Source organism: Myodes glareolus, chromosome 15 (genome assembly GCF_982192425.1).
Source record: "Myodes glareolus chromosome 15, mMyoGla1.1, whole genome shotgun sequence".
Lineage (NCBI taxonomy): Eukaryota > Metazoa > Chordata > Mammalia > Rodentia > Cricetidae > Myodes > Myodes glareolus.
The window spans coordinates 29,930,021-31,030,063 of NC_142040.1; the positions used below are offsets into that span (position 1 = coordinate 29,930,021).

The window sequence follows — 1,100,043 nt, forward strand, 5'->3', positions numbered from 1 at the left end:
ATTAGAAAGGAAGAGGTCAAAGTATCTTTATTTTCAGATGACTCCAAAAAACTCCACTAGGGAACTACAATAAACCTTTAGTCAAACAGCTGAATACAGGATTATCCTATTAGTAGCCCTCTTATAAAAATAATAAACGGGATGAGAAAGAAGTCAGGGAATCAATGCCCTTTATGGTAACCTCAAATGATATAAAATATCTTGGTGTAATTCTAACCAAGAAAGTGAAAGACCTGTGTGACAAAAAGACTTTTTTGGAGAAGATATCAGAAGATGGAAAAATCTCCCACACTCATATATAGGTAGAATTAACATAGTAAGAATGGCAATCTTACTAAAAGCCATCTACAGATTCAATACAATCTCTATTAAAATCCCAAGACAATTCTTAGACCTTGGAAGAACAATATTCAACTTCATATGAAAAAACACAAAACCTAGGGTAGCTAAAGCATCCTGTACCGTAAAAGATCTTCCAGAGGTATCACCATTTGTGATTTCAAGCTCTACTGCAGAGCTATAGTAATAAAATACATAAATAAAAACACGTAGTGCTGGCATAGACAGACAGGTGGATCAATGGAATTGAATTGAAAACCCAGTTATAAATTCACACCCCTATGGACACTTGATTTTTGACAAAGAAGCCAAAATTATAGAATGGAAAAAGGAAAACATCTTCAACAAATGGTGCTGGTCTAACTGGATGTTAGCATGTAGAAGAGTGCAAATAGATCCATTATCTATCACCCTGAACAAAACTCAAGTCCAAGTGTATCAAAGACCTCAACATAAATCCAGATATGCTTAACCTAATAGAAGAGAAAGTGGAAAATAGCCTTCGGCTCATTGACACAGGAGATAACGTCTTCAATAGGATACCAATAGCAGACATTAAGATCATCACTTAATAAATGAAACCTCATGAAATTGAAAAGTTTCTATAAGGCAAAGGACACCATCAACAAGACAAAATGGCAGCCTACAGAATGGGAAAATATCTCTATCAACCCAATATTCAACAGAGGGCTGATTTCCAAAATATAAAAAGAACTCAAGAAACTAGACATTGGCAAACCAAATAATCCAATTTAAAAATGGGGTACAGTTCTAAACAAAGAATTCTCAACAAAGAATTTCAAACGGCCAAGAAACACTTAAAGAATTGTTCAACATCCTTAACCATCAGTGAAATGCAAATCAAAACGACATTGAGATTCCATCTCACACCTCTCAGAATAGCTAAGCTCAAAAACATAACCAACAGCTTAGGTTGGAGAGGATGTGGAGCAAGGGGAACACTCCTCCATTGCTGGTGGGAGTGCAAACTTGTAAATTCTCTTTGGAAATCAGTGTGGCAGTTTCTCAGAAAACTGGAAATCAATCTACAACAAAACTCAGCTATACCACTCTTGGGCATATACCCCAAGGATGCTCAATCATACCACAAGGACACTTGGCTAACTATGTTCTTAGCAGCTTTATTTGTAACAGCAAGAACCTGGAAACAACCTAGATGTTCCTCAACTGAGGAATGGATAAAGAAAAGAAGGACACCAGGAAATTTGATGCCAAATGAATGGAACTAGAAAAAAATCATGCTGAGTTAGCTAACCCTGACCAAGAAAAACAAACATGGTCCATACTCATTCATAAGTGAATATTAGCTCTAAAATACAGACCCAGAGAGACTAGGTAACAAGGTGGTTCATGTGGACATGCCTGGGACTCCCTGAGACGAGGAAATAGAAGAGATTTTGAGAATGGACTGAGGGCAGGTAGGAATGGGACCAGGAGCGATCAGATTGTTGAGGGATCATGGGGAAAAGTACTGAAAGAGACTACTGGAAGGGGGGAGCATTTCAGGGTCAGGTAAAAACCTGGCACAAGGGGATCTTGCAGGAATCTACAAGGATGTCCCCAGTTAAGACTCCTAGTAATAGCAGAAATGTAACCTGGCCACCCTCTGTGACCAGGCAAGACTTCAAGTGGGAAACCAACCCAGGCCACATAACCTTTGACCTACAGTCTGTCCTGCCTATGGGATGTGATGGGTTAAAAGTGAGCTAAAGATTGAGGGAATAGCCAACCAATGACTGGTCTAGCCTAAAACCCATGCCATGAGAGTAAGCTCACCCCTGACACTGTCTGAAGCACTAGGACTCACAGGCTGGATGGCCCAGAGGCCTAGGATAGACCGAAACACAACTGGAGAGGGGGGTGTCAATGTAATGATGCCTAATGTTATTCTGCTATATACATAGATTGAAGCCTAGCCCAAATGTCATCAGAGAGGCTTCACCCAGGAACAGATAGACACAGATGCAGACCCACAGCCAAACATTAGGCAGAGCTTGGTAAACCCTGCTGAAGAGGGAGAGAAAGAATTGTAGGAGTCAGAGGATCTGAGGACATCACAGAATCAATTAACCTTCATAGGGACTTACAGAGACAGAACCGACAACCAGGGAGCCTGCATGGGACTGACCTAGGCACTCTGCGTGTATGTTACAGTTGTGTAGCTTGTTCCCACTGTGGGACTCCTAATAATGGGAATAGAGGCTGTCTCCAACACTTTCACTGGCTTTTGGAACCCTACTTTCATACTAGGTTGCCTTGCCCAGCCCTAATACATGGGGAGGTTCTGAGTCTTAGTGCAACTTGACATGCCACGTTTTGTTAATATCCATTGGGCAACATGTCCTTTCCTAAACAGAAATGGAGAAGGAGTGTATTGGGGGGTACAGAAGGGGTATGGGAGAGAGAGACTGGGAGAAGAGGAAGGAAGGGGAAATGCGCCTGAGATGTAAATAAATAAAATATACAAAAATTAATGCCATTTTTGTCACGCCATTTGGGCATTAACATTTTATCATCTTTGTTCATTGAAAAAAGAAATCAACAAGATTCCACTGATGTGGATTGGGAAGATACCTTAGTCCTTAAAGGGTTTGCAAGCATGAGGGCCTGAGTTCAAATCCCAGAACTCATGGTACATTAAAAAGAAAAAAAGGCAGTGCACCCCGAGGAATCATGGGCCAGCATAGCTGAACTAGCCAGCCGCTAACCACGCAGAGGCCCTATCTCAGAGAACAGGGCAGATGACTCGTGGGGTGCACTCAAGGTTATCCTGACTAATATGTACATGTGCACCCACACAGGTATGAACACACACACATAGGCGATGTAACGATCCCACTGGTGATTTATTTGCTTGCTCTTATTTATGCAGACAGAATACCCACCCTAAATCCCTACCAGTGGAACCTGTGTAGCCCAGGATGGCTACAAATTCAAAACTATCCTCACCGAACCTCTCACATTCAGGGGAGAAGAGGCAGGTGCCGTCTCACCCAGCACCACAGTTCATTCTCCTTCCAGGGCCTATCACATAATTATTTTCCAGAATAAGGTGCCACGTACTTCTCCCGTTATTTTCATTTGCATTTAACTTCTTAGTTGCAGATCATTTAAACTTTCCTTTCCTGAGTCTTGGTACTGACACCATATTTAAAAACAAGCTCTCTTCGCGGTGTATTTTTCTTAGCATAAGGTATATTTTATTTCTTACAACTTATTAAGCCACCTGTCACAACTACTAAATGTCATATTTGCAAAACATTCTGTCAGTTCGCACCTCATTAAAAGCCATCCCCATCTTATACGAAAGCTGTGTATAAGCTTCCTGTGTTTACTCCTGGGCCCGTTGCTGCTCTGTGCCGTGGACTTTTTCCTGAGTTCCACGTGACTATTGTCGGTTTCAAGTTCTATAATTCTATAAATCTTATTCATATCTCAGAGGGAAATTTCCCCCTAATTATTATCAACTGTGCATGTATGTGAATGCATTTAGGAATTACCCTCCACACACCTGCCAAATTCTGTTTAGAATTGTGCTGCACCATTAGAACAATTGAAAGAACTGGCCGTTTTAAGGTTTACTTCCAGGACAAGTAAGTTGTGTCTACGCACCCTGGTTTTATTTGAATTCTCTCCGTTGGTGTATGTTCTAATGTCTGCTGCTACATGAATGGGATCGTCTTGCTGTGTTGATCTGAAACCTAGATTGATAGACGATAGCATCTTGCTTTCCACGGCACTGGGAAGCCACACATTTCATCTGCACTGCAGTGGCCTGCGGATTCTGTCTCATCCCTGCGTGGCTTGATTAGCAAACACCACCCTGCCACAGGTGTAGGTGCCTCCTGCCCGGGCTACTGCTTTCCTTGCAGTTTCCTAATGGATCCTCCCAGCTCCCCAGTTACCCTTTGTGTCCACTGCGTGAGTTTCACAAATGATCAAATCCCATCAATCCCCTCCATAAAATTCTCCAGGGATTTCCCATGATAGCCTGCCTAATAAAACTCTACAAGATCCAGCTCATCCTATCTGGGTAGCTACATCCTTCTTGTCTCCCCTCACATTGTGTAGGCTCTCCAAACCTTGTGCCCCCTTTTCATTTTCCACATAATCATTTTCTCCTAAGTGCTTTCTCATAAGCCGTACCTTCCACATAGAGGATCTTCTTCCGGATCAGTGATCTGTTTTATCATTCCAAGCTCACATACAAGGTTATCTGTTCAGCGAGGTCATCCCTGACCTCCATGTTTTATTAAGATATTTACCATAAAATTTATTTACTTATCCATGTGCTGACTTATTTGACATCTGCCCTAAACCTATCTTCTCTCACCATTACCTTAAAGGCAAAATTTTGAAACAGAATAATTTCTACTTCAAGCAACATTGAATTGCCAAGAACTATCAGAGTAACTGCTACTGTAGTAGGTACACAATTCAAAGCGGGCGGAGTAAAGAAATCAGCAATAAAACCTCCGATCCTCTGACTTTTCATGTGCGTTGCTTGTTGGTATCAGTGGCATCACAGTTCGGCAGAGCTGTGTTTGAATCTCAACGTCGGTCATTACTAGAGTCTTCGTGAAAAAAAAATAATTGAAAGTCCTAGAATATCACTTTCTCGCGCCAAGAAAGAAGGTGATTTGCAACCGCTTCATAGAACTGGCTTAGGAACTAAAGGAGAAAGCATATACAAAGCAGTAGCATAGTCCTGTGCACATAGTAAGTACCCATGCACATAGTAGGTACTCAAGGCACATAGTAGGTACTCGAGACACATAGTAGGTACTCAAGGCACATAGTAGGTACTCGAGGCACATTAGTTCTTCTCCCAACCCTGAGTTGGTTTTGCCTACTAACCAGCATCTTTACTTGCATTGCCTTTTACAACTGGAGAGCTGGTAATCCAGTGCCCAGAAAACCTTATTATTAGATTAAATTAAAAGTTCAAATGGGGGAGGGGCTAGGGAAGTGGCTCAGTGGGTAAAGGCCTTGCTTAATGAGTATGAGGGTCAAGTTCAAATTCCCAGCACCCACCTAAATGTCAAGCAACTCTAGGAGGAAAGAGACAGGGGCCCCAGAGCAAAGTGGCTAGCTAGATTAACTAAATAGGTGAGCTTTGGGTTCAATAAGAGATTGCCTCATTACCTAATGCAGAGAGTAGTCAAGAAAGAAATCAACTACCAACTTCTGATACACACACCCACACGCCCCTCACGCCTACAAGCCCGCATGGCACGCAGGAACAGGCACAAGCGAACCCTCACACACGTTGCAACAGTGGTTCCCAACCTTCCTAATGCTTCCACCCTTTAACACAGTTCCACATGCTTTGCTGACCCCAACCATAAAAGTGTTGTGTTGCTGCTTCATAACTGTAATTTTTCTACTATTAAGAATTGCAATGTAAATATCTGATAAACAGGAAGTCTGGTATGTGGGTCCTTGTGAAAGGGTCGTTTGATTCCTAAGGGAGTCACATTCACTACCCAAACATTGAGAACCACTGCTGTAATAGCTAATCTTGGATGTCAACTTGACACACGTAGGGAAGAAGAACCCTCAGGAAGGAATTACCTCAACTGGCTTGGCCTGTAGGCATGTCTGTGAGGTGTTTCATTGACTGCTAAGGAGGAAGGCCCAGGCCACCAGAGATGGTAGATCTCTAGGACAGTGGACCTGGGTTCTATAAAAAAGGTAGCTGATCATGTGCCTATGAGCAAGCCAGTAAACAGTGTTTCCTCCATGGGCTCTGCTTCAGCTCCTTTCTCCCGATTCCTGCCTTTGCTTCCTCATACGCCCTTCCCTCCCATAATCAGTGTTTAGTCACGGTAACAGCAACAACAACAAAAAAGCACAAGCTAGAACATACAATTGAACATGCATTCAGGCGTAAACACCACATATAAAAATACACACAAAAAAGATTCAAATTAGGTGCCAAACAGGAAGTGATACCAGCAGACAGGATAGACATTTCGAACAAGTTATTCCCGATCTTCAGTTAAAACACAAAGTTCAAGACAAGGACAATGGAACAAGTCAACAAATAACTGTCATGATGCCACAAGCCAACTTAGTGTAGTCCTGTGACCTTACCATTGCAGTAGGGGAAATACTGTCACTGGACTCACTGAGATTATAGAAGAGAGCATTAGCTTGATCCCCAGAGGAAGATGTGAGATTCAAATAAATTAATGCTTGTTAATCTCACCCGATTTCCACAAACACCCCCACATCAGGGGAATTCTACAAAGTCTGAATTATATGTAAGTCTTCAAAACACAGTAAAGTGGTTTAGTCTTTTTTTTTAAAAAAAAAAGGAAATGAAATGAATATTTTGACCTTGACTGTCAAACAACACTATTGATTCTTCTATACTTTCCTTTGAAGTCTATAATTGAGAAGTCATTTCATTTTAATGAAATTCTATTAGTAATGCATGTAAAGTTTAAGTTCACAGATGCGACTTTTCCCTAAATTTTAAGAGGGACAGACTGGTCACCAGAAAGACTAACAAATTTGATGTACAGCTCTCAGAATCAGAGGTGGCCCAAGGTGGGATTAGTGTCCACTCTGCTTGAAATCTTACCTGGAAAGGAGCAGATACAAAATTACAGCTCGCCTCTGCCGAAAAGAAGGTGCGTAGGCGCAACCATCTGCTTCTTGGTTTTCAGACAGGCAGGCACAGATAGGCAACACTGGAGTAGAACCAGCCCGTCCCAGGTGGAATTAGGACCAAGCAAGGGCAGCAATTGAGAGTGGAGTATCGCAAGTACACTGTACAGAAAGGGAGAATGGGGTATCAGGAGTAACAATGGGCTGTCAGGGGTAGACTGTGCAGAAGAGAGTGGGGTATCAGGAGTGACTTTGCAGACAGCGATAGTGGGGAGACTGTGTAATTGGAATTTCTCCTCCCCACTTTACTAGTTGTGTGAGCTTGGGAATGTGACGTTACCATTCTGTTCTTCCGTCTTCTTGTCTAGAAACTGGGGATGGCGATAGTGGTAGGAAATAGGTAAAGTGCCAAGGGAAATGTGTGCTGTTGACGTGAGCGCGGCCATGTTAAGAACCCCAATGCCTCAGCCTAATGGAGTGGCAAAGCCTTCCTTAGGTCCAAGTGCAAATAGCTTGTGCCGAAAATGTCTTCCACAGTTTTCGCCCTCCAGAAGAGGACAGCCTGAAGATTGATCCGCCTACAGAGTCTGCTCTCCAGAGATGGGCTAAACCCGTCTTTCTGTTCAGCTGTATGCAGCAACCCCGCCTCTGAGTCCAGTTGTATATAATAAACATACTGAGCTCCTGGGCTGTTGCAGCTTCTCCCTCCAAGAATCCAGGCAGCCCCGTGGCAGATCGTCTGTAAGTCAGTCCCTGGAGCCCTGCAGAGCACAGCGAAGACCAACTCCTACATCATGGGCTTGTCATGAGGATCAGTGTGGTAAGATTTGCAAGGGATTCGAGAAGCTTAATAAGGCCTTTACATGCCTCAGTGATAATTCAAGGAAGAGTGCCAGCGCTCTTGTTTCATGAACTCCTGCCCTAGGTATGAAGGGATAAGACTGACCCCACCCTCTCCTCTCAGTGGGAGGTGATGGATAAGGCTCCTTGATGTCTTATCTGATGAAATAAAAATATCTGAGTCAGCCACTCACATTTCTCAATAAAAAACATAGGCTTTGGCCATATTTATCAGGAGCCTACAGAGAAACAGAGCTGATAAAACTGGAGCCAGAGAGACAGACAGCTGTTCTTTTGCACAGGTTCCCTGACTGTAGATTAGACCAAACTCAGGCCAAAAATCACAAGGAAATACATTTTTCAGTACTTCAACGTATTCAGGCATTTTCCCTCCTTGTCATCAGCCGTTAAGTGATACAGAACGGCAGCTATCTGCAATGCCATACAGTTATCATCCCTTAAATAGGAGCATTACAGCATCACCACCAAGTCCAGAGGCAGGGGACCATTCTGAAAATAAGTTCTGGTGCATCCCATGAGAACTCAGATAGATACTCAACAGTGAGAGAAATGAAACAGCCTCTTGACTGTCTTCTTTTACAATGACTCAGGATTATTTTAAAGCTGTGGTTTTGTTGTTATTATTGTTGTTGTTTATTAAATAAAACTAAGGGTGGTGAGAGCAAGAAAAATTGTGGTTCCAGAACCTAACCCCCAAGGAGAGTACGAAAGAGCCCTTCGAGAAAATCACAGTGGTCGTGGCTCTTCCAACACCCAAGGCAAAGTCTCCTCCTCTGAGAGCAGAACTCCAGTGAGTGAGAACAAAGACATGTAGATGGGCCTTCTGTCTATGTGTTATTTTCATTGGTTAATAAAGAGACTACGTTGGCCCTCTGATAGGACAGAAAATTAGGTAGGCGGAGTAAACAGAACAGAATGCTGGGAAGAGGGCAATGAGGCAGATGCCATGGAGCCAGCCACCAGGTCAGACATGCTGAATCTTTCCCGGTAAATCGCCACCTCGTGGTGCTACACAGATTATTAGAAATGGGTTAATCAAGATGTGAGAGTTAGCCAGTAACTAACTCTCTAGAGATAATGGGCCAGGCAGTGTTTAAATGAATACAATTTGTGTGTTGTTATTTCTGGGGCTAAGCTAACCATGTGGGAGCTGGGCGGGATGAAAAGCAGGCCTGCCCGCAGCTCCTTCTACAAAGACATCTCCAGCCCGTTCACCACAACCATCCTGACGAGGAACCATAAGACAACAGCAGTAAGAGTAAGGAAAATAAAACTTTACATGTCAAAGAAGGAAAAAAAAACGCATACTGAACATTTTTTCTTGAACTACTGAGAAAAATTATCTTTAACCTTCGATGGCTTTCTGTGGCTCAGCCACAGAAATCTAATTGAGGGAGCAAAGTCCACAAAAAGCCACTGTCTGCCCTGACTGTGGCATCTTATCATCGAATGCCTTTGACTCCATTACCACAAGAAGCAATTATTGGGACCCACTGTTAGGTAGGCTACATCCCCCCTAAATGTTTTCCTCATTGCTGACTAGCTCCCTGCCCCCATTATCTCCAGCAAGCACTGGACATAGACATCTTGCCGGACGTGGAATTCCACTGGCTTCCAGAATGGCAGCTGGTGTGTGGAGGGGATGACCTTGTGTGTTTGTTCTTCCACTTGGCAGAAGATAAACCTGCAGCTGGTAGAGCAAAGGACGGCAACTTCTTCTGGACTAATCTTAGAGCAAAGACCTCAAAGTCTATTTTTTTAAGCTTTGGACTCAGTGAAGAGGTCGGCACTGAAATTGTTCACCGCTGTCACTGTTTGTTGGTGAGTTTATCTGTGCTCTGTACATTCTGACATTTGAATGAAAACCGAACTCAGTTCATCTGTACAAAACACTCTTCCATCAGGATTCCTAGAGTTTTGTGGCCCCTGTTCTCTGACTATTGGCAGAGGGAAGCATGTTGGCAAAATACAGCGTTTGGGATTGGGAAGTGTGCTCAACAGTCAAGGCCCTCAAGAAAGAAAGGAAGACAAAGTGACCTCGAGTCCCCTACCTAGTCTCCCATGAAGTGACCAGGAAGGGTCCTATTACTCTTCCTCTTCTCTGGGGATGGAGGACCTTCCCTCACTCATCCTAAACATGCAGCAGTGTCCAGACCATGTATAAATAATCTCTGATCTATCACAATATCTGTATTTATTTAGCACTTAATTTGCACTATTTCAGTCTTAATTTAATGATCTAATTTTTTGTCTAAAACTTACTGAGATTTTTTGTTAATATTTAATATTAAGAAAACATATTTTATTATTAATATTAAATTATTTTAATTAAATAATTATTTAAATAAAATCATTATTTTTAACTAAAAATAATTAAATATTTTTTTACATGTACAATGTAAATGTACAATGTAAGACTCTGACTATCAGTATATTCTGCTTTAGGGGACATTGTGGACTTACCCTATGTAATTGGCATAGGAAACTGCTAAAAACACAACACGATACACCACAGGAAACATCTATATGCAGACACAAAGCTAAAAAGGTTCAGAAAACCAATTCAAGGCTAATTTTTCCTCATATATGAGCAATGTCCTGAGTTGGCATAAAAAAAAAAAAAAACTAATCCTGGTAAAAGTTCAATTCAGAGGACAGAACTGAATTAACCAGTGTTCCAGCAACAATAAAAAGAATAATAAGCAAGTGGTGACTTACGCTAGCATCAGGCCGGGATGTCTCCCTGACATTAGAACATGTATTTGTTACCATTGCTGGGACTCACTCAGCATGCAGTCAGCGGAGCAGAGCACCCTGTCCAAGCTGGGTAAATAATCGTTAGTGGCAGTGATTGGGCTGACAGGACCTTCCCTGTGCCTGTGTCATTCGCCTGAGTTCCCTGTGAAATCTCACCGTGAGCACATCTTTCCGCGGCCCGCTTATCTACTCAGAACAACACATGGATGCTGATGTTGGGATTATAAACAGTGGCTGCTCCTTGTCTGGGAAGCTCAAACGGAGCCTTAGAAGAGTTGGTCTGTCCCAGGAGAAGAGTTAACTCGGAATACAGGAGAATTTTTCATAAGGCCGACAGTGCTACTTGACTGGATGTTAGCCATGGGACATCTAGGTCACAATTTAACAGTTTAACCCCTGGTTCATCTCCAGAACAATTTACAAAGGCGAGTTCCATGTGGGTTGCAACTGACTGCCATGGAGTTTAGCGGAAGCTCCGTAGACTTCGAAGGATGGGTTCAGGACAAGGGTTTTTGGGGGGAAATGAAGACTTGCACTGTAGAAAACGGAGGAAGCCCTGAGTGGGTGTGTGTTGTTGACACGCGCACCATGCGCACAGCCACGGCAAGGATCCTAGCCTTAGATCCATGGGGAAAATGGCAAAACCTCACCCCTCTCTCCCACCCCGTGAGGCTCAGAGGGAAATAGCAAACCATTCCCTCATAGTTCAAGTGCAAGTGTTGATAGTGTGTGTAGAATATGTCCACCATAGCTTCCTCTCCTAGCGATATTTGCAGCCTGAAGACAGCCTGAAGACTGCCCCCCTATGGAGACTGCTCCTACCTGAAATTTGCTAAGCCTATCTCCTTGACACAGCTGAATACCATAAACCCTCCTCTTTCTTTATTTGTATGTAGTAATCCCACCTCCTCGAGTTCAGATCTATGCGGTAACCCCAGCCTCTTTGTTCAACTGTAGGTAATAAACAAACATATTGAACTTCCATATCGTGCCACAGTTTCTCGATCAGAAAGTCTAGTCCACACAAATCCCATATGTGTGTGTGTGTGTGTGTGTGTGTGTGTGTGTGTGTGTTTCTTCATTCCATCAATGCATGGAACCATGCAGAGACTCAGCATTGCACAGCAAGGTTTATCTTCATCTCTGTGGAGAGGCAGACCAAGGCATTCTTGCTGGACATACAGAGTAGCTAACATTCCAGCTAGCCTTACATTCCTTCTTAGGGTATTTTGAGATAGTGGTCATAGAACTGACAGTATAAGATCCCGTGTGCCAGGAAAGTCCTAGCTTAGACATCTGTAACATGAGGGCTGGCTTGTTGGGGTTTCTGTCCCACCCAGTACCCCACAACCAGCAAGCCCAAAGAAAATCACACACAAGACTCCATAAGGTTATAAACTGATTGGCCCATTAGGTCAGACTTCTTGTTAACTCTTATAGCTTATATTAACCCATTATCCTTGTCTATGTTAGCCACATGGGCTCAGTACCTTTCTCAGCTTACGTGTTGCCTCTTCGGTGGTCTGCACAGGAATGCAGAGGAACCTCCCTGCTTCCCAGAATTCTCCTGTTCTCATTGCATCACCTCTACTTCCTGTCTGATTTTCCCGCCTATGTTGCCTGCCTGGCAAATCAGCGTTTTATTAAAATATGATTGACAGAATACAGACAATTCTCCCGCATCAGACATCAGATCAGAGAAGTCAAGCTTGGGCCACCACCAGTACATGGTATCACATTGTCAAAGCAACTCAGCGTAGGGTCCTAAGGTCATTTGCTCATACCTGCTCCCTACATTTCAATATGAACACATGAAAGACTGGAGATTAAGTTATACAAACTTGGATTCTCTGCTTCCCTGTGTCTTAGCACAATACAACCTTATCTGTAACATGAGGGCCGGCTTGTTGGGGTTTCTGTTCCACCTGGTACCCCACAGCCAGCATACCCCAAGGAAAATCACACACAAGACTCCATAAGATTATAAACTGATTGGCCCATTAGGTCAGGCTACTTATTAGCTCTTATAACTTATGTTACCCCATTATCCTTATCTACGTTAGCCACATGGCTCCGTACCTTTTCCAGCAGGGGAGCTTACATCTTTCCTCTCCAGTGGTCTGGGCAGAACTGGCAGAGGGAGCTTCCTCCTTCCTAGCCTTCTCCTGTTCTCATTGCCCCACCTCTACTTCCTGTCTGGTTGACCCGCCTATACTTCCTGCCGGGCCAATCAGTGTTTTATTAAAATACATAATTGACAGAATACAGACAATTCTCCTGCACCACTTATCAGAATGACTGTGTGATGGTGCGGGAGACAACCAACTTCAAGTAAGACATTTTACTATTCCGGGACATTTTCTCCTCTTAGAAGGAAATTTGCATATTCCCAATGTGGGAGGTTCCTCTATGTGCTGTGATTACCATTAATGAATAAAGAAACTGCCTAGGCCTGTTGATAGGACAGAACTTATGTAGGTGGGGAAAACTGGACTGAATGCTGGGAAGAAGAAGGCAGAGAGTGAGAAAGACACCATGGAGCCGCCAGAGATAGATGCTGGGAATTTTGCCCGGTAAGCCACTGCTATGTGGCGATACACAGATTAAAGAAGATGAGTTAAATTAATATAAAATTTAACCAATAGGAAGTTAGAGCTAATAGGCCAAGCAAGCAGTGTTTTAATTAATATAATTTCTGTATGATTATGTAGGGTCAAAGCTAGCTAGGCAGCCAGGAATGAATAAGCAGTTCTCTCTTCCAACATATTCCTCTACCTAGCAATACTAAATCCCTTCCTTTCTATAATTTCTTCATCTGCTATCCTAGCACCAATACTTCTGGGTAAAAACTGTGGCAGTTACGTTTGCCACCAGAGACCCCAGCTCTACCCTGTAATCTCTCTCTCTACTCAGGTTCCAAAGTTCCTGTGTCTCAACTTTGCCATGCTGGGCTCTCAGCCTGACATTCTTTGACCAGCAAAACATACTGGCTTCTGGTCCCATTCTCTCCTAAGAAATTGCAATTCAGAACATGTACAAACTGACTTTATTAAATATTTCAAATATCTAGTATGCAGCAAAACGAAGGCGGAGTGCCAATTCTGAACAATCAGAAACAGTATTTCTGAGAAAATCACACGTCTCTTACTTTTTGTCTGAGGTCAGTTTTACACTTAGAGGGGGATTAGCTTGTTCCCGGATCCAAACTAACAAAGTCGGAACTGCGACAGCAGTGAGCCCTTCTGACATTTCTGAAGTAGTCCTTTGGGGAAGCCCCCATCAGGCTTCCATCCTGGTCTATACCTTCTGACTCTCTCACTTCATACGTTACCTTTGCCTTGCTGCATGAGTTATCAGAACAGACAGATTAATTTTCTTCATGGGATCACTTACAGAGAAAGAAGTCTGTGGCACATCTGTACTCTGACGGCGGTCTGGAACCCTCATCTTAACTTCATAGGGCTCACCTAGTAAGCACCTACATGCTTATTTATAAAGCTAAAAATATGAACTAGCACTTAAGAGCCAAAAGTCTCAGTTCGATTCTGGGTTCTGTCTGCTTTGTTACCCTAAACTTCTCTTTTTTCTTTGTTCTTCTCCACACTGGAGAAGGATTGAAACTCCTAAAAGGAAGTGGAAAAGGCATACTTCACAAGGGATTAACAAAGACTGCAGATCTTGGCAACCCTTCACTATGAGGGGGGGGGGGGCGCAACTTTTTCAAAAGAGAAAATGATATACGTACTGAAATAACTTATCAACTGATTAAACACCAAGATAAGGTACATGATTCTTCAATCCCACTAGCAAACCCACCACTAGCCAGCTCCGCGCTGCTCTCTTACGGGCCTTTCAATGTTCCTTCAACAGAGGCTTCTAAGGTTTCCAAAATAGTTTGTTTGAGCCTGAGCCCAAATCAACAAAGTGCTCTCTTGTAGCCCCCACCTCTCAAGGCAAGTCCTGTGGGGGTTCAAGGCCTGACAGCCAGATGTGGGCCTGACACGGAAAACACAGAGCGAGCTGCAGAGCCCACACAGAGGAACGCCTGTGGCCTCGGAGAATCAAGCAGGTACCTGTCTGTGCCTGCTGTGGTCTCCTGGAGAAGGGAACTCGAGCAAGTCACCCCAAGTCGCAGCTGCCACAAGTCCTTAACCAAACAAGCAAAAGTCAACGGCACCTATGAGACCAGCAGGTAGCACGCCAACGATAATGCGACATGACGAACAGGACAAGCTTTAAAGAGCAGCTTTGCATAGCGACAGCAAGGGAGCCCTAACGCTCACTGTGGACCCACGTCTTCCAAGTCAGTTCTGCACAATCAGTCTTCTTGGCCCCTTTGAAAGGCAGGAGAATTAATATGTGACCATCAGAGCATGGTAACAAACAGCGTCTCTCTCCATGGTTCCTAGTCAGTAAAGGGCAGAGATGGAAATGTCAGCATAAACCCTAAGTCCCCCGCTTGGGTCACAGGTTTCTTAGAGTCAAGCGTGGTACTGGCACCTGGAATGCAAGCACTGAGGTGGCTGGGGCAGGAGGACCAGAAGTTTGAGGCCATCCTAGGCTACGTAGAAGCCTGACTCTAATTAATTTATAAAAGGTTCTTGATTGTTCTTCTACTTTTTGTTTGTTAGAGGGGGGGTTTAGGGTTTGGTTTTGATTTCTAGGGTTTTGTTGCTTGTTTTTTGAGACCAGGCCCTACTCTGTAGCCCAGGCTGGTCTCGAAATGACAGCCGTCTTCCTGCCTCAGCCTCATGAGAGCTGGAATTGTGCCTAACTTTATTACTTCTGGTAAGTGATTTTAAGATCCATCATGAGGGAATCAGATTATTTGTATTGTTTTTCAAATCAGCTTAGGAATTTGTTTCATTCATGACGGGTTGCTCAAGGATCCAGACTAATTCATCTTCTCAAATATTCTATCTTTTTTTTTTTAATTCTAGTCACCATGGGACACATGGGATCTTAATTTTTTTACAGCATCATCAAAGTATCTGGATAGTTTAAGTATGGTGTGATGGATTGTCCAGATGAACTATTTGATCCCCAATGAACTGTGGGAGCTGACACATAGAAAAGAAATACATGTATCAGGAAGAGCCACTGCCTTGCTCCAGCGTAAGTCAGGGTAGATTGCAAACTTTATGTCCTTCCCACACCCTCATCACACCACACACCCTCGCATATACACTCACTCACGCAAACACACACATGGGCGCACACACACATGGACACACACACACACACACACACACACACAATCTTTCCCTCCACATACCTTCCCAGCCAGACACAGGGATCTCTACAGGCTAACGGACATATGATTCAGTTAAAATGTCTAAGAATAAATACACAGTGCTGTTGACTACTTCAAAACAATTCAGAGTTATAGTCATAGTGGTTGTTTATACTGCTGCAGGTTCAGACCTGGCTAATACATTTTGTATCTAAATAAGGCACATTCCTCGGAGATTCCTATTTTAATTAGCGTCTTTTATCCCCCGAGTAGGGCTAATTTTTCTATCATGAGTTATATTTACATCTGGAGCCACGCCTCCACCATTGAGTCACCCAGGAGTCATCCCAGGCCTAGCTTCCATCAGCAACCTGCACAGGTTTCCTCGGTGACAGGGAAACCAGGTACCATCCTCGGGCCTCCTGCTGTGTGGATGACGGGAAGACACAGCAGCATGAGATGCAAAGTGATGGAAATTATAGGAGAGGAGAAAAAGGCTTTACATGCCCTTGGGCACAACTCACTAACAAAGCGCACGCTTATCGTCCTGGAGGTCCTGGGTTCAAACCCAGCCCTAAGTCTGATACAGTGGTGGTGGCCTGGAGTCCTAGCTACTTGGCAGGCTCAATTCTCAGGAGCATTTGAAGCCATGAACTCAAGACCAGCCTGGGTAACAGAGTGAGTCTTTATTACACAACAACAACAAGATACTTGTAGCTTAAACACACACACACACACACACTGCTCTCTATATAGCCCAGATCTCTTTCCTTTTCTTCTTCAAGTAATTCCCAATATTTTATTGGACTTTTATCTAAATAAAAATAGCAAAATATAAGCATTTCCCTTTAATATACCTGAATTTTTCTCTCTAAACAAGCTTCCAAGTTCAACCCCCTATCCTGCCATGCAGTAACGAAGTTGTCTAAATTATTGGGACCTTGCAGTAAGAACAGAGATGCTCTCATATCTCTTAATCTAGAAAGCTGCATGAAGGATGAGGTCCACAATGCAAAATCCTGTCCATCTCTGCCTGGCCCGCTGTATCACCTCCCACTGCTGCCTTCAAGAACAAGATTATCTGAACCATTCTATTGACACCCCATGTTCAATGAACACACTTGTGAAATGCCAGCTTTTCGTCTCGCTGTCGGTAAATGGATACCTCGTGAATGTACAGAACACTCAGACACGAACACGGTCACTCATCAGAACAGCGTCACTGACATCAGGGAGTCACATAATGGACAACAAGTTCCAAAGGACCAAACTATTTTCCACGGCGTATTCATTTACCAACTTCCTCCATGCCAATTTCTCAAGGCAGCCAAGAACATCTGTGACCCACAGGCTTCATGTTTCCCTTAATGGGGTACTAATTGTTTTCAAATAAATGTCCCCAGTGTGGACACTCCCGATGGAGAACAGAAGTGGGTAGAGGAATAGTAAGCCAAGCCTATCACTCTAATGTCTAAAATGTCACACTTGAAAAGTTGGCAGGAAGATGAGATGCGTGTAATAGTCAATGTAAATTTTTATCAAGTGTTAAAGTTCCTGTTGAATTACAAAAGTATCGACTATGAAACTTCTGTCTCCTTCCCCAACCGCCCCCCCAAAATTACCACTCTCTTATAATAGGGAGTATTATAATACATTACTCCTTAAAATGGAGTAATTTTCTTCCACACTCCACATACACATACAACACTAACACAGACTTCCAGGCACTCCTGGTGCTTGTGGACGCTGACTCTGGTTTTGATACAAAGTATTTTCTGCCTTAAAGGGCTCTTTAATTTTGTTGCCCTTGTTCACTATCTTTTTTTAGGGCCCTAAAATGAGGTGTTTTAACAGCGCCACCTTGTGGTTCTGAGCAATTTCAAATTTATACAACCAGCATAGTTTCCTTCTCAGGAATCTGGTTCTTTGAAACTTTGCTTTGATTTTGTTATTGTTGTTGCTTCTTTCCTTCCAGTTAATATTCAAGAGTCACTCTTTGTCATTACTGCTACTGAGGATAATGACTTCATTCGAATAAAATAAACCCTTTTAAAACAATAAAAGAACTTATTTTTATTAAGTCCTAATATAAGGACAGTAGCACCTGCACACTTAGGGATATGCCCCTTGTCAAGCAAGGGACCGGGGTGAAGGTACAGATTAGATATGTGTGTAAAGAAACCACAGAGGCCAGAATGACCACCAAGAGGGGATTCAGTTGAAAGCATTCCGGCTAAAGTTCCTTTTACATCTGCCATGGTTTTCTGGGCTGGAGCTGCTTTGAAAGCCAAAGAGCTCAGAATGTCAGGCAACTGATTCCAAGGCACAAAGAGGGGAATATTAAAGCCATTGATATTCTCCTCACAGCAGCGGGAACCGCAGCCAGGTGCTAAAGGAATTGGTTGCTTATGAAGAAATAATCAAATATCCTTCCTTCTTCCCCTCTCATTTCTGTAGCCTCGCACAACTCCAGGCCCCCCTTTCTCTGAGGAAAAAGAGTGCTTGCTACCTGGGAAGAAGAATGGTGTGAGCTCTTCCCCTACTTCCCACCCAAAATCACTTCAATTCCAGAATGAGTTTTCCTGATCCACCGGAAACTCAGTCCAGCGATGGGCATGGATAGTCGAGCACTGAGACAGGCAATCTTGTGTATCTGTTTTGGAGATTTAGAACATCAAATCCACCAAAAGCCCAATCCAGCTTTTGTAAATCCTAGGCTCTTAGAAATCTGAAACAGACCAGGAGGTGGGTTCACATGGTACAAATGAAAAAAGGAGAGGACTGGGGGCTCGGGGAAGCAGTGGCAAGAGAAGATTCAGTCACTCGTCTGTTCAGCAGCACCCAGGCTGCTACAGGGCCATCCCTGAGTGGAGGCCTTGGAGAAGGTGACCTGCTTTAAAGGGTGAGCTGAGTTACACTCCTAATTATGTGCATGCATGCATGCACACACAAGCCCAAGGGCAAAGATCCAGCTGTTGGCATACATATTGGGTTTCGCCTAAAGCCCTAGACTTGACCTTCTCTGGAAAAAAAAAATAATTGCTTTTTACATTCTCCAACCTGGACAAGATATCCACAATGAGGGCATTGGATTAAGTGCTTGAACGTTGCAATTTGGAGAAGGTGTTTAACAGAGGCAACAGCGTCACCTTGACAGAGGACAGTTGAGGAAATCACATGCCTGAACATGATGAGGATGAGATCGTGGGTGAACCACAGGACGTCCTGAGTGGGCCATGGAAATTGAAAAAAAAAAGTGTCATCCCATGAGTGAAGGTTCTGGAAGTTTTCCAAGTCTGTCAACTGTCCCAGCTGGGCTTTCCGGGTCTGACAGACTCAGGCTCCCAGCCAGAATGTCAGAACTATGACTTAGAAGCAAATTCCTGTTCCTTCCTGGTGACCCAGCTTTACTTTCCAGTAAAGCCCCCATGTGGTACAATTGTTCCTTTATCTGCACAGGAAGGGAATTTGTGATTCCTTCTGGAAACTGGAGAGTGCCAGGCCCACTCTCCTGGATGCTGGCTCAGAGTCTGAGGACACTCAGGCCTGGAAGGAAGCCCAGTCCTGTGGAGATGGACCGCCATGCAAGAGCGGCTCTCACCATTGGACTGGATAAAGATTTTAATTCTTTAAGATCCGAGAGCCTCCCAGTGATCACCAAGCAGAACTTACCATGTGCTCCTATGGAATTCGGGCCAGCAAAAGGTGACCCACTGGCCAAAATCGGGCCCTTGCCTGTGTTTACAACTGAGTCGTTTCAGGAGTGTGTGTCTGTGCTCATTACCTTAGTTTCCTGTACTCTGGTTTCACTGCATGGCAGAGGTGGGCAGCTGCACCCGAACGCCTGTGCCCGCAAAGCCTACATCGGTTACTCTGGGCCTCCACAGGAAAAGCGTGCTGACCTCTAGTTCAACAGGGAGGCCATTCAGGAAAGGCGCTGTGGTGTCCTGAAGGACCCGGAGAAGGGACTCAAAGGCCTGAATTCCGGCTCTGCCTCCAGCAGAAACCAGTTCGCAAATAACCAAATGTCTCTTCCAGTGGCACATCATTCAAAAATTGTATGAATTGAGCTTCCAATGCCAAATTGATTGCCTGATACTTTTCATTTTCAAAAACAAACAAACAAAAAAACCCTCCTCTTCCCATTGTGACTCAAACATTGAATATTTAAAATAATTGCACTGGAACTGATACCTTGTACTTATAAAACATAAGTAAATATGAAAAGATAAAGATACAGTTTCCTGATTAAGAGCAATATCTGCTCTTTGAGAAAACAAAAGTTTGGTTCCTACATGGTATCATGTAGGATAGCCTACATCTATGACTTTAGCTTCAGGGGATCTGATCCCTCCTCTGGCTTCCACAGGTACAGACACACACATATACGTATAAATAATTTTTTAAAAAGACAGATATATATACACACATAAGTCTAGAGACATTCATACACAGACACCCTGAAGTACTCAGAGCCCCCTAATACACCCACGCTCCATGCATTGTCCCTCTACAGAGACACATGTGTCTTCTGGGGCCTCAGCATCTGTGGCGCTACGATCAAAACATCACTATTCAGTTACCAGCTAAGCACAGCTGTAGAATTACGGAGATGCGTTTTTTACAAAACCAAGCGATTGTCTGAGTCTGCCTCCCAACTGAAGAGAGGGGAAAGTCTAATTCACAGAACAATTCATACGCCATCGTGCATTTATATACAACGTACTGGGTGCTGTCCTGTTTACTTGGCTTTCATAGCATCTTTATTTAGTGTCTACTTTATAAGACTTGCAAATAGTTTCCAAACATCTCTAAATTTAAGGGGGAAAAAAATGTAACTGAGTGGAGCTGATTTAAATTAACTTAGCCTGGGTTCTTCCCAGAAGCAGAGCCTGAAACAAGATGATTTATTTTGGGAACCAATTTGAAGAAACAAGCAAAGAACTAGAAATTCAAACAGGGAACGGGGTAGCGGGGGAAGCCAAGCACAGGGTCCCTGACTGAGCTGGTCGCTAGATGCGGACAACCGAGGCTCCTTCTTCCTGGGCTCCTCTGAGCCTCTTTGTGGAAAGACTTCCGGTATGTCTTCCTGAAGGAGGCAGAAGGGGCAAGTCGTCCACTGACTCCCATTACTGCCCTCTGTGGATCTGTTTGGGCAGAAGTCAGATCAGCCACAGTCTCAAAGAAACTCTGCACCAGAAACCAAGAATTCTGCAATCCACCTGCAGGAGGCAGGTGTGACAACTGCACATAGCAAAGACTGCAGTCAAGCAGCAGGCTGGGAGAACACAAAGAAGGGCACAAAAGTGACCCATCTGGCAGGTGATGTCCGGTCCTCGCTATGCCATCTTGCCCAAACACCATCTCTTAGAATAGTATGACTACGGCAGTCCTTTACTGTAAGAGATGCTTCTAACACATGCTAGTAAATTCCCTTCGTTTATCGGCTTAAGCAGAACACTTTAGTGCGTTCAGATCAACGCTTTTGGTGAAAATGAAAACGGACTTCCTTCCGTTGCATAGCGAGCAATGAATGGAGGCTAGCCTGGGAGACTCCTTCAAAACGCGAGCAGTGCCATCAAGGTGGTCCAACAGACCACCAGGAGCTTTCAAGGAAAGAACAAAGACTGGGGTGCCTGTGAGAAAAAGGAAGAAAGATCAGAAAGGCTTAAATATGCACCTGTGGGGATGCGAGCAGCCAGGAGGTTGATGGGGAAGACAGGCCCTAGGTCACGGGACTCTTGAGCTTATGTTAAGAACATTGTGCTCCATCCATTGGCATCAGAGAGGTCCGGGGAGAGTGGAAAAGAAGTGAGAGTTATTGTTTCACTTTTTAAAACGATAAAAAGAAAAAAACATCATGGTGTTTAGGTCATCTCAGAGGAGTTTTCAAAGCAAACTCAAGTTCACTCCTTTTTGTTGTTTGTGTTTTGTGTGGTGATAGTGGGGTGTGTGTGTATGCATGTATAGCATATGCAATGCATGTGTGCATGCACGTGTACTCACCTGTGCCTGAGTTTGTAGAGGTCAGCGGTTGGCTTTGGGTATCTCCTTCTTAGCCCTCCACCTTAAGTTTCTAGACAGGTCTCTTACTGAACTTGGAGCTCTCTGCTTCAGGTAGATTAGCTTGGTCAGCAAGCCCCTATGACAAGCCCGTTTCTGTCTCCTCCTACATCTACTTCCTGGATTATGGTTTGTACACCAACAAGCCGGACTTTTGTATAGGTGCTGGGGATCAGAACTCGGTTCCTAACGCTTGCACAGCAATGCATTACCAAGGGAGCCATCTCCCCAGCTCAAGTGTGTGTATTTTGATGATCCCAAGATGAGAGTAGATCAAGTCTGTCAAAGATTTAAATTCACAGAACATGTAACAACCTGAATTTCTGTACACATACAGAGAAATATGGCTAACTTTAGCACAAGGCTAAACAAAATCCACAGCCAGGCTGCATCCTCCAGAGACTTTTGTGCAAGCACAGGTCTGTTATTTATTATTTCATACTCACCATGCATTACAATGCTAGCTAGAAATAATTTAAACCATTGGCCACTGCCATTGGCCCTTTAGTTCTGTGAGGCACTGTGATAATTCAAAAAGACTAACACCAGAACTCAACCCAGAAATTTCAACTTTCCCCACTCTGCTGAGAGGAAAATCAATCATCTTGGTATCTTGAGAACATGAATAATGAGTAGGCAATAAGCAAAGCTGACTTTCTCAGCTTACATCTGGCAAAACAAATTAATTCAAAGATCCTTTCAAAATGTTAACCAAGAAACAAGAGACAGACATGTCAGTGGAGGCATAAGATAAGGCCATGACAATTATGGGACAACGACAGCAGATACAGAGACAAAGGGAGGCTTAAAGTATCTATGCACTCCTGAGACCTCCATCTCCGTGTCCTGGAAAGTACCCTCACGCCCCACTCTGCTAGCCACAAGCCTGCTGTTGGTGATGATTAGCCAGGAAGGTGACCCACTTCTAAACAGTGCTACAGTAAACACCCAAGAGCACATGTGTCCTTGCATGCTGATTTCTGCGCCATTAGATATGTACCCAGGAGAACGACAGCTGGATCATGGGACTGCAGAGATGGCTCAGCACTGCTCTGCAAAGGACCTGGGCTCTGTCCTTTAGCACCCACATAGCACGTCACCATTGCCTGCAGTTCTCGCTCCAGAAGTTTCTGAATCCCTCTTTTGGCTTCCAGGGACACCAGGCATGCACACGGTGCATTTACATACTTGCAGGCAAACACTCATGCTCTAAAATAATATTGGGTCACTCTTAAAAGACATAAAGGCAGCTGGATTATAGAGTGGTTCTATCTCTGACTGAGGGGGATCTATATTGCTTTTCATAATGGCTGCACTGGTTTACAATTCTACCAGCAATGTCTGAAGTTCCCTTTCTTCATATCCTGACCAGAGCTCCATACTTTTCTCCTTCTGGGTAAAAGCCACTGTAGTGGGGATGAGGGGTTATCTCACTGTGGTTTTTTATTTGTGTTGCTTCAATGATTGATTTTTATACGCTTGGTGGTATGTCAGGTATTATCTTTTGATAAATGACTATTCGGATCATTTGTAGGTATTTCTTTTTTTTATTATTTCTTAAAAGAATAGACTTGGAGACAGAAAACCCATATGGAACTATGACTATCAGTCAAAATATTCTAAAATAAATTGTATGCTATACTAATGAACGTCTTTCCTTTTCAGTGTGTTAAATCGACTATGGAGATGGTAGTTTTTCACTGCAAATACTGTGCTGGGCCACAGGCTAGGTCATTGATTTCTTCCCTGTCAGAAATGCTTTTCTTAGAAGATGCAGAGAAGACTCCAAGTGCAGGGATTCGGGTAAGGTGTGGATAGGTGGCACTTTGGGAGGCATTGGGCCTTTAAAGGACAAGGGAGTAAGTCAAAGGATGGCAGATGTGTTTCCAAACTTTAAAGACATTTCCAGGGCAAGAGAAAGGCAAAGGAAGCAAACAACCTAGGAGATGGTAACTCCTTCCCTGCATGTGTGCATCGCCTTGGTGCGAGGGTCTAAATTAGTTCACTGCTTACCTGCCTTGTGATTTGACAAATCCATAATGTGACGCAGAAACTCTGCCTTCATAGAAAGCCTCTCTTCAGCCCGTCCCCAACCAGGCAGTGACAGGGCTTTCGGCTGTGGTGTACCAAATCCCAATTTTAATTCAGGAGCAAATGTGCCTGTGCCTGTGTGGAAACCCCCAGTGTCCTGTGCCTGTTTCCCATCAGTTGCACACCACATTTCCTAGTGGAGGCAAGAATCAAGGAAAAGAGTTGGACTTAGCACCTTTGGGTCTCCTGAGAAGTCAGCTTCAGGGTGGGATGCGTACATTTACAGGCATGCAGATCCTTCCCCAATCAAATACAGAAGCATAAAAGTAACTGGGGGTGAGGGGAGAGGACTTTGATCTCAGGGAACAGAAGAGCTGGAGGTCGCAATAGATAAGGAATTCTTCAAAGGTCTGGCTGTTTACAGGCTTTTATTTTGTAAAGGCATGGGGGGAGTCTTTTGTTTTGCAGCAGGACTATCAGTGAATGATAAAAACTCATTAGAAACTACAAGAATGTAGACCAGGACCTCTGGAGGTGTGTCACCTTGGGGGACAGGAGGAAAAGCAGTCACAGCATAGTCACTTGCTTTTAGCACAGGCAAACATCAGTTAAGGGGGGGGCGGTATTTTGCTTCGTGTTTCTGTGCAGAGATTTAGTCTGCAGTTAGCCAGCTCTATCATTCGGGGCCTGAGGAGAGAACATTCGTGTTAGCAGGAGTAGGTGGTAGAAGCTGCTCCCTTCATAGCCATCAAGAAGTTAAAACACATGTGTAAACAAGCCAGGCAGTGGTGGTGCACGCCTTTAATCCCAGCGCTCAGGGAGGCGGATCTCTGTGAGTTCGAGGCCAGCCTGGTTTACAGAGTGAGTTCCCGGACAGCCAGGCTACACAGAGAAACCCTGTTTAAAAAAGCACAGAGAGGAATCATGAGACAAGATACTTCCTTCAAAGACCTGTGCCTTCATAGCCCATTCAGAGATGAGGTCATCAAAGATGGACTCACAGCTGAGGCTGAAGTTTAAGACCTCCTGTTCAGTCATCTCTCAGTCTGTGGATTAGAATCAGGGTTCCCACACCTGCGCCTGTAGAGGCATCTCCTACTCAAATAGTAACAGCAGACACTCCGACAGCTAAGACTTGCTGGATGCTTACCTGTGACTGGCTTGGCACTTTGCATCTTTAACTAACTGAATCCTTCTCATAACAGCATAAAGAAGCTGCTGTGACGCTCTTGCTGTTAGGGATCTGGGATCTGAGGATCAGAGAGACGAAGTGCATAGTTGCCATGGCCAGGAATTAGCATCTGCAAGCCGTGGGTCAGCCGCTCCAACCACTTTCCCTGTTTGCTCCCCTCTCTTTCCGTGATAAGATTTGCCATGGTTCTACTTCGGGGCTGCGTATGGCGAGCACATTTGCTAACTGGTTTTGCTCTCTTGTTGCTATGAGAAAACACCAACTACAGTCAACCCAAGGAAATGGTTTCTTTGACTTACAACTTACAATCCGTCATGGAAGGAAGTCACAATGGGCAGAGACCTTGCCTGAATGCCGTTTCCTGGCTGGCTGTGCCTGGACTGTCCCATTTGCTTCCTTATACACCCTGAGACCACCTGTCAAGAGCTGGCACCACCCACAGTGCGCTGGACCTTCCCTCAGCCATCATTAATCAAGAAATACAACATTGGCATGCCCAGCTGCCAGCAATCCTTTCATGGGCGGCTCCCTCTTCCCAAGAGTCTCCAAAACTAACCAGTGTCCTCCATGTATTCTTTGCAAACTAAGCCACTGGAGACTCCTGCTCAAAGAATGGTCTCCTAATAAGAGAGTGGATCTCAGACGTGGGCTCTGAGGTCCTGGACTTGCTCAGAGCCTCCTGGCCACCATCTTACTCTTGCTTCCTGTTCTCTCACCAGGCCCACAGCTACTCTGAAGATCTCCCACTGTTTGCCTGGGCCTAACAACTCCTCAGGATCAACTCAGCATCTGCTGTAAAATAGCCCTCATACAGGGCCACTTCGCAGCAGGTAGTGACAAGCCTGCCACCTCGCCTGGCCCTCTGAGGTCATGGCACTGATCTCTGCAGGTAGCAAACATGGCCACACCACTGCTTGCTCAGCACTCTTCCCTGGCTTGCCTTCCTCCGCTGAGGCATTTGTGTGAAGCTCCATCCCGTGCTCCTAGTTCCCACCCTCCGCCATGTTCGCCTCCACTTTGCCCAAACTACGGCTTGTTCTCTGGAATGCCTTGCTCTTCATGTACGGCATCTCCTTCAAACTGCTCCTACCTCAGCACCGCTGAGTTTACCTTCCTGGCAAATGTCTTTACTTCCTACTTCCTTTGGAAAAATCCTTCACTCCCTTCTACTCACAGAGAGATTTGGTTCAAGAGGAAAATCAGTTTATTTTTTTTAAAATCAATATCCTTTTTTGTTTTTTGAGTTTGCTTTTTGATTTTTTTGTTTATTTTGTTTTTGTTTTCAGCTAGCTTTTAACATGATTCTTGAAAGCATTAAAGGGTTTGAATCTTTTCATTTCTCTATCCATAAAAAATGTGGCAAGTTACCGTACGTTGGATGAATTTCAGTGACTTGATCGTAGGAACCATGTTGTCCTGGGCAGAGCTGTTTGCTGAAGGCATTCTGTATGAAATTGATGAGCCTCATCTTCCCCCTTCTGGTTTTATGGTAAGAGCCTAACGTTAATGGCAAACATACTCATTGTTTTGGTTCGGTTAAACACCCTGCAGACCCAGCGTCAGGTGACCAACTGGTAACAAATGATCCTGCATTCCAGAGCACAGTGACTGGGCATCCAGGTTATGCTGGTTGCTTTTCACTAAGAAGGTAGTTTTCCTGAAAGTGAAATCCATTCTTTGGTCCTTCTTGCTGTTTCTCACAGAAAGGTGTATGAGAAAATATAGCACAGAGAAAAATAGATGAAGAGAAAGGAACCGAAGCAGAAACAATGGCAGAGAGACAAAGAAAGCACGGAATTAACCTGGCCAGTGGGCATGAGTCAAAGGCTTCATTGTCCATACCTGGACAGAAGGTTGAACTCCAGGACTAGGGAGAAGGTCCAAAGGAGCACAATGGCTGTCATCAGCCTTAGCCTACCTGCTTCCAGAAAGTGCACCAGCGTGAGCCCCATCCTTGTCAACCTTCCCCTCTGACATTTCCTCCTTAGGAAACATCTTCCACCTACTTGAGGGCAGAGTATAGCAAATGTCCTCATCCATAGGGCTTTTTTTTTTTTAAGGAGTATGACTAATTTGCTAAATGCCAGAGGGCCTTCTAGATTGTGAACACACTTCTGCCATGTTCACCTGCGGCCTATATCAGGTCCACATGGCTTATAATCACACTTAACTTCCTTCTTTTAAAGTGTTTCACCTCTTCTTCATCCCCGTAAAAGACATTATATTCATATTCTAAGTCGTGAGGGGTCCGTACCGTCTCACCCAGCTCGCTGATTCAGCTCAAAGCTTCTGTACCACAGGCTGAAGGGAAGTAAGCATTTCTTGTGGGTCTTAAGGTCCCTCCCCCAGCGCACAGCATTGTTTCAGCTTGTCTGGTTTGAACCGAGGCCAGTTGATTCTCCTCCAAGTTCCATTTTGGGTCAGATCTCAGGAGACAGCCTGTCTGGTGGTTCAAAAAAACAAATACCTTCCAGAATATCCACCCCAACCTGGAGTCAGGGTGGGTCGTCACTGCTTCAGAATCTTCTTAATACCTCCTGTGCCCTGGGCATCGGGGAGGGGGGCAAACTGAAGGTGGGAAGTGCTATAATTTCTCCAGCTGAGCGTCTGGGTTCTGCAAGCAGGCAGCCAGGCTGCCCAGCTTACTTCCCTATTATACAACCGGTGTCTCCTGCCAGGAGCCCTGTGTCATCTTCATTTTCTCCCGTTTACTCCTGGGCGTCTCCACTAGTGACCTCAAAGTACGTTTAGCTGTCTGCCGCTATTTAGTAGCTAGTCAAGGGGCTGGATCCCACCAAGTTCCCTGCAAAGATCACAGAGAACGGGAAGAGAGATTTTCACTTGCAAAGACCTTAAAATCCCGCAAGAGAAAGCTTCAACCGCAAACAGTGTCAGGCGCATGGTTGCTGTAGTGCATACATGTGTTATGTGGGCCTTTTGACTCACAGGTTCTTCTGTAAGCTGCTGAAATTGTCTTCAGAGCAAGCATGGCATGGCCATCAGGGCAGCAGGGTTAGGCCAGATTTGGCTTCCTTGTAGCCGTGCCAGCCCTCTTCCTACTTTAAACAACCCTCTTTTAAAACATTTTGGAGTTGAATCAAGTATTCTTATTGACTTACAATCTGACATAGTTATTTAATAAAAATTACTCATGAAGTTTGTCATTCTAAATTTGTCTTTTTCTGCAAATCTTTTTTACTTATTTATTTATTTATTTATTTATTTGATGCACATTGATGTTTTACTGATGGTATTGGGATTCCTGGGACTGAACTGGAGTTACAGACAGTTGTGAGCTGCCATGGGGGCGTTGGAAGTTGAACTCCTGCCCTCTGGAAGAACATCCAGTGCTCTTAACCACTGAGACATCTCTCCAGCCCCTATAAGTTTGTGTTTTATACCAGAAAGCTCAGAGCAACTTTGAAAACATTACATATATATATATATATACATATATATATATATATATATATATATATATATATATATATATATCAGAGGAATTTGGTATTATAAACAAGTTTTACATGACTTATATTTTGAATTCTTTTCCAGTTTTTTAACATGCATTCAGAATGCAGGGGAGGGAGCAATGCGTGTGTGGATGTGCAGGCACATAGGCCACAACGTGCATGTGAAGACCAGGGGACAGCTTTTAGAGTCAGGTATTTCCTCCGTAGGGACAGAATTCAGGTCGCCAGGCTTGCACAGACACACCTTTGTCCACAGAGCTATTTCACTGGCCCATGGATTGTTTTCTTTATCTGTGGCATAAATAATAACAACATAGGGCAGTGTGGTAAGAAAGACTTGGGTACTGGAACAAGGGGTCATGAATTTGAACCTGCTCTTCCCCCACCTTGTGGATTTGGAAAAGAATAATAACTTTCAGCTCATGGATTTTTTTTTAATAATGACAGGCTGGTGTGTATGATGTACATAGCACAGTGTTATGTATGCAGCTTTATGCTCGTCTGGAGTGCTTCTTGGAATTAGACAAGTATAAATCATTATAATAAAGCTCTTTGTTTACACAGTGAATAAGTGCTTGCAAACTAGCTGATTATCTTTAGGAATGAAAGTAAGCTCTTGGGTCTTTTCTGCAGATATGCGGTATGTACAACATCTGCACTGGAACCAGGTACGATTCGTACCTAATCACTTTTGACAAAGGTTTAGTGTTTCACAGAGGTTTAAACTAAAAGGGATGCACTCAGTCAGAGACAGAAGAACACTCTGTCCGATGAGCTCACTAGAGAGGGGCACTAAAAGTCCAGACACAACCTGGAGACAGCAAAATTCAAGTCCATCAATTGAGCTGAGAATCTTCTAAGCCCCATGGAGAGGTAGCATGGTGTCCTTCCTGGAAAGTTCATGACTCCATAGTCTCAGCAAGGCACTGGCAGTTGTGTGGCCCTCGGCAAGGTGATTGACTGTTTGAAATCTTCAGTAGCAATACTGCATGGAAGATTGGGCATGCCCTGTTAAAGGGCAGGCTGCAGCCCCCTGCACACTGCGGAGTTCAAACATAGGTTATTAGTAACTCTTCGGCGTCACTGTTAGTGCTTGCAGTCTCCTCATGCTGTTTGAGGGTCTCCCATACACAAAGCAAACTAAGACCAGCCCAAATCTAATTGTGAAAGAAGAGCCAGCAAACAAACAAACAAAAAAATGAATATTCTCTAGATAACTAAACAGAGGAAAGAAATAAAAATCATAAGTTGTACTAACAGAGCTAAAGAGAGACTATTAGTATAGCTCCTGCAGCCATTGTTAAGAACACATTTTAAAAAAAAAATCAGTTACGAACAAATCTGACAATTCCTGACAATTCAAATAAAATGGAAAAAAATCTTAAAATACATCTTAACAAATACCGAAGTCTAACCATAACTATTTTCTAATTTCTTTACTTTAAACATGTCTATTATTCACTGGCTGCTCTTTCAGAGGACTGGGACTCAGTTCCCAGAATCAACCTGGTGGCTTCCAACCATCTGTAACTCCAGATTAAGGAAATCCTATACCTTAGTCTGGCCTCCGTGGATACCAAGCATATAGGTGGTCCATACATATGGACATGTAGGCAAGCATACATACATATAAAATAAAATAATCATATGTTTTTTTAAGTGGTTAAAGTTATTTAAAGGATGTTTAAATGACTTTCATTTGTCTCGAAGTTTGAGGGTATTGACCAATGTGGCAGAGAAGTCACAGCAGAGGAAACGAGAGGCAGCTGGTCACATGGTATCTACAGTTAGGAAGCAAAGAGGGATGAGTGCTATACAGCTTGTGTTTCCTTTTTATTCAGTCACAGCCCCTAACCCGTGGAATGATGCCACCCACATTTAGGGTGAGTCTTCCATCTCAGTGAGCCTAATCTAGAGAGTCTCTCATAGACATACTCAAACATCTCCAAGGTGACTAAAAACCCTCTCAAGTTAACAATAAAGGTTAAATGCCACAAAGACCAGTTGGAATTATCCTTGGAATGCTAGATTAAATCAAATCATTTGATGTAATTTTCTTCAGTGGCAAAACAGAGAAGAAAACACAGAAGACCAGCCCATCTGTGAAACAAGACTACTGACAAGAGCCTACGTCCACTCATTGCAAAGACTATCAGTGAACTAGGACTAGAAATGAGCTTCCTCAGCCTGATTAAAAGAAAACTTTGAAAAACATACAGCTAGCCTCATATTTAGTCCTGAAACATTGAATGTATTTCCTCCAAGCGTTGGGAAGAAAACAGAGATGTTCACACACATCCGTCTGGGAACATCTCGTTTTAGCCAATACCAAGCTAAGGGCTCAGTCTGGAAACCATTACTTTTCAGAACAGCATGACTTCCTAACACATGTCATTTAATCTACCTTCACTAGTTCACACGATGTATTCTGATGACATTCACCCCTTAACTCCTCCAGATCCACCTCCTCACCCCACCCCTCTCAACCTTATGTCCTCCTCTTTTTCATAACCTAAAATGATGAATATGTGGTGCTCATACACTTCCTGGTGTGAGGCAGTCCGCTAAAATGTAGTCAGCAGATCAGTGCCTATACCTTTAAAAAGAAAAGATTAAAAGCTGGCCCTCCCTTTCTCAGATGCTGTCAACTGTCAATCACTAATCAAATAGGGATGGGGCTTGTCTTAGTTGGGTTTTTATTTATTATTATTTATATGAAGAGACACCATAACAACAGAAGTGCTTCCAAAGAAAACATTTAATTGGGATGATAGCTTACAGTTTTAGAGGTTCAGTCCATTATAATCATGATGGGGAGTGTGGCAGCATGCAGGGAGACATGGTGCTGGCTACATCTTGACCAGAAGGCAACAGGAAGTAGACTGACTGTCACACAGAGGGAAGCTTGAGCAAAAGAGACCTCAAAGCCCACCCCCACAGTGACACATTTCCTCCTCTTAATAGTGCCACTCCCTTTGGGGATCATTTTCTTTCAAACCACCACAAGGCTTGTGAGTCCTTTTGCACCCCATACTGGAACACTGACTGGCTCGAGTGTCTTGTGCACGAAACCACATTGGTTACAGTACATGAGTACAACCATCTGTCATGTCCAGAAGACGGTTTCATGCCAGTCCTCCCTGATCTCTGACTCCTACAGTCTTTATGCCTTTCCTTCTATAGTGGGAGGACTCTACTTTTAAAAGAAACTTATACAAAAAGTTCACTACAATAGTTGAATAGAGACAAATTCTGAAATCTGACTATAGTGTCTTATTGAAATGAAACTGAAAATTTTCTAGAAAGAACAGGCACTCTCTTCTTTCCTTCTCTTCATCCCACCATCAATTCATACTTACTCTGGTCCTGCTACTTTCCAAGAATCTCTGAGATCCATCACTTCAAGGATTCACCCTGCTAGCACCTCCACTTCGATCTGCGAGCTCCTCTCTGAGGCCCTCTGATACTTTTACCTGGCTTGACTAATGCTCGTTTCCTATCTAGTAATTTTATAATGCAACGCAAACATTACCCACATGCAGAGGGGTGAATGAGCCACTACAGGTGTCGTTTTATGGAAGGATCATCAAAGTAAATGGGGAGTCAACCTACATTGGGTTGCCAGTGCTCTTGGTCTTCCATGAGACATACAATTGTCCACGTGGAAGTCCATAGCTACCCATCACCACAAGCACTGCCTGCCCTCTGCGGGCTCTTGAGTGCTGGATGGATCCACAGCCTGAATGCCCATCTTGAGACTAGATCTTGAGCTCCAGACACACCTAAGAAACAAAGGACTAAACAAGTTGCCCAATTTGTCAGTGTTCGTGTCTCATTTTATACTCTAAGGTATCTCCTGTGAAGTTGTTAGATTCATGAAATAAATCCCAAAAGGAGGGGCAAGTATAAGACACACACATATACACACACACATAGAACCAAAGAAATCAGTAATGAACAGTACAGAAGATGCATGAGGTAAAAGGCTAAGCATAAATAAAAATATGTGTGATGTACAAATAAATTCTATTTTCAAACAAAGACATGTAAAGTTGTAAGGAAAAAGTTGGCTTCTCTTCCTATCACAAAATAACTTAAAATCTACTTCAAGAGCATCAAATGACTGCCCTACCCCAGGAGACTACACACACACACACACACACACACACATTCACACTGCCCTGTGCTCCATTTATGTCTATGCCCAGCCAGTGGTATGGTTCCAAACTCTGCTCCAGCAACCTTGCATCTCCAACACAATGCAGCCCTACCCTGGCCATTTCTGTCTCCCTCCCTCCCACTATTTCAGAATCAGGTTCCTTTTCCTCTCCTCGACTCCCACATCTCCTTTCGGTTCCGTCGCTCATTTCCTCTCTCACGGCTCCAGTCCTGTACCTTCACCTTGATTGTTCCCCTTGAAGAGCACCAGAGGCCCCCGAGACTCCCTGTCCCTAATTTCCTTGTCCCCACACCCTGAATTTTCAGCCTTGCTCTCTTTTGAACATTACCTCCAGCTTTTGAAGGAGCCCTAAGTGTAGGTCACTTATGTCACCAAAATGAGGAGGAAGGACAGGCTGTAGAATGGAGAGAGGCAGGGTGGGCACCACAGGCTGCTCCTTTCACCTCCAACACAACTACAGTCGCCAGAGGAAGCAGGCCCTGGGGGGGCAAGATAGCTCAGGGTCAGAATAATGGGTTTCTATGTAAAAAAAATCTATCAATTATAAAATATTATAAGTTGGTTGATTTCATTGTTTTTAATACTGAGGGTCAAATAAGATGTCTCCTCTGGTGTGACCCTGTGCCAAGGTCCCGACATTTGTAAACTGTGTTTCCTTCAGCTAACATTCTCCCAAACAGGTTCTCCAGACCTCACAGCACCTCTACAGGACTTACCTCCCCTCAGCTCTCCACTGCCTCCTGGGTACGTGACCTACTGTAAGCCAGACCCCTCGTTAAACAAATAGAATTGGGGTCACGAAACTGCCCTTCCCCTCATCACCTCATTGCCTTGCTTCCTTTAAGTGAGTGAGTGAGTGTGTGTGTGTGTGTGTGTGTGTAAGAGATTGAGTGTGTATAAGTGAGTGGGTGTGTGGGCTCCCACACATGAGGAGGCCAAGGGTCAATTTTGTTGCTGTTGTTGTTCCTTACTGCTTTGGAGACAGGGCTTCTCACTGGATCTGGAGCTCACTGCCTGAGCTAGGCCAGCCAGAGACAGAGACCTGGGGGAGCCGCCTGTCTCTGCACCCCTATGTCACCCTGCGCTGCTCTTTAAGAAGTTCTCTCAAATCTAGTCGGACTTTCTTTTGTGGACTGCCAGCTTCCTAATAATAACACAGGGGCTTAATATTAATTATGAAAGCTTGACTTTAGCTTAGGCTCTCTTCCAACTAGCTCTTATAACTTAATTAACTCATATATTTTTTTAATCTGCAGTCTGCCATGTAGCTCGGTTACCTCTTCTTAGTCCCGCACATTTGACTTCCTCCAAGTTTGCTGACGAAATCACAAACCCAGGACCCACACTCCTCCTCCCAGTTCCCCTCCCCCAGAATATGCAGAAGTCCCCGCTGTTCTCTCCTCCCTAGCTGACGGACAGGACATTCAACTCTTTAGTAAACCAGTCAGAAGGCGCCTTAGGCAGAGACACGTCTTTACAGTGTGAACAGTTATTCCAAGTCGCTGTTCCTCATGCTGAGATTATACAGCCCCTGAAAGGCTTCCGGGGGATCCAGGAGATGAAAACTCAGGTGTTCATGCTGATGGGCAAGCATTTTACCACCTGAGTCATCTCCGCAGCCCCTCTACCTTACCTTCTTGATCATCTTCCTTTTTTTTTAAAAAAAAAAAAAAAAAACCCTCTCATTGTTAAAAGAAAAAGAACAACAACAAAACAGAAAACCTCTTCTGGGATTTCAACTCTCCCTGATACAGTTAAGCCCAGCATCCCTTCCCGCATCTTCCCCTCCACTCTCACACGTGTGTAGACACTGTACAAGACTTAAGTCCATGTTAGTTCATCTTCTTTCTTTACTCCCTTACCTGGATGTGTTCATTCCAACCGTGTCCTTCTGAACAGCCAGGCTCAAATGGCACCAGCAGCTTTCTGTGTCCTGATATGCAGGCCGCGGCCACTGCTCTGTATCCCTTGGCCAATAGTCTTGAATAGCTGCCTGCTTTCCTCCTTCCCCAATTAAGACAGCTCTCCCCAGCTGGACTATAGCCCCCAAACCTCCAGATGCTTTCTCATGGGCTCCTTTGGCATCTCTTCCTTTATTCCACTGCAGTTTGGGGCAAGTAGCTTCCCTCAGTTTACATAAGATGGAACCCAAGACCCTGCACTGCTATTGGATGGTTCCGTATACTCTAATCATGTATTGTTCCCATTAGTCAATAATAAAGACTGTTTGAACAATAGCCAGGCAGGATAGGGTTAGGCAGAACAATCAAACTTAGGACTTGGATGAGGAGGGGCGAGCGGAGACTCAAGCAGCTACCCAAGAAACAACATGCCAGCAGACCACGGCAATACATAGATTAATAAAAATGGGTTCATTTAAATGTAAGAGCTAGTTAGCAATAAGCCTGAGCTTAGGTCAAACATTTCCTGGAACCATGCAGTTGGGACAGGAAAGCGCGACCTCCATTTACAAATGGAGTGGCACCCCAATGTGTGGCACCAGATAAAGAGAGAGTAAACTCTGTGATCCAGTCAGAGTTATCAGCAGGTGTCAATCAACGAAGTGCACTTGCAATACAGAACGAAGCTGCGGCCACTGTGAATCCAACCAATACAGCGTTGCCATTTCGGCCGCTGCCACTCATTCCCATCACTGCCACCAGTTCCAAAAAGGGATGAAAACCAAGCCACCAGCCACTCGTGTTCCTGTGGCTCGCTGCCAGCTTGCTATACCCAAGAGAGTATCCTTTGCACTGCCCTCAACTTTTATTTGGGTTTTCGGGTCACGTAACCCCAGAGAAGACCATGCCCATTAGGCCAAGTCGTCCCAATGCAATTGCCTGTTGGATTGAATTTCCACAACCCTGTACAGACTCTCTGGCCCTCACAGCCTGTCTCCCTACACTCCCATCCCAGAACCCTATATTACAAGCAACTATTGGTTCTCTAACCCCAACCCTATCTCAGTGTGTAGTCTGTTCTCTGCATGAGGTAGCCTTCTTTCCCTCTCCCCAGAACCCACTGCAACAGAACTGTTTCTAAATGCCCTAATTGCTCCTGACTAACGAGTCCTTTTCTTCTCTGAAACCCCATCACCCTGCAGCCTCTGTGCCTGCAAGCATGCTCAACCTGTGGCCATGGGCTGCGTGTGGCACTCTGCAGTTAAAGATAATGCTTAAAATACTGCAGTTAAAGATAAATGCTTTCCAATACAAAACCGTAAGCAACATGATGGATGAGATATTTTTCCAATTTTCAAACTGGACTGTGCAGTTCTCAAATGTAAACTTCATAGATGGCAATGTTGCGACACAATGTCAAAAGGCTGGGTGCCCGTGGTGGAGTTTCGAGGGCATGTGCTGTCTTTATCGAGAGGGTGAATCTTCTAGACTTTGACTCTCACGTTCCCAGCACAGACACTTCCTGCTCCATATATCTGAGGACTGTGTAATGGCCGATATCCCAAGCGAGGACAACAATAACTGCCTTATACATTGTTATCAATAGGATTTGAGTCTGGGAGCTTGAGAAAGTGAGAGGCCCTGTCTCATGAGGCGGCAAAGCTTAGGATTAAAATCACATATGCACAATGAGTTACAGGTGCAATCTCAGTTCTTGTTTTCATTCGACATGGGCAGACTTTACCTGCTACTTCCTGCCGTTGTTTCTCTCTCTCCTTACCCCCTTCTCTACCCCCACTTTCTTTTTTCACTTCCCTCCCTCCATCACTCCCTCCCGCTCCATCTTCCTCCCATAGAGCTCTAGATACAGTAATATGCTGGGCTTGCTCTCCCTGTAAGTCTCCAAGTCTCGTCTATACAGCTTTCATCTCGTTCCATTTCCAAACAAATGGGGTGACTTTTTATTGAAATAGAAGTGGTTCCCACTTGGTTAAAAATAATTCCAGGGTCAAGGCTCAGGCAATAAAACACTACTGCGTGGGTGTGAGGACCTGACTTGGGTCCTCAGCACCCACACAGGAGCTGAGCCTAATGCACTTATAACCTAACACTGTGGGGTGATGGGCAGAGACAGGCAGATCCCTGGAGCTTGTTGTCCAGTCTATTCTACCCCATCTGTGAGCCTCAGATTCAGTGGGAAACCCCGCCCTCAAACACTTAGATGGAGAGTGATGGAAGAAGACATCCAATACTGAACCCTACCTCCATACATGTGCGTGCACACTAACATTAACGTGTGTGCACACACACCTACATGATATATACATATGCCACATACACTACACACACACACACACACACACACACACACACACCATAATTCAAAGAGAGCAAATTTCATAAAGCGAAAATTCTCCTGCTTACACCCTAGTCCCTCAGTCCATCAACTCAGAAATAACTTAGGCACCCTTTTCTTGGTCAGCTTTCTTTTTTCCCCTCTCTTTGCAAATATACATACACACACAGAGAGAGAAAGAAACAGACAGACAGACAGACAGATAGAGACAGCCTGCAGAGGGAAATGGAGGAAGAGACAAAAAGATTTATGGTACATACATTTGTTGCTTTTCATAGAGGCAAAGGAAGCAAAGGAACACAATGCACACACTTCTTAGGAACCCTGGGTTCTTTCATTAACAGCAGTCAGTGGTTTATAAACCTATGGTAATAGATCTAAATCACTTAGAACAGTGTTGAGCTATAGTAAATGCTAAATCCATATTCTCTCACACGGGGGAGGTCAAGGAACAGGCTCCAGCATTCAGGACTCTCAGGACACCAAGCAAAACCTGATTCTTCTGGACAGGAACCCCAGGGATGCTTCTCCAGAGACAAGCCTCTGGAGACAAAACTATGACCTCTCCTAGTGCCTGTGCAGCATTTGAAAAAGAGGTTACCATCAGAGGACATACTTCCTCAAATGAAGTTTCACGTCTCTCCCTCCGGTACTGACACATCTAAACTAGGTCTGGGGAAACCCAGCTTCGTGGCAGATTTTGCCGCAACCGTTATCAGAAAAATGAGAAATGCCTTCAACACTCAATTGATTTCATCTTAGTAGCAATGTTGAACTCACCTAAAAAGAATGAATGACATTGAGACCCCAGTCTGGCCAAAGGTGGCTCAGCTCCATCCCAGGTCAGAAATGTTTCTGGAAGGTAATGAATGGGGACAGTCCCTTGCACTTGGTTCTGGTTCCAGATCTCCCAGCTGGGGTCCTCTAATTAAAGCAGAACTCGTGACAACTGTACATTCCGAGGCTAATCAAGGCAGGGCCAAAGGCAAGGCCTGAGAGGAGACCAGAGGTGTCTATTCTCTCACAAGTAGTTTTTGGTCCAGACTGCTTTGCCTAATGGTGTGAAAACCATGTGCTCTGGCCACACAATTTTCAGTTCCCCAGAGACACTTTTCCATTTCCTGATGTGGAACGTGACAGAGGCCTTTCACTTGTCCAGGCCATCTGACCCACAATGCACCTGTCACACTCAGCCACCAAGGTAGCCTAGGGGTAGGATGTGGGGAAGGGCAAAGGTTTTGAAATATGGGGTTATTTGGGTGTCTGGGGAACTTGAGAGAACTTGTGACCGCACTTAGGAGGGAGGCTGGTGACTTAAATAAACACAGATCATTCCAGAACAAATAATTGAGTCCATTTAAATTCATCAACATCTCCCCACCCCACCCCCCCGCCACCACCGCCAACGCTTTTTGTTTTAAATAGGCATCGCCTGTGTGCTGCTGGGGATGTGTACACACTCCCCAAGCAAAAGTTGGGAGAAATGCCAAATGGTAGCCCTCCAAATACTATCAAGAAGGAAACAAGAGATGCCTGACCCTCAGCTGTACCCCACGAAGAGGCTTCTGCGGGGTAGGGACTAGGTCAAAACAAAGCCAACTACTGCAGACAACTGTTCTTGCCCCCGCAGTGCCTGATCCACGTGACCCACATAGCAACACAGACACAGCGGGGCGCGGGGAGCAAGCCTACGCCGAGACAGCTGCAGTCCCTTCGTTCTGCTTGTCTTGTCAAACACCTCAGAGTCTGACAAGGAGATGTCAATCCAGGAGGCATCTGAGGCAATGGGGTGCAAGGGGCACTAATGAGAACGAGCGATAAAAGTCGGTCAGGCAGCTGAGGGAAGAGACCTCAAAAGATCTGTGTCCTTGGCCAGCACCTGGAGGTGTCCTTGGTTCTATTCTGACCAGAGGTTCCTGACTTCATGGAAGGACTGTGTGTCCATGAATATATGTCACCCTAAATCCTGAGTAAAAGCCCACCTGAGGCAAGAGCTAAAGCCTCCCTCAACCTAAAGGACTGCCGATTGCTCTTGACTGTCCCATACCAGGGCAAAGGGACAGGGCTGTGAGTCGCAGCCAAGCCAACCCCTGAGAACCCTGGGCGAGAATGAAAAGTAAGGAACAGACAGAGTCCAGGCCACCCTGTCCCCTCTGTTTGTGCAAGGGCCGAGGCTGATGTGGGCCGTGCCTTATTATTCCGAGCAAAGGGTTGGTCTGAGGCCAGCGCGCACAGATGGCGGGGAGGCCCAGTGATGGGCCTGAGTTTGGGGAAGGGATCAGACTCTCTCCAGGGAAGGATGGATGGCAAGGCCATGCAGCTGTTGCAAAGGACTGTGCTGTTCCAGTGGCTTTAGGGAATTAAGACACTTGGAGGGGGAGTTCAGATAAAATGCTTAATTTAGTCCGGCTTCCAGTTGCTTACACGGAGAACCTCTCTGATAGTGGCGAGACGCCTTGCTCTTCTGATCCTTGTTCTCCCTCCCTCCTTCCCTCTCATCTAATCTATCCAGAAGACCTGTTGCTCCTGTTTTCAATCTGCAAACAAAATCTGACCCTTCTGACAATTGATACTGCTGTCACCTCTACGCAAGCCATCCCATCTTTGACCCCCATCTCTGTGTCCGTCACTGCTCATGAGGCAGAGATATATTCCCAAGCTCAGAAGTGTCCCTCTTCCTCTTTCTAGAAACCCTAAAACGTCCCATCTAACTCGGAGAAGGAAGAGACTATAGCCCTCACATCACCCTAGAAAACCCTACGCACACCGATCCTGGTGGCTGCTCAGTCTCAACCTCCCACTGCTCCCCGCTTTTCTCACTTTCTCCAGACAGGCCCATCCTGCCTCTTAGTCAAGACCACTTGTACCTCAGGGACTTCCTGAAACGTTGTTGTCGCTGGGTCCCGGGGCTCTCTTTCCTAAAGGTCATAAGGCATCCCCTCTGTTCCTTGAGGTCTTTCCTCGGCTGTCCACTAGGAGGCTCCACTCCATCCAGAACCATCCCCTTTGGAGGTGCCCTGTTTTTTTCAGATCACATTCCACATTCTAATGTCATAAATGATATGTATCAGTTAAGAACAGATACTTCTAGTGAAGGAGTCTGTGAGTGACTTTTGCCATGGTGCATGCACTAGAGAGGAAGGAACTCACTCCACTGACCCGTATGCAATCCATTGTTGAGTGAAACATCATTTTGATGCACATGAATATGGATATGTATGATAAAGTTACTATGCATTTATTATGCATTCTTTCTCTCTCTTTTCTCCTAAAATGTAAAACACCTTGAGAAGGAGTCGGAGGGCCATTGACTAGAAGGGGAGCCCCTCCCTTGCTACACCATCCATCCTTCAATACAGGTGTAGAGTGTATTGATTGAGCACATCCACACAGTACCAGGCACTTTCCCGGGACCTACGAAGGTGTGCAAAAGCACGGAAGGTTCTTTTCTCCCCATCTCTCGACCTAGTGCAAAGAGATGCATAGTTCACAAATAAGGAAATATAATTGACTCAAGAAAGCCACTAAAACAGTCCAGGAAGGGCACTGTTGTTTGTGGGTAGGTAGGTGGCGGTGAGTGAAAATTACCGATAAGATTTAAGATTCACTTAGAAGATGAAACCTATATACATTATGAATGAATTGAGGAGAAATTTTATGACAGTGGTGGGTCCAGACTTTCTCATTCAAGAGTCTTGGTGGTAATTGCTAATAATTTAATTGGTAGAGAAGGCTAAATAATGGTCTTCCAAACATACTTGTACTCTGTTGTGGAATATTCTTTTAACTAGGAAAAGATTGCTGCTTTTGTTTATGCTGCAGAATATTCCGTTAACTGGGTAGAGGTGTGTTATTCTTGTTTATACTGTGTTTGTTTAATTGTGCACAGATGTGTGGCGTTTGTTTCACCTTGCCTGCCGAAGGCACCTGATTGATCTAATAAAGAGCGGAACAGGCAATAGCTAGGTAGAGAAGGGATAGGAGGGGCTGGCGGGCAGAGAGAATAAATAACAGAAGATCTCTAGGCTAGAGAGAGAAACAAGAGAAGGAGGAAGAGGAGGAAGCCAGGTAGCTACCAGTCAGACAGACAGGAGAAGTGGTAAAAGTAAGATATACAGTAGGAAAGAAAAGTAAAAGGCTCTGAAGCAAAAGGTAAAGAGAAACAGGTTAATTTAAGTTAAAAGAGCTAGCCAGAATTGAGCCTAACCTAGACTGAGCATTCAAAACTGATAATAGGTGCCCATGTCATGATTTGGGTGCTGGTTGGCAGCCCAAAAGAAAAAGCCCGGTACAGTATTCTAAGCCCTAAAATCTGTGAATGCTATTTTATTGGGGTAAATTGTTTTAGCAGATGTGATTTAGCTGAGGTTATTAAATGAGAAAATTATCAGATTTATCTGAGTAGGTGGACATGTTATCACATACATCACTCCGGGGAGCCGATAGGTGGGAAGGGTGTGATGGACCTATAATCACAGACTTCAAGGGGTTGAGCTAAACAGATTGGAAATTGGGTGTCTGGCTGGACTAAATAAAAAGATCCTGTGTCAACCTTACAAAATATAGGGTCAGAGGAACGCTTAAAAACATACACAGAATAAAGAGGCAGCAGAGAGAGAATTGATGATGCTGGCTTAAAGATTGAAAGATGTGGCCATAGGCAAGCTTGAAAGTTAATTTTACATATTAACTTGACCGTGAATGGGTTCCCAGAGGTTTGGTCAAATCAAATTCTGTGTGCCTATGAGGTTGTTTCTGGAGGCTACTAAAGCGATTGCCCTCCTGCTCTGAGCCTTGCTCAATCAACTGAACAGAACAAAGGAGCTGAGGAGGAAGTCATTTTTCCTCTCTGACTTCTGAACTGGGGTGCTGGTCTTTTTCTTCCCTCACCCTGGAACTTAGAGTGCTTGTTCCAGCTTGCTGACTGTAGGACATTTTACACAGCAGCCTCTGTGACTGCGTGAGCCAATTCCAGACTGATCGATGGATGAATGGATGGAAAGATAGATATACAGACACAGATAAGGATAATATACAGATAAATCATATAGGTTCTGTTCCTTAGGAAAACACTAATATATGAAAAAAATGCTAGCAGCCACCAAGCGCAGAAAGAGATGACCCCCTCTCAGAAGCCCACATAGAAAGGGTAGCCCTCTCGGCAGCTGGAGTTCAAATCCAGTGGAATCTATTTCAGATTTCTCTCCTGCAGAAGTTTGAAAGGTCATATGTGCCCTGTTGAGTCAATCCGTTTGTAGTGATGTGTCTCAGAGGGCCTGGGAAATTTGTAAGATGGAAAATGCTGTAAGACAGGCATCAACATTATTTTTGAAGCATGAACCAAGATTCCAGTCATATGCCGATTGGAGAGGCAGGCACACCTCATCTTAGATGTGCCACGTGTGTCTCATGGACTCTATGTAGGCATCAGGCTCCAAGGTCACCACAAACAGAAAGCCATGGGAAGGAGGGAAGGCATGCTATACCCCGTGTCTAGACTTCTTGACATCGAAAGACCTGGTGGAAGAGAAGTCTAAGGAAGAAACAAGGAAGCGTGGAGTTTTGGAGCCATGAAAAAGGGGAATTTTGGGTGGTACTGCAGTAGATTGCAAAGGGAATGGGGATGAAGGGCTCAAGGCCTGCTGTGTGCGCAGCTGATTCTTGTTTGCCTGGGAACGCACACAGACCACAGGCAGTTACTATGGGTGATAGATCCGGGGAAGTTTCTTCATTTCTTGACATGACCAAAAACCCGACTGTCCATCCATTCGCCCAACTACAATTGTTGGACAGACTCCTAATACCTGGAATGTCGCCAATTTCACAACTAAATAGAAGGAGATGCTCCAGAAAACGCAAGATTCAGAATCTGTAAATGCATTAAGCACAGGGGAAAATGGGAACCCTAACTTTTGTGGGACTCAGAGTTGTACCTGTGGCATGGGGCATGCTGGGATATATTCATTGTTCTCCAAACACCTTAGGGTTATGGGAGATGATGTCCATCTCTTGTCTCCAGAGGCAGCTAATACCATCCTCCAGCCACAAGTACACATCAGCAGTACAGTGTCACACCAGGTTCCCAGCAAGGACAGGCTCCCACTCTTCAGGATTAGCGGTCAGGTTGAGGTCCTGTAGCCATTGGTGGTTTTCTCCCGATAATCTCTCTGTGTGTCATTCAGAACGTGGCCACTAGGTGGCAGCTGCGTGCTGTGAAGAAACGAACCCGACTTGGTGCTCAAAACCCAAACTTGAGCAGACTCCTGAGACAGAAAGATGGGGAAGCCTGGGCACAGGATGGCGGCAACTTGCTATTTAATTTGCCCTCACCCGCTAGCCCACATGTAGACGAAATGAGCAACTGTATTCTGAACGTTGGATCTTAATTTATATGGATTAATTTAAATATGAAGGCAGATGCTCAGTTCAGTTTTTTTTTTGTTTTTTTTGTTTTTTTGAAAAATAAACTTTTAAGTCAACCTGGGTATGGAAACGGAAGTATGCCAGCCTACTTCCTCAACTCTGACTTCTACGGCAAGGTAGTTCCAATGAAAATACTGAAATTAAGCTGTGCTGAAAATGACAATGTCACCCACTGAGTTTTGAAGGCATTGTGTGAATTCATGTTTTTCCACAGACTTCAGCCAACATACTGCTTTGGTGTAGAGATGCATTATAAAATAGCTACTTTAATAAAATTAATTAATCTCGGTCACCCCAAAGTGTTACCATTTTGTATGTATTTGGAAAGATCTACCCTTCTAATAAACTTGACACTTACAATGTTTTAAGTATTCCTATTTTTCATTAGTTTTCCTGATTTTATATTAAGTAGCATTTGCTACAGTCTGTTAAGTAAAATATATTGCTTAAAAGAAAATTCACCTTCTTTCCTCTCACTGCTTGCTCTGGTCTGTTTGGGAGGTGCTGTGTCATTTCCCAAAAGAAAATAAAACAAAACATAAGAGTGGGGGCACACAGGGAGGGGACAGCCCTCTCCAGCCTCCTGCAGTCTCTGGTCCTTTCTCTACCTGCCCTAGAACCCTCCAGTCCAGGCCTCTCCACAGAGGCTACTTTCCTTCTTACTCACCCCAGCACGTTTTCCTCTGGATTCAAACAATGGTGGGCTTCTGGATTCTACCTCTCCTCCCTCCACTGCCACCACCTCCCTCCAGCTGGGTTCCACTGTAACTGAAGAAAGGACCCTTCCCAGCCTCTCAGCGCAGCTCGCACCAATCCTAGAGCTGACGTGACAGGTTCTAAAGCCCTCCCGGAGCTCTTACCGTCTACTCTGGAGTTGAGAAGAAAAACATCTGGAAACACAAATTTTTAAAAAGCGAAATGTGGACAGTGGAAGCAATGACAGATTTTTCTTTTGTAATAACGTTGTTCCCTTCTTTAATCTGTTTAATGTGGGCAGCAGGTTCATGTGAGTACCTGGCCAAATGAGGATGCTCTAAGGAAGCAGCAGGGTTAAAGGAGACTAGGCAAACACAGTAATAAGAAAAGGGCTCAGGAACCGAAGTCACAAAGGGACTAGCTGGAGATCGAATTCTCCTACCTTGTTCTGCTCTTGTCCTCAAGACTTGACTCTGGTCTAGGCTTCCTGGAAAGCACTGAGCAAATGTGGTTGTTCTGATGCTGCCCCACCCCGACCTCCCCTTACCCACCTAGACTTTTTCATTAGTCAAGAACCACTAAGAAATGGTTCGTAAATGACCCAGAATGTTTGCATCATGGGATTCAGTGATGTTAGGTTTTGTTTGTTTGGGAATCACAGGTGAGCAAGAGATACAGTTCAGCCATTTGATGAGGCAGGATGCTGTGCTTGTGTGAACGACATCAGTCAGGACCTGCGACTTGTGGTCAGAATGCTGTGATTGTATGGACAGCGACTTGTGGTCAGGATGCTGTGCTTGTACAGCATCAGTCAGGATCTGTGGCATGTGGTTAGGACGCTGTGTTTATGTGGCATCAGTCAGGACCTGTGACAAGTGGTTAGCCACTGGTCTCAGCTCCATAGTTCTGTATCCACTGGAGTTGAGGCTGAGCCTTTGGTGTTTACCTGCTCCCCACCAATAGGAAAAATCAGAATGGGTAGAAGATAGTCTATCCCAATCCAAATTCAACCAGTTCCCAAATAGATGGCTCTTTGGGGTTGTCATTTTTTTTCTTAGTCAAGCATGAGTCAGGGCGGACTTCTGAGGGGCCTATTTCTCACTGATGAACTATTTGCTTGCTAACATCTGCTATCGATAGCTTCAACGAGATGGGACAGTCATTGCCCTCAGTTGTCTACCCACGGGTGGCCCTGCTGTACTCCAAAGGATAATTCCAACCCAGTCATCACATAAATGGCCATGGTTGATCTAAATGGGTCACCAAGCAAAACCAAAAGTCATGAATGTGAGAAAGGACCAGGTATGGAGGAGGGGGGCATTGGTAAGGACAGAAGGGAGATAAGACAGAGTAGGGGGAGAGTGTGAGCAGGATGAATCACATGTACGACAATGTTCCAAAAAAAATCAATTTAAAAGTCAGCGATAGCAACAACAAAAGCAGACTATATGTGTCCTTTACATTTCAATTTTTATGGCAGATTCATTTAGCACCAATTCAATTAGAGAAGAAAGTGAAAGTATGGTTTCAGAATTTCTTCTTTCTCTTCTTGGTTTGTTAATAATAGATTGCAACAGGAACTCGCGGTGTTCCATAAAAAGACAACCATGCGAGAATTTTACAATTTTCTCCAAACCTGGAAACTGCTGATTGCATATCTGTGCGAGGCCTTTCTCTATGTATTGACATTCAGTTATTCCTGGTCTATCAGGACACATGCTTATTCAGCAATATAAAGGGAAAAGTATCAAACGGAAAAAATGTTACCAAGGAAGAGCATTTCCTCTTGTTGAAAAGTCCCAAGCTACAACAATTCTTAGCTTCCTGTTCCTAGTCTGCATTCTCCACACACACACACACGGTGTGGGTAGACACTTGTGCCCATAATTGCCAACATCAGGGTAACAGGCTTTTGACCCATGGCCGGGGTGGAGCCACCCACCACCCCTTGACTTACTGCCAACCGGGTGCATCCTCTTAGCCAGATTCAGCTGACCACTGGATTCCCAGACCTCTCCTGGAGGAAGCGCGAAGCTGAAACCCGTGGCAGAGCGCAACACGGACACTCCGACTGCTGACCCAGCCAGACATCTGAGCTCAGAGCAAACTCATACAAAGTCAATGTTTAGAAGATGGGAAACAGAATGGAGAGTCCTGCACCTTCTGGATTCCAAGTTGTGTCTAAAGAAAGGGGGATTTAGAGAGTCTATGTAGAGCAAAACAATGCTTCTCTGTGGAGTAAGAACGGGACGAGAGCTGGGTTCTAGGTCAGCAGAATTTGGTTCACTTGAAAGTTTATTGAAAGGATCTGAATTCCACTTTAAAACACTAACTGGTGGGGTTGACGGTGCATCTGAACAGCTGTTTAGAAAACACACGCAAATGCTTTTACGTTGCAGCCACCAAAGCTCTCCTTGAAGAATCTTGACGTTTCACTTTTAGTTTCTCAGCTCTACCCCGGCCTCTGTGTCCTCCGCAAAGGATCCTTCAAACAGGCTGAGGTCTTGCACATGGGGAAGAGCCTTCCTCATGGGGAGGAAACGGCGTATCAGAGACACTGGGTGGCCAATCTCGTCCGTCCCTTACTCGGCCTCTATGTCCACAGCGTTCGTCTCAGTCCTACCTAATGACCAGAGGTCATTATGTGTCCTAACTCAGAGGCTCTAAATCAATGATAATTTGGGCCTAGGGCAGCCACCTCCTGCCCCATCATTAGAGAGGCCTATTCAGAGTGGCCTCTGCAGACAGACCTTCTCAGCAGCTCAGATGTCATGGTTTAAGTGTTCATTGGTTGGAAGGCAGGAAATCAACGCTGGGAAACAGCATCAGACCCTCGGTGGCCTCGCATAGCTCCAAGCTGTGGATTCTGAACAATTCCAAAGTGTGTCTGTGTGAAGCAAGGGGAAGCCCACAGGCCAGAAGATCAAGTCAGCACGTCTTTGGCATTTCCTAAGTCCTTATGTCTTCATCTTCTGGGCAGCAAGTCAGAGCCTGTCCAGATGGCATCTTGATTGCTTTCCGCCCCATTGATTAAATTTCTAAGGCTGATCACGCTTTCCAACACGCTCTCCTTCCTGGGAAAATGTGGTTGTCCGAAAGGTAAGAGGAGGAATCACCATACAGGATTGAAAAGTGGGAGGTTCTGGGTGTAGATCCTGAAGTCCTGCGACTCCCAGGCTCAGCACATCTCATGCCATACGGTTAAGGTTAGGGGCTTACTTCACTACAAACAAGGTGTGACTTGAGGGAAATACAGTGGGGGCAAGTGATGTGGGAGTCCCCTCTATGTGCTGTGACCACAATTAATGAATAAAGAAACTGCCTTGGCCTGTTGATAGGGCAGAACTTAGGTAGGTGGGGAAGACAGAAGTGAATGCTGGGAGGAAGAAGGCAGAATCAGGGGATGCCATGGATCTGTTGCCAGAGATAGACGTGCTGAAACTTTGCTAGTAGGCCATGACCTCATGGTGATATGCAGATTAATAGAGATGGGTTAAATTAAGATGTAAAAGTTAGCCAATAAAAAGCTAGAGCTAATGAGCCAAGCAGTGATTTAATTAATAGAGTTTCTGTGTGATTATTTCAGTTCTGGGCGGCCGGGACGAACAAGCGGTTCCTTGCAACAGGGAAGAGCATGAATGTAGAAGCAGACACAGCCACTTAGGAGTCCTCTGTTCTCCTACCTTGGCCTTGCTCATAATGCTGAGCCACTGTGATCTTAGATTTATCTATACATTTGAGAAGAGAAAAGAACCCATGCCAGCAAGTTCTGAAAATATAAAGGGCGTGGCATGCCAGAAGCTTCTAAAAGGGCACCTGACACCTAGCAATTGTTTGCTCCATGTATTTTGTTGCTGCCCCTAACTGCTTTTAAGAAGTTGCTTCTTCAAGTCCTATCCGGAATGAGGACAAGAGTAGAGCCTGTTCATCCACACACTTCCTATGAGCAACCGGGTATAAACGTCATCAGCTTTCATGGTGGCCCTCTTTTCGGAAGCACTCTTGGGGGCGGGGAGGGGGAGCAGAGGAGGAGCCACTTCTCTTTCACAGAAGAAACTGGGACGTTCGGAAGTTAATGATGTGTCCAAGGTCACGGGAGGGCCTGTGTCTGAAGATTGAAACCTTAAAGGCTGTTGAACTCTGCTGATAAGCCTGTCAACAAGAGGGAAATCGTGGTCAGCCCAGCAATTTTGTTCACCTGCTCAACCACCCCAGAGTGTTTCAGGTCGGGTGGATTGGGCTGTTTCCGGAATTAGAATGAGGCAAGGATGCCACCGCATTGCTCTTTTGGAAGTTGTTGCCTACCTCTTCGCTGGTTCAGGAAAACTCTCCTTCCAGTGTTCACGGCTCGGGGCTAAAAGTTTGACGATGCACAGGATGTAAAAAATATTTCAAAAAGTAAAGGAATAGAGTATAAATACTCTTAACTCTTGGGGCAATTAGACTCATTGGTTGTTCATTTATAGATTTGTCTTTGTTTGGGTTTTTGTTTTTCGAGACAGGGTTTCTCTGTATAACAGTCCTGGCTGTCCTGGAACAACTTGCAAAGATCTACCCATCTCTGCCTTTGGACTGCTGGGATAAAAGGAATGCACTAACCTTATAGTCTTTCTTAATCGGATAAATGAGAGGGATGGATTAAGTTCCTTTTCAGCTTAGTTTTAGCTTTAAGGTTTCTGATTTCAGTGTACCACTCTTAGGACCACAGAGGTGGTTTGAATGAAAACAGCTCCCATAGGCTCATAGGGAGTGGCAATATTGGGAGATGGAGCCTTGCTGGGGTAGGTGTGGCCTTGTTGGAGGAAGTGTGTCACTGGGGATTGGGCTTTGGAGTTTCAGAAGCCAAAACCAGGCGCTTTCTCTTCCTGCTACCTGGCAATCAGGATGTAGACCTCTCAGTTACCTCTCAGTTACCTCTGCCTGCATGCTGTCATGCTTCCCACTGTGATGATAATGGACTAAACCTCTGAACTGTAAGCCAGCCCCAGTTAGATGTCTTCCTTTATAAGAGTTGCTGTGGTCATGGTGTCTCTTCACAGCAATAGAAACCCTAACTAAGACAACCACTTATTTTAGATATGAGAGCTTATTTCAGAATACCAATTCTTAGACCCACACTAGCGTCCCAACATCTCTGTCTTTTGATATTACGTTCATTTACAGTTTCAAGGGCAAACCCTGGGTATTCCTTTAACCTGTCCACCTTTATAAAACACACCCATTGAAGGAGAAGTTAATGAACTCATTTTGTAAACCAGGCTAACTGGACTAAAATTCAAAGATCTGCCTGCCTCTGCCTCCTGAGTGCTGGGATTAAAGACATATGTGTAAAGAAATAGACAATTTTTTTAATGACTATAATGTAACCAGAGGAAAGGAATATTTCCACTAACACCCAGTAACGATCATCTTGGGGAAAGGTGAAACCCCAGAAAAGAAAAGGCAGTTGTCCTTGCATCAAAGCAAGAAGGACTCCTTCCCCTGAGTACATAGGCCAGGGAGACTTGGTCTTGGGGGCACAGGAAGTCTCGAGGCATCTCTGATATGCAAATAAGCTATTCTTGCCACATGAAGACACTGTGCTTTTTCTGTTGGCAGCAGTGTCACCAACTAACTACATGCAGGACATCCCTCTCCAAATATGCCATATATTGATTGACGGTGACTGAGAAATAACAGAGTAGGAAGACGGTCTTGGAGTCCCCGTTTCCCAGAAGGAAGGTTTCCTCCTCCACCAATCAGATGGCATTCCCCTGGGGCAGAATCAGAACACCGTCAATCTTCCAGTAGACTCACCCAGGTTCTTAACTACTTCCCCACACCTTATTGCTTCTGCTCCAAACAGCATTTTCCTTTTCCTCATCACATTTCCCACATTTCCATAATGTATTAATCTTCATTAAAATGGTATCTGACCCCCCCCCCGTGTCTAGTTGTTTCTTTGGGATTTGGAGGATTTTTTTCCCCTATGGATCTCTCCAACCCATGTACCATATAAAAATATCAACATCAACAGAGAAATCCTATCTCAAAAACCCATATATATATATGTGTGTGTGTGTGTGTGTGTGTGTGTGTGTGTGTGTGTATACGCATATATATGTGTGTGTGTGTGTGCTTATATATGTGTAAATATATATATCAACATCAAATTCGATTTCAGCACTTTATGGCCTGCTCATCAGCTCCTAGGCTCCACCTGCAAAGCTGAGAGAGGAGAGGTTTCCCTTCGCTTCCTACAAAATCAAGCAGGACATGAGGGAAGCTCTGTGTGTCACCTCTCAAGAAAGGACCAGTGTTACTGGCACTGTGCAATCTGATAACCCCATAGTGTCCCCTTGCAGGAGATGTTTAGCTACATCATGAGATGCGGCAGCATACCGTACAACCTCAGAGAGAGGGAGTCACTTTGAGGGGAGCTCTACTTTGGGCCTTGAAGCCTGTATATCTTACATGACCACAATTGGCGCAACAATTTAGAAAAGTTATTAGGAAATATAATGATCTGAAGTAAACTTGACCATAAGCATATACAAAGAGTTAAGAATACAATTAGAAAACCATCGTGGGGGCGTGCAATGGGATGAGGAAGCAGACTTGAGCCAAAAGCAGAAGCAAAACCAAGTGTACAGAGGGGAAAGCAGAAAGCCATCGTAACGTCTACTGCTGCTCCCATGATAGAATAGAAATGACTCACACTGTGTTTTTCACATTTGGGTCACAATGCATATTTTAGCTTGTATATTCCTGAAAGTGAATTAACTTTTGGATAACCACGCAGAAAGGGCTCAAAGGACGAAGCTAGGTCTCTAGGATCCTACATCATTCTTAGATGCTAAAGACTGAAGGAAGTGGTTCTCAATCTTCCTCACGCTGCGACTCTTTAATACAGTTCCTCATACTGTGGTAACCTCTGACCATAACATTATTTTCGTTACTACTTTATAACTGTAACTTTGCTACTGTTATGAATCATAAAGTAAATATCAGTGTTTCCTGATGGTCTCAGTTGATCCCTGTGAAAGGCTGTTTGCCCCCCCCCAAGGGGTCGCGAACCACGGGTTGAGAACCACTGACTGAGAAGCACAGAAGTGACCATAAGACCTCACCAGACATGAAAAGGATCGGTTCTCTGGAGGCATCCAGTAAGTGACTACTGACCATAAAAGATGAATTCCATGGAGACCTCAGCAGAATAATAATATATATGATCCTTTATGTGCATCCATGTTATAGTTCACATAAGGACACCAGAAATTTATGAAAACTCATGGCTTCTACAGAGCTGTCTCCCTACTGATCTGGTAAGTGGTCAGTAGTATTAAGTGTTCCCAATGTCTTTTCTCAGCTTATCCCTTTCTCTCGGGAAGAAATGGTTCTCAGTGTGGATCACGGTTGTTCCATCTCCTCCTGGCCACCACGCCCATCATGGCACTATGAGTAGATTGGCATTAGAACGTGATAGGCCCAGCCCCATCTCCCTCCTCCAGCGAGCCCTTTCTAGTTTTTGTTTGCCAAGAAGAAGCAATACCATCTGGAGGAAGAAGGAGAGAGCAGACTGTCAACTCACAGCGGGTGTAACTCCATTTTATTGGCTCAAGCCAGCTTGGTTATATGAGTCAGTTGGAAATTATAATTTTGAAATAGACTAATGGAATTTTAATGAAGAAGTCCCTTGTAGAAAAAAGTAGTCTAGGGCCAGCGTGGTTGCTAAAGGTGCTTGCCGAACAAACCTGATGCCCTGAGTTCAATCCCAGAACCCACATAAAGATGGAAGGAAAGAACTGACATTTCAAAATTGTCCTCTAACCTTCACATGAGCCCAAACACATCAAACACATGCATACATCAATAGCAAATAAAATTTTTAAAGAAAAGAAAAACTAATCTAATTCCATCACCGATAGTCTCAGTAAGTGACAAAGATGGGATTCTAACTCAAGTCAGTATATTTTCGGTGATATTTGGGAAGTACTTATAAACAGGGGTTGTAATGCATGAGCTTGTGACACAGAGGAACTGAACATTTTTAACCTACAAAGGGGAAGGATTGGGGACGTTATCATTTTAAATACCCGTAGGACTGGTTTATATGAAAGGGCTTGAATTTACTCACTGGTTAGCTTGAGGAGACCAGGAACACTATGGGTGCAATATAGGGAAGTTTTTTTTACACTTAAGTAGAAGACCAGAGCTTACATATAAGCAGCTAAAATCGGCCAGAACCATTTCTTGAGAAATAGTGAGTTTTCTGCCACTGAGGCATTTCGGGGCAGACAGGAAAATAGTGCAGTATGTTTTGGTCTAACCAGAGCAGTGGAGCAAGGCCTGTGGAGGGGGGAACTGAGGCATGGAAATCATTTGAATGGGGTGACCTTTAGGAGAATATGATTCTTTACAATCTGGAACCAAATAAGGGTTTCATTCTTGCCTCCGAACTCTAAAACCTATCTTCCTATCTGTTTGCAATAGTTTAAATTTTAATCTATTTCATATTTCAGGGTATTATGCCCTGAATATTTGATTTGAATGCTGTGGCAGAAGGTCACTCACATTCATTTATTTTCTTTTACTCTTATACACTGGCAGTGAGTCTTTTGAATCCATTATGCAAACGCACGCAAATAATATGCAAATGCCGTGGCCTCAGAAAATGACAAAATCTTACGGCCTTAACGGAGCCATCAGACCTTTTTTTTAAAGACAGAAAGTAATATGCCTTTTCGGTGTCTCTGGGGTAGGGGACAATTTCCTGGGAGTGATATTTACATGACATTGGAATTGGTGGCTCAGAGCAGGCTTCACTTCACATTCTTTGTGTTTATGTAGGGCTTTAAGGTTAGGGAAGCATTTTCCTACATATCCCATTTGATCCTCATAATTACCCCGAGATGTAAGCAGGGCAGCTCTGGCTTTTCAGATTGAGAAGTTACTCTCTGAAGTGTAGTGTCGAACGTCACTCAGTTGGTAAGCAGTAGACTGGAGGTTTAGTACCAGACCCCCTTGGGTCCATACCATAATGGATGCCTTCTCTGAAGTAAAGCGGCCTGCCATCACCTTTATTGGCTTAGACCACGCTTTTGCAATTGGCATCTTCAGAGGTATGCTTGTTGTCAAGGATGGCATTTCATGAAAATGCCTAGGTACTGAGAGCAGCTGGACTGTAGCCCAAGTGAGATTTTCAGGCCCATTTTCAATTTCTGATGTGGGAGGTCCTTCTGTCTATGTGTTGCTTTTATTGGTTAATGAATAAAGAAGCTGGCTAGGCCTGTGTGATAGGGCAGAGTAGAGCTAAGTGGCGGGGGGGGGGACTAAACTGAATGCTGGGAGAAAGAAGGCAGAATCAAGGAGAAGCCATGTAGCCCTGCTGGAGACAGACACCCGAACACATGAGGCTATGTGTATAGCCTCATGGCGATACACAGATTAATGGAGATGTAATTTAAGATATGAGTTACCCAGAAATACACTAGAGTCATTGGACAAGCAGTGTTCAAAATAATATAGTTTCTGTGTGATTATTTCAGGTCTGAGCTGCTAGGCAGCCTGGAAACACACAAGTGGCCTCACATAACAAAGCCTGGCGGTGGTGACACTCGCCTTTGATCCCTGAACTCAGGAGGCAGAGACAGGTGGATCTCTGTGAGTTCGAGGCCAGCCTGGTCTACAGAGTGAGTTCCAGGACAGTCAGGGCTACATAGAGAAACCCTGTCTCGAAGAAAGACAAAGAAGAAGAAAAGATTGACAGGTGAACATTCTCAGTTCTGGGTGCTGTTTAGCTATTTTAGGAGGCTACTTACCCCTTGCCATTGAGAGCAGAAGTGTGTCTCTTCTGTGAGACCACCTGGATCTAGAGCCCCATTGTGCCATGCTCTGGTGGTGTAGTCTTCGAGAGGTCATTTACAGTTTCTGTAACTATAAAATGAGGAGAGAGAGAGAGAGAGAGAGAGAGAGAGAGAGAGAGAGAGAGAGAGGAACTCTGGGTTGCGGGCTAAGAAAAATGTAATAAGCGGTAGCGACTTTGGCCACTTTATTGATGGCAATGACAGCATGCAGCATCTAAGATCGTTGTGGAGTCTGAACTGGGAACTGGGTCCTTGGAAGCAGAATGGAAGAACAGCAACACCAATTATCTCCCATACATCCGCTGGTTCAAGGATAGAAAAAGGCCTGTGGTAGTCAAGTATTTGCTGAGTAAATACTTGAACATTTCTTCCCCCTGCCGCACCTCGACCATCTCGTAAGAATTACCACCCTTTCAAAGGGTTTTCTCTATTTCTTTTTCTTTTGTCTCTTGCCCCACTCCTCATGTAAACAGGGTTTTCTGTAGCCTGGGCTGACCTCAAACTTCTTATGACTTAAACGTCTCATCCTCTTGCTTCTATCTCCCTAAAGCTGAAATTAAGGGAGTGTGCCCACAACTGCTTTATTGGTGTTGCCGGGGGGGGGGGGGGGGGGGGGGGGGGGGGGGGGTGGCGGGGGGGGTGGTGGCGGGGGGGTGGCGGGGGGGGGCTGAACTTCGAGTTTCTTACATGCTAAGAAATTACTCTACCAATTCAGGTACAGCCCAAGGCTTCAAAACTATTTCTAAGGGAAAGGGGACCCCCGAGCTGAGGTTCTTGGTCCTGCTGCGTTGGCCAGGCTGCTGTGTCTTTTAAAAAGTTGTTTTGTTTAACTCGAGCCAGGTGTGCGGGCAGAAAGGCGGTTCCACCTGAGTTGTGAAAACAGCAGTCCTAAATCACCTGGGCGAGAGAGAAAGCAATCCCCTTCCATAGGAAGATCAGGAGTGCTCCAGGAAGTAGCTGAGGTTCAAACTAGCAGAGCTGTGGAAACTGTCACCTCCAGTCCGAGTTCCCTGTTTTGCAGCCCTCCCATCTGCTGGAGCCGAGCTCTCCGCCCTGCCAGCATGCTCCAGCACCTCTCCCAGTCACCCCGAAGGACAGCTAGCAAAGTGGTATCCTACATGAAGGCAGATTCCGGCATTTACAGCCTCTCACAGGGAGAGAGACTAGGAGGTCGGGAGGGTGGGCCAAACCCTTGAAATTGGCTTCTGGCCAATGGCAAGCATCACAGTCTCTAAGGGCTATACAACTTGTCCATGCTGGTCAGGAAATGCTCTGGGCCATCCTGGGGCAGGGTTCTCAGTTATTTTTGGCCAACATGGTTGGTATGCAAAAAGAACTTCCCTTTTCTTCTTCTGCAGCGCGGGCCCACAAATGCCGAGCAGTTCACACAGCGTTGCCGCTTAAGATCAACCTTCCGAGTACTTCTCTGCCTGCCAAATTGCCAGGGCGATTAGAGCGTGATTATACGGCTTGGCTCTGAGCATTAGCTAATCCGACCCAGCTGGGCTTGCTCTGGACCTGGGATGGCTCCGGACATCAGCTGCTTCTTTTTAGTGGCGCTCTTTTCAGCCAGCTGTGAAGCCATCGCCTCCTCAGAGCAGATGTGCATTGAGGTGAGTCCAAACCGTGTCTCTACCCAGCTGACACTTGCTCAGAAATTTGAGATACAGCATACAGACTCATGTGAACCTTGGTTTTAAGTCTCTACTGTCCTAATGAGGACAACGGGAGATAGCAACAGGGCTTGGGTGCCAAGAACAGACCCTCTCGATCCTGATACCCAAACCATGAGAGTCAATTGTGCGCCATCCCAGTACATGGCCTCTAGCCACAGAGTCCTTTGGTTTCTTGGCTGCCATAGTGTGGACTAGTAAAGACAGGCTCATTCCAGGCTTCAGAACAGTTAAAGGATCATTCTGAATGAGATTGGCTTTCTCCTCCAGTTGGACACCCGTCCGTCTGTCAGAATAGCCCACAGGAGTAACTGAGAACCAAGCCAACTGCCAACCTTCTGTTTGGAACCTTAACAGTGTTTATCACCCAGTAGGAAGTTGTAGAGAGAATGAAGAGAGAGAGAGAATGGCCTCCGTCATTCTACCTTCCTCCCGCTCTCCTTGACTCTGGCAAGTGGCCAGTCCCACGTGGGCATGCCTGACAAAGGGTACAGACAGGAAAGGATGGCTTGCTAAAACGTTGCTTTCTTACTTTGGGACTGAATGGAGACTATAAGCCAGGGATAGCTAGGGGCAAAAGGAATCTGAGACCACAGTTAGAAGTCAAACCATTGACCTAAAACTCAAGGCTAAGACTTGCCAGATGAGGGTATGAATCAAAGTCAAAGCCAGGACGTGAATGAAGTCTGAAACAGAAAGCTTGTTAGCCATGTATTTGAGTGGATTCAGGCTGTTCGCAGACCAAACAGATACGATACCCAGGAAAAATCAAGGCAGGGATGGAATATTTCCTCAGGCTTCCAGAACCAGTGCTACAGAGTAAGGGAAATTACATAATAGGATTTATTGTTTGCCATTTCTGGAGGCTGGACATCCAGGACTGGGGCTGAGGCAAGGTCGTTTTCCTCTGAGGACTTTCTTCTTGGTTTGTAGATGGCTGTTGCTGTAGGCTGGAGGGTAGTGGCAAGGTCGTTTTCCTCTGAGGACTTTCTTCTCGGCTTGTAGATGGCTGTCTTTATGTGTATCTAGTGTACCATCCCCCATGCTTAGCTGTGTCTAAGTTTCTCTTATGAAGACATTAGTTGTGTTGGACTAGGACCTGCCTAGATTTTCTCATTTTACTATAATCTATTTCAAAAGGCCTCGTCTCCAATTATGGTCACATGAGACACAAGGTCCGGGGAGTTAAGGCTTCAACCTAAGAAGTTCAGGGCTGGGAGAATGGGAGACAACTCAGGCTATAAAAGGACTAAAAGAAGAAAGGGGCTTCATCAGCCCCAGTTTCACCTCATTCAAGTTGGGAAGTTGATTTCACACATCATGTAGATGGCATGAAGGGATTGGGAAGGGGACATCCCCTTCTCAGTGACCAAGCGTGAATGCTAGTCATGTGCTGACAGCATCCCCAGATGGGATAAACCTCCCATTCAATTGCAGTTCCACAAAAGTGGGCTATTTGCAGTGCTCTGTTCTTAAGTGGGGAATTCAGTTCTCAAATCCCTGCACCTAGGGGAAGCCTGTGAACCCTTCTGAGACCACAAGCAGTCCAAAAACCGTCTAACCACCCATGGTGGTCACCAGGCTTCTGAGTTGCCAGTTCCCTTTTGTACATGACCCCTGCTTTGGCAAAGGGAAGAAGGAGGAGAGGAAAAAAGAAAGAAATTGCCTGCGGTAGGCCCTCAGTGCCATGCCTGTCATTCATGGGAGTAGGGCACAGTGTTCCAGGTCGCTAAAGGCCCTGTATGAAGACAGCGAAGACTTCCATTTGGGTTAAACACGTGGTAGTAAAATCCTCTAATACAACGTCCCCACCTCTAGCTCGTGGGTGCCCTCTGACACATGTCTGAATTTAAATAGCCTTGCAACTCATTCCATGAGCATTAGAGTTCTATTGTCTCTTCTCTCCTTTCCTTCTAAGCAGCAGAAGTTGAAAGTTGTTTAATGCATGAATACGATGGGGCCCATGTTCCAGACCTCTGTGCCACGAATGAGGGGGAGCAAGGCTGGTTAGGAGAAACGTGTGCCTTTGTCACGCGTGGTCCTCTCACATTCAAATCACCCTGATTCCACTCAGCCTTCTCCTTGCTTTCTTTCCTTCCTCGCCCCACTTCAAGCATGGTCAGGCACTCGTTGCCTGTCTGTCCTTGTGACCCACCATTGTGAGCTCGTCTTGCCCAGCGTGATAATAATAGTTGTGTTTAGGTTTTTGCCTTCTTTTCAGCTTATTAAATGTTGTTGAAGCAAAACACACATGCAGAAAGTTCCCAGGGCCTTACATAAGCAGTTAATTGCATTTTCACCAATAAACACAGCCCGGTATTCCACATACAACTCAAGGCACAGATGTACTCAGTACCTCAGAAGCCCCCAAGCTTCCTCCAGGCCATTAGTTCCTCGAAGACATCTAGTCTTGTAACTTCTATCATCATGGTTGCTAGTATGCTCTTAAGGAATAACTTTATACAGTAAGGGGCATATCGTAGGAACTCCTTTTGCCTGGCTCCTTTGACTGAAATTAAATTGGTGACACTTTCAGATGACAGGTATGATGGTGGTTTGTTGATTCCTACTGTTCAATGACACACTGTTTGGTGGAAGCCCTCATCATCTATTTATTTCTCTACTCTTAATAGGAAACTGCATTATCTATAATTTTTGGAAGTTATGTATGACACTTGTTTTGAGCTTTCTTGATCATGCCTTTCTTTAGAAAACAAATAAATTTATGTTATATGAGTACCTGAATAGATGTATTTCCCATAGTGTGTGTGTGTGTGTGTGTATCTTGTAAACTTCACAGATTTATAAAACATCACTAATAATTAACAGTCGTTGGCACTGCATGTGATGTTTCATTGCTCCTGAGTCTTGTTAACATTTGATAATAAATGTGAGCCATCATGATGGCTGGGAAGGAGTATTTCATTGGGATTCAATTTTTATTTCTCCGATGAATTATTAAATTGAGAACATGTTCACAGTTGCTTCCATAGTCCTCTCTTCTGGCACTGCTGAGAGCCAAACCCAGCGCCACCCTCCTGCTAGGTAAGCATTCTGACACTCATACACCCCCTGCCCTCTACAACATTTGTGTGAGTGCAGGGTTTAGGTTTTTTGCCCATTTTCTCCTTTGTTGTCTTGATTTGATAGCCAACATATTCTTCTACTCAGACTTCTCTTTCAACTTTCCTGAAGGTATCTTTTGCCAACTTGAAGTTCTTAATATTATTGTAACTTGATTGAACATTTCTTCCCTTAATTTTCAGTACATTTCTGTCCGTTTTAAGAAATCTTTGTTTACCCCAAAGCTATGATGATTATTATCCTACAGTTTCTTCAGGAAGATTCATTGTTTCATATTTCTAAGTTTTAACAGCTCAAAAACTGATATATATATATATATACATACATACATATACATATATGCATGTTGGGTAGAAGTCAGAACTGATATTTTAATAAATTTTTTTCTTAAGAAAAGTTCCAACCTACACCAAACTCTGAGAACATTATAATAAAAACTCATGACCACTCCACAGAGAATCCTCTGTTGCTAAATGCCCCATGTTCTCTGTATGCGTATAACAAAATTACAACCATGACCAGGCCTTTAGAGACTAGCAAATGTTCAGACGATCTGGAATGCAATGCTCTGTAATTGCTGCTGTTAGAATATTTTCAGTGTACTCTGAAATAGTTCCTTGGACCTGCAGGCTTGCTTCCCCCCCATTTCAAATGGGCTCATCTTAGTCACTCTGTCCACTCAAAACAAGGGTAAGACCAAGCAAGTCCTTCTGTTTCTAGGAATGGGGTGGGCTTTACTTGGCAGTGCCCTCTTTTGAAGAACTCCAGCTTCACAGATGCACTAGCTTCCCAGGACCAGGATGATGGGGAACGAGATGATCCCTGAAGTGGGCACTCCTGCTCAGGGCTAAGGCCCTCTGTCTGGAGACTTCTCAGTGCACACCTGTAGGGTGCGCTTCTTATCACTAAGCTACAGTTGGTAAGAAGGGAGGTCCAGGCAAAACAGTTAATGCTGTTAACTTAGACTTGGAGACCAGCAGGCTATTTCTGCAGAGTAGTGGTTCCCAACCTTCCTTATATTGTGACCCTTTAACACAGTTCCTTGTGTTGTAGTGACCCCCCCATCACAAAATTTTTTTTCGTTGCTACTTCATAACTGTAATGTTGCTATTGTTGTAAATCATAATGTAAATATCCGCTATTAAGGATAGCTGATATGTGACCCCTGTGAAAGGGTCGTTCCACTCCCCATACCCCCATACCTCCACCCTTGCAAAGGGATTGTGACCCACAGGTTGAGAACCACTGCTGTAGAGGACCAGAAAACAAAGGAGGTTTAATTGGAATGTCCTTCACCTGAAGGAGTCAGATTGACAATACAATCTTAGGGATGTGTCGTCCTGAGAGGTTTCATTATTTGTTTTGTTTTCTGAGAGTAATCTTTGCTCTGGAATTCAGCTTACCAACCAAATTGCTCAAGGTGTGATTAAAGGAAGGGGCTGGGGGTGGGGTCAGCGTTTCCTCATGCATGCATGTGTCAAGTGCACTAGACGGCTGAAAGGCTGGAAATAAGCATGCAAGGGAAATTCAAAGGCTTCCAAATTAGAAAAATGTCTCAACGCTTGCAAGAAGAGAAAATACAGTGGGATGGGAGCAGAAACAAAATAACATCCTGATTGAAAAAATGCAAAGGAATACCTGGAGGGAGAGGGGGTTGCAACTAGGAGGGAAACTTGCTCTAGGTAAAGAGGCCCAGCTCTGAGCCAAGCTGAAGACAAAGTAGCTGGCAGGGGTCCCAGTGCACCGCTGGTCCTAAACAAATGCTTCTTGACACAGAGCAGGATGTGTGCAGCACAGGCATCCAAGTGGCTTTGCAGCAGCTCTGCAGGGTGTGTGCAATTGCATGCATCTGAGTGGCTTTGCAGCAGCACTGCAGGGCGTGTGCAGTTCCAGGCATCTGAGTGGCTTTTGCAGCAGCTCTGCAAGGATATGTGCAGTTGCAGGCATCTGTGTAGCTTTGCAACAGCTCTGCAGGCTATGTTTAGTTGCAGGCATATGAGTGGCTTTGCAGCAGCTCCACAAGATGTGTGCAGTTGCATGCATTTGAGGGGCTTTGCAGCAGCTCTGCAGGATGTATGCGGTTGCATGCATTTGAGTGGATTTGCTGCAGCTCTGCTGGCACAGACATTCACATTAAGAAGGATGGGCCCTGTCTGCAGTGCAGTCAGCCAAGGTAGACAAGTGAAGAAGCAACTTCGGAAAACTGTCCATCTCCAGGTAGAATAATTACATGGGAACAGGTCAGCTCTATGGTGCAGCCCTGGAAGTACCAGTATAGTATCTCTCTCCTGAGTGCTTCAGTCAGTGAGGGGCAAGGCCAGTTCTGCCTAGTGTTCCAGTCCGTGAGGGGTAGAGCCCTATCCTCTCTGCCATTGGTGGTAACAGTAGCCAGGGACATTAACAGAGACCATGGCTGTAACAGAGCCTAAACCCAGAGGTGGCCCCAGCAGAAGCCCAGGTCCAGACATCACCATGGCCCTGGGTGGCAATGAAACCGCCCACGGCAGCCCACTCCTCATCTCTTTTGCCTCTTCAGATATGCCTCTGTCTACAGGACATAAACTATTTTGTCTCTCTCCCATTTCACTTCATACATTTGCTCACCAGAGTAGGCCTGTCTGCCTGGTGCTATGAGGGGCTGGGGTCTCCTTGTCCCGCTTAGAGTCTTATGACTCTGGGCAGGATCATGCTTTCTTATCACAAAGAGGTCAGAGTAGTGCCCAGCTGTCTGGGCTGGAGACCTCTCTAGAACCTGGGCTAGAAAGTCCAGGCTATGATCCGTTGAGTTTGGCTGGCTGGAGCTGCATGGCATGGGGTAGAGGGGTTTCTCATATATCCTTGTTCTTAATGAGGTAGAAACAGAATATCTGTAATGTGTAAAACATTCCATTCAAAAGGACTGAATGAGAGTGATTGTGTGTGTGTGTGTGTGTGTGTGTGTGTGTGCACATGTTCACACTACTAGCCTTAAAAAGTAAAATCAAGGTTCTCCTTTACTTTATAGCTAATATCCACTTACGAGTGAGTACATACCATGTTTGTCTTTCTGGGTCTGGGTTACCTCACTCAGGATGATTTTTTTTCTAGTTCCATTCATTTGCCTTCAAATTTCTTGATGTCATTATTTTTAAAAGTTGAGTAATATCCTATTGTATAACACATTTTCTTTATCCATTTTTTGGATTTTTTTTGTTTTTTTGTTTTTTGTTTTTTTTTTTTTTTTGGCTGAGGTACATCTAGGCTGTTTCCAGGTTCTAGCTATTACAAATAAAAGTGCTACAAACACAGCTGAGCAAGTGTTCCTGTATGACTGAGCATCTTTTGGATATTCCCAAAGAGTCTAGGTAACAAGAAGAGTCCAAGGTGGGGAGTGGGGGGAGGTGGCGAGGATCTCCCTGGAAAGGGGAAATAGAAGCAAAGTCCTGGGGTGGACTGGAGGTGGGTAGGGATGGAAACTTGGGGAATTGGATTTGGGGGTAGGGTGAGGGGAGATTACAGAAGATGAATGGAAAGAGGGACTCAGGGAAAATAAATACCCCCGAATCTACAAGGATGACCCCAGCTAAGGCTCCAATAATAGTGGATACGTAGCCTGAACTGAGCATCTCCTGTGATCAGATTGACAACTACCCCAATTGTCATCAGAGAGCCTTCATTAAGTAACTGATGGAACAGATACAGAGACCATCAGCCAAACATTAGGCTGAGCTCAGGGAATCTGACTGGGGAGGGGGGAGGATTGTAGGGGCCAGAGGGGCCAAGAACATCACAATAAAAGCCCAGCAACTATTAATCTGGCTCATGGGAACTCACAGAGTCTGAAGCAACAACCAGGGAACTGACCTAGGCCTTCTACACATATGTGACGGTTGTGCAGCTTTGTTTACTTGTGAGACTCCTAACAATGGGAGAAGGCGCTGTCCCTAATGCTTTGACTGGCTCTAGGGAACCTATTCCTCATACCGGACCATCTTGCCCAGTCTAAATACAAGGGGAGGCACTTAATCTTACTGCAATTTATATGCTGTGCTTTGTTTATCCCCATGGGGTATCTGCCCCTTTCTGAATAGAAACAGAAAAAGAAGGGATTGGGAGGAAATGGGGGAGGTCTGGAGGTGGAGAGAATGAAAAGAAAGGAGGGAGGAAAAACTGCAGTTAGGATGTAAAATAGATTAATTATACAAAAATCAATAAGTAAAATCAACAGAAAATTATCTATATGTTCTTATATGTTGCCAACTTTCATGGCCATAACAATTTTTATTGTAAAACTCTGATTGCAAAAAGTGCAGGGGGCAGGTGCCTGTGGAGCCCCAGGACCTTTGGTTTGAAATTCTAGGTCTTGCCATCACCCTTCCTCCAAGACATCAAGGGCAGCAGGGTCATTTCTGTTCCCATCTACATGAAGATTTGTGGACCACGCTTTGGCGGTCTTCCTGTCTGGCACTGGCAGACCCTGCCTGCCTCTCCTTTTTTTGCTCGGGTAAAAGAGCGATTTCACTTCCTTATCTTTCTTTCCTCCTACTAGAAGCTCCCTCGGCCCCTGGCTCAGCAGAGTTTCTGCAACCTTTACTTTCTGAATCCCATTAGTGCAGTAAAGTGCTTAGGAAGCCCAGGAGAGGCTGAACGAGGAAATAACTTCAGTGTCCTAAGCATGTATATTCAGAAGCGGAGAATCAGTAGCCTTAGGCCTTTCACTGTGGTACTATAATAGAGCCAGACAGATTGGCAGATTCCCCTTTCTCCCTACGTACATGAAGTCAGATATGCCAGTGGGAACCAGAAAAGAAAAATGTCTCCTCCGAGCTAATAAGATCCATAGCAACACTGAGCCCACAGCCGTCCACACAGGTTCTCTCTGGGTGAGCCACAGTTACGGGCACCAGGCACAGTCTTGTAGCATGCTTTTCCCCACCAGTCAGCTAAATCTAGGTTTTAAATGCAAAGTGTGCATTTCAAGGACATTATGTGGATGGATTTGTGACAGTGCCTAGAGGACTTTGGGTCTATAAACTGGAGAATAAATTATAGGGAAATATAAATATGGCATTTTCATCATCGACAGTTGTAATAGCCTCACGGGATATAAGGAAACCAGTGGTTTCCTGGAGATGCGCGTGTGTAGTAGCGCTATGAAAAAGGGCACCAAGCAGGAAATGGAGTTCGGCAGGGTAAATGGTGCCGTCTAGAGAACCTCACCATTTAGGAGAAAAGGAAGGTGTGTGTGCTTCTGTCCATCCAAGAAAAATCTGTTTGTAGTCAACAGTAGGAAGACAGCTGGACTAGAGTGTGGGTGGGGCACCCTCACGGACCACTGGAGAGCAGGCGTGTGGGAAGGAAAGACCAGAAGACAGTGGTTGTTTGAGTTCACTTAGGATGTGAGACGATCTGAGCACCAGTGTTCCCTGGAGCTCGTCTTTTTGTACCTCCAAGGGTATTTTTCTTAGCTAGGAGCCTCCCTGGGCCAGGTATACATCACCAACCAACCTTCCTACCCACCCCACCCCCACTCCTCAGTCACACCCACACCAGTCGCAAATGCTACAGTGGCACCAGATAACCCTTCACTTCTGCGGACTTCTAATGACTAGCTTTGCCTCTCTAGTTAGTTCCAGTTCTGCATCTCGGATTAGGGGTTTAAGAGGCAGTGCCCGTTGGATTTCAGGATCCTGCACTATGTTGGACACAGGGTGGGCTCATCGACCCACAGTCTGGAGATCCCAACAGGGAAATAATTTATATTTCAAGGTTGAAACCCCCAATCTGTGCTACTTCCTTTTCCTTTTAATAGTGTCTTAAGCAAATTTGTTATAAAGTTACCAGTGCTTCAAAGGCCCAGGAGGGTAAGATTTTGTCAGCAAACTCACCTACCCAGTTCTCCCTCCTCCCCACTACTCTGTTTGTTTGTATTCCTTGTTTGTTTGTTGAGACAGGGTCTTTCCCTATCTCAGAATAACTTAGAAGTCACAGAAATCCTCCTGTCTCAGCCTCCCAAGTGGTGGGGTTATGGAAGATTTCTCTCTTTTTTTTTCTTTTATATTTTCTTGCCAGAGTATGCTAAAGCAAATCTCAAACCTGTCATTTTATTTTTAGCTACTTTAATCTGCATCTAAAGAGTCTAAGACCATTTCTTTCATAAAATCATGTTAACCACTAATGTTACAAAATTCCTGTTCTCTCTCTCTCTCTCAAATTCATTATTTCTCAATATAATCAAATCCTGTCTTCAGAGTTCTGTGATTGTTATATGTCTTTTCCTAGCTTTTTAAAAATCATAACTAAGCAAGGGTTAATTATTATTTGCTTGTCTAAGTTATTATGTCCATCTTTTCTTTTAAAGTGGCTTTTCAACAGTTATTTTCTGGGCATGCGCAAGCATGTGACCACGCACCATGGCTTGTGTGTGGAGCCAACTTGCAAGGACAACTTGCAACAATTGGTTCTTTCTATCCTGTGAGTTCCCAGGGAGCAATCTCAGGCTGGCAGACTTGGTGGCAGCTGTCCTTATCCACTGAATCCTATCACCAGCCTCTCCTTTATCTCTTAACAAGAACTTTCTTTCCTCCTCCTCCTTCTCTTCCTTTGCCCCATACCTTTCCAGAACAATATAGAACGTCCCCCTTTCTGTCTGTGGGTGACTGCTGCTTATCGTGTGTTAACTGAAATCATCTGAGTCACTCACTCCTAGACATGAAGCCAGGTCTAAAGTCTTGACTTGATTCCAACTTATTCATTCCTTCATTTGGAAGCTTGTTTTGGGCAAGAATATTCCTGCAGGGTTCCTCTAAGGAGCACCACGTTTTGTTCAGCTGGACACATACTGATAATAGTATCGCTATTAACAATCTCTTTCTCTCACAGTACAGGAGGGTTGAGCTCTGGCTTGTGCCTGCTAGAAAGCACCCTTTGTTTGTTTGTTTGTTTGTTTGTTTGGGGTTGTTTGTTTCCTGAGACAGGATCTCGCTTTGTAGCTCACATCATCATTGAATTCAAAATCTTCCCGACTCCCTCCAATGTGCTCGGATTATAAGTGCACCCTCCACATTTTGACTCACAGCCAACACCTTGCTAACAAAGTGTGTAATTTTCTTAATATCGTCTAATCCCTTCATTCAGAGGTCTCTGATGGACTACAAATGTCTTTTACCAACGGATTTATTTGAATCGTAATCTAATCAAGAGCAAGCGGTTTATCATTATTCTTTGTGCTAGCTACTAAAGCCCTGTAATGAATAAGAATGTGCATATAAACATTTTGTGCTTTTGCAAGTTTATTTTTGGGAACGATAACTAGAAGTGGGACGGCTTCTCAAAAGGTAAATCATACATAATCTTGCTAGAGAGTGAATCAAATTACTAAATCCAATATTCATTTATATTGCTTCTCCCATCAGAAAGAAACCAACAAAACATACAACTGTGAAAATTTAGGTCTCAGTGAAATTCCTGGCACTCTACCAAACTCAACAGAATGTCTGGAGTTCAGCTTTAATTTCTTGCCTACAATTCAAAATACGACCTTCAGCAGACTCGTAAATCTCACCTTTCTGGATTTAACCAGGTAGGTATTTCAGCTCCTTGCACGCTCTTGACATTTTACTTAAACAAAACCATATTGTGCAATCCAAGCACTGCTGATGCCTCCTGTAGGGCCACAGATCAGCTGCTTGTGCATTCATCCTTCCCCAAGGAACACATTTCTGATACTAAGATATATTGTAAATTAAGGCCAGTCAACTACGAGGAAAGTATTTCAATGGTGCTGTTAAGGAAAGCCTAAGGCAGTGGTTCTCAACTTGTGGGTCGTGACCCTTTTTGGAGGGGGGCTGAACGACCTTTTTATAGGGCTCCCATGTTAGATATCCTACATATCAGATATTTACATTACAATTCGTAACAGTAGCAAAATTGCAGTTAGGAAGTAGCATTGGTTGGGGGTCACTAAGCATGAGGAATTGTATTAAAGGGCTGCAGCTTTAGGAAGGTTGAGAACCACTTTTCTAAGGGTATTGAGGGCAAAAAAGAAAAAAAAAAATCTTGACCAAATCAGATGCTGTATTATGCGGCATGTTAACCCAGTTGGCTATTACTGGGCAATGGCATTTTAGATGAAACTCACAGATATCTCTATTAACATTGTTTGGTTGCTGTTGCTTTGTTTGCTTTCTGGTTTGTTTTCTCTTTTTTTAAACATGGCCTCTCTATGTGGTCCTAGTTTACCACCAATTCACTATGTAGACCAGGCTGACCTTGAACTCACAGCTATTTTCCTGCCTTTGCCTCCTGAAGTATAGGATTAAAGGCAAGCACCCCTACATCTGGCTTCTATTAACTTTTGATTTATTTGTCATACACAAATTGGATTAAGAATTCCATCATCTAGTCTAGAGGCGGAACCAGGATTCCAGTTGCTAAACTATAGCCTGAAAATTGTATCTGACTGCTGAACCAATGTTTGAGAACAAAGAGGCAGAAGTATCAAAAGCCAAAGCAAGTGAGGGCATAAACTAGTCTGTGAGGAAAAGGAGGGAAAGGAGGCCGATGCTTTCGTGACATCCGCATCCCTTGTAGCGGCTCTCTGCACTGCCCCTTCCCCTCCTGCAGAGCGGGAGCCCAAGGGACCATGGTCACCTTATAAGTGCCACTGTGAGATACCGTGGTCAGTATCACTACCAACTGGTGGGTGAATGAGGGAACCATTAGCACGCACATGTGCCCACAAAGGGGTGTGCACTCCTGTGCATGTGTGTGCGATCAATCTAGTATTTTTAGATTAATATCAAGACGGTGTTTTCTGAGTCTTTACTGTTCTTCAGTTCAAGGGGCATCTTCCCATGTATCATTCGACACACGATAGTTCTTCATAAAACCCTTTTGTATTTAACTGATGAAAAGAGAGAGCAAGACTATATACCAGTGATAGAGGGTGTGCTTAGCATGTGTTAGGACCTGGATTCAATCTTTGCTGGCAATTCAGCCCCCCATGAGAAATTAATAAAAGTTGTATCTTGTTCATGGTGTTATACACATATATATAAATATATACACATATGTGTGTGTGTGTGTATAGTGTCTCCTATGTGTTCTGTGTGATATATTTTATACTAAATTAAACAGTAAATCACAGTTTGATTTTTACACTCACTGGTTTTTTTTTCCTTACCATTAAAAATAACCCCTGAGTGTTCGCTCTAAAGGAGCAAAGACTACAGAATAAATTCTAAATCAGAGTGTTCAGAACTAAGGCTATTCATTAACCCAACCAGTTATCCTGTGGGCGTGGAGGGGAGTTCTACTTCACTTTCTGGTGATGCTATTTTGCTATTGCACACAAGGGATTTCTTGATTCATTATGGTGCTGGTGTTTGTTCTCTTGTCCTCGTAAACATGACTGCCAAGTGCTCTTATCTCTTCGAGGTGCCAGATTTACTGGATACATGAAGATACCTTCCAAAGCCAGCGTCAGCTAGACACACTTGTGCTGACTGCAAACCCGCTGATATTTGTGGCAGAAACAGCACTCAATGGACCTGCGTTACTGAAGCACCTGTTCTTCACCCAAACAGGAATGTCCAGTCTGGACTTCATCCCCGCGCACAACTTGAAGAGCTTGGAAAGTTTACATCTTGGAAGTAACCATATTTCCTCCATTAAGCTCCCCACAAACTTCCCAACAGAGAAGCTGAAGGTTCTCGATTTTCAAAATAATGCCATCCACTACCTATCTAAAGACGATATGGGATCTCTACGGCACGCCACTAACCTGAGCCTTAACTTAAAGGGAAATGACATTACAAGAATAGAGCCTGGGGCGTTCAAGTCAACTGTCTTTCAAAGTTTGGACTTTGGAGGGACTCGTGACTTGCTGGTTATATTCAGGGGTTTGCAGAACTCTACTGTTCAGTCTCTCTGGCTGGGGACATTTGAGGACATTGATGATGGAGAAATTAGTTCCTCTGTGTTTGAGGGCCTCTGTGAAATGTCTGTTGAGAGCATCAACCTGCAAAAGCATCACTTCCTCAACATGTCATCGAATACCTTCCACTGCTTCACCAGCCTCCAGGAACTGGACCTTACAGCCGCTCACCTGAGAGAATTACCCTCCGGGATTGTAGGGCTAAACAACCTCAAGAAATTAGTTCTCAGTGCAAACAAGTTTGAAAACTTGTGTCAAATCAATGCTGCCAGCTTCCCCTCGCTTACACACCTTTACATCAAGGGCAATATGAAGAAACTTGCCCTTGGTACCGGCTGTTTAGAAAAACTAGAAAATCTTCGTCTGCTTGATCTAAGCCACAATGACATCGAAATGTCTGACTGCTGCAATCTGCAACTCAAAAACCTGTCTCACTTACAAAGCTTAAACTTGAGCTACAATGAACCCCTGGGCCTAAAGACCGAGGCGTTCCAAGAATGTCCCCAGCTAGAACTCCTGGACTTGGCGTTTACCCAATTACGTGTTAATGATGCACAAAGTCCCTTCCAGAACCTCCATCTTCTGAAGGTTCTAAATCTCTCCCACTGCCTCCCTGACACCAGCAATCAGCATCTCCTCAATGGCCTGCCAGCCCTCCAGCATCTGAACTTCCAGGGAAACCGATTTCCAAATGGGAATATTCCAAAGACTAACCCGCTTCAGATCCTGGAAAGTCTAGAAATCCTGATCTTATCATTCTGTGATCTCTCCTCCATAGACCAGCAAGCCTTTGCTCGGCTTAAGATAATGAATCATGTAGACCTGAGCCACAACAGGCTGACATCCAGTAGCATTGAGGCTCTTAGTCATCTTAAGGGGATATACCTCAACCTAGCTTCTAACAGCATTAGCATCATCCCACATGATCTCCTCCCCATCCTGTCCCAGCAGAGGACCGTTAATTTAAGACAGAATCCCCTGGACTGCACTTGCTCCAATGTTTACTTTTTGGAATGGTACAAAGAAAACATGCACAGAGTTGAGGACATAGAGGCCACTCTTTGTGCAAATCCCCCATTCCTGCGGGGAGTCAGGCTGTCTGATGTCACCCTGTCATGCAGTATCACAGCAGTGGGCATTTTCTTTCTCATCCTATTCTTGCTTTTGTTCACTGTTGCGTTGATTTTTGCAGTGAAATATTTTCTCAGGTGGAAATACCAACACATTTAGCTCAAGGTTTCCAGAGAAGGCAGAATTTATCAGAATTGTCCTAAGTAAAGGAACTGTCAGCTACAGGTGACCAGACTTTTCCGGTTCTTAGTGCTGGGCTGGGGCCATTGAGCTTTTCTGAAAATGTCTTACTCATTTGAATCTCCCATGATGCTGTGGCTAGAGGCCCATGCACTGCTGTGAGAGACAGAGCCACTTCCTCCTGTGAAAAGTGACCCACAACCTCTGAACCCCCAATTTGAACCCCACCCATGTGAGAAAGGAGAGCAACATGCATCACTGCCCCCACCCTCTGCCCAACCTGGCTATGCTGGGGCCAGCCCTGTCTTCTCTCTCTCTAACATCTGACATTTTGCTTGAGGCTGAGCTCTCTGTAATTGAGCCATTTGGGAAAGTTAGGCCCCAGCAAATTCTCAATGCTCATTTCAAATGACAAAAGGTAAAAAAATACAATGAATTTAAAAGACAAGACAAAGTAATAAATTCTGCTCTCAACTAGATTCTATTAGTTCCCTCAATTATTTGCTTTCTAAGGTCTTGAGAAACCCCTAGGGTGTCAACAGTACAAAACTTTGAAAGCTTCTCCCCGACCCATCCCTGAAGGTCAGATTTCATTTCCCGACAAGGAGGTTTCCCTCCCCCTGTCGGCTACTCCACCTCTCAGGTTGCAAAATTAGAGGTAGGCTGTGGTCCAAACAGCTCATTTTATTCTCCAGCTTGCTGGTCCTTGGACCTCTCTCCCACAGGAACGGGGAGATGAATGTCTGGTTCCCAGGCTGGCCTTCCAAAAGCCTGTTGCCTTCAGAGAATATTGAAGAACACCTTCACAAGGGAACCTTGTGTATTTATGTGTCCCTGCAGACTAGCTGTCGGGAACATGATAAGGGAGGAGAGGTTTCTGTTCGGTCCAGGGGTATTCCCAAAGGCTATGGCAGTGACAGACAACATGGCGTTATCAAATGCAGAGAGACAGAGAAGACAGGGTAGGTGACAATGTCACAACTTAATCCCTCCCAAGTCTCAAAATCCTTCTGATACAGTCTGAATTACTAGTTGAAACTCAGTTACCGTGATGTTTGCAATTACTGTCCCCTGAATCCAGGCAGTTAAGCAACAACAGACTGATAATATTTTTTAAACATTGCACAAATACTAAGTATATATCTTACTTCATTTCATCATTCCCTGAACAATGTAACTATGTACACAGCATATATACTATGTTATATATTGTTAGGAGACAATACAAAGAACATGAAAAGATCATGTGATTCATATGAAAATACTATTCTATTTTTGTATAAAGGACTTGAACGTTTGCAAAGTCTGGTATCTGTGAGGACTCCGGGACCCAATTTCCCCGTGAAAACCAAGAGACTCCTACATAAGACCTTAATTAAATTTTGTAACCAATTTGAGGTTAGAGATGTTAACTAATTATGAAATGCTGGTCAAAGGGTGAGTGATTGACCAATGGTGACATCTAATCAGAATGATAAGAGCAGCCACGTCTTCCCTCTGCCCCCTGGAAAAGCTGCTTAGACAGGCAGCAGCTGGGATGAAACTCTTCCCGGAGACTTAGGGACTTCAGCCTTTCTCACACGGTCGTTCCTTCCTCTGGGAGCCCCTCTGGAAGCAGTCAGTTCTCATATCCCTGAGACTTGCAGCAGGGTTTCCTCTTCGGAGAGTGGTTTTTTCCTACATAGCCAATTCAAAACCGACGGTGAATGACGTCACAACTAGCATGAACTCTTCAGCTCCTTTATCGTCTTTATGGCTCCTCCATGTCCGGAATCACGACTGGGACATGATATGGTTTCAGGGTGTGTGTGCACATGCTTGCCCATGAACGCTCACATGGACGCCAGATGTTGACGCCCGGTGACTACGTCACCATCTTCCTGTTCTGAGACCTGACCCCTCATTGACGATAGATCTATCTCCCCATCTTGTTCTACCCCAGCTCTGGAGTTTGAAAAGCATACGGCTCTACCAGTCTTTCTCATGGGTGCTAGGGAGCTGGACTCAGCCTGCAGGCTTGTGCAGAGAACACTTTGCTCACTGAGCCTTCCCCCACAGCCCTGATGGTTTATATTGTGAATAATTAATTGCTGAGATTTTGTAGGCCTTTGGTCCCTGAGGCTTTATCAGTGGTTACTACATTGGCCAAGCCTATCCCTGCTTACCCTTAGCTCTGGTCAACATCTCCAGAGCTTCCTGCAATGGCCCTCCCACACATTTCTCGCCAGAAATACCCAGAGCCATCTGGTAATAAAGGATGCCTATGCCAAGCCTCCGGTAATGAGGATATTGTGGCAGAGGTTAACCCTGGATTCCTAGTCAATGACTGAGTCCCTGAGTCCCTGTAACATTCCTTCCGACTCTTCATGTTTCTCCCTACTTCCCCCATCTCAAAGTACAGATGGATTCCACATTCAGAACGCCGTCTTAGGTAATGCCAACCCTGTCCAGATAGCCTCCAGAACCATTCCCACCTGAGTTCCTTCCACCCAGAGTCAGGATGTCACCTGGGCCCTAGCTGCTGTTGAGGGCCGTGTCTGGGTTCATGGTCCAGCTACACAGCTGGGGTCTGTGTAGATGTTTGGGGCCTGTGTCACCTCAGGAGACCTTAGGAACCATGCGAGATGAAATCAGAGGGCCATGCTGAGTCAGCCCCACCCTTTGCTGGCTCTGGGAAAGCTGACCTTGCCTCTCATTGGACACTACAGCAACAGAGCTGGCCCCTGCACATTACAGAGATGACACCCACTCCTCACCACAGGCCAGGGGGCACCAACCCTAAGGGCATGCATGCAGGGTAGCTGACTGACCAGCTTGGCTACCACCCAGGCCCACACTCGGGCCTTGGGTTGACCCCATCTAGGACCTGCTGGAGTTGGCGAAGGAACTGGTCCTCTGGAATGATACCCACAGGACCTCCAAGACTCGTGGCCACTATAGGATATCCCAGAGGAGTTCCGGTGGGGATCCAGTGATGGCGGTGTACCAGAAACCAGAGGCCTTAAACCAGACCAGTGACTCATTGCAATGAACATTTGCCAGTAAAACTGATGGGACAAATTGGTATACTATATGGCACACCGAAGCCCCCAGTGCCTTCAGGATGAATGGAGAGGTGTTGCAGAGGCAGGAGAGAAGGAGAAGCAAGGAGATTTTTTTCTATTATTGTGGTTTTTGTTTTGTTTGGGTTTGGGTTTTTTGTTTGTTTCTGCTTCTGTGTGCTTGCTTGCCTACTTTGATTTGTTTCCTTTTGTGGGGGGGGCATGCACAGTGGGGATGAGGGAGAATATCAGGGGACTGGGAGGTGAGCAGAATTGGGGTGCATGATGTGAAACTTCAAAAGGGTCAACAAAGAAGCTACATATTAAGTTAAAGATAGATAGATAGATAGATAGATAGATAGATAGATAGATAGATAGATAGAAAGAAAGAAAACACCAATCCATTGGGTTCCCTGTCTATTCTGTCAGATATCAGCTGATTCTTGCCTTAGGGATATAAACTGAAGATGGAAAATACTAATTGTGAAGCTAGCACTCTATAATACTTAACATATAACTTAGAAAAACCAAAACATTCCGTAGAAAACCTCTGCTTTGGATGCATTTTCCCAATGTCTTAAACCTTGGCAAGACCTAACTGCCCATCTTGTTCTCATTTGTCAGGCCCACCCCACTTGGTGCCCCGTGACTTGGCGTTCCAAAGCACCACACTGACCCAAGGCTCCGCGACAGCTCTGCTGTATTAAGCACCAATAAATTCACCCCACAGAGTCAGGAAGGGAGCTTTTTGATGACTGCTGTCAATGTTATTGCTTTATCTGGTTACTAGGAGAGGATCTGTAGACATCATGTGTTTATTGGTTTTATGTATGGCATGTTGTTGTGGCTCTGACAAGCTACACCTATAAAAATGTGTTATTATTGCATGATGTAGCCCAGTGAGCTGACCCTGCATTTCAAAGTGTACTGAAGCAAATAGCATCGAAGTCCATAAAAGCTGACTGGCCTCCATCACAAAGGACTCTCTGCGTGAGCTGCAGCTCCTATAATCCAGCAAAGAATTATACCCTTCCCGGGACCGGCAGCCATTGCTATTAACTGAGCACCGCACACTCCCAAACACAGGCATTATCTGAAAAATTCGAAGACAGGATGCTTTATATTGCTCTGATTTGTCCAACTCTCTGAGAGGACACGAGTGTAATTTTGAAGTTTACAAAAGAATGAAATAACTGGTTTGCCGGTGTAATATCAGTTCAGGGTGCGAGGAGAGTTCCCACCAGTGTTTCCTCTCTTTGAATGCAGAAGAGGCATTTAAGCACAGCAACAGAAAATGGTAATCTCTGAGCCGGGAGGCAGCTGCCGGGCGCGATAAAAACGCAACTGTCTAGCACAGTGGGGGTTAGCCTGTGGTAAAGAGGAATAGCCTAGCCTATTGCAGCTCCCAAGCCTAGTTGAACCCCGGAATCAAGTGGAGAATTCTTGGCAAAACAGAAGTCTTCAACCTACCTCTGGATCTCGGCCCCCACTTTCTGCCAAGTGATTTTTCTATAAAAATCATTTCTAATCTCTGTTTTATCAACCAACAGCAGAAGCACGTTAGGCTCCATGATGCACTAGAGGCTGTCTTCACATCCCAGGGAAGGAAGTTTTCTTCCAAAAGTTGGACAAAGGAAACTGGCAAGGCCCTCAATTCCGAGGGTCAACATCCCGCCAGGCAACTTGGCAGTGTCTCTTGCCATAACAGCTGGGCTGCAAGGCACTGCCCCTGAATCCCCCCTAGCTCTCTTCCCGACCCACCCGTGCCGCTTGCTAACAACTTGAAAATGAAATAAATCATGAATTGAATATTATGGAAGTTGGAAAGAACTTGTGGCTTATGGTGAAAGTCTATCGTTGCTCAGGAAAGATTAAGCAGGGAAGACCGTGGAAGCTCCTCTGCCCTTTCTATGTAATGTTCTCTGAGCACCTGGCTGTGGCTCTAAACCTGGCAAAGGACAACAAAGGGCAAAGAGGCCCTCAGGGCATTCAAGCACTCATCCCCCCCCACCTCCTCCTCCTCCTTTCGTTTGGCCCCCAGGCCTTCTTCACCCCTTCCTGTCCCTTCCTCCTCCCCTCCCTCGTTCTCTAGACTGAGCTCAAACTCATTATCCTCCTGCCTACCTCCTGATTTGGGAAATATGATGTACACTATCACATCCAGTTCAGTCCAAGAGCTCAATAAGTAGCTTGGATCTCCCTTTTTATCTTATAAGTAATCTAACCAAAATAATAAATAAGCGATTAAGTAAACTAGGGGATGGTCTGAATAAGTGGGGAGATACTCAGTGTTCTTAGAAGGAGGAACTTAATGCTGTAAGAATGTCAGTCCGGTGGAAACCAGAGAAATACATATCAAAATGGGATTAATATGAAAATCAATTAGAATAACACCAACAAGAACCTGAAAAAGTGGCGCTGGAGAGAGGGCTTGTGTGTTCAGAGTGCTTGCTGTCTGGAGTTCAGAGAGCTTGAGGTCTGGAGTTCGGATCCTCACACCCACATCAGGTGGCTCACAAATACCAATAACTCCAGCTCCAAGGGATCCGATGTGTGCTCTAGTATTTTCAGGCCTGGAACACATATACTCACACTACACACACTACACACACACACACATGCACACCCACAAAGCTAAGATGACGTTTGTTTGACAAAACAAATGGAAAAGGCTGGAGAGGCAAGGAGGTTGGGGGTGGGGTTTGAGGCACTACATGCCGTGCTTGTGGGGTTATAAATAGCGTGGTTCAGTCCCTTCTAGAACAATAATCAGTCAAATTCGTAACCTGAACATTCTCCTCCAGGGTTACATCCCAAGTCAGCTTCCTAGGTCAGCACAGACTTCCCTCTCAGCATTATTTATGGAGGGGAGATTCTCAGCAATTTGAGAATTCATCACTAAGAAAGCATAAAAGTTTAACAGGGAAGGTGAACATGTCACAGAAGACACTGTACAGTAGTTAGAAGTGATGGGTTAGACACAACCATAGTGGAATTTTATTGTAAATACCTTTACACAAATTAAGTTTAGACAAATTGAATTTGGCAGAGTATATTTGAGCAAAGGAGGATTCATGAGTTGGATATACTTTATTTAACCTGGGGCGGCTCAGAGCACTCCCTCCAGCAATGTGAGATTTATAAGCTAGAAGGGACAGTGACATGCAGAAACAGCTCCATTGGCCCAGCAGTCTTTGCCTTATTTAGGCAAGGTTTATTGAAGAATTTGCCTAGTAGGAACTAGTCTAACCAACAGCTTGTGACTGGCTGGAGCTAAGCTGCTCTGATTGACTACAACTCTGTGAGTATGTTCTTAGGTCAGCCTGTATTGTACCTTTGAACTTGTTTGCAATTGCTGTTTAGAGGCAGCTCAATGCAGGGAATGGAGAAAACCCTGAGGGTGAAATTCCAAGTGAATGTGTGCTGTGGACATGGACACAGGCATGTCCAGGACCTCAGAGCCTCGGGCCCTTGGAGGAACGGCAAAGCCTACCCTCTTCATGCCCAGGATGACGCTCAGAGGAAAATGGCAAGGCTTTCCTCTGGCCCATGTCTGGTGTGAATAGCAGTACAGAAAATGTCCATGGTAGCTTCCTCCCTCTGGGTGTTTATGGCCTGAAGACTGCTCCCCTACAGAGAGTGGCCCGACAGAGGTACACTAAACCTACTTCCTTGGTGCAGCAGTGCACTAAAAACCCCAACTCCTTGTTTATCTCTGTGCAGCAATACCCCCATACACACAAACTCCATTCAATTTTTTACAACAAATTCCCTGAGCTTCCAGGTGGTGTGGCTTCTCCAACAGAGATCCCAGACCACGGGATCCCAGCTTTTCTGTGTATGTGTCTGTGTGTTTGCCTTTTCCTATTCCCTCGCTGGCCCCTGCCATGTCCTCATCCCTAGGACCATGAGAGATCGTGTGGCTCTAAGTCAACATAAAGACATGCATTTTCTTCAGAGGCAAACCATATGGTGTGCTAATACACACAAATTTAAAGGGCATGTGTATAAAATGATACCTATTTTGAGAATATAACTCAAAAGATAAACCACCAACATGTGTGACTATTTTCTGGGAGAGGGGCATAGAAGGGAATGTCAGGATAAATTAGGCAAACTTTAGGGTAAGGCTGATATGCCCAGAAACTAAGGAGTAAGATGACCCCCACCCTCTGCACCAGTTATATATTCTCTCTCTCTCTCTCTCTCATACACACACTATGACAAGCATACAATGAAATATGTGCTCTCATAAATAACTACAGAATATATTTGTATTTTGATATTCAAGCAGATGAGGGTTCCCAACGGCAGACCCACGATCGCTTGGATATTCAGCGAACGGCATTGTATTTTCTCATTGCCAAGACAAAATCCATGACAAGTGCCACTTAAGGGAGGGTTGTTTTAGCTCAAGGTTTGGGGGAGCAAAGTCCATTGTTACAAGGGAGGCACAGGCAGTGGGAAAGCCAGGAGGCTAGTTACATTGTGTCCTGGTCAGCAAGCACAGAAGTGAATACCAGAACCTGGGGCCTTCCTCCTCTTCTGCCTTTTAACCAGTTTGGGATTTGAGTCTTTGGGATGGTGTCGATGAGGCTGCCCCAGTCAACTCCTCTAGAAATCCACATAGAAGGAGGTAAAAGTAGATGACTGGGTTTTCCGAAGACTTCTGTTTCTGCAAGGCAGAAGAATAAAGAGTCCTGGGCTGAGAGAACTGCACATCCCAGAAAAAGGACACTATGTTTGAAAATAGGATATCTTTATTAATTCTTTGAGAATGACTCACAACATAGTTCGGCATATTCTTCCCCTGCTTCCCTTCCTAACTCCTCACAGATCCACCCACTCCTCATCCCTCAAGCTTTGTCCCCCCCCTTTTTGTTTTTAAATAAACCATAAAGTACAGTTGGTGGTGCTCATGCGCTCTTGGGCATGGGGTGTGGGGCTCTCCACCAGAGCATGGTCAGCTTACTAGGAGTCCAAGTCTTAAAGAAAGTTGACTCCCAGAAGTCCTCAACTCTCAGCAGCTCCTCAGTTAGGGGTGGGACTAGCCAAAAGATACTATTTTTTTTAAATATTTGTATCTTCAAATTTAATGACTGCACCCAACCTTCGGGAATCACTCGGCTGTCTTCCTGCTATAGACAGGGGGCGCCATCACTACCGGGATGAGGAAGGGAAGGCATCACAGTGGGTCATTCACAAGAACCACTTTGGATCCAACAAGAATAGGTGTATCTCCAGCCTGGGAAAATCACTTTAACATAGCACCACTTAACAGAGAGAATATATTCTAAAGTGACAGAACACAGGGGCAAAGATATTTATTTAAGGTTAGTGCTTAAGGATATGGTCAGCCAGGCTGATACATAAATTCTCTCTGCAGCAGGCTTGCAGCGGGTCCTGCAAACAGCTTCATCCTTCACCTCCCTGCTGCTGACAGCCATCTCCAGGCAGAGCATAATGAAACAGCGGATGGGTAGATCTGAGGGATGGTTTCACCATGGCTTCACCATGTTAATAGACTTTCAGTAGAGCTGTGTACCCTGGCCAATGGGTCTTTCTTCTCATATCTGAGTATGCTGGACCAACATGGCATTGACTCCACAGAGACCTGGGCTCTTGAGACAGATTCTGCACCACACAACCCCTCCCCACCTTTTGCAGTGTTCTGCAAGAGTAGTATTGTGGTATTAAAGAAAAATTTGAAAGATAAAAGGATTTGGGCTAAGAACTCACAAAGGGTCTAACACCATAGCAATATCGTGTTTAATCACAGTCACTGAACTTTGGCTGGCTTCACAAGGCCCTGCTGCTAGATAATTAGGCCACAAACAACCAACTAGTTAAACGTAACCAGCTGGCTGAATAGTTGACAAGCTGCAGCTTTAATCCCTCGCTCCTGTTTTCTTATTGATACTCTCTGTTGACTGGGACTTCCCGGAGCCTGTTCAGGGAGCTGCCCAATGAGTCCGTTTCACTCGAATGTGACTATATATGATTGGCTGAAGGGCTTTTCAAAAGTCTTGAAGGAGTCCGTGGATCCAAACGCAGAGTCTCCTGACCCTGGAAGCCCTGAGTCTCCACACTCAAGCCTGGTAGACATATTGTGGCCACTGAGTCCTTGCTTCTATCTGGGAGTCAAAAGGTATGTTTTCTCTTGGCTTCTGAAGCTCCATGAGTTTGTGTTTTATGTTATCTGAGTTTGATTGAGAAAACTTTCAAATCGACACTGGGGTTGAAAGTTTTAACCAGAAACAATACCAGTTCTTCTTGAAGAAGTCTTCAAGGTCTGACTGAGTCAGCTAGATACTAAACTGGTTTCATCTGGTTTCAACTGGAACAGGAATAGGCCCTTTGGAGAGAGCTCAAGAGCCTCGTTTTCTTAGACAAGAAAACAGAGCTGAGTTCCCTAGAAAAGAATGGCTGGATTATGGAATCATCCTAGGTTGATTGTTGCTGAGAGAGAGGCATGACCTTAGGATGACTGCCAAGGGTCAGCTTGTGCTACAGGAAAACAATAAGACTGCTGTGGACTTTGTGGTAGGGAAGGTCCGGGGTCTGGAACTCTGGGTAATTTTACTGCACGAGCCTCCCAGCATGTGTTTATTGTTCTTGTTGTTTGCTTGATTTTGACACGCGCGGGTTGTGCTTCACTGTTTCCTGTTTCACTTTGTTCTCTAGAACTATCTTAGAAACACAGAGACTATACCAAGGGAGTTTTAATATAGATGGAATCGTTTATTTGTGGGGGAGTTTAGACAAGGAGGAAAGGCATCAAAGAAATAATAAGATTGTATATGTTGCTGCTATGGTTGGAGATGGAAACCAGGGTCTCTCTTGGGCTAACAAAGAGCTCCAGCGCTGAGTTATATCCCTCCGGCCCTTAGGTTCATATTCAGAGGGCACATAGAAAGTTTTTTAAAATAGTCAAATAAAGGAGAAGGAGAGCTGTTGTAGAGTTGCATCCTCGGATCAGCTAGATCTATTTCTTCAGGCAGCTTTATGATATAAGACACCTTAGTGTATTTCCTGCCCTTCCTATTAACAGGGTTTGTGTTGATCTCAACTGCACAAAGACTGGTTTGCAAAGCTGCCAGCGGTTAGTTATCCCTTAAGATCTATGTTTATTGAAGGGAATCTGCATGTGTAAGGGCATTCTATTCCTAAAGGGACCACCCTCTCTGTGCATGATAGGAGAGGGAAGATGACATTTCCGGATACTTTCCCAGTGAAAGAACAAAGACATCGCCCTATGTATCTCTGACCGGGTACACTTGAGTGGGCTTCCTGTGTGTGTTCATCTGTGTGTGTTGGTCTGTGGCCCTGAAATCTGATTCCAACTAACAACCAAAGGGAATAATGATGAGATCAGTCACAAAAGGGGGACACAAACTTTTGGTGAAATGAGTAAAATGGAAAAAGGGGCAAAAGAAATATCTTCCAAGTGAAGTAGTTTTTCTAAATGATGGAGAGGCCCTCAGAAGGACCCTTGAGATGGTTTTAACAAGTTCTGTCTGGTTATAATGGCATTTTCTGTCATGTGATAGGCCAATCTTTAGAGGACTCTAAGAGCTGAGTCCTTTGGGAGCCTCTGTCTTTAAGAAACTGGAGAACCGAGTTGGGTGGTGATGGCGGCAGATGCCTTTAATCCCAGCACTTGGGAGGCAGAGACAGGCAGATCTCTGTGAGTTCGAGGCCAGCCTGGTCTACAGAGCGAGTTCAGGTAAACAAGGCTACACAGAGAAACCCTGTCTAGAAAAAGAAAAAAAAAAAGAAGAAGAAAAAAAAAAAGAAACAGGAGACCTTTTGCTTTGGGGCTTATGTGGCTGCAGATGGAAAGAAATTTATAAATGGGTTTTTTTCCTAGTTTCTAGAATCTTTCTGAAGTCTTAGAGTCCAGTTGTAGTGAATTATGTGCTGAAAACTTATGAACTGTCAGATTGTTTTCAAATATTAGATACTAAAACAGGATACTAAATCAGAAGTATTAATTCTGATTTGATTGTGTGTTTAAGGAGGAAGTGAGGCCCGGTAACTTAGAGCCTGACTTTGGGGAATATTCCGATTACCTTTGACTGTAATAGAACACTAGAAATTGTTTTGAAGAAAACTATTTACTGTTTTCACTGGGAAAAAAATGTGTAAAGCGACTAATTGGAAAATATTTGAATAATGGAACCTATTCACTTAACAGATACCTGACTGCCCAGGTAATACATTGTATAGATACAGATACCCGACTGCCCAGGTAATACATTGTATAGATACAGATACCTGACTGCCCAGGTAACACATTATATAGATACAGATACCTGACTGCCCAGGTAATACATTATATAGATACAGATACCTGACTGCCCAGGTAACACATTATATTAGCACCAGGAACTGATGACAAGTGGGATGGATACAGTTCCTCTGTCACAGAGTGTCATGGAAGATCTACATATGTATATATTACAGGCAATACAACACAGAAAATTAGCAATTACGTTACGTGTTGCCAGGAGAGGCTGCCCATTCACAGCCCTCTGTGTCTGTATCTGCAGATTGCTAAACTGATCGGCTAAAGTCACAGATGTCTTTCTTCTGCCCTTTATTTAATATGATTCAATGTGCTGGTCTGTTAGTGGCCGATAATGGACAAATTCTGCTAGTGGAACATCTTGGAATCATGCAGTAGAGAGAAGTCAGGTGTTCTTGGGTCTGTTTGTAGTCACGAAAACAATTGTTTTATTAGGAAACGTTTCTAGACATCCAAGCAGCGTAAATCAGGAAAAATGCTGACGCCAAGTGTTCTCAACTGTTCATAAGCTTTCAGAGGAAATGAGTCTAAGAGGTGAAAACATTAACAAATGGTTATTGATTGTATTTCAACTAATGATTGATTGGAAGAAATTTTAAATTTCCCTTCTGATTGCCGCTGTAACCTATTTTCCTGAAAGTTCACTGGGTCTCTATGTCCTTGGGTAATTTTTTCAAATTTCTCTTGCTATTGATATCCAGTTTCATTCTCTCTAATTGGAAATGGTATAGGATATCATTTCAGATGTTAAACAGGTTAAAATTTCTTTTTCGACTTGATCCATGGCCTACGAATTTTTACAATTTCTTATTTATAGTTTGATAATTAAATTTATCTCCTTTCGCTTCATTCCAAAAACTTCCATTTCCCCCACTACTTTCCCCTCAAACTCTGTGTACTTTAAAAAACAAAGCAAAGCAAAACTCAGAGTCTCATAGCATTGCCTATATATGTGTATGGGTACAGAGACATCCATACATTTTTTAGATAAAGAATAGTGCCTCAGGGGAGCCATCATTGAAGAAAACGGATTCCTCCTCTCCCAGCAGCCATCAACCACTAATAGTTATGATTTCATGACCATCTCCTGACTCCGTGGTAAAATTTTGTAGGGACTGAGCTTCTGCCGGTCTTGCGTCTGCAGTCACAGCTACTGTGAATTCCTGTGAGCAACAGTCCTGCCATGGGAGGCCACCATGCTGTTTCTCTGCAGACCTCCACTGTCTCTGCCTCTTAACATGCCCCTCTGAAGTGGTCTCTGAGCCCTGAGGGGAGGCAATATAATATAGATGTGTCATTGGAGATGATCCGTCCACAGTTTTTTAGTCTCTGTATTAGACCAGCTGGAGGTCTCTGTAAAATTGCCATCTAATGTAAAAAGAAGCTTCTCTGATGAGGATTGGAAAATGCACTAATTTGTAAAGATAAGAACTTATGAAGCGGTCTATTACTGTGCCCATTTAGCAGAATATGAGTATTAGGTTTGCCCCTGAGGACCCGTGACCTAGAAAGCCACGGGACTTTTACCAATAAATGGTATGAGGCATGAGTTCTGTTTTGTGTAACAGGCTTTAAGTCAGTCTGAAAGTTAGACAGATACTTCTACAACGTTTTCGTCACTATTATACCACTGGGCATATCTTGCCAGGCCAGGTTTCATTATAGGTCCTCAGGTTTACAGCGGGGTGTAACTTCCGGCCACTTTTCTCCCCCCTGTAGCATGCATGGCATCTTCTATCCCTGTGAAGGTTAGGTAATAGAGGTGAAGGGTCCATGTCTGTAGAAGTTTGATGTCCCCATGTTCTGTAATTCGGCAGAGTGGTCTTCCCATCCAGTTCTGAAGGGTAACAAAGAGCCATGACAACAGCTTGTAATCTTTGGGGGACGCTCTGTGAGATCTCATTGATCCCTGGCATTGGGCTGTTCATTGGTGATCTATGGTGTCTAGAGAAGGCTTTGTTGTTGCCCATGCCAGTAGAGGGTACCTACATGTAAACTATGTGTGTATTTTAGGGAGGTTCTGTAGTAGTGGGTTTCTATACAAAAGTTTCATTGGTGTTAGTTGTCATTACCCGTCCTTACTCCTCCACCCTGTCCTCCCATCCCCCACCACACTGAATCCTGTTCCGTTTTTCCTCTTTTCCCTTTATATCACTGTAGTCTATTTCCATTCATTTGCAAGATTGCCCCCCTCATACAGCTCTTCACTTGTTCCCTAACCTCTGTGGGCATTAAAACACACACTACACACCGCATACACACCACACACACACACACACACACACACACACACACACCATGAGCTAACATCCACATATGAGAGAAAACATACACTACACACCGCATACACCACACACACACACACACACACACACACACACACACCATGAGCTAGCATCTACATATGAGAGTTGTTTTTCTCCAACTGGGCTGCCTCATTCAGGATGTCCAGGATGACCATTTCCAGCTCTCTCCATTTACCAGCGCATCTCATGATTTCCCTTTTCTTAACAGTTGACTGTCATTCCGTTCTATAAATGAATCACATTTTCATTATCTGTGCTCCAGCACATGGCCATCTAGGCTGTTTCCGTTGTCTTGGCTATTATGAATAAAGCAGCAATGAACATGAATAAGTATCTCTGTACAGATACAGAGTCTGTTCGGTGTGTGCTTAAGGGGTACAACTGGATCACGTGATGATCTAACTTTTTGAGACATCTCCTCATTGACTTCCACAGAGGCTGGCCCAGCCAGCACTCTCACAAACAGCAAATAAGTCTTCCCCTTCCCCCATAAAACTTGCTATCATTTGTTTTGTCGTTTCGTTTTATCCTGGCAATTCTTTTTGGGGTAAGATGAACTCTCAAAGTAGTTTTTTGAATAAAAATGCATTTATTTTTATGTGTATGGGGATTTTGTATGCTATGTGCATGTCTGTATAGGTACCCCATGCAGACCTGGTGCCCATCGAGTTCAGAAGATGACATCAGATCTTCTAGAACTGGAGTTACAGACCATTGTGAACAGTTATAAGGATGCTGGGAACGGAACCCCGGTCCTCTACAAGAACATTAAGAGCAAGAAGTGTTCTTAACCCCTGACTCATCTCTCCCGCCCCTAAGAACAGTTTTAATTTGTGTTTCTCTGATGGACAAGAATGTTGAACCTTTTAAAACATGTTTTTAAGTCATGTGTACTTAGAGAACTCTCAAAAGTTCCATGCCACATTTTTAAATTGTATTGTGTTCTTTTTGTTCTGTTTGTGGGGGTTGCTGTTATTCTTTCTATGTTCTATATGCTATCTTTCCCCACCATTTTATAGACTGCCTTTTCCCTGGAACGAGGGTATCTGGTGCTGCACAAAACCATTTAGTTTCATGTAGTCTCATTTGTCAAATGCCGCTCTTAATGCCTGTATTAATGGCGTCCTATTCAGAAAGCCCTTTCCTGTTCAAGCATATTCCCTACATCCTTATTTGTGAGATTCAGGGTATCAGGTCCTTAATTCATTTGACATTGGCTTTTACACAGGGTAAAAAATAAGCATCTAGTTTACTACTTCTACATGCAGGTATCCAGTTTGATTGCAAAAAGATGCTGTCTTTTTTTTTTCAACTGTTTTTATTTTTAGCCTCATTGTCAAAAATCACTTGGCTGCAGATGTGCAAACTTATATCTGGGTCCTTAATTCTGTTGGTTGCTGTTTCTGAAAATCAGTGTGACTGTTAATATTGAGAATTATCATTGAACACAGTTTATTGATTCCTGTTATTTTGCTAGTGTGATGGCATTTTCTTAGAGTGAGCATAAATTCCTTAAATCTTTTTTGTTTCTTTTTTCATGGAAAGTTGCTTTTCCTTTGATTATGATGGATGATGTCGTTTTGCAGGGTATAACGTGTCTAGGTTGACATCTGTGGTCTTCCAGAGTTTGGAGAACATCAGTTCAAGCTCTTCTGGCTCTCAAAAGTATTCATTGAAAATTCATGTGTCTGGGGACCCCTGCAGAAGAGGTAAAGCCAGAGAGGATGGAGGAAACCAGAAAACAAAGCCCTCAAACCAACATGAGCAAAGCTCATTTTGAACTCAGAGACTGAAGCAGCATTCACAAGGCCTGCCTGAGTCTGTACCAGGTCCTCGGCACTTATGACGTCCAAGTTAGTGTTTTTATGGAATTCCCAAGGGTGTGAATAAGTGGGCTTTTGTCTCTTGTGCCTTCTCTTGGGCTCTTTTCCTTTTCTTGGTCTCCCTTATCTGACTTTGATGTCATAGTTTTTGCTTTGTTTCATTATATTTTATTGTTATATAAATATTTAAATGTATGAATTAATGAATGTAAACCTACCCACTAAGTAAAGGTAAAAGGAACTTCTATTATACCTGCTGGGAGAGGAAAAATCAGTTTGCTCCAGTTGAATGACAATTATATATCATCCACCTTAGAGAACAAATAATTGACTACAGATTTGTTGCTCATGGTGGTATTTTGGATTCTCTCTCTCTCTCTCTCTCTCTCTCTCTCTGTGTGTGTGTGTGTGTGTGTGTGTGTGTATGCACACGTGTATGTGTATGTTTGTGTGTGAGGGTTTATTTGGTAACAGTTTGGTGTTCTGTTTTTGCTTGTTTTGTTTTTAAGGTGATGTTGTTTGTTTTCTGGGTTTTAGGCATTTTGTCGTATTGGGTTTTGGGGTTGTTTGTTTTGAGAAAGAATTTAAAGTTGGGTAGGGAGGGGAGGAGGAGAGGATTTTGATGAACTTGTAAGAAGAAAGTGATCAAAAAATCTTTAAATCTAAAAAATTGTTTTAAATATTAAAGTTAAAAAACAGGTGCTATTCTAATGGGCCTGCCTTTTATATATGGCATGTCTCTTCTCTCAAAACTTTTAATATCCTTTGTGCTATACATTTAGTGTTTTGATTTTTGTGAGATAGGGAATTTCTTTTCTGGTCCTGTCTATTTGGTATGTGTGCCTCTCGCACCTTAATAGACTCATCCTTCCTTAGATTTGGAAAGTTTTCTTCCATGATTGTGTTGAAAATATTTTCTGTATTTTTAATTTGAGTTTCTTCCCCTCCTATTTTGCCTGTGACTTTAGGATTGGGCTTTTCTTAGTGTTCCAGAGTTCCTACATGTTCCATTCCTGTTGAATTTGTTTGGTAATTTTTTTAACTTTTTTTTTTAATGAGTGATCCATTTCTTCTCTTTCATATTGGAGTACTGGTATACTCTCTTCCATTTGAGCCAATCTGATGGTGCAGCTTCCCACCAAACTTGTTTGATTTCCCGAGTCTTTTATAGTTTCATTTTCGCTCATATTTTCTTCAGAGAGTCTCCTTATCAAATTCTATTTTCATATCTTGAATGTTTTCATATTTAACTGTTTTTACAGTCTTTATTCAGGCATTTATTCATATCATCATTCAATTCCTTGACATATGTTTAATAGTTATTCAGATAAATTCTATTTTTCAAGAAACATTATGATGGGGGTGTGAGTTTCTAGAGGAGACATATTATCTTAGTTATTTATATTGTTTGTATTTTGAGATGGGACCTTGGCATCTGAAGTTAGGTCATTGGTGGAGTTTCTTGCTATGGATACCTGGTCTCATTGTTGTTAAGAAGGTGATTGGATCTTTGTTGTTACCCCATTCTGTCAGGCTATGGACAGCAAAATGATGCTTGGGTCCAGTCTTGGTGCAACTCTATATTTGCAAATGTGGGGGTCAGAAGGGTCCCAGGTCAGATAGGGATGGTTGTAACTTCTGAGCCTAGGATCAAACCATTGTAGGTTTAGAAGGTTCTTGCAGCTGATCTTTAGAAGTCTGTAGAGGGTTCTTTGTTTTTCACAGGTGATCTTTGGGTAGCAGGGGTTGGGATCACAGTGGGAGTGGGGCAGGGGGCAGGATGCCACGCCTTCCTTACATGCAGGTGTATGGTATGGAGGCCCAGCTGAGGGCCCATATCTGGAGTCAGGGTTGCAAGATGTCATGTAGTTCAGTGCATCTTGGTGGACGAAGTGGTGGACTGGTCTGGGGCCCGGGGTGGCTACATGTGATGTGGCACAAGACACCATGCATTCTCCAACCTGAGCTGTGCACTGGGGTGTGGGAAGCAGGCAGGTGGGTGGATTGGTTCTGCCGGTGTCTGTCTGACTTCCTGGGTCTCAAGACTCTACATAGTGTCATAGCAGCATGGTGGATAGTGTCCCATGCCTCAGTTTTTGTTGTCTTTTTTAATTTCTTGTTTAGATTTTTCAGTTCAAAACATTGACCCTGTGTGTCTCATAAATAGCTGGTAAGAACCTTTTTTGCCCCTATTCTGTATGCTGCCTCTTGGTGTCCCTTTCTGTACAGAGACTTTTAGCTTCAAGAGGGCCCATTTATTAATTGTGGGTCTTAATGCCCGTTATTGGGGTCCTGTACAAATTTTATTCCTGTTCCTATGAGTTCAAATATTTTTCCCATTTTCTATGAGAATCAGGATATCAGGTTTATGTTTCACTCCTTGACCCCTGTGGGTTTGAGCATGTGCAAGTAAAAAAATTAATTTTCACTTTTTTACATATAGTTGGACGTTAGGCCAGACACCTTTAATCTCAGCACTGGGAAGGCAGATGGGATTCTTTGTGCTCAAGGCCAGATTAATGTACATAGGGAGTTGCAAGCCAGCCAGGGCTATATAATGAGACCCAATTTCAAATCAATTGAAATATTTAAGTGTATGTGTTTAACACACATATGTAGATGCCCACAGAACTCAGCAAAAGAAGTGCCGTATTCCCTTCAGTGCGAGTTACAGGTGGTTGTGAGTCACCCAACATGGGTGCCGGGAACTACTTGGATCTTACTGAAGAGCAACAAGGGTTCTTAGCCACTGAACCATTTCTACTGCTCTAATATGTGGTCTATACTTTATTCTTTTTTGTATGTGTTAATAAAAACAATGTAAGAATATGTTCTGTGGCTATTGGATAGGATGTTCTCTAAATAGTTTTCAAATCCATTCAGCCTATTATTGGGGAATATTATTTTCAGGTCTGTGACTTTTGTTTATGCTGCATTTATTTAACTCTGTGAAGCTGTGTTACCGTGCCTGTCTGAAACACCTGATGGTCTGATGAAGAGCTGGATGGCCAATAGTGAGGCAGGAAGGAGCAAGGATAGGCGGGGCTGGCAGGCAGAGAGGATAAATACAAGGAGACCCAAAAACGAGGAGAGCAAGGAGCAAACAAGAGAACAAGGAGAGGAGGATACTAGAGGCCAGCCACCCAGCTACACAGCAAGCCACGGAGAAAAAAGGAAAGAAAGGTACACAGAAACAGAAAAAGATAAAAGCCTAGAGGCAAAAGATAGTCTGGGTAATTTAAGTTATGAAAAACTGGCAAGAAACAAGCCAAGCTAAGGTTAGGCATTCATAACTAAGAATAAGCCTCTGTGTGTGATTTATTTGGGATCTGGGTGGCGCCCCCTAAATCCAAAAGAATGAAACATCATGCTATTTAGTTTAGAAGATTCTTAGATTATTAAGACAAAAATTGAGCATCAATCTCTTGTCAAATGTGTGGTAGTGTTTTGAAATTCTATGCTGCTAGAAATGGAGAGATGGTTCAGTGGTTAACAGCACTTGCTGCTGTTATAGAGGACCCAGGTTCAATTCCCACCACCCACGTCACAGGATTCACAATCATCTGTATGTCTGTAACTTCAGATCCTGGGAATGGAGCTTAAGCGATGCCTCAGTGGTTGGGGGCTTATTGCTATTGCACAATGAAACGGCACAGGTGGATTCCAGCACCCTCCCCAGGTAGCTCATAACTGTTTGTAACTCCAGCTCAGGTGATCCAGTACCCTGTTTTTTGTATTCATAGGCCCCTATGATTACATGTTCATATCAACACAGAAATGTGCATAATTTAAAATAACCCCCTTTTAAAGTATGAAAGACATATTCTTTTGTGATTTTTTAAAAGTAATTTTGTTGGTTTAAAGTTGAGTGATTGGTTATTCCAAAATGATTGAATGGATAGTAAGGCTGTAGATTTGTGGAAGATGAATCTTATGAAAAATCTTTGTGATCAAGCTGGTTAAAATTAGAAAGTAATTAAAGTGTCTTTGAGACACTTTAGTTGAGCATCCATCTTAAAGATACAAGTCTGCACGATAGTAACTTACTTGCTGTCTTACTCCATGAATAGTTTTATTCTGGAATTTGATAAAATAAACCTTTATTTGAACATTTTTGAATCTATTGAATGGAGATGAACATTAGACTTACTTGTCTTCCACAAAATTTAGCATGCTCAACAAATGGTCCTAGGGCTTCACTGAATTACATTTGTGTCACTATGCTAATGTGCCCCCCAAAACCATATGAGGGCTGTAGAGGTGTCTCAAGTACTGAGAACATATACTGCTCTTGGAAAGGAAATTGGTTCCATTTTCAGTCCCTACATGGGGGCTCATAACTGCCTGTAACTAACTCTGGGGAGCTGGTGCCCTCTGTGGTTTGCTAGATGCATGCGTTGCACATATGTTCATGCAAACTCACATACATACATAAAAATAAATTTAAAATATATGAAACGCAAATAGAAGCCTAATATTCCTGATCTGATCCCACCTAATAATCTTAGGAGATTGGAATAGGCACTGGATTTTCTTGTCCATTCCGTGACTCTTCTAGTGAGATCTCCTCTTGTCTCTAACCACAGTGTGTTGATATGAATGGACTCCTCCCTTCTGTAAGTGGCATTGGTCATGGTGTTCTATCACAGCAGTACAAAGGTAACTAACTGTGGTAGTTTGAATGTGATTGGCCCACAGAATCTCATAGGGTGCAGCACTATTAGGAAGTGCGGCTTTGTTAGAGTAAGTATGGCCTTGTTGGAGGAAGGTGTCACTGTGGGGGCAGGCTTTGAGGTTTGTTGGGCTCAGGCTACCGCCTAGGATCTCATTTGACTTCCTGTTGCTGTCATGTCATGCTCCCTGCCATGACGGAACCTCTGAAACTGTAAGCGAGCTCCCCAGATGCTTTCCTTATAAGAGTTGCCGTGGTCATGATGTCTCTTCCCAGCAATAGAAACCCTAACTAATACACTAACACATACAGTCGCCTCAAGCAACATCATTTTCTAGGTGGCCGTGTTCTCTGGCTTGAAGTGTTCTTATCTCCAAGTGATCTCACTGACAGGACCCCGTTATAGGTTTCTGACAGCATGAAGATCTTATTCTTGGACAAGGTAAAGAATTCCTGTAATACGTTATAGGTTTCTGACAGCATGAAGATCTTATTCTTGGACAAGGTAAAGAATTCCTGTAATACCAGTGGAGAAACTGTTCCTAGGGCAACCAGTCCCACATCAGAAAGAGGAGATGTTGACTGAAGTACAGGGAAGGCTTTTCTGTCTTTGCCCTAAGGCCAGATTGTGCTAAGACAGTTGACAGTTGAGATACACAATTCAAGTAAATGCCTCGATTGATCAAGTCAGTTTGCCTGTAGTGGCCCGCTGGAAAAGAAATTCCATGTTAAATGTGAACCCAGCGAGGGCTTCAAGGCTTCTCAATCTTTGAGTCTTAATTGCCACTGCTAAAGGCTCTGCACTCCGACAGGGAGTGCACAGAATAATTGCAAACATCGGGGAGAGGTGGAGGTGGTGTCTATTTTAAACCCTTACAACATAGGCTGAAACAAAGCTTCAGAGCTTTGAGTCTGTATCTTCCAACTTCAGGGAGTGCCGAGACTCCTCACATGGTGCTCCTGTTGAAATTTCAGGTCACACTGACACGAAAAACTTCCCAGAAGCTTAGACATGGAGTCATTCCTCATGATACAGAACAAGGCTATCACAAAGAGGCGGTTGCTCGCTTAAATTGTGTGTCCCCGTGCTTCTAACTCAACAAGACAAGGCAAGCAATTAAACCGCTAGATCCACACTATCCCTGTGCCAGAGAATTTACCAGCCTACCAGGGAGGGAAGGAGTCTGCATCACGAGTGATTTGTGCTGTATGTGCATAAGCACAATGACTGTGGATATTACGTTATAAGAGAATTAAACAGGCTGGGTAAAATGGGTAGACTCATCTGGCCTGTTCTTGAGTTGCCTGCCTCTTGATTCTTCTGAAAGACCCTGACGAAGAAACATGATCCAGAGACTGCCTCATAGTTTTAGTATTCTTTCTGAGCACTGTGCGCCCTCAAAGCTTTATTAGTCTCTAGCACAGGACAACTCAACTGTTTGATCATGAGGGCACCATAATCTAGAGATGATGTCTCCTGAGAGGGGAGGCATTGGCCTATCTCCTGGTAAGGTTCTCACAAGGCGGGGACATGGCCAAAAGAAAAATTGTTGAATAGGCTTTGTGGGAGGCATGGATTTAGACTTGGCACATTGAACTGAAGCCAATGCACCAAAAACATTATAGTATTATCATAGTACCTGAGCTTGCTAATAAAATGTCCTGTAGTCAGCTAATTGCTTAAGCTAGAAACGACGTATTCTATACTAATTGGCTAGGGGATTAAGTTGTGGCCAATGAATCTCTCTCTGCTTCTGTTTTCCTGCCAGTGTTGTCTGATCACTGTCAGGAGATGAAAACCTGCCTGATTCAAATCAGTTGTGGCTTTGTCAGTCAACTCCAGTAAACAAGACAAGGAGCCCATCCTCAACTGTAGCTGGAAAAAAATAACCTTGCCTCTTGTAATCTGTGGTTTCAGAATCCAGTGAGATGCTGCAGCATTTTCTATGTGAGGACAGGGGCTAATGATTCTAATTGGGAATATGAGCTTTCTGAACACTTGAGGATCTGACCCGAGTTATGATAGCTGGCTTTCAAATATGAAAAAGTAATGAAGCAAGAGGTTTGCCAAAGCCTTGATCACACCTAGTTTTTTACTGCATGAGGCGTGTGTGATATTTGATGAGAGTAGAGGAGAGAGAGAAAGAACACACATATATTGAGGAATGAACCAAACATACTAACTAGCAAAAAGGAGATACAATTTGAGTATTTCTTTACCATTGAGCTGCTAATATTTGATCGGTATTGAAGGAAGCAAGTGTCTGTAGTTAATGCTGCTAAATTTCTTCATGTTGCATTTGTGTTGTGAGCCAAAATTCTAGGTGGGAAACAGCTGATTTATTAGATCTACTAAAGGGAGTTTTGTTACAGAAAACAATTAGCTTCCTTTGCTTGTGATTTTCCACCAGTTATAAAATATGTAATTTAGTACTATATGGTTTTTCTGTGTTAAAGAATGATGGTTTAGCTCATTAAGAGCAGCCCAGCATTATGAGCCACTTGGTAATGTTTAGAAAGGTGTGTAAGCCTGTGTGGGGCTGTTTCCTCAACTGGATAACAAGAAAACCATGCTAGTTGAAGGGATTATGTAGCGGTTCAAGGAAGATAGTAGGTGGCCGACACTGCTACGCATATGACATAGGTGAGCAAACATTTATAGATGGTTGTGAGCCGCCACCTGTATGGTGGGAAGTGGAGTGTGTCTTCTGAAAGAGCATCCAGTGCTCGTAAGTGCTGCGTCATCTCTCCTGGACCTCCCTGGAGATTTTTCTTAAGTCGGTGACTTTGAGATGGGGGTCTCAGAATCTGTATGTTTGATGAAGATTCAAAGTAACTATCTCTGGAAAGCAATGCTAACAGAACTTCTCAAGCTTTGATGGACAAACAAGTGGGCTATTGTGTTAAAATGTAGAAAAAAACAGTGGGCCAGGAGGAGAACCTAGAAGCGGTTTCTAGCTTGCTCTGACATTCCAGAGACACAGGATTCTTGGGTATATTTGAATAGGGAGGGTCCTTAAACTCAATTATATGGAGCATATCTTAAAGCTCTATTGGTGATGTCTCAGGACGTGGTGAAGTGACTCAGCAAAGCTGTCGATCTATAGATGGGGTGATATGGGATGCCCCCCTGTATGCTGTGAATATGTTTACTACCATTGCCTAATAAAAAAGCTGCTTTGGCCTACGGCAGGGCAGAATAGAGCCAAACAGGGGAAAACTAAACTGAATGCAGGAAAAAAGAAGGTGGAGTCACGGAGACACCATGTAACTGATGAACGAGAAAGATGCCAAAACCTTACTGGATTAATTTAAGATGTAAGAGCTAGCTAGGAATGTGCCTGAGTCATGGGCCAAACAGTGTTGTAATTAACATAGCTTCTGTGTGATTATTCATGTCTGAGTGGCCAGGAAACTAAAGCACACTCTCCAATTATATAACGGTACCCACCATGTGGAGCATGGATTCACATAAGACCTAAAAAAGCCTTTTTTTTTCTTAAAAAAGGGCTTCTAGACCCACAAAAATGGGATCCAAGCACAGCTTCCTGATAGCTGCATTTTTTCTCAGATAGGTTCTGTTTGTTGGCATCAAGAAGGGACACAGTTCCTTTAAGAGAAGGCTTCCTAACTTAATGTTATCAGCAACAATTGTGCAGCTTCTTTGAAAGACAGCTTTTTGATTCATGCTGGCAGCACAAATAGCACTGGCTCTTTCAGGAGGCTGAGCACTTGAATGGGGTTTCTGGGCAGTGTACTGCAAGTTACTTGGTGGCAGCATAGGCCAACTGCTTCTGAGAGTTGGGGTGGTAAACATGGCTCCCAGAGCTGGTAAATGGACCTCTGCCATGTTGGAAAGCTGAGCAGAATGGAACCAACAGCCAAAGCGGCCACTCTGGTCCTAGCCATGCCTGCTTAACAGTTTACAACAGTGATCAAAAAAGGATTACAGATACCCAGTCATGACAGATTCAGACAGAAATAAACCTCTGAATAAGACACAATGTGTTTAAAAAATGTATGTAGGCTTGAGGAAAAAAAAAGGGTATAGGCAGTTATAGAAAGAAAGTTTTTAAAAAATAAAACAAAGTCTTTAAAGAGACAGTGAAAGTAGTATCAAATCTATGACAGGCAGTCATAGATTAAAAAAGTAAAGATAAGAAAATATTTTAAAAATAGAGTAAAAAAGCCATGTAAAGATGGAAAATATACAAAGAATATAGATTACGTATATTGTTTTCTTTGAATTTTTTGACTGTGAAGGAGCTAACTAGAGAGAGAGATTTCATTGTACAGGCTGCTAAACTAAACATATATATATATATATATATATATATATATATATATATGTGTGTGTGTGTGTGTGTGTGTATAAATGAAAGGTATATTATATATATATATATATAATTCTGAAGTCAAGATACCTTTAATAAAGGTATCTTGACTTCAGAATTAGAGTCTAAGAATATGTTACTTTGGAAAAGAGTTTCTGCTTTTGTTTCCACAGAGGATGGGAACCTGTGGATACCTTCTAGGCTAATGTGGTTTGATGTAACAAGATCCCCCAAAAGGTCTCCATGAATCCTAAAAATATTTCGCCCAACAAACAGCAGAATGCAGCTTGGAGAAAACAACACCCAAATTCTGAAAATGACTGTTTATAAATGTTTGTTTTCACTTAAAAGGGGTTAATTATAAGTGGTTAATGATCAGTCAATCTCTTTCTTAAAGGGGGGTGTAATGATATAGAAATGAATTCTTTACGTTGGTATGGACTTTGGTTTATTGATATAAATTTAAGGCCAATTTTGTTATATGTATATTTCTACTATTGTTTAAGATATTATGCTTATGCAGTTTATTTAAAAAGTATACTTAAGACATGTGATTTTACTACATTAAAGTTAAAACCTTCCTTTTTATTTAGACAAAAATGAGAAGAGGATGTGGGATGTCCCTCTGTGTGCTGTGAATATGTTTTATTACCATTGGTTAATAAAAATGCTCTTTTGGCTTATGGCAGGGCAGAATAGAGCAAGGCGGAAAAACTAAACTGAATGCAGGAGGAAACAAACAGTCAGGCAGATACCATGTAGCTGTTGAAAGAGAAGGATGCCAGAACCTTACTGGTAAGTCACAATCTTGTGGCGATACACAGACTAATAGAAATGAATTAATTTAAGATGTAAGAGATAGCTAGGAATATACCTGAGTCATTGGACAAGCAATGTTGTAATTAATATAGTTTTTCTGTGATTATTCAGGTCTGGGCAGACAGAAAACTAAAGTACATTCTCTGCTTACAATGAGGAATTGCTTGTCTTTGCTCTTCTACCTTGACTGTACATTAGAACACCTGAGGACATAGACATGTGGGACTGGTGATCCCTTGGTATGGCCAAAGAGACATTAAGTAGCATTTGACTCATTGAAGAGCTTATTAAATTTTACAAATTTTCATCTCTACTCAGCTTCCTGAGGTAGAACAGTCAACTTTCCCATGAGGCTCATGTGCACACTGGAGTTTGACTGCTAGGCTGTCAGTATGTTCACTGCCTCTCATGAGTCGGTTAGTGGGTTTGTTTGCTTGCTTTATTTGGAAGTGATTTCTTTTTCTCTTATCTAAGAAAGGGACTCTTACACCCATTCCTATGTCATATGCTATAAAAAAGACAATTTGTAATTTCTGAAAGCTATGCCCCTATCATCAGAGAGTCACTAAAAACAATGCCTTGGCCTCAAGAAAGGATGCAGTCCCAAGTTTGTTAGAGAAATACTATCACTTCAATTATTTAACTATAATTAACATTTTAAAATAAAAAATGGGAGCTGTAGAGAAGGTTCAGTGGTTAAGAGCACTGGCTGCTCTTGCTAGAGGACCTGGGTTCAGTTCCCAGCACCCACATGGTAACTGACATTTAGTACAGTTCCAGGGGTCTGATACCCATCTCTGGCTGTCATGGGCACAAGTATGTGTATGTACTCATAGACATAAAATCAAAATAAACACAGATTTGAAAATCTCAAGTATTACTCTATAGATAACACAGGGAGTTCTAAGCAGTGGTTATACTCAGAAAAAAAGCAAGACAGAGGAACAGGAAGCTTGGATCTCACAAAGATAAACATGGAGAAACAGAAAACAGCAAGATAATGCTGTGAATCCCATAGGCTGCCAGGAAGGCTTTTCTGGGTGCCCAAGCAATAGATATTTACTAGTTGGGGTTATGTACGCTGTTATCTTTGGAAGTAATTAAATGATGGAAGCTCAGTCCCCAGTAAGGCAGCACACTGGGAATACCACTCCTGGAAGGGATTAATATTCTCTTGGGCTTTGGTTTGTTCTCACAAAGGTCGCTTTTTATACAGAAAAAGAAGCCTGGTCTCCTAAGTCTCTGGTTTCCCATCTTGCTACATGATCTCTCTGCAATTGCTCCAATCACCATGAGAGCCTCTGCCATGAAGCCCTGGCAATAATCTGAGCAAATGGGACTAGCCAACTTTGGGTTTTTGGCTCCAGAACTTTTTATAAAGTACCAAGCACCAGGAACTTACTTAAAACATGATGGAGGAGGGTTAACTGTCTATGTGTTACTTTCATTGGTTAATAAAGAAACTGCCTTGGCCTTTTTGATAGGCCAGCCCTTAGGTGGGTGGAGTAGACAGAACAGAATTGTGGGAGAAAGAAAGCAGAGGCAGTCAGACGCCATGCAGCTAGCCCCCAGGTCAGACATGCTGAATATTTCCCGGTAAGCCACCACCTCGTGGTGCTACACAGATTACTAAATATGGGTTAAAGCAAGATGTGAGAGTTAGCCAATAAGATGCTAGATAATGGGCCAGGCAGTGTTTAAATGAATACAGTTTCTGTGTAATTATTTTGGGGGTAAGCTAGCCAGGATCTAGACGGGAACACAGCCCGCTGCTCCTATTTTTAGAGTGGCGTCCAACGTGGTAATGAACTCCACGGAAAACCTGAGAGGGCTTAAAAATAAGGGAAGGAGAGTTTAACACAGATTTTGCTATTTGCTAGGACGTGCTGTAGAGAGATTTCCTGTTTCAGCATTAGCGGCAGAAAAAAAGCTGCGCCATTTTAAAACACGGCTTCCTGGGCCCTGCTGCTGGTGCAAACTCCGGCTATGGAGCGTGGATGTTTGTGTGCCCACTTGAGGTAGGGAAGAAAGCACTCTGAGACCATGCCAATGGCTCAGCGCTCCCTGCCTTCACCTGGGCAGACAGCGGAATCAGGCTTAGGCAGGCGGGAGAGCATGGCAGATCTGCCTCCATACTGAGAGATGTTTCCAGGCTGTGCAGTGCTCTGCATGTCAGATTTGGCTGTAACTTGGATGAAAAGAGTTTTTGTGCTACACACTCAGTCTCAGAATTAAACTGCTGAGTGCAGCTCCAATGTGGACTTGCTGTGTGCCTGGAACTGTGTGCGGCTCAGGGGCACCAAATGGCTGAGGCAGGAGCAGCTCACCCTCTGCTCTGCTGTGCTGAACTGTGCTGAACTCAGTCAGGAACTATCGTAATTACCATAATAACAGCGCAATTAAGGTTTCAAGGTTTCGACTGGGCAGGACACACACGGTACCTTATTACCTCTACATGGTGCAACTTAAGTTTTTAAGAAGTGCTTAGCATTTTAAGAAGTGCTCCTGGATAGTAAAAAAAAATTACAGATTCACAATAGGACAAATTCAGACATAAAAGACCTCTAAATGGGTCATAGTGTTGGATGACTGTATGTAGGCTTGGAAGAGAGAAGAAAAAGAATATAGAGAATAAAGTTAATACCTTAAAAAAAAGGATAAAGTCTTTAAAGAGACAGATTACAGATAGTTATAGATTAAAAGAAATAAAGGAAAATAAGCTATGTAAAAATGGAAAATTCACAGAGAGTCTGGATTATGTACATTGTGTTTTCTTTAAAATTTTTGATTGTGAAGGAGCTAAGTACAGAGAGACATTTCAATATATGAGCTGCCAATCTAAACCAGAATGGATATCATAAGAGTATAATGACTTCAGAATTTGGGTCTAAGAATATGATGCTTTGGAAAGGAGGGTCTTCTTTTGTTTTCACAGAGGATGAGACCCTGTGGATTGCTTCTATCCCAATATGGTATGATAGATCACGTCCTCCTGAAAGGTTGCTGTGAACACCTTCAGAAAAATTACTTCACTCAACTGCCGACTGAGATGAATCTAGCACACAGGTTATACCATGAAAGACCTGAATAACAGTGCCCCCATTCAGCAAGAAGCAGTTTGGAGAGAAATAACTACGCCCATATTCCCAAATATTGTTTATAAATGTTCTTTTACATTTAAAGGGGGATATGATATAGATATGAATAATTTGCATTGGTATGGAATTTAAGGTCAATTTTGTTATATGTATATGTATTTCTGATCTTGATTAAGGTATTGTGATTGTATAGTTCATTTAGAAATGGAATGTATAATTAGGAAATATAGGTTGTTAATGGATAATCATCGATAATAGTCAAGCTTGTAGTCATGTTAGTTAGATTTTCTAGACATATAGAGATATATTTCAGTTAGATACGCATTCTTCATATCTTTCAAAGACTACAGAATATGGCATTTTAAATGTTTTAATAACTTAGGACTTTTCATGACAATGAGACACATCTGCTTCTGGCAGCACCAGCTAATTCAAGAGGAAGATGGGCATCAAAGAGGCTCCTTACGGAGTTTTATAACCATTTGGGCAAGAAACTGCTCTTGCCTGGACTGTTGCATAAACTGGACACAGAGAACCCACAGAGAGAGGATTGCTGAACTTACCTAAATGTGAGATGGTCTTTCGGGGTTCCTGATTCATGAAAGAGTCTGCGAGACATTCCACAGGACACAGCAGAAAGTGACTGAACTGTCTTTGAAATTTCCTGCTTCATGGAAATGTTTGCTGGATACTATGGGCCTGAAGGCCGAAGATGGGTGCCCCAACGGTACAAAAGAACTTTGGGTGACTGTACAGGCAGCGAGTTGTCTCTATCATTTCTAGAGGTTGGAAGTTGCTTATTTCTTATTTGCTTAGGTAATATTATATCCTTCTGGAGTCTTTGATGGAGTTGAAGAATGGTTAGTTATAGTTTTCCTTAGTTATGATAAAAGATAAAGTAGGTATAAATATTGTAACTGTAATTCTTGCTTGATAACTGTTTTGTTGTATGTAATTTTACTATGTTAAAGTTAAAGACTTTCTTTTTTGTTTAAACAGAAAAAGGGGAAATGATGGAGGAGGGTTAACTGTCTATGTGTTACTTTCATTGGTTAATAAAGAAACTGCCTTGGCCTTTTTGATAGGCCAGCCCTTAGGTGGGTGAAGTAGGCAGAACAGAATTGTGGGAGAAAGAAAGCAGAGGCAGTCAGATGCCATAGCTCTCCTCCCTGAGATGGACCCCGGTTAGACTCGTCCCGGTAAGCCACAGTCAAGTGGCAACACGCATTAATAAAAATGGGTTGAATCAGTATGTAAGAGCTAGCCAATACGAGGTTATAACTAATTGGCCAGGCAGTGTTTAAATGAATACAGTTTCCATGTAATTATTTCGGGTAAAGCTAGCCAGGCAGAAATGCAGCCCACCGCTCCTTTTACTAGAACATACAAGTTCCTAAAAGATGCACTAAGAGAATGTTTAAGGAGCTGGACTCTGACTACAAAGGTTTTTAAATATGTAAAGGCTGTAACATAGTATGTTTATCTCTCTAGGGACATTGTGAAAAACAGTAGAATGTGGTGGTTTGAATAGCTATGGCCCCCACAGACTCATGTGTTTGAATGCTTGGCCCATAGGGAGTGGCACTATTAGGAGGCATGGCTCTTTATTGGAGGAAGTGTGGCCTTGCTGGAGGATATGTGTCACTGTGGAAGCAAACTTTGAGGTCTTACATGCTCAAGCTAGGCCTAGTATGATATAGTCTCCTCCTGCTGCCTGCAGGTTAAGATGTAGAGCTCTCAGCTCCTTCTCCAGCACCATGTCTGTCTGCATGACTCCATGTCTCACCACAATGATAATGGACTCAACCTCTGAACAGTAAGCCAGCCCCAACTAAATGTTTTCCTTTATAAGAGTTGCCGTAGTCATTGGTGTCTCTTCACAGCAATAGAAACCCAAACTACGACAAAAGGCTAAGATCCAGGAAAACTTAAGGAGCTTATAGAGCCACTTAGGGAGAGACTATGACAGTATAAATCGAAGCTGCTCAGAGCAGAAAACGGGTAGGGCCAGCATCAAATAACAAATGTGAAACTGATTGGACAAGTGGGTTTTTGTTGTTGTTGTTGTTGCTGCTGCTGCTGCTGTTCTTTTGGTTCATTTTACCAAAGAGAAAAATCATTTAGGTAGAAGCTTGGGATGTGATCAGAAAAAGATGGAGAACACAGCATGGTTTGAGGGAAGAAAGGAACATTGAAGAGAATGGGAATGCATGTGTTTGATTCTTTTTTTGTTCATGTGTGTTGACATATGGGTATCCATGTCATGTAGTGACTAGGGAAATGAGCATGAAAAATAGTCTGTTTTGAACTAAAAGGAAGTCGTGTTGGGGAATGCTGGTCATTGCTGGGCCAATGGTCCATATAAACGATGTTGGGAAGTAGATTTTGCACATAGTCAAGTGGCACTGGCACCCCTCAAACCAGAGTTGACAGTATGTGGAAGTTACACCATGGTAGTGAGTGTGACAGAAGACTGAACACTATCAAGTTTAGATTCTTCTTTATGCCAGTACGGAAGGGAGCTGGGAAAGGGGGTTTCTGAAATTGGTGGTGATGGTTAGAGTGAGATCGTAGTACATGAGGGGTCATGGAGACGAGACCTCTTTCCTGGCAACGTGGTGAGCATGGGTGTGTATGCTGGTTGGGGGCAAAGCAAAATGGGAATAAGCTGGAGGATTTCCCTTCAAGACCAGACTAATTGTGTAGGGCAAAAAGAAAACAGGCAAACCAATCAACTCACCAAAAGCATTCATAAGGAATCTGAGTGATCGATCACCTGCAGTATTTGGCATGTATATGTATATAGGTGAAAAAACATAGAACGTATCAGTCATCTTTCATGCTAAATTTTTATTCAATGTTATGCAACTGCATAAGTATAAATATTTGTTCAATATACAACAATTATGACATTCATGGGGGGATTTCTTGGAGAAAATAAGACTGCCAACACTTTATTGCACAGATCCTAACAAACCGAAGCTGGTAAATCTACAGCTGGGAGTCCTACCGAGGGGTACATCTCACAACCACACGGAGACTGACCAAAGAGAACACAGGAGACATTCTACCAGCTGGCGGGGGAGATTCACAACAACAAACAGGGATCACGTGTAAGCAACCTTAAGTAAGTACTCTTTACTCATCCAAAATGCAAAAACATATTTGGCAAAATGATAATACACTATACAAAATATACATAAAAATATCCTTTGTAAACAAGCCGCTAATTGTGCTTAAAGAAAACTGGACAGTTAGAAAGGAAAGGGCTGTAAACCGTGAACTACCTCCTGGACAGACCTGTCCTGATGTCTGAGTAGAGAAGGATTGCGCGATTAGATCTGCCAACCAGATATGCATTATAAGTGTTGAGACCACTTTTGAGACCCATTTGAGTTCTTGTAAAAAATATGTTTGTTCTACAGTTTCACAATGTAGTGATGGGGGGTGTGTGATGTGCTGTGTGGGGGTGGGGAGACGGGGTGAAGAGGACACTCCTTTTTCCTTTCCTTTTTCTTTGCCAACCAGCTTTGCAACAATGGGCAACCAAGCAGTCAGTGATGCCATGCCTTTGTGTCTAGAGTGCTTACAACCTTACAAGGTTAGTTACAACCCACAGAGTGTGCTCACATAAACGAGCTTACGGTGGAAAGATACCAAGACACCCCAACGGGATCTGGTGCTAGATTCAATATTTGTAATTTTTTTCTCTTATAGAACAAAAGTCTTGCTATGTATCCCAAGCATCTTATAAAAACGTATCTGCATTGTGCCTTAGTATGTACTTCAGCGAGTGCCATCTTATAGTCCAAAACAAGCCATCAAAAAACTGCGACAACAGAAACAAATCAGAAAAACCCTCAGCACTAAAATGATCTGACAGACTCTACACATTTCATGGTATACAAAATTTAAATAAGGCTTAGCAAAAGTAAAAAGGATGGTCACATTCAAGCACCAAATAGCTCCAGTCTCTTTGTTACAAAATGCTGCTCTTTATTAATACAGTAATTTTTTGCATACAAATAAAGAGATCGTGTTATGAAATGTATGGAGCTACTCGATGCGTCAGAAATGAATGTGAAACCCAGGAACTTGCTAAAAACAGCAAGCTTCATCTACAACATAAGGCCCCAGCTATGTATTAAAATGTATCTGATGTCCTGATTATTCTTTAATATATATGCTATGATGCCAAAATCCACCCCACCCCCTTTTCCTCAACAAAAGCAAATTTAAAACCTCTTCCAATGCCTAATGCATATCACCCCACCTATGAACTAGCAGGTTCGTGTGCAGCCAGTGATTTTCTGTTTCCTAATGCGTATCACTCCACCCAAGTACTAGCGGACTGGTGTGCGGCCAGTGATTTTCCTGTTTCCTCATGGGCAGGGCTGGCGCAGCACCCACCATAACCATGTGCTTCTTGGACTCACAGCATGAAGGCCTGAGGGTAGGAGCTCAGAAAGGGACGGGAGAAGGAAGAAAGCTGACTCACAATGTGTTTCTAGTCTCTGTGTACCCTCAGGTGAAGACCAGACACAGGACCCAGAGACAAAGACAATTGCCTTTTTGGGCCACTTGGACCTGAAGGTCAAAATGTCCCCTACAAGTGGCTCTTCCTATCCTGGCCACTCACTCCTAAGAGAGGGTTCTGAAAGCAGCAGCTCAGAAAATACAGGTAGCCAGATTCAGTATGATCAGAGATCCTGGTTAAATAATACACACAAAAAACTCACCATCTACTGTATTTAGGGCTTTCTCTCATCTTTAACTCTACTTATACAAATGGAGCCTTGAACTATTCTCAAACCACAGACCAAAACACATAGGTGGATGTGTACATACGCGATCATGGGTAGGATTCTATTTTCACACGCACCTAGCCCTGACCACTTTGCTTCATTACCACACGATGGTTAAGTGGTTAAAAGACATATCTTCATTCAGAAAAGCTTCGGTCAGCAAGGCAGTCAGCAGCGAGGTACACACTCTACATCCCAAACCAAACACATTGCTAGGTATGTACAGAGAGACTTCCGCACCAGCACATGGCTGGAGAGGCAGGTTTTGTACAAACACTATCTGGCAACAGTTTTACCGGTTACGACTGGGAAGGCATCTGGAAGAAAGTTCCCTTTTTCTGTCTCTCCTCCTCTGTGAGCCCCGGAGCTCTGCTTGGAGGACATCCCCATACAATGCTGGTTTGTAAGGTGGCAACGACCCAGTTACACGGATGCTCTGGCGGGGTCTCACAGCCCTGTCACCAAGGGCCCCGTGTTAGGAGGCCTTTTTGTGAGGACTGCTACGCAAGCTCTCCTTGCCCCTCCTCTGCCGCACCACGTAGTCCTTCTCCGAGGAAAGAGCGAGGGAGCGGTCCGTGCTTTGGGTTGGGGGTGCTCTGGTCACCTCCCTGCCCACATTCTGTTTCCTGGCTGGGGGAGGTTGGGTAAGCTCTCTCCCTCTGGGTTCCCCTGTGGTAGCAGTTACCGACAGTGCCCTGTCTCGGTGGCCGGCTGTGCTGGGCATCTGTGGGTCTGGGAGGTGTGAATCCAGGGTGGAGTTGGAGAGACGGAAGGAGGGCAGAGAGTCACTCTTTGTCATTTGGTTTCGGCCATCTCCCCCAGACTGGGATTTCCTGTGGTCCCTGTTGCTGGGAGCTGAGGATTCTGAGGTACCCATGATAACCTTGGCCGATGAGGGGCTACTGGTGGCTGCAGTGACCTCTCGTGTTGCAGGCTGGGCCTCGGGAAAGCTGGCTGAATAGCTCAGAGATTTCTCTGGGGGGCCAGCTGAGCGGAGAGAACTCTGTGCTGTGGCAGAGGGTGACCGTTTCATACCGCTGGTCTTGCCGGTTTCAGCCAGTGACTTCTGAGGACCAGGCCCTTTCCCCTTGGCCTCTGAGAAGCCCTTCCCCATGCCCATGGCTAGCTTCTCTGGGCCTTTGAGTCGGCTCTCACCATGGTGGGGAGAAGGGCTGGCCTCCAGCTTGTAGCCCTCTGGGGTTGGAACAAAAAGTGCCTCTGTCCCTTTCTTCCCTTCCGACTTCCTGTCCCCAGGGGAAGCCTGCTGACTTGGGCTTTTCTCCATCTGTCTGCACAGAGTAGGGCAGTCTTTCACAGTGGATGGTTTGGGATGCTTTGGAGACAGGCTTTGCTTTTCACCAGCAGTGATAAGTTTCTGGTCCACTGCTTCACTGAATGTTGGATGTCCTTGTCTGGGAGGATGCTTCTCCTGCATCTCCTGAGGACAGCCTCCATTGGCGGTTTTCAGTTTAGCATCTAGAGGACTCTCTTCCATGTGGAGTGTGATAGTGACCCTACCTTCTCCCTGCCCAAACACATCGATCGCTTTGCCCTGGGTGGCCAGGATGGCAGGGAACATGTCCAGGGGACCCTTGCTTCCACCCTTCCCCTCTCTGCTGGAGCCACCAAGGGTTTGAGTGACAGGCTCTTTGCCTTTTGCAGACACAGCACTCAGTTTCTGCGAGGAGAGGGACCTGTCTGGGTGCTTAGACTTTGAAGGGCTGGGGTCAGGGCCAGGCCGGGACTTATGGCTACTACAGTCACTGTGCCCGGCACTGGGGGTGGCAGTGGTAGTGGTAACGGTGGCAGTAGCAGATCGGGGAGTGTCTTGGAGGCTGGTGCTTGGTTCTGCGGCAGTGGATTTGGTCCCCAGCTCCTTGGCAAGTGTGTGGTTTGGTGAACTGCAATGCTGCCAAGCTGCTGGGTTGGACAGCTCTTTGGTGGTCAGGGGTTGTTGAGGGCCATGCCTCTGCAGGGCCTGTTCCTTCCTGTCGGGCTCTTTGGGAGCCTGTTTCTGCAAAGACGGGGTGGTGGACGGCTTTTCGCTCTTCTCGCTCTCAGTTCCTGGTGGCTGAGGAGAGTGCCTGGTAGCAGGGACTTCAGGCTTGGCTTCTGGGCCTTTTCTTGCCCTGCCTACCTCCTTCTCACACAGAAGCCCGGCTGAGTACAAGGAGTCCTCCCTGGCCAGGGATTTCACCTCATCATGGCCATCTCTGGAGTTTGTTTTTGCACATGTCCGTGTTTTCTCTGTAGTCTGGGCCTGCATGCAGAAATCGGGATGAGTCCGTCCCCCAGGAGGGAGGTTTTTGGAACTGTCACTGGCTTTACTCACCTCTGCAGGACACAGCTTCACACAGGGCTCTCTGTATACGTCATCCCTTATGGCAGAGCACTGACTTTTCACCTTTTCAGCTGGTTCCTTCGGACACGGTTTCTCCTTGGAGGGGGTTACTTCTGGTGGCAGCGGGGCACGTATACCCAGCCTGGCTGGGTCAGCATTATGCAGAGTCTGCCCCGGGTCAGGAACACTGGCACGGTCTTGGTGTTTGGTGGGACCACCGTCTTTCTGCTGGAGCTGGCTCTCGGGGACAGCTGCTGTGCTCCTGGCCGCAGGATGAGTAACCTTCCTGTCCTGCTTTGACTTTGATTCTATCCCAGGGGCTGCTAGCGAGTCCTGGAGTCCCCGGCTCGGGGGCAGGAACCGAGCCTCCAGCAGGTACGATTTATTCACCTTTAAGCTGGCAGAGGAAGGCTCCCTCAGGCTGGTGGCGTTACTCTTTTTCCCACTGCTACTGGGAAGAGCTGCTGACCCCGAGGATCCCACACTGACACTGGGATGGGATGGGCTGGGGCTCTGTGCAGGCTCTGGGGAAGGCAGCTCTGTTTTGGAAGCATGAGGTCCAGAGAGGAGAGCAATGTCCAGCGTGCCCTCAATTGGCTTCAGGCATGAAACCGACCGGCCCTCCAGCTTATACTCAGAGGGGCTCTTCCTCACGGGGGACTCGGGAGCCACGAAACCTGGTTTCTCACCTCCATTTTCTACCCGGCCAGCTAAGGCCTTGAGAGGAACAAAGGAAACGGCGCTCATCTGAGATGTGTGGGTACTGTTGATGAATGCCCGGCTCTCGGAGGCTGGCATGGTCTCCTGTTGCCCAGCCATGGGCCGCACAGGGTTCCCTGGCAAACATTCATGGGTGCTCGATGTCATTTTGGGTTTCAGGATGGCACAGTGACTATCATCTTTGTCGTCCAGTGACATTTTCTTTCGGAGGTAATCCATATTGGCCAGCTTGCTGTCCAGCTTCTCGCTTCGAAGGAGCTCTTTGGCCTGGGCGGCCTTCTCTATGTAGTCACCTTTTCCAGAAGTGGATCTGTCAGGGATGTGACACATATTCTCCTGGAGGATGCTAGAAGCTGAGGCCCGCTTAAAGTCACTTAGAGACTGGCCATGCTCCCCAGGTGCCAGACTGCCTGCTGCCCCATCCGAGGTCACCCCTTCGATGGCCCGCACGCTGGCCTGCTTGTGAAGGGTGTCCTTCAGCAGGCTGCCCACACAAGGAGACTCTGCTGCTGTGTTCTCAAAGTGACCTGATCTTTCCAGCCCCTTGGGATACACTTTCTTCTCTCTCTCCTCCATCCTGAAGAGAGCATAGCTTTCTGAGTCACCACCAAGGCTGTGAGGTTTCTGGTGGGATTCATGTTTCTCCTCTGGTTTCTTCATTATGACCTTGGCCTTTAGCTTGTCTCGGTCCAGGTCATCCACAGACTCTTGCCTGCCCAGCTTCCGGGACACAGGCCGCTTCAGACAGCCTTGTTCCACTGGCCTGGCCCGACTGAGGGAAGGCGCGTCACATACATTCTCCTCCAGGCTCTGCAGCGTCACCTCCCGCTGGCACTGCTCCCTCTGCACCTCCTCCTGTGTCACCTCCAGGCTGTGCTTGCGAGAGCACAGGTGCTTCTTGTCACTGCCATAGGAGGGTGACAACTTCTCCTCAGACTGTACCCGCTTCAGCAGTGGGGAGCGGGGCGGCTCTGCACTCTTGGGCCTCACGATGTGTCTGACGATGGTGGGGGGAGAGTGCATCTTGCTGGGAAAGGCCTGAGTGATCTTGGCATTGCCCAGTGAGTGTCCCAGCAGTGGTGATGGCGACCGCTGAGGGGAGGTAGGCTGGGGAGTTGGAGAGGGTGTCCTGGCCAGGGGGGAGAGCGGGATGCTGCCAGCTGACTTTCGCCTTCCAGAGCGGTATCGCTGCCCACTGAGTTTGGGGGCCAGGCCGTGGAGGGTACTGGGCCGGATGTGCCCTGAGCCTGCTGGAGAATTGGGGGCACTTGAACTTGGTGAGCTGCTCTGGGAGGAGTTGGTACCTGGGGGTAGAAAACATAGGACTGTGAGCAACCAGGTGTCTTTCCTACACTTCTGTTCAGGTGGTCAGGGAAGGCTTCTCGCCTAAGCCTCCCCACAGTTCTCCTACCCGCTCTATTCCAATAGTCAGAATGGTCCCCCATCGTGTGCGCTCTAAATGCTGTCAGTCACGTGCCAATTCGGCCTGTTTTCCTCATCCCTGCCTGGTTTATGCCTCCCAAGACCTTTCCACCCTCTAGGGCCATGAATGTCCCTAGGCTAGGCTGGATCTACTCACCTGATGGGAAATCAGGCGTAGAGCGGTAGCTGGGTGTCGGAGACCGTGGCGATAAGCTGTGGGTAGGGGATCCCGGGAGGCTCTCTCCAGATGACAGGGATCGGTTCAAGCAGGAGAAACTTCGGCTGGTGTGGAGCAAAGGAGAAGGCTGCTTGGCTAGCTTCTTGAAGAGCGATCTCCTCCTGAGTAGAGACAGGAGCATGTCGTCAGAACCTGCTTTCAATAGCAATCCTCACGATGGTTGCATCTTTGGTTTCAGCACTGCCACACAGTGACATGACCACCGGCCTTTACTGACAGCTTCCTCACAGCTTAGGAAACTGACAGTATCCATGAAGGACCTCTTCATGCCAAACAGCAAGAAACAATAGGGCAAGAAAACCCTTCACCTGTGAGGACATTCAGGCCTTGTCTGTATTGGCATGACTTAACCAAGATGAGTCTTTTTCCAATGACTGTTGTCTTGGTTAGAGGCTTACATTAAGGCCGGAGGTTTTGGGCAGAGGTTTTTGTTTGTGAAGGACTGTGTGCTGTGCTTGTTCCACTGTGGGCTTGTAAATATGCCCGACACAATGTCCGCTGTGTCTTTACATGGAAAGCAGAGAGCGAGGTGAGGCTGAGGCTGGCGTATCAGTGGGCAACAGATGCAAAGGAGCATTCAGTGTGAACAGGGTTCATTATAGAAAAGTGTACGAATGCACAGCTGATCAGTGCCGTAACTGTCCAACAGCTCTTTTACCAAAGAGGCCCAGGACAGCCCTGGTGGTTGTCATAATGCTAACCATTAAAACATTTGTCCTATATAACCTGAAGGAAATGAAAATACAAAGTAACCAGCCCCCCAAAAAAAAACCCAAAGTGATCCTAGAACTTGTCTAAGAGGAAAATAAATGTATTTGGGATAAAATGATATAATGAGGGCCTAGGGAGATGGCTCAGTAGTTAAGAGCACTGGCTGCTCTTCCAGAGGACCCAAGTTTGAGTCTCAGCACCCACACAATGGGTCATGGCCATCTCTAACTTCAGTTCCAGGGAACCTGACACCTTCTGGCCTCTGGGCACCAGGCCAGCACATGGTGCATAGACACACATGCAAGCAAAACACCCGCACACATAAAAAGAAGTCAGGGGGCTCTAGAAACTTGTGAAGAAGCACCCCACTTTCTTCTGCCTCCAGAACGACCACATTCTGCTCCTACCTCTTTAGCATATGTATCTCTCCATAGCGTATAAAACTCTCTATAGTGTATAGTTATAGTGTATAACTGTAGCATATATATCTCTCCAGAGCGTATCTAACTCTCTGTAGTGTATATTTCACTTCATGGAGTATATAACTCTGTAGCATATTTAATTCTCTGTAGTGTAAATAACTTTCTGTAGTGTATATGACTATAGCATATATAACTCTCCATAGTGTATATAACTATAACTCATGTGTTTACATGGTTATTTTAGTTTTTCTAGGCTAGGCTTGGGGCTTATCTGTTGATATGCAACCATGAAAACTGAGAAGCTGAGTTAGAAAGTATAGGCCTGCAATCCCAGTGCATTGAAAGGCTGAGGCAGGAGGATCTCAAGTTCAAGACCTGTTTAGGCTGCACAATGAGTATCAACAAAGCTACCGAGTGAACTTAAGGCCAGCCTGGGACACTGAGACTTTGTCTCAAATCAAAACAATGAGAAAGAGCAAAAAGAAGGTCCAGGATGTTGCTCAGTGGCAGAACACTTGCTTATGTGAATGAAGCCTAGGCCCAATCCCCGGTGCTTAAAGAAAAGACCCCCAAAACATCACCATAGAACTCGAGTTAAACTTAGAAAGTCACTTTCTGACACCATATGTTGTTTCTCTCCTACTGGTCCTAAGATATCTAAAGCTGAAACACCCCACCCCCCACCAGCCCCCAAGCTGATGACGTAAATGACTCCTGCACCGTTTGTTCTCTGCCCCAGCCAGACTCCATACTGTTTTCTTGCATACGTAACTGTTTTTACTGAAGCTAATAAAACGCTGTTATTTTATCACTTCTCTTACAATTCTATCCAAAAGTCTTAGCATGAGACTCCCAGGTTCAAGTGAACACAGGAACATGACTCCGGCAGCTCAAAGGAATCATACCTGACTGGAAAGAATCGCCCCTTCTGAGCACACAGACTCGCACACACTTTAGTAGGTGTGGAGAACGTCCCATGCTTCCCTGTCTGCCACTGGGCGTCACCTCATCAGATCTCAGTCAGACAAAGGGCTGATATTTCCAGACTTATTTGAAAGGTTTAAAGATGCAGTTATTTTGTGATTGATGACATTAAAAGATCTTCTTAATCACTCATAGGACATTTTAACTGCAGATTTCATGTGGAAAATTGTCTGCTGGTCAAGTGTATCAAAAACTAGCTATCATGAAATGATGTCTAAAGACTTAAATAATCAGTGACCAAACAAAGGAGAACGAAAATCCAGCAGGTAAAGGTGCTAGCACACAGGCGTGACTACATGACCTCCTGCGGCCCAGCTCTTGAGTCTGTGGTGGAAGGAGAGAACTGGCTCCCAAAACGTGCCCTCTGATGCACTGTGCTACGTGTGTACTTATGTATATGAACAGAAGAGAATAAATATATATTTTTAAAACCAGTTGTCAACTTAACTACATCTAGAACTTAAACCCCAATATGGAGGGTACAGCTGTGAGGGCTTTTTTTTTTTTTTTGCTTAATTTGAATCCACTTCTAATCTGGATCTTTGAATTAGGAAAATAGGCCTTTAATCTGGGCCACACATTCTGTTGGAAGCCTATAGAACATGGAAGAAGAAGCGTTTGCTCTTTGCCTGCTTGCCCTCGCCTTGCCAGCAAGCCCATTCCTTCTCTGGTATTAGAGCCCAGTCCTTTGGGATTCCAGCATATACTAAAGACCAGGTGATACATCCAGCCTTGTAGACTGAACAACCACCGGAGTCTTGGACTTCACAGCCAGCCATTATTGGATTAGCTGGACTGCAGCCTATAAGACATTCTAATAAACCCCCTTCTGTGCACACAGAGAGGTTCATTATGTAAGTTGTGTAATCCTGGAGTCTAGAGAACACTAACTAATATAACCAGGAAAGGACCATTCATGGTATCCGTACATGCTAAAGAACAATAGCAATCTTTTTACAGTGAGAGCCAGGAACTCTTTCTGCTATACACGTAATGCATTGAACTTTAATATCTACTGTGAACTGTGGTATAACATTTCTCATAGAGAAATGCACCTTTCTCATCTATACTTGCTAAGGAATACATTTTATCCAACACAGGTGGCTATCAATCTTTCAGGAATGCTGACTCAACCTACCTTTCTAGACTTTCCTTCTTCTTAGACTTCTTGCTCCTTCTCACCATCCGGCTCTTGTAACTGTTCCTTCTGGCTGGTCCTGTTTTGATTGATGTGTTTTCAAACGGGGTAGTGGTGATTGACACCTTATTCCCACTCTATAAAGGAGATGAGGTCATGTTAAAAAGAAGCTCTGTGAAGAAGCAAGATCAGAACTGAGAGATTCAAAGACAAGCAACAAAAGAGACGTGTTGTGGAAGGGGGCTAAACAATGCCACAATCAACCAAGTCCTGACAATCCAGATGGGTGGAAGGTAAAGAAACACATCCCTTTAGTGAGTGTGCTGTGGGTGGGAGTCCATACATTCCACATATCTGAGTCAAAGCCAAGCTCCAAATATTAGCAGGATGCTTGCCCTACAAAGGCTTCTCATACACTCTACTAGCTACCAGAAGAACCGGCCATCATCTAGAGCTCAGCAGGGGAGTAAATGAGAGTTTGCAAAGCTTTTAACACCGAGTGTGACACATGGAAAGGCTCTATAAATAACAGCTATCTTCATCCATATGTATTAAATATAAATGTGCCCAGTAGCTGTCTGGTCTTGCTTGATATATTTTCTTTCTTTCTCCGTTTCATGTTTTTCTTTGACCTAGAAATCATAGGGCGACAAAACTGAATGAGACTTTTATTTGTAATGATGTTAGAAGGTTCCGTTCTTTTTGTCATAAAACCTGTCAGCTTGCAGAGCTGCCGGGAAGTATGTCACAGCTATGGGGAAAGCTCTCTTTAACCAGGTCAGGCACAGTGACATAATTCCTGGTGGGTTTCTGGGTCCTTTCACTCCATCTTGGGATGGGGCTTGCTAGGCAGGCTCTAGTGATGAAGGTGAACATCGAGTCAGCGGCCAGGCACAGGGATGCCAGGTTGGGTGGGCAGACACTCTGGCTGCTACAATTGCTCCTTGAATGTTGTAACAGCCAGGGGATAAATGCATTATTTCAAAGTCAGAGGTGGCGATGATAAACTGCAAAGGACAAGCCATCCAAGAACAAGGGCTTTGAAAAAGGCCCTTGCTAGGAAGACACCCAGATGCTAAGTTCATGGGATACCAAAGCATGGGAAGTCAAGTGCTATGGGAACAGGAGACTAGGAAAGCAAATCTCTGCTTCACCAATAATTTACCGTCTTTCTCCTTGATTGGGAAATATCCTATGCTATCATAAGAAGAAAATGGAAGAGCAAAATTAAAAGGGGGGAAATTATTGGAATTTCCACTCAGCTACCACTGGTAATATTTCAATCTATTTCCTGCTGGGTTTTAATTGCTTTTGACGAGGAAGGGTGAGAATCGGGCCTAGGGCTTCGGTACATGCCGAATAAACACTCTGCCATTAAACTACAAAGCTATATCATTCCAGGCCCATACTAGTCTTTCTTTGGGCATGTATAGATATACGCATATCTTACCAACTATTTTAATGTAAGATTTGGAGCTTTCTATTTTCCACTCACAAGTCTGAAAACCAATCATTAAATGTTCTTGAAGGGCATGTCTGTATTGGTTGCCTACTAATATCCCCCACTGTTACTCCTTCCTGGTTTTTAGTTTGATGAGTTGATGGTCCATTAGTTATTTATATTCCCTTAGGACATGGTTCTCAACCTTCCTAACGCTGCAACCCTTTAATATAGTTCCTCACGTTGTGGTGACTTCCAACCATTTTTTTTTTTTACTGATACTTCATAACTGTAATCTTGCTACTGTCATGAATCATAATGGAAGTATCTGATATGTGACCCTGTGAAAGAGCCAGCTGACCCCGGGAATTGCAACCCACAGGTTGAGAACCCCTGCTTTACAGACCACTTAGTTCAAGTTTTATCTCTAGTTTAGCACTGAAAAGACAATGGTTTATTATTGCCTTCATAGTTCGTTTACATATCACTTTAGAAGTATAATCTCATACCTAATAGATTTGTAGAAGACATTTTAGGCAGATGAGGTCTGAATTCTGACAGCGAGATAAGTTATGTCTTACATGCAAAGGCAAGACTTTTAAAAGTTTACATTTACTTTAATGGTCGAGATTGATATTTTGTTTCTTTCAGTGGAAAATTCACCACTGGAGACTTTTGGAAGAAGGTCTTCATAAACTGATTGGACTTATGATGACATCGCTTTCTTTCCACGGTGGATGAAAGGGGCAGCAAAGCAGCTTGGGTGCATCTTTCCCTGATGTTAGGATCACCAGGACGTCTTACCCCATAGTAATACTGTTTTCAAGTCTGGGCCTGTATTCAAGTGCATTTCAGCAGAGTCTTACACTGTATTGCAGGTTAGCCCAGAATTCACAATGTAGCCCAAGTTGGCCTCAAACTTGCGGTAGTCTTTCCTCCCCACCCTCCAGGGGGCTGGGACTTTTGTATCTTTGTAAGAGGTGAACAACGCCACCTGGTGCTTTAAAAACACAATTTTAGTTTTTAAGCCACTTCCACATAGAATCTTCCAAGATCTAAGGGTCACATGAGGTGAGGACTGTCATCCTTGCACAGATAACGACAAGAGTTATTCTTATTCTCAGAGTCAGAGTGGTAAGCGGGACAGTCAAGGCCTGGCCACTCTGTCCCTCATTCCCCAGTGCTCTCCTTCCCACCCTGTTCCATGTGGGCAGCAGGTGCTTGGTCCCCCTCTACCTCTCCAGTGCCTGGCATAGAACATGGCCTGCGTTCATCACAGTGGTGGTCAGCAGAACAGACACATGACATGTGGGGCATGCGCAAAGTATGGATCACTGAGAAATGGAGGCATAGGCATGATAAAATAGTAGAAGATAAATATGGTACAAATCGTGAATGTTTCTCATTAGAAAACAGACGAGCAGGGTTTGCTGACTCAGCACACTGCAAGGCTCTGAGTAAATGCCTCCTTCCACAAAAATCAGACCTACGTCTTCTTTTTCCACATACGACTTTTCAAAAAGCAGTTCATTTGGCTGATGTGCATGCACCAAAGACAGCCCCTCTAATAAGAAATCCACAAGATGCAGCGTGCAAGTATTAGAAACATCAGGAGACATGGTAAAAGACAAATCGGGTGCTATTTGTGAAGCCTGCCACCTGGTGGATCCACCTAGCCACAGCAGGAGCGCTCTGCACCACAGCAACCTGATGAAGGAGGGACCTCTTAAAGAGACAGTGAACAAAGGCTGTGTGAAAAACAATAGCAAAAGCAACAAAGCAGGCAGACTGTTAGGTGTCCAGTTCGTTCACTGTTGCTTGAAGCTGCTTTTGTGATTCGTGCACAGTGGGAGAGAAATGATTTGAAGCTGGCTGAACTGAGTACAAGAGCTGAAGTCAGGCTAGCAAGGTCTCAATCTGGCTTGGTCATTTTAGTAGTTGGCTTTAGGGTGGTTCACAGAGGACCTCTGGTTCTGTCTGATGGTCTATGGTAAGGCTCAGCTGGGGGACAGGATCTTCCTGCATCTTTGCGGGGCCCTGCTTCTCCTCTTCCATCCTAGCTCCAGCCTGCTTGCATATCTTACCCCTACATGAGCCAAGACGTCAACCCACTAGGCTCACTGTGTCCTTCTTAAGACTCGAGACCCACTCACGCACTTCACATCGGCACTTCTGCTCACATCGCCTGGACTATCCCGAGTCTACTTGTTGGCGCACGAAATCTCCGGCCCTCTCTCCAGGCCTGCACAGATGAGCCGCCAGTTCTCACGGGCTCTTTCGGTGCATGCTGGTAGAGAGCCATCTTTCTTTCTTCTGAGCTTCTGCCATGTTTACAGTCTGCTCCTTATGCTTAGCACTGTGATTAAAGCCTGGGGTTGCCACTGCTTCCTGCTGTGGGCATCAGACTATAAGGTACTGGTAATTGGATGCGTATGTTGGAGCGGTGTGCAGTAGGCGTTGAAAGCACAGCCTCTGAATCACACTGCCTGGAGAGAAACCATCCTCCTAGCAGATGGTGGTGGCTGCCTTGTTCATGTCTCTCTACTTTGGCTTTTGCGTCTGGAAAATGGGGACACTTCTACTTACAGCATCTACCTCAGAGAGTAACTGGAGGTTACGTGAGTTTATAGGAAACATAGCAGAGCCTGGGGGTGCCAAGTAGTCTTGCTTCATTAGCTGTATACATGTGATTTGTTAATGTTGTGTGGGATTGTGTGTGTGTGTGTGTGTGTGTGAGTGTGTGATATAACCATCTGAGGTCAGAAAACAAACATGGATGGCTTTTCTCGGGTGCTGTCTACCTCGCTTTGTTGAAGCAAGATCTAGAACTTCACTAAGCAGGCTAACCTGGCTGGCCAGCAAAACCAGAGGTCTCTATCTTTGCTTCCCCAGTGGTGATATTACAAGTGTCACTGCACCCAAATGTTTCCTCCTATGGCTCTAGATCAACGGTTCTCAACTTGTGGGTTGTGACCCATTTGGGGGTTGCATATCACATATTTACTTATCATTCCTAACAGTAGCAACATAATTACAGTTATGAAGTAGCAACAAAATAACCTTATGTTTGGAAAGTTACAGTATTAAGGAAGGTTGAGAACCACTGTTCTATAGACCAAACTCAAGTCCCCATACTTGCAAGGAAAGTACTTTATTAACTGAACTATAACCCCAGCTCCCTATTAGCTGGTTTTCTGTGTTGTTTTTGTTTTTACATGATGCTCGCAGTATTTAGCCCAAAGCTCTGGCTATATCAGCGTCTTAAAATATAGGGGAGGATGGCAGTCATGCCATTTGGTTGTTCCCTCCTCCATTGAGAAGCGCCCCAGAGCTCGTGGGAAGGAAGTTACTGAATCAAGTGCTGGCGATGTCTAGAGATTCTCTGATGCATCAGGAAGTGAAACAAATCAATCTGGACAACTGGAAAGTTTCCCAGTTGCAGAGGGTAAGCCTGACATGTGCTCCCTTGAGTAAGGACTGTAACTAGGACGATATTGTCTCCATCTATGACTGAAGGGTAAAGAAAGACCATGCAGATCTTTCGGAAAGATTGATGCTGTCCTGTAATCGAGTTCTTCCGGAAGGGAAGGTATGAGGGGATTGAATGGTGGCTATCATAAGCCACTCACCCTATCCCATGAGTCTACTCTGCCGACTGCTAGCTGACCAGCCTTCCTGTACATGTAAGCCAGAGTTGCTATAGTAGGTCTGCGTTGAAGCTGTAAGGGAGAATGAGGACAAAGGTGGAGCGGTGGAAAGCCGCGAATGCACTCAGTGTCCTCTGTGCAAAAGACAGACGCAGTTCATGGGATTCTACACAACCAGACTCCTAAGGACGCCACCATGCTGTAAATGCTAGGTATAAAAGATCATGGAAACCACAGTCAGGAACTAAATAGAGCTGCCACCCTGATGTGAAGCCAGCCACAGCGTGTAGAAGAACAGTGTCGAGGCCGTCACTTTACGCTCTTTGTTCACGAACTGCTGGTTAAGCTTGGGAGAAAGCTGCGTGATTACACAGCTCACTGGGACGAGAATTAAATCCCTTGCATCCTCTTTGTTTCATTACGTAGTAACTGCTCTTGAGTGCTTCCTTCGTGACCAGAGGCAGAATCTACTGCCTGGGTGGGTGACAGAGCATACTGTAGCTTCAGAGGGTGCCACGGCATGGTACGCTCCACCGTGCTTGCATTCTTTCCGCGGCCCTCAGTGACTCTACCCAGTGAAGGAGCTGTAAGCTGTAGAAGGTGACCACTGGCACTAGGTGAGGTCAAACTTCACAGAGGGGACAGCTGATTCTCTAAAGAGATTTCCACAAACCTTTGGGGAGAGGGCTATACATCCAATCTCACAGAAGCAAGAAAGGCATTTGGAAATCCAGAATCACATTAAGATATAAAATAAATTCAGCTTTTTTTTCTTCTTCCATAAACATCTGTATGGTGTGAAATAAACACAGGCTGAGGTACTAGCTATTTTGCACACAGTATACTACTGTTATGAAGAATGCATGATGTATATATATGTACATTATATATTACTATATTACTACACTTGCTAAATTTTTTCTTATAAATTTGACAAAAACTAAGGAAATCTAAGAAAAGGAACCCTCAACTGAGAAAATCAGATTTGGCTTGTGGGAGATTTTCTTGATTACTGATTGATAAAGCAGGGCAGAGCCTGGTGGGGCAATGCCACCTGTGGACAGATGGCCTTGGGGCACATACAAATGAAGGCTAGTGAAGCCAAGAAGCCCAAATCAGTAAACAGTCTTCCTCCATGGCCGTAGTAACAGTCCCTGCTTCCAAGTTCCTGCCCTTCTATCTCCTCATGATGTACCTTCCACCCCAAGTAGCTTTTGATCAGGGTCTTTATCCCAGCAACTAAGACAATTAGACAATTCCTATTGAAATTCCTTTAGCTTAAAAAAAATCATTGTCCTAAGGCACCAGTTGGATGGATGGCAACTAAGAGAATTTTTCTCCAGGGTCAAGGAACCTTGGCGGTAGTGAACTGCTCGCTTGCTGATCTCAACAGTCTCCCCTAAGCTGAAAGACTCACACACACGATATAGGAGACAAGCTCCCGACATTCACTCCCGGTTCTTATCCACAAGACAGCGGACCACAGGATCAAAGACTGGGGGTGAAGTGACTATTGAGGCTCTAAAATCTGTGTTTTTCCTTGACTTTGTCCTAGGTGTTCTAAGACAGTTCCAGGTGGTTTTCACAGACAGGATCTCAAAGTCAGCAGTTCCGCCCAGCCTCGCATCTCGGGGATGGTTGACTGGGAATGTTACTCTGCCCTTGTTAGAGAATTTAAGAGGAAAGATTGCTGCACTGGGCCAGAAGTGGCTATGTGGTCCTGTCCTCCCGTTGTCATCATTTGGACAAAAGAGGAGGATGCTGTAGCTATGTGGTCCTGTCCTCCCGTTGTCATCGTTTGGACAAAAGAGGAGGATGCTGTAGCTATGTGGTCCTGTCCACCCGTTGTCATCGTTTGGACAAAAGAGGAGGATGCTGTAGCTATGTGGTCCTGTCCTCCCGTTGTCATCGTTTGGACAAAAGAGGAGGATGCTGTAGCTATGTGGTCCTGTCCTCCCGTTGTCATCGTTTGGACAAAAGAGGAGGATGCTGTAGCTATGTGGTCCTGTCTTCCCGTTGTCACGTTTGGATAAAAAAGGGGGATGCCATAGCTATGTGGTAGCTGTCCTCCCATGTCACATTTGGACAAAAAGGAGGCTGCTGTGGTTCATTTTAACTCTATAAACTTACTGAACCCTAAAGCCAAGGCTATTTTCTTAAAAATTAATACTGTGAATTAATCAAGAGCAATAACTTTTTATCTATTCGCTCACCCTGGACCTTAGGATGTAGAGACTATTGCTTCTGGACCCTGGGCCAGACTCTAAATAGCTTGAGTTTGGGAAATGACAGGGAAGGGACCAGGAAAGACATTTAAATGCATCTGTTCTGGAAAGACCTGCACATCCATTCTTCTGCTGGTGCCTTCAAAGTCCTCATTTTCTTCCACAGCGGTGTCGCTCCCCTGGCATGCTACTCCCTGCTCTTAGAATGTTCTCGCCAACAGCACAATGTCCCTCTCTCTGCTTCAGCCTGGGATAATTAGGCTCTTTTTCTCATATGCATGCCCTGTACTCTCTGAGAGCAAAGTGCACCTCTCAATCCCTGCATCAACAATATCTACGCAGTCTCAAACATTACTGAAACCATGCACAAGGGTTTTACATTGTACACATTTATCCTCTGTCTCCCTAATTTTTTTTTTTTATGCTCAAATCTCTCTGGTTAGTCATGAAGTCAGAGGTTGCCCAAAAAATGCGTAAGGAAGGGACTATGAGTCTCACCTCTGATAAAGCAGCCCTTTCCTGAGAAAATTTAAAAATCAAATTCAGGTTCACTTAATTTAGTATCTTTGACTTTATAGTCTGGAGTTAGCACGTAGCCAGTTAGGACTCTCGGAAGAGCCGCTTGAGGGGGGGAATGTGCACACGGTTCTCCATTTATATTCCTGCTCTCTGGGATCTGAGCTGCCACAGGCTCCTTTAGATGCTCCTTTTAAGAACTGATCCCCATGAAAGTGTATCTTAGCTATGTAGATGAGAGGGGAGGAGCCTCGTAACTGCTCGGGTCATCCTTCCACTCCTCATCTAGAGCACATGTCAATCAAAACATCTGAAGTTCTGTCTTTGAGAGGAGCACCAGCCCTGAAACAGAACCTCTAGATCCGCCTTCCCAGTTGGACAGTACTCTGTCTCCTCCTCTAGCAGAATAACGTCTTCTGAGGTTCACCTTCAGAACTGCTGGCTCCCACAGGGGATCTACGATGTGAGGTATACAAACAAGGAGGACTCGTGTTCTGTAAGACTGGTAGCGAGAAGTAAATATAGTGCAGTCCAGGTTCAAGGACACCCTTTCTTTCACAGCACGAACCCAGAGAGCTCACAATAGCTTTGCATCATATCAGACTTCTGAGTACTGCGTCCCATCCCTTCCACTGGTGAGACGGACTCCAGGCCCCGGCCACAGAGAACCTGACCTCACAGTGCTTATTCCTTAGGGTTATCTACTGCCTCTATAGGCCAGGACATAGGAGAACAGTACCTTCAGCAGAAGCTCGATGACTTCCGTGTGGACGAGTCCATGAACCGGCTCTCCATTGATGTGCGTGATCAGATCTCCAGCCTTCAGTCCAGCCTGGTGGGAGGGACTTCCTTCTTCTACATTCTGTAAAGAGGAGAGTACGTATTCATAAGCAAACAAATGACAGACCCCAACACCTACTGTTTCACCTGTCAGAATACTCTGAATCACCTTGTGAGTGGGTCTAAGCTCATATTAAGAAGTCAAAAAGGTATGGCCCTTGTTCCAATATTGTTCTAAAACAGGATAATTCCCATGTTTCCCTAAAACTGTCTCAAGTGAGCAAGAATGAGTTTTGAAAACCAAAGTTAGGGGGAAAAAAAGAAAGAAAAGAAAGACATGTGAAGGACAGGGCTGGAGAGAAGGCCCACGGTTGAGGGCACGACTCTTGCAGAGGATCTGAGTTCACCTCCCAGAACCTATGGTAGGTGGTTCACAACTGCCTCTTAACTCCAGCTCTGGGGTAACTAATGCTTCTGACCTCTGGGCATTAACACCCAGACACACAAGTAATTAAAATAAAACAACCCACGTTTAAAGAATAATAAAGGGATATGAAGAAGATGGTCTTCATGTTTACCTGATTGCTACGTAAGAATGGGCAAGCAATTATAGAAACTGGGCAGAGTTACGAAAACTGACTGCTTGGTGATACACCCGATTCTACCACGGGAATAGAGAAAAGAGCTGGGTGGTGGTGCATGTCTTTAATCCTAGCACTCAGGAGGCAGAGGCAGGTGGATATCTGCGACTTTGAGGCCAGCCTGGTCTACAGAATGAGTTCCAGGATGGTCAGCTAGGGTTGCTACACACAAAATAATCCTGTCTTGAAAGAGAGAAAAAAGAAAAAAAAAAGGAAGAGAAAAGAACACTAAAAGGAAGAGGAAATGGGGTCCCACATGCACAGAAACGGGAAACACATCAGCATCATCTACGCTTTAGTCAATAGCGGCACTCTAGGATGCTTGGGAAGGAAAACTGACAAGAAAGATCTCTGCTCTTACCCAGACGATGTGGTGCACTGTGTAGATGTCACTGTCACCAACGTACACCCGGATGGCTCGGATGGTAAATCCATAGTTCTTCCCTGAGCTGTGGATCACAATGGGCTGGTGGGGACTGGCAGATGCGGCCGAAGAATCTCGGCTAGGGGAGGAATCCCGCGAAGAGGAAGGGTCTGAAGACAGGGAGTGCGGGGACATGGGACTTCCCAGTGGAGACACAGCAAACATATCTGCAACAAAGAAGCCGGCATCAAAGCGCATCCAGGGCACAGCCCCCCTTCCCATGGGAAGCCCCACCACAATTAGGGAAACAAAGAGTGGTCATAAAGCAGACCCCTTTGTTTCTAATGGCAAAAGAAGAATTGTGTAGAAAATGCTTATGTCAGTAACTACCATGGATGTGAAACTCCAGCCTGTTGAAGGACCATCAAAAGTCTTTCTTGTTTAATGTTTCTCAATACTCTAAAATTAAGAATTTTTAGTTTTTCTACACAGAGTTTTCTGGTTTTAGATTCTTTAAATTATTTCGGTGAAATAAATCATTTATAGATGCATGTATTTATAGTGTCTCGTTATAAGAGTAAACTAAGTGTATAATGAGATATACTCTTCTCCAAATCCTATACTGAACAATTTAACATGATTCTCCAAACACACGCATGGCAGGAAAACAAGAATCAATTACCAGCTGCTCTTTGCAACATTACTGAGTTAGAACTTATTGATACATTTCAATTGAGAAACTTAATTACAAACGAATGACTGCGGTTACAACTGCTTCTCTTCACATGGTAGCTTCCAAGAATAAGGTCTCTTCAAGGGTAAGGAGGGCCAGATACATGTTAGGAGCAAAGCAGCTCATGTCCCCAAATGCCATCTCTAGTCTGTTTCAGAAGCAATCGTCTGGGTTTGAGCATCTGTATTCTCCAAGGCTCGGAGACTAAAACCTTACCCCCAAAGTAATGGTATTTGGAGAAATATCTGGAAAATAATTAGATCAAGAGGACTCTGCCTCTGGCGATGGGGTTGGCATGTTTCTGGAAGAGTCCTGAGAGCCTTTAAGAGAGGCTGTCTATGTGGAACACACACCAGAGGCCTTGACTGGGCATCTATACCGCCATGAACAATAGATCCTACTCTTTATACTTTATATGAGTATAAGGTACTGTATTATAGCAGTCAGTGCAAATTAAGAAGCAAACGCACTGTTCTATTTATGCGAATGCATGTGGATCCTAATTAGTCATGAGACTGTGTGTGTTCTGAGAAGACAATTATCTATAGAGCATGCTGAGGTTTGAATGTGAACTTGGCTGGAAGAAGGCAGCCAGGTGCTATCAGAGACACGGGGACATGGTGAGACTTAATGGGGTCTCAGCGAGGTGACAGCATCCATCTCACATGTGCTCTGAGTCTTCTGTTGTCCCCACAGAGTAAAGCTATATGTATCCCTGGGAGTGTTCTCTGACTTCACAGGACACACTGATTCTCTTTACTGATACGGACCTGTGAAATCCAAAGGTCAGGTAAAAAGAGGTCACTGGTGGATGGGGCCCTGTGATGTGCGAGTAGAGGACAGAGCAGATACTCAAGACTCAAGCTGTGGGAAGGCCAGGACTCCTCTTCTTAACCACATGGTAGTCTCCGTTTCCTCTACAAATGGTGCAAATTCCTCTTTATCCAAAGCGCAGGCTACTTCACCTGCTTGTACAGGTGGACTAGGCTGCACCGAACTGCCCTTCCTTGTTATACATGCACATAGGGGCCACCTTTGAAGTACGCATGGCCATACAGACAACAGAGATAGGAGCCTGCCTCATGGGGCTCAATGGGATGTTTCCAAGCAAATGAATTTGTGTTATGCTTTTGAGAGCATTTGTGTATATCAATTTTTTGTACAAATATAAAATAGTAAGTAATCTCTTTGATACATAGTTTGTCTTCTTCCCAATACATGCCACCCATGAAAGAATTTAGTTTCCAATCCTATTCTCTCCTACGGAGTGATGTCATGACCATCAGTGTGTGCCAAGGGAATTACTACAGACTTACTGATCAGTACATGGAAAACCAAGCCATAGGAAAACACAGCAATCCCACAAAACCATAATTAGGTCTGGTTTTCCAAAACTGGGCGCAGATTAATTTGCCTACTAGCTGGAGAAAGCTTTGATGCTCAGTCCACAAGACTGGGAAAACATCTTATTTCATGCCTCCTATAAAGAAATCCTCTGCCATCTCCAGAAAGGTGAGGCTTATATTCTGTGTCGTTTCCTCATTAATTAGATGACGCAAAGCCTACCTAGCTTTCCAACATTCGAGCTGCAAGCAGCTCTGGAAAGTACGCACACAGTACGGGGTCTACAGAAGACGTATCCCAGGGAGGGAAATTCATTATTTAGCTCGTGGGGGAGAAAAAAAAGTCTTTAACAAATGAAATCCACCTTTACGGGAAGGAAACATCTCTCGTCTCACCCCCAGATACAGAAGGTAACCTGAGACAGATATGCACATGCTTTCTGGGTGCCCCGAGGTCCAGGAAGGGGAATTCACGGGTGTGTTAAGCCAAAGTTCTTGAGAGTTGTCCTGCAATCCCACCCGTGATTGGTGATTGCCTCATGCAATCTTGCATTTCAATTGGCATTCCAGGCTGGGGGAGGCGGGAGGGGGGCACATGCACAAATCACACAGTTTCATGCGAGTTGATGTCTCTCTACCTCCTGGGATCATGAGGGACAGGGCACTGGCAGAGAGGGACTTTGTGACTTTCCCCGCAAGTCTCTTTTTCTCTGTGTTTTCTAACCGCTGCCGCGCCATGTGGGAAGCGGGTTCACTGGACGGCTTTGAGGTGTTATCTGTACTGTCCACACACTCGCTTCGCCCATTTATCTGATCCAAGTGCTCTGAAAAACTGCCAACTGCACAAAGAAGAAGGAATAAACACGTTCAGGGGGGAGGAAGGAGAAGGGAGGGGGAGGGGGAGACAGAGAAAAGGATGGGCCAACAGCAGGAGATACTTCCACGTGGCGCCTCAGTCCAGATGTGCCAGGCTGAATGTGAAGAACTACCAGCTTGGGAGCAGTGCTGTGGAGGAGGCAGAGATGGAAGGGCTATCCATTCAGGCTTCATTCTCCTGTACACAGTTAAGCAAGTCCTTAAGGATTCCCTTTAACCAGGAGAATAGCTTTCCATAATTTGTATTTCAGAACACTCTGAGTCTCCTCCCATGGACCTTCAACGAGGCCATCCTATAAAGTCACTAATGTTCCCCTTAGACCAATGATTGGCATGGGTGCTCCTAATGGCTGTAATACCACTTAGTTACACTGTAGGCATGGCTGTGTCACCGCCTCTCAACTTCCCAAGATAACATGGGCCCAGTTGTGTAAGTTCGAGAAAGAATCAAAATGTCCCTTGGTTCCTTCCACATCTGTTTTCGCTCCAAGCTCCTTGTAAGTTTCAAAGGACGAGATACAAGATACGGGTCACCACATTACTTAGGAGCAAACTCCATCTTCCTGGCTTTCAACGTAGACTATGTCAGATGCTGGCCCTCCCAATGTCGTCCTCCAGCCTCTACGACACCCCTTTCTTTGTAAGTTCGGGAACCCCTAATGTACAGTGGGGTTACTCTTAAGATAGAACATTGGGGCTTTCCATAAGAATGGAAACATGTCATAGATCGATGAAGCATGTGTGGTATGTGACGACATTGCAAATGGTCTTCTGAATGACTAGCCAGCTCATCTTAAAATGCTGACCACACAGCATTCTCTGTGAGAAAAAGAGTTGACCTAAATGACACACACCCCACTCAACTGCACAGCTCTTGTCTGGCTCTAGTTTGTGGCGGAGCATTCAGCTTGCGGGTCTGCCTACAGGGAGGCCTGGAAAGCCATGAGGGTAGAAGTGGATACAGCATACTTTGTGGCTGTCTGCTGTGCTGTACAAACATGAAAGGGTTTGGGGTTTCTACAATAGCACCCACTGGGCCAACAGAATAAGGAAATCTTAAGGCAGCTATCGGCAGTCTCCCACTTCCTGGGAAACACATTCTCATCTACTAGAGCATCTATTCTGCTCCCTCGAAGAAATACACTGATTGGGGGACGCGATCAAAACCGTTTCACTTGCCAGAAACTTCTTCGCTCTAAACTGAGGCTAAGCTCCAGATGAGCCACGTTCTCTCTGAGTGGGTTCAGGTGGGAAGAGTGCAAAACAAAAAGTGCAAAACAAAAAGCTGTGTCTTTTTACTGAATATTGTGCTGGGGGCATCTGAGCACCGCGGCTATGACTTCTCAACTGTGACTTCTCAAGGGTTCAAGTACAATGTAGTCAAGGAGAAAAGGGAAGCAGACACCAACTGTGCTTTCCCAAATGTCAGCAGGAATGCCCAATATTTTCTTCTCTCATCCCTCCGGCTTCCTTCCCCGACCTGTTTGACAGCACTGTACATAAGCAAGTGCCTCTTCTGCGGATGGCACCTAATGTCACCTTAATGTTCTCTAAATGTCAAGGGTTCCTTTTTTTTGATGGTGGAGCAATATAAAATTCAACAAATTTAATTTTACTACAGCCACGCTTTTCAGGCTCCTTAATTACCCTTGGCTGTAAGCAAATCAACTCTCATCTCTCTAGTCTGTGCAGCCCCCAAGGTCTTTGATTATTTTTAGTATGTGTATGGGGGAGACAGGGTGAGAAAAGGTAGGTTGACACTATTAATCAAAATGCATGGCAGGACCTTAGCAGATATTTTTAATTATGGAAGTAATCAATCAAGTACTTAGACATGACTCCTCCTCTCCCCCGTTACCTCCTACCTTTCTGATAGTGAGTAGGTTCGGGATACTGAGATACGGTAGACAAGAACTTTTAAATGGAAGTGACTATAGTCTATATTCAGGGTAAGGCAACGGAGAAGCACATAGAGATCCCTAAAACTACCAATATGAAATACTGAACCCCCTACATTTGATGTGAATAGTAAGAGAACCATGGTCAGGAGCCCTACAATAGTAAGATAGCTCTGCACTATTTTTGCAATGCTATTATCTTGCTTTATAGTTAGAGTCAATGGGATTGCCCAGGATAGAAATAGAACTGAGAAGCAAAAAGAGAAAAAAGAAACCCAGTAGTAATTTCCCAGGTCAACCATAAGCATATATGAAGCTCCACAGATCCATATATTTTAGGGAGGCTAAAAATCTAGCCTGAGAGATTTCTTTTAAAATGTGATTAAAGGAAAAAATAAAAATGACCTTTCACTATGAACATTCAGTTTAAAAATGTTGATGGGAACTCTTGGAATCATTTATGCTTATTAATATAGCAATATTAAATATGGCATAACGAAAACATTCATTACAGTGATTATAAGTCAGAGCCATCTTTTGCTTTTTTTTTAAAAAAAAAGAAAGCATTAACCGACTCTACTTCGCAGAAAGATCAGCCTTTATAAACCAAATGATGTCATAAAGGCACCTAAATGGCATATTTGGGGGGAAGTAAGTGGAAGTCTGGTCCTCTAAGGAAAGCACCTCCCTGGTTAAGGGTATTAAGGACTTTAAAAACTGCTGAAGACAATGGTCCTGTCGTTAGGAAGCTTATTTCACACAAAGGGACAGACACAAGAGAAGCCCACACTCTGGACTTCAGCCCAGCAAGAGAAGCTTCAGGAATGTGAGACTCCATTTGCCAGAGACCGAGAAGGGTCAACTACACGCAGAGGTGGTGGTTTAGATGCAATCTGACAGCGGGGTGGGGAGTCGGGGGGAGTGGGGGTGAGCGGTGGGATTTCTCACCCCCCACTGGTGTCCTGTGAGCTCCACAGTCCCAGTCCTTTGCTATAGTTAGTGTGAGGTTAGTGACCAGCGACTGGGACAATGATGTGTGTCTGGTACAACATGACCCACTAACAGAATCTAATTCCTTCAAAGAAGCTACCACAGAGCTCAGGGCTGGAGGAAAAGCTAGCTGCATGTTTCCTCTCATAGATGACTGGAGCCATTTTCAAAAGACACCGTGATGGTTGGTCTGAGTGACCTTGCACATCATTCTAAGTCGGATGCAGCTCGGCAAGCTGTGCCTTTGCATCGGCAGCCATGAACATGCTCCAGAATGGGTGGGTTCTGCCTGCCACCAGAGGACTGCACTGAGGCTGGCGGTCCAAGTGCCCCCGAGGTCCAGCTGAAGTCAAGTCCGCATGCTGTATGGTCTGGCACTGAGGATGCAGCTGAGACAGCTGACCTGAGTTCTTAGGAGTTTGTCCCTAAAGAAGTGGGGCCACGGGAGAAGTCTACAAGGGGAGAGACACTCATCCTGATGGTCTGGTTGGGTGAAGCCTGGGACTCAGCGTGCTGACAGTCACTTCCCAGTAGGTACGGAGCCCGAGCAGAGTGGGCACTGCTACCGCTTACCCGACAGCGTGGAACTGCTGATGGTGCTGGCTGGAGTGGTGACCTCAGGCTCCTCCTGAGTACACTCCTCGGGAGGGAGGACTGGCTTTTCCGGCTCCTCTCTGGGGTCTCCAGAGCAAGGGATGGCTTCATCTTGCTCTCCCTCTGTTGAGATCGCCAGCTTGGGAAGCAGGCCAGAACTGAGCTTGCATCTGTTGCTTTCTGTATCTGAAGAGTTGGACGTCGATAACTGTTGCCTTAATTAAAAACAAGAACAAGTCACATGCACGCCCCAGGAAGCCATGAAGAGCAAAGGCTTGAAGAAACCAGATAAAGCAGTGTGTGTCTAGGACAGCGGTTCTGGCGATATGGTACCCAGTGTCAGCTCAAGCAGGGGACACGGGAAGAATACATGTTCTCAGCAGCAGTCTGAGATCTCCTGTACTGGGGACTCTGGAGGTGGGTCTAGGATGCACTGCATAAGCAGCCACTGCTTATGTGGGCCCCTGGGAGGAATCTCACGTACACTTCCGAGTACTCGGAGCTCCAGCTGAGCGTCTCCGTGGACGGCAGAGTTGTGCTTTTGGTTTTGTCCTCGGTGTCGTCTTTGTCCTCTCCTGAATTCGGAGTCATTCGGTCTATACTGCTGAAAACCTGGGAGGCAAATGACCATTGCTTACGAGCTCCATCTAAAAAGAGCTTGTCAGGAAGAGCCCACGTCTCAGGAGCAAGGAGAAGAATTGAGTATACAATTCAAGTGTGAACTGGGGAAATGTGTGGGAAACCCTGGCAATGCTGTGCGCAGGCCACGAGAGCAAAGGCTCGAGGTGTGGATACATATGCTTTTTCAGCGCGGAGCTGAACTGACACGTCACTTTCACCACATCTCATGGACTCTGTCCGCGAAGCAAAATCATAGATGGACTTGGGTTTCTGGGCCTCGGGATCAACGAGGCTCTCAGGCTGCTTTCGTGCTCAAAACAGCAACCAGCAAGAGAACATAATTCAGACAAAAAGTGTCTGATGCCTGCCAGTCTGGAGCAGAGAGGAGAAACAAACTGGCATTGAGCGTGACTAGAGAAGAAAGTGTCGATCTGCATCAGTGCCTGGAGCGGGTGGGCTCTGCGGATGGAGGAAGGTTACCACCAGGTATACTTGCTTAGCCTCTAAAGGCAGGCAGGTAGGTACTGGTGTGGGAGGCTAGAGTTTAGGCAAACAGTCTTTTAGTCCATTTCTAAATCTCCACTCTCTTACAGGAATTACAGGAGGAAAGTGGGAGTCTGGAGAGCCCAGCATGGTGAGTACCCCCAGGTGTTACCCTCCAGCTATTTACTGTTCTCATGAAAATGGGCTTTGGGCATCCCACTATCTATAGCACTAGAAAAGGATTAGGTTAAAGAATGGGCGCTGGGAAAAATAAAATACCTTTCAAGGTAAAGAAACTACTTAAGGTGGGTTCTGAGAGGCTAGAGGATGGGTTAGGCTGTAAGCACCCACGGAATGGTAGTTAAACTTGCGTCAGGACACACTCATCACACATCTCCAAGGAAATCCCTACCCCTGTGTTGTTCCTATAAACAGAAAGGGGTAGGCCCTGCTGATTTGCAGATGTATTCTGGGTAATCACTTAGGAAACTGTACAGAGCACTTTAAAATCACGAATTGCTATAGAATTCCTAAATAACAATCATGCAAGATGCCATGGCAACCACAACAGCAGAAGGGAGGCAGCGTGCCCTCTGGGTTTATTTCCATTATTTCTGGGTTCCCACCCTATCTTAAAACATCAGTTTTGTTTGTTTCTAAATCTTACCTGAATTTATAGAAGGGCATCTTTCATAAGAATCAATTTTATTATCGTCTACGATTTCTAAAATTCTAGAGTGGCTTCCGATCGCCTTTTCCAGATAACTCATAACCTTTATTAATTACTGATCAAAATACTTTCTCTTCCCACAATCAACCGGCTCATGTCAAGAGCCAAGCACTATTCCTGTGTTGTGCTCTGTGTCACATGGAGGGAGATCTCTCTGCACCACGAAGCCTATGTTCTTATATAACAAAAGACATGGGCTGTGGCCTCCACAGCCTAGCTCTTGGCTAGACCTTAGGGCAGGCAAGCAAGTTCCTCAATCAGATGACAGCCATCATGAAAAGATGGCAATCTTCTCGAGTCTTTGCCTCAAAACAAAGCAGACAATAGCAAGAAAATCCCAAAGTGAGACCTTAATTTCCAGAGACACATAGTTATGTCTACAGGGTAGAAACTCCTGATCCTCAAGAACGTAAGACCATCCTTGCCAGCTGACTGGGTGCCAGGGACCTCACCCCCCACAAAGGGCAGATGCTTTCACAGGCTGGCCCAGCTGAGCTGCGTGGCAGCTAGTGGAGACCCTCCCAGATTCCTGCCGCGCCTCACTTACTTTTGAAAACCTGTGCGAACAGGAGGAGAACTGCCGGATCTCCACGGTGAAGTCCTCATCATTGGTGTCATCCTCCTCCTCCGTTTCCATGTGATGGTACTTCTCTGACCGAGCTGCGGAGGAATGTTTCGGGACAGTCTGGGTTACTCAGAGAGTTTCCGTTTTTAGCAGAGACAACTTCACTATGACTATCTGGAGCACAGCAGCGCTGCGCTTTCTAGAATTTGTGGGCGTGAGATCGGAAACTCAAGGTTGGAGATGAAATGTTTTTACATCGAGTAAAGGCCAAGGGATGTCAGATAATGCACATACTATCAAAATAACTTGTGTCATCCTCCGACTCCAGTTGGGGAATAAATTCCGCCTTCTGTCTCAGCAAACTGTTCCAGTCCAAGGAGCGGAAGAAGCGATGCTGCTTCACTTCATAGGCACCACCTGGAAGGGGAGCGGAGCGAGGCAGACGTGAGAGGCTGCGCCATCCTCCCAGCAAAAGGAAGCCCCAAGTCTTACAAAACATGTAAAATATTTATTAGCAGAGAAATAAAGAAGCCATGGAATCCATACTCCCACCCGCTTCTACAACCAAAACTTGAAAAAAAATTCCTCTAATTTATCAGCAGGAAATCTGATTTTGCTAATAGCGGTTGCTATAGCGCAGCTTTTCTCTGTTAGTTTTTCTATGACTTCTTCCATTTTTCATAGGTTAATGACATGGCCACTTAAAATCACATTATACTGAACCTGGGGACATGGATGCATGTTGGCCCAAAGCAGAATGGCTCATTACAAACCGAGAAAATCCTAACAAGGTACAAAAATGTGCTTACAGCAAGATTTTTTTTTTCTGGAGGGAAGGTTAATAATGATGAATTTTTCCTAAATATTATATAATGGTTACCTTTCAGTTTTATTAGATTGCTCATTAACATAGGTAGGAATCAGATTCTGTGGTTTAGATCCTTAAGTAAGGAACTGACAAACTGGTTAGACAGATTTATAATTCAGCTCACAGAATCAGTCATGACAGCTAAAGTTGAGACTTCTGTTTGCCAGATAATCGTAGTAGCACAGTTTGGTGAGAGGTTTTTATTTATTTGATGATTTTAAACAATGGCTTTGAATAGCAAGGCTCATCAAAAAATGTATTTCAGCATCCCATTAAAAAAGAGGACGGCCACATGGTCAGAGCAGGACCGCACCCTACCCCAGCACACACACTATAGATGGGAGAGAGAACGAAGACGGGAGCCTGGAAAAGCAACCGGAAGAACGTTCTCAATAGAACATCACAGGTCCATCCGGTTGGCCTCTCTGTTAAGCTTTCTTCTGGGGGCGGGGATGTAGATGCTTCTTTCTGTGATTGTCACCCCATGCCTTTCATCCTGTCTCGTGTGGGTGCAAAAGGGGCAGAATGGGAAAGGCAAGGGAGACAGAAGATGGGCTGGGGATCTTGGCTGAGACAGGGATGATATCTGTGGTAGAGAGACATAGCTCTGTGCACAGGTCCAGGTGTTCTGAAAACACTGGAATGGAGGGGAAAGAAAAAAGTGAGGTAAGGCATGCCGAGAGGGACAACTGGCTGTTTTTCACAAAGCACAGGATGAGATGCTGCCAAGATTCTGAGCAGGTTCTTTTCTCAGCTCCATGCTCAGTTCCAAACTGAGAAACCACGGCATCGGTGGCTTCCCAGTTAGAATCTGTGGGCTGATTCTGTGCCAAGTACTGAAGTAGACAGAAAGACAGGGAACATGAAGGGGGCATCAGAAAGGAAGAGTTCCTCAACCCCCAAGTATCTGGTCTATGTTTTGTACTGGCTGAGGGCCAAGAATTGCCATATGACTGACACAATCCAAATTTCTGATAAAGACTCTCTGCAAAGAGGAATACTTCCTTTGCTAGATATAGCTCAAAAAAAGAAAAAAAATAAAGTATTACAGCAGCAAGCAAATTATGCCTTTAAATCATTAAGGCCAAAATACATGCCTTAAGCACTCACACCCTAGGATTTGAGCCTTATTGTGCCCCTCTCTCATCCATAAGCCCAAATAAGCCTCTAATAAGTCACCCTGTAATTTCATTCATAAAAGGTAATTCTTATAGAAAAATAAGCAAAGCAGCTCATAGCTTCAGATCTTTACTTAATCTTTCAATCTGGCTATAAATTACAGCCTTTGAGCCTGTAACTCGCCGAGCCACAAAATCACACAGCTACTGTTAGGACACTTGTGTCTTTTTCTTAATGCCTGTGCCCTGATTCTGCCTTTGGGGGGCTGTTCTTTCCTTAGTGAACCCCAGCTTTGCTTCATGCTATCTCATCCTGAAATGCTTTGCTGCAGTGCAAGCGAGGATTCCAGAGCCATCTAAGCACTGAGCTCCTGTAAGAATCCCTTAGGTGGCATCCTGCCCTGACAATACTCAGTGTTGTAGTTACTGGGTTTCATCTACATAAGCAATGGAAAATAGCCCTAGATAGGGTTGGCATTATCAGCACCAGTTTTAGTTGGGGAAACTCGAGAAAGGCAACAAAACATGTTAGGCTAGCTCCTCCAGACGAGAAGAAGAAGGCTGCACTTCTGAAAGTATGCAGGCTCAGATGCAGTAACACAGTCTCACCTCTACACACGGGTCCCTTGCTTTAACTCTTTCTCCTGCATGAGTTTGGAATGGATCCGCTGTTGCCTAGGCCGGATAGCTGAGCCAGTTGGCACGTCTGTTCTATGGTACCCCCCCCATCCCATTCCAGCCCACTGTGCCCCTTGCTTCTCTTTTAGCTCCCCAAAAATGTCCTCTTAAAACACCTATCAGGGTCACTTCCTTCTGGTGCTCTTTTTATTTTGGAGGAGCAAAACACAAATGCCAAGCGGGTTTGCGCACGTCCCCATCCCGCGACCTCTGCAGGGTGATGACACCGAGATCCAGTCAAGCCCCCATGAGAGGCCCATGACAGGTATCTCGGGATGCTTAGCCCAGCCAGGGCTTCATTACCATAACTATCAATGCAGCTGCCGCTCATGGGACCCTGTCAATGACATTGCTCTGAAATTCTGGGCTATTTACACTCAGAGAAGCAATTTTTATAAGGTCAACGACTTGCATGGCACTACCAGATGATACTGCTCCCATCTTCTCCTATCTACCCATCTATGGAACTCAAGCTGATGAGAATTCTGCTTCCTTCCTGCGGACAATGCCAAGCGGGTCTTCCCCAGTGAGTCACATAAATGGAGGAGGTAGCTCACAGTTTCTTCACACGACCTTTCTGCCTTACCTGGGAGAGGCAGTTATCGGTAGGCTTTGTTTCTCATGTACTCGTGGAGTGATAAAGAAGGAAAGATTAAAGAAGAAAAACTGGGGAGATGATTTCGGGGCTAAACAATGGGTATTGAGAACTATGTGCAGATGGTTCATGCGTGCTAGGAGGAGGGAATGAAGGGGAAGGAACTGTCCTGGTCCCTTGGTGTCCAGCTAGTTCCATGTACTGGATCCCCACACAAACATCATTGCATTTTGTCCCTACACACTAGGAAACTGAGACTGATTACAAGGAAGAGAAACCCCTAAGCGCTCATAGCTGATATACAGTTGGGGCCACATCTGAACAGCTCTAAGGCCGGCTAGTGAGACAGGCTGCCACTCAACTCTCTCCAAGTTCAAGAGTATATCCAGTTTCCAGCAAAGCACAAGGTCCTGCAGTGCAAGTTCAAGTTTGGCACTTCTGCACTCCCTTGAGTTTCTCTTCTTTTCTGGAAGCTTCTTAAACATTCATTATGCTCTTTTACAGCCTTTTATTTTCTCCCTCAGCCTCTCCGGTGTCTCAGGCAAATGTGCCTTCACACATTTTCACAGTGCATTATTTTGCCTGCTAAATATTCACTGAACACAAGATACTGACGTTGGAAGCAGCATGGCAGGTCCAGGATCCACAGCGCTAATCTCGAGGCCCGACTGGTACCTATCACGTCAGCCCTGCCGGTTTGGAAATCACTTCCTGGATGTTCTAAGAGCTTGAGTAGGACCTTTAAATGTCTCTTTTGGGTTTCTCCTAGGGAATTCGCTCTTCAAACTGTCCGAGACTGACAGTAGCCGTCAATGAGAAAATGTGCGGAGAGCTAACTTGCAGCATAAGATATGTATACAGGGACCCTGCTGACCACAGTCTCTGGCCTGTCATAAGTCAAGCCTAACCAAAGATCTTCGTATTCTTAGAGAAGGGAGAGGGCAGACTATCAAGTGGAAAACCTCCAAACTGGCCCTTGGGGACTGCAGGGAAGGAAGGGAACTTTTGAGCTTTCTTTGGAGGGGTGTACCCAGCCATTTAAATGCACTTTTCAGTCAATGCATAGAAGCCCTTCTTCTGGGCCAGCTGAACAGGGAATCTGAATAGATATTTGTGCTATCCCAGGGCAATCTTGAGATGCAGCTGGTTCTCATATTTGGCAAAACTGAGTCAACACCTTCCCTTAGGACTTTGCCCCCTCCACAGTCTTGACATGATTTTTTTTTTTTTTTGACAGCTGCTCTTATCTCCTGAACCATAACACACACAGATCTATCTGAAGGCAGGTCACAGAAGGAGAGAAATAATTAGTCTGTTTGACAGGTCGGACAAGTGGAAAAGCAGATAAGATGGGAAGAAATAAACTTGTTTCGAGGATTACAGTGGGCTCCGAGGTAGTTGCAACACCGCCATGCCATGGCCCCTACCCAGAAGGTACGGGACTCAAGAGGGCGCAGGTAGAACACTGCGCTGGAAGCGCCACACCTGGCTCTAGAAATCGCTCCTGGGTGGCCTCCTCATCTCTCACAGTGATGCTCTGAGGGAGCATGGGTAAAGGAAACCGACTCTTGGCCCCACAGCCAAGATCTGGATGCTACCCATCTCAACCCAGTTTGTGCCCTTAACCTAGGTCTTCAATGCCCTTCCAAGGTAAAGCACACGCATTCTCTGAAAGGGGCAGTAGGGACCACGAAACTCCAGCGGGGGGCTCAGCTTGATAGTTATTTCCCAGGTCAGTCCAGATCTAAGCCTTCCTGGATTTGCTAACAAGAAGTCTGCAAAAATCCCATGGAAAAGGCTGATCAGTCCGCTGTTAGTCTCTGCAGGCTACAGAGTTTGTCATGACCACCTAGCTCTGCTGCTGTAGCATGAAAGCAGCCACATATGGTAAGCCTCATGAAAAGACATTGTGTTTCTGTGCTAAAAACCTTATTTATAAAAGCAGGGAACTGGACAGACTGGGCTTATAGACCATAATTTTCTGATCCCTGATTTAATGTATTATCATTAAAGCTCTAATGTAATGTAGTAAGCAGTATGGTTTTCTTTCTTTCTTTCCTTCCTTCCTTCCTTCCTTTTTTTTTTAATGAAACAGGGTGTCACATAGCCCAGGCTGGCCCTGAATGCACCATGTAGCCAAGGAAGATCTTGATCTGCTGATCCTTTTGCCACCACATCCCGAACTCCCAAATGCTGTGATTATAGGCTTGAGCCACTGGGCCTGGCCTTCAGCAGTCCATATGTAAACAAGAACAGATCCAGAAGAATCTGTGGTTCAACATGGAGAATGCTGGAAATATTTGCAATCCTCACAAATGGTTGTTATGGGAAACACGGGGGAGGAAATGATGGCTTCAGCCTGTCCTGATATTTCTACTATGATGGAATAGAATGAAACTTCTGACTATAATGAGCCTTCAGAATAGAATGACCCCATCAAACTAACAATTTTCACTGATAAAACTACTGGTTACTGTCTAGAATATGTGCATGTACATTTAACATTTTTGTCTTACTAAGATAGGCAGACACGGTATGTCTAAAGTGTGTCTATCCAGAATATCAGGGTGAGGGGAACGCGGGGTAGCGGTGGAAGGAAGCACATAACTGCCGGCTGTAAAGCTGGGGGAGGGGGGATATCAGCAAGAAACAAAGGGACTGTCTTGTCTATCTTCAAAGGCAATGGTTTAATTCCCTTTCTTGGGTCATGGTGCTGAGCACCACGATAGGACAGCATGGCTCAGCCCCAGGCCCTCATTTCTAGCCATCAGCTGGAGAACTGATAACCTATTTCAAAGGCTGTGGATAGAAGCCTGCTGGGTCCAATCCTCGTGAATGTATGTTAAATACATAACCAAAAAGAGCCCCACACATCTGATTTTCCATTCCCAATTATTTATGGTGCACATTTTTTGGGAGAAGATCTTCACATGCCCTGGTGATGCATTTACTGAAGCAAATTAAGAGTTTCAGCTTTGCAAAAGACAAAAACAAAGACTAGCTACCTATCCTAGCATATATGCTGTTCTATATCACACACACACACACACACACACACACACACACCAAATAATATTGCTCTAATGTGCTGCAGCTATGTCCAACATCAACTAACAGATGTTGCCTACACAGAAAACATTAGCAAAAGCCTTAGATTGCTCCAGAGAACATTATTTCTTGTATATTGGCAAAAGCAACACACACGCTCTCTAACCTGTTCCCAGCCTCTCCAGCGGATTCTGCCTGAGAAGCAATGTAATCAGATCCTGGGCATCTGGAGGCGGGGCCTCATCCTTTTCAGGCCAGTTGATTTCATCTGGAAGGAAGAAAAGATGTCTATAGCTTTATTGCTCAAAGGGTAGTCTAATTCCCCCAGCCTGGACATCCCCAGGAGGACTGTTAGACATGCAGACTCCTGGGCCCCATCCCGGACACACTGAACCCAAACCTGTATTATAAGATCTTCAGTGGACTTCTACATGGCCAAGTTCGGACAATACTATTTTACAAGGTACAAATAGCACCGTTTTTTTGTTTTGTTTTGTTTTGTTTTTTGTTTTTAGTTTAAGGAAGATTAGATTATTTCAACAAATAGAACCGATCATCTACTTTATTCCTTGGCAAAACCATCATTCACTTATTTCCAGTGACAGAAATGTTCCCTAACAAGTCACGCCTTCCGCTTATGAGGAAGATTTAATAAAACAGAAACTGACCACCTCTGTGTCAAGGGCTTACCCACTGGGGACCATCCAAATGTTAAGATTTTCTCACTAGCCTAAACTGAGAATTTGGTCCTGGCCACCCAGTTCTTTAGCTCCACGGAGGAAAAGGTTATTCTGCAGAAAGTAATTATTTCTAGAGACAAAGGTAAAGTCCAAATGTTAAGGCTGAAGAAGACAAAAACCCCGGGAAATCGTAGTAAAGAGAGTATTTAAAGTCTGTCAGATATATTAGACTACCTTCGTGTTCTGAAAGAGTTTGCCTGGAGATAGGTATGCATGCTCGCGTGTATGGAGATGCAATAAAAACATGAGTTATTTTTGTGTGCGCGTGCCTCTAGCTTCCTCTGCTGCAGTTTAAATCTGATTTGGAAAATAAAACATGAATATGCATCAGAGCCGTAAGGCATCAAGAACAAAGCCAGCGTTCGCTGCTTGTGTTAATTAAACAGTTGATTCCCCTTGCCATTCAGGCCTTGGTCTGTCAGAAAACAGCCTAGTTATAAATCCATAAACAGCTCCGATACTGCAGAAAGGGCTTTCAGGCTGCAGGCAATTCAACAAATCTACTCTGCTAAAGTTTACAAATGTGCCTGGCTTGCAAAGCCCATGTCAGAAAATAAAAGTACGATTAAGGACTTTTCATGGGCAAAATGAATTTACCCACATTTCCATTGTTGGCTGGCATAAGTGTGGTCCAGGATGGACCAGAGGTGGCTGATGGGGAGACCGGAGATAACCTTTCAGGTAGAGGAGTCTTTTCTGTCATCTATGCCTTGAGGGAATTTATAAAATCAGCCAGAAGGGGAGCAATGGCCCCCATTTAATTATCATTTAGGTGTGCCACATGCTGCATGACAACAGTTAGGGTCAGCTTGCAGGTCAAGATCTAAAGGTTATTGAATTTTAAATGAAAGATGAACAGCTGCCATAGAAATAACATTACACATCACAACTACCAATGACAGCATTAACAATCTGCAGATTCAATTTCCTGCCTTCCTATCCTCATTATTTATTATTTGGTAGACATTTGTTTTAGGGTTTATTACATGTTTGCTAATTTCTTCATTGCGCCATTAGCCATTTTTCCCATTTATGTAAATGTTGCCCACATTAACCTTTTCTTCCCTGGTGCCACTTTCCTATTACGAAAATGAAGACCAGCTAACAATAAAAGCATTTGTAAATCCCATACCAATTGCTTTGGGATAAAGTAGTACACAATTGGAAGTTGAACACACCACTAGCCCATTTCCAAATTCCATGTTAACAAAACTTCCTCAGATCAATTTCAACACACATCACTCTCTTGGGAACGCGAGAGTCAGTTGTGTGTTAGGATAAGCGAGTTCTTTTAATTTGTTGGCTCAAATGTTTGATAAAGGTTAACATTTTAGTGACACACAGCAGATTTACATTAAGTAGCTGTTTCCCAGTAGTGATGTAAAGATAACTCTTGATATTTACCACTGATGACTTGTCCAAATAGCTCTTCTGGAGTGTCCCCAAAGAAAGGCACACATCCAACTAGAAATTCATAGAGGATAATGCCCATGGCCCACCAGTCCACAGGCTTCCCATAGCCTTGTCTCAGAATCACCTCGGGGGCAATGTATTCAGGTGTACCACAGACCTAAAGTGAAATTGCAATATTAGAATAATTGGAATATTCGACATGAATTAAAACGAACAAGATGACTAAACAATTATTCTGTCTCAAATACACCTGCTCACCTACAAGGAAACACATGGACAGCGACCTCAAGAACAGATATTATAATGACAAAAACCATATTTATGATGCCTAGTTTCAAACTGCACACCTAACCTGTGCATGGCTTTATACAATAATGAGAACTGTTTTTTACATTGAAAAATAAGAGTGCATATTTAATCCGTCACTATTAAAGGTAGCTCAATTATTAACCAAACTGATGCTCACTGTGGTTATATCAGAAAGGCATGGCAGTTGAGATGGGTTTACCTTAAGTAACTTCACAATGAACAGATTGTGGGCACATGGTAATGAGGCATGCTTAGAAGGAAATGGGCCATAGCTCGGATTTTAGCAGCCGAGATTGCGCAATGCATCATGAGCTTCACGAGTACTCTATTGAGACTCCTGAATTCCTTACAAAAACAGTTTTCCATTTGTCTCTCTCACCCTCTCACTTGTGCGCAATTAGACCGTTCATCTTGCTAATAGACCTTAATGCTAGGGGAGGAATGCAGGGGGAGCGGACAGTTCAGGGAGGCCCAGGGAGACAGATGGGAACAGTTTGCACTTTATTAAATGCGAGGCTTATACAGACATCCAAACACCAGCACTAATGTGGAGAAAGCCTACGCAAGTGGATTCTGAATTCACTGGCTGCAGTGAGCTTTGTATCTCTCTCCACAGACAGAGCCGCCTCCAAGCTTACCTGTTTATCTAGGAACTCTCGGGCATCCTTCTCAATGTGACCTTCATAGAGATTGGTGGTCATGCTCATCAGCCCCACTTTAGATAAGCCGAAATCGGTCAGCTTTATGTGCCCCATGGAGGTGACCAACAGGCTGGGGGACAGGAGGACAGAGAGCACGACAATCACTTTAAAGAAATGCTATGGCTTTAGGTCCCCTTCTTTCCCCCTTTAGTTTGTAATACATCAACCATATTGCAAAATGACGCCTGGTAAGAGAGGGCACCGGGCAACGCTGTAGAGTACTGGCGTTTGAGAGCTGAGCATAATTCAGAACATAATTCAGGGCCAGAGCTAAGGTTCCGCTGTATGTGGTGAACCAATCACACGCAATATCATCATTTTTGCAACACTTAGAGACTCTAAAACCTTAAGCATGGAACGCTGGTTCCTCTCCATTTTCATATTTATCTTGGTCTATGGCCATACCACCCTGATTGTGCCTGATGTCAGATTTACTTTATTTTTAAAGTTACGTGTATGCGTGTGTGTATGGGGGAGGGGTGGTGGTCGTGTACATGTGAATGAGTTTGCCTGTGGAGTCCAAAAGAGTGTGTTAGAGCCCATAAAGATAGCGGTGGAGGAGTGAGCCACCTAATGAGGGTGCTGGGAACCAAACTCGGGTCTTCTGTAACGTCAGTACTCTTGGCCACCGAGCCACCTTTCCAGCGGCCTCTTTCCATTTTCAGAGTAAGAAAACATAGAAGAAATAATCCACAATCCACAGCATACACCAGGAATTTAGGCAAGTAATCCATTCATGACTAAAAGGAGACACAGATTTTAAAAAAAAAAAGAAAGAAAGAAAAACATAGTTTTTCATATTTTAACTTCCAGCTTTGATTTGAACTTCAACTTATTAAGCACACAGCTTGGGTTTATGAGTTCATGCAAGGAATTTATATTTGAATATATTAAAAGATTTCACTGTAAGTAAAAAATACCATTATATCAATTAAAAAGTAAAAGTAATAGAGGTTTTTAAAGGAGCTCCTAGAAAGAGGGCCGGTTGGTGGTGGTGCATGCTTTAATCCTATCACTCGAGAGGTAGAGGCAGGTGGATCTCTGTGAGTATGGGGACAGCCTGTTCCACATAGTGAGTTCCAGGACACCCATGGCTATATAGAGAGACCTTGTCTCAAACAAACAGATAAACAAACACTACTCAAAGGAATTTTGCCAAGCTTCTAACAGCTGTATAGGACATTGTTCTTCCCCTTCCCTGGGTTTTCCAAGCTATCTGATGAACATGAACTTAGTTTGTCACACACTTTTCAACACACTTAGCAGTACCTCTCATCAGTGCAGAAAGCATGGAATATTCCATACATGATGCCAAGATGAACAGCTTGGGAAAATCTACCCACATCTCAAATCAGAGTCTCCAATGAACTTCAAACTAACAATGTATGATTGAAATACAATATCCTCTCACATATATGGTCACAGCAAATGTAAGACTCAGCTAAGTATAATGCCAAATATCAAACACTCCTAAAGACAGCATTATTCTATGTCACTGTTCAAAGATTATATGATAAAAAGAAAATTAATTCTTGGTTTGGAGTCATTTTCCCTATTTCTCATAAGTTCTCATTATCAACATTATAGTCTCTTTCAATGATTGTATAAAAATTATCATTAAGTTACTATGAAAATAACTTGTTTTTATATTAAAGAGAATTTTTTTTAAATGTGCAAATAACCATAAAAACATTTCAGGCAGAAGAAACTGTTCAGTATTATGTAAAAGAAGACATTTGTTTTATCAGGGCACATACTTGTCTGGCTTCAAATCCCTGTGCACAATTCCATAGTTATGCAGGTACTCCAAGGCCAAGACTGTCTCAGCAAAGTACATCCTGGCCATATCAACGGGGAGAGGACCCATGTTTTTCATTAAGGTTGCACAGTCTCCCCCTGTAAAACACAGGACATAAACTCAGTAAAAACAGCATCAAGCAGGATTAATGAAGACTAGCGCTGTAGACCACGGAACCTCAAAGCAGAAACATCGCCTTCCTAAGTGGAGGCTTTGTGAAGTTGTCATGTTTCTCATCAAGCTGTGGAGTGAAGAAAGCAGTCTGACTCCGTAGTGAACTGTGTTCTGATAACCTCTAGCATAATTCGTGATGATAGTACTAATTTACAATGTACCGGTGTAAAACACAGATGCTAGAATTAGATGGCGGGGGTGGACGCCTCCTGGCTCTGAGCAGCTGAGAGCTCTTAGCAAATGAGCATGGCAGTCTTGGTTACTTGAGCGCAATGTCAGATTAGACATGTCACCCTTTTATAGCAGAGGCTCTCAACCTGTGGATGGCAACCCCTTTGGGGGTCGAACAACCCTTTCACAGAGGTTACGTATCAGCTAATGTAAATGATTCCTAACAGTAGTAAAATTATAGTTATGAAGTGGCAATCAAATAATTTTATGATGGGGGGTCGCCACACATGAGGAACTGTTATAAAGGGCTGCAGCATGAGGAAGGCTGAGAACCACTGCTTCATAGGATTATTTATTTGAAACTCTTTCTGTGACAAGGAACGAGGACATGGCCTCGCGCATACCAAATGTGATAAAGAGTCACTATAGGAACAACCACAACAGTTCAAAAGCTGCTGGTGTGGCAGGAAGAACAATGGATGGAACTCAGGCAAACTGTTCGGGCTCTGTCTAGCACTCAGTTCCCTTTCTTGGCTGTCGGTCCCCTTAGCTGCAAGACAGGAAAGGTTTAAGTAAAAATCTCTACTATTTCTTAGAGATTTACAGTGAGGGCATCCCTCCAAATACAGATCAGAGCTTAAACCACAGAGAGGAGGGTTTGCGCCTCTGCTGACCTATTTACTTTACTAACTTTATGTGAATAATGATGAGAGTGGATGGAAAGTCTCAGAAATTTAATGGAGAGAGAGAGAGAGAGAGAGAGAGAGAGAGAGAGAGAGAGAGAGAGAGAGAGATTACTTTGAACAATGCACACCACAAACTGTTGAGGAGGCTGGGCATGGTAGGTTGGACATGCCAGTAACCCTAGCACTGAAGAGACTGAGGCAGAAAAATTATAAAGTTTGAGACCTGCTTGGCTATAAAGAAGACTGTCTGTTTAAAAAGACAAAAGACGGGGGAAATGTGAAGACTGGGAATACTGGCTGGATTTTTAATTTCCTACCATAGGCTAAAAGGGATGTATTTGAAATGTACTTTTTAAGAAGACTAATTACAATGAACAGGTTTTATGATGTGTGATAAAAGGAAGTAGGAAGAAAAAGTCCTATCACCTATATTCCAACTTTAATGACCAATTGCAGGGAGGCAGTTAGGATTAAAAGCTATTAAAAAAAGAAAACAACCTTTTCCCAAATAAGACTAATTTCCCCTTTGTTATAGACACAGGCATTTTATGAGCAATTACCAGAAGATAATGCCTGGGAATTCAGCCACCTCACGGCTGGTTTCAGTTCCTAGATGGGGAGAGCTGTTACGTGGTACAAAGGCAGCTTCAGCGACAAGGACACCTGGGTGTAGGCCCTGTGCTGTGTGCGTGCGAGAGCCATGTACCTTCTACATACTCCATGACCATGCACAGGTGGCGTCTTGTTTCAAAGGAGCAATACATGCTGACCACGAAGGGGTTCTCCGCGAAAGTGAGGATGTCACGTTCCACGAAGGCCTGCTGGATCTGGTTCCGAAGGATGAGGTTCTGTTTATTGATCTTCTTCATGGCAAACCTCTGCCGGGATTCTTTATGCCGAACAAAGTAGACCGCCCTGAAATGGAGTACAGGAAGACAGAAGGTAAGGATGCTCAGGGGATACACAAGCCCCACGCTTCTGGGGTTTATAACAGTTCAAACTAAGTTGCCACAGCTGGGCTGGTGACTTGGAAACATCCTATTCTAGGCCAAAGTCCTTTGGTTAGACTGACTTTCTAAAAAATCCCTTTAATAAAGATCATACATAAAGCATCAAATTTGCCTTTGCTGCTCCAAAAGGGGGCAGACAGTCCCCAGAGAGAGCTATCTCTCAAAAGCTTAGCTGATGTTTTCAGTTTTTCCACAAACAAAACAAAATCCGATATATAAATCAGAACTGGAAAGAATTAACAAAATTACACACAGATCACGAGCGACATCCTTCCTAGCATTAGACATATGTTAGGCACGTTTTCTGGACTGACTAAAGCAATAATTTTCTAAATGATACCCTTGGGATCTGAAAAGAGGACCACAGCTTCTTAGAGACGCTGGTCTCCAATTGAGAGTAATTACTTCCCATGGAATCTCCAGATAAATGAGAAGTGTGTGCGGGGATATTTGAGATTGTTCTGCAACCAAGAGCAGCATTCTTCCCTCACTGCGGACTCCTGACGCACACCCTCTATGAACTTCAGCAGCAAATACATCTCCCAACATAACAGGGGAGGGACAGGCAAGGAGCGCATGTCTGCTCCCCCAGTCTCCTGGCCAAGCTATGAAGCCCCTTTACAGTATAAAATGAACAGACTAGGCCACACTCGGTCTTTGCTATGGCCTGGTCCAGACATCTCTAGAAAGACAGGGAAGCCCCTATGGCCTGGGATGACCAGGAGAAAGGAGTACTTAGGGGCAGGAGTCCTAAAAAATCCCCACTAAGAAATGAACAACAGGGAAAAGGCCCAGGATGCCCCCTTCCTCACAAGTCACCCCACTTGTTTTCACAGAAGGACAGCCGTGACCTTCCAAGAAGGCAGCGCTCAAGTAAGTGATTCCCCAAAGGACCACTAAGACTGTAACAGGCTGGACATGCTGTTCTGAGAACAAAGGCATTGATCAAATAAGAAGTTTATCTAAAAAGCCAATCATCCTGGTAATTATACATACATTACATACGTACGTGCATATGTACGTACACACACACACACACACACACACACACACACACTGATATGCCTTCAAAAACAAGGAGTTATGTGAACTTAGAAGTGTTTTCCACCAGTGAGCTCCGTATCTCTGAGCAATGGATGGCTGGTTGCAAAGGTGGCTGAGACACTTCGCTCTCTACTGAACCAGTCACTCGGGGCACTGACGTAAGTCTCAGTATTTTCAAATCTCGCTTCCTCCATATAGTGTTCACCTAGGGACTGTCTTTTCTCTCCCGCCTGTTTTATATTTTCATCATATTCCTCTTTTCTTTGTTCTCGGTGTCACACATCTGTGCTTCTCCATTGTCTTTGGCCTTGCTCCCTTTCTTCATTTATTTGGTTTTCTAGTTTTTCGTTCGCTCTATGATACAAAGGAAGGAAGGTCTCGTTGTGACCCTCCTCAAAATAACCCACTGAGCCTCCTGCTACTTTGGTTCTCACCGTAAAACAAAACCACATGAGAGTTGGCCAGCTGGACATTTGGTAAAAGCTAAGTTAGGGATCTTCTCTGGAATGCCTCGACGCTGGGCTCCTATAGGCTGTGTTTATTCCTTCAACTGTTCTGTTGTTTAGTCTTGATATCAAAATTATTTCAAGCACACGGGAAGAAGTTTGAAGATTAGACCTTCACAGTCATCCTTGGTCAGCAAATCTGAGGCCAATCTGGGCTACATAAGACTTCGTTTCAAAAAAGATTAGCTAAGGCAGATAAACAATTAAACCAATAGTTATGATTTGCATGTTAAAGATCCTCACAGATTAGTGTTTGATGACCCAGTCCCCAGAAGGTGGGGGTGTGTGGGGAGATCGTGGAGCCTTGAGGAAAGAGGGTGGCTGGATGGACCAGAGGTGGTATTTGCTTCCTGGCTTATGCAAGAGGTAACATGTGTGCGGCAAGCTGCTGCCAATATGGAAGGAGTTCAGTCACCCAGATCTCCCCTGCCATGCGGGACTGAGCTTCTAAGGAACAAGAACAAATCCTTCCTCCTTTAGGTGCTTTCCTCACGTCTTTGGTGGCAGTAAAGAGAAAAGTAACTAGTAACTAAGTAGCCAATGAAGTGTAACCATGACAACCAGAGGCTCTGTGTCACTAATAAGTGTTTGGAAGGTTTCAAAAGATGCAGATGACTCAATAAAATTCCTATTGGTTTCAGTAGGAGTGAACTTTCGAGAAGCTGATAAGACACTCAGAGGCCAACACTCAAGACTACCCCAAATCTCAGCTTCACCTTCAAAGCTGGGAAGCAGAAGCCATGTACTCTAAGTACGGCTCATATCAACTGTCTTCAAAGGTCTCAAAAACCTAAAGACAATATACACATGCAGGTTAAACTTAAATGTTTACCATACACACTTCTAAAAATTCCCTATTATTAGTGACTTTTAAATTAATGAGCCGGCTAATACATAGCTCTATATCTGATGAAAAGTTTTTTACTGTAATCTCCCTTTTAAAATCACTGGTTGGGATAAAATAAAAAGCCCAGATATTGAAAGCGGCATCTAATCATGATGGCAACAGAATATAGAGACAGTCACAGAGGAGGACACAAAATGACGTGGCCACCCCCCAAATACGATACACACTGGTTAACATTCGCTATTGCAATGGATTTCTCAAATGAGGGATCTATTTTTAAATAAAATCAAGAACTTGAAAGAGTAACACAAAAATGAAACCTTTTTATAACAGCTCACCTAGACTGTAATTGACCATCCAGCTTTTCCTTTGCTATTTCACATAAGGTCAGTGCAGAGGACCCTCAGACCTGTACTCCGAACTTCACACTGAAACTATCACGGGGTGGACGCTTTGGTTTTCAACCAAGTGTTGATCAAGCCGCTGGAGGACTTGAGAATTTCTGTTGCTGAACATTTTGTGGGTGAGGACTTAGGGGTCATTTCTGCTGTGGTGGTCACTGAGCATGGGGCCTTGATCATTTCAGGCAAGGAATCTACCATGGGGTGATATCCTCGGTCTCTATTTTATGTTCTTATATTTCTGTTTTGCTTTTGGGGTTTTATTCTTAATGCTAAAACTTATTTAGCAGTAACTGTATCCGCCACATACATCTGCTATCTTTTGCTATATGGCAATGTTCTAGATCTTCTCTCATGTCAGCAGAGAGCAAGACATTGAGGAAGAGACCAACTGATGAACAGCTAACACTGCTGAATGCACTCTGAATGTCCTAATGACCCAGCACGGCACTGTCTGCTAAGCCTCTCTTATTTCTTTGTTTCCTGGCCCCCAGCATTGCTTGGATGGACAAGGATATTCTGTTTCTTCCTCCACAGGTAAGCCCAAGAGTGGGAAATGACATGGTGGAAAGGCAGCTGGAGACCCTTACCCTCCGGGAGCCAGATGTCTTTCTGCCTATGTAAGGTAAGTAAGGCATCCCTGATACCCAGTGAGCACCTGCCCCAGCAAGCATGACTCTAAAATCCCAATGCACAGATGCGAGCCAGTAGATCTGTAAGTGCAAGTAGGGGAACATCAATGGAACGTAGAAAGGAAGGGCAATCATAGCATGTGCAAACGGTTGTGTGTCAGCTGGTCCCCATGGCTCTTACTAGTAAATGTCTCTGAGCCCTTGAGGGGTGAGAGAACAGTGTGTACCCAGGACAAAAAGAAGAGTAAAATCGGGGAGAACTGTTGCAACGTCAAGTGTTTCAATAACTGAGTCCATGTTATCCTTTCAGTTGTGTATAATAAGAGGATCAGGGGTTCAAAGTCAGTCTGCTCTACATGGCAAATTTGAGGCCAGCCTGGGCTAAACCAAAGGGGGAAAAATTTCTTTAAAAACATTTGAGGTCATGGCTTACAAAGCCAATCGATATTCAATAGAAAGAAGTTGGACCTTTGTTTCTCCGCTGGGATAACAAAATTTTAATCAAGGATACTTGGAAGGAGAGGAGAACTCTGCAGGAGGCTCTGTGGCCCTGAAAGCCTTTTCCACAGATATCAACAACCTCACCAGGCTCTTACTCAGAGAACACAGACACAGAGGGTAGATGAATGGAGGATTTACTAGCTTCCGTCTTCAAAGAGTACTATGGCATGATCACACATATGGTCAGCAAGACATAAGTGCTGTGTCTTACCATGCTTTTATCATGAGAGGGTTAGCTCCTAATGCCAGCAGCAGTGGGGGAGGACATAGTCTATCTGTGTTTATCTGAGTGACTGATGGATATAGTGACATCTTGTTACACAGATACCCAAGACAACAGGAAGAGCCCAGCTCCTCAACCCATCTAAGGGTCTATTTGTTCTGCTAGACAGAGAAAAGCATCATGGTTGGTTGAAATGACAGGGGTAGCTCTATTCCAATTTTAAATTAGAAATAATTCAAATAGAAAGGAAATCTGTCAGAAATGTAATGAGATATTACATCCGAGAAGAGAAGAGAGGAAAGTGGTTCTGGCTGATCAGCAGAGGCTCCAACAGGCAGCTTGTGAGCCCATTAATGACTTGGCCTGCATCCTGGGTGTTTACTAATTCACAGCTTGTTTAACTCCTTGTATATTCCCGACCATTCCCCAAAGTGTGATATACCTCATCTACTATACAGTGGTTTAATTGCACTACAAATGAGTTTACTCAACCAATTAGAACTCCAGATACTGCTAAGAAACATGCCCAAGATTTACAAAAGTCTTGCTTCCCAGAACATCTTACTCCAGAATTCATTTTCCTGCTGAAAAAAGAGCTGAACAGTGCTCCAACCCTGTGCCTACAAGATCAACCTGCTGGCTTCTTCCAGAAAGATTTAAAAAAACACACATACACATACACAAAGCAAACTGCAATAAACAAAACAAAGGCATACAAAATTGCATGCTAGAAAACTTTCAGTGAGGAAAGCAAATATTGCAAAAAGATAACATGTAAAAGCATTCATGGGCTGCATCAGAAAACATGCCATTTGACATAATCCTGAAAGCCAGTGAGGCATAGGGTGGGCTCACAAATATTTAAGTTCTTTGCTAAGTTAATGGTGTGGAAAATATTACAGGTGAAAAACCAGTTAGGAGAAACATCCCTTGTGGCACAATAAAAACCACTTTCTCATCTGCTCCTCTGTGGATAAATGACAATAAATGTCTCAGGGATAATTTATTGCTCTTCATATACAGATGGAATTGGGCTTAATACTTAATTAAGATAGAACTCTTGGGCAATCCATAATGGATTAGGTCATAGTTTCCATGTTAATCGCCCTCTATACTACTTACTGGTAACGCAGAATTTACTATTTACAATTTGCTATGGTCACCATTTACTCTACAGCCTGGGAAGGAAACTGTGTATTGCAGTGGTACTCAACCTTCCTATGCTGCAACCCTTTAATACAGTTTTTCATGTGGTGGTGAACCCCAGACATAAAATTATCTCCTTGCTACTTCATAGTGGCAATTTTGCTACTGTTATGAACATTATGAATCATAATGTAAATATCTGATAGACAGGATATCTGATATTCAACCCCTGCAAAAGGGTCATTTGACCCCACAATGAGTCATAAACCATGGGTTGAGAACCCCTGGTCTATAGAAATGGAACAAGGAATTCAACAGTATCAATGGTTCCCAGCATAAAGAAACAATAAATGTTTTTAAAAAATGAAAAGACTAACTCTGATGTCACCATTACACAGATACTGAAAAACTAATGTGTAACAGGGTACAGAAGTGTATCATGTGTGTGCAGTGCATGTCAACAGATAAAACACACACACACACACACACACACCAGCCAAAAAAAAGTTGAAAAAGCAATAGTGACACAAGCCTCTAATCCTGGCACACAGAAGGAAGAAGCAGAAGGGTCAGGAATCCAAGGTCATCCTCAACTACACAGTAGTTCAAGGTCAGCCTGCAATATGTGAGACCTTGTCTCAAAATTTTTGAGAAAAGAAACCCCATTGTACCCATTATGAAAAGGAATACTAAGAATCGGAAAAGAAAGAAAAGAGGCAGAAATTTAGTGCCTACTAGAGAGAGAGAATGCATTCCTTGAAGCCATTTGGATGACTCCAGAGCATACCTCTCTTCCTTCAGGAATAAAAATGGAGCAAGGAACAAATGCTATCTGTAGTTTTAGTGGTTCATCCAATTTAATAAACATGCCAGTATGTGAAGTCACATGCATGTGGTGCGTTTCACACAATATACAACATGTATGATCTCAACCAAGAGTCAAATGCCCTCAACAACAAGCACAGATTTAGTCATAGAACAAGGAATATAGAACATTTTTCTTCTATTTTATAAAATCTTTCCAATCTTCTAAAATAAGTCCTGGGTCATCAACTATGTCTTTAGTTGGGTCTTCAGAAGTTGATGTGGGAGTCCCCTCTCTGTGCTGTGATTACCATTAATGAATAAAGAAACTGCTTTGGATCTATAGCAAGGCAGAACTCAGGTAGGCAGGGAAAGCTATGCTGAATACTGGGAGAAAAAAGGGTGGAGTCAGAGAGACACCATAGAGCCACCACCAGAGACAGAGGTGCTGAAACTTTGCTGGTAGGCCATGACCTCGTGGTGATATACAGATTAGTAGAAATGGGTTAAATTACTATGTAAGAGTTAGCCAATAAGAACCTAGAGCTAATGGGCCAATCAGTGATTTAATTAATACAGTCTCTGTGTGATTATTCTGGGCTTAAGCGGCCAGGAACTAACTAGCAGTTTCCCACCAAGAAGTGACTCTGGCTTCATGTTACACCCAAGGGGGAAGAAATAGCCTTCTAAAATGCCAGTCCCCGAACAGCATCTATCAAGCATAAAGTAAAAGTAAAAACCAAATGTTGTACTCAGGTTCATTACAATATGCTAGAGGGCCTTGCTTGGATTACTCACCCATAGGCTCCATTGCTGATCAATTTAATTGTTTCAAAATCACTCTCTCGGGGTTTCCTTCGAAGTCTCAGAGAAGTATTTGAGCTCTGGGGAACAGAATGTGAACAGTTAAAATGCAGTTCCGATTTGGAGACAATTACCATAAGGCGCTGTTTAACCTGCAGAACATGGTGTTCTCAATAGAGGACCTGGGACCAGCTCCAAGAATCTCACTGCCCCAGCAGCAACTGAGCTGCGGCTCCAAGCGAGTCCCTAGTAGCTTCATTTAAGCAAGCCCGTGTTGCCAAAAGAATACGTGTGAAGGCTTTGGAAACTTAAGTTTCATCCTGGTCCTGCATTTTAATGCTAAGTCTAAAACGCCATACCTTCCCTCTGCTTCCATTCAGAAAAGGTCAGGACAGCTGTCACTTGTGTTGGGGGAGAATGCGGACCCTCCAATCCTGACCAGACTGTATCTTTTTCATTCAGTGGACTCTTCAATCCTGACCAGATCGTATCTTTTTTATTCTGTGGCACTCTACAGATGGCAGGTGACAGTTTCCTAGATGTGGAACGCCTACTCACGTTTACCAGAACTCTTACTATGGCTTAAATACCACCATTCTAAATGACAGCTCTCTACACAGTTTAGCTTAATGAACAGGAATAACCTTGTCGCTTTGAATGCTTTGAGTAAGTCTTTTGTGCCTCATTCATCTCAGCAGCCGCTTAGGTCCACCGAGTCCAGAATTCCCTCTCCATCATTCTGGAAGACCCATGAAGTTAGGGTGCACACAAGTCGTCAGGCCTGCATCTCTACCCCCATCACTCTGCTCATCTTTGGAAGGCTTGCACACCAACTCCTTACCTTCTTACTCTACTTCAGCTCTTCCCTTGTCCTGTCACCTCTACTTGAAAAATAGAACCAGTTCCTGGCCTCAGGGCTACCTGACCTCCTCAATCCAAACAGCCACCAGTCTCTTGCACTTCCTCTTAGTCTCTGGCTATAGGACCTCAATCTTATCATGACTTCATCTCTTCCATGGCTTCCTCTCGGAAAGCAATTCAAGCTGGGGACCACTTGATGGCTCTGCACAGGCCCTCTTGTCTCATTAACTCTTCCTTCCCATCACTGATGATGAAATCACTCGGATCTGCCACTGGAAAACGCTCCCTCCAAGCCTGAGTACTGCAGACTACAATCGCCAGTTTAATGGTTCTTGGAAATTTCAAAGAAACAGCAGTTTCAACACATATCAAATGTAACAGTTATGATAATGAAATTAGCATAGCAATTGTCAATTGGTACTTAACTAGGGGACACTTCCCTAGCCACTGCCCATGGAACACTTCATTTAGCTTTTATCCAGACGGAGAAGTTGGGTTCAGAGAACTCTGTACCCTGACTAGTATGCACACTTTGTAAGAGGTAGTTCATTTTCAACTCCAGGCAATCTGGATCTAGAATGTGGGTTCTCAGACCTCAGACTACAGAACATGCTCCCACCTTCCTACCCACTTGGCTTTATCCTGGCTTCTCTAAGGGTGCTCACTTCTTAGGAGAATGTCCCCAGTCATCAGGAACTCTCCCCAGTGCCACCAATGCTGCCTCTTAACTGGCATCCCTGTATCCCTTTTGCTTTCAAGCCATGACTCTGACCAGGTCATCTCCCTGTTTATTGTTTACTTCCTCCTCTCTTATATGCATGCTCTCCTCCATTGCTCAGTGGCTTCCTACCACCCTTAAAAAGAGGGAAACCTGCCAGGTAGTGGTGGCACCTGCCTTTAATTCCAGCGCTTGGAAGGCAGAGACAGGCAGATCTTTGTGGGTTTGAGGCCTGGTCTACAGAGCGAGTTCCAGGACAGGCTCTAAAGCTGCAGAGAAACCCTGTCTCAAAAAACTAAAAAAAAAACAAAAAAACCAAAAAAAACCAAAAAACCAGATAAATGTGAGCAGGACCCTACTGGCTAGTCTCCTTCAAGTTCTCCAGCTCTGGAGTCTTCTAAGCTGTTAGCCCTAGATCCACCTTGCATCTGGAGGTGTGTGCCTCTGTCCCTTTACATCCTACCCCTTTTCCCATTCCAGATCAATGGCCACACCCTTGGAAAATCTTCTGAGGCTGACCAGCTCTGAAATCTATTCATGGAACAATCTACTAGCTCATAGTTCTTGGCCATCTTTTCTTCCCAGATGTCATTCATTTTTACAGCTGCTATTTTGGTGTGTATGATGTCGTTTTATAAATTTCTGCCTTTTCTTAGGAGTGGGGCACTAAAATTATATGTCTCATGCCTTGCCCACGGACAATAAATATTTATGGAATAAAGTAATTAACACAGTCAAAAATCTCCAGATGCTAAGAAACAGAAGAACCGGCATCGTATTTTATCAGGAAAGATAACTTACACTCAGTGATTCATCCGTCTCTGGTGTTTCTGCTGTCCCACTATCATAATTCCCCAACTGAGCCATTTCTAAGTTTAAAAAAAAAAAAAAGGGAAAAAGAAAAAAAACATTGAAATTATATAAGGAGACAAAGCCAAAAACAGAAGAGAAAAAGTTCTCATTATTTAAAAAGAGAAAGAATATTTCAGTCTCTACACCAATATGCATTCTACAGCCCAAAAGTCAAGAATGGCAGCTGCCATTTTGAGCATGTTCTCATAACACTTTCTCTGGATCTCCAGTTTTATGAATAACCAGACCTGGGAGCATGGGCGACTGGGCCTCTGCTCCAGTGAGCAGCCACTGGCTCAAGCGCACAGTCTACCTTGCAAAACCTCGGGTGAGCTAGCAGTTCTGTCTATAATCCAGGAGAGGCAGGCCTTTCCAGGCTTTAACACGCAGCAAAGATGCACTGGCTACAGTTTGGAGACAATTCTTGGTTGCAGGGACACGAAGAATGTACAATTCATTGGAGGTGAGAATGGAGGTGTGAAGCATGATTAAAAAAAACTCCGGGTCAGAAACTGGGGTTCAGCCTGAAGATCTGCAGAGCAAAACAGCCAGCCACTGGTTCTTACCTCGACCTCAGTCTGAAACGGTGGTCCCACCTCCAGGAATCTCAGACTGAGACTGCATTCTGAGAGCTGTTTCCTCCTGTTTTACAATCGTCTCTAGGGCTGGGATTAAAGGCATGCACCACCCAATTTCTAAGGCAACTAGTGTGGCTATGGGATTAAAGACGCCTGTCATTATGGTTACTGGGATTAAAGGTGCGTTGACATTGTGACTACAGGGATTAAAGGTGTGTGTTATCATAACCTGGACTGTAAGGCTGCCCAGTGGGGCTGTTTTCCTCTCAGATCTTCAGGCAGGCTTTATTTATTAAAATACAATGGAAATGCCACTATACTGGTGGGCACCTGGGGATGGGGATGAAAATACTTGGGCTGCCACCTCCCAGCTTAGTGACTTTTTAGCTGCAGGTTCTTCTGAAAGATGCAAGCAATATTATGTCTTAGAGCTTGTCTGAGTAGTATGCGTGCCACTGCATGTAATGCTCTCAGCATATTCACTAATAAGAATTAAGTGCTCATTCAATGTTGGTTGTTATTTATTAATTACATTGTTCAGAGTAGTCAATTCTGGGCTGGATGCCCAGGCTTGACACCAGCTTAAGTACTTCCCTGGTGGTCTAGTTAAAAGTGACAAAGGCATCTAATGTCTAATTGCTCAGCCGATGGCTTGGAGAGCATCCTTGAGTTTACGTAAGTAAATGAGAAGGCCTAATGTATTCAATGTTCATCTCCATACTATCTTTAAGACATGTTTTATTAATAAGGACTATGAAAGAATTTTCTCCAAAAGCATTTTTAATTTTTCAAAACTGAATGTGTTACCAAAAAGTTATAGTTTTTTTTTAAGCCATTTTGTAAGCATCTAAGATTGCTCTCTGGGCCTTTATTTCATGTTGTGTTCTTATAACTGTCTTCTGAGAGCAGCAATTATCCATAACAGAGAGAAGATGTGAAACCACGCTGGAGTGCTGCCTTTAGGTGAAAATGTACAAATTCCGGGTCCTACAATAGCTGGCCAGTGGTGTTAACGTCCCCACTTCAGGTACAGGTGAAGTTTCTAAGTAAAACTGTGCTGAGAGCTAGTGCTTTCTCAGTGGCACAGGAGTGACTCAGACCTCAGTGTGACTGGCACCGTAGACGCTCAGACTTGGTTTGAGGGGCTCTCAAGCAATGAGATGAGATCTGGTACTGGGTAGCAAAGCTAGCTACAGGGATTTCTATTTGATACACAGATACTGTGCTGTCCCACACAGAGGTCACGTCTATAGAAGGGTGCTTCTCCCCCCCGTGACTTATTTAATTTTATGGAGGCACAAAGTAGTTTATGTATTTGCCCCAAGAGGACCACAGCCCAGCCTAGACCTCACTCCTATGTACTAAAGGACAGTCCTACTTTGTCTGTTTTGATGTTATTAAAAAAAAAAAGGAAGCAAAAGTATCTCAGGGTTTGTAATCAAATTACCTGGAGACATCACATTTTAAATATTAAAATATATATTGAAAAACTATTCTCAGAATGAGTCAAAAAATTATGAGTAAAGAAATTCCTAGAGATAAATTTACACAACTCAAATGTGTCAAAGATCACTACTGTTTTTTTGAACATCTACATATATATATATATATATATATATATATATATATATGAGAGAACATCACATTATTTATGTGCTAAAGTTCTTCCTATAGTGACATTTACTGCCAGAGCAGAAACCCGCAAAGGACTCACTGGTTGACAAGGCACTGGCCGATGCATCCTTAGCAATGGCGTGGGAAGAGTCGCTCTAACAGGCTCTGACAGCCCCTGCTCTCCAATTGTTTTAGAAAAAAAAAATTAAAAGATGGTTTTGTTTTAAATAGAATTTCAGCTAAATAACTATTATCTGGGAAATCCATATTATTTGTAAGCAGTGGGCAGTAATGGGATGGAGCCAGGAGTAAGCTTTTGAGGCAGGAGGCTAAGCCATCATTTTGTAATGCCTGAAGAGATTTTTTTAAAACTCATCTAAATACCATTAAACATCTGCCCTTTTTATTTCATTGATTTAAACCGTTTCTGAAGACTCATGATTCCGAAAGGTAAAGATGGTAATTTAAAAGCCATGGGAGAAAATCTCCCCCCCCAGGGAACTTTTCAGAAAGGCAGCCACCAGTCTCGGTAAGTGATGAATCTGTTGTGGTTCGCTTTCAGTACAGTATGAATTTATCTGGCATTATCTCCCAGTAACGCATGCATCATTTCACTAGAAGCAAAGATACAATGTCCGCAAGAGCAAACAAAGCGGGGAGAACAGGAAAGAGCAGGGCAGAAAGCCGAAGGCTCCCTAGCTTAGGACAGAAGAGAAAAATCTCTGCGCCGACATTTACCTCCATCACAAACAATTGGGCAGGTTAAACACTGCAAATTCAATTTTAATGAACCAGGAAGACAATCCGGAAATAGGGTGTCAATTGCTGTTTATGAGTCCTTTGAGCTGCTACACAGACTAAGTGCTGTACATATCAAAACTCAAGTGTTGGATATAACACTGATATAACTGTGAACCAGAAATGGGAGGGGATTGCAACATTAGATATTTTGAGAAACTGCTACAAAACAGGTCTGATTCCCTATACTTAACAGACTTTTTTCTCTTTATATGAATCAACCATGCGTCCTCTTGCAAGCTTTAAAAGGAGCTCCCTTTTGACCACTGGCTCTCTTGTACATATTGCGATTTTTCTTGCTTACTTGAGACAAGTAAGCTAAAAATGTACCTACCAATGCTGCTCTCAATTTAAAGCCATCCACCGTAGCGGCTTGACTCCTAGATTAAAGTGAAATGTCAATTTTAAATGAATGACGATTTTTAGAAACACTAGGAAAATTAAAAGTGCTCTCCAGAGGGAGCCCACTGAGCTTTGCAAAAGAAGGACTCAGGGAAGATGGAATCCACGTGCTCCAGCAGACAGCAAGCACTCCCGGGACTGCAGGGCTCAAGTCCGGCGAGGCCAGCCCCATCCTCTAGCTGACGCTCACTGGGGCATGTCCGATTTCTCCTCTGTACTCAATGATGGTTCTGTCTTTCAAATACTAACTGGTCTCCCCCAAGGGGGCTTTTTCATAGAGATAGCCAACATGAGGAAAGTAAAGACGCATTATGAAGTTCGTCTAGATGCCACGGTCAGAGAGAGGGCAAGGGCAACCCGACTAGCACTCACCTTCCAGAGGGTCCTTATTGAGCCCCAGCTGGCTGATGATGTACCGGGGAATGTCAGTTTTGATTCCCTGGCCTTCTTTGGCATGGCCTTCTGCGGCTTCCAACAGGTAGTAAAATTCTTCAGGATCAAATTCCTGGCAGGCGACAAGCACAGATTAGGAAATATTCTTTTGAGTCACATAGGTCTGAAGTTTTATTGCCTGCATCTTATTCACAGCAAAGTTGACGTGGTTGAAAGTTACATATGAAGAGAGGAAGCAGAGGCCTTTACCTAGAACAAAATTCTCACTTTATAGTTGAAGCCTATTCATCGTCCAAGGCAATGTATACACTAGATTGATTCAGTCTCAAAGAGAAAGAGAGCCAGGTGGTAGTGGCTCATACCTTTAATCTCAGTACTTGGGAGGCACACGCCTTTAATCCCAGCACTAGGGAGGTGGAGACAGGAAGGGGTATGGGTGGGTGGAGAGAGGAATATGAGGGAGGAGGAGACAGGAGCTCAAGGCATTCAGACTGAGGATTCATGGAGACAGGATCTTGCCACCTTTGGTCTAAGCATTCGGTAGAGGTAAAAAGTCTCTCTAGTGGCTGGCTCCTTTACTTCTATGATCTTTTAGCATTTGCCCCATAACTGACTCCAGGTCTTTATTATTAAGACCAAATAGAACTTGAGCTCCATTACTGTTGCTCCTTTTTGAGCCGAGGTCTCAGTGTGTTGCCTGGGCCAGCCTCAGATTCCTCAACTTAGATATTCAACCTTCCACCTTAGTCTCCTGAGCAGCAGACTATTGAGGTGTGTGTGTGTGTGTGTGTGTGTGTGTGTGTCACCATGTCCGGCTTGGTGTGTTTTTCCCCCAAAGTCGTCCCTGCTGTGTCTCATCAGGCACTTTTATGTATTTATGGAGCTATGAATATTTCCATTTCATAAAACGTGACGAATGCTAATTAAGGTGGGGATGAAACCAAAGCACCTGCGACCGCTTATGTATCGTGAGTGATGCCAAAAGCTGTCATACATGGAGAGACGTTAGTCGTCAGCAGAAGTTAAAGTTAATGTTTCTACTGTCTTAACAGGCCCTTACAGAATTCTTCTGCCCAGAGAATCAACTTTCTTTACAGTTTTGACTGAAATCTCAAAGTACCATAAAACCAGAAAAAAACTGGAAAAAAAGAAGACATGATCACTGACCAAAAAGATACGAACACTAAAAGTAGCCAATGTCTAAAAGTCTCTCCCTCCTCATCTGTATGATGTCTTTCAAATGGGATGTCAACTAGCATGCATTTATAACACAATGCATTTTAAAAGTGATAATTGTGCCGGGCGGTGGTGGCACATGCCTTTAATCCCAGTACTCGGGAGCAGAGGCAGGCGGATCTCTATGAGTTCGAGGCCAGCCTGGTCTACAAGAGCTAGTTCAGACCAGGCTCCAAAAGCTACAGAGAAACCCTGTCTTGAAAAACAAAAAACAAACAAAAAAACAAAAAAGTGATAATTGTAGGCATGGCTCACCAGTCTCTGACTTCCCTCTGATGAACCTTAGCAACTCCAGAAACATGAGGCCTAGGAAGCAGCTTAAATTAGCGGTGGCATACAGTTATCACACTGCAGTAAGGTCAAGCATATGATTTTATGATCATCCTGCAGGTTTGACCAGAATACAGTCTGACTACTGCTTAAGAACCACACCGCTGCCGGAATGCCTTCTCAGAATCAGAGAAGACGGGCCACATGTGGATGCCATCGTAAGCATTCACAGGCTGTAGGCCCTCCTGTCTCTTTCTATTTAGCGCCCGTGGACTGGAGCTTTCCGATGGTCGCTACTTCCCACAGTTAACAATAAATAGCACAGTCACATCTACAGGCAACTCACCAAGCACTCCAACAGCCGAGCGGGGCGGGCAATGACAATTAAGATCTTTCGGACTAGCTGTTTAATAAATGCCAGTTCTCCACTTTCGGAGCGATCATGAGCCTATGAAAAAGCAATGAGCAGAAAAATGATACAGAGGGCTCCACTAAATGGGAAAGAAAATCAGCAAAGCATGCTAATTAGGTAATTTCTTTTAAATCAGAAATTAAGTGACTTAAAAAACACTTTTAACAAGCATTATCTCTAACATAAATGGACACTATCAGACATCTACAAAATAGCTCTATTAGCTAAAGTTTAATTGCAAAACTTTGATTTATTGTGTGGTAGAAATCAAATGTAAGGATAAGGACCTGTTAACATGAGTCATGAATGAAGGAGACATTAACTTTATGTCCCACTAAGAATGGGATGCCAGCAGAGGCAGCTGGACAAGAACTTGGACTCAGCCGATGCAACACTGTAGGCGTGCATGTCTAAGGCAGATGTGGAATGCTTCTGCGATCCTAGCCGTCTAACATGGGCATCTAACATGCTCATGAAATGTAGTTTATGCAGACAGTATGATGAACCTGCAAGTTAGTTATTTTATCACCTGTGGGATGTGTGCAGTCCCAATGCACATGTGAAGTATTGTTTATATTCTGACATACACATAGATTCCATGACACTTGTGGAATAAATAACACCCAGGCACTCAGCTCAGGCACACTGAATGGGCTTAAATGTGTGTTAAATTTGATTTTACAAGTTGCCTAAACACAGTAAGTATTGCAACAGCCAAGGCTCAACTTGTTAATTATCACTGACATTTTTGATACTATTTGAAGGAATCTAACAATACAATATTAAGGCTGGCATAGGATAAAAATCTGAATGGAAACCATTCATGTTCATTTTTTAAGGCTTTCATAATTTTTAAGGTTCTTTTTGTTTTGTTTGCATTTTTAATTGTTCTTATTGAGCTGTACATTTTTCCCACTCCCTTTCCTTCCTCCCTTATGCCCCTCCACCCTCCCCTTTGTCCCTCACTCAGCCATTAAAGGCTGGTTCACAACTAAAAATATAAGAAATTTTAAGGTTTGATGATACACATTTTTAAGGATTTAGGAAAAGAAACCAATGCATTTCTGGTGCCATAGGTTATAATTTCAGAAACATTAAGAAACATTTTTTATCAAGCTTAGGGTATTCACCGATGACAAGCCCTATCTTCAGTTGTAGACTAAACTTAAGAAAAATGATCCTAACATATATACTGCATTTAAGCTAATATCCGAACAACAGCTTGCATGAAAATAAAAATGAGGAAATAACTGTAGAATATGTTCTATATCTTTAGAAAAAAAAATACCCCTCACCTCAAACACAAGCAATCTTTAAATTTTCTTCTAATATTTGTTATGCAAAAAAAAGGAATTTTGGAAAATACAGTGAGTGCTAAGAAACATGGCATATTCCTTTCGTAGTTTATCAGTAACGAAACACAGATCTTCAAAGATAAATTGAGAAACATACAAAAAGCCTATCTAACTTCTCGGTGACACTGGGAGGGGGTGTTGCTACAATAATTGCTATCTTATGAATTTATAAATATAATGACTCTCTAGGACACTGAGGTACACCGTTGTCCTCCCCAAAGGGGATATGGCCAATTCAAACTGAAAATTTCCTTTCAAAACCCATAAACATGACGACACATCCCAACTTCTAACAATTATCCGCTATTTCTTACTGCAAGACATATGAGTTCTATCTATATATCATTTTATTTACCAAACTGGTGCAGGAAGACCCAGCGAAGGGGCACAGCATGAGAAGAAAGTGGCTTCCTGGTCTCTCGGGACAGCTCCAAAGGCACTAGAGTCCCTGAGTCGACATTGTAAGTGTTGGCCACCACTGAGAAACACCTGTGACCCAGATTTGAGAGCTAGAGTTTCCTTTGTATTGTGTCTTCTTTGGCTAAACACACCTCAGTGAAAAAGAGGTCTGCAGACATAAAAGCATTTATCTGAAATTGACCTCAACCCTGGGACTTTAAAGGGCATCTGTTAAATCAGGGTATTCGAACCATAGGGTGATCAGCGCCTGGGGTTATGCGTAAGATTGCCAAAGGAAAAGCGGTAAGGAGACAGGCTTGCTGGGCTCAGAGCGTCACATCTGAGAACGGACAAGAGCTCGCCAGAGAGGTCACAGCATGTTCCCACAGCTCTGCTCTCCCTAGAAGGAGCATGTTCCTCTCAGACAGGTTTGCTCCAGGCTCTGGGCTGATACTGGCAATGTGCCTCTCAAGGGAGATTGAATTGTTGTAAATGATGTGAAGAAACTGTATCTGTAAAGAGGCATAAGAAAACATCCTTACTCCTTCCCAGCAGCGACCTTTAGGCCACTGGTATATGTGCTTCTCCGGCTCAAAGAGAAATGTCTCTTAAAAATTAACCTTTTCATCTGTCACACCCGCCCACCCAGAAGATCCTTGAAATGCTAAGACTTATTTTTAATTGCCATGAAACAATCTGTAACGTCTGCCATATATCAACAAAAATATAGGGGGGTTTTCATCTAAGGAACTTGGGTATCAGATCTACCTCCATCAGGAACTGTCTAGAGAGGAACAAGAAAACACAAGACTAAGCTGGTCCTTATGATGCTACCATGGGTGGCCCTATAAAGGGACTAAACCTCTGGCACTGTAAACTGCCACCTGCCATGGCCATGGTGTCTTTTCACAGCAAAAGAAACCCTAACCAAGACAGAGGCAAAGCCCTCAGTACTCAAAGCTCCAGTTAAGAGTGTGCTAAGTTACTTGAACCACGCTGGAGTTACCCTCCACTGCTCCGGAAGGCTGCCCAAGTACAAAGCTCTCTGAGAGGCAGGTTACACGTGAATCTTAAGTCTGACCACAAGCTGCTGGCCTAAGATATGCACTGAAAGCCACTAAAGTCCAAGGCACTGTCATTCAAGATAAACAACAAGATCACCAGCAGAGGGAGGAGAAGCAGGGGCACACAGTGAGACTGAAAAAAACTCACTCATAGAAAATGCGAGCTGGGAAGGAAATCCTCATAACAAACAGGGAAGAAATGGATGGAGAGGTACCAAAATGAAAGTGAAACAATCAAGGGATGGAAATGAGATGGGTGTAGGCACTGCAGTAAAGGGGCCTGCTCCAGTAAACTGAAAGTGGATTCTATGGACAGGACATCGGTGAGTATCATAAGAGTAGTTCAGAAGTCATTCAGGGGAGAAAATATTTAGGAACCTCTACATGTTGCAAGCCATTATGGTATGCAAAACAAAACAAACCAAAACACACGGCTTTGCAGAGTCCTTATGTCCATGACTAGTGCTGGTCCGTGCATTGCCATCAGTGTACCCGTGGTGGGCTTAGCACGACTCAGCCTGAGCAGTCCTCCCAGCAAGTGCACATGGCCAGGATATGCAGGTACACAGCCATTCCCATGCACCTCCCTTTCCACTTTAGTTTACGGCAGAACTGGTTGTCAAACAGTCAACTAGTACCAGCAAGCCCGAAAGCTGTTTGTCCCCCTCCCTGACAATCTACGGAGCACTGCTTTCCTAATGATGTGCGAGGAATGGGAAGAACCATGGCGAAAATGCCGCTGGGAAACTTGGACGAGAAAAGAAAGGGAAATGGCAGCTGCCAGTCAGAGAGGCATCTTCTCATCCTGCCAGAACTCAGTTGTGTCGGGGGAAGGACAGATGGGTTTCTCAAAAGTAGGATGTTAGTATTTTCCTCCAGTTTAGTGGGATTACTTATAGTCATTCAGAGAAAAAAACAACTGCCAGGATTACATTTACACGGATATAATTTATGCCCTATGAGACACATAAGCACTATAAATCCACATATAGGTTAAATAGGTTTCCCGGGTAGGCTGCGGCCAATCAACTTTAGTCAGAAGAGCTGTATCATACACTAATGCTATTCCACCGACACACTCCCTTCCCTTCCTGGGTGTTATCAGGAGCCAGGCATGAGAGTGCTAGACGGATGGGACCCCCTGTTTATCTGTCATTTCAGAAATTGGCTATTTTGTTAGGGGAAGAACTAATACTCAGGAAAATAGAAGTTGCCATTTACTACCCAACAGCACATGCAGGTTAATTAATAGGACACACAGTCTAGTAAAAGCCAGCAATTTTCCATTTAGCTTTTTTAGATATTAAAATTAGATAGGTTCATCAAGCAACTCTCATCCACTCAGGCAATTTATAATTTTATAGGGAAAGTTGTGGTGGTGGTGGGGGGTAGGGAATGGCTGCTTAATAATCCTTCACAATCCACTTATCCTAGAGTCACAGATTGTTGGGTCCCAAGGTCCCCGTAAAGATGATTACATTAACTTTCTCCTACTATACATAATGGCCAGAGCCAACTCGCAGTAGGTCGCAAGCAGGTTACGTTTGCTTGCACACTTGCTGTGCATGCCTGTGCGTGTCCCCCCCCCCCACCCCGCACGCTTTCCTGGAATGTGAACTCCACTTTTTTTTTTTTTTTCACTAAGGACTCATAAGGAAATGGTTTCGTGAGAAAATATTTTGCCGAAAGAAAGGCAAAGCAAATCAGAAGCAAACCGCGTGCACGGCGCGTTGTCCTGACCTCCTGGAGCAGCTTATCCAGCTTGTGCTGCAACTCTAGAAAGTAACGTGACGTGATGAGGCCCTGGCGGGACTTGTCCAAACAGTCGCGAGCCAGTTCAATGATCTGATGGTGGGTGAAGCTCAGCACTCCGTCTGCCAAGGGGAGGACGTTGTCTGGGGAGTAGCTGGTGATGATTTCCCTTAGACGCTCTTCCATCTGAGCCGTAGCCTGTTGGGGGGAGACACACACAGGTGTAACACCAGGAGATAGGCACGAACCACGCAACAAGCACTCTTCCGTTCTCCCAGACCTCTCTGAGTTATTAAACAGACTCCTGAGAAAGAAGCCTCATTTGGGGGCCTGAGGTGGAGCTCACTGGCAGAGCACTTGGCTAGCATGAATGAGGTCCTGTACTCATTCTAAGAACAATAATAACAACACACACACCAGAGAAAAGAAACTTCCCTCCTGCATGCTATGAGCATGGCGCGCACACATCAGTTTACATTAGTTTGAGTCCACTGACCGAATACCACCAAGAATGAGTGTGAATGTTGACCAGGGGTATTAACGCTGCCTCTGAGAACCTCATCAACCACTGGCCAATGCACCAGTCTGGTGAGGACGATACTACAAGAAGGTGTGCACATGTGGGGAAGGAGCCATAAAGAAAATTCCTGTGCTTTCCATTAGGAAGCCAATACTGCTTTAAAAATAAAGAGAAAGGGGGTGAAGAAGGGGGAGATACCACCTCATCAAAGGGAATATAAATTATAAACCTTTGAGGTATCAAATGAAGACGTGTATTTCTGGTCATCGATTCCCCTCTGCTGATGTCTTATTGAATATAAGCTGGTCCACACAAGCTCCTTAAAATAACTCCAAGCTATATGCATAGACCCTTCAGATGGGTTATCAAAACAATAAAGTATTTCTTTAGTTGTTATTCAAAACTCAGGATTGTGCCCGAGTTACCCAGTGTGAGCCAAAGTTTGTTTTCTTGGTAAGGTTTCAGTGTGACAGGAATATACACATAGCACTTTATCCTTGACTGCAAACACTGTCTCCTTAGCTCATGGCCAAGGGGATACCCTCAAAAAAAATCTACAATTTCTTTTCCACCCTTCCTTTTCTTCCCTGTGATTGCCTACTGGCTAATCAATATTCCCGGTCTACAAGAGCTACATAGGCAGAGAGATTATTTCCTCTTCCCTTTGTTCTCCTCTTAACATTGAGCCTCATTAACTAAGCATAGTCAATATCAGCTTTCCTGGTGGGCAAGCGACACGTGGTAAACAGGTAAAACAGTGCTAATCAATGCCACCAATGGTAGGTTCATTACCAATAATAAGTACCCTGCTCCTTGTTTATGACTCCTAAGACCTCCCTCTGTTCTCATGTGGCTAGCGACAAAAGCAGTAGGTGATGGCCCAAGTGCTGTGCAGAGCAACATGGCTGAGGGGGCATGGAACTGAGGTTGGTTGAAGGGGTCCCTCAGAGAAGTGCTACTGGCCACCAAAGGACCCAGCAAGAAGCCTTCACACTGCACTCTGGCTTCGTTCTAATCCCTTTCACCAGCTGAGCAGCAGAACACGCCAAAGTATCTCTACTGCTATGGAGTAAGGTTTAGGACAGAAGATGGGAAAGGAAAAGGAGGTTTCAAAGAATAAAAACAGTGTTCAGGACACTATAGCCTCTGAGAAAAAACAAACAAACAAACCAGGTGCTCTTGACAATCGTGTAGTAGATGAGGAACAGAGTCCAAAGGGTGTAGAGCCTTTGAGAGTAGAGCCTCTCCTCCTGTACCTGCCAGGGCCCCTGCTGCTGGGTACCCACCAGCAACATACACCACACAGGGCACTGAGTTCTCAGCAGTTGCTCGCTTCACATCTGTTTATTTGCTTTCTCCTCCTAAGCAGGCTATGGTGCTGTTTAATTCAAGCACCGGGCTGGACCCTCACTTGTGTTAACAAAACCGTCTCGCAGAGGCAAAGCCTATGGTGCCCGATCAGTGAGATGCCAGGCTTCTTCAATCCCATCCATTTACCTTTGGGAACCTTTCTTTGTAGACATGGTTCATCATAATTATTTCATGGTCACAGCAGGCGGGGGAACGTCCAGGGCTGCAAGCAAAGCAAATTACCCTTTTAAACCTGCCACCGCATGAGATGGAAATAAGCCTTTTATTTACAAACAGCCAGTTGCATCGGAAAAAGTGCGATGCAACCCTCATATGAGAAGCAGCTGTCTTAGATAACGAACTGCAAGGTCAGTCATTGGCACACACATACACATACATACCTCAACTCACACAGACACCACAGATAGGATACATAACGTAAGCTCTGGGAGTGCAATGCCACAGAATAATTACAGTCACGGTACTCGGTCAGGAGATGGCCTTGCGGTGCGATTATGTCATGAGCTTGTGTAGTTGTGGCCACCAGTCAACGAGGTGCAGTATCAAACAAAACAGGGTGGCTACTAACGACAACATCCAAGATACATTTAACGGTGCAATTTCACACTTCGATCATACACCTGTGTTCGGCCACGCGCCACCAGAGAGGCGGGGAGCCTTCCATGGCACAGGTGCTGTGGGGAAATCCATTTTCCACTCTAACAAATATTTATTGAGGAGGCTGAGGTAGGCATTATGAAAACGGAAGCATGCAACTGTTGTCTTCTTCTTTACGGTTGTCACTTTGTGTCCTTTCTGGGGAGGTAGTCACACAGTCTGGGGGCACCTATATTCTTGGATAGATAGATACAGCTTAGGCCAGATGCCTTGGGTACTTCTTCAAGAGAATTAAAAGTGGAACCCCTGCAATAAACCATGGTGATGCTAGATACAGTGGCAACGTTTTTATTTATTTTTTAATTGTAAATCTCAAAACAATTTCATATATTCTTTATTATCCAGAATGGATTCCTTTGGTCCTAGTTTATGATACTATATGAAAAGGGAAGATACGGAGGGAAACCCCTTCTTAGTAAACCCTCATGCTGAACTCAATACCCAGCAAGCTAATCTTTTTAAACAATAAAACTTTAGCAGATCAACACATACCAATTCTGCCCATCAAGATCTCATGTTGTTGATGAGGAGACACAACGCTCCGACTCCATTGTCTAGGAAAGACCTGTGGCCCAGCTGCTGGCCGTGCCATCAACAGAAGCCTAGAGCTACCTATCTCTCTTCCAGGCTAGCCTCAGCTGTGGGAAGGAACGTCCCAGGGAGACAGGGCCTCCCAGGAGGCTGCTATGACAAGGCCAATGACTGAATGGCTGGAGCAAGGGTTTAAATGGAGGGATCCCAGGCCAAGGTGGGCCAAAGCTGATGGGCCTGTACCATATGGTGATGCCTCCTTCTCCCCAGGCCTGCTCCCCGCTTTCAATCCACCGATGAGAATCACCACAACACTTTCCCAAATATCCTGCACAGGCCTCCTGGATGGAGACACTGCCACCTGGAGACATAACTGTGAAACCTACAATTCTGGTGTGGGAGAATTGTGTGTATTCTGTCAATCATGTTTTAAATAAACGCTGATTGGCCAGGCAGGAGGTGTAGATGAGAAAACCAGACAGGAAGTGGAAATGATGCAAGGAGAGCAGAATTCTGGGAAGGAGGAAGTTGATTCCTTCCACTCCTGCCCTGATCACCGAAGCAGCAGGATGTGATCTGCCAGCTGAAAAAGGTACTGAGCCACATGGCTAACATAGATCAGAAAAACGGATTAATCAAGATGTGAGAATTAGCTAATAAGTAACCTGACCTAATGGGCCAATCAGCTTTATAACTTATGGAGTCCTCTGTGTTATTTTCTTTGGAACAAGCTGGCTGTGGGGAACTGGGCAGGACAGAAAACACAAACAAGCTGGCCCTCATGTTACAGATCAAAGCATGGTATGAGACCAGCCCTATTCAATACTCAAAGGACTGCATTTGACAAGCACAAAACTCAGAAAACACCAAGTCCTAAGAATGTGTTCATCATCTTGGAGAAAGTAAGACTTAGGTGGGAATACAGAATAAGAAGACTAAGACAGGTTTTATACTATAGAGCCTAGGGAAAATATCTTTCCATCTATTCTCTTCTTCCTTTCAGCAAACTCCTCCCACTTCATATGATTATATGAACTGCTCTTGCACCATCACTAGTTGACCTTGAACTTCCCTTTGCTAGACATTTTTATAGATCGTCCCCAAGGCTTTTGTAGCAATTAGTCTCTTGTGAAAACATAAAAGAAATATGAAGCCTGTCTATGGTAATTAACAATGTCATCTATTGATGGAATATTACACTCATATTTGTGACAATTCACAAATCAGGGCGCACACATACAAATTAAAGACATGGTCAAAAGCAAACAGTTCAAGTCAATACCAGTCTGGGTCAAGTCTACGCACCTGAGACTCCGGGAACGGGGACGCATGGGCGTGTTCCTGCATCGGTTCTCAGCGGCGATGCTCTCAGTGGTGCAAAAATGTTTGGACAAGAAGTGTAATTCATCTGGGGTTGGCTGATACGGTAACTGGTGCAACTTCTCCTGGGAGGAGCAGGATGACTGGAAGAAATCAAAGTAAAGTTAGCAGCCCGCCTCCAGAAAAAAAGATTCTCGAGAGATGAATGGGTGCTAGGCAAAGGCACTGTTTATGTTGATTCTCTGACAGCAACTATAACCTAGATGCATGAAGTGACTTCGCTCTGAGAGTTCAACATGCCTTCTAGATGTCCCCGACCTGCCTGCTTCCCAAAAGCAGTTTCTTTTCTGGGAGAAAACCAAACCCGTGAGATGGATAAACGCCAGCAAAAGCCTGAGGAAGAAAGCAAAGCCTGGAGCCAGCCTGCCATGATGGATCAGCTCTTGCTGAAGAGACTCCTGCTGCTGTTCCCAGCAAACACTCTGACTTGTAGTAAGTAACATGATTATACGCTGTGAGATCATAAGGCACTGAAAGCCCCCTCAATAAACACATGCTGTTCTTTGATGCCAATGCCACCCATGTGTGCTATGAGCGTAAAGGAAGGACAGAGAAGCGGATATTTTCCTGAGTGATATCACTTCTTTATTTGATTCTGGAGTATTTCTTTCCTTTTCTTATTGTGGGGTGGGTGGGTATGGGAGGGGGAGAATGTCCCTTCTCTACTGAACAGCTTCAGTAGTCCTGAGGCTTTACCCCTCACTATAGATTTACTCCTTAAAAACCATCCCTTGCCAGGAGGTGGTGGCACACATCTTTACTCTCAGCACTCGGAAGGCAGAGGCAGGTGAATCTCTGTGAGTTCGAGGCCAGCCTGGCCAATAAAGAAAGTTCTAGGACAGGCTCCACAGCTACAAGAAAACCCTGTCTCGAAAAACCAAACAAAAACAAAAACAAAACAAACATCCCTCAACATCTGGAATGTGATAGGAAGGCAAGCAGATAAAAATAGATTTTTAAAGAACCTGACTTTGGGAACTGCACAATGAAGGAACTGTTGGCTTTGGGTTTTAGGAGTGGTGAACTCAGTAAATCAATGCTAATAAAAGATGCTGAGAAATCTGGAATACAAGGAAACACAACTAGAAGAAGCGTACGTTTTTAAAAGGTACTCATCTGAAAAATGTCAGTTCAAGCAGAGTCCAAAACAAAACAAAAAGACAGAAAAACCGTCCTCACAAGAGAGTCACCCTCCATAAATACCGAATACTGAAGGACCGCAGCGCAATGGCACTCGAAATTAATGACCAGAGCTGAAAACAGCCCTGCACCTTGAAATTATAAAACGCCCTGCTAAGTCCACAGTAAGATAGACAGGGATTTTTATAATGTAATGAGATTATTTTATAAACCATAAAAATGAGAACAGTAGAAAAAAATTATGAGATAAACCAAAGCTATATTCAGGGTAAACAGGCACTCCTAAAATACTTCCACTATGAGAAAAGGAATAAAACACATGAACTAAATCAATTCAGAAAGTTGGGCAAAGAATCATAAACATCGAGAAGCAGAGGTGGTAACGGCAAAGATAAGGAAATTAACAAAATGAAAAATGGGAGAAATTTATACAGGGGGCCTGAGGACGCAGCTCAGTGGTGGAAGAGTTCACATGTGCCAGGCAACAGGCCCTAGGCCCAATCCCTAGTACCAGAAGAGCCCAAACCCAACACTCCCACACACCCCCACACACCCCCATACACACACACACACACACACACACACACACACACACACACACACACACGAGGGGGGGGAGTGGGAAAACTAAAAACAAACAAAATGTATACACTTGAGAGAGACAGAGAGGGAGAGAGAGAACTAAGAACAGAATGAACAGAATAAAAACTCTCTCTCTCTCTCTCTCTCTCTCTCTCTCTCTCTCTCACACACACACACACACACACACACACACACATACACACACACACCTTATCTGTATCTTCTTAGGAAAATCCGTGTCCACACTTATTTCTGTCTACAAACCCACTAAGTTTACAGCAGTCACTCTGAGTAGCAAAGCACCATCTGAGCTGAGAGGGAATTGTGGAGGATATTCAGTCCACTTAAGAGTGAATGTTGACTCAGGTTGCTACGGAAATACTGATATCCTGGATTATGACTTGCTGGTTCTGTGGCTGATGGGCTATTGTGTTCAGAGCAGCGGTCACACTGTCTTTCTGAAAGTGAAAGCTAATTTTCAAAAGCAGCAGGCTCAGTGTTTCTCACTGAGTGTGTATGTGTGACAGTCTTTCACTGTGCCACCTTAGGCTGGCTTCCCTGGTTTCAAATGATCCTCCTGCCTCAGCCTTGGAAGAAACTGGAACTACAAACATGCACCACCACACCTGACTCTCGTGTGTTTATTCAAAAGATATCTCTGTTGAAGAAAGCCTCCTTGGCTCAGCACTTTTAGAAGAATTTCAAGACAATACAGAAGTTTTCAAATATACTAAATTTCAGTGCTTGCTATTTCTCCCAGTGTGGGGCTAGTGTGTTTCATTAACTACTTTTGACTACACCAAAAATCAAAGCCACTCTCAAAGAATGAAGATTTACACTAAAAACTGCTACTCTTCCTTCATGCAATTAGACTTCAAATACATTCTCTACATAAGGACATCACTCAAACATCTCCTCTCTCGCAATAACCACTTTGTGAAGACTAGTCCTTATATGCATGCATAAATTCCTACTTGTTATTACTAAAAGAGTATGATTTAACAGCCATACCTCATATTTATGGGTATGTAAACTCTTATTTTCATTCTTTCCCTCAGTGGGAAATAATTTATCTGGTGAGAAATATCTCCCCACTACTGCAATTCCATATTGCTTATTTCAAAATTAAAAATTATGATGTGAATATTAGCATACAGAAGTTCCACAAATTAATTTTCACTACCAAATTTCACTCTAAAGGAACTGACAATACTAAATGTTCTCTGGGAGAACAGACTAACTGTATATGACAAAAATCTGTCTAATTTTGGAACATAACATTTTTTACACTTGGCAATTCTGCAGTCTCTGTAATAGCCAAAAGATATAATAACATTTACACTTCAGCATGAATAGGTCTGGAGTTCAGCTAATAACACAATTATTTGTGAACTTTTGAATTGCATTTGAAAAGGCTTCTAGTTTTATCTGTATATAACCTATATTCTTTTTCCTTTTAAAAAAAAAAAAGTACATTTTTGATCGGCTAAATGACCAATAGTTAATGAGACTTATATGAGTGATTCAGCTGGGGAGTGGGAAGGTAGAACCTCTAAGTCACCAGCAGACACAACTGTGCTGATATTTGAAGGCTAAGGACAGAAACCAACACAGAAGCTTTGTCGTTTTCCATTGTCCCTTCTAGAAATGAACGAGGAGAAAAGCTGCCCAATCTACACCACAGCGCGCATAGACCAGATCCAACAGTCCTAGTTTTTGGCAAAAAGAAAAATTATGGAAACTAGAATTTCATTTTGAAGGAAGAAATGGGAATTTGAGACCTATAATTGCCTCCTACCTCCATCAATACATAAATCATAAATGTGTAAGAGAAAAGCTATTAGAAATGCCTTGGTGTGTGTGTGTGTGTGTGTGTGTGTGTGTGTGTATAAAAATGGTCTCAGGGTTTCTTTTAGACACTTGATCTTTGGAGACATTTGTCTTCATGCAGATCACCCACAAAGCCAGAGAAATGCCACTCACATGGCCTAAAAAGAACCATGACATTAGGGTCTGGACCACTTGCTGTACTTGTATAGATAAAAATAATGGAATGAGTAAACAGTCCCTCAAATAATTTTCTCTGTTTTAGAATTCTGATACATAAAATGATGAACAACAACAACAAAACAGCAGCAACATCACACAATATATTGCCAGCATGAAGGAGCCCAGACGTTTTAGGGAGCTCAACAGTGCCTATTTTATAACACTTATAAAAGCATAATTTTAAAAATTATTTAGATCCAATGGTCTGATTCAATGTACCCTCCTCACCGTTTCTCCTTCACGTTAAGAAAACGACATGATACGTGATTCCTAGAAAAAGGTGCCTCTGTACTCTCGTTTTCCATGCAAAAGAGATTTGTCGCCTGAACTGTTGTTATGACCATTGACCGAAAGCGATGTAATGTGATAAAGTTGAGAATAAAGGAACCTACAGTCAAAAACCTTGAATTTCAGCTTTTATTATTAAATGGCTATAATTTAATAAAAGCTAAAATGAATGTAGATAAGGAAGCCACAGAGCTAAGAATGAGCACTCTGTTTACTTGTGGCATGGTCCCAGTGACAGGCACCCAAGGGTCTAGGGAGGGACAGCGCTTACTCCGTCTTAAATTACTCTGCGCGGAGTCAGCTCTATCACTCATTTTGGCAATCTAGTCCTACATTTTCACATCTGGGATAACCAGTGATGGCCACTGCTATAATGGTGAAGTAAAAGCTCGCTGGTACTTAGTGACAATTTTACCCACTGGTAACACCCGGGGTTTTACTGCCGTAAAGCCGGTGTGCCACGGAACCTACTCAGAAAAAATGACGCAAATGGACAGGAAACTCACCTAGCACAACAAAGTGAGAAGGAAGACAGGAAATAAATGACCTATCACCATGCACTACTCTAAGGGGGCGTAAAACGAGCCCAGCAGATGTTAGCAATTTGGTTTTAGAGGTGCCCAGAAATCCAACATTACACTCGGGCTTCTGGAAACACAAATGTGAAGGCCCCGGGGAAGGGGAGGGGAGACAGGAACTGATACTTGTTAGTTCATCTAGCAAGTTTTAGTTTCTTATCATTTGAGCATTAATCAGCGGCTACATGCTTAGCACAATGCTGCGGGTAGGCATGCCTGAACAGCAAATCTGGATTTTGACAAAAGAGGGGGGAACTGAATCAGAAAAGGCTCTATAGTCCCGGGGACTCAGTCTGAGTTGGTGGATGCAGGGCAGTCAGAACCCCTCATTAGGCATTCATTGAATACTGTGGGACCTCCTGGGTCTTTCCCAATGATCACCTGATTCCCAAAGCCCTATGGTTCCAGACACTCTCTAGCTTAAGCCAGAAATGCTTGTATCTAATCTACTGAACAGTTCTCAGTAACTGCCAGGCCTGGGTTTGAAATGTTCCCAGAGAGAAATCTCCTATTTCTCCATCCCTTCCCATGGATTTACTAAGTTACTTGCCTGCCTTTCTAAAAGTTGTTAGGGCACTGAAAAATTGATGACACTGTGTGGGGAGGGTGGGAGGGACATCCTTTGAAGGAGAGACAAAGCAAAACAAGCTTCCATATTAACCACACAGAAAAAGAACAAGTCCATCATAATTTAATGGTGTCTTCAGCATGACTACACCAGGCATGGAAGGAAAGCCATGATATCAGGCTGTGTTGTTTTCCCCAAACCGCACCAAATGCTATTAAAAGGAAGGCTCTCGCTCTCCTCCAGACTTGTCATCCCCGGCCTTGGACAATTTATGCCCCATAGTTTGGAAGCTTGCAGCAACAGTGTGCCCTTCTGACATTTGTTAGTCCACCATTTGACACACATCCCATACCAAGGTAGAAATGTGGGCTCCATCTTGGCCTTCCCACTGGGAAACACTCAGAGAGAAACACAGACTGCAGATACAGTTCTGTGGTTGTGAGATGAAAAGAAAACTCAGATACTTACAGAGACCGTGGAGCTTGGTGTATTTGTCCCATAGCCTGAGGAGGGGAGAGAAGCCAGGGACCAACGACGCCCATCCGTCCTGTGGGACAAAGCTCAGTTAGGTCAATGGTGAATAGCTGATACCAGAAAACCCTAGAGAACCCCGGTATCTCCAATCAAACAAATGACATCAACATAGTCTATGAGGATGTGGGGATGCTTGGCCAGGGTTAGGGTAAACAAACATTATACAGCAGGTTGCCTTTTATTTAAATGGAATCAATTCACCCAAACAAGTAGAAAGTGAATGGGTTGATCCATAGTATTGATCTCTCACTAATACACTTTGACAAAATGAATACAGGGGATAATTACAATGGTCAGACTCAGCAGATTCAAAGCAGCGCAAGCAGAAACAGGAGGGATCATGGTCTATGAGGGAACTGACAACCGGCCAATGATGTTCACCAGGGTCTTCATGCCATCAGTGGGCAAGGCCTTGGGGCAGACCTCTTATTTCTAAGGGTATGGTTTCACTTATTCTAAGCAGGTGGAGAGAGAACTGGGCTCCTGGTTACTTCACACTAAATGGCAAATAACTTTACAATCAGAAAGCTAAGCTTGGAACTCAGGTTTTGGGTTTTGGAAAATGACTGCTTTCTGACATGGCCTGGCTTCATATTGTTGGAGCAAAGGCCACGTGCAGAGTGTCTAAGCATGCAGCAGACCCTGACAAGTCACCTGAAGGGCCAGAGGAACATTTTCTAGTCATAATGGAAACTTATGCTAAGAGTGAAGTCTTCTTCTCAGTCTTAGAGACCAAACTGTTAGACTCCTCCAAGAAAATGGCTTCCACCCTGAATGGTGGCTAAACGGTGGCTTCTGAGCTGGACTGTAGGTAAGAGTTAGGGGCACACAGGGGTCTAGAATGAATTTATGCACTGGTTATCAGTGGAAATATTGCCAGCAGGACAAAGGGCAGAGAAATTTTCAGGGATTTCTATAATTCTAGAACTTTACCCAAATTTTCAAATAAGATCATACTGTATCATCAGTTACTGGGGAAACAAACACATGCAAAATATTTAAGGTGCAAAACAGGAAAAACATTTTATCAAAAAGTAGCACCACTACATTCTTAGATACAGGATCATGCAGAGATACTCTGCAATTCACAATCCTATTAATTTACCTAGGGAGCAACAACAGTGGACAAGGTTTAACATAAACACATTCAAAGGAAGTTGCTATCACAGAACTCCATGGCAACAGACTTGAGTTTGAGAAACTGCAGTTAGATGCTGATATAGAAAACTGCCACTGTAGCCTGAGAGTCAAAGGAAGGTCTTACAGGCTACCATGGATGCTACCTTCAGTAAAAGCAAATGGTCCACAGAAACAAGACGGAGGTCAAGCGAACACATCACAGAATGACTACAATAGATTTTAGTGAAATTTACCTGTCATTTCTGTGGTCATGATTGGAGAACAATTGAATCAAATGTTTAAAAAAGAAGAAGAAGAAGCAAAATGAGATGTTTATAAATATACCACAGAAAAGGAACTGGGGCAAATAAGTCATATATTTATTTAAGAAGACTTTTATACAAGTGAAAATGTTGACTATTTCTGAGGAAAATAATTAGAGTATGCACATAAAAGATACAGCCATCAGTTAAATGGGACAGGGGCAGATCTTATATTCAGCTACCTACTAAAATCTTTAAAAACCAGTGCGTGAATTTTATATTTTAACTATTTTTAATTTAGAAGAGAAGAGGATATGATTTTAAAAGAATTATTCAGTCCATTTAATAGCAATTATCAGGAACTTGTCTCTGGAAAGAGTGAGGGACTGAATTTCCCCCACCATGATTTTGATTTGTGATTCATTAACTCCCTTTCCCTCAGGTATACACAGATGTATTTCAGATGGATGAGCAGTTCCAAGAGGAGGCATGTTCTTATTAGTTCTGATGCATAAATTACATTTGCTCAGTCCAGAAAATACATAACTAGGAAGATGTTTAAACAAGAATGTGCTCAGTTCTTGGTACAGCCATGGACCAGAAATAATTCATGTCTCATAAAGTTCCCTAAGTTGCCTGTGTCTGTTTACTCAAATGGAGCAAAAGGACCGTTGTGTTCTCATTACCATGACAACCGCACATCAGAAGTTACTATATATGCTATACGCACTACTGAGAGGAGAAAGTGCCCCCTTTCCAAGGAAACTATCACACAGGCACTATTTGGATCTGACTAACAATGCTGTCTTTTCTGTTCGGTAGCTCCCAATAAAGCAACACCCAAAGACAACATTCGCATCTTCCCAAATCAACAAGGCTCTTTTGAAAAGAATCTTTTCTTTGTGGGAGCAAGTCTCAATGTTACATCAAGTAAAAGAAGTAAGAGAGGGAACCATCTGATGAGGACACAGGGCACAAAGAGATTATGGGGGGTGGTGAGGGAAATCAAGTCACAAAACATTTAGATTCAGGCACTACACAATAAAGAAAGAGTGGGATGCTCCAATACCAGCCTGACGATTTTAACTGTATGAAGAGGAAGCAAGTTAGTATGTTTAGTGATGATAGTCACCTGGGGCGATACACTTGTCTAGATAATGTTGGGGCAAATTAACCTGTACCAGTCACCAACGAAAAGCTGCTCCAGCTCCAGAGAGTTGTAAGACTGACAGGAGGTTACCCTAGTGAGCTGCTGGTGTTCAACGGTCTGAAAACCTGAAGTCAGAAGGCAAACTTCTTCTAATTTGCTTATAGATATATGTTCTGAGGTTTAGCCAGGCAAATGGCAACTAGGTAACGAGAAGACGATGAAGACACCGAATGAAGGGCATTGGATTGCCAATGAAAGCCAAGGCAATTTATAATGTGCCGATGCCCACCATCTGACAGTGGTATAACATTACCTCCATCTTACTGTTCAGCAAAAATGTTAAGCAATTCACAGCTAGACGAGCCCTGCAGTGTATGGATTAAGAATCCTTCATCGTTGGATGAGTATGGATTAAGAATCCTTCATCGTTGGATGAAGGTTCTTTGGACCAGAAGCATTTTAGGTTTAGGATTTCTGATTTTTTTTCTTTTAAAATATTTCCAAATCTGGTGAACATCCTCAATCCTAAATCTGCAGCTTTTAGAACAGCTCAGTGATTCCCAGTAAGTTTCAGACTCAGAGACCAATGACATGGCTCAGTGAATAAAAACATGTGCTATGCAAACCTGAGCACATATGATCCCTAGAAGCCACATATGCTGTGGCACACTCGTGAGTGAACACACATACACATATGTAAAGGGGGAGGGAATAGAATTTAAATTTAAGGGTTTCAGATTTTTGAATATTTGGGATCTTAGATTTTTCAAAATTAGGTTTTACATATACTGTAATTAACAATGTGAGCCAGGTGTTTGCGGTGCACATCTTTAATCCTAGCACTTGAATGCAGAGGGAGGCAGACCTCTGAGTTCAAGGCCAGCCTGGACAATCTGTCTTGAACAAAACCAATCTCTCTCTCTCTCTCTCTCTCTCTCTCTCTCTCTCTGTGTGTGTGTGTGTGTGTGTGTATGTGTGTAAAATATTTCCTTATTCCAAATAGAACACAACACTATAATTATTTTTCTCTCTAATTAAATTCAGTATGTTAAAACCTGCCTTGATAGGTTTACCCTTGATCTTTTTATTAAGTAACAGTGTGTGTCATCATAATTTACAGTGTATAATTGAACTATTATGCTACCAGGGGTAGAACAGGAAGAATGTTGAACACCTACGGTCAGAGAAGATTAGTAAGCTGAACCTTTATGCCTTCACCCCAAAATGATTTCAAAGACAGGGCCACCTTTCCTCTACTGGGCTAACCTCTAAAATAATGAATATAAAAATCTCAAACTAGCATACTTCTTAAAGGTTTGGTGACACACAGCCAGTGGGAGGCAATAGCGAACCCAGGCGGAAGGCCTAGGTTTCCTGAGGGGAAGCCGTCTCTAAACAGCAGGAGTCGGCAGATGTTAGGTAGAAGGCAGCGATCTGAATTCTCATAATGAACCCAAGGCTCTATTTACCTGAACAAAAGTGTAAGACAACGATCGCTCATGTCCTAATCGAAACTAATACTTTTTGAAGAGTGTGGAAGGAGCCCCAGCTGGTAGCTCCTGTAACACGAACTGGAGGGCTGCAGTGGTAATCTGCAGTCACGGTTTATGGTGTATTTGTCAAAAATTAACATGCTCGGGGGGTTGCGCATGTTTTTGTAGCACAGAAGCCAGATTCATCTGTCCTTCGGTCTCCCAGATAATTATTAGATGCTCTTCATTTTTATGAATCTGGCAGGATTAAGAGACTGTGGCTTCTGACATGTTTTAATACACACTGCAGTCAGATTTGCATTCACTTATTACGCGGGGGAATTGAATGCACCCACCCTCCGTTTTGGAGTACAGAGGGCACCTGTTTACTGACTGGCACAGCTCCCTTCCACATGAGGAGTAGCAAACCATCATGAATTAATTGTCACTGGGCAGACTGACTTTCCAGGGCCAGGCAGCTTTGGCATCTCTCTTGTAGCATAATAGTTAAAAATCTTAATTTAAAAAAAAAAAAAAAAGGTTGGATCTTAAGATCCACATATGGGTCCCGGCAAGCTACTTGAGATGGTCTCTTAACCGTTCTTGTACCCTCCCCACAGTTGGACACACAGAGGCCTTGAGCGTATGCTGGAAACTGGCTGTGGTAATGGAAGGACAAACATGCCTTCTTGGATTGGGACTTCGAATAGAATCTTAATCATACAGAATTCTGAAAATGCTGCTGGAATCTGAGTTATCATACAGAGTCCTGAAAATGTTCTTCCTAGGTTTTCAGAATATAAAACGTATCACCTGCTGACATGTGTGCACACTGCAAGTGTGCTCACTAGGAATGTGTAGAAGAACAAACGCATCTAAAAGCACACCTATACGATCTGTAATAATGTAAATACTATTCGAATTCATTTTCGGGTATAATTAAGTCTCTGAGAAATTCTTCCAAATAGACGGGCCATCCAGACCGTAAATTAAATTGATTCTGATCATTTGGAGACCTGAAGGGGCATTTTGCATTCTGTCTTTCCTGGGCGGAGAAGCCAAGGCACATATGCGAGAGGACTGAAGGGGAAGTGGAGACAGGATGTCTGTCTGAGGAAAACACAGATTCCGAATCAGAAGAGATGGCTGAGGCTGCAGCAGGGGACCAGCCTTGGCAAGCTTGGGTTTTTAGATTCTTCTAAGTAAGAACACTTCCTCTTAACTCAGTTCCCCAAGAACAGAGGCATAGCTCCTGAACGTTTGCTGCAAATTCTAAGAATAATATTAATAGAAAAAGAGTGCTGGGCAGTAGTGGAACACACCTTTAATCCAAGCACTCGGAAGGCAGAGGCAGGTAGATCTCTGAGTTCAAGGCCAGCCTGGCCTACAGAGCGAGTTCGAGGACAGCCAGGACTACATAGAGAAACCCGGTTTTGGCCTCCCCACCCCACCCCCAAAGAAAAGATCACAGAAAACATCCTAACGATCAAAGCATTGCTTTATCTCAGATCTGTCATTTAATGTAATTGCTGGTTAATGCCCCCAAACTCATACCTTGTAATCAGAGTCCGTTTTACACAACGTACAATATATGATAACAACAAAAGCTTGTACCAGGACATAGATAAATAGAGCCTGTATAGTAAGCACTCAAGAATTTCAGTAAAAATATGCTAAGGCTGAATCGTGCATAAGGCATGCTCTGCAGATGGAAGAAAACACAGAGAAGGACCTCCACGTCCTCACGGGGGCTCACATTCAGCCAAGGACCAAGAGGCACCCTCCAACTCTACCCCATGGCAGAAGTTTTGTGTTCTAGCTAGCACGGTGCTTTGGTAGGAGAAGCTTTATGTGAGAAGGAAAAGGATCTCCCAAGACAGGACCCTAGAAGAGTCGTGGGACGCAGTGTTGCGGGGGGGGGGGGGGGGGGGGGAGGGGAGAGCAGAAATGGGATCCCCTGGGAACCACTTTATTGCCCCACCCATAGGCGGTCCTTACCTCCGTGCGAAGGAGAAATGGGCTGAGGCACTGGGGGAGAAATTCCTTGGACTGTCTTGCGGGCTGTTTCCTGTGGAGAGCAAAGGAGACATGAATAATCTCACTTCGTTTTCCTACGTTTATCCACATCCAGAATCTTCTTGATAATCAGCTTCTTTACAGCCCCCACAAAATGTCATTTCCACTAACAATGTTTTAGCTTTGCTGGGAGCAAGGGATCTGGGAAGCCGGAGAGGTGGGGGTGGGGTGGGAGGGCACTGAGTTCCCGCACAGCTTCCCAACTGGGCAAGACACATGGATATGTACAATTCAGCACTATCGCCGGCCCCAGTCCTCTGGATCTCTAATAACCTAAGTATTTTGGTCTATAGAATAATGAGTACATATATATATATATATATATATATATATATATATATATATATATATATATAGTATTGTGCGTTCAGATGCTAACACTTTGACGGATGTTGAGTTCATGCCTTTTATTTGGGGGAGACAGCGTCAGTATGGGGAAAGAAAAAGAAGTCTTGAATATAAAGGCTTCAAAGTATACATTTAAATGATTGATGTGTCAAAATTAGTCATAAAGTTTGAGGGAGAATCCAGCCATCTGGACCTCTGTCTAAAATGTCCCAAGCTCTATCTTAGCACTGCTGGAAGAACCTGGCAGGATTACCCTTGTCAATATTTTCTTCAGCAATCTCTGCCTCTCTAAGCAGCTGGAATGTGACTGGCCAGGCAGACGCTAAATGCCTTGGCCACGCGGAGATGGCAGCACGTGTCTCTCAAGTCCCCCACAGAAGAAGAGGAGCACTGATTGCTCACAGGAAGGAGGGCAGTACCCCTGGGGCTTGTTACTTTCTCCATTAGCCAGCTCAACCTGCTGCTGATCATTGACAGGGCTTGGCAGGCAGCTGGCGAGGGCAAGTTCAGGACACTCCAGACCACGCTGCTTCCCCCTGCATATTTAATTAGAGGCACAGCGTTGTTGGAGGACCACTTGGGAATGGAGCTGGTTTCAGTAAGGAGGTGAGAAAAGGCTGCAAAGTAGCCCTACTGGTTTCTTGAAAAGTGGAAAAACAGATCATGGAGAGATAGATGCCTTTCATCCCTCAACAGCAAGGCCACTGCCCCATCATGGGCTCCTCAGTGGTAAGTGACCACTGTAGCCAGCTGTAAGGAATTCCAACTTCCAGTTTCAAGTCCCGCCCAGCTGTGAAGGTAAACAATTTGCTATTAGTGTGCTAAAAGAACAGCCCAACACCTCCAGGAGGGTGAGTTTAGTGCTACCTTGAGGACTTCTGAGACTGGTTACATCAGCCACTGAAATTTTTCAATTAACGTAAGGTTGCAAATTTTATAGTGTTGTCTTCAGCAGATGCTATTAACTTTATGACAGCACAATCAAAGCCATTCAACGGGAAGCGCGCGGAGAAGCGGTTTCTTTATAGAGAGCCAAGCAAGGAGCTGCTTCCCTGCCACAGTGAAATTTATCATGTCTGTGCATCTGCTGCTCCCGGGGGCCCCTGGAGGAATGGATTTTGCTTTTGCTGTCCAGTAATCCAGGATTCATTTTGTCTGTTTATCTGCACAGCAAATTAACTTATTTTGATTTCTCTCAACAACACTCCTTCTCCCACTCCTAATTTAGCTTGGGTACCGCTCGCTGCATTCTGTACAGAGCTCAATAATTTCAAGATGGCTAAAAGCCCTTGCTTCCTAAGGGGGTAATCTAATGCCTGGAATCACTGTAGAGAGGTTGTTTTTCTTTTCTTTTAAGTTTGGGGAGTATATTCATGTTGCCTGTACACCAAGGGGAACAAACTACCAGTAAATTATTAGTTGTAACAAAAACAATGGCTTACTTGAAGCCAAGACTTTCTGACAACAATTCTTTCTGCCTCATTCACAAGAATAAAGTAAGATCGAGGGAATCTGGCCCGATCCCTAGCCTGTCTTCTCTGGGCGGAAAACTCTAAAGCTGGGGGTTCAAATGTGCCGAGTGAAAACAAAGAGCCCATTCAACAGTTTTTACAAAATGGGGGTGGGGGAAGAACTGAGGGATGAATTGAAAATGACTGACCCCTAGGAAGCCAGGTACAATTTTATAAAACATTTTATAGCACGTGATTATCTTTGTTTGAGGACAGAGACAGACAGACACAGAACGCTGATCAAACCTGTCCTGCGAAGAAATCAAAGCTGCCAATACTAATACAAAGCTTCCAGTAGCCATCCCCAGACTTGGCCTCACCCCCTGGGCTGCCTTTCCAGGTACCACTGAAGCTTTATTTTCCTTCTCTCTCTTTCACTGCCATAACCCCAAACCCTAGGCTCTTTCATCTTCAACCTCAAGTGCCATCAGCAGAATTCTGCAGATGTAGGCTGAAAAGCTGAAGAGACATGTCTACACCATTCACAAGAGTCATGTGTCGCTTAAGAACTAGACTGTTCTGAGTGGAGTCACCGTGCATTTTTGTCAATGTGTGAACATCACAGCGTGAACGCCAACAAACTAAAATGACAGTATCAATAAGTGACGTGATGTTTCGGGACCACAGAGGTGCACAAAGTCTATCCATGTTTTGACAACACTGACAAGGTTTGCTGGGTTTGTGCAGAAAGAATTGGGATGCTGTTGTGACTGGACTATCACCAACGTACTATAAGGCTTCATAAGGTATTAGAGAAAGACAGGTACTCAGTCATAGGGCAGTTCAGCAAGCATCAGGTAAGACAGTAGGTGGGGACCTCCGAGAATTAGAAACAGCTCAGTTGGAAACACTACAAACATTAAAGCAGTCCCAGAGACAAGCTCTCCAGCTGAAGGAAATACAGAGGGGTACACAAAATGGCTCAGGAACTCTATTTATTGGTGTTAGGTAGTGGCAGGCTGTAGAGATGCTTGGATGCACCAAAGGAGACGGAGCTGGACCGGCACATGTAAGGTCAAGAGAAAGAATTTCTGTGGGCAAACCGAGAGTGATGGTGACGTGTTAGAAACAAGCCCAGAAAAGGAGAGAACAGGGAGTGAACCCCGGTGTCGCCACTGCGGACAGACTGCTGGGATGACACGGCGGAACAGCCCACTAATAGAGAATCCTGAGAGGTGAGTGGGTTCTGGCACTACTACAGGAAGGGTAAATGAGTATAAATGTGTAAGTCCTGCACCAAACAAAAATTCAATTGTCCCCAGGAAGAAACGATAAGATTCGTATGCTGGAGTTACGGAAGTCAATCATGGAAGGTTTCATTCTTATCTGAAATAAAAATGGACTTCTTTTCGGCCTCTCAAGATTTAGCCATACTATTTTGTTCGACAGTGTGCACACTGCTGCGAATTTGGGGAAGATGGGTTGGAATTCATGCCATCTGCCTTCTATGCAGTCCTCTCCGCTGAACACACGAACGGCGCCGGTTGAGAAGAGCTGGCGAGAGGGATCGAAACTGGAGTCCTCCACATGACCTTCACTCCGCTCAGCACTGCTCTCCTCATTCATCCACCCATCTGCAAAGCAATACCTGAGAGACTCTTGAGCAGAAACCGGTGCCAGTTAATTCTCTGCCCATATGTGCAGCACTTGCTTGTAACTCACATCCTGCCGCTCCAGGGATTTGCGGGCTCTTGGATGTTGGAGTGCTCGGACACTTTATGGACTGCCAGTATCCCCGCTGATGCTCCGACCTGATAAAGTAAGCCTTCGCACTGGTCAGGCACTGGGTAGGTAATTAACACCAAGATCCCCAAAAGGCAGAGGCGCGGCTGAGATGCAAGCAGTGTGTCGGAGCCTTGCTTTACCTAACAGCACTGCACAGGGTGCCTCATTTTAGAGGCAGTTATTGTGAAGAAAGTGATTTCCAGATTAATTAAATTGTTTGATTGCTTTGTAATTAGGCTGGAGAAGTCCTGTGTCTTCGCCACAGAGAAGCAAGCTGCAAATCTTTTTAAAAGGCATATGCTTTACCCACTATAGATTATTAATGTGCTTTTAATAGCTATCCGTTCACAAAATGTTTCTGATGCCTCAATTTTCCATAAGAACAGAGGGAATCCAAGAATTAATGACCACTGCCATTTGAAACTCCTGGTGGATCAAAGAGTAAGCCCCCCCCATTTGAATCCTCATTCTCATTACTTGATGATCCCCTCAAATGAGCTGTGACATTTCGCACCATAACAATCAGTGTGGTGTTTTCTGACAGCTTCGAGGGTCCTCAGCAACACATGGCCACTGGTTCACAGCCTAAAGAGCCGACTGCACAGAACCAAATCTAGGGCCTCCTTGCAGGATGAATGTAGAGCGGGCCCTTGTAAGATTTAAACAGGAACCTCCGACAGAATAAGCCATGAGAAATCACAGTTCAAGTCACCAGCAAACTTCGAGTGGATCCCACTGGACCGTAACAGGTGAAGTGTGAAGGAAAGTCGGAGATCTGCCTGTCACTTAGACACCTGTCTCCAAAACTGGCTCCTCTCCAGATATAACTGTGGAATATTAATTAAACCTGGGCAGCTGTTTAGGCCCTAAATAACCAAGGACTGACGACCTTTGATTAGCTGACAGTGGTGGTGTCTCTGGCAAAACAGTACATTGTTCACTGCAGGCCAGAAAATAAAGAATGGAAATACTGAACACAATATGGATGTTCAAGTCACAAGGAGATTATTCATAATGCATTAAGGTTTTCTTGTAATGCGGGTTTTCTCTGCCTACACCCATTGTGGTCAGAACCTCTGCCCACTGCTTGACTAAGTCAGGCAAGAAACATTCATTCAACCCCTGCTTCACAGAAGGGAAGGACACGACAGAGATGTTTCCAGCTGCTCTGTGGTCAGGGGGCCGCAAGCCGCTGGGACAAGAGCCGGGAGGTCTGTCAGGAAGCTGCCAGCACAGACAAGGGAAAGACAATTGTTTGGAAGCAGAACTACAGATTGCAGGGAGGTACTGGCCAGAAAACCGATGTGCTTTGGTGAAAAGTGGGACTGAATAGCTCTGGCAAGGGACCAATCAAGCATGGTTTGTTATACATCTGGCCGTAGATCAGTGCCTCACTCAGGCACCATCAGAGAAGCTTCTTGGTGTAGATGGGAACTAACGCGAGACTTACAACGGGACAATGTGAAGAGGCTGAGACGTTGGAGTGCTCAGTCCTCAATGGGATGACTCCATCAAATCCTTCCCCTTATGGCTCAGGGATCTATGTGGGGAAGAAGGGGGAAGATTTGAAAAGCCAAAGGTGGCGGCTGACTCCAAGAAAACACTTCCTTCCAGACTTAACCGACACACGTACAAACTCAAAAAGATTAAGGCAGCAGGCACAAGGCTTACACAGTTTCAAGCCACACAGGGTCCCAGCACTGAGAGCAGGAAGTGGACACAAGCTCCCACCTCTAATTAAGAAGAATCTGTAACCAATACTTGCTGGCAGAAAAAAATCACTTCTTCCCAATGGAGTTTCAATGGGTATAATAACCACACTTCATGGCATGCCTGGCAGTAGATGACCACTTCAAACTGAACTCAATGATAATTTTGCAGACCTTTTTGTTTTTTGTTTTTTTTGGCTGTGGAATAATCTTTTACACTGTGTGACTATATATCACTGTGATTCGTTTAATAAGGAAGTTGACTGGCCAATAGCTGGACAGAATAAGATTAGGCAGGAGAATCATGGAGAATGATGGGAGAAAGAAGGGCAGAGTCTGAGGACTCTGAGGGAGAAGGAGATAAACATGCAATGCTAATAAAGGTACCACCACGTGGCAGAGCATAAATAAGGAATATGGGTTAACCTAAAATATAAGAGCTAGTTAGTAATAAGCCTAGGCTATTAGCCAAGCATTTATAATTAATATAAGTCTAAGTGTGTTTATTTGAGAGTGACTGCAGGACAGAAAAACTCTACCTATACTTTTTGTCTTATTTTGGGCAATTTATGTCTTATTGATCGACTTACAGAAGCAAAACTTCAGGTAGCTGGAAATGCATTTAAATGCACTCATATTTACATGCATGCAACTATAGACATGGGTTCTCAAAGGTAACATTGCTCTCAGAGGTAACAATACTATTAGTGCCACCTAAATGTTTAATAACTTTGTTAAAGTTTTCTTATTACACCTGAGAACCAACAACTTTTTTTCCCTTCAGGTTACTTGTTGCCTACGGACTTAATGTCTTTGATTTGTTTTCAGACACTCAAACCAGTTGACAGAAGAGATATGTAGAGAACAAAAATTTCATGGAGTAATTAAAAATTTAGGTAATAGCTGGAGTTGTTCTGCCTACTGAAGGGAATACAATGATTGCATATTCTGTTTCACCTGTGTCTTGGGCTCACATATTTACAGTCCTAAGGGCCAATGATAAGCTCTGGATAAATACACAGATACATACAAAGTATGCTTTGACTTCTCGGTGCTTAACTTAGTGCCTAACATAGTAAACCTGAAACACATTGCTTTAGTTTTCAAATTCAATTAGTTTAAAGTTCTTATTGTGCATGGTGCATTGAGTCCCCGGTGAGAATGGAAAAGAGGTGAAGACACGGGTAACCAACAACCTACTGATAGAAACAGATACTGCATAATATCCACCCTAGATCATCTTGCAAAACCCATTCAGGAGCTTTACTCATTTGAAGAAGACATTTACCTAAATCAAAGTCATCAAATGTGTGCAAATCCATTGTCTAAAAACTCTCTCAATAGTGGTAAGTTAGAGTAAACATGTTTCACAATGGACTTATGACACTCACATATGTAATGTTTTCTAAGGAGTGAGTGATGAGGTTATAGAAACGGAGGGAGCAGAAGAGAGACCCAGCAAGAGGTCGACTCCTGTGCCCAGATGTCACTGTCTCCGTTCATGAGCCATTCCTCTGGAATTTGTGTCCTGCATTTGAGATGCGGCGGCACTGACATGGATCCCTTGGAGATGTGCTGTAATGGGTTCCTGAGAATGTTTTAGCTTTTCATTGACCCTTCCTTATTACTCCGAATTGATGTCACATCTCAAGGTGATCCCGAGTGAAGACTGGTGAACAGCAAGAGTGATGAAGAAAGGTGATTTGGGGCTGTGTGTTTTCCCTCCATCTTCAGCAATTCATCTTCTCCGCAATGGAGAAGAGATTGCTTTCACCCTTTGTTGAAAGTTCCTGAGTTGTGTTTGTGAGGTCAAGGAAGGGGAGAAGAACACAGTCACTGGAACAGATATTCCTAACTTTCATGCAATTACATGGAACCTGATTAGTGTTATTAATCTTAGATAACTAATTAGTCCCCGAATCTGGGTAAAACTGAGTTAAAGAATGCAGCAGTGTGTGCGTGTTATTATTTTTCCTATCTGACAGGAAGGGATTTCAATTCCTTAACATAATTAGATACAAAGAACTTCCCTTTTATCCTGGAAGAGGGGGATGTTATCAGGAAATTGGTTCTTAGACTGTTTGCTTCTACTGCTAAGTAATTTGCAGTCACAACAGAGGCATTTTAATGAAAGGCTGCACATCCATATGACTTCGTAAATGCACCAGAAAGGTGATTCTTATTATAAACCTTTTCCTTTTAGTCAAAGAATGAATACGAAAGCAAAGCTGGTCCTATTTAACAAATTCTAAATGTTCCTGTGGAATCCAGTGGGTAGGAATGTTATCTAGTGCAGCGAGATATATGCCAGAGTTTTTCTTTGAAATAATTATTGTTTGGGCTGAAAACTTTCACTAACCCATTCCTTCATAATAAAATAATATGGAATGAGCTGGGAGTCTAACAGTCAGAAACCACACGGTTCCTGGAAATCCCCAGGCACTGAGACTCTTCCTCCTTCTGTTACACGTTCCCCACACCTCTTCTTTGTGTCCCCTTAGATCAATGAAGGAAGGGCTCGCAATGTGTGCTGCGTACTAAAGCCAAGTGAGAAGCCTTATAAATGCTGATGCGCAGACCTGGCTGCACTCCCTTTGAACCACAAGGCTGTAATAGGTGGCGGGGCTTGCGAAGCATTGCTTAGGCTTTGGTGATGTACTGCAGGTCAGCCGTCCTTTCGAGCTCTTAACTAGGACATACCTGGATTTCTGTTCCTTTGCCCACTTTTCTCTGAAACTCACTTTCCCACTCTTGGGTATGTTAACTCAATGTCCCTTTCACATATTCCTCCCTCTGACCTCTAAGTATTCTCAAAAGGGCAGTAGCGCTGAAATACTTTCCTATCAACCCAAACAAATGCTATTGCCACGTCAGCACTTTCGATCCCACTTGCCCACACGGGGCTCTCTTGGGTTAATAAGAGAGGGCAGTGTTCCCGTATAACAAAGGATTCCAAGTTCCCGATGGGCTCCTGAAACCACAAATAGAACAAATACTATGTATGCTATGTTTTTTTCCTATTCATACATACCTTATGTTATAGTTTAAAATACATTAGGTACCAGAAGAGATTTCCAGTGTTATAGTTGAGTATATGAAGTATCCCTGAAAAAGATTCATGTGTCAAAGGCTTGGTGACACTATTGGGAAAGGACTGGACCATAAAGGCTTGGATCTAATCAGGAGCTTCATTCATTGATAAGTTCAAAGCTCAGTGGTGATGGAGGAGGGTTATCTGTCTATTGTGATATTTTCATTGGTCAATAAAGAGACTGCCTTGGTCCCTTGATAGGACAGAAAATTAGGTAGGCGGAGAAAACAGAACAGAATGCTGGGAAGAGGGCTATGAGGCAGAAGCCATGGAGCCAGCCACCAGGTTAGACATGCTGAATCTTTCCCGGTAAGCCACACCTTGTGGTGCTATACAGATTATTAGAAATGGGTTAATATCAAGATATGAGAGTTAGTCAGTAACTAACTCTCTAGAGATAATGGGCCAGGCAGTGCTTAAATGAATACAATTTGTGTGTTGTTATTTCTGGGACTAAGCTAGCCGTGCGGGAGCCGGGTGAGGCGAAAAGCAGGCCTGCCCGCAGCCCCTCACTACACAGTGGCCTATTCAGAGATGCGGCCTGTTTAGCAAGAGGAGGTCATTTGAGGTGTGGCTTGGAAGGGAATATGTTGTTGCTGGTCCCCTTCTCTCATTTATATTCTTCCTCCCTCCTTCTCTCCTTCCCTCCTTCCCTCCCACTCCTCGTCCTCTCTCCCATAATCCCACCATTAATTGAGCAGCTTTTCCCTGCCATATACTTCTGCTGTGATTCGGCCAAGATGTCACCTTACCACAGGCCCTTAGCGATGAGGTTCAGGGACCGTGGCCTGAAATCTCTGCAACACTGAGACCAGATGAAACATTTCTCCTTTACAGGGATCTTCCCAGGCATTTTGGCACAGTCACACAAAGATGACTAACGTAATCACAGTCACATCTATTGGAGTGTATGGCTTTTTTCCTGTTGTTTCCTTATTAACTGGAGAACGTCTGCCTTCTCAAACACAACACTTGAAAGCTTTTCTTTGGCTTCTCTAGACTGGAGTCATTATTCAGGGAAAGGAAGGAGACTTACCGTATTTCCCAGGATGCTGCAGACATCTGCCAAGGGCCATGACTAGATAATGGATGGGATGGACATATGAATGTCTTAGGCAGGATAACGCAGAGGAGCAATGATTCGCTCCTCCAAGGGCAGTGAAGAAATTACAGACAGTTTACCTCTGGGATGTCCACTTAATAGTTTTTAATACTTAAATTTAATATTTAAAGTTCACCAGGGCTAACTGACATCCCAGAGAGCAAACTCGTGCGGAAGGAGTTATATCCTCATACACGTGCGGTGGCAACTCTCTTCTGCAAACGCGCACACATATCTGTAATTTCTTCCTTCCTCTTAAACAGCAGCTCCCAACCTATGGCCTACGACCGCTCTGTGGGTAGAATGACCCTTTCACAGGGGTCCATATCAGACATTCTGCATATCGTATATTTACATTATGATTCATGAAATTAGCAAAAGTACAGTTATGAAATAGAAACAAAATAATTTTATGGCTTGGAGGAGGGGCTCCCCACAGCATGAGGAACGTATTTAAGGATGGCAGTATTAGGAAGGTTGAGAAGCAGCGCTCTCAAGCAAGGTCATTTACCCTACATGAGCTAAACACTAGCTGTAACTCGTATGTTTCCTGGGTTAAGACCTAAAATATCTTAAAAAGCAAAACATAGGGAGAATAAACCATAACGTTGTTTGTACTTTTTCTATTGACTTTAATCATTTTAGTCAAATCACTGTTCACTATAAACAGCATCAAACAATTCACGAGTCACATTTGACTTAAAATGTGTGCAATTCATGTTTCTCATTTTTCATGGCCTATTACTTTAGCCATGTGATATTAAAAATTACACTTATCAAGACAGTTAAAATCACCCATTCAGCTTGGTTTCAGCGAATGACTGTCAGAAGCAAAACTAAGGTCACTTAATCTAATAATCAAATTATTTCTTATAGAAAATATGCCCCAGAGGAATATGCTCATTTAGCTCCACATTCTGTTATGTCCAGACATGTTACTGTTTGCCTATGATGGTTTTGGTAAAGAACTTTAAAATATTGGTGAGTACGGAATGGTTTCAAAACATATATAACTGTGAAGCTCCTTAAGCATAAATACAAATCTTTTGAGAGTACTATCTTATGAAGTCACAGGTAGTACTATATTGAGCCTTCTGGGCATTCTGAGGCAGGAAAGAAGTTGTGACTACCCCTTAACAGGTACACTGGATATAGATTCTCTTCCAGTTATCACAATTCCAGTAGCACCGAGTAGTTAGCTCAGCTGGCACTACCAGGCAGCATTTTCCTCTTGTGGAACAGGTCTTAAGTACAATTAGAGATTTGTTGGTTGCCGTCAACTTGTGCATACCACTTCATTGCCCGTAGAGCCACGGTGCTATGCTGGTCTTTGACGTTGTTCTTAGACAGCAAAGCTGGGTAGAACTTTGGCTGCCTCCCTCTTCTGGGAGCTTGCATGGTGCCTTCTGGTACCATGAAAGCTAGGCAGGGAGCGCTGCAGAAAAGGAGACAGACTTTAAGAGCCTGAGAAGGGAGTTTGTTGTGAGACTGGGTCTTCTAGTAATGTCAGAGGCTACACCCATAAAGTCTCACCAATGTGACTGCCCAAACATGAACTGGACAAGGAGCACAACAATGGACATGCCAAAGTGGATGGGGTATATTCCACGAGGTGTCAACACTACACAAAGAACTACAGGCAACTGAAAAACTAGGAGTTGAAGAGGTGATCTTCCCCAGATAGGAGCAGACCAATTGATTGTCCAGTGCAAAATGAAAACATACATACAAGTAACATTATAATAACTTAGCAGGTTATAGTTGAGAATATAATATATAATAATAATAATTAGCGAACAAAAAAGGAGGCTATGAATTTGAAGGCCTTAATGGGGAGTGGGGAGAGAGAAAAGGGGAGAAATGTTGTAATTATACTCTGAAAATAAAAATAAAATAAAAGCATACTAGAACCCTGGAAACCTTCCTTTGAATGAAAAGAGCACACAAGGTACATATTTTGGCATCTAAATGAGTGAACAGTTTTTATCAGGAGTTAATTTAATCTAGATACTGCTAAATTTAGAGAGCCAAAGAGCAATGGTTCCCTATGCGCCCTTCAAGTGATGCTGGCAGAGGCAGTGGGCAACTGGAATGCTAACAACTCTGGAGACAAGGTTTAAGCCAGAGCTTTGTACTCTGAAAATAATGAAGAGACCAAAAGTGGCCCATGTTCGGATCAATAAAACATATGAACAAGTGTTCAATATCCCTAGCTATCACAGAAATGCAAATTGAAAGTACACCACGATTCTGTCTCACTCAGTCATAATGGGCGCCATTAGGAGAATAAACAACGAACGCTGGCAAGGATGAGGCCAGGAGGGACAATGGCAGACTAGTGGTGTGAATGTCAATGACTCCATCCCCTGTGAAGATCAGCAGGGAGGGGCCTCGTAAAACAAAGGTAGAACCATGTAGGACCCAGCTCCATTCCACCTGGAACACAGCCATAGGGGTCTTAAATTGGCACACCATGGGGACACCCGCACATCCACTTACTGTCTTAGATACAGTAGCCAAGATACGGAATTAGCCTGCATGTTCATCCACTGATGAGTGGATAGAGAAAACAAGATTGGGAGTGGAGTAATGGCTCAGTGGTTAAGAGCACTCGCTGCTCTTGCAGAGAGGACCCAGGCTCAGTCCCCAGCATGCATATCACATAGCTCAAAACTACCTGCAACTCTAGTCCCAGGGGATGCAAAGACTCCTGGACTCTGTGGACACTTGCACACATGTGTTACACACACATACACATAAGACACACACACAAATAAAAATACTAAATAGTTAAAAATGTGGTTATACACAATGGAATTCTATTTGGTCATAAAGAAGGAAAATACACAATTTGACAGAAAATGGATAGAAATGGAGATTATTCTGTTCTGCAAAATATGTAACTCTCCAAAAAATAAATATTGCATGATTTATGTCATATGTGGGACATAGATTACATGTGTGAAGAGACACAAAGGTGTGAGGGGACAATTTGGAAAAGGGAAGGGGCAGGCCTACGGAGAATGAATGTGGTCACAATATATGATAAAAATGAGTAAAAATGTCATTATAATAAAACTTACCATATAAACAATGAATGTTAATAAAAAGATTTTTAAATTAAAAATAAATAACTAGTATCTATGGAGGTCAGGTCAGGTATGGCTGTAGGATAAGAAATGGCCAGTGTCCAGGGGCGTCAGGTCAGGTATGGCTGTACGATAAGAAATGGCACCGGACCGATTCGCAGCCATACTGGGCACAGGGGCAGGCTTCCCCCGAGCTAGCCCATTACGGCATGATTTTCAGACTTTGTCAGACAGTAGATGGGAATCACCCTGTTTGACAAGTATATCTTTATGGGTTTTTTTCCCTCAGATTTGCTGCGGTATAGTAATAAAACTGCACTTATGGTCTATATGTTTTGCTGTACAAATATGTGATTGCCACAATTAAATTAACGTACGCATCATACGTTTAGCGTTGTTGAAGTGATTCTGAGTGAGGTTAATCACCTTTTAGCATGCTGACCTTTGTTATTCATTATTTTATTTTACTTTACTTGCATGGGTATTCTGCCTGTGTCTACGTCTGCACACTACTCGGATGCCTCGTGCCCACAGAGGTTAGAAGGGGGCATTAGAGGCTCTAGGACTACAGTAACAGATGGCTGTAAACTGCGTGGAGATGCTGGGGACTGGAGCCAGGTCCTCTGGAAGAGCAGTCTGCTTCCTTTCATGTTTTTTGTTTGTTTGGGGGTATTTGGGGGAGTGCAAAGTACCTGATTCATTTTTATTCACCCGGAGCTCTTGCTACCTCTCAGTGTTTCCACACTGAAGCAATTCTGACAACACATTGAGAATGTATTGCTCATTTCTCCTGTCCTTTCAGGTGCTCATGGTAACTTCCCTGGAAAAAAATCTTATTAAGCTTATGTATTTCTCCTTTATGACTACTAGGTTTTGAACATTATTTGGAGACTCTCCTTTCTTGAAAATTACTTCCTAAATGCATCCGTGCTGTTGCCTCATACTTTTATGATTCCTTTAAAAACACATATAAAAGCCAGGCATGGCGGCACACGCTGTTATTCCCAGCACTTGGGAGACCGGCAGCCGAAAGCTTGGTCTACACAGGCTGGCCAGGCCTACATAGTAAGACCCTGTCATATACAAGAAAACCACTTAAAAATCTACACGAGGGTGACCTGGTATCAGGTCTAGGGTGGCAGTCTAAGTTACCTCTTCCCAAGTAGTTCATGAACGGACCCAGCGACGGAGTCTTTACCGCTTTCCCAAGGATTCCAGCAGGATGCACTGGAGACTGTGAAGGGCTTGGCTGTCGCAGTTGTAGAACACTGAGACAGGCCAGGGAGGACGAGGAGAAGATGATGGATGAAGCCTGGGGCCAGCTGGATGGTCCTCAGGGCCACATTCCAGGTGATTCTTCACCTGGCTGAAGCGCCTAGTTTATCAAGTACTCCAGGTGGTTCTTAGGTACACCAGACCTCTGGAATCTTAGCCTCTTGAACGGTGATCTTAACCTTGGCTTTGCATTAAAATAGCCTGGGGACACTGGGATTCCCCCAAAGCCCAAGCCGCGTGGCAAACCAATTAAGGGGGAACAGGGAGGAGGTGACCGCAACCATCAGTTATTTTTAAGGCTTCCCAGGTGATTTCGGTGTAGCTGCTTCAGATTCTGCTTTAAGAGAAAGGTAAATTTTACGGCCTTAGTTGTCCTCCAGGCTTACAATGCGTGGGAAATCTCTAGAGAGCTTTTTAAAAGATACACAGTTGCCAGGTCAGACACCTGAAGTTTCTCACTTAATTGGTCTGGGGCCCGGATCTTTAAGCTCCATTGCTGATTCTGATGTATGCCAGGTTGTAGGCCCCACGATGGAGGAATTCTCTCCCTGCCAAGGCAGCACAGTCATCCAGATAGATGGGCACCCTCGTACTCCCATCCCAGAGCTGGGGTGGAGCGTAGGCAATCTATTTCTAAGTAGCTAGCTCCTGCTGCAGCCGCTGTCCTGAGGACCCCAATGGGAATCTCTCTGCTCTACGCCACACTCCCGAGCGTTTCGCTTTCATTAAAAGACATAATAAAGTTCCTGGTTTGTTTGGTTTGGATTCCTTATAAAGTAGCTTCAGGGTAGAAGAGAGGGTATCAATGGTGGTGGAGCATAGGCCATGAGAACACGCAGAAGAGGAATCCCAGCGGCTTTGGCTCTGGACTGGTAGTCGAGGTCTAAAGTCCACTTCAGAGGTAGGAAGGATGCAGTAAGAGGTAGTCCGGTATGGGGGCACACCTGCGTAATCTTGGTAGATGGAGGCAGAGGAATCAGGAGTTCAAGGTCAGCCTGAACTACGCGAGACTCGAAAATGTGAAACACAATAGACAGACTAGGTGATAGGCATGGTGCTGGGCAGCACTTGGATCTCAGAGGCCGGTGGCGCGCAGATGGAGAGTGTCACTAAACAGAAACAAGCACCTGCAGGCAGGAGAAGCAGAAGAACGTCTCTGCTAAAGATTAAGCTGTGGGGAATATCCGCGCACACCCACGCAAGAGAAAGCATACTGACAGGGCGCGTGACTCAAGGGATTCTGATGGTCACCCTGGGCAAGGGAACAAAAATGTGTCAGCATGGTGATACAGAGGGAGGAAAGAGTGGAAAAGTTCCCATGGTTAACTGTGTAGGCTGCTCAGGCTGAGGTGTGCGTGCGTGCGTGCGTGCATGCGTGTGCGTGCGTGTGTGTGAAGTCAATGGACCTGTCCACAGGGAGGTGATGGTGGGTTTCCTACAATAGGACACCAGGTGTGAAGGATAACACTAGGACACCTATGTGTTTATATGTGTGTGTGTGTGTGTGTATGTGTCTGTGTGAGTATGCATGTGTGCATGTGTCTGCGTGTGCGTGCATGTGTGTGCATGTGTTGTGTGAAGTCAATGATCTTGTCCACAGGGAGGCAATGGTGGGTCTCCTGCAGGAAAACGCTAAGACGCCAGGTGTGAAGGCCCAGTGGTGTGCCACCACCATTAATTTAGAGCAATGTGAAATCTGAGCTAGCTTCCCAGGGTGTTTGAAAAGGTCCTGATGACTGTTTTTCAGAGACAGATAATAAAGATAATGAATAACAACATCTACATTTGGTTTTTAATTAAGCTGCAATTTCAAAATAAGACACTTCAAATGTTCTATTAGTTAATGATATCATGGCATGATTTTAAAACCCTGTATTAAAAATGTGCTATCAGCTGTAAACTGGGTAATTTCTAAGCGAGGGGTTAGCTGTTACAGCTTATGATAGCCACCTGCTGGAAAAATCTCAACCTTTCTCCCCTAGTTCAGAGGATTTACAAGCTTGTAATCTTTACAAAGAACAAGCTTAATCAGGGAAGCTTAAGCATTTTACGTTTGATTAACATATATAAATACCTGAATACATGTATTTATTTAATGACACGATTTTTCTATGTACCTTCAGCAGCCTCACACTAGAAATCCTCCTGCCCCTACATCAAGTGCTGGGGATACTGTGTGTGTGTGTGTGTGTGTGTGTGTGTATTAATGTGATTCCATGTGATATTCCAATACATACATACAACTTGAATTGAAGGAAATATTTTTGTGACTAAAAATAAAGGAGAAAATGGATTCATTCATTTTGTCATGCTTTCAAGAGCGATTAACGCATAAAACAAAAAGACATTTTTATTCAGCAGCAGAAGTCATCACAAGGATTCCCGCCCTGGGTGAGCCGCCACACTCGCTGTGGCAGATGCACGCTACGAGCGGACGTTAGGAGGAAGGCACTGAAATCTGCACATCACCACCGTGGGGCTGACTACAGCAAACCGGAACGGAGGAGGAAGCGCAGCATTGTTCCTGATCCTGGGAAAGGCTGCCCATAAAACTGTCTAACTGTTAAACAGGAGGCAGATGGTGAGAGGAGAAGCAGGCACACACGGGATTGTTCTGCTAAAACGTTTAAAACCCATATGAAGGAACTGCTCACTTTTAAAATAACCTTTTACAATGTGATACGAAAGGTAACACACAATCATGATAGGAGACTTGGCAAATGCATTAACCAAAGAAGTGAAAAACTAATCCTTTCAATATATTTTTGTGATATTTTTCATCACCCTATTTTTGATAGTGTAAACATGCATATACAAACATATTTACATTGGGTTATAAGCCATAATTTTTGTGTTCTGTTTTTTATGACCAGGATGCAATTACAATTCTCCTACACACCATAAGCTACTTCTCAATTTGTTTTTCTTGATGATATGGATTTAGTCCAGGAGTTAACACGTGCTGAGGGCACGTTCTAGCCCTGTGCTACACCTTCGGCCCCAAGTGAAGAATTACACAGGGACATGCTGTCCTACTGTATGGGACACCAGTTTAATCCTCTTCTGGCTGTCTGATGCTTAGGTCAGCTTCAGATTTACAGTATTATAAATAATGCTGCAACCAATATCCCGAAATGTAGATTTTTGAGTACTTGAGTATCATTTCCTTCTATTACACTTCCTAACAGGCAAATAATAGTTTAAATAGTACGAACCCTTTTTAGGATTAGGTCATGGTTCTATGTGGAAAGACCCAATTTGCATGAAAAAAATACACTTCACTCTATGATCATTAAAATGAGCATTACGACGTTTATCTTTTAATGTTTGCAAAGCAAGTAAGCATGGATTCTCATCATTTTGATTTGCATTTATCTGATTGGTGGGACTAAACTGCTCATTTGGTCACCTGATGAATCGATGTCTTGCTTCTCTTTGTTCCTTTCCGGGCTCCCTGTTCAGGTTCTCTGTGCATTTACTCTGTGGGGCACGGGAGTTTTTTCACACATTCATTTTAAAGGGTCTTAGAAGTTACCAATACTGTCTTCCCATCCTCAGGTATGTGTTAATGCTTTGACTTTATTATTCGTGGTGTTTTTAAACTTACAGCATTCTAATTCCTAGTTAAGATATATGTTTTGTTCTTTAAATTATACATATGTGGATGTGTGTGGTGGGTCAATGTGCACAAATGCCAGTAACCATGAAGACCAGAAACACCAGATCCCCTGCAGCTGAACTTACAGATTGTTGCAAGGCACCAACATGGGTGCTGGGAACTGAACTCAGGCCTCTGCAAAGCAGTACGGACTTTTAAATGCTGACTCATCTCTCTAGACCAGTGGTTCTCAACTCCTTGGGGTTAGAACACCCCTTTCACAGTGTTTCCCAAGATCATTAGAAAACACAGATATTTACATTAAGAGTCATAATAGCTGAAAAATTACAGTTATGAAGTAGCAACAAAAATAATTTTATGGTTGGCGGTCACCCCATGAAGAAGTGAATTAGAGAGTCACAGCGTTAGGAAGGTTGAGAACCACTGCTCTGGCCCTTAAATTCTTGATATATTAATATAGTCAGTCTTTCCTTTCCAAGGAATTTTTCCTATTTTATCATGCTCTGAAATTATTTCTTTTATACAGGAGAAAGTATGCAACTTTATAATTTATATTACATATTAAAGGATTATCATATATTAAATGTTTATATATTAATTTTATTTTTCAGGGGAAATTCAAGTTACACAAAAGTTGTTTTAATATGTAGCATGTAGGCAGTTCACTTTAAAAGTTCCTCATTATCTTAATCAACAAAAGACTCTGGGGAAGCTGCTACTTCTTTCTCGTTAGTTCTGAGGTTTTGCTCACCACATTATCATCAATCCCTGTCAATATTCATGTTACATCTTGAATGATCGTGTGGGTTCTTTTCACCATGTGATATCTGTTCATTTCAAGCAAGTCAATTCAGACTCATTGAGTTTCTCTGATTAACTCTCTCTACTCAAGTTTCCGGGTGTACCCTGGAGTGATGTGTCAAGGTATCACAGTAAGTGGCTGTCTTCGTGGTCGTGTATTATGTTCTAGAAGCTTCCTCCTATAGGAGGAGTTCCCCCATCTTGCTTGAGTCCTTTCTTCCTAAGGTTGATGCCACTATCTGCTCTTCCAGATGTTCTTGTAGTTGGAAGACAGACCACAGCTGTGACCCACTAAGTCTAAACTTGACTTTGGATTCAAAGAAACCAGCATGAGGGTCTGCCAGAGGAATCTGCATTGATGGCAGAAGGGTGGCAGAAGTTTCCCTCTTGGGAAACATCAGTGTCAGAGTTTCTAGAACCCAGAACCCTGAGCAGCAATATCTGTGATTCCTTCCGCACACTGCTAACTCATTGTCTGGGTGTTTCTCCGGGTTGCACAGCCTCCAGTACTCACTCTGGTATTGCTGTATATTCTAAGGTCTATCACATTCTGCTTCCAACTGAGGAGTCCACTGTGTGTTTTCAGTGGTGGTAACAGAGTAATAGATATCACATAGTATATACACGCACTCCATGTGTGTATGTGTGTATATGTGTTTGTAAGTGTATTTGTGTTTATGTGTGTATGTGTGTATATGTGTGTATGCATGTGTGTATGTGTATGTCTGTGAGTGTGTGTGTGCATACATGCTCAGGAAACCCCAAGTCTCACAACATTTAGCCTTTTCTTCTATGAGAACAGTGCTTATCTTTCCATTAGTCAAGATAACTCAGCTTTCAAATATGCTTCTGGTTTTGTTGTTTTGTTTTGTTTTCATAACAATCCCTTTCAAGGCACCTTCACATTGTCATGACACATACTTCCTGCTTGTTGGGAGGATCTGGGGGGAGAGTATGGGAAAGAACACCAAAGGTAATCAAGAATTCGTTCATTTCTTCTATGATTATTTAGAACTGATTATAGATGTAATATATAACATAATTTCTTAATATCTGTCTCTTACATAGTTGACCTCATTCCCTTGCAGTTTAAGGCACATTCGCTTAGTTCCCTTGGATTGTCTCAATTATTCATATCACATAAACATAATCAAATTTAACAGTTTTGGACTTAAACATTTTATTTCAATTTTATGTATCACTTGAGTGTGAAGAGCTTCTAGAATAAAGTTAGACATTAATGAGGAGACATTTTAATAAAATGTTTCTAATATTTCGCTAGAATAACATAATGACCATTAGTCTAAATTAGGTGGTTTATTGGACTATGACATTCTCCATTCCTTCTCATTTTCTAAGGATTTTTCGTAGAAATGGATGAAGAATTTTGTCAGATGCTTCTGCAATGTCTACTTAGACAAGCACTTGGTCCATTGCTAAGTTTTAATATTGTTCATAATTAACCAACATTCCTGAAATAAAGCCCAGTTGTTCTTAGACTGTTCCACTCCATTTTAACATTTATATTTCAAAATGTAGTAAATTTGTAATTTTCCTACTCTTTACTGTGCAAGCATTTTTTTTATTTTCATTTATGACACATGAGGAAATCACTGCTGCTTTTCATTCTGGAAAATTACTACCTTGAAACATACACGAAGTACATCTGGACACTCGTGTACTGAAGTCACAAATTTAAGGGGAAAAATACGCTATGAGTTCTTTGCAACTGGATGACCTGGAACTCTCTAGACCAGGCTAGCCTCAAACTCAGAGAGCTGCTTGCCTCTGCCTCCCGAGGTCTGGCAATGAAGGTGTGTAGCAGCATGCCAGGCTGCCTTTCTGCTTTAGAAGTTGGAAGTGTTGATTGTTATCAGACCCTCAAATCCAAAGATCATGTCTTCAGTCAAGTACACAAAATTCACAGAAATCAATGCTGAGAACAGAGTTTTAAAGAGTGGGTAAGTGAATAAAATTCACTTGATTCTGAAAGCACAAAATGTAATAACTGAAGTTTTCCACTGTCCGTTTCAAGTGCCGATTCCAGTTGGATATAAACTCATGAAACTGTGTAGAACTTTGGCCTGGGTAATTTTGGTGTGTCATGTTTTCATTTATTTTCAAGTTTTCCATAATAAAGTTTATAAAAACTATTGAAAATGCAAATACGGCTTAGAAGAATATTTCAAACAATGTTAGAAAAATGAAAATAATCCAATCCCCTCATTTGATAGAAGAACAAATTAAGGCTAAGCCTGAAGACAAGAGAGAACTGTTCAAAATCATATTTAGTTGTGGGGAAGATTACGATAAAGACTCTAAGAATATTAATGTATCATGTTTATATAAAAGGGGGAAGGTAAGCCTACTCCATAAATGTGAGGCTGTATGTTCACAGTATCTAGTGCCGAATGAATGAAACCCTTCAAAATGTTTGTTCTCTATAGAAATTTGTAGGGGCTTTAGCATGGGAGGTTTTCCATCAGTCTGGAGGATGTTGGCAGGAGAGGATCCATGGTTTCTCTTAGAAGAAAAATTTCCTCTTCCCAACCCAGTGTTTCCTGGGTAGATGTTATGCCCTAAGACCATCCCAGAGTTGGTTAGTCATTCAGGAACATGACAGCTTTACCCTGTTCATCTGTTGACGCCGCTTTACATGCCATGAAAAGAAAGTTCATTTATAAAAGTAAAGCTAGAGGTTATTCTGTCTTTATAACTACTATAAAATTATGCACAACAACAAATATAAACGTGTGTGTTCCTTTTTGGAAAAGTGAAGCCTGCCATCCCCACCTCACTCGCAATTCTTTGACAGGAGGGCAGAAGACACACAGAGAGATGGTGAATGAACTAAATCTGCTGTGGAGATCTCCTGGGCTCCCCAGGCTCCTCAGCAAGGCATCTTCAGGGAACATTCCAGGGCCTTCCAGTGCAAAAGGTAGAGACTTGGGGAACACGGTTCAGTGCTGGCCCCAATTCTAAGCAACTCCAGAATACTTAGATGCATGGATTTTGGTTTTTCTAGAACTTGGTTTCCGTGTGTGTGTGTGTGTGTGTGTGTGTGTGTGTGTGTGTACACAACCAACTCTAACTCAGGCAAAAGATTATTCCAGGTACAAAATGTGACAGACTGAGCTCCTCTGAGAGAAGACAAATGTGGGTAAGGGAAAGTGAGGCCAGACTCCAGCACAGAGGCAGCCTGTGAGGAACTACTGAGGTTGTGCCCAAGGGAGCTAACCCCTTTAACACCACTCATTCCCAATCAGCTCTAGGTCAGACCACCAAAGGCAGTATGAAAACACGAAACTTTCACAGACGACAGCGTGAGTGTCCCTCCAGAAGTCAGCACAGAGGGACCACCTCCCAGTGACAAGGCCGGGCTCAATGGACCTGTGCTCTGATTTGCCACCTGCTTACATATGGCTTCTGTGTCACACATCAAGTGGATCATGGTACTACTTCAGAAGTTCCTTCAAACCTCATTCCGCAGCATTCCCTAATGCTTTGAGAGCAGTCACCTTTACACAGTGAGATGCTGCTCCAAGGGCGAGCTTTTCTACTCCCAAGGGGGAGACGAAAGACCTTCAGAAGCACCTGTAAGACAGCCCCAGGGTAGTGTTGCGCATACCCCAGGTCCACCATCTGTCACCTACATCCTTAGTTCATTGGCACTAGCTAGTGAGTCTAGAGTGAGAGGCATCTGGAAGGAGTCCACTTTAGTTACACGGCAACTCGAGGTTTCTATGGGATAGCGTAGTCCTCAGGGCCAGCGAGGAAGACAGCTCTGCAGCCTCAGGAAAGATCACCTCCTTCATTCCTCTAACACCACCAGGACACTAGGCACCCAATTCCTGGGAGCTTAGTACAACCGGCTATTGTTTTAGTTACAGAGAACACACTTAGGAGGTGCTCACATGGGTGTCACGTTATTTTGGTGCTCCTACAGCACATTCCTGACCCTACTTAAATGTCATTTGCAGCCAGGCTTAAGGAACTAGCTTCCAGAGCCTCAAACATTCAGGACAATAACGACTGCCCCAGTGTCACAAATACAAGACAATAAAAGGTTATAGCTTTATGGTTTTTACCTTTTTATTACATTTATATTTATATTTGTGGGGCAGAGGGAACAACAAGCCAGGACACAATGTGGAGGTCAGAGGACAATTTGCAGGTCTCAAGGATCAATCTCAGGTTGTAAAACTTGGCAGCAAGTATATTTACCCAGTGACAGTATTGCCAAGGTTAGCACTTTAAATGGCACTTCCCAGATGAAGCCAACAGACTAGTACTAGTTAACTGTTGATCATAAACATCTATGCACTAGGCTATCCATCGTAATGCTTCCTATAGGAGCAAAAAATTCTGGAAAGAGTTGAACTGTTACAGCACATTTATAAAATGGAGTATTAAGGAGATTTAATGATAAGGAAAAATACTCCCAAAATTGTATCTATAAACTCACATTTATATGTGTAGTATATACAATATATAATATGCTTATATGTGTATATATTTATAAAAATTCATGTATTGTGTTTATATAAGTATATATACAAAAATGTTACATATGTATATACAAATACATATATACAAAATATATGTATTTCAGTATATGCCCCCAAATGTTAAGTAATTGATTTGAGTAGTAATTAAGACTTTTGCTGAGTTTTATCCTCTGTACATTTTCATAACTTTTGCTAATATTTTACATTGAGCATAGACAGCTTTTAGAAACAAAAAAGACTTCTTTAAAAAGTTCAGAGAAAAATACCTAAATATTTCAGGTATTTTTTTTTTCAGGCAAAGGTTAATTCTTCCTTCTGAAACTGTACACCTTTCTTCCCGTTTCCTTTCCCGTGGAGGGAAGCCATGGCCTGCTCCCAGCTCCAAGGGAGGGGTGTGCCCGGCCCCTCCTGCCCACACTTGACCTCTACACTGCCTCTGGTTCCCACCTCAGAGCTCAGATACTTGAGTGTTTCATCGCCGGCTCTGTAATTACCCAGTGTTACTCTTAACATAAAAGCTGAGATCTTGAAAAGCCTGCAATTTACATGGCTTTTGTAGAGTGGCATTCACTTGCCGCTGTGGTAAACTCAACAACCTGCCTTAAAGCATCTTTAAAGCCGGAATTGTAATTACGCCAAAGTGAGCGAGTTCAAAGTCAGAGATGACATTGCTGTACACGATACTGTAATACGCCAGAAAGAGAAAAGGGCTTCTTAGACACATGTACTTGAATTTCAAGTACAGACGTTCACACTTTTTTACGGACACAAGGATGGGCGCTTTGGTTCTACTGAGCACGCGGCCTTCTGGAGACAGAGTCAAGACTGCTGGCCATGCCCCACAATAATTGGGGTCTCCAAGTCCTTTGACCTCTATGGAACAGTTAGTTGGATGCTGACACAGGCCCACAGATCCTCACCCGGCTTACTGAAGACAGTCTGCATTTGCATACAGCGGTGGGTCCCTGACTTCTGGAAGGACCTGAGGCTCAGATGAGGGTGAGGTAGAAACCCAAGAGCCAAAGCCATGGAGAGTCACCGTGACAGCTGCTAAGCTGTGTGGCCATTATGTCTGAAAACCTGTGGGCGTGAGGCCACCCAGCAGGGACTGTAAATGTATGGTTTAGCACACAGAAGAGGCAGGCGCAGCCATGTCAGAAGGCGGTTTCTCGTGACACACTGAGAGATCAGAAGAGCTTATTCCCCACATTAGAATATCTGAACTTGCAGAGATGTAGAAGTTAGAATCATGTCTGTTATTTATACGATTAAATATACTGAATTTAATTCACTATAGTCACTTACTAAATCTCTTCAATTTCTAATTATTAATATTTTACAAAATTTGAAAGTAAAACCATTCTATTCTTTGAAGAAAATTGACCTTTTTATTAAAAAATTGTTCTCTTATCTCTCTTCCTCCCTTCTCCCCCTTCACTGCCCACTGTCCCCCATTCCGTGTATGTGTGTGTGTGTGTGTGTGTGTGTGTGTATGTATGTATGTATGTATAAGTGCATGCCACAATATTTTATAGGTCAGAGGACAAATTTTGGTGAGTCAGTTTTTGCCTTCCCCTTGTTGAGGCAGGGTTCCTTGTCTGTCCCTACACCGCATACTCCAGTTAACTAAGCCCAGGAGCTCTGGGACAGTTCTCCTGATTTCACCTTCTATCTTGCAGCAGGATTTCTGGGATTACAAATGCATACCACGGAGGCATTCCCCAGGTTTGTGAGACAATGGCTTTGACTTTTTAAGCCATCTCCTCCGCCCACCGCCCAAACTGGGCATTTTGAGGCTCCAGCTTCTCCAGAATTCTTCCCTAAGCTTGGCATAATGATGCGTGCCTAAACCTAGTACCCAGGGCAAAAGCAGAAGGATCACCATGAGTTCAAAGCCAGCACATGCTACATAGTGATTTCCAAGTCAACTTGTACTATACAGCTATACAATAAGACTGTTCAAAAAAGGAAAAAAAAAATCTTCCCCACTAAAACTTATAAAATTTACAAAGATACACAGTTTCAGATATTCTTAGTTAAAGAGATGCTGTCTTGTTCTATCTGACTTCTCTTTAGATTTGGTAGCGTGTAGCTGGGTATCATCTTAGCAACTGAATTATTAAAGTCTTGGAAAGGAAGGAACAAAGGAAAGTTTGCTAAAAACCTCTTTTCTGTATCAGAATAGCCAGAGCTACACAGAAAAACCCTGTCTCAGAAATCCAAACAATTAAAGTAATTAAGATAAGGTGCTACGTGGGGCTTGGTGTGGAACGCAACATGGGGGGGGGTCTCTCTCTGTTTGGCAGGAGCCAAATTTCACCTTACAGCACGGCAAATTCTGCATATTTTTAGTCTTACAACTTTAAAGAAGCTGGGAGCATTTTACATGTATACAAGCAGCTGTTTGTCCAGAAAACATCTGCCAAGCACCTGACTTGATCCAATTTTCACCTCCTTTCCTTGCTTTCTCTTAGATTCTGGCTACATTTTCCTTTTGCTTCCTGGTGTTCAGCTTCCCTAGGGTCATTTGTCTCTCAGTACCTCTGCGCTGGAGGCCCCGCCCAGGCTGTTTTCTCCTTTCAAACTCTCTCCTTTCCAAGATTTCCTAGCCTCTCAAGGTTTTACCTGGCATCTAAGAAGATAACTTCCAAGCCAATGCCCATGGCAAAGACTCAGACTCTCAGGCACCAATCTACAGCACACTTAGATGTCTCATGGGCCTTTCAACTCAGTATGAGCAAACCAAATGCTTACTTACTACCTCCAGTCTGTTTTCTCGTTTCCTTCATCATGGGGACTACTTTCATACCCCTTCATACACTCAGCAAGACATCTGGCAGCCACCTCTCTGATCAACTCCCTCTCCCCCACTACAGCCAATCTTTCACCAAGAACTGTCAATTCGAACTTGAAAAGTATAAGTTGGTATAAGTATTAAGACCCAACTGGGGCTTCAGCAAACCTAAAGACAGGCCGCAGCTGATAAACACATCCATGCATGTAAGGGGGAGCGCGCTTGCACGCCAGCCACTGGTGATGCACAGGAGAACTGAACAAATATTAGCAGTCCCTTCACATAGCTTTAATTTATAATTTAGGAGAAAACTAAGAGCTAAAGCAAAGGCCATCATAGTCACACGACTCCTATACTCAGATTAAAGGAATCTGGAAAATGTTAGTTATTAAATTATTATTAGGGGCAGACCGCAAGTAAACATTGCAGTTTACAATGCAAGTAAACATTGCCGTGGACCAAAATGACAAATGCAGGTCACAGGGCAGATGGATCTGCCTAAAGAATTAGCAAAGAATATTGGTGTTGCACAGCCAATTAGTGATTCAATACAAAGAAATAAAAATTAAAAAAAAAAAAAACAGGGAAAATTGACTGACTGACGTAGTCCATCTGATTTTATCATGTTTTTTCCTTAAGCAGGAAGGGCAAGATGTGTCATGGCTCAAGCCAACAAACGCCATTACACAAAGGCTAAAGATTAACAAAACAAAACCAAACAAAAAGCTATGAGTGCAGCACGGGCTCGAAAGGTGGCTTTCTCCATAAGACAGAGAAGTGAATCTATGAAATATTTGAAGTAAAGAAGGGGTTCCTTGTAAAAACAATACAACCTTCAGATAAGCTTGGGGGCAGGCTTGCTGAATGTTTTATATTAGACGGGTCCAACGCCATCTCCTAAGAGCTTAATTAGGAGAATCAACTGAGGCTGGAGAGAAGTTAGAGGCTGAGACCACTGGCTGCTCTCTGAGGATCTAGATTAAGGTCCCAGCACTCATATGTAACTCCATCTAGGCGGATCTGACGCCCTCTTCTGGCCTCTCCGGGAATTAGGAACACACACCCAATGCACAGACATGCATGCAGGCAAACACTTTTACACGTAAAATAAAAATTAAAACATGAGAACCAACTGGCAAAATCATATAACCTGCTTATTTTAACCAACATTAAGGGAGGACTATATGTATAAGGAGGACTTCAAGGTACCCTGGACTAGAGACTGAGTTTTACAATTTAATAACAGTGGAGGAGTATATCCCAAATGTCTCTGGAGGGTTATGGAGATGATGGCTCAGTGGATTAAAGCATTTGCAGTGTGAGCCTAGCCACTTGAATTTGGTCCCTGGAACCCACACAAGGGCGAAGTAGGACACCACCTCTCCAACAGCCCCCAATCTCCACAAGCACACCATGGAATGAACGTTGCCCACACTCATACACAGATAACATAAATACATAAATACATATCCCTCTGGAGCCAAAACATTAAGTACAGACTATGTTTCAAAAAGCCACTGTATAGGGCACCAAGAAACTGTCTTCTTATCACGAGCGATAATCAATTTGCCTCTGAGGGCACAGGCTCTCACGCTGCCTATTCCCCAAATGCAAAGGAAGACAGCATTTCAGCGCTCGTCACGGGCAAGCACCTCTACACAACCAAAGGAGGTCACTGCCTTGCTGACTGAACACTTTAATAAGGACCTAGAAAGTAGGTTCAAAAGTTTGGTAAATAATATTTCATGCTCAGAAAACCTGCTCTAGGCATTTGAAAGTCACAGGATAAAGGGAAGGAAGGCACCGCAGGCCTCAAGGCTACGACCCTGCTGGCACCTGATTTCCACTGGTATTTGAGACGCAGCCACCTTTACTGGCCAAGTCTTTCTCACCAGCGACTGCAATTCAAAAGTGCTATTCTCCCCTGTGTGTGCTGCAAGGAAGCCACCAGGCATCAAGAAGTTGCTTGGATAACCACCCCCGAAGGCTGGCAACAGAGGGAGGAATTGCTTCAATGCCCAATTCAACCTTTCCTTCCTCCTGGGCTCAACTATGAAGTCCAGCAGAGGGTCAGAAAAACTCTCGCATGCTCAGATACCTGCTCCTCACTTGGGAAAACCATCGGCTTGCTCTGTAAGGCCAAACATACAGGAAGGAGGCAGGCTGTGAGGGTGAACAAGCAGTGGGTGGGCCGGCACACGAATGTAATCACAGGGAGAGGAAAGCGAAGGTAGAAGGAGCAGGGCCAGCTGTGGCTACATAGAGCCTTTCAAGCCAGCCTGTGCTACAAGTGACTTCATTTCAAAAACGGTGTGCAATAACAGAAATGGAAGAAGTTAGGGAAAAAGTAAAAAGACTAACAGATTGGGCTATTAAAAACTGAAAATAGGGAATAAGACAATTTCTAGTAGTCAAAAGAACCATGAGAAAAGACAAACGGCAAACTGAAGAAAACACTGATAAGATTACAGAAGTACTGATATATCATTTCTTACTAATCAGTAAAAGGGAAGTTTTATTTTAAAACATTTACATTTGTCTTATTTATTGCATACCCATGGACATAGAGGTGAACAGACAACTTTTAGGAGTTGGTTCTCTCCTTCTACTATGTGGGTGTTGGGAACAGAACTTACGTGGTCAAGCTGGTGGCAGGAACCCTTGCCCACTGACCCATCTCACCAGCTGAGTAAAAACAGAAAAAAATTCAAGGGAGCATGCAGGGGGTTTTCTCAAAGAGTAATAGTTAATTAAATTATAAAAAAATTAAAATAGTGGCCACAGATATAAAAAGGACCAAACAGTGGTGGCCCATGCCTTCAATCCTAGCACTCTGGAGGCAGAGGCAGGTGGATCTCTGAGTTTGAGGCCAGCCTGGTCTGCAAAGCGAGGTCCAGGGTAGCCAGAGCTACACAGAGAAAACCTGTCTTGAAAAAAAAGGAAACACACACACACACACACACACACACACACACACACACACACGGAGAGAGTTGCCAAGTATTTAGTTGCCACTGAAGGCGTAAAGTTAATGTTTCTCGAAGTCTCTAACCATCTATCTCCTAGGTTAATAGGGAGTGTGTGGCTGGCATGGAGGGAAGTCGTGGCGATTCACACAGGGATGACCCTTAGGCTGTGCACACCGAATTCTTTGGCACACCGAGTTCTTTCTTTATCCTCGTCTGCTCTGGCCCACCTAGGAAGTCCTGTGTCCCATCCTTAACCTCTGTGTCAGACGAGTGTCAATCAGCAGCAGCAGCACAGCTGTCTCTAGAACCACAGCCTCACCCCTAGCCATTTGGTGTGACATCTGATGAACGAGTCGTGTGGTCCAGATGAGCCCACAGAGAGCAGAGCCATGGAAGGGAGGGGCCGATTTTTACGTGTGGATCAAAAGGAGATGTAAAAACAAGTCCAGATGAGGAAAGCCTTCAGGGTTTCCTGCAATAATGAAAACTTTAGATATTTACATAATGTCTTAAGAGTTTCTCTCACCCTGATTTCATGATGAGGAAGTGACAATATCCAAGGTGTGCATGTCAAAATGTCCACAGTGATCTGTATGAAACTCACTGAGGCATGATGTCTCACCTCTACCCCTGTGTGCTGATGGCGCACTTTCTCTGTCTTTCACTCCTTGACCCTCTTTAACCTCAGGTACAATTCTGAAGTGGTGTCTGACGAACAGAGATGACGGATACAGTGGGGACTGATCCTTGGGAAATGAAAATCCTTCATAAACAACATAGATGTACACATGCCACACATAAACAACACAGATGTACACATACCACACATAACACAGATGTACATATACCACACATAAAAGTACATATAGAAACTATGTCATGACGTATTTACAATTTAATGGAGACTTTAGGAATAGTCCCTTTTGTTCAGGAATGCTTGCTTGGAGGGATGGAGGAGGAGCACAGAGGAAAGGCACCAGGCTAGCACCTGCGTGGCTCATGATGTCACTCTCAGAACCATAATGGTGGTTATAGTACTAACAATTCTTCGAGCTGCCCAATTAGAAAGACATAACCCTTTCTTTCCTCTGGAAACTCTCGTATAAGTGAATTACAGTCACTGGCAAATTCACTAAAACAAACTGAAGAAACAAAGGAATGAATATTTTGACCAACAGGGATAGACTTCTCTATCACCTTGGTATGCTAAAAGCCAGGTTCCTGGGTCTCTATTAGCCTCCATCTAGTCTGAGGGTTAAAAGCCACTCTCAAATCCATGTGTTACACATTTGAATTAAAATGTAAATGGAAGAGATGCTGCAATAGGCAGAATCTCCTCAAGATTTCCAATCCTTCGTTATCCAATCAGATGTGAACACAGGCCGGTACTGCGCCTAAGGGATTTTCCAGTTGTAATTGAAGCCCCAAATCAGCTGACCCTAAAATACAGAGATTATCTGGATGGGCTCTCTACAAGGAAAGAATTTTCTGTGGCTGATGGAAAATAAGTCAGATTTGAAGCCCAACAATGACTGGATGCACTGTGGCTGCTGGCTTTACAGTAGAGAAGGACGGGTTCTAGCTGAAAGCCGCCTGGGGACAAGACTGATCTAAATCTGTCTGCAACCTGTGTGAGCTTGAAGTGGGCACTTTCCCAGACTTTGGGTCACAGCCCTGCCCAACCAACACCTGATTTTGGTTGTATAATACCCGGAGCAAAGAGCCTAGGTGAGCCTGCCCAGACATCTGTCTCCACAAAACCACAAGATTAAGAAATGCATCCTGTTGTGAGCAAGCAAATTTTGGGGGATCTGTTACATGGTAACAGAAAATGCATTTTATTTCCTTTTTGGTTTTAGTTTTAAAGCCTTGTTTTTTTTTATTAAGAATTAATACATGCTAATTTCTGAACCTCCTTACTCTCTGCAAATAAACACTGCTCACAATTTCCCTCTTTTCACACATTCCTCATGAATACACAAAGTGTATACATGGGCCCATATACACTAAAATGGATACACAGATGAAATTACAACATGCAATTTCCCCACTTATTTGGGTATCTTTTTTTTCCCTTATGACAGTATCTGCTAGATTACATGCCTGATTATAAACCAGCTCATCACTGAATGGTAGGTGAAATAAGCAATGCTAGTATGTGCAATTTCTATTGTCCTAGAGGAATATAAAAAAGAAATTTTCCCATAAATAGATTTTTTTACGTCAAAGGGTAAATACATTTCACATTTTAAACAAAACTGCAAACAACTAACACATAACAAATTGCACTGATTCACACCAACACCTACACCAACGATTGCGCTGATTCACACCAACACTTACAGCATGACAAACAAGCTTTTCTCCATCTTGATGTTGTTATTGGATTTAACAAGTGCAAAGCTGTAGCCTCCTCTAGGTAAACAACAGCGTCTCACTCTCTTGGCTCAAATTTGTTTCAGGATGGCAGTGACATTACATGTCAAAACCAATTTTTGTCTCCTCCTCTCCCATGCCAGGCTATTTACGGCATTTTCTGTCAGCCCACTCAGCACTTGCTAAGCCATCGAGTCCAGCTCTCTGTGTATTAAAGCCATCAGGTGGGCAATTTCTTACAGACAAACATATATCCCACACTTGGTTTTCTTTCCACTTTTCTTATGACACCTGATTGTTCATTTCGGGAAATATACACTAATATCTTCCATTGGACGTTCTGAATGACATTTAATGCTTTGAGTCTTCCTAGAACTAGGAGCCTGGCATTTTTCTACTTTTCTTTTTTTTTTTTTAATGACTGTTTGTTCTTTCAGGGACCTCTGACTCTTTGAAACATCATATGAATGCTTCTCTTCCGCCGAACACTCCTGACATCAGTAATTAATGCAGATAGATCGGCACTGGACACGTATGTAAGATGAACGTGCCAGTGGCCAACCCGCATGTCCTTCCCTTAGGAAACAAGGAGGGGGCCTCAGGACGACAGGCTAATAGCACCTGAGAGTGGGCAGGCTTTCTTTTGCTGTTTTCACAGTGGCATCTAGCCATCCCTACCAAATCCCTGAATCAAACACAGGAGACAGGAGAGGAGATAGGCCATGGGAGGTGACAAGGCACACACTAGCAAGACCCCCAGGACTGTCCTTCTACTCATTTACATCTTCTTCCCTTTTACGACACAGAACTATTTACGACACAGAACTAGGTCTCTGGCAGACGGCAGTAAATGGCACTGCTCGCAAAACATCCGACAGACGTCTATTGCCTCTGAGTAGCAACCTGTTAGCTCCATCACGAAGAGAAACACCCAGACCCTGAGCAACAGACCTCTGCCTATTCAAAGCCCTCAAGATCACATCTAAAACCAATGCTGAGGTGGAAAAAAAAAATCCAAGCTAAGGCAATGCAGTAAAAAACAATTAAAGGATCATTAAAGTTTTAACCACATATTCTCTCTTCTCTCTAAAAGAGCTGAAGACAATCAAAGCAATAAAAGACTAATCAACAGACACATAAAGGTTGGGAAATGAGGACCAAATGCCACAAAGAGGAGGAAGATCACACACTTTAAAAAGCTGATGAGTTATACCTAAGAAACAGAATCTATCATTCACTTAGCAGTCAGTAAGACTACCAGGCCCTAGGTTGGATGCTAGAGGAACAGAATGGCTTACGGCACACAATTCCAGGCCCCAAGGAATCTGTCCTTGCCTGACCCTCTGTAGGCTTCAACTATTGTGACAATCATGTAACAGAACTGTTAAAATCCAGCTGGTGTAGTGGCACACACTTTTAATTCCAGCACTCTGGAGACAGAAGCAGGTAGATCTCTGGGAGTTCAAGGCCAGCCTGGTCTGCAGAGCAGATTCCCGGCCAGCCAGGGCTACACAGTGAGATCCTGCCTCACAAAAAGCAAAACATCAAAATTATAAACAGTAATAACTTAAAATAATTGCATACTCACTCATGACTTCGCTTTGTAAATATGTAAAATTACAACTGCCTCATCCTCTTTCCTCTCAGGTGCCTCCCTCGTGCCTCTCTAAAGAACTAGCAGAAAATTGGCCCTGAAAATTAGCTCATTTCCTCTATGGAGTAACCAAATAATGGTGGATACCAACCTCCAACTAGACGTCTATTGCCACCAAGTAAAACCTTCAGTACCAAATGGAACGTCTTCATCAAACCCCTCCCCTCAGAGCTCAGAGAACTACGTGGACGAGGAGGCAGAAAGACTGGAAAAGCCAGAAGGGATGGATGGATTGCACCAAGGAAACAGCGTCTTCCAGACTGACACACTACAAAGACTGTGGTTGCCGTGTCCAGGGCCTGCACAGATCCGTGCCAGTTGAAGTCCCAGTTCTGAGAGGGGGAATTGGATACTTTCTCCCATCCCTAACCAACAAGCTATCTCCAACTGACACCTACTTGCAAAGTAAAAATTAGTTTCTCCAATGAAGTCTTGTTGGACATACAAATCACACTTGAGGGCAGGTCCTACGCACAGAAGTAGAACACAAAATAAACTCAGTAGTAGTTCTGGGATTTTTTTTTCTCATATTGTTTTGTTTGGTCATTTCTTTTAAATCTTACTAGTCTTTTTCTTGTGTACTATGGTGTCAGGTTTTATCTTCGTATGTGTGTGCACGTGTGTGCGCACATGTGTGCACATATGTGTATATGCATTTCTTATACTTTTTCCTTCATCCCTTTATTTGTTTATTCTGGTTTGTTTGTTTATTTACCTGTTCATTTTCTACAGAGAGAGAGAGAGAGAAAGCAAGCTAGGTACGGAGTTGAAAGGGTGGGGAGAATCTGGGAGGAGACAAGAGAAGGGAAATCGTAATTATTATATGAAAAAAAGTGTTTTCAAATAAAATATATAACTTATTTCTCTTATTTGTCACTATAAACTTACATATATGTGTATATATATAATATACATAATACAACAGTTACATATTACATGACCTCATATACTTGTGTATGTGTGTATATATTTCTGTGTGTATTCCTAAGCAAAACAATACCCACAGCATCACATTAATTTGATGGGAATGGTTGAATGGTTAAGCAATATTCTTTTGCAATTTGCTTTTGTTGCCCAATACTCTATTTGAGTTTCATCCATGTAGACAAGTGCGGGGCTAGTTCATTTGCTTTCTCCGTGTGACTGGATCACAGTTCATTTATCCATTTCCCAACCGACTTGGGCTTTAGGCTGCTTGGAATGCTGAGCAACGGTGAGCGCCGCCACTGCTGGAGTTTAGCGGCTTCCCTGGGTACGCGCCCCTTCTCTAGAGCTCCAGCCGGAGACCCTTTCGCACCCTGTAGTCATTTTACTATACCATAATTTTAACAATCTTCTTTTCATCCAGCCACCTTTAAAGTTGTTTTTAATTTTTTCATTTATTTATTTAGTGTGTACGTGTAGGCATGTGCACAGCATATGGGCGCAACCAAGCATTTTTGGAGGTCAGAGGGCAAATGGTGACAACTGAATCTCTCCTTCTACCGTGTGTGCTCCAGGGGTTAAACCCAGGTCATCAGGCTTGATGGCAAGCACCATTGCTACCCACAGACCCTCTGACACTTTTTAGTTCTGATAATAGTTAAGGGGAAAAAATGTCATTCCAAAGGAACATCTGCCTGTCCTTCTCTTTGTCTACCCATAGATGAAGCTTAATTTTGGACTGTAAAGACCTCTGTAGCCAATTACTACCTGCTGGATAGTCAGGCATGCAAGTCTTGAAACTAAGATCGTCTGAGGTCTCATGGGCATCAGACTAGAATTTCCACTGGGAGCCATGGAAGCAGGGCTACTACCTCATTCAGGAACCCATCCTGAACATACCTCTTATAGCCAGATCTTCTACATCCTAAAAAGACAGGCAAAGCTCAAAGTCTTTCCACTCCTCAGTGTTCACCTGCTTCTCCATCTCTCTGTGCCTCACCAAGAATTCATTTTTCTTCTTGCATACTAATTTTATTCCTCATTAAGTGCATGTTCCAGATTAATAAAAATGGATTGGTGTATTAAAATAATAGTTAATGGTATCTTCTCACAAGCATACTGAGCCATTGCTAGACCTTAAAATGCGTAAGTAGAAATGAGTTACTATGTGTGTGCACAGGGTGCCTGCTTTTCCTGTTTCCTTAGTATCTCAAGCATGATCATTCCAAATGATAGCTACCTCCCGAGAGCCCTTTCTTTCATCTCTCTGCTACCTTCGCTGCCCACATCTTAGTCATTTTCTACATCTTGGTCAAGTGGGTTCTTTAAATTCTTCCTGATTTTCCTATCAGAATCAGACTTCTCATTCCATAACTTTCGACAGATTTGAAATAAAAAGCATAGACAGCAGATTCCACTGAATAGTTTTAGTGATATGCTTCTGCCTTCCTTATAATTGTATAAGGACTTGAGACCTCCAGACTCTCCTGCATCTTCATGGTCTAGAACAGCGGTTCTCAATGGGTGGGTCGCGACACCTGTGGGAGTTGCATTATCAGATACCCGGCATATCAGACATATATGTTATGATTCTTAACAGCAACAAGATTACAGTTATGAAGTGGCAATGAAAATAATTGTATGGTTGGGGGTCAGCACAACATGAGGAACTGTATTAAAGGGTCGCAGCATTAGAAAGGCTCAAAATCACTGGTCTAGACATTGACCAGCTATTTCAATACAAGAGTGAAGCTCAGTTTTAGGAGGACCAGGCTGAATCTTTCCGAACACTTCTCTTCCTCATACTGTCATATTTGCAACCCCTAAAGGTGTTCCTAATGGAGACACAGGTCAGATGGTGGTACAAACTTCAGCAACGGAGAAAACTTAATTGCAAAGAGCTTGATCTACAAAGGAATTTTAATCTGCCATTTCAGAATTAGTAGTAAAGCAACAGTAAAACCTAGGGAGATAAAAGAGACAGGTAGGATTGTTTTAAAAAGATAACAAAAGAAACCAGACTCCAGACAGAGTCCTCGGTTACCTGCATGAGCAGAGAGAGGCGAGTGTGGTCTGGGCAAAGCTGGTGACTGGCCATTGCCTATCAAACTTTTCCGGTTGCTTGTTCGGCAACTGTCAAAAGGAAAGAAAAAACCAGGTGAAGAAAAACACCAATAACATCAGAGCAAGTTCAAGGCTTCCACAGACAAGGATGCGTGCTCTCTAGGACCTCCTCATACTGTTGCTAACGGCACAGAGAGCTACTGTGTGCTCACTAACATGTGGTTGAAACCTATCCCCTGAATATGAAAGACCATAATAGGTTCAACACTTATAACATATTCATACAGCATAGCACCATCAATATTCCTTATCACAGCGGGGCCATAATCAAATGCCTTCTCTCGGCTCATGTCTGAATCTGCAAATATGTGCCATGTCATACAAGCAAGTGACAAATTAAGGATTCAGATTAGCAAACCACAGGTAGCATCTTTGCTGACATGAAATTTCTAATAGGAAATCATAGGCAACGAAGCGGATGACATTAATCTTACAATGATGCACTAATTAAAAATCTAATTACTTAGACAACTTTCATATTCATGTCTTTTGTCAATAAAGCAGTTGATGCCTATGATAAATGCAGCTCACACTCACTCATTTTTCACCTGGTATACTACATTCCAAATTCCCTGTTAAGGTACATGGTTGAAAACAGAAAAACAGACTCTAGTGTTTTAAAGCAGCAAGAATAACATCTTCTCATTACCACACTTGGCTATTGGCTTTAACCTGAACCTCCAGTGAATGGATTAATATACATGGATACAAGGCACCCACTTTTCCCATTTCCACCAGTAAGGAGTCATCAGATGAAGAGTTAGATAGTAAAGTAACATGCATGAGCATCAAAGACTACAGCAGAGTCGGGTGGTGGTGGCACAGGTCTTTAATCTCAGCACCTGGGAGGTAGAAGCAGGCAGATCTCAGTGAGTTCGAGGCCAGCATGGTCTACCAACCGAGTTCCAGGACAGCCAGGACTATTACACAGAGCAGCCCTGTCTCAAAACAAAACTAAAACCAAATCAAAATAAAACAAAAAGACTATAGCAAAAACAAAATCCAGTGATGGTAAAGTGGATATTTTCTTTAATTTGTTTGCTCTCCTTTGATATATATTAACCCATTTATTTTCCTTGACGAGTGCAGCATCCAGAAAGGGTGATGGATTCAAAGAGACACCTCCCTGATTTCACCAAAGAGTGTTCAGAGTATTCTGAGGCTACACAGGCACCACCTTCCTCATCTTAAGATTTGACTGTAATTAGCAGAGCCTTGATTCACATGAGTCCCCCATGAGGCCATCTTTCTGAAAGTCTCTAAAAGAGATTGAGGATTTGACATTTCACCAGCTATGTAGAAGACTAAAACCGAAGGATCACACGAAGACTAACCTGGAGTCCCCAGCAAGTTCAAGACCAGCATGTGCAATGTATTGAGACTCTTTCTGAGGGGGGGAGGGAGAGGAGGGGAGGGGAAGCTATAAAAGGGCCTGGGAAATAGTTCAGTATTGGGTGCTTGTCTATCATGTAAGAGAACCCTAGGTTCAAATCCTCAACAATGGAAAAATAAAATAGACTATTTGAAAGGGTTATTCCTAATCTTTAAAGAACACATTTCAAACCTGTTCCAATTTCTCTCAGTAACACTGGGGAGTTGGTTTACTTGATGTCTGTTGCCTGTTATCACCGCCAGGGCTCCCATACTTAGCATTTCTTAAGGTCAGACAGCATGGTTTTCTTGTCCGTGTTGCTGCAATCAACATCCCCTAGCACTATCTGTGAGTTTAATTAACATCATGTTTACTTAGCCTTAAAGAAGCTGTTGAATAATGATAGACCCCTGATAGTTAATTAGGAAGGTAGACTGTGATATTATCAACTCATCTATCAAGAACTGTATTCTCAAGCTATTAAATTTATAATCATTAAGTCAGATAGTCTGATTGTTTTTAAAAGATACTGCAGAATATTTTTGGTGCTAATTCAAATTAATGTCTCCTTTCCCTTCAGGAAGGGACCATGAAATGTATGAGTCTGTCAGTGTTTGTCAGAGAAATCAGAAATGGTAAACTCATAACCTGGAGATTTCAGCGAGAAAAGTAACTAAAATTTAGACTAGTTATTACAAAAATAGGCATTTTTATTTTTACATTTAATATTTAATCTATGTAATTTGTAAATACTCTCTCAGCATATTTATTTATTAGTGTTCCTATATGTAAATAAAATGAATGAGAAATGTGTGTCAACATGAACAGTAACCTAGTAAATATCTTAATTATGGATGTCGATATTAATTAATAATAAAAATGTCACATACTAATGTGAATGTCCTAAAGCTAAAATTAGGAAGGGTTATTTTGAAAAAAGAAAAAAAAAGTTTACCTTAAAAAATCAATGTAGACTGACCTGTATATTACTATTACAGGAAGCAAAATAATGGAAAAGTAAAATAAAAAAAGTCTCGCAATTACATCAGTTATTTAAAGTCTATTAGCAAGCACTAAAAGGATGATTTAAATACTCTTGAAAAAGAAACCTGTATGTAAATCCTGAAAGTGGGTTTCACTGAAATAATAAGAGGCCTATTAAAGTGTCCATAAGCTTTGATACCTTCCATAGGGGGCAGGAGGTATTATCAAGATTGTCACCCACTGGGAACTTTCTGCACTCTCTCAACAATCCAAGAGGAAGCCTTTAAACATAAGCTGCTCCAGTGTGGTAAAACCAGAGTGAGGAAATACAGGTCACAACAGAGTCCCACGAGTACACAAGACACACCTCCATATTTAGGACATAGGATTTTGACTTCACAATGACTTTATTGCTGAGATTCTTAAAGGTAAAGGGGCATTTGACTATACATTGAATCTTGAAATACCTGAAGCATATGTGTGTTTGTGGTTGCCTCCTCTCCTGCACACACATGCACACGCACACACACATGCACACATGCGCGCACAGCTCCTTCCCTTTCATCAGAGAGATTAAGTTCCTCTCACTTCTCCCCAGGTCGTTATCCATGGGAAAAACAGGGACATCCAACCAAGTCTAACAGTAAAGACACCTCTCTTCCTCATAAATCTCTCATAATTCATCCCAACTGCAGAACTGAATCTTGTCAAATGTTTTCTCTAGTTTGGATCCTCGGGTGCACAGGTGCACAGGGCGAAAAAGAAGCTGGAGAGACTTACACACTCATGCTGGATCTGCTCCACCCTGAAATGCACTCTCCCTGACTCTTTCAGATAAAGTCCTCTTCTCATCCTAGCCGCACGCTCCTATCTCATGGTCTAAGCCGTGTTCACCCCTCCAAAGCACCTCCATCGCAGTCTCCAGTGGAAGCAACCCAAAAGAAAACTTACTCTTCCAACACACAGTGGGCTCTGTTTACCTGAGAGAGTTCGGGGGTGACTGTCCTTGTTTAAGCCACACAATAACACACTATTAGCCCATCCTCATAAAGCCGGAATTTAGCAAGAAGACAGTTGTGTACAACTTGAGACAAAGGCAGAAATAAACTGGATTAGGACAGGGGCTGATCATCCACAGTTACCATTCTATTAGTCACCCTCTGGTTCCTCCCTGAAAAGATCCACCCAGGGACAAGGATGAAGTTCAGAAAGAAGTCTCTCTCTCTCTCTCTCTCTCTCTCTCTCTCTCTCTCTCTCTCACACACACACACGCACACGCACACGCACACGCACACACAAACACACACACAAACACACACACACGCACACACACACAAACACACACACACACGCACACACGCGCAGACACACACACACACACACACGGCACAGAAAGTGCACCCTGCCTACTGCAGACCTGGTAAGAAACAGGATGATGGAAAGATGACGAAGACATTTTGAGTGAGCTGGGCCGGCTGGCCACCGAAGACTGGGGAGGCACACAAGCAAGACAGAATCCTGAGTATAAGAAAGGCTGTTATTCTTTTGAATAGCAATTGTGGGCAAACTTTGGAGTGATGTGAAGCTGATATATACAATGCAGCCTTGTGACTGGTTGTAGGATTTTTGTGCTGGTATATGACATGAAGCTTGAACAGGATACTACTCCTGCCCTTAAGTTCCCTGCCATCCCCAAGATAGGTCCCAAAGCTTTTCTGCATGGTCATAACTACTAGCAGGCCTTCCATTTGTTTGGATGACAAAGAAAATGTACGCAGGTTTCATATCTAAGTCGGACCAGACTCAGTGAGGACTGAGACATTGGGTTATCGGGCTGATGGAAGGCAATTCTGGTCCAGAGACCCACACCCCATTTCTGCCTAAATTATCTGTAAGCTCAGGTTTCCCTCAGAAAGGCTTAGGGGCTCAGTGAATGTCTGGCATGTGGATAAGCCACTTGTCTCCTGGTGGAAGAACCTATTACCCATCACCTGCCAGGTCTCTGAAAGTCCAGCAGGCCATGACGTTTTCCTATAATTCCAAGTAGCTAAAATTCAGCTCAATTTTAATTTACATTTACCGTGAGACATGAGTTCTTAACATGTCTGACCATGGTAAGACAACCCAGCAGACAAACCCCCACTGGCAGGAATTTTTCATCTGCAGCTGATTGGAACAGTCAACACTGAGTACAACCTGGCACTGACCACCAAGAAGAGAGCAGAGAAGCCGGCTCCAGCTTATTGCTTTACCTTGATGAAGAGTTGGATAAATTTGCACGGGAGACCAATTACAGACCAAAGCTGCACTCTTCAGGAACATCTGGGAGCTATTTCCTCGCACCACAGTTGAATCTGACCATCTGAATATTCTTTAAACACAGAGGAGGGCTGAAGAGGTGGAGACCGGCAAAAACGGTCTAATGAACTGCCAGATTAATGCTGTTATATACACAAGAGATGCTTCAGCCTCCATATCTTCAAAGTCAAGGGGTTTGTCCACATGAGGAAAATAGTAAAAATTTAGTTTCTGGGTCCAAGAAATGTTTTAAAAGACAGAAAAGAATCCAATAGTTCAAACCACTCTAAGATGAATACTTATATCATTTGTTGTATCTGTTACAAATCTTTTTTTAAAAAAGAGAATTTTTTACTCCCTAAATATCTTTGGACTCATGTCCCCAAGCTGGCCTCAAATTTCTGACCTTCTTTCTATCTCCCAAATATGATGTGCTGAGATTCCTGGCTCAAAACACCACTTCTGGTTTATGTGTTTCTGGGAGTTAAACCTAGGGCTTCCTGCCCAATAGGTCAGTACTCTACAAAGTACATTTCTAGCTTCCATTCATTACTAATACTGCAGCATATGTATGTGAATGTATATCTATCTATCTATATCTATATCTATATACACACATGTATTATATATATATATATTAGCAGAGTTATGCTATGATTTTACATTTTTACTGTTGCTTTCATATATCAGGAGGAAAACACTGATAAGATTTGGAATTGCACACAAAGGGAAAGAATGGGTTCCTCTAAAGATCCACACATCTCAGTCTTCCTATTGACCATGCGACAGTAAAATGCACTGCAGTTAGAGCTGCCGCGATCTGGGAGTGACGCAATCGTTCCTGTCCCTGAGTGAGTCTGCTTGAAGTTCAACTGACCCCTTCCATAGAAAGATGACCCCAGACATTCAAAGTCCTATAAGACAGAAAGCGGCTTCACATCTACAAGCAAGTTCATTTCAGAATTTCTGGATGCATGTCCACATATGTCCATTTTTAAAAAAACTCATTTGTATGTGATTGAGTATGTACCCATTCCTCTAATTGATTGATAAATTAAATAAAATCTTTGAACATGTTCACTTCATATGACAGCCATGTTTTTAACTTTGGGATAAGGTATAGCTTAGCATGCAATATGCACTATATATTTTATAACAACTTCTTTTTCTACTCAACATTGTAATTTTGAGCTTTAACCATGGCAACATAAATATGGGTCTAATTCATTTATTTTTGAGATTATCCATTTGAAGAAAATTTTAGGACTCTTAAGTGCACTAAAATTATAGATTGTGGACATTTCTTTCTTCTCCTTGCAACATTGAATACATAGGACTCTGTGCTTCTGAAAATGATTTCGAAATTCTTAAGAACGTATCTAAAGGAAAAATATTGTGCAACACCAAGCCAATGTTCCTTAAGTCTGTGGACACTTTTCCCTACATCCTGGTATTGTTCCTCCCACCACAAGTCCCTATCTCTACCTTCTTCCTGTTGACTTTTCTCATAAATAACACTGTCTTTCTCCTGTGGATCAAGCAATTCCTTTTCTGGGCATCTTCAGTCGGTATCGCCAACACTTTAGTTCAATAGCACAAAGTTACACAGCCTGAGTTGAGCACAGTTCCTGTCTGAAGGACACAGAAAGTAAGCCTTCATGATCTAGCCCTCTGCCCCACATGTCTGTCACTCATTACAAGATGAAATACCTACTGAGGTCTTCCCTATGGCTCATTAAATCAAGTCTTCTTAGGCTTTTGTTAATTCGTTCAATAAACTATGTGCTCAGTGCGGAGATATATTAAGACAGACACTGTTTTGAACAAAGCCACGGCTTCCTTCTGGAGTGGAAGCAAATGCCGCACACAATATACAGCAACATTCATCACACGTAGAATGATGATGGGGTAGAAATAATTCACAAACTGGGGCTTGGAGTACAGGTATGACAAGTCATTGTTTTAAATAGATGTTCAGGAGAGGCCTCACTAGGGAGGTGGTATTTGGTAAGAAGAGGAAGTGGGAGAATAAGCAAAGGCCCTGGGGCAAGTGGGTTCCAGGAACAGAAGCATGGCAGCCTGCTAAGACAGGGATGAGCGGAAGAGTAGCCTAGAGATCTGGACAGCAGAAGGAAGACGAGGCCCAGGCCAGGACTGCAGACCACAGTGTAGGGAATCTGAATTCAATCAGATAAACAAAACCTGTTCAAGTTTCTGACACTGGTCTGACTTTAGGCTTAAGAAAATCATTCTGGATGCTAAGCTGAAGGCAGAAATAGAGCAGGCAGTCAGGAAGAAAGGCCGATGTGCATGCTAGAGACACTCCAGACCTCATGAGCCTGGTTTGAAATGTAACATTTCCCTTTTTGAAACTGAGCAAGAAGGGGCTGGAGAGGTGGCTCACAGGTTAAGAGCACTGGCTGCTCTTCCAGAGGTTCTGAATTGAATTCCTGGATCACATGGTGGTTCACAACCATCTGTAATGCGATCTGATGCCCTCTTCTGGCATGCAGGCATACATGCAGATAGAGTATTCATTCATGTAAGATAAACAAATAAATCTTTTAAAAAAAAACTGAGCAAGATGGCCCCAGATTCAATGAGAGCACTAAATATTATTAGCCCCTGCCTTCCAGGATGTTGGAGTGATAGTCAGTGTGGATGCTGTGATTGGACCAACCCAAGGGCTTTGGGCCATTTTGTATTTGCATCAGCACAATGACCATGAATAAGTTACAAGCAGATGTCTCTACTAACCAGGTTGATATATGAGATAATGTCTCCATTATGAGACATTCTTCCTAAAGGCACGAATCATACTAGGAATGAATAGCGGCTCGTACTGTCTCTGTTTATAAGCAAAAAGTAAAAACAGAAGCCAACAGCTACAAGAAAGTCTGTGTGTTTAAGCTTCAAATGTTCTGAGGAAAGTACAGGAAAAAGTATATATATTTATATATACACATATATGTATAAATAAGTATGTATGTGTGTGTATATATATGACCATATTCAGTGCTTCTTGGAAATACCAAGAAGATAAGCCCATCCTGAGGTTGAGTCTGATTTTCAGTCTTCACAAAAAAAAACACAGACAGATGAACATAAAGATATTAGGAAGGTAACTACCCAATGAAACAAGTATCTAAGGAGTATGTCTTTCCTACGCATTATTCTGAGAGGAAGAAAAGGAGAACCCTCTCTAAAGCCTCACGCATATGACTGTCCCACAACTACTTGTGTTCTCGGGCAGAACATGGAAATGAGGTGCAAACAGGTCTCACTGCAATCTGAAGTAGGAGATGAAGCACCAGTCAGCTCTTAAATGTATTTTCATAACAAACACCAGCATCCTTTGTAGCAAACAGTATATTATACACTGCAAGTTATCCAATCATTAACAGATTTCATTCATCATCTCTTAATGTATTTTTTAAACTTTATGTCTTCTCGGACCAATGAGATGGCTCGGTGGGTCAAGACACTGGCTGCCTAACAATGCAAGCCTGACACCCTGGAACCCAAATAAAGGTAAACGGAGAGGATCAGTTTCATAAACTGTCCCCTGAATTCCATATGTGCCCCATGTTATGAACCCTCTAATGATAATAATAATAAAAGTAAAAATTTATAAAAGTTTAAGACTTCTAAATTACTCTCCATTTTATAGCTCTTTCAAAGATAGACAGGCCAGAACAGCTACTGTGATATGGCTGACTTGATGAGCTATGGGGTCACATTATTACCATGTGATTGACGGTAGCCGACACTTCTAACAGGGTAAACATAGCTTCTCTCTGGGACCCTGTCTTCATTCAACATTAGAATCTGGAATTCAACATGGTGTTTAAATTTGAGAAATAATTTCCTGGGGAGAAAGATCATATTCTTTAAAATATCAAATCCCTTTGGTTATCTATAAAAACAGAGAAAATAAAAATTATTTAAATAGAGACATATTAACAATGTGGGCTGGGGACAGCACTGAGGACCAAACCCAGGTCTGGTACACGGTTAACATGTGGTCTCTCTCTCTCTTTCAGTTACACCTCAGCCAAAGGTACACTATTTTTTTATTTTGTTTTGTTTGATACAGGGTGTCACTAGGTAGCCTTGGCTGGCCTGTAACTTGCCATTTAGTCCAAGCTGGCCTAAAACTCACAGGCATCTGCCTGCCTCTGCCTCCTGGGCAGATGTCTACTTCTTAAACACATGAGCTACCACCCTGGCTATGAGGTATTTTGAGGGAGTAGCGAAATACAGTTCCTGCTTTGAAGAAGTTTATAATTTAAGTTAAAGTACTAGTCGAATTTATAATACTAAACTGGTCTAATGTGATAATTAATGTAGTACATTCCTGCTGGATGGAGTCAGGCTGCACAGGCAGCCAAGAACAACCTGGAGGCCTCTTACTGGAACACGCATCACTCTGAGAAGCATCATGATGGGGTCTGCAGATTAAGACAGGGTAAGTGCAGTACCAATATCAAGTAGGAATGTGAATGACAAGATGAGCCGAGAGCTGGGCAGGTTCAATGGTAGACGTAAGAGTCACGAAAGTGAGAAGACCTAAATCTCAACATCCTTCAGATTTTTAGTGTGGTTTATTAGTAACAGGAATCATAAGAGGTGCCTACCTAGGCTGCATGCCCTCTCCAGGGGGAGGACTCACATCACCAGGGTGAGCATCTACCTACATGGGTTCTTTAAAAGCTAGGCGAGTCAATGATTGACAAGACTGTTGGATTAAGGTCATGATGTAATGTACAGATGAAAGACATCAAATTAGGAGTGTTGGGTGGAGGGTGGGAAGAGGGGACTACAAAGGCAGATAATTATTATCTCTGGTCTAAGAGCTAGAAGGCTCGTCTTGGGAAACTGCTCAGAGGGCTGACTGCTGCCCATAGGTTGCAAGGGCTCATTCCAGACTCCAAAGGTTCTGCCAAGATAAAGAGATGCTATCACCTGGCTAGGCCTACTGGCCTTGGGGCCAGCAAAGTGACAAGGAGTAAGAGCTGAGGAAGAGGCAGACCTAGAGGAGCCTGTTTTCCAGCTGGAGGAAAGGTTAGGATTAAACTGCTAGGGTACAAACACCCAAGCTTTTGGTAGGTATGTCAGGTGCCAAAGACAACTCTATGGACAGACACGCTGGGGATTTGAGGAAAACTAGAGGCACCATTAATTACCCCGTCTCAACCCTTCCCAGTCTGTGTGTGTTGCAGGGAAGGGCTGGCCTCAAACTCCCGATCCTCCTGCCTCAACCTGCCAAGTACTAGGATTCCAGGTAGAGGCACCAGGTCTAGCTGCTTGTTTTTTTTTTTTAACTCCACGTTTTATACACAGTATGGGAATATCAGCCTCCCAATTTAATGTTTCTTTTCCTAAGTAGCAGAAACACTAATTCAAATCTGAATATAAAAATGATTCTAGTCAGTTTAGTGGCAGTAATTATCCCAATTAGTAAACGAGACATGATAAGAAATAAATCTTTGAAAATCAAAACTTTGAAAGTAGTAGGTATAAAAAAAATCCAATAGTTCAAATCTAATGTTCTGATCTTCCTTTATTAATCTTGTCCTGCTATATGTTTTTGTTTCTTTGAGACAGGGTTTCTCTGTGTAACCCTGGCTGTCCTAGAACTTGCTCTGTAGACCAGGCTGTCCTGGAACTCAGAGATTCATCAGTGTTGGTACTAAAGGCATGCACCACCACTCCTGGCTTTACTTATATTGATTTTAAGAAATGGTCATTAGCATTAGAGAGCTACTTTGGAAGGTGTTCTCATATTCAAATTTTTATTATATTTTTAAATATATATAGTTTCTAATCAAATAAATATATATCTCATATATACATATAATGCATATAATTCATATATGATACATGTAATTCGTATGTGTGTGTATCACAGATGAAATAGCATAATACTAATTTATCCATTCTATCCTTCTTCAAATGGAAACTTCAGGATGAGACTATAGCTCAGAAGCGAGCGTATGACGAGGATGTGTGAGGCCTTAGGTTCAGTTCCTACACGATAAACAAATACTGTCACTAGAGATACTCAATTATTACACATTATTATACTTTAGATGAACAACTGAATAGAAACCATTCTCTATGGTTTCCAGAACTGGCCCACTGAAGGAATCGTGAAATGGCTTTTGCGTGACACTCAGCAGAAGTTTACTTCAACCCAGAATGAACAGCCTGGAGGTTTAACACCTCCCAGCTCAAAGGCATTTCGCTTTTCTATCGCAGTTTGGCATACACGCTCTGCCCACCAGTGAACTGCCCCTGATCCCATGTGCTGCTGCCACTGGAACACAAAACACAAACACGCAAAGGCCCTATCCGAGCTCCACTTGGTTCTTTCTGCAAGGCAAAGTCATGTGGCAGAGTGCCAGCCTCTTCTGCTCAGTATGGTTTGTTGCTGGCTGCTCCTAATTCAGTATCTTGCAAAATGACATTCTGTTAATGACATGGATGTCAAAGCTGTGATAATGGGCAGAAGTAAAAGAAAGTGTTTCCTAAATGGAGAAGCAACAGGAGAACTGCCAAATGGGCATTAAAAGGAGTTGTGTGCTTGCCCCGCTTTTGTGCTTGGTCCCTTCCTATTTGTTTGCAACATGAAAGGGAAGGGGCACCTAAGGGGAGAAGAACGGCTCACCTTGGTGAGAGCACAGAAAACAAAGACACACAATAAAACAAGGGGTCAAGGGAATGTTTTCGCTTAATTAACCTGACAGATGTCTTTTCTTGTCCTCATTTGAATCCAATGATGTTTTCTAAGTCATTCTTTTCTTTGGCCAAGAAGGAATTGGCAAAATCCGTTCTGTTGCTGAAGACAGGAGGGCGGGTGAGATAGCAGAAGATCCTGGCCTGCAAACTGCTCCTTATTCAATCTGGGTGATGGATGCTCCTCCAGGCTATCAACTGCAAGCCCAATAAAAGAATCTGGGGTCTGAAAGAGGACCAGTGATGTATGAAGATAGTGCGACCCATTAGTGCCAACCATAGTCAAAGAAAGAGGCCACGTGGCTCCTATAACCGGGGCCCTAGACACAGGGGTACATTTAATGACTTCACATGTAAATGTATAATTCTGTTTTCACAGAGGTCCAACCCAGCTCTATTTTTACCATAATGGAGTTCTTAGAAGAAGAGACTCACAAAACAGGGGTTACAACCAGCACATACTTCAAGTCAATTAAAACCTCATAGCCCTATTGATCTGCAGAATGGTGATAGGGTTATCAACTGTCTGCTGGGTAGGGTCACTTACAAAGGCTAAGGCAAGATTACTGTTGGTCTGAGGTCAGCCTGGGCTACAGGATAAGATTCTATCTCAAAGGAGGAGGAGAAAAGGAAAGAAAAGGAAAGGAAAGAAGAGAAGGAGGAGGGTAGAGGAAGATATAGTACCAGCTAACACAGAAACTAAACTAAATAAAAATATGTAAAGAAATTATATCAAGAGTTTTATAGAGTTCTATGAATATTAGCTATAAAAAGTAAGGTATATATATATAAGTCATGCCAGCCTGGGCTATTTAGTGAGCCTGTCTCAACACAGACACGCGCGTATACACACACACACACACACACACACACACACACACACACACACACACAGAGGGAGGGAGGGAGAAAGGGAGGGAGGGAGGGAGGGAGGGAGGGAGGGAGGGAGGGAGAAAGAATAAACAAACATTTGGCCTTTTTCTCTTGTACATATTTTTCTCATATATCTACGCTTTCCTACTTTGAATTTTAAACTCAGGTTTTTCCTTCAAGGATCTTGGAACAAGAAGTATACCTTGTTCCACAGAATTACCTTTTTGAATCCAAACAATGAGTTACACAAGAACTAAAGAGGCCAATTCCGGGGCAGCAATGCTTTAGTAAATGTAAATATTAGCCTGGTTAGAGGAAGAGTATAAGTACAAAGAGGTTGCATTAAAAAAAAAAACCCAGACAAACAAAAGGTTCAGAAGCAGTGGTGTGGAGAATCCACCCATGCACTGGCCAAAGACTTCCAACTGTCAGAAGGAAGGGAGACCAGCAGTCTGCATTCACGGTTCAGACCAACTATCAAAGCCATGAGAGTCAGCCCAGCTTAACCCAAAGCCTTCACCGTTCAAAGCACCTAACATCTTTTTCTGCTACCATATGCTCCAAACAACCTTCAGAAAGTTCACAGAGCCCTCTCCCCATAGATGAGCAGCAAAAGAAATAATAAAAACTTTACACTGACCAAGTGTCCATTATACTCCAAAGATTTAATTTTTCAGAACATTCTATGAATTGGACTTATTTCAATTCAATATAATTATATTCAATTATAAATATGAAAACTGAGGAACTGAGAAAGTCCAAAACCTGTCCACAATCCCACAGCTAGAAAGTGGGTGACTGAGCAGCAAAGCTGGGCAGACTTATCTTTTGAGTCTGTGTTTTGAGCCATCTCTGCTGGTTGTCCCTAAAGTACACGGAATACTTGGATGAGACAAAGGTTAATACCAAAGATGTCTGCTCTTACAATTGAATATGCCAGCATTCTGCTGGGACATAAGCCATGTGTTCTTATTAACCGTGAACCCAAGAAGCATCAACACAACCAATCTTAAGTCTATAGCCTGAATGTTATGCAGGGGATGGATCAAGCTACCAAATATCACATCAGTTTATATTTGCTGAGAGGCAGTAAGCCTGACCCAGGGGACAGACACTCCAATGTCACTAAGCAGGGACAGTGCTTATTTTCCCAGGTTACACACTTTCACACCCATGGTACACACACAATAGGCCTATACACCGTTGGCTACTCATTCTTCCACAGTGTATTTTCACAGATCCACAGGTAGACTCAACACATGGATCATCCTCGCCCCTGCCCAAACTAGCTGGTCCGGACACAACCAGGGAAAGAGCTGTGTTGACACACGTGTGGCAGATTCCTTCTCCTGCTGTTTCTGAGGGACTTACCGAAACTACACTTCTGGATCTAACTCTTTTTAGGATGTCTTGTTTGCATCTTCATTTCCAGATCACTAATGCTGAAGATGTAAGAGTGCACAGAAATTCGGTGTGTGACTTCTAACCCCTCCCCTTTTTCATATAGGACCTTGCTACGTAGCCTAGGCTGGATATAAACTAAATATCCTCCTGCCTTGACCTCTTGATATTGGGGTTAGAGATGAGTAGAATGTGCCTAACCATACAAAGTATCCATCTATGAACTGACTTTGGGAAAAAAAATTCACTACCATATTCATAAGTAAATTTGTAAAAAGGAGACTAAAAGCATAGCATAACTTATACTAGCTATACTAAATGTGAGGTTTTGTAATAGTGAAGTATTCATCATAATGTAAGCCAAAATAAATAAGTAACCAATATAAAATCTACGTCTGTACAACTCTTAAAGCCTTACCCAAATTCTCCACCCTTTCCTTGTATAGTCTTCCAAAATGGCACTCCTGCTGGGAATAGTGACACACACCTGTAATCCCAATACTTGGAGGCAAAGGCACAGCGGACTGTGAACTTCAGCTTGTCTCAAATCGTGTACACACACACACACACACACACACACACACACACCATACATACATACATGCATACATACATATAAGATGTAATGTCTTCTATCGCTTATTTTCCCCCTTCTTGCCTCTACTCTGAGAGAACACATATGTGAGGAATCTGTATAAAAACATCCTGTGATTCAGATAAAGTTTGGGAGGAATTCACATGAGACAGCGTGCTTGCGTTTCTAGGGAAAAGCTCATCTCTGGCTTGCCTCTTCCACGCACGGGCACCTGTTCGCTGAGGCCCAGCCTTGTGTGTAATGAGCTGACCTCATCCATCCCGACTCTTGAATTTGGTCCTTATAAGTACCTTGAGCTCCAGAACAACAGACCGATTCCGCCTCTTCCCTGTGTTCAGCAGACATCCAGCCTACACTCACTCTGTATCCCTGCAGTGACTCGGGAGTTCCTGCCCATTGTGTTCCTGGGTTCCTGTTTATAGTTATGGAATCCTGGCCTCGCCATGGAAACAGGCTAAGCTGAAAGTCAGCGGCGTGGAGTGGGGGTGTCCTACTGTGGACGCTTTTCATAAAGAAGGGGGTCTTGAATAACCCACTGAAGTGAGATTAAACTGCACGCCAGGATGCCAAGTCTGGAATTACAATTCCCCAACATAATGAGAACAAGCCCTTGAGACTATGAAGAAAATGAATGTAAAATCTGTCCCTGCCAAGTTTTGCCCATTATTTTTCTAAATCAACCTTAAATCCCCTTGGAAGATCAAAACGCATAGGAAAACAAGATGCTAGGGCCATCCAGAAAAGGAAACCTGCCGAGATCTACCAAGGAAGCCATTCCTTGGGCTTTGTGGTAACACTGTATTTCCATTCACAGTATAATCATAAAATTGTAGGGCATATTCATGTAACAAAAAGCATTTTCTGGGTTCTTAAATTGATGGTCTCTCTACAAAGGCCTGGTCTTGGTGACACTGAGTGCTAGCTATACTCAGAGCCCCTATTTATGAACAGGGAAAATGAAATGCTAAGGTAAGCAGTAAGTTGTTACGGTCTCCTTTCAGTATGAGATGTGCTTGGAACTCATCAAAGCGTCAGATAAGCAGGTGACTTTAGGCCCCTCTCACCTGCTGGCAGCTGAAACTCGCCTGTGTCACAGCTCAGAGAGCTGGGAAGTGGCTGCCAGGCTGCTCCGTGACTGAGGCCAAGTGCGGCGAGCTCCAGCCCAAGGATCAGAAAGATTTGGATCATGACCCAATAGTACAAAACCTGTCATTCTGGGAAACACCATCCTATGGGGGGAAAATGCTGGACTTTCTCACTCTCTGGACCTTTAAAGACCCCTGGCTCAATCAAGCCTGCAATTAAAATGCCACTCCAGCCAGTTTTGCCTTTTCTTTATGCCTGTGCCCTTTTCTGCAGAACTGTATATTCCAAACTGCTTTCCTTCTGCCAGTCTCGTGAATTTATTACTACAGAGAACAAGACTTGTCTCTTACAGTATGGAGCAAGAGCACTGCAAGTGTAAGTTGCCTCATGAACAAGACAACAAACATGTGATACTCTACGTATCAAATAATAAGACGCTGTTTCTTAGCCAGGCCTGATGGCCCAGGCCTATAATCTCAGTTACTCTACTATACCATGAAAGGTTCAAGGCCTGATTGAGCTAAGTTCAGGGTCAGTCTGGGCAATCTAGTGAGATACTGCCTCAAAATGAAAGTCAAACCAAAGGTTGATAATGTGGTCAAAGATCAATGTTGGCCTAGCAAGCATGTGGCCATACATTCAACCTTAGTAGAAACAAATAAAAAAAGAAAGTCTTAATTTTATTGAAAATTGAATTATACAAGCACCTTAGCAGCTATTTTTTTTGCATGTAAAAGATTCAATATTTGGGGCTAGGGGACGTAGATCAGTAGTAGGACCCTCCCCTTGGAGTGGGCAAGGACCTGGGTTCAATCTTTAGCAATACTGAAAAGGGGAAAAAAATAGCCACTTTTAAATGCAGGGAAGGGGATGAGTAGCAAGCAATAGGCAGCCCTGACTTTTCCACAATAAAATGGTGATCAACAGCCTTGTACAGCAGGGAAGGCATCATGACTCCCATCCACCTCCACGACGCAGCTACCAAACTAGCGCTGTTGTTGCAGCTCAACTTGTTTTTCAGCCATGCGTGTAGCTTTTGTTACCTCACCAAAAATCCCCAACCAGTGTTTTGAAGGGTGTCTTGCCCCAGGCTGAGGAGGGCTGCATCCAGGATCTGAGAGACCAGCTCCTGAGTGTGCAATCCGGAAATCTGGGAAGGGAGACATTTCCCTGCATTTGAAAAGGGCTCTATTGTTTGGTTAGGAGACTTTGTGTAATAGGAGGGGGAAAAAAATAGACGAATAAAACAAAAATTGTTCTACCCCAGTTTTCATAGACACTAGGTAGCCACTGTTAAAAAAGAAATGATCAAAGACAAAAGAAAAGTCATCTAAAGTAGAGAGAGATTTCACTATGCAGGTGCAGGTAGGCTAAACTGCGTTCCTGTTTTGGGGTAAGACACTTTTGGAAGTAATACAGAAAGAAAGTGAACTAACAAAGAGCTTTTTTATGGAGGGGGGTTGTTTCAAGACAGGATTTCTCTGAGTTGCTCTGTAGACCAGACTGACCTTGAACTCACAAAGTGCTGGGGTTAAAGACTGTATAGGTCCACAGCCTGGCTAAAGAGAAAAAATTTTAACACTAAGAAATGAAGAAGGGGGCAGGGGTGCTGGACCGGTTACAAGATTGTGTCTTAAATATGTTAAACACAATGTAAAATCTTTCTACAAAGTAACTTTTAAAACTTTGTAATTCCATTAAACCTCAGTAGAACCAAAAGTTAATGTTTGTGAATTAATAATTATAAAAACTAACTCTCACCTGCAATCATCCTGGCCCATGAGCTCAGAGCCTTACTTCACAAGGTAGTCATTTTTCAACTGTTAAAACTTCCTCTTAGAGAAACAACTTTGATTCCTGACCCCTCCCTCTCCTGAGATACAAGTGTATCTCAGAAAACACTGACTAGCGCTTACCTCATCTAAGAGGAAGGGCTGACAGAAATGAGGCCAGCTGCTTCTCTAATCTCTATGTGCTGCTTTGTAATGGGCAGATCCAGGAATGGAGAGAGGCCTATGACTCTCCTTTAGCATTGTGCACGGTGGTTTGGTTAGTCTGGCCACCAAAGGCTTTGTACGGGAAACGGACTCTAGTTCCAAAAGCTAGAAACCACCCCATAAGAAAGACATAGTTGTCCCTGAGTTAGACTATCCAAAATTAAGTGACGGCAATACTGAATTGTGGAGAGAAGACCAGGCAGAGGTGCCTGGATTGGGTCCTGAGGAATCTGAGACTGAGCCCATGTCTGCTTCTCTCTGGAATACTCAGCTCCTCCCTGGAAATGATGGTCACCTCCAGGTTTTGTTTCTTGGCAAGCCAGCTTCCCAACTCACTCCTCTGAAACACACATCCTTTTTTTTTTTCTAACCTTTTTTTCTAAGATGGCATAAAGGAAAGGATCCGTAGGAAAAAAAATGAGTCTAAATAAATATGAGAAGAAGCTGCAACAAGGGTATAAATGAACACGCTGGAAAACTACTGAAGATGCTTAAAACACACAGGATAAAAATCACCGGCAAGTAGACGTTCACAAATCCTAACAACAGCCATGCCTTCTCAGTGGTACGAGCATGGGGGCAGGAAGGGAGGTACACGTGTGCTTTGGCTTTCAGAAAGTTTTATGATTATTCTAACCTCTTAATCTGGAAAATATGTGGCTAATAAGGGAAGAACCACATTACTTTGAATATTACTAGCTTTCATTCCTACAAAGAAACGGAGAGAGGTAGAGGCGGACAGCAGTGTGTTCTCTAGCTGGCTCATTTATTAAGCTATTCCTTGTGGTAACCTGTACCCTAGAGGAGAAGGAGAGGAGTTTTTCCTTCTCCTGTTCCAAGAAGCCTTTGTGCTTTATGTGCGGGTTCCTAGGCCTTGGAAGAGCCTCACAGGGTTTCCATTGCAGGAGGAGACACAGCAGTTGGGAGGCAGCCCAGAGGCAAAGCCTCAGGTCCTTCCCTAAGGAGAGAGCAAACTCACAGAGCTACAACTGCAGGAAGGGCAGTGGGCAGAACAGCCCGCCCAAGCCAAGATAGGATCAGCTTTCTTTGGCTTTGGCAGGGAAAGGGAGAGGCCCTGAGACCTGCCTGTGCAGTTGACGGTAGGAGAGACCAAGACTTTCTGACGCTGAGCCCAGGAAGCGGAAGATGACACGCACTGTGGTCATGAGTGTGACTTAGAGAGAGTAGAGCAGGGCACAGACTAAGAACAGGTGTCACCCTCATTTTGAAAGTGCCAGTTATGGCTGATCCTGTCCGTGGCCGTCACCATGGAGCACTATGTCCCAGTTTAGACAGGCTGCATCCCTGTATGAAGGCTTGGGCCACAAATGACTGCATGAGCCTTTGAGCAGGTCTCAATTCTGGGGTTCACCTCATCTGACCATACCATAAGGGCTACATCAAGTAGCTGCAGAAGAGAAAAATGGCTCACTTCCCCTTTGGCTGAGAAGTAATAGTCAGCCCTAACTTACTCAACAGCTACTGGAAATATCAGAGAATTAACTGCCTGGCCCAAGAAACTGTCCATACCTGTCATTTTATTTCAGACAAAGCCGATCCTCCTAAAGGACTTGACCTAAGATCTGAAGACACAAACAGGGAACAGAGCCTACAGTGTGTTCCTGGAGGGAACTGCTTGTACCCTTTAGTTATAGTCTAATAGCTACTGTTGCATAGCTACAGAGGTGGGAATAAGTTATTAAAGATATATGGAGAGAGATATAGCCAGACTGGCAAGCTGACAACCAGAAAGAATGAAGCCAAATGGAAAAATGTCTCCATTATTCAAAATTAGAAACAAAAGAACCTTAAATCCAAAGGAGACAACAGCTACCCCCCCAAAAAAGCTGGGTGACAGAGTTTGAATATGGGTGATTTTTAGGGTTCACTCAGAGCCAACAGACCTTCCAATGGACTGTTGTTTGTTTGTGCTTTACAAATTAACCCCTGGCTTCCATGAGGGCCTCCGCAATGAAAGCACTGTGCCATAAGAATGTTAACATTTCCTACGTAATGGCTCCAGCGCTCCAGTTAACCTGCTAGAAAATGAAGAACTCTATAGACTTCATCTTTTCCCAGTTTTATTGTTAAATATATTCATCCGTTTGGAGCCTTAATTACTGAATTTATATTTGGGTCGTGATTACCATACTGCGCTAGAATAAAAAGTGTCTCACATTCAATTTACAGAAAATGAACATTGTCGAAGCTACAATATGGGATGTAACTAAACTCTCAGTCTCCCATGGTAAGGAAAGACAAAGCTCCCAGGCCTGGGCTGTAATGAGGACTGGGTCGTCTGTCCCCGCTGCAGGGGGCATTTCAGAAGGCCACCAGCTCTCGCTGCAGAACTCAGGGCTCTGGATCTCACGGCGAAAGCTATAAACTAGGAATCGAGCATCAAAGAACGAACGGCAAAACCTTGAGGCTTTGGAATCCTGGCCCTGCAACTTCCACCCACCCCAATGCCTGCAGTATCCCTGGCAAGGACCCCGTGCAGTGTCCTTGGCACTGGCCCTATCCACTTCCCACCTGAGCCCTTTCCAAGAGCTGCTGAAATGCCACGCTTCTGTGGTGACAGGGAGCATGTGCTTGAGTCGCGTTGGGAGTTCAAGGCCCGGAAATGACATGCTGGCTTTCGGCACCCACATCTGCATAAGATCTAAGGAACAGCTCTGAATTCTCGAGGTGTGGCTTCTGAGGCCACCACAACAAAAGGCCTAAGCCTATTTAGGAGGGTTCTTTCAATGAAGAGATTGTACAAAGCCAGATAATGCATTTCATACTTAAGTCACTGGCCAACTGGCTTATATTCTAATCTCTTGCTTGAAATGTGATCTGCTATGAAGGGAGAGCTGCTCTCAAGGGTCTCCCTCAATGGAAACCAAATAGATGAGCAGGGCTGTCACAGTAGAACATATACGTATCTCCATATGGACCTGGAATGCAGACATGAACTAACAACGCAGGACTCTGTGATAATAAACTGGTTGCTTTTCTCTGAAATCAATTTATTTGATCAAAGGCTGTCTTCCCACAGCAGACCCCAAGTTAATCTGTTTCTTTTTGTTGCAAAAAACTAGATCATCCTAGCAAAATTCACAGGCTTCCACACACACCCCCCATTGCTTCCACAGCACAACGCTGCCTCACTATAGGCGGCCCCTGCGCTTCTCAGCTTCTCCCTTTGACCAGAAGCCTCCGTCTTTTGGTCAGAAAGCACAGAACATTTTCAAAACCATAAACCATGTCTGTGTTGTAATGTACTACCTACTTGGAGGTAGCTCAGCCTGACCCTGAGTTTGAATTTATAATCTCCTTCAAAAGGAGGAGTATCTGTAACAATCTTGGGAGGGGTAGAGAGGAACACAAAGAAATTGGGATCCCGATAAAGGATGCTTACAAGGCTAGCTCAGTCAGCTGATACTGAAATCCCACTCTGTCGCTTTAATATTGGTGGCTGCCACCTTTTAAACAGCACTATCGAGTCAGCAGGGGCTGCTTCTTCTTGTTGGGGTTGAGTTGTTCACAGTGAGAACTAATTAGCTGCCAAGAGTGGGCTGGGGTTTCAAAAGAATAGTATTCCACTCCTCAGACAGGGCCTTCGTTCACTACCATATATCTCCTTCTAGCAAGACTACTCATCCTTAAGCTGAAGGTTGTAAGGATAGTCAGACCAGGGCAAGAATATGTACTCATTATTCCAAGCCGGCAACTCATCCAGTATATGTATGCTAAGGGAACTGTTACTTCCAATACGCCACTGTCTGCGTAATGTTACAAATGGCATAAACAACTGTGTGTGCCCATCTGAAATGTGTAATACCTATCATTTTCGTGTTTTCTGGACCCAAGCCCCGTTCTTCTCAAAGAAGGCAGATCACGAGGCCCAGGTCAACACACGTGACTACACTCTCTGATTGAGATGGGCAGATTTTGATGGTTAAAAAAAAAAAAAAGAACCCAAACAAAGCTAGGCAAGCGGGAACCCGTTCGTGTTGGCCTTGCTGTGGAGTCTTCTGCCCTCCTGCAAACTCAAAATGGCATTTCAAGATAGTCTTGCTGGAGAGTCTCATCACCGCTCTCTGGGGAGAGACTGAAGGTCCCTGTTAGGGAGCAGCACCTGAGGCAATGCATGGTTTAACTGAACACTTAAAAGTTGAAGAATTAAGCAAACAAACATAAGGGTGGGGAGAGAGTTTTGTTTTCTGATCGTAGAGATAATAGTGTTTGATATAATAGGCTTTGATTGACCTTCCTTATCACTCCCTTAAAGTGGGCCAAGTTCCCATTTTGCAATTTTCTTCTAGACATCACAGACTTTTCCTTAGGAAGCAGTGGCTGTGCTGAGAATCATCCAAATTCAGACTCTCCTGACTCTCAGGGGCTCATTTTTAAATGGATGATAGGTATAGCAGTATTTACAGAACGTAGACAACCATACATCTTCTACAAAACAACCTATAGGCTAAAGGGTTAACCCCAGCACGGAGCATAAGGTCTTGGAAGGGAGACAGACTGCTTCTGACCAACAGGCACACCTTCAGCGCTGGAGACAGAAGTAGGTCAGGATGAGTAAGTGAATTTTCCACTGACTCATTTCCACATGTTCGGTGCAACAGGGGACACTGGGGATCCAGTTCCTCACCTGGAAGAGCCACGCAAATCTGTTCTCCAAGGAAAGCAGCCAGACCGCGAACCGCAGCAAACAACAAATCCAACGGGAACCTCCTGGCTTAGGAAACTGACAGGTGGGACTGTAAGGGGCAGAGAAGGGAGGTGGCTCTTGCTTTTCTCAGCTAGCACATCACCGGCATCTGGCTGAATGGGGCTGTCTCCCTTCACATATCGCTGAGGAATCAATCCCGGTAAGCAGTTTTTCAGTGTTTCATTTTGGATGCAAGAAAAGCAAGCAAGCAAACAAACAAACAAACAAACAAAAAAACCCTTCTACTTTTCGTGTGATAGGAAGAAAACCTGGCATTCTATTTCTAAACACCAACGCATTTATTTCAGCGCAAATGGAACATACTACTGTAAATGTCAAGTATTCGTTATCCGTTATGTAAATGAGGCCAAGTCGCTCTTTCCAACTTACTTCAAGTTCAACGCAGGGCTGATCGGAGGAGCCCCCAGTCCCGAGACAGAACCTACAAGATGTCCTTATTAAAACTTCGAAGGGCAATAAATCAGATTTAAGAAGTGACAAGAGATGTCACAAACTCTGGGTAACTCCTGGTGTCTCGTGCTGGAGTGGCCAGGATGCTGACAATGTCTGCCTGTGGAGGACACAGGTTGTGGTTACATGCAAAGGGATGGCTACTACCCACCAGGAACTTGTATGACATAGTTCTGTTGTAGAAACACGTGTGCTTAGCTCCCGTAAACCACTCCACACGGAAGTCCTTAGAGTGCCCTTCTTCACACGGGCGAAAGCACAGACCTTACCTGGCACCACTGCACCCCACTGACACCAGTTTGCTTTTCCCAGCACAGTTAATGAGCTCTGCAGCACCATTCAAACTTTGAAAAAAAGACGCCAACCATTATCAGCAAGTTCTAAAACAATCCCTGAAACTATAGAAAGGAGGGAAATTTCTTTTCATTGTCGCAGTTGATTGACGCAGGACCAACACCCATGAGCCCGGCCTCTTTAGCACAATGCTCTATTGAACTACAATTCTAAATAAAAATAGAGTTTGTGAGATACCTAAGGCTTTATAAAATGAGACATTGTTAGGGAGCGTGACATAAATATCCAAGTCAGGAAAACAGTGGGATATAAAACATTTAGAAGGCAGTAGGCACCCCAATATACCATGCTCACACCAGGTCAGGCTTCAGACTTAACTTCCTTCGAAACAAAGCCTCATAACAGAGGGAGAACAGTGTCAACTTGACAGAGCCTAGAGTCACGTGGGCTGAGGGAAGCACATGTGAAGAGCGGCCTCTATCAGGCTGACCCGTGCTCATATCTGGGACAAACTTTTTGACCTGACGTGAGCCCACTGGAGGGCCCACTGTGGGTGGCACCACCTCTGGGCAGATGGCCCTGAGCTGTATAAGGAAACTAGCTAGGCCTGAACCAGTAAGTGAGCTAAGAAGCAATACTTTTCCATGGGTTCTGCATGACTCCCTACCCTGACTTCTTCCTTCAATGATGAATTGCGACCTCAAAGCTTAAGCCCTTTCCTCCCCACGCTGTTTTTGGTCTGGGCGTTTAATCACTGCAACAGCAAAGCAAACCGCTTCCAATCGTGCTCTCACGTCTGATACAAAACAGGTCTTAGGGAAAGCACCATCCCCGGGGCTCTGATTTGCTTAAAGAATGCTCTGGGATAACATTTTACAGAAAGGAAGAAGTGTTTATTTTCCTAGCTAAAATGTCACCAGATGATCTATTTTAGACTCCAGTGCTATGGTTACCTCCTCAGAAACCAAAGGGATGACTGTGCCATTCTCCAGCAGCTATCTAATAACCATCAGATGCTCATCTGGGAACTCTTGCCATGGCTAACCTGGTTCAAGCTGAGGCTTAAGAAGAAAACAAGTCTACACGATCTAGTGTTACTGACTGGCGGTTCCCATGTAATCTAACCAAATAGTTCATTTGACTTGGAATTTAGTTTTACGGTTCTAGAGATGTTCTCGAATAGGCCTAACACCTGATATTAAGTCCTGTAACATCCTGGCAGATTCCAACCTTACATATGTCTAGGTTTTAATGTAAATGAAAATGGTTCATCACATGAAAGCCTGCAGCAGGTAAATTCAGAGTGGATCAGAACGGGTAAGAATGATGAATGAATCTTTTTTTCTCGGATTAATTAGCACAGCCTGCAAGTCCACAGCCAGCCACTCCAGCGATGCTAACAGCCGACCTCTCACCGGGAGTGAGCTGGCACTGTCTTCCTGCCCCAGCCTGTTCCACATGAGGGAAGAGGACGGCCTCGTACAATCCTCCGACTAGCCAGCCACCTCGTCACTTCATAAGGACACAGAAAACATACAGCCAACGGAGGCTCTGAAACAGGAAATACCTTTTGTCCTTGTCAAGAAAAGTAGGCAAACAAAACAAAAAAACAGGGGCTAACGTCTATATCTCTGCACTCGAAAGCCTGAAACAGAAGAAACCATGTAACTTTAAAACCAGCCAGGGTTATCATGGAATCCTTGGCCAGCCTGGGCTACAATTTTGATCAAAAAAAAAAAAAAAAGAAAGAAAAATCAACTCAAACTAATAAACAGAAACCCCATAAGCATCATCAAAAAACCCAGCAAGTAACAATCATTACTTTGCCACAGAATTTGTGTCTTCAATCCCTAACATCCTCTACCTTGACCTCGTGTTTCTGAGACTGAATGTGTGGGACTAAGAGTTTCCTCATATGCTCCTAACTAATGCCAAGGAAAATGTGAGTATTAAACTAAATTTCAGTTGTGAGCCAGATGTGATGGTGCATGCCTTTAATTCCAGCACTTGTAAGGTAGAGGCAGACGATCACTGCCAGTGTTCAAGACCAGCCTGGCCTAGATAGAGAGTTCTAGGACAGACAGAGCAAACAAACAAACAAATGTTAACAGTTCCTTCCATATCCTCCTATGAGAAAAGCTATTTAAATCCCACATAGTGTGGCAAACAAAACAAACAAAACACGCATGCCTATGGGGGCATAACTATATAGCTCTATGGCTGCCCCTCCTAGAACAGACTACTTAAGCCGGGGAAAAGTTGTCTCCCATTCCCATCTCCACTTCTTCTGGAACCAAAGAGGGCTAGAAAGATTAGAAATAGTTCTAGGTCTAGGCAGTTCCTGGAGAAGGAACAGTCAACACTAATTACCTTCAGAGCACCTCGTTCATCTTTATGAGGATGACTCAAGCCCCAACCTGGAACTCCCTGCTACATTCCACCTGCACCCATACAGCCAACAGCTCCAACTCGGATGTCAGCAAAACCCTCAGCTCGATGACCCGCAAACTGAAGTTACCACCTTCACCCAACCTGTCCTGCTTCCCTGGTCTCTGTTTGGTTCCAGGCATGAGCAGCAGTCTGTTGCTTGCATTGTCATTGTGGTTCCGCCTCTCTTAACTCATCCAATTAGTCACCTGGTCCTAGGGATTTGACTTTCTGAACATCTGCCTTTGCTTCTAAGGCCACCATTCTGTCCATGAGCTCATCCATTGTCTGCTCAGAAGGGTGTGATGTATACTTTACCTGAGACTCTCCATTGCCCAACTCTAGTCATTCTTCCTGCCAGGAACCTTTCTGTGTGTCTTACTGATGCCCAGGATAAGCTCTCAGGTGGTTCCCTTGCCCTCAGAGTACACTGCAGGCCATCTTTTCTCATTCTGCTAGAATCTCACCTTACAAGCCAAAGCATCCTCACACAGCTTCATGTTCTCTTTGCCTGCAACATTCTCTCCCATCTTTCACTGACTTTGCCAATGCCAACATAGTAGATAGCCTACTTTGGGGTAATGTTCCTCTTGGATGCTCTCAGAGACCTCTATATTACCCCACTATGGCAGAATTGGCAAGAGCAATAAAACTTTTGTGTGTGTATATATATGTGTGTGTTTCTCTGTGTGCATCTATGTCCGTCTGCCTGCATGCATGCATGTGCGGATGTCTGTCTGTCTGTCTGTCTGTCTGTGTGTGTGTGTGTGTGTGTGTGTGTGTGTGTGTGTGTGTGACTCCTTTGTACCTATGCCACCCTCAATACATTCATCAGGAAGCTCTCCACTTTCATGGACTGAGAAGGCATCTATCTCCTCAAGCTCTCCATAGCAAAATGCCTAGCACCTAGAAGGTGCCCAAGTGAGATTACTCAATCGGTGACAAATTAACACTGAAGACAGAGAGCCAAGCCCACTCAGTCCCACACTCTGAACCCCTTTTTCCCAGAGAGATCTCTCCTGCTATCTTAAACTTAGAGGGAAGATATTTTCTTCTGAATTGCTTAAAGGAAACAAGACACCCAACACCTCTTCTCTCCAGCTTTCTTTTCACGGGCAATCTATAACCTGTTTATAGATTGAAAACCTCTGAGCAAAGGGATCATCACTCTTCCGGACTGTAAGCCCTACTGTTCATTATGGCAAGGGAAGCTTCTACTCAGGATTACTGAAATAAAGCCCAAAGGATGCTCTTACATCTTTGATACGCTTTCAAGGACCAGGGGGTCATGTCTCAGACCTCATCACTAAATGATGCCTCTTCCTGCACTCATAGAGTAGGGTACTATTATCCCTCCCTAGGCTTTATAGACACTCCAAGTTTGCATGCACCTGTGGGCATAAACAGGGATTTCGGTACAGACAAGTCCACCTGGCTTCCTCAGCACAGCTGGGACTCTGAAGATGACAAAGCACATGTGGATGAACTACTGGTCAACACGGACATAATTTACTTTGCAGACTTAATAACTGCTACGCATTTCACCAAGTTCTGCAATACAAATAAATGTAAGTGGCAGGCAAACCGTCTATTTTAGTACCGCATTAAGAGGAAAAACTGCTCTTTTCTATGCTAATTATCTAAACTGTATCATTAAAAATGTACACAGCAAAATCCACACAGAGCTTTTAGCAACCACTCTCCTAATTTACAATAATTCCATAGACACGGCTTTCTGATGAAGGTAACTTTTAATAATCTTCTGTTAAAAAACCATTAAAAGTATATAACTATAGGCATACTATAGTTATCATGACATAGTTAGATGTCCACAAATAAAGATAACTGGCCAGGTTATTAAATCCAGGGGTTTTTTTTCCCAGAGAATGTCACATGCATATGCATCATGATTAAAAGAGAAAGAAGGCAACACAGAGCTAAGGATGCACGGGGTCCTTGCTATCTCCCTCTGCGTCACCCTCCACTCACTAAATATAGTGGATTGTTTCTCTATCTCCTTTGATAGAATTTTGTGGTCTCGAGGATTACAGGAGGGAATATTTTGCCTAAGGGAATATGATGTACAATTATTTTGTTTCGTGATGAGCAACATGAATGACCATGATAGAAAATTGTATGAAACCAAAAGAAGAGTCAATAGAAGATATTGATCCATGGGAGGAGATGCCCGAGAAGAAAAACGGCTTTCACTCTATGCTTCAAGCCTCCCATCTAATTTTGTAGAGGGCCTTTTAATCTGAAAGAATTCTGTGTTTACAAAGCATTCTTTTTAATGCACGGGGTTACCTCCTACAAGCACATGCGCAGATAGTACGGCAACACTCTACTGCCCTGTCTATCAGGTGGCATATCAGGCTATCCTGTGTGGCTGCACAGTCAAATTGCACGCCCTACTCCAAAAGAAAGGAACATGAGATGTTCTTGTAGTAAGTATATTGTACGACATTCATACACATTTGTAACTTTCCCATTTCTCTTATTTTTCCATCTCCAAAATGCAAAACTGGTAAGCGGATACTGAGAAGACCACGCCTTTCCTGTCTCAAAGGGTTTAGCCTTGTGTTGTATGCCACCTACTTTCTTCAAACATACTTGGACCTTGGTCATTCAAATACTCATGAATTCTGAGAAAGACACCTACTTTTAAGACTAACAGCAGCACTGGCTTTGGTGGTGCATACCTCTAACTTCGGCACTGGTGAAGCGGAGGTAGGGAGAGCTGGATCTTGAGTCTAGCAGGAGCTACAGAGTTAGACCTTGCTTTGAATAACAACAAAGAATGCTTTGTCATTATTGGTCCATACTAAAGTTTTCTATGTCTCTTGGAAAGGAAGTTAGCACAGTACATGGTATTTACAAAGCTCCACTCCACTGTGGGCTTATAATGAACATGAAAAGCCTGTGGTTCTAACATACACATAGGAAGATATTGAGAGATACAGGCTCCTTTGATGAATTCAAAGATACAAATTACTGCAAATATAGTCCTCCAAAGTCATCTGATCAGGGTTACCGCTACCTCGACTACTCTTGTGTTTCTTTCGAACTTTCCTAGCCACATGATAGGTGCAAGGAACAAGGCTGTGAGCTTCTGACTGCTCACTTCCAGGTCAGATGAGTCTCAGGTTCTGTTGCTGGCACAGCAGCCCTTCACTCTGCCAGCTCCCAGGGCTGGTGTCCGGACACCCCGGAGGCCATCTACACCAAGCATTTTCTGCTAGAGCCTCAAAATACCCAGTAGCACCAAGAAGCTTTGAATCCAGCTATTTCTAGTCTGGAGTTTATAGCCTTGGACAGAGGCGCACTAGTAGATTCACTGAGCCCACGAACTTGGGACTGCTTAAATGAAAACAAATTTAAAAAAGTAAACACATTAAAAACTCTATTGTTACAAACCAAAATGAAACTATCTGAATCATGACATTTCTTCCACTCACAAATGCTTATAAAAAGCCCCGTGTTGGAAGCAGTATGCTCCTGTCACCAAGATAAATGTTTTCATATGCTATGGCTGCTGTACATACATGGATAATAATATCTTATGATAGGGTATATTATTTGTGTTTTAATAAATAAAGTTTGCCTGAAGATCAGTGCAAAGCAGCCACACTAGTCAGCCATACAGGCCAGTGGTGGCACAAGCCTTTAATCCCAGCAGCCACACTAGTTAGCCAATAGAGGCCAGGCAGTGGTTGTGCATGCTTTTAGACCAGCTCTAGAGAGGAATATAAAATGGGAGGAGACAGGTCTCACATTCAGTCTCAATCTAAGGATTCATGGAGGCAGGATCACCTATTTTCAGTCGAAGGTAGAGGTAAGAGCCAGTAACTGGCTGCTTTGCTTTTCTGACCTTCAGGTTCAGACAATACCTGTCTCTGGGTCTTTATTTGTGCTACAACTTACCATCACTTCAGAGGGTCACTCCCAGATCTGCCTCTAGATCCTCACCTGAATGCTACTAAAGAACCAGACAAACAGGCAGTGGTGGCACACGTCTTTATTCCCAGCACTTGGAAGGCAGAGGCAGGGGGATCTCTGAGCTCAAGGCCAACTTGGTCTACAGACTGAGTTTCAGGACAGTCAAGACTACCCAGAGAAACTTTGTCTTGAAAAAACAAAACCAAACCAACACACACACACACACACACACACACACACATCACAAGTATTTTGATATGGCTGTGATAATTTTTATAATGTCTGGTTTTCCTTATAATACAGTGTATCTCATTTTATGTATTACAAATATATTATTCTGAGGGGTTGGAGAGATGGCTCAATGGGTAAAATCACTTGCTGACCTTGCAGAGAACCTGGAATGAGACCCCCTCACCCACATCTTATAAACCACCTGAAATTCCAGTTCCAAGGATCCCAGGACGTTTTTTGGCCTCCATGAGCATCAGGTCCACAACCGCTAAACATACATACATGCAGACATGTAAAATACAAATAAATCTTTTAAAAAGTCGTGTTTTGAAAAGACATCCATACAGCCAACAGATGTCACAGTCTAAACAGCAACAAAAGCCCAAAACAAAAACAAAACAAACAAAACCCAGAAAAACAGATGTATAAAGTAAGCTCTAGAGGGCACAGAAAAACCAGTGTCACACGGCCAGCTAACTACAGAAATGTGACTCAAAAGAGGCTTCTTTAAGTCACACCTCATGTCGTCTCACATCTCTGTCATCGGCTACCACAGCTAGGCAGCAAACTCAACCAGGAGTTAGTTGCAGAAAAAGACCATGCAGAAGTGTATTCTAGCACCATGAGAGGCACGAGGTCTCTAGCCCACTCTGCCATAGCTGATGCCTGTTCTTTTCTATTCTCTCTCTCTCTCTCTCTCTCTCTCTCTCGCACGTGCACGCGTGCACACACACACACACACACACACACACACACACACCAGGAACCACCTTCTTTCAAGGCTCCCCAAACAAGCTGTGGTACTGACACACACCCCATAGTATTAAAATATGAGAACCAGAAACCCAGTTCACTTATTTTCCATCAAAGAGAATTACTCCCGATGATCTCAAAATAGTAACGGAATGTCACTGAGTAATATTTTAAGATTTCACAATCCTTTCTAGAAAATGTACTCAAAAGTCTTTTCCATTTGCCACAGGGAGCTAAAAAAGACAACATGCTCATATGAAAATTAAAACTCTTGAATGAATTATACATTCAGTAATGGCTACCATTAAAAAAGAAATAAAAAGAAAGTAAACAATAGATGCCGGTGGTGATCTGGAGAGACAGGAAAGCTTGTGTACCATTGGTGGAAATGTGAAATGGCTGTGATTCAAAATGGCACAGAGGTTCTTCAGAAGTCACAAAGAGAATCTTCAGGGGCTGGTGAGATGGCTCAGTGGTTAAGAACATTGACCAGAGGTCCTGAGTTCAATTCCCAGCAACCATATGGTGGCTCACAACCACCAGTAATAAGATCTGGTACCAACTTCTGTCTGCAGGGAGACATGCAGGCAGACCATTGTATATACATAATAAATAAATAAATCTAAAAAGAGAGGGAGAGAGAGAGAGAGGATCTTCGTATTCTTCAGCAATCATCTACTGGGTGCACACCCCGAGACACTGAAAATAGAATCCTGTAGAGTTTTTGCACACTCACGTTCACAAAAGTACAGTGTTCATCATAGTCAAAAGCGGAACAAACCCAACTACCCATGCAGGGCTACTAAGTCACCAAACGGGGGAAAATGTGCATGCAACAAACTATTATACAGTCTTTAACAGGCATGCTGACACATGCTACAACATGAATGAACCTTGACAGCAATGTAAGAAAAAAACTGTCAGCCACCCAAAGAAAAATACTGAATGATTCCACCCGAAGTACCCAATGGGTGCAGAAAAGGTAGGTGCTGAGAGGTAGTAGAAGAAGGCGTTATTTAATAAGTTTGGGGGTTCTGTTTTAAAAGATGGAAGCCGTTCTGGAGCTTAGCTGTAGGATGAGGAGAACATGTTCCACACCAAGCAAGGCAATGACTAGAAAAGTAAACCAGGATGAGGGCAGAACACAAAGCAGCTTCCCGCTACCCAGCCATCTCCCAGTCTCTCAGATGCTTTATTAGAAGGCTGGGTTAGGAGCATCCGTTCCTGTCCCATGATCCCCCCCTCCTTTCCCTTGCAGTGCACACTGAGAAGAAGCACTTGGCCTTGCTGTGGTGACAGAACACACAGGATTCATGGAGAGGCGTCTTCATACCAATTTTCCAGCCGCCACTGAGGTCTTTAAGGTCATCAAGGGACAGAGACAGAAAAACTGATTCCATAGCTTGCAAAAATCTCATAGGTGACAGACTGGGACTCCCACAGTATAGGCATGTGTTAGCATGTTACTGACTGGCTTCTCAAAGAATCTCCCAGACATACTTAACCAGGTTATGGCCCATAGGGTTGAGTTTTCCAAAAGGAAAAAAGAATTACCGGAGAGCTACAGCCAAGTCTAGCAAGCATTTGCTAACTCCTTTATATAGCTTTCTCTCCAAGAATTTAAATTTTAACCTTGAGACTGGATTCAAGCAGCTGGCAGAGAATATATAACTTAGAGCAATGAAATATATAACTTAGAGCAATTATATGTCATAATTCTTCAGAATATTTGTTGAGCCTCTTTATCCAACATGATCTTAAACCTCTAGCGCATAGTTGTAACGCAACAGTGCTCCACTCTGGTCCGCTTAGATCCCACCAACACTAACTACATGGTGACTTTGGTCATTTGAGTAACTGCGTTTCTCAATAACACACTTGCACCAAGAGACGGCTATGGCTATTCATCATGAGTAATTTATGAGGCTGCCACATACTAAGAGATGAGGAAAGCGAAAACTATCAACTCCCCCTCCCCCTCCAAAAAAAAAAGGAAAAAAGAAAAAGAAAAGCTAAGTGTTTCTCAAGGTCTCAGCATGGAGGCTCAATCTTATTTCACACACACAAATCAGATCAATTGAAGATAGAAATGCATTATACATTAGACAAACAGTTCCAAACTTTGATAAAAAGCAGACTTTGGAGTGGGCATTAACAGCAATTTGCATTTAGTAATGTTTCATATTTGAACATTAAATGTGTTAAGAGAGAAAAGAAAATTAAAAATACATACGCAATTGCATTATTGAAATATTGATTGCAGTCTGAGAATAGTTCAGAGAAGCAGCGAAATTCTGGGGGTGGGGGTCCCTAAGACAATATCCTTTATCCAGTACCTTGCGTTGGCTAACCATTTCCCTCTTTGCCTTAAATTCTACATGAGGAATTTACATTTTATAGAAAGGCTTCATCTTAAAGCATATGCAATGCTCATTCCAGACTTGAATTTGGCGACGACAGACCCACTGTCACTTTTCACTTGAGAAAATATGGGACACCAGACTGCCAACCTAGCAATAGTGCATCACTGCAAGATGAGAATCACAAACTTGGAAGCACCTCAAGTAGACATAAAAACTCCTTGGCGCAATGTATTAAGATTCATAAACATGTTCGCGTCACTCTAGCCTAGAAATCTCTATTCTGGGAATTTATCCTAAGGAAACAGCCCAAAAGACAGAAAAAGCGATGTGCCTGAGTATGTTCACCGAGGAGTGCTTTCAGTCAATAAAGCTTTATTAAGTGTCTATTATGTGCCAGGCTCTTGGCTGGCACAAAGACGACAGGCACCTCGAGACGCGCATGATCAGATGAAAATTCAGATAAACATGTGTGGCACAACAAGGCACTGGGATAGATGCTAACAGGGAGCTGATCTCCCAGAAGCACAGAGAGACTGGGATACGCTGGAGGAAGGCAGTGAACGCGGTGCCGGAGACTTGGCAGATTTTAAGGTCCTGATCTTATCACGTCTTCACGGTATTTGAAGGGACAAGTTCATGTTAAATGCTGGGCAAAAATCACTATGATGGTTCAGAGGGCAAAGGCACTCACTTCCAAGCAAGATGACCTGTTGGACCCCTGGGACCCACAGGGTGGAAGAAGAGACCCAACTCCCACAAATCATCCTCACTCTTCTTCTTTTTTTTCCTGTTTCTTTTTGGTTTTGTTCTGTTCTGAGATAGAGGTCTCACCGTGTAACTCTAGATGGCCTGGAACTATGTAGACCAACGTGGTCTTAAACTCAGAGAAGCCCACCTACCTCTGCCTCCTGAGTGCTGGGATTAAAGTTGTGCTCCATAATGCCCGGCTATAAATTGTCCTCTAACCTCCACAAGGGCTCCGTGGCAGGTGCTCATGTTTCTGAAAACTCATCATCCCAAGATTTGTGCGTGTGTGTTTGCATGTATATGTATGTGTGTGCGTCCTCACAGGTGAGGGTGTGTGTGCATACGAAGGCCAGAAGACCTCAGGTGTCGTTATTCAGGTGCACTCCACCTTTTGTGTGGTTTGAGACAGGTTCTCTGCCTGGCCTGGATCTCAACAAGCAGTCTACACTGGCCGTCTAGGGAGCTACACCTCCTCAATGCCCTCCAAATCCTTAAAGACAAAACTATTCTGTGTGTGTGTGTGAGAGAGAGAGAGAGAGACAGACAGACAGACAGACAGACATGTGTAGGGTGGATCATGTGCCAGGGCATTCATATGGAGACTGGAGAACAACCCCATGAAGACAGCTTCCTTTTACCACCTTTATGTGGGTTCTGGGGATTGAGCTCAGGTTATTGGGCTTTTGTGTCAAGCACTGAGCCATCTCACCAGCTACTCCAAAGCTAAAAAATAAAAAATAAAAAAAAAAAACACAGGAAAAAAAAAGCATATTGCGATCACAACAGCCTAAGTAGCTCCAAAGCCCCTCATCTTTCCTTTGCTTCATGGGGGAGGCCGTGATCAATCACAACTCTCTCCCAGCACATTCCACCACACTCCATTCCCAGCCTGAGTTTTCTACTAGAAACGAGGGTGTCCCTAATTAAATCTGCTGAGGAATTCTGAGTTCACTTTGCTTAAAAGGCAAAACAAAACAAGCACAGGAAAAGCCCTTGTTGTTCCTTTGAGAGCTCTATTAAATGTCTTAGTCGTTTCGGGAGCTCGGTCATTAAATTGCTCAAAGTCTTTTTTGAAATACGGTCTTTGCAATTTCTAAAGACTATAGCGTGTTCACAGATGAGAAGATTTCAGTTTTTAGGGGGTTAGGCTTAAAAGCCTTTGAAGGAAGAGAGATTAGACACATTTAGTCATCTACCAAGAGAAATAATCTCAACTAACAAGGGTATGTTGTAATCTACACTACCTGCCGGCACTTTGCAATCTATACTACCTGCCAGCACTTACGCATGGATTAGCAAAAACTCCACTCTATAGCAAGCATGGCATCCAGTTCAAGTCACTGCATGCTATTAGCAGTGTAGGGGAGACATGGAGCTGCACCCTTTGCCATTTCTGTCTTGTGTAGTGGCTCACGCTCCATCCAGCTCTATTCTAGAAAGAGGATGGTGTTCCAGAAGGGTTCCTGGGGAAGGCCCTGCCTCAGCTTCCTTTCTTCTGAACTGAGTGGCTAAAAGAATGGAACTTACTACAGAGGACGGAATTCATGACAAGCGATGGGAAGAGGAGGGAACATTCATCTTCTGAGGGCGTAAATCTGTGAGGCATGCCCTAGGCGAGCGGTGTGCTAAGGTTTCAGAAAAGGTCCACACTGTTTCTGCTCTGTAGCCCAGGCAGCCACAGGCAACCCTAAGAAAACGGCTGAATCTGAATTTTAATAAACATAATCTACAAACTACATCAGGCATACAAGCTGGAGCTTGCCTGCTCCTGCCTAGAGGCTTCACAATCTATTTTGTCTAAGGTCCAGAAAATGTTGTTTTCCTCAGAAGTGAGGTGACCTGCCATGGTCATGTGCCTAAGACGACGTGGAGTCAGGTTCCAACAGAGATCTGTCCAAACCCAAGTTCTTAAGTATTTCGACTCTGAGAGCAAGGCCTCTTCGGCTGAATCCAGATGAAGAGGGGTCTGCTGTGGGGTGACAAGGACACCAACTCAAAATCCGTTCCAGGTAACACCACCTGAGCAGAGCCCACCTATTCTGGAACAAGAAAGAACACAAAAAGTGCTGATGAGCTGGGCGGTGGTGGCACATGCCTTTAAACCCAGCACTCAGCAGGCAGAGGCAAGAGGATCTCTGTGAATTCGCGGCCAGTCTGGTCTACAGAGCTAGTTCCAGGACAGCTCTGGCTGTTACACAGAGAAACCCTGTCTCAAAAAATGAAAAACAAACAAACAAACAAAAAAAGTGCCTACGTGTGTTGTGGTGAGATGGCTTGGCAGGCAAAGGTGCTTGCAGCCACACCTGACAACCTGAGTCCAATCACCAGAGCCCACAAGGTAGAAGAAGCAAACTGACACCTGGCAGCTGTCCCTGACCTCCACCTCCGCCTCAGGCCACACGGGCCTGTGTGCATGCAAGCCTACACGTGCACACACACCTTAAATAAATGTAAAAAAAGAAAAGCAATACAGAAAAAAATACAGAGGGGGGGGTGACAGGCAAAACTTCCTCCCAAGTTTCTGGAATATTCATTACTACACTCTTACATTCTAGGGGAAAGGCATCAAATTCTTTGTCATCCTGCGCTGATGGTGGCAAACTTAAAACGTGGTCAGCTCCTTGGAGTTTTAACCCTCTCAGTTTTGTGAACTAACCCCACTGGTCTTCGCCTGTCCCATGGACTGAGCCATACAGATGTGCGAGGAAGGAACGTGGCATTTGGTCTTTGGACTCCGAGACAGACGGGAAGAAAGGCAGAGAAGCAAAGAAGCAAGCATTACCCACTGCTCGGAACTTTCACTCCTAAGCAAAAAGAAACTATGGGCTCCATAGGCAGAGGTTAGTGCCGGGAAACAAACCGGACGCTATGAGTGAACCTTAACCTGTTCCTCCCCTTTTCCTTCACTCCTTGAGGGATTAAAGACTCGCTTTCACAGGTTGTGCTACTCAAAACCTGATGGCAAGGTTCTCTGTCACTTGCTTTGGTACCTAAACATTAATTTTCTCTTCTTACAGTAGGAGAGGGTGTCAACTTATGTTCTTGGCCAGCTCATTTTTAACATAAAATGCAATACATTCAACTTGAGAAAAAAGTAATTCCCTGTATGAACTTATATGTCTGCCCATAAATTTTAAAATATAGCATGGAAGGAACAGTTCAAAAGAGGTTTCCATTATTAAAACTACAGTCCTTTCAAAACAAACAAACAAACAAACCAAAAATATCACTCACAGTTGTATAATTTATTTCTGAAAATTAAATGATTTTTTTTTCCCACCAAGGATGGGGGTGGGGGGAAGAAAGAGGTGGAGCAGATGGAGTCATTGTTCCCCTATGAAAAAGAAACATTTCTACACCTTACAAAAGTATATTAATTGGCCTGCCACCTGGCAAGCCTGCTCACATGCATAAGGGATAAAGTTGAGATCTTGAAATTTAACATTTAAGCCTGTGGGGAGGTGGCAGCTGGAACTGGAGCCAGCATTAGTAATCTTATGAAAATGGCTGTTTCCAGAGACTCAAGGGCAAGAGGCTGCAGACATACCTAGGACTCCACCATCCCCCACCTTCTTTTCCTTGATCCCGTTTTGATTTGGTTTGGTTTTTCAGAAATCTGTGATTGAACCCACGATTTTGCATAAGCCGAGGCAATCATCTGCCATGAAGCTATACCCCTAGTCCTAGTCATATTTTGACGTTCTAGTTTGACCTAAGGCCTCACTAAGTCCATCAAGTTGATTCTGAACTCACTCTATAGCCCATGCGGGCACTGAACTTGTAATCCTCAAATCTCAGCCTCCCAGGGAGCTGGGATTACATCAGTGACTACCAAGCCTGGTTCCCACAGTTTTTCAGTTATTTCTTAAACTTTCTATAACTCTAACCATTGTAAATCTAGGTATTTAGGAAGAATCTCAAAAGGGAGAAGCATATAATAAAACAGGCGGTAGAAAAAGATACGCATTTATGGTATGTGAAATCATTTATGCAAATAGTCACAGAGAAAAACAAAACCTGCACGGTTTTAAACCTGCTTTTATCCGAGCACTGGTTTTGGGGGTAATTTTTCTCCTTAGGGTGATTTTATCTTCCTCATTCCCATCAAGTGCAGGTGTCAAGTTAACACTCCAGTGCTACGCAAACTTCCCTGAACTTTAAATACAGCAAAACATTGGAAAGCCTTGGTTGTTTACAAAGCAAATAAGGCCCTTCAAAGTCCATCCTTCGTAAGATGCACGTTTTGTTCATTCTTCTCTTTCTACACAGACTCCATGCTTTCAGAACTTACCAATACCCACAACCCACACTCCAAACCCCCGGCCCTGCACACACACATGCTGTAAGTAAAATTTTTCCTTCCTGGCCCTGTTTCCGTCCCAAATAACAACCCCAAATTATTTTTAACCATTTCCCACTTGCCAAACTGGTTACCTATAGGTTTCTAGTCACTTCATCTATGTTAACATCAAAGGGGCTATTACATCTTAATATGAACCACATAAATCCATGTTTATGCTTTTCTCTCAAACATCACTGCTGTTTCTTCCTGCTGCTTCATTTGACATTACCAACCACGCAAGAACAACCAGATGTTATTATTTTCCCATAACAATTAAGTTTAAAATGGACGATAAATGTAGCAAGGTACTCTGGATGCAACCTGGAAACCAGAGAAAAGGACCTTGGGGAGAAACTATTAGTGTTGTTATTATCATTATTGTTACTGTTTCAGAGACAGGGTTCTAATCTGTAGCCCAGGATGTCCTGGAACTAACTAGGTAGCCCAGGCTGGCTACAGTCTTTCAGTTTTTCTGCTTTAGCCTTGAGTGCTGGGATTATAGGAATGAGCCATCACACCAGGCTGAGAAACTCTGAGTTTAATAAAGATCTTCACTGAAACAAAAAGGGTGCGGGGCAAAATGAAAATCCTTCTGACCCTATTTAACATGATCACATCATTAAAGTATCTGAAACTTGTTGAAGGAATAGAAACATTCTGTGTATTCCTTTTGGAATTGGTGACTGTTAACTATTAGAACTTAGTTAACACAATATCTACAAAGGGAACCTGGCCATCTATATACTATCTATATTAATAAACATGAATTCAGAACAAAATGAAACACATGCTACTATCTGAACTTTCTCTACAGTAAGTTAGCCCTACCACTACCTCCTTATATGAAGCCATCTGAAGTGGTCTTGGACTTAGGTCAGTAGTCACAAAAATACCTTTAGCAGTTAAACAGTACCCCAAAGGGAGACTGACCTCCTACTCTCTTTAGAAAGGGGACAATACTCCTTAGTAAGGGCTCAAATCCGAGAGAAGGGGCTCTGATGGTTTAGTGAATTTTGGACACAGTACTTATGTCTTCTGTATGCTGTAAACTATTTATAGCTTATTCTGATAAAGTTGTTTTATACATTTCAAAGCAGTTACTTCTTCGATCTCTCAATACAGTGATTTTCTCAGAGGAAAAAGTGTATTAAACTAAGTATCATCAACCATGGCCCTCTTAAAAAATTGGCTTAGCATATTTTCTTCTTTTTTCTGGTATTCTCCTGGTACTGCCAAATAAGATGCAAGAACTTTTTTCTGTTCTACGCCACGAACTACATGCACCATCCCACCGGCAGGGGTTTCAGATACGTTCAGAACACCCACGCTCATGTGAATGCACAGGCCTTTATAACAGAGGGGAATCTCGGGAAACTAAGGCTGGGTGCAGTGGGGGAGTCCCTCCCTGAAGAGGCTGTAAAACAGCAGCTGTTCAGAGCCACATCCTCAGTAAGGCCTCCCTGGAAAAGCACATTTCCCACTCAAACACCATTATAAGCCGTGATGCTTTAAGACAGGGAAATTGCTGGAGCGTACATATACAATTTCCACTAATGGGAAGGAGAAGCAGCAGGTGGCAATTTTAAAACAAAGTAAACCCTACTTCTGTTTTTCCCTCCCTCCCCTCAGACAGCAGGTGGCATTTCTATAGCAAAGTTCAAAATTATCGGAGCTCTCTGAGCCACAAATATCTCCCAAATCACCAAGAGGCTGCTTGTTCTGAAAAATTCACACACCACAGCCTGGCTTTACCAACATTACATTCACTAATTAGACCACTGCTGCAGCCCACTCCCACAGGAATCGGGGTGACCAAGCTCCCACCAGTACTCACCACTTAACACTGGTGAGAGGTGGGGACCACGGCATCATTTCTCTGAGTCTCCGCTTGTCATCCGTATCGTTGCTATGACACTATCACCTCTGCAGCACCAAGTGAGGATTTGGTGCCATTTCTACCAGATGCCCTCGGCAGATACTCTTCCTGCCCCTCCCCCTTAGCCAAGGCTGCTGGTCCTTGTACACCACTATAATTACTTGTCTACGTTTCTTTGTAACCCCACTGAACTGGGCTACTTAATTAAAAGGAGCGTGTCACATACTAGCTTTGCGTCCCAGAGAGTTATCACAACCCTGGTCATGCAAAAAGGCTCTGCATGAGTACTGGGGACAGAAACAAAAACCTGTGGCAAGGTGGCAAGCCCTGGGCCTAGTCAGTCCGCAGAAGTCAAACAGTGCAATTAGGTTATTAGGTTATCAGGTTTCAGAGGGTGATTCAGGCTCATCTGCAACCTCCCAGAGCAGTAAAAGGGTCACACCGAGATGTGTGACTCATAAGTCACCCCCTCTAAGTATTTTTAACTGTAATTAACTTCCCATGTTTCCGAGGTAACTCCTCCCGAGCTTGGCTTCCCTGTCTTCTGGCCCAGTTTACAAACACTTGGCTTCCCTTTAGAGCTGTAAGGCAGCAAAAGGAGTTACCTAGCCTCGGGACTGGGGTTCTCGCCCTCCTTGATTTAAGTCCTAGTGCATCTTTCAACTCTCATCTATGACAGAAGACAGACAGAACAAAGCAACAGCAAATCCAAAAGCACTTTAGTCTAATGACTTTAACGTAGCATTTAAGATGCATACACACCTGGGACTTCCCATTGAAGTCCATTCATGCTGGGCCATGAATACCCTCCAACCATATTAGTTTCTCTATTAAATAGATTTGAAATCAAACCTGTTAAGTGGCTGAAGGAACAGCTACAAGCCACTGCCTGCTGGACACACCTATAAGAATGGAAGGTTTGCAAACTCAGGCTGTCTCTCCAGCTTCTGGCTGAATGTGCCACTCACACGGGAACTAAAGAACTGGCTGACCGCAGGACTCCAACCTCTCTGAACAATAGGTCATGACGCGCTTCCTTAATGCCAGGGCAAGTGTTTAGAAGTGATTTCTGCTAACTGAAAGAAAGTGTAAAGGACACATATATTTACTCTGGCTTAGATTCAATACCTCTGACTGTCTCTCGGCGCCAAGAGTCAGAACCCTTTTCCCTCACGGATTCCCAACCTGGGTCCCATTCCACAAATGTGCTTAGGGCCTAGGAATGTCATAAAAAAGTGGTATCACACTAATGGGTAACAAGTTAAGTACCTGTATTGTAACCCACAGTTTACCCCCAGCGTGATGCGGGATGGGAGGCTAATAGTTAAGGGGATTTCTCAACAGGGAAGAACTCCCCAGACTGTTCATAGCAAGCTCCTGTAAGAAGATATTAAGTGATACATGATCTTCACAATGTCAAAAAAAAACCAGAAAGCCTGCCTGGTAGGAGTTGGCATCAAAGCAATCAGATCTAAGAAATGGGTTAAAGGTAGCAGGTCTCCAATCTAAGCCTGAATTCTTAAGGAAGTGCCATTGGGCTGATGAGATGGCTTTGTAGGTTAAAAAAAAAAAAAGCATTGTAGATCTGAGATCAATCCCTGGGACCCACATATTGGAAGGAGAGAAGGGACTCTTGAAAGTTGTCCTCTGTTGTGTCCACTCAGAGAAACACACACACACACACACACACACACACACACACACACACACACACGCCCATGCATGCATACGTACTAAACTAATTAACAAAATACTAAATTAATTAAAATTTTTAAAAGGAAAAGCAACATTGTTTTCCGAGCTTAAAATTCTTGATTTCTAAGGCTAATTTGCCCAACTTCCATCTACTGAGAAGTAATGGTACACACTAAAAATGTGGCAGCCAGTGCTTACTAAAGTCGTGACCTAAATATCTAACCCCAGACACAGAGCCCCCACAACGCACGGAGCATTATGATTCAAAAGCACAACACCAGTTTCTCCCACAGAATCTGTCATGCAAATGTCCACCCAAAGCAGTCTGAACTTCCCTCCATGCCCATCTGCCACTCCGGGCGAGGGAGACGATGAGGTCTCTCCCAAATCAGGGAACTACCATATACAGGAAATGTAAATTCACAACCATTTGTTCAAGATGCCAAGGCAGGTGACATGCAGGTGACTGGCCACCTGCCTGCCCTCCAGAGAAGTACAGCAAAGCTCACTTGGGGTGAATGAGTTACCTGTTTATGTGGCTGGGCATTAGGATGAAGGGAGGTAAATGGATAATGGATCCCCATGCAAACATCAAATCGACTCTGTCTATCATTAACTCTGGGGCCTGGTGTTTGGTCTAGGTAACCTATTTGGAAGATCCTTTTGGTTTTTGCAGCAAAAGTCTAGAATTTAGCCAAGTCAAAGTAATACTTTTACAGGAATTCTTTCTCAAGGTCCAAGATCAACAAGCCATCAAACTCAGACTTAGGAAACAACATTACATAATAGCCACTTAATGGCTATTGTTTTACAGTACAAAGGGTTCATTTGGCATTTCCTAGAGAGTTTTCCTCAGTTGGTAGCTTTTCCCACGACAAACATACTCTCCCTAGCCAGCTCTCCATGAATCTATAAAATCAAACATTTAATAACTGTAATTTCCAATGTAGAGACATCCAGCATAGTGCATTCTACACGAAACACATGTTGAATGCAAACGGGGCATACATATTTTTATGTAAGGTTTAGGTGCAGGGACTTCCTTCAGATTTAACAGCCAAGGAAGTCAGTGGTGGGTAGGTAATCCTCCAAGAGTGACTCTTAAAGAGCCGACACAGTCAATTTTGAGACCTCAACCTGTGCTGTGTTATTTAAAATTAGACAGAATGAAGCATGGCCAAACAAGCTTCTACAGTACTCATAGTGAAAAATGGGCCTGCTGAGCTCAGTGTTCCTCCCTCGAGTCCCATGACCGCAGGAGGCTTCAGCCACGTGATCCATCAGGTGAGTGTCCCCACCCCGGTGATTTGCCTGGAATCTAATTCATTATTTCAAAAGACGCTTGCAGAGTAAACTTCTGTGTCCGGTTAGGAACTCCAGAGTCGTGGGGAGCTGGTGCTCGGCTCCAAGGGGGTTGAGCTCTTACGTTGAGATGTGCATTTTACGTGACATCACAGTGGGTAAAAGACACTACACTAACAATAAACCACAGCCACTAATAAACTGAAGACCAAAACAGGACCGGGATGGAGAAATGCCCAGGGTTCTACCATAAAGCAAACAATGGGGTGCTTCAGAGAGGAGATAAACATTAACGCTGCCGACTCCTAGAAATCCATTTCACCGTCAAGGCTGATGAAAGTCTAAAGTCGGCTCTAAGTTCTTCTTTTCTTTATGGCAAAACAATATGACTGTTCGGTTTGACATCAGTGTAATTACCTTCTCTAATACGCATGCCCAGTAGCCATTAAGTCTAGCGAAAACTCCCTCAGGTCCTCCTATTCTATAACAAGGATTAAGGTCAACATTTTTAGAATTTACAGCCAAGTTCTTGATGGACCGTCCCTTCTTTCCAGGCAGATAGAGGAGAAAGAAAACAGAAGGTACCTGACCTACAGATATTCACAGCCCGTGGGAACTTTTATTTAGAAATTTCTCTAGTTACAAAATGTACCCATGTGCCATGACAAACATATATTAATAGACAGCCGGTTTCTACTGACAGAGAGTGACGGTTTTAATAGGTGGGGTTATGCACCCCATTCTTCTACTTTCATCCTGGTAGCCCCGGGCCCTTTCTTAAATATCTTGGCTCTTCTACTTAACTTTCAAAAGAGATTATTCAGTTATCATGATGTCATATTCCAATGACTGGAGGACATCTGGGGAAGCTAGGTCAGGTTAGAATAGCTTTGTGCATGCTCACACTAGAGCTGGGTGTGCCCAGGACCAGGCATGCTCACACTAGAGCTGGGTGTGCCCAGGACCAGGCATGCTCACACTAGAGCTGGGTGTGCCCAGGACCACGCATGTTCACACTAGAGCTGGGTGTGCCCAGGACCACGCATGCTCACACTAGAGCTGGGTGTGCCCAGGACCATGCATGCTCACACTAGAGCTGGGTGTGCCCAGGACCACGCATGCTCACACTAGAGCTGGGTGTGCCCAGGACCATGCATGCTCACACTAGAGCTGGGTGTGCCCAGGACCACGCTAGGGGGTTCATAGACTCCGATCTGAATCTTCCTAAGAGATGAGCCGCTTCTCTTCTAACCAATACAAAGGTGACGCACCAACGCAATACCAGGCCTTTTTCCTCTAGGGATGTCCCCACACAGGGACTTGGGATTTCTTGATTGCCAATATCTATCAGCTTTTTAGTCTCTATCTCAAAGTTATGACTCCCCTGCTTTAAAGATACTATTCAAACTCCTGATGCCAAGATGGATTTGTAAAGCAAACAAAGCAAAATCATAAAAGATTAACACATTCGATCTTCACGTTTGACCTGCCTGTATTAATATAGGAATATACTACTTCCCTATCACAGGCTCCTGAGACATAAAACAGCCAGACAGAGAAGCCCAAACACAGTATCCAGCGCTGCTCACAGGATGAAGACGTCACACCTCCCCTCAAAGTACACCTTCACATTTTCATGGTTTGTTTTCAAGAAGTTTCTTTGGAACCTCCTTGGTCCACTTTTCCACAACCCTCTCCACTGGTGTTCCTCTCCCACTCTTGGCCTCCCTCTCCCCTCACCAGGGCACCCCAGACAACCTGGGAGCTCCTGATTTATGCCAGACTGGCCTTGAGCCCATAGAGATCCACCTGCCTTTGTCTCCTGATTGCTAGGATCTGGTCGACTTTAAGGGGAAGCTCAGAGTCAGTAAAAAACGCCCTGTTCTACGAGGAAGCCTAAGCCCTCAGCACAGGGTATTAAGAACCATAAACACCAAGGTCTTGGAGAAGCGCCCTCTCTTTCCTGGCTGGAGTAGTCACCGAAAAGGTTGGGCAGGGTGTGGCACTGGGGAGGGGCTACAAGACAGCTCCAGGGCACATTAGCCAAGTTGGAGCTCACTGTGGCTGGGAGAATGGCAGGGTGAGGCCTGCAGCAATAGGCAAGGTAGAAGGGAGAATGAGAAGGCCGAGGGATGAAAGGAAGCGGTTATGAAACAGGCCTGGGCAAGGCAAGGAGTGGGAGGGAAATGGGCCCAGGGACTCAGGGAGGGGCCTAGCCTGCAGGTCAGGCGTGGAGAGGCAAGGAGGAGCTACACCTGGGGCCAGGTTTCAGCCACCTGTGGAACCAGCTGCAGGGGAAAGGCCTGGTGCCAGGGCTCAGGAGGGAGCTCCCAGACGATGAGGGGATTTAGGGACACCAAGACATGGAGCTTTGTGTGGTTGTGTATGTGTATTTGGGGACAGAGTCTCACTATTTAGCCCCGGCTAGTCTGAAGCTCACCGCGCAGACCAAGCCAGCCTCACACTTGCAGCAATCCTCCTGCCTCATCCTCCTGAGGAGCCACCACACCCACTTGACTCAAGGCTTTCAAGAGAAACCCCAGTTGTCAGCAGGGGTGGGAAGGGGAGACTCACAGGCTGTGGGAGGAACCTGAGCTTCCAGGGAGAAGAGAAAAAGGAAACTTCTGTCACTGCCAGATTGGGGTATGAGGCAGCCACGGAGGGAGCAACAGTGAGTCAGGGGATGTGATTCAGGAAGGCTGCTGGGCTGCCTGGACGTCTAAGACGTGCTATGATGATGTATGACCGCTGGATCTAGCTGCCCACAGAAAGTGGGCACCACCCCGTCTGCACTTCCTGGCTTCACTCCATTCCTGCTTGTCAAATGTCTACTCTGAGCGTCATCGGACAGCTGCTGATGCTGTGGGCACTGAGGACCCCACGTGCTAGGGGTAACACACATGCGGATATGCTTCATCCTTAGGAGACACTTCCCCCTTGAAAGTCATCTTTTCTGTCCCCAGCTTCATCTCTGCTCATCCCTCAAAGAGGCTCTGTTCCTTTCTCAGATTATGTTGATTTACACTTCCTGGGGTATAAATGATGACTTCCAGGTCAATGCCCTCCCTATACCTAAATTTCACCTTTCTGTCTGGGGACTTTCGTCTCGGCCTGTTTCAGAGCCTTTGATGTTCCCAGACAGTTGCCCCCAGATGTTTCCCACAGCCTTCTGTCTCCCTTTAAACATTACCTTTCCAAAAGACCTTCCTTGGCCAAAGCATTTAAAGCAGATCCCACTCCACGCCTACAAGGTTTCCCCCCCCCCCCTCTCTCTCTTAGTTCTTGCTTACAGCTATCGGAACACTGACCTCAATCTGGCAATGGCTTTTTTAGCTATCTGTTTATGGGTGAGGCTGACGGACATTGCCTGTCTTACCCACTAATGCACTCCTTGCCTCAGCCGGAACTGAAGGCAGAGATAAATTCTCTGTGGTCCTTAGAACACAATCAAAGTCCCCCAAATGTGTTTTCCACTGTCCATGGGACAGAAGGAGCAACTCCAAGTACAGGTTCCCCTCTCTTCTCCCATCCCCCACTGTCACAGGTTTGGTGGTTCCAGATTGCCACCCACATGGCCCTCAAGCCAAAAACACTTTTCAGAGCCATCATGGAATCCTCATTTGCCCCCTCAGAGCCAATGGCTCACTGACTCCCATCGTATCTTTCACTTCTCTTTGTTTTTAAACTTAGAAAAAAACGTTTCAGCAAGGCTAACGCAGCGGCTTACTGACCAGAGGTCCCCAGAACCACCAGACATCCCCCTTCCTCCACTGGATTATACACCCCCTCAGCTCTCCTCAGTCACATCACTGACTACTCATCCCCGGGCTGGCAAGACAGCGGTGATGTCAGCAGCTAAGATTTACTTGGAGTTTTTATTCACCAGTAATTGCATTAGGAAAATGAAAGGCTCATTAGCCAAGCTGGAACGAAGGAGAGATGAGAGGGCAGCAGAGGAGACCCTGTTAGGGATGAAAGGAAGCAGTAATGACACTCGCACACATAACCCAATAAGGAAGTTACATCTCCCTATTTCAAAGATGGAGTAACTCAAGTTCAGGAGAGTGCACTTGCCCAGCACCACGGGGTCCAGGGTTAAACTCAAGTGTACTAAGTTCAGATCCTCCTCCGTCTCCCATTGCCTTTTCACAGTGTAGCTCCGGCAATGGTCATTCGCGCTCTGGATCTTTCTGCTCCAACAAGACTCAGCTATGAGTCTTCCCTGATTTCTGCATTGGCACATCACTAAGCCTTTGTTAACAGCATTTCTGCCCACTTTGAGAGGGCCCTATCCTAGCTGCGAAATATCAGCTTATCTTTCAGAACCGCCTCTCCTGGCTCCCTGGATCCAAGTCCCGCGTTTGTCCCAGTGTGTCTGTGACTTACTGTGCCTTGGTTTATATGGATGTTCTTTGCATGTTTCACAGAAAGCACGCACTGGGCTTTCGGCTTTGAGTCACACACCCTGGTACACAGGAGATGCTCAACACCTGTCGCCTCACCTGGACTTCCAACCAGAGAGGTGAGTGCAAGTTTACCGTGGATGCTACTGTGGATGTCAGGGCAGAACGAAAGTCCATTTTCCATCATTCTCATATATGCTCGACCAAAACAAACAGGAAAACCCCAAATCCTACAGATGTTCCTGAAGGGAAGGGGCAGTGTTCACAAAGATTCAATCTATTTTGACAATTGACAGTTAAAAATCCTTGCACATGCCTGCTGCTCAGAACAACCCTAAGTAATGCAAACTCCGAAAATAAGGAAAAAAGCAAAACAAAACAATAGCAAGAAAACTTCATTTATTCCTTGGTTCTTACAAGTTGGAATCCTCAGAAAATATATTTGGAAGATTTGCTTGACGTGATCGAGAGAACTAGACTGTGTGTTTGCCTGGAGAAAGGTTTTCTTAATTTGGCCGGGAAGGGGCTGTCATTAGGGTTTGGAGAAAAACACCTAAGCCAATGACAACATGCCAGATTATGGAAACTGACAGTTAAAAATCGCCAGGCAGTGGTGGCGCACACCTTTAATCCCAGCACTTGGAAGGCAGAGACAGGTGGATCTTCATGAGTTCAAGGCCAGCCTGGTCTACAAAGTGAGTTCTAGAACAGCCAGAACTGTTACACAGAGAAGCCCTGACTTTAAAAAAAAGCAAAAACAATAAGAAGTGAAAGAGAGAAAAAATAGAGGGAGAGAAAGGAAGGAAGGAAGGAAGGAAGGAAGGAAGGAAGGAAGGAAGGAAGGGGGAAGGGAAAGGAAAGGAAAGAAAAGAAAAGAAAGGAAAAGAAGAGAAAAGAAAGAGTGAGTTAAAAATCAAGCACCTCCAGAACCTCTAGAGCATTTCAGGACGAGTAAAGACCGACCCAGAAACCCAGAAGCATGGGACCCAGAGGAGACACGGCTGCAGGACCCTTGACCTCCTCTTCGCCAAGTTTTTAATCCAATGAGAAAAGAAAATGCACTCGAACAGGTGCTGACATGGATGCCCACAGCTCCTTTCCATTGTAAGGGATTCTCAATGGATGGCAGACATATCTACAGGTCAATGAAGTTAAAGCTGCATGCAGCATTTACTCCATTCTGAGCTGAGAAGCTGGGAAGAGCCTATCTATGAAGTTCAGATCTGTGTCTCTCAATGCAACGGAACAATGGTATTGAGATGGTTTGAGGAGAGGGGAAAAGAAGGAAGGTGTATGGACAGACAGCTACACAGAAACCATTTCCAAAGGACTCTGGTCTTTAGTCTGCATATACTCAGACAACCCATGCCTCCCGTGGCTGTACCATGTTTGACGTACAAGGATTTTGGTGCCATCCTAAATATCTGTGTGTGAAAGTCAATCTGTGAGTCCCTTTCCCCGGGAACTCCAGGAGTTTCAGGCCAGGAAGGACGCTGAGTTGGTGTGAACAGAGTGTGAACGGAGAAATGAACAAGGCCGTGCCATGCTGGACCAGCAGGACAACTGTAATGAAGCAAACCCATGGCTTGTACGGTGACAGCATCTGCCACAGTTCAGGTTTTTACGGTGAGGATGAAGAAGCATCCAATCTTCTGTTTAAGTGGTACATCCGTCCTGTCCCAATGAGTTCTATGATGCTCACTGACAGGCTTAGAGCTAAATTTCACTCCTAGGAGCTGGTATTTCCTAACAGGTTACAACAATGTTCAATGTGAACCAGAAAAAGTAGCATCTATCATACAAGTCAGCTAGTGTGCAGTCAGGACAGTAGCCCAGTTAAAAGGACAGCACACTTAGGAATAAAGAGATCCTTTGGAAAGTACAGACTTCCCAGGTTGAGAGAGAGACTTGGAAAAATCAGGATCTGGATCCATTAAGAGACATCCCAGAAAGGGAAGGCCACAGGATATGCACACATTTCCCACAGGCTTGGGGAAGGACACAGCTGACCTGCACAGCCACACACACCACAGGAGGGGCTCTGCCCCTGCAGCCTTCCGTGTCCACAGACAAGCTGAGCTCCCTCATCAGAGAACTCAAAGACCAAACTGCCAGAAAATCATAAACTGAGTACGTTCCTAAGTTTTGGGTTTTAGAGTGGTTTCTAATTAAGGACGTTCCACCGGTGACATCTATGCACATATTCCGAACTCAACAATGTTCCTAAGCATTCTGGATCAGGGACGCTAGATCAGTAAGTAAGGCTATCCTGTTGATAGACAGTAAGTAGATGGGTGTCTGCTCAGGTGGACTGCGGGGCACATTTCCCAACCCCAGACTCCAAGAAAGAAAGAAGAGAACCCATCTTTCTGTTTCCCTGAACTGAAGATATAGGTCCATGACTTGGAGAGTGGAGACAGCTCTCCCCAACTCTCCTGGCCCAGGTTACATCAGACTTAATTGGGGTGAGCAGGCTAGACCAGATAATGTCCTAAGACACAGGTCTGTCCAGCCTGAGAATTCCTCACGCAGCAGACTCTTTCCATGGGACTATCAACAGGTGGGCAGGGACCAGGAAGAAAGGTTCCACCTGCTTTTCAGGACCAGACACACAGGTCCAATGGCAGGGCCTCTTTATCTGGCTCCAGGTAAGGGCAGAATTGTGGCACCGCCAGGACTGCCCTCCTGGGAAACAAAATGCTCTAACCAAACAGAACAGGTGAGAACCTTGGCGTTTAGCATGGCGAAACACAATGGCCCATTCACAGAGACCCTGTATTTCTCCTCAACTTTACTTGTTATGTTGAAAATTTGGGAGCATGGAGGACACAGTGTAAGAGGGTGGGGTAATCCTAAGAGATTATCTGAACCCAGGTATATCATAAAACAAGAAAAACAGCTGAAGAATCCAATGGGATTTAGGGATGTCAGCATTGTTCAAGTTGCATTAATATGATCTTAAAAACTTTCAGAGCTTGCTCTCTCTCTCTCTCTCTCTCTCTCTCTCACACACACACACACACACATACACACACACACACACACATAAAGAGAGAGAGATTAGCATGTACATGATTTATGGATATGCATATGTATGTGTGTATGTGTGTGTATGTACTCAAAGCTACAAAAAATACCTTAAAAATTAAAAAATAAAAAAGACTAACTTTTGGAAGCACTTCACATCTGCGTTAACACTACCCATAGTTACAGGTATTGCTCCACCAAAAGAGCTATTTTCTTGTATTTCTCTAGAGAGCAGAGCACAGAGATTGCAAAATTCCAAATCTGATAGTCGGCATCCTGTTTATCTGACTGGATCGTTTCAAACATGTTCACACGTATATGCCAAATCAAATTTTGATTTTAAAAAAGAAGCTGTATTTGCACAACGGAGGGGGTGTAACCCTCTAAAAGAACATCAACACTACTGGAAAGGGGATGAGATGCCTCCTTTAAATCATAATCTCACTCCAGCTGGCTGCAAACACACTCTGACCTCCCTTTCACTTGCAGGAGTCCCATCTCGACTCTCCACAAACTCTACCCCACCTACAGCCATTCTGTCAAATACATAGTACAAATGAAAGGCCAGCCCTATCTGAGTAATAAATGTCAGCAAAACAATAAAAAGTCAAAATGCTAAAGTTGTACAGATCTTCTTTAAGAGCAGTCAGAGAGAAATAGGATCACTGGGTTATCTCTGTAACACGGATTCGTATCTGACATAGGGGAGCCTCTCTATAAGGAATGGCAGTAGGCCCAGGTCTGGGTGAATGAAATGATAAAAATACAAGTAGATAAATGGTCAGAGACAAAGCGCCCCATTGCAAGGCAACGTCTGATCATCCACACTGCAAAAGAATTCTGAGCAGCATGCTCACGGAACCCCAGGAAGCCCCGCAGAGGAGAGGAACCACTGAAACAGAGACATTCTCTCCCTGCCCCAAGAAGGTACAAACTTTCCAAACAGTCACAAACAAACAAAATGCCAGGTGCGGTGAGGTCCCGGCAGCCCTCAGACTCTGGTAGCGAAAGCCTTCCCTACTCCAGGGGAAGATCCCGCGTTTTTTACCTTTGTGTGCGCCGAAGTCTGTTCCCACTCCTCAAATGAGGCAAAGTAAAGTTTGAGAGCACAGTCCAGAAATTGGGGTCAGACATATCCATCGCTTTCTTTCTTCAGTTCACTGTGAGTTCAAGGCCATGAGTTCAAGACGGAGATGGGAGGAAAAATCAAGGGGGAAAAAATATCCCAATTATCTGCTCGCTCCCTCCCGAGAAAAACGTGCGGTGAACTGTGGTCTCGGGAACAACTCGGTGCCTGTCGGAGAATTGCCCGTCCCGTGCTGCCCTTTAATTAGCGCACAGCCATCTGAAAGGTTCAGGAAACTTACTTCCTCTTGTGTTTGCCCTCTCCTAGGAAGCCTCGGCCAGCTATAAACAGTAATTACAAGAGTTTAGCCTGCGTTCTGCTCAAAATGCTGTCTCGGTGTGATTCAGTCCAAGGTACTTTGTCATCTGTTTGGCAGATACCATTTGCAGCTCCTGGGGGGAGGTGGTGGGAGGACTATTTTAAGTCTATGGTTCCGGGAGGCTGTTGCTTATCAGCAAACCCATTCACATCCGAACATGCCCAGTGCGAAGCTTCCTTTTAGCTTCTACATACAAGGAAAAGAATTTGTACAGCAAAAGCTCCTCCTGCCCTCCCCTTCTGGGAGAAAAAAAAAAAAAAAAAACAACAACACCATGGAAACTTGAACGCACTTTCAGAAGATTGGCCTATGGGAGGACTTGAATCTGACACCTTTATGTAGGGTCCAGCTGGAAGGAGGGGGCCCTGGCTCTGGCTCAGTCCCCAGCTGGGCCTCCTGGGGAAAAGAGCGGCTCCCTAGTTGTACTATGCCCAGGAGCAGGCGCAGGGAGCATCCTCGCAGCTCCCCTACCCCAGAGTCTGAAATGGATCCGTCCCTCAAAATAAATAAATAACTCCAGCTTCTGCGCGGTACACGAGTGGTGCTGTACACACCTGAAGGCTTGGGTGAGTCACCAGAGGACCTGGCACATTCGGAGGGAAGGCCACAATCATGCCTGATGACCAGGCGCTGGCACTACCTGTTGTCTGGGAAAAACACGCACACGCCATGCCACTACACTCACCAAAAACCTCAAGAGACACAAAATTCACGAGTTTACATCCATTTGATGGATGACTACAGTGCACACCTGTTCGGCCTCATGGACTCGAAAGATGAATCTAGTTCATGTTACTTACGGCATTAAAATTTACTACCTGGAACAGATTTAGCAACTTCAATTCTTTTCCTTTCCATTAAGTTAGAATTTGAAAGGAATTAAGGGGTGAATCTGATTGTTATTCATTTTGAAGAAAAGCACATTATTTAAATAACTTCTCAAACCACAAATATTCAAAAGTTTATAAAGAAAAAAATTACAATTTAAATTATTTGCTTTTAATATATTATATATTATTAAATCTTGTGGTACACGGAAATATTTTTTCACCCAAAGACTCCAAAATGATAGTTTTGTTTGTTTGATGATAATTTTTGTTTGTTTGGTTGGTTGGTTGGTTGGCTTGGTTTTTTGAGGCAGGGTTTCTCTGTGTAGCCCTGGCTGTCCTAGAACTCACTCTGGAGACCAGGCTGGCCTGAAACGCAAGAGATCTGCCTGCCTCTGCCTTCCAAGCACTGAGATTAAAAGCATGTGCCACAATCTGGCTGATTTTAAGTCTTATAAGGGGCATTCATACCCACAATACCACTTTATCTCCACAGATTTTTGCGACTTGTAGAAATAAAAGAAAATCATAGAATCCGCTCAATTTTACACACAAGAAACAGATTCTGAGCAGTTCAGTGACAAGAGACCTATTTTCCAAATTCCTAAGAGCTTTGACTCAGTGTCTTTGTCATCTCTAAGGTCATCTATCCCTTGTTGGTTTTTGAATGTTTTGAAGTACAGCCACCCTTTTGCACTGACAGCTTCAAGCATACTCACAGTGAAAATATGTAAAGAATAACCAGGTATGGTGTTGCACATGTGGAATCCCAGCTCTCAGTGGAGGCTGAGACAAGCCCCTGCCTGGGTTCTAGGACAGTCTGCTCTATACAGCAAGATCCTGTCTCAAGAATACAAAACCAAAGAAATAACAATCACAACAAACCTTGTAAATAAAACTGTGTGATTAGTGAACATACATGTTCACATTCCCAAAACAGTATGTTACAGCATCTACTTACTTAGCTTGCATATTTTATTTTATATTGAACATTATCTAGATGAGATTTACCATATGTGGGAGGATGTGGCATTCATATGTAAATATTCAATCTTATAAAAATTTTGTTAAAATTTTTAAATGTTTATTTATTTGTGTACATCTGTGTGCCTGTTCGTCTGTATGTGCTCCATGGCACACAAGTATCCCGCAGTGGCCAAAGGAGGGCATCACATCCCCTGGAACTGGGAAAACAGACAGTTGTGAGTCACTAAATGTGCTGAGAATTCAACGTGCAAGAGCAGCAAGTGTTATAAACTGCTGAGCCATCTCTTTGGCCCCATTTATAGAAGATTTGGGCATCACTGATCTCTGGTGGCCTTCAAGATCTCTAGAATTTGGACACAATGGATACCTACAGGTGACTGACCACTCTAAATGACTGTTCAGAGGCAGACATAAAGTAGCTCCCGAGTCACAGGCAGGCTTCACATTAGTGACAGTGTGCCTGGGCCCTTCTCACTAGTGACACAGTAGCCTGGGTCATTCTCACTAGTGACCCTGTAGCCTGGGCATTCTTTGCTTTGGAGGGTTTCCTGTACTTTGGACTCTTCCCGCTGGATAGCAGAAATGCCCATCAAACATGTCTGCGGATATTGTCAATGCCATTTTGTCGGGAGCCACTGTTCTAGACAATGTCTCCCTCTGAGAAAGGTGTCACGTTGTCTTTGAATCTGGACTCAACACGTAACGTAACTTTAAGCAAGTTATTCAATCTCTGTTTTTCCTAATTATAAAATAGGTCCCTACGAGGACCAACCTCTGGGAGTTGGCATACATAAAGGAAAATGAGATATAAAACCCTTCCATGTGCTGTCTGGCACATACAGTGAGTCAACACTGATGATAAAAAGACTCTTAAAGCAAGCTTCCTTCCCGGCATGCTCTGTGCTCATCAGGCCCGGAAAGTGGGTCTAAGGATGGCAGTCACACTGGACTCTGCTGCCGCCTTCCCTACAGCATGTGACTTGCTCAAGACTAAGGCCATGCTTTATTGCTCTCTACATTTCCAGAAACCGGACAGTTCCTAACTAACATGAACATTTTTAAAGATGCTTTTTGAATAGACAGTTCCAATATCCAAGTGTCTACTACATCTATGATACCCAAAAATGAGCAGTATGAACAGATTCATCGGTGCTCTCACAGAACCCCCAAATTCTTAATGATCCTACACGAAGATTATTACATTCTTAAGACTTTTTCTTACTGACTCATTGTTACCAAGGGATGGAAGAATACTAGAAGCAACATTCCTCAGCTCCTAGCATGGCATCGGGAAATACCACAACCAAACACAGGAAAAACTCCCGCTTAAGTACCATGCCCACATTCTACAGGCAAACCAAAGACTTTCCGAGATTTTTGACGAAGAGGGGTAACTATGGGTAACTATATATCATAGGCTGCCATAGAAGAGCAATCAAGAAGGTGAGAGAGGATTTGAAAGTATGCTATAAAAATCATGAATCCAAGTATATCTCTGCTAAAAGCAGACAACATTTGAGGGCTAAGGAGTATCAGACCAGCTGACAATGAGAGAAAACAAACCCCGTATGGAGCTAGGTTTGCATCCACAGAAGAAAGACCTGAACATCTATACTTCCCAACTTTCACATCCTCCATGGTCCTTCTAGAAAAGTTCATGTACTGGGCACTGCCTATGAAGATGGCAGCAGCTAAAATGAGGACGCTGATGAAATCAAACCTTTACCTTTCCTCTTCTCTGCCTCTGCTCTCCATTTTGAGGACTATCTCAAACTCTCAGGTACTAGTCACTACTGTTAAGAATTTTTTCTTATTATTTTTCTTACTATTTTTTTTCTTATTTTATTCTTATTATTAAGTGTGGGGTGAGCATACATCTGTGCAGGTGCCTAGAGACTCCAGAAGAGGGCGCTGGATCCTGCTGATCCAGAGCAACAGAACATGGCTTCTGAGAACCAAACTCTGGTCCTCTGCAACAGTCGTGCATGCTCTTAAGTGCCAGGTCATGTCTCCAGCCTCGATGCTAGTCATATTAACTAAATGTATTTCAATATTTTTTTTTTTACTGAAAGCTTCTGGGAAGATTTCCACACTGAAAACATAAGACTAGGTAAAGTACCCACACAGCTAGCGATGAATTGCCTAATACAGAGCAAGTTCGTGATAGATTCCCACACTCACTAATGGTAAGAGTAGGTGTGACACTCAAGTGGAAGGAACCTGTCTTCTAACCTGTTTGACTTGATTCAGGAACCTGTGATTCAGAAGACGAGGCAGTCAGTAAACACGGGATTCAATTTGTCAGAACTACTGACATTTTTCTACAGACAAAATAATTACAGAGACAGAAAAGGAAGCACGGTTGCATTGCAATTGAAACTGAGCTGTGACTGCAGCACCAAGAAGAAAGTTCTTAAGCAGAGAGCTGGCCTAGGCCAACACACAGAGACTCAGGCCAAGGGCTCGCTGGACAAGCAGTAAAATCGTCACAGCACTGGAGAGGGTTTGGGATGCAGACTGCTCACTCATTCATCAGGATGGCACGTTCTGCCACAGCGTTCCCGAGGAGGGGAAATGAGATGGGAAAACAAGCTTGTCATCCTAATGGGCAGCAAGCTCTGGAAGACAGGGGTGTACAATAGAAGGTCTCTTCACGATTCAGTCCCCTTGAATCTTAAAAACATATGTCCTCCTTACAGACTTCCTGCTCTCCCTCCAGATCAGTGCCACACAGAATGGCGTGACAAGCTGGTATCTACAGACTCTTCTCAGCATACTATGAGGGGACTACGTGTCCTGGGACAAGGTGTTAGCACTGGGATGCTGTGCTGGGGAGAAAGAACACAGAACGCAATGAAGAACAGCAGGTAAAAGAAGACTCTCCAAGTGTTATTAAACATATGGGCGCCCACAATACTTGAATATTAAAAAAAATGAATGATAATGAACTGGTAGGGATATATCTGAATGCTGAAACCCATGACAGCCAATAGTCACATTGTATCATCCTAGAAAAAGTTTAAAAAAAAAAAGTTGCACCATAAGATAAAGTAAAGTTGTGGGTAAAACAATTAATTTGTAAAGACAGTTGATTTCTCTTTCCTAACAATTTATCAGAGAAACACATAAACCTCACTGTTCCCATGAAGGACAAGTTGGAAATGGTTGACAGGACAGAATGACAGAAGGGCAAAATGGGGGGAGGATGCCATGTGTTCCTCAGGCGTTCTGATCCTAGGAGAAGCAGAAGTTTGCAAAGGTAGCAGACAGTCAGTAATTTCAATAAATCTAAGAGGAAAATGTGGACTTTTCTACCCAACGGAGCTCCTCGACATGTATGCTGGATAAACATGGTGGGTTGATAGGTATGATGGCTAAGCATGGTGGGGCAGGTCTGGGGAGCGGGCAGGGAAGCACTTCTAGGAAGGAGGCCCTGGCAAGTCTCTGCTCTGTCTAGCAGGGGAAGGCCCTGTGAGAAGGCCACACCTGAGCTGGACAGAGCGGCCCCCAGAGGAGAGCATGGCATGCTACCAGAAAAAGCCATAGGCAGGAGGTTACTGGGAGATCCATAGCTAAGTAGTGTGCAGATATGAATGAGAACAGCCTCCATAGGCTCATAGATTTGAATGCTTGGTATCTAGCTGGTAAAACTGGGAAGGATTAGGAAGTGTGGCCTTGGAGGAGATGAGTCACTGGCAGCAGGCGCTGAGGTTTTAGGAGTCCACCTATTCCCGTTGAATCCTCTTCCCCGTCTCTTGATACACCTTCTCTCTAGTGCCCCAACACAATTTGCCTGCCTGCCTGCACCATGCTCACGCTTCCTGCCATGATGACTACAGACTTTAACCCTCTAGAACCGTGAGCTCCCGCACTAAATGTTCCCTTTTATAAGCTGCCTTGGTCATGGTATCTCTTGCCAGCAATAGAACAGTAAGACAAGTGGGCTTCTTGACTCTAAAACAGCTGTCTGGGGTACATATCAGCGTTGTGTGATATTTTGATCACACTCTGACAATAGAGTTTGCTTTGAATCAGAGGGCAGAGGTAGCCACTAGCTGACTAAACTTAATCAAAGAAGTTTTGGAGGACTGAGGACAGACAGAAAGACAGGAAGTAGTAAGACAGGCTTAGGGATAAAGAAACAGATGAGAAAGGAGGTTACTGGTCGCTTCTCTGATAATACAGGCTCTTACCCTGATATCTGACTTCCAATTTTTTTTTATTGCTAAAGAATCATTAGATAAACACTACATATCAGTAAATCACAGTCACACAGAGCATGGGCCGCTAACAAGATATCAAAATAATCATGAAACAGAGGGAGAGCAACTCTTAGAGGTCACTGCTCTCTCACACACGGAAGGCCTCACTTACAGAGCAAGACGAGATCTTCCTCGCCTGCACTCAGCCCGTTTGTTCTAGATAGTCTCTGTGTAAGCATGACACCTGCAGTGGGTGAGACACACCTCTCTCCTGGGTTCTATCATCGGCAGCGCCTGCACAATAGAGTTCAGTCCCTACCAATATCCAGATTTGCTTCAGATCAGTTCTCCTTAGAGAAGAGTTTTTGCAGGTTGGGGCTCTCCTTCCTTCATCTTTAAATCTTTAATATCATCAGTGAGTTGAATGCTAAAACAAAGGAGGAGAAGCAAAGACAGAGAAATGAGCAAGGTGTCAAACAATGAGGGCTGTAGGGGTAAGTGAGGGTAAGAAGAGACTGAGGGTGAGCTTATTTACAGGTTAAAAAAAAAAAGGCAATAACAGCACAGTTACTGCCAGAAGTCTAATATTCTGAAGACTGACCCTGCTTATTTTTTAACATGTTTTTCCTGCCTATTCCTATTTGAGTGTCACAGATCCCTAAGTCCATTCCGTTATTTACATGTGCTGTATCCACCAAGAACATCTACCCATTATCTCAGACTCTAAAATGTCACAAAATAGGGACCTAGGCACATGCACATAATTATGAGACGGTACAGATATAAAATCAGTTAGAGATGAAATGCTAAGTGCTTTTTTTGGTGGCTGCAGTGAGCCCCAGTCAGTACAGAGTACATCTCAGGATGGAGCGAACTTCAAGGACATGGTGCTACTTGATCCAGAAGCCTGGGTCCAAGGTCCATCATTTCTCATTCAGCTTCCGAGTGTGAATTACAGCGCAATTATAAGAAGTGACAATTTGGTTGAAGAGAGTCAGTGTGGTTATATTTAGCCCTTCAGAGCGGACACCAAGACCTTTCTGTAATATAAGATTATGGTTAATTTATCAGTTCATCGTTTCTCGAGTATTTTTCCAGGTCAGATAACTATGGTTATAGAAAATTATCCCATTAAAATGGGAGGAAGGAGTTGCGATGAAAGTGCCACAAAGAAGTGTGCAGAAAGAGGTAGAGACGGTGCTTCTGCAATGAGAAGGATGTTGCTCCATTGTTAAAGCTGATTCAAACTGTCATGAAACAGGATAACATGTCGGTGAGGACATGCAAGTTAGCCAGGCAGTTTCCAAACAAGGTTCAGCTGAGTTTCTATTAAGTCCCATACTTTTGATACCAATAGAAGTTTTTGAAGAAATGTTAGTTTATAGGGGCGTAAACAAAATGTCAGCCATGAATAGCTATCGGGGAAATATCAGATATAATTTTTACCCATCAAAGATTAAAACACGATAGTATTCAATGTCAATAAGGGCACAGGGAGACAAGTACTCTGTACCAATTCTTCTATAATCAATTTGGAGGATAAAAACACACATACGCATACATATACACAAACACATACTGATAAACCAGCGTTGCCTCCATCTTAGGCTTGAAAGCAGTTTTGTAGAAAAGACAAACTAGGTTCATTCTTGTTTATGACTAAACTTCTGCTCCTCAAGAATTGGGCTATGCTCCACCTATAAACCTAACTATAAACGGTTCTGTACTGCCTGTTCCAGGAAACGGCAACCATGCCTTTGTTTTAAGAAAGTTGTTATGACTACCTTGTTAGAGCCACCTTTTTATGGCCACCTACCTTGTTATGACCGCCTTGCAAATGTGTCTTTGTTTCACCAGAAGTTGTTATGACCAGCTTGCTATGTTCTTGCTTCTGTAACCCCGCCCATTTGCCTGCCAAATCCCTCATTTGAAAATGCCCTTCCCCTGAGCTATAAAAACCCTCATCTTGCCTATGTCCAATGCTGACCTCTTGAACCCTGCCTCAGTGGAGGCAACCTGTATACAAGAATCAAAATGTTTGCTCTCATGAATTTAGCCACCATGATTTGGGTTGGTGGTTTTTTTCCTCACATCTTTGGGATTAACAATATTTATAGATGACAAATATATGTGTAAACAATATATAAAACAATACTATAGTATATGGAGAAGATTTTCAGGTATGGAAATAAATTCAGCACTGCTTATGAGTCACAGTATTGGTGTGTGTGTTGAGGAGGGTGGTTCTGAAGGTTCGAAAGAAGAGCAATTCTTCTTCAGTCCTAAAACAGTCAGTAAGTGGAACTGAAGGAACCGACCAGGACAGTAGCCTGGTTAATGGATTCCAGAGGCATTCAGGCTAAACTCTGGAGAGCCTGTGACGATGGTAACTGCATGACAAGAGCCATTCTGGGGATGTGATTAATGGAAGGGGTTCCAGGTCAACCACAGGAGCCCTTAGGTGCAATCACCACAATCTCCCTAAAAGAAGGGCAGAGGGAGATAGGAAGAGAGGTTAATGCCAGAGGTTAATGCAGTCAGAAAGCGGACAGATGGGGGACAAAAGCCCGGGAATGCAAAGAATGTGGCTGGAGTGGGGGCAGGGGGACTCCCGCCAAGCCCTCTTAGCTCAGTCCAGGGAAACTGACTTTGGGCTTCTGACCCCTAAAACTGTGAACTTGTGGAAGCCCCAAGAATTTACTTACTTTGTCTGTCTAGGTGGTTACAGTAGCCAGAGGAAGCTCAAACAATGTTTTTACAATATGGATAAAATGAGAATTGCTCCTGAAATAACTGGAGACGGAGCTCAATGACTGTTTAAAACATCATACCAAAAATAAAAACAAAGCATTTCGGAGAACATCGGTGTGAGATTACACTTTTATTATTTAAACATTTTACATTTACATTTCATCGATATTATTATTATCTGATCTCATGCAGACTATACAGGGTGACCTGAGCTTCCGATCCTCCTGCCTCTACCTTCCAAGTGCTCGGATTACAGGCACCATACTTGGTTTATGAGGTCCAGGAGAGCAAACCCAGAAGTTCCTACATAATAACTAAGCACACTGTCAACTAAGAGGTTCACTAGCTAATTATTTATAATTTTAAAAAAAGTCTAATTTCAATTTCCAAAACCAAAACATCGGGCTGTTTCGTTCACATGACTGTGAAGGTTCAAGCTCCTCCGAATGGGAGGCAAAGCTAAAGAATTTACAAAATTAAGAAAGAGTACACATTCAGTGACGTTTTCATAAAATGTGATTGATGTTTCTGACACATGAAATATGATGCATGTGTAAAGCTCCATGAGTCTTGGAAGTACATACTAAACTTGCTTTTCAAAAGCAGCCATTCCTATTTCCAGGACTTCTAGAGTATAAAAAATGAAAAATCTCACTGTTTTCCAGGCATAAATCTTTACCTGTCTGTGGCAACTGGGCAAATGGGTATTTTTGAAGCCAGCTGGGTTATAAATCTGCACAGTGTTTTGTTTTACATTGAATATATGCATTGGCTATCTGCAGACCGGTGAAGCTGTGCATTTTATGCAAACTGTTTTGAATTCGAAGCCTCCTTCTCTGCATTACACTGCACACTTTTTTCTTTCATTGCTCATAAATGACAGGAAGCCGCTTTGAACATTATACAGGAAAATCTATGTGAAACCAGACGGGCCTCATTGGAGCTACTGAATGGCTGTAATCCAGCACACATAACTTTGCTACCTTCTATGAGCCTAAACATTTCCAACTTTACTCTCTTTCATTACGTAGGCTGTGATGAAAAAGACAGCACCAAGTCTTTGGTACCAAAAACACATATACAATATATCAGATATATTGTCCTAGATTTTATAAAAGACCCTCATAACAAGCACCACGGTGATCACAAAATGGTTTTTAAAGAGATATTTTACTTATTAAGAATTGTAGCAAGAGTAACTAAAAGCAACCAATAAAATAGAAAACAGATGAAACCTGAGTATTTAATTACTGTGAAATAAAGACTGTTCCCATTAGTGACCCTTAGGAGATCAAGTGCATACAAAGTTATAAAGAATAATAATTCCGGGAAACAGTAGGGAAGCCAAGTGACACGCCCACAGAAGACACTGGAAAACCGAAGGGAAAACGCTGCTTGAAAGTAGCAGGAAAGGAGGAAAGCAGAAGGTTTTCATAGCACAGAAAATAATAAAAGAACAAAGCAAACTCTCTCTCTCTCTCTCTCTCTCTCTCTCTCTCTCTCTCTCTCTCTCTCTTTTCTTTTTCGAGACAGGGTTTCTCCGTGTAGTTCTAGCTGTCCTGGAACTCACTCTGTAGACAGGCTAGCCTCAGACTCAAAGATCTGCCTACCTCTGCCTCCCAAGTAAAACAGAACATTGCCTCTGGGCTCTCCCCAGGTGCCGGTCATCATTTCTGACCTGGATGAAGTCAGTGCCCCTCCTGCTCCTCAGTCTCCCGACCACCGCTGTGAAGCTGTTCCTCCGGCCCCATCCAGCCCTTACATCTGTGGTCCTATCACTTACCCTAGAAACAGCATTCAACAGCTCATCACTGCTGCCCAGTAACACTTCTTCAGGTGATCTCTATCTCCCAACACTGACTCATTTCAGACTGAGTAGGAAATTCCTGGCCTCTTTCTTGCACCAAATGCTTCAGTAGAGCTGAGGAGTCGGCATCACAGCATGTCAGGTGACTTCTTAGACTTTGCGAGGCACATCTCAAGCAAATTAAGATGTCTTCTGATAGGCTATTCTATAATGTCACCTGTCATTATCTCTCTCACCTAGTCCCTGGATGTGGGCCATCTCGTGGTTTATGCTTCAATAATACAATATGCACTTGTCCAACATACCACACTACTTTTGGCTCCCCAGACACAGTGAGCCCTGCCACACATTTAGCACGTTCTGGTCCCCGTTTCTAGCATTTCCAGCACCTTTGCTTGGGAAACTTCCATTTGTCTTTCAAGTGAGAGATGGAAGGTCACCCTCCAGCAAAGTTTGTTTGACTTTCTCCTGCACACATAGGTCGTTCTCCTGCAGGCTCCCCGATGCATTTATGCGTTGCATGCCTCCTGTCTAGCAATCATTCTTCTGCAGCATGATGGTGTGTTTACAGGTCTAATTCCCCACCAGGCTTTGAGCTCTCCAAGTACAAGGACAGATTCTATTCACCAGCGTGTGCCTCAAGTACAAAGTAGACACTCAGGATGAATGGATATACACATATTATTTTCTAAGCTTCTGGGAAAGAAAAAAAGCCAAACCTGTTAATTTTCTCCTAATTCCCCAGCTGCTACATACAAGCCACGAGGAGGCATTTCCAACCCCATGGTGCTTTTTGTCACTTGGCTAGCTAGTTTGTCTTTCTTAAATATATATATATATATATATATATATATATATATATATATATATATATATATATATACACACACACACACACACACACACACACACACACACACACACACACAAAAGTTCTGGTTGAGACAGGGTTTCCTCTGTAGCTCAGGCTGTCCTGGAACTTACTATGTAGACCAGGCTGACCTCAAACTCTTAGAGATCTGTCTATATCTGCCTCCTGAGTGCTGGGATTGAAGGCATGCACCACAATGCCTGGCTTGATTTGTTTTTATTTTTTAAAATAGCACTTTGAAAAAATATTTTCTGTGTGTACAGGTATCTGTATAATATGTCAGTATACCACATGTATGCCTAGTTCCTGAGGAGGTCAGGAGACAGTGCCTGATAACTGGGAACTGAATAGTTGTGAGAGACTCCATGGGAGGTAGGGATTGAACCTGGTCCTCTGAAAGAGTAGCCAGTCTCTTAACCACTCATCCATTCTCTTAACCACTCATCCATCTCTCTACCCTTAGTTTAATTTTTTTGAGCATATTGAGTGCTTAAATGTACAGATATGCATCATGTACATGCAGTACCTATGGAAGCCAGAAGAGGGCACTGGATCCCCTGGAACTAGAGTTACAGATGGTGTGAGACACTATGTGGGTGCTAGGAATCAAACCTAGGTCCTTTGTAAGAGAAGCAAGTGCTCTTAGCCACTAAGCCATCTCTCTAGTCCTCAGATAATTTTGTCTTAAGTGCTATTATTATAAACAGTCTTCATAATGAGAAACAAAAATAGCAATACAAATTTAAGTCCATGACACTTAGATAGATATTAATGCTTTATTAAATGTGTGAACTCCAAACTTGTATTAGCATCTTAATGCTCCCCTACAATAAAGATGGCTGAAGTGCAGTTTTGTTTTGTTTTCTGGATGGCTAAAAACAGGAGCTTGGGCAGGATGACCTCCTTCCAAGGTTGGAAACTCAATCTTGCTGGGAATATAATCAACACACACAACTCCAAAAGAGAACAGATGAGAATTCAAGGTTCAGCAGTGATCAAGGTTATGACCTGCTGGCCGCTACCTCACAGCCGACACCTTCCGGCTCACGTAGGTCAGTTCCATTATAAATTCTTCCATCCCTAAATGGAGAAGCTGCAAAGACAAACGGTCTAGTTGCCTGACCCGAGCACACTTTGGTACTCAAACACTTTTGTAGGTACCCTCTCCCTGTCACACCACCTCCTCCAGCTAAGGGCCATTCTACATCTTCTTGGTCTTCCTCCAAAATTAGCCATCTTTACCTATCACTTTAACTAAGAAGTAATATTTTAGTTGGTTATGGTGATGATGTGAACCATTCCCTGGAGTTGCGTTTTAGAGTTGGGGGTTTGAGAGACGAGTGCGAGATGCTGGTGATGGGGAAAGTCCGTTCTTCAAGGCAGAGTCTGAATTCAGGGAGAAATGCTTCAGCACCTACAGGGAAGCTTCCCAGCAGGCAATGGCCTCCACCCCATCTTCCCAGCCCTCCTCTCTGGAGCAGAGACACGGAGATGCAGAGCACTGAGATGTAGACACTCTATTTTCCTCAGTCAAGAGGGTAGATGACCTATCTGCTAACTATGCAGGCACCAAAATAAACGGCTCCTGTGAACTGATACTGCAGCATGGCAATCAGTCCACAAAAAACCCAATGGAAAAGGACTCTGTTATGCTTGTAACGCTAATCCTTTGGATACACAGGAAAAGACCTGTCGGATTCACAGAAAACTAAGAAATTTAATTATTTTATTCTTGATATGGTTTTCATGGGTCTTAAAACATTCTTAAGAAGTTTCCTAGCTGGGCATGGTGGCGCATGCTTTTAATTTGGGCACTCTCTACATAGTAGGTCTACATCAATAGCCAGGGCTGTTAGTTAGACTGCTTCATAAAAGTCATAATCAGACTGTTTCAAAAAGGAAAAAAAAAGTTTTTTTCTGGTATTTAGCAAGTGATGTCATCAGTTAGCCTGAACACCAGCTCATCTTTCTGGAACCAACTCCAGCTACTTTCAAATAATACTGCTTGACAGAAATCCAAGCGGGTCCAGGCTCTCTCCAGGTGTGTGTGGGCACCCCTCACCTGGCCCAGGAGTGAGGCTTTATTTGCCAGAAATGAAGAGCTAATCATCATCTACTATGTTGAATGGTATTAGATACGACTGTCAAACTCCTTCCTGTCCATTCTCAAACAACACTTTGATTTGTTTATACTAATAAGTTATACAAATAAGTAGTGCAGCTTCAAAAACACTGCTTCAGAACACCTGGCTTCAAAAGATCCAACTGGTAATTATCACAGAAAAGGCCTTGAGCTACTTCCGTGAGTGGCCAGGAACCTGCAGAACACAGTATTAATCCATTTCCTGTTGCTATAATCAAACACCGAAGAGTAGGCACTCTATGAAGAAGAGAGGTTAGGTTGGCTCGCAGTTCTGGAGGCTGAAGAGCATGGCATTAGCTTCCCCTCAGTTCGGGTGACGTCCAGCTCACTCCTGCCTGATCTGAGAAGCCCCATTCCTCTCTCCAAACCCCACCAACTCCGAACAAAGGGAAGACACCAAAAATGCCCACTTCGGTATTCTTGGTGGCTATGACAACTTCCTCTCCTGAAGTTGCCAGTCCCCCAAGTCCTTGCCTAAAGTGTTCAGCTTTTGACCATACTTGGGCACAAACCCACTTCATGTTTACAACCTATAAAGCCTTCACTATAATGCTTTTAGTCTGGGTGTGCGGCTTCTCTGGCCTTGATCTCCGGAGAACCTGTCTGGGTCCCATCTCTGGGCATCACCACTATGAGTCTCAAGCTCAAGCTCCTAACATGCGAATCTTTTGGGACAAATTCAAAAGGAACCACTGTAAACCTAAAAGGAGGAACTATTTGCTAATTTTAGTTTTACTAGAGAGTGAGACAAGGAGTGTGTGACAGAGGCCTGTTCCTGTCTCCAAACCAGAAACTCTCTCAGATGTGTTTCCAAGACAAGTTAAGGGAATTTCGGAAGGATCTGACTACCCATTCATCGGCATGTCACCAATGGGTTGCACCCATCGCTTCATATATAAATATGCAAATAAGGACACTTTTGAAAAGGGTGAAAGCAGGTTTTGTGGCATTGCCATAAATTCCTGACTTTTTTCAACATGGTATACTCAAGGGAAGCAAAGAACAAAAACAACCAAGGGGTCACGATGAACACATGAACAAAAAGAGTACCCAAGTCAAAAGAGGACAGCTGGTTTTGTCTTTTTCTTCTCAAAAGAATTAATTGTAATTATGTGTATATAGGTGGGTTTGTGCAAGTGAGGGCAGATGCTCTCAGAGGCCAGAAGAGAGTGTTGGATCTCCTGTAGCTGGCTGGAGTGGTTTAAGCTGCTTGGCATGTGTTAGAGTTGGTTGTGAGCTGTCCAGACGGATGCCGGAAACCAAAGCAGGGTCCTCTACAAGAGCAGCATGGGCTCTCCATCACCAAACCATTTCTACAATCCCAGTGGATTTTCAGGAACCGCACAACATGTACAGAAGACAGTGCTGGTCCTGAGGTCTCAGTGACAGCCATTCTCCCAAACCGCAGGTACTTGGGGACAACCCAGGCCATAGTCGCTTGAGCAGGGAGGCAAATTCAGCCCCTGCATCTCACAGCCACACTGTGCTGTCATTGAAACAAATCTAAACCTTGCTGGCTTTCCTTTGTCATCCAAAGGATCAACACTTCAGGATGGAACTCAATTCATAAAATGCTATTCTCTTTCCCAGATGACATCCAATCAGTTTACTAGATATCAAAAAAAAAAAAAATTCCTGGAATGCATTCCCATGCAGAAGTCTACTAGCCTAGTGACTTGTGAGAAAGTTTCACAAGAGATGCATCCAGGATGCGAGAAAGGGGGCTTAACAGTGAGGAACATGTGTTCTTGAGTGGATCCAGTTTCCATTTCCAGCACTCACATGTGGCTACAACCATTCTTAGGCATGCACGTGGTGTACATAAGATACAGGCAGAGAAAACACACACAAACACACACACACACACAAAACAGATTTTTTTTAAAAAAAAATAACATAAGTATGGCCAATCACATTTATGATCGGCTGAGATGAAGTGATACAGAGTAGCCATATGGCTCTCGAAATCTGAATATGAAACTGGCATAATAAACAGAAATAAACAAACCTAAAAAACCTTGACAGCTCCTAAGGACATAGATGATTGTTTTAAAGGGGTCATTATTTTATTGCTTTGATCAAAGAGAATAGTAAATTTTGACTGAAAATCCACCTATCAACCATTATTTTCAGTTTATGGAACAATCTTAGCCCTGGCCACATGAAATCCTGCAGAAGGTTGTCAACAATCAGTGAATTCTGAATCTCAATTTTACTTTCTGCAATAGGGCTAACTGTAGCGAGAATCAAACTACAAAGGCAAAGCTCTTAGCTGGTTCACGTATATGTGGTCTCCAGATATCTTGGCACAGATCAAAGACTTTTTTTTAATTTACAAAAATAAGACATAAAAAATATTTAAAATAGAGATTTTCGAGAGCCTAGAAATACTTTTATTTTTAACTAAAATAAAATTACCATGTAAATTTCCTTATTAAAAAAATATGTTTGGTTCCTTTGTTAAAAAAAATTGGTTTAGTGGTTTTTATTGTATACTTGGGAAGTTCCTGAAAAAGCTTATCAAAAACTGAATTACTTTATTAAGGAAACTGGATTCAGAAGGTTGTAAGGAAAGCAAGTCATGCTTCGCCATACGAAACAAAGATGTTCTCAGGACCAGACCTATGTACTGATGGGGATTTTGATCAAATCCTACTTCTGTACTGAGGTTACACATCCAGTCCCACATACCATAGGCTCCCCAACTGTTGACATACACCTGGGCTGCCACATGAATCATTGAAGAAGTGAGACCTCCAACTGAGCAGCGTCAAGCGGGTCTCCCACATGCCCAACACTTCCTTGTGAAGATGAGCATTCATGTCTCACAAGGACAATACGGAGCAGGGAGCTGGGAGGAGGGATAGATACAGAATGTTCCAGAGACTCAGAGAGAAGGCATAGCTATCATGGGGCCATTTAAACACACTGAGGCCCTACAATTCCAGCCTCTGGCAGCTTCGCCTGACATTCTGTCAAACACCACAGGATTCCGGCATCCTACATCAAACAGTTCTTTCCAACCCCATAAAGCATGTTATGCTTCACATTTTTGCTTTAAATCTCAGCAATCCTCACACATACTTAGAAGTCTGCAAAGATGTTGATGAAAACAGTTTGCAAATGTAATGCTTCTGTGGATGTTAATGCAGCTTCACGCTTAAGGAGAGGCGGTGTTCGATCTCATCACAGTGGAGGACACAGATGCTGGAACCCTTCCCTGGGTTCATAACAACAGCCGGGCAGGAGCAGACTGCAGGGATTCAGTGACCTTGCGGAAGTTGCTTAGCCCCTAAGTACCCCACCTCACAGGCTGCAAATAGGGTTAGGTTAATAACAGCTTGAGCATTTAGAATAGTGATTAATGTCCTAGAAGTTGGAGTCGTGACCCACCTAGCAGACAGAAGGATTCCCAGCAGGGGTCGCTGTGGCGGTTTGCATGAGAATGACTCCCACAGACTCATATATTTGAAAGCTTGGCCCACAGCTGGTAGGTCTGTTTGGGAAGGACTAGGAGGTGTGGTCTTGGAAGAGGTGTGTGTCGCTGGGGGAGCAGGCTTTGAGGACTCAAAAGCCTACCTCATTTCCAGTCAGCTGGCACCTTTCCTGCTTCTGATTTCTATCTTCAGAAAATGATGTGAGCTCTTGGCTACTACTGCAGCACGGTGCCTGCCTGCCTCTGCCTGCTATCACGCACCCGACTAATAGTCACAGACTCTAACCATCTGGAAGCACGAACCCCAATAAACTCTTGCTTTTGTAAGTTGCTTTGGCCATGGTGTCTTAGCACAGGGAAAAAAAAACAAACAAACAAAGAACAGAAAGAAAAGCAAAGAGTCCATTAGGAGCTGTCTTGAAGGAAATGGATGAGCATTTAATTCCACATCCTAGAGAAACATCTTTAATTCTACCCCTTCTGCCTCTTGATTCTCCTTAGGAGAGAAGCAGAGATGCCCCCAAGGCCAAGGACAAGTTCTTCAAAGAGGGGGGACAGGGTCAGAGCTACTTAATATCCTTCCCCAGAATAAACACTAGAGTCACTTCCCTCTAGTGGCAGAGGTATGCAATTACATCGCCGCCAGCCTTCCGCTTCTTCCTATCTGCAGTGATGGAAAAACCTCAGGACAGTAAACTCAGATAAAAGCCAATGTCAAACCAGTGGAGCAAGGCAAAGAAAAACAAAGCCTTGAGCTTTTGGAAAATAAAGCAGTATTAAACATCTCCACAGTACCACGTATTATGAACCTCAGCGTCACAGAGAGAGCAAACCTTAATTAAATGCGACCTCATTGCAAGTGCTTAATTCTGACTTCAGTGTCCTCGGAGTACAGGCAAAGCAGTCCACATGATAAATAGCTTTTTGCTTCCCTAAGTTTTTGTAATGGATGAGGCTCATTAGTTTACATAATCACCCCAAAAGTAGGACAGCGCTCCTACTGTCACTGCGGTAAAATATTAATCCTACCAAGCCAAATATTTGACATGATCTGCTGGGCCTGAGAATTTTCCTTCAACCATTAACTTCTTAGAGGAAGGAGGTGGCACACGAGAAAGAATGAAAAAATAAACTCGCATTTTCCACTACAGTTTTGTTGTATAAGGAATTTATTACAAAGTAGTTGGGTTTTTTTTGAGAGTTACTGAAATTATCATTAGCAGTTTATGTCCTAAACCATTTCAGCCACACCAGTGGCGTTCCCCTCTGAAAGACACATTGTACATGCCTTGTCAGGGTACATCATACGCTACCCAAGGAGGAAGGAAGGGAGGGCCACCAGAGCCACTGTAAACGGACGACTCACTGACAGCTCAATCCCACACAAAGGTAACACATGCCGCCTCTGAGAAAAAGAAGATCTTCCTGAACAAGGCTCTCTTGCTTCTTTCACACAAACATAGCTGCACCTTTTCCTTTTAGAAAGGGCAACCCCCCAAATTTCTGATCTAAAATGTGCCCATTAAAGAGAATATTTAATTTCCCCCAGCTATTGCTCTCACACAGTGCCATGAAAAATATAGAACTCCATATCATTTCAAACTCACTGAAGACCCTGTGATGCATAAGACAGTAACCGGACATGCAGGTGTATTTTGGTGGAACAAAATACAGGCAGTATTGGAGAGGGCAGAATATGAGTTTGAGAAGCAATTTATTTGATGTGGTAACAATTCACGTCAGGGACATGGAACTTCAGCATTTGGGCACACAGAGAAAAAATTAAATAGACAAGTCAGACTGATCTACACGGTTCTACTCTTCCTTCAATAGCAAAGATCAATTATGCTCCCATCTAAAGCCCAGGGTGCTCCACTGCCTGCGACGCAAAGTCCCTCCCAGTCTGTCTTCCTCTCTAGCCTAAGCCAGAAGCACATCCTCACCCCACCACGTGCTCCCAAGATCACTGGCTTTCTAGGCCACACCCACAGCTGTGCCCACATCTGTCCTTGCTCTGCCCCCTGCTTCCCCTCTAGTACCTCCTTTCTTCCTGACCGGCACTTACCCCCTTCTACACCCTATGGAAGTGGAATCTGATGGGATTTATTCTCCTATCCTGGGCGGTTACTATATTAGAGTTAACAGCTTTCCTTTGTGTCTTCCCCGAGGGAAGACCATGGCAGCCGAGGCTCTTCTGCTGGGCCATTATTGACAATCAATAAATATTGGTAGGATGAATAAGCAGTTCCATGATGTATGTCTACAGACGGGTGACTTCAGATCTTTTTCAGAAGTAGGGAGGATACAAGAACTAAAGGAGGCTGAGGCTTTTGCCTGTTATGTTATGTACTGTAACTACTTACTACTTAGAGTTTTTTCTTCCATATTTGAACTTGTGGCTGATATTGTTTCCTCCTCAATAATATATAGGAAATGTGGCTCTGCACTTAGAAACCCATTCTGTCTTGGTTCCACCATCCCCAAACTCCAATCTCTTATTTCACACATTACTGTCTTATTTCATCCTCCACATAAAAGGCCTGCTCTCTTGCCTATTTGAAAGGCCCCCTACAACTGCACAGACACGATACACAGGGTGATTATAAAACAAAGGCAAAGAAACAAATTGCAAAGCCATTCCAGGCCTACCACTCACCTAAGGCTGGCACAGAAGACTAATTGGATGCGAAAGCAAGCACAAGCCTTGGGGATCTTCAATGGACAAGAGCACTTCAATATCCCAGGGAGGAATTACTGTCCCTTTAGGATGTTGATGTCCCAAGGCCCACTGCCCTTTTTAAATTATTATCAATATTTAATTTATTTTTTTTAAAAAAGAAAACTATTTTTTTTCCATTTTACATACAAATCCCAGTTCCCACTCCCTCCCCTCCTCCCCAACTCCATCCCTGTCCACTCCTCAGAGAGGGTAAGGCACATTGCTTTGGGGAAGGTCTAAGGCCCTCCCTACTAAATCTAAGCTGAAGCAAGGTATCCATCTAAAGAGAATAGGTTCCGAAAAAGCCAGTACAAGCAGTAGGAATAAATCCTGGTGCCACTGCCAGTAGCCCAGCAGTCTGCCCAGTCATACAATTGTCACCCACATTCAGAGGGTCTGGTTTGATCCTATGCTGGTTCCTTCCCTGTCCAGGGGGAGTTGGTGAGCTCCCATAGCTCAGGGAAACTGTTGCAGGGGCCCACTGCCCTTTCATGAAACTCTTCCTCTTGACATTTTCACCATTTCCCTCTCTACTCTGCCCTCCAGAAAAAATCCCCAAATGCAAGCAGCCTATGTGCGGACTGGCGTCCATCAGCCTTTAGTGGCTAAATATTTGAGTTCTCCGACGCTACGCTCATGTTCATTTGGCTTTGGATCCACTTGCCTGGTCTTCCTTCCAGTCCAGGGTGGGTCTTTTCCAGCCGCTTTGTAGGATATAACCAAATGCAGAGTCTCAGAACTCTGTCCAGCAGTCACTTCAGTCAGCCCCCTGGTCGAGAGGCTTCAACTTCACTTCTTTAGCCTCACCCTTTCCTAGGAACCCAAACCGGCCATGGCGACAGTGTTGTTACCAAAGCTTGCACTTGACGCCAACAAAGTCATGCCCCGGTTTCCTTCCATGAGGCTCCACATCAGATGTCCTGACCATTGCAAGAGTTATCTATCAGACAAGCTGGGAACTAGCCTTCACTTACCTCATTTCCTCAGTGCCCTCCTCTGACACCCAAGTGGGTGAGTCCTTCACATTCTCTTTAGAATACAGCTGAGTCCATCGGTATCTCCCACATCATCTAAGCAGTGTGCCCTCTCTCCAGCTTAGCAGGCAGAGGAAAGTTCCCAAAGGCAAGGCTAAACTATTCTCCCCACCTAAGAAAGTCAAGCGCTTTCTACCTAACTTAAGGGAAAACTCAGCTCAACTGGCATCCTCAGACTGACTCAGAACTGTCTGCTCCACCCTCTCAGCAAGCTGTGCCCACAGCAGCCTTCTTTGGGTCGCTTGTACCACGCAGCTCTCTGTTAGTCTTTCTGTCATTCATTCTAGCTCACACATCTCTCGTTCGCAGAAAGGGAAATCCCCTCCCTAGCGTCTATCTGCAATTTTCCTCAGCTCACTAATATATTGATGGCATATCATGTAGGTACATCTCTGTACTTACTAAGATGTAAGTTCCACAAGAGCAGAGACCTTCTCCATCCCACTGGATCCTTGATTGATAGTAGATGATCAAAATCGCTTCTTGAAATGAAGGTTTGTATGATTTTCAGGGTACCAGCCACTGCCACTGCTTCTTTGTGTCATTCTTCAATGCATCCAACAAAAAGCTGAAAGATGTGTGGCCCAGGGCTCCTCTCCTGCTTCTCGGTACTCTCTCTCTCTCTCTCTCTCTCTCTCTCTCTCTCTCACACACACACACACACACACACACACACACACACACTATTTTACATTATAATATAATCTCAATTAGCTGATATTATAGGTGATACCTTGGATCACCTTGTATTTCCCTGAAATCCCCATCTTGCTTATGTTTCATAATAGTCATGCAATAAAAATAGCCCTTCTGCCATGAAATCACAATACAGTATAAGAGAGAGAGCAGAAAACATCCCTGCCCTTTTCGTTAGCATCATTGCAACTATTTACTCATCTTCTCTGTCCCTGACACTTATTCTGCGTTAAACTGATATAAAAATTGGGGCTCAAGGCCAAGAGAGAAGGCTTAGAAGGTGAAGGCACTTGCCACCAAGTCTGATTCAATCCCAGGGACACACAGGGTGAAGAGAGCTGGCTTCTGCAAGTTGTTCACGCATGCACACACAAGCACACACGCACGCACACACACACACACACACACTGAATACACATAGTGAAGAGAGCTGACTTCTGCAAACTGTTTACACACATACACTGAAAAAAAAAACTCAGAGGGATTATATAAATGGCTCCAAGTCTCTTAAAATAAATAATAAAGCAGCAAGTAACAAACACACATGTGCGGAAGGAACAGACATGATGCGGGATGGGCTGGAGCCAGGTGAAGCTGCACCCTTGCACCTGACGCATGTGTTCCCCCAAGACTACCACTGTGGGAAAAAGGAAGACTAAATGATGCTAAGGCAAATAAAGCCAAGGTGCAGGAGAAGCTACTTAGAAGATTTTCATGGCTGGCTGATAACCGTGCTCCCCCAAAGCCAAAGCCCAGGCCTAAAAAGGCCCCAGCTAAGGAGAGAGAGAAGGTACCAGAGGGAAAGGCGGAAAACAGATGCTGTCAAGGATAGGACCAACCTTGTAGAAAACAGTGGTGCTAGGGCTGGGGCAGCGATTCAGCAGGTAAGAGCTCTGGCTGCTCTTCCAGAGGACTCAGGTTTAATTTAACATGGTGGCTCATGTGGTGGTCTGGATTTCTGGGTCTGGGAGATCCACTGTCCTCATCCCTACGGGCACTTTGTGGTACACAGATACACACACAGGCAAGATAGCCATACATATAAAATAAAAATAAATTTAAAAAAGAAATAGCAATGACAAACTTAGGAGTCACAGAGAACCCAAGGGACTGGAGAAACTGGTGGAAGTGTGTACATTTTTGATGACTGTTGATGGCTGGGGTATGTAGAAAATTGGTATACCACTTTTCATCAAAAATGTAGATTTTTCTTTTACTTTCTTTAAGTGTTTCTTCAGTGTTCTTTAGGGAAGGGACACATCTCACTAACAGAATATCTTCCAAGCTGGATGGATCATGAGAAAAACACCTTTTTCTTTCTTTTCTCCAAGGGAAGAATGCCTTGAAGTTGACACACAAGGCTACCATGGTACAAACACCTTGAATGTGAGAAAAGGCAAACTTTGCTTTCATGCTGCCTCTTCTCCCTCCACCATCAGCACAGACGTTCCTCCCTTAAAGCTCCAGAGGCCTGCTGCTACTCACTCCCCTGGAACTGATACTGCTGGTGTGTCAGGGATCTGGTCTTTACAGTGACAGCCCTGAGAAGGTGTCCCTCAAAAGAACAGTGACTCCTTTTCTGAAAGACCATGGGTCTTCAAATTGGTCATTCTGCCATTATCATTTCATCTCCTGCAAGGCAGGGTTGGCCTGTGAAAAGCTGTTTAACAACATTCTCAACGTGACACATCAGCCCTCGCTCTAAACATACCGTGTTCAACAATGTTCTCAACGTGACATATCAGCCCTTGCTCTAAACAACCCGTGTTCAACGAAATTCTCAATATGATATATCAGCCCTCACTCTAAACATTCCATTTCCAGAGCACCACACATAGATGTCACTCGGTTTCATAGTAGCTTTTAGATTTTGGCAGACCATATAAGGGAGTGTGAAAGTCAACGACTGAGTCCCCGTGTCCTGTCCTGTCTGAGGAACAACGATCATGATGAAAGGGATCTTTAAGAAACCTGGATACAGACCGTCTGAAAAAAAAAAAAAGGTTCTTGCAAAGGGAAAATTATTCAAAAGGTCTGAGTGAGGAGGAATGGACTGCCAAATAACCTTCGAATCACCTCTAAGATAGCCTCTTAAATTCCAGCTGCTGTCAAAGCCAGAACAACAATATCCAGTCACATATGAAAACGTGGAGAAAACAGACTTCAGCTAAAACTGACATTGAGTAATGACACCTAGGCAAAATTTACACTTTATGTTTTTGTTTATTAGCTTGGTTGTTTTTGTTGTTGTTGTTTTTCTTTCTTTCTTTCTTTTTTTAACCAGGGACCTTATCCACAAGACGTTAACCACAGATATCTTCCAAAGCCTTTTACTGAAGAAGCTACATGCATTTATGTAGAACACACGAAAAATTCACTGGTAGCTAAAGGGTTGGATTCCTGGACTGTGTATCCTTCCTCATGCAATGATCCCAGTCTCATGGTCAAAGCAAGACTCACCATGGAGCATATTAGGGAAAAATGCTATATAAATGCTGTGTGCTAAATAAAAGCCGTAGGCCTCTGACGAATGGGATAGCGTTTCTCAACACGTATTTTTACTGCACTACAGACTGACATTAAAATGAAATCTAACTTGACAGTGAGCTCAGTGCAGCTCGGGCAAATTAATCGGCAGTGAAAGGGCACAGGGCTCCTACAGAGGCTGCAGACAGGCAACCGCCTCTGAACAAATTGCAGATAGGCGCTGTAATGAGGGAGAAAATACGAGCTAACATAGCTGTAGTCAAATCAGTTCCTACAGGAGGCAAAGCACATTAACTGATGTGATGATATCTGCCGCCAAAATACCAGCCAGGGGGAACAAGAGGCTGGCAGAGAAAGGCGCTGCCTCTTTGCCAAGACAGCCCAGGGACAGGCTTCGCTACAACACGGCGTCCTCAAGGGGAGTGCAGGTTTTCTTTCTAAATGTCAGCTCTTTAAGTGATTTTTATTGATGTCAATTTTTTTTTAAGGACTCACTAGTTATCCCTGACTACCAACAGGAGATTCCACCTGCTTGTCATGACGGCTTCAGCTGCACTCACCTTGATAAATAATAGAAATTTCCTGTCACCCTCAACTACTCTTTCATGACCACGGGATGCCAGCAACAGGGTCCAGATCAATTCATAGCACTCGAGTGCATGGTTAAGCAATCTTTCAGGCAAGGGAGCTACTTCACTAAGCGCTGGGTAGAATTGGTTTAGGACCTCCGGGCAGAAGAGAAGATGGAGATACTGAAGGCCAGCACAGGCTTCCAAAAACATACACCCATAGTCCAGAATGGGATACGGCTGTCGGAGAAAGAATGTCCTACCCACCAAAGCTAGACATGCAAGGTCACAGAAGAAGAGATCAGACCCTGCAGGGCCGTACCACTCGCCCATTTAGGAAACTCTTTCCACAAGTTATTTCCTCCTTGTAAAGCCTTACCCTCCCTATCTTTATGATGGAGGTACCACCACTACGTAGTCTACCCATTCTCTCCTCTCAAAGTTGAGACCTCAGATCACTTTGGGGCGGCTCAAAAATTACAAACAAAGGATTGGGCGAAGTTCAAATGATCAGAGTTAAGAAAGACCTTATTGGGCTTTCACGGGGTTTGTAGCAGAACTAGGATGTGGGAAGCGTCTCTCTCTGCTCTACAGAGTGCTTCACAATCATGGAGCCAAACTGATTCTGGCAGAATCTTGGAGTGCTTCATGCATCTCTGGGAGCCCAGCCACCCGGCAGTCCTCAGAACCTAAGTGGGTCAGAGAGTCTCCCTGGGGAACCAAAACCCCAGATTTCAATGGGGGGGAGTCAGCCTGGCTCTACTCTGCATTTCCTCTTAACCACAGAAATTAATTCGTGGAATGATGGACGTATGCCTTTTATGCACAGTGAAGTGGGAATCATTTCTAGAGCATCCTCTGGGTGGCTATGAAAGCACAGTGGGACTTTTCTCACTGATACAATCCCTCAGGTTCCACACAGGCATCTCGGTCCTGATCTGGGACGACGGTCTAAGGAGTGGGTGCTGCACACAGTGGGTGAAGAGCCATCCTCTCCCTTCCATTGCCACAGTAAGAATTGCTGAGTGAAAAACCGAGATTTTAGGCACTGAGTTCAAAATAGAGCCTCAGAACCTTCTCAACACACAATTCACTGTGGGTCCGTCAACATGACAATCAAAAGGAAACATCTAGCATCAGCAGTCTTTAGAATAATAGGTCATTTGTTCATCCATTTGCAGTCATTATGTATTATTCAAGTGTCTTTTCAAAAACTCTTTTTTCTACTTTCAGAGGATGAAGGCGCTGCATCACATAATTTTGTTTTTCAAATAAATATATTCCACTATTCTCATACATTTACAAGTAACTGGCATTAAGAAGCTTAAAAATAAACAGTGCTTATCCAAGTCACACATGGTATAGGGCACATGGGAATGGCAATGGATTCCAACATTTGGCCTGAAGAAACCACATATTTATAACCAAATAAGCTCCCCCACACTCATGTGCTTGATCTTGGAGGGTCACCTCAGCGCTATTTACTGCAGGCTCTCATTACTTGAGAAGACACAAGGCGGGTAACAACAAACCCATACCCTGGTCTCCCTCCTTGTATGAGAAACCCTCCTGTCTGCTAGAATTCCTTGGGTTGCTCCTAATATCAACAGCAGAGGTCTCTCCTCAACTCACCTGAACAGATCAGTGTAGGACTGCCAGAGCCTTTGTTCTGGGACTGCGGGCTTTGAAAGGGTAGCCGAGCAGAGTGGGATGTAGAAGGCGAGGCCAGGCATGATGTCACAGAATTCTCTACATTTCAGCCCTCTATTAGGTTACTGATGAAAAAGCAATGTTTTTAGACCAGCATCTAGAACCTATTCTTTCCAATGTACCACCATAACAAGGGCTACTTTATATGATGCTGTCACGTTTTCTGATGACTGGCTAAGGTCATCAACCATTAACTTAAACATTTCTTATAAACTTCAAACCAAAAAAAAGACACAGACAGTCTGGTGTGGTGATACATGCCTTTAATCCCAGTACTTGGGGGACAGAGGCAGAAGAAGTCAAAGGCCAGCCTGGGCTGCAAAGTGAGTTTTAGACCATCTAGAGCTACAAACAGGGACCCTATCTTTAAAACAGAGAAAATAACAGGGTTCCAAAACCAAAATGTTTTTTTCATCAAGAAAGATCAACTGTGTTTCACTGTGCCTGTGAGTATCAGAGATTCTTAGTGAAATATTGACATTAGGAATCTTACTCAAGGGTCAAATGTAAAAAATCCCAGATAAAGTCTGAGTTCTTGCTCAACTTCCTTTTAACAAAGCTGTTACAATACTTACATTTTCGTTATATACTCTGTGGGTCTAAGTTTTAACTATAACTCAGTCATCCATTGTTGAACTGTAGCTGGCTACAGCTACCAGGCCAGCCTTGGCACACAGGGCACTGACCTCTGCCAGATGTGAACATCCAAAGTGCGGTCAAAGCAAATCATTTACATCTGGCTCCCCAGATGTGATTCAGAAGTGACAAAACAGGTTTTTGGTTTTTTTTGTATCTAAATAGAATTTCATGCCCAGCCAAGTATCCTGAAGTTAGGGAGACATTTTTCTCCTCAAATGACTTCTCTACAGACACACACACACACACACACACACACACACACACACACACACACACACACAAATCTAGCATCACAGTGCATGACAATGACTGAGCCTTGACAAACTAAATAGGACAACACTCCAAAGTATGCTGAACGACGCATAACAACTGCCTATATTCACAATCTGCAGGCTGCCCTAAACTGAAAACAGTCTAAATATATACAGCCTCACACTCTTAATGGCTTCGCATGCTGCCAGGCTAGTTGAGTTTTAACAACTGGTTCTCACAATGCCCAAAGACATTCTTTAGCACTGTCTACAGAACACCCACCGATTAAATTATTACCAGCAAGGCAACCTGATGTGGTTAACGACCCTCCAACCCACATGACCCATGGAAGTTTCCACGGCTCATTCTTAGTAGTAGAAAATCAAAATAATTATGTCCTTACACCCACAACCAGGGACCCTTCTCTAGCTAGGGAATCTAGAAGGTGGAGGCTCCAGCTGGAGCTTTGACCATCTGAATGCTTCTCTAGGTCAAAGCTCTGGGTTTACTTCCTTGTGACTGGATTCATGAATTGTTAATGAAGCTGCAACTGAACACACTTGTGTTGGTCTTTCAGCGAATATCTGGCCAGAGCGCTTGTTGTTCCTGACTCCCAATCTAAACCATGGATCAGTGAGTAGCACAGGTTTAGCAGAGCACCTGCTTCTTGACTCACAATTAGAAAGGGCCAGCAGATTTCTGCTGGTGCCTCCCTACCTTTATTCATCTAAGAATACCACCCCCAGCTCAGGCTATGGCGCCAGGACATCCCTACTTGGTCTGGCCGCCACAAGTAGGACTGACATCACTCAACACAAAACAATTATCTAGCTACAGAATTGATTTTGCTCTCTTCTACGTGTATGTCACAATTCTCCTTGGCTATCTATCGATCTTCCAGTGGGTCCCATTAGCTCTTCCTAACCCTCTCCATGGTTCCCTTCTCTTCTCATGCCGCCTTTCCTTTCCTGTTCTCTGGGCTTTTCTGTGTGTCCCTGCTTCCACTACGTTCATCCCGAGCTTCTCCAGTGTAAAAGTCCTGGCGAGCTATCATGCTCACCACTTCATATTTCAGAATAAAAACCTCCAGACCCTTCCTAAAGCTAAAAAAGCAAATAAACAAAAACCCAAACCCCTCAAGACTGGCATATGAGAGTATAGAGTCTAATCCTAACCCCCCTTTCCATGAAGCCCCCTCTCTGCTCTTGTAGCATCCTCAGGATGTGGCTCGTTCTCATCCCTGAACATGCCGCCGGCAGTCCTCCCATGTCTGTCCCTCTGTTCTTCCCAAAGGACGCTCTCTCCTCCTTTCTATGTACTCCCTAGACATCCATCCTTCCTAGTCAGGTTCAAGTCCTGCTCCTGCACATGATATCCCCTGGTGACACCACTCATGTGACATTCCTAACACAACTCAGGGGCTGCAAGTTTTCCACGCTAAAAAAAAACAGCCTTCAATATATTTTCTGGCCAACTGACTATTATACTTCAGCTTACAAAGTTTTACAAAGAATTCCAAAGTCACAATTTTGCCTGCTAGAGAGGCAATTTTAGGGCAAACTTTTTTTTTTAGTAGACATGAGACTCCCCCTTCTACAACTCACATGAGGGCTTCCTAACCTTGTTTATGCTTAAACAACTGTGTGACTTCTAGAGAGAGGAAGAGAATAGAATGGTTCATTCTATTTAACTAGAAAGATTATTTCTGCTTCTAGCACTATGTTAAAAGGATCACAGTAACGTCAAGACATTTTCATTTCATTTTCATTCACAATCAAACTTACAAAGTGGTGTGATGTGGGAGTCCCCTCTGTGTGCTGTGATTCTGTTAATGAATAAAGAAACTGCCTTGGCCTGTTGATGGGACAGAAATTAGGTAGGAGGGGAAAACTGGACTGAATTCTGGGAGAAGGAAGGCAGAGAGACATGATGGAGTCGCCAACAGAGACAGATGTGCTGAAACTTTGCTGGTAGACCACGACCTCATGGTGATGCACAGATTAATGGAAATGGTTTAAATTAAGATGTAAGAGATAGCCAATAAGAAGCTAGAGCTAATGGGTCAAGCAGTGATTTAATTAATACAGTTTCTGTGTGATTATTTTGGTTTTGGGTGGCTGGGACGAACAAGTGGCTCCTTGCAACAGTGGTAGAGTAAAACCTCAAAATATGCAAACAATGTAAAAATTTATAGATGTGTGTAGTGGTATTTCATTTGTATTTTAATAAATAAAGCTTGCCTGGAGTTGAGAGAGAAAAACAGCCCCACTTGTCAGCCTTACAGACCAGGCAGTGGTGACACACACCTTTAATCCCAGTAGCCACACTAGCTTGCCCTAGAAACCAGGCAGTAGTGGCACATACCTTAAATCCCAGCACTAGAGAGGAATATAAGACAGGAGGAGACAGCTCTCAGGTAGTCTCATTCTGAGGATTCCTGGAGGCAGGATCACCATTTTGGACTGAGGTACAGGTAAGAGCCAGTGGCTGGCTGTTTTGCTTTTCTGACCTTCAGGCTGAACCCCAGTTTCTGTCATTGGGTTTTTGTTAATCGTGCTATACGTGTGATTTTTAGAAACACATTGCATTAGCTGATTATATCCAGAAAACACAAACAAAAACTACGTTGAAGCTTCCAAAGGGCAGAAAATGGAAACAAATTGCCTCTGGAAACAGGAACCACAGACGGTTCTGAGTTCTGAGTTCAAATTCAGTTACCGCTATCTCTCAAGATACCAAGGGAGAAGTCAGTTCAAAGAATTAGACACTGTGTTCTCTTCTTCCACCGTGCAGGGACAGGCACAGCATGTGACTGTCACTGCCACACCTGGCTCTCACACTTAAGTCATGCTAACTCTCTGGCTGTTTCCCCGACACATCTGAAAACTCCCTGAGGGAGACATGGGATCCTTCCAATAGTCTTCTCCCTAGGACTGTTCCTAGCTCTCAGAAGCAGAGGAACTACTGAGTAAATGGGGAAACATGAAGGGCCCATTAGCTGGGTGAGAAGTTGGTAGCAGCAGTCCAGGTAGCCAGTGCCACGATGCTCACAGCACAGGCCTGCAGCAGGGGAGGGCTGGCAGGCTGTGTTACCTCATCCATGTACTCTTTGGCATGTAACATGTCAGGCAGCCACTTTGCACATGGAAACCATGACCCCTTGAGAGAAGCACCAACATACTGTCCTTGAGATAGGAAGACTTGCGCTTCTCCATGCAGATAGACAAATCTAAAGTCTAGAACAGGATCTAACATCTAGAAATTATAAAAGTCCAATATGAAAATAGGGTAAAATCCCCCTGGCACACTGGTCATGTTCTCATTCTTTAAAGATCTATCCTTTTCTCCAAAGCATCCACGTTCCTATCACATGTCTGCGCCTGAGCCACAGTGGACTGTGAAACATCTCTGAGCCATCACTAGGAGCATCTCGTGCTGGCTCATCTTTCTAAAGGAAGACTGGGTGATCTAGCGAAGGGAGATCTAGGCTAAGAATAGGGAGGCTGGTCCGCGCCCCATGATCACAGGACTCCATCAGTCCTTGCTCCTGCTCCCACTATGCATTGTGTTGCCTTCATTGGGACCACTTGATGATCACAGTCAGAAGAAAGGTCTGGCCACCAGCACACCTGCTTTCCAGGGCTGCTCTAACACATTACTGCCAATTTAGGAGACTGCGGGGGGAGGGGGGGGAGGAAATCTACTTTTGTAAGTTCTGGTGGAGGCCAGAAAGTAGTATCAAGAAAGCCCAAATCAAGGTGACAACAGACTGTGGCCAATGAAGGCTCTGAGACAAAATCTGTCCCTTGCCTCTTCTAGCTTCTCCATGAGGTAAATCTCTCTGCCTCTCTTACTGTACATGTGTATGCATGTGTATACAAATGTGTGAACGGTGTGTGTCAATGTTGGGTATGCCTTCAACTAAACTCTGCTGTATTTATTTATTTGCTTACTTACTTAGAGACAGGTCTCTGACTGTATCTGGAGCTCCCTGAGTCCCCCAGACAAGCCCTTGCGATTCTCGTCAGTCTCTCCAGCCCTGGGATTATACAGCTACCACATTCAGCTTTTCCATCACTGTGAGGAATTCAGCCTCAGGTCCTCACGCTTGTACACCTAAAGCTTTGCCAGTGGAGCCGTCTCCCTACCACCTCCCCGCTCTCTCGGAAGAACTCTGCGTTTGAACTGAAGGACTACAGGACAATGTAGGAGAGATCGCTTCCTTCCAGGATCCTTCAGTAACCACTTTTTTCTTCATGTAAGGTATAGCTCCATCAGTTAGGATCTGGTATCTTCGGGGCCACCATTCAACTCTGACACGAAATCACCTCCAGTAAGTGGGCCATGTAACTCCTGCCCCTCACACTTCTCTTAATTCTTAGCATCTCAGTAGGACAGAAATTCTCTCAAGTCACATTATGCACATTAAAAGTCCCATTAAGGCTTTTATTACATTAAGTATAGAACGCCACCACCCCAGTTTAAAAGGTCCTCATTGTACTCAATTTTTAGTTGCCAGCACTAGATCTCATGCAAAAAAATTTCTAACATCGTCAAGTGTTACATTCTTCTTCTTCTTTTTTTTCTTTTAAATATCTAAAATAGCCAGACCTTCTGTTCGGAGAAGCTGGAGAGGAAGAATTGCATCATTAATGCTCCACTGTCAACTGCCAAGTGCTGGGATGAATGGCATTTGTAATGTATGGTTGGTAACAGCTCAGAGTAACCCCAAAGACAAAGTCACGGAACTGCTCAAAATTGCAATGGGCTCCTCACAAATGGCCATGAGCCACTTACAGTCTGTCTGATTCATCTCGTCAACAGATAATCTGGACGAACTTGATGTGCGCTGGCAAAACGGATCAACTCATTCATCTCTCCAGCGAGCCTTTGTGAAGGGTGCGGCATGCAATGCACACTAGGGACCAGATGGCAAACAAAACGGGCAAGTCCGGGATAACCTGGAGGTCTCATTTGGGTCAGAAACAATCGACGCCAAGAACAGCCAATGATGTCTGTCAGGCGAGAACATTCACTGCAGGAAGTGTCAAGAAGCAGAGGAAAGGGGCAGGAGCAATGAGATGTTCGGGCTGCTCTGCCGCAGAGACATTTAGTACAGACGGCAGGGGAGAGAAGCACTGGGGCCCTGTGTGGGTGATCCTGTAGTTGTTCTGGACAGCTCGAACACCTGGCTGTGCTAGGAACTGAGGACGCACTCGAAGACTAATGGGGTCATGTCAGAAGGACACAGAAGCAGCTTCAAAGGCTCCCCACCGATCGATCTTAGGGCAGCATGACGGCCCAAAGGAGGCATGATGGTGGTGAATCATTATATACCAAATAGGTATTAGTTTCCTATTTTCTGGTTGAAAACTATGTGACTTAACAGGAAGATGCCTAAGATTGATGGGAAAGGAAGGAGATAAAGTTCCTTAGCTGATGAATTAGAGACAGATTTGGAAAACTGTTAAAAACTTATCCAAACAAGGTCATCAATGAATGTCAAACCCAGGACAGGTTTTTTGTTTTTTTTTTTTTTTTTTTGGGGTGGAAAAATACTCACAGGAACTTAAAATGTCTCCCTACTAGTGTTTAGGAAAGCAGAAGGGACATGAATGGAGGGAACTTTAGGCATACGGCTTTAGGCCTCCTGATGAGACCATGGAAGACCATCCCCGCCGGTTCTTGCCAGGTACTGGGTTTCCAGCTTCCCGGTAAGGAATATTTCCACCCAGTCTCACCAAGTATCTTCTTGAATCTAGGTCTGAACAGGAGGGGGCCACTGCAGAGCAGAACTTGTGGCTAGGTTAGTCCTTCACTACAGAGTGGGGACACACGTCCAAACTGTCAACATTCAGAAAAGCAGGGAAGGGGGAAAGGATAATTTTGTTGGCTAAAAGAGGTAAAGGCATGTGACAATTCAAGGGAATTTCTGAGTTTTAATTGGGTCCTGAATTAAAGCAAAACAAAAGAAATAGATGATAAAACAAAACAAGAGCAACTTTTAGGCCTTAATGGCGAACATTTACCTAGGATGCACAACGCTCCAAATTTTGATGCCTACTACCACTAAGAATAAGAACAAATACAAACAAAACTTTTATTGACGGCTGTGCCCCCTCCCCCACCAAACGGCCCAAATAAAGACCCTTGATATTACCACTGTTATAATGCTTGGTTTGGGGGTAAAATAATCACACTAAGGTTAGGAATGAAAACACTTCTTCCTAGGAAATGTGTGCTAAAATATTCGAAGCTTATGCTTGAGATGTCTGGAAACTACTGAAATACTTACAGGAGATGAAAGCGAAGGAAGAAAGGGGACAGCGCACAAGCGTGGTGACGGCCAGCTGGAGAATCAAGGCGGTCAAGGTACTGACTACAGTACTCTTCTAAAAGGTTTGGAGATTTGAATTTTTGTTTTTTAATCAAAGAAATAAGAGGACATTCCAGGAGTAGAAATCTATTATGTTCCAACACTGAAACCTGTTTAGAATAGTCAAGAGCAGGCAATGTGGCCCATGAAGAGGAATGAGGCAAGCTGGGAAATAGGACGTGAGCCAAGGTGGGAGGTCACTAGAAGGTTCTGAGCAGATGAATGCTTGACACTCCCAAAAGAGCTGGAGAGAGACAAACAGGACAAAGGCTGACTAAGCAGGAGGTCCGGTGGAGGCTATCACAGTCACCACGGCTGAGTGACGATAACCAGACTGAGCTTGTTTACTACTCCCTCCCTTCCCTTCCAACTCCTATATGAATTTGAGAGTTAATTCTCAGACATCCAAATGTGTAGCCTTTGAACACTTTGACATGCATTTCCTATGAATGAGTGTGTTTTCCTTTCTAACCATAAGAGAAAAGGAGTAAAGTCCATAACAGAGGCAGAGCACACTGTCTTCGTTTCCCATTTTGTGTTAATCTACCCTGACCAAAAGCAACTTATGGGGGAGAGGGCTTATCTGGTTCACAATTCCTGTTAGAGTCCATCACTGAAGGGAGGCCAAGGCATTAGGAACCTGAAGAAGACGGTCATATAACCACAGTCAAGAAGGCCCAAAGGGCAATGAGAAACTGAAGAAGCTGATCACATCATATCCACAGTCAAGAAGGAACAGAGTATGATGAACTAATGCATGCATGCTGGTGCATAGATCTCTTTCTCCATTGTATATCGTCCAGGACCCCTGCCCAGGGAAAGATGCTAGCCACAGTGGGCAAACAGGCGTGCCTCCCACTAATCAAAATGATTCTCCCACAATCACACACAAGTTCAATTTAACTACATATATCCCAGTTGAGTCTAGACTGTGCCATGTTGACAAAGCTAACCACGACATACCGTTAACAGGACTTCCCAATCATTGTCACACATACAGACCCTCACCGACACGCATGTGCACACTAAAAGAAAATTTCAAAGGCAGGGCATTAAAGATGACTTGTGAGCTAGGCCCAGGGGTAAGAGAATTACTGTGAGTTCAAAGCTAGCCTGGTCTTTATAGTGAGTACTAGGCCAGCCAAAGCTATATAGTAAGACCCTGTTTCAAAAGACAAAACAAAAATCCAAAATAAACTGATGAAAGTAATGAGTTTAGGACTCAGAACCTGGTCTAAAGTGGATGTAGGCAAATCTGTATTTTACTTAAAGAGCAGTGAAAAATAAATTTCTAATCTACAGTGAGAAAATAAATGCGCCTCTCACTTTGAGGTATCGCTATAGCTATAATGTCTTCTTGCCTGTAACCAGCAATGGTTCAGTTGAGTAAACGCCAAGGAAAAGAACGTGGAAAAGTAGAATTCCACGAGCTGCAGCTGATCTCCCTTTCTACTTGGGGCCATCAGCAAAACCATCCCACGCTCATCAAATCTCATCATTCTCTGTCACATGCAATTAAAATCTGCAGCATCTTCTGGAGCGAGGTTGGACTTTGCCGTTCATCTGGAATGCTGGGTTTCCAAGAACAATACGAAGCTGAGAATATTAAAACAGAGCACTCATCTGGGAACAGTTCACAAATGTTCCCTAATTAATTCTCACAACACCCCCAAGAGGTATTATTATCCGTGCTACTGCAGGGGAACCTGAGCGCTTTCTCCCCCTTCAATTTTGCATTTGTATGACTCCTCGAGCTGAGAGGTCTCTGTTCTTGACTATGTCACCATCCACGCTTTCACAGAATATCACAACTTCATTCTCTCATCAGCACAGTGGGTGTTAATGGCTGTATCCACATTTCTTAAATATAGGAAACAGTTTTTTTTAATGATGTAGAATGTCATTTTTTTTTCTGGTCACAAAGTGGAACACGGGACAGAGCCTTGAGCTCAAAACACACAGAAATGCACAGACACAGACAGACACACACACACTTGGTTACATGAACATACATGTACAAACGCACATTTGATAAGGTAGATATTACTTTATTTTCCTTCTTCTTTTATTTAATTCACTTACCATAAGAACAATCAGTAAGAGATAACGAAGAAATAATGGTGATAGCTCCATATGTTATTTTAAATATAAACCCAAATTCAAAGAGTGAGTTCAGTGGAGTAGTCAGAATATTTGGGCCATGAAAGGGGTCCATAATGGACAGAGCTGCCAGGGCCAAAGGAAGGGTCCTGGCCCCTTGCAAATGGAACTGCATACTTTTCTTCGGTCATGAAGAGGACACTCTCCTAATAGGGCTCAGAGGACCCGCCAAAGGTCACAGCAGTGGTGAGAACATTGCTACCCCAGGCAGCAGAAGGCCGGCCCAGCTAAGGGAGCTCACTGGCTCCATCCTGCTCAGTTTGCAGCAGCACAGATCTTGGGAGCTTCTGGGACCCATGGCCTGGCTACCAAATGAACCCAATCTGACCCACATTACAACATCTAGACTCGCTAAAAATAATCTGAAGAGGTGAAGGGGGCAGAGGAAGGAATAATGCATGCAGAACCAAGCAGCGGTTTCCCAGAATGACAAAATCCCGCTCTCTAAATGGAGTATTATATTCTGAAAACATAACTGCAGTGGTTGCGAGTGGCGGCTGGGGGGAAAGGGTGACCCAGCATGCGTATGCTACCGAAGAGCAACGAGGCTCTACAGCCAGGTGCTGAGGTGAGGACCACAGCAGAGCATTCCACACACTGGGAAACAGGAAGACTCTGGAGTTTTCATCTAGAGGGTGTCAAAGTGCAAGAGGCACACTATGAAGGCAAACATGATCTGGACCTGGGCAAAGTTGGAAATCCGATCTACAGACAAGCTCTCTCCAGGCCTCAAATGTCAAACAAATACAGTTTCCCCCACCTAGGCACAGTGTCCATGTGAGAAACACCCAGAGTACCACTAGACACGAGGCACGCTCTCTCTACCAATGCTGGAAATTAAGCCACTGCACACGCAAACACCTAGATTGCTGACTCTGGTGTGTGACCCATGTCAGTAAGCAGAAAGGCGAATGTAAAAATGTAAGCAAGTGACAGGCAAACATAGTCACCAGGACGAGTGTCTGGCTGCTGCTCCTAGGGTCAATGACACAAGCAAACACAGAGGGTCTGCAAGGACTGATATATTCCTGAGACTCCATTGTCCTCAAGGCCTTGCTTGTCATCTAATCCTGTAAGACTCTGTCCCCTAATTAGATTGTGTCTCTGTACAGCAAATACGCTTATGAAGTTATGATGTCCATTAAAACATAATACATAAATATGTGCATATATACATACATAGTTAAGCTAGGTGTGGTGGCACACATCTTTAATCCCATCACTCAGGACACTGAAGCATAAGATTTCAAGTTCAAGGACAACAAGGACTCTATAACAAGAATGACTATGCTCCAGCAAAACCAAAGGAAACCATGTCTGTTTTATGCATGCTCATCCATTGTCCATGCCATGCGAAATCTACGACCCGGCACTCATCCCTTCAGGGAACCACAGAGATGCGTTCCTTCTTTGCATCCTTACAAAAAACAGCTGTCTCCCAAAGGCGACGCCTATTACCAATGTGACAAGGATGGGACGGCTCAAATGCAAACAGGCTTGTCCACATTGCCCTTGCCACCTTTTCAGTGACATCCGAGGCTCTCTTCCTTCCCAGCTCTGCTTGAGCCACGCCCACAAGGTCGGCACAGTGTGTACCACAAGCATCACCTCTGGCGGGCAGAACCACTCTGCACACACAGACTGCACTACATCGACTTAGTGCTACAGAGTAATTCAGAAATAAATCTCGGGAACGTATAAGGCAATTCATTACACCATCACATTCACAAAAGCACAGGAACTAGCATCCTAGAGTTCAGAAAAACTACCATCTGCTGCCAGCTTTTTTCAGATTTGTGCAATGTCCTCTCCGCAGTGAAAAGGGGAGAACAAGCTGAAAAGACAAGTGGCCACATGCATCCTAACAGCAAACGCAATGGAAAGGGTGCAGTGACTCTGTAGTCAGGTGACACTCGAGTGAGCCGAGGACACAGTGAGGGTCCCTGTGAGAAGGAGACACAGAAGCAGAACATCCTGCCGTACGCTTGGTAAACACGATGTCTGCCCCTCACCATGGCAACAAGTGAAGGGAAGGGATCCAGGCAGCCGTGGGTACCCAGCAACATTTCCAGCAGCAAGACAAATGCTCTCGGAAGGATTGCATTAGCTGACATTGTTCTGAACGCCCTCCCTGCTAAGGCACTGCCTGCCTTTGTTGTCCACCACTCCTAGAAACACCACATGCTGCCACAATTTACACTCAAAGCTGAGACGCTACTGTTCTTAAGTTGCCACTGAGGTCAGTAATTCATATTTGGAGACTAAACATACAGGTCCAAGAAGTTCACAATGGACTCAAGGTCACAAAGCTTGTAGGCGTTGGGATACTGACCAAGACTCAAGCATTGTCCTAGTGTTTCCGTTCAAAAACTCAAATGCCTCAGACCAGGGAGCTGACATGAGTGAGTGACAGAATGAAGTGGTATCAGCTAAGGACTGGGAAAAGAAGCCTGCAGACTGAGGGCAGCAGTGACGCGCACAGAGATAAGATACTACCAGGGCAAACACAGACTCACCGAAGGGCTTCGGTTTCTTACAAGTAGCTCCCGATCCCTCCAATAACAGCTCTCTATTCTTTTTCTTTTTGTGCATATTTGTATATGCATGCAATTGTGTGTGTGTGTGAATATGTGTGCACAATGTGTAGAGGTCAGAGGTGTATGGTGCAAGCGTAGGGGTCGAAGGACAACCTCAGGTGTCAATCTTTGACTTCCACCTGTCCACCTGGTCATTGTGTTGATTTTATATATATATATATATATATATATATATATATATATATATATATGCATATATACACAGACACACAGACACACACACACATATATTACCACACTATCTGGTTGGTGAGCTTCCAGGGATTCTGCCCCTCTCCCATCCCCTTATAAGGATGCGGGGATTATAGACATTTGCACAACATGACCAGTTCTTATATGGGTTTGAGCATTCAAACCCAGGCCTCATACTTCCATGGCACATACCCACTGAGCTATCTCTCAGGCCTTTCTCTACTTTCTTCAAACCATAATCAACAACAAGGCCTTGATTTAGTATCTGGTATTGATGCCCCTCAGCTTATAATGAGGCGCTGTCCCAGGAAAAACCATAATAAATGGCCAGAACCAGCTATCTTCATGGCCTAGCAACAGCATCAGTTTGGCTTTTTCCCGTCATGATCACAATGCTGGCTAGGAGCCAGCACTCCCTTCTGCTGGCCAGAACAACAGACAAGATCCTACCACACACCACTAGCCTAAGAGAAGAACAATATTCAAAACTTGAAGTATGGTTCCCACTGAACACATTCACTTTTGTGCCATGGAAAAGTCACCATACCACTAAGTGGAGCCATTGTGAGTTGGAGACTCTCAGGACATGCTAGGTGCTGTTCTGGGTACCAGAGAGATGGTAGAAAGTGAGGCCCACTGGTCCCTTCCCTCCAGAGAGTATAATCCAACTCTCTTCCTCAGTGCGTCATGCCTTGATTTCTAGAACCCTTTCTCTACCCCTCACCCTAGTCCAGCACAGTCTCCAGAATATGCTGGGGTGCACCTTTCTTCAGCTGTATGTCTTTAATCTGTCCTCTCCGTACTGATAATTGCTGCTCCCTGGTCAGTGTTCACATTTTGATAGCCTTTGATAGCCGGCACTTACAATTTACAAAAGAATCACAATTCAAACTCTCTATTTCAAGGTTTCAGGACCACTCTCAGACACACCTGGTACAGAACCGCACATCATGTCCGGAGCACAGACTCAAATTCTAGGAAATATTACCATAGCCACTCACTAGGTGGATACCTGTTAATGGAGCCTCTCCTGTATACGTGAGAACTGTTGAGGATTGATGAATACGCGTGTGAAGGAGACAACGTGTGCTCTCCTGGCAGAGTTCACAACACAATGATGCTGATCTTCTCAGGAACAAGCACTACATTACACAGGAAATACAGCATGTGTGTTTCAGTCACAGCTGAGAGAGATGAGGGACGTGGGAGGAGCAAGAAGGAACAGAATCCGTAAGCACTGGTAGCATGGGAATTTCTGAACGGCCACGGCTATCTCAGAAGTGGAGAGGGCAGGCATGTACCGAGGACACTTAAGGTCCTCACGGTGCTTTCTGTCACACTGGAAGCTGATAAATTGATGTTCACAATTAAATTCACACCTTACTCGTTTAGGAACTAAGGGATGTGTTAGTATCACCTCTTTTCTCAGGATGGCTGGAAGACTACAAAACAAACAGTTCAGAGCGTGAGACCAGAAGGGCCTATGGACTACAGCCTCACGTTCTGCTTGTGCAGGGCCGCCCTCAACTGTTTCTGGGCTATGTGGGTATCTAGCCTCCCTAAAACTGATGGTCAGGGGTGGGGGAGCCCGTCATATCTTCAGAAATCTTTCTGAAAATGCTTCCTCTCACACGGGGCCCAAAGTTGTGTTGCTGGCATCTGGGCCCACACTTCCAGGCCTCGTTTCCCAGGGAGCGAGTTTACTCAGCAAGAGAGCCGTCTCGGAGCTTGCAACTCTCATTTCTGGACAGCCGCCTGGAAGACTGACCTGGAGAAGCCCACAGGGACCTGCTGGAGAAGGAGAGCTGACTCAGCCGTCAGTACAGCCTGCCTCCGGGACTTTACCATGAAAGGAGCAGACTCTTCCACCACCATATTTAGAAAGTGTATGTCAGCACCTCAAAGGGCACGACTGTCAGTCTCCCCTGCACCTCCACACACACTCACAAGAAGGGCACAGGGGAGAAATCTGACCCGTGGCAGCCCAAGGGGGAAGAGAGCCATCAGTGGTGTCATAGATACACTGGTTTTCAATGTCATAAACACATTTATATTCCTACAATTTATAACATCAGACCATCATCTTAGAGCAGACGCTTTAGAGGGCACTATCAGAAAAAACGTGTGTCCAAGCTTCTAATCCTATAATGCCTTCTAGAACAATCCTCATGTGTTCTGGGGCAGACTCACCTCTAGGTCCTGTCTCCCAAACTCTCTTTGGTTCTGGTCCAGCTATCCCTGCCGGAAACCTCAGCTTCTATCAGCCATTGAAAATTACCTACTGAATACCTACAGTCTACACCTCTCTTTCATCAGCCTCTTTGACAAAGACTGCCATTTACCAAACCTGTTTGCTCCTTTCCCTAAATCCAAGTGAGCCCTGTCTCATTAGGTGTGACCAGAACGCCACGTTCCTCGTGATGGACTGTGTACCAGCATCAACTACTACGTGCCATTCTCTATGAACTTCCAATCTGCCAGTTAGGTTTTTGTGCCCAAGGCAGCCTTGAAGGCATGTGTTACAGACACTATTGGTCCCTGAATGGAGCGGATCCTTTCCAAAATCCTAGGCTGGTGAGTGACGAACACAATTCTTTGTATGGAAGCTGTTCCACTTTCACTGGCTGGTGGATTTCGTAGCAGCACACAAGTTAATACATCTCCAGCTCTTATTCATCCATCTATTCTTCAATAAACCTTTCTCAAATGTTTACTGCATTCCATTTGCTGAGCAAGGCTCTTGGGAAATAAAAGAGTCTAAATGAAGGTCACGAGGTCTACCTAAACCAGATAATTAAAATTCTATTTAAATGATTTCATAGCAGTGTGGATGTCTGAAGTCACTGACTGTGGAGCGATGTTGAGACCTCGGCTTGAGTCTACACTATTAAGCCTCTCTCGGGGTTAGCATCCCTATCTGTAAGCAGAGGCAATCCCCCTTTGTGGCTAGCAGTAGTAGATGGAAGAGAGTGAAGAGCTATAGTTTAGTAGACGAGGACCTACATAACATGGTCCCAAATCAAATTAATCATATTCTTGTTTGTTTTGTTTTTGAGATGGTCTCATGTATCCCAGGCTAGCCTCAAGCTTACTATGGAGCTGAGAACATCACTGAATTTCTGATCCCCCTGTCTCTACTACCAGAGTGCGGGGATTACAGGTTGTACCATCAGGCCCGGCATTATGTGGTGCTGGGGATCAGATCCAAGACTTTGTCCATGCTGCTAATTAGGCATGCTACTGCCTCCTACATCCTCAGTAAATCCTAGTAATCTCTCTAGGAACAACCCTATGCTTTTCTTCCTCTCCACTCTCCTAATAGTCCTACCAGCTCACGATTTTCTAAAAGTTGCTATTGCATTTGTTTGATTGTGAATATATGAGTATGTGTGTGTCTGTGTCTGTGTAATAGTGCATATGTGTTCATGAGAGGGCGTGTGCACAAGCCACAGCACACGTGTGGAGGTCAAAGAACAACTCGCAAGAGTCGATTCTATCACATGGGTCCTGGGGATGAAATTCAGGTCACTGGGCTTGATGACAAGCATCTGTATCTGCTGTCTCTTTCCTCAGCCCCGTACTGACACAGTGTTTCTCTAACACATGTTCTTATCTCCTACATTGGCTAGACTGGCTCTTTTCTGTGTTTTGTTTTTTTTCCCCATCCCACATCCGCAGTGCTAAACTCCTGGGATAGTCCAGCTAAAGCGTTCTAGTTCATAAAACGTTTTTTCACAAGACTTCAGAAGCTTGCCTCCCTCTGCTACCACAGCATCCTGCCTGCTTGCACTCAGAACAGCATCCTGTCTTAGGAAAGACACAGAGAAGCGTGAACACTTAGAAGAAACGTCAGCACCTCATGCTTTGATCACCACATTTGGACAAATTACAAGAGCAATGGAATTCTCCAGAAAGAGAAAAACATTTTCCTATGTTTTCGGATCTATTACATCTAGATAATGTTTTATAAAAATTATTACATATAACTTTTAAGTTAAAATTTACCTTTACATTAATAAATATAATGCTATCAGTAGAAGACTAGAACCAAAGTTCAAAGTCATTAATTCATTTCCCCAATCAACTTTCCCACACATTTCCATTTAGTCTTACCTTATAAATAAGACAGAAACAAATATGTAAAACTATGTGAATACCATCCAAAGATTATAAGTTAGTATTTTCAAAGCACTTGTTATGAATGGCAAATGTATTCACTTGCTTATACAAAATAGAATAGTTATCAGTGTAAGGTTATCTTTCTCAACTGAAAGTCAACTTCAACCAGAAGATTGATTCTATGTTCTTCCTTAAGATTAAAAAGGAATAGCTACAGTGCGTTTTTGGGGTAAATATTCTGATTAGACACATGGAGGTTCAAAGATACTAAATTCAAGAAGGTCCATTAGAATATATATATTTTATAATACATACACACACACACACACACACATATATATATATATTATATATATATATATAATAATACAGCAGTTGGTATTTTCTATCATGCAACCAAAGTGTATGTGTTGAGCTTGGTCAACTGCTCATGGCACTGTTGGGTGATGGGCAGTCAGAGGTGGGGCCTAGCTGATGAAAGGGGAACGCACACTGGGTTCCCCGCCTCTTCCTGTCTGTTTCCTTGCTGTCAGGCATGAACAGCTTCGCCTCCCACCATCATATTCTGCCTCGTCCACAGGTTTACCAGATAAGACACTCATCTCTCCTGCTAAATGTCACTTCCATAAAAATAAGTATAATCCTATCAGTTGAAATGCACCAAAGTTCAAAGCCATCCATTAACCTTCACAGGTAATGAATTCTTTCTCTAAGATTCCACAGTAAGAGCCTGAAACCAGGAGACAAACTGCGTATTTCCTTCAGGTGGTTTACCTCAGGAATCTTACAGTAACAGAGATCACAAACATGGGGTTCTTTAGAAGTTTTTTTTCTGGTGAACAGAGGAGAAAGAACTGAAATCTGTCTATGGGTAGGGGGTACTTAAGTCAATGTCTGAAAAAATGATTAAAAAACCAAACCCTTTAAATAAATACTTGATCATACAAGTCATAGTGAATCAAATAGTTTGTGGGAACAGATAGTATGATATGACAATGTAAGTTAGGAAGTAGTAAATTATATCATCCTAAGGAACAGAACAAAACTTAAACAATTAATTTAAAACCATTTCCATTCTTTAAAAAGACAATTCTTTGAGAATTTCATACTATGTGCTCTGGTCACATCCATGGCCCACTCTTCGCCCTGACTCCTCAGGGGCCCAAGTCATTTCCTATGAAAACCTAGCAGACATACAGAAGTGACAATAACCCACAACCATGTGATGTCCCTAAGTTGCACTAGAGGGGACAAGCAAAGCTCTCAGTGGCTTCCCTGTAACCCAGCAGGCAAGGTCCACCAGTTCCCTCGCTGCATATGGGACCGGGCAGGCACCAATTCCAATGCAGGTCCCCCATGTGCTGTGTGTGGCAGACTGTTCCAGGACTGGGTGGTCCCTGGGAATCAGAGAGAAAGCAGTCCTGGCAGGCCCTGGGTGTACTTGCTTACCTCCAGAAGCGAAAGGCTGAGAGAGGACTAGAAGGGCTGCCCGGGCTGGATGGGGTTGGACTCAGGCTCCTCGGAGTGAGACTGCAAGTTAAAATAACATCATTCCGAGAGGGAGAAATGATTGAGGTACAAATAGCACGGCTCGCTAGAGGGACCGGGCTCCCCTTGGGCCCGAATCACCAGGGCCTGATTACCAACAACGCCAGGTAATCATCAAATCACGTGCCCCTTTCAGCTCTAGAATACAGAACAACGTGGCGGCTTTTCTGTGGAAAATTACATTTTAAACACTACAGCTGCCATTTGTATTTGAGCCTTTTCTTTGTCACGAAGCCGTCGGTCTGTTATCGCCATAGCGAATTTTGCATCAAGGGCAACTGGACGTTATTTCATATGGAATAGACATCGAGGAGAAGGCTTTGCTAGACTGAGACTCACTGGTGAATCTAGAGCAGAACTGGATGGAAGTGATGATCAGACAAGGCAGACAAACAATCAGGTTAAATACAGAAGCTTTCAAAAATCAGATATTCATAGTTTCATCTAAGACAGAAGTATTCTTAAGTACTCAGCGAAAAGCAAAACCTCCTCATGGCAATGACCCAGTATTGGTTTTTTTTTTTTTTAAGCCTCAAGGACAATGATTACAAGGCTTCTCATGCTATTTCATACATCACAGATTTTTTTTTTCTTTTTGCCAATACAACAATCACTGGGCCATTGCGAAACTTGCTCCCCAAACTCACCCCAAACCACCAAACATTTCCAGCAGCCAACTCTCAAATATTCATCACAAGGTGGTCCAAAAGATCCATTTAACCTCTGTGATTTGAGCTCCATGCCTGTTCACTGGTAGAGAGGTAGATACATATACTATATTATTTTTTTCTTGTGTGTTACGCGCATGTGTATGCATGTGTGTGCACACATTGTGTATATGTGTATGCAGGTATGTTTGCCCATGTGGGTGCACATGTGGAAGCTAGAGGCTGTCTTCAGGATGTCTTCCTCCAGACCTCTGCACTGTATTTCTGTGAGTCAGTTGCTCTTACGGAACCTAGCCATTTCACCCCTTGTTTTCACCCCCATAGTTTGGCATACACTTCAAGGCTTGACTTTTATAGGGTACTGGGAGTCAGAATTCAGGCCCTCATGCTTATACAGCAAATACTATGTCTACTTGGTCCTGAATACTATACATTAACGATTTTACCGATAGATCTTATTTTTAAAAATGGAGCTGATCCTTATCAATTCCCATTTTTTTTTTTAGCACGGTAAAAATTAGACAGAACATTAGTTATACAGCAACTAACTCTTAGGAAGAAGTGAGCCAGAGCGATGTCTGTTTTACCACTATGTACTTCTTAAAGGACCAACTGACTGCCTCTCTGCTGATGGGCGATGGTCCTACATCCTATCGTATCTTCTTACCTTAGAGAAAAGGGTCTGGGAACGAAATGGCAAAGTGAGTGTTTCAAACCCACTGCATCCTTCATTGGGTGGCATGGATAATTGGAAATGGTAGCCAAAATAAAATTTGAGTTTATTATTATTGGGACCTTTCTAATACCATCTTGGTCTCCCACTGTGTGTATAATTGAGAGTTGGCTCCATGTGTCACAAACTGAAGTGTGATACTGGCAAAACACCTCCATTTATTTCCTAAGACATTCCGATGAAGGCGAATGGCTCCGAAAACTACCATCCAGGTTGCTGCCAGGACCCAGGAAACTAAGGAGTTGGACTCCTTCTGCCCTCAGAGCACTTCAGAAGCTGCTGTTCTGAAATGTGCTGTACTTGAACTTAGCAGCTCATTGGAAACCTCTCGGGAATGCTCACAGATACATCACTCATTTTTATCTATGTCCCACAGAGGCTTATCTGTGATGTCCTGTCCTAAAATAGCCATGCATGGGCCCTGACGCCATACTGTCTCCAGACAGAAACACGGATGATGGGTGCTGTGAAGGGTTATGAAGCAGATGTTAGTTACTTTTATAAAAACTAAATGACTTTAAAGGAAGTAGAAAGTTGCCACAGATTTCTGCAAAAACTGACAACTGGATAATTTCTAAAATTTGTGTTTATTTAATATCTCACTTCTAGAACATACAGTGAAGAAATAGGAATCAGAAACTGGCCCTGTGTTTTTGGAAGATTCTGAATTGTATCTACAGGGCATAGAGGATGTTCATGTACCATTCCAGAGCTGCAGCACCTAGGGAACAAACTCTCCCGAAAGGAAATCAGATTGTGTCAGGAGATAGCGTTCCAAAGCTCTTCTAGGTTTATTTGGTTTGTGAGTTGAGACCTTGTCATGTGATCTCTAAATAATTACATTATATACATTATGTATGCTTTTAACAGTATCAGGATTATGGCTTTCTTCTAATATTTTTAATATTTCTCTATAGTGCTCAGAAGCTGAATTTACTCAAAGATTAGTTTTCTCCGTGAATGAATGCAAGGCTAGCTACATATATTACAATCTTATATTCCAAGGTAAACAAAATAAACGACATGAGACTACTTCAATGGCATGTACACATAATCCTGTATTCTGCTATCTATGGTCCTCAGGTGACCACGGCAATCTAGAGGCACAGTAACATTTGCTACCCAGAGACCAGATCAAAAAGGAGCCATCTGATATCCAATCAAAACCCAGGGAACCCCATACTCAGCTGACTCCTGTATCTTACTTATGTCATTATGAGCAACTTCATAAACACTGTGACAACCTCTCAGCCTTTCAAGCATAAAATGAAACATATGTAACAATCCATTGTAGTTTTTAATGTTATTTTAAATGTCTTCTTATAATATGGACAAGATGTTTAAAAACAAAATAAGACAAGAAAATGTCTAACGTGAAATGAGATTCATTTCTTTTTTTGAAATCCACAAAGAGTAAGGGTGTGTGACTCAAAACCAGAGGTACAATTCTCAGAGAAGGGCAGTACTCCTGGATCCTACACCTGCAGCTGTGGACAAGGGGAGGGAGGGAAAGGCAGAAGGATGCAAACGTACTGCTAAAACATTCCAACAAGAATACAACTGTGTGTTGGGGGAGGGGTCGGGTGGGAAGACAACCATGGCAATGGGCAAACCGTATTCCTGTGCCTGTTATGACAAAATGACACATCTAGTAAGAAGCTTGGGAGAGCAACCCAACTTTTTAATAAGTGAGTATTTCATTTGAATAAAACAAGCACAGATTTTTTAAAGGGAGGACTGGGTTTAAGGAGCATCTAGAATGTACAACTAGGATGTTGTACATTCAATGACGTATTAATTTGGACGATAATTTTATGGTGCACCTACAGAACTCAAAGGGAATGATGGACACTTAAGGGGCGGACCTAGTCCAGTATGACGTTATAGGGGACATACAGATCTCACAAAAATATAACCCCCTATCTGTGCCGTAAATGACAGAGATATTTATATTTTCCTACCCAATTCCTGTTTTACTGTTTATTCTTTGAAGTGTGTCAGCGCAGACTCGCTCGCAGCGTCTGCAGCTTTGACTAACAGATTTAAAATAAAAATTTGCTGACACGTCCTGCATCCCAGATGTCTAACTTCTGCGCCACAAATCTGATGTGGGCATTTTCACGTCGTTGCCTCAAATCAGAAGACAGTAAGATGTGTTAATGGGTTAAAAAAAAAACAATGAAGAAGGAAAGGAGGAAGAAAAAAAAAACTAGCTAAGCAAACACAGACCCCAACTAGGTAAACACATTGCATGCCATGGTTGGAGAATGCAGAGAAGATGCTAAATGTTCTTCAGCTCATTAATATTCTGCTGCACTGATGAAACATGGATCACATCTAATGACTATCACAAATAACCCTTCTCCTGCACGCTCATCCATCCTGATGTTTTCTATTATTCAATGCAGACAGGGGCCTTTCTTCAGAGAAAGGCATCATGAGCATAAACAAACAGTAAGAGGAGAGGCAAAGAAAGCCAGATATATGATGGCCTACTGATGCATTCTTTCACAATGAGCTGCTAAGATGTTTCCAGAACTGGGGCTCAGCAACTTTAAATATGCAGCGGCACCTTCCCTCCGACTGCAATGCAAAACGCTGGGTCTGGGTTTGCACATCGGCTGGAACCAAATGCCATGCATTTAAAACATGTTCCTCTACCTCACCCTGCAGTGCTCCGAGGCTGTCAGTGCAAACAGATGCTAAATAGCTATTGGTTCCCCGTAACGGGAAAGCGAGTGCCATGCAGAAAGCATTAAAATATTAAAGACAGACAATACTTACTCCAAGGTCAGCCCCGGAATCTGCAGCCTTTCCCGCTGGGCTTTCATGGTTGTTATATGTTACCACGCTCTATTGTAACCATGACACGCACTCTCTGCCAGCGTCCCGGTGATGACAGAGAGCCAAAAGGAACCTCTCTAAAGGACTGGACTAACAACCTCTCAAGGGGGAGGGGGATCCGGCAAGTTTGGGTCCTTCCACCTCCAGCGGAATCAAGAGCTGTCAGCGGCTTTCCTCAGGTTAACTGTGGTGCGCACTGCACTGATTTCGTTAAAGGAACGAGGCTCGCAGCTCTGCATATCAAGTAATTGGTTTCTGATTTTTTTTTTTTAAAGAAAGTCGCTCCACTCAGAGACCCACTTTTTACCTCAGTGAAAGGAAGAGTCCCTTTCCCAGTGCAGACTGGGTGGAAAATATATAACAACAGTATCATACACACGAGAGTTCATCGAAGCAAGATGTCAACTACCCCTCCCCACACAGCAACCCTGTGAAACTCAGGATCTCAATTCGCTACCCTGAGGAAGCTGTGCTTACCCCTTCCTTGGAGTTAGGAGCATCACTCATAGTCCACAGGAGATGAGGGACGGCGCCTGGTGAAAATAATTAGGTCTTTTTTTTTTCTATATATGGCAATCACCAGAAAGAGGAATAAACTAGCTGTGCTAATCTGGGGGAAGTTGAACTCTGTTTTCCAGCAGAGACTTCTCTGAACAGGCACAGGCGGTGGTGGGGAAGGTACCAATGAGAAACGCGAGAGACGGGAGCGAGAATTCTTAATTGTGAAAAGCTGATTCTTGAGAACACTGCAACAGCAATCTAATAGGAGTTGGGAAGGAAAGAGACAGCACATATTTTACGAGCCAGCAAGTTTCGTCCTGTATTTATTCAAGGAACACGAGTTTTTCACAGTATTCAAAACTTGGCACTAACTGTACTTCCATTGTCGTGTATGAAGAACACATCTGAATCACTTCCCCCGATGCATTTTAAAATGTTTTAAAGTTTGGCAGCTACTGGTTGGTTGAAAAGAAACACCAGAAAAAAAAAATCGTAACTTTCTTTCATCAATTCTTCTAAGGACTACAAGGTCACACACAAATGTGCACATAGACAAACACACACACACACACACACACACACACACACACACACACACCACCCCACCTCACCCTAGGTGATATGGCATGTTCACACAGCTACATCCCAAGACTGCGGCCATGCTTCCGGTACAGACAGTGGCACTGTGGTGCAGACCGTGTCCCATATGAAGGGCCAAGAAGGGAAGTGACTCCATCTGGCTTCTCTCCAGTCTTCACACCTCTCCTTGTATTCCCTTTCTGCAGCAACTGTAGCTCTCCAGAGCTGAGACTCGGGGAACAGAGATTCATGGGGAGTCCCAGGACGACACTGAAGCCCTTACTTGCCAACCTTCTCTGTGAAAATTGCTGATTTTTAGCTAGTCACCAACTTAGCCAACTATCTTTTAGAAGCATCAAATTCCAGCTGGAAGTGCATCCATTGAATCACCATTGTCTCTATAGGGGGTGCAATGGAAGAGTATAAAGCGGTTATAATTTAGTAAAAGAAAAAATATGAAGAAATAATCAAGAATTACCTATCACAAAGAGAGCAATTTTACTTACAAAAGCTGATTTAAAATTATCAGTGTTGTGAGTTTTTAAAAAGATTTTTAAAAATCAGTTACCTATAGCATAAAGAGTTAAGCTCTGAAATTCTTTAATTTTCATGGAAATTTTCATTTTAGAAAATATTTTCTAATATAATTTAATAAACTTCTATACGGAGATCTTCTCAAGTGACTTTTAGTTAGATATGCCAATGGGCTACAGGCCATTTCCATTTGCATTTCCTTTTAATACTTCTTACTTAATATATTCAAAATTGGAGCCACTAGCATGGCTGCCAACCCCCAGAGAAGCCTCCTTCCAATGTCTGATGTGTAGCTTCTCATGATTCTTTTGAAACTACCATATCCAAGGCACATGGTTACTTAGCTGGATTAATTTCAACTGATCTCTTCAGCGTTTTTCCTAGGTACCTTCTTTGTTGTAGGGAGCACAGAAAATCCAAAGCAGTCCTTTCTGGAATTGATCACCTTTCCGAGCAAAACCTCCAATCATTTCTCTTTCATTCTCTCTAAGAGCCAAACACCAAGACACTTGGATCCAGATGAGATAGTCAAGCATCAATAGAAACAACAACATAACACGTGTCTGAGGTCAGAAGCATAAGAAAGGAGGCAGAGGAAGAGGGAAAGAAGCGGGGATGCCAGGGAATGACCCCTTGGTGTTTTGAAAAGGGAGAGGAATCAAGCACCTCCCTTTCCCTATGCACTGTGCCCCTAGATAGGGAAATGACTCTTTCATACTGCATTCCCACCTGACAAAAGAGAGCTGGTGGGCCCAGAACAATGCTGCTCTCCAAGCCCTCATGAATCAGTAGATCCAGGCTGCGAGCACTGATGACTGCCGACACCCCGGAGAGATTTACACTGGACATTATATGTCTCCTGAGGCAACAATGAGATGTAGTCTTACCAAAAATGTCACCGAGCCCTGGAGGAAACCAAGCTTCTATATCAAAATATCAGTGTGCAGGAAGTAAATAATGTTAAATAGTGTCAGAGACGTGACCAGCCAAAGCTAGAGGTAAAAGTCCAAGCAAGGTTTTCTAAAATAATAAAAATTTGTTCTATACAAATATTTCATGCAATTATTTATATATAATTATTTTAATAAAAGAAACAAATTTATGTAATTATTTATTTAATATTTTTAATGATAGAGGAAGAAATTTAAAGTTGAACATATAAGTCTAAAAAAATCCTTATGATATATAGCAGCCAACTATAACCCATGAACCTTTTATGGGTCCTGACATCAAAGACTATAAACAGTTAATCAGACATTTCAAAAGTAATCAATATGACATAGATATTATGCACACATATTAAACAAACATGGAATATTTGCATCCATGTGCAGATGCATTTTAGCTGCTTCTCTGTGTCTGTGGCAGAGAACCCTGACACATGCAGTTTCTTAAAGCAGAAAGAGTTTATTTGGACGCCCACTTCAAAGCTAAGGTCCCTCATGGCCGAGAAGTTCGGATGGAAAGAGCCAGAAGCAGCTGGTTCTTCCACACCAGCAATCGGAAAGAAGAGACCTATAAATCCATGCGGCTGTTCAGCTGCCTTTCTCTACCTACACTAGCCAGGGAACGGCGCCACCCACAGTGGGCAGGTTGCTCCCCCTTCTCCCCTGTCAACAAACACAACCAAGATAATCCCCCACTGGCACGCAGCCCAGAAGCTCAGCTCTTACATGATTTGAGGATCTACCAAGTTGCCAGTGGGGATCGGAGTATGTAAATGTGTGTATACGAAAACAAATACACACAGAGTGGACATGTGGGAAAGACAGTTGCTTTGCATTGTCATGTCTCATGATCATCTTTAAGTCCTTATTTTTCCAAGATGTACAACAAAGTCACAGGTGAAATAACAAACATGAGGGTTTAGCTCCAAACTTAAAAAAAATGGAGAATATAGAATTGGCTGTGGTTTACTAAGGCTTTTTAAGCATGGGGGGATTGAATAGATAAGGGCTCATGTAATTCGAGCTGGTATCCAAAGATCCACATCCATGCCCCTCCCTTCCCCTCCCCCTCCCCCACAGCCCCTCACCCTGCTTTCCTCCCTGCCCCCACAGGTCACCATTTGTCACTGATGCCTGGTTCACATCTACCTCATTCCCTCTGAACTTATTCTTCTCTTACTATTTGGATCTTAAAGGTAACCCAGTGCCTGTTAGTCACCAAACTGTGGTACTACTTGAGATGGGGTGGAACCTTTGAGGTTAAGCCTAGTGGAAAGGAATTAGGGCACAGGCTGCATGGTCTTGAAGATAACAATAATACCCTAGCTCTTTTTCCTGCTTTGCTTTCTGGATGCCATGAGATTACAGGCCTTGCTGGGCCATGATGAAAGTCTTAGCACACTCACAGAACATTAGATCTAGATTACTGTGCTCTGGACACTGATATCTCTGAAACAATGAACAAAGCAAATCCTTCCTCATTTTCAGGTTATTTCCTCATGAAAAAAATGATGATTCACTACCTTGCTGCTTGGATTCTGACCTTTCTTCACACCCTGCCTGCCTGATCTAGCTGGAGCCACAACACTCCCGTGCCCAATGCTCCCTTCTCCTCATCTTGACAGAGTTTTCTCTTTAGTACTTGTCACCACTTAGTCTTTTCTGTATTGGGTTGTCTACCTGTGTGACTGGAGACTCCTAGAACAAAACTGGTATGTGCTATGACTGTGTATACCTCCAGTGCCAAGGACAGCCGCTCAGTGCTCCCCCAAGAACAAGCTAAAAAAGAAAACATGGAAGAATGGCTTTCTCTGTGTGGCAAAGCCATAGATTAGAGAAGTTCACCCAAGAGCAGTGTGGGATAAAGATAGAGGACACTGTTTTACACTGCTTTTAGGGAATTTTGGGGACATACAACAGGAGCCTTTTGTTATAGGGACAGCACACCCTTGCCTGATGTGGGATTTCCCTCTATATGCTGTGATTACCATTAATGAATAAAGAAACTGCCTTGACCTGTTGATAGGGCAGAACTTAGGTAGGCGGAGAAGACAGAACTGAATGCTGGGAGGAAGAAGGCAGAGCTGGAAAAATGCCATGGAGCTGCCAGAGATAGACATGCTGAAACTTTTCTGATAGGCCTCATGGTGATACACAGATGAATAAAAATGGGTTAAATTAAGATGTAAGAGTTAGCCATTAAGAAGCTAGAGCTAATGGGCCACGCAGTGATTTAATTAATACAGTTTCTGTGTGATTCTTTTGGTTCTAAGCTAGCCAGGCGGCCTGGAACAAACAAGTGACCCTCTCCTCTTACACTTGACATTATGCATTTTTAACAAATTCAGTGCCATGGCTTACATTAGGATCTTTCTACAAGATAACCTGAATAACAGCTGTAAATAAAGTTTTGCAATGTCTGGGGACAACTCTGGTTTGACTTTCTGGGATATGCAGGAGGACCCGCTGCTACTGGCATCTAGTAGGTAGAGGCCAGGATGCTGCTGAGACAGTCTACAAAAAAAGAGATGACAGCATCCCCACAGCAAAGAACTACGCATCCCCCATACAATCAAATAACAGTGCCTCTCTGGAAATTCTGAAGAGACGGGGCATCTGCAAGATGCTTAGCATCAAGGACCTGTTTTCAGCGTTTAGATTCTAGTTTAACGTCCCTCAGTACAGGAGGAGGTGGGGGTGATCATCTTATTTTTCACACTCATTTTACATTTCGGATTCTCAGCAACCTAACTAACCTCAAAGTGTATGGAGACTTTTGTCCTGTTCAAGGGGAATGGCTTTTTATAGCCAGAGCCCCAGAAGTACTTCTGAGTCACAGAAACCTAATTACCAAGGAATCCATGCCATTCCCAAACAGCAACCCAGATAAGAAACTCAGCTGAACAAGAGGACCCAATACCTTGTAAAATGGGCTCCACAGCTGCTCAGAGGGCAAAGTTTAAGAACTTTACCTAAGTGATTCCAAATACATACACCTGAGGTGCATGGACAAGATGTGTTCAACCCAAGTAATTTGGCGCCTCCAGTGAAATTTATGAGACAGATCTCTGAAATCAAGTATTTTTTTTTATTCTTTCCTCCTGAGTTGTGTGAAGACATTAGAGAAACACCATCCCTAAGATCCGTGCCAGACAGCTCTTGAGGCCTTTCTGCCAGTCAGGCAAAGCTTGTTCTTGCTGTCTACACCGCTGATTAAAGAGACATTAAGGAATCTAAGGTACCGGATTAACTATCAACATATCTCTTCTCAAGAAGCTGCGGAGGATGCGCTGAACAATGATGTAAACCATTCAGGAGAAATGCACGGGAGCAAGAAAAAGGCAGTATGCAGAGAAAGGCAAAGGGAATCCCCAGGATGCTGACAATGACCACCAAAAGGAAATCCCCACAGGAAGTTGCTGATGTCCCAAGAACATAGAAGGTGACTTGGCCCAAAGAGCAGAGAATTTAGAAAGCAGCTTGAATGTAAAACAGAGTGACAGTTTATCTGATGCCATTCAGACTGCAGAAAGCACAAAGGAAGGTTTCCTATCTCTGTAGGAGACTATGGAAAGTATTCATGATAGCTAAATAAAATCCAGGCAGAGGAAAACAACCCAATGATCACCTCCAAAAAAAAAACCATAAAGGAAAATAGAAATATGATTAGTGTGGTGATACATAACACATTATGCACAGAATACTGGCCCTCTGAAGATGCTGTTACTATGTCAACCTGTGCATAAATCATCTTTTGTTCCTTTTGTTCTTTATATTCAGGTTGCTGAGGCAAGAAGACGATCTTGCACTTTTGACATGCATTCAGCATAAACCCCAGAGTCCTTACAATGCAGAAGAGGGAAGTGCTAGAGTTGGAGACATGGCAGAAGCAGATATTCAGATGATACCCCCAAAGCTAAGGAATTCTAGAAGCTTCTAAATGGAAGGGACTGATTCTAGAAAGAAGACAGCCCTTGACTCTACGCAATAAGGCCCATTGCAGAGTTCTGGTCCCTAGAATTTTAAGATGACAACTTCGTGCTATTTTAAGACACCAAGTTTAAAGTAATTTGTCACTATAGCAATAAGAAACCAACATGAGCGCACCTGGGGTAACATCCTGAAAACTGATTTAACAAGAACAACAGAAAACCTCACCCTAACAGTGCTGCCTTGAGATGGGAAAATGGAGAAGAGAAAAACAGAACTAAACACAAGGTGATGTGGGATGAGGGAGCAGGAAGGTGCCTTCCTGTATCCTAAACGGCGTCAATATGTAAAGACTGAAACTAACTGATATTAGGAGCATCCTAAATACATTCCTGAGACATGTGGAGAATATTATTAGAGAGCTCCAGGGGGAGGTAGGATGGGAGGGTGGGGACGGGTGAGACATGGACTCTATTTTTCATAAAGTTATTTCCATTATTTAATTTTTAAAATTCTCCCTATATATTGTATTTTGATAAGAATAAAATTCATGTTAAAAAGAAAGATTAGCTGCCAGAGAGGCTAGTAATTCCTGGCTGTATCTCTGCATTCTACTGTACTTGCTTTTATTGAAACATCATCTAATTTCCTTACACTTTTTATCTATCATATTCAGCCAGACACAATGGTATTTTCAAAATGGGAGTAAAGCAAACCTTTTCCAACCCCTAAGATTTAGTGATTTTTCTCCCTCACAACAGTATCTTTTTCATAATCAATGCGAATAAGAGCCTTTGTAAACAGAAGGAGAGCGAAAGCAAGCAAATAAAATGCAAAGCAGAACTCAGAATCGAAGGGAAATTAATGCCCTCCATTCTCAGCACTGACAACAGTGGTTCACACCTGGAATCCCAGCATTTGGAAGGCTGCTGCAGGAAGGTTGTAAGTTCAAGTAAGATTCAGTTTTATAATATCAAGAGATGGAGATGTGGGACCCATGTCTCACGTGCTCAAGGCCACAGCAAAACTCCAAACAGAACAAAATCCCATGCCCTTCCTCATGTGATAAAAACCACCAAGATGCCCGACACAGTGGCATGAGCTATAGTGCCAGCACTGAGGAGGGAGAGGCAGATGGATCTCTGTGAGTTCCAAGACAGTGTGGTCTACTTAGTGAGTTCCAGGACATCTCAGCTACACAATGAGATCCTATTTCAAAACAAAAAGGAACATGCTAAGACATGATATCGCAAAGTGGGAAATTATAACTCTCTGGAGCAAGCAAGTGTGCTTTTTACCGGAAGTGCGCACCTATCTTTAGGATGCTCTGTGATTTTAACTTTTATTCTGCAGTAAGACTACAGCAGTCCACTGGAGCTACACCTAGGCTTGCTTTATTTATTTATTTTTTTCCAGCTGTAGACTAACAGTCCAGCAGCCATGCATCCTGCTGAGCCATGCTCCCACACCTTGAACTCCAATGTGTGGTGCTTTCTCTTCGTTCTTGCGGCAACTGTATTCTAAGTTAGTTTGGGATATCCCCTGGCTCTCCCTATCCCACCGGCTTTGGCTCTGGTAAACACTCTACGTGCGAACTGCAGGCTCATCCAGGCAGCAGTGCCCAGGGATATGTACATGATTTAAGTTAGGTTAGGGACAAAAGATAAAAGATTGTTTTCCTGCTACATGTCAAGATGGGAAGTTAAATGCCGTTGTCTGTCTTGTGACTATGAATCTGGTATCCACAACAGCTAGGCAGAATGAACAGAGACAAGAACAGACTTATGTGTTAATTAGTCAGGAATCAAGACCTGCTTGAAGCCTATACACCCAAACTTTGTGATTCTGTGATATAATTTCTTTTAGGTCAATGTTGGCAGGCTATATTGTTACCCGTCACACCAAGCTTAACAAATGAAGCAATCAGAAAGCTTTGCAAGCAGATAACTATCTTCATTTTAAGATAGTAACAAATAAAAAGCTATAGAAAGATAATATCTAATGATAAAAACTTAGTACGATAACAACGCTGTTTGGAAAAGCCCCAAACTAGAATTCACATAAATGCCAATCAATAGTAAAATGACTAAATACACAGAGACATGGTTACAGAAAAGAATGCGCTACAATGGCATGTAACACTGTCAACACAGTTACTGCTGGATGTGAAATGTCCCCCACAGGAACCCCAGTGGCTGGGGTTGAGTTGAGAGGGTGGATGATCTTTAGGAGGTAGGGTTTAGCGGAGGAAGTGGGTTGCCAGGAGTCGGACCTTGACAGTTATACCCCAGAGCCCACCTCCTGGCTCTTGTCTCTCTGTTGCATGACCTGCTGAGATTGAGCTGTAAGCCCCCATGAGCTACATCATGCCTTCCCCACCATGGCAGACTGTATTTCAAAATCCTGAGCCAAAATAAATCCATCTCCCTCGAGGTCACTTCTTCTAGATAGTTTATCACGTCAATAAGAAAAATAACTACTAGGAAAAATATCCTATGGGAAAATAAAATAGTACTGCCACTACAAAAATGCTGAAGTGATTCCTCAAAAACAAACACAGAAATACCTATGAGCAACCTATCCCACTGCTGGGTGGGTATATACCTCAAAGAAATGAAAACGGGACCCCAAGTATTGCTGTCCGATATGAAATGAATCCTACCATTTATCGGAGGAGTCCAGAGTCATCAGATTCATAGAGCAAGAGAAGGAAATGAATGGTCACTGCTAAAGGCCAGCAGTAAGGATGGTGCATTAGTGTTTAATAGTTTAGAGTCACAGCTGGAGTCCATGAGAATGGCCTAGAAATGGGCAATGCTGATGGTTGTACAACAGGATGAATATAAATAATACAGAATTACATAGTTAGAAATACATGGATCAAATGGAAATTTCATGCTACACATATTTTACCATAATTTAAAAAATACCCAAGGAAAAAGAAAATGTAGCTGCCTATCATTCTATTGGAATTATAAGTCAGGATTGACAGTGAGGGTTAAGGTGGAGAGGGAGAAATAATGACAGAAGCCACAGGTCTACACTGTATCTTACTTTGTTTTCCTTCTAAGTGTTGGTTGCCTGGGCATACTCCATTTGTGAATTCCCCCCAGGATTGTGAATCTGGGGATTCCTAAAGTCTCAAGCTCCTCCTCTAATTATCTATGTATAAGGTTTCCCAATCTTGAGGCTCCCCTTACATGCCTCTCTCTTTATATATTTACATTCAATGTCATCCTGTCCACAACCAGGTGTGGTACGGAAACATACACGTGTCTACTAAGAAACTACTTATTAAATCAACTTAAGAGGCAACATAGGAAGTGGAAGTAAATTAACACCAACAAAACTAAAACTGAAACTGAAAGACAACCCAGGGAGAAAACACAAAACTAGATATATAGAAAACACAGATGCCCAAAGTGGTACATTGAATGAGCTGTCTGTGGTCAACATAAGTATACTTGCCAACACCACATAGTGAGTGCATGAACCTGAACTTGGAATGAGATTTTCTCACACTGAAAGCTGCAATCTTCCGACTAAATGCTGCACTTTTCCAGATTGCAGTGTGGACATGTCATGTTTGACAAAATGACTCCAGGAGAATTATTGTAGATAATACATGCAATATATTTAAGTTAAGGCAAGATATTTATTTTTAGTAACACTTAGAATTGTATGGTGTCAAGTATGGACGAGATACATGATCCTAAAGCAATAAGTGTTTTTGAAGAACTATAGTTGTTGCATGAAATCAAAAGACACGGGACTTGGCACACACCTTTAATCCCAGCATTCGGGAGGAAGAGGCAGGCGAATCTCTGTGAGTTCGAGGCCAGCCTGGTCTACAGAGTGAGTTCCAGGACAGGCTCCAAAGCTACAGAGAAACCCTGTCTTGAAAAGCAAAAAGACAGGGGATTTCTAATAGCCTTCAAAAAACACCAACCACCTTTGAGGTCAGACCTGTTAAAACGTGTTTCTGCTCCATACTTCATAACATGATGGACAGCTCCTGTTCTGACAGATTAGCAGAGCTACGGTGGATGCTTTCCATTCTTGTCGACTGCCTTGTTACACGCAGTTCCATTCACTTTAAACCACAGAGTGGCTGTTAAAGAGTCCAACCTTCACTGGAAAAGGGGGTCCCTGGAATAGATTATCTCCATAACATCTGTCAATTATTTTACGTTTTCAGGGTTGAATAATACAGGGGCATTTGTATGTGTGATAGTCAGTGAGAATTTGCCAAAAATAACTACAAACTTGCCCAGCCTCTAAGGCTCTGGTTGAGTGCCAAAGGCAGAGTGGCATTCCTCCCTTGCCACCACACCGTGTCCTCCAAGCGTGCCATGACTGTTCTTCATGGTCAAGGAACATTCTGAACGTTTCACTTAGGGACATACACGGAATTGATTTAGCAATGAGAAGGAACAGCCATACAGCAATGCCAAACTACTGAGGAAATGTCATCTGCAATCTTTAGGGACACTGGATTTTGAAAGCTGGGGAACACAGCATGGGAAAAGGGACATCACCACCGAAGAGCTGCACTATCAAAGTCACCTTTCTCCAATTCTCCTCCCTTAATAGTCTACATCATTCCAAATTAACCACAGCTTTTCAATTGTAAACACCACGGTGACCTGACAACCTATATTAAGTAACGTATCCACGTGTGTTTTTGTTTGAAGCCATGGGAATAAAAATGCCAGATTTCTCTGACTAGATTCCATCTGTGCCATGGAGACTAGCAAAGCAATGGAAAAACACACTTTTTTTTTTTTAAGTATGGAATGCTGGCTAACTGTTATTCCTTTAGCAAAGACTGTGGGTACCACTACATGCCAACCACTAAAACAATAAGCTTAGTATTCCCAGTTTAAAAAGGTCTTATTTGCTATATCCTGGGGAAAGGCAAGGGGAAGGGGAGAAAGCGAAGGGAAAGTTGGCCCACACTCCTTTGCCTTAAGAACATTTTTTGGTGATACTTTTCTTCCAAGTTCTACTGGACAGATTAATCAGAAGACAGGACGATTAATGCTTAGACTTTAAGTACTGTGATAGCAACAGAGCAAACAATGCTGTACTCAACAACAGCCAGGCACACAGCACAGGGGCATGCTATTCTACACATGCTAATTTCACACCTTTGTCTGCATACACTTCAAAGTCTTTCAGAAGACTATGCCGTTTTCTCCCCCATCTTCCTGGTAAGTCAAACAGGCTGCAACAGCTACCTTGCAAGTATAGAGACAAGTTGTGTCTGTTTGGCACCACAAACTGGAAGAAAGCACGTCGGGAAGAAAGCAGATACAAATATCACTTTCTAATAAGCGGACAATTGCTCAATTCCCACTCTCCAGGAAGAGCAAAACAAAATTATAAACTTCTCAAGCAAGCGGCCCACCTACTTGGGAACAGCAGGAAACAGGGAAATAAACATCTTGCCGAGCCTACAGGAAGGGGATGTCACCAGCTATCAACTCATCACTGAGGCAGACATAGGAATGGAAGATTAAGATGCTGAAAAATACATGTTTATCAATTTCTCCGAATATCAAATAGTATTATAGTACTTGAGAGGTTTGTTAACTTCTAATTACATTTTTAAATATTCTAAATCAAAATTTATTCGGAAAAATGTTACTTCTCAATTTGTGTTTTGTGGATTCTATTTTAATATCTATAATTTCTAAGAATGTGCTAGAATGGGTCCTCCATTTAACTTTTATACCTCAGTTTCGGGGGCTCCAACCCACCATCATTATCTCTATTTTAAAGATGAAGAAATGATAGAAAACTAGGGATTTGTGAGTCTAAGGTGAATCAACCAGGAAGAGGGTTGCTGCTGTTGTTTTTGAGTCATGGTCTCATGGATCCCAGGCTGGCTGGTCTTAGACTTTCTAGGCTGCGTAAGATGACCTTGAACTTCTGATTTTCTTGCCTCTTAAAATGCTGGGGTTACCGGTATCACCACACTGGTTTATAGACAAGAACTTTTAAAAGCATGCTTGGGTGCCAATATTCCTGGGGGAATGACACTTCAGGGATTTACCCTTCTCACCCACTTAAATCTATGCCTTAATATTCTTCATCATCAGTAACGGACTGGAGGAGTATGCCTTGGACAGATTATTGATATTGCTTTCCATAGTCTAGGAGAGGGCTAACTGATGGATCGTCTCAAGTACAGAAGGTGCTATAGGAAAGCATTGCCTGCATCTGTCGTGTACACATTAAGCACAGATCCACTCACGTCCACACTTGTGGGGATCTGACGCCACGCCCACTCACTTCCTAGCACATTTTCCTAACTCACTCTAACACGGAGAATCTGAATTCAGGTATCATTATTCTCACTCGGAAATACCTTCATTCTTTAGGGGTGCATTTGTTTCCATGCGCTAGCATCTCTGTCTTCAACTATGCGACCACCAGACTTACTGATAACCCTCAATGCTCTTCCCTTTGTCATGGACTATGACCTACAAACAAACATTTGATTCATCAAGAGTGGTTGTTTGATCGGGTGTATCTTAAGAACCATAAACACCACATATAACATGTATCTGTTAAATACCAATGACTTGAAACACTTTGTGACCAAAGACTCCCTAAATTTTATCTTAGAAAAGAATGTCTTGCCCTCCGTCATCATATTACTTCAGTATGATATTCACTTGCTTAAACATGTTTCCCTTGACCTAATCTAAGCCAGAAACCCACATCTTTTTTCACTACAGCAGCCTTCAATTCTCCCATCAAAATTAGGAGCAATTTAAAGTAATAATAAATAAAATAAATTTAAAATAAAGATAGGATGACAAAATTCCCAGGGGGTGCAAGACCAAATACTTCATCACTATTTTATAGTAAGTGTTTTAACACAGGACACAGAGTAGATAAAACTTAATTTGTCAAAGTGAAGAGTTTAAGTATTAAAGATTGCAAAAAAATGTTTAGTCAGTTTGGGCATCCTTTGTGAGTGCCAACAATGGCAGGCCAGCTCATTAAGTGCTCTGGAGAAGAAGGGTGCCCTGTGTTAAGAAGGGCGGGAATGCTTTGCTGTTACTGTGGGCATGAAGGAAAGGCAGAGAGGCAGAATTATAAAACATAGATTTTGATGTCTGTATAGCCAAATCTACTCAAGACAATCTGGGTTCATTACCCAGAATTTGCATGTGTTGACAGGAATCCTCTACTCTTTCTCAGATCCCCTCAAACTTGAAGTCAGATCATCTATCCTCACACGATCCAATACAACTCAGACTTTGGTCCCATACCAGGGAATCCACTTCAGAGCAGGCCGCAGGTTCTCATCCTCAGTCTCTCTTTCCCTCCTATGGCTCGGGAAGTTCAGGAAGTCGTTCCTGAGCTTGCTTATTCCGTCCTATGGGCCGTCAGGCTCCTTTATTGCCCAGTTCCTTCCTGACCAACAGAGTACGGGTGGAACAGGGTCTGTGGTGCTTGACCATTGCTTAGAGGCACGGCCTTCTCTACAGGAGAACCTTGCCATTTTGATGCTGTATTCTCTTTGCATTTTAGATGGGAGATACAGTAGAGCCGAGAAAGTCTCTAGATTACATGAGAGAGTTGAATGCGTATGAAGATGCGTTTTAACCAAATTTACATGTTGTAGCCTCACATCACACATGGCACACACTACTCGATCTAAATAAGAATCCCTATGCTGTATTGGAATTTTCTAAATAGCTGAGGCTAGTATTGAACTCTGGGTCCTTCTGTTTCAAACTCTCAAGTGCAGGGATTATAGACACGCATTCTGGAGATCTAACATTAAACTGAAACCCACCCATGAGATAAAAAAAAAAATCTAAATTCCACCTGGACATCTTTCTGATAGAGTCTAGGCACACAAACCATTCATTTGCTTTCTTTTGCTCTAAGGAACAGCATGGCCAAAAGCAATTTGGAGAGAAAATGGTTTCTTTCATCTTGAAAATGACTGTCACTGAAGGAAGTCAGGGCAGCAACTTGAAGCTGAAACTGTGGAGAGATTCTGCTTACTGGCTTGCTCCGACACTCACCTTCAGCTATCTTACAGAGTTCTTCATTCCTACATCCTACATAGGGATGGTACTGCCCACGGTGGATGGGGCCCTCCTACACCAATTAGCAAGCAAAAACCTGCCCCTAAAATATGCCCAGAGGACAATCTAACGGAGGCAATTCTTCACCTGAGGCTCCCTCTTCCCCATGTTAAGTTGAAAGCCAACATCAGCAGTCACATTGTCAACTAGGATTCTGCCATGCCTATCACACTTACAGGGTTATTCTACCTCTTGATACAAGAAATGCCTTGCAGGCTGAGCAAGGATTAGAGCCTGAACTATGGACAGTTCAGAATAATAACAACTCTAGAAAGAAGAATCAGCAGGGCCACAGAGCACCAAGTAGTTACACTAAGATGCAGGCTAACTTTCCTTGTGTGGACAACAAAGCAAAACCAAATCACTTGAGCTCTAAGCAGTCAAAGAATACTGTTAACCCATTGCTTTGTGCTTACTGCCAAAGATCAGGGACTTGGAATCCAACCGGCTTTCTAAGAAAGAAAAGGGGGGAGATGTAGACATGTGTTCCTTTGTGGAGAGACAGATACGTTATACAAAAAAAAAAAAAAATCCAGAATAGCAGGACTCCTATCATTCCATTTTCTGCTTGGTCTGATCTGAACGCTATAGGGACCATAAACACCATCTAGAATAAATCTGTGTGTGTGTGTGTGTGTGTGTGTGTGTGTATTCCTTTTCCAGAGTCCTACTTCTTCTGGGGCAGAAACAACAATAAAGAATCTAGAGGCGAAAAGAATTAGTGCATCATAAAAAACAGAAAAGAAAAAAAACCCACTCTGCATTGACTGCCCCTAAGAGAATTTACTCACACACTTAAATTTATGCAGCGAGTTACCAGAAGCCTCATAAATACTGGACCCGTAATCCAGCTGGAATCATTCATTTTATTTACATTTCATTAGGGGGCACTAAGGTAATGATCTCCAAAAGATTTCACTGCAGCCAATGAAAAACTGAGTGGACCTCCAAAGGGGCGGGCATAAAAAGAGAATGTCGTTTTGTCCCAAAGGCACAGAATTATTAAAAACAATCTGTTTTAAAAGTTACTGTGTGCTTTTTTTTTTAATGCATCCTCGACGAGTAATTGCATTCTAAGTTATTTTCACTGTCCACATTGCACGTGAGGTAAGACCCGAATCTCTGACTAAAGAATTTAGGCTGAACTTGCAGCCTTACATGGGAAACAAACTTGCATGAAATAGAGCCTGCAACAGAAATTTCCAGTACACCTATAGCGTTCACCATATAGTACCACTTGTCATTTACTGCTGGCAAAATCCATGACAGCCTCCCAGGCTCTTCCACGGCAATTTGAATAGCAACACAAAAGGACAGCGCACAGATACACTGAATAAAACATCCGGCGCCTACATTACTCCTTTGAAGGCTGCCAGCCATACATTTTGAATCACCTGAAATGAAGATCAAAAGGGAAGCGAACTTATTTATTTATTTTACCAGAGGCAGTGGATGAAAAAAAAAGTGAAATTTAGGATTGGAGAGAGGGAGGAAAGGTCTAAATTTAAACAAACATCAACACCTTCTTCATAAGATCCATAAAGAAAGCTAACAGTTGAATCACAAAGTAGACCAGAGCAGTGGTTATAGGTCAAGGGTAATAAAGGCAGGCATCCCCTCCTCTGGCTGTCTGCCTTCATGGTTGCCCTTCACCTGCTCTTCCACAAACACACCTCCTCCTGTATGCAGGGAAGAAGCAGAGGAAGGATTTTCTTTCTTTATTAATCTTTACTTAATTTTTTTGATATAATATATTTTGATCAGACCATTTCCCCTCCTCTGACTCCTCCTAGTATCTCCTCGCCTCCTTACCCACCCAACTTTATTTTCATTCTCTCTCTCTCTCTCTCTCTCTCTCTCTCTCACACACACACACACACACACACACACACACAAACATAGGAAGAAACAAAACACATAAATGAATATAAAAACAGATTTTCCCCTTTCCTGGCAGCTATCAATTGCAAATAGCTTCCTGGTTGGGGGTGGGATAGGGGCTCTCATTTGTGACTGAGAGCTACACTCTCTGAGTTGATTCAATGTCTCCCTCTTTTCCCAGGAACATTTTAAAGATGGGAAGAACGTGACAAAGCTCAAGACAATAGCAGAGAAAAACAGAGTGAACCATCTTGACACTCTCCTGCCTCAAATGCGCAATATGCTGGAGGAAGTATTTCAAGAGACCTGAAGGAGAGCCATGGGAGCCCAGTAGGGCAGCGTATATCCTATGCACATGTGTATCACGCATGACTGGGAAGTATTCTACGATCAGATATCAGATAACAATATGCTCAGTGTAGTACAGCTACAAGTAATGAGCTAAACTTGATTCCCAGGCTCGGTGCGGAAATGCTTTGCTACCTAAAGAGGCATGGGAACTGAAAGGTGTGAGCAGTGCCTGCTTTGACCACTCCCTGGGCAAGCAAAGCCTTGCCTCTTCCCCCTCCTGGGAGGTGCTCTTCAGGAGGCGGCCATGTGTGTCAATCTCCACAGGGATTAAGTGCCCAAAGTTAGATTTGTTCAAGAGAATGGGAATTTGCCTATCTTGTGTTACCTAGCTCCCATGGGGAAATGAATTCACATTTTTTTCTAGAGCCACTCGAATTGGGAACGGCTTTAAAAGAACTCATTGGAAATCTGTAAGTGTCCATGAAAAACAAACAAACAAGCCTAAACTCAAAAAATGAGAGGCTTTCTTAAGGGTTTTGTTCCTATTATTTTTCACTTGGCCTTTTATGTCAGTGAGACTTTAGGGCATTAAGTCTCTGAGACAAAACCTCTATGCCCCTAACCTTTATTCATTTGTTATATTTTAGAAATTATTTATTTTTAAATTTTATGTGCAAGGGTGTTTTTCCTATATGCACATCTGCGCAGCACATGCTGGCAGTGCCCACAGAGACCGGAAGAGGGCATCAGATCCTCTGGAACTGGAGTTAGAAACAGGTGGAAATCGCGCAGTGAGTGCTGGGAACCAAACTCAGGGCCTCCAGAGGAGCAGTCAGTGCTCTTTACCACTGAGTCATCTCTCCAGCCCTACCTTCATTCCTCTATAAAGTAAACGTTTATGACATCATCGGCAAGCAATGTATTTTTTTTTATTTTGAAAGTCAAGGGTATGGCAGGCGGAATTCTCAGAAGGCCTCTAGTGCCCAGCATTCTGGAATCAGACTGCTGGTGGGTCCTGAGTCCTGCGGACAGAACCTGTGAAACAAAAATGTAAGCTATGGCATCCAGGAAGAAGTTATGGATCTGTAAACACCCACTCGACCCCAAAGCAGCCTCTCTTGGGTGGATCCTTCCAGTCGATATGAAGCATCAGGAACCTGCCTCTGTCAGCCTCAAGGGCCAAGCAAGTTCCACACTCAAAAGAGACTGAATTCTGCCAGCTACTGGGAGAGCTTGGGAGGGGATCCCGCTGAGAGAGCCTGTCCAGACTTCTGCTGGGCTGAGCTGTGAGGCTAGAAGAGGCTGCTATTTTAAGCCCTGCGATATATGATAATTTGCTACACTGTGAAATGAAATACTAATGCAGACTACGGCATATATTTATGTGCTTATACAACCAACCTCGGGGATGCGTGATCTCAGAAGACACTCAGAATATAGACACTAGCAAGAGAAAGAAAGGGGAGGAGGCAGAGATGAGGTTTTATTGCATGAGATACTGTGGTAGCAGCTTGCCAAATATTATCTGTTATGAGAGAAACTTAAAGTAGTAGCACTTTCTATTGCTCTAATGCAGAATTCCAATTGATTAAAATAACCAGCTTACAGGTTTCACATCCTTTCGATGGAATTTTAACTTCCTTACTATGACAGGAGCCCTGGAACAAGCAGAAGAACAGCGTCCAACCCTGGCCTTGAAGACTTGCATGTTAAAAGCACAAACAGCAAAGGGTACAGAATTGTGACATTGAAGGAACTACACAAGCTTGTTGGTTTGTCACACGGGGCATTCAGGACCAATTTTCTCTACTGGAGAAAAAAATGTATCTCTCCAGTAGAGAAAATAATGTATGCATTATTTTAGAAACACATGCCACATAATTCATGCCGCATCGAAGAAAGCATTAGCAACGCCAAAGATATTCAGAAGAAATGTGAACAGTGAGCTAGTTAAAAAAAAAATGCAAAAGCGGGAACTTGAAAGAAGAAAAAAAGCAGTTGTATGTTGTACATACAAACTTTAAAAAGTCAATAAAGCATGGCCAGGCAGTGGTGGTGGCACATGCCTTTAATCCCAGAATTTGGGAGGCAGAGGCAGGCAGATCTCTGAGTTCAAGGCCAGTCTGGTCTACCTAACGAGTTCCGGGACAGGTTCCAAACAACACAGAGAAACCCTGTCTCTAAAAATTAACTAACTAAATATTAATAAAGCAAAAAGTGAGGAGTGTCCCTGGAATCTAAAAACTCTTGACCTCAACATAAGACCCACTAGCACTACAACAACCCCAGGGTGTCCCTAAAAGCTGACTTTGACTTTTTAGGGAAGACCAATGAGTGCAAAACACACACTGCTATTGCAAAATTATCTCATCATTTTTACCATTTATCACGTTCCATTCTAATCTGGTTTTTAAACATCTGCCGTGTATGCCAGTCATTGCCTCAAAACACTTGAGAACACCACTAGAGGGGAAATGAACCCCTATTTCCCACACGAACACGTCATAGCAGAGCAATGGACAGCCCAGCGTTCCTGGGGACAGAATGAAAATATTCAGATAAGTGCTACAAAATTTTAATGCTGCCTTAACAATTCCTGCTTAAAGACAGGAGTGGAGGAAAGGCATTCGCCATGTAGCTAGTAGTTAAAAGCACTGGCTGCTTTTCCAGAAGACTTAAGTGTGATCCCCAGTACCTACATGGTAACTCACAACCAACTGAAACTCCAGTTTCATGAAGAACCAACACCCTCTTCTGGCCTCCATGGGCAATGCAGATTTGCTACCAGTGACAAAAGATGTGTTAATAATAAGACCATCTTTACGTGAAGACAAAGATAAAACACAATGTGGGAAAACTGTAAGCAAAACTTTTAGCAGTGTACATTTATTGTTCAAAGTGGTAACTTTCACTTAAATATGAATGAGGTGAAAAAAATATGTGAAAAAATATTATGTAATTTACAAATTTATTCTGTTATATGGTTTGTCAAAATATCTCTTACACTGAGTACATTTTATACCCATAGATTACACTCATCTACCCTGGGCACCAGAAGCGTTCTAATTATGTTACCTGCCATCTTCATTCTGAGTGACGCCCCAAGGATGGCCTTCAGCATGGCAGGACAAACTGGGAAGGTTAGTGGAAAGAAAGTGTAGAGAACAAAAATTATCCTTATTTGTACATCATGTAATTTTATATTTGTAAAGTCAATTGGAGTCAACCAAAAATTGATTGTTGAAATTGATGTGTTAATGACCCATTACATATGTAATGTTCAACAGATTTGCTACCAGTGACAAAAGATGTGTTAATAATAAGACCATCTTTACGTGAAGACAAAGATAAAACACAATGTGGGAAAACTGTAAGCAAAACTTTTAGCAGTGTACATTTATTGTTCAAAGTGGTAGGTTTCATAATGACATTTTTCTATAAGTCTATCATATACTTTTAGCTTCTTATGTCCTACTTTCACCTCTTTCCAAACAGGCTCCGTTCTATTTTCATGTTATATGTATGATCACTATGTGTGCATACACATGGAATATTACATAGGTTCCATATATAAAAAGAAATGTTATATTTTTTGGAGGGGTTTTTTTTTGCTTATTTTGCTTGATATATTATGGTAAAATCTTAACAAGGATGTTGCCTACTAGAGGTGAAAGAAAAAATATTTGTCAAAGAAAACCTAAAATTAGTGTCAGTAAAGTAAACGTGAAGAATTCACAGACAGAAACAGTGGCTACCACAGGATAAAACTCTTCTTCCTAATGCAATGAACACTTTGGTTTGTTTCCAAGTGGGAACTGAACCAGGAACTTAATCCATCAAGCAAGCATGCTACCTCTGAGCTACGCCCACAGACACATACATTAATACGTCACTTAGGGATATGCAGCATGGTGGGAACCCCAGCTACGATTGCTTCATTTATCTGGGGGAAACAGCTTTAAAAAGAGATAAATCTGAAAACCAGGAGCAATTATGGAAACAGAAGTCTAGAATCATACAAAACAGAGAAGTATACTTGTTAATGGAAAATATGGATCACGAAATGGGCCGCATCTTAAATGGAACGAGACAAAATGAAAGATTGAGTAAAGGAGTATCACCTGGAAACAGGAAAAAAAGAACAACTAGTTAACAAAATGAAAAGTTCGTTCAAGTATGCACTGACATAAATAAAAAATATATTAGACTACATTTGTTTTGTGCTTACAGGGTACCAGACTCCATTAGGTATCACAGATTCAACTATGAAGATTAATCTAGTATATAATAAATCAAATAGTACATAGGAGAGAACACAGGCACACACTCAACCCTGCCAGTAAATGATGCTATGGTCTGCACGAATGAAGGAACTTTAGAGAATTTATAAAGGGCTGTTTGGGTTCAGTTCACTGTGCCTCTTTAATGCCTTCACACAAAAATGTAAAGCACCTGCTAGCTAGAAGAAACTCCATTTATAACAAATTGCAGTAAAAATTCTAAAATAACATGACTGTTGTCTTTTCTGTACATAGAGGCTGGGTGCTTGCTTGCCTTTCCACCTCCAGTGAGTGGAAAGTCCCTACGACTTGTCATTTGCAGGACTAAGGGGAGAGCAAGCATGAGGGCGTGTTCAACCCAGAAGGGCTGAAGTGAGGAGATGGGAGGGAGCAGGCAGTGACTGGACAGTCAAGAAATGGGCGGAGGAGCGGAGACAGTGCAGACACACAACTGAGTAGTCAGAGAAAGGCATGAGTACGTCCTCTAAGTAGCAAGGACTGAGGGCATAAAACTAAGGATCCAAACACGTCTGTGTTGTGACTTTCTGAAAGCAAGGACTGGCAGTCAGGATCTCCGTGTGGAAAACATCCTAACAAAAACCGTATTTCCAAGAAAAGAAATAGAGACTTTATTTACCATTGCCTTATAATTTACAGTCAACTTGTTCTGTTTGTTTAATAAACCACAAAGCTTCACACATTACCAGGAAGAGCTCGAGAAACGTCTACAGTTGTGTCATCTGTCTTCGTCAAATCTCATGAGTCAAGCATCATGACTACCTGTGCAGTGAAACCATGCTGCAAACAGGTGGCTTAAAACCCAGGTGGGTACAGATGTCCGCTGGAGGATTCCCTTCATCCCAAGCATCATGTCTCACCCCAAATAAACACCTTCTACTTTGAAACCTGAATAGTACAAGGATAAGACAAGGGAACCCGGGAGTGATCAAGATGGAAATTCGAACCCTCTTCCTTTCATCGATGAACTATGAGACACAGAGCTAAGTTTAATGACACCCCTGGGCCATGATTTCTACTCTGCAGAGATAATGCAGTCTAGCCTCAGAACTCCAGGAAAGTGTGCAGACGGAGAAGCACCTAGCATCTGTAGAATGTCGAGGCTAGAACTTCAGGGTGTCGGCTCACAAGCTGGTGAAGCTCCACCTGGGCAGTCCACAACATAAACAGAAGAAGAGGCCAACTAAGAAGATGGCTTGGGGAGTTTGAAGGATATGAAGGACAGGCAGGTCAGAAAAGGGCAAAAGTGCAGATTCCAGGGGCTTGTAATGAAGCTACCGGATTACAATATAATTGGCTTCCACCAGCAACTTGGAAGATGGTAATCTGCCTCATAAAAGAGCCGGTAAGAGGAGTGCACCAACTTGCATGGTACAGATATCATGACACGTAGCATCAAAATCTAATGACTAATGACAAGCTGAGAAATGGGGCTGGCTGCGTCAGACACTTGTGTGGCCTCTCTGCATATAAAATGAATCAAGAGGCTAATGACTGTCAATGTTTTCCTTGCAATCCCAGCAGCCCACACTCGTTGGCACCCAGCATGTGCCATGCGCAATGCACAGCAACCACACCACTGCTCGTGACTCACAGTGACTTCTGTCTTTCTCATTTCGGCAGACAGGAAGTCACACAGCAGCCAAGCAGCAGAACCGGACTGAAAGAAAAAAAGGATGTGATCTCACAAATATGGAGTCTTCTGGAAACATCTTCTAGAGACAGAATGAAATCTGTGAGTCAAGATCACTGTATGTCCACTGCCTAGAGACCCTCCCCCGTTTACTGCTCCTGGGGCGGGGTGGTTCTGGGCTCCCCAGTGCAGCCCTTGGACTTCACCTCTGCTTCCAGGTTAGCTCACTTGCAGCAGATGACAAAGGTCTAAGCAAGGCTAGTTTCCTAACAGGAAATCAAAAAATTCTAAGTACAAATAAAAATGTACAGTTTTGATTCAAATAATTGTTCCAATAAAGAGTAAGAAGACAAATATTAATCAAGTACAGGGTAACTGACTTAAAGTATAAATATTAAACAGTCTATGTATAAGTCACATTATACCCAATTAACCCATCAAGAGTAAATTTACACCCGAGTCTGGTCCATAGTTTATTATATACCAGTTTTCCTCAAACCAGTGTTTGAAGGGAATTTTGACAGGACTATGAAGAGCATCAGCCTAACAAATTTTGTTGCCATTTCTCTGTTAAGTCTTTTCAAATAGGAACCACGTGATCACTACCCTTTAATTTCAGACGGCCCCATAATCTCCTCGTGGCACTTCCATACATACTAACGGGCAAGCTGGTCAAGTGTGACTATTTCAATTGCCCTGAGCTAATGAGAAAAGACCAGAAGCCTAATACATCATGAAGACTGAACGACACCATGGGGCACGGTGAAGTGATCACCCCCGGCTTTCCATCAGCAAGGCTACAAGAGGAATGAGCCTCACAGTGAGTAGGAGAGGGAAACCCACTAAAAGCAACAAGCAGCCGACAGCACACCCATGCTGTGAATCTTCCAGCAAAGCAGCGTTAATAAGGAATCCTAAATTGGCATTGTTTTAAATTCTGCTCTTTTTAAAACTGTTACCCTTATCTTAATCTATTCTCATTGGACACAGTTTGCCACAGAAGTTTATGCCTGGCCTTTTTCTTTGTATGTAAGACAGTAGTAAAATATACTATGTCAGTATTGGGGGGGGCAGTATGAAGAAGTCTTTTTTTTTAGAGTTTTTAAAATTTATGCATTATTCAAACTTGAGGAGCAACCTCTACGTCTTAGGATTTAGACAGCAAATATGCCGACTTGCTCCGTTTGGCAAGCACTGACTCCAGCCAGCAATAGGCAGATGTCTTCATCAGCTGGTTTAGCGTTAGAATGCAGAAACGCACGAAACAAAGCGAACAAACAAAATAAACAACAACAAAAGCCACCAACCAAAACAACAAGAAAAATCCTTAAAGCAAAACAGAAAAGGGAAGAAACCCACTTATCAGCTTAGATATCCTACAACTGACGAATGGATACAGAAAATGTTACATATAAACAATGATATTCAGCCAGACAGACAGAAACTGTGCCATTTTTAGAAACGCGGATAATCTTGGGGACCACCAACCTAAGCAAAACAATGCATTCATAGAGAGAAGAAAGTCACATTTCTACGTGGACTAGATGTAAAGTGTGTGAGCCAGACATGAAAAGAGAAGGGGGTCCTGGGCGGAGGGAGGCCAGCAGCGGAAGCAGGGCTGAGAAGGGAGGGGAGGAAGAAAGAAGGTCGTGAACACGGACAGAGAACGTGACGATGCATGTGCGAGGCTGTCACCAGAAGCCCTCCCTTTGCACAATTCATACATGCTAATTTAAAACGTGCATGTGTAAGCCAGGGTTGAACCCCAAGGGACTTAAAGTCCAGGCAAAGGAAATGATTCACAAGAGGGAAACTCAAGGATCCTTAACTGCCTACAGCCAAGGACACGGGTTTATGTGAAAGCTACACTATCCAGACTCTAGAATGCGGACCACCAGGTCCAGGAAGAAAACACCTGGGCAACGAGAGAATCTAAACAGTGGCATGAAGTGGGTTATTTTAGTCAATTAATACATAGAGAAGAGACGGTGGCATGTAACCAAGAAGAAAAACAGCAGCTGGGGTCAAACCACTGAAAACAGCATTCTGCATCAGGGGAGGACTCAGGAACAAGGGTTGATGAAAATTTAAACACCTGACTCTAAACCTCTGGATCCTACTGAGCCAAATTAAACCAATTCCTCACCATCCAGGAATTTATTAGTATTATTCTTTTTAAGACAGGGCCTCACTTAGCCCTGGCTATCTTTGAATTCTCTTTATAGAAGATGCCCGCCTTGAACATGTGACCTTCCTGCTTCCACCTCCCCAGTGTTATGACTGCAGGGCTGCTGTACAAACAGTTCACCAGTGGCTGAGGATCAAACCTAGGGTCTCATGCATGCTCGAGAAGCACTCTACCGGCTGAGTTACATCCCCAGCCATCCGTGAATATTTTTATTTATATAAAACTTTTCTATGTAATAGTGCCAGAGCAGCACAATATAGACTCAGGTAGTTATGAGACATTTAAGCATTTAGTTTATTCCAAATAAAAAGAGACGGACAGAATGTATACATAGCTGAATGTAGCAATAAATGATGAATGAGATATATAAAAGGTCAGCCATAGCACACTCAGAAGGGCCAGAAACCCCCTGGCTTCCCAGGATCTACTGCTTACAAAAGATGATTCCCGTCTGGAAGAGAATTAAAGAAAACAACTACCAGGAGACTAGAAATGAGCATTATGAGCTGTGTTTACTGGATGATGAAGAACCATGGAGCAATGTTTTGAAACCCTCAACGCAACGTTTTGTTGAGACTTACTTAAACCAAATGCAGACTCTGAATAAATGAAAGGACTTAATTGCTAAATTTCATGGTGCGTCACAGAGAAAATAGCAAATTTCACTCTACCTAAGATTAATAGAAAAATCAGAAAGAAAACCTGTGCAAATTATTTACATAGCCTAAGTAGATATCAAAGATTGCAGACATGCTCCGAGAAACAGAACTAATCGCCAGCCTGTGACCCATGCATAGCTAATTACCGAGCCCAAGGTGGAGGAAAACCACCAGCGCGGCGTGCAGATCCGGGCTTCATTATTTCTAGTGTAAACAAGAACCTGCCATGCAGAGCGGTTAGCTCCAAGTGCAGTCCCGACACAAGTTCATTACACTCCGCCTTTCTTCCTCTTAGTGTCCAGGAGAAAACAATGTTCTGCCCTGACAGCCATGACCTGTGAACACCTGAGTTCTCACCCTTTTCCAGGAACCAAACAATGTACCTGAAGACTTTTACAGAAACAAACAAACAAACAAACAAAAACCTTATGAGGTTGCCACCTGATTAAGCAAGTGAGGGGAGAAAAATGAGACACTTATTTCAAGGGCTAAACTCCCCTCTTTATTCTTCAGCTTTCCCAATGGAAAGGCCAACAGCATGGAAACGATGAAGTTTCTGGATCTTTCTGATGAATGTGGAAGAGCTTTTCTTCCTGACGGAGACTTCCCAACTCAAGCAATTCACTTTGCGGCTGACAAAGGGGGCTCATCCATGAGAAGCCTGCCTTGGTTAAGATTTCATAGACAACTGAGAAGAGACAGTGAATTGAAGGGGTCACATGTAACATTATCTTAGACATGAGAGCATTAAAGGTGTTCCTGGACCACCCCATTGTTCCCCTGGGAATAAAATGATAAATAAGATCCTGTTTACAGCATGCCCACAATTCCCTACAGTTACGAAGGCTTCCGCATCCCCTCGATATACTTTGAAAACTTCAGTGAGACAGTCCAAAGGGATCATCCGGGGACAATTCTGACTCCCATTCTGGTTGTGACTTCAATGGGAAGAGCTCACAGCTCTGCACTTGATCTTCCACGGCATGTGTCATGACACGCTGGCTTCCTAGAGGCCACCCCCTTTGTCAATGTGATCTGTAAATAAAAGAGTGGCGGAGGTCGAGGCCAGCCTGGTCTACAAAGCGAGTTCTAGGTCAGCCAGGGCTACACAGAGAAACCCTGTCTCAAAAAAACAAAACAAAAAAAAAATGGTGGAGGTGATGAAGAGCATGGGTTACAAATCACAAATGACCTTTGGAGTGTCTAGACGGGCTCACATTGGAAGCAGTAATTAACCAATGAAACCCAATGTGATGCTGAGCTGAATCCCGTTTTGCTGGCAAGTGCCAACTCTAACGGCTTTGTCAGCAACATGTTAAGCAGACTGAATCCAAGCTACTACTCCCCACCAAGAAATACAGTATACAGAAACTAGAACACTCCTAGCCAACCAGCACAGAAATTCTTCCCTCAGCACAGAGACTCTTGGTTCCCAGTAAGAACTGAGAAAGTGAACTTACAATTGCCAAAGTTGACAGTCTGGGAGAAAAACTAGGGAGACAGGAATGGGGGTTGGGATAAATTTTGAAAAGTCTTTGTGAATATAAGGTCAAACGCAGTCAGGATTATGGTACTCTTTATAATAAGGTGAGTTAATGAGGAGCAGGTATTAACTGCCACATCAGTTACCTAAGCAGGAGGTACTGGTTAGGGGATCATGTAAGGGTGACTCTCAATGACACACTTAAGAACTGACTGCCTTGTTACAGATAAAATAAGTTCCATGACGTTCCATTTCCTTTAAATCTTGTACTCATGAAATTGTTCATCTCTGGGGACTTTGCTGAGAATCCAAAGACACAGAACAGCATGAATAATTTAAGATGGATAAGGATGTTTTAGAGCGACCTTTATGTACCCTGCAGCTGTAAAGAGTGGGTTCCCTTCACAGGACCCAGAATCAGACATTGGTCCTGACACAATAGTCTTGTACGCTGGCATCTCTCCCCCTTACAGGCTCCCACAGCACTGCAGCACCACACTCCTGCCTCTCCTGGTTTCCTCACGGGGTCCTGCTGCCTCAGAGAACATGACTCTGGCACTAAAAACGAAGGGGGCCCAGATGTGGTTCCACAGAGGCAGTGCATTCCTGCCTGAGACAGGAATATACACATAAACAAAAAGAGGCAAATGTTTATTATCAGAGGAGTTTTTGTTCTTTGAATTATTTCAAGCTTCCCAATTATTCTCCATTTACTCTGCTCTGATACATGTCCAATCTGCCTGCATCCTTTGTCTTTCTATTCACAGCCTCTCTCCTCTCAGCCTCTCCTCTTTCTGCTCTCTCTCCCCCCTCTCTCTACTTTCTCCCCTCCCCCACATGCACATTCTTATATTTTACCAGCCTAAATAAAATGCATGTGTGACTTAAGATAAAGACCAGTCTTTTTTGGAAAGCACAGTAACTTCCCCATAGGCTCAGTTGCCTGGAGCTCATGACGACTGCTCTTCTTGGCTGATTATCAGCCAGTAAGAGTCTCCATCGTCTCCTCAGCTCTGTGAAATGATGACAGAAAACAGTGGCGTGTTCTCAGCAGGGCTTTCCTTGCCAACGGGCTGCTGCTGTCACAACTCGATGTTTTCTGGCAGGAAGTGGCCATGCCAACACCATTTATGGTGGCAGGCAACAGAGTTAGAATACAGAAACATGAGCAGCTAAGGAGGACACCGCTTCACAGTGTTCCTCACCAGCTCACACAAAAGCAGCCTTGGGGAAGAGCCGCCAAGGGGCGTAGCAGCCCAGGCCTTCTTCTGCTCCTAGGAAGAAGTTTTCTGTCCTTCATTTTTCTTGGACCTCTTCTGTCCACGTTCTCTGTAGGGTAGTGACTGGAGATCCTGTGGCAAGGATCTCTGTGGAATAGGTATAGCTATTAATTGGAATTAACTGATAATCCTAATAAATAACTCAAAAATAGATTAATGTTTTCTAAAAGAGATTCAGGAGCAGCTGGCCAGTCCAGGGATGCATTAGTGGCTACCAAATCATCCCAGTAAAAAGACCTCCACTTTCCAGTCAACCATTCGGAATGGTCCAATCTATTCATCATGTTTGCCTCATGGGCCAAACTGGTTACTGGGGCTCAGCCAACACAATTATATTCCCTGACAGGAAGAAGTGGAGAAACTAAAGGGTCACTGCTAGCTGGCTCTCCCTCCCAACAGCTTCTGCTTGTATGTCAAGGGCCAGAATACAGTACATACACTCTCACAATAGAGTATAGCTATACATTTGTATAGCTGAGAAAGCAACCTGACAGATACAGCCCCTCAGCTAGGCGCTTTGTGTGTGTGTGTGTGTGTGTGTGTGTGTGTGTGTATAATCAGAGTTTATCAGTAAGACAGAAGGGAAGCCTGACCATCAGTGTATAACTGGGTGTATTTACCAGCAAGCAGTCACCTCTACCTTGGAAAAATTTGAAGCAGGAGAGCATCTTGACTCAGGTACCACGGAGACACGACTAGTGACTACGATGACTATATTCTAGCAGGGAAACGTGCACAATAAGGTTCCCTATTGCTTTCCCAGGGAGCCCCAACACGGGAAGAATGTTCAGACTGTTAAGATAGCTCCTCTGCCCGACTCCAACTCCCCAGCTCTTCTCAGCAACCTGCACGGCTGTGCTAAAACCCATTGTCCAAGCGGTATTATAAACGTGGAGACTCCCAGGCACTCCCACACAGCACTGTTGCACAGGTAATGTAGTAGAAATAATATTCATTTGCCATCATCTAATGTGGAATTGATTGGATTTCAACAGATTAGTCTCTGATCTAATGAGGTGTAGAGAGGGTTTGAAGAGAAGGAAAAAGAAAGTACATCAAGGACCAACTTATGTTTGCTCCTTGTTTTGCTACCTGGCAAATGCCCTTTCAGATGTCTTCTCCCCAGGGAGAAGGCAAAGACACTCTACCAGCAAAGACAACCTCACCCTGGGAACACACACTGGCAGGTGAAATCTGCCTTCCAGCCTTGAGCAGTAAGATGTGAAAGGGGGGGGGGTTGTCACTGTTCAAGCTGCATTCCTTAAAAACTTTCTAACTCTCCAGAACTTTCCTTGAGACCTTATCTGAAACCAGTCTTTGCAGATGGACTTAGAATGGAGTCCTTGGGGGTGACTTTCAATCAGTATCACGGAGTCCTTATAAAAGGGAGAAATCTGGACACAGAAAGGGATGTGCCATGAGAAAAGTTAAGCAAAGGTAGAGCCAAGGAGAGACAGAGGCTGCCAGCAAGCCACTGGAGGTTAACTTGTGATATCCCTCCTACTATTAATACGTTCTTTGTAAGGGGTCCCACAGTGATGGTCAGAGAGATGTGGAAGAGATTCTCTGCCACCATCCTCAGAGGCAACTGCCCCAGGGACCCCTTGAGTTCAGATGTCTACCTGTCAGAATGGAAGACAATAAACGTCCATTGCTTAAGTCACCTGGTTTGCAGTGCACTGTTACAGAACCTGAGTAAATGAAAGGGTGTGGATGGGGCGCCTTCATCCTCTCTCCGGGTCTAACACAACTCTTTTTCTCTCATGAGACCCAATCTTCACATGCATCTCCCTGCCCATCTGTCTCATTCTCAAGCTACTTCTTGGACTACATAATTTTTGGTCACCATCACTTATATGCATAGGACTACGCCATGAAGTGGTCAGGGATGTCTCTATGAAAATCACTGGTTGGCAGGCAGGTCAATAGTAAAATAAGACAGGGAGCTTTCTACCCTGACAATGGTCTTCCTCTTCTATAATCGGGATGACTAGAAGCCAGCTACTAATGTTACCCGTGTTTCAAAATCTATACGCATGCTAGCACACAGATACATAGATATCAACAGCGCATGTAGAAACAAACGGTTTGGATGAAGGAAGAATTAAATGCAAACCATTATTCATACAGTAGCTGCCCAGTTATTCAACAAGCTCAAATATGCACATGCATTTTATACTGCCATGTCTTCTGAAGGTAATTTTCTGCCTCTCTAGCATCCCATTCATTCCTTCTGCTCCCTGCCCTGTGAGATGCCTGGCAGAGGCTAAAGGATCTGGAGGTGCAATCAATATTCTTTAACGATCCTTATCAATAGACTGGGGAAATACCACTCCCATGCATATCCATCCTCTTTTATTGTTTTCTTAATAAAAAAAAAACCCTAAGAAGAGAAGAGCATGATGAAAGCCTTCCTGTCCATAAATAACCCAGCTTAACTAATCAGATACACAAAGAGCTGAAAGCCCCTGGACACCCTTCCCTCTCCTCAGCTCCCTTCTCTTAGCCCAGAGAATTTGGTGACTTCTGTTCCTGAGTGTGTTTTTATACCTTCCCTGGAAAAGCAATGCACCTCAAATGATGGTGCTTAGATGCCACAGTTCCATCGGCTACTCCTCCACCCCCTCAATCCCGCTTCTTTCTCTTATCTAGGAAAACCAACCAGATTGCACCAGCTAATAGCTATTCTCAGCTGTGTGACCCTCACCCCCCATAAAGTGGTGATGCAGGAAGCTCCAGCCTGTTGCACAGGAAATACGCTTTGCACAGCATTTAGTTCTCACCTATTCAATTCGTACGTATGTTTCCTCTGCTGAAAATGTTGACCAAAAACCTCAGCATGGATAAACTGAACCTGAGATGACAATGAAATTAAATTAGTCTCTTTTATATAGAGGCCTAGAAGAATAATCAGTAACTAATCCATCACTATTTTCTAAACTTATAGATTGACTGATTGATTGTGTGTGTGTGTGTGTGTGTGTGTGTGTGAGAGAGAGAGAGAGAGAGAGAGAGAGAGAGAAAGAGAGAGAAAGAGAGAGAGAGAGAGACAGAGAGAAAGCATGTGCGTGCACACAACTGACCATGAAGACAGAGTGCAATTTGTTGGAGTCAGTTCTCTCCTATTACGTAGGATCAGGGTTATCAAACAAGTCACTGGTGAGGCTTGAGAGCAAGCGCCTTTGCACACTGAAACATCTCATCGCACCCCTTCCCTACTTTTTAGTTTAAAATTATATTTTATATGTATGGGTGTTTTGTCTGCATCTATACACCATGCATGTGCCCTGTACCTACAAAGGCCAGAGGAAAGGGTAGGACCCCTAAAACTAGAGTTATAGACAGTTGTGAGCTGTCATGTGGGTCCTGGGAATTGAACCCAGCTCCTTCTGAGGGGCATCCAGGGCTCTTAACCACTAAGCTGTCACTCCAGTCCTCACTTTCAAATTCTTCTAAAGCAAATCCATCAATCTCTCGAAAAAGATCTGAGATAGAAAACTAAACTATACCAGCCTAGAAACCTAACTAGAAAACCCAAATTCCAGCAGTGCATCTGGAACACAGCACACTTCCCATGAAACGAGGTATGGAGGAACTCCAGTTACCAATTACTCAAGTAATGGATGGGCTTTTGCCATGAAGCTGCCAAGAGGTAAAGGAAATACATGACTTCAAATCACAGCAAACCGTATTCTTCAGGTATCTGCGGGACACCTGTTAGCTGCTGGGCACCATTCCAGGCATGAACGACACGGCAAAGACCCTGCTCTTGGGGACCCTCCACTCTGGCAGGACAGTATATACACTCTGACATGAGCGATACCAACGGAACAACTCTGAGGCTCCTTTCACAAGCAGTAAGTCACATGACAAATCAGAGTTGGGCTAAGAAAGGCTGCTGTGCTGTTCCTGGGAGCTCTCAATGTTACTGCCAAACAAAGACAATTGGTTCTATTCTCTGAAAAGACACAGAGTCTCTGTTGATTCCGGGAATCTATTAAAATGTGTTTTCCAGTGCATAAGATGTAAAACCTTTCTGGAACCTAAGCTCACCTCAACAGATGAGGGAAACTATCACCTGATATTTCATAAAATACAACACTAAAATTAAACACTGTCTGCTGTGCCCCCAAAAGGTGGATATGACTTCTATAAGTAGCCAGCGCACAGCTCTCCTTCCAATGTCTATCTGAAGTAAAAAAAAAAAAAAATATGGCCAAATGGAGCACTGGACTCAACGACAACTGGTCAACCCAGAAACTACTTGCCAACTGGAAAGAAAATGCATGGCAAGAACCAAGGATCATCAAATAAGGAGCATACAGAACACAGACACCTGGGAAATGTCTTAAAATGTGTGTGCAAGTACCATTTTATTCCATGTATTACTATCTTTTTCTACGATGGAAGCAATCAGAAAAAAAAAATGTATCAATGCCTTCTTATCTGTAAGAATTTACCATGAAAAAATTTCACAGTAAAATAAATTGCTACCTCATTTCTCAAATTTAAGACTATTAGCACTAGAAGAACCTGAAGGACACGTCACTTACTGCACAAAGCACAGCAGTGGAAGCTGTCCGTTTTACTGATTTCTCTCATATGTATGAGTTCTGCCTGCTTACCGTGTGTGCCTGGTGTCCGCAGAGGTCAAAAGTCACAGACAATTGTGCACTGCCATTTGGGTTTTGAGAATTGAACCTAGGTCCTCTGGAAGAGCAGCCAGTGCTCTTAACCACTGAGCTACCTTTCCAGCCTCATTTGGTTGTTTTTAAAACTTTATCCCTCCCCCCAAGTGATAAGATCAGAGCGTGCTGAATGCAGCACTTCTGTCTGTCTGTATTGTCTAGACCTCCTACACTAATCGCCTGTAAATTTGAATTTTGTTTAGATACTATTATTTAAATTAAAATGTTCTACAAAGAACAATTATCTCCCATTAAAATAATACCGATGTTCTATTTCCACTCAAAAGATGGGCCACAATAACAAGTATATATACATCAACAATTCTCCAACATGATCCTCAGAAATGCTTCCAGGGTGAAATTACTTTCCTCTTTGAGAGGATCATAAAAGTTCAAAGAGGTCAAAACATACAAACTCTTCTGAAATTAGCTATTGGAACGAAATAGCCTGGTGCCGGCTCCCCACCACTTCTGCTGTGTCTGCTCATCAGCCTGCATCTGAGGAGGCGGGGGAGAGGTGGCAACAGGGAGACAGCAGGAGGACCAGGTGGCTTGGTTTTTAAACCCCTGTCACATGCTGTTCATTGCAGGATTAAAGGGCTTCTGGACGGAAAAAAACAGCTAACTCTTTTTATGATAGGCTTTTTCTTCCTTTGGCTGCTGGTGAGTTGGGATTCGAAGAACAATTTGTCACACCTATGAGCTCCTCTGCCTCCAAGGCCAAGTTTCACTGGCCCCCACTGAACCACTTGAAATATATGACCATGTCCTTAGGCGCAGGCCAGTGTGCAAGGTCACACATCGAGACAGAGTGATTTCTACAGCAGCCACAAACCTAAGAGTACCTGCGTCCACTCTGTCATCATACACACCACAAAGGGATGCAGGAGCCATGGGTACCCATATGGGTACCACATGGAACCTTCAGGGTTTCAGGAGGACACTGATCCAGGACCACAGTAATAAGCTAACGGGCCGACAGCTTGCTATAACTCCCTACTTCAGAAAGAACCTACAGCCCCCAGAAGCATCCCCCCTGCCCCCGCTGATCATTCCTTGCCTCTGGAAACACCCCTTCCTACAGTGACCGCTACAAAGTGGCAGTTTGCATTTCTAAGACTCTTGCTGCCAATATCTGGCCATACTGTCTTTGATTGACCACCCCCAACACGAAGAGGCAGGCATGAGATTCCCTAACATTAATGCACCCCAAGAGAACAATTCTTTGTGCCAGGCTCATGTTGAGTATGGAAGCCTTCAACTACCTGGCATTCCTTTTAATCAGTTACCCTGCTTTGGGGATCATTTTACAAAGCCATCTGGCTTTGCAGACATCAATGCAAGGCCGATGAAAACCCCATTTTCTACTGTGGCCCTCAATGGGGAGCAATGAGCTTCAAAGTGCGTTGAGCTCCCATGGTTCTGCTGCCCAGAATAGCTTGCTCAGATTCCTCATTGTTCAGGCTTCCAGGAGACCTGGCCATCTAGGAGATAAAAAGGATACTTTTGAAAGCTCCTTGGGAAAGAAAATATTTGTTCAGTCAGAGTGTCCCCACAAATGTGATCTTACGCTCCACAGCTGGAAGCCTGGGAAGATGAAAACGTGGCGGTCTTCACGGACGTGGTGAGGACCTGGTCTGGTAAATGGGAGGTTGAGGACATGTGCTTCTAAATTGGAGGATGCTAAGGTATCCGCCTTCCTGTGAATATCCCACTCACTCTGACACCTTTCTCCACACTTCAGGATGGCATTAAACAGAAATAGTTTGACTTTTTTTTTTGTTCACCACTGAATACAACTGCAATTATATTTAAAATATCTTTACTTTCTATCTCTTGGACACATTCACTTTTGAAGTTTTCTATTCATGCATTTCAATAGCTCTATCTCTTTCCTGGCAGTAGTATACTGGCCTTTAACAAATGCAATCCTGAGAAGGGAGCTCTCTCTGGCCCTATTTTTTTTCTTTGCAAGTAGTTTTCTCAGTCATTAGAATATGAATGCGAGCAGAAAGGACAGGAGAAAACAGAGGAGACTGACATTTAAACATTCACATGGATAGAGATGTGTGACGACTTACAGTGAGGGATCAAATCTGGTGTCATTTAAAAGGTGGTCCTTTGACATGGCTTAACCTAGAAGCTAAATGCAGCTGGAGATACATGTCGCCAGCTCACAATATGTTTCCCAAATGACGGAGGCAGCCATTCTGCTTTAAGGCACAGAGCATAAGGGTCAGCAACTACTGACCCAGTGGCTTTAACCATATAAATGGAGCAGTCTGGATTTTTTTTTTTTTTTTTTTTTTTTTTTTTTTTTTTTTTTTTTTTTTTTTTTTTTTTTGTGGCCAGAAGACCAGCCAGCGGCATGACAGACACTCAGATGACAATTGTAACTGATTTACAATTTCTCCATTGAGCCAAGGGACAGGGTAGGGCCCGGTTCTGAAAGAATTGATCTCTCTGGGGGAATGCCATGCACTTCAGCCTAAAGTCAGCTGTTTAAAATCTAGGCAATATGGAAGTCGGCACTGATGCATCAAGATTCTGTGACCTCCTGTGTGGAGGAGACTTGGCATTTTCTCGTAGTGGACTAAGTAATACAAAATAAAATAGGAGGATGGTGCCACTTCATTTCTAAGCAATTTAAGATGATGCCAATGAATGCGGTACTGAACAAGAGAAGCATTTTATAACAAGATCAGGGCAATAGGATTTGATTAAAACCATGCTGAGTGAAAACACAGCTAGAGGCAGCTTTCGCAAATCATAAACTGATAACTAACACACGTAAGCCTTCCTCTTAGTTTTAATTTACTTTTATTTTATTTATTTATTTTGAAAGTACAATGCCACACGGGTTGTTTCCATTCAATTAGATCTGGATGAAGAATGCTTATGAATGGGGGCAGGAGAGACGGCTCAGTGGTTAAGAGCCCTGGCTGCTCTTCTAGATCACTAGGGTTCAATTGCCAGCACCCACACAGCAGCTCACTGCAGTCTATAAGGTCATTCCAGGAGATCTGACTCCTCCTTCTGTCCTCGCCAAACACTGTGCACACAGAGTACAATGGTGCACATGCAATAAAATAAAATAAAATAAAATAAGAATGCCTATGAATGAAGGCTCTTAACTCTTCAGTTCAGAAAGATTCCCCTGACCTTAGGGTATTGCTTTGAACATAACACCTAAACAGACCTGGAGGGACAGTGTCATTTTCTGGTCAACAACAACTTCATTTATTTCATATCTGTATGCTAAACTCTGGGGCTGTAATACAACCATAGCTGAATGATTTAAATAAATGTGCAGGGCTGGGGGGTGCAGCTCAGAGGGTACACAGAGTTTGTGTAAGATAACAAAGGGCCTGGGCACTGATGCCCGTCATCCCAGCACTCAGGTGGAGGCGGAGGGATCAAAAGTTCAAGGTCACACTCAGTTACACAATAGCAAAGCCGAGGTCAGTACAGACTAGATGAGACCCTGCCAAAAGCAAAGGGCCTGAAAGATGGTTCAGTGGGTGAGCATGCTTGCTGATTAAGCCTAGCAACCTCAGGTTGATCTGAGAACAGACTCCATGAAGATGCCCTCTGCTACACACACACACACACACACACACACACACATACACACACACGCACACACATACACACACACGCACACACATATACACACACACACATACACACACACAATTATAAAAACATTTTAAAATGAAATCAAAACAAATAAATACATCAGCATGCATGATTTTTTTTTTAACTCGGTGCTGTGGTTTAAGAACACTACATTTCTTCCTAATTCCCACGAGAATTATTTATTTCTATGACTGTCGTTTACCTCTTTCCAATCAATCATTTCATACGTGGCCATCATAAGTAACCTGTGACACCTTGTGCCCCTGCAGTAACTACAGTGTTGTCCCTTCAGGAATACACAGCATGCCATGGCCCTCTGCCAAGCTGTGCTCACAGGTGGTTTTCCAGGCTTACCTGTTTAAAAAAGAGATCCTCTGCCCTAGTTTAAACGTTCCTATCTCTCAAGGAGTGGGTACCCTGGGACCAACTGAAGACTTTAAAGACTTAAATTACTAGGAAAGAAATTTTGCTCTCTGTGGTTGATCTTACGATGTACTCTTTGGTGTTTCTTTTTTGTTTTAAATCAAGATTTTTCACTACTGAGATTCTGTCTACACTCTAAACAGGATTTTACTTTAAGATAACAATGTGGAGTTTCCACAGAGACACATACAATTATATCTGACATCTACTCTAATTATATCTTTTTATATTTATGATTATCATCTCTGTCAGTTGTAATGATGATTAGAACTTGGGTGCAGGAAACACTCTTGAGTTGGTGAAAACAGTTTATATAGAAACCAGGAAACGTGATAAGCCTTTTATTTAGCACGTTTTGTATCATTTGTCAATCTTTGCATATTTCATGACCAACTCTTGGCTTTCAAGAGGCTTGTCTTGTTTTCATGTCTTATAATTGTCATTTTCTTGATGCTGGTTATGATACTGACCAGCAGCAAATCACTCCTTTTGCTCCATCTGCCCTTTATGTCTGAATTGCCGCACATCACTGAAAGCATTCTTGCTCTTTAGCAAAAACAGAGAAAAACAAACAACAAAAAACTTCTACAAACAACAACATTCTGCCTGTCTTAACCAGGACCTAGTTACGTTTCAAAAAGGAAGTCCACTGACTATTGCTCACTAGTGGAAAGCAAAATTAGAGAAATAAATTGGAGAACAGAGCTATAATCTGAATGGGTACATAAAAACTCACAGACAGAAGAAATAGCTTCATCACCTTCTTTAGAATAAAAATTTACAATTAATGATCACATAGAGAAAGCTTCAACTATTATCATCCATTTGAGTCTCCGAATAACTTAATGTCCCCCTTTTTTTTTCTAAGCTACCATCTTTATTACTTATATGTACACACAGAAGTGTCTTCCCAATCCATTTCTAAAAAAAACTAAACTACCATTAAAATTAGCAAGGCTTTCCCCTTTTCATTCATACCTGTATTATGTCTAAGCATAAAATTCAATGCTTATAATACATGAATTATTACATCACCTTAATAATGGTAAAGCTAGTGATTTTTTTTAATTTAATCAAGTAAACACAGGTAGAACCCTACCTGGGAATGTCCTTCTATTTCCACAAGAACAATACATGCCTCACCTTTATTTGCATATACATTAATGTATGAACTAATATTACCATTATTTTATTAACAGGTAAGTGTGTATGTGTGTGTGTTTCCTTAGACAAGGTCTCACTATGAAGCCCTGGCTGACTTAGAACTCACTGTGTAGACCAGACTGGCATCCAACTCACAGAGATTCATCTGCCTCTGCCTTCCAAATACTGGGACTAAAAGGTATATGCCACCATACTTAGAAATAACAGGTGATTTTAATGTGTAACTCCAGTATTTAAAATATTTTTAAGATTTAATTTTATATATTTATGGGCATGTGTGTAAGAATGTATGTATATCTAAACATGTGCATACTCAGAGAACTAAGAAGAGGACCTCAGGCTTTTGAAGCCTGAGTTACGTGCATCTAAAACCACTTGACTTGAGTGCTGGGATCCAAGTCCAGCCTTCAGCTTGAAGCAGGAAGTGCTCTTTTTGTGTATGTTATGTGTGTTGTTTTGTTTTGTTTTTTCGAGACAGGGTTTCCATGTGTAGCCCTGCTGACCTCGAATTTGCTCTGCGGGCCAGGCTGGCCATGAACTCAGAGATCTGCCTGCTTCTGCTTTCCAAGTGCTAAGATTAATGACATGTGCCAGCACTTAACCACTGAGGTAACTCCTATGATCCTCATATTCTTCTTGAAAACAAAAAAGTATTTATTACTTTAACACTATGCCAATGGAAGTTTACAAAAAACAATTAAAGATGCTTGTGAATACAGGTAAGCCAATGTCATGTGACTACAAATTAATAGTCAAGAATTGTTTTAACCGACTCAAATACTAGACAGTTTCCCCCCAAAACTTCAAGGATGACTGTTTCCAAAATCCACAAAATGTTCCATGTTAAGCTTAAAAAGAACCAAATCCTAAAATAGTTTAAGAAAACTGTTATGCACTTCAGAGGTAGCTCCTTATCCTGACCATTGAGTCTGCGCTCTGCACCAGGTGAGGACCAGGGGTCTTCATGGTTTGTGCAGAGACAGAAACGCCCATCGTTTATGTCACCACAGCCACTGAAAGCTGTAAGCACATGGATCTTAATGCAATGATGTCACTCTCCAATGGATTTGAATGTCCTGTTTGTTTCCCTAGTTCTGCAACTTGGAAGGACCGAGAAGGTATCATGCAGAAAACAAAATCACATTTAAAGAATTAGAATGAATAGAAGAAATAACTTGCAGTTTATGGAAAGGTATTATTCTAATCATTAGTATCAGGAAAAGGGCCCCTTCGTGCTGAGAAATATCACTTCTTGGTTCTAGCCACTCTGTTTTATTACTTTTCAGATTTAGAACATTTGTGAGCAGGGCACAGTGGCACACCCCTCTAATCCCAGCACTCTTGGGTCTCTGTGAGTGCAGGCCAGCCTAGTCTACAGAGTGCGTTCAGGCCAGCCTGGTCTACAGAGTGCGTTCAGGCCAGCCTGGTCTACATAGTGAGTTCCAGGACAGCCAGGGTAACAGAGTGAAAACCTGTCTCAAAAAATAACTAAGTAAGCAAACAAATACAATTTAAAATAAAAAAAAAACACAGGAGAAACAGTTAAACATCTATGTTAAAATTTCTCTAATCTTAAACTGTAAATCAGAATATAGAAAATTAAAAACAGTTGTGACACAGAGGAAATCAAGGCTAAAAATAACTTACCATATAACTCAGGTTCCTAGAGAGTCCCAGCATAGAACTGGGTCAGTACAGACAGACACAGAGTCATCAGTACAGGCAGTTGAGACGTAGACCCAAACACACATGTCATCTTTATACGTGACAAGTGTTAACATTTCAGTCCCATGAAAAATCAAGGGTCTTGGAACAGCAAGAACCTGGATCATGGGTTATGCATCTGAGAAACAAAAAGATACAGGATCCTACCTCATGTCACGCGCAACACTGAAAACTGGATTAACATCTGGATTTTATGTTTAACGAGGCAAAAATATTTAAGATGATTTCTCGTGATCTTGAGGTAAGCAAACCATGCGGAGCACAACAGAAGTCTCGGAAGTCATAATGGAAAAGACATATTTGATTAAGCAATTAACAATTTCCATTTGACAGAAGATATTATATCCAGAGGTATGAAAAAAAATCATGAAGATGTTTTCACATACGTAACAAACAATTAACACCTTGAAAGGCTGGAATCCTAGAATCTGAAAATGTAAAGATGGGCATAAAAATGGAATGAAGACAAAAGAAAAACAGACATCTGACACAGAACAGACTCAGCCTTAGTGGCAGGAGAGAAAAATAAAAATCAATCCTTAGAGCAGTAAGGCCGGCAAGAATTTAAAAGGGGGGCATCCAGTGTTGGAGAAGATGCAGGAAATGAGAGGTGGCTTGCTATTCCTCTGGGCAATCTAGCAATATCTATTAAAATTAAAAACACACATACCGTTTGACCAAGCAATTCCACTTCTGGGAATCTACCCTATAGGGGAAAAAAGGACCAGTATGTAAGTGTGTTAGTACAGACACAGTCATGGCAGCATTGCTGCTGTGCACAGGGGCTGGCAAGGGCTTATCTCACTCGTATTCATTCTTGGTAGCTTGCCCATATCTTTTTTTTTTCTGTTTTCTTCTCTGCATGTTCACCATATAGATTGGGCAATGCAGACTATACTCCGTTTCCAGGGACTCCTAAACTGCTTCTAAAACACTGTTCCATGGGAAACAATCCCAAGTCATTTACACAGCTGTAAACCTTCTCGTAATCACGTTTTTCTATTTTTTTTAAAAGTAAAAGTAAAAGGAATTTAATAATTCTAAGATTTATAAACTAATATATCTAAGAATGGACCCAAACTGCATTTAAAGGCGTTGGCTTTCTGTGTGTGCTCATGTAGATGGGCGGGGACAAATGTGGCCCCGTGGAGGCCCGTGGCCATGGTGGGTGTCTTCTTCGGCTGCTCTCCATTTGGTTGTTTTATGTCAACTTGACACAAGCTAGAGTCACCAGGGAGGAAGAAGCCTCAATCGAGAAAATGTCTCCACGAGATTAATCTTAATTAGTGATTGATGGGGGAGCGCCCAGACCATGGTGGATGGTGCTAATCCTGGGCTGGAGGTCCTGCGGTCTGTAAGAAAGCAGGCTGAGCAAGCCATGTGAAGCAAGCCAGTAAGCAGCATCCTTCCCATCACCTCTCCATCAGCTCCTGCCTCCAAGATTTTGCCCTGTTTGAGTTCCTGTCCTGAGACCATGGATGTGGATATGTTCCACTTTGACCAAAGGTCAGAGAGTTCTAGCCCATCCTGCTCCTTCAAGAGCAATAAACAGGAGATTTGACCCAGGGTGTGGCTGCCGACAGGATGCTTGGCCTAAGGTGTGGTCACTGCATGTTGTGCCTAAACAGCAGAATACTTAGCTCAGGATATAGTTACTTAATGTTTTGGGTATTGAAGAGGTAATTACTTTGTTCTTTGTCTGTATCATGGTAAAGATGCCTTGCCTTCTTCCCTCCCTTTTGGACCGGGTTATATAAAGCATATGGAAAATAAACGTGGGCAGATCCAGTATTCACTGGGCTGCCCTCCTGACTCTACTCTGTGTCTCTATCTATTTCTTTTGTATCTCTGTTTTTCCTACCTGCCATTTCTCAATCCTCATGCTTCCCTCCAAGCACGAACAAATAAACCGGGTACAACCCAGCTGATGTTGTCACCGGGACATGGGATATGGCAGACTTCCTTCAATGATGAGCCGCACTGTGAAAGTGTAAATGGAAACACCCTTCCCTCCTCGCTTTGTTTTCTGGCCACAGTGTTTCAGCACAGCCATGGAAACCCTAAGACACCATCATTGTTTCTGAGAAAAGATCTCTCACTGAATCTTGTGTTCAGTGATTGGCTAGACTGGGAGGCATTTGAGCCCTACGAATTCTCCTCTTCATCTCTCCACCACTGGGGCGATAGGCAACCTACTTTCTACATGAGTGCTGGCCATTTCAACTCGAGCCCTCATGATTGAGACATCCATGTAGTCCAGTAAATGTAATTTTAATATCTCTGTTCTAAGCAGAGAGACACCCCCAAATTCTTTCATTTCAATGTGGCGTTAAAGAACTACGAGTGAGAAAACCCACATTCCTTCATATTTCAACACAGACTAGCCTAATGGCAAGAGCTCAATGTATTCATGGTTAGGGACAGAATTTAAAATGGACCAATCAAAGGGAAACTATCACGACAGGAGAATAAAAGTTATTGCCTGGGTGAAAATGAAGAAGGAAAATAAGAGTCCTGGGGACAGTTGGTGCATGGCAGTTATACAAATCCAGGTCAGCATGAACAATCCTGACCCTGCCTGTATCTGGTATGGAGTCTGGACTTTTCAGTCATCCGATCTAGTTAGCGCTCTCTCTGTTTGACAGACACTTTGGGCTAGGTTTTCTATTGGTTGCAATCAAAAGCTGACCAGTCAACCAAGTCCTCAACGGATACCACCATGTCCACACAGAACTGTTCTCTGAGCGGAGCTAACTCAGATGGCCCAAATTCCTAACATTCTACTCAAAAGACCCTTGCGCTCAACTACCTTGATCTGGTAACATTTGGGAGAATTTTCTAAAAAATCCTTAGTGGAGATCTTCAGGCTGATACTTGACCACCTGGGGCAAGTGTCTAGTGACCATGAGGGTGAGGCTCTAGACGTTCCAGGCCCAGGAGTTCTCAGAGCAGCCGTCACCTCTCACTCTGATTCCACTTCTGCTTCTGTTCCTTCCTCCCTAGATCATGTTTTCCCACACGCTGGGCTGGTGACTGTTGGGGGCTTGGGACAGTGGTTTCCATGTACACACTAGGACATTGAACATTATTCTTGGCTTCTTTTTACTAGAAAGGAAAAGTCCTGTCAATCCCCAATAATTAGGACAACTCACGATCTCTCTAGACAAGGTCAAGTATTTCCAGGAAACGGAAGACTACAGCAATTACTTTGGATTTTCTCCTGTCCTAGAACAACAACCAATTCAATTGGGCAATAGACATTGCTGTGCTTGGAGTGTGAACATTCTTCAAGTGTGTTCTACAGCACAACCTTTCTAGGCCTTTCCTAGGCCACTGAACTTTGTCTAGCCAATCATCCTTTCTCACCATCCCCTTATCATGGAGCCTGGACTCTCATTGCTGTATTTTCTTTCTGGAAAAAAAATACGGCGTCTTCCTTCCAATTCTAGATTCCAACCGCTGTCTCTGCTATTCTAAGAAATGCCCTCCCAGTCACTCCATTTGGACTTCTCTGGAAGGGATTTTCCAATGAAGGACATGCTCACTTCCTGGGTCACTGGCTTCATTTGAATGCAGTCAGTTCTGTCCCCACCTCTCCATACTACCCATTAATCCCTCTCACCCATCTCTGGGACTATGATTACGTTATAATTACTGCAGACCTACCACAGCTCCTTAAACTGACCTGCGGTTCCATGCAATTGCAGGAGAAAAAAATCTCAGATTTTCTTGTAGAAGTAGACAGACTTCCTCTAAAGTTTAAGAACCCCAAGCAGCTAAATAACAACTCGAAGTTGCATAAAGTTGAAGGATCAGTGTCACCACCACCAAGGGACAATTGAGCTTTGACAAAAATATACAGAATTTCAATGGCCAAAGGACAGTTCGTTCAACAAATGGTACCAGAAGTATTAGATAGGTATCTAGAAAAATAGGAACTTTCATTCACATCTCTCTTGAGGGGTAAAAATCAACTCAAAATTAAGCACATATCTAAACATATGAAACTCCTGAAAAACAGAGGGGGAAACTTTTATAATTGTGTCGATTTCTTAGATTCAGCACCAAAGCATTTGAAGAATAAATTAAAAGACCATCAGAATTCAAAACATTTGCTCTTCTGATTATAAAGAGAATAAAAACTCACAGGCTGGGAGACTTCATTTACAGATTCAACATCTCTTATCCAAAATGCTTGCAACTTCAAAATTTTCAGACAGCTGACTATTTTAGAGTTGGGGGATTCTGATTAGGGACGCTCAGCCTGTAGCAGATTTATTTCTAAAGGCCACAAATTACCAACTTCCCAAGTGTCATCAAGAAGCGAATGGATAGTCAGACAGTGGCATCGCCACGCAACAGAATATTACATAGATAGCAATGGAAAGGATTAGTGGCGACATACGCAACATTGATTAGAATGTGGGTAGACTTGAAAGTAGCTATGTTAAGTGAAAGAAGCCAATCAAAGCAGGGGTGGAGAGTTGTTATTTCCATCACATTTTAGGTAGAAAGCGTTGATAGCAGCTTGGCTGGGGGACACATGGAAAGAAGGGACCTCACAGGGAAGATGGGCAGTCCACACTTGCTGCTGCTGGTGGCTGCACTTGCATGCTTCATTTCTGTATTTTTTATTTTGCAGTTCTAAGGACAGATATGTAATCACACTCATGTGAGGCAAGAACTCTATCACTGGCCATCTACAAATCCCAAATGTGGACCGGAAACTAGGTGCACTTTCCTATATGTCAACGAGGCTTCAATCAAACTATCTTCTTAGTGGGAATAAAAGCACAATTTCATCTGGTAGACCATGTAGGGCTACCACGTTCTTGGGGACAGCTGATGTGGGTTCATGCTACATGGGATTCCAGGAGAGGAAGCAATTGGAGGAACTGTCTGTTTTTAGGTCTGCTCTTTTAAAATTCTGCTGTGGCTTCAAAGCAACAGAATTCTCAGTTTTTCCGTATGTGATGTAATGCAGCCTAGGTACTGTGTAGTAGTAGATGTGACGTGCAATACACTGGGAGTGACTAGGCAGAGCCTGGGAAGTGCTGAGTAGAAGATCCTTGCTATGATTCTCCTCTTAGAACTGCCAGGACAACCACAGCCATCGCTATTAATTGCTCCTCATGATGTATAAATGTGGCCACCTGGAGCAAAACACATGGAAGAAGAACAAAAGGAAAGATGGAAACAAAACAGACCGGGTTTAAAACTAAGGAGTCTGAATTCTCAAAGAGAATAATTAAGTTATATGCTTTACCTGATATTTAAGACAATATTTGTCCACGATTCCACCAGAACCATCTACATTAACATACAAATTAGTACCTTAGAACGGCACCTTAAAAGGCAGCACAGTTCCCTTAAGACTGGAAACCCGCATACTGAGCTATTAATTCATCTCAGCACGTGATGTCAAGTGCATCAAACACCCTTCAGCTCTTCCAAGTGCTGTAGCCCACGAGGGTTGTTTTTAACATTTAAACTACTGTACCCTAGACACGGGGGATAAAATCCTGTTGGTTTTTTCTTTCTCTAGATTTAACATAGTAAACACTGTGTTGTGTCCTCAACTACAAACCCCTGGCGAACACACCTGTGTGCCCCTGCAAAACAAATACAAAGTACTTGTAGCTTCAGTAAGGAGACCAAGGGGACCAGAGAAAAGAGGAATCCACCAGCCAGCCTGAACCTACCCAAAGGGTAAGTCACTGTTCCCTGAACCTAAACATTATCATTTCTTCAAAGCAGCTACACTTGCGGAAGTCACACAGGACTTAGAGCAATGTCTTCTTCGGTTGCTTAAAAAAGAAATCTCAAAGGCAACCTCTAAGCTGACTTGTCTCACTAAAACTCATCGAGTACCACCACACTGAAGGCCCCCCACCATAGAAAATCCACATGCAGGGGGAGCTGGGACACAGCACTGGAGTCTCCACAAGGTTAATCCTATGGATCTCTCTGACATACCGAAGGTTAAAAGTCAGTTCTTCTTGTGTATTAAGGGTGCAAAGGCCAGCTGACATTATTTCTTTTTCTTCTCCTTTTCTTAGACAGGGTCTCACATAGCCTCGGCCGTCCTTGAACTCAGCAAAGGGGACCTTGAACTCCTGATCCTCTTGCCTCCACCTTCCTAAGAGCTAAAATTACACAGCACTGGAGACTGAACACAGCCAATGCTGTTGGCCAAGTGCTCGACCAACTGAGCAATCCCCAGAGTGCAACACAAGTTTTTATGTTTTGTTTTTCTGTGTGTGTGTGTGTGTGTGTGTGTGTGTGAGTGCACGAGTGTGTGTGTATGTGTGTATGTGTGAGTGCACGAGTGTGTGTGTGCGCGTGTGTATGTGCGTGTGTGTGCAAGACTGCACGAGTGTGTGTGTGCGTGTGTATGTGTGTATGTGTGAGTGCACGAGTGTGTGTGTGCGTGTGTATGTGTGAGTGCACGAGTGTGTGTGTGCGTGTGTGTGTGTGTATGTGTGAGTGCACGAGTGTGTGTGTGCGTGTGTGTGTGTCTTTTAATAAAGCAAGAGCACTTTCACGAAAGCAACTACAAGATAGCCAACTTCTTAAGTATTTGTACTTAAGTACTCGTATTGTAGGCATTTCAAAAACACTTCCCAAAATTCTATCACATATTTAGACTTAGTAGTAGTAGTAGAATCTGCATTCTGGGGACTAGAGAGATCCGTCAGCAGGTAAAATGCTTGCTGTGTACGCATGTAAACCTGAGTTTAGATCACCAGCACCCACATAAAAGCCTAAAGCAGTACTGCATGTCTGTAAATTCAGAACTAGTTACTGCAGCCCAGGGCTTTGCTGCCTGGCCACACCAGAGAATAACTGTGAATTTCAGATTAACTAAGACCTTGCCTTAAAAAAAAAAAAAGGAAAAGAATGACAGAAGACTCTCAACATTTGCCTCTGCTCCCACATACATGGATGAGTACCCACATACACACAAACACAAAGACTTTCCTATCTAAAATATTAAAACACAACTTCCTATGTAAGATGCCACCTATTTATAGCTATATGACAATCAAACTTATATAGTCAATCAAACCATTCGTTTCCTCTCACTCGTGTCAAGAGGACTATCTGTGTAGAATTTCCTCAGAGCAGAAATGTTGTCTGGGTACTATGTGAGAGGAAGCAGGGCTCACATGGCCCTTGCGGAGGAGGGTGGGGTAATTAAAAGACTCCACAGGCATGACTCACATTCTAACATGTTAGTACAGGGGTGTCCTCAGTTTTACACGGAAGAGGTGCCTTTTCATAACAATAGGTTAAAGACAAAGCATGTATAGTCTTGGGGGGAAAATGTCCCAGCCAAATCTCAGAGGGTGAGGTTCCCTTTTCAAAAGAGGAGAGAAAGAAACCCCCAAAGTACCTTTGATTTTTCCCAGATCCTTATGTCTGCCTGTTACCACTCCAAAAAGTAAGGCAAAAGGACTTGGCACCTTCTAAAGAGACACAGACACAAGCGAAGCCCCACTTCTTCCTGTCTTCCTGTCAGAGGGCCCGATTTGCTTCTATACAATGGGGTAAAGAGAGAACAATACTGAATTCAGACGGTGGCTCACATGTCTAGTTGGGTAACCACAGCTGGGCACTACAGCACCCTGACTTGGACAGCTGTCATTGGTCTCTTTATCCTCCTGGGGTACACTTTGTTCCTGGTGGTGCTAGGGGTCTGACTGGTTTGTTTTCCACCAGAAGAATAGTAAGTGGAAAGCTGTAAGGACCCGCGGACTTGGAGGATGTTAAAAGACGTTTCACTGGACACGGTGAGGGAAGGCAGATTCTGTGAAGCCTACTCATTGTCTGGTCCACACTGTGGAGGCCGATGCTAAGCTTTCCGTCTCCAGAAGAAGTACCCACGGACTCGCTAACACTCAAACACACTGGTCTCAAGATGAAAAGATCACACCTCAGTCCCCGCTGTTGGGAACCCCAAATTCTGCTCATATCTCACAAACAATGTACTAGTTGAGCCCCTCAGGCCCCATCCCCTCTGAGTTGCTAGTTACTCAGTGATCTAATTTATCAAGTTTAAGTAAAGTTTCTCTTAAGGATTCTCCCAGCTTTGAAATCCTATGACTATATTTTTTCCCATGTTCCTCAACAACACTTACCTGTCCCAAACCACAGTTCCAAAAAATGTCCTTCCATAATGCTGAGGGAGAAGAGATTATTCTGGGAAAGAAGCTACTAAGCACGGGGACCTGGTACTCTCACCTCACGGTGATACAATGACTGTCGCCACTGTATAGGCAGAAACCTCTGGTTATCTGGGTTGACCATGGCAGTGCTCAGTGTACAATGTAAATCATACCCAAAGCTGTAAGGTCATCTGCCCTCTTCAGTGCCCCTCAGAAAATGTAACAAAATAGCCTCCTAGAAAATGCTACTAGAAGCCATTTGGCTTTAGGAGTACTTCTTCAGGGCTGGAGAGTTGGTTAGGAGCACCACTGCTCTTCGAGAGGACCTGGGCTCAGTTCCCAACACCCACACAGAAGTTCACAACCATTCGTAACTCCTGTCCCAGGGACTCTAGTGCCCTCTTCTGACATCCATGGACATCAGACACGTACATGGTGTACAAACATGCATGCAGGCAAAATACTCATACACAGAAAAAATAAGTAAATCTTTTAAAATATTTTAAAAGAAAAAGATAAAAAAATTATTTCTGCTGTCAATAGGCTACAAATGACATACACTGGGCATGTCATATTTCCTGCTCCCAGCCCCCATGGCCACACTGTATGAGCTGAAAAGGAATTGCCTACAGAAAACACTTCCCAGATACTGCTGAACTCAAATTTGCTAAAGTTATTCTAGTAAGTGTGATATTTCTAACTCCCCTTCATGCAGATGAGGACCCCCAAACCAGAGGACCAGCTTTACCAGCCTAAACCCCAAAGATTGCCTTTAAAAAACAAACAAACAAACAAGAAACATGGTAATTCTCAGCTTAAAATGCTGTTTTGAATATCCTTTAAGCATTGGTCCCAAATCTCCATGCTGAGAAGAACACATGGATTTTGGTGATCCTAAACCTTCCCAAGATAACCCAACCCTCTCCCCTGGAGAAGAAAGATGGTTTTCCTTTAATTTCCGAAGGGAAACAGCCCCTGCCACCCGTCCCTGCATTGTTTTCTTCTCCCAGCCTCCTCTCTCCCCACTGCAGACAAACTCACGCCTGAGAAGAAGGAAGGCTGCAAATGCATGCCAAATGCCACACTGGCTGCTCGATGAATACATAAATGCAACTGACATTCTCCACAGCCCGATTCCTGCCTTCACTCTGGGATATAGTACACCACCCGCGCTCTTTTTATACAAACATGCCACTTTAAATGCTAATTCAGATGCAACACTCAATTTTTTTCCTTCGTTTTGTTTTTGGATTTCTAACATTCAACACGACACTGGACTTCCATTTGGCTCTGACAGTAGATACTCTGAGTTCTTCAATATTTGTGGGGGTAGGAGGGTTAGAGAGGGCTACGGAGAAAATAAGTTTGTTTCAGCACATAGCCAAATATGGTTTCTACGTTCTTTATTTTGCTTGAATTAAGTCACTTTCTTCTCTTTCCAGAAATGTTGCCTTCATTGTGCTGAAAATCTCACAAATCTTTCTCAAATCTATTGCAAAACCAAGGTGATACCCTCTCCTTGCATTTTGGAAATAACCTCATTTTACCCAAACTACTTTTTGAAACAGCCAGGCAAGGCATTACACTTTTAAGTCTTTTTAAAAAGCACACAGAACTATACATACCAATTGCATCCACCCAAGCCTGTTCAATGACTTAGAAGGTTACTATCTCGCTTGTCTCAGGATGAGGAATCTCAAGCTCAGAATGCCCTGATCCAGTGCAGGCAACTTCAATGCAACGCCTGTAAGGCACACTCTGGTCTCAAGTCTGGCATTTCAGCTCCACCCGGGCTTCCAGGGACCAGCCCTACTCTCTGCTCCGAGGGTCCTAAGCACCCTCAGACAGCAACCTCCCTCTCTGCATGCTTATTTCCCACAGAGAGCATATCCTGGATACCCTTGGCTCTGCCAATGTAAGGAAAACAGCCAGAAAAAAAAAATGAGTAAGCGTGTTACCGCTTGTGCATTTATTCATTTATTGATATAGCAACCATTTTTCAACATCGCAGACCTCTGTTGGACTGGTCTCTGGCCACTTTTGCTAAAAGGCAAGTGACAGGGTCACTAAGTGTGTGGGAAAGCACAGCCGTTGTGCTTCATTCTGTGTCTGTCTCCTTTACTTCGGTGATGGCACAGGGGAACAATTAGTGAGGCCACACACTGGTGAAGGCGCGCTTATCTTGTTGGAGGAAGACCGTTGCCCTCAAGAGATGGATGTTATGAGGTCACCTTGCAGAGGCAGGACAGAGACTATGAGCAAGCCGACTGGGCTGTGCTGGGTCTACCCTCATCTGTTCTCCCCAGCCTATGAACCTCCATTCTCGCCCTTCCCTTTCTTAGTCAGTCTAGAGGTTCTTTGGAGCGGCTGGTGCTCATTTTCAAAAACCCGAGTTGGCCAGTTGTCTGACAGCAGGTTGGGTCCCTTATCTTTGGGAGGTCTGCTGGGCAAAGTGGAAGGTCTTCTGAATTATTTCGGGATCTGATGGTGTGATCAGAAAGCTTGAACTGTATGATCTGTGTGCTGGAAAATTACCAGGGGATATTGAGGTACACAGAAAAACAAGTATCTCTGAGATCTATACTGTATATTATACAGACATGGGAATACTAAGTTTATGTTTTCTTGGGGCTCTCTAGGGCGAATTCTAGCTGACGAGTCCTTTGTAAATGTATGATGATTATCTCCGGATATATCTTAAATCAGTGTATTCTCATGTGCCATATTATGTATTAGCATATTTTGTATGATGATTGAATTTGGTGAAGGCTGATAAAACTGATGTCTGTAGCAATGCCCGTTTAGAGGTTCACCAACAGGAAGGACTTCCGGACTCTGAAGAGAAAGATGCTCCTCTTGGCCCACTCTAGGTATCTCTAAGTGACTAGGGTCTTAATAGAGGTATCAGAGATGCAGGATGCCACGGTATGTAGCACTCTCATAGAGATTTACAAGAACGATGAAACTGACTCCCAGGATCAACTTGGGGGTGAATGGGTCCCTTTAACGTTTCTATTTTCAATATGGCTACTTTGCTGCTTCTTACAGTTATTCGCCTCTTCAATCGGAATGGGGGGATGGGTGGCCAAACCTAACACGTTGAGGCAGCCAGATTTCAAGTTCTTAACCTAAAACATCAGTCCCACGGCCAGCTCACCAGAAAGCGCCCATTACAGAGACTTCTGCTGTACCCAAAGGCAGGTGCATGTAAGTAAAGAACCAAAAGGAAAATAGCTTCACGTGAATGAATTTCTGGTTCTAGGGAGTGCGGCATCAAAGTAGGTGGGATGGAGGTGGGCACTGCTTTACATATGGATAAGGAGCTGGGCTTCCTACAGGCCTATCACAGACTATTTAGACTCCTACTGTACGTGTGTCTACCACAGCCGGCATTAGTGCGCTGAAGCTACTTTGGGAACAGTGAAAGGAAAAGGGGAAAGGAGAAGATGTGGGTGTTGGTGAAGATGTCAATGCTGTTACTAGATCAAGCGGTTAAAATGGAAGAAGGCACTACAACTGACTCTCAGGTGCCATCCCTCAGCGTGTTCACACCCCTTCTAGAGCCACCATAGACATTAGGAGCTGCTTCTACTTCAGGTTCCTGCTGCTGGGTACCCCTAAAACGCACCTCTAATGCTTCTGTGACCAAATATATGAAGCTGAGAAACCACCCAAGTATCATTCCTTGCTTCTACAAAAATAAAGTGGTAACTGCCCTGCTTTCATACATTCCCAGGCCTACAAGGCTAAGGCTCCATGCAAGAACATGCACGGCAAAGCTCATAATTAAACAAGGAAGAGAAGGCCGTGTTAAATAGTAGGCAGAGCCAGGCGGTGGTGGCACACCTTTAATCCCAGCACTCAGGAGGCAGAGGCAGGTGGATCTCTGTGAGTTTGAGGTCAGCCTGGTCTACAAGAGTGAGCTCCAGGACAGGCTCCAAAGCTACAGTAAAACCATGTGGAGAAAAACAAAACAAACCAAAACAAAAAAGTAGGCAGAATCTACAGCTAAGAATAGTAGGACAATTCCTTTTGCTTTGTGGAGAAATCTGAAAGCCCATTTAAAAAAGCTGGAGGGGAGGAGGTGGGAAGAGCTGGATCCAGCCAATTTCCTACTCCTCTCCAGGGCATAAACACTACAGAGACACTCTAGGGAACTCCATAAGAGAGAGAAAAAAGCCTCTGTCCTAGGGAGCTTTATTTAGGCAATTAACAAAACACAAAGGAAGCCTTAAAAAAGAAGTGGCAACTGCCAGGGATGCCTGGCTTTTGTTCCTGACTATCCATCCCCTCACATCTTTGCCTTTGTCACTCTTCTCACTTTCTTTGCTTAAACAAAAAAAAAAAGAAAGAAAGAAAGAAAGAAAAGACAGAAAAGAAAAGAAAAAGAAAAACTCCTCTGCAACAGTGTTCTATTTTAAAATGTTAGGCAAGGCCTCAAGAGGAGACCGACAGTCCTAACACAGAGAGTGGTGATCAACCAAATGAAAACCAGGCTGAATTGATGACACCAAGGATGCACAGCTGCTCTCAGCCTCAGGATCTCTGTCCTAGCAGACAGGTGTGGTGCCAGGGCAGGCCGCCTGACTAGTGGGAGGTCGGCCTGTGTCTATCTCACAAACAGCAATACTGGAGACATTCTTGGGTCAGGCATTTGCTGGGCAGGAGAACAGCCCGAGTAAAGTTCTGAAGCTCAAAGTTATAATTCATCACCATAAATAAAATGATCTAATTTTCCTCCTTTCCTACCTTTGGGAAGCACATCAGAAGTGATTTTATGAGCCCTCAAATGTAGTCACACTGCTCAATGTATGTTCTGGCATTAGCCAGTAGAGTCCAACACAGGGAACTTAAAATATCATAAAACAGGAGTCATGTGGGGCAATCTTCAGCAAGAGATCAAAAAAGAAAAAAAAAGCAAGAAAAACAATATACTGTTGTGATACACCCTCATACTTGGGAAGATTTTTTAAATATTAATATCAATGTAAGTTATTTTTAACCCTAGGCAAAGGTTTGGTTAAAAGCTTGAATTGTAGTTTCACCCAATCAAGAATGTTGTCATAGAAGAAGTATTATAAGCACTTACATACTTAACCACCACAGCCACATTAGTAATACATGAAGCTCCCTTATAAGAGCCACATGAGGAGCAGGACTGAGCCAGGGACCTAGGCAAAAACAGGCCTGAGGCAGCAAACTCTACAGGAGCAGGACTGAGCCAGCTACCAGGGACAGAACAGGCCTGAGGCAGCAAACTCTACAGGAGCAGGACTGAGCCAGCTACCTGGGACAGAACAGGCCTGAGGCAACAAACTCCACAGGAGTAGGGCTGAGTCAGTGACCTAGGCTGGAGCAGGCCTGGGATAGCTGAACTCCACAGGAGTAGGGCTGAGTCAGTGACCTGGGCTGGAGCAGGCCTGAGGCAACAAATTCCACAGGAGTAGGGCTGAGCCAGTGACCTGGGCCAGAGTGGGCCTTGGACAGTGAACTCTGCGGGAACAGGAGCAGATCCAGACCAGGGATATTTGAGGAAGCAGGATTGAGCTAGTGACCTGGGCTGAATCAGACAGGAGACAGCAAACAACACAGAAGCAGATACAAGGGAGCAACTGCTGAGCGAGTAGGCCAGAGCCAGAGACCACTGCAGTCCAGGCATGAATGTGAGACTTTGGAGAGACCTGAGTCAGGACCTCTGCGGGTCCAGAAGTCAGTCTGGGACCTCTGAGGGAGTAGGCAGGAAGCAGAAACCTCTTCAGGTCCGGGCATGAGTCTGGGACCTCTGAGGGAGAAGATCGGAATCAGAGACCTTTGCAGCTAACCCCAAGCCAGGGACCTCCGTAGGAGCAGAACCAGAACAGGGACATTTACAGAAACAGGTCAGAGAAGACAACCTATGCCAGAGCAGGCCTAAGACAGCAAACTCCACAGAAGCGAAGCAAACCCTGGGAGAGCTGAGCAACCTCCAGGAACATGGAGGGACCAATGGGATAACTAGAACCATGGCACAGACTGTAACACGAGGAAAAACTCTTTGAGCCTTGGATCCAATGGCACCTAGAAGATTAATCACCAGAGTCACAGACAGCCCCAACAACACCATTAGAGGAAAAGATGAGTAGACACGGTAAAAACACACGCAACAACACAAAGAACAACATGACACCAGTAAAATCTACAGACCCTACAAGAAGACATGAACAACCAAATATAGATGAAGCAGAAGAAAAGGACATAAAAAATAACTTCAGGAGAATGTTTGAAACTCTTAAAGAAGAAATGAGAAATTCCCTCAAAGAAATGGAGGAAAAGACAAAACAAAAAATTGGAAAACAGCAGTAAATTCCTTAAAGAAAACCAAGAAAAAGCAATCAACCGTATGAAAGAAAATATTCAAGACATGAAAACTGAAATGGAGACAATAAAGAGAACACAAGCTGAGGGAATTATAGAAACAGAAATCATGAGAAAACAATCAGGAACCACAATGCACACATAAACAGCAGAATACAAGAGATGAAATAGAGAATCTCAAACGCTGAAGATACAATAGAGGAAATAAACTCATCAGCCAAAGAAAACATTAAATCTAACAAAAGCTTAACACGCAATATCCAGGAAATATAGGACATCATGAAAAGACCAAACTAAGAATAATGGTATAGAAGAAGGAGAAGTTCAACTCAAAAGAGCAGAACATATATTTAACAAAATCAGAGAAGAAATTTTTCCCAACCTAAAGAAAGATATGCTTATGAAGATACAAGAAGCTTACAGAACATCAAATAGACTGGATCAAAAAAAAAAAGGTTCCCTCGCCACATAATAACAAAAACACTAAGCATACAGAATAAAGAAAGAATATTAGGAACTGCAAAGGCAAAAGGCCAAGTAACATATAAAGGCAGACCTATCAGAATTACACCTGACTTCTCACTGGAGACAATGAAAGCCCCAAGGTCATGGTCAAGTGTTATGCAGACATTAAGAGACCACGGAAGCCAGCCCAGACTATTATACCCAGAAAAACTTTCAATCACCATAGAAGGACAAAGCAAGATATTCCATGACAAAACCAGATTTCACCAATACCTAGCCACAAACCCAGCCCAACACAAAGTACTAGAAGGAAAACTACAACTCAAGGAAGTTGGTAACACCAACAAAAACACAGACAATTGATGATCTCACAGCAACAAATCCTAAAGAAGAGAAAATGTACAAATTAACATCACCAACAATGAAAACTAAATTAACAAAAGATAGTAATCACTGGTCATTAATATACCTTAATATAAATGGACTCAACTCACCTATAAGAAGACACAGGCTGACAGATTAAATAAAAAAAACATAATTCATCTTTCTGCTGCATACAAGAAACATACCTCAACCTAAAAAACAGACATCACCTCAGAGTAAAGGGTTGAGAAAAAATTTTCCAATTAAATGGACCTAAGAAATGAGCTGGTGTAACTATCCTAATATCTAACAAAATAGACTTCAAACTAAAATCAATCAAAAGAGACAAAGAAGGACATTTCATATAAGTCACAGAAAAAACCCATCAAGAGGAAATCTCAATACTGAACATCTATGCCCCAATTACAGGGGTACCCTCCATATGTGAAAGAAACACTTCTAAAGCTTAAATCATGCATTAAACCCCACACACTAATAGTGGGAGACTTCAACGTTCCACTCTCGTGACTGGACAGGTCAGTCAGACAAAAAAAATGAACAGAGAAATAAGAGAACTTACAGATGTTTTGACTCAAATGGACTTAACAGACATCTATAAAATATTCCATCTAAACATAAAAGAATATACCTTCTTCTCAGCACCTCATGGAACCCTCTCAAAAATTGACCACATACTCGGTAACAAAACAACAGATACAAAAAATTAAAATAACCCTACGTATCTTATCAGATCAACATGGCTTAAAACTAGAATTCAACATCAACACTAATTCCAGAAAGCCCACAAACACATGGAAATTAAACAGTGCTCACCTGAATCATCAGTGGGTCAAGGAAAAAATAAAGGGGAAAATTAAAGACTTCCTAAAATTCAGCAAAAATGACCACACAACATATCCAAATTTATGGGACACAATGAAAGCAGTGTTAAGAGGAAAGTTCAAAGAACTAAATGCCTACATAAAGAAGCTGGAAAAATTCCACACTAGTGAATAAACAGAACATTTGAAAACTTTAGAAGAAAAAGAAGCAATCTCACCCAAAAGAACTAGAGTGGCCAGAAATAATCAAATTGAGAGCTGAAATCAACAAAACAGAAACAAAGAAAACAATACAAAGCATCAATGGGACAAAGAGTTGGTTTTTCAAGAAAATCAACAAAACAGACATTTATTCAAACTAACCAAAAGGAAGAGAGAGAATATTAAAATTAACAAAATTGAAAATGAAAAAGGGGACATAACAACAGACATGGAGGAAATCCAGAGAATCATCAGGTCATATTTTGAAAACCTGTACTCCACAAAATTGGAAAACTTAAAGGAAATGGACAACTTTCTGGATAAATATCACTTACCAAAATTAAATCAAGATCAGATAAGCAAATTAACCAGACCTATAACTGTTGAAGAAATAAAAACAGTCATCAAAAATCTCCCAACCAAAAAAAGCCCAGGACCAGATGGTTTCATCTCAGAATTCTACAAGACTTTTAAACAAGCACTAATACCAATAATCCTAAACTGTTTCACACAATAGAAACAGAAGGAACATTGCTAAACTCTTTTTATGAGGCTACCTTGATACCCAAACCACACAAAGACATTGCTAAGAAAGAGAAGTACAGACCAATCTCACTCGTGAACATTGATGCAAAAATACTTAATAAAATACTGGCAAATCAAATCAAAGAACCATCATCCACCATGATCAAGTTGGCTTCATTCCAGAGATGCAGGAATGGTTAAACATATGAAAAATCTGCCAAGGTAATCCACCATATAAACAAACTGAAAAATAAAAACCACATGATCATCTCATTAGATGCTTTCGACAAAATATAACATCCGTTTCATGATAAAGGTCTTGGAGAGAGCAGGCATACAAGGAACATACCTAAACATAATAAAGGCAATATACAGCAAGCCAACAGCAAACTAAATGGAGACAAAACTCACAGCAATCCCACCGAAATCAGGAACTAACTCTCTCTCTCCATATCTATTCAATGTAGTTCTTGAGGTCCTAGCTAGAGGGATAAGACAACAAAAGAAGATCAAGGGGATACACATTGGAAAAGAAGAAGTCAAACTCTCACTATTTGCTGATGATATAATAGTTTACATAATCAACCCCAAAAATTCGACAAGGAACTTCTACAACTCATAAACACTTTCAGTAATGTATCAGGATACAAAATTAACTAAAAAAAATGAGTAGCCCTCCTGTACACAGATGATAAACGGGCTGAGAAAGAAATCAGAGGAACATCACCCTTCACAATAGCCACAAACAGCATAAAATATCTCAGAGTAACTCTAACCAAATAAGTGAAAGACTTATATGACAAGAACTTTAAATCTTTAAAGAAAGAAACTGAAGACACCAGAAAGTGGAAAGGTCTTCCATGCTCTTGGGTAGGTAGAATTAACATGGTAAAAAATAACAATCTTACCAAAAGCTATCTACAGATTCAATGCAATAACTAGCAAAATTCCCCACTGATCTCGAAAGAACAGTACTCAACTTCATATGGAAAAGCAAAAAACCCAGGATAGACAAAATAATCCTGTACAATAAAAGAATTTCTGGAGGCATCACAACCCTGACTTCAAACTCTACTACAGAGATCAGTACTGAAAACAGCCTGGTATTGGCAAACAGACAGACAGGAGGACCAATGGAACCAAACGAATACCCAGATATTAATCCATACACTTTCGAACACCTGATTTTTGACAAAGAAGCAAAAATTTCTAATGGAAAAAAGAAAGCATATTTAACAAGTGGTGCTGGCATAACTGGATATCATTATGTAGAATAATGAAAATAGACCCCTATCTATCACCATGCACAAAACTCAAGTCCAAATGGATCAAAGATCTCAACATAAAACCTTATAGAAGAGAAAGTGGGAAGTACACTTGAACTCATTGGCACAGGAGACTACTTCCTAAATATAACCCCAGTATTACAGACATTGAGAGAAACAATTAATAAATGGGACCTCCTGAAACTGAAAATCTTCTGTAAAGCAAAGGACACAGTCAACAGGACAAAATGACAGCCTACAGAATGGGAAAAGATCTTCACCAACTCCACATAAGACAGAGGTCTGATCTCCAAATATATAAAGAACTCCAGAAACTGGTCATCAAAAGAACAAATAATCCAATAAACAAATGGAGTACAGACCTAAACAGAGAACTCTCAACAGAGGAATCTAAAATGGCTAAATGACACTTAAGGAAATGCTCGACATCCTTAGCCATCAGAGAAATGCAAATCAAAACAACTCTGAGATTCTACCTTACACCTATAAGAATGGCCAAGATCAAAAAACACTGATGCCAACTTATGATGGAGAGGTTATGGGGGAGAAGGGAGCACTCCTGCATTGCTGGTGGGAGTGCAAGCTGGTACAGTCCGTTTGATATCAGTGTGGTGATTTCTCAGAAAATTAGGAAACAACCTTCCTCAAGACCCAGTAACACCACTTTTGGGTATACACCCAAAGGATGCTCAATCGTGCCACAAGGACATGTGCTCAACTATGTTCATAGCAGCATTGTTTGTCATAGCCAGAACCTGGAAACAACCTAAATGCCCCTCAATCGAAGAATGGATAAGGAAAATGTGGTACATTTACGCAATGGAGTACTATACAGCAGAAAAAATGACATCTTCAATTTTGCAGGCAATAGATGGAGCTAGAAAACATCATTTTGAGTGAGGTAACCAAGACCCAGAAAGACAATTATCATATGTACTCACTCATAAGTGGTTTTTAAACATAAAGCAAAGAAAACCAGCCTACAAATCACAATCCCAGAGAATTTAGACAACAATGAGGACTCTAAGAGAGACATACATGAATCTAATCTACACGGGAAGTAGAAAAAGACAAGATCTCCTGAGTAAATTGGGAGCACGGGGACCTTGGAAGAACACTGAAGGGGAGGGGAGAGGCAGGGAAGGAAGCAGAGAAAGATGTAGCGCTCAATAAAAATCAAAAAAAAAATTTGTAGAAAAAATAAGAGTCACATGAACCTCATCTCTGCATCATTTCCTATAGTAGTAACTTTTCATATAAAGCTGCCTCCCATGCATGCCTTACACTTTTATAGTTAAGTGTATTTAGAAATGTTAGACCCTAAGTTAACCTGTAAGCTCTACCTGCCCAAAGTCCAGGTAACTTCATGGAATGTTGGGAGTTGTAGTTCTATGTTAGATTCAACTTAACATGCAAGCCCCAGCTGCCCAAGGACCAGAAAACTTCCTGGGATTCTGAGAGTTGTAGTTCTATGTTAGATCCAAGTTAACCTGTAAATCCCAGTTGCTCAAGGGTCAGGAAACTTCCTGGGATTCTGGGAGTTTTTGGAAAATAATGACAAAGCCTCATTGTAAAGTATGATGGTCTATGGATTGTGTCCATATACGGTCTGATAACATGTGCCTTGAGGCCATTTAACTGGAAAGTGTGGTGGTCCTCACCAAATTCCATCTTGGTCAGCATTTAATCTTTTAATAAAAGCTTGCTTCAGTTTGGTCAAAATGGTGGAGCTGGTTTTTCTCTGGTTGATTTCAGGATTACCAGAAACTTGTTGTATACTTTGACACTTTATAATGCCAACACTGCCTTCTCTGGGACTTGCTCATCACTGTATCCGTCTCAATATTTAACCTGCTGCGTACTACCCCTTTGCCGAGCCATACCAAAGCCACGATTTCCATGGACTGCTGGCAGAGAAGGAAATGGGAGTTTGGTAACTTAAGGTCCCAGGAAGTGGAAGGGAAAAAACTGCTCTGAGAATCAGGGAACAGAGAATCCTTGAACAGAACAGAGAGGCTAATATCTGCCTAGCACAGCCATCTGGAGCAGCGACGAGTTCTGAGGCCTTAGAGAAGTTTGGAGATGGAAAGCCTCCGGGAAACCTAGCTGAGGTCACTTTTTATCTGGTAACATCTTTCCCGGAAGGCAGCTCCCTCCACCTTTCCTGCCTCTTGTTCTGTGCGCTAGAGAATAAAGGCCTTAATCATCTCTGCCACCTTTTAAAGTCTACATAAGGCCACACAGTCTTCATGTTAGCTCCCATGGAAATGATTGCAAGCAAAAAATTAGAGGAAGGTAGGTCTGAATTATGTTTCCTAGAAAATACCATTTGCTTTTATAATCTCTCAATCATGAGAAAGCTTTTCTTCCTGTCTTTTATTTATGATAATTTGATTTTAAACGTAGCATATGTATAGTTTTAGGAATGCAGAGACAAATGTCATTTTTAGCTTATTCCAAATAATACTCAAAAACCATAAAGAAAGCTAACAAATTCAATTAAGTTCCGAAGTAATAAAAATGCAACTTTAAAAATCTTCAAGTGAGAGGCAGCAGATACATCAAACTAAATTGGCCTCTTCTGAGGGCACAGCCCCTCTGGCAAGTTCAGCCTGTGGCTTTGGGAGCAAGGACAGTAAGGCCTAGGCTGAGGCCTGCGCAGTTTGGTCACTGCTAACCTGAAGGGGGGGTAGAGGGGGGACCCAGTCTTCTGCAGAGGAGCAAAGGAGCTGAAAGCATCCCTAGGAGGCATTCTTGCAGTAAACAAGGTAAGGAAGTGCCAGCAGAAAAATTATGTTCTGGGACTCTCCTAAAATCAGCACCTAAAAGCTGTGCTGTCGGTCTTCCTCAGCTTTGGATTAGAACGCGCCTGGCCCTGTTTTTGAAAGCATTTCTTTTTCTCAGAGTTATGAAGGACCATGCAAGCAGAGAAGATTTAGTTACTGGCCCTCTGTGTGGCATTCACTGAGAATACCGAGGGCCATGGGGTTCTGAGCAGCCACATCAGGCCCTGTTCATTCTTTGAGGCTAATCATGGCAAATATAAAATTGTGTTTTCAGGGAGCTTGACTCCTGTGGAAACACCAATTTTCACAAAATTCACTAAAGTAGGTAGCTTTGTGTTGACGTGTCTGACATGTTTCATTCTACCACCCAATAAATCAATTGATTTTTATTAGAGAAGGGACTTTAAACGCCCTATATGATTCAGAGACGCCCAGGCTTCAAATGCACTTATTTCATTATCCTTTTTTTTATTATTAATGATTCCATTTTTCTCAAGTGAAGAAATATATATTTTATTTCTCTAGCAAGTGTTTCCACATCATTCACGGCCATGAGCTAACGAACATTAACGGAACTGAGACTTTGCTGTGAAAGCAACATATGGCTCTTATATAGATAAAACGGATTTCATTTCTTAATTTATATGAGTCCTTGGTAGTTACTAGAAGCATACTAACACATCTAAGGATGACTATAAAGGCACAAACCAAATCTGACGAAATGCCTACAGTTTTCAAATAAAGTATAAGAGGAAAAACCCAGGGTTTTTAAGAACTAAATAAAAAGTAGAGAGAAAATAAGATTGTTTGCCTACAAAGAGATCTCATGTAGTTTCTCTACTTTTCCCACCTCTGATTTCTCATTATGATGAGAAATATCAAAAATGTAAGTTGGGAACAGGCTCCTAACCCTGACAGGAAAAAGAAAGCATTTAATCCAAGGATACATCCTAGTGACGGACCAAGCCATTAACTTCCAGCCAGGAGGCAAGGCTGGAAGCTGGAAACAGTTAAGAAAATTTTGCAGGAAGCCTAAATGTGTTTCCGAAACAGAAAAAAAAAGGAAAAAAAATAAAATGGTCTACAAAGCAAGTTCTAGGACAGCCAAGCCTACACAGAGAACCCCTATCTCAAAAAATAATAAAATAAAATTAAAAAAGGAAATAAAATGTTTGCGGAAGATGCTGTTTAGGTTTCTGACACAATGTCTGACATTTTATAAAATTTCACCTAAAAGGTGACAACAGTCACCACATAGCTTTTTATTATTCCACAGTGGGATTAGCTAATTTTATCTTAAACATTCTTTATATCTTATATTTCTAAATAACTTTAAAAATTAAGTTTTTTTTCGAGACAGGGTTTCTCTGTAGCTTTGGAGTCTTACTAGAACTTGGTCTGCAAGCTGGCCTTAAACTCGCATAGATCCGCCTGTTTCTGCCTCCTGAGTGCTGGGATTAAAGGTGTGTACCACCACCACCTGGCAAAAATTTAAAAATTTTTAAGAGTAACTACACCACAGACTTCTTTGACACAAACCAGATAGAAAATCTAAGAGTTGAAATTCAGCCTTTATACAGTGTTGCTCATGATAAGAAAGCTCGGTATTCTACAGGTAATGAATAAAATATTAAAGGACAGTTGTACTCTGGAAATAACAGATGAATACAACTGTTTTTTGTGTAAGTAAATAATTGGCCTTAAACATGAAGGGTGGAGACACATTACCAAGAATCAAGTCAAGACCTGCAGATCTAGTATTTGAACACAACAGTGTTACATGTACCCTTTCAGTGACACCTGGTTCTAACATTAGGAAGTGTAACTGGCTCAAAGACCTCATCCATCCAAGTGCACAAAAATCCATAATATAAAAAACAACTACAGATGTTCAGAATCCATGGACAATCATTAACTCCTGATTAAGGTTACCTTGTCTTATCTGCAAATTAAATCACAGGCTTTGCTTGGCTATATAATGGTATTTTTAAAACTTAAGATCCTCCTAGGATTTAGTAAGCATATGAGTTTACAATGCCCACAAACAGATCCAGCAGATTATAATGAAATCATTACTCTTTGACGTTTACCAATAAATTCATGTTGTTTTGTTTTGCTGATCCGGTAGCTCATCACTAATTTGTTAATCACCATCAAAGCCCGACAGATAACGATCACATTACAAACTAGACAAAAGAGAGTCAGGAAAGAGAGTCCATCTACTTACAGGCTTCCTCGTCGGGGGAGGCTCAGCTCCTTCTGCAAAAGAAAAGAAAAAACACACATGGGAGATGCCACATCAATTGAAGTCATCAGGACACCAAGTAACACGTTTGCACATTCGTTATCAGACTTGAGTTGGCCGTGTTGAGCCACCAAAGACTTTGATGACATAATTTTCTCCTGGATCCCTCCCAAGCCTGCTCTTGTTACACAAGAAAAGAGGTCTGAAGGGCAGCTTATACTACAAACAGGTTTATCTGACTTTGAAGCATAAAACCATTTGACCTTCAAAAAGCAACCTGAGTCAAATACTGGGCTGAGCAGCACTGTCCTAGGACTGAGGAAAGTGGGAAGAATCAGGGGACCTATGCAAACAAGAAATAGACAGAGGCATGAGAAATTTCAGAGAGTTATAACTAAGAGAAAGGTGAAATGAAAAGGGCAATTAAATCAGATTATTTAATCAGGCCAACTTACCCTCCAAGGAAACAAATTCAGGCAAAATACTATGCATATGAAATACTATACTCTGTTATTTTAAAGAGAGCCTGCAAAGGGCTTTCTTCTGGAATTACTTCTCAAAACAAATGGCATTTATTACTTAGGTATTGAAAAGTAGGTTAATGAACCTCTAAAAGGTAGCCAGACAGCCACAATTACTGGAGTGTTGATATTTCTAAAACATGCTCTCACACTTATCTCAAATTAAGATCATTATCTACAGAATCACAGAGAAGCAAGGCGGGAGTGGCGGGGTGGGGGGATACGGCAACCAAGCAAGAACCAGGCAAACAAACCACACGCAAAATCCTGACTCAAATACTTGCACCCGCTACAGAAGGTCTAGAGACCCACTCCTGAAAAAGGGTTACTTGATGGCAATAATTAAAGAATAGGAAGTCGTGAGTCAGCAGCCAACATAAACTCCGAATTCAGGACACTGCAAATTTAGAAGAGTCTAAATTTGGTCACTCATCCTCAGAATTCTCATTTATTTGGTATCTTCCAGAGACTCCAGCATTCTCTTTGGAAAGGTGTTTCTTCTGGGGCCACACCCACCTTGTCTGTCCTCTATTTTTATTGGCTCATGAATGTGTGTCAAGGACAATGGCCTCCATCACTTCTAAACAGCACCGCTTATAGAAAACGGCCTGGAGAGCACCCCAGGAGAGGCAAGGGGTGATATGTTACATGGGCTCTATGTGGAGTTACCGTAACATATCTCTGGTCGGTGCTGGGGGAACAATCGGTGATTTCAGAAACAAAGCATCCTCCCCCACACAGTGAACATTTTTCTTCTGTTTATTTTTACATTTTTTCCCCCTTAACTCCTTGATTATCCCCCAAGAAATTATAGTGTTTGCGAGACTGGCTTCCTGATTCTGAAATGGAAATGCACCTTCATTAACCAACAAGAAGTCAGTTTTTACCCAGGATAGTCTTCTCAGGGGCTGAAATGTACTCAAAAACCCAGTGAACAACTTTCCGTATAGGAATTGTTGATTAAGAAAACACTAGAATTAGTTTTGTATTTGGGCCTTTTATTTTTCTCTTACAGGACTCTCTAGAAGTCATAATTCATCAGATGGTGTCTTTTAGGAAACAACTGACTCCTTGTACAGCCAAAGGCCTAGAGCACAGCAAGTTAGCACTGCTGTGGCAGAAGCTTGATCGGAGGGCAGCAGAGATGATACCAGAGGCGTTATTAGTAAGAGCAAGTAAGTAATAAATCAGATGCTATAGCAACTGTAGATGCAAATAGAAGACCCGGAAGACAGAAGAAGGACAGAAGTGGGTGACTACAGTTCAATCAATCATATTCCCTGAAATGACCCGACCATAAACTGGCTGTTTTGCTCTCGGAAAAAGCTGCTGAAATAGCAAGGTAAGGGGATAAGGACCAACTCTGTTTTTAATCAGAAGCCTTTCCAAAAGCCTGGAATTACAAGTTCTAAATAAGGAGAAAGGTTACTCATGCCGCTCCCCTGCACCACAGGATGGAGCCTGAGCTTCCGGCATGAGGAACAGAGGCCGTTTAACAGGCCACTGTCTGCTGACCTGAAGGCACCATGCTAACCAAGCTGAAGGGCTAATCCACCTGACGGCTTGAATGTCAGTCTCAGGATGAGAAACTCAATTTGGTAGCAAATTGGAATCAGATGTGATGGTAATAAAGCCGGAGAAATGAATGTGCCATGGCCAAGACCTGTGAACAATGGTCTGCAAATACCAGGGCGGTCAGCAATTGAGGCCGAGCAGGCAGCAGCTACCACCCTTAACGTATGGAGCCCGCATGCTAATAAATCAGAACAGGTCAGACATAAATGCACAGCACCCTTACTGCTTAAGCCCCCACGGTACTCCATGTAGGTGTCTTCATTTGATTTCCTTAATGTCAGGATAAGGTCACTAACGCATACTTAGGTAACTAGATAAGCGGTGAGGTATTGGCCCAGGCCATAAACCAAAGACAGAATTTGGTATATAGAGCACATGTGTTAAAAGCTGTATTAACCAAGAACTAGAAGTGGGAGGATGTGGGATACAATGAAAATGAAGTGGCAAGAAGCAGCTATCTCAACTAAATATGTTTATTAATTATTACTAGATTGAGAACATATTTAAGAAGATTAAGGTTTAAAAAAATTGTTTTCATGGATACTGATTATTCGGTGGCTGTTTTAGGCTTATTTTTTGCTTGCTTGTTTATTTGGTTTGTTTTAAAATAGGGTCTCGGGTTGTAGCCCAGGTTGGCACACCTCCCGTCTCAGTCTCTCAAGTCCAGGATGATAGGCCATGAGCCACCATATTTGTTCTCAGTGGTTTAATATATTTTAGAATGCCATTTATCATTATTTTCTTCTTTGTTCCATTTGTAAAAATATTAAATACTTATGTTGAAAATCATTATGATGTATAAACTATCTTTTCAGAGACTTGTCTTTTCTTGAATCTCTCAGTAATATTGAGAGTGGCCATGTACAGTATGCATATACATAACCCTAGCACTAAGAAGGCTGAGGCAGGAGGATATCTCCTGCTGATAGTGTTTAGGTATTAGGTAGTATATATACACAAAGCAATACCACTGCACACCCCACATATATTTAGAAAATTTCTGAACTACTCTTTTAAGAAATCAGAAAACTGAGTCTACGAGTGAATGGAGATCCACAGAGATCCAAACAGTGTTGTAGATTACCCCCTCCACAAAATGTTAGTCCTCAATTTGCTTTCCCTTGAGGAGGGCTGCACTCAGTGACAGTGACTCCCTTCCAGGAGGATGCCACAGACACCTCTATGACCAAATGATCCTTCAGTTCAGCATCACAGGGGCGGGTCATGATGACACCAGGTACCCTCTGATGGAAGATGAGGTCACTTCTCACTTTAGTTGTCTTCCTAAAATTTCCTAACTCCACTGGCAGTAGGTAAAAGCATCATACACTCAGAGAGAGAGAGAGAGAGAGAGAGAGAGAGAGAGAGAGAGAGAGAGAGAGAGAGAGAGAGAGAGAGAGAGATCCCAGTGCCTGTAAAACAAAGCTCACAAAAATCTAAGGGAGCATATAAAAGAAACCATCAGAGATCAAAGCACACTGAAGAGGTAGGATGCTAAATTCAGTGTAGAATAGAATCTTGGCTTGGATCCTGGATCAAGAAAAGCATATCAGTTCACAGTCCAGTGATAAACACAGTTGAGCAGAACGCAGGACTAGGTCGCCAAGCATTTAACCCCAGCACCTGGGAGGCAGAGGCAGGTGAATCTCTATGAGTTCCAGGTCAGCCAGGGCTACACAGTGAGACCCTGTCTTCCAAACAACCAACAAACCCTTTTACCTCTAGTTGAGTTCTTAGCAAAGCACGAGTGTGACTTTCCTCGTCATGACAGTGTATCGAGGTTATGTGACATGCTATGTTGACATTTGGGGAACCTAAGAAGAAGATATACAGGCAATTCTCTGATTTTGAGAAATCTAAAATTACCCCCCATTCAAGTAAATTAAATGGGGGATGTTGGGGGTGATAGAGGAAAGGGATGAGCAAGTAATTAAAATATTCAAGTTTGTCGGAAGGCTTTATTTAGTGCTATGATTCAGAAAGCTATAGAAATGGTCTAAGTGGGAGAAGACTGTGTGGACCAGCAATGAAGACCAGGTACTTCTCTATGAAGAATGTATCTACACTGTACTAACTAACGAGCTGGAAGGGGAGCATAAAGGAAAACACACAGAGGAGTCAAAATCAGGGGCCTTAGGTACACGGAATTTGATGGAAGAGAAGGTCAGCATGAATGTGTGACACCAAAACTGTCCCTATGGGGCTGCCATACTGAAGGGTCTGCACAGGCGGACGATGGATGAATCTGGGTTCCAGAAAGGGGCTGGGACTAGAGACGAACAGTGGAGTCCTCAGCACCTAGGATGGGAGGGAGAGTAATAAGCGCGGGGGGCAGGGAAGAGAGGAGAGTTGGAAGGAGATAAGATGGGCAGGAGAGGGACCCATGGAGATGCAAGAAAGGGGTGCCAGACTAGCACGAGCTGGGGCTCTTTAAAGCAACAACAGAAACTTAAGGCAGCTGACATGGAAAGATATTTTTGTGGGCCCAAACCACCATGCTCTACGGCAACCACATGACTGGGCAGCTTCGGAAATCAAGTCAGAACCTGGAAGTTCAAGTTCAAGAACACTATGGTTAATGCACCTGGAAACATGTCAGAGAGCGCCTCCTGCAGGCTGTGCCTTTAACTGTCCCCACAGCTTCATCTCGTGACTTGTGGCAGGTTCAGGTGTCATATGGTTGCTTCTGGGTGCCTTGCTCCAGCTGCCAAGTGGGCCATGAAAAGGAATATGGGCTTCTTTCACAAGTACAAAAAGAAGTAGGGCTAAAGCCACCAAATTCATGCCCAGGGGACTTCTCCAGATAGAGTTGGGGGCTTGAAGATTGTGCAGCTTGCTTCCCCACAAACCCTGAAAACAAACAAAATGCCAACAACCAGAACAAACTATCTCCCAGAACCTTCCAGAAAGGAGGAGGCTGTGTCTTCCTTTAGTCACCAACATCTTCATCTTGACACTGAGGGAGACGACACCTGCCAGCCACTGTCTCCCTATTCATTTAAAGAGAGTTCAAAAAGCCAGGATGCGCACAGCAGTAGCAGTGGCATTTCAGGCCACGGATGGGAACATATGAAACGGGACAAAACGAAATGCAGCCTACTTAAAAGCTACTCAGGGACACAGACCCAGACGGGCAATGAACAAAGAGGCCTCGGCAGGTGCAAGACTGCACAGTCTCACCTGGATGTGCAAACACTAAGAGGGGAGAGAAAATGACAGGGATGAATCATTCTGCTCAAACAGAAGTTCTGAGCACTGGTCGGCTTGGCTGAAGCGGAGATTCTGAAACCTGACTATACATTAATGTCACCCAGGAAGTGACATTAAAAATGCCAGTGCCTTAGCACGACCCTTAGAGAGCCAGAGAGAGAGAGAGAGAGAGAGAGAGAGAGAGAGAGAGCTGTAGCAACTGTTTATTAGAGGTTAGCTATTTTAAATCCCTTCAAAGTCTACTAGTTTGCATAAGCCTTATGCTTTAAGAATTTCTCTTTTCCTTTTAGGAAACATTAATTAACTAGGCTGTCATTTCAGTAGTGAGAGCTAAGCTGTGCTGTTACTTCCTGCGTGAGTGGGAAGTGGTATAGGTGAATGACCTATACACCAGTCTGTCAGGCACGGTGGCACCATCCTACAGCAAAATGCTCGCTGCCAAACACGGGCAGAACAGCAGTCAGGGGTGGGGTCACCCAGAGGGCAGCCCTCCTAAAGGCAGGCTTGGCTCACTTTCTTGACTCTGTTACCAAGTGTTAGGCCTGAAGGCAGAGGACAGAAAGGCTTGTGTCACAGAACTGAAGCACACACAGTACTGCTTCCTTCTGAACCGGAGAAGAAGGCAACATTGATTTTCAACCCTTGAAAGCTTCAGGGTTTAATATTCACCTTAAAAGGTCAGGTGTGCACAATACACCCGTAACCGTAACTGTTGGGGATGGAAACAGCAGAATTGTTGGGGCTCACCGGCTGCCAATCCAGCACCAGGCTCAATAAGAGACCCTGTTTCATGAGGTAAGGGTGGTGACAGAGCAGGCCACCACACTCCTCTTCTGGCCTCAATTCACATGCACAGGCTTGTACATATACTACACACACACACACACACACACACACACACACACACACACACACACTACATATATCCATTGTGAAAATAAGAGGATGTCAGAACACTTCCCATTGCTACAACAAAATATCTACGGTGGAATCGTTCTTAAACCTAAGAGGTTTGTGCAGTTCACAATTCAGGAGGCTGGAGATTCAAGTCAGAACATCTCTTGGCCTCATGGTGGATGGTAGCAGTGGTTAGAGCATGCGCAGAATAGAGTATATGGTGAGAGAGAAAGTCAGAGGGACTCGGGGGCCAGGATAACTCTGTATAATAGCCTACTCTTGTAGGACCCAAGGTCCCATCAGAGGTATGGTTATGCCTCTTGCAGTTGGCATCCTGTATATGGCCACACACCCCTGACCATGTCTTATCCTGTGAGTACAGCATCCCCGATAGAAGTAACTAATTACTTCTCAGTAGGTTCTACCTTTTAAAGGTCTCCTCTTCTCTCTATGCAGACATGCCAAGAACCAAGCTTCCAAGAAATAAACCTTTGGGGAACACACCAAGAAACCTTATCCCAAACCACAGCCAGCGTGCTAGAGAGGTGATGTGAGAGGCTGAAGAGAAGCGGGGCCGTCAAACGATGGTGAGGATGATGTGGAGGACAAAGCGGACATCAGCTCTGCCCCGAGCATAAGTGAAACGGCCACATTTTCAGAGTAAACGTGAAGCTATTCACTTGCGGGTCTATAAATTCAGTTCCCGTGAAGGCAAAAATCTTCTGCCAAGGGTGAAGACAAGGGCACATTTGGGGATTAAAGCAAGCGAAATGGGTTTCCTTTATTTAATCACACACTTTTTAGTAAAGGTTGACATGGCAGAGACCATGCCAGCTCTGGGAATAAAGGACTCCACTCAGTGTAAAATGCAGTGTGAAAAGGCCTTCAATGTATTCAACAGCAAAGGATGGGGATGCTGGGTTTCCTGAGGGTCAGCACTGCCCCTCGCCCACGTGACATGCCATGCCCTGTTATACAAGATGGCAACTTCTGTTGCAACCAACATGGTCCATAGCCTCTAGGTGGTTCTCAACCTGGGAGTGAAGCAACCCCTTCACAGGGGTTGCCTAAGACCATCAGAAAACCCAGATATGTGTATTACAATTGATACCAGCATTACAGTTATGAAAAAGTAATGTAAATAATGTTACTGTGGGGGCCATCACACCAGGAGGAACTGTTTACAGGGTCTCAGCACTAGGAAGGCTGAGAACCACTGCTCTGACTAAAGCGAGCAATAGCCCAGCGCATTTTCCTTGACCAAAGTAATGAGTTGAGAGACAGCATGCGGTCCAACCTGGACAAAGCGGATGTAAAACCACGTTTGCTTGGGGAACCCAGGAAAGAGCATCTCTTCGCCTCATGGTGGTGGATGGTAACAGCGGCTGGAGCGTGTGCCTCATCCAGGAGAGTTAGCAGGAGAGGCAGGGAGCTCATGATGGGCATCAAAGGTAGATGGGGAAGACGGGGAGCAGTCAGGCACTGGGTGACCCTTGTAAAACAATAGGTCCAGCCTTGCATATTTCTGGACTTTCAGGATACGTGAACCAAAGAAGTCTATTGTGGCTTAAACCAGTTGTGTTTTGTTTTTATGATTCAAAAATTCCCAAGGGACACAATACTCTGCTTGTGTCCTTTGCGTGTTCCTTGTACTGTAAGGAAAAGGTTAGCTAGGCAGCCTCAGGGCGGGCTGAGGAAGTACTGCAGGGATGGAAGGTGGAGGGCAGGATGGGTAGGGGTGAACCCTGAGAATGGCTGAGAAGTATAGAAGAAAGAAAACTCAACAGGACAGAGTGCAAAGGTGGGGGTGTGGCCACATTATGGACTCTATTCAAAGAGCCTGCATGTATCCTGTGCAAGGGGGACTCCAGGGAGCCCATCAACAGGCGAACATGGCCAGGTGACAGATGGCAAATGAGTGGGGCTGTCTTGGAGGCTCGTTCTAATATCCTGAGAGCATGGCTGGGCACTAGGACCAAGGATGAGGTAGAGAAAGGCAGGCAGTATTGGGCAGGCAGGACAGGACACACAGCATCGCAAGGGTACGAGAAGACACGCTTGGCTTCTGGGAAAGTCAGAAGAGCCGTGATGGACAAGGAGAGGGTGAGGAAAGGGGGCTTGGGGGTGTAAAAGCACAGAGGGCTTTCAGAAGACAAAAACTGAAAGTCTGAAATGGGCTAGGAACAGTAAAATGTGTAAGTTACCAACAGGAGCAGGGACAGGGCTGCAAAGAAACGGGCAAAGCCAGTCTCCCAGGCTTGTGTGGAAGTTAGCATCGTGACAATCTCCTTTCCTATTCTACAGTTTTCACGTAAATGGTGTGTGTCTACAGTGAACTCACCTACATCACAAATATAATGTGGACGCTGACTTATTTCATCTTCACCATTATTCCCCTTTCACCAATGAAGGAACGGTGGCAAACATCTTAGCATATCCTTAAATCCACACCTGCCCCATCCAGGAAACACAAAGTGCCTTCCTTACCAGGGCATAGCTGGGTATATTTGTACCAGCCTCCCCTCATGTTGTCTTCTAAGGGACTTCAGAGTGGCTAGTACCCTGCCAGCATCTCTCTGAAATGAGAGGCAGAACTGATTTAGCCAGCTTCTTCTAAGCATATTTCACACTTCAATTGCTTTTACAGACTCTGATTTTACTTGAAGCACAGTCCTGCGAGCATGTTACTTTCTAACACAGACTTTTTCCTCCGGTAGAAAAGGCATAACACGCCAAATAATCAGCTAACTCTAAGTAAATGAGCAAGTAAAACAAGCTTCCTTGCCAATCAATTACTGTGGTTTGGGAGACTTCCTAACGCATTATGCCCTTGATGTCAGAACATCAATCCTGGAAATCAGGCACGTGTGTTCTCAGTATTGCCAAAGAGACGTCCACTGGAAGGCTAAGTTTGCACGCTTCTCTGCGGGGCTCTGCTGAACAATAATGGACACAGATGTGATTGACAGCCGCACTTCACTGAGTGTCTACTATGTGGCCTGCCATGTGCACCAGCGACCTCAAGGTTAACAGCTTCTGGCCCAGAGCCATATTGTACATGATGTGTTCCATTTCACAAAAAACAAAAGAACTTTTTCTAGGGAAAATTTTTGTGTCAATTTCAAGAGTTACAGAAACTACTGTGGGTCATACTGGAAAATCAAGCTTTTTGAAACAAAAGAAGCCATAACAGAAAAAAAAAAAAGATTAGAACCATTGGGGTTAATGTTTAAAGATATATTTATTGTGTTGGGGAGATGGTCCATTGAAACACAAGAATCAAGCCCCAGAACTCAAGTTAAACAAACAGACAAACCAAACAAAAAACAAGGAGGTCCCTTCTTAAATTAGCCCGAGAGGTCCTTTTTTTTTAAAAAAAAAAAAAAGTGGATGGTTACTTAAGGAACATCATCTGAGGCTGTCTCTGGTTTACACACACACACACACACACACACACACACACACACACAAACCACAAATCTATCATACACAGAAAGACAAACTTCCAGCCACAGCTTTATTCCAACCCAAGACAATGCTACAAAGTGCCCTGCAGAACCTACCATGCTTCCTTCACAACTCAGTCTCCTGAGTTACAAAACTAGGCTCGCCCACCTTATCCCTGGACACATCCTGGACCACAGCAGCGTGCTCACGCTGCTCTGTGCTGACAGTTCCCAGCACCCTAGATACCAGCACTTTCCACCTACATACATGCTCAGACTCTCTGAGGGAGGCAGGCAGGCCTACGGAACATGGGTCAAGGTCATGAGCAACAGTCCAGACGCCTTCATCCTCCTGGTCCTGAGGCTTGAACCTGGCCTCAGTTCAGTGAAGACTCCAGCAAAGACACACCCAGTTATTTCATTAAGAGGGCTATCCTCTGTTTGGACATCAAACACCAATGCAAGATGTTGAATGTAATTGCTCTTAAGAAGATGCAAATTGGAAGTTCCTTCAGTGTCTGTATAAAAGCAAGGTCACTGTGAGCAAGATTTGACTTCTCTTTCTGTCCTTAGAATAAACTTAGGAAGCCTTTTTGATAAATAAGCGTATCAACCCTGCCACTTAACTGTGTTTCTTGCTACTGGGGCAAGCCTCTGACCCTCAGTGAGCTGAGATAAAAGGCCACACTGCACAGCTGTGCCCCACAAGGCCCCACAATGCTTTCCCTTCTCCCACTCATTACCAGCAAATTACAGTAAATTCAAAATATTGATCTGCAAACCCCTATATGGGAAGAAAGTTACCATCGACTTTTATTGCTTACTGTTGGGTCCAATTCCCTGGAATCAATAAAAGCTACAATGTTCATAAGCTTCTAAGAAGAGAGTTAATATAGTGGATATGAGACACCTTTTAGAATCATTCTAAGTCTATAGAATTCTCCATCAGCACTGGGGCAAGCATCTGCAGTGTTCAAAAGCCCGATTTGATTTCAAAGTCTTCTCATTACCCAGGAAAATGCCCTGGGAAAGAAGTGAGTATCAATGCCAGGGAATGAAAACGAAGCAATTAGAAAGAACCCCGCCAGGCAGAGCCTCACTCCCGCCTCCCGTTCTCTCCTTTACGCACACCCAAATTGCTGCCCCACCCACCATAGATTACTAATCACTGTGCTCACTTTCTAAACAGCTCTCAAGCCGGACTTCAGATGGGTTTTACTGACACTGGATTCCAAGCCCCATCCAGAAAGACCAGTTTGCCAACAAGAGTTCTCTATAAACAACACTTCCACTGACCCTAATATAAAGAATCAATATCCTTTTATGAACTGATTTTCAAAAATCAGATAGTAATTCAAAGGTTCCATTAAAATTACTGACAACCTTAATACAAAAAGAAAAGGCTTTTTATAGAACTCGGAAGCAGGGCAGGAGAAGACTGTCTGACCAGGGACAGAGGGTTTAAACCCTCTGGTGAGATGAATCATTTTTATTTACTAAGGATACCTCGTGGTTTATCCAGCAGTCATTGTTCTGAAGGACTGTTTTAGTGAGGAAATTTATTGGTAGATGAGCTCAAGGGAGCGCTTGAAAAACTATACGAAGCTAATACCCACAAGTCTACTTTCTTCGGGCTGTTCCTCTCCATCTAAATGCAAAAGACAACACAAAATATACATGCAAAATGGATGCAGGCCACGGAGATTAATGGCTCACATATTCAAATAATCGATAATGTGAACGTAAGCCTCTAACAGGACTGAAATTTATTGTAAAGAGAGATGGCTCAGTAACATAAACAATTGATTTGGATGTATTTCACTTAGGAAGTAATAGATCCTATTTGTGACAGAGTACAGAATCTGACATTTTCAAAAGTATTTTTTAAAGATTTATTTGGTATGTGTGTGTGTAAGAAAGAAGCTAAGTGCTGTGTGTGTGTGTGATGTGTATGTGGTGTCTGTGTGTGTGGTACGTGTGTGTGTGTGTGTGTGTGCGTGTGTGTGGTTATATACACACGAGTGCATGTGCACTCAGAACCCAGAAGTAACAGATCCCCTTGGATTTCAGGCAGTGGTAGGTCTTTCCTGCCCCGCCCCCTACCGCCTCCCCTCATGTGGATGCTGGGAAGTGAACTCGGGTTCTATGGGAAAGTAATATGTACCCTTAACTGCCGAGTCATCTCACCAGTATACTGAACTTGAATATTTTTTCCCTTTCCTTTCTTTTATTTTTAGTATTTTCTCCAGTGTACAGATAGAAGCATGCTGGAATTGGGACCTGCGAGGAAGATGGGTGCCCTGTCTCCTAGATCACACCTTTGCTCTGGCAGCACTAGCAAAAATGGTGTTACCATGGCCACTACTGCAGGGCTAGGCTGTGCTAAGTGTGTTCTCACTGACTTCTAGGAAGCCTGACCACTATCCTGAAGCATGGCAAGATTACCAGTATTTTCCAAATAGGGAGGCTGAATCTCAAAAGCTGCGTGATAGTCCGCCAATGCCCAAAGCATTGCATTAAGGACAGCGGAGAGTGGACAGAAGCAGCCTCTGTCCTTGACGATGCTGTTCTAATGCTGCACACTCACTGTGGACAATTCTGTCATACCCATTTTCATGTGCGAGAAAGAAACCTCCATCTAAGTGGTTCATTTTCTATTCCTTGCAGATAAGGACATGCCGGGTTAGACAGCTTCCAAAAGTCCTCCCCACTGACTTCTACCAGTCAGCTCAAACTGTGGACCGTAACACACAGCACATGCCAAGACAGCCCAGATGCCCTGAGTGAAGGCCGCTGTGTTTCCCAGAGAATAGGACCAAGGAGCCTGTAAGTTGACCTATGTTCCATCAGAGACAAGCCTTGGAGACATTGATTACAGATCTGTCAATTTGTTTCCCTTTTCCTAAAATAAATTTGGGGGAGCTTCACAGTGTGCACTAATGACTTTGAAGTTAACCAAAGAGACTCGGAGCTTAATGGCATCGCATTTGTGACAGTTAATTAGCAGAAAATATTTCCATGCAGGGAGGTTTTCTGCTTTTTTTAAGCATCAAAAGCGATAAAAGGCTCTGGGGTTTTAATTGCTTCTTCCCAAAGACTGACTTCTGATCCTTTTGCTGAAAGACACAATCCTCCCTTCGAAGTCAAATGGTCCCTTGTGACTTCCGTGATCACAAGGACCCCGAGACTGGGGTGAACATTTGAATCTGAGCTTGAGGAAGATGTTCCTAATGGATCTTATTGTTGTTATCCAAACTAGAAAGAGATTTCCAAGCGGTAGCTCTCTACACTTGCCCCACATGAACACAGCCACCCGCAACACTGGTGAAGGGGGGGAGGCGTCCACTCTGGTTTCCATGGAACTGCACCTAGAAGGTCCTTTCACAAACTTAACAAACACAGCAGACAGCACTGGCTTCATGTGTACACTGCATGGAGCAAAGGTGTACGTCCTTGGACCGAATTCTCTGGATTGCCTTGCAAGTATGAAATGGACTACTGAGTCCGGAATCTTTCCCATGAAGACAGCTGAGAACACAATGACAGGGCCACACGATAATGTCTAAAAATGTAAACAAAGCGTTGGGCAGGGGAGGGGGACAACAAACTTGGAAGCAAGACAGATCTGAGCCCCCTGAGGCTGGGGATCCTACAAGGTCACTCAAAGCAGCTCACTATTTAGACAAGTTGATAAATTTGGACTCCCTCCTTTTTTTTAAAAAAAAAAAAGTCTATCATTTTCATACTAGGTTTAAACAGAAGAAAAAGCAAGCAGAATCACACACATTTAACTGTATTTTCAGTCAAAATTCCAAAAGAGTGGCTAAATTGGATTGAGAAAGACTCACGTGCCATTGAGAAATATACATACATAATTTAGATGTTAAGTCCCATATGACAACCCATGCATCCTTGGGACCATCAGGATGAATGTGCTGATGGGGGTGGGGTTGGTGGGCAGAGTCTCCCAAAATCAGCAAGGTTCAGTGGATCAGAAGACTCCGGAGTCTACACAGCGCCAGCCTCATTTTGCCCATGACTTTGGGCAACTTGTGTGCCCTGTCTGTGACTTTCTTTCATCAGTGGCAATCACAGTTCACTGTTGTTGGGAGGATCCAGTAAAAGAATACACATATAACGCCTAGCAATGGATGTGGCCCAGAGCAAGCCTTCTCTCCCATTGTTACCATTGTATCTGAAATATGTATGCACAGATCTGACACGACAACCCCAGGGTTTTGCCTTTGCAGAGTGCCAAGTATTCAGCCATAATGAGTTATTATGCTGATCTATATGTTCAGCACACCGAAAGACAGATTAAAAACTAGTAACGAATTTAAATACACTCTAAGCCTACTTCAATGCAAGCTTAGAGAATCTATTCCATTCTTGTATTATTGATAGGACTCTCAGGTGCTTTCCAAATAGCTCTATTTAAACCCAAATGGATTATCTAGGCACTTGAAATTGCCATTTATCAAGCATGAAGACCACCTCTTAATGAAAAGCAAACTTCTTAAAGGGCTCCAATACCATCCAAACACATGCTACACACACCCGCATCTGCCCCAAGTATTCTATAGCCATATATTTTAAGCAGCCCTTGTTTTTTTTTTTTTAATCTTATGTGGTTTTCATTAAATTACAAAGAAAAAAGATTATTGTTTACTATGCCCAGGAACTATATGCTAGATCCCTTGTGTGGGATGAAAATGTGGCTGCATTTTCTGGAGCCCACCTTTCGTCAGTAAGCAACAGTGTTGCTTTAACTAAAAAGTGTGGAAAATTCTGATTGAATTTTCCACTTCAAAGTACACAAAATCATTTCATCTAACATGCTGTGTTAGAAAATCTATGCTCCATTCTGACCTCCTGTTGCAGCCCATTTTGAGAACTGGTGATATACCCTATCACCCTGCATGGCCGGCGGAGTAGAGTAAACATATTGGCTGCAAAATGTTTTGAAAAAACCTCCTAGTCCACATAGATCCCAGCTATTGTCAAAAATCACAGACATGTTTGCATTCTGTTTGTGCAAAAGTATGACAGAGCTTTAAGAGAAATTCCCACAATAAAGAAAAGTAGCTACTTGCAGAACACACCACCCAAGTGGGACGACCAAATGCTTGCAGTGAGAGGGGAGGGACAGCAGCCCCAGTGATACACCTGGAGGCGGGTAACAGCAGACACTGCTAACTGTGCCCTTCTTTAACTCATGATTAGAACAGAATGTGATGAGATTTCCACAGACAGTGCTGAGACACAGTACACAGTATTACTGCCTGGCCTCAGTACACGCAGAAAGGAAGGTAACACATTGGTGGATTTTCCCTTTGCGCTGCGGTCTAGGTAGTTTGCTGTCTTTTTTCCTTTGGGGGGATATGACAGCTTATCAGCTTCTTTTCCTGGACTGGGAAACAAGGACAGTCCCTGAATAAGGTTGGCAGCTGAGAAGAGCACACTCAATGAAATGCATTAGCGCTCCAAGCAGGAACACCTAAGGAACGCTGTTGGAACTAGAAAGGCTTCCGGGGTGAGAGCACTTCTCCCAGGCCCTCACTGGAGGCAGTGAGAGAGATGCATTTCAGGTTCGTGGAACAGCCACCTAATTGGGAATTTTTCATGTTCCCTGAATCAGAGAGGCACAGAATCCACTGAATTTTACATTTCTACAAACTATGTTCGGAACTTCCATTGATGTTATGATCTGGGGAGAAATATTTAAAGTCTACTGTGAAAACATTGTGTCCAAGAAAGATTGATGTGGGATTCCCCTCTGTGTGAATATATTTTATTACCATTGGTTAATAAAGAAGCTTCTTTGGGCCTATGACAGCGCAGAATAAAACAAGGTGGGAATTCCAAGCAGAGATAAAGAAGAAAAGAAGGCAGAGTCAGAGAGACACCATGTAGCCGCCTAAGGAGACAGATGCCCTGGAACCTTACCGGTAAACCACAAGTCTCATGGTAAAATACAAAATAATGGAAATGGGTTCATTTAAGATATAAAAGCCAGCTAGCCATATGCTTAAGTGATTGGCCAGGCAGTGTTATAATTAATATAGTTTCTGTGTGATTATTTCGGGTCTGGGTGCCAGGAACAAACTAACAGCCTCTGCCTACACAACATACTGCTCCTGACCTGTCTAGGAGCAAGGGCATAATCTGCAGGGCTTTCCTATTAACTAGGACCACAAAACATCAGCTGGGGACAAATGCCATGCTCTCTTCTCCTCTCTCTTTCTCTCTCTCTCTCTCTCTCTCTCATAGGTTTAACTGAGTCCTACTTTTAGTATAATGCTAGAATAACCACAAAGAAGACAAGCCGGTAAGATCAAAAACACTGATGACAGCTTATCTTGAAGAGGGTGTGGAACAAGGAAAGACTCCTCCAATTGCTGATAGGAGTGCAAACTTGCACAACCACTTTGGAAATCAATATGGAAGTTTCTCAGAAAATTGGGAATAAATTTATCTCAAGACCCAGATATACCAATCTTGACTATATACTCAAAGGATGCTCAATTATACCACAAGGCCACTTGCTCAACTATGTTCATAGCAGCATTATCCATAATAGCCAAAACTTGGGAACAACCTAGATGCCCCTTAACCAAAGAATGGATAAAGAAAATGTGGTACATTTACACAATGTAGTATTACTCATTAAAAACATGGTTAAAAAAAAAACAATAACATCATGAAATTTGTAGGCAAATAGATGGAACTAGAAAAAAACATACTGGGTGAGGTAATCCAGACGCAGAAAGACAAATACAGTGTGTACTCACTCATAAGTAAATATAGATGTAAAGCAAAGACTAACCAGGCCAAAATCCACAGTGCCAGAGAATCTACAAAACAAGGAGGGCCCTAAGAGGGATGCATGGATTTCCCTGGGAAAGGGAAATAGAAGAGATTTCCTAGGTAAACTGGGTGTGGGGGAATGGGAAAACGAGGGATCAAGTTGGGCAGGTTGGGGGCGGGACAGAGGGGGAGAGTAATAATTGGAGGAGGGCATTTCGGGGGTTAGGGAGAAACCTGGTGCCAGGAATCCACAAAAATGACCCCCAGCTAAGATGCCTAGCAATGGAGGAGAGGGTGCCTGAGTTTACCACCTCCTGTAATCAGATTGGAGACTACACTAATTGTTATCAGAGAGCCTTCATTTAGTAACTTATAGAAACAAATGCAGAGATCCACAGCCAAGCACTGGGCAGAGCTCTGGGAATCCTGTTGAAGAGAGGGAGGAAGGCTTGTACCAGTTGAGTGGTGGGAGAGGGGCGTGTCAAGATTATCACGAGGGAACCCACAGAAACAATTAACCAGGGCTCATAGGAGGTCACAGACTCTGGACCTACAGTTAGGGAGCCTGCGTGGTGGGACAGATCTAGGCTCTCTACATATGTGTGACAGTTGTACAGCTTGCTCAAAATTTGTGGGACTCCTAGCAGTGGGATCAGGGCCTGTCCCTAACCCTAACGCCTGAGCTGGCTTTTAGAAACCTATTCTCCATACTGGTTGCCTTTCCCAGCCTCAACACAAATGGAGGAGCTTCATCCTACCTTAATTAGATGTGTCATGCTTTGTTGACACCAAAGGGAGGCCTGCCCCCTTCTAAACAGAAACAGAGAAGGAGGGGATGGAGGCAGCAGGAGGGATGCAGTGGGGTGGGGTGGGGGACAGGACAGGGAAGAGACTTGGGATGTAAAATAAAAAGAATTAATTCATAAAAAAATTAAGAAAGACAACCCAGCTTAATGTCAAACTATGGACTCCCTATATGCTTAGTGAGTAACTTTAATTCATAGTCTTGAGACTCACAGTGAAGAAAGAGGTGAAGTGACCTGTGCTGTAATTCAGAAAGGTGTTATATACAACTCGCAAGACTGCAGTAACAAATCCAGATGAATCTGAAAACGAGGACCACAGAAACGAAGGCCTCGGTAACCACAGCGATCAACTCCCCAAAGAAAGAAATTCGAGTCACACAAATACATGACCATCACAATGGGTCTACAGTTTATGTGACAAGCACAGTGAACATGGACTGCTACTGTTCCAATGTGTTTCTACCAGTGACAGGAAAGCAGAGCATGGATATCATTGTTCTGTCATCAATGGCCAAGGCTTGTCTTTGTTCTCCTTTCTCTACGAGAATATTTCCTCTTTCTAAGACTTCTATTGTAATGTGGACAATGACAGCAAGGCAGTGCTCACAGCAATGTGACCAAAGCTTAGAAGCAAAGTTCAAAAGGAAACATACAAGCTTGGCTGGTTCCTCCTCCTATCATTCCACCAGGATTGGGAGTGGCCATGGGACTTTTCTGTCCTTTAAAGAGGTTTATTACTACTCAAAAACTTGTAATCCCCAGTTTCAATCTTGTTGTTTTGTAAGATGGGAGGGTCTCACTGCGATGTGCAGGCTCTTGGTGTTATCAAATAAAACAGAAAAGCAGTTATGCTGCAGGACACAAGCAAACACATGACGCTATGAAAGAAGACAGAGACAATTTCTGCAGAAAGAACTAAAAGTATGAACCAAAGGGGAAAAGCCAGAATTCAGAATACATCAGAATGGGGCTGGAGAGATGGATCAGTGGTTAAGAGTCTGGCTACTCTTCCAGAGGTCCCGAGTCCAATTCCCAGCAACCACATAATGACTGACAACCAACTAAAAAGAGATCTGTGCCCTCTTCTGGTCTGCAGGCACACATGCAGGCAGAACACCGTACGCATAATAAATAAATAAATCTTTTTTGGAAAAAAAAGCGGAGGTAGTGATGATGGTGATCTACATTTAAAAAAAAAAAAGAATACACCAGAATGAAATGGACAAAACAAAGGGTTGATGCTGAAGTAAAAACAGTAGAAATCATGAAAACTAAAATGCCAAGAGAAAAAGAAAAATCAAGACAGGAGTTTTGAGGATCTGTGGGACAAATCATACCATACAATCTATGCCTGGTTGGAATCCCCAGAAGAGAAACAAGTCAGTAAGCCATGGCCAGTGTGTTCCCAAACTCAGTAGAGGTCACCAGTCCACACCAAGAGGCACGATGAAGCCCCAGCAGAACCCAAAGAAAACCATATTTAGCCACTTTAGTCAAATTGCTTTTTCAGATAGGAAGCGTGCCCAAAAGTAGGAGGTAATGGGATTGGGTGTTTATCAAAGTTACACACATGCACCCCACATACATACACAAACACACATACACTCATACTGGAAAAATATGCCGAGCAGGCGGCTGTGTGCCTATCATCTCTGTACCTGGGAGGCAGAGGCAGGAAGAGTCTGAATTTGAGGCTAACCTGGGTTACACGCAGTGCCAGGTCCACTGACATACATGGTAAAATTCTGTGTCAAGATGCTAAATGAATGATCTGGCAAAGGATAGGTCAAGACTCTGAATCAATTACAGAAAGATTAGCAAACTGGACTCTGAGCAGTGGCCAGTGAGTGCCTCTGGGATGCTCCCCTAGAGCACTGCCGGGAAATGCTCCTTCCAGAACTCTACCAGAATCCACAGAAGCAAGAAAAGACTCAACCAGACCAGCCTGGTCACACATCTGGGTTCCTTTCCAAAGCCGTCGTGTTCTAGAGCGATTTGGTTCCTGCCTCTCGGATGGGTGCGCACAGAGATACAGAGGACCCAGAAGCCTTTGAAGGCAAAGGGATCCTTGTAGTTCTTCTTCATAAATCCAGAAGCCATAATGAGTAGCCAATAATCTTTTCACCGATGAATTTAAACATTCTATTCTCATGCCAGCAATCTTCCTGGACCACAGGTCTTTGGTGAGCCTAACTCTGATGACTCTGAGAAAAGGCAACATCTACAACTGTGTTTAAGACCTAGAAAAATAATTCCTCCAAGAACAAGAGCAGTTGGGCAGTAACAATTTACCCATGTATATCAGACCTTTATCAGCCACACAGATAAATAAAGGGCACAGTACAGCCATATCTCTTGGAAGTACCCAATCTCAATACATATCCAACCACAAGCATGGTGGAATGAGCTAGTAACTAGGGGGGAACTGGTTTGGGAGCCCTGGATGCTGCAAGCAAGAGTGTGCGAGGGAGAGCGAGGGCCAACAAGACAAGACACATGGCATTCGTACATTAGGAATAAAATACCCCAAATGAAGAAATCTTTATGATTTTCATCATAACATGCAAGTGAATTCAAATGTAGAAGTTCCAATAATTGAAATAGTAGAAGCCACAACTACTATCATCTTTGTTCTTGCTCTTCAATATAACTTGCAACCCAATTACGGCCTTTCCTTAAGCGCAAAGGGGGAAAAAAACCAACTGCCACTTTATTGGATAATAAATTAGGATGAGGCTACTTACATTCCTAATTATATAAATTTATTGGACACTGTGTGATGATCTCATACATGTATATAATGTGTGGTGGCCAAAGTCACATCATTAGCATCTCCTCCTTAAAGTTTGTCATTTGCTTACGTTGGGAGCCCCTGGATGCCTTTTCCTGATCTCTTTGTGAAACAAGTAATAAATTCTCGTAAACGACGGACAACTTACTGTGTTGTCGAACATTAGGACATATGCTTCCTATCTGACACGATTATGGCAGCCATTATCTACAAGCCGCCGCATGAAACACAAAGACTTTGAAAAAGACAGGAGAAATTCAAAGCATCCTGAAAACCCCTAGTGACATCACAAGGGGAAGTTCTGGGTACGAGGGGGTATAAGTGTTTCTATTATCTTTCTCTGGGTGCTGGTTACAGAGTTACCATTGATCTGTGACGGTTTACTGACAGTTGCATTCTTCTGGATGCATATTACTTTACAGAAACAGAGTGTCTCACATCTAGCAGATATTTCCTTACTTGAAACATTTCTGTGTGTATGAGAGGTAGGAGGAGGACAGGGGGGAGAGAGATGAAGGGAGGGAGAGAGAACGGCAGGAGGAGGAGGAAGAAGATGGCAAGGACAATGAGGATGACTAGGACCGGATTGAAGAGAAAGCTGACTGCACTTGCCTTCAAGTACAACTACCAAGTCCCCAGACCCAGCTGCAAAGATGATGCTTAGTAAGAATTAATGGAACTGAATTCCAAAAAATATGTTTCAATTTGTCGTTTTGAAGGGTTCTAATATAAGCCTTGAGGGAAGCAAGTGGAATCCACTTTCCATAGAATTATCTGAATAGGTTAAGTAAGACATCAAGTTAGAAAATGCTAGGATACATTCATGGCCCTTTCTTCTCTATCTTGTCTGGAAGTCTCCTATCCTTTGTTATAACAGCTTGGTGAATATAGGCAAGATGGTTTCAGTGGGTAAAACTGGTTGTCGTATGAGCTTAATGACCTGAGTTTGAGGGCCAAAATGTACATAAAAAGCCAGATGCCATGGCACATATCTGTAATCCCAGGTTGCAGTTTCTCTGTGATTATTTTGTGTCTGGGCAGCCGGGAAATGAACGAACAGTCTTCACCTACAGACTCCTACGCTAAGAGTCAGAGTGAGGAAAACGGCCTGGAAGCTCACAGCGTACAGAGAATGAGGTGCTGCAGCCTAGACAGACATCTTTTCACAAGGGGGGCAGTGACAACCGACTGCTGAGAAATTGTCCTCTGACCTCTACAACATGTACCATGGTGCTTATGCCCTCTCATGATAATAATAAAGGAAGGAATTAAAATTTAGAAATGAGCGGATATGTTTTAATAGTCCATTGTCAGAAAGATCTAGTTAGGGGGCAAAAGTGACCAGGTGCCTATGGGATATTTGGAAGTAACTCAGGAAAAGAAGAAATACTGGGTTAGAAAATTCTGGGGTTTTTTTTCTTAAAATAAATTCTCTCTCTCTCTCTCTCTCTCTCTCTCTCTCTCTCTCTCTCTCTCTCTCTGTGTGTGTGTGTGTGTGTGTGTGTGTGTGTCTGTGTGTGTGTGTGTGTGTGTCTGTGTGTGTGTCTCTGGGTGCGTGCTTCTTTTGTATGTACAGCATGTATGTGCCCATGGAGGCCAGAAGAGGGCATCTGATCTCCTGGAACTGACTGCGAGTCTCCAGATAAGGATTCTGGAAACCAAACCCAGGTCATCTTGGAAAGTAGCGAGTACTCTTAATCACTGAGCCATCTCTATAGCCCTGGGGTGTCTTTTTCCTTTTCTCCATCTTCTGTTTCCCCCCCTTAGGCGGCATCTTGCTACATAGCATAGGCTGTCCTGAATTTTTTAACTCTCCTGTCTCTACCTTCTGAGTAGAATGTCTGGAATTAGTAGACATGTGCCAGGAGGCATAGATTTGGACTTCTTAATGTTACATTTAAAAACCATAGATGATGGGTCTGTTCCTTTGTTACACAACAGTAACACATTTTACTGTATGGAGATGGATATACACACCCATAGTATCATAGATGTGAACTATATACATATGTGTGTGTATCATTTTATACACCTTAACCATAGACTGTGAAAGTTAATTAAACTCAGCCTTGAATAAGTAATATATTCACATGTATAAAGAGATATTCATCTTTTTTCAAGTCCATTTTATTCATTTACTATGTTCCTCTCCCAGACAAAACCTATGTTTAAGGAAACATATTAAAACTCTCTCTTTTTATTCTTCCTTGATCAGATATTCCCAGGAAAAGAGTATTCATTTTCTCTCCTAGCTCCATGGCTCCTATGGACCAAGTGAACTACAGTTTATCCACTCAGTTAACTTCTGAAAAACATTTGGGCTAATTCCAATAGTTTTATATTAAAAGTTATACTGTAATGAATAATCTTTTCTTTGACTCATTTCTCAGGGATGCTGGTGTATCTGACAGCTACCCTTCCTCACCAAAACACTCGTGTGTCCAGTGGTACACATGCATGTATTTTGGATTATCTCTGCTAAATGTCTTTCTGAAGAGCTGGTAGTAACTCATCAGTAACATTAAAAAAAAGTTATGTCCATAAAAAACATTATTAAACTTTTAGATTTCTTAGAATATCATAGAACATACTGTAATTTACTTCTGAGGGCAGTTGAGACTTATTTCTTATGCAGAAAGTCATTTTTGATAATGGCTTTTCTTTATTTTGCATGTGTGTATGCGTGAATGTGTGCATGTGTGTTTGCAGGTGCACCTATGTCTATGCGAAGGGGGATTGTGTGTGTAGCAACCGAATGTTGGGTGTTCCTCAGGAGCTGCCCATCGTGTGTGTGTGTGTGTATGTATTTACTAAGGTCTCTTTCTGGGAACTGGGGCTTACTGATTAGTCTAGGCTGACTGGGAAATGTCTCCCTCTCCCCAGCACTGAGTTTACAAATGTGTGTCACCATGTTTGGCTTTCTTTTTTAATTAGAGGCTGTTGTTGTTTCTAGTGTGCGCATGTGTGTGAGTTTGTGTGTGATGTATGTATAAGGTGTGCATGGAGTGTGCACAGAGAGGCTGGAGGAGGATAGGAGGGTAGCAGATGTCTTGTCCTATTATGCTCCACTTTATTGCTTTGAGACAGTGTCTCTCTCTGTCCCTGGCATTAGGATGGTTCCTAAAAAACCCCAGTGATTCTCCTGTCTCTACCCCACACAGAGCGGCGATCACAGAGGCACACACATCCATGCCAGATTTTCATGAGGCTTCAACTCCAACCCTCACGCCGGCCTAGCAAGTACTCTTACCTATCTAGCATCTCTCCAGCCTCACATGTGGCTTCCTACACTGGTGCTGGGGATCAGACTCAGTCTTCACGCTATTATCAAACCCTGTATCTGCTTTTCTGAGAACCCTCTACCTATGCTAATGGTTTCTTCACCAGTGGAACTGCTTTAAGTACAAAATTCTTTCTAAAGTCAATAGAGAAATATAAATTGGGACAGACATACATGGGAACTCTAAGAGGAATAAGGATGTTTATGGAAGCCTTGGAGCATTACCTAGGTCTAAAGAGCTCTATCTACGCCAAAGGATTTCTGTGGTGCATGAAATAAAAGGAAGGCAGAGCAAGTGCTGGCTGCTGAATGCCAAGTCCTGCTTCTCTCTGAATACGATCCCTGGGAAGGTGTCAAGCCATGGCATGATGGCTGACGTCAGAAACCACCCACTCTGAGCTTGGCCTCTCTTTCCTCCCCTTTAATACCTGTACCTCTTGGGTGTTCAGGGAAGGTGATTCTTCTACAACGAATCTTTGCTGAATCATTGGTTACAGGTTGCTGAGGTAGGCAGGAGACATTCAAAATGGAACATGGAACTTGGTCTGAACAGAGGATCTAGTCACCTGAGATGTGGGCAGACACTCTCCTGGTAGTGTGGCTTTGTCATGCAAACTGCTAAAGATGTCCCAGGAGCCAAAACTGGACATCAGAGACAGTTGTCTCATCGATCTGAAGAAGGGCCAGAGGACAGACGAAAGTGTTACCTCGCTGGCCACTGTGAGGTTTTCCTGACGATCTCAACCATGGCGGGCATTTATTGATCCGGTTATTTGTATCTAACTAATGCTGGAAACAACAACTGGCTTACCTTCTAACAACAGGAAGCCTTTCAGCTCAGCAATGGGGTCTACTTTCCCTCCCAAGTTCTCAGCTCTCAGACTGGAAGGGACAGACTGGGGGGAAATCAAGGAAATGACAGTCTTCCTGCGGTTTCTGTTGCTTCCACTTTTAAAGCCCCATCTTTTACAGAGTGCTGCTTCTCAGCATAATAAGCTATTGTCCAGAGAAAAGAGCAGGCATTTGATTTCCTGTGTCTTTCAATAGTGCCTGTCACCTTGTTTCATGACCTGAATGCTGTTAGCATATGATTGCTCAGTTTGTCAAAATTTCTCAAGCTGTATCCTTAGGAAACTACACTATATTTTAGTTAACTGTCTTGTATACATATATATGCACTGGAGAAAAAAAAAGTAAAAAAAGGAGCTGGGCAGTGGTGGCGCACGCCTTTAATCCCAGCACTCGGGAGGCAGAGGCAGGCGGATCTCTGTGAGTTCGAGGTCAGCCTGGTCTACAAGAGCTAGTTCCAGGACAGGCTCCAAAGTTACAGAGAAACCCTGTCTCGAAAAACCAAAATAAATAAATAAAATAACATAGTTGTCATTGCCAGGCATGCCAAGAGGGCACCATATATGCAAATTCTCAGACCCTCTCTTCATTGGTTAGTAATGGCCATCAGAAGGCAGCAAGGGACTCAGGGTCTGGAGAGATGGCTCAATGATTGAAAGCATCTGCTGGTCTTGCAGAGGACCCACGTTCAGTTCCTGTAGCAAGAGAGCAGCTCATAACCATCTGTAACTTCAGTTCCAGGGAATTCAATACCCTTTTCTGACCTCTACAGTCATAAGGAACACACAGGGCACATATATACATATTTAGGCAAACATTCGATTATCATTTTATATGTGTGTGTGTGTGTGTGTGTGTGTGTGTGTGTGTGTGTGTGTGTATCTTAAGGAAAAGCATAGATTCGAGCTACATGTGGTGGTTCATATCTATATGAGGCTCATGCATGCAGGAATCTGGGGCAGGAGGGCAACCTGAGTTACATAGCTACACAGCAAGAATCCATCTCAAAAATCCTAACGAAGGATGAATGAGATGGTATAGGAGAGGGGAGGAGGGAGAGAGGAGAATGAGCAGAGGGAGGAATCACTATGTGAGGGGAAGACTACGAGGAATTTATAAATACTTCCAGCCCCCCCCCTCCCGGCAGTCCACAGCCTATCTAGTCCTAATGAGAAAGACAGTGTTATTCTTGCACTGCATTGGTGATGGGGGTGGGAGAGAGAAGAAGAGAACTCTAGGGTGAACCAGCCCTTGCTAGGCTTCATAGCTAAAGTAGATCTTTGTGATTTCAAAGCTGGAGTGCGACCACCACAAAGAAACACAAGAGGACGCCTCCATCTTGCCTGGTATCACATTCCTGCTGTTAATCCTGAGATTCGCAAGAGAAAAACCAGTTCCGCAATTTTGAGCCAAATTTAATGCAAGCTTTAAGTTTTAATTACATACTGACCAGGATGAACTCTGGTCAGGACCACTCTCTGGAATTCTAGCGACTGGGGACGAGTCATCTGGGATTTTTAAGGACAAAATCGTAGAGCCGCCTTACTTCCCACGTGGCTTTGCTACTTTCGAAGAACTACAATTCCCAGCATTCCAGGAAGTTACCTGGTTCTTGGGCAGGTGAAGCTTAGCTTGCAGGTTAACTTGGGTCTAACATAGAACTACAACTCCCAGCATTCCAGAAAGTCACCTGGTTCTTGGGCAGGTGAAGCTTGCAAGTTAACTTGAGTCTAACACAGAATACAACTCCCAGCATTCCGTGAAGTTACCTGGTCCTTGGGCGGGTGGGGCTTACAGGTTGACTTTGTCTCTTGTACAGTGACTGAAAATCTGCTGCAGGTGATCACAGAACACGCATGACTAATTCTGATGTTGTTTAAAAATTCCTAGCCCTCAAAGTCTTTTCTGACCCGAACTCATGGATCTGTCCCTGCCCAGGATCAGAGTCATGGGGGTGCTGTGACCATGCAGTTTATTGTCTCTGTTTTATTTATTTGCCAATTAAACAGTTGGCAGGTATAAAGTTAAATCCTACAAATACATTATTTCGTGCCTATCTTATGGGTTTATAGTATTATGTATTAGTCCTCAAAGACCTTAATATCTTAAACCCCCATTTTACAGACTAGGGGAAAAAAATCCAAGAAAACATAAACAACGTTTATCTAAAGTGGTAATTAATATTGTTTATCAACTTGATAGGATCTAAAATTACAATGAGATAAGCCTCTAGGCTTTTCAATGTAGAACTGTCTATATCTCATTAATTGAAGCTGGATGACCCACCTTAAATATGGGCAGATGCAATTCATAGGCTGGAGCCTTGCACTGCATTAGAATGAGAAAGTGGGTGTCCATTGCTTTCTGCTCCCTGACTGAAGATGTGGAATGGTCAACCACCTCACAATCCTGCCACCATGTCTTTCTGCCACGAGGGGCTGTGCCCCCTCAAACTATGAGCCAGCATGAACCCTTCCTGAAGTTTCTTTTGTAGTTTGTCACAGCAATAAGAACAGCAACTAATTTATATGCTATGTTAATAGTAATCCTAATTTAAAAGGATTATTACAATTTGGTACTAATTTGTACTGCTTTAACCACATGGTCATTATCTCACCAGACTCTCAAAGGCAACATGATGAAATCGACTCTGTTTTGGTCTCTGTTTTGTGAATGAGAAGACTAACACTAACTCAGAGTGATTAAGTAATTGGTTGCAGGTCACAGTTAATAAGTCTCAGGAATGAGATTCATGCTCATTTTAGTGGGAATCAAAGATCACTGGTACATGGCTGATGTAGAAGCACACAAACAGAAACTATAAACTCCCTCGAAAATTTCTATTAGAAATTTATGAGCCCTAAAGTCCTTTACTTAAAAAAAAAGTTTCCATAGTGCAACATTTTATGTTGTTAAAAAAAAAAACCTTCTCAGAATAATTATGGCAACCAATTTTCTTCCCTTTCACATCTTTCTAGGCCCTTAAATATAGCAACGAGTATCGCATCCTCCAAAAAAAGAAAAAAATTTTTCTTTAACACTTGCAATTCCTGGGACTAGGAAGGTGTTAATCACCATCTAGAAGCTCCACGCATAATAAGGCTCCAAAACGCAGAAAACTTAAAGCCTGTCCCCTCGATGCTCAGGGGAAAAAAGTCAACCTATTTTCTTTTGATATGTCAGAAAGAAAGGCAATCCTGCCATCCCCACTGTCTGTTTACACCATTTCTGTAACTATGAATTCTGGTTCCCTCTGAACAGGGGTTTTTCTAAGGTCTCAGAGATGTTTACTCTTCAGGTAGGTAAGAATGAAAAAGGATCAATCCTAAAAGGTTTACACTAAGGAAGAAGAGAAGACCATCTGCTCTGAGATAGCTCGGGGCTGATTTTCCCAGCAGGGAAGCCCAAGTTTTATAAACCTCTTTCTCATTAGAGAAAAGGAGAGAAAGTGCTGAGAATTCATATAAAGGATTTCCAAGCCCTACAGCCGGTTCAAATGATATATCTTCACAGGCAGATTGCAGTGGCTGGATTAGCTGTGTACTGGGGTAGCTTGGGGGGTTTTTTTCATAAGGAAAGATAGAAAGTTTCAACACTTCTGGCCTTGAAATGTATTCGATGCTCTGCCTCCCACCATTTGCCCTCACCTGCCCAAATTTTCAATACAATCTCTATGAACCTATTTATTCTGGATCAGCAAAGCCTCCGATGTAAAATGACAGCTCATGGAGAATAAATCTTCATCATCCTTTTGTGCTGAAATGCCAGGAGATTTGAAAGCTAATCCCCTGTGAGCCTCCTGTCCTCTTGTGCCCACCCGATCGTGTCCTCGATGCTCTCGTATCAAATTGATTTTTATTTAACAGAAGCCTTTAGCAGCTCCCACAAATGACAGCTCCGTAGTCTTTGAACTATTATTCCTACTGGCCGTTTTTTGCTGCATTCTTTGTTCATTCACTGTGTTAACAGCCTTCCAACTGGGGGACGGACAGGTAAGCATATTCTCAAAGTGGAAGATGTTTCTAGTGGTCCTGGTGGACAGGCTTAGCCAATATAAGGAGCACCACCTGTCTTTGATCTCCCTTGCATTCTTTATTTTTATTCAAATAAAATCAGATTTAAAAGTTTGTTTTCCTAAGCCCAAAGCACAAAAGGCGTTCTAGTTTCTCAGGCAATGCAAAAATCTAGGCTGGGGTGGTAATGGTGTATGTGTGTGTATGGGGCGGGGGGTGGCTGGACGCTCTTTGAGCATAAAGTGAGCTTCCTATTTTCTGGTCTGTATTTCCCCAATAGTATGGAAGTCATTTCTCTTTTTAAAAAATTAGCTTCCCCGGAGACTCTGATAGCAGTCCACCTAACAATGAGACTGCAGGATGCTGTGAGAAGTAAGGAAGGAAGTGATTCAGAGAGGGATTTTAGAATCGAGACCTGCCATTCCAAAGTCCCAGAAAATGGTAAAATGGATAGATAGCTTTAAGTAGGTTTGATGGAGAAAGAAACCAATCTCATACACTGATTAAGAGAACATTTTATACGCTCTCGTGTCAAAGAGAACACTTAGGACAGAGGGGCTCAAAGTTAAATGACTACCCAAGGCCAGAGAGCTGGCTCATGACAAAGCTTACAGTAGAAGTCTAGTCGTTTTCTTGTTGTTGTTTGTTGTTGTTTGTTTGTTTGTTTGTTTGTTTTGGTGCCATGCCTCTCCGCGAGTGGAAAGCTGTTCTACCTGGCTATGTCTTCTTCCCAAAATGTGCAAGGCAGATCCTGACAATAAAATTAGTATTCTCTAAAGGCCTGACTGTGGGCGTACCACACATTGCTGCTGACCCCTGGAACACGGGTGCCTGCAATTTCTAAGAATTCTTTGCAGCAACTCAGGTCACCCAGTTAAAATGACGCAGTGAGGATTAGAATCAAGGGTGCTTACAATAAAAGGTCACTGCGTACACGGATGCCCACTTCTGTTTCCCACTTATTGTCCAAGTCATTCACCCATGGAGCCAACAGTGGCTTTCCCCAAATCTCCTTAATAATTAGGGGGGAATAGAGGCACTTCTCTGATTTCCATTTCTGCAGTGTTTTGGAAAGAGAAGGATCTGACCTTTCAAATCTATTTGGTATCAGGGATGAACCAATTCACACAGCACAGCAAGGCGCCAGACATCTTCACTGCAGTTTAATGAGGTCCTCTGAAAGTTTCTGTAGATAAGAGGCCGTGATTCTTACTCTAAATAGAATTTTTAAAAGCCTTTTATTTTTTTGGCCCCAAACAGAAAATTAGTTAATTTCTAATTGAGTTCATAGCACACTGCACATGAGACATGGTATCTCTCAAAATGCTACCATAGAGAGAAATGGATACCAGACCCGAAAAAGACAAAGGTTGTATCAAAAAGACCAAGTTGTATCCTTAAAATACCAACGACCAAGAAGTGTGCGTAACAGGACATGCTTATTTACACAGTATCTTAGCCATATTAATTATATCTCATAAGTGGGCATTAAGTGTACTGCATTCTAACCTGTCATCTACATCAGGAAAATACACATAAAAATTAATTTTGTGTCAGGGGATGTGTATGAGTGTGTGTGCACGCGTGCAAGAGTGTTTATGTGCTTGTGTGTGCTGATGTTGTCAGATCCCCTGGTGCTGAAGCTGGAGTGTCAGGCGGTTTGGCTTCTTGAATGGAGGTCCTAGGAGCCATCATTTGAAAGAGAAACAAAGACTCTTAATTGCTGAGCCATCTAATCTACCCTGTCATAAAAACACACTTCTTACACAGTAAAGTCATCAGGCTTCCTTATAGCTACTTTATCTTTTTTTTATACATATTAACAGGTTGCTAAGTAGTTGACCTGGGGACAGTCAAGACCCTTAATAACACGGCAAAGGGCCATGGCATCTATGTCCATTTTGAAGAAATTGTAGCATACACAATGTAGTGCTACTAATGGATTAAAATGATAGCTTATACAAAGTCAGTAGTTCTAATCAGGGTTTTCTTGTTCAGGGTGGCTGGCCAGTATTATATGGAGATACCTGCTGCAGCTTAGTCCACACCACAAAGCCTGGCATACTGAAGGGAGTTTCACTGGTAAAATAAAAGTTGATGAGGTGGATGCCTAAGAGAGGCTTTTGTTATTCAAATTAGTGATATTTTAAAAAACATGTAAATTGGCACAATTATTATAGAAGGTATAAGACTCCAGGAATCCTATAACTTTTCCCCTCAGATATGACACCTGAGGTTCTGTTATAAATGGCCTTAGGTCCAGTCAGTGAGGGAGAAGAGTCCATGTGATACACACTGCAGAGTCCTACATGTGACACCCACTACAGAGTCCTGCGTGTGACACCCACTACACAGGTAAGGGAATCGGGTCCTAGAAAGTTGTCACACTGAACCCGGGCAAAACTTTACAAAGCAGATTTGAGCAGAGTGCCTTAAAAGGCTGGCCGGGCCTTCACTGAGTCACAGGGCAGTCTGAGAATGCTGTCCCCCACTGACCAGGACTGAGTTTAATAAAAGGCTATGAGCGGTGGAGCTCAGGACCCTTGAATTGCTGACTTTCGCAAATCTTCACCCCAAACCTCAGGCACTTCCTGTGGCTCCTGCAATCTGTCAGAGAGCTCGGGATGATCAGAAAGAAACAGTTGTGGTGGGGACCTGAAGCAACAGCCTCTAGAGAATTAGCAAACCTCTAGGAAAACTACACTGAGAACCAGGGCAGACTGAAGCCCTGGCAGCCCCAGAAAAGGGAAATCCACCTGCCAGGTATAGAGTTCACAGAGTTCTGACAACTTATCTCACATCGGAGATCTCCATACGCACAGCCCTGGCTTTTGTTTCAACTGTTCTATAACTTTGTAAGACCAACCTACAAGACAAAGAGAGATGCTAACATTTTTTTCCTCTCCCCAGCTCTGAACAGACTTGTAAATAAACCCACCGCCATTTTCTAGTTCCCATCTCCCACTTCTTCTTCAGAATGGTGACGAGCAGAGGACCTCACTTTCCAGTTTGTGCTAACAGATGGGCTTCAGATCTCACTACACACATCATAACTCCAGTGCTGAAGCCAACCCACCTGCTCTCGGTAAACTTTCAGGGTTGTCCTAAGTCAAACTTTCAGGGTTGTCCTAAGTCAACTGCTTTCGTCTGTTCATTTATTTGTTTGTAGTGATGTAGATGGAGCCTAGAGCCGTGTCCATGCTAGGCAAGCACTCTATGGGGGGCCCACACCCTTAACCTCTTGCAAACAAGTTATTATGAAGACAATTATTAAGCTTAATGTTTATGTTTACAAATAGGTACACTTGTGATAATTAATTTTGACTGTCATCTTGGTGGGATTAATATAGCCATGGAGGATGCTAATGAGGCACATCTGTGGGTGTGTCTGTGCCGGCATCTGCAGAAAGTTCTCACTGAGGCAATGAAGCCAATGCAGGATGTTTCTAGCGCCATTCCACGGGCTGGAATAGCAGACTGAACACAGAGGGGAAAGGAGGAAGTGAACTGAGCAGCAGCTTCATCACTATCTGGTTTCTGATCTGCCCAGACGGAAGCAGCTCTCACAAGCACAGCACAGTAGCTCTCCTGCTACCATGGATTCCTCCCCAGGAAGAATGTGATTGGTATTTATTGCCAACTTGACAGAAGTGAGAATTAACCAGGGAAATGGACCTCCGAGCATGCCTGGGCCACTATGGGTAGCGTAACTCTCCAGGCAGGTATGCTGGCCTGTATAGGAGTAGAGAAGACAACCTGAGTACTGCCATGCATACATTCATGCTTTCTTCTGGGTCTGTGGAGCAGTGTGATAGGCTGTGTGGTGATCTGAAGAGGAATGGCCCCAAATGCTCATTTATGTGTCTGAAAGCTTGGGCCATAGGGAATAGCAGTATTGGGAGGTGTGGCCTTGTTGGAGGAAGTGTGTCACTGTGGAGGCTGGCTTTGAGGCCTAATATGCTCAGGCTATGCCCAGTGTGGGACCTAGTTGTAGGACTCTCAGCTCTTTCTCCAGCACCATGTCTGTAGCAGGACTCTTTTATCCGGACCATCAGCTTACAAATAATGACACTGAGACTTATTATTAATTGTAAAAGCTCAGCTTTAGCTTAGGCTTGCTTTCAACTAGCTCTTATCACTTAAATTAACCCGTTTATACTAATCTACATCCTGCCACGTGGTGTTATCTTTCTTCCACACCTCCTGTTTCCTCTCTGTCTTGCTGGTGATTCTGCCTTTCTTCTTCTCTGAGTCCTCTCTGTCCCCAGAAGCCCCGCCTAACCTCTTCCTGTCTAGCTATTGGTCATTTAGCTCTTTATTAACACAATCACAGTGACGCATCTTCACACAGGGTAAAGGGATATTCTGCAACATGTCTGTCTGCATGCCACCATGAAAACAATGGACTAAACCTCTGAAACCGCAAGCCAGCCCCAGTGAAATGCATTCCTTCTCAGAGTTGCTGCAGTTGTGCTGTCTCTTCACAGCAATAGAAACCCTGACTAAGACAGTTGCTCCGAGTTCCAGCGGCCACTGCAGCGCCGTTGTGTTGGACAGTACTTTGAACTCTCATCTAAAGTAAATCCTTTTCCTTTACTTATTTTATCACAGCAGCAAGAATAGAAACTAAGACAAAGTCCATGCCCCCAAATCATAAGGGAAAGGTGGGGAAAGTGACTGAGACAACACATAGGATATAAGGGCAGCTGACACTCGGAACTAACTCACTGCCTGAGCTTTGGGAAGCTCTACCTGATGGGGAGACACCACATGGCGATGCTCTACTGGGCATCTCTTCCCAGTTCTGAGTTCAGTGACATCACACAGGTCCTTGACAGTGGCCTTGACTGAGAAGACACATGCAAGGAAAAAACAGCTCCTGCCATAAACCATGGTTTGTTTGGGCTCAGGGAAGGCTGTTAAGTGTTTACTGAAACATCACTGGTGTGTATGGTCTTGAATATAACACTTCCCAACCCCACTGTCACAGAGGGACCACACTGTCATGCACATTGGCCGCCCAAGGCGACAGGACACACTCACTTTTGAAGCAGCTGGGTCCACTAGTCTCTGGCGATGTCGAGCTGAGTTGAAATGGCTCTTCGGAGGCTGCCCTTCCTGACAGCGAATGGAAGATGGGAAATGAACGCGAGGTGGGAAGGGAAAAGTGGGCATGGGATGATGGGAGAATGGCCAGAAAAGGAGAGGGACAGTGTTTAACGGTACTGTACTTTGTTTAAGCTGAATATCCAATAAGCATGCACACATGCACACACACACACACACACACACACACACACACACACACACACTCCATACCAACTCCCCCAAAATGACATAACCCATGCAAGTCATTATGTTAAAATAGCCAATATATACATTTGTGTAATAATGCCACAATCCCAGTCTAGGATTCAGATATTTCAAAGCAAGTCTCTCTTCTGCTATCAGCTGATCATACCAAAGAAAACTAGAATACTATATTCCTAAATCTAAAATCCACCTTCCTAAGAAAATGACATTATGGAGCTTGTTTATGGTCAAACTTCATACCAAGTTGATGTCACCTTAATGCCGTAGGGATGGCAGTCTTCATCATAGCTATGAAAGAAATCAGTCTTAGAAACATCTCTGTCAGCCCAGCAGAATTCATCTTTTCTGACAACCATCAATAGCTTCCCCTAAATGTGTATTACCAGTATTGGTTTTAATAGGGACTTACATTAAGTTTATTATGTACATTAAAGAGTGGTCTCATCTTGAACCAAGTCTGTTAATGGTCACATATAAAGACAAAGGAAGCAAGCATGAATGGAACACACAGAAAGCTTAACCCTTACCACCCCTCACTGTATAACAAACATACAAACCCAGAACCCATTGGTTTAGACTTGAAAGACAAAATTGGGAACAGAGATACCCCCAAATGACACAGAGTCCACTTGTACCTTTCAAAGCTGTACAGTAAATAGTAATAAAGAAATGTTACCCCCAATAAGTATCAATGCCAAGGAAGGCAAAATGAAAATCAACAGAGATGGTCTCACAAAACCTCTGGGCTGGGGAAGTGGCACTGAGGCAAAGGTCTTTGCTAGCATGTGCTAAAACCCTAAGTTCAATCATCCCCAGTATTGCCAAAACAAAAACAAACAAAAAATACCTCTGACCTTTGAAGACGCAGTTTGTGGGACACAACAAACAGGTAGCTAAATGACTCGGAGATGAAAAAGAATATTTGCTCAACTCTATTTTAAAAAGAGAGATGGAGGAGGGGGAAGAGAAAGAAGTCGGGTGCACAGGCTTTTAATCCAGCACTGGTGAGGAAGAGGCAGGTGGAACTCTGTGAGTGAAAGACTAGCCCGATCTACACAGTGACCCCAGGTCACCCATGGCCACAGAGCAAGACTCACTAAACAATAAATAAATAGATAAATAAATAAAAAAATAAAAATTAAGGAATGTTAAAGACCTAAGGCTGTGGAAACATAACAGGTTGATGTAGCGCTTGCGATTCTCTTTGAAACACTGTTTCCTCCTAGCAAGAATTCCTCTTAGAAACAGCTCTGTGACTTTGAAGACGGCAGTCACACCTGCTTGAACTGCAGCCACTCTTGCCACCATGTGCAAAGCATAGGAGGCAGACAGGTCAGGATCATTATTTTTGATTTCTAGAGCCTATCCTGGCGACATATATCTTTTCTCTATTCTTTTCTTCAAAACAAAACAAAAAAAAAAGTGACAGAATAGTTTTGGACCCAGCTGGCTAGAATGCCTTCCAAAGCTTCACTTCCAGAGCTGATATTCGCAAATACTCACCATTTGGCAAAAGTATGGCGTCTCCTCTCAACAACGTAAGTAGTGCTTTTAGAGGAGGAAAAAAGTTTTTTTTTTTTTTTTAAAGAATAGCACATTATTTTGTTTGATAACTTCAAAATTATCATTGAAATTTAGCAGTTTATCAGATTGGAGTTCTGGTGCCTTTTTTCTCTCCACAAAAGAAGCTATCAAATAAATACCTGTTTGTACTAAGGCATGTGGAGAACCCCCACCCTGATTGACCTTCCTGAGGAGTGATTATAGCTGACTTAAGATTCCAGTGCACAATGTCTGGCTCCCCTACATCTGGGGGAAAAATTAATCTCAGTCTTAAATATACAATTACAGTCAATGTGCAAATTAACTAAATCCTGAGCCTGTAGTTTATTGCTCTTGTTCTGACTTGGAGGTGAAAATGTTATCTTTTTTTAATTAGCTAATTGTACCGTGAACTCGGCAGGAGGCAGGCATGGATATTAAACCTGAGATCTGAATCCTTAAACTCCCACCCGGCAGAAGGCTGGCGTAGAACGAGCACACACGCCCTTTGGGAGGTGAGGGTTTGTGGCTTCCTTCCTCATTTATCACCAGGACAATGAATCCGTAACAACGGGCGGCGCGATGAACAAATAGGTGTATGAAACAATCAATGGAGTTACACAGACATCTCGGTCATACATCTTAATGGAAGCCAAGGAAGAGCCTGCAGGATTAATGTCATTTTAATGAATTGCGTATGGGGTGAAAATAAAGGAATGGTGAACTGCTCACGGCACGTTTTCCTCCGCACAATTCTTAAACTTTACCATTAGTTTTCCATAAACACGCTGGGTTTTCTCTGGAGTGGGGAGCTAAACCGCTCCCAGGCTCCAGAGTTAGTTTGGTGATCTTGAAAGTCTGTGGAATTTGCAAACGTAAGCCCCAAGAATCTAGGTGGAAATTCTGGAGGCCTTTGTTCAACAAGAAGGAAGGGATGCCTACCCCTTCATTTTCAGGGGCCCTAAATGAACATTTTCCCTTCCGTTTTCCCACTCTCACTACTTACCATACAGGGGTGGGGTGGGTTCCAACAATGCACGTTCTTGCTTAGTCATGTAAGCTTAATAGTGTCCTTTCAGTTCTGCATTAAATGTGTGTGTGTATGTGTGTGCGTGTGTGTGTCTGTGTGTGTGTGTGTCTCTGTGTGTGTGTGTGTGTGTGGTGCGGGGGATGAAACCAAGGGTTGCATGGATGCAAGACAAGCATTTTATCACTAAGCTACATCACCAGCTTGTATGTCATATATCTTTTTTAAAAAGCAAATAAAGCTTAAACAGTTTCTCAGAAAACCAACTTTCTGTATACTATGGCGTAAATACCAAAAGGTTTGGGTATTGGAAACCTCATCCCTGCATTCATATTCCATGATTATTTTAGGGTGGAGCCTTCTGGAAGGACTTACAATTAGATAAAGTTATCAGGGCTGGACCTCCACAATGGCATTGGTGACTTTACATAAAAGGAAGAAAGATCTGAGCTGGCATGTTTGCCTGTCCCACCTGTGGATGGGCTCCCCAAGCAACGAGACAGCAACGGCGGTCTTAGGAGCTGAGGAGCAAAGGACAGGGCCACGCTCTGACCTTCCAGCTTCCAAATGGTGAGCAGAGTAGAGAGATGAGAGATAGACAGATGGGTAGATGATAGAGACATAGACAGACAGATGAGAGGCAGATAGATGAGATATACATAGATAAATAGATGATAGGTAGGTAGGTAGATAGATAGATAGATAGATAGATAGATAGATAGATAGATAGACAGACAGACAGACAGATGAGAGATAGAGGATAGGCAGACAGACAGGCAAGCAAAACTTATGTATTTTCTATAAATTATCTCATCTCATCTCTTTTCTCATAGCAACAGTAAACACACTTATTTGCTTGAATAGTTTTCTATATTCAAGAAAAACAGTGAACTCTATCACTCACGCCAAAATCTGTGTCCTCATTTTTTCCCTCATTTGCCACATCCCAAGAACTGGCTCCTCTCCCTAAACAGCAGCCCTCAGAGTCCTGGTATCTGTCACTCCAGACTGAGACATCAATCTCTGGATACCATTTACCTCCTGCCTAATGACACCAACATCAGCAAAATAACAGATTGGACCTGGGTGGGTCCCACAGGGTTCGGAATTAAATGGCTTATTTACATATGCAAATAAAAGGTCTTCGCCGTAAAGAGCTGAGGAGGAGGGGGGCTTGGGGAGTAGAATGCCTGGCCATTAGTTTCAAGGAACAAGCACATTCCAAATTTGCTTAGGTGGGCTCAACCAAAATAATTCTGCGATGATAACCACTAGTGGCAAAAGCAGCAATCCTCAATTATGTAAATAAACCATTAAGATGACAAAGGAAAGGGAGTTGGTGTGGGCCCAATGTAGAAATTTAATGAGACATATTTCACTTGATGGTAAATGCTCCCACCAAGCCTTCACCCATTTGATAAACTGTTTTAGAAATTATTAACATCCCTTAACACTACAGATCATGCTTTTTAAAGAAATTATTGTTCCCTTGACATCGCAGATCTGATAGCTTAGTACTTTAGCCTAATGTGCACCACATAAACATATTTACAAGACCGCTTTGTGGGAAACAATACATCAGGTGTGGAGTAATGGGTGCCCAGTGAATTTAGTTGCTCACAGCCAACTATTTATAAAAGTCTAATTCTTTAAATCACACGTAAGTTACTCTTGCTCAAAATAAGAGCCTCAAGGAAAATTTAAAATTAAGTGTACCTATAATTTTCGGCATGAGTCTCATTTTTCAAAAAACAAAAATCTATCCTTAGATATTTCCTGTCTCGAGACTTTCAAACGAGGCAGGGAGAAGGCAGAAAAGCACACAGTGGCGCATAAATCGCTCAAGGACTCCTAGACCACTCCTTCAAAGTCTATTCAAAGTGGTTTCCATTCTAAAAGTCAGCACGTGCATTCTCCACCCAGGTCTGAGATGGTCTTTGTCTGCCATGGGGACCCTTTGTGCCCAATCAAAGTTCTTCTTCAACACTATACTTAGGTACAACGAAGCTTATTTCAAATAGTTACCACTACAAAGGCACTTGAACATCAGTAAAGCAATCTAGATAGGACCTCACAAGGTTAAAATACTCCATGAAGATAAATTGATTGAGAGAATTCATAAACCAGGGAGACTGAACAATTATTAAGCATATGAAACAGGATCAGGAAGCCGGAGCACTGAAGAAATTGTATCACTAAATGACGGGGCACCTTTTCCACTGTGGCACCACAGTTTTTTAAGCCACACGGAACTTATCACATAATAATTTATTAAAACGTCTACACATTAGTAATATTATGAGGAAAAGATCAATTCTGTTACATTTTTTCAAAGTCAAGTTTTTAAATTAGGTCAAGAGGCACGATGGGGGAACCAGACCATGGAAAAGGCTACTCACCACCCAAGAGCAGACCCTAGGACGAAGGCCATCTCGGGTCTTCCCACGACTAACCTCATTCTTTAGATTGTGAATTAATTTTCCAGCACAAGCACTGTTTTCCTTGTCAACTTTATTCTTTTTAAAAACAAATGCTGGTCTCTATCAGCTAATCTGATGATGGGATGGTCAGCTAAAATCAGCTGTGCTTTAGAATGCCTGCTAAGCAGAGAGAGATGCCCGGGTCCACCCCAGCACAAAACACAAAACCAAGACCACAAAAACTCTCACAAAAGGAGCGGCTCACACGGTGTAGTGAGACTGGGCTCATGTGGTAAAAGGGTTTACTAAGGATGCTTTAGGTTGTGTACTAAGTCTCCGGTCATTAATTTTTTTCTCCCTCATGTCCCTATACTTCATGTTAAATATTCTACATATACTCTTATTTTTAAAACACCTTTATTTCAGAAAAATGATTCATTTTTAAAATAAACTAACATTGTGCCTGGTGGCAGTGGTGGCACACATCTTTAATTCCAGCACTTGGGAGGTGGAGGCAGACAGATTCCTGAGTTCAAGGTCAGCCTAGTCTACAGAGCAAGTTCCAGGACAACCAGGACTGCACAGAGAAATCCTGTCTCAAAGAACAAAAACAAAAGCAAAACCCCCACACAAATAATCCAATATTTTAAACTGTGACAAGGAGCTTCATGGTAATATCTTGAAATCATGGCTTTGTTATACTAGTCACATTTAGTTCCTAATGCATATTAAGGATGTATAATAAGTACAAAATTAAAAACATCTGTGCACTGACTGGTGCTATTCCATATATACTAAATAAAGTCACTGTAACTAATAGTGTCTATTGAAATCGGTTGACTGCATTTTGTTTAGTAAATATATTTATATAAATATTAATGTATATAGAATATATAACTATATTAGTTACTTTTCTTATTGCCGTAACAAAATTCCTGAGAAAACCAATTTAAGGAAGAAAGAGTTGATGCTGGCTCAGGGTTGGACAGAACAAGCCACCAAGGCATGTTGGCAGGAACGTGAGGCAGCTGGTCTCATCACTCCATAGTAAATAAAGAATGTCGGGGGCCACCTCAGATTCCCCCATTTCTTCTGTCCAGGATACCAACCCACATTTACGGCAGGGTTTCCCGCTTCAGTCTTGAAAGTCACATGCTTTGCTCTGGCCATATTGATCTTTAAATTGTTCCCAGGGCTCCCCAGATGCTTCTGGCTCAGGGTTTGTATAGGGTTGTACTTAGTGGAAAAGTCTCCCTTTCTGTGTTTTGTCTAAGTCAAGGACACTCGCGTGTGCCCCTCCTGAAAGATGAACATCCACTTTCCTTCTCTCTTCCTAACATACCTCACACAGCAGTGATTCTCAACCTGTGGGTCACGAACCCTTTGAGGGTTGAAGGACCCTTCATGGGTTAGCTAAGACCAGCAGAAAACACAGATATCTACGTTACACTTCATTCCCATAGCAAACTTACAGATATGAAGTAGTAACAAAATAATGTGATGGTTGGCGGTCACCTCAACATGACGGACTGTATTAAAAGGGTGTGGCATTAGGCAGGCTGAGAATCCCTGCAATATAATATCTATGTGCCTCTCTCTCCTCTCTTTCACAAGACCAGAAAGCATCTCTCATTTGTTCTCTGCCTGGTCCAGCTGATGCCCATCAACACTTTTTAAATCAGTGATTGAAAAGAAATTTTATATATACAGTACAGAGTCACACACACCTGGGGTTCCAGGCAGAATTTTGCAGGATAGAGAAGGCATTTTGGCTTAGGGGGAGGGGTCCTCAAAACCAATTTACCGAGTGCTTACAAAGGAATAGTGAGTATCCTCTATGCTCTTAGGCATGAGGGGAAAAAGGGGGGAGGGGGCAGTGTTGCTTCCAAAACCTGAAGCAAAGAGCTGAGAAGGGGGGATTTTGTAGGACAACACTCAGTTAGCCTATGCCAGAGCCACAAGGAGGGAAAGGGACAGTTGTGGGAACTCATTTCACTAATAGCCTAGGGGTAGCAGCCTTAGGGTAGGGCTTCTTGTCTGTGGGCAACAACTTAAGGGGACAGAGCGAGAGGTCGGGCTCTCTTGGTGGTGTGAGGTTGGGCAGCTCCCGTGGGCAAAATGGAAGGAATCTGCAACTGGTTAAACCTTGTCCTGTATCAGTGAGTTTGTTTCCCCACTGCATCCCTTAATAAATACACACACACGCATGCGCACACGCACACACACACACACACACACACATATCTTTGTGGTACACGTTACAAGCAATGACTTCCTTTTTCTTCTTACTGCTTCCCTCCAGTCTCCTGCTGGGATCTCCACACAGGGCCAAGGCCCCAAAGACCAGGAAGCCTTAGTAGACAGTAGCTGAGGTAGGAAGAGAGGAGAGACAGCCGAGGAAGAGAGTGAACCAGGCACAGGGGAGGGAGATAAGACACAGAGACAGTGGCAGGAGTCAAAGAGAAGGCAGAGGTGCCCGGCAACTCTGAGTCACAGTTGGCAGCACCACGGGGTCTGCCATTCCTCCTCCCTGCCCGGTCACAGCTTCTAAACCCTTAAACCTCACTTCGCCTTCAAAACTGGTTTGCTCTTTCAGAAAAGCTGTGGACTGCGCATCTGCCAGGAAGAGAGGAAAACAATTTGGGTAGAAAAGCCACCTAGTGCTTTTCTTCCATGGCTTTCACGTTCCAAAGACTGCTGAGGATGCAAACTAGAGATTATGCATGAAGCCCACATCTAATCACGGGATTTCTCTTTCGTCAAGGTTTCACGATAATGTGATTCTCGGAGGTCTCAGTCTCAAGCCCGAAGAAAGCCTGGGATTGGATTCCTGATGAAACCCTTCCTTTGAATGCAAAGTTGCTTCATGATGCTGCTGTACCTCAATTTGACTTTTCAAGTTATTCAACATTAAGAAAGGAGAAAAGCCAGTCAGCCTAGAATCCACTCATCTCTTGTGTGAGGAAGTCAGCAGCCGGGCCTCCTCTGAAGGAGAATGAGAGGAGCAAACCCTACTGAGAACAGCCTCCACAGACTCCAACCAGTGTTGGAGAGCCTCCCTGGCCACTCAACCTTGGCTACAGATCCAGGCATGTGGACAGGGAGGTCTGGAATCCCAAGACCTCATCTAAAAGCCAGCACAATAGTGAAAAGTTTCTAAATGAGCAAATCCAATTATTGAGTTCATGTCAAAGTTCAATTTTCTTACAGGCTTCAAAATATGTGTGTTTGGGGAGTCGCCATATCGATGACCATTTAGAAAATATTACTGCTCATAGTTAACTGTCCACAGAGAAACACGGCTTACACCACACGCTACCTATCAGTCAATGATCCTTTGTCAGAGCGCTTTGGAACATTATATATTGATTCAAATTAATGAATTTCATGTCAAAGGCCAGTTAACATATTTTACCATACACACTAAGTTTATGGATGTAATTACTGACTGGAGTTCCAAAAACAGCACAATTCCGCTTCAGCACATATGTCAACCCACTTAAGTCGCTTCAATTTAGAAAAAATAAAAAATCTAATGAAATCACATGCCACACATTTTTAATGAGAAAAATTACAAGATACCTAAATTAAAAGAACCAATCCCCCCCAGGGAAATCCGGGGGGAAAATGTTTTAGGTAAACCAATTTTCTGAAGGCAAAATAAAAATTTCAACACCGCTCTGAGTCGTACCCAAAGCAAATTACTGCCAGCAAGCAATAAGGCTCTGATAATGAGACCTGATTAGGGTGGAAATTAAGCAGGAGATAGAGCAGACTCTTCAGAGCTGTTCTGATGGAGTTCATCAGTTTAGCAGGGACGAGGTGAATGACCAGGGTCCCCGGGAAGAGTGGCAGCCCAGCCTCGCAGGCTGGAAGAGGACGCCGTTTAAACGGTCTCACATCTGGCAGGAGCTTCTCACGTGGGCTCGTTTATAAGAAAGATGAGCCACCCCCACACACCCAGACCCCCCATCACAGATACCCGCCAGAACTGCAGCTCGGACTACCTGACACAGTGCTGCTGAGGTAGAACACCCTGGCCATCCTTCCTTCTCCTAAGAGCATGAGCAGTGTTGTGCACTTACACAGGCTGCATGAGGGGTGAACGCGTCTCTCCCACTCATAAACAAGGACCCAGGATTTAGAAGACGCAAACATGGCGCACTTTAACCAAATACGAAGAGAATTAGACTCAAGTTCAGATCACAACATCGTTATCATTTTATCTTCTCGTCTTCAGTTAAAACCTACTTGGATTGGAGGATGGAGAAGAAAACCAAAACCAAAGTATATTTAGTTTCTTTGTGAATCGAAGACACAGCCTGACCGGCACAGTAAAGAATGTCTGGGAGATCCGTGGTGAGTTCCATACTGAACCCCAGCTTCTCCACGTGTAAACCGGGGCTATGACAGCTACCTCCAAAGGGTCATAAGACAAAAATAAAACATGTATCATGTTCAGCACAGATCTGGCTTGACTCAACATGTAGCTCGTGCTGGGTATTAATGGTATAGAGGGAACTCGCGGTAACTTTTCATTTATGCTACCCTAGCATTGGCCCAGTTCACTTCCTTTACACATAACTGTTCCTACGGAGTCTTGAACACCTTCTACATTGCCATATAAATAGCAGCAGAACCTACACAGGACTTCAGTCCCTGGCGTTGTGAGAACCACCAACATCTCAGGTGGCCTGTCTTCACCTAAGGAACCACTTCAGGCAGAAGCAGTTAACAGGGACTCCCCGCCACCCATTTAAGGTAAAACCCAGGCCAGCCTCTGCAAACAAGTGAGCAGACGGCAGGAAGCAAATGGCCACAGAGCTACCTGTGAACACCTGACAGAAAGCAGGGCCTTCTGTTCTCTTCCAGCCTGCTCTCCTGGCCACAGTGTACCAGACCACGGCGTCTTTCTCAAGCTGAGTCTTTCCAGTCTGGTTGTCCCAGGCGCCCCCACAGCCTGCAAAGGAGGAAGGAAACGCGCTGCACAACCAAGGGGCACAGTTCTGTTGTTCTTTTTGAAAGGCAGAGGGTGGGAAGTGGCAGGAGGGAAACGCTGCCCCGCATGGGAATCCGTGAGGGCAGATGACAGGGAGAGCAGGCACAGGAAGTGTTAGGAAAGAAGAAACAAGAAAGGCTGCTGACGAAAAAGACTCTAGCTAAAAAGGAAAAGGTGTTCCTTGCCAAGAAAAACATGCTAATCTTATGCAGCTGAATGAGATATTTAAAGAAACATTGTAGGACTTTTGTCTTTAACTCCTTAATTCTTAATCCTGAAGGCGTACTTAGTCCAGAATGACCCAGGACTCAGTGCTCTGGGTGTCACCTAGCTCAATGTGAACCTCATATTTAAGGAACAATAAAAAAAGGTCAGGATGATGTATTTTGATGCTTCAATCAACTTGCAAGCTCCTTGAAGCAAAGTAAAGTTTCTTGCAGATACGTGAACATACACACATATACATAGGACCACACACACAGGAATACTGATACTACATACACAGGAACACAGACACACAAACACACACACAGGAACACAGACACACACACAGGAGCACAGACAAACAAATAGGAACACAGACACACAAATATACATACACACAGGAATACAGACACACACAGGAACACAGACACACAAACACACACACACAGGAACACAGATGCACAAACATAAACATGAACACAGACATACACATACAAACACACACACACACAGAGGAATACAGACACACACACACAGGAGCACAGACAAACAAATAGGAACACAGACACACAAATATACACACATACATACACACAGGAATACAGACACACAAATATACACACATACATACACACAGGAATACAGATACACAAATATACACACATACATACACACAGGAATACAGATACACACACAGGAACACAGACACATAAACACACACATGAACACAGACACACATACAAACACACACACAGAGGAATACAGACACACACATGAACACAGACACACACACAAATGAACACAGACACACACATACAAACACACATACACCACACAGGAATACAGACACACACAGGAACACAGGCACACAAATACACATGCACATATACACACAGGAACACAGAAACAAACACACACACACACACACACAGGAACACACACACGAACACACACACACCATTACCATGTGCTAGGATCAGCGGTACCCTCTATGTATTAACTAATATTTGTAACGACCCTATGACATAGGCCCTAGTGTTAAGCTCATTTTAGAGGAGAAAATAATACATGCATAAAGAGGTTTTAGACTGGGAAGAGTACCAGGAGGTTGGGGAAAATGGGAGACAAGGAAGGAAATTAAAAAAAACTCACTAAGAAAAACAGACTGGGTAGCTGGGGAACCCAAAGCAGCCCTTCACATTTATGGGAATGCAGCCCGGCACAGAGACAGTACAAGACACATGAAGAAAAGACATGCTTAACCAGGGAATGATACAGCGAGAAGCTCATTTTGATTCTGGAAAGAGAATTTTGATTACATTTCTTAGCATATTCCCCTATAGAATCAGATAAATAAAAACTAATTTCAAAACAAACTCTTGAGTTGGGTATGTAGCTCAGTGGTACCACAGGTGCCTAGCAGACACAAGGTCCTAAGGTGAATCCCCAACATTAAAGAAAATATATATAAACCAAGGTAAAACAACAAAATAATTTCATACCCATCACAAGAGTAAAAATTAAGGAGAACCAAAATACCATGGGCCGTTGACTATAAGAGAAAACTGTGACCTGCTGGCAGAATACACTGGCTCAGGAACTTTGCCAAGTTTATTCTCCATATTGATTGGGCTGCAGATGTATATGCCAGGGCCAGGTGTAGTGGTACCTAGGAGGCAGAGGTAGGTGGATCTCTGCATTCAAGGCCGGCCTGGTCATCACGGCCAATCACAGTTACACAGCAAGACCCTGTTCAAAACCAAAACACAATAACAACAACAAACAAATTGTAGATGCCAGAGAAAGCAGTAATCCTGCTTCCTGGCCATATCCTAGTCATATTCCTGTGTCTTGCTATGTTTGGCTCCATCTCCCATAAGTCCCAGTTGGCACCACTGTTTTGGGGAGTTTGTAGGTGGGGCTCAGCTTTAGGAAGTGGGTTAGTAGGGAACAGGCTTTAGGAATCATAGCCTGGCCCACTTTGGGTTCCAACTTTCTACTTCCTGTTGTTACTGGCTCCTTCGAGTCTCCATGTTTTCCCAACCATGCCCAATCTTTTGACATCACAACACTATCCTGCCATCTACAAAGCCTATGGGGGAAATCATGCAATTGAATTACTGCCACCACCACCATCCCAAATCACAACCAAATCTCACCAGGTTTTAAGTAAGTTTTAGGTTTTATGTTGGGATACCTTCATAGAAATCCACATGGGCCACAACTAGATGCCCCAAGCATCTACTTTCTAAGCCATGAGCCAAAAGAAACCTTTCCTTGTCGAGGCTGGTCCTGTTAGACATTCTGCCACCCTGACACGAAAGGTAACCGCACACTGACGGACAGCAAGAAGCCCCCACATGCATGCCTTCTGAAGTACTCTTCGCCATGGTAAACAGCAAACAAGGAACCCAAGAAACACTCGACAGCTTTTATTGTGAGAAAGAATAAGAAGAAATCAGGGCATATTCATATGAAGAAAAATGAAACAGTACTTAAAAATGTATGCACTAGGTCTATATGAATATGAATGTTTATACATACACACACATATATGTATATATAGACATATACATATCTACATATATATGAACAAATTTGAGTGACAAGAAAATAAACTGCAAAATATTTGTGAAAGACTAAGAATACCGGCGAGATATACACACCCATACCAAATGATGTATGTAACGGTGGCTGGTTCCCACTGGAAGAGCAGAGAAAAGAATAAAAGACTGGAGCAGGTTCTCAGTCATTTTCATCTCTGTTCTGTTGCAACATCTAATTGCACTCATTTAAAATGCTATCCAAGGAAAAATGACGAATGGCAAACATTCCTTATGTTTAGGTTTCAGCTGTAGTTGTGATTGTTAGATCATTCTCAAGTTTCCAGAATTTTATGAACTTCTCATAAAACTGTTTTATAAGACCACCCTTATAACTAAACTGGGCAGCTAGAACTGTTACCTAGGTCGAGACTTTAAGCAGGACATTCCGATTTAATAAATAGCATGATCAAAAGATTATCCGTAACAGCACCAGAGCTGTCTTTGTGCAAATGCACAGCATTCGACTCCCGTCAGATAAGAACAAAATCAGAATCAAAATCAGGAAGGCCATCACCAGACCGCGTGTTTCTTCCTGATCGAGACAACACACAGGCTCTCTAATCTTTTCCTCCAACGGCACTGACATTGACCGGCATGTGTGAGGGCAATTAATAATTCCACACTGAGACCCCTATCTCTCTTTTCTTCTTGGCCAAGTGCAAATAGTAAAATAAAACAGCAGAAAACTTCCGGGAACTCCAGTGTAAAGGAGTTATTATTTAAATTGTAGGTCTTCTATGTGCCTCCCTGGCCCATCCTATCACAGATGAAGGTCCCACCCGAGACTCAGCCTTTGGCCCCTCTCTGCACCTGAAATGGATAGCACAGGTGGCCTCCATGTCATCCCCGAGGTCTCCCTTTGGCCTCCCTGAGATGTGTGAGTCTCAACAGCGGCTAAATGTTCTCCAAACTCATGAGAGCCTGCCAGGCCCACAGTGAGGTGTGGATTCCCATGGGTCAGGCATCAAATGGGGTGCAGGAGCAGAGGTGGGATTAATGCTTCAGCTTCCTAAAGTCTTTTTGTGGACCATCTACGAAGGTTCCTTCAATGTTTCAGGAGGTCCTAAGGCAAAGGCATCCCTCACGATTCACTGCAGTGACTTTATACTGCCTCTCCTTCATCTTCCTCATCCTCTTCTTGCATCTCTCTCCCTGAACCTACTACGTGAGAACCCCTCCCATAACAGACCCTCAAGTCCTCCACCAGGATCTGCTTTCAGAATTCTATTGAGGAGAATGAATTTCCCTAGTTTAAGTCTAAAAGTTTTCTTCTTTTTCTTCTTCTTTTTTTTTTTTTTTTTGATTTTTCGAGACAGGGTTTCTCTGTGTAGCTTTACGTGGATAGTCTCGAGTGTGTGTATACACAAACACACACACAAACAAGCACATACATACATTCTGTTGTGCCAGCTCATACCAGCATATGCAGCTGAAACAGCAATGCATGAGGGAGAGACAACGGCTTCTGCCTGTGGAGATCTCCCAGGTTGTGAGCTGTTTGTTCCACTCCAACTGTGGTAGAATCCATTCAAAAACCTGGCATCGTCCTCTTTTGTAAACACCTATCCATGGGTGTTGGGTGTGGTATTTAGTGATTAATTCTTTGGTGGTCTGAATAAGAATGGCACCCACAGACTCATAGTGAGTGGCATTATAGGAGGTATGGCCTTGATGGAGGAAGTGTCTCACTGGGGTGGGCTTTGAAGTCTCAGATGCTCAAGCCAAGCCCAGTGGCTCACTCTTTTCTCGTTGCCTGCTTTCCAGATGTAGAACTCTTAGCTACCTCTCCAGCACCATGTCTGCCTGTGTGCCGTCCCGCTTCCCATTAACCATGATGATAATGAACTAATGAACTAAGTCTCTGAACTGTAGCAAGCCCCAGTTAAATGCTTTCGTTTCTAAGAGTTGCCATGGCCATGGTGTCTCTTCACAGCAACAGCAAACCTAACTAAGACAACTTATAAGAAACAAAACCGATAAGGTGTCCTGTCTGGGATTAGTTTAGAAAAGCCTGGGACTTTCTTGCATTGATCCTCTCTTGCACTTAGCTGTCTTAAGTGAGTCTCTTTGGGGAGAGACCAATTAAACAAGAAGTCAACACTTGACTGAAGCTGAGGCCTTTAGTCCAGGAATACCACTCAAAGGTGCTTGAACCAGGTCTCTCACCAAGCTTGGATGATGGCATCTCCAGCCAGTATTTAATGTTAGCTAGATAAGAGACTCTGGGCTACATCACTTAGCTTAAAAAAACAATCAACAATATGAATAGAGACTATATGGAGTTTAACAGAAGTCTAGTTTTGTTGTATCATGCTCTTATCCAAAATACAAAAGGTAACTTAAGAAAGAAAGAAAGAAAGAAAGAAAGAAAGAAAGAAAGAAAGAAAGAAAGGCAGAAAGGCAGGAAGAAAGGAAGGCAGGCAGGCAGACAGACAGACAGACATAAACCGGGCTGGAGAGCTGGGTCAGTGGTTCAAAGCACTTGCTGCTCTTGCAGAGGATCTGTTCCTTTCCCAGCACACCTATCAAGCAGTTGACACCTGCTTGTAACTTCTTCAAGAGCATCAATGCCCTCTTCTGGTCTCTGCAGGCGCCTTCAGACACACGGCGCACACACACACACACACACACACACACACACACACACACACACATTTAAGCCCACATACATGCTCATACACATAAAATAAAAAATAAACAGACTGGGCGTAGTGGTGCACATGCCTTCAATCCCAGCACTTGGGAGGCAAAGGAAGGTGGATCTCTGAGTTTGAGGCCAGCCTGGTCTACAGAGTAAGTTCCAGGACAGCCAGAACTACATAGTGAAACCTCAAAAAAAAAAAAAAAAGCAAAAAGCAAAAACCAAACAAATTAATAAAAATGGCATGGTTCTAGTTTTTGTCCAAAATATAAGTTTGGCAGCAAACATATTTATATAACTTCACAGTCACTTTAAATCATAACTTATTACAGTTGCCTAATTAATACTAAATCTATACGTAACTATTAAAAGTACAATTAAAATACACTTTACTGATACGCACACTTTATGTTCAATGCAAGATACTTTAAGGTTTATTCCATCTGCTCAGGACACAGTATATATTTAGAAAAGAATTCCGATTTTCTTTTCCATGAAACATCCTACAGGAATCAGGCCTTTTCCTTTTATTCATTCAGTGAGCTATTCCCACAGGCAGAGAATGCACGAGGCAGGGAACTGAAAGACGTCATAGCCAAACATTCTGTAATGGTTTCCAAATCATCCGCATGGAAGTCTGTTTTCCTCCTTCTGGTGGCCTCTGTCCAAACTCAGTAATGTCTAGGATAAGTACGGAGAGGTGGCTGCCCTCTGTGGTGTCACCAGGGTACAGAGTAGAAAGGACACGCGTGGAAAGGAGAGCTCTTTTCACTCCTCAACAGATACTTTTTGGTCCCTCTCCTTTTTGTTTTATTTTTGCAAGTTTATTATATAAAACTTCCAAAAGAAAAAAATTCCACAACAAAATGAACCAGACTCAAACATCAGTTAATTTTAAAGCACAGCACCAGGCTTGCCCTGCTGCACCAGGCTGGCCCCGCCGCACCAGGCTGGCTGCACCAGGCTGGCCCGCAGCACCAGGCTTGTCCCGCAGCATCAGGCTTCCCCACAGCACGGTGATCGGCCTTTGGAAAATGCAGAGAACCATGGCCATTTTGATGGGGAAGAAACAAAAGACACAAAAATTGGACAGGAAACAAAGGGGGCAGATCTGAGAAGAGTTTGGGGTGAATGATGAAAATTCACTGTACCAAATTCTAAAAGAATTAAAAAAAAATAACCGTAGCCATTGAAAATAAATGAACAAAGACAGGTAAGGAGGAACAATTATTCAGTGAGGAATTTCACACCCCCCACCCACATACACACCCCACACACGTTTATCAGTAAGACTAAAACAGATAAGTGTAACCAAGGCCTATGATATAGAAAATATATGATACATATGCTACAAGCCCAGCAAAAAGGCTTTCTGAGAACACTTCTTTCTTACCCTTCCCCTGGGAAATCCACTTTAACTAACATGACTTGATCAAAGGGACATGCTCATGAGAAGCCACACCTTCCCTCTCCCACTCACGACACAAAGCCGCAAATCAAGGAATATAGACAGCAGGATCTGTGGCCTGGTGAATCATAAAAAGCCTCGAGATTGATATTCATGTCACCTGTTTATTTGTTTACTTATCTGTGAAGCTGGACTACATTTCCCAGGCTGGCTTTGAATGCTTCTGCCCTCCCCTCTATAACTGGGAATACATGTGCACACCCCTGCATCAAGCCTACACTGCGGAACTTTTAGCCTCTTGGTCTCACTTCAAGTTCCAAAGCAAAGGACCTCAGTTGCTCTTAAAACAGTACCCCATCTGCATCTTCACTATGTAGCATTACACTCTTTCATCTCATCTCACATCTTCTGGGTACCCTTGTCTTCACTCATGAAAAAAATGCAGATAATGAGAATCCTCCCTAGGGTGGAAAGAGTTTACACTTTCTTGGGTTGCCCTTTCAAGATGACCGGCAGCTCTGCAGATTTTCTTCTCAATATACACATTGAGCTTTAAGTCTGTACTATAGTTATAACATCTATGTAAAAGACCTATTTTTCCTTCTAATTTGGAGGGGGGACAGATAGAGCGCAAAACAATCGACATCAATCTCGGATGTGCAAAATAAATGTCTTTCATATCAACCTCTCTCTCAAAACCACCAGGATCAGAACAGAGTGTGAGCAGGGAGCACAAACACAGGAGTTTAGCAGGTCTGTTCAAACAGATGCAACCCATGACGTCCAGGGAATTTGCTGTCTCTGATGCTCAGCTCCCCATTCTTAACCATGGGATTAATAGTGCCGACCAGCATCATTTTGAATGTTAGGGTCAATGCACAAGGTTCCCAGCAAAGACCATAAGGCTTATCAATACATAAAGCTGTTGTCTATTTTCAAAATACTTTACCACCCTTTGCCCAATACTTTAACTCGAGGGAAATTAGTATTCATTAAAAATACCAGGGAATTAGCTTCCTTAGGTTATAGGAGAAGATTCAAACTGAACAAAGTCCCAGAAGTTTCGGGCTCTAAAAAAACCACAATAAAAGCAGGCACCACTTAGCAAGTGTGAGAACAGTCAAGGAAGGGCATAGATAGAAACTGTTCTCAAAAAGAATTTCTCCACAATTTGCTCCCGTTTATCTTCAGAGGCAAAACTGCACTCAGGAAACACTGGTACAAACAGAGACTCAACAGAGAAACTGCAAACGCTGTAATAACCCAGTGATATGTAACCGCTATTAAAACCAAAAGGGTTTTAGATATGTAGCACAGGTTTTTAAGACATTAAGGAAATGGTAACTCTGAAGAGTCATTTCCTAAGGAATGAAAAAGACAATAAGCAGCAACAGTAGTTCACACAAATTAAACTGTCCTGCAAGAGCAATGGCCAGTGTGCAAAGAATGCATCTGAGGCTACTTAAAGCATCCTCGTGGCTCTTGCTATGGGTGTTAAATTTCCTGGAACAAAAATTGGTAACTAACAGGTTGACTCAAATTGCCGGGCGGCCTCATCAATTAGAAGGCTGCTCTTGCCCACTTTCCTATTAAACTTCTGTAAGGAGTGGCCCATGGTTTGTGATGTGTCTTTGCATAGAAGGACATAAATATCAGTTAGGTATGTAGATAGATATAGATAGATAGATGATTAGATAGATGACACATACATATAAACATTCATGCATATATACATACACGGACAGGCAGACAGACAGGATTGAATAATAGTTCATACACATAAAAACTCGGTACTAAGCTGAAACTGTGCTAAAATTCCATTTGCTCGTAGGATGATGTAAAGCCGCCTAATAAAGACTGGGATTTCCATCTGTGGGGAACGCTAGTGGTCCTGCACCAGTATAATATATTATACAGCATAATAATCACTGAGCATCGGCATCCGTGGGAAAGCCCATCCTCTGCTCCAAAAGAAGATCCCTCCCACTCATGTACAATTACTTTTTTAAAGTCTTAAATTTGTTTAAATGTTTAAAAATAATTAAGAGAGCTAAGGTATAAATGCTCAGTTTGTATAGGCCCTCAACTAAACCCAACACCCCGCAAAATTGCTGACAAGAGTTGCAAACACAAGGATGTGTGCACGCACGCACACACACATACATACACACACACACACACACACAATGTTTTCTTGAGCCTTGAGTTTGCCAAATACAAATGGGATCTGAATGTCTTTATTCAGAAGATAAGCTCTCCAGTTTGCCCACAAGCTTTCCTTTGCGCCTCCTCCATTGGCATATATATATATATATATATATATATATATATATATATATATACCTCCATTTTAGGCCTAGTCTTGGATTGCCCTCACTCTCTAAAATATAAAGCGAAACAATCTAGAAATACAAATTAATTCAAATTACAGACAACAAATAGAAACCAAAACTTGGGACAGGTTTTTAGAATTTGCTAACTATGAAGACTCAGGTTAGGTAAGCTATAAATGAACTTTCTGAAGTGAGATAATATCTGTTAGGGACTAGTCTCTTATTTAAAACCTAGTGACAGCCAGGCAAGGTGGCTCATACTGTAAACACAGCCCTGGGGAGGCTGAGATAGGAGCATTGGCAAAAGTCTAAGGACAGCCTGGGCAACACAGTGGGAATTCCAGACCAACCAAAGCTATCGACCAAGGCCATGCCTCTAAACAAAGCAAACCACATTAAGCCAAATAAGAAAGTAAGCTGGAGAGATGACTCAACAGTTAAGAGCACTGGCTGTTCTTTCAGAGGTCCTGAGTTCAATTCCCAGCGACCACATGGTGGTTCACAACCATCTGTAATGAGATCTGGTGCCCTCTTCTGGCCTGCCGGCTTAGGTGCAGACAGAACACTGTATACAAAATAATAAATAAATAAATATTTTAAAAAGGTAACTGTTTAGTGTGACCATGCAGAAGGACAAGGACCAGCCATGTGCAGAAAACCCAAGTGGCCACCTAAAAGAAGACTCAAGGAGCCTGAATGACCACACGTCGATCCTGACCTTCACTATTTCCACACCCAGGACTCCATCACATCACTTCTCTGCAACTCAGTATTCTTAGCCAAAGGATGAAATGATTAAGCAAGACCGAGATTTCCTCTGAGCCTTAAAACCCTAGTATTCTCTAATTCTGAATAGACTGTACTTGGTGAGGAAAAATACCTTTTTCCTTCAGTATTTGGATTTTTTTTTTAACAGTAAAGATCTTAAACTGCACCCTGGAAGGGAACAGAAGCAATGAAAGATAGACACAGCAAATTCTTCAGCAGGAATTCTTTAGGGAGCCAGGATGTGCTGAGACAAGAACCCAGAATTTATCATCTTTATGCAGGCTGATGTAACCACCACAAACAATTGCCTCATGCCTGTGAGGTAATGTACTCTGCCAAGGACCCCACTGCTCTGGATGTGGTCCTGGAGGCTCTCCTGCTTCATACATACCTTTTATCAAATTAAAATTCTCTTTAAACTTTCTGGTTATAAGATAGTCTATGATGTAGTATCACAAAAGAATGGCCCAACAACACAAGGAGAATACTGATCACCTCACATCCAAGCCCCTGAAAATAATAAACATCATCTGCTAATTTATCACACGCCCGGCCACACGGTGGACACAAGAGGGGAAAAGACCGGTTTTCTTCATCTCAAGAAGCAGATGGGCAGAAGGTAGAAAAGGAGACTGAGAAGTCACAGTGGAGTCTGATGAGAACAGGGCAAAGGGCTGGAGCCCTCAGGCGGGGAGAGAAAGGTAAAGAACTGAGGTATAGAAAAGGGAGATGAGATGAGGCATCAGGGAGGGGTTAATGCAAGAGAGAAAAATCAGAGCACAGGGAAGATGTGGGCAGGGAAGAGGGAAGAGAAAGGGAGAGGAGAGAGGAGAGAAAAGGGAGAGAGGATGCCTGGGGAGGGAGGAGGCTGTCCCAGGAGGAAAGCAGAGATGCCTCCTGGGCACGCACCGGTCTTGATGGATTTAGGTTGTCTCCAGTGCCTTCCCCTCCTGTGAGGACAGGAGACAGAATGCAACAAACTGGGTGAAACTAAGCACAAGTCTCCAATCTCCACCAACTCTGCGAAACACATTTCAGATTCAACCTCTAGGTCACTGAGCCTGTTCAGTTGATGGAGCCCTCATCATAAATCAAAGATGCTCCCAAAGAACCGAGAAAGTCTTTAACAAGGGCACCCTCAATTAACCAGCATTGGGATTATGCATGTAATTATTTCTCACTGAGCCCAGCAAGGATCCTAATGTTAAACTCCATCTCATCCATGAGGACATGAGAAGCACACACTGCTGGGTATATCGCATGCAAAGCAAGTCCTGTGCCTACGATGCTCACAGAGGCACAGTGGCCACATATGAACGCCCAGCCTCAAGCATGCTTTGGTCTGCAAGAGTGACTATGGGAAGTGAGTGCCAGACCATAATTCTGAGAACAGTTTGTGAAGTACATGTGCTGGGCAGGAGAAGAAAAGTGGGAAGAAAAGAAGAAAAACAAAACCAGCAAAAACAAAAACCAGCAAGCCATCCAGGCGGGATTTCCTTGGCTGCTACTTCCACCCGTCTTGGAGTAGTATCTGATAGCTGTGGGATGAACACGATTCTGGAGAGCAGTCATAGTTCAGCGGCATTAAAGGAATAATGCTGCAGGCTGCCTCATGGCTTCTGCTATTTATCACTGACAAATCGTTTAAGTTAAACATTATAGTAACGTAGGCTGGCTAAGCATCGAGGAAGGCATGCCTGGTAAACCTTTCCTTGCCAGGCAGTGGAAACCCGCTGGCATCTAAAAGGCAAGCAGAGTTAGGTACACAAGCGTACCAATTCCTCAAGGGAAAAAGTCTTGAGACAAAAGTAATTGGACAATAATAGATTCACCTTCTATATCGTGTCCTTTTTGATCTTTTCTAATCCATTCAGAAACCAAGTACCTTGTGGAAAGACGTATTCACATTGTGCAATCACAAATACACGTAGACAGGTTAAACAAGAAAAATACAAGGCATTTCATTTTTAGGTGGCCACAGTGGCCACATTGGCCACATTAAATATATAACAACAAGTAAGTACTAAATACTGAAAGAAGAATTTCTACCTTAAGGAAATTAAAACAGCAAACTTTGAGAATGCATTTTATTCAAGTGACAAATCTCTTGAGTGACTTTGATGAAAAGGAGGATAATGGATTTGCTTCTCAAGACTGTGAAAGACTGACCCTCTGGTGTAACTAAAGAGCCCATTGAGTGTGTGCGTCAGGACAGTGTGACACGCAGCCTTAGGCTGACTCTGAGGCCCTGTTTCTTTTCCTCTCCTGACTGCTCTTTGCATCTGTAAACTTCCTAGAGCAAGCTTTCTTCCTATGAGCAGCTCTGTGCTGCTGCAAAGCTCTGGATTCCCTGTTAAAATCCACCAAGAAAACCTATCTTTCCCAGAGAGCAGCCAGGGTCTAAGGAGGTGCCTAGGAGAATGGGGGCCCAGGAGGTCTTCAGTATCAGGGGAACACATCTGTAAATGCATGCTCTTGATGTGGTCAGTACAGCCATGGAAAGGCATAACTCTAATTCAAAACCATTTTCCACAATGAAACGGATGAACTTTCCTACATGAGCCCCTCAGACGGTTGCCTACAAGGGCTAACGTGAGTTCAAACAGCAACGGCGATTTTAAGTCTCATCTTTACTGCCTCGGTCATTTCTGTGTGCCGGAACGGCTCTCCATCAACCAGCTGCTCCTGAGAGCATTCCAGACTCCAAGAAAACGGTCTAGGAATTTTACAGCACAATATACCTTCTTCTGTTAGAATTACATAATTTTTAAATTGTGAATTAGGCCTATATTTTCCAGGCCCCAAGTTACTCAGCCTAGAAAAAAAAAACAAAACAAACAAACCAAAACAACAACAAAAAACAAAACTAACTTCACTCCCACAGACCACAGTTCTGACTGATGTCCACTTCACCCCCCGCACGACTCAATCTCCAAAATCCGCACTCTCCCTGTAAGCCTACACTGGGAAATTGTAAAGTGACTTAGATTTTTCAAGGCCATTGGAAGAGTCAAGGTGAGCGAGCTCGGGACCGTTTCACTGTGCAGCCACACGCAGACACTGTGCCACATTTCTCTCTGGCTTTCCGTGGTTTGTGTCTCTAATGGAACACTTGAGGCCTGCTACTTATGGCAAAAAAGAGTTTATTTAGCTCGTGGTTCCAGAGATTTAAGGGCAAGGTGCTAGCATCAGGTGGCCTCTGAGAAGAGCCCATTTGCAACCAGGAGGCGCTTTGGGCAAGGCGGGAAACAGCAAGGAGAGTAGGAGTGACCAGACTCAGCTAACTCAAAACAGCTAACGGGGATCCCATAGAAATGCATTAATCCCTTTCAGGGTGGGTATCCACCAGTGATCCATGGGGCTCTAGCTCTAAAAGATCTCATCAGCCCCACATCTCTAAACCTGAGACCAAGCCCCAGACACACGGACTCTCGGACACATTTAAATCCTAGCACACGTTACTCGGTGTGCAACTTCTAGTGAGCATGTGATAGCGGGCTAGCCTGCTGACCCCAGAGAAGCAGGAAGTACGAGGTTCTCAAGAATGAGGCCAGCCCACTGTGATTTTAATCCAGACACCTTGGTTCATAGCTAGTTGCTGTCACTTACTAATTCTAGGAATTAATGAGAGGCTAGGCAACTCCACTGTTTCCTCCTCTGAAGACATAGAAAAGCACTGCCCCCAGGGGCTGCTGTAAAAATGAAATGGATGATACACATGAAACAGTGAGGATGTTGCCATGCACTTAGTAGCGCAATAAATGTAACATTTAAGACGATTACACAGGATGCTCATTTTCGGGAGCATCTCTGGGGTCCCGGGGAAGAGGAAGACCAGATATACACTGTGCAGTGCATGACTGCTGCTTACTACTTTATCTATCCCTTCATGAAATGTTACTGGACAGTGGAACGACTGTCATCATTTCATACTTGTCCTTCTTCTCAGCTTGTGGACACAAGCTTCAGAAGAAAAGCCTTTTTCAGTCTTCTTTGTCCTCACAGTCTCCATAGTGGAGACCAGAGGCCCCCTCAGAGGTCCCCCCTCAGAGGTCCCCCCTCACTTCTCCCGCCTCGTGTTTACTGGAGGACTTCATCCACTCCATTGACATTAGCAAGTGAGTTCAATCACAAGAACTTATATGTATTGCACTATCTAAACATGGGCCCTGACCTACTTTGGTCTACATATCAAAATTTCCGTGGCTTGGATTGTTTTCTTTTCCCAAGCAAGCAGCCCTTCCTGGAAATAACAGAATTTCCCAGAGTGTAATGAGAGCTGATAAGGTCACTTCTGATGCGGCTCCCATGGCTTTAATTAGTGCGTCTGTGATAATACCACCTGTATCTCGGCCTCCAGGCTGGCTTTGGACCCATGTCTCCAGACCTACACACATCCTTCTCGCCTGCCACGCATCTCCTCTCAAATTTTCCATTGAGACCCAAAGTTGAACAGCAGCAGGTGGAAATCAGTTGCCAGTCTCCACCTTTGTGGTCATGCTTCTCATAAGACATTGGACACGCATCCTCTTTAGTGCCCACACAGCATTTCAACACGTCCACCCATTCACACAGTACTTACTGTGTGGTGGACAGGCTAGCAACCACTGTGTGTTCAGTCTTTCACTTCCATTTCTGACCATAAGCTCCCAGTAGGCAACAGGAATCTAGTCTTGCATGAACATCGTATCTCCAAGCTTAGCAAAGCCCCAAACTGCACAGCAAACACCTGTTGGGTGAGTGGCTGAACGTTCCTGAAAGACTGGCCAAGTAACGTGGCCAGACCACTACAGCACTCCCCACAGACCACAGGTTAATTCCAGGAAGAGATGGGATGCCAAGAAGAATGTAACTGACCCATTTTGCTTGTTTGTTTATTTGGTTTTGGTAGGGCTATAAAATCCAAAACTGCTTCCTGAAATCAAATCAACACAATGTTGTGTTCCTAAAGGAAGGACGTCATTTTTAATACAGATGGAAATAATAGTCAATATATGTCTATGTCTGAAAATTTAAACAGTAATGAGAGTCCGGGAGCGAAGGAGCCCAGTGTAGATGTGAGATCTGCAGACGCCAGAAACCAACCGTCCATGACCCTCATGCCGACATGAGGGTTCCATAGGCACACACACAGTCCAGACTGCCTGAGACCAGCTGTTAGGGATGAATGCCAGACTTCACACCAGCTTCCAGTTCAGAACAAGCTGAGGAAAGTGTCTAACAATGACAGGAAGGACTAACATAAAGAAGGACGCCCTCCTAGTGGGGAGGCAGGAAATGATGCTTTCAGGCTCCGCTCAGTGTGGCTGCTGCTGCTCACCCAACTTCTACTTCAACAAACCAAAATGGGGGGGGGGGGGGATGGATGCGAACGGAAGCAATGCATAAAAGTCAGTGAGAGAGTCCAATCCCGGCAATTTCTAAAATCCCCTGTGTTCCAGTCCAGGGCACTGGCACATCTTGGTCCACATTCCCACGAACATTTGCTATTTTCTCTGAGCAATCAGCCCTTCTCAGAAATGACAGAACCTTTCAGGGTACAAAAAGAGCTGACCAAGTCCTTTTTGACATGGCTCTCACGGGGTGACAGAACATTTAATTCAAAGGACTACAAACAGTCCTCCCCAGGGGTGCAAGCCTTAACAAAGAATTCCACTTAAGCCTGTGTTCCTTCTACCAAACCAGGGCTGAGTAGTCTTGGATCAGGTAAGAAAACCACTCTTCTTGTGAGTGAATGAAGTGGCCACAGCTTAGGGAGACCGGCAGGGGGAGAGGGAGGAGGAGACAGTGACAGTTTGGGGGTGGGGGTGTAATCGCAGAGCAGATCAAATGACCGAGGAATTATGTTACTGACATACAATATATTCTCTAAAGAACTTGACAAATGAAGTCACAGGCTCGAGAACACAGGTGAGCGGACAGTGGAGGAAAGAATACTCCCTTTCAGGACCACTAATGTAACAATTCTCATCCACAGAAAAAAAGCTTTGACATCAGGGCTCCATCTCACAAAAGCCTTTTAAGTGTCACGTACAAAAGGGCAAAACAGCACAAAGTTGCTTTGATTCCTTACCCATTTTGCAGGGAGGAGATTTAACAATAGCATTGCTCACGCGCAGACCTGGGTGGGTATGTAAATGCATACACGCAGACACACATAGGAACGCATTTAAACCCTTGATTTTCAGTTATGTTGACTGGTTAAGCTCTCCTTGGCTAGTGTAGTGTTAGAGATGCAACGCTTCATTCATGAAATTTTAAATAATAGTAATAGGATTCATTGAGACACACAAGCAGAACTTATCTATAAAGCACATGAATAAAGAATGCGCATGAATTTTGAATGCTTATTTTTCAGAAGAAAACAAAGAGCCAAACGTCTGACTTCTTGGAGCCTCGAAGCATAGCCTGGATTTGCATTTCAATAGCTTCAAGGTAAGCTCTGTGAAATTGGCCAAATGTATAGGCTCGCTTCTCGCCTCCAACCCAAATCAGCCAATTAGTTACTAGAGAATGTGGCAGAGGGAAGTTGATAGCCAGGAGCTCAAACTCCAGCCCCACAGACGCGCACCAAAGTCATCTCAAAGAGGACACGGTTCTCAATAAAACAGTCCAGAGTGGCGGCACAGAACGCAGGCGCAGCTGATATGGCCAGGAAATGGACACACACACACACACACACACACACACACACACGAAAGCAACAGACAAGGAAGAAACAACAATACATACAAAAATGGGAAAACATTAAATAAGACGATTGAGGGCCCAGTCTTCTGGTAGAAAGGGAAGCTTGTTCGTCTTAGTCTATTTAAAACTAAACCAACTTCAATGCCATCTACAGTATGTATAACAGGTTAATATAGGCATGCTATACACCAGAGTACCTTGGGACTCACCCCTCAGCCCTACCCAAGGTGCCCTGTGGCATGTGGGGAGGTTGAGTGGGTCCTAATATGAATCCTGCAAGCCTGAAATGAGGCTTTGATGGACTCCATGAGACACGCCAAGTCCCTCCTCACACCCCACCCCTACCCCATCCCCACTCTTCCTGCATTCCCTTATTTCAAAGTACTAACCTTTTGAAAGCCCAGATAGCACCATGCTAGGTATTTGAATAACCTTCCCAGTGCGGGGGGGGGGGGGGGGGTTCTTCCAAGGGCAGTCCTATTCTTTCCTTCCTGTATTCCCCAGGCTTTCCTACTTCCTTTTAAAAAAAACAGGGTTGTTAGATACTGAGAAGCCCAAAGGATGAGGAGTCAGGTTCCAAGCAGGTCCCTTGAAACTAAAAAAAACAAGACTTAAAAGAAACGAGATTACATAAGGAACGAGAGAATGTGTGGACAGTAAACATGGCAAACCTGCATTGCTAACGCCATGGTTAGTGCTGTGGTCTTAATGGATGCGTCCCCTTCCTCATCCCAGACATTCACATGTTGAAAGCCTCCTCCCCCCTCCTCCGTGTGATATTTCCAGGTGGGTCTTTGAGAGTACGTAAGGTTGGGTTAGATCATGGGGTGGGGAGTTCAGGATGAGACCAGGGCCTTTACTAAAATGAAAGACACAGTATGTCTTTTCTAAACACTCAGCCAGATAGCTAGAAAGGGACGCCAGACACAAAATCTGCAGGCCCCGCGATCCTGGACTCCTCAGCCTCCTGTGAGCCATGACTGTACCGTTAAAGGCCCTCAGTCTTCCTTCTGCTGCAGCAGTCCCAAGGACCAACAGGGAAAGTTACCTGCTTTAAGTCCTCATAGCAATCCTGCCAAGGAAATGTCACTGTTTCCATACAGCAGAGGAAACAGAACCTTGAACAAATGAAAGCAGTGCTCCAGAGTTACATGTGGCAGAACCTTCTGGAAGCAGACACAGAAGCCCACACACACAACAGTAGCCACAGCCACTATGCAAGATCGCAGTGCATCCTCCCTGTCTCCTTGACATCGGCCATGGTAATTTACATGCACACGTCATGCTTCTGTCTACAACACTGCCCTGAGTTAAGAATCATATCTTGCTGATACCAAAAGCAAAGCTTTAAAATAGCACCGTGCCTAAGGGAAGAGAGCCAACACACCGCGGGTCAACACGCCAACAAGCTCGGGAGGCCCTGCAGCCACTGCTCTCAGCCACACAGAAGCCTGTCCTTGTATGAGCCTCTCCTGTTGTCATAAACCCCATACCAGACGGCAAAAGTCAGTACGTAGGTCTTCAGGTCCACAAGGAGAATGTGAGTCTGCTGGTTTTGACGTCAGACTATTAATGGACAGCGGATGCTCTGGCCATGTTCCCCTCAGGAGAGGTCCCCGGAGACAACCCTGTGAAGCTGCACACACAAGCATGAGACACACAGATGACTGGAAATAACAGAGCTGAGCTGAGAGTCAAGCCAGGAAAAGGGACCTTTGCTGACCACAAGGCCACATGAAGGGGACGGATCTAGAGCTCTATTAGAGGGAATAAGGATTACTGCACGTCATCAAATTTGACTCATCTTACATCAATGCCTCATAGTTCTGTTACTATACATAATGGGAAATGAATCAGTGAGTTTCACCACTAATATAAGGAAAAAAGCTTTAATGGAAAACTGCAAATACTGTCTCAAATAGAAAAAAAAAACAAAAAAACTTGCAAATAATGTAATCAATAGTATTATTGGTAAATAGTGTCATCAATAGTACTATTCGATTTATGTTCACAGTAATCTTAAACTGGGAGAATATGTCATATGATAGCATAAATTATTGTCTCATAATTAAATATATATGATCAAAATCACTAAATGAAATAGATCAAGGCCTATTTCTCTTTAAAGGTATTTTATTTTTAATTATGTGTTTCTGTGTGCCTGGTGTGTGGGTTTGTACACATGAACGTTAAGTACTTGTGGCTGTCAGAAGAGGGCGCCAGATCTCCTGGAGCTGGAGTTACAAGTGGTTGTAAGCCATCCAATATTGGTGCTGGGAACCAAGTGAGGGTCCTGTTCAAGAACAGTAAGTTCTCTTAAACACTGGGCCAACTCTTCAGTCTCCCATCCAGACCTCCTTCGAACCTGGAGCATCAAGTTTTTCAAAGTACTAGTGCTTCCTACAATCATTTGGAACTTGTGACCTAATCTACACGTGAGTACCCACAGCTTCCCTAAGGATGTGCATGTTCTGGACACAGTAAATGCAGGGAGGACTGCTAACAAAATGAAGCCAGTATTCTCATGCATTAGCCTCTCAAAAAAAAAAAAAAAAGAAGGAAAGAAAAGAAAAAAAAGCTTAGTATTTTTATTATCAATATGACTTAATGGCTTTGTGTACACACTCACAGGTGCAGAAAGAAATTGGAAAGAGTGTCAGAAAACTGATAAAATGGCCCCTTTCATCACACGCCTTTCTAAGTTGAACCCTTTATCTTCAATTACAGACATTCCATTCAAATGGAACAAAAGTTTCAGCAGAATTTGATGCAATCTCACTTAGGTTTTAAATTCCCTCACTGTTTCAAGCAATATGGCACCAGCCCCATCATCTTCATTTAGGGACGAATTGCCTTTTCCATTCCAGCCTCGCTCTCATCTAAGATACTTCATTCTGCTTTTCAAAACTGTATTGGAATGAGACTCGTAGGCAAGTTGTCAACGTTAGAAACGATTTTCAAAAAGAAAGAAAGAGAAAAAGAAAGAGAACTACACACCTTCAAAACCGGATACATTAGTTTCAAGGTGTGCCACTAAAAGAATTAACCTGTTGTGCGCACGCGAATTCTAACCATTCCTGCAAAATAAGCACTGAGATACTCATGGTGGTATAAGTCTCAAAACCACTCTAACGTAAATCTGCTCATCTGGGAGAATGTGTATTCCCTCCTTACTCATGGTCCAGGTCAATTATTTACTAGGGCTGACGACATCAGACCCTCCTCTAGACCTCTCTCTCAAGAAGACTCCAACGACAAAGGCAACCGGTCCCTGCACGCTGCTGCCGAGTGGCTCCCACAGGTGCCATGCATCTTCTCAACATCCAAGTTGCTTCTACTTCTTGTTTTTATTTGTCTCCTACTCTCGAACCCCCAAAGCCTGTGAATCACCTTCTGTCTCTCCCATCCATTCTTTCCTGACCAGTGACAGGTCACTGCATCCTGTTGACATCACCCCAAATTGCCTTTTTTTTTTTTTTTTGTATTTCCTCTGCTAGCACCTCAGTCCAACAGTGCCTCTCACCTCTGCACTTCCAATCTGACTGCTGCTTACTCTGCTTCTAGTACTGGGCTCCTGCAAGCATTTCCCATGAACAGCTTATAGCTGCTAAGATATCTGTCTCTGTGCTCTACTCAGCATCCTGCAACGGCCTCCTAATTTCAAGTCTAATCCCTCTGTGTGACACTGTTACTGAACTTGGTCCTTCGTTTCTTCAACGCACTGTTTGAAGTCCCCTGTAAAGGGTGTGCCTACCTATCCGCCATGCCTTGCACACACTGTGTATGCAACCTGCCTATGATGTTCTTTTGGCCTACCCAGTACTTACTTGGCTTCCACTATGTGACAGAGAGATTCGACCACCTTAAAAACATGACGAGCCGGAAGTCATGCTGGTTGAAAACGGCTGCCACCCTCACTACTCTGTAAGTTTTTCCTACGTCAGTTCCTCATTACATTCTTTTTGCTCTACTAGAGTCTACAGGAAATCGACCAGAGTATATACTGAAGACAAAACACGGTTCTCTGGAAGAGACCGCTCAACAGAACTGTCATCGTCTCATCATTGCTGTTGTCTTGTTGTTAAACGTCTCTGGGATGGAAGGCAACAGATAGGGGCTGTTACTCGCTGCCTGAAGGAAAAGCAGACACAGTCGCAACCCAAGTAAAATAATAAATATAAGAACTAAAATAAGCGTGCTGGTGAGGAGTGGGTCCATTCAAAATTGGGAGCATTTGTTATCTCTGGCGTTTGGAGCATGCGTCCAGGAGCGAGGCAATTGTACCCCTGCGCCCTGAGGTGGTATTCTGATGCACACCATAGAGCACATGGCAAGGACTGTAAAAAATGTACAAGTGCACCTGCACACTGGGGTAATGATCTAGGGCTGCCTCTAGCCACCCCCACTGCAATAAGCGTGCCCCCGAGTGGGGGACTCAATGGTTTGTGTTCTCTCGTTACTGTCACTGATGTTATCTGGGAACTCAAGAAAGAATATAAAGAGTTTACACATCCTTCCCCTACATGTCCATTAAGAAAACACATCCCACATCGCTGGAAGAAAGGAGACCGGACACAGTACTTCCAGTGATACAGACGTGTGTGACTTGAGGGTGACATGGATACTAATCCCCCATCCCTGCCTGGCAGTTCTCTTTCCAGAGCACAGGCAACAGGAAACTTGGTGACAGCAATGGGACTACCAAAGTTTCTCTTAAACAACAAAGAAATAAAAACAGTCATTTGTCTTGACCATAACAAAATACATCGTATGTTTATTATAAAGGGTATGAAGACAAAGACAGTTTTCTCATACCAACCAGACACAAGAGAGTTAATCTGTTAATGCATTGGGTGATCATGGTGAAGGAAAACAAAATACATGTTAGAGGTTAGGTATGACGGACGGGTGGTTTTCAGTCTGCCGATAGCTGATTGTGATCCATCTTTAAAAACTCTGCAAATAAGTGTGCTGCTGAGATCACACCATTAGCAAGTGGTAGAAATGAGATAACTTTAAACACTCCAAAGCACAAGCAGGCTCGTTCGTTTCTTGTCCCATTAGGCAGGCACAGCCATCCACACTCATCCACATGCATGCACACTCGAGTGAGCATATACACATGCACTTACCCCTGCCTCATAAACATGTATGTGTTTGCATGTGTGGGTGGTACACATTTGAAAGAAGCTTACATGGTTCACATAGCTGATAATCGGCTCTCTTAAGCACTTGATACACTGTCAGATTTCCCCATGTCACCGAATGCATCTCAAAACCACGGTTTTAACAACAGTCCTGCCCTGGAACGTGTGTACCTCGTGGTATCTGCCAATCTCCCTGCTAACGGTGAATGCAAAAAATATGCAATTCTAAGATATGGTAGTAATTCCTACTTGTGTCTCATAATTTATTTGAAATATGTTTCTAGTAAATCCAAACAGCCTATTTGCTTTTGTTAGATTCTAGTGCCAGCAATAAAATGATTGGTTGCTTCATGCATATCGATCCTTCTAAGTTCATGTGATTCTCAATTTTTATAGTTTATTGATCAGTTTGTCTATTATCTTCTTTAGTCTTCTCCCACTCTTTTTAGTAATTTCATTGTTTTGAGTGCAACACCATCAAAGTTTAGGACCTCTCTACTCTGAGGATTTCTTTTCGATTTTTAAAAGGTAGAATAAATAAAACCGCATGACGCTTCAAAGAAGCAAGCAAGAGCTGAAGAATAAAGTTCTGTCTGCTACACATGTAGTCAGTTCTGCGCGACTAGGGCACAGATGTGAAGACAGGCTGGTGGTCACAGGGCTCTCATCTGGATTAAAAGGTGCACACTGGCTCACCTAGGGAGCAAGGACAGCCCGCTCATGGGTCAGTTCATCATATGGGCCTAATTTAGGGACAATGCCCAGCAAAATGGGCATTATACAGAACATGAGAGATGATCTCAGTCATTTTCTTCATCAGCCCCCAATAAAAGGACTTAAGTGTTGGGCAGTCGTTTTGCAAAAAGGCCTCTGTGAGCAACCAAACAGACGAGGTCAGTGCTGGAGATCCTGCGCTGGGACCTGCTGGAGGGCGATCTGGCAGAAGAACCAGCAGAGTTCTCCTTGGCTTGTCCCTTTCCACAGCACTGGGCCCCCGAGTCCCTCTGCCTGCTAGTTTCTGATCATGCTTTATTCTTAGGGTTCACTACAAAGGGACAGAGGGGAGTAAGATGGGAGAATCTGTGTCATCACATGGTTGACTCTATCTTCTTGACCTTTGAGTTCTATTACCCGCTCTTCCCTTTTGTTCAGGAGATCGAGTGTCCCTTGTTGCTTCTGGTTCCTGCAGGATCACGTTAGCTTTTCTCATGCTTCCCACACGGCTTCACTCAACCTCTCAAACTAATCTATGCAGACCATGAGTTTAGTGCCTGGACACGGACAGTTTTATTTACTTAAAATTGCACTCTAGAAGACTTTGTGATAACACGGAAGAGAGCTAAAGTTATCAGGGAAGCTCCCATGTGCTCACACTGTGCTAAGAGACTGGCCATCCCTCACTTCAAGTGTTCATCTCTGCTTTGCAGATGCAAATGCTAAGATTCAGAATGGTGAAGACCTTACCCTGGGTGTGAAGATATTCCACATCACTGAACACAAATCTGGTTCTAAAGCCTTTAATCCTCAATAAGTCTACAGCTTTAGCCTAGGCTACTCACAAATGAAATAGTTAAGTAATGTAATAATTTAAACATATAATAATTTAAATATGATATAGGATTATGTATGCTAATAAAACAATGAGATTCTGGAAACATTAGAATGGAATGCAGTAATTATGAAAAATTCTATGACAGAGGCCAACAGACCTCTGTAAGTTCAAGGACAACCTGGTTCACATAGTGAGTTTCAGACCAGCCTAGGTTATGTAGAAGGAGACCCTGTATCAGAGAGGGGGGAAAGGAGGGAGGGTAAGGGATGGAGGGAGAGAGCGGAAGTAATTATAGGAAGACAGGATGCATGTGCATTAGATATCCTAAAGCATGATGGGAAAGGAGAGAAGAGGGGTGATGGAACTGAGTCTTGGCAGGCAAGAGATAACACTGGAAAAGTAGGCAGAGACCACACTAAGGAAGGCACATTCATTCTTATGCTATCCGAGAGTGTGGTAGGGACTTCGGGAAGAGGGTTGAGAAGCAGGCTGGACAAGATAGAGCTCTGAACTCTGAGGATAGCAGACATTTTGCCAATCCGGATGTGAAGAATGCTGGCCCTAGACTCTACATACGTTCACAGAGATCAACAGGGCTTGGTAAGAGGATGCAAGTGATGGAAAAATAAAACCTGGGAACCAGGGTAACACAGAGAATTACTTTACCATGCACAGAATTACAAAGATGATAATGTGCTAGGTCCTTACCTATGCAAAACCAAGATCTAGTATGCAAATTGAGTGATGATTGATTTTTTTTCAAGACAAGGTTTCTCTGTGTAGCCCCCACTGTCCCAAAACTTGCTCTACAGAGCAGTCTGGCCTCGAACTCAGAGATCCACTTGCCTCTGTCTTGAGTACTGGCATTAAAGGCGTGTGCTACCAGACCCGGCTACAAATTTATTTATTTTGACATCAATAACATTTTTTTATTACTAAGATGAATGTTCCTTAGAAAAGAAGCTATTTTTTTTTTCAAAGGTACATCAGCATCACCCACTGTTGATCAGGAAGAATCAGACAGAATCACATCTGTCTCCAATCCTAGCAGAAAGGGAACTGCTCTAATGTATAAGAAACACCACTCATGTGTGCTTCTAGTCTGTCTAAAAAAATCAGGTGGTCATTCATAGCAAAAGTTCACTTATGACCTTGATTCTTCTGGTCCCAATGAAATCTGAAGGTTTTTATCGGATTGCTGGAGAAGAAAAGTACGTGATCCCAATGAGGAATTAACGTTACCTTGAGTGTGTCTACTATGCTCTTCTAGCTAGATGACTCCAAACAGCCACCCAGCGTCTTCAAATGAGGAAGGGCGGAATGGTACTCCCACATAATGAGAGTGCTGCTGAATTTCAGGTAAGGTGTAAACACACCTTTAATTACATTTAAATTGGCACGGAAGGGTCACTGAGACGTTATGACCGGAACGACCTCCCCTCAAGCACAAAATAGAGGTGAGCTGATACACGGTACAAACAGATAGGTCTGTCTGCTTCCCTGCTTTCTAAACTTCAATTCCAGACGAACATCAGAGGCACTTAAGACACAGGACACAGAGGAGTTCTTTATTGCTCTTCCACCAAGGGGTGTGTTGGGGGTGGGGTGCAGTGAGAGCAGCTAAGGACAGAGAATCAAACAAAGCTCAAGCAGACTTACTAGGAGTCTGAAATATGAGCATCTGGGTATCCCATTCTGCATCACGAACCAGCTGAGGAAGACCTGTTTCCACAGCCACATGGTACCCGCCACCTTGGACGTAGACTTTGAATGGGAACATTTAGTGGAGGGAAGAAGGGCAAGAGAAGACCATGCCTAGCTGGGCTCGGCTCAGCAGGACTACAGGGAGGGAACTGTGAAAAAGCTTTCCTCAGAGCCCCCATCCCTCTCAGACACCTGCAACTGCCTCACCGATGCTGGGGACTCATTGTTCTCCAGCCTTGGAGCCCATCATGCGGAGGTACATCCAGAGACTCTCATTAAAACAAGTAAAAGAGAGACATATAACGGAAATCACTGTAACAATTAATTTCCCGAACAGTTAAAAAATATGACCCACAGATGAGGGATATTAGGCCTGAAAGGAGCCAGTTCTCCTTTGACAAATTAGACCTGTCTAGAAATTCAAATTGTCCCAAATCCATGGTCTGCCCAAGTCCGTCCATCTGCCACTTTCCCCCCGTTTGGAGATGCTGTCTGAGAAGTTTCCAGAATCTACTAGTGGAAGCCACTGGAGCCTTCCCCTCCCACTCTCACTTCAGAAGCAGGGGCACAAGTACCACCAGGAGGAGTGGACACTAACAGTTCACACACAAGAGGGGAAGAAGAGCAACTCAGTGTGGCTGCCACTGAGGAGACAGCCACACTCTGAGAACTTACTTTCTCAAACTCCGAATTTGAGAGACATTACCAATATGCCTGTTCTGAAGCGCTAGAGGTACCAAGCTCTTAAAATAAGTTTCAAGCACACTGAAGGATTCTGCACTGAACACATATTGCATTATTGTAAAATTAGACTTTCGGAAATTAGAATATTGTGTACTTCAGATTTCTGACACTAAAGCTTGAAGTTATTTAAAGAGTTGGCTGGCTCCATGCACTGTTCATTTATTCAATGCATAAAGTCTCATTCTCCATACTACATAAAACCCTACATATTTATAATCACCATGATCTCTCTAATCAATGTTTACTAGCTTCCTGATAATTGTTCTAACTTAAAGATAATATAATACCTGATATTTATTGTATTAGGTGGCCTTTAACTTTAAAACCTCAAATATAGTCACATCTTTATTTAAAAAAAAAAAGCAACACTCAAGAGTTGTGTGTTATGGTATGCCATATTACAGAAGAGTAAGCAGAGCCCACAAGAGATACGGCTCTCAGTCAGAGGCGGGGGGGGGGGGGGGGTAAAGACATGTAGGTTTGCTCTTGGCTCAGCTCACCCAGGCGTCTCTCGCTAGCACCCAGAACGCCCCACACAGCGCTATGGAATGCTAAGCCCACTAGGTGGCGTTGCTCTTACAAGTTCTCCAATAGCGTCTGTTGTAATGCAAATGTGGAGTTGCTTATTGTGTTCCTTGCCCACCCTGGAATTTCTTCCAACAGCCGTTCCGCTCACTGTGTAGGACTGCTTTGAAAACCACCAATTGCCCGCGTATATGAGGCGAGGCAAATGAGGCAAAGCAGGCTTTGTTTAAGCGAGTGGCCAGTTGGAACGGAAGAACTTTCAGACACTTCCACAATGCTATGACTCAAGACGCGAAGACTCCGCTTCTCACTAACAAAACAAAGTAGACACTCGGGAGCCAGGATACACTAGAGGACAACAGGGACCCGGGGCAGGCTCACCACAACCACGGTCTAGATTAGAAAAGTTCCTCTGCTTTGAAAGACACAGCTCTAATACTTTAACTTCCAAAAATGACTCCTCTGTTTCTAACACTGAAAGTCAGTGGAACCCCCAGCCCTGCAGAGCACCCCAGCTTTCCGCCATCTCTTAGGATGCTGTTAAAATACATTATAGAATGGGGAAAAAAATACAAAAAATTTCTTCTCAGACGTGTATCTTAGAAGCATCTAAAGTAAACTACAGGAAAGAAAACACTGATAAACTGCTATCAATTAATAACGATGGGCACTCCTGGAAGTTCAACAGCCTATCGCTGATTTAACAAAGAGCCTTTTCCATATTTAACCAGTGACTCTGGAGAGGGCAGGAAGACAGACAGCTGCGTCTTACCACAACTTTATGGAGAGGACGAAACAAAGAAAAGGAAGTCCACAGCAGTGACTAACCACACTGTACATTCACAAACAATGACCACAGGACTCCCAGAGAAGGTCATCTGTTTACTTAGGTCCGGAACAATAGATGGCATTGAACCCCAAATGTTTTCAATCCCTCTTTTGTTTACCCACAAACAATCCTTTGGCTTGCCCACAACACTATAATGTTAACTCAATGTACAGAATGTCAAATATTAGCGACTGGCAGGACCCAATGACTCGAAAGGTCGTCCAGGAAGCCTTTCTAGACGGGCCACCTAGTCTGGACCCCCAGGGAGGCATATTGTCTTAATTTCAAAAATTATGAATTAGAGTTCAATGACTGTTAATAGTCTTCCCTAAAGGAAAAAAAAAATCACTTTTCTACAGCGAAGAGAGCCACTGGGAGGTAAACATACTAATTGTAAACACATCTAAGCTGTGGCTTCCTTAAACTCAACAACTGCCAAGCAGACTTTTTTTTTTTGTCAAGTTTTTATATTTGCTAAGTTTTCACTTGGCATAAACTTATACATTAAGAGACAGGGTAATTTAGACAATCTTGGACACGGAAAAGCCAGCCAGGAGACACACTCCTTTTCTGGCCTTTGAATCACGGGCAACTTTGACCCAGTTGCCAGTAAAAACTTTCATTCCGCTGACAGGTAGACGCTTAACAGCAGCAGACAACAGCCCAGCAGCCACACAGATGCCACCAGGAGGAGGTGACCTGGTGCCAAACTGAGTCCTGTGTTCCCAGAGTTGCTTCTGCCACAGACTTCTCTGACACTTGATAAACCCCCCTAGCTGCTTATCAGCTTTCACCACCAGCTAAGACTGAACTATTCCTGAACAACCACATCAAAGTGTTGAACTAAACGTCCTGCCTATTGTCTCTGACAAAAGACCCTCCCTCACTGAACCCCGCCAAGGGTCAGCCCTGTGACTAGAGCCCCAGCAGACCTCGGTGCCAAGTAGACAGTAAGAACTGAGCACACAACCCGTGCCCAGCAAAGGAATGACAGAGGAACTTTGAAATCCTCAATGGCTGGCCCCTGACAAGGCTGCCTGTCAAGAACGGAAGGTTCGCCTACCTGGAGCCCTCTCCGTCTCAGAATGCTGGACTCATCCATCTCCCTCTTTGCTTTCTCTGAGCCTGTCGCCACAGTCTGGCCATGCTGTACTACCTCTACTTGGCCACGCTAATTCAGAGCCTTGCAGCTGCTAAACACTTACATCACGCTCTAGCTGATTGGAGCCTGAAGTCAGCTGGTCCCCGCTTAGTTATTCTCTCCACCAACTTCGGAGATCACGGATGCTCGCAGTTCGCCGGGAGAGCGCAGCAAGTGGGCTCCCACAGACACCTAATGTATTTCTCCAGCAGGCAGAGGAGGCTCCCTCGCTATCAGACTGGAAATCGTGGGATCCCTGTTTTGTCCTTCCAAACGCTGAAGGGTGGTATTCCAGGCAAGCAGGTAAATGGCTTTCAAAGCGGCTTTGGGTCAAGCGCCTTCTGAGGTCAAAGTGGCTAAGTAAATCAACGCTGACACACCACCTCTGTCAAAGCAGCCGCTGGTTGGGAACGCGAAGAAGGAAAAAAAAAACGGAGAGAGAGAGAGAGAGAGAGAGAGAGAGAGAGAGAGAGAGAGAGAGAAAAGAAAAAAGCCAAGCAACCGACAAACAAGCAAAAAACAGGGCAGCACAGCTGGTCAGTCCAGCGGCGCCACCACACCTGGCGCTTGTCTTTTCCACCACTACCGAAGAAAATAAAACGTAGCAGAAAAATCTAAGCCGCTGCCTGGAATCAAACCGGAGAGCTCAGGGCGCGGCTGCTCCCCAGCCCCGTCTCTAAGGCGCACCCGCACCCCACCAGATCTCCATTCCTTTACATAAACATCTCTCCCAGCCGGCCAGATCCCGACCCGACCCTAAGACACACAGGGAACAGGTTTTAATTCCCCCCACCCAGAACTTAGTTCTGATGATACCTGACCAACATGGAAAAGGGAGGAAGGCAATCTAAAGCCTGTCATTAGCCGGGATATTAACCTATTCACAGTCTTATAGCTGCTGGGGGAGGGTGGGGGGCATTTCCGTCATATGCAATTTCACAGTTTGTTTCAGCTTGTTTACTCCCCTCATCCTCATCTTATTGCAATTCAGAGCAACGACGAGATGAATATTAGGTTTTCATTACTGGCATGGCACAGGAGTAACAATATACGATGCCATCAATTTATAATAAATTATTCCTCCTGTGTCTACTCTAAAGATATTTAAATTGAGGGAACTGTTTGGTCCTCAGGGAGACAGGCATTCACTCAGTGGTATGCCTGAGATCCAGCTCCTCACTCATCCTGTCCATTCACAGATTTGTCTCCTAGAAAACCATGGGAAAGCTGCCATAAAATTATTTAAGATATCAGCAATTCTTGCATTTCTAGCCAATCCAGAGATCTCGAGATCTCTAGGTGTTGGAGGAGAAGAAAGGTCTGGTAGTCTTGTACAGACCCCCGCCTCACGGGCACTCCTTTTCTGGCTGTCAGCATGCCGGTAGCCTTGCTATCAATTGATTAGATTATGTCATTAAAAATAGCTCTGGGATTTATGAATCTAAGCACTGAGCAAAATTGATTGCATTTTACATCGCCAGTCCTTGCATACATCCGCTGACATACAAAAGAAGTCCAGTCGGATGTCCCTTAGCAGGGGCTCAGCACAAGGGTCAGAGCATCTGCCACTTAGAAGTGTTCATTTGATACCACTTGAGGTAGAAAGCCTCGGAGTTTTTAGCCCTCGCTTATATGTAGAGAAATGGTGCCACCTCTACAAGAAGGTGGGGGGTGAGGGGGGGGGGACAAAACCAGCCATCACACAAATCAAATCACACCAATAAACTTGAGCATAAGCCGCAGTTCGAAAAAGATTCACTTAAAGCTGTAAATTCATGTTTAAAATTGAAGGTATAAAAATAGTCTGCTCTTTCTTTCTTTACAGAAGAGAGAAGCCCAAGTTAAAGACAGCAAAACAGGCTTGTGGAGGTGCCCGGGGAAAACGGCTCATGTTCTCACCACCCCCACCCCCAGCACTTTGAACTCTTCCTGGAAAGTGAAGACAGAGAGGCCTTTTCAATGGCGACCACAGGCAGTGTCCCCTTCACTTACAAGAAGTCCTGGGAGAAGCACCAAAATCTCCCTGAATTACAAGAACCCTCTTAGACAAAGCCCGGGCAGCCGCATACCTGGTGTCTATGCCTTTGAAAGTCCTTGCTCTCTGCCCACAGACCAAGAAGGAAGGCCTACTGATTTTAGGGGAGAAACGCCCTTTTTCTTTAAACCAAAAAGCTCAACTCTCAAAAGCAAAAGCCAATCATGGTTCTTTGACTTAACAAACTAATGAGTTTGTTTGAGCACACCACAGTGCAAACACAGAGGGCAGAGGACTTCTGAGTGGGGGCGTCTCTCCTTCTGCCTGTCGGATCCGGGGACTGAACTCATGGCCACAGGCTTGGAGGCAATCATCTTGACTGGCTGAGCCTCCTCAAAGACCCCCTTTCCCCAATAATATCTATCTAACATCATCTATCTATCTATCACCGATCTATCTATCATCTATCTTTCTATACATACATACTTTGGCTTTGAAGAATATGATCTTCAGTCTGCCAGTGCCTCTAGAAAAAGTATAGTCTTTTGGTAGAGGGACCAAAACTCCTACTAAAAAGAGGAACATTGAAAACATTTTTGTTCTTGGAATAAAGACCATATTTTCCCAGCGGAGTAGGTGGGGAGGGGGGGTCAGAAGTGTCTTTTATGGGACCAGTGCTGGAAGCTGGTTGAAAGTACTACAGGAAAGAAGATGTTCCGGGGACACGCTGGGGACACACTGTCTGCTGATGTGCATCCCTGATAAGCAGAGCCCGGGCAGCAGGCACCTTGAAGGTAGAGTCGCCTGATGCATCGGACTAATAGGAGTGTAGCTGAGGACACAGAGTATGTCTCTTAACAAAGGGATATTCTGAGATAAAAATCTAGGTTAGCATTCTCCCCTTAACTAAGTCTAAGATGAAGATTATAGCCATCAAATCTAGTATGAAAAAAATATCGATTACCTGTCAAAATGTATCACTTTGAGAAGTGATAGGCGTACATTTAAAAAAAAAAAAAACAAAAACAAGCCAGAGGCAAAAACATCTGGGACAAAAATGAAAGGCTGCTGAAAAATCATATCAGGCAATAATGGCTCAGCAGAGGGAACAGTAAAGGGGAATTGCTGCATTTACCCTTTGCTATATACTTTCTCATCAAGATAAGCCATGTGTTAAAATGCAATAAAAACCTCAAGTGATGACACTATTCACAGGTAATAATTGGGATCCAGACTAATTTCCATTAATAAACTCATTTTTTTCCTGTGATTTTATACCTTCCCAGAATGTGTTCACAATATCGAGAGTTAGTTCCACAAAGCACTTTCGTCCGCACGCACCACCTTTACGCTTGTATTCAAATAAGAAAACCCAGTGGGCTTTGTCATGCACTGAGTCTAAATCAAGAGGCTTTGTAATGTTTGATTTAAAAGTATTCATATGAATACAGCACAAACCCATCAACTATTGGCCTCGTTTACCCCATGAGATGCTCAAAATCCATGGTCCATACAACAAAGGTAAATATTACACTTCAATAATTATTGCAGCTCAGCATCTCCCAAAGGCAAAAACAATTCAGAATTCCATCAGGAAAAGGGGTGTTTGGATGCTTTCCACAAAGAGGGCAATGGAGATTTGTGGCCACCGTCACAGTGTGGCCTAAGGATTCGGGTCTGGCTCCCGTGAGGTGTCTGTTTACAGCACATTTGGAAACCTGTCTGCAGGAGATCTATGGTGGTTACCCTGAGTCAAGGTTTCCTTTGATTGGATCCATCCTCTGGCAGTTGAATGCTCACTGAGTTTATGAGAATGCATGTTTGTTTTTATAAAGCAAAGGGGTATGAAGTTTCCAGACCTACCCTCTGGACCCCACTCCACTGGCTCCATCTACTGCTCTATGCAAACTAAGCCTTGGCCTTTGAACATTTGTATACCTAGAGGCCCAGTGTCAGGGAGGGGAGAGTCTCACCCCCACCCTCCAAAAGAAGGCTGGTTCTCCCTCCTACTTGTTACTTGAGCCAGGAGCACGAAGGCAGAGGAGTGCCAGTGTGTTGGCTGCCCCCCCCCACCTTATCCCTCAGAGTCTGCAGAGTGCTTTTAGCGTTCTAGTAACCTAGATGGGTTCCTGAGTAAGTGTGGCGACAGCTACTTCTCAAGTTGGGGTACAGAGAACCAAACATATCCCAAGCATCATATCCTGTCAGTTACCTAAAAGAGAGATAAGGCTTCAATGTCTTATCTGTTCATTTGCCAGGGAAGTCAATGTTGCCAAATGGATACATTCCCCCCATTAAACCAGTAATCCATTCATAAAATCACCACTGCTAGCCAATGAATGTGTTTGCTGTCTTTTTAATTAAAAAGTTATGGGTAACATGGAGCACAAAGGAGAAGATCACTCATGAGAAAGCATACCAAGACCTACTGCGGTAACAATGTCCCTGTGTTAATCTGAATGCGACAGAGAACCTTGAAAGGCAGTAAGAGCAGGGCCATGAGCCAGGTGGTGATGGCGCACACCTTTAATCCTGGTACTGGGGAGGCAGGGGCAGGTGGATCTCTGTGAGTTTGAGGCCAGCCTGGTCTACAAGAGCTAGTTCCAGGACATGCACCAAAGCTACAGAGAAATTTTGTCTCAAAAAACAAACAAACAAACAAAAAAACAAACAAAAAACCAACAGAACAAACAAACAAAAAAAGAGCATGGCCATGAACTTCATTCAAGAGCTTTGTTCAAATGCATATTTCTGTGCTCGTACTTTAGTTCCTTCTTAATTTCTGTATTTCCATCCCTTTTATTTATAAGTAATAATGGTTGACATTTATTGATCAGCTACTATCTGCCATCCAGTCACTTCTGTGAATCCCCACAACAGCCCTACAAATCAGGCAAATCCACCCCCACCCCCACACACTACAGATGAGGAAAGTGATACTCACAGAGATTTTATAACTTCCTTAGATGATACGGCCAAGGAAATACAGACAGGACTGAAGTTGGCATCTCTGCCTCCATCTTTTCCTCCTCCATAGTGTTTAAACCAAGGAGGGAAAGACCTGTGAAAGGCACTGGGTCCTTTAGCCCCATAGGCAACCAGCGATCAGAATATACCAGCAAGGGCATGGCACTGTACGTGGCCTGGGCTTCAAGGAGAAAGGGACCAATGGAGGAAGAACTAAAACCCTGAGCAGGAATGGCAGAGGAAGAGGGCATTGAGAGCCAAGCTAGCAGGGAGTGCCTCTGAGTCTCCTCTCAGTCTGAGCAACCCTTGGGTCTCTGACTTCTCAATTACATACCTCTAAACACAACCAGCACTTAGTTACAATCACACTACCTACACACAGCCAAGGGCATTCCCTCAGTTGCTGTGCCAGGCACAGCATATGTCCCGGGGGTGGGACAGTACTGGCAGCTCTTTATTTCCTAGTTCAATAACTGTTTTTGGAATTTACCACCAGGAGAATGCTCCTTAAATCTCCCTTTCCTTTTCGGCAAATGACTCAGAGCAGGGCTGCTCTCCTCTGAGCAGGGCTGGGAAGAAGAGGGGAAATCCCAGTTGTGACGTCACTTTGTTTTCCAGAAGCTGCCCTGCCAGCCAGCACTATCCAGGCTCACTCCCTGGAGCCTCCCTTTCCCGGGTGTCAGGGTACCACGGTTTTGGGCAAGAGGAAAGGGAGGAGGAGTGAGCTGATGGGAAGTACGGAAACTAGCACCTATGTCCTCAGGGGAAACCCAGTCCTGCCCTGTCTGGGAAGTCTCGGCCTTCCCATTCCCAGGCAGTGCACAAGCAGGATTCATGCTGGTCTTCTGCCTTCCACACATGATCACTGCACAGAGCATCTGCTTCTCAAGGCTTCTGGGGCCACTGTCCTGGCTTCCATTCTTCGCTTCTGCTCATGAATCCACCCACTAGGGCCAAGGCATCCCATTAGCACGTGGCCGTGGACTCACTCTCACCAGTAGGAAGGTGGAGTGCAGCCAACACCGGGGAGCCGGAGCGTGCCTGCCTTAAGGCACACTCTGATGCTGCCTCTGATGAGAGCAGACCACACTCTTAGAGGAGTTGGACCATTCACCCTTATTACTGCCCAGAATGCATACTGAGTTATGATAATATGAATGTTACCAGGGTTGATTCCCTGAGAGTGTTGGCCACTTATTAAAAGAACACAGAAATGAACCAGGTATTAACTACAAGTGCCATTCATGCTCATAAATGAACAGCGCCCTAGAAATGGATCCACTCCATCTCAAGTTCCAGCAGATTCCACTCAGGGACAAGCACTGTAGCCACAACTGTTCCTCTCTTACATTTGAGAATAGTCATTTGAAATGGGATAATTCTAACCTCTAAGGTAAGAATGGATTTGTTTAACATACACACACACACACACACACACACACACACACACACAGAGCATACCATATAAATCTGCTCCCCCAAAACGATTTGAAGTCCATCAAGAAGACTCAAACAAAGGGCAGGATGCCTTCCTTGTAGCCTTCTAGAGTCAGGCATAATCTTCCTCACTCAAACAGAACATGAGGACCTAACACATTTCCACTGACAAAACTCCCAGAGTCGTGTTTTTCAAAATACATATCATTTAATCCCAATTGCAGGTGGGGTCAGAAGCAAGCATATATCCATGAAATATGCTACCCACCCTTCTAGCATTGAGTTCCCTTTCCACCCCACCTACAATCTAAAGACTGCTTCAACGTATGCAACCCGTGATTCCCGCTAAGAAACATGCATGATTTCCCTTAAGGCGTTTCACAAGAAAGCTGCATTGTCTTGACGTCTGCATCACCATTTTTTATCTAATTATTTCTGGCATATTAGCCATCAAATCACTACTGACAGCATGATAGGAATCATGGGATTGAAAAAATTATATCCTAGGAGGAAATAATAAAATATAAATCACATACATAATTTTCTTTTGAACATTTTAACAATGACACCCTCATATACATATGAAATATAGCAGACTATCCTCATAAATGCCCTAACATCAATCACAGCAGGAAAATATTCCCTACTTTGCGAACACACGGATCCAACAAAATGTAGCATTTCTAATAAAACCGGGTAATACAACTTCATTTTTTTCATATGACATTTATGAAGATCTGACAATTGGAAAGAGCACCGATATATTTTTTCAATTACGTCCCTGCATCTCTACGTGACGCACAGCCAATGAACAATGTGGGACAATGAACTGGCACTTATCAAAACTCTGTGTTTCGTTTCAATACATAATGGGAACGGGTGTGTGAAGTGACAGCTAGTGACGCTGTGAAACACTTACCCACCACACACACTTCTGACACTCCTATGCTGATACGAGACCAATTCTAAGGGTGCCTGAATCAGCTAATATTTTAGCAATCTGATAAAACAGATATTCCTAAAATGACCACCATGAATAAGACAGATCTAGAGATAAAATTTAAACGCTGCATTGTTTTTAAACTTCCAAACAGTATACCTATCATACTATCATAGTAGATTTGTTGATTCAGAGATTATAAAAGCACTATCAGGTTATATACATTCAACTTTTTATATGTATGTGTCTGTATGTCTGTGTATGAATGGATATGTGTACAAGTACATAAAAGCACTGTCAGGCCATATACAGTCAACTTATTATATATATATGTATGTATGGATATGTGTACAAGTGCTGGTACCTGCAGAGGCCAGATGCACCAAATCCTCTGGATCTGCAATTATAGGCAATTTGAGCCACCAGTTATACAGGTGCTGGGAACTGAACTTGCGTCCTCTGGAAGAGCAACCCAACCACCGAGCTAGCTCTCCAGCCCCACATCCTCTTTTTCTTTTTAAGCCTACAGTGACAAGATACAAAATTATAAGCTAAATGAAATGTTTCCTAGCTGAACTTCTTTGAAAATATCTAACACAAAGTGTACAAAAAATATACAGAAAAAAAAATCTGAAGTTTTTTGTTTGTTGTTACCCTGAAATTTAAAAGCTTAGTGGGTAGGTAAGCTGGTCCGGTGGGTGAAGGTGCTTGCCACACAAACATGCGCACCTGAGTCAAATCTCTGGCATCCACCATAAAGGTAGAAAGAGAGAAGCAATCCCACAAAGTCTCTGACATCCTTCCACACGTGTTGTGGCACAGTGCTCACACACATGTTTCATCCATGCGTATACACACACACACACACACACACACACATTCACTCTAGGCTTTTCTTTTCAGGCACGAATACGAAGGTTAAGAAGCTCCCCCTGGATCTTCCTTCTCGTTCCACTATAGCTCACATTTTCTTGAACTAACTTTCAACCTGCACTAATATGTCATCCAGTTCAGATACCAGCAGGAATAGGGGTGCCACCTGCCAACCAGTTTGTGGCTGGAAGAGAAGTTCCCTTCGGGACTCTAACACATTGCACAATGAGCGCTGTGAGCCCCACTTCTCTGCGGCATTAGCTCTGTCTTCCAGCATCACCTAAATGAACTCTTTGAAGAAACACAAAATGGGCTCCGGATGCTACCTCATCAATCCTCATTGGCTTCCTGTGAGCTGCTGGAAAGGGAAGAAACTGGTTCAATTTACCAATGTAGAAAGTGAGACAAAGAGGCTCCAAGAAGAGCCCAAGGTCATGAAAATAGTAAAAGGAGCCGTTAACAGGAAAATCCATGTTCTCTAGCCATGACCAGGGTCTGTGCAACCAATGGACCCCAAAATAACGTCCTTGTCCCCCTCCACTTTTCCCTTCCACCCACGAGGGTAACAAAGGCCACTCAAGGGCAAAAACTGCTCTGTAAAACTCTTAAGCAGTCAAACAAACAAATGGAAAACCAAATATATGCAAAGGCACACACACCGGTGTAGAGAGGAAGAAGCCAGCCTTAGGTGATGATCAGACAGGTTATGCACAAAAGAAGAAGTCACAGTAAGACCACCCAAGGTCACACTCTGTTAATCTCATTAGGGGGAAGAGCAAGAAAACACGGTGCTTAAATCCTAAGTGAGCAGAACACAGCTAAGTCGGCTCTGGCTTTCACTGTTAGTGTCTCTACGCTGTAAACACACATCGCTATGGCAAATATCCTGTGGAGTGGTACTGTGCATTTCATCCTTGGCTCTGCCGCAGACCCTGATGAGTGGTCTCACTCTTTTTAGCTTCCGGAGAACAGACACGTGTGTAGCTTTCTAAACTGTTTTAAAAGCTGTGATGTTATGGACGTCTACGGTAAACATCCGCAACATATAAGGATGAAAGTAAGTATATCTAATTTTAAAGAGCAATGATTTATGACATTTTAATATGAATATGAATGTACTTTGTGATATACAGGACCTAGAAATTCATATTAAAAGTTCTCTTAAAAATTGTTCTTAAAATTAAAAGATGGCTTCCTTTAACCAAAGTCAATTCACAAAGATCTTTTCAAACAATGATAATAAATGTTCAAAAAAAAGTTAATCACTGGGGTGGGCAATTTAACTTCTTACATTTATTTTCTCTCTAGTGTATACATGAATTCCATAGGAGTGCTAGCACAGTGTCCTTAAAGATCAAGGAATCTATTTCTCTAGTTTCACTCACCGATACAAAGTCACTATGTTCTATCTGAAATCCCCAGCTCATTCATTTATATTCATTAATCTTAATGATATCATTAATGCACAATGTGTTTCGCAGAAACTAATCGTATTTTGCCAGAATCAAACATTAACAATTATGCCTCCCATTATCACCTAATAAAATAAAGTAAAATGTGAAGTGTCCCAGGCACACCAGTGAATATTTTGATATGGCAACTGATTTGCATTTTTAATGCTACAATAAATTGGCCAGATTATCATCAATTAGAGAAATTAATATTCTCTAGGTGAAGCACTGGGAATTACTGCTGGAGGTCCACCACATTTTCCACTTGATCCCTTGATCTTTATTGAATCCAAGCTTAGCCCTCCTTGGACCCCTTATCTAAAGCTGGCTTTTGTGACTCAAGCTAATACCACCCAGCCCAACATATTCCTCTTTAATTTTATGTACTTATCACTGCTTTAAGGAACGACAGGAGATTAGGGACTCTGTGCTCTTCAAGTAGAAGAGAAGTATCTCCCTATTCCTAAGTCAGAATGAATGAATCGATCTGATGAAATCGCAGCCTTAGTAATTTTTATCCCCTCAATTCAGAAACCAATCACTACGCATCAGATGTCACAATGGATTTTGAGAATAGGGAGGGGAAAAGACTCGAACTCTGGTTCTAAGACACATTAATGAACAAACAAGAGAGAGGGAATGAACAGAGAGAGAGAGAGAGAGAGAACAGTGTCCAGCAAGGCAGTGTGCTGCTGAAGTCTGAAAAAGAGAGGGTGGTGGGAGAGCAGGCTGGGAGTAAGGAAGGGTTTGGCATCCGAGGTCAGCACAGCCAACACTGGCGACTCAGAGACTTATCTGTACATCAGGTTAGAACCACTGAAGCATCCTGGATAAATCCAAAAAGTTGAGGCCATACCTAGGCCGTCAGAATCACCATCTACCAGGGCAGTACCAGGCACCAGGAGTTTCTGACAGTCCCCAGGAGGGAGTAGAGTAGATGTGTCAGGAACTGCAGGAACCGCAGGAACCGCAGGAAAAGGAAGTAGAAATTCTCAGTGAGGCAGAAAGGATGTGGGCAGGAGCTTCTGGAAGCTTCTCAGGCCAGGAGAACAGTGGGACAAAGGAGGGTAGCAGTAAAACGTGACAGTGGGCGGGACACAGTGGGCCTCTTTACCTAAAGCACCTGAACTGCTACCTAAACGGCAGAGAGCCTTCTGTTTTTTATACTCCTGCAGATTTAGTTCCAGTATCTTTGAGGCCATTTTACTACTTTCTCTCAATCGCCTTCTTCAGGAAGAGGGGGATGGCTGAAGGAAGCAGAAAGGGAAAGAAACACAGAGTCTTGTGGCCACAGAAGAATGTGGCTTTAATCTCCTTTTAGGAAAGACCTGCGTTGCCACAGGAAGGCCAGGTTCTCTCTGCAAGCCCTTCCTCTAGGACCCAAGGTCACTGGAGTGGGCCCGTCCTGCCCTCTTTGGCCTTCCTACCCGCACTACATAGCTCGATTATTAAAAGTAAACAGGATCCTTCGTCTCTCCTTTCTCTGTGTGCTTTCCAATGCCACCAAACTCAGGTGACAATCTCATACCTCACCTGACAACCTTGAAAAGCTGTCACGGCTCTCCTCTTGAGACAGCGGGTAAGGATGTCTGTGAGTAGCCTGTTAATTGTATTCTTTAACTGTCCTCTGCAGAGAACAGCACACAACAGGATGTGGATATCTGGGCTGTTTTGCCTGCAGATAAAACCAACAGATTAAATCGGATTCTACGGTAGATTCTTTACCCTGAATTGTCAAGAAAAATACAGGGTTCTTTCTGGGGAAAATATAATGAAATATAAAAACTGACTAGAAAAGCAACGAAGGGAAAAACAATCCTTATTTTGGGTCTGAAGGACAAGTTTTAAAAAGTGTGTCGTTAATTTTATGATTTTATTTCCAGAAGGGAGATTTACATAAAGAAATGCAAATATCTACTTCCTTCACTTGTTTCTAATGAAGTACCTTTGGCCATTTTTATATAAAAACCACAACTAATATACTCTCAGCATGGAGCTATTCATTTAGCTGTGGAATTTAGTTATGCATGAAATGAGTTATTGATAAAACATCCAGTAACATGAAGTCTACTCCTTCAAAAAACAAAACTCATACCTAACGTGTTTCATTAATTCCCTTTAAGTTACTGGCAGGAATTTCTCCAGCTCAAATATATATACCATCTTCTGATCCTATTTCAAATATGGAAACCTAGGATATAAAAGCTTTGCCCACACTTTATTCCTTAAAGCTCAAAATACTATCAAGATGAACACATTCTCTCCTTAGTGGCAGAGCTCTGAAGCCAATTCCTGTGGGGAAAATCTCCATGTGACGTCATAAAGCATTTTAATCTCAGATTATCCCTTCAGTTTCAAATGAATAGCTTCGTGTGTTCTGCTTCTCCTCAGATGGCTTTGTGAGTCACCTTGTAAACAGGGTGCACCTTTCTTTCACATCCATTATGGATGCGTCCTTTGAAAAAGAAATCAACTGTTTGGCTTGCAGCCACTGCAGAGGCCATTTGCTGATGCGCCACCTCGTGGACAAAAGTAACAACTGCATCGGTTGGCTTCACTGAGGCTCCTTCCCCGCCAGCTTTTTAAAAACTCTTGGCTAAATGAGATGAGGGAGGTGAAAATACTTCCCAGGTCCTGAAAGACCCACAACAGGGCACAGAATCCTAGGTCCTGAAAGATCCACAACAGAGCACAGAATCTTGAGGCCTGGAGGGAAGTGACTCGGGTCGCCTGTTTCTCTACTTACAGCACACAGAACTCACAGCATTATGACGCAGTAACCACTTCCTTGCTTTTCCCAAGGGCCATTGCATCAGCGAGGTTAAGACTGTCACGAACAGGTTCTATGACTGCATGATTTGTTTGCAGATCAGGTATCTATCTGGGCATTGTCTTGTTTGAGGCTCCAGGAGAGAGAGAGAGAGAGAGAGATGAGATGGTAAAATGTGACAGGCGAACCCCATTGTCCCTCACTGTAAAATCACCCCCATATACCCCCATCTGAGCCCACGGGTCTGGGATTAGATGTGGAGATTTATTTACAGTGGGAACAGACCAGGAGGGCAAGTTAAGACCTTCTCAGACTCTGTGCAGTGCACACCATATGCTTCCAATGAAACAATTGATTCCGTACGCAATCCAAGAGTAGGATGTTCAGTGCTTATCCATCTGTCTATGAGATCATCAGGGTGTGTGTGTGTGTGTGTGTGTGTGTGTGTGTGTGTGTGTATACACGTGCGTGTGCATGCGCGCAATCCTTCTGAACACTGCATATTATAGACTCAGTTTTGTTTCAAACTGTAAGAAAGCAAGATTCAAACTCCAGACTACCCATTTTTTTTCCAGTGGGTGAAACATTTACCCCCCAGTGCTACTCAATTAGCAGAGGCTGGTTGTTTAGTTGGTTAGATGGATTTGAGTGTGTGTGTGTATGTATTACACACACGAGTACATGTGCATGCGTTTGTACATGTGCTAAGCACATGAACCCAGAACTTGGTACGGGCAAGGAAGGAGTTCTATCACTGAGTCACCCCACCCTCTAAAGCCCAAATTTACAGTTCCGTAAAAGGCATACTTAGACACTGATCTCCTACATCTTTTACTTTGGTCATTCAGAAGCAGAGATCCAGAGGAGCGCTGCCAGGTTCAGCAGCAGGGCCAAAAGAAACTCCCTTCTTCACCCGCCTTTGCTTTAGGGAGGGGAAATGGCATAGAAGGTACAAGACAGAGTCTGGGGTCGAGCCATCTATAAGAAAGTGCTCACTGTGTGCGCACGAGAACCCGAGTTCACATCCTCAGGCACTGACCTCACATCTGTGGTCCCAGGAGCTTGCTGGCCAGCTAACTACAGGTTCAGTGAGAGACCCTGCTCAAAAACTAGCCAGACAGCGATTGAGAAAGACACAGATGTCAACCTCTGGCCTCTGTAAGTATGGGTGTGCACACACATAGTGAGAGAGAGAAAGGTAGACAGAGAGAAGGGGAGGGAGGGAGGGAGCACACAAGCACATGAGAAGGGGAGGGAGGGAGCACACAAGCACATGAGAAGGGCCACTGAGCAAATGAAACCTGTCCCCAGTTCTTTCCCACACCCTTCAGAGCCCTTGGGAAGATACTCTAATAAATTGCTTCCTTTGATATCTCTTAGTTTCCTTAAGGGAAGAGAAAACACATTTGCCTGTTCTTAATTCCATCATTTTAGTTCCTATGGCTTTTCCAAATCTATAGAGTGTAAGACTAGAATTTACCCCCTGATATCCACCAATTGTGTACATTTCTCTGTGATACTGTAGATACTTGAGAAAATACATTCTAAACAGAAATGGTTTTTCAACTTTATAATGCATCTTGAAATAAAAAGTTCTCCCCCAGAAGGTGCTAAAAGGTCAATAAATACATGCTGAGAAAGACAGCCTGGAATAGGCCTTTAGGAATCACGCTATTAAAAAAAAAAAATAAAGTCTCCAGGAAACACTTCTTTGATTATGACTGTCCAGGCTGAACTCCAGCATCCTTCCCTTTCAGAGCATTGAGTCAGGCACTTCCGCCCTTCATCTGGAGATGCGTCCACTTAGCCGTTGCCATGCCTCACCAGCACTAGCTCCGTACAGACAATGCACTACTTTACTATGAGAGAAAGACGAGAGAACAGCAAAGGCAGGGCCTGGAGGGAGGACCGGGAAGCAGCCAAGCGTGGTCAATAAATTCCATAGCAGACAGCCTTCTGAGCTCCACTCGAGGGCAACACTGAAACGCTGCCCTCCACAGTAAACCATTGCAAGATCTCAGGGTCCCCCCTTGCCCTCCTTCAAAGGTCTGTCTTGATTCCTATTGCAAACATTTATGGATTCCTCTTTATAACTTCTGCTGTTCATCTTTTGACGACCTAAGAGCAAAGATCTGACCGAAGCCAGTGGTGGTGGTGGGGTGTGCGGGGGGATTCTTACTTGTGGTGATGTAAGGCTTTGCAAGATGGCTAACTCTTTAGCAGTCTCAGGCAGGCTCTGCTGAGAATATCTATGCAAGTTCTGCATTTCACAAGCCATCTCTTAAGGTGGCTACTGTTGTGACAGGGTCACAGTGGCCCAGGCTGGCCTCCAGCCTGCTGTGTAGTTGTTGATGACCTCAAACTCCTGATCATCCCGCTCCTATCTCCCAGGTGTTAGTATTACAGGCATGAGCTACCACGCCTACTTAGGGCTCAGGGTTTAAGCTTCTGCTAGTTTGGTCCCATCCCAGAAATAGAAAGGCTTTTACAAATTTTTACAAAAAATAGCTTGATCTGGTGGCAATCTCTACAACCCTAACGGTACAAGATGCTGAGGAGAAAGATGTCAATTTTAGCCTAGCAACTTACTGAGACCCTGTCTCAGAAAAAAAATAAACACATAAAAAGATGGATGTGGAAGTAACTCAGACTTATCTAGCCTGCAGGAACTTTCGTAGATTCAACCCCAATGCGGCAGGAAACAGACGTTTCCAAAATCTCCTTACAAAGCAGTAGAATATCAATGTTCAGTTGCACATCCTGCTGCGACTGTGTCCCTGACCCAGTGTGCCCAGCAACCAGCTCAGTATCCACTGGCTCTGTGCTAAGAACACCTAGCAATTGTGTGTTAATATATAAGCCCACACACTGTTTCCAACTGGCTGTATGAAACTTTTTTTTAAAGTTTTTTTATTCAAAAACGTGTTATTTATGATTATATTAACTGTGTGTGTGTGTTCTCATGCAGGTCTGTTCAAAGGACAACTTGTACTCAATCTTCTCCGTCCCTCATGTGGGTCCCAGGGATCAAACTCATGACCTTAGGCTTGGTGGTAAGCACTTTATCCATTGAGCCATCTCGCACACCGTACCCACGGCTCTTCTGCCAGTTTCTTACTATGCAGCTCGCTACTGTTCTATGCATCCTGACTCAAGCAAGGCCCTGGACAGTGGATAAAAGGCTGAGTTGACTGCCAGCCACCAATTGCTTCCCTGATAAACCAGGATGGCCATGAACTCCTTCTGTCTAACACACTGAGATGCGCTGATAAATTATAGCGGAGATACACACTGCAGTACTGATTCCTAAAGCCACCAGGTCCTCTGTCAGTCCCTGTCACATTTGCAGCTGTCTTCTCAATATCTTTTCTCCTTCCTGAGACAAGTGTCTGAAAACCTGGCGGGTACCACAACTTAAGGGATGTGCAGTGCCTTCGTCACTTGGGAGTCTCGAGTCTTTGCGGCTCCCCTTTGTCTGCACGTGGCCCTGTACATATGACTGGCTGCACTGAGACCCAACAGATGGCTAAATCATGATGTTCACCAGATTATACTTTCTGACACGACCAGCCGCTAAAATGCTTAAGATAACAGATGTGAACCTATCTGAATGTATTATATTTCCTATCAAGACATTAGGAATACTCTGTGGCTTCCCCAAGCTCCGAAACACATCCAATTTATCTGACTAAACACAAGGAGTGGCCCGGGGGAGGGGGAGAGGCACAAAGGACAAAGGACCTCTTTCCCAAAGTTCCCAGGATCACTTCTGCTAAGCTTTATGTTTTAATTTAGCTTGCCTCTTAGGCATTTATTTCTCCAGTTGAAAACATCCATGGATCAAGAAGATAGCTAGTCCTAAAATCTTTCATTCCCAGTGCTGCTATTGGAAAACCAAAGTCAGAGCACTGATGTAGGGGTGATACATAATCTTCACTAATTCTTAAACGAGCAAGCTGCATGTGGCCAGAAGCCATTTATCCTGTGCCACAGCCAGGCTAGGATTCCTCTGCAGTGGAGCCAAGGGCAGCAGAGCGTTGCTGACATCTCTCTCTCTCTCTAAAGCTCAGGGGCCAACCATGCAGGAGCCCAGGTGGTGGCTCAGAGAGGCCAACACAAGCCCCAACGCCTGGCAGATTCTCCAGGCCTCTGGCCAGGACTTGTACCGACTTGGCCACCAACTGGGAAGGTCCCAGTGATGTTTTTTCTGCAAACAGTGACACACAGAGGGACATAGGGAACGGGCCCTCGGTCCTCCTAGAGAGTAAAAGCGGCATTGTCATAACCTCTGCTTGCACAGCAGGCCCCAGGTCATCAGCGAAAGCCTATCTACGCAGTCAGCTGCTTCCCTTTCCTCCCCAGGATCAGGCTCTTCTTTACATGAAGACCTCTGCATGCAGATGATCTCCTACCACAACTCTGCACGTGGAGAAGAAAAGTACTGATTCAGCAGAGAGCATCCCTTTCAGACACAATTCCAGCAACCCCCAAAAGAAGGCAGGCAGCCCTGGGGCACCACATCTGCTGTCTGCTGACATCTCACGTCTGATGTCACTCAGATTCATGTCTTTGACTCTGTCAACTGGCCACTTATTTATTCATCAAACCCATTTCCTGTTATTTCTGGGTAGAATACATCTCTTAGCCCCCAGTATCCCTGGATGTGGTTAGACAACAAAATCTGGTCAGGTGTACCGATCCTCAGGATCTGCCCCAATAAGATTTCTCACATAGGCCTGACTTTTATACTCCCCATTTGTCTTCTGGCTCCCCTAACACAAAGACCACCGTGACACACGGTGACGTAGCTTGTCTGTCAGCCTGAGTTTCTGAATGACTGTGTGGAGCAGAACGTGGCCAACCCACACAGCCTGGAGGCAAGTGAGGAACAAATGGCTATGTTAGACCAGAGAGAACCCTGCTGCGTCTGCGTTTCCTAGTCTGCCTCAATACAACCCAGAGCATGCTATGGTATCCTGTATCCCTATTAAATACTGGGAGAAGACTTACCTCACCAACAGCTACACTCCCACTCACTCCAACTAAACAGATGTATCTCCCACACAGTCTCACATCAAACACAAGATAAGTCACAACCACAAAGCTTCACAACTATGGTTTGAGAGTCTAAACCGTCGGGGGCTGGCCGGCGATGTGATGGCGCTGCCTGCTGCTATTCAAAAGGACACCTCAGAACTGCACATGTTGCTATGGACGAGCTTCAGGTTAAGGTAGAAAGGCAAACAGTTAACGCTGCTTTAAAACGTTAGAATTAGGGGTTGCGGGGCTGGTTCAGAGGATAAACTGGTCTTGCAGAGGAACCAAGTGCTGCTCCCAGTATCCACACTGGATTGTATACAAATGCCTATAACCAGCTCCAGGAGATCTAACACAGCTGGCCGCTGCCCGCCCCCTGCCATGGGCACCGACATTCACTGGCACATACCTACACACAGAATGAATGAATGAATGAATGAATGAACCTTGTCTGTCTGTCATGTGTGGTTTTGGGCGATTTTTTTTCTGATAAATAAAAAGAAACAAGCAATGATACCTGTGAGGAGAAGGTTGAGGGGGATAAGTAAATTATTTTATTCTGTACCCTTCAGCATCCTTGGAATTTTTAGTATTGTATTTACATTAATTTTTACCAAAAGGTCAACAGGAATAGGAGCACGGCAGTCTCTTGTTCACACATCCCTGTATTAGAAACAAATTACTGTTCAAATGTAAATCAGCAGCAAGGGGAATCACAGCAACAAAATGGCCACACTTCCCCTAGAAGTCTCCCAGAGAGATTGACTCTCAAATGAGGACCCTAGGAGACTGCAGATCAACTGCCAATCATAACTATAAGCCCGAGTCTGCAGGGTGTCGGGGTCATCCCTGACACCTTGCAGCAGCCACAAACACACTCCCACTTCCACTAAAGATAATGAGTCTCACCCAGTCTTCCACAAGGCTTTAAAGCCTAAGGTTGGGAACCCAGCCCCTGGGGACTGGTCCCCAACTCAGGGAATGATGTTTCCACATGAACAAAGGCTCCCCCGCTGAGTACGAGAAAGGGGACCAATGGCAAAGGCATTTCTGATGACTGGGGTCTGGAAACGAGCCTGAAAGCCAGAGCAGGATGCTCTCTTTCAGAGGAGCTGCAGGTCTCTCCTCCAAGTCCAAAGGTCTCCGCTAGTCTACACATCACACTCGCAGGTGACACTTCGGTTTCAAGCTGTGAAAAAGGCTATCAATTTAAAAAAACGTGGCATGAAGGGGACTTCAAGATGCTGGCACAGAAGCAGGATAGTAAGTTTGTAGTGAAAAAAAAAACATTTGGGGAAAATTCAGGGTCTCATTAAAAAAATATCCTTCAATACAGAAAGAACTTCAACCCGTGCAACTCCCCACAATAGACCAAAGTGCCTCTTAGAAAAAACGAAATCATTAAATTTGCAGGCAAGCGTAGAGACCTAGAAAACAGTAAGGGGTGAGGAACCCAGGCCCAGGAAGACAAACGCTGCACGCTCTCTCTTATCTGCGATTCCTAGGTCCTTGCCCTCAGACCTGAGTGTACAGAGCAGAGTAACCACAGAGTAAGAAAAACACAAAGAGATGATAGGTGTGTTAGGGGACATCTGGGGAGCACAACAGGATACGGGTGATGTGCAGGGGAAGCTGAGTAACTGCATGAGAGCTCTAACTGCAGAAGGGAGGAGTGGTCAATACAGGAGGAGAAGGAGGAGGGATGGGAGGAGTGGTCAATACAGGAGGAGGAGGAGGAGGAGGAGGGATGGGAGGAGTGGTCAATACAGGAGGAGGAGGAGGAGGGATGGGAGGAGTGGTCAATACAGGAGGAGGAGGAGGGATGGGAGGAGTGGTCAATACAGGAGGAGGAGGAGGAGGGATGGGAGGAGTGGTCAATACAGGAGGAGGAGGAGGAGGAGGGATGAAGGACAGACAGCACCAAAGTGTCTGATAAAGTTGCAATGAACTATACTGTTTGATATTTCCCTAATATACACATCCCATAAGTATATGTATATATACATGTGCATACACATATATATGTATGTATGTGTGTACATCACATGTATGTATGTGCATCTTAAAAGAAGTTAAGACACTTGGGCTGACAATGTTTTTCATAAGAACCACAGATTAACAAAAACTGCAGTACCAGACATGAGAAACCTCCTTATAAACAGTTAGACAGGCTAGTCTAAGTGACTCCCAAACACTATAGGTTATAAATGTAGCCCTTGGTTGCCTCAGAGTGAAGGATGCCCCCCCCACCGCCCCATTACTGAAGACTGCATACACTTAGGCCACAGAGCAGGGATGGCTCAAGCTGAATTTGACCTGAAAGTCACTTTACTATGGTCTAGTCTTCATGGTTCCAAAAAATACTATGCAAGCTGCCGAGGGAGGGAACCAGTTAAACAGTCCACTCCAGCTGTAAAGGAACCACGGCAATTACTATTACTATATGAACAAAGGTTCAATAAGAGGCACCCACATTAGTGAGTTAGTGGCAACCAACAGTTGTCTAATTGGACTTAAGGCCCACTCTACAGGAGGAAAATCATGCCTGGGACTAGGAACCTCGTCAGCTTTCCGGGGCTAGTGAGGTCATGGACCTTAGAAAAGAATCCACTACTGCCACCTTGCTAGACTGGCAGAATGCCCTACATCTAAAGCTGAATCTCTCACCCACAGCTGAGTGTAGCTACCACTCCTTGGTGGAGAAACCTCTCTTTGTAGCAAATGGAGACCATCACAGAAGGCCACAGTTGGACACAACGCAGAGACCAGGGAACTGTGGGAACCTCAGTCCAAACATATCTATATCATAGCTCCTGCATCTGTGGCTCAGGGGGCACCACAGCAAGGGGGGCCACGTAAGAGCCAGAATACCAGGAAGTCTACTGTGAGACAGTCTCACTTAGAAATAGCTGTACAAACAAGACTGGAACAATAGTAATATCAATGGGCATAATATTAATGCAGAAAGGCGAAAAGTTTCCTGGGATTCCACCCCCAGACAAACTACAGGCAACTCTTGACTGCTGGGAGAGGGAGAATTAGCCTCTGCCAGGGATGAGTCCCTTTATTTGTGGTCCAGGGCAGAGTGGTTGGCCTTGACATCATATATACATAAACATCTAAAATATACTCAGAAGATTATATATATATATATAATATGTATATTATATACACACACATATGTGGGGGCATACACACATAAATGTACATGTGTAACAAATAGAATAGATAATAGGCTCTCAACTTGAAAGTGGGGGTAAGGGAGGGATTCAAGGGAGAATAACTGGAAGGGGCTAGAGAGAAGAAAGAGAGGGGGAAGTTATGTAATTCTTTCAATTAAAGCACATTATCTACATCTATCTATCTGTCTGTCTGTCTGTCTATCTGTCTATAAATAAGTGCTTCTTAGAATTAAGAACCTGGCTCTTCTCTTTGGTTTGAGTTTCAGTTCCATAGCAAAGGAGAAAAAGCTGACCCAGAACATGACTCCGTATCTAGAATAGTGGTGTCCGTAGAATCACTCCTGTTTAAACCAAGAGAACACCATTCCCCTGGCACACACATTCTGAAACACAGCAAGCATTTGCTTAAACACTATGAGATGTGTGTTTGTGAGACAGCAGGAGACACCAAGTGAAGACCAGAAAGCTGTAATGTGAGTGGGTATCAGGCACTTTCCCATGCAGATCCTGGATCTCACAGGCTTCAGGGAGTGCAATGTTTCATGGGGGAGTAGGCATGCTAAACAAAGGGAAAGACTAGAGATGCAGTCCAGGGTGAAAGCTTGCCAGACAAGCTCAAGCCCCTGGGTTTGATCTTCTATACCTAATGAATGAGCAAACGAATGAATGAACCAATAAAGAAACATGTGAGCTAGTAAAAAAAAAAAAATGCCACAAAATAAACAGTCCTTAAAGAGCTGAACATTCTTTTATTTCCTTATTTTATTTTATTGTGAGACAGGGTCTTAAATTCAGAATCCCTATGTAGTGAAGGATGACCTTAAATTTTGGATTCTCCTGCCTCAACCTTCCAAGTGCTAGGATTTCAGGCATGCACCCACACATCTTTCCTAGCCAAAACTATATCTGATTATTTTATCCATGGCTATAAATATTTGATATCATGTTATGTTTCTGTTAGTATGCATTAATTAGACTTAATAGTGGAATTCATTGTGGCATTTTTATACACCCATATAACATTTTAAACATACACACACATACACACATGCACACACACGAATGCATAGCCCCCAACAATTTTAAGTTGAGATGCTCAACAAATAAACAGTGGCATAACCCACAGCACCAGATGTGGCTCAGGGACGGACCATGTCACCATCTCAGTTACTGTGTCATCCAGAAGCACTGTGCACAAGCCCTAGCAAGCAGTCCTTTGAAAACGACTAGCCCAAACCCTCAGACTACACCTTAAAGCGATGTTTTTGTAATAAAGCTCCTATGGACCGAAGACAACTGAGCAGAGATTCCCAGCTCTAGCTTGGCAAATTAAAGACCTTGACAAGGGATGGATAGTCCCCTTGGAGACTGTCTGGGTAGCTTCAAACGCACCTGGAAACAAAATGAAGGGCAATGTGTGTGGCAGAGACCGAAGGCAACAGCCAACTCTGTTTTTCTTATGCTGCCTCTAGGCAGAGTGAAGGAGATGCTGCCATCTAGAGCTATCTAAGGATGTAGCTTTGATAGCAGTGCAGCTCACAGGGAAAGGGGGGCAGAAGCAGAGGACCTCGGACTGAGACCAGCATTCTTTCAAGATGATTTTGCCCTGCTTGTGGAAACAGCAAGGAGCCCACAGCTCCCATGACTGCATGAACGCAAATTCCCCTGGACGAAGAAACTGGGGAACGGAGAAGAAAGAAGTCAAATAAATGAGATTTTGTTTTGTTTTAATAGCGAGAAGAGGAGGATTGGCAGCCACAGTGAGACACGTCACCAGGGACCGAGGGTCAGCACCTCTGGAAACGACTGGACTCTCAGAGTTATGAACTGCAGAAAAGGAAAATGAGGTTAGAGTGAAAGCCACAGGGAAGAATTAAAATCACACAGGCAAGAAAATAAGGCAATATGAAACTCAGCCCAAGACTGGCATCTTGGGGCAAACAAGAGACGCAAGTAATGAAAAAGTATGTATTCGCTATCACAGGGTAACAGAACCCACAAGGTGATAAGGGAAATCCTCCCGTACTTAGAAAAGAGGTTAAAAATGACTGTACATCTATGATTTCCAGCCTCACTTTTAAAGCAAATTCTCGCAATCACCGATTGGAATTTACCCTACTATAATGAGAAATGGCTGAATTGTAATTTTTTTAAGTGAAAAATGACATAATGATCTAGCCCTGAATTTCCCGAGTGACAAGTGTGACCTCAGATCCTGAGACAGGAAGCTAAAGAGAGTTCTACCAGATCAAAGGCCATGCCTTTATTTGCTCTGATAACAGGCTCTAGTGAGAAGCTTGCTCTGTTGATAGCAGTCAAACTACAGTCATAATCCCAGCGCCCGTCTGTGCCGCCCGTCAGCCTGTGACAGGTGACGCGCTTCCCGCTGTAAGAGAACACGAGCCACGAGCAATGTCAGCTGCATCTACTTCATTCCACAGCAAATGCAGATTGGCTTAAAACACCAGATAAGTGGGAACCATTTGGCGATGGCCAAGCCCCTCCCCGTTCTCATGGGATGAGAAATCCAAGGGCTGTCAATATGATAGATGAGGGGAACTACTCCTGGCGTGCTGTCGGTGCCCATCCCCCTCTGAGCCAGTCGTCTCATCAGCACTACGGCCCAGGGATGTTCTGGGCACCTTAGGATGGAGGAGGCAGTTTAGAAAAACAGCTTGGCACAGCAAAGTGGCACTCTCCCACCTACCCTTCCTACTTCTGCTTTGGTTGGCTCTTGCAACACTGTAAGCAAATAAGTTTCTATAGAGGAAGCCAAGTGAGTGAATTCCTCACTACAAACTACAAGGAAGTCTGATCTCTCCATTATCAGAGCCCACAGAAGCTTTCACAATCAGCAAAACTGGCTACCCAGAGGGCAGCCTGGTCTCACAATCTCGGCCTCCAAGCTCTTGACTCCTGGAAAAAGTCTCGAACTCTAGAGACCTGCCGCCTTTATGACCCAGTCTCACAGCCTGGTTGGTGTCAGCAGGAATCAATGGGCACCACCCAGGGAATCAAGGACCCCATGAGAACCAGTTTTGTAAGGACCCTGGTCCAGCACAATGCAGATTTAGGCACGAAACGGAAAGCCCAGGTCCCCTCCCATCGATCCAGAGTCCAAGGACTCTGGCTACATGAAAGAAGCTGCAATTCAATAGTGTCACAAGGGATTTATTTTTCCTTGCTGGCTTTCAAAGAAGATGATGATGTTATTTATGGGGATAAAAAAAAGGTTTAAACGGAGGAAAAGTCTTCACAATATAACCCGAAATAAATTCAATTCCAAAAATTCTGAGGCTCCCCTACTAGCTAAACTAGATGGTGCACGTAACAGGAGCCAAGAAATTGGATGGTGTGGTACAAATACAGGAAGATATCCAAATTAAAGGGAAAACATACAATTGAGAATTCAGCATAGGCTAAAAGTGGTGTTAGAGATTACAGAGGGAAAAAAACCTGTGGAATAATTATGCTGCAATAATTGAATGACCACCTGGAGGAAGAATAAAACATGGAAATGCTCTTTATTCCTTAAAAAAAAACGAAATAAGTCTCTAAATGCTAAAGCCAACATGCAAGGATAAGAGAAAAATAAGAAAATTCTTAGAATCAAGGAAGAAAAATTCCATCTTAAGCATCACTTCAACTCAAAGACCACTGGAAAAGAATAGAAAAACCACTGACAAAATTAGCAAAAATGTGATGGAAAAGATGATACTAAATAACAGTAAGAATGGAAAACGAGTCTGGTCTCCTAGAGTTGCAAGCTGTTAAGTCCAGTACTCTGGAAGAAAAGGCAGAAGATCTCTGTGAGTTTGAGGCCAGCCTGGTCTACACATCAAGTTCTAGGGTAGCTAGGGCTACAGTAAGACTCTGTCTCAAACAAAACAAGACTGAAAAAGGCCTCAAAATATCAGATACTACCCAGAAATCAGATAGGAAAATAAGATAAACTTTTAAATGTGCACAAAATCACAAAATACCAAACTTAATCAAGGAAAAATGTTAAATATGGTCTTATTACTAAAAATGTCCAATTTGTCAAAGTTGCCCTACAAATAAAAGCAAATCTGACAACTCTAGACAACATTCAGAAGACAAGGTAGACCCATTCATAATATAAACATAAAAATATAAAATAAAGGAACTTACTCTGTGAAGATAAAATTATTGTTAATAAATACTCACGCCTCCACCCTCCATACCCCACTGATGTCTGACTATAGGCCATGCTCTGGTCATCAGGGAAAGTAGCATTGTGACATCTCCACGTTTAGTAGCAGTCATGGAAGAGTGTCTGCATGTATAGGGTGAACCATACACAGGTCTGTGTCCTTCAGCCAGGAACCCAGAGAAGATGTACACAGACATGACTAACCTGCAATATGGACACAAGCCACCCAGGCCATAGGTCCAGAGCTCAAAGCACAGCCAGCGGCAGCTGTTATGCCTAGACACAGCCAGCCACTCTGAGGCCTGCCTTTGACACGGACTGGTTACACAACATTACAGCCAAGACAACCGGATGATAGACATCCCTAGTTTGTTCAGGGGGGTTGCCTTAATATTAAAACCAAAAAGAGTGCAAGGTAATATCATTTGCAAACAGATGGAAAAATCCTCAACAAAATGCTGCTGTAAAGCAATTTATCATGATAATGTAGTATTTTTCCTCAAGAATATGAACTTAATGATTTTTAACATTGCCTTCAATGAAGCATTTGGTGGCTTCAAAGAATTTTATGGTTGTGTTGGGCACCAAACCCAGGGGCCTAAGCATACTGAACAAGTGTTCTATACCTGAGCCACATCCTCGGTCTAGATTCGGGATACTTTTAAAAATCAAAGCCAACAGGAAAAGGGGTACTGTCCACATGAAAAAGAGCTCGCTCCCCCACAGACCACAGCATTCACCATTGCTGGCATGAAATGATGAAGGCACTGAGTTTATAATAAAGACAAGGATGTGTTCTATCACTGCTCCTGTTCAGCTGAGTCCAGCAGGCCCTAATTAAGAAAAGGAGAAAAGTCTATTTCAAGACCGGAAAATATAAAAATGTTAGTTACAATTGTCTACGACTCTAAGCCTAACCTACAGATAAGACTAAAAGTTACGAGGCTTAATTAACTTCAAAAGCAGCATCTTGAAGCTGATTAAATTACCCTCATACTTTAGCAAACAGGTGAAAATGTTTATTTGTAAAAGATATTATTTAAAGTCCCCAAGGGCAAGCTTAGCAAAGGGTATACGAATTCTAGAAAAAAAATAAACCTTATTGAAAAAACACTAAAGAAGTCCTAAGCTAATAGAGCAATATACCATGTTCTAGAATAGTAAAACTCAACATCATAAAAACGTCAATTTCCCCAAATTGATCTACAGATTTAATGTAATTTTAATCAAAATCTCAATCAGCACACAGAATTTCACAAGTAAATTTATACAGAAAGTAAAAGTGCCACAGGGCCCCACACGCCAAGGAGCTGCTGTGACCTAGGGGACCTTGCTTAAACAGTCATTAAGACTTGACATGAGATCCCAGTAATTAAAAATGTGTGACACAGAGACAGACAGAGGGATCAGTCATGGGATAGAGAACCCAGAAACGGTCAACTGTACTGAGACCCACGCGAGGAACGCCTGCACTTGGCCGTCTGTTTTGGTATGGCTTATTCTGCAATGGGCAATAATAATGCCAAGATTATCCATACTCACACCAGGACTCCATGAGGTTCAGTGATAATCCTCCAAATTGACACAGTGAAGAAATGTCATTGCCAGCATCTAGTGCAAAGGAAGCTTCCCAACCTCAAAGAGGCCAGCCTTCGTCAAACGTCGCTTTGTTTTAAAGTACAGCTACCAAGTAAAGCAAGACAAAGAGCCCGTGCATTAAGGATGACAGTAGGTCCTGAAAAAACAAATCTCAGCAGGAAACTAGGTAGAACCTAATAAATGCAAGAAAATTAGACAGTGGTGATGTCATAGTCAACCACTGAAGAATGGAAAAGGATGGCACAACAGACGTTACACTGATGAACTGCCAGTGTATCAGCTCACTGAGGGTCTGGCTGTGGAACAGGGATTGCTCCACTTATTTCAGACCTGAGCATTACAACAATGTGTCCCCTAAGGCTTCCTTTCTGGGGATGGGCTGACCCCACCCAATCCTGTGACAAGGAGGAAAGAGGACAGCAGAACATTCAACAGTAAAAACACCGTGCCCCTGAGAACTGCTCAGGTGAACCAGGTCCAACAGGAGTTCCACTTTCAGTCTGGGATATAAAGGTGTCTGCAGTAGGAAAATTGGGCCATGGGTAGGTCATCCATGGCGAGAAAGTTCAATTGAGAACAACCGCTGACTGCCTCAACTCCCAAGCTGGTTTCTGCTGGATGCCCAGGGGCTTGAGTTGATGTTTTCCTGTCGGTCACTTTCTATTTGTTCTTTTACTTGTTATATATTTAATAAGCTCGCTCATTCCAAGCAAAAAGGAAGGCTATCGGAGACCACCCTCTGAAATAAAGCCAACAGGAAATAGTCTTCTCTTCAGAGAAAACCACACACAAGCCAGACCACAAATCCATGTAACTGAGGGAGGGAAACTGAGTCATCGAGTATGACCATGACAGGTAAAGTGCTGGGATGATCTAGGTGGGTCACAGCTGGAGATCCACTGAGCCCCTCTTCCCCAACATTCACTCGAATTAGAATTTGGCCACTCACACTGAATCTTCCACGGCGGGGGGGGGGGGAGGGGGGACCCAGATCTCAAGCTCAGCATCCGTGCAGCTGTTAACCCTAAATCTTCAGAGCCATATTTAACACTTCATGCATACAAGGCGGGGGTGAGGATTTAGAGTCAACGACACAAATGCTATATTTTAAAATCACTGGAGGAGAAGGTAAATCAGGTACACCTTGTACCATAAAGTTTGTTTCCACAGAGCTGTAATTCTGTGGCTGGGCTCTCAAATACTTAGTTTCGTTATGTGAAATTCCTATTAAAATGTTTTACGTTCTGAGTTCGGTTAATAGCTTAATTTTTTTCCTAGAAGTTTGTTTATGCCTAGCCTCCATGAATACCAAGAGAAGCAAGCTTTAAATAAAAATGAAACACATGAAAAATGGCGTTTTAAAGAATGGAAATCAAATTAAAATCTAAATTGCAAATTTCGTAACATGTATAAGAAAGCAAAGTTAGAATGCCAAGAAATGCTGAAGGGGGATATACTTTGGAGGGTCATAAACCAAACGATAATATTAATTGCAAGAAGAAGGCTTATTTAAATGAAAAGGCCCAAACCGAGGCTTTTCATAAGCAACGGTCCCGACTTCCAGGCCTAACGCGCCAATACTGTCGTACTTCCTTTTACATAGCTAACCAATTAGAGTGAATTTCCAAAGAACCGGCTTTATTTGCCGGCGATAACTTGTTATCTTAGCTAGTATTCTGCAGCTTTTCGGGCAACAAACGCATGTCTTACATCAGAAAAAGAAAAATGAAAAAGTGATGGCATGATGTTTGAAAACACGCAATTACAGCTGTGTTACATTCTAGTTAACATAATTCGCTATGAAGCAGTTCTCACAATAGCCGTTGACACTTGTGGCAGTTTAGTGGCAGTTAATGACATGTGTAACAAAAATGTTTTTCTTTCTACTTAAATATGAAATTAAATTCACCTCTTCAATAGAATAGATGGGTCTGGCTTCATGCCATTCAAACCTCTTTTCAGTAATTAGGCTAGACATGAAGAGGTTAAAAATTTAGGTTGTCAGGATTGTCGGGAAGGGGTTTTATCAACTAAACCATTTCACTGGTCCCAGTTCCTAATTTTTCATCTCCTTATTTATTGTCACTGATTTCAGACATTTCATATCAGTGTTCACGCTGTAACTTGGCTGACATCCATCAGAGATGAGGGCTAATGTCGCTCCTCCCAGGTATGTAAATAACTTCAAGCCGTCCATGTATATCCATTCTCCCTCTCTGCCTAACCCAGGACACTCAGCCTTCTTGACCTGGCAACAAAATGGTTGCCACGTGGCAAACTCCTGCCTTCACAGCCCTCCTGAAAGCCTCCAGCCAAGGTATTCTCTGGTAGGTTGCTAGTGGGTAGTATCAGGCGTATCAGAATATTTTGAATACTATCTGTACGTGCATGAAAAAAGCATTGGTCTGCATTTTTCTTTTACTGTGTGTACATACATGTATACATGTGCATGCCACAACACACATGTGGAGGTCAAAGGACAACTTACAGGAGTCAGTCTTTGCCTTCTAATATGCTTGTTCTATCATGCTTCTATTATTCTGAGCCGTCTCAGCAGCTCCATGAATATCACTTACAAATTCATTCATATATTAGGAATTCATACTGAAGAATGTTTCATCAATGCGGTGGGCCACAAAAAATACCTGAGGCCCAATAAGTATCATCTAATTATGCTATACCTGGCAAGTAACAGCAAAGTCTGGCGAGGTAAAGGAAAACCAGAAATAATCACAGTATCTTTGGTAAAAGAGATGTTACTGCTTCAAAGATCCAAATGCCCAGGCACCATGCAAATGCTATGCAAGATGTCAGCTGACAAGACAGCAAGCGTCTACGGAAGTCATTCCTCTACTTAAATGAATAAAAGCTGTCCTGGGATCCTGGTTAACACTTTCTGCTGTCCATTAAAAAGAATGAAAAGAATGAATTGGGTTTATTTTATTTTATTTTTTCCCTTTTAACTTCTAATCAACTTTTTATCTTTTTTAATAGTACCATCCTCTTGAGGTTTACTGATTTCTGAAAATGTCACACTCTTCCTTCTTCAGGACCCCTGATCTCAAGCAAGTTTTATGCCTTGCAAATTATTTTGCAGAAAACATGGAAGACATACCGCTCTCTGAAACTGATTTTAGAGGGGCAGATCTTTCCATGGCTAGCACTTTAAATATATTTAACCATAAACCTTAAGTATGCATTTAATAAAATAAAAACAAAATTCCCTGATTCAATAATAACTCCTTTTATTCAAGAAGATAGTATTTAATAGTCAACAGTGACTGTGTTAATTTTTTTCCTTTTTTTTATGTGAATGGGTGTTTTGCCTGCATGTATGTCTGCGCAGCATATATGTGAAGGCCAAAGGAGGGCATCGGATCTCCTGAGACTGATGGTTGGAACCACCCTATGGATACTGGGAATTGAACCCAGGTCCTTTGAAAGATCAGCTAATGTCCTTAACCACTGACCCACCTGCCCACCCCTATGGCTGTGCTTTTATGTGCTCCAAGTGGATGCTTTTGCAAGTATGGCCTCACTTGATGCCAGAAAAACACACAGAATAGTGCTATTAATATTCCTGTTGTTGAGAGGCATGGAGGAGTTAATTCCTCGGTCAAGGTCATGTATCTGGTAGGTGGTTCAATAAGATTTCAACCCAGGGAGCCAGGCCCTGGAGCCCACACTCCCAAACATCGTTCTCATTGTATTTTCCCCTGTGTGTGTGTGTGTGTGTGTGTGTGTGTGTGTGTGTCCACGTTGTTGTCAATCTCTATTGCTCTCCATCTTATTTTTCTGAGCCAGGACCTATTACTCACTGAGCCTGGAATTTTCCCTCTCAGCTAGGCTGGCTAGTCAGAACAAACCTGCCTCCACTGCCCACCTCCCTAAGAGCTTGGATTATGCAGAGACCTGCACCACTACACTTAGCATTTAATAATTAAGTTCTAAATCAAGTGCTTTGAAAACATCACAATTGAGATCAGGTCACTGTCAATCCTGGTCCCTCTGAGGAAGGGGAGAGGGTTACCTGTAGCCTGGTTCAGCCATGACAGTCTCCAGTGGCGGGGTTTACTCTGGAAAGTCAAGTCTTTGTGTTAGCTTCTGTTCTCATGACCCGACAGAAGCAAGTGAAGTGAGAAGTGAGAGGCTGAAGTGGTACCTCCCCTGTTTTGTTTTTATTTGTCTGACTGATCACAGGTCAGGGGATACAGTTCATGAAGGTGAAGGCAGGGCTGCAGGTGGCTGCATCCCCAGCTGTGGGTGCCTAAGACAGGACTTACTCCTTACAATATGGGAGAACGCAGGAGAATGCGTCCTGAAAGAATGCAGGAGAAATGGAGCCAGGCTACAATCTTGACCCACTACTCCCAGCTAAGCGCTGCCTCCTAGGTTCCTCAATTCCCCCAAACAGAATCATCACTGAGGACCATGAGTTCAAACACAAGAGACTACGGGGGACATTTCACATTCAAACCACAGCAGCCTTCAAAAGCCAGGTTAAAGCGGAGAATGGTCAGGACAGTGGTTCTGTTTCCACTAATTCTTGCAGGAAGAATGATTCTTCGGGTACTTATACATTTATATATACGCATCTATATTAACCCATGACACTGTAGAGCCTGGGCATTACTTAGTGAGTAGTGAATACACACTAAAAACAGGGGGAGAAGCAGCTTCAGTTCTCAGACTTTGCAGGACACGCCAGCAGGACAGCGATTCAAATTCTATCTAACGGAAGGTCAGACCACAAGAAAGGTACGTATCCAAAGAAAGATAGATGAACGGTTGAAGAAACGAACGCTGGAAGTTAGGAGGATACAGAAGGGAGACGCAGCAGGGTTTGAAGCAAACATCATCTGTAGAATGAGGTCAGAGCCCCCAAACCTCGAGGCAGGTCTCTATACTTCTACACAGCCACACACCCGAGGCTTCATTTGTGATTGTCATAAAAGATAGAGGCTGATGTGCCCTGACCAATAAAAGAAGACAAACGACAAGGTGGACTGGACCACATGGCTGTTCTTCACAGGAGAGCAAATTCACCTCGTATCTGATTACAGAGAAGAGACTTCAGCGGATCTAGGAGACCATTACTAACAAAACAGACTTAATTTCCTTAGACAAAAATCCCTGAAGTATATTTTAATAAAAGACAATGCACTCTTTCCACCCTTGGAGGCTTTCTAAATAAAAAAGAACTCACTCCATTGGCTGGTTGAAGCTGCTCCAGCCACAACACAGGAGCATCCTTCAGGCTAGGAGGAGGGATGTTGATGGTGTTCTGGCTTTCCAGGGAAACCCACTCCATTGCCATGACCCGGGAGCCTTGGAGTTTTCATGTAGTCCTCTGACTCCTGACTAAAACCATCATATAAGAAACAACGTTGCCCCGTCCCTTTCCACCCCTTCTGCCTATCCCCACCCATGGTATCCATAGGTCCACCATGATCTGAGGCTTGCCTGCTCACTTGGTAGTGGTCACAAAGCATTTCCTGAAACCCACAGCCTGAGTTGTTCTTCAGCTTCCACAAATTCTCCCAGCTGTAACTGCTGCTGCTGCAGCTCTAATTTCCCAGAATTCTTCTTTCAACCAGCCTTACAGTTCTTCAGAAACAAGAACAATGCTACATCGCTTCTTTTAAGGCTTCAATGGTAGTTGTGTAGTAGGGCCCCCAATAATAGTCTATTAAGTGAGAAATGAACATAACATGGAATACAGCCATTCAGAATCTAAAACCAGATTGACACTTCAGGTGCCAATAAACAAAGGATAAATATAGTTACTGATTTTTCTCATTATACCGGCCATAGAAGTGTCTGTAACAAATCTTTTTACTAAGTGCTCAACTCTTAGAGCACATCAGAAAATTCATCCTGGAAAGAAAATGCATTTTTAAAAATAATGTGACCTAATAATTAGCAGTATTATAAGGTTACAAATCACAACAGTATACACAATAGAAACATAAACAGCCAGGAGTGGTGGTGCACACCTTTGATCTCAGCACTCAGGAAGCAAAGGCAGAAAGATCCCTGAGTTTTGAGTTTGAAGTCAGTCTTGTCTACAGAGCAAGCAAGTGTCAGGTAGCCAGAGCTACACCGAGAAACCCTGTCTCGAAAAACAAACCAGATAAACAAAAAAGTCAGAAAGAAACAAAGAAATCTGTGAAAGTCTTTAAGGAAGATTAAATCTTAGAAAATATCACCAAGTTTATGTTAAAATAAAATTGCAAATGTTATTGTGAGAAAAAAAGTAACAAAGGTGTCGGGCGTGGTGGTGCATGTCCTTAATCCCAGCACTCAGGAAGCGGGGCAGGTGGGTCTCTGAGTTGGACGACATCCGGTCTACAGAGTGAGTTCCAGAACACCCAGGGCTCCACAGAGAAACCCTGTCTCGAAAAACAAAAACAAACACACAGCACCTAGCAAAAACCAAACCGAAACAACAACAGCAGGAAAAGAATAAAGACTGGGACTAGAGAGATGGCTCAGCAGGGAAGAGCATTTTCTGTTCCTCCAGTGGACACAAGTTCAGCTCCTGGCACCCACACACATTCACAGCACTGCTGTTCTTGACGGTTTTCGCTTCCCTCCACAAAGGCATGCAATTAAAAGAGGACATGCATTTCTCGTCTTTAGCCGCCATAGACTACGCACACGGACACAATCCCAATCCGCACCCCTCCCCCAACTTTCTCAAATGCCCTTGGATAACAGGAAGCCCACAGGTGGTCGGCCTGTGCAGGCACACCCACACAGTGAGCTGCGCCAGCAGGCACCCCGTCCTAATGAAGCACAGTGCACGGACCGAGAAGGAAATGCTTTCGAATCTTTTTCAGGATGAACGGGAGGAAAGACTTAAGACGTGGGAGGTTTTAAATGACTATTCTAGGTTCAATTTTAGCCCAGAAAATAGTAACTCCTCAACACATGGCATTCTTTCTTCCTTCACAGGCTGAGTTACAATGCTCTTCCCACGTAGGGTGCTAATGATGCTGTGGGCATCTAAGCACACTTAGCATAAAGGGTACACACTAGAGTGTCCCTTCACAGAGGCAGGGGTTAGATCACGGTGAGGATTTGATAGTCCACGTTTAAGCTGAGTTTTGATTTACGGACTCATGTTAAAGGGCTCCTCTGTGGATGGGCCCAGGTGAGCCCATAATGAGATTTATCTTTGTGGATTAGGCCTGACCTGTAATAATCTGCTCAGGGCCCCCTATTGCTATTTCAGCACTGAGTTATGGAAATCCCTCCCTTCACTATAAACAGAACCACGCTCAGAGGGTAACGACTGTGAGATGTATGACTCTTGGAATACAGGCACTCCTGAGACCCTGATTATAATGTCCACAGCTAAAGGCACTGTTTCACAATTGAGATTACTTCTTTCCAGATGAAAAAAAAAATTCTGAACTGTGGAATATAATGCCTTTAGCTACACATACTGTAATCACACTCAGCGATTCCTGGATCCCAGGAGCGATCCAGGTTCCCGACAGAGGGTCTGGTAAGCTGATTTAGGGAATGCAAGGGAAATGGGAAGGAAGGAAGGACTAACAATGCTTATTTCACACTTGCTACATCTGCTGACTTTGTGTAAGAATTCAGTGCGCCTAAGAGTTATATTGACTTTGCAAATGCATATATTTAAAAGAATAATTATTCTTTCCTAAACAAGGCAGAGAAGTTCTGTTTTAACTTTTTTAAGCACATACTAACTGCTGGTAGGAGTATATGCAATACACTGTCTTAATATATAAACAATGCCACAAAGTTAGACAAACCCTCACAATCTTATCTGTTCTGCCCTAATAATCTCGCTGTAAGGATCAACCCCAGGAGATGCTCTGGGGTGAACAATGGAGTGGACGCATCACCATTATTAACAGTAGGAAAAGCTCAGAAATAATCTAAAGAAGATTTGCTGTGATAAGCCCAAGCACTGGAATATTATGCAGCCTTTAAATTGAGTCATATGGCTGAGGAGAAATGCTAATTCAGAGATGTATTCCACAACACTTGTTAAGCAATTTATCCAAGGGCATTCAAACCGCTCCTACATCAATATTTAATAGGCGCACTCTTGGAGTTAACTAATTAGACTTCAGATCAGGTTTTTGTTTTTGAGCTATGAGGCTAATGAAGTATTGATACAATATTAAATGACTGTAAATAAAGACTGCACCCTAAATTGATGCTGGCATCCTGTCTCCACATTGTGGATGAGCCTAAAAGGGGAAATGCATTTCTGCATACGTTTAGTGAATCTTCCCAGACTCCTCACAATACATTTTTGCAAATGTAAAAGATGAATATTCATTAAGGCTCTTAGAATATATTACAGTTTAAATAGTTTGGTTTTAATATTTATAGTACATCACGAAATATAATTTTTCCATTAAGGGAAATGGGTATGATACAAAAAGAGAATCACCAAAGAAACAGAATTTCACCACGTAACCAAAGCTGGAAGCTCAGAAGCAGCACTTGACAACGCCTTCCTTGTTTAAAGATGCCTGCGGCCTGGAAAGCGCTCTCCGGTTGTTAATTCGGTTTTGAGCACAGGTGGAAAACAAAGAAACAATAAGATAATCCAATAGCACAGACAGAAAGGCCATACCTAATTATCTGGAGAATGACTTTCTTTTGTTCTTTCTAATAGTGCCATCCCAGCTAAGCCTAGTTCCCAGCCTCACCTCCAAGACACGCTCTCTCCCCAGCAGCTACAGAACCACAGAGGACGGAAGGCCTCTCGAGCGGCAGGCACAGTACCAAGCTCTGCCCGAGAGTCTACTCCGTTACTCCCTATGGAAACTGGATAAAGTTAGGACAGCCCTGAGCCCCATTCCACAGATGGAAACCCTGAGGCCCACAGAAATCTATGTGGGGCTAATGAAAGGGAGTCTCTGGACTGGGCCTAGAACAGTATGTGCCCAACTGCCCTGCCCTCCTCCTCCTCTCACTTCTAAATGAACAATTAAGGCTTAGCTTCCACGCGCATGTTCACTAGGAGCTTCCCTCTGCCTTGAAGAGCAATGCCTCAGCACGCTGACGCAACACAAACCGAAACACGGCAGACTAAAAACAGCACGTATATGAGAGTCAGTTCTGGGGCACCAAAATGCACAGAAAGGGGTTTCTTTGGTGCATTCAGCACATCTTCTGAGTTCCCGTGATGAGTCCTGCACTATTCTCAGTAACACCTTTGCCTTTGCCTTTGTGAAAGTGGCGTCCGAGTAACAGGACACAGAGTGAGTCTTCTTCATGCCTGGGTCCTGCATGTACTCAACCGGCTACAGGCAAAACCATGTCCGTACTGCACGTGAATACACTGTTTTCTTGCCAGCACTCCTGATGCCATCCAGTGCATGTACAGAACACTTGCAATGCATTAACTATTACAAGTGGGATGAGTTAAGGTACACGGGGGGTAGTCATAGAAGCTATACAAATAATAGGCCATTTTCAAGAGGCAACAGGAGCATTCCCAGATCCCTTCCCCCATGGACACATGGCTACAAACAAAATAATAAATGATACAGCATATTTGAAGGTGGTGGAGTTAGAGGTAAGATTAAGGCTGTGGGGTGTATATCTTGCAACATAGGGAGCACCTTCAGACAGGTGGTCCAGGGAGGCCTCTGGGATAAAGAACGTGAGTGGAATCTTTAGATGAGGCAGGCAATTCAGGTCAAATACAACTGGAGAGATATGTAGGCACCTGATTTTCCAAGTCCCTCCTCCATCCATTACAGCAAGTACACAACCAGTAAATGTTTCTTATGATTGGCCACATCCACCATTTCGAAACGTCAGCCACTGAGGCTTACAACCATATTTCCCAACCAGGTCTTAAGCAGGACCACCTTCTGCCTCCTGGAATTTCCATCTCTCCTGCCAGAAAGCAGCATCTGCACAAATCCCCCAGCTCCTGACGACAATGACTTCTTTGATAAACTACCCATGTGTGTGGGGAGGGACAGAAAGATGGAGACAGCAAATGGGAAAATGAGTTTTCCCCCTTCAGATTAATGTATATGAAGTATACATCTGACACCTCATCAGCTCTCCCGGCTGGGGTCCCAGCGGGCGGACACTGGCTGAGCATGTATTCTGCCAGCTACCAGGCTACTTAGGATGAATTGGCAACCTGCCATTTATCTGAAATGCCCAAAGTGTCTGGGAACACAGCTACATCTAGCATTGCCAAGGAAAACTAGACACTTCGGGCTAGAAATTAATCTCCTCCTTGAGAAGGTAGTTAGCAGAACCTTCAAATGTGCCAATGGCTTTTTAAACACTACAGGTCATGCATTTGCTAAAATTCATAGCCGCCAAATCACACAGCCTTCATTAATATCTTGCTAGCATGGTCTCAGCTCTCAGGGAAAAGGTCCATACTGAGATGCGAGTTCTTTTGATGCGACAGAATTTTGTCACGTCAAACGTGGTGCCTTCACTTGGGCACAACCACTCTGAATATCTTTATCTGATTCTCCTACACCTTGACAAGTATCTCTTCAACTTAGTTATTAGGGAAAAAAAATCAATAAAAAATTTAAACCACCATGACTACATAGCTACACGAAAGCAGATTAATGAACACCCCTTGATTGTGGACAACGATAATCATGTTACAATTTTGTCATCATATATTTTGAGTGGCTGACATGCACTAATTGGGATTTGGCCTGTTACATGGACTTTTAAAGCTAGTCATGATTGTAAGATACACATAGAACAAAGCCAGAAGTTTTAGATGGATGATATTACTTAAGCCACCAATCAGAGCACGTACTCATACCATCATTTTACCTTGAGGCTAGAGAAACCTGACATTTTTTCATGAATAAGTATCTTTTACTTCATTACTATTTGTTGAATGCCTCCTACATGGAAGGCACTGTGCTAAGGGCAGGAGCGGACAGAAAATGGAGTCATCTAGTAAGCCTGTCCTCAAGAAGCTTCAGTCGCACAAGGAGAGAGAGGTTTAAGCATTCAAAGGTAAGCCACGACTGACTCTAAAGGGGTTGGGAAAGTTAGCTCAGAGCTCTAAGGGGATCCCAGAGACAAGGCCAGAGGCCAGGAAGGCAGGAGCAGTCCGTGGGGAGGCATGTTCCACGACACAGAGCAACCCCACAAATACTGCTCATTTGGAAAATGATTAAACAAAGAGAAAGAAGGAAAACTACAGGGAAAGAAAACGAGGCATCTGACAGTTGTCCATTCCCACTTCCTCAGCACCATTCTCCAGTCAAGCTGTTATTCTTAATCAACGAAAATAACTTAAACCCACCCCACACCAAACATGACAGACAAATGGAACAGGCTAAGCTTTAAGGCGGTAAGCTATGCAGTCACACAAATGACCCTGGCAACCAAACAGATCTTTGTGTGCACCACAGAGACATACTGAGGCAAGGATCTGGGCATACCACAACAGACCCAGGAAGTCAAGATGGGGCTTTGCCTAGCAGGACACCTTGACAACCCCAAAGCAGACAGCTTAAACATATTCTGTGTTCAAATTTAGCCACAGTTCAGACACCACAACTTGAAGCTTTATGAAGCTTGTGGGCAGACCAGCTAGCAACGTAAATGATTCCTTGCTAAGAATGTTCTCTGGCACTTTTTAGAGGATATTCCTCTGCTGTGATCTATGAACATCTCTTATCTTTGGGTCCTAGTCCCAGATACTTTAGGCTGTTTGGTATGCATGTGAGCAGCAGAAACATCAGTTGGTGTCTGGGCATGTGATCACAACATTAGGTAATCTGAGTATCTGGGGCAGAGATGCTTTCACCAGAATGATTGACCTTCCACAGCAAGCATATATATAATATTACTATTTGAATGTGAGGATTGCACTGTTTCAAGTACACTGTCAAAAAACATAAAATGTGAAGTATTTTTGTCTGAGAAAAGTAAATCCCTACAGAGAAATATTTTAACAAATTCCCCCTCAAAAAGCAAGAGGGAATGGTGAAGGAGGAGGATGAGACTCCCCACTACCGCTTCCGTATCTTCTCTGGACATCATTATTCCATACATTCAGAATGCTAATTTTTCTGAAAGAGCCAAAAATTTCAGAGTCAAATGGGCTTCACAGATGTTGAATGTGTCTGCATTCTGCAGTTACAGATCAGGTTGACGGGGTTGAGGAATTAAGACTTGTCCAAGTTTATACATCTCTTAAATGCCAAAGCAGGACTTGAGTCTAGACCGGAATTACATCTCCATGTGCTATATCATGTCCAAATAGCCAATATAAGTTCCCATCAGTGAATAAAACTATAAACTACCACAATATACTGATTTATATGTATTATTTATATTTTTGTCAATAAGAAATATTTAAAAACCTATTATCATACCACACAACTTGACCACTGACCCAAAAATAACTTTTTTGTATAGACTTTTTGTTTTGTTGTATGGTTTCATAGTTTTGTTTTTGTTTGTTCGGGTGCACAGGAATAAATCCAGGGTCCCACACATGTGAAGGAGGAGCTCTACCATTGAGTTATAACCCCAGACCAAGTGGGAAAGATTTTACATGAGTTAGAATAGATATGTAAGTATCTGCTAAGGAGTCGGGGGAAAGACTCAGCAGATATAGTGGTTGCCACTCAAACATCAGAACAGGAGTTCAAAGCCCCAGAACCCAGCATGGCAGCTGACTGTAATCCCAACACTTGGGAGGCAGAGACAGGGGCCCCTGGGCAAGCTGGTTAGCTATGAGAGCTGGAATCAGTGGAGTTTCAGGTTCACCAGGAGACTCTGACTAATAAATAAAGTGGAAAGTGACCAAGAAAGACAGTGATGTCGATTTTTGGCCTACACACGTGTGCATATACATATACACCCACTTTTGGGAAACCACATACATGTGCCCATACTACATGTGCCTATGTATGGGCACATGTTGCACACACACACACATTTTTAAAAAGTTGTCCTGCAAGAAAACAAAAATCTCTAAGCATATTGGCTAAAAATAAAAGTTACGCTGGAAAAGTAAAAAAAAAAAAAATTCAAGTCTATGCTTGCAACAGATTCATAAATATGTTTTTCCTAGTAAACATGGAGTCTTTTTTTTTTTTTCTGTGCAGGGGATGAAATCCAGGACTTCCCACATGCTAGGCAAGTACTCTACCACAGGGCTCCATTCCTAGCCCTCGATATTTTTAATCAACATAAAAAAGAAAGATACTTCCAGGAATCGTCAACAGATGCTGAATTCAGGGGAAGTTTTTGGCAAGAAGCTGTTTGTGTAGCCTGGCCTATCTCCCCAGACAGCTCCTGCATGCGGGAGAAAGTCAGTGGTAACCACTGCAGAATAACCAGCCAGCACCTTGACGGGGCTATCCAAATTAACAGCACAGTGAGGGGCAGAGAGGCATCGTGTACCTGTCAAGAACATGTCCTGAGGACACATCACCAGTTCTCAACTTGGAACAGGAACGCGCAAACCAGAGTCTCGCCGTGCACCGGAGTCTCGCCATGGGAGATCAGCAGACGAGCACAGTATGAAAACACGGCTATAAACTTTCTTCAACAATGCTGATGTCAGGAAAGACAAAGCAAGGCTGTGGGAGCACACCAGATCGAAGGAGAGCAAAGAGATGGAGACCAGACCTCCACAGGCCTGGTGTCACACTGCCTCTGTCGAGGGCAAAGGACACGGTCGAACCCACTGGTAAAACTGAACCAGACTGCTAAGCAGACACTGGATTGTATGAGTGAGAATACTACGCAAGCTGACAATTGCCAGCAAGGACTGTGATGGACACACATCTTACACTCAGATGACTCAATGCATGCCTGCATAAGTATGTTCACACACCACATACACATGTATACATGGAAAACAATGAAGTATGCTGGGCAGGCGGTCTGATAAGGGACAGACTGGCCCCACCTGTGGTTTTCCTACTCTTGGACTTGTCCACAGTCTTCTAATTTTTAGAAATGCTTTTGTTGGTTGTTTGGAGTTTTTAAAGGCTAGAAACATTTTTACTTTTTATGGGGGGTGAGGGGAACCGACGCAGAACTAAGTAGAAATATTCCACATTTTGGGGTGGGCAGGGAGAAACTGGCATGCAGAGACACAAACATGCCCATTGCCCAAACTGCGGCCAATGCTATGTGGATGTAAGAGCAAATCCGGTTATACTTGACAGATCCCAAGGAGATGACCAGGGCAACTCCAGCAACACAAAAGATCACTCACCAAACTGGCCGTGAGGGAGGGAGCCGACTGGCCCAGGGCCTGGCTGCGCATGCGCACGAGGTTGGACGTCTCAGCTGAGGCAGGCCAAGCCTGTCCTGCCACGGGGTTTGGAAGGAGGTACCTCCCTGTAGAGTAGAAAAGAAAAAGAGTAAGCAGCAGGCCCAGGGCATAGTGTGGAAACAGTCGACAATTCCAAGCCTCCTTTCTTCTGCATCCTTTCTACCATGCTCAGTAGCTATGCTGATTACTAGCAACCAGAGAAAAATGTTTTCATTAGGTCTGGAGACACCATGGCTGGTTCTGACCCTGACTTTCCACTGAAACCCAAGGAAATCACGTCATATGGTGCATGGGGGGGGGCTTCATTGCCATGAGAATGTTTTGAACACATATGTAAATACACAATGTCCTCTCTCATCATCACAAAAATAATGTGCTGTTTATGTGATGCTGTCTAAAGTCAATCTAGCATGGAAAGCAATCCAAAAACAAGCTAGGAGGGGCTGTAAAGTGGAGGTCGTGACCAACAAGGGTGGAGTTCTCTCAAGGTGAAATGGGCTGGGGTCCCTTTCCCCAGCTTCTCCCGGTGAAGTATAGGTGGCTGTCCAACCGTGTCCATAGGATTCATAATGGTATCCATTTACATAAATTAGGACATCAGTGTCGGTCTAGGTTCACTGTGCAATTTCCATCAACCTTCTACTCTAATATGCATACACAAACACACATACACACACAGACACACACACAGACAGACACACATACACACACATATACACAGGCATCTGTGCCTGCGTGCGCGCGCGCACACACACACACACACATATATACACACACCTGCACACAAACATACAGATATTCACACATCTGCACACATAGATACATATACAAACACCTGCACACACACACACACACATATACACACACACCTGAACACACACACACATAGACATTTATCTGTGCACATGTGCACACACATATATACACATGCCTGCACACACATACACATATATATACACCTGCGCGCACACACACACATATATACACACACACCTGCACACACACACACACACACCTGCACACACACACACACACACTTGCACACACACACACACACACACACACACACACTTTTAGAAGTCGGCCAGCTGACAGATCCACACTGTGTTTCTCAGGACACAGGCTAGCATGCTAACAATGCAGGAGTTTGATTTCTTTGATTGAATGAAGTTAGAACGCCCATGACTATTAATACAGGAACAATGCTTAATAAATGCAGTGTTGGATTTTACCTGCTCTGACTCACTCCTAGTACAGTGATTGTCACTGAATGGCGCAAAGAGGAGTGCCATTCCTTCAGAAACAGGAGAATAAACAGAGAGACTCTCGTGTGGATGCTCCAGTGGGCTCTGCAGGCGCAGAGCTGCTCGCCCTGTGTCAGAAGGGACACAGGCTCTCCCCCCCCCCCCTCAAGCATGTACCTACCAGGCATATCTGACAAGTTAAAAACGACCGTGACATAGTACGTAGTCTATCACCATGGTGCATGCTGGTCCCCGGCACCACAGAAGCTAAGCATTATGGGTATCATCCACCAACCATCAGGTTAAAAGAGCTAATGCTTTATTAACCAAAGTGCTTTCGGAATTTCAAAGTACTTTAATCATGGAAGAGAAAATGGCTTCTTGTTTTGCGAGGCAGCACAGTTACTCATCGCACAGTGCAGAACTAAGGATGAACTAGCTGTGCTGGATGGAAAGGAGGCTGGAGGGCAATTCAGTCACCCTTTCTTGACACTGGTTTCTCTATCTCTAAAACGGACCTGCTAGAATCAACCTCGGAGAGTTATGAGGGGGTTTTGAGTGAAGGACTCAGTACGTATTGCCCACTTGGCTATAGCATTAAGTAGTATAATGGAAAAAGATATTTTCAGGTTCGATTTTCCTTCTTATCACTCAAAACTAGGAAATGTACATATGTGGGAACAAAATCACCTGGACCACAGCAGAGAAAGTCACTCTGGACACGCCTGTGTCTTTCCTTCACACGTTCTATGAAATAGATTTTCTTGAATACATGAAATCACACTGATCAGTTGCTTCCCATCAGCTCCACACACACAAAAAATATGGCTTTTTTCTCTTTCAAGACAGGGTTTCTCTGTATCTTTGGAGCCTGTCCTGAAACTCACTCTGTTGACCAGGCTGACCTCGAACACACAGAGATCCGCCTGCTTCTGCCTCTCAAGTACTGAGATTAATGGTGCTCACCACCACTGCCCAGCTAAACCATGACTTTTTAAAGTACTTACTGATTTCTGTGTGTGAGTACAGGTACATGCCGGCATGTCCATGGTAGTCAGGGGTCAACCACTCTAGGGTCATTCTCGCCTCCCACATTTATATGAGTTCTGGGGCTTGAACTCAAGCCATGAGGCTTGCACAAAAAGCGCTTTATCCATGGAATCACTTTGCCGGCACCAGAATATGACTTTTCTCAACCAAACACACAACTAGAAGATGAAGGTCGCCAGCGGCAACTCACACATCCTTAATTGCCTCTGTGCACCTGATCCCTTTTGTGGAGGAATGTTACATTTAAAGTCAGAAGCGTGAAATTTTTCTCCTGCCTTATCTTGAAACATGAGCTAGAAGCTCTACTAAGACAGGCTTTAGGACCTACCACTGTGGGTCCAGAAGCAGGACATCACTGAGCACCGAGAGGAAAACCACAGGCTGTATGTAGGAACACAGCATTCACACAGTGTGAAGACACAGTTTCTTTACAACTCAGACGTAACTCTGAAAGCTATAACCTCTTCAAACCATACCAGCTAACTGAGCAATCTGAATGATAGGCTTGGGGAAGGACATTTGTAAGTCTTTTCCTGTACCTTACGTCATCACTTCCTTCAGGTTTGGAGTTTTGGAGAGAGGGGCTACTGAAGCCAAGCATTACTAGACAGCAAGGCTAATGTGGTGTAGGGAATCCTTACTGGGACTTTCTTTAAAGATACACTTTTTTTTTTAATCCAAGAATACGAAACACTTAGAAAACCTGATTGTTAACAAGAGAAAGATATTTTAGCTCACTTAAAAAAATCTATAAATTAGTTTTCTTATAGTAGAAAGGAACTATTAGTGTGTTGCTGAGATCCCAGATACAGGAAACAGGGTTATTCAGCTGTGGTCCTCCAGCTCCTGAGAACGGGATGGCCCCTGGTACACGTCCAATAGCTGCAGATCGATGGGATACAACTTAACGGTACCAGCCAAGGAACACCTGACCTGGTCTAAGCGGGAAGCGTATCAGTGAGCGGATCACCTACAATCCAGCAAGGCTTTGGTACACATCAGACTCCGCAACATTCCAACAGTCTTGTGGGTAGAGACTGTCATCTCCACTGTCAATGTAGATGAGTTCTGTAGCGAGGCAAGGGCTCACAGCCAAGCAAGCAAGCTGGCAAAACCGCTGTGCTAGCCCCTGGGCCCCCATTCTAAAGCAAGAAAATAGTTACCACATATGTTTAGGTGGAAATATGTTATAAATTGAGAGAATGAGTTCCACTCATAAGAAAAGTGTGTGTGTGTGTGTGTGTGTGTGTGTGTGTGTGTGTGTGTAAGTGTGCATCACCTGGAAAAAAGGAACAAAATTATCCAAGCAAAAGTCTTGGAATCAGAGAAACTCGGCTTCAAATCTGGTTCTTCCTAGTTGTGTGTTGTCAAATTGTTGAGCTTCACACATCACAAAGCCTGGCCCTCCTCCTCCACCACAGCTGTGATAAAATACCCTCTGTTGGCTGTGTTCTTAACCAGGTCACTTAAGACAGAAGGCATGATATTGAGTAACATTAACATAAGTTAACATTTTTTTTTTCATGGAAATAGCAAAATCAACATTCTCTCTGTAGAAGGAAATGGTTGCCTTGGAAGCCTAGCAACATCGAGTTTGGTCCTCAGAATCTATATAAAGGTGGGAGGAGAGAATCTATTCCACGGAATTATTCTCTGACCTCCACAAGTATGTGTGGTGCACATGTGCACACACTCAACAACAACAATAATAGTTTTAAGAAGAATGTAGAATTTGAAACTGATCTGCCAGGCAGTGCATTTTGCTAGTTCAACTTGAAAGCCTAAATAGAGAAGTGTTTGACTTGGGGCTGAAAATCTTCCCATCCACATGAGCCTGGAAAGAGCCCCAAGTGTTGTGGCTACAGTGACTGGGCGGTGTATGGCATTGTACTGAATGATCCTGTGTCCGTACATAAAATTTTATAACTTTCCTTTGGATGTTTTATCAAAAATGTGTTTCCTATTATAGCCCAGCAAACAGTCCCAAACACATTCCTTCTACCCGTCCAACTGACATTTCCTAAGTGACAGTGGTACTGGTAATGGTTACAGATGGACGCCTAGAGTCAGGAAGAGGTGACGGGAAATCAGAGCAAAGGGGAACCAAAGGAGCCTCCTCATCAGAGCCAACAGCTCCTGGCTAACCCTCTGTACGGGATGCTAATCTGTGAAGATCCCAGATCATTCCACTGAGGCAAAGCCGGACTGGACAGAAGCCACGAACAGCAGAAGGAATGCCAAGAAGAGACCAAAGCCAGTGTCCTTTTCTCACACGCGCTGACCTTCCCTTAGAAAATCCGCCTCTTGTTAAAGTCCCCAGGAGTTTTTGAAAATATGGAGAGGCCTCTGGCAATAAGGCCTAAAAAGGCGCTACCTTGCCTTTTGCTGACATCACTATTAAAGCTAATTCCACACCTTATTTGCTGCTCTCATACATAGATTCTACCTCATTATGAAGAACAAAGGTTTGCCTTCAATTTTTTTGCCACCTCAACAGGGCCTAACCCAGAAAACGACACTTAGATTTAATAACTACTCAGCCACTTTCTGTGCACATATCTTAGACTCTCTTTAAACCTAACAGGATGTAAAGGCCACTGGCAGCCATAGTAAATAATAACCACTTTGGCTGTGGGTGACACTAAGGTCAGACTTCTGCATCTAATGGATGAACCCCAAAACTGATTCTTTTATTTATTTCATAACCTTCTCCAAGCCTCAGGCTCCTCACTTGTAAAGTGGAGGAAAACCAACAGGCTTGTTGTAAATCTAAAGCAGAAAATACATTACAGAGTTCAAGACTCAATCAAATCAGCTTTACTTATAATGAATACAATACAGATTATAATGAACAAGAAAAACAAGTTATGATACTAGGAAAATTAATTAGTAAGTACACAGGCACGTACAGAATGAAATGTTTATAAGTCACGGACTAGGTTAGAGCGCAGATGTCACTATTCTTGCATAGGTCTTATCCTAACGAATCATACAAACGCTACAAATTAGACGGTCTGTTAATACAACACATGGGATGCATCCTTCCTGCCTGGACCCCTCTTAGTGTTAATAGGGAAGAGGGAGTAACAGATGGGTCTAAGGCGATCATTAGAAGGTACTAACACAGTGCTGTAGCTAGGAGCGATCACATCAAACTTCATATAAATTTACTTTCTGATGACTATCAAGGGCTTCTAAAAAGTGTGTTGCTGTTACATTCATGCATCATTTGCTGCCTACAATTTAAGAAAACCAGCATCTGTCAACAGCATTGTTCAGCTGCACGGGGTGGAAATGAATGGATAATACCACTTCCAACGTGTCGTACGAGAGGTGAGCTTGCTTAGCAATCTGGCTGCTTATTTTAATACCAAATGGCGCTTGTTGTCACAACTGGAACCGTGATTAGCACCAGGCTCTTGGAAAACCTGTTTCTAAAACCCCACGGTGTGCACTAAAGCTCTCCTCCCTATACTCTACCGACAGAACTAGGGGCGTGGAGACACGAACCAGGGGCCCATTTTTAAAGGTAGAACCAGTTGATCCCGATCGATCCCAGAACCTGACAGGTCTCAAGCACTGAGGTCTCAGCTACATCGTTTGGACTACTGTAGTTGTGTTGGCCACGGGGACTCGTTCCACTTAACCGAGAGAGCCAGAGCCCTGCCCTCATCTAAGGTTCACACTAAAGTAAACATTACTGAGCAGAGATGCAGGCCATACCCTGGTTCTATGTAAGCTGTGTATCAAAGACTCTCTTGGAAGGGGCTTTTGTTGCTACCCTAAATTCCAAGACAATGCATAGGCAGCAACTTTATAGATGCATGCTTTCAGACATGAGATACGTATGTGTTTTCAAATCACCCCACAGGTGGGACTATCCCTCAGAAACAGGAAAACACCAATTCAGCAATAATTTTAACAGAATGGCCATATAAAGAATTAAATATAGCCTCGAGAGATCTCCTTTATTATCAGGGAATCATGGTACCTGACTAGATTTGAGAGTTTCCATTAAAAATGTTCCCTACCACCTGGAGGGCCTCATAGATCTAACCATCAGTCTACAGCCTTACATTTGGGGTTATTTCTTTAGGATTATAACCAGGATATAGAAGGGAAAAGAAGGCTGAACAACTGCATTTAAAAAGTACTGCTTCAGTCTGGTTTCTCGTACTCTGTTTCTCTCTCTCTAAGGCACCCACCAAGAACAGTCAGAAGGTAGGCAGGGTAGCCAATGCCTTGCTCTTGGTGGTTTTGAGGAGGCAGGGGGACCATCTTAGGGGTATAAAAGAATGGATGTACCATTACAGAGGCTAAGAGGCTAGGGTTGTTTTGGCCATGAGCAGGCAAACAGGGCCATGTTCTCTGGGGAAAAGATTCTCTCAGGCAGTACCTTACGAAGTATATAGGTTTCTAGGCTTTGGACAGCAGCCTGCTGCTCCCCTTAGCATCTCCTGAAGCTCTCAAGTAGCCCCTAAAATCTCACACTCACCACCACACTGGAAGAAGCTACAGTCCGACCACTCAGCCCCTCACACTGCCTAAGAAAATGGCCCTTGCTTCACGTCTACTTAGGAACATACACAGAGGGTGTGAAAGTCACTGTTTGCACACATACCCCTCTCCCCAGCAGCACTATGCACAGGAGCAAAAAGGAGGAAGCCACATACCCATAGATGAGCATAGTTTATTAAAGCAATGGAATATAAACCTATAAAGGGAATGGAATTCTGACACTGGTCAGTGGTTCTCGACCTTCCTAATGCGGCAACTCTTTAATACAGTTCCTCATGCTGTGGTGACCCCCAAACATAAAACTACTTTCATTGCTACTTCATAACTGTAATTTTGCTACTGTTATGACTTGCAGTGTTAATATCTGTCCTTTCCGATGGTCTTAGGTGACCCCTGTGTTGTGGGAACTCCTTCAGCCAATAATAGTCTTTAAGCTACCAGCCCACATTGGGTGTGGTCTCATGTAGTATTAGTGCAGATGAAAACAATGTGAAGCCCTTTTTTCTGCTGGATTTGGTTTCAGTTCCCAGTGCACACAGAGGACTGAGGATCGCTACCCTTACTGGGAGTTTATCCCCAAATAAATAAACCTTTGCACACTCCATTCCAGGCTACTGTGGAACTCTCTGGCACTACTACAAAGTGGTGCCCATGTGTCCTGAGCCACGCCATTGCCCGGGCCTGTGTGTAGCCTCCTCCCCCCCATGTGGCTGAGCTACCCCTCTGGTACAACTGCTCATGGCTTGGCTTGGTTGACAGTGTGACTTAGCACCCCTGTAAAAGGGCTCTCTGACCATCTCCAAAGGAGTTGCGACTCATAGGTTGAGAATCACTGACATGAACAAACCATGAAGATATAATGCTAAATTAAATAAGTTAGCCAGATGTTGTCTGATTCCCTTCCCACAAAGTACCTGCAACAGTCAGTTCACTAAGACAGTGTAATGGTGGCTTCTGAGTTTGCGGGAGGAGAGAGAAGTCCTTGCTTAATGCATATAGAGTTTCAGTGCGGAATGATGGAATTGTTCCAGAGATGGAGAGTGGCGGTAGTTGTACAATGATATAAACGTACAAATGTATTTAATGTGGTGAAATTATGCACTTAAAATGTTGAAATGCATTATGTATCTTTCACTGCACATTAAAAAAGTCTCCTTGGCTTAGCTAAAACCCCCACATCTTTTATATTAAAAAAAAACCCACAATGAGATACTCAGATTTTGTTAAAGCAGATAGCTACACAACCCACATCAACTCCTCCTATTGCAAATTATACTTAATAGCCCACACCCTTCCTGCCATAAGCAGGGAGTGAACCTTTTAAGTGCTCTCCAAACTTCAGAAATGGAAAGATTCAAGCCCACGCCAAGTTCCTGGCTGGATCTGGGCAGAATCGATGACTCGGCAGCCACTGCCCTGGGTATCTTCCATCATTACCCAGGGATTCCTCTTCCACACCCCATTGCTCACTCCTAAACATTTGCTCCCTTGTCGTCATGACTCTCATCCCCACAGCAATAACAGCCGCCCTTTATCCATCTTCGGCAGCGCCACAGCAACACGGGGACATGGCTCCCTCCATCTTCCCGCGCACATGGCTGACTGCCTTCCCATTTCTTGTCCTCCCTGCAAAGGAATGACTAGAAAGCATCAACAACTCTGCTAAATCACTCTTCTTAATGGCATAAATAAATACAACTTGAGAAACCAGCAGACAACTGACCAGAGTGCTAAATTTCCCTTATTTCTATATTGAGCTGCTTTGCAATCCTTTTAAAAATCGTGTAGTGTTTTGTTTTGTTTTGTTGACACGAGAGAAGTCCAGAGCACAGCCTTGATCCGCAGTCCTTGATATCACTGCCCACGCGCCGGCAATCTCCAGCTGCCACAGAAATTGCAAACTGGATACAGGAGCACACACATTTTCCGTTGATGGTGTTACAGCTGACTTGGGCCTAATAGGGCACTGAGGCCTTCCCTTCACTGGCCATGTGACACGGATTCACCAAAAATACTTCCTGTTCCTTTCTGGAATAGCACCAACAACACACTGTATTTAACATAGTCAGAGGCAACACCAATAAATAAAAAAATCCAAAAGCCAGATTAAGAGAAATACTTTGAAAGAAGCTTAGAGCACAGGGGGCAGGGGACACCGTGGTGGGGAGGGGATTGGAGGCCAGCAATTAACAATTTCACATACCTAGAGAGACTGGGTAGACGACAAAAGTTTGGGAGAGGAGTTAAAGCCCAGGACCACGCTGGCAGAGTGCTAGGAACTATGGGAAAGCAGCAGAACACATAGACCCACAACATGAAAACCAAAGCCTTTGGGTAACCATGAGGCTCTGGAGGCCAGTCTGAAGCTGCCCCTACCACTGCCAATCACAGCTTCAGCTCTAAACCAAAACCAACTTCTGGCACAGGTACTATGGTGAGGCACTTCAAAGACACAGCGGTTCTGCACACTCAATCTAACACAGCCAGCCTGGCACTCATGCCATTTGATGACGAAGGGGCAAAAACATCACCACGGTGCCGTTGTAAAGGGAACAACTCAAAACGGTACTTACGCAGAAACTTACTTGGCTTTCGGTATGTTTTCCCTTAACTTGTACTTAAAGCAGTGTTTCTTATCTACCCAGATTACCTCATCATCTAATCCTAGGATCAAATCAGTTAATGCACGCATGTAGCAGGACATAGTAGGCTGCGCTCCCAAGATTCACCTCCATCACTGCCCTTGGCTGAGGTAACATGCAGCAAATTCTCCCACTCTGTAAAATCATCCAACCTCGGCTACCAACTTCCCAACTCTACCTACAACAAAGGGAGTCTCCCCTTGGGCAGTGCTTGTTTGGATTACAAATTCTTATTAAAAAAAAAAATACAACTATTGGTTTGGCTCCAAGCTCTGCTTGCACAGATCAAAAGCGAAGGGGCAACCGGAAATGGGCTTGGAAAGCCGGGTTAAATAGAGCCCTGTCTAACAAGGTCACTTTAGCAGGCCACAGACACCGGGCAGCGCTGCCTGGAAGGACTGGGTGAGCGAGGGCCCAGAGGAGGTGGGTGGTAGTGCTGGTAGCAGCTAAGTGACGCTGGGCAGAGGTCAGCGTTAACGTCTGCAATCTGGCCTCCCTCCATTCGGGTATTGAAATATAATTCAGGAGAATGAATTGCTAGACATGTCTAAGCCTCCTGGGAAATGACAGATATTGATGAATGCTGCTGGCAAGATATATGGAAGGAAAAGGCAAATAAATAGAACAATTTTTTTTTTCCCCTCAGAGTCATTTTGTGGCTGTGCGGAGCAGCTGTTAAAGCACTGAGCAGCCCGCCTCTTCCTTCCTCCTCCCTCTCCGTGTCTGCTTCTGTCTCCCCTGTCTGAAATCTCCCTGAGGACCAGCACCTGCCCTCCGCCCCAAGATGAACATTAAACACCCAGGAATCGCTTCTTCCGTACCCACCCTGCCTGTTCTCAGCCCAGTGACCGGCGTCCCCGCCATAATTTCCTTCCATCTGAATGTGTTCATTGGCTCTGTCAGATCCCAGGAATGTGTCCAGGTTCTTAACTCCTGAAGTCAGCCTGCTGATTCCAGTCCCACCCCACTTGGCCCCAGTGAAGAGCTTCACAGGCTAAATTTAAACCCCTAGTACCGCGGTAGCTGTGTGACCTAGTCCAGGCTTTCTGACACTTAAAACTTCCATTTTCTGAGACTGCTGCTCATTTCAGAGAATGACGACAAGAACTACCTGGAGAGGTAAAAAGAGAAACCATCACTTTGTGTGGCAAACCAAAGCCCACAGTAAACCATAGCCTGATGTCCTCTCTGCTCTCCCAACTAACTCTTTCCCACAAGAATTCTGCCTGTGTCATGCCCAGGATGGAATAAGCTCACCCCAGATGTGGGCACTTTGGGATCACTGATTCTCATTTTAGTTGGACTCAGGAGTGCAGCCGGGCAAGCAGGAGGCATGCGCTTGTATCCTGGCTCCCCATTGGCTAGCTAGGGAGCCCTGGGTAAACAACTTTCTCCTCTGGCCTTGATTTTTCTTACATCTAGTCATGATGAAAGCAGACAATATACAGAAAATGCACAATACTCGGTGAACACACAACCTGTGCTCAGGAGCCATTCGGGGCCCCTCTGGACACCTCGCCCTTCTGGGCATCATCGGAAAGGCAGCTGTACTTCTAAACCAAAGATACTGCTTAGTCTCTCCCATGACACTGTGCCCTATATGTGGGCACACAAGTACAACGATACTTATTTCTAGGTACCAGATGCTCTGCCACCTTGCCAACTCCATGTCCTCTAAGACTGCAGCCCGCATCACACTGAGTACAACACCACAGCCCATACCTAGAACCCACTGGACTTTTGGAGAATCACACTCACACCTCCGCTCCTCTCTGTCTCATTCATGTTTCTCTCCCGGATGTCTCTCATTGTTTCACAGGTCCCCGTCGTCTGGAATATTAAAATCTGGTTCCCTTCCTCATTTTATGACAGCAACAACAAAAACCCTCAAAGGCCTTAAACTTAATATGGAAGGCACCATGCCACTTTTCTGGCTTTGATTTTTATCTTTTAAGAAGTTACGTGCGAGAGCCCACCACCTCCACAATATACCGCAGATTTCAGAGGGAGCTGCCTACTCTCAATAGACTAGAAAATGACTTGCTTACTATCTTGCTTTTCAAAGAAGTTATGAAGCCGACTCAATAACACTCCTCTCCATGACCAGATGCTTTGATTGATGTCACCAAATGTCACCCACAGCCCTGTGATGCTAAACACTGCTGACAATTGCCCTACATCCCAACAGCTATTATAAAAGCCAAGGAGAATATGGGGACCAGGAACCTTACACGATAAATAAAAAGAACAAAATCAGTCTTAGATGTGATGAAATAAACTCCACAACACCAAATAGACAGAAATTTCCAGGCAGGTCCAAATTCCTTAACAGGCTTCCTATTTAAAGGAAAATTCTATACACAGTTTTTTTTTTTTTTTTCCACATAATCTTGTGTATTTCCTTGGAACAGAAAACAATTCCATGTTGGGCCTACTCTAAACAGATTTCAAGTTCTTTCATCTCAATAATGATGCCTAAGTATAACCCATAAAGGCCGTTATATTTTTGTCTTAAGAATTGCTTGTTAATGTTGATTAATGGATTAAACAAGAAATCTAGAGTGATCTTTATATGGTTTATTTTTTATGGTTATAAGGCAAACATTTTTTCAGAACACCACATGGATCTCCTCTCTCACACCAATGGCAAATATTTCAAGGTCCCTGTGCCTGTTGTGAGAGGTCCCTGTCAGAGCTGTAGAAATTGGTCTCCAAAGTTAGCAATTGCCAACCCCACCTGACTCAAAACAACAGGATCGGGCGGGGGAGGGGAGCATTGTTATCCAAGCTGTAATCCCGCCTTGAATTAAATCGTCACAAGTCCCTAAGTGCTTCGGAAGCACATCGCAAGAGTACTTTTACATTGAAGGAAGGAAAACCCCAAGCCCAGATTAGCATCATGATTATCTCAGCACTGTCTGAAAATGAGCAGCAGTGGGGCAGGAATTCAGCCTTTCCATTTCGGGTCTGTTACTTAGCGACTGACTACTTCTGAAATCTCACAGGACATTAAGTGGCTGCGAACTCCAAGGGTCACTGCCTTGTATTGTACAGTAACAGAACAACCAGGCTCCTTAATATTCTCTCCTTTTTTTTTCCTTTTCTTTTTTTAAAGAGAGAATTCAGCCATGTTTATAGGGAAATCAGTGGGCTGAGATAGGGTAAGGTTGCCATGTGGCCATTCCTACCAACTTCCGAATGGTCATCTCTCAAGTCTGAAAGCCTGATTATCCCCTGCTAGCCATCCCTTCAAATGCGTTTATTCTTCAGTTATTCGAATCCACAGAGAGCCTCGTGAGTACTCAATTGCGTTGTAATAGGGCATGTGCACACACCAACTTTCACACTGAGAAGTCTATCATACATCAGATCTGCCTGGAGTCCGTCATCTGTCATTCACAAAAATGGTCCTGATTCCCACGTAATGAAGAGGCTGGTGGGGAAAACAAAACATGCCAAGGACACTAAATTAATGTCTGTGTGTCATGCCTTCAGCCCACTGTCACTCACGGCAAACAAAGACCTACGAGACACCATGTCTGACAATGGCTAAATACAGAATCAGTCCAATGTTTAATGAAAAGATGACCAAATTTAAATACAAATACAGAAGGCCGAAGGAGATTTGAATTCAAATACATCCCAAATATTGCACTGAATGCGCATAAACTAAAACAGCATTTCTTTATTTAAGATGTAACTGGGTAGCTGTAGGCTACCTAGCAGCTCGGTTACTGAGACTCAGTACTTGAAATACGTGAGGCTTTGCTTGGAGGATACAAGAAGTCCTCAAGGAATTCATAAGCAAGTGAAAGGAGTGATAGGTACGCCAGCGATGGAGTGTAGAAGCAATTTATCCACCAAGAAGAGGACAATACAAGAAGATGGCAGTGGGAGAGCAAGAGAAAAGTGGCAAAAATCAACAAAAGCAATAGAAAGCTGTTTGGAAGGGAATTTTGTTTGGTTACTGCTGCCCAGATCCAACCCCAGGTCGCACACATGAGCATCAAGACTGGTCTACACTGACCACTGAGCACACCCCAGTCCCGGAACAGAAAGCGAATCCAGGAAACGTCGATTCATTTCCCCTTTATACACCAAGGGGTGGAGAAGCAACACTTACCACTCCAGGCACACACATAGCTTATTGTTTTTCTCTTAAAAAATGCTATTTCTGTATACCAGTATAGTCAAAAACGAGCCAAGGAAAACAAACCCCCATTCGTTAAGATTCCTAGCAACCAGAGCACAGAGAGGAACACAGTGGGTTCCCTAGCTCTTATTATTTAATAAGAAAGTTCAAATTAATCAGGTCATTCTAAGCCTTTGCCTTAACCTGACTTCAGGGAAATGCTTTAGAAACTTTAACAAAAGGGGCTCCCATCCTTCAGCATAACTTAGAGCAAAAGTGGAGGCACCCCTTCCCTTAAAGACTAAACACAAACCTAGTGTTAATGGAGTCTTTGTAGAAATGCATTCAACACATCAACATCCATGCTTACCATTTTTACCGTTTACACAGGGCTTGCCTTAGCAGTCAGGGAAGCTGTCTGCCTTTACAAGGAATCCTTCTCAAAGTTGTACTAAAAATTTACACTGGCTGTGACTTTTTACTCAGAACCTAAACTAGGTGATTTGTAAAAATAAAGTAATTCTTTCTCATAATTTCAGAGGAAGTCCATGAAAGGATAGCTGGTGTGTAGTCTGATAAGGGCCTACTTGTTATGTTTCCCCTGGCACAAGGCAGGTCAATTAACAACCCACTTACAAGGGCCTTTACCCCATCGGCGAGACAATCGTCCCCAAGACAGAATCATCCTTAAAGACCCACCTCCTGCTGCTATCCTATGGACTACTCTGGAATTTTGGGTAGAATTTTCAAACTAAGTGTGTTCCTACCAGGAAGAAGGAAACAGATATTTAAATGCGACCGTCCCCTCTTCTTCCCGTGAAGAATGAGCAGAAAGCAAGGAGGGGCCTTACCCCTCCCTCCACCTTCCCTTCAGACTCAGGTCTGAGACAGGTACCTGAGATGGAACCATCAGAGAACAGAGATTATCTGTCTAGGCGGACACAGGAAAATAAATTTAGCCCTGGCAATATGCACTGATTAAGTCCCTGCCTGACAATGGAACGTGACAATGACAAATGCAGGCCACCACCGCCAGCATCCTTAATGCATCAGAAACACTAATTTTTAGACATCTTTAAACTTTCCCACTGGTGGCGTTTGCACCTCTTTGCCTTCTCTTTCGCCTGGGGAGCTAACTACCAGCTGACTTCATTTCCATGAAGTCAAAATAATGTGGACATCCCCAAGGGCTCTGGATAATGAAAACGAGTTGAGAGAGAGAGAGAGAGAGAGAGAGAGAGAGAGAGCGGGCCTGGCAAGTTCAGTGTCTGGGCAAGGGACAGGACTCCTACTGGCATGTTCCACTAGAGGAGATGGCAGGGGTCTCTCCAGAGCCATGAGGGAAGTGTGCTGTGAAGGGGACGCGGGAGGGGAGATAGAGGTCTAGAGTGTGAGAAAAATTAAGACATGCTGTTCCCATCAAAGGGTTTCCTTCCTCCCTCTCTCCATGGGAGATGAAATTTACTGCTTACACAGGAGACTGAGAAAATAAGGCAGGTGTGCTTGCATACCACAGGACGCTTGCTCAAGCTTGAAGCCCAGTGTAATATTCTTAAGCAGCGGGGCCTTAACAGATAAGTTTAGTAACAGTCGGGTATCATGGAAGCCAACTCTCTCCAGACTGGGGTATTTATCCATTAATGCAGGTTTTACAACTCGATTTGTTTTTACATTCATTTATTTCATGTGTTAGCGTCCATGTATGCATATGAACACACATGACATGGCACACATGTGGAGGCGAGAGGACAACTGATGGAGTGGGTTCTTTTCTTCCACCATGTGGAATGTGGGGATGAAACTCGGGGCAGGGGGTCAGGCCTAGGGAGAAACGCCTTCACCTGCTCAGCCATCTCACCAGCCCCAGGCATCACAATTTTAACCATAATATTATCAACTTAACTTTCCCAACCCCCCTTCCCCATTTTATACTGTCGGCTCTAAAGGAGCTACACAGTTGTGGTTCTAATAGAGAATATGATGTCATTGGTCTCCTTTCCAAAGCTAAAAGCATCTAATTTATGAAGGGTCAAAGAAACAGGCTCTGCTATCACAGCCGGAGCACAGTCAATTTCTTCGGCATGGAGACCTTGTAGACACTAAGAAAAAGAGAAGCAAATGGAAGCAAGCTTGTGAATGTGAGTCCCTGGCTCTGTCTATCCCTCCCGCTACCATCACTCAGCAAAAGAGAAAGAACCCAGATAGAAAATATCAAAAGAGCACCTTGAGGATTTCTCTGCCCCTTTTAAATATACCAAACTTCAAAATATTAACATTTCAGAGACTGCTGATGTTCAACTCATCCCAGCTACTATTCACTGCCAAACACCACCCGAAACCCATATTCCAGAAATATTATTTTTATGAAAATATGGGAGGGAGATGCAAAACAATGGACAGTAAACGACAAAAGGAGCACAATCATGCTTCTACCAAAAATATCAATGCCTCAAGTCAAGCAGGATGGTACGCACTTTTGCACCTGTGATTCAAGCCTGCTCAAGGCCAGCGTATGCTACACGAAGACATGCCTCATAGAAACAGCTTTCTAAAGTGCTAAACCACAATTGGTGTCTTATACTAAAAGAAACTTCAAGAGGAAACAACTTGAATTTTTGATAAATGGATTGAGCAGATTGCTAAATCCTCGGGAAGAACCAAAGTCCATTACGTGCGGGAACCACCTAAATCACGAGCAACACCTAGAACACAAGAAATGCCTAGAAGGCAGAAATAACTAGGACAAAAGAAATTAGCAAGAAGGTGGAATGAGGGAGCCTCAAGCACTCTGGATTTAACATTCTACAGATTTTTAGCTACTTTATGTTAGATTTACTAACCTATCTGGTGCAGACAGGCCCTTATAGAAATACTTAGATGCACACCATTGCTGTGGTACAATGGTTTGTACCCTGTCAATTGTATTTTAATAAAATGCTGATTGGCCAGTAGCCAGGCAGGAAGTATAGGCAGAACAACCAGACAGGAAGTAGAGGCGGTGCAATGAGAACAGAAGAATTTGGGGAAGAAGGAAGTCCCATTCTGCAGTTGTGACCCAGCCACAGAGCAAGCAAGATGTGACTGCCTTGCTGGAAAACGTACCAAGTCACGTGGCTAACAAAGACAAGAATAATGGGCTAATATAAGCTGTAAGAGTCAATAAGAAGCCTGAGCAAATGGGCCAATCAGTTTATAACTAATGTAGAACTCTGTGTGATTTCTTTGGGACTTAACGACTGTGGGAACTGGGCAGGACAGAAACTCCTCAGTTAACACACCATCTTGAAAAATCACACCAGAACAAACTTTAAACCACCAGTAGACACTTTCTTGTTTGGTGGCCTTCAACTGGATATATTGGATATGGGCCAAGACAGCAAACTTGTACATAAACATGTGTAAGTTGCCCAGGAAGTTATTTCTGTCCCAGTGGAATTTCAATGCCACACTAAGCACAATCTGGGTCCCAATCTAACCATTTCCTCTACAAAGAATACTTCAAAGACCTACTGAGAAACCAGACTTCCTGCGAAAAACATCATCTGAATCAGCACTCAGGACTACACCCTAAGTTTTAAGTTTTTTAAGTGTTATCAGGTACATTTTGCAAAATGATTTCTGAGGGGGCCAAATTGGTCTCTGGCGCTCCTTCACATTCAAAGAAAATAGCTCTGGCTTTTCTTTATCCTAGGGAAATGCAAGCAGTACTTCAAGTCCTCATCAGCTTCTTCTCTGGTCCCATCACTCCTGACCTCTCACCTCCTGCATCACTGGTGCAATACAGCCAAAGGAGAGATGTGCACTTCCGTGAGAACTGCATCACTTGTTTGGGAACATGGTGCAGCCACTTGGCAGCTCAGGGCTGGGAACTGGGGTGTGGGCAAGCAAGTTAGAAAGGCAATGACTCCTCAACAGGCCATCTGCAAAGGCGACGAACGGTAGCAGAAGGCTCTGTGTCAGTGTCGCTGGGAGGCAGCATCTGCCAGAAGAGCCAGCTGACAGCTGCGTGTCCCATTAAGTCTAGGTCTCAGGAGATCGTCCCCCTGATAAGGAAAAACTACAGACACTTTCACAAATGCATCAAAACATTTGCCTTCAATGGTAAATGCCTGGATGGCACAGAAAAAACCCAGGACAGAAAGTGGCACCCATTCTGTGAAGACTACAAATGGTTCCAATGGCTTCTTAAAACTGGGTGCTCTTGCCAAGGTGAAGATGCCAATACGGTCACCTCTAAGTTTCCCAGTGATTTCCCAGTCTGAGCACAGACATCCTCTTGCTGATGGACCACACAACTTTGTACGCAGTACAAAGGGGCAGCACACAACTCAGAAGAATCCCCGCCCTTGGTCATGTGCCTTCAGCAGAGAGACTCTGTAAGTACTGAGAAACAGAAGAGCAAATGGAAGCCAATGCATTAAGTCAGCAAAATTGTGGATGTGAATCGTGTGTAGATCTGGCTTTGCCATCTCTCCCACAATCACCACCAGCCAAATGGGAAAGAACCTAAGTTGAGAGTATCCAAAGAGTACCACAAAGATTTCTCTGCATCTTAGTTTCAAAATATACCAAACTTCAAAATAATCACACAAAATAATTTCAAAGACTGCTTCTGAGCAACTCAGTCCGTCTACTACCCATTGCCAAACAATGCCCAAGTCCCACGTTCCAGGCTACTTTCCAAGATTCCACCATCTTTGGCTCAATCACTGCAGAATGCCACCATTGATGCTAAAACTTCTTCCCATTTCTACATAGCTCAGGTCTGCCTTTCCTAGCATGCTCCTGAATAACTCTTGGCCAGGGCTGTTATCTGCCTTCAGTGGGACTAATGCTCCCAAGAGACTCATCTCCCTAGAGTCTGAACCTTGTCAAACACAGAGTTGGGATTCACTTCCCATCATGCCTTAGACTGTAAGAGGGTTCCCAATGCTCCCAAGAAACCTAAATTCAAAATTCCTTCCTATTTCCTACCAATCATTTCATAGTCTTCTCTCCCCATCTCCCAGAGAACCCTTCTAACATCCTCCCAGGTCTCAATACAATGAACCTCAAAACTTATTAAACTGCTTTGACTTTTTTTTTAAAAAAAAATAGTAAGCTCATTAAAATCAGCAATAAGGAAATGGACATTAAAAATTAAACTTCTTGACAACCTACAGTCCCCTCAAGCATCACATTCCACTTCTCTGTCCCTACAGGTCTGGCATATCATATGCCAGAGTCTAGTTCAGTCCTGTGGGTTATGATTCCCCTGGGGTCAAACGAACCTTTCACAGATCTCTCATATCAGACAGCCTGTATATCAGATATTTATATTATGATTTATAATGGTAACAAAATCACAGTCATAAAGTAGCAAGGAAATAATTTTAAGCCTGGGGGTCATTACAACATGAGGAACTGTATTAAAAGGAAGGATGAGTTGTATGATTCCACCTGATCTTCCCATTCACATACCCTTTCAGATTTCCAGGTCTATGTGGGTCCCACAGGCAGTTCCTTGGCTTACTATAGGTATACATACTTGCATGGACCCAAATGTAAATAACTTACAGGCCTTTCAGGCTTTATTTCCAACATTTCCACCCACCCAATTGCAAAAGTATTGCATATCTTGCACCAGGATAAAGTTGTAGAGAACCACCAATCCTTCCCCCTCCATGTTCCCTTCCAACCTCCACATCTATGCTCAAACTCAAGGATAGTACCAGAACACATATGTTGCATGCTAGCCCATCTCCTGAGTCTACCAGACTTCATTCTACCTAAGCCATATCCAACCTTCAGGCTGAATATGGCCAAATATACGTGTTTCGCAATAACCTGCTGTGATTACATCAGACTGGAACTAACAAAAGAAGTCCACAGCTCCAGATATCATCACAAAAACATAAATAATATGAAAGATCAAGGCTGCATTCTCTTGAAATCCACTAGTCCTTCAGAAATGCTTGCCAATGTACGTCACCTAGATAAACCCCCAAAACACAGAATTTAAAAGAGAACAATCAAACTTCATCAAAGAATTCAAGGAATTTAGTGAACACACACACACACACACACAGAGAGAGAGAGAGAGAGAAAGAGAGCTCAAAGAGAATAAAGGCCTGAGTGATGTTCGAGGAAACAAATGATGAAAACGACAGAGACAATTCAGGATTTGAAGACAAAATTTAATAAAGACTTAGAAACACTGAAAATAATTCTAGATGGAATTGAAAAACTCAATAACTCAACTAGAAAACTCAAGGGAAAAATTTACAGGTAGAATCAATCAAGTATAAGAGAGACTATCAGGACCCAAAGATAAAATAGAGGAACTAGATGAAATAAGCAAAAAATATGAAAAGTTTAAAAACACAGGAAAATAATACACAAGAAATGTAGACACCATAAAAATATCAAACTTCAAATTATAGGGACAGATGAAGGAGAAGAACCCCAGGCCAATGACATAGACCAACTCTTCAACAAGATCATAAAAACGTCCCTAAACTAAGGAAAGACACACCTATACAGACAGATACAAGGTGCACACAGAACACCAAACAGAACACAAAAACAAACAAAAACTTCCCACAACATAGTTAAAAGTATACAGAACAAAGATTATGAAAGCTACATGAGAAAAAATACAGGCCCCATACAAACAAAAACCCATCAGAATCAAAACTGATTTCTTAATGGATAGTTTGAAAGTCAGCTTGAAGCAATGTAGCAAAATCCCTAAAGACTATGAATGCCAAACTAGACTAATGTACTCAGGAAAACTATCTGCCACAGTTGAAGGAAAAGGAAAATTTTTCCATAATATGAACACTAACAAATTTATATACAGCTGATCAACCTTTAACAAAATACTGGAAGTGATACTTCGGGTTACCAAGAGGAATGAACATGGCCAAGAGACTATAGAAAGACTATAATTACCACTGACAACAAAAATAACGAAACAACAATACAATGACGGCAATCAACACAAACCTTTTGAAAATAGCTATAACTATTAATGGCCTCAATTCTCCAATCAAACGACACAGACTGCCTGAATGGATCAAGAAACAGAATCCATTTTTCTGCTGTCAACAAGAAACTCAGCTTTAAAGATAGCGCTACCTTAGATGGACAAAAGTACTCTGGTCAAACGGGATGAGGAAGCAAGCAGATGTTGTTATCCTATTATCTGACAAAACAGACTTCAAACTAAAACTAATCAGAAAAGATTTAAAAGGACACTTCATTCTAAAGAAAGGAAAATTTAACCAGGAAGGTATTATGATCCGAAACACATGTGTTTCAATCCCTGATGTACTCAATTTCATAAAAAGTGTATACTGGTATTACAGACATAGATTAACAATAATCCATTAGTAAAGGGTGATTTGTATACCCCACTTTCTTCAATAGATACGTCATCTGGACAAAAAATAAGAGAAACATCAGAAGTAAATGGCATCATACATAAATGGACTTAACAGTTATCTGCAACATGTTCCCCACAAACACCAAATACACATTCTACTCAGCAGCCCATTGAAGCGTTTCTAAAATAGACCATATTATATTCTGGAACACAAAAGGAACCTTAACAAAATCAGAAAGACGGAAATAACTCCATGTGTCCTTGCTGACAATATGCAATAAAATTTAAAATAGTCGGCAAACGAATCTCTAGTACGTACACAAAGTCACAGAGATTAAACAACTGGATGATGATGGGTCAACAGAGAAACCAAGAGAAAAATGTCACCCTCTGCACCCCCACCAGGCTCCTGTCTCTTTCGCCATACCATCCCAGCTCACACCTTTCACAGTACAAGTTCTAGAAGAGCTATGGATATTATTGTTTACCCACGTATTTGCTTTCTCCAATTCCCTGTTTCCTCTTTACCTACATCCCCCTAGCATATGCCTGCACCCCCTAGCAGATGCCTGCAACCCCTAGCAGATGCCTGCACCCCTAGCAGATGCCTGCACCCCTAGCAGATGCCTGCACCCCTAGCAGATGCCTGCACCCCTAGCAGATGCCTGCACCCCCTAGCAGATGCCTGCACCCCTAGCAGATGCCTGCACCCCCTAGCAGATGCCTGCACCCCTAGCAGATGCCTGCACCCCCTAGCAGATGCCTGCACTCCACTGCTCTCCCCAAGGTCACTCAGTAACCACACTGTTAATTCCAGTGACCTTTTCTTATTTTCACCTTTGTTTGCTTACATGACATGGTCTGACATGATTTCCTCAAAATGATGATTCTCTCATTTCTGTGACTCCACAATCCTACTGGGCTTATGAGTTTAACATGTTTCATGGGTACGTCAAACCAAATTCCTGTCCTATGACCTTATTGAAATTTACTTCTCCCCAAACTCTTCGACTTGGTGGGTGCTACCCTTCCTTTGCCTACATGTATCTGGACTCTAAGCTATAGGACAGCAGGCTCTCATTTCCAAGAATGCTACAATACCCACCTTAGGGTAACCTGTGATTAAATGATAATCCTGATAAAAGTATGTAGAGAGAAGTGAGGATGTCTCTGTCAGCCTGGCTTTCTCCTTTCTTTCCACCTTAACCAAATGGAAATTGCATTGTAAAAGGCCAGTAAGAGCCTACCCAGAATGTGGAATGTGAGCATGTAAACCACCATAAAGAGAGTAATCTAGCCCAAAATATTTCCCTTCAACAGTTACAGTGTAAGAAATAAACTGCCACCGTGCTGAGATACTGTTACTGTTGGCTTAACTTAAGACAGAGACATTGTATCCCAGTGAATAGTTACTAAATACTATGGGAGCTTTAATTTGAGTATTTTCCGATTTATCAAATAAGCTAAGGAACCCATTAAGTGACTAAAGAGAGACTCACTCACTCTAACAAGATGACCTCCAAGCTAACTCTAAAAGGGAAAAATGCTCCTTGGGAATTGTGTTGTTTTTCTTTTCTCTCTTCAAGTAAGATGATTAAAATATTCCAGAGCTAGGCTGGGAGTTTAACTTGGGGGTAGAGCATTTGCCTAGCATGCTTGAAGCACTACAAAAATAAGATAGTCAGAAAGAGAGACAGGCTTCATTTCTAAAGTCCAGGAAAGCAAAACTTCTCCACTTTCCCCAGTGATACAGAACATTCTAACAAGTTTTAGAAATACCAGTCAATACTGTCTACAAGTTAATCCGTTAATGCTATGCACACATTGCATTCCTGTACAATCTATGGGAATATATTGATCCTGCTTTTCTTTATAGTCTAAATGACCCAAACATCCTTTAGAAAACAGAAGTGACCCCCTCAGGAAACGGAGCTTTTATTCTGGTTGTTAAGGTTACAACACACATGACAACCGGGGGATGCAGGATATGGAGTGGGGGCAAGGGAAACCACTCATTTGTGTATCCAGAAGGCAGGATTCAAAGATTCTCAGGTCTGCAGCTACCAGGTTGTGAACTGTCAGGCACGATACCGTGTATCTCTGCCCAGACTAAAGGACCTGTATACTGATTAAAATAGCACTTTCCTTCCTCATCAGGGGGCTCCAAAGCTCAGTCACTGTTTACACGCTGCTCCTATCTAGTTAGCAAGCAGCAGGCCATGAAGACAGAAAACATTAGCTTAAAAAAATATCAGAACATGATGGGCATAGTAAGCTGAGTCTATTGTTTAAATGTCAGCCCTGAAAGAAAAAAATAAAATCAGTGACCAAACTATGTTTATTTCCCCCTTTTTAATCTAATACTCTGGTGATACAGATCTTTAGTGTGGGAAGAAGAATTTCACAATTTCAAACATGGATATTATTAATTCAAAACATGGTACAACTACAGGCCTTCTGATTTTTCCTTTGTGAGGCTTTGTCTTTTCTAAATCATCTACACTGAACACATACTTTGATAATTCAGAAATAGATATTTTTATCATAAAGAACTGCTTTAAAAGACAGGAGCTAATTATGGTGGACTGAGTCATTGTCTTAGCATTACATTCTACATCCTCGCACAACAACCAGAGTGAAATGTGCGTCCACAACTTGACTCATTCTAACCAACAGAAAACTAACAGCACAAGACTTACAAATGTTTGAAAAGAGTTTTCACAGACGAACTTCACTTCTCATGCCCCTGACCCTATTACTTGTGTAGATGCTGATCTGAGAGACAGCGGACCAAGAGCAGATCAGATTCCAGGCGAACACTGTAACCATGCCTACTAGAGCTAAAATAGGGTTCCACATTCCAGAACCCCCTCAGCCATGTAGCAAGAAACTCGGAGTTGTCTGCCAATGAGCATTCTGAGAGTGTATGGCATGAATATTGTTGACATAGATCGCTGAATGATGCAAATGAATAGTAACAACAACAAAAACCTTGGGGGAAATTTTCCCTGTGGATTGAATTGCAGGGTATAAAAAAGACCAGCGCACCCTTCACACGCCTGTATAAGGGAGCCTGCTTAACCATCAAGCCAGTTTGGAGAAAAATTCTTTAGCACAGTAGTTTTCTTCCCCCTTACCAAATATTCAATTGTTTAATTTTAATTATAGGAAATCTTATGAAGCATGTAATAGTGTGAGAACATTCAGCAACAAGATTTCACATTAAATATTATGACCCTGTTGCAGTGTTCAAATTTATTTTTTACAACATGATTTTCAATGTTTACAATTGTTTTCCACTCTGTATATATTCTATAACATGTTTAGTCAATATCCTCTTGGCAGATATTTAGATGACATGTAATTTTAATTATTATAAATAGAACTGCTCCAAACATCAGTAGTGCTAATTTTCCACACATATTCATGACTGCTTGCTTGCAATGAATTCCCAGAAATAGAATTGCTGGGCTAACGAATGTATGAAAATAGAGGTTTTTTTAATATGCATTAATTACTCAGATTTAATTTACTTTAATTAAAGGACTGGGAGCCCTACAGATTGAGTCACATTCCCGGATTCCAAGTAAGCAAAGCTTTCCCTATCTAAAATTCATTCTAATTAATCCTGCTGGAATTTAAAGTTTATTTAAGACCTGCTGGGTACCTGCTATGCTAAAGTGCTTCTGGGTGGCTGTGCGCCTGCCTGGGCATAATCCCTGGCTCTCTGTTCACAAGCACCACGCCTGTGCCTCAGTGTCCCCAGCTCTACAACAGGGCTGAGTGCCTCCCTGTCTCGTGAATTAGATAAGTCAATAAATGTAATTCACTGAAAGTATCCCTGCCCTATTAAGAAGAATATTTTAATATTCAGCATCATTATGGATAAGTAAATGACTAGATCACAAATTTCCTGCTGAAAACTAAAAGTTTAGTGAATTTTTCAGTTACAATTAAGCAGTAATGTTTTCAAACTGTAAGCTAGGCCTTCAGAAAGTATTTTAGCTTAATTAGGTTCTGGCAAGAAAGAGTCCAGGCTGGCCTCGAACTTGCTATGCCCGTAAGGGACCCAGACCTCTTGGTCCTCCAGTCTCCACCTCACACCTGGCAGTTCACTGTTGTAAGTATAACACTACCAAACCAAAAGATCCTGGGGCTGAGCCAAATTCAAGCGATGGGAAAGTGGTTGGTCTCTGAAGTAAGATACTAGGCCAGGCATAGGGTTCTGGAGGCAAAACCAGCTTTCTCACTGCATGCTGAGCAACAGCGTATGGCACATGGTGACGTCACATGATTAGTGTTGCCTAAAACTAGAAGGCAGTTTGTTTTTGAAGATCAAAAACAATGCTTTCTTCTCTGAACCCCAATACCCTTTACTTGTGCAGGCAGGACACCACACAGATCTAATACTTTAGTCTCACATCCTATAACAAATCCTGTAACCACAGCACTCAGGAGGCTGAGGAAGAAGGGTTTCCTGAATTTAAGGCTAGTTTGGGCTACACACTATGTCCCAGGTCATTCCAGACTACAGGGTGAGGCTCTGCCTCAAAACACAGAAAAAGATTTTAAAAAGCAAAAATCAAATCAATGAGGGCATCAAGCTGACCTTAGCAAGTTTACCTTCTTGCACCAACTCCAAAGCCCTCGTTTGGTTATTCACAAAGATAATGCTAACAGCTGCCCGTTGCTAGGCTACGTGCTTCATACATGTTTCCTTAATAAACCCTTACCTAAGCTATCTAGAGGGCCAGTTACCGGTGCTTTCTCCCACCCCCAATGTCCCAACTTTCAAGAACCTCTTTTCCAAAACAGGCTGTTGTTCAACGGTTGTTTAAAGATCTTCTAAGGATGATTAAATGTTTGGTTTTTTTTTAATGATCTCACCTAAGATTTAAGGTCCCAGAATAGCTGTACAGCATCCAAACTGTATGAGGACAGACTCGTTAGAGTTGCTAAGAATGAGAAACAGGAACGAGGTGCAATTATCCATTCTCAAAAAGCTAAAGGCCAAGTTCCATGCTCCGAGTTGTACTGCTGCAATATCTTGAATCGTTTGAAACTTTTAATAAACTACTTGGAAAAAACAAAGGTGAGACTAATTACTACCCAGCTGTCAAAAACAGTTCAATTAAAACAAACTTTTTAATTAAAATGACTAAATGGGGTGAATCTTAACCATCAGATTTTCACTTCCCTTCCCATCGGGTAAGAGTTCAACCAGGGTGAGACTTAGCCCTGACTTCTTACGAAGGTGATCTGCCTCTGTGAGTGGAAAGCAAGAACGGTCCTCACACACAACAGGGAGAAGTCAGCAGAAGTCTATTGAAAACAATGGTTTTTGAGACAGGGTCTTGATACATAGCCCAGGCTGGCCTCGAACTCAGAACCTTCTTGCCTCTGTCTCCCAGGGCTTTTATGACATTCATGCACCACCATGCATGCAAAGTGTAGTTGTGTGTGTGTGTGTGTGTGTGTGTGTGTGTGTGAGATACATGTGTCACGTGGCTATGCTCACACATCTACATGTAAAGTGTCAAAAGCTGACAGTAGCGTCTTCTGCTTTGCTCTCCATCCTACTTTGAGACGAGGACTCTCGCTGAACCTGAAGTTCACCAATTCTGCCAGACAAGTTGGCAGCAAGCCTGGGACCGTCCTTTTCCCTTGTTCAGTGCTGGGAATAAAGATGAACGCTTCTTCCACATGGGTGGAAGTACCTCCTGCTCCCACAGGAGCACTTTACCGACTGCGCCATCTTGCCAGCTCTGTAGCCTTTTCTTTTTTCCTTTCCCTTCTTCCCTGGGCCTGATCCCCTCCCTCCACCCCGGCAGTGTGACTCTCGGGCGAACTGCCCCAGCTCTCCTGACCATGTGGCAGCAGTATTTCCTTTCCTCAGAAATTCCATTACCAGGAAGTCAAAGCCCATAATTCTAAAAGAAAAAAAAAACATAATTCAAAGTATTTTCCAGACCATTTATGAATCGGCAGGCAAAACTATCCTATGTAGACAAAACTTCCTTCAGGGCTTAAAACTAATGATGTTTCTTCAAAATATTTATGTTTAGAAGAAAAGATCACTAAAATGAAACAGAAAAATATCTAATCTGTGATGTGTTAAAGTTGAGTTCATCACGAAAGATTAAATGTGAGTCATTTGTAGGGTATGCTTTAACTTATTTTTGGCTTTTTTTCAAAGTAGAACAAAAGTTATAAATAAAAGTATTTAATGTAATTAACATATTTGTATAAGATACAAATATGCATAGAGGTTATTTGTGGGGCTTCTCAGATTTGAGAAAACTTCACTTTTAGATGAAACATTTTCATCTCCACTTTGTATCTCTAATACATATTTTTATGTTCAATAAACACATAAATATACAGACTCACAGACTACAATGGACACATAAATATACAGACTCACAGACTACAATGTTCTTCTCTTTGTTTCATTTTCATCTTTATCTCTTTCTTTTCGTGGTACTGGGTTCAAACCTAGCGTCCATGAATGCTTAGGCAAGCGTCTATCACTGAGCCACGCTCCAGCCCTCTATCATTTTCAATGCATGCTCATAATACAGAATGGCTAGATCAGGGTAACTGTCAAATTTCTAACCTCCAGCACACAGCACTCCTGTTAGGAACATTCTAGATCCCTCCCTACTTTCACTTTAAAAATGGAATTCTTAAAAATGGAATTGCTGCCAATCAGTGGTCAACTGTGTTACAGAAGAACAGTTATTTTTTTTTCTGTCTAGCCTGCCAACTGTTCTCTCTGCAAACCCTACTTCCCATGCTCTCACCCTCACTCCCTCACAGGTGGTAGCTTCCATAGCTCACTCAGAAGCAACATGCAATATCTGCTGCTGTGCCTGACTGAAACAGTTAGATTACTTACCTGCAAGTCTGTGTTAAACACAGGGGGAGAGATCTGATAGCTATCACACAAATGAAGATATAGAAGCACTCAACAGAACATGCTCCGTGTTACCTACATGCTATAGAGCATGCCATATGTGGTTTCTAAAGATCAAAATGTTGAATGATCCAAGACTGGACCCAATATGGTGCTACTGGGAAACGGTGACCTGGAAGAGTCTCACTGCAGGTCTTCAGGTCACTGGGGTCATTCTCCTAAAGTGGCGCATGGAAGCCAGTTCCCTCATCTTTCTCTCTTTACTGATCAATCTTATTCCACTGTGTGTTTCCAACCATAATGTGTTGATTTGCAATGAAGCCCAACGAAACCTCTTTTTATAATTCAATTATCTCAGGCACCACTAGAGTAATAGGAAGCTGACAGAAAATACAAAAGAAAACCACAGTATCATAGGACCATGGGAAAGACTAAATTCACAAAGACTGGCCAGACCACAGGCTGCTGAGGATGCACACAAATCGCTCTGCTTTCCTACTGCTGGAGGGAGTATACAGTGGTTGGATCTGGGTATCCTGACAGTTATGAACACTCACTATTGATACAATAATACATACATATCTCTACAGGTATGCTAAGCAATGGAAAGTGGACACAGCACACAGACCGAGTGGCCCATGTAACACAAAACACTTAGGATAAATCTCATCTACATTAGCTAATCGACAGTAACCTTGGGGTAAGATGTATGTGTGTGTGTGTGTGTGTGTGTGTGTGTGTCTGCATCTATACTGGGTACATAAACATTTTATATTTTGATCATGCCGGTAGTAACACCAAAATATAAATTACACTAAATGCATTTGTGTATGTGCAAAATATGACCAGGTCATTATATATAAATTATATTCCATAAACGTTTACTGCTCAAGTTCTCAATTTAAGCCACTTTCCGGACTAAAGGATCTGCAGGCAGGCTTCAGGATCCTGCAAGAGAAGCACAACTCCTCGGCTGACCCAGGTCACCTGGACTCACCAGTGAGGGCTCCTCCCAGGCTCCCTCGCCGCAGCTGCTTCCCGTCGGCACTCAGCTGTCTCTTATACTTCAGCGACTTTCCAAGGCCACAAGCCACGTCTGGGTTGCTGCATTTCCGAAACGGCATGGGTGGCGGAGACAGTATGTGGTCGAGCTGGAGAGAGAAGGGCGGTGTCATCAATTCCGGGCACACTCAACACAAGGGCTTCTCAGGCTCCCCTCTTTGCACCTCCTTTCCCAAACACACTCCATCCAACCCCGTTCTTAATTTTCCTAGTTTGGAAAGTTCTAGATTTCATTCTTCTGCCTTCCTTCTGAGGAGTACCAGGTTTTGAAGGCAGGTCACAGCACATGAATAGGCCCTGAGATTAAGTTTAATAGATTATGACCACAATTTTTATTGCAGCTAAATAATTATCAAATTCCAACATGGGCTGAAAAAATGGCTCAATCAGAAAAGTGTTTACCATGAAAACATGGAGCCAAGTTTGTTCCCCAGAATACATATTTTTTTTAAACAAAAAAGCCTGGCATTGTGGCACAGGCTTGTAATCTCAGCCCTGGATGGGTGAGATTGGTTTATGGGCTTGCTGGCAAGCCAACCTATCCTAACTGGAGAGCTCTGGGCCAGTACCTGGAAAGTGATTCCTGAGGTTGACCTCTGGCATCCACATACACACACAGGTACACCCAACCCACCACACACACACACACACACACACACACTGCAAACAGGAAGGTATCATTTCATCACTGAATTATACATGTATGCATTGTATTCCAGACCCCTATATAAAATATGTACTTCTGTGGACCACCCCCATATGAAACATTGCTATATAAAAACAGATAAATTTCATATATTGCTCACACATATACACACACAAGAGAGGAATTTCTAAGCACCGAAGCCCTTAATGGAAATCAATACTCCTTATATCACTCTATAGCTCTTCAGAAAAGAAAGCCTGTCACAAGAATCAGAGAAACCGAAGTCACTTCAAGAGACAGCTTTCTGCAGAAGGATCCCCTGGGCTAAAACACTCATGTCACGATCTGCCCCACTTTCGCGAGAACACCTTCTAGACCTTAGGAGAGCAATACCTCCTAAATGTTCACCTGCAAGGAGCAATACCCGTGTGTCTTCTAAGACAGTTATTAAGGACAAAAAAAAATTTCTGTGCACATACGTGTGCCCTTCTCACTATTAAGAGCCCCGAAATATTTACAGAGTGTCACAGAAATTCCAGATGCCACACCAAAGGGTCAACTTCATACAGTTTAAAAGGCAGGATAAACTTGGACAGCACAGCTAAATGCCATTTTAAGGGAGGCTTCACCAAAATCTGTTTTGTTTTCGTGGGAAAAGATTGGCACTCGGGTGTCACTATCTGGTTTGTTTTTAAGACTATCATAGATGTTCTTGTAGGAGGAAGCCTGTCAAAGGCTAAGTCATCCATTTGTCTGTCCGTGTGCTATGGTACATTCAAAATCGCTGCCTAAAGAAAGCAGTGCCTGCTGCTGGTACTCCCTCCCCACACAGTTGAGACTGAACCTTCAGTGGTTCAGCGTCACGAGATATGAGCTTTCTCTCAACCTCGACTGTGTTCGTCAGCAGCACGCAAAGGACTTGGAGCACTTCTATTAAGAACCATCTCCGTCTCCCAGACACTTGCAGTATGTCACTGCCAGCTGGTGTTTTAGTGAGAGGACCGTGAAGAAGGAGCAGTCCACCCCCTCCGGGATCAAAGCCACATCAGGAGGGGAAGGGACCCCAGGGGAGCACTTCTCAAAGAAACAGTTCTTTCAAAGGAGGAGCTGTAGTCATCTGAAGGTGTCAGCCCAGGCTGCTGTTCATGACATTAAGTGTCCACTTACGGGGCCTCCAAGGAGAGATTCCTGTCTAGCCTTAAACATTTTGCCCTTAAATCTTACTCCTGAGCGACTGATGCAGTGCCCCATCTGTAGTCCGAATGCAGCCATTACGTCAGACCACACAGAGGATATTGGGGTCCTATTGTTCCCCATTGTTGGTACCACTGTATGTCCTTACTCATGTGTCTTTTTTAAACTGCCAATTTATTATTATTATTATTATTATTATTATTATTATTATTATTATCTTGCACTGAAAATTTTCGGGAGAAAACTTGTGCCTATGTAAGTACAGAATGAATTAAGTGGGAGAATGAACATCCTCTGTCTGTGTACCAGGGCAGAAATGATATCCTTTCCTCATTGGCTTTCACTCCCTTCCCCAGTACAAACAAGCATGTGCAGCCCTACCCCCCTCACAGTGTCTTCCCAATCAATACTTTAGCATGCCTCTTCGAAGAACATAGATAATCTCTTAAACTCATCTCTTTTATAATCTACATATTCTTATACAGCATCTCCAATTTTTTGGATTAAGGTCAAATGGAAGAGCCAGGAAAACTACAAAATAAGGCTCTTTTATGCAGACTTAATAGTAAATTGCTCTTTTCCGTGGCTAGGAAAATTGCAGCCACAAGGTGGCAGTGTACCATAGACATTCAGCAACATGTTCCCATGCCAGTTCCTACTAGTGAATGTACAAAGAATGAGAGACCGCCCGCCCTCAAGCCATCGAACGGGTTCAGGTCCACTCTACTTAGCCATTTTCTCTTAATTACTAGTGGCAGCTGCATAAAACACAAATATTTATTGTTTAAGGTCCATCAGCTTCTGCTACCCGTTTTTCATTCCCTTGCAGAATTACAGTTAATTACTCTGGGGATGAGTGTTTTATCACAAAACAACAGAGGGTAGAAAAGAAGTAGAAGATGGGGGTGGGGGTGGGGGGAAGAGGTCTTTCCTAAGTAGGAATAGTATGATCTCCTTAGATATTTTCAACAGTCACAAATGACAAGGGACATCTGTGGGGGGGAAGAGAAGGAAATTAAAGACAAAGTGTGTGTGTGTGTGTGTGTGGAGAGAGAGAGAGAGAAAAACAAGCTCCTTTTTCCATTACAGAAATGAAGTCCACAGGCCGGATTTTCCATCAGAATCACAGCCTCAAGAGGAGACTACTATTTTAAACCCGGGAAAATTGAGGCAGTGACCAGTGAGGGCTGGAAATGTCTCAAAACCAGGAGAAAACCTATAAAGAGAACAACACTCCCAGAAACCATTTCCCTCCTCTACCAGTTCACACTCCCAATAGGGCTCTCTCTAAACATATCATTTTTCCAAATTTTCTGCATTGTCAGTGGCTTTAGTCTTTCTATAACAATTAATCAAAGCTTCTCAAAATGGCCCGCTGCAGCCTGGCACTTCATTTTCCATTTTTTGCTGGGATCCCAACACTCACGATCCCTTAAAAAACACTTCATCACACCCTAGAGCTGACGGTACGTATCAAATCTGTCACTTAGAACATGGCCATTTAACTGATCTCCATTTAATGTTTTCCAACTTTTCCATACCCCGAAGACGGTGCTCTGCAAGTTTAACAGAGGATGTCCTGAAACTCTCACCGAGGCTCAGGGACACAGACGCATGGCTTTGCTCTGCTCAGTCAAGCATTTCCGGTGTCCCTCCCTCAGCAGACTGCAGGCTGCTCCAGAGCCCAAACCCCGTCCTGTGTCACCTAGCGTGCCATTAGCCATGAGCACCTTGTCATGGAAGTCATCATCTGAAGATACACTTTTCCTTTATCCATCGATAGCAAATCGGGATTTTCAGGGACCGACTTCCTCAAAAATCCCTACATTGGTTTTAACAAAGCTGTTTTCCCAGTATGTTTAGGGTATACTGGGAACAGGTCCATTTGCATATTACTAAATTTATAATTCAGACAGAGGTGCAGCATGCCACCACACGCCAAAGATGGACCACTCCTTTCCTTCGAAGCCTGTTCAAGGAAACACAAAAGCATCCTAGGGAACCACAGGTGCATGACCAAGAGAAACCACGTCTGGATGTGAAGGGAATTCACAAAATGCCTGATCCTGGGACTGCTGATCATACACAACCATCTGTGTGTCCCGTAACTGTCTCCTTGTTTACTGTCGGACAAAAGGCTGAGAAGAATAAAATCCATCACGGTTACATGTGACTTCTGTCTTCAAAGACGAATACAAGGTGAATACATGGCGTGTGTGAGAGCATCTAATCTTCAGTTCCTCTGCCTTTCCCATCACTTACACCATCTGCAGACAAGACAAGGACCATGGGTACATCCTCCTCTGCCAAAGCCCCTCCCCCCAGCATGGCGCCACCTACCTACCTCTCTAGTGCACACTGTAACCGTCCACAAACACCAGCTTCCAGCTTATCTACTCTCTCCCGCTAGATCTTCAGACACTGCCCCGCCAGGCACGCCAATCGTCCCACTCACGGTTTCTAAGCATTTACAGGGATCTCATGAGGAGAAGGAGACACAGCTCAGACAGTAAAGAACCAAACTCACTTATTCTCACTCTTCAGGATGCAAAGCTTACGGTCAGTACTAACTTCTCTTTCTCATCCCACATTCCAACAGTGCGCCTGCTAACTCATCCTTCAAAATACATCTCCAAACCTACTCACCTCATCTGTCCCACTACCCACCTTGTCCCTGGCGACCTCTTCCAACAACCTCCCAAAGGCTCCTCCCGCCTGCTCACTAATCTCAGGACAGTCACCAGTGGCCGTTTTTCAAACATATGCCAGATTCCCCAGCTGGTCGGCTGGAGGAGTTCTTTCTTGGTTTGTCCTTCACCCAAAACAAACTCGGTGCTGACACACTGGCCTGCTAGGACCTCCCACCTGCTGACCCCAGCCAACACTCTCCACTGTTCTCACCCGCACCTCCTTCTTCTGCAGAACCGCAATGGCTCCGGACATCTTCCTGGGAGACACCCTTAGCTAGCCTGTCTGCTCCACATTTCCAGGACTCTGTTCAAGTGAGTCTCTCTGAGAGGCTCCGGCGCTAACTAACTACGTAGATGACCATACTCCTCACTCGATTCTTTTTCTCATAGCATTATTGCCATGTCATATATGAGAGCTTTTTGTTTTTTGTCATTCTCCCTCGGCATTGGTGTGAGTAACAGGAAACTTTATGTCTGTTTCTTCTGCAGCTTTATCCCTACAATAGCACTCATGGAAGAAGGAAGGGAGGGAGGGAGGGAGGGAGGGAGGGAGGGAGGGAGGGAGAGAGGGAGGGAGAAAAAAAGAAAGGAAGGAAGGGAGGGAGGAAGGAAAGAAAGAAGGAAGAAGGAAGATTTTTAGTATGAATAAATGAGTTGCTAATGTCTGTTACATAGAGGTATTTAGTCAAAATATAACAATAGTAAACAGAGAACACATGCCATAAAATACACAGCAATAAAAAGCCTTTATTGCTGAAAAACTTAAGAAATTACATCAAATGTAATCAACATGAAATTCTGTGAGTCTCCAGTACTTTGACAAAATTGAGCGCTTCACGTATGGGAAGAGCCTTAGGTTATATCAAATGGCCTCCTTTAAAAGAGCCTTTTATATATACTAAACTAGTATGTTAATTTCTGAACAGGGCTATCTCTGAAGGTGATCCCTAAATAATGAATCACGCAACCTTTTAACTGCATCCCTCCTGGCGTATGCACTCGTGTCCATCAATCCAGCGTCTCCCAGCATCATCTCTCTTTCCTGTAATTCCGCACGCGTTCCCACGATGTGACACACGTGCATTTTAACGACATATCCAGAATGCATGTGCCCTAAGGCTGAAGTTCACGAGTTCAAAGGGATCACCAGTGTCATTTGCATTCATAATGGATTCTGACACTGTAGTGTCAGACTAATGAGGACTCACTAGCGAAGTCAAAACTAACAGGAAAATGTAGCTTAGTTATTCCGATTCTTGGTATTAAGTAGTTTAAGAATCGAAAATCAAAAACACCTGAGTTATGAAGCTGTCTCGATCTTGCTTATAACTCTATAGTTGCTCTTTCTTTTCCTTACCACCCAATAAAGAACCCAATAGGAAAGTTGAAATGACTTTACTGTGTTTTATAATTAGATTTTACTGTTAAGGCAAAGTCTACAATCAATATTTTAAAACCTGATAGGATAGCCTTCTGTAGCTCACACAGCCATTACAGGATTCACCTTAATTCCACAGCGGCTGGACGATCAGACCGGAGCTGGCACTTAGGTGTCTCCATTAAGGTATTTAACCCTTAACGCACCTATTCTTCACCTTAGAACATTACTAATGCTCACACTTACCTTCTCAGCTGGGCATGAGCACTGACAGATTTCACACGTGTAAGTACTGGACATCCAGAAGATAGAAAGTGCCCATTCGTGTGTGCTGGACTTACTTTCTGCTTTACAGGCGCCTCTCCCATTGCCTCCGTGAAGTTTCTATGTGCAAATTAAACCTGCTATGACTTTACCCAGGACTCTGGTTTTTGTTTGTGTAGCTGAAGTGAGAGTTTGGTTTAAATTCCCCTACAGTTATCCCAGGTCAGATGCCTCCATGTTGGAGGCCAGGATGCCTGATATATGAGAAGTCACATTTTCTTGTCCTTGTAAGTCTTCAGCCATACTATCTCATTTAGGAGGAGTCTTGAATCCCTCCCAAATGCCCAGGGACAGAAAGGCCACATCCCAGGCAAGTTATTCTGTCTGAAGAGACGATCTCAGAGGTGGTGAGGACAGAGGGATGGTGCACGAAAGGGACAAGCACATCCAAGCAATCCATAACCTAAAATATCGGTGCTCACTGTCTGGCTGCCTTCCCAGGCGCACTTCAGTTGATCCTTCTCTTAGCTGGCTGACAAGGGATGGTCCCTTATTCTGCCCTTCAGAGCCACACCTCCCAGGGACCTTACATCTGCTCTGCACTATTCAAGAATACATTTAAAAAACTACTTCTCATTCTTGGCACCGCCTAAAGAATATGCTATGTCCCCTTACTGCATCCTAATATCTAAATATTGACCGGCCAGGCCACCAAGAGAGTGGCAGTCCTGACCATTCTGTATTGGGTCTGTTAATTGATTTTGCTGACAATCATTCTGGATTACATCCCCCAGAAGACAGGCTTCCGTGTAATGATGCTATACGCCACAGTCCTACAAATCTGGCTGCTCAGACCCATCGTGGACAAGAAAGGGGTGCATACCACCGGGTCCTAGTCAATGCTCAGCTCCATTTATGAGTATTTACTAAGCTGTTTTGTTGTTGTTTTCTTGTTTGAAACAGTCTCTATTTCCAAGTAGTCTCAAGTTCAAGATCTACCTGCCTCGGCTTCCTGAGGATTAGCACAGGTGTGCATAACTGTACCCAGTTTATCACGCAGCATTATCGCAGGCTGAGTGCTAGGCACAGGTGTAGGCAAACAAACAGTAAACAATACAGACTCACTAGGGACTGCTTTCAAGGCTAGGAGGGAAACACCATAAAGATGTTTTTGGATGTCAGCACCAGAACCAGTGTTGCTGCTGCTGGGTGGTGGGTGGGCTTTCTCCTGGGAACTATATACCTAGCCAAGCTTCTCAGACACCTGTGGCAAAGTCCCTCACTCCTCATCAGGAAGTGGAATGTGTCCCATTCCCAATCAAAACTTTATATAGACAGACTTCACTTTATCCTCCAAAGTAGGATTTTCAGTTTGTGGAAATTTTTGTCTTAACATACACACCCTTCTCTCTCCCTCTCTCTCACACATGCACGCATGCATGCGCGCGCACACACACACGCACACACACATACATAAACATCCACACACACATACACAAGCACACACATATAGATATACATGCTTTCTCTCTCACACACATAGACAATCACATACACACTCACATATGCACATACACACAAATGCATACATAAACAAACACATACATTCTTTCTCACATACTCACATATACATTCACATACACACATACATACACACACACAAACACACATATACCCATACATTCTCTCTGTCATACCCCCACACTCCCCGCCACATTTCAGGGTCAGTGCTTGGAGTCATTCTTGGATTTAGGATAACTGTCATGGCTGAGTCCAGAGATGCTAATAAATTTATCTGCTTATCCTGCCATGCACAGGGCAGCCCCAACAACAAAGACTTATTGGAGCTGTATGTCAAGATGTTGCTGTTGGGTTCTCTTGCTCTATGCTTGCTTTCTTTTTGTCTGTCTTCAGTTTCGAATTATTTCCCCCACAAAGTTATGTGCTGTAGTAGGTCGCCTTAAAACCTTTGAGAACAAGCTGGGTGTGGTAGTTTGAATGTAACTGTCCCCTAGAAGAACATAAAAAGTGGCACTATTAGGAGGTGTGGCTTTGTTGGAGTAGGTGTGGCCTTATTGGAGGAAATGCGCCACTGTGGGTGCAGGCTTTGAAGTTTCTATGCTCAAGATACCACCCAGTGTCTCAGACACTGTGTTGCCTTCTGATCAAGACATAGCCAGCACCATGTCTGCCGCACACCACCCAGCTCCCTGGCATGATGAAAATAGACTGAACCTCTGAAACTCTGAGTCACCCAGTTAAATGATCAAGGTGTCTCTTCACAGCGACAGAACACTTGCTAAGACACTGGGAGATAGTGACACATGCCTGTAATCCCAGCACTCAGGTGGAGCCAGGAGAATCAGAGTGGAAGGCCAGCCACTGCGACATAGTATTTGAAGCCAGCCTATGCTACAACTTGTCTTAAAAGAACTTTTGAAAATAAATGAGAATGGTAGAAAAAAATAGAGTCAGCAAAACTATGTTTACAAGGTCTGATAAGTCAACAATTCCCCAAATAACTCGTTCAAATGATTTTACTCTTTATTGAGATCACTTTCTCAATGAATGGCCACACTGATAAAACAAAAACCAAAACTCTTCAACAAGAATATATTTAAACTGGAAAATGTACTGGATACCAATATCATCTTCTACCTTTGATATCTGGTGGGGATGGGGACAAAATCCAGAAATTTGAGATTCACCTGTCTCATCTTCCAAAAATACTGGGATTATAGGCATGTACCCCCATGCCTGGCTTCCATCTCTGATTTCACAATTACTTCCTGGGACCACAAACTTCAATTAGCAATATGAAATAAGTTTCAGAAATGCCCTAAAATGCATTGTTAGATCAAACTACAATGGCCTAAACAGAGCTCTGAGCAGGTTCCCTGCTTAATTTAAGCCTGTGGATTATTTCCCTTCCTCCCTTCTGAGTGAGATATGTAAATTAGCGCTTTGATAACATTCTCTCATTTGTCTGCCAACTCAACTTCAAGGAGGTCAATTCCTTAGCCCATGAGCATCTGCATACATACACATCAACCAGCAGCAAGAGCGCATGGTCACTGCCCAAGGAAGGGTGCCATGCAGCAGGCATTTAACTGCAACTGAGTATGATGTGTACATTAAGCCGTGAGTTCAATCACTGAAAGATGTGAAAAACAGAGCCAACAGTATTTGACAGCCTCAAAACATGGCATTTACCCATGCACTTTTCAGAATATTAATTGGTATTTAGTGTTTGGTTAGGAACAATGACACAGGGGAAAACAAGGGAACCGTACAACTCGACTTTGCATATATAGATCACCTGTTTTCCCGTCGCTTTAATATTCCGGATGTTTCCCTGACCTTTATTTAGGAATCTAATCTATGCCTGCAGTTGTTTACTTATCTGAAGTCATTAAACTCCCTTGATACCATCCTGTCCCCACCAGCGATATAACTAAAGAGTCTGACCCTGGTTAATAAGCAGGAAGAAAAAACACTTCCCCCAGGTTATTTTCCTTCAGCATAAACCAGAATGGAAAAGTATCACATGGTCCCACAGAGCTGACATTATATGCCTGCTTCCTCTTTTCTCAGCATTAGGTTTTATTAATATTCCTAACTTACTAAATGAGGAAGGAGAGATGCAAGGGTTCAACATCTTCAGCTCCATAGGACATAACCTCATGGATCAAGACCAATATGGCTGACTCCAAAGCCCCATACATTTCAGTGTTCCAATCCATCTCCCTGACAGGGGCTACCATGGTAAAAAAAACTGAAGAATCTGGGGAGTCAATGGAGAATACTCCCAAGAGAAAACCTGATGCTGAAATCCTGGTGTCACCAAGTACAAATGATCCAACTAAACCCTAGGTGGTGGCCTATCAGAAGGCTCCCTTAACAGTGTGTTCAAGAATCACAATACATTAGCAGTGTAGAGCAGAAAAAAATGTATTTAATCCAATTTCCTGATATTACTGGAAGTCCAAGGCCCATGAAGATACAAAGACAGTTGGCACATGAATCTAGACCAGAACTCAAATGTCTAGACCTGATCCATTGTAGTATCGGCTGTGCTTCCTTGGGATCTTTGCTTCTTGAAGCCTCAATGTACCCAGCATGCTGTTGCTCTTATAACTAACTTAAGTGATTCCCTGTGATTTTCTAATTATCCACATTCAAGCAATCCAAAGTTGTTCTAAAAGATGACCCGAATGCTCATTATAGATAGACAATGGCTAAGGACTAATGATATGAAACAAAAAAGATAATGTTCGCGAACAAAACCGCTACCACAAAACAGTAGGAACTGAGATGAATTGGGTCTACAGAACTCTAAGTACAGTTGTGGTCTGGCAGCTTATGAATTAATTCTCCTTACTGGGTTGTCAGAGCAATACTACATCACTCACTGCCTTCGCTCACAATTGCTCAGACAGATCACAGTCAGCAGCTTGGAAGCTAGAGCAGGAAGGAACATGGAGTATCCGAAGACGTGCTCATTTTCCTTATTCCTTGGAGCTTCCCCCTAAATGTCTATCTTTCTTTAGCTATCAACTGATCCACCAGGGCCAGGTCCTCAGAAGCTGCCAACATGCGGGAACCAGGAACGTGGCAAGGGAGTGGTCTGCACTCAGAAGCAAGTATCTAGAAATGGAACAATTTTTCAAGAACTCTCTTACTTTCATTTATGTAGACAAGTGTGGCCTGTGTGTACGTATGTGCAGGTACCCACAGAGGTCAGAGGAGGGCACTGGATCCCCTGGAGCTGGACTGACGGGTCACCTATTGCGGGTAGAAGAACTGAATTCAGGACCTCCTCTGGAAGAGTAGCAAGTGCTCCTAAACACTGTGCCATGTCTCCAGTCTAAATGCAAACCACTTTTAATTCCATCTAGAAAATAAAGATAACTATCTTCCTCATGGGATTCCTATGGATCGCTATGAAACCCTGAGTGTAATACAGTAAGACAATAGAATGCCGACTCTTTCCCATTCTTCCTACCCCTTCTCAGACTCATCTTTTTTACTTTTGCCAAATTTGGGACTTTTCTCCCATCACATTCACAAAACTAAAAGTAAAAAATCGTACGAGTTGTATTTACTTATAATTTTGGTGTGGGAGGGCAAAGATAGCACCTCTTGTAAAATAACACCTATGCTTTTTCAACAAACCTATACAGAAATATTCATTTTCTAATTTCACATTAAGAGAAAACAGGCTTTTGGGGTATGTCAGCAGCAGAGTTGAAGCCTGAACTCTGACCCAAAAGGCCAAGTGCAAGTTCTTAAGAATCACGTGTCACAAATTCCCAGGAGCCCAGGGGCATCATCAGGTTAAAACAGACACTGCTGAGAAAGACAATCACCAAAACTGTGGCAAACAGTAATGGTGAACGGGCGGCTCCAGGGACTGCGGTGGGCAGGGAGGGAAGGACAACAAGGACTGCCTTTATCAGCTTTCTTTCCTCTTCAGGGGAGGAAGATAGCCAGGGATGGTGATAGGAGAGTAAAAGAGAGAGAGAGAGAGAGAGAGAGAGAGAGAGAGAGAGAGAGAGAGAGAGAACTGGGGGTGAAGAAGAGAAAGAGAAAGATCAGTAAGAGAAATTTAGAAAACACAGCCAATGTCCCGAGTGTTCCAAGCTTGCGAGTCCCCCAGAGTCCCTCCCCTTCCTCTCTTGCTTGTCTGCGAGAGGAGCAAAGAAGACCCAGCCTCTCTCTTAGCAAAAATAATACAAGAAAGCGATGTCAACACACATTTATTATCTAATTTAAAGGATGGGCTGTCGCGATGCTCTACAATTATCTGGCAGGTGAACTTTCTAGGCGTGTCTACAGTTGGTCCTCTAGACTACTTCAGTTGTGGTGAGAAGCCCCACCCACTGTGGTGGCACCATTTCCTGGGCTGAGTTTTGGACTGAACAGAAAGGAGGGACACTGAGCAAGAGCCTCCCTCTGTTCTGCTCCTTGACTGCGGGTGCGGTGGCCGGCACCCTGAAGGGTCAGCCAGTGCCTTCTCCCGCAAAAAGAAAAAAAAACCTGCAACCTTTTCCTACAAACTAAAACAAGCCCTTAGCCCCTTATGTGTTTCTGCCATAGCATTTTATTACAGCTACAGGGAAGGAAACCAAGACAGTTAGGAAATGTTTACTATGAAATAAACAATGACAAATAGATTTCACAATAATAAGTTTTTAAATGATTTTTTAAAAAATTTAAGATAATAATTTTTCAAATTTCAAGGCCTTGAAGAATCGGGAGCTCCTCAGCTTAGCACACGGTAGGCCCCCTGCCTAATTTCTGGCAGACCAGGTTCCTAGCCGGCTGTCTACTTTGTTTTCTGGAGTAGAAATTTTTTTGCTTTGTAATTACTACTCTTCCTGTCCGGTGCTCCCAGAACTTGAGGTCTGTGGACTACTGGATCTTGGGCTGGCTTTTCTCATCGCTGAAATGCAGTCACCTGAGCATCTGCTCCACCATGATGGTAAATCCCCATCCTGGCACACGTGGCCTACACGGTGCCAAATGTCTGCCTTGCTCAACTGAAGCTAGGCTCTGGACACTGGACTTGATAGAACTCTGCTGAATAATGCTGGTGTCTAGCTTCCCTGTGTGTGGTTTGTTGCCCCTGAAAGCTGAACCCCAAGTCATCCTTCCGCACCTGGACTCCCAGTCCCTGACAGTCAGGCCACCTGAACTGGAGAATCAGAAAAAAAAAAAAAAAAAGCAAATGGCAGAAAGTCGCACAAAAGGAAGCAAAGAGGATGTGTGCATGTGTGCGGGAAAGAAAACAGGGAAAGAGAAAAGAGGAAGTAGCTTCTCTTGGAGCAGGCTGACACTGGAGATGAATCCAGTCAAATGGATCTTCCTGGTCTACTCTTCATTTGGGTTATGAGCATGTGTGAGATTTGACTGAGCCTTGAAATTCTACTTTGTTCGCCAACCAGGAAGCAAACTCTCCCGCACACGTTTCTTCCCCCTTGGAAGGTGGAGCTCTGCGCAGGACCAATGCTATTTCTGCCAGGAAGAAAGTCTGCTCGAGGCTACGAGAGCACAGGGTGGATTGAAATGTTGTCGGGATCCACATGCTATCAGGTTTGTTTTGCCTTTGGTACAAGCTCTTGACTCCACAAAAAGAAGTATTCTTCAGAGCCGCATATGGGGTGGTAAAGAGAGAAAAGCATTCACTGACAAGAGTCTCTGGAGTCCTCCAAGCTGCCCCTAGGGACCTGGAGAACTGTCTAAATAAGACCAACGGGACTGCTGGGGGGCAGCTAAAAAGCGGGGAGGGTTTATCATGGGCTTTCTTCCCCCTCACGTGCACACACACAGGAAATCTGGACCTATTAGTTAAAATCACACCCAATTTTAGCTAATAAGGGTGAGAACACTTTAATCTCCCCTCCCCCCCAAAAAAAAAACTAAAACAAAAATGCATCAGGGCACAAGACCTTCAAAGAAGAACACTGACAAGCTACTGTGTAGACCAGTTCCCACCTCGGAAAGTGTGGCCACGCTGACCTCTGACAGAAGTCTGAAAATGGACTCAGGTGGATGAGCCACGGAGCCACTTAACACTCAGTCTCCGACCTAACTCGGTCTTCCATGCCCTGGGTCTATACTTTACCTTCCCACCACATCTCACTGGTGAGAGGATTCTGTGCCGAACTTGTGTGTATCTGAATGTTGAAATCAAAAGATACGCTAAGAGGAAGTTGCAGGTTTGAACTTCAAATCTGTCTGGGAGCAGAGAGAGGCCTCTGCAGACACCGGAGTGTGCTCTTCAACCGATCTAATGCTCTGGGAAGGAAGGGGGTGGGGATGTTGGGAGAAGGGACAGAAAGTGGCGAACAGATGCAATGGATTGGTGGACTTATTTCTAATGTTCATTTATGTTATTTGTAACCAATATATTTAATTTTATATTTTAATTAGCCAGTAGAGGAATCTCAATGCTTTCCACACAGAGAAATGATATTAGTTTGAGGTCATGGCTCTGCTACTTGCTCTAACCTGATCCTAACACACTATATACATGCATTTCAATATTGCAATGTGAACATATGTACAATTATTATGAGCTGATTAAATGTAATTCTATTTTTCTTATATGAGGATTTTAAGTAATGGTTTTCTCTGTCATGTATTTATTTAAAGATTAACTAAACCCAGCGCACACCATGGGAAGCACAGCTTTGACTGATGAGGCCACACCTATTTGATGGATCCAGGTGGGGAAGCCCAGCTCTCATTACCCACGCATATCATCATGGATGTCAGAAGCCAGGCTGCCACCTCACCAGCGTTATGGTCTTTGGTCTCCCATTCCACATTTCTCTAGAAGCTAAACTATCCTTCTCATCTCTAAGGTGCCTAGGTACAACCTATGTTAAACCACCATAACCACTAACATCCACCCTTGACCTTCACCATTAATGCCATTCCAGGCATTGGCAAAGCACAGCCGTGCACCAAATAAAATGCTGATGGACCACTGATCCACTTATGTCTTACACATTCAAAGTATGAAAGTGTGTTTGAGTAGTGTGGCAGTGATAAAACCCACAAAACTTAAAATATTAACTGTCCAGACTTTTATAGATCAAGTTTGCAGATGCCTGGCTCATTTAATACATTCACCAAGCATTGACTATGCTCCAAATATTGTTGGATAATGTGGTCACTAACATGAAACTTTCTTCACGTAGTAACACTGACGGTAAAGGAGAGAGGAGAAAAGGGATCAGAGTGAGGACATTTGAACACTGGGAGTTAGAGGTGATTGCTCTGATGGGGTTAGGGGGAAGAGACACCTGCTAGAGACACAAGAGATGGAAGGCAGCTCTGCAGAAAGTGAGATTTCCAGACTAAGGGAGTGTGGAGTACCTGGCCCAGACATGAGAACGAGTTTAACATATTGGGGGAAAAAAGCAAGCAAGGTGACTAGGAAGTGTTGTTTATCTGTGCTCTCATTGCCTGACTCTCCCCCACCACACCAGGTACCATTGCAACTTCTCTCTCCAGGTCACCTCACTGATGCTCTGAAGCCCTCTGACACACAGTTCCATCTGGGAGATTAGGTGATTCAATAAGGGTATCGATGTTGTGATCACTGGTAGCTGCTGATTCCAGCCCTTCCTGCACCGCTTCCCTCCCATTCAGACAGGCGGCCCCAGCACCCATGGTGTCAGCCATATGCTCGCAGCTCCAGCTCTAAGGTACTGTTGAGGTTGGCCCACACTGACACAGGCCGACTGAGGCATGAAAGAAGCTCCTTCTCTTCAACTGTGTGTGCGTGCATGTGTGTGTGTGTGTGTGTGTGTGTGTGTGCTTCTCTTCAACTGTGTGTGCGTGCATGTGTGTGTGTGTGTGTGTGTGTGTGTGTGTGTGTGTGTACGCGTGCACGCTTAGTGAGGGTCTTACTGTACTTCTGGACCACCTCCACTCCACTATTCTCTAAGCCCCTAAAGACTACCCCCAAAAGAACAGCTGAACTAGCAGAAACTCCCCACAGCCAGGAAACCACACAAGAAAGAAAGGGAGAGAGGAATCTGTCTTTGCAGCAAGTCTGTGAGCAAAGACAGCCGCAGGGAGATGAAGTTCAGAGAAAATACCCAAGTGGAGAAACGATCTGCCATGTGCATTTCTGTGAAGCACAGCGCAGAATGTGCTAAGCAGCCCTACAGCAGGCAGGGTTTAGACAAATGAGACTGTACATAGCCCCGCACTGTGCAACTCATGATCAACCAAGAAACAAGGCAGATTCCCAGTCTTCCTTGTTCTAGAGTGTATTCTCCCATGGTCACTGCCCTCCCCTCCCGTGTCTCTTCAGAATTTACCCCAGCCTCTGATGCAGTGGCTCCCAACCTTCCTATTACTGTAACCCTTTAATACAGTTCCTCATGGTGTGGTGAGCCCAACCATAAAATTATTCTGTTGCTCCCTGATAACTGTAATTTTGCTACCATTACGAAGCGTGATGTAGATGTCTGATATGCGACCCCCAAAGGGGTCGGAACCCACATGTTGAGAACCGCTGCTCTAATGCTTTCCTCTCAAGCACTCACGTGCGACCAGAGTGCCCTCCAGCTTAGATGAAAAGAAACACCTACCCACAGACACACCCAGCTGCCCTTCAGTCAGCTAAGCCTCCCGATGATGGCTCCTCACAATTTCCTCTGCCTTCCCAGAAAGACACATGGATAAATTCACATTGTAACCATCAATATCACAACACCAAGACATTCCCAAGCCCTTCATAGTAAAGTTGCACAGCACAGGAACCAGGGGACAAAGAGCTCCAAGGATGTCACCTACAAAAAGCAGAAGTGCCGAAAGAGGTGGGAGTAATGGGGAAAAGAACACAGCCTATTTGGGAGGAAAAAAAAAATCACAAAATACTACACTGTCATCTGGGTCTAGGCACTTGGTGCAGAAAAACACAACGCTGTAACTTGGTCAATGCATGACTACCTCGTCTCAGGCCTTATTGCTCAGCTAAGTGGTGGGCACAGTCAACTTGGTACAAGAGTCACTCAAGGTCACAGATTCTCCAAGGGACAAAGAGATGCACCATGGAGGCAGAAGAAAAAGACTGAAATAAAGTTGCAATGCCCTTTCCGATAGGAAATGACGCCACTGGCCACTTCAGACTTCCTTAGTGGGGGGCCCAGTCTCTATTACCTTGTGAAGAACCACTGCCATCTCTCTCCTCTCCCACAAGAATCCCTGCCCCCAGAGGTCAAGGAGAACAAGCAAAAGTGACTGTTCCCCACCCCACACATAGATGAAGCAGGATGGAGCTAAATATCCCAGAGTCCTCAAGGAGGGAACAGTAGGATTATCTATCCTGAAGTATAAGATAATTTTACATCTGTGTTACATAAATGACATTTCACTAAAATGTGAAATAAATGTAGCATATGTAAATACGTGCCCCCACTGATGAGAATAGGAAAAAGCAAGAAAGTCAACCTTGAGAATTATTTCCGAAAAACTTGGAAATGGTTGTTACACAAATCACACAAACACAATTAAGTGGTGGCATTTTTCATCTGTTAATAAGGCACAGTAGCTAATTAAAGAAAAAGAAAGATCTATAGGAAGATGACAATGAAGGCATCAATAATTCAAGACTTCAATAACTGCTCTCAGAGAGGGAAGGAATCTACCTGAAACCTTTCAAAGACTTTTATAATTCAAAATCTCAAGCAGTCACAGTATCTCATGCTCCAAATTTAGTCAAAACAATGGCACTTAATCAAGTTTGAAAATGGAAGGTCAGAGAAGTTACATGAAAGGAGTATGAGCAACCAGAGTATTCAGCACAACCAAACCCCAGAAGTCAGGGAGATGGCTCCCTCAAAAAGTGCTTGCCACTCAAGCATGAGGATCCATGTTCAACCCCCAGAACCTACAGTATAGTTTTAGAGTGTGGTAGAATGCTTGCAAACACAGTACTGGGGGTAGGGACAGTGACAGGGATCTCTGAGGGTTGTTGGACAGAAGCTTAGCCTCAACAATGAACTAATGAAGTAACCCTGTCTCAAAACAAAGTGGATGCACCTGAGGAACTATACCCAAATTTGATGTTTTACCACCATGTACATGTGTGCATATGCACCCCCAATACATTCTCTCTCTCTCTCTCTCTCTCTCTCTCTCTCTCTCTCTCTCCAGAAGACAGACCCAAGTCACAACACTTTACTGTAGAAGAGAACACATTGAGATCACCTAAACTGATCTACAGAAAAATATGCTCAGAATAAGGATTTCTCCCACTCCCACCTCTATCAGTTCCTGCTGCTTTATTCCCAAAATTAGAAGCTCTTGTCTGTGTCATTCTCTGGTAAATCTTCAAAGACTGAAGGAATTCGTGCACACAGTAGATGCTGGAACCACCAGTCCTGAAGAGACTATTTTGAGTGTTCCACCTTGTAGATACAAAATAATCAATCATGGACTCTACCCAGCAAGTATGAGAAAAACAGACGTGCATCTTGCCCAGGCTAAAGCATATAATCACATGCTCACGAGCCCTTCCTCACCCTGGTTTCATCAACTCTGCATAGGGGCAGGATCATCAGCATGTCCCAGACTGAGGACAGAACCAAGCAGAGTCCCAGTTATGAGACACGAATCAGAAATAACTAAAACATACACACAAGAAGCCACCCAGAGTCCAAGGCCCTTAACTGCCCCTCTTGGTTTAGGGAGCGGCCGTGTAACACACTTTGTAGCTAAGTGGGTCTACCAGGCTTGACAGGCTCCTACGGTGCGCTCTCTGAGGGGATCTGCTTACAAGCAAGGCAGCTCTTTCCTTCCAGGTACTAACCGAATCAAATCTCTGCTCTTAAAGAATGCAAATGACAGGGTAGAGTCTACTGCCGAACAGGTTTTCATCTGCTACACTGCCTCCTGCCTCAAGCCTTTCTGAAGACTGGTTTGGCGGATCAAAGTCAAGAGAGCGACTTAGAAGTTACGCTGTGGGAAGTAATCAATACCAGCAAAAGAAAGGCAGCTCTTGCAGGTGCTGTGCTCAGAATCCTCTAACAGGCTTCCAGATCCTCCCAGAGAAGCACAGTCTCCCAAGGACGAAACACAATCAGGATGCTCTAGACCCAGAGATCGTCCAGGAGCCTCTGATGAAGGGACTGGTACTCAAAGGCATCCAGCGCTAAACTGAGACTCTCTGCTGGTCAGGGGTGGTGCTACAGGAATACCACTCTGGGGAACTTCACGGGTGACATTAACAGCTTCTTCCTGGGTGCAGGCCACAGTTTGGGACTTACTTCTAAGTGCAGAACACGGCATAAACGACGTATGACTTCTAAGGCCTGGTTACAAAAGGCCAACTCCTTCCTTGCCTGTACTTCCGCTTCTTCTGTGGACTCACACTGGAGCTCCTCCTGCCTCATATTCATGCAGAAGAAACTGCTATCGTACTCCAAACAATCAGCCAGCCCTGTGGAGCGGTCCACCTGGGAAGACTGACCTGACAAAAGCCTGCAGCAACGCGCCTGCAGTTGTGAGGAAGCCATCTTGAAATTGGCCTCTCCAGCTCCAGTCCAGCCATGAGTCGGCTGCATTCCTGGCCAGAACCTCAAGAACTGATCAGGAGCAGAACAGTTCAGTTAATTCACTCCAGGTTACTATCTCAGAAAACTTTGTATTCTAACTTCTTGGTTTTGGTTTTGTAAGCTGCTAAATTTAGAAGGTAATGTTCTATACAGCAAAATGTAACTAATATGTCAAGAGTCCTCTGGTCTAAATACATACATGTTACCAAAGTCGCATGTTCACGGTGACTTCATGCAACCAACCACACGACAACTCTGCCAACATGTCCAACCAACTATAGCATCGGCCGCTTCTTCTCATGGTTTCTGAGCTATCCTGTTTAAAGGCAGAAGAGCAGTCCCTGTCACAAAAGCATTCCCTGTCAGCCTCCACCTTTTGAAATCGGCTTTTCATGTACCACATACAGAAGCCGGTTTCATTTCTTTCATCACACCCTCTAAGTGGGCCTGCACATCATCATGATTGACAATACATAAATAAATAAATAAATAATAGCAAAGAAAATAGACAGTATTATCTGTACCTGATGAAGAAATAAATACTACTACTTTAATCCTTATTCATTTCTCCTCTTTCCCCAAAAAGCTTTGTAACAGTCCTAGCAGGGACCTCTTTCTCCATCACTGGCCCACTGTGGTTGTTATCAATTTGTTGAAGTTCATCAGAACCTGTGCTTCAGGCTCTAAGTAATTTATTATTCGCAAACAGGATTTCAGTGACTGACAGAGTAGAACATACCTTGGATTGTGCATGAGCAGACAGGGAACTGCATATGAGCCAAGGCATACACAAAAGAGCAGAAATAAATGCACTGGGGCACTCTGCTTCTCCCAGAGCTGTGTGCCATCTCCTGCTCTTTCCCAAGTGGGGTACATGGGATAGCAGGGGGATCATTAGCAGCTGGTCAACACTGTTGGCAGAGTCACTAGCCTATTCCGGATGGAACAAACAAAACTCGGGGACAGTAGCTCACCTTCAGGGTCTGGTTAAGATGAGGCAATGCCAAGGCCTACAGGACTTGTGAAAATAAGCAAGGACGAGTAACTCCTCCAGACCCTCTGACTCTAGCTGCTAGTTCTAAGATGAAGCATTCTCTGTCACTCTGTCTCAAAGCAATAAAGGAAACCTAACATCAGAAGTTTGAAAGGCGAGAAAGGTCGTCAAAGATGCTTTTGGTCCAGAGAGAAAGAAAGTGATGCGGCATGCATCACTACAGAGGAACTGTTTCCAATTCCATTCCAAACTCATTTATTGAGTCCTTGTTCAGTGTGAAGACACTAAACCAACAAAGAGTGACAAACCAAAATCGCCTCAACCGCGGCAGGTCTTGGGTCCCTGAGTAAATCCTCGACAATCATAGACCCTCTGCTCAAGCAGATACGTGCACATAGAGATACAAAACTTTATGCAGCACTGGAAGTGGTCAAGGTCCATGGATCCTGGCACAAATAATTCCTCGGTATACAGAAAGAGAAGAAATGGAGAATAGAATCAAATTTAAAATGTACATCATATAGTTTCAAACAATAGACACTAGGATAGCCTCTCTTTAAGGCAGATCAACCATCATCTTCAGCTTCATCCAAAACTAAAAATCAGGGGACAAATTACACGTTTATGAAACTAATATCATACAAAAGTCACATCCACTAATTTTCTGGCAATACTGCTTATAGATATTACTTTATCTGACCCATTTGGAATATAAAAATATTCTGCAGTCTAAAGACAGAAGCTGGGGCCTCTCAGTATTTTCAGCAGCATAAATAATTTTTGGTTATAATATCGGTAGAAAAAATCACTTCAATTTTTCATTTTTCAAAAGGCCCAGTTGCTCTAGATAAACTATATTTATGCTGTCAGAAAGAAAACATGAATGACAACTAAATTGGGCACCAGGGATTTAAAAACAAATCCTTTTTCACGGTTGCGAACTGTCTTCTGTGAGACAATTCTCAGGTGCAGTGCAAAGACTGTCCTAAGGGTGAGGCCCGAATGCTGACAGGTGTCAAGTGATAACCGACCAAATGGCCAAAACAGGGACAAAGAATGGCAGTGAGGCTCGTGGGCCTAGCCGGGACTCTCAGAAAACAGACATGGAAGAAAACACAAATAGATGCCTTTTCTGGCTCTCCCAAGTCTCTCTAGAGCAGGACTTTGAGCCACACCTGACTGGGTAACTCTAAATTCAAATTTCAGTTCTCAGTTGTGCCAATTTCATTTCAAGATCACAAAGCCACCGGTGGCTGCCATATGGGGCCCGCTGCAGAAGACATATTCCCACCATCTCCAGAAGTTCTACTGTGGGTCTCCTCTAAATAAGGGGAACCTAGAAACTTGGAACTCACTTGATCTCAATCAGCAAGTACAGGGATTCAGAGATAATCACCTTTGGTTAAGTTCTACTATTCGTAGAGAACAAAGAAAGAATTGAGACAAAGGAGCTAGGGAAGAGTTCAGAGTGAAACTTCTCTGAGTGCAATGAAGAAACCGCCCACAGGATATGGTACTACGCGTGGAGCTGAGTCTCATCTAAGAGGCAGGGTTTCCAGGCAGAGGATTATTCTTTCCTGTCAGACAGTAACAACATTTTCTGGATTTCTAATAACACGCCCTTCAGAGAAAAGGAGTTTTGAAACAAGAGGACGTGTTTCAAGAACTCAGCAGAGAAGGTTGAAAAAGGAGGAGAGGAAAGAAGGATGCAGAGATGAAGGACCATAAGGAAGATGGGAAGGAAAGGAGAAAAGATGGAGAGAGGAAGAAATACAGACACAAGACTTATTTCTAGTCCTCTGATTTTCCATGACCACATGCTGAAGTCACAATGTGTTTAATAAGAAGCACCTGAGTGCCAGGCACATGCCTTTAAAGCCAGGCAGAGGCTGGCAGAGCTCTGTGAGTTTGAGGTCAACCTGATATACAAGAGCTAGTTCCAGGACAGGCTCCAAAACAACACAGAGAGATCCTGTCTTAAAAAAATAAAAACAGTAACAACAACAACAAACCCTGAGGGTGCTGTGTGGCACAACTATGCCTGGGGAAATGCAACATGCACTGCAGATAGAGGACCCACGACAGAAAGATGGACAGATACCAAAGTTCAACTTGGTGAACCAGTGAGTTTTATTGGGGTCAGTTAGGTGAATATGGGTAAAGGGCGATTTAGAGGAATCTGAGTGAGGGGTTACTTACAGGAGCAGAAATGACTCAAAGCTGCATCATCAAAGCCCACTCTGGCCTGGGTGACAGCTCACAAAGCTGGGAACCTGGAGCACACGACACAGCCTGCAGGCAGCTCGACAGGTTGGAGAGGGTCCTTTCTAGGCACCTCACCCTGGTTTCTACATCCTTCAGAGTCTGTTTTGCAGCTTGGCTTTGCTCGTGAGAGGGGGCTCTCAGCTTTCATTGTTTACTCTGGCAGGGAGGGGCCTAGTGAATCTGATCAGTTTCAGGGAGTCCTGAAGCTATTTTGAGTTGTTTACCTCCCTACTTAAGGTTGCTTCCTGCAGGATACAATGCTTCAATGTAGGAGGAAACTGTTACACAGCAGATGGAAATGCCTAAGAGGATCACTACCCATGGAACTTGGATTTTCATTCACAGATTTTCTTCTTCAGAGAAAAACTTCATAATATGCCTCTTTATTCCTTTGCTGTTTCTGATGATAAAGTCTGTTTGAAAAGAGGATCTTTTGTTCATGTATATCTTTTTATAATCCTAGCACTGAGGAGTGGGAGGTGAAGGAAGGAGGATCAGATGTTCAAGGTCAACCTCCACTATACTAATTAAAGGCTAGCCAGAACCATATAGGATCCCCACCTCTAAATAGACAAATAAATAAATTAAATAAATAAATAAATAAGTAAATGAATATTGGTCAAGAAAAGAAAAAAAGGGAGGAAGAAAGAAAAAAGGATCTTTCTGGAAATCCTCACTTTTTCACCCCAAAATTAAGGCACTAGACAAATCATCCAAGTCTGCTTGTCATTTTGGGTCTGTGCTGTGTGACACTAAATGTTATTCTTTTGGTTTTGTCCCTTTAAGGGGCAAGCCACGCCCACTCCCAGCTACTTCTGACCTCTCGTGCCATCTTAACTCCTTCCTTCTGTTCCCTTTCCTGACATGTACACACATGTCTCCTCTATGCCTGTCTTTATGTCTCTCTGTCTCTCTTCTTCCAGGCAGAGGCCTCTTCTTTAAGTAATAAATGTTCAGCTTTATGTTTAGCCTTACGTCTATTTACTATGTCCTGTAAGCCTTTTATCCACCACCTGGTTCACCCACCCGCCTGACTCTCCCGGCCACATGGCTGGTACCAGCCTGCCGCACAGGGAATCTGCACCGTTCTGGCGGCAGCCTCTGCCTGGCTCGCAGGCTGCTCTGGGAACATGCCAGCATTATTTTTTAAAGAACAAAACTAAAGCCTATCCCCAAACTGTTCTGGAGCTTCAAGAGATTGCTACCCTGTTGGGGACTGTAAAAATGCCTCACCCAGGAACCAACTGGTAAGGGGAACATGTCTAAACACACGACAAGAGAGTAACAACTGTTTTTAAAAAGCAAAAACGAAAAGGTGACGGCACAAAAACAGGACAAGCAAAGTTTGAACTGCAGTTTTTTACATTTCTGATAAGAAGGAAGGTGTTAGGAAAGCCTGGCGACAAGGTTAGGTATCACCTATTATCTTGTCACAGACGGGATCATAAAGAGGTAAATCACAGAAAGATTTAAGAAACTTGGTATTATGTAACTTTAACAACAACAAAACAAAGCACTAAGAGAAATATTTTATTGTCTGGAATGCATCCCACTGAAACAAATATGTCCAATTATTTAACTATAATTTTATTCGAATGCAATGTTTTTGATAGTCCCTATGATAATTTCATTAGGCAAATATAAATTATGACCCATTAAATTAATTATATGACCAAATTACAGGTTCTAGCCTACTACTAACTAAGAAAAATTTTTTGCTGTGTTAGGAATTGGTAAATGGTCTACTTAAAAAGAGGGAAACCATATTTGTAGAAATACAATTAGGAAAACACATGTATGTATGAACATGGTAGTAGGGGATAAGGGTCACAGGAATAAGGAAAGCTTTAGAAATGGAACTATGTTATCCCAAAGGAAAATAATGAAAGGAACAACTTAGCTGGGTAAAGGCCAGAAGGAAGCTGATCAACTCCACAAATCACCCTTGTCTCACCAGATCCATTTCTTTTTCCACACAGCTGGAACAGTTTGCCTGACCAATCCAGGGACCAAAGGAAAATCCTGTGTCTCGGCCCCAATACATACAAATGTCAAACCATCTGTAGACGTATGATGCACTCACTCGGTGTCCATTCAATGAACCCAGTGCTGACTTCCTAGCAAGTGCTGCATGTACAAATACCACCAACAGTGTCTCTACCCTTAAGAAACCTTGGTTCTAAAAACTAGCATGCTAAGTAAATAATCACCTCACAAAATGATCGGCATTAGAATAAGGAAGTGCACCACCAACCCCACATCAGACAGAGGTCTCATCTCCAAATTATACAAAGAACTCAACAAATTGGTCAACAAAAGAACACATAATCCAATAGAAAATAGATCATAGACCTAAACAGAGACCTCTCAACAGAGGGATCTAAAATGGCTGAAAGACACTTAAGGAAATGTTCAACATCCTTAGTCATCAGAGAAATGCAAATCAAAACAACTCTGAGATTCCATCTTACACCTGTAAGAATGGCCAGGATCAAAAACAGTGATGACAACTTTTGCTGGAGAGGTTGTGGGGTAAAGGGAGCACTTCTGCATTGCTGGTGGGAGTGCAAGCTGGTACAGCCCCTTTGGATATCAGTTTGGTGATTTCTCAGAAAATTAGGAAACAATCTTCCTCAAGACCCAGTAATACCACTTTTGGATATATACCCAAAGGATGCTCAATCGTGCCACAAGGACATGTGCTCAGCTATGTTCATAGTAGTACTGTTTGTCATAGCCAGAACTTGAAAACAACCTAAATGCTCCTCAAACGAAGAATGAATAAGGAACATGTGGTACATTCACACAATAGAGTATTATACAGCAGAAAAAAAAATGACACCTTAAGATTTGCAGGCAAATGGATGGATCTAGAAAACATCATATTGAGCGAGGTAACCCAGACACAGTAAGACAATTATCACGTGTATGCACTCTTAAGTGGTTTTTAAACATAAAGCAAAGAAAACCAGGCCACAAATCACAATCCCAAAGAACCTAGACAACAATGAGGACCCTAAGAGAGATATACATGGATCTAATCTACATGGGATACTGGAAAAAAATAAGATCTCCTGAGTAAATTGGGAGCATGGGGACCATGGGAGAGGGTTGAAGGGGAGGGGAGAGGAACGGAGGGGAACAGAGAAAAATGTATAGCTCAATAACGTCAAGAAAAAAATTTAAAGAAAAAGAATAGGAAAGTACACAAGTTCCCTGAGATGTCCTGCCTGGGGCAGCAAAGGCTTTTAGAAAGAAGAGATGATGTAATAAAGCCTTTCTGTCAGAGCCAATGCCTGCATAGACCAACAAAACCTAAGTGGGCATGGTATGTAGAGGACTTACACAGCGGAAGAAGAAAAGAGTGTTTGAGGGGAGTTGAGCAGTAGGGAAAAGAAGAGAGAGACAACGTGGGAACAGGAGGAGGAGAACAATTTATAAAGGATATTGCGAGCAGTGTTCTATGGGCAAGTCGCATCTCAAGTAAAACACACAGTTCTCACTCAAGACATTGAACAAATCAGGTGCAAAGGTTGAAAGTCTGATAAGCAAGTTAGTATACAGAGTATATATATATACTCTGCCAAGACCACTTAATCCATGGTCTAGAGCGAACTGAGGAGTGGAGAGAAGCTACCACAGGAGGACAGTAATTCAGGGTCAGGAGGTAGAACAGCAGCTACCAGGCAAGTCGGAAGTGAGTTAGTTGTCTTTGTGCCTGATTGGGCAGGCCCCACAATGAACAGCATGAAGCCAAGTTCCCTATGAGGCTCTTGACTGGGGGAGCATGGATGATTTGGACTTGAGGAGCAAAGACATACATTTATTTCTTATTGGTTTAGGTCTTGAATATTTGGGGATTTTGTTTTTGTGTGTGTGTGTGTTTTAGTTTTTTTTATTTGTTTTGTTTTTGTTTTTTAAGACAAGGTCTCATTATGTAGCCTAACCAAGCCTTGAATTCCTGGTCCTTGAACTCCTTGTTGCTGGGATTACAGATCTGATGTACACTGGGAAAGGCGTTTATAACCCACTAAGCTGAGGGTCAATTACCCGATTCACTAGAGGTAGCTCCTTTAGCTGGGAGGAACAGAGAGAAAGCAGGGCAGAAGCAGCCCGCCTACAAATAAGAGAACGGGAAATAACATGAGCATGCAAGCAAAGAGAGGCACCTTCTTTAAGTGAGAGGAACAGACACCAGAGTATAAGCCGCAGGAAGACAGACTTTTCTTCTCCAGGAGAGCTGCCAGTGAAGAAATGGCCGTTTAAAGAGCAAAGTTAAACACCAAAGGGAAGCCAAAGCTGAATGGGGGCCACACAGGGTTTTTTTTTTATTTTTGTTTTCTCCTGCTGTTATGTTTTAGAGATGAACAGATGTAACCTAACAAGCAAGTGATGACTGTTAAGGCAAGAAAAGTTGGTAGTCTGCCACGCACTAGACACTCTTCAAAGAATCAAGTGACATCCCTGGGAAGATGGCACAATTAAGCCATCATGGCACGTTCACAGAACACCTTACTCTCTATCTCATGTCTGACAGAGGCGTGTCAGTGACCCCGGGGCAATAGCTACCCTGACAGTTGAATATTGCTGTTGCACCCAAGGCTACTTTGTCATAACGCACGCCATGATGAAACATGGGTGTTTGTATATAACTGTGGCTCTCCTTAGAGGTCAAAAATCCCCCTCTCTTCCATCACTCAATAGTGGTCCATCCACGATGGTTTCTACAAACTACCGCTTCAATATTTTCTCGACATGGGTCAGTGTTTGCTTTGTTTTTGTTGAAACAGAATTCTTGCTAAGTTGTTCACACTGGTCTTACAGGAATTATCCTCCTGCCTTGCTTCCCCCTCCCCCAGTACTTGGATTACAGGCATGTGCAACATACACAGTGAGTACTTATTTTAAATGTAACAGGGCTAGGAGGACGGCTCAGTGGGTAAGGGCTCTTGTCTCTAGGCTTAGTTCCAGCCATGGAACCCACATGGTAGACAAAACTGACTCCCATAAATTGTCCTCTGATCTCTGAGAGCACATCATGACATGTGTGCATACACATGCACACAAAAGCATGCACGAGTGCAACTGCGTGCATGCATACATGCACACATGCATGTACACACACACAAATACATATAAAAGATTAAATTATAAGTGTAGCTGGTGACAAATTAGACTAAAAATCCCAAACTCTACTTAGATGAGAATTTGATAACTGCTTCTATTTTCAGGATAATTTTTAGTCAATAATCCCATTTCATTCCAATTTATCTTTCATTCCCTACAGTTTGCTTTACGATACACTTTTCTCTTGTTGGCACTTACAAGTTGGTCCATAAAGTCAAGTGGCATGTGATCAGTCTGCATGTCCATTTACGATAGTTGAATTAAGTAGTCATAAAACCACAGTAAGGAAAGGTGCAGGGACAGTCACCTTTGGTATCGTATGATCGACTTCCAAAGTCTACCTTTTACAGAGGCCTTGAAAGAATTTTGTAATGTAGGCTATCCTGCTCTGAGCTGATTAATGTGAGGAAAATGCTGGACCTGAGCTCCTGCTCAGAGTCCCCTTAAATTACCAGCGATCGGCAATCCGTCATCTGCAAATATGCTGATGTCAAATGTCCTTATAATAAGCTATCACATTTTCAAACATTTTCCTCCATTACCTAACCACGAGATTTGCACAATGCACACAGCCTGCAGAGAGGAGAGTAAATGAAATATTGGATCTTGGTTTAAATGAACAAACCCTATCCTGAACAGAAGGGGCAGAAGGAATGTATAAATTGAGAAAAGAATTACCTATTCATCTTCATCAATAGGTGACACCATCATCATTTGGGCCTCTAAAAAAAGATGTTTTAATTTGCCAGGAAGAATACATCTCTTCAGGGAGGAGATTTGGGGATTCAACCATGAATAATAATGAAGTAAGCAGACTTCCTTCCTATGTAAATCCTTGTGCTGGTCTTTCAGCACAAATGAGATTCTAAGTTGTGGGGCTGGAATGGGGGGGATGGGGAGCAGGGGCTTCAGCTTATTTATTCCAGTCCATGTAAGCACACTTCATGCTTATCAACCATATCTTCCTTCCTCTCACTCAAATTAACATTAAGACGAGAGAAAAAAATATAAATATTCCCATTGGTATTGGCCAGCTTGTACCAACAACCCTGGGTTCAAAGAACAACCACTGTTCATGAGTCTGCTCAGAGCCCTGCCTACAATGTTCCTCTTGCAGGAAATCCAAGCCCTGATTGACAGATTCCTCTCATCATTACCCTACTCCCTCAACTAATGCAAAACATTCTCTTGGCATCCCCGGCTTGCAATAAATCATTCAGATTCACACGAAAGCCCAAGCTCAGCATTTATTAATTTTAACTTCCTTCTGATACCTATTATCAGTTATGGACAATGACAATATTTCTCTAAGCCCATTAATTTCTCCTTTGCACCTCAGAAAGCAGAGAGCTGGCAACAGTGTGTCTGACCTTTCGTGGTTTCCTAATCATCACAGCCTCCCGAGGGGGTGAGGGGAATTAAGGGAGTCCCAGAACATTATGCAAGGCAGGTAGACAGAATGCGAATCTGGGTAAAGCAGACTTAGAATAAGGGGCCTTCAATATGCAACACTGAAGTGATGTATAAATCAATACAGAATGATTAAAACACTGCACTGTGAAAAGGCTGCATAGTTAATATACATTCCATTATGAAAAAAAGAATGTGGCCGTCACACCAAATGCTTGGGCACGCAGAGCAATGGGAGTATGACCCAAACTGTTGAAATACATAGGGTTTTAAGGGACGGAGCTCATCAAGACCATCGTACCTTCCATTTGGCTCAATAATGTCCCTTCAAATACTCATTTGTTATTTAAATGTCCACATTACACATACATAGGCTCCCGGTCCACCCAGAGCCCCTGCCTTCTAACAGTCCAGCATTTATCAGAGAGCCCCGCTTCAAAGCTCAGCATCAATAAAAGCCATAGGATTCCTACCGACTATAGCGCAAAATCCATACCTAAATACCCCTAATTGTACAATCATCGCACTCACTGGAATAAAACATACACTTACCCTTGCCTTCCTCTGAAATGGAGCGCATTAAATGCTGTGCCACCTCTCTCCCTCACCCCCACCAGAAGAGCTAAATATTGTGAGCTTTTTCATTCAATTAACTTCCTTGAAACTAGAGTATCATGTTTACAAAGGAGCAGAAACTTCCAAAAGGGTGATGGTCTCTGGGGCTTGAGGGGAATCAGAGTGATTCACCCTGGTTCCCCTTCCATTGGACCCACTGAGAAGGGACTGATCTTTGGATGTTATTTCTTCCAAAAGTTGTATTTACCATTGACTGGAAGTTGCTGGGGAGCAAAAAAGGGAGGCATCACAAGTTTCACTAGGGAACATGTGGCGTGTTCTTCCAAAGGAAAAATAATGCCACCTCATCTTGTCTCCTGCATTTTTACATCAGAGTGAATGGGAAAATGTGTCTCAATACAAATTTTCCTGATGGAAAAGAAAGAGCCTTTGTTAGTGCCTAGTTCCACAGATATTTTTGAGCTACCTTCTGATGCCCACTGCTCTAAAGGAACCAGCTGCATACAGTCATGATTTTCCCATCATTCAAAAATTTTTTTCATGTTCATAACACCGAACTCAGTCATACGAAACACAGTAGAAAGCCACCATGAAAATAACAATAGAAAAGATAAACTAAATGAGTCAAGATTTTTATACTTAACTATCATGGAAGGGGCATAAAGCCAGCAATGCTGAGCAGTTCTGGTCACTGTAAGCAGATTCATGTGTTATGGCAGGGAACTGATGTCCCCTGGAAGCCACCCACAGAACTCTCTCAACTTGGATGTACTTTAACATCTTTCTTCTTCACCTCAAACGCAGCTTTATTTTTCATGGAAATTTCTGCTCTGTTAAAAATTCCAGCACACACCAAGAAAGGAACTTTAATTTTAGTTCCTTCTATATCTGAGACTCAGAACATTTCCACATCTCCTGTGCTGCTAAATGAAACAAAACACTGAGACCTGATATCGGGAATCTAGCAACACAAAAGAAAAAATGGTAGACATCACTTAGAAAGGGTACTCTGTGCGCACAGTGCCATTAACCCCCCTCCCCCACTAAACAATCAGACCAAGCAGACGGCCTCAGCTCCTGTTTTGGAAGTGAAAAAACTAAGTCATTTTCTTGGAGAAAACCAACAATGGTTTGCATCATGGCCCCAGTTAGGCCCCACAGACAAACACCAAAAGTATAAGCATTCTTTTGTCATGCAGCCCCCACTGACAACTCTAAAAAGAGTACCCATGTGAGAAATAGAAACTTAATAGCAGTGGTGACATCTGTGGCGACATCACTAAGCCCCTAGTTTGGATAATGTGCTGGGCATTCATGACATTCAGGCCTTTCCAGCACCTGAAACCTGCCATTCTGTATCTGGTTGTGGTGGGGGGCTGTTTTAGTAAACAAAGGAATGGAAAGAAGAAAATCAGGACTCTCTTCCTGCCCCTTGCAACAAGCCAAAGCAAACCTATGTCCACACAACTAACCACCTCTCAGCCTTGGCAGAGACAGTCTCTCGGCAGCTGGCTGCGGCACGTGCACCTCTTCCACCAACTGCTTTCACTGTGTCATGGACCAATAGGTTGGCTCAGTAAGTACAGTATTTCCTCAGATAAATATTTCTATCCTGCACTGAATCTGGAAATGTCACTGAGCCCCACCCTTCTCCCCTCCCCTCCACAGGCTGTACAGTGTCTCCCGACTGAGCACAAAGGAGCTCTAGGATGAGGGGACAGCTCACTCATTGGAGTACAGTAGAGAAGCTGACCAAGTGTTTTCCAACACGTGGAAAGGAATTTAGTGAGTCAGGGGCAGCATGAAAGAAACTGAAGCAGAACGCAGTAGAAAGTATGAGTGTGCAACACCTAGTAGTAAAAATTAAACTGCTTCATAGCAAGTGTAATACTATGTAGTCTATATATATAATATATATATATATAAATTATGACATATATATATATATTTATTTATATTTACTACAGGCTAATAGCTACTTGAACCCTCTCATCTTCCAGCCTCTGATGCAAGCAGGTTCTACTGGGTATACTTTATATGTCTATCCTGACCTCTCTGGCCCTTCCCTGTGCACACTAAATACAAGAAATGTCAAGATCTGTCACAGACCCATTAGAACAGCCTCAAGTCAGCCTCTGTTACATTGCAAAGGAGAGTCCCTTTGTCAGAATGATGCATTCTAAATGCAGGCCTGACCCCATCGATGCCCAATTAAAATGACATTCCAGGTCTTCCCTCAGATTTCATCTCAGACTTCCCATTCTAGATGAAGCTTCCCTATCTAAACCAGACCAAAACAAAGACAATACCAATAGACATGATAATGTAAAGGAGAAAATCTCATGAATACCCCAACCATAGACAAAGAACTACAGGCAACCAATGCTAGAGTGGGAGGCCAGTCTTCTGCTGGGATGAGTCCATTAATTGGTTATCCAATACCAAGTGGTTGTTCCTAAAATCGTATTTGTACAACTAACACTATATGCAGCTTGTATTTATATTTTTAGGAGTGTGTGTGTATGTGTGTGTGTGCTTCCAATTTCCTGCTTACTTTCTACTTCCACAACCAAGAATGCTAGCTTAATTTCTGTCAGTTCTATTACGGCTATATCTCAATGATTAGCACACGAGAGGGCCTAAAAAAATATTTCCTTAATGAATAAATGATCAAATACTATAAGATCAGAGGTCAGGATTAATTCAGCTGAGTCTGCAGCTCTCATCATACCACCTATTGCTTAATTAGTATGCAGTAACTGTATCCATTTTTTAAAAAGTGAAAATTGAAGCAATGTGATAAATATAAGTTTTTATCTCATATTCTTGTCCTTTGGATAGAATAACATAGTGCTAAAAGTTCAATTATGTAACTAAAAAAAAAAATAAAGCAGGAATTTTAGGAATCACCTTACCCATGGCGTGGATTAACCATCTAATTTTTTTTTATTTATTGAAAAATTTTCAAGTTTTCAACAAATAATAAATATATCACTTCGCCCCTTCCCTTTCTTCCCTCCAATTCCTCCCATACCCTCTCCACTCCCTCTCAAATCTATACTTTCTTTAATTAATGTTACAAATATATGCACAAATTATGTAAATATAAGAACAGGGGGTCCATTTAGTGTGGCTTAGGTGTATATGCATATGAATTTCGGACTTAGCACTTGGAACTGCATAACCAACAAGGGGGCCATCCCTGGGAGAGGCTAATTCTCCCTCTCTCCGCAGTTATTAGCAGCCTCTAGTTCTGTCTAGTGGTGAGACCCTGTGGGATTTCCCCGTTCCGCATTAGCGTGTCTACTACTGTTATCTTTGCTCAGTTTTTGTTAGGCAGCCATATTGTTGAAGTATCATAGGCTCAGCTTTGCTGTCATTTCTAGGAGAGACAATATCACAGCGGACTTTCCAGTCCTCTGGTTCTTGCAATCTTTCTGCCCCCGCTTTCTCGATGTTTCCCAAGCCTCAGGTGAAGGAGTCATGTTGTAGTCCTATCTGTTGGGGTTGAGCTTCTCCACGATCCACTGACCTCCTCTCTGAGCAGCTGTGGTTTTCTGTAATGATTCCCACTTACTGTAAAGAGATACATCCTGGATGAAGGGTGAGAGGTGCATTCACCTGGGGGCATAGGATGGGTTTTAGGACTTACATTGGTCAATAAAGCGGTGGAAGTAGGTTCTTTTCTGAAAGACCCATGACCTTACTAGCCCCAGGAAGGCAACTAGGTTTCTAGTACCAGGCATGACTTCCCAGCTGTTGAGTGGGCCTTAAGTCCAATTAGCCAGCTATTGGCTACTGACAAGATATAAGTGTCACTAATATACCTTTAGAGATCATCTTGTCATGCTGGACATTGTTACAGTTCATAAGCATCACACCTAAATAAGACTACTGCCTGCTTCCCTGCCTGGGCATCTTACATAGATAGAACTTTCTGGTACTGTCAAAGCAGACTGCAGGAAGGAGACTAGACTTTCCCATTAGATTCAGCATGAGTCGTCTGAGTCCTGGGTCTAAAGTGTGAGGTACCAATAAAGACTTACTTTCACCCTCTGAAAGGCAACCAAGGACAACAGCAAAAATCTATATTGTTTTGGGAGTTACTTGGACAACCCTGACCAGCAACTTGAACTTGGGGTTTATGGCTCTTGCAGTGAGCACTGTCATCCCAAGTGGTATGAAATCTACACACACGCACATGCACACACCATGTATAATTTCAGGTAAATATAAAACAATATGATTCCTTGAGTCTTTATCAAACATCCTTGGTGTAATTTGTCCTTCTTCCTTCCTCTCCTGTACCGGGCTGTCTCCTTCCTCCTTAATTAAAGTCCCACTCCCATTTTTTTCTTATTTCCCCCTTCATATGACCTGAATCCTGCTATTCTCCTCTCTAGCCTTCCCCCTAAGAAAATCCTAAATTAATTACTATTCTTTTGAAAAATTCTTTCTTGGCATGATGGTGTAAAAGGCAAAAGCTTCTAATATCTGTATTTTTCAGCATTCAGTTTTTGTTGATTCTAGGCCCATAAGCTAAAGACAGTTCGAGCATATGAGCAATCAGGCATCTTAATTCTGAGGGTGAAGAAAGGTTTTGCTTAACAATAAGCCATGAGCACATCAAATATGTATAACCATTTAAAAAATCAAATTAAGATTGTAAGGAGAATGATAAAATATGCATATGCTCTTGAAGTTTAAAACTAAATCTCACACATGTACTTAAGCAATTTCTCCCAAAACGCAAATTTGTGACTCATACTAGCAACTGAAAAATAATGTCACACCCTTTCTAAAGTTGATTTCTATAGACATTATGATAAAAAGTGCACCCTTTTGTCCTCCAAACAAAACTGGCAGGAAATAAAATGATAAAACCTGAGAAATCGTATAATCAGAAAACTATTACAAAAAGAAATTGCGGCCTCTTTAAAACAACATATTATTTCAGCAAGAAAAAGGCACTGTCAGGTGAACAACTAAGGACACAAACTTTATATCCTCAAACAGAGAAGAATGAAACCTCTGAGGAAATAGAGATGGTCTACAGTGGGACCTCACACTTAAACACGCTGACTAGCAAGTATCAGGTGGTCTATGGTAGGACCTCCCACTTAAAACATGTCAACTAGCAAGCAAAGTATCTTTATTTAAAAAAAAAAAGCTTGAAAAGACACCCAGGTATATGGCCTCCCTCTGTTGCCATCTGTACACTAGGTGACAGGTCTACATTACATAACGCACACAAACTCTCCCACTACTTAGATGAAGCAAGGGAAACTCGAACTAGCTCTGGAGTGCCCTATGGGTAACCACATTTCTCCTGGACAATTTCCTGAGTGTGTTTTGAACAGAAACTTGACCTCACAGTAACATATGGGTTAACGAGTGCTGATAGCCCAATACACAAAGCCCTGCTTCTGGGCACCACACCTTGTCGGTATATTTTAAAGTCAATAACTTGCATCCAAGAATTTAACATTGTATACCTTACAAAAGAAGGTAACAATGAAAGCATCAGGGGTGTTTCCTCTACGGGGATAGAAAGTTCCTGTTAACGTGTTACTTACCAACCTGGGAAATACATAAGCTCTCTATTTGCTGGAAAATAAAGTAACAATGGCATAAAACAAAATGACAGCTCTTATATTTTATACCTTTGAGTCAAACTTCCATAATGTCTCCCCTGTTTCCTTTCATCCCACCATGCCCAGAAATAACCAAGCCATGGACTGGCAACAGGAGTGGGCTGTGGCGACGTGACTGCTTTGGGGAGAATTTGCATACTTTAAGTTTCACCATTACCAAATGTTCTTCCCAAAACAGTTCCACTGAAGGAAGGCGGGGAGGGGACTTGATCTAAGAAGTCAACTTCATGAGGCATAGTAAATTGTATTATTTCCTCTTAAATTCTTCTTAAATTTCCTGGTTAAATGGGAAGAAAAAAAATATGCAAAGATTACAAAGTAACAAGGTTTTCTGGGGTGTTGTGAGGAGGCATACAGGGTGGGAGTTTGGGGGTAGGACAGTGAGTAAGAACATTTATTATGCAATGCAACCAACCCCTGGAGCCCAGAGTTCAGATCCCGCATGACGAGATGGGTATGGTTTGCACAGCCTCTAACGACCGCACTGAGGAGGGCAGGAGGCTGGAAGATGTCTAGCGCTTGTCAGGCACCTAAAGATACAAATGCCAAGTTCAGGAGAAGCCCAGCCTCAAATGCTTAAGGCACAGGACGATAGAGGGCACTCTTCTCTAGACTCTGCATGTGTCCATAGTTGCATGCACCTCCACACACATGTGAGCCTATACACACATATACACAAATGAAGAGTCAACCATTACTCTGGACAGAACTTCCAAAAACTCAAATCATTGACTGTGCCTCTTGAGTTAGGGGCATAGCTCAGGGAGAGAGGGCTTTCTGCATGATAAGCAAGCCCCAAGTTTGATCTCTGGCACTATAACAATGAAAAAAAAATAAAGTGAACTAGTAGAGCCCTGGTGTTTTTTATGCTATCTACTTAATTAAGTTCTTGGGGCCCTTGATTCCCAATTTCTCAGTAAAGATTTATGAAGGAGAGAATCATCTTATTATTATACATCCCAAAGCCAAGGTTGCTGAAAACACAAGTTCCTGCTAGAATCTCAAAAATGTCTAATGTGATGAAAAGGCAAAAATGTGCCCACGGGAGCTGCGGCTGCAGCTCCTTTGCTAGACTGCTTGTCCAGTACACACAGAGCCCTGAGTCTGATTTGCAGTACCATCTAAATCAGGCATGGTAGTATATGCCTGTAATCCTAGCCCTTGGAAGACGGAGGCAGAAGAAATCAGAAGCTGAAGGTCATTCTAGAGGACAGCACACATTTTAGGCCTGCTGTATAGCAGTTTCCTTGGAATTGAAGCATCTGCCCCAAGAGGGAGGAGGATCAAGGGACCCAGGAGGTAAACAAAAGCCTGGGAAACTGGAAGCTTGAAAGACGGATGCGAAAAGAGGCAGAGAGAAGAGATTGCTCACCAGACTGGAGAGCCCCAAGCTTTTGCAGCCTTTGGGAGAGGTCGCCATGTTGACGTGGTTTTTCAGGGATGGATCTGCTTTCAAGTCATTTTTTCTCTGGAAAGTAACACCACACCCAGTGACCCCAAACACTGATTCACCAAGTTGGTCTTTGGGGCATATGTTGTGTGTTTCTTTTCTTGGATGATTAGGGGTGTGTGTGTGTGTGTGTGTGTGTGTGTGTGTGTGAGAGAGAGAGAGAGAGAGAGAGAGAGAGAGAGAGAGAGAGAGAGAGAGAAAGAGAGAGAGTGTGGTGTGATGTCTTCCCAATGGGGGAGGATGGAAAATAGGAAGGGAAAGGAAAAGAAGAATAGCCACGGCCTACTCACAACCCACCCCAGCTCTATCTCATTAGCAGACTTCATTCATTGAAGGTGGTAGGAATTTGCTTTCTAATTCTACCACTGCCCTGATTCAGACACAACCCTTTCTAACTAAACATTTGGCTGCAGTCTCATTCTCTGCTTAAGATGCTGAGCTGGGTACTGCTTCCCACAAAGCTTCTCCCTCCCTGAGCAATGATGAGTGCCTCCCTAAATGGCCATCTCTATCCACTCTGAGTTTCTACTAATCCCAGAAAGCTAGTTAGAAGCCGAGCACAATGAGGATGCTGAACATCAGATTTTATGAGCTGCAGCCAGTATTTCTCACAACAAAGCCAGGGCCTTAATTTACTCATTTATTTGACACATATTCATTGAGTCCCCTCTACTGGAACTTCGTGCTGAGGAAATACTGGTTTAAAAACAAAGCAAAACAAAATAAAAAAGAGACAAGGATCTCTGCCCTGGAGATCCCTGGGATTTACATCCTAATAAAGGAGGCAGACAATGAACAAATTACTAAATCTTATCATTTCATAGACAATTAAGACGAATATACAAAGACACAAACCAAAAACTCCCTAGACCTAGGCTGATAGGGCTGAGCATTGAAGAGAGGCCAGTGTATCAGTTGGTCCATGTTAGATCCAGGAGAAGACAATATTTAGTAAAGTCCCAATGGCTGAGGTAATTACCTCTTGCATGTCTAGGGAAGAGTTCCTAAGAGAGACTTCAAACATCCATGAGGCACCATATTCCCAGCCTATCAGAAAGCAGGAAAAGCCTGGCTGGAGTGGAGTGACAGACGGAAGGGAAGAGTGGGTTGTGTCTGAGAAACAACAGTTTGACGTGAGAGCATTGGCTCTTGCTGAGTCCACCTGGCTGCCATTTTGAAAGGATCCTTTGGGCAGCTCTGTTTAGCTTATACCATGGTAGGAACACCAGGGGGGTAATGGGATTGGGAAGAGACTACAACGGTATAGGATGACTAGTTAGAAAACCCCCGATCCAAAATGTGGCAAAAAGCCTTATCTTTTTAAGCCGTGGCATAGCACAAGCTGAAAATTCTACCCTTGGCCTTATGTGACAGATTATAGTCAAACCCAAGTATGCTAAAAATATCATTTAACATTGCCTGCAGAAGCTGGGCAGCGGGGGCGCACTCCTTTAATCCCAGAACTCAGGAGGCATAGGCAAGCGTATTTCTGAGTTCATGGCTAGCCTGGTCTATGAGAGCTAGTTCCAGGACACGCACCAAAAATACATAGAAACCAAAAACAACAACAAAAACCACATTACTTGCAGGCTATATGACTCTGATAAGACTGTGTTTCTTTATGCAAATATCTTGTTATATATGTAAATTTTCCAAAATCTAAAAGCAAAATACTTCTGGTCTTCTGTAAGCTTTGCAGAACTGAGAGACACTGAGGGGATTACTAGCACACTTCTGGGTGTGTCTAAGAGGGCATTTTCAGGGAGTATTAACCTACAAGAAAGCCAATGAAGAAAGGCTCACCTTGATAGGGAGCACCATCTCACAGGCAGGAGCCTGAATAGCATCAGAGCCGGGGCGGGGAGGGGGGAAGCCAGCATCTACAAGCTCCATTCTCCCTAAGAAAAGCATCTGCTATTGTGGCTGGCCACCACCTACAGACATCAGGCTTGATTCCTTCCATCCTTCAGTGCAGTATTATACAATGGACTCTCCAGAAATATTTTTTGGGGGGGAGAGGGGGACATTCAATCTTGGATTGGGATGGCACTGATCTCCCACGATCTGAGGCTGTCAGTTTCTTTAAACTGAAAAATTACCAGATTCTCTACCTCTCTAGCTTGTAGACAGCCACTGTTGGGCTTCCCAACCCCCATCACCTAAGACAATCTAATCAATCTCTTTCCATAATTGTTGGGTCTACTCCTGTACAGATCCTCAACTAGTATAGATCCAGGATTGTTGGATGAAATACTCAGCCTTCACTTTCCCTAAAAGGTAGTTGTGATGTAAACCATAGCAGTAGGCAGTCACCAGATCCTGGCGGGGGTGGAGGGGGGGGGTTAAAGAAACAAGAGAATTGTGTAATGGCTTGGATATGAACTATGAAAGAATAGCCAAAGATTATCTCAACACTGTCTACAAAACTGGGCAAAGGAAGCAGCTGCCACTGGAGGGGAAGAGACCGGCAGAACAGCACTAAGGGGTGAGTGAGAAGCTCAGATCAGGACACTCCGAGCTAGAGGTACCGCCGAGGCATCTAAGCCAAAACTACTGAGGAAACAGTTGTCTGCAGTTGTCTGGAGTCTTCGATAGGTCAAAGGCTAAAGACACAAACTTGAAGTCCAGGCGTAAGTAGGTTTGACCACTTTACTAGATGAGATCTCAAAGGATGGGGTAGAGGTATACAAGATTATACACCAGGCCTTCCCAGCACCTTGAGATCAAGGAGGAGAGGAGGAATCAGCAGAGGGAAGCGAGAGTTAAGAACACAATGAGGTAGGAAGAGATCAGGAGTTGGAGAATTCCTGAGACTGAGGGAGGGAGAGCCACACAGGACAAAAGGGCCAACACCAACTGTGTCATGTAAAATCTGATGTGAGAACTAATTGTCTTTCATAGTTCAGTGGCCGCTGGAGGCAGATTGGTCTAGGTTTGATAAAAGAGACTCTATGGAAAAAGAGGGTGAAAGACTTAAAAAAAAAAAAAACCCATTCGGGATGTCAAATGACCCTTTCACAGGGGTCACCTAAGACCACCAGAAAACACAGGTATTTATGAATCATAACTAACAAAATTACAGTTATGAAGTAACAATGAAAATAATTTTACGGTTGGGGGTCACCACAACATGAGGAACTGTATTAAAGAGTCACATAAGGAGGGTCGAGAACCATTGCCCTAACAGAAAGTCAAACCTTGTCAAAACGCAGAGAATAACTGCCAGAGTGGCCAACTCAGGTGGACACATCCACGACACAATCCCTACAGCAATATCTTGGCAGCCACCACAGAAAGATGGGCAGAAAGACTAAGGGTTAGACGATCAGAGCACCTGCTGTGAGGTAGGGCAGGGAAGCTGCGGCCATGAAATAAAAACAAAATGGCTCTCTAAACAAGACCCAACAATGGCAAAAGCAGTTGAGATGCTGGTGTGAATGGGGGCGGGGGGTGGGGATGGGGGTGCAGATCTCACAAGGTCCCACTCCCAGATGAAGAGCTAAAGGAAATTAATGACTTCTAAGGGAGGGAGAATGAACTTCGGCAGGGATGAGCCCCATATTTAGTTATCCAATATCAATCAATGGCAAATGGTCAGCCCTAAAATCATACACATGGAGGCAACACTAAACAGGCTTAGAAGGTTGTGTAGTGTGTGTGTATGTATGTATGTGTGTGTGTAAAACAATAATAATTAAAACAGAAAGCAAATGGAGATAATATATGAAAATGTAATAGGTTTTGAAGGTAGAGGAAGGAGAATGAGGGACAGAAATTGATAATAGAGGATGTAGTTGATCAAAGTATATTGTATATGTTTGACGTGTCATAATTGACCCATTAGTTTGTAAATGTTATTAAAATGAAAAGGGGTAAATAAGGAACAGAGATGAAATGGCTCAGTCAGTAATTTTGCTCCATGAGGGTTTCAGTGTGGTCCTCAGAAGCTACATAAAGAAGCCGTAGTCGTTTAGGCTTCTAATCCCAATGCTAGGAAGATGAAAACAGGCAAACCCTTGAGGCTTCCATACTGCTCCTGAGACAGCACACCTGAGTTTGACCTCTGACTAACACACATTCTCCCAAACACATACACAGAGGCACACGCACACATTCAGTAGATAAAGTGGTTTTTAGTCACCTTAAATTTGTTAAATAAGGAAAAGTTAAGTTAGTCTCCTTAACAGAATGGGAAACAAAGAACCACTGCCAAATAAACTTAAGAGAAGCAAAAGAATCATTAAAAAGATAAAAGAAATTTGAGGATTAGACTATAAACAGGAGAACAGCTGTTCGTGGAAAAGATCAATAAACCACGCAAATCTCTTGCAAAGCTCATTAAAGAGAGAAGAAAGAATTTCACAATGTCAGAAATGAGAAGATGAATAGAGTCAGAGAGACAAAGGAGACTTAGCACATGGACAAAGGAATGCATACGCTGTTGCACGGAAACTTATTAAACCTTTGGAGGAGAAAGATGAGTCATGAGAAAATATCAAAAGTGACTCAAGTCGGCTCTGAATATTTAAGTAGCTACAGTGTTAAGAATTAGGACGATGCTGTCAATGACCTTCTATATAGAACAGAGGACAGCGCCCATGAAATCTCAATGATACACCGCCTATACAAGACCTGGGATCTCAAAACTGAGAATTACTGAAATCTGCCTAAATATGACCTGAAATCTTTCTTTTTAAAGTTCAATTTCTCTCTTTAAAAAATATTTATTTGTTTATTTATTTATTTATTTATTTATGTATTATGTATACAATAGTCTGTCTGTGTGGATGCCTGCAGGCCAGAAGAGGGCATCAGACCCCATTACAGATGGTTGTGAGCCACCATGTGGTTGCTGGGAACTGAACTCAGGACCTTTGGAATAGGAGGCACTGCTCTTAACCTCTAAGCCATCTCTCCAGCCCTGACCTGAAATCTTGAAATGGAGAATTATTATGCTATTTAAAATATGGGAAGAGTTGGGTTTTTCATCAGCAATGTAGTCCCCCCGACAGGCTGCCTACAATTCAGCTGGTAACCCTACTCCGTGCACACACTGGATCCGGCAGCTTTAAAAAAAATGTTGAGAATGGGTGGGAGGGCTTAGTAGAGTTTGGAGGAGAGGGAGTAATGATGAAAACATTATAAGTATATATAAAATTCTCAAACAACAAATATTTAAAAACTTTTATAAGGTATAGAAAAAACAAGTAATTTGTCACTTCACTTTGTATAACTCAGGGTAATCATAATATCACAACTTGAATAAAAGAGCACAAGAAATAATAATACATATGTATATGTAGAAATAAAAAATACTAGAACAATTGCCAAATCACATAATCACATGCAGTAAAATGGGATCACACAGATGTCAGTTACATTTGAAACAAAAATCATTATTGATTTAAAAAATGGACAAATTCACATGTTGATCACTTAACCAACATCTGAGATCTTAATTCTCAAAATTCCAGCACCTTAGAAACACAGAAAAGGACTCACTGGGGGCAGGCAAGAGGCTCGATGGGTAAAGGCACGCACCACCAAGCCTGACAACCCGAGTTAAGTCAGTGTAGCTCATACAGTGAAGGAAAAAACTGCTATCTTGTGCTGTCCTGTGACATATCCCCCCCCCCGTCAACACACACAAACATACATGATGTAAATGAAGAAGTGTAGAAGATAATTCCAAAGTGCCCATCAATGTTAGCTGTTGCATTATAACTATGGTTGCAGTCAAACAAGATTGTTTACTCCTACTACAGATAGTTAGCTCTGTAAAAATGTGATTCCAGTTCTCAAGGCAGATGATGGCATAATGACCATGACTACTCATGAAAATTCTGGAGTATAAATTCAGGCAAGTTGATTATAAATCTTTCTGAAATACAGCACCAAATGCTTTAAGAAGAAAATCCTAGACTGGCTGCATTTTAACTATAGAGCATATCTTGGTGTTTGCTGCAATTTCAATAGGGTCAAGCAAAGTACTCAAGCAAAGACTTGAACAGTGAGGCGATACTATTTCTTTTGTGAACAGTTTGTGGGGAGTGAATAATCTATTAAACATTTGTTTTTAGTGTCCACTTAGCTGTTTAAAAATTAGAAAATCTTCAGCTCAGAGGTGAAATGGCAACTTTTAAGGCTTTCCCCCAACCCCAGATTTTTTTCTCATGCTTTCCTATTTAGTGAGGGCTCACTGGAAATAAACTAGTTAGTCTTCAAAAAGAGTTAGCTAAATCCCTGGTGCGTAAATTGGTTTTTTGTTGGTAAAATATCAAGGTGAAATGAGTACAGGTTTATTTTAGCTCACGGTCTCAGAGGTTTCAGTGTGTGTTAGGAAGTTATGAGGAGATAAGACAGCTCCCACCACAAAGCAAGAGAGAGAATTCCTGTGTTCTAAGGCCTCTTTCTTCTTCCCTTTTTATTTCACCTCAGTCCCTAGCCTATTGGATGGCCCTGTCTGCATCAGTGTGGTCTTGACCCTTAGCTAATTTTTTTGTGGAAACACTCTGACTTCAGTAAGTTTTAATAACCTCCTTGGTGCTTCCCAATAAAACTCTTCAGGTTTGAGAACATTTTACAGTTGCCAAACAGAAGGAAACATCCAAGGTAGTACTTTCCAGAGGTAGTTATTCCTACACAAGGCAAGCCCACACTGTCAACGGTAGTTGGAAGGCTCATTAAGAAAGGAAATCAATAACTCAGAATGGCTTCCGGAAGTTCCTGAAACTAACTAGATTCACTAGGTACCTCCTTCCCTGAGAATATATAATTAGTGCTGAAAATCATTCTCAGACCAGCCAACCTGCACAGAAGACGTGTAGAAAAGCCCAGGTGCCTGGAAGGAGGAGAGATCAGCAGAGCTGCCTTGAAGACTCTCAGACAAGCTGAGCCACCAGGAAATGACACCCTCCAGCCTGTCATGTGCCTGAAAATTGTGATGTGTGCTCCAGGTTCCCAGCTTTTACGAGTTGTCACCTATGCTGCAGTGATCTATGGTGATGCAGCTGTTGAGAGATTTCTGCCCCTGTACAGAACCCACAGACCTGCAAGTAATCCCCAAAACTCTCATTGTTCACCATGTTAGACTTTTGTTTGGATTTGTATCTGTTCTTCGGTCTGTTACTGGTTCCCTATCTGGAGTGAGCACATCTGCTCACGTCACCAGCAGCAGCCCCTTCTGCATGTGAAAGGGCTCTTGCTTCTCCTCCTATGTTGGTTTCTGTTATTCCACTGGTGATAAACAGCCACAGAAGAGTGAAGTCGAGGCAGCTAAGCCCATGCAGACATTAGTGAGAATCATGTCAGGTTATTATTTTGAAATCCCAAGAAGCACTGAAAAGCAGGACTGGAAGTCAAGCAAGAAGCACAGAAGAGAATAACTATATAGTACAGAGAAGTATATACTATATAGTAACTATATAGTAACAAAGAAAAACTATATAGTAACAAAGAAGAAACAAGACCTCAAATACGGGGTACAGTTGAAGAGGAGCAATTGCGATGAGCACTGTCAATGTGATACAACCTAGAATCACCTGGGAAGATAGTCTCAATGAAGAATTAGCTACACTGAGTTGGCCTGGGAACATGTCTGCGGATGACTGTAGAATGATTGTCTTAAGGCAGAGGGTTATGTGGGAAGACTCAGCCCGCTGGGGGTGGCACTACTACCTGGGCAGAGGGTCTTGGACCCTGTGAGAGTGGAGAAATCAGCGGAGCACAAGCAAGCATGAGTGCATTAGTTTCCTTCTGCTCTTGACTATGCGCGTGATGAGCTTCTCCGGCTCCTGCCACTGTGACGTCATTCCTATGATGGACCCGAACCTGGACTTTCAAGTCAGATGACCCCTCTTTCTTCCCTAAGCTGCACTCGGCCAGGGTCTGTTCTAACAGCCACATGAATGAAACTGAGACACCAGAGATGGCGTATCTCGACAGATCTCACAAAATTTAGAATTAGCCAAAATCCCACAGTCAAATGTTTTGCAAAACAATCCATGTTATTATTTCCAACAAACACTGAACAACTCTGGAATAAATAGCTTGCAGGTAGTCTTTCAAGTCCTTAGGTCCTTTCTTGGAGAAGTACTCACAGAAGACAGAGTAGACTTGATAGTATCACAGGACCATGCCAAGTGAGCAGTCATGACGAACGCCCCCTTCTTACAGTGAGCCAATCACACTCCTGACAGACTCATGACAACTCCCTGTCCTTACAGTAAGCCCTTCACACTCTTGATGGACTCATGACAGACTCCCCCCTCCTTACAGTGAGCCAATCACACTCCTGACGGACTCATGTTAAACTCCCCTTCCTTACGGTGAGCCAATCACATTCCTGATGGACTCATGTCAAACTCCCCCTTCTTAAGTGAGCCAATCACATTCTTGGGCTTCAGTATTCACTATGCAGCTTAACAGGTGTCAGACCCTACTGGGGCCTCAGACTCAGCAAACCCTAAAAGAGCCTTAGCTAAAAAGGGCCACTACTATGAGGCCAGACATGGTGGCATCTGTCGGTTATGCCAGCAATGCTGAGGCTGAGGAAGAGGAATCCCAAGCTAAAAATCAGGATGAGCAACATAGTGAGATCTTGTTTTTCGTTTTTCTTTTTTGTTTGTTTTCATAAAAATAAAATAGGGAGGAAAAATAATCAACTAACAAAATGCAGACGATGGGCGAGAGAACAGGAACCCAGTTTAATGACCTTGGTGGTGAGCTCAAAAACTGTGCGAACACAGGAAGGCAAAAATGGGAACTTAAAGACAAGCTCCAGACAGTTTTTAAAAACTGATCCCTCAAAATGCATCCCCTTTTCTTCCAGAGCTTCCTCAACAGGTTTTCTGATTCTTAAATGTCTGTAGCCTGTGTGTTCCTCACACCACATAAACCCACAGGATTCTGCAAAGAGTCTTCGGAAGCACATTTAAAAGCCACACAGGATGTGAGCTACTGTACAATGGCCAAGAGCAACAAACCCCTGTCCCTGCTGAAATGCAGTCCCTTCTGTCCCACTAAAGGCTCAGCCAGAGGAGGTGAACAGCTGTGGGGAGGTGGTGGGAACCAAGCCTGCGCACATGGTCTCATGGCTTCCTGCCTTCCCTCAGGCAATGAAGTAGCAGCACCCTGCTCCACAGGGAATGACCGGCAGAGGAAAACCTGAGGATGATTCAAGTCAGTAGAAGGAGAGAACCACCTAGGAGTGTTTTATAAACACAAACCTGAGGGAGACATCAGCCTCTGCAGTACTAAACTGAGGCCCTGGTAGAGGAACATGGCAGATTGGAGCACTAGGAAGAGCTATTAAATGTCTTGCAAGCTCCCCAGGGAGAGCACTGACAGTCACTCAGAGTGGAGAGAGAAATTCGTTTCTGAAGGCTGCTTTCCAACTTGGGAAATTTAGCTCTCTGCTTTTGTAATCCCAAGAGACTCCACGGCTGGGGCCGCAGAGGGTGTAACAATGTGTCAAAATGAATATATCCGATATGCTGCTCACTCGCAGATCACTAGAAATGAATCACAACTAAAAGCAGTGAAGGAGCCTCTGCTTTCTGGATCTGAGCATCCGCTGCTACTATGAGATATTAAAATATTCACTTTGTCCTTGGCCTAGGTAAGAAAATAATTTAAAGAAACATTTGAACAGTTATAAAAGGAAGGAACACACACACACGAACACACACACACACACACACACACACACACACACACACACACACACGTCTTCCCAAAGTATGAGAAGCAGCTTTCTCTCCATCCGAGTGCCAGCCATCTGTCCAGAAGTGAATTCTTTCTCTCAAGTTCCAGGACACAGAGAAAACTTCCAGTGCCTGGCTATGTTGTCTATAACGGCCTAAGCTTCCGGGTCCAAGTTCATCCAGGAAGAACCCTTCTCTTCAGGGGTCTAGTGAGCTCTGGAAACCTCTGCTTCCCTCAGAGTTAGTGCTCCTGTCAGGGAAAGGCCTGCAGGCAGCTTTCCTGGAGGAACAATGAGGTCCTCGTTTGCGACAGGCATTGACTTCACTAAGAATCAACTATTCGTTGATGGAGAACTGCCTTATTTTGAATGGCCTCAAAGCACAATACAATCAATAAAGGTGGCATACATTCTGATCACCCTGCTCTTCTGTACTGATGAGTGGCATCAAGGTGAGGGCCCAAAACAGAGCGAGAGACGACAAGAGCAAGCCATGAAGACTGGACTATGGAAGTGTCTGCCTCCGCCTCCCCCAGAGCATTATAATACCAGCTCTGCCCTAACGAGGTTCTCATCTAACATCCAATACTGTTCATCTTAGGTGTAAACAGAGGTGTGGAGTCTGGTTTCTGACACTGTGGGAATACTGACATTTTAAAACAAAACAGCTTTTACTCCAGCTTTTAGACATGCCCATTGTTATTTAAACATCACAGTGATTTCGTTCCTATGATCCATATTTAAAATACAGCCTTTCCTTTCATTCCCAAAGCTTCAGTTTCCTCTCAAGTGAGTGTGTACTTTCATTCCATTCCCACCACAGACTTTTACCCTGATGCAATAATTTGATGCTTTGAGGTTTTATTGATCACGCCGCTGTCAGGCTTCTCTGCAACAAAATGTTAGAAAACTTAGCTGCTTCCTATGGTCAAATGGATCGAAGTGTCGTGAACTTCATGTGCATTTGGGTACCACTCTAGCTCTTAAACGATGCAACTTAGCAGATCTTGTAGTAATCAAAACTTAAAGTATAAACATAATTGTCTGGCAATATATGTGTTTTCAATGTGCTAAATAAGGATGTTATCTTTTCTCTAATTGGCTCAAGTATCCATGACAGTGTTTTTACTACTGGAATGTGGAATGTTCCCACAGTAGCCCTCTTCTTTGTTTGGGACTAAAAATCCCTACTCATATAAATAAATTGACAGGCACAAAAGTGTTATATGATTAGTATTTAATTTTTTTGTCCTCCGTACATTTCTGCCCCTCCAATTACAGTGATGAAGTAAAATCTTACCTTTTCATTAGTATCTGTTGACAAACTTGTCAGAATCACCTTCAACTTAATTTTTAAAAGTCACTCAATTTGCAAAAAGATTAATTTTCACGTTAATATATTCATTCCGTTCCTCAACACTGTGAGGATATTCTGACTGTCCTTGTATCTGGTGCCCTCCCTCGAGGAAAAAGTTTTATTTTCCAGTGGCAATCTGCCATACCATTTGAGCAAAGTAGAGCTGGGCATGGCAGCATAGACCCATAATCCCAGCTACACAGGAGACCAGAACAGAAAGGAATAAGGTCCAAGGCCTGCCTGGGCTACAGAGCCACTTAGTGAGGCCCTCTTTCTAAAGAAAATGTCAGCAACAACAAAATGTGACGGTGATGTAGGACGGCTGCCAGCTCCAGATTACAGCTCTGGGGGAGATTGTTTCTTAGCATTTGGAAGATCCTAGGTGTGATCTGCTACACACACACACACACACACACACACACACACAAACACACACACACTGCCCCCCCCCCCCGACTTTAATTTGATCTGGGCAAGGTAAAGCCAAACAACACATTCCCACAGTGGTAACACACAAGTGTTTGTTCCTAGGCAGAACTACATTAAGAGATAAACGTGCCTGTATGAGAGAGGAGCACACATACCCTCACCTCTACTTAAGGAGCTATTAGCAGCCGACGGCTACCCGGAGAGGGAGGAGCTATTTGTTGCCAAAGTTGGGTCCTGGGAGGTCGAGTGGATGGACTCACATCCATACACATAGGAGCAGTACTGACTGGACTTAATTTTTTAAACCATGGATAAGCACATAAAAATATAATTAATAGTGAAAACTTAAGTTCCACAGTAAAGCCCCACTAGTTTAGAATGACTCTCATCATTGTGCAGATGTTGACTAATATATACACATTTGGGGTCAATGTGTCTGTCTGGGTGGCTTTGTTAATCTCACTGTGCAGCATTCCTCTTTCCAAATTATTTACAAGGAGGTGTTGTATATTTTAAAGGGAACATGAAGTTGCAAGGGAATTTGTTGTATGTTAGGTGTTCAAGAGGAATTGTGGGAAGGGCAAGCAGCTATGATCGAAACACAATGTACATATTCATGAAATGTTCAAAAATATGTTAAAAAGAAAGAATTCACAGAGAAGTTCCCGGCTCAGAGTATTTCCACAGTGCTCCCTGAGGGCACAGCTCTTTGGAAAGTCATCTTGCAACCTCAGGGGTTAATATGGTCACATGTGTTGACCCCAGAGACCAGGACGCCAGAGGCCTGTCCCTAGGTGGAAGACACAGATTTGCATAGCCAGAAGCAAGAGAGAATGAGAGGCCAGCCTGGTTTACAGAGCAAGTTCCAGGAGAGCCAGGCAGTTACACAGAAAAACTCTATCTCGAAAACAAAGAAAGAGAGAGAAAGAGACTATGAAGACAGAGAAGTCAACCCTGTACTGGAGCAAAATAAGAACAAGCCCAACAGCACAGGTAGGATCCCAAGCACAGAGCAATGACTCTTTAGTGGCCCCAAAAACGCAAGTGTGCAGGGGGACAGGGCGCATGGTCTCGAGGGAGACGCCAGAGAAGAGGCAAAGAGCAACAGTGGTGATGGTGAAAAGTTCCAGTTCATCATCTTTAGGTTTTGGAGTGTTCAAAGTATGGGGAATTCCCTTCCAGGAGGGATGCCAGCAGAGCAGAATGGATGCCACCTGGAGGAAAAACACAGGCTGAAACGAGATGTAGAGCCAGGAGAGAGAGGAGCGAGTCTGTGAGCCATGTTGTAGGGTGACCCGAGGCTTGAACCAGATGCCAGCACACACACCCAGTTCCTTCCTGCTATCTTCTTCTACCAGTAAAACATTCTTCTCAGTTCTGGAATTTCTAAAGCCAAAAACTCCACTCTTATGTTTTCAAAGAAAAAACACCCGAACCTGGTAGATTGATTCAGGACTGGATGCTTACAGAGCCATCCAGGCACCAGGAACAAACAAATATGATTTTCACATATTGGCGTAACTAGGGTGTGCTCCTTCTACATTAAGTGGTTGCACAAGAGAAGCCAGCGGCTCCCTTGTGGTACCTATAATCTAATATGTCAGAGAAATCATGACACTAGTCACGAGAAGAGAGAGAGGAAAGGACAGAAGGGGAGAATAAAAGAAGAGAGAGGGGGGGAGAGAAAGGAAGGGGAAAGGGAGTTATAAAATAAAGGAGGGACAGAGAAACAGGGATTAGGAAAGAGAGCACAATAAAGTAAAAGATAGCACAAAATACGTGAACCATTTATGGAGCTAGAGAGGCAGTTCAGAACAAGGATTAAGAAAATGGTTTTATCTAGACTGGTTGAATGTGGATGCTGGCTTCACCACAGAACCAGGTTTGCACTTGAGAAGTGTTCTATCTGCAGAATAGGGATACGAGAATACCTCCCTTAGGAGATTATTGTAAGCACCGAGTGTGCTGATATATAAATTGGGGATTTCCAAGAGCATTAGGCACATGGAAACGGGTTTCAACCATTACATGTTTGTTTGGAGAAATAAAGGGGGCAGGAGTGAGGGAACGGGTGGAGATTTACAGACAGGGAAAAAACTACAAGGGTGAGCATTTCTGGATGACCCTCACCAACCCTGCTCCAAGTTAATAGGAACTATCTTTATATTGTGTTCCTTGGTGAAAATTTAAGATACAATGATGCAAATTCATGTCCCCCAAAGCACAGGCTTCAGTAAAGGAAGGACTAGAGACAAGCAAAATTGACCCATTTCATCACAGTCTATACATCTCAGCGGTACATTATGCAAAGGGCATTCAAACGCCGGCTAATGACTTTCCTCTTTAAAGAAAACTACAACTCTCAATACCTTTTTAGTGAAGAGCACTTGGAGTGATGATTTTTGCTAGGGTTCTCAAAGCTATTCCTTGGAACTTTATTTATTCGAGACCTCAAAGGACTGAAATTAAGTCAAAGTTAAATCCATTTGGAAGACTTACGGCAAGCACAGAAAAAGCCAAAGGGAATTAGGACTGTTAACATGTCACCTGCAGAGTGAGTCTCCCAGCAAGACTCAAATTCCTCTAAATAAAAGACGCCCTTTCTCCCACCGTTATCTTTCAGGACTCCACATAAACACACAGTGGAAAGAAAACCCTAGACTCTACCCAAAATGTCTAAAATGGGGGCTGTCACTAAGTTCAATTGGAGAAAATTGGTAGGACCACTTTGGATAACTAATTCTTTCTCCCTGTGTTCAACGGTTGAACTTAAACTTTTTTTTCACCTATTCCCTTATAAACTAATGGGTCCTATCCATGACATGAGTCTCTTCAGTGATCCAATCAAGGTTTTCAGCTTATTGATAGTCCAATATGGTGTGCACCAGGGAAAGTTATATTCTGAATGTTGATCAACAGCCTGATTTTCACTCTTTATGCTGAGCTGCAGCAGCAGCCAGCACTAGGACAGCATGGGCAAACAATCATAGAGAAATACCGCACAGTTCATTATGATGCTTGGCAGAGAGCGGAAAGTCTATCATCATCAGAACAGGTAAAGGACAGTGGAGTCCACAGTGAGTACGGGGCATGGAAACTGACATCATCACAGCCCTGCCAAAATATCCCCAGGCCTATTCCTTCAACCTCTGAACATTAATGTCTGTCCTTTGATGGTGAAAATAACCTGAATTACCCTCGGAGAAATCAGCAGAGGTCCCATAATGAGATAACGGGATCTAATGACCACCGAGGTTATGAGAAACAGTGGGTAGTGGGCTGCTGTACCTTGAGGGTGGAGGGGCCACAGTGGATGGATGCAAGCAGCCACTAGAAGCCAGAAAAGAGAAGAAAACGGCTTCTCCTCCCCTAGCAGGTCCCAAAGGAGCAAGCCCTAGAAACATCTGGAATGAAGCTCAGTGTGGCTTACTTTGTACTTCTGAACTCAAGAGCTCAGGAACAATTAATATGTACTGTTTTAAACCACTGGATTTATGAGCATTTGTGACAGTGGAAATAGGAAGGTAAGATAATAATGCAGAAAAAAAGAAAGATAGAATATTGCTTCGTGCCACAAGAATTCTCCCAAATTTTTAACAAAGGAAACCAGACAGCCGAGCAACTAAACGATGACAATTCATATCAAGTTAGAGGCGAGCCAAATTAATTCCCAGAGCCAGAGGCCACAGTGGTTTCCTCTTGGAAGATGTGCTGACTTGAAGGAGGTCGGGGATGCTTCTTACTTAACACGAACACTCTTTACATGAATTCCACAGAAATTCAGATTAAATACATACAGCATGCATATATATATACATGTATATGTATATATTAGTAAAAGTAGTTTTTCCCACACTTTGTTGACTTTGGTTTTTTAATCATTACATCCGAGTGACTCATAAAATAAGTTCCTCTTGGGAAAATCATGCCTGGAAGGAATCCCAAGCTGGACTGTTCTCACACACCAAGGGAAAGAAACAAAGTTATGTCCTTTGACATCCCAAAGAGCCTTTCCAACAGGAAAGGGGATAATGAAGTCTCTGGCAAGCAAAAATCAGCAATGATTCTAACATAAGGAAGACAAAATACCTTCACAACTAAAAAAGAAAAAAATAGTTTAAACCCAGAATTCTATTTTTCAAAAAATAATCAAATTTTATATGAATAAAAATGATCTAAGAATAGAGTAGAGAAAAGGCAGTGAGCTCTGGGCTAAGGAAGAAGCAGTCTGTGTGCAGACCCATATCTAAGGAGCAGGAAGAAGGGGAAGGGGGTAAACAAGACAACATCTCAGTTCCCTAAGGTCAAAGCATTGCTGCTACTATAGCTTCCTCTTTAGCAATCTTGTCAATAGGAGGGTAAAGTCTCAAAGCTTTCACCTTGACAAGGGGTGTGTGTGTGTGTGCACGCATGTGCTTGTGCACGCATGTGCTTGTGCATGTGTGTGCGCACATGTGCGTGCATACAAGCGCACGCGTGTGTGTGTGCGCGCGTGCGTGCGTGCATGTGCGTGTCAGGACACACACTACAAATCACCGAGAGCGCTCAAAACAAACATCTAATTCTCCCTCTAAAAACATCAAACTTTGCTTCCCTCAGCAAACCACACCAGAACAGATCGGCGCGTGACCACGCTCGCTATTTTGATAACTATAAACGACTAGCACATAACAAGTAGAAGCAGCTCAAGAGAAGCCCTAACAGTGGGATCAGAAAGAGGCTGGGCCCCACCAACCCCACATGGGAAACACTTCAGCCAAGTGCCAAGAGGTAGCAAAGGCCTTCAATGTTTTCTCGCCTTTCATCACAAAAGGCCAGCCACGTTGGTCAGCTAGAAAACGCAGGTGTGTGAGGCAGTCAGTCTATCCTGAAGTTAGAAGCACACACGATCCACTCACACATAGGTCACCAAATTCTGACAGGGTTCTTCATTTTCTGAATCTTCCTGCAAAATTCACCACCACTATATGAAACTCAGAGAAACCAAGAGTCACAAAGCTACTGAGCCTAGAGGTGTGGCTTCAGTCTGGCCAAGCTATCAGGAGCCATCTTGCCACTGGTGAAGCAGTGTCAGCATTAACAGGTAGATCTGGTACTTGGCCTCATGCTGCACAAACACAAACAAATGTGGGTGTAAAAAGGCACTACATGTAATCAGATTTAATTTGAACTGTGTAACCGAATATAAAAGAAGTGTTGGGATGGAGAGATGGCTCAGCAGTTAAGAGCATTGCCTGCTCTTCCAAAGGTCCTGATGGTGGCTCATAACCATCTGTAATGAGGTCTGGTTCCCTCTTCTGGCCTGCAGACATACATGTAGACAGAATGTTGTATACATAATAAATAAAAAAGAAAGAAATGTTATTATACTTATAAAAAGGAGAAAGCTACATAGTTAGAATGTCAACTTGGCCATAAAATTCATTTTGATGTTTCAAAATGAATACCCCTAAATGTAACAGTCAAAGCCCCAACATCCTTTCTCCGATGCCTTAGAAGGTACAGCACTGAAGACTTTAAGCTTCAAAGACCAGAAGATTCATCAATGCAAGCGAAGGAAACAAGTAAAGCATAGGTAGTGTCAGATGCTTCTGGTAAAACCATTCTGGTTTTAATCAAAATACAGCAAGTGTGGAAACAGAGAACCCCAAGCTTGAAATCACCTGAAGGCCTAATCAAAACCCTTACACTTTCTGTCTGCACAGATCAACATCACCTTCCAATGTAAAATTCTTGCTGATACTAAACACGCTTTCCCATTATTTTGCAACTTTCTAATGTGATGTTTCCCCTTATCACATACTTTTGAAAATACTGCCAACTACTCTAGGAAATTAACCTATTTATGGTCCAAAGTAACTCATGGAAATCTGAAACCATGGCTTCAATGGTCTTCTTGTTGTTTTAAAAGGTCGGCGGCTATCTGGGTATTCGGGTACATGCTTCAAATTCCAGAGCTTAGGAGACAGAGGCAGGAGGGTGAGCAGCTCAAGATGCACCTTTGCTATACAAGGGTCCTGGGTTACAGTAGACCTTTCCTGGGAAAAAATAAGACAACAGCACACATCTCAAACCTCACCATCTGCCAGATGTGCTGCGGCTCACCGTCCCCCAGGGAAATGATCTAATAACAGCAACTGGAAGGCCAAACAACACAGAACTCCAGTTATAAACTCAGTCCTGACAAAGGGATCGGAACAGCCTACAATGGCTACTGTATGCCGGGCACTGAACATTCTGGTGGTGTGTCCAGAGTCGGATGTGTAATGAACTCCAACACTGGGTTGCCTTGGTCATCATGGGACACCACTTTTAACAACAAAATACAACACAGTCTAGTTACACCCTCTTTCCACCATCTGGTGATGGAGACTGAACAGCAGTCCCACTTGGTAGATAAAGAAACTCAAGTCTGGGCAGTTAATATTTGCATCAAGGTAGCCAGACTAGGTGAATAAGCAAAGACACTGACCTCATCTTTCAACTTGCAACCCTGTTCTCTCTATCCACAGTTCCATCTTTTCCGATAACTTTCTTTCAATGTTGGAGATTTAACTTAGAACCCTGCACGTGCTAGGCAAGCACTTTACCACTGTGCTATTCTGTACACATTGCTTATGTAGAAAATGGATCTACCACTACCATCCTCATGCTTGTGAAGATCGGAGTGCATGTGTAAAAGATCTGATGCACGCGGAGCCTCAAATGGTGGCTGTTGTTATTACTGATGATAACACAGTCTGGTCTCCTAAGAACCTTCTCACAAAACACGATCGAGTGTACACTACCACATGAAATCAGCCTTATGTAGTAGCATCGTTTAAATGTGAAATGTTCCCACAGGTTCATGTGTTTGAAAACCCTGTCTTTAGATAGTGGAAATCTGGGGGATGTTACAGGACCTTCAGGGGGGTGGAACCTTAATAGAACTGCAGATCATTGGGAAAGCTGTGGGGGTTGCTAGCCAGATCAAGCTTCTAATCCAAGTGTTTTGCTGCTTAGTGTTTCTGGCCCACTGTGGTGAGAGGAGTCCCAGTGGTATGCTCCATCAGCATGAACTCCATCATGTTTTCCCTGTCCTGATGTGTCCTGATGTGTCTTGATAGACTGTGCTCAAACCATGAACTCATAAATCCCCACTTCTTTAAGGTGCTCTGTCAAGTATTTCGTCACATCAATGAACTATTTATGTCTATATAGAAAGTAAACATAAGCAGAATCCAGGGTGTCGGAGCTACCACTCTGCCACAGAGCATGCCTTTCCCTGGTGTCTGTCACTCTGCATTTAATACTGTCCCACACTACCAGCTGAAAAGTGTCCTCCCAATCCTTAAAGCTCTGTATGCTAAAGTTCTAATCCCCAGGACATCAGATGGGCTGTAACGGGACAGAAGCCTTAAAGAAGTGATGACGGCTAAATGAAGTCATTGGGTTGGGCTGTAAACTACTCTATGACTCACTGTCCTGATAAGAAGAGATTAGGGAACAAGTACAAAAGAGACCAAGAAAAGCCACCAATAAGAAACAGCCAACTCTAAGCTAGGAATAAGGCTCCAGGATAAAGTCAATCCAAACTCAAAGTCATAACAGGATTTCCAGCCTCCACAAGAAATAAAAAAATTAAGTTTTTGGTGTTTAAGATCCTAATTTGTGGAACTTTATTCTGACAGCCCCAGCAAGCTGTCTACATCTACCAGAGACAGCTCTCATCCCCACTTGTAGGCCAGGAACACAACACATACCATGTCACTACACCTGGTACCCAAGGACTCGTTCGGCTAGTAGCCAGATAGAAATGGGTGGCAGGCTGCAATGTCAGACATTTTTCTAGTCCCAATTGAAACAAGGACCAGTATCTCCCAGCATTTGTAACATGACTAGGTAGTTCACAGGCCTCCACAAAGAAATCCTGAAAACCAGGAGCAGAAATGGGATGCTGGTCTCAGGCTGACACCTCTGAAGAGGGACGGGGTAGGGGGTAATCCTCAGGTCTTTCCTCAAGAAGCAAATTAAGACACTGATGTAGGATTCCCCTCTGTATGCTGTGAATGTGCTTTTCACCATTGGCTAATAAAGAAGCTTCTTTGGCCTATGGTAACACAGAATAGAGCAAGGAGGAAATTCCAAGCGGAAATAGAGGAAGAAAGGAGAAGGAGTCAGACAGATGCCATGTAGCTGCCCAATAAGCAAGAGGTAACAAACCATGAGCTTCACGGTAAAATATAAAATAATAGAATTAGATTAACTTAAGTTATAAGAGCTAGCTAGAAATATGCCTGGGGCATTCACCAAGCAGTGTTATAATTAATAAAGTTTCTGTGTGATTATTCGGGTCTGGGCATCTGGAAACGAAAGTGCAGTCTCCATTTACAAGACACAGAAGATGTGATCTTGTCATCTGAAAGCCAAGAACACCACAGTTTATACAGTTAAGCCCTACAGTTTCCTATCAATATGAGTGGCTATGAAGGAATTTTATTTTTACTACATTTACTACTCAGCATTCACATGTGGCCTAAGGACAAAGTTTTTCTACTCAAAAAATTAATAAACAATGAGTGATTCAGCATCACTATCTAAAAGCCTAAACTGGACCCTCTTGATTGTCACTAGAGAAGCAAATCTATTTTGCACAAGATGGCAGTGATTCAAATCCACAGGGCCAAGAAGGCGGTGACCTAACTGCGGATGAAGAACACTCAGGAACTGCTCTTTGACTTTTGGCTGATTCTTTCAGGAAAGTAGCAAAGTCACTAATTTTCTCTTCTATCCCTACATCCTCCGAACACATATTCTCCAACAAAAGACATTCTGGGAAACATTCATTGTAAGAAGTAATAAAGGTCCCTTCAAGGAACAGACAGCGTTGGGCATGGTGGCATACACAATGAGACCCTATCTCAAAAACAAAAACATAAGGAATAATGCTTAAGAGGCTTCTATTCTGCCACGTCTTCCCGTGCATTTCAATGTCAAATATTGAGCTGCATTCCATTTCACGTGCTGCTCCAAACAGGGAACATCTGGCGCTTGGCTGTGTCCTCCGACTCACCTTGGAGGCGTCATCAGGCGTCTCTTCCTCCCCGGGTGTACACTACCGTCATCAGCAGGTGAGCATGGCTTAGCTCACCTCGCTCTGTGTGCTCCTGAGTCATCTGTACTGTGGAGGATGAACTAGACTCTGGAGACAGGACATTAGTCTCTCTCGAAGGTAACTTCCTGGATCAAGTTACCAACAAGGCTTATTAAAGTGAAGATTCCTGGGCTGCACGTAGACTTCAACTTCAGGTAAGGCTCCAGAAACTTCCTATTCCTCCAATTCCCAGACTGACTCTGACAGCAGCAGGGAGTACCTGCTAGGATCTGACAATGCTCGCCACACTGTGGCCCTGGAAAAGCCACTGCTCTCTAAGCCTTGACTCTCCCTACACAGGAGAAATAACAACGGAAGCTCCTCCAGAGAGGTAATGAGAAAACAACCTACATAATGCCTCCGACAACTGCCAAGGACAAAGCATTCAGAGACACCGTTAGCTACTATTATGATATGCAAAAAGGACTTTCGATTTATTAATTTTAGCTGACTGATTAGCCTTTTATTACAGCAAAATGAATGTACTGGAAGGGAGCCGGGGGAACATGTTTGCCGGTGACAGACCACGAAGCTCCGGGCACTCGGTTATTAACTAAAATTTCACAGCAGATGCAGGCGCATGGCTGCAAGAACACGCAAATGCAGTTTTGCAGTCAACGAGGTTTTCATCTCGCTGCCTCTTAAATGGAGGTGTCACTGCGGGCTCAGGGGACCCCACAGTCATTGCTGTGAAACACGATTTGACTTTACGGCCCAATATAACATCACAGCATTCGTTAGATAATTATGTATTGTCTCAGTTTTTTTTTAATCAGTTATATCTTTTGTTTTCATCTTTTAAAAAAAAATCCCCATGTACTAGTAAAGCAGAGATGAGGAACACACCTGGGGCTCCTGTAGGCCTGAAGCTGCACATGTATTTAATTACAGTGAGGTTTCTGCCATTATCATTCTGAACATGCTCACACTCTACCCATTAAAAACAGGAAAAGAAGGGGGGGAAGCTATAGGGAAATGCAGACAGCACACAGTAAGTTTAATCTTTACAGGATCTCAAACGAATTTGTGCAAGCAGAATTCTAAATTAACTACACATAAATAAAGCAGGAATCCTGCCCGCTCTGACCTCTGCTCCCCAGAGATGGCTTCTGAGGCTTTTCTAGACTCTCCTCCAGGAACTAGGTCACCACATGAACCAGAGATGCTGAGGGGCAGCAAGCAATTCCTGTGGCTTGGTCGACACAGACATCCCTAGGCTGATCCAGGCCAGCACAGAGTCCAAAGCCCTCATGCTGGACTGACTGACAGGACCTCTGGAGCTCACAGTGCATTGCAATGCACACAGCATCTCTACTTCCCTGGAGGACAGTGAACGGAGGCTCTCACAAAAAGGCAGGGAAGGAAGGAGGAGCAAGAGGAGGAGGAAGTCTGGAATAGGCTGCAATTCTGATGAACTTGTCACAAGTGAGCAGAGCTGTCGAACAACATGACAGAAATGAGTGTAGGAAAGAAGGGAAAATCCAGAAAGTCTCTGTTCTCATCCAACACCGGAGCAAACAAGCCAGGAACAAAACTCTAATGCTGACGAGAACACATCTACTTGGCCTTCTTTCTCCCTACTAATCACTAGCAAATGCTGACAACCCTATCTGCCTACAGCAAATAACCACTTTGCATAAAATGCCAATAAGCAGAGGGTTTTTCATGTGCTAATGTTTCAGGTTCTTATAAATGTTTTAACTCAAAATAGTAGTCTATGCGTTTCCAAGACGTCTCCTAGTTTCCGATTGCCTAAGGAGTTCACGCTGGAGCACAGACAAACACGGAGTTCAGCCTGCGAGCGTAGGGCTATAGTCTAGGGAAAAAATTTCTGGTCTCGCTGGTCACAAAATTGCCTAACCCTACAGCCTCATTCTCACCACTGATTCAACTTTCAATCCAAGATACTACTTAAAGCATAAAACAATTTAATAAGAATTATCATATTTTAGCCAGGCAGTAGTGGCACACATCTTTAATCCCAGCACTCGGGAGGCAGAGGCAGGCAGATCTCCGTGATTTCGAAGCCAGCCTGGTCTACAAGAGCTAGTGCCAGGACAGCCAGAGTCGTTACACAGAGAAACCCTGTCTTGAAAAAACAAACAAAAAAACCCTGATCATATTTTATATTTTATATTTCTTTTGAACGCCATGTACCTGAGAAATATGCACTGGTGATCTTTACTGAAATTTCACTTTTTAAAGTTTTAACCTGAAAAGTCTGTTTCAGTACTTAAAAAATTCCTTGACAGGTAAAAATTCAGGTTTCTGGGCATTTTCAGTTTTTTTAAAAAAACAATAAGCTTACAAGGTTGGTCAGTGTACTCACCACTTCCATTTGGAAAAAGGACAGAGGTTAGAGGTCAAGTGCCTCACTCAAGACCATGAAATTCTGACATCAAGATTTGTCCTCTAAATCCTTTTCTAGATTCATCATGACTTTTCCCCTTATTCATGTTGTAGTCATAGAAAACCAAGGTTTTAAAACAGGAAAAACCTGCTAGTAAATAAAGCCTTAGAAACGAAAGCACACACCTAAATAGTGGTGTCCTTGAACTCTTGTGCGACTCCCTGGTGCTACATCATAAAGTCAAAGTTCCCATGCTCCAGACCATAAAGAGGCAGACACACCTGGTGCTGTCGAGCATGAGGTACAGAACAGCAGGAGAGCCTTACAGGGAGCCGGACATAGGATGCACAGACTTCTCTAAGAGGTAGATGCTAGCATGTGACTCACTAATGATGAAGGAGCAGAGGCAGGACACCACCAGAAAAATAATAGCCAGATACTGCTAGAGGTCATATATCAGAGCCAAAAGCTTTTGTAATGCACCTAGTATGAATCTGTAGAACAACAAGTTGCATAATTTACCTCCAAGGTCATGAGAATCACCATGAGCAGACCCAACCTACTTCAGCTCAGCTCGGTTAGTTACTAAAACGCTCAATTTAAGTTACTTACCATTTGCTGAAATATGTTCAAGAATATATACTAGTGACTTCAATATTAGTCCTGTATAACGATAATCAATATCTATTTTAGTCATTGCTAAATTATAGTAATGACTTATTCATGATTAATAGGATATAAATTATATTATCAATAACTACAAGTCACATTTATAACACAAATATTTAAAACATTTGATCATCACATCATAAATCATGCCCACATTCTCCATCTTAGTATATTAATATTTAGAGATATATTAGATTACATATTGAGCCATTTATCTTATGCAAGCAAAAGAATACTTAAAGCCAGGCATGTTGTCTCATAGTTGTAATCTTAGAACTTTGGAGGCTGAGAATTGTCACAAGCTTGAGGCCAACCTGGACTTTATGGCCAGTTCTGGGCCAGTCTGAGCTATGGTGTAAGATCTTATCTAGCAAGTGGGCGAATGCTTTGAAATGTATCTAGAAATTGAAGTGAAGCGGCACGTTTATTTGTTTGCCTTATTTGTTCTGTTTGATTTCACGGTTTCATTGGCTGCTAGAGGTAAGGGGCCTTGAGGAGAAATGTGTCCGTAGCAGGAATACCTTCGCTCTAGGCAATGCTGACTCTCCCAAAGGCTAAGCCTGCCTACAAGCATTGCGTGGACACGCTGGAAAAGACAAAGTAATGCTCCTTAAGGATGAAGAAGCCTTCCACGGAGCACGCTCTTTCTGCCTCTGTGGCAAAATTCCAGTGGGCTACTCAAGCTTAACAAAGTCGAACAATTTCAATTCAAAACATTTATTCAGATCATATCAAAATTTAAGACTTAAGGGGTCTTATCAAGATTATAGACAATTTAAATACTAAAAAGGGAACAAATATTCACATAGGGTTCCCACCGCGACGGGTAACGCATCAGAATGTTTCTTTATAATCCACCCCATACCCTTCTACCCATAGATGTGGAATCTAAGAAATGCAAGGTGATTATTCCATTCTTAGGCTGCAATCATTTATTCTCTTTGCTGCCCAAGGAAAAAATACAATTAGGAGCTTCCACAGTGTTCCTAAGGCCTGTGAGCCACAAGGAAAGACATACCTAGCAGGTCAGAGGGGCAGCAGGACCCAGGCGACATGAGGAACACTGCAACTGACTACATGGCTGTGACCACTGCAGTCTCTATCAGAGTTATAGTTTGACAAGCCAAGCTATACTGATCATTCATTCAAGAAAAAAGAAGCATTGTGTACCCACATTGAAAGAAGTGCTTTCATGGAATGGTGACTTGGACAAGGGCTAACAGGACAGGGCACGAGGGCCTTGAAGATCAGGAAGCAGGGTAACATGTTAGAGTGGAGGTGTTACTTTAGCCACGCCGTCCAGGAAATTTTTGCAAGAGTGAACATTTGACTGAGAAATAATGAGGTCCAATTGCAAGATCTAAGGCGTAGCCTGACAAGAAACAGCAAATGCAATGGCTCTGATATTACAGGTGGGTAGTAGTGAGGGAAGAAGCACTGTGATGTGGCTGTGGAGATTATGCCAGACGGAGTCAAGGGTATGAAACCTGGGTCACACAGAGCCAGGATGTGGTAAAAAGATGGTCTGAGCCTAACCTGCACTGAGATGTCCTAGCAGACAGTATGCACAGGAGAGACACGGCCTGGTTTATGCATTGTGCAAGCCATGAGATAACTGATGGAGATTAGACTGGAAGGAAGAAAAGCTGAACGAAGACAGACCACAAAATCCAACAGTTCAAAGTGGGCGTCCTAGATTAGGGTTCAGCAGTGAAGGAAGGTTTTAAAGGCAGAGACCACAGAACCTGCAGGTAGAAGCAAAAACCACAAAAGAATTAAATGACCCAGAATTTGGGATCTGAGGGTTCAGGGCGGTGTTATTTATGAGATGATCAACCAAGAACTCTAGTTTGCTTATGAAGATGTCTACTCAAAATCAAAGTGGGTCTTAAAACTTGAAGTCATGGGGAAAATCCAGGCTAGAATGAAACATAAGGAAGGAGACACAGCACTGACTCCCAAATGGAGCAGTAAGGCAAGAGCTGGATAACAAGTTTCTTAAAGGAAATGGGGCGAGGTATCCAGACTTCTTTTTTAAAAAGTCATCTAGATGAAGAAGGGAATTAAAGTCAAATGGCAAACTATTCCAAACCTGGTCAGATGGCCAGCATGAGAGGTACCTATGAAAGCAATCTATCTCCAGGGAAGGAGAAGGCAAGCAGGATCCAGAGGCACAGACTATATTCTAAGAAGGGGAGTAAGGTGGACAGGAGAGGGTGAGGCTTTAGAGTCAGGTCAAGAAGAGAGAGCGGAGGTGAGCAGTCATCTCAGAGAATGGGGGAAACGGTACGGCAGTGCTGAACCTGGACCAGTGATGCTGACCATGCTGCTATCTCCAGGCCACTCAGCTACAGGTACTGAAAATGTGGCTCTGCGGATTTCACCAGGCAAGGTGGGGCTAAACCCAACCCACTAGCAGAGTAAGAAATGTAAGACAATTTTTTCTTTTATTTAATTTATATAAGACATATTTTTATTTAATTTGCTGAGTCAGTGGAGTGATGGACAGAGAGGTAGAGGGAGGACAGTGGACTGGATGTATTAGTGTACAGATGAGTAAAGGGCTACGAAGAGGTGGTTAGACAATGAAACTTCCGGTCCTTATACGGTGGAGGTGTGTGTGTCCCCTTGGTGTTGTTGCTTCAGAACAGCAGATCTTGAATGTGTTGGCTTCCTACGCTTTGGGCACCTTAAAGGCTATCAACTGATACTATTTATCATAAAACTCGTAACACGTTCAATATGTACCAGATTAAACATAAAGACAGACCTTTTAAAATTCACCATCATAAATAAAAATTCCATGTTGAATTTTTTTTAAAAAAAGGGCATTGTATCATATGTCAGGAAACCTCTTTGATATCTGGCTTAAAAGAAGACATTTACATTCTCAAATAGATTTCTGACTTTTCCCAGGGCAGTACACTGAAATATAATAAAAACAAGTTATTTTACAGTAGAGTTTGTTAATGAGGGGAATTCACAGTAACTCCTAAAATACTTGTAGGTACTCTTCAACACTATACTAAAACTCAACAAGTGTAATATGAGGTCCTGCTTGTTTGTATTTATGTCCTGCCCAGTTCCCCACAGCTGTTTAGTCCCAGAGAAAAATCACACACAGGACTCTGTAAGTTATAGTGCTCATTGGCCCGTTAGGTCAGGCTTCTTACTGGCTATCACATCTTGATTAACCCATTTTTCTGATTTATTTTAGCCATGTGGCTCAGTACCTTTTTCAGTGGGACAGATCACATGTGCTGCTTCGGTGGTCTTGGCAGGAGTGGGAGGAATCAACTTCCTCCTCCTCAGAATTCTCCTGTTCTCCTTGCATCATTTCCACTTCCTGTCTGGTTTTCCCACCTACATCTCCTGCCTGGCCAATCAGCGTTTATTTAAAACATGATTGATAGAATACAGACAATTCTCTCGCACCATTCTGCACCAAACAAGTGATAATTTCTTCAGATTTAGTCACAGTTGGAATTTGAAACCATATGAATAAAATTTCTATGGTCTTGAATCTGTCAGTTGGCATTGCACTTGGACAGCTCTTCTGTCTATGTGTGATTCTGTGCCATCATGTGCCATCATGTGCCATCATCTGGAGTTACTCAGACCTTCCAGAAGCTCATATCTCAGAAGAAAACATTCCAAGTAGAGAAGCTTGGAAGCTCCGGACAAAAGATCTAAGGTTTCTGAACTTTTAAGTTTCATGTGAGCCTTAAAATGTATGATAAGCAACCAAATGTATACTAATTGTTTTCCCTTGAAATAAGCAGCTTACTTCTTTACTTTTGAGAAAAAATCATGCCAAATGCTTCTGTTGGCTAATCCAATTATTATTGCCGAGAGAACTGTGTTCCACCCAGGGAAGAACATGGCTTGCTGGGCTCACAATTCACACAATCTCATGAGCACTGTTCCTTGAGAGGGCCACCACTTTTCCCTAGGCAGAAAAGTTACAAATGGTTCTCACTTAACCTTGACAAATATTAAAGAGAAGTACTCTTAGGGTGGAGATGTAATAAAAGTTGATGATTTTTTTATTACAGCTTCATCAAGCAAGGCTGGCATGATTTACCGCACATGAGTGACAGTTCGTGAGTACAATGGCAGCCACACGGTCCGGTGCTGAGGCACCAGCAGCTTTCCTCACAGGTGCTTTGGCCGGTTAGTGTGAACGCCCAAATAGCACAAGAACGAAAACAAAGTGATTCTATTGGTGTGGTAGGAATTTTGACCTTGAATACTCATAAAAGAACATAGTGAACTCCAAGACACCAAAGGAACACACTCGTAACCCCACTAGCCCGAGGTGTGAGTATGGTGAGAGTATGGGGTTGGGTTGAGGTCAGGGAGAGGGCACAGCACAGCTGGATGGAGGAAGTACAGCACCTTGGAAGCAAGACTGCTGATTTGATTCTCACCGGGAGGCTCACAGGAACCTTAAGATAAAGGCAGTTTAGTGATAATGTATTGGCGAATGCTGGGTGTGACCAGGAGTCTGAAGCTTTCTGATGCCCACAGTGGGTGTTATGGCCTGATGGTAGGTTATTCAAAGACCTGTGTGATTTTAGAAAGGACAAAAGGAAGGGAATAATAGTTGACAAGTAAGAAGAGCCAGGGGCGGCGAGAACCTCTGGGCTTTGGCAAACGAGGAAAAAGAAAGGGATTGCAGCCTACAGGAACGAGCAAGGGAAGGGTCCCAACACTCCTAGAATCGGAGGAACCTTGTCTGGGGAGTGTGTGTCTGGGTGTGACACTTCTAAACACCTTTCCAGTTGAACTTGGTGTGTAATGTCTATAAAGTTTCCATTCTAAGCCAACTTAAATAGACCTTGACCCACCACCTCCATAATCGTGCACATATAGTCTATAAAACCTTATTCTCCTTATAACCCTTCACTACCCTTACTTCACAATGCAGGCAAATTCCACATGTTCTATATTTTGGTGCCGTTTGGCTTTAAGTTGCGTTATTTGCTTTTTGGTGACCAACACAACCTTGGGTAAGGGTGTTCCAGCTCTGGAAGAACTTTCTAGACTGTTGCTCTGCCCACAGCTCCCTCTGGTGTCATCTAGACTGAGAACTTAAGAACCAGGGCTAGCACAGAGTGCCATGCTTTATAAGAGATGGCACTAAATCACTCGCTAAAATCACAGTTTGATCATCTTATTACTGACTATGGCAAGTGTATTTCTCGCATATCTTTCTAGCAGAGGAAAAATCGAATGCACTTGCTTGCTCAATATTTTCATTTTCAAATCCAGACTTTCTCTAAAGGATTGATTTTATGAAAAAGAATATGGAAAATAAAGCCATTATTTTTTAACTTTCATTACACATAAAATTTTCACATATGCAAAACTATTTTTGATTTGTGGTGTTTATTTGTCTTACAATATGCTATCTATGTTACCTATATGATTCTGATGATTACAAGCAATCCTCAACTGTGTATTGAAAGCAAGCTACAATGTAAGTAAAAATTATTGGCAAGTGTGAGGGTTTGAATGAGAATGGTCCCCATAGGATCAGATATTTGCATGCGAAGTCCCCAGCTGATGAACAGTTTGGGAAGAATTGAGAGGTATGGCCTTGTTGAAGTAGGTGTGTCCTTGTGGGAAGAAGTGTGGCAACTGGGGTGGGCATGAAGGTTTCAAAATCCATGCCAGTCTCTCTCTCTCTCTCTCTCTCTCTCTCTCTCTCTCTCTCTCTCTCTCTCTCTCTCTCTCCCTGCTGCCTGTGGATCTGGATGTAGCCCTAAGCTCCAGCACCATGTCTGCCTGCATTTGCGCCATGAGGACAAGAGACTAACTCTACGAAGCCATAAACAAGACCCTAATTAGATGCTTTCTTCTAAAAGAGCTGCCTTGGTCATGGTGTCTCTTCAGAACAACAGAACCACGACTAAAGACAGCAAAGATGACTCACTGGCTGGGCTGGGCGCTTCCCAACTCACAACAGAGGCCCTCAAACTGACATTTCCAAAAACAGTATAGAAAATAAAATCTTAAGAAGTCTTATAGTAATCTCTACACTTTATGGTAATTCATTATTAGAGTTCATCTGAAAGTTTCTGATGAAAGTAAAACCCGAAAGAAAGATTTGCATTCACTCATGTGCTTTTTTTTGTGATAATCTTTCATTATTCATTTTATAAATATGGTTGTTTAACACCATGTCTCTTCTTAGCTGCTGGACTGCTGCCCCCAAACTACTACAAAGCAGGCTGGAATACTTACTGCAGAAGAATGGGAGAGCCAAAGGGTGATGAATGGAATACAAGCAAGTTCACTGTTACACTGGAATGTCTACCCAGTGAGTTTAATCAGGCCACTGCCTGGGAGCAAAGATCCACCTGCGTGTCCCATGATGCACCTCTCCTACACAAAGAAACACCACGGATGGCAGCAGGCAATATGTTGTTCTGCAGAGCAAGACTAACCTGCATGGCTCAAAAGAGCTGGAAAGCAAATCTATTGAAAACAGACCTATCAAAAGTGAGCTTGAAAAGACGTGAGCCCAACGGAGGTGACGCAGGGAGTCCAGGGGTAGGATTGGTAATGAGAAACATAAGTGTGCACAAGCCAACTCTTCACAAAATAAATCCTATGTGTGGCTTTAGATGCTTGAATTTATATTCACACACAATGCACTCAGGGCTATGAGTCAAAGGGAATCATTCATTAAACTATATAAATCAATAAAATTAAGATTATCAGCTTAGACATTCATGATCATTACCATAAATAAGGGCAAATGAGCTCAAATAAATAAGAGATAGCCACTCTTAGTGCAATAGAACACACATCTGTCCTCACTAAGGATTGCTAGGATGACCCCTAACCCCAATGCGAGGTGTGAGCACATAAGGCTACGTCGGGCATCAAGTTGTGAGGACATGACCTTCCTGAGAGGGACTGGTACCTCTATAATTTAGGTCCTGAATGTCCCATGAAGACCTGTGTACTAGGGAGTAGGTCTCTGGGGTGGCACTGTGGGGCAGTGGAACCTCAAAGAGATGGAACCTAGTGGGAGATGTTTAGGACATGAGAGATGTGTTCCTGAAGGAAACAGTGAGGCCCCTGACTCTTCCTCCTCTGTGCACCCTAGAATGTGATGAGATCAGTGGAGTTGAAGTGCCACACTCTGTGGACCATGATGTGACTCCTTGGTACAGTCCCCAAAACACTGTGGTCAGCCAGTCACAGACTACAACCTCCAAGTCTGGGAATCAAATAAACCTATAGCCTGTAACCCCTTCCCCTAAGGTTCAAGAAAAATCAAAGGGAGTAATGGAAAAAAATTTTAAGAGCCAAAGGACCAGGACGTCTGCTCGAAGAGAGGGTCCTCTCAACATGGTATGGTAGCTACACCATGAAATCTCACAATATGGTTGCCTAGACAAGACCCGCATGAGGATACCAGTTGACATGCCAATAGAGTTGGGGAAATCTCACAATATGGTTGCCTAGACAAGACCCGCATGAGGATACCAGTTGACATGCCAATAGAGTTGGGGAAATCTCACAAGGTTCCACTCCAAGATGAAGAGCTACAGGCAATCAATGGCTGTTGAGAAAGGGAGAACTGGCTTTATCCAGGAGCTAGTCCCTTAAGAGCCCATCCAATCCCAAGAACCAGGCCACATATACACAGGAGATACACATGAGCAGTGCCAAATGGACTCAGTAAAGTGCACGTACACATATACACATAATTTCAAAAAAAAAAAAAAGAGGTCATAGGTTTGAGAAGGAGTGGGAGGCATGGGAGGAGCTGGAGGTAGAAATAATGTAAATACAGTAATTGTGCATGAATTTTTAAATTTAGGTTAAAAGAAACTTTTCTCTGCAAAAGTTGACTACCTTGGGTATTTTGTTACGTGACAGGAAGGTAGCTAGGACAATGTTCTTCTAAAAGAGACCTCGAAGAATTTTCTCTCCTCTTTCAATAGACAAGAACTCAACCACCTATGAGTCAGAAAGCGGGACCTAGAAAAACATCAAGGATGCTAACAGTTTGATTTCCCCTTAACATGTGCTTGACTATGGGAGTCTGATAAGACTGTAAAATGAAGCTGTTAATATAATTTTCGACACCTGTTCTGAATTTGCTAACTCAATTAAGTCTGTGCATATTAAACATGACCTGAGATACTTCTGTGGACTTAGCACAAATAAGGACGTTAAGGCACTTGGAAAACCAGGAACTTAAAATTACATCATAGCCAATCACACTGAAAGGCACTGTATCCTCAACAAATCATCTCCAAGGCAACCAGAATTCCCTATTTTTCGTGAGAGAATTCTTTTAATGTATTCAAGCGTACAGTTTTTATTGTACCAACTTTTCAGAAAGAAACTTACCCAGTACTAATGAGAATCATTGGCAATGTCAGTTCCACCACTAACCTGGGTCTGGACCCCTGGGCAAGGTGCCTTGAAGTTACTTTCCATAGTGCTGTCAATGTAAGGAAGTTATGAGGAGGATGAACTAAAGTTCTGTGGGACACCATGATATGTTACTAGCAAAACGCACCCAATAGTCACAGAATACCTATGCTGACATAAAAAGGCCCAATTCTTGTTTGTCAGTCTTAACTGAAAGCAGCGATCAATGCTTTGCTCCAAGATGCTCCACAGGCCCCCAGTGCTGGAATAAGACTCGCGGGTCCTCACGTGGCACCACCAGGAGAACCATGTTCACACTTCTTAAGTTGCAGGAGAAAGTACTGCAGCCTGGTTAGTACCTCCACCAAAGATCTCACTGCCCTGGCTCTCCTGGTCACACCCCCAAACTTCCAGACAACATGGAGATAGATACCAGGGCCCTTAAATAACTGCTCTCTTCTTTCAGAACACAGAAAAACTATCCAAAGCCCACAAAATTGTCAATGGTTTGGAAGAAGTGACCATAACTAGGCAAAGAGAAGGGAGCGTGAGTGTAATTCAGAGCATTTTAATAGTTGAAGAAAAGGGAGTTGAAACCTTCTGGAAATTGATGGCTAATGGTTTAGTAAGATGAGGATCAGCCAGGAGTGGTGGACGCTTAGGCAGGAGCCTGGAGAGTTCAAGACCCGGGGCTGGCTTGGGCCATACAGACCCTGTCCAGAACGAGAAGGGAAGAAGGGAAAGAGAACGGTGTTGCTGCTCAAGACTATAAATAAAGTAACAAGTTGAAAAACATAGGAAGCATACAATTCCTCAGTAAGAGTTACAAAGTTTTTTGTAAGAGAAACACAAAAATTAATCTCTTTCTAAGATCTCAGAGTCGTATAAATACTTAAGACACAGTAGCATTAGGTTTTCCAGTATTCAAACATGTCTATGGTCATTAATGGACCCTTAAACTGAAGATTCTGCTAGAAATAAAAAAAAAAATTAGAAAGCATAAAAAAGTAAAATGACTTCGCCAAAGTCACATGTGAAGTAAGCTGGGGACACCAGAAGTGGAGCTTCCTTCAGTCAGCATTTCTCTCACCTCACACAGACTATTATTGCTAATGGTGGCTAACACATTGGAAAGGCTTCTGAGTTAGCCACAGCACCTGCCTGTAATACACATACTGTTTTCCAGCAGAGGGAGTCAAATCCAGGTAAACCAAATCTTATGTGAGAGATCCAAAGTCTAAACCATCTATGGTATTCCTCAGAGGGCTTCAGAAAACATGGTCTGAGAGCCCACAATCCCCTTGCAAGACATATACTTTCCTTATGCATAGTTCCATGCTCGGTGAATGTAGTCAGAAAGGCAGAGCCAATGTTATGTGGTCACTGGAGATGTTATTCATCAACCCCAGGAGTAGACTAACACCCCAAGGTTACCCAGCATCCCCTGGGCAAGGGCAGGTTTTTAAGCCCAAATAGCTCGGGAGACGCTGGATATGTAGAGATCAAGGTGAGCCCAACACCAGACCGGTGCTGTACTGAATTAGGCAGGGAACATAGAGCTGGTGTTGGTTTAGAAAGGAAAACAAAGTGAGCCAAGCTGACCATCCACAAAGAAAAAGTTCAACTAACAAGAGATCAAGAGCCTGGGTCCCCACATAGCAAGAGGAGATGGAAGCACGGAGTCCTCCACAGGGCTCCACAGAAACCAGGCCCACCCAGCTCCGCAGGGAACTGGGCCTGCCTAGGGTGAGCATTGCCCTCTTTAAGAGCTGAGAGGTGTTTCCTAAGAGACCAAAGTTAGGATGGCAGTGCAATGTGAGGTCAGAGAGCGTGAAGAAGAGTGCGGAGTGGCACTTAACAGTTTAAGAGTGCGATGGGTTTTCACAGAGATCAAAGTAACCAACTGTTTTCACTAAAGCTTAAAATACAAAACAAGCAACTGTGCAAACAGAACAGTTCCAATGCATGAGACAGTTACTCTGGGACCTCAAGATGCAGCTTTTCAACCTTTTCCAAGAACAGAGTACACACTGAAATGCTTGGGGAAAGGTCATTTTGTGGTTCTACTTATCTATCTATCTATCTATCTATCTATCTATCTATCTATCTATCTATCTATCTATCTATCTACATACCTATCTACCTATCTCCCTATCTGAGATTACAATTTACTATCTATTTGAGATTATAATTTAATTGTATTTTAATCTTACCTTTCCTCCAACCAAACCCTCCCATATGCCTTTCCCTGCTCTCCTTCAAATTCATAGCCTCTTTAAAAACAACTAGTTGCCTGTTGTATGCATATTATATATACATATATGCATATATGTGCATATGTATATACACATACATGCACTGCATGTATATGTATACATACATGTATGCACACATATATATGTACATATTTATGTATGTATGTGTATAAATATTCCTAAATTAAACCTGTTCAGTCTGTATAATGTTACTTGTATGTATGTTATCAGGGCTGACTATTTGGAACTGAACCAGCAATTGATGTACTCTTCCCTGGGGAAGGCCACCTCCCCCGTTCCCAGCTTTCCTCAGTTGTCTATAGCTTATTATGTACGGCTGAGGCCTCGAGGGCTTTCCTCCATCCACACCGGCATGCTCACTGGTCGGTGGATCTATGATGCTGACGACACATCAGGGCTGTCAGTGGAAAAGGAAGACTTTTCAGCTTAATTACAAAACGTTCCTCCTGCCATCATCATGATGTGTCACCAGGAGATGATCTCAGGGAATTAATTAGTTCCCTGACTTTGTCATACTGTAAGAGTCATCATGAGATGACAGAACTGATCTCACTTAGACCGAACAACGGCTTCCTGTGCTCTCCCACAGCCTAGAGAAGTATCCAGGAGAGTATCGCCCCAGCTCTCTGTCCTGAAATCACCCAACTTACATGACAACCACTCCCGTAAGCAAGTCCTCCCCAACATGGCAGTCATGTGCACCTCCTATTATTCCAGAATTACACCTTACATGACAACCACTCCCTACAAGGGAGTCCTCCCCAACACAGCAGACATGTAGAGCCTCCTTCTATTATTCTAGAATCACAAAAAGTAGGTTCTATCTGCAACTAGAAAGCTTCTGGGAAGACTGTTTTTCTTTTTTTGTTGTTGTTGTTGTTTGTTTTTTGTTTGAGACAGGGTTTCTCTGGATAACAGCCTTAGCTGTCCTAGAAAGCAATCTGTAGACCAGGCTGGCCATGAACTCACAGAGATATGCCTGTCTCTGCCTCTTGAGTGCTGGGATTAAAGGTGTGCAAACCACAGCCCGACTAAAACTGGTTCATTTCTAATCCAAGGAAACAGAGTCAGGGGTACCACCATTCTTCCCTCCCGCTCCCTATAGCTTTAGGTTCCCAGGCATCCTCACTTGTTCTGTCCCTGCACAAGTAAGACTCAGATCATCTAAACTTAGCCCATTTCCTGGAACATATCTAAAATGAGACAGGACTCTTAGAGGCACGGCTTCTAGAACATTTCTAAGACTGATTTCTAATAGGTGTGAAGATGTGAAATCACTGCCAAGTCACCAGCATCAGAGAGCCATCTTGAAAAGTATATCATTTCCTTTGGTGAACAGACACAGACTTCAAGGCAAGAGGTATCTGAACACAGAGGAAAGAGAGCTAAGGAACAGAATCTGAAAGATTGCATGACCTTACCTGAATGCTGAGTCATGCTGCATTTGTGTACATACCAAGCAAAAGGTTTACTCAACAGAGAGTATGTTGTTGAATATTTCTAATACATGCAGTAGACATATGCAACAGAATAGCCCTATATTGGATATAGGGCTGCTCTAGCTCCTTATATAGCCACGCAATCACAAGGTGACAAGTGTGCTACACCTGAGCACCTACAAAACTGACAGAGCATCTTCAGGCAAAACACCAGCTAAACTTAGGGACACTGTTTTACTTGCTTTTTTACTTTTTGGGATTTCTCTCTCTCCTCTCTCTCTCTCTCTCTCTCTCTCTCTCTCTCTCTCTCTCTCTCTCTCTCTCTCTCCATGGTACCTCTAAGAAGGTTCAAGAACAACTTGTGGGAATCGGTTATCTCCTTCCACAACATAGTTTCCAGGGATTGAACTCAGATTATCAGAACTGATGATAAGCACATTTGCCCACCCACAGTCATCTTGTTGGCCTCCACTGTACAGGTTTTTTAAAAACATAATCTAATTACTTAAGAACTTCATGCATACATACAATTCATTTTGATCATATTCACCCCCAACTCCTCCTAGACTCCCTACTTTCCCACACCCTCCCTTTTATCTTTAGTAATCCACCCATTCCAATCTGTGTTGCCAATATATTCGTAAGTGTGGGGCCACCCAAAGGACCATCACTTGTCAACCAGGTGCCACTCTTAAAGAAACTGACTCAGTGATGGAGAGAAGTTTTCCAGAGGGCCCCAGTTCAATTCCCAGCAACCACGTGGTGGCTCACAACCAACTGTATGAGAGCTGGTGCCCTCTTCTGGCCTTCAGGTGTACATGCAGGCAGAACATTGTAGAGATAACAAATAAACACATCTTTTCAAAGAAATAGAAAGAAAACTGGCTCTCCTTCCTCAGAAGCCACAGTCAATAGCTTCTGAGCTAAGAGTGGGACTTGTGAGCCTCTCCCCACTCCATGCTGGTTTGGTGATGGATTGCTATTGTGCAGGCAACCACAGCTGCATAAAGTTCATGAGTTCAGCTGAGTGCTGTGCCCACAAGACAATGTCTCCCTCCACTCCTTTACTGGAGTTCCCCTACACAGGGGAAAGTGCTCCTATAGGGAGCCAAATAAAAAGCCAAATGATGGGTGTGGGATACCTTCCCTCTTGTTGGTTAGAGGTGTCCCACAGACCTCCAAAACAATACTATTGTCATTATACTATACTCTATATAGTAATAACTCTGTCAGTAACAAACAAGGCTATTGTCCTGGCTTATCCACCAGAACCTGGTGGGAAGACCCTACTGCTGAAGTCACCACATACTTTGGTCACAGGACATAGAAAAACAAAGTCAGTACTAAACAGGAAGCTTCAGCCCTGGCGACAGGCTTTCAGAACACTGAAAAGCACTATGCAGGTTCGCCCAGCTGTGAACCTGATGCACTACAGCAGAGACAGGGAGAGCTATACAGGGACAGGCAGAGCTACAACGGGGACGGGCAGAGCTTCAACCGGGACAGGGGACAGGCAGAGCAAGCTATGCCCTTGGGTGCAATAGTGGTGTGAACTGGGGAGATAACAAACTACACTCTGAATGGGTGTAGGGTCTGCTCCAGGGGAGGAAATGCCTCACTGGTACTGTAAATCTGGTCAAGAACTATTAGGAAGCTCATAGCTCCCAAGGGTGAACCTACTGCTGCTATCTTGCTAAATGTACATAGTTTCAAACTGCCGTCTAGATTCAAATGTCTATATCCGTAGATTGGCGCAGCTCTCAGACTTCATCGGAAAAGCCCTTTTGCGATGTAGATGGTGGTTAACCCAGAATCTCACATCTGGCCTAATTGTAGAGAATGTCACAGGAGCGTTCAGCCACAAATGGACACCTACATCACACTCTCTCCGTGAGTCTCAGGGACCATGAGGAAGAAGGGTGGAAGACTGTAAGAGCCAGAGGTCAAGGAAGACCAGAGGGAAACCAGTATCTTTTTAAAAATCTGGTCTGTCCTTTTGAAAAGATGGCGACTGTCAGCCAAAAGGTTATGAAGCCCAATAACTCACTGAAATTAGAGTTTCTACTTGAGTGTTCAGAACTATATATTTAAAACTTTGCATTTCCAGTGTTTGGGTTTACAAATAGCAAATAATGCAAACCCTTTAGAAATAAAGGGGAAAACTTAGCTAGGTAGGCTAAAATATAATATTTATATTTTACTTTTTAAATTGATTAAATCCCTCCTATGTGTAATTCAACAAATCAGACAGGTGGCGTATATGTATAAATTATAATGTCTATGCACAGCAGTCACGAAACATTATAAGTCATGGGGAGGGGTAGGGCAAACAGGAAAAGCAAAGAAAGGCATAAAAGGTGGAGTTGAGTTCAGGAGAGAAGCAAAGGGGAAGAGCTGCTGTGGAAGCAATCCGAATCCGAGCGGGACTTTTACAACTGTGATATGTGCTGCTCTTAAAAGTACAAGAGAGAGCTACCAAGGGCAAGTCGCCCTCCTTGGTGTGGAGCTAGCTGAGAAGCAGAAACAAGGGGCCCTCCTTGAAGTCTGATTAAAATACCTTCCGTTCCATAGCGGTGTTTATTCAAGATTTAAATCTCCAAATTAGTAAATGTTAGGACTCTGGTTTGTTGACTCAGAAAGGCTTTCCTACGCCTGTGAGCATCTTCAGTACCCAAAGCATACAGAGCTACAACTGTAATGACAACACTGTTACTGGATAACACAAGTTGAACACAGATCGCCACGCCAGATGCTCTTCTTGGCATTCAATTCTTGTCTGAGAACTGAGGCAAATCCTGATACAGGCTGTCTTTACTGAGAGAGAAACTGAGGCTCAGGGAGGTTAGCAGTATTAAAGTCACCAACTGATTAGTAGACCCAGGAGATTCAGTTGGGTGACCTGACCCCTGAGTCTTTCATGTTAACCTCTGCCATGATCAGTAAGACCCTTTCCTGGGAAGGAAACTTCACTAGAAAATATACTTCTCCTTGGAGCAAAGGATACCAGGTTAGAGCTCTTCCCTAGCTATAGCTCCCCAGGACAAATCAAAGGGCCAAGACACAGCTATTCTAGTTCCTTCTATGAACCCTCCCCCACTGGTCTGTAGAGCAATGGTTCTCAACCTGTGGGTCACAACCCATTTGGAGTCGCATATCAGACATCTTCTATGTTGGGTATTAACATTATGATTCATAACAGAGCAAAATTGAAGCTATGATGCAATATGGCGGGGGGGGGGGTTCACCACAGCATGAGGAACTGTATTAAAGGGACACAGTGTTAGGAAGGTTGAGAACCTCTGCTGTAGAGGACCACTCTCCCAACATGTGTATTTTCTTCTATTACAGAAGGGGAAAAAACCCTAGAAAGTCAAGTCAGCAGTTACATTGTCTCCATTAAAGCAACAATTCAAATGTTCTGCTTCTTCTTCCAGCGCTATTCTGTATCTTCTGGTCCTTGCCAATCCACCACATCATCTGTGCAGAACTCTTCTGGCCCTGCAGGTAAGAAGTCATACCTACTTTCTTGTTCTCACCCTTCCGAAACCTACTAGAACCTCAGCGGGCAGCCTCAGTCTTCGACCTGCTGCAAGAGGGCGCGGCTGTCATGGAGAAGCAAACGCTAAGTAAATTCTCGCTACTGCACACTTCCTATTCCTATTGTTGGCAGTTTATTTTTGGAGATGGTCTTTCTGTACAACCCAGCCTGGTCTGAAATTCCTGCAGGAAGCATTGCTCCTGCCAGGGCCTCCTAAGATGCTGACAGTAGGCATGCGCCAGTTTCCCAGACCGCAATATTTCTAAACCAAGGAAGTAACCTTTCCTTTAAACTCTTCCCCAGTTCTCTGCTGTAACCTTAAAAGTTATTAGCCTTACTCTTCCCAGGAACCCTGTGATGCTATTAAAAAAATCCCTCTGCTTCTCACTGACAAGGCGACTGCTACATTTTGTATGGGAGGCTAATTAGACATGTGACTGGCACACGGTTCTTTAGGCATTTTCCAACTCAGATTCACAGGCAAATATGTATGTATAAAACATATATACACACCTACAACTACATTCACAATGCATATATGTAAATATTTAAATTCCTTCCAAAGCAATGTATGCACCTGATTTCCAAACACGTTTAATTGAACCCCCTGTCGCTTCAAATGAAATCTCTACTTAATTGGTTACTGTGTGTGAATTATTAACTAGTGCTCCTTGAGAATAGAACGTAAAAAGGAAGAAGAAAGAAAAGCTCCTGGTACAGTTGGAATTGGTAACATCTCCCCATCTCCATGGCTGTACAACAGATCCATTCCTTCCGTCCTCCAGTTTTGTTTTCAGCCTCCGTGAGTTCTGGACAGGCAGTCTGCATAGGCATGAGGGAGGAGGACCACTTTAGACCTGCATCCTCTTCTGATGGAAAGATGCTCAAAGTCTCCGCAGAGCCGGCACGACCTCAACTTTGCCAGAATATGAAGAGCAGACACCAACACTCCTTTATCATGTCCTCTGCCCCCTGTGCCTTTTAGAACACGTGGCTACATTTATTAAAGTAGCAACTGGGGCTGGGTTCCAAATACCAAAACCAAAACAATACTTAACCATCATAGAAACATCTCTACTCCAGTACTGCTAAGGTTTCAATGTGTGCACCCCCAAAGTTGTATCTTAATAGCTTGAAACTGAGGCCTTGGGAAGCTATTAGGATTATGGGTGAGGTCATGGGAGTGGTGACCCCAGGATGGCATGAATGTCTTTATAGAGAGGAAAAGAGGCCCAAGACAGCACACCTGCTCTGTCACATCGGGAGATGTCCTTTGCCGTATTAGGACACAGTAAGGAGACCAACAGGTTTCAAGCACATGCCATGCCATGCTCTTTAGCTTTCCAGCCTTCAGACCATTGATTCTTTATCCCTGACTCAGTCATCGGTGTTTGTTATAGGAGCGAAAGCAAAGCTCTAAGAGATGAGGGTAAAATGGCCATAAGACCCGGGTGCTCTGGCACTGTGTCTTCCTTCTCCACCCCATCCCCCACCTGCCACCTCAGGTCTCCTTTTATCATTAGTTATTGCCTGTGTGTCAAGCAATCGTGAAGCCCCACAGGAGATCCCAGCCCATTTTACTGGGCCAAGGGGAACACGTATGTTTAGCCTTGGTCTACTGGTGGCCTCCAGAGCTGGAAATGAACACTAAGAAGAAGGGCCTATAGGGTCTAGCTTACTGGGTAGTTCACTTAGGGACAGCAGCGTGGATGTTTATGACAACAGGCAGCAGATGCTGGGATAGTCTAGGAAAGGCATCTAACAATATATATCTTATAAATATAAGTGTCCATTGCCAACAGAAACATTTATCCACCTAAAAGAGCTGCCAAAGGAATCACGGCCTCTGTGAAGACAAGAGTTCTCACTGGCTTTCTTGTTTAACCATTGGCAAAGTCAGTAGGTACACTTTCGTATCTAGGAATGGGAGCAAATGAAATTTATTCTTTAAGTGGTAGCCAGGATGATACTGAGAAGGCTGCGGTATCTTGTGTTTAGAGCCAGTGAGGTAGCTGCAGATGGGTCAGAAGGGAGTCAGCTCCTGCGTTCAGAGCTCGGGGTCTCGTTTCCTGGTCAAGGTAAACCCTGAGAAGGAAGGGGGTCTTCCTCCCCTAGTTCCCTTTCCTCCCAGATCCCACTGTCCCTCCTCCACACTCTCCTCTACTCAGGATCACCTATTACCACCAGCCAAGAGAATAGCTAAAGAGTAAAACAGAACATACAAGGCCACCTCTTCAAAGACTGGCCTTTGCAGAATTAGAAGCAGGTGGTCTTATGTGGCTCCCGGATGATTTGTCCCCACTCCCTGCTGCCCCTTCAGATAAGCAGGTGGCTGCCAGTGGTACCTGCTCTCAGACGGTTCTAATTCACCCCACTCATTGCCTCCTGACCGGCAGGACTACCTGGCCTAAAAATCGTCCCAGCGCCATCATCTAATTCAGCAATTAGATAATAACTGAAGATAGGGCCCACTATCGTACTCCTATTCCAGTTATGAATCACAGGAAAGTCTCGTTCAGAGCAGGCCTGCCTCCACAACCCTCACAAATCTGAATCTGCCTTGAGTTTTAGATTGTCTTTGATGACAAGCGAAGATCCCAGATCAGCACCAGGACCACACCTCATGTGTGAACACATTCACAACCTGCATCATTCCTCACTCCGGTCTTCAAGAAGACACAACCAGAAGAAGCCACTCAAAGCGCAGCTTGCATCTGGAGCAACGGGGATTAAAACCAACTTCGGTGTCCCTAGAGATGAGAGGTCCAGCAGGGGGGCCAGAAGTTCTGACACACTGTAACCCACTTCTGGGAATTCTAACCTAAGTAAAGGTCAGTCTTATTTGTTTCTTTGCTGTTCTTATATACCCTCCTCTCTTCCCATTCCCCCCAACACACCTCACCTCTCCCCAGACCCACGTCCCCTTCACACCACAGGGACTGGTAGCTGACCTGTGAAGCCAGACACCTTTAAAGAGGAACACGTCAGAGGACAAAAGTGCAGGGTCTTTATTATCTGAAGCCTGGCCACCTGTTGGCAAAAATGTAGGTCACACACCATACATCCCCACTCGTGACGTACTGCCCAGCTAGCCAGTTTTCCTGTCATTTCTGAGTCACTATTAACTAAACGCTGATGCCACTCGAGGAGCCCGCACAAGTTGAGCTAACAACAAGCAAGGCCATTTGGAAAAGCAAATGACAGTGAGAAGACAGAGCTCCTCGAGAAAGCGGTGACAGCTGAAAAGAAGTTTTTGTTGCTCTCCTTCCGTGAAGAGGCAGCGTGGAATGACAGAGGAGGCGGCTGTGTTTGGCACTAACCGTCGCTGTCACCGGGCCTCCAGCCCTTTCTTCTCAGCCAGGTTGTGCCTTTTAGCATGAGAAGCACAAACAGAAAGCAATTAGGGCCAAGGCAGAACAATGAGGACGTCTGCAGGGAACAAGGGCAGAACACTAGTTAATCCTGGTGGATTTCCGTCCTGATTTCAAACATCAGCATGGTGACAAGACAGCGGAGGAGCTTGCTGGAAATGCAGGCCGCAGATCACCCCGCCTACCCTCTGCTCTGGAGGAGGCCCCAGGTGATCAGATGCAGGTGGCCATACTAGGTCAAACTCTGACTCAAGTCACCTTTCCTGGCAACTGGGACAGCTAGTCTGCATTCATTGGCTGGGAGGCCTGAATTTAAGTGGTAATTCAGTTGCTCAGAAATTACAGGGCCTGCGGTGGGTCATTTCGTCTTTCTCGGCTATTCCTACCAAATGAGGAGGGCAGAAATCATGAAGGGCCGCTGAGAAACACTGCCCTTGGAAGCTGGCTTTTTTTCTAAAGGACCCCAAAGAAGATTTAGCTCTGTTTCAGAGACCCACAGAGCAAGTAGCGCCTCTGGCCTGCATGTCTGTGGACCATACACAAATGGGAAGGAAAGACTGAGCTGGAGACTAATACCTCACAGAATCACATACATTCTCTACCTTAGTCACCGGGGAACCAAAGGCATGAACCACCATGGTGGGGGGGATCATAGCTTCACGGTGCTACCCAGAAGGACGTCACCAACCTCCATGACAGGAGGCCCGTTCCCTTGGGTTCTGCAGACAGAGCGGCCTGCCTTCATGTGCCCTTACTCTGAGTCAAGATAAGGATCCTGGCAGATTGTGTGCGAAGAGAACTTTGGTCCAAACCACCGGCTTGTTAGTATAGTGGTGCTGCCTGTCCTCTACGCCAGGGTTGCCTTTTGGAGAGCAGGTGACATCCCCCCCCCCCATGAACAAATGCTTCAAATGGAGCGGCACCATGCAAAGAGCCTCCCTCCCCCACTGGAAGTGCGGTGCTGTTCACTGTTCTCTCTGAAAGCAGGGCTTGTTTGTTCAGTAAAGTAAAGCATCTGAGTTACTAGGGGATTTAAAGATGCTAGAGGGGAAAGGCCGTGCCCTAAAACAAGATCTGTGGTTGGCTCCAGGTCTCCCTGAGAAGTGAAACTGACATCCTCATTCCCTCTTTAATTACTGGAGGGGGGAGCACTGGCAGAAGGAATGGAGGGGACTGCCAATGAGGTTAGGAGAGACCCTGGAGGACAAAGGAGACAGTGAATGACAGCACCGACAGGGGTTTGCCAAGTGCGACTTCCCCCTTCCCTTATTTTCTCCCAAGACAGCCAAATAAATTAGATCACAAACCAGTGAGTCCTATAAGAAAGCAAAAAATCAACAGAATCCTGCCTCATTCGGTATGTACTTCCAGTATGAGAGGAGCCGGGGACTAATAAACATCAAGGAACAAGGGCTCAGGGCAATTCATTCCCGGTCTCTCCCCAGCTTACCCTCCCACATAGGTGTGCTCCTGTAGGCCTGCCCAGAAGCCCACTCCACTAAAGCTAGGTAGGCTGTCTGCTCAGGATCTGAGGTCCCCTTTCTTCTGTAAGGTGCACATGGTCCACATTTATTGGAAGAAGATGTAAGAAGTCAACTTATATGAGAGTTTGTGAATTCAGGAATAGTAGATAATAATATGTTCAGTAATACTGCTGTTAAATTTAGAATCAAGAATACTTCCATGCTGAACTTGGGAGTTGGCACACTGCTGTGCCATGGAAGATGATGAATTCTGTCCACCCCATTGGTCTGGGTCAAGACTAGAGGAGGCCTGCATATCCGTGCCTGCTGCAGAGGCCACGTAGGAAGTCAGTGAACTCAGAAGCAGTTAATCCCCATGCCACACTGGGGAGCCTCAGCCTGTATCCCCTGAGACGCCTGTCTGCCTGCCCTGCCTCCCTCAGCATCTTTGGAGGGAGAAGACAACCAGGCGGTTCTCTGCACCAGGCTGCTGCAGGGATGCCTCATCTACAAGAGCTAAGTAGTGGTAACGGAATGGGGGCTGGTAATTAAGAAGAGGAGACTCCAGCACCCTCTGCAATAGGCAGGTCACAATTTGTAGTCCTCTGGAAGGAAAAACATGCAGGGAAGCCTCTGGGAGTCCCCAGGCCACCTTCACAGCAAGGACTCTGAAACATCTCCCTAAACACAAGGCACCCTGGATTCCCGCCAGAAGCCAAGGAGTTACCCAATTGATTGCTCCCGCCACATTTGATCGGTTATTCTTTAAAACACGACTTAGCTCTGCCCTTTCCTCGCCAGCCCCCACCACAGCTTTGCTCCGCCTTTCTCTTCCCCTGAACTATCACAAGATCCCCGACTCCAGCCTCACAGCATCTCCTCCTCACTTCAAGGTCAAGGTAAGCCTTTCTTCTCCCAAGCTTCATTATGGTTATAATTGAATCTTTGCCACACATCAGACAGAGAATTAATTTCTGGAATACATCAAAAAATTTTTAAAATATTAAATCCACCAAAAATCATCCAATCAGTAAGTGTGAATGAAGAGAGAATGTTCAAAGACTGTACAATGGCCAATAAGTATATTTAAAAAAAAATATTCCCACATTTTTAGCAGGGAAGTGCAAATCAAAACTCTAGTGAGATTCTATCTCACACCAGTCAGAATGGATATCATAAGGAAAAACTATAACTTCTAGTGAGAAAAGGTGGAGATGGGATCCTTTACTCTGCTGGTGAGATCATAATTAAGTACCATCACCATAGAAACCAGAATGCTCCACTCTTGGCTACCAGGGAACCTGAGTCAACTATGGACAGAGATGCCCATGCATCCATGCTTGTTGTAGTGCTGGTAATAACAGCCAAGTAACAGAGTCAGCCTAGATGCTCGCTAACACATTATGGATAAATAAAATGCTGTATGCAGGCATAAGTGGCTCACGCCTTTAAGTTCAGAGCCAGCCTGGTCTACATAGAGAGGTCCAGGTCAGGGAAGGCTACATACTAAGTCTCGGGGGGGGCGGGATAATAAGAAAATATGGTATATGTATACAATGTTTTATTCAGCCACAGAGAATAAAATTATGTCATCGAACCATTTGCAGAAAAATGGATAAAACTGGAGATGATATTAAGAGAAATAAAGCCCAATACAAAGAGGCAAATATGTTCCCTCTCTGCTGTAGAACACTTTCCTCCAAGCACATGGCTTGAAATGGAAGCCATGATAACCTGTACCAGACTCTGCCAAGATTGGCCCCACTAATAATTTCCCATGGGAAAGATGAATAAGACATCCACAGGGCAGGTGTGCATAGGCCTTCCCCAGAGGTCTGTAAGTATCAGTTCACAGTCCTGGGGAAAGGAGACTCTTTGTAGGTGATGTGGATCTCCAAAATCCACCCATGTTGTGGTAAGTAATCTACTTCTTCACCAGTGCTACTCTAAGTAACCCTGGTTTAACTAACAGACTCACTAAGCTAGACCTGGGGTGACATGGTTACTCTCGCCTACTGTTGCTACCCGATCTGGGGTGAATATGTGTTTGTTCACACCACCCTAGGATTAGCAGACAAGCACTCATATTTGTGATCTAGACTTTCACATAAGACATGAAATGGAAGGGACAGGACTGGAATGAAGAACAGGACCAGCTGAAGAGATGGGCAAGACGGAGAAAATGGGTGAAATACGAGTCACGGTGTATTTTGCATATATTGTCATAATGAGGCTCTGAGCTCAATACTCTGAATCAAAAGGAAGTTATAATGAAGTCTATCACAAATATGTGCTAGCAAAACACAAAACTGCATTTATAGTGCAAACAATCTGTAGGTGTATATATTTTATAATAATTTAATCACGAGCCTATCACCTCATATACTTGTCATGTTTGTGGTGAAAACATTCAAGCAGGGCCTATTTATCAATTTCCATTTTTGCATAATTAACTGGAGTCACTTTACAACAGTCCATAGGACTACATGATTCATCCCTCTCAGATTGGCCCCTGACAATCACCATTCTCCTCTCTGCTTCTCAGCATAGCGTTTTAGGTCCCACACATTAGTGAGTCTGTGTTCCCTATGGCCTGGCTCATTTCACTCGGCAAAATCTGCTCCAAGCCTTTCCATGTTGGGAAAGAACACACACTCTAAAAATCTCACTTCTAAAAAGCTCACAGGCATTAGATCCTTCAGTCTCCCAATTCTGATGGAAACAGATTCTCAAAGTGCCGGATGTCACAGTCAGGCAGACCTGGGTAGACCTGGATGGCGTCACAGTCAGGTAGACCTGGACGATGTCCATTCAGGCAGAGCTGGATGATGTCACAGTCAGGTAGATCTGGATGACATCACAGTCAAGTAGACCTGGATGACGTCACAGTCAGGCAGACATGGACCCACCTTGTTCTGGTTTGTGATTTCTCCCCTAACTGAAGCTGAAGTTTAATTTCCCAAGTCTCATGACAGTGATATTAGGGTGGAAACTTGGTGTTTAGCAGTGGAGTCTCTGGGAAATGGTTATAGCAGAACACCAGCATAGAGCCTCTATGACTGAACTCCCATGGTTTTATGAGAAAAGGGAGAGAAACACGGAGCTGCTAGCGTTCCTGCAATAATAGGATGTAGATGTAAAACGCCCTTACCACAACCTCTGCCTTGCTTTTTGGATCTCAAACCCCAGAATCCTGAGAAAAGACAGATCACCTTTTTCTTTATGAAATATTTTGCCCTAGGTGTTTTACTTCTTAAAGCAGCAAATGCTAGCTAATACACACTACCAGAAAAATCATCTCAAGGGAGAGGATATTGTACAGTTGGCTCCCACAATCTGCATTTTGAATGACTTGTCTGGCTAATTCTGATAGAGCGTTACAAGAATCCTTCCCTGTGGTTTCAAATACAGGTTTCCCAAGTGCAAGACCAGCAACCCCATCCCACCCCCAGTCTCTGCAGGTGCTGTCCTGGCCTCTCTCTGCCATGGGTCTGGCTATTTTCTATATATTGTCCAGATGGCTCATATATCAATTCTATGAGCTCACCTCCTCAAACGCACAGTTTTTCTCTGTACACCCCAAGCTTCACATGGCTAGTATAACATATTTAATTGCATTCCCCAACTCACCTACCAGTCCCAGAACTGAGAGCATGACCCTACACATAGTAGGCACTCAACAATGTACCCGACCAGCCCTTGTTGTTGTTTTTAAATAAATGAACAAGTGAATAAATGTTGAGCCAATCCAAAATGGCTGGAAGGCAGTGTTTATTCTCGGATGGTCTATCATTATCTCAGAACAGTAAGCTCAAAAGACACACTAGAGAGCGAGGAAGAGAAATGCCAAAGGAATGAAATTAGCCCCGCGATCAACACGGACCTTTTACAAGGCCGTTTTTGGTGACTGCATGCTTGCAGTTGTTCTAACTTGGGGATCCTTTACAAGGCTGTAATTTTCAGCTCCTGCTGCCGGCTAACTACTTTTATGCTAATTTCTCTCAATAAATACGATTGCTGGCGAAGACACATGCGCTTGTTTGCATCGTAAAGGCCAAAAACCTTGAAAGCACCGCTTTTTCAACTTTTAATTTCCAAACTGGGTGTTGGGCCATACTCTCCTCGGGCGGAACAATGGCTACAGGAGGCGCCATAGAAATGTCCAGTAAGCAGGGTGGTGATGACACACGCTGAAGGCGTACAGACCCTCCCCTAGGTGACCTTCAAAAGGGATATGTTTTATGAACAAACAAAACCCAATGTTGGACCTGTTAGTCCAAATCCCAGTATGGAATGATAAATCAATATGTAATTTTCTTGACAGAAGCATTGTTTTACTACTTCTTTATATTTTCTAAAGTATGAAAGAGACTTCTCAAGGGTTCAGGCAAAATAAATTCCCCTAACAATTACCTTTATAATTTATTTGATAAGCCAGGAAATTTTAACACCTTCAGGTTAAATATCAGCTTAAAATAAAATACCTTCGGTGTGGGGGGGGAGGTGGCTACTCACCTCCTAAGGAGACATCACTTGTGTGACGGCAGCCTAATGCCAATTAGGAAAAGCCTTTCCCTGCGCAAGCGCCTGGATGATGGGTTTATGATCCCATCTCTTCAAATCAAATATTTATTGTCTCGTGTTGCTCTTTATTAAGGCATTCCAGTACAGCTTTATGATGAATTAATATTCCCAGATCTGAAAACTCTTCTGAGTGTTCCACAAGCACCGTGCACATATTAAAATTTTCAATAACCTGCCGAGGAAAAAGAGCCTTGGGGAACATCGTCTGCCATTCTGGGAGTCTGAAGGCCCGTGAAATTAATAGGAGCAAAATTGCTTGTGAAATCTTTAAATCTCCCTGATGAACCAGCTGGTCACACTAGTCAGTGGTCACCAGTGGCCTGCTGCTTTCTATTCCCCCTCACAGGCGGTCAGCTCTTGGTACCGTGATCCCTTCTCTTTGCATCTGACATCCATCCACAGCTTCTAGCTAGTCACTCCATAGTGTGGCTTCTGCCACTACCTACACTTCTACCTCCAGATACCTGCCTATATTCATAGAGAGCTGCCTCATCTCCTGGCTCTCCAGGGGGAACAACTCATTGTTCTATCAGCCCTTGTACATCAAGCCTTCAGACACACTTATACCTAGGTCACACTGTCCCAACCAGCATTCGAGAGTGTGCCCTAATTAATGACTATTTTACCTGCCATCTGAGCTACATAGAGTAGAATGGGGCAGGCGCTTCTCTTGTGATGGTCACTTTATCTCCACTAGCATATACGATGGCCACTAGCATTTCAGGCTATTGGCCCTTGCTCCGTGTTTTCATTCAACTGAAGGGATTGAAATATTAAAGGGATTTTCACACACACTATCGCTAAGTGGCTATCTCTTTATCCATTTCATAGAGGGGTCTCAATGTTTGAGCATCAGAACAAGATGTAATATTTATATTCTATTAAGTTCCAGCCTGTTAAATTGAGATCTTTGTTTCATCTCCCAGGGATCTAGTTGGATCCTAATTCTCTTCATCTCTTTCAGTTTATCGTCAAAAGCAGATCTGATGAGCCCTCCCCGAGCCCTCCCCATGCTTTCGGCCAGTTCATTAAGGGGTCAATTTTCCTCCCTTGAGAGGCCTAAAGGCATCACGCACAGTACCAGTATCTGGCTTCAATTATGACTTGTATGTGAGACTTGTGGGTCTTTCTACCATTAAAAATAATCATTTCATAGCATCCTTTAACTGAGTATGAGTTTCAACTGGTAGGAATGGCTATAGTTCACTATGCCATCTTCCAATGGAGAAGTCGTCCTTCCTTAGGATCATTGTAATGACCATCTACCATTCCTTACCAAATGCCCAGTGTTTGAGTGTCCTTCCTATTCCTGGGGCTTCTGCCCATGAGATAGATCTCATGGGGACTGGAGATCTTCACCTTCTATTAGGGAAGAAAGAAGGAAGACATATGTATATATATATATATACATATATATATGTATATATATATATACATATACATATATATGTGTATATATATATATATGGCCTTCCCAAGGCCAGGCAGCTTAAGCATGGAGAGCCTCAGTCAACAGTTATGTCTATCAAGGCCTCTGGGTTTCGAAGGAAGGCCATTGGCAACTCTCGGCATGCATACATGTTATCGACATGCAGAATCAAAACCAGCAAGCAGAAGTGCATGCTCAGACCGAGAGACTCCATTCCCTCAGGATGGGCTGGCTTCTTTTAAGCTCCATAGCCTCTCTGAGAGCCCATGACCGGCTCTATGGATTTCTAGACAAAACATCCAGTATCCATCTCATAATACCCAGAGAGTTTCTGCTTTTGACAACCAAGGACTCTGACCGATAACAGAAGTCACAACTGACTTGGTTTAGAAGTCGGCCCAGAGTCCTTATCAACAGAGCAGAATCCATATCTCAGCCTTTTTTGAAAACGAGACATGACCAATGCTTACTCTCCAGTTCTCAAGGACTGCCAGCTGCAAGTTTAGCAATTCCAGCCATGGGTTTTCTCAGGACACTGGGACCTAATCCATCCAAAACAAACACTCTGAACTCACTGAGACCAAAGGTGCATTCATGGGATCCTTTCACCAGCCTTACATTTCTAATCCCTCTTGCCAAGGTTTCCCCCACCTTCCCACTCAGTTTATCACCCTTTGTCTTTAGCTAAAACAGAAAAGGCAAATTCCAAACAGAATGTTCTCTTCTCCACAAACTGTAGACACTCCAAGAAGGAGCCTTGTATTCCCAGGCTTGTTCCCCCAGTGAGTAAGTAGGTTTTGTCCACAGATCCCAAACACACTCACAACAACCCAAGTAGGCACAAAGGAGAATAGTGACTTTCTCAAGACTTTTTACCTCTCCTCCTCCAACAAAACTTAATCATCACACTTTGGTCTAGTGTAAGTCCATACAATGTTTAATTCCCACGCCATCCACCCAAGATCAGATTCTCAAAATTCCAATGCAGCACTTTTATTATTTCTTAGGAAAACATCAGAGTCTATGACTCAAGAATAGCCACACTGGCAAGTTTTAATTCTCACATTATAATTCAAAAGTCTTCTTAGCAGAGATCAACTTAAAGAGACACACTTGACTTCCCATTTTGTACATCATATGTGCTATGCAATGGTAGAAACATACCATATAATTTTTTAATGTTTACTCATAAAAATTCAAGATGTAATACTCTACAGACAACCACTTGCTTGTGCTAATAAAAGATGAATACAAAAGCCATGCAATAATATAAATAAAAGCAATATGAAATATAGAACGTGATGTATAAATAACATTCAAACAGCACTGTGCAGAGGCCCATTCAAATAAAAGATGCACGCTAAAGTAACTACCCGTGGGAAATGGAAGGAAAATAAAAATTGACTACGGATAAGAGGGGAAGGAAGGGGACACCATTTAATAAACCCTTCAACTAACAAAGCAAAGGCAATATTCCCTGCCATCAGTACTCTGGGGAAGATTTTGCTTGGAAGTGAGGAAAGCTGTGCATGGACACATTTGATTAGGGCAAGTCGCACACACCAAAACTCATGTACATGTGTGAATGTCAATCGCTTTTTATTTTATGTTCTTGTTTGTTGAATATGATTTGGACTCGAAGCAAACCAAATATTACATACCATGGACTATGTGTTTAAACAACACCTAGACATTTGAAAGGATGGGAAAGAATTAGAATAACTGTATACATTTTGATCAGTTTGCAGCTGTGCTAGAAAAGAGAGGGATTGGAGTTTGCCAAGATACGACATTTGACGAGGTGTTTTTATAAACCAAACGACACTTTTTTTCCCCATTGTTAATTACATAAATATCTTAAAAGAGTTGGTTCTTAACACGATCTAGGTTTCATGGAACACACATTCTTGAAACAGTCGGTGAATCAATTAGCTTCATTTTCAGGATTAAATTAAGGGAAAAATTAACTTGGACGTGTGTGAGGTCACTGCTCCTAGCTGGATGGAGCTCAGTTTAACTTCTCATAGTTTTCTCTCAGCTATGAATGTTATAGGAATTGTTTTATAATGTTAAAATGTTACAATTCTGTGGTGTGTCAGAGGTTAACCCTTCAAAAAAAGAGAAGCTAAGATCTTACTTCTACAGCAAACAAACCAGTATTTTATAGACACAATGAACACCTACAAAAAAAGGCATTTATACCCCTTCTTCCTTCTCCACACACTAACACTGCCTCTCTGACAACGGGTGTAAACACGGGACCCAGTACTGATCAGTGAAATGCTCAGAAAAGTTACTACTTGAGTCTTAGGGAAATTTTTTTAAAAAATAAGGACAGATTTAGCTGACAAGGGACCTTTGCCTTCATCCCTCCTCTGCCTTGTGACTGAAACACAGAGGAGAGAGCTGGAAATACACCAGGGAGAGAAAAGCATGAGCAAAGTTGGTGGGAAGGAGAGACAACGGCTCCTCTGAGAAACAGTCCACCAGCCCAAGACACCTACTTCAAGATTTCTTATTAAGGGCAACAGGTAAATTCCTTACAGTTAAAGCCATTATTGTTGGAGTTTAGCTGAATACATTTCTACTGAATAGAACAGCAATTGAAAATACAAAGGCTATGCAGTGCTGTAAAGAACATTTCAAGCACCAAGCAAGAGAGACTACAATGGTATTTACCATGGTAACAAATTTATGAAAATGCATCTGCTCAAAGATTAAACAGCGACACCCAGAGGAAAAGAAGTCGCACCGGGGTGTAGACTGTGTGTGTGAACAGTGACAAAATAATTTCTTTGCGGATCAGCGTATTTTTAAGTGGAAGGGAACACTATTGATTGATGCTTCAAGAAGGAATGAAGACCATCCCAGGCAAGCTACAATGTAAGGACCATCCCAGGCAAGCTACAGTATAAAAACCATCCCAGGCAAGCTACAGTATAAGGACCATTCCAGGCAAGCCGTAATATAAGGACCATCCCAGACAAGCTACAGTGTAAGGACCATCTCAGGCAAGGCTGTAGTGTAAGAGTAGTGTTTTCATCTACTAAAAAGCTTTCAAGTGCCATCTTTATCTCACTGACTGAATTACAAAATAGCAAAAAGTAAAACTTTCTTTCCTCTCATTAACCATGTAACGTCAGCACTTGGCCTTCTTTGGGATATGCCCTGCTCTAGTTTACAAGGGAGTTAGTACAACAGAGCCACAAAACATGAAGCTGGACCCCTCCATGAAACAAAGATCTCTTCCTAATAGATACCTATATGCCACTGACTAAAACTAGCTTTTCAGAGAAATTCTCCAGACAAAATTGCCATGCAGACTAACATATTTTTATCTGAAACATGAGAATATAGTTAGCATAATGACTTTTTAAATGGCTTTCAAAATCCTGCTTTATAAGGAACTATGGAGCAAATGATCTACCCATGAGAAAAGTAAATTAAAGATTAGATGTGAAGAAATTGCAGGAAATTATCCTGAATGTGATAAATAACATTTGAATAATGTTTCCTAAAACTCAGATCCAGGCATGACCAAAGGAACAATGAGCTATGACTAGCCCAAAATATCAGCACCTCCAAGGGTCATTTCTGCTCAACCTTGGAACATTTATTCCTTTATTTCCTGTTAAATAAGATGAGGACACATGAGACTGCCGTGCTCTATAATAGACTCGCGGAGTACAGAAGGTTAATTATCACACCTTCCCTGGGACCCACCCCAGTTCTGCAGCATAAGCCACCAAATCTTCAACAATGGCATTGGGAATCCCTGGCCAGCCCCTCAGCAACTTGGCTTCCTAGACTCATCACTCATCCCCTTGCCCACTCCCTCAATGCTGAACAGACACCCAAGCTCACATCTGGAAGATCACCTCTGTCCCAGTTTCTCCTGGAACACTCCACTTTCCTCAAGGCTCAACTCAAGTGTCACCTTTTAAAGGCCGAATCAAGTGACCCAAGTCAAAAGCCCAATTTCTCTCTCTGTGCCTTCCACTGTTCTCTCTCTCCCATCCTAGAACTACTTCCCCATGTCCATAGATCCTCAGAAGTTTCCTCTTCCCTGGGGCAGGACCAAAGAGTTGCATTGCAAAGATCCACTCCAGCTGAGGCTCTGGATTTGCGTTCTTCTCACCTTTCCAGACACTGGCCTCCACTCTGTTCTGTTCGCCTGACCCTTCCAGCGAGCTTGCACACACAGCACTGCACCACCCTTGTACTGTAGAGAACCCCCACCAGATCCCCTCCCACAGCCACCATCCCTGACTCTGGTCATCTCCCAAACAGCCCTAGGCACGCCTTAACCATGAAGCCACGTTATTCAGCTTTTCCATCACTGTTAAAAAAAAAAAATGCCGGGGACAATCATTTTGCCTCAGTTTTCTAGAGAACAGTCCAGGAGCAACTGGGCCCATTTGTTTGGGGCCTGTGGTAGGCAACATGACCCGAAAAGCAGCATCTGGCGGAATAAAACCACCCAGTCCATGGCCAGCAGGAAGCAGAAGTGAGGAAGGGACCAGGGCTCCATAATCTCCCAACGACCTAAAGCCTTCCCTGGATGAGGTATCAGGAAGCCACCCAGCCAGACACTCTGAGAAGGCAGGAGGGCAGCTCCTGTCTCTTCAAGACTGGCTCCCCGGAAATCAGTGTGAGACGTCACAGATGCTGTGCGTCTCAGGCCGTTCAGTGGTCTGTCTCCAGAGGAATCATCACACACATGCGAGCCTAGGGGCAGTTAGAACAAGGAAAAGGCATTGTGTATGCTGTTTTCACTGTTACTAAACTCCTCCTCTGAATTCTGGCCATTTCCTGACGGCTGTTAATGGTGTGTGTGTGTGTGCGTGTGTGTGTGTGTGTGTGTGTGTGTGTGTGTGTGTGTGTGCTTCGTTGTGGCAGATGTGTGTTTTGGGGGTGTCTATGTAGGTGTGTCTGTTTGAGACAGGTGTCGCTTTGTTTACCCCCTGGATTCCTCCACTACAGCCTGGGTGCTCTGCTAAGGTCCACTGTTTGCAGCCTCCCAGCAATGTGTCAACAAGCTTCACTCTTCTTCCAGATTCTCTGCACCGCCTTTAATTATGAAACAAACTATATGTGAGGTCTGGAGAGATGGCTCAGCAGTTAAGAGCACTTACTGCTCTTGCAAAGGATTGGGAACCATTCCCAGAGCCCACATGGTAGCTCACAGCCATCTATACTTCCAGTTCTAAAGGATCTGGTGCTCTCCTCTGGCCTCTGAGGACACCACGCTTGTACATGGTGCACACATACATATGCAGACAAATGCTCATGCCCATAAAATAAAATTTAAAGATAAAAGTATATTTCACAAACAGTCTTCCTCGGACAGCAAATCTGATGTCCTGTGAGTTCCCTTAAGAAAATTATAAAAGTCACATTGCAAATATTTCAATATTTACCCAGTACCATACACTATGCTAAGTGTGTGGCTTGAGTTAGCATTTAGACTTCATTGCACCTAGGGATCAGTGCTGTTAGGGTACATAATTAACCCAGAACAAGATCCTGCCTTTGTAGAGCAATTCCACTCTGGGGCCAAGGGTCTCTGATCCTGGAACATGCCCTCTGGCACAGCGGCTCTCCACAGCCCTCCAGTCCTTTCCTGTACAAGCACTGTACTCCACCCCTGTCTTACATGCCCACACTCACAGGAGGGCTCCTCACACCAGGTAGACCTCTCTGGACACTGCCACACAGTCAAACCCAGAGGTATGACTCTGACATGATTCCACATCCCATCAGGCTGACAGTGAGGACCGATCACCAGGGGCACAATTATCACCCCAGGCAGGAAAGCCCTGCTCTGAGGCCTTTCTAAAAAGGCAGAAAGAGACGCTGGGAGATGGGGTTCCATGTAGCTTGAAAACGTGCTTCAAGCAAGGAGACTGAATGGAGTCGGCTGGCAATTAAGCCGAGGAAATACGAACACTCAAGAAGTTTGCGAGTCTTTCTCAAAGAAAAATTCTGTACAAAATTAGAGGTAACTATTACATGAAGTTTCCTGACCATGGATATTTTTTGCTATGTGAAGAATGTGGGATTTCTAACTCTAATTCCTTATTTACAATTCTTTAAATCACAAAATTGAATGCAACCTGTGGACTGGTTTGTGGTACAGAGCCATGGGCCAAATCTCTGGTCCCATGGGGTCACTTCCTCCTTGACATTCCAGGAGAAGACTTCCCTTAATACTTGGCAAACAGGAAAAGATTCAATAAAATATGCAATAATATTCAAAGCATGAGTTATAACGAAATCACCAATTGTGATGTAATATTTTTTTCAAAACTCACTTCACTGTTGACAAAGGATGGGACATTTGATTTGTGATGAATAAGTGAAAAGAAATTACATCTTCAGGACATTGATAGCAAATACAATTGTCATTTACTGGAAGAGAGAGAGAGGGAGGGAGGGAGGGAGGGAGGGAGGGAGGGAGGGATGGAGAGGGAGAGGGAGAGGGAGAGGGAGAGGGAGAGAGAGAGAGAGAGAGAGAGAGGAAAAAGTAACGGTAGGTTCATTCCAAAAACTGAGGTATGGAGCAAAGTGATCAATGATATCACTGGCAGTGCTCAGAGTGAGGTAGGAGTTGAGCAACAAGGGAGAAAAGAGGAGCTAAACCAAGCTCAGAATTTATAACTGGGGGTCAGGGAGTCACTTTAGATACTACCGCAAAACTGGGCAGTAGTGGTGCACGCCTTTAATCCCAGCATTCTGGAGGCAGAGGCAGGCGGATCTCTGTGAGTCTGAGGTCAGTCTGGTCTACAAGAGCTAGTTCCAGAACAGGCTCGATAGCTACAGAGAAACCCTGTCTCGAAAACAAACAAGCAAACAAACAACAACAACAAAATTAGATACTACCCTGAAGCGTTTGGGGGTCGGTAGGGGCCACAAAAGATGAGAGACAGTAAGAGGACAGGGCCGACAGAAATAGATAACCAAAGATCACCACACAGCTCAAATTACACTGGATCTCATAAGAAAGAAAAACATAACAAAAGCAGATCCCCTCGTGGAGCCAGATGCCGTGTAATCCATTACAGTACTTCCAGGCCTTGGGGGGGGGTGGCTCTAGGATTTCCCCCCACCCCAGGAAAGCAAATGCACTGATGTTTAAGTTCTTTATACAAATCAGGGAGGCATCTACACAGAATATAGCACCACCCTCCCTGCTAGTTATCCTGATCATACATGCACACAACCCCACACTGATCCTCAAGAGTGAGATTCTGTTATCCTTGATTAGCAAGGTTCTCTCATCTGACCCTTTGGCCCACTATACCAAAAATGTTTTCTAGGCTCAACCCTGCATTTCCTATAACACTGAACACAGTGCAGTAAATGCCATGTAAACAGTGCTTATACCGGATTACTCAAGGAGCGACAAGGGAAGAACTAGGCTGTTCAGTATGGGCAGGAGGCTTTCAAGTTTTTTCAGTATGCAATCAGGTGAGTCTAAACACACACAGCCCATTGCTGTGGAGGGCCAATGTCTTCCTCAGTGAAGCAATGAATAGGTCTTGAAGGCTAAGTCATCTGAAAAGAGAACAAGGGTTGAATCAAAGACATGCTCACATCATCCCTTAACCTTGTATCGTGCCTTAAGCAAGGGACGGAGAACGGTGTGCATAACCGTGCTCCAAACTAGCTCTTTTCTCTGAGTAAAATGGGTGCTCTGAATACAAGCTAAGCAAAAGCAGACAGGCCAGGCAGACCTCCCTGGTCCTCATGCTTTCACGACCCTGGAACATACCTTACTCTGAAGCCCCAAACAAGGTTCTGGCCTTTGCCCTCTAACTCTGCTGCCTGACAGCTGGATACACACAACCACATTGCTGCTCTGATCCTACACATGGCCTCCTTCCCACCAGTCCTGGCGAGCCACCCTACTACACGTGTCTGTACAACCCAAGGCTTATCTTACACTAGCCTTTGCTGCGCTCCATTATAAATATCCATTTAGTCACGGCCCCTTTACCAGCTATGTCAAAAGTTGATTCTGAAATTTCATTTCCATGTTGTAGTTTGCAAATGGCCTCTCATTTCTCAGCGCTGTTAATTTATGGAGAAATACTATTGAAAATTATAAAGTCCCAGCCTCATGAGTTATAGGGGCTTCTGTGTCGATCTGCGGGCTTGTAAATTTTATGGAAAAACAGCAGCCCTTGAAAGGAAGAGACACTAAAGTGGTTTCGTGTTTATTTCTATTAGATGAGACACTCCAGCCAATTTCTCCACTAAATTAGCTTTCCTTGCCATACCGCAGCCAACGTGATAACAATGGCCCCAAAGGCTATATATTTTAAGTCATAAGAAAATCAAATGTGCAGGAGTGAAGATTCCATTTTGGTTTTGGCATACCACACAATTCATTTGGTGTGATTTGTGCAATTTCTCCAACGCTGGAGTTTCCAGCGAATCATACAGCAAAATGTAGATGATCAGATACAACATTTTAGAAGGAGTGGTACACTTCTTCCTGCTGTCCAGGACTGTGTATACAGCAGCACCATCACACACATTTCAGAGTCGTTCAGAATAAATGTGTGGCCAAGTTTGGAAGACTCCAGTCAAAGGACATTTGTAAACACAGTCTTGGCAACTGCAAGACAAGCTCAGAGATTCAGGAGAACGTGAGGTCAGAAGACTGAGGTCATCACCTCATCACCTTCTTGGACCACAGTGTCCTCGACGACAAACTGGAACTGTCATGTTGATAATAGTCTAGGGACCTGACCCTAGGAAAATTAAAAGAGAATTTCATGCAGTAGAAATCCAGTACTAATATTTAAATTCCTAATGGGAATTTAACACACAATGTAAAAATAACTCTTCTACCAGAGAGAGTGGGAAGAAACTTTTATGGAATATTTTCTGTGTGTGAGATGCTATGCTAGGAACATGTGTTGGCTCCCTGTTTCTTTAAAATGTTTTTAAATTTCGAAAAAAGATTCGATTTGTGTATTTTATGTGTGTGAGTGTTTTACCTGCCTACAGGTATATTTGCCTGATGCCTGTGGGGGTCAGGAGAAGGTGTCGGATTCCCCCAAGGATTGGAGTTACAAACAGTTGAGAGTGGACATATGGGTGCTGTGAATATAGCAGGGGTCCTCTGCAAGAGTAACAAGGGCTCTTAACCTTGAGCTTCTTCTCCAGTTCCAGTATTTCTTATAGTTCAGACATGAAAGGTCCCCGTTTACCCACCCAAGAGCTATAGAAACGGATAGTTTAGAGTAGGCACCACTCTTGGAGGGGCCAAGTTCTGTCTCCAGCATCCACATCCTGTAGCTCACAACTGCCGGCAACTCCAGCTACAGGAGACCTGATGCCCTCATCTGGTCTTCATGGGTACTACACTCACACGCACATATTCCCACACAGAAACACACAGATTTTTTCCCTCTCTCTCTCTCTCTCTCTCTCTCTCTCTCTCTCTCTCTCTCTCACACACACACACACACACACACGTACACACACACATACAGACACACACACATACAGACACACGTACACACACACACACACACAGAGAGAGAGAGAGAGAGAGAGAGAGGTTCCACTAAAAGCCTCATGTATTAAAAACTTGATCCACAGCTGGCAGCTCCACTGAGAGGTGAATGAAGCATTAGGCCACTAACTGTACCAGTGCATTAATCGACTGATAAGCACACAGCCAAGAGGATTCTTAGGTCTAGGAAATAGATCACTAGATGCTTGCCTTTGGAAGTTTATCTAACCTTTTTTCTTCCCTTCCTCCCCCTCCCTCACTCCAAACCACCATGGAGTGTAAGCTCTGCTCTAACACGTGACCCATGCAATGATATTCTGCATTACAGACCAGAAACAACATAGCTAAGTAACCAGAGACTGAAACCTAAAACAAATCCTCCTTCAAGTTGTTTATCTCAGGCGTTTTGTTACAGCAATGGAAACCCGAATGCACCTAAATGTAGATACTAATATTCCATCCCACATTTCACCAGTAAGGGAACTGAAGCTCTGAGAGGCTAAATAAATTCCATATCCAACCAGTGAAGAAAACGTGATTCCAACCTCCCACTGTCTGTCTCCCAAGGTGGTTCTCTTAGCAATGACTCTGCAGCCAGATGCTGGCACTAGAGGCATCTCCGAAAGCACCAAGCAGGTGTATCCATATTCAATAGGTCTCTGGGGGTGCGGTGGGGTCGAGGCATAGGGACAGCCTCAAGTTAAAGGTCAGAATGGACTACTCGGTGAGTTCCCCAGGCCAGTCTGAGGTAAATCATACCCTTCTAAGGAATCACACTAGTAGGTCTAATTTCCTCATTAATTACACAATTTAGAGCTAAATAGAGACCCCAGGGCATTTAAGCAGAATGCCGGCATCATCCTCTCCACTAGATGCCAGCTACTGTTACCTACGAAAGGCCATAGTAACCTGGACAGCACACTTATAAGAGACAAAGGAAGATAATGAGCAAGCAAATGAAAGAATATGAAGTCGGACAAGCAACTGTCCCCACCACTTCTATTCCAGAAGTTTCCAGCACTTTTCCTACAGTGTGTAAGCAAGTCTAGCATCTTCAAGAGAAGACTAAGCTTGTTAGTCCTCAGGTCTCAAGGTCTCAAGCTATTACCTCACTTCTTCCCTTTTCCAAAAAAAAGTCCAAAAGTTCTCTCTCTCTCCATAAATATGTGTACTCTATTCATCTTTTCTGAGTTTTGAAAGTTTCTCAATCACTATCTCTTGAAATACTGCTCTGTCCTATTTCCCCTTTCTCTTCCTTTGGACTCCAACATGAATGCTAAGCCCTCTTACCTTGTCTGAGAGATGGATATAGATGGACAAACAGATCTTCCACTCTGTTCTACACTTCAGAAAGAAAGGTGATTGACTTACTTCCAGCTAAGTAATTCTCTTTTCAAGTGACTTATCTTCCAAACCATCCTTTCAGGACTGTATTTTTTTTTTTAAATTTCCATTCTGACTGTAACAGTACCATTGTTTCTACAGTCTCATTTTGTTCTCTGACAAAAATCTCAATTGTATCTTTTCATTTTTGTAAATAATGATGGTTATTTAAGTTTGTGCCCATTTCCTGAATTCCATGTTCATCTGTTTCTATTTCGGGCTCTTAGTTTCCTCTACACCCTTGAACAAGACTCCTTTTCCACCTTGTTATCCATGTACAATCACACTACCTTCACGAACTTATCTGGTCTCATGGGTTTACAAGTCTCCTATGGTGGTTCATTCTCATTATCAATTTGACATTACCTAGGTCACACATGTCTGCGTGTATCTGTGAGGGTGATTCCAGAGAGAGCTAAATGAACACCGAAGACCCACCCTGACTGTGGATGGCACCATCCCATGAATGAACATCCATGAATGAAAGATAGAAAGAGAAAGAATAAAAGGAAGAAGGAGAGAGGGAGGAGGAACAGAAGGAGGAGGAGAAGGAAAAGAAGGAGGAGGAGGAAAGGGAAGAGAAGGAGAAAGAGAAGGAGGAGAAGAAGAAAGGAGGAGGAGGAGGAGAAGGAGCAGGGGGAGGAGAAAATGGAGGAGAAGGAAGAGAAGAAAGAGGAGAAGAATGAGGAGGAGGAGGAAGAGGAGGGAAAGGAGGAGGAAAATGAGGAGGAGAAGGAAGAGAAGAAGAATGAGGAGGAGGAGAAATGGGAGCTGGAGAAATGGATCAGCATTTACAAGCACTTGCTGCTCTTGCAGAAAAACAGTTTGATTATCAGCCTCCATATCTGGCAATTCACAACCACTTATAACTTCAGCTGCAAACGACCCAAAGCCCCTTCTGGTCTCCATGAACATGTGCACACGTGTGCCTATGCAGACACAGACACATAAGCAAAATCCTTTAAAAAGAAAAACAGAAAAAGCAAGCAGAGCAATGGCATACCTCTCTCTCTCTGCTTCTTGACTCTGTGAATAGGTCTCATGCTACCAATGCCACACCTTCACTGTCTAGATGGACCACATATCCAAACTGAGTCAAAAGAACCTTCTTGAAGCTATAAGTATTTTGTCACAGCAATGAGAAGAGCAACGAATACATCTTTCTGATGCCATTAGCTTCCAAATTAACATTTAAAGCCCCTCCTTAGGTCCACATTTTTAGATCTCATTATTCAATACATATCTACAGATGGCCACCTCATATGTATTAATATGCCCCAAATTAACTTGATGGTTTTCATCCCCTTCTCCAGTGCAATCTTCCACATACTGGTAGACAGATCGCACTCTTACTCCTCAGACCAGGGCCTCTGGAACCTTGATCCTCCTTTTCTCTCACTGGCTCACTGAAGACATCACAATGAACTAGAACCCTCACCACCTCCAACAGCCCCGCCCTCACCACCCCCCACTCACCCTCACCTCCTCCTGCACTCACTTCCCTGCTGGCCTCCTCCTGGTTCCCCTTGTCTTGCCACAATCTATTCTTAGCACAGTAGTAAGTGTGGCCTCAGCTCCACAAGCTAAGAATACCATCCACTCCTTTGCGGAAACCTTCTGTTGTTCCGTCTTTTCACGCAGCCTACCAAGATGTTAAGCTGGTCCAGGGGTGCATCATGACCTTCCTCTTCACATCTCTGAATTCTCCCGTCTCCTCTTTGTCCCTTGCTCACTACTCGCCAGTCACAGTTCCCTTCTAGATGCTCCCTAAACAGCTCAAAACGTGAACATTCTATCATTCCAGGGCTCTGCATGTTCTATTCATGTTTCTCAAAACCATTTTCTCCTTCCCTCTGTCCTGATCAGATGTCACATTTTCAGAGACCTAGACAAGTGACCATCAAAATGAGCAACTGGTCCCCTCACCTAAAATGTCTCTTAGCCTTCTCTCTTGTTCCACTAACAGAATCGTGGCTTCCATTGGAAGGGGAGAAGGAATAATCCAAACTGTATTTTTCTATACACAATCCCAGTGATCAGACTGTGAAGAACATAGCTGATGTTCTGGAGTACATATTCTGAGTGCAGGATTCCCATTGCCACTACTTCACAGAGACTCTGGAGGAGCATCGGATGCATACGGATTCGGTACCCATGCAGAGTAGGAAGTATTAACGTCCAGTGCTGGTGCCTGCATGTAATTCCAGCACTCGGGATGCCGAGGCAAGACAGTCTCAAGTTTGAGATCAGTGTGCCCCATGAAGGAAGAGCCGATCTCAAAATCAATTCTAGATTTCAAGCTTTTTGATGGCAGGAATTTTAATCTGTCCTGTTCGGTTACTGAAAAATCAAGGAGGCATGAGGTTGAGTCCTAAGAGGAAAAAAAGGATACTGATTAACCAGAACCTGAATGAAATACTTTAATGACAGGACCATTTTCTGTTTTGACTTCTTTTTGAGGTACTAACACATCTGCACATACCATACACAGAAAAGCATGAGAATACAACAGAGAGAATTCAGCAAAGAAACATCAAAATCATCAAATACTCCACAACTAAAATAAATATCTCTATTGAAGCACCTTTTTTTTTCTTTTAAAAGCACATTCTGTAGCTAAACTATCTATGGTCGTCACATAGATTTGTTCTTAATTTCTTCTTTTCATTATCTTTAAACAGATGGAAGCAATAAAAAGCATCCAGCATGCTCAGCGTTCTAATTACTAGGCTATAGCTCTTTTAAAATGACACCGTCCCTTTGACTTTAAACTAAGCTCCTTGCATGCCCCAAATGCAGCGTATTAAGAGCTCTTGAGCATATTAAGAAGTACCTAAGTAAATGAAAACCCTTGACTGCATTATAATATTTAATTAGAAAAGAAAAGGATTCTGTAATTATGGGACTTTCCATGATGGAAATGTGAAATAAAGAGCTTAAAATCAAATGATGTGGCAGACTATTGAAGAGAAGTCTTTGCTCTCCCAATGTTTTGATTGTCTGTTTTGCATGAGGAATTGAAGACTACTGCTTAATTATTATGTCCAATGAACAAACCACAGAACTCTAAAGACAGTAACACAAATTGGAAATGGGAGTGAGAATGATCCAAACTGTATTTTTATGTGAATAATCCCAAGGATCGATCAGTGTGTAGAGACACAGTGCTATAGAGTGCATATTCTGAGTGCGGAGTTCTCATTTTCACTACTTCATAGTCAGGATATATAGGAATGCTCGGTCCATAGTATGTGATCACAATCTCCGATTGGACTTCTCAACAGGAGGTAAACCATACCTAGTTGGCATGGGATTCCCCTCTGTGAGCTGTGAATATGTTTCACTACTATTGGTTAATAGAGAAACTGTTTTGGCTTATGGCAGAGCAGAATAGAGCAAGGTGGGAAATCCAAACAGAGATAGAGGAGGAAAGAAGATGGAGTCAGAGAGACACCATGTAGCTGCTGAAGGAGAAAGACACCAGAACCTTACTGGTAAGCCACAGCCTTGTGGCAATACACAGATTAATAGAAATGGGTTAATTTAAGATATAAGAGCTGGGTAGGAATATGTCTGAGCTGTTGGTCAAGCAGTGTGCAATTAATAAAGATTTTGTGTGATTTTTTGGGTTTGGGTGACTGGGAAAGAAAAGAACAGTCTCTGCTTATATCTAGTAGAAGAAACCTAACCAACACTCAGGCCTAGTGAAGTCATGGACCTTGGAGGAGAGACTACAACCACCACTTTACTAAATCAGCATCCTCCCTAACTACATTCTAAAGGCGTCCTTATGTCCACGGGTAAGTGTAATTCTCTTCCCTTCAAAAAGGAAAGTTCTCTGTATGACAGACAAAGACCATTACAAAACAAAAACAAAAAGACACAACTGATCAAAATGCTGAGTTGTGGAGCCCAGTCCCAAGGGCTACATGGCTCAGTGATCATTTTGTAAGAGGGAATGATTGTAAGAGCCAGAGGAACAGGGAATTCGTTGTGAGATTGTGTCTCTGAGAAATATTAAAAGGAACGCCCACGGAATCTCACCAGATAGCTGCTTATTTATAGCCTGGGGTGACACCAGTAGGCATGCTAATGTGGAAAGCAGAAAGGTCAGCAGGCCACAATCTTAAAGAACTACAGGCCACTGAGGAAAGCTGAGACAGGAGAAACAGCCTCCCCCATGAAGAGAACACCAAAAGGTCAGCCCTGAAAGCGTGCACGCATGTGCACACACACACATAATGCAATACAGACTAAGCAGGTTGTATTTATGCATTGAGGAATGTTGAGATATATAGATAATCAAGGAAAAAGAGACCAGAAATTTGAAAGAGAGTAAGATATCAGTACATGGGAGCATCTGGAGAAAGGAAAGGGAAGGAAGAAATGACACAATTATAATCTCAAAAATAAAAAAGCTGTTTATGAAAAAATATAAATCACATAACTCCACAAAGCAGAACAAAAGATAAAATCTATTTTTAAATTCAACAAAGTACAAATACCACTAAAACATACTAAGTGTTAACCTCATATGCATGACTTTAATTCCAACACTCAGGAGGCTGAGGCAGGGGTATCTCATGCTTGGGATCAGTGTGTCCTATGAAGTGAGACCCTATCTCAGAAACAAAAGCAAACAAAAGCAGGAGTGTGCCAACCAGTGCACTAGGTACCAGGAATAGTGGTACATTACAGACCCATAATATCTTAACTACCATCATCACCAGAAAAGTAATCGCCTATAATCCATGGCTCCCTTTGGCTTTATTAGCATCTATAATGTGAATTTTAGGCACATTCAAATAAAAAGCAAGCATATACAAAGTTCTACTACAGTTTTTTCGTCTATCTTTCAAAATAAAAATTTATACCACAAAACACACCTCCTACATCTGAACCATTGCTAAGTGTGTGAACTGCCACCCTACATTTAGAAATATTAAGAAATTTCTCCTGCAGGCTATTTTCTTTTCCCAGCTACCAAGGGCACATGCAAGCGCCTACTTTGGTTTTATTTTATTTTATTTGTGGGTCGTCTTCTCACTGGATGGAATGTTCATTGCATCATCCCAAAGCTGACGTGGCAAACAGTCTCACAGGCTTATTGGAAAGTCCGCAGCCCTAGTGTGAGAACCCACCCTGGAGCTGCTTGCCCACTGCCTTTTTCTGATCTCACTAGCAGAGTTCAGACATACTGCAAAATAACAACATGTCCAGACAGCCCCCTGCCAAAAAAAGACAAAACCTCCACATTCCTCCACATTCTCACATCTTTTCTGCAGTTGAGTGTTCACAAAATATTCCTAGCCAGTGACATGAGTTAAAATGTTTTGGGGCAATCAGAGAGAAGAGAGGCGTGACTCTGACCTTCTGCCTCACCACTCCTGGCGAGCAGAGGCAATACCACAAGTGTAACAGCCATCTTTCTTTTTTTTTTAATTTTTAAAACAATCTTATTTTACATATCCATCCCAGTGCCCTCTCTCTCCGGTCCTCCTGCCCTCCTCACCTCCTCCCCACCCCACCCTCCACCCACTCCTCAGAGAGGATGAGGCCTCCCATGTGGAGTCAACAGGGAGATGTAACAGTCATCTTAAGGAAATGAAGAGACAAAGCTCTGAGAAAACCTGAAGGACCCAGATTCCACAAGGCCATACCAGCCAGGAACTGCTACACTCTTTCCCGTCTCATGAGAAAAGGTGGACGCACTGTGTTCAGACTGTCACGAATTCGAAGCCCCCGCAATCTACATATCACTGATAACTGATGGGCTGGAGGAAGCAATCTCCTTCAGTAACAATTTCCCTAAAATGTATAATGCATCGTGTTTTCAAAAATAAGAAAGCGCTGGATGGGAGTATAAGATTTGTCATATTTTAGCAGGACAAACATATTGGGAGACTGACTGTACTCCTCTAGTACTAAGAGAAATTAAGCATTTAAGAAGAAACAGTCTACCGGGTGGTGGTGGCGCATGCCTTTAATCCCAGCACTCAGGAGGCAGAGAGGCAGGTTCATCTCTGTGAGGCCAGCCTGGTCTACAGAACTCCAGGACAGGCCTCAGAAGCAACAGAGAAACCCTGTCTCAAAAAATAAAAGAGAAAGGGAGGGAGGGAGGGAGAGAGGGAGGCTAATAAAATTAACTAGAAAAAAATTATACTGGGTTTGGGAAATCCAACCCCCATTAATGAAAAGTCTGAATTATAGTATTTAATTGCTTTACTTTTATTTTCATATTAGTAAGATAATTATATGCACATAAATAATGCTTCTAAAATATATGCTACCACTCCCAAAAAGTTTAATCATAAAAATTAAAACCTCACCCCAAAGCCACAGAAACATCTGACTTGGCAACAGAAAGTGAGTGTCCCTGGTACGCAGTCAGCTCGTCCCAGCCCACCCGCAGTTAGCACTGACATAAGACAGGACAGGACCTCTTACTAAGTGCTCACACATGTTCTTCGGGTGAGTGGCGGCCAGCCTGGAGATGATGGGGTGAAACTTTACTCTGAGATCCCACAGGTAGACCAGAGAGGTTCAGACCCAGGAACAGCCCATCTCTCGACAGTTACTATGCACAAGCTGTATACAGAATGTAGCCCACCTCCGTGACATTCATGGACACTCTTCTACATTCCGAGGGAGACTGCCCACCACTCTCGACCAGAAAATGGCTTATTGTAGAAGACCCAGAAGAAATGCCCGTGCTCCCGGACATTTATCCCCTCAGTAATTGACATCTTTAGTGGTGGGTATACGAGACACAGCAGCTATGTTGACATAGCGCTGGTCCTCTGGCTGGACTATACACTCCTCATTTAGATGTCCTCTTTGCATCTCTAGATTCTATGAAAAGAAAACCCTCAAATGATGACTGAATGACTTTAATTATGATATTCCCTATTGCCAACATTAGAAAAATGCATCCAATTCCAAGTTATTATTGAGGATACTTAAAGCCAAGCTGCCTAAGGAAAAAGTTGCTTGGCCTGCCTTTTGGCCTAGAAACCATCTAACTTTGAGCATCACAGCACTTCCCATATGAAAACCACTTCAAAACTCAAGTATGCATATGCGTATTCCCTGTCTAAGAGGTAGATGGGTGGGTACCACCAGCAATTAACAGCTGACAGGTTCCAAACAGCATCTTCGAGTCTCAGTACTACTTACTTCCCACCTGTCAGTCAGAAACATCTTCCTGCTGTGGTGAGGATTCATGTCCTTATTCTGCAGCACCCCGACACCAGGGAACAGAGCCCAGCACTTGTGGGGCATTCAAAAGTAATGAATGAATGCACCTGAGAAGAGACAAGCATTGGTCCTGAAAGACGTGGCCTTTCCCGCCACACCCTGCATGCTCAGAGTGTGTACTTTATCAAACACAACTTTTCTAGGCATTCGGTTCAACAACACGGCTAACTCCCTCTCCTCTCTGGACTGTGTTCTACTTGAAAGACTATATGCCAGTTGTTGCCGTGGCAATTCCACTTGCTTAGCTTTAATTTGATATTGATTCAAAAGGAACAAAAAGGAGGGGAACCCCACAGCAGTTCTGTAATTAACAGCTGGGCTTACATAAAACTTGGTTGGAAATAGGCTGGTCTTTGTGACACTGACGCTGTTTTTCTCAAGTGGGAGCTGCTGTCCCCTTCAGTCTAGACAGGCTAATCTAAAAGGTTCAGCTTGACAATCACGGGTATGCTCACAACGGTGTCTGAAACCACATGTAGCACATAGCCTATGCACACAGCTTTGTGCCAAAAACTGTCAAAAGCAGAATCACAAAGTCCCAAATTCTCTGTTACTGTTTGGTACCCTAGGAAGACATACCATGCCATGTTCTCCTTGGAGATCACTGGCTCCTGCTGATGTGTCATTAGCAAGTCATCTGGCCACCAAGTTAACTATGTGGACAACCATCCTGTGTTCAACATAAACATACGTCCCCCAAGAAAGCACTGTGGAGGACTTTAAGAAACTCTTTCAATATCAGTATCATACATCCTTCATTTACTTTCTGTTTTGGCACCCCCTTCCCACACTGCACAAGCACGTTCCATTTTCTAAATCATTTCTAAATATTATCACACTGGATTAGAATTGAAGAACCCAGATATTATCAGTAGCCAAAGGTGTGTTTTTCCCATCATCCCCACGGTTAAAGAAAATGACAGGCAACAAAGCAGAAAGGAAGGACCTAGAAGCAGCAGCAGGGCCCACCGCTGTGTGGGAATTACACCGCCCTCGACGACGGAGCTTACACATGCATCTTCCATTCGGGACCATACATTTATGGAAGCAAAATCCGATTAACTGAAAATGTATACAGGGAATTATACTGCAAATCCTGATTTCACTTTCTGCTGTAAAAGGCTGAAGAGAAATATTGCTACTCGATCAGGAGGAAATGGGATATCAGCATATTAATAAGGAATGTGCAATTTCTTCTCCCAGCAAGATGAAGCAACGTGATATTTATTCTATGAGGGCACAATTAGAATGTTAAAGGGTCCCTGGGCATTGTCCAATTGTGATCGGTGTGCAGATTGCTAAAGGATTCAAGACTCCAGAGATATTCTCTTTGGTGATAAGACAGTGTCCTCTGTTAAAACAATGATAATTTTTATCTATGCTTGTCACCCAGCAAACTAGATAGGCTATTGATTTAGGTTAGACATCCCAATACCCAAACAACGACAAATGCTGACTGAATTTGGTCATTACTAGGAGGCCAAGACAGATATTTTGTTCACCAGATCAACACTCAGTCTATGAAGTAAAAATAATTTACACAACCTTTGAGCATTTCTTTTATGTTTCTTATTTTTTTATTGAATCTTCTCAGAAATGCAGGGAATATTTGCTCTATAACTGCAAAAATAAATAAATAGATGAAATAGAGATTTGATACTATGAGGCAAAGTAAGACATATGGACTCTCAAAATACAATTTTGCTTGGGAAAAATGAAACCAATATACTCAATATTTGAACTTACAGACATCATATACCCAAGAATTTCATCTTGTCGGTATAAACAAAGGCGTTTTTTTTTCCTTCTCAAAGCACATGAGAAGGAAAATATTTCATTTTGTAATTTAGAAAATATATGTGAACCTAACATTTAGTGTGCTTCAAAAACAGGAGGGTTTTTTTTTTCCAGAAAGTCAAGTCAGATGAGGTGAGGTGTGTGCTTGCTATACAAAGAACAACCTTAGAACGGTCTCTCAATTGAAGAGAAAAACCAGCCAACCTAATCAAGTGGGGTTATCATTGTTTCCTTAATCGAATCTAGAGTCCCACCCACACTGTCTTCTGATCAATAAGTTCAATGCTGCTTCTTTCCCAATTACACACACACACACACACACACACGGATAACCCTGAGACAGATGGCTGATGCACACCAACTCTTCTCACTGCTAAGCGGAGTTAACATACCCAGGGAGGCTGCTGCTATCACTGAATAAATGAGAAGGGGTTAAATGTGGAGTTTAATGGCACCGAACTGCACAACATCCTCATCAACAGGCAAACAGGCAATTTCTAAGGAAAATGCGCTCGAGGAGGCAGATCCAATGCAGAGCACAGTCACATCAGTTCAGGGGGATTTAAAGGAAAACTCTAAGTGAATGTGATAGGGAGTGATCGGGCCAGCGCCCAAAAAGCACAGACCCAGAGGGTCTTCCCTGCACCCGGTCCCTCTGCAGAATCCCCCAGCAGTTCCTTCCATCCCAGTGAAACTTCCTGTCCTCCTGTGACGTCACATGCCTCATTTTCTTCATTACCAGCATCTTGGTTCATCTCCTTTGAGAACCCATTCCTGTCAGACACCACTGTTGGACTTTTGAAGTCATTAAACATTTAAGGGCTTAAATTTTCAATACTTTCCAAGTTAAAAAAAAAGAAAAAGAAAAGAAAGAAAACCCAATGGGGGCCTTATTATTAACGGCTTGCGGGTTTCATTTCTTTTTTTTTTTTTTCATGTTAACACAGCAAAATCTCCGCATTCTGCCATTCTTTACACTCGGCATAGGTACAGCCTACCACACTTCCAGCTGCATTGGCCTGTTTATTAATGAGCCAATCCTCTCAGCATGAATGCTAGCACAGATGCACCTCGCACTTATGAGAAAGTGCAGAACAACTTTGGAGTGATGCTTCTTTCAGACTCCTTCAGAGAGAAGCTAATCTGGGTGTTTCTTCTGGCAGAATACTATCTTTTCTATTCTCGCTCAGGTATTGACATTGGAGGGCAAGCTGGCTCAATGATTGGTTTGGAAAGGAGAGGAAGGGAGGGGAGGGAGGTAGAAAGAGAAAGTGACAAAGAAAGACAGAGAGGGAAAAGGAAGGAAGGAAGGAACAACAACCTCAGACAAAAGATTGCTTTGCACAAGGTCACCAAACTCTGGCAAATTCGCTCCCCAAAATGGACTATATACTAACTTTCCAAATATCACTCTATTAACTCCCTTTTTTGGAAACGAAACACCCAGATTCTGATTTTGGCTCTGGCAGAAATCATACAATGAGTAGATTTACTTTATTTTCCTATTGTCAGAAATACTCAAGTTACAAAATGCTTAACCTACTCTGTGAAAATTCTGTGTAGCGTAATTATCATTTTTGTGAGTATGCATCTGTATGTGTTCATGGGTATGTATGTGCATGTGTGTACAAGTGCATGCAGAGGCCAGGGTTTAACCAGATGTCTCCCTCAATCACTTATTTCTTATTTATTTCTTATCATTCAATCCTATTTATTTATTTATTTATTTAATGCATGAGTGCTCTGTCTACATGTATGCCTTTAGATCCAACTACGGATGGTCGTCAGCCACCATGTGGCTGCTGAGAATTGAACTCAGGACCTCTGAAAGAACAGTCCATGCTCTTAACCGCTAAGCCATCTCTCTAGCCCTCCATCTCATTTCTTAAGACACAGTCTCTCCCATACCCTAGAACTCACCTAGACTGGCTGGCTAGCACGTCTGGGTGATTTTTCCAATCTCTCCTCTCCAGAACTAGGATACAGGTGTGCACCATCATGCCCATATTTCTTACATGAGTTCTGGGGATTCAAACTCAGGTACTCACGCTAACACGTCAGGCTCCTCGGCAGAGTCATTTCCTCAGCTTCTAAACTTCCCCTCATGAAGCTGGTACACAGGTTCCTCTACTATCTCTACTCCACAGCAATCACAATCCTTCAAATCCTTGGCTGATCTCTTGAGAGAGACCAAGGGAATGAGTTATTTGACAGGCATGACTCTACCTTCCACAGCCTAGCAGAGGCTCACGCAGTATCACTTCCATTTTTCTATACCCAAACTTCCAGTATCGGGATATTCTTAAGCATTACTTCTCACATGGGTCCTGTACCCATGTGTGGTGGTTTGAATGAATATGGCCCCCACAGGTCCATAAGGAGTGTTTCTATTAGATGTGGCCTTGACAGAGTAGGTATGGCCTTGTTGGAAAAAGTGTGCTGGTGGGGATGGGCTTTGAGGTTTCAGATGCTCAAGCCAGGACCAGTGTCGCTCTTTTCCTGCTGCCTGAGGATCCAGATGTAGAACTCTCTGCTAACTCTCCAGTACCACATCTGTTTGCATGTTGCCATGCTTCCTGCCATGACAATAATGGACTAAACCTCTGCCCTGTAAGTCAACCCCAATTAAATGCTTTCTTTTATGAAAGTTTCCATGATCACTGGAGTCTCTTCACAGCAATAAAAATCCTAAGACACTGTCCCATCTAAAACCAGTTTACTCCAGCCCAGTTTCCTCCATGGCTAGTATTTATTTCATTTCGCTTCTTTAGCCAATATGTAAGATCCATGAGGGAAGGGATCTAGATTCATTCAACAGAGAAATCCAGATATCACATCTAATGTCTTAAAAATACAAAGCAAACAGTCAACACATATCATCAATTGGATAAGTCAAAGAAATCTTATGGTGTTCATTGCTATATGGAGCTGGGGGAAAGCTTCTATATGAACCTTAAAATGTCCATACTAGAGCAGGATGGATGGCTCAGTCTATAAGTTTTGCAAGAACAAAGACTTGAGTTCAGTCCTCTTAATTCTCATACAAAAGCTTGGTGTGATGGTGTGTGCTTACAACCCCCACACTGGGGAGACAGGCAGGCAGCTCTTTGGAGCGAGCTCACTGGCCAGCTAGCTAGTGGTGAGCTTCTGGCTGATAAGAAATATTGTCTCAAAAGAGGTAAATAGCCGTTTTTGAAGATGACAACCAAAGTTGTACTCTGGTACCCACATATAAGCATCTGTACACACACACACACACACACACATATGAATGCATGCATGCATGCATGCACAAAAGTATGATACACTATCAGAAAAATATACAATAAAGGAAGTTATATTACAGGTTCTAGGCACTCAAGAAGAACGGGAGGATGGATGGACGCTGCAGTCATCTGAAGAGAGATGCACCAAACTGCATTATGAGAGATGAATTAAATTATAGCTGGAAAAAACTTGAGATGGCCTTTCACAATGCCAGGAAGCTGGCCAAAGCATATGTTAAGGATAGAAATGTGAATACTCTTGACCAAAACAGAAGGAATGCGAGTACAATTCATGGTACAGGACAGAGAGTTTCTTGGATAGTACATGATAAAGGGCAGACTGGGGAGAGCCTTGGGAGCCAGGCTGAGAGCTTGAGATGGAAGTATTAAGACCTGACACCACAGTCTAAGGCTTCTACAACTTTGGTAGAGGAAATCGTGTTTGCCCTTGAATGACAAAACAAGTAAGTAACAAGAAAAAAAACTGGAAATAGCAGAAACATAGAAGTGCAGGGATCACTCGGGTAACAGTAGTGGACATAGAGAAGTAACAAAAACACGGCTCTAAATTCCTTCAACTTGTACCCCTTGATTAGGAAAAAAAGAAGAAAAGCAGGAAGGGAATGGTGTAATTTCAGTGGCAATGAGAACCAACGTGTATTCTCAATGTCAGGTCAATGCATATCACTACACTACAGCATAGCACGATCAGGATCAAATGAGCAATAGTAATAATCATATACTGAGTGATAGCTACACTGGGCACAGTGGTACATGACTGTAATCCCAGCCCCTTGGGGGGCTAAGGCAGGAGTATTCCTGTAACTGGAGGTTTTTCTCCTGTCTACCACTCTGAGGCTTAACATTAACTACAAACTTTTGACCTATTAGCTCAGGCTTATTATAACTAGCTCTTACAACTTAAATTAACCCATTTCTACTAGTTAATATTTTACCATGAGGCTCAAGGCTTGTTACCTCACATCTTGCTTCTCTGGAGGCTGTTGGTGTCTCCCAGATTCTCCCTTTTTCCTACCTGTATCTCTGTTTGGATTTCCCACCTGATTCTGTTCTGAATAGCTATTGGCCAAATTAGCTTCTTTATTAACAAATGGTAGTAAAACATATTCACAGCACACAGAGAGACATCCCACATTTGATTACCATGACTTCAAAACCAGCCTGCAGACGAAGACACTTTTTTTTGTGAAATAGATGACAAGAATTACTATTCACACCTATTGGGGATCTAGCATAATTCAGTCCCTTTGGACAAGCCATGACATCACAGATACTATGTGAAGAACAAAGTCACATGGCTTTTCAAAGGCAGTTAGGTAGCAAAACTTAAAATCTCACTAATTTAAATGATCTAGTGATGATTTAGTGGGGAGAAGCAATGAAAATGTTCACCTTAGCAGAATAAGCTTTCTCCCCTCGCATACACAAAAATAAAGTTCAAGATGGTATCTGTTCGTGCCCAAATTTCCAAAGGTAATTCCCAAAGCCAAACATATTGTTAAAAGAAAAGCAGGCAACATGGCTAAAATAACTATCATTTTAAAAAATAATAATAAAGAAAAACTATGTTGGTTATCTCTCAGCTTGTGTTAAAGGCTGAAGACTGTTTGTTGGGCACAATAATATTTCGGAAGATAAGTGGATATTATCATACTGCTCGTCACAATGTTTCCCGAAGTAATGGAAGGATTCTAATTATGACTGCTTTGCTGACAAACTATATTTCTGTAGTCTTAAGATGTAGGTAATAGAAAGCAATTATTTTAAACAGGTTGGAATAGTATAAATAATCCGAGTTGATGGTCCTTTTGAGCTTAAAAAGCATTTAAATGTTTGCTATATTGTGCTCCGCTACCTCTTTGTTGCCAAGGAAATAAACACAAAGGAAGCCAGAGGGGCAGGAATAATCGACAAAGGCATACCACCATTGGCATTTAGCTAGTTATTCTCTATAAGCACAAATGGAATGCAATTAGCCCTGTAGGGTTATCAATAGGGGGTTGGTCCAGCATCTCACTTAGATCCCCAAATCTGCAACTGCTCAAGTCCCTTTGGTAAAATGAAGTATTTACACAGCCTCCCCATGGCCTCTTGCATATTTTGTTCATTGTGACAATGTTGAGGATCCAACCTAGAACCTCACAATACTACCCAAGTACCGATGGGCTACATTCCCCCTCCTGCATACGTTTAAATCACCTCGAGGCTCCTCACAACAAGGAACAAAGTGTAAATGCTACATAAACACAGTTACACTGCATTGTTTAGGGGTGATGACAAGATAAACAAGCACACTGCACATGCTTCGTGCAGAGGCCATTATCTTTGTGAACAATATCTATCTGCAGCAAGTGATCCAATCTGCTAATGCAGAACTGCAGATGCCAAGGGCCATCCTTACAAACGTCTGGCACCGCGTGGGCTGGTGGAGCCCCAGGGAACCCCTTTTGTACAGTTTACACTTTGGCACTCACTCAGACCCCAACATGCCCAACTCTGAGGTAGCAAAATGCAGTTGAAGAACATACGATGTTGCATTCTAGTACCCTGGCCTTGAAACAAGGCCTCTCCAGTTCCTCATCTTCTAATCTGCAAAATAATAATAATTAATAATAGTCAAAATAACCCCCTCACTGAGAGAGCAATAAGAAGCCAAAGGACATAATTCATATGTGGGTACTCTCTTGTTCACCATACTGGGGCTTGAATCAAGGCCCATGTGGTACACTGGTGAGCTATATCCCAAACCCAGCTGGATACTTTCTAAAGTATTATTACAAACAGATAAGTGGACAGATATACAGCATGAAGGATACAGTGGGTATTTAAGAAGGAAATTTTGTCCCCTTATGTGCTACACTCATTACCAGGCACTATGGATTCCAAGAGCGAGCAGCGGAGCACTGTGATGTATGCCTGCTGGCCGAGTACCTGGACTGCTGAACGGCGGGACGGAAACCCCAACAAGCTGGCCCTCATGCTACAGAGGAGAAAAGACTGTAAAGCCTGCCTTAATCTGGGGAGGGACGGCAGGAATCAGACAAGTGCTTACAGAGAAAGGCAAAGAGGAGCATGTGAGGGGAATGTAAACTCAGGATGCAGAGGCAGGAGAAAGACAGGCGAGCATGGATGTGCACTCCTGTATACCTGGGACAGCTTCATGGGACCAGGAGAGACTTCTCCCGTGGAAGCGATCCTTGTGCTGAGAATGAGCTAGAGTCCAGTCAGAAACAATAAATACGAAGTACATCTCTGGAGTGGAAAGAGGCAGAGATCCTACAAGGACACTAGGCAACATGTGAGAAGTAACTAGGTGGAAATGACTCACAGATGGCCTTAGATCACTCCCAGGGTGAAAGGCTGGAAGAGGTCCCATTCGTCCACATAACCCCAGAGATGTGCACACACTCAGGCATGGACGGTCACTCTTGTTCATCATACTTGATGTTTTATCCATTTTTCTGCTGCACAACCCTAAACACATCCTTGGAACAAGACTCAACAGTTCAAATGTGATCAGCATTTCGTATGAGCATCTATACATCAGCACGGTTTACAAATGGCAAGACTTCTGCACTAAAGGACCCAGCATTTGCCCATGGGTTGCAGGAAACACTACATCACAAAAATAGGAGAGCCCTGTGCTCCAACCATGGGGAGAAGGCCGACATAGGAAACATCACCCAGTTTTAATAGGTCGTTTTAAGTTTCCAAAGCACAAACCTATTACTTATGCTTTAAATATAATATCCAAACTGCCAAGTTAAAATGAGCAATTTTAAACAGAAAAACTCAACTTGAAGCTTTCTCTTAAATTTAACCTTTCTTTTTTAAACAACTTCAATTCATATTGAATGGCAAGTCATCACAAAACAGCAAGTCCTACAAAAGAATGTTGCTTCAAAAATTAATTTAGCAAGTATGACTACTCTGCAAATAATGTAAAAAAAATAATAAAAAACCAACTTCATTTTAGCCACATGGGTAAACCAGGCCCAGTAAAGTCATTCTGCTAGATGACAATTCAAATATTGAAACACAGGAGGAAAATAGAATATTTGACAAGGCTTTCATTTAGAAACATCTCAGGATCCAGTTCAATCAGGCACAAATCTATTCTTCTGAGATTGTTAGCCTGCAATGAAATATTAAAATTAATAAGGCCATTTTCTTAGGAGACACGGGTAAAAACTCAATAGAGATGCCACAGACAAGACAGAAGAGTTTAATTTAACAAAGAGGAAAGTAAGTTAAATTATCAAGCCATTACTGTCTTTCTCTGTTACCATTAAATATACACCTAAGGCATTTTTGATATGAAACCCAAAATACAAACTGTGGAGGTGACATAACTCAGTGCCCTGCTTTATTTCCCGGCTTCTACTGGATATCCATCTTGAGGATCCTGAATATTTGATTCCTTTCCCAGCAAACATTTTTCAGCTCAGTCGCCTCTCTTTCATGCCAAGTTAAACTCTCCTAAGTCTTCTTGTTCTAATCATAGCACACAGAACTCCAGTAAAAATAACCGAGTAAAGCCTCCCCAAAATGACTAGAGCAAAAAGAAGTTCAGAACTGAGATGATATTTTTCATGTTATGTCCACAGTTTACCACATCACCACAGAACCTGAAATAGCATGGAAATAAAGACGAAACACACACACACACACACACACACACACACACACACACGCACACCATGCAAATGAAGTCACTTCCCTCAAGTTATAGAATATCAATAATATAAATTACTTATCAGATGTAATTAAAGTACAGGTTATTAGGGCTAGGTCTAATTCCCAAGCTGTCTCCACTCTAGAGTTCAGCTAAGAAAAAAGAACCATACTTTGTCTTACATGCGAAAGACGGCAGAGGTGAAGGCTTGCAGCAGAATGGGACAAAGCAATTATGGTAACACAGGCCGCAAGAGGGAGGAGTCAGCAGAGCACAATCAAGTCTTCTCCCCTCCCCCAGCTATTGCATATTACTTCCCTGTCAAGGGAATTTTGATTCTAAATATCATCTTAGGTTATGATACAACCTCTTGGGCTACAGTTAGATACTTTTATTTAACCATTCATGGAAATAAATCCATTCTAGATAATTCTTTGTTTTGCTATATAAAGCATTACATAAGTTAACTTTGCACCTTCCATATCCAGCAAACACATATACCTTTGCTCTGATCATACTGAACACCAATGTCACTTGCTAAAAACAGCCTCCTGGGTATTTTAAAACTACAGAGAAGACACATTTAGATGCTGTGCTTAAGGACACAGGGCAGCCACAGGGGAGCATGAGGGAGGGGGTCTCAGAGGGTGAAGTAACTTTCTCCTGGAGAGGGCTCTTCCGGCCAAGCATTTCTTTAAACATCTGAAGAGTTACTGGGTTAGTACAAACATTTAAGTGAGGTCCCAATTGACGACCCTGGAGCCAAGCTGTTGAAAGCATACCAAGTTTCTCCAAAGAGGACGAGGATATGGGCTATGAAAAGGCTGTCCACTTGGCTCAGGACGCGGGAGGTAAAGGTCACTAGAGCTTGTTTCTGAGACGGGGACATTTCCAATCCCTTAACTTCAGCAGTTAAGTACACTGGGGAAACCAATCTTCAATACGTTATATTTAGAAACAGAGTTCCAGTTGGGAACCAACAGGAACGGCTTGAAGACACAGCAATAGCATGGTTTTAAACTGGTTTCAAAAGGCATGCGAGGTGCTTCAGAAACGCTTCATCCGTTAAGAGCACCGGCTGTTCTCCCAAAGGACTTGAGTTTGATTCCCAGCACCCACACGGTAGCTCACAGTCGTCTGTAACCCCAGTTCCAGGTGATCAGATGCCCTCTTCTGGCCTCCTCAGTTATCAGGCACATGGACTGCACAGACATACACATAGGCAAAAAAATATCCAAACACACAAAATATTAAAATAATAATTTTTAAAAGTCACGAATTCTTGCTCACACTGACAATAAGCTCTTCCAAATTATAGCCTTTGTGCCTAGGCATTACTAAAATGCATGGTATGATCTTGGGTAAGGTCTTTACTTAGGGCTCTAGCATCATGGCTTACTAGATCTACTCCTACAATTGTGATAAATGATTTCATAAAGTACTTGTGACACATCTGACATCATCCACAGAACTGAAGAATAAGCTAAGCACGGTCTGGAGCTAAATGGAAAATAAAGGGCACACAGATCCTTGGAAGCTTGGTGTTAAAGACACTAAATAAATTAATAACGTCCCTAGGAACATGGATAATGAGGGTCCTATCCTTGCCCACCATAATAACATTGCTTTCCGGAAAAATCACATTAGAATTATACCTTATAGCATGTTTTTGTTATTCCTACATAAGCTAAAATGACAAGTTAAGCAATGACAGAATGTCACTTTTTAAAGCTAGCAATTGAAGACCATTTTTAGCACTTTAAGAAGTGCAAGGCTTCCGCGAGAAGCATTCAAATCAGAGTCTATAACTGGCACTTAAGATCTGTGTTGTGTCACAATTCAATTTCTGATGTCTGCCTGTAACCAGGGGCATCCTTTCTCTAAAGCCAATCAAAATAATTTAGCACAAAATATGTTTAAAGCATAACCTTTAATCGTGATTAATGACCAGAAAGTTCTCTCTTCCACATAACCGACTGAATGGCAGGAAGAAAGGTTTAAAGATTAAACCAGTTCAGGCTGGCAGCGAAACAAGCAGGAGGAGAAGGTGAAACTTAACACAGGACATTGTCTCAACTGTCATCTAAACTCTGCCATATCCTATGCCATAAACCTCAATTCCAGGACATTTCAATATGTTCTAGTAAAGTCAGGACATAAGGAACGCAGGATAAAAGATCTGACTACCTGAATCTTACATGAATAAAGAAGATATTTTTCTCTGAAATGCTTTATGATCCAAGGTGTGAAGGAGGGGGATGAACTGAGACAAACAACTTGTGAAAGGAGGGAGACGAGAGAAGAGAAAGGTGGAAGGGACTAGATTTTGAAGGAAAACATGTGGATGTGGGGTTCGTGTCAGCATGTGTGAGCACAGACACATGCCACACCATGGTTCAAGTATAGAGATGAAAGGGCAACCTTTAGGTGTCGGTCCTTGCCTTTCCACCTTGATTGAGACATGTCCTTTTGTCACCGCAGAAGCCAGCTTAGCTGGCTCTGGACTTCTGGGTTGTTCTTCTCTTCCCTTCCATCTGGCTTTAGGGAGACACTTGGATTGGAGATATTCCTGCACCAGGCTTTTCCAGAATGTCTGAGGATGCAAACTCAGATCCCCCAACTTATGCAACAAGTGCCAGCCAACGAGCCACCTCCCAAAATTTGAACATCTGAAAAGTCAAATTTCACAGGGCAGTTCTAGATGGTGCAAGAGAACCTAAGCAGTCCAAAGTGGCTTATTATAAAAACATGTAGCTTTATACTGAACTTACCTCTGGTCCAAAACGCTTTGTATTGTTATACACATTGGGCTTGATGACATCACATATGCACAGATGCAGTTTGTTCATATTCATCCCCATATTCATCCCCATTGCCTGCTCTTGCCCCCTCTCCACACTCACGGATTCTCTTCATGAGAGAATTCTTCTCCTCCTCGTCCTTGTCCTCATCCTCGTCCTACTCCTCACTAGTCTCCCCTCACGCCCTTGTACTTTTTGGTGAGCCAATGAGTTGAACCACCACTGCTTACAGAAGCATATGTGAGGGGTTGTGCACAGCAGCACAGACCCCCTTAGCAGTGGCCACAGTCCTGAAGAACATGTCTCTCCCTCCCCCATCAATAACTAACTTCAGATAAATTCTCAGGCGAGGACTGAACACCTCCTCCCTCCCTGATGGGTGAGTGTGTCTGGTGTGCAGGCGACCACAGGCACCGTGAGCTCAGGAGTGTAACAACCACGCCATGCCCAGACAAGTATTCCACACACCCCACCTCGTTCTCACACTTGCTCTAGCTCCTGAGTTCTTCCGGAAACTCCTTGAGCCTTAGAGAGGGTGCTAGAGATTCTCCATTCATAGCTCAGGAGTAGACCATCATTTCTTCTCACCACTTTAACCATTTGATTCTCTTTCGCTAGCCCTGCCCCCAAAAGAAGATGCTCTGTGACCAAAGCAGACAGCAGCGCTCATCTGTGCACATGAACAGTTACTCAGAAGACCATTTGACCGGCACATCATATCCATTTAGCAAGACACGATCAGTAGCTTCCCCAGCCGTGACAGTTGGCCTGGGTTTATAGTGTCAGACATCAGTTCCCTCTGTGAGAGACATTTTAAATCCTATCAAAAAGCTGTTGGTTACCCCAACAGCAGACTTGACACTTGGGCACCCGTACACAGTCCCCATGATCACCTGCATGACAGATACGCACAATCCCATCTTTCTCTGAGAAGTTATTTGAAATTAATGCTTGATGGGGTCAGGAGAGACAAGTCCTTCAGTGCTGTAGGCACCGATAAGGTGCCCAGGATCCGGTCTTGGCTGGCTAGTCAGCAGTGGTCAGGGTCCTTAGCCAAGTAAGGTTATTGACGAAGATTCTCCTCAAGTAACCTCCATGACACCTTCTGATTGAATGAGGGTTAGCCAGCAAGGACAGTGAACAACCTTGAGTGATTTTAATTTTTTTTTAGAAAAAAAATGTGTTAAAAAGTTTTTCTCAGAGCTGGGGGAATGGCCCGACTGGTAAGGTACCTGCTACACAAACCTATATACTTGGGTTTGCATTGCCAGGAACCCCATGTGAATGCCAGCCATACCAGCGTGGGTTACCGCACTGCTGAGGGGATAGAGACTGGCAGATCCCTGGAGCTCGCTGGCCAGTCAGTCTAGTCAAATAGGTGAGCTCTGGGTCAACTGAGAGACCCCACTGCAAAAAAAATCAGGTAGAGCAACTAGAAGACACATGGTTTTGAACTTCTGGCCTCCACATGCATGCATACACATGCACCTGCCTAAGTAACACACAAAGACACCACAACATTGGTGCACACATATGCTCTCAAGCTTCCCTATGTGCAGGTATCTACTTCATTAACTACAGTGAAAACACTACAATGTTCTACTCGGTGGTCAGTTAAAGCAAAACTGAAAATAAACATTCTGTAACTGAATAACCAAATACGCCACCGCCTGCTGTCAGCGGAGTTCTTACCTATTAAACTTGGCCACCATTTTCCTCATCATTTTAACAAACTGACTAGAATAAAATTCTCCATCCCTTTCAGTCTGGGGGGGAAAAAAACTAAATTTAGGATGCTGTATTTTAAATAGCTGTCTATAAAATCATTGCAGATACAAAAATAATAGACAAAAAAAACCCCAGGAACAGAGAAAATACAGCTTGTGTCCTCAGATCCTAAAATAGCTTTCCATGGTGCCTCTAAGAAATGACTCAAAGTGCAGCTCCCCAGAGCCCTGAGCCTCAGTTCCTTGGATTCGTCGGATGTAAGGTAACAGAGCTAGGTGATGGTGGTTCAAATCCCGCCCTGCTCACATGCTCTGGGACACCTTGTGAAAGCCTTGTGATTCTCATCCACCCTCGACCCTCCAAACAGACATGTGTCCAATGTTTTTTCTGTAGCTCTAGGGAGGTAGATATCGCCTGCTCCCTGAAGCCGTCACCAACCTCACCTCCAGTCCTTTACTGGGAGGTTTCTAAGACCCCACCCAAGTCTAATTTCATGCACGGTTACCTCCGCACTCGCTCCCCAAATTAGAGGACTACCATCCCCACCACAGTCACAGCACGGCTACAGTGATGGTCAAATACAGCTCAGACAGCAAAGAAACCACCCAAATATCATGGCCAATTTCACTTTTAAAAGTCAGCTATTTCAGTTTTGATTATAGTTTTTGGGGGTTTCTTGACTTTTTTTTTTTTTTAACATGGTCTCACTGTGTAGCCCAAGCTCATGCCACGAGCCCATTACGTTCCCTCTCCAGCTTTCCGATCACTAAGACTGTGGGTGTGTAACGCCACACCCGGGAAAATCTACTTCTTGCAACTCAGCTGTCTGAAACAAAGAATGCCACTTGTTAGAAAGGTGTCCTGTGCTTGTCTCCTCCTTAGTACGGCCTGGGAGATGGCAGTGCCAGTGTGGACCCCAGCTCCTTAGGGCCTGACCATTCCTATCTGTCATCCTTGGAAGTCAGTATCAAGGAATGATGTCTTGGCGAGGGTCACTGTTGCTGTGAGGAAACAACATGATCCAAGCGACAGGGGGCGGGGTTATTTAGCTTACCCTTCATCAGTCATCGCTGTTCATCCTCAGAGGAAGTCAGGACAGTTACTCAAACAGGGCAGGAGCTGACAGAGACTGTGGCCGAGTGTTGCTTACTGGTTTGTTCCACGTGGTTTGCTCAACTTGCTTTCTTAAAGAATCGGGACCACTCGCCCTGGGGTGACCCCACCCACAATGGACTGGGCCCAAAGAAAATGTCCGACAGGCTGGCCTACAGCCCATCTCATGGAGGAATCTTCTCAAGTGAGGCTCACTACTCTCCAATGACGCTAGCTTGTGTCGAGCTGACATGAAACTAGGCAGTACAAATGAATTCTCTCCCCCATGGAGTAGAATTCTTAAAGCTGTGGTTGCTTCTTTCCTAGAACTCCATATAAGCTGTGGTGAACCAATTAAGATTTCTCTCTCCATAATCTGAATTAACAAATTAATTCCAGTAAGATGGTGGGAGTTTGAGAGCTTCGACTGCTGCCCCGAGTGAAGCCTCTGGTTCACACTGTGAGAGTTCATAATAAATATTTTCATCCTTTGCTCTGTCTATTGCAAACTGGCCCCAAAGCCAGGAATGTGCTAGATAGTCCTCAGCTCTAAACTCTGGGGAAATGAAGGCCTGATCACTAATCTCTTTCACATAAAGTTGTTTGCTAGATTCCAAGAATTTAAGATTTGGCAAGCTCCTGGTATTATTCATACATCCACCTCAAAGAATCTAAAGTTTCCACTCAATCTGAAGACAAGAAGAACCCTGTCAAACTGAACTTCCCCTCCACTGCTAAAAGGCTGTGGATTCAACATCCAAAGGAAAAAAAAAATCAACTTGAAAATGAACATTCACTGAAAACCAAGGACTTGGGATCACCAGACTTGGCAACTCAAGGAGCCAATAGACACCACTATAGCCTTTGCTCAAAACTCATTTTATCGTCTTCTCCTTTGCAAGCTTTTTGGGTCACTTGAAGGTGATAAAAATCATGTCAGGATTCTCTTTCGAAACAAGTGCCTTAGAATCAGGGCCAACAGCAACAAAGAGAGAGCGAGTGAATTTTCCATTTGCATTTAAACTTAATCATGGCTTACACAGAAAGAAAGCAATTTAGAAATTTAATATTTGGTGGGAGATTGAACTCACAGGAATTGTGTTGTTCAAAAAAATGTTATTTTGACTAGCAAAAGAAAAAGATGTCAATGGAGGAAAATTTGGCATAGAAAAAGCAGCTGAAGTCAGAAGGAAATTTAAAAATGCAGCCTGAGCCCTGGTGTGAAGGTGACGGGACACGGGTATGTTACACTCAATATCACAATCCCTAAGAAGATCATCTTTTCCCAAATCCCTCAACTATCCACTGTGTTTCATTTGTTTTACATTTATTTGTATGTGTGTATGCTTGTGAGTGTGCATGCATGCATGTGAGAACATGCACATGCATGCATATCGTGTGTATGTGGGGGTCTGAGGAAATCTTGCAGCAATGGGTCCTCTCCTTCCCCCATGTAGGTTCCAGGAATCACTCAAACTGCCAGGCTTGGCAGCAAGTGCCATTCTCCACTGACCTATCACTGCCTGTTTTAGATTCTTACTCCGTTAGTTCAATTGCTTTCTTGAACATCACACATGGGGCTGTAATACTGGAAGCATAGATCTGTGTGGGCATCATAATGCTAAAGATCACAGCACACAGTAATCGCTTCATGAAACAATCCATCAATATGAAGGGGAGTACCACACAGGTTTCCCATTGTCAGCACTCCTATGTATCCAAGGAGTCCCCTTCCTTTAAGAAATATGATCCCCTGACAACAGAAACAGATTGAGTATCTTCTAAGTCTACCACACATGACTTTTTAATATTTAATTCTATAATGTTAGATAACTGACTTACCCACACAGAGAAAGGGAGGGGGAGAGAGGGAGGGTGGAAGGGAGGGAGAAAGGGAGGAAGAAAACCATTTCTGTCCTGGAATCCAAATCTGAACACACGTCAGCCATCTATCTGAAGTATCATTCAGTCCACTGAAAGAAAACTCAAATGGTCCATATTCTGACATCTACACTGAATGGATTTTCATAGCAAAGGGTATGAGTTCAATGTGGAATAAGAGCCTAGTGTGTCTCCTTCCCAGCATTCCAGCCACCTAAGCAGTGGCAAGGCAGTAACCACAGCACATCACCCAGTAAGGCACGGTTAATGCTGTGCCCATCCTCAACCCCAGAAGAGCAACACCCAATGGTAGAGGCAACGCAGCCCAACTCACAACCTATAAATGATGAAGTGCCAAGTGCCTTATTTTGTTTGAATGTTCCCAGAATCGAGAATTCTCAGGATGTATAATTATGGATAGTAATATAATTGTATCTAATAATCCTCAGGGAAAGAAGAATAGGGATAATTTTACAAGATGTGAAAAGTGTCATATCTAGACGAAGTGGAGAAGCAGTGCTGCCTCTGCTTGTAATTTGTTATCATTCTCGTTCCTTCTCTGTCCCACCCACTGGCCCACCTTCCCAGACATCATTTCACTACACCAATAAATTTCAGGATATGTCTCTCCAAGATGACAGCTCTTTTGAAATGTAACTGCAATATGGTTATCACAGCTAAAATTCTACCATAATTCCTTCAGAGCAAATATCCAACACCAGATTTTTCCCAATTGCTTCAAAATAGCTTTTATCTGCTTGGACCAAGACAAAAATAATGTCTACATGCTACAACTGATTGAAATGTTGGAATACTTCTAAGTCTTTTTCTAATTCTGAGGTTTCTCTTCCATGTTCGTAGTCCCTGTAATTTATTTAACTTAACCTTGGTTCAGATTTTGCTGACAGAATCTCCATGGCCACATGGCAGTTAGATCCAAGATTTGAACAGCATCTGGTTCTTTTTCATTTGTAAAATAAAATAAATCAGGCCAATAAGATGGCTCAGTGGGTAAGGGCACTTGCCACCAAACCAGAGAGCTGGAGTTTGGTTTCCAGAACCTACACGGTGGAAGGAGAGAATTGGTTCCAGCAAGTTGTCCTCTGACCTTTACACAGTGGAGCATGCACACAATATAACAGAAAACAAAGATAAGTGATCCCACTAGGTGTTGTATATTTCCATCAATAGGTATATTATGCCTACATGTTGTCAGTGTGTGATATTAGTGGCAATTAATGACCCATTATTTCATTAGAGTTCACAAAACTGTAATATTCCATCTATCAGTTCTTCATCTGTTAGCTAAACAAACAGAAACTCTGATCAATTATGTCATCATACTGAAGTACAAATCCAATTGGAAAGGCGGGATAGATGATTCTGTCGTCTATCCCGACATTTATGTCCCCCCATTTATCACTTTCATAGTAACAAGTTAATTTCTCCTTTCAAAGGTTGACTAATAGTTGTTTTTATACCATTACGAAGCCACAGATTTAAATACATTTGATGTATTTCAGTTCAGTAGGATTATTTTTATTGACCCTCAGACTTGCACATGGACAGCAGTGAAAGACTCCTGAATCCTTCTGACAGCTCCTTGTAGACCGGGGTTAGCTCCTTGCTCTCCGGAGTAACAAGCTGTTTCTCATTCATGATTCCCATTTCCACTCCCAGACCTAGAGTCCACTATACTTCCCAGAAGCCCTAACTCCTTTAGTAGGGGTTAGTAATTAGAGACAATCTAGCTACAGAAATGCTTGTTAAAGCTGGATTGCCAGTTCCAGGCATTTATAGTGGGTAAGCAAACAAACATATTTTCAAAATAAACAATGAGCAACCTATACTATACATCTAATAAAGGGCTAATATTTCAAAAATAAAGGCAGCTCATCAAACTTAACACCCAAAAAATGATCAACGCTTAAAAATACCTTTTCTATGTATTTCTATAGTGGTGCATGCCTTTAATCCCAGCACGCAGGAGGCAGAGACAGGTGGATCTTTGGGAGCTCGAGGCCAGCCTGGTCTACAGAGTCAGTTCAAGGACACAAGGACAGCGTGTGTGTGTGTGTGTGTGTGTGTGTGTGTGTGTGTGTGTGTGTAGCACAAGAGTCAATTCTCATTAGAAGAAATTCAACTAGCAAGAAGACATATGAAAGGTGCTTGGTGTCTGTAGCCATCAGGTACAGGCAAAGCAAACCCCTACGTGATATCATCTCACATCTGTCAGGACGTCTCTTATCAAGAAACAAGAGTCTAGTGCTGCTGAGGGTGGAGAAAAAAGGGAACCTCAGTATACTGTTGGCAGGAATGTAAATTAGCACGGCCACGAACGAAGACACTAAAAACAAAAGTGCCCTGCAATCTAGAAACCCAGGAACTGTGTCTGTCAAGACATGAAACCAACAGCCAAACAACACACCAACCAGAGATATCTACTCATCGTGTTTACTCAGTTTACCCATAATAGCCAAGAAAAGGAGCCTAGATGACCACCACTGAATTCCCAAATAACAAAGGTGGAAGGTGCATGTGTATTATATATAACATATATTTTAATTATTTATAAATTATACGTAATTTATAAACATAATGAATGTTATATATAATACATAAATGAATCTATAAAGAAATACAAAAACAGAAATAATGTAATATTATTAAGCCTTTAAGTAAGAAACCCTGGGATGGGGATGTGGCTCAGAAAGTAGAGCGTTCGCCAAGGATGGATGGAGACCTATATTCGGTCCCCATTGCCATATGAACCAGATGTGATGGCTTCCTACCTATAATCTCCATAGTTAAGATTATGTTTGGCTACATGTTGAGACTAAGACCAGCATAGACTATATAAGACCCTACCTGAAAAGAAAATTAACTTTAAAGGGAGATTGTTTTGTGACAATTTTTGGCAATATGACTAAAACAGAAAGACATTATACTAAGTGAAATAAAACAGGCACAGAATTTTTTTAAAACTGCATAATTTCTCTTATCTGTAGAATTAAATAAAAAGAAGTACATAGAAAAAGAAAGAGCTGAAGGGGAGATGTAGGTCAGGGAATATAAGACTCCAGCTATGGGCAATACATCTGTCTAGAATGAAGAAGGCACAGTGTGAGGACAGCCATTCACCCTGTGACAGAAACTTCACTGAGAGTGGAGTTCAAATGTCTAACGACAAAAAGCACATGGGATGTTGGCTATGCTGATTAGTTTCACCGTACTGATCTTTCAGTGTGCATATGTATATCAGATCATGGTGTATACCTTCAATACATAGTTTTTAAATCATGGATTCCTACTAATGTGGACTTCAATTTAAGAATAATGGCTTCTCCATCAATGCAAAACACGGCATCAATATCCCTTTTCACAGGCATCCCAAAGGTCCCAGTTCAGAATGGCAACAAAACAGTTAACTTGCTTTGTCTCAAGTTCACTTCTTTCTTTCCCAAAACCCGTCTATCGGAGCGCCTAGGGTTCAAGCCAGGACTCCATCTCTCCTCTCTGCACCCGCTCCTAAGCAACTCATCAATGGCTATACCACTAACTGTCTTTATGTGGGTAGTCACAACCTGACATCCAGTGCTAAAGGTTCCAAGCTCTTGACTCAGGTACCCAGGGATATATACAATTTTGGCATTTGGAGGTCTAATAGGCATCCCAAACTTAACATGGTCAAAGAGAATCCTTACCCGTGAAATAATACAAATCTCCTTCTCTGCCTTAACCCATGTTGGTAAAAGCCACTGTTACTCAAAACAAAGCCCAAGTGTTGCCCTTGGCCTCTGCCTCTGCTCAGTCTTCCAGTTCTGTTTTCAGAAAACCCTGCTTCTCCCCTGCTTTCAGGGCTCGCATCTCCCTCTCTGACGCCACCTTCTCTAGCACGCCAGCAACTTCAATGGCCTCCTCACATACCTCACTCTACATGATTCCCGGCTCAGCATCCTTTCATGTGGTCCTTGTAGGTACTAATTGGATCCTACCATCCTCAAGTCGAAAGTCTTTCTTTTGCACACTGAATGAATTCCAAGCCCTTGCCAATATGCAGAGATTTTTTTTTTCCCTGCTTCCTCTCTGGCTCTTTAATTAGGCCACCGAATTCCCTGCTCTACACACCGATTCTTAGTTGCTGCCACCCAGCCATCAAATGTGCCCAACTCTTTGTATCCCAACCGTAATGCACATGGTTCCTTTACCTGTGTGACTGCTTTACAGAACGCTGCTTCCATCCTGACCCCTCCCAGCCTCACATCCTTCCAGGTCTGTGCCTCAGCATTCTCCCCCTCCAAGAATTTTTTCCCAAAGGCCCTGCTAACTGAAGTCACCTCTACTATTTTCACTTTCATGTAGTTATGATCCATCTATCATATTACCTTATCTTATAGAAAGGGTCCCGTGTTCTCTCCTGCTTCAGTGGGAAACCAAACCTTACACACTATATTACCCACTAGTAACCAATCTCACAAAAAGTGCTCACAAACTATCAACCCCAGCCTCTCTCTGGATTCATTGGCCCTCTTTTTCTAGTTTATATGGTAGCTGAGTCTTTTTATTTCCTCTAGAAGCAAAGAAACATCCATCCCAAGTCCTGATTTTACTTTGCAGTCCCTATGTGAAGGTCACATGACTATTCCACTTACTAATAGAAAGGATGAATTAGCAGAGGGAAGACCAAGCAGCAGCAAGAGTGAGACCAGGGGCCATGAGCTGGGACAGCAATGACACCTCTGTTCTCCTCGACCTAACATCTAGCATCCCCCCTCACGAGGGCAGGCTAAAAGTGAACACAAACCTGAGGCTTCCACACCACATTATAGTGTAGAAATCTCCAGCCAACATCTATCCTTATGACAACTCAGAAATGACAGCAGTTATTAGAGCTGCTGAAGACCTCATCAGCCAACGCTTTAATCAAAAAGCAGATCTTTTTCTAGATGCAGATTTTTTAATATTTTGATAACTGTATTTCACAAACTGAGTTTCAAAGTATTTCTACTTCATTAGTTTTTTGAAATAATTTGAAAAGGATAGGTATTAGACCTTTAAATTTCTAGTAGATTTTTCAGCATTTTGATGATAACTATATTTCAGTATAATTGGTTTCTTTGGGGGGTTGCGTTGGGGCATTTTGCTTTTTGCAGTGCTGGGTATCTAAGGACCTCACGCATGCTAGACATGCACTCTACCACTGAGTCACACTGCTAGTCCTAATTAGCCTTCCTCAGAACTTTTGTTTGTTTTCTGGATCCCACATTTTGCCAGGGACCACACGCTGATGGTGAAGTGGGACACGGGAGGCGGAAAAGACCCAAGGGAGGGAGAAGAATCCTAGCTTTCACTGGCTTAAACTCATGCCACACATGGCCACGGAGAAAACAAAACCACCTTGTTGCTAATTTTAATGTTGGCCTTCCGCTTTCTCGCAGCCAGACACCTTGTTCTGCCTGCGCTGAAATGAAGAAACCCCACAGCTCCTTCCTGAGAACACACTGCACCCACACTGCCAGAGGACATGACAGCCCAAGGAGGCTGGGTAGCTACTGAGCTAAGGCTTGCACCAAATTTGAGAGCAGGGAGCACTGGAAGATTCCTAATGGTGTTGGTGACACAGAAACAAACCATCAAAAGCAAAAGGACACAGAGAAATATACCTAATGCGGTATTTCAAAAAGATAATGTTTTAAAATAAGAAAAAAAACTAAACAAAACTTTTAAGTTCCAATAAAATGGAAATTTTCATCCACAGTATATTGCTAACTTTACTGGAAAGGAATCAATAGTCTAAAAATATACAAAGTCTTTTACATGTGCGCGAGAGAAGGGATGATGGCCCAGCAGAAAAATGAGAAATAAAACACAGCAAGCTAGAGAAGGACAAACTGACCATAGACATTCTTTCCAGCTTAGTTAGTCATCAAATGGAAATAAGAGGATATTTCATTTCTAACAATAATTAAATGGTTAAAGACTGTGATTTGTCACCTTACCATATTTCAGGGTAACAATGTGTTTAAGAAATAACACCTCTGAAATTGGGTTGGCAGTATGAGAAAACGGCAATCTGTGACATTGCTTCTCTCGAGGACAATACGGAAATGCTGATCCAGCATCTCACAAAGGTTCCCATTCTTTGTCCCGCCAATTGGACTTCCTGGAGTTTCCCCCAGGAGGAAAGGCAAACAAGTGTGCAAAGACTGATGTGAAAGTGTAATCTGAGTGTGCTTTACATCTGCAGCCTTAAGGATGGAACAGGAATTATCCTGTGTCCAACAGGAAATGAAATCGTGATGTATCTATACAACATGAAATCATTTTCTAACAGTCTTGTTTTCGCTTGTATGGAAAAATACTTATTTATGAAGTGAGAAAAAACTAGACTACAAGATCATGTGCCTTTCATGAATCATATCTTGGCTTTACAAAAGGTCCATGTGTGTACATAAAGTAGGCAGCCAACGTGTTCACAGCGATGCTATCTCTTGGTCAGGGGTATCATTTATGTTTATATTTTAATTGTCTAGAATATTAGCAATGTATTCTTATAATATTTGAAAAGGTAGCATTTCCATGCTCCAAATATTCTAGGACAAGGAGAATAACAAGAGAGTCCAAGGGCAAAGAGAGTTTCCCACAGGGCCCTCAGCTCCTCACCTCGCAAAACAGTCTCTTCAGGACTCAACTTGGCTGTGTGTGCCATGCAAAATATATGGCAAAAGGACACCGCAACCTGTGTGCTCCGTACATAGCAGAGGCAGACAACCCCAGGGTGCCTTCAACCAATGGCTCAGAAATCTGGGTTGAGGGACTGTGGTTGATGTGACATGAAACCCCCCTTCCTTCTGTCGTCTGTATCAACTTTAGGCCACTGGAAAAGCAATTTGGGCTTCATGGCTGGTTTGTTTGTTTAATTCATTTTTGTTAGTGCATATTAATTATACAAAATAATGGATTTCACTTTGACATGTTCATGCATGCATGCATATAACATACTTGGATCATATGATCTGCTCTTGCCCTGGACCCACCAAGGTTTGTCACAGAGAAGGCCGCCACTGCTTTCCCTCCACAGACAGAGTGCCTATGGAGATGCTCTCTCCTCCCTCGTTGATGTGTTATAGAGAACAGTACACAAAGATGTACTCCAGCTTCCATAAAGCCGAGCTGAAGAAAACTCAGATGCAGGAGATCACCATGCGGACCAAAGAGAGCACTGAGCAGGGAAAGAGAAGTGAAACTCCCTAAACACCTAGACTGGAGGACTTCCCCACTCCACCCCGGGATTGTGGATGTGCGAGTTCCCCACTTCACATCATCTCTGAGACCCCCTTGTGATGTGGAGGAAGCGCCACCAGCAAGATGGATGCGAGCCACAAGATGCACTGTGCACTCCGGTACTCCACGCTGATACCACTGACCCACAGGTCTCTGAAGGGGAACCTCCTACACGCTGATCAGACTGACAAATTTCACCGGTTTTCCCTATTATATTATAGAAAATTATTTATAGAATTAATGGAAATAAAGCATGTCCCATGGCAAAAAAAAAAAAAAAGATTCCCTACCTAGTGGGGAGCCAATGCACCCGCGGTCACTGCCGCTGTCTATGAAGGTCTAAGCAAGGAGTGCGAGATCAAAACTAAAACTCCGACTCCAATCAGGCAGAGCACAGAGCCTCCTCCAGGTAGAACTCAACTTTTCCAGGGTTACTGAGAATCATCAAACACCTATCTCAGCCTAGTGTAGAAACCACACACCCACCCCCACAGTCTGAGCCTGAGGACGGGGTGGGAGAAATGGGTGCATGCTTCCTTCTAGACATGTTTCAAAGTCAGCACCACTTCTTCAAAAAGGACTTGTTCATTGGGATAGTCAAAATCCCCACTGGGCTCCCAAGGCCAGGCTTCTATAAAACACTCTAGGTATATATATATATATATATATATATATATATATATATATATATATATATATATATATATATATATATATTATACCCCTCCCCACCCCTTACCCCCATGTGCCGCTTGCATAGCCTACAGTTACGGTGACAGCGGCCAGGCGTTCTTAAAACAATCTGTCCTCTCTGGATAGACAAGATTATAGCACTGGGGAAATGATTCTGTATTTGTACCAAATCAACCCCACAATTGGGGAAGATAAATACCAAGCAATAACAACTGGTTAGTGGGCTACAAAGAAAAATTAATATAAATGACTGGTTACTAGACAGAAAGGAAAGGAAGTGCCTGTACGGAAATAAATAATATAGCAAGAAAATGCACTCTGTGTCAAACTTGAAATCACCAACAACTTTCAAAAGTAACATAACACCTTGCTGGAAATTTGTCATGAAAGAGGCACTGTCTAGAGTGGACTGGTGGTCTTTTCTGAAAATCAGCTTAACTCTGTGTGTGTGTGTGTGTGTGTGTGTGTGTGTGTACGTGTGTGTGTATGTGTGTGTGTGCGCATGTGTGTGAATGTGTAGTGTGTTTGTGTGTGTGTATGTGTGTGTGCATGTGTGGTGTGTGTATGTGTGTGTGTGTGAATGTGTAGTGTGTTTATGTGTGTGTGCATGTGCGGTGTGTGTATGTGTGTGTGAGTGTGTGTGTGCATGCCAAAAGAACAGGATCCTTATAAATAAACGGCATTGCAACAAAAGCCAAGCCCGTGGGTGAAGTTCTAAACGGTCCACTATGATGTGGTCCAGGTGTATAGCTTGTGGACACTGAGCGTGTGAAATAAACTCTCACAGTTTTGGAGAGACCTTTGTGCTTGCCATCCAGGCGAGGCTCCACACATCATTTCCCTCCAGTTTGAGTTCATTTGGATATAAGAGTTGTAACCACATAAGCCTCTGTAGGGACAAACTCATAAACAGAGGCATCTCTAAGTCCAAACACAGGAAGGACAACTGGGCTTTGGGAGGAATTCAAACCACAAACAGTACACTGTAGGAATCATGACGTCAGCTCTATAGTTTCTCCCACACACTCAAGAGGCCCGTCTGTATTTTCCCCACTTCAGCCTCTCCTTGACCACTCTGCTCACTCAGCTGCCTGCAAGTGACCCCCTGAGGCCAGGTCCAAAAGATGGCCTTAATGCCAAGTTACCATGACCTCTCAACCAAGCTCTCTCCCCAAATCCAAACAGAGTCCTTGCTGACAGCCTGATTTTAACATTACGAAGCACAGCAGCAGCACACTGATCTGGACTCTTGTCTTGGGCTAGTGTGTGATCCCATCTTCTCTTCTGCCACTGAAGAGCAGCAGGGACTGCAAACCACAATCAGGAAGGGAAAGAATGTGCCCTGCAGGGCTCTGGGTGGCTGAGCCATACCACTCCATGGGAGCATCTGAACTCTGGGTGCTGCTCCCCAGCCTGAGTTGCAGGGTGATGTAAAGAGGTAAGGCTCCTGAGCCCCTGCAAAACCACAGAAGAATCTGCTAGCTAGCCTCCCAGTTCCCAGTTAACACTGAATAACGTAACAGTGACTTCTTTGCAACCCTTCCTCGTAGGGTTCTGCTTCTGAGAGCTTTCTCTCTATTCGAGGGCTTATACCAGTGGCTTCCAAGCACTGGTCTGGCTGTGGACATCCATCTTCCTGCTTCTAACAAAGACACTTTCCTATCAGGTCAGACCTGTGCCCTACACCAGCATGAGCTCATCTTAATTCTATCAGCAATGACTCTTTCCAAATAAGGCAACACGCTGAGATACTGGCCGTGAGGACTTCAAACTGTAAATTCTAAGCAATTATAACCCACAGTGCCCACATTCTTCGTATGGATATTTTGACAGGAAAATAATCCAAAGGAGAACATTTTACAAACGGAAAGGTTTAGTGATCTATTGTTGATAATGACCACCCAGGAGCCAGCAGCCAGGAAAGACTCTCGAACATCCCTCAAGACAGCAGAGCACAGCCTGTGTCAATTGAGAGTCTTGAGTTTTACATCCTGCATATAGTTCAAATCTGGATCCTCCCTGGCTAGCTAAACAGCCCTGGCCAAAACACTTAAATGCTTTTGGTGGAGTTTCCTCGTCTGTAAACTACAGAAAACCCTTTCCTCATAGGGATTTTATCAAGGATTCAATAGAATCTCACTATGATAATGATACTAAGGACCCAAATGTTAAGTTATACTAAATAGATTTTGCTATTGTCAATTACATGTAGAGCAAACTTCTGTTATTAGCTCCACAATGTCCAATGGTCACCAACGGCTTTGTATCCAAATCTGTATTATCTGTAGGCGTGTTACTGGGGAGTGTGCCACCAACACAAAGCCTCCACAGTGTTGCCTAGCACACAAAAGGTATTAAATAAATCTCCCCTTTCTCGCCCACAGCTCACTGCCACATGGAACCTATCGGGCTTCCTCTCTTTCACACAGGCGTTCTAAACTATCGCAGGCAAACTTCGTAAGCAAAATGTATTCAAGTTGAGAGATCAAAGAGGACATACTATACATGAAAACTCCAAACTCCGGGATTTTTTTTTCTTACAGTCCTGCATCACAGCTTCGCATGCATACAACTCCTGGCCTCGGTTTAGAAATCACCACCCAGCCCCCCATACTAGATCATAACTGAAATTATCAAGTCCATGTACTGCAATTCACTGACGTCATTCCTAAGTCTTAAAGTTCTTAGTGACAACATGCTCATTATTAGATCCAGAATCCAACTAATTGGAATACCTACTTTTTCATTCCATGAGATTGAGACAAAAAGAATTCAAAATTTGTAAAAAGGAATAAACTACTATGGGAAAACTATTTTTGAAATGGCAAGACAGACAGCATCTAAGTCAGAGGACAGCCAGACAAAGGGCAGCGCATCCTTTCACAATGCTTCCAAGTGCAGCATTGATAGGGCTGGACACCAGCTCCTCTAGTGCCAGCAGGGCACGAGTATGAATCAGCTCAGTCAGAAACCTATATGGCAGCACAGAGTCAGACACCATGGAAATACCTTAGAGTTCTGGTACTGTCTTCTAGGATGAACTCTGGTGTATAAGATAACTCGTACTAGGATAATCTTTCCTCAAACGGTCCCAGATAGTCACAGTTTAACTACATAGAATGAGATAAGAAAAACCAATGAAGACTTTCTAGGTAGAATCGTAAAGAACCTTCAGAGAAAAAGACATAATTAATACATGAATTTTTTTTCAATGTGTGCTCTCAAGAGATTGTCAATTTGTTTTATCACTTTACTAAGTTGCCCTGACAGCTTTGTTTATACTGTTTCAACAAAACTTGAAAGCGAAGGCAGGGACAAACTTAAGTTGCGATGCCTCTCCCCATGATAAGATCCCTTCACATCCCTCCCTGTCTGTTTTCCTAAGTTGCTTCTCTGTTTCTAGGCTCTCTGAAGCCACGCAGCTGACTTCCCATGAGGCTGCAGGACAGTACACGCGATCGAGTTTGAAGAGCCTTGCAACCCTTTCCAGGCAGAACTCTGGACTGGATTTGGTCTCCCTGCATCCTGATGGCTGGTCTGCAACAGTTCTGAGCAGCCACTCCCACCCTGCTGAAATCAGCATGTCCCCCAGGAGTGCAAAGCAACACAGAAGCCACATTTATTTAGTCTGGAGTTAGGCCCTATTTTCGGTGAGGGTGGTAGTGATGTTTCAGTTTTCCTAAAATTCTCAAATGACTTTAATATGTAAACGGGGAGAAAACTACTACTCTGATGTGGTCCTTTCTCATCACTAAAGGTCAGGTTTTAAATGAGTTTGGAGCCTCCGCCCCATTCTGAAACCTACTACTCCAACCTTGCTTCCTGCAAGTTAATAACTAACTTGAACGTTTCATTCAAAGTTTCTGAACAAAGATGCATCCTATCTATTCAAACATGAACACTAATTACTCCTAGGCAATCTTCATGGATGATTGAAACTGTTAAACACTGGCTTTACTGAAGTTGTTTTAATATTGGCCAAAGCATCCCTAGTCATTTTTGCAACAGTTCCCAACAGCCAGAGACAACGAACAAGGTCACGATCTGACACCATCTCAAAGTGTTCCCCAAAACACTGAGTTATACCAAAGACACAGATGGGAGGCAGCAGATGGACGCCCCTTCAAAGGCTGAAGAGCACGAGCAAGCTTACTGGAGACCTCCACAGAGCTACAGATGGATGGGCCCAGGCAGAAACAGTTCATAATGTTAACTATGAGATGCTCATCTATTTGCTAAAGTGGGAACACAGTCAGACAGCTTGAAACAGAGAAAAAGGTAAGTCAGGACTCCATCTGAAGCTTGCCCAGGTAAGATGAGGGCAGGGCCAGCCATCCAGGATGGGACAAGAGCCCTAGAGGACAGAGGCTCACTCGCTCGTTCTCCAGTGTTCAGGTGACATCAGTGCTGAAGTCAGCACTGACAACAGGTGTCCTTGTACACGGCTGCATGTGCTGTGTGTGTTTCCTTTTATCTAAAGGAGCACAGTAAAGGCAGCTAAGCCCTCTCGTTGCCCCTCCCCGGTACTGATCAGCATCCACATGAGCACAAAACCCCACCGAGCTTCTTAAATTCCTAAGGGGCTCAGGAAGCACTCTGACCAAACTGCCAGACTGTCATGTAGATGTTCTCTCCCAAATGCTAGCACTGACTGAGCAGCTAACGTTAACTGTAATTTGATCCTGGACCCTTGAACGTCAAACAAAATTCCATGTAACTCTGAAACACGTTATTAAGATTGTCCCTGAGGACACTCTTCATTATCTTCTAACAGATTGTTTAGGTTAGCACACAAAGTAATAAACCCAGGGCATCTTCATGCATGTGTCTTTAGACTTTGTTCTCAATTGTTCTTGTACCCCACCCCGTCCTACCCTGTGCTTGCTCTGCACACGATGCTGCTTTCCTTCCGCCCTTCACAGCCTTCCCTTCTGCTTTCCAAGTGCATGGATTCCACTTTCCAACCTTTCTAATTTCATGATCTATAAATGCACATACAGCGGTACCCATGCACATACAGTCTTAGATCTGCGTTCTATGTGGAAGAGAAAACACAGCATGATCGTCTTTCTGAGTCCAACTGATTTCACTTAACATGAAAATTTCAGGTTCTGTCTAGTTTCCTACACAAGTCACCACTGCATTCTTTTTAACTGTCTCTAGAAAATTTAATTTTATATGAACAAAACTTCAAATGTCTACATAAAATTCCATTGTGCATATATTCCATGTTTTCGTCATCATGATTCATTCATCTGAAAGACACCTATGCTCGTCCTGTTTCCTGACTCTTGTCAACGAGGCAACACCAGATGTGGCTGTGAAAGTTTCTCTATGGCACGTTAAGTCCTTTGGGTATATTTAGCCAAAATATATTTAGCCAAAAGCCATTTAACTGTGCCATATGGTCGGTCTATCTTTTACCCTTTTTATTATTTTATTTGTGGTTTTTTGAGGCAGGGATTCTCTCTGTAGCCCTGGCTGCCCAGGAACTCACTCTGTAGACCAGGCTGTCCTCGAACTCAGAGAGATCCACCTGCCTCTGCCTCCTGAGTGCTGGCATTAAAGGTGTGCACTACCATTCCTAGGCTATTTTTATGTTTTTGAGGAACGACCACACTGACTCCCATGATGACAGGACAAGCTTACATTCCCACCAGCAGTGAGTAAGGGCTCTTCCCTCTCGGTCCTTGCCTGCATGTGTTGTCATTGCCATTCCTGATGACAGTCATTCCAACCGGGGTGACTGACTCTCAAAGCAATTAGGACATTTCTATGCTGATACTCAACGTTTCCCATTGGTCACTGTGGGAAACTTCTCAGTCTTCAATAACAAGAAAGGTGTCTTCCAAGCCATAGCTACCCTCAGAACACGGAGTCATATAAAAATCCTGTTTTCTTCCTTGGTTACTGTGACAATTCATCTTGTGACCTTGGTTGGATCGAGGGGCAGCTGGAGAGCGCCACTGCACAGCTCTGGCTGGCTGTGTCTGTGAGGATGCCTCCAGAGAGATTAACGAAGGAGGGAAATTATGTCCCGTGTGTGCGCCACACTGGTCTGTAGGCTGCAGGCCCAGGAGCATTAAAGGTTGGAGAGGGAGCAGCTGGCTCAAGCATCCTTTCTGTCTCCACCTCCTGTCTGGCAACAGGTGAACTGCTCTGCTCCCATCGCCTGCTTCCTGCCATGACGTTCTGCCAAACCATGAGCCCAAAGTAACAGAGCCAACAGACCCTGGACAGAAATCCCCAATTGTGAACTACCCCCCAAAAGCCCTCCACTTTATAGTAGGTACTGTGACATAGCACTAAAAACCTGCCCAGGCTGTTAAATGCTCTGAAATTCAGAACCAAGTATGAGGCCTCTTCAAATAAGCACACAGAACCATTCTTGCACATGCTTTACACACTAAATAAAACCAAGTTTTATTTTCTACTCCAATTGAAGATCTCCCCTTTGCTCGAGTTCCTTGATCTATTAGCTTTATCATCTGCATGTATGTAGGGATCTCGTCTATGATCTGCGAAACAGAATTCAATCTAAACATGTCAGGTAAAATTACTATACGTAATCAACTTGCAATTTCAGCAAATAGATTTGGCAATCATTTCCTCCTTCCAAGCATTAAAAAAAAGACTCTTTTCATTTCAAAACACTAAAAGATGGGATACACCAATGGCACTATATCCAAAGGAACTAAAACATGTGTCTAAAGTCTGTTCAAGCTCCCAGAAAGTCTGAAAGAGACACTGTGAACACACCACTGCTATGTTTCAAATAAGCAAGACCCCCAAATCACAGAGCTGAACCATGAAAAACCATTGTAAACGCTGTAAGAGTACTGTTGGCCTTTGGTTTTGCTTATTTAAAGGCCCTGACTTTTACTATAGAGCAGGGTTTCTCAACCTTCCTGATGCTGCGACCCTATAACACAGTTCCTCGTGTATTATTTCATTGCTACTTCATAACTGTATCCTTATTATTGCTATGAATTGTAATGTAAATATCTGATATGCAGGACATCTGATATAAAACTCCCAAGGGGTCTTGACCCACAGGTTGAGAACTGCGGCTATAGAAAAGTGGCTGATTCTTTAGTACTAAAATAATGATACATGGTTTAGACCAAAGAAAAGATGTCAATGACTAATATACCTCACAGACACCCAACTGAATACTAATAAGCACAAAAAGTCCTCTTCACAAACATTTTGCTTCTACACTATCATAATATCCTTAAGAGAGGACCTCCCCCCATAGTGAAGACTCAGTTCTGACTCTCACTTCCCTTGACCTCTCAGCAGTACTGAACAAGTTGAACATCGTATCTCCCTCCTCAAAAGTCCACCTTTGCTTGCTTCTACCAGACCACATATCTTGGGCATTCAACGTGGTCTCCTTTGATACTCACAAAGAATATGCTTACCCCTTTAAATGAAAAGACATTGTTCCTCTGTGTTTTTCTCTTCCTGATGAGTATCTCTTTAGCCTCAGAATCTGCTTCAGATGATTATAATGAAGTACTAGGGGTATTTAAAGGAAAGCAGTCATTACGTCTCAGGGTTCGGAAGCTTCTAGTCCAAGGTCACGTGTCCCTATTGCTTTGGTCTTCTTCTATGCACATAATAGATGGTACAAGCACCTGGTAAGACCAACTGCTTACCTCATGAGCTAGAAAACAAAGAGGAAAGGCTGGAATCCCACAGTCCTCCTTGAAGGCAAAGAATAAGGACCCTCATCTGGTCTCCACCTCCTAAAGGTACCACAGACTGAATAACACCATCCTTTGACACTTGGATGCCTGAAGAGTGTTCATGCTTGTTACAGACCTTGGTGTCCTCAATGGCGTTCATACTCATTTCTCCAACTTCCTTCTTCATGGCTTTACTATCTAATTGACAGCTCTGCCCCAAAACCTTGTAAGGATTGTATACAATTCAACACAGCATTTTAAGCACTTCTCTAAGGCTCCAAAGCATCAGTTCTACTAGAAACAAATCATGCCTATGCACATACTATATACATATATAACTGCCCACAAGCCACCATACATTTGTAGACACTCTGTAGATTTGTTTGTACACACTTTACAGTACACTATAAACTGACGTGACTATCATGGACCTGAATGGAACTTTACATGTTATTTATACACACAATGACAGAGGAACCCATGGTTCTTAAATTTATTGAGATATCATTGACAATCTAAATATCACTGATAACCTAGATACTGTATATAGTCAGGAGTTGTACCACTTGGAATTTATACACACACACAGTAAAATGATTATCAAGTTTAGCTAATCAATAAATCTATCACTATCACCTCTATGGTGTTATTATGTGTGTGTGATGAGAGATTGAAGACCTAAATTAGCAGATATCAAGCATACCATCCAGTATTGAAAATTCTCAGCAGGCTGTTGCCAAATCTTCAGGGCTTATCCATCACACATAAGACAAAATTTAGACCCCTTAGCCAGCATCCCCCTCCCCAAACTCTAATAATCGTACTCTGTTCTGGATTCCGCACACCCATGAGATGAGTTTTCCTGCAAATCACTTTACTGAGCAAACTGTCCTCTAGCTCTACCGTGCTGCTACAAATAGGATGTCCTTCGTTAATCCTGAAAACAGCATCCCATTACCCACATATACACGTTCCCGACCCAGTCATCTGCTGAACAACATTTAGATTGTTTCCATATCTTAGCCCTTGTGCATGATGTTGTTTACACAATGAACATGGGAAGCAGTTATCTCTCTGACTTTAATTTAACTTTTATTGTATGTATATGTATAGATTTGTGTGTGTGTGTGTAAACAAATGTACAAATGCAAGCACGCACATGTGCACATGAACATACATACACACAGACATTCCCAGAAGCAGGATTATTGATCATATGATAGGTCTCCTTTTAATTTTTGAGCAATGAAGCTCTTTTCCACAATGCACTGACTTCTATTTTGCTAATAACGTATGATGTTCCTGTTCTCCACATCTTTTATTGTTTCATGAATTTCACTTGATTTTTGCCTGATGATTGGCGATACTGGGCACCTTCTTGTCTACTTGCTAACTATTTGATTTTGTTCACAGAGTCTTTTTAGATCCTTTGCCCTTTGCAAAACTGGAACATTTGTATTTCTGGTATAAATTGTATTAATCCTTGAATGTTTATCTTCTCAGATAATCACAAATATTCTCACTGGCTATACTGTCTTCTACAAGGGTTATAATCCTGCCTAACAGGATAGCCTGGGGTAACAGCGTAGTACCTAAGAGTGTTTCTACGACAATATACTAAATTTATAAAATGGAACACTTGTTGGAAACATATTTTTGCTAACTTAAATACAGAAACACAGACCCTTGGAAGCGTAAGGGAAACTAAAGAGCCATAACCTTCTGGGTCTTTCTATAGTCTGGATCCACCCCACTAATTTCAATCAATTACAGACTACAGGATGTGATTTGTAGAGGAGGTAAGAACCAATCATATACCCAGGAACAGAAGCCACAGAAGGACCAAAGTAGAGGCCAGCATTACAGGAGAAAATACAAAGATTCGTGGTCTGGTTTCTATGAGAAGGGAGTGCCATGCTTGTACAATAAGCCCCGATAACATGTTTCCATGTTTCCTCAACTGTACAGGAGATATTTAGTTTGGTATAATCCTCCTTGACTATTTCTGCTTTTCTGTCTATGCTTCTGGTGTCATTTTCAGAAAATGTTTGCTTACATTGAGAAGTTTTTCCTTATATTTTTTTTGGGGGGGTTACAATTTCGAGCCTCATATTTAAGACTCTGAACACCCTTCACACACCACATACAAAGTCAACCAAAACTAGGCCGATTACATTGTTTTACACGCAGATGGTGTTCTAAGCACCATTTGTTGGAGGCTTCTCTTTCCTTTTGTGTTCTTTTGTTGTTGCTGTTTTGTTTTGAGACAGGGTTTCCCTGTGTAACAGCCCTAGCTGTCCTGAAACAACCTCTTGTAGTCCAGTCTGGCCTTGGACTCAGACATCACCTGCCTCTGTCTCCCAAGTGTTGGGATTAAAGGCATGTGCCACCACCACCAAGCAGCCTTTGTGTTGGACCTCTGTTCAGAATGAGTTCATGACAAATGTAGAGATTTCTTCCAGGCCCTCCATTCTGACAGACCAGTCTGAAAGTTTTATGGCATTAGCAAAAGGTTGTAATGATAATGGAATCTGAAGTCAGAAAGCATGACTTTCTGGTGTCGTGGTTTTCTTATTCGAGAGTGCTTTGGCTGTTTGGGGTTTTTTGTGGTTCAATCTGAATTTTAGTATTTTTCTATTTATGTAAAGAAATTACTTTGATAAGAACTAAATGTTATTATTAATATTATATTCTAAATAAAAATACGGTTTGCTTTTTAGCGTGGCCATCTAGCAATATTCACCCTGTCATTTTCCAAGCCATTGTCATCTCTGTCTCTTTTCTAGATTTCAATAATGACTTCTGATAGTCTCATAGTTTCCAATCTTACATGTTTGAATCTAGATTCTTTCATTGTTTTGTTTTGTTTTTGAGACAGGATTTCTCTGTGTAGCCCTGGCTGTCTTGGCTGTCCTGAAACTCACTCTGTAGTCCAGACTGGCCTCAAACTCACAGTGATCCACCTGCCTCTGCCTCCCAAGTGCTGGAATTTCTGTGCAATCCAGGAATTTGAGACATCTTTTCCCGGTGTAAATTTCCTCCTGTACCTTATGCTTAATGTGTGCGTTTTTATCTTTTAAATTTCTAAGTGTTCATTCTTTTTGTTGCTGCTACAACTCAATTTTCTTAACCTCCCTTTCATAGTGTTTGTCATTAATATATAGATACAGACATTAACATGTAAAAACGGGGTTCTCTTAAAAATAACATTAGTAGGGTTACAATTGTTTTTCTATCATTTAAGACTTTTCATATGATCATGATATGGAATCAGCAAATAAAGGAAATTTTTGTGCATTTTTTTCTTGCATGATTGTTCTGCTTAAGACTTAACATTATGTTAGTAGAACTATTTGAGAGGGCATCCTTCCCTTATCTATCCTGCATTTAAAGAAGGTAATATCTCGGTTCTCTTTTATGCTAATCCCAGTAAATATGATGCTAGCTTTTGTTGTCTTCGTATATGGTCTTTACTGATTTGAAGTAAGTACCTTCTATTCCTACTTTGTTGAGTTTCATTCATAAAGAATGTTGAATATTTTTTGAATGTTTTCCCTCCATCTGTTAAAACAAGCATGTGGTTTTGTTTTTTAAATCTGCTCATGGAGTATATAAATCGATTGATTAATGTGTGTGGTCTCATCTTTTCACTGCCGGGATAAACCCAACTTGGCCATACTACATAATCCTTTTAAAATGCTGTAAATCCAGTTTGATAGTATTTAGATGAGAATTTATGTATCTATGCTCACTAGAGATTATAATCTGAACATTTTGGGGGGTTTGTTGTTGCTTTTTGTTTTTGTTTTTGTTTTCTACCATTACCCTTAGTGCCTGGTGTCTTATAGGTACCTAAAAGTTTGTTTCAGTAGAGAAATAAATGAATGATGAACTGGAATGTATGGGCTAGTGACCTTGCATTAATTTTTATCATGAAACATATAAGAAAATGCTCAAACTATAAAAAGTGAAGGAAAGAAATCAGTATAAACACTTAGTAACTACTGCGTAACTAGCTAGACCTAGAATGTGGCCAACATCTCTCTGGTTGGGTTACTCGGTATGTGGCTCTCATAGGGGAAATTAACCAAAATTCAAGGTGGAATTAAATCTGCAGAAAAATATTACTTACTTTTAAGAGGTCCTGGTTTTCTGGCCACAACACTTAGTCATCTCATCCCTTTTTCTCATACACTAGAGTATTTTAAAGCCAAAGGACAACCCCAGAAGCTCACCGTGAAGCCACTATGTGGCGACAAATGCCACTTACGTGAAATTGCCTTAGAATGGTGTAACAATCTCCTATCACTTGAGGTCCTCAAGACTGAATTCCACCCTGCAAAGTTCTGTGTAAATCTCATCTCATTTTCCTTAAGCATGCCTGACCTCTCGGAGTACAAAATTAAGACAGTCACCCTCAGCTCCTCTTGTATAGCTTTCCGATTTTATTAACAGGACACTGCTGGCGGTACCCAGAGAAACCAAGGTGGGGGGAAAAAACAATCTATTTAGAGACAATTCTGACCTAACTGCCGTGCCATCTCCCATCCATGTCTCCCCTGCTCTGAATTAGGGGAGACATATGCATTAAAACAGAATCTCTCTTACTTAGAATGCACCTGCTCAAACTGATTAAGCCCAACTGAAGTCATAATCCTCCACTTTTGAAACCACCGCCCCTCTAACAAAATGAGTTATCACTTCTGGGAGAACCGAGGAAACAAAAATCAGAAGTGTGAAAAAGGGAACTGCCTGGATACAAGGATGGGGAAGAGTGGGGCAGACAAGGGGCGGGGATGGGAGACCAGAGAACAACGTCTAGCAAATATTTCCTCCAGAAATTCGCGGAGACGGTAAGACACAAGTCACAGACAATTAGCACTCCATCCAGGAGGTGAGTGCCCATGGAGGAGCTCAAGTCTCTTCCATCAGAAATGCTCAAGGCCATCAGCTAAGGTTGGCTGCCAGAAGCCCAGTGTTACAGCCCGTCTGCTCACACCAATTTCACACAGTCATGACTTCCCCGTTCATAATCGGAGGCGAACACTACAGAACTTTGTTCAGAATTCATCCCTGGGCTGAGCTCTTGAGATATATTAATTTGCAGGCATGATTCCAAGCAGTTTTAAATGCGGAAGCTCAGCAGCTAGCAAGGCAAAGGTCCGTGTATTTCCCTGGCTCACAAAGATGTACCACAACACAGTGTAATTGCTCTACAATAAAAATGCTACCAAGGGCCAAAGGCTCCACCCTCCTACTGCATCAGCTTACATGGGTAAGCATAATGGGACTCGATCTGTCCTGCACAACATTTTGAGAACATTGTACTATAATTACTGAATCACAGTTACTTTTAAATATTACTCCTATGTTCAGTTCATCAGAAAGAAAAAATAGTTAAACCTTTCACTCAATCTTTAAAGTACTAAAATTTAAAGTACTTTCAACACCTTTAAAGTGCTGAAATTCTGCTGTAACACAGTAGCCTGACTTCATACATTTTTTTCTATTTTTAAGGTATAAGAGCATATAGTACAGGGGTAAATTTACAAACTGGGGGCCTGGAAAAATGTCTCCATCAATAAAACGCTGGATGCTTGAGTTCAAATAAGGACATAAGAAGTGTGCATTTTAACAAAATGGCTACAGGTGTCTGTAAGCCCTGCATTTGGGATTACAGGTTAGGGAGAGAGACATGTGGATCCACAGAGCTTGCTGGTCAGTCAATCTAACCAATGATTGATTGTCAGGCTCAAGGACAAACCTTGTCTCAAAATTCAAGGTGGAGAGTGACCTAGGAAGACACTGACATTGGTACAGACATGTGCACCCGCACACACCACAGGTGCACATATAAGAAAAACATACACTAGATACACACTGCAAAGAATTCATAAATTGGTTGTTCCTAACAACGAAGAGTGACATCACTACAACTCTTAAAAAAAAAAAAAAAACCTAAGGGACCTAGGAGATTGTACAGTCAGTAAAATGCTTTCATTGAACTCATGAAGGTCCAAGTTCAACCTCCAGCACCTAGGAAGACAGCCAGATGTGACGGCACAGACTTGTAATCACAGTCCTGGGAAAGCAGAGACAGAATACTGGGGGCTCATTGGCAAAACAGTCTCTCATAACTTGTGACGGCTAGGCCAATGAGGAACCATGTCTCAAACAGGCAGGTGAGATAACATTTCAGGTCAACCCTTGCCCTCTATACACACACCCACACATACAAACGCACTCATGCATGCACATGTGCCCATGCATACACATGTGCCCACATACACAAAGCACAGAAAACAGATCCGCTAGATAATATTTTCATTCAAACTACACAGATAAACAGACTATCGCTGTGGTAATAAACGGGTATGCTAAGTAGTCACCTAGTAGCACATGCACAAGTTTATTGAAATATAAAATATCCCCCCAAAATGAAGCCTTCTGAGAATATGCATAGGAATATCTTGGTTACATGGAAGCATTGGGAGGAAAATGAGTTTATTTCATTTCTCTTGGCAAACTCACTTAGGCAGACACATGAGCCTCCAGTACAGATTCACCAGCGCTCGTCTGTGCCCACATATCTGAGGACAATGTATGAATGACAAGGGGAGGGTAGACACAACCCACAGAATTCTACAGGACCCTGCGGGCATTAATACCACAACATGAATTTTCATGAGTTTTCAAGGAGGAAAAAAAAATATGCCCTAACACAAGGCTGATAAGACCTGACAGCTTCCAGCAAATGGAACTTACGCCCTGGGGCTCACACTCACCACCACAGCCCTGCTTCATGGGTGGCACAGGTGTAATCCAGTGCTCAGCTGGTCTTCATTGTGTTTAGGACTGAGACTGAGGGCCTCGGGAGTTGGAACCTGAACAGGTCCCGACACTAAACTGTTAAGGTTCAGACTTTCTGTGAATCAATATGCTAACAACAACCAAAGAATTGTGTGAGCACCTGTCTCTCTAACTGCTTCTGGCTTAGTTTTTGCTCCCCCATCCTCCTCCACAAGGGGTAGCCTTGCCATGGGGTGACAGGCCAGCATGAGAGCTAGCTATGAAAAGAACATTACATCTGTGCACGGCCCTTCTGCTGGAAAGTCCCCTTCTGCGGTTTAGACATGGACACCTTGAGAGAGTTCTGGTTTTTTCTCTCGTCACATCACCAAACAACCATGGGTCCAGCAAAATTAAACCTGAGTAACAAAGTCCTCCTTTTACAAAATGTGAACTTGGAATTCTCAGGCGACTCAAGGAAACAAAAAGCACCACATTCCTGATAGAATGGCACTGACAGGCATCTTGCTGTCTATCAGTTCGCTCACAAATGATCAGGGTAGACATCCAAAGACAACATCCTGTTATTCGGTGACCTTTTATTTTATTTTTATTTTATGTGCATTATTGTTTTGTCTGCATGTCTGTCTGTAAGGGTGCAGCCCCCCTGAAACTAGGATTACAGGCAGTGTGAGTTGCCATGTGGATGCTAGGGATTGAACCTAGGTCCTCTGGAAGAGCAGTCAGTGCTCTTAACCACTGAGCCATCTCTCCAGCCCCTTGGTAACCTTTTAAAGCAGTGTGTTGCTCACCCTTCATCACAGGAAAAGGTGTTTTGATCTATGATGAGAAGGTCTTACTCCTCTAAAAGTCAAGTTGGGGTAGGAGTATAAACACACGAGGAATTTTCACATACAAAAGAACTCACATGCATACAGTGTATAGAAACATGAAAAACAATGTGGACAGAGCCAAGAACCCAGAATCTATGACTGTCACTGGGGAAGTGTCATTTGCTGAGGGTAACTGCAGGACACAAAGTGAACTATTGGAAAGTCAAGTTCAAGTTCAAAGCCCAGCCCCTCTTCAACCAAGAGTAGCAATGTCATGAGCTCTCTGAAACCTCCATGTCTTCATCTGTCCCTCCTCTCACAGACCTCCTGAGAGGAAGGAAATGACCGACGCACACGAGCACCTTGAACAGCACCTGCTCCTCACAGGCCCATCCATGGCACTGGGCAGTGAACATCTCTCTCCACACAACAGAGAGCAAGTCTACAATCTGGCCCTCCAAAGAACTCCAGTCTGCCTTGACTATGTGCAGACATGCCCTATCAGGGTCACCCAGTCAAATCCTGACACAGCCAAAGGCCACAGGCAACACCGGTGTAGCCAAAGAGCCCAGAGTCACTCCCCGGCACCAGGTCCCTGTCCAGCTCTAACTGCCAAGAACACAAGCTAAATATTTGGTTTACTGTGCTCCAAACCTTGTCTTCCTGTCTTTATTAGTTTGACTTTTAGTTCATGAATGGCCATTGACCTTATCACGCCTCTGTCACGGGAGAGCTCCCTCCAGGCACACTGTGGGAAGGGACACACTGAGGCAAGCGTGTGAACAAGCATGCAGGAGAACCAGGAAGAGCCAAGGCTGAGAGCCACCATTCACTGTGAGCAGGCTTTCCCAGACCTGTAGAGCAATCACTTTTAGCTGCTGAGCCACCTCACTGGCCCTTTGTTGATAGATTTAAAGTCTTCCTTTCCAGCCATATGTGAATGAGCATTTCCAAAGGCTCAGCCACAATGGTAAAAGAACATTTTTTTTCCTGGCTTTCTATGTTTTTATAGTACGTTATTACACAGATTATTGAGCATTGCAATTCAGCAACCAATTGTGGAAAGGAGCTGCCAGCAAGCAATGCTGTCAAGGAAATTAATTCGTCTGGGGAAAGAGAGGGCAGTTCTTAAGAACTCTTAAGAAGAGTCCGTCTTCTTGCCCAGGATTTTGCAAACATGTCTAAATGCCTGTCTGCTCAGAGACTACAGTGCCGAGTGCCCATGCCCTCTTCAGAATGTCCCCTTCATACAGAGGCCACTGCCAGCCACTCACCAGGAGCTTGCGAAAGCAAAACCCTGCTTCGGCAGGCTTTCTAGAATACAGAGAAGAAATTCTCACCTTCATGGGGGCCATTGTGTGGTTTTCATCGTCTCTACCAGAACTCTCTTGAAGACAACCAAAATTCTTTCAGACATCTGTTTGCCCCAGTCCCTAGACACTTACCGGTCCAGCTGGTCCAATTCCAGGAAGCTCTCCCTAATGGGTGACCACTGGTCAACCAGAACTCCAGACCTCAGGGGGCGAAAACCATCTCTGACCCTGAGTTGCTCATGTTGATCTGGGGACATGGACTACAATGTGAAAAGCTTCTGCTCCACACCTATCCGCAGTCCCCGAGGCCCAATGAGGGGACCCTGTCCTGACAGCCTCCTAGCGGTCTTCTGGTGGCCCGCACTCCTTTGGGGGCTGTCAAGTCCCTTGGCCTACAAAGTGTACTTTCAGCAGAGATGTGTGGCACCGTGAGAGGCCACTCATGTGTCTATGACATCACAACCCACAGATACAAGTGTGTTAGTGGATCCATGGCTATGCCCAATGTAATGAACTGCTCCTGTGTTGGGACAAGCAAAGGGGAGGCAGGGAAGAAAACGGCCAACAGGTGACCTCTCAGATAAGACCCACTGAGCTCTGGGAGCCCTCTCCAATGTCTGGATTTCAATAATTTAACTAGTAACAAAACCGCACTGGGTAGCCAGACCAGATTTCAAGTCATCTAGGCATCTCTGGAACCCAAGTATCAATCATGGGTACAGCAGTCACCATGTCACATGTGGCTCCCACACTGTAACCTAGACAGTAGACAGAATGGGGAACACTTAGGGATGAGACTCCCCAGAAGGCTCGTCTCCCTCCCTATCTGCAACTGCAAGGAGCTTGCACAGTGAGAGGTATGAGGCTGGAGGACTGGAAATAAAGTCAGAACTCTGTGGACTTAGAAACCTCAGGAAGCTCAGGACCATCGACAACCACAGCCACAACTACATCAAGATAGAATCCATGTGGGTCTTCACAAGTGAGGGCTATTCCCACCAAAGACTGACGGGGGCTAGGGGGAGGCTCCATAAAGAGAGGTGGTAGGGGTGGGGGTATTGGGTGACTAAAGTGGTCTTTGAAATTCCAACTTGGAAAAAAAGAAAGCATTACTCTAAACTGGGAGAAACTGGAAACCCTGAGAAACTAAAATTTCTCTTCAGAGCCAGAGCAGAAAATGAATCCTAAGTAAATCCTTCAAAAGATAGATCATCTGGTAAATTCTTACCAACTCAACTCAGGCCCCACAATCAACAAAAACAAAGACAGAGATTAAAAACATATTGGTGCAAAGGTTGCTTACAAAAGATAGATCGTCTGGTAAATTCTTACCAACTCAACTCTGGCCCCACAATTAACAAAACGTCCCTCAAGATAATCATTCTTAAAAAGTATTGGTGCAAAGATTGCTTAATTACCTTAGGACACACAGATCCTTGCAGAAAGCATAGCAGTAAGTCTACTTAGAAAATTATGAAGCCATAAATAAGCATCTGGTTAATTTCACACCAGGAATTTTAAATTGGACAGGCACAAAGAATCACCCAAAAATACAGGCAAACCAAACTGCCAATTACTATGCTTACAGAGAAAATTGGAAGATAACGCTAAGAACTTGAGGGACCCTGGGCGAGGCTTTGGGGATTCCTATTACTAGAACTCATCTATGAGCTATTTTCATGGGTTTTCTCAGGAGCATACCTCACGGACCAAATGAGTTAATCATAGACAACTTCCCTTCATCTTTCTAATGCTTAAAATGGCCAACTCACGACGGACAGTCTGCTTCTAGAGTAAGTTGTTAGGTCTATTATTCTGTGTCTGGCTCCTGCCCAGGGCTTCCTCCCCTTGGTTTACCTACTCCTGACCATCTCCCCATTATGGTCCTCCTCTTCCTGAACTTCTTCCTACCTCTGGCCTTCCTCTACAGCTACCCCTCCTCCCATCACCCATCCCATCTTCCTCATCTTCCCCCTTCCCATCATCCTTCCTCGACAACCCTACTTCTCCTCCTTGACCTTCCTTCCCATTCCCCACCTCCTCTTCTTCCTTTCAGTCCTCCTCCCCACAGTCCTCCTGCTCCCACAATCACCCTCTACCCCTCAACCTACTCTTCTACATTCTCATCCTCCCTTTCCCTATGGTCCTCCTCTTTGGTCCTCTCCCCACCCCGGTCCTCTTCCCCATAGCTATCTTTGATTTGTATCACGTTTTCACCTGCAGTTGATGCACTGTGCACATCAGGATTAAGTACTCCACCAGAGGCACACCGCTGCACCTGCCTCTGACTGCTCTAGGCACATAACAGATCCCTTTTTCGTGTGCTTCTTATTCCCTTTCTTCCCCAGCCACCCACTTTTACACTGATATGCAAGCAGGGCAAGTCCTTTGTGCCCTGACACACACTTGGGGGGGGGGCATCCTTTCTGCCCTGACACACAGGCAGAAGGGAAAGGCATACTTTCCACAGCAGCTCTACCCCCAAGGAAGGTTGATAGCCAAAGGGGTGTGGGAGGAATACCAAACTTCATGTGCTCTAAGCGGCTCTTCACCAGGATCTGCTGCGTGAAACACTGTGAGTGAGCACCCTTGCTCTGCCACATCCTCTGAGGGCCTAGCCTCAACTCCAATGCTTCTTCCATTTCTGCTCTCAAAGGTGTAAGCCAGGGGCTGGAGCAGTGGTTCTCAACCTGTGGGTCTTTACCCCTTTGGGGGTCGCATATCAGATATGCTGCATACCAGATATTTACAGTATGATTCAAAACAGTAGCAAAATGACAGTTATGAAGTAACAACAAAATAATTTTATAGTTGGGGTCAGCACAACATGAGGGACTAACTGTATTAAAGGGTCACAGTGTTGGGAAAATTGAGAACCGCTGGGCTGGAGAAACAACTTGACTGTTAACCGCGCCTGTTGCTCTTACACAGGACCTGAGTACGGTTGCCGGGATCCATGTCAGACAACTCACAACTGCCAATGACTCCAAATTTGGGGATTCTGATGCCCTCTTCTGGTCTCCTCAGGCACCCACCTGCAGAAGTATAGCACACATCCACAGGTACATAAACACATGCACATGAGAGAGGAAAGTCTTCTAATAAGTCAAAACCAACAGGCAAAGAGAAGAAAGGGAGTTCCCAAAACAAGAGCTGAGCCCAAGCAGTTGCCTGGCCCCAGCCAGCTCATCACACTATCAGTGAACACAAGGGAACTGCACCATTGAGTGAGAATTAAAACATGAACTGAAGGCCCAAAATCTCACGCCAATCAAGCCCTTATTTTCTCAGTTCCTAAGCAACTATTTGAACCACAACAAACTTAGAGCTACCTGAAAAATCCAGATTACTTTGACTGAGACCAGTGGTGAATTCTTCAAGAGTTGCTCGCCCATCCAATGGGGCTAGAGCAAAAGTTCAACAAAACATACTTAGCTATTCCCTCATATAATCTCCTAGTTCATGCCCAAGCCAAGGAAAATTTAGAAAGCAGCAGTCACTAAATGTACATCATCAGGTGTTCTGAAATATCAAAATAAGTGTCCAAACCCATAGATAGTGTTGTCATAGCCACCTGCAATGTCTCCAGCTGACGACAGGTTTTTCAGGGCACCGTGAATGTTCAGCTTCTCAGCAGGGCCCACACCTGTCATCACGATTCATTTGGTAAAGCCTTATTCATCATTTAAGAAAATCTGTGTTTCACTTTGCTCTTAATTACCACCAAAGATCTCTAAGGGACCTGGGGGAGAGGCTATGGGATCACTCACAACAGCCTGGCTAAAGCAATCTGGACACAGTCTCGCCATCACTTTAAAAGAACAAATGCACTAATTCACAACCCATTTGTAACTTTATCATGAGAAAAGGACAGAAACTGGCTAGCCATACTTGGAAAACTGAGTATGGTTCTAAGCACAAAAAGCCCCCTAGACACACACGCGCGCGCGCACACACACACACACACACACACACACCACACACACCACACACATGCACACACACCATATACACACACATCACACCCATACACACATACACATTCAAATGTTTGGTCCCCTCTGGAATGAGGCTCTTACACAGTTATTTTAAGCCTCCTCTGTGAACTAAATCCCACTATCCAAGGGCATGAGAGAATTTAATGGCTGCTGGTACTGGGGAATAGGCACACAAATTAGAATATCGGTTGTATAAAAGCATTTCATTCACAAAGAAAATACTAGGTACTAATGTCCCTTAGTTTTATTTCTAGTAATGGTAGCTGCCACATTAAAAAGGAATTCTTAAGGGGTCTCTAAAGGGACAATCCTATCCCACCAACATGGAGACTTTGCTGTTCTCCCTTCTTAGAAGTAATTCTAATTGTGGCAGAAAATGTTTTGCTTTGTTTTAAAATTATTTGTCCACCATAGATGGGGCAAATTCTTAAGCATTCATAAAGACGACCCAAAAACAGAGGAAGGTCACTGTCACATCTCCAGAAGGTTCCTTGGGGTCTGTCTTAGTTGGGGTTACTCTTGCTATGATGAAACACCAAAAGCAAGTTGGGAAGTAACCGGCTTCTTTAGCTTAAACTTCCACATCATAGTCCATCACTGAAGGAAATCAGGACAGGAACTCAAACAGGGCTGGAACCTAGAGGCAGGAACTGATGCAGAGGCCATGGAGGATGACGCTTACTGGCTTGTTCCCCATGGTTTGCTCAGCCTGCTTTCTTATAGAACCCAGGACCACCACAGATGTCCAACACCAACAATGGGCTGGGCCCTCCCCCATCAATCACTAATTAAGAAAATGCATTATAGACTTGCATAACACCCAATCTTATGGTAACATTTTCTTGACTGAGGCTCCCTCCCCTTAGATGACTTTGGCTTGTGTCAAGTTGACAAAAAACTAGCCAGCACAGAGTCACCACATGGCTGAGACTGGAGGTTGACTGTGTGGAATCTTGGTCCTAGCTCACCTGTTCCTTATCCAAGAGCACCTGGAACACGGGGCTGTTCTCCCTGGCAGGTGGGGGGCGGTGTAAAGATTGCAACCTACCTGCAACACAACCACCTGACCCTTGACGCCACTGAAACAGCCCCACACTGCAGCATCTCAAAAGGAACTCACCACTCATGTTAAGAACAAAAACCAGGCTGGAAATGTACTGCCCGGATTCCCTACAACTGCATTATGAAAGAACCCGCTGATAGCGTAGGCAAGAACCACAAGCCTCTGTCTTGCACATCAGTAAAAGGCAAAGACTAGTGAGTTCTGATATATTTTAGCAAACAATGTATCCACAATGAGGGCAGGAAAACTCTGGGGTCCTGCAAAGGACAGAGGCACCAGGTACCTGGGAGACGGAGGACACACAAATCTTTTAAACATGAGTGATCAGAAGCTATTACTATAGGCTTTAGGCCTAAATAGGCTTGTGACTTGGAGCCTATGAAGAATAACTGCGGGAAGAAGGCAAAGTCCACACTGGTTTTGTTGGTTTGGATCTGAAGACCCTACTACTGATTCAAGAATCCACAGAGAAAAATCCAATAGAAAGAACCAATTCTTCAACGACAGGTTCTTGGGGCTAACACTACAAACGACCCTTTCAGATCCCACTGAGAAAAGTAACTGTTAGCATTGAGATGTACATCTCCAATTTAAACGTGTCTCAACAGATAACTGCGTCATAACACTGCCTAAGAACTGTTCTACCTCAAACAGCAAAAACTGGCAGGCACTGGGAAGGCAGAGGCAGACCCTTCCCATTTATTAGGTTTACTGGGTATGCTGAATCAATGTGAAGCTTATAAACAAACCATGCTTCGTGAGCTTAAATCAGACCAGCCTAAAAGAATCATGAATAAATATACTGACTATTATTTCTGCTAGAATATATGCACAATTCTTAAATGTCCACACACACACACACACACACACACACACACACACAAACGCTCAGCAGCCAATCAACTCAGATTGTGTCACGATGCAAGCAGGAATCAGAAGATGACGCACTCCACCATAAACACATGGTCTTACTGATCAGTTGCATCCTGGCAAAGTCTGTGGGGAATGATCGTATGCTCGCGTTCACAGACCAGGAACGGCAACAATCAACTGTCAAGTGTGTCCAAAGAAAAATGTTACTAATCAGTTCTAGAACTAATCACACGCTGATAAAACAGTGAATTTTAGAATTTTTACAGAAAAACTACCACACCAAAAACAAAAAGAAAATGGAGCAGAGCTAAATGGATTCTGGCTTCACCATAGGAGAGGATGAAGAGCTTAACCATTTGCCCAGCAAGGAGCCAAGGCAAAAGGCACCCATACGCTGCGGACAGAACACCCAGCGGTCCTGCAGACATGCCCGCTTGTCCCCAGACTGGTGGGCACAGCTGAGGATCGCTATCAGCCATGAATGCCACCAGAAGTTAAAGCGTTTGAGATTATGGCTGAAAATGGCTTTTTACTACATGTAATTGTAACGGATAACCAAGAATTATCCTCCCAAAAGACAGCCTCCCAAAGCCAACCGTAGGATAACTAGTTTCTAGTCAACTTCCTTCATTTGCAGACATGCACTCCAAGCCATTCACTGATGACCTAAGCTCCAGGAATCTAAGGAAAATCCTCCAGACTGCACACTCTTCTGTCACCTGATGGGGGCCCACGCCTGCTTAAGTGGTAGTTTGTTAACACAAGCATTCATTTTTCTCAGTAAGCATTCATTCACACCCGCCAGTCACAGCCACCATTCGACCATTCAGCCAGCATTTATGTATACCGCCTCACACATCCAGGCCACAGAGATAGTGATGAGGACGGCAGGACTGTAGTATCCCTTTATCTCCTCGTACCTGCCCCTTTCCCACGTCCGCCCTCCACTGTCCACGTTCTACTTGTATGACATACAGGGTAGAAAGTGAACCAGTTTCATTAAACATTACATTTCAAAGACTTTTGTGAAAACTAAATGGGTAAGTGCATGAAAAACCTTCAGAATAGGTCAAGTTTGCAGGTGGATATAAGTAATCTCCTGAGTTCTAGAGGCTGAGGTACGGCTATCACAAGTTCAAATCCAGGCCAAGAAACCCTGCCTTAAATTAATCAATTAATTCAGAATGATACTGATTGCAACTTGTACAATGTGTAATTACCATTATCCACTAGAAGCCATGGGTTCTCCTTTCTACAGGAATATGAGTTGATATGATATTGTTCCCATCCTGAAGATCTCAGAACCTAACAGGCGGGAAGAATGATCAACGCTAACCTGTGTGGCTAAATTGTGTACACAGCAGGCATGAGAAAGCAACTGCAACAATATAAAGGGAGTTGTGCAAACTGTATGTGCCCTACGAATCATCCAATACCCAAAATGACACAGGAACAACCCTCAGAACACAGAACTGCAGCACAGAATGTCAGAAAAGGAGAAATGAAAAGCCCCAGCTGTATGAACGGCACGCATAATCTTACTCCATGTTCGCAACCTCAACAGTTCTCAGAGATGACTGACACCCAGAGCGAAAGCCCCAAAGCCCTAAGGGGCGGCCAATCATGAAACGAACGGACAGCAGCAGCAACCAAAAAAGCTTGTTCAGCACAGAATGATAAGGCAAGAAAATGCACAGCGACAACACAGAGAAGGAAAAAAAAATGGTAAGAGCAACAGAGCTTTCAAACTCATCCTTAATGACTCACTGGAGTCAGTACCCAAAAAGGGGCTTTCTTCCCAGAATATTCTGTTTGACAAGGGTTGTACTACTGTCTTGTAGTAAAGTTATTTATCATAGACAATGAGACCATGTTTTACAGACGATTCTTATGACCAAGTCAGGAATGTGAAAGAAACGGAAGAATTAGAATAAGTGACAGGTAATCTAACTCACAGAAAATGATGACTCAGAAATATTATATTCATTCCTTGAGAATTTCACACACATACACGGTGTGTTTTGATCATATTCATGCCCCATCTTCCACTTCCAACTCTCCCTGGACCCACACATTTTTCTGCTTCTGGATCCTTCAGACTCTCCTGCCCCCCAGTATACTCCTCCCAACGCCACGCTTTTTTAAAAAATCCCACAGAGTACAATTAGTGCTGCCCATACCTGCCTATGTGAGTGGGGCCAGCCATGGAGCGTGGCGACACACCAGTGACCCCACAGAGAAATGGCTTTCACACCCACAGCGGCTTCAACTGCCCACAGCGGCTTCAACTGCCCACAGCTCCTCCATCAGGGATGGGCCGTCCTGAGCCCCTGCCTCAGTCCTGCCGGGATTTGGGGGACTGTTACTGACTTCAGCCCATACTGGTCTTGCGCGTGTAACTATAGCAGCCCCATGAGCTTAACAGCCAGGTCATGTCCAGAAGACAGCAGAAATAATTTAAATAGAACGCAAGACAGTAAGAACTCCGCAGTCCAGAAGTGCAGAGCGTAGCCAGTGGACTAACTCCTTAGCCAGTTCTCCTCCCCCAACAGAGCTCTGATCCCCGGGTAGAGTGACCCAAAACCTGTACCACTCCCCACAGCCAGCCCACTCTGTCTTCCTACCTTCAGGCTGCTCACATATCTAAGCCAAGTTCCTCCCAACTGAACGCATTTCAGTTTCAAAAGTGGCAATGTGTAAAGCCAAGGTGCTAAGGACATTTTGAGAAGGAAACCCAGGAGCTCCCAGGGTTCTCATTTCTGGTGAGTCTCTTGTCCTCTACCCACAGAATTTGCTTCATAGCTAGGACCTACGCATCACAATGGACTAGAGCTCAGTTCTAAAAGGTCTTAAAGGCACCTTGGGGACTGTCTCCTCACTAGTCAATAAAGAAAGAGAACAGCTTCTGAGGGTATGTTATCTGGTGGGGGTTAAAGAAAAAGAAAAAAAAAGAAAAAAAAGATTTTCCAAGAAAAGCAGTGTTATCTCAAACACCACTATCAAGGCTATTTTTCAAACAGTAGATAAATAATTCAAGGTACTGTAGCTTAGTACAGTAAGACAGATACATAACCGGTGACTCTCATTCACTGGCGTGCACTACTTTTTCTTCTCTAAATGAGGTGCTTCAACTTACTGCTCTGATAAAGGCCATGAGGACGTGAAGGTCCATGTATCCTTGGGTTCTTCCACCACGTAACTTGACTCATTTGAGGCCAGCAATGTCCTAAAAGTGGACCTTCCTGCAGTCCTTTCTCAAGATTAGCGTCCGGGGCTGTGGAGCGCTCTGAAGAAACTTCTGTGAGAAGCCTCAGAGGTGCTTCTTAAAATCTAAATCCTGGGCGAGGGCTCAGATGATTTCAATGAAGCCAGTGGCGTTAACGCAGCCTGAGTGAAAAGGCAGATCCACTGAGTTAATGTGGTGTCTGTCTCTATGGAACCAACAGATCCACAAGAACTCGCGATATTTGACGTCCCCCCTTCATGCACAGAATGGCTTTGACTACATCTGCGTACCACGTCACAGTGAGTGGGGTCCGGCTGCCATCATCGCGTGACTCCAGTTTTAGAAGTATGGCTTCTCAGAATGTAAGTCTCAAGAACAGAACAACACAAGATTGACAATGCTAATTCCAACTTGACTTTCTTTCCCTACCGCTATCGCGGTATGGAAGCCCTTCCTGAATTGCCTAGCAACCCGGTGTACAGAAATACCTGCAACGGCAAGTGATCCGAAGGCCAAGATGTAACAGTATCTTCAGACAAACACAGAAACACACAGAATCACCACCCAGAAAAGAACACCATAGTTGACTTCCCCGGCAGATTAAAAAAAGGAAACTGAGTTCTAAGGCAAAAGCTCAATGATCCACACCTTATGGGAGTTAGTTAATTCATGCTCATCCACCCAGATCAAATTGGGCTCACTTGGGAGGTTGCTCTGTGCCGAGAAGTGTTAAATGGCCAAGTTCCGAACGTTAGAATTAAAATTTCATTTTCCACATGATAGCCTATGAAATCAGTACGGAAAAGGAGCCAAATGTGCCCGCATCTCTATCTTCCTTCCGGCACGCCCACCTTCTCCCGACAACCCCCAATATCATCACAAAGCATTTGGGCTGAAAGGTTCAGTGCAAGTGAGCGCCATAATCAAAATTATATCGACTGTGTCTGAGCGGAGAACTGATGGGTTAGCAAAAGACTATGGGTTTGGAATACACATTGCTAAGCTGTCTCAGACACGTGTCTAGTTAGGAATATACTTCATTAAATAAGCAAGAATATTCTGCAGTGAGAGAACCCCAGAAATTCCGGGGGGGGGGTTCAGGCAGGTTCTATACCCTTCCACCACAGGGGGCCACACCCTGTAGAGACTACTGACCACAGTCCTGAACCTCCAATCTGCTACTTTAAAGGCTGGTTTCTCCGGACCCTGGAGCCAGGTAACTCCTGTGCAGTCCTCCCCAGGAATTCTGGGACAGGTGAAGGAGCACAATCCTGTTTTTCACACCAGGACTTCAACCTAAAGTAACACTAGCAGATACGAAGCCACGGATAAACAGTGGGGCACACAGAAGACAGCAGAAACCTCTGAAGTCAATGAAACAAAGCTGTGCAGGCGTCATCCTGAAGAAGCACAAGGGCAGAAGCCCAGTCACTAGAGGGGAGAAGAGCACCACTAGCCAATCCTGCAGTGTTGAGATAGAGCCAACAGCTCCCAGGTTACTGCAGGCTCTAGTGTGTATACTGTCTCAAAGGAAGAGCGGGAGGATTTTTTTATTGGATAACTTTGCATAGATGAGCTCTTGAATTCTCCAAAGCTCCACTGATTGTCCAGATTTCGCCTCTGGAAAGTCAGGGCTTCTCACTTCGTCACCCCAATACTTAGGAGAACTGGATATGACCTTCAAAGCAACAGTAGAGCTCCATCTTACTCCCTTCTCCACTCACCAACCTTCACTTGGAAGCTTGGATGAAGTTCCAGTCATCTTCCTTTTCCCACCACACAGCTGACATCACATCTCTGTCTAGTGACCGGGTAATTTACATATTTAAAGAGTCCTTCTGAATATTGATTGATGACTGATCACTAAGAACAAGTTCCCCATGGAAAAGAGAGGCGGCGTCTTCACAGAAGGGCTAACCAATCATGCACCATAAAGCTTGCCATTACAATTTCATAAAAACGTTCTACCCATGAAATTAGTGGCAGTACACGTCACATATCTACCTATGCAGAAAGGAGAGAGTCTGCTAGGCTGCTGTCAAAGCGTCCTCACAGCATAGCCCATCCAGGGAGCAACTTTGGGGCGGTGCTTTTCCCTTTCTATGGTGGCGAAGGCACCAACGTTCTTCATAAATCAGCCTTCCCTATTCTCAGAAATAAAGCAAACATCATGCATCATGCTGGAGAGGAACCAACGGCATCACATCCTCTCAATGACCCTCAGCAGGAGGTAAATGGACTCAGCACTAAGAAACCTAGATGAAGTTGTCTTTTCTAAGTGACTGGACAAGGATCAGACCTTGAACCACGGACTGCTTGCTCTGAAGGGATGAAAGAAATGCGCACAAGGCCGTTCCAAGCAAAGCCGCAGAACTCACGAGCATAATGAGAAATGACAGGGGGTGCCTTTTATCTGAAAACACAATCTTCTTTCCTGAGAACATACTGTCACCTCTGCTCAGCTCTCTCCTAGTCCGGGCCACATGACTATGGACCCTTCCTATTATTTGCCACAGTCATTCATATCTGTACCTCAGAAGGCCAAACTAAAACACATGAACAAATGAAACCCTCTGAACTCACACTCTGTACCCACGAACTCCGAGTCCTCAGATAGACTCCTACCTGCTTGAAGATATTAGCAAGGTGTAAATATCTGCCGTGCCCTGGAATACCAGACATGACAAAGGAAAAGTCTGGGCCTTCCCTCGATAGGAAAAGTCATCCCAACAAGCCAGACTTTGGCGCATATGTTGGCTTGCTAGCTAGCACCATGATTCCTGCCCACAGTGGGCACAATCTCAGAGCCCACTCCTCTCTACCAGGTTTTTCACAGGTAAATCTGTTTCTACACCTACTATGGAAATTAGCACTTGTAAGGGAAGACTCTCCTTGAAAAGCCTTCCTCTCAAAACACTATGTAATACAGAACAGTCGCACCACGTTCTCTGGAATAGATCCAAATTCTTTCATATCTGTTTACCTGGAGCCCTTGAACTATCTCCTCCCTCTTCTCCTCAACTCCTCTCTTCCCCTCCACATCTTCCTTTCCCCATTTCCCCTCTTCCCCTCATCTCCTCTATTCCTCTCCCTAATTCCCCTCTTCCCCTCCCCATCTCTTTTCTTCCCCACCCTAACTCCTTTCTTCCTCTCCCCATCTCCCCCTCCTCATCTCCTCTCTTCCCCTCCTCTCCTCTATTTCCCATCTCCCCTCTTCCTCTCCCCATCTCCCCTCTTGCCCTCCCCTCTTATCCACACACTCATCATTACGGGGCCACTTTCTGGGATTCTCAGTTCCACCTCAGGAACATGTAGACAGGCTGTTCCTTCACTTCTCAACACAGGCTTTGAGATGCCCGACTTCCTTTGGATACAAATCTCATCAGGTCACACTTTGCTTCAAATCCTCCAGCGGTTCCCAGTGCCCTCCCTTCGTATGAAGTCCACAGCCCTGTCCGGCTCAGCTGTCGCTTTACCTCTCAGTCACCTGCTTCATGCTCTCCTTTGCTCCAAGCGGAGCAAGAAGCCCACAGTCCCTGCAGGAGCTGCCTAGCTTCTCTGCCTCGGTGACCACTCATGTCTGCTCTTTCCCTTCTTCTCCTCCATCTAACTTCTGCTCATCTTCCAGGTTTCGGCTCATGGATTTCCAGAATCTGATCGCATACTCTCTCACAGCCGGCTGCCTCGGTTGTCACCTTTGTCACCAGTTAATTAATAACCGTGTGTGTGTGTCTACCCCCTCCGTGTAGGAGAAGCCCCGTGATGTTAAACCCAGCTCTGCCCAGGATGACGCCTCAGGGCGGGATTACATATATATTGGTAGGCTGACTGCTGTTTTAATCTCATGGCTCACACTGAAGAATCCAGTCAAAAAGCAGACTAAATAATAAATATGCCAAGATTCATGCACTTCTCTCTTCAAATTATGTAGCTTCTGTGATTAATAAAATATAAAGTCTATGGAAAAGCATGACTGAATTCATGGTTTCTTTTTGTTATTTATTCTCATAACCAATAAAAATCCAAAACCTATTATATAACTGTCATGTGGGGAACCCCAAAACACAAACCCCCTCCAAATGAAGTCCTCCCATTTAACAGAACAGTTTAGAACCACTTCCCAATTGTGCCTATAATTAATAAGGGACACTTTCCCAACTTCGGTCAATAAAATATGTGCCTTGGTGCAGCAGAATACAACCAGCTGGTATGCAGTAAGCTGAGAAGCCCTTCAACCACAAAGCCCCCTCTGGCCATTCCGGGTGGCTCTGGAAGCTTCAGGTTCTAATACACAACCTGAAAAGCAGGTGTACCTGATTTGACTTTGTTCATTTTTTTTTAAATGCCCTAATACTTTGAGCCACAAAGTATCTGCTTGCTTGCCGGTTTGTTTGTTTGTTTGTTTTGTTTGTTTTAATGGGAGAGGGGCCACGAGACTGGTGCATCCACATTCACAACATACAAACAGACACGTGGTCAGCCACCCTTCAGTCAAACAGACCACTAGTTTCAGAGGCGTTTGACACATGTTTACCAAGTTCTCACTCATTTATTAGAGGCAGGTGTTAGACATCCAGGGTAAAATTCCTGCTCTCAGTGAGTTCCCCAAAACAGCGACCAACCAGTACCTCACTGGGATCATGAGGTGCTTTGGGGAAATACAAGGTAGAATGCCTTAGAGGCCTGTGGTCCTTCTCCTTCTCACACCCACAGCTGAGGACCAAATCCAAGGTCTGTTCCTGGGTAAGCACTCTACCACTGAGCTAAATCCCCAATCGTGTGGTGGTGTGTGTGTGTGTGTGTGTGTGTGTGTGTGTATGCACGCGTGCACCATGTTTCTTTTTCTTTTTTCATATCTTTTATTAAAATAATTTATTTTTTATCTTACATACCAACCCCAGTTCTACTTCCCTCCCCTTCTCCCCTGCTTTCCCATCCCCTATCCACTCCTCAGAGGGAGTGAGAGAGCCATGGTTCTTAATTTTCCTAATGCTGAGACCCTTTGATACAGTTCCTCGTGTTGTAGTAACACCAACCATAAAATTATTTCTCTTGCAACTTCATAACTATAATTTTCTCTATTGGTATGAACCATATTGTAAATATCTGATATGCAGATGGTCTTAGGTGACCCTGTAAAAGGGTTATTTGACACCCCCAGAGGGTCATGATCTATAGGTTGAAAACCACTGTTTTGGGGCAAACTGCATAAATGGGAGGGAGGTTCAATCCTCCAACCCAGATTGCCGATCAGAAATGCAGTGTGCAAGCCCTCAACATAGAGAACCCCACATCCACAGACTTGCAGCCAGGACTTAAAGCTGGTTTTGGATTTGTTTGCTGTTTGTTTTTGTTTTTAACAAAACTAAGTCACCCCTCGGCTCTGACTCTTGTGTATAATATTAAGTATAAAAACGGCTGTGTTGGTAGCCCAGTGGTAAGCGCTGGCCCAGTGCATGTGAGACTGGAGATTTTCTCTCCACAGCACAGGATGATGAGAGCAAATCACAACTTCAAGTATCTATCAATGCCAACATTCAACTAGTTTTTAAGACACCAAAGCCCACGGGTCTGGCTGAAGCATGTGAGACTTGGTCTGTGTACACACGTCTTAACAGTGAGCTAGCCCGTGACACAGATGGAGGGAGCACTGTGACCCTTACTAGATATATTCAAAACAGCGTTAACACTTGTCAGAAAAATCAGCACTGTCGGAATATGCTAGGAACCAGAATTTCATCACATTTTAAACGCAAATACAGTGAGTTGGTATTTTTAAAAATTCTTTGGAAAAAAAAGTGAATCTCCCAAGTTACACAGCAATTTTTAAATTGAAATGAATTCCTTACCATCCTATGAGTTGCTCTGAAGCCTTCTAATGTTTTATAGCATGGGCCTTGCTACAGTAAAACTAACTCTAGACCCAGGCGCCTTGTCACAACACAGCCTGAAATAAACAGAAAGAATCCCCCACACACACTTATACCCGTAGAAGGGGAGTGAGCCAAGAGCTGGAGAAACGGCTCAGCAATTAAAAGCAAGGGCTGCTCTTGCAGAGGGTCAGTGGTCAGTTTCTAGCACATGGGGTGACTGACAACTGCTTGTAACTCCAACTCCAGGGGACCCAATATGCAATGCCCTCCTCTGGAGTCCAGCAGCGCCTGCACACACGTGTGCACACTGCATGCACATCATTTAAAAATAACAAATCTTTTAAAAACGGGGGGGGGGACTTCAGATTCTCTCAAAGTACATTGTACATAAACTATGCATTATTGGAGTAACAAGTCAACCCAAACTCTGCAGTTCAATTTCACAAAATTTTATGAGCAATAAACTTAAAAGTTAATATTCACTGACATTTACTTGGCACTCAATATCAGTTTACTATGCTGAGATTAAGTCAGATGATGGGTACAGGTGTGTATAAAATGTCTCAAGAGTGTATTAATATTGCTCCCACTTTAGAGGTGAGAAAACTGAGGCTGACAGAAGTCGAATGATCCGCAAGCAAATACTTCCAAAACCAGAAAGAAGTCAAACCCAGGCATTTCCATGAAATGGGGTGTTTTTAGCCCAACATTCCTGAATCTTCTACAAGAGTAATTTAAAATGTGTGGGTTTTTCTACACCGGGTGGAACTGTGGTGTACCGCATCAACCCTGCATCAACTTTTAACACTTCTCCCACTGCTCAAGTGTAGGAGCCACCGGACTTTGGTTTTGTTTTAAAATCCTCAGGGCAAGTCAAGATTTCACCCCATCACCCCCTGTTAGGCTAAGTCATGCCCTGAATTGCAGCACTGTCTGTTTACATCCAGTTCTGAACTTCCGCAAACAGTGATCAAAATCACTCAGCCATCCTACTCTGAAGCACAAAATATGTCTCACTCCACCATTCTTCACTGCTTTGATATCATTATGTCCACTTCAGAGGAAATAAAACACTGTCACCCTGAGGGGAGGCGATAAATCAACTATGCAATCAGGATCAAAAATGAGAAGTTACCCACCCCCATCCCCACAGTTTCAAGACCTTGTGTATACCATGTCGGCTAAACAGAATCACTAGGTTAAGATAGCCCGTTACTCAGAGCCAACATGCTACATCAAAGGGAGATGTACCCAGGAGGAAGCACTGCTCTCTGCCAGCATCTAGGGTGGGCGTGTCACTCGACCAACTCCTGGAATGACTAAACTCAATCTGGAATTTAGAGCTATCCAGAATTCCAGATCAGAAACAGCATTCGCTGTCAGCGTGAACTTTACCTTGAAATTCTCCACTTTTGACTACAGAACGGAACACATAAGGAATGAAATGCATCCAGGTCTCACAATGGAGAAGCAAGACTCCTAGAAAGCAGGTCTCCATGGAGACACCTGCCTGAGATCTGTGCAGTCCCACGGGTATTCAGGAACAAGTCATGGCTACCACCGGAGACTTGGCCAACCACCAGTCAAGGCTGCTTCTGTCTTTGCCAGGCTGGGATTTGCCTCTGCTAGCATTGTGCCAGAGCTAGCCCCGTTTCCAGGCTGGGCACCCAGGGGGCTAGTACCAGGACCCTGGATTCTGTTTACTTCTTCTAGGGATAAAGGCAATTGTTTCCTAGCGCTTACCCCAGCAGAGACTGGAAAATACCAGCCTGGCACTACAGAATTAATTTCACAAGGAGACTATGCTATGGTTATGTTTTATTTATGGCTCTGTCTGATCAAGATGATTTCTCTCAAAAGAAACATCCAGAGCAAACAATCTTAAAGACGTGGAGAATCTTCCTTCTCTGTCTTCCAAAACAAGAAAGGCTGGGAAAAAGCAAGCCAGATACAGCAACCTAGGGGATCATGAAACTCAGTGTGTCAAGAAGCGAACCAGAGTTTTGGATGCACAGCCTTCCAGGAATGAGGTTGGACAAAGTCCTCTGAAGAAGGTAAGATACCCGGTATGGTGACTGCGCTCCTCTAGACACTAGAGTCCGAATAGGAGCTGTAGGCGCTCATGCGTGCGCAAGGGGCTTAACGTTGGGCTTCCTCAGCCCCAGGACGGAAGGTGAAATGATCCACCAAAACCATCCACAGGCGACCCCAGAAAACCCTAGTCTCTGACACCCCAAAAGTGCAACCCGCAGCTGCCACTGCCACCCGCGTCCTACGCTCCGGGTCTCCCGCTCCACCCAAGATTTCAGTAGTTAGCGACTCCCACTTCGAGAAATCGGATATGAGTTGCAGGGACAAGTCAAGCTTTCAGATCACATCCTGATGTTGGCAACCCAAGCAGATGCAGATATGAAGGGATTGGCTCTGTGACATTTCCAAAGCACACCGTCGGGTAGCCCATGTAGAAAAGCGCTCGGGAACAACCATGAAGTCAAGGACCCTGGCCCTCACTATCCCAGAATGGTTAGCTGAAAGCCTTTAGTTCCCTCCCCTCTCCAAGAAACCGGCGCGAGTGCAACTGCAACGGAGTCTGAGGTGTCCCTGCAAGGGGGATCTAGAGGGTTCGGGATGTGGACAGGCAGGGCCCACCTCCTCGTCCTGCTCCTCCTGGGATGCGCTGCTGACCCGGGGTACCGGCAGTACCGCTCCTCCGGGGGGCGGCAGCGGCAGGGCAGGAACTCCACGCTCCAGTGCCACGCGCGCGGGAGCCCACGCGGCGGGCAGCCGGGTTCCCAGGGCGCCGCCCGGCGGCCGCGGCGGCTGAGACCTGCAGGAGAAGCGGCCGGGCTCCCCTTCCTCCGACAGAGTTTCCGAGCCCGAGGACGACTCCGCCGAGGAAGCGCCCTCCGAGGACACGGCTGCCGCCGAAGGGACTAGGGTTCGGGTGCCGTGGCCGCTGCAACCACGGGGCACCGGCTCAGGCGCCTCGGAAACTTTCTCCTCCATGTCCCTCTCCGACCCAAAGTGCCGCCCGATGGGTGGCGGGACTCTTGGCGCCTCCCGGGGAAGCCCCGGCTGCTCGACTGCGTCTGGATCTTGCTGAGGCTCCCGTGCTGCGGGGAGCGCCGCCGGCGACTACATGACCGAGGCCGGGCCGCAGGAGCGCGTTGCCAAGTTCACGTCCACCGTGGCTCGGCTGCTGCCAAGGAGTCCCGCGCGCAGGGCCATGCCCGCCGCGATCGGCGCTCCGCGCTGCGCCCGAGCCGCCGGGACTGCGGCTTCTCCTGCTAAACCTGCCTCCGGGACGGAGCGGAGGAGACGGGCAGCCCGCGGAGCCAATGGCAGCGCAGGCGCGCCGGTGGGCGGAGGCTACGGAGCAGCTGGCCGCGCGGGCGTCAGGTAGGGGAGGTGGGGCCAGGCGCGGGCCACCCGATCCCGAGGGAGCTCTGGGTATGCGGAGCAGCCCCGCGGCGCGGACCCAGTGGGACGAGCACAGAGCCCGAAGGCTCAACCGGGGCTGGGACTCCGAAGTGGGCGGGGGAGTGGCCGTCAGTCCTTGGGACGCGCGCGAGAGATGGCCTAGTGAGGTCAAATCTTGGAGAACTGGACTTTGTCTCCAAAAAGTGGAATCAGGGAACCTGAGCAGGAGGAGGCTTCGTGAAGAAACGGAAGCGCACGGCCTGTCACGCGCGCGCTAAAACTCCCAACAGTGTGCAAAGAGTGAAGTCTATGATGGAGCGTGGGCATCCGGACGGGGCTGATCTCCACCCTGCTTTCTGGTTAAACTTCTTGGGCCTCAGTTTCCTCAATTGTAAGGGGGAAACATCGACGCCGCTGTTGTCTGGCAATGAGACTAGAGAGCAAAATAGCAAAGTGCGTGGCTTGGGCACAAGCCAAGGTCTCCAAAGATGATTTTCTGTATTTCTGCTTAGAAACTAAAGTTAAGTCAAAGACACGCGCCTGTAGCAGAGGAAGAAAACAGCTCATGCCTTGTGTTTAGAACTGAGCTCGGTAAGAACCGGCGGCCCTGGCAGCTGTCTGCGGTTCTGCCGCTGGGTTAAAAACATACTCCTCCTGACCGGCTTTCTCTAGCCATGGATGACAAAACCACGATACGCCAAACCTGGCTTCCAGGTTTTCCTTCCCTCTAAGAACAAGGAGAAAGATCTTCCACCAAAGGCACCAACACAATCGCCTTAACCTTTGCAGGGTCGTGAATTCCTGGGAAGCCAGTGCCGAGTTAGGCAGTAACTAATAAATGATTCCTACTTGCCTTCAGCTCCGAAGTCGTCTGAGCTCCACACTGTGACCTGGGGTATAAATTCAGCCGGCTCCCCTTCGGCAGATGTTGATTGAGATGTGTGCCGGTTGGTTGCAGGGGATACAAAGATGAATACCGGCAGGTACCCTGCCCTTGAGGAACTTGTGGTCGGGGGAGAGATTGATACTGCATAATATCACCCCATTATTCATGTTTAAAAGCTCTGGTAAGTGTGCCGTGGGAGAAGAGGGGGAGAATTACAGCGAAGCCATGGCAGATCTTCAAGTCCAGGAGTCCTCCAGAATTTTACATTTCTGTCACAACAGGTTTGCCAAGGGTCCTTAAGAAAGGGACTAGAGTTGGAAGCCCCGTTGGCTAATGAGCTCCTTTATGCTACTGAAGTATTTACAAGTGACAATGAAAAAAGGAGGCGGGGGCTAGCTATCTAGCCTGGGTAGGCGGCTTTGTCCTGAACACTTTGCTACTGTCTCTGAAGGGGAAAGCAGTAGGATGTGACCCTCTGGCTGCAGACAGCTGTCAGAGTGGCATTGTGACATGTCGGAACGACACAAGGGGATGGGAAAACCTGCTGAGGTAAAAGGACATTCAAGAGACTTAGCTAAGTGGTGATGGAGAGGCTGAAGAGCGCGCAGTGGGGCGGTCTGAATCCACCTCCTGGGCCTCACAATGACTTCCCTCCTCAGGGTACCGGCCTTTATCTGAGCCCCTATGTGGTTGATTCAGCTCAGGGGACTGAAATACAGATTTAAGCAAGCCATTCACATCAAAGAAGAGGCGGGATTGCCTCTCAGTTCGGGAAGGGTGCAGGAAGGACATGATTTGAATCCTAACGGCAAAGACAGGGGTTCATAGAGCCAGAGCTTCTTCAGGGAATGACCTCGGAGTCCTGGCAGACACGGGATGGGACACATTCTGTTGGTAACACTTTAGGGATGAAGCCTCGGGGTCTATAAAGACAGAGCTGGTCAAAGGTCACACAGCACGTGAGCAGTGGCACTGTGGTTGGTACCCTGAGGTCTGCTTGGGAGAATGCCACACAGAACAGACAGTTTTTAATAAAAATACACATGTGTGCATACTAGACTATAAATAGCCATAGAAAAGGAATACTGTTGCCTTGGTTCATCATGCAAAAAAAAAAAATTCACGTTGATCACTTTTTTTTTAACCCACATAAGTGGGTTAAGTGTCATAAGACACTGTGCCAGGCAAGGTTTAAAAGCACTGTACACAAGCTATTACACTTAAGTCTCATGTTGACCCAGTAAGGTAGCTACATTTTTTTGATCTTTCACAAATGTGAAATACTGAAATCTAAAACAGAGAAGTTAAGTAGTTGGCCTAATGTCACACAGCTAGCAAATGTTAGAGCCAAGATTCAAAATCAAATAGTATTCACGCTCCTAACCAGTGCTATTCAAAGTCAAAAATTAGTATTTATTAAATATTTATTTCAAACCCTGATCCTAATAAATACATTTTACATTGAAAATCACGGCACACAGGTGCAAATACGAGTTCATAATTTAATGCCTTTTTGGTAAACAATGCAGCCTGAAAATTTTATTATTTTTTTTTCTGACAATAAGCCAGCTAGTTGTGGTTTACTAAGTGGGTTTCACACCCTGTTGTCAAGTTTACAGTTTCAAAGCAAGCTTGGTCATCTCACTGACCGTGTCTGCTTGGGAAAAAACAATGACTGTAGTTTAGGCTAAGAGTTTCCAGAGCAGAATGGGGCAAACTCAAAACATGAGTAGAAACAGACGATGGTCAGAAAGAATAGGTCCCTGAAATTACCCCAAGCAGAGACACAAGCACAGCCCGGGATATGGCTAAACCGCCGGTCCCAAATCAGTTTACACGTCTAAATCCTGCAATTCAACTTTCCTTTCTTAGGAACGTCTAAATCCCTTCCCCTGTTTACCCACAAGTGTCTCCTCCAAGAGAATGCTTCAAAAATGTCCCCAGTGTTGGAGACTTGGAGGCCGGAGAGGAAAAGCCTTGGCCCCCACCCCCCACCTCTGCGTTTTCATTGCAGGTATAAGTCAGGGGAGAGAAATGAAAGACATAGTTATGACGCCTGTGAGGCAGTAACACATCTTCAGGTGAAGCACCAGAGCAACCACAGGAGAAGAGGGTCAGAGCAGCCAGCATGCCAGATGTATGTCCTCAGCGATGAAGCCATGGCCTCTGCACCCATATGGTCTCTGCCTGTCCCTGTTGTGCGGGCAGGGCCGGGTGAGAATGTCGTCTGACTGGCAGATGAATGATATCCTAGCACATGGCATCACCCGCTTCATCGATTCCCAGCACTGGGGCCTTTCTTCCAAGCATTAGGTTTAGGGCTCAATAAAAACAGAAATCGGTTCTTTTTCTTTTTTTTTTCTATAAAATGAGATCATCATAAACTCAGAATGAACCTTTTTTTTTTTCCTTTGCAAAACCCAGTTAATACGTTCCTAACTACTTAATGCACTGAAGCTGTTAAGTATCAGCTTGTCTTATGAAAGGTGATGGATTATCTACCTTTGCTGGGTTAGTTTTATACGTGCTGTTAATGCTGGGCTTTGCCTCCTCCATCAGGGCCGAGAATCTGCAGGACTGAGACAGAGTGAGCACTGACCAGAAGGCGGCTGCTGAGGCATCTCTGATAGATACCTGACTACACCGCATGGCACAAACGGGACAGTTTCTGCGCAACCATCCGCAGGTGGGGGTGAGGGAGACCACATCTCGTCTCCTTTATTTTGTGTCTGAGGCTCTAAGGAAGGAAGGGTTACAGTACAAAGTCCCAGAAGGCAAGTCGAAGGATTTCGAAATCTTGGTAGAGAAGGCCTGAGAGGAAAGACAAAAAGTATTATAGCCATCAGAGTCACTCACCTAGAAGGTGAAAAGGGTCGGAAACCCAGCTCTTTTAGCTAATGAAAACACACTGTTGATGAACCAATAGCCTGTAATTTTATCTAATGCATTTACATGCCTGTTAGAGGTAGAATGTGTGCCAGAGATCACCAGGGAAACAGGGATGCTTGTTCCCACCCAAAGATGTAGGTTTCTGCATCTTCATAGGACTAAGCACTCTTCAGTGAATATACATTGGGTATCTGAAAGCTGAAGGGATGCTACAGATGACCCTCATTTGGAAAATCAAAGTTCTTTGGTAAAGGACAAAGTGCATGGGTCCATAAAATCCAGATAAATGTGACTAATTGCAGTTAGTTCTTTCTGGACCTTGTGTTACTCTCCTGGAGACCAGCCACCTTGGAGTAGCTTAGTGGCTGGACTGGAATATGTACAAGCTAAAAACAGCTGGGAAAACTGAGCTAATGCAGAAAAAAAAAGCCAAAGACAAGGTCCCCAAAGGGTTATGTTCAAACAAAGTCCAACATCATGACCTACTTCCCACAGCAGACTCCCACCTTTTGTATCAGTCTTTTCCAAGATGAATAGCCACATCTGGGGTTTTTTGGTTAGGCTTTCAGCCTAACAAATAATGCTCCTTTATTATCACTCTCCATGTTTCAAAGAGATGTATCCACGACCTGTTGGGACAATAGAAGACAAGGAAAACACTTACTATTTTTTTGTTCATTGTGGTGGTTTGCTTTCAGAGTCAAACACTGCCATTTTCCATTTTCACTTCTTAGATCAGTCTTGACTTTGTCTACACTGTGTAGCAAGAAGGACCCCTTTGCCATGCATGCCAGCTAATTGGAAAAGAAATGATGGGGGCAGTGACATAACAAACACTTGTTTTCTCAAAGCTGCAAGGCCTTTGCAGATCCACGAGTGATTTTTAAGGTGCATGCTACTGGAGGTCATGCAATCCAGCCTTCTTTGCTTACAGAGAGAGGAGTCTGCCCAACAACCATGATAGAAAAGCAGAATCTAGTCTCTCACCCAAATCTGCAGAAACAGACAAGATCCCCAAAGGTTTGAAAGACACAGGAGAGTTAGAAAACACTGCTCAGATCCATTGGTTCTCACCACAACTGCACATAAAATTCACCTGGTACCTTGACCAAATCCTGGTGCTGAGTGCCACCCCAGAGATGCTGAGTTGGCTTGAGATGTGATTTGAGGATTTAACGAATTCCCTAAATGGGAAGTGATTGGTTGGTGCGGGAGAATTATCTGTATTCTGTCAATCATGTATTTTAATAAAACGCTGATTGGCCAGGCAAGAAGTATAGGCGGGTCAACCAGACAGGAAGTAGAGGTGGGGTGATGAGAACAGGAGAAGGCTAGGAAGGAGGAAGCCCATTCCTCCATTCCTGCCCAGACCACAGAGAAGCAAGATGTAACCTGCCCTGCTGGAAAAGGTACTGAGCCACATGGCTAACACAGACAAGAATTATGGGTTACCATAAGATGTAAGAATTAGTTAATAAGAAGACTGAGCTAATGGGCCAATCAGTTTGTAACCTAATCTAAACTCTGTGTGATTTTTTTTGAGACTTGCCAGCTGTGGGATACCAGGCAGGACAGAAAGCCCAACAAGCAGGCCCCTTCAAGTTACAATTGGTGTTGGGTGCTGAGGTAATGGAAATAAAAGGCAAGCCTGGAACAACTCTCGGTGTCCAAGTTCAAGAACTGTTCAAAGAAAGATGGCATCAGAAAGTGGCAGGAACTAACCTAAAGGAGATCTTTGTGGCCAAGGCTGGGAGAATTTGGGATCCAAACAATGATGCTGTTGGATTTTAAACCACAGGCCAAAATAAATATCCATAAGTCCAAAGTCATAATTAATGAACCACAAAGTAACTAGCAGCATGAGATATTGTTCAGTGAGAACTTTTTTTTACCTAGTGTATATGAGGCCCTACATTTGATCCCACCCCTATGGTATATGCCTGTTAATCCCAGTATTCCAGAAGTAATGGCAACAAAATTTATACTTCAAAGTTGTCTTTAGCTATGTAAGGTGGTTTAAAAGAAAATGGCCCCCAAAGGGAATGGCACTGTTTGGAGGTGAGACCTTGTTCAAGGAAGTGTGTCACTGTAAAAGTGAGCTTTGAGGTCTTTTCTCAAGTTTCCATCAGTGTGACAATCAGTCAACTTCCTGTTGCCTGCAAGACATAGCACTCTCTGCTGCAGTGCACCAGCGTGCCATGCTCCGATCATGATCATAATGGGCTGAACCTCTGACACTGTAAACTCAATTAAATGTTTTCTTTACAAGAGTTGCCATGGTCATGGTGTCTCTTCACAGCAATAAAAATCCTAACTAAGACACTATATAGCATGTTCAAGATAAGCCTAAGGCACACAGTACTGTATTCTTAAAAAAATAAAATAAAAGTAGTATTTAGAGAAACAGAAACTTCTTAAAACAGAATTCCAATAAATTTTACTGGGGAGAAGAGCAATGAGAGAAATAGAAAGAAAATAGCAATAAAGTGGCAAGACTCAAAAAACAAGATCTACTAAACTGTTCTGGCAGAAGTTTGAGGACAATAGGATTCACATAGACCCAGTGTTCTGTAGCAAGGTAGTCATCAATACAAAGTGAAGGATAGTGACTTCACAGTGGAGAAAGCCAGCAGAAACCAAGTTAGCCAATTAAAAGAGTGTCACTAATCATAAGATATGTAAATGCCCAGACCCATTGCTAGGATAGACAACACCATCTCTCTAGTACACATAACAAATATACATAGCCTCACTTCATCATGAGAACTGAACACATGACTAACCCAAATGAGGGCATTACAGAGAAGTACTTCAAAGGTCTCCAGGTCATAGGAGAGAAGAAATGTGTGAGGAACGGTCACACTAACTCAGAAGCTACAGAGAGATGGGAGAACCAGGAACAAGAGAAAATTACCTCAGTGGTGAAATTTTAATCAAATACAAGTTTGAGTAAATGATATTGGGACAATTTAATCTCATCTTCTTGATATTTGTGGGTATAATTATCTCCTTAGAGGAAGCAGGGTTATGGATATTAGGAACTCTACATTTTAGAACTTTTGTTGAGTGTAAAATTGGTTGAAGATACATAAGTCAAATGCAAAATTCCTTCTGTAACCCATACCCTCCTTTCAATGGCATTCTTCTGTCTTGTCCTCACCAAGAGGCCTTTCTTGGGGTCAGGAATAGTTATAAAAGAAGCAGTATCAATGATCCTAGTCAACATCTGCACAGGAGGATGTGCATGGTAGTTGCCATGGGAACCACACCATTGGAGCAGCGGCATCATGGTAGATGTCTTTGGAACTGGGTCGTGGAACTCTGCTTTGCTTTCTAAGAGGATCTGTGTTACTGTGAGTTTTCATTGCAGTGACGAGTATCTGAGCAAAACCCGCTATAAAGAAAGAGAGTTTATTTTGGCTAAGGTTTCAGAGGATTCAGTCCATGATTGCCCGGCATCCCTGCAGCATCCCTGTGGTGAGGCAGAGCAGTACAAGAGAGTGTTCCTAAGCAAAATTTGCAGCCCAGGGAAGCTGGGGAGCAGAGGGAAGGGGGCGGGGAGAGACAGGAAGAGCACTCATTTTCCCCAGTGATGTCCTACCTTCCATACTTTTGCCACCTCATCTCTATTCAAGTTTTAAACCCACCAGTAGCTTGAACCATTTATAATCTCCTGTGACCCCATCACTTCTGCAAAGTCTCACCTCTGAACATTGAACTAGAGACCAAACCTTCCAACATAAGAGCCTTCGGTGGGGAGGTGGTACCATATCCAAACATAACAGTGTCCCAAACTATCCTTGAGCTATTTCCTGTATCTGCTTGGGCAGTCATGGCCTTGTGACTCCGGGAGTGAGCTATTCTTGGATTTCGAATCTTGACAAGTGTAACTGGGTGACAGTATTCTGTGAACAAGAGTATGGGTTCACTCTTCTCAGCTCCACCAGAGAACATGGTGCCCTCAGTTCTTTCTGGAGACCTTTTCTCCAGCTTTGCTTCTGATTCTGTCAGACACCCACGGAACTTCCTTCTGTTAGCTAAAGTACTGGCACTAATAAATCAGGGATCCTAAGAAATATGGATTTACTGACCCAAGTCCACTGGTTACCTCTCCAGTTAGGAATAAGCTCTGTATAAGCAATTCAAAGCATATTGTGATGCTGAAATTACAGATGCATCGCTGGCCTCAGTCCAGGTGCTGATTCTATACAAATATTAGGAAATAGTGCATCAGGTATGAGACAGAATCTTTCTTCCTAGAGATTAAAATAGTAAGAAAAACAATCTGCCAGCAAAAGAAAGCCTTCCCAGCCCTGAGAGAAGCAGATCCTAGTCCAACATGATGTTGGAATTGTCTGTCTTCCTACTCCATGGTGAGAGTCTTGAGGGAAAATTGATAGCGGATCTTACTTACCCAGCATGGCATGTGCGCTAAGCCCCAACTCAACACCCGGCACATGACAGTTCATAAGAAATAATTGTTGAGTGAATGTATATTATTGCTGCCATGTGACATGGAACAGCTTTACTGAAAATTTATGTGTATCAAAACTGTTAAGTCAATCGATTTTAGACCTACAGCCAGGCAGTGGTGGTGCACACCTTTAATCTCAGCACTCGGTAGGTAGAGGCAGGTGGATATCTGTAAATTTGAGGCCAACCTGGTCTACAGAACTAGTTCCAGAACAGGTAAAGCTGTTACACAGGGAAACCCTGTCTCAAAAAAGGAAAAAAAAAAAAACTTCCACATATCTAGGTTGGTACAAAGAAGCCAGAGTCCTTTAGTAAGGGAAATCTTCTGTTTATTCAGTAAGATAAACTTCATTTCAACCCACTCTTGTGGAAGTTTTCTTGCCTCTTTAAGCAGCCTTCTAAGTGTGGCTTGCAGGTGGTTAAGAATAGGGTGGGATCCTTGAGGACCTCTTGAACCTAAGGTTGTAAGAACTCCCTGCTGGGAACCAAGAGGCCACTAATGTTGGGCTGCAATGGGCTTATCCCCTTTATTTGTAGAAAGTCTGGTTCTTATGGAAAATCCATCCAGGTATGGGAATATTACAGTGTTGTTTGTTTGTTTATTTGTTTACACTTAGCTCATCATAAAATCCATGCAAGGGCCCGTGACAGGTAAGAAGAAAAAAATGAAATGGTAGAATATTTAGCATCAGGAAAGTTGGGGTCTCTGGAAGAATCAAAGACAGAAGCTCTGGAGTGAATTTGCAGAAACAGGCCCCAGAACCTCAAAGCAAAGCTGGCAAAACTGGGAGAAGCTGCTTTTGATGACTCCAGAACCATGCTGCCTCTCTACCATCTGTGCCTGCAGAATGGGGGCCCTGCACCCCTCCTGCCTCTGCACATAATCCTCTCTCTAGCATGTGCATCTGATTAGCAGAACTAAGTCAGATGACTGCATCCCAGAGGCAAAGGAAACTGAGAAATGTGGGGGTTTCGCATTCTATCTTGGGAAGGCAGATTCACACCATGGAGAACCATCACGATGCAAGAGTGTCAAAAGATTTGGCTAACAGGGAAGAACCAGAAGAATTTAGACTTTATAGAGCTCCAGTCCTGGATTCATTGTGCCAGTCAGCTCCTGGCAGTGTGTCTTTAGCCGGCAGGTAGGTGTAGGCCTGGGCATCAGCTCCAGGAGGACTGCTCCCAACAGCTCACTAAATATCTCATACAGGGAAAGAGTGGTCATATATACTGAACGTTACCTCCATTCCAGACTCTGAGCTAAAATGTTCTGTGTACATTATGTGTTCCTTGATAGCCCAATTCGAGGGTATGGTTCTCATTTTACAAATAGAGAAACCTGAGCTGGGAAATTACGTAGTTTTTCTCAAAGTCACACAGTAAGTTAGGGTTAGGATTTAATGCAAATTCTGTGTCAAGCCCATAGTCTTCCTAATATATTAAGTTTTTAAGAAAACAAACAAACAAAACAAAACCAACCCATGGAGCTGTTGAGGTGGTAATGGCTTTAGAAACCATGAAAATATGAAGGCTTGGGGCAGATCACTTACAGCTACCCGGTCTCAAGAGAGGCAAATGATCCCCAATTTTGTGAACCACTGTGTTCATTAAAGTTGCAGCAGTGTCTGGAGCATGGGTACACTCCAAATTAAATTCTTTCATTGTGCCAAAAAGCAACCATATAGCGTGAATTCTCTTAACAAAGAATTGTTTGGTATACTTCTGGTAACTAAGGGCTTGGTGTCATACAGCGGCGCTCTAGACATTTCTCATTTTCTATGGCTCAGACTTTATGTTCATTGAACAGCGACTCCGCCTCCCTCTCCTCCCAGCCTCTGGCAACCAACAGATTACTTTGTGCATCTCGGCGTTTAACTGTCCAAGTAAATTTTTTGGTTTTGATCTGAGCACTTATTCTTGTGACACTGTTTTGCAAATTTAAAATTGAGAGTGGGATCTCCGTTTCCTGTGTGGGAACGAGCAGGGGTTAATCCTGACGCCAAAGGTTCTTTCTGATGGATGAAGAAGGGCTGAGCAAACAGGGAACATATTTTTCATTTAACTACTGAAGTCCTAGCTGTACATCAGAAAGCCTGGCATCTATTTGTGACTTTGCCACCAACTCCATTTATCAGGGCCTCCATCACCTGTGTGATAGGGGTAATATAAAACCTGCCATCATTTCCTCCATCAGAGTGTTATGAGATTGTTTTGAAAGTACTTTCATTTCCCCAACAGAAAGGCATTATAGATCTATATATATTCCTGTTATGACTTCTTTGGGGGAAAGGAAAGCACTTTGGAGAAGTCTTGGTTCACAACTTCCAGGACTGAGTGATTTCAGAGCCTCACAGGCATCCATGTGTGGGATATTCTTTATGAAGCAAGGCTTGTTTCTCTTTTCTCCACTCCTTCTGGATCGTTTCTTCTCTTCCCATTTGTTGTGGGTTTTTTTTTTAATTCCAGCATAAATAAACCTTTCAGATTGTTTTCCCTAGCGGAAATGTTGCTTTAGATGGGCTTTGTTATTTATGCCTCGATGTCAACATGCATGATACTTTATAGAATTCAAAACAAGATTACGATTGGTTTAAAATAGAAAGATGCAAAGGAGCCGGGGAGGGCCGGCCCCACTCGCTGGTGGAGCCTACCAGGAGAACTTTGTGCCGTTTCATGAACAGAGTCGGTCTTCTGAGTGTGAAATGTCCCCTTCTTTGCCGACTAGTCCCCCAAGCAATCAGTTTTCTAAATGGCATTTTAGAAAGGTAATGAATATCTGCTAACACTGGATGTCAACTTAATTTCAAAGCTTTGGAGCGGACCATAAATAAAAACCGGAGAGTGATTTCCATAGTTCTGCCAGCTCAGACCCACCAAAGGTGGATTACCAAGAGGCCGAACCAAAGCATCTTGAACAAGGTAAAAGGGAGAATAGAAAGTATTCTCAATGTTATTGTTATATTCTGGTTTTCCCTAAGTGTTTTTTAAGATGGAAAACTATAAAGAAATTTACAGTTATGGTGATAGGACATATATTGTTCCAACATATGATATGTTTTAAGTAGGTGATAGGAAGGAGAGACAAAGGAGCTAGGAAAACAGGTTTTTCAAGTTCCTCCCCCCCAAAAAAGACTAGAAACAGATTTCCCTTGATATCATATCCCAACTGTTGGATTCTGAGTTGTAAAGCACAACCTTACATAGTATATTGCTTAAATGAAGATTAATTATCCCTATTTCAATCAAATGCGTAAGGTAGGAACAGGAGCTTCCTCCCTAGGTGAAGAATTCTTCAGATCCCCATGGAACACTGAGCTGCTTCTTTCTTACTGTCCTAAGAAAGCAAATGACTCTCCAGCTGTCAAGAGCCCCCTCCAGCCAATAAGAGCCCCCTCCAGAGAGAGCCTCTGCCAGTCATCAAGAGTCCCCTCCAGCCTGCAAGAGTACCATCTAGACACCGAGAGCCCCCTCCAGTCAGCAAGGGCCCCCTCCAGACAGCAAGAACCCCCTGCACTCTGCAAGAACCCCCTACAGCCAACAAGAGCCCCCTACAGGCAACAAGAGCCCCCGACAGCCAGATAGAGTCCCTCCAACCTGCAAGAGCCCCCTCCAGCCTACAAGAGCACCCCCCAGCCTGCAAGAGCATCCTCCAGCCTACAAGAGCGCCCCCAGCCTGCAAGAGCCCCCTCCAGCCTACAAGAGCACCCCCTAGCCTGCAAGAGCCTCTAGCCTATAAGAGCACCCTCCAGTCAACAAGAGGTCCCCAGTCTTGCTGTTGTTTTTTTTTTCCCCACAACATTCTCCCATTCCTTCCTTTTCATATTAAATTTCACCCCTTTACTCAGGCAGGGCCCCAACTTCTCCAAGATCACTATAACAGCCTTATCAATGAGTTCATTACATATAACTTAGCCTGTCCAGTTTCTGCTGAACCCCAGGCTAGGTTCTAAAATTAGTTCTTCGACCATGCTCCTCTTCTACGTGTCAAGAGATGCTCACTGCTGGCATGAAAGACCCTAAGCTGGGATGCCAGCAGTTGGGTACCTCTCTAGTATAGCCGAGGGTGAATTCTGTCCCTAACACCAAGGAGAAGAAAACACTGACTTATTAGCCTAGCATGCAAGACCCTGCTGTTTTCCCAGCATGGTTTCCCAGCCCACCCTCTGCAAAGGGTATGTTCTTGCCAACTGGATTATTCATTGTTTGTGACTCAGATTCTGCTCCAGCCCCATATACCATAAATGTTTATTCAACCAGAATCCTGTTTAGTCAATCTCTCAACCATTAAAATTCAACAGCTATCCAAAGCCCCCAAATCTGAAGGAACTTAACCGAAGTCCATGTTGTCCAATTCTTTGACGTGCCTCACTTTGAAAGGCGTCTTCTTAAGTCTGGGTGGGCTGTGAGGATTTCCTTTCTCCCAGCAGAATGCAGCAGAAGGGCTGTTATGTAAATTCTAAAGTTCTGCCAGCAATGGCCATGTAGCTTCCATCTGCTTTTCTTGGAGGGCTTGTGCTGGTGAAGGTAGGCACCATAGAAGTACAGATACTCTGAGCCTCCCATGTGGCAGAGACCACAGACACCCGGTGGTAAATCTAGCTCCTTCATAACTCACAGTAAGGGCGGTGGCAACCCCATCACTTTTCCAGGACCATGCCACCCCGCCCTTCCTCAGCTCCTGACTCCAGAAAACAAGCAAAAGGAAGAACAAATTTAACCTATTAGGTTTTAACGTCATTTCTTATTAGGTGCACTCCATAAATTCTCTCATTGGCTTCTGAATTGGAGACTGTCTCTCATATCTTTGCATTCCAGAGTGATTTTTCTCCTTCCTTCTCGCTCCTTCAGAAGACATCAGCTGAAACACATGATACAGTAAGTAGCAGACACTGCTGGATGCTTGGGAGGGCAGCAGGTGTTAAGAACACTAACCCTGTGTCTTTGTTGGTTCTCAGCCGTCATAGCAGAATCCTGGAACTGCGTAATCTGTGAAGGAGTTTGTGTGAGTGACATTTCAGCAAAGGAGAGAAGTTCAAGACTGGGTTGCCACATCCAGTGAGGGTCTTGTGCTAAGTCAACTCGTGACAAAACACAGAAGGGCAATCTGGCATGGGTGGGAGAGAGAAATGGGGGCCTAACAAGAAGAGCTAAGCCATTCTCACAGGAAAATCAGTCATTTCCAAGGGCTCTGCCTCATTATCCAAACCCCTCCTAGGAGACCCCCATGTCTCAGACTCTTTGGTCTGATCTTGGGACCTTTTTCCTCCTCCTGTGTTGCCTTGTCCAGCACTGGTATGAGGATTTGTGTCGCGTCTTATTGCATCTTGTTGGATCATGTTCAGTGGATATCACTGGGAGGCTTGCTCTTTTCTGACGGGAAATGAAAAAGCAATAGAGCCAGGGAAAAGGGAAGGTGTGGAGGACCCAGGAGGAGTGGAGGAAGGGAAAGCTTCTGTGGGGATGCATTGTATGAGAGAAGAATGAATGAATGAATGAATGAATGAATGAATGTCACCTTAAGGACCAACACTTACACAGGAGTTTTGATGGAAACAAATTGAATTCAAACCCTAACACCTTATTGTTGAGATCTTTATAGTCCTGCTATAGATGAACAACAGCCAAGTCCAGGCAATTGTGGTGCGTGATCAACTACATCCAGGATACAGAGCTGAGTACCCGTTTTGTGACAGGCACCTGTACCATTGTAAAATGAACTGAAAACACTGACTGAGAGACTGTAGGACATCCATGAGGAACTCTCCTGGAGACCGCTGACTCTGTGAGTCCCGAGGTCTGGATGGAAGTAGACGAGAGGCTGAAGTCAGTAGAACGTCAGTGATAATGAAACCTCTGCCTGAAATACCCGGGGACTAGATCAGGGAAGGCAGTGTTCCTCTGCAAGAATGCTAAGGCACATGAAAGGAAGACTGTCCTTCAAATGTGAAGAAGAGCCAGAAAGAAAGAGGAAATCAAAACCTCAAGGTTTCTAGGAATGGGGGGAAGGGAGGGAATAAGCTATGCCAAGCGCTTAAGGTAAGTCTGAGCTGCATGTTGATAAGTGTTTCTAACATCTTTTTTTATTGGAGTCTTGGGCTTTTGTTTTTAAGATAAATTTAATTAGTATGTGCTCACTAAAGTATGTTTGTCATAGCAAGGGATTGTTTATGTTACAAATTTGAATTTCTCATAGTTGTGGATCTCAGATGTGCAAATTGGAAATACTTTTTGCTAACTGAAAATTAAAATCTTGTCCCATTTCTGATAACAGATTCAAACTTGCCCTTGTGCATGGAATTCAGCTCCTCTTCTTCAAAACACACGTTTCTGGCTGGGGGAAGCATAGCCAAATCCAAAGTCAATTCATCCTACACTGTCTCACCTTCTATGTGGATGTTCCGGGCGCTCCAGATGCCAGTGTATTGTCCTCACGTGAGATCAATGTTCTGATTGAACTCTGCTAGGTACAGCTCATTCCTCCAGGCCTTGAGGGACAACTTCCGTTATCACCGAGCCTACCATACACATTAGAGGTCCTATCACAATCTCTAGTTGTTTGTAGAAATAAACTGAGTTGTTGCTGCTCTTTTTCTCATATCTGCCTATTAACCCTTTCTTGCTTTCTTAGATGCTTTCCTTGTCTTCTATCATGGTAGATACAACCCTGGGTACCTGAACATCTCCCCCTAGGGACCATATTCAACATGGGCCTCCTTCAGTGTTTGTGACATACATTCTTGGTGTGGGAGGTCCTTCTGTCTATGTGTTGCTTCTATTGGTCAATGAATAAAGAAACTGGCTTGGCCTGCTGATAAGGCAGAACTTAGGTAGGCAGGGAAAACTGGACTGAATGCTGGGAGAAGGAAGGAGGAGAGAGAAAATGCCATAGAGCCACCACCAGAGATAGATGGGCTGAAACTTTGCTGGTAGGCCACGACCTCGTGGTGATACACAGATTAATAGAAATGAATTAAATTAATATGTAAGAGTTAACCAATAAGAATATAGAGCTAATGGGATAAGCAGTGTTTTAATTAATACAGTTGCTGTGTGGTTATTTCAGTTCTGGGAGGTCAAGATGAACAAGCAGCCCCTCCCCCAACACATTCTCTAAAATTATGTCAGTTCCAGACATAGAATAGAACCTGATACATAAAGTCAGGTTTTCAGGAACCCTCCCCAAACTTCTCCCATAAAAGACTGGCCTTAACCAAAATGGTTTTGGCTTGAAGATTGTTATTTTCTCTGCAATGGACTTTGAAGACGTTCTTAAAAGTGAGAGTTGCCTTATTCTAATTCATGGCTAATAAACATATATTAATATAATAATAAATTGATACAATGAGGAGAAAACAGAACAACAAAAAGTTTAGGAGAACAAAAACATATATCTGATGATGCTTCGAACATACCATGTAATCATGTACTTCAAGTGGAACTGAGCAAGTCATGGCTTTGAAACTGCTGCTGATGTTTCGCTGAGACAAAGACACTTTTGGAACTCAGCCTTGGTCCACTTGACATTTGCTCTCATTTGATGAATTTGTATTTTGAAGGTCAATTCTTAAAGGACTCTTTATGCCCTTATTGAAAGTTAGGCTGTAAGTATTTAAATTATAAATAGCGTTAGCTGTCATTGGTGGCTATGGCTTGGCTGTCCTAAGAAATGATGCTCCACAAGTATCATTAGACAAGAAGCAAAACATTGGTACTTTATGTGAAAGGAAAGCTCTTCACAGAAATCGCCAAACGCAGATGCTCGTCAGAACCACACTGCAGTTTGTGAGGAAGACACGGTTGTGCATGGCTGAAAGAGAAGTCAGTGGATAGCTCCATGTCCTCCTTTCTAGTTCTCTGTGTTGTTAAACACTGTTTAATGTAATCCCGTCTTCATCCTGAGTTCCAGTGGAATGGACATGCCCTTTATCGCCTCAAGATCAAAGCTCGAGCTTCTGGGTCACTCTCCCCTTGACACATCTTGGGCCATTTCTCATTCAAGAAAATCCCTGTTGCTGCTTCTTTGTCAACGTTGTTCTCCACAAGCTCCCTTCTCTTTAGAGTTCACTCTTACTCCCTTTTCATCTCCCCAGAAAAGCCTTAGCAACAACGGAAAGAAAAGCCGGCCATGACTCTGCAACTGGAACCTACGTGCTCTGGGGGTGGTCTCTCCCTCAGAATTAGAGGGCCGCTATCCCCCATCTACCATCACAACACAGCTTCTCGTGGGGAAACCTCACTCTCCCCTCTCATGAAGTACTCAGCCCTGACCTCTGATTTTCATGCGTAAAATGATATCTAAAAGGAGCTGGGCCAACAAAGCAAGGTTTCTGAAAGGTTTATCTGCCCACGTTAGAGTTGGTGACTTTCTGAAAAGAGAAAGAAGCACTGTCATCTCCTTAGGTTAACAGTCTATTTTCATGTAAGGGTTAGATGCATCCCTTCCCCAGCATGCTTTTTGCTGTGCCTTTCCGCAAAGAACAGAAGGTGGGGAGGTTTATAAGAGACATCAGTTCTGGATGGTACAGCAAGGTTGGGAAAACAGTGTTGAAATGAAAGCAAAGCTTGAAAAATAAATGAGAAAACAAAATCTACTAAACATGCATGTGCGCACACGCGCGCGCGCGCGCAAAAACACACACACACACACACACACAAAGAGAAAGCTAAACCTGGCTGTTCCAAAGAGGCCAACTGGCTCAAGTTAATGAGGAAAGAATAGGCAGCACTGGCATGGACTCAACAATAGGACTCACTAAGGCTGGGTAGGTAGCTCAGGAGTAGAGCACATGAGAAATGGGTTAGCACCTCAGGCTTGATCCCTAGCACAGCAAGGAAAACACACACACACATACACACACACACACACACACACACACAAATCCATACATACAGATGCACACTCACACTCATTACATTACACACAAACACACACACACACACAACCCTCAAAAATATGGAAGTAAGGAAATATTGGTGTTATGATTGACAACATGACTTTGCGTGTACTGTTAGGATGGGTGGAAGTATTAAAAATCGATTGCCTGATATCTCAGCAGATCATCTTGAAGAATCACTGCATAGTCGCTGGATAACAAAAGCTACAGTTGGGGCTCTGAAAAGAAGCTGGGCTGTGTGGATGGGAACAAACATGTAAATATTTATTTATATGTCTGTGTGCTCATACCTCTCTCTCTCTCTCTCTCTCTCTCTCTCTCTCTCTCTCTCTCTGTGTGTGTGTGTGTGTGTGTGTGTGTGTGTGTAGCATGTTTGGAGGTAAGAGTGCAACTTGCAAGAGTTCATTCTCTCCTTCCATCTTGAGTCTTGCCGCTTGAACTCTTGTTATCAGTCTTGGTGGGTGACAAGTGCTCTTACCCACAATGCCATGTCACCAGCCCAGTAGCCTAAGCAGAGACAATGGAGCTAGATTATATGAAAGGGGTGTCTGTGGTGATATCCCCTCTGTGACCTACTCAGACCTCTAATGGATGCGTTGATGGTTTTGATGCCCCTCACACGGCTCCAGCTGGGTAGTTTCGTGGGACACAACACTGAAAACCAACATGTTACCGCATGTCTTGAGAATCGTATTGAATGTTTTCTCTCCTCGTAAGCCACTCCTTCCCCCTCTACCTGCTTCTGGTGCTAAAAGTATACAACACACAGCCACAGAGATTGATAGACTAGGCATTAAGCAAATGCACCCTCTAGTGATTTTCGGCACTTTCTCGAGTCATTTTTGGAGATTCAGGAAGGTGGTTGTTTCATCGAAGCAAAGCAGCTCGTCCTTCTCAAATGTCTTTCATTGGCCTCAGCATCAGTGGTGACATTTTCCCTCCCCATCAGGCATAACCTAAATTTACCAAAATGAAAGCAAGCATCGCATTCACTTTCCCAACAGTATTTCCTACTTCCTGTGACCCCTCGAACACTTTCCTAATACCTTCCTGGATATCAGATGTGTTCAGCATAAGGAGGTCATAACATTATCTGCTTCAAGAGCCCATTTTCCTCATACGCCATGTGAAACAAAAACATCCTGGGCATTGTGCCTCATGACAACCCTCTAGGGAGTGGAGACTCGGAGGTTATAGTCGAGCAAGATGGTCCATGTGCTGGTGTTAATTGCTGGGGCTGGGTGATTAATGTAGAAGTTCATTGCTCTATTCTGTGTTCTTAATTACATAAAATATATGCATGAGAATATTCACGGTGGCAGAGGATAGTTGTAATACTAAGAAGGGGAGAAACTGGAATAGTCAATAAGAAGAGAATGACAGGGAAAGGGGGAGGCAGGAGGGAGGGAGGGAGAGAAATGACGGCTTATTCAAAGGGTAAGTTATCTTGTAGCCACTAAAAAACTCATCATATTTTTCAATGAATATTTAATGCCCTGAAATAATGCCTACAATTTACTAAGTGAAAAAAACCTCAGTGCAATACATGTGGACAATAAAATATCAATTTTTAAAATGAATTAAAATATAAATGATTGGAATAAAATTCTCCAGGTTGGCTCCGGTACAATTTTATTCTAAAAATAACCCAAACTGTATCATTAAAATTATGTAGGTATACACACGCTCATTATAGAGTCTGTTATAATAGAATCAGAAATAGTTTCGAAATTGATCAAATTAATGTGGCATATCTAGTTAGTGGACAATAGTCATTTAAATTTGCACATTGAAGAGTATTTAATTAAACTAGAAAATGCCTGTAAACCGGTGTCTGCGCCATAACTCCAAGCTATATAGCATAACCCGTGCTTATTGGAAAGGACGCAGATGTATTCATTGGGAATTTTCCGTTTTTAAGTGCAGGGGTCAGAAACTGAAGTAGCTGGTGATTGCCTAGGCTATAACTATCTTCAGGGTGTGAGTAAATCACAGATGAAAACTCACTTCACTCCCACCGATTCTCAGTTATGTTTTAAATCATGTAAAACCAACCAGATTCCCCTTTCTGGTCCAGGCTGTGAATCAAAATCTTTCCCGGTCACTATGGGAGATAAAATCTCCCAGTAGGGCTCCTTACTTGGTCCTTGGGAAAGTCTCTTGGTTCTGCTTTGGTATCTATTTGTAAATGCTCTAAATGCTTACTGAGTTCTGTGATTGGTCCTCTCATGTCACATGACTGCCCCACTTTGTCTCCAGTGTTGACAGAAGAGTCAAAACACCAAGAAATGGGACTGAACACGCTCCAGCCTTGCTCTACACAGAACTGGGTGATGCTCTCGTGTGGCCCCGTGGAATGCAGGAAGGAGCCCCACATGTGTCAGTGGCCGGTTGCCATTTGCCATAAATTCCCCCTGTCTTCATATCTGTCTAGTGTGGGACCTTCAGTGTTCTGCTTAGATGAGGTCCAAAACTCAGTCACCATGACAGTGGACTCTAAAGCTACAGCAGACCCTGATTCCTAGGGCTGACCCACCATTCTCAGCATGAATGTTCATTAAATTGGGGATTTTTTTCCTTAACAGTGAGGGTTAGTAACACAGAGCAAATGACCTGAGAGACGTGGTGTATCTGAACAGCACACCCTTTCCTAAAACCTACCCACCACCCGCAGAACTGCAGGTAGGACCATTCTGGGAATAAATTCCAAAGTCTTTCTATTTTCCCAATTGGCTTTTGGTGTTGCTTTGCTTTCTCTTTCAAATGGCTTAATCATTTTAAGAAAAAGATCCTACTTTTGATGATCTTAGAAAACAAAAAAAGTTTGAAAAATTACATTTTTTTCTATTCTCCTGTACAGTATGTATGTATATGTGTGTATTTGTGTACGTGTATGAATATATGTTTAGGTGCATGTATGTGTGTATATGTTTAGATGTATACATGTGTCTATGTGTATATGTTTATGTGTCTATGTGTAAATGTTGATGTGTGTTTGTGTATATATTTGCATGTGTGTATGCCTGTGTGTATGTTTGTGTGTGTATGTTTATGTGTGTATGTATTGCATGTATGTTTGTGTGTGTGTATATTTGTGTGTGTATGTTTGTGTGTGTATGTGTGTATGTATGTGTGTATATATTTATTTGTGTGTATGTATGTGTGTGTGTATGTCTGTGTGTGTGTGTGTCTGTATGTTTGTGTATGTTTGCCTCATCACAATTTTTTAGGTATAAGCTCAATTCCCAATGATTGTGACCATTCCTCCCAGGCTGTGCTTATCTGGACACCAACCTACAGATTATTTATGGCAACAATCTTCAACTTTCTCTTCAACTTTCCCTTCACTGCAGTGCAGAGCTACTCTGAAATTCCCTTTTCTGGTTTTAGCACATTAGCACAGCCGTGTATGAGGAAAATGAAATCCTTAGAAGAGGAATCACCAAATATCATGCTATAGCTTTAAAATGTAGAGTCAACTTTTCACTCATAAGTATATAGGTATAGATCATTTTATGTCTTAAGCCTCTACGTCGGATCGCTACTGTTAATTATAATTTATGAGTCATTTATTTTGCTATTTTCACCCTACACTGAACACTTGCACATGTGTCAGAAATGACAAAGAGGATTTTTGTTTTCAGGCAGAAGCCGATGGAAAAAGAAAATGGGTGGCTGGAATAAAGATAAATATGTCCGAGAAGAATAAGGAAAAGGTGTTGAAATAGCATACCATGGCCCTGACCCATCAACAGCTTGAGCCCCCGCCTACAGAGAGGTCACTGGCCCAAAGCTCCTGATAACTTTCGCTCAGCAAAGGAAAAACAACCCAGTGTTTCTCCAGCCTCCTCCATCCTCCATGCCCAGCCCCCAGGTCCTACAGGCCTGCAAGTGAGTGCACAGTTGAGCCAGTCAAATTAACTGCGGGGTCTGTACGGCCTGCCAGCATCGGTCCATGTCCTAGAGGGTACAGCACCGAATGGTTGGTTCCTTGGGAGACCTGGAATCCTGCTTGGTCCTCAGAGCCAAATGAGTTTCATGATTATCCTTTAGTCCTGCTCCAGAGGCTCCACGCGAAATGCCTGCTTCAGAACTGATTCTTGTCGTTTCTAGCAATGGTCACACCAATCAAAATCTGTGATATTAGGAAGTTCGGAAGAGCCCTGGGGGGGGGGGTGGATAGGTGGTAGTTCAGCCTCTTCACTTGGAGCAATATTACTCTCCTGGTTAGCTGTTGGGCATATTATTAATAGGTTCTTCAAACACGGGAACAACAAAAAAAACCTTAGGATAAAATTTTAAAAATCGTATATTTGACCCATCAAATGCATTGTAAGAACAGTATACAAGTATTGGGGTACAAAGATAGTCACTAGGGATTGTAAGAACAGTGTACAAGTATTGGGGTACAAAGATAGATAGTCACTAGGGATTGTAAGAACAGTGTACAAGTATTGGGGTACAAAGATAGTCACTAGGGATTGTAAGAACAGTGTACAAGTATTGGGGTACAAAGATAGTCACTAGGGATTGTAAGAACAGTGTACAAGTATTGAGGTACAAAGATAGATAGTCACTAGGGACTGTGAAGATGGCTCGGTCAGTAAGGTGACTACACAAAAACATAAGGACTGAGGTTTGGTTCTCGAGCATCAGGTAAAAGCCAGGCATGGTGACAGGCATCCATAGTCCTACACTGAGCTTAGTGTCTGGAAAGGAGACAGACGGAGCTGAGGAACTAAATACCTGAGAACTTGCTATCCGAGAATTTTGCAGGCAGATTGGCCAATTAATGAGATCCTGGCTCAGTGAAGAGCCTGTCTGAAGAGATGAGGTATAGGAAACAATCAAAAATGACATCCAATATCGAACCCTGACCTCCACATTCACGCACATACATGTGCATGGACACTAGCATGTGTATGTGCACACACACAAACACACATTCACATATACACAACACAATACACACAAATTTTATAAAGGACTAACGGGAATGTTTCTAGGATGCTGGGTAGATGGTTCGGAAGTTAAGAGCATGTATTACTCTTTTAGAGGACCAGAGTTCAGTTCCCAGCACCCACATCAGTGACTCACTACTGCCTGTATCTCCAACTTCAGGGACACTGGCCACCTCTGGCCTCCAAGGGCACCTGTAAATACCCACACAATGACATACACACAAATATACAATTAAACATCAAAATAGGAACTGGAGAGATGGCTCAGCAGTTAGAAGTGCACATTGATCTTCCAGAGAACTAGAGTTCACTTCCCAGGTGGCTTATACTCACTTACGATTGCATGTGACTCCACCCTGGAGGATCCAATCCTGTCTTTGGGTCTTCATGGGCATTGCATTCACATTTGAAACCCCACACAGAGACCCATACATATACACATGTAAAAATTAAAATAATAATAAACATTTATCATTAAGACATTATTTATAATCCCAAAGCATAAAATCTTATGACACAATGATGGCAAATGCTCGCAATGGAATATTGTTTATCTATGTAATATTATTGTTAAATTATATTTATTAATGTCTAAATATCATCAAATGAAATAAATGTAGCTAAAACCCCCAAAGGATGCACATTCATACCACAAGGACATTTACTCAACTTTGTTCATAGAAGCATTATTCATAGTAGCCAGAACCTAGACACAACCTAGATGCTTCTCAGCCAAAGAATGAATAAAAATGTATGGTACATTTACATAATGGAATATTACTCAGCGGTAAAAGAAAAAGAAAAAATGACATCTTGAAATTTGCAGGCAAATGAATGGAACTAGAAAAAACCATTCTAAGTGAGGCAACCCAGACCCAGAAAGACAAACACGGTATGTATTCATTCATAAGTGGATATTAGATGTAAAGAAAAGATAACCAGGCTACAATCTCCAGCCCCAGAGAAGTTAGGTGACTAGGAAGACCCTAAGAGAGATGTGCATGGATGCCCCTTGGAAGGGAAAACAGATAAGATCTTCTGAGTACATTGGGAGGGGGAGTGAAGGGGAGCAGGGAGGAGAACATGAGGGAATGGGAGAGGGAGAGCAAGGAAAGAGATGCCTTGATAGAGGAAGCGATTATAGATTTAGGGAGAAACCTGGTGCTCAGGGAATTCCCAGGAACCCACAAAATGACTCCAACTAAGACTCCAAGCAATAGTGGAGAGGGCACCTGAACTGCCCATCCCCTGTAATCAGATTGATGGCTACCCTGATTGTCATCATAGAGCCTTCACCCAGTACCTGATGGAAGCTGATGCAAAGACCCACAGACCCACAGCTAGCACTGGGCAGAGCTCCTGAAGTTCAGCTGAAAAGAAAGAGGAGGGATTATATGGGCAAAGAGCTCAAGTTCATGATGGGGATACCCATAGAAAAAGCTGGCCTGAGCTAGTGGGAGCTCACTGACTCTGAACTGTCAGCTGGGGAACCTGCACAGGACCAAACTAGGCCCTCTGAATGTGGGAGACAGTTCCGTGGCTTGGGAAGTCTGTGGAGACACTGACAGTGGGACCAGAATTTATCCCTAATGCATGAACTGGCTTTTTGGAGCCCAGTTCCTATGGAGGGAGACCTTGCTCATTCTCAATACAGGGGAGAAGGGCTTGGTTCTGTCTCAACTTATACTTTAGACTTTGATGTCCCATGGGAGGCCTTACCCTCTCTGAGGAGTGGATGGGGAGTTGGGTAAGAGGAATGTGGGGGGAACAGAAGGAGAGGAGGGACAAGAAACTATGGTTGGTATATAAAATAAAAAAAAATTAAATAAAAATGTAGCTACAACCAATGGAGAACAGTATGTCATAAAGTTTATATATATACACACACACAAAACATTCTAGAAACTTCCATACTAGTATTATTATAGTACTAGCATTATTGTTTTGTCATTATCATTGCTGTGATCAAGCACCATGACCAAAGCATCTTGGGGAGGAAAGGGTTTATTTTACTTACCCTTCCATATTGAAGAAAGTGGGACAGGCACTCAAACTGGGCAGGAACTTGGAGGAAGAAGCTGACCCAGAGGTCAATGGAAGGGTGCTGCTTACTGACGTGCTCTCCACAGCTTACTCAGTCTGCTTTCTAATAGAATGTAGGACCACCAGCCCAGCGGTAGCCCTGCCCACAGTGGGCTGGGCCCTTCCCCATCAATCATTAATTAAGAAAATGCCCTAGAGGCTTGCCTGCAGCCTGATCTTATAGAGAGATTTTCTCAATTATTTATATTTGGTGTAGGTAATATGAGTCACACTCTCATCTTTATAACCCTCCCTGCTGACTGAACAAAGCATTAAAAAAAAAAATCAAGTGAAAAAGAGTCCATCTTTACCTTCCAGGACACAATTGGATTTATATGAGAATGATAATTCGGACAGCTGACATGACGTTTTCTGTGTAACATCCTATTTGTGTCTGCACTGGGATGTAGTATCGTCATGTGTTTAAGTTTAAACCAAGCAGTAGGAGTACAGATACGGCATACTTTATTTTCCAGCTTATTGGCTCTGGCAAGTCTGAAAATTATTCTGGCTTGCCGCAGAATAAAACTGGGCCCGACGACATTAGCATCTTATCTCCGTGCTGTCGGGCTATGCTGTAATCTTTTGACTACAATCTGGAAACCTCATGGATGAATGGCTCTATTCATCAGAGGATGTTATTCAGGGATTAGAAATGTGTGGCATGACCATCACCACCAGCTCCTCTCACAACCAGGGCAGACGTCATTAATCACACTTTGTCCAGTGAACCCAGATGTGGCCTCAAAATCCTTTCCAACACAGCTGTCGTAGGCAGCCCCTATCAATCACTTGTTTCAACCCAAGTTGAAATCTATTAGCCATATCTGCTCTGATTACCCTGGCTGGAACATTATTATTTCTTTGACTAGTTCCCAGGACTGTGAAGTCAAGAAATGCGACCACTTTCGTTCACAGTCTCTCTTTCCATTAAAACGTTTAATGCATACAAAAGTGTCCCTGGCGAGAAGCTAAATCTTTGAGCCAGGCAGCATGTTCTAAAGGTTCCCCACCTCTCGCGAGAAAAGAGGCAGGCAACCGTAGAGAGCGAGGAGAGGAGACACAAGCAGCATGCCTGCTCATCTTTAAATCTAAATCTCCATAAAAGCAGGGCTACCTGAAGGATTAGAGTCTGTGGGAGGGGAGGAGGCACAGAGTGGGTAATGATTGGGTGAATTTGATCAAATTTAAATTGCATAAATTTTAAATTGAATTAATTATTTTAAAAATGAACTAATTTTAATCAATTGATCAATAAGAAAAGTGTTCCCTACCTGCAGTTATGAATAAATGAAAAGAAAAAAACCCATCATTTTAAAAAATCCATGAGATGGAAATTTAGACCTTATCACACTTTTGATAACTGAACTTACTGAAAAATAATAGGATATTAGAATAGAATAATGGAATTTAAGGTCATAAATATTCACATAAAGTCAAGTCCAAAAGGAATATAGCAAACTGAAATGGAGAACATGGCAGAGTGGTACAGGAACGATGTCTGAGTTCCACATCCCGAACAAATCATGGTTGCTTTCAATATTTGACAAGGTTAAATACTTTGAAATCCCAGAGACTGCCCTACATGTGTGTAACAGTCGGGAATCAGCCTCAGATCCAAAGAAAGAACCTGGCAATCTCACCTGTCCTCCCGATGCGCTTTCCCTCCCTTCCAGTGAAGCTCTGAAAAAGAAGAAACAGGGTGCCACTTATTACTAAGGAAGAAAGCATGTCATCGGGAGAACCCTACAGCGAGTGGGAGAACATTAAACTGGCAAGGCCAAACTTTAAAACAACATTAATAATATAAGAAAACTCCCAGATGGGTGTCTCCAGGCTGCAAGCGCCCATAAACTGCTAAGCCGCTTGGAATAGACATATCTTAGTAAAATGCTGGACAGCAAGAACGAAGAGAGTGAGGGAGAGAGAGAGAGAGAGAGAGAGAACAAAGAAGAGAGAGTGGGTGAGAGAGAGAAAGACCATATAAGAGAATAAGAACGGATTTGACCCCAGGTTTAGAAATACTAGGTGATAACAGATCTGGGGAACCTCTTCAAAAATCAACTTAAAGAAATTTTTAGTGTGTGTATGATGTGCACACACACATGTGCCTGTTTGTGGTGTGAGTGTGGGTGTATTCTTGCCAAGTGAATATGAATGTGTGCTCATGAAAGGACATCCTTGGGTGTCGGTCTTCACCTCCTTCCCTGTTGGAGACAGGGTCTCTTGGCTGTTGGCTGCTGTGTGGGACAGGCCATCTGTGCTATCAGCCTCCCTAGCTTCTCCTGTCTCCAGTGAGCACACTGGGATAGCAGGCAAGTGCTACCATGCTTGGCCTGATGGGAAGTTCTAGAGACTCACACTCAGGCCTGCAGCAAATGCTCTACCCACTGAACCATTTTCTCATCGCTTCTTCAGATTTTTAAAAGGGAAAAAAACTTTATTGAACAGTATATTCCATTCCTAGAAGTATCAATATTCAATTTGGAGGTCAATTTTAAAAGGCATTTTTAAAAACCCAAAACCAAAAAACAAACATTACTTTTAAAGAATTACAAAGAATTTACAAGGAACTACGGTTTAAAAGATTGAAACAGGCTGGGCGGTGGTAGTGCATGCCTTCAATCCCAGCACTCGGGAGGCAGAGGCAGGTGGATCTCTGTGAGTTCGAGGCCAGCCTAGTTCCAGTACAGTCACCAAAGCTACAGAGAAATCCTGTCTCAAAAAACAAAAATAAACAAAGAAACAAAAACAAAAAAGAAACAAAAAAAGATTGAAACATTTGAGAAATCATTTTAATTTGAACAAGAGATTTTGGTTGCTTTTGAAAGAATTCCTAACAGAATATTTGATGTAGTTTCTCAAGACTTATATTTAAGGGAGAAAGAAGAGAAAATGACAAATAGGAAGGAAAGATGGAAGAGCAAAGGGGAGACCAGTGGAAATTTGGGAATGTGTTTGTATTTTGTAACTAGAGGCACGCTGGTGTAACAATTACTATCCATTAGTAACTTCTATTGAAGTGAACAAGTTTTGAAACAGTTTCTTCCGCTTGGAATTTGGGGTATTCAGCTTATCCAGTAAGTGTTCCATCCTTCCTCCCTCTCAACAGCAAAGACCAAGGGTCGAGAACTGGATCCCTGCAGAGCCTCATGGTCTCCAGAGAAGCAAAGTCCAAACGGAATACAGCTAACTGAAATAAATGGAATATTTAACTAACTGAAACAGAGAATGTGGAGCTGGCAGCAGAGTCCAGGCTCCTGAGAGGTTTTATGAGGCTTTCATCACTTACGGAGTCAGGGGACCACACAGGATGTTGCTCGTACAACCTGTGGCCGGAACACTGGCTTCTCCACGATGTCACAGAAGAACAGCTGCTGATGCACGCTTGACCTCCTTCACCTTGGTATAACTCGACCATTCACTTGCAGTATTCTCTTGACCCTGAGCTATGGTAAGTAAAAAGATCTTCTGAGGGAATCCTGGGGTCATCTCGTGAAATCGTCACAGTCAGTTTTGTGCACAAAGAGCTCTCACACAAGTGTGATCCCAGTCTCAGAAACAGTCCTACAGGGTTAGAGACATCATTTAATCTGTTTTCCTGACAGAAGAATTATTTGAGATCCAGAAAATTAAATGAAGCACTCAAGAACATTCAACAGGTTAGTCAGTCGGCCTGGGTTCCTGAGAACTTCCTGATTTAGACATACTGCTCAGAACATAGTATTTCAGGCTCTGGAGAGGCTCTCAACTGGGGACATGGGGCAGGCCAGGGGGAATCAGTGATGAGCGCGTGGACAGAGAAGCAACTTTGAATGCTGGTCACCTTCAGAATGTGGTTTGGAAAGAGGACAGAAGATGGGAAGTTGCAGAGGATGACCTGGTCTTGGCTGTGAAGGATTTGAGTCGTTTGTTAACTGCAACTTGAATGCCGAGAAGAAGGTGGGCACCCAAGGATGTAGGAGAGTAACGACCTCTGCTCAGGAGCAAGACTGTTGCCTCAGGAACAGACCTGATGTGTTAGAAGGTTCATAGGAAAGGCCACTGCATTTGGAATGAAGAACAGCTTAATAGAAAAGAGGGCCAGTCATAAATCATGAGATGGGTCATGCTAAGGAGTTTGGGTTTTATTGTGAGCAATGAAGTTTAGGGATTTAAGTCTTTATCGGGGTGTGTTATGCACATATACAATTCAATAATCCAAAAATGTCAAGTATGCAATCAAAAGTTTTTATAACTTGAAGAGTGAAACTATGACCATAAGTCCATTTGAGAACTTTCTACTCCTCCCAATATCACATTTTCTTACCCCGTTCAACTAAAATCTACACTTTGACTCTACAAGTTTTCCCTTTCTGGAAATGTCAAAAACTGGAAGCCAAAAGCATGGGATTCCTGGCCTCTGGCTTCTTTCACTTAGCATTTCTGAGGTCCTGTGGCACACATCAGTCATTTCTTCCCATTGCCAAGTAGCGTCCCATGGTGTGGCTATACCACAATTTGATTATCAACTAATATGCTAATGACCAGGCAGAGCATCTCTATCCCAGCCAGTGCCGCTATGAGAACTGTGGGCAAATCCTTATGTAGACATGCTTCCCACTATCTCTGGGAGATGGCTATCAGGAAGTGGAACTGATAAACCGCACAGTAGTTTTATGTTTAACAATTCAGAAACTGCCAAACTATTTCTGAAGGTTACCGTGCTATGTTACAGTCACTGCATTGGTTGTTGTCGTCTTATTTATAACAGCCATCCTGCTGCGTATCAAACCACGGCCTTAGTCTGCATTTCCTCCTAACTAATGATAATGAACACACGCTCTTGTCCTTTTCACTAATGGAGGAGCCATGAGCAGAAGAAAGATACGATACGGTTTATGATTTCAAATCTAATCTCTTTCTAGATGGCAAATAAATGACAGGCAAGAGGAGCTGGTTAGACCATCATTGTGAAGCACCAGGGAGGTGATGGTCTTGTGGGTGGGTTATAACTGCGATGGCAGAGCAGACTATGCGTACATTTGGGTCACAAACTCAGCTAGTAGATTAGATGTGGGCTGGGCAGAAGAGAGATATTTAGCAGAATATCCAGGAACGTGCTATTGCCATTTCCAGCCACTAGTTGGGCGTATTAAGGGAAAACAGGATGGTGTCGTTAGGGCTCTGGAATCAGTGCTCATTTCAATCTTACTACACTTTCAGTGCCTATTAACTATACAACACAGAAGTTGGCTATGTAATTGAGTATAAAGACCTGGCACTCAGAAGAACGTCTCGGTAGAAGTGGAAACTTAAGAGTCATCAGTATAGGCGGGTATTTAAGGCCCTGGGATCCAGGGAGAGAAGGAGGAGGGGGCGGGAGTGGAGCAGGGCACCCAACAGCCCGGTGTTCTGTAGGAGTTGTTGGTAGAGATCAGCGGGGAAGTGTGGTAACTTGGAAGTGGGACGGAAGGGGAGATAGGCCAAGAAGGTCATCTAAATCACATCCGGGAGATGATGAATCCATCCCTGTGGCATGATGCTGCAGTCCCCAGCCACATGTAGCTAAGGGAACCTCACAAGGTGTATTGTCAAGACAAGTGTCTACATATCAAACGCATGCTTCGCTGCTGACGACAGGATAAACATAAAATCTCATTAGTTTTTTTTTAAAAAACAACGGATACTTTCTGAAATATCATTTTGGATGTGTATTAGGTTAAATAAAACTAATAGTAAAATTAAAATCCACTGGTCTCTTTATACTTTTCTAGTGTGATCACCAGAAAATCTGACATCGAGGAAAAGGCTCACACTGTATATATATGTACATTTATACATGTGTATATATATATATAGTATATATATACTATATATAATATATATTGCCAGCACTGGTACAGTATTCTTTCAGCCTCAGCCTGATCTTCCAGGATGGGAACTTGCATTTATGTGAATTCTGTGGTTATTTGCTTCAAGCCTTTCTTAAGATGCAAGCAGACAGAGATAGCATCTGGGACTGAGGACTTTTGGCGCCTTGCATACTTTGGTATATGTTTACCGTGTGCACACAGACCTCTGTTTTTGCAATGACAGCGCCACATGGCTTATCTGTTCCTTGCTGAACCAGGAACTAGGGCAGACCGTGAGATATCACTTCCTTGATCTTTACAAGATTTGAGGTGTCCTTGCTGACTTTGAAAAGGATCCAATCAAATAAATGTCTAAATGCCCTCTTCCATCTGGTTAAATGTAACTTGATTAAGAACAGAGATACTTAATTGCTTAATAAGGTCACCGTGGGCTAGAAACTACTTCATTTTTGCTTCATCATCCTTAAGATTCCCTGGTGTGGGAGAATTGTCTGTATTCTGTCAATCATGTATTTTAATAAAACGCTGATTGGCCAGGCAGGAAGTATAGGTGGGTCAACCAGACAGGAAGTAGAGGCGGGGCAATGAGAATAGGATAAGGCTAGGGAGGAGAAAACTCCCTTAGTCACTCCTGCACAGACCGCCGAAGAGGCAACATGTAAGCTGTCACACTGAGAAAGGTACTGAGCCCATGTGGCTAAAATAGATAAGGATAATGGGGTAATATATGTTATAAGAGCTAATAAGTAGCCTGACCTAATGAGCCAATCAGTTTATAACCTTATGGAGTCCTGTGTGTGATTTTTCTTTGTTGCTTGCCGGCTGTTGGGGTACTGGGAGGGACAGAAACCCCAACAAGCCAGCCCTCATGTTACATATGGCGCCCACGTGGATAACTGAATCCACAAAAAGTTTGAGAAAGCTTGGGAAAGAATAGAGTAAAGCTTGTTTTCTTGGTAGCAGCAATTTCTTGGGTCTACTTTGCTTGCTAGAGGCAAGCAAGGCTCTCATCTAAGAGAGGTTTCCTGACTCAGCTTTAGCTGCAAAACCCTGCAGGTCATTAAGAGGTCCTGCCACGAAACACTTAAACGGTGTTGGTGAAAAGCAGAGCGCATGCTTTTCGGTCGTAGCAGGAAAAAAGCTGTGCTGTTTTAAAGTGCCGGCTTTCTGGGCTGTCCTGCCAGGACAAACTCTGACTCTTGCAGGCAGGCAGTCCGACTGAGTGTGGTCTGTGAACAGAATGATGCAGCTTGCTTGCTAGCAAGGACCTTGAAACACGACAAGTTGTGGCAGTGAACACAGCTGTGGCTGGTATCTCAGCTATGAGTCTGGAAAGCTAAGGAATGAGCTGGATCTAGCTGTCAAAGCCACGGCTTCCCATATTGCTTTGTAAATTAAAGGCTCATGTGGTCAGAAAAAGAGAGATAAACAGTAAAGAGAGGTTCAAAGATGAAGAAAACCTCTAAATATTTTACAGTGTGTTAAAAATATATACAGGCTAAAAGTTAAAGTTCTTAATGTAAAAAAAAAGGAAGAAAGAGAGTAGTTGGGTGTGGTGGTACACACCTTAAATCCCAATGCCTGGGAGGCAGAGGCATATTGACCTCTGTGACTTCGAGGGACAGAGGTAGAGATTGACCTCTGTGACCTCAAGGTGTGGTAGTACACACCTTTAATCCCAATGCCTGGGAGGCAGAGACAGATCTCTGTGAGTTCAAGGTGTGGTAGCACACACCTTTAATCCCAGCACTGGGGAGGCAGAGACAGGAGGATCTCTGTGAGTTCAAAGACAGCCTGGTCTACAGTGTTATTCCAGGACAAAGATATACAAAGATCCTGTCTCAAAAAGTAAAAGTAAAAATAAAAGAAATAGAGGTTAAAATAAAGCCACATAAAGATGGAAAATGCACAGAGAATCTTCATACTGTATGCTATTATGCTCTCTTTAAATTGTTTGATTGCTGAGGAAGGAGCAACAACTGCTAAAAGACTTTTGTTTATAAATGCTGCAGAATTAATCCAAGATAGACATTTTGAAAATACCTTGGCTTCAAAACTGAAGTCAAAAGGTTTGTTACTTTGGAGAAGAGATTTTGCTTGTGTTTCCACAGAAAATGAGAGCCTCTGGATTTATTCAGAGTTAAGAAAATTCATCTTTGGCCAAGGGAGACCACCTGAGCAATCTCCGGTAGGAACAGATGGCCCAGATGTCTGAGTTCTACATACAGAACGGATTCAAGGCGCTGCCTGAGATGATCAGGTCTCACAGGATACTCCAGTCAGGACTTGATTATAACTCTAAATTTTCTTTAGGTCCCCATAAGATCATCAGCGCCCCCAACCAGCAGGAAGTAGCCTGAAATACTACGCCCACATTCCCAACAAATGGACTATGGGTATTTTCTTTTGTTTAAAAAAAAAAAAGAGGGAAATGGTGTGGGAGAATTGTCTGTATTCTGTCAATCATGTATTTTAATAAAACGCTGATTGGCCAGGCAGGAAGTATAGGTGGGTCAACCAGACAGGAAGTAGAGGCGGGGCAATGAGAATAGGATAAGGCTAGGGAGGAGAAAACTCCCTTAGTCACTCCTGCACAGACCACCGAAGAGGCAACATGTAAGCTGTCACACTGAGAAAGGTACTGAGCCCATGTGGCTAAAATAGATAAGGATAATGGGGTAATATATGTTATAAGAGCTAATAAGTAGCCTGACCTAATGAGCCAATCAGTTTATAACCTTATGGAATCCTGTGTGTGATTTTTCTTTGTTGCTTGCCGGCTGTTGGGGTACTGGGAGGGACAGAAACCCCAACAAGCCAGCCCTCATACTACAATTCCCGGCATGACATAGAAACGAGTTACATAAATCTATTTTCCAGTTGCAGTTATGGTAGGAGTTTCCCTTATGAGCTAACAAAGTTTCTCTTTACAGATCCTAGAGGCAGACTGTGCAGGTGCAGTTAGGTAACCTTTTGTCCCGGACGGCAGGGATTAAGGCCATATGAACACGGCAACCCTCTCCAAGGTATAACGTTACAGCTTGAGGTTTCCCATGACAGCTACCCGGGTGGTGATGACACAGACCTTCCTGCTCATCTTTATGGTCACAATCAAGAATTTTCCCAAATGCTTCAGATTAAATGATGGAGTCCGGGGATGTAGTTCATCCAGATCATAAAGGGGCTGGTGGATGAGCTTTGCATCAGTGACTTCTTGAAGCATTAAGCATTCCTTTCTAAAATATGTTACCCGATACCTTGCCTCACTGCTGGGCCAGAGCAGCATCCTGCCATCCTTGCCTGGCATCTCTGGGAGGCAGCTGGTTGCAACAAGACTCCTGAAGTTGTCTAGCAACCAGGCGTTCTGATTCTACACTGCCGCTGGCTTCTCCGTTGCTTTGGGCAATGATAATTAACCTCTCTGGGCTTCTCTTCCCCATTTGTAAAAGGAGGCGTGCAGTTCTTAAAGACGGCTGGGGTGCATCAGAGAGTTTATTAAAAACACACACTGCCCTGCCCTGTCCCCTGAGTTCCTAACCCTTAGGTCTGAGAAGGAAATCTGAATTTCTGATCAGTTAGAAGATGGTGCTGACACAACTGGTTTAGAGACCCCTCTGGTAGTTTCTGCCACCCTCCCATCCTACTCTTTCCGTGTGCTGCGTGGATGTTTGTGCGCGCACTGGCTCATCTGAGGCAGACGCTCCCTAAAGACACCGGACAACCTGATAACTCTAAAATGGGTTTTTAAAAAGCAGAGTAGTCATCAGAGATGCCGGCTTCTCTAATTTTGAGAAATGGAAACTAGATTGTTTTTATTAGCATTCTGAGATCGTACGTAAAACACACCTTGCCGTTTGGAGAGGAGATAAGTCAGTATTAATTTCTGTTCTCAGTGTAGCAATTACTGCTTATCCATCTAACCATTACATTTCAACAGAAATATAAATTTGGGAATACACGCAGCATAGACTGCTTAATCACTCCCTGCATGGACCTCTGAGACGTGAGAGGTATCCCCCCACCCCTTAGGTTGCATCAGCTTTGTATAACTGTGTTTTATTTCCCTCTCTGTTGCAGTAAAACCGAGAATCAAAAAAGATGGTTTTAAAGTTCCAAGTGATAAAATGATTCTTATTAATTAAGATATCCATGATGGTGAGCAGCCACTTAATGTGTTCAGCAATAAACCAAGATTGCACACTTCCCATGCTTTAGATGCTGGATCTAGTTTCAGATACAACAGAGGCACTTTGAAATGTCTTAACCATGGTGGAAAGTTCCAGCAGAGTAAATGTTAATTGTGATTCTGCCAGGGATCTGCTAGCTATATCTGAGAACAGCCATTTGCTTGCTCTCTCGCCTCTCTCTTGTCAATATCTGATCTAAAACCAATCTTTCTGTGCAAAATATTCATTGAGGATCTATTTCATTCTCAAGCAACATTGTTCTGCATGATACCAACTGAATAAAAAGCTATGTTCCCCATCAGAACTCCCTCTACCAAAGTGTGGTTTCTGAAGGTGCCCAGGAAGGTGCACGGAGGGACAAGACTGCTTCCAGGGGAGCCATCCAGCTGGAGACCAGTGCGCAAGCTCACCTCATCCCCAATTCCACCATAACAAAGAAACTCAGACCACCAAGAATTCTTCCTTGGAAAAGACCTAACACATAATGCCCAATACTGGCTGCACCCAGTGTTATTAAGAATGATAGTGGATAAAGCCAGCCAGGAAAGCGGTTTGGCAGAAAGTATTGAGATCACTTCCTTTCACTGAGTAATCCCCTTTCTAGGAATCTATTCCCCAGCAAGTGTCACAGGCACTAACAGACATCTGTAGCCACAGCGCTCCTTCAGCACCCGCTGTGATCCTGAAAAACTAGAAAACATAACAGACGAAGGCTAAATAAATAATGGCTTGCCAGTGTTTCTAAATTAGTTTGGAAGTATGTCCACTGATATAGGCAAATGCCCTTGTTGTGATGCTAACTGAGAAGCCAGCAAGATCACAGAAAAGCCCATAGGACCCCTGATTGGCATGCGCTGACCAAGTCGGTTAATCTGGAAACAATGGGTTTCATGGGAACTCTTCCTTACACTGGTCCAATTCTCTGAATGAGATTTAGAAAGTGAAAAATCCACAATGCCATTTCTTCATTGCTGCAAGTCTCTGTGACAGGAAGAATAAGTTCGTCTGGAGAGGCAAGTAGTGAGCTGAAGCTGTCCTTAACTGTCCATCCGGCACGTCTTGCTTCTGGCCCCGCTGACCATGCAGCTCAGTCCTCAGACCAGCATCAATGCTTAACTACACCCTGCAGGGGCAGCGGTGCTCACAGACTTCTCCAGGGATGGGGCTCCACTGCTCTCTCTTTGTGGCTGGATGACTGCATTTGTTCCTTCTTATTCCCTGAAAGACAGACAGACAAATCACTGTGAACTCAGCAGGGGCTGCAAACAGGATGTTCTCACTCTCTTACAGCTCCAGGCCAGATACCCAAAAGCACCTTTGCTGATCTACAGAACACCATCTGCAAGGCTCGTATCTCCTCGAGGCTCTGGGGTAGAATTTATTTCCTTGTCTTCTGTCTAACATGTGGAGGCCACCCTGCAGGCCTTGGCCCGGGTCATTCTTATCCTCGCCACATCTCCTGCTACCAGTTCCTTATCTCCCTCTGTCTCCCTTTGAAAGGACACTTGGTATCACATTGACCCCTGTGAGAAATCCAGGTGGGACAGCTGCCTTCTCAGTTGACTCCTCCCTTCCCCCTGTCACTCACACAACTGGCCCTGACTTCTTCCCTTCCACAATTATCTAATGCCCAATTCCTAGAATAAATCAAATAACATAGCAACTCTGCCTCCTTCCCATTCGAATGCCAGCTGAGAGATTGCCCCCCAACCAATAATGGTGCTTATTTGGAAGTAGTGAAGGGTTGTAGTTTGGATACACATCCATGAAATCTGTGAGTGCATCTGAAGGGGATGAAGCAAGAGCCAGATTGACAGACAAAGCTGAGGAAGGATGACATCAGCTCTCTTGAAGTCATGAGGCATGTCAGTCTGAGGTAAGACAGATGTGGGCAGATATCCTTGTCAACATACTTTCTGAGACACTTACGGTGCCCTTTGAGCAAGGTTGAGGTTCAAGAAAAGTCCCTGGAAGAGTTTGAATTCGATGCTCTTCTGTATGGCCCTGCTTTTACAAGCCTCTCAGCTTTATTTACTGGCGTGGTTTTTCTTGTTGCTGTTGTTCGTTTGTTGGGGTTGATAGGAGTGATTCCATTTTGATTCTGACAACTTGCACATCTCTTTTGAAAAGCATACTTACCAGTGACACATAAAAGTCTGTGGATATGTGTGCAAAGCACTGAAATCAATCTGTTATTAGCACTAATCGCTCAGCCATGAAAATGTAGCATAGAGAAGAAGGGGAAAAGGAAGAGGAAAGAGGGGGCCTTGAAGGAGTGGGTCACGAAAGAAAGAATTAAAAGCACCCAAAAAGAGACAGCTCAAGTAGGAGACAAGACGGTGTAGCAGAATGAACAAGAAAGGCGGTGCACGGCAGCAGCTGAGCCTGGAGGCTCGGTGATAGAGACAGATAATTACTTTTTTGTGGATTTAGGTTCCTCTGTGAGCTGGAAATGAGTTCACATGCTCAAATGTGGGAGAAGTAGCCCTGCCTGACATCTGGGGAGAAAGAAGAGCCCTTGGGACACTCCTTACAAAGAATGGGGGAGAGCTGGAGGGAGCAGGGAGGAAAGACTTACTGGTAAGATGCGGTTTAGAGAGATGAAAAGGGACAGCAGCCATGGGCCTGCTCCTGCTATCCTCACTCAGTAGCTTCAAGAACCTGGGTGTCAGTGAAAGAGAGAGGGCAGCTAGTATTCAGGAATTCAGAAGGTAAGGCAAAAAGATGTTCGTGCAAGGAAATTTAGAAACTCTAGGGCAATTATCTATGCATGTGTGTTCCCTGCTCCTCCATGCTTGGGAATGAAGAAATGGAGGGAGGTGAGGTGTTAGCGGTAGTGTGCCTGGTATACACAGACTCTGAGCTGCAGATCCTGAGGGGCTCCCCATGTTCCAATAGATTGTTTTACAGTCATATTCACTGAGTAGATTCAGTGGGTTTGAAAAAAAAAAAGAGCTTATGAATTTGAAAGGGAACAATGGTGAGTGGATGGGAAGAAACTTGAGGGGAGGATAAGAGACGGGATTTGATTACAGTGCATTATATGCGTGTATGAAATTCTCAGACAATAAAAAAGCCAGACTTGGTTGTATATGCTTGCAATTCTAGTTGAAGCTTAATAGGAAGTTATAAATGCATTCAAGGTAGGCCTGGCTATATATCATCAAGGCCCACCTGGGGTATATAATGAGAAGGAAGAGAAGAGAAAAAGAGAACGTGAAGTCAAAACCAGGGAGTTGAAATGACTTGTCCCAAGGCACAGACCGATAGGCAGACTTTTCTTTCCTGCCCGCAAGTTCACATATAATGAACATGAAGACTCAATATTAATTATAAATACTCGGCCAATGGCTCAGGCTTGTGACTGGTTAACTCTTACATTTAAATTAATCCATATTTCTTATCTATGTTTTGTCACGTGGCTTGCTATCTTTTCTCAGTATGGCATGCCCGTCTTCTCTCTGTGTCTGCTCACGACTCCTGACTCTGCCCTCCTTTCTCCCAGCATCCTTCTAGTATGGCTCCCACCCAGTCTCTTCCTGCCCAGCTACAAGTCAGTCAGTTCTTTATTAACCAATGAGAGTAATACATATTCAGAGTGTACAGCATAGATCTGGTAGAGTGGTGTGTGTGTGTGTGTGTGTGTGTGTGTGTGTGTGTGTGTGTGTGTGAAGGATGGGAGGCTGCTGTTAAAATGCTGAGTCCTAGGCTGTGGTTCTGTTTTCTTGATTCAGAAATACAGATGGGTGAGCCAGGAATTTAGCCAGCAGCTCCAGGGATACTAAGGCTCAGTAAGGTTCAGAAGTAGAGTAGGTGGCATCCTTGTCTTGGGGATGGAGCATAACAGCAGGGTTAGTGTAGAAGCCCCTTGAGGGAGAGATAGACACCGCTCGATGTCGAGTAAAAACTGAAATCTGCAGAAGAGAATGGATAAGATGGCTTGGGTGTGATATCAGATGATAGGCTAGTGAAAGAAACACAGTTTGGCCCTGAAACTGGAGCCAAATCTGTCCCCGGCCAACTGAGCATGAAACCAACCAATACCTGAGCAGGAAACCAATCAATCCCTGAACACGAAACCTAGCACCCTGACCCTGAACCTAGAGCCAGTGAAAGAAACAAACTCTGGCCATAAAACCCAGAGCCAGTGAAAGAAACACTTTAGCCATGAACCCAGAACCCAAGAAACACACCCTGATGCTGAAACAAGAGAAACACACTTTTGCCCTAGAACCAGAGTCAGTGAAAACATATGCCTTAACCCTGAAAATAGAGCCAAAAGGCTAAAAGAGGCCAGTGAAAGAAACACAGTTTGGCCCTGAAACCAGAAACAACTCTGCCCTCCACCAACTAAACCAACCAATTCCTGAGCAGGAAAGCTAACCAATCCGTGAGCAGAAAATCTCCCTGGGAAAACTCCACCCCTAAGACACCCTATATAACCGCCCCTACCTGTTCAGTTGCTGGCTGCCTTTTCCCATCCTGGAAGAGGCAGCCACTCTTCTGGACTCCTCCTTTCCAAATAAATCTTCCTTGAAAGACTTTTGGGTGACGGCATGGAGCAGAGGAACCTTTGCCGAGATGTTTCTGTAGAGGAGCAGAGCAGAAAAAACAAAGGACCTTTTCTTAGGTGTTCCCTGAGTGGGGGCTGAGCAGAAAAAGTAGCAACATTTCTAAGGAGCAGCAGAAGTAACATCTTGGGCCAGGAGCAGAAGAAGAAAGTACTAGATCATCTGAGCAGAGCTCAACTATAAGGCCTCCCTCTAGGAGAGAAGCAGGATTGCTACATCCTGCAGGGAGACCATCCCCCACCGTGCATCCCAGCTTCAGGCATCTCCTAACTTCCTAATGAGTCAGGATACCTTTCTCTCCAGAGCTGTTCCTTTGCAGCTCCAGGTAAAGCCTGGCTTCCCAACAAGGCAGGATACCCTTCCCTCCAGAGCTGTAACACTTGCAGTCCATATACCTTGATTCTAAGAATTTACTGAGGTTCGGTATGCACTCGGCTTTCCTACTGATGAAATAGCAAAAGCCAATAGTATTGCCAGCCAACTTGTAGGTCTGTCACTCCAGAAGGGTGGTGACAATAGGCAGGGCTCCTTGACTCTAATACGTGTGGGCTGCTCCCAGCTGGCAAGGGACCTGTTCCTAAGATGGCAGGACTCAAACCCCATATTATTTGACAGAAAAATCCATGTTTCTCCTTAGAATAGGAAGTCTTAAACAATTTACCCCGTAAGACATCTACGTTAGAAGCTATTTCACATGGTGGAGATTTAAAGGGAAAGCCTGCCTTGTCCCTACATCATTTCATATTTGAACTTTTTCATTGTTTTATTTTTTTGTTGCTATGAGAAGATCCCCTGATGAAAGCAACCTACGTGAGAAAGGGCTAGTTCACAATTCCAGGCTGTGGTCTGTCCCAGCAGGAGGGTCGCAGCAGTAGGAGCTTCAGAAAACAAGTCATAGCACATTCACACGGTCAAGCACAGAGAGCAGTGCGTTTAATGCATGATGTCAGTGCTCCGCGGATTAACACATCATGCTAATCACCAGGTCGTTCTCTCCTTTTCATTCAGTTCAGGGTCCCCCATGAAAACAGGACTCCTCCCATTCAAGGTGGGGCTTCCCGCTTCAGTTAGGCCGATTATGGAAATCCCCAACAAACAGGCTTACAGACCGATCTAACCCAGACAATCCCTCACTGAGATTTCTTTCCCAGATGATTTTATAGTGTGTCAAGCTGGCAATCAAAACTAAACATCACAACCACATTTACCTAAAAGAAACAATTAGGTTAAAGGTATATCATGGCGGCAGAACTTTGACCTACATATGTGTGAGACCCTGACTTCAGTATCCAGTACTATACACATATATATATATATACATACATATATATGCATACATATATATACATATATATATTACCATTTTCTCAGAAAAGTCAACAGAGATTCATGCAAGGCTGATAGCCAAAGAAAAGGGATTTTTACATCTTCCTCATCCTTCTGTTATCCAGTCATCAAACCCAATCTAATTAACTATCTCTCTAATGAATCACTCATTCCTTCCCACTCCTTCATCACGTTTGGCTAAGCCCATGCCACCATATTCACAGCCCTGGCTGCAGCAGCCTTCCCTCTTGCTCTTCCTGCCTCCAGCCTTGTCTCTTCATTTCATCCCCTAGAAATTTAATCTTGTCTTGTTCCTGTTCAAAGACCAATATTATCTCATCTCTTTCATGCCTTCCAGACAACATCTGGGCTCCTCATTCAATAGATAAGGTTCTCCATGGTCGCCCCCAGCTACCACCTCCTCCTACTTCCTCCCTTTTCCTTCCAGGCCCACCCCTTTCACACGCATGTGGTCCCATCCCTCAGCCTTTTGTCTCCCTGCCTCTGTATATACTGTTTCGCTCCTCTTCCCACTTCCCTGGCTTGCAGGCACATTTTCAGCATCAGTTCTAAGATCTTTGGAGGGAATAGTCGTTAAACATTCCCTAGGATATTTCATACTTTAAGAGCTAATGAAATAGAACAACAGGATGCTCCCTTGGCAAACATAGTACAGTATTTCTCTGTTTCTTAATACAGAGACACAAACATCTTAGGGTATAATCAACTTTCTGAAAAATTCTACTATCTAGCAAAATGTCAGATGCTTTCAACCTTCCTGGGCTAAGTAGCCCGTCTCCGATCCCATGGTGCTTTCCTCCTCTGCCTGCATACTGCTATCAAAGTTTTGTTCACATGCTTCCACAACGCTCTGACTCTCTCACCAGGCAGCAGACTCCTCGGAGACAGGAACGCTGTAATAAGTCTTTGCATCTTCGGCCTGTAGTCTTCGGCATCTTCTGCTGGCTGCAGCCTACCGGACAGTGGGTGATTAAAGCACACCTCTGAGCCATTCCCAATCCCTTTCTAGCAGAGCGTGTGTTAAATGGTGCTGCAAAACTGCAGTGGACTCGTGATCCTGAGCAACGACAAAACTTTTACACCTTGACATCCAAGTAGGAAATGACTGTTTGGTGCCAAAGGTTTCTTAAAAGACCCCACCCAAAACCACAGGCCTAAGAAGAAAATTTCACAGAAGGAATATTTGGAGACTTTTCATAAATAAGACCTGGAGCAGTCCTCCAAGGTTTGGAAACAAAGTTTCTCTCTCTAGAGTTACAGAGCAGTTCCCCCCACTGCCCCCACACACACATGTGCGTACGCACACACACGCATGCATACACACACATATAGACACGCACACGTGCACACATATGCACACACGCACACACATACACACATGTGCACGCACACACATGCATGCACACACACATGCACACGGGGTTGAGGAGAAGGACAGAGGCAGAGAAAAAGAATCTCTGTTTATGCTCATGGACCTAGGTTCCACTAGATGTCAAGAATTAGGATTCTAGTCTTCAGGATGGGCGAAACCTGGTATATAGTTTTTCACCCACAAAGGCCACCCCATGTCTCCTTCTCATCCCATATCCCCATCAGACTGGGTCTTATTTTTAGGGTTGAGTTCAAATTTAGTACACAGCATACACACAAAACTGACGCTCAAGGCTTGTTGACTGAAAGAAAGAATGAATAATTGACATGCACACGGTACCTGCCAACACCTCAGGTTGTACATCTGAACATTTTATACCTCTACCACTTCCTCCAGAACAAGCATAAATCTTGTAAATGGATTTCATGTATTTCCACTCAGTTATATTAACAGCCAGATGTAGCTCTAATGCCAAACACTGTATTTTCGTCTACCATTAATCTTTTCCCAGCTTGTGAGCCTGAAAAGTCATAATGATGAGGGTTGTCATAATGAACCAAACAGTAATTGTAATAAGAAAACGGAGGGAGAAAATTGAAAACGAAAATGTCTCTCCCACAGCCCCAGACAAATGACCGTATTCTTCCAGTTTCAAATCCACACGGCTATATTTGTTCTTGTCAAGATCATTAGGCACCAAAAGATCATTTGACACTGGACGGAATGATATTTTTAATAGGAGTAATGGATGGACATTAAAAGAGCATACCTCTTCCTTCTGTGGGCTCCCATCTAGCCTGCTCAACCTCAAGAGTTAAAAACGCATCGAAAATACTTTATATCAGGTTTCGATGAGTGAGACACGCAAGTAAGTAGCCTGTCTCAGCCAATTTTCTTAAACCGAGATAAGCAATTACTTCTAATAAAGCAATCAAGGGCTTGAATGAGAACAGGTTTAGCGCTCACAGAGTAAAATACTAATTGTGGGGTTTAAGGCACACTCTGCAGCTCTTTTCTCCTCTCAAAAAAAGGAAGGGGGAGAAGAGGTTTTCAAAGTCATCCTCAGTCACGTTGATAAGTTTCATCTTTCTTTCATACTAAAGCCTTTAACAGTGGAAATGACTAGAGAACGTAGGGAAATTTATAAGGCAGCTAAATCATCCCGACACCCTCTAGGTCCTGATAGATTTAGTAATGAGCTCTACAATGAGATCCCAGACAAATGAAGTAATTAAGTGCTTGATCCCCAGGAAAAAGAGTGGCCTCTTTGTAAAGCATCAACAACTTAGCTTGGCATGATTGCTTGTAAGCATTCCTGCTACTTAGCAATGGGGTGGTAGACAGACGGTATTGCTGACAAACTGATATTAACTTCACGGTGTCTGTTTTCTCCACAGCCCATGGCCTTGCCCTCCTAGTGTTCAGCCTTCTTTCAGGTAAGTTACTATTAAAAGGCCCAGATCTTGCCTCACTATTTAGACTTTAAGAGTGTGAAATAGGTATCCATTTGTCTGTGAACTTGCTTATTTATTTTGAACGGGGCTCCATTCTGTAGTCTAGGCTAGCCTGGAACTCACTATGGAACTCAGGCTGGCCCAGTACTCCTGGCAATCCTCACGAGTGCTGAAGTAGGAGCCACCACACCTTGCTTATTCATGCTTACAATAGAGAAAATATTCATACTGCAATTTCTTTTTCCTAACTCCCTTTTTCAAGACTACTTTACATTTGGCACAATTCTTAAACAAAAATCTGATGTTGGAGAGGCACTGGTTTCAGACTATGATTTTTCAGTCATATCTGCACACTATTGAATTCTAGAAACCTCCCAATAGCTAGCTCTCATCCCATGTCAGAGTACCTGGGAGGATGGGGAGGGGGTGTCTGTCCCTGAGGCTCTTGAAGGATGCTACCTGACACACAGCACTCAGAATCTTAGGTGAGTAGATTTAAATTGGTGGACTATGTGCCAAGATTACAATAATCTGTCGATTTCCAAAAGAATTCTGTAACCCTGCACAAGTTCAGCACTGGGCTGTGGATGGGCATCCCTGGTCATCTATGAACAGCTTCTTCAGCTGTGAGTCACAGCGCTATGGGGCCACCTAACTGAACATGAACGTTGTGAAAAATTAGGCAATGATAATAGACTTCTGAACAACTAAGATGCAATCCAGAACCAAGCACATAAAGAGTTTGCATTCTGTTCCAACCTGCACTGTGTTGGAGCCGCTTCCCCAGCCCAACCCCAGATGTTTGATCTCAAAAGTTATTGTTGACAGTCCAATACGGAAGGGCAGGGAGAGGAGCCCCAACTCCTAGCTAGGGAGCTATTAACAGTTGATGGCAGCCGTTGAGGGAAGGGTCAGCCCTCTTTAGTCATGTGGTCCTCTGCTGGTTCAACATGGTTCAGATATGTGACTCCTCAATTATGCATTTTTATGGGCAGCACTAATTGGCTTCAGTGAATACATACATGCATACATACATATATACATATATATATATATACATACACACACATGCATGTGTTTAAAAGTTGCTGTTTGAGTTGATGACTTGAGTTTCAGGGTTTTTTTTTTTTTTAAGTGAACTTTGGCTTGATTTATGACAGAGATTCCAATGGGTTCGGAAATGACCTCAACATACTTTCCCCATTATATACTATGTATTTATGCAAAGTGGCACCCTCAGAATTGATGATTACAAAATCAAAATATCAACCAACTCTGGAAACCAGGGAAGAAGCTCTGTGTCCTGCAGTGCCGCATGTTCAGCCAAGATTTAATTCTTTATGAAGAGCTAAACAAATGTAGGCAACTCATTACCATGTGACTTTCTGCTCATCTTTCATAAATGGCGAAGTTGTATATAAAAGAATTATTTAAAAATAAATCTCTTTATGATTTATTATCAATAAATCTTTGATACCTATTTTACATATTGACAAACAAGGGCCATGTAAATTTTTCTCAGGGGCCAGGAGTGCAAAAACTTCAAGTGGCCCAGACCTGTGGCATTAAAAGACTGTGAGGGTGCCTTACATTTGAGGAAACTATCTACAGAAAAAGTTTTAATTTCATTTCAAAGACCTTTCAGATTCATGCACAATGCTAACTTAAAGGTCCCCAGAGACTTACTGAAAGGGACCAGTCAAACAAAAAATGACGGCACTGTTGCGTACACACAGCTTCCAGGACCTGCTCTCTTCCTTAGCTGTTCCTGCAGAGAGACCTCACTGATTTACCTACACACAGCTTCCAGGACCTGCTCTCTTCCTTAGCTGTTCCTGCAGAGAGACCTCACTGATTTACCTACACACAGCTTCCAGGACTGGCTCTCTTCCTTAGTTGAGACCTCACTGATTTAAAACTGTATTCTATGCAAAGAATGAGAGAATGCTTAGGAGAAATGAAACCAGTTTCTTTTTAAAAAGAAAAAAAAGTGGAACCAGGCAGTGGTGTTGCACACCTTTAATCCAGCCCTGGAGGATCTCTGAGAGTTCAAAACCAAACTGGTCTACAGAGCGAGTTCCAGAACAGGCTCCAAAGCTGCACAGAGAAACCCTGTCTTGAAAACAACAACCAAACCAACAAAACAAAACAAAACAAAAAAAAAAAGAAAAAGAAAAAGAAAAAAGAAAACAACGAGGAAAGGAAAACCTACCCAAATTGAAGGCGATAGCCTTGTCACTACCATATCCCTCGTGGCTACTCTACTCACGTGACATGACTGGGTTCAAGGACTAGCGATGGGGCAAATGACCAGGAGCAAGACAGCCAGAGGTGGCATGATGAAGGGTCTCCTGAATGACACCTTCAGGGACTCCCTGTTATACTGAAGTAGCACTCAACAGTGATAGGTCATTACCTAGTGAACACACCTTTGTAGGTTGGGGTGGCAGGTAAGCCTATACTCTGAGGTCAGATTGTTACCAGAAACTTTGGGGAGTCCACTCATGGTTGCCAGATGATATTGGGGAAATATGGGTCCCTTTTTAAGGTTCTCGGTCTCAATCACAAAATAAACTAAGAATAATTATCTAAATAATCTAAAAAATAATCCAAGAATGAATTTACACAGAAGTTCAAGGATAATTTTATCAGTGTTCAAAAGAAAAATCCCAGAGGGGCTGGAGAGATGGCTCAGAGGTTGAGAGCATTGCCTGCTCTTCCAAAGGTCCTGAGTTCAATTCCCAGCAACCACATGGTGGCTCACAACCATCTGTAATGAGGTCTGGTGCCCTCTTCTGGTCTTCAGGCATACACACAGACAGATTATTGTATACATAATAAATAAATAAATATTTTTAAAAAAAGAAAAAAAGAAAAATCCCAGAGAAGGAAAGTTGTACATTGTAGCGGCTGCTCAAAGGAAGAGAAAAGCTTGTTAAACTGGCATGGAGGTCAATCACGTGACGTCAGTATGGCGGAGAGTGGTACAGGTCAGCCATGTGGCATCAGTATGGTGCAGAGGGGTACTTCAGAGAAAGAACAAAGTCCAAGGTGTTAAGAGAGGCATGCTTAGGAAAAAGAAGAAAATGAAAAGTTACACTTTTCTGGAAAACTGGGCAGACATAAAAAGCACCATAGTCACGTTCTTAAGAGACTGCACTAGGGACTGAGAATTCTGGGAAGGAGAAGTACAGTATATCATTAGCGGGATAATACTCTGCCTGTCTCTTAAGCATGGGTTACTGTGAATCCATCTTCCTAGAAGTGGTCCTGCCTTCTTGTGGAGAAGCCATGTCATTGACCTTGCCCACCTGGAAGGCTAGGTCTCCACCCAGGCCACATATTTTATCTTTTTGATGAGAAGGAAGTCATTCTTTTCCTTAATGAGGCCATTACTGCTTCTGGGTTACATTGTATCTGTACTTCAGCTCTCTGAAAAGCTCTGCCACCATCAGGGCCAGTTTGACCCTTGACAGTCCTGTGTCAGAGTGTTTGTTATGTGCCCAGAAATTAGCATGGCTTTCTCCACATTTTACCATGTTCTCTGTGTTAAATATAAACTCTTTGAGGCCTTCATTTTCAAGTTCTATGCAAGCATTAAAGAATCAAATGTTTTTGGGAGGGAACAAGGTGTCCAAGGGGAAGGAATTATGGAGATGGAGGAAGAGGAGGAAAGAGGAGGAGACAGAGGAAGAGTTGCAGGGCAGTCTTAGCTCTCTTCCTGGATTAATGATTCCTGGCACTTATCTCAAATTTTCTAGTTTTGCTATTTACTGAAACTTTTGGCCAAGTGTTTATTTCTAATAAAAAAAAACAATTAGGTTCATTTTTATAGACTTTCTAAAAGAAATTGCTATTGTTTTCACAAGCTTGATTTTTAAAAGTCTTAAATAGGCATATATTTTAATGCAGAAATTCTATTTCTATGGAATTGAATTTCTAAGGAAATAAATACATATTTATGCAGAGCCAAAAATCAGCTACAAGGTGTTTGTTGCAGAGATGTTTAAAAGAAGGAAAATTTTAGGATAGGAATGGTCTAACTGACAAGAGACTGCTTTATAACATTATCTTATGACATGCTGTCATGACCTTACACTCAGCCATTACTGTGTGTGGAGAGGAAAGGAAATAGAGGGGCCAAAACTGATGGTGTTGTACAAAGGGTGCTTGTTTGTCCCAGCCACGAAATAATCACACAGAAACTGTATTAATTAAATCATTGCTTGGCCATTAGCTCTAGCTTCTTATTGGTTAACTTTTTTAAATATTTATTTATTTATTATGTATACAATATTCTTTCTGTGTGTATGCCCGCAGGCCAGAAGAGGGCACCAGACCCCATTACAGATGGTTATGAGCCATCATGTGGTTGCTAGGAATTGAACTCAGGACCTTTGGAAGAGCAGGCAATGCTCTTAACCTCTGAGCCATCTCTCCAGCATTATTGGTTAACTTTTACATTAATTTAACCCATTTCTATTAATCTGTATATCACCACATGGCAGTGGCTTACCAGCAAAGATTCGGCATGTCTGTCTCTGGTGAATCCATGGTGTCTTTCTCCTACTCCACCTTCCTTCTCTCAACATTCAGTCCAGTTTTCCCCACCTTCCTAAGTTCTGCCCTATTAACAGGCCAAGGCAATTTCTTTATTCATTAACCAATAAAAAGCAACACATAGACAGAAGGACCTCCCACACCATGATGGGACCTTGGTGTTCACCAGGGTCCTACATTCCTGTGTCAACCTCAATAGGTTCAATATTATAGGTTATATATTTATAGGCTATATGTTATATGTTTCCAGGCTATATGTTATATGTTTAGAGCTTATATATGGAGTGGTTCTTTCTAGAAAATTGGTTCTGCTGCCAAAATAGTTGGAAAAAGACAGAATGTTATCTTTTTTGTTTCCTATAAAATTCTTAGTATTTCAGGTTTTCCAGCTATAATGACATATAAGTCAAGTCAACAGTTGGCTAGCAAGTTTTAGACATAAGTCTAACTTCTGTGTAAGAATCTCAAAACCTTATTGTTCTATAAACTTAAGAGGTAAAAGGATTGAGAGGGGACTTCATTCTGTGAATTTCTGCAAAACCGAGACCCGGTCACCGATTCCTTCCATTGTTCCTTTTCCAAGTTTAAGTGTTTCAAACGGGACCACCCAGCTCTTCAGTTATCCAAAGCTGAGTGCATCCGTTGGCAGATAAAAGAAAAATGATACACTTCCACAGTCAAAACACTAAATTCTTGCAGATTTTGTGCTTGCTGAAATTATAAAGTAAAATTATGTCTCTGAAAAATGAATACAACTAGGGACAGACCTAGACCCCAAGGTAAGTGGAACCTGGCAGGCAGGGCACGCTGTGGCCACTGGGAGGTGCTGAGGTGGTAGAGGCCAGGAGCTTTGGGAGACACTTCTCTGTAGGTGCTGGTGGTGTGTGATGAGGTCAGTGACGATGACCATGTCACTAACCCTGGAGATGCCAGTGTGTCAGAGGCTCCACTCCTAATCCTCACTGTGTCCCTGTGAGATGCAAACTACCCCTTGTCCCGTTTTCCTGAAGAAAAGGTCAAAGAATGGAGAGACTACACCACGCCAACGCCAAGATTCAAAGGGCTGCATTTATTTTATTACCAACAGCATTTTCAGTCTCAAGTGCAAATCAGACAGATTGACTTTCTTGTAGATGCAATACATATCTTACACACACACACACTCGTGCACACACACATGAATGCACATTACACATGCACACATACACATGCATATTACATTCACACACATGTACACATACATACACACACATACATCACATGCGCATGCACCCATAAACATGGTGTAATGGTGACAGTCTGCAGATGACAACAGACCTAGGTTCTAACTCTGACTTTTGGTTGATTTTCTCCTCCCATGCCAGTCTCCATGGCACTGAGAATAAGACTCCACACATCAACCCTTCCCCAGAGCATGATGAAAGAGACCTCTGGATGAGTGAGAGCAGATATTTTTATTGAGGCAAGAAAATGAAGCAGGAGATTTGCCTGAACAAGGGTTAAAACGATTTCATTACTTTAAAAAAAAAAAAAAAAAAAACCTCTTAGATTGAACGGACCTGGAAACAAGTGTGCTTTCACGACTGTGGGCATGACTGTCAAGGAGACGCTGGAACAGAAAAAGAGTCTTCAAGAGATTGTACTGGGAAGATAGAAAAGGACTGACCTAGACAAGTTGGGACAAGCTGCCACACATTAACAACGGTTGTGTGTCCACAGCTGGGAGACCTTTGCTAGACCCTCTCTGGACCTGTCTCAGTCCATCCTATGTGTAACTCTCAAAACAATGAAAAGCAAATACACGGACCAGATGTGGAGCTCGGTAGGAAAGGGCTTACCTTGCATGAGAAAAGGCTTGGCTTTAATTCCTGCCACTGCAAGAAAAACGAAACAAAATGAGTAAATATGTTAGTCAGTGTGTTGACTATCTTCAGGAGGTTACATATTTGTGCTGTCTTCGTTCAGAGGCATTACAACTCTTAGGCATTATATGGAGATGCTGGAGAGATGGCTCCACAGTTAAAAGTACTTGCTGCTCTTCCAGAGGACAGAAGTTTGGTTCCCAGCACCCCTGTTGGGGTGGCTCAGACTACCTGTAACTTTGGCTCCTGAGCATCTCACGCCTTCTTCTGGCCTTCAAGGGCACCTGTACTCACATCCACACACTCATACCCAGATTCCGTGTACACGTTATTAGAGATAAAATAAATTCACAAAAGAAGAATTTTTTAGAATTATCTAGGAAAACCAGTCCTTGTCAGGAGTGCACACCATAATAGTACCTTCTGTATAGAAATCCCCTACTACTGTGTTCCCAGAAGGAAAGACTATGTTAAGTGGAGGATGGGGCAGCAACACTGCACTGCGGTCCTTCCTCCAAGAGCTGCTGCCGCCTTAGTAGCTGATGTCGCCTTGCAGCCTACCGACAGCTTCCACATTCGTTGGCTTGCATACTGCATCTTTCTTTTCTCTCCCCCCCCCCCACCGCCTTTTTAGACAGGGCCCCATTATATATCTCTGGATGGCCTGGAATATGCTCTGTGGACCAGATTATCCTTGACTTCACAAGGATCTGCCTGCCTCTGGCCTCCCAGAGTGCCGCTGGGATTAAGGGTGTGGGCCGCCAGGCCGGCCCCAGCGCAGTGGTTTTCACTTAGTGAATTGCAGAACTTCAGAGCGCGTGATGACTGCTCCCTTCATTTCAGGCCCAGAGAGCTCAAGGGACCACGTTCAAGGCCACACAATCAGCTAACTATAGACGAAGAACTGGAACCCAGGGCTGTGCTCACAGCATGCTTTTTTCCCACTGTTTTACAGCTATGTCTCTATGGTAGAGAAGTTTCAAAAATAACGCAGCATTCTAGACTTGTGGTTTTTGTCAGAAATAGAAGAGTCTCCTAAAGCAGTCTGCAGCATCATTTATAATTATATGTATCTTTTTCAGTTCTTTTTGAGAGACAATTAAAATTAGATTTATGTCGACACTTAAAATTCTCTATACTGGGCAGGTAATAAAGAGACAAAGCAACCCGTATGCAGCTAGACCTGACAGCAAATGAGGCCTTCAAACCTGGGACATTTATTTCCCAAGTTGACACCGATGAAGACACAAGAGGAAAAATGAGCAGACATCCCAAGCCAGAGTGAAGAGGATGAGGAGGAAAATCTCATAGTGAAATCCCAGCTGTCTTAGTATTCCTACATGACCAAAAACAACCAGAGGAGGACAGAGTTTGTTTGGGTTACCTTTCCAGAGCACAGTCTATCACTTGACAGGAAGTCAGGGCAAGGACCTAGAGGTCAGGAATGATACAGAGGCCATGGATCATTGTCCATGGCTCACTTAGCCTGCTTTCTTATAGCATCCAGGACCACCCGCCCACGAGCGACACCACCCATAGTGAGCTAAGTCCTCCCGGACCAACTACTAATCAAGAAAATGCACTACAGACTTGCCTACAAACAGATCCAATGGGGTTATTTTCTCGACTCAGATGATCTCTTCCCAAATGTGTCAAGTTGACATAAAATTAATCAGGAGACCAGCAGATGGGAAAATAAGTGAAAAATATAAATGAGAAGCAACCCAAGATCATTTGTTTGAATTATTTAACTTCCACGTTTCTCTGACCTTTATATCTATGATGTTGTTTAGGGTGATGGGGTGAGAGAGCTCTATGTGATGTCTGGCTGACAGAACACTAGGAAAAACCTGAGAATGATTTTTTTTTAGAAAAAAAAGCACTCTTCCTTTAGTATACATATGCCTTCATTGGGGATGAGGAAATAGATATATCAACAAACAGATTTATTTGCAAGATGCTGAGGACCTGGACATTCTTAGCCTCTGTATATGACAGCATGTGATGGTGAATGTGTCATGGTGAATGTGTCATGGTTCATGTATGGTGATCAAAGGTCAGCTTTCAGGAGCTGGTTCTCTCCTTCCACCATGAAAGAGGGAGCCCTGACTTTTTCCTCTTGTGAGATAAGGATCTCCAAATTTATTTTACTCCGATAAGCTAAACTGAAAATTCTCACCAAGCCAGGACAACTGGGTAAGAAAAGGAAATGAAAAACATTCATCCTAGCAAAGAAGAAGCAAAACCATGCTGCCTGTAGATGACATGACCTTGAATTCAAAAAATGCTGAAAAGTTTTGCTCCGACCATATTGAAATGAATAAGCGAGCTAAGTGAGACATCAGGGCATCAAACATCAGGACATGAAGGGCATCAGAACACAATAGCAATGATTGAAATCAGTTATATTTTCATGTACAAGGAGTCAACAACTCAAAATGAAGTTAAGAAAATAGTTATGAGAGCATCAATAAAACATTTAGAAATAAATTTCACAGGCAAAAATATACAAGAAATTCACTGCAAACTATAAAGCAATGCAGAGGAAGCTGAAGGAGACCTGAAAAGATGCAACTGTCCCATCTTCATGCATATGTCATTGAATTATTGAGATGGCAAGTGCCACCCAGACTAAGCTATGTATCCACCCACTGACCTGACCTACAAGGTCACAATTAGCTTTTTTTTTAATTCACAGAAATTGACATGATTGTAAAATGCATATAAAAATGCTAGAATCTACCCCCAAACACAACCAACCTTGTTGGAGGCTTCCATTTCCTTCTGTTAAAACCTATTACAAAGCTACAGTCATCAAAACAGTGTGGTGCTATCGTCCTTACAGACATGAGGGCCCATAGAATGCGTGAAAGTTCATTTATGCTCTTTATACTGATGCCTGATAATTTGACAGAGGAAAGAATGGTATTCTTAACAAAGGGTGTTGGAATAACAAGATAGCCACATGCAAGAATAAGTGGAGTCTTTGTATCATATCATACACCAAAAATAATCGAAAGATCTAAATGGAAGAGGCAAAATTATAAAACTTAGAAAAAATAGGTAAACCTTTGATCTTGAATTAGGCAATAATGTTGCAGATGTGCAAATAAAAACCACAAACAACAAAAGAAAAAATAGAGATAAGTAGGACTTCAGCAATATTAAAAGCTTGTGCTTTCTTCATCAGAAAAGGGGAATCCATGAAATGAAACAAAATATTGCAAATATTATCCAGAATGTACAGAGATCTTATATATTAGCTGTAAAAGGCTAAATAACCCAATTTGAAATAGACAATTTGATCATCTCTCCAGAGAAGATATCCAAATGGTAAACAAGTACATGAAAAAAATGTCCAGCATCATTAGCCACATGGTATGTCCACAAAATGGAATATTACTTTGTAATGAAAAAGAATGCAGTATAGTTCATGATACATGCTACAATTTTGAAAATATGGAAGAGTCTAGCCACAAATTTTAGGATGATGTCAATGGGAAATGTTCAGAATAAGTCAATTCATAGAGACAAAAACAGAGTGATGGTTGCTGGGATTGGTGGAGGAGGGGGATGGAAAGACAGGTGCTGAGTAGAGAGCTTCACTCGGGTGTGGAATGTTCTGAAATAAACTGGTAAGGATGGCAGCACTAAGCTGTTAATATGTAAATTATATGTGAATATGCAAATCCTGTTTTTAATAAAGTTGTGGTGTTACTCTTTTTTTTTTTTTTAAATGATCACCAAGTGAAGTGCTGAGTAGGCCTGGCACTTAGGCGGGTGTAACACCCTGTGATTATACCTCTGGGAGCGTAGTGGAAGCAAATCCGTCAGGTTTGGAAAAACCACACACCTGGTGTAGCCCTTTCCCTGCCTGAGGTGGTTGTTGGTCATCTCCAAATGACTCACAGCTCTTACTCAGATCTGTTGTGTAAGACAGACCAATTAAAACGAGGGAGACTCGTAAGCATCCATGGGTCCCCTGTCAAATGTTGGAGAGACTGTGATCATCTACGACTCCACTGCTCACTGTCCCACTTGCCCTTCCCTTGGAGGAGGACAGTGAGCCCCAGACAAAAGTGAAGCCACACATAACATACTTAGACATACGTCGTGGGCAGGCACGACGTGGCTGGGAAGCAGTCTTGTAGAATCCTACCCCATTCCCAGAGCAGTCACGGGACACTCCCAGGAAAGACATCCTTCCCCCTGACCCAAACACACTCCCCTCTGAGACTAAAGTTGTAAAGTAACTTGGCGCCTCAGGGAAAGCCTCCATCAGACACTAAGAGTGACCTGAGAAACAACCCAACAGCATACAACACCTACTACCAAGTGACAAATTGAAGTCTTGGCTACCTTGATGAAAGCCGATTGCTTACACACAGAGTAACTCTTGCAAGAAAGTCTTGTTACTCACATCTTAGTAGACTCTAAAATGCTTTGAAGAGGTGGTGGAATGTTCTGGCTGAGGCAGGGGGCTATTTGTGAGTTCAAAGCCAGTTTGGACTACAAACTGAGTTCCAGGTCATCCAGGGCTATACAGTGAACCTTGTTAAAATGGGGTGGGGGGAGAGAGACTCTCCTTTACCTAACTACGACATCAAACTTGAAGTCTCAGCTTCCTTGTTTATAAAATGAGTATAGCAATAACATTGACATCACAGGATTATTGAGAAGACCAAAGGATACACAGAGCAGGACCAGGTTCGGCTAGTGCCTCCAACACAGCGAGCCCTTCAGTGGGGCTCTCTATGGGGTCACTGTACTGAGATGTGGTGGCTGCCTGACATGCCCCCTTCTAGGTTCCTTATTTAACAGAATGCAGTATAGAAATCTTAAAAGTAGGTAGAGTTATGAATTATCAAAAGCTGATAAGTATCACCAATATCATGAATTATAGGACAGGATACTGATGTTGTGAGAGGTGCTGGCAAGATTACCACCTCATCTTTGATACCTGTCTCTCTCTCTGTCTCTCTCTCTCTGTCTCTCTCTCTGTTTCTCTGTCTCTGTCTCTGTGTGTGTGTGTGGGTGTGGGTGTGTGTAAGCCAAAGGTCAATGCCAGGTGCCTTCTTCGGTTTCTCTTCCTTTGCTGTTTTTTGAGACAGGGTCTCTCGTTGTACCTGGAGCTCAGACAGACTGGCTCGCTCGCTTGTGTAATTGGCGAACCAGTCCCTGAAACCCATCTATTCCCAACCTCTACTCCCCCAGTGCTGGGATTCCAGATGTGTGTTGCTGTACCCAAACTTTACATGAGTGCAGGAGATCCAAAATCAAGTCCTTGGACTTGTATAGGGAACACTTTAGCAGCTGAGCCGTCTCCCCAGTCCTGGCTTCTGACTCTTTCTTCTAGAATGTGAATCCTGTACAGAAGCTGAGCACTGACCGAAGTCCCTCTGTCCTGTGTGAGAGAAATCTGTGTGGTCGGCCGCTGTGCTGGAAGGTTCTTCCTGTTTCACAACTCTGACCTCAGTTATCCCTTTCTAACTTCCTCTGCAGTTTCTTGCTCAGACAGTGTTTCCTGTCCAGAGGAAGTCTTAGGAGATGGAGATCTGGAGGGGGACATGACTTTGAGGTGGCCCTGGAGTCTGAGTTAGAGGATAGGACTGTTACTGCTTCTTCTCTTTACCTGGAAGTTGAGCCCAGATGCTTATAATCAGGACCAGGAACAGCCTCACTGAGGTCAGGACAGTTGGGGAGAGGATGTGGCAGCCAGCCAGCCTCTCCTGTAGCTCCAGGTTGAGCACCAGACGGTAGGGTACAGCAGTGCTCCTGGGCTTCTCATGCAACTTCTGCTTCCTCCAGAGTCCTGGAGTGCATGCTCAGCCTTGGAGGGACCCCAGAAGATGCAGGAAGATGCAGAGCAGTTGACTACAAAGCCTCATAGCATCCCTGTGAGTCTGATGTGTGCAGAGTAAACGGGGTTAAGATGGCCAGGCATCTTCAGGAAGGGCAAGTTGTCTGGCATTGCTCAGAGAGTTCTGGGAGGTTTAAATAAGCAATGGGAAGCCAAGGGAGATTCAGGAGCTTGTAAGAAAGGAGGTTATACTTCCTTTAGAAAGGGAAAGTGGGGAGGACTGGAGCAGAACTTTGTGGAAGAACACTTGCTCAGTATTTGTGATTCAAGGAGTTCAAAACCCAGCACAGCCAAAAACAAAACCAAAAAAAGAAAGGAAAGAAAAGGAAAGGAAAGGAAAAATGGAAGAATGAAAGGAAGATAGCTGAGTGAATGCAGTTGAATGCAGTAGGTCCGAGAAAATGATTACAGGAATGACCAAAGCCACGAAAATAGTAGGCTGGGGCTGGGAGGAAAATGTGGTCAGTGAAGTGCCGGACTCACAAGCATGAGGACCTGAGGTCACTCCCTCAGAGGCCATGGAAAATGCTGGGTATGAGCTGATCGTAGCCTCAGAGCTGAGATACTGGAAGATGACTGGAGCTCCTAGCCTGGTAATCTAGCCTAATTGATGAGCTCCAAACCAGGGAGAGACTCTGAGGACCCTTGAGGTTGCCTAGCAAAGGCAGGCTAGAGCTGTGATAGTAACTGAGAAACGAAATTACAAGCAACAATTAAAAACTAACATTAATGGAGCCTACCCACAAGTCAAGCACTGTGACAAATGTTTCCGGAGTCTTAGTTATTTAGACCTCACAGATCCCCCAGAAAGCAGAAGAGGAAACGAGGACTTCTCGACCTTATGCCCACCTCGTACAAGATGAGCGACAGGGGCTAAAACTCGAAGGTGTGTTGTAGGAAAATGATGATAGATTAGACTTGGGGTAGGGAAAGGAAAAACAAACCAAAATGATGCTTGATGAATGATGAAAAAGGAAGACTTTTGGGTGGATCAGAGACCACGTAATGAAGCAGCATTTGCTGGGTACCTACCGTGAGTCAGGCTCTGAGAAAGAGAAACACTGAGGCAGTTGCTTGACCTTAGAGATGTAGCCATCAGTGGTCCTGTCGGAGGGATCTGGGGTGATGTTGAGAGACAATCTTGGTTTTATTACTGTTGTGACCTGGGTCACAGGATGAGAGCTGATTATGGAGGTCGTGATCCTTCGTCCCTAGTAGTAGGGATGGGCACGTACGTAGGCGTTCATAGACAGCTCCAGTCTAAGCAAACTACACGGGCAGAGGCTGCAGGCACCCGCAGGCATTTTTGAAAAATACAGGAGGAAGAGTAAATAGGATGAGCAGCCACCCAGTGGGGTATGGTTGGACATGGATAACAAATAATTCTAGAAGTTTCCATTAGCAAACACCCAATACTTAACTTGGCTGGTTTGGAAAAACCAATGTTTAACCTGAAAATAAGACATGAGCTACATAAGGCATTCTGTGACTCCTTGGATGCATGCCCTTCCCATGTGTCTTGTCATCTATTTCTTCATCTCCTGATTCTGTCTTTGGCCACGAATGAGCTTTAGCCCATGGGTCATTAACAAACAAGACACAAGCAGAGGCTTGAACACCGATGATATTCATTGAGGTCACCCATTTCCACAGCAATCAGCAACCTCTTCCACCACTGTGAAATAAGCCTATTATCCCCTAGAGATTAAAGACAGAGGCCACATCCAAGTCATTCGTAAGTCATCTAGACAAGAGATGAGTAATTCAAATCACTTGACTTCAAATAGTGTGGCCTAAAATTCTTAAGATGTCCACAAAGCCCAGCAGAGCAGTGAAAATAATGCTTATTGCTTTAAGCACTGAAGTTCATGTTGGTTTGTTACCCAGCGAAAAGTAGCTGATCCATGGGCCTGTTTACTCTGTTCATCATATCACGAACAGGGTCGGGAATATTCAGAAGTGCTTACTCACTTTGGCTGTCTTAGAGTTGGTTGAGGGAAAGTAAATAGAAGAAACTAATCTCCCACGCAAAGGTGCCAGGCTCCTATTAGGCTGAAGGATTCCAATACCCTTAGGACTTTTGAGGAGATCAGGACTCTGCAGAGCTGCCTCTAAGCTATGTAACTCTAACTTACCTTTGCTGAGGCCGCAGTTGAAGTCAGGTTCAGCTGCAGTAACAGCAAAGAAGCGTCATATTCTGACTACGGGGAGGGTCCCATCTCATACTTTCCAATCTGCTGTCTTTTCCTGCCTTTCTATCACTTATAGAGGAAGTGTGGTGAGGCAGTGGGGGACTGATTTATTTTTTCTGCTTTAAGGAGAAACACCCTGGTTTGATTATTATTATTTATTTATTTATTTATTTATTTATTTATTTATTTGCACACATGAATGTTAGGCCTACATGTATGTATGTGCACCAGATGAGTGCAATCCCTTTGGAGGCCAGCGAGAGCGTTAGAGGCCCTGCAGCTGAAGTTATAGACGGCTTGGGGCTGCTATGCGGGCCCCTTGCAAGAACAGCAACTGCTCACAACCTCTGAGCCATCTCTCCAGCCACCACCCTAGCTTACAGTCAGTCCATATACACCTATACTGCAATCATTATTCTACAAGAGTTGTGAACCCTTTATCCACAGTGATCCCAACTGAGCAAAGTCTGGGCTTCCCCGCCCAGTTTCCACACTGCTGAATCCATCTGTTACTGTCATTAGCTAATCTGCAAAATATGGGAAGGGTGTTGGAAGGGCCTTCACAGCGTGCAGTCTCTCGGGGGAAGTCTGGAGTGCTGCTATGGAAAAAAAAATAAGTGTGAGGCCCGTCCTTGTCCACTTCTCCGCTCCCTCTGCCCCTCTTCTGGGAAATGAGTAGAGATACAACTGAGAGTTGTCCATTTTGGGCAGGTAAAACCTGTATAATAAAAACTACCGAGTTTAAGAAGATAGGTTTCTTGAATGTTTTTGACTTAAACTCAGACAGTGGAGACAGAGGGCTACAGAAGCATGCTAACCTGTAGACATAGCTCAGAGTTTGGAAGCTCCAGAGAAGACCGCAGGGGACCAATTTTTGTGACAGGGACAATGGTGTGGTTCCCATTGCCAAAGTGAGGTTCTTCATGGGAAGATTAGTAAAGCCCCCACTGGAGGGCAGACATGGAGGCAGAAGATTCACTGCCTTAGACTCCAACTCTTCAATTCACATTCTGGAAAGATCATTTATATTCTGAACTTAACCCTCACCTTGTCTAAAAGACATCCTAACTATTGCACCCCATAAATGAGCTCATAATTACTTTCATGTTCTTCCTCCGTCAGCCTGCCTTACTGTACACGCCCTCACCCATCTGCTCATCCAAGAGACTGAAAATGGCTTAAGGTAACAAGGGATGGGAGTGGGGGAAAGGGTGCTGAGAGATGCAGTCTTCTAAACGTGGGATCACTGTGGTGTCCAAGAAATCACAGCAGCGTGGATCACCTGCATGAGACAGACTGGGGCTTATAAGAGCTTATTGGCAATTAATAGCTGGTAGGGAAGGCAGAGCCATTTTTCTGGAGTTTTGTAGCCACTGGTAAGTTCTCCATTTTCCAGTAAATAATTCCACATTCATGCTCATGAAGGCATCGCGAATTAAACTCAGTGTGCCACTGATAAAGGAAGAGGAAATAAATGAGAGACACGGAGCTGGAGAGAGAGAGAGCTCACAAGAGCGCTGGCTGCTCTTCCAGAGAACCTGAGCTCATTCCCGGCACCCACATTAGACACTCACAAGTCCACCTGTAACTTCAGCTCTAGGAGACCCAGCACCCTCTGCTAGCCTCTGTGGCTACCTGAATGTATGTGGCACACACTCACACAGACACACAGACACATAAATAAAAACAGATATTTTAAAAGGACACGGAAAGAGTACAGGGATTTATTGGGAAGGAGTCCAGAGTGAGTGGAAAGAAGAGAGAGCAAGGGAGTCTAGATAGGATCAAAATATATTGAGCACAGGTATAGAGTTATCAAAGAACAAGAGTAATTTTTTTAGGCTAGAAAGTGGAGCAACTCAAACATCCTTCATGAGATGCTTAGGCACTTCTCTTGTGCTTCTCAAGAGATGGAACAAACAGAAGGTGAGCACTGAGTCCTTGCTTTTCAAAGTGTGGTGGGTGAGTCAGCAGACAGAGAAGGACTGGGAGATGGTTGAGAACACAGAGTTCCAGCCTCCCTGGGCCAGGTTCACATGTTATATCCACTAAACGTAGAGAGGAGCTGATCTCAGACAGCAGCATTCATGGACGACAGCCGCTTGGAATCCTCTGGGAGGTTTTATAAGGTACTGATAGCTGGGTTCTAACCTTGGGGATTTTAATCTGAATGCCCAGGACCTCTTTATGACTGAGGTAGCAAGGAACTAGTCAACAACCTGCCTTAAACAACATCAACAAAGCCGGGCGGAACACATACATCAACCACCTCCAATGGCTTGAACAGCTAACTGCAAATCTCAGTAACACAAAAGACGATACATTTCTCTGCAGCATTCTGTGGTTCCAACTGAAGTGCATCCTTGGCTCAGGGTCTCCTATAGCTTCAGTGAAGCTGCTGGCCCGCCTGATGGTAAACTGGGAGAAGAGCGATTCTCAGCTCGCTCACACGGTCGCTGATGAGATAGAGTGCTTGCAGGGAGTTGAACTGAGGACCTGAGGTTCTCGTTGGCTGCTGGTCAGAGGCTGCCCTCAGTTTCCTCCATGAAGAAAGAACTATAACATGGCCGCTTGCTTTAGTAAGTTGGGAGTCAAAGTCTTCGGCACCTCAGTCATAAAAATGCTACCCTATACTTCACCATATCCTGTTCGTTAGTCATGAGATTGTTTCCAGAGGAAGGGCATCACACAAAATAGGAACAGCAGAAGGCAGGTATCACAGTTTAGGTATTGTTTGCCCCACAAAGCTCATGTACTGGGAAGCTGATCCTCATGTGTTGGGATGTGAGCTTACAAAAATAGGACCTGGCAGGAGGGTTAGATCATTGGGGGTGCCCTTGGGAAAAAATTATGGGATAGCTCTCTGGCTTCAGGTTCTCTCCACATACTCATCTCCCTCCATGATGTGACACAGCCAAAGCGTCTTTTTTTTGAGCTAACCCAACACTATCACCATGCCCTGGAGTCTCTAGAACTGTGAGCAAAAGAAACCTAATTTCTTTATAAAGTCCGTCTCCTCCAGCATTTGGTTATAGTAACAACAACAACAAGACTGAGTACACTTTAGATCTTTGGCAACCAAGAAGAAACTTCTTATCACAGATATTGAACAACAGATGTCGCAGGACCAGGATTCCTGACAGAAGGAAGACTAGAAAGCCAGCTGAACCACTGCACTATCTCATTGCTGGGATACAGTCTGGGCTTCGGTGCAGAATGAGGGAAATCAAAGTCCAGTGGTTCTCTATAGTGAGGCTGCAGAGGGAGGGAGGTATTCGGGGGCCCCGGGTGGTAAGACTTTTTCACTGAAAATCTAGCTTCACAGGAAAGCCCAGGCAATCCAGAGGGCACCTCTGAATCTCCAGCCGTTACTGAACTGGGCATATTAAAGGATAAACTCCCCCAGGTCAAGGAAATACCCAGAGGACATTTGGGTAGGACAATTCCCAGAGCTCTCCTACAGAATGAGAAATAATTCTAACTGAGAGAGAGAGAGAGAGAGAGAGAGAGAGAGAGGAACAAAGATAATTTTTAAATAGATGGTCGTATTTGATGAAATCTATAAATTTGAAGATTCATATCATAAAGAAATATCAAGGCATCTTAAAACTGAATTACTAAAAGTCGTTGATAAGTGATGAGATTTCAAAGCAGGCAGAGGAATGGTCACAAGAAGATACATATCTAACTCAAGGGATTCAACTCAGCAGGTGACGGAGAGCTGTGCCTGAGCTATGAAAGGAACAAAGGATGGATATGAAAGTCCTTACTCAATAAAACTCTTCCCACTTTGGAAGTGAAACCAAAAATACTTCAGACAAACATCATTTACCACCACCAAACATGACAATATCAGCAAAGAGGAAGGAAGCCCAGAGACATCAGAAGCCCATAAAAGATGGTAGTGGCCGGAAACAGGAAATATGTGGGTAGTTAGGAGAATGTTGCCTTTTTTTCCTCTTTCAAATATTTCCTTTAAAAGATACCAATTCTGCCAGGTGGTGGTGGTGCATGCCTTTAATGCCAGCACTCAGGAGGCAGAGGCAGGTGAATCTCTGAGTTCAAGGCCAGCCTGGACTGCAAGAGCTAGTTCCAGGGCAGGCTCCAATGCTACACATAAGCTCTGTCTTGAAAAACCAAAAACGAAACACAAAAAAGAGACCAATTCTAATTCCTTAAAGAGTCAACATTTTTCTGTTTTAATATCAGAGCAAACCTCAAAAAGAAAACTCCCAAGATACAAAAATCCTAACTCCAGGAATGCAGGGTTGGTTTAACATTTGAAAATCAATGTAACTGACAATATTAGCATTTTGAGAACAAGGAAAAAACAAAACAAACAAACAAAAACCCAAATACGCGATGATCTCAAGTCAGGAGAGAATTAACAAACTTCCAAATCTGTCCAAAGGCAGTTCTCAGCCAGTCAGGAGCAGAAGGAACATCCTTGGTCTGAATAAAGAACAGGCTCTGAAATTAAAATCATGACAAGAATCAAGGAAGGGAGCCAGGCAGTGGTGGCGCACGCCTTTAATCCCAGCACTCGGGAGGCAGAGAGAGACAGAGACAGGCAGATCTCTGTGAGTTTGAGGCCAGCCTGCTCTGTAAGAGCTAGTTCCAGGCAGGCTCCAAAGCTGCAGAGAAACCCTGTCTCGAAAAGCCAAAAACGAAAAAAAGAAAAAAAAAATCAAGGAAGGTATCAAGGGCACAGTAATTGCAAGGAAGAAGTGGGTGACAGAAAGAAAGAAAAACCTGTACTTCAGACAGGAAGAGGCAAAGCCTATGTGGAAATTCAAAAGAATCCAAAAGAGGACAAATATAACACCTAAGTATCAAGAGCATAGACTATAAAAACCAGTTCAATTGTATTGTATCGATTCCTGATTTTCTGAGGGAACCACCATGTTGATTTCCAAAGTGGCTGTACAAGTTTGCACTCCCACCAGCAGAGGAGGGGTGTCACCCTTGTTCCACATCCGTGCCACAATGAGCTGTTGCTTGTGTTTTTGATCTTAGCCCACCAGATTGCCTCTTCCAGACTTAATAGGAGAGGAAGTACCTAGAGTAACTACAACGTAATATGCCATGACTGGTTAATATCCACGGGAGGCCTATGGAAGAGAAATGGAGGAAAATGAATGAATGGGGGAGGGGAGGAACTGGGAGGAGAGGAGAGAGGGAAAATTGCAGTCAGGATGTAAAAACAACAAAATAAATACAAAAAAAATATTTTAAAAAAAATCAATCCCAATTCTACATACTATCAAGGAATAATCAGAAATTAAACTTAAGTCAATGTCATTTACAATAGCAGTGAAATCAGAAGGCTATAGGGATGAATTTAATGAAATATATACAATATTTGAACACTAAAAGATGTAAAAAGGTGCAGAAAGGAAGCTAAGGAGAGAGGACAGGCAAGATGACTCCGTGGGTAAAGGCACTTACTGTGTAAGCATGGTAACCTGAGTTCAAACTCTAGAGCCTACATAAAGGTGGAACAGTTGAACCGACTCGAGGAAGAGTCCTCCAGCTCTCTGAGCACATTGGAGCATGTGCTCCCAACATAAACATCACATACACAAGACAACAACTAAAAATAAGATCTCCAAGGACATGTAAATTGAAGAGACACTACTACTGCACATTGTAATACTCAATAAGACATTGGTTCTTCGTAAATTGCTCTACAGGTTGAATCCAATTCCAAACAAAATTTCAACAGCAATTCTGTAACCTATGGGCTTTCCCTAAAATTTATGAGGAAATGCAGATACCCCCTAATTGGTAAACTATTAACCCAACTTGGAGGGTTTGTATTACTTATTTTCAGATGTACTGTAAAGCTCTGGTAATCAAGCAGGTGTGTTATTTAAGCAATAAGAAGCAATTAAGTCAATGGAGCAGAAAATAGTCAATAAACACACTCACTCCTACATGGTCAGCTGATGTGCAGTAAAGCATCCAGGCAGTCTATGGGGAAAGAGTAGAATATATGGAAATTCATAACAAAGAAAGGGACCTTTACCCTGACCCACAGCACCCATGAAAATTAACTCAAAATAGACCATAGACCTTAATGTAAGCATTAAGCAATAACATTTCTCAAAGAAATCATAAATATTTATGACCTTGAGCTAGATTGCAATTTCTTAGAACCCAGAAAGCACAATGTACTAGGGAAAAAAATAGTAAATGCAACCTCGTCGAAATTAACCTTTGAAAGACTAAAGTGAAAGTCAGGCTTATTCTTGGAAGTGTGGCTGTAAAACAGACCTTTGAGGGATGCCCTGTACCTGGATGATAGAGAGAACTCCCACAATGCAATAGTCAGAAACCAGTCTGAAGAAACAGCTCATACCTGGATTAACACTATACCCCAACCAAGAGGTTCAAATGACAAAACGAACATGAAAATGTCAATACAGTTACTCCTTAGAGAAGTGCAAAGGAGGGGCCACTGCACATTCATTCACGTGAATGACTAAATTTTAAAAGACTCCAAATGTTGGCAAGATATTGGTGAGGGAGAATTGTCTGTACTTTGTCAATCATGTATTTTAATAAAACTCTGATTGGCCAGGCAGGAAGTATAGGCGGGTCAACCAGACAGGAAGTAGAAGTGGGGTAATGAGAACAGGAGAAGGCTAGGAAGCAGGAAGCTCATTCCTCCATTCCTGCCCAGACCACAGAGAAGAAAGATGTAACCTGCCCTGCTGGAAAAGGTACTGAGCCACATGATTAACACAGACAAGAATTACGGGTTACCGTAAGATGTAAGAATTAGTTAATAAGAAGACTGAACTAATGGGCCAATCAATTTATAACCTAATATAGACTTTGTGTGATTTTCTTTGGGACTTGCCAGCTGTGGGGTGCCGGGCGGGACAGAAACCCCAACAAGCTGGCCCACATGTTACAAGATATGGCCCAAAGGAACTCCAGTGCATCACTGCCAGAATGCAAGATAATGTCTGTTGCCACTCTGGAAGCAGCTTGGTGATTTTGTTTAAAGTTAAATATGCACTTATCACCTGACCCCTTATACATTTGTTCAAGACAAAGAAAATTTATGGTCCCATTAAGGCTTGTACTTATATGTTCACAGACACTATTCATGTTAGCCAAATATCCATCAGTAGACTTATGAGCAGGTAAATTACCATATACCCATAAAATGGAATATTATTCAACAATAAAAAGGAATATGGTGAGACATGTAACACAAATCAATCTCAAAAGTGTTCTCTTAAATAACAACAAACAAAAATGGACTATAGATGATACGAACTATAAAAGATATATAGTATGGACTATGTTAACTATAGACCATATGAACTATAGATGATATGAACTATGACAGTGTATATTATAGATGATGCATACTATAAGTGACATTTACTATAGAAGACATAGATTATCGACTATATGGACTACATATAGTTGATATAGGCTATAGATGGTATAGGTTATAGACAATATGTATTATAGACTATATGGACTATTGACCATATGTACTACAGATGATATAAACTATAGACAATATTGATGGTAGATGATATGGATAATAGACAATATAGAATAGAGGTGACGTAGACTATAAACTATATGGACTATAGATGATATGGTTCTGTTTATATGAAATTCTAGAAAAGACAAGACTCTAACAAAAAGGATGTCACTAGAAGTCCTGTCTTCTGAAACAAGGCAGAGGATGACAGAAGAAGACACCCAGTGTCAACCTCTGGATTCCACATGCACATACACAGACACATGCACCTGCACATACATGTAAATACATAAACTCACACATGTACACACCAAAAATTAAGAAGGAAGGAAGGAAAGTTGGTCAATGGTTTTCACGGACTGGAATAAGGGAAGGGAACTGATTACCAGAGAGCAGGAAGGAGCCTTCTGGGCTACTAAAAATGTCAGAATTATTATTATGATGGTAAGCAATTGTCTACTTTCATTATTGTCTGTAATGTGCATCTCATTAGCTGATTAAAATGAAATGCCCTGGGGATAGTGCCGGGCCTGCCGGTTATAAGAGCTCTGCAGAGGATTCCAGCATGACGCTGTGGTAGAGGACCTACTGACCCCCACCCGGAGTCGCTCTGGTCTTGCGTCATCCTGCCTCTGGAGGAGAGTGGGATCGACTGACTTGCCTCTAACAAGTAGACATCAGCAAGCAGTAAGCCAGCATTTCTGCTGCTGTAGCGAAGCTGCCTGCTTCCCGATGGCTACAACTGTGTCTGGCTGACATGCTCTCTTGCCTCTGGCTGGCTCACTACACACGCTGCCACACAGCAAGATACTCATGGGGAGGTCATGTGTGAGGAACCAGAGGAACCAAGTGGGACCCCAAGCCAGCCAGCACACAGGAGCTGAGACCTCTGAGCAGTGACCCTGGAAAAACTAAATTCTGCCAGAAGTCGTGGGCCTGGATATGGGTCCTTCTTAAAGAGAAGTTGAAGCAACTGTAGCCTTGCTTTAGACTCCAAGCTAGAGGACCCCGCCAAGATACACTCCCATTCTTAACACTCAAAACCTGTGAGGCAGGACATGTCTGCATGCCCCCGTGTTTGGGTAAAACTTGTTACACAGCAATTGCTGAATAACACACCAGTCGGGATTGATAACTGCTGATCTAAGGATAGCTGGTGAAGAGAGTCCTTTACCTTGTTCTGTCTTATCTGGAAGAAAGAGCCCAAGGCTCCACCCCTAGCTGAGGAGCTGTTAGCGGTAGACAGGTGATAGGGAAAGAGTCACTTTTTCTTTGGGGGTGCCCACTGCTAGCTAGGTTGTCAAGGTCTCAGTGAGTAACCCCAGACCCATGCACTTATGGGACTAACTTACTGCACTAACTGGACTCAGTGAATTATTCTCTAAAAAGAAAAAGGAAAGGGGGCCAAGAGGTGGGAGGGAGATGGGTTAGGATGACCCAGAGGGAGTTGGAGAGAGAGAGTGAGGCTTGGATATGATCAATATACAATGTATGAAGGTATGAGAATTTTGAAGAATAAATAAATGTTTGATACGCTTTACTGAGTGAGGTAAGCCAGACCCAAAAAGAGGAACACGGTATGTATTCACTCATAAGTGGATTCTAACCATAATTAAAGGTCTTTGAGCCTATTATTCGTGATCCTAGAGAAGCTAAATAAGAAGGTGAACCTGATGAAGATTATTTAGCTATCCGCCAGGAGGTAGGAAATAGTCAAGAGTCCCAGGTAACCTCGGGTGCATGGGGGGGGGTGGGAGGGTTGTTGGAAGGGGAGAAGGTTAGAGAGAAGGGAGTAGGGGAGGAATGGGGAAAGATCGGGGGACTGGGATGGGGGGAGGGAGGAAGGATGGATATGGGATCAGGCAAGTATATACCTCAACTAAGGGAATCATTTACAAGAGACTTGATTATAAAGGGGATCCCAGGTCCAAGGAGAGATCCCCAGATGGTTCTCTGGACAGAGGAGAGGGTGCTTGAACCGGCCTTGGCCCACAACCATACTGATGAATATTTTGCATGTCACCATAGAACCCTCATCTGGCGATGGAGGGAGTTGGAGGCGGAGACCCACGTTGGAACACTGGACCTAGCTCCCTAGGTCCAAATGAGAGGCAGAAGGAAAGAGAACGTGAGCAAAGAAGGCAAGGGCAGAAGAAACCTTCATCCGACGTTGGATGGCGATACAGACGGAGACCCATATTGGAACACCGGACTGAGCACTCCACGGTCCAAATGAGGAGCAGAAGGATGAAGAAAATAAAAAAAGTAATCAGGACTGCGAGGGATGCGAGCACCCACTGATACAAGGGGACTGATATAATGAGAGTTCACCAAGGCCTGTTGGACTGGGACTGAACGAGGACTTGATCCAACCAGATTCTCTGAATGTGGCCGGATTCTCTGAATGTGGCTGGCCTGGAGCCTTTCTGAAAAGCCATTGACAATGACACTGGGACTTGCTTCCTCTGCATATACTGGATTTTGGGGATCCAGTCTGTTTGGACTCTCACCTTCCCTGGACCTGGAGGGAGGGGGGAGGAAATTGAACTTCCCACAGGGCAGGAAACCCTGACTGCTCTAGGGGATGGAGCAGGAGGAGGAGAGGGAGTGGGGGAAGTGGGAGGGTGTTGGGAGGAGGGGCTGAAATGGAAACTTTTATAATTTAATAAAAAAAAAGAAGAAAAAATAAATGTTTGATAACGGTAACTGAACTGGTGATGAGCTTCAGCTGGTAGAGGACTTACCTAATATGCATGTAGCCCTGGGTTCCATCTGCAGAACTGCACACCTCAAGCATGGCAACACATGCCTGTAAGCCCAGAATGTGAAGCGGGACATTCAGAACTGTGAAAGGTTATCCTCGGCAGCATACCAAGTTCGAGGGTAGCCTGGGCTACACAAGACCCTCTCAAACAAATCAATAAAAATAAGAAGATAACTGTTATCATCAGAAGAAAGAGGTTCGGCAGCCCCGCCATCAGAATCTGGGGAGTAGGTAAAGATTAGGGTGAGGACCCCCACTTGATTGTTAGCTGCATCCTGAGTTTCCCTTAGGAAGAGCCTAGACCAGCAGTTTCTCACAGTTAAGAAGTATCTCTTACTTTGATCACAGATCCAACTGAGCTGTTCCGTCTTCTGTTTTTACATAATGTATCTTAAAAAGAACCAAAGTGAACCACAAGTAAAGATGAACAAATTAACATTCACTCATTGAACCCGACTTTGTTTTACTTAACTATAACTATGAATCCATTTGCGTTCATCCAACAGCATCTTTGAGCTGATGTAGTTTGGAAACTTAATTAAGAAGAGGCCAGCAAGAAGGTTCAGTGGGTTAGGTCACTTGCTACCAAACCTGATGACGTGGGCCCATGTGGCAGAAGGAGACAACTGGTACCCCGAGTTGCCGTCTGACCTCCACATACATGCCATGGTATACTTGTGCTCATCTCCAATAAATAAATGTAATAAAAAATTTTAATGCAATTAAGAGTAACAAACCCATGCCATACTGCCAAATTCTTCAACCTTAATGAGAAATGGAGATGTCTGGTGGCTTCATAGCCTGGACACTTAGCAGGCAGGAGGTTGAAGATGTAAGATTCAGAGCTATGTCTTGGGGAGTCCGGGGAAGGAACTCTACTACTCAGGACCCACATTATTAGAGCAGATATATATATATATATATATATATATATATATATATATATATAATGTATTAGTCAGGAGTCATAGTCTAGACCTGAGCTTTCAAATAAGGGCCTGAAAGCCCAGTGTTGCGGGGACATGCCTACAATCCCAACACCCAGTAGACTGAGGCAGAAGGACCAAGGTTTAGAGGCAAGTTTGGGCTATACAGCAAGAGCACAGTTAAAAGCAAGTTAGAGGAGTGGAACTCACATCTGTAGGGGAAATTTAAAAAAGGGTTGGAGGTAATTTTGCATGGAAAAAGAATAAGATAAAGAGTGACTAGCTGTCTTCCCATAAATTAAGAATAATTACCAACAGATAATGAACAGTATTGCTCATTCCCCACACACCGGACAGAAACAAGAGGAAAGGCATTTAAATTGCAACTGTGGCATTTAGTTACACTGAAAGTAGGATTTATTGACCAGAAGAGTGATTAAGCACAGAGAAAAATCCAGGTTCCCAGAACATTTCAAGCAGAGCTATGTACTCCTGACAGCCAAACATCTGGTGATGGCAAACACTTCATCCAGCTGACGGTTCAGAGACCTGTGTTGGAAACATCTGGATGATAAGTGGGATTTTGTAATAGATTAATTGAACTGACTAAATGTTTTGTGGCTTTGGGGAAATTTTTATCTAAATAATGAAAAGCAAAGGAGTCTACTTGGCCACACATGTTTCGGAATGATTTATATTGTATAACAAGAACAACCACCTCCGTGACAGGGGGTTTATTCGTTTCTCAGGGCTCCACCTAATTAGCCATCTTTACGGCAAGTTTGAAGTCAGATTTGTTTAAATTGCTCAACGTCCTGACTCCCCAGTGACTCACTGACTTCTACCACCTATAAGCCAGGTCTCCTAAATTCTCACAAAAACCCAGAATAAACTCATTCTGTTTTTTGGAACTGAGGATTGAACATTTTGAGAATTTTCCTATTTTGAACTTGTTGCTTTCTTGGATTCAGGCAAGAAAGCTCTTTGCTGACTAGTGTCTGGGGCGTGTGAAAGCTAAGACATAGTGACGTTAAAGGGCTGACGTGCATCTAAAGGTACTTTCCCTGAAGGCTCATCACAAAATGGTGAAGACAATGGTTTTCCACATGTTTCCCAGGCCAGAAACACCATCACCTGGGAACTTGCTGGAACTGCAGAACTTTGGGTCCTACCCAAGATCTGAGGATAATCAACAGCTCTGGGGATGGGCCAGCAGTCTGTGTTATAACCAGTCCAGGTGATCACATCTGTCCTAGGGCTAGACAGCCTCTGGATTAAAGGAAATTGTAATTATTCCCAGCTGTGCCCGACCTAGGCCTCCGCTCTGGCTGCTTTGTAACTGAGGGTCCTTACTGGTCTCTTTCTCTGTGAGCTGGAACGCAGAGGGTGTCAAGCCGCCAAGGTAAAGGAGGGGGACCCGGAAGATGGGAACACGTCGAGATGTCTAGGTATTCATTGTGATGGTGTGGTTTCTAAATCTGCTGGTTTATAAAGAAATGGAAGTTGCACGTAATAGAATCTACAAGGATTTGCTGATAAATTTGATTCAATCTAGTCTTTTGACTTAATGAACAGTTTCGATCCCCAAAGGAGGAGGTGGGCCAGAAGGAGAGTGGTTCATTAAAGCAAAATTAAATGGAATGAACCAAACAAATGTTCTGTAATGAGACCTGGCACAAAGCATCTGCTGCAGGGCTGAGCCCTACCTGCTCTCTCAGCCCTGGGGTCTGGCTGACCACTCCTAGACTCGTGAAAGCCTAGGGGCTCTCAGAAGGTTGGGGCAGCTCTGAGGGAAAGCAGCAGTAGAAATACTGGGTAGAAAATCAAAAAGACTCACATAGCTCCTACGGTCTATCGGTATGACCTGGGTAGAGCATCAGAAAGTCTCACATAGCTCCTACAGTCTATCATCAGTATGACCTGTGCTCCTTATGTACAGATTGGTATCATCTGGGACCATCCAGTTCCAAGCACAGAAAGCAACACTGAACTAAAGAGTGGTGAGAATGTAGGGTTACTCAAGTTCTCTCCCGAGTGTTATCAGAGAGGAGAATTTAAAGCAATAGAAACTGGTGTAGGCTTCAGATTCAAGTAGCATAGCGGTTGTCATACCCAATAGATTAGGTACTTAGTGGTGTGGATGATGTGAAAACTGTGCACACTAGAAAAAGAATCGCTTCCCTTGGAGCTGTTCTACATGGCAGAAGCTGCAGGATCTTCCAAACACTCAGCAGACCAGAGTGTACGAGCCAAGGCTTTGGGTGGATCGTGAATCAGGAGTCAGCATGGAGTCACTGCTTTTATAGCTCCAGTCATCAAACATTTATGAGAGCTCCCTGTGTGTCAGCAACTGGGCTGCTCATCAGAGCCACACAAGACCTGGCCTGCCACTACGGGAGCCACCAGCCATGTGTGGCTATCGACATTCACTTTCTTGTCACACTCCCTGTTTCGAATGCTCTGTATTTCCATGAGGCTAATGCCTACCTTATGGAACAGGAAAAACGCACGGGGAAAGATCTCCCCAAGTCTTAGGTCTGGGCCTTTCCTACTCCATGGATAGTGAAGTCCCTGCTTCCTTGAAGGTTGGTACTGCCCCATGTGTGGTCCACAGTATTCACAGACCCTGTCTGTGTGGATGGTTTTGATTAGGGATCATGACCCAATCACAGGAGACGTCTAGATGGATGGTTTTGATAGGTCTTGAAGGATTCTCGCTGTGGTGTTCACAGGTTATGTCTACATGTTCAGGTCTTAGTAGGTTTTGGGGAGGATCTGGAGGCAGACACTGTCTTCTGTGGATAGTAAGCCTCAGACAATATGCAAAACCCAGCAAGGCCTCATTCTCTTTCCACTTCAACCATCATGTCATATAGAGTGTCGCAAAACTTTCAGGCTTTCTCTTGATCTTTATTTTGTTGCTTTTATGGATTCCTTTTTAAATCGAATTTGTTTAGTTCCTGTGTGGGCATTTTGGATAGTTCTTGTGTTCCAATACACACGTTTGGGAATAATAAGACAACCTGGTAGAATTGGTTCTCTCGTTCTGTCTTGTGGATCCTGAGGCTCAAACTCAAGTCGTCGGTCTTGACAACAAGCACCTGAACCCACTAAGCTGTCTTGCCAGCCCCCTTTTGATTTTTTTTAAGAACTGTTTTACAAATTATAATAAATCTGGAATAGTGACAATTTCTGGTGTCTCTCATTCCCACTTTTCTGCTTGAGGCAATGCGGACGCCACTGTCTGACGAAGGGAAAACCATTTATGAGGACTGGAAGGAAACAAAAGCACAAAGATTAATATTTCCAGATACTATCCTGCTGTTTCAGATGTGAAAAACGCGGTTTTGCCTCTCAGTTGCCTACATAAATGGGAAAACATGAAAAATAGGAAACTCTATGAGAAGTCAGAGTGAAGTAATCCCGTGAGCAGAAAGGGGACTGTCACCTGGGTCTGGCTCTACACAATGAGTAGGTAAGGGCCTCTGGGGACCCGTGTGTGGCTTCTCACAGAAAGATGATGTCTGAGCAAAGTGTTAAGACTAAAATAGACACAGAGAAGGCAAGGGTTCAAGTAGGAAAAGACAAGGCTAAGTGTGCAGGTGCAGTGTAAGGGCTGTTTAAAGTATGAAGAGTCTAGTGAGGAGAGGTAAGGATGACGAAATAGCAGGGAAGACCTTCCTTGACCATCCAAAGGAAGCATTTACCACACTGGAGGGGGAAAAAGATGTGTTTGCATTATTTGAATAAGTATTTTAATCAGCTTCCCATGACTGTAACAAAATGCCTGAGATGATTATAACGAGAAAAGGTTTATTTTCGCTCATGGTTATAGAAGCTTCCAGTTTAAGACCAGATGGACCGGTTGTTGCTTCAAGCCTCTGTTGAGGGGTCAGATCCAAAGGTGAGTGGTGTGTTGGAGAGCAAACTGCTTGTCTTGTGGCCAGGAAGCTCAGAGATAAGGAAGAGGCCAGATTTCATGATAATCTCCTCCAAGGGCATGACCCCCAGCAACCTAAGAACCACAAGTCTCATTTTCTCTCAATGGCACCACCCTGGGAATCAAGTCTTTAACAGATTGACTTTTGGGAGAGGGGGTGTCAATCAATGCCAAGAAGAAGCTAAGGCTAGTTTTTGACAATGAATCTACATTGAACCCTAGCAGCCATCTGTGTGTGTATCCAGGAACACTGAAGGAGGGGCACGCTGAAGACAGAACCCCCTGCAGCAATGGAGGCAGGAAGTGATTGGGCGTGAAACCTAGTGCAAGACCGAGACCGTGGAAGGAAAGTACCAACAGGGCTTTGATTCTTTGGAGCAGAGGGATAGAAAAAAGTCAAATCAACTATGAACTTTGGGAAATGACCTAGCAATCCGTGAACCAGTGATAATAGCGTTCTACAGGTTTGCTGTCTTTCGGATATGAACGCAAGTTAAGTCCCCTTTATGAGGTGGGACGGCCTAGGGCTCACTCCTCCAGTCCAGGGTGGAGGCCCAGGGAGTGGAGAGCCTGGAAGAACAGCACGAATAGACCTGCACTCCCTGTCTACACTCAGCCCTCGTATGGACAAATCATGGTCCTGCCACAGCTCACTCACGCTGGGTTTTTGCCTTCTTAGCCTCAGCCAAGTACTGTTTTTGGGCCAGAACTTGCCAGACTGGGATAGAACTTGCCAGAGCATACTGGGACCCTCTGTTGCATTTTAAACCATATTTTAGATCTTATTTCTGAACCCCTCTCCTAATAAATAAAAATAAACTTTGAGTCTCCGCTCAAAGTTCTAGTATCCTTGTGTCTTTTATTGCCCCAAACATCTAATCTCATCCTCCAAGCCCTGATTTTTAATCATCTTCAATAAAACAGCAGATTTATTTAGAGCACAGTATTCTACATTCCTTAAATTTATAAGGAAAAATATGAGAAAAGATGCTATGAAAATGCTAGCTATCAATTGTTTTTAAGGAAAAAGAAAAGAAGAAAGCCCAAGCAATAAATTCTTTTCTTCCATTTATTTTAAATATTTGTTCCTGAGAAAAGTCTGGTCAAGGACAGATGAAGCCTTTTCTTAAACACGTGAAGTACTTTCAAGTTCTCTCAAAACTGGAGGCCCTGAGCCTTTTCTATTTAACTCTCCATCTCTGCCCGCCCATTTGACTTGAAGCGGGTTTTCTGTAAGTTGATGAGATTGGAGCTGCGTGTGCTTCAACCCAAGAAGAGAACCATGGTAATCGGGTGAGCAAAAGATTTTTGACCCGTAGACAGTAAAGACGCATGGGAAGGAACATCGACAACAACAAAGACAAGGGGAGTCCATAACCTCCCATCATCACCAGGTGATGTCTTTGGCAATTCAACTTGGTGGTAGTCTACCGGTCAGATGTTGTAGTCGATCCATTGTTGATGACAGGCAGCTGTATTGTGTGACTGTAAAGAGAAAGCCGGTAGCATAGTGAGAGTGTCTATGCTGGAACCTAAGAGAAAATGAGTCAAACCATGAGTTTGACTAATGTGGATTAATAAATATGGTTACATATAAATAAATACATAATAAAATGGATGAATTATCATAAAGAATCGGCACTCTCCACTCTCTACCAAAAGACCCAGGCCCTCTGAAGGTCATGGCTGGACCAGTGTGCCACACAGATGCCTGCTGGACCATCCATCACTCCCAAACACAGACTAGGAAGGGCTCTGGTCCATTTCAGCACCCTGTTCTGTTGTCCTCTTATCCAAGAATGCTGCTCTAAGGGATGGCTTGGTAAACACAGTTATGCAAATAGGAATAGAATATTAATGAGCTAATCTACTGTGGCACTTGTATTGAAGGATGATTTCCTAGAAATAATTATTTCAGCTCCCAAAGTTTCTTGCCAGTGTTGACAGCTCATAAAAGAAGTCTGGACAGAATTCTCTGCCACAGACCCTTCTGGCTCACACCATGGAGTGTTGATATTTCCAGGAGAGGAAGCAGGGAGGAAAATCTTGCTTTACCTCCACAGTGGACCCTGGTTAGAACCCTGGGAGATGTCTCATCAACTGGGGTGCATTGCCCAATTCATAAAGTCCATAGCAAGACTCTTGCCAGTTCCTGGAATGGATAACCAATTGCCTCTCCCCTGGCTGCATGAGACTGGGGTGTTCTTGCAACACAGTAATCCCTGTATGTAACTAGAGCCCTAGGTGAACGTTGAGAATTGGTCACCCCCACATTCCTTTCCACCTATGTCGGGTCCCGACTTGAGTGGAGAGTGCTGGGAAAGAATACATGTCCCCTGGTTCCCTGCTAACAAGGAGGATAGGACTCAGTACTCGGTATGCCTTTCGTATTTGTGAGTTCCACCTTTGTGGGTTCAACTAATCCTAGGCCAAAAACGTCTGGGGGAAAAATGTTCTATACTAAATGTGTACAGGTGCTTATGATATTCCCCACAACAACACGGCACAACAACTAATTACACAGTATTTACACTGGATTAGGTATTATAAGTGACTCAGAGACAGTTTAAAATATTCAGGAGGAGGTATGGGGGTTATATACAGATTTTTACACCATCTTCTTGTGGGGGTGGGAGTTCAAAATTCGACCCCTTGGTAGCAACATCAGAGCGGAGCTCTGTGCATTGGTAGCCTCAGCCCACATTAAATAGGCTAGTCAGAAACTGTAGCAGGCCACAAAAGCATTCCATACATTTTAAAACCCAGAGTCTGTGCGTCTTACAGGTTCTGAGTCTGTGGTTAGTTATAGCATTAATAGGCTGCGTTTGAAAAGTACAAGGCTGGCCCTAGGCAGAATTCTAATGCACCTATTTTAGGTGTCTCAGACCCATCACTTTCTCCTTTCAAACCGAAGCAAAGTGCTTCCCACTGGCTGTTCCTCCTAGTAAAACCTGTTCCTGGGGAAAAAAACTAATACCAGCCATTTACTCATTAGTGTGAATGAAGTGCTGTCTCCCCAAGGCTGATTTAAATTGTTAAGCCTTATCTTTAATTATATTCTTCCATTCCTTCTGCTAATAAATATTCGCTGAGAGCCTCCGATGACTATGCTGGGATAGGGGAAGTGAGACTGATGCTCAGCCCGCCCCAGGGAACTTACAGTCTGTGGCCCCCACAAATTCTAGGCACCAGCCAGCCCGCCTTTGGGGGACCGGAAAGCCTTCCTCACTGCCTTCAACAAGGGGGCTCCTAGGATGCCGCCGACGGAGATGGCCACGGTTATGAGTTGTGAGAGCCCTGTAGGAACTAATGGGGTCCCCAGATCTTCTCTCATTCCTCTATTCTATTTGTGCTAAAGAGGATGTGGGGGTTCCAAAGAAGTATGGGCTGGAACAAAGCTGAAAATGAGGACCATTTTAAATTGATAAATGTGAATTTTTTGTTTGGGTTCGAAAAGTAATTAGACGTCAAGTGTTGTGCCCAAATCACCCTAAGAAAAACATCTGATGCACACAGTACAACCTCCGTATCTGAGATAGGAACCGCTGAGCAAACGTGGTCCAGTCTACAGTGGAATTTAAGGCATCCGTTTTTCAGAGTAATTATAAAAGGCAGTGTAACACGGTTGGGAAAATATGAACATCTTGGCCTTTCAAATTTGGATATGAAAAATTACATGGATAAAGATGAAGAAATTTGTACAAGCATATGAACAAGGATGATGAAGGAAAATGGAGTGGCTACAGGCGGAGTGGCTACCAGGGCCCCATTTCTAACATTTCCCATTGTAGAGCTATTTGCAATTGATGGCTTTGTGGGGAAGAAGAGTCATTTTTCTTTGAGAGTAAGTAGTTGTCCATGCTCCAATGGATGGTCCCATGCATGGACATCTAGGCATTACTAATTGGACGCAGTAGATTGAAAAATATCATTTTATATATAAATATATATGTTTAAAAATGAATGAAGAGCTACAGGCAACTAATTAGTGATTGCTGAGAGAGGTAGGATCAGTCTTCCCCAGGAATTAGCTCCTTGATAGGTTGTCCAGTCCCAAGAGGTCGGCCCCACACAGATGGACAACACTAAATGAACTTAGCAGGTTGGGTTTATGCATATAGTGTGTGTGTGTGTGTGTGTGTGTGTGTGTGTGTGTGTGTGTGTGTGTGTGGTGTAAGAATGAGGATTCAAGAATAAGAGGCCATGAATTGAGATGGGGAGCATGGACGGAGTTGGAGGGAAGAGAGAATGGAAACATGATATAAATACTCATATATGAAATTTTCAAAAACCAAATAAAAAATGAAGATGTTCCAATCCATACAAAAATGAAAAAGCAAAAGAACTAAAGAAAAAATACACACAAAAAAAGAGTGCTTGAAGTTGGAAGGAAGATGTGTGTTAGGGAGTTCCAAGGAGAGCTGCAGGAGAGTCGTTGGGGGTGGATGTGATCAAGACACATCGCACACCTAAACCGTTACTGATTCCTTAGCTCATGTGTTTCATGACAGAAAACGCCGCATGCTTCCTCCGGTCCTCCAGCCCCAGGCATGCGTCAGCTCAGGTCTTCTCCTCCACATTTTATTCAATTTGGAGACATAAGATGCAATTAGGCTGAAGCCAGAAGAGAAAAAGTCGATTTTGCCTGTTCACATTGAACTGTTTAGGTATATCCTCTGAGTTTAGATCAGGATCCCACCACCTGCTTAATTACTCTTAACCTAATTACTTTAACCACACTGTAATTACTTTCTTGACCTTCGGTCTAACCACTAAGGAAGGCAGTGAAGAATTAATTTGACTGAGCCATCACCTATGAGCCAGGTAGGTATATTATGTACATGACTTTATTTAATCCTATGGCTCAGTATTCCCATTTTATGGCTAAGCAAACAGGGGTTCGCTTATAATTAAGCACAGGCACCCACAGACTGGTGTTGCCCGAGCTGGGCCCCAAGCCAGGAGCGTGGCTTACCTGGGAGTGCGACTTGACCGTGCTACTGACCCAGCCTTCCCCACATTCAGAACATTGTTGCAGAAATGTTCACTAGAAGCGTCTGTCATCCTGTCTCAATGCAGGCCCTCCCCATGTCTGTCGGGTTTGTTTTAGAAAACAGAGCTTCTCCTGGGGCCTATGACTGCCTGTTCTCAGAATGGAGAACCAATGTAACCAGCAACTTGTTTCAGAATCAATGGCTTCACAGCCTTGATAGAAAGAAAATTGCACCCCGGAAGATATACAATAGGCTTTCCAGATGGGATTTAGGAGGGTTAGAGTCAAGCTCTTTCTGGATTGTCCAGGGGACCCCAGGCAGTAGCAATGGTCCTTGTATGAGAAGGCAGGAGGGCTGGGTTGGAGGAGATGGGGCAATAGAAACAGGAGATAGAGAAAGATCTGACCACACCCCTCAAGGTACGGGCGCTGAACCGGATGAAGGGGCCGTGAGCCAAGAATGGCAGGCTGCCCTAGAAGCTGGAAATGGTGAGGTAACTTACTGTGTGGATGAAACTTCTACCTTCCGTTTTAGAATTTTAACTTCCTAAATAATGTGTTTCTGAGCTGGGCCTAATGGCCCAATCCTGTAATCCCAGTTGCCTTGGAGGCTGAGGTAGAAGAATGATAAATTCAAGGCTAATATGGACTAGACTACAGAATGAGTTTGAGACCAACCTAGGCAACATCGTGAGAAGGTTTCAAAGTAAAGAGTAAGAAGTGGGCTGGGGACATAGCTTAGTGGGAGAATGATGCCCAAGTCTTAGGCTCAACCTTTAGTGCGCATGTGCACACACACATACACATACAAAAGAAACAAAACAAAAACAAAAAACCCAACAACAAATGTGTTTGTGTTGCTTTAAATCATCGAGTTTGTAACATTTCTCCTCTCTCTCTTTCTCTCCTCTCTCTCTCCCCATTGCTGTAGTTCTCACTCTTTTTAAAACCTACATTGATACTTGTGGTTCTCAGTCCCTGGAAGCTTGACTACCCCATGTTCTCCCACAGTTGCGCCCCTGGAACTTGCTTGAAGAATCTAGAAGGATCCTGCATTTGAGGTTAGAAAAGCTCAAATGAAAAACAGCCTCCTCAGTCAGGGAACGTCAGCCTCTCAACTGGATGTGGCACTGGGAGGAACACACATCAGGTGGTAAGGAGGAGCTGCGTGCCTAACCTGCTGCCTCAGCTAGATCAATCCGATAATCAATGGGGTGTCTGTGAGCCTTACAGCTCTGCGGGGAACGGTACCCTGGTGGTTAGGAGCCAAGGAATACCACAAAGTCCACTGTACAACAACCCTCACACAAGAGGAAGGGGAAAAACCAGGAAGATAACTCTCTCTGCTCAAGTGAGAAGCAGTAGAGAACGGAGTAGAAGGCGGGGGTTTTTATACGGGGTCTCTTGGGGGGCAGAGTTTTTTCAGGGTGGCGATTTCCAGGGTAGGGATTGGTGACATTTCAAGTACAGAGTTTGGGGTGTGTTCAGGGATTGGTGGGATTTCAAGTCCTGAACTTGGTTGGACTCTTTACTCAGTAGGGTGGAGGCTGGGTCAGGCCATTAAGGAAGTTCTATGGGCAGAACCTGGTGGTTGGAGGTCCCCAGGAGAGGGGCCTGGTCACTCATGTGCCTCAAGGGGCTCACAGGTAGCTGGGCCTCATATCCTCTGGTGATTTTCTGCAGCAGCAATAGGAAGGTAATAAAACAGCCTTGAGCAGTCCCTCTTTTTGAATAATCATTCTCTATTAAAGAGCATCTCCAGTCCGGCGGTGGTGGTGCATACCTTTAATCCCAGCACTTGGGAGGCAGAGGCAGGCAGATCTCTGTGCATTTGAGGCCAGCTTGGTTCACAAGATCTAGTTCCAGGATAGGTTCCAAAGCTACAGACACATTCTGTCTCGAAAAACCAAAATGAATGAATGGATGAGTGAATGAATGAATGAATGAATAAATAAATAAATAAATAAGAGTATCTGCAGAATTGCCCTCATGCAGGAGCCATGAGCCGACCTCCGCCCTGCTGGTGACAGAATGACAGAACCGAGATATGTGGGGGTCACTGGCAGGCCTAGGACTCAGGAGGGGATAAAGACGAAGAGGGGAGAGAGAGGAAAGAAAATGGGGAGAGGAGAGGGAAGGACAGATGAGGGAGAGAAAGAATAAAGAGGGAGGAAAGGAGGGGGAAAGGAGAGAAGGAAGGAGGAGGAAAAGAAGGAAGCGGAATCAAGAAGAATGGATGGATAAAACCACAGCAGGGGAGGAGGAGAATGTTTAGGTGAAAATATTTATGAGCAATAAATATAGCTGTAACTGTAACAATAAGACAGGCTTATTTCTGGGAAGACTATTCCTGAATGAACTCACAGTGTCAAAGCTAATATTTCTATAACGTGGTACCCGCAGCATGTGTTAACTGGATTCAAACTGTTGGAAGTGTGGGGGGAGAGGAGGCATCTGACCACCTGAGTTTACTTCAGCTTTTTATTTTTTTTTTTTTCCTTACTATAGACACAACCCAAGGAGGGTATCCGGAAGTCATCCTGAGAGCAGGGATGACCTTGAGCTGCAGGTGCAGGGCCCTCAAGTTCAAAGCCTGCCTGGGCGAGGAGCACAGCCCCTCCACCCTCCCCTCGTGGATAAGCAGCCCTCCAGCTGCCTGCCTAGAGGCAAGGACTTGGTTCCCTCCTACCCAGCTTTTCTAAAGCTAGGCCCTCGAAGAGCATGTCTGCGTGAGGATTATCCATGTACTCTGAGGTCGAGGCAGCTCGAAGCAGCTGCTGGAACAAATTGATTTCTACTTAGGTGCTCTGCCTGATTAGGGCTTTTGTCTTCCCGTGAGATTTGCTCACTTATCTATACCAAGAAATAACCTGGCTTGAGCTGATACCACCAAGGCCGCCATACAAAAATGCCCCAGCACGTTCTCCCCAATCTAATAGCTCAATGAAACTGCCGGAGATGCTTCTTTGGTTCAAAGAAATCACAGAAGGCGAGAGGGTGTGAGATCTCATCAGATTTATTTTTAAGGAAATACTTAGCAGTGACTTAGGATTCTGCATAGGCTAGCAGCCAGCTCAGACGCTTATGACTGTGTGGCCTGAGTTCCTTCTTCTCCCTGCCCCCCATTTCCCTCAACTGCTGTGCTCCTATGCTGTCTGTGTGATGTCTTTGAACCAATAACCACGCAAAGGGCTCCATTTCCTGCCTGTATCTCAGTGGCACCTCCGTTTTCATTACACAGAGCATATGTTGAGTCACTTGTTAGGAAACTTTCTTCAATCCCAAGGAACACGTCTTCTCTAAGTTTGAAGTCAGTTCGCTTTCCTCTGCCTTCCTTCAATTCTTCCTTTAGGAGGAGCTCATCATCATGGTAACTGAAATGCCATTCACGAGGATCTTTCCCCTGGTCACAGAGGAGGAGAGGGAAGGGAGAGAAGCCAAGCTGGACAATCAGATAGCACAAATCGCTAACAGTGAACTTGTTTTCAAAATTTTGTAATTTAGACACAGAGACTAAATGTTACAAAAAAATTATGGAGCTAAATGGAATAGTTTGTGCACTTAGGATAAATTCAAAATACGGTGGGGGTTGGGTAGACTGAAGAGCGGTGGCGTCTGTTCCTCGTGTGGTGGTGAGCCCCAACCGTAAGATTATTTTCATTGCTATTTCACAACTGCAATTTTGCTGTTTTGTGAATCATAATATAGATATCTCATATGCAGGATATCTGATACTTGACCCCTGGGAAACGGTCATTTGTCCCCTCCCAAAGGGGTCACGACCCACAGGTTGAGCCTAGAGCCTGTACAAGAGGATGCCTTGGGTCCTCCATGTGGAACAGACAGGAATGCACAGGCAGGAAGGATCCAAGCCATTACCAGGTCTTGGCCATGGACTTAGGAGCCCTACCATGTCCTTCTGTGAACTGGGGCCCACACCTCTCAGTTAAGTCCTAGAAGCTTAGTTTTTGCTTTCTCTTCCCTAACAAGACTGATCCTCTATCTCCCTGGGGACCATGGGAGGCTTGATGAGGTAATGTCTCCTAAGGGGAGACTATTCACAGACACTTCTGGTAGAATACAAATTATAACCAGGTGAAGTCACATGGTCTAAAATGGAAATTCTAGAGGTATAACTCTGAACTTAACATGGGGCTCACAACCTTCCTCCCTCAGACAACTCCAAGTACATTTGACATGTCAGGTTTCCTCGCCTCCCCTACCACTCCTAACACTGGCCTGTGGCTTCCCTGCCACATCTAACACTTGGCTCGTGGTGTGAGTTTTGGGCTCTGGAAAAGGCACAACTGGCCTTCTGTGAGCGAGGAGTGGTGTTCCAAAGGAAGTCAGGACGTACATAGATCGGGCAGACTCATTTCGCTGGCTCTGTGTTTGGCCAGATGATGTCAACACTTAGTTTGCGGTTAGTCTCGTGCCAGTTGGCAAGCCGCATCTGCGCAAGTCATGGGGGTTGCTGAGAATCAAAGGCAGCAGTGTGAGTTCGGAGATGAAGTGTGGAAGAATGAGAGGAAAGCTTCAGTCCCCGCAGTGACTGACAGATCGGCTCCTTCTCAAACTTCAATCCGTCCTCTGCATGAAAGCCTACGGAGGAGCCGGGGGAGCTCTGCTTAGCGGATGTTAGCAAAGCCTATCTCAGATAGGAACTTCTTTCTGTGCCAGCTCTGAAGAGCGACCCATCTGCAAGGGCTCCCTCCGAATCTGCGGTCTTCGAAAGTGTTGTTAAAAGTGTCAGACTCACCCTCTCCCCACAAAAGTTCTCTTTTTCCCTCTCATAATAAGCCTCCCTTTTTCGATAATTTAGGTAACGTAGCAGAATTTGTCATCCCAAATCCCCATGTCTTAAGACAGCCATCAGACAATTTGGTAAACAAAATACCCTATTTTTGAAGGCGAGTGCTCAGGGTTTCAGCAAACTGGACGGTCTGCTTCCCTTCTTGCCAATGTTTCGCCCCATCATTTGAATCAGAATAGGAATTATACAGGATGTGACTGGTTCCTGGAGAAGGCAGCCGGAAGGTGGACCTCCTAGCTCAGCTTTCCGATGATAATGGCTCACTAGAAGAAACGGTGGACGCCAAGTTGGCCACAGATCATACACCGCACCAGTCCTGACTATACGGTAGGGTTCTCTTCCAGGTAAACCCAGGCCTGGGCTAGCGAAGACAGAGATTGTAGTCAATCATCCCTCCCTCCGCTCATTCCCATGGTCGTCACCGAGGCTCCCCATAGTATCCTCCTCTTTTATACCATGCCTATAGTTTTCAATTAGAGACTGAATCCTCCCACAGGAGAAAGAGAATGCTCACCGCGGGTAACAATAACTTAAATACCAGCATTTCTTTCTAAATCAAAGTAATTTGCAACAAATTACTAGCTTCTGTTTCCACCTAATGTACAGTTCAAGTATGTTACGGAACTAGTGAGACAGGGAGATGGCGGAAAACCAGTTTATTCTCTGCCTTTTGAAAATGTCGTTGACATCTTTCCCCAAAAGTTTCTCATCTGGTAACCTCATCCCTGATTCATTTTGCCAGTCCGCATACTTTAGCATTGTCAAATCTATTAACTTTGCATTTTTGTTTCTGTGTGGTTTTGAGTCTTGTTAGGACACAGTATTCAAGATTGCAAGGATATTTTGGTCTACTTCTCCCCATTAGCTTTTAACTGGTTTACTTTTTTAGACTTAGCTTTTCTTTGCTTTCGTTGTTCAGCTGGAAGGCTGCCTGCCTGCATACTTTACACACCACCGTAGTTTCTATTCCATGGTTGTAGACGGCCCCTTGTCATATCCCAAATGCCCAAGCGCTCACGAATCTTTCAGTGTAGTTTCTTTCCGTCTCATCACATCACCTGCCTGTTTCTCAGCACCGCTTGCATCTCTCCTTGTCCTGTGGCTTTGTAACATATTCTTTTTGTACTTTTATCTTGGTATCAGGTAGGATGACACATTTCTGAAAAGCCCTTCTCATTGTCTGAAGGCTATGGTTTACTCAGCTTTGTGTTCCTGCATGGCTAGTCTACGGTCTCATAGCCCAGAGATAGTTGTTCAATGCATTGCAAAGTATGTAGAGATGAACTATGCTCTCCATATCCAGATATTCATTCACTTGGTTGTAAACACTGGAATATATATATATATATATATATATATATATATATATATATATATATATCCCACCATAATCTCTCCACCAGCAATACTGAATTTACTTTTTATTGGTTGGAAAGCTGACTGGTTTTATAGTCTATGCAAGTACAAATGTCCATTCCAATTTCAAATATGCCTTTTTTGTCACCTAAGTTGGAAGGTCTTACATGAGTGGCTGAGGATGCTACGGGAACTAAAAGGTGCCAGTTCCTCATTGAACACATTTTGATTACCTTCAGTTTCTTTCTGTTTTAAGTTAAGCCTTGTGACATGACACGGACATTTTTATCATTGCTTTTTTTGAAAAATAATTCAAGTGAGGAAAAAGCAGAGTTCAAAATTTACTTCATCACTGTAAAGGTTTTAAGAACAGAATTCTCCTGTTGCTCATGGGCCCGGTGGTGTGTAAATCCCTCCTCCTGAGGAACACGGAAAGAGAGAAATTTGGGGGCAAAGGCACACAGCAGAAAGACATGAGAGGAGCCAGCCTTGGTCTCTTCCCTCTGAGAGCACTGACAGTGAGATCCAAGTCATTCGAGCAACCGAGAGCTAAGCAGACACTTCATCAAGGGAATATAAACGGGACTGCAGGACCCACTGTGACGGAGGAGCCCTGATAAACATCCACAGCTATGGCTGGAACCCCCAGGTTACCCTCTAGGACCAAGGTGAGCTGGAATAATAGGGCACACTCCTGAACTAGCGTCAACTTCAGTCAGTGTCAGGAGTCTTAGAACAGCCAAGATCACCTTGTTGACTACCAGAAACAAGATTAGATTGCTTAGATATCATGTTATTTCTATGTTAGAGCATGTAGTGACCAGTAGATGGTCCGAAATAAAAAGTAGCCAGAGACATAGACTGAAAATTTAAAGAGGAACAAATGAGAAGCAAGGCTGTTCAGGATCTGGGAACATCAGCCACCGTCTACAGATGCTGGGCCATGCCAGCAAAATACTCAGCAAAGCGTCACAAGGTGATGTAATGAAACTGGGAACAAAGCAGCGAAGTAGAACAAAGTGCAAGCATAAACGCCGCAAAGCCTAGTTCTTCCAAAAGGAGGCTAGTAGACAAAAATTAAACTTATTCCCCAGAATATGGAAAATCTAAATAAAACAGAAAAATTGGCTCAAATGAAATATCTGCAAAGTAGAATTGTACGTTCAGAAAAATGCTTTCAAGAATGAAACAGATACATGTTTTTCAGAATAGCAGATTTTCTTATAAGCAGACATGCCATAGAAAACATTAAAGGACCCCAAGAGGAAATTCTCTCAGAAGAGAGAGTGAAGACATAAGAAGGAATGAAAAGCAAGCAGAGCAGTGTGGAAAAATCTTAATGAACAGTAGCTGTACAAATCTTTGGTAATGATTATCTCTGATATGCTTTGAATTATATGTAAAAATTAAAATGCATGAAGAATGGTAGATATGTGAGAAGGGAGACATCCCTGAGGTTCGTGGGTTTTTTCATCAACCAGAAATAGGCAAAAGTTATATTTTCTATGAAACCTGCTAATCCAATGTACATTTTTTTTCATTTCTTAGCAATCAAACAAAACAGATGGGCAAGAAAAAGAAAATGCAGTGAGGAAAGCCCCTCTCTCCCCCTTCCTCTCTTTCTCTGAGTTTCTTAGAGATGGCCACAGCAATCTACATCTTCTCACACACTTCGTGCAATGTGTTTTTATTTTGTGGCCTTGACTCTTTGCTGACTTGGAACAAAATCTATTTCCCCACTCCTTTGAACCTAAGTGGCCCCGTGACTGCTTTGACCCGTGGAATATGACAAAGTGTTTTTGTGTCAGGTCTAGGATAGCCATGACCTGGCCTTACATTTATCATTTCTGCCTCTTAGAAAGTGACCTTCATTTATACCACATATGCCATATGTGTGCCCCAAACAGCTACACAGTAAGAGACATAGGTCAAGTGGAATCTGTAGAATGAGACACTAGTTGAGGGTTTGTGGAGAGGGAGAGGAAGAGGAGGGAGAGTGAGGGAAGACAGAGAAGGAAGAAAAGAGAGAGTGAGGACGGGGGGAAGCCAGCTGACCCAAGAATACCAGGATCCAGATATGTGAGGAAAGAAACCATCTTAGATGCTGGTCTTGCAGGAGGGAAACCAACTGCCTTGCAAAGTTCTTCTTGAGTTTCTGACTTACTAAATTATCACCAAACTAGCATGCTGGTTTTTAGTCATTGTGTTTTGGAGTGGTTTGCTAGATAGAAATGAACAATCAGAATATCCAACAAATTAAGGACCAAGTAAGGAATAGAAGAATAAAAACTATTTTTCATCTAAAGATAGCAAGTCTCAAATATAAACAATGATATAAAGTGAGCTAAATGTTTTAATTAAAAGCCAAAGAGCACCAGACAGCTTTATAACATAAAACAAAGCTATCATTCTTGTGATAGGAGAAAACATTCAAAGTACAAGAAACAGAAAGATCCACGGTGAAGCATTGAGAAAATATATACTAACCAGAGTGAAAGGACTGTGACTACTTAAATACAAGATCAAGCAAAGTTCAAAGCAAAAAGTATTATTAGAAAGTAAAAAGTTATTAAAAAGTCAATGACAAATTAATAGTTTCATCATTATAAATGACAGAATGTCTAATTCAGTAGAAGAAAAAGAAAATTCTAATTTCTGGTTACACCATTAGCTTACCAGAGCAGGGTAAGAGCAGAACCTGCTCCAAAACCAGGGCCACCCACCACAGGACAACCTGCCGGAGGCACAATATGGGCAAGCCCGAGGGCTAAAAAGAACTCCTAGGGACCAAGTCATGGGCAGACCCCACACCCAGTTTTATCCCCAGCAACTTGACTAGATTCCACGGTGAATGTTGGAGAAAAATCGACCTGTGCCTTTGACAAGAGGAAGATGAAGGGTCATATCCTGAAATATTCCAGAACACTTTTGGGACAGACCAGTTAACCAGAGCATGCTCTTCTATGGTTCTTTGGTGCCCAAAAGGAGTTCAACTCCTTCCTGAGATACCATCCTATCCTAAAGAGAGCAGGAAAGGGCTGGGAGTTCAGTCTAGAGCAGTGGTTCTCAAAACTTCCCAATGCTGCAACCCTTTAATACAGTTCTTCATGTTGTGGTGACCCCAACCATAGCTATTTTTGTTGCTACTTCATAACTGTAATTTTGCCATGGTTATGAATCATAATATAAATATCTGTGTTTTCCAATGGTCTTGAGTGACCTCTGTGAAAGGGTCATTTGACCCAAAGGGGTCATGATCCACAAGTTGAGAACCCCTGATCTAGAGTCACAGGGTCACTAAATCTGTGTGAACACAATAATATCTAAATATATAAAGCAAAATTTCAAAGCACTTTCAGAAGTCAAGGGTAAGTCCATAACTAAACTGAGAAATTAGCACACATTTAGAATAAATCCATGGGCTCAATTGTTCATTTACTCTTATTTATTATTTTTCATGTCACCCTGCAAGTGAGGGATGTGGCAGATTCTTCGTTGTTGGTGGAATACAAAACCTAGTGAAGAAACTATTGTATGGTCGTTCAAGTCAAAGAAATGAAGCTGAGGCTCAAGTTCACTTTGAAATCTCCTCTGGGCAACCTTATCCATCCAGACACTTCTCTGATGGGCGCAGGAAGAGCTGGGTGCCTTAGATCTCAGGGAGAAACTGTTCCATATCAGTCTAATTATTGACTTGTAGGACTTTCTCTGAAAACCAGAAGGGGCCGGGGGAGCAACCCTCATGTGCAGTAAGCAGTTATGAGGTGTCGCATTACAAAGAGGTAGCAGCCTAAGAGAAACTACACTGTCGCTCAAGACAGTCAAGACACACCTACTGGTTCTCCATTGAGGACTGACTGCGCCTGTCCCTCCATAGCTCAAATGTTCTCATTGTATTTCATTGCGGTAATGATTCCTAATGATCATAATTATTCAGCTTACACAAATATTCAATTAACAGCCAGACTGTCCTATTTCACTGCCTTCTACTGGAAAAGGCAGCTGAATTTCCATAGAGTGCTTATCGACATGGATAATCACTCAGTTGACAAACAAATGAAATACCTATCCATTAATGCACCCGCGCTGATAGACACTATGATAATTGCATGTTGAACCATTCGTTTAATCGCCCTTGTTCACGATGATTATCTCTGTTCCTACCATCTGTTTGTTAAGGAGAGAGAGAGAGAGAGAGAGAGAGAGAGAGAGAGAGAGAGAGAAAGAGAGAGAGAGAAAGGAGAGAGAGTTTTCTAAGGACTGTAAACTAGCAGGAATTATGAGACTTTGCCCTATCTTAATAAGAGACAGGCTCTCCTAACCAAAATCAGAAGTATTCAGAAGTCTGACTTTGCAGTCATGTTTGCTATGTTTCCACTTTTCAAGGTGTGTGTGTGTGTGTGTGTGTGTGTGTGTGTGTGTGTGTATGACTCAGCACAGAGACAGTTCTGTGTTTGAAGTGTTCTGGTTCAGAGGCAGATATAGACTCCTGGTATCTAGACACAGGACTGGCAATCCCTCACCCTCTATGCCATACAGGTCTCTAAATAGAGTCTAGACAAATCTGTGCAGTGTCTCTTGCCAAGTCTCTCCACCATGACTTTCTACCGACACACCATGATCCTGGTTCTCAGCCAGCCGTACACTTATTGAAGTCCGCTAAATTAAAACTCAGGAACAGGTTTCTCGCTCTCCTGCCAGGTAAACAGCAAGGGTGGCTCATTGAAGCACAGGCAGAGGGCTTTTCCCATGAAAAGACTGCCGATGAGCTGTGGATCCCGCTAGGTTCCGGGAGGGCTCCTCTAGGACATAGGCAGTCCACTCTCTAAAACCTGGTAGCTAAGCTCTAGTATGCCTGTGATGAAGCCAGTTTAACCACTGCCTCTGCCTTATAGGTAAATAAATTCTGCTCTGGCCAGTTTGGTTGGTCTTTGTTTGGAAACTAGCAAAAGCACCAAAAAGAAACAATGTGCGTTCCCCTCTCCTGTGCAGGGACAGTCTACCCTGGTGATAGTTAGCACTCTCCACTATGGTGGGTCTGAGCTTCGATCTGCCAATACAACTGATCTTGAATTCCTATTGGTTTTCATGCACCTTATATTGAGGTTTCTTTCTCTTCCGTGATTTTGTCTAATTCTCTCTTGCTTGTTGTTTTAAATGTCTGGCCTTTGAACTCCCCAAAGGGTTTGCTTTCTACCCCATCTCCCTTTCTCTTTTCTTGCGTACCTTCTTAAACTGATTAAGAAAGCTATTCATGTAGTGTTTTAGAATGTGTGACAGAGGGGAAAGCCACCGTGGCAAAGAAGCACTGGCATAGCCATGGCTCGGTTAGATCTTAAAATGTGCGCCAATGTCCCCAGGTAGTCAGTCTGTGGCTGCCTCTGTTCCAAGCAAGCAGTGTCTGTTTTCCACATCTTAAGAATGAGCAAAAACAAAATAAGTGTTTAATGTTGTGCCTTATTTCTGCTGCCTTTATGGTGGCTCCCTGGTTTCAAAGATGCCTGCCAAGACATGGCACTGCTAAAATCTTAAGAGTTCCACATAGTAAGCTAATGCCCCAACTTCATACACCACTCGGAACCCTTGGCTTTGTAGTGGCGCTGGCAGGACTGGCAGTGGATGTGAGTGGCGGCAGACGGGAGTCGGCACACAGACACTGGCAACTGCCAGCATCAGTAGGAGCCTTACTAGGAGTCTGGGCGCTCGTTCTTCCCTCTCCGTGGAGATCGATGACAGACTCTCTCCTTTGCCTTAAGGAGGCTATGGCCAAACGCAATGAAGAAGTCAAAGTGAGATAGTGCCTGCCCCGGGGCACCACACTGTGTGCACAGTTTATAAACCAACCTTGGCTAATGAGTAGCAGTCAGCTGAGCTGCCTCCCTCACTTCAGTAAACAAATAATGCGGAGGAGATGGTGTTCAATTCACTTTTCCAGGGCTTTGGAGGCTGATTAGGCGGGTGATTATCATTAAGGTTAATGACCTTCCCTAGGTTAAACTCCTTAGATCCCAGGGCCACTAAAGCTACTATAAGGTCTCTGCTGATGTCCAAATAGGCACAACTCCCCCTGATTCACCTCTGGCTTGGCTTCCCTGACATGCTAACAACAGCTTCTAAATGACTCGGAGGAGAACGTCAGTTTCCGGTTGGCACCAAGCACTAAGATGAGCCGATGATCAAGGCAGGCAGAGAGTCTGCGCACTCCTTATGAGGCACAAATGAGACGGCATCTTCTAGACACAGCAGGGAGGGAAACGGAGCCAGCTATGGAGGTGGGAGCAACTCAGGAAGGTGCCATGAAAAATCACCTGTCTACGGAAACGACAGCAGAAACAGCATGCTGGTGGATTTAAGGGGGACTTTCATGCAGATGGGGACTTACTCTTCTCTGCACCTGCTGTCAGCAAGCACTAGACCATAAACATGAGCAAACATTGATTAAGCATATGGCTTTGATGAAACTTCAGGTGAACGAAGAAAGTGGTTCCGCAGCTCCCAAGACAAATTGCTCTCGGTGTAGCAATTAGAATGGGGGAAAATTGCCGCTCCTTCTTTGAAAGAGCGCTTCAAGCTCCGTTCTGGAGACAATCTAATAATATCGGCGAAGACTGGGGAGAAAGCCGAGTGTTCTCATTATGGCTCTGTAATTTTTTAAAAGTCCTTCAGGTATGTAAAGTGCTGCATGACCAAAATTGAAAAGGCCATCTTGCTTTTCAGCTACATCTCAAGTGAGAGGCTTAGAATAGTTTGCCTCAAGAAATGTGTACTAGATTCAGTAATGTAGCAGAATACAAGATTAACTCAAAAAAATCAGTAGTCCTCCTTTATACAGATGATAAACAGGCTGAGAAAGAAATCAGAGAACTATCACCCTTCACGATAGCCACAAATAACATAAAATATCTTGGTGTAACTCTAACCAAGCAAGTGAAAGAACTATATGACAAGAACTTTAAATCTTTGAAGAAAGAAATTGAGGAAAACACCAGAAAATGGAAAGATCTCCCATGCTCTTAGGTAGGTAGAATTAACATAGTAAAAATGGCAATCTTACCAAAAGCAATCTACAGATTCAATGCAATGCCCATCAAAATCCCAGAAAAATTCTTCAAAGACCTCAAAAGAACAATACTCAACTTTATATGGAAAAGTAAAAAACCCAGGATAGCCAAAAATTTCTGTACAATAAAGGAACTTCTGGAGGCATCACCATCCCTGACTTCAAACTCTATTACAGAGCTATAGTACTGAAAATAGCCTGGTATTGGCATAAAAACAAACAGGAGGACCAATGGAACCAAACAGAAGACCTGGATAACAATCCACACACATACAAACACCTGACTTTTGACAAGCTAAAAATATAAAATGAAAAAAAGAAAGCATATTTAACAAATGGTGCTGGCATAACTGGATATCAACATGTAGAAGAATGAAAATAGACCCCTATCTATTGCCTTTCCCAAAACTCAAGTTCAAATGGATAAAGACCTCAACATAAAGCCAGCCACACTGAACCTCATAGAAGAGAAAATTGGAAGTACACTTGAACTCATTGGCACAGGAGACCACTTCCTAAATATAGCCCCAGTAGCACAGACACTGAAAGAAACAATTAAAAAATGGGACCTCCTAAAACTGAGAAGCTTCTGTAAAGCAAAAGACACGGTCAACAAGACAAAATGGCAGCCTACAGAATGTGAAAAGATTTTCACCAACCCAACATCAGACAGAGGGCCGATCTCCAAAATGTACAAAGAACTCAAGAAACTTGACATCAAAAGAACAAATAATCCAATAAAAAAAATGGAGTACCGACCTAAACAGAGAACTCTCAACAGAAGAGTCTAAAATGGCTGAAAGATACTTAAGGACAAGTTCAACATCCTTAGCCATCAGAGAAATGCAAATCAAAACAACTCTGAGATTCCATATGACACCTGTCAGAATGGCCAAGATCAAACACACTGATGACAGTTTATGCTGGAAAGGATGTGAGGTAAAAGAAACACTCCTCCATGGCTGGTGGGAGTGCAAGCTGGTACAGCCCCTTTGGATATCAATATGGCAATTTCTCAGAAAGTTAGGAAACAATCTACCTCAAGACCAGCAATACCACTCTTGGCCATATACCCAAAGGATGCTCAATCACACCACAAGGACATGTGCTCAAATATGTTCACAGAGGCATTATTCATAATTCATAATATCCAGAACCTGGAAACAACCTAGATGCCCTCAACTAAAAACTGGATAAAGAAAATGTGGTACATTTACACAATGGAGTACTAAACAGCAGAAAAAATAACGACATCTTGAAATTTGCAGGCAAATGGGTGAATCTCGAAAAACCAATATTAAGTAAGGTAACCAAGACCCAGAAAGACAAATATAATATGTGCTCACTCATAAGTGGCTTTTAGACATAAAACAAAGAAAAATCAGCCTACAGTCAACAACCCCAGAGAACCTAGACAACAAAGGCCCTAAGAGAGACATACATGGATCTAAAGAGGAAGTAGGAAAAGACAAGATCTCCTGAGTAAATTGGGAGTGTGAGGGTCATGGGAAAGGGTAGAAGAGGAGAGGCGAGGAAGGGAGGGGAGAGGAAAGAAACACATAGCTCAATAAAAAAAATTTTAAAAAGGAAATATGTGCTAGATTGAACCAGATGAGAAAGATGTAAGGGATGCAGCAACCCCACACTTCCCAAAGTAAAGTCTATCCTGGGCTAGACCTGGGTCAGTTTTTCTCCTGTATGTCAATAGCATGAATACTTCACAAGCACCATCATTTTGCTTATTTATGTGCATTTGTTTCATCTTCCTCCTTTTCTCAGACAGGAAGGAAAATAAAATTCACATGTATGATTTATTTGCTGTGTGTCGGACTCTGTGCTGGGAGTCCTGTATGGTTCTATTCAGGGTAGCTTAGTGATAGCATCTGTCCTCAGAAGTCAGGCAGCAGGGCTCTGTGACTAGTGTCCTAACATCTGGTAAATTTAACGTGTCTAAAAGAAATGCGGACACTAAGAGAACTCAGTTCATGGACTATCAGGCTGATTCAGCCAGATGAGTTGTTCAAAGTGCTCAGAATAGGGGCTTTGTACTGTTCAATGAGGTGACATAAGATCTCAATTAGTATGACAAAAGTTCTGCAGAGTGCATAGCATTGATCTTATTTATAAATTTGAAAAGAGAGGGTAAAGAAAATGAATCAGCTTCTCCATTCAAAGCTAGTAATGATCTCTCTGTGAAAAGATTATGCAGATTTTCACATACATGAACAACTGTGCTCACTTAGGGAATGCTAGCTGCTGTAACAAATGAGCCTCAGCTTGCTTCCTTCCTTTCTTCCTTCCTTCCTTCCTATTCTATGCGTCTTTTACAACATGTATCTTGATCCCATTCGTTTTCCCATTCCTTCATATCTTTCCTCCACCCCTACCCAGCCCCCAAATAAAACAGAATTTAAGAGAAAAAAAGGAAAAAGAAAAGAAAGTGAAAAACTTAAAAATCTTGTCAATGACACGGCAGTGTGACACAAGGAGTCACGTGAACCCCGTTGTCCATTTATCTTTACCTGCAAGTGTTCATTGCAAGGAGCCATTGGTCTGGTTCAAGGCCTCTGGCTTCTACCACCCTATCAATTTTGGGTCTTTGCTCGGGCTCCTCCTGGATATCCCGCTGTTGCCCTGTGTTGTAGAGATCCTGAAGCTTTGGGCCTACATGTCAGGTCCCTTTACGTGCTCCAGCAGAACATAGATGGGGTGAATGGTGGGGTACACCAAGTTATAGCCTTGCATCTGGGCCTGGCCAGCTGTAGGGTGTTTGGTCAGATGCGAAATTGGGACGACTCTCCCAGGCTCACAACTTCAGGGCAGGTTCGCCCCTACCTCTGCTAACAGGGTTGAGCCTCTGGTTTCCAAAGATTCAAATAAAACAGAATTTTAATTTTCCCCTTGATGTGGGAGAATTGTCTGTGTTCTGTCAATCATATTTTAATAAAACGCTGATTGGCCAGGCAGGCAGTATAGGCGGGAAAACCAGACAGGAAGTAGAGGTGATGCAATGAGAACAGGAGAATTCTGGGAAGCAAGGAGGTTCCTCTGCCACTCCTGCGCAGACCACCGACGAGGCAGCATGTAACTTGCCCAGCTGAGAAAGGTACGGAGCCATTATGGCTAACATAGATGAGAATAATGGGTTAATATAAGTTATAAGAGTTAACAAGAAGCCTGACCTAATGCGCCAATCAGTTTATAACCTTATGGAGTCTTGTGTGTGATTTTCTTTGTTGCTTGCCAGCTGTTGGGGTACTTGGAAGGATGGAAACCCCAACAAGCCGGCCCCCTCATGTTACATCCCCTGTGGCTTTTCATGGTGAGTTTTCCTAGCAGGCAAAAGACTCTGCTGTCTAACATGACTGAGATAGCCAGGTTCCTTCTGTACTAGGGCTTACTCATTCCCTAGCGACTTCCAGTTCTTTGAGTCTACCAGCACATGCAGAAAGAGCATTGGACGGGCATAAAGACATCATTCATTCATTCATTCATTCATTCTTTTATTGAGATGGGGACTTGTGCAGCCCAGGACAGGTTCGATCTCACTAGGTAGTTAGAACGAACTCCTGATCCTCCTGCCCCCATCTCCAAGTACTGGGGTTACCAGTGTGTACCATTATGCCCACTGTAGAATGACTTCTTGACTTACAATAGCCAATGTCACTTCCATTGACACTGCAAACACATTGACACTGGGAGGGAAGGTCCTTAACCACACAACAGCTTACCAGCGTCAACTCCATTCCAGGGAAGGGAGACTAGAACATCCCCATGGCCAGATGGCATCGTTATGTGCAATGGACAAGACTCAATTTGACAGCCATCTTTTATTTCCTCCTTTTATTTCCTAAAAGTTTCCCAAACTAAAACTATACTTCTATCTAATATTGCCCTTATTCCCTGGCAAGGGAAGCTCAGATCAATGTATCTCAAGACCCTTACAGGCCAACATAATTGCACTTCCTAATGAAGAAGAGACCAGGAAGAATCTAACCAATTCAGTGCATAGCCTGGAGCTTGTGGTTTTTATGTGTGTGCTTTTTCTGGGCTTCAGATATTGATAAGGACGAGCAAATGAGTTTCTCTTTAAAGAAAAAAATGTCAAGCCCTGTACTGATTGTGAACCAGAGGGGTTTTTGCATTGAATGGCTAACTTGAACCCACAGAAAAACATACTGGATGCCTGGGAGTGGAGTTCAGCTAAATGAATAATTAAATAAGACCACACACACAATCAATGACCCCTGCTTCAGTTATTCAGTTATTGCTGTGGAAGAAACCCCTTCTAAACAGAGGCTTTAGACAAAAGCCATTGCATTATCCTCATGTTCAGGGGACTGGCTGGGCTCATTCAGGCAGTTCTCCTGCTCTGTGCACTGCCAGCTGGGCCTAGGGTGAGCTGGCGAGTTGCTCTCAGACTGGAATGTCCAGGCTAACTCTTTGTTATGAATAGTGCCTTGATAGAAGGAGCTAGAAGATCCCACCCAGGGCTCTCTCTCTATGTCTCTTTCTCTCTCTCTGTCTCTCTCTGTCTCTGTCTCTCTCTCTCTTTCTCTCTCCTCTCTCACTCTCATTCTCCCCTGCTCCATACTCTCTCAATGAGAGGTCTCTCTGTGTGATCTCTCCAGCAAGGTGGCCACATTTCCAATAAGGCAAGCTCAGGATTCTCCAAAAACCAGAAAGGGAAGCTGCCGGATCTTCTTGTGGCTGAACCATGGGACCAGCATTGGATTTGTACCTGTCCTTGTAGTAGATGCAGGTCATGCCCAAGTTCAATGTGGATAAGAACATGAAATGATGCATACTAGATTCTTTATAGCACATCAATATCCTCATCAAGCATCAATAACAAAAAAAAAATGATGCCAAATACAAATACATAAAATACTAGGGGAGACAAAAACATAAAATATCAGGATGCAGAGCAGCAGTCAGATAGTAACATAATAAGAACAGCAAATCCAGCGAGCACCTAAGAGCAACATCATAGGCTGAGAGCCCTGGTGCTCCTCTACCCAAAACCTGATGAGTCTGAGATTTGCTTTGATGCCAACAGGCTTTCCTCAAACATTTAAAGATATAGTCTGCAGAGTTTGATGATTTGATGACTCATGGCTTTAGGGAGAGAGAAAAAGTAATCACCAGCTCTACGAACTTAAATGATGGGTAGGATCCAATTCAATCCCAAGAAAGGAGAGAGAAGAGGGGGAATATGTGAGGGACAAGTGATGGGACGTTCACTTTAGGGCTCAGGGTCTGAGCACTTTGTGGGAATGTATGAATTTCTGTGGAGATGTTTGTTTTGCCTTTCTTCCTCATTTAGTCAAGTTACCTAATACATCTGCCTGCTTGTGTAGGTAGGAAATTTCTCACTAAAAAGAGAGCAAAAAGGAAAAAAAGCAAGCAAGAAGAAAAGAAAGAAAGAAGGAAGGAAGGAAGGAAGGAAGGAAGGAAGGAAGGAAAGAGGGCAGCCAAGGACACTGGAATTGGTGATGTAAAAGATATATCCAATGTCTAAGAAGCCTGACTGGTCTACTTTTAGTCTGATACCAAGATCGTAGAGAACCTTCGATGACAAGCTTCTATCTAGCTTGATAACAATTTAATATAATTGTTTGAATGGCAACTGCTTAAATGCATTTTAATTAATTGCTATAAATGATTGTGTTTCTTTTCTAAACTAAAAGTTGTGTGTGTGGTTTAGTTTAAAATCTGGGTCACAGACTGTGACTGTGTACAGAACAGGGGGAAAAAGATATATAGCGTAGGCTCCAACCTTCCTCCCGTTCAGATTGACTTGGCATCTGGAATAGGAATGCTCCAACACTCTTGTGGATTCAACAATGTTATAGAAAGGTTTATTACATTTGTTCTGGCTTTTAACGATTGTTAATTCTTCCATGGGTTTTCCAGTAAGAGTGGCCCTAGTGAGCTACTAACGAAATTGTTGTTTCCTGAACCTATGCCATCATGTTCTGCTGGCCTGCGGGTCTCTGTTCAGCCAGGAAACACAATCATAATTCTATTGAATCAAAATTTTAAAAATGCCTTGCAGTTCCTTTGGCCTCCCATGCCTCTAAATCAACAGACAGAAAAAGAATTGTGTTCTCGCTAGGTGGATAGCCCCCACTACTAGGGAGATGTGGCCTGCTGTTCCCTAATGGAGGGAAGGAAGAGTTATGTCTGAAACACATAATGCTTTAGTAGTAGATCATGCCCTGGAATTAAGGTCAATGGAAAAGTACACTGCAGTCTTGGCAGACCTACCAATGAGCCATGCCCTTCATCCAGGAATGAAGGTGTGTCAGCCTAGCAAGCAAAGAACTATAACTAGAGAAGATGCTTGGTGGGGGCAAAGAGATTAGGGAATGAGTTGTGAAGAAGAAACATATATGACAGGTATGGAGGCATACAGTTGTAATCTCAGCTCTCAGGGGATTGAGACAAAATTCTAAGCCTGAGCATGTATCAAACCCCTATTCCAAAAAAGGACTTAGCTATAAATATAATCTACAACCATGTATCCAGTTCTAGAACTGAGGGTTCTGACTGTTGGCTTTCTTTTTTATTTTGGTATAAATAAGTTTTGTGTCTAGACATCTTTGTTTTCTTCCTACTTCTAGATCCTTATATGTTATATGATTTATATACAGGTAATAGTATATAATTATTGTTAATGTTATACCAAAATATTTTAGTTGCGATATGTTTAAGCCAAGTGAGCATGACCTAGGAACTTTGTATATTTTGTAAGAGCAAGTACATTTCAGATATATGCAGGATTGAGTAGTATTATTTCATGTGAAAATATGACTCTGTTGCTGTCTTTATTTGAAGATTAAGTATGGTTTATCACAATGCATGTGTGTGCAAAGATGACAAGAGTCAGATTTAAGATGATTCATTTTAGGTATCAACTTGATGTTTCCAAATATGTGGTCAAATATTCTGGATTCCTCTGTGAGAGTGTTTTGCATGAGATGAACAGTTATTACTGAATTTTGAATAGAATAAGTTGTTTCACATGATGTGGGCAGTCCTCTTCCATCTCTTGGAAAACTGTATGCTTGTTCCACAGACTTCCCTCTGGCAAGAAGGATTTTTGCAAAGACAACCCATGGGCTTGAATTGCATCAGCTCTTTTGTAGGTATTTAGCCTGATAGCCCACCCTGCAGATTTTAGACTTGCCTCCCTAATAGTATAGATCTTCTAAAATCAAATCTCTTCCTATCTATGTCATATCCTATTTGTTCTGTCTCTCTAGAAAATGCTGACGAGTTCAGGAAGTGATATGATTATCTGTTTGTATTGTGATTGCTGTTCAAGTTAGCACAAGCAGACTGTGGTACTGGAAACATGGTAGGTACAAACGGACTGTAGTCCTGGAGACAAGAGGTTGACCTTCCTGGCACCTGTGGCTGGAACACATATGTTTATGTGATGCCCAGAATGAAAGATAAGAATTTAATACAATGCCAGCAAGATGACTCAGCAGGCAAAGGATTCCAAGTTTGATGACCTGTGAGCCGAAGGAGAGAACAGACTCCACCCAGGGAGACAGCCACACATGCATGTGTGAATACTCAGAACAAATAATTTAAAAGTTAATACAATGCTTTGAAACACAAAGAGACACTAGCCTTGGAAATGTTGAAAAATTTTTCCAATATGGAGAAAATGTTTCATATCCTAATTCTGGGTGTAGCTACACAAATCTATCTCTGTGCACTAAAACTGAATGACTGTAGAACCTGAAAATGGTATTTATGTGATATGTTTATTATTTTTGTTAGACAGGAGAAATGATAAAGACATGAAACCAGAGCTTTTTTTTCTGTTGACACAGCAGTAATGAGAATAAGGTATGGACTGAAGTTGGGGAGATAGAAGAGAGAAAAACACGGTGGAGGGAGCAAGAAAGAAAAAGTAAAAAGGCGGGGAAGAGAGGAAGAATGGAAGGATAAGGTGGGGATGGCAGGGAGAAAGAAAAATGGCAAGGAAGAAAGGAAGCCTGCATCACACACCAGCATGTACTGCAAGTTGTCATGATTCACAGGTGCAGAGATCATTAAGGCAAGAAATCAGGTGCTGTGAGACAATGCTCCTGTACACTGTAAAGATTTGTCACCCATGTTGGTTTAATGAAACACTGATTGGCCAGTATAGCCAGGCAGGAAGTATAGGTGGGGCAACCAGACGAGGAGAATTCTGGGAAGAGGAAAGGCAGAGTTAGTCACAAGTCAGACACAGAGGAAGCATGATGAGAATGCCTCACTGAGAAAAGGTACCAAGCCACTTGACTAAACATGGGTAGGAATTATGTGTTAATTTAAGTTGGAATAATCCTGAGTGATAGGCCAAACAGTTGATAATTAATATAGGCCTCTGGGTGTTTCTTTGGGACTGAATGGCTGTGACAGAAGCTTCTGTCTACAATTAGTCCCAGATATATGAAAGTGTCTAGAAAAGGCAAAATTGAAACTTCTGGGATGAGACCTTTCTAGAACCAGGACCCACTAAAATACTACATGAAGAAAAAATAAATCAAAGCACCTTAAGAAGATCCCACAGACATAGACATCAGGTTAAATACCATAAAAAAAAAATGAAGTGATTAAAACACTTAAAGTATTCCAGTAGGCAGCTAGACAGATGGTTTAATTACTAAGAGTAATTACTTATAGAGGACCACAGTCAGGTTCCAAGCAACTACACTGAGTGGCCCCTTGCCTTAAACTCCTGCTCCAGGGGATCTGATGCCCTCTTCTGGCATCTACAGGCAATTGCATGCTCATAACACACACAGACACAGAGACAGACACACACACATACACAAACACATAATTAAAAATAAAATATATCTTTTTAAAAAACCCTTTAAATTCCTAAGATATGTATAGAACAGATCAAATACCATCATAGAAAACAACATTTAAGAATTTAAAATTAGAAATGGAGAGATACTCAGCAGTTAGAGGTAATGGCTGCCCTTACCGAGGAGCCTCAGTTCACCTCCCAACACCCACATGGCAGCTCACTCAACCATCTGCAGCTCCAGTTCCTGGGGTCCAACACCCTCTCTGACTTTCGAGGTCATGCATATAGATGGTTCATGACAAACATATAGGCAAAACGCCCATACACATAAAACGGAAATTTAAAGTGTTTATTTTTAAAAAAAAAAAAAAAGATGTAAGCTAAATTCTTTTAAAAACAAAACTGCAGCCATTTTTAAAAAAGTCTATGAGTATATTAAATATTTGGTTATGCATGATTATAAAGAAAATTTATTAATTAAAATATAGCCTCAAGAAAACTCTCTAGAATGTAACACAGAGAGGTAAAATCAGAGGAACGGCAACAAGAGATGAATAGACACAAGATTTAGGATGAAAAGTCTCCTTATGTGTAATACAAGTTCCAGAATGAGAGCCTAGAGCAGAGACTGACTCCCATGTTCCAAATAAACAAACAGCAAATGTTTTAGGTTCCCAATGAGCTAATTAGTCTGTTTCACAGCCACTCAACTTTGCACAGTAGCATCTATACACATTGTATACACAATGGGTGTGACTTGTCTCAATAAAACTTTATTTATACTGGCCAAATTTGGCCAGGGGTGTATGATTTATTGATTGTTATCCATATATAGCAGATGAAGCTAATGTTTGAGAAAAGGGTAAAGAATTTTAAAATGCTTCATCTTCAGGTTGAGCTCAAATAAGAGAAATATAAACAAATTCACATTGCATTATACTGTGGTGAACTTTAGAGTGCATGAATCAAGGGGAAAATCTCTATAAACAAGCAGAGAAAATGCAGGATTTATAAAGCAATAAGCCAGTCACATATTTCTTATCAACAATACACAGAAAAAAAAGCAATAGAATCAAATAATCACAGGGCCAGGGAAAAATAAGAAGGAACTTACAGTTTTACACCCTGAAATCCTATCAATAATTCAGTAGAGAAGCAAAAATAAAAAGAAGAAGATATTTGAGAGAAGTACTGAAAGGATGTAGAAGCCCATGCTATCGCCTAGGAGGACAGGTCAGCTTTGGGAAGAAAACAAGCAGAGAGAAGGAACTTGGTACAAGGCTGGGTAAAAAAGGCCCATTTTCTTTGATCAGTTTAAATGTACTTTTTAATAGTATCAATTAATTAAGACTTTAAATAAAAGAAATCTAAAATGCTACACAACAATAAGTTGCGTGTGTATTGAACTTTTAAAAAAGGCAACGGGATGCATAATTTCAAGTCAAATATAAAGATCAAAAGTTAATTTTAAAAAATCTAAATCTAACAGATGAAAATAACTGTGCAGGGAAAACACAAAAGGTGGAATAAATCAAAATACGTCAGAAGTTCTGTCAGATGGAGATGGGTTGACTCCCTTCTCGGGTTTTGCTGATGCTTAAAAACTCAATCCAATTATGCTTGCCATCTTTCTATCATTATGACAACCCCACCCCCATGACAACTTAAAAGAAGGGAAGGGTTAATTTGGCTCATAGTTTCAGTCCATAATTGGTTGGTTCCGTTACTTTGGGGCCTGTGTCAAGGCAGTATATCCTCATGGGCATGCATAACAAGAAACTGGTCACCTTAGGGTGCTCAGCATCAACCAGGATGGCAATCACACCCCCCACCATGGCTCAGGGAGCTTAACAAACTGGGGAGCAAGAATTCAAGAGCCAAGGATGGGAAGGGGTGCTGCAAAAAGACGCCTTCCAGACTTGACATTGCCGCTACACTCAAGAACTTGCTGCAGCCAAAGACTTGAATTTGTCAGGGATGAGGGAAGAACCCATGAAGCCCCACTCCTCCCAAAGAGACTATCTTCAACTAAGGCGTGGGAAGAAGGGAACCCCTTTCTTCAGTGGGAGGAAGAGGAAGATGACTGAAAGGAATGAGAGATGAAAAATACAAAATTCTTTCTGTAAATGTGTGAAACTATCAAACAATAAAAATGGGAAAATGGGCAAAAAGAGAAACTGTTTACTTCCTAGCAATGAGAAATGAGACAGAGAGTACAAAACTGAGAGAGAGAGAGAGAGAGAGAGAGAGAGAGAGAGAGAGAGAACACCTCTTAATGATTCTGCAACTCCCCAGTGGCCTCACCACCTGGCAACCGAGGCAGACTTTAGGATAGGAGCCTTTGGGGACCAATTAATACATAAATCAAATACCAGGTACAAGCTATTTGAAAGAGCCATACATAAAAATTAGCAACATATAAAGTACAAAGTTAGAGGGCAGTGAATCGTGGGATCCATACAGAAAATTAGGCCAGTGATGGTGGGAGAACTGGGTCCTGCAAGCTGTCCCCTGACCTATACACACAAGCCAAGCACACACACACATGCACGCGTGCACACATAAATACAAAATTGGAGATATAAATGATGTGTCAAAAACGTCTAATGAGATCCATAGTAAGTATATGACTGTTTTACTGTCTTTTGTCAATTAAATGCATGTGTCCTTTTCTCTTAAAAATAGTTGACAATCATGCTATTGTATAAACTTTAAATGGTGCGATTTAGGTCTGAAATAGACTATTTCGCTCTGATCAAAGGAAAAAGTTAAAGTCTCAAGAAAACAAATATGGGCTTGTATATGTCTAACATAATCTCATGAAATACAGAGTGAATTTGGGCAAAACTGCCAGCAAGCGCTAATAAGTCAAGAAGATTTTCATGGTTTATAAACGTTCAATTTTTTTTTTTTTTAGTTTGCAAAGTGTGCTGGTGAGAACATGCAGGAGAGACTAAAATGCACTGCTGTGCTAATGATCACAGGTGTGACGGCCTCACCTGGCATTCCTCCCTGTCTGACCTTGCATCTTCTTACTGTGTGCACACTGGGGTACAGGAGGCCTCTGCTAATATCTCACTAATACCTCTATGCAAAAAAAAAGAAGGTTAGCTTATAAAATAAACAATCTAGCTAAGACACGCAGAGCCAAGAAATTCCTGTGAGGATTCAGGGTGGTACGGGAGATCTCAGCTTTCTGGGTAAGAGGCACGGCTTCTCGCTGAAGAGACGGGGGAGAATGGGGGTGGATGCAGAGAAGGTGTGGAGCTGATTTGGATTGGACTCGGAGTTACCCAGAGACAATAAACTCTAAAGGCTCTGATTAGTTGTTGCTCGTGTTCACCATATGGCCTCGCCAACTGAGACAGGCGCACAGTAGTTGTTAGATAGATCGATGAGCTGTTGGGTACTGCCATGTGGTAGAGGGCAGGAGACAGTAAAACAGAAAGCATAAGGAAGCAAGCAGGCAAGCAATCAGGGAGTTTGCAAGGGAGCTGAACCCCAAGTACCTTCGATCAGATTCTGGTGGCAGGCGTGGGGGGAGGCAGGGGATGTAAATGGTATGAGGGACAATCTTAGAAGCAGGGATTCTAACTGGTGATTTCACTAGCAGGAGCATTTCAGACACAACCTCTTACAACCAAAGGAGAAGAAAATGCACTGTGCCCTGCGACCCCCATAACTGCCTTCATCGCCAAGGACCCCAAGTGCATACAGTAAACTATGGAACGGCTGCATATGGAGGCTAGAGAACCCTGGAGAGGGGCAGAACCGGGGTTGTGAGCTTTAACAGTCTCTATCGCATGCACGGATGTGGATTAGCATCCAACCCCCTTTCCCTAACATTCTCTCTTGAGTCATTCACACTTATCTTTACACACCTCCTCCTTCCAGATCGCAGAGTTTCTGCAGACTTCAGCGTTTCCGCAGAAGTTGATATCAGCCTTTTAAGGAAACTCAAGCACCTTTAGAACATTGGGAGACACCCTTGTCTTAGCCATGCGGCACACAGACACACACAGATCATTTTCTAGACTGGTAATGACAGTTTCCCCGGGTTTCGACACACACTGCTTTTTGCCAATTAGCTTCCAAAGGCAGCATCTTATCTTGTCAAGAAGAAAGTCACTGTGGACTGTACAGTGCTGGAAGTGTGGATTTCAAAATATTTTCACCTTTTCTCAGAACCAGAGAGACCCAGCTATTTTCCTGCAACACTCAACGTTTTATGGAGTTTTGATACTTCCCTGGCAGAATACCCTAGCCCTAATTTAGAATTAGGTGTTACAGACATTGGCAGATCTCAGAGAAGTTGCTACTTCTGATTCACACACACGATTGTCATTGATTTCTCATTAGAGGCTGTAAGGAAGACACATTAGGCCGTCCCTATTAGAAACAGGCAGCTTTCTGTTTCATAAACTCATATTAGTATTTGATTAGCAGCCGAGCGCTTTTCCAGGGTATTACCGGTTTCAGCACAGATCAATCTGGACAACTAGTACTGTATTAGTCAAAATCTAATAATAATATCAGCGATCTGCCCAAATTCAAATGCCTCAAGGAAACAAAGAGCACAATTTTCTCCCAATATCTAAAGTGTTCTCGAATTACACCATCATCCTGACTTTATCCTTAGTCAGGTTCTCTCCAAATGTGGTCCACAGGAACTTCAGGTGTATACTGTGTTTGAACTCCCCGTCCCAGTAAGAAGAGCAAGAATCACTTTTCCCTTCCCATCCACATCAATCCCTGAAAGTACTCTGTTTCTTCTGGCATTTATACTCCACAAACTACTCTGTTTCTTCTGGCATTTGCATTCCACAGACTACTCACTAAGTTCAAGGGTTTCAATGATCTGACTGGTCCACCCCTGATTCCATGATGAGAATGCAAGACTACATGATTGGCAGACATCTCCCAAGACAAAAGATAACTGGCAGATTAAAGCAAGCAATACTTCTCTTTCAGATGCATGCCACTACCAGAGACCTGCACTTGAATAAACTTCCACATTGCTGGTTAAGCAGGGATCTTCTCTTCTCATATTTCTCTCTAACTTGGTAGCGTGTGAGGTTGGAGAGCATCTGTGTAAAGCACAAGCTTGCTTCTTCGCTGGATTCCTGCTCATCTCTGTCCCCGGTCCACAGCGAAGGAGACACTGCTGATTGGCACGGCTCTCTGCCCTCCATCCCCAGCTCTCGGAGCAGTTCTTGGCTGCCAGGAAACCTCGTGCAATGAATCCTCATAACACTTCTCATCCTCTTTAACCTGGCCAAGTTCTTGTTCCATTCTTGGTCGCTGACTCACTAGTGGCTCCTCCCCACCCCAACGGATGTGTGACCGACCCGTCAGTACCAGGAAGTGGACGGCTGTTGAGACAGAACTATACGGACAAAGAGTTTCTTGTGGAGTGACACTGGGAAGTGGAAAGGAGGAAATAAAGTTGGGTGGGTGAAACCTCAGACTGATGTGGAGTCATCTGCTACTCTATTAGAAGTTACCCCATTGAGGGCTCCGACCTGTGGTGGGCGAGAAGGTGGAAATGGCTTGGCCCTCCCACCACCATTTTCCTCAACCACTGGCTAGAAACCATGTAGGAAGAAAAATGCCCTCCCAGCTGCCATTGTTGGTTCTGACCTTGGCTGAGGATGTTCAAGTGAAATGTGACCTTGCCTCAAAAACGGAGGTGATCCTGAAGGAACAGCTGCAGGCTGCTGTCTCTGGAGATCTCCAAGGCTGGGTAGGGGCCTTCCTCAGAGACTGATCAGTGTATTCCTGCAACATTTGACCCACCTCCAAAAGCCTCAGAGGACAGAACACTTTAGAGAAGCAATGTCTGGTCTCAGAGGAGCATCTTGTTCACAGTAGGAATACGCAGGGAACTTCCAGCTCTCAAGCCACACAACAGTAAGGAGATAGCATAGCATTAGCCCTCAGGGTGAATCTTGGGTCCTTCCAACTCTGCCAAGTGGATCCTTCCATCCTTTCTGGTACCTTCCAGATTTAAGCTTGATATTTTCCCCAGTGCTGTTCAGGGAAACATGGACTATTAGAACAGTCTGGCAGCTGAGTAATGAACGTTGCTGTATGGTGCACTTAACCATAATTCTTAAGTATGATATAATAAAACCATTGTCATTTTATAGTTTAAAAAACTGAGTTGCAGTAAAGATAATGAAGGGACCTAAGAACCATCAATCGGCAAATGGTTCTCTTTATATCCAAACTCATTTGACTTCCAATGTCTTCACTCTTCATTTGATTAGTTTATATTTAGAAGAAGTATCTCACTATATTTGCCTGAGTGAACATGTGACATCACACTAACTGCTCTGCCTTGTCTCCATTGATCCATTAAGACAATATGTAAGATAACCTCAAGAAAGTTCTTCATCTAGTATGTATTTAATAGGGTGTACTTGATGTGTTGAATTTCTGTTGTCTATTTTTTTCTTCCTGAATTGAAACACTCCTTCCTGGCATGGGGTAAGTAGCTCACGAGACTCCAGAAACTGAGCTTGGGAGATAGATTCAATGGTGAGGTACTTGCTGTCCAAGCGCACAGACCTGAGTTCTAATCTCCCAGTTCTCACACATGAAGCCAGGCATGGCAGTGTGAACGTTTTCGCACAAAGTGTTGCAAAGTAGAAGATGTGTGGATCCCTGAAGTTCACTGTCTAGTCAGCCTAGCCAGGTCAGTGAGCCCCAGGTCCTGGCTAGAGAGACTCTTGTAAATAAACAGGATGGATGACTATTGACAGATGACCCCCAAAGGTTGACCTCCGGTCTCTGTGGAGAGGGGGGGGGGAAAGGGAGAGGGAGAGAGAGAGAGAGAAACTTAGGAGGCACACGAAGCTCAGAAAATCTATAAGACCCGTAAGACCTTTCAAGGTTATGTGAGAAAGCCACCGTGAGGGAGGGAGACTCTTAAGTGACAGGCTACATCGGGCCCACTAGTGACACAGTTAGAGTCATTATCCCCGTGGGTGGAGCCTTTTGGCAATGCAGCTGAGTCACTCATGTTCCTGTAAGGAAGCTCAATAAACTCACTGGCTCATCAAGTTAGGCTTGGGTAGCATCAGGTTGTGATGTATCTCCACCGCCCGACTCAGGATGGATAGATTTGACTGTGTTTCCCCAGGAAAGCCACACAACATCTGCCTCTTCTTTATGCTTCATTATCTGGAATGACCCACAGGGTACAAAGAAATGCAAGCTTAAGTCCCTCACGAACTTGATGCAGGGGTTAGCACAAAAGTGATCCAAAGCAAGCTGTTTTGTAAGAAGATTAATATGCACTGGCTAATCTGCTGGATCATTCTCTTTAAATTTTGAAGGCTCTACCTCCGTCTCTTCTTTCTGCCAAGTGGTATTACGGTTTCAATTGATGTTAGCCATGACATTGAGCATTTGTGAATGCCCGGTTGACCTAAACTATCTGATCCTTAATTTGTTATTCACACCATATCCGCTCTGTCTTTGCAAGAAGCTAATATACATACAACGATACCAAGGTTCAAACCTACTCCCTGAAATGAGCAAGCCAGAATTACTACAGGGACCATATCAAAGCTTCACTTATGCACAGTGGACCTTAGTTAGCTACTTTTACTTGTGTATATATTTAATAGAGGCTGACAGCTTCTCTTCGTAAAAGCTCTGTTCGAGGCACCCTGCTTCCCCTCCCCCCATCAGGAAGAAAGCCTATGGTGACCCAAACTCTTGGCCAGTAAGGACAGAGGTGCCTGATACCTGAGACAGAAATTCAAAGACATCAGAGGGATTGAGAATAGGTTCGCTTAGCCGCACGAGTTACTGCTTCATTAGCATCCTGTTCATTGTCTTGGCTGATCTCACGTATTCCGGACACCGGTGCCCACAGCCGGAGATGCACAGCTTCTTACTATAAAGCAAACATGCCTCAGGAACCGGGGATGTGCACTGAAAGCCAATGTCAGGCCTGCGTGATGCATAGATTATCGGTAAGACAAAAAAGTCATGGCGTGTTGTTGTGTTCTTTTTCCCAATGCCCTAGACCTGTATCGATCAAACCGAAGAGTCGATAAATATGTTTTCAGGTCACCTCATATTAAAAGTCACCTCAACAAAGTGGGATACAAAGATCTGCGGCTTTCTAGCGAGGTGAGCCTGAGGAGGTTGGTATAGGTTGTTATTGGACAGTTAGGGCAGGTTTGGGGGGTGGACGGCTTGCTTGCATGTCTGGTCCCACTGTGCCCTCTGAGCAGCTAGTGTGAGGCACAGCTGATCTCCACCACAGTGTTCCTCTCAGTGCCCCTGTGGCTCAGTCGGTTCCCCTTCTTCAAGCTCTGTGCTTGTATCAATGGCACAGGCCTACACAAAACTCGACTCACTCCTTAGAGAACCTTACGTAGAAATTTACTCCAAAAGATTATATACAATACAAACACAGCTTAAGGCCCAACTACAGCAAATGCCCTAATAACCATCAGGCAGACTACATTTGCCAGTGACGCCCAAACTCCATCATGGACCCAGTCGTAGCTCTCCTGAGCTCTTCAGAAGTCTCTCTCGTGCTTATGATTGATATCACACAAGTAATAAAAATTATAATTTAGGCCTGCTAATGTTTGAAAGGATTGTTTTAAGTCTCCTTTGAGCCATAGGTGTCCCTGATCCCGGTCTTCTCCCTACAACTGGTCTGATGAGTAACACAGGCGATGTGATGATGCCATCTGCTGCCACATGGGTTGGCAGAATTGGGTATATCAGTGGTGTGGTCCAGCCTGAATCTCTGCCAGCAAAACTGCCTCGAGACAGTTGATTGGCTTTTTATAAGTATGTTTACCAAAATATCTTTTCTCTCACTTGCCCATGGCATAGGCAGTTCCCTCCACGATACAGCTTGGCCTCTCTGAACGCTTCTCTCTTTTCTGCTTCTGGATTTCTCTGCCAGCCTATCCCTCTGCTCCAAACATCCTGCCTTCCTCGCCTAGAAAACAGCAAAGAGGTCCCCAAGACCCAATTTAAATGCCAGTTGTCACTTGTCACTTTGGTGCTACCTACGCACATTCTCTAAAAGCCTACACCCCCCAAGTGCCCAACATGCTTTCATTCGTCTTTAGGCCTACACTTCCTATGTTAAGAAGTAACGGCCTAGACTTGTGGGGTCTCCTTGCTACACTCCATCCTCAACCCATCCCTTTACAGAACACTGGCAACTTTATCTGCACTACCTGGTACAGGGATGTTCTGTTTTCATCCTGTTGCTGTGACAAATCCAAAAGCCACAGAGGGAAGAAAGGGTTTATTTGGCTTATGCTTTCAAGTCACAGCCCGTCATCGGGGGAAGCCATGGCAGGAACTCAAGTAGGAAATTGAAGCAAAAACCATGTGTGAACTCTGCTTGCTGGCTCACTCACTGGCTCACTCTTAGCTAGCTTCCACACACAACCCAAACAACCCACATAGGGATAGTAACACCCGCAAGTGGACTGGCCCTTTCTAAATCAATTAATAAGACAACACACCACAGACATGCTCCCAGGCCTATTGATCTAGGCAATTCCTAAACTGAGGCTCAGATGGTTCTAGGCTATGCCAAGTTGGTAGTTAAAGCTAACCAAGGCACTTGGCAATGACTACTATCCTACCTTATGGGGAGCACTTAGATTTCTTTGACTTCCGGTGGCGGTGGTGGGGTGGGGGGGCTCATAGGGCACATCCTTGCTTTGTGGTCTACCTTCATGGTACATTTAGGGTTAATTCCTTTCGTGGTACCTTCAGACTTCACTCTTCTCTTTTTCAATCTCTTTATTTCAGGATGGAAAGAATGCTTGCCTTGATCCAGTCCCCTCTTCTTTTCTTAAGAAGAATTTGTAGTCAAACCTGCAGTCAGCCTGGAACTTGGCATTGAAAGGGAACAGGTGATGCTAACCTAGCCCCGTCTCCTCTGCAGATGGCGCTTCAGTGTATTCCTAGTGTGACATTACCGTGTTTCAGTTACACTGTTAACTAACTTGACAAAAGGCATTGTATCAACAATCACAAATTATACCCACGCACAACTACGTGCCCCAACCGATGAGGGATGCATCCTCTCCCTCCATTCCATCAAACTCTCGCTCACCCTTCAAACCTAGCTTCAAAATCAGCTTAGAAGGGCTCTGCTGATTGCCTTGGCCCACTTCTCTCCATTCCTCCACTCAAGGTGCCTCTCATTAATTGTGTACCTAGAGATTTTCCTCCATTCATACACTTTTGATGTGTTATTCTGGGCATCTGTTCATTTCTTTCATGTGCATTTTCTCAGGACAAAGGTCTGGTCTTGCAGTTCCTTTGAATCCCTTCCATGATGGCAGTTCACATTTCTGCACAGACATACCCAATAAATGTCACTGTCTGATAAATGCACGAGAATGTGAATGTACCTGCACCCTTGTAACTTTTTAATACCAGAAGCTGAAGGAGCCAAGGAAGTGAAGGCGTGAGGCTATCTAGCCCAGGCACATGCTCTGCAAAGTACCTGCATTTCTGTCCCAGCACAGGACCCCTTTTGTTCTTGCTACCCTGCTGAAGTGTGCTGTTGTGTCAACCTCCTGGATGCTTTAAATAAATTCTTACCGAGCAAGTTGTGACTTTTGAAAGAAGGGTTTTAGAATCTAATTTAAAGCACTAGATGTGGTTAAGCATACCATTTGGGGCATTGCTATTGCTATTTGTGTTCATTGTAAATAAACAGCAGATTATTGTTTTTCATCAACCTATAGAATTGCCACTAATTCTTCCAACCAGATTCTTTGACATAGTTCTGGTTTCTGTTTGGCAAGGGCCCTAATAACACTGCGGTAAGTTTCTTTGTTTTGTTTTTTTTTCCAGTTTAATGTTGTTGTTTTCTTTAATGGGTTTTCTGAGTGTATGGATTACAAGATACAAGTTCAGGCACCCTCTCCCTTATTGCTAGGAGTCTTAGCTGGGACCATCCTTGTTGAGTTCTAGGGAATTCCCTACTATCAGGTTTCTTCCGAATCTCATAAAGGCTCCCTCTATCAAGATATCTCTTTCATTGTTCTCCCTCTCTGTCTCTCCCCACAACTTGACATCCTGTTCCCACACATTCTTATCCCTCTTCCTTCACTCTCAGTTTGCCCAGGAGATCTAATCTATTTTCCCTTCTTAGGGCTATAACAAAGAGAGTGGGAAGCAACCTTGAACCATTGGCACAGGAGGCCACTTCCTAAACATAACACCAGTAGTATAGACACTGAGAGCAACAATTAATAAATGGGACCTCCTGAAACTGAGAAGCTTCTGTAAGGCAAAGGACACAGTAAATAAGACAAAATGGCAGCCTACAGAATGGGAAAAGATCTTCACCAACACCACATCTGACAGAGGGCTGATCTCCAAAATAAAGAAAGAACTCAAGAAACTAGACATCAAAATACCAAACAATCCAATTTAAAAGTGAGGTACAGATCTAAACAGAGGATTCTCAACAGACGAATCTCAAATGGCCAAAAGATATTTAAGTAATTGCTCAACATCCTTAGTCATCAGGGAAATGCAAATCAAAATTAATCTGAGTTATCATCTTACACGTATCAGAATGGCTAAGATTAAAAAAAACACTGGTGATAGCTTATGCTGGAGAGGATGTGGAGTAAGGGGAACACTCCTCCACTGCTGGTGGGAGTGCATACTTATACAGCTACTTTGGAAATCAGCATGGTGGTTTCTCAGAAAATTGGGAATCAATCTACCTGAATACCCAGTGATACCACCCAAAAGATGATCAATCATACCACAAGGACATTTGTTCAACTATGTTCATAGCAGCATTAGTGGTAATAGCCAGAACCTGGAAACAAACTAGATGTCCCTCAACCAAAGAATAGATAAAGAAAATGTGGTGCATTTACACAATAGAGTACTATTCATAGGTTAAAAAAAATGACATCTTGAAATTTGAGGTAAATGGATGAAACTAGAAAAAAAATCATCCTGAGTGAGGTAATCCAGACCCAGAAAGGCAAACATGATATGTACTTACTCATAAACAAACATTAAATGTGGGTTGTTGATAACCAGGCTACATCCCAAGTCCCAGAGAAGTTAGGTAACAAGGAGGACCCTACGAGGGACATACCCTGTGGTGAGATTTTGTATAAAAGTTAACTTTGTATAATTTAACTTTTTATTTATGTTTTACATTCTAAAGATTGGGGGGGTTGCTTTTTTTTGCTTTAGTTTTTGTTTTTCAGATTCTGGATTTATAAGCTTTTGATAGTTTAGGAAACATTTTGGTACTTTTTTGAAGATGAAAGTAATTTGTCCAAATTTGTACCAAAGAAATTTGAAAATTCTTCTGAGAGAAAGCAAGCCACAGTTGACTTGAGTCATCTCTTCATCTACCCAAAGATCCCCCTCATCTCTCTCTCTCTCTCTCTCTCTCTCTCTCTCTCTCTCTCTCTCTCTCTGTGTGTGTGTGTGTGTGTGTGTGTGTGTGTGTGTGCAAGAGAAAATGTTCTCATTATAGTTAGCAAGTTAGAAGGTTAGGAACATGTACCTCACTCACTACCAAGCTGAGGAAAGATATCATGCATTCTATAGAAGGAATAAGAAGTTACTCAAGGCCTTTATTCATATTTTTTCAGTGGACAAATTAGGAAAGATTCCAGGCAATGACAAAGCAGAGCCGAAGATGTGGCATGTTCATGTTTTTCCACACTCTTGACTTGTATTATGAAGTCACTTGTGTCCTCTCTCTTGTTTTGTAAATATAGACACTTAGAGCTATAAATTGCCTTCAGGATTATTTTTAATATGTTCCAGGGGTTTTGTGGTATTGTGTTTTCATTATCATATACTTCTAGAAGTTTCTTTCTTTGTTGATTCCTTTTTTGACTTAAACGTCATTCAGTAATGTGTTGTTTAATTTCCATGAGTTCATGTGACTACTGGGATTCTTTTGCTGTTGATTTTAAGCTTTATTGCATTATACTTCAGAGAGGACACTTCAGCTGTCCTGTATTTGTTGAGATTTGTTTTGCATCCTAGGGTGTTGTTCACTTTGGAGATGAGTTCACGGACTGCTGGATCAGATGTATATTCTTTGGTGTTTGGATAGAGTATTCTGTAGATATCTGTTAAGTCTCTTGATGTATGATGCCCTTGACATCCAACATTTTCCTGTTAATTTTCTGTTCAGTTGGCCTGTCTACAGGAAGAAGTGGGCTATGGAAATTACCTGAGTTGTGGTCAGTCTTTGTCCTGAACTCCAGTAGTGCACATCTTATGAAACTGGGTGCACCAGAGTTTGGTGCATATATGTTTAAGATAGTAATGTCTTATTGCTGAACTCTTCCCTTGATCAGAATAAAGTGTCCTTCTTTATCTCTTACAATGAATTTTGGCTGGAAGTCTATTTCATCAGATATTAAGATAGCAAAGCTTACCTGTTTCCTGGTCCCATTTCCTTAGAATATTTTTCCACCCTTTTATTCTAAGGTGATGCTTATCCTTAAAGGTAAGATGCATTTCTTGTAGATAACAAAAAGATGGATTTTGTTTCTTTTTAAATCTTTTTTATTCATTTTTTTATTTTAATGTACATTGGTGTTTTGCTTGCATGTATGTCTGTGTGAGGTCGCCAGATTGCCTGGAGCCTTAGTAACAGTTATGAGAGGCCATGTGAGTACTGGGAAATGAACCCTGGTCCTCTGGAAGAGCAGCCAATGCTCATTATTGCTGAACTATCTCTCCTGATCCAGGATTTTGTTTTTTTAACCTATTCAGTTAATTATTATTATTATCATTATTATTATTTATTATTTCATTATTAATTCAGATTAGGGAGTTGCAGATATTAGTATTGTTTAAAGTTATTGTTGGAAATTGTATATTGATTACTGTCATTTTGGTTTTTTGTTTGTTTGATTGTTTTTTGTTGTTGTTTGTGATGTTAGTCCTATTTTGTGTTTCACTAATTATAGCTTCATTTATTTATTTCTGTATTCATTTGTCTATTCCTATTTCTTTCTTTGGTGTGAAATATTACTTTTAATATTCACTGTAGAGGAGGTTTAGTAGAGAGAATTCTTTTAGTCTGTTTTGTTTTTTTACACTTTCAACTATGGCAGATGGTTTTTATTTTTGTTTTAATACATTTTAATAAAAATAAATTTACATTGCTTTCCCCTTTACTTTTTCTATCCATAATCCATTCCAATTCCCTCCAAAGGACAGATTCTTTTTTTGTTGTCTCCTTATACATTTATGTATGTGTACACATATGTATGTATGTATGCATGCACAAATATAAACACACTACCTGCTGAGTCTGTTTCTGCTGTTTGGGTGTGTTTCAGACTGGGCGCAGTGATTGGATAACCCATAAAGGGGCTTACCCCTGGGAGAGTCTAACGCCCCCTCTCCCGGCAGCCATTAGTATGCCAGACTTTTCTGGGTGAAATACTTGAGTTGGCCTCTATTGTGCTTCAGAATTTGCAGTACAATGCTCTGGGCTCTTCAGGCTTTTAAAGTTTCCATTAAGAAGTCAGCTGTTATTCTGATGGGTTTTCCTTTACATGTGGCTTATAGTTTTCCCTCTGCAGCTCTCAGCACCCTCTGTCTTCTGTACATTTTGTGTTTTAAGTATATGCGACATGGAAAGTTTCTTACCGAGTCTTGTCTATTTGATGCTCTGTGTGCTTTCTTTATATGTCTTTTCTTAATTTAGTGGGGTTTTTTTTTCTCATGATTCTGGTGGAGATCTCATCTATGTCGTTAACCTAGGGTTTGTATCTTTCTATGCCTGTTATGCATAGATTTGGTCTTGTCATGGTATGCCATATTCTTTGTGTGAGTCATTTTTTTAATTTGTCCAATTCGCTACAGAGTGGTTCAATTCCTCTACTTTGTCTTTGGGTTCTGATATTCTGCCTTCTACTTGCTCCATTCTGCCCATAAAGCTTCCTCTTGGGTTTTCTAATTGACTTGTTGAGGCTTTCAATTCCATGTTCATTTCCTCTTGAGTGTTCCTCAGTCTTTCTATCTCCTTACTGTATTCAGTTTTCAAATGCTGAGTTGTCTTTACCACTCCACCCATACACTTGTGTTTTCTTGGTCTTCACTTGAGAATTTATTCCTTTCAAAGTTCACTGAGGAAAATATTCTCTTTAATCTTCACTTCTTTCATGATGTTTATTATTGTTCTTTTAAATTCTGTGCCTTATACTTTGTCTAGGTAATTCTCAATGGAGAAAATCTCTATAGGACTAGTGGAGTGGGGTAGGGGTGACATGCTGTCCTGGCCTTTCACAGGGTTTATATTTTTCTGCTATGATCTGGCTGGGTGTGTGGGCTTCTTTCATAGGCTGTGTCTCTGATAGAAGATTCTAGCCTGCCTCTGTTGCATGGAGCTTCGGTTCCGCTTTCAGTGTTGCCCAACCTCAGTTGATTTCACTTCAAATAGAGAGTATTGGCAGGTCAGTCTTTCAGCCCCTCGGTGTTTTGGATCAAAGGGTCAGAGGTGATCTCAATCCAGTAGTGACCAAGAAAGCAAGTGAACGTGACGCCTGGTTGGTTCTGCCTGGGCCGGTACCCAAGCTGCACTAACCGAGGGAGGCCTCAAAGTGTAAGGACAGGTGGAGATCTGAGTCATTTACCAGGCCAGCCTGGTCTGAAGGTTGCACAACCAGAATGAAACCTGGGAGTATGAGGATGCCACAGGCAGGCAGGGATCTGGGATACTCACCTGGCTGGGATAGTGCAGGGCTGTGCACAGCCCCAGTCAGGTCTGAGAGCATGGGAACAGCAGCAGTGGGTGAGGTTCCGGGCTTTCCGTTGCTGGTGTGCAAGCTGTGCACCTGAGCTAGGCCTGTGAGCACTGGGAGGGTGCAGGCAGGTGTGAACCGGGGACTCACAAGACTGAGCTGGTGGAGAGGTTGAGCAGCGGGTGGGGGAGGGCTGGGTGGGGATCTGAAGCACCCACCAGGCTGGGCTGGTAAGCACGCTATACAGTATGTACGTGTAAACACATAATAACTGCACAGGTGCTTAGACGCAAGAGCCCTGCTGTGAAAACACGATTAACTTAAGAACCCTTCCCCAAAGTGCAAATCGCCATCCACTTAAAGGATCAAAGCGTTCAGAAAGAAATAGGACACACCTGTAACCAAGGCTTTAGGGAATTTGCTAGAAGCATCTGATTAACATAGATTACTTTTCAGTTTCTCCCATCAGGCCATGCAGTCCTTGCTTCTCTGTACATCCATTTTGCTATCTGCAGCCTAGCCTGGGATGGACACACAAGAGGAGTCCCAGAAACCTTTATTCAGTGTATTTTTAAACAGATTCCCCACTATTATAGTTTCATAGACTCGAGTACCATTTTCCAACATGACTAAAACGGCTTTTTGGTTCATTTAATATTAAAGTTTATATAATTATGTTCTGTGTCCTTGTTTATTACCAAAGTAATTATATTTCTTTCATGTTGCTTTGCCATTTACTTATTTTTCAGCATATCTTTGATTCTCCTACTGTTTAAACGTCTCTGAGCTCTGCTCTCCACCCTGTTTTCATGAAGTCAGAGTGATCCCACCCCGTTTATCAGACACCATCTTTCCCTTGATCCTGTTTTATCCCCGGAGACCGCCCTCCCAGCACTTCTGGTCCTCGGCTGTAGCACTGGACCCTCCCAGAGCTGACTCATCCCTAGCCTTCAGTTCCAGCTACAGATCTCTTATTGTGTAACTCTTTCTTTTTAACTGAAACCTTCCTTTCTGGAGCAAGGTAAGGCTCATAAAAGCCAGGAAGCTAATGGAACTCACAGAAGTGACAGAACTCACAAGGCCTCCTCCTGAAGGTTAGAAACCCAAGGCCCAGTTGCCGGGAGAGCATTCTCCTGTGGAACTGCCTGTAAGTTGGGCAGGGAGCCCCAAGGATGTCATCCAGGAAGTAGCCCTAATAACTTTTAGATTGGTTCTTACTGGAGAACATCTTTCAGGGGCTCTTGGAGAAAGGGTACGTGTGACATGATACCATACAAGTATATAAAACTGATTGTTTACACACACACACTCGATGGGTAACTTGGCTGGATTAAGTGTCTAGGTTTGGCATTGACCTTTTCTAAGGTTTTGTAGCCACGGTCCTTTGTTTCCTGCCCTTTGTGTGGTGCCGATGGCAAGTCTCTTTGATGCCTGATCTTTTGTATGTAACCTGCTTTCCCTCTCTGTAATGCACATTAACACAGGTCTTTTTTGAAATTCTTCTTTGTGCCGAGTGCTCGAACCCTTTATGTCTGGAGATGTGAGGCCTTCAGTCCTGGGAATTCTTACATACTTCCTTTAATAATTCCCTTCCCATTTTATCTTTGTAAAATGCTTCGATCCTCAACTCAACTCTAATTTTCTCATTTTCTTCCTCTCATTTTCCAACTCTTTGTCCCCCTCCCCCCGCCCCGACGGCTTTTCTAGGAGATTTTCTCAATTTTATCTCCAGAACATTCTTCAGAAGCTTTCATTTCTGCTGTGATTTTTCAATTCCCAACATGTTTACGGCTCCTTTTGTTTCAGGGTTGCAATATCTCTCTGAGGATTTTAATTAAGAGGAGATTTAAAGTTCCGTTCCTCCTTGTCTGTTTCCTCAGGGCTCCTCTCTTCCATGCGTGGATATTGCCCTTTGTTTCTTACACACGGCTGTTCATAAGGAAGGGAAAGATGCTCCAATGCTGCCGGAAAACTCTGCATCTGGCGGAGAGGGGAGTTTCACAGGCAGGATGGATAGGTCTATTGTGGAGATTTCCACTCTCCCCAGAGGAACCTTACCATCATCTGCCTTAGCAGACATAAACACAGCCCTGACATCTAGGAAGGTTGTGGGGAGAAACCTGAGACTCTGAGTTCTGGGTTTTCTTACATGGCTGTGGAGGGCACTGGAGGGTCCTTCTCAGGTGCGGAGAGAGGTCTGGGCTCTGGGACACTAAGGTATGATTATAAAGACGGAGGAATGTCCTCTCCTGTACCCTCTCTGTAGCACCAGCTTCTTGCCATCCTGGGGAGAACTGGGAGGTCTGACTACTCCCATTTTCTAAAGGGTTTTATCTTCTTACAGAATCCCAGGCTGAAAGGAGCACAGAGATGCTCTGTCACGGTCCTGTTTCAGCAGCATCCCTCACCCCTGCCTGCCTGCTGCCCTGAAACTGTGGAGGATCAGTAGGATGGCAGGCTAGACCTGTAGGCTCTAGAGTTGGGCACTTGCCTCTGCTCAGACTGTTCCCCATGTCTATCTGCCTTAAATCTCAGGACAATTTATGGTCATCTTGAATTTTTTGTTGTCTCCATGTTTCTACTCTTTGGGGTCCCGGGTTTAAAGTATTTTAGTTCCTTACAGCAATTACGGTGAGATGTGGAGCAGAGATACTACACCGATAGCCAGAAGTCCATGAAGCTTAAATACGAGATAAATAACTACAACTAGAACCACATAGATTATCAGTCAAGATACCACGGAGAATAAAAGAGGCACAGAGAGTAACTGTGATTATATGATCTTTACACACCCCAAACTGTTAGCTTGGCCAGATGTGGAGGTGTATCGCTATAGTCCCAGGACTCAGAAGGTAGGAAGTCAAGAGTTTAAGGCAAGCCTGGGCTATCTACAGTGAGATCCCATCAAAAAACAGATAATTTGCAATCATGGGAGTAGTGGACCTAGCCATTCAATCTATTTACAAATATAAATCGTCCTAGAAGATGTAAATTTTCTATATCCACAAATAGGTACACTGTTTCTCAAAAATTCTTTACGCCAATTATCTGGAATTAAAGAACAGAATCAGGATTCCTGGGTCATATTTGTGTATTTCGATGTGTATTTTAGACTACTATGTTCCTAACAGCCTGACTGCTGTTTACCTGGTAGTATGTATTCACAGCATACTTGGTATAATTATGCTTTGTTCTTTCATAACAGCCAGTAATATTTTCAAATATGAACCTATGGTTACTAAATTTGAAACTTTAGCTGCTGCTTTGGGTTGACTTTCCTCCGTAGGCTGTGGCCTTTTATGTTAGGAACTACAATTCTATACAGGGAGAGGTTCATGGGACACTCAGGGCAAATCCTCCCACATGGAAGACATCCTCAATTCTACCTTTGTAAAGCGTGATGTATAAGTACTTGAACTTGTACTTTCACAAATGCTATCTTTTACCTTTTTTGAAGTAAGAATTTTTTTGTAATTTTTTTAAGCCAAAATGTCAAATATTTTGTTATTAAATGCTCAGGATTTTTTCATAATGCAACCAAAATTTAAAGGACTCTTTCACAAAAGTAAGGCAAAAACAGAACTATATCACTTGGGTAGGTTTATAAAGTAGTTCCCCAAAGGGCCCCAGATTTTTCTAAAATTCTAGTTATCTTATGTATATGAATTTCAGTGTGTTTGAGAGAAAACATGTACAACCAAGTTCAAGTATCTTTGGGTGTCCAATCTTGGCTTTGTCCAAAGCATTCATGTGTTTGAGGAGTAATTCTAAGACGAGCCCCCCCCCCAATGCAAACAATTCTGATCAAACCAGATTAGACAGAATCAATACCCATGTTTATTGCAGCGCTCCCTGGTGGCCAGGAAAGCATGGGAGGAGGGACATGACAACAGAGGAAGGACAACAGAGGAAGGGCCACACAAAACCCCAACATTGTGTGTTCTTTTTCTTAGCTGAAGCCTAAATAGCCTGTGGGAGTGGTCCTGGCCCTTCCTGAGAAGGGGACAGCGCTTGGTGGACTTTTCTGGGGGTGGAGTCTGAACCAAGGCAACTCCCAGGGGGAGGGGGCTTGAAATGGAGCTTTCTGCTCCATTTGCGCCACAAGAGATGAATGCCATGGGCTAGGGTGACACTTTCAATCAATCAACCCAGACTCCTTGGATATAGGAGTGTTAGAGGGCTGGGGTCTCACTATCAATGAGCCTCTCTCATTGTGTACATACATAAAGAGTATCTGTGAAACCATTTATTTAGCACTGGCATTGAACGCTAGGCCTCACACATGCTGGATAAGCATTCCACTACTGAGCTACACTCTCAACAATCTCTTTTATTTTATTTTGAGAAAGACTCACTAATTTACCAGGACTGGCCTTGGACCCACAATCTTCCTGCCTCACTCCCAAGTACCTAGAATTATTAGTATGTGTAATTACACAGAGAATATCTGTAAATTATGGCATAAACTTCTGCTTCGGTTAGTAGGGTATGAATATGTGTTGATGGTTGGTTATGTGCTCATATGCCCCTAACTGCAAACACACTCTGCTCCATAGCTCCCTGCCTAGCGAGGGACCTTCACTACAGCTACAGTGCTGAGCCCTGCCAGAATTTGTGCTTCTTTTATCAACAGGAAGTTTCATCAGTAGTGTTAAACTTCTGAACTGGATTTTAAACCACACTCTTGGGCTGGAGAGATGGCTCAGTGTTGAGAACACTGGCTACTCTTCAGAAGACCAAGGTTAGATTCCCAGCACCCCACATATGGTGGCTCACAAGCCATCTGTAGCTCCAGGTCCAGGGCATTCAGTTCCCTCTTCTGGCCCCCCACAGGCATCACAAGCATATCATGTACAGACACACATGCGATCAGACAGCCATATGCATAACTTTTTAAAAATCAAAATAAAGCCACATCCATGTCAAAGGTATCTAGTGCAACTCAACTTCTGAAGACATCCTAAAAGCTTCCTATAACTTGAATTTGTTTTATAAGAAATGGAACCACTGCTTGCATTAGGTTGCCTGCTTTTCTGTCTGAAATACCCAATGTCAAGGTATAATACAGACAACAGGTAATTACAAGGATCTTCTTTCACCAAGGGAGTCAACATGTTGGCAGTAATTGCTACAGTTCTTTATGTATACACAGGATAACTTAGAAGAAGTAGACATTAATTGATAAAAATGCCCTTTGATTTTAAAAAGTCAAATTTCTGGGCATGATAACATATTCTCTGTCACAGTACATGCCAGGTTATCTCTGTTACAATCCCCTTAGAATAATTACTTTTTTTTGGTTTTTCAAGACAGGGTTTCTCTTAAAGCATATGCTTTAAAAATAAATATTGACTCTATCTCCATCCATTGCCAGATGAGGGTTCTATGGTGATATGCAAGATATTGATCAGTGTGGATGGAGATAGAGACAGAGACCCACACTGGAGCACTGGACTGAGCTCCCAAGGTCCTTATGAGGAGCAGAAGGAGAGAGAACATGAGCAAGAAAGTCAGGACCACAAGGGATGCGTCCACCCACTGTGACGGCGGGGCTGATCTAATGGGAACTCACCAAGGCCAGCTGGACTGGGACTGATGGAGCATGTGATCAAACTGGACTCTCTGAATGTGGCTGTCAAGGAGGGCTGACTGAGAAGCCAAGGACAATGGCACTGGGTTTTGATTCTACTGGATGGACTGGCTTTGGGAGAACCTAGGCTGTTTGAATGTTCACCTGTCTAGAAATGGATGGGGGGAGGACCTTGAACTTCCCACAGGGTAGGGAACCCTGACTGCTCTTTAGACTGGAGAGGGAGGGTGAGGGGGAGTGAAGGAAGGGCGAGGGAAATGGAAGGAGGGGAAGAGGTGAAAATTTTTAATAATAATAATAATAATAAACCTGGGAAAAAAATAAAAAGTAAAAAAACAAAATAAAATAAAATATTGAAAGTTCTTCAGGAAATGTGTATCTCTCATGGCCAGGTAGTCAGGAATACCACCGCTGCCTTTGTGATAAGTGATAGATTTGTGTTTTCTCTCTCTCTCTCTCTCTCTCTCTCTCTCTCTCTCTCTCTCTCTCTCTTTCCCCACTCCCCGAGGTTACATATCCACTATTAATTTTTTGAGACATTAGAAATTCCAGTTATAAAATTTTCATCAACATGTACCTTTCAAAAGTTCATTGCTGAGAGAAAATGTGGGTGATGGGCAATAAAAATAACTGTCTAAATAATCAAAAGTTTCATTAAAAAAATTGAAAGGTAACTAAAACATACTACCAAGCACCAGGGATATTTATTTTGGAAACAGAGCTGGCCTTCTTGTGTCCACAGCTCAAAAGTACCCTTCAAAATAACAGCCCACATTCTCCATACCTCCCAGAAGAGGAGAGTTAGAAGCAGACACCAGTCAAGTTGGTCTTAGTCTTTGTCCACTGCCTTCCTGGAAGGCTTTCTCAGAAAGTTGGTCTTTACCTCATCGACCTAAACCTTAAACTGATATAGGGCTAAGGACTCAAAAAAAATTATGAATGAATATTTTAGTCCTTGCTGCCTGAGATAAAATTAATATTATATAAATGATTACTCTGAGATATTTTATGTTATTTGTGACTATTGTGAAGGGTGTTGTTTCTTTGATTTCTTTCTCAGCCCTCTATCATCTGTGTGAAGGAGGGTTAATGATTTTTTTTTTTTTAGTTAATCTTGTATCCTGCTACATTACTGAAGGTGTTTATGAGTTGTAGAAGCTCCTTGGTAGAACTTTTGGGGTCGCTTATGTAAACTGTGATATCGTCAGCAAATATTGAGAAGAAGTTTGACTTCTTCTTTTTCAATTTGTATGCCCTATATTTGGTTGTTCAAGTCTTGCTGTTGTAGGGTCACCAGTGTTCATTGGTGTCATGTTGCTCTTTGTGGTGTTGAGTCTGTTCTTACTTTGTCTACCCATCTTTTCCTCTAATTGGTGTAGCTGGGGCTGTGTTTCTGATGATCAATATTCCAGGTGCCAGTGGATCCAAGGCTCAGGTGGTTGCTTCTCGTGGTGCAGTCAGGGCCACGGTTCCAGTTACCCTGGAGGTCACTTGCTGTTCCTGGAAGTTTCTCAGTGCTCCCAGGGGGTTTCTCTGCAATCCCAAGGGTCGTTTGGGCCTACTTCCACAGAGGTTGTTGCTTTGGGCTTGCTCCTGCTGAGATCACCCACTCAGGCCTGCTACCTCAGAGGTCGCTGATTCGTGCACAGTCCTGCAGAGGTCTCTGGCTCAGGCAGTTGCTCCCTTGTACCTGCTCCTGTGGAGGTCACTGCCTCAAACCAAAACATTGGCTTTTCAAAGACTACTATCAAAAAAGGAGAAGGCAACTGCAGAATGACAGAAAACATTAAAGATGTGATGAAGTTTAGCAATTTTGCTTGCTGTCTTTAAATTTGTTATTAAATATGTTTATTGTAAAAGGGAGCTTCATTATGGCATTTTATACATACATATTTTTATCATATTCACCTCTCATGTTCCTGTTCTTTTTTCCTTCCACCCAGTCCATTTCCTTCCTCTCTTTTTTCTTTCCTTCTGTCCTTCCTTCCTTCTCATGACTCACTATATTTCATCTAGGTTACTACAGGGTCCTGGGGCTCTTTACCTGTAGTTATACTACTAAAGAAAATATTTCTCTGTCCTTTGACAACCAATAAATATTTATAAATATTCAGGGAGGTACAGAACCTCTTGAACCCCTCACCATTCACTACCAGTATCAACCTAGAGCTTCTGAGTCTAGGGTGAGAGATTTAGATATATGGGCAGGTCTAATCATGCGTGTGTCTTCTGCAGGCGACAGCTGCTATGACTGCAAGGGTGATGTTACAACATCATGGATCCCTGATAGGCCACTCAAGGTCCAAAGAATAGTGGCCTCTCAAGTATCTCCATCCCAGTCTAGCTGGTTGGGCTCTTTGAGAAGCTTCTTGGAGAAGAAGCAGTCATCACATACAAAAATTGTCCATTTGTATTTCATTGGTTGGGTGTTTTCCTGAATCAAGGAATTCTTAGGGATCCAAGCTTAAATTTTCATTTATCATTCAATTGTTGGATTTTCATAGACATTATGGTCCTTTAGAAGGTACCTTCAGGGTTGGAGAAGTGGATCAGCCATTAAAGGCTAGGTTCACGACCAAAAATATAGAAGGTAACTTCAGTATGTGGCATGAACTTCATAATTTTTAAAGCTGGGTAGAAATAAGTATTTTGAAATCTTTTAGACACCAAAATGATGTTTTCAAGTATGAATAAAGAAACCTAGAAGATTTTAGATGTTCTATACCATGCCCTCCTGAAGCACACTGAAATAAGTCACTTCTACGGGAGGAAATGCCTACCGGATCAGCTGTTTGTGTTTCTTTGGATCAGATCATAAAGTGAAGGCTCCAACACAGAGATCTGACTTGGCATCCTACCATCAGAAGCCCCAAGACGTGTCAGCGACGGAGCTTAAAAACAAACAGGCAATTGCTCCGCTTACACATGAGAAGTGACCCTGCAGAACACTGCAGTATTTGTAAAGGTTTACATTCAACCCTGGACACTGGGGATCCACAGGAGACTCTTGCACAGGTAGAGGGAAGCTGTTGGCGAGGAAACTTAGAAAGGATGCAACCTGAGAATTACTCACAATTATGAACTGTGGGTTGAGGTTCCGACTGACTGTCATCAGGCTGAGGGGGAAGCTTTGCAGCTTATGGTACAGGTTAAAACCCCTTCCTTGGAAAGTTAGGGGATAAAAGGATCAAAGTTCTGTGTCCTAAAGAAAGGGACAGACATTAAAACCAAAGGAAACATTGTTTTCTGCTATCTTGGCGTCATACGGTGGACGACTATAGTACTCCCTACAAATATATTTTTCCTTGGTTTCTTGTGTGAGCTGCCAGGGGTGAAGCCCAGAGGCCAGTGGCCAGGCTTTGTGTGACGGTGGTGGGGGCTGAGAACACCCAAACACAGGAATACCGCAGGGAAGGGAAACACCGCCACAACTGTTGTTTAAAAAGGTGGAAGAAAGATTCATTTGTTGTAGGCAACCGCAGCAAGGCTGTTTTGTCCCCTCTGGTTTTGTTCAAATTCAACACTGTCAAATCCCTTTTGGTTCAGAGTCGAAGACCTAAAACAAAAGTCCCATCTATTGTGCTCTGATAAGCCAGCTGTTCAGTTTTACATTAAAAATCAAGAGCCTTAAACCTCTGAAGAGCCTCTGCTTGGACACTTGGAGTCCAATTTCCAGCCCAACCCGCTGGGCTTAACACTGTTTCATTCTAGTGTTTACAGCTCTGACTGCAAAGAAATTGCAGCCCCACACACATGCACACACGCACACACACGCACACACACGCACACACACACACACACACACACACACACACACTGCATGTTCCCGCGCTAACACAAATTGGCGCCATATGTGGAAGAGCCTGCGCTATTTATGCCTGGACCAGATGCTCCCTTCACCCACATTATATTTGCAATCAATCATATTTTAGCTCTTACTTCTGATGCAACGCCAATTTAATGAAAGAATTGTGCCTTCCTTTCTTCTTCTTGACTATGAAAGCTCTCACGACCAAATAAGCTATCTCCTCTCAGAGAGGTTCCCCTTGGAATTAATTACTTTGCAATCAAAGTATTCCTGGGCTCACAACTCCTTTTAAAAACATCATTGGCACTTCTTCCTAACAGATTCTCTCCCATAATTGAATCAGATCTTTACTATGATGTCACAGAGAAAGGCAGAGCAATAAAAGTATATGACGTGCCATTACAAGCTGACCCGGGCAATTACTCCATGCTGGTTTTCAAATGGCATCATTATCTAATATTATAAATGCATAACAATATCCTGCCAAGGAATTGAGCCTAAGATTGAATATGAACACACAGGGTCATGGAATTCTGCCTTGATTGGAACATACAACATCCATATTGGGCAGGTACATCATAACTTCTTATTTTAAAAGAGTATGTTACATAAAGTCTGTGTAAATTATTATTGGGAAAGTGCGTGTCAGGTGAGTCACAAATAACAAACCTATTCTTCAAGTTCCCCAGGACTATCACAGATATATTTTAGTTTGCTGTCTCTTAACTCTTCCATCTTTCCATCTTAAGGAGGTATAGGCCTCTTTCAATGTTGCCTGGTGAAAATTCATCTTTTAGATCCTTCTAACTTTTTTCAATCATGGTAAAATTGTATGTAACATAAAAATTGCCATTAGGTATTTAGTCAGACAGCATTCAGTACACCTCCATGGTTACCACAAGCACCAACTACCTCCAGAACTTCTGCGATTGAAACTTAACTACAATCCCTCCATTGCATATGGAGACCAACCTATTACACCCATACTCTCGGCTTCAAACGAGTGAGTTTATTAACTGTATTGTAAGCAAAAGAGCAGGTAGAAAGTGCAACCTGCTCAAATCAGGAGTTTCCGCTATCCAGCAGGGACAACTGGTTTAGCCTGATGGGGAGAACCAGCGAAAGTAACGTTATCAACCAGGACTCCTACATCAGCAGAAACACCGGGTAAACCGTGCGGAAACAATGATGCTGGAGTTTCCAACTGTAAGATTTCCGGGCAGGGCGGAGCGTTCTTAGCATCAACAGGCTCCGGTTTCCTCTTCTCATCCTCACTGCTGACACTTGATTTTATGCCATAGGATAAACAACAGTAACTAACGCCTGTTGGAAATGGCCTCTGCCTTTCGCTGGTCTCAGGGGCATGGTGGTTTTACTGTCTGCCCCTTTTCCTTTCATCTTGTCTCAAGGTCAGAGAACCTGCCTGTGCCTAGAAATGTGGCCTTGGAAGACACTCTGAGACAAACACACTCAGATAGGAATGGCTTGCAAACACACTCAGATAGGAGCGGCTTGCAGAGCCAGCCTCTCAGAGAGTCTAAGCAGCAGCAGACTGCTTACCAGCATATCTTGTATTACACTGCCTACTCTCCGGCCTGGCAACCCTGATTCTACTTTCTGCTTCCATTAATTTAACTGTACTGAGAACCTGACTCAAAACCATTGCAACCCTGTGAGAAATACTGTGGTATTTCACCCCAAATTAAAAGTGTACATTACCATAAGATGAAACAGTTTCCCTTCTAGAAACCTATCTGCTTCTGAGTTTGACTGCTGTGGACGACTCATTACGATAGTTAACCACTTATGGTTTCTTTTGCTTAGCATGTTTCCAAGGTTCATTCAGATTGTGGTATGTGTGAGAATTTACTCCCACGATTGGCTATGAAATGACCCCACTATTTGTCTATATTTTGTTTATCTGCTCGTCTTTTGGTGAACATAGGGTTTCTTACATCTTGTGTAACTAATGGCTGTGAACATTGCACAAATGGCTATGTCTTGCTGTCATTTCCTTGGGGTATACAGCCAGGGGTGAAACTGCTGGTTTATGCAGCAATTTCTGTTTTTTAGTAACCACCATATCATTAAAAAGCACTGCATCATTGTGCATTCCTACCAATAGTACCCATGTGTTTGACTTTCTCGTCCTCATCAACAACCACTGTTATTATTGTTGTTGTTGCTTCTCTTTAGCCATCTTAATGAACATCCACTAGTATCTCGTTATGTATTTCCCTAACAAACTAGGAATGCTGGCTACTGTCAGTGTGTTTGTTCATCATTCAGATACATATGTATTCTTTAGAGGATTATTCGGGTTATGAGCTCATTTCTAAAGTCTGGTGGTCTAACTGTCGTTCTTCATAACAATCCCATATCCTCTACATTATTCACAGCTATTTTTCTCTCATTCTGTGGGTTATCTTTTCGCTGTCTTGATAGTGTCCTTCGATGTCAAAGATTTTAATTTTTATCAAGTACAGCTAATCTGTGTTTTCTTTTGCTGCCAGGACTTTGAGTATCATGTCAAGAAATCATTCCCAGGGCCAGAAAGATTAGCAGTTAAGAGCATGTATTGTGCTTGCAGAGGACCTAAATTTGGCTTCCAGAACTCTCCATGTCAGGCAGCTGGTAACTCCGGCTCCAGGAGACCTGACACCCTCACAGACACCTGCACTCATGCATATACAATAATAACACAAATCTTTTTTTTTTAAAAAAAAGGCATTGTCAAATTCATATTGTGAATCTTTCCCTTATGTTCTCTTCTAAGACCTATGTTGTTTCAATCTTATATGTACGTTTCTGGTAAGTTTTGAGTCAATCTTTGTGTTTTGCTATAAGGTAAACAACAACAATATCAAAACAAACAAACAAAAACCCCTCACTTCTTTTGAGTTTCATTACTAAACCAAGTTACTTCTATATTATCTTCCCACTCCTACTCTTCTCTGCTTCCCTGATCAATATGTGGGTTGCCTTTCCTGCCCATCAATTGATTTCCATCTACATATTCTTTGTCATGGAGTATGTACTCCATGAGGGAAGGGAAGGGAATTCTTTTTTTTTCTTAGTATTCAATGCTGCAAGTGGTTCTTCACAAGTCCTTTCTGGTCACTGTGATTGCCTCAGTCAGGGTTCAGTGGCAGAAAACAAGACCAGACTTAAAGGTTTACTGTTAGTGTTAGCTAACTTTAGAGAGCTGCTGTAAGGCAGTGGACTGGGAGAAAGAGCTCAGCAGCCTCGGGAAACTGTGGCTTCAGTCAGGAAAGCGGAGACTCCCATGGCTCCCACTGGAGGGGCTGGCTTCTCAAGGGCACCCTGGCAGTGATGCAAGGGAGGAGGAGGACATGATTGCTGCTGCAACAAGAGGCTCTGAAGTCACACCTATACCTGCTAGAGGAGAGGTAGGAGGCGATGTTCCACAGTCCACCTCTTGATACCCTTGAAGCCAGAGACTAGTCATGGCAATCCTCTTACAGAAAAAAATAAAGAAAAAGAAAATCATGTGTTCACAAGTATGTTTTCCTGCAAAACACTGCAGGAAAAAAAAATATCCCACGCTTACTTTTCAAACCTCATTTGGTGCAGCCAGTTGGAGAAACCTAACTCTTAACAGGAAATTTAGCTGCAAGAGAGGCCAGCAAATACTGTGAGCTTTCCAGAATCGTAAGAATGGGAGGACGTAACAGAAGTCGAAAGCCAAGGGCCCATTTCCTGCCATTTGCACTAGACTCAGGATGATGATGACAACACCCACCAGGTAGCAGCAGCTGCCTTCATGGAAAAGATCTTGCAGCATTTGAAGCTACATGAGTAAACTTCTGATTATCAAGCTTCCTTTAAGATTGCCTTTGGGCTCTATGTGCTGATGCACACCAGTAGGCAAATATTGAAGGGGATGAAGCAGGCGGATCATGAGTTGGAGGCCAGTCTGGGATGAGGTTGTAGCTTAGTTAGTGGACTACTTGTCTAACATGCGTGAGGTTCTAGGCTTGATCCTCAGTGCTACATAAATCAAGCATGTGGTGCATGCCTGTAACCCCAACCCTTGGTTTGGGAGAAAGGCAGAAGGATCAGAAATGCAATGTCATCTTCAACTACACAGGCGTTCAAGGCCATCCTGGGCTACATGAGACCCTATCTCAAGAACATACATACTGTGCTATTGGGTAGTTCTTTTTTCTGTTATCTAAAACATGCCAAAATTATCTCACAGGAGGACGGGTGTGTGTGTGTGTGTGTATGTGTGTGTGTGTGTGTGTGAGAGAGAGAGAGAGAGAGAGAAGAGAGAGAGAGAGAGAGAGGAGAGAGATGACATCCCAGAGTCAGTACCTGCAGGCTCTCAACAAGCTGTTTCCAGTCAGCAGGCTTGCTGTTCTTCTCATTCACACTGTTCTTCACAGACCTCTGGCCTCTCTGGCCTCTGTGAAAGAATCAAGCATTTGGAGCAAGCTAGGGTTTTCAGGATCCCTCTGTAGCTTCCCACTGTGACCCCAGTTGCTGGTTGCCTCTGTGCATCTTATATCTCTCAGGCTTACTTCTGGGTTGTGTGAACCTGATTTGTACGGAGAAGCACACAGGAAACAAACTCCTGAAAAACTCAGGAGCTGCATTGGGAATCCACTTTTGTCTAATACTTTTGTCCAGTGGGGTCAGAATCCTTCTGGAGATGAAAGGATCAGGAGATAAAAGATTACACGGATCTTTGCCCTACAAATAATGCTATATTCCTTTAGCCCCTTGGTTCTCTTTCTATTAGTCTCAGTTTTCTTGATACCAAAGTGTTTGTGATGGAAGAAAGGTTCAGGTCAGCCTCTTTTTTCTGCTTAGGTCCACTGAAAAATTTACTCTGTACTAAAACATAAAAAAATAAATTAATTAAAAAATAATAGGGGTGTGGGTTATGATTAGAATCTGAGTTTGAATAATTAATTCAGTATAGTTGCTTTTCCTGCTCCTTTGGCTGAGCTTTCTGCTACACTGATGGCTTAAACCCCGCGCCCAAGCCCAGTGTGATCTCAGTCCTCCTGCAGTGGTTCAGTGTACACAGGCTTCAAGCCTTTCAGGTGGGCGAAAGAAAGAGCAAGGCTCTTTGGAAGGCTGGCTTAGGAATCTGAAATTCATTCAGACTGGAGCAGGTTGGACCACTTGACATCACTTAAACCAATCACTGTGGCCTTGGGGCTATGATTCAAAGATTGATTGGCTTAAACAAAGAACATGAGCTCCGCCTTGAAATCTTGGGCAAAGACTCCCAAATTGTATGGATTCAGCCCAGAGGATGGGTGCTCCAGTCCCCGCCCCCAGTCAGTAGAAATCAGAGCGGGGAAGGTTGTACAAGGTTGACAAAGGACTATGGGGTTTCTATCTACCCTCTATAGCCTTGAAATCCAGCACAGACCCTGCAATAACACAGACCAGTCAATGAACCGTGTGTAGCTGTCATCTTACCGCCTTGCTCCAGAACAGCATGTGAGTGATAAAAATGGCTTCATGATGGATTGGTAGTTCAGAGTTACCCTTGGCTACCCACTGAGTTGGAGGCCAGCCTGGGTTACATAAGAACTTTCAAAACACTCGGTGGAGCCAGGGGAACCCTGTAAAATGTAGGGGGGAGCGGGAGGCAGGAGCCAAAGGGATCAAAGACACCAGGAGAACACAGACCACAAAATCATCTAAGCAGGACTCATAGGGGATCACAAAGACTGAACCAACAATCATGGAGCCTAACAAGAGAATGGGGGCGGGTGGCTCTTGACTCTTATCCCTGCTCTTAGGACCCTTTTCCTCCTACTGGGTTGTCCTGTCCAGTCTTGATATGTGAGGGTTTGTACCTAGTTTTATTGTAACTTGTTATGCCTGCCACATTGGGTTGATGTCCCTGGGAGGCCTGCTCCTTTGGGAGGGGCTGGGGAAGGAGGAGGAGTGGATCTAGGGTAGAGGGGGTGTGGAGGAGAGAACTGGGAAGAGTAGAGGGAGGGGGGAGGGAAAGCTGCAGTCAGGATGTAATGTATGAGAGAAGACTAAAAGGGGAAAAAAATGAACCTCGGAAAACAAAAGGAAACGAAATAGGGCAAAAGTCATGACGGCTTTTGAGCCGGTACCCACTGTTGCTTTTCAAGCCCAGGTTCCTCATTTTTTTCACACTACCAGACTCTGTCTGAGAAGGCGAGAGTCAGAGTCCTCTGCGTTACTCGGCAGCACTCCAATTGTTCCTGGAGAAATCAGGTCAAATTGGGTCGCCTGTTGATATCTTCAAGGGCAATTGAATGGAGTCTGAAAGAGTTGGAAGCAACTCAAATGCGTTTGAAAAATCTATTCTTACTATTCAATTGAGCCGAAAAATTTATTCTGGCTTAACTTCATGCCATGTAATAATTCTCTACAAGCTAGGCAGCCTTGGAAAGAGCCTTTCCAAATAGCTGGCCTGCGATGTTAATCTATTTTCCAATCATCCGAGTAAGTCTGAAAGTTTTTAGATGGCTATCAGGAAAGCTAGTGGGAGCTTCTCTAAGCAAATAGCTATTTAAACAGGTAGAATTTCGACCAAAGGCAGAGACAGAACCAGGGGGAAAATTAAAATTCAAAGTCTAGAGGAGACAAGACCCTATAGAGGAGGAAGGACGACCTGGTAGAAAGGAACTCTGTGTGTGAGCTGCTGTTTTCATGGGCGTCCCATGGGAATGTGTTAGTTTAGATATCATTTCAAATGCAGTCCATACATAGAATTATACACCATAACCTATCGTGAGGCACACAATGAATCTGGTGTAACAAGGGTTAAGCACATTCACAAATGGATGTTTGGCACTTTGTTTTTATTACTCTGACTCTGAAGGCCTGTGATGTTTACCTTAGGAGTTTTAACTTTGTCCTTATCACTTCTGACTCCAGGTTTGGTGTTTGTTTGTTTGTTTGTTTGTATTAAGTAATCACAGGATCCCTTTGTGGAAAATGGGATTTTATCCCCCTACTTAGTCACCAGGACCAAGTACTCAGCATCAACAGCCTCATCTCTCAGGATGCTCCATGGCTTGGGTAAGTTGTCACCTCTCATGTCCCCAGAGCACACGTCCTTCTTTCCGCCCCACATTTGCTAAGCTGTCCACTCACTTAGCCGTTTGTAACTGGTGATGGCTTCACGTGCTAGCTAACCTGATAGTGAATTTTGGTGGGGATTGGGGTCTTCAAGTCTCTAAGCTTAACTAATGAAATGCCAGCCCCCAATCACTGAGGAGGCTGAGCCCCACATAGGTTTGGTAGCAGTGTGCCTCTCATTTGCATGTAGGTCACAGAGGTGTGTTTGATTGGATACTCAGGACATGCTCGGTTTTCTTTGTGCATGCTAGACTTCAAGTCAGCATTGTTTGAAAAGCAGGAGGTCAACAAGGAAATCTGCATTAACGTGTGGACAAGGAAAAGCCAGAGGAGGAATTACAGTGGTGAGATCTGTAAGACTTAGCAGACGACAAGATATGACAAGGGAACCAGTGTTTGGGATGACAGCTACACACATGGCGTTGGCACCACCCAAGGCACGGAGAGGAATGCTGGAGGAAGAGATCAGTGTGTGTATGTGTTGGGGTATGTTCCTGTGCTTTTGTTTAACATATATTAGCTTTGGGTCGTTGAGGCAATAATAGTTTAAAATAGGGTCAAATAATGGCAAAAAAATAAGCCTGAAAAACACACATTAATCACTGGTGTGTCCATGGTAAATAAACAATATTAACTGAAAGGCCCCAAAATACAACTGAATTAATTCTTTGAAAGACAAATGAGATGAGGTTGGACCACTAGGGAGCATACGTATTACATTAAAATTACATATTGATCCAGAATTGAAGCAATATAGGGAACAAGAGATGGGGGAATAATTGGACTAGGTAGGTGACCAATACCATAAAATTAGTCATTGGGCAATTTCTCAAGATATTTTAATGGAATACTATTTGGCTAAAAGAAAATGTATTTGCCTTTTCTAACTGCCCTCCCAAACATTACTCTCTGTTTCCGAGCTTCTCTGTAACCCCAGCTCTTGGAAGGAGTTGAGAGGAGGAGGAAGGTATGTACAGAAGGGGACGAGTGACCAGAAAACCTGGGTTCTAGACCAAGGACTGAGTCCAGTAAGTCAGGGGGCTACTTCTTGCTTTGTAAGCTTGACTTTCCTCATTTGTTGAATGACTAGGTTGAAATAACTAATTTTTAAAGAATCACGAATGATTCCAACTGTTGTATTTCTGTTACAACTGAATGACAAAGTCCCCACCTTTTGGTTACTAAAGCAAGAGAGGCACAGGGCATGCAGACAGAGTGCAGAGAGGAGGGAAATGAAAGTTGCTGGAGAAGCAAACTCTTGACATCTTCCTCCCAGGATGGGTCACCAACCCATCAGAAGAGGTGCCCAGACATAAATCATCTATGATCCCAAACCCTTGTAGGATACTGGCCAAACATGTAGCTCCCGAGGTCCTCACTGATTTGCACTGGTGAACAGTGTATAAGGAACAGCCTGAGAAAGCGGGCTTGAAATTCCATTTCTTTTGAACCCAAATATTCCCAAAGGCTTATGGTTGAGGCTGGCACTGTTGAGAGATGATGCAGAATTTCAGAGGTGGAGCCTAACAGGAGGCCCTTAGGTAATTTGGCAAATGTTCTTAAATGTAATTGTGAGAAATCAGCGATTTCTTCCTGCTGATGAGCTGAGGAGTTCTGCTTCCATACATGTTCCTACAATGATATGGTGCCTCAACCACAGACCCAGTGTAAAGAACCCAAACGGTCATGGGCTGGAAGCTCCATATCTAGGAGCCAAAATAAACTTTTTTTCTTTGTAATCTAATTGTGTCTGGTATTTTATTATAGCAACAAAATACTCACTAACATACAGTGCAGACTCAGCACACTTACATTCTTTTACCTAATCAGCAAAGTTCTAACTCTGTGATCTTGGGGTCATTAATAAGCTTTTATGTTTGTTTCCTTATTTATAGAATGAAAATAATCATATTGTTTGACAAATAAGTTTTTTTAAGTTTTAGAGAAATACTTGGTACATGAAGAACACATATGCATTCTAGGGAATATTATTTCTGAACAATGACCGAGGCCTTGGGTACTCTGCCTTCTTCTACACATGGAACTGAGTCTTGCTCACTCAGACAAGTTGAACCCACATGGGCAGTTGTGATGTTTCTGAGAAACCATGAATTACCCTCATAGAAACTTAGAAATGCAATTAGCATTTCAGCTCATCTAAATAAACTATGGACAAAACCCAACTGTTTCACATACTTTCTGAAGTTGACCTCACAGTGGGAGGAAGGAACCTTTGATTGGAAACCAAACACCTTTAACAGATGTGATTGTGGTTGTGGCTAGAATGGCAAGGAGTTCAAAGGCATGTGCTGTTTTGGAGCAATGTTTGAGGGGTTTGATGAAAATGCTAACTGAGAAGTAGAACTTGGGAGGAAGAGACACTTTATTTGTGGGGAGAGGTCTCATCTCTATATTCTGAATAGACTTTTGTCTGGGCACTTGCTTGAGTTGTTTACAAGAGCCATTATTTTTGTGGGAAAATAAAAGAAGCCCTTAAATCACAGAGGAAAAAAAAAACTACAGAAGATACGTGTAGCAGAACAGAGGAATCATAAAGTATTTTCTGTGGCTTTCAGAAAAATATACATGTTTCACAATTTATAAAAACCTGCAGAATTGAAAACTCTACAGATGGCAGATACCAACTTAGAGGTAATTTCTTATAAACTGTAAGGAGATGGATTGGAAATTAAATTTTCCAGCCTGTGGTCTAGAAGAAAGGGGGTGGGTGGCAGATCAACCTGGAATATTGACCATACTTAGTATCTCATGGCTCAGATGTCACCATCATAGCCTGGCACAGTCCCATGAGACTCGATCCACTAAATGCCCCATATTCTCAACTCTTTGCTTTCGTCTTTGTAGAGTACTTGTTCCAGGAACAACCTATGAGGGTCTCTGGCTTTCTCATTCACCGACTATTTCTGCACTATATGTAACTCAACTGTTTCATTCTTTAATATACCCCTGTTCCTAGAACACAGTAAGAGGCTCAGTACTCATGCTAAATGAGCAAGTGAACGTAAGAAGGTGACTGTTACAATGACCACTGGAATAAACTGTTGGGTCAATTCAGTGCTGCGCATGAGCAGTCAGTCAAACTGGACACGTGATAGAATTGACAGGGATTTTGGTCAAATTAAGCAGATAAATCAATGGACTTGATCAACCTTGAAACGTCATTCAGAGGTTTAGAATACACTTCTTCCAGCTGTCATTTTAAGGGGGTGGGGGTCAAAGTCTCTGATAAACCTCCTGTCCAACAATTCTTTTCTAACTGGTTGGTCCGCAGACATAACTGATAAAAAAAAAATATGTGTTTAACTGCAGAACAATTAAGTTGTTGAAGCAAAGTAACTGATTTAAATAATTCAGATCAAACCAAGGTTCAATGATTATAGAGCCATGGTCTGTACGTAGTCAGGATATTGACCGTAAATCAAACCGCTTTAGGGCTTTGACAGGACTTGTGACACATGACCACACTCTGCTTGTGGATTCCAAATGCCTAGAAAGGACTTACTGGTGCAGAGTCAGACTAAGTGAGACGTACATGGAATACCGTTCATTTGCTCACTTTTGTAAAGAAAAATTTCTGAGAAGATTGGAAATAAGGAATAAGGGTGGTGGCAGGCAGCAACACCCACGGCCACTCTCACCATTTCCCCACATCTCATACAAATGAAAAAGATACTCAGTTCCCTAAAATCCAAAGCAGTCACAGGGAGAACGGAGCCATACTGCCAAAGCGTGTTACCAGCAGGAGCCTACAAACAAGGCCGGGGTCAGTGTCCATGGAGCTGGCTTTGCTGTTGCTATTGCTTAATTTTCTGCGACAGGGTCTGCGTAGCCCAGGATGGCTTTAGTAAGCAGCCAAAGATAACCTTGAAGTTCAGATCCTCCTGCCTCTACTTTTTGAGGGTGGGATTACAGGCACGAGTCAATATACTGGCTCTTAAGAGGTTTATCTTTCTCTTTAATTGGGAACAAACATAAACTTTCTAGAAGCTGGCTCCACTGTTGGAAACTTTTTCTCAAAAAAAAATACATTGTATCAAATACAGAGTCAGTGAAGAGCCAGTCTGATAATGTGAAAGAATGTGAATTGTTTTGTGTGTTTGGCAACTCTTTGCAGCTCTTTGTGCCCAAGGAGAGTGCTCTAACCTCATGGTCGAAGTCCTCACCGAACATCACAGGGAGCATTTGTTCATATCATAGCAATAATGATTACTACAGTTTTTTACTGGCAGAAAAAAATCTTCCTGTACTGTTGAAGGAAAGATATTTTCTCCCAGGGGTTAAGTTGTATGACGCCCGTTCCAGCTGATCCAGGGCATTGGAAAATACATGCAGCGAGGACCAAAAATAAAATCTGGGCTGGGAAAGGGAGAACTGATTCATGGGTTGTTCCATATATAGTGAGGGAGGACTGCGTAACAGAGGACAACAGGCAAGAGCATTTTCAAGTCAAAAGTGGAATGTCTTCTCGTTCATGGTACTTGAGCAATGTAAAAATTAATCATTCTGATAACGCACCCAGTGTTCATACTAAATATTTTGCATAAATCACCCCCTCCCAGCACCATAACAACCCCGTGCGGCCAACACTGCCATTGCCATCCCCATTTTGCAGATGAATCTATAAAGTTCAAGGTTGAGCGGCCGTTAGGAAGCAGAGCCAGCTGGTGGTGAAAGCCAGCCCCCACCTCACACCCCCAACGCAGTAGCAAGTCTGGCTTCCTGGAGAGTTCAGGAAGGGAACAGAGAAAAAGAGAGCCTCAAGAACACAACCTGGGTGCAGGGGATATGTGTTCCCGTCGCGAGCGGTTTCAACCTGTTTGTGTTTGTGGCACTATCATGGACTCAAACCGATCGAGAGGGGTAGCAGTCACTCTGACTTGTCTAGGCACTTCACTGGGATCCAGAAGCGAGACTGACATCGAGGGGACATCGAGAGAGGCATCGTGCTGGGATCGCACGATGGCTCCCATCTAGAGTTGTTTGGTCAGATTTAGAGGAGAAAACCAGAGCCCTGAGAGGGTAAGGAGGGTGGGGCTGCCCCAGACACGAAAACAGGAAGAAAGTGGAGACGAAAATCGAGACCTAAAGAAGTAGTTTCTAAGTACAAATGAGAGCCGCAGACCAGAGCCGCGACTGTTGCCAGCCTGTGGGGGACAGTACGCACTGGGGGAGACTGATTAAATTGAGGGGACATTTGGAACACTGCGGTGGCTAGGTGCTCTTACTTCCCATCATCTAACTCAGAGGGAAGGACGATCCAATCCATTTGGCAGGAAGCAAGCCACCAGCCTCCCGGGCCTCTCCTTAGATGTGTGCAGCCCTGCTCCAGCTGCTTCTCCATGATTTCTGAGTCTACATCCTTGTCACCAGCAAGCTGAACGCCTACCTCTGCGAGGCGTATGGCAGGGGACAAATGAAAATCAAAGGAGCAGAGGCAAGGGAACTCCACGCTGTCTGTCAAGAGGCAGGAGGAGCGTAAGCATAACCTTGTAATGAAGTGATAGAAAGATTGTTAAGACATTCCAGGTACAAGATAAATCTTCATCTCGCGGGGGTGATTGCCTGGTTCCCAGGCCGACGATACTCCAGGTGAAAGATTCCTTGTCTGAGCAAAGCAATTGTGCCCTGAGAAAGAACAATTTCCCTGCATATTGCAGAGGAAGTTAAAATTGGCACTTTGGAGAAAGAATTGAAAGTACCTGTCACACACATTCCCATAGGATGCCTCACTCCTGAGCTCCCGGAGCCTTACCAGCATGGAGCGTTCTTTCATTCCGTTCCAGTGTGATCCAGCACTTCAGACTGTCGACAGGACCGTGAGCCTGCCTGGAACTGGGATTATCCTGGCTTTGCTTGACAGAAGCCTAGCTGTACGCTGCCACAGCCTAAGCTGGAGATTCGGAACTCTCTCTGGAAAGCGTGGTGCCTCTGGCACCTAACAGGGTGAACAGTGAACTTGAACAAGCATTTCAACAGCTCACCTCCCTTGACTAATTGTTTACTGTATGTAATGAGGACACATCCGACCCCAGAGTGAAGAAGAGATGCTCGTTAAGCTTAATGAGTTGCTGAATGCCACACTAAGCGTGTCCAGACTTTGAAAACAACTGTCCAAGGCTGTTTCCATTGCACTAGAACAAGTGAGGGAGGCCCAAAAGTGTCTCGCTAGCTCAGAAAATGAAGCCAGAGCTGGAAAGGGTTTGGGTGTGAAATCAACAGGATGGCTTAGATGTTCATTGTGCTGCATACCTGGTCCTGAAGGGCACAGCAATGAAGGGGCAGGGGTGTGGCATGGACATAAAGACCTTCTCAGTAGCCTGGGAGCAATCATCACATGGAATCACACCAGCATCCCTACCCTAGTCTTCTTCCTGTTCAACAAAGGGTTGAGCAGCCAGAGTAGTGGCATGCGAGGCACTCGGAGCAGATTGGGGGACAGAACGAGGAACATTTCCCTCCTCTCTAGAAGCAGCTAGATGACTGGAGTAGCCTAGGACAACATCTCCTATTACAGTAAGGTAGTTTAGATTCACTGTGCACGTTCAACTCTAAGATGCATCCTTTAAAAAATAAAAAACTGGTTATTTTACTCCTGGTGTGGAGGGAGTCAGATCCCTTGGAAATGGAATTACAGATGGTTGTTCGCTGTTACATGGGTGCTTGAAACCAAACCCAGGTGCACTGAAAGAGTACTTACGCACCAAGGCAACTCTCCAGATTTTAAATTCACTATTTTATCGTTATTTCATTTATTAATCCATTTATTTTGATTACATTTTTACTTTTTCTTCCCCTCTCCAAAGTCCTCCCAGATCCTCCCTACCTCCTCCATAACCAACTTCATGTTCTATTTCTTGTTCACACACACAAATAAATGAAAACAACAAGAATAAAAACAGTAACATTGAATCATAGCAAAAAGGCACTGTGCACACACAGAGAAAAAACAAAAACATGGAGTCAGTGTGTGTCAGTCAGCCACTCCTGATCATGAAGCCGTCCTGGAGTGTGGTTGATTTACCCAGTGTTGCTCCATAGAAGACTGATTTTTCCTCACCCAGCAGATATCAATTGAAAATATCTTCCTGGTTAGGAATAGGGCTTTGTACCCACTTTCCCTTCTTTGCCCTGGGATTTTGCTTGAATCTATGTAGGTCTTGTACATGCTATCACAATCTCTCAGTTCATATGTACATCAGCTCTATTTCCTTGGAGACATTCACCACATCTGCCTCTTATAAACTTTCCCATCTCCTCTATTGTATAGATCCCTGAGTTCTGAGGGAGGGGTTGATAAAGGACTGAGTGCTCCAAAGTCTCTTACTCTGCACATTGTGCAGTTATGGGTCTCTTTGTTAATTAATTGTCATCTACTCTAAGAAGAAGTTTCTCTTATGAGGGCTGAGAAATTCAATGATCTGTGAGTATAAAACACACACACACACACATATTCCTTTCTTTTTCTTTTACTGTATACAATTGACAGAATAATATTAGTAGGGTTCATGACCTATTTAGTCTCACGTTCCTCCCTCATTAGCGGTGTCAGGCACGTGTTTTATCTCATGGAGTGGGCCTTAAATATAATTTTAAAATGTGACCGGTTACTCCTATAATGTTTGTGCCACTATTGCACAAATGTTTCTTGCAGGCAGGTCATTGCCATAGATCATAGAGTTCATAGCTGGGTGAAATTGGTGATTAATTTTCTTCTCTAGCACCGTGTATAGTGCCTTCCAACATTATGAACATTAGTCAGTAGGGATAAAGTTTCTAGCCAGGTACCAATTCAATTTCTCCATGTTTGATGACATAAGTAAGCAGTGTCTTCTGAAAAGCTCAAAGATCTCCCACTAAAATCAAGAACAAGGCAAGGTTGTCCTCTCTCTCCATTCGATATAGTTCTTGGAGTCTTAGCTAGAGTAATAAGACAACTGAAAGAGATCCAGGAGACACAAACAGGAAAGGAAGTCCTAAGTAAAAAGCATATTTATTTGTAGATGACATGATTTTACATATAAAACCTACACCAGAAACTTCTACAGCTAATGAACATTTTCAGAAAAGTGGCAGGATACAAAATTAACATACAAAAATCAGTAGCCTGCCTATATACAAACGACAGACTGAGAAAGAAATCAGTCAGTTACCTTTCAAAATAACCTCAAAAAATGTCGTGTAATAACTCTCGCCGTGCAGGTGAAAGACGTGCCTAATAAAGATGTAAGACAATGAATAAAGAAATCAAAGAAGATGAAAGAAGCTGGAAAATCTCCCATGCACTGCCAAGATTAATATTGTGGAAATGGCCATCCTATTAAAAGCAATCTACAGATTCAACTCAATCCTCATCAAAATTCCAATATAATTCTTCACAGAAATTAAAAAAAAATCTTAAGCTTCACATGTACACACATACACACAAAAATACAAGCATACATACAAAAATGAGGATAGCCCAACCAATCCTGAATACTAAAAGAACTGCTGAAGGTGTCACCATCCTAGATTTCAGACTGTATTACAGAGCTATGAAAATAAAAACTGGGGAGGGAAAAGGGAGGTGGGGAGGAGGTGGAAATTTTTAATTAATTAATTAATTAATTTAAAAAAGAAAATAAAAACTGCATAGCGTTGACACAAAAATAATAATATTGATCAATGAAATAGAACTGAAAACCTAAACATAACCATACATAATATGGATACCTGATTTTTGGCAAAGCCCGAAGTGCACACTGGAGAAAAGACAGCGCCTTCAACAAATGGTCAAATTGGATAGCTACATGTAGAACAATGAAAATAATCTATATCTATCACCTTGAGCAAAACTCAACTCTAAATGTATCAAGGATCTCAACATAAGGCCAGATACCCTGAATCTGATAGGAGAAAAAGTAGAGGGTAGGCTTGAACTCATTGGCACAGATAAAGACTTTTTGACAGGGTACAAGTAGCACAACCATTAAGACTGGCAATAAATAGAACCTCATGAAGTAAAAAGTTTCTGTATAGCAAAGGATACCATCATTTGGGTGAGGAGATAGCCTACAAAATAGGAAAATATTTATCAATTAGACATCTGACAATGGGCTATAATCTGGAATATGCAAAGAACTCAAGACTAAACATCAAGAAAAAATAAAGCAATTAGAAATGGGGTATAGAAATAAATAGAGTTCTCAAAAGATGAAACACAAATGGCTGAGAAATACTTGTAAAATGTTCAACATCTTTAGTCATCAGGAAAATGCAAATTAAAACAACTTTGAGATTCTATCTTATCCCAATAAGAATGGCCAAGATTAATAAAAACAAATGATGGATAATGTTGGAAACAATTTAGGCAAAGGGAAACATTTTTCATTGTAGGTGGGAGTGCAAACTGGTACAGCCAGCATGGAAATCAGTGTGCAGGCTCCTTTAAAAGCCAAAAATTGTCTACCACAAGCCTCAGGTGTACACTCTTGGGCACGATACTTGCTCACTCATGTTCAATGCTGCTCTATTCATAATAACCAGAAACTGGAGACACTCTAGATGTCCATCAGCTGATGAATTTATATGAAAATGTGGTACATTTATAAAATGGAAGATTGTTTAGTGGTTAACAAAATGAAACTGTGATAAAGGGATGGAGCTAGAAACAATCATCCTGAGGGATGCAACCCAGACCCCAAAAGACAAATATTGCATGATTTCTCTTATGTGGGAGTCTTAGATTTTAAGTTTTAGATATGTGTGTTTCACTTTGACTGTACCCAGCAGTTAGGTAACTTGTAAGGGACCAGGGTGGAGCAAGGGATCTTCCAATGGAGGAAAAATATAAGACAATGTTATAAAGAGGAAAGTAGAATAGGAAGATTAAACAGGAGGAAGAGTCAAGGCAAAGAAAGGAATGTGAGTAGGGACATTAACACTAAAGCCACATGGAAAGCCACATGGAAGCCTACTACTCCAGAAGCTTCCTGAGTTATATAAAATAATTTAAATGTAGTTGCAATAAAACAGGAGAGACAATGTTTCAATTAAATACCGTTTGCTACGAAGTACAACCCAAGTATTGAGAACAGGTTACATCTTGTTGAGTCATTGGCCACAAAGGTTCCTTGGCCTTGGCCTCCCCTCAAACCTCACGGGCTATTGTCAATGCTATTTGTTGCCCTCTACAATGCAACAGCACAATTCAGTTGTGGGAAGAGTTAAGCATTGAGGCTAGACTTATAGCACCTGAATTTGACTCTCTTGGTCTCCACTCAAGCACATCATGACCCCAGGCACGTTGCTGAACATCTCTTCTCTCATCTGGCTAACCGGGGCAAGAAGAATATCAAGACTAGGTCATTACTAGGAGGAAGGAAGGAGAGACTCCACTGTATTAAGGACTGTAAGAGACAGTTCACTCGTGTGTTATGAGCAATGGTGGGCACATAACAAGGACTCTGTGATGTCACCTCAGGTCCCCTCCTAAAATTCATCCTCATGCAATTTTACATTTTAAAACGTTCTGTGGGTGTGGTGGTCCATTGTCACCTTCAACAGTTTGAGAAGTGCCTAGGACATTAGTGAGGCACACTTTGGGGTGCATCTGTAAGAGTGCTCCTAAGGATAACTAAGGGTCAAAGCTACCCTGAGATTTGAGTGACATCATCCCATGGCCTGGAGGGGTCCTGGAATGAATAAAAACATGGACTGAGTCCTGGCATCTTCCTTCTGCTGGCCTGCTCAGATCTGCCAAGACACGAACAAGCTCCTGCTGCCATGGCTGCAAGGTCCATGACTTTTCCCCTCATAATGAACTTCATGCTCAGACCACGAGGCCCAGAAAATCTTTCTTGATAAATTCATGCATATCAGGTATTTAATCACAACAAGGTGAAGGGAAGCTGGCACACTGATTTGTCCTGGTGATCCATCTCTTTAAAACCATCCTCCATCCCATAACCCATATACTGTTACGGGTCTTTTCTTCAAACAAGGTCCTGTCGATGCCCACATTCCCAGGATTTCCATGTCCAGGACTCCTGCAGAAACACAGGGCTATCCAAAAACTTGATTGAGACCCTGCTCCTAGTTCAAGGGCAGTTGTACCCGCCCTGGTACATCCCGGGATCCAGATGTGGCCCAGGAAAACAGCTGTAAATAGAACAGCAGGACAGCCTTGCCATGCTGAGCTCTGTGGCAGGGCCTCCCTCCAAGTCAGGTATTGTCAGGAAGGTTGGGAGGCTAAGCTGTTTTGTGGTGAGACAGAGACATAATGGGATAAAACAGGCTGCCTACTGCTCCGTTGACCTTTATTAAGCACACAGAGGTTTTGTATAAAAACAAGCGTGCGCGCGCACACACACACACACACACACACACACACACACACACACACGCACGCACACACGCACACACACACTACTAGAATGAATTCTACTGAGATAAAGGCCAACACAGATTGGCCTATTCATAAAAGATTGCCCTTTATTTAACTACCAGAGAAGTTTATAGGAAGAGGCCCAGTTTCATCCATAAAACGAGGACTTGCTTTATATAGGTTACCCAGGGGCCTCAATTAAGCAGTGGAAGAAGGCTCATGTCCCCACTTGGATCTGGGTACTCTAGCTAAGAGCAGAGCTACTCTGGCCCCTTTCCAGTCATGGAGGACCACATCTCAAGTGTTCAGCTAATTTTCCAGTGAGAGAGAGAATATTCTCTTCTCTTTTTAAGATTTAGTTTCCTTTTTAAATGTGTGTCTGTGTAGGGGGATGAACACGTGAGTGCAGGTGGCTGCAGAGGACAGAACAAGTCTGGGAACTGAACTCAGGTCCTCGGCACAAGCAGCATGTGATTCTCATCTCTGAGCCTCCTTCTCCAGTGCCTGGCTTCTTCATTAGAACTAGAGAACAAAAATTACGATGTTTATTTTGTCCTTCTCTCCTCTACTTCTTTTCTTCAGTACGTGGGGATTAAAGCAGAGAACTTAAGTTAAGTTTTGAGATAAGCTGTGTCCAAGGAAAAAAGGAAGACTTCTTCTGAGTAATTAACTGTCTGCTTACCAGAGCGGCACTTAGAAATGGAACACCACAGAGCTAGCTGTAAAATGATGCTTTCTACCCAGACGAAATGCAGAAATGTTGGTGACATCACCTAACCCGCAAACTTTCCACCGGAGAGGGAACTACAGGGCTGCCACAGTGAGCTCAGGACCTGCCTCTCTCTTGCACCTTCCCCAGCATCCTCTCTGCCCTCTGTTGATCCACCCAGGCCTCTGTAAACACATTCACACAGGGAGCAAGAGGTATGATCCCCTGCTTCGGTAAAAGGTTCACTCTGGGTTTATTACCGTCCCCTCCCTCAACCCTGGTCTCTTGTTGGAATGTGGGCAGTCTCTTAGTTTCCAGGTATGCGTGCGGCAGATATGGCTTGTCATTCATCGGCAGAGGTTTATAGCAGGGATAGAAGGATGTGATCGGAAGGGATAGGCTGCAACAAAGAGAGAATAGGCTTCCTGCTGTTCTCCTGACATTTATTCAGGTGGAGTAGGGAGTGTGTTTATATCAATATGAAGCAGCTGCCACACAAACAGCCTGCCATAAAGAAGCAAAAAGAATGAAACGAGGGTGGGAGGGGGGGAAATGACTGAGCCTAAGATACTTGATAAGAGAAAGTCAGTCTCAGTCTCTCTCTCTCTCTCTCTCTCTCTCTCTCTCTCTCTCTCTCTCTGTGTGTGTGTGTGTGTGTGTGTGTGTGTGTGTGTGTGTGTGTGTGTGAGAGAGAGAGAGAGAGAGAGAGAGAGAGAGGGGGGTGGGGGGCTCTATTCATCAAATACCTTAGGTACAGAACTCACATAACGGGTAAAGAACTGCTAGTTCAGTTATTAAATATGTAATTTGGTAAAGTTCTAGTAATCAAAAATATGAATTGTATAAATGGCCAGACCTTGATTTTCTCAAGTAAAATTGGAACTGGCAAAAGTGCTGCGTTGACAGCTTTGCACGTAGAAATTTGCAACCCGCAGCTGGTCCAGGGGTCTCCGCACAGTTCCTGCAGCCGGAATCGCCGTTTGTGGTAGGCATGAGTATGCTGGCACTTCCGTTTCAATTTGTGAAATATTTGAGTGCCACTCAAACCTTGGCAGGGCCACACAGAAGCCACCTACTGGCCTCTCTTTCCCCCCTCTCTACAGGTTTGTGTGGGTGAGTGTGCACAGGTGTGCATGCATTTGTAGACACGTGCATGGGGAGGGCAGAAATGGATGCTGTGTGTGTTTTCTTCAAGTACTCTTCATCTAATTTGGGGGGTTATAGGGCTGCTCACTGAATCCAGAACTCATCAGTTAAGCTAGGTGGTTGGCCAGTAAGCCTCAGGGATTCTCCTGTCTCTATCCTGTCAGCGCTGGAATTACAGACACTCCACTCTGCCCTGCTTACTTGTGAATGTATGAACTCAGGTCCTAAGGTTTTCGTGGCAAGCACTTTACCAATAGAGCCATCTCCTGGCCCCCAGTAGCAGTTTCTGCTCATTGCTGTGTGTTCGAGGCAGAAGTCTTAATGTGAAAGCATTCACCTTGTGTGGGAAGGGAGTCTGATGGTCAAAACTAGAAATCAATAATGAAATCCAATGTCTCTTGCTGTCCCTGAAGGTCTGTTTACACCTCTCAATGTCTAGTAAGCACTGGTATCATAGGAGGTGACATTAGAGATGACGTTAGACCACCCCAGGACTCCCCAGAGCTTGTAACTTGTGTCTCTGGGTGAACATGGACTCTGTATTTTAAACAAGTTCTCAAGGGTACTGGTTCTGGACACAAGGAGAACTGCGACATTAGGGCACCTCAGAGGAGACCCCAGAAACACAAGCCTGTATTGCCTCTGGTATCCCGAGGGGAGTGGGCGGATCTGAAAGTCTGCTTGAATCTGGACTCACAGCAGACAGGAAGGAGCCTAACCCCTCAAAAGGAGACAGGAACATTTGAGATAGATGCCTGCCCATGGACCCAGCTTGAAACGTTTACAGGTCAGATAGAGCCAGAGTCCTCGATGGACCACGCAGACGGACAAAGAAGCTACACGTCATTCCTCATTTATCTCTGGAGTGGAAAGACCCGGTCAGCAGTTCCTTCCTCCTCTTATCCAGGATGGTTCAAATTACTTAGAGCAGAAGCCCTCAGGAGACAAGAATAGAAACGCATGAGTGTGAGATACCCCTTCCTCTTGAACACGCGTCAGGACTATGGACTCACCAATGAGCCAGGCTCATATCACAGACCCCGTTACCTCTGAACTTACATGCCACTCCTGCTTTACTTTTTGCACCATCAGCATTAACTACTTCTCATTAAAATAAATAGATAAACACACACATAAGTAAATAAAAAGAAATGGGGCTGGAGAGATGTCTTAGCAGGTGAGAGCACTTGCTACTCTTAAAGAGGACCTGGGTTTGGTTCCCAGCATCCACGCAGTGGCGCACAACCACATACAACTTCAGTTCCAGGGGATCTGACACCTTTTCTGAGCTTCTCAAGAATGACATACATGTACCAGGTGCACTTGTGTATACACAGGCAAAAACTGATAAACATAAAAATAAACAAATGTAAAAATAAGCAAAAAGTAATACATCACAAAGTTCCTGGATGTTCCACAAGTATTGGACTTCAAAACCAACTTGAACTGTGGGTGTTCACTTGCTGGCTCAGGGCTGCTCTCTCCCACGCTAACCTTGCAGTATGTACTCCGTCAACATTGCAACATATCATGGAGCTTTGAGGTTGCAAAAATAAATGCCAAGTTCATCATGTACCAAGCACTGACCAACCTAGCTTGTCTCAAATTCTGGGTTCTAAGCCAGTCTCTCCGAGAACTGGCCATGTGACCTTGTACAGGGCATTTCATCGTCCTGGGCCCCAGCCTCCTTATCTCTTTCATGTGGGCAGTTCCCTTGACCTGCCGGAAGATGGCTGTTTTGCAAGGCTGTAGATTCCATTGTTGGTTAGCTCACGAAGTCAAAAGATTCCTCTGTAATTTATGCTCATGTCTGCCTCCGCTTATTGTCCACTCACTTTTACTAATTGTGCCCTCTGGAAAAACACAGATAAGCCTTCTGCTCTTTACACACTTGGAAGCAGCTGTCAGGTTCCCTTTAAATCTTTCTTGGTGGTATGTCTGGAGTCTCTCCCTTCCCTGCTGTTGCCCATAACACACCGCCCTGAAACATACCCTAGCTCTTAGCAAACAGGATATGGTCAATACACATAAGTTAAATAAACGAATGAATAAATGGAGCTGGTAATGACATGCACATACAGTTCCCAACATTCAAAAGGCTAAGGCAAGAAGGTGGTTACTAGCTCAAGGCCAGTACAGGCTACAAACCGAATCCCAGGTCAGCATGAACAACAGTATGAGATCCTGTCTCAAAACAACAACAGCAAGCACACGGATGACACATGGAGGACATATGTATGTACATACATACAGCCTGTAAACTAGCTGACGTTCTTCTTTCATTCTTTTAAATGAGGTGCCAGTTCTAGACCTAATAGACAGTCACCAAGTTAACACGTTACACCCTCAATTATTTCTTAATAAGTCTAACTTTTATACAACACAGTAATCTTGGGTCATGGACAAAGCTTACTTACTATGATGGCAGGAGGTTGAATCATTTAAATCATCTAGCTAGTAAGTGAGACCAGCTGACTCTCCAATGTCCAGAGCTCAGCTTGACTTTGCTACATAGGTACTTCATAGGTGCTGCAAAGCATTCTGTAATGGTATCAGAAATTCTGGATATTTGTGATGATCTTAGGTCATATTTCTCTCCACTTATACAAGAAGATTTTTCCAAGTGGGCTGATGGGAAATCCAGTAGGATGGTAATTCTGCAGGGTCCCATCTCTATATTGTTCTGAGATTTGAGCTTCCAGGGTATTCTGGTTGTTTAGTTGATTTTTTTTTTTTTGGTCAGCTTCTCACAAACCTAGACATATCTGGGAAGAAAGAATCTTAATTGAAAAAAAATGCCACTGTCAGATTGCCCTCCAGGCAAGTCTACAGGGCATTTGTTTTAATTAATAATTGATGTGGAAGGGTTCTGCCGGCTACGGGTAGTACCATCCCTGGGCAGGTTGAGCAACCCCTGAAAAGCAAGCCAGTTAGAAGCATTTTTCCATTGCTTCTGCTTCAGTCCCTGCCTCCAGGTTCCTACTGGGCACGAGAAAGACCAGCTGGCTACTCCACTAGCCCTCAAACAAAAGAACAGACTCCATATCTGATTTTTGAGCCAGAAGCTCCATAACAATAGACAATAGCTGATTTGCTGCTCAGCTTTGGTCTGAGTCACACAATCAAATCCCTAAAAGACAGGTGTGGAAACTAAAATACCCCTTTAAATTTTCTGATTGAATCTGTATTTTGTAAAGACTGTGAGAATTCTGTCTCATGTGAAGGAGATCTCTTCTAAAAACCAAGGGAACTGAAATAGGGTAATTGATGTTTACTTCTTAAAGCACAGAATCAAATGTTCCTGAATCGTAAATATCTCTCTCTAGTACTGAAGTCCTTATGACATTGATATTCTGCCTTTCTCCCTGGGTCTGAATAAATACCAACCAGACCCATTTCTCGTCCTCTAAACTCCAGGCAGTGCTTCCCCCTCCTCCTATTTTTCTAGAAAACAGATAGAAGTAGAGATAGAGATAGATGATAGATAGATAGACAGACAGACAGACAGACAGATAGATAGATGGGCCTAGGTTGTAACTTTCTTAAGTCATAGTCCATTCTTGAACTTACTAGTTCTGTATCAACAATATTGTTAGACTCTGTCTCTTAATATAAATGACCTTTCATCCATTTTAATTTTCAAATTATTTTAATTTTTAAGATAGATAGTACATGCACATGTTAAAGAATTATTTTTTAAAAAGTAACTCCCAAAGAACAAACAGTAAGAAGTTCTCTCCCAGTCCCGATTCTGATCTCTTCCACGGTTACCAGCCTCTTGGATGTCCACACAGAGATAATGTACCCATATCCTTCTCTTTCCTGTTACATGACGGTAGCACACAACATACTTTCCTTGCTTCTTGCTTATAGATTTACACTGTGCTCTTTATCCTTGGCATCGAACGCCATTGTGTGGATATGGCCTATTTATGTAATTAGTCCCAGGAACAGTCACATTTAGATAGCTTCCAGGTCTTTTTTTTCCATTGCAAAAATGGCTACAATAATAATAGTGTTGCTTAATTAACACTGCACACCTGTGCAAGTGTATCTTCAGCACCATTTCTAAATGTACTCTTCCTGTAACTGATGTTGCCTAATATGTCTCCATAGCAATGATCTGATTTATATTCCTACGAACAGTTTACGAGGGTGCCTGGCTATTCCCACACACTCACTACACGGGAAATTCATTAGTTATCTATTGCTGTGTAACAAATGACCGCATGTTTAATAGCTTAGAACATGTCCTATCTCTATTTCTGTGAGTCGGGAGTTTAAAGGGAGATTGGCAGAGTGATATCATCACGGTAGCTCAGAAAGCTGGCCCCGGGGGGGGGGGGGGGAGCAGTCATTTCAAGACTTAGGCAGAGTGGAGGGATCAATCGTCAAAATGTCTCACACAGGCGCCTCGTGGCAGAAAGCCTCAGTCTCTTACCCAGCTGACATCCTGGGGACTCTGCGGTGTCTTCCCCAGAGAGAAGGCGAGCAGGCATCAGCCGTGTCTTTCAAGATCTGGTCTCAGAAGTCACAGCCATCCTGTCTGAGACCTTTAGAAAAGCAAGTCACTAAGTCCAGCCCATACTCAAAGGGGACAAAGCTAAGCCTAACATCCTGAGGGGCGAGAATTCAAAGGATTTATGAATATATATTAAAACACCACAGTAAGTTACCGGCTGCTTTTGTACGCTCATTTACACGATGTGTAGAATGAATTCGCTGTGATTTAAATGTACACTTTCCTTATTATGAGTGACTGAGTATATTGGCAGCGTTATTAGGGTATAATCCACATGCAAAGAGTTATACATACAACTGTGGACATTTGGATGAGTTAGAATACTTCCTATAACTTGATCCCATCACCACAATCAAGGTCAGAGACATGTCCAATTCTTCCCAAGAAAAACAGTGGTCACAGAACTTTAAGCATATTAATTAAGAAAAAGGAGAAAGCTGGGCAATGGTGGTGCACACCTTTAATACCAGCAGAGGCAGAGGCAGGCGGATCTCTGTGAGTTCAAGGCCAGCCTGGTCTACAAGAGCTAGTTCCAGGACAGGCTCCAAACCTACAGGAAAAACCAAAGTGTAAAATCAGAAGTGAGGAGGCAGAGAGATGGCTCGGCAGTTAAACACACTTGCTGTTATTCCAGGCCCCACATCAGCCTGATTCATAATCACCTGTATCTCCAGATCTAAGGAGATCTGACACATTCTGGCCTCCAGATGCAGCCATACGTGTGATATACAGTTACAGTCACACACACATACACACACACACACACACACACACACACACGTATGAGCACACCAATTAAAACCAAAATAAATAGAAATATTTTTAAAACAAAAGTTGAAATATTATGACTAAAATGATGTAAATAGAATTTATAAAAGAATATCTTAATATCAGATGCCAGAATAAATGGATGCCTACACAGCACTGGACCACAAAGAAATGGAAGGTTTGGACAATCCAATAATTGGTAAGGAGCTTGAATTTGTAATCAGAAACTTCCCAACTGAGAAAATCCCAGGCTTTATTAGAGAATTGTGAGCGCTTGTTTTAAAGGCCCACTTATCTTTCCCTTCCATCCAGGATCTTTGTTGTTCTTCCTGCAGGGGTCTTGGTGTTTGTCTAGAGTTAAACATTCCAAGCACTTTTCCTGTTTGTTGACTTCCTTCATGGTGGGATTTTTTTTCACATTCCAACTCTATTATGAAATCAAATTTTCAAATGTTTCTATTGTCTGCAGCACGTTAAAGATTAGCAATATCTCAATTCTGAGATTGTGCTTTAAAATATGCCATGTTTTCTTATGTATTTCTATGACTTTTTTTAAGTTACTGATTATCTGAGACATGTTTTAATATAAGGTATGATGTGGGGACTCAAAGGCTTTTTCTCCAGAAGCCAATGACCCATGATAACACCAATATCAATTATTCAATGGTTATTTTCTTCTTAAATCAGCTAGTGTGCTCTCAGGAAATCTGAAAGTATTCTAGATATGTCGAAAAGAAAATAATTTAATACAAAGATGTTAGAAGAGTGAAAGTAAAAAAAAAAAGGTAAGGGATTTTGTTGTCAAGAAGCTGTGGGAGCCTCGGGGCTGGGCACCACCAGGCTGTGCTCACAGCTGAGCTACATGCTATACACACACACACACACACACACACACACACACACACACTCACACACACAGGTGTTTTGGGAACCCGCATCACAGAAACCCTGAGACCTGAACTTTAATGATGCCGCTAAAACCACAACCATCTCATGAATTCCCATAGCATGCGAGCTGCCTGCCGCTGGTGACGCTGCTGCTACCAGAAGCAGCCACAGTTGGGTAAAGATAGCTCAGACCTGCCACTGGGCTTCTTATGTGATAGCTCTGGTGACTGAGAAAGGCATTTTCCCCCATTATTGGGTATCTCCATTAAACTCTTTGTATGTGTGTATATATATATATATATATATATATATATATATATATATATATATATATGGGTATGTGTATATGTATATTTTAAGAAACTTCTATATTAGGTTTTCATACAGCATTTTCAAAGTCCATTATTGGGTGGCTCCATTAAACTCTGTGTATGTGTATACACATATATGGGTATGTGTATATGTATATTTTAAGAAGCTTCTATATTAGGTTTTCATACAGCATTTTCAAAGCTCTTTAGTGGTAGTTACCCCTCTCCATACTGTCTTCTATGCCTGGCATCCCATCTCTGCTCCATTTAATCCTTCCTGTCCCATCATTCCCCTTGCTTCCTTCATGCTCTCTATGATCGATCTCCTTTCCTTGAAATCCCCTCCCCATCACGGTCCCTTACTAGTTCTCTGCCTTCCGTGGGTCCTCCAGTTTAGATCCACATATTCAGTTTAGATCCACGTATCCAGTAGAACTAAGTGGACTCAGTGTGGGGAAAGAGAAAAGAAAGTAGAGGCTATTAATAGAGCAAGCAAGCATGTAAGTTTGGGAGATAAAAGTGGTGGAGAAATAGGAGCGGGATTGAAAGGGAAGGAATGGGGCTGGGCTATATCAAAACACATTGTATATGTGCATTAAATTCTCAATAAAAATGAAAGAAGCTTAGAGGTGTCTTCCCCCTGCGCTCAGTACCAGGCTCATCTCGGTTGTAGAACCTAACTGAAGGCATCTGAGGATCGGTTCTGGGAATGCAGCTCGCTGGCTCCCAGCCAGGATCTTTGTAACAGAGAGCCTGGGAGGCAGGAACAAGGCTAAGTGTCACCATGCAATCAGCCCACCCACCAATGTGAAAGACACGTTTATTACACAGTAAATTCCTCCATGCTCAGAGCTCTATCTTCAGGCAGATTTTCCACTAGTCTGTTTATTTAGTTAGGTCCAGTGTCACATTGTTTTGAAGATTACATTTTCCTATCTGATAGAGGCAGTCATGTGACAATTATTTTTAATTTTCAGAATTTTCCTAGGTCACCAAGATTGTTTACTTTCCAGATGAATGCTATAACTAGGTTGCCTAGTTCAAAAGCAATCCAGTTCACATCTTACCGAAAGTGTACTTTGACTTTTCTTTGTCTTTGAGAGAACTAAGGTCTTCGTGGAGATGCTGTGTTAAGCTAGTCCCAGTTCATCTGTGCCGGGCCCACCCCTTGTGGTCACGAGCAGTTCTTACACTGTTCTACCTACAGACCTTTTAGTTCTTGCCAGGCTTCTTCATTAGTGTGTAAGTGCTTTGCCATTTGTTTATTTCCTATTGGTACAGTTTATAAATATGAGGGTTACTGGTTTCCACATATGATTTTTGTTCCATTAACTTACTAAATTGTCTCACTAGACAATAGTTCCATGTATTTCCTGCTACAGACTTGAGGCAGCCATGATACCTGCCAATGATTATAACTGTGTGCCTTTATTCCAAATTCGAAACGTCTTTGGATGTTTGAATTTGGAAAAAACAAATTCGAAAGTTCTGGCATCTTTCTCTTCTTGGATTGTGTTTAGAACACTGACAACTGTGACAATTGCTCAAGAGAGGGAATGTCCTTCCCCAGTCCCCAGTTCGTGGATGTTTGCTTCCCCTCATTCCGTTAGGCATGAAGCTGGAACTTGCAGAGTAGGCTAATATGTACGAATTCTCCTTTTGAGCCTTTTTTAAAAGTCAAGAAGAGGTGTTGAATTTTCTCAAAGAGATTCAGGGAGATGGACATTCGGTTCTCCCATCTGATCACTAATGTGAAATACATTAGTAAATACAAATATTGAAACATCTTCACATCCATGAAGTAAATTTCTTTGATCATGCAATATTAATATTTTCATCTGCTTTCTGTTTGCTCATGTTTTATTCAGAGTTATGTAGAAATTGTTGTGAGTGAAGTATAGGCTACAGCTGTGTGTGTGCGTGCACACACATTTGTATGTGCATGTGTGTGCACGTGTGTATGTGCATGTGTGTGCACATGCACGTGTGTACATGTGCATGTGTGCATGTGTGTGTGTGTGCATGTGTGTATTCATGAGTGTGTGTATGTCTGTGTATGGGGGTATGTGGGGTTGGGGTAAGTGTGTGGGGTGGGTGTGTAAGGGTGTGGGTGGAGGTGTGGGGGAATGGGTGGGTGTGTCCATAGGGTCCATGCTCATATTAGGCTGCTTTCTTTTACAGCTTCACTATCAGATACCCTTGCTACAGGGGCCCCCTGCAATGCTGATTATAATGACATCCATCTTTGGACATAAATACTTGACTTAATGTTTGTTCCTGATCGTTCCATTTTGATGCTTTTGTTTATCTTTTTGACTTCTGACTTTCCTCAAGAGATTCCGCTCTGTGAGTTAAAGAAACAGGGGGCAGATGGGTCAATAGCTAATGACAGGCCCATCAACTCCCAGGAGGAAATGGGAAACTGATAAGGACTTTCCAAACATGAAGGAGAAACACTCCAGAAGTGCCTTCTAGAGGACTCTCTTATGGGCATTGCCCATGGCTAGATCCCATTGCCTTGGGGTTTTGTTCAAACCTGTGACTAGGGAGGAATCATAGTAGACACATCAGACTCTAACACACCTGCCGAGGTCTCCTTAGGTAATACGGATGGGTGAACATGAAAACTGGAAGCCTAGAGACTCTCTCACGGTAGCATTTTGGATTCCAGAGGTTCTCATTAGGCAGAAAGCAATCTGCAAGCAAAGACAAAATGGATATCATTAGCATACAAGCTCTGTACCGCAGGCCTGATTTACAGTTTCAAACATTCACATTCCACTCCGTAGAGTCAGGAATGAAGAACCAGCCCCTGAGAAACTGCCTGCTATATTGGCTCATAATGCCTTCCCTCAGGTGGTAAGGGATGAACACAGACAAGCAAGGACACTTCATTAATTAGGAAACAACCAGGAGTTACTTTGGTAAACTATAGGATAGGGTACGGATGGCCTTTTCCTATTTTAAATGGTACCAACTTTTAATCCCAGTGCTCGAAAGGCAGAGGCAGGCAGATCTCTGTGAGTTCGAAGCCAGCCTGGTCTACAGAGTGAGTTCCAGGACAGCCAAGAGAAACCCCGTCTTGAAAAACAAAAACAAACAAACAAAAAATTAGAGAGAGAGAGAGAGAGAGAGAGGAAGAGAGAATTCTTTATCCCTCTCCACCCTATTTTCTGTCACAGAGTCACTTACTACCTGGAGCTAACCATTTCAGCTAGGCCACTGACCAGTGAGTTGTCCCCCCCCCACCCAACCCCCCACGCCTACACACACACACACACACACACACACACACACAATTTCATCTGGGATTATAACTAGACCTCCAAGTTTGCTTTTACATGGGTATTGGTGATCTCTCCTCATACATGGGCAGTGTTCTGTACAATCCAGAGAATGTTCTACAAGAACCACAATGTTGGTTGAATGAATGGGTTTATTAAGTATACAGCTAGCCAAAGCAAACAAGTAGCAGGCAGGCGACAGACAGACAGACAACAGACAGCAAAACATCATCAAATCAGGTGCTCAAACAATCCAGCAAAAGTCGAATGGGAAAGCCCCTTTAAGGTTGCCAGCTGAAGTTCCTGATAGAGCACTTGGCAGAGCAGAGTGTCCCCTCGTGTGAGGTTGTCAAGTGAAAGAACAAATAGCAGCAGCTAGAAATGACATCACCAAACTGGACACAAATGACATCCAGCAGAAACTGATCGGGGAAGTTGGGACCATCAGCTGAAGATCCGAGGAGGGCTGGACTTTCAGGTTCTCGGTCCCCCTGCGACTGTATTTTTATTATGGGATAAACAGCAGTAACTTCCGCTAGAACCAGCTTCATCTTCTAGCTGTTCTCAAGAGCACCACAGTTTTTACCCTTCGGCTGTTCCGCCCTGCGGATCACAGAGTTGGGGTGGACCGCCCATTTCCAGACAGTGGGGCTTGGCAGACATTTTGAGATACAGTCACGTGGGTCTGCAGCTGGCCCTCTTTCAGAGCCAGCTTCTCAATGATCTTAGCACAGGGTCGTTTCCCAACATAAACGTAGGTTAGAGCAGCGAGCCCTGTGCTCTGAGCCATCTCTCCATCGCATAACTGTTTATTTCTAATAAGGACTATTATTCTTTTATGCCTTTGCCTAAGATGCTCAAAGTAAACTGTTTTGAAGACAGCAAAACAAAACACATGGAGAACATTTTTTAAACATGTTATTAACAATTGCAGCGACCTATCACTTTAACCATGAGGATGCTCTCTGAGAACAGTGTCTTGGGCAGTTCCATCCTAGTGTGGACATCACAGAATACTCTTATGCAAACCAAGATGCCTACACAGTCATGAAGTGGTTCGATCTTAGGGAACCACCGCTGTGTGTTTCCCCTTAATCAATGCATCACTATGCCGTGTACACCGGCCACTTTCCCACACTACAACAATGGCCCGGCATATTTTAGAACTGTTTTATCTTCTGTGTGGATCAATACCCCTTTCCTTTCAACAGTATTCCCTGTTCTGAAATCATCTTTGTTGAATATTAACATGGCACTCCGTCTTTCTTATTGTTTCTACAATCATCTTTTTCTCGTCTTTCAATGTTCACATATTAAAGTGTGTTCCCTGATGCGTTTAGGTAATTTGCACTGATTATTGGTATGACCAGATTAAGTCTGCTGTGATATCACTTGTCTTACGTCTATCCTAGCTGGTTCCTCTACCCCCATCCATTTCTGCCTTCTTTGGAATTATCTGAATATTTTTAAAATCTCATTTTATCTAATAGTGTTATAGCCGTGCCTCTGAATCATCACGGGTTTACTGGTTACTCTAGGGATTATAATATGACTGCCTAACCTGTCTCAGTCTATTCTGAATTAATATTTTATCACTTTTAGTAAAACATAGAAGTCTTACAAGCCTGCAGATCTCTTTATCCTACACACTGGCCTCTGCGGTACAGTCGTTGTGGAGATCTGTGTGCGTATTCGTGTGTGTGTGTGTGTGTGTGTGTGTGTGTGTGTGTGCGTGTGCGTATCTACACTTGTGCTCTTTAAAGCTCCATGAACAGAACCTCCTGCACAACGATGACACAGTTCATATACTCTTTGGTTAACGAAACAAAACATTGTCCTCTATTATTCAGAGAAGCAATAGAGACATTATTATTATCATTAATGTATTGCTGGATAATTTTTATAAATTTAAGTGTTCATGCTTACTGACTTTTATATCACATCTAGTTGACTGCGGAGCCAACGCAGCAAACTGTTAAGTTCAGATTTTTTAATTTAGAATTTTCACAGTACTTCGCATCATGCAGTTTCTCTGAAGCTGCCTACGTTCACATCCAAGTACGTTGCTATATTCCCTTCCTTAAAAACACGTGCATTTCAAAGTCTTTGAACACCTGAAACTCTGATGTAAGTGCATTGTTCTCGTCTGACTGTTTGAGGGCTAGTCACATTCCAAGGGTCTTTCTATATGGAACAAACTGGAATGTTTCCTAGCAACGTGGTGTGTGGTGTGTGCAGACTTGTCCACTTAAAGTCCACAGAACGCAAGCAATCTCATCCAGTTTAGATTATAGACACTGTTTTGCATTTTCTGGTGGTAATTTCAGTCTCGATTCCGTTTTCAAAAGTCCTTACTTGACTGTTTTAGGTCTATTCCACTCTTGTACAGTTCAACATTAATCTAAGTCTCAGGCAGAGATTTAAATATTACTTCAACCTCCAAAGTCGTCTAGGCTGCCTTGAATCTGTTCTGTATGTATGTGGCTGCAGAGGCAGCTCAGGACTTCTATAGGTTCACACAGAAAAATGGAGTAGATGTTACTAAATTTTATTATACATTATTACATTTTCCCAACTTGTATTAGTTAACATTTTGCTAAAGATTGTGTATCTGGGCGCTGGGGAACTGGTGCAGCAGTTAAAGGCCCTACTGCTCTTTGAGGGGGCCTGAGTTTGATTCCCAACACCCATGTCAGGTGACTCACAACCATCTACAGCTCTAGCTCCAGAGGATCCAACACTTTGCTGTCTCCATGGACACTGGCACTCCTATGCACACACAGACATACCATTAAAAATAAATGAAACTTCAAAACAGATTATGAATCTGTATTCAGAAAGATAATGGCCTATAGTTTTCTTTGTTTGGATGCACTTGGTCTAATTGTATTAGAGTAATAAATGTAATACAAACCGACTATGTAAAATGACTAGAGATTACTCCTCTCTCTTCTGGCTTCTGAAAAAGATTGCATATTTAGAAACTTTTCCAAAGGAACTGTTTATACATGGAGATTCATTTTGGAGAATCTAAAAATTACTAATTATATTTCCTTAATAATTACAGAACTATTTAAATGATACCATATCATACTATACCCTACAAATATGCAAAATTACTACATGTCAATTAAAAAAATAATTTTGCTTATTGTGACAGCTGTATTTTTGAAGAAGTGATCCATTTTGTGTATAGTGTCAAGTTTATGTATGATATGTATATAGCTTTTGTAATATTTATTTATTGACTCCTTTTATATATTCTTGCATTACACGGATATCTTGTTTCATTCATGATATTGACAATTTGTATTATCTCTGTTTGTCATTGTTGCCAAGGGATCATTACATTTATTGATCTTCCCAAAGACCTAACTCTGATTTATTGAGCTCCTTTTAAACTGCTTTTGCTGTTATTTTCAATTTCCTTCATTCATGCCCTTATCTTTATTTGGTCCTTTTTATTTTTTGTTTATTATGTTCTTTTTTATATTTTTATTCTGGTGTGAAGACTGGACCCTTGCCCATATGCTTCCACTGAGATGTACTTCTGACATTTCCCTTGGTGCATGATACAAGGGTTAGAGTGGTAGTTTTAGATTTTTCCTTTTCTAATATATCCACTTAGGGATGACAATTTTTCCTCTTAACACTGCTATCTGTGTACCATGAAGTGGAAATGTCGCTTTTTTCATGTAGTTCATTGTATTTATTTCCTTTGACAGCTCTTTGACCATTGAGTTATTTAGAAGTCTGTTGTTTGGGGCTGAGAATGTACCTGTGTATCAGGGTGTTTGCTTAGCATGTATGAGATTCTGGATTTGATCTTCACCACTGGAAAAACAAAAACCATAAGCCTAACATCTTTGTTTGATTTTATTGAGCCAGAAAACATATTCTGAGGTTTTGTTTATTTAAATTTTGAAGAACATGTCATGGCCCAGGATATAGCTTATCATGGTATAATTTGTCCTGTTGTTGAATATCATGTGTGATACCTGTTGATTGGATCCTGATAGTTGATGACATTGTTGAATTCCTCTCTAACTTTGTCTAGTTGTTCTATTAACTGTTACAGAAAGGGAAATAAAGTCTCTGTGGTTTCAAAAAAATGACCCCCCAAAGGGAGTGGCTCTATTAGGAGGTGTGGCTTTGTTAGAGTCTGTGTGGCTTTGTTGGAGGAAGTATGTCACTGTAGAGACAGGCATTAAGGTCTCATATGCTCAAGCCACACCCAATGTCTCAGTTCACTTCCTGCTGCCTGTGCAAGATGTAGAACTCTCAGCTACCTCTCCAGCACCATGTCTACCTAGACGCTGCCGTGACCCACTGTGATAATAAACTAAAATTTGAAAATGCAAGCCACCCTAATTAAATTTTTTATAAGAGTTGCCGTGGTCTTGGTGTCTCTTCACAGCAATAGAAATCATAAGCGAGTCTCCAGCTGTAACTCTGGGTTTGTTAATGCTTCTCAGGTCTTTCAGTGTTCTGTTCTGTATATCATGAATCTCTATTATCCTGTGCATACGTACTTAGGGCTGCTATGTCATCCCAGTAGAATGACATTTTTCAGTTATACAATATTTTTTTGTCCCTGACACTCCGATCTGAAATCTGTTTTATCCGATAGTATTGAATTCACCAAGGGGGTGAATTCTATGAGAACCTGAGTCTGAGTCCCCGGAACTTCCCTGAAGCTGGGTGCAATGGAATACATCTACAATCCCAGTGCTCGTCTAGCGAGATGGGAATTGGAATCAGAATCCCCAGAATCCGAGGGCCAGCTTGCCTGGTGCACCCAATGGTGAACAACAAAGAAATCCATTTCCAAACAAAGTGGAAGGTGAGGACAAACACAGATGCTGGCATCTAACCTGCATCCATGTGCACCAAACACACACAGAGACAACACACAAACAAACGCACATGCATCATACACATGCATTTTAATTGTCATAGAATGTTTGTATCATTTTATCAGTTTCAATGAAGCATAAATGTATTGCTCTTTTATGTCCCTTCCCCTTCCCCATATTTAATATAACTGCTTTAGATTCTCTGTACATTTAGAACCACAGCACAGTTAAAACTTTCACTTCTACTCTCAAATAAAATCCCAGAAAACTCAATAACAGTCTATTGTTTTACTTACAGTAATCTTGTTTGCTGTGATCTTGATCCTGATGTCTCAATGTTCCTTCCTATATCTTTTCTGTTTATAGAACTTCCTTTAGCTATTCATCTAATATACATTTACTTTTTAATTTAGGTTGTTTTGGTTTGATGAGGGGGTTGGGGTTTTGGGGGAATTGGTTTCTCTTCATTCCTGAAGGTTATTTTCACTAAATAGAGGATATTTTTGCTGACAGTTTCCTTCTGTAAACACCCTAAGAATTTTTTCCCTGGATCCTGTTGTTTCTGTTATAGAACCACCATGATTTGAATTTGTTTTTCCTATGCATGAGATAACATATCTCCTGCTGTTTTCAGGATTTTCCCCCTTGCCTTTAGTTTTGAACCTAGCTATGACATGTATTGGTATAGACTTCCCTGCATTATCCTGCTCAGGGTTCACACAGTTTCTTGAATATGTGTTTTTATGTCCCTGTCAAATTTGGGCTATTTTCAGACGCTATTCAACTATGTTTCTATGCCTACTCTCCTTCCAGAATTCACAGGACACAAGTGTTAGAATTTTAGGTCCATGTCCCTGTGGCTTGCTCCATTTTTAAGCCCGTCTCCTCCTCTCTGCTGTTCAGGTGAGAATCTCTATCGCTCATCTCCCAGGTCGCTGCCACTTGCATGTCTTCTCTGCTTAGCTGCTGAGACATCAACTATGCTTCTTACTTTACTTTTAGTAGTTTTCAGTTCTAAATTTCCATTTGGTTCCACTTCAAAGCTTCTGTTTCTCTAATGAGTCTTTACAAACCAGCTGATTTCTCCCCCTTGCCTCAAGAGCATTTGCAATCACTGGAAGCATGTTATGACCTCACCTTTAGAACCTTTGTTGGGTAACCAGAGATGTTAAAATTATCTAATGGATATGCGTTCCATTCGGATTTAGTTCTTACTGGTTCTTGTTATAGCGAACGATTTTTGCTGGCACCAAAGTATTTTGGATAATGTGTTATGGCCTTCGCATCTCATTTAAACATTGCCTTAGCTGGGGTCCGCTGGCACTATTCTGGAAGGAGAAAACGGGGTACCAAATTATTATTTCCAGTGGAAGTTTATGCTTTCTGCCGCCTCTGTTTGCACCAAAGTGCATGGAGACAAGGCTCCTTGCCATTGCTAGGGTTGGTAGAGATCTTGATGCCAGGGGCCCCCAGGGGTACCTTGATACTCCCCAGCATGCATATAGAATGTGCACCTTGCTGTCGCTCCTCAAGTAAGGGGCTCCTCAAGTGGTCTCCACTGATGCATGGTGGGCAACGAAGGTACTTATTATCACCCAGAAGGCATGAGCCCTGATTCCCTACTGAGCGCCCTATGACACTGCTTTAGTAAAACATCACATGGTGCCCTTTTTAGTCCAGACACCTAAGTTCATTCTTAAACAGTGTTGGGGAGCGAAATCACAGCTTTTTCTGTTGTGTTTGGCGTGAATAGGACAACTCTGGTACTGCTAGGTTGTCCTTTTCCAAGTCTCTAAAAGAGCAGGCCTCATTGGAACTCTGTGTCTATTGTCATTAGTATGTCTTCATTCCCAACTTTGGAATGTGGGTTATACAAGAAGAAAGCCCAAAGAAATTACCATCGCACCTTTTTCTCTTTGTTTTCTACTGTTTCATAGAAATATAACATATAGAGTGATTATACTCACCTCCGTTACCTCTGGATGGGACCTGATGGGCACCCCCTCTACTCATGATCACAGCATCTTTTTATGAGTAATGAGGACTCTCCCCTGTCTGTCTGTTCTCCATTTCCAGAGTCTTTGGTTTGCTATATATATTATCCAGAGACTTTAGCCTTACTTAAGGAGTACAAAGAGAAAAGTATGTCTGTTCATCTTTCTGGAAATGGAAGTGTCTTTCCTGGCATTTTCTGTTTAGATTCAGGTTTGGTTAGGTTTCTACACCACACAATTATTTGCATGTTTTACCATGGGCCAAAGAAGCTTTGACAGATCTTGCTGGTGATCATTTCCATAAACTGGAATAGTCTAGTTGGAAATATTGAAACCAGCAGACTCTGGATTTTCCCACATCTATTCTGTCCTCCCTGAAGAAGGAAACTGCATTCACATTCCTCTCATGCTTCCTATTTCCAGCCGTTATCCTTGCTTCTGAGAAGATAATGAATAAGGTATTATCCTCACCCTCAAGAAGTGTCTGTCTATCTAGCCAGGAAGATGGAGAAGTAAAGTGGCATTTTCATGTATATTAGGAAGAGATCTGAGGAGGATACATCTACTGGAACAGCCACCTGAGCGGGAGCTTAGGTCCCAGCTCATCTACCAGCCTTACTGTGATGATACAAAAAAAGACAACTGACCCCCTTTAGTGAGAGATGCCAGGCATTTCAGTTTACCATCTATGTACAAAAAATAAAGGAAAAGAGAGAACATTTTCCAGATGGAGATCAGGATACCAAGGCAAAGGTGGTGGTGCCATAGCAACCACTAAGCAGAGACTCATGAGTAGGGAAGACATAGCTGGTCCTAGAATTGGAGCATGGTTTGCTGAAGAGAGAAACTAATGTGTTCATAGTCTGGGACAAAAGCAAGCTTAGACAACTAAGGTTGTGCACGATTTCTGAGGCACAGAGCCTGAAGAAGGCGAGCTGTCAGAAAGAGGCCAAGGGGGTGAATGTAACATCAGGGCCAGCTTGTTGGGGTATCTGTCCCGCCTGGCACCCCACAGCTGGCAACTCCCAAGGAAAATCAATCACACAGAGATCTCTATAAGTTATAAAGCTGATTGGCTCGTTAGCTTAGGCTTCTTGTTAACTCTTACAGCTTATATTAACCCATTATTCTCATCTGTGTTAGCCATATGGCTTGGTACCTTTTTCAGCTGTCAGCTCACATGTTGCTTCTTCAGTGATCTGGGTGGGAATGGCGGAGGGAGCTTCCTGCTTCCCAGAAAATTCCTGTTCTCATCGCCCTGCCTCTACTTCCTGTCTGGTTGACCCACCTATACTTCCTGCCTGGCCAATCAGCGTTTTATTAAAATACATGATTGACAGAATACAGATAATTCTCCCACACCAGGTGAAGACAGAACTTGAGAAAAAAAAAAAAAACAAGGACAAAAAGACACCCCATCTTAGGGCTAGTGAGAAAGCTTATAGTTTACCCCGAGGATGTTAAAGTGTTTTATGTAGAACGATGACATTTTTATTTCTGAGAGATGCCTTTGGCTCATGTCATAATTCAGACACAGATGAAGGAAGCCTAAACCAGGATGATACCAAGTAGATAGAGAGAAATGATTCATTAGATTTGGGAGAAGAAGGGAGGAGTGAGTGAGTGGAGACAGATGAGTCCCAGGCTTTTGGCTTACGTTGCTACATGGATAATGCTATGTATAGAGAAAGGGAATTAGCATGGGACAGACTTAGTTTAAAGCAGACTGCTGAATATATGAAAGTCGGGAAAGGGATATGACAAAGGTTTAGGTTAGGTTGCCATCATCTCATTCCAGCCATGCTCAGCTCTGTGGCACACGTGTCTCATCCAGCCGCGCTCAGCTCTGTGACACGTGTGTCTCATCCCAGCCACACTCAGCTCTGTGGCACACGTGTCTCATCCCAGGTATACTTTGCATGGTAGTACACATGTCTCGCTTGCAGGGCCTTGCACACCACTGATGCCTGTCTTGCAAAATTCAGATTCCAGTGTCTCCTTTAGCCACTGTAACAACTACCACACATTAAGAGCCTTAAAAAAAACCAAGCATGTTATCACATACTTAGGCCGCAAGTCTCACACAGGGGTCAGTACACTAATTCAATCTGTCAGCAGAGCTTCCCAAAGACAAGGTTCCATGGACCCCATGTCCTCCGTTGACAAAGGCAGTAAGAGCATCTCTGTGCCTTTTACCACAGCCATGTCTCCCTCCGGCTTTCTTCATTTTCCCTCCACCATTTTCATGAATTTGTGGGATTCCACTTATGGCTACTCTAGATGGCCCAGGATAATTTTTCACCCTCAAATCCCTGACTTAGTTACTTAGATAGTAATTGGTCCTGTATGTCTTAATCCAGTCTGTTTCTAAGAGTACAGGCCCACAGAGTGAATAAGTTTTACAGAAATAAAAAAGGAAGTTTTCTCGGACTTCTGGTTCTGGGGATCCAAGTCAAGGGCTTGCATCAGGTGATGGTGTTTTTCTTTGGTTTAGTTTTGCTTTTTTGAGGGCAGTCAGGAAGCTGCTCAGAGCATCACCTAGTGTTACTGTGTGCACACGCGTGCGTGTATACATGTGTGTGTGTACGTCAATCTCCCTGTTTCTTTTCTTATCAACTGAACAGGTTCCAGAATGAGGGCCCTGCCCTGATGACTTCGTATTATCTAAATCACTTCCCAAGACCTCTCCTCTGAACAGCACGGTAGGATTAAGTATCCTCCCTTCTCCCACCTCTCAGTGGAGATCAGTCTCCAACAGGAGTTTTGAAAGGAACAGACTGTATCTAAACCATAACACACAGGGCATCTTTGGAGGCCACCTTTCTGTCTCCAACACAGGGAACCCCCTTTTTAAATACCCCAATTCTGCTCAGCAACAGGATTAAGCAGCACCTGGAGGAGAGCACGGACAATAACGAGGTTGACGGTTTGGGGTTTGGTTTGATTATATAGCTGGGGTGTTCAATCATAAAAATTAAGCAATTGTGAGAGCCCTAGCTGGTGTTTTCAGTGGTCAGTTGAATCTTGATACTGAAATTATATTGAAGAAAAACAATTACTTTCTTTCTTTTTTTTATTTGCTACTAGCTAAAATCTGCCCAGAGCTCTTTTCTCCCTTCATCTTTCCTGGCAACGTGACACACTAGAGAAGTTTCCAGACCCACAGCTGTAATTAAAGGGATGAGCAAAAGATATGCGGCGGCATGCTCGAGGTGAGCCTGAAGATACCCAAGCCTAGATTTATGGAAAATGAGCTTTGCGGGGCCTGAAAGTGAAGAGGTTAATCAGAAATGAAGCCCCATTTCTCCAGCGCCGCGGCCTGCGGTTACTTGAGACTGGTCTTTTGTCAGCAGCGGGGCCTCGGAAATGAAAGCATGCTCCGCCGATCAGATGCCAAGATGGTCATATTGTGCAGGGAAGGCAAGCATGTGTCTTGGTTGGAACAGGGAGGAGTGTTCGATTAATCTGGAAATGTTTGCACAAACAAATGATGGGCAGAAAGAAAACCCAACTTGAAAGGGGACCTCAGTCTTCAGGATGAGCCATCCCCACCAGCCTGGCAGCCATGAGACAAACACATCAGCCAGCCGGGCTGCAGCACAGAAAATGAGGAGTGAGGGACCGCACACTTGGACAGTTTTCACTGAAGGCATGGCGGTGTGGCAGATGGACAGGCCCCGGTGCCCACTACCACCGACTCTGAGGAGAGTTTCTCCAACTTTTCTGGGATTCAGGCACCAGCTGCTTCCCTTTCGAAAGGGGCCAAAATGGGGAGGGCACACCTCCAGACTGTGTAGGCACCTCAGTCCCTGGCCAACAACAGGGGACACAAAGTATTTCAGTCCCACCACCCCATCTAAGTGAGGCCCTTCCTCAGTGTACTTTATGGTTTCTGCTGTTCTGGCCATCTTGGAGGGTCATCTCAGACATGACCCCTTCCATCTATCTATCTATCTATCTATCTATCTATCTATCTATCTATCTATCTATCTATCTATCTACTATCTATCATCTATCTACCTATCTATCATCTATCCATCTATTTACCTATCACCTCTCTATTATCTATCCACCTATATATATTCTGCTTAAATAATTGCCTTATTGTCACATAAAAATCAAATATCCTCACTGCTCCTGTCCCTGTTTGCGTTGGGTCATGAAACAGAAATCTCCAGAGGCTCGACTTGTCCCTGCTTGACAGGAAGACTGCAGCCTCACAACAGTGACTCCGATCCCCTAAGGCAGGTCACTTAATAATTGCTCCGTATCGAGCCGGTGCAATGTTTGATTTGTGTCATTGTACAAGGCTCTGTGGGCTGCTGGAGAGGGGAGACACCTGGGACCTGACAGAGTTAAATATAAAGAGCACCAAGACATAGAGAGTCTCTGCCTTGCCCGCTTGTCTTCTCAGAGCCGAGATGCGAATCTGGTCCACCCGTGGTGGGTCTGGATCTGCAGATTGCTCCCAGACTGCCCCCTGCTCCTGCTACCAAGGCAGTGTTCCTAACCACGTCCCACCACGCAACAGAGCATCACTTCCTGCTGCCAACACCTTCTCCCTCAGAGCTGGGTCAAACAAGACGAGGTGGTGGTCCCGATCATGTTCAGTCCAGGTGCATTGTATCTTTGTTGCTGCCCACAGGGAGGTCTTTGCTATATTTGGTACTTAGGCAGCACCGTCTTCAGAAGCCCTTATTGTGTTTGGGATGTTCTAGTGTGTTGTAATTGACCTAATACAGCAATCCCATGTGCGGTATAATCCAAGGTGACAGACCTCAGGGCCAAAGAGAGATGGAACCCTGTTGACAACTGGATCAACAATCAACTGAAAGCCAGTCCAGAATGGAAAATGATGTCAGTTTTTCTAAACTGAGCTGTAGATACCTATGGTCCCCTGCAGAGACCATGAAACCTTAGATTTGAGAAAAATCTGCTTTGCCCACAACTCAACTCAAGTGAAACCCAGCTTTCTTTCAATGGGTGTATGCCAGGTTGACTTTTTCTGTCCCCTACTTTCTATCCTTTTTTTTTAATGTTCTGTTTTGATTTTGGTGCTGAGAACCAAACCCAGAATCTTACCTAGGTAAAGTAAGCAATTAACCTTTGGGCTGCAACTCCAGCTCTTGAGTATACCATATGTGTGTCTTTGTTGACTTTTTATTTTATTTTTTATTAAAAAATTTTTTAAGTTTAAATATACTTTGATTATTTTCTTCCCCTTCTCAACCACTTCCAGATCCTCCCCATCCACTCAACTTTAAGTTCTTTCTCAAAAAACCAAAATCCCAATATAGCAACAACCCCCCCCAAACCCAAGAAAACAAAATAGAACAACAACCAAATAGGAAAACAAAAAAAAACAAAAACAAACAAACAAAAAACCCCACCAAACAGAACCAAATGGAAGCACACACACACACAGAGAGAGAGAGAGAGAGAGAGAGAGAGAGAGAGAGAGAGAGAGGGTGCCTGAACATGAGTCCTGCCTTGGAGTGGTCGACAGACCCAGGGTCACTCTGTTGGAGAAAGCTGATTTTCACTCCCCTGGAGGTGTAAATGTCAGTTCAGTTGTTAACCTTCACCCTTGTAGCTAGACTTTCATTCATTCATTCATTCATTCATTCATTTGTTTTTTTAAAAACACAACAGTAAAATGTAATTAGATAAAATAAAAGCTATCACATTAAAGTTAGATAGGTCAAACCAACAGAAGGAAAAGAGCCCAAGAGAAGGCACAAGAGTCAGACACCCAATCATGTGCACACTCCTATAACCTGTAATATGTATAGAGGACATGGTACAGAGCTGGGCAGGCCCTGTGTGTGCTGCCTCAGTCTCTGTGAGTTCACATGAGCTTTGCCCACGTTGATTTACAGGGCCTTGCTCTCCTGCTGTCCTCCATCCCTCTGACTCTTATGCTCTTTCTGCCTCCTCGTCCATGGGGTTCCCTGAGCTCTGAGGGGAGAGTATTAATGGAGACATCCCACTTAGGGTGGACTGTTCCCAGGTCTCTCACTCTTGATATAATCTGACTGGGGATTTCTACGTTTGTTCCCATCTGCTGCAGAAGGAAGCTTCTCTGATGATGGCCGGACAAGGCATTGATCTGCTTCTCCGGCCAGAGGGCTTGTGGTTAATTTGGTGTGGTTTGGTTTAATCTAGTCAAACAATCTACCTTTTAACATGTGAACTCAATATGTTCAAACTCTTCTGAGGACCGGTATAATTGAAGTTATTTTTGGCTTTCTGCTTCATGTTTCTGCTTTATCTGTTTCTTTCTTTTACTGCCTTCTGAGAGATGGATAATGTTTTTTCTACTTTTTTTCTCTGACTCTGCTAGCTTATGACCCATAAATTTTGTCTTTCTTCTTTTGGTGGCTAGCTTTAATTTTGAAACCATAACCGTTCAAATGTAAGTTTTCTCATGAAGTCTCTGTTGGTTCATTACTAGTATATTCCTCTAGCTCATGAATAGAATTTCACACTTTTATAATAAATCTTGCTTACTCCATGCCCTTGTTGGTTATTTATCCCTTTTTAACACTGACGTTTTCAGCACACAAAAGTAAATTTAATTATTTTGAAAGCAAATTGTTAAATGTAGCTCCTTTATCTGTAAGCTCCTGTTGTTTTCTGTGGCCCCGCTTTCCCTCCTGGCTTAGGTTTATTCTTATAGAAGATTATTTTTTAATGATTAATTTCCAAGGTTGGCAAAGTATCTCAGACTCCGAGTCTCTAGAAATTTTACCGTTTCTCTCTCATTCTTGAATGGCTGTACTGTGAAGCTGGCAGTTACTCCCCCCGTGAGCTGCAGACGTTTATCTCCTCTCCATAAACAGTGCTGTGGAGGCAAAGACTGACATCAGCCTTCCTGGTCTCGCTCATAGATAAAATGTCTTTTCACTGTGAGTTTTAAGAACTTTATTTCTGTATCTTTGGCATCTTTGTTTCCCCACCGTGTCTCAATGCGGGTTTGCTGTTATTTTCCCTCTTGCTCTCTGTGTGACCTGTCAGTCTTCCTCAGTTCAGGGGCATTCTCCCCCAGGATGCTCTCAAACACTGCTTTCCTGATCCTCAAGTCCTTCCTCAGCAGCCGTGTTTAGATGTGCCTCCCAAATGTGCCTCCCAAATGTGCCTCCCAAATGTGTCTTCGGGTTCTTAAAGTGCTCTGTTTATCCTCAGCGTCTCTTCCTGGTTGAATTCTTTAGACGTTGTATTTAATTCCATTCATTCACTGTTTCCTTATGGCAAGTCTAAAGTTTGATCCATCAGTCAGGTTTCTCAATCTCAATTTTTGTTCATTTCCAACAACATAACTTAGTATTTTCTTTATATGTACCTCTTACTGTTTTTCTACTCATTTATTGCTATTTTCCTGTTGCACACTATGGATATTCATTTTTTATTTTGCCTCTTTAATTTCTTAAGTATTATTATATAGACCGCCATCGCGTTGTTTTATGAACTCATTTTATTTGAAGTAAATTCTCGTGATTATTCACAATTGTTGTTCACTATCACTTTCAGCATTTTATTTTACCTGTGTGTTTTTTTTATTTAATTTGCTTGTGTCTTCTTTATTTTTCATTTTTATTTCTGTCTAAACCTTTGATCTCATGCCAACACAGATTTCTATGTGTGATTTTTTTTTTAATTTCCTGGTCTTAGAGTAACATAGCCAATCCAGAGGTCAGATCAGCAGTCTGTCATGACATTGCTCCCAGGCCTAGAGCTTCCAGGAAAGCCATCATCCTTCAAGAGAATGAAAAGGGACTGGAGAGACGGGTTAGTAGTTAAGAACACTTGTTGTTCCTGCAGGGGACCAGAGTTCAGTTCCCAGTACCCACATGACTGCTCACAACTGCATGTATTTAACTTCAGCTTCAGGGGATCCAGAACCCACTTCTGGCCTCCACTTGCACCAACCGTGGATACACCCATGCAGGCAACACACTCATACATATAAAATACAACTCGAAAAAAGAACTATTTAAAGGAATAAAAATGTCAGCTTCCTTTCCTGAGGAGGGAGCCATATTTCAATCTAAAGCTTTAAAGCACTGACTCTGACCTCTATTCCATCTTATATCAAGCACATATATCAAACAAGAATGAGACACACGGTCACCTGTGTCCAAATCTGGCCTGAAAACTCAGTGCCCTATGATCTCAGCCTGGCTTCATTGATAATCCACTTCCAGTTGGTGGAAATGTTAGTCATTCATTCATTCACTCATCTGCTATAGCATGAACACAGTGACTCTTTGGAGTCACTGGATTCTGTGGAATCCAATAGCAATCTCCTTATCTTATCACAGATAGTCAGCTGGTATAAGCTATTTGGTTGGTCTCTGCTTCTGAAGATGCTGAGAACTCACAGAAAAGAATCAATCAACTCAGTCTCAGGGACAGATACAGCATGCTTCTTTTGTATCTAAAGAGTCTGTTCTTTCTACACCCATTGAGATGATATAGCTGAAGATTTGACCCCTAATCTAATCATTCATGTTGCCCAATGATAGCATCAAGTAAACACAAAACAAAACCTACCTGTGTCTCATGTATTATCATTGGGACAGTTACTCCACCGGGCCAAGACCTGACCTAGTAGAATGCCAGCTAAGGGGTTGGGTAGTGGTGGGGGGGGGAGCAGTAAATATCAATTATGGCTTTGTGATCTGTTGCAGACAGGAGGACAGGCAGCTACACATATCCTTATCGGGCTTCAGTTTTTCATTTCTTCCCATATTGTGACCAGTGTGATGATGTTTAACTTTACAGTTAAGTCAATGTCATCATAAGAAGTCATATCCAGACCTGTGGAAAGGGCTGTATAAGCTGGAAAGAGAGCTCTTGATGCAGTTATGCCATCTGATGGGATCTTGGGACTCCCTTGTCAGGAGAGGGTTCCAACATTTTGGGTGGAGTGAGGCAAATGAAAGATATGTTAGGTTGCAAAATGGCAGCCGTGTGAGCCAGTGGCATGATTACTTTTACCCCTCCTTGTTTATTTCTGAGTCCCTGTGCTCTCTGAATTGGCTTTCTGAGACTCTCTCCCTCTTGACTTGTAAGCAGTTAAGACTACTGGAAAGTGATGGGAGACCAGAAGTTGAGAGGAGGAGAGAGGCTAAAGGCATTCCTCTGCTTTTGGTGACATCGTCAAGAGTGGCTACATTGGAAAGCCTTCCTTGGTTCCTGCTCCCAACAGGGACCCCAGTACCTGGTCTCTGAAAATAATGTCCCCTTAGTTTGTCCCACCAATGGGGTGCGCTTTTACTCTTGCAGTCAATTTCCTGTGCTACACTCCCTTTGATTTACATGTTTGCTGGGCTTCCCGTCTTCATCATGGAGTCTGTTTGGCCAAGTTATAAAAAGATGTGATCTATTACTCTCCATCTTATTCTTTACTCCTCCAAGGTATTGGGGACTTGCTTCCATTTCAGAGAAATGGAGCCAACTCATTCTAAAAGACAAAAGCAAGCAAACAAACAAACCCTATCAATATATAATTTACATACCATACCCATTTAAAATTTAGAACAAAGTGATTAATTATTTAAATCAACTCACTAGTATTTAGCATATTGTTCATAAATTTTGCAGCCCTCTTTTCTAGTTCCAGAATATTTCATCAGCACTGAACGAATCCTCACACCCCCTGACAGTCATATTCACTCCCTTCTGAGCATCTTGGTCTCTGAAACTACAGATTTATATCTTCTCTAAGGGCTTGCCTCTTCAGGACACTGTGTACAAATGGACTCCCATGGTGCTTGGCCCTTTGTGTCCAACTCCTATCTGTGAACATGATTACTTTTTTATTTTTTAAGATTTATGATTGGGCAGTGGTGCACATCTTTAGTCCCAGCACTTGGGAGGCAGAGGCAGGTGTATCTCTGAGTTCAAGGTCAGTCTGACTTCCAGGATAGCTAGGGATACACAGAAACCCTGTCTCAGAAAACCAATAATAATAATAATAATAATAATAATAATAATAATATTTATTTTACTTTACATATATGAGTGTTTTGTTTGCATGTATGTATATGTGCCACATGAATGCCTGGTACCTGAAGAGGTCAGAAGAAGACACTGGACCCCTTATGATGGTTGTGAGCCACCACATGGGTGCTGGGAACTGAAATCATGTTCTCTGCAAGAGCAACAAGTACTCTTAACCTCTGAGCCATCTCTCTAACTTTCAGCATATTATTAAGCTTCATTCCTTTTCATAACTGGAAAACACTTAGCTATATGGACATATCATAATTTGCTTATCCATTATCAGTTGATGGATTGAGGGGATTTCTACTTTATAGCTATTGTGAATATTTTGCAGGCATGTTTCCAATACTTGGGAACATTCTTCTGGATCCTATGATAATTTATTTAACTTTTTCAATTCAATATATAAGGTGTCTTTTCCCAAGCACTTGCACCATCTTACGTATTAAATTCATTCTTTTCAATAGCTGCACAAAATTTCACAGTAGGGCAAGAAGGATTTCCTATAATTAATTTGACCCTTCTATTATTAAATACATTTAAGTTCTCTCTGCTTTTTCATTATCATAATTAATCATGCCCCTCCACAGACATATATTTCATGCCTCTTCACAGGTATCCTTATATTAAACTGCTACATCAAAGGATACACTTTTGCTTTGAAATGTACTGAAATATCCCCAAAAGCTTGTTGATTCATCTGTAATCCTACAAGGGCAAATGAGACGGAAGGCTTTCCCACACCTTGCTAACAGACTCGTTCCTGGCTTTGGTGAGCTGGCAGGGAATCGTTTGGTCTTCGCCTCAGTTGCACTGCTCTGCCCGCAACCAAGAGGCACCATCTCCACAACTCCCCTTGCCTTTGTTGCCCGAACAGGAGCAGCTGGATAGGACGCTCTCTAGAACTCTTGAACAGGAGCCGCTGGATAGGACGCTCTCTCGAACTCCTCACAGCTTTGACTTGTGTCGTTTCTGCTCTCAGAAAAAGTGTTCGTTTTGACAGTGCTGAAGCCAGACTGACTGCAGAGCACATGACTGTTTCACGTGTGTCGTTGGCCCAGCCACCCATTGGAGGCAACTAACAGCCACATCTTTTTAGAATTAGCTTGGAGATAGGGGGATATGAGAGACGGGGGTTGCCAATACAAGTGGGAAAGGCTAGAATTAGCAAAGCCAGGTGGAATTAGGGGAAAAAAGATGAATGATTTAATAGAACATTGGCCTACACATAGGCCCCACGCGATAGCTCAGCATCTAAGGGTGTTGGCTGCCAAACCTGGAGCCACCTGAGTTTGACCCTGGAACCGCACAGTATAAGGAGAGAACTAATTCCAGTAAGTTGTCCTTGGACCTCCCCTCCACATGCCCACCGCAGTAGCCCTCATATATGTGTGTGTATCTATACATACATATAAATGTGTGTGCGTATATGTATATATGTGTGTGTACGTAGACGAGTGTAGATAAATAATTCAAAATTTCCCACATTTACATAGAGCCCGCTATTTTCCAAAAATTGCACCCACATACAAACAAATTTTGAGGCCTCTTTGTATCAGCAGGTGCCATAATTTTGACATTCTGTATGCAAACACTTCCCCAACATGACCATTTAAATAATCCAGATAACAACATAACTCATGACCTTTCCGACTGCCAACTTCATCAGCGCAGAGTCTCTTCAAACAGAAAGCTCAATCTATTACCCTGATGTCATAAGACAGCTCAATTCTGAATCCAGCAGTTCTTGGCTTGGGCTTTGAAAAGCTTTGAAGTGTGAGAAATAGATGTTTAACATCAAAAAAAGAAGTTACAACAACTCTTGCTTGTGTGGTACTGAAAATTACCAGGAAATATGAAAGGTTCAAAGAAACACTGAAAAAAATCAAAGGCGCCTTGATCAAGAGCTTACAATTGAAATGGGAAGACGCATTGCCGATACAAAGGACCCCACTCCATGGCTGCATGTCTAGGTAGCGCGTGAGTAGATGCAATAGAAGAGTTGGCAGCTAGGAATGTGCTGGACAAGGGCTTTCCTTGCATACACAGTGCCTTGGCAACAACCCCTGATCACCTTCAAAGGGTGAGACTCTGCAGTGAAGTTTCAAAGAGCGCATAGGATTTGAGCTGACCTTACATGCACGGTAGAAGTAAGAGACAGAAAAGTCAGCGGAAATTGAGCTGGCCAGTCAAGTGCTAGCAGATTCCAAACACCTACCCCGTCTTGAACACTAGGAATGAGTGTTATAAACGTCACGAGCTACTGTATCTTTAAGATTTATTTTTCTTTTTACTTATGTGCACATGTTTATATGAGTTATGCTCTCTGAGGCCAGAAGAGGACATCAGGTTTGGACTAGCATTACAGGCAGTTGTGAGCTATATGATGGGGATGCTGGGCATTGAACTCAGGTCCTCTAGAAGAGCAGTGTGTGCTCTTAAGCTCTGAGTGTCTCTCCAGCCCAGAAGTTGTGTTCAGTTCTCTGCAAACCATAGAATTGCACATATACCCAGAGAAAGACCCAGGCTACCGTGTATCCTTCCCAGAGGTATCCAATCCTCCTCTTTTCCCATGACCATGTCCTCAGGCTTCAGCTACACAAATGTCACCTTCATATTTTTATTCTAAAATGATATGCCACTTCCATATTTCAACATAATGTTTTTCTTTCCACTGCCTCTAATTGACCTCTAATCAAAACATAGCTGCAAAATTACGTATACACTTTCTTAAAATTGTGAGTACATAAACAAATGCCTAAGCATTCAAGGTTTTAGATGACATTCTGAATTGCCACCACTCGTTCAATTCCCATTGGTTGCTTACAGATTGTACCAGAATAATGTGGTTGGTAGTTCAAGCCATAACCCTCAGCTCCCCTGGATTCCTTGATTCTCATATCTGCTCCTTCCCCCTTGCTTGTCTCTTTTTGAGACTCAATAACTGATGAACTAGTATTGCTACAGTCAACTCTGAAATCTTAATGGTCCAGCAAAATAGGGGTAGGAGTCTTGCTTACTACACAGGTGGGACAGTATTCTTCCAGTGACTTAATCATGAGGAACACAAATCCTCCAGATTCCATAGAGTGATGAAAAGCTAGAGGACCTATGGGGCTATTAAGGAACCAATCCCACAGGTTGTCTATGTCATGGGTAGGGACATCGCATAAGTGGTGATTGAAAGCTCGCTGAGGGGGACTGGGCAACATAGGACACCATTTGTGTTTGACGGTCACTCAGGACTCTGTCACAAGAAGTAAAACCAGGGATTGACTTGGAAATGCTCTGGGAAACTGCTCCAAGAGTTATCTCAGGGTAGGACTGGTGAGTAGGAATCAGATCTCAGAATCATCAGCTTGACTGGGCAGATAGTAATCATCAAAGTGACCCCCAGGAGCTCAGGCCTCCCTCTTGCATGCCATCTTTAGGGAAGGCAGACGGACTCAGTGTTCCCCTTTCGCTCCTCTCCCATCTTGCTCTCAACCTCCAGAACAGAGCTTGAATGGCAGTGGCTCCCATTGTGGCAATAGTTCCCTGTGTGACAAGTTACCAGTAAAATTCCAGTGTGCTTTCCTGGGCTGCAAACCAACTTGTATGCAGGACTGCGTTCTCTTCACAGGTCCTCGGAATCAGGACGGACTCAGCTGTGGGAGGCCACTTCTCTGATTTCAGATTCCTGCAGGACATATCTAGTCCGTAAGTAGGTTCTGTTTGATCAGATCAGTCTGCCATTATTTGGTGGCTTTTTGGTTTTTGACTTTTTTTTCATATTAACATTCGGGTTTTTTTTTGGGGAGGGCTAGTTTTGCGAGACAGGGTTTCTCTGTAGCTTTGCATTTAGGGATATTTTTAAATTAAATGCTTTTAAATTGGGAGAATATATAATATTCATGTTCAGCTTCTCTTGGAAATTCGGATCTAGAAACAGGACTCAGAGACGCTTGTTAAACCATTGTGGAGGGGGGTGACCAGTAGCTACCTATATACATGGGGCACTGGGCTGTCCCAGCCGCCATGAACGCTAGCACCTCCTGGTACCTATCTCCCGAACCTGGCTGTCTCCTTAATATTTGCAGACATTATACCAAGTGTTGCACCCGCATCTGGATTCCAAACTGCCATTTTCCTGTCACTGGATGTGACCTCCCCTCTGCTGGCAGCACATCTGTCCCCTCACTGAGATCTCTACCCCAGCTCTGAGATACCATGGAGTCTTTGCCCTGATCCTAGGAAGCAAGCAGGCCTATGCTTAAGGAGGGGCATGCTGCATGTCCCTGTGATACAGACATGCACGGGACCCTCAGGGCTCTGTCGTAAACATGGGACAGAAGGGTAGCCTGCAACAAGTGACGAGTTTTAAATCACTGCCTCCCAGTAACACCCCTTCTTTTTCTTTAACTGCACTCCAAGCCCTGCCTTCAGCCCCTGGAATGAGATTTCTCCTAATGAATATCTTCATTCTGATGACAGGCCTGATGCTGGCTCCCCTCCAAGCCAGCTTCCGTGTCCTAGTGGGCTTGCGTGAAGGGCAGATCACTTTGCTGCGCGGCGCGCAGCTCCGATGCCCCATTAATAACTATGCGGCCTGTGCTCAGTCTTCATCAGCGAGTGCTGTGCTGCCGGCCTGGCGGAGATCTTCATTACCAAGCGGGCCCACGGCCTCCTGATCCAGCACCCGAAAGTCACATTAGCCAGGCTCCTATCACAATCCTTACAAACTGACGGTGGGAAAAGGGGACCTTCAAATCTGAATGGTGCCCAAACTCGCCCAAACGTTCCAGAGCGGAAAGCTAGGAATAGATGTCCTCCCAGCTCCTGTCCCAGGTGCTGGTTACTCTGAGGCATATCTGCTTTCAGTGAACACTTTCCCTTAAACCAACTGTATAGAGACTTGCTTTTCCTTCACCCATCCTTGACAAAGCAGCCATAAGAGAGAAACGAGAAGCACATCTAAACTAAGCTATTTGATTGGTTCCCTGCCATCATCCTAAGGCTAACTGGGTACCTATCTGTAGCTACAGCATCACTGAGTTCTTTTCCACATCTGGACGGCATCTCTCTGAACCGTTTACTCTCATCTCACCCCCTGGTTGAGAGTGGTAGAGTAGAAACTCTAGACTTCCCCCCATATGGTTCTTGAAATAGCCCTTAGCTTCAAATGGGGTACATACCAGGGGGCTGGAGGAAATCAGCTTCAACCCAAAGGCTGCAAGCTCAGAGACAGACACAGATCTCATTTTAGAGCCAGAAAGAAGATGGAGAATAAAGCAAGTGTCCCACCCATGCTCACACAAGTCACCAAGCCTAAGACTTGGAGCAACACACCTGTGGAACCACAAGAAGGGGCTTCAGGTTCAGTTGCATTGAAGCCCAGCTGAGAAGCCCCAAGAAAGTGTTTTCCAGCTCTGGAAGCCTGGGTCCAAACATGCAGAGAGAGGAATTAGAAGTGCTAACACAGACTCCGGGATTTACTCTGGGCCATCCTGTGTCTAACTCAGGCCAGTTTCCGTGCCTCTTCCTCCAGAGAAATGAACACCACTGTTTTCTCTTCAGTATCTCTTTCTCTCTCTCTCTCTCTCTCTCTCTCTCTCTCTCTCTCTCTCTCTCTCTCTCAACAAATAATAGAGGGGAGAAAGTTCTTGACATGGTGGTGAGCCTGCATCACTCCCTCTCAGGCAAGTCCATATCCAGGGACCTGTTCCCCAAGAATGCAGTGGCATGGGACCAGCCCTTGGTAGCAGTACTGAGACTAGGGGAAGAGTTAGCGTAATTGTCAGTGGCCTCTGGGGAGCTGGCTGGGGCATTGTGGGCATGTTCTTGGGATTCTGTAAAAGCTTATGGACCCAGGCACCAGACAGTTCCTCTCTGGGAGAGAGATCAACACTCTAGGTGTTGGTGACAAAAGTCCGTTTAAGACCTGTGAAGGAGAGTGTGCTTAGCAGCCCATCTGTCACCCACCCTCTTCAAACATTGAACTGTGTTTGCATGCTACTCACAATGCAAATGGTGACAAAGAGCTGTTTGCCCACCATGAATCTGTCCCACTGAATGATGAATGAATCCTAAATGCCAGTCACACAAAGATGGCTCCACTGTGGAGATACAGAGGGCAAAGGCTGCCTCAGAGGCATGGCTTAGACCTGGTGAGGGATTACAGCTTTCCTCTGCTCTTCTCCATCACCAAATAAGGGTGAGAGGGTGACATCTCTCAACAGGGAGGCTCCCAGCTAAAGGAGAGCAGGAAAAGCAGCAGGCTCTCTGCTCTGCCTTGTACAGTTCCGGCTGTGGTCTCTCAGCTGCCCCTCCCCTTCCCTATTTTGGTTTCCTGAATATTCTCAATCCACCTTCTGCTGTCCTCAGACCCCTTCAGGTCTCATGTGGAGAAAAAGCAAGAACAGCATATGGCAGGCGATGCATAGGCTGGCTGACTCCTGACCCGTGCACCAGGCCAGGGATGTATAATCATTAAAACGTTCAGCTTAACACAGAGATCCGCACCACTGTATGGAATCTACCTGCCTTTTCTGTTGGCATTCAGGGCATATTGTACAAACTAAGGATTTCTCAGGCACGTGCTGATCAACAGCATGACAAAGGAACACTTTCGTTCTCGTTCCTCTGAGTGTCTTCATTTCATAGGCTGCCACTGAAACAAAAGCACCACATTTACATACAGAAATCTCTAGAATGTTTCTCACTTGTATGCTAATGTAGGAAAGGTCTCAGTGAAACGTCATGTTGTACTCTAAAAATTAACTTAAAAATACCAAAAATAAGGATACAAGAATCGTTTCATAGTAGAGTTACAGAGATGGCTCTCCAGATCTACTTCAGTCTTGTTGGTGGCTGCAGAATATTTATCCTGGCGTTACACTTTTAGTTACTCATAAGCCCTATATCTGTGAGCTCTTAGCTTGTGTCCTGACTTGTTATTTCACATAGTCCTTACAGTGAGCACACATGTAAGAATCATTAAAGATGACTTCCCAGAACTGGGGTTGTGTGTCAAAGGGTGGGCACATTTAACATCGGTGTGTTGGGTAGAAATCATAGACACAGTTCTCACTAATAACGTGAAGAACAGAACTCTTAACAAGCCAGAGTCCTTACTGTGTGTGGGTGGGTGCATACCCCCTTCACAGCTTTTCTCTTGCTCTATGCATTGCAGACAAGACATCCATGCCTTATATGGTTTCTGCAATGAGAAGATGAACAGAACTTTCTGAAATCATTGGTCGGGAAATTAGTAAAATGAATCTGTCCCCAGAACACTGAAAAGCAGCCTCTGCCCAGCTAGTCCCAGATATTTTCTCTCCAGCTCAGCCTGGGTAGGCCTCGGAACTTTCTGGTGAGCACACAGCATGTGAGCCATGGGAACCCGCTAGGGCACCCGAGTTTTAGAGCCCACCATTTTCTCCTCCCTCAGTTTTAGCCTAGTAAATCCATTCCCCTTAAATGTCTTAATGCCTCTTTCCTGCTTTATATATGAACTGGATCTACAGGATTTTGATTTTCATTTCAAAAATCAATTACCTATTGACATTCTCACTAAGCAAGAATAATAGGTTTATGGCCGTGTTCTGCTAGGTTTTGGAGTTGGATCAAGACCACTTAGTGCCAAAACTGCCTGACCATCTGCTTCAGTGTCTCCAGCCTGACTGTGTGGAGTCTCAAAAGCATAATCATAGACGAAAACATGAGACTTATTTTCTCGCTTTAAAAGACCTGGAGAGAGCTACTCCGGGATCTGTGTGCCAGAGCCTTGGGGTGTCACAGACCCCAGGTTCCTGTATGTCTGTGGGCCTGTTTCCGTCCTCAGCGTCAATTGCATCGCAAGACGACAGCTGCTGGAGCTGCAGCCACTGCGCCCACGTAGACACACTGCCACAGGAATAAGGTATCACAGAAGGATAACAAGTGTCTTCCACCTAGGATGGTCTCCTGGAAGAGGCCTTCCCAGAAGTTCAACTCAAACGTTTGCTTACATCCCATAGTCCATAACATTTCTATGGCCCTTCCGGTTATAAATATAGCCAAGAAAACAAAAACAAAACAAAAAAAAACCCTTTTCATCAGCAACAATGGGCTCTATTGCTTGGGGAGACGACGTCGCACAGTAGGGAAATACACGTTTGTCACCTCTACCCTGGTTTGACACTCAGGGCCCAGGCTTTCTGTCACTCTCACAGCTCAGCTGTCCAGGTTGGGACTCACACGGGCAGTTCTATCCTGCCATCAGCCAAACACAGACCCACAGCGCCCTGCTCCAGGGGATGAGGGGCCACCCGTTATCACTGCTGCTACTTACTTATTCCACAATTTCATTCCCTTTTTTCCCATACCCCTCCAAAGTAGAAGGATTGGGACTTTGAATTTCTCTTTCTATCCGTGTTCCCGATGCCCCATCTATGTCCCATCTATGTCCCCTACTTCCTTTCCTGGGGATCAAATGGGGACAAGAGCAGCTGGCGGGGATTACAGGAGAGAAAATTTTAATGCGCTTCCTAATATTTTGAAAATACTAACCCTACCACAGCAATATTTCTTTCGTTTATAAAGCACATTGTAAGTGGAGGCCTTTTAGGTCTACAATAAAGTTGAGATTAACACGGGACGTTTTGTCACAGTGTACAACAGAATGTAAGGACTTACAGATGCCAGCCATTACTGCCATTTCAATGATGAAACGGTCTACCTGGGTCTTCCTTTACTCTCTTTGTTGCACGGGCATACAATACAGACTCCACCTCACAAGCTCAGTCATTACATCATGCCGGAGTTTCTGTTTGGCTTGGGTTTAAAGCCCATTTTCTAGAAACATGGGGAGTTCTTTTTCCCCTAAGGAAAGGAGGAACTACTCAGAAAGCTAACTTGTAATTAACTCTGTTCCTAGGTGCCATGAGACTGTGGGTAAGTCAGAGGTCTTTAGGGAAGGGGGCTAATTGGAAGAGGAAAGATTGATGGAGGTCAGCGTAGACAGCGACATAGAATTATGGCTGGAGGCTGGGTCAGCTGATGTCAGCCCTTTCCAAAGGGGATCTCATCGCAGGAGTGTAAATGACTTCTTACCCCTGGTGACTCCCCCCCCCACGCTTATGCTGTTTGTGTAACACAAACTCAAGAGAGCATGCGAGTTACATAAGGCAAGATGAGGATTGATCTATTGACGGTCAGTTGGGAAACTGACTCCGGGAGTATGTCTGAAAGCCACCAGAGGGTCTGAACTGGAATTGAGTTTCAATAGCTTTGAAGAAACATTAGAAAGAAAACAAGGGCATACATTCAGTTTTTCCAGGTCCACATCGTCCTGAATCTACCAAATCAGTAGACTTTCCTGGGAATGAGCAAGAAATCCCTAGAGATCTGGACTTGTGGGCTTGTCTGTATTTTCAATTTAGAGAAAAATATAAATGAGAAAGCTTGCAGGTTAGAGGCCCTTCTAGTACAGCCCCTAGAAATGAAATAACAGTGTAAACAGACACTGAAAACAGTCACCGGCTCAGTCAGACCCGAGGTCCATCCTCCGCCAGGAACTTCTGAGATTTAGCAAGCTGTGGGAAGCTCCGGATTGGGCCAGAGAAACAGGGGCTTGGAGTAGGGGTAGTGGACAGGATTTGAGAGGCCAGAAGAGGCAGCAGCAGCAACCTGGGAATGAGAATCTCCAAAGAGTCAGGAGGAGAATTTGCCCCCATTTCTCCCCAAAGGAGGAGAGTGAAGTGTAGCCAACAAAAGATGGGCAGACATGTGCTAAGGGCCCATCTCCTCTATGGGAGGAGCTTCCAAGGGAATGCTAGGATCTATTGGCTAGAGGGGTAAATAAAAGGAGTCTGTCCACCTGGGTAGAATGGAACCCCACACTAGGGTTGGCTCAAAGAACGGCAGGGAAAGGACAGAGGAAGCCTGGGTTTCCTGGTTGTGCAACCATACTTAATGCATAGTACAAACAGATAAGCAAGTAATGTTGCTATGTCCATGCTACAGAGGAGGAAATCGAGGCACAGAACAACTGCAAAATTGATGTAAAATGACAGATTTTTGTACGAGCGTTTTGCGTGTGTGTCTCTGTGCACCACGCCCAGAACTGGTGCCAACAGAGGCCCAGAGTGGATGTCTGCTACAAGCAATTGTGAGTCACCATATAAGTGCTAGAAAATGAACTTTGGTCCTCGAGAGGTGAAGCCTCTTAAGTCCTCAAAAATGTGTAAAAAGGGGACTAGGGAGAGAGATGGCTCGGGAGTTGAGGCTTTATTCCCAGATACAGGTTCTAGGTTAAAAGTTCTTTATTTTTTATATAGGTTTCACAGAGTAGCCTACTGGTCTCAAACTCATAACAATCCTCCTGTCTCAAGCACCCAGAGTGCTGACACTTAAGGCATGAGGCATCATACTGGCTGATTTTGTTTTAACATTAGGTGAAAATGCTACATTAGAATAAATTTTTGGTAAGGCAGTTTCCAGCTAATTACAGAATTTTTAGTTCCACTCAGAGCTGTTCTTTAACGTGGCTAGGCCTATATTTTTGCATAATTTTCTCTGGGCTTCTCCTTTTTAAAAGCCCATATCCACGAGTAAGTTCAGAACAATCACAGAATGACGAGCTGCCTTGAAATCACAGCTGGGGCACCAACTGAGGTTTTTTTTTTAATTATTTCTTTTATTTTCAGAGATTATAATATAATTACATCACCCCTTCCCTTTCCTCCCAACAATCCTTCCCGTGCACCCCTCTTTGCTCTCTCTCAAATCCATGTCCCCTTTTTTCATTAACATTCCAACTGTGTTTTGAGGTTATTCTCTGACATCCTCTCTTGGGGAGTCCTACAGTACCTAGCATGGAGTCTGGGCTGCTTAGCAACTGTGGGCTGGAAACAGGGTGGACTCCACATGGCGCCCAGCTCACATTTTCACTCCCTTCTAGTAAGCTGTCAGCTTCCCTAAGAAATTCCAGCTTCACTGCAGAAAGAAAAACAGCCTTGGCCATTTGTGTTCATATTTTACAATTCATTTTGAGAATTAATATTTTATAAGAAAATTATTTTGATTTAAAATGTGACTTTTAAGATGTTTATGGTCTTCTTAAGTGTAACTTTCACTATGCCTTGGGGCCAGCAGTTTTTCTGAGAGGAATAGACACTGTGATTATTGATGTATTCTTGCCCTTGTAGTTTTCATGTTCTTGGGAAAGAACATGAGAGATTATTTCCGTACATAGATCACTCACTTCCACTTCTGCTGCTCTTGTGTTCTGGCTGCTTTTTTAGTTCATCCTATCTGTGAAAAATAAAGTAACCACTTGTATCAATGGGTGATTTTTTTTTCAACTTAAAAAACAAAGAACTAACAAACCCCGTTTTAACCAAAGTGGAGTTAAAAGGAAGAGCATATCCTCATCAAGGCCTAGAAAGCCAGATGTGCAAACTAACTCTCACTCCTACCCACCCGGTGCCCTCTTCCCTTGCCCTCAGTTTCCTTCTGCCTCCCCAGTATGCTGGGACGATGGATACCATGTTTTACTTCCACATGATGTAGAGAAAGAGACGTGCTGGCAGCAGCAGGAGCTGCCTAACGCCCTTCTGGAGGATCTAGAAGGTGAAAAACGCCACACTGAAATTACAGGCCCTTGAGTCATTGATCAGTGACTGGGACACAGTAAACCACCCAAGACATGATTCAAGTCAAAACTGTTTCTCATGGTCTCTGGAGCCCGAGGAAAGAGAGTCAGGGTTGTCTGGTCTGAACGAGGCTGGCACAGGACAATTCTTCTCCTGTCTATGGTGCTCCTCTCCCACTTCAGCTGATGTGTTTGTTTTCCAGGTGGTGGCAAGAGGTCAAGAGAAAAGAAGGGACATGAACACGCATGGGTTGTTCAAGCGTCTTCTCGCACCAAGTTTATTATCTCATCTTCCAACCCTGAAATTAAAGTGGGCGGGACCAAGAGCTTCAAGGCAGAGAGCCTAGTATTGGGAGCTCAGTGATTTACCCCACCTTCCCAAGACTCCAAATTAAAGCCTCAGGCTGGGCAAAAAAAGGATCATTTTGGAAACAAAATAGAGTTGACCATCATTATTTGTGGGTTCCATGCTTGCAAATTTGCCTACTTGCTAAAATGTATTTGCGACCGCAGAACAGTGACTCATGGGCATGCGCAGAGCTGCAGAAGCGCTGACTCATCCAAGGCACGAGTTTGCCCGTGAGGACCAAAGCCAGGCTTTGCATCCCTGCTTTGGCTCTGATGCTAGAAGCAAGTGTGGTCTCAACAGCATCTCTGCTTCCACATTTTTAGCAGTTTGTGCATTTTATTAATGAGTCCACTGTGTCAGATGGCCACCAAGGGCAGAACCGCAGCGTTGGCTGGTGTTTCTTAGAAAGAGGCTGTGAAGGACCTCATGGAGAAAATATGTGTGTTAGGTAAGCTTTACTCAGGCGTGAGTAGAGCGCTGTGTCATGAGAGGCTGAATGTTTATAAATCAATTATGTACTAAGCTAAACATCTCTGTACAGATAAATACTGAACTTATGGGACTGACAAAATATGGCCAGTGTCACATGCACCTGACTCTCTATTTCCCCTGGAAACAACTACTTAGCAGTCACTCAAGTGCATGCTGACAGTGACCTGATAGGACGTGACCACATGAATAATGAAGACCACCAGTGCCTCCTGTATGTGCAAAGTTCTCTTCAGAAATGATATCAAAATAGCCAACACTCTAGCCTCATAGCCAGATGAAGCTGCATCCTTCCAAGACAACTCTCTCAGGCAAACAACTCTAGGACATCACATGAAACAACTTTAGAGTAAGTCTAACTTGAGGAAGGACACGAATCAGTGAGACTCCAAGTAACTCCCTTTCTGATTTCACCCTATGGGCAGCTCCAGCTAAGACCTAAGTCGGCAGTAAACACATGAAAACTGTGAGAATAATAAGGGTTCCAGAGAGTAAACAGGGATGCAAACTGTAGTTCTCAGTCTCTAAATGAAATATTAATTGGGAAAGAAAAGCAGCATCCTAAAATAAAAGCCAAGGAAAAACTTCAATACAGTTTGGGGGATATTTATATCATATGAGGCGTTTCAAAGACCTTTGTCTTGTTGGGAGAGTGTATCTCCCAAAGCCCTGAGCCACCCGGAGATACATTTAGGCATGCTAAAAAATTCCAGCCATGTTTCAAAGCAGAGACTCTGTAGTCAGCCAGACAAGTATCTGGGCTCTGTCATTCTAAAGTTAGATGACATGGTAAAAGACTCCTTAGGAAGACCGCCACTTTCAATCAGGGATGGCGGTGAGAAGGTAACAAAGGAAATATACTTATACTCCATGAGTGTCAACAGGATCCTGATGCCTGGCTGGGAACTTGGCACAGAGAGTTACTCCAAGGGGTACCATCACTATCCTATTTCATTCACGAAAAGATGGAGGCAGTGAGGTTAAACAATTTTGCCGAGAATTGGGGTTGGCAGAGCCAGGAATTAACCCAGGGTCTTTGACTCTAACTACCTCCATTGTATTGTCCGTGAGAGAGGCATGAGATAACGGACATGAAGATGCTTGGCATGAAGCCAAGAGTACAATAAACACACTTTACAAATACTTCAAAGATTCTCTTAAGTAAGAACGTGCGTCCTTCCTGATTTGTGCTGTATCTCTAACAGCTCACAGCAGCTACACAGAGGATGTGTGGGGCCTCTGAAGCACCATGGGAGAAAGTCCTGTCCTGCCAGGAAAACCCTTCCTAACACACCCTGGAGAAACTGTTATCTGACATCATGAACGGAGGATAACAAATAAAGTTAGACAATGAGATCCATGGTTCCGGTTATTAAAAATAAATTTTGGGTGATTTATCTCATCTTTCTTTAAGTATCTTTATTTAAATGATCTGATTTGCTAACTTGCTTTTGTCCAAATCTCAGATGTAACTGTATTGTTTTCATTAGAAACATAGTCAGCATGAGTGAGGCCAGCTGTGTAAACTTCACATGTCACAGGCTAAAACAAAGTGCACCGGGAAAGAACTTGAGAGCAATCTTTGGCCTCTGTGCCCTGCATCTGCTGCAATAGACTCCTTTGTCATCCTGATGCCTGCTTTATCAAGTCCTCTGGAGCTAAGGCTGGACACATGAGCAGGGATGCATATGTGAGCAGGGACATATGAGCAGACATTACTGCCTGTCCTTTCACCTTGAGAAAATAAAATGACCACTGTGACTGTCTCTGGTCTTCAGGGCAGCCTGCCAGCTCCAAGAGTCCTTGAGTTGGGAGAACACATAGAAAAATTTTAAAGCAAAATCAAAACCATTCAGGGCCCACTGCTGACTGAGGACACCTGGACTGTCCAACAAACTCCAAGTGTGAGTGGCGGGAGCATCCTGTACAGCAGCAAAGCTGAAGTCAATGGGTGTGTGCTACGATAGAGCCACTCCCGCCGGCAGCGTTCAGGGAGAGAACTCAGGCGTGTGGGTATGAGTCTTCGTCCACGCCCACTACCGTAATGGACCAGCTGAAGCTAGAGAATGTGTTTCCTTTAACTCCCAGTTTTAGGGAGGAAAAGTCCAGATAGGATGGCCCTCTTCAGGGAGGTCACCGTAGCTAGGCCACATCATGGTAGATGACATCATGGTGTAATCATGAGTGTGAGGAAAGGGTCACGGGACAAGACAGAAAGCTAGACTAGGGAAAGGCCAACCTTGTTCTTTAATAACCACTGTGGTGATGTAAGAACAAACTCAACCTTCAGGACTACAGTGTCCTCATGATGTAATTACCTCCCACGAGGCCACACCTATTAAAGGTCCATACCGCATCCCACTAAGAGATCAGCACGTGAGGCCCTTAGAGACGCAACTCAAACAACTCAGACCCCAGCTCAGCCACAGCACAATCATCCTGTTTGAGTCACAGAGCCATGCAGACTCTTGAGCCTCAATGACAGACACAAAACTAGTCAGTGCGACAGCTAAGCAATGGACCGTGCTCCCAGAGTCCAGTTGAAGAGAGGGAGGAGGGATTACAAGGTCAAAGGGGTCAAGATCATGATGGGGAAACCACAGAGACAGCTGACCTGAGCTAGTGGGAGCTCACTGACTCTGGATTGACAACAGGGGAATCTGCGTAGAACCAAACAAGGCCTTCCGAATGTGAGTGACAGTTCTGTGTCTTGGGCAATCTTTGGGGCCACTGGCAGTGGGACCAGAATTTATCCCTAGTGCATGAACTTGCTTTTTGGAGCCTATTTCCTATGGTGGGATACCTTGCTCAGTCTCAATACAGGGGACAGGGCCTTGGCCCTGCCTCAACTTGATATGCCAGACTTTGTTGACTTCCCATGGGAGGCCTTACCCTTTCTGAGGAGTGGATGGCGGGGGTTCAGTGGGGGAAAGTTAGGAGCAGGAAGAGGGAAGGGAGGGGGACCTGTGTTTGGTATGTAAAATGAAAAAAAATCTCTTAAATAAAAACACCTAGTCAGTGTGGTTAGCTCAGCAGAAGAGGCAGATATGGTGGAAGAGATCTTTTTCAACCTCACGCCATTTTGCACTACTGAAATTTTGATTTGAAAGACTATTCGAATGCTCAGGTGTCAAGAGACTGCACTGAGAACTATTCGGCCCTCTCATCTGCAGTCGAGGAAAAGCAGAAACCTCAAGGGGTGAGTTCAGGGCAGAGGAAGAGAGGTCTGGGAAGAGCTCTGAGAAGATGAACTGCAGGCTGCCACGGCTCCTCCATTACCATCCTTCCAGATAGATCCGCCCTTCGCATAAGTGTCTTGTTCGGCCACCATCAGAGAAGCCTTCTCCTGCAGCAGACAGGAATAATGTTCCCACAGCTGGACAATGTTCAGAGAGTGGGAGACCTTGGAACCCTCAGGGCTATATAGGATATCCTCTTCATCAATTCCCTTCTATCACGGGTCAAGGAACCAGGTAGAAGAGGGGGCAGAAAGACTGTAAGAGCCAGAGGGAACGGAGATATGGGAAAAGAAGACCTTCTTTAGATACCAGGACCAATGTACATATGAACTCAGAGACCGACAGCATGCACAGGGCACACTGGGTGTGTGCCAGTTGGAGTCCCAGCTCTGAGAGAGAAGTAGACACATGCCCCAATCCTTAACCCAGAAGTTGTCTAAAATAACCACTCTCAAATGAAAAATTAGTTTTCTCCAATGGTCTCATTGAATATACAAACCACTCTTAAGGCCAGGCCCCACGCCCAGCAGAAGCTGGGCAACACACCATGAATTTAATGGTGGTTTTTTTTTTTTTGAAGGTTCTTTGTATCATAACACTTCATCAGGATTTTGTTTTGTTTTTTTTGTTTGTTTGTTTTTTTGGTAGGCTGGTTCATTTGTCTTTTTCACCTCAAAGATACTATGCATACATATGTTTTTAAAGATTTGCTTATTTATTATGTATTCAGTGTTCTGCTTGCATGTATGCCTGTATGCCAGAAGAGGGCGCCAGATCTCATTACAGACTGTAGTTAGCCACCATGTGGTTGCTGGGAATTGAACTCAGGACCTCTCTCTGGAAGAGCAACCAATACTCTTAACCTCTGAGTCATTCCTCCAGCCAATGCATATATATTATGTTTGTGACTTTATGAGATTCCCAATTATGCAAATCTGTGTGTCTCTGTGTGTCTCTTGACCCTTTTCATTGGCTCTTTCTCTTTTGCTTGTTTTTGTTGTTGTTTAGTACGATTTGGGTTTGCTTGCTTTTATTTTATCTCATTTTATTATTTTTTTAGATGCCTGTTTGTATCCTAATGATCCATACTGTATCCAAAGAAATGATATGGATCTGGGTGGGTGAGAAAGTAGGGAAGATTTGGGGGAGGAAAAACCATAATCAAAATATGTTGCATTCAAAAATCTACTTTTAACATAAAATCTAAAAGAAAGAAAGAAAAGAAAAGAATGTAAGAGATGGTCTGTGTAGAGACGGTGCATAGGAAGTGGGACGTAAGTCTGCAAGGCCAGGAGAAGACTATGAAAGAAAGAACTGCTTGGGAGAAAACACTTTTATGTGCTTGTGGTCGATCAATAAGGGAAGCTAACAGGTTCTTCCAGGGGAAGACAAAAAAGAAAAGAAACCATGGAATCGAAGATTCGCGCATAAAGCAACAAGAAGTAATAAACTGAAGGCTGAACTGGAAGAAAATTTTAAAACAATAAAATATTTCCATGAAATCACATTGGAAGAAGCAAAACCAGGTAATTCTGAATGTAGAGATGTAAAGGGATAGCACAGAGAAGTCAAGCAATCAATCAATAAATAATAGAAAATAGAGTATAGAGAATAAAGCATCAATCATCATATAAAATGAAAAAAAATAAACTCAGAGAGAGTTGGGGGAGGGAGAGAGGAAGAGTGTCTCACATGATTGCAAAAGGTAGACTATACTTGGGGTGGGGAGAAGATAAAGATTTGGGACAGAAAGGTAAATAAGAAAGGGTTAAGGGGAGAAGGAGAGGGACAGTATCTGTTTCTCTCAAATGTAGAACTCAGATGTTTATATACAGAGAGAGAGTTGTGAATACATATAAATGTGCATACACATTTAAACATAGATTATAAAATGCCTGCTATAGTACAGATAAATAAGGCTATATTATCAAATTAAACTGTCTTTCTGTGCTAGGCATGGTGGGTATGCCTAAAATCCCAGTGCTTGGGAGACTGAGGCAGAAGGATGAATATGGAAGCAAAAGGGAGATTACTGGAAGGAGGAAGAGTCGGGGCGAGAGACAGTAATGGAGAGTGGCTACGAACAAAGATATATATATATATATATATATATATATATATTTAATATAAACATATTAAAATGTCACCATAAAGACCTTTTCTTCTGTGCACACTAAAAAAAATTAATAAAAAGTTGAAAAAGAATTGCTTTTGAGGCAACGAAGAGAACAGATAATGTGAAGTAGCCATCATGAGCTGCTACTTCTTGACAGAATGGTTTTCTTCAATTGAAAAGCACCAGTATTTGAAGACATAGAAAAGAAAATATTTCTGAGGTAAAGAGATGAATCCAACTGCTTACAATCCCCCAATATGAAACTTTCCTTCAAGGAAACATACAGTCTCAATCTCTTGAGCCATGCTTTAGAGGGGTCCCTGAAGTTAAAAAAAAAAAATTTTAAAGAATCTTATAGGCACTCTGGAATTAAAATGCATTCCCCTAAAGGAGAACTCTAACCTTTTCTTTAGTAACATTTAATATATTTGCTAGAACAGTATTTACAAAATCCTTCTGATGGAGCTGGAGAGATGGCTCAGCAGTTAAAAGCACTGACTGTTCTTCCAGGAGACCCAGGTTTGGGTCTGGTACCCACATGGTACAGTTACAGATGCTGAACATCTGCAACTCCAGTTCCACAGCATCTGGCGCTCCCTTTAGACTTCCTTGGGCACTGCATGCCCATACTGCAAAGACATGCAGGCAGGCATAACACCCCATACACACAGAATACAAATAAAATTTTAAAAGGAGAGATTCTCTTTTTAAAATTCTTATGATGAAAATATGTGGATTGATAAGTATACACCTTATGTATAAAGCCTGTAGAACAAGAGTTGCTTGTTTTATTTGGCTTTGCTTCTGCTTTTGAAATGGTCTCATTATGCAGCCTAAGTGGGCCTCAACCTTATGGTTCTTCTGCTTCCTAAATGCTGGGTTGACAGGTGTGTGCCACCATGCCCAGCACAGATGGATATGCTTTAATAATGCAAAGTTCCTGATGTATAACACTTTGTGAGTCCTTAAAATAAAAAGCACTGCATAACCATTTCTGATAAGTAGAAATATTTAAAGTCATGCCATGAAGGGGAAGGCCATGGGCGGAAGGACTGTTGGTGACCACAGGGTGTGTAATTGCCTTTCCAGAGTTCAGCTCCACTTACGTTATAAATTTTGGTATTATATAAAAAAAACTAAGAGTGAGATGAGAGGAAGGACCTAGAAGTGTGAATATAATTTTTTCTTATATTCAATGTGTTATAAAAGCTGTCTAAGACTGATTTAAAAATAGAGGTGTAACTATATCAAGGTTTTAAATATTATTATTATAAGGCAAAAGAAAGTATGGAAGAATTGATGTAATAAAAATTAAGAAAATAACATAAAACAAAATACAATCAAATAAATATAAAAACTACATGCAAACACACACACACGTGTGTGTGTGTGTGTGTGTGTGTGTCCTTAAAATGCAAAGAGGTAAGCCTACTGATTTAAAAAGAGAAACTATCAATTGTATTAACAAAAGGTGTCTTCAATGCTAATAGCAAAGCAAAATATGGAGACTTGAATAAAAATTATACAGCGCACTCAGGCATTGTAGTCTGAAATCACTAAGAAAGCAATACCTGTATAAGAAATGATGGACTCCCAAGGACTGCAAGACCTTCCTCCTCCATAGACCACACAACTCCTCCGTGACATCTTTCCTGGGCCCTCCCACTGCCAACCAGTCCCCTTTTCCTCTTCGGTATTAGGCTTTCCAGCTCCTCACCATACTTTTTCAAGACCCAGCATAAATGGTACCACCAGATAGACCCATTTCCTTCCTTCTCCCTACACTACCCAGCTCCCCGCCCACCTTTCCCAGGACCTCAGGCCAACAGGGAAAAAAAACAAAGCCAGGCTAGAAATTAATAAAATGGAAACAAATTCTAAAAAGTGATATAAAGAATAAATGAAATGAAGAATTGGCTCTCTGAAGAGATAAACAAGATTGGTAGACTATTAGCCAAAGTAACTAAATAAACGGAGTGAAGACACAAAATTAGAGATGGGCAATGATAAATCACAACAGATACCTAAGAGAACTGTAAGGACATACTTTAAAAACCCATGATCAAATAAATTGACCTAAAAATGAATGGATTTCTAGATATATTTTACTCACCTAAGTTAAATCAAAATGAGATCAGTAACTTAAAACAGACCACAGTGAGCAAGGAGACTGGAGCAGTAATAAACTCATGAATAAACAAAGCCCAGATTCAGATAGATTCATAGATGAATTCTACTAGAACCTTAAAGCAAACCTAGAGCCAGGGTCACTCAAGTTATTTACAGAATAGAAATAGAGAACTTCCAAATCCCATCTATGAAACTACAAGTATGCTGGAGTAAAAACTCAGATAAAGCAACAGAAAAGAGCACTATAAACCAATATCTTTGATAGACATAGACACAAAAAATCCTCAGCAAAATACTTACAAACTGAATAGAGGCACATACCAAAATAGATCATTCACCCAAACAAGTTAGCTTTATCCCAGGTATGCAGAGATAGTTCAACATATGTAAGTCAATAAATGTAGTAAATCATATAATCAAACATAAAGGCAAAAATCACATGATCACTTCAAAATATATATTATATACTATTGACAAAAATCCAATAACTCTTAATGATAAATGTTCTAGAGAAAATATGACTGGAGGGCTCCTACTTCAATATGGTAAAAGCTATATATGACAAGCCCAGAGCCATTATCACCATAAATAGATAAAAATTTAAAGTAGCCCCATCAAAATCAGAAAAAAAAATAACAGACTGTCTCCACTCCTATTCAATGTAGTGTTTTGTCTAGAGCCATAAGACAAGTAAAGGAAATAAAACTAGTACAGATAAGAAAAGATAATGTCAAAGCATCTTTGTTTGTAGATTATATGATGCTATATGTATAAGATCCTAAAGATTCCACCAGAAAGCTAGAAGTTTTAACTAATATTATCATCAAAATTACAAGATGTACATTTAGCATACAAAAGTGAGTAGGGGCATCTAGGTTGTTTCCAGGTTCTGGCTATTACAAATAATGCCGCAACGAACACTGTTGAGCAAGCGTCCTTGTGGTATGAGTGTGCATCCTTTGGATATATGCCCAGGTGTGGTATCGCTGGGTCTTCAGGTAGATTTATTTCCAATTTTCTGAGAAATTACCATACTGATTTCCAAAGTAACTGTACAAGTTACACTCCCACCAGCAATGAAGGGGTGTTCCCCTTACTCCACATCCTCTCCAGCATAAGCTGTCTTCAGTATTTCTGTTCTTAGCCATTCTGATAGGTATAAGATGGTATCTCAGAGTTATTTTAATTTGCATTTTCCTCATGACTAAGAATGTTGAGCAATTCCTTAAATGTCTTTCAACCATTCAAGATTTTCCTGCTGAGAATTCTCTGTTTAGCTCTGTACCCCATTTTTTAATTGGCTTATTTTGCATTTTGATGTCTAGCTTCTTGTGTTCTTTATATATTTTGGAGATCAGTCCCCTGTCAGATGTAGGGTTGGTGAAGATCTTTTCCCATTCTGTAGGCTGTCATTTTGTCTTATTTACCATATCCTTTGCCTTATTGAAACTTTTCAGTTTCAGGAGGTCCCACTGTTGCTCTCAATGTCTGTGCTATTGGTGTTATATTTCAGAAGTGGTCTCCTGTGCCAATACATTTAAGGCTACTTCCCCCTTTCCTCTTCTATCAGGTTCAGTGTACCTGAATTTATGTTGAGGTCCTTGATCCATTTTGGACTTGAGTTTTGTGCATGGCGATAGATATGGATCTATTTGCAGTCCTCTCCATGTTGACATCCTAGAAATAACCTAGATGCCCCTCCACTGAAGAATGGATAAAGAAAATGTAGTACATTTACACAGTGGAGTATTACTCCGTGGTTTAAAAAAAAATGGCATCATGAAATTTGCAGGCAAATCAATAGAACTAGAAGGAAAAAAATTCTAAGTGAGGTAACCCAGACTAAGAAAGACAAACACGGTATGTACTCACTTATAAGTGAATATTAGATGTAAAGCAAAGGATAGCCAGACTACAATCCACAGCTCCAGAGAAGCTAGCGCCTTTATCCAGCAACTGACAGAACCAGCTGCAGAGATCCACAAACAAGTATTGGGCCAAGCTCCAGGAATCCAATCAAAGAGAGGGAGGAGGGAATATACAAGCAAGGGAGGTCAAGATCATGACAGAGAAATCTACAGAGACAGCTGAACCAGCTCATGGAAAATCATGAACTCTGGACTGACAACTGTGGAGCCTCCATGGGTCTGAACTAAGCCTTCCATATGTGGGAGACAGTGTTGAAGCTTGGACTATCTGTGAGACACCTGGCAATAGAACCAGGATATATCCCTGTTGCCTGAGCTAGCTCATTGGAACCCACTCCCTGTGGGATGCCATGCTCAGCAATAATGCAGTGGGTGGGGCTTGGTTGTGCTCCAACTTAATGTGCCAGACTTTGTTGACTCCCCATGGAAGCCCCATACCCATTGGAAGGAGTGAATGGGGGTAGGCTCAAGGGAGGTGGAGGGGGCAGGCAGATGGGGTGGGGGAAGGACTGTGGATGGAATGGAAAATGAAATTTAAAAAATAAATTAAATTTTTGTAAGCCAATAGCCTTTTTAATGCACCAATAGCAAACATACTGAGAAGGAAATTATGGAACAATCCCATTCACCTCATCCTTACCCCAAATAATCTAATCAAAGATGAAAGACCACATTCAAAACTTTAAAATGGAGAAAGTAACTAAGGGAAAGAGTAGAAGGTGATAGGACCTCTTATTCTCATGTTTGTAAAATTGAGAACTTTACCATTCTACCAAAAACAACTTACAGATTCCATGTAATCATAATCCAAATCCCCATGCTCATCACAAAATAGGAAAAATCTTAAAACTCATATGGAAACACAAAACACCCAAGACAACCAACGAAATCCTAAGCAAAAAGAATACTGCTAGAGGCATTATCATATAGAGTTTCAAATTACAACATAAAGATATGGTAACCATAATGGTAGAATACTGACCCAAACAAACAAAAAAAATAGAACCATGGGAACATAGTTCAGTGGAACAACATGGAAAACATGAATTTAATTCCATACTACAGTCACCTAATATTTGACAAAGATGCCAAAAATACAGAATGTAGAGGAAAAGCATCTTCAAGAAATGATGCTGAGAAAAGTGTCTGTGCAGGAGAAGGAAACTAGACTCTCACCTCTCACTCTGCACAGAAATCAGCTCTGAAAGGACTGAAGACCTCGGCTAAAACCTAAATCTCTGAAACGTGTGGAAGAGCAGGGAAACCACAACAGTGTACAGGAACAGGCAAGGCCCTGCTAAGCAAGACTCTGTTGTTCAAGTGATGAAGCCAAGAACTGACAAATGAGGCCTCATAAAACCAAAAAGCTTTAGTACGGCAAAGGAAACAGTCACCAGAATGCAAGAAGCAGCCTAGATAATGAAGGAAAATCTATGTCAGTTAAACATCTGAAGGAGGATTAATATTTAAAATGCATAAATATATATGCTCACATATATATATATACATATGTGTAGATATCAACATACAAAACATCAAGTAAAACAAATAACCTAATCTACAATGGATCCATAGATCTGAACACAGAATTTTCAAAATAAGAAATATGACTGGCTAATAAGCACTTTAAAAGTTTTCAACATAGCTGGGCATGATGGTGCATGCCTTTAATCCCAGCACTTGGGAGGCAGAGGCAGGAGGATCTCTAAGTTTGTAGATCAGATGATCTACAGCCACATAGTGAGTTCCTGGACAGCCAGAGAGCTACATAGTGAGACTCTGTCCCCAAAAAACAAACAACAAATCAACAAACATACAGAAAAGAAATCACATCACCTTCTTTTAAGCCAGGTGGTGGTGGGCACACATCTTCAAACCCAGCACTTGAGAGGAAGAGGAAGTGGGAATGTCTGAGTTCAAGGTCAACCTGGTCTACAGAGCAATCAGGGACCTGCAAATTCAAATCACTTTAAGATTTCATCTAAGGCCAGGCATGGTGGCACGTGCCCTTAATCCCAGCACTTGGGAGACAGAGGCAAGCAGATCTCTGTGAGTTCAAGGCCAGACTTGTCTCCAGAGCAAGTTCCAGGGCAGTCAAAGATACACAGAGAAATCCTGTCATAGAGAAAAAGATTCCATCTTACCTGAGTCAGAATGGTCATCAGCAAGAAATCAAGGGACTACAAATGCTGGAGAGGATGTGAAGGGAAAGGAACCATTGCTCACGGTAGTAGAAGTACAGACTGGTAAACAACAGTGGGAATCAGTGTATAAATTCCTCAGAAAGCTGAGGATAGAATTACCATTTGACCGAGCTAGTCTCCTCTGGGGCGTGTACCCAAAGGACTCTGTATTCTCCTATAGAGACACTTACTCATCCGTGTGCCTTGGAACTCTATTCACAATCGCTGAGAAATGGAATCAGTCACCTGCCCATCAACTGGACGCATGGATAATGAACATGTGTTACCTATACACAATGGAATTCTGTCCAACTGCTAAGAAAAATGAAATCTGAGATAAATGAAGTAACAGGGATGAAAACGTATTGAGTGACGTTACCCAGACCCAGAGAAACAAATGCCACATATTCCCCCTCATATGGAAATCCTAATTTCAAGTCTCTCTAATTTTGTATGCTTAGCTTGGAAGATGTATCCAAGCCAGAGAATCAGAAAGAGGTCATTGGGAGGGAACTAAAGTAAGGGGCGGGGGTGACGGATAGTAGGATGTAGGTGACATAAAAATAGAGAAGGAATACTGGGAGTGGAAAGCAGGGAGGGACTGGAGGGGTGAGTGAGGGGACAAAGAAGAGGGTTAATTCAATCAAATGTTGTGTAAAACCATATGGAGACCTACTATCTTAGAACAAAATTAAAAAATAATTTATAATCTTTATTAAATGATACAGTTGGTGAAGTGACTTACTAGTAGAACATCTGTCTCACAGGTGCACGGCCCCAGACTTCATTCCAAGCACTGAAATAATAATGATGATAATAACAATAATAATTTTTGATGTGGACATGATGGTATGTGCCTATAATCGCAGCTCTTGGAAGGTAGAGAGACGGGAGGTTTAGCAGAAGTTTAAGGTCAGCCACAGCAAGTATGAAGTTAGCATGCTACATGGGACATGCTTTGAAAAAATGGAAGACTGTGGAAAGAATCCCAGCAAAAATTAACAGAGAAATATTGAAAAGACAACGGGTATTACTCCATTTGTATTTCATGATGTATGCCATAAATATACATTTGATACACTTACACATCTGTCTGTGTATATGAATGTGTTTTCCAATATGGAACTATGTGTGTTCAGTGTGGTAGCCAGGGGGTGGAGAGCTGGGGAAGGATGCTCAATGCAGGAAGGGGTGTATTATCCGACTTGTTTACAGTTCCTTATGTGAGGAGCTAAGCAAGAGCAGATCAACTTCCATGGAGCTTCATCTCTATGACTCCCTTTGGACAGTGCACCTCCTTTTCGCCTGTCACTGACGATGGACAATTTCCAATACTCCCTTGCCCTTGTTAAAACCTGTAAGTTTGTGTGTGTGTGTGTGTGTGTGTGTGTGTGTGTGTGTGTGTGTGTGTTGCATAGCTGAATTCATACACATCACACAATGTTGGTTGGACAGTGTTAGGGGACACAGGAAGAAGAGAGAACCTATAGATTTTCCTATTTCCTATAGCATACAAAATTCTAACAATGAGTTCAAATATAGTCAAAATAGCACCCATTTTATTATAGTTTGAATAGTAAAAAAAAAAAGAAGAATGTGTTAGCTGTAGCTGGCAAAAGAGTCACTGTACTTGAATACCAAATGTCATTCAGTGATCCCACCAGACACAGCACACATGAATGCAGACCTAAGTTACACAGCACTTACACGAGACAAAATAACCCACAAGAGCTCTCCTAACACAAAAGACATCCCATGAAGATTTTCTGGGAGAATTAATGAATTAATTTGGCCAAAGAAACCTTCTCCCAGCCATGAATTTCAGGAGAGGTTACCTGAATTCTATAATAAATGACACTTTCAAAACCACAAAAGATAAAATACTCGCAAAATGACCCTTTACTGCAACCACTCTTGGGACTCTCCAGGCACCACATTCGGGCTTAACTACTGTTCTGCCTTCCTTTAGGGAGCTCAAACAGGCTCTCACGCTGCTTCCTGGAAGTCTGAATAATAGATACTCAGTGTTTAGAGGATGAAATGAAAGTGATTTCCACCGTATTCCTCAGACCCATCTCTTCAAGTGACAGATGTCTTAAGTGGCCTTTAGCGATGACGAGATTGCCAGCCCTCTCATAACTATATGAAGTGCTGTGTGCATTGTAGGTGTCTTAAGCTCTATCCGTTCTCTTCAGACACCCGCTGAGCTGGAGGCAGGATTGATGTTGCATTCATCTCTTTAAGGACTAATTTACTCAAGTCCATGGTAGCAATGAATTGGGCTCTACTGCTCGGGTAAGAGTTTGCAAAAATATCCAGACTGACAAGAGTGGGCAAAACACAAAGCATCTGTCTTTTTCCCTCACATTCTCACCAGAACCCCTGGAGACGAGAGGGGAGAGCCTTAGGAGATGTTAGGAGCATGGGGTCATCATTTCCAAACACTCTAGACAGAGGAAGGGGCTGATGACTCAATCTCAACTTTTTATAGTGTCCTGGAAGGTGGAACAGCAATGGCAAGGACCTCGTGCAGTTTCTGGTGACTTAAGCTGGTCCCCAAGGGCTGAGCATCAGGCTTCGTTTCAAGTGAGAGTTTGAAATACGTATTCTTGCCTGCTGGTAGGGTCAAGGACAAAGCACTGAAAGAACTAGGAAGCGACCATGCAGTCATGTGTCCATCACAGCGCTGATGCTTTGATTCAAGTTGCAGCATCCCAATCAATGTGAATAAAAATCTGCATAGTCTTCTCACTCTATAAAACAGACTGGGACTGGGGACTAAAAGACTCAGCCTACGGTGGCTGGTACCCAGCACTAGGTACCTACCATAATCATTTCCCATCATGCATTTTTGTGGCTTAATTTCTATTCCAATGAAGAATGGCATAAAGCTGCTATGAAGGTATTTATTTTTAAAAAAAGAATAAATGACTTTAAGTCACAAATTTGGACATCCTTTCACCCTCTGGGGGCCTGCCTCGGTGCCCTTTCTTCAGATACTCTTTCTTACTCCCTCTTTCCTGTCATACAGTGATCGTGGGGTGCTGTGGGGTGGAAGCTCTAGACATAAAGGGAAGGAGATCACAGTGCATTCATGTTCCTTCACACAAATGCCTTTTCTGCACATGAGCCCCTAAGAGGGTGTAAGAAGATCTGTCCACCCATACCTCTCTCATCTTTCCTTTGATATGAGCCCTTGGCTGCTTTGTTTTCTGTGTTCTGATATGGCTGATGACAAGCAGTCTAAGGGTTTGTGTTTTAGGGGATGGATGAATTCCCCTTAGATGTCTAGCCTAAGCCAAAGATCCCTCTGAACACTGGTGTGGGAGAATTGTCTGTATTCTGTCAATCATGTATTAAATAAATGCTGATTGGCCAGGAAGGAAGTATAGGTGGGTCAACCAGACAGGAAGTAGAGGCAGGGCGATGAGAACAGGAGTATTCTGGGAAGCAGGAAGCTCCCTCCACATTCCTGCCCAGATCACCAAAGAAGCAAGATGTGAGCTGCCCCTCTGAGAAATGTACCGAGTCATGTGGCTAACATAGATAAGAATAATGGGTTAATAAAAGCTACAAGAGCTAATAAGTAACCTGGGCTAATGGACCAATCAGTTTATAACCTAATGTAGAATCTCTGTGTGATTTTCTTTGGGGCTTGCCAGCTGTGGGGAACTGGGCAGGACATAAACCCCAACGAGCCCGGCCCTCATGTCACAGAACACTTTCTGGCATGTTAATACATCCCAATTAGAAGTTTGAATCCTACTGCCATTGTCCTCTCTAAATGTTCATCCTTAAGTAGAATCCCAGGAGAATGATCTGGTTAAGGTAGGCCGTGAGGGTCCTACTCTCCTGTGGAGACATGAATATAGTAAGCGTGTGAATACTTAAGGAGCTGAAAACACATAAAAAACCAAAGCACCTGGGAAAAGAGGCCTTCAATGTCTCCATAACAAGTAGCCATCAGAAATTGTTGCCTCAAGGAGCATCTTCTGAGAATTCTTTCTTAAAGAAAGAAAAGTAAGTAGAACAGAATGGGATCTGGTGATGCCAGAGAATTCCAGTCATGGGAGGGGAAAAGAGATCAGTGAGCAAAGTATTTGACCCATAAGCACAAGGACCTAAGTTAGATCCCCAGGACCCTCATAAAATGGACAGGGAAGCACACAACCTATAATCTCAGGGCTGAAGAACTGGGGACAAGAGGATCCCTGCTGGTCACCAGCCGACCAGCCTAGTTCTAAGCCCAGTTCTAGCAAGGTCTAAGCCAGTGAAAGAGCCTGTCTCAAAAGACACAGTAGATAATGACAGATAAAAGATACCTGAGATTAGCTCTGGCCTCTGCACCCCTGCACAGAGGCACACACACCCACACACTTGCGCACATGCACATGCACCACAGAAAAAGAATTCTAGTCACTGAAAACTCCTATAAAAACTGCTGGATTTTTTGGTTTTGTTTTATTTGTTACAAAGTATGATATGGCTCCTCTTGTAAATATTCAAAAGGACTTTATATATACAAATATATTATTATTAGAAGCATTCTGAATTCATTTAATGTTAACTATTTTTAGTTAATTTTAAGTAATACATCAAAAATATAATTTGAAATACATTTTCCAGATCAGATACTATTGATTATGAAAAGGTTAAAAGGAGCCTTTTATAACTGAGTTGATTTAAGCAAAAAAAAAATTTTGAAGTATAAGTCATAAGCTTTATTACATAAAGTCCGGCCAGAGCTCCTATGGCCCTCTTAATTTAGACTGCCTTCTGTGCAGCAGGCCTGCCACGAGCTGGAAGTCACTTTTTTGACATTCACAGGAGATTCCAGAAGATGCCAACAAGTGCACTACCATACACCCTAAATGTTCTTTTTTTTTTTTTAAGACAGTGTTTCTCTGTGTAACAGTCCTAACTACCTTGGAACTTACTCTGTAGGCTGGGCTGGTCTCAAACTCACAAAAATCTGCCTGCCTCTGCCTCCCAAGTGCTGGGATTAAAGACATGCACCACCACCACCGGGCCTAACTGTTCTTTAGGTGGCAAGCTGGTTTTCAAGGCTGATCTTCCTGCCCTCCGAATGAAATCTTGTTGTGGGATATTTGTTTCACCAAACAAGGATGTGTTACACCTGCTCACGCTGCATTTGTTTAATTATGTAAAGATACGTTGGGTTTGTTTCACCTTGCCTGCCTAAGGCACCTGATCGGTCTAAGAAAGTACTAAACAGCCAATAGCTAGGTAGTAGAGGGACAGGCAGGGCTGACCAGCAGAGAGAATAAACAGGAGGAGAAATTTAGGATAAGGAGGAAAAACAAAAGAGAAGGAAGAGAGAACAAGGGACATGCCCGGGACAAGAAGTCTCTAGTCAGACACAGAAATAGTGAAAGTAAGTTACACAGGAAAAACAAAAATAAAAACAAAAAAACAAAGGTAATAAGCCCCAAGGCAAAAGGTAGACAAAGAGAAATAAGGTTCATTTAAGTAATAAGAGGTAGCCACAAATGAGCCTAAGCTAGGCCAATCATTCAAAACTAGTAATAAGTCTCTGTGTCATGATTTGGGAGCTGGTTGGTGGCGAAAAAAAAAAGCCTGGTACAAAACCTCCCTGCATCTCCCTGCAGAATGCAGAACTGCCATAGGAGGCATCAGCGTGTGGGGGAGAAATTGTTGGCTTCTCTGGAGAGCTGATGATGAGTTCCCCTCATCCCAGGAGGCTTCCCAAAATCAGAAGAGAGGTTCTAAAGGCAACCAGGTCCCTGTGGAGCATGGTTAGCCCCTAATCTAGACCCTTAACCTGAAGCTTCCTGTTTCCCATATTAAAAGACACAAAGTGGTGACAGGAAAAAGAAAGATTTGGGGGGGGGGGCATTTTAAGATAGGGTTGAACTCACAGAGATCCAGCTGTCTCTGCTTCCTGAGAGCTGGGATTAAAGGCGTGCGTCACCACTGTCCGGCTAAAAGAATATTTTTTTAAAGGAATATGACCCAGAACTCTACCAAGTACAGTTACAGCAGTGGAGCGAGTTCTAACTAGGAAAGACAAGCTAAACTCCAAGTGCCCTGAGTACACGGGAGCAGGGGCTCGACCAGCAGAGTCTCTCTGAGTGGTCGCCCCCTGAACCTAAGATGAAGATTCCCTCAGAATCTCTCATAAAGCAGTAGGGGGCTGTTTCAGACAAGTGACAGACAACAAAAAAACCATGGCAAGAAGCTGTGATGTCCATAGTTGGAAGCAAGATTGGGAACATAAGACAACGTCTTTCAGGAGTCTCAGGGCAGACTGTACTCTGAAAGTCAAGATAAGAATATTCAGGGCTGGAGAGATGACTCAAAGGTTAAGAACACTGACTGCTCTTTCTGAGGACCAGGGTTCAATTTCCAACACCCACATGGCAGCTTACACCTGTCTATAACTTCAATTCGAGGGGATCTGACACCCCCACACAGACATGCATGCAGGCAAAACACCAAAGCACATTAAATACATTAATTAAAAATTTAAAAAAGAATATTCAGGCCAGGTGGTGGTGGCACACGCCTTTAATCCCATCACTCAGGCAGATTTCTGTGAGCTTGAAGCCAGCCTGCTCTTCAAAGCGAGTTCCAGGACAGCCAGCACTGTTACACGGAGAAACCCTGTCTCAAAAAAATAAAAAAAGGGAAAGAAAAGAAACAAACAAAAGGCATATCCAGATGTTCTCGACCTAAGAGCATGGTCCTGAATAGAAACTCATCCCCAGTACCAGTCAGAGGAGAACTCAACACTGTTTGGAGATCTTAGCGCTGCTAGGGGTCAGCCCCCTTGTAAGCAAGGCTAACAGTAAGTGGCCCCTGACCCGCATTCTGTCATATTTGTATCATAAAATTCCAACTAGATCTAGAAATTGGGAAAGCCATTCCTTGAGCATGTACAAATATAGCAGACAAGGGGAGGAGTGAACGGTGTGGTAGAGGCAGGCATCGCTCCAAGACGAAAGCCACAAGTAAAGAACAAGAAATGTATGTAGGGGCTGGGTGTGACAGCTCATGGGTACAATCTTAGGAATCCGAGTCCAACCTGAGGTACACAGTCAGTTCCATAGCAATCTGGGTTGCACAGACAGACCCTAATCCAAAAACAAACAAGGAAAGGGAGGAGAAAAGGAGAAAAGATAAAGAAGAGAAATATTTGGTCCTGAAGTCCGAACCGCCACAATATGAGAACCCCAAACCACTCACCCCAAAACCCTGAACGAGTTCTCCAGAAGTGCTGAGTGCACAGCTGCTGAGGTGCCCGCTGTCGCCTTCCAGAGACCTTCCCATCACACCTCCATCCTAGAACTTGGCTTGGATCCATTTCCAACATTCGGGAAAGCCTAATAAATTCACCAGAGCCCTCAATGGAGCAAGGCCATGGACCAAAACCAGTTGTCACATCCTATCTAAAGGACCATCATGAGGATTGTGGGTAAGGAAGCAGAGAAATGGGATAACAATGCTGGCTCCAATCGACAACAGAGAAGATGGTCCAAAGTCAATGACCAGGAGCCTCAGAAGGATGAAGTGAGTTAAAGAGGTGGGCACCAGGAAGGTTCCTGTGAGCATCTATTCTAAGGAAGACTTTACCAGCGGTCACATGTCCCTTGGACATCATGGCCTGAAAGTCTTTGGTGCCTTCTGGGCTGGGTGGTGCCCTTGCTCCAGCATCCTTCGGTCACCCTTCACAGCAGACCCTGCATTGTTAGTGTTGTCTGACTTACTTGCCTCTGTCCCTGTGAGGCCAGGCACTATGTCTTGTTTAGCCGAGTATTTAATAACCAGCATGCAGTAGGGTAGCAGAGAGTTGATTCAGTGAACCCGAACCGAACTGGCAGGGTTCCAGCATGACCAAATCACTTGGGAGTCCCTGGGGCAAGGTTATCACGGGGTTTCATCTGTGTTTCAAAAAGCAAGCGTCTGCTCGCCGATTCTCCCGGGTGCTCGTGGTACAAGAGAGGCACCTTCGTCGAATCCACTTCCGTCCTGTCACTGGGGTCTGCCGTGAGCACCATTGTCCCTCTGCTCGACATGAAAAATGTCCTCTAGAAAATGCAATCACTAATTACATCAATGAAAATAATTCTCTCAAAGGTGCGACGATTAGCTGCATGCAAACAATTATTCAATAACAGTCCCCGGTCTTTTGTTTTCCACATAAGTCAGCTTTCTGCCTACGTAGTGGGTTTTCCTAGAACCCTTTAACGCTTGCGCCCACTGTCAGTCACCTGGAGAAATCCTCCAGCCCTGCGCTAATCCGTCCTGTCTGAGTCACTCACAGAACTGCTCTCCCTGGTTTCTCTCCCAAGTCCTTCCAAATGCCCTTTTCCTCTAGAGTCTGAGTTTTCTGAACCTCTAACCACTCTTGGCCATCGATTGCTAACCCACCTGCCTCAGAGATCTCCCCTCAGTGACCTGCCCATGTGTGGACTCAGCTGTGAACCAGAGTCCTGTGCTCCTTGTCTCTCACCATGAAGGTGGCCCTGGAGCTACTGAGGTGGGAGGTGCGTATGGAGGAGGTGAGAAAGGCAGAGGAGGTGAAGATGGCAAAGCAAACAAGCAGGCAAGGGGAGGTGTGTGTGGCAGAGGAGGGGAACACGGCAGGAGGGAAGCCCTCCTGTGTTTCGGGGACTCCCACACCTCTCTCAGAATGTCCTCCAGGGCCCACCATCTCTGTACGATACAGACAAATCTGCAGTTCATTCTGAGAGCCCCTGCCCCCTGTGCTAAGGTGGAGGTGGAGAGAACAACCATTGTGATAGGCTGCTGACCTCTGGGTCTCCCCTAGCTAATGCCCTTCCATTCAAATGTCACCTTCTATGCCAAGGGTTCCCTGGCTGTCACCTCTTCCTCTTTGACCCTACAGCCCTTTCTCCATATTTCTGTAATAGCACTTATCCTGTACAAGGACTTCACTGTACATTATGCCCCTCCCTTGTGATTTTAAAACTGATGGGAACATATATCCCCAGGAGCCTAAGAAATGGAGCTCATACTCTCAGCTTTAGGACATAACAGATGAAGCTGGATGGGAGACAGCACCAGCCCTGCAGCCAAATGAGCTTCCTAATGTGGAGCCCGCACCCCGATTGGCCTGCCTTATCCATCTGACCACACTGAGCATCTGGAGAACTTCCCGCCTCCCCGACAGAGCAGATCAGTCACGCAGAGAAGTGTGGGGCGGGCGAACACACCTGCTTGGAGGGAGCCGCTCTCAGAGGGAGGAAAGGGGCACTCACTGGAGAAGAACGACCTTTAAATTAACACATCACTCTTTCTAACATAGAGCCGCGGATGTCAATACCCCCTCATGCCAGCTAAGAGCTAAGTCACCCCTCCTGCTCCAAGGGAGGAATGAGTGGTGGGTGTCAGCAAGGACAAAATCTTGCTTTCCGTGTTGTAGAAAATTCTGGGGCACAGACATAAGAAGTAAGATGCAGACAATAGAGGCACATGTGCACACACACCATAATTTTCTGTAGATGCCTATCTGTTACACTAGACTTTGCCAAAGGCAGGGCTATCTGATTCATCTCTGTGCAGTTAAAGACAGTCATCTGGCTACCACAAAGGCTTTGCTTATTCAGTGTCAACTGACTAACTGAGTAAGCTCAGCTCCTGTCCTTGCCCACCTTGGTAATGACATAAATCATAGACCTCAGTCTTACTGAAGTCTCATGGGTGACTCATCATCCTGACTACTACACACGTCAGTAGATGGAAACTGTAGCAGGCTTCCTTTGGGCCACCAACCAGCTCCCAAATCGTGACCAAGAGACTTATTATTAGTTGTGAATGCTCAGCCTTAGCTTAGGCTCCTTTCTTGCAAGCTCTTGTAACTTAAATTAACCTGATTCTCTTCATCTACATTTTGCCTCGGGACTTTTTACCTTTATTTCATTCTGTAGGTCCTACTTTCTCTGCTCCCTCTGTGTCTGGCTGGCTGGCAGCTGCCTGGCTGGCCCCAGGCCTCTCCTTTTTTCTCCCTGATTCTCTTCTTTCTCTCTAGCCTGAATTCTTCTTCCTACCTATTCTCTCTGCCCACAAGCTCTGCCTGTCCCTCTACTGCCTAGCTATTGGCCATTCAGCTTTGCATTAGACCAATCAGGTACCTTAGGCAGACAACACATCTTTACACCATTAAACAAATGCAGTGTAAAGAAACGTAACATAGCTCCACGTAGTTAAACAATTATTCTGCAATACATCTTTCCATGATTAAACAAAAGTTCTATTCCACAACAACAGGAACCCATTGGTGAGTGGAGCCCTACAGAGTCCTTCTAATTGTCTTGGCTAGATACTGTTAAGCTATCTCATCTTCTCCCTGAGACACGGAGATGTCCTTGACTCCCTAGGGACCAAATAGACAACATGCCATGGCCAAGATGTTGACAGCTCAGAAGTATGCAATGCAGGATACATACAAGTTATGACTGTGCCCTGCTTCCATTGCAGACGGGAAAGGTCTCCTGGAACATTCTACTTAATGTTCTAGCTCTCCAAATTCAACAATCCCAAACATACCTACTTTGAAGCTTCTTGAATGAAGGACCCAATATTTACCATAAGAAATTCTGGCCTTCAACCTAAAACTGTGGCTTTGCAACTCATATACTTCCTCTGGGAGTAAAGACCAGGTACTTCCAAAGGGAAATTATCCTTCTGACCCAATGGTGGGGAGGGGTACATAGCTCTGTGTCCCCAGGAACAGGAGCTGTAGAGACAGTGGCACACCACCTTCTGGGGAGGTGTGCCCAAAGGGAACGGTGATCTGCAGTGCAGCCTGACAGGAGCTGGGTCACTTCCCTCTTGCTTCTCGCTCATCTACGTGTAGAACAGAAATAGTAAAGCAAGTCTCTGGGGGCTGCTATGACAAACAAGCCCTATACATCATGCTCAAAGGTGACCAGCTGCTGCTGTTAGAAGCTTAATAAACTCAGAGAAATTTAATTGGGATTGTTATTCTTGTCTCGATTTTATGAATTAAAAAAAAAAACCCCAAAGTACCAAGGGGCTAGGGGAGGTGGCCCGGTCTGCAGCTTAGCCTCTGGTTTTACTGCCAGCTCGGTGAAGCCTCACTCAGAATGGCCCGTTGATTTGAGGCCTGTGGGTGCCGTTCACGTGCGGTTTCCTTTTCCCTGCTGTATTTCAGACAAGGAGGTCAGTGTTCCTCCCCAGCTCACCTACCATTTCAGACTTGCCAGACTCCTTTCAGTTTCCTCCATAAAAATAAAAAGTGCAGAGCTCAGAATAGAACGGCGCACTGGAAAAGTCGCCCGACAAAGGGAGGCCCAACGGTGGGAAACGGGAGTTAGCCTTCAACTTGGCATCCACTTGACCCAGAGATAGAAAATAGTGATGTCATTGCTTCCCAAGCTGACCCTGACCCTGCAAACAAAGAAGTTGATGAAGACGGGAGAGAGAGGGTAGCAGGCCCCACTGATTCCTTACAGCCAGCACATTACACAGACAGAACAACTTATGTTCAAAATCCTAAAGGAATGCCTGCCAGGAAAATATAGTTCTTTCCCCCCCAAGTCTAGAATCTCCCACTCCATCCCTGCTATGTCTGGAAGTCCAGACCCATCTCCCCATACTTTCTGGGGGGAGGGGGGAGAGAAAGTGGTTTTATTTTTGAAACACAGTAACTTTTTCCTTCCTCTACCTGAACTAACAGACAAACAGCTGCCAGAATCACGCATCATTTTGGAAGACCTATGAATGTCAAACCTAAGATTGTCGTAGCACTCAGGCACCAGGGGGATGGGGCAGTCGACCACGGCTGCTTATAGATACCCCTTCTCCAGAGCCAGCCAGGGCTTACCTTGATGAGCCAAACTCAACCGTGAGCCAAGTGTGGATTGAGGCAATGCAGCATTAGTTCTGCCTGCAGAACTCACGTTTTACCTGCAAGTTCCAGGGACTCCAGAAGCTAAAGAAAGCACCATGATGGCAGGAGCCGCCTTTCCTAATGCTCTTACCTAAGCAGCAGGAGGTACACTAAGTCTGTGAATACATTATCTAATCTGCACCCAGTCTCAGCCCTGGGTGAAAAGAAAAGGAAAGGAAAGAAAAACTAACGATTGCAGAGCAAAGTCGCTTGGGGTGCTCCGGTAGCGAATGGAAGGGCTGGAATCTGAATGAGGGCCTGTGCAGCCTCCAGAGTCCATGTTTTATTTTACAGCTCTGTCGCTCCTTAGGCGCAGCACCCGCTGCAGATGTCGCATGTTGTCTCCATCAGAGAGCTAGTCACTCGTTCATCAGTTCTATTAAGCATCCACTGCTGGCCAATAGCCGCTAGATACAGAGGCTGAAAGGTGACCAGAGGCTTCCAGCTTACTGAAGAAGACCTAGAAATTGAAGTCAACAAGCAGCGTGTTTTGTGGGGGGAAAAAAACTTGAATGCTTAAATACATTTCAGGAAACCCAGGAATAAGAGAGGGTAGAGCTAGCTAGCCTTCTATCAGGATCCCTGAGACACTGGCAAACCCAACACACAAACTCACCGAGTGCCCCTGTCTAGAGTCCAGGACTCCAGGGCAGAGATCAGCTCCCTACTGTTCCGTAGAGGTAACAGCTGTGGGTGGTGCAACCATCTTCTCTCATGTTTCAAGGAAAAAGCTGGACAGAGTCGTGAATATGAGCTATGGGGGTCAGAGTGGTCCTGAGACAGAGACCTTGGCTGTTTCAGTGCATGTCAGTGTGGGGTTCTTGACAGACAACCGGACAGCAGTTAGAACCTGAATGCCAGCCCAGAATGACCATGAACTCAAGTGACTCCATGACATCCCCTGGTAGGAAGAGCATCTATCCCTGCCAAAGAGAAAGGAAAGGGAGGAGATGATACACTTGATTCTGACCAAGTCTCAACCCAAATGGACTGTGAAACTGATAAATTTTTTTAAAATTATCTTTTTTAATATTTATTTATTTATTATGTATAAAATATTCTGTCTGTGTGCATGCCTGCAGGCCAGAAGAGGGCACCAGACCTCATTACAGATGGTTGTGAGCCACCATGTGGTTGCCGGGAATTGAACTCAGGACCCTTGGAAGAGCAGGCAATGCTCTTAACAGGCAATGCTCTTAACCACTGAGCCATCTCTCCAGCCCCCCAAACTGATAAATTTGACCCCCACTAAACTGGACTTGACTAGGGTGGGCTTCTTACATCAGTCACCGTGATGGCTGGAGATAAAAGTCTAGTCAAGCCAGAGGGAAATATGTTAAGCCTCTTCTCTGCACATGAGAACTCGGAACCCAGCCATGAGAGGAGCTATGATACTCCAGTGAGCTCTGATGGTGAACCTGACTGAACTGAAGAGGAGGTAAGGAGAAGCAGGCTGTGTTAAATTACCATTCAGAAGCAGTGTTTTGGGGACACCCTGGAGAACTGGCCTTGGAAATGATGAGGATCATGAGTTGAATTATGGATCCCTGAAATCCTCATGTTGATATCCACTTCCTTAGGATGTGGCCTTGCTTAGAAACACAATGGTAGAACTTGCAATTGGGTAAAAATGGACTCAACTGGGGCAGGGTGAGGCCCTAATTCTTTATGAGTGGTGACAGATTACAAGTCCTTGACTGACAAGGCTGCATGTGCCTGTAATCCTGAAATTTAAGAGACTGAGGCAGGAAGATATTAATCCAAAGCCAGCCTAGGCTACTCAATAAGAAAATGGGGACGGGGGTAAGAAAGAACAAGAGGAGCAAGAAAAGGAGGTGGGCACGTTACAAGAACAGAAACAGCAAAGATCATGGCGGCCTATGTACCCAGAAACAAATGCCAAAATTGTCCGCAAAGCAGCCAAAGCTAAGAGAGAGCCATGGAAAAGAACCTGCTTGACACCCTCAGGAGAAGCCAACCCTGTGAGACCTTGACCTGCGACTTCCACCCTTGAGCAAGCGCTTTGTGATGATAAAGGAAGCCTTCCAGTTGGAGTCACACTGTTTGGCAATTCCAGCAACTGACCTAGAGGGAACCTCCACTCCCATTTCCTTTCGTCACACATTTCCCAAGAACTAACCAGGGGAACGGAAACGCGCAAGTGTTCTGATGAGTCCAAAGATGGGCATTTTCCATGATAGTTGTTTTCAACCCATCCCAAGGGCCCCAAGCTCATCAGCTTCCTTGGTCATTGGAGGCAGATGGTAGGAAATCACCAGGCCCTTCCAGAGGGTCACTGATGGCAGAAAGCTCATGGTCACATAGGCACACTAAGCCACACATGCCTTGAACTGAGTTCTCATCCAAGGCACAAGTGCCTCTGCCTGTCGGTATTTCCTGATTCAGTTTCAGGTTCCCCGGTAGATCAGGAACATCTAAGCATTCCTTCCACATGGACCCCTGGGAAACTGTTTTTACTCCTCTTTGCTTTATCTGATCCCTAATTCTAGGGCAAGATTCCCCACCCCAACCCTTGTCCTTGTCATCTGGCTTTTGTCTTTCTCCTCTCACCCCAGGATACATACAGGAAATGTCTCTCCTAGCAGAACCCAGGCCTGGGTCTTGTGCTTCTGGAAAGCTGACTTACCCTATTCTGGAAGCAAAGGCCTGATCCCTGGTCTTCTCTTTATCTCTACACTTAGAACCTAGGGAACCCTTGCCTGTTCTCTGTAATGGGAAGAGAAGGCTTGTTCTGAGCATCCTTTTTGCCTACAATTCAGTCCTGGAGCTCAGCTGATAAATACTCTAAATGTCCTTTTCTCTCAAGGTTGTTCTATTGCTACTCTTTTGATATTAAAACTCTTATTTTGACACTGCAAAGCAGAAGGAGTAAGCGTCCTTCTCTACATTGCTGTCAGAACATCCTGATATTCCCTAGTGCAATGGGAACTTCTGAAGAACACACACACACACACACACACACACACACACACACACAAATGACTGGCTGTATTTTTCTACCTAACTTCCTGCTGTTAGACAATAAGGGTAAGTGACTGAGAAATGGGCTAAAGAGTCAAAGCCTTACCGGGGAAAAAATGGAACTGTTTACCTGTATTTTCTTCCTGCTGAATCCTTACCATACCTTTCTCCCCTTTACCACCCCAGACTCCAAGGACTAGCCGTTCTTCTGGATGGTGCACTTGAACTGCATTCATGGAGAGAGGAGAACATTTTCCTAACTAATGGTAAAATCCATAGGACCAGCTAACCAGGGAACTCCTCATTTGTAAGAACCCAGGCAGAGCAAGAAAAGATGATAGAGAGTAACAGAGAAGCCTCTGGGCAAAACGGTGTCTGTGAAGTAGAATCCAGATCTGCGGGGCCAAGATGGGTTCAGATGAACCCCCAGGAGGAAGACGAGGACATGGAGAAAGAAAAGGAAGAGAGGAAAAGTGAGATCCTAACAGAGAAATAACTGTAACATGACTGTCTAGACTCTGGAGAGTCTAAGTTCCACTCTCTGGAAGAATGAAGAAGCTGGATTTTTACAGAGAAGGTTGTACATGACATTTCTACAGCATGCCTGTTGTATGGCTTGAACCCACTCATCTCACTATCAGTTCACTCCTGTTCCTTCTCTGGGCTTCACAAAGTCCATGCTGTGGTCACTCACCTTCTTCTCTGTGTGGATAATCTCTACCTTCCTGCAGCACAACACCTTATTCTCCGCAGACAGCCACTCCCTTTCGTACCACGTGATCACCAGCACTCTGACCCATGCTTAGACGTGCGCCAGCTCCTTGAATGCCCCTCTTCAGACAATTTCGTGGCCACCAAGAGGGCCCATGCCTATGTCTGCCTCCACGCCCCGCTCAGCCGTGAAAGTTACTGCTCCCTTCAGAGACTTACTGTGTTAGTCAGCTCTCTATATTTGAGGCAGTCAACTTATGAAAGGAAAAGATTCGTCTTGACTCAGTTTTGAAGGTTACAGTCTATAATCAGCTGGACCCTTTGCTTCCAGTCCTAGGATAAAGTAGCAGCATTACCGGGATGCATGGTACAGCAGAACTACACACCTAAGTCAGGAATCAGCAAAGAGAAAGAGGAAGAAACCAAGGCCTCATATCCCCATCAAGGGAACTTCCCTAAAGACCAAAAACCTGCCAGACATCACAGCCCCTTAAAGGTCCCCCCACCTGCTAACACCACCATGCTGGGGACCTATTTCTAATACGTGAACTTTCCAGGGCCACTCAAGATCCAAATCATAGCATCACTCCACGTTTAACTGTTTGGTTGGGTTTTTGTTATTGTCACCTCCTTCGGTATACAAAATTCAGGAAGGCACTCAATATTGTCATTCTTATTTAATCTTCTGTTTCCAGGGACTAGCCCGGTGCCTGGCACTCGTAAGCATTTGTCAGTTGAAGAAATGAATGAACCCCAGGTCACCGCCAAAGTCACTTCTTGGATGGAGAAAGATGAGAAAAGAGTTCTCTGCTGATGTGGGTAATGCCTGACAACATCTGTTTACAGTACCCAGGGGAGCCTTTGGCTTTAACAAGCTCAAGAATTTACATTTCCAAGAAACACATGTGGTTACTAGTGACATTAAGCCAGTCGTGAGCAACCTTTTCTGGTTGAGAGCCAACTCAGGAAAAACACTAATGTTTATGATCAGCATTTTAAAATTTAATGTGGAAATGTCTTTAGTGAACCCTCTGGGGTGGGAGGAATAGTGTCAAGTCTTCCCATTGAGATGATGTACTTTGCTGATTGGATAAATATTAATGAGCAAACAAACATTATTTTTAAGCTTCTAAAATGTGAATATGAGCAGCAATCCATAGCTAATTATGATATAACAAAAAGATGTCTTTTGTGTTTGTCTCCAGTTCCTACCACAGAACTTGGAAAATCTTTGGAGTTCCCTGAATGGTGAGGGTGACAGGAGCAGCCACTGTGGTTCCTAGCCAACCCCTTTTCAATCACTACACTAACTACAGCTGTCTGGACTATAGGATCGATCCTGGCTGTCAAAGGAACCAACCATGTGATTAGGAGACTGCCAGACATCTGGAAAGGGGAGAAGGACAAGAGACTGGCTCAGTTACTGATGGCAGTGACTCAATCATACAGACGTGAGAACTTCATAAGAGCATTCAGGAAGGAGTTCGGGAGCTTAGGAGTTGATGCATGACCATGCACAGGCCTGGATGGTCTGCACCCTTCCCCACACTTTCCCCTGCATCTCTACCTTTATCTGTTTCTGACTGGTACCCTCTACAACAGTGGTTCTCAACCTCTCTAATGCTGCAACCCTTTAATACAGTTTCTCATAGTGTAGTGACTCCCAACCACAAAATGATTTGCATTGCTACTTCATAACTGTAATTTTGCTACCATTATGAATTATAATGTAAATATCTGTTTTCTGGTGGTCTTAGATGACACCTGTGAAAGGGTCATCTGACCCCAAAGGGGTCATGACCCCTTTGAGAACCACTGCTCTACAACAAACCAGAAGTGGCAGCTACAGCTTCACTGTGTTCTGCAAATTTATTTCTGAACCTGAAGAGCATTGTGGGAAACTCTTCAGTGTGTAGAGGCCAGACAGAAGTACCATTGACAGCTCTGTGCCCAGCATCTGAAGTAGGAGCAGTCAGGTGGGACTGAACCTTTGATTTGTGGGATCTGATACTTAAAGCCAGAGTCTTGTGGGTAAATAATGCCAGAATCAAATTGGATTGTGGAACACCCAGCTGCCATCTGAAAATTGAAGAGCTATTGGGGGGAAAATGCTGCACATTTGAAGCCAGAAATGCTGATCTTCTCTGCAGTTAACATACAGAAGAAGATTAAGTCACAATTATCAAAATAACCCAAGTGCACACCTCTTACCTATTAACTATACTATAACTTTCAATCTTTTTTATTATTAAAAGATACCCTGTATAAATATAGAGAATATATGTGAAACTTTAAAATGTATAAATATGTATACAACAGGATACATAACACTTCTACAGATAAGAGGACATGCTGAAAAAAATATTGGAGAGTCTCAAACACTTCTAATTAATTCTTTCTTGAATAACACTGAAACCCTATGATCCACACTAAATAGATGGGAAAACCAAGCCTTAAGGATGAGCTGATGGGTCCAGTGTCACATGACCATTGAGACTTGTCCATGACATTTCACTAACATCTCTACCACCTGTTTATGCCAGTCTCTGAGGGAAAGTGTTAGGGATAAGAATACAAAGAAGATATATTCCCCAAAACATATGCATGCCCCCCTCAGCCTGAGTCCCCTCCTCCTTCCACCAGGACAGACTCACTGCTCTGCCGGACATGAGAATCTGCAGAAAGACAGTGGCCATCACCAATTTCCTAGGGCTCTTCTCTCCACAAGCTTCCTGCCTTTTTGCCTCAGCCCTTGAACTCACTTCTCATTCTGTGAGTTGGCAGCTCTGCCTGAGGTAGAAGACCATTTGGGTGTGGCTAGGTGAAACTCACTGATGTGTCAGAATAGGTTTGTTCATAGAGAGGAACAAGTAGATTGAATCTGGACTGCAGAGCGTTTGACTCTCTTTGATCAGAATGAAGACTGTATGTCAGGGCACCTGGCTCAGGTTCATGGCAGGATGGAGGCAGAACCACAGTAAGGGTGTGTCTTAAGAATAACAGGGATGGAGGCTGGAGAGATGGCTTAGTGGTTGAAAGTACTGGCTGCTCTTCCAAAAGTCCTGAGTCTAGTTCCCAGCAACCACATGGTGCCTCACAACCATCCACAATGAGATCCTGTGTCCTCCTCTAGCAAGCAGAGAAGCATGCAAGCTAAGTACTCATATACATAATTAAATTTTAAAAAAGAAAAACTCAGGAATACACTCAAGAGAAGCAGAAGCTTATTAATCAGGGAATGAAGCAAAAGCCAAGTTCCTGGGACTGAAGCACAAGGACGCCATGGGCTATCGACTCTGCTGGCTTATTAGTCACTAGTTGTCCCCTTAGAAAAACTTCAAATTCCTATACTTCAGAACATAAATTCTTTCAAGAATCTAGGGTAAGGCAAAAATTAGAAACAGTGGGGCATAAGCCTTAGACAAATATTTGTTGATAGTCAATTATGTGTCAGTCACGACACTGCAGGGGCTGTGTATGACTGCATACAGCAGACAGCCTTTCTTTGAAGAGCTTCACTTGCAGGAAGCATACAAACACATCTATGATGTGACATACCAGGTGCCGAGAAGGGACAGGAAGTGATCAAAGAGATTTTATACTTTATCAAGATTAAAAGATGCAAGCATATTCATTGATGGAAAAGAGCCCACAAGAGGCAAAGATAGTACATACAAGGGTGGGGTGGGAATGCCAGACAGAGAACCTCAGGATTCAAGATACCTGGGGTTCAAAGCCTTCTAACTACGTGTGGCACTGTGTTTTCTAGTGGGCGCTATAGCTGCGTCTCAGCCAGTGATATGTAAGAATGTTCTGCTTTGGGGCTGGAGAGATGGCTCAGAGGTTAAGAGCACTGACTGCTCTTCCAGAGGTGCTGCGGAGCACCTTCCGCTCCTTCAGGCAATAGCTGCTGAAATACCAGCCCACTGGGGAGTGGTCTATTTCTCTTTTAAAAAGAGTGGCAGCACTCTGCTCACTCTCTTGCTTCCGGCTCTTGTTTTTGGCTCTTGCTCCAGAGACTAGACTCCTTTCCTGGCTGTCAGTGTTCTATAAGTTTTCCCCTAAAATCAATACCCCTGTGAATCCAAACTGGTGTGGGATTGTTTCACGCATTACAGAGGTCCTGAGTTCAATTCCCAGCAACCACATGGTGGCTCACGGCCATCTATAATGAGATCTTGTGCCCTCTTCTGGCATACAAACATACATGGAAGGAATGTTGTGTACATAATAAATAAATAAATCTAAAGAAAAAAAAAGAATGTACTGCTTTGAGAAGGAGAGCGGATTGACCTGCACTATTGAACGGAAGGACTGGTTTCAGAAATCTGAGATTCTGCCAATCTCCCAGCCATTTGTCCCAGTAAACTTGGGGCAAATCATTTAATATCTTTTTGCCTTCGATTGGTTGCTTCCTGCTGGGACCTCATCTGGACAGAATTTGATTCAGCATCACCCTTGATTCTTGGCACACTCTCGCTGTGAGTCCATCATATGGCACAGACTCACTCCCATCATTGCGTATAAATTATCTTTCTTGGAGTGTTACATAATATCTCATTATGTGACTGTAGACATGGATCTCTGATCTGTGTCAGAGTTGGCAAGATGTATCTGTGAAGAAAGGAGAAACTGTTAACTAAATAGAACTGTAAAATAAAATAATTGTCCATATGCTGTAAGATAAAAGAGAATCTGCTAAATGATCCCATATGTAAAAATCTACTCCAGATGAATAAAAGTCTTCTATGCCACAGTCCCATCTCTGGGACTCCACAGACATTCCATAAGGCGACGTGAAGTGGATGTAATGCCTCAGGAACCCAGCTTAATCCAGCAGAAAGCCCACTCAGTGCCTAGCATTGAAACAGGACAGTATTACAGCATGGAGAATGGTGTCTAATGCCCCCTTAAAAACTGGGAGATCAGCGCATGTGCCCTCAAAGGCTAACATTCAGTCACATGTGGCTACCTATAAACACCAGAATTGAAGGTACCACCCCACAATTTCTGTGACCCACATTCCTGTTCCACATTTAGGTACATGATGCTGGCAGAGTCAGGAACCAATGCAGCAGCTCCCATTGCCCCTTGGTCCCATGCTCACATTGCTAAGGGGCTTAGAAAAACACCTCAGTTTCTGCCTGTGCCCCACGGTCACAATCCATATAGATACACAGGGCTGACAGGACAGAGTGGCTGTCACAGACAGGGCACTGTGGTCCCTCCACCGCTCCTTTCCATGCAGTGCCTGGGTCTATGCCAGTGCCTGCTCAGAGAGAGTGAGAAGTCAGAAGACTTGCCCAAAGCAAAGCGAGCATCCACAGAATCTTAAGAAACACACATCACCCAGCTGAGACCACCATTTCCGTCATAAGAATATCACATAGTGAATACTCCCTACCGACACCTGCTTACACCACAACCACCTTCCTTCACCCCTGCCTCCTCCCTAGAGATAGTGTCTTTGACTGAAGCATGCTGGGAAGGAAAGTTTGTTCAGCTTACACTTCAATGTGGCTGTTCATTACCAAAGTTAAGTCAGGACAGGAACTCAAGCAGGACAGGAACCTGGAGGCAGGAGCTGAAGCAGAGGCCATGAAGGAGTGTTGCTTATGCTGGCTTGCTCCCATAGCTTGTTGCTCAATCTGCTTTCTTGAAGAACCCAAAACCACCAGCCCAGGGATGGCACCACCCACCATGGCCTGGACCTTCCCCCATTGATCAATAACTGATAAAATGCCTTACAGCTGAATACCATGGAGATATTTCCTCAGCAGAGGCTCTTTCCTATCTGATCACTCTGGCTTATGTCAAATTGACACACAGAACCAGCCAGTACACTTCCTATAAAGTGTATCCTATAAAAGTGACAGAAGTCATTGATCCGTAGGATGCACAAATCTCAAAATAGGGGCACAAGAAACACACACCGAAAAACTTAATACAGTCAAAAGAATATAATAATCTGAAAACAGATCACAATGAAAATTACATCTACAAAATGCCTGATAAAATATTATAAAAAATAACAAAAAAATCTAAGTGAGATAGAAGAAACAGACAGATAATTGAAACAAAAGAATGAATGATACAAACTTAAAAATTCAGTGAAAAGATAGAAATCATGAAAAGAATCAAACATAAATCTTGAAATGAAAGTTTAATAAGACACATAAAATACAGTCAAAAGACACAGTCAAGATCCAGATAAAGAAGGAAGAGAATCTGAACTTGGAGATATGTATTCTGAAGTATTCCACTTGGAAAAGAGAAAGTTAAGTGCAGGAGAGGGAAGGAGGGGGAAGGGAGGAAACGAGAGGGGAAGGAAAGGAGGAGAAAAGGAGAAGACAGACTGTCTTAGTTTGGGTTTCTATTGCTGTGAAGAGACACCATGACCACAACAACTCTTACAAAAGAAAAGATTTAATTCAGTCTGCTGGAGGAGCTGAGAGCCCTGCATCTGGATTGGCAGACAGCAGGAAGTGAGTGTCACACTAGACCTGGCTTGAGCATTTGAGTCCTCAAAGCCGACCCTCAGTGACACACTTCCTCCAACAAGGCCACACCTCCTAACAGGACCACTCCCTTTGGAGCTAAGGCGACCATTTTTAGTTAATCCACCACAGAGACAGAAGCAAAGCAAAGACAACTACCAAAATAAAAACCTGCGAGTACAAGTCTCACTCAAAGACTAGATACCCAAAAGAGAAATAGAAAAGAATCGAGTAATATCAACACAGTCTCAACCACCAAACCACAAAGATGAATGAGAGGGAGAAAGAGAGAATAGCCAAAAAATTATAGAAATGTAATAAGATCCCAGAATAAGCCTTTACCTCTCAATAATAATCATAAATACAAACAAACTATATTACCTAATTAAAAGATTCAGACTGCTTAAACGAATACTAGAATAGACCCAACTATACACTGCTTATAAGAAACTCACCAGTAATGATGCACACAGCCCAAAATAAAAAGATAGAAAAAGTCATTCCACACTAACGAAAACCAGAACTGAGCACCAGTGAGACAGACAAGCATGAGACTAGCTTAGCAGCCCAGGACTCAGCTTGGCTTGAGCTGTCCTCACAGTTCTCCTCAACAATGCACTTCAGCGACCTGAATCCCTGACACACTGGCAAGTACACTCTGTTCCAAACCATACAATAGATGGTTCCTCCCTTAGCAGACCTTTGGCCACTCTCAATCACTTTCCATCCATAGATGCCATGAAACCACTGGGGACCTGAAAGCAGGGGGCTCATCCGGACTCAATGAGTTTTGTTTAAAAACAGATACCTCATGGGAAAGGACATGCATGTCAATTCAAAACTTACAAGACCCACGCCTATCAATCAAAATAGAGAACTATCACACTACTTAGTAACCAGCTCCTCCTCCTTCTGGACCCCACAAAAGAAAGCCCCAAACAATAACTCAGGCTTCCAGGTGCTCTGGCTCAGGAAAGCTGCTGCTTCTCACAGCTTGTCCTTACTACCTCTTTGCATAAAATTCTTGCTGCTTTGCTGTTTGTGTGTGCTTTTCCAGTTCATGGACTAAGTCACGAAAAGCTTGAAACTATCTAGTCCAGTCTGAGACCAACCATAACTGAGTTGGGTTTACCTGTGGAAGATTAAATAAGGCAGACGCAGGAAAAGAAGTACCTGTGTCCTGCGTTCTCTCACACACGTGAGAGGGGTGTGTGTGTGTGTGTGTGTGTGTGTGTGTGTGTGTGTAACTAACCCAATAACTTCCAGAATATTCTTTTCTCCTCCTGGAAATGTGGTGCATAGAGTGGGTGTTGGTACAGTAGGATGGATCAGGAGACCAGTTTGCATTTTCTACTTCCAGGTTTCCTTCCCTCACTAACTGCGAGGATCTGCACCAGTCACTCAGTAGTTCTGAGTTTCTATTCTGTCATTCTTCAAGTCAGACCATCATTTGTCTTTCTAATGCAGAGAGGTATTGCAGAACAAAGATTTCAAACTATGGTAAAAGACTTAACACAGGGCCAGTGAGCTGGCTCAGCAGATAAAAGCACTTGTCACCAACCTGACAGCTTTAGTTCCAGCCCTGAAATCCAGGGTGGAAGGAGAGAACTGGCTCCCAAGCTATCTTCTGACCTCGTTACATCATTGTATACATACACACATAAATACGCATACATGCACACACATACAGATACACACACGTACATGTACATATACTCTTTCATAGATACAAACATACACACACATACTGCCATACAGACACACAAATATACGCACACACTCTCACACAGATGCACACTTATACACACATTCACAAAGATACACAAACATACACACACTAAGTGAATAAATAAACATTTTAAAAGTTATTAATTTTGGTGACTGAACGTAGAGAAATCAAGTCGACACAAAACTAGAAGCTTCCTCCCAGCTTAACTTTCCCAATGCCAAGGTATGGCAGAGGCTGCAAAGGGAGGAAATGGGTCAATTGTCTTGCACAGATATGGAACCCATGAGCTGCAGTAATTACCTGCCTGGAAAGACGCCCACTAGTACAGCAATGGTATGAATATTATAAGCATAACCAGTTGCTTCCTGATTGGATTTGAGGCCCATTCCACAGGAGGGAACTTATGATTGGTATGGCAAACTTTGACAAGAGCCTATGGCTAGGAAGTTCACAGATCCTAGGGTAATCTAATATAGTCATTTTGCTAAATGGACATGCTAGCAAACTGCCTTCTGGATCCTTGCACCCATAGATCAGTGCTGTTCTCAGCCTTCATCAGAGAGACTTATTTTTGCAGTGGAAGTCAACTGATACAGATGCTTACGGCTGGTCTAGTTGTTGGCAATAAGTGACTGTTGAGTGCCTGGTCTTAAATGGAGCAACTATATCAAACCAACGCCCGAGGTTCAGAGAACACTGCAGAAAAATGGGATGACAGGGATGTAGGAGCCAAAGGCCTAAGAGGAAGCACTACCAAACAGCGTCTTCTGGACGTTGCATGACAACAACATTCATGAACTAACAGTAACTATGGTAACCTAAACAAGACCTTACATTGAGCCCACCGATATTTCATCATGCATGAGGGAGGGATTCATGAGGCTCCACCCTCCTGAGGGACTATAGACAGTTAATTGTGGAGAGGTTAGAGAGTGCCACCTTCTTCAGGAGTAAAGGCACTGATAAGTTGCCCATGTGTCAGCTTCACACGTGTCTATGCAAGCAGCCCTCATTAGACTTGATATAGGTCAGAGAGCGAGAAATCAAAGTAGGCGTCAGGATAGTGAGGAGTAAGAAGAGTCAGTGGGAAGAGGGAAAAGAGTGAGAGATGGGAACTGTGGAGTGTAAAAATAATCACAATTCATTACGCACATGTACAGCACTGATATCTTTTTAGTCTATGTTTAAAATGCCTCAGTGGCTTGAAAACCTTAATGGGGTAGACAGACAAGGGGCAGACAGCACTTTACCCAATCCCATAGTGCCTGCTCACCAGTGTAGCTGTGCCTGGGCTGCGGGCCAGATGCTAAAAATGAAGCTAAGTTCGGTAGCTGTACCCTCTGAGGGTCGCAGGCCAGCGGAGGGGATCCTCGGTGAGTACACCATCCCACTGCACAGCCGATGTGGGGGGACCCGGAGGAGCAAGGGGAACTGCCATCATCTCCGCCTCTCCTCCACCCCAGTGAAGACAGGCGAGGCGAACAGGCTGCCTCCTACCCGGGTGCCCCGGGCTGCTTTTTTTTAGCCCATCTCATCTTCTCTTGGTTTTGTTCAATTTTCTGCAAGCTTTTCTATCTGGTTCACTTATCTCCCTTTATCCCTCAGAACCATCTGGGTAATTCCATTGACTGGCAGGGACACTCCCGTCAAGCAGGGCGGCACAGTGCTAAAGCCCCCTCCTACGCCCTCCAACCTGGTCAGTCCCACTCCCTGGCTCTTAAGGTTAGCTGGGGCCTTCCACACTCAGATCTTTCTAGGTTAACTTCTTTTTAATTTCTAGGTGCAGGGTTTCTTATCTTTATTACATTTGAGGCTACATTTCACAGAATCAAAGGCAGACTGCATTGTTTGGGGGTTGTTTTATTGATTCGTGTTTGTTTGTTTGTTTGTTTGTTTTGTGACAGGGCCTGGCTTTTACAGCCCAGGATAGTTTCAAATTCTCATCCTGCCTGCCTCAGTTTCCCAGTTGCTGTGATGCTACCACTGGTTTTAAAGTGAGTTAAGATTCCATAAGATGAACCTATTCAGCTTGAGGTCCACATCACAGCCAAGGTAAGTTCAACCCTCTGCAAATAAGAGAATGAAAAATAACCAGCCAGAGGAGAACCATGGGAAAGGTGCTGAGTGTGAGGTCAAGGAACTGGGTGGGAAGCCATGGGGTCTTCGACAAGTCATCCGGGCTATTCTGACTCCCAAACCTCATGCCTCATCGCCTTCATCATGACTTAGGTGTCAGAATCAAACTCATGAACTGCTTTAAACAAGGCCTTATAAACTGTTAAAACTGTTCATTAAGTAAATATCCATATCAAACATGGAGACACTGGCACAAGGTGCCCTTCTAATAAATACGCCAGCTCCATGGAAGCAGGGCCTGGGTCAACTCTTGCTCTTTATGTGCCTCGGGTCTTGGCAATGGTAAAGGAAAGACAGACAAACAAAAGCATCCATGGAGGATGAAATGCCAGGTCTTTACATACGTGTGAAGCTTACTGCTGGCTGATTGGAATGAAAATACAACCTGAGATTTCACTGGTGTTTTTTTCTCTGTGTTTACACTTATGACTCAGATCCCATTTGGGTGAAGTGTGGGAAAGCCGATATAGACCTGTGATCATTCTGTTGCAGATTAACAGCAAAAGTTTTGACCCTGAGTGCCTTCATGGAGCCTGCGGTGAGAGTGCCAATACCAGAATAGCGATGACGCCTTTCATTTACCCAGTGCTTTGTAGCTGACCAAGCATAAACCAAACTAACACACACTGCTCTTCAAAACGGTATGTAGGTATGACTAATCATTCCCAGTTTCTAGAAGATACAGACTCAAAGAGTAAAGAAACCTTGACCTCATAAAGGCTGTAAATAACAGAACTGGAATGCAGATTTCATTCTGTCAACCCCTTAGCACATTCAGCTGCTGTGAAAACAGTAATGAAGATGTTCCTTTCCTGAGCTGAGAGCCTGCAGCCACCAGACCACTTTCATTTCATCTTCAGTTTACTAGAGTTCCTATTACTCCTAAGTGCAGTGGAGCATCTTCTGAGCAAACAATGGTAACAAAGCCTTCTTGGGGTAGGATACACAACGGGAAAAGTAAAATAGCTTTGAGGTCATACGAAGGAAAATGGAGGAATAATAAAGAGAGAGAGGTTTAAGTGGGGAGAAGATAGGCAGATGAGTAAACAGAATGATGCTTCCCTGGAAGTCATGGGTTACCAATAGAAATCCCATTGCCAAGTATGGAATTCTTCCCTTCAAGAATGTCCAGTTGTTGGAAGAAAAAAGCCACCCATAGTCTTACCCAGCTGTGGACCCCATGAACTACAGTCATGACTGCTGTGGCAAGACATGCCCATGAGTGTGATGGTGACACGGTGGTAGAGGGTGACCAGCCACGTTCTGGTTGGACTTAAGACCTGTTTTACGAGAGGAAATGCAAGCCTGGTTCTGTGAATCTGACCAAGAACTCATGGTTGGGGAGTTCACAGAACCCAGGAGTACACCACTACTCTTATCCTGCTAAGTGGATATAGACTCAAGCTGCCTTCTAAATTCGTGTCTCTATATCCACAGACTAGAGCAGCTCTCAGACATCACCAGCCAGCTTTCCTTATGTGACGGATGGTGGATGGTCACAGTGCAGGGAGGAAGTGAGGATGCTCAGCCACAAACGGGACATCTCCATCACCCCCCCCCCCCAAGGCTGAGGAAACATTACTGAGAAGAAGAAAGACGGTAAGGACCAGAGGCTAGGAAGGATGGAGATGAAAACAGCGTGCCCACTCTGCTCGAGAACTCACAGCAGCTGTGGCTACCACTGCAAGGTAAAGTCATTCCAGCATACAGGGGAAGGGTTCACTGGTCTGCACTGCTAATTGGAGTAGCTATGGCTAGCTGATGGCTTTTAGGAGAGAAAGAGTTGCGTTTCTTTAAAGATGTGGCCCCTCGTAGGCCAACCATGCTCCAGTGGATGTGCCCACATCAGAAATATAGGTTGTATGAAGTGGAATTTTTTTAAGAACACAAGTGGGGCATGGGATAGGAGTAGATCTTGGAGTACAGAGTTGGAATAACGGGGATGAATATGATCAACATTCCTTGTGTGAAATTCTCAGAGAATTAGTAAGAGGGACTACATCAAAAAGATAACTTCTAACATTTGACTTTACCAATAATCAACTGTAGACTCAGTATGTGACTCAACAGCAGATCACTTGTCCAGTTCAATCCCCAGCACTGCAAAATAATAAGCAACTACAAATGTGCTAGCGAGTTTATGTCAACTTGACACAAGCCAGAGTGCCCCGAGAGGAGGGAGCCTCGACTGAGAAAATGACTCTGTAAGATTTGGCTGTAGGCAAGTGTATAGGAAATTTTATTAGTTAGTGATTGCTCAGGGAAGGCCCAGCCCATTCTGGCTGGTGCCATCCATAGGTGGGTAGTACCAGATTCTATAAGAAAGCAGGCTGAGCAAGCCAATAAGCAGCACCCCTCCATGGCCTCTGCATCAGCTCCTGCCTCCAGGTTCCTGCCCTGCTCAAGTTCCTGCCTTCACTGCTTTAGATGATGAACTGTCCCATGGAACTGTGAGAGAAACAAGCCTGCTCCTCCCCAAGCTGCTTTTGGTTCTGGAGCTTCATCACGGCAACAGTCACCTGACTAAGACAGCAAGCAATGACGAAGAACCATTTCTCCTGCTCTGTTAGACTAACAAAAGTCAGCTCAATGAGAAAGTAGCAAAGTCTACATGTAGGTTCAAAGTGCTGAACATCCAGACAAGCTATTGAAATCTGTTCTTCCATACTTAGCAGCAGCTATGACGTTGCTCACATTCTCCCAACCAGTAACCTTGAGTCTGAGCCCTGGTTGTCAAGCTTTCCCTTAGATAGCAAGGAGGTTTATCACGTGATCGTTTTCATAAATTTGGTTTTTTGTTTAAGCTAGCATGAGTTGGTTCCTTGTTGCCTGGAACCATATCTGTCATTGCTACAAATACATTCATGCACAAAATAGCTAACCTGAATATTAATGCCCGTCCTTCCTTCTTTCTGATCCAAGTTGACCTTTCTAGCCACGTGAGAATGGCTCAGTGCCCCATTCTTCTACACTCATCAAGTTTTGACCAAAAGAAAACTCTCTTAGTTCTTGAGAGGCCAACAATGACATGTTCTTGACCTTTGAGAGCCTGAGAGTCACCTAGAATATTGTTTTAAAAAACTGACAAACCCATTCATACCAGACACCTGCCTTCCCTCAGCTTTATGACTGAGTTCTGCTAAGGTCATGAAGGAAACTTCTAGCAAGTTCCAGGTCATGTTGGTTCTAGAAGCTTACCTCAGAACCACTAGTTTGAAGTGACGCCTCAACGACCTTTTCCCAGCAAGTTCTTTCTAATCAACTGAGTCCCAGATCCTCCCTCCTCGCAGCTCTCTCAGGTTAGAGCTGTTCCCGTGGTCCCTGGGCACAGGAACACATAATAGGATGAGAGCTGCTGTATCCTCGGTACCAGCTCCACCCACTGTGGTGCTGGTCCAGGGCTTCAGCACCTCCATGTCCCTCAAGCTAGCACCATGCTCGGCACACACGGGGCGGATGAATGATTCTGCACTACCTCCCTTAACCGGAAGTCATGACTGGCTCCCGCTCCCCCAGGACCCATTAGCATATTGAATAGCTATTTTTTAAAAAAAAAAATGATTAGCCACGATAGCAAAAGAAGAAACATGAGCTGAGCTTATTAGTTTGCCAGGCTAGTAAATATCACTTTGCTTTGCTCTCTAAACTCCCTAATGAAGATAGCCGCGCTCAGGAAGATAAATAAAACATTAGGTTGACAGCACACAGCGCATCACAAGCACGGCCCACTAATTTGCTCATTGCTGAAGGACATTAGCCACCTTCAGGCTAACCGCCCTAAGCGCATGGCCCAGTCTCCCCTCCTCAACGATCAATTGTATCAGCCTATGGCTTTCGCATTTTTCAGTGTCTTATATGTATTTTATTTCAACAACTTCCTAAACAGGAAGATACCCATCTTAATCACACAAAAACTATTTTTTAGTGATTGTCCTAAAAGCCAATTCCTTTTCTGGGGGTCTGGGGGGGCGTGGTGAGGGAGGGCAGGCGGGCATTATTTTGATTCACAAAGTAGCTGGGCGAAACAGCGCTCTCAGAATAGTAATGTGAGCTCAAGCTATTAAAATGTCATGGTTAACCTTTTAAAAATCTAATTAAATTAAAACAATAATATGTAGAACAGTCTCCCAGAAAGGAAAGGCTTCTTTTCAAAGAGTCTGTTCCAAGTCTCAGAACTCACACCTTGGAGCCATGATAGGAAGGGGAGTTTACACGCAGACAAAGGGAGCCTGCCTTTGCACCTGCTGAGATTAACTTTTAGTTGTTGCTAAGACTTAATTATTGCAGCATGCTGGAGGGCAGGGACAATTTACTTGTCTGATCTCACCTAATAAGATGTGTTTGCAGATGCCAGCATCTCCTGGACTTAATCAACAAATCCAAGACAATCAATGCTGTTGGTCCCCATGTCCTTGTCTTTTTTCCAAATTGAAAAAAAAAAAGAAAAGAAAAGATAAAGCTCAAGGGCAGGGTGCTACAGAGGGAGGCCTGCTGCTCAGAAGACCATGGTTGTCTAGCTAGTACCACGCTTTCCTCCCTCCATGGATGGCCAAAGCCATATGGGCAAGGGTTTGTCCACCCTAAGGCCTGAGTCTGTTGAGTGTAAAGTTGAATCCACACACCCCAGGTGGAAGGAGGATGCTATCCGCATACTCCGACACCCCTTGGTAACTAAGCTCCGCAAGACTTCCCTGGAGTGGCATCTGTTTTACCTCGTATGGGAAGATTGTCACCCCAAGGCACTGCCCTCACATCTTACTTCGTGATGAATGCATTTCTGTTCCTTTACTTAATCATCTACGTGTGAATCCAAGAAAAACAGTTTTGAAAGACAAAAACTGGCTACGATATCAAACAGCTTGGCAAATTACGCCAAACAGCATGCCTTACTTCCTACCCTGTTTCTTGGTAGGCTCCGAGACACCCTGGGGAAGAGAGATTAGACCACATGTGGACGTGCAAAATAGGGCGGGTGCTGCCGTCCACCAGGCAGTACAGAGAAGGGATGGCAGGAGCCAGCCCAGGGGCCACTGAACAGTAAGCCAAGACTTCCGCATAACTGGTCCATCTTGAATAACAAAAGCTGGCCAGCATTCCGCATGCACACTCGTATAATTTTGTATAATTTCGCTCACTCAATAATACACATCCATTTGCACAGCCATACTTCGCACCAAGGACTATGCTGAGCGTGTTCCTGGTGTCACTAAACGTGAGTTGTGCAAGGCTAAATTCATGGTAGTTTGCTTGTCCTAGGCAAAGCAACATTGTGACAGCATTGAGGGTCTCTTTCTGATTAAAAAAAAAAAATCCAAAAGATGCAGTTGCCACCTTCATAAGTGGGTCTCCTTTCTGTGATATCAGTTACCCACAGGGACAATCATGACCCCAAAGCATTACATGAGAAATTCTACGTGTAAAGAATTCAAAATTTTAAATTATATGCTATTCTTCAGATCCTGGTGGGATCTTGCAGCTTCCTGTTCTGTCCTACCCAGAACATAAACCATCTCTCTGTCTCAGTGCATCCATGTGCTATATGCTACCCACCCATTACTCACTGTCTAACCATCCCTCAATGACCAAATCAACAGCTGTGGTACCTTAGTTCCGGTGAGCTTTCCGGAACAACCTAGCACTGTCCCAATGCAAACTCATTCACCTCATTTCATCTCATGATAGAGGCCTCCTCCTGTCTCTACCGTCACACAAGGGTGGCTAGAAGATAGAGCAAGAGACCACATTCACTATTATAATATAAATATTATATTTATATATAATATATAAGACTAATATAAACTATTGTTTATAGCATGTGAGAATTCTTCTGTTTTATTATCAGTCACTATTGTCTATCTCCTATGGTATCTAATTTATAAATCACACATTGCCCTATATATGTAGATATAAGAAAACCTAGTAAAAGAAAAATGTGCGTATGTGTGCTGTGGGGGGAGTATGTGTGGGGGTTGTGTATATGTGTGTGTGGTGTGCGGTATGTATGTGTGGGAGGGGTGTGTATGGGGACATGTGTGTGCAGTGGTAGAATGTGGAGTGTGTGTTGTGTGCATGGTGTGTGTATTGTATATGTGTGTAAAGTGTATGTGTGGTATATGGTGGGAGAGGGCTTTGTGTGTGATATGTACGTGTGGTGTCCAAGTATGCATAGTGGAAGGATAGGGAATGTGTGTGCGATGTGTGTCATGAGAGGATGTGGAGTGTGTGTGTATGATATGTAGTGTGTGTGTGCGTGTGTGTGTGTGTGGTGGGGATGTTGGGTGTGGATGTTTTAGGCATTGTGGTGGTTTGAGTAAAATAACCCCACAACCTTATATGCTTGAGTGCATAGCCCCCAGTTGGTAGAACTATCTGGGAAAATAATTAGGAGACATGACCTTATTGGAGGACATGTGTCATTTAGGGCAGGGTTTGAAGTTTCAAAAGCCCACACCATTCCCAGTTAGCTCTCTCTTCCTCTTGCTGTGGATAGGGATGGAAGCTCTCAGTTACTGCTCCAGCCCCACATCTGCCTCCCTGTGGCCGTGCTCCCTGCCATGATGGTCATAGACTCACCCTCTGAAACTACAAGCCCCAGATAAACTCTTTTCTCTATAAATTGCTTTGATCATGGTGTCTCTTCAAAGCAATATAAAACTAACAAAGACAGGCATTGAAGTGAACAAACTCTCCAGAGTGACTGTCTGAATACTCCAGAAATGACACATAAAAACTTACATTCACAGACCGCTGGTCAAAACTATGCCCACACCCAATCAAGAAAAGCTGGGGAACTCTTTCTTAATTATATTACCAATTAAAATTCAGGAGGTCTGTTACCCTGTGACAGAAGAGGAAAAAATGAATTTAATGTACTTCTCTGAGGCTGGAGAGATGGCTCCACGGGTAAAGAATTTTCTATGGAGGCATAACAAGTCGAGTACAGAGCCCAGAATCCATGTACAAGTCAGACATAGCAACATCTGTGCCAGTGCTGGGGTGTGGAGAAAGGCGGGCCTGTCGCTGGCCAGTCAGTCTCTCTGAAACAGAGCGTTCTCAGTTCAGTGAGAGACGATATCAAAAATCAATGTGGACAATTGGTTATTCAGTACCAAGAGGTCAGTCCTGAAAACTACATACAAGTAAAATTATACAGACTGAGAAGTTTATTTAGAAATATATGTGATATCCATATACATATACACATGTAGCAAAAATTAAGGAAAAGAGGCCATGAATCTGAAAAAGAACAAGGAAGGCTATACGGGAGGGTTATTAGGAAAGGGAAGGGAGACGATTTAATCATATTATAATCTCAAAAATAAAGGAAAGATACAATATAACAAAAATTTTATAAAATTAAAAAAAATAAGGTAGAGACAAAGGAAGACATCTGAACTTGACCTCTAACCTCCACGTGTGCCTTCATAGGTGAGTGCGCACATACACTACACACACATGTGTTGTTATTGTTAAATATTTGCTTTTTATAAAGAATAATATAGTGTCTAAATCTGGTAAGTCAAGACTTTGGGGCATTTTCAATAGACTATTGACTTAGAGGGTCAGTCAGGAACCACCACCCATCCTGACTTTGAGATCATGGTTTCAGTTGGGTGGGTTCGTGAAACCCTGAAGAACTCACAAGTAGACCATGTCAGAATCACCACTCAGAAAATCATCAGAGAAGAAGAAGTTCTGTCCTGATCATGTGGGGGTTTGTAAGCTTGAAACTAAGACTCATACTGTGGGGAACAGATGAAATCCTGAGTGAATATGTATTATTGATATAGCCATATCAAGGATCCCAAGAATGCTTCTGAATCAGACTCATGGGAATGGCAAAGCCTTCCCCTGGGCTAAGTACGAATGCTGAGGAACGGGTGACTACTACTACTGTGTGCAGAATGTATCAACCACAGCTGCTTCCTCCTGACGACTGCAGCCCCAAAATCCTTTGCTACAGAGATACCCCTATACTCCATCATCCTATACCTACCACCAGAAATTAGCTAAGCCACCCATGGGCTGAATTTCTGGGTTGCTGCTCATGTGTCTCCATCAGAGTCCACAGCCCACCTGATCCAGCTTTTCTGTTTGTGTGTGTGTCATTTCTTGGTTCCCTGTCACCTAAGACATGTCAATCCCAAAGCCACTCTGCAGAGCTAGCTCTGATTTGAATTTTCTCCATAAAACCCTTGTATCATTAGGAAGGAAATGAATTCTTAACCCTGTTATGTTCACTGACTGGGCACCTAGGAATTAAACCAGCAAAAGAAAAGACAACATTTACACATATCCCCTGGAAACCACAAGAAGATGTATCTCAAAGAATCCAGTGCTTACACACCATCTTAACAAGGGGCAGAGGTTCGGCTCTCAAGAGACGGGAAATAGTGGGAAATGCCTAAGAACTACACGGAAGAAACAAATGAAAGACAAATAAAATGGTTAATTTAATTTGTGAGCTTGTCTGGGTCAGTGGGTGACCAGATAATTGGTTGAACATTATTTCTGGCTGTGTCTTTGAGGATGAGAAGAGCATTTGAACTGCGCCTCACCCTAGTCTCTGAGGCTGTAGCAGAGCGCCTGGAATGGAGGGATTCACAAGGAAGCACAGCTTACTCCAGTCGTGGTTGTAAGGGCTGAGAAGTTCAAGACTCAGTAGCCACATCTAGTAAGGCCCTTTCGCAGCTGATAATTCTCTGTGGAGTCCCCAGAGTCATGTGGAGAGTCGTATGATAAGGAGAATGCAGGCAGAAACAGAGCTAAACTGGCTTTATAGGGAACCAGTTCCCAAGACAAACCATTAACCCTTGAATGAACAAATCCTTTTCCAAAGGCAGGCAGAGTCCTCATAACCTAATTGCCTCTTAACATCCCACAAGGTCTCATGTCTTAGCATATCACAAAGAGGGCTGCATTTAAGGCTGAGTTTGGGTGGGAACACTCAAACCCCAGGAAACCAGTAGATGGAGCAAAGCAAATCATTCTTCCCAATGAAGAAGTGATAGGGGTAGGAAAGGCCCCTTGATAGAAGCTATTTGGGAGCTGGTAGCTCAAGCCCCAAGGGTGGCATGTCACTGTAGTGGATCGTGCTACCGTTTGATGGCCCACAGTCAAGATCCCAGACATCAGGGGAGCAGCAGCCAGGAACAAAGCAAGGAAAGATCTACACAAGACCAAGCCAGTTAAGAAACCCAGAATGGATGAGGTAGGGTCTCCCACAGCCCCACCCCTAGCTGAGGATCTCTTAGCAGTCAGTGGCTACTGTGGGAAAGAGAATCCTTTTCTATTAGGAGTGTGGCCACTGGTAGCTCCTTGTGCCCCATGTACATCTGGCCAGCCCTAATTAGACTTGGCGGATAAATAAATAGGGCATAAAGTTGGGAGGAAAAATAGATGAAGGGTGGACATGACCAAGATACATTGTATCAATGTACGACATTTTCTTGAAAAAAAATTTTAAGTTTGAAAAACACATATAAAAGCAAAACAAACCCAGCTGGATAAAAATAGGTATGATACTGCCCAGGTACAACTGGGGCAGGGAAGCAGGGTACAGCCAACAGTGACCACAGTGGTGGAAGGTGGATCTCACCCACCTGACTGGAAACTTTTAAAAGGCTTGGTGTTCTTCCCTTCCAGGCCTGACAACCCTCTGGTTGGTCCCATTTTATACCTTATTTATATATACCCCCATTCAACCAATCAGGGTCCACTTGGCTCTATATACGTGAGCAGATGAACTCTGGAGACACAGTCTCATCAGAGAACTCCTCTGAAAAGGAAGGTTATCTTCAAGGCTTAACAGAAACAGACTGGTTAAAGGTTTACGTGACTCACACAGGCCCTTCTCCATCCACTGCGGGAACTGTAACCGTAGCCAAGGGGACTCATTCCTGCCACAGCCTTCAAGAGCCCATGGTTCAGCTGCAAAGGGAAATTTATTCCTGCAGCTATCTATATCCAGCCTCCAGGACCCTCTGCTTCCGAGATCTGCAACTCCAGACTTCCAGACTTGCGGCTCTGAGACCTGCAAGGGCTGTAGCACTTCTCCCAGATGTAACACTCCTAACAGCTCCCGGTTAGCATCCCGCTGCTGGTGAGAATTCAGATCTCATTGTTCCATTTGTCACTCCTGCCTTGTGACCTATTTTTTCCTTTTTAAAGTTATTAATCCCAAGTTAATTAAGTTCCTCTCATGTACGCAGGCTTTGCTGTCTGCCCACTTGAAGAGCAAGGCAAGAACTCAGCTGGATACAGGAGACTGGTCTCTACTGGCCATCTTAGAAGGACACTGTGCGATCTGCTGATGATATAAAAAGAACACAGCAGAGGAGTAAACAATTTGCTCCCCGCCTGGCTCCTTGAACTGAACATTTATTTCTTGCCCTTGGCTTGGACTAACACCAAAAGCACTCAAATTCTCAGGTCGTCAAGTTTAGACTGGAACTTATACCACCATTCTCCTGGTCCCCAAACCTCTGGAGCTGGGTGGGAGTTATAGCCACAGCTCCCTCAGGTCTCCATCTTCCAGGTCATGAATCTTCATGGCTTCTATAACCACATCAATCCATTCCTCTCAATATAGTGAGGTTTATTTTCGTGAGATCTCTTTGTGAATAAAGCGCTAATGTCTCTTCTCGTCCTTACAAGGAACTTAAGCAGGGCACGTCTTCTGCAAGGCTCCGCTTTGAGGCAGATACAGGAATCAAGCAACAGCCCTTCCCACATCTGCTGATTCTCAAATGCCTGCAACTCAAAATAATCACCAAGTTATGGTAACAGTTTCTGACCCAGACGGGTCACGTCCAAATTTCATGGACTCTTTTATTTTAAAATTAGAAAGAAATAAAAGGGAAAAAAAGAAATCAGGACAGAAAAAAAAAGTACTGGCTATCCTGAAATATTTTTCTTGTAACTCGTGAGTTTCAAAAAAAATAAATTACATTTACAACACCCAAAATCAATCATGATTTACACATGTATGTGCATGTGTGTGTGCACATGTGTGTGTGTTATAGTTTTCTTTCTGTTGATGTGATAAAAACCCTCTGATCCAAAGTGATTTAGGAAGGAAAGAGATTATGTCAGCTTACTCTTCCGGGTCACAGTCCCTTACTGAGTGAAGTCAAGGCAGAAGCTCAAGCAGTAGCTAAAACAGAAACCATGGAGGACACTGCTTACAGGCCTACTCGCTGGCTCGTGTTCAGTTACCTTTCTTCTACAGCCCAGACATACATACCTACCAAGAGAGAGTGTCTCTCATAGTAGGCTGGGTCCTCATATGTCAATCATCAAGACAATCTCTCACAGACATGGCCACAAGCCAATCTGATCGGGGCAGTTCTCCAATTGAGATTTCATCTTCTTAGGTGACATTGTAAAAACTAACTAGAAAACTCCATCTCTTGTCAACTAGACACACAAATACATCACTGTTAATAACCTCTCTTTTCTTGATTGCCCATAAGATCTCATGCTAATATTATTCTATAAAATACAGTATAACATTAAAGTCCTACAGTCTTTAATAATTGTAACACTTTAACTGGGAATACTCAGAGCACATAAACAATTAGATCAAAACAAAACCAAAGTCCAGTAATGTAAATCAATGATCTATATAGCCAAGGGTCTGGCTTCTTGGACTCACTCATGATCTTCTGGGCTCCCAAAGGACTGAGTAGTCCGACTTTCCTGTCTCATGGGCTTGAGCCAACTCCACTGCACACCTGTTGTTGTCCTTGGCAGACATGGCATAATGCCATCTCCAACATGCTGGAGTTCACACTGCAACTCTGTACCTTCAGCACCAGCCTGCCCCGGCATCTCTTTAGGGACTCTGACCTTGCCACACATGCTGGGCCTCAGCCTCTCCTCCATGACTCCTCAATCTTGTATCTCTCATGTCTTCAAAACCAATACCACATGAAAAACTCTTACTCACTGCCAAGTTCTGCTTCTATGTGCTGACCTCGAGGAAACGCATTCCTATTCTCAGAATATTTCTCTTCAGTGATGCCCATTTCTTATCATTACAGCTGATCCTTCATCCCCAGCTAACCAACAACCACAGATTTGCAACCTAAAATACCAACAAACAACCCTACTAAAGTCTTTGTTTCCCTCTGAAACTTCACAAGCCAGAACTTCACTGTCTGCATTTCTTTTAACGTTCATATCTTCTAAGCTTCCATTGGACAGCCCATTAAGCTCTGAGTACTCAATAAGCTTTTCCAGTTCAAAGTTCCAAGCACTTAAAACAAATAAAATAAATAAACAAACATGGCCAATTCTATCACAACACTACACTCTCAGTGGCAATTTCTACTTAATGTATATATATGTATATATATACACACACATATATATACACATATATATACATACATATATATATATGATCTGTGTATGAAGGTCAGAGGTCAATGTTAGGTGTCTTCCTCAATTGCCCTCCACCTCTTTTTCTAAGCTAGGGTATTTTGCTAAACATGGAGTTCACCACCTGCTTAGACTGACTGGCCAGTGAGCTCCAGGAATCTACCTGGCTACACCTACCCAAGGCTAGGATTACAGACCCATGTTATGCGCCCAGCTTTTTACATGGATGGTAGGAATCTGAATTCAGGTCTTCATGCTTGCATGCCAAGCCCTTTACCAACTAAGCCACCTCCCCAACCCCTCATTGAATGGTTTTTAACAAACAACAGCGGGGGGGGGGGGAGACCTAAATTGCATCCCAAACTCTCTTGGTAGGATTTCGTGTTCGAGGTAAGCCATTCTCTACCTGCTGTGTGCCTGCTCTAAACAGACAATCAGAGTTGTAAGCAATCTGCCATGATTTTTACTCAGTATTGTATAAGTGTGTCAAAACTTCAGAAAATATTGAAGAGAGACTTGCAGAAAAAAAGAAAGCCTGGGAGAAAAAAATATATGTCACTGGGGAAGAAGAGGGGTTTACAAGGCACAGGACAATCATTTGCCAGCCACGTTAATAGCCAGGGATTTGCAGGAAATGTTTTAGACATTTTGCACCCTAAAATCAGAGTCTTTCAGTCACATGTAGGCATTTTTTACTGTTTCAGCTTCTGTTTTCAGAAATTGCTTAGAGATTTGGGGGCTGTTGATGTGTAACACATTGTAATTTTTCCCACTTCCAGTAATAAGAAATGGGCTCCAATAACCCCTATCACGCAGAACATCTGATTCTTAGAAACAAATTACTGATGTTAAGTGGGAGGGACCTGCATTTTAGAAACTGGACTGAAAATGACAGAAAATGCTATGGCTCTTTAGGAGTTTAGCATCCCTTCAGCAAACACTCGGCCTGCTACAGAGTCACCCCTTGGGCTAGTGGGGCAGACTGCAGTGCAGCCGCAAGGTCCCTGTCTGGAAAGATCTTATCCAGTGAGGGAAGAGATTCCCAAGCCTAATTTTGATTACAAGCAATTGTCAACCTCCGTGTCAACTTTCGAACTCAACCTCAGAAATCTCTATCGTTTTTGGAATGAATAAATCCTAATGAAATTGGTCCCTACCTTGAGCAATTTAAACCACCCCCCAGTTTAGACACAGGGGGTAGACAAAGAAATCAAGAGGGGGCTGTGCTTCCTGAGCTCCTCTTGCTGTCTCCTGTCCAACGCAAAGCTAATTTAGTTGTCCATCGCTTCACTCCATTGGCCTCGCTAACCAAAGGCAAACGCTGCTTCCATCCTGCCTGGCCTAGAGTGAACCGAGCTGGCCTGCAAGTCTGCAGCTAGACAGGCGCAGAGCCCCAGAGCTTGAAATATAAATGTTCCCATTTCTTAGCTCACCAACCCACCACCTCTCTTTGAGCTCAGGCAGGTCCATTCACCCTGCTGGGTTTAATTTCAAAATCTGCACAACCAATGAAAAATGGGAGGGATTTGCTCGCCCAGCTCTGCACAGTTTCATCGGCAGTCTCTGGCGACTGCACTCACTGGCTGATCTTATACTAACATTCTCCTCGCACTTCTTATCCTGACACGTATTCCAGAGACTTCCCAGTGGCCTGCGGAGATCTATCTGCGGTTTTGAGGCGCTGTGTGAGCACCAAGTCCCACAGGGAGGATTCTCTTTCTCTAGTCGGGCATTTGCCAATGAGCTGCGATCTTGTGTTCCAGCCTGCTTGTCTCTTCTTTCTCTCCTGAAATCAGATCATCTTTTTGTCTTCCAACTACAATTATATATTGAACAGTAAACATCACAGCGCTATAACACGCATGATCCTGCGCTTATTCTGCATTGGGATAGAAAGAGGGTGTGATTGAACTGGGAAGCAGCGCCATTGGGAAGACAAGAGGAAGATTCTTTAGGAAATGTCCTCATTTTTATTTTTAGCTTGATGCTCGCATCTCTAACACACCTTGACTGTTGACTGTGCACACCTATACACACACAAATACCCAAATGCACATGTATACACACACTCACAAACACAAGGTGCAAGAAACATTTTTGAGATCTTTAGTCTCTGATCTTATTCTTTTCAGCAAGCGAACTATAGCCTCCATAGTCAAATAAGCATCAAATGAGCAGGGCTTCCCTCTTCTTCTGCTGATGCTAAATACAGGTATGGAGATGAGTAAACAGTGGGAAGCCCTAAGCAGCTCACTCGACTCAGAATAGGAGCTTCCAAATGGAGGCTCCAGTTAACAGCAGCGTTCTCAGAATCTCATCTTTAAATTGTGATTCCAAAGGGGAAATCCCTCTGGTCCAGCCAGCACATACAATCAATTCTCCACGTTATTTATGTAAAAATCTGTCCTGCTGAATATTCTGGAGGTAGAAGTGACAACTTCAAAATGAGATATGCCAAAGCACCGCCCCCCTGCTTTGTCCCCAAAGGGGAAGACTCGGCAGAACTTCCTCTTCGGGTCTCTCAATTTATTCTTCATCAGAAGTCAACAGGAAAGGAGTTGAATTGAACAAGATTCTCTGCTGGACAAAACCACTAACTGAATCCCAGCTCAAGGAAACTGAGAGAGGGGCTTGAACCAGAACGTGTGGGCAAACATAAGACCTCAGACTGAGGAGGCCAGGCCACAAAAGCTGGGGGAGAGAAAGTGGGCCTAATGAAGTATCCAGGCTGCAGGGCCTGAGAGACAGCAATGATCTTCTAAACAAAGGCTCCTGGGTGACATTACCTGCCACGGCACATGCAGCATGCGTGTCAAGCATAGTAAAATGAGTGTATGAACCTTGCTTTTGAAAATGAGGAGAGTACTGAGGTTTTATTTTACATGGTTTCTGCAGTGTTAACTAGATATGTCCTTCTCTGCAGCTCTATGCTCCTTCCCAGAGGGGCACTGAGCAAGTGTAAAAAGTAAAGCATCCTCTACACACATGAGCTCGCCCCAACTTCCGCTTACCTATGTTCTTCTAGCCTTGCATGTGTATGTCTGGGGTATACATGCATGTGTGCATACATATCTGCATGTGTGTGTGTGTGTGTGTGTGTGTGTGTGTGCATATACATGGGTGTGGTTGTAAAGGGTCACTGTCAGGTGTCTCCCGCAAATGCTCTCCACCATATTTACTGAGATAAGGTCTCTTGCTGAGCCGAGACCCCACTAATTTGACGAATCAACTTTCCCTGAGTTTCTCCATCTCTGAGTCCCCAAAACTGGATTTATAGGTGGGCTGCCACACCTGCCCTGCTTTTGCGTGGTGTTAGGGCTCTGGATTCTAGTCCGCATACTTGATGGCAAACACTTTATCCATTAAACCATATCCCCAGGCTCCTTAAAGTAGGGGGAGGAGATAAGGAGAGAGGGGTGGACCTGTGAGGAGTTGAGGGAAGGAGTGGGGCATGAATACGATCAAAAGACATTGCATGGAATTCTCAAGGAATAAATTAAAATATTATAGTTTCGAAGAACTTTTAAACATGGAACATATCTTCAGTTTAACTGGGCCCTGTAAATCATGTGACTGGCCCCTCTCCCTTACTGAGATGGAGGCAGTGCCCCCCTTCTCCGAGTCCTATATCCTGAACTGATAAATACAAATGCCTCTCTCCTATCCCTGTCTGTGGGCATACTAAGCATTCCAGGTGTGCCTCTGCAATCTTCAGACATGTTTATCCACACGGCATTCTGCAGCTTCCCCAAGTTTGCAGCGGGGCATAGGGGAGACAGGACACTAGCTCATCCCTCTCCTTCTAGAGGGAAGGCTTCCACCCCATGAAAGTCATTTCCAGAATTCAACAATGCTCCCTGGGAAATACCATATCTGCTGTCAGTTCATCAAGTTCTTACTGAGTACCTACTATATACCTAGATTTCAGCCGGGCTGCCCTGGACCTGTATTCCTGGCCACCAGTAAATCACACTTCCAAAGGTTGAGTGTGTAGCATGAGTAATCAAAACTAAAAGAAGAGCATTTCCCTAGCGTGAGATAAATCTCCCAGGCAATTTGACCTGAGAAAACAGAGCAAGCTTCTGGAGGAGAGGTGAGAACACGCAGGCAGAACTGCGTGCCTCCAGGGTCTGCATGAGGCAGTTGGGTGGAGGCTGCAGACGTGCAAAGGCTCCCTGCCCAACGTCCACAGGCCTCCGGCCTATCACGAGTATCACTGCTGCCGACTGCTCACCATCCTCTAGGATGCCAGCACCATGGCACACAGGGAGGTGTCTGCCTCCTTTGGCCTAGATTCATTTCTCCTGACGGTCAGTTGAAGGGATAAATAAGAAAGAAAAGGCAATAGTGGGTACTTTCCGGTGGGCCCAGCCAAGGTACACTACTAAGCATACATGCCATGCGCAACAGAGTTAGTGCACAAGGTTTATTGGGAGAGGGGGAAGCAGAAGAGTGAAAGGCCATGTTGGAGTGGGGACTTGGGAGAGGCAGACAGACAAGAGGAAGAAGAGAAGCAAGAGAGAAGAGACAAAGAGAGGAATAAGAGGCAAAAGAAAGACAAGAGAGGTAGAAAGGGTGACCTGTGCCTGGCAGGCACTTTTAAAGGGTGCACATGTCGTGCAGCTGACGGTGGAGAGGCACCTGGCAACAGGTGATGGTGTAACTGCTTTGGTGGCAGAGGCAGGCCTCTGTTGTGGCGGCAGAAACTAACACTAGGGGGGTTCAAAAGCCCTGGGCATTTGCAGGCACAGGCAGGAACAGAAGGACTTGAGGCCATCTCAAAGGAAGTAGACAAGAGTGGCCAGAAGAAACAGCGTTCAGCAATGAGATGTTGGATCCTGAGGCTAAGATTACTTTTCTTCCTGAGCCCAGTGCTCAGTGAGTCAGGCACCAGAAGGAAGTGGGTCTCAGGGGCTCCTCTAGAGAATATCAGGAAAAGGCTTAATTCTTCAGAGTTGTTGGACTGTTAAGTCATGACCAGCAAGGGGAAAATAGCTCCATCCATCTCAGGAGAAGCAGAGAACGGAAAAGGTGAGAGAAGTTCCAATCTCCCACATAAGCCCTAAGCCAGGGCCTTTTGGCATTTTCAAAACTCCATATCCACTTTGTGATAGATGCAAAAATCTCTCGCCCACTTTCCGAGCAGTGCACAGGAAGGAAATTGGCTTCGATCAAATAAGAGACACAAAGGTAACCCAAGAATGTGCTTGGCGAACGAAGCCTGCTGCCTTATCCTGTTCCCTCAACTTCCCTACCAAGATGGAGTGTGTGGATGGAGAGATGGTGAGTGGGTGGACAAATACTGGGAACAGACAGATGAGTGATGGACAGATGGAAGGGTGAGGCAATTATCTGCTCTTCTTCGGGACTCAAATTCATCATGTGCTGTGACCCAGGGCCCCAAAGGGTCACATATGATCCAGGACAAAATGAGGAGAATGGACCACTCTGGAAGATAGACGGAAGGCTGGTCCCCAAAGAAGACAGACAAGGCTTTCTTTTTAAACCTGTTTTTATTTTGTTTGTTTGTACATTTCTTGGAAATAAGCTGCCTGCCAAGGCCAGAATCCTCTCACCCAGGCAAAGCCCTATCCGTTAGACAGCCACCAGTTGTAAGTAGGCGCAGGACAACTAGATTGTGTGAAAGACAATTCCAAAGCATCAACAAACTCGGCAGCACACACGGCAGCACCCAGTCCTTCAGTCGTCTTAGCTCTGACCAACAATCAGAAAACATCTCGACAGAAAGGACGGAGTCTGACGCTGTGTTCAGCGATCAACAACGAGAGGCCTAAGGATACAGAACTGGGGAAGGAAAAAGAAAACAGCAGGACCAAGTGTGGAGGAGGGAGCTGGGTCAGGGCTCTCTTCGGATATCTGAATGACAATCTAGGCAGCTGGACACATCTAGAGAGCAAACTATGGCTCAGGAAGCAGTTTCTAACACTTAAGGCTCACCCTTAGTCTGCCCTCTGTCCTCACATCGCATACTCACACACACTCTAGAGTCAAGAGAGAAAGAGAGAGAGAGAGAGAATGCCATTTTTCTTTTTTGATCTGACTTACTTCACTTAAATATAATTATCTCCAGTTGCGTCCACTTTCCATCAAACGCCACAATTTCAATCTTCTTTATGTCTGAATAAATTCTATTCATAGTCATCATTGAAAGGCCTATCTGTAAAGTTCTCTGCCAATGGAAAGACGGAACTGAAGATGCTAATCATCTTTCTGGGCTATCATGAGGGGGATGCATGGGGGGAAAGAAGGTGGGTTCCTGACTCAAGGCCTTGGCCGTGATTCAATGGTTCAGAGAGGCTCCCATGCCACCTCAGCCCTCACCCTCCCCATCACTGCTAAGATCAGAAAACAAAGCTTTTATTCAAAGGTCTGACAAAGAACTCAACACTTCACATAGGATTTTTGGATCTTTAGACTCTGAGCTTTGTTCCTGGAAACTTTCTGCTGTTGGTCTTTCTCGGGATGTACAGATCTGAACGGCACACTCACTATAGAATGGAATCAACCTGTATTTGTGAGGGTACCCTCCAACTCTGCTTCTGGATTTCTCTGTCTCTGTTCCCTTCCTCCCTTCACATTGTCAGGCACCAAAATGCTTCTCAGAAAATGTTTTGGAGATGTCCTCATTTGAGCCCTTCTCTAAGTCCACCCTCTGGTAGGATACTTTATTGTCTGTCATTTCAGCTCTGGAAAACAGTTCTTAGTGATATCCCTGCCTATCACACTTAAGAACATACTAAACTCTTAAGAAAATAGCCCCTGGCCTTAGCAAGACACAGGCTCACCTTTAAGTTATGATGTACCTGTTCCCACTGCTAACCTAACCCACCTAAGCCTTGCAGTGCGGAACCCTTTGCCCTCAGGATTTTAGTCAGTTTTGTGCCATCAGTGACATGGTTCATCTTGACATTTTCTGAGAGTTTTCTATGTGTAAAATGGCACAGTTATGTAACAAAGGGGCATTTCCCCCAACTCCTCTGTTCCAGTAAGAAAACCAGAACCCTGGGTGGTAGTTTGACTTAGCCAAGAATAGAAGAGACCTTCAAGCTCTACCTCAGGTTTCTGTCTGTTTCCTCTTTCCCTCCACACTCTCATACACTAAAGGGCTTCCCAGCAGTACATTGGAACGGTCCTCACTTGGGTCTCTTGTCTCTAACTTCATCCAGGTCTTCTGCCTCCTAATTCGATCTCCAGTGTTGCCTCTCCTGGACCAGGGAGTAGTCCTAGGGAAAGGAACTGAAGAAGACACACAGAAAAGGCATAAACCGCGCTGTGGGACAATGGTTTTACCCTGAAAACATTTGTTTCTTGTTCTTGTTTAATAAAATGCTGATTGACCGGTAGTCAGGCAGGGAGTATGGTCGGGGGGGTGGGGGGGAAGCAATGAGAACAGGAGAATTCTGGGAAGAGGATTCTGCAGTCTGCAGTTGTTACCCAGATACAGAGGATGCAAGATATGACTGCCTTGCCACATGGCCAACATAGACAAAAAATTATGGCTTAATATAAGTTATGAGAATTAATTAATAAGAAAAGCCTGAAATACTGGGCCAATCAGTTTATAATTAATGTAGACCTCTGTGTGATTTTTGGGGGACTTAATGACTGCGTGAACCGGACAGACAGAAAACTCAGTCAACATAAACGTGGACTAGAGTTCAGTCCATGACTCACTTTGGTATAGTGCAGAGCTGTAGGGACCCAGGCTGTGGTTACCAATCCTTCCTTTCTTGAGACACAGCCCCCCAGACAGAGATCCAGGTCAAGCCCAGAATGAGCTCCCCGGGTTCTCTGCTTGAGCCTGTGCTCAGATCTGAAGCAATGAGCACCAGAGAACCTCTTCCTTCTGAATTTGATGTTGCTGCAACCCCTAACTAGGTGTGTGTGCTGAGGGGGCACTGGGCTGACTTAAGAGATCTCCTGAAGGTGTGGTAAGCACTCTGCAAGTGTACGTTAAGCAGCTCTCACCGAACACTTTGAGCGTTATTGCCTCTCATGGGCAGCTAATCCCCTTCAGCCACAGGAGTGTTGATTGCCTTGTATGCTAACAAGGAGACGTCAGAACAAGAGAAAGCAGTCCAGTCTTGAAGGCTGGCTCAAGTACTCTATGCCACGGGGCTTTATTTTAATACCGTTTCCTAAGCGAAAGCGACCTGTGACTGCTTGGCTGTGGCCGTGCTGTAAAGTTCTGCCAAATATTGTGAGCTTTTAAGCACAGAAAGAAAGCCCTTAGGTGATTGTTAGAACAGCCACTCTGACGTTGATAAGGGTTTTAATTTAGGGCACGATCCTCTGTTTCTGCAAGGCTGTCTGCGTTTGACTTGAATGATCTGATTTATCGTCAGTGTTTCCACGACTCAAGTCAGAAGAGCAAATCATACAGGCATGTGATGCTTACCCTTTCTAGCTACAAGTAATTTGGAACACCGCCTGTCTCCTTGGTGACCTGCAAATGGTTCTACCTGCAGAACATCATATGAGACTTTTGATAACAGCCTAGATATTGGCAAATGTCAAGTAAGGCTGGCATAAGGTCCCCTTCTCAGAAACCTGGCACTAGAAACATCTGCATGGCTCCCCAGGCCGTGGACTAAGAGCACATTACATACTCCACATAAATAAAATCTCTCCACAGTGTTTGCCCCAGGACTCTTCCGAGCCTTGTTGCTAGGATGCCAGGATTTGAATAGATGTCCTCCAAAGATCAATGACTTAAAGACTTGGTCCCAGAGTTCCCAGAGGCTCTGCGGAGAAGTGGTAGAACCCGTAAGAGGTGAGGTCGAGGGGTGTGAGGGCAAACGGAAGGAAGCTAGCGGAGACACCACAGCCCAGGAGGACACACAGCAAGTGGCCTCCCGGAGGGTCTCTTTATGGTAAGGGTTCCACTTAGCCTTGTTCCCAGACTCAAGCTCTAGGTGTCTAGGTGGTGTGGGAAAATGGAGGGAGGAGCCTGTGTGGCCAATAGTAGCAGCGATCTAGGACAAGAGATCCAATCTCTGCAAGCTTGGAAGAAGCAGATGAAAGTTGTACCCAATTCTTTGGGGACAATACTAACGGTTCATAATGCAAACTTAATTGGATTTAGAAGCGAGGCTGTTTCCAGAGAGGAGTAACCAAGGGGGCGGGGGGTCCTCACTACTCCAGAGGCTAAGGAGAGGGAAGGAACAATGGGGGGGTGGGAGAGGAGAAAGCGGCCTGCACAGGAATCCCACACCTGACTTCCATGAGGTGACACACCCACCGAGGACCAGACATCCTTGTCACCGTGGCCCTCTGCTCAAAAACATGGAGCCAACGAACTACGGATCAACAGTGCTGAACCCCTGAGCAGAAAGACAAAACTTCTCCCTTTGAGTTGTTTCTGTGGGTGTTTTGGTCACTGAGAGGCAGCTATAAGGAGCACAGGGTCCGGTTACCAAAGAAGTCAAGTTTGTTTTGTTTTCCTAGCCAAGCTTGCTGACTTTGTAAGCAGTCAGCAAAGTGTGGCTCTTAAAGTTTTATTAAATAGAGCAAAGCTTCTATGCCGACACACACTATAAATCTCGAAAGTTCTTTTCCATATTTTTTATGGCTGCTGTTCTCTAATAAAACATGACATTGTGGCTTTGTTTATTTTAGCATATTATGGTTTTGATGAAGCCCCGAATCCTTACATCAGATCTATTCTTCAATGTCAAAAGGGCACGCAAAGAAATGTTTCCGAGTGAAAGATTTATCGTTTATCTGACAGTGATGATTTAACAGGTGCTGATCTCTTCATCCTCTTTTCCATTAAAAAAAAAATAAAAGTTGAACAAAATTACCTTTCTTAGAATAACAGCCCCTTTAAAAACCTGACTACTTTGTCATTACGCCTGTAATCTCCCTTGGAGATCATGGGCTATTCATTTTCTCCCTGACTCCAATTTGCCTTTTGATATTTTTCTTTGGTCTGTTCAAACGGTCCCCCGATTGCCCAGCTCATCAGAGCGAGGCCCGATCGTGCACTGCAGCCCAGTGACACGGTGTGTCGCCCCACGCTCCACCGGCTCTGAGCCCCTCTGCGCGCCGCAGAACGGCTTTGAAAATGGTCTGAGAGCTCCTCGTTAAAGTTTTCTCTAGCTCTGATCCCCATGAGATCTTTTATCTACACATCATGTCAAAGGCTGCAGTTTCATACTACAAAAAAAAAAAAGGAGGTATAGTGACTGAGCAAGAGAAAGAAAAGAAAACATGATAATCTGATAAAAAGAAATGTCTGGAAGTATGAACAAGTTACATATGTGCACTCGAGGCTCTGTACACAGCTGTGCAAAGGGTGTTTGCATTGAGCCTGAAGACACAGCAAAGAGATCTGAAATGCTTATGTAAGTCTACAGTGTGTCCCTTCTTCCTATAGAACCAACAAGCCTTGGGTCCAAAGCAACCTGCGTGCCTAGCAGACCGTTTCTATGGGATGTGAACTTGCACCAAGAATGGAAATTCTCCAGCTGCTTGTTCCGTCCCATTCAGCTGGTGTCCTTAGGGTTGTTTTTCTTTCGATCCCTCTGTGTAGCTTCATCTCTGAGCCTGGGACACTCTGGCAAGGCTGCCATTCAGAAGCAGCATAGATTAGAACAGATTCTCACACACCTCCCGACTTTGCTTGCCCAGGCCGGATAGAAATGTCTCTCTAACAGCATTTCATCAGTGATGTGGATTCAGACGCACTTGCTCAGTGCTTACTGAATTTCGGATGCACAACCACATCCCAACACATCCCAGCTCATTAGGGACAAGCAAGCTGAGCCATCACGCATGGTGCACAACCCAGGAAGGTGGGCTGGGCTATAGCCCTGCAGCCAGGCTGGGATCCGCACACCAGCTGAGCTGGCTTTTCCTTTTCTTTTAAGCTGTATTGATCTCAGGGAGAACTGAACGCCCGTGGAAAAAGTGTGGGAATCAGCTCAACATACTAATTTATGTATTATTTATGGTCTTAAAGAAGCCTGAACCCCCAGCAACAAAGAAAAACTGATAGAGAGCCTTGGAACAGCCACTGAGTTCAACTGCTATAGCCACCTGACAGAGCAGGAATGTCGGGGGGGAAGGGGGGAGGGACATGGAGTTGGAAAATCCTCCTTCTGAGAACAGAAGCCTGGGCCTCATTTTTTTAGGTTGCTGCTCTTGTAGCCCTGAGATGGAGGCAGTACATCTCTTCAGGGTCATCTGGAGAATTAACTGGAAGAAATGAATATATGGGTTTCGAAGTGGCTACAAAAGCCTGCTGGGGTACCCTGTGTGAGGGGGCACCTGTCCAACTCGCAAATTGCTTGTCACAGAACGGTTACACTCCCCATCCTGGGACACGCTTCCTCCAACAAAAGACACACCTCCTAATCCTTCCCAAAAAGTTTCACTAATTGGGAACCAAGCATTAAAATATATGAGCCTATTTTCATTCAAACCATCACAACCTTTTTGAATTCTGTAGCCCTTTCTGGACTTAAGTCCTCTAATGAAATGTGAATGTCTCTGGCAGCTGACCTTCTCAAATGTCATTTCAGTGGAGAGAACTGCTTTTCCAAGCCACATAGCCACACAGTCACACAGCCACACAGTCACACATCTACACAGCCATACAATCATACAGCCATATACAGCCATACAGTCATACAGCCATATACAGTCATGCGGCCACACTGATGTCTTCTCAGTTACCCTGGGAGCGTAAGTTGGGCAGCCTAAACACAGAAAAAGAACTCAGAAAAAAAAAGAGTATCTGAGGAGCTAGTCTGAGACTCAAACTGACTCTGTACAGCCAGGAACCATTAGACAGAGGTAAACGAGGTGCCCAGCAGTGGAATATAGCCCGGATCACAGACGTCTCCTCTTAGATCTCACGCTGTCATGTCCTCAGAGGTAGCATAAGTACATACTGGCAGACACCCAGAGCCTGCCCGTCCTCCTCAGCTTCACCTCCATTTGACAAGGCAAACTGTATCCTTGGAACTCCTGTGATGCTTTCTGACCCTGGACTCAATTGACACAGGGAAAGCTGGAAGAGCCAGTGAGTTAACCCAGATGCAGGAATAGATAAAGCACAGACGGCCTGGGATAGCCTACACTCCTACCTTCTCCCCAAGGCTGAGATCTGGGCCCCTCGGTGCACCGTCTTCTGACTTCCTTCCTTGTATCCCTTCTCTACTCCTCTCCAAGGGGCTCCAAGGAGCTCCCGGATATGCTGGTAACTCAGATCCATCCTTCTTAGTCCTCTGAATATGTGCTTTTACTCCGAACTTTCCCTCTGTGTCATTTGCCTTCTTCACCTATTTAAAGCTGTTATCGCCTTAGTTCTTACTCGACTACTTCACTGCTTTGTACTTGGTGTGGATGCCTACACAATCCTGCTATCCTCTGGACACATAGACGCAGCCTATGGAGACACAGGAGCCAAGGAGCTCCAGCTCCAAGAGACATGCTTTAGAATGAGTTTAACCTCAACAATTTCTATCCAATGGGCCTAGGAATGGTCACTGAGCTCTGACTCTGTAACTTACTCTGCAAGATGCTGCGGGTGGTAAAAGGAATAGTCACAATTCTTCCCCCTAGAAGATCTTAAAGGGACTATGATGAGTCCTGCCTGTCTAACACCAAGTCATAAAGCCAAGGCAGCACATGGTAAATTCCACAAGGCAGCACATGGTAAATTCCAAAAGGATGCTGTGTGCCTTCAGAGTTCAACGAACAGTAGAGTACATTGAAATTCCAATATCCCATCAAAGAATTCAGAGTCTCGTCACTGGCTTTGCTGTCTGCAAGGCAAACAGCTTCCTAGCACAGGCATCCAGTGGCGTGTCTGCTATGTTCAGGGAAGCAGCAGAAACAGGGCTGTAGTCACAGATGGATCCTTTGTTCGTCTAGAATGGGCTTTGGGACAATGAGAAAAATATGTCATTATCTGTCAAGGTACCTGGACTTGAGGGTTCCTGGCAATGGTGTGACCTCTTCGCATGGAGTACTTGGTGGTCACTTAGAGGTCCCTGTGCAAGTGTGTTTTCCAGGGTTTAACCTGGCTCTAGAGATTAGCGCCAACAATGCATGATTTGTGAATCGCAGAGCTGGAAGAGACCTGAAGACTCTTAACCACTGCCATCCACTGGCCACTCCTGATGACCCCAAGCTCACTCCTATTGCCATTCCATTTCCTCTTCCACTAGCAAAGGTTTCCTTGGAGTTAGAGAAAAAGATAGCTACACTTAAATTTTAGTTTTAAAATTATTTTCTTAGTGAACAAAATAAGGGGTTTTGTTATTACCTTTTCATACACACAGATTATTTTACCTTGAGATTACTGATTGCCAGCTGCTAACCTCCCTGTCCCCCATAAAAGCCACCCTTTTTCTGTGTTTGTATCACACACACAGACTACATAATCTAATCTTGAACCTGCATTTAAGAGAAAACATGTGACATTTCTAGATGACCACTTTCTACAAAGATGAAGATTGCCATAAATACTGAGCAACACAAGAAATTCACCCCATCTAAGAGAAGGTCAAGATCACATGATCCCATCCCAGCAAAGGTCAGCCATGCTGAGGAATGATATTGAAGGTGTGTTCCTCTATGTTTCCAGAAATCTGTGCAATATCCTTCAACAGGGAGGCGTCTAAGTTTCTAAGAAAGTAAATAACTTAAAACCACTTGGAGACCAGGTATCCTGAGTGGGTCCAGAGATATTATAAACATATCAGAGTATGCTGGACAGAAATTGGGGATGAGCAGACCCAGAGAGGCAGCTACAGTGACTCTGGGACCTCCAGAGAATGAGAAAAGATAGCTGTTTGGAGGGACTAGAATTCTCAGCCAAAATGCGGTTGAGTACAGTCAAACCTGCAACTGTAAGAGAATTCCTACCATGAGCTTGATACAGCAAAATCTTGCTCTCAGAGGACTACATCTATGTATTTTTCACCCAAGCTTTTAAAAAACATGTATTCATTGTCTAAAACAATAAACTTCATTATGATCTGTTCATGCAGACATATTATGTGCTCAGACAATAACTAGTCCTCCATCGCCCTCCCTTGTCACCCTTTGCCCCTCCTGGGGTCCTCTCCCTCTTTCTAAATAACAACCTCTTACTTTCCTGTCTTATTCACCCACACCTTTGATTGCCTCATAGCTACCGCCTTTAGATCGATCCAAAATTGTAATACATGCATTTCTTGCTTAAAATTTTTTTCTTAAGTAATACAAAGAATAGTGGAGAAATATGTTAAAATTCCATATTATCACCACGAAGAATTAATATTTTCTATCTCTCTGTGGGCCTCATTCCTGTACTGCCTCTCTCAGTCCCTCACCATTGGCCCCAGAAAACTCACAAACCCGGGGAAAACCGAGGTTTTTTTGTTTTTGTTTATTATTATTATTATTACTATTATTATTAAAATTTTTCACCTCCTCCCATTTCCCTCCCCCGAAAACCGAGTTTAATGTGTGCATTTCAGCCCTTTTTCTCAATACTTTTATATTTATACTCCTTTATTATCTGCTCCTGACTTCACATACTCAGCTTCTATTCTTTCAATGCCTACTCTTCAGCTTTTAAAACTGTCTTAACTTTGTGTTCCTAGGACCAAGTACAAAGCTACTGGCCTCTGTGTCTGCCTCTGAAATCCCAGCCTACATTAATTTCACTCCCCTACTATTTCAGTCCCAAATCTTAGTTGTTTTATGAACAGAATTTTAGTTATATTTTCCTTTTAAGCAAGCATCAATTATTCCTTGTTTCCTGCATTCTGGGTCTTCCCTCTCGGTTTGTTTTCCTTCCTGCCCGAGGCCGTCCTGAGTGGTAACTTATTCAAGTTTCTTTCTGTCTGAAAACACCCTTGCTTCTTCAGAACTCCTTAAGATATTGTGCTGATGGTATGCGGTTCACAGTTTTCTCTAAGACATTTCACCAGAGATAGAAAGCCATGTATCGTCTATGGATGTGTGCTAGTCACAGTCTTGAGTCTCCTCAGTTAAGACTGGGGGAACTCTGAGCAATAGCAAACATTGAAAAGGTGGTTCATTAGAATTTGGAACATCTCATTCACTAATGTGCCTGCCGTCTATGCTGGGCGACAGCTCAGTCAGAACCTGACTAACAAGCATAAGGACCCAAGCTTGCTCCTCTGGAGCCCACACAAAATGGGATAGTGTCAGGGCTAATGACGTCCTAGATCTTGGAGTAGAACCTGCAACCACAACTTCACTAAACCAACATAACTCCTAACTACGTTGTAAACATTTATCCTTATACCCACAGATAAGTATAGGTCTTACTCCTGCTCAAAAGAAAATCGTAAAAATGTCTCCTGCGGCAGATAGAGACCATTACAGAAAACCACAACCAACCCAAAGGCAGAGAACGAGTGATCACGTGGTACGCAGCCCAACCGATCCATCTACCGCACAACTGCTGCATCCGAATCTCAGGGGTCACGGTGGAAGAAGAGGTGGAAAGGTTGTAAGAGCCATAGGAACCTAAGTTGCCAGAGAAGCTACACTGGGGAAGTCTCATCAGCATGGCTGCCCGAACAAGGCCTGAACAATGACGGCACCAATGCGCATGTGGAATGGGGAAAGCTCACAGGACTACAGCCCTAGACAATGAACGAAGAAACGCCAAGAGTGGGAGAAGCAGTGTCCCCCAGGGAACAGCACACCAACTGGTTATCCAACACCAACTGGTTATCCCTGAAGTCATATTCATACAAATATAAATATGTGACCTGGGAGGGTTGTATTTATGTAGTAAGAATAGATTTCTATATCTGTAAATTATAAATTATATCACTTATTTATACAATTATAATTTTATTGATATATTCCTTATAAAGTTATTTATTTATTTAATAAACTTTTCGTTATAAATTAAAGAGATAGAGTTCATGAGTTAGAAAGCAAGAAGGGGTGCATGGGAAGGGCTGGAGGGGGAGTAAAAGGAAACAGTGACATAATTAGATCTTAATTTTAGAAATTATATTAAATAAAATAATTAATTTGGGTATCATGGAGCATACTTGTAATATTCTAAGGAAGTAGAGACTGGGACTCACTGGCCAGCCAGTCTAGTCTAGTTGACAAGTTCCACGCTAAAAGAAGACCCTGTCTCATAAAAACAAGATGGAGGGTACCTGAGGAGAACACTGAAAGTTATCCTCTGGCTTCTACATGCACACATATCTGTACACACAAATGTACTTGTACTCATTTGACCACATACCTACACACCTACATGCACACACACACCTACACACACACATACACACACACACACACACACACACACCTAAGTAAGGTCTGGTAGCCCAGGCCTGAAACTCTAACAACTCACAATGCTAAAAGGATCGTGAGTTCAAGGCCTGCCTGGAATATAGAGTGAGTTCTAGGTCAGTCTTGGCAACCTAGAGAGTGTTGCCTCAAAGCCAAAAATGTTTTTTTTAATGCTTTATTTTGTGTTTTGTGTGTGCGAGTGTTTTGCCTGCCAGTATGGATTGCACCATTTGTATACCTAGTGCTGGCAGAGTCCAGAAGAGTGTATTAGATCTTCTGGACTGGAGTTACATGGCAATTCTGTAACTGTGGGTTACTGCCATGTGGGTGCTGGGAACTGCACCCTGGTTCCACTGCAAGAGCATCAGACACTTTCAGCCACTGAACCATCATTCCAGCCCCAAAACGCAAGGTTTTAAGACAGGGATGAGGATAGACTTGAAGGGAAAACACTTGCCTGGTATGTGAAAACCACTGGGTTCAATTCTCAGTACTAAATAAGAATAAAAATAAAAGACTCCCCAGAAGCAATTTCTGTGAGCCCTAAAAATGCCAAGACTACACAGAGAGCAAGATAGTCTAGAGTTACCTTTTATTGTTAAAATAATTGGTGGTCAGCTATGTGATGTAATGAAAAACACGCAGGCCCCTTACTCTGTTGCTGTGTGAACAGGAGACAGAAAATAGCCCAGAGCAGCAACTCAGCCCAGGCAGAGCACTGGGCCCTCTTCGACCTGTGACTCAACACTTAATAAAAGATTCTATCACTTAATGGAATGGAAAGCTGAGCTGTTCATGGATACCATCATATCTGCCTCTAGAGAAGCTGTGTACAAGTCATAGGGAGAAATCTCTAAAGGATGGAGAAGGAGAATATCATCGATTTTATAAAATCACATAATGATCATTTTTAACTGGCAAATTAAAAAAAATCTTCAGTTGGGGCAGGATTTAGTTTGAGACCTGACTTCACTGTAATGTTCTACCTGGTAGCAAGTACAGAAAGAGATCCCACTCTGCGGTAATCACCGAACTGACCAGAAGATAAAGCCCAGTACTGTTTAAATGCGCCCGTGCTATTCACCGATGGCATGAGACTGTGGGTACCAAGTGTTTAAGTATCCGTTGTCTCTTGGCATCTGTGATTATTCTGCTGTCTGCCTAAATGCCACCATCTTGTAGGTAATTCCAGGATTTTATTTTATTCTTTTTAGATCTTTTGAGAAGGGTTTTACTCTATAGCCAAGGATGGCTTAGAACTCACTGAGTAGCCCTAGTTAAACTGGAACTCATGATAAGGTTCCTGTTTCAGCCTCTTGAGTGTTGGGACCGCAGGTGTAAGGAACTCCACTGGACTTTCTTAAGGTTTATATTATGTGTTCCACCACAATGGAATCCATCAAAGGATTCTTTTCCAATCCTTCTTGGCTGTCAGTTCTTTCTTCTAAATTACTAATTCTCTCCTTATCTGTATCTACGTTATACTACGTCTCATCTCTAAGCTTTTTCCCAGTGATTCTATTTTCTCATCTTTGATTATTTCCACTTTAACTGAAAAAGTTACTCTTTTCCTTTTGGCATTTCTATACGACAGAGATAGCAACAGAGTCTCTCAGTGCGTGCTCAGTCTGACCTTGTGACTTCGAAGTTATCCCCTTAATCCCTTACTATAACTGGGAATAGGATTCAAGGCAGCTTGATTTGTAAAACATACAGTGGTAGAAACATGAGGGAGGTACCCAGAAGCTATTGATTGTTAAAATCACCATGGAGCTAGAGAGATGGTTCCATGATTAAGAGCTCTGGGAGTTCCTCCAGGAGACACGGGTTCAACTCCCAGCACCCACATGGCAGACACAACCATCTCTAACTATAGTACAAGGGGATTTGACATCCTCCTCTGGTTTCGCTGATCATCAGACACACATGTGATGCTCAGACATACATGCAGGCAAAACACATCCATGTAAAATAAAAGTAAATAAATCCAAACTAAAAAGAAAAGGAAGGAAGGAAGGAAGGAAGGAAGGAAGGAAGGAAGGGAAGGAGGGAGGGAGAAAGAAAGAAAGAAAGAAAGAAAGAAAGAAAGAAAGAAAGAAAGAAAGAAAGAAAGAAAGAAAGAAAGAGAAAGGTCATAACCAGGAGAGGGACAATAGCAAAGCAGGAATCTGAAAGACTTTGGACACAATAGAAACCACAATGACCCCGTGCTCTCTAATCACAGGTAGAACTTGGCTTTGAAGCTCCAAACCCTTCAGAGAAATCTCTGCTGGAAAGGCAGGGCGTCTGATCTCGTGCATAACAGCTCTGAAGGAACAATGGGAAGCAGGTAAGGCAGCGAACGCTAAGCAACTAGATACACAATGGCCTGGCGAGCTCAGGACTCCTTGGAGACAGCTAATTGGAAAGACAGGACCGCGGGGTCCTTCTGCAGACCTGGGTCATCGGCGGCAGCTCTGCTTCTTTCTGTTTTCTGCTTTGGAATGGATTTGAGAGAAGGGGCCTTTCAACTGGCCAAGAATGTCAAATGGCTAAACGAGATTGACTCTCTCAGCAGCCAACGAGCCACAAAGAGAAACATGCATGGTCTGATGGAGACGTGACAGAAGGCCAGGGGGTAGAAATTTAGCGGCCACAAAAATAAAAGAGCAAAAGTAAACCCCACTGGTACAGGTACGTTAATGCCCTAGTCTAAGACGGTCTCACCTTAGTGCTAACTTCCCCGGAAGCTTTACAGCAGCTGCCATAAGGAGGGTTCAGGCTGTCCACCAGAATATAACAATCCAGTCAGCCCTCACTGTGACTCAACACCCTCCATGCTAGCAAGCATGCAAAACATCCTATATAAACTATACAAAGAGGACTAGGGATCCAGCTCAGTTGGTAGAGGACTTGCTTAGCCTGCACAGGGTTTAATCCCCAGCACCACATAAAATCTAGCATGGTGGTGCATAACTATAATTCCCCACATTATAGTTGTATGATGATCAGGAGTTCAAAGTTTTCCTCAGCTTTATAGAGAGTCAAAGGCCATCCCTGGATATAGCAGACCCTGTCTCAAATGAATAAATAATCAAAAGAATACACTCTGAGAAATACTGAATTAGACTGTAGTACAAATTATGCCCAAAGTAGAGTGGATACTTCAACTCAGCATTTAAATCAAATAATTAATGACTAGTAGCGGTTTCTCATTTCAATACATAGATCAAGTTTCCACCATTGGGGGAAAACAAATGGAAAATTAGGCTAAGTAGGATTCCATGCTCCCCACACAGGAGAAGAGCAGCCTATATAAGCAACTTATTCCGAGGCGCTCAACCTTGGCCACATATTCCATCAACTGGGGCACTTTAAAAAATACCAATGTCTGGGCGCTACCCCAAACCAATTAAACTCAAACATCCAGAGAGGGAGTCCTGGTATCAGCAATTTTCAAAAGCTCACCAAGCAGTTCTTACGTGCAGTCAAGGTCAAAACCCAACAGCTCTAATGAAAACTGAAGGGCTGGGTCTTGAGAAACCGAACCTGGGACTCAAAGGCAAATATCACCGTCCACTCTCACATGGCCCTCAGGCTGGACCTAAGAAGCCAGTAGGTATCTGATACAGAAGCAAGAATTTAACAATTTAATAAGAAAGCTAGCTTTTTGGGGGGCCCATAAGCATACTGCAGTTAGGCCCTCCTTCAGAAGCCAACCCAGGGAGACATTGCAGGAACGTCCCTTTCCTTTCTCAGTCAGATACTGGCTAGAGCAGAAAATTAGCTTTGTCGTCATCATTGATTGGGAAGTATTTTTCAAAGCCTCCATTCATCAGGAAAGGGGTCCTACTCAACAAATTAACAGATTATTTTAGTGATTACCTAGTGGTTCTCATTGGGTTAGCAAAATGCTTTATAGACGCAGTGCAGCCAGGCATGAGCCGCGACTCTGACAAAAGCAACCTCCCCGTGCAGCCCCAGGACCAGGAAGACAGGAGGAGGAACTACAGCCATTGCCAGTATGCTTCCTCTTATAGTCTAGTTGGACTTAACAATATTCGGATCTCATTTTCTTTCTTTCCCCCAAAGAAATAAGTACAATACGACGAACTTCATCGTCTCTGATTCCTCTGTGGTTGGTGAGGTATTTCCACAAGCTTTCTCTATATACTCCATTTTTCAAATCAGCAACGGTGTCAGCCAACTATGCCAGCCAAGCAATTTTTCAGATGGCAACACATGCCTTGAGTAGGTCCCTTGGCAAAGGAGGTGGTTCGCAGCCAAAGGACCAAGCAAGGACACCTCATTCTTGTCCCGAAATCACTAGCACCAAATCTCTTGCCAGCCTGGCTAAAGGGTCCATTCCCTATAGCCCTTAACAATTCCCCCTACATGTAGCAGCTGGAGACCTTGAGAAGCAAGAGAGCTCAGAGCCCAGGAGGCTGGAGATGCAAGTTTTTATAGCTGGGAGACCTTGAGCCAGCCATTCAACCTCTCTGACCTTCTGTTTTCTCTTCTGTAAAATGGAAATAAAAATATCCATCCTGTCTCCCTGAACTGACTGCTGTGAGAACAGGGTGATATGATAGATGGGGGACCTCTGTAAATTGTAAACTCCCAAGTTTTATCTTTGTAGCATATGATCCAGGCACCCCTGAACCCATCCTTCATGGCAAAGAGAGCCGTCAACATCAAACACGCACTTGAAGGGTCCCTCTGGGGACACAAGCTCGCCTTCCTACTGTCTAAGTTACTGATGGCGATAGATATTCCCAAGGCATAGAAAATTCTGCTGGCCTTGGTCCCCTGAGAGCTGTCACAGAAACTATGACAAGGAAGCTTGGAAAAAGATAAAGGGATTAAAGGGCTTCAGAGAAAGAGGTTTTGTTCTAGCAAAGATCTTTTCCATAGAGACCATTAGAGTAGTTCAGCTTTCTGCTCACCCTGGATGCTTCACCGGAGGTCCTGTGGCAGGCCCAGATGGCCGGGATGACCGCTAGAAAAAAAAAAAAAAATCACAGATTCTGAGGAACCTAAATCATGAGCCTCGCTATGGGGATTTCAGTAAGTCATGTTGTACTTGGTCAGGCAAAACCAACCAGAGAAGAAGAATTTCACTCATGTGGGAAGCAGAGCCTGGGGCTAGGGAGATGTTCTGTTGGTAAAGTGCTTGCTGAGCAAGCACAGAGACCTAAGTTCGGATCCCCAGAATCCATGTAAAAAGCCATGCATGGCAGCCTATACCTATAATCTTAGTGCGGAGAAATCCTAAAGGCTTGCTGCTCAGCCTAGCTAGCCAACCAGCAAATCCCAGACTCAGTAATAGACCCTGTCTCAAAAAATAAGAGCTACTGCGGGAGATACAAACATTGCTCTCTGACCCCCTCCTTACCTTAAAAAAGAAGGAAGGAGGGGAGGGAGAGTAGGAGAGGGAAGGAAGGGAGAGGGAGATCTTTACCAGAGTATGTTCATAGGAAATGAGATGGAAGAGAGGCCAGAGAATTTACTCCAGAGTCAAGCAGGATGACGCTGTGCCCCTAGGAATGAGTGTCACATTAAACATAAAAGATTCGATGCGGAAAACCCAGCCAGTGCAAATGCACCTTTTAAACATTAATAGAACGAGAGGCACAGAGGCTCTCCGGGCCTCCCACCCACTGTTTCAAGAAGCTTGATGTGCAGTGACATCTAGTGGTGTCACATATGAAAGGCCGCTGCGTATTTTCTAGGAGAGTGGAATTAACCAAACTTTGTCTCCCAGCGGGAGTGCAGCCTTTTGCGAGTCTCACCTTCACCGGCCCATTCCCCGGGACTAGAACCTCGAAAAAAATCCCATTCAGTGGTAAAACATGACGACGGAAATAAGACGGGAACCAAGCATCACTGGGCTTGCTGCATTTTTATTTTTATTGAAATTGGAGCTTACCCTAAGTTCCTGTCTTAAGATAACGAGTGTAGCGGCAAGAATGTGTCATTTATGGGCCAACAATCTAAGACATATTACCTAGATGAAGAGAGGAAAGCTCTAAAGAATAACAGTGCAAAGAACAAACAACAGCCCCCCCCCTTTGAAATACAGCTTTTAAGATGGATGCATCTTATCTCAAACTAGCAGCATTTTCCCTTTTCCCAGCGAACTCACAAGTTTCTCTTTAGCATTGTGTCATCCCAAGCTGACCGGCACAAACTGCCTCACTGTTGCAGGTACCACCAGCAGGGAGGGATGGCTGTAGCCAGGTTAACACCTTTCCTGGGTGTCTCAGAAAGCTCAGAATGTTCCAGTAGACAATGGTTTTCATTTTAGAGACATCCTCTCCAATCAAGAAACTATTGAGGGTCCCTACACGTGTCGGGATCAAGCAGAGAAGAAAGTTTGCTGCCTGGGGTTCAGGGAAAGAGCAATCGGGTCCATTTTCCAGCCTCATCCTTCATTAGACATGGTTCTCAAAAGAAACAGAATCAACAGACTGTCAATACATTATAAAAGGGGAGTTCTTAGCTTGGCTTTCAAGGAATCTAAAGAGAAACCCTTTTAACCTTCTCTAGGCTGCTCAACAATGGCGGCCTGCATGCCTGAGAGGCTGAGATGCCCCAAACTGCTAGGTTGATGCCTCTGTTCAAAATGGGTTCCCAATGCCTATAAGGTCCCTTGGAAGAACAAAACGTCTGGCGTTTGATGCCTGCAGAAGGTGGTGGCGGCAGTGACAGGCAGACTCCGGAAGAGACTCACTGAGACTGGGTCTTCCCCACTTACTCAATCCTTTCTGAAGTCACCCTCACAGAGACACCATGTCTCCTACGTGGATTCTAAGACCCACCAGATCGACAGTTAAGACCAGCACATCACACATCACTGAAAAATCCTTCGTTCAACAAATAGTTCAAGGTCAAGATTAGCACAGAAAACCAGAACACAATTCTTCTCCGCAGAGCGTTTCCTTGTCTTGGTCACTGCACTTGTCAGATGAAATGGCTTTTGAGCCCGAGCTAGGAATATAATTTGAGTTTGAGTAAGTCTTTGAATCCTGTATGGCATTACCACAAAGAAACATCCACCCACACAGAGCAGCATTTGGTGCCTCTAGCTAATCCAGGCTGTTTAGTGCTCGGCAGCACCTCCTAGTGGTCATGAGCGATATCTGCACCAGATTGAGCTCTTAGGTCCTGGCTACCACCCAGCTGAAAGATGTACGGATTGATTTGAGGAACGTAAGAGAAGCTGGAGGCTGAAGAAATCCTGTCATCCCGTCGTCACTAATACACTTGACCTCGAGCCAATAACACTATCAGACAGGCATCTCCCTGCCCCAGAAACCACCCAGGAAGAGAGAGGTTATTCCCTTACGGGTCAGGGGACATGTTCCTCCCATGCCCCGATACATGGTGCTAGAGCTGGTAGGAGAGGCACCCTGGAGAGCCGGTCAGGTGTAGGAAGCGTCCATGAATTGGTGCCGGCTCTCATGCACACTTGTGTGAACGCTTCCTCCTCAGAATGACCTTTCCTCAACATCTACTCCAAACATCCCATCTGCCCTGCTCACCAGGTTAGGTCAGTCCTTTCCTAACCTCTGGATCTGAAGTACTTGCCGCTGTCCAACATGACATCTAGATCAGTCATCCTCAGCCTTCCTAATGCTGCGACCCTTTAATACAGTCCCGCGTGGTGTGGTGACCCCCAACCATAAGATTATTTTCGTTGCTACCTCATAACTGTAATTTTGCTGCTGTTATGAAACATAATGTAAATATATGTGTTTTCCAGTGGTCTTAGGTGGCCCCGATGAAAGGGTCACTTGACCCCAAAGGGGTCACGGCACACAGATTGTGAACCGTTGATCTAGACAGTTCACAAGAATTTCATGTCTTGTACAAACCGAACTGGCCATCCTACCTCAGATCTGCTCCGCTCCCAGACTCCCATCTCAGTGATGGACACGTGTCCAGCAGCCATTCTCTTGCTCCTCTCCCTCATCCGAGTTCTGCCAGCCAGTCCTAACCCTGATTAGCTTCCGGGTTCTGGTATGCCCATGATGCCATGGCTATAGATATGTCTTTTTTCCTCACTTCCCCCTCCCCTGACCCAGACAGTCACCAGGCCCTGCTGATTTGTCTGACGGAACTTCCCTCTGCTGGACCTTCTACCCTGCCTCTGTCCATGCCCTCACCCCTTCTCCCCTGACATGGCTACAGGACAGTCACCCAGACTTCAGACTCACCCTCTCTAGTGTATTCTCCTCACAAAACCACAGTAGCCTTCCTACTGACTAGCTCCTCCTCCCATGAAGTCCAAATTTTCCCTAACAAGGATGCTAGGGACCATCTCTAAACAGCCCTCACGTGTTCTCCATGTCTTGCACAAACATATAGGATAGAAGTTTTGAAACATGTTATCCTCTCCTATGCGTCTGTACCCTTGCATGTGCTGTTCCCCCCAGGTGAGATGCCCTTCCCTGTATCCCCCGATGTCCACACACATCTTTCTATAGAAGTCGTTCTCAATTTGTCGGTCCTGACCCCTTTGTGGGGTCAAATGACCCTTTCACAGGGTCACATATTAGATATCCTGTATATCAGATATTTACATTAACAGTATCAAAATTACAGTTGTGAAGTAGAAATGAAAACATTTTATGGTTGGGGTCAGCACAACATGAGGAACTGTATTAAAGGGTCACAGGACTGGGAAGGTTGAGAACCACTGCTTTATACATTTGGTTGCTCCTTTCTCATCTTCTTCTATGTTCAACAACCATCTGCATTTCTCATAATAATTGTTTTTACCTAGTCTTCTCCACTATAGTGCAACATCTTCAAAGGAGAGCACAATCTCTTTAATATTCTTTTTTACCTATAGAATTTGCCATAAATGCTTAACATTGATTTAATAGTTCAATAAATATTTGTTGAAAGCCTGGGGAGCTAACTTAGTTGGCAAAGGGCTTGACATGCAACCACGAGAGCCTGAGTTTGATTCCCAGAACCCAGAAGAATAGTCAGACTTGATGGTACACACTCATAAGGCCAGCACTGACTAACACTAGTGAATCCCTACAGTTCACTGGCCAATGGCTTGGCCTGCTTGGTACATTCAAGGACAGTATGAGGCCCTGTCTTAATAAACAACTGGACAGCATCTGTAGAACACCCAAGGTGGACCTCTAGCCTACACACATGCACACAAACACACACACACACACACACACACACACACACACAGAGAGAGAGAGAGAGAGAGAGAGAGAGGAATAAAATAAAGATTTGCCGAATGAGTCAAAATGAAAAATAGCCAGTTCTCTAACCATGGTAGAAGGCCTTCTGAGTCAGAACTTGGACTTGCGGTTTCCACTCTGCTAGCCGTAGTTTCCATCATACCAGCGTTCCTTCTTCTCCCTGGTGACCGAATCCTTGATTCCCTCTGGGGAAAACCCTCTTTCACACAGCACACATGGAAAGCAGATTTCATTTCCAGGTTCAGACAGTTCCAAAGGTGGCACGGGTCTATCTCAGTGATTGGTTCCAGCAGGGCATTACTGAGTTTGGACTTATAACACATGAAAAAAATATTCTTGCAGTGATTTGGAAACAACCAACCACAAGATCCAGCAATACCACTTTTGGGTATATAACCAAAGAATGCTCAATCGTATCACAAGGACATGTGCTCAACTGTGTTCGTAGCAGCATTGTTTGTCATAGCCAGAACCTGGAAACAACCTAAATGCCCCTCCACCAAAGAATGGATAAGGAAAATGTGGTAAATTTACACAATGGAGTACTACACAGCAGAAAAAAATAATGATATCTTGAAATTTGCAGGCAAATGGATGGATCTAGGAAACATTATATTGAGTGAGGTAACCCAGACCCAGAAATACAGTATCATATGTACTCACTCATAAGTGACTTTTAGACATCAGGAAAAAACCAGCCTACAATTCACAATCCCAGAGAACCTAGACAACAAAGAGGACCCTAAGAGACACATACATGAATCTAATGTACAGGGGAAGTAGAATAAGATCTCCTGAGTAAATTGGGAGCATGGAAACCATGGAAGAGGGGAAAAGGGGAGGGAAGCAGAGAAAAATATATAGCCCAAAAAAAATTTTAAAAAAAGAAGGTAAGAAAAAAAAGAAAAGAAAATAGAGAGTGGTCACACCTATTAGGAGGTGTGACCTTACTGCAGGAGGTGTGTCACTGTGGGGGCAGACTTTGAGGTTTCCTATGCTCAAGCTACACGCAATGTGGGACACAATTCACTTCCTATTGCCTGAGAATCAAGATGTCGCTCCTTCTCTAGTACCACATCTGCCTGCATGCTACCATGTCCACCATGATGATAATGGACTAACCCAGTGAAACTACAAGCAACCCCCAATTAAATGTTTTCCTTTATAGGAGTTGCCATGGTCATGGGATCCCTTCACAGCAATAGAAACTCTAAGTAAGACAATTCTTTAAGGGTTTCTCAAAGGCCCAGGGGTAACTCCCACTTCCTTTTTTGGACTCTGTCAGGCGAAAGTCCTGCTCAATTTCCAGCCTAAGGAGAAACCAAACACCAGCAGATCTGAAAACACCCCATGGTGATGAGGCAGAAACCCTTGAATTCAGCTAGCACTGATATCCACTCTTTCTCTGGACTTCCAACCTTATGAATCCAATAAAGCTCTGACCAGATCCCTTAGTTTATGCTGTTACTCTTACTAATAATCAAAAGCATCAGCTGAAACATATATTCAAGATAACAAATGCATTCAGACATACATTTGAAAAGTAGCCATCACTCATGCCCTGCTTGAGTCTCTGAAAGTAAACCATCTTCCTGGTTACCACTCTCTTCATTTTTGAAATACAGAACAGATTAAGGAAAATTGGAAGTACTGCCAGGGTCAGCTCAAGTTCATGATGCATCCACAGGCAGTGTGGTCACACTTTGACAAGCTTGTTTAAAAGCTAACACTCCAATGAATGAGACAGCCTGTCAGAACTAAGTTCAAGGTCAAATTTCTACCACTCTTCACTGCCCAACATTTTCTTTCCTGGCCTTCATCACTGGAGTTTATTGATATGCCCATCACCTTCCTGATGGATTGTCAAAGGATGAGGAGGAGGAGGAGGAGCAGAAGAAGAAGAAGAAGAAGAAGAAGAAGAAGAAGAAGAAGAAGAAGAAGAAGAAGAAGAAGAAGAAGAAGAAGAAAAAGAAGAAGAAGAAGAAGAAGAAGAAGAAGAAGAAGAAGAAGAAGAAGAAGAAGAAGAAGAAGAAGAAGAAGAAGAAGAAGAAGACAAATCAAAGTTGAAAGTTAAGCGAACAACAGCAGCAAACTTAGGCTCCATGAGAGCGGCCGTGGGGATGGACAGAAACATAAGGGTTAGGTTGGTTTTCACTCAGGAAAACAAAATTCTTGGGGACTTTGGAGGAGGGGGGTGGTGCAGGCAGGGTCTTAATGTATAACCTAGGCTAGTCCTGACTTCCTGATCCTCCCAAGGACTAGACTGCAGACAAGGGCCACCACTTCAAGCTGCCTGGGGACTTCTGGAGTAGAAAAGAATGGCACAAGGAGGTAGTTACAGACGTGACAGCAGAGCTGGAAGAACACAAGTAAAAGTGTAACAAGGCCGAAGAAGACTAAACTTGGGGATCAGAGAGCTGGGGTCACCTGTCGACAGAAGCCGTATATTCTACTATGCTGCAAAAGGAACTGCTCCTACCAAAAACCAGAAGCTCTCCCATGAGCTAGCCCTGTGAAAGCCACCATAACATGCCTGATAAAACTGTCAACAACCACAACTGGCCACTAGCTATAAACACAACAGCCATTCACCTGATCCCAATCTATGGAATGCTGGCCGCCACAACAGTCAAGGTGGCTCTGACCACTCTTTCCCATGTCACTAAGGCTAAGTGACATAAAAAGAGTAATTCATTTTCTCTTGCTATAATGAAATACCCAAGACTGGTTACCTTAAAGAGATTCATTTCATTTGTTTGTTCTTAAACATCAAATAAAGGTTCAACTGAGTTACCAAATCAAATTTGAAAGATATGAGAGCAAAATTGTAGTTGTAGAGGTCTAAAACCATGGTGTTGGCTTCAAATCAGCTCTGGATATCATGATAGATGGTGTCATCCCATGTACACATGAAAATAAACCACATAGTAAGACTGTAGGAAGAGACAGATCCAGGGGTGCTTTTCTTTTGTAACAGTTTTTATACAGAGAAACTAACCAGGTTTCCACAAGAACTGCATTAACCCAATCCAAAGGCAATAATCTCAGTATTTCTCTCTAGGTCCTGTCTATTAAGATTCCAATACTCTCAATATCATATCAGGGGCCAAACTTCCACCAAAGGAACAAACCGCATACAAACTACAGCCTTTAGTCTCAGCTTTTCCACTGGTAACATTAAGTGGTCAAGCTCAATAACAACAATGCTCCAAGCTTTAATGATGCCGACCCTCCAACAAGGTACTGCAATTATTCCCCCTCCATGGAAATGGTACCAGTTTAGAGAGGCCAAGGGGCCAAATAACATCACCTGTAAAGTGGCAAACTGAGACCTCAAGTTCAACGTTCTGACTCCCAGGCTCATGCTCCTTCCAACCACACCAGTTCCCTCAAATAACCCTTGTGATTTGGCAAGTGTGAAAGTGTGAAAGTCAATGGTGTGTGTAGCTGTCTGTTGCTCCCAGTGACTGGATTTATCAAAATAAAGATCTCTGTTCTGTTCCTGGGTTGGCATCTGCCTGACCAAGGTCACTGTCCTGTTCCTGCCACATCCCCCTGGCTTAGCTGATTTTTTTCAGCCTCATTGCAGGGTCTTCAGCACACATCAAGCAGACCCGAGCATGAAGGAAGCAGAAATGGGGATTGGGGTGGAGCCATGGCAGGAGACATGACTTGGGCCATTGACTAAGACTGATCACGCTGACTGGGACAGAGACTCCCAGAACACTATACTCACTGGTTCTCAGAGGCCAAACTAACAAAATTGTGACCTGTGAAAAACAGGACCCCTATAAGGATAATTTCCAGTTCATTGTCATTGCCCATCCTTTCCCATGTGTGAAAAGGATACAAGGGTGGAAGGAAGCAGGATAGACAGTCAAAGTCATTATGCTTAATAATTTGTCTTCCTAGTTCATTTAGAAATGCCATTGTTCTTTAAAATGCTTTAAATTTATCATTTAATTCAAAATTAATCTCTATAATGAAGTTCTTCAAGCAGGAACAGCTCAATTTTATTATCACCCAGGTAACAATAGTTACCTACCTGCTCACCAACACTTCCTTCTCACACTGGACCTGAAACCAGAGGACGGAAGAGCCTTCCTCTAACCACTGTCAGCTCCCTGCACCCGAGTCCATCTCTCATGACCTTGGAGCTGCTTGAATCAAGAAAACATCAGAACAATATTCTTGTTCAAAATGCCTCTAATTAAATTTCAAATCACCATCTACACTTATGACGGTAGCTCAGTCACAGTGTTGCCCCAATACTTAACTGATCAACATCATTCTGGGTACATAGATGTGGGTTTGGAGGACTCAACATTCCGATCAGTAGACCAAGCCTAGTAGATTGTCCTTCATGATGTCGGTGAGCCTCTCCCATCAGTTGGGCAAGAAGAGATTCAGCAGAAGATGCCTCTGGACTTAAACATCAACACCAGCTCTTTCCCATCTCCTACCATTACCCAATGCCCCTTGTTAACCTACAGAATCAAGGGAGCAGCGAGTACCTTAAATGAACCCTCTCTCTTTCCCTATTTCTAGTCCCATTCCCCACATACAATGCATGATGTAGGTGTTGTTTTCATTGGTTAATTAATAAAGAAGCTGCTTGGCCTGATAGGTCAGAACATAGGTGGGTGGAGTAGACAGAACAGAATGCTGGGAAGAAGGCAATGAGGCAGTCGCCATGACTCTCCTCTCCGAGACAGATGCAGGTTAGGATCTTTCCTGGTAAGCCACCACCTTGTGGTGCTATACAGATTACTAAATATGGGTTAAAGCAATATGTGAGAATTAGCCAATAAGAGGCTGAAACTAATGGGCCAGGCAGTGTTTAAAAGAAAATAGTTTCCATGTAATTATTTCAGATAAAGCTAGCCAGAAGCCAGGCGGCGGGAGGCGGCCTGCCGCTCCTCATTCTACAAATGCATCCAATTTCTCTGAAGAATCCTGACAATTACAATACACAAGGTGCTGTCTTAGTCTCTTTTCTATTGCTGTAAAGAGACATCATGTCCAAAGCAACTTATAAAAGAAAACAACAAATCGGAGGCTTGCTTACAATTTCAGAGGGTGAGTCTGTGATCATCACGGTGGGGAGCATGGCAGCAGGTAGGCAGACAAGGCACTAGAGAGGTAATTGAGAGCTTACATCTTATCTGCAAGTTAGAGGCAGAGAGAGAACAAGACTGGGCCTGGCATAGGTTTTTGAAACCTCAAGGTCCACTCCCAGAGACACACCTCCTCCAACAAAGCCTCCTGATCCTTCCCAAAACAGTTCCACCAACTGGGATTCAAACACAGGTGCCTGTGGGGGCCATTCTCATTCAAATCACCACAGTGTTTAACCATAAAATGTCTCTGGTTTCTGTTGGGAAGTAATCTTTTTGTATGCTGTGAAGATGTGTCACTCTGATTGGTTTAATAAAAACTGAAAAACCAATAGCTAGGCAGGACCTCCAGACAGAGAAGATGCTGGGAAGAAGAAGGTGGAGTTGTCAGAAGACTGAGCAAGCAGAATGGGCAGTAGTATACAAATGAGGTAATAAAGCCGTAAGACAGAAAGCAAATTAATAGAAATGAGTTAATTTAAGTTATAAGTGCTAGTTAGAAACAAGCCAAAACTAAAGCTGAGCTTTTATTATTAATTTAAGTCTCCATGTCATTTTCTTATGAGCTGGTAACCCACAGGAAAGTCTACAGGTCCCCTTAGGGGTGACAAAAGGTACCGGAGCAGAGACTGTCAGAGAAGAGGGAAAGAGCTTCCAGTAATTAAGGACCAAGACCTGGGTCACAGATAAAAGGACAAAAATGGGTGAACTAGGAAGACAGAGACATGAAAATAAGAAGATAAACATTTAAAATGGCCCAGAGGCTGACGCACCCCTGCCTTCCTCTTACCTCTTAATCAGATGTGTATGCCCCTAACTCTCCCATGGCTGTCCACCCAGGCCAGTGTCCTACGCAACTTCTGCTGGACTGACCACAGAGGGACTGAAGGCACTGGAGGAAAGACTGCAGAGCTTGTATGGTATCCACAGTAGTGCTGCATTCTGCAGGTCGACCAGTACTTCACCGTGCTAGCCTCCTGGTTCTCCCTGTGCTGGCTCTGTCAGTCAAGCCCACTGCAGAGACTTCCTCTACCGTGATCATGGCTGCCTACTCCACAAGCATCAATCACCAAGTCTGAAGTCACCCCTACCAAGGAGATAAACCTCCAGTCTCTGAGACTAAAAGGCCTTGAGCTCCTGTCAGTGGGCACTGCCAAGGAGTTGCCTGAGAGTGGACCTGACGCTTCACAATTCCACTGGTGTTGCCTGAAAAAGCTGGAATCCTTTGTTGTCTACTGACACTGCTCTGCTCCCATTCCCTTTAATAACGTGTGCTGGTCCCAGCTCCTAGCTCCCTCCTGGTCTACACCAGGAACAGTAATTGGCTATGAGAAAGAAGCAGCAGCACCTCAGAAGCTGAGTGGGTAGCAATTGGGTCGCTAGGTGACTGTACGTTCTCAGAATCCATGGCAGCCATGTGGATGTCAGTCCATTCTATCCTTCCTCTCCACCTTTTTACCCTTGACAGTGGTTCTACAGGGCCTTCAAAGTAGAGCTGAGCCTTTGAGAAAGTCCCCGTTCAAGTTACAATCTATTGCTCTGACAAACTTTAAACACTAAGTGGGGGCTGAGAGGGGTACAGGGGGGCTCCCTATACTTTCTACATATTTTATATACCTATGAATGATCTAAATGTAATGGTCTGTCCTGTCCCTTAAGAGACAAGCCCTGCCCGCTCCCCCTCATCCACCACGGAGGCAGGCAGATCTGCTTCCAGTCTCAGCCTTTTCTTTCCGTCTAGCTCCCAAAGAGGCAGCTTCTGCCTCGCTCCCTTCTCCGGACTTCTCCCCTCCCCCCTCCTCTCTCTTTCTCTCTCTGCCTCTTTCTGCTTCACCCCATTCTCCCTCCCTCTCCCCTTCCCTTTCATAACCCCCTAAATAAATATCCAACCTCACTCTGCATGGTGTGCCTGTCTGTTTCAGTCTCTCACCCACCATGAGGCTCCCTGCCTGAGACTTGCTGCCCCTCGTGGCCCATGGCCACTCAGGCACCCCCTGCCTGGGACCTGGCTGCCTTTGTGGCCTGCCGTGGTCTCGTGCCCGCTACCCACTGCTACCACTCAGGGACCTGCAGCATTTCTGCCGCTGCAACCCTCAGGGAACACCATCATTTTATTCTTACCATTACATTAAGAACAGACTATTAATCAATATTCTTAAGGACTTGTAAGATGGGTCCTATGTGATCAAACAGGGGTTCATAGAAGTGGGAGGGAGGGAGGGAGGGAGGGAGGGAGGGAGGGAGGGAGGGAGGGAGGGAAGGAGGGAGGGAGGGAGGAAGGGAGGGAAGAGAAGGAAGAAGGGAAGAGAAGTAAAGGGAAAGAAACACAAGTTAACTGAGCAGTGGGCACCCCAAGAGCTATTCTAGGGGTGTGTTCTCAGCCTCTTCCTGGTGTGGGAGAATTGTCTGTATTCTGTCAATCATATTTTAATAAAACACTGATTGGCCAGGCAGGCAGTATAGGCGGGAAAGCCAGACAGGAAGTAGGGGTGGAGCAAAGAGACTGGGAGTTTTCTGGGACACAGGAAGCTCTCTCGCCACTCCTGCGCAGATCACTGAAGAAGCAACATGTAAGCTGCCCCCGCTGGAAAAGGTACTGAGCCATTATGGCTAACATAGATAATGATAATGGATTAATATAAGTTACAAGGACTAATAAGAAGCCTGACCCAATGGGCCAATCAGTTTATAATCTTATGGAGTCCTGTGTGTGATTTTCCTTGGGAGTTGCCGGCTTTGGGGTACCAGGTGGGACAGAAACCTCAACAAGCCAGCCCTCGTGTTACATCTTCCTGTTCCATCCCTGCTGGAGGCAAATTTCTATCCATCAGCCATACCTAGTCCTGTCATGTATGACATTTGCCCATTGTGGAGGACCAAAAATGTGAGTCTATTTCCACAATTGACCAAAGGACAGAGAGATGGGACTTACCTCTATTCCTTCAAGGTTATTGTGTTTCTACTGCAAACAAAAGTTCCACCTAGATTTAGGGCAGAGAGTTCGGCTCTCTCAAGGTTATTGTCAACAAGTGTGACTAATAGCCAGACCTTGTACTTCAGGAACAGAGAAGTAGATATGTTTCTACCAAAAACAAAAGTCTAAGAATCCAACTAAGTTCCAGTTCCTTTAAGGAGATAGCATTGGATTCCACCCAGGGAGTGGTTTGCCTACAGAATGTTTTGGTCTAGGATGTGAGTGTGACTTGTTTTGATCTAGCAACAGAAGTTTAGCTATGAAAACAGCCCGCAGCCTTCAACTGGTCTGTTCATTTCCTTGTATCACGTTAATGCAGGTGATACTTTGTCTTACTCCTACCATTTGGGGTCAGGGGTATTTTAAGCCATTGGAAATTAAACGGCGCCGATTTCAGTGTTCTAATTATTATTAGAAATACTAATATTTCTAAATACTATTTATAATAATAAATATTATTAGAAATACTAATATTTCTAAATCCCAACACCCCTACCCTGGAAAGTGGTATTTTTGTCGAGGCTGGCCCCTGACAGCCCACATTTAATCCAGTCTGTTCATCATTCTTGCACTTGTCTCCCTCCCTCTCTCCTTCCCTCCCTCCCTCCCTCCCTCTCTCTCTCTCCCTCCCTCTCCATCCATAAAACCAGCAGGGGGGCAGTAAAGAACTGAAAATGACTTGAATTGATCCAAAGGTCTAACCTGGTTCATCTCAGACTCACAAACCTCCCCTTGCAGCCATGTTCATACTGCTGAGGCCTCAGTCTTGGGACTCCACTAGGTGTCAGAACATCAAGCATCCTGGGTGACCTTCTCACTGCCCTTCAGTTCAGATCCCAAAGGGGCTCTGAAACAGAATGCCAGGACGCAGTCTTTAGCTTTACTGGGGTCTAGGAGAAGTATACCAAACTATTCACAAACTACTCAATGGGACCAGTTTGGAATTCACATGCCACTGTGAAGCCATCAACATAATCAAGATAACCAACACCTCCATGACCCCATCTCCCCTTCATGCCTTCCATGGGTACCACTCCTCGGCTGTTTCCACTGTGGCTTGCTTTCCATTGCCCAGTGTTCGCAGACATGGCGTCTTAGTTAGGGATTCTGTTATTGTGAAGAGACACCATGGCCACAGCAGCTCTTCTAAGGAAAACTTAATTGGGGTGGCTCACTTACAGTTTCAGAGATTCAGTCCATTATCATTATGGTGCATGGAGCATGGAGGCGTGCAGGCAGACATAGTGCTGGCTCCATCTTGATCAGAAGATGAAACTGATCTACAGGAAGTAGACTGTAACACTGGGTGGTATCTTGAGCATAGGAAATTTCAAAGCCTGCCTCCAAGACGTACTTCCTTCTATAAGGTCACACCTACTCCACCAAAGCCACACCTCCTAATAGTGCCACTTCCTATGAGCGTATGAGGGCCAATTACATTCAAACACCGCACATGGTGTCTCGCAGTTTCTTTCACAGATATACAGTCTTCCCGTGTTTGTCTCTCTTGGCATCTTGACGTGTGCCTCTTGCTGGACTGTGTTCTCAGTCTGAAGGTATCATCAGAAAAACTGATAGAAACATTCTGTTCTATCAAATTTGGTTGTAAGTGTATGTTCCATTTCTTTGGTTAAACACAGGAGTGGAAGGGTTCCTCTGTGCATGGTTAAGTGGATAGTTAACATAAGAAACTGCTAAACTATTTTCCCAAGTGATTGTACATTTTACATTTCTACCAGCAATGTATTAGTGCCAGGCACCTCACATTCTTGCCAGTGCTGGGTATGGTTAGTATTTTGTTGTCTGTCAATCATTCTGAGGAGTGAGGTGTAGCATACCATGTTGTGGTTTCATTGTTCCAACATTTCCTTCTTGAGTAGCAATACTAAATGCATCTTCATTGGTTTGCTTTATCTTTTTAATCTATGTTTGTGTATCTGTGTGCCTGTAACCTTTCTGTATGGTCAGGAGCAGGGAGATCTGCTGTACTTTTGAAAGGAAGGCTCACCCCATGCTGAGGAATGTGCATAGGGGAGAAAGCCTGTGTCCCTGCTGTGTGGCACTCAGAGGGTCTAACTCAAGTCCATCTTTATCATTGCCATTGACTGCCTCCTCCCCCCAACCCAATGATGAACATATAGAGGATATTCTCCTGCCACAGCTCCACAGGTCCAGGACTGGATTGGGAGCTTTTGGGTGTGGCTAAAGTCTGCAGATATCTAGAGCAGTGTTCTAGGTTGTTGTGTTCTGTTCATGCGAGCTGATTGGAGATCTTACAAGCATCTGGGAGAGAACCAAGACTGTCTTTCTACCCAGCTCCCAGGTGACAGGATGCAGCAGTCTTGAGACACCAGATTGGGAAGGAAGGTCCACTGCAAAGGGTTTCAAGGTCAGCACCACTTAGCAGCCACCCCCGGAACTTTCCAGAAACACTAACTGCTGGGTCTGACACAGATATCACTCAGCAGGAGCTGCAGAGGTGAGCTCAGAGATCCACAGGTCCCCAAACCCCTCCAGTGATTCTGAGGTGTGTGACACCATAGAGTGTCCTCTGGCAGATGAAGCACACTGCAGGCTGGCCTCCCAAGATGAGTGCCTGAACATACTCAGTGTGAGGATGGACACATCTGTTGCTTCAAAGTCCTCACAAACAACTACATTCCAGAGAAAATCTGTGCAACCCCTGACTTTGTAGACACTGCTTGCTGGCAGCCATGGTCACCCCCACCGAATTCTTTGACATCACTATCAATGGCCCTTGGGCCACAGCTCCTCTGCAGACAAAGTTCCAAAGGCAGCAAAGGCTTTCATGCTCTGAGCGCTGGAGAGAAAGGCTAAGGATTCCTCCTTTCACAGGATTATCTGAGAATTCGTGTGCCAGGTTGTGGACTTCACACACCATAATGACACTGCCGGCAAAGACCATCTACAGAGAGAACTTTGAGGATGAGCACTTCACTGTGAAGCATCCAGCATGGGTCCTGGCGTCGTATCCAGACCAAACACAAGCAATTCCCATCTCTGCCTCTGCAATACAAGGACCAAGTAATGGCTGCATGGTAAACACGTGACCTTTGGGAAGGTGAAAGGAGGAGTGAGCGTGGGAGCCACAGAGTGTTCTGCGTCCAGGAAAGGCACGAACAGCAAGATCACCATTGCCAACAGAGGACAGTGAATGCTCTCTGTTTCCAAGCATCTTACTCCCAAGACCATTTCTCCTGCAACTCAGAAGAGCACCCCCACCCCGTGTGCTCGCAATACTCCCAAACCTCTGCTCTCGCTGAAGTTCTTTGGGGTCCCTTCCAAGTCTAGCTGGGTTGCATTAAAATTACTATAAATAAAAAGTAAATAAGAAAAAAATCTGTATAACAGAGTTGTCTGATGTTTTTCTGTTGACTTAGCAGCTGCACGTGAATCTACTGATATTTTAATTACCATCTGCGGTCCCACAGCTGGTCACTCAGGCTGTGGTCGTGAGGGTCTTCCATGCCAGTGGCCCCGGGCTCTGTTGCAGCCTCAATATGTAGGTTTAAACTAAGTCTCTATTGTTCTATTTACTAACAAAAACTTTGAAGTCACATTGGAGGGGGGGTGAAAACCTGCTAGATCAGAGAAACCGAGAAGCAACCAGCTGACCTTGCCTTTGTCGGGAGACCCAGTAAGACCAAGAGATGTGTATCCATGTCTTTTCACTCTCTCGAAACCAGCCGGAAGCGCTAAACTCAAGTCCTAGCCCTTTTCTTCCTGGGTGTCTTCTCTATTCAAATTCCTGGCTTCTCTATGGCTAATTCCAGTCAGCTAGTCCCTAGCTCTGCCCCCAATTTAAGAAAAACTTTATTTATTTAACAGTCCCGAGTATCACAGTACAAATTTCCTGCAACAAGTGTCAGAGCAAAGAAAGAAAGAAAAAAAAAAGAAAGGAGGGAGGGAGGGAGGGAGGGAAGGAAGGAAGGAAGGAAGGAAGGAAGGAAGGAAGGAAGAAAGAAAGAAAGAAAGAAAGAAAGACAGACAAGGATTGGCTGCTGCTAAGCGTGGAAATCCGTGTTTGAGCCCCAGGCCCCACATGGTAAGAAGAGATAACCAACTCTCACAAGTTGTCCTGTGGACAACACACACACACACACACACACACACACACACACACACACACTTAGGGAAATAAAGAGAAGTAAGAAAGGAGTCTGAGAGCTGAGGCTGTAGCTTAGGGCAGAGCTCTTAGCACGTGTGAGGCCTTAGGTTCAATCCCCGCTACTGCTGGAAAGAAGGAAAAATGGAAACGCATCTCCACTCCACTACTCCCAGCCTGTGGCTAGGCTCTGTGGTCATACACCATATCGCCTCCTATTTTCTACCCTGCTTCCCTACGATAAAACAGAGTTGTTCCTGAGAGCCCCTGCCCTGCCTGCCCCCTTGCTTCCAGGCCTCTGCAGGAGCAGGCTCCTCCACCCTCTGCCTATGAGATCCAAGGCTGTGATAAGCATTTTTTCATCTCTTCAAACTACCCGGGGAAGCCCTGCGGAAGCGGGCAAGGCCTGACCTGCCCCAGTCAGTGTTCCACATAGAGTTCATCCCCTCTACATATGTTTTCAGAGAATGAATAGGGACTAGGCAGGGGGTTACATCACTATAGAAAAGGAAGGAAAAGACCACATCCCTCAGGCTGTTCTGCCCAGGCCTTCCTGCTTGAGCTGAGGACACCTAGAAAGGACAGCTTTGTCCCTCTTGTCCCGTCCCACTCTCACTGCCTCCCAGGGTCAGTACTGACCTCTTATGCCCGCAGCGAGGCTATGCAGCCCTCGCCCTCCTCCAGGCTTGATGCCCTGAGATAACACCACAGCTCCTGAGGCTGGAAACGCCCTGACGATTCTGCCCAGCGTCACACCTGAGCCGTCAGCCGCCCACACTCGTCCACACCTGTCTTCACTCCTCCAGGTTCCTTCCAGCCCCCAAACGTAGACATTGCTCTATGCAAGCCCCAGCAATAACCGTCTCGCCTGCTTCGAGACAGAGATGATGTGATTCTAATATGCTCCACTCATTTACTAAGCAAGCGCTTACAGGTTGACACCTATAGAATTCCCAGAACTGTGGGAACATAAACCAAACGAGATAACTGGGTCGGGGGAGGGGAGGAGGGAGGCTTGGAGGTCACGTCAGGATTCAAACACACCGCAGAAAGGCTTTTTCGTGTGCTAACTTCTGCCGTATTCACTGTCACCTAATCCAGATGTACATCCAGGCGTTAAATGGAGTTGGAGGTCTTTTAACCTCAAACCATCTGCCACATCATTCATTATACCTAGAAACCAAACCACAGAGCGGGGCTTAATAAATATTTGTCATGGGCAATGAAGACTTCAGCCTGAATACCTACCTGTGAGGTCACCAGGACGGTTACACAGCTTCTGTCCTCTCCGGAGATGGCGGGCACCACGGTGCCTTCCTCTGCCGGCCTCTCTGCTTGCAGGACTCCTGGACTCTGACTTAATGAGGAAAGGGAAGGCAGGACTCGTGCGGCAGCCTGCTCCTGTTAGCAATTATTGCTTTCTGCTCTTTGTATTAGAAAATCGTGTGCTTGGAATGAAGGCCTGTGCACCTGCAGAAAAAAGGCCAGGTATGACCAGTGGCTGACCCCTTGACAGTCAGCCGTGGGTGGCAGCAGACATTTAGGCCAATGGTGAGGGTTTGGTGGCGAGACATTCTGAGCAGCTAGCAAAATATTAGTAATCTTAGTTCATCTATTTGTATAAATGATTTTTTATGTTTAAAAAAAACAGGAAGCTTAACTTAGAACAATGGTTCTCCACCTTTCTAATGCCGTGACCCTTTGATACAGCCCCTCATACTGTGGTGACTCCAATCATAAAACTGTTTTGGTTGCTGCTCCATAGCCATAACTATAATTTTGCTACTGTTTTGGATCACAAAGTAAATATCTGATAGACAGGATAACTGATATGTGACCCCTGTGGAAGGGTAGGTTGACCCCACACACACACAAAGGGGTCATGACCCACAGGTTGAGAACCACTGACCTACAGGCATGAATAATTTTTGTCACCAAGAATTTGAAGAAAGGAACTGAAGCTTACAGAGTCTCCGCTGGAGCACTGTACAGACCCTGTACCTTCTGACTCTTTAGCCTTCACAACAACCCGACAAGGTTGATGATGGATAGAAACTGGCCCTTTAGGATCTGGAGACAGCAAATTGAAGGACCCACAGAAAAGGAGGTCAAGACTGGCCTGACATGTCCAACGCTCGTGACTAAATGGTTTTAGCAACAGAGTCTTAAAGTCTTGAAATTACTGAATTTTTCAAAAATGTGTGTGTATGCATATATAAAAACACTTTAAAAACATAAGAAGGACTGCAAGGATCTACATTAATATGACATCTTAATACATTGTTCTACACTGTCATGGCTTACATCTTACAAACATCATCACAGAATCCAAGTTTTTCTTTTGCAAAAAGCAAGCACACTTATATGTGAATGTATATGTATACATCTTTTTACATACTAACTCCTCAATATCCTTGGGGATTGGTTCCACGGCCTTTGAAGGATATCCAAGCCCTTCATATAAAATGGCACTGTATCTGCACACAGCCTGCCAACACGCTCCACATACAAACCGTCTCTGCATTACATATGCTAACTATGTAAATAGTTGAAGACTCTATTGCTTATGGAATAACAACAAAAGTAGCTCGGGCAGGTTCCGTATGGATGCAATTTTTTCCTGGATGTTTTTCATGTTTCAGATCAAACCCAGGGCCTCACTCACGCTAAACAAATACTCTGCCTCCCAGTTACAGATGTGCCCTAAGTATTTTCAAATTGAGGTGGGGAGAATCTGCAGATATGGGACCATGGCAACAGGGAGCCGTGTGTGTGTGTGTGTGTGTGTGTGTGTGTGTGTGTGTGTGCATGTGTGCATGTGTACAAGTCAACTTGTCTAAACATGACTCTCAAAAAATATAAGCCAATGATACATTTTTCTCCCTACAAAGAGATTGCAAATTGTCTTTATAAAACTCTTTGTACTTCTTTGTAACTTTTAAAAATAGAGTGAGGGACTGAGGAGATAGATGTCGTGGTAAAATGGTGATAGATAGTGGTAAAATAATTGCCACGTACCACCAGGACCTGAGTTTAACACCTAGCATTCATGTAAAGAGTCAGGCATGCTGGTGATCCTAATGCTTAGGAAAAGGAGACAGAGGGATCCTGGGGTTCACTGGCCAGCCAGTGTATCCTGCTTGGAGGGTTCTAGACCAGTGAAAGACTCTGTCTCAAAAAAACAAGGTAAATGGCTCCTGAGGAATAACATCCAAAGCAATCCTCTGACTTACACACACACACACAGAGAGAGAGAGAGAGAGAGAGAGAGAGAGAGAGAGAGAGAGAGAGAGAGAGAGAGAGAGAGATATTATAGGCATAAACCACCCTTTCAATTAAAATTATCAAGCTTAAAATGCAATATAAAACCAAGCAAATCAGAACAATGGAGATGTAAGCTTTTTGCCCTTGATGAGTTCGCTCCTATTAATTTTCTCTAAAAGCATATGCAATCTAATCTCCAGAAAATTCATTTCTTCGCTTACCCCTTCACTCAGCCAGGCAGTGTTTGCAGAGCGATAAATTACATATTGAAGCATCCTCCTGCATGGGGACCCTGCCCTTCTGGGTCACAGGAAGAAAGGAAAGAGCTACAGTTACCGCTTGTGCCGTGCCGTAGCTAAACTAATAAATTGGAAGCATTAACCTGGGCAGTAAAAATAAAATGTGAGCTATTGGGGAAGATGTTAAATATGGAATTTGAGTAAAACTTGAGTTAAAACTTTGAATAAGTCTTGGATTTGCTTCTGTGAGTATCACCAACATAAATTCACTGTGTCGGACTTTTAAAGTTCACACAAAAATTTTAATAGTCACACATGCTTCCTGGCCAAGTGCTTCTACCCTGACCCTTCAAATCTGTGAAAGCCACATCAGTGAGAGAGTTTTAGTCAAATAATTATTTTAAAGCCATTCTGTAGTCTTTGAAAACCCCACAAAGATTAAAATCCTGTTTTTAAAAGATCTAACTACTCTTTCTTTTCACTCACCAACATAATATTAAAGCATACAGTTTCTATAAAGAAGAACATCTAATCTGTCCATTTCACACAGCATACCATCCAGTCCAGGCAAGAGCATTTTCTTGCCCAAATGGCTAACAAACTCCATAAGGAGCCTCTTCGATGCCCATCATCTTCTTGAAGTAGACTGGTCCTGCCAGAAGTGGACATGTCTCACTGTTGAGAAAAGTCTAAGTTTTTTAAACATTTTAAATATCATATTCTGTAGGTCCTTAAAGCGTTGAAGATTATCTATCTAACTGAAATATAGTTCTGTATAACTAGGAAACCTAACTAACATGACTACAAGTTTGACTATTTTAGATAACTATCTATTACTCTGTAATTTTTAATTATGCATTATATTTTTTAATGAGCTATATGAACATGATACCTTAAACAAGAACAAAAATACATATACATAGTGTAACAAAATCAGCCTTAAATTTGTATCAATAGACCAAGATCCATACCAATGCAAAGTATTCATCCCTATAGCATATCCCCCTTTAAATGAAAACAAACATTTATAAGCAATCATTTGGGGAATTTGGGCATAGTTTTCTCCAAACTGCTTCCTCTTGTTTGTTGGGCGAAGTATTTTTAGGGTTCATGAAGATCTTTCAGGGGGGTCTTGTTCCATTAAACCACATTAATGGTTCCACAGGATTTCATCTTCTGTGGAAACAAAAGCAGAACCTCTTTTCCAAAGCAACACATCCTTAGACCCAAATTTTGAAGTCAGGAAACCTTTAAAATATATATGTTGGTTTAACTTAGCAGCCCCCAGAATCAAATGTCTTTCTGCAGTCAAAAAATTCAAAGAAAACACGATAATTTACATAATCCAGATTCTCTGCATATTTTCCATCTTTATTTGGCTTATTTTTTATTCCTTTAATCTATAACTGTCCATATTCTTTTTATTACTTTTACTGTCTCCTCAAAGACTTTACTTCTTTTTACAACTGTCTATACTCTTTTTCCTCTCTCCCAAGCCTACATACATTTTTTAAACACACTGTGTCTTGTTTAGAGGTCTTTTATGTCTGAATCTGTCCTTTTGTGTATCTGAAATCCTTTTCTGACAAGGAGCATTTCAAAATGGTAAGCAGTGTAGTTGTGACAGCCCTGGCCTGGATGCTGGCTCCACCTCTCTTGGCCTTTCAATATGGCGGAGGTACATTCACTGCCTCTCTGAACCATGCTCACTACCCCAGCTCCAGGGATGCAGTCAGTCTATGTCATCATTAGACAAGTTGTAGCATGCTGCTCACAAAACCCATTTAAGTGCCGGACCTCCCAAAAGAGCCAGAGTTCTTTCTACCAGCACAAACTGGGAAGCCACCATTTTTTTTTAAAAAAGCCACACAGTTTTTACTGCTAATGGTGAGTCAGAAAGCCTTCTCTTACAGGAGCTACATCTCTGCTCATTGCCAGTGAACAGAGCCTTTCTGGAAAAAAAAATGTGACTACCAAGAAGCTGTGTTTAACTCTGTTTTTTTGTGTCTAGAATTCCTTTCCAAACGCTCTCAGTTTTTATGTGGATGTAGTTGTCCCATGTTGGCATGCTATTTTGTAAACAGAAGCTGCTCATTCATTTCCCAGCCACCCAGACCCGAATAATCACACAGAAACTATATTAATTAAAACACTCCTTTGCCTATTAGCTCAGGCTTCTTATTAACTAACTCTTACTTCTTAAATTAACCCATTTCTACTCCTCTGTGTATTACCAAGAGGCTGTGGCTTACTGGAAAGTTTCCAGGTATCTGTCTCCTTCAGCAGTTACACAGAGTCTTCTTGACTCTGTCTACTCTCTCTTTCTATCTCTTCCAGCCTGGCTATATTCTGTCCTGCTATAAGCCAAAGCAGATTTATTCATCAACCAATAAAAGCAACACATATACAGAAGGACATTCCACATCAAACCTGACCAAATACAACTTGGGGAAACAAGCGTTTCTTTGGCTTACGCTGCCAGGTCATAGTCCATCATTGAGGGAAATCAGGGCAGGGACCCAAGCAGAAGCTGGAAGAAGAAGCCATTGAAGAACACTGCTTTCTGTCTTGCTTCCAGGTTCATGCTTCACTGGAGGTCTTCACAACTCAAGACTACCTACCCAAGGAACAGTATCACCCACAGCAGGCTGGGCCCACCCACATAATTAACAATTAGCTAATTCCCCATAGACGTGTCCACAGGCCAGTCTTACCTGGGCAATTCCTCAATTGAGATTCCCATCTCAGATGACTCTGGGCTGTGTCAAGGGACAGTTAAAGGTAATTAGGATAGTAGCTATCCTGGAGCATGTGTGACCCATGAGAAGGTTGGGCATACCTAATGCTGCAGGTGTCAACACCAGTACTGCATCCCCATGGGGCCCAGGAATGTAGCACTTTGCAAAAATGCCAATGGAAATAGGCACTTTTGCAAAGTACTAGATTCATAGAAATAACTCTCTCTCTTAAGGGTGCTGTTTATTTCAAAACACAGAAATAGCTTCACACTTCATTGTTCTGTAAGAAGGCCTGGGTTGATTGTATTTTGTTTGTACTTCAGTAATATTTTCGTGCCTGTGGTGGTTTGTATGAAAATGGTCCCTATAGGCTCATATATTGGTATGCTTAGTCCGCAGTTGATGAACTGTTTGGAAAGGATTAGAAGATTGTGGCCTTGTTGGAGGAGGTGTGTCAGTGGGGGATCAGCTTTGACATTTCAAAAGTCCATGCCAGACCCAGTGTCTCTCTCCTTCTCTAGTTGTTGCCTGTGGATCGGAATGCAAAAATCTCAGTTACTTTAGCTCCATACCATGCCTGTCTGTTTCCCACCGTAATGATAATGGGCTAACCCTCTCCAACTGTAAGCTAGCCCCTAGCTGAAAGCTTTCTTTTCCAAGACTTGCCTTGGTTGTGGTGTCTCTTAAAGACAGTGCCTTTTATAGTCATTGTCTTGATATGGCTGACCCCTGATCTGGTTCTCACAAGCTTGTGTCTTTCCTGCTAGAGAAAGTGACAGAGATAAATACAGGGAAAGGCGGACAGGTAGACAGGCGTATCATATCTTCTCCTGGAGAGGAATAGCTAATGAAGACATCCTCAAGTTTCCAAGGTCAGCTAGCCCTATTATCCTCAGGTTGCCTCTCAGCCAGAAGGTCCTGATACAGCTCTGCATCTGTACTGGCTCCTAGGGGCTCCTTTGACTGCTGGGCATTGCATTGCCAGTTGTTAAATAGTTTTTCTCTAACCCCTACTGGACCATTTCCTTGACATTTGGCTAACACTAGGGAAGCAATTTTTCAAGGGCTCTGACATGACCATTAAGAAAAGAGATAACCAAAGAAAATAAGTTGTGAATTTGAATATATACGTAAGAATATCTTAAATATCTAGTATTCATTACCCCCTAAGGAGGTGTTCAAAACCCTTTAGACAAGTTTCTCCTTTGAACAATCAGCCATTTCTATACACCAACACCAACTTTTGTGAGCCTTCTATACCTCGTCAAAGTCAATCCTCTAGCAGGTATAAAAGGATCACTTTTAATGCCTTTTTTCCCCTCTCTCAAAGAATAAAGAAGAAAACAGAATGTCTGAGAAATAGAAGAGTGTGGCCCCATCTATCTCCTGTCTCCAACACATTGTCCCTATAACGCGTCTGTTGAAGATTTCCAAAGCCTTTTGAACACCGTGTACAGGTTATGCATTAATCAGCAGCCATTCCTAGACAGAGGGGGCCATTGTTCCTGGCCATAGACTGAAATTTTCTGGAGAAGTTAAATATATCACTGTGGCTCAAACTAAAGATAAAAATAGCATGTGCAATGCAGTGTTCTATAATAATACCTGTATTCAGGTTACTGTTTACCAAAGAATGGACCAAGAGTATAACACACTAAGAAAATCATGTAGACAGGTTTGCAATATTATTGACCCATGTGTAATGTAGGATTTACAGACTTCAACTCCCAAACACTAAAAAGTCCATACATAACTTTCGACTTCCTAAACTTAACTACCAATGCTCTATTTCTCTTCAGATAACATTTCTTTACCTTACAGATTTATCTTTACTTGTTTTTTATATATTAATCCATATTTGTATTAGTTGTTTTTCTATTACTGTGATGAGACCCCGTGACCAAGACAACTAATAGAAGGAAGGGTTTACTGGAACTTACGGCTGTAGGGGGAGAAAGTGTCATGGCAGGGAAGCTGTAGGCATGGAGACTGCAAGTAGAGAAAGCACCTTAGGACGGGCATGAGTCTTTCAGTCCAGAGCCGCACCTCCAGTAACATTGTCCTCTCAGCCACAGAACTTACTGGAAAGACAAACCATTTACACAGAAACCATCAGCAGCACTCAGAATTTTGCATGGACACACGAGCGTGTGAACATTCCTCAGCACCAACCAGAGTCAGTTGTGACAGTCTTAGAGGTCAGGTTGGGATGGTAGCAAGAGCACTTATCTAACCTGGAGACGGTTTCGAGTTCAATCTCCAAGAAGGAAAAGGGGGGGGAGGAAACCCATTAGAGTTTACCACCGTGAACACTGCTCACAAGCAATGCCTTGTGCAGTGTCTAAGTGTGTGGACACTTAGATTTTCACATACTTCACATACTAAGTGATAAAACATGCTAGTCTCTACACATGTGCATTTATATCATACCTGACTCATAACTCTTTTTCAGTATTTCTATATATCAAATTCATCTGTGAGTTTCTACCAATTCACAGACATTTCTTATAAAGGTTCACATAGGAGGGGCCATGCAGTACAAAGGGACAGATTTCTAGTCCAGAGACACTGCTTCCCTGTCCTTCCATGCTTACTTACACACACACACACACACACACACACACACACACACACACGAAAACCGGCAAGACACTCAGAGTGACAGGATTTCCCCTTAAGGACTTCTCTTCTTGTCTTAGAAGAAAAGGCTCCTGTGAGACAGTAAACAAACCCCTTAGAAGAGAGAGAGAGAGAGAGAGAGAGAGAGAGAGAGAGAGAGAGAGAGAGAGAGAGAGAGAGAGGCCAGCCTCCTGCAGAGGGCTAAATGCCCTGCTCTGCTCAGACGAAGGACAGCCAGGGTGAAGGTATGTGGAAACTGGGTGTGGAAGTGTTTGCACACACATGAGCATGCACACACACACAGGCAGGCCTGTAATCCCAGCACTGGGGATGGGGGGGGGTGTGGAGTACAGCGGAGGAGGCTGTGTGAAGAGCTCAGGTCATCCTTAACTATACAGTAAATTCAAGGTCAGCCTGAGATGTATATGCATAAGACTCCAAATGTGGAATTGGTTTGTGGTCTAGTTTAAGGTGGACTAAATGTATACATGTAAATTAAACATATGCATCATTTTAGGAGACTATCCATCCAGCTAATAAAGAATAAAATGAGAATCTAAATAGGGTACAGTGTTGGTTCTGCTGGTTGGTTACTGGTCGCACAGGCACTTTTTCGCTACAAAAACAAGGGTGATTTTCCTGCCCAGTTTATTTTGCAACACCAACAGATCTCAAGTATGTTAATTTTTTTCATAGCTCCTAAGCCTTAAACAGAGCTACTGAGACTAGGCTAACCATGGTGGTGGCTGATCAATGTTCCAAAGAGAAAGGCAACTTACCAGGTAATTTATCTCACTAAGTCACCAGCTGAGCCCCATAGAAACCCATCTTGCTATTTTTTTTAGGCATACATTTTTTTCACTAAAAACAAATTTTTATTACAAATGAAGCCTTACCTTCATTTGTTCATTCCAATGCGTATGAAATGAAACATGAAGTGTATATTTGAAATAAATTCAAATGCTTCTTATAAGTAGATACAAAGACTGTATTTAAAATAAATGGGGGTGTGGCTTATCTTGGGAGAACAGTTTCCCTCTGGCATTCTTTAAAATTTCCAGTGCAAGTGATAAGTATAAGAACATGGACTTGGAGAACCTGCTAGCTCTTTGGAAGGGCCATTCTGCATTCCCTGGCATACCACAGTCTTAGTAACTGTCTCAAATTCTTTTTAGAATGAGACCAGCAGAAACGAATGGTCACAAGTACACCTAGGAACTAAACACACCTAGGAGATATATAGAAACCTCAGAACGCCACCAGGAAACCATACCGAAATCCAAGACTCCAGACAACCACTGCTGGTTCTTTCTACCTCTGGATTTCGCTCTAAGGGAATATAACTCTTCTCTCAATCAAGAGAAAACAGTAATCCTTCACAAGAGTTTGGCAGGGTCCCATGGCAACTTTTCCCAGGGAGACTTTCTCTCAGCCTTTACACTGTTGCTGAGAGCCCCAGCCCAGGCCCTGCTGACTCTGAAGGCAAAGTCCTATGTAATGCTTCCAACACTAAAGAAAATACTAAGAACCTATGTTCTGAAACCCTGCCTTCCCAGGGGGTTGTGAACTTGAGCGGACCAGGCCAAGGAGGTCATGGAAGTGAATAAGACCTGCAGCTAGTGGAAGGACCGTGGCAGACTGTAGCTAGGTAGAGGCTGTGAATTTGAAAGTGTTCTTGTTCCAGATCACAAAGATCATGTTGGTGACGATGGGAAGGTCTCGGGTTGGAGAGATGGGTTTGTGTGTGGCTCTCTCTGCACATGCATCTGGAGGCTGAGGCTGACAGAAGAGTTCTTCAACAACTCCCCACTTTATTCTTTGAGGCAGAGTCTCCCAGTGAACCCAGAGCTCATGGCTATGGCTACTCTTGCTCAGGACACCATCACTGCAAGTCCAAGTGGCCTGTCCTGCCCACCCAGCATTTACATGGGATCTGGGGAGCCTACCAGCTACCACCTACACAGGAAACTCTTAACCACTGAACAATCCTCTCCCAATCCAGCATCTTGTTTCTGGGTTTTGTTGGATCGGCTGGTTGAGTGGATGGGTGCCTTGTTTTGTTTTCTTCTTTGCTCTGCTTCTGAAATACATACTTATATGTATAATCAAAGCACCACTTATTGCTGATGTTGTTTAGGTTTTCTTTATACACCTAATGGCATTTTCTTTCTGCAGTTTAAAGTAATATATAGTTTATAAAGATTCATGACAGTTAATGGATTCTGACAATTTTATTTTAGCAATATAAAATTTTCCATAGCTCCATTTAATTTCCTTCTTAAGTTCTGCTTAGTCATGTTAATACTGCCCCTTGGTATTTCTTTCTTTTTCATTATCATTATTTGCCTCTCTATTTACATTTAATTATTTGCCTCACTTAATTTGAGCTTTTCTTTTAACAGCATAATGCTAGATTATGGGTTTTCATGGGTATTTATGCTGTAGCTGTTGTTTTGTTATTTTTTTTTAACCTGTTGTGAATTGATTTCTCAAATTTAGGCTATGTTTTCTAAATGGTCATTTGGTTTTAAGTCTTACTGTTGGCAGTTTTTGTCCATGTTTGTGTGGTTAGCTTTGACTTATATAGCAACGAATACTCTCTTTTCCAAGGGGGAGGCTCCAAGACACCCCAGTAGATGCCTGCAAACACATTTAGTACTATAATATATATAGTATGATTCTACTATACATACACACCTGGAGCGATGGCATATATATGTATATATATACATATATACATATATATATATATATATCCTGCAGCAATGTCTACTGTATGTATGTACCTGTAGAGATGTCTACTGTACATACACACCTGTGGAGATGTCTACTGTGCATACACACCTGTGGAGATGTCTACTACTGTACATACACACCTGTGGAGATGTCTACTGTACATACACACCTGTGGACATGTCTACTGTACACACACACCTGTGGAGATGTCTACTGTACATACACACCTGTGGACATGTCTACTGTGCATACACACCTGTGGAGATGTCTACTGTACATACACACCTGTGGAGATGTCTACTGCACATATACACCTGTGGAGATGTCTACTGCACATACACACCTGTGGAGATGTCTGCTGTGTATACACACCTGTTGACAATGTCCACTGAACATACACACCTGTGGCGATGGGCACTCTCTTTTTTATTTGAAGAAACTACTCTGTCCCAATCTCCAGAGTTGCTATTCCGCATGAGTGGGGGCATACTAGTAAATATAAATGAGGATTATTTGAGCACAAACACTGTGTTACAGGGACAGTGTGTCTAAAAGCAAATATATGCCCTTTAGTACTGTTTTCTCTTCTTTCAATGAATCATCTGTCTAGACTCTAGACAAAATAAATTTATGGTTGGGGTCACAAAAACACGTCTAAAGGATTGCAGTGTAGGAGGGTTGAGAATCCCTGGCCTAGATGGAGAAAGGCTGGAAGAGGAGCATCTGGGAAATATTAATGGACTTTTGCAACTTCCAGCACTGGCTGCAAGGGATGCCAGTCTCTCAGGCTGCTTCCAGTTTCACGAAGGCTTTTGGCTACGTATCTTCTAATTTATTTCCTATTTACTTCATACATTTTCTTCCTTCTTTTTTTTTTACTTGAACCAGTGAAGTATAAAAGTCTCCCAGCATGCAGTGGTGCTAAAGTCTGCAAGTCTCTTCTCCTAATTTGAACCTATAGTCATGGGGATTATATCTTACTTGCTTACTTGCCCCTTCATGAGGACTAGAGTCTGAATCCCTACAACCTTTGTAAATGGCAGGTGGAAGTGGTGGCTCACCTGTAATCCCAGCCCCTGAAGGAATTACACTGAAGCAAGCGGACTAGCAAAACTAGCCATATCCGTGTCCTGTGGGCTCAATTGCAAGACTCCTCCTCAATGAACAAAGTCAAGAACAATGACTAAATGCATCACTCACACACAGAGAAGCAGGAAACATATTGATGATTTTTTTTTTATATTCTTAGTATTTGCCTAGATCGGTGTTCTCAACCTGTGCGTCTCAACCCCTTTAGAGTCAAACGACCCTTTCACAGGGGTCACCTAAGACCATTGGAAAAAACAGATATTTACATTATGACTCATAAGAGTAGCAAAATTACAGTTATGAAATAACAACAAAAATAAATTTATGGTTGGGGTCACAAAAACAAATCTAAAGGGCCGCAGTGTAGTAGGGTTGAGAATCCCTGGCCTAGATGGAGAAAGGCTGGAAGAGGGGCATCTGGGAAATACTAATGGACTTTTGCAACCTCCAGCACTGGCTACAAGGGATCATTTTCAAGAATTCTATCTGACCTTTTTCAAACTATACAAAATTTGGGTTCTCTTGGTGAGAGGACAGGTGGTTTGGAACCGGGTGCTGTCTCCTGGATGCCTCTTTTCAGGCAATCTGCTCGGAAACCAAAGCAAAGTTTTCTTCTGTCTCTTGCCCCAATTCCATCTGCTTTTAACTCTCAGATCCTTTAATTGGATTGTATGATGTACTAAATGTTTATGCCCTGCTCCAGTTTAGATGATGTTGAAATCACAACCTCCCGAGAAGATGGTACAATGAAATTAGGGCCTTCTGGAATTCACTAGGACAAAGCCCTCATTAACGGAACCAGAGCTCTGAGAAGAGACTCTCACCCCCACCCCACCCCGCTGCACCTTCCACTATGAGAAGCCACTGTTTAAGAACCAGGAGGCCCTGGACAGACCCAGAAGCTGCCAGCATTTGGACCTCGGTTTCCCAACCTGTAAGGTGTACACTTCTGCTGCTTATAAGCTACCCAGTCTCAGTGTTTTGTTACAGCAGCCTCGATGGGCTAAGAGATGTTGGGAGCGTCTATTGTCCTGGGCCTTTGTACACATTTCAGTAAGAAACAAAGCAGAAGTCACCTGATCTCATTATAGTTTATAGTACTTTCTCCAACCACTGCTCCTCCAAGCTGTTCAGCTGTCTCCATTTCACTCCCTACACACGCACACACATACACACACACACACACATGCACGCACGCATGCATGCGCACACACACACCATTGCTGCCAGACAATCTTTTTCCATCTGATTTTGATGTCAAAGATGGTTTTTAAAAAGATAATGTCTCATGACGTCAACCAATAGAGTGCCCACCATTGGGTGTTGGTGGACTTATCATATGGCATAGTGGCCACCCACATATTGAGAAGTCTGAAGGGTGACCGAACACAGGCTCAGGAAATGCGCGTGCTAAGGTTGGTTGCTGTGTGCTCTGTGGCTCCCTCTTTCCATCCAGGGAATTCATCCTGGCAAATGATCCTTCCCACAGGCCTGAGAAGGGGTCTCATGTACGAAAAATCATCACCCCCCAGCTGATGAGCTGGCTCAGCACATAAAGAACATAAAGACACATGCCTTCAAGACTGACAACCTGAGTTCACCATCCAGGACCCATGTGACACAAGAAAAGTACTGACTCCCACAAACTGTCCTCCAACCTCCAGATTGTGACATGGCATTCAGACACACACACACACACACACACACACACACACACACACACACACGTAAATAATAAATAAATTGAGTTATAAAATTTTTACAAACAAATACCACTAGGACTAGAGAGATGGCTCTATGATTAAGAACATTTGCCCCAATGGATGGAGCTAGAAAACATCATTTTGAGTGAGGTAACCCAGACCCAGAAAGACAATTATTACATGTACTTACTCATAGTGGTTTTTAAACATAAAGCAAAAAACCACAATCCCGGAGAACCTAGGCAACAATGAGGACTCTAAGAGAGACATACATGGATCTAATCTGCAAGGGAAGTAGAAAAAGACATGATCTTCTGAGTAAATTGGGAGCATGGGGACCTTGGGAGAGGGTTGAAGAGGAGAGAAGAGGCAAGGAGGGGAGCAGAGAAAAACGTAGAGCTCAATAAAAATCAACGATCGATCGATCGATCGATCGATAGATAGATAGATAGATAGATAGATAGATGATAGACAGATAGATAGAAGAGCATTTGCCCCTGCTCTGACAGACCTGAGTTCAGCTCATAGGACCTATTAAACAGCTCATAATCACCTATAACTCCAGCTATACGGGACCTAACACCCCCTTCTGGCCTCCATGAACACTGGTATACATGGCATTCATGCCCATTCACACACACATACATAAGTAAAAACTGAAAATAATAAAAATAAAGCTCATTGCCATTTGCCCTTTGAGCACCAAAGGATGCCACCCCCTGCTGGGTGCTGCTGCAGTTGTCACCTTTGAGTCGACTTAATCCAAACCTTTCCAGACATCACAAATGCCCCTGAGTTGCAAATGCAGTGGCAACAATGTACTAGAAAGGTCACCTGACCTTCTGGATGCCAGGGAAAATGGTGGATCTTAGAAACCCACATCACAAACCATTCAAGACATCAGTTATGTGGGTCCATGTGGACTTAAAGAACTGAGAGCAAGAAAAACCCAGACAGCCAAAGGACAAGTGTGCTACCCTTTGCTGCAAGTGTGCTACAAGTGTGATTAACCCTTTCCTTTCCCTCTCCTCTTCCTCTCCTCTTCCCTTCCTTTTTCTTTTGACTGCTTGGTGAACTGAACAATCTGAGTGGCTATAGATCATTAGTTATTTCCAGTAAAACAGAATCCAAAGAACCCCAGCCCCTGTGAGGATAGCGTGTTAAACAACCTGGGTATGACTGCTGTCTATTCTGTAGCATGGGAACAAAAAGAGAAAGAATAACCCATCATCTTTATCATCACGGGAAAATGAAGCAGAAAAGCCCCTCCATGCATGTGGAAGGCCGGACCTAGCCGCAGACCCGAAGTCCACATCTGGCTGGTCCCACTGATAAACTGGCCATGATCAGAACATCTGGGAAGTTGGTGTTTACACCAGAAAAGAAGGTGGTTTCCATCAATGTGAGCAGGGAAGCTAGAGATCTCTACCGGTGAAACTTCTAAAATGAGGGGTGGAGAACAAATGAGAACCCTCCTATCATAGAGGGGGGCTCGCTAACACAGCCCTGGCCCACCACTCAACCCCATCCTCACTCACCACACCTTCTCTCCTGAAAAGTTCTCCCCACCCAGACCTTTGGCAAACAAAGCACAAACTCTGAACCCTGTGTCCGCCTGAGTTCCTCACGGCTGGAATCAGTCTCAGCAAAAGCACCTCCTCACTCCCACCTTCCATTTCCTCAAGGCCTGGCTGGGCTCATCTTAAAGAGGGACTTCGCAAACCCAGGAAGGACTCATGGTTCAGCTTCAGAGGGACCTTGCTGCCCGCTTAAATGCATGCAAGATGCTCCCCTGAGAGGCTGGTGTGAACCCCATGTCTCTGATGCATGATCAATACTAACCAATAGTCAATTCTAAAGAACACTGGCATCAACCATAAGGCACTCCCAGAAAGAGAAAGAAGAGCAAGCAGTTTGTATGATAGGAAAGGGACAGTGCCTTCGAGTCCTCCAGACCGGGCCCATCTTTATGAATACAAAGAGACCCTTGTCAGGGGAGAACTCCAGGATGACAGAAGAGATGTGGCATCTGGTGTCATTTTTAAAAGGCCTCCGAGCACGCTAGGCATGCTTCATGTTTTAGCATCTGGAACGCTGTGGCTGCTAACTCTTGAGGTTTATTTTCCTTTTTATCACTTATATTTTATGGCATTTAATTTCTTCAATTTTCCAGGCTGGCTCAGGTGCGGTAATGAAATTCTAGGTCAGGGGTAATTTTCACACATGAACACGGTCTTTTCCGAAAAGAGTTGGTTCACCTGAAGTAATTAGCCAGCAAGCCGTTCCTCGCGCCCGTTCTCATTACCGCATATCTCTTCCTGCCAAAATCAGACTTGTTCTGGAATCTGAACCTTCACGTGGGCGCCGCTCCCATTGGTGGGCCTGGGGGGCAGCCGAGGGGCCACCGGCTTTCATGTGCCGTGAATGAGCACCCCACAGTTGGAGCGAGGCTTTCATCGGCAGGCCCCACTGGAAACCTCTCGGTGCACACGGCTCTGCCAGGCATTCATATCAAAAATCCACAGGCTTTATTTAACTCTCCCTGGAAGCGGGGGGATAAAGGTTACAAAATAATGAGGAAGTGCTCTGTTGAGCAGACACCCAGGAGTCACAACCTCTTTGTTAAAACTGACAAAAGAACTTGAAAGATAAGCTCTTCCAGGGGTGGAACCAAGGCTGTTTAGCCTGCCGAAGGGGAAGCTGGGAGGGGACAAATATCCCAGGCTTCATGCAGATGAAGGTCTATTATAATAAGGGAGGTGCAACCCCGGCTCCTCTAAGGACGGGTAAGAAATAGGTTTTAATAGCAGCAGAAGGGCTGGTAGGCATTCCAGCACCTTGGGAAGAAGGAGCATTTAGACTTGGGAAATGGGAGCTCTGATCCCTGCCCCTCCCTCAGACAACTGACAGCCCCGGCCTCGTTTCCCTGGAAATTAGAGTGGGGTGGCGGCGTTCCACCTCGCACCTTAGGAACGCTCTGAAAATAAAAGGCACGAGAGTGCGTTTCAGATGTAAAGAATGTTAGAAAAAATTAAGGGGCTGTGATCTCTGCTTCTGGCAAATGATAAAGACTTTGAGTTATCTTCAAACAACTGCCCTAACTCATCCGCAATCTTACTGGGAAGAACATACCCAGCCGGAAGATAAACTATTTCTCAAAAGGAAAATGAGAGCGAGAGAGAGAGAGAGAGAGAGAGAAAGAGAGAGAGAGAGAGTGCAGATGCATCATGCTTGTCACAGGCAAGTGATCTTCCACTGAACTATACCCTCAGCCAGTTAATAAGTTTGTTCTACTACAGCCACACACACAAAAAATATATATATATCACATTTTTAAAAGGTTAGGAATTTGTGTATTAATGCATTTGATACCAAATGTGTGGTGATTTGTCCAGCTAAAGAGAACTCTGGAACCTGTCTGAGAAGTTGAGAGACAAGGGAGAAATTCATGGAAGCAGCGTTTCTGGGAGCAATACCAGTTGGGAGCTGCAAACACGTGCCACAAACACTGCCACCGATGGTGTTCCTCTGCACGAGGTTCTCAGGGCGACAGCAAAACCCATCAGGTCCCAGACATGGCCTCACAAGACTGCAATCCCAGCACGTAAGCTGCCAAGGCCAAGGAATCACAAAATCAAGGGCAGTCTCAGCTACACTGCAAGACCCTGTCTCAAAGTGAACAAACAAATTACCAGGTCCAGGGGAACAATTACCTTGGGACTTGCTGTCATTCGAAGACTTTCCTGGGACCACTGTGAACACCAACCGGCCAAAACCAATGGACAGATGGAGAGACCACAGTGCTTCAACCTCCACGTCTTGTAACCTTCGACTTCCTCGTAGAAGGTAGAGACTGGAGAGATTTCAGTGGGAGGGCGTGGTCGGTCATGTCACAGGGGCTCGGGTGCTTGGTGAAGGAGGTGATCTCCTTCCCTGTGTCTCTACTCCATCCACTGTGGACGAAGGAACTTTCCTGATTACCAATTTCTATTTAACACCACTCTTGTTAGATTTGTTTTTCTCCTTGAGCATTAAAATGGGGGGGGCGTGCTACTGTAAAGCAACAATCATGAACATGTGTTATAAGATTTTTATTTCTTTCTGTTTTGGCTAGACGCTCATTCAGTAAGCATGGGCAAGATATCGAACTCGGCCTTCTGTGAACTCTCTTTTCCCGTCTATGAACTCCAACTCCCTCTTCATTAAATATGGATGGTGTTGATCTCTGCCTGCTGACTCCCCCACCCTGTGCTGGTATTTTATATTCATGGAAGCTCAGCAAGGGACAAAATATAGGATTCAGTGCAGAGCTATGCATTGGGTTTTCATTCAAAATTCAACAGGTAGACAGAACACCTGCGTAAGGAAAGGATGGGGGAGATTCAGGGAGGTAAAGCAAGGCTATGCAGCAATGATGCTTGATGCAGACTGCCGGGACTCTAAGAGCCAGAGATGTTTTTTTTTTTTCAAAGAAAGTGAGTCAGAGATATGGATGGCATATGCCAAGGTCATGCCAAGTGAGTTAGGAAGTCCCCGCCAGCAGCATCTGAGTCAGGCAAACAATAAAGTGCCATTCACAGCCTGGAACCAAACTGATGTCTTTGTGCTACTTTTATGGAACGGGGTCAAGTAGAGCTGTTACCAGCTGCACATTGGTAACTGTCATTTACCCACAAAGTAGCTAGATCTAGGGCACCAACTCATGTAACTGGCATGTGCAGCAGATGGCAGAAAAAGCAAGCGGTATATTGGGCAGGTCCCAGCCCTCATGGCTGACCATGCTGTTGGTGAAACTGTTGTCTGTGGTTTGAATGCGTCTCTTGAAACCTCATGTGTTCATATTTTCTGGCATTTGAAAATACTTGTTCAGAAGGTTATCAGGGTTAGATAAAGCTGTGATGTCATCGCACCCCACCCCCCAAGAAGAGGAAGACACGTGACATGCTGGCTCTCCCACCACATGAATGCTCCACCACATTGTGCTCCAGCAATGAAGACTCACAAAATGCTCTCATCAGACTCTTGGGCCCACAAGGTTCCTGAACCATCAATTCTGAATTTCTATCCTCTGGAAAGGATGCAGTCTTAAGCTTTTGTTACATGGACAAAGCCATGATGGAGTAAAATTGAAAGACAGCATTGAGCAACCACAAGAAAAACAAACAACCCAATCAAAAAATGTGAAGGGGCATGATCGATCGATAATTAACCAGGCCAACTCAATACAAAAAGATTTAGGTTTTAATAAAAGGGGAAAACTTACATGACCAGAGATCCCACGAACACCAGGTGAGCAAGGAACCAAAGAGAGAGGAAGTGGCAAGGCACTTCAATCTTTTATTTGTTTTATGTGGCCCCGGGGGGGGGGGGGACACACCTTAAGCAGAATGTGATTGGCTGAGATTTCCCATCAAAAATGGCTAAGGAACTCAACTGAGGAGAAATACAAATGGCCAGCAGATTTTTGCAAAGCTGTTCAATACCCATAGCTATTGGGGAAATGTGGATTGAAACTGCATTATCATTCTCTCACCAGAGTCAGAATGGATGTCTTCCCGTCCAGAAATGATGGTAAGGGTGTGGAGAAAGAGAAACCTTCATTCACTGTCGGTGAAAGCACAGACTAGGGCAGCCACTGTGGAAATCAGAGTGGAGATTTCTCAGAAAGCTAAAAAACAGAACCAGCATATGGACTAGTTAGCCCGCTGCTGATCCTGTTCCCAAAGGACTCTCTAGCCTACCACAGAGACCCTTGTTCATCCATGATCAGTGCTGCTCTGTTCACAATAAAGAAGAAACGGAGTTGGCCTAGATGTCCACCAACTGATGACTGAAAAATGAAAAATGGTACATATACACAATAGGATTATACTCACCTATAACACAAGTAAAAGAAAAATATGGAGGAAAGTAGGTAGAACTGGAAATGATTATATTAAAGATGTAACCTAGACTCAGACAAATACCTTGTGTTCCCTCCTACACATGGTTCTTAGCTCCTAATTGTTACAGAAGTATGTTTCAACGGAAAAAAGTAATGACATCTTGAAATTTGCAGGCAAATGGATAGATCTAGAAAACATCATATTGAGCGAGGTACTTCAGACCCAGAATGACAAATATTCTATAACTCATTTATAAGTGGCTTTTAGACATAAAGCAAAGAAAAACCAGCCTACAATTCACAGTTCCAGAGAACAACCAAGAGGACCCTAAGAGAGACATATATGGATCAAACCCACATGGGAAACAGAAAAAGACAAGATCTCCTGAGTAAATTGGAAGTATGTGGATCATGGGGGAGGGTAGAAGGGGAGGGGAGAGAAAGGGAGGGGAGCAGAGAAAAATATATAGCTCAATAAAAAGAATTTTTTAAAAATGTGTGTTTGTGTGGGAATGATTGACATGCCAGGGAACTAGAAAAGGGCCATGATGAGGTGGCTTCAAGGACAAGGGTTAGAGAGAATAATAAAACTCATTGTGAGGTCACCTTTCAGAAAGGAGGAAGCCTACACCCCAGAGAAGAGCCCAGGAGAAGTTAGCCCCACTCCCAGGGAGGACCCTGCTCCAGTAGAGAACCAGTCCCTGAGCCCAGAGCCCTGCATCCTTCATCTGAGCTGACAGCATGTGGCTTCAGTGTCCCCTCATCTGGGCTCTGACAGTCCAGCCCTATGCATTCTCAGAGACCATACCCAGCTACACACCATATCTTCTGTAACTGCAATCACATATAACTCTTATGGCAGTGGCTTTCAACTTGTAGGTCATGACCCCTTTGAAGATCACATATCAGATATCCTGAATATCAGATATTTACATTACAATTTATAACAGTAGCAAAATTACAGTTATGAAGTAGCAACAAAATAATTTTACAATCGGGAGGGTCACCACATCATGAAAACTGTATTAAGGGGTCACAGCACTAGGGAAGGTTAGGACACTGCCTTAGGGCAATATTGCCCAGGCATCTGTATTGCAATGCCCTGTACAGCAACAATCCAGCTTCCTGGGGTGAGAGTGAGAAGCAAAACCCAACTATTAGTGAGAACTTTATGACCATCTCAAGCCCGGCTTCAAGGTAAAACCTAGTGAATCTAACCCACTGCCTAGGGTCCCTGGAGCTGGGCCAGGCCTGGAACTCGTGTCCAGACTTGGGGCCTGACCTGCATTCTTTCCCTTCTCAGCTAAACTGGGAGCCCTTCAAGAAAGAGCGTTTAGCCCCGTCCCTGGGCCAGCCCCACATTCTGATTTGTCCTATGTGCGGTGGCCGGTGGCAGAAAGGTATCATGGAGAAAGGTGGCAGGCCTTGACAATGACCCGCTGACCTGAGCCCAGCTGCTTGGCATGGCTTCCCATCGCCATCCACATTCTCCCATCCGTCTCACCTGTACCAGCAGGATGCCACTCACACAGTTGCTCCTTAGCAGAACCTGCTGGCCTCCTTCTCTGCTCTGTCATCAGCAGCTTCTCTGCTTCCTGCAGGGCATGTCTCCATACTCCACTGAGCTACAGTGTTTGGAACACAGATAGAAACACACACAGAGACCAGACACACACACACACAGAGAGATCAGACACACACACACACACACACACACACACAAAGAAACACACACACGAGACACACACACACATAGACACACACATGCACAGACACACACACAGACCAGACACACAGACACACACACACATAAAGAAACACACACACAGACCACACACACATAGAGACACACACATACACAGACACACAGACAAGACACATACATGCACAGACACACAGAGACACATACAAACATAGACATAGCCACCACAGAGACACATGCTTAGAGACACACGCACATACAAACACAGGCATAGCCATGCAAACAGACACACATACACACACACACACACACACACACACACACACACACGTAACATGGAGGCTGACTTGTTGGGGTTTCTGTCCCGCCCAGTACCCCAACAAGCTGGCAAGCCCCAAAGAAAATCACACAGAGATCTCCATAAATTATAAAACTGATTGGCCCATTAGCTCAGACTACTTATTAGCTCTTGTAGCTTATATTAACCCATTATTCTTATCTATGTTAGCCACATGGCTCAGTACCTTTCACAGCAGGGCAGGTCACATGTTGCTTCTTCGGTAGTCTGGGCTGGACTGCAGAGGGAGTTTCCTGCTTCCCAGAATACTCCTGTTCTCATCTTCCTCTACTTCCTGTCTGGTTGACCCACCTATACTTCCTGCCTGCCCAATCAGTGTTTATTTAAAACAAGATTTGTAACACCTGATTCTGTGTTACCCCCTCGGTACAGTTCATGCGCCACTGTACCATACACAAGTCCAGCAAGGGCCTGGAGATTGAAGGAACACATAAGAAACCTGGGCACTATTTCATCTGCTAGGTGAAGATGATTGGGCTGCTTTGTGCAGCATCACGCACTCCCCCTGCCCTTGCTCCACCTTCCATGCGTGCTCCTCGGCTCCCCTTGCCCTCCTCGCATTAATAATTAAGTGAAAGGGTTTAAGCCAAGAAAGAGGCCAGAAATTAGGGAGAAGAGGTGGTGGGAAGGTTCATGTGTAAAACTAAGCATGTGTAAAATACCAAGAGGGAGCCGGAGAAATGACTCAGCGGTTAAGAACACTGGCTACTCTTGCAGAGGATCCATTTCAATTCCCAGAAACCACACGGTGGTTCACAACTATCATAACTCCAGTTCCAGAGGATCCAGTATCTTTTCTGATCCCCAAGAGCACCAGGCATCCATGTGGCGCAATACATAATACAGGTAAAAACACCCCTACTCTTCCACACACAGCTGCTAGCGTGGGGCTTAACAACTGGCCTCACTGTGGAAGATCCCAAAAGCCTTCTGGATCAAAAGAAGATTCAGCTCTATAAATTATATGTGAAGTTATGTAAGTTTGGTTTTGAGTGTACCTGAGAATGTTCTGATTCTTTAGAAGTTTATAATTCATAGCTGGTAGCTATAGTAACATCTCATTAAGCGAGACTCAAGATGCATCCCTTAATGTTTTTTCTGCCATTATTTTATCCAAAAAAAAATCACTCAAATCACATGGCGTTGTCTTACTGATTAAATTATATTAAATTATAAAGAAATCACTCTACTTACCATTGACCTCCACATTGTCTTGCTTTAAGTCAGTGGTTCACAACAGACCCCAAGTTAAATCATTCAGGAAATTTAGTAAAGATATACCTTTTGAGATGGTGGTTTAATTGATACGAACTGGAACCTGAACACTGGGGTTCCATAAAGTTCCCAAGGGCTCCTCTGTATCCTCGTTATTGCTCACCTGGTTCAGGGACTGAGTAATTTACCTGGGCCCTTTCCTCGGGTTTAATTCTTCTCTTCTCCTTGTCCTTAAACAACCGGGCCAAGATCTTATCAATGCCCTTCCTGCCTTAAAACCCTTCACTAAGTGATTCTGCTGAACCTTTTAATCCTTCTCAATTTCTTCTCTATGCATACTTGTATAAAATTCCCAGTGATAAAGGGGGCAGTGACAAATAAGAGAGACATTTTGAACCAAGGAAGGAGCCTGGGAAGAGAAACCAGGCCAGCTCTAAGCAGCACCAATTAACACTGCAGTCTCCTGGAAGGGTGTCCGGCAAGGGGAAATGGCATACCACAACACCCTCAGAGGCTACCTTGGGTTCTGATGCTCCTCCCACTTGGGAAATGATTTCATTTCACAAAAAATAAAACTCCCGTGTTAGGTCTTATCCCAGTACGTCAGCACGTGCCAAGAGGAGGAGCAGTTCCCAGAGGCAGTCAAGTTAAAACATCAGTGTGGTGTCCTTATGAAAGGGGAGACATTTGGACCTGCATTTAGAGAGACAGTCCTGTTTGGGATATTTAATCTCAAAGGTCCAGAGAGTTAGCACACGCGTGTGCACACACACACGCACACACACACACACACACACACACACACTGGCTTCTTGATCTGACTGCTCTGCCTCTCCATCCACTCTTGCCTCTGCCCTTCCCCCTCCCCAGACTCTTCCTCTAACCAGTCAAGCCTGCTTCAACATCCCCAGTGGAGCACGTTACCATGTTCATTCCTGCTGTCCCCATATACTGTAGTGTTCACTCCCAGCCCCACTCCTACTGGCCTCAGGAAGGAGTCTATCAGAGCTGAGATCTCTGTAACCACTGCTCCCCATCTCCAGGCATTTCCAGAGTTAGCTGCTCCTCTTAAGACAAACCACCTCTAGAGTTTGTCCTGTCTCGACCTGGCCTGTCTTCCCATCCCCACAGTCTGCCTCTCCACCCAGCCCAGTGACTACCGTAGCCCATTCCACTGGCTGGAGAGGCAGCTGGGGTCTGACTGTTCTCCTGAGCTCACACCGCTTTGCTCCCCCATTTTCTGCTGCTGTCCTCCTCTGCTTGCGGACAGATGTGCTGGGCATGCACGTGTGCCACCCTCTCAGCTACAGGTGAGAAACTGCTCATGTTCTCCGCCTGTGCAAACTGTTCCCAATGCCTCCGCTGTTGCAGAAAATTGAACGGCGTGGCCAACTCCGAAACCTCCTTATGCCTTGGTGTTTCCACTCCCTGGTCTATGCCCCAGCCCCTCCCTTACTATTGTTCCTTATGATCATGCTGAAATAAACTCACTGTATGCATACTGTGTCTTCTTGAGGTCAGGAAGGATACCCTTTTTATTTTGGCCTCCACAGCATCAGTTCCCGTGGTCTCTCAGTAAATGCTAGCATGTGTTAGCATCTTGTCAGGGTACCTAAGAAAAATTAAGGTAGATTAAGGAGTATTCTGCAGTAACGTTAGGAAAATAAAATCAAACCCCCACCTTATGTAAAAAAAAAAAAAAGATGAATTAAAGAAGCAAAGCAAAATTAAAGTCATTTTTATTCCTTTTGCCTACCAACCACAGTTCACCCTCTCTCCCCTCCTCCCTCTCTCCCCCACTTCTCCCTCCCATCCCCCATCCACTCACTCCTCAGAAAAGGTAAGGTGTCGTCCCATGGGGAGTCAACTAAGCCTGGCATATAAATTGAGGCAGGACCAAGTCACTATCCCCTGCATCAAAGCTGAGCAAGATATCCCACCATAGGGAATGGGCTCCAAAAAACCAGTTCATGCATCAGGGATAAATCCTGGTCCCACTGCCAGGGGTCCCACAAATAGACCAAGCCACACAACTGTCACCCACATTCAGAGGGCCTAGTTTGGTCCCATATAGGTTCCCCAGTTGTCAGTCCAGAATCCATGAGCTCCCACAAGCTTGGGTCGGCTGTCTCCGTGGGTTTCTCCATCATGATCTTGACCCCTGCCCCTTGCTCATATGATCCTCCTCCCTCCTTTGACTGTACTTCAGGAGCTTGGCCCAGTGCTTGGCTGTGGATCTCTACATCTGCTTCCATCAGTTGCTAGATGAAGATTCTATGACGACCATTAGGTAGTCACCAATCTGATTACAAGAGAAAGCTGCTTCAGGCCCCCTCTCCACTATTGCCAGGAGTCTTAGCTGGGTCATCCTTTTAGATTCCTGGGAATTTCCCTAGCACCAGGTTTCTCCATAACCCTAGAATAGCTCCCTCTATCAAGATGTCTCCTTCAATCTACCTCAAAATCCAGCAATACCATTCTTGGGCATATACCCAAAGGATGTTCATTCATACCACAAGGACACTTGCTCAGCTATGTTCACAGCAACATCGTTCATAATAGCCAGAACCTAGAAACAACTTAAATGCCCCTCAACCAAAGAACAGATAAAGGAAATGAGGTATATTTACACAATGGAGTTTTACTCAGCAGTAAAAAAGCAACGACATCCTGAAATTTGCAGGCAAATGGATGGAACAAAAAAAAAAAAAAACACATTGAGTGAGGTAATTCATACTCAGAAAAACATACACGGTATGTACTCCATCACAAGGGGATATTAGCTGTAAAGCAAAGGATAGCCAGGCTACAATCCACAGCCTGAGAGAAACTAGGTAACAAGGAGGACACTAAGAAGAACACACAGATTGACCCTGGGAAGGGAAAATAGGCAAGACCTCCTGAGTAAACTGGGGGTGTGGGGGGAAGAGGGGAGGGGATGGGGGATGAGTGTAGGAGGGAACAGGATAGTCCTGCGGGAGGACTGGAGAGGGAGAGCAATAAAAGCCGTTTTTAAAGACCAAAGAAAACATCCGTGCTCTAGTGAAGAGGCAGTTAAGAACCAAAGGTCCTCTATGGAGCAGGAAATGGTCTGCTAGCAGAAACTGGGGTTGGGGGACTGGAAAAGCACTTAAGTCAGGCTGGGGTTCAGCAGGTAGCCAAGAGGGGTGACAGCTAAGCTAAGTTCTAGATCTAAAGAGAGAGAAGCCAGGAGAACTCCGGGTGGGGGGGAAAGGCTGTCCCGGGAAACGTCTGCAAAAAGAGTCAAGCGGGAGCGGCCAAAGCGAAGGCCCTGAAGCTCTCCACGTATGTGACGAGAACCCGTACCGGCGTGGCATCCGGCTTGCAGAGAGGGCTGTCAGTCAAATCCACTGGAGTAGCAATTGTGCTTCAGATGTGACCCTGGAGTCTAGTGACTTCTTTGGGTGAGCTAGTATATGGGGGGTGGGGCACAAAGTTGCCACCTCCCTGAAGTATCAATAATCCTAATCTCCACATTGACAATACCTTTAGGAAAACTGACCTGGCCATCCAATTAAGGGCCATGCAGAGTCCAGGACCCATACAAAAACACCGTTCACTCTCTGATGGCATCAGAGAGAGCTGCTTCAAAGCTCCAGCATTGTGGTTCAAACCGGCAGGGATGGTCTATTACTCCGTGGCCAAGTCAGACAAGGAGCTCTGCTGGGCTCCACCAGAGAGGGGGCAGGGAAGAGGGAACAAGCCAGTCCCACCGTTGAGTTTCAGTCTGGATAAACTGCAGGCTCTGGGTGCTATATTTTAGGGCCCGTGACAACTGCAGCATCTCGACCTACACAAAATCTATTGTGTGTGTCCTCTTTAGCCTCACAAATTGTTCTGAGTAGTGAAACATGTTTCTTCTAAATTCAAACTGATAGCTTAAAATAACTTTGGAAACTTTCCTAACCCAAGAGTCAGGTAAATTGAGTCAAATGTTGTGTAATAGCCATGCAGTATTCCAGTGTACAGGGTCCTTAAAGTCCACATACAACTAAGCAGTGGTGGTGCACGCCTTTAACCCCACCACTTGGGAGGCAGAGGCAGGCGGATCTCTGTGAGTTCAAGGTCAGCCTGGTCTACAGAGCATGTGCAACGTGCAACGACAGGCTCCAAAGCTACACAGAGAAGCCCTCGAAAAACAAAACAAAAACAAACAAACGAAAAAATCCGCAGATAGTCATCAGTGCATTTTGCCATGAAATCCTTCACAACCAGAGAGGGGTAAGCAGCAGAGCACCCCACAGTACTGTCCCACAGCAACAGTGACGAAGGGATGCTGGGGGGACACTTGGCTGCATTGGCCACTTGTCATCAGCAGGCAGGCGCCAAAGCAACTCGGCTTCAGAAACTCACTGCCACTAGAGGATCAGTAGAAGGGTACCTGTATTTTTCAAATCATCTATTTTTAAACGCCTGCCTTTGGCCACCTGTCTGCTTTTTTTCCACACATCTGATAAGACAAATTTGGAGGAGACCGATCAAATAATACCACGGGTAACATACTCAAGGGATTTTTATAGTCATAGATTCTGTGGGTTACAGCTGTGTTTTATTTATGACTCATATCACACACACACACACACACACACACACACACACACACACACACACAAAACCTACACCGTGGGGCTTCTGTTCTCCAAATCCCCAGCACTTTATTTACCCCAAATTGTGCTCGTGTTTAACAGCAAGATCCACAGCAATGAAGCAAGAAATCAAGAAACTCAGCATTGGGTGTCAGCCATTTAGTGTTTTTAGCTATCTGGGACGATCCGGAGGCAATCACACGGAGAGGCTTTGGGTGACCCTGTCGCCACTACAAATCACTGTGATCTGAATGAGAATCGTCTCTTCTTCAATAATACATTACAGACTCAAGTGCATTTATGCATCCTCGGGGGTTTCCCAGTAGGAACTAAGATTATTCCGGCACAAACTTCCTTCTTCTTATCACGCAGCTTCCATCGATACATTCACAATCCCGCTAAAGCACGCAACAGAGGAGCAGCCATGCCTCATGCACGCGTCTGTCTCTTAGAGCTCAGATACATAAGCCAATAAGTCATAAAGAACTAAATAAAAGTACTAACAAACATTCCTGCCCAGGGTGTGCATGCCTGGATGCTCACATTCAAGATCAGTCACAGTAGAAATTAAATAAGAACAGCAGACAGATTCAAGCTAGAAGAGGTGACCGGTCAAGTCACGGCAGCAGACGGGTGGCCATCACAGGTGGTGCCGCAGGAGACCAACGGCAACCTTTGGCATTAGCGGTGAATGACTACCCAGACCAATCATGCACGTTTCCACCGGAGAAATCTCCAACAAAAAGCAATAAAATACAAATAGAAGTGTGTTGTGTCCCCTTCGGACCCAGAGAGAATACAACAAAGCCATACTGAAATGTCAGTGCTGATTAGACACCTAGAGTCCTGCTGAGCTCCCAGTCAGATGCCACTGCCCCCATCCTGCACACACACACTTTCTGCCTAGCATCCTCCTGAGTCAATTGAGTCCCACACCATGGGAACAAGTCAGATCCTTCCCTCGGTAAGATGGCAAATTGCTGGGTGTCGTGTGCATACACAGAAGGCTACAGAGAGGGTTCCATGCCGGCTCAGAAACAAGGGTTATGCTCAATATGACCAATAGACTTCTCATTTCATTTCTTCCCCAATAGAATGAAGCACATACTATTACCAGCACCCATTTTATAGATGAGAAGCTCAAGTTTAATGCATTCAGCAAGGCAAAGCAGCTACTCAATTCACAGTCATTTACCCATTGCCATTGTTAGAGGATACAGTCTCCAACTGTGCAAGCCAATTCAACAGATCCCCTTTTGTTCTGTAGGTCCTGTTCCTCTGGAAAGTCCTGTCTGCTAAAATAATCTTTCTTGGCTGCTAAGATCTTACCCTCCACCTGCCTTGCTCCCTCACTCCTACGACCACATTCTAGGCCTTATCATTCATTGCTAATACCAGCATCACAGGAAAGAGTGATATGAAACCAAGGGTCCCCACTTTGACCTTGCCCAGTTCTGGGTTCCAATTCCAGCCCAGCCTCTTGATGTCTGTGACACTAGGTCACTTGTTCAACTGTTTTGAAACTCAGATTGCTCAGCTGTCAGAAAAAGGGGGAAAGCAGTCATCTGGGGTTGTCACAAAGGGAAATGGGACCGTTACAGGTAGAGTAGGCGTGAAGCTATCCGATAGTGATGGATATTGTAGTGAGATGGTCCCTGTGACTCCCCCGCTGGGTGGCTCAGTCCTTGGAGTCAGGGGCTCTTTTCCATTTTGAAGTCTCCTTAGGCAAATGGAAGGATGCCTCCTTTCACACGAAGCCTGGAAAGTTCTGAACGCAAGACGCAATACAGATATGTTTGGAAGTGAGGCAGGAAAGTGCTTGCTGGCCAAGCATGAGGACCCCTTAACTATCCAGTACAGCAGCAGAGGCTGGGCACAGTGGCACGCATCTACAATTCCAGCACTGGGGGGAGGAGGGGCAGAGACAGGCAGATCCCTGGGACTCACCAGGCAGTCAACCCAGCGAAATTTAGTGAGACCCAGTCTCAAAAACTTAACTGGAGAGCAACCGAGGCAGACATACAACGTGAGTCTCTGGCCTCCACACACACATACACACATGCATATGCATCTACACACACATGTATGCACAAACACCTGTAATGCACAGTCAAGTTCTAGAAGCATTTAAATCCAAAAGGCCTGAGAACACCGTGGCTGTAAAATTAGGTGACGTTTAGTCAATAGCACTTTATTCTTGTTTTCTCGAGCTTCCCATGGGCCTGGGGTGGACACTGCAGACTGTCTAATGCCTCACGCATTTCCATGTAAGCCATATGCAAACTATGCTGCACATAGATGGTGAACGTTGGACTGTATGTCTCCTGGTCCCTTACAATTCAGGCTCTACCTGAGGACTAGCTTCCACAGAGTAGACTGGCAAGGTGGCCTTCTGTTAGGGGAGCCAAGGGGGTATTTTCCTGTCTTGGGTGCTGCTGAAACCACAGTGTGCTGCTGTTGAGGTCACAGTCTCCAGAAAGGTACAGTCACCTGCATAGACTAATTCTGCAGTGTTGATCTATGAGGATTAGAGAGCTTGATTCTCCAAACATCGCAATAAAATGTATACATGCCCTGTATGAAAACCACCAGCCTCCTCAGTCACTGAGGTCTGAGGACCTGACAGCCATGGTGCCTCATCAACCAGTCTTGATTAAGCTTCCTTACAGTGGAAGGAGATTGAAGCTGTGGCCCTTGGCGGGTTCCATTCAACCGGAAACTCTTCCACCTCCAATCAAGTGGAATGTAGGAAAAAGAAAGAGGTGAGAAAAGGTTTAAACAGAAGCAGGCTGTGAGGTAAGTGTTTTTAATGATGATCTGTTCTAGAACAAGCGACTAAGCTTAGCAGGAAAGGTGCAGAGCCTTGCTGCACATGGGAGCCTGGGTGCATGAACCTCCCTGTATACTGGAGCCTGCGTGCCTGAGCCTCCCTGCACACTGGAACCTGCGTGCCTCAGTCTCCCTGCTCACTGAAGCTTGTTCCTTGATGCACACAGGAGCCTGTGTGCCTTGGGGGTCACAGTAGGGAAGAGCTCTGCCTGGTAACCTAGTGTCCCCTGACACATGACTATGGGGTGATCACAAAACTGGCTCCCCTAAAGGTTTTCAGAAATGACTGTAGAAGGGTGATGTAAAATCAACAATCTGGAAAAAGGGAACCTTGCTTTTCTTTTCTTTTGTCAGAAATAGGAACAGTTCTTGTGGCTCAGAGAAAGCCTTGCTACCTTTTGATAGAACATCATGGCAGTGGCCTGCAGTAGAGACCTCATGGCCTCCAAGAAGCAAGGAAAGAGAGGAAAGGGCTGGGTTCCAATATTCCCTTCGTAGGCATTCTCTAGAGGACCCGACTTTCCTGCCACCTCCCACTAGTGCCAGTCTGCAAATCAGACCTTCAACAAATGACCTTCAGGGGACAGTCAAGATCTTTCCTTTCCTTTTCTTCCCCCTTTGGTTTTTATTTTATTTTATTTTTGCATGCTTTAAATTGGAGTTAAGAAATACATATGGGACTGGAGAGATGGCTCAGAGGTTAAGAGCACTGGCTGCTCTTCCAGAGGACCTGAGTTCAATTCCCAGCAGCCACATGGTGGCTCAAAATCATCTATAATGAGATCTGGCGCCCTCTTCTGGTATGCAGGCATACATGCAGGAGGAACACTGTATACATAATAAAGAAATTTTAGAGAAAAAAAAGTACATCTGAATCCAGAATAAACCACCTCCGTGCACCTTGTGGTCACTTACTTTTACCTTTTATTTAGAAAAACTTATTTATAACCTTGTATCTCATTTTTAAAAAAATATTTGTTCACCTTTCCCCGTCTGGCTCGCGCGGTGGAGGCGGCTCTTTCGGACGCCGGGTCTCTCGTTTCCATCGGTAGATGCTCTACTGCAAAGATGGTCAACGTACCCAACACCCGAAGGACTTTCTGTAAGAAATGTGGCAAGCATCAGCCTCACAAAGCGACCCAGTAAGGCAAGGATTCCCTGTATGCCCAAGGGAAGCCGCGCTACGATCGGAAGCAGAGTGGTTACCGTGGGCAGACAAAACCAATTTTCCGGAAGAAGGCCAAAACCACAAAGAAGATCGTGCTCAGGCTTGAGTGTGTGGAGCCCAACTGCAGGTTCAAGAGGATGCTGGCCATTAAGAGATGCAAGCATTTTGAACTGGGAGGAGACAAGAAGAGAAAGGGCCAAGTGATCCAGTTCTAAAACTTGTGTTTTCTGAGAGGAAAATGCCGAAGCAATAGGAAAATTACCTGTTAGAAAATAAAGTTATTGTTATTGATATCTAAAAAAAAAATATTTGTTCACTTATTTTACATGCATGGATGTTTTGCCTACATGTGCGTCTGTGCATCACATGCATACACTGTATGCAGAAACTAGAAAAGGGGACTGGAGTCCTTGTCAGCAGCCATGTGGGTGCTGGGACTTGAACCTTGGTCCTCTGATCAAGCAGCCGGTACTTAACTGCTAAGCCATCTCTCCATCCCTTTTCATTCATTTGTAATTATGAAGGTATGTCGATTTCCCACACTGTTGTGATTTTAATATGAGTTCACACACACACACACACACACACACACACACACACACACACACACACGCCATAGGCCCTGTGCTTGAACACTTGATCCCCAACAGGTGGTACTGTCAGGTGTTCTGAGATGTTGTGGCACCGTTGGTAAGTGGGGCCTGACAGGAGGAAGCAGAATGGCTATGGGGGTGGGCACTGAAGGTATGGCTGACTCCACCCCCAACCAAGGTTCCTCTCCCGCTGAGATACAGAAAGCTGTCCCACCAGCTCCAACTGCCATCCAGAGCCACCCCAGCCATGATGGACCGCTCCTGACACCCCAGCTGTGATGACTGTGCTCCTGACACCCCAGCTGTGATGACTGTGCTCCTGACACCCCAGCTGTGATGGACTGTACTCCTGACACCCCAGATGTGATGACTGTGCTCCTGACACCCCAGCTGTGATGGACTGTACTCCTGACACCCCAGCTGTGATGGACTGTAATCCTGACACCCCAGATGTGATGACTGTGCTCCTGACACCTCAGCCATGGCGGACTGTACTCCTGACACCCCAGCTGTGATGACTGTACTCCTGACACCCCAGCTGTGATGGACTGTAATCCTGACACCCCAGATGTGATGACTGTGCTCCTGACACCCCAGCTGTGATGGACTGTGCTCCTGACACCCCAGCTGTGATGGACTGTGCTCCTGACACCCCAGCTGTGATGGACTGTGCTCCTGACACCCCAGCTATGATGAACTGTACTCCTGACACCGCAGCTGTGATGGACTGTGCTCCTCAAACTCTAAACCAAAATAAGCCCCCCTCCTTTAAGCTGTTCCTGCCAGATATTTTGTCACTGAAATGAGAAAAGTAACTAATACGTACAGCAGCCGGTCCCCATAATGTAATAATGACACTAAATGCATCACAATATCATAATAACTCTCTTTCATTTCAGATCCCATGGGTTAAGGACTTGGTTGTACCAAAGGCTTCCACTTCAACACCAGTCACAAGTGGTAGGTTCCCAGCTACATATGCTTTGGTCCAACTTAGTTACAAATTAGGGTTCCATTGAGGGCCTTCTCATGTTCAATAGTTTGTTATAATATCTCATGGATACTATAAAGTGATTCCACATTTAGAGAAGCAGAGGAAAAGCATGAGGGTGAGTATGGGACAGCCCCTAACCCATGAGTTTCCACCCCTGTGGATCGGGGTACAACTCTCCTGGTACACTGATGCATCTCACAAACACAGAAACTTCCTGAACCCCAGACTTCTGGGACTTCGACCAAGGCATCCTCACATAGGCATAAGCATGTATTAACTCCATCTTTGCCTCCTTACCCTTTCCCAAGGATGGAAGATAAGCCTGGGAGGTCCAGACTTCTTCTGGGGCTAGGTCTTCCTAGTGATCAGTCCTTACGAAGAGTCTCCTGACTAAACCAAAAATGAGGACATGCTTCTGCACCATCAGTGGAAGAATTGGGGCTCCCTCAAAGAAGCAACAGTGCTCACTGGTCCAGAATTGGGTTAGTTGCTGAATTCTAGACAAAAGCCCACATCAAGAGGCCAGAGAGATGGCTCAGCACTTAAGAGGACTTGAGGGTCAGAGTTCAGATCCCAGTGCCCTTATAGCAAACCAACCCCCCTACACACATCTGAAACCCCAGTAGGGAGATAATGGTTGTTGGGGTTTCTGACTTTCAGCCTAGCCCAGAAAATGCAAGTCCCAGCTCCGAGGAGAGACCCTGCCTCAGAGGAGAAGTGGGGGAAAAGTGACAGAGTTGTATACTGAATGCTTCGTCTGGCCCTCTGTGCATGTGCAGGCATGTGCACCCACACTTGTGCACACACTGATGTGTACATACACCCATGCAGATGTGAACAAATTATAACTATGTTAAAGCCAGCAGAGAAACTGAGAAAAATTAAGTAAGAGTAATTACTGACCAGGTGGTGGTGATGCACGCCTTTAATCCCAGCACTCGAGAGGCAGAGGCAGGCGGATCTCTGTGAATTCAAGACCAGCCTGGTCTACAGAGCTGGTTCCAGGACAGACTCCAAAGCTACAGAGTAGCTCTGTAGAAGGAGCAGCGGGCTGTGTTCTCACCCGGATCCTGGCTAGCTTACCCCCGAAAAAATTACATGGAAACTGTATTCATTTACACACTGCCTGGCCCATTGTCTCCAGCCCCTTATTGGCTAACTCTCACATATTAATTAACCCATTTCTAATAATCTGTGTGTCACCACGAGGTCGTGGCTTACCAAGAAGATTCTAACCCACGTCTATCTTGGATAGGAGAGCCATGGCGTCTGACTCATTGCCTTCTTCTCAGCATTCTGTTCTGTCTACTCCACCCACCTAAGGGCTGGCCTATCAAAAAGGCCAAGGCAGTCTCTTTATTAATCAATGAAAGTAACACATAGATAGAAGACCCTCCTACATCAGTAGCTCTGTCTCAAAAAACTAAAAAGAGAGAGCGAGAGTAATTACTGAGTAAGTGGATAAAATCCTCCCATAAACTGCTCTTGTTATGAGCATTTAGAAATAACAGTGTGTGTCTGTTGGTGAGGCTGGGGCATGACTTTGTTCATGCTAGGCAAGCTATACCCCGGACCCTGGTGTTTTTAAACATTTCACAGGGTCAGCTTGTATATTTCCACAGCTACCAACGGGCACTGATTTCAGTTTCATAGGCAGGAGGACTGAGGCTAAGAGGTGCTAACTAACTCATACAGGGCCAAACAGATAGCTGGGTGGAATGATTTGGGCTATAGACTTAGCATCAGCCTCTACCACCTGCTAATTTTATGATCAAATGAGGTGTCTCCTTACAGAAGAAACAGAAAACACCGTGAGGTGTCAGGCTTCAGATGCCTCTGGAAGCTGGGAGTGGTAGCTTGTACCTATAATCCCAGGACTCAAAAGGTTGAGGCAGGAGGACTGTTGTAAGTTTTAGACCATTCTGGGCTACCTAGTGAGCTTCAGACTAGCCTCAACTATAGAGAGGGACCTTTTCTTAAAAAAAAAAAAAAAAAGGAAAATGCTCGTGAATATACCAAAAGGATCACACTGCCTTTGTATAGATGCAACTTCCTCTATGTGTCTGTGTGTTTGAGATGGGTTAGGCAAGCCCAAAGGACTCACATTTTGCTTTGGTAAATGGAGAGCCAGCTACTCCCATCAACTGAGGGAAAAGCTAAGGTGTGCCTCAATGCCAGCCCAGTTCTCAGGCTTGCCAGCTGCAGAGACACTGCACTGGGTCATGAACCAAGTGCTGGGCTGACTGCGGTGACAGGTGTAGAGGCCCAGGTCGCCAGCCCAAAATGACAGCTCACGGAGGCTGTCTGCTTCTCAGTTCTACTGTCTATGAGACTCGTTCTTCATTGCCAGAATGATGGATTACCTTGTCATTGGGAGAAACACACACACACACACACACACACACACACACACACACACACACACGGTGCTTCCAGGAAGCTTGGCTTCACTTGAAAAGCATGAGATGGCAAAAATGGAAGAAATCTGCTTGCAAATGTACCTCCAAGTAGGAAAAATAAACTGCTTCTTATGATTAAACCAAAGGATGACTTAAAACGTGCGATTGGAGTATCACCTCTCCATAGACAGGATCATCGTATAAATGCTAATCCTCGAGACATGGGGCCTGACACAGCCCATGGGGGATGTCAATGTCATTCCTGGATAAAGTGCCCACACTCCTAGGACTGCAGAGAAATGAAAACAGCCAGGCAGTGGAAGGCAAGTGGCTGCGTGACTGGAAAGAAATGTCAGCTCCATGTTGACACTGGCCTTTGAGCAAATAATATACGATATAGCAACCACAATTACTCAAATGCCTTACGATAAAAACCCAACTAAGGAAACTAAACTATGATAAGACTTACAAACGTGAATTTGTTGAGGGTCTACTTAAAGATGATGTATATTTGTAGATGGGAAGTTGAATCTTAGGGAGTCACTAACTGGCACCAAAGCGGAGAACAAGTGGCCCCAAGGAGGCTGGGTCTCATAGCTGACACAGGATTATGTCCACTGCACAGCCAACACATAGTCAAAGTCAGCAGATTCAAGGGATACGGACATTGCCCCCAAGTGGGCACAGGCAGATTTGCAAATCATATCGCAAATATGGTTACAGGAAAAGGTAGGAATGAGTCTATTCTCATCAATAAGCATGAACAGTATCATGCAAATGAGACATTAAATATTTTTATATTTGTCTACATATTACAAGCAGATAGAGAAACAGACTTGCATATTCTCACACACATGTGTATATTATTTATGAGCTATACATGGCTATACATCATTTGTATATAGATGTAAACCAACCTTTAAAATCTATTGAACAGATAATGCATAAATGAGAACACTTGCCAATAAGTCTACAAAAAAAAAAAAAACCTAGCTGGCAGTGGTGGTACAAGCCTTTAATCCCAGCACTTGAGAGACAGAGGCAGGCAGACCTCTGTGAGTTAAAAAAAAAAACCCTGGTCTATAGAGGGAGTCCAGGATAGGCTCCAACGCTACAGAGAAATCCTGTCTCAAAAAACAAAAAAATAAACCTCAATACCATTAGTCACTATGGAAATGGAAATTAAAACAGCCAAGCACATCTAGTTACCCTACAAAGAGCTACAATTTAAAAATTGTCCCCTGACATTCACATATATGCTATGGCATCTACATGCACATGTGAGCACATGTGTATGCACACAAACACACACATACTATATAAATGTAGTTATTAAAAAGGTTTTTTTAAATAGTCCAGATCTACAGAAATACTCATTAACAATAGAATGAAAAATAAATGGAGGGTATTTTTTCACAAAAACTGAATTCTACAAATAACACAGTGACCAATAGCGTTGATGATTCTAAGACAAAAGGTTCGAAGCTACAGAGAAATCCTGTCTCAAAAAACAAAAAAATAAAAATAAAAATAAACCTCAATACCATTAGTCACTATGGAAATGGAAATGGAAATTAAAACAGCCAAACACATCTAGTTACCCTACAAAGAGCTACAATTTAAAAGTTGTCCCCTGACATTCACATATATGCTATGGCATCTACATGCACATGTGAGCACATGTGTATGCACACAAACACACACATACTATATAAATGTAGTTATTAAAAAGGTTTTTTTAATAGTCAGGATCTACGGAAATACTCATTAACAATAGAATGAAAAATAAATGGAGGGTATTTTTTCACAAAAACTGAATTCTACAAATAACATAGTGACCAATAGCGTCGATGATTCTAAGACAAAAGGTTTCTGCCCTAGTTTGTATCTCTGATGCTACGATAAACACCATGAGCAAAAGCAACTGGGAAAAGAAAGGTTTTACTTGGCTCACGGGTATATTCCACCATTGAGGAAGGCAGGAACTCAAGGCAGGAACTGAAGCAGAGGCCATGGAGAAATGATGCTTACTGGCTTGCTCTCCATGGCTTTCCCAGTCTTCTTTCTTAAACAACTGAGGACCACCTTACCTGGGCAGCACCACCCTCAGTGGGCTACATCAGTCAGTAATCAAGAAAATGATCAGGCAAAGCAGTTCACTCCTTTAATCCCAGCACTGGGGAGGCAGAGGCAGGCGGATCTCTGGGAGTTCGAGGCCAGCCTGGTCTAGTGAGTTTCCGGACAGACAGACAGAGGTACATAACAGATAACAGTCTCTCTCTCTCTCTCTCTCTCTCTCTCTCTCTCTCTTTCTCACACACACATACACACACACACACACACACACACACACACGAGAGATAAAAGAAAATGTCCCTATAAGCCTGTCCACAGGCCAATCTGATGCAGGCATTTCCTCAACTGAGCTTCCCTCTGCCCAGATGACTCCAGTTTGTTCGAGTTGACACAAACTAACCAGTGCACTGTTGAACAGTTAAAGCAAAAGGTCTGGAAAAGTCTATCTGTATAAGAAATTTCAGCACAGGGGAAAGCCCCTTTGGTTACAGAAACCATGACAGTAGTTACCTTTGGCAGCAGGGTGGATCACTCAAGCACAAGAAAGACCTTTAGAGTTGTGGTTTTACATTGTAAACCTTCAAGCTATGGCACTGGGTTTTTGGCTACATATTCTACTTTGTAATAGTATGATTACCAAAAGAACAGAAAGAACAACATTTGTTTCCAAGTGTCTCTATAGAAATACAAATGCATCTGAGAAAGGTCTGGTTTAACCCATCCCAAACCCTGTTGAAGCCGGATTAGGTGTATCAAGAGCTACAGCATTGACACAGAGGAGATCCCAAGGCAGCCAGGACCCAGAGAACACACTCGTCCAGTCCTGGCCCAAGTTAAACCTAGCTTGAAGTTTTGGTTTAGGCAGCTCTCTCTTTTCACCTCATTCCCACTCTGTTCCCTGACCTCTGGGCACGAGGTTCAGCTTTCATCATCTTCTTGACCCTTCTAAAATCACCACCCACCATAGAACAGAGCCCTACAAATAGGTCAGGAGAAATGGCTATGCGCGTGGAGGGACCTGCTTGCACCCAGTTGAAAACAGCAAGACCAGGGGCTCTCTTCCATTTTCTGCCTGCTTCCCTCCCACTTCCTCCAGCTAATCCTTCACTGTCAGCACTTTCAAGATCTTCTCATTGATAGAAATGAGATCCTTGTTCCCTTGGCTTGAGGCTGTCTGATGGGATTTGGGGACAGGCTGCTACTGCACAAGGAAGGATATAAATAAAGAGAGCAAAGTCATTCAGGAGGCCTGTGCCATCAGGAAGATTGTTAAAATAAATCACTGCATTTCCAAACCAGCAAGGGATATTTATCACTGCATTCATCCAGGCTGTGCCCAAGAGTCTGGAAATGAGTACCAGTTTGTCCCCATGAGTGGAGATACGCATGATTTTAACCAGCAAAATATGCAAATGTGACTGGTCGCTATCAAGGATGACAATACATTGATTCTTATTAAAATGTAGCAATGTAAGGCTCTGCACCCTGCCAATATTAATCAAAGGAACATAGGAAAATCATAAAGTAATTTTTTAAAGATTTCTGTGCATTTATTTGTTTATTTATGTGTGTATTATTGTGGGAGTCTGAACATGGACAACTTGAAGGAGTTCACACTCCTCTTCCACCATGTGGGTCCCAGGGGTCAAACCCATGTAATCAGGCTTGGCAGCAGGTGCTTTTATGCACTGAACTATCTCTCTAACTTTTATTTTATTTTCAAGTGTGTGTGCATGGGGAAATGTATGTATGAGTATGAGTTTATGTATGTGTATGCATGGGGAATGTGTGAGCATGTGTGTGTGTGAGAGAGAGAGAGAAAGAGAGAAAGAGAGAGAGAGAGAGTGTGTGTGTGTAAGGCTACATAAGTGTATGTATAAGTATGCATATATGTTATATGTATGTTTATATATTGGGATGTATGGGAATGTATGTGCATAAGATAGAGAGAGTGTGTACAGGGCTACATGTGTGTATTATATGAATATAGATGTTTATGTATGGGGCTGTATGTGTGTATATATAAATGTATGTGTGGGGTATGTGTATGAGTAAGTGAATATGTACGTGTGTTATGTGAGGCCACTAGAATCTGTTAAGGGTTCTCAAGAATTTATTTAGGTATAAAATAGGGGTAAACACTCACTGACACAGAACGGTTTAGATGCCACCATAGATCCAGATGTCTTCGTCCAGGTGTTCTGTCCAGAGGTGAAGAGCAAGCCACCTACTCTGCTCTGACCACCCAAGACAGCGCATGTCCTAGAACCAGATTTAACCAATACTTAGCCACAAACCTAGCCCTACACAAAATACTAGAAGGAAAACTCTACCCCAAGGAAGTTGGCTACATCCACAAAAACACAGGCAATAGATGGCCTCACAGTGGCAAATCTTAAAGAAGGGAAAACACACACAATAACATCACCAACAATAAAAACTAAAATAACAGCAGATAACAATCATTGTCAAGGGATTCAAACTGGAAAAGAAGAAGTCAAACTCTATTTGCTGATGATATGATAGTTTACATAAATGATCCCAAAAATTCTACCAAGAAACTTCTACAACTCATAAACACCTTCAGTAATGTTTATGAGTAGCAGGACACAAGATTAACTCAAAAAAATCAGTAGCCTTCCTTTGCATGATGATAAACGGGCTGAGAAAGAAATCAGAGAAGCATCACCCTTCACAATAGCCACAAATAACATAAAATATCTTAGAGTAACTCTAACCGAACAAATGAAAGACCTGTATGACAAGAACTTTAGATCTTTGAAGAAAGAAATTGAAGAAGACATCAGAAAATGGAAAGTTATCCCATGCTCTTGGGGAGGTAGACTTAACATGGTAAAAATGGCAATCTTACCAAAAACAATCTACAGATTCAATGCAATGCCCATCAAAATCCCAGCAAAAGAACAATACTCAACTTCATATGGAAAGGCAAAAATGCCAGGATAGTCAAAAAAAAAAAACCTGTACAATAAAGGAAATTCTGGAGACATCACAATCCCTGACTTAAAACTTTACTACAGAGCTACAGTACTGAAAATAACCTTGTGCTGGCATAAAAACAGACAGGAGGACCAATGGAACCAAATCAAAGGCCCAGATATCAATCCACACACCTAAGAATACCTGGCTTTTGATAAAGAAGCAAAAAATATCAAATGAAAAAAAGAAAGGATCTTCAACAAATGGTGCTGGCATAACTGGATATCAACATGTAGAAGAATGAAAATAGATCCATATCTATCGCCCTGCATAAAACTCAAGTCCCAGTGGATCAAATACCTCAACATAAAGCCAGCTACACTGAACCTCATAGAAGAGAAAGTGGGAAGTACACTTGAATGTATTGGCACAGGAGACTGCTTCCTAAATATAACCCCAGCAGCACAGACACTGAGATAAACAATTAATAAATGGGACCTCCTGAAACTGAAAAGCTTCTGTAAAGGAAAGGACACGGTCAACAAGACAAAAACGACAGCCTACAGAATGGGAAAAGATCTTCACCAACCCCACATCAGACAGAGGGCTAATCTCTAAAATATACAAAGAACTCAAGAAATTGGTCATCAAAAGAACAAATAATCCAATAAAAAAAATGGGGTACTGACATAAAGAGAGAACTCTCAAAAGATGAATCTAAAATGGTTGAAAGACACCTAAGGAAATGCTCAACATCCTTGGCCATCAGAGAAATACAAATCAAAACAACTCTGAGATTCCATCTTACACCTGTAAGAATGGCCAAGCTCAAAAACACTGATGACAACTTATAGTGGAGAGGATGTGGGGTCAAGGGAACACTCCTGCATTGCTGGTGGGAGTGCAAACTGGTACAGTCACTTTAGATATCAGTATGGTGATTTCTCAGAAAATTAGGAAACAACCTACCTCAAGACCTAGCTGTTGACAGAGATTTCTGTCCCACCAGGTGCCATAGCCATTTAGTCTCAAATAAACACACAGAGGTCTACATTAATCATAAACTGGTTGGCCTAGTAGCTCAGGCTACTTATTAATTAATTCTCACATCTTGTATTAACCCATTATTCTTGTCTGTGTTAGTCATGTGGCTTGGTACCTTTTTTTTGCAAGGCAGTCACATCTTGCATCCTCTGCATCTGGGTGATGACTGCAGACTGACTCTTTTCTGTTCCCAGGATTCTCCTGTTCTCCTTGCCCTGCCTCTACTTCCTGCCTAGTTGCCCCGCCTATACTTCCTGCCTGGCTACTAGCCAATCAGCATCTATTTAAAATACAAATGACAGGGTACAGACCATTGTCCCACAGCACAGCAATACCACTTTTGGGTATATACCCAAATGATTCTCAATTGTACCACAAGGATATGTGCTCAACTATGTTTATAGCAGCATTGTTTGTCACAGTCAGAACCTGGAAACAACCTAAACGTCCCTTGATCAAAGAATGGATAAGGAAAAATGTGGCACATTTACACAATGAAGAACAACACAGCAGAAAAAAAAATCATGACATCTTGAAATCTACAGGCAAATGGGTGGATCTAGAAAGCATCATATTGAGTGAGATAACCCAGACCCAGAAAGACAAATACCATATGTACTCACTCATAAGTGGTTCTTAAACATAAAGCAAAGAAAACCAGCCTACAATTCACAATCCCAGAGAACCTAGGCAACAATGAGGACCCTAAGAGAAACATACATGGATCTAATCTACATGGGAAGTAGAAAAAGACAAGATCTCCTGAGTAAATTGGGAGCATTGGGACCATAGGAGAAGGTTGAAGGGAGAGGGAGGGAAGCAGAGAAAAATATACAGCTCAATAAAAACAATTTCATAAATAGATTGTCATGTCTGCAGACAAGACCACACCCTAGGATTCATAAGCCCCAAAAGCCATTGGCTAAAGGGATTGAAATCCCACAAAATACATGAATGTATGGGGGCATGTGTGTTTGTATGTGTGCATGTATATATGTGTATGCGGGGTGTGCATATGTGTATTAGTAAGTATCTGTGTATGTATACATGTATGTGTGGGGTATGCACATGTGTGTGCAGGTACCTACAGAATCCCCTGAAACTGGAGTTTATGGGTGGCCACAGGCTTTCCAGCACAGAGTGCTGAGGATGAAATTCCCTCCTCTAGAGGAACAGCACACAGTCTTCCCTTCACCCACTCCCCAGCCCTTGGGAAACTAATGTTTGAGGTGAAATAGCAAAAAAGAGCTACTTCTTCTTGGGGAAAACACCAAACCACAGATGATGCCGGTGCAGCAGGATGGCCCTAAGGACCCGGGGACCCAGGATTAGGAGGCGTGGAGACTTCTGTGGGGGATTTGGCAGCAGTTTTAGGGGATTCTAGGTCAAGGGTCAAAGCCACCAGGCTCACGGAGGTAAAGCCAAAGACAAGGAGTGATCCCGGTCTTCAGTCATCAAGTTGGATGGCCTGGTCAAGGACATGAAGACCAAGTCCCTGGAGGAGATCTACTTGTTCTCCCTGCCCATCAAAAAACCTGAGGTTATTGAATTTTTCTAGGAGCATCCTTAAAGGATGAGGTTCTAAAGGTCACACCACTGTAGAAGCAGACAGGCTGGTCAGTGGACCAAGTTCAAGACTTTAGTTGCTATTGGGGATGACAATGGTCATGTTGGTCTTGGGGTGAAGTGCTCCAAGGAGGGAGCCATTGCCATCCGAGGAGTCATCATGGCCAAGCTTTCCCTCCTTCCTGTGCTGAAAGGCTCCTGGGGGAACAAGACTGGCAAGTCTCACACGGATCCATCAAGGTGACAGACAGGTCCCTGTGGCTCTGTGTTGGTGTGTCCCATCCTGTCCCCAGAGGCATTGGCACCATCTCTGCTCCTGTGCCCAAGAAGCTTCTGATGACGGCTGATATTGATGAGTGCAATACATCAGCCAGGGGCTGCACTGCCACTCTGGGCGACTTTGCCAAGACCACCTTTAATGTCATCTCCAAGACCTACAGCTGACCACCAACTTTTGGAAAGAGACTGTATTCACCAAATCTTCTTAATAGGAATTCACTGACCATCTTGTGAAAACCCACACCAGAGTCTCTGTTCAAAGGACCCAGGCTCCAGCTGGGACCACCACATAAGGGTTTTTATACAAGAAAAATAAAGTAAATTAAGTCTGTTTTTAAAAAAAAATTAGCTAAGGCTACACAGAGAAACCCTGTCTCAAAAACTCAAAAACAATTTTTTTTCAAACAATTTGCTTTTGGAAAGACAGATTCTTTGCAATAATTCAGTGTTTACTGGCCTTACAAGCCTCTAGCATTCATTCTCCTTGTGACCATATATGACTATGTTCTAGAACAATGTAAACAAAACCAGAAACTGTTTGGCAAGTAGATTTGGAGGAGATTAGGTTGGTGTCATTCTGACACCACCATGTAAACCAGCCAAGGTTCCAGTTAAATCCTAACCCAAACAGTCAGAGGGGTACACATACCTCTTCCTAGGTCAAAGTCAGAACACTGTCCCAAGGGCCTACCTAGTGGTCCTACCGCCTTCTGATACGATGTCCTGAGTGCCCTCCCCTATAATCCTGACACACTGATTCTGAGCTGGCACCATGTGCAGCCTTCCTAGCAACTCAGCCCTCATCTCGAAGATCCTGGAGTTCAGAGTGGGCATCCCGATTGAAGGAAAGCGTGTGGTTCTGTCCAATGTAGGACATATGTGAAGGCTGTATCCCACCAGCTGTGTTTGTAGGAACTGTATCCCATAGTCTGTGTTTGTAGGGACTGCGTTCCATAGTCTGTGTTTGTGAGGGCTATATTCCTCCAGCTGTATTTGTAGGGACTGTATTCCATCAGTTATATTGGTAGGGGTTGTATCTCATCGCTGTATTTGTAGGGGCTGTATTCCATCAACCATGTTTCTAAGGGTCATAGTCTGGCCTGAAACCTAGTCTTTGAAGGTTTGTTTAAAGAGATTTTTGGTTTCAGCTTTTGTTCTTTTCATGCAAGAACTGGAGATGGGAAGAAAACAGGGAAGGAAGGAACAGAGGAAAGTCGGTAGGCAAATGTCTATGGAATCCTACCCTGTCTGCATCTCACAGTATGAAGTCCCAGCAGCACTGGGGTTGTGCGTGGCAAAGTGAGCTGGGGTGGGGAAAATGTGGGGACAGCTGGGCAGCACAGTAAGACCCTTCTTAAAAGGCAAAACCAAACACAAATAGATCATCATCTAAGCGTGTCAGTGCTGTGGCTGGGGTCACAAGGATAGCCGCTGAGATGATCAAGCACCTCCTGGAACCTGCAAATATGTCCTTAGGAGGCACAATTAAATCGAGGACCTTGACACAGAGAGATCATCTTGGCCCTTAAATCCAAGCACAATTGTTCTGATATGAAAGAGAGAGAGGAAGGGTTTTTGGTTTGGGTTTTACATTTGTATGTTGTGTGTACACATATGGGCATGCATGGTGGCATGTGTGTGCAGGTGTACATGTGTATAGTTGATATGTGGATTCTTTTGGAGCCCACCACCCAGCTCTGAAATAAATACGTGCAGACTTGTTCTTATTTATGAACTCCCGGCCTTAGCTTGGCTTGTTTCTAGACAGCGTTTCTAACTTAAATTATCTCATTTCTCTTTAACTACACTTTGCCTCTGGGCTTATTACCTTTCTTTAGTCTATATATCTTATACCTCATCATTCCTTCTGTGTCTGGCTGGGTGACTGGTGGTTAGCCCCTGGTGTCCTCCTTTCCTCCTCCTTTCCTCATTCCTCCCTTGCTCTTCTCTCTCGAGCATATGTTTCTCCTCTTATTTTTTCTCTCTGCCTGGCAGCCCTGCCTGTCCCTCTCCTGCCTAGCTTTTGGCCATTCAGCTCTTTATTAGACCAATTGGGTGGGATTTTTTGTTATTTTTTGTTTTGGTTTGGTTTGGGTTGGGGTTTTTCGAGACAGTGCTTCTCTGTGTAACAGCCCTGGCTGTCCTGGAACTCACTTTGTAGAGATCAGGCTGGCCTTGAACTCACAGAAATCTGCCTGCCTCTGCCTCCTGAGTGCTGGGATTAAAATCATATGCCACCACTACCTGGTGCAATCAGGTGTTTCAGGCAGGCAAAGTAACAAAGCTTTACAGAGCTAAACAAATGCAACATTAAAGAATGCAACACATCTTTGCATCACTAAACAAATATTTCACAGTATAAACAGATGTAACACATTTTTAACTAATATTCCACACTATTTTCCCCTTTTTATCTAAGTAAAAATAAAAGGTTTTAACTTCAACATAGTAAAAACATACAACAAAAGCAATTATCAAGAATTACAATAGTCAGTCTATTTGTATTTAGCAAATTCAGAGAAAATACTCCATTATCTTTCTTATTTTAGTGATTCCAAAGTTTTATACTTAATTTACTTTCTAACATAACTAAGGAAAACTATAACTCTAACTATTTAGTCTTTAACTCCATCAAAGACCCAAGAAGAATATTACCTAATAACCAAAACATCTGGTTGCCTGGACAGTCACCCAAAGTTTCTCTGCACCATTAGGGCATCCATCTTTGGCCTACAGGCCTAGAATATCTGGAAGACTCTTCAGTGAAGCAAGAAATTTGAAGAACTGTCCTGCCTTATATTGACAAAATTTACCAGTCGCTTTCCTCTGTGCCCTGCAGAATGTCTGCAGACTCTTCTGTGAAGCAGGACTCATGAAAGACTGTCCTACCTTGTCTTGGCAAAACTCAACAGTCTTCTTTCTGTGTCCCACTAGTCCAGTCTGGACAGCATACTGTCAACAATCAAGGCAAGTACAGTTTCTTGCCAAATGGTTAGCCTTGCACATTGAAAGCAAACTCTATGTGGAGTTTCTTTAATGCCCATCATCTTTTTATGAAGTAAATTGGTGCTACCAGGAGCAGATGTGTCTCATTGTCATGAAAAACCTTAGGTTATTAAGATCTTAAATGCCATATTCTGAAGGTCTTTGAAGTGTTTAAAAATCATCTGTCTGTCTAAAGTATCCCTGTTTAACCTTGAAAACACACGTAATATGACTGCAAGTTTTATTATTATAGATTAACTACTAATCTCATTTCTTAATTATTGGCACTGTGGTTCTCTCTCTCTCTCTCTCTCTCTCTCTCTCTCTCACACACACACACACACACTCACACACACACACACACACAAGCAGAAAGAGAGAGAAATAATCATAATAAAAATACAAAGGAAAATAACAGAAAATTGGACCAAAGTGCTAACAATAATTCTAAAGACTGAATTGCTCACTGCATTTCTGTAACGTAGCCAGATGGAGTTTCCCTGCCGTGTTCCTATAGGAGGGTAGCGCAGTGCCTCCTGGTGGCTCTCTCCAGCTCTAGGACTGAGAGATAGATGCAGGCCTACTCCCGCTGCAGTTTCTCAAATCCCCTAGTGCCTCATTAACAATTGCATCCTTCTAGCAGAGAAAGATCCTGAAGAAAATACACCCATAACCTCAAAGTCTTAGCTTGAAAGTGACCTGTTCCTACACCTCTGGTCATGCCTAGATGCAGGTGTGGGCTGGAAAATATATTCCCAGACTGATTATAGACAAACAAAAGAAGTGAGATTTTTGGTGGACAGGAAGCCTTTTTTGCCACGGGAGGGGGGGGGATTTAATCTTTATTTTATAAATATTCTACAGTGAAAGGGTGTGCTTTAATGATCAGGAAGAGCAGCTAACGGTGTGCACAGGACGGGAGTGATGGTATGGGAGGATGCGCTAGAGAGAAAACGGTCACAGAGCTGCATCGCAGGGCTGGTGCTCGGGACAGAACTGTGAGCCGCACAGAGGCAAACGTGACAGAATACACAGTCCACTTTGGGAAACACCTTCACCCAAGCATCAAGTGCTATTTTCAGTAGGTATGCACGAGACGGAAACTTAAATGGAACTTTTAAGTTGCCTCTTTTAGTCTGTCAGATGAGAACATATATTTTAAGAGATGATATACAATTTGATAAAAAAAAATGCAGGGGTATTTTAACATTTGGAGCAGGTATATTATTGCTTAGGGATGAGTTGAGAATACGTTCAGAATGCCTTTGTCCTCACAATCAGATGCTAGACTTTGTCCTAAAGTTGGGTATAAATACGAAAGTCACTTCTATGGCTCTAAGGGGCAAGGGGTGACAGTTGGCTTTTCCTCATAAAAGAAAAAATTATGAGGAACATCATTTTGTAATTTCTGCTTATTGAAGTATATTCCTATACATGTGTACACTAGAATACAATGAAGTCACCTTAAACTAGTTGGATGAGTTCCCAGGTTCAACCCCCAGTACCAACAAAACAGGAAAACAGGATACAACGCAACCTTTTAGAATGTACTATAGAGCGCTGCTCAATGGCACGGAAAATACACGTACCTTCTTTTTAATATTTGTATGATTTTACATGTATAGGTGCTTTGCCTGTATGTAACAGCACTTCAAAGTAGCTACTCTAAATAAATTTTTCCTCTATCAGGTGATGTCACCCACCTATAGTTCTCAACAGTTTCTGAAAAGGCCTTCGGCATTCTTTCCTGTATTTTAGGGCAGTGTTACTATGTGAAACGGTGTTCTCCACGAAAGCTAAAAGGCACTTCACCACTGACGGTGATGAGTTCAAGATCTCTGTCAACTTTGAACAGTGCTGAAGATGGCCTGCGTCCTGCAGCACCAAACGTTCAGCCAAGACGTAATTCCCTATATAAAAATGGCACATCCATCTCATTAGTATGCATGTTTGCTCTGTCATTAATAAGTGGTAAAACTATATGTATACCAAAGAATTGTTTTAAAATAAATGTCTCTGATTTATTAACAGTAAATATCTAATTTGCATTCCTATTTTATAAACTATATAACCAGAGGTTTGCAACAACAAAAAATTCAGGCAGAAAGGGGTCGGTGAGTGGGGAAAAGCTTTAAAAGCCCTGTTTTAAACCACACTTAGTAAGAAAAGAAAAAAGAAAGGAAGGAAGGAAGGGAGAAAGAAGAAACACACTTAGCAGTGGAAAACTAGGGTGATCACAATGTCTGATGGGGGCTTGTTATAAGTAGAGGCCGTCTCTCAGTTGACTGCAGCAGAAACAGGGGTTGAAGGGGCCTGCCCTGGAGATGCTGCAATGAGGACTTCATGGCTGTGTATTAGTTACTTGTCTCGTTGCTATGACAAAATATCTCTCAGAAGCATCTTGAAGACGTTGGGCTCACAGTTTGAGAGGTAGAGTCTACCATACCTGAGACGGCATGGCCTCAGGCAGCTCCACAGAAGCAGGACTGTGTGATCGGAGCCCCTTATCTGCTCACATCAGTACAACATGAAGCAGAAAATCCAACAGGATTCTAGCTCGCTGGGCTATAAATCCTTATAACCCAGCCCACAACCCACCTCCTGCATCAGGGCTCTACCTCCTGAAGGTTCTGCGTTGCGGGGGCCATCCTGACCAGCAGGAATGAACGCCACCAAAAACGAGAATTCCTTCTCTGGTCACATCTTTATTTGGAGCATTCCGTTGAGGAAAATTGAGGGAAGGGAAGATAGAGCAGGGACAAGAGAAAGCTTAGAGAGAGAGCGTTGGGCCCCGAGGCAGCTGCTTTTAAACGGTGGAGCGGCTTGAACGCTGTCCTGATTGGTTAATGCCATTCTGCTGGTCTGAGCATGTGCAAGCAAGGGTGCAGGCAAGGGTGCTCAGCCCCACATGGCTACCTCCAAACTGCAGGACCACCTGTGCCTCCAGGTGGCTCCCTACATCTCCCTCTTCTCTTGTTAATAAGAGCAATAAGGCAAAACTATTTCTTCAATCTGGTCCCCACCTCATGATGTGTGGACCGATTAAAGAAAAGAAAAGCAAGACACACCCTTCCCGTGCAATGGGACAACTACTTCCCTGGGAGTGCTAGGGCTGTGTCTGCACACCCTCCGCCTATGCATACCTTCCTCCATGCTTTGTGGGACTATCTGGTTCCTAGAGGGTGCTAAGGCTATGCATGGCTAATTGCCTATGAGCTCTTTAGAAGCTGAGAGCCAAACTTGGGGTGAGGATACACATACCAAGACTGTGTTATAAAGACCTTGTCCCTCCTCACTTGGGCTAGCAGGTAGCACACCAATCAAGGACATACAGCACTTCCACCTAGACACAGCATGCCAAGAATATCTCTGCTCCCACCCATTCCTAAGGAAGGAAAAGGCAAAGTAGAGTCAGTCAGAAAATTGTTAAGAGATAAGAGGTTGCACAGGGTGTTGCTCAAGTCGATGGTGTGAAACAGCTGCTCTTGGCACCGCTCAGAAGGTCATCACTGCTGTCTCTGCACGAATCTTCCACAGCAGGACACTCAGCATCCACTGGGTCATCTTCTTTATCTCTCTGGTCGGTCTCGCTGGCATCCAGATGTATGTCAGCATTCCTAGAAAAACATAAACAAAACTCTCCTCCCAAATAAACATTTAAGAGTATTAAAAACTCTCAGTGTAAAAATTTAGCACAATCAGTACTGGAAGTAGGCTGGTTTTGAACTTAGAGACTTGCATGTCTCCGTTTCAAAGAGCAAATCTTGTTTGCCTGTACCAGCAAAATTTTGAATTAAAAATTAAGTGTATAGAATGCAAGAGAAATCCTTTCTCTGGGGGAAGCTAGTCCCCCTCTTTGTCTAATAACCAAAACAGTTGTCACTGGGAATTGAACTCATGACCTTTGGAAGAGCAGTCAGTGCTCTTAACCTCTGAGCCATCTCTCCAGCTCCCCTATTCAGATGGAAAAACCTCTAGGTAGCATTGTTTTATTCCACCCGTTGCCAGAGGCAATAGGTAATGGTAACCAGGTTGACGCGCCTTTATTATGATAATTAGGACCAGTTCTTTGAGGGAAAATGGACGTTGGCATTCGATCTGACTACTTCCTGCTGACAAAGGGGCGATGTTTGGGGGATAAATGTTTTTATCTGACTGAATTTTTTGGCGACCTTGGCTGAGGGCGGCGGCAGCAGCAGCGGAAGGCGACAGCTCCGTCTGCCCACCGTGGCGTGCTCCGCATGGCCCAAAGGCATGGCTCCGCCCCGGGCCGTGCGCGGGCTCTCCGGTTTATCCTGTATCTGCAAACTGTGCACCCTGCCTCGCCTCAGGCAATGAACTCGCACCGCCGGCCGTGCTCCGGCGAGGGGGGCATCCGCCCACCCGTGGGGGGGCTTCTCCTGCCCGGTCTGCCCGCACGCGGAGCCCCGTTCTCTGGGAACTCATCTCCGCCCGCCCATGTTGCTATGGAAACACAGTTCAGAGTTTGGCCCCTCTCCGTCTTTAGGTCTTTAGCGGCGCTGCCACGCAGCTTCCGCCTCTGCCTCCCGAGTGCTGGGATTAAAGGCGTGCGCCACCACCGCCGGCTACTTCCTCAAACAAAGTTCAAGTTTTCTGTACGTGAGAGCCAGAGACTGAGCTCTCTTAACAAAATTAGGCGAAAATCACCTCCAAAAGCTCTGTGGCTCTTTAAGAATAGGGAAGGCAGTCTTCGAACTCGATCAAGCCCGCCTCCCTACGAGACTGTTGCCTCCAGTCTCTAACAGCAAGTACGGAGGTGGACGGAAAGGGAGCGGAAGCCGCGGTCTCCCATACCCCATCGTCCTCATAGTCCCGCCTTAGTTACCTCGCCTTTTTTGCTGCTGTTTACACTCCTCCTGCACTGAACTTAAGGAATTTTTCTTCCCCGTTGCTTTCTGTACCTTCTTTCAGATACCTTAACTTTGATTTTCTTTTTATTTTTTTTTCTTTTTAGGCCTATACTTTGAAATTCTTTTTCCTCCCCTTTCTGGAGGAATTCAACTGACGTCACTCACCGCTCCACGTTCTCAGAGTTCTGAAATTCACGGCTCTCTGTCCTGGTGTCTGATTTCAGCTTTTTTTTTCTCCCGGACTTTCAGCACGTTGCTGGGCGCTTCCTTCTCAGGGTCCCCCGGCGTAGTTGTCAGGGTCCCTTGGCGTCCCGGGGTTTCGAGCACCAGTTGCGGGGGGCCATCCTGACCAGCAGGAATGAACGCCACCAAAAACGAGAATTCCTTCTCTGGTCACATCTTTATTTGGAGCATTCCGTTGAGGAAAATTGAGGGAAGGGAAGATAGAGCAGGGACAAGAGAAAGCTTAGAGAGAGAGCGTTGGGCCCCGAGGCAGCTGCTTTTAAACGGTGGAGCGGCTTGAACGCTGTCCTGATTGGTTAATGCCATTCTGCTGGTCTGAGCATGTGCAAGCAAGGGTGCAGGCAAGGGTGCTCAGCCCCACATGGCTACCTCCAAACTGCAGGACCACCTGTGCCTCCAGGTGGCTCCCTACACTGCATCACAAAACAGCACCAACAGGGGACCAGGTCCTTTTGATTTTGTCTTTTGCCTGCTGGAGTGTGTATGGTGTATGCGTGTGTACCTATTTGTGTGTGCACCTGTGGCTGCAGGTACAGGTACACATGTGCACATGTATGTGGATGGAGGTCTGATGTTGACACTGGATGTCTTCCTTGATCAATCACTATCTTATTTTTTAAGACAGGGTTTCTCAGTGAATCTGGAGGTCACCAATTCAAGCAGACCAGCTAGCCCACAAGGATCTTCCTATCTCTCTGGCTTGGATTACAGGTGTGCCCCACTCTGTGGGGCTTTTAAGTCAGTGCTGGGATCTGAACTCAGGTCCTCATGCTTGTGAGGCAAGCACTTTACCAATTGAGCCACCTTCCCGGTTCAGTAATCAAACTGCTACAAATTGGAAACACACTCGTGATATTGGTGTGAGCTAGAGCGAAGAGTCTTCACAAAGTCCCGTGACCGAGGGCCCTACCTACATCCTCCCTCTGGGACCCAACTTTATCCTTCTTTCCTTCCTTCCTTACAAATCCACAAAGCCTCCCCACCTGCTTTCATGGTACCCTCCCTCTCTGGCCATTCATTTATAGCCATCACAACTTTGAAAAAAATAAAAGTAACTCGTAATAACAACAATAGGAACCACCAAGTAAGTATTGTCTTTCTACTATATATTGTGCTCAGTACTTAACAAGCATTATCTTAATCCTAACGGAGATGTAGATAATACTGTACCCACTTGACAAAAGAGGAAACCAATTAAATGTGTTGCGATAATTTTTACGGTGTTCTATCTATACTAATTAGTAATTAATCTTAAATGAGTTCCACCCATTTTGTTTTACCCATTTTGGAGCATCTTCCAGGTCCAAAGGATCCAAGCCGGAATGACCTTAGCAGCATGCTTGTACTAGAATCCTTAAGTCTACACCTGGCAGCCTCAGACTGGTTGAGATGATTTTGAAATTGAGTTCAGCCCGTAAACCTGAAAGAAGTACAGGCCACTAAAACGTGTGTGAATTCATGGGTCCAGGCCGTGGCTCTTAAGCCGCCCCCAAACAAGGAAAGGCTGAGTGAGTCGAAGGCATTTTGTGCGCCTGCAAAGCCAGCCTTGACTCTCTCTGACATCAAGATGAAGCAATTTCTGTTTCAGAACATCGATGCCTTCGACTGACCTTGCTGCTAAATACTGACCGTGATTTTTGTGCAGCAAAACATTTCAAGTTCAAAGTAAGATGGATACATCTTAGCGATCCATGGAGGAGGGAAATCGATTTCTATGATAAATGCTGTGACTGTGGTCCTGTCCTAGGGCACTGTCGGCAGTCCCATCAGAGCGCAGCGCATTCATTCCTGAAAGGCAGCGTTCCCTGGCACCCCAAGTGCTTGTAAAACCCCGGGATGTTTTCGGCTGCCCTGCAACGCGCAGGGAAAGACAAGCATATCTCTCCATCGGGTTACAACATCCCAGGGAACTTTTGATCCGGAGGCCGCTGTGCAGAGCCATGAAGGAGAAATGAAGTTGGAGGGAATGGGCGCGGAAGGCATTCTGGGTAGTGGAGACACGGAAGGAACCGGGAGTGGGGGAACGGGGGAGGTGGGGGACGGAAGACAAGTAGGCCAGAGTCTGGAGAACAGAGACAGGATTAAAGGAGGCAAAAGGAACATGGCAGGGAGCATTGACGTAGCAGGGGTGTTCTGTGGCGGCAAGTGCAAAGCAATTCAAATTAGGTGGATCAAAGGAAAAGTGGAGAATTCATTCCCATTCATCTGGGTGTATGTGGAGCGGGGCGGGGGCAGGCAGGCCACCGGTGCTTTGCATGCAGGTGTTACACTTTGCCTTCTTTGTTCTCTCTTCTCCCTGGCCTCAGCTATGCTCCCCAAGCGGCACTGGCCTCAGCCAGACTCTCCTGTGGGTGACTTCCTCCAGGCAAACGAATAGGTCGGTGACCAAAGTGCGATCACTGCTCTCAATCATGTCCCCTGGCATGCCATCTCTTCGGGACTTTGTTCGGCAGGCACGGAAAAGCCACTAAACTTTACGCAGGGTTTAGAAAGACCAGTGAGCAAATAAGAGCGACGCAGATGGGAGAGAGACTTCGCCACAAGGACCTGGACCATAGCAGTAGCCCGTAGTGACCACCAGCAGGAGCTGGGAACAGGAAGGGACACCTGGGCCTTCGGTTGGCTTTCAGGTCTGAGCTGCTGCCGGATGGTGACATTGGTGGGGAGGGGAGGCCGGGAAGGACTGCTTTCTGGAAGTCGCATCTAAAGTTCTAGCTCTTTACCTATTTACACCCTGTGATAGAATGAGAGTCTATTCTGCTGGTGCCAGGGAACCAAGGAAGCCTGGCAGCCCATTAGGTGGCGCATGGCTCCTGTCAATCCCAGTCTTTGACTCTCCCTGAGCTTCTAGGAAATGCGTCTTCTCCTTGCCGGCACATGCTGGTTTTCTGGTGAAGGGCCGCTGTTCACTCACATTCGCTCATGAAGGTTCTCTGGCCTCACCAAAGAAATCAATTCTATTGCTGCCAGCTCCGTTAAGCAACCTTCCTCGGCCCTGAGCTCAGTGCACTATGGCACTCAGGTCCAAACTATTCAGATCCTCTCTGAGCCCATGTCTCAGTGTTCTGCCCCAGGTGTCTATGTCAGGAGGGCTTCTAGGTCAGTCACCCCGCCCCCACTCCAGACCCTCCAACCACCCTCAGCCCCTCCCTAGCCAAGGTTTGCCCGCCCATCTTGTTTCGATCTTGCAGTCTTCTCTCTCAATGCAGTATATCATATCTATATCGGACTGAACTGCAGCCATCTCCGGTTTAGGTCGGTAGACAAATCTTGGAGGAAACAAGGGCCATCTTGTGAGGCTGTGCATGTAGGGTGTGTGTGTGTGTGTGTGTGTGTGTGTGTGTGTGTGTGTTTGGTTTTGGCTTTATGTTTGTATGTTTTGTTTTTTAAGACAGGGTTTCTCTGTGTAGCCCTGAACATCCTGGTACTCTCTCTGTAGACCAGGCTGGCCTTGATCTCAGAGATCCACCAGCCTTGGCCTCCCAAGTTGCTGGGATTAAAAGCCACCACGGCCCAGGTTGAGGCTGTACTTTTTTTCTAAGAGTGAGGCAGGTTCCCTCAGTTACCACAAGGATCAGGCATGAGCCAGAGCATAGAGTTCTTCCAAAGGCACTGGCTTAGCAATTCCTAACTTTGGCTCAGTCTTACACTGCTAGGAAATGCTGGGATTGAGCCAGTATTTGCCAGCATCTCTGGTCTCTCCACTGCTGCACCAGCTAAGAGTGTGAGCAACCCTGGCTCCCTCCAACCCAGAGTCCTGCTGAGAACACACCGTGGTGGAAGCTGGGCTCTGGGAATCCAGAGAGTACACGAAACCATTTTCAAGCTTGTTAATTTTGAGGCTTAGAGCTCCAGAAATGAATTCAGAAAGAAAATGAAAACCATAACAAGACAGACAGCAGGAGCGCAGTTGCCGCTAACAAAAGCCGTCAGCTGAAACCAATTTGGACAGCTCGGCTCAGTCTCGGCTCATGAACTTCACTTTGCCTTAGAAAAGCCTTTCAGCACGTGTGCTCATGGGTGTGCGTGTGTGCGTGTGTGTGTGTGTGTGTGTGTGTGTGTGTGTGTGTGTTTGCATGCATGTTGTATTGTGGGCACAAAACTGTAGACTGGCTTTAGGGGGTATTCAACACAAAAGCAACAAAGGAAGCTTGCTTCATTTTGGAAATGATATCAGTGGGTTCAACCTCAGTAACTGATAGTACGATTTATAATTAAGAACTGTGTCTTTTCGTGAAACACCAAGAAGGCACAATGGGTTAGTTAAAAGGCATTGCTGCCAAGCCTGATGACCTGAGTCCAATTCTTGGGAGCTATAAGGTGGAAGGCAAGACCTGACTTCAGTAAGTTGCCCTTTGACCTCCACATAGGTGCTGTAACACGTCTCCCTCCATCCACTGTTGTAGAAAATTACTTTAAGGTGTATTACTTTTGTTTATGCTACCTTTGTTTAACTCTGTGAAGCTGTGTTACTTTGCCTGTCTAAAACACTTGATGGTCTAATAAAGAGCTGAATGGTCAATAGCGAGGCAGGAGAAAGGCTAGACGGGGCTGGCAGGCAGAGAGAATAAATAGGAGGTGAACTCTTTGGGAGGGGGCATGACGACGAAGGAGCAAGACAAAGGAGAGGAGGACATCAGGGTGCAAGGTGTTTGTTTGTTTGTTTGTTTGTTTGTTTTTTGGCTATAATAAGCACCATGACCAAAAGCACCCTGGGAAAGGTGTTTAATTCATCTTAGACTTCCAAGTTGCACTCGACCACTGAGGGAAGTCAGGGCAGGAACTCAAGCAGAAACCATAGAGGAACTCTGTTTAATGGCTTGCTTCCAAACCCACACTCACCTTCATTTCTTACACAGCTCAGTTCACCCACCTAGGGGGATGGTACCACCCACAGTGGGCTCTAGGCCTTCCTACATGAATTAACAAGTCAGATAATGCTCACAGAGGTCCACAGTCCAATCTCATGGATGCAATCCCTCAGTTGAGATTCTCTCTTCCCAGGTGTGGCAAGATGACAACCAAGACTTAGCATCACAAATGCTGATTATCTTTCAGAGTCTTAGAAGACTTGTGGCCAAGTCTCCTCAATCATATGAGGGACCAACCATACGATAAAGGGGTAGGAACTCTCATCCCTTACCCCTTAGAAAAACGAGGGTCTGAAAGTTGATTGCCGTCAGTCAACTTTCTGTCACTATGACAATATGTCTCAGACCAAAATCTTATGAGGAGGAAGACTTATTTCACTCGGTTTCTGAGTTTCTGACCTGGTGGCTGACCATTGCTTTGGGGCCTGTGTCAAGGCAGGACAGACAGTAACAATACATGGCAGAGTGAAGCTGTTCACCGTGTGGGGGCCAGGAAAGACAGACAGCAAGGAGGTGGGTTCCTAATCCCCAAAGACTTAACTTGCTTCCATCTCTCAAATGCTTCACTGTCTCTCAACGGAGCCAGTGGCTACACACATCCCATTAATACTCAGGTCTTTAAAGGTGCCTATACAAGTCATAAAGCATCAATAACCATTCAATCAGACAGGTGAATGGAAAGAGGCCACCAGGAAAACTCAAGTGAACAGGATTCTGAGAGAATCTGGGCTGCAGAACACATAGACATAAGCACCTCCAAGGTCTACTCTACACACACACATACACACACAAAGAGAGAGAGAGACAGAGACAGAGACAGAGACAGGAGGAAGGAAAAGAGGGAAGGAGGGAGGGACAAAGGAAGGGAGGGAGGGACAAAGGAAAGGAGGGAGGGAGGGAAGGAAAGAGACAGACCTTTATATTTCTTGCATCTGCAGCATCTCTGTGTATCTCTTGTGACATCCCTCACAAAGGGCCTGTTAACTGTTGAGGGCTTTTCAAAGTTCTTGGAGACACTCCATCCAGCAAATCACTACACCTGAGGAGGGGATCATGGGAACCCTTAGTTCAAACCATTGTGTCAGAAGCACAGGCTGAGATCTGAGACGGCATCTGAAGTGGGCAGTCTTGTGGGACTGAGCCCTTGACCATGAGACTTGAGACTCCCAGAGGGCCAATATCTGACTGCAAGGACCCTCGTGCAGTGTCTGTGGGAGGATGGATTGCTGGTGGCAATCCCATAACACACTTGGATGAGCAGAGGTGAGGGGTTAGGCTGAGCGCTGCCAGCACAGGAGAAAAAACTCCATTTGTCTCACTCCGGCTGGACAGATGTTCCCTCCTTACCGTATCAGACACTAAATTATTTCTTTGCACTCTGTCCTCAAGGTCCTTACTCCCCAGGCTTTGCCATTCCACATGTTGGTGCCGCCTTCAAATCAACTGCTCAGGCCCCGAGAATCGTCACTGTAAAATCTTTCAGTTTCCCACGTATGTTCTATTTGGTATCCTGACATGCCACCTCCAAAGGGAACCAAAATTCACTCTCTTCATTTCTATTTCCCACTGAATAAGCTGGCATATGTGGATTAGGAAGTATTCTTAAGATATTTTATGTCCAGCACTCAGAAATGTTTGGAAGCCATTCATTGTCCCATCAGGTTATTAAAGACCCTTAGGAGTGATGGGTCTCGGGGGGTGGAGGCCTTATAAACAGAATTCGTGCCCTTATGAATGGGGCCTGAAGTAGCTAGTCCCTTCCACCATGTGAGACCTCAGAGAAGGCACCATCTATGAGGAAGTGGGCTCTCAACACACATTAGATCTGCTAGGGTCCTAATCTTGGACTGCCCAGCTTCTAGAACTGTGAGAAACAAATTTCTGTTGTTTGTAAGTAACCCAGGCAAAGGTATTTCTTTATAGTTATAGAGATTCAAACAAAGACACTGCATTTGCTAATTTTTCCTCACAGAAACCTGTGGGTTGATCTGCATACTTCCAGTGGAGTATATGCTGAAGTCAGGAACAGAGTTTGTGTATGGCACATCTTACTCCCGGTTCCTAAAGAGGCCGATGGAAAACCATGGTGATTGGTGCCAGTAATGGTACAGAAGTAGTAAGGTTGCATGCTGTAATGTACAGAAGTATGTCCTCAGAAATTCTACATTCTAACCACCGTTAATGATGGGGCCTTATTTGGAAACAGGGTCACTGCAGGTGTGCCCATGCAATCAGCTAAGGTGAAATCATTTTGGCACAGGCTGTTCCCTTTTGATGTCTGCAAAAGAAGCAGAGGGATGCTACAACATTATACAGTAATTGCTCAGCTACCTTTTCACGAGCAACTTATCAGAGTCAAGGGCCTTGGTAAAGGTTAAACCAAGTTTCAAGGAAACTTTGGCATTATTGCTTTGTAGATAAAGTTGCTGTCTTGTGCTGCAGATTTTTGCTGTAGTTAACGCTCTTTCTGCTACACGTTTGGGAATTAAGTCCCACAGTTGAGAACTGTTTTCTATGCCTTTGGGGGCTCAGTGATCACATTCCCCTAGCTACTTGTGAAAACAGTTTCCCACTGCCAGGCCTTCGCTCCTCTCTCCTAGGTAAATGCAGAGATCTGTCTTCCTGCAATTATCTATCAGCAGGCATTTGGTCAGTGTTTAGGGTCCAAGCAAAAGCATCCCATTGAAGACATCCACAGATCTCCAAGGACCCAGAATTACTACTTGCCCAAGCTGCTGATTCATGGCTGCTTAGATAAATAGAGTAAGTATGCTCTGATTTTACTTTACCCCATTTAAAAAATTCCTAACTCCTTACGCTCACTTTCACCTTAGTTTACTGATGATTTCAGGAAATTTACTGCTTGTGTTTTACTCTCAAGGACAGCAGAAGAGATAATTAACCATAATCCAGAGAAAGACCCACAACGACCATGATCAGAACGGCTGATGACAGTATACCCCGGAACTGATAATTTAGAGGCCTGGGTCTCGTCTTTGTTTCTACTGCTTAGAGCAATAAGCCTGACTCCAGACCTAGGCCTGTAGACATTACAGTGTCTGGTGAATGTGCTAATCAGGTCAGGAGCCATTAGCTTTAACTGTTTATGTAGGTTGTCTGGTTACCTGGAATCCTCTATGCATGCTGGGAGAAAAGAAGCGGGGCACTGATTTAAAATACAATCTGTGCCCTATTCATAATTTTACTGAAAATAAACCTTTTAGCACTTTACCAACCACCTAAAAATGTAGTATAGCACACTAGCCTTCCCTTCTAGAATCCCTGATGATTTAATTCCTTTCTTAACTTTCTCCACTAAGGAGTTCTCCCGACGTGTACGACATGTACTAACTACTCTCACCTTTGAGCTGACAGCCACAGGTCTCTCTGTGTGAAAACTTTTATCTGGTTTTTATGGGGCAAAAGATTGGTCCTAGAACCTGCTAGGGCTGGGAAATCGCTGGTTATAGGGCATATATGACTGGGAACCTGTGTGATAGGGATGAAGAGAGAAAAAATAAGGAAAGATGGATACAAAGAACCTGCTGTGAGTAGACTTAACCCTGAGATTTCTAGCCCCTTTTCACTTATTGTGGAATTGTTTTTTTTTTTAAGATGAGCTTTCTTTTTTTTTAAAAAAAAAAAAAGATTTTATTTTATTTATTATATATATAGTATTCCGTCTGAATATATGCCTGCAGGCCAGAAGAGGGCACCAGATCTCATTACAGATGGTTGTGAGCCACCCTGTAGTTTCTGGGAATAGAACTCAGGACCTTTGGAAGAGCATGCAGTGCTCTTAACCACTAAGCCATCTCTCCAGCCCTGAGTTTTTTGGTTTTTTTTTTTTTTGAACCCTGAAGAATCTCAAGAAGCTGAACTATTAGGGACCCCATTAGAGGGAGTTGTGAGAATTGAGTCAGAAAGATAGTGCAGTGGGTGTTCAGTTCCTGCAGAACAAGCATGAGGACCTGTGTTCATATCTCAGCACCCATGTAAAAGCTGAGTGTGTACATGTGCATACCTGGAACCCCAGCACTGAAGCAGAGACAGGAAGATCCCGGGGACTCGCCAGTCTAGCCAACTGGTGAGCTCCAGATCCACTGAAGAGAATCTGTCTCTGTAGCACAAAACAAACCCAGAGACAGATATTGGGGTTCAAGCCGAAGATCAGAAAGGCAAAGCAGCAAACCTCTACAGAGACCTTTTACCTCTACCAATTTTTCAGACAAGATCCTGTCTCTACAAATCCTCAGGCTCCACACTCTACTGAGTTCCTGTCTCTTCCCCTTTATTCCTCTCTCCTCCCAGCCATATCGCTCCTGTCTCCATCTCCCTAGTGCTGGGATTAAAGGCATGAGATTTCATTTGTTGAGATCACTTTTGTGTGAGCTGTTTCTCTTTCAGACAGATTCAATCTTGTGTAGCCCAGGGTGGCCTTGAACTTAAAGAGGTCCGTCTGCCTCTGTTTCCCAAGTCCTGGAATTAAAGGTGTGTGTCACGACTTCCTGGCCTGTATGGCTGACGAGTATGGCTGCTTTGCCCTCTGATCTTCAGGCAAGCTTTATTTATTAAAACATAAATAATATACCACCATATTTCTCAGAAAATAAGGTGGAGAGGGATGAAGGAAGACACTGGGAGTTGACCTCTGAGTTCCACACATGCACTCACAGGGCAATGCACCTGCACACACATATCACACACATCACATAGATCAACAAAATACTAAGAGAAGAGACACAGGGAGAAAGTCACTTGCAGGCAGGGACTGGAGTCTTGCACTCATGAGCCAAGAAGTGCAGGACTGCCCAAAACACTGAGTCTACAGTGAGTGCAGGCCCCTGATGAACTTTGACTTCTGACCCCTAACTTGGACTGGGGGAAAAGAAACTTCGGTCAGTTTAAACCCTCTCCTCCTGTTGTCCGCTACTTGGATAACATGAGAAGATGAAAATATCTCAAATAAAATCTACCTCTAAGATTTGTGATTTATGAATTGTTGGACAGAGTAGACTGAAACACAATACAGGACCCAGGGAATCAGGATACCTCTAAAGTAGGTCTTAGTCTGTGAAGGCAAAGCAATGCAAGCAAAACGGCTGCGTTCCATCTGAGCCAACATCACCCCAACCCTTGCAGCAAACAACAGACCTATTTGTTTCATCAAGCATTGAAAGTGCTCATTAAACTTCTGGTACCTCATCTGGGATTAGAGAAAAATCACATTACAGCAATGCCAGAATATGTTCTTATTGTTTATTTTAGTGTCTGTAATGCTTCTAAAAGTCGAAGTCTAAACATGCCGGTGATAAAGTTATATCAGCCTTTCAGGACATCTTTGACCATAAATTGCATTAACTCAGACATCTCCCTTGATTCACCAAGATTAATGGAAGCAGCAGCAGCAGCCCTGGCGTCCTTGAAGACTGTCTTTTTAAAATGCTATCATGTTCACAAGCCCTGGAATGTGGCACCAGAGAACCTGCATTTTGAGTAATTTTTACATAGGTTTTTAAGCTAAGCAGCACTTTGAAAGAAAATGTCTCCAAATTTTAATTTATTAGAGTGGCAAACAGTGGGTCTTGGGTGAAACACAAGCCTGTATTTTTGAGTCCTACTCAGGATTTGCTCCTTAGCTGGTAGTGAGACATGGTGTACACTTCCTCCTCACTGTACTGTAAAGTAAGAGTAGGGAGTGAGGAGTGGGGCCATTCCCATCATCCTCTCCTGCCCTAAATACTGTTGCCCAAAGAGTTTATTCCTCAGTGGCATATCTGTGTGGGCTTAGTCTCACATTTGGTTTGCTTTGCTTTGTTTTTAAGACTGACTGTCATATAGCCCAGGATAGCCTAAAATTGATTTTGTATTAATAGCTGAAACCATTAATCCTCCTGCCTTTGCCCCAAATTTTGGGATCACAGTCATGCTCCACCATACCCTGCTCAGTTTTCATGGGGGAGGGGGCATTATATCTCTCTTTAACTTCTCAGCCTCGGCATGCTATACAGGCTGGCTGGATGCTAGCACCTGGAGGAAAGATTCCTGACGCCAACGCCCGCCACAGGCGCTTCTACCATTCAAGTCTGTGCATTGCACACTGCATAATGCAGGAGACAGGCAAAGCTGAGCTCCACTTGCTACGCCTCGCACCACAGAATCCCAGCACCCAAAGGCAGCAGCACTTCCTGACTGCACAGGATGCCAGAGAGGCTAGCAGAAGCCTTGTTCCTACTGTCATCAGCTTCAGACTGTGGGAAGCCACCAGGTTCTTCCTTTGCTTCCAAGAAGACTGGAAAGGAATATATTTTTGTGAGAAGATAGTGGAAAAATATACTTACTTTACTGCCCTTAATTTATTCGTTTATCATCGCTATTCTTTTGTTTTTTTGAGACAGGGTTTCAATGTAGTTTTAGAGCCTGTCCTGGAACTCGCTCTTGTAGACCAGGCTGGCCTTGAACTCACAGGGATCCGCCTGCCTCTGCCTCCCGAGTACTGGGATTAAAGGCGTGCGCCACCCCCACCAGGCTTATTATCACTATTCTTAAGACTCGGTGAATAATTTACAAGTGCGTGAATTTAGAGAACTTGAAGGCCAAACGGACTAGCTGTATCAAATTCTAGTGCACTACACTGGATAGACGGCTTACAAAATAAGAACGCTTGGTGCACAACTATGAAGGCCTGATTTCCAACCCTCAGAAGCCACATTAAAGTTCCTGATAGCCGGGCAGTGGTGGTGCACACCTTTAATCGCAGCACTTGGGAGGTAGAGGCGGGAGGATCTCTGTAAGTTCAAGGTCAGCCTGGTCTACAGGAGCGAGTTCCAGGACAGCTAGAGCTGTTACACAGAGAAATCCTATTTTTAAGAAAAATAAAATAAAAACAACAAACAAACAAAAAAGAGTTCCAAGATAGCCAAGGCTACACAGAGAAACCCTGTCTCCAAAAAAAAAAAAAAAAAGTCCCTGCTGGGTGGGGCAGGTGGAGACAATAAGACAGCTGGGGCTATCCGAGAGAGACGCTGTCCCAAGGGAGGGAGATAGAGAGCAGACACCTGGCATCTTTCCTTAAACTCTACATGTGTATACTAGTGCAACCACACCCCTCTGCCATGTAGTCACATACACCGCACACACATAAAATTCTAATGCAAACTAACAATGCTTTACAATAAGCCAATCTAAGTCATTGGTTAGAGTTTAAATTGTCCAGCTTAAGTAGTTTCACAGCCTGTTCCATCATTAGTTTAATATCCATTCAACATCTGCAATTTCATACCTTATATCAAGAGTGTTTATCTACATAAGCTCCTGAGCTATCTGGAATCCAACCCTGGCAATGGGATCAACCTCTGGCTGAGTCAGATTCCTGGAATCCTTAAGAAAGTGAGTTTTCGTGATCTGCCCAGAAACCAAGCCTTATAAAGCCTACTTCTTCACATTGCAAGGTCAAGATGCTCAAGAGGCTGGGTAGAGGCATCAACCCTGCTAACACCTGCTCCTTCCTCTTACGGCCTGGGAAGGAGTCACTATGAAGTCTCCATAGTTTAAACCTACATGTTCTGACCCTTTCCAAGGGTTTTTGGCAATATGCCTGCACAGTCCTTTTTTGTTGCTGCTGTCTGTTTTTAGACAGGGCTGTGCTATGCAGCACTGACTTGCTATGTAGCACAAACTAGCCTTGAACTCACAGCAACTCTCCTGCCTTAACTTCCTGAGTGCTGGAGTCACAGATGCACCTCCACACCCGCCTAATTTGTGTGTGTGTGTGTATGTGAAGTAATTTTTTGACAAACAAAAACAAAACAAGTGTGCAGTTGGGAGGGGATGTGGCTCAGAGGGTGATACTGCTACCTCTGCAAGTATGAGGACACAAGTAAAATCCTGAGCAGCCAGGTAAAATGCCAGGATGGTTGCACATGCCTGTACCCCAACACTGAAAAGCAAAGAGGGGTGGATTCAGAGAGTCACTGGCTGGCTTATCACTGGTTAGTGAGCTTCTGGTTCAGACAGAACCCTGTTTGGGAAGCAGTAAGACTGAGAGCAAGAGAGGAAGACATCTGCCATCTTGCTCTGGACTGTGCAAGCACCTGAAAAGGCATGCACCTGCACACCACACATATACCATACACAAGCCTATCTACATATAGATATATCAATATACATAGACACACACACACACAGCATACAGCCTAAAACCATAGACTAAAAATTATGAGATTTCTACTTATGACTAAAATAAGAGTAACAAGAATTATAAACTACATGTACCATTATATTTGATATTGAAAAAAATATATACAATCATTGAGACATAATAGCTCGATAGGCAGGTAGTCAGAAAGATAGAATCAGAAACTGAATGTCAGACATTGCAAGTCAGTGAGCATGTTGTCAACAAACAAGGTAGGCACTGCCTGCTCTAGGTTACTGTAGAAAGGTTACAGCTAAAGCAAGGGAGGGGAAACCAAGGCCCAACCTATTCATATGTGTTAAGGAGATGAAGTGAGAAGGTCCACTGAGGTCAAGGTGGCCAGAGATTATAGGACAGAATGTGGAGGAAAGGTCTGCATAGAACAAGCTCTGGAGATCTGCAGGCCACCACAGGGCCACTGTGTTGCCAACTGAGGAACCATCAAGCTACTAGCCAAGGCCCCAAATCGAGAGAAGGCTTAGTCAGCTAGTTATGTGCAGTCCAAACATGAGCCCCTGAGTTCGATCCCCAGTGTTCCCCTGGAAAAACATGGCATGGTGGTGTGTTTCGGTAATACCAACACTGGGGAGGCTGGCACCCCTACGGCTCGCTGGCAGTCACCCTAGCTGATCCAGCAAATGCCAGGGAGAGGCCTTGTCTCCAAAAACAAGGTGAATGTCTCCTGAAGAACCATACTTGAAGTTAACTTCTGCACGCCCCCTCCCCCATGAAGAAAAATCCTCTGAACAACAGTCTCACCAGAGCTGGAAGAGCTGACAATTATAATCCTGAGAGAGTGTGTGGGGGTGGAGGTTCAGGGACAAGGAAGATAATTCCCAGAACAGCAGGTGCTTGAAGAGTTTCTGCCTTGGTAGTGGGATAAAATGAGTCCTACAGAAAAGGCCAATCAAGGCGTCCTTAACAAAACTTTAAAATCTACACTTTGCCTCAGGAAAACACATACACACACTCCTACTCAAGAGTATCCACAAGATACAAAAATACCCAATACCTAATATAGTAAATTTTACAAATTAGATGTTACTATATTTCACATTTAAGCCTGTAAAGATATAAAGGAAATATAAATTTGAGCTGGAATTATACAACACAGTATCTGAAGCTTCAGCTGTTAGTTCTAAAGTGTACTGGGTAAGATTAATAGCAGATAAGAAACTATCATCATGGGCTCAGGATGTAGTTCAGTGATAGAGTGCTTACCCAGTATGCACCAGTGTTCAATGTTCAATCCCAATATGGCAAACAAACAATGAAGGACAAAAACTACAAGCATGTGTCTGTCGATAACGTTATGGTGCATGGCAGGCACACTAGTAAGAAAAGTCACACTTGCATCAGCCTTGTTAATCACAGAGTACTAGTGAACTCAGAAACACCACACTGTAACTTGAAAAGAAAGAGAGATTAAGATCCAGCTTGTGTTTTGTTTTTGTTTTATTTGCTTTTGGTTTTTCGAGACAGGGTTTCTCTGTGTAACTACCCTGGCTGTCCTGAAATTCAATCCACCTGCCTGACTCCCAAATACTTAAGGCATACACTACCATGCATTACCATGCCTGTGCAAGACCCAGTTTAAAAAAAGAAAGAAAGAAAAAACCTATACACTTCTCATAGGTGAATAATTTCAATAGTAGCATGCTAAAAATTTGAAGTAAAATAATGGTAAAAGATATTACACAAATGCAAAAAATCCTCACAAATTTTTAAGCTATTAGTATCAGGGAAAGATTTCAAAGCAAAGAACATTCTTAGGAACAAGAAAGGCAACTTAATAATGATGAAAAGGTCAGGTTAGTATGAATTATTTGACAGTACCATTTATGAGCCAAATAACAGAACTTCAAAACAGATAAAACAAAAATGAAACTAAGACCTCTCACTGACAGAAAGCAAACAAAATTAAGAATATAAAAGAAGTTACAAGTTACATCTTTATAACAAGTACACAAGAACACTTACCAAGTGGAATTTATAGACCATTAAACAAAAATAATTAGGAATAAAATCATACAAATGTTTCCTAACTACAACGAAATTAAGATAGATTTTTGACAAAGAGAAGAAAGATCTTTGGGATTTTCCAAATATTTTGACAGTAAGTAGCACAGATTTAAATAACTCATGAGTTAAAAACAAAACCCATGGAAATTCTGAGTGTTTGAATTGATGACAACAAAGAAACAATGTACTGAGATTTGTGCAGATGCAGGGCATTAAGATGTCAGTACAGAAAAGGTCTCAAGTCAAGGGCTCCAATTCATACTTCAGGGGGAGAAAATAAAGATAAAAAGTAACAAAACACCTGAACCTGTAACATACAAAACTACAGAAAGACAATGAAAGCAATGTGACTTGAGGAAAAAGAACTGACAAGTGTCCTACTAAACTGATCCAAATAAAAGGCTTAACAATGAGGACCCCACAACAGAGCTTACATGTTTAAAGAAAACACGAACAATTTCACATAAATAAATTAATCCATTTAAAAAGAATCACACAACAGCTTATTTTAAAATACCACAGGTAACCCTAAGTCTGCTTGTTAACACTGAATTTTCAATAAAAAATAAAATTAAATTAAAAAAAAACTTCATGGTGAGATGGGTCAGCTGATAAAGGCACCTGGGAACCTAAGTTTAATTCCCAGGACCCCCCCCCCCCACAATGGATTGTAAATAATATTTCAGGCTCAAATAGCTTCACTGGGGAATTACACTTAACAATAAAATACAAATTCTCTCAGAAAATTAAAGATGAAAAACACTTAACTTAAGCAATTAGATTAGCACACCCTTTCATCAAAATGAGAAAGCCTGGCCAGTTTAAGGAAGGTTAATTAAGTAGCAACATACACTGAAATAACTCGGGGTCAGACCAATTAGGGCTCTACAGAAATAAAATTAAAAGGACTTAACTTCAATACTATAATTACCTTTTTGCCAGAGGAATTTATCCCATGTAGCTACAATCATTTCTGATAAAAAGGCATGTGGAGATATTTGGGGGGAGATGGACTGGGCGGTGGTGAGGCCTGGCAGCCCAACAGTTCAAGTTCAGCCAGGCTACACAAGACTCAGTCTCAAAACAACAGTAACAAGGGCCTTTCAGAGGAAACCAGGATTGAGAGGCTTAGCAAAGGTGAATGAGGGTCATGTCAATTCAGAAATCACTGTGGCAATTGAGAATTAAAATGGACGGTGGTACTGGTGAACTGAAGAGCCGAGGCACACACTATGATCATTCAGTTTGTAGAAAGAACAGCTGATGTCACTAGTAAGCTACCCAGTCTTGTAACACTGACAATAACTGGAGACTGGAACTTAGGAGAGGGAGGAGAGGCCATGCCTCTGTGACTCCACTTACAACCTCCAGCTGAGCACACTGTGACTAAGACATTAAACACGGGCATACTCTAAAGAGAACTAGCTAGTCATTTGCATTTAGGCTGGCTTTCCTCACGTTTAAAAAATAAGTTCTATTATAAAAAAACACACTATAATACTATAATTATACTTATGATCCAGTGTCTGTCAGAAGTGGCTACTCCAACTTGGTGTACCTATATGAAGTCAAATGAAAAGAGCCACATACTGCAGCCTATGTCTGTTACCAGAGAGCTTCTCCAGCCCCTGCATATGCCATATAACCCACTGGAAAACCAAACGGCCTAGTTGTATCTGAGAGGGCAGCTAAGACAAGGGCCTCACTCATCACAGATGGGCCAGTCAAGCCACAAGGTCATACTAAATTCTAATACATGGCTGGGAGTCTACTGCATTTGCTGTACACACACACCATGGCTAACAAGATGGAAAATGACTTGGAAATCAGCTCTTTCCTACCACCACAAAGGCCCTGCTGACCCAACTCTGGTCTCAGGGCTTGTTGGCACATGCTCTTATTTGCTGAACCATCGCTAAGGTCCAGTTAATTTATTATTAAGGAGGCAATTTTGACGAACTGGTTAATATCACTCCCAAGGCCACCCTCAGCACACAGGGAGAACTGCATTCCCCCCAAATCAGAGAAAGCATTCTCTTGCTATTAAGACATGGTGGCATCTGTTGGCACATAAAAATCTCCAGGAAGCGGATGCCATGAACAAAAGAGACTCCGAACAACTATCACTGACTACCACCAAATGCTTGATATGGAAAGCCTCAATTATAGTTCCCATAAGAAGGGCTGACCGGTATGTGAAAACCTGCCATTTCTCAACCCTGGAAGAGAAAAGCACGGTTCAGTTATAAACACAAGCTGTGAATATGCAAATATCTGTCCCAAAAATGAAATTACCACACCACAGTGAACTTCAATATTTTCATTTTATTAAAAATATAGCAGCATGATAGTAGCAACTTTTGATAACTCTTTGACTAGTACCATGTAAACGCAGTCCTGCTCACAGACACATCCAGGCATTATCTTTACACTTACATTAACTTTTCCCCTGATGATCGACAGCACTGTTCTATTAAACTACTTGAGACCAAGAGAGTATTTTTAACTACTAAATTGACCTATATATTGAATATGCGCAGTATATTCAATCTTGTATGGAAATCAGTCCTCCGTGTTACTCTCCAATCATGTGCTGCCCACGGGTACTGATTACTAGTAAATCCTACAATTCTCTTAGTATGAGCTTGATGAACCTGCACTTACAGTCAGAAATGTCTGTCAGCAAATAAAGGTGAATCAAGAATACAGAGACCGCTACCCAATTTTGAACCTGGAATTTATATGTCTTATCTCCCAAACTGGCAATTTTCCAAATTAAAGTGTTAGCTGCCTATAAAATTAAGTATCAGGCTAAAGACTAAAAATATATGTTTAAAAAATTGTTGTAAGTTGGACTGCAGTTCAGTGAGAAAGAGAGTACTTTGAAGCCCTGGGTTTAATCCCCAACACCCAGAAGGAAAAAAAGAAAAAGAATCAACCATAAACAAATTAATTCCAGAAACTAAAAAAGTATCTTAGCTCAGTTTGTAAAAAGATCTATTACTAACTCTAACCTGATTATGGACCAGAAGTCACAAATGGCTTTATTTTCTAATCTTTTAATTATGTATCATTCATGCCACAGGTGAAAACAGCATTAACTATATAATAAGAAACAAAAGGAACTGAAAAGCTGACCTACAAATTAAGTAGGAAACAAGTTTTATTTTAAAAAGTTATTTTGTTACATGTATAGTAGACTCCTATTCCCTGGAATAGGATGAAGCCTTTTGAAGAACACTAAACCTGGAATTTAAAAATAATTCGACTATTAGTAAGTAAACATGAGAAAACATCTTGGCGGGAAAACATATAAACATATAATGAACAGTCACTGCATTTCCCTGTCATAATCCACTCAGTTAAACCCTGTTTCCAATGACACCCAGATGTTCCCTTACCCAATGCATCCCTCCAAAAGACTAATGCTAGCTGCTAACTCAACTCCATCTGTAATGCACTATAAGTGGGAAATACTTTAAAGCCTACTAGTGAGCTCCATAACCCTTAAAGTTAAATATTCTCATAGGTTAAGACAAGTGTAGATAAAAAGTCGGGTCTTTTTAAAAATCCAAAAATAAAAGCAACACAAAGGAATTAGTATCCTAAGAGAAACTTTTCTTGCCCCCCCCCACAAAATAAACATCTCGATTATAAACATTGTTTTTTATTTGTAACTGAGTATACCAAAATTTAATCCTCTAACATAAAGATAAATACATAAAAAATACTAAATCTGTCCAGAAAAAAAAAAATCTAAACATGGGAGATTACTGGCTGAATAATGTTTTTCTGCCTAAATTAACTAGATTAAATGGCAATTACGGCAATAGTCACAGAAGTGAAGGACCTGTCGCGGTCTACCTGTAAAGCCACCCAGTCAGTGCGCACACGAAGACATCACAGTATCAGATCCTGTCCAGAGAGAGGGAAAGAACCACCACACTTGCTGTCAGAGGGAGAGGCTTCTCTTATCTTACCTCAGGTTTTCCTGACAGTATCTTGGGTGACAATATTTGTTTGTTGAGGCAAGGTTTTTCTGTGTAGCCCTGGCTGTCCTGGAACTTACTCTGTAGACCAGGCTGGTCTCAAACTCAGAAATCCACCTGCATCTGCCTCCAGAGTGCTGGGATTAAAGGCATGCGCCACCATAATATGGTTGATAATATTTAATTTTATTTATTTATTATGTATACAATATTCTTTCTGCGTGCATGCCTGAAGGCCAGAAGAGGGCACCAGACCTCATTACAGATGGTTGTAAGCCACCATGTGGTTACCGAGAATTGAACTCAGGACCTTTGGAAGAGCAAGCAATGCTCTTAACCGCTGAGCCATCTCTCCAGCCCGGTTGATAATATTCTTGAAAGAAATAAAATACCTTAATAGAAAACAGCAAATGAATAAAAAAAAAAAATGTGGTTGCCTCCCTGCATGCCTGCCCCCCTACACACACACACCAATCCCACAGCCTCTGACTTTCTCTTGTAACCCTACTTCTTCTGAATTTGTAAACCTCTTCTGTGTTAATGATCAATTGAGTAAAATAAATACCTACATAAAAAGTAATCAGTGGTAGAATAATGCTCCTTTCCACCATGAAAACGTCTGAACAGCGCAGGACAGGAAAACACCTCAACTTAATTTAAAGGGCTGTTTTAGACAGTGCACAAGGCTGCTCTGGCCATGTCACAACCCTATGTGCACCACGCAAACAAGAGTGGGATAAAACTGAAGACTCTTTCCTCTAAAATACTGAACTTTATTAGAGAAACGGTCCTAAAAATAGCAAAGATTCAAACATTTGCTCTAGTCTACTTACATATCATAAATAAGACAGCGGTTGAAGCGAGACACACTCCTTCACAATCTTTCCACAGGTGCCCAAGCATTTCTCTATCAGAATAAGATGTTACTAGCCAACTGTATGTGGCTAAATGATTAAAATGGCCATTTATACTTTACATAGTAAAGCATTTTCCAAAAGTTTAATGTACACAGTGACAGAAAAGAAAACACACACATACACACAGTAATCTGAACACCTGAAGATGATTAAGCAGCTTCATAATCGAACCAGGCTTTATGACTCGCAGGAAGGGCTTTTCTATTCTTCAAATTACAGTTTTAACAGTATTAATAGGAAAACAAGACTCAAGTTGGAACCAAGCAACTAAAGTGCTACTTGACTTTTTAAATCTGTGACAGTAACCTTCCCATGAGGTAAGGGAACTGAGTAATTTGATTGTTTAGGTTGAATTAAATAAAATTAAAATTGGTTTTAAAATAAGATTTATGAATGAAGTGTTTCTGGTTTTTTGAAAATGTAACAATGAATAGTGCATTAACTAGAATTTATAGTTTTGCAGAACATGAAAACATGAACAGTTTTCACTTTACTACTTGCATACCATACCATCTATGCAAAGGTGAGCCTAAGATTGGTGGATGACCGTGTATCTTAAACTCGCATAAGCATATCATTGAACAAAAGCCACCTCTGTATGCTCCTAGTCCTTCCTTTAAGTATAATTTCTGTATCATTAGAAGAAAATGATTGCGAGGTAATATTAAGGCTATCCAATTAAGTCAACTAATAGATTTCCTCTGATTTGAAGTATTTCCTTTTCAATCATCACAGTAGAAAACTGGTGGTCCCAAACTACACTGCTGTTTCAAACTTAACAAGTCTTATAAACAGGACTTCCTTCTCTTAACTAAATTAAAAAGCTTTCGACACAGCCCTCGCACACTTCTCAATGGTTGTGAACAGGATACAGCCATCTAGACTCCATATGAACTGAGCGTGACTAGCACATACAAAATCCCGGAAAGCAGAACACCACACATTGCAGAAGGCACTAGAGCTTCAGCTTGTGCTCCCATAGCCCATTTTGAAAACTCAGTCTCCTTTTTATAAGGGCATCTTGCCGCCTACAGTTGACAAGTCACACTGCAGTATTATTCATGAGCTTGGAAATGTCATGAAAGTTCAAGAAGAAATGCTCATTTTGTGGCAGACCCAATGGTTCTAAACACTGAATACTAACACGCTGTTATTGGTATTCGAGAGAGCTGCTCTTCTTCTCAAAGAGAACAGTAGCATGCATTGTCAGTTGGTTTTTAATCCACTTATTTAAGCAATTTTAATCTGTAAAACTGTTTTAAAGAAAAACTGACGTCCAAAACAGTGAGTAAAAGAAAACACAATAGTGAGAACTTACCACAATCACTGTTAAGTCCTGTGAAGTAAATGTTAAAACTCCTTACATATTTTGCACTTTACTTACAAGAGTGTGTATATATATTTGCACAAATTTCAAGCACATCATCAAACTGTATATATTGAAAATTTTTTTTAAAAAAGTAAAACAATACAAAATTCAGTAACTAGCATTTTCTTTAGGAGCCTCCAATGTTCATCTCCAGTCTTAAGGGATAGTTCAACTCTGGACCTGTGATGTTCAATTGATTTGCAATGCTTCTTGGCAAACACTAATGAACCACATGACAAGTGTGCCAGCCACCACGGAAATGCAGACTTCAGAAGATGGTGAACTCGGGTAACATCTGATTATTTCCATGATGTCCATGCTCAGTAACAAGATATCCACAATGTCACCTCATAGCCGGAAGAGCTGCTAGTTCCCATATGTGGATTTCTTCCCCATTTACACCTTGCTGCAAACTGAAAGCTTTGGGTTTGATCCCACCGTGGAGGGAGAGATGCAGCAGGCAGTCCTATGCCACGTCGGTTTTGTTCTCTTCATTTGGTTGACAATTCCCATTCTGCTGTACTTTGTTTTCCTCCTCAGTCCTTGGGGAGTCCTTCTCGTCGGCATCTTTGCTTACACTTGAATCTGTCTCTTTACTGTGTTCCTTCTACAACAAATATCAAGTGCATGTTCACTATTTTGCACAATAATTGTCTGTAATTATGTATGGCTAAATGATTCAACTGTCTCTTGTGAATAAAACTGTATTGTTTTCTTTCATTAAAAACCCATGAAAGAACATGTATCAATTTGCCCTTTGTAAGTTATTTCCAACAATAGATGGATAACTCATGGTAGCAGAATCAGAATACAACAGGGAAACAGAAATTCCAGCTCTTCACAAACAGCCTTATAAAAACCCCCAGAAGCCAAAGTGCGTTTCAGAACACTACAAGAAATAAGTGTGAGCACGCACAGGAGGAAGCCACTGCTCCTTAGAAAAGCCTTCAAAAGCAGTGCAAATTCTGCTGAGGCCTAAGGAAGAATTACATGAGAACAAAGAATGCCTAACAAGGAAACATGCTTAATAAATAATGCCAGTGTCACTGATGATGACAACTTGCCATCAGTAGCAAAGTCAATTCCAGAGCCTATATTTCTAAGTAGAATTATACAAGATAGTAAAGAGAACTGACATAATTTGTAATTACTTTCAATTTCCAAGAAAAAGTTTAATTAGGGAGTTTTAGTTTTCGATTCTGTACTTGTAAAGGAATTTAGTTTTCAATTATATATTACATAATTGAACAAATCTAATTATGTGAACAAATTATGTGAACAAATCTAAGCTTAACTATGTATTACAAAATCAATGACAACAAAGTCTCATCAAATTTGCTCAAAGATATGCTGAGGAAAGCAGCATCGGCACAAATTCAACCTCAATACCATAAACATCTAATACATTTGTTACCCAGAAGTTCTCTACAATTTTCTCACAGTACATTATTTACTGATTCTCCAAACAAGGGATTAAGCTGCTTATGTTTTAATAGGTTCTCATCTCTCTGAAATGGAATCTACAGGTGAGGCAGCAGTGCCCTGTGCCCCGGCTGAGCAGCTCACCTTAACAGGTGCGTTGGTCTTCTCCGCCTTCTCCTTCCCATCTCGGTCATTAGAACTCTTTTTTGTAGATGTGGAACGCTCTCTTTCTCTCCTGTCACTGATGTGGTCCCGTTCTTTTTCTCTCTTTTTATCTTTCTTATTTCGGCTATGTTGAAAACATAGGAGTTATCTTTCAAGAATTTAAAGACCCACTGTACTCTTGAAAACAGTCCTTTATCTAACACAGGCTATCCAAACAGTGTAAATAAGCATAACAGTAAACTGGATTGAGAAAGTAACAAAGACGGGGCCTACAACCTGACCTCTTCCCGCCTTTGCTCAGCAGCCACACAACCTGTACTGTCAACTTACTACATTTTTTTAAAAAAATATATTCTGTGTGTATGTCTGCAGGCCAGAAGAGGGCACCAGACCTCATTACAGATGGTTGTGAGCCACCATGTGGTTGCTGGGAATTGAACTCAGGACCTTTGGAAGACCAGTCAGTGCTCTTAACCACTGAGCCATCTCTCCAGCCCCCAACTTAACTACTTTTTAAATGTTTGAGATACACTTTCTCTACTAGAATAAGGTTGAGATAAAAACCAACTATAATCAGTCTATACTCTAATGATTCCTTGTCCCTAGGTTCACCCAACCACAAATCAACAATATGGAGGAAAAGTTGCATCTGAACTAAACACAGACGCTTTTCTTCCTGGTAAGGAAACTCTTCCACTGAATCTCTAACCCCTGCACTTTTTTTTCTTTTTATAATGCTCTAAATATACTATATACTATTATATAACGCTTTCATATGCACATTCTCAACTTAATATATGGACATTCAAGAGGGAGTAAAAAGGGACCTGTGAAATGACATCAAGCATAATAACATGAGTTTGAGACCTGGGACCTACAAGATAGGAGAGACTCAACTGTCCCTAGGTTACCTTCTGACTCACACATTCACACAAAATAGGCAAAAAAAAAAAAAAAAAAGTTTAACAGAGAATAAAAGGACAGAAAATCAGATGTGTGAGAATAGATACTAGCAAAACTTAGAATTCCAAGTAACCTACTACGTCACTTGCCCACCTCATCTACGATTAGAAACAAGAACCACCAATTCGAAAGCAAACATAACACATACCACCACACTACTTAAAAAAAAAAAAATCACAAACCCCTAAGATAATAGAGGGGAAATTCTGAATATTATTTGAAAAACATAAGTGCTCCTGATCTAGCTGAGATAGCTCTAATACAGAACTATGAGCAGTTCCCTGTTAGTATCTTAAAAAATAGATATAAGACTAATGGAACAAATGAAGGCAACTATAAAGCAGATCCAAAAACAAAGGAAAATCTGGTACAATAAAGATGACATTTCAAGCCACTGGGGAAAAAGTATTTTTTATCATAGGAGTTTTGGGGACGACTGTCTAGTCATTCGCATGGTAATAAAATAGGATCAGCATGCCATTCTACATAAAAGAAATAAAGCAAATGGATTTAGAGACCCAACTTATTTTTAAAAGAAATGACTATATACTGGAAGCAAATCTGGATGAATTCTAGGTGAAAGGAAGTTTTGGTCACAACTAAACCTCCAAATACATAAAACAAACAAACAAACAAATCTGTAAATTTGTTTGCAAGAAACCTTCCAGGCAAAACAAAGCAAAACAACAACAACAAAAAACACCTACAAAGCAAAACCATAGGTCTTCAAAAGAAAGCATTTTTGTGTGTATTATATGTCTTCATATATGTCTTCATATATGGCTTCAAAGTCTAAGGAACAATACAAAGGAAAGGAACATCATAAACAATAAAATACAAGGACTAGAAAGGTGGTTCAGTAGGTAAGTACTGTTCTTCCGGAGGACTGGAGTTCAGTCCCCGGAACTCCAGTCAGACAGCTCAAGATTGCCTGTAACTCCCCATCCTCTTCGGGACTCTGCAGGCACTGTGTGCACATGAAGAAACACACACACACACACACACACACACACACACACACACATATAATTACAAATAAGAATTTTAAGAAAATACAATCAATTTAACTAAAAATAACAAAAACAAAACAATTTGTATACTAACCACCATAACACAATAATGAAAGGACTCACAAGACTTGAATGCCATTAAGAACCCCAGCAGAAACAATACACAGACTTAATGCAATTCCTACAAAAACCACTAACAGCATTAGCAGCAGATACAGGAAAAACCTGTCCTAAAACTCATGTGACATCTTGAAGGCTCTCCATAAAGCCAAAACGTTCTTTTAAAGAAGAGCAAAGTTGAGGTTGGAGAAACGGCTGAGTTGTTGAGAGCACTCGGTGCTCTCAGAAGAGCCCTGTTTGGTTTCCAGCACTCACATGGCTCACAACCTCCAGGGCCAGGGAAGCTGACATTCTCTTCCCACCTTCACAGGTTCCTGCACATGTGTGAACATACATACACTCAGGCACACACACATAAAATCAAAGAGTATATAAATATTTTTAAAACAAAAGAAAAAACAGGGTTAAGTGACTCAAAATTTCTCATTTCAAAATAACTACAAACTACATTAACTGAAAATACGGTGCTAGCTAAGGACAGACATATAGGTCTATGGAAAGCCTAGAATAAACTCTTGCATACCAGATCAAATGATTTCCAAGATGGGTAAATGGATGTTTTCAACAAAAGTGCCAGGAAAACTTGAAATTCATATGCTAAAGAATGAAGCTGAAAACCTACCTCTAACCATATACAAAAATTACCTCCAAACACATGAAAGGGTTGATGAAAAGGCTCAGAGTAACAGCCTAGAGTCCAGTGACCTGAACCATGTGTCCGATTTCTGGAACCCACATACAAGTAGGAGAGAACAAATTTCACTGGGGCACAGGCATTTCCCTCCATGTATATCACACACAATAAAAAAAAAAATAAAAGACAAAAATCAAAAACAGACATGACAGTTCATGCCGTGTTTCAAGGTTAGTCTGGTCTAACCAATGAGACCTAGTTATTGAGCACACAAATATTCAAGCATATGCTATCCTTTGTGTGGAGAAATAAAAAGTTGGAAAATATCCATTTGCCTAACTTTAAAAAAAAAACAAAACAAAACAGACAAAAGCTGAAGCAAATAGCAAATAGGAAGAAGGCAGAAGAAAAATAGAACTCAAATCAGGCCTAACTGCCACAGAACCAGTCCCAACATCATAAAAAGCAAAGGGGACATTCTCTCACCATATGGAGACATATCTTACAATTAAGAGTGGCAGAAAAGTACAGCCCCCACCTATCTCACACTTTTCCATCTTGTAACTATACAGAACTGGAAAGGCGGGAGCAATCCCTACATGGACTGAGTGGATGAGCACATGGCTGGAAGCCGTTGGTCTTAAACACTAGCATCTTACATCAATTCTTAGAATACAAATGGATCAGCCACTCAAAAACCGAACTTGAAAGCAGATTAAAGAAAAAATTCTTTCCCACATTTTGCTTCACCAGATGCTTCCACCTACCCCCTGGGAGACGGAGACCTGGAAGACTTTCTCTTTATGGTCTTTGATGTTCTTGGAGATCTGGAAGAACTCCTGCTCCTCCGTCGCCGCCTTTCCCTGAAAGGCAAAACATGTCATTTTCTAAAATCAGCAACTGAAATAAAGGACAGTTCAAATTATAAAGCGAAAGGGTACCCAATCCACTGAGAACACCTCTCTAAGACTAGTTTGATTACTTTATCTTCTTACTGTTTTCCAGACCTTGATACCAGTTTCAGGCTCCCTAGAACTGATATCTGAGTCTGCTTACACCGCCAGCTTAGCTTATCCTTTGTATAATCGGGAGAGGGGTTAAAGGGATTCTGGGGACCAAATCCAAAAGACAAGTGCTTTGCCACAGAGCCATTCCTCCAACCCACTAAGAGCCCAATAAACTCTTTTTAAAAAGCATGTTTTATTACCTGATTTAGTGCAGAACAAATTATGTACCATAAATTTTATCACTGACAAAAACCATCATCTAAAATTTCATGAGAAATTAATTTGACATACTTTAAATGCTTTCTAATTCTTCAAGTTAGTATACAAAGTGATGGGTTTCATTAGATGTTCAAATATCTTCTCTCTTAGCAACCAAAATCTTTCCCATCAGATCCTCTATGGTGCCTCTGGCTCCTCCTTTCTGCCACTCCACAAAGATTTTCTAAAAAAATAACAAAGTCTGCCAAAACTGAAAGATAAGCCATCTTGCTAGGGTTGAGATGTGTCAGAAAAATAAAAAAGCATTTAAGAAACTTATTGAGAAACCACTTTCTCCTCTAGCTTGGTATCATTACTATTGTCCCAGTAATTTAAAATTGAATGTGAAAATTTATACAAGTAGTTAAAATCTGAAATTTAGGTAAGGAAATAATTACCAAAAAGAAAGATAAGTGATAAAAAATTTAACACTAATAAATAATGCACATTCTAAACTATCATTTTTAATAGTAGTCATTAAAATAGTAGTCATCATGCCTAAGGGATGAGGTATCAGAAAATATTTATCAAATGATTAATTAATATAGCCAATAATCTTATATAAGAAGTTCTGACAAGGGCTGAGAAGATTTTTTCAGTGGATAAAGCATTTGTGGCCCAAGGACCCATGTAAAAGGCCAGGCAGGGTGGCACATACCTGTAATTCAGCACCAGAAGGCAGAAACAGGAGGACTGGGAGACTTGCTAGCCAGCGTGGGCAGTCAGCGAGTTTCAAGTTGAGTGAGACCTTGTCTCAAAAAATAAGCTGGGGAGCGATAGACGGAGACTTCGACAGAGACCTCTAATGGCAACACATACACACGGGTGCACAATCCCACACACACAAAAGCAGCTGCTCTGATAACCACTGACCACACAACCAAAACAGCAATCCTCTGAAATTCAAGTTTTCCTTACTAATGCTTTTAGTTTTCTTTCATAAAATTTAAGCACATGGATAATTAGTTGCATATCATTGCCATTTTAAAGGGCTAAAAATAGCAAAAATCTGTAACAACACAAATACTGTTTAAATTGGGTCTACTTTTTCTATCGGAAACAAAGAAAACACACAGACAATTCAAGACTTACAGGGCTATCTGAGGGCTAGCGGACAGCACCCGTAAAGTATCAGGAACAGAGCCTGGCACATAGCAGGTGCTCAACAGACAGATTTTCTTCTCTTGAGGGGAGTGCAAACAGAATGTTGTAGAAATCAAACCCAAATCTACTCACTTATGGTAGAAAGCACTGACCCACTCTTTCCGCCTTTCTTATTCTTTCTTCAAAGCAATTTCCAAGCGTTTGTATTTGTTTGTTTTTGAGAAGGGTTTCTCTGTGTAGCCCTGGCTGACCTGGAACTCACTGTGTAGACCAGACTGACCTGGAATTCACAAAGCCACCTGCCTCTGCCTTCTAAGTGCTGGGATTAAACATATGTGCCACCATGCCTGGCTGCATTAAACTTTATTTATTTTGTTTTTTAAAGAAAGCCTTTCTCTGTAGCTTTAGAGCCTGTCCTGGAACTAGCTCTTGTAGACCAGGCTGGCCTCCAACTCACAGAGATCCATCTACCTCTGCCTCCTGAGTGCTGGGATTAAAGGCATGCGCCACCACTGCCTGGCAACTTCACACTTAAGAAAACAAGGCATTCCACTTCTGACAGCAGAGCAGGGGAAAGGCCTGTCTTTACCAAGGTGTAATAAGTCTCACAAGCTTGCTGGAAGGACTAAACAAGGTGAGACATCAAAGTCAGCCAAGAACTAGAACTGTCCTCTTATATCAACGCCCAATAAACACTGCAACTAGCTTTTATTATCTTTTAATAGGCTAGCATAAAAAAATACACCATTAAGTAACTTTTTTTAAAAAAGGAGATGTATTCCTTTATCAACTTGTTTGCAATAAAAAGCCAACTTTAAAATTAGTTGAAACTGTTATTTTTAAATATTTTTAAAAGACTAAGCTTAACTTATCATAGAACAACCTGAAATAAGGGATAAGAGGGTTAAAGAACCTAGAGGAAGATTCTCATTTTGTAGCTGTTACTATAGCAACCTGCTGCCACCTGGTGGCAGTGTATCTATTAATAAGTGAAAACAACAATCCTAAGATCTAATCCTTAAAACATCAAGAAACGAAACTTAAATGTCATACACAAAGCTTAATGGAAGTAAAAGTTAACTCAGGATGACGGAAAGGGCTCACACTAGAGTTTTAGATATCATTAGGACATGCTAAGATTTACCGCACCATTCTAGAGAAACACCAAAGCCTCAAAGGTCAACTATTACACTAAGAATTTTAAATAGAAAAACATCTTCCTCATCACATGACATCCTCTAGGAAAAATAATATTTAAACATTGCATTATGAAAGACAGCTAAGTCAGTACAAATATCTAACTCAGGAGGTTCAATGATGTAGTGACCTCTCTGCTGTTCAATTAAGGGTAAATGTTACTACTTTTATACTTGCATAGAAAAATCTTTCCCCCTTGGTTAAAAATGTACTCACTGGTCACCAGCAAACCTCATGGAAAGAACTGAAGCAGGGTGCAGTGATAGCTCAGTCGGTAAAGAGCTTGTAGTGCAAACACGAGGACCTGAGTTCTACCTCCAGAGCCCATATGGAAAAGCACAGAACTCGAGTCACTGTAACAGGGCATGGTAGCATGCATCTGTAATGCCAGTACTGGGGAGGAAGACACACAGACCTCAGGGTTCACTGGTCAGCCAGCCTAGCCTACTGTGTCCTGGCCAATGAACCAGACCCCAGCTTGCCCTATAACCTCCACACACAAACAACCACAGGCACGCGCGCCTATGCACACACAAACCTGCTGGTACTACGAGATCTTCTTGATGCATTGTAACTTCTGGGTGGAGTTCTGGACTTCTTATCCTTCTTCCGTTTCTCATCTGCCTCTTTGGATTTGTCTTTTTCCCGCTCCTTGTCTCTGTCTTGTTCCTTGTCCCGCTCCTTTTCCTGGTCCTTTTCCTTCTCTCGGTCTTTATCTTTGTTTTTACCCCGTTCCTTGTCTTTTTCACGATCCTTTTCCCTTTCTCTCTCCTTCTCTTTCTCCTTTTCCTTCTCTCTCTCCTTCACTCTGTCCTTTTCCTTCACCTTTTCTCGGGTATCTTTTCTCTTGTCCCTTGAAAAACAAACAAATAAATTCTTAGCTAAAATAATTTTATCTCAAAAAGAGAGACGTCTCTTTTTCCATAACTACCAATACAATATCATCTGCAGTGGCTACAGACATTAGAAATTTCTGTGTAACTTGGATGTGGACCTGAGATTACAGAGTAGACAATCACCAGGCTGACCTGAATCACACTGATCATATCTGCATCAGAGGCAATCACTATTAATCCTAGACACTAAAGAAACAAGAAAGTCTTATTTCTCTCATGATAAACCTAAACCACAATTTCAAATGACTGAGAACTGACAAATTTTAAATTTTCTTTATATCTCTGAAACTCACCGTGAACGTGAACGACTCCTTGACTTCCGCCTCTCCCTAGACTTCGAGCGCTTTTTATGTGGACTCTTGGATCTACGTCTATCTTTCTGTCTTGAACGTGACCTGTTATGAGATCTACTCCTAAAGAAAAACAAATTGTAAGGAGATCAAAACTTAGAATTTCAACTGTAAAAAGTTTAGTTTTTTAAATGAGCCTTCTATAATGTTTTAGTTATAACACCAGAAATTAATTTATTGGATGGAAAATTTACCAGCTATATTATTGTGTAGGACACAAAACAAAATTTAATGGTTATTTCCTATCAGAGGAACTATTCTCAGGGATAGCTTTCCCTTTCACCACAGCATTACAAGCCTCAAATCTGGAGACCTGAGTTTTCTTTTGCCTGAGTTTTCACATCACTAGCTGTCTTTAATCCTGGCTTCCTTGCAAACTGCTTTTTAGTCCTGAGGGGAACAGGTTATATGCTTTAGCAATGTCTACATTGCTATTTGTAGATAAATGGTCCTTCACTTTTAGGAAAGCAACTTTTGAAGCTCTTTCATGGGGAAGCAAAGTTCTAGAAACATCTGACATTATAAATCTACACTACCCTGCTAAGTCAGCTGGGGAGTAGGGAAAGTGTAGGAAGATTCTTTCAGGTCAAAACCCCCAAGTCTTATGTATTTAATGAATGATTCCATGTCTCTACTTCAGAGGTAACTCATTCTCTTTTGTCTTTAGCCTATTTCAACATGCATGTGTAAAATATGTTGACCATGCATGTGTGTGTGAATATGTGTGTATGAAGAGCCACTTATTTCTAATATTAGCCTCAGATGCAACTATATGAAAGTTCAGTCATGAATATCAAGAACTGCCAAATTTCAATTTATACACAATAAACAGAATAGTGATTCTCAACCATTCTAATATTGTGATCCTTTAATACAGTTCCACATGCTGTGGTGATCCCCAACCATAAAATTATTTCACTGCTACTTCATAACTGCAATTTTGCTACTGTTATGAATTGTAATGTGAATATCTGATATGTGACCCAAGAAGATAGGTTGAGAACCATTATCCTAGAGAGAGAAAATAGTATGCAAATTCAGAGACCTTAAAAGTGGGTAGCAGACAGGACAGATACCTCAGTTATTGCCCTAATTTTTAAAAGCATGGAAAGTTTCATCAATTATCACAGAAACTAATGTTAATGAACAAGTATTAATTTTTCTCAACCTTAGAGTTTGGCTCTCCTTTATAACCATTCAAAACAAGACTTGGGAAACTAGTTGTGGGGGTTTGAATGTTACTGGCCCCCATAATTTCATAAGGATTAGCACTATTAGGAGATGTGGCTTTGTTGAAGTGTGTACAGCCTTGTTGGAGGAAGAGTGTCATTGTGAGGGTGCACTTTGAGGGTTGCTATGCTCAGGATGCTGTCCAGTGTCTCAGTCCACTTTCTGTTGCCTGCAAGACGTAAGACTCTCAGCTACTTCTCCAGCACCACGTCCGCCTGTACGGAGCCATGTCCGACCATGATGATAATGGACTGAACCACTGAACTCTAAGTGAGTCACCCCAATTAAATATTTCCTTTATAAGAGTTGCCGTGGACAGTGTCACTTCACAGCAACAGAAACCCTTACTAAGACAGCAGTCTTTATTACTCTTCAGTAGCTTCCTATTTCCTCAATCTTCTTTACCCTGTCAACATGTGGGAATCCATCCATCATATATCCTGGTCTTATACTATTGTATCTGTGTTACTTTCCTGCTTTGACTCTGGTTCCTACTGCACTTATTTTCTGGGTATTTTTGAGATAATGTAAGTTTGGCAGATCTGGTATTTACTCACTATGTAGACTACAGGGGCTTAAATATAAGGCATTTGACTTTGAGGTTTACCTCAATAAGAGCTTGAAGATAGTAAAGTCCTCAAAGGAGATTTTGTAAACTATATATGTACCATACCATTAAAAGGGCCAGAAATACAGTTTACTAAAGTTAAAAAACAACAATCTATTTTCCCATCTCAGTTTTGAATCTCCTTCATCACCACAGAAATAGAAACAAGATAGAAGGTGTGGTGCGGGAGAATTGTCTGTATTTTGTCAATCATGCTTTAAATATGTTACAAAGGTGTGTGCAGCTTCTCAAGTCCTCCTCCTTTAATTCCCCTACTTTGCACATGCATGCACACATCTACGTCATTCTCTCACGACGCGAGTGATTCAGCAACAATGAAGACTCACTATATGTCAGGCATTGTGGTGGCCAATAGGGGGTGGTACTATTAGGAGGTACTGGAGGAAGTATGCCACTAGGAGTGGGGTGGGTTGAGGTTTCAGAAGCTCAAGCCAGGTACAATGCCTTTCTCTCTTCCTGCTCCTTGAGGATGCAGACGTAGAACTCTCTGCTACTTCTCCAGCGCCATTTCTGCCTGGATGCCACCATGCTTCCCACCCTGATGATAACGGAATAAAGTTCTGAACTACATAAGCCAGCCCTAATTAAATGTTTTCCTATAGAAGAATTGTCATGGTCATGGTGTCTCTTCACAATAATAGAAACCCTAAGACAGACAGGAGTCTCAAAGAACTTCCAATCAAAGCAGGACAGGCTGCAATTTGCACGCTAAGGTATCCTTTGCACCAAACACAATACAATTACACATAAAAGAGAAAAGAAGGTCTTTTGATCAAAACTAAGAGAAAAAGAATTTAAGAAAAGGACGGCATTGGTTGGCGCTTGGGCAACAGCGTGACTGGAGACTCTGAGCACTGCTCCAGCATTAGCTTTTCTCAGAATGTACAATGAAAACACTTCCTGCTAAGTATGTGTGAAAGGCTAGCTTACAAGAAAAAAAAAAAAATCAAGTACAAAACATATGCAAATACAAAAAACACTTCTAAAATTAAAGATTTAAAATATGAAAAATTAAGAAACAATTTGAGTTGGGCAGCAGTGGTACATGTCTTTAATCTCAGCACTTGGGAGGTGGAAGCCAATCTCTGAGTTCAAGACAAGCCTGGTCCACAGAGCAAATTCCAGGACAGGCAGGGCTACAGAGAAACCCTGTGTCGAAAATTCAAAAACTAACCAAACAAACAAAGAGAAAAGAACCAATTTGATAAACTTTCTTTCCTTTGAACATAAAGTAAGAAATGGGCGGGGCAGTAACTGGTGTACCCATAATTAGACCACTATTAGTAGAATATTAGCTAACAGTAAGCATACTACGAGGTAAGCAAACACTAATGAAAATTTCTGAATTCTAATACTTTGACATCTAACTATTTGGAATACAAAACCAATAAAACATTAAGCATTGAGAGTAGAGAGTCTCACCTGTGCTTTGACTGTGATCTCTTCCTTCTAGAATGGGATTTTGAGCTAGACCTGGACTTTGAGCGAGTGTGGGAACGAGATCGACCGCCTTTCCTTTCATTGCTCTTTCCAGACTCTGGGAGGAAAAAACCACTTTGCAGCGTAAGCTCAGAACAATTAAAGATCCCAGTTAATAATTAGGCACAAGTGGAATATACCACATATAGTGCAAGGGGCCTACTCTCTGTACATCCTCCTCCTGTGCAATTATCCTTCAGAAACATCCAAGAAAGTCATTGCATAAACTCGTTGAGTGCAGCCACCCTGCAGCAGTACATATAAACCAGATGGTTATAAACAGCTGTTCGTAGTATTTTGTTGCTGCCATAACGTACGATTAAAACATGTCTGCAATTCCTAGGACACTGAGGCTAAGACCTTCCTGCATTTATTTGTTAGAATTGAAGCTAAATTCCAAGTGTTAATTTAGGAAATCTAATTAAAGTTAAATTACATAGACATTTTTAGAGTGGATTTTACAGCACTTAGCAACACAAAATGAGTCAGTTTTCCTTTAATCTTGTAAGACTAAGTGTATTTTTTGAAATCATATGCCCTTTCTCTTTATCTTAAAATTAAAACTTTGAGGGAAAGTCAAGCTGCCTATTTTTAACATTTTACACATTTTTTTTTCTTTCCTTTTTGGTCTTATAATAACACTCATACTGTTTCTAGCAAACCAACCTCAACACTGACTTGCTGCCAGAGAAAACTCACTAAGCTAAAGTGCGTCAGCTCAGTGTTAGGGAAAAGTTGGTTTATGCTGACTTATTCTGAATAATCCACTTACTATTTCTTGAGTTTCAGTCTTCTTATTTGTACAATGAAGGAACTGAGCAGTGTAATCCTAAAATTCCCTCCAGTCCTAAGACTCTCTCTGACTATATAACAACACTGTGGCCTTACCTGGTTCAATAGCTGCTGAGATAAATGACTGAGCTTCCCGTACTCGCTTCATTACTTCTTCTAACTCCTTAGCTGCAGCCTGAGGTGTCATCTCAGGAGGTTTTACTATTGCATTGTTGGAGTGATTTATTCTAAATTAAAAATATTAGTATATCACAAACACACCATAGTTTATAAAACATGAAACAATTGTTAGTAACATATACACATTTATAAACCTGAGGGTATTGCAACAGCACATAAGGAAATAAAATAGCTAAATACAGAATAACCAACAGCAATCTCAGAAAACCATAATTAATCAATCGCTCATCTACACCTACCATCAGTTCTTGCTAAGCAAAGGAAAAAGAAAATCTGAAGTCTATCTAACTTCTTCAACAAATGAATAGACAATTGAATTACAATAAACAATTACAAGTGCTTTTGCATATACCTTAGAAAACTAACAATGCTGATCCCAGGATTAACATGGACCACTTCTCCCCCAACCCTGCTGGTTTTTTTGGAGTCATCGTTTACTGCGCAGAATTGGCTGTCCTAGAACTCACTCTGTAGACCAGGCTGGCCTCAATCTCCCGAGCGCTGTGATTAAAGGTATGTACCACCACCACCAGTCATGGAACACTTCTAGTCTTAATTAGATTCTGCTATTAACCTGCATACCCCAACAGAACGAAAGGGAAGCTAACCATATGACCATTTTATTCAATACTGTCCCATATCTGAGTCAGGCATAGCTTCAGAGTTGAAAGGCATCTGGTAAACCTCCCCTAGGTCAGGTGGGCACATACAGACACACCTGCTTTGTCTATTTTACCCATTCTGCACTGAGAAGACTGAGCATATAACAGTGACTTATCTTTTAAGAGTAAAATCTCATCAAACTATTAAGAGATAACTTATAAAACTCAAACCCACATTTACTTTAATAATCTGTTTGAAATACATAATTTCTGGTCTTGAGTATCTGAAAAGCGATATATAATTTTTACCAACACAAGAAGATTAAGTCACAATGTCTGATTTAAAACACTTCTAAATACTTAACACTACTTTCTTCATAGGATTTGGAATTCACCAAAATTCTTATTACAAGAAGCTCTGTAGTTCAATTACAAGTTGCCCTTAATCTCCAATCTTCACAAAACAAACATGACTTACAGAACTATACAGAAAAATACCTGAAGCCATTATGTATTATATACAAAGAGTTAATGGCTAACTAGATATTAAACACAGAAGAGATGTCTTCAAATATAACATGCTATGGTATCATGCATTTCATTTATACTTAATAGTTTCTTCCTATCCATAAATTGCCAATAACTAATCTTTTTAAAGCCTTAATCAAACATGTTATAACTTTTTCAAAGCCATTAAAATTTCTTTGTTGAAGATTTCTTACTTCAGTGGCCTGTCTCCAAACATAACTCCATTAAAAGCAAGGGCCCTTGGTACAGAATTTTGGTCTGCAAATTCCACAAAAGCAAACCGAGTTGGCTGAGTCTCATCACCTGCCATCCGAACAAACTTCACTTCTCCAACTTGTTTAAAAAATTCAAGTAGTTGATCAGCTGTCGTTGTCTGAGGAAGCAGAGTAACACTTTAATACAGTATAATCTTTTTTTCTTTTTAAAATCAGGTAAATAAAGCAGCTAATGCTTGTAGGGAGAGGGAAGTATTTTTTCTTTAGTGACAGGGCCACTGGCAAGGTTCCCAGGCTCCTGTCAACGGCCCCTTACCTATGCTCCTTTAAGATCATGATTACACTTCCTGGGTCACAAGATACGCATGATAGTAGAAGGGGGACTAGATGGGAGGAGAAAGGGGACCAGTGGGGGTGAGGGCGTGACAAGAGAATAATGGGAAAAATGAATACCATCAAAATATATGCATGCATGAAAACATAATGAAACCTATTATATAAGATATGCTAATAAAAATAAAATTTAAAAATAAGTAAATACTACTTTATCAACAGAATTTGTAAGAAGAATGAATAAGCATATAGTGCCACTCAGTTTCTTCCTAGTTACCTGCGAATTCAAATTTCCAACATAGACTGTTCTCCTAATTTCATCAATTTTGGAAGGATCCACATTTCCCATAAGTGGTGGCTGTGGGATCTCTCCAAGTGTTGTAATATTGGGGTCCAGTGCTGCTGCTGGTATGGCTCCCAAACTGCTAAGTGAAACACCAAGCTATAAAAAAACAAAAGTAAACCATAAGGCACAGTTTTTAATAGTGTTTCAAGTATTGTTTTCATCTTGCTACCAGTAGATCAACTCATCATGAATGGGAGGTATAAAAGGACCCCTTGTTTTAAGCTACACGTATCTCAATTATTAAGCGTGAAATCACATTAGTTTTTAATAACTTTTTAACTACCTTTAAACTGACACTAAAAATGAACACTAATTTTTAATCTTCAAGGTAGTTGCATTCTGTGATTTCCATTAAAAAAAAAAACAGTATTATTGTACACTGTAGGAAAGAGGTGAGGTTAAGTTTCTAAGAGCCTGTAGTCACAACACCCCTGTCCATCAAGCATTCAGTACAGTGCCTTTCTGTCTGATGGTCCCTCAGTCAGTACATGTTAACACTGAATACATACATGGTCAGCAAAATAACTCTGAAGCTTTTCTACATTTTCACCATTAAGGACTGAGCGTTTTTGTTTTTTTTTTTTAAAGCACTGTGTGGGGGAAACTATTTAAAGAGCAAAATCACATACTGAAAGAAAAAGAACAAAACTTCAAATCAAACTTCAAAGAAACTACAATCACACTCGTTTGCAGCATGAGTACTGAAACAGGGCAGAAAGTGCTTGGAAATACATGTACCATGTGATTGAAGTTTGTCATTACTCTAGAGTATGTGTCCACAATTACTAAGTGAATCAGTTCATAAATAATCCTTGTTATCAACACTAAGAGATCAGTACTACTAAATCCAATTTTATTAAGAAAAACTTAAGTCAAGCAAGGTGGCACACAGGTGTAACAACAGAAAAAAAACCAAAAACATTGTATCATCTTTTATGAATTTTTAAACATTTATGTTTATGTGTATATTTATGAGTTTATGTGCACCACAAAGGTGCCAAAAGAAGGTACTAGATCCCCTAGAACTAGAGTTCCAGAAGACTGTAAGGCACCTCACAACAAAGGTACTCAGAACCAAACCCAGGTCTATGCAAGAGCAGTAAGAGCTCTCAATTGCCAAGTCATCTTTCTAGAACATTCATAAAATCAGTTTTCAGAACATGTAATAGGAAACATGTTTATTTTAAGGTATATTTAAATTAGAAGAGATAGAAGATCTCAGGACTTGAAAACATTCTCTGCATTTGGCAGAACAAAAGATTTTTTTTCAAGGAAAAAATACAATCAGTTTCATTTCTCCTTGTGCTACTCCATAAAACTGATTAACTAACAATATGCGCAAATATACTGTAAATGACCAAGATTTAACAACTATTAAATAAAAGCAGTTCCTAAAGATGAAAAATCAATGTCACTTACTCTTGTCATAGTGGTCAGTCTTATTCTTTGGAAAACATGCTAGAGTCTAATCAGGTTAAAAATAAAATCCAAATGCCTTTCTATGATCTAAAAAGCCCTACAAAGTCATTATCCTATCCAACCCCCTATACCTAGTTCTCTATCCTCACTATGCTACAGCCAAATTGACCAGCATGGGTTCCTAAAACACAGCAAGTTCAATTAAAAATCATTTTGAGGAAAAAAAAATTTGCAAAAACTGGCAGTGGGGGCACATGCCTTTAATCCCAGCACTTGGGAGGCAGAAGCAGACAGATCTCTTTGAGTTCAAAGTCAGCCTGGACTACAGAGAATGCTCCAGGACAGCCAAGGCTATAGAAGGAGAAAACCATTTTGGAGGAGGGAAAAAAATCATGTTGCTCCATGAATCATAGTGAAGGTCTCTAGCAGAAGAATGCTGGGCAAGATTCAAAGTTTCAGAAACCACTTCTTTTATCAGGACAAACTGACCATCACAGTCACAAAGTTTGTGCGCTCTCTAGGAAACACTAGTCACAGTCCTGACCTATCCAATGGCCCTCCTTTAAAAGGAGTAGGACTGGATAGTTCACGCAAAAACTAAAAGCCCAGTAATGATTAAATCATTCTTTTACTAAAAAAATCACAAGATATTGATCATGTTTAATTCTACACAGAAAAATCTCAGGTGTTTGTCAAACCTTGTTCCATCTTCTCAGTCATCAGGCACTTCCACGACTAACACTAAGTTCCTGTTTAAATTTCTTAGTCCTTCCGGTCTTTCTGAACTGAGGAGTGATCTAGTCTGTGCTATCTAAAGCACCAAGTTCTGTAAATGATTTTTCTAACAAATAACCCTTTTTTGAATCCTCAAATTTAAACAAGTCCCAATTATTTCAGAGTAATTCCCAAAACAAGCTCAAGTAAGACGATGTGGGGTAAATTTTTATGGATGGATTTTGGATGGTTGTCACTAACACAAAGTGAAAACAACTTCTTCCTCCTTCCTCACCAGTTTCCACAGTCAGTGCTCACCCACTGAAAGGACTTACACTACTCACTGCCGTCAGAGGGCTGGAGGTCGGGATGGGAAGCAATCCTGCACCAGGCACCAGGCTTGTCATGGTTGGAGCAGGAGCCAGTAAAGAAAGGGCTTTGGCTTCCTCTGGGATTTTACCTGCAGAGGCAAGTTCCAAATATTATGGAGAGCAGAAACACCACACCAACTTTACACTATGATTTTACAATTACCCTTGCACTTAAAAAATGATAATAATAAATGAATCTATCTAGCAGATCCGTACAAAGAAACAAATAAGAACATAAGTCTTTCCTTTTATCCTGCTCTATTAGGAAAAATAAAAGTGAGCAAAACTTCAAAGACTAACAATCTCATTAATGGAATATTATTTTTAAAAACTGAATAATGTAGACAATTATTTAACACTTTGAGCTATGGGTCACCTGTACTGGAAACTTAATGTTCATGAACCAAACGATATCAAGCATGGACGCTTTCCCAGGACGCTGTTTTCGCGGTGATCGAAAGTTGTGTTACACATGACAACCGTTCGTGTTGGCTGCGTCACTAATAGCACACAGAACATCAGATACAGAAAAGAAGAACATTTTTTAAAGTTTAATCCCCAGAAATGGCAAATAACCAAATTAGTCAAAAAAAAAGAAAAAGAAAAAAACAAATATGTGCGAATTGAAATTTGCTCCATAATGAGTGTCTCTACCCTGTTACTAAAGCTACCTACTGTGAGCAGACGATTCTGACAATTCTCCACGACTCCAACTCAATTTCAGATAAACAAAAGAAACAGGAAACTAGAACATGCAATCAGCTTCAATGGTCCATACCCATTCATCAAAAAGGCACCTCACCAACATCAGTAATGCCAGAAAGAATCCAATCCCAAAGATCCTTAGGCAACTGATAAAAAAAAAAATTCATGGGATTGAACAACATTTCTCTAGTCTCAGAAAACTTAAATTACTAACTTTCAGATGCAACTTATGTACACTTATCTGAATAATAGTAACTAGTACTTAAAAATGCTTTTCTTATACAGTCTGTAACTTTCTAACAGAATAAACTAAAATCTCTTTAGAAGTGAAGAAAAATGCCTGCAACTTAAAAAATGAAAAATTTACTTTTAAGTTCAGGACCTACCATATTTAGTCTCTGAATTAAAAAAAACTGACAAACTAAAACTGTCACATTTCCCCTAACTTCTTAGCAAAAAACACATATATTTCTCAAACTTGATTGCATACATAAATAACCATTTCTATTATCAATTAAGAATATCTTAAAACTATACTTTAAAAAAAATCACAAAGATTGGAATACATATGGCAAGTTTTCAAAAGTATTATGCCTGTTTTCCGTGGTAAAATCCTATTTAATACAACCAGATGTAAGAGAGAAATCTCCAAACAACTTTTTCTGGAAAGATCTATAAGGATGGATGGAATTCAAGTTGGAATTTACAACTTTAGATAATGGTTATAGCTTATCTATAGAAAGAAAATTAGAATTAGTTTAGTGGTTTTGGCAAATGCATACTTTCTAATTTTACAGCATCTAAATTTAACTAATTTCAAAAACGAGGCTTTTACTTTAACTTCTGGAGAACAAATTTCATAACATGCAGAATGATAACAAGGTAGGCCTTACTGACGATATCAAATAACAATGAACTATCAATTACCACTATTACTATACATCTATAAATGCCATATATACTATACTATTTATAATAATTATCACATTCATTTTATCTATTAGAAATATAGAGTATTTTTTAAGGTTTAAAACGTGAACACATCTGATGAGTAACTGCTGTCCTAAGGTGGGCACTCTATGCTTCATTACCCTAATTTACGCACCTCAAAGAGTTCTAAGTTTAATATTATTTGTCAATAACCAAATCCAGCTATTCATATAGTACAGAGGCTACACAAACAATCATGAGCCAAGCTCACTACTTAGTACTGTGAGGCCTCAGTTCTATCTTAAATATCAGCAGGCTATCAGATTCTCCCTGCCGTTCATGACAACAAACTATTAAAAATCAATAACTATAAGTTGAATATTATTTCTGTCTTATTCTGTTAAAGATACTTTAAGAAAAGTTCCATTGCTTTATTTCCAAAATAAAATTATCCTCTAAAATTCTACCAGAGTATGTAGAAGTATAAAACACGTAAGCATTTAGCATTTTCCCCAAACTACACTTCAAAGAATACTGAGGGAAACATCTCTCACGCTATGAGTCCTGACTTCAGAATCCATGTAAAAAGCTAGTAACCTCTGAAGAATTCTCAACAAAAAAATTCAAGCAAACAAACAAACAAACAAAAAACCATGCATGCAAATAAATAACCAATAGTTTTTTCTAATATCCATTCCCCACAGAGGCAGCAAAAGGCTTCTTAAAGACCAAGCTAATAAAAGTCAAAGACCTCCCCCTACCTTCAGATTGTTAAAAGAAATGTACTTAATTTTCCTTGCTGGTTTTATATGCCTATAGTTCTAGGGGAAGGATACAAATAAGAAGCCATCAGTTGGTTTTATGAGAGATGTAGACTTGGGGAAAATAATAAGCACTGAGCCCATCACAAATGTCCCTACGATTCCGGTAAGCGTTTTAATGTTTGAAGATCAAAATGTACCTCAACCCACAAACACAAATTAAAAGGCCCTGAGCATCTTCCCAGCACTGCACTCTAACTTACTGCATGGCAATTTAGTTCATCTCAAGGTTGAGTTCTGTTAATCATTCCCCCATAAATTTGCAACACGTTATGAATTCTTAATGGAATACCATTTACAAAGAACTGGAAAACCAGCTCACAAGCTAAAAGTGAAAGAGATTTAACAAAACAAAAACAAAAACAAAACAAAACAAAAAAAGGGACAAAATAAAAAAGAAATGAAATTAAAGTAAAACAATAAAAACAGAGACAGGGCGTCCATCTTCTGCGGTTCAGACTCCGATCTCATTTCCCCAATGAAGATTTCACTTGGCGGCAGGTTTAGTGGCATGGCAAACAATGCCTGACTCAGGCAAGTGTAACAGGTCTGCCTTGGCCAGTCTAGTCATCTAATAATGCACAAATATCACATAGAGAAAACATACAAAACCAAATTAATAGTCAAAATCCATCTACCAGAAAATGTGGACATAAAGTTATGACTGATGATTAGGCTGACACCTTCTATGCTGATCTTATTTTTTCTAAGTGTTAACATTTATAAAAGAAAATCTGAAATGTACGCAACAACAAAAAGAGGTCATATCTAGACAAGTATAATGAAAGTATATTTTATTCAAAATGGCATGTTTTATTAGCAATAGTTCATGCTCAATAGGTATCAACACCACTTTTTTCCACCCTCTTCTACATTACTGTCTGAACTAAAACCCAGCAAACTGAAAGAAACTGAAAACCCCGGTAAAATGTTTTACATGGCCTTTTCCATTTACACCACAATGCTGTTCCTAAGGATGGAGGCAAGCAGTGAGCCAAGTGCACAGGGCACACAAAGCACCGCTCAGAGCTTCCTCCACTCACACTTCCCTTCGCTTGCTTCTCTCACGCTCTTTTTTAATAGAGCAGTGCATTACTTCTTTGTTGGCAGTGCATAGTCAGGTTTAACAGCTATGAAATTCCTCAGCTGTATGTGACAAAGCTAATGAAAATGTGTATCAGTTTCTTCCCGATATAAACATGGAACTACAAAAATGCAGTAAATGTTTAGATATGCATGTCCAAAATTGATAAAATTTTCTTTCAAAATGATAGCATTAAAAATATTTAAGGAGCTATAATTGATTGTGTTTTTATAAATTTCTTCCAAGTAAAATAAACAACAGACTTCCATGTACTCATAACCTTGACAGTTCCTTACAAACCAGAGCTTCTCTGACTGTATGGGATTACAGCAAGGTTCCAACAATGATTTAAAACTCCTCTTTCAAAATCAGTAATGATAAAAGTCTCTGCTATAATCTGATATTTCCAGTTAGGAAATCTATGAGTAGCTCCTGTGCAGTTTCAGGGCATGAAACTGTTGTAGAATTCTTATCTCTTCCTCTCCCATCTTACTCCCCAAGTAGGTGCTCACTATGCTCTTAACGAGTGCCAGATAAAAACTTACTTGGCAAGTAATTTACTTTAATCCATCTTCCCTCTCTACTCTAACATGAGAAATATGCTTTTAATTTATCTGGGGGTTAAAAAAAAAAAGAAACCAGAACTTCCTATTCTGGAATTTCAAAATTACCCATCTGAGAGGAGCTACATAGCTCTTAACATTCTACAGCAAGAGTTCTGAAACAAGCATAAAACTCACAAAGTGCAACAAATTCCTGATGCACTAAGTGATTTTAATGTTAACTTAGTAATTACAACAAGTTTTAAAATCACATATGAAAAGCCCATTAAATTGTTTCTAGCATACTTTTATGCTATAAAATAGTTACTATCAGTCAGCAAAAAAAAAAAGTTCATTTCTAAGGACATTTAAATTTAGAAATAACCAAATTTTAAAATTTATATATATAAGTCAGTCAGTACTCTAAGTTAATTGTACATTAAAATTGTTGAAATCAGAAACCAATTATACACTAAATGACTCTGGGAAAACCTAAAATTTTTTAATAATTGGCTCTTAAAGCACTACAAGACATAAAATTTAACAGATAACTAGAAGGCCTTTGGCCCTGCTCCCACCTTTGACATCACTCCTTGACGGAGGCTTTAAAAATTGCTTTCCAGTTGCCCTCCCCAATAAAAGCCAATCAAAGAAAAAAGTTCTAACTGTATAGCAAAAATTAGACTAAATATAAAACCATATAGTCTTGTAACAATTGAGAAAAACTACCTTAAGAGGATATTTGAAAAAATAAACTGAGCATTTTTCAAATGAATATAAAAGTGTCACAACCCCAATTTGGCTGAATGTGTAGCATTTTGCTTGAAAAACTCCTAACTCTGTCCTATTAGTATATACTTACATAAGCATTTTAAATACTTTTCCATACCAACTTAAGTTTTTAAAGTCAAATGGCTCTTCTTACAATCTGCAAATTGGTTACAAAAAAGCCAAAGCCAACTATAAAAGGCAAATATGCAATAAATTTTTTAAGTGTCCAGTTGTAAAATTTCAAATATCCATGAGTAATGAATTAACTACTTCAGTATAATTTTCTATCTGGTGTGTTTTTAGAGTACTGGCCAATTTCTAGGAAAGTCAAACACACAGGACAGATATTAAAACAATAATAATAATTAAAAAAAACCATGAGATACCAACCTTCGGCACAAGGAACTACTATCAGAGCTCTGTCAATAAAAACCGTGTTAGTTAGATGCTGGGCCACACCAACACTTGATGGGTCACGAAACTTAATATAACATACTTTGGAGGAAAAAGCAAGAGGTGTGTTGCTGCAAGATAAAAAGAAAACAAATGGATTAATAAACATTTGCATGGTTTTATAATTTTCATTTGCAATTTCTTTCTCTCACCAGACTTAGGTAATTTTCATGGCTGAAGACAACACATGAAACGACAAATTTCAGTCATTTACTGCTGACTTGTCTGACAAAGCAGAAGTCAATCTGGGGTTGTCTACAAAACCTGACAAGTGAAATTTAAAATCAATCAGTCCTTGAGTGACATTTGAAAACAGCTAACATATTCTCAGGTAAAAATCTCTTTAGAAGATCCAGTTCTCAAGACTTCAAACTGTAGTCTCTCCCAATCCTAACTGAATACCCAACATTTATGTCACTAAAAACAGAAGTAAAGTCACAGCTAGTGGGAGCACGGGAGGTCCTAGGTTCACCGCCAACAATGGAAAAAGAAGTCACTGAAAACTTCATAAACCATAAATCAGGTAATACAGAATTAAAGGGTTTTTGCATATACCAGATGGAGGCTACAGAGAAATGTGCTTTTCGGACAAAAACAAAAGGTTTTAACAAACAAATTTTATGTAATTTATTTTGCAAAACAGTAGACACTCTAGACCATTTGATTCAATTCAATCTAGACAGATCTATAATAAAAAGGAAACAGCATGTTGAAAAGAGTTTGTCTATAATAGGATCTTACCTTGTTATATTAAATAAAATCACTACCTTCATGGGTTATCTATACTACTTCTCATTAAAACACTGAATAATTGTTTAACCAGTAATTACAAGGTCACCTTTTTTGTTGTTGTTGTTGTTGTTTTTGTTTTTTTCAAGACAGGATTTCTCTATGTAGCTTTGGTGTCTGTCCTGGAATTTGCTTTGTAGCCCAGGCTGGCCTCAAACTCACAAAGATCCACCTGCCTCCGCCTCCTGAATGCTGGGATGAAAGGCATGTGCCACCACCACCTGGCTATAAATTCACCTTTTTAAAAAGACATGTTATTTTTAAGTGTGTGGACCTATGTGAATGCTGGTGGCCATCAGGTCCAGAAGAAGGCTGGAACTGGAGTCCCAAGTGAGCTGCCTAAGAGGGCACTGGGACCCTAACACTAGTGTGTGCTCTAACCAGAGTCATCTTTCCAGTCCCCTACACAGTCATTTATTACTAAATCTGTTCTCTGTAATCCTTCACATATAGCAATGTAGAAACAATGTAGAATGACATTAAATGATTAAAGCTACAGTTACACTGTTAACCTGTGATGTAACATTGCTAGTCTAACTAACTGGATCCACAATCACTAAGAGACAGTTCTACGCCATTATTATCTGGATTAGAGTGGTTGAAGGGGCAATATTCTCCGGGCTAAGGTTCTATATACAACATAAAAAGGAGAGAGCCAAGTGAGCACAGCATTAAGGGCTCTGCTTCCTTACAGTGGACTTAATGTGACCAGCTACCGAATCTTCTCCTCCATAACGGACCATAACCCTAGAACTATAAACCAAAATAAATATTTCCTTTCTCAAGCTGCCTTTATCACGGCAAAAAGACTGATATCCAAACACTGTAATAATATTTGCATTTAAAACTTAAGTCAATGTTATAAATATAAGTAGTGGAACCACTTAAGTTGTTTTTAAAAATAAGAATTCTTTCCTATTCGGCTCAATTTCCTCTCCCTCACCCACCTAAGGTCACCAATTCACAACAGCCCTCACTAAAAACCCCTCCTCAGCAATCACCTAAGCCAAAGCCTACTCCAGAGTGTCACAGAAGTAAACACAACCCCATTCAGATTTAAGCCACTACCTTTACATTACCAAATCTCTAACCTAGGTCTGTCCTGAGATCTGAACAACCAAATCCAAGAGTCTGCCTGCTGAATATTAATTACACTTTGATGCACCCTTATCTCAGTTAGCTCACAATCCATTCACTACCTTCTCTGCTTTTCAGTCCTGCCCAGTATCCTATATTTTCTATTTAGTTAAAAGTAACAGTACATTCTCTGTTCTGGTATCTGGGAGTCACTAATGTGACAGTAACTGACACTATTCACCAAAATTTTCAATGCTCCTTTTAAGTGCATGGTAAAATTAGACTTTTCTACTTCACGAACTTAGTTGTCCAAATAATTTGCCTTGGTGGATCAACAGAACTAACATCTGGGTTCGCAGAAGCCTTAAACGTCACAGTTTAGCCCCTTTCCTCTGCCACAGCCACCAGTAATGCTCAAGAGACAGAAAGTTGACGGTTCACTTCATCTCAAAGTGCTTCACTGAGGCCAGTTCTCATTGAGAACCACCAAGGCGTGTTAGGAAATAACCTCTCTTGTCAAACTGAGCCTTCAGGTTGCCAAGCCTGAGTCACTCCTGATCCTTGACCTTTCCAACTTCCTCATCTCCCAAATACAAGTCCTCCTAAGTCCTTCCTCATTCTCACTGCTGGGGTCTTAGTTCAGGACCTCAGCAATGCACACCTGGATTATTTTACAGTTCCCAAGTCAATCACTCTTTGTCTAACTTTAATCCCTTATTAATGGTCTTCCACAAAAGTACCTGTGTGATCCTTAAACCCTAAATTGCATCACATCCCTTAAGACTACATTTCCTTGGAGGCACCTTTGTGTTCCGGCTTCATTTTATATATATATCCAAAACTGCAGACATACGTTCTGAGCATGGGGACTCTGGGCATGCTGCTGCACTCAGGGAATCTGATTTCCTCTCTGTCTCTCCTTTACACTAATTCCACCTTTCTTTAAGACTCAAGTCTCAATCCTCTGAAACCATCCAAAGCTATCACAGGCCTCAGGCAGCCCTTGCTGAGCATCATATGCAGCTTCAGCAGGGCATTAGCACAATTTATTTGAACCCCCCCCCACACACACACACAACACATTCTATAAGTTTTTCTAGCCACTTGCCACAAGAGTCCACTTCACTGGCTGAACAGCACCACCTAAATTGGGTAGGCAGGCTTGAAAAGATAAATGAACTCAAAACAATCAGATTCTTTCTAGAAAGAGGCTTGTGTCCATGTGGGAGTAGAGAGTAGGTCCATAAAGAAACAAAGAAGATACACAAAGACAAACAGCCTCTTGAGAGGAAAAAGGCAGAGTCACTTTGATTGTAGCTACCTTTCTGATTCCCAGTCCCAGGACCCAGGAAGCCTCACTGCTCTATGGTCATTACAGCCTTTATTCTTCAGCTTAGCAAAGATCTTTTTTTTTTTTTTTTAACAAACAACGCCAGTACTAATGGGAGATTGGTAACACTTTCTGTCCTTCCCAGCTAAAGCAAGTCAAAAGCCTACTAAAGCCCTAGGAATTGCAACAGGAATATGTTCAGCCCTCTCTCTAATCAAGAATCTGACAAGTCATCCATCACTAGAGCTACATTTCCTAAGTTGGCAGACCTTTTTGTGAAAAAAAAATGCATACCTAAATTGTCACTACTGAAAATGAAAAATGCATCCTCAATATCTCTACTTCACTTTAAATTTAATATTTGTGGACATAGTAAACAAGCCCAATTTTTAAAGAAACTACATGAAAGGTGTAGGAGCAAGATTGAGAAACTTGGGGACTGATTTAAAAGTGGTCTACTCTGAAGAACACAACCATGGTACATACGTGTAAGGTATATAGTACAGTGGTTCTCAACCTTCCTAATACTGAGATCCTTTACGACAGTTCCTCATGTTGTGGTGACCCCTAACCATAAAATTATTTTTGTTGCTACTTCATAAGTATAATTTTGCTACTGCTATGAATCATAATGTAAATATCTGTGTTTTCCAATGGTCTTGGCAATCCCCATTTTAAAGACTATCAGAATCACACGAACAAATAGTTTTATGCATGAAATTATTAACCAATATAATATTTATCTAAGGACTCCAATAGTAGCACTTTAGATGGCACAATTCTAAGCCCTTCTTATGAACTGCTGACACCGCCTACAGACCTTCCAATCACTACTGACGATCAAACACTTCCAAATGCACCTAGTTTAAACCCCTTCATTTGTAATTAAAAATTAAAATGATGGCCAACATACAACAGAATTTTAAAAAACACTCAACACAGCACGTGTCTTTAAATATTACTGTAAAGCACAGTAATATGCAAAATGCTTATTATAGATTAAGTAAAAAAGGCTTATAATCACAGCGTATGAATCCTTTGATTACACTGTATTATAATAAGCACATACAGGGAGTCAGAAGGAAAAACATGCTAATGGAAGGAGTTTGGTGGGGTGATGCTAAGATCACAGACTTTAACCAAAAAAAAAAAGGAAAAAGAAAAAAAAATTACAGACTTTCTTGTTCTCCATTCTATATAAAATGGCTGCTAAAGCTAGGTTATGAAACAGCCCCCCAAAGGGCTCTGGTGTGTTGAAGGCTGGGTCTTCAGCTGCTGGTGTCAGTTAAACAGGTGAATGCACTATTAGTATTAGGAGGTGGGGGCTGGGCTAAAACACTAGGCTGTAGCTTTAAGGAGATTTTATCTGGCCACAGGCTGAATCCCAGCCAGTCAGCACAGACTGAAACCTCTGAAATTCTGAGCCAAAGTAACTCCTTGCTTTACGATCTTAGGTGTTTTGCCATGGCAACAAAAACTAACAGACACAGCAAGTTACTTCTTTAATTAAGTTACTTTAAGTAGTTAGACACTTTAACTTTGGTTCTTTGAACTTGAAAACCAGAGCAAGCAAGAAAGTTTACACTACCGTGAAAATCTCCCTAGTGTTAGAAATCAAAAGAATTACCCTTGGGGGTGGGGAGGGGCGGGGGGCGCTCTAAAGGGGGTAATCAACTGAAGGAGGGCACAGGGGAACTTGGAGGATGCAGGTACTTCCCCACTATGTGCTTGCTACATAGTTGTTTAACTCTAAAAATTCATTGAGCTGCATACCATGATGTCCATTTTTCTGTATGAATATTTTCTCACAATGAAAGCTTACTGAAAAAACTATTTGTTTAAATAGGTATTCATGGACTATGAAATTCAACTATTGTGCAAAAAAACTGGACAGTAATTCTGGATACTTAATTATCTGGCAACAAAAAATTGATGTTCAGTGAATGTCTACATAAACTCTTCTGCACTGTCTGTGCAAGCAGGTGCACATGAGGTGTAACTGTAGAGATGTCAAGAGTATAGCTTTCAGGAGCTGACTTCTCTCCTTCCACGGTGATTGAGACTGAACTCAAGATAGCAGGCTTAAGAGGCAAGTCTTTGTACCTGGTGAGCCATGTTACTGACTTGTTTACATGAATGCTTAGTGTTTAAAAATTCCAATGAAACTGGCCCCTTGGAAGACAGTTCAGCCGGTACAGCACTTGCGACAAAGCCTTCAGTAGGATCTGTAGGATCCTGATACTCACAGAAAACAAGGTGTGGGGTATGCCTCTGTGGCACCAGGGAATGGAACCCAGCAGATCCCTAGAGTGAGCCAGCTAAGCCGGTTTCAGGGTCGTGACCGAATGTTTTAAAAACAGTGTAGAGCACAGAATACGAAGACACCCAATGTGGGCCTATTTTCACATTTCACTAAAGAAATGTATTTCCAATTTTAACGCGAATAACCACTCAACTTCTAAATATTAATTACAAAACAATGTCTATATGACAATCAAAACAACTATTACTGTGTTTGACATACGTTCTACTGACCCCACCAAACTGCACAACTGCATCATGGAGAGGAAAACCTGCCAGTAATGTTGTTGTCAGTGTAGCTGCAAAACCAAAACCAGGCTCCACTCCTGCACTTGTGAAAGGGAAACATTTGTCTGGCAACAACTTTGCCAAAGGAATTGATTACTTTGTGACATACTGACTCTATTTTAATACAAATAGCAAACCTTTTCATTCCCTTTGACCTTTAAACCCCAAATAATAACATTTTCCCATGCAGGAAAAGAAAAGAGGGTTTAGGGGCTGGAGAGATGGCTCAGTGGTTAGGAGCATAACCTGTTCTTCCAAAGGTCCTGAGTTCAATTCCCAGCAACCACATGGTGGCTCACAACCATCTGTAATGAGGTCTGGTGCCCTCTTCTGGCCTGCAGGCATACACGCAGACAGAATATTGTATACATAATAAATATTAAAAAAAGAAAAGAGGGTTTACTCAGGCCAGCCCTGAAAACAAGAGGGTAGACTCTTCAAGGTGCATCTTCCCAGGTGCCAGTTAATACCTGGCAGTACCACTTAAACCCAAATTTCAACCACCGCACCAATGCGACTCACTGGGAACGAAGTATATCCTGTGATATATCTCCTCCTATACTCTACGGTCCCAAAGTTAATTTACAAGAGCTCAAGGGCAGAGTATTTTACAGGCTGGCTTCCAACCCTTCCAGGCCACGGTCCTCCCGAAGCACTCCCCACTACTAAATGGAGAGCACTTAAGAGAGTGCTGAAAGCACCTTCAGACGCTAAAAGACAACACGAATTGTAATGTCACGGCTCAATCAAACCTTGTGCTCATGCATTTATGAAGTATTCTTATCAAAAATATACTGCTTGAATCTCAGCATGATCCAATAACCTGTATAAACACAGACTATATGTCATTCTACAAGATAAGCTACCTCATAAAAGATCAACTTCATGAAAGACTTTTTTAAAGCGAGGGAGGGGCCTATTCTAGACCTGAGATTTAAAAAAAAAAAAATGTGGCCTCTGAAGATACACTAGAGAAAAGAGAGGAGGAGGAATCCCACTTTTAGAACAAATGAACTTTTTGTTATTAGCTCTTTTGTTTCGTTTTGTTTTTCAAGATAGGGTTTCCCTGTATAAAGAAAGTCCTGGAATTCACTCTGTAAAGTAGGCTGGCCCTGAACTCAGAGATCCACCCGCCTCTGCCTCGTGAGCACTGGGATTAAAGGCGTGCACCACCACACCCAGCTAGAACCGGGCGTGAAATTTTAATAGCCAACTGTACTAACAAATCAATGAATTTGAGTGAAGAGAATATGGATGGGTATTCAATGTCATATTTCAACTTTTCTGGATGTGTGAAATATTTCCAAGAAAAAAACGAAAACATTTCATTTAAAATTGAATATTCAAATGCATGGGACATCAATATGTAGTGGTTCCAATACTTACAGATAGATGGTAGGGAGGAAAAAAAAATGCTCTATATGCATCACTATGAAATAAGACGAATTCTTTTACTAAAAATAAATCGTAACAAGTACCCTTTTCCTTCAAATGACTTTAGCATAAAGAACAAAATACTGCAATATTTTTCTTAAAGTTTGTGAGTACAAGAATTTTAAGAACGGGAAAACCATTACGAGTTATCTGATTAGTTAACATTGTATAAGGAAACGTACCACTTCAAGTACACTAACTGGGAAGCGATCTCGACATAAAAATGCCCATTAAGACCTGATTTTTAAACACACAGACGCAGCAGAGATAATTCTGCACTGACTTATACTTTTTGAAAGGTTTGAGCCAGTGTGACCTTCTAGGAGAAAAATTCAGGCTGCTGCCAAAAGGAGGTATTGACGTGATCTTTTAAGATCGTAGATACGGGCTCGGTGAGAAACACCAAAAAGATAGTAAATGTCTGTGATCACCCCGGGGAACAAAAACAGCCCTGATTCCATGTTGTCAAAGGCATTCTCAACAGCACTAGCACCCTGACACTAAAACCTAGAGATCCGGGCCATTGCAGGCGTTCTCCACGATTTCTCCCAGTGCAAAAACGTTATGAGCATTTGCCATGAGGGCCCACCTGCGGCCATCTTAAGTTGGGGGAGGAATAAGAATTGGGGGCACCCAGTTCGAAGCCCGGACATCAACCACAGTCCCGGAGGCTCGAATGGGGAAGCCAGTCCTAAGTCCTTCGCAGGCATTGCGCGTCGAGGTTTATCAACAAAATCCCAACGCGGGGAGCCGGGCAAGCGGCCCGGTGCCCTCATCAAACATGGCCGCCTAGGGAAGCGCGCGGTCACGTGACGCCCGCGCTCCCCCCCCCCATGCCTCCGCGCCCGAGGTCTCGATGGCGGCGCGCCCCTCCCCCCGCCGGGCTCCAGCACTCACTCTGGGGGGTAGAGCCGGAGCTCCTCGATATCGCCTAGGAAGGAAAAGAGCGTCCGCATCTGCTCGCTGGTCACCGCCGACGAGAGGTTGGTCACCTGAATCACCGCCGTAGGGAAAAGGCCGAAGCCTAAGCCCAAACCGAAGCCGCCGCCGCTGTTCATCCCGGCCCCGCTGCCGCTGCCTTCCCGCTCCCCAACGTCCACGACGCGTCAGCGACGGAGCCTGGGAAGCGCAGACGCGCGGCCGTGAGCGCGCTCCCGCGGGCTAATTCTCGGCGCCGGGCACGTCTAGCCACCCGCCGCGCGACTCTCCTGCTCTGGGGGCTGCGCGCGCCGACCGGAAGTGTCGCCCTGGCAACGCGGCGGCTCCCCCGGGTCCCGGCCGCTCCAGCCTCCCGACCTGGTTGCGGCGGCTGCTGCTAGGCGTCACTGTGTCCCCAGAGATGTTTCCCCGCTGCCGCGGGCCGAGGGGCCGAGGTTGTCCCCTGAAACTACGGCACTGCTCTGTGCGTCTGTCATCGTAGGAAGCCCGCTCCTGCTGGTCGGCTACGAACACGGAGGAGGAATCAAGAGGCCTGGGCTGCAGTGGGGAAAAAGGCAATAACGTCTGGACAGTACAAATAAATACCTGACCAAACAATAGCTTCCTTAAGTACAGGCTACTGCCACACTTAACCTGTTTTTAAAGTTGGCATGCACCCTGATTGTGAGAATTCTTGGAACTTTCCACACCAAGTATGGAGATTCCGACTGAATTAAAGTAAATGAGTAGATGTCATTGCTTATAACATGCAATTTATTCATTAGCAGGCCTTGACATTTATACTGTTAGACAAAGGCACCTGCGGTCCACATAGAATTTGCACCTTAATATGGCACAATACTATTCAACCAGAGCGGCTATATCCAAAGTGCATGGTCTGGAGTCCATTCCTGTGGGCCCAAATATCGAAACATAATATTGACACTTTTCACCTTAACATTTGTACTTATGGTCTAAAAGTAACAGTAGGGCTGAGGGTGTAGTCACGTCCCTTGAAAGCCCGGTCTTGATCCCATAAACCTGAAACTGCCTGTACCTGTTATCTCAGTGCTGGGGAGGTGGAGGTAGGGCGATTAGAAATTCAAGGTCATCCATGACAACGAAGCAAGTTGAGGCAAGTCTGGGTGGGCTACGTGAGATTCTGCCAATAGATGGACATATGGATGGATGGATGGATGGATGGATGGATATAATGGTAGGTTAAAGGACTGACAATCAGGAAGCAAGGCGTGTTTCTAAACTGAGTTCTGTATATTCTTCACCTCTGTCCACTCACACTACACCACTACACCAGCTGTAAATTTCAAGTAAGCTCCTTGTAAAGAAATGCAACATTGATTTTTTTTTCTAATGCACCATGTACTGGCCTTGAATTCATAGAGATCCATCAGTCTCCCAAATTCTTGAGATTAAAGGTGTGTGCCACTATGGACCTGGCTTTTTGTTTGTTTGTTTGTTTTTCTTTCTTTTTTTTGTGATCAATGTAAAACAAAGCAAGAACTTCTGTACAGGTAAAGTAGCTGTCCCCAGCAAAACACTCACTGTATCACTGAGTTTTCAAACGAAATACAAGGTTTACTGAACTTGTATATGCCACATTGAATACTGTCAGTATTTAAAGTCGCTACGCCTTGTCTTCTGACTCAGCACACGCTTTATCATGAAGACTATTCTTTGTGCACGTGAGAAGACTGTGCCTTCTGCAGTCAGAGTGTTAGGTCACTATTCTAGTTTGCTTTTCCATTGCTGTGACAAACACGACAACCAAAACAACTTGGGAAGCAAAGGGTTTATTTGACTTAAACACTTCTGAATCACAGTCCATCGTTGAAGCAAGTCTGAGCAGGATTCAAGCAGGAGCAGACAGGAACCTTGTGAACTCTGGCTTGTTCACAGGCTCAAAGTTCAGCTCCCTTACATACCCCAAGCCCACCTGCCTAGGGATGGTACCGCCCACAGTGGGCTGGGCCCTCCGTTACCAATCCCAGTTAGCAAGAAAACCCCCACAGGCGTGTCCACAGTTTCAATGTGGTTCACATAATTCCTTCAGGCTCCCTCTTCCCAGATGTGTCATGCTGAGAACCAAAATGAGCCATCCTGTCACTTGGGTCCAGCTGGTTGATAATGTTGCTCAAGACTTGTTTCCTTCTGTGGGATGCGCTGTAGGACCCAGACTAATGACACTGCCCATGCTGTTAAAGCATGGTGGGGTATAGCCTCGTCCACTGCAGTTTCTGATGAACCCATTCATTACACAAGCAGTGCCCAAGTTAAAGCCCACCAGGATGGGGGGGGGGGGGGAGGATTGATTCTTTTCTGCCGTGTTGAGTCTCTAGCACCCTCTGTTGACAGTGTTTAATATTGCACCATCAGACATTCATTTTCACAGCGCTGAAAACCAAAGGAGAATTTGGAAAAGCAACTAAACGTGTCTCCTTTACAGTATGTGACCATTAATGTCTCTCTGTAGTTGTTTTAAATTCTTCACTTCCATTGGGGGCTGGAGAGATGGCTTAGCAAGCACTGCTCTTTCAGAGAACCTGGGTTAGAGACCCAGCACCCATGTCAGGCGGCTCATAACCTCCTGGAACTCCAGCTGCAGGGGGTCCAACCCCTCTGGTCTCCGTGGGCCTTGTTCTCACATGACACACCTACACGCACTTAAAAACAATAAAAAACAAATCTTGAAAAATAAAACTCTTATTTTAATGTGCTAGCTTGCTTCTTGGATTTGGCCCTCTGTCTGCATAGCCTAGTAGAGAAATGGATTGAGGAAGAGCAAACACACCTGCATGGGTGTGTGAGACACTGGGAATCCAAGAAGCTTTCGAGTCCATCCCAAAGGCAAATTTTAAGATTTGGTTTTGTTTGCTATTTGCCTGCATGTATAGCCATAACACATGCATGCATAGCCATAACACATGCATGCCTGGTGTCCACAGAGGCCAGAGCTGCATTCACTCTGCAGCACAACAATCAAAGCAAAAACACAAGCCAATGACAAAGTGTTTTGCTTTTTCTGCTGCTGTGACAAAATAGTCTGGGCAAATAAACTTGAAGGAATTCCAACTCATCGTTCCAAGTTACAGTTCACAGTTGTGGGGACGTCACAGCACCAGGTGTGTAAGCAGTTGGTGTTCTTAGACCTGCAATCCAGAGGCAGAGGCAGATGGGTTCCTGTGCTCAGCTCACTTTTTCCTTTTTATACAGTCCAGAATCCCAGCCCAGTAGGCATGTCTTCCCATGGAGTTAACCTAGCCATGGGAGTCCTCCACAGGCATGCCCAGAGGCCTGTGTCCTGGGTCATTTCATAGCTCATTAAATTGCAATTAGTCACCACACAAAGGAAACCTAGCTTTAAAACATTTCAGTTTAATTCGGGTGTATTGTGTTTATTCAAAAGGCAAAGGAGCAAAAAGAAAAAAAGTAATTTAAAAAGTATATGAATTTAGAATCCTGGGAGGCACCCCTCTTCTCCAGGGCTTGGGATTGCACTCAGGACATCTCTCCTGTTAAGAACTTGCTCTGTTGCTCTGCGACTGAGCTGCACCCCAAAAGTGAGTTTAGTTTACAAGAAGGACCTTAAGTATATGACGTGATTTCCTTAAAAACTGCACTGTTTCTGCTGACAAAGGGAAAATGAGCTTTCTCCAGAAGGGTGACAGTGGGTATATCAACCACAAACCAAGGCAGAACCCATGTCCAGAGTAGCCAACAGTAAAGGAGTTCTGTGTTTGTGTGTGTGTATGTGTGTGTGTGTGTGAGAGAGAGAGAGAGAGAGAGAGAGAGAGAGAGAGAGAGCGCATGCAAGCCCACGCTTTTTTGAATTATTACTTGTTTTGATTTTTGTTTTTTACTTGAGGGAGGGGAAAAAACATGAAGTTGGGTGAGTAGGGAGGTAGGGAGGATCTGGAAGGATCTGGAGAGGAAACAGAATAGGATTAAAATAAACTGTATGAAAAAATTTAATAAGTATAACTAAAGTAAAAACCAAACTTCTTATATATACATACACTGAAATATGCAAAACATGATTACTTTGGTGTGGGAATCTCTGTATCAAATGAGGCCGGTCTTCTAGGTACTTGAGTAGGTTCTTTTCTCTGCCCGCCTGTGTGTATTTGCTTTGTATTGCTTTTAAAGATGTTTTATTATTATTTAATGTGTGTGTATAGGTGTCTTGCCTGAATGTATGTTTGTTCACCACATGTGTGCCTCATGCCTCCCACGGTGCGAGAGGGTGGCAGAGCGGTAGAGAAGAGGTCATTGAATCTCTTGGAACTGGAGTTACAGATATACACGAGCTGCCGTGAGGGTTCTGGGAACTGAACCCAGCGGTGCTGCAAGAGCAAACCAGTACTCTTAACCACTGAGCATCTCTCTAGTCCTGTTTTGCTTTCTGAGGTGGAATCTTGCTCTCTAGCACAGACTGATCTCCAACTCTAGAGCCTCTTCTTCATCCTACTCAGTGCTGGGACTCCAGTGCAAAGATTCCAGTGCAAGGACATGCTGGGACTCAGGAATGGGACTCCAATGCGGGGACTCCAGTGCGGGGACTCCAGTGAGGGGACTCCAGTGTAGGGACTCAGTGCTGGGAGTCCAGTGTGGGGGACTCCAGTGCTGGGACTCCAGTGCTGGGACTCAGGAATGGGACTCCAATGCGGGGACTCCAGTGCGGAGACTCCAGTGAGGGGACTCCAGTGAGGGGACTCCAGTGAGGGGACTCCAGTGTGGGGGACTCCAGTGAGGGGACTCCAGTGTGGGGGACTCCAGTGAGGGGACTCCAGTGCGGGGACTCCAGTGAGGGGACTCCAGTGCAGGGACTCAGTGCTGGGAGTCCAGTGTGGGGGACTCCAGTGCTGGGACTCCAGTGCGGGGACTCCAGTGCAGGGACTCAGTGCTGGGAGTCCAGTGCGGGGACTCAGTGCTGGGATTCCAGTCCAGGGACTCCGGTGTGGAAACTCCATGCAAGCACCACCACCCTAGCTAGTAACTTGGTTTTGTGTTACCACGATAGTTCGTTAAAGGGTTTCAAGAATTTTTTTAGGTATAAAACGGGAGTAAACACTTCACTGATAAAGATTAGACGCTATGGTAGTCCAGCTGCTGTGTCCTGCTGCTCTGTCCAGGGGTGTTGGGGCCCAACCACGCGAGCAAGGAAGCAAAAGAGCTCAACCCCTCCCCCTTAACTTTTAAGCAGACAAGACCATGCCCTAGAACTTGCTGCCCCAAAGATCATTAGCTAAACAGATTGAAATCCCAAAACAGTTTTGAATTATAGAATATGAATTACTTTAAAAAGTAATATGCAAAATAAATTCCATGTGCTCTTTTCTCTTTGTAATTATCCAATAATTCAGAATTAAGTTCCTCTGCCTTTAAAGGTAAGACTATCCTTGAAGGAAGCCAGGTGTGCTGGCAGACCCCTTTAATCCCAGCACTTGGGAGGCAGAAACAGGCAGATTTCTGTGAGTTTGAGGACAGCCTGGTCTACAAAGTAAGTTTCAGGACAGCCAACGCTGTTACACAGAGAAACCAATCTCAAAAACCAAAATAAAAAGTAATATCTCCTTAATATTCAGAAAATATACAGAAGCATAAAGCAATTCATGTATTATCAATTATTTAGAAGATCATTAACTGTATGGTGTACATTCGGCATATATGTTTTGTATAAATATGTTCATATATTTCTCAAAATGGCAGTATGCCTGCCCCTAGCTTGGGTTTTGTGCTTCTTGAATTTTATTTTCCTTGCTTTCTTCATATTTTGTTAAAGTATATCCTTATGTGTTTTTCGAAAAGGATTTTTGTCACTAAGAGTCCTGAGTCTATATGTCCCAAAATGGTCACTGCTATGGGATATTTGTATATTATGTGAAGATGTTGCTGTGATCGGTGTAATAAAAAGCTGACCAGTCAATAACTAGGAAGGAGATATAGACAGGACTTCCAGGCAGAGAAAGAAAGGAAGAGGAGGATCAAGGCCCACAGGAAAAGCCAGGAGACACAGAGAAGAAACAGGACATACAAAATGGAAGAAAGGTAAGATCATTAATAGAACATAGATAGTTGGGCTAACTTAAGTTATAAGAGCTAGTTAGGAATAAGCCTAGGCTATAGACTGAGCTTTCAGAATTAATATGAAGTCTACATTTTGCTATCTGTGAGCCGATGGCCAAAAGGAAAATACATCTACGGGTCACCTGGGTAGCAATGGGAAACATGCAAAGCGATTTATTTGTCCTCTACTACTCAGCATTATTAACAGTTAAAAATCTTCAAAGGGTTGTCTCAGCTGGTGAAGTATCTGCTGTGCCAGGATGAGAGTTCAGTTCATTCCCCAATGCCCATGTAAAAAGCCAGGCTTGAGTCAGTGAGAAGACGCAGAAGACAAAAATGCTATTGCTGCTCGAGCCTGGTGAACTCAGCCTCTAGAAACCATATGAAAAGCAAGAAATTGGCTCCTGAGAGCAATCAGTGAATTCCAGGGTCGGTAAGAAACCCTGCCTCAAAAGAAGAAGAAAGAAGAAGGAGGAGGAGGAGGAGGAGGAGGAGGAGGAGGAGGAGGAGGAGGAGGAGGAGGAGGAAGAAGAGGAAGAGGAAGAGGAAGAAGAAGAAGAAGAAGAAGAAGAAGAAGAAGAAGAAGAAGAAGAAGAAGAAGAAGAAGAAGAAGAAGAAGAAGTGGAAAAAACACCAACTTGACCTCTGGCCGCCATGAAGATGTCCACATCTATATACTTATTTATCACACAGATAAAATAAAAATATCAGTCAGATATGCATCCATAATATCAGTAATCGATTTTTCTTCTCTGAGCCTTTAGAATTCACCAGTAAAACCAGCTCAAGTCTCTTTTTTCCTTTCTCACCGCTCCCTCTTTCTTCCTCCTTGTTTGCTCCCCTCTCTCTGTGTCTGTCTCTCTCCCTCTTATTTTGAGATGGGGGAAAAGGGAAAAAAAGATTTTTAAGTACAATTTATTTAATAATTTACTATTCATAGAAAATATCAACTTTCACACATTTTCTTGACCCATAACTAAGTTGAGGCAGGGGACTGCTCATGAAATGGCCAAAGAGTAAAGAACTTGAAACGCAAACATGGGACCCTGATTTAAAATCACCAGAACCTGTGTTTAAAAAAAAAAAAGCAAAGCCAGGCACGGTGTACACATGCTTGCAAGCCCAGTGCCCTGCAGATCTGAAGATAAGAGAATCACAGGACTTGGCTGTCAACCTAGCTCCAGGTTTACTGAGACATTTTATCTTAAAGGAATGCAGGAGAAAGGGGAAAAGCAGGACTCCTGTGTAAGATTCACAACACAAAAGGGACCTTGGTGGGTGCCAGGGCAGGTGGGGTCCATGCGGGAAACAATAAGCCATGCAGAGAGGGCTTAGGTATGGAGAATTTATTTAGAGGGTGTTGAGAGGGTATGGGGGTGAAGAGAAAGAAAGGGAGAAAGAGAGGGAAGAGGAGAGAAAAGAAGAGAAGGGGAGACATACTGAAAGCTACCTCTTCAGAAGAACAGCAGTGGGGGAGAAAAGGAAAAGAGCTGAGATCAGCTTGCCTCGGCAGGAAGGGAGAGATTGGGAGTGGGCAGAGTTGGTCTCTTACAGGGACATGGTACTAACAGGGAAGGCCAACATAATCATAATATTCCCGTCTTTCTCTTATCATAAAAAGGTGAGGCGTTAGGTGTGGCAGGTTAAGGTGATGGGGGCGTCAAGTTCTCAAGACTGCTTCCTGCTGATTTGTGGGCATCGAAATCTTGGAAGACCTGAGAAAGCTGGGACGCTGGCCACGTCCTGGTGTAGCTGGTTGCTGTCCAGGCTTTGTGGTAGGGAGGGAACTGTCAGGTGTCTCTTGTATCTGTTTATGGTGAATCCTCCAAGTGAGCTCTGAATTGAAAATATTTGAGACTTACTGGTTTTTAAGTCTGAAAGGAGATACAGTGAACAGAGCTCATTAGTATTAGCAACGTTTTCTAACAGAGCCTCTCCAATGGCACAAAGAATTCCAATCAGACCAGATTAAGCCAAATTAAATGCCCAAGTTTACTAGATGGCAGACTCCTGGGTGGCCAGGAGCATGGCAGAGGGAAAACAGAGGGGGTGCAAACGAAAACCCAAAACCACGTGTTCCTTCTCTGGGCAGCTGCCTAAATACCCTGTGGGAGGGGACAGCGCTTGGCAGGCTGGGAGTTGGAGTCCAAGTGCATGGCAGGCTGCGAGTTGGAGTCTGGACCAACATTCCAGACTCTTTGGATATAGGGGTGTGACAAGGAGCTGAGGTGATATTTATGACCAACATTTAGGCTCTCTTTAGATAAAGGGGCATTGGCTCAAGTCTGGCTACTTCCTGTGGGCATGGGGCGATGTGGGAGAGGGGAGAGCTGGGTATTGGTGGGTTTACACTCAGTGAGAGGTGTGACTGTGGCAGCATCCTGTCTGCTGTCATCCTGGAGTCTTTAGGCAGCTGTTTTTTGAGGGAGAAGAGAAGGCAGGTGGCTAGGAGAAAAAAAAAAGTTGTTATTATAGGCCCTGTGAAACGGGGCTAGCCATGGGATGGGCCACAATAGCAGAAAATGGCTGCAGTTAGCAAAAGGCTCTGGAGATTGTTAGTTTTTTGTTTTTTTTTTTTTTTTTTTTTTTTTTTTTTTTTTTTTTACCAGATCTGATTTTGATACAGCAGTGGAACTTTTCCAGGAACCTGTAAGAGAACTGGAACTGATTTACATCTTGGTATCATAGCAAAAGGCTATTAAACTCAGGCATTTAATTTGGCTTAATCTGGTCTGATTGGAACTCTTTGCACCAGCGGAGAGGCTCTGTTAGAAAATATTCTTAATAGTTGGAGGTTCCACTGAGATGGGTCTTTTTTTTTTTTCCTGCGGGCCCAGGGTCCAGGGTCCAGGGCCCAGGGCTGTGTTAGAAAACGTCCTTCCCTCACATGCCTTCTGCCAGACTAGATCAGCTTCAAAATTTGGTGAGTTTCCCTTCTTTTGCTCTATGCCGGTAGGGTCCCCTCAGGTGACCCATTCGCTTTTCCGGCCTGATTCACATGGCAAAAACCAAGCCTTTCACTGAGATGGGACTTGGGTGTCGGAGACGTCCCTCACCCCACTTCTCATGCACTCGTTTGTGACTCAAGGGTTCTGTTTGGTAGAAACATTGCAACAGGCTTGAATCACACAGGCATGAGCCTCCAGTGGGCCCTTACAATTCCAAGCTGATTATTCAAACGCCCTTAAGCAGCCTTTTACAAAAATCCTGTTAAATTGGGGCTATCTAACCTAAATTAACAACGCCCCCCAAAGCCCATGTATTTTAGATGTGCACTCTTCCGTCTCTCTTTGTCTATTTGCGGCCAGCAGTTTGTCCTGTCCCAACTTCCATTTCCTCTGCAGGTGTTCTTGCCCCCCTACCTTCTGTCTCTCTCTCTCCCTATTCACAGCCAGTGCTCTTGTGTGTGCCCCCCCCCCCCCCCCCCCCGCTTCTGCCTCTTCTTTTCCGCTGATTCTTACCACTTGGTTTGTCCGGTTCTCCCTTCTGCCTCTTCTTCTCTGCTCATTTGTACCTCGCGGTTTGTCCCACCCCCACTTCCACCCCTGCATAGCCAGTGGGGCTCCAACGCCTTGTCCAGAGGTGTGGCAGCTCTTCGTCCCTTCCAGATTCAGGAATCTAAACCCGACTCCCTTTTCTTCGGCCGAGGACAGCAGAGGCCTAACTGTGCCAGGAGTTTTAGTTTGTCAGCTAAAACAGTTTCTAAAAATGTTTTGTTTAAAATAACAGGTAATGGTACCTGGTTTTCAAGTGTCTTTACAGATCTGAGGGCATGGCATTTTAACAAGAGCTTCTAACACAGACATGCAGCTTCCACAGCATCCTTTAGCTCCTCCAAGAAGACAGAAGAACTTCCGAATCCAAGCCTTGCCTTTGGGTTTGGTATAACTCACACAGCAGCAAAAGGTGGCCTTTTACCTCTCCAACTTTCTGGATGCTTCACCTGGGAATCGATCTTCTCATCCTGCCAAGCCAGGTTGACTAAATCTTCTCCACACAGGAAAAATCTTTGGGCCTCTTGTACTCAGCAGCCAATGACAAGCACTGTTTCTAAGGCTAGTGTTCTCCAAGGACTAGGAGAGGATTTGGGATTACCCGTGAAGCTAAAAAGTTGTCTCAGTTTTGATCTGTCTAATGGCATTTGACAGCCTAAGTACTGTTAACTTATTACTTCATCCATGACATTTAATGAAGTTTCCTGCTAAAATACAAACAGGTGTGCCTAACAAATAGGACTGCCTAAAACAGTTTTTAAACAGTAAGTACATGTATACATGCAGTTGAATTTAAGTTAACATAAAGTTAAATGAAAAATGAGCAGGAGAAAGCTGGTTTTTTTAAATCTCTGATTCACAGTTTGTAACAATACAGACGTGTGTTGGTCTTTGGAGCAAAGAAAAAATTGAAGAATCAAAGTCACACATTTCTAACAGGTAAAAGAGAACAGATCAGCTGCAGGTGAAGCAGGCAGGTGGGCAGAGTCCCAGCAAGCTAGGAGAGCTGACAGACAGCAGTTGTGTGGTCGCCCACAGCGAAGACGGTGACCAGGTCATCTGACCTGCCCTCCCTGCCCCTAGCCATGATAGTGATGGTCACTTGGTCATCCATAGCATAGATGGTGCCTGCCAATGTGTTGCAAGGCATAGAGAAATCACATTTTTTTTAAGAGCAGCTCTGGGAATTTTAAACAGATACAAACAACAAGAGAGACATATACATAAAACATACATTTAAAATAGTCACTTCCAGGTGACCACACCATTCACACATTCTTTCATTCATGAAGTAGACAGGAAAATTCCTCAGTTCTGCCATCCCACAGTAATTGGGTGGGAAGAGGGACCCATTGGCAGTAGTGGTGGCAGAGACAGGACTCCATGAACGAATAGGATAGGTAGGAGAGTCAGATTCCACCAAGACAGGCTTAGCTGGTGTAGGAGGGTTTTCTTTCTATGTGTTGCTTTCATTGGTTAAATAAAGAGACTGCCTTGGCCTTTTGATAGGACAGCAGCTTAGATAGGCAGAGTAGACAGAACAGAATGCTGGGAGAAAGGAGGCAGAGACAGAGAGCCACCCACCATGAAGCTGCCAGGTCAGACATGCTGAATCTTTCCCGGTAAGCCACGAGCTCATGTTGACATACAGATTATTAGAAATGGATTGAATCAAGATGTGAGAGTTGGCTAGAACTAATGGTCCAGGAAGTGTTTAAATGAATACAATTTGTGTGTTGTTATTTTGGGGTATAAACTAGCCAGGAGGCTGGGAGCTGGGCAGTGGGAAGCGGCCCACCGTTCATTTTACAACACTTAGCCATGGTGGGAGGTGGCTGGCGGGACAGAGTTTAGCTAGACTGGATATATTGGAACTTTTCCATATGCCTGCTTACTGACAGAAATTAGAAAGCTTCTGTGTTGGGGTCTGCTGTTAGGTGGCCACTTTAGGTCAAGGCCTGTTTCCCATAACTGAGGTAGAAGGAAAAAAATCAACGAGATCCAATGGCTAATTTATTTTGGGCATCCCTAAAATAATGTGAGGGTCGAGTGAAATGGTCCAAACCAATCCAAAGCCCATTGGCACAGGGAGTGGGAACCAGGGCTGAGGAGCCCCAAGGACAAAAGTCTGAATGAGAATGAAACCTCAGTCATCGGCCATGGGAAACTGGCAGAGATGAATGTCAGCGAAACAGTTAAGCTGACCAGAAGGGGGAACTTGCCAGTAGATGCCAGTGTTGTACGCAATGATGCAGTGGCCTGGCAGATGGAAAATGAGCAGCTGTGAATGAACCTGGTCCAGGGTCCCAGCCCCAGGAGAGGAGGGGTTCTGGGAGAATGTGTGGAGTTCACCAATGAAAGATTTGGCATGAGTTGGGACCTTGATAGTCCCATGGTGGATGGGGGACTGTGCAGGAAACAGAATACACCATACAGAAAGAGCTTGGGGAGTATGAAGTTTTATTCAGGAAGAGGGCATTGGGAAGATTTGGGAGGGTAGTGGGGAGGAAAGGAGAGATACAGAGACAGACAGAGAGAGAAGAGGAGGCAGGAGAGGCAGAGAGAAAGGCTGGTGGAGAGAGAAAAAGGGGGCTGAGGCGAGCTTCAGTGGGCAGACAGAAACTGGGAGTGGGCAAAGCTTGTCTCTTAAAAGGACAGGTACTGACAGGGAAGGCCAGCATAATTATAACAACCCGATGGCCTCCTCTGGACCACACACACACACACACACACACACACACACAGTCGTGTGTTTGTATGAGAATGCCCCATACACTTGGTCCCTAGTTGGTGGAACAGTTTAGGAAGGGTTAGGAGGTGTGGCCCCCACCTTGTGCTTGTGGACTGCTCTAGTGTCATGCCTGCCTCTCTGTTGCCATGATCCTCAATCCTCAAATTGTGATCATGGACTACGTATTTGTATGAGGGAGAGACTGGAAGGAGGAAAGGGAGGAGGGAAAGTGATGTAACTATATTTTAATTTAAAATGTATATGTGTGTGTGTAAAAGCTTATTCAAATTCTTATACGTTTGAGTTAGGATCGTTCTATGTAATCCAAACTGTCCTCAAACTGAAATCTCCCAAGTTACCAGGACTGCTAGGATTACAGGCCAGCACCAAGTACAGCCTGTATGATTTTTTTTTCTTTGAAAGATCTGTGATGGCACCCCATTCTTTACTTACTAAACCTTCTTTCTTCTATGTTTGGTGGTAAGCCTAGTCTTTAATGGCTGAGCCATCTCTCCAGCCCCATATCTTCTTTCTTTCATCAAGAATACCAGCAATCTTATCCATTTTTCAAAATGTATATTCTTTCTGCTTTGTAGTTTTTCTAACTTGGATTTCCTTTATCATTCCTGTATCATCCTCCCAGAACAACATATGCAATATATTCAGTGTCCAAGACTTAGCTTATATTCAATAACTCCTTAAAGGATTTATTTTTCGTGATTTATTATTTATTTTTGTAGATGTCTGTGTGCAGGTATGTGCATTTACATGCAGATACATGTGGAGACCAGAAGGGGATGTTAGATCCCATAGAGCTATAGAGCTTAAGTTACTTACAGGTGGCTGGGAAGCAGCCTGCCATGGGTGTCAGAAGCCAAATTTCATTTCTCTGCAAGAGCATCAAGTGCTCTAATTCATTGAGCAATCTCTACAGCCTCCATTAACCATCATTTTTTATTAAAATTCCATTTTAAATAGTCATGTAAATAAAGTTGTACTCTTACACAACTTGGAAGTGGAAGGAGAAGACTAAGTCTATAGAGTTACTCTCGTCCACACATGCACCATGGCACATGTGTGTCCCTCCCTCACACATCATACACACACACACACACACACACACACACACTAATAATAATTAGTATTTAAAAACAACTGAAACTTTGGTTGTTGTATAATATCCAATCTCAATATTTAAGAACATTGATGACAAGATGTTCTCTGTGGATGTTTTTATTTTTCTTGGTAAGTGCCTGATTCATACAACTAATTAAAAAATCATTATAACTGGGGGGTATAGATCAGTAGTACGATACCCAGCTAGTGTGTACCAGGCCTTTGCTTCAGTTCCAAATAGCTGAGGGAAGAAAGGAAGGGGAGAGCGGAAAGGATGTGGAGAAGGACAGTATCAGACCTGAAAAGTGGAGGTGAAGATGCCCCATGTTTCTGTATCTTTCCGCCGCTGCTGTTAATTTGTGTCCACGGCTGCATGAATGATCTTAAGTACTGTGTTTCCAGGTTGCTAGGAAACAGGGCACAGAGCACTCACTGTTATTAGTGTAGATGTAGCAGATGCAGAACTCTCGCAGCAGATTCCAATCACTGGAATATAATATATAATTAGAGTACATATATGTATATATAAGCATATATATGACTGTAGTGGTATATTATCCGTGTTTTAATAAATCAATCTTTCCTGAAAAATCAGAGTAGAAAGCAGTCATACTAGTCAGCCATACAGGCCAGACAGTGGTGGCACACATCTTTAATCCCAGCACTAGAGAGGAATATAAGATGGGAGGAGCCAGGTTTCAGTCTCAGCCTGAAGATTTGTGGAGGCAGAATTGCACATTTCCCTCTGTGGTAAAGGTAAGAGCTAGTGGCTGACTGCTTTACTTTTCTGATCTTCAGGTTGAACCCCAATATCTGTCTCTAGGTTTTTATTATTCATGCTACATATGACTACATGTGTATAGAAGCATACACATATGTAAATAACCTGTTTGTAACGGTGCTCATGGCAGCTCCAACATGGATTCACAGATAAGACAATGCAATTCCTGAGCTATAACTTACAGGAGTAATTTCCAAACACAATAGCTCACTACCAATTGTGACAGGAAAAAAAGTAGGTTAACTTTCTAAAAACAAAGTTCTGAGAGCCATTCCAATAGATGTATCTTGATATCAGTCTTGCACTGGTTTTTGAATTTTTTAAAATTTTCTTTTTAACGTAGGAGTGTTTTGCTTGCATGTTTGTCTGTGCATCCAATACAGGCCTAGTATCCTTGGAAGCCAGAAGAGGGTGTCAGATTCCCTGGGAAAAGAATTACAGACATTTGTGAGTGACCATCTAAGTGCTGGAGCTTGAACCTGGGTCCTCTGGAGGAGCAATCAATGCTGTTAACCACTGAGCCATCTCCCCAGCCCCCTTATAGTGATTTTATAAGCACCAGTGTCGTCATGTTGAACTCTCTCTTGAAAACTTCAGTCATATCTCTGTTTTGTGTTGGTATAACTTACATACTTAACACTTTGTACTTTATAGAGAAAAGAGGTTTATTTAACCCACGATTTTGGAAGATCAAGAGCATGGAACTAGCTCAGCTCTGATAAAGACCTCATGCTGGTGGCATGAGAGCTGGGACCTGTGTCAAATGATAAGACAGAAATCAAGAGAGAAAGCTGAGACACCCAACTTACCTTATATCAAACCATTTTCATGTGACTTAAATCTACATCTCAAAACTCGCATTAGTTTCTTTGGAGAAGGACCTAATTAATTAGTCTCAATTAGGACTTCTACCACCTCAACAATATACCATAGTGGGGAACTTTCTAGAACTTTAACTTTTGGGGGATACCCTTCACCCATAGCCAAACCATGGCAGAGTTCCTGACATCTGATAAACATATACTGAATTTAAAATAGAGGTACATATACCTAAAAGCAACAACTTGCTACAGAAAGCAAAGGCCAAGATTTTTGCACAGATTAAGGCTGAATTTAGAGCAAAAAATAAGCAGTGCTCTATACTTTATGAACATGTGAGCTTCAAAAATCTTTGAAGATACCACTTAGAATTTTTAATGTTATTTATTTTCCTCTTATTGTTGGTTATTTTACTTTTTTCTTTAAGAATACTATCATATATCTTGTATTTGTCATCAACTTACCAGGAATGGCTGGTATTGGGTATGATTTTAACCTATTATACAAGTGGTCCTATTTCTCCATGGGTCCCCATACTAGAAAGTTTTCTTAAGAGTTCATGTGTAGAAGGTATCTTCTTATAAGGTCACCAATGTAGAAAAACCAGTGAGCCAACAGTCAGACTAAATACCAGAAAGAGAAACCTCTTTGTTCCTGAAATAAATGCATGACTGCTGCTGGCACGTATGGCCCAAGACAGGGATGTGGTAAGATCAATTAGTCATGTACAGACCTTAGTTCATTTAAATCATAATGAGGTAATCTGATAGTATTGTTGCCATGGCAATCGAGCTCAGTGCTGCAGGTTCAAACATTTGGTGTATGTGCATGACTGAGGAGCCAATGAAGTGAAGCTGCCATCTGTGAAATTATAGCTGGGTGCCTCCGAGTCAGAATCCTATCCAGGTGGGAAAATGTTTTTCACTGGCCAGATGTACCAGGACATTGAGTCCAAAGGAAATCTCACTTATGGAGTTAAATATCTGATTGTAGCAGCTGGCCAAAACTTGTTACACAGACAGTGTCAGATAGATGATTCTACACCTATAAGATGATGGAAAGATGAAGCAGAGAAACCATGAAATTGTGTTGGGTTTTGGCAAATGATTTTTCTAGATCAAGCATGATAGTACTCCAGGAATGCAAGGGTGGCTTGTGATTATTATCCTTGGACTATTCTTCTGGGTTCAATGTACTAGAATTTTTGTTGGAACTTTTCATATCTATGTTAATAATGATACTATCAATAATTTTCTTATAATGCCTTTGTCTTTTTAGAATAGACTGATGTGAGATTCCTTTCTGTATGTTGTGAATATGTTTTATTATCATTGGTTAATAAAGAAGCTGCTTTGGCTTATGGCAGGACAGAATAGAGCTAGGCAGGAAAACTAAAATGAATGCAGGGGGAAAGAAGGTGGACTTAGGGAGATGCCATGTAGCTTCTGAAGGATAAAGACACTGGAACCTTACTGGTAGGCCACAGTCTCATGGTGATACACAGAAAAAATGGAAATGGATTAATTTAAGATATAAGTGCTATGTAGGAATATACCTAAACCATTGGTCAAGCAGTGTTATAATTAATAATCTGTGTGATTATTCGGGTCTCGGCAGCTGGGAAACAGAAAAGCAGTCTCCATTTACAATAGACATCAAAGAGTTTTAACAAATGAGTTTCATGGTGCTACCATTTTAACAAACATAAAAAGTATCCCCATCACCCAAAGCATTCTTTCATGCACCCATCTGTAGTTAAACACTACTCGCCTCTCTAGTCCTTGACATCCTTTCATTGGGTTCCCATCTCTACATGTCTGCCTTCTCTAGGATGTCACGGAAATGAACCCATGTAGTGCATAGCACGTTAAGACTGCTTACTATTTGGTATAATGCATTTGAGACTCACCTATCTTGTTGTGTATAGTGACAGCTTGTTTCTTGTGGCTCTGTAGGTTTTTATTTTTCTTTGTTTTTTGCATCAGTCTTGCTATAACTCAACTGTCTGGGTGCTTATTGTTTTGATTAAAACAAAGATAGATGTATATCACACCATGGCTCCTTTTTGTTTTGTTTTGTTTTTTCTCTTTGTAGCCCTGGCCATCCTCAAACTCACAGAGATCCACCTGTCTCTGCCTCCAAGTGCTGGGATTAAAAGTGTATGCCACCACTGCCCAGTTGTAAAGATAACTTTTAAAAAAGCAAATTTTAGGAATTTTACCTTCATCCTCAGCTTTTCTGAAGTTTCACTATGATGAGTTTATCTATGAATTTCTTATTTCTTTTCCTCCCTCAGAAATTTTGATTTCCTAAATCTGGATATTGGAGATACACCTTAGCCTCCAAAGACTCAGCCTTTGAGACAAGCACTTAGTCAAATTCAGTATGAACCCTATTTTCTCTCCAACTCTAGGTTCCTGCTTTATTTCTGGATGTTCATTGCTATTTCCTGTGTGCATATGTGGGTGGGATGAAGGGAACAGAGGAATGGGAGGATCTTAGTTATGCACTTAATATTTTTGATGTTTTGCATAGAATTTCCTAGTGTTTGTAATAGGCAGTCTTCAATTTTCTCATAGTATCCAGTATTTCTAATATTTGGACCCCACTTCTCCCTTTCCCTTTACTGTTGAACTTCAGCTTCCACTGTGCCACAAAAGAATGTCCCACGCTCCAGTCAAATAGCTCTTTTCAGATAAAATCAGACATTCTCCTTCTGTAGGATTGGGAACTGTGATTTTTTTCTAGAAGTTTTCTGTTCTCAGTCTTATCACTTTTCTCCTCCTCCCCTTCCCATGTCCATTTTCCACTTCTTTTTCCTTCTTTTCCTTTTTATATTTTGACCCCTGTGTTGGCCCACTTTTTATTTTTCTTTCTACCTGCTCATATTTGTCTTTAGTTTTGACATTTACACCAACAATTCACAATCAGTGCTTTCCACCCACACCTGTACCCCAAGCCAGATTTGAATACCTAGAAATCCCCTAGTCACCTCCTCTTGATATCCCATTGTTAATACTCAAAACACCCCCAAAGAGATCTATTATCATTTCCTGATCTGCATGTGAAGCCTGTTGCCCTTTACCCTTGTCAGTTCCCTAGCTGGGATTACATTCCTTCCGCCCTCATCTCCAGGGTGTGCTACACTCCATCCAGCCTTACTCCAGTGTGCCATACTATTAGTCATATTTGATGTCCAGTGATGTCTGTATTACATAAGTGTGATGGGAGATATTGTCTACTTGACAGGATGTACTGAACAAGATCGGTCATACTTGGGAGGGGGTAGTATATACTAAACTAACCTATGGGTATATCTGTGAGGAATGCTTGGATTACATTTGCTGAAGGGAAGACACATCCTGAATGTGGGGGCACATTCCAACAGCCTTGATCAGTAGAACATTTTTTTCCTCATTTTTCTTTTCTTTTCTTTCTTTCTTCCTTTTTTTTTTTTTTTTGCCTTCTTGCCTTTACACCTTGGTGTCCAGTCCACCTACTCAGAAGACAGCTCTTTCCGCTCTCTAAGTGCTCCGAGGACCAGTGACTCCCCAGGCTTCTCTAGGTCTTTAGTGCCAGACTGGGACTGCTGAGGCATCCCTAGCGATGAGTAGCTGCCATGTACTCAATGTGAAGACAGTCACTGTTAGACTACCCAGACTTTACCCTGGAAGCCAAGCTAAGAAATGCTTCTTTAGTATGTACATCCATGCTATCATTTCTATTCCTCTAGAGAACCCCAACTAACAAGTATGAGAACTGAGGCCATCCAAAGTTCATTGTTCCTAACCGATGCCTATTAGTACTTGAGACTATGAAAAAGGCACAAGAGAAAAGTCTGATATCCTCATCTCTGAAAAGAAGGCTGTCTGGGTCTGGTCAGTTGTCATTGGTAAGAATATGGCTTTCAGGAATGAGACATAGTGCTTCTTAGATGCTGACTTGGTATCTCCTGCCTCAGAGATAACTGGAAGATGACATTGGATCTAGGACTATTCCAAGTGTGACTCTTCTCATGACTTCAGCTCAGGAACTCTCTCCCCAAAAGCTGGCACATGAGAAATAATGCACCTCTCATATTTTCTCCTATGCCTATGCATGAAGTTGGGGATTTTATTACCACCTTAAACATTTTATTCTAGGAAGACTAGTTTACAAAATAAAAACTTTTATCTAATTGTTTTAGAAAGGACAGTAAGCATTTATTCTTGGTTTATGATTATTTGCTTTAAACAAAAGCACAACATTTTTCTCTGTGTTTAAAGTGACCTGTACCCAAGTCATCTATCAGCCTACTAATATTCATTTATCATGAATTATGTCTGTGTATACTTCTGCATACTAGGGTATAATCGATGAAGACCTTTAAATAAAAGTGCTTGAATCTGACCCTAAAATGAGTACAGCTTTAGCTTTTGATTTTAAGGCAAAAATCTATTTGTAAAGCAAATTTTCATATTTAGGCTGAGGCTCACTTCACTTTTAGTTTCCTAAAGGAGACAATTATAAAATAGAACTTCAGTGAACACCCTCTAGCTTATGTTTTGCCTTGCTTTCCCAGCACTGCTTCATTGGTCTGGGGCACAGGTTGCTCAGGTTGCTGTAATGAAGTGCTATAAACCAGTCAGTTTAAAGGACAGAAATTTGTTGTCTCACAGTTCTAGGGTATAGAGTCTGAGAGCAAAGTGTCAGTCAGACCATACTGCCTATAATGGCACCAAAGAAGGAACTATTTCAGGTCTCCAACCACACTTCTGGTAGTTCCTTGACTTGTGGAAATCTTTGAGAGAGCCTCCAATCTTCGTACAACATTCTTACTCTGTGTGTCTTTGTCTGTCTCTCTGAGTGTGTATGTATATGTTTATATGTCTGTACATATATGTATATGTGCATGTTTCTAAATTTTCCACCTTTTATGAGCTCAATGAATTACCTGTTCAATGACTTTATTTCCAAATAAGGTCTCATTGTAACATAATGGTGGACAGGACCCTAACCTGCAAATTAGGAGGTGCACAATTTAATTCACTGATGTGGGAGGTCTTTTTGTCTATGTGTTTGCTTTCATTGGTTAATGAATAAAGAAACTGCCTTGGCCTATTGATAGGGCAGAGCTTCAGTGGGTGGGAAAAACTAAATGGCATGCTGAGAGAAAAGAGGCAGAGTTAGGGAGATGCCATGGATCTGCAGCCAGAGGCAGACATGCTAAATTTTGCCAGTAAGTCACTGCCACATGGTGATATATAGATTAATAGAAATGGGTTAAATTAAGATGTGACAGCCAATAAGAAGCTAGAGCTAATGGGCCAACTAGTGTTTTAATTAATACAGTTTCTGTGTGATTATTTCAATTCTGGGTGGCCAGGACGAACAAGCAGCCCATCCCCTAACAAATCGGTGCCCACATGACCAGCTAAATCCATTTAAAACCTGAGAGATTTTAAAAAGAAATTCTAGACCAAAGGAAAAAAATATAGAGTTTAACACATCTTCTTGCTGTTTGCTGGTGGCTTGCTACAGTTCTTTTAAGAGAGATTTTCCTGATTCAGCCATAATAGAAAAAAAAAGCTGCACAGTTTTAAAATGCTGGCTTTCTGGGCTATGCTGCTAGTGCAAACTCTGGATCTTGTGGGAGACAGAACATTTAGATGGGCTCTGTGAGCAGACTGATGAAGCTTGCTTAATGGTGACATGGACTAGCTGTGTGCTTGAGACTGGGGCGGTGTGCTTGGCTCAGAGGCACAAGCAGTTCTGTCATGCTAGACAGTGCAGAGCAAGCAGGAACTACTGTATACATCATAGTAATCGTGCAGCTTAAGTTTTAGACGGGGCAGGTAAACAGATGATACCATATTACCCCTAACAATGGTACAACTGAAGTTTTTAAGAAGTGCTTAGCATTTTAAGAAGTGCTCTTAGACAGTTAAGAATTATAGATTCACAATAGGACAGATTCAGACATAAAAGACCTCTAAATGGCTCACAGTGTTAGATAAATGTACGTAGGCTTGGAAGAGAGAAGAGACGAAGTATAGAAAGTCATAAAATAAAGTTAATGCTTTTTTTTTAAAAAAAGGTAAAGTCTTTAAAGATACAAAGTATAGATAATCATAGATTAAAGGGAGTAAAAAAAAATAAGCCATATAAAGATGGAAAATTCATAGAGAGTTTGGATTATGTATATTATTGTGTCTTCTTTGAAATTTTTGACTGTGAAAGAGCTAAGTACAGAGAGACATTTCATTGTATGGGCTCTAAGCTAAACCAGCATATATGTTCTAAAGGTATCTTGATTCCAAAATTTGAGTCTAAGGATATGTTGCTTTGGTGAAAATGTTTTTCTTTTGTTTTCACATAAGATGAGAAACTGTGGGATACTTCCAGACAGATATGGTTTGATAGATCATGCCCCCCTGAAAGGTTGTCATGAACACCCTCCAAAAATTACTTTGCCCAATAAACAACAGGAAGCAATATGGAGAAAACTATGCACATATTCCCAAATATTGTCTATAAATGTTTGTTTACATTTAAAGGGAGATATGATATAGATATGAATAATTTGCATTGGTATAGATCTTGGTTTATTGATACAAATTTAAGGTCAATTTTGTTATATGTATATGTATTTCTGATCTTGATTAAGGCATTGTGATTGTGTAGCTCATTTAAAAATGTAATGTATAATTAAAAATATGTTAATAGATAATCATTTATAATAGTCAAGCTTATAGTCATGTTAGTTAGGTTTTCTAGATGTATAGAGATATAGGTATTCTTCAAATCTTTCACAGACCTTCAGAATATGGCATTTAAAATGCTTTAATAACTTAGGACTTTTCATGACAATGAGACATGTCTGCTCCTTGCAGTACCAATTACTTCGAGAGGAAGATAGGCATCGAAGAGGCTCCTTAGCCATTTGGGCAAGAAACTACTCTTGCCTGGACTGCTTTACTGGACATGCAGTACCCACAGTGAGATGACTGCTGAACTTGCCTAAAGGTGAGATGATCCTTTGGGGTTCCTGCTTCATGAAGGAGTCCACAGTGGGGAGTACAGCAGGTGAGAGCTCAGATCTTGAGACAATAACCACCAGGCAGCAAGAACTAACTGGGAATGGCATGGGCTCTTGAAACCTCAAAGACCGTTCTCAGTGACACACCTCTGCCATGCCATCTAATCCTTCCCAAACAGTTCCACCAACTGGGACCAAACACTCAAATATATAAGCCTATGAGGGCCATTTTCATTTAAACCACCATACAGCATTTTTCCAGCCAGACACAGCATTTGGGAGAAATCTGTTCATGAGATCTGTACCATCTAATATAGTTACCACTAGCCACCCATAACTGTTTAAATTCAAATTACTTCATATGAATGTAATTTTAAAATTTAGTTCTCACACTAGCCACATTTCGAGGTTCAATTGTGACATGCAGCTGCCAGCTATGGTATTGTACAGCACAGGCAGAGAACCTGTACATAATTTCAGTAATTCCTACCAGAGGGTCTCAAGCTAGATGGTAATAAGCCTTCAAACATTTTTGTTTATGCATACATGTGTGAGTGAGTGGGTGTCACTTGTGTGCAGGGGCTCAAGGAAGCCAGGATATTGGGTCACATCCCCTAAAGCTGAAGGTAAGGTAGTTGTGGGCCACAGATAAAGGTGATGGCAACTGAGCTTGGGTTCCCTGCAAGAGCAGCAAACCCTCTCAACTGCTGAGCCATCTTTCTAGCCCCAGAAGCATGGTCCTTGAGGAGATAAACCTTTGTCAAAGACACACTCACTCCAACATAAGATAAGAGTAAGTTAACTCTCTGACCTCAAGGAACTCACCATTCAGTACTTATCCCTTTCATGATCATGTCCTAACTAACTTCAGTAGATCTGCTGGAAGGGGGTGTTTGTTACATCTGAAGATCATCTACCACAGTGAAAGGTAAGAAAACACCAGAAATGTCTTTACCACTATTCTCCAGGAAGTGGTCACACTCTTATTCTTGACATGAAATGAAAGTAGAGTCCACATTTTCACCGTACTTGTGAAGGTCATGGTTATTGTGTACACATGCTGACCCCAGTGTGAAGAGACAAAACAGTACCACACTTTACAATGAAAAAAAAAACCAATTGTTAACTTGAGCCTTTTTAGAGTTTAGTACATAGTTTAGTATCTCATCATGTTACAGATTCCAGTGCAAACATGATTAAATCAAACTAAATTACCTTTTACTGTTTAGAAATTTCCGCATAGCATTTTACGCTTAACCATCATATCCATAGACTCTGGATCTCATGAAAATCAAGGAAGAAACAACTTTGCAATGACATATGGCAAAACCCCCTCAAGCTTCCAATTAAATGGCAAGAGACTGAAGGTCACCTTATACCTCACAGAGTGTGTTTGTACAAACATTCAAGATGATCGTGTTAAATTTCAGAACAGACATGGTTTGTCCTGCAGACAAAAGTAAAAATATAAGACTGTCACAATCAAGTGAAACCATTTAGAATGAAAAATAACTTTCACGGTGTAGTGAATTCAGAGGTAGGTGTACTTATAGAATACTTCAAGCTTTTTCAAAGAATATATACACAGGATGCGGTTTCCATTTGGCCTGTGTTTTCCCACAAACATTGTTCTACATTGCCTTTTTACTTTCCTAATTTCTATTTAGAATTTTATGAACTGACCAAATATTTAGTTTATTTCATTAATTATACTCATATCATTATCTATTTGTGAGGCTACCAGTTTGGAAGTACTAAAATATAAGGCTTAAAGAAAACAGAAATCCTTTTTTTCTTTTGGTTATAACCAATTCAAAAGTCAATGTTCTAGGCTAGTTGTGTAGCTCAATGGTAAATGGTAGACTGCTTGTTGAACATAATACAAGGCCCTAGGTGTTATTTTTTTTTTTTAAAGATAAGGTGCAAGGAAGGCGGGTCCCACAAGGGGCCATGGCAGGTCACTGGAAGCTTTGGTAGGACTGTGGCCGGTAACCCAAGTAGTGGTGGGTCACTCGAGGCCGGGGGGGGGGGGTGTCAGCTGGTGGGAGACCACAGCCCGTCAGAGACAGACAGATATGCCATGCAGAGAGAGAGTTAGTTTGGGTATAGAGTTTATTTAGTGGGTTATGGAAGGGAAAGGGAAGGAGAAGGGGAGAAAGAGAAGAGGGAGAGAGGCAGGGGGAGGGGAGTAGAGAGAGAAGGGGGGAGAGAGAGGCAGCAGTCACCTCTTCAGAAGAGGGAGGGAGGGAAAAAAGGAAGGAGAGATAGAGGGAGAGAAAGAGAGCACTGGCAGACTAGAGAAGGCTAGGAGATCCATTTATCCACTTGCCTAGGCAGAAAGGGAGGGTTGGGAGTAGGTGTGGCTTGTCTCTTAAAGGGACAGGGTACCCAGGTGATAGGCCACCAGATCATAACATTTCCATTTCTTATAATAAAAAGGCGGGAAGTTAGGCACAACAGATTAAAGGAATTGGAATGGCAGTTTCTCAAGACTGCTTTCTGCTTACTTGTGGGCATCGACCTGGGGGCAGGACTTGAGAAAGCTTGGTGTTGGTCACATCCTGGGGTAACTGATCTCTTTACTCCCGTCCAGAGTTTGTGGTATGGAACTGTCCGGTGTCTCTTGGACCTGCTAAGGTGTTGGTAGAACAGAGGACACAGTTAAGTTTAGGAAGAAAAATTTTTTCAGGACCAGGGTATTGAGAAGGGTATATCTGACCTGTTTAAGGTGGATCCTTCAATTCAGCTCCCTAGAGCTCACAAGAATGTTTTGGGTTTGTGAAAGCATAAGCTTTAAACAGCAGCATATTTATATCAGAATGATTGTGACAGATATTTTTACATAATGAAGAGTATCTATAAGACTATGAAAGGCAGAATGAGAGAGGAAATTTGATAGCTTGTACTTGTCCTCACACCTTTATAACTTGCAGGCACACACCTTAATAACCTGTATTTGTATTTTACTGAAATTTGTTTGGTGAAGATGTCCTTTTAAACTGACAAAACCTCAGCTGTCAAATTGCATCAGAGATCTTTGAGAAGGATAAAATTTTACTTGAGTTATTGATTAAAACACGACAGAGAACTTACTTGGTTGGCTACCTAGAGTCACTCCTCAGGGTCCTCCATGATGGTTGAGGGTTGTATTTGCCTTTTGCTGTTTAATGCAGGGCCTGAGAGACTCCAGAAGATCCTGTGAGCTAAGAAATCTGTAGGAAGAAAAGCCTACCTTGACCTGAGCAGCTAGGTTGTTGATTCCAGCGATTCTGTCCATTGTCTGGAGATCTTCAGTTTAGACAAAAGACAGTCTTGTCCAGTGGTCAGTGCTTGGCAGTTGATGAGGCTAATTGCGAATGGACGTTGTTCTGTACCAATCTGTCCTCTGTGTTCTTTGGAGGAAGTAGAGTGTTGCTAGGGGCCAACCTGTCTCTGTTATGAAAAGTCTTTTAATAGTTAAACATTTAAATGCCATATTCCCCAATCTCTGAGCGGTTGAGGGCTGTTTATCAGGTATAGTCAAGTTATAACTACATTATAGAATCTGCCTGGAGAGCTGGGTCATATGTAGGTGACCGAGCCCACACATGTGCACAAGGGCTTACATAGCTGCGTCATGTATAGGTGACGTGACCATGCTGCACGTAGGTCACATAGGGCCTGAGGACCCTAGGTTGTTACGTAATTTGCCTGAGTGTTTGTCAGCGCATGCACGGCCCTGGAACCCAGAAGTGCTGGCCACAGCGCCGTGTGACAAGAACTATGACACTAGGTTCTATCCCCAGAACTGCAAAATTGAAAAAAGCCGAAATTCTAACAGACATCTCCCCTCATCCCTTTTATACTTACTAGAGATTAAAATAATCTTGATAACATGAGATTTTAAAATTTGACTAGTTCTAAATATACAGAATATTATTTTATAAAGCCTCTTTAAGATTTTCAGATGAAGGAAATTTTTAAAAGTTTTGTTACTGAGCAAAATAAAAGTTGCCTGGCCATTAGTGAGGTCAAATAATAAGTTAGTATTTAATTTTCCTAATGTACTAATTCAGTGAAACCCTTCCCTCTTTTAAGAGTTTCGACAGAAATTGACTTTTTCCTGTGGGTCCCAGGGCAGCCTGGCCACGCATATGGGGCTCAGGCCACACAGCTTCCGTGGTAGGTTTAATAGGCTAAAAATAGGCCTGAATTTCTCAGTTTACTGATGACAGGCAGCCCCTGGTTCCAAAAAAAGCATTAAACAGATACCACCCAAGGAGGGCCAACATCTAAAGAGAAGCACCCGACATTCCAACCATCAGGTAAGATTAGATAAGATCACCAGATGTCCCTGAACCTAAGACTCACCTACTTTTGCTAAGATACCCCTAGACAAATGTCATCCAAAAACCCTACCCTGCCTGGGCTCGGCACTCTCTGTTCTCAACAGCTGAGTTGGGCAGACAGAGGTCCAAACTCAAGCTTGACTAAAGGTTCTTCTCATTTTTATGTATGGGATTTTGTCTCTGTGTTTCTCTCTTGGGAATCCCCCTGACCCGGGCAAACCATTCCAATTTATTTGTGCACTTGTGTACATGTGACTGTGGAGTCCAGGGCAATCCAGGTAGCATTCCTTAGGCATAGTTCATCTTTTGAAATTTGCTTTTGAGACAGGGTTTCTCACAGGCCTGCAGTTCACCATCTAGGCTAGGCTGGTTGGCTAGTGAGACCCGGGATCTGCCTCTTTCTCTTTTTTAAAATTTGTTTTTGCTATTTCCAGCACTGAGATTATAAGTATTCACCACTTTGATAGTCTGAACGTAACTGGCACCATAAGCTCAGAGAGAATGGCACTATTGGAAGGTGTGGCTTTGCAGGCATAGGTTTGGATTTGTTAAAGAAAGTGTGTTACTGTGGAGGCAGGCTTTGAGGTTTCATTTATGCTCAAGTCACACCTAGTGCCTCAGTTCACTTCCTATTGCCTGCAAGACGTACAGTCCTCAGCTACTTCTCTAGCACCATGTCTGCTGCATACCGCCGTGTCTCACCAAGACAATAATGGACTGAACCTTGCTACCCCATTAAATGTTTTCCTTTGAAAGAGTTGTTATGGACATGGTGTCTCTTCACAGCAATAGAAACCCTAAGACAACCACCATACGTTTATTTTTTCATGTGATTTCTGGGGATCAAATTCAGGTTCTTGTTTTTGCAAGGCAAACCTTCTACCAACTGAGCTATTTCCTTGGCCCCTGTCAAGGTATTTTATAATACAAACAAATGCCTGATAAATGAGATTCTTAGCTTGTTAGCAACACATCCAAGGCAGAGTACAAATAATAAGAGTGAAAGAGAAGAGATTACAGCTGCATACATTTCTCAGCACAGTACCAGGGGCGTCAAAAATATTTAGGTAGGGCAGTTCTATGCCCTGACATATGTGTGGCTGCCTCATTGATCAACAAACTGCATGAAAATGCACAGCCAGTTAAATCTAATTCATTTTAAAATTTAAAAAACAGTGTAATTAAAGCAGGGATCTTTTTGCCTTTGTTCCTAGAATTAATGAACATGGTACTCATTTGTGAGGAAACTGAGGATGGGGACCAGATGGGATTCTTGGCAGCCATTAGGCAAGCCTGACTGTTGGCAGTGGGAACTACCTAGTGCTCTAGCATACGGTGCTCAAAATACCTCAAGCAATTAAGACAGTGTCACCTGGAGTCTGCCAGTGAGGAGACATCTTAACCTACCGCTTCGGAAGCCAAGAATAGCTCTTTTATAACCTGTGAGGCCAGCCGGCCAGTTTGGGATTCACTTTCTGATTTACTGATGTCAGTTTACAATGAATTTACAAGTTCCTGCCTACAAACATCACTTTTGTGAGCACAGTGCTGTTGCCTATGGTAGTTTGCATACCAAAGAGCACATGCATAATTTGTTCATTCATTCACAAATTGTACTGAATGCAGAAGCTGAGTACTTGTTTTGAAAGCAAGTTAGCATAAGGCTTTTTGTGAAAGCCCACAGCACTTCTTCCTGCCTTTCTCCTTTTATCATTTTCCTTTTATATTCTAGCCATTCTTACAATGGCCTAAAAGCCAATATATATGAACCCCACTAAGTATCTGATATGACCTCTTCACTCTTCTTTCTCCCACCACCTTCAGCCTTGACTATAGAGGTGAAGTGTACAAGTCACTTGTCAGGGAACAAAGTCCTTCAGAGAAAACCTAGTGCACACCCAGTGTGTCAGAGTAGACCTAGAAGGATTCTCCAATACCCTTCTGAGACTCAACAATACACATGGCAATATGAGAATCATACTAGGACATATGGAACTTTTTAAAATTCGTATTTCGCTCTTTAAGACAGTCTTGTTATGTAGCCCAGACTGGCCTTTATAATTATCACCACAACTGCATAAACACCTTAAAGTTATAGTAATATAGTTTAAATTAATAACTTCAACCACAAATAATCTTATTCCTGTGTACCTCTCTGCACTTAAATGTTTTGCTTCACTGCATATACATTTAGATGGCCTTATAATTGCTTTAGAATTCTTTGTCTCATTTACAAATGAACTACATAATTATGATACTACCAGGTTCTATATTTACCTGTACACTTACCTGTATTGAGTTCAGTATTTTAATCTGGTTTTGCATTGTTGTTTTAAGAACTCTTCTGAACTCTGTTGAGCATTCCTTAGAGGATAGGTTTAGTAGTGATACACTTTTACTTTTATCTGGGTAAATTTTAATTTCAACTTCATTTTTGACGAGTTTTTCATTAAGAAATCAGACGATTATCTAATAGTAGGTGCCTTGTACAGAATGATGTGTTTTTATCTTTTGTTTTGTTTTGTTTGTTTGTTTTTGAGACAGGGTTTCTCTGTGTGACTTTGGCCGTCCTGCAATTCTATAGACCAGCAGGCCTTGAATTTAGAGATCTTCCTATTGTTGCCTTCCCAGTGCCGAGATTAAGGGTACACACCATCATGCCTGGCTACAGTGGTTTATTTTTCTCCTCATTATTTCGGTGACAGAATGTTATGTAACTCAGGCTGGACTCCCTATTTGCTATGTAACAGAATACGACTTTGAACTCCTGATCTCATGTGCCCACATACTTTGTGAGGTCTAGGGATTGAACTCGGCCTCTGCATCCTTGGTAAGCATTCTGCCAACTAACTTTATCTCTTTGTAATTCTTTTTTATGGAATGTTTTGTTGTTGGTGTTTTTATTTCCTTTTTTTAGTTGGGGTTATTTGAACTTCCTACATTTGCATAAACACTCTTACCCTAAGAGATTATGGGGAGGGAGTCAACACTATTGAGTGACTGGTTTATTCAGTTAAACAAAATCTGTTAGATACTGTGATGGATATCAAACTTGAACACTTCTGACACTTCTGACTTTTCTATTCTCTAGCTTGTTATGATTTTAGCCAACCGGCAGGGTTGGCACTTCAGAATTCCAGGGCCATGCATGTTCAGACAAGCCCTCAGGCAAAAATACCTAGCCACCCCAGGGACCTTAGCGGCATGGTTGTATCACCTACATATGACGCAGCTATGTAAGCCCTTGCTCCCATGCATGAGCACCATCATCTGCGTATGATGTAGCTATGTCATCCCCCTGTGCACATGTGTTAGGCATCCTTTAAAAGCTGGATGCACCATCTTCAGCCCTCTTTCTGCACACTGACTTCACCAGGCCTGTGCACGTCTTGCGTGTTGCGTGCTTCCTTCTCACTCGCGCCAGGTAATTTCATTGGTGCCGTGAGAATCGGTAGGCTCTCCTGCCCCTCTCCTGGGGTAAGAATCCAGAACCGGGTATTTTTTCCACAACAATGTGTTCCATCTGCCTGAGTGCGACCTCTACACATACCGCTGGCTTCAATTGGTGAGTTTTCCCATTCTGGTCAGCTTAACTGTTTCTCCGAACCCAAGGAATTGACTGTTGAGCTCCTGGCAATGTTCTGGTGTTCTTGGAAATGGGAGGAAAGTCCCCAAGCACAGCCATCATGGCTACGGTTGAGCCCTTCACTGACATTCATCCCTGGTTGCTTTTCATAGCTAAAAACATGATCAGACAATCCAGGGTACTCCACCGTGCTAGCACTGCACATGCTGAGTGCGTTTACCTTGGTGCCCACGGTCCCTCAGATTTTTCTTTTTATTTTCTTTTGGACCACTCATAAGTGGTCCCTGCCATGAGAGATCACTCGGAGCGGCTGATAGCCTCTCTGGCTTCTGAGTCGCCAGGACCGGAACGAGTCAGGCTACAACAGCCTGCCTGTAAAGAAGAAATGTCTTCCTTCCTATAGGCTTTGCAGTGTTGCTATTTCACACCCTGCCTATAGAAAGGAAACGTCCTCCTATAAGCTTTGTGGTGTCGCTGTTCTCTCGGGTTTTCATGGTTTCAGCTATGGAAAACAAGACATTGAAGACTGTCAACCCCCCCCCCATGCCCTTTAGAGGCCCCAAAACTCCAGAAATTGACCTACTTACAGATTCCCACACTTGTCCATCTTTGCTCGAAAAAATGGCCTCATTACCATTTAGATAACAATTTAAAGTGGCCTCCTAATGGTACCTTTGATCCCAATATTCTATGGGAGCTTTCTAACTGCTGTCAGCATACAGGCAGATGGAAGGAATTTTCTTATATCCCAGCCTTTTACTATCTAAGTGCTAAGTCTAAGCCCTCTGTCCTTGCAAGTTGTTCACCTACGCACATGTTCCTGGCTATGCCATCTGAGACGGAAGAACACTCCACTTCCGCTCTAGACCCAGCTAACAAACTCCCACCTTTCCGTTCTCAGTGGGCAGCTACTTCTGCTTCTCCAGCTCCTGATCTGGACCCCGCTAAGGAACCCACACCTTTCCAACCTCAACAGACAGATACTTCCACTTCTTCACTTCCTACTGGCTCTCTGCTTGCCTCGCCACCTCTCTCGGTTCGCACTCATGCCGTGCAGGATCCGCTACCCTCTTCAGCTCTCTCTTTATCCCCACTAACTACTCCATCAGCCCCACTGAATAATTCCTCCTCTCCAGTGCCAGGCTGCAGCAGCTGCCTGGCTCTGCACGCACCTTTACCCCTCCTCTCACGTACTCACATGCTGCTATCGAACCCAACCTTGAATGAGCCAAGCCAACTGCAGTTCTTCCGTTGTGAGAGGTGGCCAGTGTCAATGGATTGGTTAAGGTACACCTCCCCTTCTCCCTTTCAAAACTCTCCCATACAGAACAAAAACTGGGCTCCTATAGGTCTAATTCTACCTCTTTCATAAGCAATTCCAATATATTACCCAGTCTTATAATCTCATCTTTCATGATATTTATATGATCCCATCTAATAACCTACTTCCTGAAGAGCACAGACGAGTTTGGGAGCAGGCTGACTACATGCAGATGAGGTTCACCAAACTCATGCAACACACCCCCTGGGGGCAGAGGGACCGGTTTTTGACTTGCCTTCTGGTAGGTCTCCATAAGGCTGCCTTCAAGCCAGTAAACTATAATAAGCTCTCAGACGTTGTTCAGGATATGAAGGAAAATCCTTCTGCATTTTTGGAATTTAGTGCAATTTTCTGCACTAAAGCTCTGTTACAATATACTAACTTAGATCCAGGCAGACAGTTACTCATGACTCATTTTTTTTCTCAGTGCTACTCTGACATTAAGGCTAAAGATGCTTGGAGAAAGGCCCTTGATCCCACAGGCAGAAGTCTTAGAGTTGGCTTTTAAGGTGTACCATGCAAGAAATGACAAAGCCCGTAATCATCATTGTCACATGCTAGCCATTGCCCCCCAACCAGCTGAGGTGACAGACCGCCCCATCCATGCTGTCTGTGCTGCTCCCTTGCACCCCAGGGATCAAGAAATACCAGGTCCGTGTTTCAAATGTGGTAAAACTGGTCACTGGGCCCGAGCATGCCCTAATCCTCATTTTGGTTCTGCGACACCTTCCAAAATGCCATAGGGAAGGACATTGGGCAGTTGATTGTCCTCATGCACATCGTGGCATGGAGACATCAAACCCAGAAAATTCCTAAGTTGGCCTTCTAAGTCTGGCCATAGACAAGTGAGGCTTCCTGGACTCCTCTGACCCAACCACAACCATCATCTATAATAGGGAGTGACGGGTAAACTTCACAGTATCAGGATAGTCCATCTCCTTTCTCTTGGACACTGGAGCTACATACTTGGTACTGAGGGAATTCTGGGGGCCTATCTCTCCTAGTTTCCCTATTGCTGGGAAACAATAAAGCCTTATCTACCTCAGCAGACCCCACCACTTAACTGTATTTTTAGGGGTATTTATCCCACTCATTCATTTTTAGTCATGCCAACCTGCCTGGTACCTCTTATGGGAAGAGATTTTTTTTAAAGTAAAAGTAGGGAGCTTCCATTTCATTTGTTCCTTCTCTTCACCTTACCCCAGATTTGCCAGCAGCTCCCCTCCTCCTCCTTCCTCCTTCTAGCCTCCCAACCTCCCAGCTCCAATGTGTCTTTTCCTCTACCAGCCTTTCAGGTAGACCCCAAAGTCTGGGACACCCAAAACCCCTCTTGTTGCTAAACATCATTACCCCATCGTTATCCAATTACATGATCCAAGCTCAGTACCTCCTCTCTCTCCAGAGCCTTGGGGGACTTAAGCCTATTATCTCTACCTGCTAAGAGAAAAGCTGCTTTGCCCCACCTCTTCTCCCTTTAACACCCCTATACTTGCTGTTAAAAAAACCTAATGGAACCTATTGCCTGGTTCAAGACCTCTGGCTCATTAACTCCACAGTGGTCCCTCTTCATCCTGTAGTGCCTAACCCTTACACACTTCTTTCCACTATTCCTCCAGGAACCTCCCACTTCTCAGTTCTAGATCTCAGGGATGCTTTTTTTTTCTCTATTCTTCTCCACTCTCAATCTCAAAATATCTTTGCCTTCACCTGGACTGACCGCAACACTCACCTCTCCACACAGCTCACCTAGACTGTCCTTCCCCAGGGATTTCGGGACAGCCCACACCTACTTGGTCAGGCTTTAGCTTCTGATCTACTCTCACTGTCTCTCCCTAAGTCTAAACTCATACAGTATGTAGATGATATTTTACTTTACAGTCTATCCTTGGAGATTAGCAAAACTGATACCTCCACTCTTTTAAATTTCCTGTCCAAAAAGGGCCATAGAGTCTCACTTTCTAAGATCCAACTATCTACCTTCCAGGTCATTTACTTGGGATTAACTATTACCCCAATTGAAAAAGCTATTACCCTAGACAGAAAAAAGCTAATTCAGTCCCTTGCAGTTCCTTCTACAAAAGAAGAGGTTTTATCGTTCCTAGGAATAGTTAGCTTCCTGCATTCCTGGATAACCTCGTTTTCTCTCCTCCCCACTCCTCACATATACAGGAAGGCAAACTGTCCCAGGACACTTATACCTGGTACACAGATGGCAGCTCCTTTTTATATGAGGGAACCCATAGAGCAGGCTATGCCATAGTGTCATGTAAAAGGAGTGGCGGGCCGTTTCCTGCTGCCCGCCCAGCTAGTTTATACTGGAAATAATTACACGAAAACTGTATTCTTTTAAACACTGCCTGGCCCATTATCTGTAGCCTCTTATTGGCTCTTACATATTGATTCAACCCATTTATAATAATCTGTATGTTACCATGAGATCGTGGCTTACCAGGAAAGATTCAGCATGTCTGACCTGGCAACTTCATGGCAGACAGCTCTCTGTCTCTTCTTCTTTCTCCCAGCAATCTGTTCTGTCTACTACACCCACCTAAGGGCTGGCCTATCAAAAAGGTCAAGGCAGTCTCTTTATTAACCAATGAAAGTAACACATAGACAGATGATCCTCCTACATCAGTGTCAGATACTGGGGTGGTGGAGGCAAGGCACTCCCTACCCATACCACTAATCAACAGGCTGAATTAATAACCTTTACCCATACCTTCCAGTTAAGGAAAGGGACAATGCCCCCACATTGGGCGCCAATTGTTGCAGTGGGGCCCACTTGTTTGTCTTAGCCACCCAACTAGCTCAGCCCTGAAATAATCACACAGGAACTTTATTAATTAAATCACTGCTTGGCCTGTTAGCTCTAACTTCTTACAGGCTAACTCTTACATATTAATTTAACCCATTTCTATTAATCTGTATATTGCCAGATGACAGTGGCTTACCAGGTAAAATTCTCAGCATCTGTCTTTGGCGGATTCATGGTGTCTCCTTACTCTGCTTTCTTCCTCCAAGAATTCAGTTCTGTCTTCTCTTCTCCACCTACCTAAGTTCTGTCCTACCAGGCCAAGGCAGTTTCTTTATTCATTAACCAGTAAAAGTACACACAAAGGGGACTCCCACAACAATCTTTAAATGTTTACATTTAAATATGTAATATATGCCTTTTATATCCTCCTGTCCCATGCAGCTATCTGGAAAGAGTGTGGGTTTCTTACAATGAAAGCAGGATCTATAACTAACTCAGGTTACATTATGAACTTGTTAAAAGCCTCCCATCTTCCCATAGCTATAGGAATTATTCACTGTCGTCTCATCAGACCCACAGTTACATTATTTCCAAGTGAAATAACAGGGCTGACCAAGCAGCTAGAACAGCAGCATTCTAGGGCCCAAACCTACCTCAACCACCTCAGGGAATTCATACAGTACAGCCCAAATTCCTGCAGATGCCCCGACACCCAGCAAATTCTGTCCTACCTACATCACCTCTTTCATCCTTAGCGTACTTAGCAAAGCTCTGCTTCATTTTGTCAAGGTTCATCTCCAACCCACCCCCGAGTTCTTAAAAGCTATCACTGCCTCTTGTAAAATCTGTCAAAAGTCAGATCCCAAGATCAAATACCATAGCTTTCCTTTCCCCACCCACAAGGCCAGGGGCTCCCTTCCAGAAACTGAATGGCAGCTTGATTTTACTCATATGCCCACAGTCACTTGAGTTAAATATCTCCTGGTCTTGGTGGACACCATGTCTGGGTGGATTGAAGCATTCTGCACCACTAACAAGAGGGCCCAGATATTTTCCGATGTTGTTTTTTGAGAAATTATTCCATGGTTTGGAATCCCAACCTCCCTTCAGTCAGATAATGGCTGAAGGGAGTTTACTTCCCAGATTTTTCAAACTTTGTCTAAGGTTCTTAACATTCCCTGGCATTTTTTATATCCCATACCACCCTCAGTCTTCAGGGAAGGTAGGACGAGCTACTCGTTCCTTAAAAAAATGTTCTTGTTAAGATGTCACAGGATTTTACCTTGACTGGGTAAAACTTTTACCTCTGGCCCTTCTAAGGCTCAGGGCTCTCCCCCAAAGCCCCCTTTCCATCTCACCCTGTGAACTCATTTATAGGCAGCCGGTTTTAACCCCCAGCCTCTCACCTAAAACCTCTCCCTTCTTGATCAATGGCTTACTCTATTGTTATCCCATCTTTGCTCCCTATTATGGGATTTTAGCAACTATTCATTACCTCAACCATGTGCCAATCCATACCCACTGCCGATTAAAATAGGAGAGCAAGTACTATTCTCCCCTCCAGCTCAATACCCCTCAACCCTTTCCCCTAAATGGCAGGACCCCTTTAAAGTAATTCTTGTAACTCCCACAGCTGCCAAGCTTGAGGGACTCTCTCATTGGATCTACCTGTCTCATCTTAAACTTTTTACTCTTCCAGCTCAAGATACCCCCTGTATATGGTAACTCAAACAGGGCCCTGCTCCCTTAAGTTCCAGAGGACACCAAAGTCAGCCACTTTTTCGCCAGTTCCAGAAGAATAAAAGTCTCATCACCATACTCAATTCTCCTGTGCCAAAACCTCCATATATTCTCCCTTTTCTTCTTCTATCTGTTTTATCAACTTTTCTCTATCTCCAATGTCATACTTAAATTTCCAGTTAACCACTCAAATGTTATCAGAGGGACCATCATTAAACATAGAGCCGGAGGTACAAGGACTGCTAAAAAGTCCAGGTGGGTAAGAAACAATAATGAGTTTGAGGACATTTGCAGTTCCAGACCCCAAAAACTCAAACAGACTTTAACGTAACAGGTTTATCACTGACTGCAGCAGTGTCTCTTGGATGTAAAGGTCATACCATGATGCTAAAGAAAACAAGTGCCTTAAGATTTGTTTCAGGTAAAACATTGAGAGGTCTAATAATTCCTCTTTCTAATAATTGTAATATTTCTAATAATTCTAATAATTCCCCTTCTTTTTCCCCTCCATTCCAACACTATACTATTATGATCATAAGCTTTTAATACGTCTAAAATTTATTTCTTTTCAAACATTTTTTCATAAGCTCCAGGGAGCCAATTGGACCTATCTAAATAGACCAGACTTGTCCAGAATAACTATCATTTAATTCTTCCCTTATCATTCCTGGTCTAGGAAACCCCTGGGAAATTCCCTCCTCTATCCCAACCTCTCCCCCGCATCTTCCATCTTGAGACTCTCCTCCCTCAATCTCCAGGATCTAAAATTTTTCCAGACATAATTTTCTGCCTTTCCAGCATCTTGCGAGGTCCAAGCTGCCAGTCAGCCAGTTCCACAGAGCCTGAAAAAACAAAAAGTAATCAGCCACCCCAGGATGTGGCCAAACACCTCAACTCTCCGATGTCCACAAAATCAGCAGACGCAGCCATGAGAGACCTTACAATGTCCCATTCCCACCCACTAAAGAACCCCAAACTCCCCAAATTTTTAGAATAAACAAAAGGGTGGAATGTTATAATTCTAGCCAACCGGCATGGCTGGCACTTCCAGGTTCCAAGGCCACTCATGTGCAGACAAGCCCTCAGGAAAAAATACCTGGCTTCTCCGGGGACCTTACAAGGCCTTGCATGACCCATGTGCAGCATGGTTGCATCACCTACGTATGATGCAGTTACTAAGCCCTTGCGCGCATGCGTGAGCTCTGTAATCAGCATATGACGTAGCTATGTCATCCCCGTGTGCATGTGCTAGGCAGCCTTTAAAAGCTGGATGCGCGATCTTCAGCCCTCTTTCTGCACATTGACTTCCCTAGGCCTGTACAGGTTTCTTCTAATAAACTCTTAAATGAACTTGTTGCGTGTTTCCTTCTCACTTGGGTCAGATAATTTCATAGCTGATATTACTCACAAAGTTTGATGGCACATCTGTAATTCCAGCTCAGCAACTTAAGACAGAAGCACTGCCATGAATTCAAGACCAGTCTGGGCATCATACTGAGTTCTAGAATAACCTGGGTTAAAGAGAGTTCTTATCTCTCTCTCAAAAAAATTATTTATATTCAATCATTTCTATTCTTTCCTGAACACATAAACTTTAAAATATCAGTAGCTGGGCATGGTAGGATATGCCTGTACTGCCAGCGCTTGGGAGGCTGAGATAGGACTGCGATGAGTTCTACCTTAGACAAGGCTTCACAGATAGTTTGAAATGACCAAAACAGCTAATGTAATTTCTCCTTAAATTGTTTTTAAGTGATGCAATTATCAGTGTCAACATTTTATAGAGGTATAATTTAAGGAATTTTGAAAAAAAAAACCTACCTCTAAGCAACAGCATCAAAAGAAACTGATAGTCTGTCTATACTCTCATAGGATAACCAAAAGTGCAGGTATGCCAAAACTGACATTTCTAAGATACAAAATAGGCAAAATTCTCAAGAGTTTCATTTTAAAAAAAAAGTTGTCTCTATTCCTCGTTTCTGTTCCATAACCTAGACATTTTCTCAAGGTAGTTAATTTAGGGATAACTATAGGCCATCCACTCTCTTCCCCTTCCCTTTGCACCACCATTCTCCACTGTCTAGCCTATGTTCAGTAGTGTAAAAGTCAGTATTTTATATTTTGCCTAATTTTAGTTATTTTCAGAAGGATTAGTCACAACTAGAAAATGAAACATAAAAAACTTACCGTGAAACACAGGGAAAAGAAAATCAAGACAACCAAAAACAGGAACAAAGAGGAATTATCCTTAAGGCAATGCAGTTTGGTATCCTCAGACTGTAAGCATCAGTAGCCCCCCGAGATCTCACTAGAGATGTAAATTCCTGGGCCCTGTGCAGGTGACTCAGACAGATGCCATAGGAGAGATGTTGGCATAAAATATTAAGATGCATGCAGGTTTTACATGACACATAAAAACAGGTACTACAGTAAGTAATGAATGGAACACAGACAGGTATTCACTATAACTTTACAACTTTTGCAGATGCTCAGAACTCCTGTACATACAGGAACTTGATACATGTTAAAAGTTTACATTGCAGATCGCAAGAAAAGTAGGTTTGGGGCTGGAGAGATGGTTTGGAGGTTATGAGTACTGACTGCTCTTCCATGGGGCCTGGGTTCAATTCCCAGCATTTACATGGTGACTCACAATCATCTCTAACTCTAGTTGTGTCTCCGTGGTCACTGTACACATGTGATACACAGACATATATGCAGTCAAAACACCCATACACATAAATGTTTTAAAAACTACTCTTGTATAGTTGATGCAGAGAGACCATGTAGATGGATCTGCTTTGAATACAACAGTCAGTGATAAATACAAGAGGGACTAAGGGTCTATATAGTAAAGAAAAATTTATACCGTTAATAAAAGTAAATATGGAAGAGCTTTGCGACTTGGGCATGAAGATTTTATTAAAAATAAATGCATAATGAAGCATAAATGAGGTTTCATCATATGTTAAATCTTTAAAACCAAAAAAAAAAAACCCCAAGATATCACCAACAATGGTGACTATATTGTGGACTGGGAGCTGTTTTGTAATATAAGAATATAGTAAGAAATTCAGGCACTGAGGTACATGCCCGCAATTCCAGCACTAGGAAATCTGTGGCAGGACTCAGACCTCTAGCTACACATTGAGTTTGAAGATTCCCGGGCTATATATATAGCAGAACTCCGTCTCAAGTACTCCTATGACAAAATTTAAGAAATCAGTATTTAAAACCTGTAAGAAACTCCTGCAATTTTGTCTTTAAAACTTCAGAGGTAGAAAAAAGTCAAAAAGGCCAAAAAGAGTAAGGAAATCTTAATAGGCACCATGATGGGCAAATCCCTATTGCCAACTTGGCTGGATTTAGAATGACCCCTAGGTGTCTTTGAGGATTCCAGA

At 43.3% G+C, this 1,100,043-nt stretch overlaps 3 protein-coding genes, 2 long non-coding RNA genes and 2 pseudogenes across 21 annotated transcripts; 5 read left to right on the top strand and 2 right to left on the bottom strand.

The window, feature by feature from the left end:
• Positions 1 to 55,026: 55,026 nt before the first annotated feature.
• Cd180 (CD180 molecule) lies at positions 55,027 to 74,765 on the top strand. 3 transcript variants are annotated; one of them, XM_085676766.2, is made up of 4 exons: positions 55,027 to 55,156; positions 55,345 to 55,599; positions 66,138 to 66,304; positions 68,161 to 74,765. In XM_085676766.2, exons 2-4 carry the CDS (start codon positions 55,510 to 55,512, stop codon positions 69,887 to 69,889), a joined length of 1,986 nt encoding a protein of 661 aa, XP_085532892.2. In that variant the 5' UTR covers positions 55,027 to 55,156; positions 55,345 to 55,509; the 3' UTR covers positions 69,890 to 74,765. The 3 variants fall into 3 exon arrangements, with proteins under 3 accessions (XP_085532892.2, XP_048298868.3, XP_048298869.3); XM_048442911.3 differs by lacking the exon at positions 55,027 to 55,156 and having other exon boundaries at positions 55,255 to 55,599; XM_048442912.3 differs by lacking the exons at positions 55,027 to 55,156; positions 55,345 to 55,599 and having other exon boundaries at positions 66,170 to 66,304; positions 68,310 to 74,765.
• A 26,376-nt stretch (positions 74,766 to 101,141) lies between these two features.
• Mast4 (microtubule associated serine/threonine kinase family member 4) lies at positions 101,142 to 683,895 on the bottom strand. Of its 12 annotated transcripts, none has more exons than XM_087896863.1 (30): positions 683,289 to 683,895; positions 518,641 to 518,794; positions 489,716 to 489,840; positions 377,266 to 377,297; positions 354,719 to 354,754; positions 214,278 to 214,366; positions 178,661 to 178,730; positions 172,593 to 172,671; positions 166,845 to 167,002; positions 164,478 to 164,553; positions 162,449 to 162,658; positions 157,825 to 157,926; positions 155,952 to 156,084; positions 152,137 to 152,204; positions 149,751 to 149,836; positions 142,545 to 142,753; positions 140,767 to 140,905; positions 138,947 to 139,079; positions 137,991 to 138,156; positions 136,013 to 136,114; positions 129,834 to 129,956; positions 129,522 to 129,634; positions 127,625 to 127,752; positions 127,120 to 127,355; positions 123,421 to 123,621; positions 120,704 to 120,933; positions 119,661 to 119,783; positions 111,093 to 111,229; positions 107,757 to 107,938; positions 101,142 to 107,481 (listed from the first exon to the last, which is right to left on the bottom strand). In XM_087896863.1, exons 1-30 carry the CDS (start codon positions 683,643 to 683,645, stop codon positions 103,592 to 103,594), a joined length of 7,887 nt encoding a protein of 2,628 aa, XP_087752989.1. In that variant the 5' UTR covers positions 683,646 to 683,895; the 3' UTR covers positions 101,142 to 103,591. The 12 variants fall into 12 exon arrangements, with proteins under 12 accessions (XP_087752989.1, XP_087752993.1, XP_087752990.1 ...); XM_087896867.1 differs by lacking the exon at positions 683,289 to 683,895 and adding an exon at positions 524,860 to 524,928; XM_087896864.1 differs by lacking the exon at positions 354,719 to 354,754 and having other exon boundaries at positions 683,289 to 683,894.
• Positions 576,031 to 585,194, top strand: LOC146891620 (uncharacterized). The gene is made up of 3 exons (XR_014997083.2): positions 576,031 to 576,209; positions 583,129 to 583,234; positions 584,839 to 585,194. It is a non-coding gene; the product is annotated as an uncharacterized LOC146891620 (long non-coding RNA).
• A 3,611-nt stretch (positions 683,896 to 687,506) lies between the features above and the next one.
• LOC125406032 (uncharacterized) lies at positions 687,507 to 698,585 on the top strand. Its single transcript, XR_014997084.2, has 4 exons — positions 687,507 to 687,631; positions 695,117 to 695,226; positions 697,123 to 697,182; positions 697,263 to 698,585. It is a non-coding gene; the product is annotated as an uncharacterized LOC125406032 (long non-coding RNA).
• Positions 698,586 to 987,931: 289,346 nt separating this feature from the next.
• LOC125406033 (large ribosomal subunit protein eL42-like) lies at positions 987,932 to 988,414 on the top strand (annotated as a pseudogene).
• Positions 988,415 to 999,619: 11,205 nt separating this feature from the next.
• On the top strand, positions 999,620 to 1,000,292 carry LOC125406034 (small ribosomal subunit protein uS5 pseudogene; annotated as a pseudogene).
• A 25,201-nt stretch (positions 1,000,293 to 1,025,493) lies between these two features.
• Positions 1,025,494 to 1,061,136, bottom strand: Srek1 (splicing regulatory glutamic acid and lysine rich protein 1). Of its 4 annotated transcripts, none has more exons than XM_048442920.3 (12): positions 1,060,849 to 1,061,136; positions 1,052,670 to 1,052,803; positions 1,047,400 to 1,047,515; positions 1,044,854 to 1,045,018; positions 1,044,223 to 1,044,401; positions 1,042,815 to 1,042,945; positions 1,041,870 to 1,041,984; positions 1,038,533 to 1,038,652; positions 1,037,882 to 1,038,196; positions 1,034,545 to 1,034,640; positions 1,031,030 to 1,031,174; positions 1,025,494 to 1,030,070 (listed from the first exon to the last, which is right to left on the bottom strand). In XM_048442920.3, the coding sequence occupies exons 1-12, from the start codon at positions 1,061,007 to 1,061,009 to the stop codon at positions 1,029,930 to 1,029,932; spliced, it is 1,818 nt and encodes a 605-aa protein (XP_048298877.1). In that variant the 5' UTR covers positions 1,061,010 to 1,061,136; the 3' UTR covers positions 1,025,494 to 1,029,929. The 4 variants fall into 4 exon arrangements, with proteins under 4 accessions (XP_048298877.1, XP_048298876.1, XP_087753001.1 ...); XM_048442919.3 differs by having other exon boundaries at positions 1,047,391 to 1,047,515; positions 1,060,849 to 1,061,134; XM_087896875.1 differs by lacking the exon at positions 1,060,849 to 1,061,136 and adding an exon at positions 1,047,803 to 1,047,926 and having other exon boundaries at positions 1,052,670 to 1,052,806.
• Between the last annotated feature and the right edge of the window lie 38,907 nt (positions 1,061,137 to 1,100,043).

What these genes read in the sequence shown, in the direction of transcription:
- Mast4 (XM_087896863.1), bottom strand. Translation starts at nt 683,645, where the DNA reads ATGGAGGAGAAAGTTTCCGAGGCGCCTGAGCCGGTGCCCCGTGGTTGC. An exon ending in ATCAGCAATGGAGCCTATGG is followed by an intron (nt 142,754 to 149,750) that starts GTGAGTAATCCA and finishes ACTCCATTTCAG; the next exon opens with GGCGGTCTACTTTGTTCGGC. An exon ending in GTTCGCACAGGTTTTCAAAA is followed by an intron (nt 127,753 to 129,521) that starts GTAAGTGAGGCG and finishes TTTGCCTCCCAG; the next exon opens with GTTTTCAGCAGTATAGACCG.
- Srek1 (XM_048442919.3), bottom strand. Translation starts at nt 1,061,009, where the DNA reads ATGAACAGCGGCGGCGGCTTCGGTTTGGGCTTAGGCTTCGGCCTTTTC. An exon ending in CTCTGACGGCAGTGAGTAGT is followed by an intron (nt 1,045,019 to 1,047,390) that starts GTAAGTCCTTTC and finishes GTTTTTTTATAG; the next exon opens with CTTGGTGTTTCACTTAGCAG. An exon ending in AGATCTCGTAGTACCAGCAG is followed by an intron (nt 1,034,641 to 1,037,881) that starts GTTTGTGTGTGC and finishes TTTGCCTTTCAG; the next exon opens with GGAAAGGCGGCGACGGAGGA.
- Cd180 (XM_085676766.2), top strand. Translation starts at nt 55,510, where the DNA reads ATGGCTCCGGACATCAGCTGCTTCTTTTTAGTGGCGCTCTTTTCAGCC. An exon ending in CAGAGCAGATGTGCATTGAG is followed by an intron (nt 55,600 to 66,137) that starts GTGAGTCCAAAC and finishes TTCTCCCATCAG; the next exon opens with AAAGAAACCAACAAAACATA. An exon ending in ACCTTTCTGGATTTAACCAG is followed by an intron (nt 66,305 to 68,160) that starts GTAGGTATTTCA and finishes TATCTCTTCGAG; the next exon opens with GTGCCAGATTTACTGGATAC.